Source organism: Natrix helvetica (genome assembly GCF_964273705.1).
Source record: "Natrix helvetica genome assembly, chromosome: 6".
Lineage (NCBI taxonomy): Eukaryota > Metazoa > Chordata > Lepidosauria > Squamata > Natricidae > Natrix > Natrix helvetica.
In genome coordinates, this window is record NC_138553.1 from 20,267,292 (window position 1) to 21,359,017 (window position 1,091,726).

The window sequence follows — 1,091,726 nt, forward strand, 5'->3', positions numbered from 1 at the left end:
TGAGGATTCGCATCTGAGTCTCCCCAATCCAATTTCAGCATCTTAGCTGCTAAATTGGTTCTTGTCCAAATGAAGCCCCCTCCCCGCCCATGTACTATCGGTGTAAAAAACACCCCGAAAGTTGGAGAAAAGCTAGCACATTGCAAAGGGAAGTCCATTTCACATTATTAAAAATAATTCAGATTATTTTTTAAAAAGCACTGAATAAGCTTTCTACAGTCCAGTTTTTGGGTTGGTGGTTTCTCATCTTCTTTTGAGAAACTTTAGGGGTTTTTTGTGTAGGTGTTTCTTCTTTAGTTCTTTCAAGAAACCTTCAGAGACCATAAGTAGAGCATTCTATGGTAATGATGCTCACCAATTTTTACAAATATGCATTTTTTTTCAAAATAAATATATCAAGCCTACTACCGTTTTCCCAAAAATAAGACCAATTGGGCTTTTGAGCGCATGCGCTAAAATAAGCCCTCTCCAAAATATTTAAGCACACGCGTGGCCTGTCCCCGACATTTCCGGGGGGGGGGGAGATGGCCACGCAGAACAGCCTCACGGAGGCCGCTCTCACGCCCCTTCTCTTAGTGGCAACCACAAAAAGAGCGGCAGGCCCAACGATGCTAGGGCTGGCAAGAGAGCGCCAGAGACAGAACTTCCGGCCCTCTCTTGATCAGCTGATCTGCAAGCCAAGGTTAAGGGGCCTCCTGCACCTCAAAAATAATGACCTCCCCGAAAATAAGGTCAAGTGCTTATTTCGGGGGTCAATAGAAAATAAGACCCTCTTATTTTTGTGGAAATAGCATGTCTGTTGAGTGTGCTTATTAAAAAAGGGAAAGAAAACAGGCTGAATTGCCATAGTATATAAGACACTGTAGGATCTGGGAGCCGCAAGCAACTTTAAATTGTGCTCAACAGTTGAATGAAAGGATGGGGGCCAAGCAGCAGCCTCTTGAGAGAGCTATTTCCAATCGTGGCATCCAGCCTCAACTTACAGCACAGTTTAGCAGATGGCACTGTAGCTTTACTGGACTTTTAACAATGGTGTAGAGATTTACACAGGTGTTGCTTAGGAAATGTTTGCTGGAGAAGTGAGTTCCCTTACAAAATCGCACCTCTTCTCAACTGACCTTGGATGTGCGTGAGGAGCCCACTTTAAATATAGAAATCATAGCCACAGAAGACCTGTAGCTCAGGGCTGAACTGTGAAAATTTTGCTGCTCCGAGTTCGGTTGTGGCATGGATGTTACTTAGTTGGGTAATGAAACTTCTGCACAATGTCTGCAACAAACAACGAAACTTGGGAGAGCACAAGAGCTCTATAGAAATGTTATGTCGCCACTGGAAGGCACATCGATGCTGCTAAATAATTTGGCCCTGGGCCTGGCCAATCAGCAAAGCTGCACTTCTCGTTTAACTTTCATTGCATCACACTTAGCAAAGCAGCCAAAACAAAGAAACAAACAATAATGCACCTTTCTCTCTCACCTCCATTAAGAGGATTTTCTGGGAAGTGAGACATACATGTCAAAAGCCTGAACAGAGCAAAGATTATATTCAGCATCAGGAAATTATAAAAAGCAGAATTGTTTAAGGAGTCTTTGATTTATAGCTGTCATTAGCGTGTTTCCCTGAAATTACATGTCCTGATAATAAGGCCATGCCACATTTTTCTGGTGGGCAAAAATATAAGCACTCCCCCTCAAATAAGCCCCCTGGACAACCCCCCACCTCTGGCCAGGCAGAGCGCCGCTCACCAAACTAGCGGTATTCCGAAGGTGCCAAGCCGTGGGAACCGGGGGGGGGAGGCAAAGGTGATTGCGTTGCTTAGTGCCTTCGGGATACCGCTAGGTTGGTGAGCGGCTCTGTGCCCAGCTGAAGAGGGGGGTTGCCGGGCGGCTGCTCTCTTGCGAGCGGGCTCCCAAAGAGCCGGGCACAGCCTCATGGGCAAATGGCTGTGTTGCGCTGTTGCAGCAGCGCAACACAGCAACCATGAAGCCACCACACTCATGAGCAGCCACCCGACAAACCCCCTTTCCAGCCAGGCACAGTGCCATTCACTGACCTAGGGGTATCACCAAGCCGCCTGAGCGCCTGTTTGCTGCCTCCTGACTCCCGCAGCTTGCTGCCTTCGAAATGGCAGTGAATGGCGCTCTGCACGGCTGGAGAGGGAGGTTGCGCGAGCAGCTGATCCACTCTCCCTCATGCTCCTCCCAGCCTCACGATGGCCTGGCCCAGCTCTCTCCGCAGAGCCAAGGGACCTCCGTTGCCATCGCCACCACGGAGAGAGCTGGGCCAGGGCATCATGAGGCTGGGAGGCGCACGAGGCAACCCCCCTCTCCAGCTGTGCAGAGCGCCATTCACTGCCATTATCGAAGGCGCCAAGCTGCGGGAGCTGGCCGGTGGCAAACAGGTGCTCACGTGGCTTGGCAATACCCCTAGGTCAGTGAATGGCACTGTGCCTGGCTGGAAAAGGGGTTTGCCGGGTGGCTGCTCGTGAGTGTGATTGCTTCATGGCTGCTGTGTTGCACTGCTGCGACAGCGCAACATAGCCATTTGCCCATGAGGCTCTTTGGGAGCCCGCTTGCAAGAGAGCAGCCGCCCGGCAACCCCAAAACAATAAACTCTCCCCCCGTAATAAGGCCCAAGCCATATTTTGTATGTAAAAAGAAAATAAGACCCTGTCTTATTTTCGGGGGAAACACGGTATTTTTACTGTATTTTAAAAGTGATGTGTGGTGGAACTGCTTACTGTTATGTAATTGTTCTCCGGATGATTTATTACAATGATTTGCTAAGAATTTCTTGATTGCAGTGGGCAAGAAATTAAATACATGTTCTTTTTGTATGAAAAATTATTTTTATCAGGCTAGACAACAAAGACATGATTATGGTATTAGGAAAAGCATACAATAGAAAGAAGAAGAAAAACAAAACAAAAGCTTAACCCTCAGTCCAAATCCCATTTGCTTTCATTCCTTTTCTTTAAGTCGACTCAGGAAATATCTCCTTAGCATCACTCAGGAAAATAATGTTATCTGAAAGCACAAAAATAAGAGACACCATCACACATTTGAAGATGTATCAACACAAGAAGCTGAGTCAAGACTACAATATAGAGATATACAGTGGTGGGATTCAGCCGGTTTGCAACAGTTCGGGTAAACCGGTAGTTGGAATGACCCGCTACCCCTCCCCACCCCTCCCAGGAGTCTCCAAACGGCCTGTTTTGGATGCCAGGTAAGTGCAGGGGCCGCGTTGAGGGTTTGGGAGGGCAAACATTGGGCCTTCTGGAAGTCCAAAAGCGGGCCCGTTTCCGGAAGGCATGCAGAGCCTGGGGGGGAAGCCGTTTCTGCCTTCCTGGAGACTCAGGGAAAATGTTTGGAGCCTCAGGCTAAGGAGGGCAATAAACAGGCCTACCGGAAGTCTGGAAACGGGTTCGTTTCCAGCTTCTGGAGGGCCTCCAGAGCCTGAGGAGAGTTTTCGCCCTCCCGGAGGCTCGAAAAACATCCCCGGAATCTTGGGAGGGTGAAAACACACACCTCCGCCATGGTCCAAGAGGCCAAGTAGGCCACACCCACCAAGCAACTGGGCAGAGAACAGGTTGCTAACATTTTAGAATCCCACCACTGGATATATATTGCTAGATTTGGTGAGCAGCAACTTCCTTTTTTTCAGATTTATCTTTTCCAAGTTGCCTTACAAACTATTTGTACAGGACAGGTAGCCCTCAGCTTAACAACAGTTCATTTAGTGAGCATTCGAAGTTACATTAGCATTGAAAAAGTGACTTGACTGTTTTTCAAACTTACAACTGTTGCAGTCCTGGAATCATATGATCAAAATTCAGATGCTTGGCAACTGATTCACGCACTATATTGCCAAAAGTATTCGCTCACCTGCCTTTACTGCCTTTATATTGGCTCCCAATAGATGTTCAGGTGCAATTCAAGTTTCCTGGTCATTGCCTTTAAAGCAGGGGTGTCCAAACTTGGGAACTTTAAGACTTGTGGACTTCAACTCCCAGAATTCCCCAGCCAGCTGGCTGGGGAATTCTGGGAGTCGAAGTCCACAAGTCTTAAAGTTCCCAAGTTTGGACACCCCTGCTTTAAAGCTTTAGATACCATAGAACCGGGCTACTTGCAGGACTACCTGCTCCCCTCAACCTCTGCCTGCCGCATGCATTTCCATATGGACATGCTGCATGCTCCAGATTTCTGCTGGCTGATGTCTAATGGATGTTGTTACACGTTCTCTACCCAATACTCATATTAATACAGAACAGATCAAGGAAAATCAGTCTGATAAAATCCAGACTAACTATAATTAGCACAAAGAATAATGAAAAAAGTCATTCATTTGGAGAAGTCACGTTATAACTGATATGCATCTGTAAGATAATAAAAATGAATGAAGCATGGAGGAAATATCTAAGCACATTATGGGCACCAATGCAGTGTCAGTGACTCAACAATGAATCCAAAGGGGGGGGGGGAATACTCACAGCAATTCAGTCGGGAAGACATAATCACAGGTTAAATACTGTAAGTTCATATGCGAGTAAAGGCAGGTGAGCGAATACTTTTGGCAATACAGTGTATTTAGGATGGCTGCACAATCCTGGGTTCATGTGATCACCTTTTGCGACCTTCTGACAAGCAAAGTCAATGGGGAAGTCATATTCACTTAGCAACCATATTACTAATTTAACTGGAGTGATTCACTTAACTGTGGCAAGAAGGAAACCCTTTAGGGACTTTTCACTGAGAACGGATAAAAATGAACGGTTGCTTTCTGAAGTTTATTGATTAGAAATTATATCGGAAGAAGGAAATTATCTTACATAATTTGGTAAGGTGGAAATAGGCTTAACTGTGTTTGCAACTGCTACCAAGAAGGTTGGATGTCACTTTTTAAAATATTTTTCTCGGCTGACTTTCTCTTGCACTTTTCTATTTTCCTCCCATTCTTTTCTTTTTACAATTTTTAAACATTTTTTTGTAGCTTTTAACTTTGTAAAAATATTCAATATTTTTAAAAAATCTTTCCTTCCTTCCTTCTCCTGCTTTTAAAGTCTCTCTCTTGTAACACTAAGCCCAGCAGAAAGAAAATGCAGGAAGGGGAATCAATGGCCCAGCCAGCCATTCAAGTATTTCCTACTACCTGCCGGTATCTGAACATTTAGCCATAGCTTACTTTCCCTTACAAAGCAAACACAAGGTGGTCATTCTTTGCAAGATAGAAAGTGAGTTGTTTGTCAGTTCTCAGACAAACAATCTTGCCTGCCTTGTCTCTATCAGATACGTTTGGCTTCCACCCCCATAGTCTCCAACCCAACAAGGTAGGGGAGGATGAGGGCTGCAATTTAAGAAGGAACATTGCATTAAGAACTTTGTGCGCCTACAGACTTTTTAGAGAAGAGCATCCAAGAGAGACATCTAGTGGAAGAAATGGGCATTCAGGTATGGCCTAGTCCTCTGTAAATTTAACATCCATCGGCACTTTTACAACCTGCATTTCAAAACTTTTTACCTGCAATGACAGTTGTGGCTTGCCGCCTCACATTGTTTTTATCTGTATATTCGCCATAATCTATCTTTCCTTCCACGTAGATCCGAGCACTGTCAAGAACCAAACATACAAATAATAACATATTAATTGCAGCCCTCGATTTTCATTCTTTTTTCTGTATTTCCTGTATTTATTCGTATTTCACCTTTATTATTTTTACAAATAAACTCAACAACAACACAATACTCCTTCCTCCTTCTATTTTGCTCACAAGTGTGAGGTGTGACCCAACAGCCTTTCATGGCTAAGGTGGGACTTGAACTCAAGTCTCCAGCTGTCTAGCCTGATGTCTTAACCACTAGACCATGGGTGTCAAACTCGCTGCATCACGTGTTTTGCAACGGTTTTCCCATTCGCAGAGCTTGGGTGGCTGTGGCCTACATGTGACGTATGCAATCCAAGGGCTGCCATTTGACATCCCTGCACTGGACCAAACTGGCTCCCAGCTCTTTATTATGGTCAAGAACCAGAATCTCACTTGAAGGTAAACATTAAAACTTACAAAATAAAAGAACCTAAACAATAACAAAAAAGCAATCGGTTACAATAGGTTTTACATACAATAAAACAAAATTTAGCTAATTCAAGGAAATTCAATTATACTGGGTGACTACCAGCAATGGCACTTAACAGAAATTTAAACGATTTAGAAATTTAATTAATTGCAGAAACAAAATGTAGCTATGCATTTTTATAAACTGAGCAACACAATTATCTATGCATGGCTTGTATTTTCAACTACTCCTATCAACGATGACACTGTTTTAAAAGAATAAGTGATTTTCCTCCAAGGACAGCTGTTGAACGTATTTTGAAATATGCTAGGGTTAGCGCTCTCTAAATTTGGGGATATTTGCTTTAAAATCTCTTGCTGAACTAAGCAGGTTTCAAATCTTGTAAAACTTTGGCCTTCACCTTTAATTGGAAGCTTACTTCCTTGTAATCAAATCAGTATTTAATTGCTCCCATCAGTGCATGCTGCTTATATGTTAATTACATGAATTACAGAAGATCAGAGAAGAGGATTTTAATTATTGCCAAGGTTGAATTTGGCATAAGGGACTGCCAAAATAATTCTATCGGGCCCATAACAAACCATGTGCATCCACCTACTTTCCTAACTTTTTCCCTAAGGGGCATTTAAAAAATAAATAAAATGGTAGAGAGCTGTGGCCTAATTTTTCCTCTTACCACCACCCCCAATAAGGAAAAAAAAAACCCCTCGTTTCTCAACCTTGGCAACTTTAAGGCAGGTGGACTTCAACTCCCAGAATTCCTCAGCCAGCTAAGCTAAAAGAAAATGCATCTCTCATAAGCTGTTCATTTTTGTCCAGACAACTGGGAAAAACTGGCTCCAGCACACAGAGAAATACCAAGGACCAGAGTACCATACAAAACAGAACATCCAAAATAAATAAGATATAGCCACCCTTTGGGTCTATCATTGGGAAGATGATTAGAGTTTCAAGAAAGGCCAGCTCCTCCCAGACAGCATTAGGCACGACATGATTTATGAACCTGGAATGCTAGAAATAAACTCTTATTAGAACGCAGCATGTTGGAAAAAGTTCACCCAGCATCTGCATCTCAGTTCAACTTACCCCTTCTTTATAAACCGATAAGCTAAGTCTCTCAGCCCCGGCCTGAATACGGAGATTCTGTGCCAGGTAGTCTTCTGCGTAACATCGTCTAAACATAAAACACATAAAACATAGAAAAGTTTTTTTTTTTTAAAGCAACTGTTAAGTAATTAAGCGCCCCGTTAGGAGAGCGAGTGTGCAGAGAAGCATAATGAGAGTGGTATGAAAGAACATGCACAAACCAGCATACAGGGACAATGAATAGTATAAAATATAGTAGTTTACTATGTGGAAATATTCAGAGTCCAGTTAACAGTCCAAGTCATACACGGTTCAGTCAGTCAGCTATCAAATAGTCAGTCTAGCACACAATACAGCTAACAGTAGCAAAACACAGTACCTCTCAATACACCGATCAGCGTCTAACAAAACAGAGAGCTAACAGTCATTCTGGCTCCCTCTTATGGCTGCTTGAGATAACAGCAACCCAATCACATCTCTCTAGCATTTAAAGTAACAGATACATTTGTTACAATCATGGCTTATATACATTGCCAAGCCAAGCCTAGGGTTACATCCCTAACAGCAACAACCAGAGATCCTGCTCACACTTGCGCAGGGGAGGTCGCATGCGCAGGTGGGGAAGGGGTCGCTCGCGCGATATCGCACACACAGTTTTGGCACACATTTAGAAAAAGGTTAGCCATCACTGCACTATACAATCAGCTTTATCAGTTGGTTGCTAGGACAAGACTCCAAGGCTTTAAAAACCATTAGCAGGTGATGGCAAGAAGAGAAGGTGTTAAAATGAACTTTAAAAGTTCAGAATTGAGAGCTCATGATTATTCAGTTTCAGTTTCAGTTTATTAAATTTATAAACCGCCCCCTCTCCCCGAAGGGACTAGGGGCGGTGTACAGACAGAAATAAAATATACAATAGACAACAAAAATACAAAACCCCAGACAAAATAAATTGAACACACAGTCTGTACAATAATTATATATAATTATATATAATTTTGAGCCCAAGAATCTAGGACAGCGATGGCGAACCTTTTTTGGCTTGCGTGCCACAAGTGGGGGGAGCGTGCCACACCCATAATGCAATGCGCGACCCCCCAGTGCGCATGCGCGCACAACAGGCGTGACCCCCCCATTTTTACATGCTTTTTTCACCCTCCCCAGGCTCCAGAGGCTTTATAGGAGCCTGGGGAGGGCGAAAAGAGCCTCCCCCGCGCCCCCCGGAGGCCCTCTGGAGGCTTCAGGGACCGTCCGGAGGCTTCCCTGAAGCCTTCGGAATGCTCAAAACGTGACTTCCAGTTTGCTCGGAGGGTCGTTTTAAGTGTTCCGAAGGCTTCAGGGACGGTCCGGAGGCTTCCCTGACGCCTTCGGAGCATTTATAAGGACTCTCCGAGCAAACCGGAAGTCACTTCCAGTTTGCTCAGAGGGTCGTTTTGACTGCTCCCAAGGCTTCAGGGAAGCCTCCTGAAGGTCCCTGAAGCCTCCAGAGGGCTTCCGGGGGGGCGGGGGAGGCTGTTTTCGCCCTCCTCAGGCTCCTATAAAGTCTCTGGGGCCTGGGGAGGGCAAAGAAAGCATGCAAAAATGGGGGGGGGTTTCCGCGCCTGTAGTGCGCGCGCATTGCATTATGGGTGCAGCACGGCTGCACACGACCCCCCTGCGCTCCCCCCCTTATGGCACGCGAGCCAAAAAAGGTTCGCCATCACTGTCCTAGATGGTTGTCTGAGCTACGTTTGGTTGAAGTTTGGACTGCTCTGAGGGTGATGCAATAAGTCCTGTTGTGGCTTAATGGCTTTGTCCTCTGTTGGATCTTGAGTGAGGGCTAATCCTATCATTCTGCCTTTGTTTCAAAATATCAGGTCTTGGAACGGATTACCACATCTGCATTTCTAAAAGATGGCCACGGCATCTGCTGGGAGCAAGGAGATTTGAGTCTGCTTTCTATCTTTTAAAAACTTGTTTCTCCATTTCTCATTTAGGGAAATGTAATATTCTTCCCTTTTTAGTATTTCCCAAAATATTTCATTTTTCTAGGAGAGGGGTGTGTGCGTGCGTTAACTTTCTACAATGAAGTCTCAAAGGAGACTGAGCCCGTACATAATTCAGTTTAATACCGAAATGGTCAACAAGCTATTGCTACACACACTTACCTCCTTGGACCACTTCAGTGTCTCCCGATCGCCACATCTCATTGGTGGCTAGGCTGAAAATTGTGACAGGGTTTTTCCCTTCCATTTGTCTCATGACAGGATCCTGTCCTACTCGACCAAGCAGTTGGATACGATTTAAAGCTAGACAAAACATCAACAGCAAATGGTAAAGAAGAATGCACAAAAGAAGCATTGCTACCACGGGACCCTAAGAAGCCGTTCTTTGTCCCTTGAGAAGCTACTCACATCTTTCTAGGGTTGTTGAGACCTCAGATTCATGTCTTACAAACTGGCGCATCACCTAGAGAAAGAAAATACATTAAGGCAGCCATTCCAATTGCCGACATCGTTCCATGGAGAGAATCAACAGATTTAGATTGTAGTTCCCATCCAGCACAGCCACTCTGACTTTGAGAGTTGCCATTCCACTATATCCAAGGAGCTGCTGATATAATTCTACAGAGGAATTATTGAGTCTGTCATCTGCACCTCTATAACTGTCTGGTTTGGTTCTGCAACCCAACAAGACAGACACAAGACTCCAGAGGATAATTAGAACTGGAGAAAAAAAAACAATTACTACCAACCTGCCTTCCACTGAGGACCTGTACGTTGCACGAGTCAAAGAGGGTCATGAAAATATTTACAGACCCCTCACATCCTGGACATAAATTGTTTCAACTCCTACCCTCAAAACAACGCTATAGAGCACTGCACACCAAGACAACTAGACACAAGAAGAGGTTTTTTCCAAATGGCATCACTCTGCTAAACAAATAATTCCCTCACCACTGTCAAACCACTCACTAAGGCTGCATTACTATTAGTCTTCTCATCGTTCCTATCACTGATCTTCCTCTTGTGATTGCATGATTGTAGCTTTATTGCTTGTATCCTTACGATTTATATTGATATTGTTTCCTGATTGCTTATTTGTACGCTGTGACTATCATTAATATTGTACCTTATGATTCTTGACAAATGTATCTTGTCTTTTTATGTACGCTGAGTACATATTCTATAGGGGGAAGGTTGCAAAAGAACTTTCCTTGAGTGAACCTTACCCAACTGGGAAAAACAGGCAGGTGAAGGGGAAAATACACAATCATGTTGTGTTTTATATAGGTGATCCCTGTCACCTTAACCCCATATTAGCAGCTGTGTGACACACACACACACACACACAAAAGGATTAATCAAAGATCTAACCCTGAGCAGAGTTCTCATACTTTAGCAATGGGCCTATGAAATGGCAGGACAGGCAAATGTCTGTTTTAGGTAGCTAGATTGGAAAACAGAAGACATATTGCCTCCCAAATTAAAAGCCCCTATTCAGGCAATAAGAGCAACCTCTTCAATCAACAGTCAGATATCTATTGTTACCCAGTTTCAGAAGGCAGGCAGATTAGTTGGTTTTTTTTTTAAATAGACATTTGAAATCTTGCAGAAAATGTGCCCGGTAGAGGAAATCATTGGATAGATTTGTAAACAATGTTAAGTCATAGTTTAGTTTCACCTGTCTGTTGAAGAATCCAATATAGGCTTTCTTCACTCATAATACCGAGCCATAAACTAGGATGTAAAATTACAGACTAGGTCCATGTACTCAGGTAACTAAACCACACTGTAGTATTTGTGAACCTGATCTTGATCTCAATGTTATTCTAGAGGAAGATATGCCTCTTTCTTATTCACACTTTTCTTCTTCCTTCATTTCTGAACCAATTTATTTCAAATTCAGTTCTTCTAGTTGTTGCACTGGCTCCTGGTTTAGATTATAGAGAGGTGGGGTGAGTGGGCCCATACTTATGCCTCCAAGTTTATTCCCTCATTATTGCCATCATTAGTGACTGCTTTTCCTCATCTTCCTCCTCACTATCACCTACTAGGTTTCAAGTTCGCAGAGAGCCAGATCTAAATAACCAGCAAAATACTGCCTTTTTCAAGTTGCTATTTACTTACTATGCTACTTCTCTGGGCTAGAAGGAGAAGGGAATGAGTTAATGAAGTAGCATGCAAATTTATTTTTTACAAGTTCAGTTCTCATCATCATCTTCATTTAACGACCTCATAATCCTTTGGGGGGGGGGTTGAAGTCTGGGCAACTGAATGGAACTAACAGAGTGTTTTAATGGCCAGAGGCTCTTCCTGTCGCCAATGAGGAGTTTTATTCAGCAGATATATTCTCATTGTGCCCAGAGAGAGAAATATCTGCCTCTATCTAGGATTGAACTCACAGCTTCCTGATTGTGAGGTGAAAGCTCCACCTCTAGGCCACCAATCCATTCCACAATTTCAGTTCTCATACATTATTAAAAATATTAAGGAGACTAAAGCAAACTCTTCCCTGATAGCACACTGACCGTTGTAAGATTCTGTTAAAATACACCAATGTTTTTTCAAACTTGTAAAGTTGTGTAGACTTCAACTCCCAGAATATCCCAGCCAGCATAAAATCGAAGCCCACACATCTTAAAGTTTGAAAAAAACTGATAGACCATCTCAATAAAGTGTGTTCTAGTCATCCTGTGAAGAAAAAAAAAAACCCTCCTGATATGCATTTCCCTGAATGACTGACATTATCCAACCTCCCCATCCCCTTGTACTATAGCCTCTGTAACTCCAAATCCATTTAGCCAATAGGTAAAGGTAAATGTTTCCCTCGCACATATGTGCTAGTCATTCCCGACTCTAGGGGGAAGTGCTCATCTCTGTTTCAAAGTCCAAGAGCCAGCACTGTCCGAAGATGTATTCGTTGTCATATGGCCGACATGACTAAATGCCAAAGGCACACAGAACGCTGTTACCTTCCCACCAAAGGTGGTTCCTATTTTTCTTCTTGCATTTTTACATGCTTTCGAACTGCTAGATTGGCAGAAGCTGGGATAAGTAACAGGAGCTCATTCTGTTACGCGACACTAGGGATTCGAACCACAGAACTGCCAACCTTTCTGATCGACAAGCTCAGCGTCTTAGCCACTGAGCCGCCGCATCCCTCAACCAATAGACATACTGTTTAAAGATGATAGGAGAGGCAGTCCAACACATAAATCCCAAGGATCCCAAGATATAAACAACAATAGTTTTCATAAAACATGCCTCCCAAATCATAAAATGGAATACCTGAAATAACGGCCTCTGGAACATTGTTGCTGTTTCATTTGTTATTACGTTTGAAGATGTTCTGAAAGACAAAGAAAATATTAAAACAGTCCATTTCCAATTAACAGTTTAATGTTGGGAGTAAGCAAAGATTCATAACGGATCATTAATTCATTCCTCCACAACCTCAAATCCTATTGCTGTATTACGCCATTACCCATAACTTCTTCTAGCAATGCTTCAACCAGCATTGTCCAGGGAGAGAAGTAAACTGAAGAAAAAATGCAGTTCCTTAAGACTTCCTTTGGCTAAGACTGGACTTAGATAAGTCTCCAGTGATGAACTTGATTCAAAAATATGGTACTTGGCAGAATACTGTTTATTTATTACAGCAGCATCCTGTGCAGCTGGGCTTCATGGCCTGGCTTTCATTTCTGCATTTCCTTTTTTTTTTTAAAAAGATACTCAGACGCAAAAATAGAACACAGAGAAAAGAAACAAGAAGTGAAAAGGGGGGAAAAGAGTGCCTCACCAAGAAACATGCACCAGTCCAATTCCATATACTGTAGCAGAGGTGGGCAAAGGAATAAGAAATAATTTAACATCAATCATTAGGTGAGCTCATGCATTGTTCCAAGTCATAATGTCGTTTGTTTTGCTTTCACTTCATCCATTGTATGAACCAAACACCTCTGGTATCACATCAGTATAGCCTTTATTGTCATTGTACATCATGTATACAATGAAATTGATTAAAGTATACTAAAATATAACCTCACGTTTCATAACTCACATAGGTTATGTTACAGCCCAGTCCTGGGCAAATAAATCAGAAGTCATCATGTACAGTATGAGTTTTTCGCTTGCTCCAGTTGATATGCCCTCATTTATATACTACAGAAAATTCCAAAGTTATATCTTATTAAAAAAATCATTTTGAGGACCAATATCAGAAATAATAATAAGAGTCTCCTTACAGAGGAGTCGTTGTATGGATCTGATCGCTAGGAGGGGAAAACAACTTGATGGCACACAATTGATTGAAGAGCTCTCTTGATTTTTTAAAAAAATCAAAAAGTAGATCCCTATGTAAGATCGAAGTCTTCCCAAAAGTATCTAGTATTTATACGCAGGATAAGGATTCCTCTCTCGCACCAAGATGATGAAATCAAGACCTTTTTGATGGGGATGGTACCGAGCAAAAACAGAAGACTTAATAGAATAGAATAAGAATAGAATTCTTTATTGGCCAAATGTGATTGGACACACAAGGAATTTGTATTTGGTGGAAATGTTCTCAGTGTACATAAGAAAAATAAAATAGAATACATTCATCGAGAATCATAAGATACAATTTTTAAAAAAAAAATCCAACTGGGGAAAAATTAGTGTCATCTGGTTAAGAGAAATGTTAAATGTGGCCCACCTTTGTGACTTGATAATCCTCCATCCCTAGTTCATATCTTAGCAAATAGTATACTTGGAAATCATTGTCTTCTTGGTGAAATTTAAAAACAACAACCCTATTTTAGGCAGAAACTTGCGAAATCAAGCTTAAAGGAAAACAAGGTCGTAGGGCTCAGGGAAACTTGCTTCCCACTACTCAGGAAATAAAACCTTGTTATCTGCTGCGCTTGGATGGAATTAATGCCCACGTGTTTGCAAGAGAAGAGGGAAAAAAGCAAAGCCTCCCGGCGGTGGATTATTGTCCCTTGTGACCACGTAGTCTACCCTCTATGCCAGGGGTCTCTAAAGTGGCCAACTTTAAGACTTGTGGACTTCATGCTGGCTGGGGAATCCTGGGAGTTGAAGTCTATAAGTCTTAAAGTTGCCAGGTTTGGGGACCCCTGCTCTATCCCCATGTCCCTTCCGGACGCCTTCAGCCAGCATGCTGGCTAAGCACGATAGGCTTTGTAATCCGACGCATCAAGACGGCACCCCATTTGAGGGCGGGGGGGGGGGGGTTATATTGACACCTAAATGGGGAAGCTTGTTTGCATTCGCTGGTGACGATCCATATATATACATATATAACATAACCGGGATGCCGGATTAGGAAAACGCGAGCAATAGTAATTATGTAAGAAGTTGTCCCGTTCCCTCCCGCCAGAAACGGGCGCCGACTGCCATGCCCGGATGTTACTCACTTGTTTGCTTTCCAGCAGACGCCAGCAAATGCCTCGGCGCGCGGAGAAAGGCAGCGCACTACAAAGCCTCCCCTTCGAAAGCCTCACGTGACTTGCAGGCGCTTCCTGTAAGGCATTTACCCTTAATGAGAAGGCGGCTCGCCATAGAGATGCAGGGGCCTAGAAGGGCCTTGGGCCCGTAGTAAAGCGAGATCGCGGGCAGCTTCCGTTTCCTCCGGAAGTTCGAGCTGTGACCCGCCTTTTTTTCAACCGTTGCTAAGTTTAACTCCCTTACTCAGCAGCGCTTCTTGAGAGGGAAAGGGCTGATGGTGTTAAGAGATCTTTCCCTCTCTCCCTCCCCTCTTTCTCCCCCCTCCTCTCCTTCATCCCTCCCTCCCTCACTCTATTTATTTATTTCTTTGGTTTGTCAAACACGTACAAGATAGCAGGTATAAGTATAAACACGGACATGAACAAAGGAAATGAAAACAAATTGTAAGGTTTTTGAATTCAGCTCAGAATCGGATCATTCCAATGAAACTCCAAGCTACTGATAAATCAGTTTTTATTTTCTTCAGAAAGAAATAAAAGACCTGACAGCATTTTTGTCTCCCACCTTAACAGAGCAGGCAGAGAGAGAGGAAAAAAACAGGCGCGAGTCTCATGATCCAGTGATGAAAAAACTTTCTGTCAGACTTCTTATAGTCCTTACACAGCTTGTACAGATCGTCATAGTGTTAGAAACATCATTACATGTCAACAAACCTCATGGTTTTTCTCAGCGCACTGAAAACAATGGACTTTAGAAGAGGAAAGAAATACATTTTATGGCATATAAGACTTTGGAGCTTTGTTAGGGAATGCTGAACACACATTTCAAGTTGCAAGCATGGTTATTTTACTGAATCCACTTTTTCCTTTTCACAAGTAATTACTAGGCTAAGCTTGACAATTCTTCTAGAGAAGTTTTATCTATGAAGTTGGCACGTTAGGTTACAATGGAGCTTCTCTCAACAGCAATTTAACAAAAGCTGAATTAGGTTACACTGTTGTGTATCCTCTAAACCTTCAGGGGTCCTTTCAAAATAAATGGGGACAGTAGGACAGGGACGGTAGGCACACAGGTGTGCTTAGGCACACCCCATTTATGGACCTCTTAGGAATGGGGTGAGGTCCACGGTAGACAGTTTAAGGTTGTGGGGGTTTGAGGTTGAAACCACAGTCCGGTAGTGCATTCCAGGCATTGACCACTCTTGCTGAAGTCGTATTTTCTACAGTTAAGTTTGGAGCAGTTTACCTTAAGTTTATATCTATTGTTTGCCCTTGAAGCTGAAATAGTCGTTGACAGGATGTTGTAGCAGACAATTTTGTGTACTGTGCTTAGGTGAGACCGTAGGCAGCGTAGCGCCAGATTGTCCAAGGCCAAAATTTCGAGCCTCTCCTTCCTCCTTCTCTCTCCTCCTTCCCCTCTCTCCTCCCTCTCCTTTATCTCTATCCCTCTCTCTCTCCTCTCCCCCATCTCCCTCTCCCCTTTCTCCCCTATCTCTCCTCCCCCTCCTTCTCTCCCCCTCCTCTCCTCCCTCTCCTCTATCCCTCCCTCCCTCTCCCCCTCCTCTTTCCTTCCTCCCCTCTAGCCCTCCCTCCCATTTCTCATCTCTCCTTCCCTCACCCCTCTTTCTCCCTCCCTCCCTCTCTCTCCATTGCAAAGGTTTTGGTTTTTTCAGGTTTATTTCCCTGTGTAACTGAGAATGAGGGTAGTATAGGCATTTCCATTTGTGTGTGGTTTCTCTCGCTTTATTTAAAACATAAGCTCTTTCAGACGTGTTAGCATGATTCACAGGCTGGCTGTAAATTGCAGCCAACAGGAAGCCAAGATGAAACATGTGCTTTGGCAGACAAGTGTTCAGACAACAGGAACCAAACTTACAACTTTTTCTAACACCTTTATGTAGAAGGGGCTTTTGAGTTTAACCTCTTCAAAGTTAATTATTTCCAGTTCTTGATTGCTCCAGGGTGTTCAGGAGGATTGTTTTCTAGGCAAATTCTATCAGAATATGGCCACATTTCTTGATCCAGATTTGGGTAGCTCTACTACCAAAACAATTTCAGTACTATATTCTAAAGCCTGGTTTTTAAAAGTCCATATAATTAGTACAATCCAGATGTGTCTGAAGTTGCAAGGCTATTGCGTTCTAGATCACCTAAGAAATAGAAATTGGGCTATAATTATATAGATCTCTCTATTCCAGGGGCTGTTTGCAACTACATCTACAAATGCTTAGTGGAAAGCATTTTTCACCTTACTTAGTCATAGAGCAATCCATACTAACATTTAATCAGTCATAAAAAGCAAACATCTTATTTCTCCAAAGATGCATTTTTTTAAAAAAAAAAATCCAATTTCAATCATTTAAGAGCTCTATCCCATACTGAGTTCTGAGAAGATAGTGAAATACTGTCAGGCACAAGCAAATAGAGCCACTTGTAAATAGATAAATTATTACACAGTAAACATTGACTTCTACCCATGTTTCAAGAATGTGCCCGGACTGCTTGCCCTCCGCTGAGAATGACCACCTAAGGTTGTATGGGTCTTGGGAGAGCTCAAGCTAATGTCATTTGCAGTCACGCAATGATTTCAAGCTATATCCCTGCTTGACCCTTCCTTCCAGCCTAACTGGCTGTTTCCCAACATCAACAAGTGATTATCACAGACAAAAAGATTCACATGTTTACATTAGTGAAATCACTACACCCACTCTTCATTTAGTGACTATCTTAGTGATCATTCACAAATATGATAATAAAGTCATTTTCTGACCAATGCATCAATTTATGACCAAATTTAATGCACCTGACAATGTATGCTAAAGTAATATTGGTATAGTAGTATAACTATATTTTCAGAATGAGATGATAATAACCAGTAGCCTTTTCATTTCTCTCCACCCCCTCCCTCTCTCTCTTACATACACACACATAGACACACACTTCACTTAACAGTAGCAACCAATTCGCTTAACAACCTAGTCAAATGGGATAGAACTTAGTTGCTAAACAAGAAGTAGGTCTACCTTCAAACAACTTCACTCTTATCAAATACTGTTTTTATTTATTCCATTTTTACTGGTTTGAAAAAAGTAAAAGGTTACTATTGCTGGACTTTAATTTACCAGTGACAATTCTTTGCCACACCTAGACTTATTGATACCTACTTTGACTTCTCCAAAGGAATATTTTAATGCAATCCTAACAAGTCACCCAATGACATTTCCTCCAAGCAGAATTAGATTGTCCATTCCCATCAGGCAGCAACTCTAAGGTTATGTGTCTACAGAATAAGCCAAGTGATGTGTTAAAGTGGATAAAGTTGCCATCCCTCTCTGGTAAAGCAGTGTGCAAAATACGCAATCCTTTAAATAAACAACTTCAAAAGTTTTATTCATAAGTGCAACTAAAAGAAGATCTCAATAGACTGTTGGCTGTCCAGCAGCTAGACATAAAACCATATTCTGGAATGTCTAGGGAGCTCATATAGTAAGTTTGCAACTAAACTTATAAATAGAAGAGTGAGCTTTGGACATGCATAATACTATCCATAGTTAACATTTTAACTGGAATATAAGATTTGCTTTATTGGATTTGTGGTTTTTAGTTTTTTTTACAAAATAGAACAGCAGAACTCTTAAAAAGAAGATCTACTGTCTCTGTGCTTCAAATGTTCTCACCTAGCCACCAAAACTGTATTTTCTATATATCTGTCACTCATCAAAAATAAAACAGGCACACCCTTTCTGAACAAATATGTTTAACCTCCCTGCTATTGCTTTGGAAAGAGAGATAATCTGATCTGAAGACACATTTTCCTCAACTTCTGTACTTTATTAAATTTTATCTGCTCAGCCTGTTTAATACAATATATTTTGCTCAAATTGTGTTTTTTTGTTGGGAACAGAATCCCAAGGTAGGACCCGGCTTCTTACAATTGTTTCATGAACTACAAGAATATCAGTTAACCACTGCTGCCTGCGAAGTCAGCCCTTTAAACACTGGAAATTTCTGACTTTTTAAAAAAATATAAACAGTGGGATACAGAGGTCTTTGAAATTGAATGAATATAAAAGTTGAACAAAGAAAGCTATGGATATTCAGAAAACCCAAGGGAGAAAATATGCCAATCAGTTTAAATAAGGGCTTGACACCCTCCTAAGGCATTGGAATAAAAAACCCAGGATCATGGAACTACGTGTTAGTACTAAGCATCAAAGTTAAGGAAGTTCATTTTGAAGATTTGGTCTGCTTAAAGTTTTGCCATGAGCCTCTTCTGAAAGTATATGTCTGATTGGGTTCATGATTTATAGCTGTTGGGTTCATAGAGGATTAGGGTGGTTTATGTTGTAATATAATAAGGTGTTCTCATAGAGTGAAAGATCAAAACCAGCACCATGATTCCTTGGGGTCATGATATATTAGGTAAACATATGACTTGGGTATATATATTAGGTAAACTAAATGGGCAGTTTTCACAACGAGATGCATTTCAGTTACTTGAGTGACTAGCATAGCCTGATCCTCGATAGCCAGTAGCGGTAAAACTAAAAGATCGAGCATTTTTTCCTCCAACCAGACGCTTCTTAGTGTTCTGGTGCCTTAAACCGATTCCAGATTCTTGTGCTCTGGTCCGTTCTAAAGATGGATCCTTTTGAAAGGCCTGGGCAACCCGGGCTGCTCTCAGCTCTCTACACAAAAACAAGACAATAGGATTAATAAACAATCCAGTGGACTATCAAGAAACAAATGGACTCTTTCCCAAAACTAAGGAATGCAGTATGCTCAATTTTCTTAATTCAACAGATGCTTCCTCAATAAGGAGATCTCTTGAATCTGACCAGAGCTGCTGAATTCAAATTCCATGTGCTTCCTTGTGATGGAGGGTGCTTTGCAATGAAGAATAACGTATAGTCTTTGGCTGGTGAAATAAATGCCAATTCACCCTGTATAACATGCATAGAGTCATGATGCCACAGAAGACTTGAGAGAATCACAAGACTCTTCTTAACACTGCCTTTAAGAAATCATTTTACAGAATGATAAAGTGTTACATTATTAACTCAATTTAAAATTTAGCATTTACATTCAATATAATTGTTGTCCTGTTCTTGTCTGATTTGCTTGCTACCCGTGTTTTCCCAAAAATAAGACCAGGTCTTATATTAATTTTTGCTCCAAAAGACGCCTTAAGGCTTATTTTCTAGTTATTTCTTATTTTCTTGGAAATATGGTACTAAATGCACCTGTCTGGTTGACAATCTTAACTGGAGCTTATTTTGGGGGTAGGGCCTATGAGCATCCTGAAAAAAATCATGCCAGGGCTTATTTTCAGTTGGGTCTTATTTTCAGGAAAGACGGTAGTAGTACACTGGTCAAAGAACAAGCACGGGTCTTTATTTGAACAAGTGAGCTGGGCCAGCACAAACACCAATTTAACTCAAATTAATACTACTCCCTATTTACAATATTTTTCCTGTCTGAAAATTATAAAGATTGTTTGTCCTTTTTTAAGGAGGCTCTTGGGGACACCTATTTCATGTACATATAGTATGAAAGATAGAACTTAAAAGGAGATTGACAGCAAGGATTAATGGAAAAGTCAACAATAAACAGCTTCTATCCTTTCAAAACAGTAGAATTTTAACCTTTCAAGAAAAAACTCTGCCTGTGTAATGTTTTGTTAAAGACTGCAAAACCAATGTGTTTGTATTCTATAATGGTTGAGGGTGATAAAGGGACCAGTGTATAAAATTCAAATACAAGTGCAAGTAGCAGCTAGAATAAGTTCTCCTCCAAAGTAGCAGTTAGTGCCCAAGCCACATTGTACACAATTTTTACACATATTTCTTTGCTATTAGAAAGCACAGGAACTCACCTTTCCAGCATAGCAGTTTTGAATTTCTCCACATTGAGCTGTTCCTGAAGCTGGGCAGCCTTGCCAAGAGATGGTCGGAGGAGAGGGTGCTTGGTCAGTGCAGCAGCTGATGGCCTCACAACTGGGTCAGGATGAATCATAAGCTGATGTTCCACAAAACAAAGGAGAAAGGTCTTTCATCACCAAACCTCCAAGGCCAGCATTCTCCTGGCTTCCCCCAAAAGAACTCACCTTGAGCAGTTCTCTGAAGTCACATGACAGTTGCTGAGGGATATGTGGAAGTTTGCCTCTGCGGATGTGGTGCCACGGGGTGTCATTGGCAGGCAATGGACCAGCACCTGCTGCCAGAGCAATAGTTAAGGCAAGAGCAAAGATGTCTGCCTTGGGCAGATAGCAATATTGCTATGGAAAAAATAAGAGAAAACCCACGCACCCATGTCAGGTCACATTCAGTTACGAAAACAATATTTTAAAAACACTAATGCATAGGTTTACATAAGTGACATTCACAATACTCTATACGTATTTGTAGGAATTACAGTAGTTCATGTTGACCAGAAGATGTATAAGGAACATTTTCTTTAAATCTAAATCTGGTTACTAGGTTTTCATTGACATCAAATACAAAGGTCAAACACTAGAATGTGCCCATATTAGCTATAATTCTGCAATGGGCTACTCATCTAGGAATTTGGAGGTAACGTTAGCATTGACCCTCATCAGAACTACAGATGATTAGGGATAGAAGAGTGTAACCGTGTTTTATGTGCCTTTGGTGTAGAGTTACACTGGCCACATCACCACAGAAGCATCTTCAGACAACACTGGCTATATCTGTGAATCAGAAATGAGCACCACTCTCTAGAGCTGAACATGACTGACAGGGAAAACTTTTACTTTTTTTTTTTTACCACAACTGAACATCTATTGATTCCTGACCAAGTTTCAATGTATTTTTTATTCCATGCTATTAATTTCATTTTTAAAAAAAAAAATCTAAATATACCCAGATAACTTTCTAATAATTGCACATAAGACAATAAATTTGGACCTCTTAAGAATGTAATGCCTCAATTCTTGTCTGGGAATTTTTTTAAATTAAATTAAGATTAATGTATGAACCTGGGTATAATAAAAGGAATAATATTGGAAGTGTCAAGAGAAGTTTCTTCTGCTTTGAAGATTCCAATGCAACCCTAATGTCCTCTGAGCTTTACCTCTTGCAAGACTTCATTGGCCAAGAAGCGGCAATCTCCTTCCTCTACTTGTGGATTGGTGATGGACGTCACATGTCCAAGATCCCCTGCCAAAAGATATTGCCAGCAACAGCAATCATTACATGCATGACTGATTTTCAAAGGTTTCTTTTATTTCTGGACTTGTCCACTCAGCTGGAATCTATATTGGACGATTCTGTGGCATATGTTATAACTGCAAATAAATAGGTATTGTAGGGGCATGAATATATCTCATGTCTACCTTATCTCAATCTGCTGTCTTCTAAATGTATTTGACTTCAATACTGAAAATACTTGATTTCATCCGGGTTCTTTTCCTAAGAAAGTGAGTGTGTCTAGAATCACTAGGGGTAGCACATTTGAAAGTGCAGGAACAGCACTGCAGAATCAGGACTGAGTTTGCATTCCAGCCGAAGATGCTTTTTTCTTAAACAAATATTGGCTCCTCATCCACCTGGATCCTTTGCTAAAAACATTATCCTTCTTATATAATTTCTTCTTATCATAGGCTACGACTGAACGTACATTATATCTGAATTGCTTCTTAACAACGCATTATAGAATACATCCCCCAAAACATAACAATTATCACTTTGGCTATATTTTTATTGTGGACCGTGACGTTAGCTAACAAATTTCAAACATTTCCAGATCCCCAGCCCTTCTAATTCCAGTATTAAATACTGACAAGATTCAGTCAGGCAGCTTTAATTGTTTGCAGTTCTGTTTTCCTTCTCTTGCTATTCAACTGGGCCTCTGCAATAGCCCAAGCAAAAAAGCAGTGGTGTCACTGATCACACTTAACCAGCAATAACCTAGCTCACGGGTGACAAACTCGCAGTGTCTTGTTGCCGTCACATGACATTTTGCGACTTTTTTCCCTTTGGGGAGCTGAGGTGGGTGTGGCCTGCACTTGATGCATCTGACACACGGGCCGCCAGTTTGACGCCCCTGGGCCTAGTTGAAACCCACTCACTCACAAATATGGTAGTTTAAAAAAATATGTAATGCAGACTGCTCTGACATAGCAATTGATAAAACTTAGGCAAAGTCTACGTTGGAAATCATTTGACAAAAATGGTCCAACCCCACCCACCCCAAGATACACACCAATTTTATATACCACATTTGAAGTAGCAACTTCATCCTCCTCCCCATCACTTTCTTCTTGACCCACAGAACCAGGTAGACTGTGGCATATAAAAATATTGCCTGCAATCAAGGAGAAATTGTGTTAGCTTGCAGTATGCATTCAAATACCTTATATCAGCTACAGTCAATGTGGCTTACAAATTACAACCATTTACACATTATAAAAGCACCCATTAAGAAAAATACAGAAGTACGAACTCTGTTTCTTGTGAAAATCAATCTTGCCCAAGGTAGCAAGATAAGCAGAAAGTCAGGATGTGAGCAAAACATAGGATACATATTACCATATTGTGCAAATAGTCTTTTAGTTTTTGCAATCAGCAAGGTACTGACAAGCTTTTTAAAATAGTGATTTATTTATTTTTACTATTGGATGGTTCATACAGCACATTAAAACCAAAGAACTACATGATTGCATAATATTTTTAAATTCATGCCAGAAAGTGACAGGGTCTATTAAAGATCATGCAACTTGAATCAGTCAATAATTTATGGGTGAACTTTAATCGATAATCTGTAATGACCTTTCAGAGCTCTATTTCAGAATGCTTACAATTCCAAATTAATATGAGAGGAAATCCCAAAATCTTAAGTGTTCATGAACCCATGCTTATTTCATCAAGTTTGAATTTAGCCTAATCACTGTAAGCAAAATCTATAACCTAGAGTTGTTGAAGGGAATGGAGGGAGGGAGTGAAGGAGGGAGGAAGGAAGGAAGGAAGGAATCCCTTGCAATGGGTCAATACAAACTTAAGCATCATTGAATATTATTTTTAGAGTACACCTGAACTTCTATATGAACATAGCAACAATCACTCTGTATAGAATATATTTATGTTTATCACTATGAGGTGCTGAAACAAGAAGGGCCAAATCTCTAATAATTCAAATAATCTAATAACTCTAATGAATAAAGCATTACTGACCAGACACACTTACTCGGTTTGATATCCATATGAACCAGGCCAGAAGTGTGAATGTATTTCAGCCCCATGGAGACTTGCAATAAAATTTCCTTCAGCTCAGATTCTTTGAAATGATCTGCTGTCTTTGAATTTTCCAAAAGCGCATCCTGAAGACTCCCACCTGCGGAAAACCAAGCATTCATTCATTCATTCATTCATTCATTCATTCATTCATTCATTCATTTCTGTAGCCACCCATTTCAGTCAGTGACTCTGTGCAGCAATTAAACACTAAATAACATAATAAAAACAAAATATTCGTACATAGAAAAATTATTCTATGTGCTATTGGATGGCACATCGACCCCTGAGTCACTCATTCTATCTGGGGGCATTTTCACACAGATATGATTACCATTCTCCACACCTTTGGAGCAGTTTATTGCAAATCCCGCCATTATACTTGCTGCTGGCATAACAGCCAGAAATGACTTTCCAACTACCGTAATAAAAAGAAGAAGTGCAGATGTCATCTATTCTCCCCAAGAATGTATATTCTTATCTAGTATTGCCACATTCATTGACAAGATGAAATAGAGAAAGAAACCAATAGTCTGGTGCACTTTGGAGGGAGGGAGGGAGGGAAATCATGCTCTCACAAATAGGAAAACTGCCTGACTTGAAGAAATCAAGCAGTTAAAATTACAAATGGAGAGTTTCTTAGTTTCTAAGAAGAAAATTGGCTTGTATTTGACCCCAAAGTTCTATGTGAAAGTACCCATGAGATATGTAAGTGCCAAATTTCCAAAATTAGATTCGGGTCACAACCAAATCAGGTTGCAACCAAATAATTATGGAACGAATTATGGTCATGACCAGAGGTTCTACTGTATCTGGTGCTTATATAGGACAAGAACTGATTTGAATATTGGAAGTTCAACAAGTACAAAACACACAACGTTGGGAAAAGTGAAGAATGAAGAAAGCTGATGTGAAAACTTCATGAAAAGTAATCATATTTGCTATTCCTATCAGGTTTCTAATAAAGATTTGCTAGGGTACTGCACAAGCAGCTTTGAATTTATAACTAAGCTCTTAGAAAATGGCTTGAGGTAATTACCAAAGCAAAGCAATTTGTTCTAATTACAGAGAAGCAATATTCATAATTTACAGACTTAGAATAGCAGTACATTAGTCAGGTTTTTTTTTAAACACCAAAGTCATCTGCATAAATGCTGTAGGAAAATCCAACAAAGCCAACAAAGCCACAGTACCTTGATACACACTGCAGCTTCAGTGAAGGAATGATGCTGAACTGATTCTCAGCTGGAGCACTTTAAAAGTGCTAGGAATTCAGAAGCACATCTATTTTCCTCATACCCTCTCTTGTTATAATTCTTGATATCTGAGGTCATTAGTGCTAGACTTTTAAAGTTCATAGATATTTTAAATATATAATTGTTACAGCCTCTCTCAACCTGAAATCTTTCACCCTATTAGCAAGTAGTAAACTACAAGTTCCATAGTTTACAACGAGCATGGAAGTCTGGTGCAAGGCATGTATCATATTATCCATAAGGCTGAACTGAATGAGGAAATTCATAATGTTTCCTGAATTTGGCACTGTGAAGCAAACATTGTACTGCAAACTAGGGAAGACCAATTTGCCAGACCAATCCTCGAATACAGCTCATCTGCCTGGAATCCACACTGTATATCGGATATTAATACAATTGAGCGGGTCCAGGGGTATTTCACAAGAAGAGTACTCTACTCCTCTGCTTGCAATAGAATCCCTTATGCCATCAGGCTAGAAATTTTGGGCTTGGACAACCTGGAACTACACCACCTATGGTCTGACCTAAGCACAGTACACAAAATTATCTGCTACAACCTCCTACCTGTCAATGACTACTTCAGCTTCAACCTCAATAATACACGGGCAAACAATAGATACAAACTCCAGGTAAACTGTTGCAAACTCGATTGCAGAAAATACGTCTTCAGCTGCAGAGTGGTCAATGCCTCGAATTCTCTACCTGACTCCGTTGTTACAACCTTAAACCCCCACAACTTAAACTGTCTACTGTGGACCTCACCCCCTTCCTAAGAGGCCCGTAAAAGGGGGTGTGCATAAGTGCACCAGCATGCCTACTGTCTCTGTCCCCCTGTCCCCATTTACTTGTACTCATTCATGTCCATGTTTATACTTAAATTGTGGTCCGCCGGCAGCCTGTGGAGCTGGCAGCAGAATCAGACAGTGAGGAGGTTGGGGAAGGACATGGGCCAGTCCTGGAGTCTGGGGAAGGCTCAGACGAGGACTCTGCATCGGAGGCAGAGAGGGGGCCAGGGCCATCTGGGAGCTATGTGCTGCCTCCAGAGTCGGACATCAGTGAGGCAGAGGAACAGGGGGAGCCTGTTCCCAGTGCCCATATGCGCAGAGCTGCCAGAAGGCAAGAACAGTTAAGACAAGAGGGCGACTCGGGAGTAAGACTTGGAGATGATTGGCTCCTCCCATAAGACATAAAAGAGGAGCAAAGACACGTGAGCCTTTGTAGGAAGCAACTTTGTTCGTTCTGGTCAGTTTAAACTCTGAAGCTCTGTTTTGACTCTGTGCTCCATGTGGCCTTGCAAAGCTTTTTGGTAATTAGGTCTCCGGCAGAGTTTCAAGGGAGATAAAGGTAAGCACTCACTTAAGATAAGCCTTATCCTGAAAGACTGTGGCAGACTTCTGTCGGACTCTTTACAAACTACTTGTGACTCATTATGGGCTCTGAATGAACATAATTCACAGCCATTGAAATAAAAAGAGGGTTTTTGGGACTAAGCGTGTGATTTTCACTGTCTCACGAAGCCTAGGTCAGAAAAACTTATACCCGTTACCTAGTACATATTCAACAAATTAAACAATAAACAGCGGAACCCATCTCCTTACCATTGCAGTGCTCATTCTGTATGATCATGTGATCATCTTCTGCCCAAGCAGAGTAGTAACGGACAACATGGGGATGATGACCAAGTACAGCATGTGCATAGACCTCCTGCAAAGCCATCTGCCTGCAAGCACACATAGAAAGAGAGAGCCACAATGCCAACTAGGATACTGTTTTTAGGATTTTGACAGGAAAGGCTTTCATAAGCTATTCTGGAGATAGCTTCAGTTGGTTCCCACAACAGACTATACTAGCAGCTGGGTTCATTCAACTCACAAAGCCAAGACGAAGCAAATCACTTTGCTTACTGCAACACGTGAATCCAGTTTACATTTTACATTTTAAAAATGATATATTGTGATTACAATATGCACCAATATATTGTAATCACCAATATTGGTGATTGATATAAAAATAGGATATTGAAATATTGAATAACTAAATAATGAAGGATTATAAGTTGAACAAGCAAATCATGGAAGATTTCAATTTAGCATAAATTGTACTATTGTTAGAAATGTATACGCTTGTTAAAAGTAATAAATACGATTAATAATATTCTATTTGTATTAAAAGGTATGACACTTAGAATAGGGTGATTGGCATAGAAATGACACATTGAAATATTGAATGACTAAATAATGAAATATTATAATTTAATAAAAATATGTGTGCTATTCCAAGGATTATATAAGGTCGTTAAACGAAACAAATATGATTAATACTATTTCATTTGTATTAAAATGTATGACGCTCAGGGGCCACACTGTTCATGCATTGATATGTTTGTAAAAAAAAATTTTTTTTTAAACGCTGCGGGGGGAAGGAATCCAGTTTACAGAAACATCTGTGGAGATTTCCAGGCACCCAAATCATAGTTGCCCCAAAGGTACTTTTCCAAGGCACACTGATATGGCACTCCAACAGTGAATGGAGATTAATTCAGGGGTGAAATCCAGCAGGTTCTGACAGGTCCTGGAGAACCGGTAGTGGAAATTTTGAGTAGTTTGGAGAACCGGCAAATGTCACCTCTGACTGACCTCAGAGTGGGGTGGGAATGAAGATTTTGCAGAATCCTTCCCCTGTCATGCCCACCAAGCCACATCACACCCACCAAGCCACGCCCACACAACCGGTAGAAAAAAAAAACACAGTTGGATTAATTATTCTGGGGATTTCAGGAATTTTAAGGAATAAATGAATGCCTCAGACCAAGGGTCTCCAACCTTGGCAACTTTGTCTTGTGGACAGGGCTGGATTTTCTTATAGGCTAACTAGGCTTTAGCCTAGGGCCTCAAGATCAAGAGGGGCCTTTTATTTTTATTTATTATCCGTGCCACATTTTTTATAAAGGTTAGTACCAATTACAACATGTTTCATTTAATATATTGATATATATCACAGTAATGATGTATTTTATTATCTCTCATGTAATTTACAAACTTAAAAATGGGAGGTGAAAGGGCCCCATAAGTGGAATAGCCTAGGGCCTCTTTTCATCTAAATCCGGCCCTGCTTGTGGACTTCAACTCCCAGAGTTCCTCAGCCAGCACAGCTGTTTGAGGAATTCTGGGAGTTGAAGTCCACAAGTCTTAAAGTTGCCAAGGTGAGAAACCCCCTGCGTCAGACAGAGCTTTCACTTTTGATTTTAATCTACCATCCCACATTGAAAAAGGTATAACATTGGGAGCAAAGTATTTGCCCGTATTTACTCTTTAAAAGATATACTTTCGTATCGCTTGACCAAAGGAAAAGCTACTTTGAAGGACAAAATGAAAAATTTGATGGCTTTAAAAAAAAGTGTACTAAATTGTTTTAATGTCACTTTTTTTTTCAAGGTCCTGTCATAGCAAATAGCAGCATACAGCTGACCTTGGAAAAAGCTAAACAGTCCAGTTTATGCTTGAATGGGAGCATCCAGGAGTTCCCAGGACTATAGAAAAAATGAAGACGTTTTTAAAAAATATTCCAGAAGGCAGAGGCGAAACTACATCAATAGGTTACCAAGAAAACAACATGGATGGATGTCTGGAGATTCTCAGTCATCCAGGTCATGGTTGTTCCAAAGGCGCTTTTTCAGGAGGCAACTGGACTTTCTTGTTTGTCTTTGAAGACATTTTGCTTCTCATTCAAGAAGCTTCTTCAGCTCTGACAGGATAGTGGGGAATGGAAGGATTTATATTCCTTGCAGACAGCTGGTCATTTGCATCCTCTCAGAGGTCCAGTTGCTTCCAGAAACCTTTGCACCTTTGGGACAACATGGATGGATCCAAGATTTAAGCTCAATGCAATGAGACATTTTCAAAGCCTAGCTAAATGCTACTGATCTGTATGCTGTCAAGAAAACTTAAAAGAAGTTCTACTGTTTGGTTTCAGAAATTCAGAACTGAATGTTGCATGGAGGACATGATTTTAATCTATCATCGGAGGAGGAAGGATGGCATGTAATGGAGATATTTATAATTTTACACTGTACACTTACTCATCTGAGGACCCAGCAAGGGGTTTCTTTGAGCGCTTGATGGCATAGACACAACCATCCAGTCTTTTGATGCACTTATAAACAGAACCAAATTCACCCACACCAATCTTCTCCAACTCTAGGAATTCCTTCTTGTAGCGGGAAACCATGTTGCTCTCACGCAAGAGGAATCTCTAAGGATGGATGAGTAGATAATAGATAAGATAATAGCTCACCAAAGGCAGAGGAGAGAGCTTGTTGATTTCCTGTCATACAGAATCTTACTTCACGCTCTGGTATAGTCACTGCCATTATTTACCCAAGCCTTTCCAAATTTAATAGTTTCTAGCAGTGGTGGGTTCCTACCGGTTTGGCTCGGTTCGGCCAAACCTGTAGTGGTTTGGTGGGCTGGGTCGCTGGAACCGGCAGCGACCCAAGCCTGCCATGCCCCTGAACTGGTTCTCCCGCCGGCACCATAGGCTCCGCCATCTTGTTTGTCGGTTCTGCGCATGTGAACAATTTTTAGTGTATTGCGCATCAAGCACGACCACGAGCGAACCGGCAGTAGTGGCTGCCGGAACCCACCCCTGGTTTCTAGATATAGAAACTATATACATTCTCAACCTTTTTAAAGTGTAGTCTTTTGGAAAGCCACAGTTACTTGAGTTTATACAATCTATATGTGTGTGTGTGTGTGTGTGTGTGTGTGCGCACGTGCATGTAATAATAATAATAATAAATTTATTTCTTAGCCGCACCCTCTCCCGAAGGACTCGGGGCGGCGTACAATAAAAAACATAAAAAACAATATGGACAATACACACACAGAATAAACGAACACGCGTACATGGAGGAGGTATAAAGATAAGAAAAGACAGTTAAAACATAGTTTAAAATCCCCTAATAAAAGTCTAAAAGTCACAAAAATTAAAAAACCCGTCAGGAGCAGTGTGAACGAACTATGGTTGAGCCAGGCCAGCTACTTGAAATAGGTGCGTCTTGAGCTTTATCCGGAAGGCGCGGAGGTCAGAGGTAGTCCTAATATCCGGGGGAAGGTCATTCCACAGGGCTGGGCCCGCAACAGAGAAGGCTCTGCTCCTAGGCGCCGCCCCATGGCACTGTCTGGTGGACGGCACCTGGAGAAGTCCCTCTCTGTGCGAGCGGAGAATGTCTGGAATGCCTTGAGCAATTTAAACCAAACATAGATGGCTTCCAGCAGTGGAAAGCATTTTATGGCAGTCCAGTTGTTTGTGAATTAAAATATCAAGCATCCCTAGGAAACATGGCTAAGGAGAAGGATGCTGGGAGTTATATTTTACTATCTAGATCCCTACAGTATCTCTCTATGTAAACCTAGGCACAATCAAATTCCTGTAACTGTCTTCTATATCCTATCTTTACACCCTGACTAAGATTATTTCGGCATCAAAGCAATCTCTTTTTTACCCATTTTCTTAAGTCTTGATTTCCTTAACCATTTTGCTTGAACAAGAAATCCAGAGACCTTCAACCCCTGCATATTTTTGATATTTTTTTTTAGGTGGTTTGTAGAAAATACTGCTCTCAAATGAATAAAATGTATGTTCACCTTAACTAGGAGCACAGCCTTTCCTTTTATTTCTCAAGGCCAAAGGTATGTTTTAGAATCAGCCTGGTTTTCCACCAAAAGAGGGCAATGTTGCTTTATCCTTTCTACATTTCTAGTAGTAGAAAATAAAAATTCACCTTGTAAACCCTAGTAATTGTGCTGTGACTCAAGGGAAAGGGAGGATAATAGGATATTTGAGAAGGAAAATACAACAGCAGAAGGTATTTACTGCTCAGTAAAACTGTGCTTCTCTCACCCAGACCGTAATACTCTTTAAGGAGATTCGTCTTCATTAGGTTTTCAATTAGAGACTTTTAATGGCCTAATTTCTCCTGCGGTAATTAATAGTCATTTGTAACAATGGTAAGAAAAGAATTTGGGGTTCAATAAATTAGTTTTCTTTCCCAACTTCCAAAATCTCTTCTTCTTAACAGGCCACATTTTTCCCTAGTTACAGATTGGAGGTAGAGAATGTTTATCTCATTTTAGAAGCTGCTTTAAAAATGTTTTTAAAATTGAGAAAGTTATGCTTGGAAGTCTAATTAAAGTATGAAACACACATTTAATTGATTTAATAAAAGTGTAGCATAATCAAATAAGGAACGTTTTTTGTCATTGGGATTTTCTTAGCCTTCGGAGTATTATTTTCAGTTATAGTGAAACTGTATGTATATTTTGGTTTGGAATTCTGTTCCTCTTAAATGGAAGTAACCCAAAAACATTTACAGAAAACAACTGTACTATCAGCACTAAAATGTGATATGGATATTTAGAACAGTATCCTCATCACCCCGAAGGCAGTAAGATAATGCAGAAATTGAATTCCCAGTACCTGGAACATTTCTGCCCTCCAATTTAGCAGAATGGCAGATAGCTCCTATACCAGGGCTGTCAAACTCACAGTCTAAGGGTCAGATGTGCCACATGCTGGCCACGCCCGATTTAGCAAAGGGGGGGAAAGTCCCCATACGTCACATGACACCGCCATGACGATGCATGCTTGACACCCCTGTCCTATACAATGACCATCTGCCACTTAAAATAATAGCCTTATTTCAATAGTTGGGCTATCTCTCAGACTAAAGCCTACAAACGTTGCATATCAGAGTGTATGGATATGCAATGCTTTGGATCTGATTCTAACAAGATGCAATACAGTGATGTATTAAAGCAGCTATGTCTTTTCCCAGGACCATGGGGAGATACAAAGGGAAGCCATAGGATTATCTACACCCACTACAAAGACAGACACATTGCACTCCTGCCCACTTTGTTTCTTTCTCCCTTACACACACTAAACCACATATTAACATAAAATAAAGCCTAGATTTTTCTTCCAAAATGTGTTCCTGATCATCATTTCTCTACTGTTCAAGGGTAGTGCAGATATTTTTCTTTCAAGCAAATTAAGCAAAATTGGGTGGTATTTGTTTACCTCTTATTACTCACCTTGGCAGGCATTCCCAGCTCCATTGGTCCATCTGTTTGATTGGAATCCTCTCTAAAATGATAAGTTTAATCATATGTATTAGTTTCATGTTCCAATGATATACCGTAGGTGTGAACCTTCTAAAAATGTAAATCTTAGTAGTTTCTATGGGTATGGTATCTGGGTTGTTGTGAATCCAGATCGCTGGCACATGGTAGCAAAGAGTTTTCAGTAATGTCGCTACCATATAATCAGATTTATTTTATTTTATTTTTTGCAGCCAAGCTCTGGCAGCACTATTATTTTGGAGATATGCTCAGGCTCAATGAAGGAGTTACATACATAGACACTTCTGCAGCAGAATGGCAGAATGGCAATATGCTATTCTAAGCTGCCTTGGAAGGAAGCCTATCTCCAACTATGGCAGGTTAGCAAGATCAGATCAGACATCTTTTTTTGTCCATTGAAATATATAGAACAGGATGTTGGAGAGGAACTGATAAAAGGAAATACATAAGAGAGGTAAAAGACTAATAGTGGGGAGGGGGGGAAATATCTGAAAATAAAAGCCAGCTAGGCAACCATACTGAGATTTAAAAAGACACAAAAAGAGCAGAGAGAGAAAAAGGAAAATATTATCCAAGATAAGAACAACCTAAAAACAAAGAGAGAAATAGTGGGAAGCAAAAAAGAGGAACTCAAGAGAGGGCTGCTCAAACAAATTATAGAAGAATGATAGGGGGAAATCAGAAGATAGTCAAAAGGGGGGGGAGAAGAAAAAGGGGAATTTAAGAATAGGAGACAGGAGGAGAAAAAGAAAGCTGAAGAAGAATTGAACATTAAAGAGAACAAGAGACGAGTTAAGAGAAAATGGTTAGGAAAGGAGGAAGGTAAAAAGGAGAGATATTGGTAGAAAATGAAATATGTTGATACTATTGATGATATATAGCTAAATAAGATAATATTGTTAAGTGTGGATAACCAATTAAGTAAAATGCCTGTTATATTAAAATGGATTTGATGATATATGCTGCCTATAGAAACTAGAAATGACAAATGGAAAATGAAATGATAAAGTTGGTATACTTTTTTCTGAAAGGGCGAAAAATGATTTTGTTTATTTGTTAAGAAAATTTTAAACTTAAGATGGAAATATGTTAAGAAAATATGAGGCCAAAATTAGAAATGATAATGTGATGTAAACTTAATTATGTATAAGAGTATGTAAAAACAAAGGGGGGACAGACAACACTTCGTTTGTAAAGAGGTTTTAAAATTTGTAACAAAAAAATAAAAACTTTACACACGAAAAAATAAAGGCAATATATAAATAAATAAATAACTATTACAAAATGATACCACTGTTTGCTTTCCTTTTCTCATATTCCTGTGGCTAACTGCAAAATGAATATGAATGTGTGTAATTTAGTTTTATTTAATAGTAAAAAATAAATATGTTTTCCCCCTTCTCTCCACATCCCATCATAATCCTCAGGTGGTTTGGCAATTTAGCTTTGAAAGTTAGGCCAAAGGTTTTTAAGAAATTGTATACACAGGCATTCTTAACGTGAAGCTTTTGCTAATTCACACAATTCTTTTTGACATATAGCAAAAGGAACTATTTCAATTAAGGTGATGGTATTGGGAACTTCCTCTCTTCAGAGAATTTTGCCTTGCTGATTTGTCCTCTGAGACCTTGTAGAATCAAATTAAATGGGGGACTTCTAGACCAATCATCCTACTGCATAAATGAGGGATAAATTCAAAGTGAAAATATTGGCCAGCCATCCAGCCTTCTCTGAAATACACATACACTTCATGTTACATTGGTTAGGCCAACTGGGCCTCTTCATATTCTGTCTCTTGCAACTTTCCACTACCAAACAAAAACAAGTATTATTTTGGGAGCAGGAGCAGAAACAGCAAGCAAATTGTTCAAAAAAACATGTCCATCATTTCTGTTCATCTTGCTGATGAATCCAACAGGCTGCTGAGAATATTCAATATTCATTGGAACAGAGATTTTGAAAGCCAGTGGATCACTAAAACCAGTGGTGGGATTCAGCCAGTTTGCACCTATTCGGGAGAACCGGTTGTTAACTTTCTAAGCAGTTCGGAGAACGGGTTGTTGGAAGAAATCTCCTTTTGGTTTTTTTCCCACTTTACAGGGCTAATCCTGCAAGGAAGGCAGGAAGGAAACATTCTGGTGTTGTTTCTAGCCTAATCTTTATTGCCCTGCTTACAGAAACTGCCTCTCCGTTTAACACTTATTACATTGTAACAAGTAAGGCGAAGCGCCCATCGACCTGAGTGACGTTGAGTTGGCCATGCCCACCCAGTCACATGACCACTGAGCCACGCCTACCCAGCTGGTCATTAAGGCAGAGAATCAGTTGTTAAATTATTTGAATCCCACCACTGACTAAAACTGATTTAATACTAAAACAATAGTCTTCGAGCATATTGAATATCCAATATTCTTGGATATTTCACAGTAGGAACCAGGGGCTGCTCTCTATCTTATTCATAGAGAAAATAGAATAATTTTCTGTGTTATAGGAAGGCGGATTCTGGATGAACATTAGGAAAAATTACCAAACAGTAAGAACAGTTCAACAATGGATCAAATTACCAAAGGAGCTGGGATGGTTCAATTGTGTTGAATATATATCTAAGCAGAAACTAAACAACTATGCGTCATGGATGCTTCAATTTGGATTTCTCTTTGGATCAGCGAGTTACACTAAACAGTCTAAAGTCGAACCTTATGATTCTGCAGAGATGACTACCTGCTCATCTTATTTTGCATCCTTTGAGAAATATCTTAGGAAGAGAAACACTCACGACTCCCCTCTGGCTTTCCTCTTGCCGCTGGGGTGGAAGACCATCTGTCGATACGATTCGGGTGTAAACGGATTAATATTAACCAAAGAAGTCGAAGGAGCCTCCTCTTGGTCAGAACAGGAAGTGAATCGCAAGTTCCTCATCCCTTTGGAGGGAAATTTTCCCACAGGCGAAGGGAAAGTTGTCTTACTTAAGAGACTCTAGAGCAAAACAACAAAAAATTGCCCATGGGAAAACCTCTATTATGTCAGGATTTTACAAGTGCCCAACTTATAGGGAGAAAAACCTAATATTCCCCAATATCAAAATACATTATGCAGTCCTCTACGGTATTTCAGAATTCCTGCCTGCTCCACACACAATAACCTTTTTATTAAACCAGTTCAAATTTGATCTAAGGCATTCATGGTCTTGTGACACTCAAGTTGGGCAAAAATGCAACACCTACCCACTCTGATACCACTTTGCAAAAAGCAAAGATTTCCCACTCCACTTTGCAGAGAAAGTACGAAGATTTTTTTAAAAAAAACATACTGTAGTAGCTTGCCATCTTCCAAAGAGTCCAGTAATGCCTTCCTACATTCATCCCTAGGTGGCTCATTCCAGCAAGGACCTTCACTTGTGTTGTGGCCCGCCAGCAGCCAGCAGAGCTGGTGGCAGACTCAGACAGTGGGGAGGTTGTGGAGGAATATGGGCCAGTCCTGGAGGCTGGGGAAGGCTCTGATGAATCCTCTGCGTTAGAAGCAGAGATGGGACCATGGCCATCCGACAGTTATCAGCTGCCTTCGGAGTTGGATATCAGTGGGGCAGAAGAACAGCTGGAGCCTGTTCCCGATGTGTGCATGCGCAGAGCTGTCAGGAGAAGGAACAGCTAAGGAACAAGGGCCGACTCTAGGAGTAAAGGCACAGGTAGACGGTGAATGGCCCCTCCCATAGGGAATAACGAGGAACGAAAGGGGAGGGGAGTTTATAGGAGACAATTAGTTCAATTAACTAGGGTGAAGATCTGTTCCTGACTTCTTGCCAAGTAATTGCTGCTACAGCGTGGTGTTTAGAAGATATCAGCCTGGCAACTCTCCAAGCCTGATAAAGGTCTGTAGTTGTGAAATCTAATGAAAAACTGTTTGCCGGGAGCAGATGAGGAGTCTGCTTCCTGACCTTGGAAAGCCTAGGTCAGAACAACTTGATTCTGCTTAATCCAGGGGTGTCAAATTTATGGCCCACCGGCTGGATGCATCTCCCACTGGCCATGCCCACCCCTGGTTTAGCAAAGGGGAAAAAGTAGTGATACGTCACATGACGACAACGTGATATCATGAGTTTTACACCCCTGGTTTAATCTATCCCCTTGTCTGCAATCCAGGACATTTCCATATAGAGAAGGGCTGCACAGATCAAAGACCAAAACTATCCTTTCCTTACAAGCTTTGGGGCTTCCAGGCAAGTGCGGTTAGGTTAGAACAAGCAAGAGATAAGACACTGGATTGGCTGAAAATTTTAGACTCTTCTAACCAAGGAGATAGTTATAGTTTTAGGGAACTGCTCATAAAGGGTTAGACTATTACTCCACTATTAGTCCACAGGTTATATTGAGATCTCAAGCTGGGATTTTTCCTAGCAATTCATGATTGAAACTCATCTAATGTCTGAATTAAGATTTGAGCCATTCTGGAAGGCTCTTCTTTATTTGCAGCCTAAAAATCAGAGGTCAGCTATGAACCTCAGTTTCATGTTAAGCAGTGTCTTTGTCAGTTATACAGTTTTAGAAATCAAGGAAAGAAAGAATGCCTCATTGCTTGCCTTTGTTATTTTATCAGTAAGTTATTTCTGACCACAAAGCCTCAATCAATGCTCTAGTCTAGAATGTTCCTGCAGTCTTCAGACACCCATCCAAACTAGCAGAAAGATGAAGTGGAATGTTTAAATAGTTCCATTTCAGGTTTTAAGGAAGCAAACCAGAATTAAATAATGCACCAGGCTCATACCCTGCTGGAATTCTACATCTAAGCCTGTATGACAAAAATTCAGGAGGTGCTTTGAGGTATAGCTCTATCTGCAACGATGCATTGAGTCACCTTCTTAGTTAAAGATTCAGGGAATAAAAGTGAACATGTTCTCTTGATCTCCAGCTATTCAGCCACAAAAATATAGGCATTGCTTTCATGATGATAGGTAGGATGGAGCTCCCCAAATGCATTTCTACCTAGCCCCACATCACCTTTGAAGCTGATGTACATTTTTATCTCCCCTTTTCACTGTGGAGCCTAGGAACTTTCTCTTCCCTATCATTCATTTTATCCTCAAAACAATCCTGTGCAAATAATCCAAACAAGTGGAAGTGACCAGCCCCATGTTGGCTAGGAAGTTGTGAGAGCAGAAATCCAACCCATCCAGTTGTTGGAGGTTTACAATCCAGGTGTTCTGCCACATTTTACAATTCCCAAAGAATAAGCAAGAGATAAATTATGTTTCATCATCATCATCATCTTTTAACGAACCCATAATCCCTTGCGGGGTGGAATCTGGCGTTTAATGGCCAGATGCCCTTCCTGTTGCCAATGTGGAGTTTTGTTCAGCAGATATATTATCATTGTGCCCAGAGAGGGAAATATCTGTCTCTACCTAGGATCAAACTCAGTCCCAATTGTGAGGCGAGAGCTCCACCTCTAGGCCACCGCACCACTCCAGATAAATTATGTTTGTTTTGCATAATTTGAATGCAGCTCATTACTATGCATGCATTAAATGTATGTGTTATGCAGCAGGGTGCAATAAAACATCGTTCATGCTCTAATGCATCATTTTATTAAAATCTCAGAATGTGCCTTTTGGTGCTCTTCAAGTAGACAAGCTTAGATTCATCTTTTTGAAGCTTATTATGAGGTCTGGGCACACTGTTTTGGATTCACCCAAACAACTCAAAGCTGAACATTAATGGAGGAACTATACAGCTTCTCCTCTAAGGAACTCATAAAGTCTGAAGTGACATGACCAATTTCACTTCAAACAGCAGTGGTTGCTTCTGGACAATAAATCCAGAAGCAATTAGCAATATTAAGTTTCAGGCATGATGAAAGACTGAAGATCAAGAATATGCTGTTACAGTAGTTGGCTTGGACACTGTCAGAAGAACAGGTTGTGAATTATTATTGTCATCCTCACCGTACCTTTGGAGTATTCGGGGTATCACAGAGTTGTAGCTTCTGCCAAGTAACATAATGCAAAGGTGTTCCAGGATAATCTTCCAAAGGGACAGTTTTCTTTCGCAAAGAATCCCTACATCCCCTGAGAGGATTCACCCAAGAAACTGGGCGTGCTGGAGAGCAATCATTCAATTGTCTTTGAGGGGTCACTGGGAAAGGAGAATGCGTTCTCCAGTTCTGAAACTCACAATTTTTCTGTGGAGTGACATACTTCACATCTTCCACTCTTAAACCATCATCCTCTTCCAACTCACTGTCTTCTCCACATCTGGAAAAATCCAGCTTCTGTATGAGTTTGTTACTGCTGCCCCAATCATCCATTGCAGCTGAAAAAGGCAGGAAGACATATCATGCTAAAACATAATTTAATTAGAGTGCTGACTGCGGCTTAGAGGCGCTTATGGTAGCTCACACATGGTGCTAATAGATTAGTGCAAGAGCTAAACCCAACCAAAATCAACCAGGATTGAGACATCAAATTATGCTTTGCTTAACTATGATTCCATTAAACCCTCAGGCAACTGGATTGAAACAAAATGGCTGCAGAATTCAACGTTAGATTCCCAAACCACCTTAAGATTTAACGTGTATGAATTCACCCAGAAAGTATTTCACAAAAAGATATGAACTCTGCATAGTAACCCTCACAATCCTGAAATTAGATATGCCAGGCTTGCATCCTAGATGATGAGTTTGTTTCTTCAAATCAAGCCCAATTCTTTAAAAAAAATTTAAGTCTCTTCTCTCAAGGACTTGATTAACCTTTATTGTAAAGTGTCTTGATTTGTTCCTAATCAGATAACTACTGCTTGCTGTTCAGAGGCAAACTTTATATACTGAGCACCATTTTAAAAAGGCACTTATTTTACATTCAGATTAAAATGAACACTATCTGAGGGTAAATAGCTTTTTTAAAAAAAGATAGACTGCTATTTTTCAGTGAAATTATGGCACAATATTCTATTAAACTAACATGCTGTGTATGCTAAAAAGGAAATAACCCCATTCAATACAGTACTCTACAGCACATTTTCAGGTAAGCATGAATGGAATAAGGTATGCACTCATTTGAGGCACACTCTTGTCACATAAGACTTAAGTCAGCCAGCTGATATATAAGTAAATTAAAGAAAGGTTGGACATAATGTCTCTTTTATGTAGCCTTCCAGTCAGAGAAGAAAGGATTTCTGCAGATACAAAAACATTGAACCAGCTAGCAAATATTGCCTTACTCCCAACCCTTTTACGACAGAAAAATGTATTCAGTACCCCAACAGAAGTTGCAGCAACTCAACTGGTACTGAAGCACAGTAGCATCTGTTCAAACTTATCCTTGAACTTCCTGTTAAAACCACTCATTGGGCCTTATGGATTGTGCTGGAGGAGTTTACAAACATCACTTCCTGCATATTCACTCTGTTCTCTAAGGTAATTCTGTAAAAACTTGCATTGTTCTGTGAGTCATTCAGAATTAAATGGTATTGCAAGATGAGTTGATGGATCTTAAGCAAAGGCAAGGTAATGATACCTTTAAACAAAACACAGATCACTGAACTGCAGCTCTGGGGAAGGGAATCTTAGTTTGGAACTAATTTGCCACCGCCTGCTTCAAAAATATCTTTTACTATCAACAATTTTCCGGTCTCCGATTCAATTCTAACTAGGTTCATGTCTGCTTAAGTTTTTGAGATAAGCCCAAGTCAGCTAGATCCTTCTATCTAGCAAGTGATTGAAACTTCGAATTTTCAGGTAAAATTTGGGAGAGATTCCAGTCTGAAACATGAAAACTGTAGCCATGAAAAGGACCAATGTATGCTAGAGATTAGAGTTTTGTAAACTTGGCAGCTTGAAGATATGTGGACTTCAACTCCCAGGATTCTCCAGCCAGCATGCTGGCTGGAGAATCCTGGGAGTTGAAGTCCACACAACTTCAAGTCACCAAGTCTGAAATACAGTGACCAGTGTTCACTATTTATTAAAAACACTGGAAGGATGATAGAAAAAAGAAGAGAGAGCCAGTTTGGTCTAGTGGGTAAGCAGCAGGCTAGAAACTGGGAGACCATGAGTTCTAATTCTGCTTTAGCCATGAAAGCTGATTGGTTGACCCTTGGGCCAGTCACTCACTCTCTCAGCCCAACTCACCTCGCAGGGTTGTTATTGTGGGGGAAATAGGAGAAGGAAGGTGTGTTGGATACATTCACTGCCTTAAATTATTTGTAAAAAATAACAGAGATGGGATAGAAATAATAAACAAACATATATGCCTTATTGCTTCAGTTTGGGAACTGATAGCCCAGTTATGAAAATATTAATATTGTATCAACATGTGTTGGAAGAAACGTCCTTCTGGGTTCAGTTCCAAGTGGGGAAAAAGACACTGGATTCATGGAAGTTGCTGGTGATGAAAGAAACATCCTTCTGGGTTCGGCTCCAAGTGGGGAAAAAGACACTGGAGACCTGGAGGCTGCTTGGAAAGATGGTTTTAATGGTGGACAGGACCGCATGGCTTGAGCCCTGAACAGAAAAGGTGATCACATGCTTCAATGTTGGTGGAGAAGAAGAGAAGGGCAGATGGAGGGGCTTGCTAGGCTTTTTATAACCTGTTCAGTCCCACCTCTCTGTTTCTTGTTCCTGTGTAAGAAATGTATTCTGATTGGTTGTCAGACTCACATGGGCCCATGCAGGGGCAACCCTCTAGGCTGAGTTTTGAATCCAGGTTTGATTGAGTTCAGATGCCATGTGGTCAGTTGAGTAAAGGCTTATATTATCATGCCTTCATTCCCATCCCCCTGGAGCTGAAGGGGAGAACTCTTTATTATGTAAAGTAGACTAGCTTGGCCTTCTTAATGGCCCATTGATAAAGTGAGGATGGCAGGAAGCTGCAGGAATTTACTTAGTTTTTAAAATGTGTTTCTCCCTTTTTCACATCCAGGAAAATATAATAATCTGCCTTATCAATATTTCCTAGGATATTTCATTTTTCTGGGAGAAGGCTAGGTGATAACTTCCTACACTTGGAAAGAAAATTTATTGACGGTGGACAGGACCACAGTTTGAGGTCCTGGGGAAAAAGAGGGGGTCTGAGAGCCTGAGTTTTATACCCTCTCTTGGGCCCCACCTTAGAGTATCCCATTGGCTGTCAGACTCCCAGGGGTGGGGTCTTAGCTAATTAGGCTGTTTGTGTCCCTGGCTTGGGTGATGCAATCTCCCCAGGTGCCATGTGGTGAGATCTGTTGCTAGATGGGTAGACTGCTAATCCTATCATGTCCTGAGGGCCATGCCTTAATCCCATCACCCTGGAAGGTAGGGAGCTGCAGGAAGCTGCTTTGTCTTTAAAACATGTTTCTCCATTTCTCATCCAGGGAAATATAATATTCTGCCCTTTTAATATTTCCTAGGAAGGTGATGGCTAACCTTTTTCCCATCGTGTGCCAAAAGCGAGCGGAGCGCAGGGGGGGGCGTGTGCGGGTGTGCCCACACCCATGCAATACGCATGACCCCCCCCCCCGCACGCATGCATGCCCCATGACTCCGGAGGGCAAAAAATGGCCCTACGGGCAAACCAGAAATCTGTTCCAAAAAATGGCTGAAAAAGAAGGCTGAAGTCAGCTGGCCAGCGCATGCATGCACGCTGGAGCTGACAGGGCAATGCCTCGCGTGCTGTAACAAATGGCTCCAGGTGCCACCAGTGACACACATGCCATAGGTTTGCCATCACGGTCTTAGGATATTTCATTTTTCTAGTAGAGAGGTGGGTGCTAACTTCCTTCACATGCAAAAAAAAAAGGACCTAGTTAATACTCCAACTGAACAGGTATTTTTACTCCAGTATTGCAAACCATTTTTCTCTAATTTCATATCATCAGCCAAACAAACAAAAAAGTTTCATTTTGTGTTTAACAAAAAGCTCCATACGAAGTGTGGTTTCTCACTTGTCTGAGCCAAATCTTGTACATTTATCAAAAAAAAAAAAAAAAGGATAATAGTCGAACAGAGCTTGTGGCTGACAAGATTGCTGCTTTGATTAATATGGCTTGTTTTCAGACACACAGGCTTATAATTCTAAATAGGATAGGCAAAATAGGAGACAAATGTGTGTTGGTTATGTTCCTTAGTATGTTATTGACATGCAATTATTTTTCTTATTTGTCCTTGTTTTCCCATCTTACAAGAATACTGTGTGTGAGCTGTTTTAATGTACAGGGATATTCAAGGTTGGTATTATTCATATCCATCACCAGAATCATTTTGAAGGAGATGGTATTTGACACAGAACTGTCAAACATATTACATAATAAGTAGGTGCATGATAGAGGTCTGTAATCCTTAAAGCCCCTGCTTACTATGTTACAATCATAATGTGGTTTTAGTGCATTGTTTGGAACTTGGCCATAATGGTTTGTAAAGTATGATTTATAATTTAAAATTCTATGTGAACCCAAGCCTGGTGAAAAGATCATTCAATAAACCAAGTTGGCTAGCCTAACTTAGGATAGGTGTGAATCAGTCAGCTGATGCCATTTTGGTTCATTTAGTACAATTTAGACTCCTCTTTCACTACGCAATTTGGCAGTTTGAATCTCACCAGGCTCAAGGTTGACTCAGCCTTCCATCTTTATGAGGTCAGTAAAATGAGAACCCAATATGCTGACTCTGTAAATTGCTTAGAGTGGGCTGTGAAGCAGTGAAGTGGTGTAAGTGCTTTTGCTACCTATTTTCTTCAGGCGACTTGTCAAGCTAATTTTAATTCTGGCAAATACTTTTCGTGGGGGATGTTAGAAAAAAGTTTAAAGTTATTATGCAAACCCTATGGTTGAATCACATTTAAAGACGCTGAGCCAAAGTGCCCAGCAAATCGCTCCCTGACGCATGTCAGAGATGGATTTTGATTAAAAAAATAAAATAAATCTCCTTGGTGTACGTTGCAAAACTCTGCATTCAGATCCCATAGGCCCCATCTAGTGGTCGTCGGAAGCGTTGCAATCCAGACCTGAGTCTCCAACTCCGAGGAAATGCACTGACAAAACTATAAAAGCCATAATACTCAGAAATAACATTTCTCTGCTTTCATGAATATGCACCCCTGCATGTTTTTTTTTAAAACGGTGGCCTTAGGGGATAAGGAGACTGTTGTGAAATTCAATGCTACTGAGCGGACTGGCGTTCAATGCGCGTAAAGCTTTAAATTCTGTGGTTGTTTTTAGCCGAAGGGAGATTGACTTCTAGCCGAAGCTTGAGTAGGATCCGGTTTTCCATCCAGCTGCAATCCTTTATGCGCTTCTATTCGACAGCCGGATCCAGTCCAGTTCCCCTTAAAGCCATGCAAAGCCTCGGGCTCCACCTTCCAGGTTCGCCCCGGCCTTGCGCCCGCCAGCACAAAGGATCGGGGCGCCGGGGATCCTTCTCCAAGCCCGGCCTGTCGGTTTCTCCTTGGCGGCTCTGCCGGGGGAACCCAGCCAGGCAGCCGGTGACGGGGGGAAGGCGGAGATCGAGCGATCGCGGAGGCTCGCTCAAGCGCCGCCCTTCACCTCCGCGCGCCGCAGCTGGCCGGCCATGGTGGAGCAAGCCGACGACGCGCCGCTCCTCTTCTGGGCCGAGGGCCCGGCCGTTTCCTTACCGGAGCCCGGGGAGGCCGGCACCTGGGGGGGCTGCCGCTCCCCCACCATCTCCTCGGCTTGGAGGAGCCGTGGCGGCAAGGGGGAGCCGTTGGGAGCCGGTCCCGGGAGGCGACTCCAGGAGCAGGAACCGGCGCAGGTAGAGGAAGACCAGATCGTGGCAGTCTTCGTGGTCACTTTTGACCCCCGCACGGGTAAGCTGGGCAGCTGCCAGTCAAGCCGGGGATGGGAAGCTGGATCTCCCTTCGCGGGGAAGGGGGAGGAGGAAGGATCCCCTCTCCCCCTGGGCGACCTACAATTGCAGCTAAAGGATGACTTACTCTCTCTGGCAGCATTCAGGGATTTGCACCAGAGTCCGTCCTTCTTGGGAGTTCAGATGTCCAGGTCTCCAAAACTGAGTCTTTCTGACCATGTCCAGAGTGCGGCTCTATCTTCTTTTCCCATCAATTTCTTTCTGTTTGAGCCTGGGGGGGGGGATTAATGTGCAATAAGCTGTTTTTGACTCCCTCCACTCAAGAGGTTGAGACACCTTGGGTGTCTCCAGCAGCTTCTGCCTAGGGTAGCTAGGATTGAAAATACAGTTTGGTGCATATACGCTTGCAGCTTCTATGCCTGGAGGGAAATGCTTGGGGTAGTAGATGGCTTCATTGCTGAATGGTTTTAGAACTGCTTGCAACAAAGAGATCATTCATCCTTATTTTGGATGCATTCGCAATTGAAACTCAGGACTTTCCCACAACTTATTTAGTCCATCAGAAGATGGGAGCTTAGCAGTTGCTTTTGAACCAAAATTGCAGGTTTGTTCCGTATACATGGCCTGCACATGGGTGAGATTAAGTGTCTTGGAAAAGAGCATTTTTGGACATGATGTAAACACAGACACACAATTCTAGGCCTCATGTTGTTCCATCCTCCTTATTTTCCTTCTCTTTTCCTCCTCTTACACTTGACTGTTTTTAATGGGGAAGGGGGATAGGTTACTCAGGAATGAGTAGATGCTGGGGTCTTTTCCAGCCTGTTTGGTTTTTAATCTTGAGATCCATCAGCAGACTCAGACCAATGGATAGGAACACAGATATTGAGTTAAAGAATACGGTATTTGTGTTCAGATTCTAGTTGCCTCAGAGAATGCTGGGAAGCTTGACCGTATCCATATTCTGTCACCTTCAAATGAAGAGGGCAATGCTTCTTGAGAGTCTTTGGAGGTTTTCCACACAACGCAGAACCTAGAAAAATCATGTATATGTGTTCCAAGCCTAGGAATTTGGTTTCCTGAACTGCTGTGGACTTTGGTGTTTTGCTTGTGGTTCCATCCATACCCTTCTTAATTTTCTTATGCAGCTTCATGGGGTGGATGGGAACCTTAAGTTGCAGCCAGTGATAAAATATTGGGAGTCAGTCTTCTGGAAATCACTAACATCGTAATTCCTTAATCGCTCTCTATCCTTGCAGTAGAATAAATATTGTACCATAACTTGTGTACAAATTGCAGCACATCTGTTGTTCTTGTTCCTTTCCAACCTCCCAGTTTTAGGAACTGTTCATATATAGAAAATACTTTATTCACAGAAAGAAAGAAGAAGACAATCTCCCCCCCCCCCCAATATTTTCCCCTTCAGCTGCTGTGATAGTCAGACAGTGACTTCTGCCCTATTTTTGCTGAACAAGTCAAGAACTATACAGCAGGAACAATCCCCTGGTTTATGGTCTCAACTTGAATAGGAACAAGCCAGGAACCTTAGCTTGGGTGACAAATTCATCTTTTGATTCCTAGTTGGTTTAAGCGTTCCACTTGGCAAGAGGAATAGGCTACCTGAAGGGTAAAAATCCACGATTTTTTTGGAATCCGTGTTACCTTTGCGGCCATTGTATGGACTTTACCGTCCTATGGAAGTAGGGACCCTTGTGTAATGTGTACACAAGTGAGGGCTTGGTGTGATGTCCACAGATCACAGAAAGCAGCTGATTGGGATGTTTTGCTCCTTATCTCCTAGCAGTCTAAAGATCAGTCAGGAAGATTCCTCACTGAAGGGGAAAAAAATCCTGTGTATCCAGAAACTTTTATTTCAGGACTGCCTCAGTCATAATGTGCTGTTGGCAGTATACCTTGCCCTCAGATGCCAACCGTAGATATCACATTACACTGAATCATTCAGTGACAATTATACAGGCATCCAGAAGCCAGAGTATCTGCAGGTGTGTGTGTGCGTGTGTGTGTATGACTCACACGATCAAAGTCTTGCCCTGTGTTACATGCATATGAACATTGCACACATGTAGAAAGTATTGTGGAATAGTCAAGATGTGTATGTATGTGTACACACACATATTCTGCTTCCTATGTTCTTGAAATGAGCTTTCAGTTTTAAAACAGGTTCTGGGTAACGTTATCTGTGGTTTCCTTGTAAGAATTAAGTCATTATTGCAACATTTGAGTGATGTAATCCTTTTTTTTTTGTATTTGCTGTTCTTGGGAACATCTAAATATACTTCCTTTTCTTGTGTGGGCAGGACTATAGATTCCCAGTTGCAATTATGCTCTTTGCTAACATATATGGCCAATGGTGACATGACACCATCCTTTTAAAAAGCCCTTTATACAGGCAGCCCTTGACTTATAGCAGTTCATTTAGTGACCAAAGTTACAACAGCACTGAAAAACGTGACTTATGACCATTTTTCACATAACCATTGGAGCATAACTCCCTCATCATGTATTTTATATTCGAATACTTGGCGGCTGGTTCATATTTATGATGGTTGCAGTATCCTGGGGTCATGTGCTTAACTTTTGTGACCTTCTAGAAAGAGTGCAGAGAAGAGCAACAAAGATGATTAGGGGACTGGACATATGAGGAACGGTTGTAGGAACTGGGTATGTCTAATTTAATGAAAAGAAGGACTAGGGGAGACATGATAGCAGTGTTCCAATATCTCAGGGGTTGCCATAAAGAAGAGGGAGTCAAACTATTCTCCAAAGCACCTGTGGGTATAACAAGAAGCAATTGGTGGAAACTAATCAAGGAGAGAAGCAACTTAGAACTGAGGAGAAATTTCCTGACAAAACAATTAATCAGTGGAACAGCTTGCCTCCAGAAGTTGTGAATGCTCCAACACTGGAAATTTTTAAGATGTTGGATAACCATTTGTCTGAAGTTGTGTAAGATTTCCTGCCTAGGCAGGGGGTTGGACTAGAAGACCACCAAGTTCCCTTCCAACTCTGTTATTCTATTCTATTCTATTCTATTCTATTCTATTCTATTCTATTCTAAAGTCAATGGGGAAGTCAGATTCACTTAACAACCGTGTTAGTAATTTAACAACTGCAGCAATTCACTTAATAATAGGCAGCAAGGAAAGTTGTAAAATGAGGCAAAACTCACTTAACACATTTCTCCCTTAGCAACATACATTTTTGGCTCAATTGTGGTTGTAAGTTGAGGACTACCTGTATAGGCTAAAGTTAGATAAACTTTTTTCAGTCCTCTTTGACCACAGCTCCAAAAAATGCTGGCACACCTTTTCTGCTATTTCAAGACAGGATACCGGCCAAAAGTAGTGCCAAACTTAAATATTACATTAAAAAATTAAAAAGAATTTTTCAGTGGAAGTGGAACCCCTCCCCCTAAACCATTATAACTTTTCGCCCTCCCCTAAATGTAAAGCATCCCTAACCACTAGAGTAGCATTGCTGAATTAGATGGTTATTAAAATGAATGGATTTGCATAGTAGCCTTACATGAGATACTTACCACTAAGTAGATCATATTAGGCTTTTGAGTGTTCTTTCATTTATTTATGAAGTCATTCAAGGAAATCGCCATATATCAAACATAATGTCTTCCACTCACCTCATTTGGAAAGCAGTTGAATGGATTTTCTTGGTGATCAGAAGGTTAGTAATAAACCTCCTAGTTAGTAAATTAGTAAGCTGGCTGGGGAATTCTGGGAGTTGAAATCTTCAGGTAGGACAAGGTTGAGAAACGCTGCTTTAAGAGCACTCAACTTTGCAATTTCTCAAATGACATGTCTGTTCCAGAAATATGATAATGATGAAACCTGTAGTAAATGAGTTTAGGATTTCTATATTTTGACGTGGGAATGTTGGTTCCCATTCTTCTATAGTTGCGGTTTGACAATGTCTGAGTGGTTACCGTATGGTGGTAATAAAAGTTATTTTCAAAATGCTCCAAACCCCTCCAATTTGGAAGGAGCTGATAGGGGTCATAGTCTCAGGTGATATTTGCATTTCAAGCAGCTTTTAAAATAAGCTGCAGCTTGGACAAGAAATATATATTGCTATGACGCTAGTGATAAGCATTCTTTCCATTCCCTCCACATGAGAATTTAAGCCATGGACTGTGCGGAAATTTAGCTTCTTAACTTTTGGAGGATTATTTCTATCAAAGGGGACAGGCCGCTTTGTCCTTTAATGAGTAGTACTATTGTTTGGTAGTAGGTAAAGATTTTTCCTTCTTTCATGACAAAAAAATCAAGTGCATGCCAGAAAAGCGGGAGTCCATTCGAAAAGAAAAGAGGCAAACATGGATGAAGTTAGAGGAAGGTTATCAGGAGGCTACAGAATCTAGAAGCATTCCAGTATCTTGAGGGGCTGCCACAAAGAGGAGGGGGTCAGCCTATTCTTCCAAAGCACCAGAGGGCAAAGGATGGCAACTACTCAAGGAGAGAGGCAACCTGGAATGAAGGAGAAACTTCCTGACGGTGAGGACAATCAACCAGTGGAACAGCTTGCCTTCAGATGTTGTAGGTGCTTTATCACTGGAGGTTTTTAAGCAAAGATTGAACAGCCACCTGTCTGAAATCGTATAGGGTCTCCTGCTTGAGCAGGGGGCTGGAGTTGAAGACCTCCAAGGTCCCTTCCAGTTCTATTCTGATTAATTGACTGAAATTCCTGCCCACCTATGGTGACCAAGGCAGCTGTTAGACACAAAGGCCATTAAAAAGAATGCAGATACTAGCAAAGTCTACAGATGTAGGTTTGGGTAACTAACCAACATAATCGTTGATTTTTGATGCTTTCTCCTGTGCATGCCAGGAAGCTTGAGTTGTGTTGACCTTTATGAATGAAAGTTGCTTGGAAAACCAAGCCTATGTATATTTTTGGATTCAGTTCTCTGGGACAAACTTGAATGGCATGGCCTCACTGCTCTTCCCATTGGCTACATAAACCCTTGAATGAGCTTTAGATATTGTTCATTCCGGGAAATTAAGGCCTGCTTCAGAACACTTTTCCTTCTGAGAAGTTTTCAAGCACTCCTCTGTGGCTACAGCAGAGATTGAAAAGGGAATGAAGCATCACTTCTGAGACTGTGATGGCCTGATTCCGAGTTTACCCACGGTAGTTTGAAAGATGAAAGGAAGGTGAAAGAAAGTGTATATCCGGATAAGCACAAATAGACTCAGGTTTTAGCAAAAGGAGAGGAGAAAGAGTTGTATGATCAAAAAGGGGAGATCTGAGGAAAAAGATAAGAAAAAAGATGAAAGAGATGTAGTACCAAGTATTAAGGACAGGAAAAGACTTTGAAGTGTGTTGCCTACAATTGTAATTTTTGGCAGCTCCACAAAGCAGTAGAATAAATGAATACTTAAAAGAAGTAACACTTGAGAGATTTTCCTGATTAATAATAAATGTAGATAGATTTGCTAAGTGTGCCTGTTTGAATATTCACGTGGCTGATACAACCTATAGGAAAATGTGTATTTTATAACTATAGATCTCTCCTCCCTATTGTATGAATAGCCAAGGGTTAGAGCCATCCAGATACAAAAATAAGAATGTATCGTAAAAACACAAGGACGTAATTAAAAAATGTTCAAGATCTAAACTTAACAAAAGGACAATTTAAAATAGAGGTAGTCCTTAACCTACAACCGTAATTGAACCCAAAATGTATGTTGCAAAGTGAGAAATTTTTAAAGTGAGTTTCCCCCCATTTTACAACTTTTCTGGCCATCTTTGTTAAATGAATCACAACAGTTGTTATATTACTAACACAGTTGCTAAGTGAATCTTAACCTGCTTGTCAGAAGGTTGCAAAAAGTGATCGCGTGACCCCAGGACACTGCAACCGTCATAAATTTGAGTCAGCTGTCAAGCATCTGAATGTAAATCACATGACCATGGGGATGCAGCAATGGTCATAAGTGTCATAAATGGTCATAAGTCCCTTTTTTCCAGTGCCGTTGTAACTTTGAACAGTCACTAAGTGAACTGAACTACCTGTACTATACATCCAATAGAATAAAAGATACTGAATTTCATTATTACTTTTTATTATTTACCAGGGGCATTATTCTTCCCTATTGCCTGTACTTTCTGCTGATTTTTAGATAAGAGATGGCCCAGGGCAATTTCAGACTTCCTTCCCATGAAAGTTGTTTTGCTAATTCTCCCTGACGGCAAAGTTTGTTTAAGTTCTCCTATTTCATTTCATTGAAAGTCATGCGGAAACCACACATTAGTCACTTTTTGCTTTACAAACATGTGCCGTGCGAATCACCAATATCTTTTTTTGTGGAAAATGCACTTCGCTGGACCCCACTGAAAAAAAATGGATTTCCCCGGAATCGCAAAAATATTGGAAAAGAATCTGGAAGTGGGCACAAGAAATTACGGGGGAACAAATAAAGTATAAACCCGAAACCTTCTTACTAGGAATAATTAAAGGGAACTACACAAAAAAAATTAAATATCTACTAACACATATATTAACCACAGCCAGAATTGCCTTTGCCCAATGCTGGAAGCGATATAATACAACGCCAGACGAATTAGTGATTAAAAAAACCTTGGATTGTGCAGAGATGGACAAATTAACCCTAAAATTAAAAGACAAAGAAGAATCGGAATATTACGAAATTTGGAATAAGTGGTATGAATGGTTGGATAATAAGAAAAACAATTAAGCCGAAAACAATATACATAAATAAACATAGAACTGTATATAAAAGTAGGTAAATATGTAAAATATCATAAAAATGTATAGATAAGATGACATAATGATTGTAATATATGGTAAAGAGAGGAAAACATACATAGATACGAAGATGTAACATTGTACAAACTGTTGATATAAAGATTGTAATATGTGATAAAAAGGCAAAAACAATAAAAAATTATTACGAAAAAAAGAAAAAAAATGGATTCCAGCACCATTTTATTTGGAGGATATGCAAAGCAAAGATACTTCAGAACGTTTCTTGTGCAATAAAACTACAAATGTTCCACAATGTGGATCGAGATCAGGGGTGTCAAACTCAAGGCCCACCGTACAGATCCAGCCTGCTGGGTGTTTAGATCTGGCCCGCGGGGCCGGTCTGGAAATAGCAAAGGACCACCCCACGGTGCCTCTGCTAGCAAAAATGGGGTATGGGTGGGCGGACGCACCCCCCACTCCCGCAACAATTTTTGGCCTCTGGAGTGGCCCAGGAGGCCTTCCAGGCCCAAAACGAGGCCTCCAGAATACTGCAAGAGACCATCCTTGACTCAGAAGGTTATAAAAGGGAGGAAAAGTAAAACATTTTACCTTTCAGGCTTGCAGGATTCTGCAACTAGCCTATGTCAACAAGTTATAGTTCTAGTCTTCCTATGGAGTCAATTTCTTGATCTGGTCTCTCTCTCTCATAAGGTGATCAAGTAGCTCAAGTAAGGATTAAATAACCAAAATCACAGAAATGTACACCTCCCTATTTTTATAAGTTTATAAACCCATGTTTACGGAGGTGCGGTTCTGTGTCATGCCCACCATGGCCACGCCCACCATGACCACACCCCCTCCAAGGTCAAACCCAATCCTGGTGTGGCCCTCAGTGAAACTGAAGCCAGAGTTACAGTGATAAAATTTATGTTAAGAAATCTGAGAAGAGATTGGAAGAAACTAATGCAGAGCTCCTTTCTGTACTCTTCTGTGCAGCCCCAGTGTTATTTATCCTCACTCACAAGCATACTTGAGGAGACAAGGAATTGACAGAACGTTTTTATTTTAATGCAGGGCTGAGTGAAGGTGATTGGGATAGTTCCTCGGATAAACAACCTCTTGCCCCTCTCTCTCTTCTCCGCACACATGAAACAACATCCTGGTCTTACAATCAAATACATTTGGAGGAGACCCAAGTTGGAAAAAAGTTGATTTATATCAGACGTTTGTGGGACTTTTTGCTGCCCCAAAAGTCCTGCAAGAATCAGAAGAGCCACAATTTTGGGCTTTTTTCAGGTTGTTTGGAAGGACTTAAGGATAAAACATGTGCCTTAAACCCCAAGAAGCAACAGTGAGAACTGGACATGGAACCACTGATTGGTTCAAAATTGGGAAAGGAGTCAGGCAAGGCTTTACAGTGTCACCCTGCCTATTTAACTTACATGCAGAGCATATCATGAGAAAGGCATGGCTACATGAATCAAAAGTTGGAATTAAGATTGCAGGGAGAAATATCAACAACCTCAGCTATGTAGATGATACCACTCTAATGGCAGAAAGTAAAGAGGAACTAAAGACCCTGTTGATGCAGGTGAAGGAGGAGAGTGCAAAGGTTGACTTGAAACTCAACATTAAGAAAACTAAGATCATGGCATCTGGCCCTCTCAATTCCTGGCAAATAGATGGGGAAGAAATGCACGTAGTGACAGATTTTATTTTCCTGGGCTCCAAGATCACAGCAGATGGAAACTGCAGCCAAGAAATCAAAAGACGCTTGCTCCTAGGAAGGAAAGTTATGACAAATCTAGACAGCATACTAAAAAGCAGAGACATCACCCTGCCAACAAAAGTGTGTATAGTCAAGGCTATGGTTTTCCCAGTTGCAATGTATGGCTGTGAAAGTTGGACCATAAGAAAGGCTGAGTGCCAAAGAATTGAGGCCTTTGAACTATGGTGCTGGAGAAAACTCCTGCGAGTCCCTTGGACTGCAAGATGATCAAACTGGTCAGTCCTAGAGGAGATCAATCCTGACTGCTGTTTAGAAGGCCAGATCCTGAAGATAAAACTCAAATATTTTGGCCACCTAATGAGAAGGAAGGACTCACTGGAGAAGAGTAATGCTGGGAACGATTGAGGGCAAAAGAAGAAGAAGGGGACGACAGAGAATGAGGTGGCTGGATGGAATTACCGAAGCAGTAGGCCTGAACTTAAATGGACTCCTGAGGATGGTAGAGAACAATAAGGCCTGGAGGAACGTTGTCCATGGGGTTGCGATGGGTCGGACATGACTTCGCAATTAATGACAAGAACAAACCCCATATACAAGGGTTTGGCTAGGTAGGGACATAGCACTGTCCCCACAGCCTTTAAAAACAAACAAACCAGCCCCTGGCCATTAAAAGTTGCTTGCTCTTTTTCTCTGTCAACATGCAAGCAAAGTTATAAGATGTTTGCAATTCGTTAAAACAAGAACTGACTTAACTTCTTTTTTGTACTGTATGATTTGGCAAAGCTGCCTCTTTTCCCAAGAAGGCCAGCCATCTGTTTAAGGTCTTTGGCCAAAAAAAAACATTTATTTGCATGGTAATCTCTCACTGCTTTGCTCAGAAGTATAAAAGAGATGACGTGGCTAGAAGGTGAGCACAGAGGGAAGAAGAGATATTGATCAGACCAGCCAAAACTAGAGAAAACAAAGGAGTGACTTTGAGGGCAGGGGAGGGATGAAGTGGAGGGAGGGAGGGAGAGGAAAGAAAAAGTGATGAAAAGAAATTGCAACTTGGCCCTCACTTGATAAATTGTATAGCTCTTATTTGGGGAAACAGGAAGCATCTATAGCACTTAGCAGAATAACACAGTTGAAAGGGACATTTGTAGGTCATCTAGTCCAACCCCCTGGTCAAGTAGGAGACCCTACTCCATTTCTGACAGATGGCAGTCCAGTCTCTTCTTGAAAGCCTCCAGTGATGAAGCACCCACAACTTCCAAAGGCAACTTCTGTTCCATTGGTTGATTGTTCTTGCTGTCAGAAAATTTCTCCTTATTTCTAGGTTGAATCTCTTGACCAGTTTCCATCCATTGTTCCTTGTCTGGCCTTTGGGTGCATTGTAAAATAGGTTGTCCCTCTCTTCTCTGTGGCAGCCCCCCCAAATATTGGAATGCTGCGTTTTTGTCACCCCTGGTCCTTCTCTTCACTAGACTATCCATGGTAGGATTTAAAACTAGAGATAGTTAATTTCATTCACTTTAGCTGCCCAGTGAGGTAGAGTAGCCCAAAACGATTCAGATAATTGAATAACCCCAAATGGAGAAAAATCATACAAGACATACATATCAATCTCCTGATATACATAATCAAGAGCAACTGATTTAAGGTGGGGGTGGTCACAATTTGATCACAGTTTAAAGAAATAAAACCTGGAAAGAGTTGTCTAGGAAGGCAATCTGGTTCCACCACTGCCAGTTGCATCCCAACATCAATGGAGGAGCAGAAGGAGATGAACAGAATCTGTGAATCAGTAATTTATTATCTCCACCATGCAGTTTTTAAAAAATTCTCTACAGCAACCAAACAAGTGCCTAAATTGGCCTTCCCCAACTTGGCAGTGTCTAAAATTGTTAACTCCAACTCACATAATCCCCAGCCAACTGGGGGTGAGTGTCTAGAATCCAAGGCATTTACAGGTGCCATTATGGAGGAAGGCTTGCTTAAAGATTGAATTCAAAATAAGGTTGCTAGCAGTTGGGAAAACCTATAATATGAATGAATGAGGCTTAAAGAGGTTTTCCAGCCAGTTTAACTGGTCTACATATCCTAGCTGACTCAGGCATTTGCAAAATAATATCTTCCCCAACACCTAACTGTCTTTTAAAAATATTGTTTTATCTGTTGCAATCTTCATATTTTTTATTGTCTTGTTTTATAATGGATGGTTTTATATTTGATTATCTAACTTAGATATTCATATTTTATGTACATATTGTACAGTATATATTGTTACATCTTTTGGGACTCTGGATATCTAAAGCACATCTAATACAGTCATCATAATTCCAGACAAATAAAGCAATGATTCCAGTTGAGCTGGTTGGCTTAATGCCTCCCAGTGAGAGTCCAATTTTCTGTGGAGGAGCAGGAAAATCCCAGAGCAAGGTGTTACCACACCCAGGAATAAAAAAACAACCCACCATTGTCCTATTTATTTTTCCTGTTCTATTCTTTTATATTTGTTTTTCTTCATACAAACAAAAACTTCCTTCTCTCTAATCAGATAAATATGTTATCAAGCTGGTATTTCTTCCTCAACTTTGTTCATATCTACATCTACATCTATATAATTATGTCTGTGTCTGTCTGTCTGTCTTTCTGTCTGTCTGTCTGTCTGTCTGTCTGTCTGTCTGCCTAGATAGATAGATAGATAGATAGATAGATAGATAGATAGATAGATAGATAGATAGATAGATAGATAGATAGATAGATAGATAGATAGATAGATAGATATCTGAGATTCCATGTTTGGGAGACCAATTGAATTGGGTAGCCGAACCTGTCTTCAACACTATTGCTTTCTGTCCCTCTTCCTTTTTTTCACTTGAGTTCATCTTATCTTAGGGCAGGTCTGGCCTCGTCCAGTCCAGATGTATTTAAAGCCAATGTAGTTTTTCTTTTCTTCCAATGTTTTTTCCTCCAGATGTAGAGTCCATTTTGCAGATCAACCAGAAGTTGGTCCATTGGTTGTGGCAGGAATTGACTGACCGGCTTATTGCTCAAGGCTGATGTTATGGGCTGAGAGAAAGCAGCCAGCCCAAAATCACCCAGCCAGACATTTGAGAATTATTCAGGAAGAGTAAACTTGAAGTTGAATGAAAGCACAGAAGTACATAAAAATAGGGATCCACCTTACAAGAGAGAAATGGGTTAATTGGTCGACTCAACAAGCTGAAGCTTAGTGGGAGGGCGCAAGTCTTTTCACGCAGAAAATGCAGGGGTAGTCTGAGGAGAGGGCGCTAGGCAGATTGTCTTGTAGTTCAGTAGTTCTCAGCCAGGGACCGTATTGCACCCTGGAGCCCTAGGATATTTCAAGAGGGCTATAGGTGAAAAATATGGTCTGGGAAGCCATAGTACAGCGGTGTCAAACTCAAAGCCCAGGGCCGGCCCGGCCCACAGGGTACTTAGATCTGGCCACCCCGGAAACAGTGAAGATTGACCTTCGGTGCATCTGCCAGTGAAAAATGGAGCTCGTTAGGGCCGTGTGTGACCCTCCCATGCTCCATTTTAGCTGACAGATGGTTGCAGGGGGCCTTGGCAGCCCAAAACGGAACTCGGGAACCCATTTTGGCTAGCAGAGTGCTCTGGCCATCACAGACCCCCCCCTCCCAACACGAGTAATATCGAGCTGGCCATGGCCCCCCAGCCCCCGGAGGTCAAACACAACCCTGATGCGGCCCTCAATGAAATTGAGTTTGACACCTCAGCCCTAGTACAAGCCGTGGGGACAGAGAAAAGCAAAGTATATTACGTTGCAGGTACTGCTGTTGATGTCAGGAAATGCACCAGATATTATGTCTGTATCGTTAATAGGACTTGGACAGGTGGCCACAGGAGAAAAGGTTGGAATGGAGCCATGGGAGAGAAAAAAACGTTAGGAAACACTACTCTAGTTGACCTCTTGAATATTAACTGGCCCCAGTGAATTGTTCTCAGATCCAGCCAATCAATGCAGATTCTGAACACTCGAACAGGCCAATTATCTGATTCTGCACTAGCTAGCCTCCTAGGTCCTTCCTCTTTAAACTGTCTCCTAAGGCCTGTCATGCTGAAACATCCAGCCCTTAGAACAATATTCCTCAAACTAGTATCCCTTTGGCATATTGGATTACAATTCCATTATCCTGATTTAACAGCTGTTTAGAGTGGCTTCCCAATGCATTTGGGGAACATTTCAAAATATCTTGAAAATGGGGGAGGGGAGAAGTGGCTTGTTTGAGAGATGGGATCGTTCTCTAATATATTCAAGCAGCCTTTGGATATTCCCCCCACAAACCAGCTAGTGCCATACACTAAATCAAAACAGATAAATATTTTCGTAGAGATTCTTCTCTCCATAAAGCAGGAACCTTTCATAACCAGGCATAAGGACTCTCAAGATTTATTTAAAATGCCTGGAGGAACGTGACAAGACGGTGTTGCATAGGTCCAGAATGCTTCATTTTAAAATTCCAATCACGCATCATCTTATTCCTCCTCCTCCTCCTCTTGCCATGATTGATTCGAATTTAATTTCTTTTGTTTCTCATGTGTGGTTTTGTGTGTGTGGTATAAATGAAGCTCTATAAATCTTGAGCCTCATGATTATTTAGTATTAATTGTAATATAGCATTTATATCCTGCCTTTTGTCTGGAAACTCAAGGGAGCAGGGGAGTGGAGGCTGAAACACATGATGAATAGTTGCAGGAACTGAACATATCTAGCCTAACAAAGAGAAGGACTAAAGGGTGACTTGATAACAATCTTCCAATATTTGAGGGACTATCACAATGATGTGGGGTGTCAACCTATTCTCCAATTCACCTGACGGCAAGACAAGAAGTAATGGGTGGAAGATGATTAAAGAGAGATCCAACCTAGAATTAAGAAGAAATTTCCTGACAGTGAGAACAATTAATCAGTGGAATGGCTTGTCTCCAGAAGTTGTAGGTGCCTCCATCACACTTTTTTTTTAAAGAAGAAATTGCACAGCCATTTGTCCAGAATGGTATAAGGTCTCCTGCTTGAGCAGGTGGTTGGACTAGACGACCTCCAAGGTCCCTTCCAACGCTGTTAATCTCTCTGTGTCTCCTCCCTTTTGGCCTCACTATGAGTTGTTTGGACTGAAAGATATTAGTCCGAAGGAACCTTGCCTCTATTTCAGATATTCTGATGCTGAGCATTATTTTGCTTCTGCAATCAAAAGATCCTACTCATTGCAAGAGAAGATTATTGTGGTATAATGGACTGTTGAACTAGGATCAGGAGTTGCAAGTTACTGGATATCCTTGGAAAAGTCACTATTGGACAGTCATAATGTGCTTTGTTTGGTTTTGAGTTAGCATGTGTTGTAAGAAACCACCCATTGTGTTGTACATGGCTTCGGGCTCACCTCATTGGATGAACCCAGTCCGTGATGGTTAATTCATTGAGTCCAGAATATACGATTCAATACTCTGAGAAAAGCAGGTGAGAACACTGGACATTTCTCCAGTTGGATTCTTCCATATCCATCTTCCCCCATCTCCTGGGTCTTTCCACCAATGGGAAGTATTATGAAGGTTGGTTGATTCATGTTAATTAATCTCTGTAGTCACTTGGAGTTGAAAATAAGTTGACAGCACATAAATCAATATTTTTGTGGGTGCTTTGGCCGGAATCTTCTTGAACAATGGGACAGAAATAATGGAATAAATAGAAATATTTCATTTAGCAAGTGTCTGGAAGTAAGGCATAACCTCTTAGTCTTCCTGATACCTAGCAAAGTAAGGGAACTGTTAGGCGTGCCTCTATCAATAACCAAGAAAGAAAACTCCCAACTCCATTATTTGTGGAATTAAAGATACTGGTCATGAAAAGATAGCAGCGAAAGAAAATCAAGATCTGCGCCAAAAAGGCGGGAGCATGTACATATCAAATTTTTACCCAGCACCATCCCCCCATTCACCCCAACCCAGTGGCCAATTTGCAATTCCCAAAGGTGTCATGTGGGGTGCACCTTCAAAAACCTCATTCAGATAGTATGCAGAGACGGTTGACCTTGACCAAGTCCAAACACAGGCCATCAGCATACGCAGAAGATGGTAAGAATCAACCTCCCTTCTGATAACTCCTCCAGCACCATAGGTTTCCCATCCCAAATACCTCAAGCCCCCTCCCTCCCCATTTCTATGGCAGCCGATAGCAAGCAAGCAAAGTCGAGGCTGACAGGAACAGTTGCATGTTTGAGATAGATGGATGGATAAGTATTGACAAACATTAAAATAAAACACTTAGGGAAGACAGCAGAGCAATTATAATGATGTTGGCACTAACATTAGCTCAATAACCCTTGCTGATTTTTTTTTAAAATGTAAAGCACATTTTTCAGAAGGTTTAGAAAAAAATATTTCTTTCCGGAAAAAAAATCAACTAGAACTAGAATAGAATAGAATAACTGAATTGGAAGGGACCTTGGAGGTCTTCTAGTCCAACCCTCTGCCTAGGCAGGAAACCCTACACCATTTCATACAAATGGTTATCCAACATCTTCTTAAAAACTTCCAGTGTTGGAGCATTCACAGCTTCTGGAGGCAAGTTGTTCCACTCATCAATTGTTCTAATCTGGGTGCCCTAAGGATTTTGGTTATGAGGAAGAAGTAGCTATTTCTGTCAAACTTATAATGAGGGACCCTTGGTTCTCTTTTGAATTGGGTTATTTTCTTGCAGATGTTTCATTACTCAAACTAGGTAACAATATTGGCACTAGCCTCATTAGCACTCTTGATGTTTCCTAGTTTGGGTAATGAAAAATCTACAAGAAAACAACCAAGCTCAGTGAGCACCAAGGACCTCGCATTTCAATCCCGAATTACAAATATTCTCCTTTACCTCCTTTACCCTTCTCCTTTAACTTACAATGTCAGACAATGGGGGCTCTGCTTTCAGTGGTTTTCAGAAAACGAAAGGCACATCTGTATGATTTTATGGCCTTGGTCTTGTGCTGGATCTACGTTAATGTTTTGTTTTCCTTCCTTTCCACACAGGTAATATGGTTGAATGGTGTTTGCCACAAGATATTGATCTGGAAGGTGTTGAGTTCAAATCTATGGCCAGTGGATCCCATAAAATCCAGTCTGATTTCATGTGAGTGTATTGCAGATTTCTTGCTGCAACTTCTTGCAGTTTTGCAAACGATTTGGTTATACAAATCTTTCCATTATCTGAAAAGGGTTAAATCGTTTTCCTTATTAAGACAAAATGCTGAGTGTTAATGCCAATCATATATATATATATATAGGTGACTGCAGATTTGAGGAAGAAGTAAGCTATCACATGTGGCATGCACAGCCCCTAGAACCAAGGTTTACTGTCCATAATACCCACCCCTATGCCTGGGAACCTTAAGCCACACTAGGTAGTCCTTCTATGTTTGTGTGATTTCTCCAAATTCAAATTCACCTTTCAAAACACCTGCAGGAGGATAAAACGGTCAAGATGCTAGCTGCACCCATGCCATCAAACCTGTTCAATGTGTGCTATGCACACGGTGGCTCAGTGGCTAAGATGCTGAGATGCTGAACTTATTGATCAGAAAGCTCAGCAGTTCGGCGGTTTGAATCCCTAGCGCCACGTAAGGGAGTGAGCTCCCGTTACTTGTCCCAGCTTCTGCCAACCTAGCAGTTCGAAAGCATGTCAAAATGCAAGTAGAAAAATAGGAACCACCTTTGGTGGGAAGGTAACAGCGTTCCGTGCACCTTCGGCATTTAGTCATGCTGGCCACATGACCACGGAGATGTATTCGGACAATGCTGGCTCATTGGCTTTGAAATGGAGATGAGCACCGCCCCCCTACAGTTGGGAACAACTAGCACATATGTGCAAGGGGAAACTTTACCTTTTACCTTTGTGCACACGAAACACATAAAATAATGACATGGTTGCAATTACACATCTTGGTTTTTTGGTCCTCTCTTTTCCCTCCTGGCTGCAACTCTTCTTTCTTCTTATGGGAGTGAATCGTAAATTTGGAAAACAAAGTATGTTAAAACATTGTATCTGCCTCTAATAATGTCTGTATCTTAGTGTATCTTGTAAGACCCAATGTTGGAAGATTGATTTATAAGGAAACAGTAAACATCTCTGTTTTATCATTAGTGCAGTTGCTCTCAAAGACTAGTCTTAAAACTGGAGATACATCTGAAATATAATTGAATGAGTTCTTGTCTATTTCCAAGCCAAGTGCCTTCCAGATTTGTTAATAGAATCCTAAGGTTGTTCAGTGCAGGATCCATTCCAACAGTGTTTCTTAAAGTGTGGTCCTAGGATCCCTGGGTGTCCCTCAAGACCTCTCAGGGGTCTCCATAATCAAAATTATTTGCCTGATTACCATATTTTTGGACTATAAGACGCACTGGTGTATAAGACGCACCAAGATTTCGAAGAGGTAAGTAAGAAAAAAAAGTTTTTGTCCTCCCCGGCCCCCAGGAATACTCTGCAGGCTTCGGCGGGACTGGGAGAAGGGAGAAGACTGGGAATACGCCCCCATTTTTGCGAAAAACGGGCAGAAAACAGGCCTTTTTTTTTTTTGCAAAAATGGAAGCATTTTTGCCTTCCCCCCCAGCCCTGCTGAAGCTTGCAGAGTGCTTTTGGGGACTGGGGGAAGGCAAAAACACCTCCCGTTTTTTGGCCGTTTTTTGCAAAAATGGGATGCACAGGCGGAGCTTCGGGAGGCCAAAAATGGCTGTATTCAGTATATAAGATGCACCAACATTTCCATGATCTTTTTTTGGGGGGGGGGGTGCGTCTTATACTTCGAAAAATACGGTATATTCTCCTGATCTACAAAGCTAGTAACTCTAAAAAAAGATATATAGTTAGACATATAGTTAGGCATAATTTGTTTGCAATAACCCCATGCTGGCTCCTGTTAATAGTGGCACACTTATCCAAGTGCTTACAGACTTTCTATTGAATGACCTTCCCCAGTACAGATGTCAAGGCGAAAGGTCTGCATTTTCCTTTTGAATTGGAAGATGCCATTTGCTCTCTTCTGGGATGTGGTCTGACCTCCAGTATTTCAGCAATGGTCTCGGTGAGTTCCTTTAGTAAGCTAGGAGTCCATCCATTTCTGCAGATTTACCATCTTTTAAACTACCCACAGTTTCTCTTATCCTCCCCTTGTTTATCTTTAGTTTCCTTTTTCTCCCAATGACATAATGATGGCCAGCTAGAGCTCCATTTCTTGTCTGAGGAAATTTATTTATTTATTTATTTATCATTAAATTTATATTGCCACCTATTCACTTATGGCGGCTCAAGGCAGCTTTCAGAATGTAAAACACCACATCCAAAAACAGTAAAACTAATTTTAAAAAATCAAATAAATTAATGTAATAAAATCACCACCCACCCCAGTGACAGCTGATCACACGAGCCATTTAATGGGCTCGATCCTGCTGTGGGTTCCCCAGACCCACTGGCAGAACCAGGTCTTTAGCGCCTTCTGGAAGATTATTAGAGTGGGGCCCTTCTAATCTCTGGGGAATGATGTTCCAGAGAGAGGGCGCCACCACGGAGAAGGCCCTTCTTCTGGGTCCCACCAGGCATATCTCCCTTGGGGATGGGACCAACAACATTCCCTGCCTCCCTGCTCTGATGGGTTGGTTAGATATGACTGGCAAGAGATTATTTAATGATAAATAAATAAATAAATAAATAAAACCCAGCATCTTGAATTGTATCTGGAATTCCACTGGTAACCAGTGAAGCTCACAAAGATAACAGCCTCATATGGATACTTGCACTGCTGCTTTCTGGGCCAGCCATAGTTTCTAAATGGTTTTTAAAGACAGCCATTTTTGAAACTGTAAGCTAAGTTCAACTCTGTAGTTTAATGGGGGAATTACTTGTAAACACAAAACAAGAGAACATTTCCACTAGTCATTGCCAGTTCAACACATTGGCAACTTCTATGACGTCTGAGTTGAATTTTCTCGCTATTTCAGATTCAAAGGTAGCGTAAACACTTTTCCCAAGGTGCCAGTTCCTTCAGTTAATTCTTCCCTGTCGATGAGGATGAAATCCAGGATAGCAGACGCTATTTCTTTCTTCCACTTTCTGACAGATAAAATTATCAGCAAGAGAGGATATGAATTTGTTGATCCTCTGGGTAGAGTTAGATTCCTGTAACTGTCAGGATAATTTATATTTCTCATTAACATTATTGTATGCATCTTCAAAACATAGATTGTCTGACGCAGAAGGGCCTACATGCAATATCTTCTGCTCAGGTGGTCTGTAATAAACTTGCACAACAATATAATTTTTTGTTTTTCTCTTCATTTCTTACTCCCCCCCCCCGCCCCCTCCAGTATTTCTGTATTCTAATCCCTGAATTTCTGTACAAATATATATCTTTCTTTGGAACAAAATAATAATTCTTTTGCTAAGTTGCCCATAAGTTGTTTAATGATGGTTTTCTCCGTGGGCCACTGCTATCAATCAATTGCTAGTCAGAGAAAATATACCTGGTGCTTACTTTGTTACCTTTTAGGTGCCAAATAAAGATTTAGCAAAATAGATTATTTTAGATATTTTGATATCTAACTGTAGGAAGTTAGGACCCACCTCTCTCCTAGAAAAATGAAATATTCTAGGAAATATTAAAAAGGCAGAATATTATATTTTTTCCTTGGATGAGAAATGGAGTAACATGTTTTTGGGCAGGAAACAGACTCATTCTTAGTAGCCCCCCCCCCCCCATCCTCAATAGCCCACAAAAGATGTCTGCATTTAAGAGATAAAGAGATAGCTAGGTCTATTCATAGGCAAATGCCTTCACCCAAGATCCAACAAAGATAGGATTAGCCCTCTACCCATCTCACCACATGGCACTTGAGAAGATTACATCATCCAGCAAGGCTCAACCAAGCCTGGGATTCAGGACAGCCTGCAAAGTTAGGTAAGACCTCCACCCCCTGGGAGTCTGACAGCCAATGGGATACATTTCTTTGACAGGAACAGGAAATTCTAAGGTGAGGTCCAGAGAGGGTATAAAACTCAGGCACTCTCAGCATCTTTGCCCTCCCCCCCCCCTTTTTTTTTTGCTGATTGGAAAGATGGTTTTAATGGTGGACAGGATCACACGCCTTGAAGATTGTTGGGTGAAGACGAAAAAGGGCAGAGATGGCCAGTGATATGGAGGTAGCTCTTGCCTAACAACCATTTGTTTAGCCATCATTCAAATCTGATTTAATCCTAGAATTGAAATTAGGATTGAAGGAATAATATTTTTCCCAAGAGGGGAAAAAGCAGGATAAGGAAATGGTGCCAGTGCAATATTTTCAGGATAGATTGCAAGTTAGCTCTCAGTCCCATAGTTGAAGAGCAATGGTATAACTGCTGTGTGTGCTGTAAATCCTCTGGTCCAGCCATGACGTGTTTTCATAATCCTTCCTGCCACCCTCAGCCTTTGTTAAATGTTCAGTCATTTGTCTGTTGATGCTTTGAAGACGTATCCTTATTCTTTTCTAGTTACTTCCGGAAAGGCATTTGCTTTGGTTTGGCATGTTTTGCCAATATGCCTGTGGACAGTGAATTGGAACGTGGGGCGCGCATGAAATCTGTGGGCATTCTTTCTCCGTCCTACACTCTGTTGTACAGATACATGCACTTCTTGGAGAACCAGGTCAGGTAGGTCTTTAGATAAAGGAAGCATGTGGGGATGATGTTCCTTCTAACACCTCCTGCAATCAGTATTCGTGATGGGAAGCCCTGTTAGATTTCCTAGACCCCTGCTATGGTTTTGGCTGTGACAGCGATGAATCAATGTGTTGTGGCCGGCCATCAGACGATGAGGAGGTTGGGGAGGAACTTGGGCCAGTACTAGAGTCTGGGGAAGGCTCTGATGGCCAGGGCCCTCCAACATTTCCCAGCCACCGGAGTGGCAGCTGCCTTTGGAGGCTGATATGAGTGAGGAGGAAGAACAGCTGGGACCTATTCCAGATGCATGTATGCGCAGAGCAGTTAGAAGAGATGAGCAACGGAGGACAAGGAGTCGACTCGGGAAACAAAGCACACGTGCACGCTGAATGACCCCTCCCTGGCTGGGGAATAAATAGAAGGAAAGGGGGGTAGTTGTCGTAGGAGATAACAGTTCGTATTTCTGAAGATTTTGCTCATTGTGTTTCATGCCACAAAGACTGCTTGCCAGAACTTAATTTGCAGCCTTTCGGCTGGGAACTCATGGCCTTGCAATTATTGCAAGGAACTGATAAGGTCTGAACTGCAATTAACTTCTTGAAGGACTATTGCCTGGACTTTTCAGTGGGTGAATGCAATTAATTCACAAGAGGTAAATAAAGAGTGGGGTTTCGTGATAAGGAGTCTGTTTCTTTTATTTTTTATTTTTTAATAATTTTTTTAAAAAAATTTAATTTTCAAAACAAACACAACACATAAGATCTTCCTTCTTTAGATATTGTAGAAAGTGTATCAGTTGGTTACAAAAGGCTTTTGTGCATCTCTTCCACAGTCATCAAGCATAATTCATATTAACTCAAGTATTTTAACTCAGATATTTATACATGTTACCATCATCATACCTCCATTTTCATTTGACTATAATTGTTTAAACATCCTTCATCATAAAATATACCAAGATTTAATACATAACCACATATTGGCATTTCATTTACTATTTCTAAAAACCTCCAATAACACTGAATCCTTATGTCCTATTCTAGCTAAACATCCATAATATCTAGTAACAAAATTTTCTAATCCTCCTTTCCAAATCACTGTTTACAATTTACATCCAGTTTCCTTATGTTGTACCCTTACATATATATATACGTTGTTATCATTATCCCTCCTTTATTTGACTATATCCTGTATCATACCATTTCCCCCCCTAATAATCAAGACTTAACTGAATCTAACTTAGTTCTTTTTTATTAACTTTATATATAATCCAAAAGGATTTCTAATCTTCCTTTCATGGGTACCATTCAATATTCATATCCAATTATTACTTATCATGGCACTACACATTGTATACGTTATTATCATTATCAATTATTTATTTAACTATATCTATTGTCACTAAATTTCACTAAGTTTAACTAGTTTTAAATTATACACTTCCATCTATCAACCTGTATCTTTCCAGTAGCAAAACAGTCTCAAGTCTTCTGCCATTTGTGGTGTCAATCCTCTAATCATCTCCTTAATCAAATTCAACTCGCGAGGTTTTTTTTTTGCAAGGGGATTCAATGGGCGAAAGGGTGAGGAACGCATCGGAGCTGCCAGTCTCTGGTAGCACTAGGATGCGCGTCTCGCTTCTCCCCCCCCCCCCCACACAACTGCCACCCCCTTGATAAAGGGATGGCGGGAAAGGAAACCAGGCAGGCTGCCTTTACCATTGGGGCCTTTACCATTGGGGTGGACGGTGTTTTGCGTGAGAAGGAACAGGCAGGAGGGGTTGATTGCATTGCTGGCCTGCCACTGTTTTTGCGGCGGGCTCTTTTTGAGTGGGAGGGAAGGGCGGGAGGTGGAAGCACTTTGCTTCGCCTGCCGCTGTTTTTGTGGCGAGCCCTCTTTTTGCCCCGCAAGCTGTACCGGTAGGTGGTACAGTGGTAATGGCTGGTTGACTGGTTGCGCATGCGCTTAAATAGTTGGGAACGGGCTTATTTTCAGGGGAGAGCTTATTATGGCGCATGCTCTGAAAAGACCGATTGGGTTTATTAGCAGGGCATGTCTTATTTTGGGGGAAACACGTTAGTGTTATCAATGATGTTGCTAATAAAATTTCTCTCTTTAAATCCATAAATTCTTTTGTTTCTTCTTCTTCTGTGTCTTGCCATCTGGGGTAGAGTTCCCCTCCATTTAATTCCTCTTTACTGAATTCTTCTTTCAGTATTCCACTCTTTCCATTTCCAAAAACAAACCAATCACCTTAAATATCAGCAGATTTAATTTCTTTATGGTCATTTTCCTCTTCGGTTTTTAGGATTCTAACCTCCACTTTTTCCACTTGATAAACATCTCCAACTTCTTCATCATATTTTACTGTTAGATGCTCTAAGTCTTCCAACTTCTTCTCTATCCTCTCAAATGTGTTTGATAATTTCTGAATTTCTAAGAATATCTTTTGCAGGCTTAAAGTTTCTTTCTGCTGTTGAAGTTATCTCCAGCTAACAAACACAGCTGCTCTAGCTTGGAAGGTTTTTACAAGATTAAGCATAGATTCACCATAAAGTTTTATTTTCACTTTTCTCTGGTTAAAGATATATTTCAAAGGGACATCTGTATGCTTTTCTTTTTATCATTCTCTATAAACAAGAAGTGAGATGAAGTGCCAAGCCAGGATAATCAGTAAGAAAAGTAAAAGTGTTTCGTTTCCAATACACAAACCTCCAGCTTCCGAGTAGCAGTGTTATTGTTGCAATTTTCTTTGTTTCTTTTTGTATCATTTTTGTATTTCAAGTTTAAAAAAGGTCAGATTCTTGAATAAGTTAGAAAAACACCCACAGTAATGAAAGAGGAGATTTTTAGTCCATAGGTTACAAAGAATAATAAAAGAAAAAAAAATAGAAGAAGAAAACTTAATCCATTCGTTTTGAAAGGCTTGCATGAATTCCATCATGAAGATAGCATTTAAAAAGTAAGATAACCCACTGTCCAAAACCATTCCAAACTTAATTCCACCGCTTATTTCTTCTGTTCTCCAATTTAAATTAATTTTAAGTTTTTTATAGGCAGTCTCTTTTAAAACGGTAAAAATTCCTCACCAGCTGGAAACGCTTTCTCTTTCCGTATCCTTCCGTTTTGGAGCCGCCCCGACTTCATCAGCCTTGGCTGGATTTTTTGTCACCAGCTTGAAGAACGTCTCTTGCATCGATCAGGGACTTTGCGATGTCCCTAAGATCAGCAAGACGTATTCTTCCTGTTCGCCGTCTCTGCGGGATGGTTTAGGTCCAATTGGACCACCCAGCGGCAAAAGTGTTGGCTGCTGTCTCAGAGCATCGAGACCGCACGTCCGTATCGTTGCGATGTTGGCTCCTCCCTCTCAGGAGTCTGTTTCTTGGTTCTGCTAAGGCTGGGTCAGAACACAATGCACTATTTATTATCCAAGTGACGTTATTCCCCATAAAGTTGAAATAGGTGAAAACCAAGTGAAAATGGGACATAGCCAGTCTTACTATAGAAGGCAGTGGTGAAATTCAATTATTTTTACTACCGGGTCTGTGGGCGTGGCCTGGTGGGCATGGCAGGGGAAGGATATTGCAAAATCTCCACTCCCACCCCACTCGGGGGGCCAACCAGAGGTGGTATTTGCCGGTTCTCCAAACTACTCAAAATTTCCATTACCGGTTCTCCAGAACCTGTCAGAATCTGTTGAATTTCAGTCCTGGAATGGGGTATGGAAGAGAAATGCCATGTGTGTGATTCAGTAATGGCGCAGTGTTTAGAATGCAGTATTGCAGGCTAATCCTTCCGACTACCAGCAGTTCGATCCTGACCGGCTCAAGGTTGATCCTTCCAGGGTTGATAAAAGGAAAGATGCAGATGGTTGGGGCCAATATGCTGACTCTGTATACCGCTCAGAGAGGGCTATAAACAGAGGTGGGTTCCTACCAGTTTGGCCGAATAGGTAGTAACTCAGACACGTATCCAAACCAGTTCTATCCTTGCGGCCGCCATCTTGATTTTTTGTTCTGCACGTGTGCAGAACAATCTTCATTGAAAAAATGTAATTTTTTCCCCTTTTCTAATGTTGTGCGCATGCGCAGACCTTTTTAGGTGCAAATGCGCATGCGTAAATTTTTTGTGGCCGAACCGGTAGTAATGCTGACAGGAACCCACCCCTGGCTATAAAGCACCACAAAGCAGTATACAAGCCTAAGTGCTACTGCTATTGCTATTCCTTCTGAGGATTTGCGGGGAAGCCCAACCCTTTTCCCTTGAATTGGGCATATCTACCAACCAACCCATCCTCCCAACCAATGGGCTTGGTCCGGGCCTCATCTGGACCACTTTGCTGTCAGTCTTGTTATGGAGATTAATAGGAAAATAATTGTGTATCTGATAAGGGAGGCTATAGAGAGACCACTCCGCAGCTGCTTGCTTATTTGTTGGTTTCCCTTCCAGGCACCAGTTGGAAATGCCAGGACATTACTCTCACTTGGAGGCCTTTTACGATGACAAGAAGGGGGTCTTCCCAGCAGGCACTCTTGTTTCACAGCAACCCATCCACTGGCTGCCTTCCATCCACAAATATATGTACCCAGAGATGAAGGTGAGGAATAATTGCCACGGCTGAACTGTTGTGCGTGTTGGTTTCATTATTACGATTTTTTTGCGGGGCTATTCTAAGTTCTAGGGGCCTGGGGAATATATTTTGACTTGATTGTTACTTTATTTTTTCCCCCTTCGGTTATGGATTTTTTTTTATTGTGCTGTTTTTGTGCTGCTTGCTGTGGAGGCTTATGTTAAATTTTACTGTGGTTGTTTCCTTGCATTTTGTTTGGTCGGGAGTCGACCGAGTCAGACTCGTTTGGCGGCAGCGTAAATATTTAATGAAATCAAACTGTGGGTGCCTTTTCCTCCCAGCAGTTCAATTCCTTGCTGGGAGCGAGTGAGAGAATGACCAATTTTTCCGCTATTTATCTGAAAAGAAAAGAAGATGGCAAGCCTGGGTAGCTCATCTCTTCCCAGGGCTTTTGTTGAAACCGGCATTTCTGCAAATCCCTCACTCCCCACCACAGTTCTCTTGTTTTCGTGTTGACCTCGATTCCTTGCTGTCTCCCCTGGCTGCAGATCACCCACCCAGCAGGCTGTATGTCTCAGTTCATCAAGTTCTTTGGAGAGCAGATCCTGACACTCTGGAAGTTTGCCTTGCTTCGCAAACGCATCTTGATATTTTCTCCGCCTCCCGTCGGCGTGGTCTGCTACAGAGGTAGGAAGCAGTATGGGAGAGGATGTGGCCTTCGTTGCAAAATCAGGCAGACAGAAAGAAGCATAATTCTTTCACATGTTTCATGTTACAGGAATTTAAGAAGAGGAAGAGGGAGGAAGGGAGGGAGATAGAGAGAGAAACGTTTCTTTTTTAAGGAAGCTGCTGTCTTGCAGACCACGTTGTAGTAAGGCTTTGCCATTTTAATTGCCGTTTAATAAAATATCTCCCTACTGTATATGTCCTCAAGGTATGATCGTAATGGAGCCTGCCCATAAGGGTCATGAGTTATAAAGGTCATGTGATCTTTTTTGCATTAAGTCATAGAGTGAGGTCCATGGTCATTAAATGAACCAGTGGTTTGCTATGGGCTGGTTTTGCCCCAAGCTGGAAGTAAATGCTGATTTTTGGAAAAACCTTTGGAAAAAGGTGACCATGGCATGTTGCAAACAGCTATAAATGCAACCTGGTTGTTGAACCGCAAAAAGGCAATCACATGACTACATGTGGTGTGTAGGAATAACAGAATGACAGAGTTGGAAGGGACCTTGGAGGTCTTCTAGTCCAACCCCCTGCTTAGGCAGGAAACCTACACCACTTCAGACAACATCTTCTTAAAAACTTCCAGTGTTGGAGCATTCACAACTTCTGGAGGCAAGTTGTTCCACTGATTAATTGTTCTAATTGTCAGGAAATTTCTCCTCAGTTCTAAGTTGCTTCTCTCCTTGATAAGTTTCCACCCATTGCTTCTTGTTCTACCCTCAGGTGCCCTGGAGAATAGTTTGACTCCCTCTTCTTTGTGGCAGCCCCTGAGATTTTTGAACACTGCTATCATGTGTCGCCTAATCCTTCTTTTCACTAGACTGCAGCCGTTTTTTGTATGTTTTAGCCTCCAGTCCCCTAATCATCTTTGTGGCTCTTCTCTGCACTCTTTCTAGAGTCTCCACATCTTTTTTACATCATGGCGACCTTGAAATTCTGAAGGAGACCTTCAGAACTTCAAATCCGAGTGATAAATGTCCCTCACATAGGTCTTTTGGAACTTAAAATGGTTACTAAGTTAGCAGTCGTAAGTTTAGGTCTTTACATAAGTTGAGGACTATGTAAGAAAAGTTCATTTGACAATGACAAATGTTCCATATCGAAAAGCACAAACTTTTACATATATGTTCAGGTGCAGATTTTCAGAGAAGCGTATATAAGTTTTCATTTTAAGTTTTGTGTAATATCCAAAGTGGAAAGCAGAGTTGTTACCTAGCATAGTATTTTTAGCATCCGGCAGTGTAAATTTTATATATATATATTTATTATTATTTAATTTTTATGAAATGGCATTTCAGTTGCACTTTTGCTCCCAGGTGCTTAAAATGGTAGAGAGGAAGCCCCTCCCCCCATGTTTATCTTTACAACAAAAACCCTCGTAAGTTGAGTTGGAGTCAGAGAAATGGAGCAAGAGAGCCATTTGGGAAAGCGGGAGACTGGGAATTCTAGTTCTGCCTTAGCCATGAACATGGCTGGATGACCTTGGACCAGTCACTCTCTCCCAGCCCAACTCACCTTACAAGGTGGTGGTTGTGGGAAAAATAGGAGGAGGAAGGATGAGTTGGATGTTCTACACCTTGAGTTACTTGTAAAAATTCATAAAGGCAGGATAAAAATAGAAGATGGATGGATGGATGGATGGATAGATAAATAGATAGACAGACAGGGAGATAGACAGACAGATAGACAGACAGATAGACAGACATCCCAAAGTTATCTAATAGCCCGTGGTGGCGAACCTACGGCACACTTTCCAGAGGTGGCACACAGAGCCCTCTATGTGGGCACAGGCACCGTCATCAGCTGCTCTACTGGATTATCTTCGCACAGTATTGAAAAGATGAAGAAACACTGCAAGATGAAGAGATAATTAAGAAGATACTAGACCAGTGATGGCACATGCGCCGCAGTCCTGGAAACTCAAAGACCAGCTGGCCACTGGTCTTTGGGTTTCTGGGGTTCCAGCGCACACAAAGAGCAGGTGGCCGGCACATACACACACGCCTAAACCTGAAGACCAGGTGGCCATCATGCACCTGCACGCCGGCCAGCTGGTCTTTTGAGTTTCCAGGGCTCTAGCACACACGAAGAGGAGGTGGCCAGTGCACATGCGCACGCCAGAAACCAGAAGACCAGGTGACCATTGCACACATGTGGGGACTTGAACTTCAGCATCCCAAATCTGTCTAGTGCATAACAATTCACTACATTCTCAGTAGATAATTTAACATGTTATATTATTGGCAAATTCACACCATTGCCTCCCTAGTTCCTAAGGCGTGCAGAATATGTGGGTGTGAGGTAGAGAAATCTAAATTGTCTGTTTTTCAGCTGCATATACATTGAGTCAATTGTATCTTGCTGAGTTGACGTATTTACTTCTGAACAGAGAGGTGATGGCCTCCATGAAGAAGTAGAAACGCAAACAATGTACAATTCTGGAAAAAAAAAGGAAGTGTTAATTAGAGTCTTTATTCACAAATGTCTTTTAGCATTTTTCATATTGAAACTCCCCTGTTTTTCCCAAGGGAACTCAATGAACATTTTTTTGATTTTCGTAATATCATTTGATTGCTCTGGGTAAAGACAGCTCCTCCTGTGGAAAGTTTTTTTCTCAAGTTCTCAAAGAGGTTCTGGAAGTCCCATTGCCTACCTTATGCCTTGTTGGTTTCCTTCGGTTCTTATCCATAGTTTATTGCTGCTGCTGCCTTGCCAATATCTCCTTGCCGGGTATTGGAGGGACCGTCCCTGAGTCTAAGCCGTTTTTCTACGTCAATATAGCCGACATTGAAATGCTGGAGACTGAAGTGTCATATGTAGCCTGTAAGTAATGCTCCGGATTTACTTCCTTATTGGATTTTTGTCCTACCTGGCATCAATTTGGCTATTGCAGAAGTTGGACTTCCAACAGTTTTACCAGGAACTTTTATACACTCATCCTAGTTAAATATTAAAGATATTTGAGGAACGTACCCTTTCATTTTGGCAGATAAAGAGATAGCATGTTTTAATGCTTCACGGCAAATCTGGTTCTATATTTGGAAAAAACCCTAGCACTTCCACACAAGACGTATCTGAAAATTACTATGCCATAACCTCCGTATGCTATTTAGGCTGTCCTCAGCCAAATCTGCAGATCCAAGGACACCCTGTTTTTTTCTTGGTTTGATTTTATCTAGTTCTTTGGTCAGAATAATCAAAATCTATGTATTAAGCTTCTGAAAACCTCCAGCAAGGGTGTCCAACTTTGACAACTTTAAGACTTGTGGATTTCAGCTCCCAGAATTCCCCAGCCAACCATTTGGACCTCCAAAACTCCTAGCCTTCAACACGCACTAAATATTTGGGTCTGGCCACTCGGTTGGTGCCATCACAACATCTGCTTCCAACAGCCTTGGAAGCTGAATAAAAACATAAATGAAACTTCAGCCCATGCTCACCATGGATGTTTGTACTGAAGTATACTTGAGCTTGGAGGAAAAGCCAAGTGCATTTAACTTAATTTGTTTGCAAACCCATTGTCTCGTGTGTTTTTTTTCCCACCAGGCACAACAGAGAAAATCTTCGAAGAGAAACAGGATCTCTATGATGTCTATGTAGATAACCAGAATGTAAAGACACACCATGAGCATCTGCAACCACTTCTGAAGATCAACGGCGCAGACAAGGAGAAGTATCAGAGACTTAACGATCAGAGGTAGTCCCAGAAATTGGTTAAGGCCATGATGGCAAACCTATGGCACGTGTGCCACAGGTGGCACGCAGAGCCCTCTCTGCGGACACGCGAGCAGTAGCCCAGCTCAGCTGCACCACGCATGCGTGCAGGCCTCCTGCCAACCAGCTGATTTTAGGGTCTCCGCCGTGCGTGCGTGGGGGCAGAGGCAGAGGCAGTTGCACATGCATGCACGGGGGCGGGGGACTCGTGTGCGTGGGGGCAGGGGACTCGTGTGCATGGGGGCGGGGGAATCGTGTGCGTGGGGGCGGGGGAGCCATGGAGGGTCATGTGCGCATGCACAGGGCGGCAGGGGGGATGTCGTGCACACATTGCAGTGTTACTTTTGAGCATGCAATGACAAAAAGGGTAGCCGTCACTGGGTTAGGGATTCCTCTTCATGTTTTATGGGGAGCTTGAATGAAAGCCTCCGATTTAGTTCTGAATTGTTACAGATGTTTGGTCGTTTCTTGCCAGCATGTTTATTTTGCAGAACCACAAGGAGGGCTTCCCTCATTAAGTTTGAAAGTTCTTTTTTAAAATGCTACAAAATAACTGAAAAAAAAGAAAAGTCTAAAAGATAACTTTCCTTGACTGCAGGCTCTGACCAACTATTCACTTTGGTTTTGTAATGATGTTGCATGTCCCGGAAGGATTGGGTCTGGTTTGGGATATTTTGTTTGCATTGCTATAGGGCAGGGGTGTCAAACTCAAGACCCGGGGACTGGATCCGGCCCGCAGTGTGCTTAGATTTACCTGCAGGGCTGCCCTGGAAACAGCAAAGGACTGGCCCGTGGTGCCTCTGCCAGCAAAAACAGAGGTTGGGAGGACCGCCCGCATCCCTCCTAAGCTCCATTTTCTCTGTCAGAGGGTTGCAGGAAGCCGTCACAGCCAAAAAACGGAGCTCAGGAGCCCATTTTCATCACCACAGGTGCCCCTGACTAGGGGTGGTATTCACTTACCTTCCCTACCTTTTCACAAATGTGAGTTCCCGTACTCAGTCACCTTCGCGCATGCACTCAGTCTTCCCCGCGTGTGCTTTTGACTAAAACAAGGCCTAAATGGGATGCTATAGAGCCAGGGCAAGTGGGTGGGGCCACCCGCGATTTCCGCTACTGGTTCTGGCGAACCAGTCCGAACCAGCAGGATACCACCTCTGCCCCTGACACAAGTGACGTCGAGTTGACCATGCCCAGCCTGGTCCCCTGAGGTCAAACACAACCCTGATATGACCTTCAGTGAAATCGAGTTTGACACCCCTGCTACAGGGCATCAGTTGTGGAATCTGTCAATGTGATGAGTATATATGTTTCCCTCATTCAGACAGATGCTGATGTACTCCCAGGAAGTAGATGGTGACTGTAGTTCTTGTGAAGAGGACCTCTTCATCTTGTAAGTTGTTCAGACGGGATTCATCAAAGCATTGCTTGAAATTAGCGATGAGCTACGTTTGTTTGAGAGATTTCCAAGCCATTCTTTTGATATTGGAGGGCTTATGTCCTTTGATCTCCTTTTCTCATCCTCTGTAAGTCTCCTCCTACCTGATTGCAGTTGGTTCTTCAGTGATGAAGGTTGAAGTTCCCCCATACATACCTACCCAATCTGTGGCAGCTATTGCTGAAAAACATGGTTTTTTCATGGTCGTTTGCAAGTCTCAGTAGCCATTAGGGAATCCATATTTCATGGGGCCACATATTCACAGAAGCATAGTAGCATGTCAGTGAGACATCCGAGTCAGATCTATTACTCTGATGGTCCGCTTAAAGTCGGAGTCCTCAACGTTATATTCCAGTGGGTAGTCAAAGGCTACATGGTTAAAGTTAGGTTGACATTGTAGTTCACTAACCTGGAAAAATAGCGACATGGTAATATTAATCTGAATGGCAAACGGCAATACTAGATTAAGAGTAGTTTTGAATTTTGAGACATTGCGGTGGGTCCATTCCCAAAATGCTCGCCATATTGAATGGCACTTAAATGGCATTAGGTTCTTAGGATGCTCTCTCTAGTAATTGCGACCTATTTAGGACTCATTTCTGCAAATGTGTATGATGCTAGGAGCTAGTGCTTTGCTTTGCAACATGCTAAGGTTGTAAATAATAATTTTAAAGGGTGAAATGAGACAAGGAATGTAGAACAAAAGAACAAGTCTGAGTGTATATTATGCTGGCCGTGCATAACCCTAGTGTCAGGGTTCCAAATAACACCCAAAATTAAATCAGAGTCCAAGGCAAAGTATTGCTCAAAGTTCCAATTTATTTAGAGAGCCGTGTTGGCACATCTGGGAAAACCCGAATCTGAAGGCTTCGCAGTTTTCCCACCCAATTAAAAGTTCAAGATCTTGCCCCCACACCCACAAGTCCATCACATGGTCCAATCTTCCACTGCCATGCTGGCAGCTTCCACCCATCCAGTTCCGGTCAGGTGCAGAGGTGCAGAGACAAAGGATGACCTTGGCTGTCTAGAAAGAATTTTGTTATGGCTACATATCACACAACTCCGTATCTTCCCCGCTCTCATTTCCCCACAATAGAAAATGCATAGTAGAATAATAGAAAGTGTGGCAGGCCTGAGATCCACAAGCAAATATGGCTGCAGGCCTGACACCTAGCTTTGATGTAGTGGGAGGCTGTATATGGAAAAGTAAATGAAGGATATCGTCAAAAATCCTACAGAGAAGTAAAGAAAGAACCACCTAGATCTAGGATGGCGAACCTATGGCACACACATCCCAGGTGGCACGCGAAGGCATGTGTTAGGGCACCCGAGGTGTTGCCCAGTCACCTCCAGCGTGCATGTGTGTGCTGGCCAGCTGACTTTAGCCTTCTTTTAAGACTGTTTTCCTTCCTTCAAAGAAGCCACCGGAGCCTCCAAAGGGCTTCGGGGGGGGGGCTGTTTTCGCCCTCCCCAGGCTCCTGGAAAGCCTCTGGAGCCTGGGGATGGTGAAAAAATTCACCAAAAGTGGAGAGGGGGAGCACGCATGCATGCTAGGGCCACACGCATAGCATTATAGGTGTGGGCATGCCCGTGCACGACCCCCCTGCACTCCCCCCGCTTTTGGCACGCGATCCAAAAAAGATTAGCCATCACTGACCTAGATAATAATGGATTCAGATAGGGTGTCTACTGTTTGAATAAGAATTCTTAAAGAAGCCCCTTGTAACGGGATGTGGGACTTTAGTGAAGATATTTTGCGGAAACCTGTTGAGCAGTATATTCTCAGGGGGCTATTTCCTATACAGGACAGGTGTCTTGTAGTCAGTATTAAGCGATTGCCAATTTAACTATTGGCCAATTGAATTTTTCCAAATGTTGGGGTAACAGGAGATGAGTAAAAGTCATGGGCTTGGAGAGCAGAGTGTCTTTAGGCTTTACACATCTTCATATGTCTCCATTTCACGTTGTCTCTAAGGTTCTTCATGGAGCAGAATAACCGGATATTTCAGACCTTGATGGAGATATCAGCCAGCCAGGACAAGACATTGACAGCTGACCATGCCCGTGGAATGGGCTTGGATCCTCAAGGCGACCGTAGCTTTCTCATGGACCTCCTGGAAGTTTATGGCATTGATGTCATGCTGGTCATTGATAATCCTTGTTGTACTTAGAAGTGGTGGGTGCTGGAAGGGTGAGAGAAGCAGAATTCACACGTGAGGGGATGGCAACAGTGGTTAAAGACCACAGGATGAACTGGTGGAACTTGCCACAATTCATATTGTGAAGTATTGCCTTGCATTTAAGGAAGCACTCTGCAGGAAGTGTTATTTATTTTTACCCTGTTAAGAATTGTTTTCAAATGGATCTCAAAGAAGATGCCATTCTTTCCTACCCCACAATAGATTGGCCAGCCATGCTTTCTGTAAGTTCTGTCAAAAGAATATAGTCTGCTTCATGATCTTCTTACCCCCACCTGCTTCTAAACAACCCAGCGCAGAGTTATTTTGAGAGAAGAAATCATATCTATTGGCTGGGAATTTGGATGGATGGATGTGAAAAGCACTTTATTCTCTGGGGACCAATGTGAATTTTTTCACGCTGTAGAGCCTTTCTAACTGTAGGTGATGGACTTTCCAAATCCAAAACCCCCTTAAAGACGTCGTTTTGTTTTCTTGTCACATAGTTCTGCTTCCTTATTTTATACATGTACAGACATGCATCCATATGATGATTCAATTAAATTAGCATATATATTTTTTGCCTTGGCAGACAGTAGATAAGTGATAGGGGGCAGCTTTTTCTCCCATTACATCAAAAGTAATATAAGGTTGTTGTTTTTTTAAAAAAACTTCACTTTTTCTTTACAAAACAATTGGGAGGAAACACCCCCCCCCTTTTTAATCCTAGCTTTGTTACTGTTTATTGAATATTTTGGGGAAAAGATCTTGCCCTATCTCAGCCCAGGCACAGTAACTTCATATCCCCCAAAGCAGTTCGAAGAATTTTGAGACTCTGCATTTACCCTGCACTGTTTGTTTCTAATACTTGTAATTACAATGAGCCTGCTCTGCCATCTGTATAATTTGATATGTATTATTTTTGGCATTGTGGTGGTTTAGATAAACTGGAATTTTGTTCTGCTACACTACAGAGTATTTAGGATTCTAATAGGACCCAAGCTTATATCTGTGAGTAATACTAGGGTAATACTAAGATAAGAAAAGAATAGTGAGGAGTGATGGTTACTCCAGTGCCTTATGCCCTTAATGATGGATACCAGAAACTAGCCATCATCAAGAGCACGTATAAAATTTTGCAGAGCCTGATCTGTTTCTTCAGCTTCTGGCTGAAAACTAAGCTTGTGGTTCTTGGGCTCTTTGCAGCTTTAATCATAGGCTAGAAGACTCACCTGGTGGCCTCAGGTTCTCCACCTGTTCTCCCTTGCTTAGTCATTTCAGCTGTTGCCTATCAGGAATGTTAGGACACTGTTATTATTTTCCTTCTTGTGAAGGCCATCAGAGTTGGTGGCTGATCTAGTTCTGTTAGCATTGACGTCTTTACTCAATTCCAGTTAGACTTAATTAGTTGCCTAATACCATAGTGTGGCATCTGATTCCCCACCCCCACCCCTTTACCTGGACTGAATTTTATTGCTCTTTTAAATTGATAGTTTTGATTCATAGAGTCCCTTTTTGCTTTGGAAGGAGAGTTGGATTGACTAGATCAGGGGTGTCAAACTCAATTTCATTAAGAGATGCATCAGGATTGTGTTTGATCTCTGTGGGCCAGGTGAGGGGGTTAACCTAAATTGGTTAGAGGGAGGTGTTGCCAGGGGGCGTGGCCAGGGTGGGCATGGCCAGCTCAACATCACTCATCAAGGCTCCGTTTTCACTGGCAGGGGGCTGCAGGAGTCTGTTGCGGCTGAAAACAGAGCCCACGTTTGTTGCATACAGTTTCCCCGAGCTCCATTTTTGTTGGCATAGGGCTGCAGGAGGCCATTGCAGGCGAAAATGGAGCCTGGGCAGGCCGCGTGTGGCCCTCCTGAGTTCCGTTTTGCTGGTAGAGCCACCATGGCCTTCACTGTTTCCAGGGTGGCCCCGCAGGCCACATCTAAGCACCCCACGGGCCGAATCCGGCCCCAGGCCTTGAATTTGACACCCCTGGACTCGATATATGTTTCGGTTTCCTATTGTCTTTGGCTGAAGAGTACTTTATGATTAATACAAGCTGCTATCTTTAACAAATTGCTTTCTTGCTTGTTGTTTTTCTTAAAATGAATAATCGTCTTCTGATATTTTGCTGCGTAGTTCTAACCTATTTTAGAGAGTGATAGTTGGAACTAAAAAAGCAAGAATATTAAGAATAGATTGGATGGGGGGGGGGATTCGACTAAAGAATCCACAGGGCATCCCTTTTTCCAATATGGAAGGAAAATCTTCATTCGATATCTTATCCCTTTTTCCTACCTCATTTCTTCCTATAAATGGATTTAAATAACTTCTTGTATAAAATGAAAGGAAAGAATTGTAAGGCATTAAGCTGTTTACTAAGCAAATGATTCTTGGTAATTAGATGTTAAATTGATCCTCTTGGTATCCTTTGTTGTTGTATATGGGGTTTGTACATGAACAAGTTTTTAAACTGGTATTTTTGCTTCTTGTTTTGCTAAGCCACCACAGAGTATATGCCACAAGAATGCTTGGAAATAGGGAGGTCCAGAATGAGAATCCTGTAAATCAGGATGCCTGAAGAATTTCTACACATGTATAAATTGCCAGGATTGAGAAATATCACTGTAGATTACGCATGGTAAAGAGAACAGAAGCCGTGAGACTGAGCTGAATCAGTGCTTCTTTATTACACCCTAAGACAGAGGGACCCGATGGCTCAGTGGCTAAGATGCTGAGCTTGTCGATCAGAATGGTTGGCAGTTCGGTGGTTCGAATCCCTAGCACCGAGTGAGCTCCCATTACTTGTCCCAGCTTCTGCCAACCTAGCAGTTCAAAAGTAAAAAAATAGGAACCACCTTTGGTGGGAAGATAATAGCGTTCCATGCGCCTTCGACGTTTAGTCATGCCAGCCTCATGACCATGGAGACGTCTTCGGACAGCACTGGGTCTTCGGCTTTGAAATCGAGATGAACACTGCCCCCTAGAGTCAGGAACAACTAGCACATAGGTGCGAGAGGAACATTTACCTTAAAGACAGTGTGTTGTCCATCAACACATGCAATGAGTAGCTGTAAATCTCAGATATGGAACACCCCAGAGCAATTGAAACTGGCTGTAGCTCTGTTGATATTAGCCTGATGGATAGAAATTCAGACAAAAACTTGATGGGCATGCTAGGAAAAGCTTCACTATTTAAACACTGAACGAAATGGGTTGCTGCCAGTAAAGATAGAGCAGCTGGGCTTAGCAAAAAAAAAAATGTTGGCAAGATGGAGGGACAGAATTGGGTGTGATTGTCATAACCATCTGCCATATGCTACATCTTACTTACTGGGCACCTTTATAATCTATTTGTCCAGCTGTTAAATGGGACGCAGGAGAACATCCTACAGGGTATGTTTTATTTCCCTGCTTTGAAAGCCCAGGCAGGTTCCTGTTCCAAGGGATATAAATATTTGATCATTTTCCCTGCTTAAAGAGACAGCGTTTCTTTCATTCCTCTGCTGCTGCTTCCCTATGAAGGGGCAAAGGCGAGACTGCAGAAAAGCAGAAAAACCTTTCAAGTTGTGGCAAGAGTGGGCTCATTAAAATAAATGGAAAGGTGCGACTTTCCTGTTTACCAAACAGTGCTTTGGGCCATTTTGGGGAGTTCTGCAGAGTGCAAAAACTTTTTTTAAAAAAATTTGCCTCTTCAAAACCTTGGTGCATCTTATACTCCGGTGCGTCTTACACTCCAAAAAATACGGTAATGAAATGGAAAAAAATGACTAATGAAAGCATAGGGCCCATAATGGAAATATCTATTTTCCCTGTCATTCTTTTCTCTTTTGCTTTCTTACAGCCTTACTGGCCACCATAGTAGGATATGCAGTGCATACAGATGAGAGATTTCTGAGGCAACAAAATTTGTCAGATTAATTAAGTACAAGGCACAGTATTTATTGCATGATTTAGTTTGTATGATTTAGCTACTCCTTTTCTCAGGAAACACAGAAGCAAGCATGAAGCATGTAGGAGCTCTACCTGCTGCTGAGAAACCTCTTTCACTTTTAAAACAGCATTGACGTTCTGCTCATGATATCCAGTCCTGTAATTTGGAGGGCTCAAAATCACTTCTAAATACTATAGATCAGGGGTGTCAAACTCGATTTCATCGAGGGCCACATCAGGGTTGTGTTTGACCTCGGAGGGGGGGAGGGGTGTTTGGACGTAGTCAGGGAGGGTGTGGCCAGCTCAACTCATCTCGGGGGCGCCTGTGGTGGCCCATGTGCTCTGCCAGCGAAAATGGACTGCTGAGCTCCATTTTGGGGTGTCACATCCTCCTGCAACCCTGTCAATGAAAACGGTGCTCAGGAGCTCATTTTCACTGGCAGATGCACCGAAGACCAGTCCTTCGCTGTTTCCAGAGTGTTTCCGGATCTGGCCCCCAGGCCTTGAGTTTGACACCCCTGCTATAGATCTTTAGGTAGAGACGAGTAACTTACAGCATGTTGTCTCCCTTTTCTCCAAGAGAATTTATAAATGTCCACTAGTAGAATAGCCAATTTTCAGTGAAACAATTGATTTCTTTATTGAAACTAAAAAAAAAAAAAAACTAGTGTGAAATTTTGCTACTGAATTTTTAGTCTGAATTATGTCACCATGTTTCAAGATGTTTGGGTCTTTTTTTTGGGGGGGGGGAGTTGTTTCAGGATAGGAATGGAAAAAGGTGATCTCCCCAAGGTCCCGTTTCCATTCTATTCTTTTTTTTAAAAAAACCTATAAGCAAGCAAAGTCGACTAAACGATGATTTTGATCAGATGAGGGGCTTGGGTTTGGCTCACGTCTCAAAGGTTGTACCTTCTGTGCCAAGGCCTTTCCCTAAAGGCTATTTGCAAGGAGGGGGGAACTAGTTAAAGATGCCCTTTATAGCAGTGGTGGGATTCAATTTTTTTTTTACTACCGGTTCTGTGGGCGTGGCTTGGTGGGCATGGCAGGGCATACAGATATTGTAAAATCTCCATTCCCTCCCCACTCCAGGAGAAGGTTACTACAAAATCCTCATTCCCTCCCCATCAGCTGGGACTCGGGAGGCAGAGAATAGATGGGGGCGGGGTCAGTCAGAGGTGGTATTTGCCGGTTCTCTGAACTACTCAAAATTTCCGCTACCGGTTCTCCAGAACTGGTCAGAACCTGCTGAATACCACCTCTGCTTTATATATATATTTCAGCTCAATGGTTAGTACAGTGTTAGTCCTGGGAGGAGGAGTACAATATTTGCATATGAGTTTTGAATTACACCGCAGATATGAACTCTCTTGCTTTTGATAGAAGGAACAGTCTGATCTTGGATGTGCAAAGTTGTGCCTGTCTTTGCTTTTACCTGCCTTCCTGGTGAGTTCAGGAAGAGCATTTTCGTGGCATCCACAGGAAACGTTGGAATTCTTTTTGCCAGATCCTATTGGCACAAACCAACTGAGACAATTCACTTTCTTCAATTTATGATCTTAATATTTGTTCCTGTGCTCACGTTTAGGAAAACATGGTCAGGTTGCACCCCCAGCATTATACCATGGCATAATTAATTCACTGTAGACTGAACTAGAGAGGCCTCCATCTAATCAAATACAGCTTTGAAACGCAGCTTTCATCTTGAATGCAACAATTGAAAAGAATTCATAAGAGCAGGTTGCCTAGTGATGATTTATGTGGTTCAAATTCCTTTAACTTGAAAAGCCTTCCTTGGACAAAGCTTGGGAGATGGGGTCAGACTGGAGCCTTCTTTTCACCGTTTTGTGCTCATTGTACATTGGGCTGCGCAATGGGGAGGGGTCTTTCCCTCTGATTTAATGTTTGCGTCTTTTTGCAAACACTGAAATTCTGCCACACCAACTTGAAGCTTCCTATTCTACACTGATTTGCCTATATAAGCATAGTTCTGTTTTGCCTACGTCAGCATAGGCCCTTAGAGAATGAATTTGATGTTTATATACAGATACAGCTAATGAATGGCTGATGTTCCCTCTACTGTACAGAATTAAAGGTGCATTTCGGTTTAAATACTGATTAGATAGCTTAGGTAGAAATTACTATTTAATACAGAATGTACAAGATGCACTCTCTTGCCTATGATATCAAGTTCTTCATTTTTCCAGCCTTTCGTTTAATAGCATTTAATAGTTCTAGGACATTTTGCTACTGAGCCATTTTGAAAAACAAACATTTGGGTCATAATCACTCTTGAGTACCCATTTTACATAATCCATGTGTATTATTATAAGTGTATTTCCTAGCACTGGACAGTTCACACACAACACAGGTAAATTGACAAAATGAGCAAGTGAATTTATTGATCCATCCTTAAAACCACACCATATGTTGCTTGATATGACTTGCAGGGAACGTAAAAGCTTGGCTCATTTCACCCATGGAAATCAAAGGCAAATAAAGCTGTAAGTCACTAGAGTGACTCATTGCTAGCTATGGAAAAAATAATTGGTGGATTTGTTTGTAAGGTCATATTCACTACGTGGAACAAACAGTGACATTTAAATACTGTGTGTCTGCCTCCTTAATCTAAATGACGAAGGGAGTCAGGTACAACCAGAAGAATTATGGATTGCTTAGGAAACTAATAAGATATGGTTGCAATGGCTTCTACCTATCTTTTTAAAAGAAGTTTGCTGCTTCTCTCTCAAAAGTGGAATTAGCACAGCAGAAATAAAACGTCTACAATTAGCAATTCTGTTAATTGCTAACTGAGTGAATTCCTGCACTATTCAGAAGTATACCGTTGGTGACCCAGGATGGAAAATAAAGAGAGGCCCGCCCTTTCCCTAGTAGTTAAGATGCTCAAAGAAATGCTAGTGCAATCTTCCAACATTATTTTGCTAACAATTTGGAGGAGGACCTAAAGGTCCTGATTTGGGTGCTTTCTTTGTTGACATAGTGATTGGGTAGTTTTTAGGGGGTGGGGAAATGGGTGCCTTAACCTTGCAGACCTTTCTGGTACACCCCTTAAAAATGCTAACCTTCCCCCCTCCTTATTGGGGTGGTGGTGGTTTAAGGAATTAAGTGGGTGCCTTAAGTCTCTGCAAAGCTTAAAACAACAACAAAAGAGCAATGACATATCGCTGGCCATTATTTTCATCACGCCACCATTAGTCTAAGAAGGTTCCAATACATCTCCACCATTAGCTGTGTAAATTAAGATTTGGTTTAGGCACCATCTAATTCCCCCCCCCTCCTTAAAAAAGAAAAATAACTTGGTGAGTGGATCACTTCCTGCTTCTAAGAGAGAAACATATATAACTTGTTGCATAATAACTGTAATATTCCCCATCTGTTTTCAATTAACTCTAGTGTATAAACCTTGTTTTGAAAACATGTTATGAATGAATATGACTTGATGGGCAGCTAGGATCTCTTCATTAACTTGTGACTAAGCACTTTTCTTTAAACGATGCCAGTGGCTTCTTTCAGTAAGAGAGAAAGCACTACCTTTCTGGATTTCATTGCTAATGTAGAACCCCAAAAGGACTTGTGTACATATATAATGGTCTTTTTTTACTGTATTAAAACTCACTTTTAACACAGGTATCATTTGCACTGGCTGATTATTTGAAACCGCTTGATGGGCCATGTGAAAATTCATTAACTCAATATTTGTTCTCCCTCTTTGCCCCTTGTGTTTTAAGAGTATAATTGTCATCTCCCTAGCAGTTATATTCACAGCTGATTTTTTTTATGGACAACACACCGCTTTGTAGAGTTGTGCAAGAACCTCAAACTCAAAACAAATGAACCTAGAATAGTCTATCAATACAGTCCAAACATGCACTGTTTTAATACTGTAGAACAAAACCTGCATTTTCTTTTTGTGTTGTACCCTTGGAAGCAATGAAAAGTCAGTTATCCCCTTTCAACCTTTTTTCATCATTATCTATAAACGGAGGTTGTGCGATATTCCATGTTGTGTATTATGTATTGTCTTAGCTGGAAAAAAAATAGGCAGGACAGTTGTTTTCATATTTACTTAAAAAATAGCAAACAAAGCAAGAATTCAGCATGTATTTTTCAACGCCAGCTCTGAATCAAAGAGGCAATATTTAGTAATGGGTTCACATCAGTCCAGCTCATGAACAACTTCAAAGCAGAAATACATTTTTCCAGCTATCAATTTATATCTTTTTAATGTTCCTGTACAATACACCTTTTAAAATATGTATTTGGCCCTGTCTTTAAAGCTCAGCAGATGAATAAAGTAACATGTTTAGTATTTGGTAACTTGAAGACTGAATAGCAAAGTAACTATAATGCACGCATGCTGTGCGTTATTTTGTATTTGACAATCTGTCTATAAAAGAAAGCATAAAAGACAGAACATATGGGGGATGCCACATTACAACCTACTGTCTCAAAACCAACCATTAAAAGTGGAAAATAAACTTCCCTGACAGGTAAACAGGAAGATTATTCCCTCAACTAGCTCTACCCAGTGGCAACAGGAAAATAACCAGTTTTATTTATTAACACACCGAGTGTCTCTGGCTGGCTTGAGGTATTTAAAAACAAAATAGCTGTGTGGCCCGTAAAGACACCCAAAACATGAAGTAAACTGCTTCATTTTGTTCTTCCTTTGATCTTTTTTATATCCTTTCTCTTGTACAGGGGTTAGCAACCCGCAGCTCTGGAGGCACATGTGGCTCTTCCATCCCTCTGCTGCAGCTCCCTGTCGCCAGTTGGTACCATAATGTTGAGAGGAGCTTCCGGTTTGGGGGGGAAGGAAAGCAGGGCGCGCCAGGAGGAGACTCTATGGCAAGGGGTGGATTTGCTGGTCAGCTCCACAATTGATAGGGCTTTTGGTTAGGACAGGTAGAGGAAAAAGGATGTCGTGCTATGAGGAGACTCTATGGTGGGGGAACCAGACTTCCAGTTGGCAGAGGAAAAAGGACAACATGCTAGGAAGAGACTCTATGGTGGGGAAACTGGATTTCCGGTTGGCTCCAGAATTGAACTAGGGGATTCTGGTTAGGACTTTTGTGGCTCTGAGTGTTTGAGGTTGCCGACCTCTGCTCCTGTAGAATAAGAGTAGGATAATATGTGCTTAATACCAGAGACAAGCTGCCAGTCAAGCTGCAGGATTCTGGCCTAATGGTTCATTGATCAGTTATTAGTGATGACATTTTAGATACTTTTCTCGGAGACATCTGTTAATTTTTAATCACTTTTTAAAACATAAGTGTAACACTGATGAGCTGCCCATACCTCAAGTATTCAAATGGAAAAAGAAGCAACCTAAGGAAAAGCAGGAGCATGTTCAATGATCTGAAGTACATATATACTAGGTGTACAAAGGGAAGTTTATGCCCAAAGTGTTTTAACTAGAAAACGCTTGCCACAGAGATATTTGGGAAGTCGTCTTTTGTGAAATAACTGGAACTGGACAAAAAGAAAAACGAAATATTTCCATCTTAGTTCTTCTTCCTCAATTTTTGACTTACGTAAGTTTGAAAAGCTTTCACCATAACTGAAGGAAAGAAGTGCAGTCTTCAGACGCAGTTCTTTAAACAGGATTCGGGCAGTTATCCAAGTCAACCCTTTGATTACAACACACCTTGAACCGGCTGCTTTGATTATGATATGCCTTGAAGCATGTCTACTTTTTTCCTGGCATCGCAGAAGAAATGGAGTTTCCTGGGCAACAGCTTCACCTCCACTGTCATTGCTTCATGCTCTTCATTATCTATAGCCAAAGAGCCTTCTGTATCCTGCAGACATGGAAAGATCAAGGGAGTTTTGCACAACAGGGCAACAAAGCAGACACGCTGCCTAGAGCTACATCTTGACAGTGGTTCTCCTTAGAATTCTGCAGCATCAGGCCATGCAGCGAAGAACCGACATTCATATCCCAAATGTGGTAATGTCCCCAATTACAGCTTAGTGGTATTGCTGCAGAACTAACAGATTAACAGAGTTGGAAGGGACCTTATAGGCCGTCTAATCCAACCCTCCCACCCACCCCGCTCAAGCAGGAGACCCTACACCATTTCTGACAAATGACAGTCCAAACTCTTCTTGAAAATCTCAAGTGATGAAGCCCCCACAATGTCCGAAGGCAACTTCTATTCCATTGGTTGATTTTTCTCACTGTCAGAAAGTTCCTCCTTTCTAGGTTGAATCTCTCCCTGGTCAGTTTCCATCCATTATTCCTTGTCTGGCCTTCAGGTGCTTTGGAAAATAGCTTGACCTCCTCCTCTCTGTGGCAGCCTCTCAAATATTGGAACACTGCTATCATGTCTCCCCTGGTCCTTCTCTTCACTAGACTAGCCATGCCCAGTTCCTGCACCCATTCTTCATATGTTTTAGTCTCCAGTCCTCTAATCATCCTGGTTGCTCTTCTCTGCACTTTTTCTAGTCTCAACATCTTTTTTATAATGTGACCAAAATTGGATGCAGTACTCTAGGTGTGGTCTTACTAGGGCTTTATAGAGTGGTATTAGTACCTCATTTGATCTTGATTGTATCCCTCTGTTAATGCAATTTAGGATAGCATTGGCTTTTTTGATTGCTGCTGCACACTGCTGGCTCATATTTAGCTGGTTGTCCACTAAGACTCCAAGATCCCTCTCACAGTCACTGCTATTAAGCCTGGTTTCACCCAGTTTATATGTGTACTTTTGATTTTTGTTAGCTAAAAAACTAAACTAAACATTTTGTTAGGTTTTCCAGCCAATAGATATCTGGGTTTGTGTTTCACTGTACACTACTTTTTTCTTAATCATGGTGTGTTGAGTAAGCCAACATTTGGCTGGGTTTACATGACATTCTATGCAAAACCCAAATACTTTTCATTAGGACTTTATGTGATAAGGCACCCAGCCAGTGAGACAAAAAAAATATTTTATGCAAGGATGATAATTGTCCAATATATCTGTGGTATGTTGGCGCAGTGGTTAAATGCATTACTGCAGGCTAACTCTGCCAACATCCAGGAGTTTGATCCTCAACCGGCTCGAGATTGACTCAGCCTTCCATCCTTCTGAGGTTGGTAAAACGTGGACCTACATTATTGGGGGCAATATGCTGACTTTGTAAACTGCTTAAGAGAGGGCTGTAAAGCACCATGAAGCGGTATGTAAGTCTAAGTGCTATTGCTATTGCTATATCTGAGCATAAATCTTTCTGCCTACATATAACCTAATGGAAAACTCTTGCTAATACAATTGTCTCCTTAAAGATCCTTCAAAACTAACCTTACTATCTTGCATATATAGAGATCATGGTAAAAGGATCAAATTGGAGGTAGAGTCCACCTGCATTATATTATACACATAAGTACATACATGAAAATGTAGTTAACCAATAGCAAGGATATCAATGGTGGTCAATCAGACTATGTCAGTCCAAAGAGACAGGAGAATCTGCGTCAAAGCTCACTTAAGCAAAACTCATCTCTTTACATCTTTACAGGTGGGAATAGAATAAAACCAGCTCAGTGTGCATCACAGCATTTGATTTCTCACCTCTGGAAGTTGCAAAACACATTTGCTAGCCTGAAGACATTGACTTCCTTCAGGACACAAGTGGGGATCTTTCATCTTTTGGCTTCTGTGCAAAACAAGATAAGAGGAACACAGGAAAATATTTACGCATATCATTTAAAGTATGGGCCAAAAAAAAAAAAGGGGGGGGGAGCTGGAAGCAAATAGTAAATAATAACAGCCCTTCTAAGATCAAATAAAGTTAACAATTTTACATTACACTCCAAAACTGTGTAACATTTTTATATGACCCATTCTTTCAAAGACTTGAAGCACTATGTTCACACATTTCTAAGAGATCAATTGCTTCTAAGGAATTTCATGCCTGTAAACTTGCAAATATACTAACTGAACACAATCGGGAAGTTGCAGCTTTAAATAGTTAGGAAGAAAACATACATGACAGGAAAGTATGTTTGTTATTTCTAATTAGGGTTTTGTAAAAAAACGTTTTACATGTAAAAATGCAAGTAGAAAAATAGGAACCACCTTTACTGGGAAGGTAACAATGTTCCATGCGCCACATGCCGGCCACATGACCATGGAGACATCTTTGGACATCGCTGGCTCTTCGGCTTTAAAATGGAGATGAGCACTGCCCCCTAGAGTCTGGAACGACTAGCACATATGTGCGAGGGGAACCTTTACCTTTAGACGTTTTGTATATTGTTAGTTGTAATGATTCCTCATGGTTACATAAAATCATAATTTATGAAACTTTAAATTATCGTCTGAAATATTACTGAAAATTTCCAGGTTTAGAAGCCCACAAAGTTGCCTCGTTAAAGGCACTGGCAAATTGTGTTTATATATAGAAGTGTGTAACAATACACACTTCTAGCAATGTCTATCTTATCTGAAAAAAATCTACATAAAGCAGCTTTCAGCCTTTTTTTTTAGTTGTGTTTACATTTCAGAATTGTACCTACCTTGTTGCTCTACTGCTGAATATTTTTAATGAGAAGGTTCTGGATAATCAAGGCAAAACATTGGCTTCCACTTTATTCTTACCCACAGTTTACCAAGTGATTTGTATTCAAAGATACTGTCTTACATTACTGTAGGAACGCGTACAAAAATAAAATCGCTTCTTATATAAAATGTTTACCTAAGCACTACATTTCCATGATGTTAATTTGGCTGCCGCTGGTTCGAGCGTGACCTTTTTCTGTCTTTGCTTAATTGCTTCTATGTGTGAGCGCCCCATTCAGCCTCATTACCTGCTCAGACAGCTGGTGAACCAGCTGTGATGCAACTCAACCCATCAAGGCTACATGAACAGATTAAAAAAAAGTGGCTCCCATAGGGGAAACTCTAACACACACACACTTGACTCCACACTTCAAAATTGTCCTTGCTAAAGAAGGCTCTTCAGAAGAGGTTTGGTGGTGGTGGTGGGGTAACATTCTTGGAACTAGGAGACAAGGCAAGGAAGTCCACCACCACTAGTCCCATATTTGGACCCTATTTCTGTAAGAACTAGGAAGAGCAGACAATTATGAAATTATAGTGTTGCCTCAAAGGCCTCTACTAGCTTTTGTTTTGTTTGTTGCTTATCTCTAATTCTATTGTGCTACCCTGGAAATAAGAACATTTCTGGAACCCCTGCCATGTCAAGGGATTCCACCTAAAAGGAATGATACCCAGAGGAGGGGTAACCAACCTTTCAGACTTCAGGGACCACTAAATTCATAATTTTAAATCCCGTGGACCGCTAATATGATTTAAAAAAAAGATAAATAGTATTTAGTGCAATATAAAAAATGCAAATATTTTTTCTGAGGACCACCAAAATTTTCTCACGGATCACCAGTGGTCCATGGACACTGGTAGGTGACCACTGACCTACAGCTTCTGGGGAAGATGTGCTATAAATCTAACAAATAATAAAGAAATCTGTTACTGCCCTGAATTTTGGCACGATAGAAAACTCCAAAATCTTTTCTTTAGTTTTAATCACTTTTTTATATAAAAATTTCTTATTAATGTTCATAGAGCAAATAAATAAATGAAATTTACGGCTATGATAAGGTGCATAAGAAAGGTTCTCTAATACTCACCCTCTTTTTACATAGTCTCCCCTACTGATTTCATCTGGTTCAATACAAATATTCATGAAGTCTTCTTCACGCTGAAACAAGCATTTCCAAAAGAGAGATGTCAGTACTAACGTCCCAGCATCTAACAAATATTCCAGGCATATTTGTGAAAAAATATTTGCTTTCTCCTATGAGAAGGTAGTCTAACATTTACACATGTATGGATTAAAAAGACAAGAGTCAGCTACTAAACACAGCCAAAACTATGGAAGGAATTTAAATAAACTGGTTAAAGAGAAAAGTGATTGTCTAAAATCAAGAAAGAAGAAAGCAAATAAGCATAGTACACAAAATTGTCTGCTACAACATGACTACTTCAGATGACTACTTCAGATTCAACCTCAATAATACACAGGCAAACAATCAATACAAACTCAAGCTAAACCACTCCAAACGCGATTGCAGAAAATATGACTTCAGCAACAGAGTGTTCAATCCCTGGAATTCTCTACCTAACTCCATTATTACATCCTCAGTCCTCCACAGCTTCGACCTTAAACTGTCTACTGTGGACCTCACCCCATTCCTAAGAGGTCCATAAAGGGGGCGTGCATAAGCACACAAGCATGCCTACCGTCCCTGTCCTACTGTCCCCATTTATTTGTACTCATTTCCTGTGTTCATGTCCATGTTTATACTTATACCTGCTATCCTTTACATGTTTGACTAAATAAATAAATAAATACATCTGAACAAACTACTGAATTTCAAGAGAGGCAAAGCCATGAAGACAAAGCTCTCAGAGATGAACTTAACCAAAAATTTCAGAAAGATGTTAGAAGAGACAAGAAGCAGCATTACAGCAACATCTATAAAGACATCAAAAATGAGAACAAGGAAACTTTTCCAAACAATCTCAGAATTCAGGACAAGGTTCCAACCTTGAACTGGTGCGCCAAAAACACCGCAATTCAATCAGAGAAGATAAAAAAAAGTATAGTAGAAAAGTCAACATTTAAGATATCTTAGAAGATAGTCCCTATTTTTTAAATAAATCTACGCCCAGAAGATGAAATTAGATAAACACTTATGTTACTACGTCAGAAGGCTACAGTTATTGATGGAATATTTACAGAAATATGGCAAGCAACAGATAAATCTGTAAAGTTGTAACGAAACTTCCAGCAAATGTGGAGAACGATATAGTAGGCAACAGACTGGAAGAGAATGTTCTCTATATATAGTTATTTTAATTTTATTTTTATATATATTTATGAGTGTTACCTCCTCCAGGTACATGTATGTGTATGTGTTTATTTGTATTTGTATATGTATTGTATATATATGTATATTGTATGTGTTTTATTGTATGCCGCCCCGAGTCCTTTTGGAGAGGGTGCGGCTAACAAATTAAATTTTATTCATTCATTCATTCATATACCCGTGATGGCGACCCTATGGCACACATGCCGGAAGTGGCATGCAAAGCCATCTCTCCAGGCACGCGAGTCGTCACCTGTTGCTGTTTTGGGGTCTGGCGCGCTGGCCAGCTGGTCTTCATGTACATGGGAGCGCTAGAAACCAGAAGAGGAGGCGCCCAGTGCATATGCCCGTGCTGGGAATATGATCTTTTGGTTTCTGAGTGTGCATGCGCACGGGCCACTTGGTTTTCTGGTTTCTGGTGCACATGCGCACATGGAAACCAGCTGGCCAGAGCACATGCCACAAACCATATCATCTTCCCCACATGTGCATGCACACTGGGCGGCTGTTCTTCTGATTTCCAGCACATGCATATGTGCTCCCGTTTTGGCACTCGGTGCTGAAAATATTCGCCAACACTGATATATACCATATAGCGCCGTGGTGGCACAGTGGTAAGAATGCAGTATTGCAGGCTAATTCAACTCACTGCCAGGAGTTCAATCCTGACTGGCTCAAGATTAACTTAGCCTTCCATCCTTCTGAGGTCGGTAAAATGAGGACCCAGATTGCTGGGGGCAACATGTTGACTCTGTAAACCACTTAGAGAGGGTTGTGAACCACCATGAAGCAGTATATAAGTCTAAATGCTCTTGCTATCAAAGAAAGATGATATAACAAAGTATGCAAGCTGTTGTACAACAGCCTTAATTTCACATGCTAACAAAATAATACTTGAATAACAACAATAACGACAGCAACAAACAGAGGTTAGAGCCCTACATGGAAAGAGTGATGCCAGATATTCGAATTGCTTTAGAAAAGATCAAGAACATAAGATATTATTGCTGGTGAATGCTGGGTAACTGAGAAAGTCAAAGACTGCCAAAAAGAAATTGATATGTCCTTCATTGATGATAGAAAGGCTTTTGATTGTGTCAGTTATGTTAAACTGTAAGATGCACTTAGAAAAATAGGGATCCCAGAACATCTTATTTGAAAACTATACACAGGTCAGGAAGACAAAGTCCAGATGGAACATGACAAAATAGAATGGTTTCATATTTGCAAAGGAATGAAATAAGATGGTATACTCTCCCTCTTTTTATTCAATCTTTATAAAGAATATAAATGAAGGGCAGCTGGATAGAAAGAAGACGGATGTGGTTTTAAGGCTGAAGAAAGAAACATCAATAATCTGCACAATGCAAAATTTGATAACTAAAAATGCAAATGATCCCCAAGCTCCGATAGCAGGAGATCTGAGTGAAAAGAGAGCGGAGTGAAAAAAAAATCATTCTTGGATAACCATAAAGAAAATCAAAGTAAGACCACAGATTCAGCAACTAGGTTTAAAAATGGCAATGAAGACACTGACGTGGTGGATAATTTCTGCCTTTAAGGTTTGATTATCAATAGTAAAGGAATTAGCAGTTAAGAAACATACCACAAAATAGCACCTAACTGTCAAATTGGGGAAAGGTTATTAAGGGGAGGGGGAGGTTGAACTTCTATTGTCTTACTTTAAGGTTGAGATTCCTGTTCTGAGTAGTGACACAGAATTCAAGGGCAGACAATGGAATTTCATTCCAGGCCTCTGGTGTCTCCTCCTTTGGGATTTCTGAAGTCCAAGAGAGAAAAGAAAATTAAGTAGCAAGTTAGACAATGCACCATTTTATTTTGTTTGCTTTTTTGTTGCCCTTTTATTATTTATTATTATTATGAGTCTGTCATCTGCAGCCCTATAACTGTCTGGTTTGGTTCCACAACCCAACAAGACAGACATCGACTTCAGAGGATAATTAGAACTGGAGAAAAAACAGTTACTACCAACCTGCCTTCCATTGAGGACCCGTACGAGTCAAAAAGAGGGCCGTGAAAATATTTACAGACCCCTCACATCCTGGACATAAATTGTTTCAATTCCTACCCTCAAAAGGACGTTATGGAGCACTGCACACAACAACTAGACACAAGGACAGTTTTTCCCCAAATGCCATCTCTCTGCTTAACAACTAATTCCCGCAACACTGTCATATTACCTACTAAGACTGTATTACTATTACTATTAATCTTCTCATCATTCCTATCACCCATCTCCTCTCATTTATGTCTGTAACTTTATTGCTTGTATCCTTCAATTTATATTGTTTGTTTCCTGGTATGATTTGATTGCTTATTTGTGCCCCATGACTATCATTAAGTGTTGTACCTTGTGATTTGTGATGAATGCATCTTTTATGTACACTGAGAGCATATGCACCAAAGACAAATTCCTTGTGTGTCCAACAATTGGCCAATAAAGAATTCTATTCTATTCTATTCTGTTCTGTTCTGTTCTGTTCCGTTCCGTTCCGTTCCGTTCCATTCCACCCTACTTTACCCTATTTATTTATTCGCTGTAGGGCTATTCTATACCAGGGGTCTTCAACTTTGGCAACTTTAAGCCTGGAGGACTTCAACTCCTTAAAGTTGCCAAGGTTGGAGACTCTGGCTCTAGACGCCTTTCAATAATAAAAAGGAAGAAAAATGCAAGTCACGTAAACAGAAGTAAAATAACAGAACAACAAAATAAAGAACGATAAAGAAACGCAACAGAAGAATATATCAATATGATACACCAAAAAGATGGATGGGTGAACACCAGAGAACAAGGAGGGAAGATGGGAATCTGCTCTCAATCTAGCAGACACCTGCAATGTGGAACTCTCCCCACGTGGTTCCTCATGCCAACTGATAGGGCCAGGACTTCACTTTGTGCATATTTTGCTTACCTTTGGGAGGGGTTGTCCAATAATATGCAAGCCTCTTATAAAGCCTAATGTACAAAGGAGGTCGAGGTGTCTTCTGCTCTGGCTCCTCAGGTGGCCTCGGAATAGGGCCCAAATAGGTAAGGGAAGCTAGATGTTTCTGAGGCCATTCCTTGGAGTTTGGCAAAAAGGAAGAAAAGCAACAGAGTATGAAAATGTGTGTGTATTCCATATGCTTAAAACCAGAAATATTTCTATTGCATATCATACAAGAAAAATGTAATATAGGGAATATGTACTTAATACTACGTGTGCTAACAGCGGCTAGAATTGTATTTGCATACCACCGCAAGAGCATAGAGATCCCTACAGAAGAGAATGTAATAAAAAAATACTAGAATGTGCAGAAATGGACAGATTAACACTTAAAATTAAAGACACTGAATATTTCTAAATATGGGATTTGTTCTATCAATGGTTATCGACCAGAAACAGAAGTTAGATTTAAAAAACAAAATATAAGAGAATGACTAACTTTGTAAAAATGGTTTACTAAATGGATAAGTAAGCACTATTGTCACTACATGTTTATTATCAATGTTTTGATGAGATATCATTGTTACTATATGATGACTACTAATGTTATGAATGCTATTGTTATGATGACGATTATTACTCAAAATAACTATGCCCAAGACAGCACAGTTTATATAGACATTGAAATTTTCGCTTTTTATAAATATTTTTTCTTAAAAAATGAAAATGTATGTGTATTCCAATGCAGACTGAAAAAACTGATGGCCACAAAACAGGTGCAAAGAAGTGATAGCAAGGAAGGAAATAACAGATAGGAAAAAGGCTACTTCCTCCATTCAATTATTCCACTAGCTGCACTCCATTTTCTATACAGAGCTGTGGTGGCGCAGTGGTTAGAATGCAGTACTGCAGGCTAACTCTGCCGACTGCCAGCAGTTCGATCCTTAACTGGATCGAGGTTGACTCAGCCTTCCATCCTTTTGAGGTGGGTAAAATGAGGACCCAGATTGTTGGGGGCAATAGGCTGACTCTGTAAACTGCTTAGAGAGAACTGTAAAGCACTACGAAAGGAGTACGTGTATAAGTCTGAGTGCTGTTGCTATCGCTATTTTCATATAGGGAATAAGGTCTTGAGATGGTAAGTAGGGAGAGAAACATTTAACCATCCCATTTTCTGTTTCTGCCCTTGCCAGCTATTTGCAACTGAATTATTCAGGTCATTTCCTGCTGAATGCATAGGTCAATCATAAGCCCTACCACGTTTCACAGGGAAGAACAAGAACATGCAATCTTTAAACACAGCAGCATCCCCCCATGCCAGAGAAAGCAGGATATGAAACAGCAAAAGTTACATAGGAGTTCAAACAGTAAAATTATCTGTGTGACTATGGCTGCCTTTTTAATAAACTACATGTACTGAGCAGTGGTGGGTTCCGGCTCCCGTTGCAACCGGTATGCTGCGCACAGGGCTGGGCATGAGCACTGCGCACGCATGCACACGCCACTGCCCTGTGACACCCAGCTGCTCGACGGAGGTCGTGCAGGCGCCACACACTGTGCATGCATGCGATATAGGCCTGGTTGCTTCAAGAACAGGTAAGGAACGCGGGCAGGTGGGCCAAACGTGCCACCCTACCAGTACAGGCCGTACCACCCGGAATCTACCACCGGTACTGATAAAAGCATGGAACCTAGATTTTAAAAAATACATGGCCTAAAGCAGCAATGTTTCATCTCAGAATTTCCGAGTAAGAAATAGTGGCATGCAGAAACTGAATTTCCTCTCAATAAATGAAAGGATTTAAAGATTACACCAGTTTTAATACTGATCATAAAATCATAGAATGTAAGCATCGAAAAGTCCCTTAGAGATTATCCCTAATGTAGCATCCCTCACAGATGTCCACTCTGCCTCCCCTTAAACTCCTTCACTGCTGGAGAATCCAGCACTGTTTCATTGTTAAAAAGCTCTTAGCATTTAGAAAAATTTCCTGACATTCAACTGATGTCTACTTATCATAAGTGAATCCTGCTGCTCCTTGCCCCCTTCTGGAATAATTCTAAATAAGCCCTTTCCCTCTCCAAATGGAGTCCTTATGATTGTTGAAAATAGCCATCCCATTTCCCTGCAATCTTCTCTTCTCTGGCTAAACAGGTTCCCAAGCTTTCCTCTTAATTTTCTCTCTCTCTTTCAGGCTCCTTATCATACTCCAACCCAATGTCCTATCTACAATGAGACAGCCAGCATTGGATGCAATATTTAATGTGTATCAAAGAAAAACAGAGAACAGGGGCTCCTCCCCTCCATCCTATGCACATGTATTTTATTTTTCCTATCCAACCATAGCCCTTATCCCAAATGTTAAATATTAATCCTATACCAGGTGTGTCAAACTAGATTTCTTCGAGAGCTGGATCAGCATTGTAGTTCTCCTCTGCTGGACTGCCAGGAGGAGTGGGGTGGGGTGTTCAGCCTAGACGGCCCCCTACAGCAATTTACCGGCCAAAATGGGACGCAGGGGGCCATGGGGCACCCCCATACACACACCCTGTTTTAGCTGGCAATGTGCTGCAGGAGGCCGTCCAGGGTGAAAATGGGCTATGGGGGAGCCACCCTGAGGTCCCCCACACCCCATTTTGGCTGCCAGAGGCACTGCGGGTCGGTCCTTTGTGGTTTCCAAACGGCCAGATTTAAGGATCCCTTGAGTTTGACAGCCCTGCCCTCCACCATCGTAATCTAACCAAGCCTTTTCCACCTTCTGCTCCCTGTTCATCATTTCAAACCAATACAATGACTACTAATTACAGATATTTTTTGTTGTTCAAGATGAGGAGGGGCAGTGAACGAAGCGAGTGAGTATCGGTTGAGGATGGAGATGATCTCTATCAGGTCTGCGCATTATTCACGTTGCAGCATTTCAAAAATGGGAATGTTTTATTATTTGTGAAGAAATCAGTAGAGGGGCCTTAACAGAAAAAAAAAGTGTCTCCTTTACATTATAATCATTCAATAATTGAGAACTTTAAAACTATGGCAATTAACCTTTCTGCTCAATTTGTGACTGGCTGGCTGTAAGAGGAGGATTATTATCAGTCCTCTACGCTCTATTTATAGGCACCACTTACATCAACTGAATAGGGTGGATCATTAGCATAACAAAAGCCCCAAGAGAGAACTGCACTACAGGAAGACAGCAGAGTACAGTAGATTTTAATGGATCTCGCTGCATCCCGGCATCCCTTTGCTGATTTCTCTTTGCTTATTTTATTCATAGTGCAGCAATATATATATATATATATATATATATATATATATATATATATATATATATATATATATATATATATATATATATATATATATATATATATATATATATATATATATATATATATATATATATATATATATATATATATATATATATATATATATATATATATATATATATATATATATATATATATATATATATATATATATATATATATATATATATATATATTTATAAAAGGTCTTTGTTTCTGCCACCACCTGCTTGGCAAAATATACATCAAATGACTTCACATCAGTTCCATCTTGAGTAGCAGCTTTGGATCTGTTTAAAGTACCTAAAATTATATTGTCACACACAAGTCCAAGCCCAAGGATCGCATAGCAGGCACAAATATAAGAAGCTGCCTTCTAACAAGTAAATAACAAGTAAGATTATGGATAACTAAGTCTCAGGGCTGTTATCAATTATCCGCAAAAAAAAATATATCATGAGAGATGATGACTAAATCTGGAACCTTAAAGTATTCTCCCCCCCCCCCTCTCTCCCTCAAATTTGGAAAACCTCCTGGTGGCCAACCAGCCTCTCTGGTCCCTGCTCTGAGTCTAAACCCTGCACAGGGTCCTCCACATCGTCCAGGACAGATTCATATGGTTCCTTGCTATCCGAGTCCATCAGCAGCTCAACCAGATCCTGCTGGGCCACAACAGCTATTGTCATTCAGAAGACCAAAAAGAAGAACTCTTTTTTTTAGTTTCCAGCAATGAAATAATATTGAGTTATTGATAATAATTACCTTTAATGTACTAAAAAAATGGGCTGCCTGGATTTTCAGAGGTCCCAGAAACCAGTATCTGGAAGGTAACAAAACAAAAAGAAAAAGAAGCAAAACTGAGATCTAAGGAAAGCAATTAGCATTTTTAACACATTTTTTTAAGATCAAAAGCATTTGTTACAGTTTTATATTTGTACATGATAGACAATTAAAAGACAATAAAAAGGGGAATGCAATTGGCTCTGGCTTTATGCTGATGTGCCTTGGTAAAATCTGGCTTACCGTATTTTTTGGACTATAAGACGCACTGGAGTATAAGACGCATCAAGATTTTGAAGAGGTAAATTTAAAAAAAAACATTTTTGCACTCCGCAGGTCTCCCAAACCCTCTGAACGCCTCATTTTTTACAAAAAAAAAGGGGGGGCATGCAGAGTTTTGGGAGGCTTGTAGAGTGCTCCTGGGGGATTGGGAGGGGAGCAAAACAGGCAAAAAATGTTTTGCAGACATAGAGGACCACTAGGTAGAAACCACAAATCCGTTTCATGCAGCCCGTGTCAAGTAACTAGAAAGTTACTATATGTTATCAATTACGGAGGCTCTTGGTGAAATACTATGACTCAATCTCTTTCTCAAGAGGGAGAAGAGCAGTGCCTTGAGAATAAGGAATTAATCATCAGTCGCAGAACTATATCCAAGAAATTTACGGAATGAGAACCAGAGGAGACAGAAATATTCAGGTTAGTGGGGCCAGAATAGGTTGGTAACAATGAATTTGGAACAATATCTCAATGGAAGTAACATACAGGAGAAAAGATGAAAGGTAAATTACAGGTTAGAGCAAAACATTCACTTACTTGCTGACTTTTGCTCCTGCATCTCTGTAAGAGCCCCACCGTAAGCCACTGACAGCAAACACTGGCTGTTCTTTGTTCCCCTTTCCATAAAGGAAAACGCAAAAACAGAAATCACGTTTCACACAGAGGCAGCCAAACCTTTACATTACATTCATCTAGAGATAGCAGCATCAGCAGAATAAATGTCTATGGCTGTAGTTAAAAATACCAATTACAAATACTGACCATCATATGTTACCGCGGCAGGTTGATAGAAAAGAATGATAAACGGTAAAAGTTCCCCTTGCACATATGTGCTAGTTGTTCCCAACTCTAGGGGGCAGTGGTCATCTCCGTTTCAAAGCCGAAAAGCCAGCACCATCCTCATGTGGCCGTCATGACTAAATGCCTGCTAGGTTGGCAGAAGCTGGGACAAGTAATGGGAGCTCACTCCGTTACGTAGCGCTAGGTATTCAAACCGCCGAATTGCTGACCTTTCTGATTGACAAGCTCAGCGTCTTAGACACTGAGCCACTGCGTCCTTCTTAAAGAATGATAAATTATAATAAATTAATGCAAACTGAGTTTAGCTCCATCTTTTCCACCAATTTCATTTAGTGAAGAAAAAGCAAAACAGACCATTTAGCAACTTTGCTTGATGTGCCTTGCTGAAATAAAAAGATTCTCTTCCTCTTCTTCCTTCTCTTCCTTTCCTTTCCTCCCAGGCTACTATTTTCACTGTATGAAGCAGGTAAGTCAAAAATAGATAGCCAGATATGCCTTCACAGAATGAAATCATTGTGTACTTGGGCCGTGGGCAATGTTATCTGCACCAATAACTAAAAAATTAAAAGTAGAATTGCCTGGCTAAATAATAAAGCAAATACCTTGTGTTACCTATATGAATGCAACTGTGTTTCATATATGTCAGGGGTGTCAAACCCAAGGCCCGTAGGCTGCATCAGGCCCGTGATGTGGTTAGATATGGCCCGCGGAGCTGCCCTGGAAACAGCAAAGGACCGGCCCGCACCGCCATCCTGGGGTCCTTTCCATAGCCTGAGATGGACAGCAAGGCTCCTCTAGTGTACAAGGGTTTGGTGCTCATTCTGCTCTCACTTTCCTCCACTGGAGACAATGGATCCCCACAGCACCGCCCAGGCCACCACAGGTGTCACCTGACACTAGTGATGTCGACCTGACCACACCCACCCCAGCCTCCCAAGGTCAACCACAACCCTGATACGTCCCTCAATGAACCAATGACACCCCTGGTATATGTAATATTATTTGCATTATAGTAGTATTGTAGGCATGCCTTAACCATTCTTTTGCCATATATTACTCTTGCGGACTTTAAACGAGCTATTTCAGGCTAACTGGCTCTATCAAAATAAGTAATCAGAACGGCCTACGACCCAAAATAAGAACATGCGGGTGTAGAAACAAAAATAACATTTCCCAATACAACATTTACAAATGAAATATTGCTACCTTAATCTGCAGTACGTCAAGTTGAACTGTCTCTCCTCTCAGTATGGACAACGCGGCATCAGTGATACACCTTAGGGGGAAAAATAGAGAATAACATAAGAAGTCAAGCAGCAGTATATAGTCTTTACACATATGGTAGTAAAATCCATCCCCAATTAAGACATCTTTGCTAGCAGAATTGGGAACACTGCTACTGATCAGTGTTGAGGGCCTTGGGATCAAGTGAGTGTCAGCCTAGCCTGATATAATTAGCATCTTCTATCTTCTAGTACAGTGATGGCGAATCTTTTTCACTTCGGGTGCTAAAAGCACGCGTGTGAGCGCTATCGTAGGTGTGAGTGTGCTCACCCCCAAGCCAGATAAGGCCTGTGACTGTAAATCCTCCATCGAAAGACTTTGCTGGATGTGAATGAACAGAATTCACAGTCAATTAATAAAAGGGTTTTTTGTCAGGACAAGGAGTCTGCTTCATGCTCTTGGGAAGTCTAGGTCAGAACAGGGACTTCAGCAAGGTCAACAAGCTGGTATCAGAGAGATGGAAGGGTCATGGGGGAAGATTGGTTTTGTAAAACATACCAAGCCACAAGCAAATAAAGCACATTAAGCCTTAGTGTGATCTTCATAATAAGTTTTAAGTTGTCAGATGGAGATTTGTATCTTCATTTAAGAAATAGAGAGGCACTCTTTCAGAACAACAGAATTCATAATATTGCTAGAAAAGTCCATATCATACAAAACTATTTTTAAAGGAAGGTCGAAATACAAATAGATTAAAAATGAAACATGCTTGTTAAAAAAGTAATTAAAAAGTAAATGGATTTTCCATCGAAGTCACCATGAATTTATACTTACTGAACTTGGTTATCGTTCTTAGCATAAAGTGTATGACTTAAAGTGCTGGTTTTTCCAAGAGGAATGAATCCGATGGGAATTTTACTGAAAGCTGCCTGGGAACAAGAACAAAACAAGCCCCATCGACTTAATCCAAGTCCCTTTTTCAGGAATATCAAACAATTTTGCTTAATATCGTCCCACCCAACCCCCCTCCAACTATTCTCCACGGAATGCAACAGGCAGGCGCTTCCTGAGAGACCGTGGCAAAGAACGGCTCAGAATAATAGGTTATTTTGACAGCCCTCCAAGTGTCGAATGGTTCCAAAGCAGGCTTTGGTAATCATTGGGCACATTGTGATGGAAAGCTGACACACGTACCCAATCAAGGTATGATTCCATCAGGGAACCAGCGATCGATAATAAAGTGGAAGGTAGCATCTGGGGCATAGAGGAAACATTTAGGCCTTGTTGGTCTCCAAGCAGAATAGAGACAAAAAGAAACACTGTAATTTAAAGCTTCTTCTCCAGTAAAAATGAAAGTTCAGCAGCACCCTGGCGATAAAGCTGGTTGAACATGAATATGCAATTAACCAACTCTTTTTAAACACACAGATTTGCAAATGGATCTTTATCTCTGTCAACTGGATTCGAGGGAAAGAACAAAAGGCGGCACAGAATGGATACAGGAGTGATTTCATTTTAAAAAAAGGGGGGGGAAATCACATATTGAGTCATGGTTTAAAATTTAAAGTTTCAAATGCAGTCCTGATTTCCCTGGATATACAGGTAGCCCTCACAATTGAGGCCAACATTTAGGTTGCTGAGTGAGAAATTTGCTAAGTGAGTTTTGCCCCATTTTACGATTTTTCTTGCCATGCCTGTTAAGTGAATCACTGCAGTGGTTAAGTCAGTTAACACGGTTGTTAAGTGAATTTGGCTTCCCCATTGTCATTGCTTGTCAGAAGGTTGCAAAAGGGGATCATGTGACTCTGGGACGCTACAACCATCATAAATGCGAGGCACTTGTCAAGCATCTACATTTTAATCATGTGACCGTGAGATGCTGCAACTAAGTTCCTTTTTTCAGTGCTGTTGTAACTTCAAATGGTCACTAAACGAACTGTTGTAAATCAAGACCAGCTGGCCGGTGCGCAGGAACACAGAAGAACAAGGACAGACATGCACGCTGAGCAGCTGGTTTTCATGTGCGCATGCGCACCAGAAACTGGAAGACCAGTTGGCCAGTGTGCATGCATGAGCCAGAAACCAGAAGATCATCTTCCTAGCATGCGCACCAGGAAGCTGCTCTTCTGGTTTCTGGCACACACACACACACACACACACTCCCAATTCTACACTTGGTGCCGAAAAGGTTCAACAACACTGCCTTGTAGTATCATAAGCTGTGCTTTTTGAAGAATTGTAGCAAATCAAGTGTAATGACCATGTAACCACAGTATCCCGAATCTCTTCAGATTACTGCAGCTTGCGGCACCATTTCTCAAAAATCTAATTTATTTCATGATGGTTTTCCATCATTTCTGCCTACACACTTCCCTATTATTAAATTCTCTACTGCAGTTCTCTTCCTCAATTGATCTTCTTCTCCTACTTCACGATGGGGAAGTCTGGCTTGCTTGTCTTTCTGACCAGGGAGTTAATTAGACAGGAAGTTACCTGGGACTAAGACCTGCATTTCCAGAATGCCATTGCGCGGAATAATTTTGGGCTGCAGGAAATAACACTGTGACACTTTTATTATACAAGGTAAAGTTGAAAAAAATGAGTGAGCATTTATGAGAAATACTTCAATGCCACCCCAACTAAACAAAAAAGTAATATGTGGAGGAAGTTCCTAAGCAGTGGCGCTATATAATCTAGTTCAGGCGTGTCAAACACAAGACTGGATGTGGCCTGTGATGTGATTGGATCCGGCCCATGGGGCCAGCCTGGAAAATGTAAGGGGCTGGCCCATGTCACTTAAGTCCGATCTACCCATGTCACTTTGGCCTGGTTTACCCAGTGCAAAGAGAAAATATTGGGCCAGTGTGGCTTTGACTTGGTCTACCCAATGTGAAGAGGAAACATGCCAGCAGTTTGGGGAGTGGCGTCAAGCTGGTCACGCCCAGCCAGTTGGCCACGCCCCCTGGCCCCTCAAGGTCAACCACAGCCCTGATGCGGCCCTCGATGAAATTGAGTTTGACACCCCATATCTAGTTAGTACCTTCACAGAAATAGGAGAAAGGACAAGATATTTTTTCCAAGTGGCTGGGAGAAGATAGTGCAAAGAACATGTATCTCCTCTACCATATAGCTTCAAGAACATTTAAGCACCAAACAAAATTAGATTGTGCCGATGTGAACTCTGATCAAGGTTATTGAAACGATCCTCCTCAGTTTCTAAGATCAGCCTATAATCATTGGTAAATTAAAGTAGATACTAACTGGCACTAAAGACGTTAAACTACCTAATGAAGATGAGTTTATGCCTTCAAAAGGTCTTTTTTTAAACTGCCACTTGAATTTCACTTTTGCACCATAATGCAAATGAAAGAACAGGACCTATCCAAAAGGCTACCATGCTGCTTGTTCCCCAGAGACAAAGGAGTTGTTGTATAATCCTGCATTGATGGCAATCCAGGTATACCGTGGACCCATTGTTTATTTATCCAAGAATGTTTTCATTGGGTAAATATAGCATCAACCTTATGAACTCTCAAATTACCTCTTTCCGCTATGTATTCAAAATGGACAGTGATGTGTGTGTGTGTGTGTGTGTGTGTGTGTGCTCACAATAAAAACATGACAATAAAGTTAACTATCTTATCTAAATGTGGAATAGATGAAAGGACTTAATAATGGTCTTTGGTAAACTGCCACAGCATAATTTATTTAATAATCTGTATCCTGCCCTTTATTATTTTTACAAATAACTCAAGGTGGTGAACATATCCAACATACTATACCATTTGGCTAGGTTTTTTTCAACTATAAAGATTTTTTTCCCCAAACTGAAATATGATTGTTTGCATTAATTCTGAAACGTAATTGTGTCTCTCCATTGATCACAGCTCTACACAGCAGCTGTGTAGTTCTAGTTGCTAATGATCTCTTCAAATATTTGACTGAATCATTAAAATGCCTCCCTCTCTCTGTTGGAGAGGGTAAAATTCTAATAAAAATGGAATAAGTTATGTTAATAATAAGCTGAAATTCTTGATGTAAAGCCCATATATCCTCAAGGTTCTCTTGACTGATATTAGAAGTTGAAGTCCCTCAGGCAGTGATTCAAGGATACAGATGAAGTAAGTTGATTCAAAACTACACCCAATTTATTCCAATCTTGATTCCCTTAATATACCGTATTTTTCGTAGTATAAGACGGACCTTTTTCCTTCAAAAAAAGAGGCTGAAAATCTTATACACTGAATACAGCATTTTTGCCTCATGAAACCACACCCCCTTCACCAAGATGGCCATGCATAGCTTTTAGGCGGCTTTCAGAGAGCTCCTGGGGGCTGGGGAGGGCAGAAGAGAGTGAAAAACAGACCATTTTTTGCTCAATTTTGCCCCCCTCAGCCACCAGGAGCACTCTATAAGCCTCTTAAAGGCTATCCACGCCCTCTTTTTGACAAAACGGGCCAGTTTTAGCAAAAAATGGGCCAGTTTTTGCTCATCCCCCCCCACATTCCCCCCAGGAGCACTCTACAAGCTTCCTAAGGGCTATTCATGCCCTTTATTAAAAAAAAAACCTGGCCCGTTTTCGCGAAAAACAGGCCGTTTTGGGGAGGTTTGCAGAGTGCAAAATCTTTTTTTTAATTTGCCTCTTCAAAACCTTGGTGCGTCTTATACTCCGGTGCATCTGATACTCCGAAAAATACGGTATACGCAGCATATAAATTGTATTAGGGAAGAGCATACAGCCTTGCTACATTCCTTTGCCAATCTGGAACCACTTCATTTCGTTATGTTCTGCCTGTATGGTGGCTTCCTGTTCTGACGTTTCTCTTAAGTGCAATGAGATATTCTAGGATTCCATTACATTTATCTGGAATTTATCAAAAGCGGATCCACTTTTGGCAAAGTTTCCGTAAGATGATAGTTTTCTACTTTGTTTCATTTCAAAGTTATTTCATTGCAATTTCGGGTTTTCAATTTCAAATATATAATATGTGAAGGATGTGTGTTTGTGTTTTTATTTTTATAGTTATAATGTACACTGAAGATGGCATTTAATTTTGTTGTATGATGTGCAATGACAATAAGCTAAGCTAAGCTAAGCTAAGCTAAGCTAAGCTAAGCTAAGCGAAACTAAACTAAACTAAACTAAACTAAACTAAACTAAACTAAAGATTAAGGCTCATACAAGAGCAATGTTTCTGTACACAGAAATACTAGCATTTGGGCTCCAGTCTAATGTTCTCCCTCACATATGGAACGGAATTCTATCATAACAACCTCCACTTCCATCATTAAGAATCAGGAAGACAATCAGGAGTACAAATGTACCAGTTCAGGTACAACTGATGAAAGCTAGGTGAAACACCAAGTAATAAGTAGGGCTTACAATTTAATATGAACAAGTAATAATTACTGACTATAAAAATTTCAGGATGGCTAGAATTCTGAAATTAAATTTGCCCAGGAAATATATACCTTACCTCATCTGCTCTTCGGAGAAGCCCAGTTATAACCTGAAAAGGAAAGAAGGAAGGAAGGCAGGAAGGAAGGAAGGAAGGAAGGCAGGCAGGCAGGCAGGAAGGAAGGAAGGAGAAAGACTTCTTTTAAACACAAATATGCAGGCACACATAATAGACTTAGACTTATATACCACTTCACAGTGCTTTATAGTCCTCTCTAAGCAGTTTACAAAGTTACCATGTTGCCCCCAACAATCTGGGTCCTCATTTTACTGACCTCGGAAGGATGGAAGGCTGAGTCACCCTTGAGCCTGGTAAGATTTGAATTGCCAAACTGCAGGCAGCTGGCAAACAGCAGAAGTAGCCTGCAGTACTGCATTCTAACCACCGCACTACCATGGCTCTTCAAGTTTCTGAACATGTCTTGTGTATGTGGGCTTGAGATAATCTGCAGATTTAGCGAACAGATAATCTCTTCTAGAGATAACTCGAAAGTTTACATTAACCCAAAGGTGCCATATATTAAGATTATAATTTATAATCAAAAATTAAAAGTTTTCAATATAGCTTAGGTGCTGGAGAAAAGATGGGTAGGAAAATTCTTACAGTACCTCTTGCACTGTTCCATCTCCTCCTGCAATGATGATCATATCGGTGTTTTCCATCAGTTCCAACAACTTCTTTGCTTGCCCTTCATGATCTGTCTGAGTTGTCAGAAAGATCACAGAAACACATTGCATTTAACTCTCTCCTGCTTCAAATGAAAAGCCAGGTCATATTTTCTTCATATAACCTTCACAATACTAGCTCAGCACAGTTTAACAATTGCAAGTTTCCCTTTCCTTTCATTTTTAACAACCTCATCACCAAACTCAAGCCTTCACAATGAATATATTCTGAAAGAGGCAAAATACCATTCTCAACCAATCTCAAATAGTTCGTAGCAGTTTTTTTTAAATTCTGCTTCGTAAGGCAGAATTATCAACTATTCTGCTTGCATGCTGGGATAAACAGCCGATACTCCAAAATACTATATTATATCTGTCCTTAAGATACTTTAATTGATAATTAAAGACTTAGCGTTTTCCTTTAAAAAAGATATGGTTTATTTTTTATTTTTTTTAAAATAGCAAGTATCAACTAGGGTTTGTTTCTTTTTCCCCCTAGGAAAAACTGGACTGTAGCTAAAATATACCAAAAGAGGGATTTTTTTCCCCAGAAAGAGATACTGCAAAACTCTTTTTAGTTTTTACCTTCACCACAGTCACATCCAGACCAGATAAGTGGAGAATTGGAGCTGCATTCTTTTCAAAAAGAGTTCTGGCTTTGCTAGAAAGGAAAAAGGGCAGACAATTTATGAGATTTTTGTTCAAATCAGTTGTATTAAAGCAGAAAAGTCAAATCTATCTATCTATCTATCTATCTATCTATCTATCTATCTATCTATCTATCATCTATCTATCTATCTATCATCTATCTATCTATCTATCTATCTATCATCTATCTATCTATCTATCTATCTATCTATCTATCTATCTATCTATCATCTATCTATCTATCTATCTATCTATCTATCTATCTATCTATCATCTATCTATCTATCTATCTATCTATCTATCTGGTTGTATGTGTGTGTGTACGTTCCAGCATAACTCTGAAACACCTCGAGCAATTTCAACCAAACTTGGTATAGACTTACTCTCTGGAAATAAATACTGTGGGGGGTAAGATATCCCCAACACCACTTGGGGCATGTGTTCTGTTAAGATACAGCCTGTTGTGCCTTTAAATGGATTCTACCGCATTGCCATAAAATGGCTTCTACTGTACAGCGCTGTGGAGTTGCCATGGTAATGGCTTCACAGTACACTATAAGGAGGCTCCCTCTGGTAAGGGAGAAAATCCACTAGAAATTGCAGCAACGTTCATGGAAGGAGGGTTGGGATAAATAAATACCTGGGCAACGCTGGTTATCAGCTAGTTCTTAATAATAATAATAATAGTAATAATAATAATAATAATAATAATAATAATAATAATAATAATAATAATAATAAGAATAAGAATAAGAAGAAGAAGAAGAAGAAAAATAAGAAAAAATAAAAAACCCACCCTTACTTGGAACAGCTTATATCTTCTTACGTTACCTTAACAGTTCCTAGGTCTTTGATTAAGACTCGAGCTGTTGAGCTACCAACCAGCCCCAAAGGCTGTGAATCTCACCAAAGATTAACATAATCATCATCATCATCATCATCATCAAGATATACAATATGTCCCTAGCAAAATCTAGCAGCCAAGGTAACCAAACAGAAGCCATCATCATCTAAGGGAACCAGTCTTGTTTTATCAGTTAAACCCAATGGCTATTTGACATTTCTCTTTATATGTCAAATGAGTCATCGGTCTACAGCTTCTAAAATGCCTGTAATTGACAATTTCTCATCAGTAAAAACATAGCTGTGGGAAAGGAGATTGACATAGAAATATATTAGGCAATGATGACATCAAACAATAGAAATAGATACTTTATTAATTAAATATGCTTTTATCCTGTCCTAAAAGTATCTCAGAGAATCAGTTTTGTTAAGGCATCAGGCTTAAAAGTGGGAGATTGTAAGCACTGCTTTGATCTAAACCTCAAATTTCTTTATTGTACTTGCCTCATTTCAGATGATGACTATGAAATTCAGTATTATAGCCTATCATATAGATGAATTTTAAAAAATGAAAAACTTCTGTTCATACAGGAACATTGGGACAAAGATTAGTATCTTGGATACTGACTGAGAGGTCTATGGCACTTTCCCATGAAGGAAGCCATTATCTTCATATTTTGCATAATCTAGGGTATCATCTTGAATCCTTTTTCAGACTTTCTTGGAGAGATCTCAGGTTTCTCCGTTGTAAAGCTACAGAACCTACAATAAAAGTGACAGTATAATCACTTATGTACTTGCTGGGCTGATTTGTTTTGAGAAGCAAACTAACTCATGGTGGAATATCAGCGTTAAATCTTTTTTATTAGCAGGAAAGTGAGGGAACCATTAATAGCTACTAGACACAATTGATGGAGAGGCATTGTCACAGCCAACTTGAATCTCCAGGGCAGAAAAGTAGACTACAAAAGAGGAATGGAAGATGCTGAAGAAGAAGAAAAAAGACAGGATGACAAATTCAGCTAGTTCTGACTCCCAATGGTACAAATGCTTGCAGCAAGTAAAAAAGGGATTTGAGTGGAAAGAGAACCTACGTGTGCATGTAATGGGACAGGCTTCTGGCCAAAGACTCAGCTAGAAATTATTCTGATGCTGTTTCTGCACAGATGCAATACCTTTGTGTGTGATTCACAGAAATTGTGATAAAAAATCATTGTGATGTGTTTATTACACTTAAGTTAATGTATTGAATGTGTGTTGGGCAACAATAGGAGACACAAGGCTAAATAAGGCTAACTGAAGAGAAAAAAAACTAAAGTAAAAAAATTAGTCGCAACTTTGGAAAGTTCTTGCAGACTTGAACATTGGGTGCTGTCTAACAAAATGAAATTCAATGGCGAAATGGACAAGTACAGTATATGTGGTACCTTGCTCAGTAGTAGTAACTGCGAGAGGGATCTTGGAGTCCTATTGGACAACCATTTAAATATGAGCCAGCAGTGTGCAGCAGCTGCCAAGAAAGCCAACAGTTTTAGGCTGCATCAACAGAGGGATAGAATCAAGATCACATGAAGTGTTAATACCGCTTTATAATGCCTTGTAAGGCCACACTTGAAATACTGCATTCAGTTTTGGTTGCCAAGATGTAAAAAAGATGTGGAGACTCTAGAAAGAGTGCAGAGAAGAGCAAGAAAAATGATTAGAGGACTACAGGCTAAAACATATAAGAACGGTTGCAGGAACTGGGTATGTCTAGTTTAATGAAAAGAAGGACTAGGGGAGACATGATAGCAGTGTTCCAATATCTCAGGGCTGCCACAAAGAAGAGGGAGTCGAGCTATTCTCCAAAGCATCTGAGGGTAGGATAAGAAGCAATGAGTGGAAACTAATTAAGGAGAGAAGCAACTTAGAACTGAGGAGAAATTTCCTGACACTTAGAACAATTAATTAGTGGAACAGCTTGCCTTCAGAAGTTGTGAATGCTTCAACACTGGGAGTCTTTAAGAAGATGTTGGATAACCATTTGTCTGAAGTGGCGTAGGGTTTCCTGCCTAGGCAGAAGACTTGCAAGGTCCCTTCCAACTCTGTTATTCTATTCTAATTTAACTTGTTAGATAGCAATAGCACTTAGACTTATATTCTGCTTCATAGTGCTTTAGAGTCCTCTCTCAGCGGTTTACAGAGTCAGCGTCTTGCCGCCAACAATTTGGGCCTTCATTTTGCCCACCTCGGAAGGATGGAAGGCTGAGTCAACCTTGAGTCTGGTGAGATTCGATCTGCCAAACTGCTGGCAGCAGAAATAGTCTGCAGTTGTGCACTCTAACCACTGCCCCACCGCGGAGAAAAGAAAGGACAACCCAGAAGTACTGTTAGGCCAGCAAAAAAGTATCCAAGGTACTACAAACCTTCATGTCATGAATGTATGGATTGATTCTCAGGACATTTATGATCTGAAGGAGAGCTAAGCTGGTAGGATGCATGCAGACAGCTCATGAATAGAGAATCAATCAGGAAGACGGCAACCTAGGTGCCTGCAGAATTATGCAAACGAATAATACATAGAATACTTATTATGAAGAGAGTCAAAGGCTTTCTGAAAAGTTTTTAAAAGCTGGGAAACAACAATTGAAAAATACAGAAAAGGAGACATTAATATAACATTATTTTACTTGGGTGTTCCTTATGGTGAGTCACTCATTCAGCCGTGACTACATTATCTTTCTTCAAATTCACTTGCATAGAAATAGCCACTTTATATGACTGAGAGATTCTTAGGTTTAGAGATAGAAATGTTTTGGAGCGATTGCATTTGCATAATTTATTTTTGTTATTCTGGTACTGCATTTACACAATCTATTTTTGATTGTTCTGCTATTGCATTTATGTGATTTATTTTTGGTTATCCCATTGCAGCAAAAAAAACCCAACTTATATAGTTTCCAAGAATATTATTCCATTCAGAGCCCTAAATGAATGTTAGACAATGGCAGTTTGTTTAGAAATGGTTTACTTATATGGGGGGGGGGGGGGGGGGGGAGAAAATAATATATCCAGAAGGTGAGGCTCTGTAGTGAAAACCTATTAATAAACCAGGCATATTTTGACTTCAGAAATATTTTTCAATCAATCTATTTACTTTTAAATCCTACTTTTTATATCTTTCCCAATGATCATCTTGATGACAACATGGATTATATGGGTGTTTAATTTTATACAAAGCCAATAAAGTACAACTGATAACCTGTTGATCCAAGATTACAGATAGCCATGTATTGCAGTGGCTCAATGAATAAGACGCTGAGCTTGCCACGTAAAGGATGAACTCCTGTTAATTGTCCCAGTTTCTGCCAAACTAGCAGTTCGAAAGCATGTAAAAAATGCAAGTAGAAAAATAGGGACCACCTTTGGTGGGAAGGTAACAGTGTTCCATGTGCCTTCAGCATTTAGTCATGCTGGCCACATGACCACGGAGATGTCTTTGGACAGCGCTGGCTCTTTGGCTTTGAAATGGAGATGAGCACCGCCCCCTAGAGTCAGGAACGGCTAGCACATATGTGCAAAGGGATCCTTTACCTTTACTAGCTGCTAGATCTCAAAGCTCCTAGGATGACTTTGGGCCAATCGCTATCTCTCAACCTAATTCATTTCATAGAGCAGGGATGTCAAACTGGTGGCCCATGGGCTGGATGCATCATGCGCAGGCCACGCCCACCCAAGCTTCGCAAAGGGGAAAAACGAAACATCGTGTGACACAGTGAGTTTGACCCCCATGCCATAGAGCTATTGTTGTGGGGATGAAATTATCGTAGACACCCGAACTACCTTGTAGTTTCAGAGAAAAGGAGGGTTATAAAGGCAATCAGTCAATCAATCTTCTTTTTAGACATGAATGAAAACAAAGAAAACTAGCAAAATGTAGAACAAAAAGAGAAGCCTGAGCAGTGATTGTCAAGGAAGTATGAGCCCAGATTAAAAAGCTGTTTTGTCTGGGTTTGCACAACCCCAGAATATGATAAGTATGGTTTTGAATCCTGTGCGTGGCTACGTTGCTTCAAATTATATTTGGGTTTATAGACGAAGGAATAATTATGTAGAGTGCAGTGGATGGTTTTCCCTTGGTAATCTCTGTGTGTGTGTGTGTGTATGTATGTATGTATGTGTGTGTATATACCAGGGGTTGTAACACAAATACATACCTATTTCCCTGGCTCAACTGATAAGGAGGCGAGCCTGTGGCTTAGTGGCTAAGACTCCTGCCTACGATATAATACAGCCCAGGTTCAAATCCCAGTAAGGGTATGGCTAGCTGATGAGAACTAATTAGCTCGAAATAGATCTATACTAGTCTCCCTTTATTTATTTATCAGTACAAATACAACACAAATATAAAAAGGCAACATAAAAATAAAAATATGGTTTTCTGCCTGCATGGTCTTCTGTGATGAGCCGAAGGACAGAAAGAGAATTTCAGCCAAACTTGATATCCAGATGACTTACTCTCTGGAAACAAATACTGTGGTGGTAAGATACCCCCAACACCACTCGGGGCATGTGTTCTGTTAAGATACAGCCTGTTGTGCCTTCAGATGGCTTCTATAGTACTGCTGTAAAATGGCTTCTCCTGTACAGGAGTTGCCATGGTAACTGCTTCACAATACTCCACAAGGGGGCTCTCTCTGGTAAGGGGGGAAAATCCAATATTAGAAATTACATTTGGTCCAGACATTTTCCCCCTATAAATAAATACCCAGGCAATGCCAGGTTAACTAGTTGCAAATTAAAATCACAATATTCTAAAAGCTAGGAAATCAGGAGAGCTAGCCAAGCCCTATCAATTCAATTGCTATGAAGATTTCTAAAATCTTCTACAGGTAAATCCTTGGTGAACAATGGGCCTGGAATTTCCATCTCTAAGCAAAGTGCAATGTCACGTGACCATATTGTTTAGCAGCAGCAAATCCCAGCCATCCCCATTGTGCCGATAAGCAATTACTGGGGTCATTAAGTGAGGACCCCCTAAACCTGCTGGCCTCCAACAAACAAAATCAGTGGGGAAGCTGGCAAGATGTTGTAAGTCCCTGGTGCAAGCAAGCTGATGAGTGGGCAAGTGGCTGTTGTAGCATAACATGACTGCAACTGGGCTGGAGATGACTGCTGGCAGGGATGGGAGGGTGTGCAAGCAGCTACTATGGCACAGCTGGGCCAAGGGTGGCTCCTTTTTCAAACTACCTCTTAGGTGAATTGGGATTTCTTCCCCACCCAAACAAAATATGCAAGGAATCCAATAGGAAAAAAGGCAACCTTTCCAGCAACCTAATTACAATCCCATTTACTAAGGAAGAACAATCTGTTTTTGCACACTGGGCTCTTTGGAAGTAGTCTAAGAAAAGGCACTGAACATTTGTTGCATGCCCATTTCATATGGAGCGATATTCGGAGTACAATTACATTTGCATATGACATGTTATATTTATGTCTTTATCCAACAATCCAAACCAATTATCCTGCAAGTAGCATAAGGAATCGGCTCTCTGGAGTTGTTCTAGCCACAATTTGTGTCATGCAAGATTAAAAAAAAGTCTCTGGAACAAGCCAAGTTGGCTTGGACTACATGATATAGGAAGCTTGACTATCACCACAGTCAGAAGGTAGACCTTGGAAATCTTCTAGTGTCCCACACCCTGCTCAAGACCCTCTACTCAGGATGGCGAACCTATGGCACGCAGAGCCCTCTCTGTGGGCACAGGCACCATTGCCAGCTGCTCTTCTGGTTTCCGGCATGCACATGCACACCGGCCATTTGGTCTTCGTGTACACCGGAGCACTGGAAATCCAAAGACCAGCTGGCCGGTGCGCACATGACTGTTTTGGGGGCAGTTTTTGCACCATCTTCAGGCCATTTTGTGGCCCAAAAAATGGCTTGGAAAATGGCCAGGTTTTTGGTGCGAAAAACGGACTGAAAAATGAAGCCCCCAAAATGGCTCCAAAACAGCCAAAAAAAAGGCATGCGCACACCAGCTAGCTGCTCTTCTGGTTTCCAGTGTGCACATGCACACCGGTCAGCTGGTCTTTGGGGTTTCCAGTGCTCCAGCGCATGCATGTGCACACACGCACATGCACGTGCTCACACGTGCATGCATGAGTGTTCCGGTTTGGGCACTAGGTGTCAAAAAGCTTCCCCATCACTGCCCTATACCATTCCAGATACCTGGATGTCAGGTCTCTTGTTGAAAACCCCCAGTGATGGAGCACCCACAACTTCTTGGAGGTAAGCGGTTCCACTGATTAATTGTTCTCCCTACAAGAGCAGGAAATTCCTCTTGAGGTTGGATCTCCTTTTGATACTCTTCCACCCATTACTTCTTGGCCTGCCTTCATGTGCTTTAGAGAATAGGTCCAACCCTCTTCTCTGTGACAGCTACTCAGATACTATCATCTTACCCTAGTTCTTCATTTTGTAACATTAAGGTAACGGTTCCCCTCGGACATAAGTGCTAGTCCTTTCGGACTCTAGGGGGCGGTGCTCATCTCCGTTTCAAAGCCGAAGAGCCAGCGCTGTCCGAAGACGTCTCTGTGGTCATGTGGCTGGCATGACTAAACGCCGAAGGCGCATGGAACATTAGACATGACTAATGCCTCAATTGTTCGTCCCATGGTTTAAAAAATCAGGAAAACCAACAACAGAAAGAACCTTACCCTTTACAAGCTGCAGGGTTGAGAAATACTGTTGCTTTCTTTATCTGCATATTGGAAGGAATAATTTGGTTGCCCCATACCTAATAATAAAGAGAAAGTAAGGGTTTAGTTACTTAATTACTTAATAATTAGAATGTTTCATTTGGAAACCAAAAAACAATGCTCTATTTAGGTAGTTACTGCATGCCTTCCCAGTGAAAGGAATGAGCACAAGGAAGAAACCAGTGACTTGTTTGCTTTGTCACTCGCAACTTGTAGAAGTGCCCCTGATATTCTGAATTCTAAACCCTCTAATTAAGTAACACAAATGTTGTTATTTTCAATACTCAAAATCAGGTCCAAATATCAGGGGATAAAGCAATGAAGTCCGAAAAATAATCCGCTGTTTAAGTCATGATTTCAGTCATTCATTTTATCCCACCAGTGTCAGAAGCATCAAGGCGCTTTTAGGTTGAAAGGATTAGCTGGTGACATCACTGTTGCCCAGGGGATGCCCAGTTGGGGGCTCCTTTATTATCCACAGCAGGTGCTGGACCAAAGGATGAAAGCTCACTCCGTCCCATGGCAGCACTCGTGTCTCATACGTGAGCTTTCTAAGATCCAAGCCAGAATGCTAACCAGGCGAACCACCGTGCTCCTAGTCATCAATAAAAGTACCCATGGATTTGGGATTTTGTTCATTCATGCATCCACCCAGATGCAATTACGTTTAATTTTTAAGGTGTGTTCAAGATACCATATTCAACTTTAGTTTAGAGCTCTCTGGGAGTGAGATGGGGGTACCTAAATTTGATGAATACTGTATTTTTCAGAGTATAAGACACTCCAGAGTATAAGATGCCCCTAGCTTTGGGGGAGGAAAACAAGGGAAAAATAACTGCCTTTGCCTCCCAGCAATTTGCCACCTTGCAACAAACAGCAAACAGTACAGACAATATACACTGTTTGTAGTGTTATATTTCAGACTATACTTGTACAAATGCTGTTAAAATTGATGTACTTTCTGTAAGTATAGTTATTCTCTGCTTTTGAAAAGAATAGCACTTTTTAAAACAATAGCACTGGGCCTCTTCAGATCAAGCACTTACAGTATTTTTAAAAGCTTCTTAATTTTGTTAAGTTGTCTAGAATAATAATAAAGCAGTCTTTAAAAAAATAAGTCTGATAATTTGAACATTCTATAGGCATTTATAGTTGTTGACTTCTCTCCTTGCAGCAAACAGCCCGATTAGCACAAGAAAAAAAGATCTGCCTCTGCCTCCCAGCAATTTGCCTTGTGGAACAAACAGCAAGTTTCACTTTCAATTTCTCCCAATCATCAGCTGTTTCAGGCTGCAGGGTTTGTTATAGCATATTGAAGCCTCCGCAAGCCCCGTTTGCTGCAAAGAGGTAAAGTGCTGGAAGGCAGAGGACAAAGGGTGGGGGTGGGTGGGGCTACATTCAGTGTATAAGACGCAACCCAAATTTTGAGCCTCTTTTAGGGGGGAAAAAGGTGCGCCTTATACTCCAAAAAATACAGTACATAAAAATAAACAAAACATTAAGGCCATAATGCACGTGGGTCTGTAAAGGTCTTTATGACTCACACAGGTACAATTAACTAGAATGTGAATCTTACAAATTTTATTAATTTATTGTTGTGCTGTTGTAGTTGTCCCCAGGCTGGTGCCCTCCAGATGTGCTGTGACAGGAGAACAAAGGACAACTCTAAAGCACAACTATTTTTTATAATAACAAAGGTGGAGATTTTTTAAAAAAATACAGTGCAAAGGTTACTGCCAACAGTACTGAGTACCAATAGTCTTAAGAAATATCAGTTCCCCCAAATGCTTACGAAGAAATATCCTTCGCAATTATCAAAAATACCTGGAAGCTATTCACCACTGATTTTATACTTTACGGAATTTGACTATAATTAGGTGCAAAGCTTAAGCTTGGCAAGAAGAAGGAAGCAGTATTTGTAATATTTGGGCAACTAAATAATGACATCCTTGTTGATAGGCTACTCACGTAGAACAGACCCACCGGGAGAATCTCCAGGACCCTGCACAAGTGAGATAAGGAGGGGATTTTAATCTAATTTGATCTTGTTAGATGGTATTACCTGGGCTTCTTGGCATGCAGCTCTCCTTAGCAGGTTATCGCTATAATGTGGGGGAAAAGGAGAAAAGACAAAAAATGAATATTAAATAAGCTAAATTTATGGAAGGGAGATATATGTGCGCATTTTAAAAAGGATTTCTGCTTTGGCAGACAGAAATCTTAAGTCAAAAGTTTTCAAAGGGACGGCAGGGTTAGGAATGCAGACTATTTCCGCAATCATAATTGTAGGTGATATTACATTTGTTATTAATATCTTTAACTAGATATTTATTCAGAACAAGCATATCTGACCCTTGTACTAGTTTACATAATGGATTAATGTTTTACCCACAACACTGATCAAACTAACCAAATTCTCCATTATGTAAATAAATAGTATGGCATTAAAAAAAAACCTTCTCCATAAACTGCATAGCTGGCCAGAAAATGTGTCCCCCTCCCGACACAATAGCTGATGATGGATAGCATCAGAACTGCTGTCCCTCATTTTTTTTCCTATCCCACCCCCCCCTTTCTTCAACCTGCACATACATACACAAAACTGTAGGCACTAGGCACTCTTGAGTTTGAATTTCTGAATTTCGGCATATGCTAACTCTCTCTACTTCTCCTAACATTTGCCAAAGAGAAGAATGTCAAGAGATTACCATACATTTGCTTTCATTAAGAAGTCTCATGATTAAAATGGTGTGGAAGGGGGCAGTGAGCCAAATGTAAAGATTTAATGCGTGAAAACACAGTAACATTATAACACAACTATGTTAATGACATCATACAAATTTAAAAGTAATCATAAACAGGGATAAAATAAAGGAAAAGTCTTTGACAAGATTGCTCAAAAGTGTTAGCATCCCCTTTTTATTATTATTATTAATGATGATGATAATATAAAGCATAACAATATAAATATAAATAATATAAAATAATAATAATAATATAAAGGAACATAAAGTGGAAAAAGTATTGAAAATGAGAAGGTGAAGATCTTGTGGGACTTTCGAATACAAACAGATCGACATTTGGAGCACAACACGCCAGATATCACGGTTGTAGAGGGCTGAAGCATACAGTTTATTGATATCACTGTACCAGGAGATGTCAGAGTCGAAGAAAAAGAACTAGAAAAAAATCACGATATATCGCAACCTAGGCATCAAAACTACACGGCTATGGATGAAGCATGTAACAGTGATACCCATTGTAATTGGGGCACTTGGCACCATGTCCAAGAATTTTATAAGATACATCAACAAATTGCAGCTTCCTGCAATAACACCAGTGGAACTGCAAAAAACTGCGCTACTCGGAACATCTTGCATTTTTGAATGTTCAGTTGGCTGAGTTTCATGTTTCATGATGAAATTGAGTTTGACACCCCTGCCTTATAATATTTGCAACTTACTTTGCATTTCCTCTCCATAGTCTATTCTTTGGTGCCACTCAAAATTAGTTCAATCAAGAAACTTTTTATTCAAACCAAGTCACTTCCTGCCACAGTAACCTTTCCAGTGGTAAGAACATTGATTTGCAATAAAAAACCAATCAGGAGAAATTCAAATTAAGCAACAAGAGAAACACGCAATGGGAAACCTTTAGTGAAAATAATGGGGCAAAGAGAAACAAGCTTCCTAAGCAAGAGAATGTATAAATAATAAACTACTTCAATTACCCCTAATTGGAATATTTATCAAAGGGTTCCTTAGAGGTTTTAGAATTCCTGTTAGTGTTCCAAGGAATACGTCCTGCATGTTAAGAAATAGGGACACTTTATACCAATACAGTAGTAGACTTTTGATTAATTGGAGACATTTTATCAAATACTATTTAAAAACCAGCTGTAAAACTGAAAAGGATTGGAAGGATAAGAAGGTTAATATACGGAAGGGAGGTGAACTCCCTTAGCAGACCAAAGAAAGCAAGCTTGGATCCTAAAAATTAAAAAAAAACTTACTTTCTCCAAACTACACCTGTGGTTCTCTTCCTGATACGGAGGGGAGGAAAAGGCCTGAATTTGGGACTTGAGTTTCTCTCTGGCCCAGCACAGGAGTTTCCTTCCATTCACCATCCAGTGCTTTCTTTGGCAGGCAACTCTTTTGCTCTGTCTACTTAGCAAGCCATATAGTTGCTTAACAACCACAACTGAGAGAGCCAGGCTGTGGTCATTAAGCAAACTGATGTGGGAAACAAAAATATAGACCCATGATGGCGAACCTATGGCACGTGTGCCACAGGTGGCATGTAGAGCTCTTTCTGTGGGCACACAAGCCGTCGCCCAGCTCAGTTCCATTGCGCATGCACGCATGCTTCCTGCTAACTAGCTGGTTTTTGGTTCTCTGTCGCACCTGCGGAAGATATGCGTGCATTTGCGGGGGGGGAGTTGGGGGGATCACATGTGCATGTGCAGGGGTGTGTGGCAAACCGCCCCCCCTGCAGCCCATTTTTAGTCCCATGAGGCTTGAGGGAGGCCTGCTAGGCCCAAAATGGGGCATGGAGGGGTGGGTCGCACACATGTGCGGGGGGAAAGTAACAAATGGCTGAGAGCTTTGAAGGTACACAGGTGTTTACAGAAAGTGACCATAAGTGAAGTTGTGAAGCGTGTATGTGGTTAGAAGAAAAGTATAAAGAATAGGATTCAAGATTAGCTTGGGGCCTTTTGATTTATACCAGTCCTTGTAGGACTTGCTATATGTCATTGGACTACATTGCAATGGCTTGATAATGCAACTACATTACTACTATTGTATATTTTATATCTATTCATTTCTGATGTTCCAAATTATTAGAAACAATAAACTTCGGATCTTAAAGTAAGAATTATTGCTTGTGTTGTTGCCTTTGTTTCCTATTGGAATTTCCCTATGACACTGGTCCTAAGGGCATGTTCTTTAATGATTGCAACGACTTATGACCACAATTCTAGACCAAATTGTGGTTGTAAGTTCCCTACCTGTACCAAGTAAGGAAATATAACAAGAAGAAAGAGGGGGATTAGAGTGGAGAAAACCCGCTCCTAGCTACTACTCTGATAGCAAAGCACTGAGGGAATATTTTTCTTAACATGACTGTTAACATTAGTAACTGTGGTGGCTCTGTGGTTAGAATAAAGTATTGTAGGCTAATTCTGCCAGCTGCCAGTAGTTTGATTCTCACTGGCTCAAGGTTGACATAGTCTTCCATCTATTTTATCCTACTGCATAACCATGACATCATTCACTGTTGCTTTTTGATGGGGCGAAGGGCAGTATACCTTATTTCATTTGCAAATTGGATTTCCCAGTTCTATTTGACTTGACTCTCGTGGCTTTGGGAAACCTACTCATGAAGCTGCTCAGAAGATTTAGATATACTAATTTAAATGGAATCTTTAGAATCATGTATAAATTAACACTAGCAGCAGCTTCTCTTCTCAATCTCCTCTCTTAATTTTTTTTAAAAAATGAGCCACAGTTATCTACCAGAGCCAATGAGGCTTTCTCATAAATAAAGACAATGATGCTTAAAGGCCTCTTTGCAGCATGCATGCCTCCTGTTAAAAAAAAATAAAAAATTATTCCTTGAGCACCATACTGTCTATTCCTATATTATTGCATCAGGAACAATTCAAGCTAAGTCTGTGAGGACAGATTGAGGAAACAGAACTTGTTTAGCCTGGGGATATTATAGTATGCTTCAAACATCTGAAGAGATATCACACAGATGAAGCTTGTGATGTGTTCTCTATCATCCCAGAGCTTGAGACATGGAATTGAATGGTTCAAAGTCTTTGGATGATAATACTGGAACATGTGGATGACCTTGGGGAATGAGGGGAAGAGATGCTGCCTAGGAAAAAAGTCAGAGGAGAGGGAGGAGACCCCAAGGGATTAACAGACGGAGAAAGAAATTTAGAAAGGACCGATCCTAATTGATCATATGGTTAAAAATGTCAATGGAAAATCTGTACCTTCAGATTTCCAAGATTGATATCAAATCTCCCAGTTAAAACAAGACAGAAAACAAGATAAGCTAATTCTACTTTATAGTAAGGCCACTTGATCAAGTAGGGTGGGTCCTTCCCAACTTTTTTTCTCTGATGCCTTTTGGGACTTCTACTTGTCTAGCTATTTCATAGACAATATCTCTTCTCCGTGTTTCCCAAGATCATTCACATATTCCATTACAGAAGGCATATTTGGGATGGATGTTAGAAGAAATTGCCTAAGAGTAAAAGCAGTTCAAGCAACCAACTAATTAATGGAGGGCAGTAGAGAGAAGTTGGCCTTTAATGAATATTGGACTAGAAGACTTCCAAGGTCCCTTCTCACTTATTCTATTCTAAAGTCAATGGGATATACCATTGTTTGAAAGTACTATGATCACATGTATATTTTTTAGTAGCAGCTAATACATTGAATTACCGTACATGGTTCTAGAGATTACCTTTAAATTAGTATATCTAAATAAATATTGCACCCTTCAAATTACAGGTAGTCCTTGACTTATGACCACAATTCACCTCCAAATTAAGTTGCTAAGCGAAACATTTGTTAAATGAATTTTGCCCCCTTTTACAATCTTTCTTGCCACAGTTGTTAAGTGACTCACTGAAGTTGTTAAATTAATAACACAGTTATTAAGTGAATCTGGCTCCCTATTGAGAAGATTACAAAAGGTGATCATGTAACTCCGGGACAACCATAACCATTATAAATATGAGTCAGAGGCCAAGCGGCTAAATTTTGATCATGTGACTATGGGGATAAAATGCAATAAGTGTGGAAAATGGTCATAAATTGTTTTCTTCAGTGCCATTGTGACTTCAAAACAGTCACTAAATGAACTGTTGCAAGTTAAGGACTACCTACACTCACCATTTAATTCTGACCTAAAATAAAGCTAATTGATGTTTTAATCTAAAATGCATTTTCTTTCCCCATAATTTTCCCTCCTGATTCTTGAAAGGGAAAAATAGGAATTAAGTTCATAAAACCTACCCAAAGATTTTTCTCTCTTGCAGATACGTAAAATGGAAATTCAGGCTCTTGCTGACCCAATTGCTTAAGCTATTCATAATTTTATACACGGATTCTGAGATTATGCACACACAAACAACTCTCCAAAGTCTTTAAAATTCCTTGACCTGCTTCTTAGGATATTCAGAAAAGCTATCAAATCCAGTTAGCTTCATATGGTGGAGAGAAAAAAATAGCTTGGATGGTCATTCCTCCCTCCTTCCTCTGCTCCAATTCAAAATATTTCTTGGTTACAACAAAGAGCAAAAACTAACTAGATGACATTGTATAGCTCTTTTGCCACTTCTGTTTGGCCTTGAGTGTTTTTTTTTTAATTCAATCCAAATCATGGAAAGATTCCATAATAATTACCAGTGTTTTCCATAAAGCCAGTTTCCTCCCCATGTAACCAGGCAGATCCCAACTGTAGTCTTCTTCCAGTGATTTCTGAGGGTTTGAAACATTGTGATCACCTTGGCCATGTTTAGGTTTTATTCTATAGCGTAGCGTACAATTCCGATGCGAAAAAAAGTCCTCTGTGGTAAACTATGAAAAAGAAAGATGAATATTCTTAAAACTAGATAATAGATTTGAAGTTAGTTAATCAATGCATAACCATGTAACCTTTTCAGCAGGTAGTATGCAGTGATCTGTGAATTCTGTTTGCAGGTATGACAGATTTGAGAACAATTCTAACTATTTTTTCTAGGCCTTGTCTTGGCTTCATCAGTTCCACAATGGCTTCCATTTCTTGGCAATTTTTTTTACCCTTGAAGTAGCTTGCAGGAATTTGTGCCTTGATTTGTAAAAGCGAATGATCTTCATTTTTAAGTGCTCAGACAATTGCTTACACGACCCATGTTTGTTAAAAGTAAAGAGAACAATCGCAACCTGAACAAATAGAGGAGTCAGAATTGACCTATAGAATTTTGCGGCTAACTGTAAGCCTTATCAGTTTTTAGCTCTTATTCAAAACATCACTGGGGGCAAAAAAGTAATGCTGAATCACTGGAACGGTGTTGAAACTTGTACAACCATTGCCACGTTCGTTGTTTTGTTATTGTTAATCTGTAAACCATAGTACCTACAATTACTAACAGAAAACATGTTTTACAAACCACAGTGACTGGCCTCATTCATCAGACTAAATTAAACAAGTAGCTTTGTGTCTTAGTGCAATATCTAAACCCTGTAGAACGAAGCATGTGTTAATCAAAGGAAGTGTAAGGGCAATCTCCCCATATTCAACAGCATCTTCAGGAGCTTACTCAAGTCTTTGTTACCCTCCTTCATTTACTCAAAATCTGCAATATGGGGATAGGGCTGTTTTCATGCTCCAATACAAGCATTTGAGTAGGGTTAAATTAATTAATAATTAACCAGTAGAACTGCTTGCCTTCAGAGGTTGTAGGTGCACTGGAAGCTTTTAAAGAGATTGGGCAGCCTTTTGTTTGGGATGGTATAAGGACTTTTTCTCAAACAAGGGTTTCGACTAGAACTCCTCAACGCTGTTATTCTGTATTCTTTATGTTCAATAGTTAAAAGGACAACATACTGGGTTAAGCAACTTGCCACTGCCTTTTTTCTAGGGCTGAGAATGACTGGCCCAAGGTCATCCAGATGGTCTTATGCCTAAGGCAGGCCTAGAACACCAGGTCTCCTGATCCTAGCTTGATGTCTTAACTTAGGAGTGTCAAACTCAAGACGATACGGTGGTGTCATGTGACATATCGGGACCTCCTCCCCCCCCTTCACTAAACCGGGTGTGGGCGTGCCCAGTGCATGATGCATCTCGCCCGCGGGCTGGGAGTTTGACAGCTCTGCCTTAACTGCTTTCAAGTCTTTTAATTCTAATTTTTGCTATTTCTTCTCCATAGATTAAGCAGCTTCCTTTAATTGTCAAAATTTAAAAAAAAATATTTGCCAGCTCAGGTTAAGGGTATGTTTGCAGGGGTAGCTGGTTCATTTGATATACTAAGATAAAATAGGCCAATTATTGTACAGTACAAAACTATCCACTGTAGTCCGCTGCAGCTTGTGTGTAAGGTAAACCCAAGTCAGAGTTAACTTAGTTAACTAAAAAATTGATTAATTGGCTAGCCCCGCCTGCTCATTTTCTACATGAAATGTTGTTGAAATGCTGTTTTCCAATCCCCAAGGATTTCAAGAAGCAACTGGACTTTCTGGTTTGTTTGTTTTTTAAGGCGTTTTGCTTCTCATTCATCAGAGCTGAAGAAGCTTCTTGGATGAGAAGCGAAACATCTTCAAAGAAAAACCAGAAAGTCTAGTTGCCTGTTGAAAAAAAAAAGCACCTTTGGTGGGACAACCATGACCTGGATGACTGAGAATCTCCATAGGCATCTATTGCATCTTCTTTTTAAAAAACAAATCTTGGCTCACCGGGTGTTAAAATAATCTATAGGTTGAGCTTGTACAACCTATTCTTTAGCACTTCACTGAAATAAGGTATTTCATAGACACTAATTCTCAAATGGCTCATCTGAGTTTTCACTTTGTAGAAACCTGATCAAGGCAAACCATTTCCTAATAGGCCAGCTTCAGCGGCACTGGGTCCACTGCGTTGACCGGCATGGACATTCAATATTATGGAAACTGTTAGTCTAAGCCAGGGCTCTTACAAAGTTGGCCACTTTAAGACTTGTGGACTTCAACTCCCAGAATTCCCCATCCAGCATGGCTGCCTGGGGAATTCTGGGAGTTGAAGTCCACAAGTCTTAAAGTGGCCAACTTTGTAAGAGCCCTGGCTTAGACTACGAGGAGGTTCCGGGCGGAAGACTGCCACGCGCTGACCACGTGATCCACAGCCAATCGGTGCCGGCGAAGAACCCGCAGGACCCAATTCGAATCCTTTTGTTGCAGGGGCGGCGATCCTAAAAATAAAAGCCGGACGATGGCGGAGACTCACCTGAGACGAGGAGCCTCACAGCATCACCTTCGGTCTCCCCACCCCACCCCCGATGCACGGCTAACCTCTCTTTCTCTCTCCACCTTCCAGCTTTTTAGAAACGGGGCATGTTGCCTCTGCCCGCCTTGCAGCGGAGCTAGGAAGGGTCTCACTTTTTGCCTTCCGGCTGACGCCGCTGCCAGTTTCTGCTCGGCTTCTCTTTGGCCGCTTCCTGGTACTGCGCTTAGCTTTACTCCCCGGGAAACATTAAATAGGCTGTTCTTGGTTCCGCGCGGCCCAAGGTCGTTCTTGCTTGCACAAAAGGGCGCAAGGAAGGAGAGGAGCTGCGTCCCTGCTCCAAGCCTCGTCAGTTTTGTTGAGCACAACCCTTTTGGGAGTTGGTGTAAATTTCGGAAGGAAAGAATAAAATTAATAAGCTCCCCTCCTCTCTCTCTTTCCTATTTATTTGTTTATTATCACATAGGCTGACCCATCCCGTTATCTGCCTACTGTGGGTGGTTGCCTAATTCATCATAACTGTATTTTATTTCTTTACACCAGGGGTGTCCAAACTTGGGAACTTTAAGACTTGTGGACTTCAACTCCCAGAATTCCTGGCTGGGGAATTCTGGGAGTTGAAGTCCACAAGTCTTAAAGTTCTCAAGTTTGGACACCCCTGATTTACACGGAGGGCTGTGTTGGAAGTAATGTCCATCTGGGTTTGGTTCCAAATATGGAGAAAGACACTGGGAACCTGGAGATTGCTTGGAAAGATGGTTTAATGGTGGACAGGATCACATGAGGTTTTTTGGGATCCTGGGCAAAATGAGCACATGGGTGAGAGAGATCTTTATACCCTCTGGGGTCCTGCCTTGGAGCTTCCTGTTCCTTTGTAAGAAATTCATTCTGATTGATGGTCAGACTCCCATGTAGCCATGCAGAGGTAACTTTGTAGGTTGTTTTCATGAGATTTTAAAACATCCAAAATTTATACTCACTAATTCGACAGACAACTCTGATGTACAAACAAAGAAGGTTTATTGAATTGTGTTTGCAAATTTGTCCCTTCACAAATTGGATTGAGAGTTTCACACAAGTCATTTATACATTTCCACAATATACGTGTTCCATGCAATATACCTCATGCCTGAAATCCCTTACCTTCTGTGTTCCTAAGAAATGTGATTACCCCTGCCTAGTTACAACAGGATCTACCTTGTCTTTTACAATTTGTCCGGAGCGTGGGCTTACTTCCTCAAACATTTAGATCGCATTGACACAGTGATTAGCTCTTTATCATTTGTGTTTTTTTATTTGGCCTTGCTATTGAGGCTTGCAGTAAGAGTCATTGACTTAAAAGTATTTTATAATTCTTCTGATACATTTTATAAGACAGTAACTTTCCATCCATTCTCACATCTTGAGTCCCAAACTTGGTTGAATCTTGCTTGGTGATGTAAACTTCCCAGGTGCCATGTAGTGAGATGGGTAGAGGGCTAATCCTATTATATCCTGAGGATGAAGGTCTTTTGTGTTATAGATAAGATGGCCAGCCTTGTTCCCTACAGTCTTTCTTGGGCTATTAGCAAAGGGGGGGGGGATGCTTTCCAAGAGCATGTTTCTCCTTTTCTCATCCAGGGAGGTATAATATCCTGCCTTTTTAATATTTCTTAGAATATTTCATTCTTCTAGGAGAGGGCTGGGTCCTAACCTCCTACAGCTGTTAGCCAACATTTTGATTATTAAAGCGTTTTAATCTTTTCATCACCCCAAATGAGTGACTTATGTTCTAGGGCACAAACAAAAGAGCAGGATGTACATAAAGGGGTGTATGAGTTCTCTATCCTACAGTTTCTTCAAGAAAATGAATTTTTGATGGATGCAGTCAGCCTATCATATATTTTACATAAAATGCTTATTCAAGATCTTCGCTCAAAGCTTTTGGGGTACCTTATAAAACTGTCACCGATTAAAAGAAAAAACTAGCACCAGGATATGATGGGATTCTATCCCACTGTACTATGCAGGAGAAGATAGTCCCAAATGTGCCATAAATTAGGCCCACTCAAATTTTTATGGTAGAACTCTGCCTTAAGTTCCAGCTTGAAATGGCATTGCCCATAACATTTGATATAAATTAGTGCATACATCTTTTTAGTGACCTTTTGCTGATGATGCAAAAAAAAGTATTCTAGACAGATATGCATACAATTCTCTTGGTTTTCTCCTTTGATTTGTCCATTTACTAACACCTAATTAAAAAAAATATTGCTCAAAGTGTGTTGCCCAGATTTTTCAAATCTGGTTCATAAAAAATTCCACGTATAAAGAGCATTATCTTTGGAAAGTTTTCTTTGGATAAAATGCAACATAGTGCAAACATTAAAAAAACATAACCGGCAATTAACCAACAGCTGACTTCCCAAAATAGTAGTATTTCTCAGTTATTTACGGCTTATACTAGGGTTTATAGTCCACTCCAATCTAAAAATATTTTGAATACTTTGCATTCCTGATACAGAATGTTAAAAGAAAACAATAGTCCATGAACCATCTTAATAATTGAAATCCTGATAACTGAAGAATCTGGTACTATCCTATGATAATCCTCAATTAGGAAGACCATTTACTTATAACAGTTGTACCTCAGCACTCTTTCGAAGAGCCATAGATAGTTTGATGACTCTGAAAAACCAAAAGAGTGGGGACCAATTTAATTCTGGAGAAAATTGTGTTCCAAAGAAGGGGAGGTCATGACTGAGAATCTTTGTCTTGTAATTCCTGAAGATGACACTTCCTAAAGAGACAGACATCCTTAGATTTATTTATTTAATCTTTATGCTTCCCATCTCACTTATAAGGCAACTCTGGGCACCTTACAGATTATAAAAAGAGAACTAGAAAAGTAATTAAATATTAAAACTATGCAGTTTAAAAATGTAAAACTATACAGATGGTTTTATTTTAAGAAGTCCCATCCCTTTTAACAATTCTGTAGCCCCTATTTGGGGTAGAGTTGGGGCGGGGCTGGATCCCCATGATTTAATAGATGGGCAGAAACTATTGGAAGAAGGTTTTCTCCTAGATACCCAAATCCTACACCATGAAGGGTTTTACCACCAGCATTTTGTATTTGAAATTACCAAATCTATCAGATATTTCTCTAGATGTGTTGTACCCATTCAAAAAAGAAGAACCACCAATCTTCTGCAGCTGGCACAATTGTTTTCTTAATACTTATGGAGGCTGGTGACTTGATACATTTATGCTGGAGTCCCTCCTGGCAAAAACACTTCCCCCTTTCTTCCCACCCCACCCCCAACCATTATTTTCCTGATTCTGAACATCTGGTTATCTTAGAGGCATACCTTACTTACATGTTGTATTATAGATATGCATCAAATACCTCTTTTCTACTTCTTTGGCTGTTTTGTTTCAGACACCCAGTGGAAGTTATTAGCAAAAGCAGCATGGGACCAGACAAAAAAGAGAATTAATAAAATGCCCCCTTTGGATTCTATGCTGCTGTTTTATTTAAAGGCCAAAAGGAATGACTCCCACATTTGCTGATCTTTTGATAATCCATTTCGGAAGTTGCTAAGAATAACTGCATTATCCTTTGACAGAGAAGTTTTAAATAGATGGGAAGTCGTCGTTAAAAATCTCCTTTCTGTTTCTTTCAGAAAGGCCTAATATCAAGGTGTTTTCCCTTGTGTTTTCTCACTCTTGATTTTATACATGTTTAGCTTTCCCTCTTGTTGCTTGGGAAAATTTCTCCCAAATGAAAACATTTGCCTAGTTTGTAAGCAAAATAAAGTAGAATAATTCAGCAAGGAAGATGTAGCTGCTTACAGAACACTGGTTGCATTAATTCAGTACTTGATCAGGTCAAGTACTCTGGTCATTTATTTATTTGTTGAAAACATTTATATGGCTGTCCAACTCACACAATGATTCTGTGCAGGCTTCCACATTAAAATTTCACAGGTTAAGAACCTATAAACCACCCACCCCATCCATAAATATCACTATGTGAGATTATGAGTATCAAGCATGTTTTGTTTGTACAGAAATCACCTGAAACTGCTGCGCGCTTGCCTAGGAATTGAATGTCGTTGCAAATATTATGCAGACATGGTATTCTAGTAGATATAGATGGCATCCTTTGCCAGTGAGTCTGCAGCTTCCAGCTGTGTCCTGAAATGCTCTGAGGCTGCAATTTTAGCACAACTTAGTAACCTTAGAAGGTTTCTTTCTAAGTTTTTCCCAACTGCTGGCCCCTCCAGTAGTTTAGAAGTTGTGACTGCAGCCTTCAGAATTCCCAATCAGGGCTATTTCTTTTCAATCCAATTGTGAAGCAAAACACATACTCTGACAGCCACCGGCAGACATAGAAACCCAAAGATCTTTTTATATATTCCTCACAAGTGGTGATGTTTTTCCTGAATGGCCCCTACTGAATGGCCCCTACTTCTTGAAGAAGTCTTCCTGATATGGGCGAAACAGAAGTTCAGGGAATTAGACCTGTATACCAAACCAAATATATAAAGCATAAATATAAATGTGTGTATGTATGTATGTATGTATGTATGTATGTATGTATGTATGTATGTATGTATGTATGCATATTCTTAAGAAAATAAACCATTAGCTCAGCCAAAAAACATTAAGGTGCAAAGACATATAAATTTAGATATTAGATAATAAAAGTGATGGGAAAGCAAGGACATATATATCCTTACAAGAAACCCTTTAGGAAAAAGAAAAGCCCCAGGGGTGTTCAAACTTGACAGCTTTAAGACTTGTGGACTTCAACTCCCAGAATTCCTCCTCCAGTGATGTTGGCTCAGGAACTCTGGCATTGAAGTGTGCAAGTCTTAAACCTGTCAAGTTACAAGACCCTTGCACCCCTAGCCCTTTAGAAAAAAACCCCAGGGGTGTTCAAACTTGACAGCTTTAAGACTTGTGGACTTCAACTCCCAGAATTCCTCCTCTCACTCTTCATCTCGATGATGTGCGGACGGGTGGGGGGAGGGAGCTGGAACCGGTTCTAAAGGGCACTGTAGATTTGTGGAACCTCTTCTGTAGAAGGGGTTAGAACTGGCAGGAACCCACCCCTGCCTTGTTTCTATTCCCTCACCATTCTGACCTCATTAACATGTAGATCCATTATCCAATCAGATGAATTGCTACACTGATTAAATGCACACTGATTTGCATAGCCTATATGCAAATATAGACGGACGACAACTGCCCCTCTTGTAGTCTTGTCTTTCGCCTCCAGTTCCATAATAAACCAGCTGGTAATAAATATATTCTATTTGGCATAGGTCTTTTTGAGGCATGGAAGAAATTTGTTCTCCTCCTCCTCCTCCTCTTCCCTCCTCTTCCCTTCTTCCTAACGTTAGACTATTTTGAGTATTATGCTGAAAATATTATAATGACACTCCAAAGCTAAAAATAGCTTTAAACATTCATACCTATTTTTTTCAGCAGTTAACACGGAAAAAAATATCCAAAATAAAGATAGCCAAACAAGACCTTTATTCGATCAGCAAAAGAATTATAATTTATAAAAATTAATTTGAAAAATGTGGAAGATTTCAAGTTTCCAGTATGTCTTCCGATTAAATGCAAGAGAGAGGAAAAAGAGAAATGTGGTGGGTAGGGAACCTGTATATGCACAGCCTTGGCACCATTGATTTAAATTTACTTAATCAGCTAAAGCTTTGGTTGATTAATCTGCCAATTAAAAAGGGGATAGTCTTGCTTTTAAATGTAGCAATTGCCTGCTTGGATGAGGGATGAATTTCTTTTGATATTTTAGTCCTTGGAGAAAAACCACAGCCTTTTGATTTGTGGAGCTCCCCCCACCCTGAAGGCTAGGAAGGAGAAGAAATGTACCATTAGATGGCACTCCAGATCAGACTGTTATGGAGCTATCTGCACTGTCTTTCCAATGCTGCTCCTTGGCTACCCCCTTGAAACACTGTAGGTTGCTGAATATCATCGCTATTCCATTTGTTTATATCAGGGTTTATATCTTCTCCCCCTCCGTTTCCTGGAATAAATACATCTCTCTGATATTCCTGCTGTTTTTTTTTCTCCGGTTGAAAGAAATGTCCTCCTGGGTTCAGTTCCAAGTGGGGGAAAAGACACTGGAAACATGGAGACTGTTTGGAAAGATGGTGGACAGGATCATATCCTTCAAGATCTTGGGTGAAGAAAAAAAAAGGGAAGAGATGCTGAGAGTGCCTTGGTTTTATGCCCTCTCTGGGCTTTTGAATTTGAGCTTGTATTCTGATTGGTTGTCAGACTCCCATGGGGCCATGCAGGAGCAACTCTGTAGGCTGTCCTGAGTCCCAAAGCTTGGTTGACTCTTGCTGGGCGATGATGTAATGAAAGGATTTTGGGATTCTTATTATGGTTCTGCCTGAAGGAGATAGATCTTTGTTATGTAGAATAGACTGGCTCAGGCCTTTATGGCCCATTGACAAAGGGGGGGGGCTGAGTTTATGCCTCCCCTTTTAGGGGAAATATTCTGCCCTTTTAATATTTCCTAAAATATTTCATTTTTCTAGGAGACGGGTGGGTGATAACTTCCTACATTCCTCTGTGACTTGTGTGGGTTGTCAAATTTTCTTTGTTGCCTTTCTTTTACCATTGACCCATTCTTCCGAGGTGGGTAAAATGAGGATCCAGATTGTTGGGAGCTGATATGCAGACTCTGTAAACCGCTTAGAGAGGTAAAGCATGGCAAAGTGATATATAAGTCTCAGTGCTATTGCTATTTCTGCCATTTCTCATTCCACATGCCACGTTGAAATCATAGACTAAAAGTGACAAAAGAAAACATGTCATTAAAGCAGAAGAAAATTAGGAATATATACCTTGCAGTGTCACACATCATACCAAAGCAAAGGTGCCATCAAGTGGCCCACAGAATCTCCCTCCCCCTGATTCAATGAATCCAAAACTTGGAGGCCCTTCCCTTAAAAAAAATAGAGTTTTGTATAGGTTCAGAGAGCATCTACAGCAGAGTCTTCAAACTTGGCAACTCTAAGACTTGTGGAATTCTGGAAGTTGAAGTCCATAAGTCTTGGAGTTGCCAAATTTGGGGGGCCCTGATCTACAAATACAACTATCCCATCCCTTTAAATTCCTGAATCACTTTGTCAAAATGTAGCCAAAATAAAATTCTTTTCTAGAAAGCCAAGGTCATCCTTTGTCTCTGCACCTGACCGGAACTGGATGGGTGGAACTGCCAGCATGGCAGTGGAAGATTGGACCATGTGATGGACTTGTGGATGTGGGGACAAGATCATGAACTTTCAATTAGGTAGGGAAAACCGGGAAGATTCGGGTTTTCCCAGATGTGCCAACAATAAATCTTAATAAATTGGAACTTTGAGGAATCCTTTGCCTTGGACTCTGATTTAATTTTCGATGCTATTTGGAACCCTGACAGGCTGAACTTATATAGAACATGCTAAACCTGCCTGGGTAACTGCAGTCTGCTGCATGTACCACAGGGAAATCAAAATGAAACCAGCCACATTTTGAGTGAATTCAGTGTTGAAATACTGGTTCATCTAGATTTGAACCATCAATCTGATTGATCACTTCTTTTCAGAAGTTTACCATAGGTAAAGACAAGGACTAGGGGTGATATGATAGCAGTTTTCAGGACTTGAGGGGCTGCCACAGAAAAGAGGAGAGTCAACCTACCGTATTTTTTGGAATATAAGATGCACCTTTCTCCCCCAAAAAAGAGGGTGAAAATCTGGGTGCATCTTAAACACTGAATACAGCATTTTTGGACTCCTGAAACCCCACCCTCTTCACAAAAATGGACGTGCAGAGGATTTGGGGGCCTGCAATGTGCTCCTGGGGGCTGGGGAGGGCAAAATTGAGTGAAAACGGGCCATGTTTTGCTCGTTTCTGCCCCCCAGCCCCCAGGAGCACTCTATAAGCCTCCTAAAGGCTATGTATGTCCTTTTTTGACAAAAAATGGACCCATTTCCGCGAAAAATGGGCCGTTTTTTGCTCGGTTCCCCCCACAGCCCCCAGGAGTACTTTACAGGCCTCTCAAACTCTCTGCATGCCCCATTTTTCACAAAATAAATGAGGCATGCAGAGGGTTTGGGAGTTCTGCAGAGTTCAAAAACCTTTTTAAATAATTTACCTCTTCAAAATCTTGGTGCGTCTTATATCCGGTGCTTCTTATACTCCAAAAAATATGGTATTCTCCAAAGCATCTAAGGGCAGCACAAGCAGTAACAGGTGGAAGATCCTTAAAGAGAGGTCCAAACAAGAACTAAGGAGGTATTTCCTGACAGTGAGAACAATTAATCAATGAAGCAGCTTACTTCCATAAGTTGTGGATGCTCCTTCACTGAAGGTTTTCAAGAATAAACTGAACAGGTTCCTGCTTAAACTGGAGATTGGACTAGAAGACCTCCAAGGTTACTTTCAATCCTAGTATTCTGTGTTCTGTGTATATTTCATTGATTTTGATTTTGAAGTTTGGCCAACAGGAGAATGCACAGATCAATGCAGTCAGCTTTATTTCTGGCATGTAGATTCAGAAAAGTGTCATCTCCTTATGCTTTTTAACTTGATAAACCTAAATGTTTTTGCCTGGGCTGCTGAGAAAAAGGAGTTGAAAGCAACACTGCCGGGTTTTCCCGAAAATAAAACAGGGTCTTATTTACTTTTGCCCCCCGCAAAAAAGAAACACATGGCCTTATTTTCAGGGGGGGGTGTCTTATTTTTGAAGTGCAGGAGGCAGCGAGTGTGGTTACCTCATGGCTGCTGCTGTGTTGCAGTATTTTCAGGGTGGGCTTATTTTCACAGGAGGGCTTATTTTAGCACATACGCTCAAAAGCCTGATTGGGCTTATTATCCGGGGAGGTCTTATTTTGGGGGAAACTGGATAAGTCTTCCCATGCTTGTTTTCTTGTTAGCCAAAAATCCTTTGTTTTTTTTCTCATGAAGCAGATTTGAAGAACATTCCTGTTCCATGACGCCATCGTCGAGCAAGCAGATTCTTTCAGCTTAATTTGTGTGAGAGAAAACATCCCTAGAAGTTCTATCATGGGTATGGGAAAAGCGAGTAGGGAAGAGTGGGCCTCTTACTTTATGATTTCAAAGCATACCCATCCCAACTAATTCAAGTCGCATTTTTGAGCTTGAAAACGTAACGCTAACTGTGTTCATGAATCCCATTAAGACATGATTAGTTGGGTTTCTTGAATACACCATGATTTGGACTTGTGTGATTTAAACTATGACATAAGCCACAGTTTACAAACCATAGTGCTGGGTTACCCTATTCCTACATCCCCATCTCAACAAGTGGAAGTAGCCAGGGGTGGAATCCAGCAGGTTCTGGTGGGGTTTGGAGAACCGGTAATTTTGAGTAGTTCGGAGAACTGGCAAATGCCACCTCTGGCTGGCCCCAGAATGGAATGGAGATTTTGCAGTATCCTTCCCCTGCCATGCCCAACAAGCCATGCCCAACAAGCCACGCCCACATAACTGGTAGTTTAAAAAAAATGAATTTCACCACTGGAAGTAACTAATTTTCTTCTTATGCATCAAGTGCTTTTTCATTTATGTGTATCTCTGTGGGTTTCTTATTCTAAAACTTCTGGCACTTAGGAACATCCAGCTGGTTTATTGCTGTAAGAAACAGCCTAGAAGCCATAAGGTTTTTTTCAGATTCTAACTCATATGGCAGTAAAATGAACAAACCAATTCACAATGTTTACCTACTTTCTGACAATGCTTCCTACACACAGTGCTGTTATGCAGCTGGCCAACCACTTTCTTTCTTAGGTGATCGTGAGTTAATAATAACTTGTAACAGTTGGTTGTTCTTTCCTCAGTTAAAAATCATTGGAAAATTTCCTGGGTCAAGGAAAAGGGTGTGATCTCTCCACATGAAGAAATGGGCCAGGGGTTGTTATTTCTGCAAATAAAACAGTGTTTCTTTCTAGTGAAGAGTTGCACTGAGAGGTGAACTCTGAGAACTGGATGCAGCAGTAGTGAAATTCAGAAAATTTTCCCTACTGGTTCTGTGGGCGTGGGCTTGGTGGTCATGTGACCAGGCGGGTGTGGCTTAGTGGCCATGTGATCGGCTGGGTGTGGTTGCACAACTGACACACACAATGTAAAAGCAGCTGGGCTGCACACAAAGAGGCCCTCTAATCCAGCATCCTATGGCCACTTGTGTATGCAAGTGCTGAGCTGATCCTTGTGGGGCTTGAGAAGGTCTTGAGAAGCAGGCCTGACTGACATTTCAGATGTTTCTCCAGAGGAAAACCTGTGGGATATTTCTTTTGGATCATGGGGCAGTTGGTTTGTCATAGCAAGAATGTCCCTTTTTTCTGCCTCTTGGTGCTTGGTTCCCGTCTTCTGAGCAATATAGTATTGTATCTTGCTATCATCTCCCCTCACATGACTAGTAGGCTTGGTTTTTTTTCCCCTTTTGTATATCTTCCCCCTCTGCCCTCCAATTCTTGCAACAGAGCAACGAGACATTTGGTGTTTTTCTGCCTTGCTAAGGGTAGTCAGTTTAGTCCAGGATTGTCCATGCCATCAGGGGAATTCTGGGAACTGAAATCCACACGTCTTAAAGTTGCCAAGGTTGAACACCCTGGTTTAGTCCTTCTCCTCCCACAAAAGAAGAAACAAAGGCCCATCAGGCTCAGGATTTCCAGTCACAACTCTGGGCTGCTCAACTCAGTCTTCTTGTTGCTTGCATTCCACCGGCTGTCTCTTCTACAACCCATGAATGAATGCATTGCTACGGCAATAGCACCTAGACTTATATATCGCTTTATAGTGCTTTACAGCCCTCTCTAAGGGGTTTACAGAGTCAGCCTATTGCCCCCAACAATCTGGGTCCTCATTTTACCCACCTTGGAAGGATGGAAGGCTGAGTCAACCTTGAGCCTGGTGAGATTCGAGCTGCCCAACTGCAGGCAGCGGCAGGCTGCAGAAGTAGCCTGCAGTACTGCATTCTAACCTTTGCACCACTGTAGCTCTGCAATTAATCTGGTTTTCCAATAGGAAAAATCTAGAATGTAGATCCAGCAGGCCATCCAAGCTGAAGGAGAAGAAATTGGAGCTGAATCAGTTGCCGCCATCGGAATGGATTGTTCTTTAATTTAGATACACCCCCCCCCCGACTAGCAGGAGGTAAGGTTCCTAACTCAGAGATCAATGGAGGACAATCCTGTAGATCCTTCCATAAGCAGGCAAACATGAAGCTGATTCAGATGGTTTGAGGGGTGAATTTCCTGGCTAGGTAGAAATGTCTTGTACCATACAGCAGTCAGCCAGATGCATTCAGGAAGTTTAGAAGTGTGAGCAAGGAGGTGCTAGTTATCCACTGCTATTGTTCCCAAGCAGCTGATATTGTCCTATGCTTCAGTGACTAAGGAAAGATAAATAGCCCTCTTACTAGCAGCCGCAATGTGAGCCTCAATGAATTTTCCCCTTCCCTTTTAAAGCCATTCACTTTTACTTAACACTTTGCTTTTGCAGTCATCCAACGCAATTCAGAAGCAAATGAAGAAAAATGAAGCGGGGTTTTCCACCCCAAAGCCAGCCGTGAATCCTAAGTTGCTGGACAACACCCACACTTTCAAATATTATTAAATTACATCTATGGCGAACATAGGGATAATGAGCAGCCTTTGGTTTAAGGGCTCTTTGTAGTTGCCTCCGTAGATTAAATCCATAATCCATCTGCTGGCAGCATTTCCAAATAAAGCATTGTTGAGGACTGAAATCTAAGTTCTGTGACATCGTTTTACATCTGGGTTGAGAAAGAAAATAATCAAGAAATATTTTTTAAAACTGGTTGTTGCTGTTTTAGAATAATAATAGCAATAGCACTTAGATTTATATACCGCTTCATAGTGCTTTTTACAGCCCCCTCTAAGCAGTTTACAGAGTCAGCATATTGCCCCCAACAATCTGGGTCCTCATTTTATCCGCCTCAGAAGGATGGAAGGCTGAGTCAACTTAAGAGCCACGATGGCGCAATGGTTAGAGTGCAGTACTGCAGGCTACTTCTGCTGCCTGCCGGCTGCCTGCAATTTGGCAGTTCAAATCTCACCAGGCTCAAGGTTGACTCATCCTTCCTTCCTTCCGAGGTGGGTAAAATGAGGACCCAGATTATTGTGGGCAATATGCTAACTCTTTTTAACCACTTAGAGAGTGTTGTAAAGCGGTATATAAATCTAAGTGCTATTGCTAATAAAGTAGGAGTGTAGTTAATGAGTAAAGAAGAATGATCATGATTAATCATTTTGCTATCTATAGGTATGTGATAAATATCCATTAACATCTTCTATATCAATATCCATATCTATATCTTCTGCATAATTATTTATTCCAGAACTCGTTAGATATCTCCCGAGGTCTTTGCCTTATGTCTTGGTTGTCTTTCTGGGCAAGGTTTTTGGCATCTTGGATTCATTACTTTTCATTCCAAAGCATGATCCTTGATTACCGGTATCCTAATCAGTTTTTATAACGTTATCACCAGCCATTTGGCAATTCACTTACGATGCATAATTCATGTCTGCCATTAGCATAGCTGTGACTTCATCCTCCTAACTAAATGCTCTAATCGGAGCTGCCGCAAAGCAGAGACATTTCATTAGTGACTTGTTCATTGCCCATCAAGATAAAGACATGGCAATTGATTGAATTATTTAGGAAGACACTGCAAAATTTACTTACTCTCTCATATGGGAAAATGCATCAACAGAGAGAGAACCAAAGTGGACACATCTGAATGTATGTATATCAAAGCACATTTAGGGGAAGAATTACAATCTAATTAGAAATGTAACACTTATCCCCATGATAGACACGCATGCGTTGTTTGCAACCTGTTCAAGCTTGTTCCTATGTACTTGGCCTCCCAATACAATATTGATCTACCTGAAAATAGGATCTATTTTATCTCTTCTCTTGCAAATAATTGGTTTTAAGTCTTGTTATTAATTTTAATTATTAGAAATTAATTAATTTCCATTATCTTCATCCACATGAGGGATTTGCACTGCTCCAAAATTAGCTCTACCCTATATCGTCTCATGTTGTTGTTTATCTTCAGCAGCTAAGGTGACCCCCCCCCCTTTTTTTGCCTTAGGTTCCTAGACTTCCCGAATATTTGTAGAATTGCCCCAAAGAATACTGTTTCCTCTGAATAGTTAATAGGAATCCTGAGGAGGTGTCCTTGTGGCAGAGATGAGGGGGGGGGGGAATCTGGTATGGTCTGATGTCAAAACAAAATCACAAATTACAGATTACAGTTTTCATCTCCATTCACAAGAGTTTGTACGAGCAAGGAAATTCTCTTTCCACTTCGCACCCTCACTTTGTAGCTGCACAACATTCTAAATCTGGCCAAGTGAAATCCTGCATATTTCATTTCAAGTACTGAGAATGCCAGTGTGATATCTCCCGCTAGTCAAGGACAGACATAGCTATTGTCCCTTAAATGGAAAGCTCCTTCAAGGTGACATTTAATTAATGATCTACCTATGGCTCTTTCTCTCTCCCTGTTATCTTAGGAACCACAATGGTGGATCTTCTTTAGAAAGACAAAACACAATAAACAAGATTATAATGAGCAAATGAATGATGCAAGAGCAGGTTTTTCCTCATTGTGGAAATAATGCTTTTTCCTGTATGTTTTTAAAGGATGAAGAATGCAGGATCTCAGAATCAGAATACAGCTCATTTTTAAATTGGATTTGATATTCTCAGAAGCGATGTGGACAAAGGATGGGCCCTCTTGGTTCAGATGGTTGAAGACATTCCTATTCAATTACATTATGCTCCCTCCCCTAACATTTTAGCTGGACTGTATTTTTGTTTTAAATGTGGGCTTTTTTACAGGCCAGGAAACGGCACCACTGAATGTTGGTGGTAATTCAGAAGAGAGTTGTGAAGAAATTGGGAGGAGGGGGGAATGTTTGTCACGTGTGATTTGGAGATCACAAATGGCCAGCATCTGTCCTGAATGGTGGGTTTCCTCAATTTTTCACAGCTGGAATCAATTTGTTTATTACAAACATATGCATATGTGACCCAAATGATTGGGACATATTTTATCCCTTCAATCAAAACCAGCTGAGTTTTGAAGCTTCGAGTGTGTTCCTGTGGGTCTAAATTGTTCATGGGCAATCAAAACGAAAAGACGCAGTGGCGAGGTAGCTAAGACGCTGAGCTTGTCAATCAGAAAGGTCGGCAGTTCAGCGGTTCGAATCCCTAGCGCCACGTAACTGAGTGAGCTCCTGTTATTTGTCCCAGCTTCTGTCAACCTAGCAGTTCGAAAGCATGTAAAAATGCAAGTAGATGGGGCTCCCCTTGAGATGCACCCGAAGGCTCCAGCTGGTTCAGAATGCAGCCGCACGGGCTATTATGGGGAGTACTAGGTACTCCCATGTAACACCGTTCCTGCGCGAGCTGCACTGGCTGCCTGTGGCTTTTCGGGTGCGTTTCAAGGTGCTGATTGTCATCTTTAAAGCGCTCCATGGCTTGGGACCTAGTTACCTGCGGGATCGCATTCTACCCCACACATCCCTGCGACCAATCCGCTCTCACAGAGAGGAACTCCTCCGGGTACCTTCCGCTAAGCAATGCGGGCGGGTGGTGCCTAGGAGTAGGGCCTTCTCTGTGATGGGCCCAACCCTCTGGAACGACCTCCCCCCCCCCGATATTAGAACTACCTTGGACCTCCGCTCCTTCCGTAAGAAACTCAAGACCCACCTGTTTCGACTAGCCGGCCTGGCCTAATTGTAATTACAAGTAACACTCACTACTGACCTTCCTGGATGGCTTTTTAAATTTTAAATTTTGGGGTTTTAAATTGGTTTTAGAATTGTTTTAATTATTTAATTAGTTTGGGTTATATATATAGACTGTATGTTTGTGTTGTTCTGTCTGGTGTTTTATGTTATGTTTTGTTGTTTTTATATATGAACGGTCTGTACACCGCCCCGAGTCCCTGCGGGGAGAGGGGGCGGTCTATAAATTTAATAAACCTAACCTAAACCAAACCTAGAGAGATAGGAACCCCCTTTGAGGGGAAGGTAACAGTATTCTGTGCACCTTTGGCATTTACTCATGCCAGCCAAATGACCATGGAGACGTCTTTGGACAGCACTGGCTCTTCAGCTTTGAAATGGAGATGGGCACCTCCCCCTAGAGTGGGGAATGATTAGCACATATGCGCGAGGCGAACCTAATCAAAAGGAGGCATTCAAAGAGAGGGAAGTAGTAGTTGTACTTAATTTAAAATTCAGATTTTATGCATTGGTACCAAAACTAAGTGGCATTAGTACTTACAAATGCTGAATATCCAAAAAGGCAATATTCTTTATCTCAGCAGTAAACAGAACATTGGCAGACAGCAGTATTTCTTCCAAATGAAAATTGCCTGGAAATATATTCATCCTATGCAGTATTGGAATGAATACACACACACACATATATATATGCTGGTCTTGTTGTATTCGGGTCTTTTCCCCTGTAAGATTGAGATTGTCTTGGCAACGTTTCGGCGAGGTACCACTCGCCATCTTCAGGCTGATGTTTTTGACTCCGTGCTTGTGTGAGTAAGGCGTGGTTGGAGCTGTCGTCTTTCTATAAATCTTGGTGGGGTGTGTGTGGAGTGCTGGCTTTGTTGCTGTAAGTGGGTTGATTGGCTGTGTAGTTGCATCCTGATTGGTAAATGGAGTTGATGTTTGTAGATTGGTCGGCTGTTTTGTATCATCCTGTTTGGGTGAGGTGCTGGCTGTGTGTACTTTGTTCTTTTGTGTTGCAATGACCTGAGTGGTGGGTGGGGTTCATACATACATACATACATACATACATACATACATACATGCATAATGTGTGTGTGTGTGTGTGTGTGTTGTATTTGTGCTGACAAATAAATAAAGGGAGACTAGTATAGATCTATTTCAAGCTATTTAGTTCTCATCAGCTAGCCATACCCTTACTGGGATTTGAACCTGGGCTGTATTACATATTAGGCAGATGTATTAGCCACTACGTCATAGGCTCTCCTTATCAGGGCATACCAGGGGTTGTAACACAAATAAATAAATAAATAAATAAATAAATAAATAAATAATAAATAAATAAATAAATAAATAAATAAATAAATAAATAAATAAATAAATAAATAAATAAATAAATAATAAATAAATAAATAAATAAATAAATAAATAAATAAATAAATAATAAATAAATAAATAAATAAATAAATGTATGTATGTATGTATGTATGTATGTATGAAGAAGCTTCTGCAATATACCACAAAACATTTATTGCTGCTATCAGTTGCTGAAATACATTTGAATCAATCTTTTCCCCCCAGCTTTTACAAAGTCAAATTGAGTTGATATTGGATTCTTTGGGGTGGTTGTTTTCTCTAAACATATCAAGTCCACATATATAGTCTTCACTATGTTGATCGCCATGGTCTCAGGTAAAGGCTGTTCTTTTAACAAGATTTTCCTGAAACAAATGCTGCGAATGTGCAAGCAATGAGTTCTACATATAAAAGCATACGTAGAAAAGGTAGAATAGGAATTTTGTGTAATATTCTGAGGGCAGTAAAGTTGGTTACCACCCTGCCTTTATTTAATTCCTTTGTGCTTGAATGCACCATTTCTCTCTTGGCGTATCGAACCGAATTTGTAATCTAAACATCTGCAAGAGATGTGGCTGAAACTGCCTCTGCGTTAAGTGTATTTTACTTCCATGCCCAGAACATCTAGGGATTCCCTGTCAGGAAACTAAAATGCCTCAACCTGCATACATTGTGCAAAGGAAGAAGTGTACTGAATTTATTTTCTATACCGTATTCCAAAATTAAAAACACCTTATCGTTGTCTACATGGTCAAAACAAATGAGAAGGAACAATTATTCAAATAACAAATTAAACTCTAAGCAATCAAAAAAGCATTTGATTCAAGCTTCCTGAATGAATGAATAAATGAAACAACAGCAACAATAACTACTATACTACTACTACTACTTCTTCTTCTTCTTCTTCTTCTTCTTCTTCTTCTTCTTCTTCTTCTTCTTCTTCTTCTTCTTCTTCTTCTTCTTCTTCTTCTTCTTCTTCTTTCATATCTGTCATCAGACATTGGTGATCATATTGGCGATCCTATTTTTATCAACAGCCACATGAATCAACAGGGGCCTACAAATTCTAACTTTGGTGAGCACCAAGTCAATTTCAACTCATGGATGGAAATGCACATGGACAATGCATATATCTAGAAAGACTTTACAACCATCATAGGGAGAAGAGTTTTCAAAGGCCAGAACAACTGTAAGATGGCACTTCAAATCATTGTAGAAAAACAGGGGTTGTTACTGATTGTCCAAGTCTACTATTGAGATTGAAGTATTAGCTGCTTATATTTGAACTGATAGAAAACTACATCAACCATTGCAAAACTTGCTACCCCAATGCCAATCTCTTATTCTGCCTCCACTCTATGTTATTTCTGTTTCCTAACTTCTGTAAGCCATGAGCCACATTTTCAGTAGCACTTCTGTCACTGGCTTCTTTGCTAACAATTTGGAGGGCTGATGCTGATGAATCTTGCTATTACCATAAGATAGATGCATAATAATGGACTTTGTTGGGAAATTAATTGTAATTTATTGTTAATAAGCTTTGAAGCACGACTAGATTCAAGGATACAGTGGCTAATATTATAGCTGCAAGTAAGCTAATGTATATTAAAATCATGCACCTTTTTAGTTTATAGCAATCTCACCCAAAGGAAAGACCAACTTTCTTCTGTTTTAGGATTGATAGAAAGAATAGTTGGTTCTTCTGCTTCTCAGCCCACATTCTTGGTATCCGCACCTTCCTTGCACCTGAAATATGTGATGTAATACAGTGATAAAACAGTAGTGAAGAAAATAACCATGCTTTCAAGTTGCTAAACTTAACCTTTTCCTAAAGTTTCAGCTTACTTAAAAACAGGACATGGATTTGGACAATGGCTGCATATGGAGGTATGTATATAAAACCTTCTTGTGAAAGAATGTAAAATTAAACACTTATCAACATGCTGATGAAGACGATGTTCAGGAGTTCTTGCTCAATTTATTGTCCCCAACCTTTTTGGAACAGTGGTCATACTAGAAAATTTGTGAGCACATTATGAAGACACTCACAACTTGTAATGTGCAGGGTGTGATTACAACATGTGTGGGGGTGGGGTGGGGGTATTTTTGTATCTTTGTGTGCATGTGTGTTCACAAGATCATTGTTGGCTCTCCAGACTGAGTCTGATCTCATGTTCAAATCTGTTATGAATTGTTTTAATTAATTTTTAAAAATTAAGGAAGAATATTTAAGCATATAGGCTAAGGCTGGCAAACAAGAACTGAAAATTTCTCTCTCATCCTCTCTTTCTCTCAATCTCTTTATCTCTCTCTCATCTACTTCTTTATCTCTTTCTTATCTACCATATCTATATTATCTATCTATCTATCTATCTATCTATCTATCTATCTATCTATCTATCTATCTATCTATCATCTATCTATCTATCTATCTATCATCTATTTATCTCTCTGTATATCTCTATCACCTATCATTTCTATCGATCTACCATCTATTTACAATGTATGCATGCATGCATCATCTATCTATCTATCTATCTATCTATCTATCTATCTATCTATCTATCTATCTATCTATCTATCTATCATCTATCTATCTATCATCTATCTATCTATCTATCTATCATCTATCTATCTATCTATCTATCTATCTATCTATCTATCTATCTATCTATCTATCTATCTATCATCTATCTATCTATCCATCCTATCCACCTACCTACCTACCTACCTATTTATCTATCTATCTATCTATCTATCCACCTACCTACCTATCTATATCTCTCTGACCACTAGATGGCAACAAAGATTCAGGTGTATCTCTGCTGGCATCTATGGATCAGTTGGTTTTTTGCAGTTCAGGTCTCAGCCTTTATACAGACTGAATCAAAAGCTCACCAGTTACTCTGTAGCTTAGCAAGTCTTGTTTGCTTGCTTTATTTCTTTATTTTTTGTTTATTTAATTTCTGAACCACCCATCTCCTTCAGAGACGGACTCTGGGAGGAGCATAATAACAAAGTATTAAAATATGAAAACAGCATATAAAAGTTAAAAAGCTGACAGAGCGGCAAAGGTGATAAAACTCTATTAAAATTAATTTAAGAGGCAAAGGGAGGCTCCCAGGGCACTAGCCAGCCCCAATGCTTCATGCTTTTTTAGGCTTCCCATCCAAGAGTACAGAGCAGGAGTGAAATTCAGCAGGTTCTGATAGGTCCTGGAAAACTGGTAACAGAAATTTTGAGTAGTTTAGAGAACCAGCAAATGCCACCTCTGGCTGGCCCCCAGAGTGGGGAGGGAAGGGAGATTTTGCAGTATCCCTCCCCTGGAGTGGGGAGGGAATGGAGATTTTGCAGAATCTTTCCTCTGGAGTGGGGAGGGAATGGAGATTTTGCAGTATCCTTCCTCTGGAGTGGGGAGGGAATGGAGATTTTGCAGTATCCTTCCCCTGGAGTGGGGAGGGAATGGAGATTTTGCAGTATCCTTCCTCTGGAGTGGGGAAGGAATGGAGATTTTGCAGGATCCTATATCTGGAATGGGGAGGGAATGGAGATTTTGCAGAATCTTTCCCCTGGAGTGGGGAGGGAATGGAGATTTTTTGCAGTATCCTTCCTCTGGAGTGGGGAGGGAATGGAGATTTTGCAGGATCCTTCCCCTGGAGTGGGGAGGAAATAGGGATTTTACAGTATCCTTACCCTGGAGTGGGGAGGGAATGGAGATTTTGCAGTATCCTTCCTCTGGAATGGGGAGGGAATGGAGATTTTGCAGAATCTTTCCCCTGGAGTGGGGAGGGAATGGAGATTTTTTGCAGTATCCTTCCTCTGGAGTGGGGAGGGAATGGAGATTTTGCAGGATCCTTCCCCTGGAGTGGGGAGGGAATGGAAATTTTGCAATATCCTTCCCCTGGAGTGGGGAGGAAATAGGGATTTTGCAGCATCCTTTCCCCTGCCACACCCACCAAGCCACGCCCACAAAACCAGAAATTTAAAAAAATGAATTTCACCACTGGTAAAGAGCCATGTTTTAACTCCTTTTTGGAAGGCCAGGGGAATGGAGAAGATTCCACAATAGCAGAAAAGGTTCTCTTCCTGGACTCTGCCAGTTCTTTAACTGTAAGAGTCCTTCCCCGCATGACTGGGTGGAATATAATGGGATGAAGATGGTACCATAGGTAGCCTGGCCCCATGCCATGTAGAAGTTTAGAGATCATAACCAACACTTTGAACCAACACCAGAAGCAAACTGGCACCCAATGCAGTTCATGGAGCAGAGGTGTTACATGGGCCTTCTTTAAGCACCCGGAATTGCTTATGTGGCTGTACTCTATATCAGCTGAAGCTTCCAGATACTTTCCAAAGGTAGAGCCATGATGCAATAGTCCATATGGGAAATGACCAGGGCATGAGCGATTGAATGGAGAGTGTCCCTATCTAAGAGAGGGCATAATTGGTGCACAACATGAAGTTGAGCAAAGGCCCGCCTAGTCATGCTGCCACCTTCTATTTGTGCAAAAATGGTGATTCCAGGAGGAAACCCCCCTCCCCCAGGTTACACCTGTGATCTGAATGGTGTAGTGGAATCCCATTCAAGACCAAAAATGGATAAAGAGAGACCCTCCCACAGCCACTCCATCTTACCAAGATTCAATGGAAGTCTATTGTTCCCCATCCAGGCCCCACGAAAAAACATATATGGTTTATGGATGAATGTGCAGTGTGAAGCTCCATTAAATAATCATTATTTAGTAACCATGGGAGAGCCTATCACCGTGATGGCAAACCTATGGCACGTGTGCCGGAAGTGGCATGCAGAACCATCTCTCCAGGCATGCCAGTCGCTGTTGCTCCTCTGGTGCATGTCGGCCAGCTGGTCTTCATGTGTGGGAGCACCGGAAACTGGAAGAGCAGCTCCTTGGTGCACATGCGTGCACCAGGAAGCTGAGGTTCTGTTTTCTGGTGCATGCATGTGCGCCGGCCAGCTAGTCTTTGCACGCACATGTGCATCAGAAACCAGAAGACCAGGTGACCGGTACTCATGCACATGCTAGAAACCAGAAGCTCAGCTGCTCTTCCACTTTCTGGCGCTCCCCCCTTCCTGCGCGAGTGCACTCCTGTTTCAGCACATGCTGCCAAAGAGGTTCACTAACAGTGCTCTATCATGTAAATCTATGACAAGAGAAGAAAGGAGGGCTTTGAAATTGCAATATTTCCAGTGAAGTCTGAAAGCTAGTGGAAAACTGTTCATACATTTGGATTTTACATTGTGTGGCTTTGAGTCGTGTCCGACCCTTGGCGACTTTATGGGCTTGTTTATAATTATACATACAAATGGATTATTATAAATTTGCATGCAAACAAATTATTCCTTGGCCTCTTGCAAAGCAGGAACAATGAAATCTTGGTGGTATAACTTTCCATTGCAAGTCATGCAGATTGTTTGAGGTTCATGTCATTTTGGACATGCAGATGCAAATAAGATCTTCTAAGCATTTGCTGAGCAAAAAACGGATTCTGTTTATAAGCAGGAGAGCCACACAATTAGCTTTTCGTAGGCAGATAAGTTGTTTTCCTGCACTTAATGATAAGAGAGAGAGAGGGAGGGAGGGAGGGAGGGAGGGAGAGAGAGAGCAAGAGAGAGAGAGAACAGGCGTTCTTATCCTACCTTCAACAGAGGAGCCATGGAAGGCTGTGATTGGCTAGGCTGCCTGAGATGAATTTGGCTGTTACTACCTGTTCACAGGGGTTTCATTGGTTGTTGGGAGAATGCTTGCTCATCTACTGGACAAGCAGAATCAAAGGCACATTTTATGTCGGTTTTTTCCTCCAACCCATTGCAAGAGAGCAGGGTGTTGTCAGCTTTGGAACAGGCGGAAGGAGTTGCCTGGCAACCAGAAATGCAGCTTTTGTTCCTCTTGCAGCTTCACACATTTTGCAACGTTTGATACATGCAGCGATTGCATTTACGCAATAAGCCAGGATGGATAAAGGTTGTCTTGCAAGAGCTTGAATGCATTGCCTTAGCTTATGCTATGTACCACTGATTTGGGCAGATCATGTTGGGCGATTTTTGCTTGACCCAGGTTTCCAATTAAATCTGTTGTGTGGATTCAACCTGTGTGAGTAGAAAAGTATGACAGGGCACCTATGTTTGTGTTGGACAGCTATATAAATTTTTTAAATAAATAAATCAATGTAATTTTGTGCAGTGCATACCTGTTCCTACATCATTTATATTTGTTCTAATATTTTGTGGTTTCATAAGGCTTACAGTGGCCTCTCGCATCTAGACAACTTCCAGATGTGTGTGGATTGTAATTCTGGGAACTAACATCTGGAAAAGGTCTGGTTAGGGTGATGATCCAAGACTTGATAAACATTCAGAGGGATCTGGCCTTGCCTTTTAGGGTGTCAGACTAGGTAATGCTTTTGTACAAGAACCGTATTTTTCAGAGTGTAAGACGCACCTTCCCCCCCAAAAAAAGAGGGTGGAAAACTGGGTGTGTCTTATACACTGAATACAGCATTTTTGGCCTTCTGAAACCCCACCGCCTTCTCAAAAATGGACGTGCAGAGGGTTTGGGAGGCCAGCAAAGTGTTCCTGGGGGCTGGGGAGGGCAAAAACGAGCAAAACGTGGGCTGGTTTTTGCTTGTTTCTGTCCCCCCCCCCAGCACCCAGGAACACTTTGCAGGCCTCTCAAACTCTCTGCATGCCCTGTTTTTCACAAAAAATGAGGTGTGCAGAGAGTTTGGGAGGTCTTCAGAGTGCAAAAACATTTTTTTTTAAATTTACCTCTTCAAAATCTTAATGTGTCTCCTACTCCGGTGCATCTTATACACCGAAAAATATGTTAATCCTCGACTTACAACAGTTTGCTTAGTGACCATTCAAAGTTACAACATCACTGAAAAAAGTGACTTTTTACAGCCATCACAGCATCCCCATGGTCATGTGCTCAAAATTAAGGTGCTTGGCAACCGACTCATTTATGACGGTTGCAGTGTCACAGTGTTGGAAGAAAAACCCAGGTCCAGTTCCATACTGGAAGAAAAGTGCTGGGAAATAAAACGGAGGCTGATTGGAAAGAAAGATTCTGTTTATTGAGGAGCAGAGCCACCAACAGCATGTGGTTCTGGGGCAGCTGATGAATTAGTTTGACGAGTGCAAGGATTGTTATACAATTCACAGTGTTTTGCACTTTTGAGGTTTGTGTGCTTTTATTATTTTACTGGCTTTACTTGTTTCGCAAAAGCTTGTGATGGGTCCTGTCCTTCATCCCATCACCTGGAGGTGAAGTTTCTTCTTCTTCTGTGAATAACAATAGCACTTAGACTTACATACAGTGCTGTACAGCTGTCATGCCCCCAGGTCATCACAACAGCCCCCTCTAAGCGGTTTACAGAATCAGCCTATTGCCCCCAACAATTTGAGTCCTCATTTTACCCACCTCGGAAGGATGGAAGCCTGAGTCAACCTTCGGCTGGTGAGATTCGATCTGCCAAATTACTGGCAGCCAGCAGTCAGCAGAAGTAGCCCGCAGTACTGCCCTCTAACCACTGCGCCACTGTGAATAGGCATGTAAGAAAAGACAGACTGCTTTCTGCCTCTAAAACATTTTTTTTTTCCATTTCTCCTTTGGGGAAATGTAATATTCTGCCTCCTTTAATATTCCCCAAAATATTTCATTATTCTGGGGGGGAGGGCTTCCCCCAACAGGGTCCTGTGATCCCCTTTTGCAACCTTCTGACAAGCGAAGTCCATGGGGAAGCCAGATTCACTTAACAACCGTGTTATTAATTTAAAAAGTGGAGTGATTCACTTAACAGTTATGGCAAGAAAGGTTGCGAAATGGTGCAAAACTCACTTAACAAATGTCTCTCTTAGCAACAGAAATTTTGGGCTCAGTTGCAGTCATAGCTTGATAACTATCTGTACACACTTTCCTGAAGCTATATCACACTGAACTTTTCAGGCAATGTATTTGTAAGAGATTCATAAAACAATTTGTTCTTGTGCACAGGGTTATTTACTTACTTTATTTTTCCTATGTTACTATGGGTTACATGTTACTTCCTATGGTTTTTCCACTTGCAACGTATGGCTCTGAAAGTTGGACCATAAGAAAGGCTGAGTGCCAAAGAATTGAGGCCTTTGAATTATGGTGCTGGAGAAGACTCCTGCGAGTCCCTTGGACTGCAAGGCGATCAAACCGGTCAGTCCTAGAGGAGATCAACCATGACTGCTTTTTAGAAGGCCAGATCCTGAAGATGAAATTCAAATACTTTGGCTACTAATGAGAAGGAAGGACTCCCTGGAGAAGAGCCTAATGATTGGAAAGGTTGAGGGCAAAAGAAAAAGGGGACAGAAGAGAATGAGTTGGCTGGATGGAGTCACCGAAGCAGTCAGCGTGAGCTTAAATGGACTCCAGAGGATGGTAGAGGGCAGGAAGGCCTGGAGGAACATTGTCCATGGGGTTGCAATGGGTCGGACATGACTTCGCAACTAACAACTAATATTTATATGATGAAGCATTTGAAGCACTTTATAATAATATCATCAATGAAATATACACTTTTTAAAAAAAAAGTAACATTATAACCAAAAGGGAAACCGTAACTAAAACCAAAAATAAATAAAAAGGAAAGCAATAAGAAGTAGAGCAAATAAGAAGCCAAAAAATATTATAACAGATCATTTGGAATTCAAATGGGATTCAAATCTTAAACCACAAAATTAACCATAGCCATATGTGTTGATACATACAAAAGAGATGAATGTGACATTTGATATGACAATCATTGAAATTTCCATCGTATAAATAAAGGATCTGAGCAGGCTTCACTTCTTTGCTAGATAAGTTTGGCTTCCTTCAATTCAGATTTGAAGACTTTATCCAAATCAGTCCTTCTTAGAGCTAGTAAGGTTGCTGAATCGTGAGGATCTAGTGAACCCAAGCAAAAACAAATTTCCTGATTTTTAAAACTGTTCCACCAATATTTGCATCCTGTACAATGCATAAAATGTCCACAACTATTTTCCACATCACTGGATAAGCTGTTGCAATCCTGGTATAGCTTTCGTTCTAGGAGAACACAAGCAAAGAGCAGTGAAGAGAAAGAATACTACAAGGAAACAATGCTATGAGCAGCTTTTGACTCCCCACATGTACCCAAACACTGCTACATGCTATATTTTGAGTTTGTGTTGCATTAAACTTCCATGGAATTGAAGATTGTTTGATGTATTACTATAGCACAGTGTTTATCAACCTCAGTAAGTTTAAGGTGTGTGGACTTCAAGTCCAGAATTCCTCCACCAAATCTATGGTAAACGTTGCTATGGTAATGACAGAAATGACAACACTTAAATTGTCCACAGAGACTCAACTTGTATTATGAGCTTCGTTTTGAGAAAGAAAATTGAGACCAATCAAATGAGAACTAGCTATGCCACTACCAATAGTCAGCAGGAAAATACAACATTTGGGTCAGAGTTGGGTTGCTAATTTTTTTACTACGGGTCCGGGTGTGTTCCCGTATGTGCTTGTGCGCATGGACCACACTTCTGTGCATGCGCAGAAGCATCCAGCGGGTGGGTGGGTGGAGCCTCCCGCCACCACTATTACTGGTTCTCCCCATCCAGGCAGAACCAGCAGCAATCCATCTCTGATTCGGTTGTAGGTTTTTGCGTGCTAATCTGGCTTCACATCCTGTCTAACAAAGTCAAGAGCAGCTGTGTGCAGCCCTACAAGGGGGAAAGATGATGTTATTTCAGATGGTGATCTTCACTGAATGATTGCTCTTTCCATGCCAAAATATTTGGATTTACTTTTGAAAACCTCCAGCTGTTGCAAAGGGTTGTTGTTGATAGAACCCCAAATCTGGGCTGTAAAACTCAAGTCGACCCCTTTATTCTTTATTCTGGAAAGAAGTAATTACGTGCATTAATTTGACTTTGAGACAGGGTTAACATTTTCAGACATCCATGTTCTTTTGAGCTAGATATCTATTACCTGGAAATGGTTCTGGACAACAGAAATGGATTCTCTGGACTCTCTTTACCCCTAGGTGACTTTTCTTTGGGAAACCCCCACCCCCCATATGGACCCAATTACTTAGTGATTGAAGACCTGATGTTATTCATTCCCAATGTCATTTGGCTGCTTTGACTCATGAGTTTGTTCACCTACATACCTATTCATTTATCTGAAGATCTTTGCAAAGCACGAGAGTCAGAATATCTAGTTCTGATATAGTCCATGTGGTACTGAATAAAACAAAGGAGGCCCAATTCTGGGAAGATATGCTAGCTTGCTCTTTCAGGAGTGGCTTCACCTAGTGATGAAGATGCTCATCTCCCACACAGAAGAGTTCAATCCTAGGTAGCGACAGATGATTCTCTCTTAGATGTTTCACGCAAAGAAAAAATATGTGTGGTGAACTCCACGTGGTGTCAAGAAGGGCATCTGGCCAGTAAATGCTCAGCTCCATCCAGTTTCCTCGTATAAAGGGATTATAGAGTCATAAAATGGCAGCTTTTTATGGAAGCTTGCTCTTTCACACTCCCAAACTACCCTGCTGAATTGTTGTGGGGAGAATTAGAGGAGGGATGTCATAGTTTATATCATGAAACTAATTTTCTAGATTTGCGTAACATGGACTCAAGTTACACAATGCAGTGAGCTAAAAGGGGCTTCGTCAGTTTATGGTTCAGTTCAGTTCAGTTCAATTCAGTTTAGCATGATAGCCTAGCCACTGATCTTTATCTCTGATTTTGTTTTGACTTTTCTTCTTTGGATAAGAAAAGTCTGTGTCATAAGCAGAATAGCTGTATTAATTAATATGAAGGAACTCTGAGTTTTCCATAGAGTGAATTAGGCTGTAGCATCAATGCTCGGCATATATCGAGCTGAATGTAAACCAATTACAACCAGTACAAACCAAACCAATTATGAACAAATTGTACTCGGATTTCCACATCTTTGGTGCCTTCCAAATGTGAATATGGATTCCCAGAATTCCTTGGCCAGAGTCAACATTGATATGAATTGTAGAGTTGAAATCCAATGTCTGAAAGATACCCAGGTTGAAGAACACTCTTGTTGTCCTCTAGAGATGGTCATTTTTCATTATGTCAAGATGGCAGTAGGATTTAATCAAACTCTGAGTGAGAGACACCATATCATTCATCAATGATGTTAAGTGTCTGATCCAGCAGGTACGTTTATAAAGAGCAGAATAAAGTAGAGTAGAGTGGAATGAAATGGAGTAGAGTAGTGGGGAGGGGAGCAGAATGGAACGGAACGGAATGGAACAGAATGGAATGGAACGGAATGGAACGGAACAGAATAACAGAGTTAGAAGGGACCTTGGATGTTTTCTAGTCCAAACCCCTTAGACAAGAAACCCTACACCACTTCAGACAAATAGTTATCTAATCTCTTCTTAAAAACTTCCAGTTGGAGCATTTACAACTTCTGGAGGCAAGTTGTAAGAGATGTGGACAAATAAGTTCCATCCATTTCACTTTCTTTTCCATTTGACCATTTACTTCCTCTATTGCTCTTGTTCAGGGAAAAGCACTGGCTCTCATCAGCTGATACACAGTTCAAAGCAAACAGAAAGCAAGGCACTTTTTAAAAGCCATCCTTTCAAAAAAAATAAATCTTTGAATGACATCTGTCTTTTTTCTTTGTATTTTCGCCATTATAATTGCCAAATTTCTTTCTGAGCATAAAAAGTCTTGTAAAAATAGATTGCATTTTAAATTGTACTTCAGTCTTCCCTCTAGTACAATTTAAAATATTGATTATTGTTTTAATATGCATGGATATGCACATACATATATTCATATTTGTATTGCTGAATTTTGATTTGTGTTCGGATTTGTGTGCTGTTGTTTTGTTTTTGAATAAGTCAATGCTTATATAAGTCCTGAACTCATTTAAAGCATAAACTTGTTCACACATATCACTCATCGGCTGAATGAGTTTCTCTCATATATTTTTATACACATTTTCTCTGAGAAAAAAAATGCACATTAAAATGCATTATTTTAATGAGAAGAACAGCATGAAAATAGTTTAGAAGTGTAAAAACCAGTGAATAGCAAATTTCTGAAGAACATATTAATCTTGGAAGTTGGCATATCTGCCCTTTCATATTAGAATGAACAGAGGCAGCATTCTGAAGCATCTTTGATATCAAAAGGAAGAAGAATTTCTGTTCTGCTTTCACAGTAACAAAAGAAAGAAACCACAAAGCACAAAATGAAGTACTTTTTTGAAGGCACTTTTTCCATGCAATGAAACATGCTTTGCCTGGCCCTTTTACTGTCTGAAGTGCAAAACAAAATCTTCCCCTTATAAACTATTCTCATATAGTCAAATCTTACTTCAATACTAAGGCACTACCTCAGAGTTAAAAAGAGGGCTGCCATGTGACATCAACTTCCTCAAGTAGCCATCACACTCTGCTTAATCTCGGGGCTGGCCTTGGAAATTATAATATTTAAGAACATTATCTGGGAATTAAAATATGAAAAACATCTTATGAAATCCTATGAGGGAGCTCATGCCACCACAAACCAAAAAAAATATGATGAGAACATTTAATATTTAGTGGGTAGCACAATGCCAAAAATTCACTTTGATCTTTTTGTAATTCCTTTTATTTATTTTTTAGAGCTGCCTGTGAACAAAAGAATTTTTAAAAGACTACTTGTCTTGCTGGTATCTGATTGATTCCTTTTTCTGCTGAAATAGATATTTTGTTTTGTTGTATACTTAAACTTTCCTCGGATCCACTACAAAATGATGCATGCCAGCTAATATAAATTCATGCATTTGACAATTGATATTTCTGTTGCTAATTTGCACATTTTCATTTCAGCCTAAATGCTGATATTTTTTTCCTGCACAGGAAACCCTCCATTCTAACAGGATTTAACCTGGCACTTGTGTCATTAAATGCTTAACTGCTGGCTAATGTTCCATCCTGTGGAAAACACTTGCAAGATGGAGCTTTGTGTAGTAGGCTATAATGCATGGGTGTCTAAATTTTAAGACCTGTGGACTTCAACTCCCAGAATCCCTCAGCCAACATGGCTGGCTGGGGAATTCTGGGAATTGAAGTCCACGGGTCTTAAAAATGCCAAGGTTGGGCCCACTCTGCTATAATGAGTCTGGTACAGGGGTACATTAGTTAGTTCTTTGGAGAAAACAGCAGAATTGAGTCTGAAGAGTGATGATAAAGATGCTTTAAAGGAGAAACTCATGAAATGATACAGAATCTTAGGCAGTCGACATTAGGAAGGGAGGGAGGGAGAAGGAAGGAAGGAATGTATTTCCTTCACCATGTTTTGCCTAAACAAAACAATATTCAACTGGATCCCTAAACCTATGAACTCGGGATGTAAACATTGGCATACTTAACACATTTCTGAGCCTGTTATGCTACTTTGTAGTTCAGCTCCAGTGGTAAGTTTCCATTTTTTTTACTACCGGTTTGTGCGCATGTGTGACGCTTCCACGCATGTGCAGGTGGGCGGAGCCTCCCGCCGACACCATTTACCGGTTAGCCTGATCTGGGCTCAACCGGCAGAAACCCACCTGTTCAGCTCCCTTTATTCCCAAATCAAGTCAGTGATTGCTGATACTTTTTGTTGCCTGGGACATCCAGAGCATTGAAGGGGAAAAGGCTAGAGGGATCAAGCAGTTTTATTTCATAGATCCAGAAGATACATATTCCAGCAGTGAATCGACACTAGGACCATCTGCAGACTATGGCAAAAAATGTCAAGATGGTGACAACACGTATGCCGCAGATCTGATGTGACTGCCACATTATGACTTCCCTCTTGACTTTTTGGATTGTATCCAGTAGATATCAGCATGGTTGCTACGGAGAGAAAGGATCAGAAATAGGGGAAACTAATTTCATAGCTTCATATCTTACTATTGAGCAGGTGGCCCTGGTACTCAGCAATGAGGAAAATCCTTAAGCAAGACACAAGAGAACCATTTGTGAGCCCGGTTGGGGTTGTCATACACAAAATGGCCCCATTATTTACAGATTAGCAGAGTTGAAGGGACCTTGTAGGTCATCTAGTCCAACCCCCCACCCAAGCAGGAGACCCTACACCATTTCTGACAAATGGCAGTCCAATCTCTTCTTGAAAGCCTCCAGTGATGGAGCTCCCACAACTTCCGAAGGCAACAATTGGTTGATTGTTCTCACTGTCAGGAAATTTCTCCTCATTTCTAGGTTGAATCTCTCCCTGTTCAGTTTCCATCCATTATTCCTTGCCTGGCCTCCGGGTGCTTTGGAAAATAGCTTGACCTCCTCCTCTCTATGGCAACCCCTCAAATATTGGAACACCGCTATCATGTCTCCCCTGGTCCTTCTCTTCTCTAGACTAGCCATGCTGAGTACTTGCAACCATTCATTGTACATTTTAGCCTCCGGTCCCATAATCATCCTGGTTGCTCTTCTCTTCACTTTTTCCAAAGTCTCAATATCTTTTTTATAGTGTGGGGACCAAAATTGGATGCAGTATTCTAGGTGTGGACTTACTAAGGCTTTATAGAGTGGTATTACTTGATCTTGATTGCATCCCTCTGTTATTATCATGGCACACAAGGTACCAGGCTGGCGATTTGCAATAAAGCATGCCTATCTCAAGATGCCACACTTTTTTCATTCTCAGACACATTCCCCTCCCCAATGGAATGGGAATTATAGTGGTTTAAATGTTGGGATTATTAGCGGGAATAAAAGATAATAACCATGAGCTGCTAGCATGCCTGTGGGATAGGATGGAACTACAAAGAAATAATCAAACACCAGGGTTAAAACACACAACATGGTTTCCTTTTATTTAATTGGTTTAATCAGTTTACATTCCACAACTGACAGTTTACTTCTTCATTTTTTTTTCCATAAACAAATTGCTTAATTACCAGACAATATTGTAAATCAATGGAATTACAGAATGTCCTGCGAATTCAAAAATAAAAATAAAAAGAAAGCAAGATGCAGCCAGTTTTGTTTACTTTTCCTCCCCCCACCACCCCCATCAAGCCCCATAATACTCAGCATTCTCTTCCATCCCCCCCTTTCTTTCTTCTTTTTTCCCTTTCCAGGAAAAATCTTGAAAATACTGTATGTCTTCCCCAAATTCACATGTCCTTTTTTTTTAACATTCCTGGAATTCTCTCTATTGCTCTAAAAAAACAATCAGGCCCCTGATGGATCTCTGTGGGACCAAGAACTGAAAGCCAAACGAGGCCTTTGCTGCATACAACTATCATTGTTATACCCAGTAATGTGAAGACGTAGATGCACTAAGATGGAGCCTTTAGCTGTAAAAAGATCAAGCAACACAGTTATCCACATCATATCAGAACTAGAATCAAACATACTAATCCATGTTATTTTTATTTTATTTTTTAGCACCAAAAGCCATTTTGGCTACTTGCATTTCATGAAGCCAGAAAAGATGCATTACAGTCTAACCAACAGGGTTTACTCAAGAAACATTACTCTGACCTCTGCTATGAATGCTGAAGTTAAAGGCAAACTAGGGAAGAATTGAATAACAGACCTGACTTGGAGAAAGGAGTGAGGGTTGGGGGAGAGGGACAGTCAACACTTTCTTGAGGTTTGCTGTGCTTAATTTATTCCTTTATTAGCTCAAAGTTTCATTCAGTGATGCATTTAAAAAACACAACTAAAAATGAATGTTTGTGGTCAATTAAAGTTAACAGAGTTCATTGACCATCTACACCAGGGGTGTCCAAACTTGGGAACTTTAAGACTTGTGGACTTCAACTCCCAGAATTCCCCCAGCCAGCCATGCTGGCTGGGGAATTCTGGGAGTTGAAGTCCACAAGTCTTAAAGTTCCCAAGTTTGGACACCCCTGATCTACACATTTCAGGAGGTTGGCAACTACCAGTGCTCAGATTCACAGCAGAACATATTTTTAGCTCCATGGAACCTTCTATATAACTGGTGGTCCTTATTGATCTTTGTAAGTTGCAAAACGCTTAGCATGCATGAAAGAAATCAACACACTTGGAAGCGATTTGTGAATAAACATCACCTATCTTTTAAATATTTTGGCTTTTTCCAGATATGAACAAATCAGTGGTAACCATAAAGTCACCACTGAGCTGATGGGATTCAGAATTTAGACCATGAAATCATGGGTAGTTCCATTTTGAATGTGCTGAATCAAGATAGAGCTTCTGTTGAGCTCAACACGTGCCTATGGAATAGTCCCAATCATGTGAATATGTCCTAAATATTAGATCAGCTTCCCCCAGTTTTGTGTTTCCAGCCATGATGGGTGTTAGTTTCCATAGCTAATTGGTAACAGCTTTTGGCTGGGTAATATGGGAGAGGCCCAAAATATATGAAAGAGTTAACTTCCTGGTAACGGAAATGCGGAGTACCCGCTTAGTTCTCACAACATCAGATATAACCTCTAATCCTGGGATATGCCAAGTATATTCCTTTTGCATTCACCGATCCTGCAGATATGCTGGGATTTTGAATATTACCTTACAACCAAGGATTAACTATTATTCATAGCAGACTGACAAGAAGTCTAAGATGAAACATCGGCATTTCTTGGTCTGCGGTTTGACACACAGCTCTTATTGATCTATATTAAAATGATATATTCACATATGTGTATTGTATGCATGTACATGTATGTGTGTGTGGGGGGGTGTACATGAGAGACAGAATGATTGTGTGGAAGTATGACAAACTAGAAATGTGTTACCAAAAAAAGCTGTTGTCTGATTTGGAGGTTTCTAAATGCAGAATGCCAATGATTTCCTGCAAAATTATTCATCTACTCATGTATTATTGATATAAGACAAGGTGACAAGACTGGAACAAACTGTAAATAATGTGATTGGATAGAAGGATAGATAATGTATTAAGTAGGCTAATAGTTACTGGATGAGATTATTTGTATATAATGTGATCGTATGGTCACTTTGCCTTTGCGGTGCTGCACTGTTTTAAATATAAAAACAATAAAAACATATTTTTAAAAAGTATTCATGTATGCATTCTAAAAATATCCCAGAATAGTTGGAACATACAACTTGCAAAGTTTCTCTTAAAGTTTATATAATAGCAATCACAGCCTTATTCATTCACATCTACATTGAAGGTTCACTGTGTACTTTGCTATTTGGGTCAGCTTAGCTATGGATACTCAAGCATTTTCCCCCAAAAGTGAGAACTTTGCAGAGATAAGCCTGCATCTCACATCAACTTATTTAGAAACAGGTTGAGTGGGAGTATGTCTAAGTCTTTAAAAAATGGAGATAAGCTCTGAGAGCCAGAGAGAGATCTTTAGAGACTAGAAGGGATCACTTTTGACAATCCACTCTACTAAAAATGAGTGTATCTTGTGTTCCAATATATGAAAAAAATCTAGTCTGTTCCATTTCTCGTAAGGTGAATCCTAGATGCCAACAAATGAGGATATTTTAACTTTCTTGTTTATTCTGTAACAAACTTCCTCAACCCTGACATTTCATCCCTAACTCATTTTCAAGCACAGATCAAAACTCCTTATTTTCTTTTGATTATATATAGATATTCTTTTCTGATTCTGAAAGGTTAGATAATTGTCTCTGATTTTTGACATATTTTGTAACAGGGCAGTTCATAAATATTACTGATATGCTTTTAATGTTATTCAAATTAGATGTTGAGGGTCACCATATTTCAACAATGGTGCCTCAAGTTACAATTTTTTCTTTAACCCCCCCCCCCCCCAAATTAAGCTTCAAAACCACAGTTCTATTTGTCACGCTTCCACAATATAAAACATTAAGGGCACATTCCTATGTTTACACAGAATTAAGGCAACTGAATTCAGTAGCATTGACTTCCAGTTAAATGTGCATAATTAGGATAATTAACACATCATTAACTCACAGGAGACTGTGAATTGTAGTCCCACCTTAAATTTGAAAACTAGCTGGGTAATCTTGAGCCAATCATTCCCTCTCGAGTCCAACTCAACTTACAAGGTTGTTGTAGGAAAAATAGGAGGAAGGAATGTTATGTATATTTCCCTCTTTGAATTACCTGTAAAGTAATAAAGGCAGGGGAAATTTTTTTAAAATAAATAAATAAATAAATACATTGCTTTTGTGTGCTGTTGCGTCTGACAGATTTGGATTCCCCACACTTTTGGCACTGTCAAAAACTTTGCAATAGTTGCTTTTGTTAGTTCAGACATATCATAAGTAGCTCATGCTATTTCAGGCCCCTTGGGCTATAAAGTGTCTAAATCATTGTCCTTTTTTGTAGATGTTCTTTAACTTTTGATAATTAGGTTTGCCATTCTACAAAGAAGGCAAGGTGTTGACCTTGAATTTCTTTACTTGGAGCATGCCCCACTGAATCAAAAGTAAGTTAGTCTAGTAGACAGATAGACAGCCCTGCCTGTATTATTTCAAAAGGATAGAAATCTTGATGGGTTGTTATAGTTGGAATTAACAGTCCCTGACCCAGTTAAGAAGTCAAATTCTGATCCAATGAAGAAATGAATTCTACAAGGATTCATGCATTCAATGAATTCTGCAAATATAAATTCTCATATTTTTCATTACAACGTATTGTTGGAAGAAATGTCCATCTGGGTTCAGTTCCAAATGGGGAAGAAGACACTGAAAACATGGAGGCTGTTTAGAAAGATAGTTTAATAGTGAAGCTCCTGAGTGAAAAGGGAAGAGATGCTGAGAGTCCCTGTGTTTTATGCCCTCTCTGGGCTTTGAACTTAGTGGGGCACAGGAAGAGTATTCTGATTGGTTGTTGTCAGAGGTCATAGCTAGCTTTGTAGGTTGTCTGTGTGCTAAGTTTGGTTGAAACTTGGTGGGTGGTGCAATGAAGGGCAATGAAATGGGGTAGATCTTTGTTATGTAGAATAGAACTGACTCAGGCCTTAATGGCCCATTGACAAAGGGGAGGGGGGCTGAGTTTCTGCCTCTCTGCATTTCTACTTCTCTTTTTAGGGAAAATATTCTGCCCTTTTAATATTTCCTAAAATGTCTCATTTTCCTAGAAGGATAGATGCTAAGTTCCTACAGTATGTAATTTTCAAGACATTGGAAATAAATGCGAAAAGAAAATGTTTTCAACGGAAGCATTGGAAGTTACTTTGATGTGAAGTATTCTTTCAAAGAATCTGTAAAAATCATACTGAAGATCATTCACTGAGAAGAGGCAAGTGGACAACATCCTATCTACAAAGTGTGAGCTCCCAAACTCATATGTCTAATGACCGAATTGTACTCCATCTGATATATTTTTGGGAAATGATGGTGGTTACAGTATGTGCAGAATGAACACAAAAACAAAAAAGGCTACTTGAATTGCATAGTAATTAAGGGAGAACTGGATGCAACCCAAGTCCCATCTATGCTCCATTAAGTATAATGTAATCATGATGCAGAGGGTAAATTGTAAATTCAGCAAAAGCAACAACTGATCTTAAATTGTGGCAAATCAGGCCCCTGAAATGTGTGCATTGCACCATTTTTTTAAAAACGATCCTGTTTGTAAAAATCAACCCATCTAGGTGAAGAACTCTGATTTCACATACGTGTTACTAACTAGACTCCAATCAGAGTAGTTTAGAAGAAATTTCAGTTCCGCCAAAACTATAAACTTAGGTCACTGATTTTAGTGCAACTTGGAGAGGCACCTCACGTTCCTTTGGTATTTTAATTTAAAATTAAAATCGGTCATTTATTCTTATGACATTCTCTAACAGAATAATATAGAAATCACAGCGAGAAATGACAGGAAGAATAAGGGCAGATTAAGTATGGCATTTCTAAGATTCTCCCCACGAGACAATCATATGGTTTGAACTTTCTTATATTAATGCAGCCAGGCCTTAAGAAGTATGGTTACCGGAAACAAAGGACTAGATCAACAGTTGACTTATCCTTCAATAGTAGTGACAGAACTATCTCACATTAAGTTAGCAATCAAGTTCAGGTGACACAGAGCGAAGTGCAAAAACACAACCAACTTCTGTTCTGCAATAAAGGATTGTCATTTCTTTCCTCTCCTTAAACACCCAAACTTGCTTCCTGAGATAGGGTTAAAAGCAAGGCTAGACACGCTGTTAGGCTGCAAGATGGCAGAATTGGAGGACTAGTAGCCAGGCCATTCCTGGAATGTGAGAATTTGATTTTCAGTCAATAATTAAATTGATTGTTGTTATTAACGGAAAACGGCAGCAGTGGCCGTCTATGAATGGAGAGAAACACAAACCAAGTTAAAGCATGTTGTAAGAACTTTCATTTGTTGCTGCTTCAGCAGCACCATAAGGTCACTTGCTGAGGAGATGAACAAGGACAACACTCTTTTGGCAAATGTGCATCTTGACCAAGGACAATGAAGCTGAGGACAGATAACCCAAGAGTAAAAGATACTTGGAATTGCTTGCTAGGGGACTTGCAACGAAAGAAGGTGTTGGGAAGAACCATTTCAACCTCTCTTTCTGACTTTCTCTCCGTTAAATTTTATAACATTGACTTTATTATGACACAAAGACTTTTTAGAGACAATGGTTGTTGTTGTTTTTGTTCCTGTTGACAGCAATACATGCACACATTTTGCTTAGAACCAGTGACTTCTACAGCGGAGGCGCCAGTATTCCTAATCCTTTTGTCTCATTTGCAAAGAGGAAGAACCAGTGAGACAGTATTTTAGGATGCTTCATCTGTTGAATTCACCAAGACTGAACCCGATCCCTCCTCCTCCCCTTCCCTCCCCTCCCCTCCCCTCCAATTCACAATTTTAAGTTTGTACATATTTTTACAGGCATTTGGATTAAAAAAAAACAGTCACATCTGGAAGGTACTGATATGAAAATGAAACTTATAGAACAAACTTTTTTTTCTATGTATGTAAAGCATTTCAGGAGAGAACAAAAGAAAGGAGACAGAGCTGGAGGTATTAAAATAAAATAAAAAAGTGGAGAGGAAAAATTGGGGAGTTGTACCTGTGATCCGCAGGGCCACCAACATTTGAATAATTTCAAGGAACAACTTTTAGGACTTATGCTTTGTCTTTTGAGGGAATCTAACCCCTGCAAGACAGAGCAAATATGATTTTGCCTAATGAACATGAGGGGTATGCATTCTCTTAATGAGAAACAATTGCAGTTGTATGTTGCTGTCCACCCAGATGCAACCTTGTAGAACTTCAAGAACAGGGATTACAGCTGGATTACCTCAGGAGGAGAGGATAGCAAAATGGATTGCCAACTGAAATGTTATTGGGAAATTCTGGGAATCCCAGCACTTTTGGAGGGATGCAAAAAAAAAATGGGATGGTTGAGTTAGATATTCAGGAGCAACAATATTGAGGAGAAATTAATACAGTTTTAAAATTATAAACGGTTGATACAAGAGCCTATAATCTTTTTTGACAACCAATCTCCCTTGTAATTTTAACAGCATGTTTTGGGAACTTTCTCAGCATGAACAGCTATAGTGGGCACCATTAATCACAAAACACTGATTTACTACCACTAATTCTAACTTCCTAGGATTTTCTGTATAATAGCTTAGCTTACTTCTTCCTTTCTTCTGGATGGGTAGGCTCATTTCCAAACACTAAATTGCAGACTCTTAGCATTTTTATTTTCTATGGAATGACTTTGGGATCTATGTTAGACGCAGAGGCATTCTTGGGAATACAGATTTTGCTTGAAAGTGGAAGTTCCTTTATAGAATGCTACCTATCCTATTTTTTGTAAAAAAGAAAAGAAAAGAAAAAAAAGATTACTAAAAACTAAAACTAGGAGGAGCAGGGTTCATGGGTGCCAAGGAAAATGTCAATGAGCCCTTTGTGCCTCTTAAGGGTTAGACTGCATGGTCCCTAAGAGAAGCTGTTATCTACCCATACCCACACAAGATTAATTGATCTGCGAAGTGAGTTAGAAGCAGATCACAAATCTTTGCATGATCAATGTCACTAGAATATTGAGTGAATCACCAAATGGTTGCTTGAAGTGCTTGTAACCTCTAATCATCTGTAATGGTTAACAGTGAAGAGATGGTTTTTATCTCACTAGTACCAGCCCTACACAGAGCATAAGTAGCCAATTGTCTTTGGAAGCAGATGTTAGGAATTGCTGAGTGTTCAACCATAATAGTTTTTCAGTGATTACTTTCTCTTGAATGATAGAACTATGCACTCTATATTAACCAGCTCTTGTCAGAAACAGGGGTGGATATTGGTTCATTCATTGCCTGTGTAAAGTTCAAATACTATTCCAACCGTTTTTTCCTATATAGAAAGAAGTAAAGGTGCCATCTTGCCCTGCTTTTGGTAACAAAATATCTTGGGGCAGCCATGAACCTCATCCTACCTGATCAAGGTTAAGTCAATTCATCTAAAAAATTACTAATATACAGTCTGTGGTAAATTACTACTATAGTAAGTTACCACTACAGTAAACAATTGGTGATATTCATCAGCATCTCAAAGTAAGGCCTAACTGCACTATGAAATAAGGCCATATAGAATATGAATCTCACACAGACATCTCAACACTCTCACTAAACTACAGTTCCCAAATGGCTTTGGGAGAAACAATAACAAACTAGCACAAATCTGATTAAAATTTTGTAGTGTAGATTCAGCTTTACTATGAGATCCTTAAAATGAACCTGTGGTGTTTTACAGTATAGGATGTATACTATACATCCCAAAGATCTCAGGTTCATGCTACAATATTAGTTCCTTCAACCCCACAGTTATGATTAAGATAAAGGAGGGTGGCCATTTTGATTTCACTGTAAAGTATTTCCCCAAAGAAATCAAGGGAGGTCACAGATTTATCATTAAACACATTTAGCCAAACAGTAATATTCTATAAGGTCACCTGAACACTTTGAAATTCTTCAAAAATTACATATATACATCTACATACAAATATGCACATATACAAGTACATCTGTGACTTTCATTTAACTTCAGGGTGGCACTTCAATTAAAATATATTCTCATCAAAGTTGCCTTTAGCAGGGTACTAGACTAGGTACAGACCAAATGCAGCTCATATGTTCCTACAGTGTAGGAAACAATTATGCAAACACAAAGCAGAAGACCTTAAACCTAGAGCTCTTGCTTAGGGAAAATGTGAGCAGGAAAAGGTAAAAGAGGACAGCTCTGTGACTTCTTAAGATCAGAGGTGGCAACTTTCTATTCTTTACTTTTTAAAGTCTAACAAACCTATTTTATTTCTTCCTTTTCTTTGTTGAAGTTCCCACTTCATGGGAGCATCGTCAACAGAGGTGGTATTTAGCCAGTTCGGACTGGTTCGGGTGAACCGGTAGCAGAAATTTTGAGTAGTTCAGAGAACCGGCAAATACCACCTCTGGTTGGCCCCGCCCTCCTGTCCCTGTCGTTCCCGGTCCTATATTCCCTTGTTTTTTAGCTCAGCTGATTCGCATGGCAGAGCAGATTGCTGTGCCTCAGCTGAGCTAAAAAAACAGCTCAGCTCACCAGCACTGACACCGAGGGCGGTCTTTGAGTGCTGCATGCGTGCATGAAGCATGCATTGGGCACATGCGCAAAGCACTCTCTCATAGAACTGGTAGGAAAAGATTTGGAATCCCGCCACTGATTGTCAACAATACCTTTGCCAAGTTTGACCATCTCTAAGCTAAGTTTTCATACTATCTGCCTGGAAATCTTAAAAGTTCAATGTGTTTCACAGGTTAAATCCAAGGAGTCACAGATAAGGACAACCGAATTCATAGGATTGTATTTTCACCTATTTTAGTATTGAGTGTTAAGCTATGTATTACAGCTCCTGTGAAGTGGAAGTTTTATGCAGTTGTAATGAAACCTCCTACTTCTTAAATATTCAGCATAATCATAGTGTAAATAATTGGTATTGCCTAGCATACAAAACATCTCAGAAAATCACTTCACCTGTTTAATGTTTTTTAAACCTAGATTTAGTTTTGCTGAATATGTATTATTATTATTTTATCAGTTATTAAATACCAGGGATAGATTAAACTACTTCCCTATTGTAGGAGTTTACTTAGAGTAGTGGTGATCATCATTGTAATTACTGGAGGTGCCAGCCTTCTTGGAAAGGAATAGTGCACTGAAAACAGCTTCACTAAAAGCAACCATAGTGGAATGAAGAGTCAGCAAATAGACGGAGTCTTGGTAATTCCTCTCTGGACAAGGAGAGGATATGAGATCACTCACAACTGCTCCACGTAGTTGGTCCTTATAAGAAGATCACAGTACAGTGATCACTGGTAGGTTTAGAGCTGTGGGAGATGATGGAATGAGCCACCTTACTTAATCAAAAGGACACTGGATTTACATATTTCTTCACATATTTCTTTTCCAATCACTTTTGGAAATTGCTTTTTAACTGCTTTTCAGCTATTAGGATTGATAGGTTATATTGCGCTGGTAAACGTCCTTTAATCTTCAGTTCAATAAGTTTTAAATACGAATTTTAAAACTTAAAAAATATATTTGAATAAACAATAAAAAATGATTAGAACTTTGATTTTGCAAAGTTACAAATGGAGTATAGGGCCATATGGATTGGAAATACATTTTTAGAATTAACGATAAGAATCCTTGTGGGAAATTGTTTTGAATTCTCTTAAAATATACTTATATATACAAGATGAGATTTTGAAGGTTGGACACCAGAAGGAACCAGAAAGAACAGAAGATTACAATTAAGGGAGAAGAATGCTTACATTTGACTAAAACAGAATGAAGCAAAAAAAATTTAACATTGGACATGCTGAAGGATAGTTTTGAACAATCAAACCAGAAATTAATTTTAAGAGTGTCTGCTTCTATAGACAGACTATGTTTTAAATATATTATGGAACAGTTTTAGGACATTATTTGACATGAAGATTTTTAAAGTAAAAGGAAGAAATACAAAGTTGGTTTATTTGATCAAGGTTAAAATAGATATATTCTTATCTCTGGTACCCCTTAATGGGTTTGGCTGATCAGGGCTGAAACAATGAATTTTTAAGGATTTGTTTAAACATAGAAGATGAGATTTGGGAAGAAGGGATCATTTATTGTATTTTAGGAGACGGTGATAAGTTATTAAAATTGCTTACACTTGCGATGATGAAGGGGAAAGTCATTTCAGTATATCTTTCTCTTCTTTTTCTTTAACTATATTCTTATTTTTCTTTCTCATTTTTCTTTCCATTTTTTCCTTTTTCCACTATTTTTGATTTTTATTCTCTTTTTAGTTTGCATTTGTTTTCATTTTTGTTTTGTTAATAACATCATTTTAAAAAATATTGGTGGTGGATTACGCCTCATTAGTTGAACCAAAAGGATTTTTGCCACCTTTCCTCTGAACTCTTCGTGAAAATGTTTTTCCTCAGAATGCAATTTTGTACAAGGATGGACTTCCTGTGCTGCTGTGCCAAAGATAGCAAGACTACTTTACCAACAGTACCCTGTACTGAGGAGTGTTCTGTCCCAATAATTCATTTGGGTCTGGTGGATGTCCTGATGTTTTGCTCTGATGACCTGCCAGACATTGTCACCTGTTCTACAGCACATAAATGGCTGACATTTTGAGGAATCATTATTCCTTATGCTTTAATACGTTTAGTCTTTAATGTGCCTCAAGACTCTTGTCTCATAGTGTAGATGCCACATTAAGATCTTAAAGTAGAGTTATTTAAGGAGAAAACCTAAAAGTCCTCTCATTTTAATATTTTGTATGTTTTTAAAAAGTAGCAAACTGATGAATAAATGGCAAATGTATGGAAAAAAGGCACTCAACTGATGGACTGTTTCTGTAAAAATAGTAATGGCTCACGTGTAGAATCTGAGTTTCCTGCTGTCTCCTGACAGCCACAAATAATTTACCTCATTCAACCTGGTTGCAGAATTCCAGTCCCCCTCATCTGACCATTTGACTCTTATTTCAATATTGGGGATTGAACATTCTATGAAATTCAACCCCAAACATCCTAACCCCATAGACAGAAAGTCCTTGTGTTACACACAGGTAATGCTTCTTAAGGAAGCCTACCTTGGGATGCAACCCTTAAAATAGCCAACTCTTAAAATAGGTGGATGGTAATAAGCTGGAGAAGTCTGGCATCAATTGCAGGCACACAGAATGGCATTTATTTATTCCAGTTTTCATATTCCAGTTTTCTGCCAACATTAAAAAGGTGGTGGATATTCATATTCCCAACTAATCTCTTATCTCCCCACTGAGATTTTCAACATTAAAGTTTTTTTCCTGGCAATTCCTTTATTCTGCTTTGCCTCTGAAACTGTCTGCAGCACCAATTACATTTTTTTTACCTCCTGCAGTTAAAATCAAGGAAACTGGAGTAAGTCACTAGGACTGAGCTTGAGTTGCAGCAGACTTGACTGACCTTGTTACTCAGATTCTAATTTCCCTGAATTTATGTAAAATATAGGCATTGGGCCTGCAGCTTTAGAGAATGGATAGAAGAACTGCTTCCACATCAGAAATATTCTATGCTGCTACTGAATCCAATTGCTGTGCTCTGCAGCAAGTATAATATTCTGTGCATTTTTGTTCATTTTACATTGCACAATCTAAATCTGTATTGGAGGTTTTCTTCAGCCAAAAGAAAGGATCAAGGACTTCAATTTTGTAGGGATTCTCCCTGCCCCCTTATTCCTATGGCATGCTTTGACTCTCTGTTAATCCAATTTAATTTCAACAAAACCCATGATATACAAGACCATCTTCCTCCAATTGCTTCAGTAAATAAATGAGATTTGATCCACAAAATAATAAACCTTTTTTACACAGGCTGGCCTGATGCAGAATTAGCATCATTCCACTGTCCCCCCAATTCACTGTCAGTCTTAAGGAGATCTTCTGCAAATGAACCAATTAATTCTGAGTCCAACATTGCAACATCTCCTGGAGAGGGGAAAACTTCATCCTATTTTTCCATTCCCCAGGCTCTCCTCCATTTTGTGACACCTTACTACCCTCAACTTCTTCAATATATATTTGCTATTTCTTCTTCCTTGGGCAGTCTTTAGGGTCCTCCCCACCTTTACTGCAAAACAAGGATGGTGACAAGACCACCAAGTTTTGCATTCCCCCATTAGCCATCTGGAGGGTCCTTTCATGAAGTTTCTGATTCATCAGCACTAAAGACACATGTAGAGTGGCATGACTGAAATTCTGGGTCCAGAGGTAGAATCTGACGCTGGTGGAAATGCCCTTACAGGCACCCCAAAAGTGTGCTTTTGACTACGCAGTTCATTCATTTATATGGTAGCAGGACTGGATTAAAGCCAACTGATGCCCTAAGCACAGCACAGCTATGGTGCCCTTGGCTCCTCCACTGCTTAACTGACACATTAAAGCTCAACACTGAAAACTAAAGTCAAATGCAACCATGAAATAATTAAGAGCATGATAGCTGGGAAGGAAAAATGATGTGGTGCCCCCTTCTCTTGGTTCCCTAAAAGCATGTGCTTAATGGTTAATCCAAGGCTGAGTGGTAGACCCACACATTGTAACCACATGGTTTATCTGCACATGTAGCTACGATGAAAAGAGACATCAAGAAGGTGCTACATGGATTAAATACTTCAGAATATACTTGGAAAGACTGTTTATATGCTATCTGTGCTTTCTTTTTGTCTTTAAAGGAAAGGATACTTCTGTACTGGTAGTTTTATTTTATGTCACGAGGTACTATAAATAGAAGTGTGATTCATCTATTTTGGCAAATCCATCCTCCAATGTTACGCTACTATTTTCCTCTGAAGTTCATTACTATATGCAATTAGTATGTGTGTCTACTCCATTGTCTTGTTTATCCTCTCTGTACCAATCTCCATGAAGACTAATCAGATCACAGGTTTGTTTTTTTCTGGATCGTAAGTTGTTATTTCCGTTACCTTAGCTGTCTCCAGTTCTTTAGCACGGATATTTAACAGGAGGACTCAGGTATAAATAAGCGGGGAAATAGTAAGAAATAAGGAGAAGAGAGGAAACAGATGAAAAGTATGTATTGTAGGGGCACATTCAGTGGGCAAAGTCAAACTGATGGCCACAAAGGTGTGTTGAAATTCCATCCATTTTTAATGGGTGACACACATACAAACTGGCAAATCTTCAATCACAACATGTCAGCTGCCAGTTTGACTTATTTAACCACACCTTACACTACCCCTGTGGGGGAATTATCAAATCACAATCAAAAGTTTTGGTTTTTATGAGGAATGGAATTCCTTTCTCTCCCTTCAATGCCTTCTGGTTTACACGTTTTCTCATCTTTATTTATTTATTGAATTTATTTGCCACCCATCTCATAGCAAACAACTCTGGGCGGCAAATAGAAGGCTCAGAAAATCAGGTAGTTTATGATAACTGCACGGACATCTGTTCTTGGTGCACATGGACATAAGGAGGAGCACCGTGTATTACAATCCTTATTATTACCATCCCTTCAGAATTCCCCCATCACTGCAATGGCTTTTACCCACATGATTGTGATTAACAAAACAATGGCATAACAATAACAACGACAATCTCTGCCCAAACTCCTTCTGCACAGCCAACTTGATGATCAAACAACCACAAAGCCCACATTCCCACCCCTTACCACCCACAATGGCTTCTATCCACTATCAGATGGTTCTTGATGTACCAAGGCAAGGCGAGATCAGAGGCAGGACCAACTCCAGACCATGAAACGTGCAGCCTCCAAACAGGCTTTTCCTCATCCATGCATAAGTCTTGACACCTTTTGTTGCGATCACAGTGAGGAGAATTTGGTAGAAGATCACATGAAAACGCCAGGGTTACTTTTCTTTCTTTCTTTCTTTCTTTCTTTCTTTCTTTCTTTCTCTCTCTCTCTCTCTCTCTCTCTTTTTTTTTTTGAAAAAAAAAGTTGGGATGGAGGGGGAGCTATACACTATGCATCACAGCATTTCAGTTAGTCTTTCTCTTGCATTTCTGCCAACAGTTCAGCCTTGTCAATTAAGCCTGGCTGTAAGGCAGAGGGAAGTTGAAACAGCATTGTCAAAGCATCCACTCAACGTTCCTCACTTGAAGTTTTGTTCTGTAAGAATCTTGGCTGATTTTTTTTGTTTTTTAAAGTTTAGCAAATAAAGGGAAACCTGCCTTAATCTTCTGGTTCGTTCCTCTTTGATGGAACAGGCAAGGTTTTTAAAAAAAATAAAAACATCCATGTGTGAGCAGAGGGATTCTGAAGAGGCCTTGAGAAGGTTAAATTTTAGAGAGATAACTGAAGAGGTTCATTTATTTACTGTTTATGTTTCCCCAATACAGTGTTTTTTTTTCTTTTCTTTACTCCTTGTAAAAGTACCTTATGCACCAAGATACCCTTTCCCCTTCCCTATCACATCACACCCAACTGGCGGCAGACAGATGCAACAATATGTTCACTTGATGTTTGAAGTGGGACGCTGAAGATTTTTTTTTTTTTAAGGAGCTGAGTGGAAGAGCAATGTTGCAGAAAAGCTATTCCTTTCTCCAGGAAAAATAACAAGAACAATACAAAGCTGTAGAGAAGATGTAGGAGCCTCACTGGACTCCACTCTACCATGGCACTGGCAACTGTTTGAGATCTATATATAATATATGTTTATGTATATTCATTTATATTTATATATGTATAATATGTATATTTATAGGCTTGTTTGTACTTGTCTTAGCACACTGTCCCATTCTCAGGTCTCGATTTGGGGCAATTGGTCCTGGGGACAGGTTGAACAGAAGGGGCCAAGGTACAGAAGAAGCCAGAGATCAAAGTAAGACCTAGGCCTCCCCATGCACAAAACATGGACCAGCCGTAGCCATGACTGATGTCATCAGGGAGTCCATACAGGTACCGGGGATATCGGGAGAGCTCAAAGTTGATTCCGGCTACACATGTGCACAGTGAAATTATGCAGAAGGTTCCTGGAAAAGAAGAAGAAGAAAAAGACAAAGAGGAGGAAAAAAAAACAGGAAGAATGGGTTAGAATTATCACAATAACTCTACCTAAAAAGAAAGCCGTTGGAGAAAGAACAGGAGAATCAGCGATGGATGACTCAGGAATTCTAGAATGCCACTTAGTTTATTCAAAAAATATTTTATTCTATCTTCAGTTTCCAAGGCAATTGCATAAACTTACAACATACAACTAATAATTAAAAGAGTAAGTGTCCAAGATAATGGCCCTTGGGATATGATTTTATAGGTCAATGGATTGATTGGAAACACCCACTCACTCCCACTACAACAGCTACTGACAATCTTTGTTAAAAATGTGGTATTCCAGACAAACATTTAGAACATCTAGTCAAATACAGTGATCATAATTTAGAAGGGAACCCCCTCCCCCCCCCCCCAATCCAGTGGATCTAAACACTCCTCCGTACTCCTTTGGAAGACTTCATATTTGGAGAATATTTAGGTTTGCAGGGAATATAATATCCATGGCACTTTCATCTTGAATATGTCAACCTTCTGATAAAGCTCTTCTTTGTCAATGAGAGGCTAACAATACTCTGATAGCTACTCAAAAGCCTATGAGACTAAACATTACTCTGGAAACATCATAAGAGTATGTTGGAAGGCTGCAATAGCAAACAATTTTCAATATTATTGTCCATGTGCTCATTAGGAGTTGAATGCTGCTCAAGAGAAACTTTCTGCTACCTTTGCTGAACATCCGAGTTCCTCAAAACTCATATTTGCTACAATGAATAAATGTGACATGAATCCTTTATGTCACACTTATGGATCCATCTAAGAAGCTTAATGAGAACTGTAAAAAGCATGGTAGAGGCTAAACTGGTAGCTCACTTTCTTAGCTATTTACAGTAGATCTTATTATATTCAGGGCAGTATCGTACATTTGTATGGTTCATACAAGAATACCGTATTTTCTGGCGTATGATGACTTTTTAACCCCAAAAAAGTATTTCAAAAATTAAGGGTCGTCTTATACGCCGGATATACCAAAAAACCAAAACAAAAGAAAAAGCAACGCCGCAAAGCAAAAAGCCGCGACGCCACCAGCGCAGATGCCGGCCTTTCAATCGATAACCTCGGCGCTCCTCGCCTGGGCACATGGATGGATGAGTGCTGGGATGGCTTAATAAGGTCTGGCTGGAGGTCTGGAGGAGGAAGGCGCTGAGCTCAAACTTTGAAAGCCCAGAAGCGTGGAGCTTTCAGCCGGCTCGCAGGTACCTGAAAGTAGGGGGTCGTCTTATATGCTCAGTCACCTTATATGGCGGAATATACAGTACAACCTCAGTGTTATTTGCTTCATCCTACTATAATGTACTGATACAATAATGGTCCTTCAAATCACTTGACCTTAGAATTATTTGAGTTCAATGTGTACTTTCCGCAACTAACATCAATATTACCTCTGATTTGTGATGATGGGAATTGGTCCTTGGAGAACATTAGGTAACGGTTCCCTTCAAACATATGTTCTAGTTGTTTCCAACTCTAGGGGGCGGTGCTCATCTCCATTTCAAAGCTGAAGAGCCAGACATCTCTGTGGTCATGTGGCTGGCATGACTAAATGCCGAAGGCACACAGAACACTGTTACCTTCCCACCAAAGGTGGTTCCTATTTTTCTACTTGCATGTTCAAATGCTTTTGAACTGCTAAGCTGGCAGAAGCTGGGACAAGTAACGGGAGCTCACTCCAATACGCAGCGCTAGGGATTCGAACTGCTGAACTGTTGACCTTTCTGATCGACAAACTCAGCATCTTAGCCACTGAGCCACTGTTCCTCATAGAACATTAGGTTACAAGTAATAAGTTTTGTAGTATGCAGTATTTATTTTTTCCCAGAAATGAAAGAGTTATCTTTATTTCTTAAACAGCTTTCAACTGCTGGAAAAAGACTCTATTTCTGCCCCAAATAAATGGAAAGAGTGAATAAAAGTATGTTGGGAATTCCATCATCATTCAAAGCCAAATAAATTGAAAGGATTCTTTCAATCGACAGAGGTTGGATTAAATCACCTAATTCCATTCCTATTCCAAATTCTGAATATGTACAGCGCTATTTGATCATCATTATTATTATTTGCTTTCCTGCTTGATATGTAGCAAAGATGAACAATATCAAAATGATACAATCAAAAGCAGATAAGGAACAGATAGCTTGTACTTGCTGCCCATTGTTTGGAGGGGCTAATGGATATTCTGAATAGCTAGCTATTATTTCCATGCAATTCTAATCAACAATCAGTCAATAGTAGGAGAACTTCATTTAATTTTTACTTGTGACCCACCATGAAATATGAGTCAATAAAATGTGCTTCATATTTCAGATCTCATTAGGAAAGAAGATACTTGCATTAGTAATTAAAATCTCTGGTTCCAGGTTCTACTGGGGGAGTTAAATGATGGTTCTCTTAGGATAAATCGACTTTACTTTCTACCTTGATTGGATTGTGATTATGATCCTATATGAGTATGATAGCTCTTTCTTTCTACTTCAGTGGAGGTAGAAATGCATTTCTGGTACAGCAGGAGGCTTTGGAAGTTGGGCCTTCATACATCATTGCTGCCATACTACCAGATTATCGGTATGGGATATGAGCCATGGTGGCACAATGGTTAGAGTGCAGTATTGCGGGCTAGCTGCAGTTCAGCAGTTCGAATCTCACCAGGCTCAAGGTTGACTCAGACTTCCATCATCCCGAGGTGGCTAAAATGAGGACCCAGATTGTTGGGGGCCATATGCGGACTCTGTAAACTGCTTAGAGAGGGCTGTGAAAGCACTATGAAGTGGTATATACCAGTAAGTCTAAGTGCTATTGCTATTATATTCCTTTCCTTTTAAAATTGTACTTTAGAGCAGACACTGTGGTTCAATGACATTGAATTTACATGACTTCACTGCATTGCAAATGGGGAAGAATCCAAAATGATGCTCTGTGAACCAAATAGGGAAGCACAGCAAGCCAATGCATTCTGTTGGCTGAAATCTCCTCATTGCATCCAGGGATTCAGGGGACATTCCTAAACAATTCACTTGATTCCTCACATGGGGTCCACATATTACCATTCCAGCCTGAATCCTAGCCCAGTGGCTTTTGCTGACTTTCAGATTTTTTATTAAAAATAGATACAAGCTTCGTTCATTCAATATATTTTTATAAGGCCAAGTAAACGTGACATGTTATACTTGGTTATTATTAACTTTGGTTGTTTTAGGGTGGATGACCATTTTTTTAAACTTATTGGGTTCTGCAAAACAAGTCCGTTTATTTAGATTATAGTTTTAGTGTATACCACTCAAAAATGAATAATTCAGATGGGGAAGACTTGATGTCACGGTGAAATGACAGACTTTCTCGGGGCTCTGTGATTGCCACCGAATTCTGGTCGCCTGCACGGTTCAACTGGACCTAAACCGTCCCGTAGAGACGGTGACAGGTAGGGGTATATCCTGTCGATCCCAGAGACACCCGCAAAGTCTCTGGTGATCTGGGAAAAAGCCCCTCTTGCCAGCGACTACGAGTCAGCCATTAGGCTGCTGGAACTGCTGACAGCTCCGTAACGCAAGGGCATGAGAGAAGCATGTCATTTTGGTGAGAGTTTTAAATTTCTTTTTTTCTATTGGAGAGAGAACACCCTAAAATCTGGAGATTTAATTTAAAATAAACACTGATGAGAGAGTAAGTGGCGGACTTAAGGCATGGTCAATTGAAGGTTTCCTTTTTTCCCTTTTTATTGTCAGAAGCCGGATCGGACTTTCATTGTAAATCACTTTCTAAATTGGAATGGCTCTTTGCACTTTTTTTTTTACTTTCTCGTTGTCCCTTCCACTATTAGAAGTTATGAACGAGGTGATGTCAGAGAGCAGGATGCCCAAATCATGGTCAGAAGCATATATTACACTTCTGCCAAAAGAGGAGGCTGATCTATCACAAATTAAGCACTATAGACCCATCCCAGAGATAGGTGATACTATAAAGACATATTATTACTAAATAGACTAATAATCATGCAATGGAATGTTGGTATATATATGAATCTAATCTCTAGAATATTTGTTTAAAATGAAGGAATAACAATTGTAGCTGAACATATGATCTACAATGATAACAATGTACCTATGTATACCTGATGGACAATCTGTGACTTTATATATAATTGAAAGCGGTGATGCACAAATGCATGTAACCAAACAACATGTTATTTGTATATGTAATTGATGATGGTTTTATGTTTTATGTGTTGTTTGTCTTTGTCAGTCTAAAAATAAACTTTTATACCAAAAAAATGAATAATTCAATTAACTAGGTAAAGCTGGTGCTTAATTGCAGCCAGGAAGGTTGCCTGAGCACAGATGATTCAGCGCTTTCCAAGATAACCACAACCACAACCTCTACCGCCTTCTTTTCTAATTTTTTTCTTGGTATAAAATTGTAAGCGTTTAAATAATATTTAAATATTTAAATATTAAATCCTGCAGAGATTGTTGAAATTTATTTTGTCTGTTAGCCGTAGCAATGTGGCCCAATGTCCAGGGAATTAGGTCTGGGGAATTTCAAGTCCTCCTTCATCTCATTGATTGACTTTAGGATCACTTACTCTCTCAATCCAAACAATTTCATAGGTGTAGGAAGTTAGCACCCTCCCCTCTCCTAGAAGAAAGAAGCAAAGCTATCTTTCTCCCATCCATGTGGGGTTTTTTGTCCAGGATCTCAAACCATATGGTCCTGTCCACCATTAAAGCATCTTTCCAAGCACTCTCCTTGTTTCCAGTGTCTTTTTTTCCCACTTGAAACTGAACCCAGATGGACATTTCTTCCAATATAGGGTTTGTGGAGAGAAAAAGAAATGAAGGAAGAAATCTTATGTTTGTTGTGTTGAAGTTCCCATATCTGTGTATCTCTCCATCCATTGATCCTTCTATCAATCTTAGAGACGCTACTTGGTTAAAATTCAACTTAGCTAAAGATCTCGTTCCCATGTGGCAAAGTGTATACAATACACTATACTTTAAAATAAAAATGTTATGATACATACAAACATTTGGACAAAGTTCTGTCATGTCTATCCATTCACCTACCCATCTTTTATGAAATGGGTATGTGTGTAGGTTATTCAAGTATACCCAGTGTATTCCTGCCAGTTTTTATTTATATCACTGAGAAATATCAGGAACACTCAAGAAAAACAAAAAAAGTGGATCTGACCCAAGAAACACAGTCTCCTTTTTAGTGTCTTAAATTATTCCATTGCCTTATCACAGGGGTGTCAAACTCAATTTCATTGAGGACTGCATCATTCATTGAGAGGCAGGCCGGGCATGGCCAGCTCAACATCAATCATGTCAGGGGCGCCTGTGGCAACCTCAGGGCTCTGCCAGATAAAATGGGCTCCTGAGCTCCATTTTCGGCTGCGATGGCTTCTTGCAACTCTCTGCCAGTGTAAACAGAGCTTGAAAGGGCTGCCTGCTGCCCTCACAAACTCTGTTTTTGGCTGCAACGGCATCCTGCAATCCTCTGCCAGTGAAAACGGAGCTCATGAGGGCAGCATTTGGCCCTTCACGAGGTCCGTTTCTGCTAGCAGAGGCACTGGGGCCAAGTTCTTTGTTGTTTCCAGGGTGGCCCTGCGGACCAGATCTAAGCACCCTGTGGGCCGGCTCTGGCTCTTGGCCATTGAGTGCCTTATCAAATCATTGCAGAATGCGGCCCTGCTCTCTCCCTGCTCCATTGTGAGAAATCCCCTTCTGCTGAAGCAGCTTTACAGCAACCTCCTTCTGTGCATGAATTAAATGCCTCAGCAGCATGAGGCTCCTGAGAGCTCTTTATTATTTTGGCACACACTTGCATAGAATATAAATGATTGCTTAATTGCACACTATAGCCTCATCATTGGCTAACAGACGGGCATGTGACAGACAAGGTTTAGTTTAAATCTGCCCTTATTTATTTATTAAACTGCTTTGGAAAGCGCAGGCAGACCGATTGGCTAATACAAGGCCGATGTGCTTTGTGAAATCATAAATCCTTCACACATTTTTACCGAAAAGCCAAAGCAAAGCAAACCGCTTCCCCGCTGCTTTGGATCACCATAGAGAACGAAGACCCTGTTAATATGCAGAATCTGGGCCAGCTCATGCAGGTTGCCAATTCAAAAGAACAGCTGCATTCCTCCTCAACTTTGGGCAGGCCAATAGCCATACAGGGAAAACTCAGTATGAACTAGACTCTGGTCTGAGCTTCGTCTGTTCTCTTTTTGGAGAAGCAGTTTTGAAAAAAAATGCAATCCCAATGGCTGCAAGTTCTGGTTCTGGTCACCACGATGTAAAAAAGATGTGGAGACTCTAGAAAGAGTGCAGAGAAGAGCAACAAAGATGATTAGGGGACTGGAGACTAAAACATATGAAGAACGGTTGCAGGAACTGGGTATGTCTAGCTTAAGAGAAAGAAGGACTAGGGGAGACATGATAGCAGTGTTCCAATATCTCAGGAGTTGCCACAAAGAAGAGGGAGTCAAGCTATTCTCCAAGGCACCTGAGGACAGAACAAGAAGCAATGGGTGGAAACTAATCAAGGAGAGAAGCAACTTAGAACCGAGGAGAAACTTCCTGACAGTTAGAACAATTAATCAGTGGAACAGCTTGCCTCCAGAAGTTGTGAATGCCCCAACACTGGAAGTCTTTAAGAAGATGTTGGATAGCCATTTGTCTGGAACGGTATAGGGTTTCCTGCCTAGGCAGGGGGTTGGACTAGAAGACCTCCAAGGTCCCTTCCAACTCTACTATTGTATTATTGTATTAAGTGTCTCTGGCAATCCTCTGCCACAGGTTGGCACAAGCTGGTTTGGTACTTAGCAAACCAGGTGGCACAAGTGCAGATTCGCCAATTGTAATTTGGCAGCTCTGTGGCCTTTTAAAGAGTGTCAGTGATTTCGGTGGGGTTGAAGGTCAATTCTAACTCCCACTTCCTGGCTTTCTTGTGTTGCATCCAACAGCAATATATATTTTTTCTCCGCTGTTTTCCTCTGTTGCAGTCAATACCCCATTAAATGAGAGTAAGAAAGTAAATTTATGAACTTGGGTTTTCCCCCAGTTAAAGGGCTATCTCCTCATCTTTTTATTGCTTAATTTGGCAGACAGAAATCCCCTTTTGTCTTTTTTCTTTAATTTAAATTACTGATTCATAGAGATAAATTATGGATCTGGATTCAGAAGACGGAGTAAACAAGGATTGTATGTCTCTCTATTTCTGTAGGGAGCCATGGAGATGACCTTGAAAAACTAGCCAGAAATCATTCAGACAACAGCAGGCGCATTCGTATATTCTGGCCCAGAGTGAAAGAGCAGTAAGGCCAATGTAGAGTGCACGACGTGCTTATAACAAATGTGAAATAATTTGCTAGAATGGTGGGTGGAATGATTTCATTTGAAATGACCAGTTTCAAGAAGGACTGGTTAACTAGCTGAGAGATTAACTGATGACACAAGGCACCCCAGATAATTTGGAAGAGCTGGTCCAACATGGTGTGTTAATAGATAGTTATTGGCAGGGCTGGGCTTCAAAAATTGCAGCAATGGGTTCCCTGCCCAGTTGCTGGGTGGGCATGGCAATGGTGGGCGTGGCCTAGTCGGCCTCCTGAATCACAGTGGGGGGAGTGTTTCACTTTCCCCAGGCTTTGGAGGCTTTCCTCGCGCTTCTGGGAGGGTGAAAACCTCCTCCAGGCTCCAGCCATAACATCAGCTATGGGTTCTCCCGAATCCGGGCGAACCCATAGCAGCCCACCCCTGGTTATTGAAAGAGTTGAGGTCTAGAAGGAATAGGAAGGAAGCCTCTCTTCCCCCTGTAGTATTCTATTTGCCTGGACCTCGTCAGAATCCAGTATTAGAGATCCAGTGAATTGGGGCAATCAAGGAAATGTAGTTCCAGGAGAGAAGCAAGGAAGAAATCTCAGATTATGCTTTTACAAGGAGCTCTCAGACATCTAGCCAGATCTTGCACAGCTAAGTTCATTCACCCAAATGAACCAAATGCTGCACATGTGTAGATCTACAGGCTACACAGCAAGGAAATGTCTGACTTGCTCAAGGCCACAGCTTTGGGAAACATTGCAGGTTCTCTTCCTCTGCATGAGACCCTCATACAATTAAAGACAATTAAACAGCACTCAGACAACAAGCAAGCACATTTTATTGTTCCTGCTACCCTTTATTAGAAGAGTATTTAGAAATAGGTTGGAAGACACAAATCTCAGACTTGGGGGCAACAGCCAATTTTATAGATGAGCCACAGCATAAAAGTTTAATTTATTGATTTAATTGCTAGAAAGGCCAATGCTGGTCAGAGCACTTGATGGGCAGATGCTACAAGCTGGGCTTGAGTTGCACTGTGCTAACCCTTTACAACTGAAATCATACAGAATGCTTGCCACTCAGTGCTGTTATTGCTACCTTACAGATTCCCAATGTGCTGAGGATTGATTGACTACAATTACATAATCCAGATGTGCATCAGGAGCAAAGAACAATTTATTTTCCATCAATGAAATGTCAACAACACTGATTGCAAGCTTTTTATTCTCACCCTTCCCCGTGGCTGTTTGGTGCACTGACTCTCCTACCTTACAAGAAAAATACTCTGACTTTGTGGATATGTTTGGGGAGGCGGCGGCAATTGTATTGCCTCTCCACCAGACATGTAACTATCTTCAAATTGAAATCAAGAGTCCAGATCAGAGGTGGTATTCAGCTGGTTCTCACCGATTCTAATAAACTTGTAGCAGAAATTTTGAGTAGTTTGGAGAACCGGCAAATCACCTCTGGCTGGCCTCACCCCCAATCTATTCGCTTCCTCCCAAGTCCCAGCTGATCGACTGGGTCTTTTTTTGTTGCCCTGCACAGGAGAACGGAGCTGGAAAGCAGGTTAGTGGGGTGGGGAGGGAATGGAAATTTTGCAGTATCCTTCCCCCAGGCGTGGGGATTTTTCAGTATCCTTCCCCCAGAAGTGGGGAGGGAATGGGGATTTTTCAGTATCCTTCCCCCAGGAGTGGGGAGGGAATGGGGATTTTGCAGTATCCTTCCCCCAGGAGTGGGGAGGGAATGGGGATTTTGCAGTATCCTTTCTCCAGGAGTGGGGATGGAATGGGGATTTTGCACTATCCTTCCCCTGCCATGCCCACCAAGCCACACCCACAGAACCGGTAGTAAAAGTTTTTTGACTCCCGCCACTGGTCCAGATTCCAGCGAAGAGTTACCAGATTTTACCCAAGAGTTACTCACACTGAAGGGATTGCTGTATGTCAGTTTGAAGAAAGGATTTATTCAACCTTCCTAATCTCCATGATTACCTGGATTGACTGAGAATCTCTACAGCCTTTAGGACTTTCTTGGATTTTTTTCCTTGAAAATGCTTTGCTTCTCATCCAAGAACCTTCTTCAGCTTTAACTTCAGTCTGGGACAATCATGACCTGGATGATTGAGAATTTCCATAGAGACTTGGAAAATATATTACTAGTTCTAGTAATAGCTTTATTACTAGATTCTATAGACTTTCTCAATAAAAATATTATTTTTGTGTGCTCTGTCTGCTGATCTGTACCATTTCACAGGAAGAACCTAGGAACAGCAAAGCTTTACCTACAGCTTCATCTTAGTAACAGAGAAAGTCAACAAGAAAAAATGTGGTGAGGATTTGCTTATTATTTAAAAGTCCTTTACGATGATTTACATGCTTTTTTAGAATGACTGGATTTATGCAGATAAAAACAGTGGGATGTGTTTATGAAACAGACATTTTTGAGCGAAAGCAAATTTGACACCTTAGAGAAAAAAATAGTGGAAGTAAAAACCACAGTGATTGATTCACACGAAGCAAAGTTTACTCAATTTGAAAATTCTGATACTGTGCCCAGTGAACCACTTATAAAATCTATTTGTATAAAAATAATGTCAGTCTGTCTTTTCCCAAAGAGAGATGGACCATTTTAGCTGGGGGACAAGGATGAAAGTATGGTTTTAACATGTTGCTTCTAGAGATCAGAAAGCTCGGCAGTTCGGTGTTCGAATCCCTAGTACTGTGTAATGGAATGAGCTCCCGTTACTTGTCCCAGCTTCTGCTAACCTAGCAGTTCGAAAGCATGTAAAAATGCAAGTAGAAAAAATAGGAACCACCTTTGGTGGGAAGGTAACAGCATTCTGTGTGCCTTCGGCATTTAGCCATGCCAGCCACATGACCGTGGAGACGTCTTTGGACAGCGCTGGCTCTTCGGCTTTGAAACAGAGATGAGCACTGCCCCCTAGAGTTGGTAACACATATGTGTGAGGGGAACCTTTACCTTTACTTCTAGAGATACCTTACCATTTGCTCTTCTACTTTTCTTTTTTGTTTCTGCTTCAAACTTTTCATTTGGTCCTTTAAAAACTTTTTTCCTTTCCTTTTCCTTTTTAAATGTGCAACCTTCTATACAATTTTTAGTTTTTAAAAACAGTCTGTCTCAGTTTGGATGGATGGATGGATGGATGGATAGGTTTAACCCATGGAAATTGAATTTTCTATATAGGTTTTTAATGTGCAATTCCTTTATGTCATGTCTATGGAGATTCTCAGTCATCCAGGTCACGGTTGTCCCAAAGGTGTTTTTTCAAGAGGCAACTGGACTTTCTGGTTTTTCTTTGAAGATGTTTAGCTTCTCATCCAATAAGCTTCTTCGGCGCTGACTGGATGGCTGGGAATGGAAGGATTTCACTGAAGAATCTTCTTGGATGAGAAGCGAAACGTCTTCAAAGAAAAATCAGAAAGTCCAGTTGCCTCTTGAAAAAGCACCTTTGGTCCTTTATGTCACCTTTAGTCATTTCCTGCAATGTAAAAGGTCTTAGATTTAATGGTCAGAAGTTTTTTAAAACTTATCTTTTATAAGTAAAAGCTTCTTTTCACTTAAGGGATGGATTGCTTTAATACCTATTAGTAGAAAATCAAAATCTACTAGGGAGTAGTTATTTTGATTAAATTTTCGATATTTGTAGTGGAAGATGAAAGAAATGATTCAGAAATATTTAATTGTTTAAATACCACTGATTTTAATGATCTTGCTGCATTTACTAATTCCTATGGGCTTACTAAGGATCATCAAGATTTTTTTCATAGAGGTTTGAACGTCCTTTCAGTTTAGCTGTGCATGATTTAATTATGGCTGGAGATTTTAATCAAGTTTTAGGTCTTTTTCAAGACTGTAATATTGTTCTAACTAATTTTAATTCCCTTACAGACTTCACTGTGGATATATAAACTGTTCTTTTTTTTAATTAGTGGACAACGTCATATAAATAAGTAGGCAATCAAATTGGCAGAAAGATGTCATGTTTAAAAGTCTGCATTATGTAGAGGCTACGTTGGTTTCTGTTAACTTATGCATTTACTGAAACACAATTTAACCAGGATGACTACTTCCTACCTAGGATGGAACTGTAGTCTTCCAAAGATAATACATGATGCTCTTTTTCTAGATACACCTTTACGCCTTTAAAAGGTAAAGGTTCCTCTCGCACATATGTGCTAGTTGTTCCCAACTCTAGGGGGAGGTGCCCATCTCTGTTTCAAAGCTAAAGAGCCAGCGCTGTCCAAAGACATCTCTGTAGTCATGACTAAATGCCGAAGGCGAATGGAACACTTCCCACCAAAGGTGGTTCCTATTTTTCTACTTGCATTTTTTACATGCCTTTGAACTGCTAAGTTGGCAGAAGCTGGGACAAGTAACAGGATCTCACTCTGTTATGCGGTGCTAGGGATTTGAACTGCCGAACTTTCTGATCGACAAGCTCAGCATCTTAGCCACTGAGCCACCGCGTCCCTTGTTTTTTATGCCTTTAGGAAATTATAAATACCACTAAATCTATGAAAACACAAAAAAATGGCAGACCTGATGCCTATCTCTTTTCTAATGCATATGTTTGGAAGTTTATAATTAGGCTTTTTTGGAATATTTTTCCCAATTCTTTAAGAGACTCCAAAGGCATGCTAAAATAAAACGGTTTCAAACTTCTAATGACTATAAGGAGAGTTGGATCCAATCATAACTGATTATGGCGTGGTCCAAAGTCTTGTTGCTCAGTGGTCCAAAGTCCTCTTTTCTGATGAGAGCAAATTTTGCATCTCATTTGGAAACCAAGGACCCAGAGTATGGAGGAAGAATGGAGAGGTCAATCAAGCACAGTAGTCCCACAGTCATTGAACCAGTTTTTGGTGCTTTTGGCAAAAGTTGCTCTTATCAGAAAAGAGGACTTTTGTGCTTCATTAAGACCAGGGTCAACGCAGATGTCTACCAGGAGATTTTGGAGCACTTCATGCTTCCTTCCGCAGACGAGCTTTATGGGGATGCTGACTTCATTTTCCAGCTGCCAACACTGCCAAAAGCACCAAAACCTGGTTCAATGACTGTTGGATTACTGTGCTTGATTGGCCAGCAAACTCACCTGACCTGAACCCCATAGAGAATCTATGGGGCATTGCCAAGAGAAAGATGAGAGACATGAGACCGAACAATGCAGAAGAGCTGAAGGCCGCTATTGAAGCATCCTGGTCTTCCATAACACCTCAGCAGTGCCACAGGCTGAAAGCTTCCATGCCACACCACATTGAGGCAGTAATTGCTGCAAAAGGGGCCCAAACCAAGTACTGAGTACATATGCATGCTTATACTTTTCAGAGGTCCGATATTGTTCTATGTACAATCCTTGTTTTATTGATTGCATGTAATATTCTAATTTTCTGAGATGGTGGATTTGGGGTTTTCATGGGCTGTACTCCATAATCATCACAATTATGACAAATCATGGCTTAAACTATCCTGCTTTGCATGTAATGAATCTTATCTCATATATTAATTTCACCTTTTAAGTTGCATTACTGAAATAAATGAACTTTTGCACAATATTCTAATTTTTCGAGTTTCACCTATATATTCTATAAAGCAGGAGCTACTACTAAGAAAGCCTGTCTTTACTTCTAAGCCCATAAAACCTCTCAGAGTGGGGGAGACAAGTACCCCCCCCCCATTTTTTCCCCGAACCAAGTGGGCAGAATCGTACACGTCAAGGCATTCTGTCATAAAATGATATAAGATAGTAACTAAAGAGTTTTATGTTTCTTATAATCTTAAATTGGGTCTAATTCAACAAAATATATTTTTTCAAGTATATTAAACATAACAGAGGATGCTTAAAAGGGGTTGACTGTCAACTTCATCATGCTGGATGTGCAAAATGAATATTTTGGGAATATGATGTCAACTTGCTCTACTTAATTTTGTTACTATGCTTTTGGGTAGAAGAATACAGTTTGAAGTGTAAGTATAGTTTTGAACTCTATGTCAAAGTAAGGAATTTGTCATTATATGAGGAATGGTGGACTTATAGTGCATGTAGTATGGTAGTTCTTGAGATATGACCAATCACTTAACAGCCAAAGTTATGACAGCTTCCTGTTTCAAACTCTTACGGTGGCCTCAGTATCACCGTGGTCATTACAATCTACCACATGGATGCTGTAGCGCCCACCCACTTCTCTTCCCTATCCCATCCTGACAGGATCCTGCTGTTCTGACCGAGGTTTCCCAAGATCATGAAGCAGACTCCTTGTGCCAGTAAAACCTCTTTTATTTAGGTTAAAGGGCATTCCTCTCCAGCAAAGTCCCGGCCAACAGTCTTTCATGAGATTTCACAACTACAGACCTTAATCAGGCTTGGAGAGTTGCCAGGCCGATATCTTCTAAACACCACGCTGTAGCAGCAATTAATTGGCAAGAAGTCAGGAACAGATCTTCACCCTGATGAATTGAACTAATTGTCTCCTGCAAACTCCCCTCCCCTTTCGCTCCTCTTTATTTCCTATGGGAAGGGGCCATTCACCATCTACCTGTGCCTTTGCTGCCGAATCGGCCCTTGTTCCTTAGCTGTTCCCGTCTCCTGGCAGCTTTGCACATGCGCACATTGGGAACAGCTGTTCCCCAGCTGTTCTTCTGCCCCACTGATCTCCGACGGCAGCTGATAACTGTCGGATGGCTCTGGCTCTATCTCTGCCTCAGATGCAAATCACTCATCAGAGCCTTCCCCAGGACTGGCTCATGTTCCTCCCCATCCACCTCACTGTCTGAGTCTGCCACCAGCTCCGCTCGCCGCTGGTGGGCCACAACACCTGCAGAGCTTGGCCTACTCTCCATGCCTCCTGGAAGCAGCCACCATTTTCAGCACTCCAACAATTCCTTGTAGAAATGGCAGCTTGCTTTTGATCAGCTTTCTGCCCTGATCACCTGGATGTCAGGAGACTGCAAACCTCTCCTGGGCATTGAGGAAACCAATCTCACACAAAGATAGCAGTTTCATGATAAGCTTCCCCAAACCATTGCTTACTTAATCCCTCTGAGTCTGTAAACCACTGTAAACCACTTAGAGAGGGCTGTAAAGTGCTATTGCTATAACAGAGTTGGCAAGGACCTTGGAGGTCCCGTAGTCCAACCTGAGTCCCTACTCAAGCAGGAGACCTATACCATTCTGGACAAATGGCTGTCTATCTCTTCTTAAAAACCTCCAGTGTTGGAACATCTACAACTTCTGGAGGCAAGCCATTCCACTGATTAATTGTTCTCGGTATTAAGAAATCTCTAATTCTAGGTTGCTTTTCTATTTGATTAGTTTCCATTCATTGCTTCTTGCATGCCTAGAAAGATAGTGACAACATCCGTACATGACTTACCTTGTTGAGTTACTGTCAGGCTGAAGAGTAGAGGAAGGCAAAGAAGCAAGCAAAGAAAAAGGTGTCGAGCAGGCAACAAAGTACCTTCCAAAGTTTTTCAAGGCTTTTGCTCTCCACCTGACTCTCTTTAGGACCCAACGTCTGCTTGTGCTTCTGCTCCTTTTTTGAGTTTTTCTTTCTCTTCAGTGCCTTAAGGCAAACAAGCTGTAGAAAGGTTTTCTTTGCTTGCTTGCTTTCAACACCTTATTGGGGGTTTCTGGGGGAGGAAGGAGATTAAGCAAGGGAAAGGTTTTGGGAAGCTGCTGCTTAAGCTGCCACCTTTGGATGCAGGCGGCTGACTCCCCCGCAGCCTAGTAAGAGCCAGGAGAAGTTTGCAGCCTCCCAACAATCTGGTGGTAGGGCAGTGTGGCTTCATTGGCCCACAATGGAATATTCATAGGTTGGAACATGGAAGGAGGCCGCAATCTATCTAGGCTCTTCCCCTCTGCTGGGCTGCTTTTGGCTTATAATCTTCCATATAATGCAGCTTCCGGAGCAGTCCACTTGATAGGAAATTTTGCACCTTGTCTGGCTGTGTATTCATTGTCTTCAATTAATCTTGCTAATCCAAAATCAGCAATTTTGCATATTAGACCATTCCCCACCAGGATGTTTGCAGAACGCAGATCGCAGATCTCTGTGTATGTAATTCATTCGCTCTATATAAGCCATACCTGCAGAACTTTTTGCTGCTTGTCTACATCCTTTATGGATCCGGATGGATGGTGGCCTCCCAGTGTCACCCCCACCCACAAGGTATCCAGGGGTGGGCTGCTGGGGGTTCGCAGGGTTTGGGAGAACCTCTAGCTAAGATTCTGTGCAGTTCAGAGAACCCCCCCCCCAATCCCAGTCCTGGCTGGCCCACCCATCCCACCCATCCCAGGAGTCAGATTGCAAGAGAGAACAGCTATCAGATGAGGAGTAAGTGCTCAGACGAGAAGACCTGAACTCATTGGTAGCTTCACATTGCAATGAACAAGGACATAAATTCCATTTTGCAGTACTAAGATTGTTGGTCAAATAGGTATAAAAATAATCAGTGAAGACTGGGAAATGGGCCCCTTGTCATTCAACAGGAGCACTGATTTACTACCAGCCTAACAGGTACTCAGGAGCCAAGAACATGGCAGCACAAGGAAATAGCAGCCATTGCCTTAATAGCTGGCCATTAACACCCCAATCAGAAAAAAGCCACACACAACCTGGCATCACATAAATACTAAGTACAGAATAATCCAAAGCACACATCTGGTGAGAGAGATATTCCCTGAGGACATTCTTCAGCATGAGTCCAAAAGCTCAAAAGACTGAACGTCTGGTCCCAGTGACTGAACCATATTGGATCCTGCAGTCCAGTGGTGGGATTCAACATTTTTTACTACCGGTTCTGTGGGTGTGGCTTGGTTGGCGTGGCTTGGTGGGCATGGCAGGGGAAGGATGCTATAAAATCTCCATTCCCTTCCCACTCCAGGGGAAGGTTACTGCAAAATCCCCATTTCCTCCCGATCAGCTGGGACTCGGGAGGCAGAGAATAGAATTATGGTCGTAAATCAAGGACTATCTGTATAGCAAAAGACAATACACTTTGATGATGAAAGACAGTGTCATCCCAGATGGTAATACATTTGCTGCCTGCTTATTAACTGGAATTTAATCAATTTAAAGGAAAGACTGATATTTCCTCATGTCAAGGTTTAATGTTGTGTTTCAAACTGAGCTGCCTTTTATATATTATTATATTTTGTATTTGTTTTCATTAGGGATGAAATTCAGCCGGTTCTGACAGGTTCCAACACTAGAAGTCTTTAAGAAGATGTTGGATAGCCATTTGTCTGAAACGGTATAGGCTTTCCTGCCTAGGCAGAGGGTTGGACTAGAAGACCTCCAAGGTCCCTTCCAACTCTGCTATTGTATTGTATTGTAACCAGTAGCGGAAATTTTGAGTAGTTCGGAGAACTGGCAAATACCACCTCTGGCTGGCCCCAAAGATTTTGCAATATCCTTCCCCCAGGAGTGGGGAGGGAATGGGGATTTTGCAGTATCCTTTCCCTGCCATGCCCACCAAGCCATGCCCACAGAACTGGTACTAAGATTTTTTGAATTTCACCACTGGTTTTCATTGTATTTCTTCCTTTCTCCTATTTGAATATTAGATCAATAGAAATAAATTAAAAAGTAGAAAACCAATAGGGAAGATTTGAAAAGTTCCATCTCCAACTAGTCAAATTCCTCGGATTTCTTACTATTGTTTCTACAGCAATAAGTGTAATTATAATTTTCTTATTTTTAAGATTTCAGGACCACAGCCCATTTGTTTCTTCTCTGGGACATGTACAAAAAGCCTATTTTTAAATCTGAAAAAAAAAGATATTTCTATGTCTAAATCTGACATGTTTTTTTTAAATCTTAAAGGTCAATTTAAGAGTAACTGAAATGTGTCTCTGTTTGACAAGTTTGGAGACAGAACAAAACAGAACAGGGAAGACTCTGTTTACTGCTGTAAAAAGTCTTTGGTGAGAATATGCTGATTTGGATGTTGCTTTCCTTGGCTTGACCCCTTCTTTTTTTCTGAACAGCCCAGTGAAATATGAAAGCTTATTCATCTCTTCCTCCAGAATATTAATTCATGAAAATGTGTTCAGGAGGTCAAACTGTTACATTTTGGAGCAAAGGAGTTATTTCAAGTTCACCGCTAACAGAAATTGTTCTGGTTTACTCTGCAAACAGTTTTATACATTTAGTTCTATTTTTAAATTCACATTTTGTTGTAGAATAAAAAGGTGCCAGTTAATTCAGAACTCATTCATGTGGGAAGACTATTAATGGCATTCATATTAGGAAAATGACTTACAGCAAAAGTAAAATAAAAGTAGGATGGGCAGCATTGTGTAAAATAAAAAGTATAGTAAAAAGTTAATGGTGGCAGGCATGCATCTACCCACTGTAGAATGGAAATATATAGGATTGCCTTGATGCTACTGTTTGTGTGAGGGAGTTGTTCTGATGTTTTCTGAAAAATTCTTGGCTCCTCCTTAATAATTAGAATGTTGGTCTATTTTAGTATTTAGTATTTTGGCATTCTGGAAGAGCCTAAATGCATGGCCTAGGCTTGGGGCCCCGACAGGAGCCTGCTACATTAGGAGTAGCTGATGAATTAGAGAAGATTCGAACCCCCTGCTGTTCATCATATTAATTTTTAATTTCTCTATTCGATTTTTCTAATTTTAACTGTTTTTAGCACTTTTAAACTTTTTATTACAGTGTCTCCTGAGAGCTTACAATATATGAGTGAAATGGATGAGATAGATAGATAGTTAGATAGATAGATAGATAGATAGATGATAGATAGATAGATAGATAGATAGATGATAGATAGATAGATAGATGATAGATAGATAGATAGATAGATAGATAGATAGATAGATAGATGATAGATAGATGATAGATAGATAGATAGATGATAGATAGATAGATAGATAGATGATAGATAGATAGATGATAGATAGATGATAGATAGATAGATAGATGATAGATAGATGATAGATAGATGATAGATAGATAGATAGATAGATAGATGATAGATAGATAGATAGATAGATAGATAGATAGATAGAGATATAAAAATAGATAGATGGCTGGATGGATGAAATATTTAGCCTACTTTCCATCCACCATATGTATTAAAATGGACCCAGAAGTATGGCAGCATTGCTAGCACAAAATTTGTGAAATTGTTCAAAAACCTTTTGCTATGGACTGGGCCCTTTGTCTTTACATTCTGGTAGGGAAAAGGTTCTTAATATCTTTTTTCCACCAGATGTTCTGGTGAAAGAGAATCAGATGGAAATGGGGTGCTGTTCTAACTTTTGCATCAAAATCTTTTCCACAGCAAATTGTGCAAATCTGAAGATCAGCAGCCATAAATGACTGATTTCAAACCTAGATAATATTTTCATGTGGACAATTGCAACGTTGCTTCCAACATCTTGCTTGCTTTGATCCGCTCATGGATGCCAGAGAACATTCAAAACGAGGGTTCCTTGGTGCTCTCCGAACTTCCTAAAGTAGCATAGTCTTTATTGTCATTGTACAAAATAAAGACAACAAAATTGGTTTTACCCTCACTGGTGCAATCACATGACAACAAATACAAACAACATAAATAGTATAAAGAATAATCCCAATGCAAATAATTAGGGGAAAAGAAAAAAAGAAAAGAAAGAAAAAGAAAAACTAGCCATACATTTCCACGTGTGCGTGGAGTGATTGTGGTTGTGTTTAAGAGTCTGACAGCCCAAGGATAGAAACTATTTTTAAACCTATTTCTTCAGCTGGCTATGATTTGATGTCTTCTGCCTGATGGTAGAAGTGCAAAGAGACACTGACCAGGGTGTGAATCATCTCTGTGAATCTTCCTTACTCTGCTAAAGCAGCGAGACCTGGCAGTGTCATCCATTGGTGTTAGAAGGCAACCAATGGTTACTTGTGCCGAATTGATCACTCTCTGTAGTCCCTTCCTGTCCACAGCAGTTAAGCAGTGTACCATACTATAATGCAATATGTGAGGACTTGATTATTTTCTTGCAGATGTTTCATTATAACATTATCAATGTTGGTGGGCATGCTGTTGTAGACATTCATATAGGAAGAAAGGTTGCTCCTTGGTGGAAGTGTTCCTACAGGGATTTCCCCCCCTACTTTTGTGCTGACGGAAGCATTTGACGCCCATATGTGGTACTGATAAAGCAGAATATGTGTACAGTAGCTCAGGGTTGGAATGAGGTCCTTGATGCTCTCTAAACTTTTGTTTTCTTGCTGATGTTTCATTACTCAAACTAGGTAACACTGGTCAGTACTGATGATGTTGCCTAGTTTGGTAATGAAACGTCTGCAAGAAAACAATCACACTCAGACAGCACCAGGAACCTCCCGTTTTAACCCTGAGCAATAAATATTCTCCTTTATTAATGTAAAGTAAATGTAAAGGTTCCCCTCACACATATGTGCTAGTCGTTCCCAACTCTAGGGGCCAATGCTCATTTCCATTACAAAGCCGAAGAGCCAGCACTGTCCAAAGACGTGGTCATATGGGCAGCATGGCTAAACACCGAAGGCACATGGAACGCTGTTACCTTCCCACCAAAGGTACTTCCTATTTTTCTACTTGCAATTTGACATGCTTTCAAACTGCTAGGTTGGCGGAAGGTGGGACAAGTAACGGGAGCTCACTCCATTATGCGGTGCTAAGGATTCGAACCGCTGAACTGCTGACCTTTCTGATCAACAAGCTCAGCGTCTTAGTCACTGAGCCATCTCTACTTGAAAGGGAGTCCCAATTGACTGGTGTGCTCCCTACTTGTTCCAGCTTCTGATGGAGTGAATACAGTCACAGGTATGGCTTCAAAACATTATGGAGAGACTGGAGAATGAAAACAGGGCTATGCAGAAATGCCCTTTTAGACTTTCCTGTGATCTACCATCAGTGTAAAAGATTACAGCATTGTGTGAGAGGTCATTTTTTTCCTTTCCTATATGTGATTGCCTACCTGAAAGCAGCAGAGAGTCCCAAGGGATGGGAATGATATTTGATATCTTTCCTTCTGAAGTTGGCTCTGAATGGTTTTGTGTCACTGCAAAGTTGAGGACATCCTGTGAACCCAAATGGGGATGACCTCTTCACGCCTTCAATAACCATCTAACAGACACAGCATCCCCACTGCTGCATCCCCACCTGGGAGAAAGCTACACAAGTGGAGCTGCAACCAGTCAATTAATGTCATATACTCTCTGTCAGGGAAAGGGCAGAAAAAGTAAAAGCGATCTTTCTATTTCCCGACAATCCATTTTATTTTTAATATAGCTTGACTTATTAAGCTGTAGATTTTTTGACCTGGAACCAAGCTCGGATCAATCAGATTTGCCTGCTCAAGTGCATGTTTCATATCTTATGAGTCACTTCATAGCTTACTGCACAAAGCCAAAAAGCTAGTGGGAGTTTGATTTCTAAGGGGGGTGGAAAGAAACAATAAATTCTGAGAATATTTACGGAGGATGGGAAAACATACACAATATTTACCTATCTCCTAGAACAGTGATGATTAACCTTTTCCGCATCGAGTGGTGAAACAGGAGTGTGTGCTTGCGTGCAGCAGAGCACCAAAACCTGGAAGAAAGCAGGTGGCCTGTGCACATGCGTGTGGCAGCCAGCTGCATTTTTGGGTTCCATCACACGCATGCACACCGGCCAGCTGATCCGGCCCGCATGGGTGCGCGGCCAGCTGCTCTATTCTGTGTTCCATCACGTGCATGTGCGCCGGCCAGCTGGTTTTCATGCATGCACGTGACAGAATCTTGAAGAGAGAAACTGGCCACCTGCGCCTGCGCACCATCGCCAGCTGCACTTCTGGGTTCTGTGGCGCGCATGTGTGAAGACCAGCTGACCGGCGTGCATGCACGTGACCAAACCCAGAAGTGCAGCTGCCGATGGCGCACGTGCCCACAGAGAAGGCTCTGCGTGTCACCTCTGAAACATGTGCCATAGGCTTGCCATCACGGTCCTAGAATGTAGAAAGATAATAAAATTAATTCAAGACAAGGTCATATGTGCTTGCAATCTATTCAAGTTCTCTGAAGTCATCTCTATATCTATATCTATATCTATCTATATTTATATCTATATATGTCTGTCTGTCTGTGTCTGTCTGTCTGTCTGTCTCTCTATCGATCTATCTATCTATCTATCTATCTATCTATCTATCTATCTATCTATCTATCTATCTATCTATCTATCTATCTATCTATCATCTTTCTCTCTCTCTAATTATATCTATCTATCTATCTATCTATCTATCTATCTATCTATCTACCTACCTACCTACCTACCTACCTACCTACCTACCTACCTACCTACCTACCTATCTACCATCTATCTATCATCTATCTATCTATCTATCTATCTATCTATCTATCTATCTATCTATCTACCACCTACCTACCTACCTACCTACCTACCTACCTACCTACCTACCTACCTACCATCTCTTTCTCTCTCTAATTATATCTATCTATCTATCTATCTATCTATCTATCTATCTATCTATCTATCTATCTATCATCTATCTATCTATCTATCTATCAATCTATCTATCATCTATCTATCTATCTATCTATCTATCTATCTATCTATCTATCTATCATCTCTCTCTAATTATGGTCTGTCTGTCTGTCTGTCTATCTATCTATCTATCTATCTATCTATCTATCTATCTATCTATCTATCTATCTATCTATCTATCTTGAATATAAATTAAATAGACTGAATAGGATAAAATATCCGATTTTAAAGATGGCCAATGTTAGATTATGGTTAATTATAATGCTCTACGTCAGTCTTCTCAAATCTGGTGGGCTGACAACATGTATAGATGGGTTTCCTCTCTGGAAACTTCCATGAATGTTTATGCTGCTCTAAAGTTTTGCTTTTCATAATTAAAGTAATTATTCTGGTCCATAAGAAAAAGCAACAAAATCCACAATTGGACCATAGTCTTTTTAATGTCCTACTAAAAAGCAATTATTCTGACATTGTGGTTGGTCTTCTTAAAAATATTGCCCAACTGTGGATTTTGTAATCTTCCTGAATCGTTCTCTTTTAAGTAAGAGTAAATGATGTGCCTCTCAGCTGCTTTGGAGTTTTGAACATTTTATTGGTTCAGCAAATCTTATATGCTGTATACATTATCCTTTTGTTATCAGCCCCAAAATCTCTTGTGGCTTTCCAAGCATAAACAATTGAAAATGATGATCATAAGAAAATATTGCACCTGATATACACATCTCCTTTTCTTGGATATTTATTAGATTTTGAGACCGATCCTGTAAAATTTTAACAACTCATTTGAGCAAGTTTTTAATTGATTTTTGCATGCAATATATGCGAAGTGATTTTAAAATGGTTATCAAACAGATTTAAGTACCAGAAAAACTGAATTCTAGACTCATTTTTGCATTTTTTTGATAGGTGACAAATCCAGATTGAATGTTATACTGTATAATATTGAGATCCATTACAGTATATTCATCCAGGTCAGGGTTTCAATTCCTTTCAGCCATGAAGTTTGTATCATGATTACCTAGCAACCTTAGGCAACCTTGACTTAAAAAGCTATTTGAAGACTGAAATGGAGATAGCATAATTTCCTCAGTTGCTGACTGAGGGTGAGACTTCCAGGTGCTTAAAGACCCCAACTCAGTGGTGGGTTCCCGATCCCGGTGCAAAAGGAAATTACTTTGTCCAATACCACTTGAAAAGACAGCATTAGAAATAATATTGCTCAATGCTGTAATTCTCCATCTCATCTCTCATCTCCGATTAACAAAGATGGCAGGAGACAATCTTTATTTACAAGACCAAACTTTACCACAGGAAGAATATTAAAGGCCATCATGTCTAGCTCAGAGTTGGGTTCCGGCAGTCACTACTGCCGGTTTGCTTGTGGGCGCACTGTGGGCACATGCGCAGTGCAATAAAAATTGCTCTGCGCATGCGCAGAAGAAAAAACAAGATGGCGGTGCCTATGGTGCTGCCCGGGGCATGGAAGGGTTCATCCGGTAGGGACCCACCACTGGTGTAGCTCTTGTAGCTGTTATTCATGCGATTCATGATCCAAATCTCTTGTTATCATGGCTATTCTTTTCTGGATGTATTTGTTAAAGTTCTACTTAAAGTGGGGTAACTGGACATAATGTCCACACATATTTCAGCAAAGCTTCCTGGGCGTTCCTTGGTCCTCTCTGAACTTGGTTGTTTTCTTGTAGATGTTTCATTATCCAACTAAAAAACATCATCTGATGATGTCGCCTAGTTGGGTAATGAAATGTCTGCAAGAAAACAATCGAGTGCAGAGAGCAGCATGAGCCCCTTGGTTCAATCCTGAGCTACAAGTATTCTCTTTAATTTATCCCGAAACCAATAATCCTGCATATCCCTCCTTTATCTCATTTTCTGTTACAATCATTTCTTTAGTACTATTCCCTTTCTCTTCAAGAGATACCCTATAATTTCCCCTTCTTTGGGAACATACTTATCAGTAAAACTTAAGGCTTATCTGAAATTCTAAATTAAGAGTTTTCATCCATAGCAGTGGTGGGATTCATAAAATTTTATTATTGGTTCTGTGGGCGTGGCTTGGTGGGCATGGCATGGCTTGGTGGGCATGGCAGGGGAAGGATAATGTAAAATCTCCATTCCCTCCCCACTCCAAGGGAAGGTTACTACAAAATCTCAATTTCCTCCCGATCAGTTGGGACTTGGGAGGCAGAGAATAGATCGGAGCGGGGCCAGTCAGAGATGGGATTTACTTGTTCTCCGAACTACTCAAAATTTCTGCTACCGGTTCTCCAGAACTGGTCAGAACCTGCTGAATACCACCTCTGAGCCATAGGAACTATTTTCTGTTAACTTTCACATAGTTACCAGCAAGCTCAAAACATGTGTAACCTTCCTTATTAGATTTAAAACATGTGGTTTTGAAAACCTTAGATTAGATAATAATATAAAATAATAAACAATTTATCTTAAAAGCGGCCCCATTGTTTGGAATTTTCCACACTATGACTGATAATGGTGAATATATCGCTTCAAGTTACTAGCACCACAAGAGTTCAAAATAATGCAGTGTGGAAATATGTTCTCCAAGTTTTATTCTCCTGAAAAAAAAAACCAGTTCTGTTTTTCTACTCATTCCCAAGGTACCTTATTTATTTAGCACTGTTTTAGAGTTCCTTTTCGAAGAGAATTTCAACTTGGTTTGTACTGTAGTTATAAAGCAACTGGTCAGAACTGATCAGAACCTGCTGAATACCACCTCTGTCTTAGACGTAGTACTGAGCAATGCTTAATTCTGCATTGTCAGGGGAAGATATTTCACCCTGAACTAGATGAGGTCTTAGATCACGGCTTTTCCAAACAGCATTATCTTTAAGGTGCTAAAAAAGAAATAAAATCCCGGAAAACATATTCTAATTAAAAACAAGCTTTAATACAAAAATAAGAAATAAAGAAATAAAACAAATCTATCTAATTGTTACACTTTGGCAGAAGCAATTTGTTTACCAGCTTCCTGGCAGACAGACAAAGATCAAAAGAAAAGAAGTTTCTGGAATGTGTGAAGAGCAGGCGCAGTACATCATTGTCAGATAAGACCTTATGACCTGCGCAGTAACTCCTTCAGTAACTATTTTAGTTTCAGTTCGGCTAGCAAACATTTAACGCAGTGACATGCATTAAAATACTGTATAATGAAAAGGCAATGAATACAGTATAGTCACAAAGTTTTGGGGAAAATATTTAATAGTTAAGGATTTCAAATTTGGGACCAAAGGACTACAATTTTAAATCTACGTTGAGTCATTCCATATTTTTAAGTGTGCTTTTTGTTGAGTTATTTTTCTGGGGGAAGGCTTTGTTTTCAGGAGCATATGGCGCATTCAAGGTATGTTAACTCCAAGGCCCAAATGATTCAGCACAAGGCAGTTATCTATGGCTTCCCTTATGTGGACACTTCATTGGCCACTTAATTGCATGCATCCTCAGTTCAGGCAGACGGAACACAAACTGTACAGTCTCATCTCCTTAAAGACAAATCTCTTGATAGAGAAAACAGCTGACAAAGAAAGGAAAGGGAGGGGGAGGGAAAAGACCACACATTACCACTTTCCAGCATGAAGGGTGCTGCGATGGGAGGATTTCACAGAAATTTGGACCGAGCTGTTATGACGTGCATAATGTGCTGTGAAATTTTGTGCAAAATGCAGCTCAACAAAGAAATGAATGGAAAAAGTGGCAGTGGGACTTCAGCTGCGTATCCTCACCCTACATGGAATTAGGAGACGAATCACTATGGCTGGAAGAGTCAATTGGGAATTGTTTTATCAATGAAAAATGGCTAGTACAAATAAGGAGACACGCTAGGCCAGCGATGGCGAACCTTTTTTGGCTCGCGTGCCATAAATGGGGGGAGCGCAGAAGGGTCGTGTGCGGGTGTGTCACACCCATAATGCAATGCGTGACCCCCGCAGTGCGCATGCATGCACTACAGATGCCCCCCCCCCATTTTTGCATGCTTTTTTTGCCCTCCCCAGGCTCCAGAGGCTTTATAGGAGCCTGGGGAGGGAGAAAACAGCCTCCCCCCCCCAGAGGCTTCAGGGACCTTCAGGAGGCTTCTCTGAAGCATCCGGAGCAGTCAAAATAACCCTCCGAGCAAACCGGAAGTCCGTTCCTGAACTTCCGGTTTGCCCATAGGGCCGTTTTTTTGTGCTCCGGAAGCTTCAGGGGAGCTCATGAAGCCTCCAGAGGGCCTCGGGGAGGGGGGGCAGGGAGGCTCTTTTCACCCTCCCCAGGCTCCTATAAAGTCTCTTAAGCCTGGAGAGGACGAAAAATGGCTCTAAAAAAGGGTGAACTCAGCTGGCCAGCGCCTCGCGTGCCCTGACAAATGGCTCCGCGTGCCACCTGTGGCAAGCGTGCCATAGGTTCACCATCCCAGCGCTAGGCTTTGAAAAGGCAGGCCTTATTTGATGGGATATACCCTTGTGTGTACATGTGGAGATATTTCCAAGTACTGTGGTTAAAGAAGGGTTCAACAGTGATATAGTGACTAGTTGGTAGATATAGCCATATTGGCTCCCCCCCCTTGAGATGGTTGTTATGTTTTTGTTATTTACTGTAAAAATAATGTATTATTTTTGCTTCCAAGAAGAAACTTGAGAGAAATTACGCCACAGTTTTTAGCTGTTTCTCCTTTAATTTTGGTGCTGCCTTCTCAGTCTCTTCTGGAAATCACAAGACTTGGAGAGGAGTTACACATCCCCTTTGGACTGAATGTTCTCGACCCCAACACTAAAGGAAGTCATGCAAACGTCTATTAGGTAACAGAGGAAATGAGGGCCCAAATGGACATGAATCAGCGGCCCACAGACTGTACCTGTATGACTCTTTGTAGAACTCTGAATATCAATCAATCAGAATAGAGATGGAAGGGACCTTGGAGGTCTTCTAGTCCAGTTCCCTGCTCAAGTAGGAGACCCTATACCATTTCAAATAGGTGGCTGTCCAGTCTCCTTAAAAACTTCCAGTGATGAAGCACCAGGGGTGGGTTCCTGCCAGTTCTAACCTCTTCTATAGAAGAGGTTCCACAAATCTACAGTGCCGTTTAGAACCGGTTCCAGCTCCCTCCCCCCGCCTGTCCGCACATTATCACGATGAAGAGCGAGAGGAGGAATTCTGGGAGTTGAAGTCCACAAGTCTTAAAGCTGTCAATTTTGAACACCCCTGGGTTTTTTTTCTAAAGGGTTAGGGGTGGAAGGGTCTTGTAATTTGACAGCTTTAAGACTTGCTTGCTTCAATGCCGTAGTGCCTGAGCCAACATTTTGGTTGCTAAGCAAGAGCGTTGTTAAGTGAGTTTCACCACATGGTGAAACATGGCCGGCAAGCCACTCCCACCCAGTCACATGGCTGGCAAGCCACTCCCACCCAGTCACATGGCCGGCAAGTCACTCCCACAAAGCAGGCCACACCTACAGAAGAGGTTCTAAAAAAATTTGAAACCCACCACTGTGAAGCACCCACAGTGTCTGATGACAAGCTGTTCCACTGGTTAATTGTCCTCACTGTTAGGAAGCGTCTCCTTAATTCCAGGTTGCTTCTCTCCTTGATTAGTTTCCATCCATTGTTTCTTGCCCTGCCCCTCTGGTACTAGCCGGATTTAAGCATTTCTTGCCCTTCTGTCCTTCTCCCCTACAATCTCCCCAAAAATCTCAGAGTTGGTGCAACTGTGCAAATTCAAATGAAAAAAAAATGGCAGACTTTTGGCAGACAATATTACATAAAGTACAGTTTTACAAATTTTCTTTGCCATTAAGTTATATTCTCCGCAAGGAAAAGCAGTTCATAGTGGCTGCCCCTTATCTTGAACCTGCATAAAATCTATCTTTTCAACATTCAGATATTATAATCTTAGGGGCATATTTTAAAATACGATTTCTAAACTGGCTGTTACAAGCAGTCAAGGATGTAGCCTGGATCACTTTTATTGCCCGGAATGCATAAACCCTGTGCTATATTTTTTTTTCAAAATAGTCATTTTACGAGCTTCTACAAATGATGCAAATAAACTCATGCTGCTTTTTATTTATCTCTTTCATAAATGGTTGTGCCAGCCAGGTACATAAATAGACACTAAGAATTAGACTCTGGCTACTTGAACCACTTCATAGACTTCTAAAATTTCATCAGAAATCCACCTAAATGGATTATAGCGCAATGTTAACAACACATGCTCTGCATGCAAAAGCTGAATCCCAGAGAATTGTTGCACGCCAGTGTTGGTAACAGGCAGTTAGATGGGTGAGTGATTTAACTATGGCCATGCATGCTTAAACTGCACACTGAATCAACCCATTTTCTGGGATTGTACCAAACTTCTTATGTCCCTATACCTGCACATCTTTGAGAGTACCTTTGCACCCTATATGAGCTAGAAATTTGTTCTGATAGGGAAATCTCATATTTTCCTGGAACATTTGTACTGCATCAGACCCACATCTATAAAATGGCTGTGCTCTTCCTTTTTTTTAAATAACGTTTTTTATTTTTTCATTTTCATAACATATAACCACATGTATACTATTACATAGCCAACATTGTATTGTATTATTAGATGTTTACATCAATTCGTCTTGCCATCAACTTCCAAAATCAATCATTGCCTCTTCTGCTCTCCATATACCATATTTGTACCTTCTCCATCACTTTCTTCTCCCTCTCTCCTCCGCCTCCCTACCTCCTTTCTTCCCTCTGTCGCCCTTCTCTTCTCTACTTCCCTTTCCTCTCTCCTTCTCCTCTCTCCTCTTTCCACTCCTTCTTTCTCTCCTCCTCTCCCCCCTTGTCCTCTCTCCTATCCCTCTCTTCTTCCCTTACCTCTCTCCTCTACTTCACACTCTTCATCTCATTTACTTGGTGTATTTCAACTTCTGAGCGAGCTCCATTTTATGTTGATGGCACTTATAATTCCTTTTCAATATGCATATTTAATTTAAACATATAACTTCTTCCTTCTTTTTTTTTAAGAGAGACAAAATAAAATATACATATATAGTCATTATGCTTTTGCTGTGCTCTTCTTGAGTGCCTGTGATCATAGCATTTTAATCTTTGTGCTTTCTGTATGGATGCTTTACTTTTGTTATTTTGGCACTGTTTATTGTAAACTGCCAAAGTTATGAACGTGAGATGAATGGCTTTATAAATGGAATGAATGAATAAAAAATAAAATCCAACATTAATAATAGTTTTTCTTTAAAAAAAAAAACATATCTTAGGATTTGCATTTCGGGCATTTAATGGCACTTGAAGTCTACCAGATAAAGCTCGGGAAAAAACTGATTAATAACAAAGCAATCAGAAAAATCACTAGGAGAGACAGCTCCAAGCGCTGTATTTTACTGGTAGCTCATAGGGGAGAAATCCATCACAGGTTATATGTCAACAAAGGAAAATTTGCTAGAAACAAAACAGTACATTCTGGAGGATCAAGAAACTGCTAGGAACAATCATTCCAAAACTCCTGATAGCTCATCAGCTATTTCTAAAATCCAGCTTTTGGTAAGACCCATTAACCAGGAGCAACCCAGAGGTGGGTTGCTCCTGGTTCGGCCCGGTTTGGCTGAACCGGTAGTGGAATTTAGGTCTGGGTCGCAGAACAGGCAGCGACCAAGACCTGACACGCCCCCGAACCGTTTCCCTTACCGCCCTGGGCCGCCGCCATTTTGGTTTTTAGTGACTACGTGTGCGCAGTTCACTGTAAATTGTTCTGTGCATGCACGAAGAACAATTTACATTGTGCTCGCACGAGCGAAGCAGGCGCAGGTTGTGTGCGGGTTGCGAATTGTTTGTAAAACTGGCAGCAACCGACCCCTGCCTTAAGCCATGTTATGGACGACTCATTCTGTAGCTGATTGGTAAGAAGATATTTAGACCAAAGCATTGTGGAAAATTAAGATATGCAGAGGAGAAACTAGGAATGAAGCGTGTTGATATAAATAGAACAAATGACAATCTATCTCTATCAAAATATACCACTGATAATCTACCAATATGGGCAGAATATTCGTATGTTGGACAGAATAAAACCAAATTACTACAAAAGAAATTAAAAGGACACTAATCTGTCAGTAAGAAGCATGGAAACCATTTTAACTTGTCTGATATATGAATGCTATTTGAAAGGTGCCTGTTTCACCACCACTACCTCACTCCCCCAAAAACATGAAATGCAGGAACAGCTTCACAATGTATTTGTTGTCATCTCTTCAGACTAGTCAAGTTGATGTAAATTACAAAATTGTTCTATGGTGGACACAATATACTATATCTGGGTTACAGAAATCCAGATAACTAGATGGAAGCAAACAGCAAAGTTTGCTCAGTAGCAATCTGGTCTTTGTGAACAGAAATAGTGACTCTAATAGTCACAAAACACCTACTTACAAAAGAAAATGCCTTTCAAAACCTCAGGATTCTATCTGCCACTCGTCTGTCTGTCTGTCTGTCTGTCTGTCTGTCTGTCTGTCTCTATCTCTGTATCTATCTATCTATCTATCTATCTATCTATCTATCTATCTATCTATCTATCTATCTATCTATCATGTATATTTTCGTAGATTTTCACAGGTGTAGGTATGCTGGTCTTGTATTCGGGTCTTTTCCCGTGTAAGATTGAGATTGTCTTGGCCAAAAGACCTGAATACAAGACCAGCATACACACACACACACACACACACACACAGATAGAATAGATTATTCCAAAGAAACACATAAAAATACTGATCATCTGTATTTTTGCACTCCTGGGTTGCAATATTCAATACCCATCAAAAAAAAAAAAATTCCTAAGAATCTACAGATATTCGAAAGTGCCCTAGAAATAAGATTTATTTTAAAGGCCAGTACCTTGTTTGCAGCATGGTTTCCATTTAGGTTTTTTTGTAAAAAAATAATAATATATTTTTTTAAAAAAAGAATTAATAACAATGGCAATAGCACTTAGATTTATATACCACTTCATAATGTTTTTACAGCCCTCTCTTAGCAGTTTACAGAGTCAGCATATTGCCCCCAACAATCTGGGTCCTTATTTTACCAACCTCAGAAGGGTGGAAGGCTAAATCAACCTTGAGCCAGTCAGGATTGAACTGCAGGCAATCAGCAGAATTAGCCTGCAATATTGTAATCACTGCAACCACGGCTCATAATATCTGATGGAAGCCAAGAGTCCACAGGCTGACTGACAGAATTGAAGAGAACTTGTTTAGTGTTGTGACTAAGATGCTGAGCCAGAAATTAGAAACATTGAATTCCAGTCTTACCTTAAGTATAAAAGGCAGCTGGGTAGCTTTGGATCAAATTTTCTCCCTTAGCCCGACCCACCTTCCAAGATTGTTATTGGGGAGAGGGGAGTGAGCAGAAGCATTTTTACCACTCTGAGGTGACCGATGTTGAACAAAACTAAAGGGGAATAGAAATCTCATGACGATAAGTCATCATCAAGACTTATTGACTTAGTGACAGGACTACATTTTCTCTTTTAGAAAGAGCCACAACAGAGTTGTAAAGGGTAAGCTTTGCCCTTATCTCCTCTTTCTTACTAATGGTATGGTTTTGAATCTGACAAGAGAAAGATCTGGAAATGTACATTACATTTTAGAAAAGGCACAGAGATAGTCCTTGACTTCATTTAGCAACCATTCAAAGTTATAATGGCATTGAAACAAAGTGACTTATAACTGGTCCTTGCACCAAACAACCATCTTCACCATCCCATAATAAGAATTCAGGAACTTGGCAAGCAGTGTGAATTTACCACAGGCTCATGAGTTTGGCATTTGTGACCTTCCCAGAAGGTTTCTCACAAGCACAGTCAGTAAGGGGAAGCTGGGTTTGTTTAACAACTACATGATTACTTAACAACAGCAGTGTTTTGCTTAAGAACTGTGGCAAAAAGGTTGCAACCTCAGGCGTGATTCACTTAACAACTGCCTTGCTTTAACAATGGAAATTGTTGTAAATTCTTTATAATTGTGGTGGTTAGTTGAGAACTACTTGAATATTAGTTGAATATTACCAGAGTAATATACTCTGTGTATATGTATGTGTGTGTGTGTGTGTGGGGGGCCTTCTGTGACAGCCACAGTGGGATAGAGATCTTGATACAAATAAATATAGCATAAAAACATTTATGAGACACGAGGAAAGAAAAGGTCAGCAAAGGATGAGATTCTGTATAAATGAAATAAGGTCATAAAACCTCATCGCAGAAAAATGATGAAAGGCAGGAACATGCTTTGACCCTTTAAGAATTGAATTGTGCAATAATAAATGATTGGAGGCGTTTGCGTTGAATCGGCATAGAGGGAAGGGACGGGGGGAAAGGTGATTGAGAACAGGCATGGACTTTTTTTTCAGATGCTCATTTTCCCACAAGGGTTCAAAACAAATGGCATAAACATGATAAAATTCCAATCAACTCTGCAGTACTTCTTCATCTTTAGTTGACAATTAACGTTTTTTTCATCTCGATAAGCATAGCTAAAATATTTTGAATTCCCATTGATGGCAACAATCGTTGATTTTGTCATTGGCATCTATTCTATGGTTTTATCACGATCACATATCTTGGCTTTGGCATTCTCCTTACCATTGTTGTTGTCATAATTATTATTACCAAAGTGGTACCATATTTTTCGGAGTATAAGACACACCTTTTTCCCTCAAAAAGAGGGTAAAAATCTGGGTGCGTCTTATACACTGAATACAGCATTTTTGGCCTCCCGAAACCCCACCCCTTTGCAAAAATGGTCATGCATAGGCTTTAGGAGTACTCCTGGAGGCTGGGGAGGGCAAAAACGAGCAAAAAATGGGCTGTTTTTTGCTCATTTTGCCCCCCCAACCCCCAGGAGCACTTTACAAGCCTCCTAAAGACTATGCATGCCCCTTTTTTGGACAAAAAACAGGCCCATTTTCACAAAAAAGGGCCATTTTGGGGAAGTCTGCAGAGTGCAAAAACCTTTTTCTAAAATTTGCCTCTTCAAAATCTTGGTGCATCTTACAGTCCGGTGCGTCTTATACTCTGAAAAATACAGTAATTATTTACCAAAGTAGAGGAGTTGTAGGAGCTTTTATTTCCCAATACTTACTATTGACCTATTTTTCCCACCTGAAAACCAAAAAGGACACTGAAAAAAAAGGAGTATGATACCACTTTTCCTAACAGGCTGGGCTGTAACTTTCATAATCTCCCATCTATACGTCTGTAAATTCCAAGTTCTATAAAAATCTTCAGGACATAAGATCTTTGGTTCTATAAACTGAAGATTATGGAACTTTTAAATTCTAACGAGAGTCCAAGGTGATGTCAGAAAAGAAAAGAAAAACAATTGTATTATTGTTAGATCATTATTAGAATTTTGGAAATAAATGTGATTCAGGAATTGTTCCCAAACAAATATTTTGGGTTCATGCCATGCTAAATTGGAACCATTTTGAATTGTAATCCAAAATATATTTAGTTTGCTTTACAGTATTGTGTAATCCCAACCATTTGAATTTGCAATCAAAGTTTTCGCAAAGGTGCTTTTTAAAAAGGCAACTGGATTTTGTTTTGCTTGAAGTTCAGTTCAGAACTGAAGAAGCTTCTTAGATGAGAAAAAAATGTCTTCAAGCTAAACAAAGTCCAGCTGCCTTTTTAACAAGCACCTTTCGGGACAACCATGACCTGGATGACTGAGAATCTCCATAGAAAATCAAAGTTTATATTGTAAGCATTATACATGACTTATCCCTTGATGATATATTCAACAAACCACCAGTAAAATAAAATATAGTTTAGCATGTTGTGGACAAAGTACTGTTGACATAAACTTCTACAACACATTGCTTAAGCTATGAAAGCCTTACTAAGATGGAAGCTTTAGAATCAAGTTCTTTTGGCTGTGAGGACAACATTACCCATTCCTGATGCTGAGTCAGTAATCCTGTATCTATTTACTTGGGAGTATGTTATCATGAACTCATTAGGAATTATTTTTTAACAAATGAGTTTAGTGTTGCACTTTCAAGATAGCCTATACCCGTGATGGCAAACCTATGGCACATGTGCAAGTAGCATGCAGAGCCATCTCTCTGGGCATGGCAGCCATCGCCCATTGCTTTTTCAGGTTCTCATGCACAGCTGGTCTTTGAGTGCACCAAGAAGCTGAGCTTCCAGTTTCCAGCACAAACATGCGCACGAGCCAGCTGGTCTTTGTGTGTGCATGCACGCCAGAAACCGGAAGTCTAGGTGACCGGTGCATATGCACACGCCAGAAACTGGAAGCTCTACTTCCCCGCATGCACATGCACACTGGGGAACTGGTCTTCCAATTTCTGGTGTTCCCACATGTGCGCCCCGGGGAGTGGCTTTTCCAGTTTTTAATGCTCCTCCCACATGTGCATGCTCCCGTTTCAGCAGTCAGTACCGAAAAGGTTCGCCAATACTGTCCTATACACTTCATCAAATCCAAAAACCAGAGTTACTGTATTCATTCTTAATTTCAGCTAAGTTTCAACTTTGGGTATTAATTTTTTTTCCCAAAAATAAAATGCATGTTCACAGAAACCTTGTAAATATAGGGCATGATTTTCTATATAGATAGGTTCCAAATGATGAACTGCTTTTAAAATACTAGAAATTGCATAGGCAAGTTATTTCAGAGATTTGCAAAGGAAGTTCCTAATTACTGTATTGGGCCAATGTAAATAAATATAAATTCTGTACTGAAAAAGCAAACGGAGTATACAACTATCAACATTTGAGAAACTATCTCATTTATTGCCCAAGGTTGTAATTTGAACTAAGGAAGGCATATTATTTTAACAATTATTTTAAATCTCATTGCATAGACATTTTTGAATGCCAATGTGTAACACATCCTAAGGCACTGCACCCTCTCCATGGGATTCGAGATGTGAGAATATGAGATAATAGCTGAAAAATGATTCATTTTGACAAATCCCTTGATATAATCAGATTCAATGTTCAGTTCAAACCCTTGTTATGCTGAGTAATAGGAACTGGCAGGGAAAAATCCAATAGAAGTGAATATTTGTAGCTTAGAGTTGAACTGTGAAGTTGGTGCTTTCTAAGCTTGGTTGCTCATCTGTGGACCTTTTGTTACTCAACTAGGTAACATCATCATTGCAAGTGAGTGAGAGATTTGCTGCCTTTTAATATGCAGTTAGCTTGTCCTGCCAATTTTGGTTAGGATGTAGTTTATTTTTTTGTCATTTCTTGATTACAATCTTATTTTCTGCCTGGTTATTTGCCTGGTCTTGATCCCTGCTTATCTGAATGTGGGATGCTGGAGATGTGTTGTAGTTCTTTTCCCCCGCTTCCTAGATTTATTATTGACTCTTTTGAATAGTGTGTAAATGTTGTTCCTTTCAATATGTCAATTGATGGCTGATTCGGCTGAATACTGTTTTTCCAAGAATCTTCTAGCATTTTTGGATTTGGATTTTGAAATTCAAAAATGTTAGAGAATTCCTAGAAACCTGACAGTCAAACACATGTACGAATCTGTGTCTAAATACAGCGTGCAAGCAAGCTGCATTCCCACAACGATTCATTAAAAATAACCATAGTTTAAGAATCCAACCATAATGCCTGGATTCATACAAGATGGTAGTTGAACTTTGGCATGGGGAGAGCTGCAATAGTGTTATTTTACTGCCTTTTTAGTGTTATTAAATGTAAATGAAAACAGCATCCTTATGTAGCGAAAGGGGGGATGTTGACAGGAGAAATGTTGTATCTGCTAAATTCCCCAGTTAACCAGATTCTTAAATGACTCTGCCTTTATTATATACTTAAGTGCCCTTCCTTTTCATTAGTCATTGTTAGTGGCAGATTATTCTATGCCAAAATATTTGACAAGGATCTTTGAACAGATGAAATTGGAAGACTTTCATGAGATGCCTTTGAGATAGATTAATATTGCATTAATAGCCAGTACTTGTGAATAGTTAAATGGAAGGAAAATATTGTTTCAGAAAAGAGATAGTAGTAAGTTAATAGAGCTAATCATTGGTAGCCATGTCATATATCAAAGCTACCTGAGCTGCACTCCAGAAATATTATAGCAAACATCAAATAAATTGACTATGAAGAAAACATTGGCATTTCCTTCTTAGTCTGTTGTTTGTTTGATATTGACAGCGATCTCTTTTGTCAAAAATAGCCAGGAAGTTAATATGTTTGTACTGACATCATCTTTCATCAGATGGTCAAAATATCAAGCTCTCTAAAAAATCAAACAAGCAAACAAAGCTCCACAATAATTGCCTTTTTTTTATTAACCGCAAAAGCGATTCAGGCAACACACTGAATACAAGCCATCAATATTTTAAAGCTGGCTGCATGGAGTTTTAAAGTCAATGAGACTAAAATCAGCTCACATGGGGAGTCTTGTGCTAGAGCACCAACTGGAAACAAAACCACAGCTATATAACTAGAACAGTGGTGGGTTGCCAAGATTTTTACTACCAGTTTGGCCGCGCTCCCGTGCGCCAACGCTTCTGCGCATGTGCAGAAGCACCCGGCGGGTGGGTGGAGCCTCGGGTGCTACTACGATCTGGGCCAAACCGGGAGCAACCACCTCTGAACTAGAAGGTTTCCCTGGCACAGATGGCTGTTCCTGACAGATGCAAGAAACCTTTAACCTTCATGCTGCAAACTTTGGGTTGGTTGAGTGATGGGAAAAAAAGCCCCTCAAAATATTCTAAACTTGGTACCTGCCAGGCTTGGACTACAGTCTTCAACCAATGCTTTCTATAGGTAAGTTTCTCTAATTCAGAGATGTCAAACTCAAGGCCTGTGGGCTGGATCCAGCCCATGGGGTGCTTAAATCTGGCCCATGGGGCCAGCCTGGAAATATCAAAGGACTGGCCTGCGACGCCTCTGCTGGCAAAACGGGCCATGGGGAGGAGCCCCCGCAAGGCCTCATGTGGCCTGTTTTCAGCCAGGAGAGTGCTACAGGAGACCATGGAGACCAAAAATGAGATGCGGGGGACTGGGCACAGCCCCCATGCCATGTTTTGGTGAGAAGGGTGCTGCAGGAAGCATCTGTCCCATCTCCCCCACAGCTCCCCACCTCTGGCCCATGTAAGATAACTACAGTGCTGATCTGGCCGTCGAAGAAATCCAGTTTGACACCCTTGCTTTAGCTAATATGTGTTGAACTCCATTATCTCTGAAAGACATCCATTAAGGTAAACCAGAGTAATCTGTTCCAATTTGCAACTGATCCTAAAGTTCAGAGAGATCTCATTTACTTCCTTTTATAATTGCATGGTAGAAGTCAAAAAGTGATTTCTCCCATTGTCTACCAATTCTTTCTTGATGTTTGGATATTTTTAGGAAACAATCAGCATCATCCTGGTTCTCCAATTATTGACTGAGTTTGCAGACTGCAGTAGGTTACAAACTTTGGTTTACCAGTCGTATTGCTTGAGGTCACAAATTGCTAATCCAATACCAGCAAAATACATTCAGACCCAATTTTCTTCAATGCTATGACATAGCGAACTATAAATTAAACCCCACATGCTGGGCTGGCATAACATGGTAGGTTTAAATGGGATTGACTAGTCTGTACTTCAGTATTATAGAAACAAACAGAGATTTGGTACAATCTGTGCCCCGAGTCAAACTTTCAGTGCTAAGCTCTGGTTTAATGAAAACTCATCTCACTTTTCCTTAGAGACACAGAGATTTACTGCAAATGGGCTGAGAGAAGCAGGGGCCAGATTCAATCGTACCTAAATGTTTTTCTGAAGAACCATACCTCTAGAGCTCTTTGAAAGTGAAATAGGGAGAGAATTGCTTGTCTATCTGGTCCATCCCTAAAAAGGCTGTCATGTAGATTCTCTCTGGATGGCATCCCCTTGGGTGTGATGCAGTGATGGGATACTGGTACGCCCCGGTACAGGTGTACCGGTGCCTGATGGGAGCACCAGGTACCGTTCTGGTATGGTGCTCTTGAGGGCCCACCCTCCCGCCCTCCCTCCTTACCTGTATTTGAGCTGATTGGGGCTTCCGCGCACGTGTACAGAGCATAAGGCACCTGTGCGACGCTCCGCTGAGCAGCTGGAGCATCACGGAGCATCACTGGCGGGAAGTACGCATGTGCGCACTGCATGCATGCTGCGCATGTACATGTGGTGGACGCCCGGCCCTGTTTCACCGTACCGGTTGCACCGGGATCCGGAACTCACCACTGGTGTGATGACCTTCACAAGTCTCTCTGGATAGGTAAGGTCAATTTGAAAAAGGCAACCTTGGAGAGATCCAGATCCTGAGTTTTAAAGATGACGATCTACCTAGAAGCTACAGGTAGTCCTTGACTTAAGACTTTAACTGAGCCTGGAATTATCACTTGTACTGGTCATTAAGAGGATCGCCATGTACAAAGAGGATCATCTTTGCAAAGTTCCAGGTTCCTTCCATCCACTGATAGTCAAAAGTGCAAAATCATATACCTCACTGAAACCCTCGGCATGTTATATCCCTTCCACTGTTCTTTTAAACAAATACAATAAAAAATATATTATTCTGACTATTAAAAATTAGATGTTTCCTGTTACCACCACACTCATCTCAAAACTGTGGCCGACTTCGTGACCCAAAGGTGCTTTTTCAAACTTTTCTTTGTTTTTGCTTGAAGACTTTTTGCTTGTCATCCAAGAAGCTTTTTCAGTCCTGAAACTGAAGAACTGAAGAAGCTTCTTGGATGAGAAGCAAAATGTCTTCAAGCAAAAACAAAGAAAAGTTCAGCTGCCGTTTGAAAAAGCACCTTTGGGACAACCATGACCTGAATGACTGAGATTCTCCATAGACATCAACCATCTTCATTGTTATCTAACACTGTCCTCTCAACCCAAGCAGGACCCATTGCAATGTGGGATATTGTGATGGTCATAAGTGCAAGGACCCATTGCATAGTTTTTCAGCACCGCCATGATTTCAAATGGTTGTTAAACAGGCCAGTTGTTAAGTAAGGACTACCTACATCTACGTATAATAATCTTTTGTTGTAGAAAACTTTAAGCACGTTGCTGCTGATTTATATAATTACAGTATAGGGGCTTGTTTTCTAGGACCTTAAATTTTATGCAGCTAAAGGGAACATTTATTTTCAACTCGTTTTCTCCTTACCTCCCATGAGGAAGAGAAGTCCTGCCACATACTGCATAAGGCCTCGATCCCAGCAGCAGCCCAGCACCCCGATAATCCATCCAAATAGGATGATAGCCACCGCCATGCCCATAAAACCAGCTGTCATTCGGCGTAAATCTGCAACGAGAAATAAAAGTCCAGTTAATATGAGTCATTGTTTGTCTTGATGATTTAAAAGCCTAAGCCTTGCGCTGAACATTTGATGACTTGCTAAGGTCGAACCCTTCTCGTGCACGTCATGTTAGTGTCTACAAAAAGACCTGTTTCTTCATTGATTTTAATAAGAATAAGAAATACAGAATCATCTCTTCTGTCGAGTTTCAAGTGATCCTGCTTGTCATCAGATAGAAAAAAGATGACAGCTACAAAGCTGGTTTCGTCTGCAAATATTAGTTGATCAAAATAAAGATTGCTTTTCACTAGCAAAAGACTAGTAGGGAGTTCCAAGGCATATTTTAATATTTCAGTTTTAAAAACTAAACTTAACATTATTTTTTTCCTTAAAATCAAGAGTTTTAATTTTATTCCCATTTGCCTCTTCTCAACACTTTCCATTCTGGCCCTTGTCAGGGATGACTCAATTATCCAGAAATTGCAGAAGAACGAGTCTAAATTAACAAATAGCAAAGCATAACCCCAAGACCAAGAGAGTAGGAGATATTTGGTTGTTGTCTCTGTTAACTTTGTTCTTCCACTTCTTTCTGTGATCTTCTTTAAAATGCAAATCCCCTTTATCTTATGTAAGTTGAGAAACAGGCATGTTTTCAGAAAAGAAAAATGGGAACAAGAATCTGCTTCGAATAGACAGAATGTCTCCATGCTCATGGGAGTACTTGCCTGTCTCTAATATTTTAATATATTCTTTTTTATTTTTATATACATTTTTTATTTTTTTCATTTTCATAACATATAATCACATGTATACTATTACATAGCCAACATCGTATTGTATTATTAAATGTTTACATCAATTCATCTTACCATCAACTCCCAAAAACAATTATTGGCTCTTCTGCTCTCCATACATCATATTTGTCACTTTCTTCTCCCTCTCTCCTCCCCCTCCCTACCTCCTTTCTTCATTTTGTCATCCTTCTCTTCTCTACTTCCCCTTCTTCTCTCCTTCTCCTCTCTCCCCTTTCCACTCCTTCTTTCTCTCCTCCTCTACCCTCCCCCTGCTCTCTCTCCTATCTCTCTCTTCTTCCCTTACCTCTTTCCTCTACTTCACACTCTTCATCTCATTTACTTGGTGTATTAATATATTCTATACTATGGATAGCAATTATAGATTAGACTATATATTTTAAACCAGAGATTAGAGGACCAGTGTAACACAGTGGCCCCCAACTGTTTGGGCACCAGGGACTGGTTCCATAGAGAGAGTTTTTTCGCGGACTGGAGGGGGCGTAGTTTAGCATGATGCCTGCATCCCATAGATGGGGCTTTGCTTGTTTGCACGGGCTGGTTTCTGGCATAACAGAATGTATTGCAGTAGACAGTCTTATGGCTAACGTAGATTATATTAATGCAAGATGAGACAATGTCTGCATTGCCATAATATGTTGAATCATCTTAAAACATGCACCTTAAAACACCATTCTGGTCATGTTCATTAAGTGTCAACTTCAAATCAAACCTGGCAGAAGCAATTTTTCTATTCCTCAGTTGCCACATAGGGTGGAGGATAAAGGAAGGAGGATAAAGTATGTTGCTAGACAAAACACATCACTTTCTTGTGGGAACCAAGGTCATCTCTACAGATGGTGGATAGAGACCGGGAGGAGTGCCTGGAGAACCTGCCAATTAACCTAATTGGCGAATGTGACCTGAGATTTTTGGGGAGGAAGTTATTTCCTACTTTAATTATAGTAAAACGGTGGAAACATTTAGAGTTGGTTTTCCATTTGATCGTGCCGATATGATGTACCCAATAAAGAAGTTCTTAGAGAAAGACCTTAGCCTCCAAGTTCTGATTTGTTTGGGTTTGTTAGTCGGGATCTTGACATTAAGTTGCATAAATCCAGTCATACACTACAGCAAAGTATGAGTGCTTGTTACACAAGGTATAATTGGTTTGGGTAACATTTTCTGTTTACCTTGTAAAACTAAATCACAAAGATTGACGCAATGTTTAGCCAACTTAAATGTAAATTCATAAGGTTTCAGTAGCACTCAGTAGCATTCATAAGGTTTAGATTTTGTTCATTTGGGAATGTGAATTGACCTGGGACTTATTGCAACAGATATGACCCCAACATTATTACCAGAAGACCACTCAAATAACTCTACTCCTTATATAAGAACTGATGCTGACGTATCTATCACCAGCACCATCACACAATGAGTTTGCTTTCAGCTCACCGGTGGTTAAATACATTGTGGATATTCATTTCTGTATGAGTATGGACTATAAATTACATTCAGAAATCATCTGCCATATTGAATTGCACATGTACAAGAATATTTGGATGGTGTTAGTGGCATTCTCCAAGCAAACAAATGTATTATAGTGCAAGAACGATGCAATAAACTCTGCTGCCAAACCTATTTGCCAAAGTAACTCAGTTTGTCTTCAAGGTGTCAGAGGGCTCTTTTGTTGATTTTTGCTGCAAAAGACAACCATGCCTAATTCTATGGAAATTATTCCCACATACTTTGTTTGAAAACATTTTTAGTAGCAGACATATCAGGAAAAACCTTATTTTTTTTAAAAAAATCATCTAATCTTTATCTGCCCTGGTACAACTGCTGCCCAAGGACGCCACTCTCAAAAGGCAGCGTGGTGAGAAAGGAAAAGAGTGAACTGGTTATTGGAATTGCTCTGTGTTGTCCAAGGCTATCTGGTTGGCATTCCTTCCCTGTCACAATGTGGTATACAGAAATATCAAGGCTGCGGACAAGTCAATTCAGAGCACTTCTTTCAGTGAGAAATGAATGCACAGATGTGCTGAATCAGCCACTACATCTATTTTGAAAGAAAGAGGTCAGAGAAGAGAGACGTGTTTAAGCATGCACCATACCAGAATTTGAAGCAATTGAATAGGTCTAATATCAATCAAACCAAGCTGCTGTCCTCCAAGGATGCAAAGCTACATAACTTTACTAGGGACGTTCTCCTGTTATCCAGGATGAGTTTCACAATAGGAACATGAAATGAGCAGTATGTATTACCCCTGCCTTCTGCAACAGGACATCCTATCACACACTATTTTTTCTCTGACTTTTCTCCCTGTGTAAAAAGGATCTACTGATCCCTCTACATTTAAATTGTTTTCATGGTGTTCTTTGAATACTTCTCACATGCCTTGCCATGGACCCTCATATGATAAATGGGGAGCATGACACTGTCAGCATGCAAGGACTAGTAACCAAGGTTATGGATTCTTTTTGTTCCCCTTTTGTAGGAAATCATGGGCACATTCCCTTATGTTGGTCTCCACGTTGTAAAAAAGATGTTGAGACTCTAGAAAGGGTGCAGAGAAGAACAACAAAGTTGATCAGGGGACTGGAGGCTAAAATATATAAAGAATGGTTGCAGGAACTGTCTTATGAAAAGAAGGACTAAGGGTGACATGATAGCTGTGTTCCAATATCTCAAGGGTTGCCACAAAGAAGAGGGAGTCAAGCTATTCTCCAAAACACCTGAGGGCAGGGGAAGAAGCAATGGGTGGAAACTAATCAAGGAGAGAATTAGAACCAAGGAGAAATTTCCTGACAGTTAGAACAATTAATCAGTGGAACAACTTACCTCCAGAAGTTGTGGGTGCTTCAATAATGAAAGTTGTTAAAAAGGTGTTGGATAACCATTTGTGTGAAGTTGTGTAGGGTTTCCTGCCTAAGCAGGGGGTTGGACTAGAAGACTTCCAAGGTCCCTTCCAACTCTGTTATTCTATTCTATTCTATTCTATTCTATTCTATTCTATTCTATTCTATTCTATTCTATTCTATTCTATTCTATTCTATTCTATGTTCTTGCTGTTTAGAGGATTGGTGTAAAATGTGCAGTTAATAACGTAAAGAAATTTTGGATGAGCTATTCTCTTTATTCTTTGCTCCGGAATGAGGAAAAGTATAGACCAGGGGTGTCAAACTCATGTTGTCACGGCAGCGTCATGTGACGTATCGGGACTTCCCCCCCCGCCTTTGCTAAACTAAACAGGGGTGTGGTTAGCGCGTGATGCATCCGGCCTGTGGGCTGTGAATTTGACAACCCTGGTAGAGACCATTAGCTTTCTTCAGCTAACTCCTAAATGTTTGTGGGATTGCAACTGCCATCATTCTCAGCCTTTACCTAGTCAAATGTATCTGGTGCACATCAAGTCAGGAAAACTACTGCAGGAGTTATTATAGGAACATAATGATAATTGCATAGCTGAAAGAAGAAGGCTTGTAAGAGCTTAAATCAATAATACCCGTACTAATAAAATCTGACTGCCTATCAGATTTGTATGCCGTAGTAAATCAAAGACGACTTACTTTACTGGCTAGAGCTGTTATTTCTATATTAACCACCCAGAATTATTTGATTGCACAGGGATACAAATGTAATACATAATCATATCTACAGTATAATGTAAAACATAAACATCTACAGTACAATTTAAAATATAAACAATGCATCTTCACAGTAAGGTAAGTGTAGATAAAACATTCACAATAACCAACTCACATTAAAAATAACCAGCAGCACTAACAATTAAAATCCACACTAACCATCTGCTATAATCATTAAATAAACAATATTATACAGTACATTCTGCAAACAATCTTTCATTCCTACGAATAGATGTGCTGAAAAGTTTCGAGCAGCTAAACTCATCTTTCTTTCTGCACTTTGCTTACCTCAATCGTTGGAAAAGGAACTTTCTTTCCTCAAGTTGCCACCTAAGCAGCAAATTTATCCCTTAGCTAAGTGCTCAGTTTAAGCCAAGGGTGTCCAAACTTGGGAACTTTAAGACTTGTGGACTTCAACTCCCAGAATTCCCCAGCCAGCATGGCTGGCTGGAGAATTCTGGGAGTTGAAGTCCACAAGTCTTAAAGTTCCCAAGTTTGGACACCCCTGGTCTAAGCCCTCAATCTGACTCCAACAAGCCCTAAAAAAGGATAAGCTGTGTTTAGTTGTAAAAAAAAACCCGTTTGAATTGATCCATACTTCCATCAGTCATCCCAAAATCTCTGTTGTCCTTTCATCCTTTCCATTTTTATTCAAAAACACGCATTAAAAAACCAGGCAACGCTTTGACTGCATCCTCATGGCCCCCATCTCAACTTTTTTGACTATGCCTTGTGGACACCTTGCTTCCTCTTCCGGTCCTTGACTCTTCTTAGACTTAGAATAACTTTATTGTCAGTTTGAATGTACACTAATCGACGTACATTAAAATGAAATTTCATTGTACACAGCTCTCAAAGGGTCACCACCTCCAATATACATTCCATAAATGTGACAAAATAAATAAACAATACAAAATTATGCATATACCCACATATATTACACAACACAGAGAAACAACACACTCTAGTTTGGATGTATACATGTATACATATACATGCCATCTAGGTTTTGGTTGCTGCTTTTAAAAGCTATGCCTTGGGTTCCTTCAGATGATGTTACATTTCTTGTCCCATAGGACCCACAAACCTGATTCTTTAGGTTATCACTCCTTGGGACCTGCATTCGTCCGTCCGTCTGTCCATCCATTTGTTTTTTTGCCCATTTACAATGAAAATCTCCCCCCAAAAGAGGAGAAAAAATTAGAATGTGATTGGCCTGTTGATGACACAAGAATGGAAAAAAAGCTTTCTTAAATTTTAAAGAGAGGAAGTGCCTGTGACTAGTTGTTGGTTTGCAAGAGATCTCTTATTGCGCAAAATAGGCAGGGTGATCATTTTGAAACAATAAGGTCTGTGCAGGGGGAAATTGGGTTTTTCCTTCTTCACATGGTGTGATACGTATGTAGATCAGGGCACTGTATGTTTTAAAAGGTGCCTGTAGTTTTCTTAACAATAGTACAGAGAGTTCTCTTAGTGCTTTAACAGCCGTTTGAAGTTAGTGTATCAATGCTCACATTGCAACCATTGTTGTGTGTCTCACAGTCACATGATCACTATTTGGGCACTTTGCAACAGGCACGCAATAGCCATGTGATTGTCATTTGTGTGTTTCTGATAACTGGCTTGCAACAAGCAAAGTGAATGGAGAACATGGACGTCGTGGTGACGTGATGTCTTACTTTATGATCGAACAAGAAGTGCTGTTGTAAGCCAATTGTGGTCACAAGATTTTCTGATTAGCAACTACAGTACTTAGTACACTACTCCAGTACAGTACTGAAGTTAGTGGCCTCAATTATGGTCATTAAGTGACCATATTACCACATTAAGCACTAGAGCAGGGGTGTCAAACTCAAGGCCTGGAGGCCAGATCCAGCCCACAGGGTGCTTAGATCTGGCCTGTGGGACCACCCTGAAACCCCAAAGGACCAGCCCATGATGCCTCTGCAAGCGAAAACAGAGTTCGCAAGGGCTGTGTGCAATGTTCCCTCTAAATTTTTTTCAGTGTGAGCGGAGAAATATAGTGTTTGAGCGGCACATTTTCATGCCTGAGCATCTGAATTTTTTTCATAGATGTCACCCAAGACAACAACGAAATCAGTGTTATTTGAAACTCAATTCTACCATGTAAATATCCATTAAGTAAAGAAATCTCCCTATACAGGTAGTCCTCAATCTACGACCATAATTGAGCCCAAAGTTTCTACTGCTAAGTGAGACATTTGTTAAGTGAGTTTTGCCCCATTTTACCACCTTCCTTGCTACATACAGTTAAGTGAATCACTGCGGTTAAATCAGTAACCTGGTTGTTAAATCAATCTGACTTTCCTACTGACTTTGCTTGGCAGAAGGCTGCAAAAGGAGACCCCAGGACACTGCAACCATCAAAAATATGAGGCAGTTGCAAAAGATCCAAATTTTGATCATGTGGCCATGGGGATGCTGCAGTGATCATAAGTGTGAAGAACAGCCCTAAGTCACTTTTTTCAGTGCTGATGTGACTTTAGTCATTAAGTGAACTGTTGTAAGTTGAGGACTACTTGTATTCAAGTTCAATGCATGACTTTCTATGGGAAAAGGATCAAAACTCCCCTCTATCCACATTTTCCATACTATGAATTACTTTATATGCTTTATACTTTCCCCCTTACTATCCAATAGTCTGCAGTGATATTAGCAAGTTATGAATAAATTACCAATTGATGTAGATTAGCAATTGGGGCACATAAAGAAACAAACAAAAAGGGGGGAGGAGGGAGGGGGAGAAAGGAAGGGAGACACACACACACACAAACACACACACACACACACACACAGAGACATAAAAGGAAAGAGAAGAAAGAGAAAAAGAAAGGTGAGAGGAGGGAGGGAGGATAAGAAAAAGAGGCAGAAAAAAGAAAGAGAGAGAAAGAGAAAGAAGAAAGGAAGGAAGAAGGAAGGAAGGAAAGAAAAAAGGAAGAAAGAAAAGAGGAGAAGGAATAGAGGCCAAAAAAGCAAACAAGGAAAAGTAGGAAAAACTTTCACTGGAAAACACTATTTTTCCATCAGCGCAAAACTTTCCTAAACAAGGTTAATTTTCCGGATTTTGAGTTTCTGGTCTAGGCGGACCAAGAAGCCTCTGTTTTCTTTTTCTTTTCGAGCAATAAAATCAAATAAAATCCACGGAGCACCAGCTCGACTCCCCCTCCCTGCCAAAAAAACCTCGAGCCCCAATGCTCCGAACGCAGAGGCTGGATTCAGACAGGTGCCCACCCGGCGTGGGTTTCCACTTGCTTGCATGGCGAGCACCTCCCGCACATCCGCATCTCGGAAGCGGAGGAAACAGCGGGGAGCCCAGCCATGGGGGCTTAGCCCACAAACCTCCACGGAAGCATCCTCCGCACGTCCCGCGGAGAGTTTGCTGTTGCCGCTGCTCCCCCCCCCTCAATAACTTTGATCCAGGAGGGAATGGCCTCCCTGTCAATCAGCCACGCGCCGGCAGAGGGAGCCCAATCATAACCCTAGGCAGCCACATTTCTATTGACCAAATGCCCGCCTTCCTCTGGGTGTGTCCAGGCACTATAATATCCCGGCCGAGCTGATAGAAGCCTCCTAGCCGCCTGCAGCTTGTCCATCATGCTAAAGATCCCTGCGCGGCAGTTGGAAACTGCTGCGCTGTGTTTTGTTGCCACCTGCGCATCCGCGCACCCGCGCAGCTTAGAGGGAACATAGGCTGTGTGTGGTCCTCCTGGGTTCCATTTTTGCTGGCAGAGGGTTGCAGGAAGCTGTCACAGCCAGAAAAGGAGCTCGGGAGTCTGCTTTTGTTGGCGAAGCACTAGGGCCACCAAAGGTGCCCCCAACATGAGTGACATCAAACTGGCCACATCCACCCCGGCCCCTATGGTCAAACACAACCCTGATGTGGCCCTCAATGAAATTGAGTTTGACACCCCTGCACTAGAAAATACTATGTGGTACAGCATAAAGCACTTTATATATCATTTAGCTTGGCCCTGAGGGAACATTGCTTGTCTCGCTTTCTCTTAGTTCTGAGCAGAGAAAGGTGCTTTCAGGAATTTGGAAGGAAATCCATTTTGAAGATATTTTATTTAACATTTGAGAGGACCATCATCTAGATCCATTTGCAGCTTGATATGAAAAAAGAAGGAAACAGGCTTCACATTTTAATATTTTCCGCAATTTCAAGAAATGGTTTCCCCTCAGTTCGCTATTAATGGAAGCAAGAGAAAAAGACAAGAGATGTTGCCCTGAATGCCGACATGTTCTGTGAAAAGGACAAACTTAAATAATTAATAGAAATGTCAAGTGAACTCTTGGCATTTACCTGACCTGCAAATATCCTATACTTAGATTTAGCCAGTTGTTTTTAGAGTAGGATTCTGCGTAGAGATGAACTATACAGAAAAAGCCCTCATTAGTTTTAAGAAAAAGAGGAAGGGGAACATAACTCCACTACTCATTTACCAATGACCTGTAGAGGAAGTTCGTTATAATTTAGAGAAAACTGATTTGTAGGTATTCCAAAAGTATTCAGGGAAGATACTAGGGGCGCAGGAACCCCAAATAACTTAATAAGGACTGGGCATTTTGAAGAAAAGTAAGAGAGAATTGAGAATGGAATGGAAAATTGTAGAAGTAGATGTGACTAATAGGAAAGCTTAAACACTTTCAATTGCATATCTGATTTCATATTTTGTGTGTGTGCATGTCACCAGCAAAAGTACAAAGGGAAAAAAAGGAAGCAGCATAGAAAGATATTAATTACAGAATAGAAGGGATTTTTTAAAAACTTTTTTTTATTATTTTGGTTTATTCTTCTATTAACATTTAAATGAAAAGCCTTTTCTTCCAAGCTCCACATGTGAAATCTACATTTAAATCAATGCCATTTAAAAGTGAGAGGAAATGTATAACTATATATAACTATGTAAATTGCATCTCTATTGGTTTTGTCCTATAAACAATTGATTTCCCTCCCTGTCATTTAAAAAAAGACAGAATTAGAAGTATATTACAATGACATTTTTTAAAAAGAAGGATATAAGCAATTATATATTAGGATCACTTTGGGTTAGATTATTCTGAGACTGAAGCTAGAAAATAATGTTGCATTATTATAATAAACTTCAGTAAAGTCTTTCTCCTGCCAATATCAGCCAGAGATCTCCAACTTTAGAGCATTCCTTTGTCCCTATAACAATGTTTCCAAAGCTAATTTTCCCAATGCTGGAAATCATGATTGAAGAAGGGAATTCTTTAGTGGATCTAAGTTCCTTCTAGCTGCCTAATATTTTCCTGAATAGGAATATAAACAAAATTAGAAGTTTGCTTAATGAATCCCTCCCAGTCACTCAAATGGGAAGAAATTCCCTTTAAAAGAAATACACACACACATTCCAAATAAACATTATGGGAACAAATGCCTCTCCTTGTTCACCTCTGCTCTTTTAGTTTTAGAACTATCCATAGCTGTGATCTTTGAGCATCTCATATGGCAGATGATATTGCTCTGAAGAAGACTAAAATCAAGAATATAGGGTATTTTTCTTCCCATCCTTCATAAATAGGCACTTTCTTTGCTGGATATAGATCATGGAATGAGTTCTGACCCCCCCTCGTCCCACACCAACACACTCTGAGCCAAAGATACTTTACAGAATTTATTAACTGACAGACAGGTCCTTGGCAGCAAACCGGCACAGACAAGCCTGGGCAGCAATCCAACACAGATAAGCTTTGGCAGCAATCCAGCCTGCCAAGCTCACAATACTGTTCTCCAACATTAGTTAATGCGTTGACTTCTGCAAAAGGGGCGTATGCACAAGCAGTCCTTTTATAGTCTGGAGAGGAGCCTAATTACCACCAGCCGAGTGCAATTACCTCCTGTAACTGCGCAACTGTTCCTATTAGCTCTCCGGTGCCGGGCATCCAAGAACAACTCACTGCTGACCTCCGGATCACTCTCCCTTGTCTCCTCCCCTCTGGTCCAAGGCTCGTGCGCCTCCTGGTGGCCAACCAGCCTCTCTGCGCCCTGCTCGGAGTCGGAACCCTGTTCAGGGTCCTCCACATCCTCCAGAGCTGACTCATAGGGACCCTCGCTGTCGGCTCCTGCTGGGCCACGACAGGAATGTACGCAGATAATATGTAAATGGATTCAAATGGTTTCCTTAATGTGCTCTTATCTGAATGTTAGGACTAGGGTGCAGAGGATGAGTCTACAGCTCAGTGATTGAGTGCGCTAGAATTTTCTGTTCAAAGGCGACGTGGCTAGGAGCCTCCTGAATGAAACAGTGGAGAACAGATGCCTATAGATACAGATCTTGATGGAGACATAGATCCAGGATGTTTTCAGAAAAGGCTTTTATTGTGCTAGTGCACCATGTTAGTCACACCTGTGATACAGAAGGTTAATGTGACATCATCTTGCATTTGTAACCTTCTTTCTATTTCTATTTCTACGAGAGCCAAGGTGGCGCAGTGGTTAGAGTGCAGTACTGCAGGCTACTTCAGCTGATTGTTAGCTGCAATTTGGCAGTTCAAATCTCACCAGGCTCAAGGTTGACTCAGCCTTCCATTCTTCCGAGGTGGGTAAAATGAGGACCCAGATTGTGGGAGACAATAGGCTGACTCTGTAAACTGCTTAGAGAGTGTAAGAGCACTATGAAGCGGTATGTAAGTCTAAGTGTTATTGCTGCTATTGTTTTCCCTTTCTTTTGTCTTATCTCTGGAAAATCCATTAGAGAAAGACAGAAAAATTCCAACATATCTCGTGATAGGTAAAGAAGACACCCTCACGTCAAGCTCAGTTCCTGGTACACGTACTGTACACATACGCAACAGTCTTACAGGCATTGGCATGATTATGACTTTCATTCTTTGAATACTTTTTTTTCTTCATATAACTCCTGCCTGCGTGACCATAAAAAACACTATGACCCACTCATAGTCCCATAAGTGCCCATAGAGGGGCAGTATTTTGATGGCCACAAGACTGGGGCAGTATCTTGACAGCATAAAATCCATGCTGTCATTCACCTCCTGACCCATTATTGATATTTCTGCCTGGGCATGGCTGTCCAAAGAGGAAATCCTTTCTCTTAAAAAAAGATGTTCAGCCAGATTAGAAGTGATGATTACCATAGGTGTTAATGTTCCTGATCTTATCACCTATATATAAAACTCACATAGAGATCTGTTGTGGCCCAGCAGGATCCGGTTGAGCTGCTGATGGACTCAGATAGCAAGGGTTCATTTGAATCTGCTCTGGACGATGTGGAGGACCCTGTGCAGGGTTCAGTTTCAGAGCAGGGACCAGAGGGGCTGATTGGCCACCAGGAGGCGCCTGAGGCATGGAGCAGTGGGGAGGATCAAAGGCAGTTTGTCCCTGATGCTAGAGTGAGAAGGGCTGAGAAACGTAAGCAGCAATTACGTAGGCAGGCTCATAGAAGATAATTCAGCTCAGGTGGTTGTGGATTGGCCCCTCCTAAGAGAGCTTATAGGTGAGGCATTGGGAGGGGACATTTGCAGGAAACAACCATTCGAAATTAGCAGTGAAAAAAGTCTATGTCTTAGAGCCGTGTTTGAATATCTGGTTTGTTTTTGTTGTATGTGAGCTATCTGGGCCCTCAGCCAAAGAGTTTGTTATCTTGCAATTGAACAGTGGCAAACAGCCAAGCCTGTGTTCTGGCTTGTTCACAGGCGTGGAGAGAGGGGGGTCAGAACAGAGATCTTTTACCAATATAACATATTCAAGATATGAAATGATAGGAGTTCCCATCTTTTCTTCCAGTACATCAGACTATTTCAGTGGCATAAATTTAGTCAAGGTAAGGATGAAGAATGTCTTGGAGCCCACAGGCCCAAGAGTTCCACCAGCACATTAAATTTTTTTGAAGAGAGAATCTCCTTGTTGGTCTGCTGCAGGGCTGGTATGTATTTATACTAGAAATTAGGCATTGGAATGGAGGGTGGGGATGGTAGAAATTAGCTGCAAGCCAACGTGTTGGCTTGAGTGACTGCTAGATGGAAGCAAAGCATTACAGAAAAGCTTTCTTAGCTGCCATCTAGAGGTCATCCAGATTTTTGTAATGAAAATGAAAGCTGCTGAAATTGCTCAGCCCTGAGACAGCATGCCAGTAATAGTTTGTGAAAGAATGTCTCAAGCATCAAAGTTGCACTGGTCTTTTAGAAATAGCCACTGTTACTTTAACTGCTTAGTAATGTTGGGGAGGTCCATTTGAGAGGTTTGCCTTGGGCCCCAGGATTTTATTAATGCCTTTCAGCTATCAGATGCATGTAATAATTATTTTTAAGTGCCATTTTTAAAAAATATAAAAATTCCTTTCTCCTCATAAATTACCGTACCAGGATTTTGCACACCGATTTATATAACTTATATATAATATAATATATTTCCACATCTGAACCAGTGGTGAAATTCAAATATTTTTACTACCGGTTCTGTGGATGTGGCTTGCTGGGTGTGGCAGGGGAAGGATACTGCAAAATCTCCATTCCCATCACACTCCAGGGGAAGGATACTGCAAAATCTCCATTCACTCCCCATTCCTGGGATAAGGATATTACAAAATCTCCATTACTACCCTACTCTGGGGCCAGCTAGAGGTGGTATTTGCCAGTTCTCCGAACTACTCAAAATTTCCACTACTGGTTCTCCAGAACCTGTTAGAACCTGCTGAATTTCACCCCTGATCTGAACCTTAAATTGTTGGCATAATAGACAAAAATTTAAATTCTGATTAGATGGGACTTCTTTTACTAATGAATTCCAAACACAGGCATTTCATATTGGACTTAAAAGGGAAAATAAAATGGAAGGAATCTTTGCTGAGTTTGAGGGATCATTTTGCACTTAGTTTTTTTTTTTAGCATGGACCTAATAATTCCTTCTTGACTTTTGTTCCAAAGAGTAAATTTAAACTTTTCAATGGAAAACTAATATAATGCTTTTATTATAGTCACTGACCAACAAATTGGACAGTTGACAGCAAAAATAAAATTTAAAAAGTATGAGAAGCCATGACATAGAAAAGAAAGAGGGATATTATTTGGAAAGAACAATAAATGCTTTAGAGTCTGAAACATTTCTAAGATATCAACAGAAGTGAATAAGACATTTGCCGCAGTGCAATAAATAGAGATAGCAGGATATTAAAAGTAGAATGTAGGTATAAAAACAAAAAAGTGATAAAATTATTTTATGAAATACTAGAATTCTACCCATTGACTATGATGCTATTAAGTCAATGCACAGGGATATGAGTTTGTGTATATTTAAGTGTGTATAACTAAATCTTCTATTGGTCCATGACAAATAAGATATGACAAGAGATAACACCCAGGTGTAATGTAAGAACAAAGTACAAATGTACATTAATAAATCAGAAAACTAAGAAATTAGTTTCCTACTTAGAGAAAATGCAACTTTCAGGTGGTGTTACTTCTCTAGTTTGATAGCGAGAAACAAATAAGATGGTTCTCAAGACAGAAGGGATTTCTCTTGGCAGATGAAAATGTAAGGGTAGAACATAACTTATTGTGAAAAGGGCTCTGGGCTACAGCAGTGTGTCTCAACCTAAGATGAGTGGACTTCAATGCCCAAAATCCAGTTCCAAGTCTGGCTGGGGAATTCTGGGGAGTTGAAGTCTACACATATTAAAAATGCTAAGGTTGAGAATCATTGCCTTAGAATCGTAGGTTCCTTCAGTACAGGGACAAGTTTCAGTTTGCAAAAGGAATATGATTATTCCCTGCAGACATTAAGGCAGGCTAGAGAGGAACGTCTGCAGTGTGACTGGCAGGTAACATTAACTAAATAAATAATTTGCTCTTTGGAAAGGTCTCATGGTTATATACTGCCAGCCACATTAAAGAGTTTTGTCAAACTTCTGCTTTTGAAAGCAGAGAAAACACAACCGAACATAGGGTTGGAAGGGAACTGGGAGGTCTTCTAGCCCAATGTCCTGCTCATGCATTCCAGGCAGATGGCTGTCCAGTCACTTCTTGAAAACCTCCAGTGATGGAGTACCTCTAACTTCTGGAGGTAAGCTATTCTACTGATTGTTCTCAAAATCAGGAAATGCTTTGGTGATAGCCCTTCAAATACTGGAAGACTTCTATTATATTATCCCTAGTCCTTCTCTTCATTAGTCTAGACATGCCTAGTTCCCTCAATTGTTCATCATATGGTTCAGTCTTCAGACCCCTTATTATCTTCGTTGCTCTTCACTGCATTCTTTCTAGGGTCTCAACAACATTTTTGTATTGCGATGACCAGATTTGGATGCAGTATTCCAAGTGTGATCTCACCAGTGATCTTCAAATTATCCCTCTGTTGATGCAACTAGGACTGCTTTGCTTTGTTAGTAACTGTAACACACTGCTGGCTCATACTTAAGTGGTGGTCTACTAGAAAACCTAGATCCATCTCACAGTTGCTACTGTTGAGCCAAGTACACCTGTTCTTTACCTGTGCCTTTGGCTTTTGTTGCCTGTATACAGGACCTGACTTTTCTCACCACTGAATTGCATTTCCATTTGTGAAACTGTGATCAACTCTAACAAGATATTTCTGAATCTTGAGTCTATTTTTTTAAATGATGACTGTTCCCCCTTTCCACTCCCTGGCTTGGTGTTGTCTTCAAATTTAATGAGTTCCCCTTCTAACCCCAGATTATTTCTGAAGATGATGAAAAGTATTGGTCTTAAAACAGAATCTTGAGGTCCCCCACTATATTCCACATTGCTCTATCTTACCAAGAAGTAGGCTGTGATCTACTTTGTCAAATGCCCTAGTGAAGTCCAAATATACGATGTCCACAGCATTTGCCTTATTCACTAATTTAATCACTTTGTCAAAGAATGCAATAAGCTTTATCTGGCATGATGTGTTTTTGACAAACCCATGCAGGCTTCTATATGTTTCTTTGGATCACCGCTTTCTAAGAAAAAGGGAAATTATATATATATATAAAAAGAATGACAGCTAGAGAATTACTGAAATAGTGAAACTTAAGACAAGAATATCAGCAATACAGTGACGTGCGGTGAGGTTTATGGCTGGTGAGGCTGGTGACGTCATCAGCGCGAGCTGCAGTCCCCTTCATGTTGACTCAGGAAGGCAGGGAATGGGACCACGTGTGCAGGAGGCTGAAGCTGCCTCAGCCTCCTGCACACGTAGTCCCATTTCCCTCCTTCCTGACTCCTGAGTCAACATGAAGGGGACCACAGAGTATGCTCCATGGGACCGCGGCTCACGCTCCGTGGTCCCCTTCATGTTCACTCAGGAAGGTGGGGAATGGGACCACGTGTGCAGGAGGGAGGCTGAGGCTAGAGGAGCCTCCTGCACACGTGGTCCCATTCCTGGACCACATATGCAGAAGGCTCTTCAGCACCTTTTCTCTTTTTTTTATTTTCATGATGAGAGCGGGGAGGCTCTGCCTCCCCTGCCTTCCCTGACCGCACGTCCCTGCAGCAATATATATGGGGCCTAAAATCCAAAGGAAGCATTCTACTTTCTGAATGAAGGGCTGTGTTTAGGGGAATTCTGAGTGTGCATCTGGATTATATTGTATCTGGGAGTTTTGTATGCACATCCCTGTGAGCCATACAGCACTGGGAAGATAGATTTAGGTCTAAAAACTGTGGCTTTATGCTCATCTCTTCTAGTATTAAAGACGTTGAGTATAAGCTTAGCACTATTATTGGTCTGATTTGAGATAAATTTAATTTGTTTCTGCCAGATGCTCAATTGCTGGGGTAGTATGTCAAGTTATTTAAAAGATAAAACTTGGTCTATATTATTATTGTTTATGTTCCATCAATATTTTTGACATCTCATCGCTTTGAAAAGATCATAATTTTAATTTTGAAGAAGTTTATTGTAAGCAATTCTTCTCTAAAGTAATCTGCTAGAGCCCACAGAGTGAGAGAGAAAATGGCTGTGTCATTTGCATGCAGGACCATATACAACTGCCTATCGTTAAGCAGAAGAAGATGGAAATTGACATATATATTAAAAAGAGGAGAGGCAGGATACATCTCCGTTTTACTCCTATCTAGATGGAAATAACTGCAGAAAGCTGACCACTGCTATCCTATCTAACCTGCCTGATGGTGTTATCATGCAACATCCTAATTAGAAAGAGTAAACTCTGATCTACAGGTGATCGCGATAGCTTCTCCCCGAGCTTTTCTCTAGATATTGACTCAAATGCTGGCTTTATATCAATAAAGGCAACGTGCAGAGAGCGTGTCTGCATGTGCATATATTTCTCTGCCAAAAACTGTAGGATAACTCATTGATCCTCAGGGCATTAATGAGGGCTTTGTATAGGCTTAATCTAATTCCATGACACACTAGATTCCACCTGTACTAGATACATCACCACTCTCTCCTCCTCTTCCTCCTCTTCTCTACTCCTCCTTATTTTTAACACTTTTTTGTGGAACAACATACATCTTGTCTTCTGGCAATGAACTGATCCTTTAAAGGGCCTGGAGAGCCATTTAAGAAAATAAAAGAGAGGGAAATGAGAGGCCCTGGGGAAATGAGGAATAGATGCTGCTATTTTCCACTCAAGGTGAAGGAGACAATGTAGGTCAGAAAGAATGCTTTAAGCCAAAGTAACATATTCTATGGGCCTCTGGGATGTTTACTGTTGAGTGCTTAATAAACATATGGCACTATCCCCTATTTGGACAGCCTCTATGTGCAGAAATATACAGTAGTAACTTCTGCAAATTAAAGAGAACAAATTAGCCACAGTGTGATACCATCTTATATTTAACTCATCCAATGGATTTTTCCCATCTTGTGCAGTGCACCTCTTGTTGCTAAGTAGGTAAAAGCTTCCTGTACTGGAATTCTTGTTCTAATTTGTAAATCACTTAGGTAATTCACTCAAGGGTGAGGTGTGAATTGTCAGATGAAATGAATTGTTGTTAATGGGAATCTGCAGGAATTGAGGAGCAGCTTGAATATTCCCAGGATGGCTGGGAATGTTTGCACTCAGTTTTAAATTGGACATGTTGAATGGGCTGGCCTTCACTGCAATTCAACAAGCAGTGTTGCCTAACTTTTCTAGGTAATCCACACAAAGGAGATATAATCTATGGATCTTATACAGTGGCACAATCCCACAAATGGCATAGGTGGTCAGAATGGTGACATATCAATAAAAGCACAAAGGCGGACTTGCCATCCCGTGGCTGCACCACTGCTTGCACAGTAAATTTCTCCTCTAGTTGTGTTAATGTGACACAAAATCGGAACACTACATGCTTGCATTTGTGAGATAATACCATTCAATGCCATGGAAGAGCAATTTTTTTGCTCTCATATCCCCTACCGCAACTCTTCTTCTCTCACATCTCTAGATACAAATAGGAAAGAGTTTAGTTAAACAATTCAAGAGAAATATCACTTGTCCAGTTCATACCTGGGAAATTTATTTGCTACTAAAACTCTTCTTGTCATGACCTCTAATTGGGTGAAATAATGCATCATAGGGTAACAATTTTTGAAACAAGGTACCTTAAATGGGGTAATTTACAGAATGTGTCCAAAATCCAAAACCCATGATTCCCAGAAGTATGAAATTTGGGTAAGTACTGGCTGCTTTAGTGCTTCTAATTACTGTTGTACTACAAGGCTGCTGCTGTGGTCATATGATTTCATTTTCACCATTCTGTGACAGTTTCCCAGTCAGTCTCACAATCCTTCACTCTCTCTCCCCCCACCCATCAGCAGTCATTTACCTGCACAAAGGGAAAAGAAGGAAGATTTCTGATGCTGCCTGCCAGATTCTCACAAGGAAACTCAATGGGGAAACCAGCAGGAAGTCAAAACGGGCTCCTGCTCTCAATGCTCTTTGGCCCATCTTTGGTCATTCTATTTCTAGAATGTTTAGGTAAGCAAATATCTCTGAAACAATGACTCAGTGAGGCATGGGTTATCTAGTGCTTTCTGAAGATATTGGATCACCACTGGTAGAACTCTCTGCAGCCACAGCACAGATAACCAATATGCTTCAGGCACACATGCTGGCAGCTGAATTTTCAGGGATACATTCCTATGTCACCTGTGCAAGCCTGAAATTCCCCAGTCAAAAGCCTCTTCATCTCTCTCTAAGCTTTGATATGTAAAATAGGTTTGGACCCCTTATAGTTCTCATTTCAATAGTGCCCTAATTGCCAACAGCTGTGAAAGACACTTGCTATTTCTGAGCCCACATACAAAGAGTGGAAAAAGCTACTGTCTACCCCCCTGTCCCCCTTTAATGTATAAAGGGAAGTACCACTGTCAAAATTACCTTTCTTCAAATAGACGGATGAAGATGCCCATCTTTCTGTCTGAATGCATTAGTTCAAGATGCCAGCCCTGCTTTCTGAGTTAGTTTCTATGAAAAATTCAGCTTTCTCTGAATCAAGAATGCTTTGCAAGAAACAGAAATAAGTTGGACATTGTTGTTGATATCCTGCCTATCCTCCAGGAGTTCAAGAAAGTATAAAGATCACCCTCCTCTATTTCTCCCCACAACAACGATCCTAACGAATAGGCTGGACCGAATGAGAACAGCAAGCTCAGAATCACTTAGTAGGCATCCATGGCTCAGGAAAAAACTATAAAATGGACCGATATCTTTGGTGATCAATCCACTGTTTTAATAGTCCCAAATATAGGCTTAATATATGAAGAAATGATACAAGATTATAACTTACCAATGCTGAGACAACAGCAAAGTAGTTTCAGGGAAAGGGGAGAGGGAAAAGAAAACCTCAACTATTTAAAAACAAAAATGATGCTTTTTTTAAAAAAAAAATCCAGATGTTCCATATGCTAAAAATGAAAAAAATAAATAGCTCAATTTGCATAGTTGGATGAGCTTCAGCAAACGCAGACTTGGAAAGAAGAGTCTTAAGGAGTCTTAGATGCCTTCCCTGTATCATTAATTGTAGCACAGAAATGTACTACCTGAAGAATTCAGGTAATGCATGGTTGGAATAGCAATAGTACTTAGACTTATACACTGCTTCATAGCGCTTTACAGCTCTCTCTTAAGCAGTTTACTGAGTCAACATATTGCCCTCAACAGTCTGGGTTCACATTTTACTGACCTCGAAAGGAGGGAAGGCGGAGTCAACCTTGAGCCTGGTGAGAATCAAACTGCTGGCAGTCGGCAGAGTTAGCCTGCAATACTGCATTCTAACCACTGTGCCCCCACGGCTCAGTTAATCAATTGATGGAGAGTAATCAAGGAGCAACCTAGAACTAGAGGAGAAATTTCCTGACAGAACAATTAATCAATGGAACAACATGGCTCCAGAAGTTGTGAGTGCTCCAAAACTAAAAGTTTTAAAGAAGAGATTGGACAACCATTTGTCTGGAATGGTACAGGGCAGTGATGGCAAACCTTTTCATCATCGAGTGCCAAAAAGGGAGCACTTTGCATGTACACGTACTTGGTGCATGCACATGTGCTTGTCTGGACTGCTACAAGAAAGAGAAGCTGGCCAGGGGGCATGTGCACACCGGAAAATGAACTTCAATTTCTGGCACGGGCATGCATGCTGGCCAACATGTCTTTTGGTTACTGCCGTGCATTCACACATGCTGATCAGCTGGCTGGTGCTCATGCTCACGCCGGAAAACAGAAGGCCAGCTCTTCCGGTTTCTGGCACTGCCGCACGCACAAAGACCAGCTGTTCGTCATGTGCAAATGCGCGCTAGAAACCTGGAAGAGGAACAGGCAACCCTGCATGTGCTAGGCAACATGGCTCCACATGCCACTTCGGACATGTGTGCCATAGGTTCGCCATCACAGGTATAGGTTTTCCTGCCTGAGCAGGGGGTTGGATTAGAAGACCTCCAAGGTCCCTTCCAACTCTATTATTCATAAAAACTACAATAGGACTGCCTGCCGTCCATGACGATCTTGAGTCCTGAGACTTTTAAAAGGTAATTTTTATATGAGAGGAGGAAATACATGAGGCTTGTGATCCTAACTATGTTGAATTGCAATAAATGCAAATATAAATCAATGTGACTCAAATTTAGTTATTATCCTGACTCCATCTATCACTCCAGGATGGTCTTCAGCCCAGTTTTGTTGTATGATTGGTGGTCTAGGATAAAAAGGAATAAGTGTCCCCATGATATGGACTCCCTTAATCACATTTATTCCTATCTACACATACTTGACCTGCCATTTTCTAGGAATCAAGCAGCTCAGAATTAGACCCGTCTTCCCGACCATCTCTCTGAAGCAGCTTATTCAATCCCTGCCAGAGGTGTAAACATCACCAATTCTAATAGCCAAATTTGTTTGTAAACTGGAATATAAATCAGGGATGGAGCCCAATCTATGGTTGTGACTGCTGATCTGTTGGGTCCCAGGAGCAGTACAGAACTGATATATTTATACCATAATGTTGGAAGAAATGTCCATCTGGGTTCAGTCCCAAGTGGGGGAAAAGACACTGGAAACATGGAGGCTGTTTAGAAAGATGGTTTAATGGTGGACAGGATTGCATGGCTTGAGCTCCTGAGCAGAAAGAAAAGGGGAGGGAAGATGCTGAGAGTGCCCTGGTTTTATGTCCTCTCTGGGTCCCCAGAGCTTCCCATTCCTGTGTAAGAAATGCATTTTGATTGGTAGTCAGACTCCCAGGTGGGGGTCTTAGCTAACTTTGTAGGCTGTCCTACAGTCCACAAGCTTGTTTGTGTTCTGGCTGATGTAATCTTCCCAGATGCCATGTGGTGAGTTTCTGTTTGCTAGATGGGTCTGCCTGAATGAGGTAGATCTTTGTTATGTAGAATACACTGGCTCAGGCCTTAATGGCCCATTGACAAAGGTAGGAGGGGGCAGAAAGCTGCAAGGAGCTGCTTTGTCTTTAAAAAACATGTTTTCTCCTTTTCTCATCCAGGGAAATATAATATACTGCCTTTTTAATATTTCCCAAAATGTTTCATTTTTCTAGAAGAGGGAGGGATGGGTGCTAACATCCTACATATAAGTGTAACTTAATAAACTTCCAACAAATATACAAGTTCTAGAGCTGTCTAAGAGGGTATTTTTCTGGATCTCTTCTGAACCTTTAATTCTTGATTCTTAGGACCTCTGTGAGTTAAGTAATCAGGGGAGATGCTAGAGGCAATATCTCTTAGGATAAAAGGATGGCTGAGCTAAGCTAATACTTTGGATTGAAAACAACTATATTCACTTTGGTTCAATGAATTTCGCTTCCTGTATTGTATCAGAAGCAGGGAAAGAAGAGATCTACATAGTTCAGATCTGATAGGCGTATTCCCAGTTCCTTGAAAGGGCACAAGGATGAAAAAGGCTTCCAATTCCAGCACTATTAGTGATTCTATCACCTGCTTCTCTCTTCTGAGAAACTCACAGCTCCTTGAATCTTTTTATCTATTGATAGAGACATTCCTTATCTCTCTGTCAGAAAGCACTCCCATTTTACCCTGCCAGAATTCAAAGTTTTCCCAAAGAGAAAAGTCTAAACATTTTGGGGAAGTTGAAAAGGTGGTACAGTTGAGTCTTTTCTTAGGCACAAAGCCTGATTTAGATAAATCCATGGATGGCAGGGCAAAGAAAACAATTCCTATTAAACATGATCACTAAAGAATACTCCATATTCAAGACACCACATCTCTTAACTGGCAGAAGCTGGATGTAAGTAACACAGCATAACTATATGTGGCTGGGTTCCCAAGTTGGATATTTCCAAGGATTTGAACCGCAGCACCAATGACCAACAATGGCAGTCTAAAATTCAGTTTGTGGGTACCTTATAACCAGTAGTGGGATTCAATTTTTTTTACTACCAGTTCCGTGGGCGTGGCTTGGTGGGTGTGGCAGGGGAAGGATACTGCAAAATTCCCATTCCCACTCCACTAATCTGCTTTTTCCTATGTAGGGCAACAAAAGAAGACCTAGAACCGGTCAGAACCGGCTGAATACCACCTCTGCATTGTAACTCATAAGGCATTGATGGATTCTGGATAGAAACACAGTAGTGATCAATATGGACCTTGATTTAATTTAGTTAGACTGCTTTTTAAAGATCTCTGTCTAAAGCTCCTCGGAACCAGCTTATAATTTTTATAGCCCATTGAGGCACTACAGCTATTTTTTTTCGAATGTGTGGAAGATCAAGCCATGTCTTTGCATCTTTGGATCATTGAGCAAACAGCAAGAGAGAGATGAGAGAAAGGTCTTCCCAAACTGTCCTTTTCTCTGTTTCTCACCTACTCGAATAACCTTGGTGCTTAAGAGAAAAATCACTTCCTGCCAATCCCCCTCTCTTCAAGATGTGGTTTAAGCAGAAGACTTTTCTCTCCTTGTGTATTTCATAATAAATCATATATAATGAATGTCTGCCTATACATTTCAGCTAAGACAGCTACACTATGAGCATTGTCTTTCTAATGAGACCTTCTACATTTAATTATTCAATATTCTTTCTACACTTAGCTAAATTCAGTAGCATATCTTCTCACAAGACTCCTGTTGAATTCAAATACCCAACTTGATGAGGGGAGCTTAGTCCAGGGGGACTAAGCAATGTTGTTCTTAAATATAAAGGAGATCAGCAGACAAGACAACCATCTGCCCTATTGCACTGTATGGCACTGAATGCTGGGTATCAACAACAGGCACCGAAAGCCATTTCCATGCCATGGAAATGCAAACGCTCCATTGGATATCGGGCATCTCCTTTCTTAAACACATCACAAATGACATCATTCAACAACATTTTGGTGTGGCACCAATTAGAGAAAAGATGAGAGAAGGCTGGCTCCATTGGTATGGACAGGTCCAGAGAGCAGCACCTTCCACCATGGCCAAGACTGCCTACCAAGTAGACGTCAATGACTGGTGACCTTGCAGGAGTCCAAAACAGAGATGGCAATACACCATCTACAAAGATATGCAAGCCATGGACCTGCATCCTGGAGATGCAGCTAGTTGTGAAAAATGGTGTTCAATAATCTGAAAAGCAGACCCCGCACCTGTGGGAATATGCTACGATTACGAAGGAAGAAGATGAAGATGAAGATGAAGAAGAAGAAGAAGAAGAAGAAGAAGAAGAAGAAGAAGAAGAAGAAGAAGCATTATTTAAGAACTTTCAGGGAAGGAGATCTCAAAGGAAATACGGCTTACTCTAGAGCACATGGAAGAAGGATAAAGGCTATTTCAGAATTCACTTTCATCCGTATGAAGATCCCTGAAACCTCAGTAAACAAACAGTTGGCAATATGCTTTATTTACACAGGAATTAATCGCCTTTAGCTTAGAACAAAAATGAATAAATGTAGCTCCACTGCAAATTAAAATTATTTATTTTTACAGCCAAAAATAAGAACCTTAGTTGGCTTACATACTGTTAGATAAGCAAGCACCAGAGATGTCCTGAATTACTCATTTTAGAAACAAAAATCAGAGAAGGTAAAACGCTACCATGCACAATGAGGCAGCATAAATTTCCCTTGTATATTTTGTACAGCAAAAGGTGTTGATTCAGATCTTTGTATGCCTATTTAAGGAGAGGACTGAAAATGACCTTGATTCAAGTTGTTGGTAACTTGCCAGGCAAAGTAGACAATATGGAGCTGGATGGATGATAAGAGCAATATAAATCTTATCCCAAATCACATCACTCTTTTGGCTGAATCACATATTATTTCAGATTCCAAGCCAAGCGATAATCATTTCCCTTTTATACACCATGAGCCCACATGCAAAGCCACTTCATACATTTAGTTTTTAGTAATTAGACTATAACTATTTTCTGTATAATTTAAAAGTAAGTGATGCATTAACATTATCAAAGCTAAAGCTGCATCTCAATCACAGTCCACAATGAAAGCCCTTCAGATGCTGCCATCAATGGATTAAAAATAGGATATACCAGTACATAAAATAAATGTCACATATAAGTGGTTTGTGTGTGTGTGTGTGTGTGTGTACTTGTTTGGCAATTTCCAGTTAAACATTCACTCGGGCAAAGTCTTAGTTTGTCTCTATGTGCCAATCTGTAGCACTTTGGCTATAACTCTGTGGTAATTTCATGAAAGGTATTTTCCTGTGAACATTAGCATAACTTTTCTTTTCTTTTCCCTTTCTGGATAGGAAGGCCAATTTGAGAGGGAGATGACTGATTATTTTTCTCTGACAGTGTCTGAAATTGCATTGCATTGGATGCCAAATGGCATAAAGAAAAAGGTAAAGGTTCCCCTCGCATGTAAGTGCTAGTCATTCCCAACACTAGGGGGCAGTGTGCATCTCCGTTTTAAAGCTGAAGAGCCAGGGCTGTCCGAAGACGTCTCTGTGGTCATATGACTGGCATGACTCAATGCCGAAGGCACACAGAACTCTGTTACCTTCCCACCAAAGGTGGTCCCTATTTTTCTACTTGCATTTTTACATGCTTTCGAACTGCTAGGTTGGCAGAAGCTGGGACAAGTAATGGGAGCTCACTCCATTAACCGGCGCTAGGGATCAACAAGCTCAGCGTCTTAGTCACTGAGCCACCGCATCTCCTGCCAAATGGCATAGCTGCCAAGAAATGACACTTAAAAAGAAGGAAGCCAGAACACCGAAGAGGAGAAATTTTACCCCAAAGCAATCTTTGGAGAAATTCTCTGAGAAACATTAAACAAAATGGTAACTCTCAAGTGGACATGCAACCAAATTTTAGGTATTTGTACTGCTGTCCAATCAAAGCCCAGTTAAATGATAAATAGTGCAAGCTCATCTCTGGTTTTTTGGCCAGCAACGGTTAGCACCTGGACAGCAGAGACTCTCATAATAGGTTTCCTTATGATGCTGAGATGTATTTTATTTCCATTTAAAGCACCTCCAAATTTGTGTTTATCATGTTGCCGTATTCATATGGTTTTATTTTTTAAAATGTTTATTTTTCGTCCTTTTTTCATTTGTCTATCATTTGTAAGTCTCTTAAATACCTTTAGTTAAGTTAACTAATTAGTCAGCTAACCCTAACTAGGGCATACAAAACCTTTGCCAGACCAATTATTGAATACAGCTCGTCTGCCTGGAATCCACACTACTTATCGGACATTAATACAATTGAGCAGGTCCAGAAGTATTTCACGAGAAGAGTACTCCACTCCTTTGCTCACTATAGAATTCCTTATGCCACTAGGCTTGAAATTTTGGGCTTGGACAACCTGGAACTACCCCGTCTACGGTTCAACCTAAGCATAGTAAACGAAATTGTCTGCTACAATGTCCTACCTGTCAATGACTACTTCAGCTTCAACCTCAATAATACATGGGCAAACAAGAGATACAAACTCAAGGTAAATCACTCCAAACTCGATTGCAGGAAATACAGCTTCAGCAACAGAGTGGTCAACGCCTGGAATGCTCTACCTGACTCCATTGTTACATCCTCAAATCCCCACAGCTTCAACCTTAAACTGTCTACCGTGGACCTCACCCCATTCCTAAGAGGTCCGTAAAGGGGGCATGCATAAGTGCACCAGCCTGCCTACCATCCCTGTCCTACTGTCCCCATTTATTTGTACTCATTTCCTTTGTTCATGTCCATGTTTAGACGTATACCTGTTATCTTGTACATGCTTGACAAATTAAATAAATAAACAAAAATAAACAAAGTTTCCTGGAAATTGGGGAAATTTAGGGGTCTGTTTTCAGCTATTTGCAATCCAGAGATTTGATTGTGTTTGTATAGCTTTAACTCAGCAAAAGGGATGTGTTAGCATGGCACATCCTCCTATGTACTCTTAAAAATTTGGAGGACAAGGAGGAGATAACAGTTGTGCAAAAGGACTCCTTAGCGACTGATACCTATAAGTCCTTTAGGGATTAAGTCTATACAACCTGGATAAATCTGTAGGTGTAAAGTGAGCCAAGGCCCAGTTTAGCACCATAAAGATGCAGAATGTTAATTAAGGAATCTGTGATTTGCCAATGAAAGCACAGCAAGGCATCTCTCTGCCTGATCAAAGGCTCAACTTTCTGATGGGATCTTAAAGTGCAGGAGCCATGAAATTGCTTTTCATTCCCCCACCCCACCCCCCAAAAACAAACAAACAAACCCAGAAAGAAAGAACACACAGTACAATGAGGAGAGGTAAAGCATGTCTTGAAGGACTACAACTGCAATGAGGGCAAGGCTGAAGGAGAGGACTCACTAGAGTCAGTGAAGCTGAGAAAGAAATAATCAACATCTTGCTTCATGAATATGTAGTGTCTTTAAGATTGTCCTTGAAAGGAACTGGGAAGGAAGTTAACCAAGGTAGCAAGCTTATCTGTGCTTATTTGAAAATAAGGTCCAGGCTACACATGAATCAAAGAAAGGAAAAAAAAACGGTCTTGTCAGATTGTCAATTATTTTGTAGCAGATTATCTTGTAGCAGAACTGGACAATTTTCAGACTTGTATTTTTAATAAAGCATATAAAATTCAGACAGAAGAATCCTGTCATAATTTGCACTCTCGCTCCTTCCTCTTTTTTATATAACAATCCAAGGCCTACCTTAAGGAACTCCTAGACTTCTCAATAAAGTCTTGTCTTTGGTATATAGTGATAGAGAAGTGGCATCTTTCTATTATTCCCATAAATCATGGGGAAATGCTACCGGTTTGGACCGATTCGCTCGAACCGGTAGTAAAAATGCTACCTGGTCACCCGAACTGGTAGTAAAAAAAATCTACTGGTTCAGGTGAACTGGTTTTTCCAACAATCAGCTGTGATGCACATTTTATATTAGTGGTGGGTTCCTACCGGTTCGGACTGTTTCAGCCGAACAGGTAGTGGTTTGGTGGCTTGGGTCGCCAGAACTGTCAGTGACCCAGGCCTGCCACGCCCTCGAACTGGTTCCCCGGTCGGCACTGTTAGTGCCGCCATCTTGTTTTCCAGTTCTGTGCACGCAGAACAATTTTAAGGGCTTATTTCAGTACATGAACTCAAAAGCCCGATTGGGCTTATTATCTGGGAAGGTCTTATTTTCAGGGAAACAGGGTAGCACTTTTCTGTTTTTCTTTCTTTAAATTCACATGGATTTTACTCTGTAAAAAATCTCAATAAAATCAATTTTAAAAAAGAAAAGAAAACAATAACCACCCCAAATACTAGAAGGAGGCAAACACCAGCCACTTCTATACTGCTACACATACTTATCTAAAAGGTCACCAGCTTGATTTTATGCCACCTTCACCTGTCTCATCTAAGATCAACTCTTAACTAGCTTTTGCATTTTTCCATTATTATTTTGAATGGCAGATCCATTGCAGCAGTGTGCTATGAGAGGTGGCTTTGCCCTTCACTTATAATAGACTACTGTTCTTGAATTCCCAGTTCTTGGGGCCTCTGATTATGCTGTTGCAGCGAAGGCCAAAGCTGGTCAGCTGGATTGCCCTCTGCCAGAAGACTGAGTGATCAGGTTGCCTGAGGTAAGGTCATTTTAAAAACGCCATCGCACATTTTTTTCCATTATTTTTATTGCCCTTGCTCTGAGGAATACAAAGTCCTGAGGATTTTCCAAATTAAGCTGGTATGATAGGAAAGGAAGCACAAAACAGGGCTGACCTCCACAATCAGACAAACCCTCCCCCCAAAACATATTAGTTCTTCAAAGGACTTAATTGTTGTTATTGTGAAACCTAGCATAGTCCCAATGCCCATTTCTATTCAGAGAAATTGCAGTGGGAATTAGCCGTTCAGCAGAGAGATGGTATTGGCGGTGGGGGTGGGTGGGTGGGGAACTGTCTCTGTGTCTAGTTGTTTTGGCATGCAATGCCCTGTAGTGGCATCCTGAGGGAAGAAGTTGAAACAGTTTCTGTCTAGGATGTGCGGGGTCTGTAGATATTTTCTCAGCCCTCTTTCTAGCTTGTGCAGTATATATGATATATTTGCATCATGCCAGAATTAAACTGTGAACCAGAATTAACACTTTGCTTTTGTTTATCAAATTAAATATGCTGTTCTGGCCCGCCAGTGGATCTGGCAGCAGATTTGGACATTGAGGAGGTTTGGGAGGAACATGGGCCGGTCCTGAAGTCCGGGGAAGGCTCTGACAAGGGCTCTGCATCGGAGGCAGAGATGGGGCCAAGGCTATCTGGCAGTTCTCAGCTGTCTTTGGGGTCAGACATCAGTGAGGCAGACAAACAGCTGGAACCTGTTCCCAGTGTGTGCATATCCAGAGTTGCCAAATGAAAGGAACAGCTGAGGAACAAAGGCCGAATTGGGAGTAAAGTCACAGGTGGACGGTGAATGGCCCCTCCCATAGGGAATAAAAGAGGAGAGAAAGGGGAGGGGTGTTTGCAGGAGACAATTAGTTCATTCCTGCATTCTTGTCAAGTATTGCAACATCTGGAAGATATCCGCCTAGCCACTCTCCAAGCCTGATGAAGGTCTGTAACAGAACTATCTTGAAAGACTGAGGGCCGTGACTTTGCTGGAGAGGAATTTACTGTTAATTAAATAAAAGGGGTTTTTTGGGACGAGGACTCGGCTTCGTGCTGCTGGGGAAGCCTAGGTCAGAACATGTGCATCTATGTAGTATGTGAAGGGTATTAACTATCATTGGGTATATGCATTCACTGAAAGAGGTTAAGATTAATGTTTGTGGGTGGCACTTTTTCTTTGCCTCCATTTTTTCTTATTTATGTTTTAGCATTTTAATTTTGCTAAACTTGCTGTGTTAATTTCGTGTATTTGTTTTTATATACAACAAAAGCAGCAAGCCTTTTATATCCATACAAATGAAAAGACTTACAAATTCCCAACGGAAGAATGGATACTAGTGAAGTTAATGGAATTGGCAGAGATGACAAAATTCACTGCTTTGATTAAAGCCTTTGTCTGTATCTACTTAGAAACCACTTTGGGACATTTCGCTTGAAAACTTTTTAACTTTGGAATTTGACAATTACAATCTGTTTATGAGTAACTTGTATCTACACGAAAGAAAATTGGAAATTACTCTTTTTCTCTCTTTTTTCTGCATTTCCAATTTCTTTTTTTCTTTGACTCCCCATATTTTTCCCTTTAAAGTTTTTCTGTTTTATCTTATTTTGAAACTTAACAACATTTTGGACCATATCTATTTTTTAAAATACATATCCTCTCTCTTTCTCTCTGAGAGTCAGCCAGTTTGGGATAGTGATTAAAGCATCAGACTAGAGACCGATAGGATGTGAGTTCCAGTGCCATCTTAGGCACAAAGCCAGCTAGCTCACCTTGTGCCAATCACTTTTTCTCAGCCCTAGGAAGGAAGCAATGGCAAACTAACTCTGAAGGACCTTGCCAAGAAAACTGCAGAGACTTATCCTTATATTCATTAGGGGTCAAAAACTGACTTGAAGAGCTATTATACACATGCATATGTGCGCACGCACTTCAAGTAACGATGCAGTGGTGATTTTAATATCAAGTAATTTAGCTTAAGACTGAATGCTTTATTATGTAACCGTTACTGGGGCGGACAATGACATGAACGACATCTATGCAAGCTGATAATTTGCTTGGTAGACATTTTTTGTATGTTTCCTTCAAATTAAGACATTTTTGAAATGGAGAATGTTACCTAATGTTACTTAATGTTACTTAAAATCTAGTCCATTTCATCATTTCACCACTTTACAGCTTACTTGTCATATGTTAATATTTCTGAAATCATATATATTATTCCCTTCACTCTTACTCTCAGGCTTTATTTTTGCAGTTTGACATGTTTACATTTCTAAGAAAAATGGCACTTTTAGCTCACAATTTGGCTCCACAACAGAGCTGTTAGATTCATAAAAGGCCTATTTCTATTTATGTTCTCCATTGATATGTTAGAATCAGTTCTCAAATGAGATCAGGAAATTGCATCTATGCATAGTTGCCAAATGAACATTTCAAAAATGAAATACTGCTGTAGATACTGTACCAGCTCTGAGCATTTCCACACATTTCTATTTCTTTCCCCAAATCTTCAAAAAGCAATTTGAAACTAACCCACAATTATCTTTATTTCTGCCAATTCCAAAATTCAAGGCAAACAGAAAGCATAATGAATCAATACATGTTCATCCCTCACCCACCCACCCTTTCAGCTGGTCAAAAGAACAATATGAAGAACATAATCCAATAGAGGTCCTAATTTCCAAGTTACAAATAATTGAACAAAAGACCATCACCTCCACTCTTGACAGGTAAACCTAGGAAGGAACAAGAATCATTTGGATTTCAGCAAAGAACTTTATTGTTGGTAGGGTAAAATAACAAAATCTTGAAAGTCTCTTAAAATGCTTCTCTGAATAAACTTATATCTAGTTGTAATTTAGATGGAGTTATTCTGATTCCCTTCCTCATACTTTCCCCTTCCTCTGGAATAATGAGTATCCATTTTCTATAATGGTCCAACTTTCTGCTGTAATGGCTTTGCTACTTCTCCAGTTCCCATGATCTTGGCTCAAGACTCCATCACAACATTTTATAAGGATGACCTAAACTAAACTCATAGTGCCACTCATTCATATTTTTCACCAAAGATATTTCTAGGCCTCTAGAACCATGGCACTACTGCAAGCTACTTCTACTGACTGCCAGCTGCCAGCAGTTTTGCAGTTCGATTCTCACTGACTCAAAGTCGACTCAGTCTTCCATCCTTCTGAAGTTGGTAAAATGAGGACCCAGATTGTTGGGGGCAATAGGCTGACTTGGTAAATGGCTTAGAGAGGGCTGTAAAGCACTGTGAAATGGTATATAAGTCTAAGTGCTATTGCTATGCATTATTCAGTCTGGTTTACAAATTAAACTGTAAAAAAAAATTCTTCAAAGTTTTCCTAGCCATGTTCCCATCTTTCCTTTGTGACATTTAACACACAAACACCCTCCATGAGTAGTGGATGAGTAATTGTAACATGTTATTCCATCAGACTCAAATAAAAATCTTCCCCTAATCTTTTGTGATTATGATAAATCAGCACTGTTCACTGGTTTGACAGCTGTAAGGGGAAACAGGCTTATTTTAACTCAATGACAATGATTTAGAACAGTTTAAATTTATATATATATATATGCCCTTTGTTATGTTGTGTCATATATACTGTTGATGGTAAGGTTATTTTTTTTTCTTTTGGCATTCTCTAAAATGACCAGTTCCCTACTTTTGTGTATCTATTTTTATGTACTGTAGTCCAAAAGGTTCACTTATAGAATTAGGAGGCTGGAAATGTTTTCTAGTTTTATTAAGAAAAATATACAGTATATACAATACCAAAAGGGTTTTCCTTAGCTTGAGTTTGTTTTCTGAACTGCCTCTGGCAGTTTTTCTGTGTGCCTAAGGCAGCAGCAAATGAAGAATGTGTGTAATTAATGATGACTGAAATAATTAAGGTTGGCTTAAAGTGATGGCTGGAATACAAGAAACAAAGCTGCCACTAGCGATGGACATCCACTTTGCCACTCCAGTAGCTACCACATCCATCTAATCAATGAGTATAGCTGAATCAAATGGTAAAATTTGAGCTGGCAAAATAGACTGTTCCTCTTCTGGTTACTAAGAGGAGTCACAATTCTTCTTGACCTAACCCATCTCCTATCGAGTAGAAAACTAATACAAACTGATGTTGCCCGATATGTTTCCCCTCCCCCACTTGAAATAAGGGTGGACAATCTGGGCCTGCAGGCAGCATAAAGTCACCAGCCTCCTGGAAATGCAATTTAGCCAATTTTCAGGATTATCTTATTTCCCACACAATTCACCTCCAATATCTGTATATGATCTAACATGGGGCTAAATTTTTCTTTGCAAATTTCCTTTCAACTTCAAACCAGAGGTGGTATTCAGCAGGTTCTGACCAGTTCTGGAGAACCAGTAGTGGAAATTTTGAGTAGTTTGGAGAACCAGTAAATATCACCTCTGACCTGCCCTGCCCCCATCTATTCTCTGCCTCCCGAGTCCCAGCTGATTGGGACCGAATGGGGATTTTGCAGTATCCTTCCCCTGCCACCCCCACCAAGCCACCCCCCATCAAGCCACGCCCACAGAACTGGTAGTAAAAAAATTGAATCCCACAACTGCTTCAAACCATTCTGGGAGGTTTCTTCTTAAGGACTTCTTAGGGTGAAAATGGAAACAGGTTGCTTCTCAAAGGGTTTAACTCCCACTCTTAGCCTTAAAAATGCAGAAAAGAGCCAGAAATAAGATCTGTATCAGGGTTCCAAGTAACACTCCCAACGAAAGAAGACTCCAAGGCTTCTTCTTTTACTAGAGATGTCATATTGGCACATCTGGGAAAACCCAAATCTGAAAGTTTCCAGGTTTTCCCCAATCAAATGAAAGTTCAAGCACCTGCCCATCACATGGTCCAATCAGGCACCATCCCACCTGGATATGCCTCCCAGTCACCTCATTGCAGCTGCAGGACGAGGTGGCCTTGACTCTGAAAAAGGAATGTTATTCTGACTATATCTCACCCATACTCCATACAATCCCCCCTCCCAATTTCCCACAGTAGAAAATGTGGCAGGCTTGAAGGCCCAAATGTAAAAGATGGCTTCCAGGTCTGACAATCTGACTTTTCTAGTGATGTGACATACATCCTTTCATTGAGACAGCAAGTTATGGTTCCTAGATGGTATAAAGTTACCTAATCCCTGTTCTGAAGGAAAAGGATTCAAATCAGAGATGGGTTCCTACTAGTTCGGACCAGTTTGTCCAAACCAGTAGTGGTATGTTGGCTGGGTCGCTGGAATCGGCAGCGACCTAGGCTTGCCATGCCCCCAAACTGGTTCTCCGGGTGGCACCATAGGCGCCGCCATCTTGTTTTTCGCTTCTACACCTGCACAGAACAATTTTTATTGGACTGTGCATGCACGCACAGCACGCCCACAAGCAAACCAGCAGTTCAAATGTAACACAGTTACCTGGACTTTTAGGCTTCATCGTTAGCTTTTTAGCCTGGGAATTGAGGCCTCTTTTTATGTTTAGGAAACCATTTTTCCCCTCTGAACCAAGACCATTTGAAGTACAAAGAGCTAGTCTGTTCAGAGCAATTGGTGTGTATTCTGAAGTCCATTGTAAGAAAGGAAGGGATGTGACCCATAAATTCGCCACTTGTGGAATGTTATCTGGAATCAATGTCTTCTATTATTTGATTTGTTGCTTCATGATGTACCTAAAATATCTAATATATTGAATGTATGTAATTCTATATAATAACTTTACCTCTTATAAACACCTTTTGCTTTGCCTGAAGTACTTCTGGTTTGTGAAGTAGGAGGTTGTGGTGAAAAGGCCACTTTACAAAGATATTGAGCGTTCTCTCTCAGAGTTAGGGACAAGGGTTTTTTTTCAGCTGCAAGCCACTCAGGTGCTTGAGTTTCAAAGGCAACAACATTTATTAAATCACAACCTCTTATAATCAGCCTGAAATTTGAGAGATAAACACTGAATACCTTTGCAAAGAGGCTTTTCCATCCATTTCTGTAATGCAAATCACATGTACTTCAGGCATGGTGAAATTCTTTTTTTTTTTTTACTACCGGTTCTGTGGGCATGGCTTAGTGGGCGTGGTGTGGCTTGGTGGGCATGGCTTGGTGTGCGTGGCAGGGGAAGGATACTGCAAAATCTCCATTCCCACCCTACTCTGGGGACAGTCAGAGGTGGCATTTGCCAGTTCTCCAAACGACTCAAAATTTCCACTACCGGTTCTCCAGAACCTGTCAGAAACTGCTGGATTTCACCCCTGACTTCAGGCAAAGAAAGGAGCATTTTATTAAATGTGTGTGTGGGGTTAGGTTTTATACATTGAATGAAACATTTGATATATGTGGTATGTCAGAAAGCAACAAATCATACAATAAAGGACATTGATTAGACACGAGAAAAGACATACACCCTTACAATATGTTGCTTCTCCTCCTTTGCCATCTGGTCTTGTTTCCTTAACACTTGCAAAACTCAAGGGCTTCAGAAGATGCCCTTATGGTTTGACTGAAGGTCGTTGAAAGGGTTAGATTTTGCACATCAAAGGTTAATGGTTTTGGAAAGATTTCTCAGAGTTCAAAAAGAGGCATGGGTGCTCTGCTAAAATGCTAACATCTCCTTTATTAAAACAGTAATAATAAAGCCTGAAAATCCAGGAAACAAGTCCATAACTTGATAGGCTTCAGTTAGTACCATGTTACTGAAATATCACTTGTTAACTAATGATTGAGGCATAGCCAATACACCGTTTTCCTTTAAAAAAAAAGAAATTAAGTTTTAATGGCAAAACAGTGCTGCTTCTGGGCATCTAATGATTAAAACAGTGCAATCCAACCACATCACAGAACTAAAATAACTGGATCATTAATCATAAAAATCACAGCAGAATTTAATCACAGTTTCAAAAGATCTAGACAATATTTTTTTTAAAAAAATTGCCAGAGGCTAAACAGGTTTAAGAACCAGGTAAATTGTCCTGGAAAAGCCATTTCAAAAACTAGATAAACCTTGACTGACTGATTCAGCGTCAGAAATGGCAGCAGCTATAAAAGTATGGGCATTCACTATATGAATGTCATGATGTCATCCCCCTCTCCAAAATCACAATAAATGCTAAACTGACCCCTTTCCGTTTCATGTTATTGTCAATGTTCACTTCCTCATCTGTCAATCCTCCTTTCAAGGACCCACTCTACTCAATTCATACATCTTCCCATTCCTTTTCAAATAATCCCCCAGCGTGCTTCCATACCCAAGTGCACATTTCGAGTTAACATCCTTCTGACACTTGTAATTTCTTGTGATCCTGTGTAAGATAACAAAGGTTTCAAGCCAGAGGCTCTGCCATTGATTTGGCTCTTTCACCTGCTTGCTAGCCTGCCAAAGAAGGTGACTTGTAATCAACTTTCTTTATGCACTTCCACACCACCACTAAAAACGCCCAAAGGGTTTTACTGGTTACACTCCGGTAGGAATCAGTTTGCTGTATTTAAGCACAGTGAATTAGCGCTGTAAGAATAGCCTAGATCAGGGGTTGGCAAACACTCAAAGAGCCACAAAGGTCCTAAACAGAAGCCCCCGTTCAATTCTGGAGCCGACCAGAAGTTCAGTTCCCCCTTCAGAGAGTCTCCTTCTAGCACGGCATCCTTTTTCCTCTACCGGTTGTAACTGAAAGCCCTATCAATTGTGCCACCGACCAGTGACAGGGGGCCACAGCAGAGGGATGAAAGAGCCACATGCGGCTCTGGAGCTGCGGATTGCTGACCCCTGCTCAGTCTGAGAATAATTTGTCAAATCTGATGAGCCTTTTCACCTCCATTTAATTAGTACATGACATACCTACCGATCTCCATGATTTCCTGCATGCTATCTAACTTGATGACTTTGTCTGGATATTGTTTGCTCACCTCCAGACTGCTACCAATGTTAAATTCATCTGACATTTAAACTGAAGCCTTAGACTTTTCCACATGAATGAGTAATTTTATCAGCATACGTAAATTGTGAATTCAGATTGGGATGAGCAGTTATTTCCAGCTGTCCATGAAAAATATCTTCCGATCTTTGCAGAAATCACTTGTAAATCACAGTCATTATTTGCTAGTAATTTGCTAGTAGTTTGGTGTTACTGCCAAGGGTCACTTGAGGAATGGAGCTACATATGCAAAAGTGACATGTATGGTTCCACGAAGACCTATTCTCCGAAATATTTCTTCTTGACTTGTTTTAATAGCCCATTTGGAGAAAATGCCAAATCAGGAGGTGGATGGAGAATATTCAGCAGTGTGATAGAGTTCAAATATTTTTGCAGCCAGATTTTATTTACCTCTAAAATATGCAAAAACATTCTCCTTGTTAACAAAAAATGTCTTCAAAGTTTTAAAAAAGCTTGAGACTCACTTGCATCTACACATACTTCAGCCTTAGCATTGGACATAAAGCCCATATTTATCCTCTTTGTTACCTAAGTCTGGTTTTGAATCTTGCTTATAAAGGACTTTTCAAATTGATAAGTGACAGCCACCTTCTGCTTCTTATCATGGTCCAGAAACTCTGCTGGACCTTCCTTTTGACCAAATTGGGTACAATGGCTTCTACCATCCTAGTGGGGAACTGCACAAATATCCTTCTTCACATCCTATGTATGTCCTTGTGGGATAGTTTCAATGTAATCCTTGAGCCATATACTCCTTTGCTATTGTCCCTATAGACAATCCCAAGAAACTTTAATTTACTTTATGCTAAAAAAAAATCCTGGTGGAGACCACAACTTCTATGTCAGTGTTACAATGGTTGCCCTAATTAAATCATGAGACTTAAGCCAAACTTCAAAAGAAATCCAGTTATTTATTAGGAGCTTTGTGTCCGCACATTCACAAGTGAAGCCCCACATAATTTACACCCCAATCATGACTTTTCATAGTTGAAAAGGCTTTTGTCACTCTTTCCTAAACACAGATTGGACTTCAAGCAGTGTGTAACCTACTTAGATTCATCATGCAAATATTTTAGGTATTTTGGATATATCAATATACCTTTGTATTTTTGTTCCAAACTAAAACAAATTTCATGACACTGGTATAAGAAAAAGAATATTTCACCAATTTTGGAAGAGCAGAATTGTTACCCACATACGGTAACTGCCTTACACAAAGTTGCTGTATGCTGTATGCTGTCTCATAGAAGCTTTTCAGCTCAAGGACTTAGACCAGGGGTGTCCAAACTTGGGAACTTTAAGACTTGTGGACTTCAATTCCCAGAATTCCACAGCCAGCCATGCTGGCTGTGGAATTCTGGGAGTTGAATTCCACAAGTCTTAAAGTTCCCAAGTTTGGATACCCCTGACTTAGACAGACATATTTCGCATTATTTGCCCCAAGGTTTGTAGCTGCAAAAACAAGAGGGTGTTACAAACTCTTTTCTCCATAAGCATTATTAGCTATTTCAATTTGACTACGTTTGTTCATAACACCCGGTCAGAGAAATAGCAGATGTGAATGACTGCTTTCTGTGCAAACTATCACACACAACTTGGCAACTTGCCTTGACTTGTAAACTCAGCACAATTCAATTTCTTAAACAGACTTCTCTAGAGGTGATAAAGAAAATTTAATTTGCTGTTGTTATTGCATCTGCAAATGTCTCACAAGTGAAACTGTTCTGGACTGTGAATGTACAAAGGGAGATTGAAACATCAACATGTGCCTGAAGGAAAATAATAGTAAATGGCTTTCAGGTTGTAGTAAAACAGAATCCTCACTCAAAGAACCACTTCTCTCCTCTTGTGGATGAATTTCTAAAAAAATATTATTTCACATCCAGCAGCTCCATTTGGAGAAAATTATGGATATGAAATGTTTCTGTATGTGAATGTGTATGTAAATTAAAAATTGCGTAATATGAATTTCAAGGTGAATATGAAGTTTCTTGTTCAGGATAAACTTCTTTACTGAAGATGGTAAATGAATTTTGAGAAAATAAATCTCAGACCCGTTCCACATATCTGTATCTGTTGGACAGATGGATGCATACTGTTACATACTTAGTTCATCTTTAATATTGTTGATGAAGATCCTAGTGCATCTGCCTAAAACCACATCATGACATACAAGAACAGCCCTTTTAGATCAGACTAAGGGCTACAATTACACATCACTTTGTTTCTTACTGTAGCCAACCAGATGCTACTGGGGTAAATAGAAGCTAGAGACATATATTTTTTCATGCAAATGTTATGTATGTACTTGTTTGTTTAATACTATTAATAATTTGCTCCATTCTGAATAGATTGGAGGAATACAACAAAGTTATAAGCCAAAATAATACAATTTTTTAAAACCACTGATAAACAATCAAAAACTTAATAAGTGCCCATTGATCAAATGACAAAACATCCATTGGAACAACATTGCTTTGGCTAGTTTATGAAATGCCAATATTGGATATGTTATCTTTACCTTGGGGAGAAGGTATCCAATAGAATTGAAAAGACCCATCATGTGGTCCACCCCCCATATGCCTTGCAAGGAGGGGGAACTTTAATAGACCCTCTAGACCCTGATATATTCTGCTGTTGCACCATAAAGGGTTTTAAAAGCTATAACCAGAGGTTTGAAATGGGCCAGTCAGTCTCCTGGCAAATAATGTAGCAGAGTAGATATTATCTTGCTAGTTGTTCCCAACTCTAGGGTTTGGTGCTCATCTCCATTTCAAAGCTGAAGAGCCAGCGCTGTCTGAAGACGTCTCCATGGTCATGTGGCTGGCATGACGCAACGGTGAAGGCGCATGGAACGCTGTTACCTCCCCACTAAAGGTGGTCCCTATTTTTCTACTTGCATTTTTATGTGCTTTCTAAATGCTATCAGTAGGTTGGCAGAAGCTTGGACAAGTAATTGGAGTTCACTCCATTACGCGGCACTAAGGATTCGAACTGCTGAACTGCTGACCTTTCTGATCGACAAGCTCAGCGTCTTAGCTACTGAGCCACCACAGCCCTCATTTTGGACTTATCGGGCTATCTTATCAGAAACCTTGCTAACACATCTTGTATCCTACCTCCAATTAGGGATTATTACAATAGATAACTGGGTCTTAATCATGACATTAGTTATTATTACTACAGCATCATGTTGGATCATAACCAATGCATCATCTGGGCCAAAACTCTCCAGGTTACAGCTTGCTATTTAAGTAGGACCTAACACTCTGTAGAAGCCCAAAATGAGAAATTGATTCCTTGGTTCAGGAACAATAATATCAGAAGCGATGTTATTGAATTGCCATGATGTTTATCTTGATAGGATTTAATAGCTTCTTCTGCCTCAATTAGACCCACTACCAGCCTTGCAGATAATAACCACAACCAGGTAAACTAATTCTAGATAAACTAATTCTTACATTAACAGAATCTTGAAAATAGGGAGGGTCCCTTCTGGGCTGCTTACATCATCCACATTTCTTCATCCCTCACAATTAGGATATCCTAATTGTGAGGGGTGAAGAAATGTGGATGATGTAAGCAGCCCAGAAGGGACCCTCCCTATTTTCAAGATTCTGTTGATTAGGCCATTTTATTTTATTTGACCATTTCCATGGCTGTATTTCTTTTCCCTGTCTCCCAAAGTCATTCACACATACTGTTATACCCACACACCAGTTTAGGATTTTAGCAGCATTTCTGGCTCAGCTCATAGTGGCAATGTGTAACCAGTTGTCATTACTAGCATTCTGATAATTGAGCCCTGTCCTCTGACAGTCATTTTTTTCAGTGGCACCACTGATAGCTTGCCTCTTACTCTCAATTCCCTTGCATTCCGTCTGAATTCATTTATCATTCAATTTCTTTATTTATCCTTTGGAATAATCTCTCCGGAACTCATGAGGTACCTACTATTACATCTTGTAGCCACATTCTGGGCCAGTCTCACCACCAAGACTTTCAATGTTGAGTCAGCAATTTTTAGTTTTGCCTTATTTTTCCTTCTCTCCACCTTTATACATTATTTCTTCCATTTATATCCTGCTGCAATCTTTTGACTCTTGGCAGCTCACATAACATAGGGAAAGTATTAAAACATCCATGAGACATTTCAAAATTGCAATGCAGTCGCTAAATCATAAAACCAGACACTGCCTAAGGGTGACAAAGATAAATATAAAAGATAAATATAAAAGATGGACTAGTACTGAACAGCACTGGGAACTTTCTTTGAAAAAGCTCGGGTTTTAACATGGAATTGAAAGTTATCAAGGAGAAGGCCAGACTGATCTCTTCCAAGAGATCCAAGATGTTGACTTGAATGCTAAGCCATAATTGCATTTTCAAGTTAAAAACCAAAATTTTAACCTGAAACTGCTGATAATGGGTGTCAGTTAATACATCGGTCACTGCATTCTACACCAATTGTAGTTTCTGAATTGTGTTTGAAGCAGTGGTGAAATTCATTTTTTTTACTACTGGTTCTGTGGGTGTGGCTTGGTGGGTGTGGTGTGGCTTGGTGGGCATGGCAGGGTAAGGATACTGCAAAATCTCCATTTCCACCCCACTCCAGGGGAAGAAAACTGCAAAATCTCCATTCCCACCCTACTCTGGAGCCAATCAGAGATGGCATTTGCTAGTTCTCCAAACTACTCAAAATTTCCGCTAATGGTTCTCTGAACTACTCAAAATTTCCACCATCAGTTCTCCAAAACCTGTCAGAACCTGCTGGATTTCACCCCTGGTTTGAAGGTAACCCTATATAAAGTCGAGGAGTTGTGAGTTACTTTAAGTGTGACCATGTCCTCTTTGACCTCTTGCAATTGATAGACTATCCAAAGCTGGACAAAGCCCTAACTGCTGTTATCACCTGTTGAGTCCAGAAGGAGCTCCAATTCAAAGGACCTGTGCCTGCCCACCCAACATTAACATTATTAACTATTAACTCTGTTAACACTGAGGTTAGTAGACAACCTGGGTGAACCAACAGAAACTCCTTCTTGCTGGGATGTAACTTCAATCTGTTTCTTTGTTGTTTATTTAAATGTATTAGCCACTCAACATCAGTGAATGTCCTCTTTATTCAGGCCTTACAGCCTCCAGGTATTGGGATAAGATGTCCACTGTGACCCCCTAGACAGGCAAAATGGGAATATGTAACTGGATATCATCCATAAATCAGGGTCTACCAAGTTGACATATTATCCTCCACTGCAGCAAACCAAAATCAAGATATCCTGTTAATAATGCTGGGTTTTTTTAATACTACTCCTTCATCTTCTTTTCCCTCTTGTATTAAGGTATAAGATATATGCACAGAAATATAACATGGCTGGCCTAGGATTTCAAGTAATTTTTCTTAGCAGGTCAACAGTTGCAGTCATAAAAATTATTATAATCCTTTTGGTCAACGCCCAGGCGTTAAAGCAACAGCTTCATAGCTGTGCTTGCAAATGATAAAATTTCTCTTTTGCAATGTTAAATGCTCTCATTCAGCACATTTCATGCCTTCTTTTCACTACACCGTTTCAAGCAAATTATCTTTTTGCTTCCTGCTAAACAGTATAATTTGCTTCCTGCACTCATGGCAGATGGCATGGTAAAAACACAATTTCCTGAATATAAGAGAGCATTACCACTTTCTCCACATGAAAGAAGCAAGTGGAAAGGGGAGAAGATAATTTCAAATGATGCCTGTCCACAGTAGAGGCAGATTGTCAGGGCAGTCAACCCCAGATCCTCCTCCTTTCACGCTTCCTTCAGGCTTTGACACCATAGAACCATGATGGGGAACCTATGGCACGTGTGCCTCAGATAAACACCAGGTCAAAAATTAGAGGAGAGGAATCATAATTGATCATTCTGGAGTAAAAGTGTATTATATTCTGAGACCAAAAGTGGCAGTTCAAGGTTTGCAATTGAAGTAGCTGCACAGTCTACTAGTGATCTGAGGCCACTGATTATCTTTGCTGAGGACAAACTGAGGTTGTTCAGTGTCTCCTTGCATTTTTGTTTGAGGTCAAATATGTTTTGATCAGACTCTGCTTAGTATAAAAAGGATTCCACAGACTTAAGAGTTTCCTGAAGCAATTGTTATTGTTTTCATGGTATTACTTGATCCTATTCTGATTCTGCTCGCTGCCACTCTATTTGTGGCTTCCTAACACATGTCTCCCATTGATCACCCAGGTGAAGTTGTTCTAGAGCAGTGGTGGCTAACCTTTTTGTCACTGTGTGCCAAAAGCGTGTGCGCATGTGTGCGCACCCATAATGCAACGAACGTGCAGACCCCCTCCCCGTGCCCTGTCCCCTGCAAATGTGTGCACAACTCCCCTGTGCACCCTGCCTCACACACATGCATGTGTGACCCTCCTGCACTCCTCCTGCCCCCATGCATGCGTGTGCATCTCCTGCATGTACCCCCCCTACACATGTGTGGTAGAGACCTGAAAACCAGTGGTTGATGGGTGGCACATGCGCATGTGCAGTGGAGCTGGGCTGGGGTGATGGCTGGCATGCCATCTGTGGCATGCACGCCATAGGTTTGTCATCACAGTTCTAGACTTTTCCCAGACCTTTAGCAATACTTTTCATGCTATTTGAATCCAACTGTGATAGAGTTCAATAACGAAGAATATTCGTTGCGTGTAGAAGTTTCCTGGCTCAAGTGCTGAACTTTGTACCACATTTTTCGGAGTATAAGACGCACCTTTTTCCCTCAAAAAAGAGGCTGAAAATCTGGGTGCGTCTTATACATTGAATACAGCTTTTTTTTGCCTCCCAAAACCCCTCCCCCTTTACCAAAATGGCCGTGCATAGCCTTTAGGCTTCCAGAGTGCTCCTGGGGGCTGGGGAGGTCTGAAATGAGCAAAAACCAGGCCGGTTTTTGCTCAATTTTGCCCCCTCCCCAGCCCTCAGGAGCACTCTTTAAGCCTCCTAAAGGTAATGCATGCCCTTTTTCGACAAACGGGCCCATTTTCATGAAAAACAGGCCATTTTTGGCTCGTTTTTGCCCCCCACCACCCAGGAGCACTCTACAAGCCTCCTAAAGGCTATTCATGCCCTTTTTTGAGAGGTCTGCAGAGTGCAAAAACTTTTTTTAAAATTTGCCTCTTCAAAATCTTTGTGCTTCTTATACTCTGAAAAATATGGTAGTTAAAAACTTGGAGCCACACACACAAAAAAAAAAAAGTAATACAAAAAGTGTATAAGGAGACCTTGAACATCTGCATTGTTCGGTCTACTTCCTACAGTAGTCTAATAAGCATACTTTCTTAATATGAATTCCTCACAATGGTTCTGAAAGGCAATCCTCTGAAAGAAGCATTATAAGCAATGCAGCTTCTTACCATGAGAGTAAATGCAAAGTAAAACAAAGCAGGGAACAATGAGCCCAAAGCTGTTTTGTTCAATAACGTGCCAGAGCTTATTAGGAAGGGGTTACAAGCTGCTTTCCAGCACACTTGTTCTGGAAGAGATAAGCTGACTAGTGGGAAATCAATCACTATGAATTTTGATAGCAGAGCCTGCTGAAGTAATTACTTCAAACATCAATAATCCTGTTCACCTGCTAGTGAAATTTTCAGTCCTGCTGAAGGTTAAATGAATGCCATGGGGCTCTTATGTATTTATTTCCCCATGTTTTGTTTCCCCTTTCTACCTTTTTTTCCTTGAAATCCACCCAAAAATTCTAATGAAATTTCACTGTCACAACATCTCTCTTTCGTTCTCAAGTTGTCACATACAGTAGCAACAACAAGACCACTTAGACTTATATTCTGCTTCATAGTCCTTTACAGCCTTACAGAGTCAACATATTACCTCCAACAAGCCGACCTCGGAAGGATGGAAGGCTGAGTCAACTGTGAGCCGCTCAGAATCAAATTGCTGGAGTGAGCAGTGAGTTAGCCTGCAATACTGCATTTTAACCATTTTGCCACCATGGCTCTTCTAGGTATGCTCAGAGTGTTGAAAACAGTCTCCTCCTGTCCTCTTCAAACACATTGCATATGAAATTATTTCAATTATTCTACCAGTCAAAGACAGCAACTACCTTAAATCCACAAGCCATCCAAACAGGTAACGCAGTGTAGGGGGCGGTAAAAGAAGCAAAGTGGTAAAAAAGAAGATGCAAACGAACATGTATAAGTTTCATGATGGTTAATATTAGCAATAGCCCTTAGACTTATATACCGCTTCATAGTGCTTTTACAGCCCTCTCTAAGTGGTTTATTGCTCCCAAAAATCTGGGCCTTCATTTTACCGACCTCGGAAGGATGGAAGGTTAGAAGACTGAGTCAACCTTGATTTGAACTGCCACGCTGCAGCTAGCAGTCAGTTGAAGTAGCCTGCAGTACTACATTCTAACCACTGCGCCACCTCGGCTCTTACAAATGTTATAATTAATACTGTCACACATTTTAAAATTAAAATAAAATAAAATAATAAACATCAAGTAAATGGCACTAAATAATACAATAATATTAATTTATATACATGCTGATTACCATCAATCAGCAACACGAAATTACTTTATAGTGCATTAATTTGAAGGTCCTTCCAATGCTGTTTTCTCCAACGGTCATGTTATGACCCAAAGTAGCCTAGTGGTAAATTGTACCAATTCATAACATGTCAACATTGTGACAGGCATCTGGTATCATCGTGAACATGTCAGTTGCAACATTTGCATGATGACATCCCCATGTGTATGTCACTCACTGCAGCTTCTGAGTTCTTTATTGAGAAGAAAGGAGATGAAGATCTTCAGTTACTAATTTCTAATGTAACTTGGAGAAAAGAAAAAGAAATAGAATTTCAAACAATCTTCTTCATTGTGAAATGTAGATTCTGTTTTCTCCCTTATGGCTGTTAGATGATAGTTATCTACTGTATAAGGATATGCCATGTGGGGATAACCAGGAATTTTATGGTCTTTAAATGCCACTGAGGCACATTGATAATGCATCATCTAGCAATGAGAATAGTTAGACAAAAACATAGTCTTCTTCTCCAGATACATTTTTATATAAAAAAACCAGCTGTTCCTTGATTAAGGATCAATTTTGTCTGTTAGTCTTGCTTCTGCTCATATGGAGTTGCTTCTCATCTCCCTGTTGTTAGGTGTTTAAATGTTACTAGGCCTCCTACAACATCTTCTTTGTCCTTCCCCTATCATTCTTTTGATCCCACTGGAGTGACAATGTAGCTATTACTAGGTGATTGCTGCAAAACTACTTTTATCCACAGTCATTTCCATGTTGTTACCTGGTCGTGTACATTTGACATGTAGTTATAGATGTTTATAAGAATTCCAGCTTTATCAATATGTATTTATTTATTTGTATCCTACCTTCATCATTTATATAAATAAATCAAGGTGGCAGACATATCCAATACTTCCTCCTCCTCTTATTTTCCTCAGGGAATGTTTTCTTTCACACTGCATCTCCAAGTCCTGATGTAGAGGTCTTATAAACAAAATTCTGAAAAACTCTGGAATGTTTCAGAGGCTTTTCAGAAGTTTCTTAAAGAATAGTAAATCTACCTGACAAGAAGTTTAATCCACTATTAGAATAGCAAAGTTTGAAATCCTGAAATGGTAAATTCAATCTGAAATCCCTTGTGAGAAATCACTGTACACGGGTAATGTTAGAACTGCATTGTGGTCATTAAACATGTATTGATGGTTTCTTCATAAGCCACACTATACTTGTGATAATGTGACTGCTGTTGATCTACCACAGGGGTGTCAATCTCTATTTCATTGAGGGCCGCATCAGGCCTATGGTTGACCTTGGGGGGATGGGTGGGCGTGGCTGACTGGGTGGGTGTGGCCAACTGGGTGGGTGTGGCCAGCTTGATGCCACTCTCCAAACTGCTGGCATGTTTCCTCTTTGCACTGGGTAGACCAGGTCAAAGCGACACGGGCCGGCTCCTTACATTTTCCAGGATCCGATCCAGCCCACGGGCCTTGAGTTTGACACCCCTGATCTACTATTATACAGTGGTACCTGAGTATTCATTTTTAATTAATTCCGGGAGGTGTGATTGGTACAAAAAATGATGAGTACCAAAGAAAATTTTCTCATTAGGAATAATATAGTGAGTTACAAGGCAGCCAAAACCAACAAGTTCTAACTTGTGCATTGAGTACCAAATGAATGATGAGTACTGGGACAAAATTTTCATGTCAAAATGGGTTGAGTACCAAATTTGATGAGTTACAAAGCAATTGAGTACCAAGGTATCACTGTACTTTGTTTCTATATTACTCAATCTTGATTGAATTCAAGGCACTGAGAGAGAAGCAGACGAAGACTAATACTTTCACAAACCAGAATTGATTTTCACTGTGAAATATCCCCCAGGAGTAAGAATTTAGCAGTTCATACAAACTGTAATATTAATGTGCAAAACTTTGTGCCAAAATGACACAATGCTTCATAAATGGGTGATCTATTTTAATAGTTATTTTCTTCTAAAAATGAAGGAGTTAATTTTTGACAATAATGCTTTTCTCTTCTCCCCCCCTCCCCCTCATTTTAAAAGAAATAAGATAAAAATAGATAAGAAGCCACAATTGGAAGTGGAAAAGTGCCACAACATGTAGTTGAGTTTTAGTGGTAACTGCACCACATTTATGAGCAGAAACCTTGTCAACTGTGCATTTTTTATAATATGTTAAAGAATAGCATCTTTAAATAGCGAAATAGGACTTAAACCATATTAGCTCCCATTGTGACAGTAATATCTCAGTCTGTAATGCTAAGTACCTTAAGTTGTGTTGGCATTTTGCCATTAATGAAAATGTATGACAGACGTTCTCAACCTGTGGTCCGTGGACCCCTGGAGGGCTGCGATGTTGTCACAGGAGATCTGCGAAGGCTTGAAGAAATGTTATGATTTAAATATTGAGTTAAGTCTTGGTGGCCCATGGCTGTGGCCCGTGGCCCCAAAAGGTATTTATAGGGAGTCCATAGTAAAGAAAAGATTGAGAACCACTGATGTATGACATTCCGCCACCAGGAATTGAAGCAACTAGTGGCATCATATTAGATACAGGGATGTATCAAACTTCCAGCTATTGGTCAGAATTCAGTTTTTGAGACAAATTAGAGGAATTTATGCCCTGATTGCAGATGGGAGTGGTTATGCTGCACTCTGAAGCCATTCAGTGGCAATAATTAATCACTTGCTGGAGTTTACAATTATTCTTTTTGAAGAATTAAGAAAAAACAGAATCAAAGGGAAGTGATTTTTGTCAACAACTCGGGTCTTTTTTTCCCCTTATAAAAATTTCCTCCTGCCTTTTTCCTTTTTCATTCCCTAGGATCAAATCTGGCATCAAGACAGCAAGCATGTATGACAGAATACATGATTTTGGCAAAAGAGTCCCCCCCCCCCGAAAAAGAGAGGGGGAGCTAAACTGGCAAACGTTCCTCAGCAATTCTGTCATCTCGTTCTTGTTCATCGGCCATATTTGTCTACTGCTGTGTTCTCTTGCTGCCTCTACAACAACAACAAAAACCCTACATGAAGGCCAGTGACGATCTCCCTGTTGTCATGACCACAGAACCAGGATTGCTAATAACCAAATTGAATGCAAGGTCTGCTAGACCTCAGAACTATTAGGATCTGCCATGTATACCCCTCGTCTTGTTAGAAGCCACTGTGATGAAATAATATAGCTAAGGTAAATAGAAAATATATAGATGAGCAGTTCACCAGTAATTCTCTTTCCAGATTCCCCCATATACATATTCAGATGTTCTTCTAGATATCTAATTTATATTGTTATTTTTATTTATTTATTTGTCAAGCATGTATAAGATAACAGGTATAAGTATAAGCATGATTATGAATACATGAAATGGGTACGACTAAATGGGGACAGTAGGACAGGGACGGTAGGTACTTTGGTGCGCTTATGCATGCTCCTTACAGACCTCTTAGGAATGGGGTGAGGTCAACAGTAGACAGTCTAAGGTTAAAGTTGTGGGGGTTTGGGGAAGAAACCACAGTGTCAGGTAGAGAATTCCAGGGATTGAACACTCTGTTGCTGAAGTCGTATTTTCTGAAATCAAGTTTGGAGCGGTTTACCTTGAGTTTGTATCTATTGTGTGCTCGTGTATTGTTGTGGTTGAAACTGAAGTAGTCATTGACATGTATTGTATAACAATAATATGATAATTGTTTTCCTCTGGTTAAGGCTTTCTCAGTATAATTATACTTTTTTTCCCGAGTGTATGAAAAATAAAACAGTTAAAAAGAGGTAAGAAGAATAAGCAAATGGTGGATATGTTTATACAGTAGAAGTTAAACCAAGTTAAAAGAGTCAACAGGTGGAAGTCTATTCTTTGTGCTGATTTCATGGAAAGGGACAGAAATTGTGTAAAAAAGGAATATGCCAGAAATAAGATAGCATAGCAGTACTTGACAATCACAATAATGAATCACCTACAGAGATATTTGGAATTGGTAAAGCAAATAACTTTGGATTGTAATTTAAAATTGAGAAATTGAGAAGAGTAAGTCTCCTCTATTCATAGCTTTAAAAGTAACCTTCCAGTTGAGTTCCACTCCTGATAATTTAGATGGACACAATTGTTCAGTTTCCTTGGTATCGTAAGGAATTTATTTGTCATTGCCTTTTTCTAGATTTTAAAAAACTTTTTTTGAGTCGTCAGCTTTAGACTAGAGAAATTGCCATTACAATTTTCAGTGAAGGCATTTGGAAATGTGGGGGATAGTTACATAATAATTTGGGAAGGAAGGGAAGTTATTTACTGAAATGATAAAACGAGAGTAAAGGTTTTCACACATGTACATATTTTTACCAGAAGAATATGACATTATTATTCCCTATGACATCTCTGGTTTTGAAGTCAGGGCGTAGTACCAGAAGCAATAAAATTCTGGATGAATCATTGTCTTGCATTCTTGATTTAAAAAAAAAAACACTCTTCATTTTATCCAGGAGCAAGTTGTATAAGAGGAAGAAGGACAGAGGCTGCTGTCCCTGAGGGTGAAAAATGTTTTACTGTTGTCATTATTAACAGCTTTTTGCTTATCTCATTCTGAACTATAAGTGTTAGCTATCTCTTAATTTTATGTTAAAATTTGATTTCAGGACAAAGGGCCCTGTCTGAAATTTTAAGGGAGCAAAAGATAAGTGTAAAACATTCTTGTTCCTTTGTTTTAACTGGAAACACATATTCAAACTGAGCAACTTGGCAGTACATTGAAGAAATTCACTAGAGCACCTTATTAGTAGAAAAAACTACAGGACCAGGGGTGAAATTCAGCAGGTTCCAACAGGTTCTGGAGAACCAGTAGTGGAAATTTTGAGTAGTTCAGAAAACCGGCAAATACCACCTCTGGCTTGCCCCAAAGTGGGGTGGGAATGGAGATTTTGCAATATCCTTCCCCCAAGAGTAGGGTGGGAAGGGAGATTTTGCAATATCCTTCCCCTGCCACACCCACCAAGCCACAGCCACAGAACCGGTAGTAAAAAAAAAAAGAATTTCACCAGTGTGTCAGCCTATTCTCCAAAGCACCTGAGGGCAGGACAAGAAATAACAGATGTAAGATCATTAAAGAAAGATCCAAACTAAAATTAAGGAGAAGTTTCCTTAATTAATCAGTGGAACCTCTCACCTTCAGAAGTTGTGGATGATCCAACATTGAAGGTTTTTAAGAAGAGATTGGACAGCCATTTGTCCAGAATGGTATAGGGTCTCTTACTTGAGCAGAGAGTTAGCCTAGAAGATGTCCAAGGTCCTTCCAAGTCTGTTATTCCTGTTCTGTATCTTGAATCAGACAGCCATTTATTGGAATGTTACAGGGTCTCCTGGTTAGGCAGGAGGTTGGACTGGCAGATTTTCAAGGTTCCTTCCAACTCTTTTATTCTGTGTAAGCATTAAGCCACAATGGCCAGAGACAATCAAGATCCAAAATGTCAGCAGTGCAGGATAAACTGCTTTATGTCTGGCTGCCTTGATAACCAAACCTGTGTAGATTAAGTAGCAGTACCTTTTTCTGATTTGATTAGCGTAGTGTTGGATACAACAAGGATCAGTCCTGTACAGTGGTGAAATTCCATTTTTTTTACTACCGGTTCTGTGGGCGTGGCTTGGTGGACACGGCAGGGGAAGGATACTGCAAAATCTTCATTCCCACCCCACTCTTAGGGAAAGGATACTGCAAAATTTTGATTCCCATGCCACTCTGGGGTCAGCCAGTGGTGGTATTTGCCGGTTCTCCGAACTACTCAAAATTTCCGCTACCGGTTCTCCAGAACCTGTTGGAACCTGCTGAATTTCACCACTGGGTTGACCCCTTCTTCTTTGTGATAGGCTCCCAAATACTTGTTATCTTTGAGAACTTGTCTTCGGCCTTCTTCTGTTGATATCTTCTGGCTTATTTAAAAAACTTAACAGACAATGGTTCCCCATATCTGAAAACAGATTGCCAGGAGGTAATGTCAGAAACCTTCATCTTGGCTTTTAACAATCGCTTTTAAAACAGATCCCTGCCTTATAAGTTCTTCAAAAGCAACTGTTATGCATTTCTTGTTTTAAGTAGCTAATTTGGTAAAGGTCTTCCACGTGATTCAGGGACCTAAGACAAACTATGAATATTCGAAAGAATAATAGTGTTTGTTCTGTAAACACTTCTGTCCATTCCTGCAAACTGCTGATAGCATGTAGAAGGATTGCTGTTGGCCAGCTGATCTTTCAGCAATAGCAATGGCCCCTTGAGAAGAGCTTTCTTGACCTTACACTCTTAATCCTCAAATTTTCCCCTCCTTGTTCTCTTTCTTCCTGAAGTTTTGGGAGGAATGCTGAAGCCATTAAACAGCCTCAGATCCCTGGAGGACCTCCTGCTGTAGAATGCCACTGATGATGAGCAGATGGGGTTTTTGGCAAAATGTGAACTGACATGAAAACTAATATAGCCTTAGAGAGCTAAGCAAGAGAGAGAGGAGGATCTGAATCGAGGAAGCTGTGAATTTAGTGCAGGGAGGAACTTCTTTTTCATTCCAGCTGGGTTATTGGCCTAAATTGGACTTAAAAAACATTTGCAGTTGCTTAATTTAAATGCATTGCGCAGAAAAAGCACATTCTCTTACTATCCTCTGAGAGAGACTAGAGAATTTATATTGCTTTTATATTGCTTAGTATGAGAGAAGATGAAGTTCTTGTGACATGAGCTCCCATACTATAAATTTAAACTAGTTTACCAGTCAGCTCATTTTCTGACTGAAACCTGGTATCAAATTAAATTTATTATTGTGATTAAAGATCAGCATATCTGTAAAAAGAAGGGCAATTCCACAAGCTGAGAATTGCATCAATTATATGATATGACAAACTTTTGTTTTAAAACTGAAAGACCACAGTGTTTGTTTATAAATGTCACTGAAACTCATTAATGGAAAATGAGGAATTTCTGGACAACACAGAAGGATGTCTATAATATGAACATAGGAAGGAAGAGAATAGACCCCTCCCCACAAAACCTGAAGGGACAGGAGAGCTGCTAGCATATAATTTTCAGATCTTCTCCATGGAGAACTCACTGACTTCAGAGGAAAGGTTTTACCCACTGTTGCAGGAGCAGAATGGATAGAAGTTTGGGCTTCCTTAGAGATGAGGAATCTGATGACTATCTAAAGAGGAGAAAGTGTGTAATGGCAATTTCGAGAGGAATGGAATCAGCAATTTGCAGAATTGCACATGATTTCAAGGGATGGGTATTGTTTCTCAGTTACAGAGCACTAAGGTATGATGGAGAGGCAGGCCCAACTAATCAAACCTCTTGATCACTATCTTTTTCTTCTGTTTCTCGATGAGACAAATAACACTACCAGAAAGAGTCTTTCTTTCTGAAGTCTTCAGCAGCAGAGTGGTCAATGCCTGGAATGTGTTACCTGACGCAGTGGTTTCTTCCCCAAACCCCCAAAACTTTAACTTTAGACTTCTACGTTGACCTCACCCCATTCCTAAGAGATCTGTAAGGGGCGTGCATAAGCACACCAATGTGCCTACTGCCCCTGTCCGTAGAAACCCATTTATTTGTATCCATTTCGTGTACTCATAATCTTGTATATACTTATAACCATTATAGGTCCGAGACCTCACATTGCTCCTGGAAGCACCAAGCCAGAAGCACCAACCTGAAGATGATAAATGAGACTTCATCGAAACGTCGTGAATATACTTCCAATTCTACGTGGGGAAAACCCCGAACAACCAAAGACGTACTTATAACCATTATCCTATACATCAGGGGTGTCCAAACTTGGCAACTTTAAGACTTGTGGACTTCAACTCCCAGAATTCCCCAGCCAGCAGAAGTCCACATGTCTTAAAGTTGCCAAGTTTGGACACCCCTGCTATACATGCTTGACAAAACAAACAAACAAACAAATAAAAAAGAATACAGAAAGTCTATGAGGAGCTAGGCAGGAAAGCAAGAGAGTGTTGAACACAGTTGTTGTTTTTTTTGTCCATACTTCCAATTGAAGGCCATGGTCCAAGGAAGAAACAGAGAATTCTGGAAGCGAATTCCTGACTCAACAGATGGCACTAAGAAAATTTTGAATGCCTGAACTATGGTCTACAGTATCTACAGAAAAGAGTTTTGGTGAGAGAAGAGTTAACACCTCAGAAAACAGGCTCAAAGTTACAAACATTGTTGAAAGACTTGAATATTTGGGAAGAGGAAGAGGCAAGAAATATAGGCTTCTGCACGTGTAGGCAGGACAAACCAGATGTACGATACAAATGGAATTGGGCTCTGTAGCATTTTTTGTGAAGAAGAATCTATGTGTCCTGGTAGACAATTGTTAATGTTTGTTGCCAGTTAATGTTTGCCCATTAAAATATTGTCAGCCAAAAACCTTTGTTAAATAAGATATGAGTTCACCTCATATGCAGTAGCAAATGAAATATGGGAGGCAGGAAACATTGTGTATATGTTATCCATCTAATATAGATTGTAGTCCATATGGTCAGGATAACATTTTTCTATATTGCAGTACAGTTCTGCTCAGAATAAACACAAACAATTATGCCCCAACACTGGAAGTCTTTAAGAAGATGTTGGATAGCCATCTGTCTGAAACGGTATAGGGTTTCCTGCCTAGGCAGGGGGTTGGACTACAAGACCTCCAAGGTCCCTTCCAACTCTACTATTGTATTATTGTATATATATATTATATATATATATATATATATATATATATATATATATATATATATATGCTGGTTTTGTTGTATTCGGGTCCCGTGTAAGATCTTACACGGGAAAAGACCCGAATACAACAAAACCAGCATATATATATATATATATATATATACATATACATATACATATACATATACATATACATATACATATACATATACATATACATATACATATACATATACATATACATATACATATATATATATATATATATATATATATATATATATATGTTTTGTATTTGTGATGTATATATGTTTTGTATTTGTGCTGATAAATAAATAAATAAAGGGAGATCAGCACAAATACAACACAAATATAAAAAGGCAACATTAAAAATATTGTTTTCTGCCTGGATGGTCTCCTGCAGTGAGCCGATAGACAGAAAGGGGAAGTAGTGAGTTCCCTCCCATATTTGGGCATACCAGGGGTTGTAACACAAATACACACACACACACACACACACACAAGAAACAAACACATATTATACTATATATAACATACTTTTAAAGTTCCGTAGATCACAATGTCTGTTTCTTTTATAACTACATCTGGAACTCGCATTTTTAAGACAATTCGCTATAAATTAACCAGTACCTTTAACTCTTATCTACCCAATTTGTAATATGTTCATAAATTCTATAGTCATGGATGTAAAAGATTCTGTATGACATAAAATGGATTTAATAGTTTGGATGTGTGTGCAGTGTTTATCTTTGTCTTCATACAAGATATAAAAATAAAATGTGTACTTTATAACGTTGCTTTCCATATTTCTCTATATTTTAATAAATAATGACCATACTAGATTTATGAATGCCCATAAAGCAGCAGCTGTGTTCATACAATTGGAACAAAACTAAATATAACACCTTTCCCATTAAAAGCAGGATACGGTAAACCCCAATTATAACTTACTTCAATATATGTCTTTAGGGAAGACAAAAGGGAAGATAATGGCATTAAAAACAATAAAGCAGACTATAAAGAGTCACTAAAGAGCAAAGCACTATATAGTGAGATACAGTTCTTAAAACAGGATTCAAAATGAAAATAAACCCCAGAGAGTGTCACCTGAATATCACTGAAAAATAAGGCAATATGAAATGTCAAGTGTACAGAGAATACAAGATAATAAATTAATGAAAACAGAACTTGAGAAAGTCAGTCATGATATTGTTAACTATAAGAGTTAACTTTAAAAAAAAACCTCACAAATACACGCACACAAAACACTCTTGCATCTAACTTTGGGGCAAAAGGTAATCAAGGCAAAGAATAAACATAAATCTGAAATGCAAATTTCCTTGACTTAAATTAGACAGGAGGAAATTACTTAGGTGTTATTTTGGTAAAGCAGGAGGCAGCTGGATGAGGGGGGGAGCCAAGCCAAAAAAAGAGGCTGTTCAAACCACCATTATAAGTTTTTATAATGATATAATTATAATTAATTATAATTCTGCTCCATCTTGTTCTACTTTATACAAAGCTATTTCCATCCACCAGCTTAGCCACAACACGTCAGCCAAAAACCTTTGTTAAATAAGATATGAGTTCACCTCATAAGCAGTAGCAAATGAAATATGGGAGGCAGGCAACATGGTACATTGAGCATGACTGTGCTTGTGGAGACCTCCCTTGGTGGTCTGCATCACCTCCCTTTATTAGGGATTTTTTTTAAAAAAACAAAAATTGGGAAATGGCATTGTGAGGAAAAATGCCTGAGCTTTTAGCAGAATCTTTTCCCCTCCAAAATGACTAGGTCCCATATGGCATTTTTAGAAGACAAAACTTGTAGATGCTCAGCTCAGATTTCTGTTTGAAACTGTCGCCACCTCCCCAGAAGGGATATGGATAATCTGAAGTGCATTTCAAAGCTTTCTGAGGTGAGGGACTGGAGAAGATGACAGAGGACAACCTCATCAGTTTGCCTTCTTGTACAGTAAATTCAGAAACACACTTTCCTCTCAGGGTTGATCATCTAGAAACACATTCGCTGACTTGATGTTTTCCAAAATATGTTGGAATACAACTCCTATTTTGCTCAACTACTATGACCTTGGAGGGTATTTCCTTGCTAGGAATTGGCTCAGTGATGAAATTCATTTTTTTTACTACTGGTTCTTTGGGCGTGGCTTGGTGGGCATGGTATGGCTTGGTGGGTGTGGCAGGGGAAGGATACTGCAAAATCTCCATTCCCTCCCCACTCCAGGGGAAGGATACTGAAAAATCCCCATTCCCCATTGGGGGACTCTGGGGCCAGCCAAAGGTGGCATTTGCCTGTTCTCTGAACTACTCAAAATGTCCGCTACTAGTTCTCCAGAACCAGTCAGAATCTGCTGAATTTCACCCCTGAGTTGGCACTACATATTCTTGGTAGGATTAACATAGTTTAACATAGTTTAGAAGGTTAATGGAGAAAGTGGGAAATATGTTAGAAATATTATTTTTCTATGGGAATATGATTTTTTGGAAATAGAATTGGAGGGGAACTATGTATGTATGTATGTATGTATGTATGTATGTATGTATGTATGTATGTATATATGCATGCATGCATGCATGCATGCATCCATCCATCCATCCATCCATCCATCCATCCATCCATCCATCCATCCAATATAGTTGTCTACCTCAGCAAAAACAACTCTTTGTTCATATAAAATACATCTAGTCTTTTAAAACATGTTTCTCACATTAAAAATATAGGAAATTGTATCCTTACTTTTAGAAAGCCTAGTAAAACCATCTTCCAATGACTCTGAAAAGGAGAGCTTAAAGTAACTTGTAGCCTTACATTATACATTAAGAATACTACATTAAACCCCAAAGGGATCAACTTTCCTCATTAAAGGAAAAGTTTACATGGCCACATAAGAATAATCATTTCTGGGAAGCAGGGGGAAGGATGTATGGGAGATTGGAGCCCCAAATAGTGCCATCTTCATTTTAGAGTACATATTTCTGTACATAATCCGTGTGGGATAGAAAACAGAATAGTGTTATTTTAAATAAATAATCTATCTAATGTAGATTTTAGAACTGAATGCAGGAACTGGGAATACAAACATTTGACTGTTTTTGTGGCATTTAGCTTTAGAACTGCACTCTAATAACTGGTCTCTTACTGCACATCAAAATAACATGAATTCCGTGGAGTTACAAACTACTTTCTGTGCTCCAAAAATCACAGAAATACAATACAATGCAATGCAATGCAATGCAATGCAATGCAATGCAATGCAATGCAATGCAATGCAATGCAATACAATACAATACAATACAATACAATACAATACAATACAATACAATACAATACAATACAATAGTAGAGTTGGAAGACAGATGGCTATCCAACATCTTCTTAAAGACTTCCAGTGTTGGGGCATTCACAACTTCTGGAGGCAAGCTGTTCCACTGATTAATTGTTCTAACTGTCAGGAAATTTCTCCTCAGTTCTAAGTTGCTTCTCTCCTTGATAACAATAATGCCTTAAGTGAAGTGGGGATCACAAAATGGAAGGCTTACAGTAAACATGCTGTACTTTGTAAACTTAAAATTTTTTAGGGTTTATACTAACACTTCAAATCATTTTTGGCAACCAGAAATTCTTCTGTTGATTCAAAAAATCCAAGCAGCCCAAAGATCCAGAATTCTTTAGCTACTTATACTTGTGCTGTTATTGTCAAAGTGGAAAGATAGTATATTTACTGACAAATTTTCTTCAAAGAACATATACACTTGTACTCTGGACATTCCTATCCTGGGAACGCCTCCTCTCCACATATTTTCTTTACTTATGCCAATATTGCAAATATTTTATTCTGTTATGCTTTAAGTTAAATTTAAGATAAATTCACCCCTACAATATGATTTTGCTGCTTGTATGTAGTTTAGTTGATTTCTTATTTATTTATTTTGTTTGCCAAACATGTACGAGATAAGTATAAACATGGACATGAACACATGAAATGAGTACAAATAAATGGGGACAGTAGGACAGGGACGGTAGGCACGCTGGTGTGCTTATGCAAGTCCCCTTACTGACCTGTTAGGAATGATGTGATGTCCACAGTAGACAGTTTAAAGTTGAAGATATGGGGGTTTGAGGAAGTAACAATGGGGTCAGGTAGAGCATTCTAGGCATTGACCGCTCTATTGCTGAAGTCATATTTTCTGCAATCGAGTTGGGAGCAGTTTACCTTGAGTTCTATTGTTTGCCTGTGTACTATTGCGGTCGAAGCTAAAGTAGTCATTGACAGGTATGACGTTGTAGCAGACAATTTTGTGTACTATGCTTAGGTCAGACTGTAGGCAGCATAGTTCAAGGTTGTCCAAGCCCCAAATTTCAAGCCTGGTTGCATAAGGTATTCTATTGTGAGCAGAGGAGTGGAGTACTCTTCTCGTGAAATACTTCTGGACCCAGTCAATTGTATTAATGTCAGATATACAGTGTGGATTCCAGGCAGACAAGCTGTATTCGAGGATTGGTCTGGCAAAGTTTTTGTATGCCCTAGTCAGCAATAAAATATTACCAGAGAAGAAGCTTCGCAAAATTAGGTCAACAACTCTTAACGCCTTTCACTGGATAATAGAGGTAATCCTCAATTTATGACCACAATTGAGCCCAAACTTTATAGTTTGTTAAGTGAGTTTTGCCCCATTTTACGACTTTTCTTGCCACATTTGCTAAATGAATCACTGCAGTTGTTAAATTAGTGACACGGTTGTTAAGTGAATCTGTCTTCCCCATTGACCTTGCTTGTCAGAAGGTCGCAAAAGGGGATCACATAACTCTGGGACACTATAACCATCCTAATGAGAGTCAGTTGGCCACCACGGTTGCTTTCAAATACTGTAATGCACATAGGGAGGAAAAGTTTATCAAAAATTAAAGGGTCATTGACTCATATGATTCAGTTTTCTGAGCTATGAACATTCTTTTTGAAGATTATTTTAATAGAGATAGCGTTGGGTCATCAACCTGGTCCCTACCGCCCACTAGTGGGGGTTTTGGGATTCCAGGTGGGCGGTGGGGATTTCGGAGGTTAAAACCTCCTTTTGAACTAACGCGCGCGAGAAGCGCCGTCCCATCGCCAGGGAAACAGTGAGTGAGGTGAATCACGTGGTTGCTCAGATCACACGGGCGCAGCCTGAGAAGACATTTCTGAGAAGAGAAACTTCTCCGGTCGGGCTGCGCCCGTGTGATCTGAGCAACCATGTGATTCACCTCACTCACTGTTTCCCTGGCGATGGGACGGCGCTTGCCTGCGCTTCACCAGCTCTGGCGCGACCGGAGAAGTTTTCTCAGCTCCTCACCGCTCCACTGAAGACATTTCTGAGAAGAGAAACTTATCCGGTCGCGCCTGAGCTGGTGAAGTGCTAGAAAGGGGGGGGGGAAGGAGCAGAAAAGACAAAAAAGGAGAATGAAAGGGAAAAAGAGGAGGTGGGGGATAGGGGATCCTTGCTGCTTTCTGAGTTTGCGGGGGGGGGGAAGGAGCAGAAAAGACAAAAAAGGAGAATGAAAGGGAGAAAGAAGAGGTGGGGGATAGGGGATCCTTGCTGCTTTCTGAGCTTGGGGGGGGAGCAGAAAAGACAAAAAGGAGAATGAAAGGGAGAAAGAGGAGGTGGGGGATAGGGGATCCTTGCTGCTTTCTGAGCTTGGGGGGGGGAAGGAGCAGAAAAGACAAAAAGGAGAATGAAAGGGAGAAAGAGGAGGTGGGGGATAGGGGATCCTTGCTGCTTTCTGAGCTTTGTGGTTTTCTTACAGACATTTCATTACCAAACTAGGTAACATCATCACTGCTAAAAGGTAGTGGGGTTGTGGGGAAAGGAGGAGGAGGAGAAGTCGAGTAGAAACTGATAGCAGGGACAGGCAGAAGCGGAGCAGAGCAGTTGCAAAATAGGAGAAAGAAAAGGCAGGAGAGAATTGTTGTTGGCTAATAATAATAAGTGGGCTAACTAGCTCAGCCTTACTTTTTGTACATAGCCCTAAGGAAGATAAAAAAAGGAGATAAAAAGGAAAAGCACCGAAAGAGGAGACCTTCGTTTGTTCCTTACGAAAATCGAACCAGATATCAAATATTTAGTCTCGCAGCATCAGCCTCAAAGATCTCATTAATCACTAGTAAAGCTAATTTCAATTTACTTTATTGTTTTCTAATTAAACTTTATAAAGTTAAAAACATTATAAACATGCATAAAGTAGAAATAAAAAGATAAATGTATGTACATTTCTTTTTTAAAAAAACACCCTCCTTTCTAAAAAATATTCTGCACTTGCGCAAAAACTGGTGGGCGGTAAGGAAATTTTTCCATCAAGAAAGATCCATTAGTGGGCGGTAGGTAGAAAAAGGTTGACTACCACTGAGATAGAGAGAGATGGAAAAACCTTTTAGTTTTAAACACGACAATGTTATCTATGCTTCAAGAATATAGAACCTGACTGCTTTTAGGAACTTCGGCTTTATCAGGCATGGAAAATTGACAAGAGAATTACGTTGAGATTGGAAAAGTATTATTCTGTATATTAAGGATTAGATTCAGGACATGCGTAATTTATTCAGGTGGGGGGTTTTTTGAACAAGAAATCTTTTCTACTAATCAAAATAAATGATGCAATATGTTTCCCTTTAGCAGAGATTTCATGATATCATAACAATAGTTTATTGTTTAAATAAACATTTATTTTCTTACGTTTGAAATGTTATATATTACAGAATAACAATAGTTTATTGTTTCCCTGAAATTCCGACATGTCCTGATAATAAGGCCATGCCACATTTTTCTGGTGGGCAAAAATATAAGCCCTGCCCTGCAAATAAGCCCCCTGGACAACCCCCCACCTCCAGCCAGGCAGAGCACCGCTCACCAACCTAGCGGTATCCTGAAGGTGCCAAGCCGCGGGAACCGGGGAGGGAGGCAAAGGTGATCACGTTGCTTGGCGCCTTCGGGATACCACTAGGTTGGTGAGAGGCTCTGTGCCCAGCTGAAGAGGGGGGTTGCCGGGCGGCTGCTCTCTTGCGAGCGGGCTCCCAAAGAGCCAGGCACAGCCTCATGGGCGAATGGCTGTGTTGCGCTGTCGCCGCAGCGCAACACAGCAACCATGAAGCAACCACACTCACGAGCAGCCACTCGGCAAACCCCCTTTCCAGCCGGGCACAGCTGCGTGAGCACCTGTTCACTGCCGCCCGGCTCCTTCGAAGGCTTGGCGCCTTCGAAATGCCACTGAATGGCGCTCTGTACGGCTGGAGAGGAGGGTTACGTGAGCGGCTGTTCCACTCTCACTTGCACGCCACCCAGCCTCATGATGCCCTGGGCCCAGCTCTCCCAACAGAGCCAGGGCACCTCCACTGCCGCTGCCACATGGCTTTTTCTGCGGCTTCCAAACCGAGTCTTCCAGCAGTGACTGCTCTGGGCGTACGCTCTATGGTTGTGGGCCATTTCCCACAACCATAGAGGGTGGGTGGGTGGGTGGGTGGGTGGGTGGATGGATGGATGGATGGATGGATAGATAGATCATATCTATCTATCTATCTATCTATCATCTATCTATCTATCTATCTATCTATCTATCTATCATCTATCTATCTATCTATCTATCTATCTATCTATCTATCTATCTATCTATCTATATATATATATATATATATATATATATATTAGATGGTACCCTTTTTGTTTATATATTTATTTATTTCTCACTAATTGTGCTCTTTCCACTTTTCTTCCATAGTTTGTTTTTGTACTTTTTTGTAGACAGTTGAAGGGTTTTTTTTTGGTACATTTCTGTACTTTCCTCCCAAACTTGTAATGAAAAAGGTTTCAAAAAAAGGAAAAAAGAAAGGAGTCAAAAGAGTGGGCAGGAAACAAGCATCAATGAATTTTTAAAACTCTCAAAATAAATATTTAATGTATTCTGGGATAAACAAATAAATATTTTGCTTTCGTGGTAGCCACCAAAATGCATTCAAGTGTTTTGAAAGAAAAGGCATGAAAATCTTAGCTAACATGCTATCACGCTGTCATCATGTTTTCCCTACCATTGTTGAATCTTTTCTCTCTTAAATTTGAAGACAAAAAGCTTTGAACCAATTACATAGATTTACACAAGCATTTTTGTCATCAGGGAAAAAAAATATGCAATTTAAATAACAGATTAATTCCACATTTCTGAAGTTCAATCTTATAGAATGTTTATTCTTACATCTTAATTACATCGTGTCCTGGATATTTTTTTTTCACTTGGTAGTATCTTTTCAAGTGATTTGTTGATGGCAAGTTTCAAGCAAAATGGGATTCATGCTACTTCACCAAAAGAGTGGGGGCTGGATCACTCATACCTCTTTGAAATTGTTAGGGATGAAGCATTTTGTAAGTTTTTAGCAGAAAAATAGACAGCAATAATGTAAAGAAAACAAGAACCATAATGGATCAGACCAAAGTCCCTTTCCACAAATTTTTAAATAAAAAAAAATGCATTTTAAATGGAGGTCACTACTATATTAGTAACTACAAAAATATTTCAGCTGATGAATCTGGTTGCTATATCATTAGCTTGTTCAAGAAGTTTGGACTAGAGAAAAGTAGGAGATGATCTTCCAGTGTACTGAACATATCATCCATCACGACAGCTAAATTAATTTATAAAAGGTAAAGGTAAAGGTTCCTCTCACACATATGTGCTAGTCGTTCCCGACTCTAAGGGTGGTGCTCATCTCCATTTCAAAGCTGAAGAGCCAGCACTGTCTGAAGATGTCTCCGTGGTCATGTGGCCGGCATGACTAAATGCTGAAGGCACACGGATCACTTTTACCTTCCCACCAAAAAGTGGTCCCTATTTTTTTACTTGCATATTTATGTGCTTTTGAACTGCTAGGTTGGCAGAAGCTGGGACAAGTAATGGGAGCTCACTCCGTTACAATACAATACAATAGTAGAGTTGGAAGGGACCTTGGCAGTGACGTGCAGTCAGGTGAGGCAAGTGAGGCACAGCCTCACCACTCTCATCATGAAAAAAAAAAGTAAAAGGAAAAAGCTGAGCTAGTTGCTGCCTCACCGTGGATGACTCTGCTTAACCTCACTGGTGCTCTCCCTCCCCAAGTGTAGTGACTTCCTCCCCAGGCCCCCATTCATTTCTCTCTCACACACACACAGCTGGATAAAATTACATAAAAATCTAGCCCAGCTTCACTGATTACAAGTTTGAAAAGGCAACATGGCTCCACCTGCAATCAAACTACACTTGGGGAGGGAGAGCACAAGCGAGCACTGAGGAGACCACAGGAGGAGGCAGGAAGCCAGGCAAAGAGCCATGCTGTAGTACACACACTTCCCCCCAGCCTCTTTCTTTTGGAAGGCTCGGCTCCCCTCCGGCTTCTCTGCCTCTCCTCTCACCCCAGCCTGCCAGCAGGAGGTGGTGGGTGGGCTTTATTGTGTTCCAGGCATTTCCCACCCAGACAGCAGGCTGCATTTGCAATGGTAGAGGTGTTTGGGAAAGGCAGCAGGGGCAGCTTCTCCAAGGCACCTGAGGACAGAACAAGAAGGAATGGGTGGAAACTAATCAGGGAGAGAAGCAACTTAGAACTGAGGAGAAACTTCCTGACAGTTAGAACAATTAATCAGTGGAACAGCTTGCCTCCAGAAGTTGTGAATGCCCCAACACTGGAAGTCTTTAAGAAGATGTTGGATAGCCATTTGTCTGAAATGGTATAGGGTTTCCTGCCTAGGCAGGGGGTTGGACTAGAAGACCTCCAAGGTCCCTTCCAACTCTACTATTGTATTGTATTGTATTGTATTGTATTGTATTGTATTGTATTGTATTGTATTGTATTGTATTGAATGGGGTGGTGGTGGCAGTGGAGCTGCTTTCAAGCCACTGGAAAAGATATCCAATCCAACTTTTGTGTGTGGGGGGGTTTGTTTGAGAGTGAGTGAGAGAGGGAAGGGTTGGAGAGATAGTCCAATCCAACTTCTGTGTGTGTGTGTGTGTGTGTGTGTGTGTGTGTGTGTGTTTGAGAGAGGGGGAGGAAGGGAGAGAGGGAGGAAGGAGGGGAAGGAGAAGAAAAAGAAAAAGAAAGAAGGAGGAAAGGAGAAAAACAAATGCTGTCGCTTTAAATTGGAACTGAGCACGCCTGGCTGTGGAATTCTGGGAGTTGAAGTCCACAAGTCTAAAAATATTTGAAACTCAGCACTGTGTCAGTGCCTCACCAGTCATAAACCTCACCGCACGTCACTGGACCTTGGAGGTCTTCTAGTCCAATCCCCTGCCTAGGCAGGAAACCCTATACCGTTTCAGACAGATGGCTATCCAACATCTTCTTAAAGACTTCCAGTGTTGGGGCATTCACAACTTCTGGAGGCAAGCTGTTCCACTGATTAATTGTTCTAACTGTCAGGAAGTTTCTCCTCAGTTCTAAGTTGCTTCTCTCCTTGATTAGTTTCCACCCATTGCTTCTTGTTCTACCCTCAGGTGCCTTGGAGAATAGCTTGACTCCCTCTTCTTTGTGGCAACCCCTGAGATATTGGAACACTGCCATCATGTCTCCCCTAGTCCTTCTTTTCATTAAACTAGACATACCCAGTTCCTGCAACCGTTCTTCATATGTTTTAGCCTCCAGTCCCCTAATCATCTTTGTTGCTCTTCTCTGCACTCTTTCTAGAGTCTCCACATCTTTTCTACATCGTGGCGACCAGAACTGAACCCAGTATTCCAAGTGTGGCCTTACAAGGCTTTATAAAGTGGTATTAACACTTCACGTGATCTTGATTCTATCCCTCTGTTTATGTAGCCTAGAACTGTGTTGGCTTTTTTGGCAGCTGCTGCACACTGCTTGCTCATATTTAAATGGTTGTCCACTAGGACTCCAAGTGTGGCCGCACTAGGGATTTGAACCACTGAACTGCTGACCTTCTGACAAGCTGAGCGTCTTAGCCACTGAGCCACTGTGTCCCTCAAATTAATTTATAGACACACCCAAAAACTAACCATTTTGAAGGTTTACATGAACCCTGTATTGACTCAAATGACTTATTTCCCCCAAATTATCATGCAGGCAACATGTTTGTTTAAAAGACTTATTTAGCCACCCATCTTATGAGCAGAACCTTTGGCAATCCACAAAACAGCAATAAGAACATAAAAAAACACACAAATTGTAACAGAAACATCTGGAACCCCAAAGACAGCATTCCCACACAGGTCTACATTCAACTCTATTGGATTCCGGGTGTCGCTGTACCTTGATGTTTTACCATTATGTTTGTTAATTCTTAAAATAGAGGAGAGGGAGGGTTCATGTGTTTTTAGTTGGCAGTTGCCTTGGCGGAAACACTAACCAGATTATATCAGTGGTGAAATTCAAATATTTTTACTACCGGTTTTGTAGGCGTGGCTTGGTGGCCGTGGCAGGGGAAGGATACTGCAAAATATCCATTCCCAACACACTCCGGGGAAGGATACTGAAAAGTTCCCATTCCCTCCTCACTCCTGGGGGAAAGATATTGCAAAATCTCCCTTCCCACCCCACTCAGGGGCCAGCTAGAGATGGTATTTGCCGGTTCTCCAAACTACTCAAAATTTCCACTACCGGTTCTCCAGAACCTGTCAGAACCTGCAGAATTTCACCCCTGGATTATATTCAGGGCCAGGTGTTAGACAGAGAGCTTTAGGAATTAGTGTGGAGGATATTTGCCCTCAGAGTTTGCACTATTACACATAGGTGTTGGATCAAGAGCGTTAGGAAAAAGCAGCAGAGCAACAAGGGACTCTCTCTGGATGAGAGACTGGTATTAATAGTGGTGAATTCTCTGGAGTGAGGCAAAGGAAGTATCCCCCAAGAGAACATTTCCCCCAATTCCAATTAGAGTAGGGGTGGGATGCACAGGGGGTTCCAAAGTGGGTACGTTGTGGAAAGTAACAGATAAGAACAGATGAAATTAGGAAGGAACATAACTATTTTAGACATATAACTGCTCCATCTTAGGGTGTATATGGTTTGTGGAAGGATTTCAAGGTTCCTTGCTTTGACTTTGTTTTAGGGATCAATTATTAGATTATACACCAGAAGGGCTCAGTGGCTAAGATGTTGAGCTTGTCAATCAGAGAGGTCAGCAGTTCAGTGGTTCAAATCCCTAGCACCGCGTAATGGAGTGAGCTCCCATTACTTTTCCCTGCTTCTGCCAACCTAGCAGTTCAAAAGCATGTAAAAAGACAAGTAGAAAAATAGGAACTTGGTGGGAAGGTAACAGCGTTCCGTGTGCCTTGGCATTTAGTCATGCCGGTCACATGACCATGGAGACGTCTTCGGACAGCACTGGCTCTTCAGCTTTGAAAGGGAGATGAGCACCGCTCCCATGAGTCGGAAACGACTAGCACATATTTGCGAAGGGAACCTTTACCTTTATCTTTATATTATATAAGCTGCAGCGTTAGAGAGAACATATGCATGGGCAAATATGAATTATGACAAGTAAGGGCGAATATAATAGGAAACATTGGGTTAGCAACCTGGCTGAGCAAGGATGGAGATACTGTATATCTCTGTCCAATATTTGGTAGATAATACCCATACAAGTGAAATCTCAAGACAAAGGAAGTCGATTCAAACTTTTTCAAACCTATAAGAGACTTTCCTCTCTTGGAAATGTGGGGGAAGAGCTCAGAATCAATAGCTGGATCTATGCATCTTCCAACATTTGTCAGCACCCATCCACCCCCCATACCTTCAGAAAGAATGTTAAGACCTGTTTCTGCCAATTGCATGAGGGTCAAAGAGTATCAGGCAACCTTGGAGATGCTTGATGCCAAGAGGTTGTTTTCTTCACCTTTTTTTCGTTTATAACTATAACCCTATCTTTTAATTTGGTTTTTAATCTTTGGTTTTTTTTTTCATATTTATGCACTTCTATTTTGTGACATGTTTTTTTATTACAAGCAAGCCAGTGTCACTTAGGTGAAATGGGTGATACAGAAATATGATGCATATATAAAATAAACAAACCACTCTCAGACTAGGCAGATTTAAGCCCTGGCTGCAAAATATTAAGTACACAGCGTTTATCCTGTGTACCTACGGGCATTCTAAGGCATGTGTTTAATTTGTTTTATTAAAAGCAACACCAGAAATTGTCAAACGTTATGCCAATGTTCTCCAACTGACCTTGACTGGTCTTGAAAAACCAAGCGGGTTTAGAACAGGAAATTTCAGCATAAGAGAATGGCAAACCATTTTTGTACCATTGCCCAAAAAAAACCCTACACAAAAATATCTGTGAAGTCACCAGGAGTCAAGCTCAATTTGAAGAAGCTCTTTAGAATTGGAAGCAGCTTTCATCCAGCCAGCAAAAGTTAACATTCATATTCAAACACTGAAATTGCCTCAAATTTGGCAATGGAACATTTCACCTCACTTAACCTTAACAGTCAAACAGCTGCCAACTGCTCAGTAATTATTGGAGCTTTGCTTAATTCTGGCCTATGGCTTCCGGATCTTCTTCAGGAGGGTAACTGTTATCAACTAGCAGGCATTCTTTTAACTTAGCAAGGATTCAGCCTTACTTCTAATGCATTTCTCATGGTTTCTAAGAGTAGAATTAAAGACAATAAGATTACTGATGAATAAGCCACCAGTTAATAATAGGCATGCATAAATGCTAAGACAAATTGCTCTATATTATTCCAGATAGGAAAAGAGAGTCTAATGAAGCAGGGTCTACATTTAGGAAGAACAGTTAAAAATTCTATGATGCCTGTACTGCATAAGTCTTAAACGGAAGCAAAGCGATACAGAAAATTCTTGCTTCTTAGTGAATACCTAGATTTTTGTAGTCCAGATCAGATATTAACAAATACTTTTAAAAATATACAGGTTTTTGAATGAGATTTCTTATACCCCAATGAAATGAAATGAAGGACTGGGGGAGACATGATAGCAGTGTTCCAATATCTCAAGGGTTGCCACAAAAAAGAGGGAGTCAAACTATTCTCCAAAGCACCTGAGGGTAGGACAAGAAGCAATGGGTGGAGACTAATCAAGGAGAGAAGCAACTTAGAACTGAGGAGAAACTTCCTGACAGTTAGAACAATTAATAAGTGGAACAGCTTGCCTCCAGAAGTTGTGAATGCTCCAACACTGGAAGTCTTTAAGAAGATGTTGGATAGCCATCTGTCTGAAACGGTATAGGGTTTCCTGCCTAGGCAGGGGGTTGGACTAGAAGACCTCCAGGGTCCCTTCCAACTCTACTATTGTATTGTATTGTAACGGAGTGAGCTCCCATTACTTGTCCCAGCTTCTGCCAACCTAGCAGTTCAAAAGCACATAAATATGCAAGTAAAAAAATAGGGACCACTTTTTGGTGGGAAGGTAAAAGCGATCCGTGCGCCTTCAGCATTTAGTCATGCCGGCCACATGACCACGGAGACATCTTTGGACAGTGCTGGCTCTTCAGCTTTGAAATGGAGATGAGCACCACCCCTAGAGTCGGGAACGACTAGCACATATGTGTGAGAGGAACCTTTACCTTTAATCAGTGGAACAACTTGCCTCCAGAAGGTGTGAATGCTCCAACACTGGAAGTTTTTAAGAGGATCTTGGATAACCATTTGTCAGAAGATGTTGGAAATTTGAACAATTGTGTCTTTGATGCCCAGGATTTGTTTATGATGGTGTAGTTGAGCTAGCTTGTTGCTGTTTTCAATATTATACAAAGATTTGAATTCCTGATTGGTTCAATGAACGAATAGAGCACAAAAATTATGAAAATAATTGCAAGTCAGTAATCAGATACTGTCAAATACTGATTGCTAATGTTCACCAGCTGTCAGACATCATCAGATGTTGACTGTAGATTAAAAATGGTTGACTGTCAAACGCTAATGCTGAATATCAAATTCTCACAATCCCTAAGTATGATGATATAGTATTGAATATTTTGTAAGAAGAATTATTAAGCTACTTTGTTAGAATTCTAGAACGCAACAATTGTTCTGCAAACCCTATGTATTTTTTTAGTGATCTTCTGATTGCAGATCCTCTAAATGTGTTATTGTAAATTGTAGTCTGGCCTCTTGCAACATAATCATTATTACAGAGACCCTGTTTTAACAAACTGACACAAATCAGCATGATATACATATAGTGTAACTCAGACTGAGTACTGTACATTAAAACCAATGCTTTTAACTGCCTCACAAAAAAGTCTTAAGGGACATGGCTATGCTTGTAAATGCTTTCTTTAAAGAGTTGTTGATATTATCCTGCTGTGTTCTGTTCAGATAAAATATATACATCTACATACCCGCTTTGATTATATTTCCCAAAGCAATAATGTTGGAAAGTTCCAGTTAAGGACCATTTTTAAAACCTAACCATTCTATTGTTTGCAGTCATCTAAGTATCTGAGTACCAAGCAGTTTCTTTTTAAATCTCAAATTTATCATCAGAGATCTATTTTTGACTCCATATTCTGTTTTGATGCATATGTGTGAAACTGAAGTAAACCACACCTTCACAGGAACAGCAATGGTTGCAACAGCTATTCTCTCAAGAGTAATGTTACTTAGCTGGTATTCTCTCATGCAGGATTACAGCATTTCACATAACTGAATCACACAAAAACCTTCCAAAATCGAAACCATGACATGCCAGCCTTCCCGCATATGCCCTAACTTTTGAGAAAAGCACATTTGTTAGTGCACAATGGATTTGTCCCTATGGGAATTTTGAATGTAATAAAGACCCATAACCAAACAGTGTGAGGCTAGGAAAAGTCCATCCATAATGGCTGAATAATAAATATTTCTACCTCACTAAAATAGAATACTGTATATTAGAGAGTTTTATTTGCAATAGCTAACATGATATCTCCAAAGAGGCATGAAATTTACCAAATTATTTCACCTATTAGGTCACACTTTAATTAGAATTTTGTTGATTTATTTAAATCAATTTGTATGGCTGCCTACAATGCAACTCTGGGCAGCTGAGAGAATCAAAAAATACAATATGAAGCGAATACAATAGAAATACATTTCCCAACCAAAATGGCTCCGGGAAACACAATATATCATTTATGGCCTTCATTCCTTTCCTGGCCCCCATTCCTGGCAAAAATAACCAGGTCTTCAAGATTTTCCAAAAAATGAGCAGAGTGGGGACAACTGAACCTCAGATAGGCTGATATTCCAGAAGGCAAGCATAGCTACTGAAAAGGCATGTTTCCTGAGTCACGTTGATTATCCTCAATTTACTGTTTCAAAAGCATTACTCTTTGAACAGATCTACTGAGAGAGATAAAACAAGATTTGGGTTTACTATTTTCCATAGGAAAGCAGCTACTATCAATGGATCTAATCTTATTAATTCTCTATCTCATGTTAATAGTTTAACTGAATCTGTTGCCTTATTGTCCCTAGATCAACTAAGTCCCAAAATGCTAGCAATTCCTGGAAGCTTGGCACTCAGACAAATCAGCAATCAACAGACCCATAGAGATATATAACATATACATACCATTCAAGGGAGACAATTTAATAAAGCTAAAAAAAGAAACAAGAAGACCAAAAGCTAGCAATCAACACCCAGATAAACATGAATTAATACCAGGATTAACACTAGACAAACAATCAAGCAGTAAACAATATCTAATCAAGGAACTAATTCAGCAAAACAATGAAGCAGTAAATGGTAGCCTAATCAAGAAAGTACCAAGAAGAGTATAATAACTCCACCAACTGCGTAGGGCAAGCTAACACCACTCCCTTTTAGCACTGAAAATGCTACCTGGTTGGGTTAAAAAAAGCTTTGCAAGGCAACAACCCAGCTCCCACGAACCATGGTCTCCACAGATAGGGATTTAAACAGCAGCTGCAATATTCCAATTTTCTAGAATCTAGATTATAATAATAACAATTTTCTCAATTAACCAACCAATAGGAAAATAATTATATATATCAATGCTTAGATCAAATCAGCAGCAAATATAAAGCTTACAATAACTGGAAAAGTTTATATTTGTCTTTACATTTACATTTGTCTTTAATGCGCATCTGGAAAAAAACTTATTTCTATAGTTATTGGAATTTTACTAAAGGCATCTAAACAATATTAAATTTGAGGTTTTTATTATTAATAATCTATCATTTATTTAGATCTGTAGGCCACCGCATCCAAGACTCTAAACATCACAGGATAATATTCCTTTATATGAAATGTCATTTATAAGTTCCACGATTTTTCATTTTCTATAATATAACTGGAAGGGTTTTTTTTGCCTCGCTTTCAGGGAAATTGCTTCTACCAAATAAATTATTTTGCAAGGCACAGAATAATCAACTAAAACATTAAGCAAATTAGATTTAGTGCATATTTACTTGACATTTAACTCATTTCAGTACCAATTAAAAGCATTTTTTAAATGAACAGATAGATGAACTGAGGGATTTCAGAAAGTCCTCGCCTATTCTTTTTCCCTGCCAGAACTAGTTTGGTTGAAAATTTAGGCACTTAAAGTGGCATTCTCAATGTGTAAGAATATGTCAATCAAAATGTATACTTAAAATCTTACAAGAGTGCTCTCACACCCAAACACACACACACACACACACAAAACCCAATGCACAATGTAAATGATATTTTCTTCCCTAAGTTTGGAAAAACTGTGCAGGTTACCAAACATGTATGATGTCAGCATTCCAAATAATGCACTCATAGAAAGCAGAATTCTGAGTCAGGCAAATTCCTCAAAAACAATTTATTGGATACATCATATTGGCACAACTGGTGAAAGCCAACTCTGAAAGTCCCCATGGCTTTCACCTAAGTAAAAAGTGAAAGTTTCCCTCCCCCGCAAATCACTGGTCATGCTATCCAATCAAGGTATTGGCCAGTTGTTTGGTTACTTCACTCCTCCCCTGACCAGCCACCTGTCGGTGTGTCCTTGGTTTCCACAAGAAAACTTTCTTGTTTTGGCTACAAAACCCCATCCAGCTATTTCCCCCCTCCCTGCCCCTTCTTCTGCTTTGTGGCAACCCTGAAGCCTCCAAGATGGTCCTTCAGGGTGACATATGGGTTATAGCTCCATATTACAGACATATGTATGGATCCTGAAGAAATTTGTCTCAACTGAGCACACACTCAGTTCGCTGAGTGTGTGCTCTGTGCATGCGCTTTGACTTGGAAAACAGCTCTAAAACTTACCTTCTACTGCAGCCCCGGTGAGTAAAACAGCTGAGGTGCAATCCGCTCTGCCACGCCTATCAGCTGGGCTTCAAGCAAAGGAAATATAGGTCATCCTAGTACAGGGGTGGGTGGGCAGGGCCAACTGATCGCCAGAACTACTGGTTCATGCAAACCGGTCCAAACCGGCGAAATCCCACCCCTGCTTCAATGGCGTAAGGAAATAACAATCAAAAAAGCCATCCAAAAGTAACTGAGAGTTGGGATAGAATATTGGTGCAGAAATAGTGCCAAGAAAATGGCTTATGGAGTAGATCGGTGATGACAAACTTTTTCGGCACTGAGTGCCTAGACCAGAACGTGTGTGTGTGCACCTGCACACATGCACATGAAGGAGCCCCAGAAACTCGAAGACCAGCTCGCCAGTGCACATGTACGCACCAGCCACGTCATCTTCTGGTTTCTAGCACATACATGTGTGATGGCCAGCTGGTCTTCACACACGCTGGAAACCCAAAGACCAGGTGGACAACATGTGCAGGCACACTGGCCAACTGGTTCTTTGGGTTTCCGGGGCTCTAGTAAAGATCAGCTGTCCAGCCCGCATGCACATGCCAGAAATCAGAAGAGCAGTTAGCAATGGCTCGTGTGCCCCCTCTGGCACATGTGCCATAGGTTCACCATCACAGGAATAGATTGAAGCAGATGTAAACTACACATCACAGCACCAGGATAAAATGCCCATAGTGGTGAAATAATTTCGGATTTCTGTGCCCAATCAGTGTCCATCAAGTCCAAACTATTCATACTATAATGGACAACTTTTCATATCTTTGTTCTCCCGTGTTCTTTTTAGACCCACATTTGAAAGTATATGGACTGACTTGAGTAAAGTAGAATACATTGTTATTCTACCTCTAGAAATAAGGATACATGTGCTTTGAGACTGAATTATCAGACAATCATGGATTTCTTAGTGATCTGAAAATATTTTTCTAGATCAGGGGGTCTCTAAACTTGACAACTGTAAGACTTGTGGATTTCAATTCCTGGAATTCCTCAGCCATGAAGTCTATAAGTCTTAAAGTTGTCAAGTTTGAAGAACTCTGTTCTAGATCAGGTGGCTGGAGAATTCTTGGAGTTGAAGTCCTCCAGGCTTAAAGTTACCAAGATTGGAGACCCCTGTTCTAGATGATGCTCTGAGTATGCCTTCTGCATTTCCAATCATTTCTAAAATATTTACTCTTCTTGTCTCTTATCGGAACTTGTACCTGTTTTGTTTATGTGTGCCCCTTACAATGCTCTTGCCTCTTTCATGCTGTTGAGATTATTATTATTAATTTTTACCAATTATATACTGGATTTCAAGCCATGTTCCAGTCAAATCTGGAAGTTGCTTAATTGATAAAATTCTTAATTGATAATACCAACATTGTTCTGTGAAAAATAGCTTTCCCATCATTTCCTTTGGGAAAGGATAAACACATTTTAGGGACCCAGGGGACAAATGATCCATTTTCTAAGGCCAGAATGAAGATGATGATCCAGAATTCTCTGCAATATAGAACTCAGAGGAGTCAAGCTGATTTATCATTAAGGTATTTTTGCTTAATCAGCGTATCCAACAGTCAACTGCTCTATACCATCCCACGGCTCAGGATTTTTCTTCCATGAAATCCCAAGAATCTCCAAGAATTTGGTGGAATTCTGTGACACATTAATGGCAAGAGGGGGGGAGTTAACTTTTTTTAAAAGTTAAGCCCAGTACTCTTCAACATCTTCATTGAAGACTTGGATGAGGAGATAGATGGGGAACTCATCAAGTTTGCACATGATACCAACTGGCAATAGCCAACACTCCAGAAGATAGGCTCAAGATGTAGAAGGATCTTGACAGACTTGAACCTTGGGGGCCTATGTAACAAAATGAAATTCAATGATGAAAAAAGTAAGATCCTACGTTTAGGCAAGAAAAACAAAATGCACAGGTACAGTATAGGTACCTTTCTCAATAGTAGTAACTGTCAGAGGGATCTTGGAGTCCTAGTGGAAAAGCATTTAAATATGAGCCAGCAGTGTGCAGCAGCTGCCACAAAAGCCAACACAGTTCTAGGCTACATAAACAGAGGGATAGAATCAAGATCACATGAAGTGTTAATATCACTTTATAATGCTTGGTAATGTAAGTAACACACTTGGAATACTGCATTCAGTTTTGGTCCCCACGGTGTAGAAAAGATGTGGAGACTCTAGAAAGAGTGCAGAGAAGAGCAACAAAGATGATTAGGGGACTGGAGGCTAAAACATATGAGGAACGGTTGCAGGAACTGAGTATGTCTAGTTTAATGAAAATAAGGACTAGGAGAGACATGATAGCAATTAATCAGTGGAGCAACTTGCCTCTAGAAGTTGTGAATGCTCCAACACTGGAGGTTTTTAAGAAGATATTGGATAATCATTTTTCTGAAGTGGTGTAAGCAGTGGGTTGGAGTAGAAGACCTCCAAGGCCCCTTCCAGCTCTGTTATTCTCTTCTCTTCTTTTCTAAATGCAGCCATTTTGTCTATCACCAGAATCTTGATTAGGGGCCCTGAGATTCCCCCCCCCCCCAATTTGCAGATTCTACTGTGTGGGAATGTTTGAAAATGCCTGCCATAGCTCTTCTTAGTATGGCTATCTGGGGAGAACTTAATTACTGGAGCAGAAAGAATTGACTCCTTTGAAACGCAGGCATTTCTGTTCATCAAAAATATACTCCGCTCTCTAGTTTCCAATGACACAGATGAAAATAATAAGATATCATTTTGCCACTGGAGTACAAAGCTATTTGAACTGCTCAGTGGATAGGTTGGCCAACTTTGGTTGCCAGTTTCTATTTGATGCCTTTAATAGAAGCCTGATTTGTAGGCACCAGCATTTGATAATATATGAAAAGCTCATCCTCCAGTTCCCATATAAACAAAGTACAGTCAGTCACGGGAGCTAGCCAAGCTGTCCCCCCCCTCCCCCCAATACCTGCCCACTTGGCAATGCTACTTGCTGACCTCCAATGTATGGGTTATTTGTAAACTAATGGAAAGAGTGATTGCTCAGAGCTGCAGAATCCCTTTCCAGTTAGTGGTGCATCTGGAGCCATCCAGAAGTAATTTAATAGATCATCAAATGCTAGTGATTGGATTGCTAAATCAGTCATGCCCTCTTCCAGGCTATTGTTTGTTTTATTATAGATCAGTATTTCCCAACCTTGGCAACTTCAAGATGTCCGGACTTCTTCTGGGAGTTGAAGTTCAGACCTCTTCAAGTTGCCAAGGTTGGGAAACACTGTTATAGATAAACAGTTCTCCAAACAATCTCCTTGAAGCCTTTTTAACTTCAGAGAAATGAAAGGATCAAGTTGGGGAAATTTATAGTTGTGACAGAAGAAGCTCTTTTCTTTTGAGAGGCTCACCTGAACAAAAATAGGTGGAAGGAGAAGAGGGAACATGGGTGTTAATTGTTTCTTTCAGGGTGCTGGTTTGTAAATATCTTTGTCTTTTAAAAGAGTGGCAATAGCAATAGCACTTAGACTTATATGCCGCTTCACGGTGCTTTACAGCCCTCTCTAAGCAGTTTACAGAGTCAGGCTATTGCCCCCAACAATCTGGGTCCTCATTTTACCCACCTTGGAAGGCTGGAGGGCTGAGTCAACCTTGAGCCTGGTGGGATTTGAACTGCCCAATTGCAGGCAGCTGGGAGTCAGCAGAAGTAGCCTGCAGTACTGCACTCTAACCACTGCACCACCAAGGCTCAAATACTGCCGCTTGAAAAACTTTTAAAGGGATTTCATTTAGAGGGCCACACATTTTGTCTCTCACTTGCTCCTGGTTTTTTCTTTCTTTATCTTCTTCTGATGCTTTTCTGTCTTTTCACTAATTAAAAAAGGGCATCCATACGAAAGATCTATCTTCTAATAACATGAGCGATACACTTCTGATACAGTCTGATGATCAGATCAGACAGAGAATGTCATTGACTCCCATTTAAATTTACATGCTAATATCTTTCCTGGAAGGTGCCTAGCACTTTGCAGCATGGTCCTGTCTCACTTGTTACTATAGAGATGTCAGTGAGGAGGTGACTACAGATGATGGTGATGATTAAGACTCAGTAGAAAGGCCCATTTTTTTTTCATCTTAATGGCTTAGCATTCGCGTTTCAAAATTCTTCTGAGGAAACTTGCATAGTATGACTCATTCTCAATGGGTACGTTTTACCTGTGTGGCATGGCTGTTTTCCAAATCACTTTTGATTAGTTGGTTATGCAAAAAACACATTTGAAAATGGTCAAAAAACACTGCAGAGGCACTTCAAAATACTATATGAATGCTGATCCCACATAGGCCTGCCATTTTCAATTAAGACAATAGGGTTATAGAGTGGAGGGACTTACACAATTTACACAGAGTGCACTTCCTAAATACTCTCATTGTTAAACTCCAACTGTTCACTAGATGTTTGATAGATGTTCTGCTTGGATTGTAACTGGATTTCTAGCTTCTGGAGTGTCAGCTCTACTATTAGAAAGGCTGACATAATAGCTAAATACACACTGATTGGTTTCTATACATGGAATATCTGTGACTTTTCCTCATTTAGAACTCTCTTCTTTTCTAAATGTTAAATGTTTCCCACGCTCTTTAAGGTGAGTAGGTTCACCAGGAATAACAGGATCAAATATCAGATTGCATGTGCCTTTAAATAAAATGCAATTCAGTGGTGAAAAAAAAAACCCAAGCTTTTACATTTAGGCAAGAAAAACCAAAGGCACAGGTATAGAAAAGGTGGTACCTGGCTCAACAGTAGTAACTGTGGGAGAGCTCTCAGAATCATTGTGGACAATCACTTAAGTATGAGCCAGCAGTGTGCTGCAGCTGCCAAAAAGCCAATACAGTTCTAGGCTGTATCAACAGAGGAATAGTATCTACATGACATGACTATTTAAGAATAACGTGACTATTTAACCTATTCAACCTTGACTATAACATGGTTGAATAGGTTAAATAGTCACGTTATTCTTTGAAACACATGAGGGCAAAAAAAGAAGTAACAGATGGAAGCTTATCAAAGAGAGGCCCAACTTAGAATTAAGGAGAAATTTCCTGTCAGTGAGAAGAATTCTGAGCCTTCAGAAGTTATGGATGCTCCAACCTCAACTTTTAAGAAGAGGTTGGACAGCCAATTGTCCAGACTGGTTTAGAGTCTCCTGCTTAAGGAGGGAGTTGGACCAGAAGATGGAAATCCCTTCCACCTCTGTTATTCTGTATATCAAATTCTTCAAAATCTCAGCGGTCATTGTAGGCAGAATCAGAAGAGAAAATTGGGAAAAAATCAAAACCAAGGAGTTTCCTTGGCAAGAATAGGGGAATAGTTTGCTACTGCCATTTTCCAGAATATGGTTTATTTTTATACTTCATAATATTTAATTAATTTTCTTATTTATAATTGCATCACACTACCTTTACTATCCGCTGCAGCTGCAATTATACTTCATGATCATAGATGCAGTTTTTAAAAATTAATTTCATACTCCAGCGGATGGAAAGGACAAGGCTTTCGTAATTTTGGTCCATGAAGACAAAGCAAGAGAAGAATCTTCCCTAGAAAACTAGTTGATCTCTTTGATCTTATATTATTTCTTGAGCGTAGCCATGATTCCGGCTTCCATAATTAATGTTGAAGGAGTGCTGATGATTGTTCACCAGTCTGTAATTGGGTATGATTTACAGATGTTAACAGGAAGAAACATTTCCTTCCAATCTATGAAAAGCTTTACAGAATCAGCTGGTTCATCTCCAATGGTCATAATGCAAGTTTTCCCATGGCTTCCTTTAAGATAGTAACTCTAGTCTTCAGAATTCCTTTCAAACTTAACTATCAGGTAGTTAGCAGGCAGTACGTAGAACAGACTGGAAAATCTGAGAATGCCAAAGAACATTCTTAGCAGTACTATAGGGTAGCGCTTAGAGCAGAAGAAAAGACATTACCTCAAAGACTAGGAACCTATTATAAACTCTTCCTAAAATGAGAGTATTAATGAGATAATTGCTAGCAACAGATTTGTGTATGCATCTAATTACAACTCTCCACCGTGACTCATTCTACCCTTTCCCGAAGAAGGAATTCAAGGTAGATTATAGACCTACTTGGAACAGCAATATATTAACAGACTGAGGGAGTTTTTGTATTCTGAAATAAAAGAAGATTTTAAAAGAAACAATCCCTTACAAGCCACTGAATTGGAATTTTGCTACTTCCTTGAATTTTATGTTGAATATTTGTTGTCTTGTTCTATGGTTGGTTTATCTATTCAATTTATCTGTCTAACTCACCTAAATGACTCTGGAGAGCCAACATAAAATAAAAAACAAGAATGAACTGTAACAAAAATAAACCAAGTCTGCATTCCAGACCGAGCATATGCCCCTTTAGACAAGGACATTTAACATTGCAGCCTAAGGGCCTAAGACAGGGGTGTCCAAACTTGGCAACTTTAAGACTTGTGGACTTCAACTCCCAGAATTCCCAGAGCTGGCTGGGGAATTCTGGGAGTTGAAGTCCACAAGTCTTAAAGTTGCCAAGTTTGGACACCCCTGCTACACATGCTTGACTAAACAAACAAACAAACAAAAAGAATACAGAAAGTCTATGAGGAGCTAGGCAGGAAAGCAAGAGAGTGTTGAACACAGTTGTTGGTTTTTTTGTCCATACTTTCAATTGAAGGCCATGGTCCAAGGAAGAAACAGAGAATTCTGGAAGCAAATTCCTGACTCAACAGATGGCACTAAGAAAATTTTGGACGCCCCTGGCCTAAGAGAAAAATCAAGTGTCTAGTGTCTTCCAAAAGGCCAATAAGGTTGGCCCCAGTCTGTCAACTGTGAAGTGAACATAGCTGAGCCATTTTGGAGGTTTCAGGGTTGCCACACAACAGAGGGATGGGGAAAAATAATTAGACAGGGTTTTGTAGACAAAACAACAAAACTTTCCTGTGGGAGCCCAAGGACATTCTCACAAGTGGCTGGCCAGAGGAGTGGGGGGGGGGGGGGTAACCAAGCAATCAGCCAGCTCTTGGATTGGACAACATGACCAGTGACTTGGGGGAAAGGGGAAACTTTTCCTTTTAATTAGGTGAAAGGCGTGGGAACTTTCAGAGTCGGCTTTCACCAGTTGTCCAACATGATGTATCTAATAAAACTGTTTCATGAGGAACGTTCCTGCCTCGTAGTTCTAATTTCTATGGGTGCATTACTTGGAATGCTGACACAGTCAAAGTTGGGGTGGGGAAGGGTGGGCACTGCCACTCTTTATCTACTGCAAGTGCACAGAATGAACAAGTTTTATGGCATTGTCTTTGTATTGGAATCCTTCATTCCTGACCAATGCACATACTTCAAAAAATGTGTCAAGAGGAAAAAGGTGATTTAAAATATTGGAAATACACCTATACATGTGGGATGGATTATATCTAGCAGTCATGCTTTATTATTGAGATGCACCCAGCCATACACACCAATTGCATTTTCAATTAACATGAGAAAACCGACTTGCTGAGAGTCAGGTAGCATACAAATTACTATACATATAACAATATGAAGTCACAGTTGCCAATTCTTTAGCTGGTAAGCATCAGGATCAGTGGTGGGTTCCTATTGGTTCGGACCGGTTCGGCTGAACCGGTAGTGGTTTGGTGGCCTGGGTCGCTGGAACCGGCAGCGACCCAGGCCTGCCACGCCCCCAAACCGGTTCTCTGGGCGCTGCCGTAGGTGCCGCTATTTTGTTTTTAGCTTCTGCACATAGCAATTTTTATTGTACTGCGCATGTGTGCACAGCGCACTTCGAGCATGTGTGCATGAAGTGCGCGTGAAATGCACATGCAGCACGCCCATGAGCGAACCAGAAGTAGTGACTGCCGGAACCCACGCCTGATCAGGATGCTCCCAAGAACTTAGGATGTCTTAATGTACCACCATAGTTTGGCTCTTTGTAATTGATAGATGGGAATTTTGTCAATGCCCAGAATTTATAAGTGTTTTCCAACATTTTTTGGTATGCCACACCCAGTGTGCTGATAACCGCTGGGATCACCATGGCTGGTTTATGCCATGATCTTTCAAGTTAATTTTCCAGATCTTGATATTTTGTGATCTACTTCTTTGTCTTCTGTTCTAACATTCCCTGATATTGCACATCAATTATCTATATTTTCTTATTTTCAACCACAGTTAAATCTGATGTGTTATGAGCCAAGATTTTATCAGTTTGTATTAGAAAATCAGAAAATATTTTAACAGGCTTGTTTTTTGCTACTTTTTCAACTATAAGTTCCCACCAGCCCAATACATACATTTTTATCTGTTTGCAACAGTGTGAAGTCACATATGTCAGTGTTACTATTAATAATAAACTTGAGACAGCCAGTACATACAGTGTGTGTGTGTGTGTGTGTGTGTGTGTGTGTGTAAAATAGCTCTTTTCACACTTGCTGAGCAAAACAACATGAAGCAGATTGGTTCATGAAACCACAAAACCCTCTGATCTGGTTATGTAATACCTGAAACTAATGATATGCAAAATACTTTGATTTTAATTTTTTCCCCAAATCTAAAGTGCTAATTCACATTCAATATAGTAGTTAAAAACTCAAATTTTGGTTCAAATTCAGAATGATTTGAGATCTAAGCTTTTTGAACAAGTCCGTCCGAAAGCTTACAAATTGGGAATCCCAATTTTGCAGCATGCTTATATGGGCGAGAATTATCTCCAACTTCCGATGTATTATTTTCAAACTTTTTCAGGCTGCAAAACCTTTTTTTGTTAAAAATAATAAAAATTCCCAAACTCCTGATCTACAAAATGGTAGCGATGGTGGTTTCAGCTGGCCTTTAGAAAATTTGCTATGGATTTTGTTTTGATCCTTAGTCTGTCAAAGAACCTGCAAACTAGGGCATACAAAATCTTTCCCAGACCAATTCTCGAATACAGCTCGTCTTCCTGGAATCCACACTGCATATCGGACATTAATATGATTGAGTGGGTCCAGAGGTATTTCATGAGAAGAGTACTCCACTCCTCTGCTCACAATAGAATCCCTCATGCTACCAGGCTCAAAATGCTGGGCTTGGACAACCTGGAACTACGCCACCTATGATCTGACCTAAGCATAGAACACAAAATTGTCTGCTACAACATCCTACCTGTCAACAACTATTTCAGCTTCAACCGTAATACTACACAGGCAAACAATAGATACAAACTCAAGGTAAACCATTCCAAACTCGGTGAGGCAGTGGTGGGTTGCAGGCGGTAAGCCCTGGTACAGGCGTACCGGAGCCTGCCCAGAGCACTGGGTACCATTCCGCTATGGTGCTCCAGAGGGCCCACCTGCCTGACCTCCTTACCTGTCCTTTAAGCCTTTGGTGCTTCCGCACATGCGCATGGTGCATACGGTGCCTGCACAATGCTCTGCCAACAGCTGGAGTATCGCAAAAGCTTGCGGAAGCATCTCAGGCAAGTACGGTGCATGTGCATGTTGCGCGCATGTGTGCGCACACCACATGCATCCATGTGCGTGACACCAGGGCCGTTCCAACCGCACCGGTTGGAATAGAATCCAACACCCACCACTAATGTGAGGGTAATATATGCACAAAGCTTTTGCCAGGGATGTAGGCTGAGTGAAAGGTAACAGAACCTCAAGCGAACCGGCCTTGCTAGGTTGACTCTGTTTGTTGGAAGATCCATGGGATAGTCACAAGTGACCATCATATGATCCTGAAACATGGCAACCGATGTAAATACATGCTGGTTGCAAGTGCCATAATTTTCATCACAGGACTGTAGGAGTTATGCAATAGTTATAAGTATGAAGATTGGCCATAGGTCCCTTTTTTTCAGCATAATTGGAATGGTTGTTAAAAAGATGGTCATAAGTCGAGGACCACCTGTATAAGAAAACAAAATAATCAGAAGATAAAGCAGTCTGCTTGGAATCGGCAGTTTACCTTCCGACCCCTTTCTCTATACCTCCAGATTACAGTGGTGAGATTCAATTTTTTTTACTACCGATTCTGTTGGGCGTGGCTTGGTGGGCGTGGCTTGGTGGGTGTGGCAGGGGAAGGATACTGCAAAATCCCCATTCCCTCCCCACTCCTGGGGGAAGGATACTGCAAAATCTCCATTTCCAACCCACTCCAGAGGAAGGATACTGTAAAATCCCCATTCCCTCCCCACCCCACTACCTGCCTTCCAGCTCTATTCTGTGCAGGGTAACAGAGGAAGACCCAGCCAATCAGCTGGGACTCCAATCAGCTGGGACTCGGGAGGCAGCGAACAGTTGGGGGCAGAGCCAGTCAGAGGTGGTATTTGCCGGTTCTCCAAACTACTCAAAATTCCCACTACCGGTTTGCCAGAACCAGTCAGAACCGGCTGAATACCACCTCTGTTCCAGAAGCCAGAAGTACAAAACCCATCTATCATCTCACCTGTATTGTCAATCCTAGGTTTGAAAATGAAAATTCAAATTAAACCAGATTTGCTTTGCTTTTCACCCGCTGAGGGAGAAAGATGTTGGCAAATAGACGGGGGTGGGGGTGGGGGTGGGGGTGGGGAGAGAAGCACACACAAATCCAAAAAGCAAATGCAGCCTATTTTTTTTCTCTCCCTGACCAAATGTGGGACATATTTCTGTACTGTGGATGCAAATGAAGCGAAGCTTAAAAGAAAACTGACAGGAAATAACTAAACACAAGGAAAGTCTTAAATGGAAACCTCAAACATACATGGCATCCAAAAATGGGCATGGGGAGAAAACAGACACAATTTTTTGCCTTTATTTTCACATCTATATCTATACGTCTTAGGCCTCCTTCCATCTCTTCTCTGGTAGCCATAGCAACAGCAGCTAGCAAGCTGCCTGCCTGCCTCTTGCTCCCAACTTCTTTTTCTGCTTTCAGTATAGATGATTCAGCAAAGGGTCAAAGGAGCCGCTCCAGTTTATGAGTGAGGGCGCGTTGGAAGAAAAACATTTTCTTTCCGTTCGGCCACTGGTAGTTCAGGTTGTACTTTGCCATGTGTAATTCTTGCTTGGAATTCTTGTTTCAACTTTCAACCATACGCCCAAGATATATGTCCACCATGCAAATTCGCCTTCCCAGCCAAAGCATCCCTCGACCACACCTGGTACCTCTGCTCAAATTGTAAAGTACCCCCTCTGCAGCGTTTTAGAGGTAGCCCTCATTTAGAGACTGCCTCGTACAGGACTGTTTGCAGTTACAATGGTGATAAGAAAGTAACTATGACCATCCTCGCATTTATGACCTTTGCAAAGTCAAGGCAAGGTAAGGTAAGACCATATGCACAGTCACAGTTTTGTTTAGCCACTTGTCTCTAAACAAGGACTACATGCATTGATAACGTAGCCTGCCCAATCTGAATACTGTAACGATGAAAACAAATATGTTGTGGAATCATAAATCAGCAAACCATTCTGAAAAAAAGAGCAGTTTTTAGTATGACACTTTTCTTTTAAACTCCTGGTATAAAAAGCTGAAATGATACATTAAAATCAGAAGGAGCATAATAATCTCCTATAGGGGGTAAGTTGGTTATTTACTTATTTATTTGTTTGTTTTGGCAAAAGAGATCGGGAAAATTATGTTGCATATGTCTTCATGCCACAATGTTTATTAGATCTTTATTCCTACATAAATAACCCAAGGAAGCGAACACACCTAATTTTCCTTCCTCATCCTATTTTCCCTACAAAACAAACCTATGAGAAGGGTTGGGCTGAGCGAATAATTGGCCCTAAGGCACTCAGCTGGCTTTCATGCCTAAAGTAGGACTAGAACTCATAGTCTCCTGGTTTCTAGGCCAGCACTTTAACCACTACACCCACCTGACTCTCCATATATCTCATGTATATATTGGCTATACCGCCTTCCCCTTCCCTGCTCCTCCTCCTCCTTCTCCCCCTCTCCTCCTCCTCTTCTTCTTCTTCTGTCTCCCTCCCTCCCTCCCTCTCTCTCACTCTCTTTCTTTGAAAAAATATCAACAAATGATGAGCTCTGAAATTTAAGCAGATAATGAGGCATGCAAGTTGAAAACTGATTCTTTTTTTCACGGGAACTAATACTTGGCAGAAATTTCAATAGAACAGTTACTTTCTTCCACATCCAAAATGAAAGAGCTACCGTAAGTGCCGTTTCTATGAAAAATGTTCAATTTTTAATATTAAAGACAAAGAGACTGGCAAATCAAAGAATTCTATTGCAATCATCTTGAAATGTTTGCAAGGGACTCTGATGGTAACACCTTCCCATTTCATTGGTGTCCAACTTCTTCCAGTCAACACTGACATCCAGATTAGGGCAAGCAAACCCGATGTTCAGCCAAAAAAACCTCTTGATAATTATTTATTAAACATCACCAAACATCAAAATCAGTTAACAGGCAATATAGGACAGAGATAAGCCGAAGCAGGGAGAGGAAGATATGAACACAAGGGGGTAAAAAGAGATTTAATAACCAAAATCTATATCCTTATTATTTATGCATTGAAAAGGGACAGAACTTTCTAGAACCATTGAAAACAATACTGTAATTAGCACAGAGTTCAAAAGGAAACAGCCTTTGCTTATTCTCGACTTAACCCTTCAGTGTATATAACTAGCAGAATAGAGAAGGAAAATGGGACACCAGGTGATCCCACCTCTGCTCTGCACCATAAAGGAAATAATTTGATGGATGGAGATGATGGATTTGACAAATCTAGTCCTTTCATCTTTTCCCAATATTTCTTCCATTACTGTTCTTCTCAGAGAAAATAAAAACATTGAAGAAGTTAAGAATTCAGAAAACCTTCACACTGCCTTTTGTTCTATCTAGAACTGGGGGAGGTCAAACTCATGATGTATTGCAACTTTTTACCAGCTGGCTGGGAAATTCTGGGAGTTGAAGTCCGGACATCTTCAAATTGCCACGGTTGAGAAACTCTGGTGTAGAGGCTTAATCCTCCTTCCCCAGCCCTGCTTCACCAAACATTCCTACACACTAATAAAGCGAAGTTCCAGTTGCACAGATGTTCTATTAGTGTTTCTAACAGAACAAAAATCCTGACTGCATGTGTACTTCATGTCTTCATGAAGGTGTGGTGAGAAGGGTCACTCATAAATCACTCTTCTTCCTGCATTCTATCTCTCTCCTCCTAATTGTACCAACCTCTATACTCAAAGTAAATTAAATAATTTTGCAAAATAAATAATTTTTGTAGTGCACTAAATGCCCTGCGTTACACAGAGAGGCAGTGTTGAAAACTGGAAGCAAATTGGGCTAAAGATGCCTCTTTGCATATATCTGATGCTTGCCATTCTTTCCCTTTTTCCCCTCTTCTTATAACTAAGATACAAGGCACATTTTCCCCCTAGAATCATTTCAGTGGAAGACTCATTTAGGCCACCAAATTCAATTCCACGGACAGTTCAGGGATCCAAATTACAAGATAGCTGACAAATGTTTGTCGAACCTCTGCATGAAGACATTCATCAAAAGTGTAAAGGGAGTGTAAAGAAGAAGAAGATACTGCTCCTAATCCAATATTACTGCTTTATCTTTTTTTAGACCAGCATGACATAAAACAGCACACAATAAACAGAAGCTGGAGTGAAACAAAACCCTTATATCTTCAATCTTATTAAATAACTACATCAATTTTAGTATATATTTTTCCCCATGCAAGGTCCTCTAATATTGTTGCCAAGCAGTTTGATGATATTTCCATCCCCTACTGTGAAAATCCTAAGTGATCTTATAATTGTTCTATTTAAATTCTTGTTTACTACATGTGGTTGATTATTGCCTTTTTGTTCTCTCTTTAACCACAACCAAGGGAAGAAATATTAATGGTTTGGGGTTTTTTGAGTTAATAATGTAAGCACGTACAAATGGAAATATTATATCAAGAATGATTATCCAACTTTTTTGTTTTGAGACAGATTAAAAGCAGAGATTCTTGTTAGATTCCATATCTACTGTGCTATGAATGGCGCAACCATGACCGTTTAGCCATGCTTCTTCATAGCAGGACAGGAGAAGTGTACAAGTGAATGATTTATTGGCACTGCTGTGAGTATCTCAAGGGCTAGAATAAGGACATAGCAATGATATATGTGTTATGGTTGTGCAGACTCTCTCACTGTTTACATACCATAATAGCTATAAAGATGCTTGCTCAACTGGGCTTGATAATCAACTGGAAGAATAATAACCTTCTTTGAGTCCTTGAGAGACAACAGATTATCTCTTAGATTGGCCCACAGCAATTTCATGAACAATATAAGGAAGCCACAGAATTACAAAATGATGCATTTCAAGTCATTTTCCCAAACTTTATAATATTTTTCTACTGGGTAAATCTCCAGTGTCCTTGAGCACCTTCCAAAGATTGATATGATGTCCTTCTAGTCAGGCTATCTCTGGAAAGGAAAGATTAAATAAGTACCCAAAGACCTGTATGAAATAATAAGAATAGTAATCAGAAGCTGGACCCCTCCAGTTGTTTGCATTCCATAAGAGCCATGGTAGCGCAGGGGTTAGAGTGCAGTACTGCAGGCTACCTCTGCTGACTGCTGGCTGCTTGCGATTTGGCAGTTCAAATCTCACCAGGCTCAAGGATGACTCAGTTTTCCATCCTTCCGAGGTGGGTAAAATGAGAACCCAGATTGTTGGGGGAAATACCCTGACTCTGTAAACCATTTAGAGAGGACAGTAAAGCACTGTAAAGCGGTATATAAGTCTAAGTGCTATTGCTATTGCAATTCCCAAAATGCACATTGGGAGCTGAAATTCAAAATATTCTAATTATCATATAACCAGAGCAAACATGGAGAAGTTCTAATGTTCACTGAGCTAGCTGTAAGCGCACTAGGTGACTAATGAGTCAACAATCTATCTTCCAGGACTATTATTAGGATAAAGCTTGGGGAGTATTTAATTTTTAAGCAAGTGCTACCTAACAGAAAAACAATTCCACAATCCGTTCTATTCCGTTCCCACTAAGTAGAAGATCTGAGTTCTGAAAGATGGGATAAGTTAAAGAATGGATTTTTCAGAGAAAGTATACATTCCATCTCTTCAAAGGACCCCCCCACTTAAAATGAATCCTAGCCCTGTCCCATTTGAGGAGAGTCCTCAACATATCCCACATAATCTCAAATAGCATCCTGTCAGGCCTGGAAGCCATCTTTACGCCTGCCACATTTTTCTACTGTGGGAAAATGGGAGGGAGGATTGTATGGAGTATGGGTGATATGTAGTCAAAATAAAAATCCTTTCTCAGGAAGCCAATGACAACTTGCCCTGCACCTGGATGGGTGTGCTTGAGAAACAAGCTTGGAATGGGGTCTGATTGGACCATGTGACAGACATGTGGGTGCTGGGCAGGGTCTTGAACTTTCAACTGGGTGGGAAAACCTGGAAGCTTTCAGATTTGGGTTTCCCCAGATGTGCCATATGACATCTCTAATAAAATGGAACTTTGAGGAAACTCAAACCTTGGAGTCTTCTTTTGTTGGGGGTGTTACTTGGAACCCTGATACTTAAGCAGATAGGCATTGTTCATACCTGCTCTAAATTGACAAAAATAATCTGATATCACTTTAATTCTCTATATGGCTATTAGGTGTTTTACCCAAATTGCTGAAAATGAAGACTCTGGCAGTGACCAGAGAGTACATAGGGGTAGATGGGAAATAGAAATAGATATTGTTGACAGTGAAAATTTGATTATATTTCTTTTGTATGTGTGAATATCCATACACAGTGTATATCATTTTGTTCCTTTTTTGGCTGCAGTCATTGTTAACAGAGATAAGAAGAATCTTTTCCAGTTAAAAAGATGTGATGGGCATTTTAAAATTAAATCTTTGTTCATAGCGGATAGTATTTCATGATTCAGACAAGAAATAACCTTACACTGCAAAATTAAGAGCCTGTCTCTGAATAACTAAGCGGTGACTTCCTACAGAGTATATAATACCACATGCCATACCAGGCGAGATTTTGACTTTTCTAACTTGGTACACAGATGACTTACCCTCTGGAGAAAAACACTGTGGGGGTAAGATACCCCTAACAACCCCGTGAGGGTATCGTGTTAAGATACAGCCTGTTGTGCCTTACTGCTCTACTGGATTCTACTGTACAGTGCAGTGGTAAGGCTTCACAGTACTCCACAAGGGGGCTCCCTCTGGTAAAGGGGAAAATCCAACAATAGAACTTATGTTTGGTCCGGACATTTCCCCCCTATAAATAAATACCTGGACAACATTGGGTTATTGGCTAGTAAAGAATAAAGAATACTCTGTATAAGAGTTAAAAAAAATAGAAGGAAAAAGAATATTGCCTTAAATTATTGAATAGAACCCAGATCAATTGAAACTATCTTAGGAGCTACCTCATTGCAGTCTTACCTGTCAGAGATTAACCTTGATGTGCTTGTGGGGCTTGTGTGCTCTGAGGAAGCTAACAGGCTATGCCAGAGGTTCAATCATATTGGACAAGCCTCATCAGAGGAGTCAGACAAAGAGTATCTCTTCCATAAATAACACGTTGAGGTGTAAATTATAGCTTGTGCTAGGTGTTGGAGTTCCTGGACATCTGGTGGAAAATGAGCTACAGGACTGTTGACTGAGCACCTGAGGCCAGCAGCTGCAGAACTACTGGAAGGAAAGATGTTTACTTGTCACAAACATACAGAGACTGGAAACAAAGAAATAATTAACTGTTATTACCGATCATGTCCAACAAGAAGATGATACTTGAAATGAATGCACAGTGGAAAGAACAACATCCAGAATCAGATATAGCAGAACAGAGGCTAGCAGATCAACATCAATTTATAATATGAAATAAAGTATTCAACAGAAGCAGAACTGGAAGAAATGCAAAGGTCTAGCAGGGCAAACAAATCAAAGCTTTGCCAGAAGTAACTCAGACAATAGAGGCAAACCAGGGAGAGTTGGCAATAGAGGAAGATAGCACAGCTATAGAATTGAAAGAAAAGAAGCTGTAGAACAAGAAGACCAAAGAATACCTAATCAAGAAATACCACTTAGAAACAAGGAAGATCAAGGAAGCACTGGAAATAACAAAACAGCAATTAACATCTATAACTAAGAAGATCAGCAGACACAAAACTTGAATTGCAAATTATATGCAGAATATCCAATTTTAATCCATTCAGGGACATTTCTATCAATTCATCAACTGGCAGTAAATCAGTCAACACCTGACAAGGAAGAAACAGTGCAGTTCTGGGTGGAATATCTGCCAGCTATCCCACTTCCTTTAGATTTGGAGCTATATGGAGAAGCATTGTCTGAAATAGAATTGCTGCTCTCAACATTGTCCATATGTATAGCCAAGATATTGCTGTGGAGTTTGAACTGGACAAATGTACCATGCTCACCATCAAACGTGGGAAATGGTGAAAACTGAAGGAATCAAGTTTTCCTATGGAAATAACATAAAGAGACTGGATGAAGACAATAATTACAAATACCTGGGAACCCTTCAAGCTGACAACAAGCAGACTGACTGCAAGAAAAAGGTTAGAAGTGAATATATCAAGAGAGTGAAGAATATCTTAAAGTCCAAACACAGTGGAGGAAATACCATCAAGACAATTAATACCTGAGCAGTTCCAGTCATTAGATACACACCTGGAATAGTGGACTTGAGTCAAGCAGAACTGAAGGTCCTGGATAGGAAAACCAGAAAAATAATGACATTGAATCATGCTCTTCATTCATGCAGCAATGTTGATAGGTTCTGCTTACCAAGGAAAATAGGTGGGTATGGAATGTTGCAAGCATATCAGATGGTTGAAGAAGAAATAAGGGCATTGGAAGAATATCTGAAGGATAGTGAAGAAGATGCCCTGAAGCTAGTATAAAAGGAAGGCCTACTGAGTACTGGAAAGACCAATCTGGCCTACAAGAAAGATCAAATGAAGAACAGAAAAGACAAAGCATTACATGACCAGTGCATTTTTAAAAAGCAAGGAAAACAGATCATAACAAGACTTGGCAATCGCAGGAAAGTTGAAGAAAGAGACAGAGGGGCTAATTCCGTCTGTACAAGACCAAGCTTTAAGAACAAATGCATACAAAGCCAGAATTGAGGAGATAGCAACAGACAGCAAGTACCACCTCTTCAATGAAGCTGAAGAAACAATGGATCACTTGGTCAGCTGTGCAAGAAAATTGCACAGACTGACTACAAACAACAGCATGACAACGTAGCAACTATGATAGATTGGAAGATCCGCAGGAAATGCCATTGCCTGCAAGCAAGAACTGGTGGGATCATTCGTGGTTTTGGGGTTGAGTACCACCTGTATGCTGATGACACTCAGCTGTACATTTCAACCCCAAACCACCCCAACGAGGCTGTCGAAGTGATGTCCCGGTGTTTGGAAGCCGTCGGGGTCTGGATGGGGGACAACAGACTCAAACTCAACCCCTACAAGACCGAGTGGCTGTGGCTACCGGCACCTCGGTTCAGCCAGCTGACACCATCGCTGGCCATAGGGGGCGAACAACTGTCCCCTGTGGAACGGGCGCGCAATTTGGGCGTCCTCCTTGATGCCCGGCTGTCAATGGAGGACCATGTGGCAGCCGTGGCAAGGGGGGCGTTCCACCAGGTCCGCCTGGTGCGCCAATTGCGCCCCCTACTGGACCGGAGTGCCCTGCGCACGGTCACTCATGCGCTGGTGACGTCTCGCCTGGACTACTGCAATGCCCTCTACATGGGGCTTCCCTTGGGACGCATCCGGAGACTGCAGCTAGTTCAGAACGCAGCCGCGCGGGTCATCATGGAGAGTACACGATACTCCCACGTAACACCCCTCCTGCGCGAGCTGCACTGGCTGCCTGTGGCCTTTCGGGTGCGTTTCAAGGTATTGATTACCATCTTTAAAGCGCTCCATGGCATAGGACCTAGTTATCTGCAGGATCGCATCCTACCACACACGTCCCTACGACCAATCCGCTCACACAGGGAGGGACTCCTCCTGGTGCCGTCCACTAGGCAATGCCAGCGGGCGACACCTAGGAGTAGGTCCTTCTCTGTGATGGGCCCAACCCTCTGGAATGACCTCCCCCCCGACATCAGAACCACCACCGACCTCCGCTCCTTCCGTCAAAAATTAAAGACTCACCTGTTTCAATCAGCTGGCCTGGCACTCTCTTAGTTTTGCCTCCCAGGGATATATTTTAATTGGGTTTGGGTATTTTAATTGGGGATGTTTTTTAGGGTTTCCATAGCATATTTATTTCTTGTACAGTCTTATCTCCTCCATCTAAATGTTTAGTATTTAATTGTTTTTATATTATTTATATTGTTATTCATGTATTTTATCTGCATTTTATCTGACTGTACACCGCCCCGAGTCCCTTTTTGGGAGAGGGGGCGGTTTAGAAATCCAAATAAATAAATAAATAAATAATAATACAATAGAGAAAATGCCAGAAAATGAAACTAAAGAACTCTTAGACTAGACTTCAAACAGATATGCAGCTGTCACATAACACTCCAGACTTAACAATTGTTAACAAGAAAGGCAAAAAATCTGGATAATAGATGTGGCAGTACCTGGAGATAGCAGAATAAAAGAGAAAGAACTTGGGAAGATAACAAAATACGAAGAACTGCAAATAGAAATAGAATGAGAGTGGCAAAAGAAAGCAAAGGTAATATCAATAATAACAAGGCACCTTGGGTTCACTCACAAAACAACTGGAGCACCCTCTGAACACCATCGGCATTGACAAAATCACCATCAGTCAATTGCAAAAGGCAGCTTTGCTCAGAACAGCTTACATCCTATGGTATCTTTAAGATCATCAAACATCCATAACTGCCGATCCCAGGTCCTTGGGAAGAACTTGATAGATGGACAGAAATGCCAAGTGCAGTCTGAACATCTGGCTGACCATGTGATGAACAATAAGAATAATAAATTACAGCCCTTCCCCATAAAGACCATATGGACATACTTCCAAAAATCCCAAAGTAATATGGTATTATATAATTACATAGAGGCAGCGTATCAGTACCATAATGCACTATTTCCTAGAAGTGTGCTTTATGGCCATTAAGCAAGAAGCTAACATGTACTACTTTATTTTGCAACTATAAAACTAAAGATATTTTCTTCCCATATTTGGATTTGGACCATGAATGAAAATTGTCAGCTACAGGATTATTGTCATGTTTAATTGAGCCCTCAGTCTTTTCATAAGGACATCAGTGTTTCTGCTGCCATGTTCTAGGTCCCAAAGTCTACCTCCATCTCCATCTCTCTCTCTGAAAGTATCTGCTTCTTTCTTCTAATCTTATTATCTAAGTCAGGCTTGCCCTTTTCTGACCCAGGTTTCCTTAAAAAGCATGAAGCAGAGTCTTGGTCCCTGCAAAACCTCTTTTATTTACAAGACTGTGAATTCCTTTCATTCACAGTTAACAAGGTTTGGCAAACAGTCTTTCAGAGGAATATTTACCAACACAAACCTTATCTCGCTTGGAGAGCTGCCAGATAACTAGTTTCCAAACGCAGGGCAAGGCAACACTTGGCACTTATAATCACAAACAGAACTTTTTACTCTTGAAATAACCAAAGGAACGAATTGTTTCCTGCAAAAGCCCACTCCCCGTTCACTCTTCTTTTGTTTCCTATGGGAGGGGCCAATCACCTCCAAGGTGTGGCTTTATTCCCAAGTCAACTCTGCTTTCTTAGTTGTTTTTATCTTCTAGCAGCTCTGTGCATGCGCACACTGGGAACAGGCTCCAGCTGTTCCTCTGCCTCACTGCTGTCTAGCTCCCTCTCTGTCCCCGATGCAAAGCCCTCGTCTAAGCTTTCCTCAGTCCCCAGGAACTGGCCCATATTCTTCCCCAACTTCCTTGCTGGCCGCCGGCGGGCCATAACATGCCCGAACCTATTTCTTCAGTTGATTTTGGCCATCATCACCTTTAATTGCTGACTTTAGCAAGTGGATGACTAAGGAAAGCACCCTTGTTGTGGGGATAATTTGCCAATCACATTTATACTGCACCCATTTTCAGGAGACCTAAGTTGACCCATGCGCATTCCTCTTTCCCCAATAGGAAAAGAAAAGAAAGAAGCATCAACTTCAAAGCCACAAAACAAGTTACAAACAATGGACAAATTCCTGCTCAGACAAAGTCTCAAATTCTGATTTTTCAATTCCTAGATGACCTGAATCTGAGTTTCTCTGCTGCCCAGGGAAGCCTCTGACTTAAGCTGCCTTTGCTCACCATATGGTTTCCTGCTTTTATTTTTTTGAAAAATCAAAGGACTGTGACATTCAATCAAATGCCATATTTGTTAAGTAGAAATGAACAAGTGGCTGTCTCTTTCATCTCCGAAGCATTCCTTTCCTCTCAAATTAAGAGCAGCATCAAATTTCCTACTGCCTTTCTCCTTGCAAAACTGCAACGAGGCTTGTAATTTTCCACTAATGATTTCAAGGTTTTGTCAGCGCTGCTGGCTATTTATATTAGTGATACATTTGTCCATCTCGACTTCACCATCAGTTTCACCAGCTATGACTCAACAGCCTTGCTGCTACTGCCAATGGCAAAGCCTTCCAAAAATGAATTGCTAAGTAATCTTTCTACAATGCCCAGTATCAGTCTGACGGCTGCATGAGAAACTAGTGTGTGAGCTTAGTGGTATGTGATCAATTTTCCCTCCCTATGCTGTGCACAATTGCAAATGAGTATGGTGACTGCAAAATTATGAGCATTCCGTAAGACCTTTCCTTAATTGCCTGTCTGCTGCCTTGAATAAATATATTTTATCCAGGTTTATTCTAAATTCTGAATCCCAGTCCCAAATAATAACCTGGTAGTTTGCCATAAATCAAAAAGTTCTCTTTAGTTGTTTTACCTTCCAAAAATATTTACTGTACTTAATTAATGTATCATACTCTCCTGGATAAAGAGCTGACCCATTTAATTACCTGGCTCAACTGCCCTATTTCAGCAAAAATATGGGACATACATTGCCAAGAATGCCACCAATGTACTAAAGGTCATTATAACTACCGTAATTCCTGTAGTGCTGGAAACAGCTGGTTAGAATCTTTTTTTTTTAAATAAAAATTTTCTTTTCAAACAAATGCAAACACACAAGACATATAATATAAAAACCTCTTCAACAGCATACAGTGTGTCGATTGGTTACAAGGTCTTTCTGCGTCCTTTCCATAGTCATCACTTGAGCTTTATCAAAATTCACATATTGTCAATCAAATATATTTGTATACATTATTATTATACTTCATTTCTTTGATTATCACTATTGTTTCTTCATTTTAAACAAGGTATTCTAAATATGTATCCATTTATATTATAATGATTCATTATATCATCTTCACTATATCCAATAATAAAGAATTTTTCAATATCTTATTCTGTCATTCTATTATTTTAGCATTGATAACATTCTCTAATAATTTTCAATTCCATGTTTGTTCCATTATTAGTATCATCAATCTAATATACATGTATACAAATTGTTATAATTGTTAAACATCCATTAAGCATAGCTATTATTACATCCTTTTTATATGAGGCATATTAAATTTGAAGTAAATTTATATTATGGCGTTTCATTACATCATCCTGAAATCGTCCAATGATATTACATCTTTATATTCTATTCTATATAGAATTATTTATCTTTTATAAAAAGGCTTTTCAACATCATCTCCATCATCCTCACTTACAGTTTGTATAAAATTTCATATTATCAATCTAGAATATGTAAATGCTTTATTATCATTATTAATCATTTATTTGGCTATAGCTATTATTACTTTGTCTTATACATAGTACTCAAAATTTAAATATATTTAACTAAATTTTATTGTGACATTTCATTTCATCATCCTGTATCCTTCCAGAAATAGTGCAGTCCAATATCTCTTGTCATTTGTAAAATAGTATTCATTGTTGCTTTATAAGTATTCTCAACTCTTCCCTCCATACTTTCTGTATTTTGATCTATAATTTCAAGTCTCTTTTCAATTATCTCTGTGATTATTAAGACTTTTTAAAGTGAAAAAGATAACACGATAGTTTTAAACCAGTGTTAATTCGCCCCTTACTTTCTTCTGTCTTCAATTTTATTTTAACTAAATATTTTGGGTTTTTTTCTTCTCTAATAATAAGGATTTTTCTCACCATTTCGACACACTGTCTCTCCTGTTCTGCTTCCATTCCAGGGGACTGTCCCAACCTTCTGCAGCCATTTTGACTGCTTCTCTTGTAGTCGGCAAAAAGAGCTTTCTCCTGGATTGATCAGGGACTTTGCGATGTCCCTGAGATCAGCAGGACCTGCTCTTCTCTATCACCGTTCCTTCAGAACGGTTTAGATCCAAAAGGATCATCCAGCAACAGAGATATCGACAGCAATCCTGGAACCCCAAGATTGCATGTTGTGTCGTTGCAATGTCAAGCCCCGCCTTTTCAGCTGATTAGAATCTTGTAGACCAGGTCAAAGGAGAAACTTGCTTTATAAATGGAAATAAACAGTTTATGTTCAGTCATCAAACTATTATGAACTCTTTACCTGCTAGTGCCTTTTTTTTCCTTTTGTTACCTCTGTGTCATTGAAGGCAGTCCTTGAGCTGAAGCCAAAGCTCACAGGTGAAAACTCTGTCAAACCTCACTCTGTCAAGGACTAGGAGTACTCATTTCAGATCTAAGCCCCAGAGCTCACTGTAAAAGCATTGCCAAAAAGGCATTAAAGAGTTGTTAACCTAATTTTGTGAAGCTTCTTCTCCGGTACAAAACCTTTGCTAGATCAATTATCGAATACAGCTCATCTGCCTGGAATCCTCACTGTATATCAGACACAATTGAATGAGTCCAGAGGTATTTCACGAGAAGAGTACTCCACTCCTCAGCTCACAACAGAATACTTATGCCACTAGGCTTGAAATTTTGGGCTTGGACAACTAGAATTATGCCGCCTACGGTCTGACCTAAGTGTAGTACACAAAATTGTCTGTTACAACATCCTACTTGTCAATAGCTTTTTCAGCTTCAACCTCAATAATACACAGGCAAACAATAGATACAAACTCAAGGTAAACTGCTCCAAACTCGATTGCAGAAAATACGACTTCAGCAACAGAGTGGTCAACGCCTGGAATTCTCTACCTGACTCCATTGTTACATCCTCTAACCTCCACAGCTTCAACCTTAAACTGTTTACCATGGACCTCATCCCATTCCCAAGAGGTCCGTAAAAGGGGGCGTGTATAAGTGCACCATCATGCCTACCATCCCTGTCCTACTGTCCCCATTTACTTGTACTCATTCCTTGTTCATGTCCATGCTTATAATTATACCTGTTATCTAGTACATGTTCAACAAATTAAATAAATAAATAAAATAAAAACTTCAAAACATTTTGGTCTGCTCAAGATTTTGTTGGTACAAGCTAATTACTGGTCATTTCCTAGGTGTTGAAATCACCACTAAGACAGTTCACTATACAGCTGTCACAGATTATTGCAATAGTTTTGTTGCATAGGTGGCACTTGCCACAATGAACTTCATTTATACATTTATAAAATTATACATTACATCAAGGATGCCAATTACATGATGCAAAACAAAATTCATGTATATTTTTTGCATAATTTGTGTGACAGTATCATGATAAATGCCTTGCCATTTGTACCACTTGCAAACATGCATAGTCACTCCAGAGTTATGCATTTGAGATAGGTGGCCATAAAAAAAAAAATCAATGCATAAAATGTCACAATAATCGACAAGTGGGCCTATAAATAAATGAATAATCACAATGACATCGGCGGTGCGAACACTCAAGCTTCAAATGCTAGAGAGCCCTTGACAGTAATCTTCTTTTGAGTAGGTCTACTACATCTTTCTCATAGCTGCCCAGAACATGTGGAATATTCTGCAGATTCCCTCCGCCACCCTCTACACCCCACCCACCCCACTGTTTCTTGTTACTATTTATTTACTCTTATTAGCTTCCATGAACAGCTATGAATCTTTCAGTATGTCTAGCTGGGGCTGCAAAGCACCTATCAAGTTCCATTTCTATGGCAACCACTGCTTTGTCATCTTTTCTTCAAAGCTTCTTAATTAGACATCTTGCTATTTGCAGGAACATTTCCGAACCCTATAAATGATGAAGAAAAAACAATGAACAAGATTTCTTATAAGTGCTTAGGGAATTAGAAGTCTTTAAATAGTATTATCCTACTAAATAAGACCATAAAGAAACACAAAGTACAAAAGGCACAAGAGTTTATGTGCGTGTAGTTGTAGATTTTGATGCTATATTGACATTGCGATTGACAGGGTGTTGGACTCCCAGCTACATTGGGGTCAGGTCCAGTATCTGGTTTGCTAGAAGGGCTACCCCCTCACGGAAGCCTCATGGGTAGCAAAGAGAGGTGTAAATGCAGACAGGCTGCTTGCTTGGTTTTACAGAAAGCATCCCAGCAAACCGGGAAGGGATGTGGAGGCCCAAATGTGATACTGTGATGATTCACTGCTTCTGCTTATTGTTTTCCAGATGCAACCCTGGTAAAGGGAAGCCGCCTGTCAAGCCGGAGGTGGCCCAGCTGTGTGGCGGGGAGGTGTGGCGTGGACGGCTGCTCCTAGCCACAATCGGCTCGGTGGCCTCAGTGGTGGCAAAGACAACAACAGGATCAGCTGCAAGGTGCAGAGAGGTGGCAGCACGAGGAACAGTTGTTCGGGCCCAACAATCAGCTGGGCCAGAACTTTGCCGCAGGACAGCCACCAGGGAAAGGCCAGCCATGGGAAGAGGCATGGCTCGCCTACTTATGAGCGCTGGGAGCTTCTGCCTTTGCATCTAACAGACTTGCTAACAGACTTACTTACTGACTGTTTTGCTGCTGCATGAACTCATTGCGTGCCAGAGTCCGGCTGAATAAACCCAGTTTGTTTCCTCACAGGTGTGGCATTTTCCTACTAGTGTTAGTCCGGAGCTTGGACTTTTGAGATATAGATTTTATCCTCTTGTTCCAATCTTAAATCTATAAATATTTTTAATTTATTGAATGTTATGGTTTTAGAGACTGAGATCATTCTCCAAAGTGGTAATTCAAGCATTCAGTGACCCAACATTTCACACTGAAACTGAAAGTAAAAGACTTGGGGGGAAAATGCTTTGGGAACAGAAGGAAAAAAGCCTGTGAAACTAATCTGCAGTCGATTAATACCAGTACATTTCAGCTTGAATGCTACCACTCTTATTTGGTCAAAGTTGAACTGCAAAAGGTCAAGCCCACTAGGTAAAGAAATTTATTTGAATCAGTAAGCTATTGAAGATAAATTAATGGAGACAGTGGAACAAACATTAGAGGCTAATAAGCTTTTTAAAAAAAAGATGGAACAACTACGACAGAAACATTTGTAGAAAGAGAATGTATTTATAAACCAATGCCACCAGAAGCTGAGTTACAAAAGACAACAGACAGCTGTCAGTTAGGAAGGCCCCAAGTGAGATGAAGTATCAATGTAACTGTTTAAAGTTGTAGGAGAAAGACCAGTCAAAGTACTAGAAATCTTACAATCCAACCAACATGGAACTGGTTTGCATTTGTATGGCCTAGAAACCTGGTTTATGTTATGCTCAAACGTAAACAGTGTCCTGCTGAAAGATACACCATCTAGTCCAGCAATTTCTTCTTACAACAAGCAAGGATGCCTACCAGTCTCTCATCAGATGGTCTTCAGAGGCAATGGCTGGCAAGCCTAATTCAGTAAATGTTGGTCTCCATGACTTCCATAACTGGTCCAACGCAAAGTTGAATTATGATTGTGTAAAGATTAGGCCTTTTGGTACTGTCCATGGGGTTTTCTCAAAAGGTCTAACTTTTACCCAATCATAATTAAACTTTGGGTTGGACCAATTATGGAAGCCGTGAAAGTTGGACCATGAGAAAGGATGAGCGCCAAAGCATTGAGGCTTTTGAACTATGGTGCTGGAGTAGACTCCTGCAAGTCGCTTGGAACTGCAAGATGATCAAACCTTTCAGTCCTAGAGGAGATCAACCCTGACTGCTCTTTAGAAGGCCCGATCCTGAAGAGGAAACTCAAATACTTTGGCCACCTAATGAGAAGGAAGGACTCACTGGAGAAGAGCCTCATGCTGGGAAAGATTGAGGGCAAAAGAAGAAGGGGATGACAGAGAATGAGGTGGCTGGATGGAGTCACTGAAGCAATAAGTGTGAGCTTAAATGGACTCCAGAGGATGGTAGAGGACAGAAAGGCCTGGAGGAACATTGTCCATGGGGTTGTGATGGGTCGGACAAGACTTCGCAACCAACAACAACAACAAAAGTTAGGCATCCTTGCCTATCCTGAAGGAGTGAAATGTAAGAGAATGTGTATTATGAAAAGTTTTAACATCTTACAAAATGCAGTTGAGCCATCCATGGAGGGGAAAAAGTCAATGAACAGTCAAAATTTAGAACTCATAAAAATAAAAATAGAAAATGAAAAACATGGGTTAAAATTAAATGATAAGCAAAAGGCAATGTCAACCGATGAATGGCAAATAAAAGGGGTAGACAGTTTTGTTTGGGCTCGTGTATAGACAACCTGGGACAGTATGCTGGAAAAATAATTAATAATAATTAAATAATTAATTCTACGCAGGAAGGCAATGTCAAATTTAGATACGTTCCCAAAAAATAAAAATATTTTGTGACAACTTTTTTTTTCCAATGGCAATATATGGCTATGAAAATTAGTCACTTGGAAAATATAAGAGAGAGGAGAAAGATACTTAGAATTATGGATTTTGAGATGTTACTAAGAATACCATGAACTGCCAGCTACTTCCAGTACTTGAAATGATGCTTTGGAACATTCTAATTAATTACTGTGAATTAACTAGTTTTAGATGAAACAATGAATGACTGCTCCCCTAAAGGGATCAGCAAGCAAAAATGTACACATTTTGGGTATGGACTATGCCTGGCATAGAAGCAAAAGCAGAAGAAGGGAAAGAAGTGGATAACTGGATATAAGTAATCAAAGAAGTCCCAATCTTCTACTTGTGACATTATTGCAACCACCACAACAATTGTATATTCATAAAGGATTTCAGATTTAAAAGAATTTGTGAAAGCTGGCTTATTTTCATGGACATGTTCTTTAGAAAAAAGAACTAAAAATAAATGCACCCGACAAAAGTAACATACAGTCTAATTAACTTTCATTATTCAATGAGGCACTGAGGCACTTCACTAACATTCATACATCCATAAGCCTAATGCAGTATTTCAAAAGTTCACAAAGCAAAATTTTATATGTTTCACACTAACTTTAAATGTCTTGTGGTAAAAATCCATCTTTGTGGTTACCAGGAGTTGACACCAACTTAATGCCACACAATCAATCAAGTTTAAATGATATGGTGAGTTGACAATCCAATAACTTGAAGAAAAAGTAAAATTATGGAAGCATTTCATTTGTCAGAGACAGATTTTTATAGCAGGCTTGATATTTTAACGAGTAACAAGATTGTCACCAGAGATTAGCGCTTGCTTTATGATATCAAAAAAGGAAGATGCATGTATGCCTAAAAGTATGTAAACCAAGTCGATGCCACAGATTTCTTCTAAAGTTTTTAATGGACTAATGCTACTTTTGCAAAAGTAAAAGATTTAGTGCTGCTTAACCAGCTAACCGTAATCTACTTTTTTGTTAGATTTTTCTTCTTCTTGCTTTCCAGAATAGACTTGAGTCCTCTCTTAACTCTGGTCCAAGGTTCTGCCTCTCTCTCATCTATATAGCGATCTCATTTTTACCTTGTCAGTGGATGACTGGCACTAAACTCCATAATTTTGGACAATGTATTATTTGTTATTTATTAAATTTATAGCCCATCTTTCTTGCAGTAACTCAAAGCCAAAAGGTTGCATATTTCTACTAAAAGAATTCACCAGACTCTATCCTTTACATGGAGTTCTTTTTTTTTCTGGAAGAAGAGGGAAACCACAAGACTGAAAAAGACTTATTCCTACCCATCCATAAAGGTAAAGGTTCCCCTCGCACATACGTGGTGGTAGTCATTCCCGACTCTAGGGGGAGGTGCTCATCTCCGTTTTATAGCTGAAAAGCCAGCCCTGTCCAAAGATATCTCCGTGGTCATGTGGCTGGCATGATTAAACACCGAAGGCGCACAGAACACTGTTACCTTCCCACCAAAGGTGGTTCCTATTTTTCTACTTGCGTTTTTACATGCTTTTGAACTACTAGGTTGGCAGAAGCTGGGACAAGTAATGGGAGCTAGGGATTTGAACTACCAAACTGCTGACTTTCTGATCGACAAACTCAGCATTTTAGCCACTGAGCCACCGCATCCCATCCATAGTTCTCATCCATAGTTCTCAACAAAAAAATGTTATTCTTGATGTAGGATTTCTGATATTGGCTGCCTCCTCCTATCCAAGGGGACTCTTTGGAAGATACTTCATGAGCTGAATTTCTTGGACCTGAAATAAACACCTTACTATGCAGTGAAGCATAAGAATGTTTCCAAGGAAAATATGTTTTTTATACCTGGTCCTGGTGTTAATTTCAAGGAAGGGCTCCCCACACCCTTATACAGATACTATAGATAGCACTAAAAAATCAACTTGTGTCAAATTAATATTTTTCATATTGTTTGCATTCAGGCCGTCAGCAATTTGGAAATAATCCACTCTTTTTTCTAAAAAAGAATATAAAAGCTAAAGGAAGGACAAAGGAAGAACCAGATGTAATACATTTTGCATCAATATAAAACTAGAAGAAAAATTGTGCAGACAAGCCAGTATTTTAAAGACAACATCGATTTTGTATGATTTTCAGAAGAATTTCATAGAAAATAATCAGATTTTGATCGCTTGGGGAATTATTCTTTTGCTTAATGTCTCTGCACCATATCTTTGCTGGAAACTAGAATCTTAGTTGTGCTATTTGATTTACAGTTTGCAATTTTTCTGTAGGACACTAGGACACAGTATGTCATGTAAAAGTGGTCATTTTCCTATTTAAACTTACACATAATGATTGAGTAAATCCATGATGAGTGGCAAAGGTCAATATCTAAGGGTCCGTCTGGTCGAAACCATGCCATATGGGAGATTTGCAACTTGGAACTGAATGCACATGAATTAACAAATGAAATGAAAATAAAATATGCTGTGTTCCAATTATACTAATAAAAGGGGGAAGAATGCAATTGATCTGAATAAGATCTGGTGCAATCTTATAGAATATAGTTGTTCAATACATCGAGAGTGATGAGGATGTAGCTATATTTATGAATTTTTTAAAAGGTAAATGAATCCCCATGGATTTTACTCCACTAGTCATTGCTAACTATAAGGGGAAGTGCTCATCTCCGTTTCAAGGCCATTGAGCAAGCGTTGTCCGAAGACATTTCTGTGGTTGTGTGGCCAACATGACACCACGGAGCACTGTTACCTTCCTACTGAATTGGTACCTATTTATCTACTTGCATTTGTATGCTTTCGAACTGCTAGGTTGGCAGGAGATGGGGCAAGGATGGGAACTCACCCCATCACATGGAGCTTTGGTCTCAAACCTGGGCTCCCAGTTTTCCAGTGGACAAGCCCTGCATCTTAACCACTGATGATCTTACATTTATGAGTAAAAGAGCTAAAATGTATGTCATGAAGCAGAAATGGGTGTTATATAAATTGGGGTGGGTGGGGGTGGAAGTAGGAATTCATAGATTACTAATATTTGCTTCTAATGTTCTAGTGATTGATAATAGTGGAAGAAAACAGGTATAAGCTTTGGCCAAAACTGCGCAACATTCTAAATGAATGAGCTCCTAAGTGGGGTGGGAAATATTCTAATGGATGACATGATACCTGGGTGGAATTGAAACAAGAAAATAGTGACTTGACTATTTGCAGACACAAAGTGAGTGAGAATGATGATTGCCCATCTACTGTACTTAGAAACAGGTTCATTCAAATGTAAGGGTTATTGCTACTCATAGATAAGCATGCAAAAGAATGAATATACATTCTTTTGCATCTGACTGAATGACTGACTAACTTATGATGGAAGAGGGAGAGAATTAGTGGCATACCACAGAAAATTAGTGGCATTCTTGATGAAACTGACATGGAGGGAAAGGAATGTAGTGAAGGAAATGAGGGAAGAGACAATTATTAGAATTCAGATGAAGAATCTTTACTGGAATGTAGACATAAAGAAAATTGAAATTGAAGCTGATTAGACCAGAGTAAAAAGAAATGTTCGAGAACTCCACAGAAATGTCTGGAGTTAAGCCAATGGGAAATTTGAAAAAAGATTCATGGTGAAAGTGAAAGAAAAGTGAAAGAAAATGTGGATGAGGAAACAACATATATAAAAAATTTTTAAAAAATCAAAGAAAGTGCAAAATATATTATATAATGTATGTCTAGATAAAAAGAAAGTCCAAAAAAAAACATGTTGAAGAGACGACGAATAAAAGAAGCAAAGAAAATCCTGAACAATTATGATAGAAGTAAAACTTTGTTCTGGAAATGAGTGAAAGAGGATTTAAAAGGAGCCTCCAGCAGAATGGATACAATTTAAAATAAAAGAGATGAAATTATTTGGGATGAAACTGGAATGAATGAATTCTGAGAGGTGAGTTTAGAGTTCTGTTTGGGAATGATAGTGACACAGACGGGTGAACAGAAGTAAATACTTCTTTGTTTCCCGGGGGGGGGGTTAGAATTTGTCTTTGGTGCATATGCTCTCAGTATACATAAAGAAAAATAAGATACATTCATCAAGAATCAAGAAGTATGAGAATACAGTGAAAAATAGTAAGGCATCTGTGGATGTTATTACAAAAATGGATATTATTGGGAAAAATATTGTTGTTCTACCCTAATAGAAACAGAAATGAAATAACAATGAATGTAAAAATTACTGGGACATGAGTATGATTAGCATGCCTAGGATGAATTCTGAATCAAAAGATGAATTCTGAGTCAAAGGATAAAAGTAGTAACAATAAACCAAATTTGAGAAGCATAGTGTATGTTTTATAGACAGAGTGTGTAGACAATAATTTTGCTCTTTGGAAAGGTATGAATGTGAGAAAAAATGGTTTATTGTATCTTTGTTGCTTTGGGCAAACTGGAATAGTAGTGAATAGACTTTAAATATGGAACACTTACATTAATATGGAGATGGAGGTTGTTTATTAAATGCAATAAAACAAGTATATAATAGAAATAATTATGTATGAAAATATAAAGGAATGGCTAATGAATGGTTTAACAGTTTGCAGACTGTTAAGATAAGGGTGTGAGATATATCCTTAGTTGTTTAATGAATTGATGGATACATGTATTAGGGATGCTTCTGACATGACAGCTATAGTATTTGATCATACATGTATTTTTGTATGAAGACAATGTAGTCTCGTTGCTGAAAAGCAAAATAATGTGCAACCCATATTTAGACAAACTATGCAATAAGTAGAATGAATCTCAACATATTTTACCAGAAAATAAGGAAAACATATCTGACAGGGAAACATTAAGTTGATATATTTGGTTGCTTGGCTGAATTTTTTTATTACAGTTGGGACTATAATACAATGTTTACTAAAGATGGAGCAATAAATGAAGGAAATTTAAGATGTAAACATGCTGGCAGAAATGTGGTTGTAGTATGTAGATTATTGTGGTGACTTTTTATTGAAAGAATTGAAAATAGTTGCCTAACAGAAAATGCCTCTACCCACGTAATGATAAGCAAGTGAGAGATATGTTAGGTAAAATATAAATTAGGTTGTATGCAATGGCTACTACTTACCCAAGAAATGTAAGATCAAGAATGAACAGACTATGAATGAATATGTACTGAGAAAATTCTGGTTGAGTTGATCCTCAAAAAGGAAGAGATGAAACTTTTAAAGAACAGCAAGAGATGTATGAAGCATTGTATGGACATGGTAGAACCTAGGATGTTTTCAAAGACAGGGAAGATATGGGAAAGTAAAGTATGAATGAAGATAATGTACTCTAAATTTAGCTACATTTCCTTTTATTTTTATGTCATGCGTTTAATTTTTCCCATAACATTGCTTTCTTCCCAAAAGAATAGCATAATTGGTTGCATTTTTCTTTCAGAACTTAACTATAAAAGCAAATAGCTAAGTGAAAAGTCATTTATACTCATTAAAACCTGCAGCCATACAGACATTGGACTCTAAATTTAATTGAGGGGGGGGGGAGACAGAGGCTGTTACTATGGTTTAAACTCCATCACATACTGGTCTTCTCTGCCCTGAGACCCTCAAGATGCATTAGACTTGCACAGGTATAGCAGCTGGGGAATGTTGTTAATTGCAAGGCAACGTGTCCAGAGGGCACCAGGTTGCAGGAAAACTGACCTAGATAATGCAGTCTTGATATGATGGGATTGATGGTACATGGAATGGAAACACTGTTTATGTTAGAGATAGTAATGAAAAAACAACAACCAAATGTTTAACCCAAAGCATGGAGTTTTGCAAATAGAAGTCCAAAGATTCAATTCATGGCATCATATGACCCTCCTAAAGTTCTGCTGTGAGCTCATTGTGGTGGGGAGCTGTTCTTGAGAGGGAAGACAGGGCAACACTGGGAATGTATACCAAAACCACATTTTATTCCAGCTTGATCATCCAAACGCATGAAAGTCACCCCAGTGCTCAGCTAAAGCAAGCAGGGATTTTTATTGGGCAACAGTGATATAGGAGGATGCTGGAAATAAATGATCACTTCAGTGACAACAGCAAATGCATCATTTTGTATGGCACAGAAAAGGTAATGGTAAACAATTAATATATTTTACCAAGAAAACCATATAGCTAGACAAAATAAAGTGATTGACATTATTATAATGGCTCCTCAACTCCGATGCCATTCAACATGTTTATGAGGACCTTTAAGAGCCTCGGTGGCACAGTGGTTAGAGTGCAGTACTGCAGGCTACTTCTGCTGACTAACGGCTGACTGCAATTTGGCAATTAAAATCTCACCAGACTCAAGGTTGACTCAGCCTTTCATCCTTCTGAGTGGGTAAAATGAGGACCCAAATTATTGGGGGCAATAGGCTGACTCTGTAAACCGCTTAGAGAGGGCTGTAAAGCACTGTAAAATGGTATACAAGTGCTATTGCTATTGCTTTCAGAGTAGTAATGGTATGGCTAGATTAAAGCTTTTGAGAAGTCTAGCTGGTGATGTTGTCATGCAGGAAAAGAAAACCCAGAGTAGGAAAGACAAAATGAGAGTGGGAATATAGCAGTGTTTTTCAACCTTTTTGGGGCAAAGGCACACTTGTTTCATGAAAAAAATCACGAGGCACACCACCATTAGAAAATGTTAAAAAATTTAACTCTGTGCCTATATTGACTATATTTTTAGTTTCAATAAACTCTGGCATTTGAAGCACGCAAGTCTTAAAGCTGTCAAGTTACAAGATCCTTGCATCCCTAACCCTTTAGGAAAAAAACCCCAAGGGGTCTTCAAACCTGACAGCTTGAAGACTTGTGGACTTCAACTCCCAGAATTCTGAGAATTGAAGTCCACCAAGGGCATCAATCATATTAGCCCAGGCAGGGATCTGCAAAATTGGCTCTTAAGACTGGTGGACTTAAACTCCCAGAATTCTGAGAGTTGAAGTCCACCAAGGGCATCAATCATATTAGCCCAGGCAGGGATCTGCAAAATTGGCTCAAAGACCTCCAAGGTCCCTTCCAACTCTGTTATTCTATAAGGTCGTTGCAAATTTGATGCAGGAGAAGTTTCTGACAAGTGGAGCCCCAAGAAGCGAGGAGGGAGAAAAAGAGACGGAGGCAAGGAGCTTCTCCCCCCCCCCCCCGCAAAAATCTTATCAGGGAGCCGGCGGGCAGTAGCAAATTAGCTGATCACGCGGCGTGATCGGCTAATTTGCTACTGCCCGCCCGGCTCCTTGGTTAGATTTTTGCTGGGAGGAGGGGGGGGAAGCTCCTTAGCCTCCGTTTCTTTTTCTGCCTCCTCGCTTCCCATCCCCGTCTGGACCAATCACAGCCCGGACATCAGAAAAGTGGAATTTTTCAATTTTTCCCACGGCACACCAGGCAACATCTCGCGGCACACTAGTGTGCCGCGGAACAGTGGTTGAAAAACACTGGAATATAGAATGTAAGAAGCATGAACAGGGAACACTCAATACAGTGAAATGACAGAGTTGATTTGACATCTTAGTATCAGTGAATTGAAATGGACTGGAATTGGATAATTCCAATTATTCATTTAGAAGATCATACTGTTTACTAGTCAGGAGCAGGGCCGGATTTTCCTATAGGCTAACTAGGCTTCAGCCTAGGGCCTCAAGTTCAAGAGGGGCCTTTTATTTATCTGTGCCACATTTTTTATAAAGGTTAGTACCAATTACAACATGTTTCATTTAATATATTGATATATATCACAGTAATGATGTATTTTATTATCTCTCATGTAATTTGCAAACTTAAAAATGGGAGGTGAAAGGGCCCCATAAGTGGAATAGCCTAGGGCCTCTTTTCATCTAAATCCAGCCCTGGTCAGGAGATAAAAAATAAAGCATGATTGGTGCTGTTTTCATAGTCAAGAAGAATATAACAAGTACAATACAATACAGTGCAATCAATATCCAAATAATATCAATTATACTATGCATAGAATCCTTTAATATGACAATTATCCAAATGTATACTTCAACAACTGATGCTGAAGAGAAAATTGAGTTTTATGCTCAAATTCAATCTCAAATCAACAGTATTTGCAAGCAAGATATAAGGTTCTGGTTGAAGACAAGAATATTAAGAAGTAAAACATAGTTATGTTGTATGGCCTAGGAAATGGAAATGAAGTAGGAGAAAAACTTACAAATCTCTGCAAATCCAAATATTTTTGATTGCTAACACAATCTTCCAACAACCAAAATGATACTTATATACTTGGGCATCATCAAATGGAGTGTGTGGAAATAAAATTGACTATATTATTGTCAATATATGTCAATATTCCAAGTTCAGTTATAACAGCAAATACATGGCCATGATCTGACTGTGGAACAGATCATGAGCTGCTCATGGACAAGTTACAGGTCAAGCAAAAACAGAAGAAAGCCAAGAAATTATCACAATACAATCCTGAACATTATACCACCATTTTAAGGAGAACATGAGCAATCACTTTAAAGTCATTGCTAAGAATAAATGTGAAAAGAGATTGCCAAAGACCTAGAAAGAGAAAGCAAAGTGTGTGTCAGAACTGATGATGGAAATTGCCAAGAAGAGTTGAGAAGCCAGAAGGAACTTAAGAAAGAATTTCAGAGAGCAGTTAAAATACACAAGAAGCATCATTACAACATCTACAAAGCCATCAGAGAGAAACATTCAAAAATAAGGAAGGGCTTCCAAAAGATCTCGAACGCAGAAAGATGTTCCAGTCTTGAATTAGTATGCTACATGAAACCAGTGACACATAGGAACTAATTCAAAGAAAATCATAGAAAGATGGAAGGTCTACACTGAATTTTCGTAGATTAGAAATGTTGGTATTCAAGATGTTTCAAAACAGCAGTCACCAACTGGTGGTCCATGGACCACTGGTGGTCTGCAAGAAAATTGTGGTGGTCCACAGAAAAAATTATTTGCATTATTTTATATTGCACTAAATGAGGGGTCCTCAAACTATGGCCCCTGGGCCGGATACATGTAATGTTTGTGTTGTTGCAGAGAGTCCCCCCCTTCTGGGTCTTTTTGTGAGGATTGGAGGGGGGGCAAACATTCTGACTTGGGGTCTGCTTCAGCCTCCTGGTGCAGCGCTGGAGGGAAGTGCTGCTGGTGGCGAAGAGCCAGAGGGCCTTGTTCCAGTGGGACAACATCATGGCCTGGAACTGGCTGAACATCTCAGCCTGCTGAGCCTCCAAGTGCCAGTACCTGGTCTTGCACTCCCATAGGTCTTCCCTCTGCTTGGAAAGCCTGTGCTCATAGTCCTCAGTGCGGTGCTTCTGCTGAGCCTCCTTCTCTGTCAGATCCAGTTTGAACTGAGCCAGCTGTTTTGCCAACTCTTTCTCATGGTGGCTGCTTAGCTCCAGTAACTGCTTCCTGTTGGGGCCCTAAGGAGCCCACGTGGGGAAAACGAGGAGTGGCTGGGAGGGGAGGGGCGAGTAGAGGCTGGCAAGGATCCCTTCGACGTGAGTGACATTGAGTTGGCCATGTCCACCCAGCCAATCATTAGGCAGATCATATTAGTGGTCCACAGGATTTAAAATTATAAATTTAGTGGTCCCTGAGATCCGAAAGGTTGATGACTCCTGCTTTAGAAGATATTTGTCAGGCCTGTAGTTATGTTCTTTTTAGGATCTTTGGCCTGCCACACTTTCTTATAATTTTCTATGCTGTTTCAATAGTGTAGTAGTTGGGAGGGGGGAATAGAAAGGAGTAGGATTGTAGAATGGATTGTTGACATTCTTTTGTAGAAGCCAAGGTCATCTTTTGTCTCAGCACCTCGACACCTGGCCGGAAGAAGATGGGTGTACATGCCAGCGTGGAAGATGATGATTGGAACATGTGATGGATTTGTGGGTGTGGGGAGAGATCATGAACTTTCAACTGGGTGAACCCACAGGATGTAATTCAGAGTTGAAATTTCCATAGCCGTGCTAACATGCCTGCGGAATAAATTGCACCTTTAAGGATGTTTTGCCTTGGACAATGATTTATTTCTGCATGGTAACATTATTTCAACTCTCTACTTTAAAATAATTCACTAGCTCCCTCCCCCTATCAAGGGGGAAGGGCTGGTGATGGAAGATCTGTTGATGGGGTCTCGGCATTCCCAATGCTGACCGGGACAGCGTAAATATCAGCGAAGAATAAATGAGAAGCTTTTGGTGATAAGTAGCTGAGTGCGGAACTTCAAAGGCAATGGAATGCTGCTTCCAGTTTAATTGCATCAGGAGGAATGCAGGAGGAGACACGACAAGACGAAGGAAGGTCGCAGACGCACTTCTTCAGGAAAATTGTGAGTGCATGCTCCCCCTCCTTCCCCCCAGCTTGGAAACAAGGCTTGAAAAAAAACACACCCTAGAACAGAGGTTTGGGCTCCTTCCAGACGGCAATAAATGAAATGGCTTATCGCCCTGCAACTAGCTGGGAGAAAGATTCCCTTTCAAAATGGGAATTTCAAAGGAGGCAGGAAGAAGGAATTTTTCCAGCATCTGTCACTTGCAAGCCACCACAAATGGGGCTGCAACCAGTAAATGAAGCAAATTGGGCAGTAAATTGGGCTTTCCTCCCAGGACTTGGATGGAAGAGATGCTACTTACCAACTCCTTTGCCATCAGCATGGGGAAATGCTCCAAGCCAGCAGAGGGCACCTACTTGGCCCATAACTCATCCAAGCCAGCAAAGGGCACCTACTTGGCCCATAACTCCTCCAAGCCAGCAGGAGGGTCCTTGGCACGTAAAACCCCCTAGCCAGCCATCATTGGTTGAGCTGCAACCTGTGAAGCAGGCAACCCCGGGATGGGTCTTAACCCCAGGTCATGGATGGGAGGGATGCCAGTGGGCACCTGTCCTCCCTCAGCAGATGGCACCATGGCAGAAAGCTGGGCAGTGGCCAACCGAGGGATTGACCTCCCCACCGGTTCCAGTCTCCCCTGCAAGGCCCAAAAAGGTTCTTACCAGACCTTCCTACAGAGAAGAAATCTCCATGGAAGAAGGGATTACCAAACAGAGGCCTGCATTGTGGATGGCGGGAAAATGTGCGCCTGCAAGGCCCCAAGTGATTCTTACCCCACCTTCCTACAGAGTAGCAATCACCAACATGGAAGAAGGGATTACCAAAGCCAGGCCTGCAAGATGGGAAGCGGGACAAGGTGCATCTGCAATGCCCCAAAAGGTTCTTACTCCACCTTCCTACAGAGAAGCAATCTCCACCATGGAAGAAGGGTTTACCAAGGGGGCAGCTGCAAGTTGGAGAGCAAGGCAGTGTGATGAAACGGTTCCTAAGTTTAGAGATGTAACTAGGTTCCATTCCTCGTGGGGGCCAATTAAATGCCACCATTGTTGTCAACTTGGCCACAGAGCGTCAGAGTGCTTGGCTCCAGCCCCAATGCCACAAACGTGCGCACCAACCACCACGGCGTTAAAGAGAGGGTCCCAGATGCCACCACAGAAGAGTCATCTGGGCCAACAACCTCTGGAAGAGGATCCCCAACTTAAGGTGAGGAAGTGTCCTACCAAGGGGGAGGCCTCAGAAGAGGAAAAGGGCAGACAATCTCCGGAGGAGGATCCCCAACTTAAGGTGACAAAGAGTCCAACTAAGGGGGAGGCCTCGGAGGGGGAAAAGTCTAAACGACCTCTGGAAGAGGATCCCCAACTTATGGTGATGAAGAGTCCTACCAAGGGGGAGGCCTCGGAGGAGGGAATTGCCGAAGAACAAACGTGTGTACCAATTGCCACGGTGGTTAAGAGAGGGCCCCAGATGCCTGCACAGAAAAGTCATCTGGGCCAACAACCTCTGGAAGAGGATCCCCAACTTAAAGTGACAAAGTGTCCTACCAAGGGGGAGGCCTTGGAAGAGAAAAAGGGCAAACAATCTCTGGAAGAGGACCCCCAACTTCAGGTGACGAAGAGTCCTACCAAGGGGGAGGCCTCGGAGGAGGAACAAGGCCAGCCGTGGATGATTGGATCCAAGAGCCCAGAACCTACAGCACCTGCAGCAGAGAGCCCAAAACGGCCATGGGAAGAGGTCGCAATGGACTTCATCATGGAACTCCCAGACAGCAGTGGGCATAAAGTAATTTGGACTGTTATTGATTTGGTTTCTAAGCAGGCACACTTCATTGCTTGCTCAGGATTGCCATCCGCAAATGAATTAGCGAAAATGTTTGTGAAACACATTTATCACCTGCATGGAGTACCCAAGAGGATCATTTCAGACCGCGGAGTCCAGTTCACAGCCAAGTTCTGGAGAGAGGTCCTGAGATCTATTGGGTCCACACAAGAACTGAGCTCAGAGGTTCATCCCAGCATGAATGGTGCAGCAGAGGGAGCCAATGCAGTGGTGGAACAATACATCAGGTGTTTTGTGGACTATCAGCACGAAAACTGGTCGGACTTGCTACCCGTCGCCGAAGTGGCGTACAACGATGCGGTCCACAGCAGCAGAGGATTAGCGGGTTTCCAGATTACCAGTGGCATGGAAGTTGTTGCCATGCCTGAGTTGCCTAGAGAACCTCCTTCTTTCATGTCTTTGAGTGAATGGATGGACATGCTAAAGAAAGGATGGGAGAATACAAAGAAGGCTCTAGCAGTTGCGGCAGAAGCCTACCAGAAGCAAGATGATCAACGTCGCTCACTCCTAAACCCCTACCGTGTGGGGGACAATGTTTTTGTATCTACCAAATACATAAGATTAGAAATGCTTAGCAAGGAATTGGGTTCAAAATTTCTAGGTCCATTCCCAATAGTGAAGATAGTTAACTCAGTTACAGTTCAACTCGGTCTACCCAGAAGTCTAGGGGAAATTGACCCAGAATTTCATTGTAGCTTGTTGAAACCAGTAATTGGGTCTAACAGAAGAGCATCCACCCAAGCTCAATCTCCTCCTGTAGTGATGGAAGGGGAAACACAATCTGAGGTGGAAAAAATTGTAGATTTCAGGCTGAATAGGGGTTGCTTACAGTACTTAGTGCATTGGAAGGGTTACCCTTGGTCTGAAGCTAATTGGGTGAATAGTGGGAACCTAAAAGTGGAGAAGTTAGGAAAGCAAGTCAATGGGAAGTTTCCCGAGAAGTCAAGGGGTTCCCCTGGGTGGAGAAAAGGTGGTTAATTTTGTTATGTTAACTTTTATGTTATTCTCTTTGCAGGAAACGTTTTTCTTTTGAGGAGAGGCCGCCTGTCAGGCCTGTAGTTATGTTCTTTTTAGGATCTTTGGCCTGCCACACTTTCTTATAATTTTCTATGCTGTTTCAATAATGTAGTAGTTGGGAGGGGGGAATAGAAAGGAGTAGGATTGTAGAATGGATTGTTGACATTCTTTTGTAGAAGCCAAGGTCATCTTTTGTCTCAGCACCTCGACACCTGGCCGGAAGAAGATGGGTGTACATGCCAGCGTGGAAGATGATGATTGGAACATGTGATGGATTTGTGGGTGTGGGGAGAGATCATGAACTTTCAACTAGGTGAACTTACAGGATGTAATTCAGAGTTGAAATTTCCATAGCCGTGCTAACATGCCTGCGGAATAAATTGCACCTTTAAGGATGTTTTGCCTTGGACAATGATTTATTTCTGCATGGTATTTAGAACCCTAACAATATTCCTTATAAGAACCTCTAGCACTAGAAGATGAACTTACATCAGCATTCTATTCATTTTTCAGTCAGAAAGTTATAGAAACTGATAGACTATGTAAGAGTCTAACTATGTCCACAAATCTGGAGAATAACACAATGGAAACAGATTGGAAGAGGTCAGGCTATACTCCACAAAACAGACTGATTCCAGGACAGCAAAGGAGTCAGAGAAAGTTATATATTCTCCCCTTAGTTTTTTCAACCTATATGCTGAACATATATTGTGGACAACTGGGTTGTAAGAAGATGAGTGTGCTTTTAAAATTAGAGAAAGAACCATCAATAACTACGCTGATTACAGAACTCTGACCACTGAAAATGCAAATCAACTGCAAATTCTAGTAATGAAAGTTAAAGAGCACAGGGAAAAAAGGGAACTAAAATTAAATATAAAGAAGACCAAATTAATGACAAGAGATATAGCAATCAGCCTTAGAATTGAAAATGAAGGTATGGTCCTGGAGTTAGAATAGCTTCTGTCTTTTAGGATCGACTACCAAGTAAAGGAACTAGACAGTCAAGGAACACACTGCCAAATAAAAATAATATAATGTACATAATATAATATTTAATAACAAATATTATTTTTTTAAAAAAGAAATATATTGCCAACTAGCACTTGTATGGGTAGCAATGAAGACTTTGGAAAAGATGTTCAGATGCTGAGATGTATCTACACCTAAAAAGATCAGAATTGTGCAGGCAATGATTCCCCTTGTAACATTCCTATGGGGCAAAAGTTGGACCTTGGAGAAGCAGGTTAGACCAACTAGTTTGGGGACTCCCCAACAGTCAATACAAATGTGATGGCATAGAACCCTCAGGAGATCAAGAATCTATGCCACTGAGCTACAAGGACAAATTGTCTACATATAAAGAATTTTCCTTCAATGTACACAGCTCAATATTTTCTCTGATTTTGATATAAATGTAGGGCATCTAAAGCTGACTGCCAAGGATGTAAATACACAATGTTGTTCTCAACCTGTCTCTGGTCCATTGCAAGGAGAGCCTTCACCAGGCTTTTCTTGCTATGTGTTAAAAGTGCTATTTTCTGAGATATGATAGCACTCATGGTGCAGCCCCTCTCCATATCTTCCCCTGCAGCTATCATAACTACAGTCATGGCTATTTCACCTTGGGTTGGGGAAGTTTCCAGAAGAAAAATCCAAAATGCTGGATTTTTATATCCCTGAAAACACTGGCTCCTGTATGGTGAGGGCCAGTGCACTTCTGAATAGCTCACGAATCTCAGCTGGTGTGGTAGCTTCTTTTTCCTGCTTGTCCCTACGTAGAAATATGCAGCAAGCCAGTGACATTTTATTTACACAGTATTCTGCATACTGCATAGAACACGTTCAGATGCTTCTGTCACTTGCTGCCATGATTTTTTGGCAACAATTGCCAATTTGGGATATTGTGATGGTGAAACTCAAGAGTGCTCACTCTACTGTCCTCTACCTCACTGATCTGCCTACTGGAGATAGATGAATGGAAGATAGATAGATAGATAGATAGATAGATGGATGGATGGATGGATGGATGGATGGATGGATGGATGGATGGATGGATGGATGGATGGATGGATGGACGGACGTATGGATGGATACAGACGGACCGACTGACCTACCGGAGGCAAAGTCTCCATCCTAGGAATCTGCTGACAGTCATCCAAACCTATCATACTTTAAGGAGAAGAATTGTGGTGGGTTTTTAGCCAACAACTGACAGTGGTAGGAAGAGAAAACAAAGATGAGCGATCTTGCATATATGACAGGACAACCAGAGGAAGAGAAAGGAAACAGCTGTCTTCATATGGGTGGCAAAGGAGGGAAGTGAAGAGAAAGCGCTGGCTCTTTCACTTTGAAACGGAGATGAGCACTGCCCCCTAGAGTCAGGAACAAGTAGCACATATGTGCAAGGGGAACCTTTACATACACACACACACACGATAGATAGATAGATAGATAGATAGATAGATGATAGATAGATAGATAGACAGACAGACAGACAGACAGACAGACAGACAGACAGACAGACATAGAGATACATACATACATTCACAAACATTGAAAATTACATCTAATCTTAGCTTGATGAGAAACTCTGTTCCTTTTTATCGTCTTTTGTTGCTGCGGCACTGAGACCCAACTAAGCTCGGAGAGAGTGAAAGAGAGTTGAATTTTACATACTGATTTGAATGACTTAACCTCCCCTTGTTTCCCCAGGTAGATACATTGACTAAAGGGTACATCACCTCATACATTCCAAGTTGGGTATTATTTAATCAAAACTTTCAGTGTGGGAAAAGTTTCAGTAAGGATAAGACTAATTGAGATGTTTCACAGAAATTACAAAGCCACAAAGAAGCAACTGGGGAGGAATACAACATCAGAAACATTTAAAAAAACAAATTAGCTATCAGATGCAGCTACTGCCCGCTCTCCATTAGGGAGGACTTGAAAGTGAAATTGTTTGGAAAATTACTCTGAAAGTGACTAGGGTTTTTTTCCTCTCCCCCCACCACCCCAACCTCTCTTTCTTATTCTCCATCTGTGTGTCATCTGGTGGCACAACCTGACTGACTTTATCTAAGTTTAGAACCTCAGCAGACTTGAACCTGGTTAATATTTGGATGCGAGACTTCCAGAGGAGACCAGGACTTTATGCTAAAAAGAGGGAAGGGGAAATACCTCAGAAAAAGACAAATGAAAACAACTTCTATAGTTCCACAGGAATGTACCCACAAAATCATCAGGAGTTAAAAGCCTCAACGGAAGGAGAGCCATTCATACAGTACATATGCTTCCAAAGTTTAGAGGCTCCTTCCTGGTCACCCTGAATGCTTCACTGAATCTTTAGGTGAAAAGAAGCTGACACAAACACTGTATAGTAAATCTTTCTGCAGCAATGATATTTAAACCAGTTAAAATAATATGAAAAATGGAGATGTTTAGTCAGTTGATTCACAGCTATTCTTTGGGGGGGGGGGGCAGTTCCCCGTTAATAAGGCCCAAAATTGTGACTGACTTGTTAGAACTACAATTATACAGGAGTAGATAACTCTACAGATGATAGGGAAGATTTTGACTCTTCTATCGTCTCTCAGATTGTGCTTGTTGTTCTGTCAATTTCCAATGACTATGAATTCATCTGAAGAACTTTGGGAACATTGGAAAATGAAGAAAATAATATGAAGGTTCTTTTTTTTAAACAACAACAATCTCTGAATGTTTCTAATTGGAAATTTCACGTATGAGATACATAGTTGATAAACCAAATTTACATGGAATCGATGATGTTAAGGTTTGAAAGGCCAAGAAAAATATTTGGTAAAGCTGGTTAGCTACCAAAAATCCTTTCTGTAAAGTTCAGTTGGCACTGGATTAATTGTCTGTATGAGTCTAGTGCAATGTTGCTTGCACTAAAATAATCTGCAAGGAAAGTTGGCAGGAGGAATCATCACAAAAGTCACTTCTAATTGTCTAAAGTACGGAAAAGAAAACTTGGTAAGCTTGAAATGTTTTGGAACGAAGTGCTTTGGACAGATGAAGCAGAATCCGAACTGTTCAGCCATAACCAGATAGAATATATTTGGTGGGGAGAAAAGTGAAGTGTTTGGAGAAAAGAACACCTGGCACAACATTAAGCATGGGGGTGGCATAATGATGTGAGATTATTTGAAGGCAGAAGCACAGAAAATATTATGTCGGTGAAAGGAAAATGGATTTAGCTAAATATCAACATATCCTAAAGGCTTAAGTCCCATTTTCAGTGGAAAAGTGGAAGCTGAAAATAGGTGAGCTATTTCAGCAAGGTAACAATTCAAACATACCTCCAAATTAACCAAATCTGAAGAATTTGGAGAAAATAAAGTAAAAGATCCTGGAACTGTCTTCTAAGACTTTTCCCAGATTAAGAATGAGAAAAATTTCAAAAACAATAATAGATAAACCTTAGCTGGCTACAGGAAGGGTTTTAAACTATACTTTTTGCTCAAGGAAATGGATTTTTTTCCCCGTCATTGTCGCTGTTTTCTGATTTTGGATTTGTAAACAATTGCAGATAGTAAGTGCAGTATGCAGTCAAATTTGCAGAAAGGTTTCACCTTCAAATTGTGCAAACTTCTATTCACTTAGAGATGTATGGTTATGTAAAATTTGACAAGGGGTGCCAAAAATTTTGCCTGCAACTGCATACACATAAACTTACTGTATAGATCTAGGTGTGTGTGTGTATGTGTGTGTACCCACAATTACACAAACTTTTTGGGAGTCTCAATTGGGGTATATATTAGATAGCTCCATCAACAGCAAAGAATAATCTAGAACATTGTGAAAAATTTATTTCCATACTTGTATCCTATTCTTATTGGTAATAAGCATCAAGAAATTTCCTCTCCCTCTTTAAGGAAATATTTGCTGTCAGGATGCATAATTAATATATTTTGATCACCCCATGTATTGGAATCCTGTCTGCATTCCCATATTTCTCAGAGTCTCCTTAGAATGAAATTATTCATCATTCTACCTACTTTTGACAGAAATCAATATGAGAAATGAGTGGGGGTTGCTTCCTGCCCACTAAGGAATTCCTTCTGAACCTGTTGATTTGAAGCTGGGCTATGTGATTTGGCTGGATTTTTTTTTCCTTCTTCTCCTGCTGTTATTCTTTGAAGATTGTTTAAGTACCAAGATAGCTTTTGTAAGGATAGATAAATCTGCCTAATTTATGTTACCTTTTTACTTTTTCCTGTTTGCAATAGAAACTTATACTTTTTTTTAGTGCACTAGTCCTAATGTAGATCCATTGCATTGCCATCTAAAGCCTATTTTATAAGGTAATTTTTCAATATTATTTACATGAATATATGCACAGTGATTCATTCACATTAGAGAATTTGGAGTGGAGGAAGAATGGTTAACCATTTCACTGCCCAATGTTTTCCCCCCATTCCTTTGATATGAATTAAGACTTACAATACAATACAATAGCAGAGTTGGAAGGGACCTTGGAGGTCTTCTAGTCCAACCCCCTGCCTAGGCAGGAAACCCTATACCATTTCAGACAAATGGCTATCCAACATCTTCTTAAAGACTTCCAGTGTTGGGGCATTCACAACTTCTGGAGGCAAGCTGTTCCACTGATTAATTGTTCTAACTGTCAGGAAATTTCTCCTCAGTTCTAAGTTGCTTCTCTCCTTGATTAGTTTCCACCCATTGCTTCTTGTTCTACCCTCAGGTGCCTTGGAAAATAGTTTGACTCCCTCTTCTTTGTGGCAACCCCTGAGATATTGGAACACTGCTATCATGTCTCCCCTAGTCCTTCTTTCTCTTAAGCTAAACATACCCAGTTCCTGCAACCGTTCTTCATATATTCCAGCCCCCTAATCATCTTTGTTGCTCTTCTCTGCACTCTTTCTAGAGTCTCCACATCTTTTTTACATCGTGGCAACCAGAACTGAATGCAGTATTCCAAGTGTGGCCTTACCAAGGCATTATAAAGTGGTATTAACACTTCATGTGATCTTGATTCTATCCCTCTGTTGATGCAGCCTAGAACTGTGTTGGCTTTTTTGGCAGCTGCTGCACACTGCTGGCTCATATTTAAATGGTTGTCCACTAGGACTCCAAGATCCCTCACACAATTACTACTGTTGAGCAAGGTACCACCTATACTGTACCTGTGCATTTTGTTTTTGTTGCCTAAATGTAGAACCTTACTCTTTTCACCATTGAATTTCCTTTTGTTAGATAGTGCCCAATGTTCAAGTTTGTCAAGCTCCTTCTGTATCTTTAGCCTATCTTCTGGAGTGTTGGCTATTCCTGCCAGCTTGGTGTCATCTGCAAATTGCTGGAGGAATGCTGATAGATATTTCAGCAGAGAGCTGGCAGATAGAAAAAGAACAAAACAATGCAGATTGCGTCTTTGTAGCAGCTTTTTGAATGAAAGAGACTAAATCCAAGACTTAGAGTCCCCAAGCCAAGAAATAACGTGCAATGTTTATTATTAAAAATTGTCAGTGATAGTTTTACGAATTGAAAAGTGGCATTTGGATTTGCTACTAAGCATGCTTTGCTTGCTGTGCAAGAAAATTTAAATGTGGTCTTTCTAATAACATGAATGCATTAACATTTGAACATGTAGATTGATTTGTGTGATGTCATCGCACAGATGTAGGAAATACAAAGGGTCCTTTATAAGTGCCATCTTAGGAAAGTAGATGACAATCATGATGTCAGTGACATTCCACATTTCAAAAATATTTCAGTCTTCAAAAGGTTGGATAAACATTGACACAAATGGTGATGTTGGTGTCACAGGATTAAGTATCCCAGAAGAAACTTGCAAATTCAAGGAGAAAGGAATGGAGAACTATGGAGCAGAATAACGTGGAACAGGAATTGCTCACTGATTTAAGTGCTGGCAATGAGACCATAAGTGAATCAGTGATGATACTTGTATCCCAGGCAGATTATGAAAAGGATATATATAAAATCACTGAAGAGATGACTGGAAAAACAAAGAAAATCACAGGTGGTGCCAAGTCCTCCATTCAAATATCTATGGAGATTCTCAGCCATCTAGGTCAATTTGGTATGTCTGGTTTAATGAAAAGAAGGACTAGGGGTGACATGATAGCAGTGTTCCAATATCTAAAAGATTGACACATAGAAGAGGGGTTCAAACTATTCTCCAAAGCATCTGAGGGCAGGACAAGAAGTAATGGATGGAAACTAATCAAGGAGAGAACCAACTTAGAACTAAGGAGAAATTTCCTGACAGAACAATTAATCGGTGGAACGACTTGCCTCCAGAAGGTGTGAATGCTCCAACACTGGAAATTTTAAAGAAAAGATTGGACAATCATTTGTCTGAAATGGTATAAGGTTCCCTGCTTAAGCAGGGGGTTGGATTAGAAGACCTTCAAGGTCCCTTCCAATTCTGTTATTCTGTTAAATCTCCTCCCTGATAATGGAGAAGCCACTGGTTTACTTGACTGTTTCCTGAATCTTTATCAGTCTTTTATATCATATGTGAAAAGATGAAGGGAAAGTCTACAAAACATTATTCCAACATAGGTTCCTTCAGGGATATATGACACATGAGGCAAAATTACTTGATAAGGTCTACTAATTTTTATTAGACTATTAAAATAAAACAATCTAGCCAGTGTCAAGAATGCATTCACTCATAGGGAAAGAAAGCCAAGTATGAATATATCCTTGCTGCTAATTGTCGTTAATGCAAAGTTCAAGAGAAGTTAAGTTTTTAATCTTTCTTCAGAGAAAGAGAAACAGCAAGTTAATTAGTCAGCTTATCTGGGATGTTGGGGTTTCAAAATTGAAGTCAAACAAAGATTGTCAATATAGCCATAGCACCATGACTGCAGTACGAAATGTACTGACATTGGCATAAAAAAAAGACCAGTTCAGATTCAGGCAGAATTCAGATTCAGATTCAGAGGCTAATTTAATGCTTTTCTTCTGGAAATTCCATTCTAGATCCATCCAAAGACTGAGCAGCATTTTGTGCTAAAAATATTCGAGCAGACAAGGCTTCTTGTTCTGTTGGCTGTGGTAGAAAAGCTCTTTTCATTTAAAAAAAAATTGCCCCAAGCAGAATTATAGGCAAAAGGCAATGAGTAGGGAGGAGAAGTCCAGAAATGAAAGATTAGATGGTTCAAAGTACACCTCCTATTTCACACGAAGTAAAGACCTCCTTGTGGATGCAACATTTCTGCAAAATCAGACTTTCAATTTATTATGTGTTGCTTCCTGCGTACAAAGAGCTGTTGAAAATATTTGAGTCTCTGGCAGCATGTTTTAGACTGATAAGAGCAGTACAAACAGAAGATTTGGTTCCCCCCTCCTGTTTTTTCCCCTCTGTATTACTTTGAAAGAGAACACTTTCACCCAAAACATTTAAACCACCGACTGAATTTGAACTCACAGGAAAGCAGATACTTTATCGCTTGATGAGCCAATCAGGCTGGTTTAGGAGCAATGGGTGATTGAAAGAATAAAGAAATAAAGAACTCTGACGATTCTTTCTCCCATCATTCCCTATCCGTGGCTTTCAGAGTTGCTAAACAAACCATCACACTGAAGTTAAATAGGGACTATTCAAAGCACCATACTTTGGCGTGCATTCCTGCAATGCAATGGCTTCTGGTGAATACTGATAAAAATGTTTGATTAACATAGGGTCTTTGTGGAAGTGAGAAATGGCACTTGGGTTTTTTCCCCCATGTCTTAGTCCTGAAGATGTTCAATGTCTAGCCAGATATATAGTGTTTTTTCTTCTGTCAAAGCACCTGGTATGTATGTATGTATGTATGTATGTATGCATGCATGCATGCATGTATGTATGTATGTATGTATGTATATATACACACACACACACACACACACATAAATAAAGGGAGACTAGTATAGATCTATTTCAAGCTATTTATCTCTCATCAGCTAGCCATACCCTTACTGGGATTCGAGCCCAGGTTTGAATCCCAGTAATTCCCAGTAATGGCTAGCTGATGAGAGCTAAACAGCTTGAAATAGATCTATACTAGTCTCCCTTTATTTATTTATCAGCACAAATACAACACAAATATAAAAAGGCAACATTAAAAATATGGTTTTCTGCCTGGATGGTCTCCTGTAGTGAGCCGATAGACAGAAAGGGACATATTTGGGCATACCAGGGGTTGTAACACAAATACATATATATAGGGACTTCTGCTTCCGGGTCCAGATGGCGACAGACGCATTGTCTGCCGTTTGCTTTCTCGGTGGGTTCCGAAAGGAACACAGGAGACTCTGAACGGGTCTCCTGCTGAAGGGCGGCTTGCTGGGGCACCCCACAATCGGCGGCGGCCGGCAGGGGTGCTTCCCAGCTTCGCCTAGGAGCCGGGGAGCAGAGGGGGGCGAGTGACTTCGCCCTTTCACCGAATGGCTCCGGAGGGTTTAAAAATAGCAGAAGTGCAGCTGGAGACTGGAGGTATGGATCCTGTCCGGTGCTCTCTGTCTACTTAAAAGAAAAGCAGCAGACGTTTGTAAGTCTGTGTGTTCCGGTTTTTGGAATGGAAATTAGAGGGGGGTGGTTTTTCTATTACACCCCCTCAGGCTAAGCGGCACTTAAATGAACTCTCTAGAAGAGAGAGAATAAAGGCTTGACTTGTCACTTGAGACAGTAAATTGAGAATGACTTTTCACAATTGCTGGAAATGATTTCGGACCCAATTTTCCAAAGGAAAAAAAAACTTTTTGTGACTTCTTTCCCTGCGGAAGGGAGGGCCAAGATGGCGCCCGCCCTCCTTCCTTTGTCTACATACAAATGAAGCCCGTCCTTTGAAACTACTCCCAAAGGGAAAACAAAGAAAAGCGGATTGTTTGTTTTACTCTCTCGAAGGGAAACTGGGACTTCTTCCTGTATGTGGTTCTTCTGAACTTTGGTTATTTGAATTTTCCTTTTGGAGCATTTCTCTCTTGGAACTGTGCTCTTGTTTGCCTTTTGAGACCAGCGCAGCTGCGAAACCCCCTGACACCACCTTCTCTGGAAAAGACTTGCATCTCTGAACTTAAGTAAATGGCTTCAAGGAAACCACCGATGGGCAAGTCCCACTCAGCCCCCTCATCTGCCGCCCCCAGCCCCACAATACAACAGACTAAGATCACTTCAATGTTGCAGAAAGGAGGGGCTGGAGAGGAACCAAAAGAACTATCTGTTACTGAAATGTTTAAAGAACTTATGAGGGGGCAAAATGAATTGAGAAAAGAAATGGCAGAGGTTAAAGAACTCAGAGAGGTTAAAGAACACATAGCTGGAAATAAACAGAGAATTTTGGTGTTAGAGGAGGGAGCGGCAGAACTGGGGGAAGAAATTAAAACAATACGTAAGGGAAATGTAGATATGGAGAATTTTCTGACAAAAATAGAATTTGAAAGAATGTCCTTTTTTCTTAGATTCCAGAACCTACCAGAGGCAGAAAATGAAGATCTTAAGGATATTATGAGTACAATTTTAGCAGATTACATTAAGAGAGACAAAAAACAATTATGGTGGGATATGGATCTAGTATATAGGATAAATTCAGCATATGCCAGAAGTCATAATGTTCCAAGGGAGATACATGTTAAATTTGTCAGGAGATCCACAAGGGATGAGGTGCTTGCGACCCAAAGGGAGAGACCATTGAAATATAAAGAGGAAGAGATTACCATTCTTAAACAGATCCCAAAAAAAATAAGAGAGGGAAGGAGGAAATATTCCTCCTTATCAAAAAAATTATACAATAAAGGGGTCTGGTTTAGATGGCTGTTACCAGAGGGGATGTTAGTCTTCTGGGAGGGAAATAGGATCAGAATCAACACAGTTCAAGAGCCTTCATCAAAAAGAATCTTTCCCTCCCAGAGGAGGAATTTAGTGGGTGTAGTGAAAAGGACAGTAAGACGCAAGACGGGAAGGAGGGGGGCGGTGAGGCCTCTTCTGGGGGCAGGGAAGAAGGAGCAATATCGAAAAGGCTCAGATCACAAAAATAAAAGAATTTGGAATAACAGCAATTGGTGATACTTTAGAAAGTGACAAACAAAAATGTAGAAACACATGATAGACAATATAGAGTAAGATCTGCTCGGCTGCTTTCTTTTATATTTTATTTTTAAGATTGTTAAATCTGTGAGTTTCTTGGAGGGATTTCCACCACCAGTGTGGAAGCTGCCAAAATTTTTGTATATCCCTTTACCCTTCCCTATATATTCAAAAACCAATAAAACTTTGTTTTATATAATAATAATAAAAAAAACAAATACATATATATAGGCAGACCAGATATATAATCACATAAAGCTCCTTTGGACAATGTCTCACAATCTAGTGCAGTGATGGTGAACATTTTTCTGCTCGGGTGCCAAAAGAATGCATGCGTTGCAATGCCCTCCCTCCAGCACATGTGCACATACCCCCCCCAGGTTCCCCCCATGCATGTGCACAAGCCTCCAAACTTCCGGTACGTCCGTTGGCCTGTTTTTTTTTACCTCTACAGGCTTCAAGAAAGTCTCATGAAGCCTGGGGAGAGCAAAAAACGGTCCAACCGGAAGTTCATTTCCAAACTTCCAGTAGGCCCGTTAGGCCCGTTTTTCGCCATCCACAGGCTCCGTAGGTTTTCCTGAAGCCTGGGGAGATAAAAAAACCTCACTCCCCTGCCCTCTAGAAGGCCAAAAATTAGCTACCCAGTGTGTGCATATGCACTGGAGCTGACATAGGCCAATGATATGGCCCTCAGATATGGTTCCACAGGCCACCTGTGGCATGCGTGCCATAGATTCGCCATCATGGGTCTAGTGCCTCCAAAATGTGTTGGACTTCCAAAATTCAATGCTGCCTGAAAATCCTAGAGCTGTTGAAATCCCCGTGGAATAATAAACTCTCTCTCTCTCTCTCTCTTTTTTTTTTTTTTATGAATGTGGATCTGCAGAGAATTTAAGATATTGTCAGGTACAAACAACCAGACCCACACGTGAAAAGTTCAAACTAGTTCTATGCCTATGCTTATTTTACAGGAATCTCCCCAGACTGGCAGCTTTTGCCTTGAGTTTTGATAAACTCAAAAGCATTCTGGGGAAGGGGGGTGGTCAGCCCTTGCCTGTTTAGGTAGAATCCAGTTGAGTCCTCCTCCTGACTGGAACGGTTGTTCTCCAACAGATACAGAGTGCTTTGCTAAGTGGTTGCAAGTTTACTCCTCTGGCCTTGCTGACATGGATAGTGCCATTCATTTGTCTGGCCACTAGACAGTATTAAACTTAGTGATTTACAGCTCTGCAGTACTTGAATTCCATCTCCAAAAATACTTTAGAGGACAAAAACCTGCCTCTCACATGCTTCTTTTCCCAAGATCATGCAGCTGCCAAGGATATTGTGCAAAGAAACCTGATTGTGGAAGTGAACTGTGGAAGGAAAGTGTTAGATTGGGTAATGGATAGGCACACACAGGCTTAACGGTAACAACAGCTCTTTATTAAGTACAACAAGTGAGAACAATCCAGCGAAGGTTGAGTCTGACAGCAGCCCTTTTATAGGGAGCTGTCAGACCCTTGGACCAATAGGATTAAACCTCTGTTCCCGCCCGAACAGAGGACTTTGGTGGAAACCACTGTAGTTAGAACAAATATCTAACAGAAAGGACAACAATTCTATTTGAGGTTGACTATAAATGAGAAACCAATTCATTTAATGTAACTAATTAAATTACTATGTTTTTTTCTAATTTAGCCACCACTATACTCCAAATAGCACTAGCAGGCTCACAATATAACAAAAAGAATAAAATACTATGCAGTTCAAGAACAAATCAGGAAAATAAAATAAGAAATCAGATAAAGGACAAGATGGCTGCTGAAGCTACCATAGGTACAGCAAGATGGCTCTTTTCAGTTCACGTCCACATTTTCCTTTAAAGAGGTACAGGTCGAGAGGTTGAGAACGTAGTTTTGATTGATGAGATGGCCAGGATGAGCAAACTATTCAGAGATTCAAGGACAGCGTAGCACACACTGGGTTTTCGTCTGCAGTTGCCATCTAAACAACTTATTGTATAGTTACATTATATTCCTATGCTCCAAACTGACCTTGGATGATTTCAAAACATTAAACAAAACCAGACTTTGTTAGTACTTGATTGGGAAACCACCAATAACAAAAGTTGGATTGTGTTCCAGCTTCATGAACCTCAGGTCACGTTTTTTTCCATAGTGAATCTGACAAACTAATCTTTTGGTCATAAATTCAACTTCAGCACATACAAATAAATTCACAGGAAGTATAATTCTAAGAACAACACATGAAATGCAGGAAATGAGCTAAATTGATTACAGGCTTAAAGTTTGATGAACTGTCAATCTAGAGGTACTACAGTATATCTGGACTGCAAAAATAAATCAAATGACCTCTAGATGACCACAAAGAATAAGAGCTTGTTGTATCACTTTCATAACATATATTGACTATCCAGATTTTTGCAACTTCCATGGGAACTGTGAAGGCCTCTATACTGTCTACTGCAGAGGTCTTCAAACTCGGCAACTTAAGACTTGTGGACTTCAACTGCCAAAATTCTCCAGCCAGCATAGCTGGACAAATCTAAAAGTTGCCCCACCTTTGGGGACCCCTGGTCTACTGGGTCCAGGGCAGTATGGTAACATGATTGCTGCCTCATCATTAATGGAAGTGCAAGGTTTGATGACTGCTTGCGGTCTTCCTCCAGGACTAAGGAAGCTCTTGAGACAGGACCATGGCATACCAGGAAGTAAACTGGAAAAAAAAGCAATGGCAGACTAGTTGGTCCCATTTCACGAACAGCAAGTTGTTCTTTGAATGAGGAAACAAAGCAAATCCGAACCCATTTATCAATTTTAGCCCTTTTCAATAACTTATTTTGTTGTAATTTCTGAATTACAAGGTCAGACATACGTTTTTCAATTTACCGTAATATCTTTTATACCGTTTTTATCAATACCCCAACAAATCATAATATTAGGAACATTAAAGTATATGGATTACAAATGCAAGACAATAATTAACAAGGTTAAACTGTTTAAGAAGAATAGTCCACCAGCTTCTGATCCAGTTACCCAGTGGTGCCCCTAGACCCTCAGGAAACAGGCATATATATAATCCAATAGTGAAGATACCCAAGAACCCACAGTAGGATAGTGAGTGGCAGACTCTCTCTATCACTCCCATTCCCCAGTTATGATTGCACTCCCAGTAATCCATGTGATATGAAAACACAAGACGACGAAGGAAGAAATGTCAGTTTTTTTGAAAGCCCTAAATGTTAATTAAATCCAACATGAGTCACCTAGAGAAATGGAGGAAGAGAATGAAGCATGGATGTTCCTTGCTTTGTCTTTTGAAAAAAGAATAGTAAAAAAAAAGAATACAGTACCAATACATTAACCATTGCAAGACTGACAATGTAATAATCCCTACAATCATTTCTCTGCGTTCTTTTAGCCCTGTTTTTAGTAGGTCACCTTGCAATTCTGCAAGAGTACAGAGAGAGCTCCAAAAGCCTGCAATTTTGGCCCATTGGAACGTGTGGTTTACAAAAAGCAGGGAAGTTTGTTTGTTTATTTATTTTTATGTATTTATTTTGGTTTGTCAAGCATGAAAGAGAAAACAAATGTAAGTATGAATATAACATGTAAACATAAGTATAAGCAGGTATACGTATATACATAGGAAATGAGTACAAACAAATGGGAACAATAGGACAGGGACGTTAGGCAGGCTGATGGGCTTATGCACGCTCCCTTACAGACCTCTTAGGAATGGGGTGAGGTCAATAGTAGATAGTTTAAGGTTAATATTATGGAGGTTTGAGGATGTAACAACAGAGTTAGGTATTCCAGGAATTGACCACCCTGTTGCTGAAGTCATATTTTCTGCAATCGAGTTTGGAGCGGTTTACTTTGAGTTTGTATCTATTATTTGCACATGTATTATTGTGGTCATGTAAGTGTCATGTTCCTAGTCCTCATATTAGAGAATTGTGCTTCTGGTTTTCCTTTATTTTTCCCCCTTCCTCTCTCACATGGTAGTATTTCTTCTGGTTGTTTTTGCCCTTGAGAAATACATTTCTAAACCCAAACATATAAGATTCTCCTAAGAAGATGAATAGAAAGAAAATCTGATCAATTGACCTCACTATGGATGACTGTGAATGGCAGCTAAAAAAAAATCAAGGCTGGATTTGGGGTGTTCCATATAAAGAGAATATGTTCTGTCTCCTAAACCATGACCTTTTCCTTAATATTTCTCAAAGATTTCCCCCAAACAGCTTTTAAGGTCAACACATTTCTGCTCTGAAATGTGTCTTAGTTCCATCAAGGGAGATCAATTGTGAAATTTTTGATAGAGAAAAATTGACTCCTAGTATATTAATATTATAATAGCCTTTAGATCTTCTTTTCTCTTGGTTCATGTGCCTATTTCTTTCTCCTAAATATAAGGAGAGTAGAAAACAACCTTAGAACAGAAATGCAAAACCGTCCCTTTTTAGGGAGTTCTTTGGATGATTAGGCATTTGTAGGCATCATGCTGGCCCCAATAAAGGGACATAAGCAGTCTCCAGGGTGGGATTATTACCATTGTATCACTGCATCTATCTCAGTATTTCTGCATTATGTCTTCTTATCTCCTGTTCGACACTGTTCCTTAAAACCAAATTCCCAAGTATTGATTTTGGTGCATCTTATCTCTTGACAGTATTTTTAGTGGGCAGAGAATACTAGTTGGATGACATCTACAGGCAGGCTAGGTCTCCTTGAAGAATATGGCAAACTTTTCCTCACAAGAAACTCTCATTTGAAACAAAATTCAGCGACAATATCCCAGGCCTTTTTTTTTGATACAATAAATGAAGAGTTTCATTCTTCAGCAGCTCGAGGTTCCTGGATGGAAATGTCAGCCTGGTTGAGGTATATGATTCTCAAAACATAGCTGGACTAATAATTAATATTTGTGTAAGAAGCTGCTAACACTCTGAATTGACCATAGTGGACTGGAGAGACAAATAATCACAAAGACAGTATCAGCTGTCTATGTTCCTAATGATAATATGTGTAATTCCTGGTAGCAAAGAATATGTAGCCAAAAAAAAAAATTGACCTGTACAAACCTGACTGATTTTGACTCATTCTGCTGTATTTCTGTAGAATTCTTTCTTAGTACAATTCTAGGCAGGAAACTAATCTGAGCTGCTAATTATCAAAACATATATGTTGCTGTACTCGTTTTGTTAGACACAAATGTGTCCATCATATGGGAATGTACCATTTGAGAGATAAATTGTTACATCTATTGGATTATGGAAACATAAAGGAAGACCATTTATAGAATGGACCATATCACAAGAAAACAGATGCAGAGAAAAGATTTCCTGACAGGAAAGATAAATTATCAGCTCCAGGTGTCTATGAAACAATAACAACAACAACTCTGATATGTCAGAGAGAATCTGCCAATAATCGGGTCAAGAAATGATGTCTATGTAGGAACAAATTGCGAAAGAGCTAAGAATGTTATGCTATGGGTAATCTGTTATTACCTAGGGGTGACATGATATCAGTGTTCCAATATCTCCGGGGTTGCCACAAAGAAGAGAGAGTCAAGCTATTCTCCAAAGCATCTGAAGGCAAGACAAGGAGCAATGGATAGAAACGAATCAAGGAGAGAACAAATCTAGAATTAAGGACAGTTAGAACAATTAATCAGTGGAACAGCTTGCCTCCAGAAGTTGTGAATGCCCCAACAATGGAAGTCTTTAAGAAGATGTTGGATAGCCATTTGTCTGAAACGGTATAGGGTTTCCTGCCTAGGCAGGGGGTTGGACTAGAAGACCTCCAAGGTCCCTTCCAACTCTACTATTGTATTGTATTGTATTGTATTGATAACAGGTTTATCTTTTCAATAGGTTTTAATGTTGCATGGGTTTTATATAGTTTAGGGCTTAGATATCTCTGAAGGAGAGAGAGAGAGAGAGAGAGAGAGAGAGAGGGAATGTGTGTGTGTGTACTATTTTTATTACACACTAAAAAAGGATATAAAGCATGAAATACATATAAAAAGAATAAAGGAATAAACTACAATGGTAGAATATAAGCAAATAAGCATAGGATTGCAATGTCGTAGAGGTTATACTTTTTCAATATATCCTTAGTTGTTCATAAATTTATACTATAGGTTATATCAGAGTGTCAGGAAATGGGAATATCATATAAGCCAAATAAATAAATAAGCTTGTAAACGGCTGTAAGTCTATTGGAATTGGCAAGCCATAAATACTGAAAATAACTAAGCCAAATAAATAAATAAATAAAGTACATAGTCAGCAAATACTGGATGCTGGTCTATGCAACAGGGAATGTCCTTTGTTTGCACAGCCTATGACCTGTGACTGGTCTTTCTTGAATACTGAAGGTTGGAATAGATACACTTTGGTCTAAACTGGCAAGGTGTCTTAAATTTTGTGGTAGGTTTCCATTACTGATTATTCTTAAAAGCTAAAGGTTCCCCTCGCACGTATGTGCTAGTCGTTCCCAACTCTAGGGGATGGTGCTCATCTTCGTTTCAAAGCCGAAGAGCCAGCACTGTCTGAAGGCGTCTCCATGGTCATGTGGCCGGCATGACTAAATGCCAAAGGCACACGGAATGCTGTTACCTTCCCACCAATGGTGGTTCCTATTTTTTCTACTTGCATTTTTACATGCTTTTGAACTGCTAGGTTGGCAGAAGAAATGGGAGCTCACTCCATTACGCAGTGCTAGGGGTTCGAACTGCCAAACTGCCAATCTTTCTGATCGACAAGCTCAGCGTCTTAGTCACTGAACCACCGCGTCCCTTCTGATGATTCTTAATCAGCTCCAAATATACAAATTGTGCAGCTGGAACTGAGAGGATGAACAACTAGGAAAAGATAATGACGTGGGGTACCTCAAATGACACGGTTTCATGAGATCTTTGCAGCATAAACCCATATCTTGATTGCAATATTCGGTATTAAGTCTCTGTAGTAGTGTTGGAACATATCATTATTATGGGGGATTAAATATTGTGGCATCTGCCCTCCCCCCCAAAAAAACTCCTTAGAGATTCTCTGTGGGATAAGAATTCTGTCCGAGATTGAATACAGGAATAGTCTGAGAGAAAAATATTTTCTTGAATTCTCCTGGAAGAGGATACAGCTATAAAAACGAAGTCATTATATTCAGCAGAAGACAGCAGTGAATATGTTGCTTCTCAGTCACACACAGAGAACAGGAAAAGGAATAATATGCCTTGCTTGGAGAGGAACAGAATCATAAGGATTTTGCAAATGATTGTAGATCAGAAACAGGTGCAGGTGTACATGAAGATATTTTGTTGCACAGATTTGCTGAGCAAATAATTTGGGACAATGGTTCTCAACCTTGACAATTTTCAGATATGTGGATTTCAATTCCCAGAATTCCCCAGACAGCTTGATGGCTGCTACCTGGAGAAATGCTGGTCTGCATGCTGACTGGGGAATTCTAGGACTTGAAGTCCATATATCTTAAATTTGCTAAGGCTGAGAAACATTTATTTAGGACCATGATGGAGAACCTATGGCACGCGCGCCTAAAGTGGCACATGAAGCCATAACGGCTGGCACACGTGGGCTATTTGTCTTCCAGGTTTCTGGTGCACATGCGCCGTGCAACAATGAGCTGCCCTTTGCGTGCACAGCAGTGCTGAAAACCAGTGTGCGCATGCTCACCCGCCAGCTGATTGTCGGGTGCGCATGCACACCAGAATCTGGCAGTTCGGCTTTCCCAGAGTGCAATCCCTTCACACGTGTGGCAGTGCCAAAAACAGGCCTGTGCATGGGCGCTGGACAACTGATTGTCAGGCTTGTATGCGCAGTAGAACCCGGAAGTTTGGCTTTTCCGGAGCGCGGCCCTGATGAGCACACACGCACGACATTTCCATGTGAAATTTCAGTGCCAAAACGGTTCACCATCACTGATTTAGCACATGCCAATTTCCCCTAGTGTTCTAATGTCATCCTCACTAGATATAAGTTGACAGTAGGATCTCAGTGCTTGGTTTCAAAGATCAAGTCTTTAATGCATATGCATCAGAGCTTTATTTTCCCACTCCTTCATAGAAAGGCACCATAAACCACACTTCCATTTGCTATTTAAGTGAGGTTTATATGTATACATCCATTAACTTTGCACTGTTGCGCTCATTAAATCAGCTCCTGAATTTTTGCTGGCAGAGCAGAAATTTCCTTTTATAATTTCTTGTAAAAAAAAAAAAGCCTTTAGTGGACAGGACAACCTTGTGTCTGCTGGAAATGAATCCTAACCTCTAGTTAAATATTGATGGTTACAATAATTATATTATGTTTCTGCTTCTTATGTTGCACCTGCTGTCTGTTATATATATATATATTTCAAGCAGTGAAATTGCCCTTCCCCATACCCGGGTTGCTAATTTCATTCGCACAGTGCAGAAATGTGACTAATGGTGGGGTATAATTTTATTAGCACTACACAAAGAAAACTTATTGGGTATGCACAAATGATTTAAGGAGAAGAGAAAATATTGTCTTTCTCCCCCTCCCCTGAACAGAAAGAGGATTTTTTAAAAAAATTACTTTATGTAGATGTGATCAAATACTTTAAACCTAGGCAATTTACCAGAAGAACAAAGGAGAGCATGGAATCCTGCTATCTCCAAATAATTAATGACTAAACTTTGTAACTCCTCAGTTCGCAGAGCCCGAGAAGTGGAACTAAAACAAATATGCCTGGCCTTAAGGATCCTAATCCAAATCCTAAGAGCATGGCGGCTCCAGTAATTGAAACACTGGGCGGGAGGTTAGCAAGACCACATTCGAGACCCAAGAGCTGTCATGGGGTTAGGTTGAGCTTCACTTCCCTCCAGCTCCTGGCAGGGACATGAAAAGAGTCCCAACTCTTTTCTCACAACAACCATGATGTTACCAGCTAATCCAGTGATGGCGAACCTCTCCTGCATGTGCGTGCGTGCATGCATGGCAGAGACCCAAAAACCAGCTGGCTGATGGGAGGTGCACATGGTGGAGGTGAGCTGGGCCAACTGCTCGCATGCCCACAGAGAGGGCTCTGCGTGCCACCTGTGGCATGGGTGCCATAGGTTCGCCATCACAGGGCACGGGTCTTCACCTTGGTCCCATTGCAATGCTGCTGACTTTGCCCATTTTCTTGCCTCCCCTCTCAACACACAAGAGGGGAACAACAAGGTAATACTGTATGGCATTGTTGGCTCCTGCTTCACCAAGGAACAGCAAGTTGAAGCCATGTGATCTCTTACATCAGCCTACCCATACATGGAGTTTCACCAATCAAGATTCTTCATCCAAACCAAGTGGTTGGAAACTGGAGCAGCGAATATCACTGGAGTTACAATATGAAGCAATGAGGTAGCCTCAGGGATTACAGGAAAAAGGTGTTGACTTCTATATGATTTGTGGAGGCAACCATCTTTCCCTCTTCTCAGTGACACCGAGGATGATACTTTGTGCAGATAATTTCATTGAGGTTAGAACTGCATCATGTTTTGCAGAACTATGTTTACCTCATATGACAGCCTGTCAGGGATCCGATGGATGCCCTAATTAAATCATAAGCCTGGAGCCAAGCTTCAAAAGAAATCCAGTTATTTATTAGGAGCTTCATGTCGGCACATTCCCAACTGAAGCCAACTCTGACCCCATGTAATTTATGGCCCAAACATGACCCTGTTTCCCCCTACCCCCAGGGTGTATCATCAATCATATTCGCCAATGGGGCAATTTCGCGGGTTGTAGAGATCACTTTCCTCTGACTGCTGTAAGTAACCCTGGGATAAGGCCTTGAGAGAGATAAGTCTGGAATGCACATCTGTCTTTGGCTGCTGTGCCATTTCATCGGTTTCCCATCCCCCCTTTCCTATGGCAACTCGAGTGCAGGCCAAGGATTCTTTGCAAGTTGACACAGGCATTTGACAGTAGGAGAGGCAAACTATAACTAATCCATGGTTGTTTTGTAAAAATCTAAACCAAAAAACAAGTAAAAAGAAAAACGACCTTGCCTCCAAATCATAGGATATTGTACCAACCACCACTGAACTCTAAGACTTTTTAGATTCTCATTAGCAAAATTCTACATTCTCCTCCAGCCACCATTTCAAATGGCAGTGTCCAGTTTTCAGAGATCCTTGCCTGGGGCTGGGGCTGGGGTTACTGAGAAAATGTAACGAATAAACAAACAAATCAATCAAATTGTGCAAGACTCTTTTCATTTCCCCCGTAGGAAACTTCAATTAAAACTCCAGTATGTACATATTATTAATATGAAAAAGCACAATACATACTGCAAGCAACTTTAAATCACCTAACTATAAAAGTGAGGTGATTTAAAGTCGCTTGCAGTATTTATTGTGCTTTTTCATATTAATAATATACATACTGGAATTTTAATTGAAGTTTCCCAATAGTATCTGCTGTCAATAGATGATACATACAGCGCGTACATACAGATATAAACATGCAAGGAAACATGGTAAGTGAATAATAGGGCAAAGTTTCTCAGAAGATTTGGATTGGACCTACAACTTACTTTGAGTGCTAGGACTCAGTACTTCTGAGATTACACAGAGTGCATACAAATATGATGGGAATGATTCACCCATAAATGTATTCAATATGCTACCAAGTGACAACATTCATGAATAGAATGGAATGGAATGGAATGGAATGGAATAGAATAGAATAGAATAGAATAGAATAACAGAGTTGGAAGGGACTTTGGAGGCCTTCTGGTCCAACCACTTGCATAGGCAGGAAAACCTACACCACTTCAGATAAATGGTTACTCAACATCTTCTTAAAAACTTCCAGTGTTGGAGCATTCACAACTTCTGGAGGCAAGTTGTTCCACTGATTAATTGTTCTGTCAGGAAATTTCACCTTAGTTCTAAGTTGTTTCTCTCCTTGATTAGTTTCCACCTATTGCTTCTTGTCCTACCCTCAGGTGCTTTGGAGAATAGCTTGACTCCCTTTTCTTTGTGACAACCCCTGAGATATTGGAACACTGCTATCCTGTCTCCCCTAGTCCTTTTTTTTTCATCAAATTAGACATACCCAGTTCCTGCAACCATTCTTCATATGTTTTAGCCTCCAGACCCCTAATCATCTTTGCTGCTCTTCTCTGCATTCTTTCTAGAGTCTCAAAAAAGATGTTTTTTGAGCAACATGGATAAACTAAAAATTGGCACCATTATTAGAATTCTCATATCATTTTATCAATCCTTTTTTTAACGTCCTTGGCTCACATCTTTAATCATCCATCAGCAAAGAGAGAAAACCAATGATATATACTCTCAATATCTCACCTCTGAGTTGCCATTATCGGCTATCATAATTCTAGTTTCAAACGACACAGCTGACTTGCCTTCATTTGGGAAATCACAGTCCATTTGAGCACCGATCAGCTTATCCCACACTAAATTAGAACTTTTCCCAAAAAAAGAGACAGGAACAAAAAGAAGAAGGGAGAGAGGAGGAATGAATGTCATACAAATAGATTTGGCTGTGAACTGTTTTGAGTTCTATGAGTACAAAATTATTTGGAGTTCTAATCACACAACTTAAAAAGTAATGGGACTCTACAGGTCTTAGAGCAGAACCTTTGCTACTTGGTATTGATTTAGCAATATTTTAAAGATTTATTCCTTTATATTTTCACCAGGGAAATTATACTGCCTAGATCCATTAAGCTAAGAGAAGCCATTATCCCCTCATTATTACTAGCTGCCCAGTTGTTGAATATGGTCTCCTGAGCTTTGGACAAAATCTATTGGATTTCCTTCCTTGATGCTATGCAGTATCTTCTAAAAATCCAGATGATGAACAATTACAGGCAGGAGGGAGAAATGCAAGGAATTACTTTCCTAAAGCCCAGCCTTGATTTTCCACCTTGTAGAGCTTCCATGGCTACAGCTACAGTTACAGTTACACCAGAGGTGGTATTCAGCAGGTTCTGACCAGTTCTGGAGAACCGGTAGCGGAAATTTTGAGTAGCTTGGAAAACTGGTAAATACTACCATCTATTTTCTGTCTCCCAAGTCCCAGCTGATCGAATTTTGCAGTAACCTTTCCCTGGAGTATCCTTCCCCTGCCATGCCCACCAAGCCATGCCTGCCACGCCCACAAGTAGTAAACAATTTTGAATCCCACCACTGAGTTACACCAAAGAACAAAACGTAATATCAGATTTTTACCAAATATTCAATGCAAGTTTCTCTCCAAACTACAACACTTCAGGTTGCAGAAGTTATCCAATATACACAAAGATGCAAACAATATGGATGCACCCCAACTCACAAAGCCAAAGAATCCACTGGGTTTAACATCTGTGGCACTGTTATAAAAATGAGACAAGGAGGTTGAAATTGCTTCAAAGCAATTTTTTTAACAGTGCAAATGTTCACATTTTATTTAGAAACAGAATAAATCAAAACAAAAAAAAAAGATCACCCTCTGTTATCTCTACATGGAATTTCCAGATTTGTCCATACTACTTTGTCACAATTTTTCAATTTGCTACTCAAATCTTTAGCAAGGTAATTTGAAGCACTTTACCAAAAAGAAAAAAAAAACCTATATAAAGATTAAAGAGTAGCAATTCCAGGGAGATTTAAAACTGTAAGATGTATTTAACTACTGGGTACAGAAGTATCAGCTTGCCAATTTGTAGTCCCAGTTGCTAATTAATGAGTCAGCCACAAGGTCCAAGTATAGACATTTAAAATTACTTGCATGAAAAGATAACCTCGCTTCTCCAGACTTCAGCCAATGACTGTTCCACACTCAGAATTACTTTCATTTAGAATTGGATCATTCAAATTCCGCTGGTTCAGCATAAAAGCCAAGCTTGCTAAATAAGGGCCATGCTATGGAATGAATAAAAATAAATTTCCGCGTCTTTTGAATTGCAAAACAGAACGTTCTTTGTTGATTTTATATGCAAAGGGGAAGGCCCTTCATTCTCAAGCTAATTTTATATATTGCAAAATCTGATCTGAAGCTGGGCCAGGTCAAAGCAAAACATACATATGAATACATATTGATCATGTGAGGTATAAAGTAAAGGTAAAGGTTCCCCATGTGCATATGTACTACTCGTTCCCAACTCTAGGGGGCGGTGCTCATCTCCGTTTCAAAGCCGAAGAGCCAGCACTGTCCGAAGATGTCTCCGTGGTCATGTGGCCTGCATGACTAAACGCCGAAGGCACACAGAACACTGTTACCTTCCCACCAAAGGTGGTCCTTATTTTTTTCTACTTGCATTTTTTACATGCTTTCAAACTGCTAGATTGGCAGAAGCTGGGACATGTAGTGGGAGCTTACTCCATTATGCGGCGCTAGAGATTTTACCCGTCGAACTGCCGACCTTTCTGATCGACAAGCTCAGCGTCTTAGCCACTGATGTGAGGTATAGTGAACAGTATAAAACAGAATTTGAAACTGAATTATGTGCAAATGATGGACATGCATTTGCTAATTCATGATTTCTTGCTGAAATTTGAAATGGAAGAAGAACAAGTTAAATAGTATAAGATAAAATGGGCTAAGAACATAATTTAAGACGGAACGATGGGAAAATATGTGGTTGAAAGGACTGGAATTCACATTTTGTTACAACTTAAAAGATAATTTTTATTAAATGATGTGCCATTGGTATATGACAAATTATCTAGAATGTAAAAGGGCACTTCAAATCTATGCTGGAAATGTGAAAACAAGATCAATCATCATGTTTGGTGGACTTGTAAAAAAATCTGGAAAACTTTGAATTTCACTACACAAAGTATTTTAAAGATTAATCATCAATTGAAACCAGAAACTTTTTTGTTGGGACTGACGGATAGGCAACTAGAAAAGACCTACAGAAGGTTGATGTGTATATGGTACATATACATGGAAACACTCTGAAATAACCACAGAGATGGTTGGTGAAAAATGACAGTTTGCAGAAATGGCAAAATCGACTTGTTTGATTAGGAAAAAGACAATAACTCAACTTGTCAACCATGACTTCTTTCAAAAACCACCCCTGCAATTCGTCCAAGTTTGCTGAACTTTTAAATTTTTTAAACAATTTTAAAAACTCTTAAGATTTTTATCTCCGAAGGTACTGTGCACCTTTTTGTAAGCATTTTTGCCTGTTATTTTCGTTAATGTGTGTTTATCATTTGTATTCCTTATCATCCCCGTTTTCCGCTCCCAGTTTTTCTGTGATGCAATCATTTTTTAAGAAGAATGATAAGCATTATGTGAAGCTAAGAAGTGTTCATAGAAACAAAGAAGATCCTGGCACTTTACTTTGTAGAGCGGGGATGTCAAACTCATGTCACGGCGGCATCACATGACCAGTGGTAGGATTCAATTTTTTTTACTACCAGTTCTGTGGGCATGGCTTTGTGGGCATGGCGTGGCATTGTGGGCATGGCAGGGAAAGGATATTGCAAAATCCTCATCCCTCCCCATACCACTTTCCAGCTCCGTTCTCCTGTTCAGAAGAAGAAGATCAGCTGGGAGGCAGCAGGGGCGGGGCCAGCCTATTTGCCGGTTCTCCGAACTACTCAAAATTTCTGCTACCGGTTCTCCAGAACCTGTCATAACTGGCTGAATACCACCTCTGCACGTGATGTATCAGGACTTCCCCCCCCCCCTTCGCTCAACCGGATGTGGGCATGGGTAGCCCGCGGGCCGGGAGTTTGACAACCCTGCTGTAGAGTGTCATCTTTACATTTATTTCTTTTTCAATTGTATGTATGTATAAATAGTTCTTGACTTAGCAGCCATAACAGACCCCGCTTATTACAGACGTAAGTCATGTTCATAAAGTGGGTCACCCATATGAACAACCCTGATTTGTTTTCTACACTTGGTTTTTAATTTGAGAGCATCATTGAAATAGTCTAAAAAGGGTGGATTTCGGTTTACAAATATTTTCCAGTTTGGCCTTATATTCAAGAGATGGGCAAAGAAAGATTGACATGAGTCCACCAGAGCTAAAAGAAGGCAATTAGATAAGAATTCTTATGCGTTGGAAAACAGTGTCCTTCAAGTGCCTTGCAACACTATAAAAATGATCAATTAAACCGATCCTGATCTGATTTCACGTAAACCAGAATGAAGCCAGAAAGCAATTGATACATTCTAAATGAGTTGCTGTCATGAAATCAAGTAGGTCCAGAAACAATTTATGACCTATGCAAACCTCATGTGAACTTTGATTGGACTGTCTGAAACTATCACCTCTTTTCCTAGCCTCAGTGGGAAGATTAAAGAATGATTACTGTATTTTTTGGAGAAGCATGGATGATTTGAGAAGAAGATAATGGCAATGAGTCATAACTAAACCTAAGTAGGGGCGGGGGAAGAATGGAGAAGGTTAGCTGCAAAATATCTTAGACTTCTTTTCTTTTAGACTGCCTCTGATTGCCACTTTCACATTATATGAAAAGCTGTAATCTTTACCTACGTTTCTTAGGAAACCACACACTTAGTTAAGAAGGGGGAGGTGGGGGAGAGTACCTAAATTCTATTTTCTGCTCACATTTTCTGAGAGAGAAACCAGAAGTGGCTTTACAACTACTGAGAAAACGGAGGTTCACAACCCTCTTATGATATTGGAAAAGAACTAAGAAGCTGAAGTCTATAAGGTAGGTGTCTCCTCAAAATAATACAGATACATTTGTTGCAAGGGCTCAAACTAAGATCCCAACCTATCAGTTTCTTCTCATTTCCTGCTGCTGATTATGGGAGGAATTGGGTGGTCTGGAGAATCAGGTGATCCTGAGGTCATTCCCAAATTGTTCTGCTGTAAAACTAAGAGACTACGGTTAGCAAGTTAACAATGAAAAAAAGCAGAGTCTCCTGAACTGGTAGGCCACTAGACTTCCTGACTTCCATCCATCCTGCTTCTGAACTACTTGCCTGACTACTTGGGACAAGGGTCTTGACTGGACCGACCCTACAGGTTGACCCCCAGTCCTACTTATTCTGGGACCATTCTGATGTTAGATTACTCCTCACCATGCAAAGTCTTATTAGCAGCATATTAAAACTCATTCTTGTCTCATCATCTCTCTGTTGATTGTTCCCTGAAGACAAGATTTCACCCCTTGCTGATTAGATTTACAATTAAAATTTATTCAGGGCTGGTCAATAATCCAATTGTGCTCACACTCCCCTTCTCCTTTGACCCTACATTCTATACCAGATTAATCCTTCTGCAGACTAGGTTTTCTTAAAACGTATTTGATAAGATAGTTTCATTCCCTTGACTCCTATGTATATTTGTCCCTGTTTACTTATGTCCTTGGTGCTCTCTGAGTTTGGTTTAATTTCAACCCTGAGCGACAAATATTCTCCTTTATTGGAACTGATGTCCTTAGAGAATGTACACTGCATTCAAATATTGGCTTCCACTCAGTGGTGGGTTCCGGATCCCGGTGCAACCGGTACGGTGCAATGAGACCAGGTGTCCACCACATGAATGCGCGCAGCGCGGGGGCACATGCGTACTTACAGCCCGCAATGCTCCAGCTGCTCGGCGGAGCTCTGCGCAGGCGCAGTACCCTACGTGCACGGAAGCCCCGAAAACCTCAAATACCGGTAAGAAGCACGGGTGGGCGTGTACCGGTCGTAACCCACCACTGCTTCCCCTTCTTCCTATAGCATTAATATGAATTTAACTAAAAGGAATTGCCAGGAAACACTGGCCATTTTAATAGCCCCCTAATACCTTTGAACTAGGAACTGGAGGCTATGGATGAAATAAGAACTGTGAAGCACAAAAGATCACACATAAAGTTCCAATTAAACTGATTTATTACTAATTATGCCTATAGCAAAGAATCTATTCAATTAACAGTACTACATTGGTATTAGATCAGAGTCAACAGAATTCCAGAGGGGTTGGACTTGTTTATGATGATAGAATACTGTTTGTTATGATTTATTCTAGTTCAAAAGGTCATTGACTTTTAGGTTTTTATCTATATCAAAGAAAGCGGCAAGTTGCTATTTTCTATAGCTTCTTTCGCCTTTGTGTTTGCGTTCCCTAATTTTGCTTTTGTCCTACCCCTTCCTCTTTCTTTATAATTCTTTTTTTCCTTTGTCTTTTTTTCTATTTTACATGAAGGAAGAGCAAGAAGAGGAGGAGGAGCAGGAAAGGGGAGGTTAAAAATATTAAAAGACCATTTTTAAAAACATATATGCTCAACTGTTTCTACAACAAAAAATCTAGCTCTTTTCTAAATGAAATATATTTAGACAAAAGCTTCAACAGCATCGACATGGATAACATATACTTTACAGCAGGTGTGTCCAAACTTGGGAACTTTAAGACTTGGACTTCAATTCCCAGAATTCCCCAGCCAGCCAAGTTTGGACACTCCTGCTTTAAAAGAATGGGTGAATCAATAGCTATCCAATCCACTTTCATGTTAGCATGGCTGGCTGGGGAATTCTGGGAGTTGAAATCCACAAGTCTTAAAATTCCCAGGTTTGGACAACCCTGCTTTAAAGGAATGGGTGAATCAATAGCTATCCAATTCACTTTCATGTTAGCAGAACAATATTCTGTCCAATTTATATTTTTATAGAATTAACGTGCCAAATCTTTGTGTTACTGCTAACTGATTTAAAAAAATAACCCTAGAAAAGGCTGGTCTGTTTAAGGTATTGCTGAGACATACTATGAAATCTCCGGGCAGTAGGTTAAATATGGAAGTCAAAAAGAACCTTGGAAAAGGGTCACAGCAAATCATTTATATATTCACTTATATATTCTTGTCAGAAATACATCTTGACATGTATGTCACCACGACTTGATCTCAGTCTCAGGTGTTTTTACATTTCCAGCTTAATTGCTGAAAATGAATGCAAAGGATATACTGTAGAGTTTGATTTTTGATATATCAGTTTATCGTTCTTAACTTTAATTTCTTTTTAAAGATATTGAAAATACAGCTGCTTTTATGTGGTTTTTTGCCATTGTACCTTCTAATTTAATGCAGTTTGTCAGTGTGTATGTGAGTTCATGAATTGGCAGAGACGTGGTAACAAGGTCAGCCAATGAATAGACATGGCAACTAGGTCAGCCAATGAGGGCTGTTTGGAAACTGAAACAGTATTTGCTGTGCGAGCAACAAGGAGACAGCAAGGAGCCTGGCCATGATTTAACTTCTGTACTAAACTCTGAGTCTGTGCTGAGCTAAAAACTAGTATGCTGCTCTGAACTGAAACGGAAACTGTTCTCCTCTGCCTGTGTTTGTACCTACTTACAATCTCTTATCTCTACCACATTGGAAGAACCAGCATGGGTATTGTATATATGCTTTATGTGTTATTATGTATATAAAGAAGTTAGTGAATCCTGCTGAATCAGTTACCTGTGTGTGCTTTCTGGATGTGATTGCTGCAACAAACTCCGACACAGTTTTTCATAGGTTTTCATCAGGAGAAAAAAAAATACTGGACAGGATTCATTTGAGAGAATTGGGCTCCAGCACAAAAGCTCAGAAGACTAAAACTTTGGTCCCGTTGACCAATTCAGATTGGATCCTATAACATTACCCTGGGATTCACCTTCATTTGTGATAATTCATCTGAAACTAATTTTTGGACTATTTATAGGAAGAAACATCCAAATTCTACCCAATAGAATCCATGTTGATTTTTTTAACATCCTTAGCATTAATCCATATAAAATGTACAAGAATCATGTACCACAATCAAATGCTCTAAACTAGATAAATGCCAACTAAGACAAATTCTTAAATATACATTTTGGAACCTGTATATATCCCCTTTGTAATCAGACAAACAGCTCTTACACAGATATAACACATCTCTTTGTCTCTTATGCAAACACAGACAGAGATAAAACAATTTTTATGCTGACAATTTTCATAAGCTAAACTCTCCAATTGTTTCTACAAATGCAACAGTTTACCTTCCACAAAAACAATAAGAAATAAATTACATCTCCAATGGCTGATTCTTTGTAGGAAAGAGATATTAGAAGTAACTTAATTGTGCATCCAGGATCCATCTCAATCAATGCCTTGTGAAAATTTATCATCCATAAGGCTCCTGTCTTTCCATATATTGAAGCTCTTCTGACATCTGTATGAGGAGTACAGGTAGTCCTCAACTTACAACAGTTCATTTAGTTCAAAGTTACAACAGCATTGAAATCAGTGACCTATGACAATTTTTCACACTTACGACTGTTGCATTATCTCCACGATCAAGTGAATAAAATTCAGACGCTTGGCAACTGACTCCTATTTATGACCGTGACAGTGTCCCAGGGTCATGTGATCCCCTTTTGCATCCTTCTACCAAGCAAAGTCAATGTGAAAGCCAGCTTCACTTAACAACTGTGTTACTCACTTAACATCGGCAGTGATTCACTGAACAGTTGTGGCATGAAAAGTCATAAAAGGGGCAAAATTCAGTTAACAAATGTTTTGCTTAGCAACATAAATTTTGGGCTCAGTTGTGGTCCTAAGTCAAGAATTACCTGTGCTAGATAGACAAGGAGGAAGAGGAAATAAATATAATAAGTTCCAGAAAATGTGGCCTGAGAATTGCTTTCACTATTGGACAATTCCATTTCAGTGCATCCCTAGCAAACTAACTTTATGACCATCAACACTTCTCACTCATAGTTAGTTTCTCGCTCTTCTTACAGTCATTCCAAAATAAAAATATAAAATTGCCTGTCAATCTGTCCCATTACTTTTGGTAGCAACTTGCTATTTATAGACTTTGCATCAGTGTTGCAAAACGATCCCAGAATGAATGGTTTTTCCAAATCTCTGACACTCAAAACATTATCTAGAATTATTAAGAGTGATAGTTCCCAATTTTGGAAATTAGAAATTATTTTGATCAACATAACAATTTAAGCATGCCTATAATTTTTACCACTTTTCCATAACGCCTCATTTATTAATGATTCTGTTTCAAAATAATCCATCCTTTAAGTCAACATAAGGTGACTATCATGAAGATTGTAGCAAAGATTCTGGAATGAAGGGCAAAAATAAACCATCATAGATTATGCATATCTCTACAGTAGGATAACTCCATTGTTCACAAACAGCTCATTTTGCCTAATCATGTCTAAAATCCTAATTTATGTGATGATTTCCCAGTACAATTTTTAGAATGAGTTTCATCTCTATTCTTGCCTGCCCTGAATTTAATACAGAAAAAATGATAGTTTATGCCACTAATAAATACAAACCTGACTGTGGGAGTTTCCCCTAAATTTCATAGGCATAAATTGATGTAGAATGCCAAGCTAATATTGAGAAAAATCTTTTCCAACCAAATGGAAAATGGCTCAAGACCGTGATTCCAAAAACAAGGAGAATTATCCTTCTTTATAGTTATTTAAACAGAAGATTGATAAAAGCCAGGCAAGGAGAAAGGGAATAATAATCTAGTATATATTTGGGGCTAAATCCTTCATCAGTAGATTCATACTCTTGCCATATTCCTGGGTAAATGAAAATTTTGCATTATCCATCATAACATTTGATACCTTTACCACCCTTCTTGGGAAAATTGCTAAGTTAGTGTTCTAAGATATTGATGATAGTTTCCACTGAATACACTTGATAAGAGAGATTTTGCTGCCAGAACACTTTTGGGTATAATTTATGGATTTTTGACTGTTGAATATAGCAGTCAAATATATATATGAAAATAACCTGTAATTTAAACTACCATGTACTGTTTTATAGAAAGCTTCTGTTTTCACACAACAGCAATGTACACCCTTCTGTACCTGTTAGGTATGCTGCACACATGAAAGAAACATATAAAAACATGAAACTGTTGTTTGAAGCACATCCAGCAAGTAATTGGAATACTGGCTGATATTGTTGCATAGGACACTGGGTACAAATGAAAATCAACAACCAAACATTTTTGGCCATGTTGAACTCATAAAATGTGTCAGAAACATTATACAATTTTATACATTATACTCATTAAAAGTTAATTTCATATTTTCAAGATTCCTATGTGATACAGTCATTCTAAAATTATGTCTGTGTTCCGTTGGAAGGGCCCTTTTATAATCACCAAAAGTTTTTCAGGAAGCAAAGCTTTGGGGGGGGGGATTATTGTCCAGTGTTATTGGTTTAACTAAAACAATTACATCCAATCATCCCATACAATATTTTACTGTACACTATAAGAAGGGAATTCAACCTAACTGATTTAAAATATGATGCCATCAGAGCACAATAGAAGATTGAGAAATATGTTAGCTAGCTACACAAATAACCCTAACCTTCCTTTTGATACTTGGGTTGTTATTATAGTCAGCTGCTTTCAAATTTAGTACTGAGATTAGAAAATTATTTCCATCCAAGTCGTTTTCTAGAAAATCTCACATCACCTTGGACTGCTAGAAGGATAGAAAAGGAGAATGTTGACTAAAGAATAAACCATGTTACTGGGCTTTCTGGCCAGCACAATTGTACTTTTCGTAGAGCTGACACATGCGGTTGAAATAGAAGCTGGTGAAGGGATAGGCTCCTTAGAACTACTACTACTCATATTTGGTTCAATACAGATTCTCTCTTGTGAAGAGATAATAAATCAGTGTTCCCCAGTGGGTCTAAGAGATCAGGGGGCGAGGGAAATATTAACCTTGCCTAAGTCATGCTGGACACTGTAGGAAGTAAAAAAAAACCCCACCCCTCTCCTAGAAAATGAAATATTTTAGGAAATATTAAAAAGGCAGAATATTTCCCCTAAAAAGAGAAGTAGAAACTCAGAGAAAGAGGCAGAAACTCTGCCCTCCCCTTTGTCAATGGGCCATTAAGGCCTGAGCCAGCCTAATCTACATAACCAAGATCTACCCAATCTCATTGCACTTTATTGCACCGCCCACCAAGTTTCAACCAAACTTAGACACAACCTACAAAGCTAGCTATGATCTCTAACAGCAACCAATCAGAATACATTTCTTACCCAGGAACAGGAAACAGAGGTGGGGCCCCAGAGAGGGCATAAAACCAGGGACTCTCAGTATCTCTGCCTTTTCTGCTCAGGAACTCAACCCATGTGATCCTGTTCAGGAGCTCCAAGGCATGTGATCCTGTCCACCAGTAAACCATCTTTCCAAGCAGCCTCCATGTTTCCAGTGTCTTTTTCCCCACTTGGAACTGAACCCAGAAGGACATTTCTTCCAACAGCACCTTTCAAAGAGACACTAGGTTCGCCTACTTCCTCTTTTAATTATTTTAGGAAGTTGCTTATTACTGATTTCTTATTTCAGAAAGACAAGCTATATTACACAGAAGATTTTTTCCCCTTCTACCCTGGACAAAACAAGCTTTGATTAAGTTTGAGGATTAACAAGAGAAGCTTCCTTTTAAAAAAACAAAACAAAAAACAAAACAAAAGGGTAATAAAATGTTGATTTTGGAAAGTTTAGTGACTAGAATGCCTTGAAAGAATATTTCCTGTGGGGTGTTTAAAAATTTATAAAACAAGTATATGAAGTATTTGAAACTAATTGTAAGAAATCCTCCCATGGGAAAGCTTTGTTGATTGCAAAATAAAGAGATGATAAGATGGGACTTGAAGGCTGCAGGGAACCAGGAAGAACAAAGAATTACTGATAAAGTAATGGACTATTAATACAAAGGAGCAACACTATTTGACTCTGCAAGAAACTAAGGCTGTTTGGGAATAACTTACTCAGAAGTTGCATACAAGATTGGGTGAACATAAAAGTTATATGGAAAATGATGCCAGAATGGAATTTACAAATGAAACCAGCTGTAGTCTTAATAATCAAAGGGGACATACAAATAATAAATCCAAATAATAACTTGGAAAATCTTGTTTTGGATTTAGAAAAGAAATGTGTAGAACCAAGGAAAGTTGGTTGCTGACAAGAGACATAGAGGAAATATTTAAGCTGATCCTGGAGGGAAAATGATAACTCAACTTGATAAGACTAAAGATTAATTTTAAAATAAATGAAAAGAAGATTTATAAAGTGAATTTGTGTATGTTATGGCTTCTAGTAGCTAAATGAATAGAGATTTCTGCCGCTTTATTTCTTAGAGAAAAGGATAAACTTGGATTATAAAATATATATATATATATGCTGGTTTTGTTGTATTCGGGTCTTTTCCCGTGTAAGATTGAGATTGTCTTGGCAACGTTTCAGCGAGATCTCACTCGCCATCTTCAGGCTGTTGTCTTTGGCTTAAAGTGCAAACGGAGCTGACGTCTTTCTGTAAATCTTGGTGGGAGGGGATGGAGTGCGGGCTTTGTTTCAGTAAGTGGAATGATTGGTTGTGTGGTTGTATCATGATTGGTAGATTGGTGCTGATTGGTGCTGGCTATGTGTGCATTGTTTAAACAAAATTTTATTGGTTTTCAAATATATAGGGGAGGGTAAATAGGTATACAAATTTTTTTGGCAGCTTTCATACTGTTGGTAGAGATCCCAGCACAATACTCACATATATAACATTGTACAGACAAAATTATAAAAGAAAACAGTAAACCAAATCTTACTCTATATTGTTAGTCTTGTGTTCCTGCTGTGTGTGCATTGTTGTTTTGCATTGTAACGGCCTGGGTGGTGGGTGGGGTTCCTTTGTTGGCTAGGGCTGGTTTCCAGATGTTTGGTAGGCGGGAGGTATCATCACGTTTATTCATGTTGTGGGAGTGTTTCTCTATTTCGATGGCTTCCATAATTATTCTCTTGTTGAAGTGTTCTGTTTTGGAGATTAACCTGGTTCCTTCAAAATTGATTTCATGTCCTGTAGCTTTAAGGTGCTGGAAAAGGGAGGAAGTTTTTTCTTTTTTTCTTACTGCGTTCTTGTGTTCTGTGATGCGTGCATTTATTCTCCTGTTTGTTTGTCCTATATATGTTGCCGGGCAGATTTTGCATGGTATTTCGTAGACTCCTTGGTTTTCTAGCTGGATTTTGTCTTTGGAGTTTCTTAAGATGTTGGTTATTTTTTTGGTCAGTGGTGAAGGCTGTCTTGATATTGTGCTTGTGGAGAATTTTGCTGATTTTATCTGTGGTGCCTTTGATGCAAGGGAGGAGGGTGATGCCATTGTCCTGTTCTGTGTCTTGGTTTTTGGGGGGAGTCTCCTTTTGGATTAGGTTGGTGATTGTTTTTCTTTGGAATCCATCCAAAAATTACATGCAATTAATAAAGTAAGGATTGTACATAGAACAATATCGGACCTCTGAAAAGTATAAGCATGCATATGTGCTCAGTACTTGGTTTGGGCCCCTTTTGCAGCAATTACTGCCTCAATGTGGCGTGGCATGGAAGCTATCAGCCTGTGGCACTGCTGAGGTGTTATGGAAGACCAGGATGCTTCAATAGCGGCATTCAGCTCTTCTGCATTGTTCGGTCTCATATCTCTCATCTTTCTCTTGGCAATGCCAATACACACACACACACACACATACATATATATATACATACACACACATACACACAGTATACAGTATACGTGTGTGTTTGTGTGTGTGTGTGTACACACACACACTTAACAGACTTTTCCTGACTAGGCTTGAATGATGAGTTTTCATAATTTGATATTGATAAGGAATAAGATATGGTAAGAATTTTTTTAAAAAAATTAATTTTTTTAAAAAATTAAATGCTAGAGAAGATGCTAAGTTAGCCAAATTGTTTACGTATTTGTCTGCTGTGTGTGTGTGTGTGTGTGTGTGTGTGTGTGTTTGTATAGATATAGATATATAGATATAGATATTCTTTGTTTCTGTTTTCTTTCTTTTCTTCTCAATTACGGACATGCTACTCTTTCACCTTATGATGAGCTTTAAGTGGCCCACAGAAAAAAAATCCATGTGGTGTAGGGTTAATTCACCCCAGGAACCAATCCCAGCATTCAGTAATTCTTTAGAAGGACCCACAGTTCATTTCAGTTAAGTCAGAGATTTCCAAAATCTAAACAATCAGTGCATAATCATGGTTCTCCTCAGGGATGAAGGAGCACATTCTATCATAGCAAGGCAGGCTTGAAGGTGACTTACCAAGATTAATTTAAGTGAGGTTGTTCCCACCCAACCCCCCTACCCTGCTTTGACATTCTTTGTCAGAACAACAGTTACTGCTAGTTCTCAGAGAGGGAGGCAAGGACATTTTGAAACGTATCTTCAACAGAAAGGAAAGAACAACTGCAACCAGCTGGCCTTCCGTAGACGAGCTGTATATTTGCGCAGGTGAGAAGGAGGACTGAGAAGATATCTGCAGACCCCTCACATCCTGGACATAAACTGCTTCCACTCCTTCTCTCAGGATGGCACTATAGGGCTATGATGGCAAACCTATGACACGTGTTCCAGAGGTGGCATGCAGAGCCCCCTCTGTGGGCATGTGCACTGTCACCAGCTACTCTTTTTGGTTTCTGGTGTGCCAGCTGGTCTTCGCGATTGCCGGAGCACCGGAAATCCAAAGACCAGCTGGCCAACATGTGCAATGACCAACTGGGCTTCACGCAGATGCGCACGCCAGAAACATGAAGACCAGCTGGCCAACACACGCAAGCACGCCAGCCAGCTGGTCTTCGAGTTTCTGGCACACATGCACATGTGCATTCCAGTTTGGTCATTCGGTGCCAAAAAGGTTCGCCATCACTGCTATAGGGTCGTGATGGTGAACCTATGGCATGCATGCCACAGGTGACACTTGGAGCCATAGTTGCCAGTATGCAAGCTGTCAGCTCCGGCACACATGCATGCGCCGGCCAGCTGATTTTTGGCGTTCCAGAGGGCCAGGGGAGGCTGTTTTCGCCCTCCCCAGGCTTCAGGAAAGCCTCCAGAGCCTTGGGAGGGGGAGAAACAGGCCCAATGGGCCAACCGGGAGTTTGGAGATGAATTTGGAGGTTTTCCTGAAGCCTGGGGAGGGCCAAAACAGCCTCCCCCAGTCCCCGGAGGCCCTCTGGAAGCGGGAAATGAATCATTTCCAAACTTCTGGTTGCCTTGTTAGGCCTATTTTTTGCCCTCTCCAGGCTTCAGGAAAGCCTCTGGAGCCTGGAGAGGATGAAACCCCCCCCACACACAGTGGGGTAATGTGCGCATGCATGGGGAGGTCACATGGGCATGTGTAGGTGGGTGGGTTGCATTCCATTGTGGGTGTGGGCACACCAGTGGTGGACCCGGTGTCACTCACATGGATGTGCGCAGCACATGCATGCATCATACCTGCACATGATGCCTCTGTGACACTCCAGCTGCTTGGCCGAGTGTTGCGCAGGTGCCGTATGCTGCATGCGCAGAAGCACCAAAGGCTTAAAGGACAGGTAAGGCCCTCGGGAGGGGGTGGGCCCTCTGGAACACTATACCAGAACGGTACCCCGTGCTCTGTCAGGCTCCGGTACGCCCGTACCGAGGCATACCGCCTGCAACCCACCACAGGGGCACAAACACAATTTTGGCACACCTTTACAAAAAGATTCTCCATCACTGCTATAGGGCATTGCATGACTAAACAACTAGACACAGAGACACATGTTTTCCCTTGTGCCATCACTCTGCTGAACAACTTACAGTGTCGTCTAATGTCTATGTATATTATACCAAAGTACTGTGCCCGTAGTATTATTATTTATTCTTATTATTATCTTCCTTGCTCCTTCCTTTTATTGGTATGATTCTGATTATTCTGTTGCTCTGCATGTACACTGAACGTTTCTGTTTTGGAGACAAATTCCTTGTGTGTTTAATCACGCTTGGCCAAATTAAATTCCATTCAATTCAGATCAACATTTTCTTTTCAAATCTACAAGAACAGAACCAGGCAATGCAAGCGGAATATCCTGGGGATCAAGAACCATGGGAATTATTACTTCCCAATTATGTCTCCCTCCTGATTGTTGATGTTGTTGAATATGCTTAGCAACAGCTAGGGCTTGAAATCCCACTGCGAGTTTTTGCAGCTCTGATCACCGCAGAAGTAATGGGAGTTACCGAAGAGGAACACCAATCTTCTTTCTGACTATGAACCTTTCATTCGGAAGCTAAGACGTTTGAAAATGTATCACGACATCCAAGCCCATTCCCAAGTGAGGCCAGTGCATTAGGGAAACCAGCTCACTGTAAATGTACAAAGCTCACTGTTTTCTTACCTTGATATTATTTTCATATTCTGCTAGAGCTTCGAAGATGGGGAAATGGCAGAAGTTAAAAGCAACCACCACATCAATATGCTAAACAACATAAATTATAGCCAGAGTTTGAGTGTTTTGGTTGAAGGTTTGGCCCTTCGAGAATACTGCACTATTTCGTGATTGCTCAGTAGTTTTAAGGATGACATTATTGAGATAATGATCATTATGAGCCACGGTGGCACAGTGGTTAGAATGCAGTACTGCAGGCTGCTTCTACTGACTGCTGGCTGGCTGCAGTTCAGCGGTTCAATTCTCACCAGGCTTAAGGTTGACTCCACCTTCCATCGTCTGAGGTTGGTAAAATGAGGGACCAGATTGTTGAGGGCAATATGCTGACTGTAAACTGCTAAGAGAGGGTGATAAAGCACCGTGAAGTGGTATATAAGTCTAAGTGCTATTGCTATTCCTAGTAACAAAGCTGCTAGCCTGTTTCCCTGAAAATAAGACCTCCCCGGATAATAAGCCCAATTGGGCTTTGGAGTGCATGCGCTAAAATAAGCTCTCCCCTAAAAATAAGCCCTCCCCAAAAATATTGCAACACAGCAGCAGCCAGGAGGTGACCACAGTCGACGTCTTCTGCACCTCACAAATAATAAGGCCTCCCCGAAAATAAGGCCAAGCGCTTATTTTGGGGGTCAAAAGAAAATAAGACCTTGTCTTATTTTCGGGGAAACACGGTATCCTGTCACTCAGCTGAAGGCTTCTACATCCCAAGGGACCACATAGGTTGCAATGCAACTCTCCCTGTTCATCTCCACTTTGTGGACAATACAGATAGCCCTCGACTTATGATCACAATTGAACCCAACATTTCTCTGGCTAAATGAAACAACTGTTAAGTGAATTTTGCCCCGTTGTAACGACTTTTCCTGCCACGGTTGTTCAGTGAATCACTGTCATTATTAAGTTAGCAACACGGTTGTTAAGTGAATCTGGCTTCCCCATTGACTTTGCTGGTCAAAAGGTCACAAAGGGAGGTCACATGAGTCTGGGACACTGCAATGGTCATGAACAGGAGTCAGTTGTCAAGTGTCTGCATTTTGATTAGTGACCATGGGGATGCTACAATGTGAAAAATGGTCAGAACTCACTTTTTTCAGTGCCGTTGTAACTTCAGCCACGAAAGGAACTGTTGTAAGTTAAGGACTATCTGTATTACCAATGAGAACTGAGTCACTCCGTAATTGACAAACTCTACTCAGGCAACAGAATTCCCAAGAGAAACACTGAAATTTTCCCTGCAGCATTCATTTCTCCTGACCTGCTCACTTTCACCTCTGTAGACAACACCTGGTACAGGTAGTCCTGAACTTACAACAGTTCATTTAGTGACCATTCAAAGTTACAACTCCACTTAAACAAATGAATGATGGCCATTTTTCACACTTACGACCTTTGGAGCATCCCCGCGATCATGTGGTCAAAGTTCAGAAGCTTGGCGACTGGTTCATACTTACAACGGCTGCTGGGTCCTAAGGTCATGTGATCACCTTTTGCATATTTTTGACCAGGAACAATCAATGGGGAAGCCAGATTCACTTAACAAGCATGTTGCTAAGTCAACAGCTGCAGCGACTCACTTAACAATTGTGGCATAAAACGGGATAAAACTCACTTAGCAAATGTCTCACGTAACAACAGAAATTTGGGGCTCAATTGTGGTTGTATGTCAAGGATTACCTGTATTTATATCCTACCTTTTCTCTGAGAATTCAAGGGGATGTATATGGAGGTATTTCCTAACGTTATTCCCACAGCAGCAATCAGTCAGCGTTCCAAATATCATCCAGAATTAAATCAAAGTCCAAGACATAGCTTTCTTCAAAGTTCCAATTTAAAAAGAGAGACATGTTGGCACATCTGTGGAAACCCGAATCTGAAAGCTTCCGGGGTTTCCCATCCAGTTGAAAGTTCATGATCTTGCCCCCACACCCATAAGTCCATCACATGGTCCAATCTTCCATTGCCACACTGGCATCTTCACCTATCCACTTCCGGTCAGGTGCAAAGGTGCAGAGACAAAGAATGACCTTGGGCTTCTAGAAAGGAATGTTTTATTTTGACAACAGCATTCTACTCCTTACTATTCCCCCTCCCAGTTCCCCACTAATGAAACAACATGGTAAAATAAGAGAAAGTGTGGCAGGCCAAAGATCCTAAAAGGAATATGACTGGAAGCCTTACACAATCCTTGAAACAGGCTGAGCATTCAGATCCTTGTTGGAGGCTGTATTTATTCAATACCCTGAGATCCTTGGAAGTAGGTTGCACATGGAAAGTGCCACATTCCTATAGGACAGGGGTCTCGGCAACCTTAAACACTCAAAGAGCCACAAAGGTCATAACTGGAAGCCCCCCATTCAATTCTGGAGCCAACCGGAAGTCCTATTCTCCCACCATAGAGTCTCTTCCTAGCGTGGCATCCTTTTTCATCGACCCGTCCTAACTGAAAGCCCTATTAATTGTGGAGCTTACCGGAAAACCTGCCCCTTGCCATAGAGTCTCCTCCTGGCACGTTGTGCTTTCTACCACTCCCAACCGGAATCTCCTCTCAAAATTGTGGCGCCGACCGGCAACAGGGAGCCACAGCAGATGGATGAAAAAGTCACATGGGGTTCCAAAGCCATGGGTTGCTGACCCCTGCTATAGGATCTACCAAAAATCAACAACAAGGCCATGGCAAGATTGTCTCCAACTGCAAGAGTATGTCAAGAAGATTCAGAGTGCAAAGCAACCTTCTCTTCTTCTCCTTCTCAAAACAACAGAAGGCTGGCAATGAAATACAGTCCCATGGGATGAGATGCTTTCAGCACTCCTGGCAAGATGGATGCAGGAAATAGCACAAAGGCTCACTTACCCCCTTCTGAATGTAAGCAAGCAAAACTGATTTCTGCGCCCTCCAATTTTCTGCCTTCTTCCATAGTACACGTTCTTTCTCCTACAAACAGACTTCCGAGTCATACAGTTGGCAAAAAAGCCAGGATCTGTTCAGAAGCTCCCATCAGGAGGCAGGAGCTGGCTTCTTAATATTTATAAGGCAGAAAACACTGACAAATAGGCCAGGCAACAGCAGGGCTGGAACAATAAACCGAGATTCCAGTGAGAAATTCAGTCTGCGTATGATAAAGAAGTACTTTATCAAAATGCCATGCCAAGCAATCACGGGGACTTTATTTAACAATGCAATTCTTTGCATATTTTCCGAAAAGTTAAGTAACAAAAGGTTCCGTTGGCCTACAATCATTCAAATACGATGTTGACAGTTTTGTCCAGCAACGTGGCTCAAAGTGACTCTGCCTGTACAGCAAAATATCAAGTAGAGTGGATAAAAATAAATGATTTTTTTTTTAAAAAAATAAATGGTAAATACTGTCCTCTTCTTCAATAATGATTAGGTAGCATTCTAAAAAAAAATGCACACAGCATGCAGTTTGTAACTGAATCAATGTCTCTACTGGATTCACTGAGTTAAAGGGCAGTTTAATTTTCTGTATACATATTATTATTTCCAAGTGCCAAGAATTTGGAGAAAGACATTGTACAGTTGGAAAAGAAACACTAGGAAACTCTTGGCAGCATACGCACCTCAACAACCCACCCTATTGGTCTCGGTCTTAAATCTCAGATGCCCAGCAGTTTCTACCCTGACTTGGACTAAAAATTCAAGATTTCTCCCACCTTTAAAATCCCAGATTAAAAATCCTAGGAAAACGCAATTCAGCATCGATCAAGAAAGTACCCAATTGACAAGTTGTGTGTGTGTGTTACCGCGCGTGGGCATGTAAGTATGTGGTGTTTGTGTGAGAAAGAAAGAGGCTTTGCAGAAAATTGATATGCAAGGCTAAATGTTAAAAGGTTTTAACTGATCTCTTCGTTCTATAATCTGTTGGCTCAGCAACCCAAGAGGTGGTGTTTTTTTTACAGAAACTGGCCAAAAACCCCCAAAAAATCCCCCATAATAATCTGACCCCTTGCTGAGAAACTTGAAGTTCAATTCAGTTCAGTCTTTTCTTCCTGCAAAGCACTTCCTGGTCCCAATTGAGGGAAAGCTATTCACTTTCTGTTACTCTATCCATTAGGAAAGGAAGTTTTTAGCTTTTAGATAATTTTCTCCTTTGCTTTCTAGGCCAGGGTTTCTCAACTTTACCAATTTTAGTTTGCTCTCTAGATTGGTGTTTCCCAACCTTGTCAACTTTAAGGGGCGTGGACTTCAACTCCCAGAATTCCTCAGCCAGCATCCCAGAATTCTGGGAGTAGAAATCCATGCTTGATGAAGATGATTGAAGCTCCTTTTTTGTTTGGTTCAAGTCTGGTCTCATCATTTCTACCATCTTCACTCTCTTTTAATATTTCCTTGTGTTTAAATTTTTCTGCCAATTTTAAACACCCAGAGTCGCTGGGAGTCAGGTGGTATATGAATTTAGTAGTGTAGAGGGTGAGCACCCACCCTCCTAGAAGAATGAAATATTTTGAGGAATGTTTTTTTTTAAAGGCAGAATATTATATTTCCCTAAATGAGAAATGGAGAAACATGTTTTTTTAGAGGCAGAAAGCAGCTCCCACTTTCCTTAATAGCCCACAGCAGATGTCAGCACTTAAGAGATAAAGAGCTTATTGAAAAAGGAAGGCAAGTATCTAGAGAGCTCCATTCATAGGAAAAGCAAATAATGCAGGCAGAAATCCATTCGAGACAGGATATTTTAAAATTTCCTGAAGCAAAGTCTGAACAAAGGCAGAATGATGGGATTAGCCCTCACTCAAGATCCAACACAAGGCAAAAGCCATTAAGCCACAATAAGAATTCGCCAACACCCTTTCAGAGCAGTCGAAACTTCAACCAAACTTAGCTCAAACAAACACCTAGGATTTGCATTTCCTCTTTTGCCTATAGAGCCAGCTATGACCCCTACATAACCCCTAGATGACCCCATAGGAATCTGGCAACAACCAATAGAATACATGTTCTTGCACAGGAACAGGAAGCTCAAGTTCAAAGCCCAAAGAAGGTATAAAACCCCACACTCTCAACTCCTTTTTGGTAAGCTGCTTAGAACCACAAACCCTTGTGGTTCTGCTTCATCAATAAACCATTTTTCCAATCAACCTGGAAACCATGTTTCCAGTGTCTTTCTCCCAGCTTGGAACTGAAGCAGATGGATATTTCTTCCAACAGTAGTAACAACAACGAATAGTGGCTAAGGCACCAGGCTAGAAAGTGGGAGACTTCAACTTCTGGTGTTGCCTTAGGCATGAAGCCAGCATATAGAGCAGGGATGGGTTCCTACCGGCATTACTGCCAGTTTTGCGCCAAAAACTGTGTGCGCATTTACACCTAAAAAGGTCTGCACATGTACAGAACATAAAAAAAGGGGGGGATTACATTTCTGCAATGGAGAATGTTCTGCACATTTGCAGAAGTACAAACAAAGAGGGTGCCGCCAACAACAGAACCGGTTCGGGTGCGTGGGCAGCCGAGTTGCTACCTACTCGTCTGAACTGATCCGAATCGGTAAGAACCCACCTCTGATATAGAGGTTCTTCACTCCCTCTGATCCAGAGCCCAGGAAAAGAGTCAGCTTTTAAGAATTTGAATAGGGGCAGAATAGGGACATAGAAATCTTGGGGGAATGATAGTGTTTCAGAGGGCAGACACCATGACATAGATAATCCTTCTTGGGTCCCACCTATTGACACAATTTAGTCAATGCAATTCTCAGGGATGCTGGAGCCATTAAGCAGATTGGGGTGGAGGTATCTGGAAAAGAATGTCAACATACTGGAGGACACCAGGATGAGAAAATTGAGCCAGGCTCCCTATTTTTAAAGTTTGGTTTTGGAAGCATACATCTGCTACACTAATGTAATACTTAACTGAGTATGAAATAAAAAAAATAACTCATGCAAATTACAAAATCAGAATAATGGGCAGAAGAGGAGGAGGAGCTTCCGGTGATGGCGGTCGCCTGTTTGAGCTCCTAGCTTACCGTGGAGCGCCCAATAGGGGTAGGAGGTTGCCGCCAGCCCCCATGGCATCGGGGAGCTGAGATTTGGATAGCCCGACCACCCTGGCATGTTTGGGGCTTATTTTAGTCCACCAGGGGTGGTCGGAGAAGCTTGGAGGCAAAAAGAGCGGAGCGGAGCTGAGGAGCCGAGGAAGGAAGCTGAAGGCGGCGGCGGCGGCAGCGCGGCGCGAAATTTGAAAGAGGAAAGGGGAAAAGGCAAGACAGCACCAGAAAAGGCAAGCCAGCGGCACCAGAGAGGATGGGGAGGCAATGGAAGTTCTGGAGCCGCCCTACAACGCTAAAAGACACCAGAGGACATCGAGTGGTGAGCAGAATGGGAGGCAGCAGGGAGCGGCACTGGGAGATGGCTGCGGTATTGGGTGTGTGGAAAGAACCGCAGCCAGGGACTCCTAGGGACTCCCCCATAACAGCTGGCCATATCCTGGCTGCTCCCATGCTCCTGGGAACTTGCTCTGGTGTCTTGATAATCTTGATAATTTTGGAAGCTTTTCCCAAATTGCTGCAAATGTTAAGAGAACTGAGAACTGAGACGCCGGATGGGGGGGGGGTCAAGGTGAGGATGTTGGGGAACCAGTAGAAAGAAGAAGACCTTAAATAATGGTTGGGGATGACCTGGAACCTTAGAGGTCACTGGAGACCCGTGTTAGGGCCATGGATGAGCCCAACTGACTGCCCAGACTAAGACCAAGAACAGCTGGGCTTAGAAGGCCACCCCTCATTCACTAAGGAACCCACATCTGTACTACATCTATTTTCAATCCACCTTGGACTGTCACCTCATTTTTATGATATCTCCACCTGCTTCACCTTCACGTCCTGGAAATATTTGGAGCATTTTTCCCTCCAGCTCCCCAGTAACATCTTAGCCTCCGGCTATTAATTATTAATTTTTACCATCTGCACCCTTACCCAATTGGGTTTTAATATTTTATCAATCTACTCAAGGCTAGACCTGCTCCGCCTGCGAGAGGCCCCTCTCTCGCAGGTACGGCCCTTGGCGCTTTCAAGGGCCTGCCTTGATGACGGGTTTGTGAACCCCGAGAGGTGGAAGAAACGGAGGCTGAGGGGCTTTTTATCTAAATGTTTTTTATTGTTATTAAGGGGCTCCAGGGAGGGGGGGTGGGATAACCAGGCCGGGAGAGGAGCCAGTGCCAGTGCCGGACGGGCAGGTGAGTCCGGGAAGGAAGTGAGCGGAGTGGGGGGGAGAGGGAACAAGTTATTCCAACAGGGGGTTGTTTGATTACAACGGTCGCGGGGAGGGGGGGATGCGAGGACAAGAGAAGATCACAAGGTCGGTTGGGAGACCGTGGCTGCTGGCTACGCCCGGTCGTTTGTACCAACCCCCGCAACCTAGGTGGTCAGGAACTACAGAGCCGGGGCCTGCGGCTGATGCTTTGCAATGCAAGGTCCGTAACCAACAAGGCCCCCCTCATTAATGAGTTGATCTCTGAGGGGGAGCTGGACCTTGCAGGGATAACGGAGACCTGGTTGGGCCACGAGGGTGGTTTACCCCTCGTGGAAATGTGCCCACCAGGTTTCCGTGCATTCCATCAGCCTCGGGCCCTGGGTAAGGGTGGTGGGGTGGCGGTAGTTATACGGGAAGGTCTAGAGCCGAGGGAGTTCACTGTTCCTCAGATATCCGGGTGTGAGTCCCTTGGTGTGAAATGGGGCCCAGGGAGGCAGGTGGGTTTGCTGATTGTATACTTGGCTCCTCGCTATACATCAGCGGCCCTGCCCGAGCTCCTCGAGCTGATCTCGGAGACGGCGGTTGAGATCCCCAAGCTTGTGGTTATGGGGGATTTCAACCTGCCGTCGACGGGAGCAGCATCTGAGGTGGCTCGGGAGTTCATGGCTTCCATGACAGCCATGGGCCTGACCCAATTAATTCAGGGCCCCACACACGAAGGTGGCCACACACTGGACCTTGTTTTTGTATCTGAGCAGTGGACGAGTGATCTGGGTATAGGGGACTTGGTTGTCACACCCCTGTCATGGTCAGATCACTCATGTCTCCGGCTGGACTTCCCTGGCGCTACCCCCCACCGCGAGGAGGCGGGACCAGACGGTCCAAGCTGGTACCGCCCCAAGCACCTGATGGAACCGGATAGGTTCCAGACGGAGCTTGGGCCATTACCTGTAGCCCTGACCCGCGCTCAGTCGGAGGACCTAGCGGCCGCCTGGAATAGGGCGGCGGCTGGGGCCTTGGACCGGGTTGCGCCTTTGCGACCTCTCCTGCGACAGCGACCCACCCGGGCTCCTTGGTATACCGAGGAGCTGAGGGTGATGAAGCGCCATAGGAGACGTCTAGAGAGCAGGTGGAGGTCCTCAGGCTCCGAATCTGATCGAACACAGGTAAGAGCCTATTTACGGACCTACCTTGTGGCATTAAGGGCGGCCAAACGTAGATATTGCGCCGCTCTTATTGCGTCCGCGGATAACCGCCCTGCCGCCCTGTTTAGGGTGACCCGCTCCCTCTTGTCACAGAGGACGCGGGGGGCACCCTTGCAGGGCAGAGCAGAGGAGTTTGGGGAATATCTGCAGGACAAAGTCGCTCAGATCCGGAGTGGATGGGCCCCCCTCAGTGGACCAGACGGGCCGCCAACAGCGAGTCCTGTGAGACCATCCTGGGAGGAGTTTGATTCTGTTGCCCCCGAGGATCTGGATAGGTTGCGTGGACGGCTGCGACCCACCACATGTTTAATGGACCCGTGTCCCTCCTGGTTGGTACTGGCATCTTGGGAGGTGACCCGAGGCTGGCTTCTGGGCCTGGTGAATGCCTCATTGGGTGAGGGATCCTTACCAGCCGCCTTGAAGGAGGCGGTGGTGAGGCCCTTACTTAAGAGGCCTTCACTCGACCCAATGGAGCTAGCTAACTATCGTCCAGTCTCCAACCTTCCGTTTTTAGCGAAGGTTGTCGAGAATGTGGTGGCGCAGCAGTTTCCACAACACCTTGACGAATCCGAGTATCTAGACTCACGCCAGTCCGGCTTCCGACCCGGGCACAGCACAGAGACAGCCTTGGTCGCGTTGGTCGATGATCTCTGGAGGGCCAGAGATAGAGGTTGTTCCTCTATCCTGGTCCTATTAGACCTCTCGGCGGCTTTTGATACCATCGACCATGGTATCCTATTGCGCCGGTTGGAGGGGATAGGAGTCGGAGGTACCGTTCTGCGGTGGTTCGGCTCCTACCTCTCCGACCGGAAGCAATGTGTGTTGACAGGGGGACAGAGGTCGACCCCGAGGCCACTCACTTGTGGAGTGCCACAGGGGTCGGTCCTCTCGCCTCTCCTGTTCAACACATATGTGAAGCCGCTGGGTGAGATCATCCGTGGTTTTGGGGTTGAGTGTCACTTCTACGCTGATGATACCCAGCTGTATATTTCAACCCCAAACCACCCCAACGAGGCTGTCGAAGTGATGTCCCGGTGTTTGGAAGCCGTCGGGGTCTGGATGGGGGACAACAGACTTAAACTCAACCCCTCCAAGACTGAGTGGCTGTGGCTACCGGCACCTCGGTTCAGCCAGCTGATTCCATCGCTGGCCATAGGGGGCGAACAGTTGCCCCCTGTGGAACGGGCGCGCAATTTGGGCGTCCTCCTTGATGCCCGGCTGTCAATGGATGACCATGTGGCAGCCGTGGCAAGGGGGGCGTTCCACCAGGTTCGCCTGGTGCGCCAATTGCGCCCCCTACTGGACCGGGATGCCCTACGCACGGTCACTCATGTGTTGGTGACGTCCCGCCTGGATTACTGCAACGCTCTCTACATGGGGCTGCCCTTGGGACGTGCCCAGAGACTGCAGTTAGTTCAGAACGCAGCCGCGCGGGCTGTGATGGGGAGTACGAGGTACTCCCACGTAACACCTCTCCTGCGCGAGCTGCACTGGCTGCCTGTGGTTTTTCGGGTGCGTTTCAAGGTGCTGATTACCATCTTTAAAGCGCTCCATGGCACGGGACCTAGTTACTTGCGGGATCGCATCCTCCCACATACATCCCTGCGGCCAATTCGCTCACACAGAGAGGGACTTCTCCTGGTGCCGTCCACTAGGCAATGCCAACGGGCGACACCAAGGAGTAGGGCCTTCTCTGTGATGGGCCCAACCCTCTGGAATGACCTCCCCCCCGACATTAGAACCACTACTGACCTCCGCTCCTTCCGGCAAAAATTGAAGACTCACCTGTTCCGATTAGCAGGCCTGGCATAATTACAACTGTCCCTCCTGGCAAATGTATTAACTGGTTATTTTAGGGGTATTGTTTTTAACTTATTGTGTGTGTTTTAGGGGTTCAAAATCCTATATTTATATATATTGCTTTGTACAGTTCTTTTAATTCCATTTTTAACCTCCTCCATTCTAACTGTACATATTCAATTTTATTGTATTTTGATATATTTGGCATGGACTGTACACCGCCCCGAGTCCCTTTTTGGGAGAGGGGGCGGTCTAGAAGCATGAATAATAAATAAATAAATAAATAAATGAGTCACAGCATGCTTTCCATCCCAAATCCACCTGCAGCCAGTTGGTACCAGCCAAAAGCTCCCCCCCCCTTACCACCACCCAATAGCACTGAACCTTGTAAATTTCTTGTATCTGAAGAAACTTCTGTTTCTCTAATGCTCCAGATTTTTTGATACTTTTCATGCTCTGGAAAACATGCAGGATTGCTCCTTGGTGGTATCCAAATTGGAAGGCAAGAGCAGGAAATCGCCTCTGTAGATTAACAAAATGTTTAAAGAATTAAATATGCCAGAATCCCAAGAAAACATTTCCTTCTATCATTCTACTGTACCAACAGCAGGAGATACCCCACTTTATCCATAAGCAAGATTAGATCCACTGCAACAGTCACCCATTTTTACCCCAATGCTAAATCTCAGCCCAAGACATTTCAACTGCCTACAGGTCAGTAGGATTCCCACAACCACTTCAGAGAACTTTCCAATGGTCAATCGTCACCCTCCAGCAATCTAGCCATCATCTCAACAGCCTCTCTACCCCTTTCCTTAATTCTTTCATTCATCCTCCCATAATGGCAGACGTGAAAGACCAGGTTCATATGTGAAGATCCAACTAAATTGACTTATTGCTAAAAAAAAGTTTACGCGCAGGAATTTTCTCAACTAATGGTTAGCACCTGCTTGGAGTTAGACGCAGGTCAAGAAATAACAGAATAATAGAGTTGGAAGGGACCAGAGATCTGGTTCGGGAGATCCAGTAGTGGTGGCTGCGGGAGGCTCCGCCCACCCACCCCGACATAATGCGTGTGCACTGCACATGCACAGAAGGCAATGCACATGCACAGATGAGGTGCATATCAACAAAGCGAGTGAGCGCGTGCACACGCTCACATCTGTGAACCAGTAAGGAAGGTAAATTAATCCCAGTGCTGGAAGGGACCTTAGAAGTCTTCTAGTCCCCTGCTCAAGCAGAATCCATTGGTTGTCCAATCTCTTCACAAAACTCTCCAGGAATTCAAAAGGGTTGGACTTAATCCACTTGTGCCTATGTAAGGATTTTAGGCAGATCCCCCTTTTGATTCTGCCCTCCCCCCAGGTTTTGCCACTCCTTCTTATACATTAAACTTTTAGATCCACAAAAACCTAGATCTTGCAGAAAAATGAATAATATACCAGTAGGTAGTTCTTGACTTATGTCCATAACTGAGCCCAGAATTTCAGTTCTAAATCATGATGGTCTTTAAGAAGAAAAGAAGAATTAGGGTTGACATGATAGCAGTATTTCAATATTTGAGGGGCTGCCACAATGAACAGGCGGTCAAATATTTCTCCTAAGCACCAGTGGGCAGGACAAGAAATAATGCTTGGAAACTAATCAAAGAGAAACGTAACCTGGAATTAAGGAGAAACTTCCTAACAGTGAGGACAATTAACCTGTGGAACAACTTGCCTTCAGAAATGGTGGGCACTTCATCACTAGAAGTTTTAAAGAAGACAGAGACTGGACAGTCATTTCACTGAAATGGTATGTGTCCTCCTGCTTGAGCAGGGGCCTGGACTAGAAGACCTCCAAGGTTCCTTCCTGCTCTATTCTATTCTAATTCTATCCTTATCACCTTCCATGATCCATGAACATTTCCACTGGGGAGGTGGGGAGAAAGTGGAGAAATCAGATAAGGGCTTCAGATTAAGTAATGAGATACTTCATACTGTGCAGACATATTAGGTCTGTAGAGAAGGCTTTAATACTAGGAAAGATGGAAGCAAAGAGAAGAGAAGGATGACCAAAATCCAGGTAGATAGACTGTTACAAAGGCAATACTTGTTCCAATGGAATACCTGAAAAATTGGGTTAGATATTGACAATCACGGAGAAAACTATGTGACGACTAAGAGTAGATAATGATTTGATGGCACATAGTCAAATCAGATATGTATAAAAGTTTGGGGAAAAGCAATGAAGTTAAAGTGTGGACAGAAGTAGCTTTGACTCTATTGGCAGATCTCTGGATGATCTGCAAGAGATTGGAAAGGATTTTGAAATGTTTGATAACATTTAATAACCAGCCTATTGCAAATTAATGAGAAAATTCCAGGTTAAACAGAAACAAAGCTATTCACTGAAAATATATTAAATTCTCAACTAAAATCCCAGAGCTCATTTCTTTAGTTTAGTTTAGTTTATTGTCATTGCACATGGTTCAACGAAATTAAATGCCGTCTTCAATGTACATTATAACTATAAAAATAAAAATGCAAGCATGCATCCTTTACATTCTACAGTATATAATTGAAATTGAAAACCTGACATTGCACTATACCATAGAATTCAATATGGTTACTGCTCTGGGATAGAAGCTGTTTTTCAGCCTATTTGTCCTTGTTTTTATTATCCTGTACCGTCTGCCAGATGGTAATCGTTCAAAAAAAAAGGGTGCCCAGGATAAGATGAATCTTTAAGAATGTTTTGAACTTTCTTAAGGCAGTGGAGCTATAAAGCTCTTCCAAAGAGGGGAGAGGGCAACCGATGATCCTCTGAGCAATGAGGTTGACCCTCTGGAGTGCTGTCCTATCTGCCACGTGCAATTGGCAAACCATACGTCGTATATATGTCTTGGTATATGTTTTGTTATATGTATGTCGATATATTTATTTCCTATGTTTTGTTGTACGCCGCCCCGAGTCCTTCGGGAGAGGGTGCGGCTAAGAAATAAATATTTATTATTATTATTATTATACACAGGTGCAGAAGCATATGACTGGAGTCACATAGTGGGCTAAGCTATAACACAATTAGCTTGGTTTCCATATAATGTACCCCATGAACCAAACAATTCTGGTTGATTTATTAAGGAAATCATTTAGCATGACATGGGGAAAAAAGAGCTACGTTTTGAGAGATTTGGGAGGATTTCATTTATTTGCTTGTTTGTTTATGCACTGCCTAAGTTTGGAGACCACTACACCCCAATAAAACAAACATAATTAAAAACTAATTCCAGTCTAAAATTGTGTATTAAGCTTTAGGGGGGGAAAAGATTCATTTGTTATATATTTCACAGAAAATATTTGGCTATATCTATTTATTAACCAGTATTAGGCAAATACATACAGTCAATCGGATTGAAATAATTTCTAAGGCCAATTCTCTAAGGATAATTTTGGACAAGTGTTTATGAGAGGACGGAGTGTTGTAGCCAGAGGTGGTATTCAGCCGGTTCAGACCGGTTCGCCCAAATTGGTAGCGGAAATTGCAGGTATGTCCACCACCACCCCGCCCCTGCTCAATGCTGTCCTATTTAGGCTGGGCGCATGTGCAGAAGGTGTGTGTGCGAGCAAAGCGCATGCACGGAAGGCTGTTGGTAACAAAATGTGAAACCCACCACTGGTTGTAGCGCTTATTTCATTACAAGATGGTCAAAAATCCCTCTCGAATGAGCTGCCCCCGGAGCTTCGCATAATCCCCGACCTCCGGTCCTTCCGATGCGCCCTAAAAAGTTGGCTTTTCCAGCAAGCCGGCCTGGCCTGTTAATTTTAACTTATTTTAAATGTATTGTTTTCTTTTTAATTCGGTTTGTTTTCTTGGATATGGATTTAATCTTTTTTAACTTTTGGGATGTGTGTTTTTTAATGTTGTACGCCGCCCTGAGTCCTTTGGGGGAAGGGCGGCATATAAATCCAAATAAACCAAACCAAACCAAACCAAAAATATCCCGCCAATATCCCGCTATTTCCCTTACTGCTATTTGATACCAAGAGTGGTCTTCATTAGAGAATTCCTGCCTACTGAATGTCTCTGTCTATGTAATGGTATGTAGGAATGAGTTTGAGAGACAGGGAAAAGAGCTGCCGATTAAGCAGCAGTTAACAAAACTGCAGAAGGAATGAGGGCATGGAAAACCTCTCAGAAGGGATCCTCCCTAGTTTCTTGGACTGTAAAGGTGAGGGAGAAGAGATGCTTTTTTTTAGATTTGCAAGTTTCTGTTAACGGATTCTCACAATAAAGTAGAGATAGTACTCCTGAATGCGCTTCTTGTCTATATAGGCAGTTCTCAAGTTACAACCACAAGTGAGCCCAAATTTTCTGTTGCTAAGTGAAACATGCGTTAAGTGAATTTTATGGCCTTGCTTGCCATCGTTTTTAAGTGATTCAACTTAGTAACACGGTTGTTAAGTGAATCTGGCTTCCCCATTGACTTTGTTGGCCAGAAGGTCGCAAAGGGAGGTCACGTGACCCGGGGGACACTGCAGCCGTTATAAATACGAACCAGTTGTCAAATGTCTGAATTTTCATCATGTGATCATGGTGATGCTGTAACGGTCGTAGGGCTGGAAAACGGTCACAAGTCACTTTTTTTCAGTGCCGTTGTAACCTTGAATGGTGACTAAAGGAACAGTTGTAAGTCGAGGACTACCCGTATTATCTCTCAATGCTGAAAGTCTAGAAAAACTGGTGAAGGATGCTAAAAGTTCATTTATACCCAGCACTAGTATTACGTAGACCTGCATGTCCCCCCACCCCCAAATTTAAGTTAGTAAGACATGGCACCATGGCATGTCAGTTAACTGGTATGTAAGATAATGCCTTGCTCAGGGGTGGGCTTCAAAAATTTCAGCAACGGGTTCTCTGCCTGGTTACTGGGATCGTATCCTGCCCCATACATCCCTTCGGCCGATCCGCTCACACAGAGAGGGACTTCTCCGGGTGCCGTCCACTAGGCTGTGCCAGCGGGCGACGCCCAGGGGAAAGGCCTTCTCTGTGATGGGCCCGACCCTCTGGAATGACCTTCCCCCTGATATCAGAACAACTACAGACCTCCGCTCCTTCCGTAAGAAGCTTAAAACCCACCTGTTCAATTTAGCTGGCCTGGCCTAATTCCAGCTTACCCACCTCAAGTCTGCATTTTTAAATTCTGTGGGTTGGTTTTAGGCCGAGTTTTAATTTTTATCAATTTGTACAGGGTTCAAGGTTTAATTTGATTTTAAGGGTATTTATTATGTATATGGTTTTTTAATGTGGTACCTGTACACCGCCCCGAGTCCCTTCGGGGAGAGGGGGCGGTCTAGAAATCAAATAAAATTGAAATTGAATTGAAATTACTGGGTGGGCGTGGCCATGGTAAGCGTAGCCTAGTCGACCTTCTGCATCATGGTGGTGGGATGGGGGGCATTTTCGCCTTCCCCATACTCTGGAGGCTTTCCTCGAGCCTCTGGGAGGGTGAAAACTGCCTCCCTAGGCTCCAGAGGCCGGAAATGTTTACGGCCTTCTGGAACTTCCAGGCCAGTTTACCCGCTCCCCGAATCTCAGTGCAGGCCCTGCATTTACCTTGCATCCAAAACAGACCTTGTAGAAACTCCTGGGAGGGGCAGGGTGGGGTGGGCAGGGCCAGCGAGGGGTGGGATTTGGAGGTTCTCCAAATAGGCCATAACATTAGCTACGGGTTCTCCCGAACCCGGGCGAACCCTTAGCAGCCCACCCCTGGCCTTGCTGTTAGAGACACACATGCATATAAAACACACCCACATTTCCAACAGCAGCCTCTCTCTGATGGATTATCAAACACTGAGTTATGGGTAATCATCGGAAGATGACAAAGGTTTAATGAAGTTTCCAAATAGATTGTTCAATGACTCACGCTGGCCCAAATAGCTTGCTATACTTCAAGAAGGTGAATATGAGGCCTCTTTTAACTTCAGTGAACTTGCGTGCTCCCAATCATAAAACAAATCTCTAGAGAGAATCTGAATTATAATCAGCAAGCTGAACAATTCAGGCAAGTATGCAGTGAGGGTCAGAGAGGCTTTCCAGCGCTGTGAAATTTTAAAGAGGAAAAAAAGGGTTAAATAACATTTGTTCAGGGCTGTCGTTAAAAATATATTCAATTCTACAGGTACATTTCCACTATGAACCAATCTGGGTTATATTTGCTTTCCTTTCTTTCTGTCTCACTCAGATAAAAGAGCTACCTATGACAACCCAACAATGAAGCATTAGCTCTGGCTGAGGAAAAACACAATAAAAATATGAAAAGTCCTAATAGGAGGAATCCCAGTTGCATGCTAAAACAAAATATCTGCAAAGGAAATGCACACAGATACAAATTCAAACAATCAACTTGAGTAGACAATCTTTCATCAACACCTGCCTTCCAAATGCATTGGGATGCAAAACTATCCGCCAGCATAGCCATATTGACTGGAGGTTCTTGGCGCTACAAAATATTCTAAAACATTCCAAAAAATTCAGAGACAGGGCTCACTGTAACAGCATTGCTAAAAAGGCATTAAGAGTTGTTAACCCAATCTTTCTTCTTCTCCGGTAATATTGTACTGCAAACTAGGGTATACAGAACCTTTGCTAGACCAATTCTTGAATACATCTCGCCTGTCTGGAATCCACACTGTATATCGGACATTAATACAATTGAGCAATTCAGAAGTATTTTACGAGAAGTGCACTCCACTCCTCTGCTCGCAACAGAATACCTTATACCACCAGGCTCAAAATTTTGGGCTTGGACAACCTAGAACCATGCTGCCTATGGTCTGACCTAAGTGTAGTACACAAAATTATCTGCTATAACATCCTACCTGTCAATGATTACTTCAGCTTCAACCACAATAATACACGGGCAAACAATAGATACAAACTCAAGGTAAACTGCACCAAACTCGATTGCAGAAAATACGCCTTCAGCAACAGTGGTCAATGCCTGGAATGCATTAACTGACTCTGTTGTTACATCCTCAAACCCCCATAAATTTAACCTTAAGCTGTCTACTGTTGACCTCATCCCATTCCTAAGAGGTCAGTAGGGACGTGCATAAGCACACCAGCATGCCTAACATCCCTGTCCTACTGTCCCCATTTATTTGTACCCATTTCCTGTTTTTTTTATTCATATTTAGTCTTATTCCTGTTATCTTGTACATGAGTGACAAACTAAATAAATATAAATTAAAATAAATACTAGATTGAAGAAATATGGAACAAAATGTGTGGACTAAAATTCATGAAGTACCTTTGGTTGAAATGTGTCTCACAGTTTTGACTGCCAGGCCTATGAATTTTGGCAATATGGTAGTGTTCTAAGTTCCTTGCTGGAAGATAGGAAGAAGACAAGATAGTACTACATCTATAGAAGTACAGCTGTGTGAAAAAGTCATGCATGCTTTATGGTTTACGGTTTATGGTTTATCACATTTTTTGGATAGGCCATTGATTTTACGATATTTTATGCTAACTGCTATGCAAATATTGTTATATTTAAATAAATACTAGTGAAAAGCATACGCTTTTTGCAATTTGGGGCTGTTTGGATGGGGTTTGTGAATTTTCTTGCATGCTTACAATGCATGCTTTCAATGACTATGAAAACAGATTAACTGATGCATACCCAGTGGCATACGTGTTGCAATTACTAAAGCCATTGCTAGTGTTTTGTTAACATTTTTATTGTTTGTGACCTGAAAAGGACCGTTTAGGTAACCAAACATGGTTACTAATATGAAATTGGCCAGCCCTTATTGCTTATCACCAGATGGCATCGCTTCTGCATAGACTGTATAAGCCTTTGCACGTGATCTTTGGTAACAATGTGGTGCCAGGCTGCAATAATGGATTCAATCAGCTCCTGATTGGTCTTTGGATGCTTCTTGCTTCTTTCGTAAAAAATCTTGTTCCACAAGTTCTCAGTTGGGTTCAAATCCGGGCTCTGAGCTGGCCAATCCAGGAGTCGAACACCATGCTTCTTCATCCACTGCTGGACGGACTTGGCTCGATGACAAGGAGTATTGTCATCCTGGAAGTAAAAGTCTTTCCCTACAAGTTGCTGAGTTGAAGGAAGCATGGTCTTTTCCAGGACTTCAACATACTGCTTGGAATTCAAATCTGCACGATTTGTATCCGACCAATACCAGAAGCAGCAATACAGCCCCAGATCACCATGTGCAATGGATGCTTCACAGATAGATTCAGGCAGTAGGGCCTTAATTCTTCAGCTGGAAATCTTATGACATACTTATTGCACTGATTCCCAGTCAAGGAGAAATTGCTCTCATCACTGAAGATGACCTTGGCCCACTGTTCGTTGGCATACTTCAATGAGAGCGGTGAGCGTCTGTGAGCAAAGGTTTACTTCCAGCCCTGCAGCCTTTGAGCCCTCTGGCAAGCAGTCTGCGACCCACTGTGCTTGTGCGCACTTTTATTTCACATGTTTCACCCCAAATTCTTGTAATCTGAGGTGAGGTGAGCTTCCTGTCAGCCATCAAAATGAGTTGCAGAGCCCGATCTTGCTGTTTTGTCGACTTTCTTGGTCTTCCAGAGCAGAGCCTGTCATCAACTGAACCAGTTATTTGGTATTTTTCAACCAATCTGCTCACTGTGGTGCGATGGCATATCACTCTCTTGGCTATTTCTGTACAGGAGTAACCCTCTTCATGAAGCACAATGATGTGATGCCACTGATCAGTACTGATGAAAGCAAAGGCCTTCATCCTTGCCCGCAGCCAGAGCTAAATTAAATTTCTCAATGCTTTTCATGCCTATTTATAGTCAGAGAGTATGACATTGATTGGCTCATAGATTTAGCCTCTGTGCATTTTGATTGGTCAGCCAAAGCTCGCTGCTGATTGGCTACTTTCAATCCTAACATTCTCAAAAATTCAAAAGTTGTGTTTGTTTTAGCACATAAACTCACTCAAAACCTTTAAAAGACTTTGGTTATATTAATAAAAATTATGCATCTCAATCCGACTACAGAAATTTTCATCAAAGTACTAATTTTGCATGGTTTCTATGAGTGAAAATTTGATTAAACATGCAAGTACAGCTTAAAACTGAAAGCGTGCAGGACTTTTTCACACAGCTGTATAAATACATTTGTTATTTGCCCAGTGGACTGATACTTACATTGGTTAATCATTTTCTTTTCATTCTATTACATTTTATCACAGTCTTTCTTTAGGATTGGTGCCTGACATTCTCAGCCTACTCTGTTCTAACTTCACAGAATCCTCTGATGTACTGTACATTGTGCTGAAAGTTGGCAACTGATCCACCATCTTCCTCATATCGGAATAGGAATCCAAATCTGGATTTCTCCAGTCTTAGACCAACTCTCTATCCACAGTGTGGACTTCCTCTCACATTCTACCAAAGCTTAGTGTGAAAGAGAGACATCATGGCTTCAAAATCTAAGGGACCAGTTTGGACAAAATTCAGCAGCACTTTTTTGTGTGGCTGTTGATAAAAATAGAATTGCCAACACCCGATGATGGATATGGATGAAGAAGAAGAAGAAGGAGAAGGAGAAGGAGAACCTTTGAACAAATGAATACTATCATAATATATGTAATATGATGTGGGTTCCAGAACACATTCATATCCATCTAAATATGAACGTTTCCTGTAGCCTACAAATAATCTGCTCTGATGTGAAATCCTTGGGTACCATTTAGTGATAGGGGGAGTCTTTTATCAAAAGAGACAGAAGGAAAATGTTTCCCGCAGTAATGAAACATAAATGAAATGAATCATCCTTTTAATAAAAGAAGCACAAGTCATTTCCAAATAGATGACCCATCCACTAGCTTTTTATTCATCTGCTTTTGTATTCATACATGGTAGCCACTTGTAATAATTAGGGCATCCCAGCTAAAATAACAGGCAGAAATTGGGAAACTGGACCTGCTCAGGCTATCCTCATCATGAATCTCTTCCATCAAGCGAAGCAATTGCTTAATTTATCCCCAACTGATTTACTCTCACGCTACAAACAATGCCCTCAATATTCTGCAAAAAACAAAACAAGCAGCCTGAATATTCAAACCAAAACATTAGCTCCTAAAAATACAAATCAATCCTCTGGGGGCTTCCCTGGCCGAGATTTATGGCTTTTCCATTCTTGTAGGTTCATTAGTTAGTCCAAAGAAAGATTCATCCTTCCATGCACCAAGGGCTTAATAAGAAGGATCCTATAATAGAGTGATGGCTAACCTTTTTTTAAAGGTGGCCCAAAACTGTGTGCGTGTGTGCTATCGTGCGTGTGCATGCCCCCCACCTGTGCATGGGCGAGTGACTCCCACCTATGGGGGGGATTTTCATCCTCTCTAGGCTCCTGAGGCTTTCCTGAAGCCTGGAGAGGGTGAAAACGGCCCTCCGGAAGGCTGAAAATCAGCTGGCTGGAATGCACATGCGCGCTGGAGCTGAGGGCTGCCAAGGGCTGCCGTGCCGGCAAATATGGTCCGTGCCATAGGTTCACCATCACGGCTATAATACATTTCACCACAGTAAGAAGCTTCTTGGTGCAGCCCGGTAAGTATCAAATCCAGGTGTGGGCTGCTATGGATTTGCCTGTAGCTAATGTTATGGCTGGTTCAGAGAACCTCCAAATCCCACCCCTGGCTGACCCCACTCCTCCCCTCCCAGGAGTCTCTACATGGCCCATTTTGGATGCGAGGTAAGTGCAGGGCCTGTGCGGAGGCTCGGGGAGGAGGAAAAACAGGCCTCATGAAAATTCCAGAAGGCCAAAAATGGGCCGGTTTCCAGCCCCCGGTGGGAGTTATTGCCCTCCCAGAGACTCGAGGAAAGCCTCCAGAGCCTGGGAAAGGTAAAAAGCCCCGCCCCCCACCGGTATAGGAGGCTGACCAGGCCATGCCCACCATGGCCACACCCACCCAACAACCAGGCAGAGAACCCATTGCTGAAATTTTTAAAGCCCACCCCTGATGAAAACTCTTTCTTTTCTAGGGTAAAATACAACCCAGAGACACACTGGAATGCTATCCTGCAGGTTACAAACCCATAGTCTAAACAGGTATGCTAAAAGAGAAACATTTTCTGTTTTCTGCTTTCATAATTGCTACGGGAAGAATCAAGGACAGGAATAAAGTAACAGGTCAAATGCAGGCTAGAACACTGTTCTGACCCCACTTCCCAACAAAGCAGTCCAAGACAAGGACTCTGCAAGATGATTTATAAACACACAGACTAAACCTTGGCAACAATCCAGTACAGACAAGACCTTGGCAGCAATCCAGCCTGCCGAGATAAGGCACAGACTTGATAGCGTCTGCAGCTCTGGTAAATATGTTGATTCCTGCAAACAGTTTGCGCAAAGTCATTTCTTTTTATAGTGTCTTGAGAGGAGCCTAATTGCAACTACCTGGGTCCAATTATCTCCTGTAACTGTGTAGCTGTTCTTTACGTCTATTAGCTCTCCATTGCCGGGCATCCAGAACCACCTCCCTTGTCTCCTCCCCACTGCTCCAAGGCATGACGTCAGGAGCACACTCCCTTTGGCTTTCACTACTGCTCCATGCCTCAGGCACCTCCTGGTGGCCAACCAGCCTCTCTGATCCCTGCTCGGAGTTGGAACCCTGTCCAGGGTCCTCCACATCTTCCAGAGCTGAGTCATAATACCCCTCACTGTCGGAGTCTGGTTGCAGCTCCAACGGCTCCTGCTGGGTCACAACAGTACACTATATTAGCATGTGCTTCACACACTCATTGGCCCATTTAGCTGATACTCTATCACAACAGAAAGGGTTTACTATTTTTTGCTGTTTGCATTTGTAGCTGCTCCACTGTCAGTTCAGGATGGCATATATGTGAGCTTTCATTTGTTTAGCCATATCCCTGTTCTTTTAGTCTTTAAATCACAGGTCCCCAACTCCCAGTCCATGGCCTGGCACTGGTCCACGGCATACCAGCAACTGGGCACCCCATCCACAGGATGCAGGCAACATGCAAAACCAACCATGCACCCTCCGGTTCACAGAAAAGCCTTTCTGTGTGGAACCAGTCCCTGGTGCCCAAAAGGTTGGGTGACATTTTACATGATCGCCCTGTAGCTGCCTTATTTAAATGGTGCTTTTAGTTTTCCCAGAAAACTTCAGAAAATCTGGTCAAATTAATGAAAACAAGTATGCAGATTTGAGAGAAGGACAAGAGTCCAAAGATGCCCAGTGATCACCTTGGTCAAATAGGAATTTGAACCTGACACTAGGGGGGTGGTGCTCATCTCCGTTTCAAAGCTGAAGAGCCAGCGCTGTCCGAAGACGTCTCCATGGTCATGTGGCCTGCATGACTCAATGCCGAGGGTGCACGGAACGCTGTTACCTTCCCACCAAAGGTGGTTCCTATTTTTCTACTTGCATTTTTATGTGTTTTCAAACTGCTAGGTTGGCAGAAGCTGGGACAAGTAATGGGAGCTCACTCTGTTACGCGGCACTAGGGATTCGAACTGCCAAATTGCTGACCTTTCTGATTGACAAGCTCAGCATCTTAGCCTCTGAGCCACCATGTTCCACAGAAATGTAGGTGATACTAGGTAAATATTAGTCTCATAACATTTAAAATTGCACACATTTCTAATAAATACAGCTATGTTGTAATATGCAGTTAAAACACGGCCCACGAAACATATATTAGGTTTCGTGCTAGAGGTTGGCCACCTGATTCATTATTCATAGTTCAAAGCAGACAGCAAAGAAAAGCACCAGATCTCTGGTGCTGTTAAACTAATACTTCAGTTCCAGCTTGATGGGTCACAAATCTAGCAAACCCGAAGCAAACGTTATTTTGGCTGTCTTTGTTTCTTTTAACAAAAGAACTTTCACACAAGAGATTGGAGTAGGGATTTAAAGTTCCTTGCAACAAGGGAACCATACTAGTTGTTCTCTTCGCTTGCAGGAGATGGATCATTTAGATGGTAGAGAGAGAAACTAATTACCATGGAAATTAAATCAGCCCTGGAAGCCTTCATCTTCTGTACTTGTCAGACAAGATACAATCTGCCCCACTAAGCGAAGGAGACTGGCTTTATTCAGCACCCACACTCAAGCTATGATAAATGTTCTCCTGTATCTCGTGTGTTATCTATAATCTTGCCTTAGCCAATCAATTCAGTAACCCTGCAAAAGTTTCCAGAATATTAATTAAATGATATCATTTTGAAGTATTCTCCATGACATCCTTTCCATTTGGCAACCACAGTTCTGATATAAAAATCAGATTGTAGCACACACACATATATCTGGCCAGGTAGCATTGCAAGGAATTCAAGTTCTTAATAGCGCTTTTTTTTGTGTGTGTACAGAAAGTCAGAAACAATCGCTTTTGCCCAATGGCTACTTTAGGTCTTGCATTTGGGATGCCCTCACCCTAGCACACCTCTGCCATTCTGCAAAACTGTTGGGCTTCAGTTCCCAGAATTCCAGACACATTGCTGCTTAGGGTTGGATTCATATAAAATGCAAGGTTTTGGCAATAGGAGTAAATGCAAAAACCTCCAAATAATTATTTATTTGTCAAACTGATGAACTTGCTAATGAAGGCCACATTAAGAAAATGTTCAGGAAACTGCGTTAAACATCTTTGAATTGTTGGGTGCAAACATTTTGTACTCTATTTTCTTTGATTATATTATATATTATCCATTATATAAAAATCTCAGATTCTATTCTGTCACTACGTTATTTTGTTTGTCTACTTGAGCTTCTATTATAAGTTATACTGTAGAGAAGTTTTTCTTATCAGCAATGATTTATTGCACATGCTTAACATGTTTATATACATCACACATTCCAGAGACTTCTTTCCTTTTGATCTTTGTTCATCTTCAAGAAGGCGGACAACATTTGTTCTTGCCAAAATGTAACAATTAGATAGATTTGTTTTATTTCTATTTTGTTATTTTTGTATTAAAGTTTGTTTTCATTAGAACATGTTATCGGGTTTTATTTTATTTTTCGCTTCTTGATGATATGCTGTTTGGAAAAGCCGTCGACTCCTAGACCTCATTAGTTCAGGGTGAAACCTTCCCCTGACATATTCTGCCAACTTAGATCACACGGCTCTACACAGGTACCCTGTTCCCCCGAAAATAAGGCCTCCCCGGATAATAAGCACAATTGGGCTTTTGAGCGCATGCACTAAGATAAGCCCTCCCCCCCAAATAAGCCTTCCCTGAAAATATTTAGACGCATGTGCAGCCGGTCCCTGCCATTTTCTCTGGTTGCTTGCCGCGCAAACAACACAAGATGAGGAGGCGAGGTTGAAGGGGGGAAAGGGAGGGAGAACATGCCCCATGCACCCCACACCTAACAGCCGCTCCCGCAACCCTAGCCACTCCGCCCCTTCTGTCACACGGCTGCCGCAAAAAGAATGGCAGGCCCAGTGATGCTCGCCCCCAGCAGCAGCCATGAGGTGACCACATTCGCTGCCTCCTGCACCTCAAAAATAATAAGACCTCCCCAAAAATAAGGCCAAGCGTTTATTTGGGGGGGGGGTCAAAAGAAAATAAGACCCTGCCTTATTTTCGGGGAAACACGGTAGTTTTCGACTTAGGATTGCTATGGAGCCCAAAAAGTGAGATATTTGCTAAGAGAATTTTGCAACATTTTATAACCTTTCTTGATAAAGTTGTTAAGTAGGGCAGACAGGTTTTTTTTATTTTTATTTAATAATTTTGCATAATTTTATTTAATTTTTAAAATGTGAGTATTATATAAATTGGATTTGTTTTTTGGACTGTTTCTAATTTCCTTTTAACTTTTGTACTATGTGTTTTTTAATGCTGTACGCTGCCCTGAGTCCTTGGGAGAAGGGCGGCATATAAATCTAATAAATCCAATCCAATCCAAGTGAATCACTGCAGTTGCTAAGTCATGTAATGGTTGTTACACAACTCTGGTTTCTCCATTGACTCTGCTCGTCAGAAGGTGGCAAACCTGTCCCTGGGACACTGCAACAGTCATAAATATGAGTCAGTTGCCAATCATCAGGATTTTGATCACGTGATTGTGGGGATGCTGCAATGGTCGTTAAGTGTGAAAAACGATCACAAGTCACTTTTTTTTAGTGCCATTGTTACTTTGAACAGTCATTAAACGAACTGTTGTAAGTCAAGGACTACCTGTACATTTGAAAAGAACTGAAATGCATTTACAGGCAATCCTTGAGTTACAATCATAATGGAGCTTGCCCATCATGGTCATAAATCAGATCACCCATGTGACGATCTGATTTTATGACCTTTTTTCAGTAGTCATTAAGCAAGCACCATGGTCAATAAGCGAACCAATGGACACGGTTTTGCTGAAAACTGGAAGTAAATGCTGGGTTTCAACAGAACCATAATAAAACATGGTCACATGACCCTGGAATACCATAAGCCATAAATGTGACCCACCTCTGGGCACCTGAAGTGTGGTTCTATGACCGTGGTGGTGGACCATCAGAATTTCAAATCTGCATCATAAGTATCTCCAGGAAGGTCTGTCATAATTTGGAACAGTTGCTAAGCAATCGTGTTCACCTGTATTTTTTTCCTTATTAAATTCATTTTTTCCATTTGAATTTAATAATGATCAGAAAGGAAAAAAATGTGTTCTGAGTCATTGAAGAAAGGCTTGCCACAAAAGTAAAAATTAACAAAAAAAAAGCTTCTTCCAACATGTTAAAAACAAGAAAAAAGTTAAGGAAGCAATTGGTCCATTGCTAGGAGAAAGTGGCAAGAAGGTGACAAGCAACAGGGAGAAAGCAGAACTATTTAACTCATGTTTTGCATCTGTCTTTACACAAAGGGATAAAACAGTCCAACCTATCAAAAGCAGCACCACAAAAATCAGATTAGGAACACAAATTGAAATAGGGAAGAAAATGGTAAGTGAGCACCTGTCTACCCTAGACAAGTTCAAATCACCAGGACCGGATGGATTACACCCCAGGGTTCTGAAGGAACTAGCAGACGAGATCTCAGAACCACTGAATTATATCTTTCAGAGATCCTGGAACACCGGGGAACTACCAGAGGACTGGAAAAGAGCTGATGTGGTTCCCATCTTCAAAAAAGGGAAAAAATTAGATCCAGGAAACTACAGACCTATCAGGCTGACCTCAATACCAGGAAAGATTCTGGAAAAAAATGAATTTGCGAACACCTAGAAGCAAACAAAGTAATAGCCAAAAGCCAACATGGATTTGTCAAAAACAGATCATGCCAGACTAATCTTATTGCATTCTTTGATAATGTGACAAAATTAGTGGACCAGAGGAATGCCGTCGATATAGTTTACTTGGACTTCTGTAAGGCTTTTGATAAGGTAGACCATAACCTACTACTAGATAAAGTAGAAAAAAGTGGGTTAGACAGCATCACCACCAGATGGATTCGTAACTGGCTGACCAACCGCACTCAACGGGTAGTCCTCAATGGAACTGCATCTACATGGAGGGAAGTATGCAGTGGAGTACCCCAAGGCTCTGTTTTAGGCCCAGTATTCTTCAACATCTTCATCAATGATTTGGATGAGGGAATAAATGGGGAACTCATCAAATTTGCAGATGACACCAAGCTGGCAGGAATAGCCAACACTCCAGAAGATAGGCTTAAGATACAGAAGGAACTTGAACATTGGGCACTATCTAATAAAATGAAATTCAATGGTGAAAAGAGTAAGGTTCTACATTTAGGCAACAAAAACGGAATGCACAGGTACAGTATAGGTGGTACCTTGCTCAGTAGTAGTAACTGTGAAAGGGATCTTGGAGCCCTAGTGGACAACCATTTAAATATGAGCCAGCAGTGTGCAGCAGCTGCCAAAAAAGCCAACACAGTCCTAGGCTGCATCAACAGAGGGATAGAATCAAGATCACGTGAAATGTTGATGCCGCTTTATAAATAAATAAATAATAAATAAATTTGAATTTATTAGCCGCTCCCTTTCCAGGCAGGACTCGGGGCGGCGTACAATGGGCATATAGAACATAAAAACATGTATACAAACACATAAACATACAAAAATACAGAGACACACATGCACGGAGGAGGTAACCAATTACAACATTTAGACAGTTAAAATCCCCATTAAAATACCCAATTGTAAAAAACCCAATGTACAATTAAAATTTAAAATTTAAAAAGACAGTCAGGAGGAGTGAGAAAAAATTACGGTTGAGCCAGGCCAGATAATTGAAAGAGGTGGGTCTTCAGCTGTACACGGAAGGAGCGGAGATCGGAAGTGATCCTGATGTCACGGGGGAGGTCATTCCACAGGGCTGGGCCCATCACAGAGAAGGCTCTGCTCCTGGGTGTCGCCCCCCGACACTGTTTGGTGGACGGCACCCGGAGAAGTCCCTCTCTGTGTGAACGAATTGGTCGTAGGGATGTGTGGGGCAGGATGCGATCCTGCATGTAACTAGGCCCTGTGCCATGAAGCGCTTTAAAGATCATAATCAAAACCTTGAAACGCACTCGGTAGACCACAGGAAGCCAGTGCAGCTCGCGCAGGAGAGGTGTTACCGGGGAGTATCTAGTCCTCCCCATAATCACCCGCGCGGCCGCGTTCTGGACCAACTGCAGTCTCCGAGTGCATCTCAAGGGAAGCCCCATGTAGAGAGCATTGCAGTAGTCCAGGCGAGACGTCACTAGCGCATGGGTGACTGTGCGTAGGGCATCCCGGTCCAATAAGGGGCGCAATTGGCGCATCAGGCGGACCTGATGGAACGCCCCCCTTGCCACGGCTGTTACATGGTCATCCATGGACAGCCGGGCATCTAGGAGGACGCCCAAATTGCGCACCTGTTCCATGGGGGCTAGTTGCACGCCCCCAATGGCCAGGGATGGAAGCACCTGGTTGAACCGGGAGGCCGGAAGCCACAGCCACTCCGTCTTGGAAGGGTTGAGTTTTAGTCGGTTGCCATCCATCCAGACCCGTACGGCCTCCAAACACCGGGACATCATTTCGACGGCCTCATTGGGGTGGTTCGGGGTGGAAATGTATAGCTGAGTATCATCAGCATACAGATGATATCCCACCCCAAAACCACGGATGATCTCGCCCAGCGGTTTCATGTATGTGTTGAACAGGAGAGGCGAGAGCACCGATCCCTGTGGCACTCCACATGTGAGTGGCCTCCGGGTCGATCTCTGTTCCCCTGCCAACACACGTTGCGTCCGGTCCGAGAGGTAGGAGCCAAACCACCGTAAAACGGTGCCCCTGACTCCCAACCCCTCTAGCCGGTGCAACAGGATACCATGGTCGATGGTATCGAACGCCGCCGAGAGATCTAATAGGACCAGGATAGAGGAACAACCCCTATCTCTGGCCCTCCAGAGATCATCAACCAATGCGACCAAGGCCGTCTCGGTGCTGTGCCCGGGACGGAAGCCGGACTGGCGCGGGTCTAGATAATCATTTTCCTCCAGGTGACGTGGGAACTGCTGTACCACCACACTCTCTACAACCTTCGCTAAGAAAGGAAGGTTGGAGACTGGACGATAATTAACTAGGTCCGTTGGGTCCAGGGAAGGCTTCTTGAGCAGGGGCCTCACCACCGCCTCTTTCAAGGCGGCCGGTAGAGACCCCTCACCCAACGAGGCGTTCACTAGGCCCAGGAGCCAGTCGCCCGTAACCTCCCAGGATGCCAGTACAAGCCAGGAGGGACACGGGTCCAATAAACATGTGGTGGGTCGCAGACGTCCACGCAACCTGTCCAAATCCTCGATGGCAACCGAGTCAAACTCCTCCCAAAGCGGTCCCTCAAGACTCGCCACGGGCGTCTCTACTGAACTACTGAAAGGGGCCCATCCCATCCGGATTTGAGCGACTTTGTCCTGTAGATATTTCCCAAACTCCTCTGCTCTGCCCTGTAAAGGGGCTTCCCGCGGTCTCTCAAACAAGAGGGAGCGAGTCACCCGAAACAGGGCGGCAGGGCGGTTATCTGCGGACGCAATAAGAGCGGCGCAATGCCTTGGTGAAGCCACACTTGGAATACTACATTCAGTTCTGGTCGCCACGATGTAAAAAAGATGTGGAGACTCTAGAAAGAGTGCAGAGAAGAGCAACAAAGATGATTAGGGGACTGGAGACTAAAACATATGAAGAACGGTTGCAGGAACTGGGTATGTTTAGCTTAAGAAAAAGAAGGACTAGGGGAGACATGATAGCATTGTTCCAATATCTCAGGGTTTGCCACAAAGAAGAGGGAGTCAAACTATTCTCCAAGGCACCTGACGGTAGAACAAGAAGCAATGGGTGGAAACTAATCAAGGAGAGAAGCAACTTAGAACTGAGGAGAAATTTCCTGACAGTTAGAACAATTAATCAGTGGAATAGCTTGCCTCCAGAAGTTGTGAATGCCCCAACACTGGAAGTCTTTAAGAAGATGTTGGATCGTTATTTGTCTGAAACGGTATAGAGTTTCCTGCCTAGGCAGGGGGTTGGACTAGAAGACCTCCAAGGTCCCTTCCAACTCTACTATTGTATTGTATTGTATTGTTTTGGCCTCTCTTGCATGCTGGAAAGATGACACTTTAAAAGGAAGAGCATCAAAATGTTCTCTCCTGCCAATCTTCTCAACTGAAGGGGTTGAAATAAGACGAGGGCAAGATGTTGTCCCTTAGGCAGTCAGGACACAAGCCATTTAAATCCAATAGTATAGATTGTGTCTGGTACAGCTATTGATATTTCAATATAGTCATCATATGATTCTTTCATTTTGTAACAATTAATAGAATGACAGAGAAAGAGAGTTAAAAGGGACCTTGTGTCAGGGTTCCAAGCAACATATCCACAGCAAACAAAACTCTGAGGCATGTAGATTCCTCAAAGAATAGTGGTGGTGGTGAAAACTGACTCTGACTATTTCTGCAGTTTTTGCCTAATTAAAAGTAAACGTTTTTCACTTTCTCAAAACAATCAGTCACATGGTACAATCAGGATACTGTCTAGGTGACTCCAGTCCCCTCCTTCTGAGCACCTGCAGGAATGTCCTTGGTTCCCAAGAGAAAGTATTTTGCTTTGGCTACAACGTCCCAACTATCTCTATTCCCCCCCCCCTCCTTGTCCCTCTTCTCCAGTGTGTCAGCGCTGAAGTCTCAAAATGGCCTCAGTCAGGCCGGCTTCAGGGTTGACATCTTGGAGGTCTTCTTTCTTGTCCAACCGTCTGCTTAAGCGGGAGGCCCTATACTATTTCAAACTAATAGTTGTCTAACCTATCCTTTAAAACAGCCACTGATGGAGCACCCATAACTTCTGAAGGCAAGCCATTCTATTAATTAATTGTTCTAACTCTAAGGAAATTTCTCCCTATTTCTAGGCTGGTTCTCTCCTTGATTTGTTTCCAACCATTTCTTCTTCTTCTGTCTTCAGGTGGTTTGAAGAATAGGTATTGCATTTTGGATCACCTAGAACTCTGGATATATTTCAAGGATAGCCCCATATAGTGCTTTCTTCAGTAAGCAAGATAGAGGTACTATCAGAGTGACCCAGAAATGACCACAGATGGTGCACTAGACATCATTGTGCAAAGGCATTCTTTACCACATACATCATCTGTCAATTTATTGGAAAAGAAAGAACAGTGTGAAAAAATTGTATTATAATAAAGCTCCAGCATGTCAGATGCATTTGGGACTCAGTTACAATTAAAATACCTTCACACCAATCTTCCTTCTGTTCCACCTGCTTGAGAGGTGTGTTGTTCTATTTGCTCTCATATTTCCAGGCAGCTACCCTCAAGGAGCATATCCAGATTGTGAATTTTCTCTTTCAGCAGCTTTGCAATCTCACAGGCTGAACTTTCAGTCCTGTTTTCTGCTTCTCAGCAGGAACTTCATCTTGTCTGGATTTAACTTCAGCTTGTTCTGCTTCGTTTAAGAAACATTTTAAGGTACCAATGGTTTCCTTGGAGCTGGATAACAAGGAACTGTAGAACTAGACATCATTAACTGATCAGTCCTCCCCAAGCAGATTCGTGTAGATTTTGAACAGCATGGAAGTTAAGATGATACTCTGTGAGATGTAATAAGTTTGTCATCCAATATCAAAAAGGTCCATTATCCAAATTTGGATCCCACCAGGTAACTATATGGAGGTATATCAAAGTACTAACAGCCAATAAAACATTCCAGGAAAAGTAGTGAAGTTGTGCTCCCGACATCCAGTTTTTGGGGTAAGTCTTTACCAAGGCAACCAAGGCAGTTTCAGTACAGCAGGGGTGTCAAACTGGCAGCCCGGGAGCCAAATCAGTCACGTGCAGGCCACTCCCACCCCAGTTCCGCGAATGGGAGAAACTTCAGAAAATATCACGTGACAGCAACGTGACGTGATGAGTTTGACAGCTATGCAGTACAATATTCTGCTTCAGGAAGTGAATCTGGAATTGAGTATAGTATAGCCTTTACTGTCATTGTACATTATGTATACAACAAAATTGGTTGAGTAACCATCATATTCCTGATCATTATTTCAGAAAAGGAACATCTGAGAACAGTATAATGGCACAGAATCAGGGGTGGTATACGTACCTTCCCTACCGATTCGCAAATGTGAGCGCAGGTGCATCCATGTATGCGCTCCACCTTCTGTGCATGCGCTTTGCCTAAAAAAATGTGTCTGAATGGGATGCCAGAGAGCTGGGGTGGGGCCACCCATGATTTCCACTACCAGTTCCAATGAACCGGTCAGAACCGGCAGAACCGGTCAGAACCGGTCAGAACCGGCAGAATGACCCCTCTGCACAGAATTCCTGAATCAAGGAAGGATTTCTGCAGCAAGCAGAAAACACATTCTGCATATAAGGAAGAATCCGTTACTCCCTTTAATAGTGGGAAAAATCCTATTCTGGATGATTTAAGCCACTAGGAAGAACAAGAGATGAAGAAGAAAATGGTAGACCTTATCTTTTCAAATATCGTATTCAGATCCTGACAAGCAAGCTGATTTATCCTTAGTCTTTAAAGAATCTAAAATAATAGAGCGTTATAATCTGTCTGTATTCTAGGGAGGTATCCAACTTTTTCCACAAAGAATGTAAATGGTCACTGATGAACTATAAGAAGACTAAATTTGCAAAACACCCTAAACTTTAAAAAAAAACAATTAGAATTAATGCTAATCAAGATATGCATATTGTACAGCCAAGAAATTAAAAGACGCTTGCTCCTGGGGAGGAAACCTATGGCAAATCTAGACAGTATACTAAAAAGCAGAGACATCACCCTGCCAACAAAAGTGTGTATAGTCAAGGTTATGGTTTTCCCAGTTGCAATGTATGAGTGTGAAAGTTGGACCATAAGAAAGGCTGAGTGCCAAAGAATTGAGACCTTTGAACTACGGTCCTGGAGAAGACTTCTGCAAGTCCCTTGGACTGCAAGGTGATCAAACTGGTCAGCCCTAGAGGAGATCAACCATGACTGCTCTTTAGAAGGCCAGATCCTGAAGATGAAACTCAGATACTTTGGGCACCTAATGAGAAGGAAGAACTTACTGGAGAAGAGCCTAATGCTGGGAACAAAGAAGAAGGGGACAACAGAGAATGAGGTGGCTGGATGGAGTCACTGAAGCAGTAGGCATGAGCTTAAATGGACTCTGGTAGATGACAGGAAGGCCTGGAAGAACGTTGTCCATGGGGTCGTGATTGGTTGGACATGACTTCGCAACTAACAACAACATACATACATCTATGGGGACTTGATCCATTCTGGGTAAGCATGTTACAGGATCACCATTCATGTATAGAAAAGCAGAACTAATTGTGAGAAGACAACCCAGCCAAAGTTATCAATAATCTCAGCCACTTAATACAGGCACTTCTCCAGGTTAGATCAATGCTGTGCTTATCTCCTGCTTAAAGAATGTGCCTTCTTTCCCCATCATGCTCCTCTCATGAGCAGATAAATGATTTCCTTTTGAATTCCTTCCTGGCTATTGTTCAAATGCAATAATTGTTTCATTTCCTGCTGTGTTCTTCCAAGAGCCTCACACTCTTCGGAGCTGTCAGCAATTTCTTTTGCAGTTCAGTAATTGCTTTACATATTGTTCCTACCTATATAAACCATTATCAGCTCCTGGAATATCACTTTAAAAAAAATACTATTAAAAAAAACAAAACAAAAAATGGGATGGGGAAAACCAATTACCCATTGTATGATTGGTCAGACTAACAAAAAACAACTTTCTTTACTTAATTGCTTTTTAATCAATTCTCCTATACACAATAATAATTTTACTCTTTGACAATGCATGCAAACGATTACTGACATCCCTAGAAAGCTGATTCATAGTAAAAGGGTGAAAAAAATAGGCTACTGAAATTAGGAAAACTCTGCTGCAGCAAAGGAACTAAAAGAGACAGTAAATAAGACATGAGAAACTTATGAGAATTATGAGAAACATAACTCTTTGAAGTCAGTATAGAATACATGACTCTAGGAACATGCAACATATGAGAACAGTTTATATTAGATCATTTCTTGCAGACGTGCACTGCTGATGTTACCTCATTCAGATAAATTGAAATGTCTCAAGAAAACAACCAAGGTCAGGGAACACCAAGGACCCTTCATTTCAACCCTGAGCTACAAACATTTTCCTTTATTGGTATTTATCCATCTAGCCCTGTGAGGGCAAACCTATGGCACACGTGCCACAGATGACACGCAGAGCCCTCTCTGCGGGCACATGAGATGTTGGACCAGCTCAGCTCCACCCAGCCAGCTGATATTCAGGTATCTGCAGCGCATGCATGGAGGTGGGTGGGACACATGTGTGAGATGCATGTGCATGCACAGGGATGTCACATGCACGGGGCGGGGTGTCACGTGCATATTCACAGGGGTGAGGGGGAGTGGGGGTGCATTGCACACACACAGAGCCCATTTTTGATCCCAGGAAGTTGCAGGGTGGCCTACTAGGCCCAAAACGGGGTGAGTGGGTTGAGGGGTCAGATGCGCATGCACAGGGTGGGCAGGGGCAGTGCGGGGGGTCGTGCGCACATGCATGGGGTTGGGGGAGCACAGGGGGGGTCGTGCGTGCGTGCTCAGGGGGCAGGGCACGGGGGTGGGGGTCAGCGCGCATTGCATTATGAATGCATTTTGGCATGCAACAACAAAAAGGTTAGTCATCCCTGATCTAGCCTTTATAATCTGGATATCTCCAGGCACGATTTTTCTTCTTACCTGTTAAACATACTTATCATAGAATAATGATAGCAAAGATAACGAAGTCTGGAACCTCAAACATTTAAACTGTGGGGATAGCTTGTAGATAAATATAGACATGGATTGTACTAGGATTAAAAAGGAACGTTTAACAGCGCAATCCTACACAAGCCACCCAAGGGATAAACCTATTTACTCCAGAGGGCTTACTCATTGGGAAATGTCTGCAAGATTACAGCCTAGAATAATCAGAGTTAAATTAAAGGTTTGACAAAGATAGATAAAAGCCACCTCGCTGAAACTCAAAACTGAATGTCAGCCTCCGACTCATTATTTCAATGAGTTGCCATTGACATTTCAGAATTGCTATTCAGGTTGTCTCTATAAATGGTTATTCATTGCAGGTCTTTTTTTTTTCCACAGTCACAATTCTGTTACAGTTATAGCCTTTTTGAGTGGGATGTTTAGGGCTCTGCTTCAGGACTGCCTCTTCTCGGTTCTGATTTAGTTCACCCAATGAAACAATAGATGGAAGCCACTCCTTGTCTAGATCAGCTCATTGCATCAAAAGAGCGATGCCTTGGCTTGCCATTCGCAAGAAGGCTTCTTTTCGGCACTAAGGATAAAATAGGTCCCCTGATGATCAATGTTTTGGGATGAGGAGGAGGAGGAGGCGAGTCTAAAACAGCAGCCTCTGCCAGTTTCCCCCCAATTGTTATCCTTCAGCTAAAGCACACAACTCTCACCCCAACCCCCCACCCCAATCAGCATCTCTTTGGCAATGATGGAAGATGCAGCTCAATATGTTTGGAGGGCATTCAGTTTGCAAAATTTGACATATAAAACTGTTGTTTTAAGCCAGGGGTGTCCAAACTTGGGAACTTTAAGACTTGTGGACTTCAACTCCCAGAATTCCCCTGTTTTAAGCCTTTTAAAATAGACAAGAGTTGAAGGGCAGATATCAAGCAAGAAAGGAGAACTTCTTTCATCTGCTACCACCTGAACTGAAATCAGAGGAGCAATTAACCTCGTGTGAATTATCATAGAGCAGGGGTGTCAAACTCAAAGCCCGTGGGCTGGATCTAGCCCGCAATGTGGTTAGAAGTGCCCCTCGGGGCTGCCCTGGAAACAGTGAACGACTGGCCCCCAGCACCTCGGCCCCAGGACAGCTGGGCGCTGATCTACAACTTTTGTGGCCATCTGGGTCGGAATGCAGTCAGCCTTAGATCCGCGGGGTTGCCTTGGAGACAGCAAGGGAACACCCCTGCTCCACCCGCTGGGCGCACGCTGGAGAAAATAGATCCCCCAGCCCTGCCCGGGCCACCACAGGCAACAACATGAGCAACATCAAGCTGGCCACGTCCACCATGGCTACACCCACCCAGTTAGTTGCAACTACCCAGTCATGCCCATTAAGCCCCCCCCTCCCAGGGTCAACCACAACCCTGATGTGGCACTCAATGAAATTGAGTTTGACACCCCTGTCATAGAGTTTTTTGAAATAATTCTAAACAATTTGCCTAAATGCAAGAAAATATGTGTGGGCAACTATAATCTAAAGAGAACTACCAATAAATGAAAAAGTTTGTAGCTCAGGATTGAAATGGAGGGTCCTTAGTGTTCCTTGAGCTCGGTTGCTTTCTTTCAGACATTTCATTACCCAATCTAGGTAACATCATCAGTGCACATCTGCAAGAAAACAACTAAGTTCAGAAAGTATGAAGGATCACTCATAAAGAGAACCCATACTATGGAGCAAAGAGTCTGATTAAGGACCAAATCGGGCTCCAGAATGAGTTCCCATTCCTAAATGCCAGGAATTAATAGAGGATTTATTTATTAACTAGTTAAGTTACTATCCTTAATGATTTGGTTCAGGTGGCCAGCATGCGATGGCAAATGTTACAGCCATGAGACATCACTGATGTCTCCTCCAATTCATTCTGTTTGAATGACCTTTTTGATTGTGGGTCTACAGAGAGATGAAAATGAATACAACAGAGGCAGCCTGCCTAGAGAAGATGCATTTTTGATGGACTTCTCCAGATCTAATTTCTGTGTCTGGCTGCCAGAGGCAAGGAGAGCTGCTCCTACTAAATTCTCTCATATTTGGAATATACTATATGCTTGAGTGGGGAGGTTGGTTAGAGGCAACTCCCTCCCAAAAAATTTGTTTTGTTTTGAATTAGCATTGTCCCCCTTCTGTCCCAGAACTGCCTAGGTTTTCATGTTCACACAAGATTCTAACTCTGCCTTGATCCAATTAAAGATGTGGTTAGTTTAGACTGGGATGGGGGGGGGGGATTTATATAATTCCCTCTACATTGTTTCCAAGCCTTTTATGGAACAGAACTTGAGTAAGCATGCAATCTAGGAGGTGAACTAAAAACAGTTAGAAGTTTTAATGTTTCCTGATTATTTCTTAGATAGTGGTAGTGTATTTTGAGTTTAATTTGTTAAGATATTCAGGGCTGGCCATTCTGAAACAGATCCCTAAGAAAGTGAGAGATAAAAGAAAAAACTATTCGCTCTTAGCGAAGAAATTATACCAGAAAGGGGTGTGGTTTAGATGGCTGATGCCTGAAGGTATGTTAATATTCTGGGAGGACACAAGAGTTAAAATCAATACAACCACAGAGGCTCAGACCTTTATGGAAAAAAGTTAAGTCCTCCTAGACAAACCCGATGACACTACACCAGACACATAGGACATGGGAGGGGCCGGAGCTCTGCTGGCGAGGGGAGAAGGGGCAACATCGAGAAAACTCAGATCACAAAAATGAACAAGAAAATCTGTTTGATGTAAAATGATTGAAATTATTTGAAGATAAAAGTTTATATGCTGACAAAATACCATTAATTAGTAATAATCTAATGTATTAATAAATGGAAAGTATGAGCACGGGGGGTGGGGCCACCTCCTGCATATTGTAACTGCCAAAATTTGTAACCTATTCCACTACCCCTTTCCTTGTTTATTTTTTAAAAAAAACAATAAAATTTTGTTTTTAAAAAAAAGATATTCAGGGCTGGTCAGACTTTGTCCATGTTGTGTGGGGGAATTCACTGGAGAAAGCAACTATGTTCAGAAGAGTTAGCAGTAAAAGGAAACCAGGCAGGGGGCAGGGGGTTCTGGCAGAAACTACTGCGGTTTGCTCAGGGTGAGCTTGCATAGTACAACTAAAATTGCTCTGCACATGGCACAGAAACAAAAAACAAGATGGCAGCGCCTACAGCGCCGCCGGGAGAACCAGTTCAGGGGCGTGGCAGGCCTGGGTTGCTGTCAGTTCCAGCGACCCAGGTCCCCAAGCTACTACCGGTTTAGCCGAACTGGTCTGAACCAGTAGGAACCCACCACTGAAACCAGACCATCAAAAACTCAAAGAAATAGTGCAAGATTGAAAGATGTGGTGAGACAGGGCCCGTAGATTCGTCAAGAGACAGACTTGGCTGAATGGATAACATCATAATCATCCAGGGCTAAGAAAATGAGGACCAAGAAAGAAGACAGTTTTTCTAAGGTGAAGGGGGTGATGCAGTGGTGAAATTCAAATTTTTTTACTACTGGTTCTGTGGGCATGGCTTGGTGGGCATGGCAGGGGGAGGATACTGCAAAGTCTCCATTCCCAGCCGCACTCCAGGGGAAGGATACTGCAAAATCTGAATTCCCAGCCCCACTCCAGGGGAAGGATACTGCAAAATCCCCATCCCTGGGGCCAGTCAGAGGTGGTATTTGCCGGTTCTCCAAACTACTCAAAATGTCCGCTACCGGTTCTCCAGAACCTGTCAGAACCTGCTGAATTTTACCCTTGGGGTGGCGTGGTTCCAGAAGATAAGGCTATGTGTCAAAATTATACACTCTAAATCCCATTTAAAGATGGAAGATTTTTGCAGTTGTCCATTAACAAATAGCATTTTGACAAAAGAATGAGCAGCTAGAAGAGCAGGTGAAGCAATAATACACATCAACATCTATTATTTGCCTAAGGAGATTCTCAGTCATAGTTGAACAAACCAATCAGGAAAAGATTCGGCAGTCCATCTGTATCTGAAGGACAAAGGCCCCTCTTTTGAAGGCAGCAAATTCCACATTCTGGACAGAGAGGACTGCTGGTTTGAAAAAGGGGTCAAAAAACCCATCTACATTAAGACTCAACAGCCCTCTCTCAAAAAAAGGGGGTCTACCTATCTCCTGTTTACAACACAGTCCTTTTTGCAGTTCCAAGAAGGTTCCACACCCACTTGCACTAATCAGGTAACCCTGAGGGCACAGATAAACCTCCAAGTGCCTCAACGACTCGCTAAAAGGATGCAAATGACCAGTTGCCCGCAAGGAATATAAATCCTTCCATTCTCCACCATTCAGTCAGAACTGAAGAAGCTTCTTAGATGAGAGGGGAAATATTTTCAAGGAAAAACAAAGGAAGTCCAGTTGCCTTTTGAAAAAGCACCTTTGGGACAACTTCAATTATAGCAATGTTTTCTAAATTTGTGCCCCCGTGTTTATTTGAATACACAAAGTTAATACACGTTTGCAGAATCTTTTTGGTTCTCTTGTTTTGCTAATACATGAATCTTCTGAGAAGGATAAAAGGAGGGAGAAAAGCAGAGATGCTTCTAGCACAGCCAGCTCTTTTGATAGCTGCACAAAGACATAAGGAAACTTGAGCCATTGGTCTTGGCAGTACCCGCAAGACAGATTATCCACTTAACACCCAACTGCAGCGAGGCACAGACTAAATGTCAAGTATCACCATGAAAATGAGAGGCCGGCACAAACATTTTAGAGAAATACAAACTCTGATTTGTGTTCATGTTAGGATTTTTAAAAGGCTCACTATTTACTACTCTCCGAACATAGCAAACAAAGCACATTTCAACCTCAAGCATCATTTTCATTGTATTCTGCAGAATTTAAAAGAAATCAAATTGGTGCAGTGAGGTTATAAAAAGAATAAATTGGGACAGAATAAGGAGGAGGACAGGATTAAGGCCAACTGGTGCCCTAAACGCAGCCCAACGCTGTTCCTCCTCACATATTTCATTGCTTAACTGACAAGACATTAAAAACCCAAACGTTTAAAATTTAGTACACTCGCCGTGAAGAAGAAAATGGATTTTACCATGCAGATTGAAATTAAATATGGCAAACATGGACAATCACAAAAAAAAAAAAAAAAACCAACCCTAAAGTCATGTGTGACAGGAAAAGAAATAAAGGTATGATAACTCGGGGGTGGGGGAGTTCAGTGGTAGCCCTTCCCCTTGGTGCCCTAAATGTGTGCTTATTTTGCTTAAATATTAATCTAGGGCTGATACAGAGTCAGAAACGACAAAGAACTACGGGAGTCTGGAGCCACGATTACGGGTACCAGATACTTCAGATGAATAATTTATTTCTTTAATTTTATTTCTCCACAGAAAAGGAGGGAAAAGTGATAATTGAGAGAAGAGGCCATCAAGGTCTCTAGTGACCGAATCCTGGCCCACTAGTTCAATCAGATCCTTCTGTTTTCCTACTATTTCTATTCCATTTCCTACAAGTAACTCTAAAAGAATAGTGGTACAGTCATACAGACAACCGACAGCAAACGCCAAGTCCATCAGGGTCCCTGAAGGTAACCAACATTGACTGTGAGTTAATCAGGGCCATTTGGACCAAGGGAGGGCTCAACCACACAAGCAGAGCTACTGATCACTAGCAGAGTTGCTGTCCTTCAGAGATTGTGGGTGGTCCATCACTGGAAACTTTTAAGAAGAGACTGGTCAGCCACTTGTCTGAAATGGTATAGGGTCTCTTACTTGAGTAGGGGGCTGGATTAGAAGACCTTCAAAGCCCCTTGTGGTTATGGAGTCTTTGTTCCAGGAGCTCAACAGTATTTGACCACTGAATGCCATTGCTTGAAAAGATTACAAAATCTTTAAATTTTAAAATGTGTTTATAGATGAAAGATGGAATAAGATGGGAAGGACAGATCATTTGTTGCAAATGAAGGCGATAAATTACTAAAATTGATGATACTTGTGATGAAGAGGAAAGCTGCTTGTATATTCATATCCTTTTTCTTTATTATTTGGTTTCTTTTTATATTTCTCTTTTCCCCTTTTCTGCACCCTCTATTTTTTTCTTTTTTTAAACTTTGCATTAGTTGCATTGCCGTAATTGTGTTTTTTTTTAAAATAAAATAACTACTTAAAAAAAAAAATCTTCCCAGATGATGTTAATGACTGAGCAGGCTCTTGTAGAAAGAAGCAAGAAGAAGTTTGAGGGATACTGTTAATGTGAGTTGATTTCACTGACATTCTTCAGGATCGCTGAGAAATCTTAGAGTGGGGGTGGGAGGAAGGGGAAGGGGTGGATGCACGTCAGTGGTGGGTTCTGGATCCCGTTGCAACCAGTATGCTGCAATGGGGCCCGGTGTCCACCACGTGAACGCATGCAGCGCGCACATGCAAACTTACTGCTGCGACGCTCCAGCTGCTCGGCGGAGCATCACACAGGCACTGTATGCATGCACGAAAGCCCCAATCGGCTCAAATAGCGGTAAGGAGAGTGGGTGGGCACACTGGAACACCGTACCAGAACGGTACCTGGTGCTCCCAGCAGGCACTGGTACGCTCCTACTGGGGTGTACCGGTCGTATCCCACCACTAATGCATGTGATCTTTAATGCACAAGATACAAGTCAGAGGCAGTGGATTTAGAAAGAGGGAGCTTTACTATTGATGGAAGGATTATAAGAGGGGGGAAAACTGTGCGCTTCTTCCCAGTTTTAACCTATGAAAAGTGGAATTATTTAAAAGAGGATGGAAGCCAAGGCTCATAAGATTTTTCATTAGGGATGAAAGAGTTTGCAATGAGCTGCAGCAGGGTGCCAATAAAATCTAGCTGCCCTCCCTTTCCGAAGATTTGCTTTCTGCCAGCATACTGGAATTAAGATGCCAAATTGTCATTAACACGTGAACACCACAGGGTGTTTAGAATATTAATTGCATATATTCAGGCTAGGAAATTTGAACAGAAAGAAAACAATTGGAGAAAATATGTCACCATTGTATACTTCAAAGCACTAACAGGAAGCGCTAGAATGAAGCTGTGATTACCTAAACCTCGGATGAGCCTTTAACAGAAAAAGTCCTTCTCTCTATTTTTGCCCTACAGTAGCTACTTTACAAAGGACAGTTGTCAAACTGAGAGCCAATTTAGTGCAGTGATAAGGCGCTGGACTAGAAACCAAGAGATGGTGAGTTCTGTTGCTCCACTAGGCGTGAAGCCAGCTAGGTGATTTTAGGGCAACAAAATTCACTTCGTAGAGCTGTTGCTGTGGGGAAGATAGAAGGATGGGTAGCATTAGAAGACTTAGAAATGTTCAATTAAAAGGGGCATATAAATCTATTTAAAATGCAACTTTGAAATGTTCAATTAAAAGAGGCATATAAATCTATTTAAAATGCAAGTTTGCATCTAAGCATGTTCTTTAAATCTGAAGGATTATCGATTCCAAAACAAATAAATATGGTGGGGAATGGAAGAATTTATATTCCTTGCAGACCGCTGGTAATTTGCATCCTTTTTGGGAGTCGTTGAGGCACTGGAAGGTTTATCTGTGTCCTCAGGGTCACCTGAGTAGTGCAAGCATTCTTGTACTGTGCAATTTTTCTCTGGAAATCTGTTTATACTCCCACACCATTCAAAGGCTGTTCATCCCAAAGTACATGGCTAAAAGTCTATGGAGATTCTCAGTCATCCAACATTTGCACTACTCAGGTGACCCTGAAGACCCAGATAAATGTCCAAGTGCCTCAACGATTTGCTAAAAGGATGCCAATGGCCAGTTGTCTTCAAGGAATACAAATCCTTCCATTCGCCACCATCCAGTCAGAGCTGAAGGCGCTTCTTGGATGAGAAGCGAAACGTCTTCAAAGAAAAACCAAGAAAAGTCCAGTTGCCTCCTGAAAAAGCACCTTAGAAAACAATTATTTTCCCTGGCTGAAACTGCCATGATCTACCCAAGTTGTCCAAGATGGGAGGAATGATGTTGTTGTTATAGTTCTTGGTGTCAGTCTTTGCTCCCGGTGACCACAAGGACAGATCCATGCAGCTTTCTTGGCAACTTTTCAGAAGTAGTTTGCCAATAACTTCTGCCGGAGCCTGAAAAAGGATGACTTGCCCAAAAAGAGCCAGCTGGCTTTTGTGCCTGAAGGTCTCACCGCCTGTTCACTTCCAGTCCAGCTCCTGGAGGACAATGAGCTAACATAATTTCTCTTTTTCAACGTCTACAACACTATTATGAAATTGTGCTGAGTTAAGAGAAAGGAAGCATTATCCCTTGACACAAACAATCAGCAGATGGGAGAGGTCATTATCAAATAAATGGATTCTTGTCCCATCATGCAACCCTGGAAAAAGAAATTATCCCAAAGACTCTAAGATTGCACACATGAATGAAGTCATTAATAAAGGAGGATTGAAGGACTCCTATCTCAGTTTTCCAGATTCTTAACTCCCACCTCTAATTCTTGGCATTAAAGCTCATTAAAAGAAGTCAATTTGAATCTTGATTTCTGGATCCTGCTCTGCAGTTAAAGGACTTGACTTATTGTCACCATTAAACAATGAGAGTAACTCTACTGTGCCATTTCCCTAACACTATCTTTCCATTCCATGCCCCAATTCCTACATTTTAACCTTTTTTCCTCCCATAAAGATAGGCTATGACCAGCCAAGATGCCTCAGGAATATATTCTATTATTGGGAGTCCATCATTGAAGTGACTCTAGATAATAACATATTGCTCTTTTGTTCAAACAAAAGCACAAGCTTTTGCAGACAAATAGGCAGAGATCATAAGAGGACTGTGCCAGTTGTTAAAATGTGACGCGGATATAGGGAGAGATCAGGGACAGAAACATTTTCCCTCTTTAATCTTTTTTTGAACATGAAGCAAGCAGTTTTTGAGAGCTTACCAGAGATCTTTTGCCACTTCAATTATCATTTTGTGGCAATTGCCATTCTACCCTCCCCCAATCATATTTCACTCAGAATGGAGTATTTTGAACAAATAGCGACAGTGTTTCAGAGTTGGTTTAATGTCAATGTTCCAAGTAATCCACCCATCAAAAGTAGAACTCCGATTCCTCAAAAAACAACTTATTGCATATAGCGTATTGGCACAACTGGTGAAAATCGACTCTGAAAGTTCCTGTGGTTTTCACCTAATTAAAAAAAGAAAGAAAATTCCCCTTTATCTTCTGGTCATCGATCACATTGTCCAATGATGGTGCTAGCGGGTTGCTTGGTTACTCCACTTTTCCTCTTCTCAGCCACCTGTTGGAATGACCTTGGTTCCCACAAGAAAACCTTTTATTTTGATGGCAAAGCCGAGCTATCTAAATTCCCCCCACTTCTCCCCCTCCATTTTGTGCGACCATGAAGCCTCAAAGATGGCCTCAGCCAGGTTCTCTTCAGGGTTGACATAGCGTTCACCATCTGTTGGAACTCTAGTGATTGATTTGAAAACTACAGTATACTCCCAACCTGTATGTGGCTAAAATTGCCTTCCTAATTCATGAATTGCAGGTGCTAAGATTGGATGTGTCTCTTCTTTCAGGATTGAAGAGATGCTTATTTCAGGTAGTTTGTTCGGATAGGCCACAAATCTAGATGACCTATTTTGTGTTTTTAACACCAAAACAAGACCAATGTTTTACCATTCACTTTCAATAATTAATGAAGGAATCCAGAAAGAGGTTAATTTAACTGTCTTCACTCCCTATGTGGGGGACTACAACTTCCATGAGAAAACTAAATTATTTATTGCCTAAAGCCTAGCACAAGCTTATAGCCAAAACTCTCTAGAATGCAGAATAACTCCCTGTTCCATGTCCTGGAGCTCTCTACTTAGTACTTCCCAATTAGTATATTTTTAGTTGATGTTACTGTTCTATTGTCCCAAAGGTGCTTTTTTCTAAGAGGCGACTTGGACTTCATTGTGTTTCTTTCTTTGAAAACATTTCACTTCTCATCCAAGACGTTTCTTAAGTTCAGAACTTCTGAATTCTGAAAAAAACATTTTAAAAGGAAAAAAACCAAGAAAATCCACTTGCCTTTTGAGGAGTGGGGGAAGCATCTTTGGGGCAACCATGACCTGAATGATTGAGAAGCTCCACAGACATTTACTGTACTATTGTTCCACCAAAATGAAGAAATATTTTTTAATCCATTCCAGGAATTTGCTCAATCTTTTCTGCTGCTTCAAGATTTCTTCAGTCTTTTCTGCTGCCTCTCTTAGCTGTGTCATGAACTTAAGATGAAAAGAATGCTACAAGGAAAGAAAGGTGGAAGTGACGTGCTAGTCCCTTTCTCCATCATATCCTCTTGCAGGACAGATGAATGAGAGAGAAAAATTTGAGTCAAAATTCTGGGCTCCACATGGGAATGATACATACATTTATCTAAATGGGAGGTGGGTATAAGACAGTTAATTTCAGATTCCAAAATTACTTAACTGCATCATTGTTTTCTTCTGTACTTTTGAAAAACACTCTCAGTAGAGAGGAGTCGAATGGTATCTGATTGATTGAATCAGTGTACATGTTTGTATAAATACCATTTTGTTACATTAGGGAGTAGATTGTCGCCACAGTGGCTCATGTAGTTAGGATGCTGAGTTAGACCACTGAGAGTTGACATCTTAGTAGTTCTAAACCCAAGAGCACGAACTGCATGATGGAATGAGTGCCCATCAATCTGTCCCAGCTCCTGATTACCCACCAGTTCAAAATCATGCAAATGTAAATAGATAAATAGATACCACTTCAGTGGGAAAATACACGGGCATCCCCTGGGAAACAGTGATGTCAATCCTTTCAATCCATAAGTACCTTAGTAGGCGCTTCCAATATGAATGTATTAGTAGTACCCTTGAGATTTTCTAATGATCTGCCATCCAAGTTTTAACAAGTCCAAATTTACCAGCCAAAGTCAGCTGAAGCTGAGCAAGACCAGTTCCTAATAAATTGGATCCACCCACCCAGAGCATCTGGGTCTCTCTAAAGAGAAAAGCCTTTATAAATGGCCTCTTGTTTAGACTATGACATTCACTGAGCAACTAGTTTGATCTGATTTAGGCGTAATCTAATCCTGGCAGTTTAGCTCATTCACAACCCCCTCCCCTAAGCTCACAGCTCTGACTTTTCAGAATAATGGTTAGCTCACCTCTGACACAGGGGTGGGATTTTACCGGTTTGGACCAGTTCGGGTGAACCAGTAGCTCCAATGATCAGCTGGGAGTGAACGGGTTCGCTCTGATGATTAGCTGGGCCTGCCCACCAGTCCTTGCGTTTTACTGACCTATATCCTCTCAGCTTAGTTCTGCGGCAGAGTGGATTGCAGCCTTCTTTCCTCCCCAGCAGTAATGGGGAAGGTAAGGTTTCTCAAAACTGCACACACAAAGCACAGAATAACCAAGACACTTCAGCCTGCTACGGTATCATTAAATTTTCTTTCTCAACAGCACCATAAGCCATTTCGGTATAAGAATGTGTCTTTTGGGGGGGGGGGGTGCAAACATGAAGGGAAGCAACAGAGCAGTAAAACATGTCTCAAGCACAAGTGCTAAAAATTTCAATCTAAAGCAAATCACAGATTAAAAAATGCTAACTTAGAGAATAACTAGCATGTTTTTGAAATGGAGGAGAGGACTCTAACCAAATCCTGTCCCTGGATTTCATTTGCTTCAACTCAAGGGTGGTAGAAGAGAAGATGTTTTTTGTTGAGGCTGATCAGGCAACTTTACATGGAACTGGCCATTTTTTTGGTACTAAGTTTTTAGGCATGCATATTGGATTGCCAACATGATCATCAATGTCCGATGACGGATATGGCAGAAGGAGGAGGAGGAGGAGGAGGAGGAGGAGGAGGAGGAGGAGGAGGAGGAGGAGGAGGAGGAGAAGGCAAAGGAGAAGGAGTAGTAGTAGTAGTAGTAGTAGTAGTTGTTGTTGTTGTTGTTGTTGTTTCTAGGCAGGCTACAGTTCTGAAGGTCAGATAGACCCCTTCTAAACAATGTTAAGCAGTGAACTGGAACAAGCACAAAACTTTTATTGGACAAAAAAAACCAGACTGGCCTTTGAATGCTGAAAAAGATAGGGCACCCTTAAAAAATAAATACTCTAGGTAGCCTCAAAAGATGGCTTGTTCAATGTTAAACAACATAACAGACTCAATTATCTAAGTTAACTCTTCTCTTTGACAGGGATTTATCAGCTACCAATAAAGGTATTTTCTTTTTGCAAAAGGTGAAGGGGTCTGAATAGCAAATTCTTCAAGACATCCTGGTCTCATTTCTTAAAAGAAATCAGATATAACAGATGGACAGAGAGCCAGTAATCTTACATTTGCAATTGGCTACAATTTCAGAATATCTCCAATGACCTTGCTCACCTAGGAGCTAAATGATTGCTTTGTCCAAATATATATGCCATAAATTTTAGACTTAAAAATCACAGAATCTTCTCACTTTGTAAGAAATAGTTCTCCAGGAGATTTGGGATCTGTTCTTAACTTTTGGTATTAGCTGTCAGGGCAGCTTAACACATCCTACTGAAAATATGTTTTCATATCTTAATCTGCCTATATGTGTCCTGTTTGAAAGGGGGACTTTTTATTTTTCAGGTATCTATTCGATTTGTATAGTTGCACATCTCAAACTAGTGACTATGGGTGGTGGAAATAATAAAAACAATTAAAATGGTTTAGATACAATTAAAAACAGAGATTAAGTATAAACAGCAGTCAAGATATACTACAATCCATTGATATTAATCAACAACAAGTAACAAGTTTCACAAAGGAAAATATCATCTGCCCCATTCAATGCTATTTATAAATGTAACCTCCCACTCAAATCTTCTGCCTTAAATTAGAATTCTAGCGCCCAAACCCCATTAATTCTTTCTTCAATGCTGATGTACATAAAATTGCTTAACATACTTTTATCAAATGTCATCCTTTTAGCCTGAGAGATAATAAAGCATATTGCCATCCAGTCAAAGGATATGTTAGCTGGTCTCATTGTGTTACAGGCCATAAATTGGTTACTTAGAAGTTATCATTTACACATTTATTGAAAATATTCCTATCACCGCATGATAATTTTAAGAATTTACTAGGGCGGGAGTGTTAAACTCATGACCCATGGGCCGGATTCATCCCGCACTGGCCACACATGGTTTAGTGAAGGGAGGGGGAGTCACGATATGTCACATGATGCCGCCATGACGATGCGAGTTTGACACCCCTGAACTAGGGGCTTACAATTCCATAAACTCTGTTTAAAATGGGCTGAACAAAGTCTGCAAATCATCAAAAAGTGATCATGCTTCCATCGAGTTGAGCTCAATGTCTGGTGATTTCAGAGAGACATCCCGTGTAGTTTTCTTGGCAGGAATATGGAGGTTGTGGTCATTGCCTGCATCTACAGGGCTTTCCCCCTTTTCTAATCCATCTGAGTACTAACTAGATCCAACCATGCTTAGCTTGTCAAGATCAGTAATCTGCTGGGAGAGCATCAATGGAATCCACCATTTGTAAATAAAAACCTCTCCATGATGCCTAGAAAATGAGATCAGAATTAGAATTAGATTATTTGGTCAGAAAGCAGATATTGAGAAATGCAATCGCAAGCTCCAGAAAGCTGTCTTTGAGAACGATTGGTGCACTGAGGCATCTGCCATAGGTGACATATTCTGTGGAGTAAAAGTGGAGGAATTCAGATGGTCACTTCTCTTAAGCCCTCTTCTTACACATCTCCCTCAGCTGAAGAACATCTTTGCCGCAGGCCCCTGAACTGGCCTGCCACCTTCAAATGGAGTAACAATCCCTCTGTGAAAGTTAGAGCAGGCTAGACTAACTTCAATTTACTAACATCATCAAATAAGACTAGAATTTTTGGCAGACTCAGGTGCAAGCTATTCAACCAACCTACTGAGTGACAAGTAGTACATTAAACAGCCCTGAAGTTTGCAGATGGAGAGGGAGAAGGGAGAGGAGAGAGGGAGAGAGGGAGAGCAGGAGGGAGAGAGGGGGAGGGAGCGAGGAAGGGGGAGAGAGAGAAAGAGAGAGAGAGAGAGAGAGAGAGAGAGAGAGAGAGAGAGAGAGAGAGAGAGAGAGAGAGAGGAAGGAGAGAGAGGGAGAGAGAGAGACAGAGACAGAGAGAAGCAAGCCCCGAAAAAACTTAGCAAAATGTGAAGTGACCTTTGTGGGATAAAAGTTGAAAATGGAAAAGGGAAGCAGCAACCTAATGGTATAGTCTGGAAAAGGCACCGCTGACTGGTTGATTAACACACTTAAAAAGAACTCTCTCTAACATTAAGATGTTGTGCAGGTCAGTCTAAATACACACATACCCACCTTGGATGAATGTCAGAACTATTCATAGAAAAGAACATAGGGCAGTAAGCTTTAAAAGGAGGATAATAGGGAAGAGTCATTCTTTCTTTCTAGTGATGGCTACCCAAGGAAAACACTGACTCTTAGGGAACCATCACATGCCATTTTCATCAGCCCATCCCTGGCAGAGAGAATAAAAGACCCTTCTGAATAATTTATCACTTTCCCCGAATGTGGCACAGAAGTCCCTCTTATGTCAGTAAGTGATAGGTTCCCATTGATTTCTCGTTCTCACAGGCCCTATGAGAGAATTAAGTTTAAAATTCAAACAGTAAATAGAGAAATTAAGGGCAATTTGAGTAGAGCCAGCAGTGATGGTTTAATGAAACAATATTGATTTCATATATGTAGGTCATGCTTGTGCAGTGTGCACCCATACACACATGCGGTATGTCTTAGATTAGCACAAACACTCCCACTGGTGTGCATGAGTCAACTGCAAGGATGGACACTATGTGAATTAAAGTCTGGAACACACTAAAGATTTGCATAACTGATGTGACTTTCCAGGAACCATTATCAACAGGTCAGCAAACTATGGATAAGATGTCAAGGTTTTTTTTGGGGGGGGGGGAACTATTGACTCAAATATTAAGAGCCATTACAATTCATTTGTTGGTGAGTGAAGAAGTAAAATGAATGGATATTAAAGAAAGGACTATGACGTTAATCCTGAATGAAATAGCTATTCTTGGCTTTTGTAGGTATACAGTATGTAAATATCCAAATAAAGGAATCAATTTAGTTTTACCCTCAGCAAATTTCAGGTATGGCAAGCCAAACAAATTTTAGAAAAAAAGAGAGGGGGGGGGAAGAGAGATAGATTGATATCATCTCTTTTGAGATTAAAGCGAATATATAAGGTACCAGTTATTCCAACATTTATTTGCTTACAGAATTAAAATTTGCCATGTTTTAAAATAATTTTTGTTGAAGAAAATTTTAACCAAGCAAAAATATAAAAGAAAATAAAGATAATGAAGTCAAATAGTAAATAGTGAAAAAAGAAAAGAAAAAGACTATAAATACTAGCAATAGCAATATATTGCTTCATAGTGCTTTACAGCCCTCTCTAGGTGATTTACAGAATCAGCCTATTGCCCCCAACAATCTGGGTCCTCATTTTGCCAATCTCAAAAGGATGGAAGGCTGAGTCAACCTTGAGCCAGTCACAGGATCAAACTCCAGATTGTGGGCAGGGTTAGCCTGCAATACTGCATTCTAACCACTGCACCACCACACTCTTACAAGACACTTTTGATCTTCTTGATAGCAGTTATAAATACATTGATATTTTGTTCTCAAAAGTTACATCATTTTTCTTTCTTTCCATAAGCTACCTTTTCTAATCTTCAGACCCGTAAATCACAAGTTCATTTTTCTTCAGCAGAAAGTCCATAAAGGGTCATTGGTAATAGTTCAGTTTTTTGTAACTAAGCAAGTTAATTATGCCATCTCTGATAGTTCTGTCATCTTCAACAAGCATTCCTCCATTGTGGGTATTTCGTCTTTCCATTTTTGCACAAATAACAGTCTTGCATCGTAGAATTAAGATGTTTAGCATCCATTCAGCTATGCAGTGGGATCCTTTGAATGGTTTGGATTCTTTGATCCTTGATGGCAACTTTTATGGAAGAAATGCAATAGACTTTATAGCGGTGGTTCTCAACCTGTGGGTCGGGACCCCTTTGGGGGTCGAACGACCCTTTCACAGGGGTCGCTTAAGACCATCAGAAAACACATATTTTCAATGATCTTAGGAACCGAGACACCAATTTTATGACTAGGGGTCACCACAACATGAGGAACTGTATTAAAGGGTCGCGGCATTGGGAAGGTTGAGAACCACTGCTTTATAGGCAATTTATGAGACTTCAGATTCAGAAATACAGCTGTGAAGTGAGGCACATTGCAAATTGTTGTTGTAGTTCTGCAATATCTGGGTCAGAGGTGGTTGCTCCTGGTTTGTTTGTTTGTTTATTTGTTTTATTGGATTTATATGCCGCCCTTCTCCCAAAGGACTGAGGGCGGCGTACAACATTAAAAAACACACATCCCAAAAGTTAAAAAGAAATTAAATACATAGCCAAAAAACAAACCCAATTTATAGGACAATACATTTAAAAAATGAGATAAAATTAACAGGCCAGGCCGGCTTGCTGGAAAAGCCAACTTTTTAGGGCGCGTCGGAAGGACCGGAGGTCAGGGATTATGCAAAGCTCCGGGGGCAGCTCATTCCAGAGGGAAGGCGCTCCCACAGAGAAGGCTCTCCCCCTGGGGGTCACCAGCCGACACTGTCTGGCCGACGGCACCCTGAGGAGACCAACTCTGTGGGATTGTACCGGATGGTGGGAGGCTACTAGTTTGGCCTGGATCGGGCGAACCAGTAGTAGCGGCAGTGGGAGACTCCATCCACCTGCCCTTGACACTTCTGCACATGCGCAGAAGCATCACACATGTGTGTCTGCGTGCGCAGTAGCGAGCCCGAACCGGTAGTAAAAAAATTGGCAACCCACCACTGATCTGGATGTCACAATTTGCAGTCTAAGGAACAATATTGTCCCTTTCCAGGTCCATCTCAGTCCACCAACAGACAATTCATTGGATTCATACCCTGAATTGATGCATATTATGGATTATTTGATTTTTACTTTAATCCTATCTAAATCAAACCATTGCAGTTTAGCTACCATGATTTATGGATCAGCATTAATATTGTAATCCAGAGGACTGCAATAAAGTTGAAGACATATTCAATAAAAATAAAGATGAAAACTGGTAGAAACTGGTGAAGGTTTGCCATGAAAAGCACAGAAAGGATGTGGTTGCTAGGAATCTATGTGTTCAGGGTTTTTAATTAGTAAGACATAGAAGAGGAAAGAGGATGTAAAGGCAACTAAGGTAAATGTAGGAGGGAGGCATAATGGCACAGCAGCAGGGGTGAAATCCAGCAGGTTCTGGAGAACCGGTAGAGGAAATATTGACTAGTCTGGAGAACTGCCAAATACCACCTCTGGCTGGCCCCAGAATTGGGTGGGAATGGATATTTTGCAGTATCCTTCCCCTGCCACGTCCACCAAGCCACACCACGCCCACCAAGCCACACCCACCACAGAACCGGTGGTAAAACAAATTGAATTTCACCACTGCTCAGCGGTTAAAGACACTGAGCTTGTCAGACAGCCCCAGGTTCAAGGCCTGAGTGCTGTGTGATGGGGTGAGTTCCCTTTACTTCCCGCAGCTCCTGCCAACCTAGCAGTTTGAAAGCATGTACTGTAAATGCAAGTAAATAAATAGTTACCATTTTGATGGGAAGGTAACAGCATTCCATGCATCTCGGGGTATAATTACGTGGGCACAGGACCAGGGGTGGGATCCTACTGGTTTTACAACTGGTTCTCTGAGCGAGCGCTGAGTGAGCGGGCGCAGTTTTGAGAATACATACCTTTTGGATTGAGAAGGAAATCAGCTGAGGCGTGGCAATCTGCTCTGCCACGTGACTCAGCTGAGAAGATAAAGGTAGGTAAAGCGCAGGGGGGGGGGTTGCTTATGGAAGTGAACCAGTTCACTCCCAGCTGATCTTGGGAGCTACAGGTTTGCCCGAACCAGTCTGAACCGGTAGACTGCACATGACCATAAAAGCAACTTTGGATAATGCTGGCTTCTTCAGCTAGGAAACAGTTATAGTAAAGAATCCACAAATACGTTAAATGATAACTTCCATTGTTTTCATCCCCAAAGACCAGTGGCTAAAAGCTATTGGTATCATAGGACAAAATATTTTGCTGGGATAGGGATATATAGTGTAGGCTGAACCTAAATTTTGAAGCCAGCTAGAGAAAGACTCTCTAGGGTTGGATGTATTTCTTCTAAGTGAAAACCAGTGGCCTACTTTCAGAAGTCTTAGTAAAAAGCAGGATAGGATGAGAGACGTCAAATCCAAAAGGTAAAAGATGCCAATGTGTATTTAGTCCAAAAACTGGGTCACTAAACCCAGTTTTCTATTTTCTATTTTTTACTCCAATTTTTCCATATAGTTCCACCTAAATTATTACCAATAACAGTTCCTAAACTCCCTAGCTGCAGCAATTCTAGATCTTCCCTGGTTGCTTATAACCCAACCCAACCAGAAGTACAGATACAGTACAATTTGTACGTATTTGATTATACTATTTTTCTAACTCCATGTTTTCTTAGATTAATCTGCCATCTGTGGACAACATATCATACATTTAATGAAATGTCGCTTGTTATGACAAAAGTTTATGTTGTAAAATTTCATAAGAATGGATCAAATTAATTTAATTTAGGTCCCCTGAAGTAGATGGGATATATTTACTTATTAACTTATTTATTTTCCTTTTTAAACTACTTTCGAACTTCTCAGGACGACATAATCAGTATGAACAAAAGCAGAACAAAAACAATACTTCCAATGGCAACAAACAAAACAGAACAAGAATAAACCCAGTAGTCAGTTTTATATAAATTCACCAGCAGAAAAATAAAACAACACAAAGGTCTCAAATACTAAAAGAATCTCTCATATTGCTTGTGCTACAGGCTAAAAAGGGAAGAGGATAATTTATAACTTCCCTGGCTAATTTATTTTTTCAAGGATTCTCCAGTTTTTTTTTAAAAAAAGTGAATTAACTGGCACTAATCAGGTGGATTTCCTGGCTGCCCACTGGGTAGATCTTAGTTCTTCTAGCCAGAGTATCAATTCAAAATTGTTTTTCTCTTCATGCATTTGTATGCCAACTTTTTTGTCATTTTTGGAGTCAGGAGTACTTTCAACCCTAATATTTACTCTTGGCAGTGCTTGGAGAGGTCCTTGCAGTTTTCTTGACAGGTTTTCAGAAGTGGTTGCCATTGCCTCCTTCCTAGGGCTGAGAGAGAATGACTGGCCCAAGGACACCTATCTGACTCGGTGCCTAAGATGGGACTAGAACTCACACTCTTCCAGTTTCTAGCCTAGTGCCTTAACCACTATACCATTTTATTAATATACTTATTTTTCAGGATAAGCTCCATCCATTGAAATACATAAAGGCATATGCATGTACCCTTTCCCTTTCCCATACCCCAATTTTTTTTAGAATTTGCTTGCAAATATCTCCTTTAAAAATACCTTTGAGCTAACAAGAGGGCCTGGTAGAGAGAAAAAAAATCCATAAAAACAAATTAAAGTTGAACATTCAGGGATAGCTTTTCAAATCATCAAGAGTATGCTTTATGCTTTTCTTATCACCTACTGCTAATACTGTCTTGTTTTCCTGGAAATGCCTATTAAAACTGTTTAAGGGACATCCAAGAAATAGAAAAAATGAAAGACTTAAGAGGGGAATGGGAGAAACTAGCCAAAAAATAAAAAAAGCATAGTAATTGAAGTATCGAAGCAGGCAAGAGACGATGGGTAGAGGATTTTTTTTCTTTATGGCGACTTTGACTTGCTTTTCCTTCCATCCCTCTGTTTTTTTTAAAGCATAGCAATTAAAGTATAAAGCAGGCAAGAGTTGATGGAAGGATGATTCTGCTCTTGGTTGCTGTTTTGAATTCTATTTCCCTATTTTTCCCTCTTTTATTCTCTTCCTTTTTTTCTTTTCTTGTAGGCAGAGGATATGATTAGAAGTTAGAAGGGAAGAAAGGAAAAGCTTTTTAATATAGGGTGATATGATTAAAAACTAGAGTAAGAGATAGGAATAAAGGGAATATTAATGTATCACATTTTTAGTTGATAAAATGGAAGTAATAATGAGAAATAGGTATTGTAATGGGAATTTCATGTTGATTGAATGTAATAATAATCCCTAATTTGACCAGTTTTGTTTGTGTTGCAATGTAGGGCGTCCAGATGCTGCACTGTTCACACGTTGATTTGACATTTTTATAAAAAATAAAAAATAAACTTTTAAAAACTGTTTAGGTTTGTTGTGCTAATGTAGGCTATCTTCTTTTAGGCAGACATACATTCGGTATATATTTCAGAAGTCTGAAATTATTATTGTAAACTGTCTTTCACTCTTGCATTATTTCAGCTGTATTGAATCAAACAGCATCATAGCAATTTTTTAGCAGAACATTTGAAAGTTCCATATCATAATCTTTAACCATCAATTTTTACGCAGTTGGGTGCAGCGATATGGAAAGAATCACAGAATTTTAGCTGAGCATCATATATTGCATTATTGCCTTGGGCAACATTTTGCGATGGAGTGGTAGAATAGAAATAAAGATTTGATGAAATAGTAGCATTAGAAAACATATTCTGCAAAGATTTGTCCCCATTTGGAAAATGATACAAAATTACCAGAATTTCAAGAGACAATGCCACGATCCTTAAGTTGCTTTCCAGCTACCGTGTTGTGGCATTTTAAAAACCGTTTAACCAGAATAAATAAATGACAACTCCTCTTATATGTATGTACTTCTTTAAACTTAAGTTTTGATATACCTTTGTCAAGTGAGGTCAAGCAGGTTGTACAGTAAGACAAATGAGGACCTTTGTAGTAAGGCATGCTCTCTGTGGAACATCCTCTTTTTAAAAAAAACCTGACTGGTACTTCTTGTGCTGGATTCAGTCATTTCTATTTCCTCAAACTGTGATGATATCTTTTAGTTTGGTACCATAATGGCTGCCCTCCTTCATCACCATCACCCACAAAATGTGAAATGCATTATTCATAATTCATCAACAAGGATTTTAAAAACCCTATTTTTTGCTCCATCTTTCATCCAAAAGGTGAGCAAGACAGAAGGGAAGAGTACCACATGTATTAATAAAACTGGATTTTGACCAGCTAGGTGATTTAAAGTGATTAATGATAGTCTATCCTAGAACCATCCCTACTATTTTTCTATAAGTATCAGAGGTAAGGGAATAAAAGGAAGATTAAAATTTTAAGAGAATGCTTCTCATTTAATTCCAAAATATCATTTGTGATAAATTCTAACTGATTTCTGGTATCTAGGTTTCCATGAATTGGGCTGAAAAGGAATATTGTTCATCACGTTTATGGGAATAATCTTAAAAAGTGTGAAAGAATGAAAATATTCTTGGAAGCTAATTAGATGCAATAGATTGGCATCCAAAAGCTGAAGGGGATAAATCTACCTGATTTTCAGGGTGCCTTGGGGAAAATAATGAGTGCCTTAAGCTTTTGCAAGTTATCTTTTAATCCGAACATCTCTCAAATTCTTTTTTTTATAAAAAAGTTTTTATTTTTAAACAAACATAAAACATACATACATAAACACGCACAAAATAAAAATCCTTCTCCAATTCTTACAGTGTGTCGATTGGTTACAAAACTTTTGTGCTTTCTCACAATAGTCTTCACTTGCAATTTATATAAAGACTCATATCATCATTCTGATATGTATATATACAATTGTTATGGTTATTAAACATTCATTTGACTATAGCTATTTTTACATCCTTTTTATGTAAAATATTCTAAATTTAAGATAAATTTATATTATGGCATTTACCTCACCCTAAAATCATCTAATAGTATTACATCTTTACATTCTATTCTATATAGAATTATTTATCTTTCATAATAAAGCTTTTAAACATCCTCTCCATAGTCCTCACTTACAATTTATATAAAATTTCATATTATCAATCTAGTGTATATATATATATATGCATTATTATCATTATTAATCATTTATTTAGCTATAACTATTATTACTTTATTTGATACATAATACTCTAAATTTCACTAACTTAATTTTCATTCTAACATTTCATTTCTTCATCCTGTATCCTTCCAGTAGTAGTGCAGTCCTATATCTCTTGCCATTTGTGGTATTTGTATTCTAATTGTTTTCTTGGTAAGTCTTATGTGGACTTCTCTTGGCACCTTGTTGTTCCTTGTGTATCTTGTAAAGACTCAAAACCCTCCATCTGTTCCTTCCATCCGCTTGCCTTTAGTTATCACCGGTGCTTCTGCCAGAATTTCTCTCATTGTTTCTGCCAAATTTTCTCCTTTTTCTTCTTTCATGTTTTGAGGTTTGGGATAGGGTTCCAGTTCGTTAATCTCTCCTTTCAACATTCCACTGTCGTTTCCAACCACGCTCAATTTGCTGTCAATATCAACAATTTTCGTATCACTTTGTTCATATTTTTCTTCAATTTTTTGAACTCTATCCTCAAATTTCATCATCATTAAATAAATATTCTCAACTCTTCCCTCTATTTTTTCTGTTTTTTGTTCTATGTTCTCCATCCTCTTTTCAATGTTTTTTGTACTTATTTGTACTTTTTGAATTTCAAACATAATCATTTGCAATGTTAATTTTTCTTTTTCTTCATGTTGCACCATTCTTCCAGGTTAGAAATACTGCCACTAAAATATCCAAAGCTTTTTAAAGTTTCAAATAAGTTCACTATAATCTTTCAAGGTTCTTTCTTCACTCAAGTCCAGCTATTTATAGTACTCCAGAAGAGCACCTGCATAAACTATCCATACTCTTCCCAGTATCTCTTTCATTCAACAAAATCAGGAGCCTTGAAGTATTAGATATGAGTCAGATGTTCAAAGGAAATTTTTTTAAAATGCAATGTTTCCAAGCCTCCATTCTCTAGATGGCAGTGTTGCTTCTTTTTCCTCTGCTTCTATCCCTCTCTTTAAATTCTGAACTTAAGGGGGGGAAAGTGCTTAAAAGCAAACAATCCAGCCGAGCGTTGTAAAAAGAAAAGAAAGAAGATCATAATCCACAAATATAAAAAAGAGGAAAATAGAAAAAGAGGGAAAAAAGAAACCAGTCCAATTTAAAAAGTAAGAGGCATTTGTAAAAGTTCCATACATTAAAAAAAAACCTTAAAAAAAGATAACACACTAAGTTTAATTCAGGCTTAATTCGCTGCTTGCTCTCTTCTGTCTTCAATTTTAATTTTACTCTAAGTCTTTTGGGGTGTTCTCTTCTCTAATAATAAAATTGATCTCACCATTTCAACACACTCTCTCTCCTGCTTTTCTTCCATTCAGGGGCTGTCCCAACCTTCTGCAGCCCAATGGTGCTTCTCTTTCGCCGGAAAAAAGAGCTTCTCCTGGTTCAATCAGGGACTTTGCAATGTCCCTGAGATCAGTAGGATGTGCCCTTCTCTATCACTGTCTCTATGGGTTTAGGTCCAAAATGACCATCCAGCAGCATAGATATTGACAGAAGTCCTGCATGTCATGTCGTAGCAACGTCAGCCCCGCCCTCCTCATTTCTCCAATTCTTAAAATTAAAAAAATGGCAAAAATTATTTTAATATACCTATTTTAGGGTACCCTAAAACCATAAAATCATATTATAGTTATATTACAGTTGTCACATGATTTATACACACACACACACACACACACATATACCCTGTTTCCCTGAAAATAAAACCACCCTGGATAATAAGCCCAATCGGGCTTTTGAGCGCATGCGCTCAAATAAGCCCTGCCCCAAAAATAAGCCTTCCCCGAAAATATTGCAACATAGCAGCAGCCGTGAGGTGACAATGCTGGCTGCTTCCTGCACCTCAAAAATAATAAGACCTCCCCAAAAATAAGGCCAAGCACTTATTTTTGGGGTCAAAAGAAAATAACACCCTATCTTATTTTTGGGGAAACATGGTGTGTGTAAGCGTCCGTCCGTGTGTGTGTGTGTGTGTGTGTGTACATACATACATACATACATACATACATACATACATACATACATACATAAAATCTTTGGAAGTTGTCTGGAGTCCCCACGATTGAGTTGGGTAGCCATATAATTTTTTAAATAAATAAACAAATAAATAAATAAAAACTATGCCAAGTTTACCAATGGTATGAGGATCATGATTTACCATCCTACTTTATGCCTCGATCACATGATTTTGCAAAGAACATGCAGTGTTTGTTGAGTGTTGTACATAAAATGGAGACCTCTTCTCCACATTTCCTTTGGCAAGCTAGATGTTTTCTGCTGAGGCTGTGCAAAATATTTAAAGGGATGCTTCATTAAAGCACTCTGTCACTTTGAAAACACCTCTCTCTAAATCCTTAAACTCCCTGGAAAAATCCCACTTCAGGACAGTGGTGAAATTCATTTTTTTTACTACTGGTTCTGTGGGTGTGGCTTGGTGGGCATGGCAGGGGAAGGATACTGCAAAATCTCCATTCCCACCACACTCCTGGGGGAAGGATACTGCAAAATCTCCATTCCCACCCCACTTCCGGGGGAAGGATACTGCAAAATCTCCATTCCCTCCCCACTTCCGGGGGAAGGATACTGCAAAATCTCCATTCCCACCCCACTCTGGAGCCAGCCAGAGGTGGTATTTGCCAGTTCTCCAAACTTCCCAAATTTTCCGCTACCGATTCTCCAGAACCTGCTGAATTTCACCCCTGCTTCAGGGGATCTGCTAGACGGCCTGCTTCTGCATGTCCATGTACACACACACACATATATACACATACCCCACATACACATACCCCACAGATGTACAGAAGTATGTCAGATAAAACAAGATGATGGTCACAGCAGTGCAACTGCTGTCCCACCCCTTTCGATCTGCCTGGGACCTTGAAGATACAGACACAAAAGGCAGAGAGTTGGATTGCACTGATGTGGCCATCAACCTCTCACTTTGGGGACACACAAACACACACACACATGCTCCACACACACCCTGCAGACAATCCTGCACTTCTGCCATGGATGCTAGTAAGATGAAGTGAAACAAAGAAAGCCTTAGAGTAACAATGCTGAGCCTTCTGGGGAATGCAGTGGACTCAGTACTTTTGAGAAAATCATTAGCATAAGTAAAACAACCCTGCCAATGCTTTTCCCAGCTCGTTTTAATTTTTTTAATTCAATTTTATTTTTTAATTATGAAACTTATTTGCCACCCATCTCATTGGACAACTTACAACATAAAAGTATTAAAATCATCCGATATAAATATATCCAATAAAATCACAATGCAGATTTTCTATTGATTCTTCCCCAAATTATCTATGGGTTCTTCCCCAGCTCTGCCAAATCTTGGCCAATAAAAGAAGAAGAGGCATCTTCCTACACCGTGCCCTGATGCCAAACAAGTGAGTCCTCTCTTTTTGATTGGGGAGCAAGCCCAGTGTATAGATCAGGGGTGTCAAACTCGATTTCATAGAGGGTGGCATCAAAGTTGTGTTTGACCTCGGGGGATGGATGTGAGTGGCCAGAGGCGTGGCAAGGCTGGGCATGGCCAGCTCGACGTCACTCATCAAGGCTTTGTTTTTTGGCCATGACAGCCTCCTGAAGCCCTCTGCCAATGCAAAGGTAGCTCAGGGAGGCTGTGTGCGGCCTGCTCTGGCTCCGTTTTCACTGGCAGAGGGTTGCAGGAGGCTGTCGCGGCTGAAAACAGAACCTAGGCTCTGTGCAGCCTCCCTGGGCTCCATTTTTGTTGGCAGAGAGCTGCATGTCACGATGTTAAAAAGTTTGCTAGGCCTGAACTGCCTAAACTGACATTCAAGAGTTAAACTAAGAAAGCTTTATTGCGCAGGTCATAAAACAAAATGTTATCTGAAAGTGATTTATTGCGCATGCGTTACACATTCCAGAATTCCTTTCTTCTTTGTTCGGCTGCCAACTTGGCAACCGAAGCTTTCATTATCAAAATGTAACCATTAATTATTTCTGTTTCATTTACTTTTTTATTTTATTATTAAAGTTTGTTTATTAATTAGAATACTTCTTAAAGACTTTTATTTTATTTTTCTTAATATCTCAAAAGATATGCGGAAGGGAATCAGCCCGATCCATTGATCTCAAATTTCTACAGGGCGTTTTTTCCCCTGACAACTTGGTATGCAGAGGTTGGTGTGATGATACCAGCTGAGATGGCTACAATTTATGGCTGTATTTTCCCTTCGCGCTATCTTATGATAACCGACTAAGGCTAATTAGCCATGTCGAAGAAGAGAAAGAAAAGAAAAAAACGCGGACATGGAAAGCGCTTGAAAGAATCTATTTCTTCAGACACAGAGAAACAAGAACCTTCAAACGTATTCCAGGAGCAACAAAGTGCCAAGCCAGATGTGGGGGAAGGAGCTACAGAAGGCAAGATCTACGGACTGAGGTCAGTAAATCTCCCTCATTATCAAGATACAATTAATGAACGGCAAACGTCTAAACGACAACTGCCGGCAGAGAAAAAATCCTCACACGCAGAAAGCAAAGTTTATGAAATCTCCCCAGATGATGAGCAAGAAATGCAAAGCTATCTATATCGATTAGAACGTTTTGAAAAATATGCTAGGGACGCGAGAGAGTGCTTTGAGGAGATGAAGAAAAGTAGGAGGAGCTCCCCCACTCCCAAAATGTCTGAGGACGCCATCTTTTCTTCAAAACAACAGCCTAAGACACACCCCACAGAGTTCATTGGTCAATTAGAACAAAGAGACATGTACACGTCACCGAGGTCACGTGGTCCCTTTGAGCCCATTGAACTTCCGGCCATGTATAGAGGGCTGCAGCCAAGAATTGAAGCTGCACTGCCATCTGCTGGCGGAGAAAAATTATTAGAGCAAAAGATGATGCAGTTTCATCAAAGCTTTAGAGATTTACCTATGAGTCCTTTAGAAGCCAAAACTTTGCCTCCAAAGGTTAAGTCTTCAACACCACCTGGTGGTACTGAATCCTCCCTAGATGGAAAAAGGCAAAGCCAAAGGCGAATTCGAGGAAGCCAATTTGATGTTGCCACGCAAAGGCCAATGATGCAACCCCAGCATCCCCTGGTTCAACAACCAGCTTTGCAACCAGATCAACAAATTGTTCCAATGCATATTCCTCAGCAGGTATTCACAGTCACCCCCCTGACTGGTGAGTCCAAATTAAAGGAGTCAGGAGAGAATTATAAAGCCTGGGTCAGTGAAATTGCGCTCTTGCTTCGAAGAGAAGGCACACATTCCATGATTTTTAATCCTCCTCCTCAGCCCTGGACACCTGCAATGAGAGACCTGGAAAACAGAGCAATCACGACTTTACTCATGTCAATGGAAATTGAGATCCAAGGTATCTTTCCACCTGATGCAACTGCCCAAGAAATTTGGGCTATTTTGGAAGATTGCTACAGGCCCGTTTCAATTGAATCTTCATGTTTGCTCATGTCTGAGTTCCATGGTTCGAAGTTGAAACCTGGTGAACGAATTGGTGGACATTTGACCAAACTGAAAAGAATGAGAAGTGAATTGAGACAAAATGGCCATGTAATCGATGATATCCAAATGATTAGCATCATCATTAACTCATTGAATTATGAATGGAAAGATGCTGTTGCAAAGATTAACTACGTGCCTATTGCTCAACGCACAGTTAACCACGTTTGCAGACTTTTAGTGGAAGACGAAGCTATCAGGTTAGCTACACCACATCTGCAACGACCCCCAGCGTCAAAGGCTCCAGCCAGACGTCCCTTCCGAGGAAGAGGCTACGCTCCAAGGATGCCAAAATGCTACACCTGCAACCGTGTGGGACATGACACCCGGGATTGTCCCCAACGAGTTCCAGCTCCCGCCACGTACCAGCCCAGAGGAACAGACTCCAGAGGCAGAGGTAGAGGCGGAAGACAAGGTCGTCGTGGTCCAAGGCGTGATCCACAAGCTCCACTTGCAACACTGGCCATAACCAACGTTCCACAACCTGATCCAAAGTTCGACAGACGTCTTTTGTGGACTTTAGATAGTGGAGCAGCTGTGCATGTTACCCACAGAAGGGAACTTTTCACAGAGATGGGCGAACCAGAGCCCGAGTATCGAGAACTGTATTCCTTCACCAACCACACTTGCAAGGTCATGGGAAAAGGAACTGTTTACATTGAAGAGCTCGATACACACATCCCTGATGTTTATTACATACCTTCAGCAACCAGTAATTTGCTTAGTCAAAGTCACTTGTCTAGAGATTTAAAGTTCCAGGTTCACCACCTCGAAAAAGCAAGTTACTTAGTTAAAGATGGAGATATTGTTGCTGAAACTATGCTGATTGGTGGTGTTTATTACTTAAAGCCAAAGCCTAAAGGGCAAGCACAGGCAAGTATGCAAACTCCAAAAAGGCACAACGCAGACCCAGAGAGAGTTGTCCCAGAGAGAGAAAGCGTTACTGTGCCAAAGGCTCCTAAAGCCAACAAACAGACAAAACAAAAACGGGTTGCTCAGAGCAAGCCTGAGGGTCCTCATGAAACTGTTAATGTTGAGAATTCACTAACTGGTAAACCTTTGCATTCCAGGTGTATTCACAAGTGGCACAGAAGATTGGGGCATGCCAGTTTCCGTGTTCTTAGAAAGATGCCGGAGTTCGCAAAAGGTTTGGATCTAAAGGGGTGTAAGGTGTTTTTGGATTGTGCGGTTTGCAAAAAGGCTAAATCCAAGGCGGCTGCAATTCCCAAACACGCTACACGCCTGTCAACACGCATTTTTGATTTGGTACACACTGACATAGTGGGTCCTTTCCCACTAACACTTGGTGGCAGAAAGTATTTTTTAACAATTGTAGATAATCATTCTAGATATGGATTTGTATATCCTATGAGAGAGAAATCTGAGACCTTTCAGATCTTTAAAGACTTTGCAGCTTTTGTTTCTACACAATACCAAGTTCGCATCGCCAGAATCCAGAGTGACCGTGGTGCAGAATTCATGTCTCAGCGTTTCCAGGACTGGATGCGTAAGAATGGAATTCTTCATCAGACATCTGCTCCATATACACCGGCTCATAACGGAGTCGTAGAAAGAAGACAAGGGGTTCTACAAACCATGATGCGTTGTCTTCTAGAAGATGCCAGTCTCAGTAACACATACTGGGGTGAAGCAATCAAATATGCAAATTACATTGTCAACCGTACTTGGAGCAGTGTAATCAATCAAACTCCTTTCTACATGCTGTATGGCTACAAGCCCGATCTCAAGAACCTCCACATTTTTGGTTCATATGCTATGGTGAACACTCCCTTAAGTCAAAGAAGAAAGGGAGGTACAGTAGCAAAGAGACTGAGATTTATGGGTATTGATGATAATTCAAAATGGTTCAAATTCATTGATACTAAACATGTGATTGTCATTTCACAATCTGCTAATTTTGAGGAAGATATTGACTGGTCCAGGATTCATTCCAATGATCCTGAAGTTTATTTTCCTAGAGATGGTGTTCCAGATGCCACGCAGCCTGATGACAATTCGCAGGCAGAAGTTCCTTCTACCAGTTCTTCACAACCTGATGTTCCGTCTTCGCAAGCCGCGGATGCTGATGCTAGCGACGAACGTGAGGACGAGGATGATGATGATGAAGAAGAAGACTGGTCTGTTGCTCCTAGACGCTCCAAGAGGGCCACAAAAGGAATCCCTCCACAACGTTATTCATGGCAACTGACAAAGTCACCATTACCTTTGATTTGCAACGTTACTCTTCCTCCAGAGACATTCACACAAATCAAACAGCTTCCTGATTCAGAACAAGACAAGTGGTATGATGCAATGCAGGATGAAATGGACAGTTTAAAGAAACTTAATGTATTCACACCTGCAAAACCTTCAGCAAACAAGAAAGTCATTGGCACCCGATGGGTCTACAGAATCAAGAAGAAACCAAATGGTGAGTCTTTATACAAAGCCAGACTTGTAGCTCAGGGTTTCGCTCAACGTTATCCTGAGGACTACACAAACACTTACTCACCAACAGTCAGAACTGAAAGTGTAAAAATTGCTTTAACCACTGCAACTATTCTTGGTTTAGAAGTTTTCCAATTTGATGTGGACACAGCTTATCTACATGCAGACCTAGATGAAGAGATCTACGTGAGAAGCCCTCCAGGATTCCGAAAGCAAGAAGGGGATACCTGGTTCCTGAACAAAAGTCTTTATGGTCTGAAAAAGGCAGGTTTAATGTGGTATTTATGTCTTACTGACAAACTAAATTCAATGGGCTTTATTAAGCCCGAAACTGATGAATGTGTGTTCACAAAAAGATCTAACAATGCATATGAGATAATTCTTGTTTATGTTGATGATATTGTTTATATTGGTCCAAATAAGAAAATGAGTGAGATTTTTGCCAAAAGTTTGCAGAGATACTTCACACTAAAATCTTTAGGACACATTAGCACTTATTTAGGTGTTCAAATTGAAAAGACACAGAAGGGGTTTAGTCTTTCACAAGAAGAGAAAATTGACCACATTCTACATCATTGCAACATGAAAGATGCTAGCACAACAAAGACACCCATGCAAACAGATTTTCACAACTTAACACATGAACCAAGTCCTGAGTTCGAGGATCAAACACTTTATCGTTCAGTCATTGGTTCACTATTATACATTAGTAGTTGGACCAGACCTGACATCGCACTTAGTGTTAATCTTTTATCACGACACGTAGGTAAGGCAACACAATTTCATTGGTCATGCATTAAGAAGTTGTTGAAATACCTGAAACACACTAAACACATGAAGTTATTGCTAGAATCAACACACACTGATCAACCAAAGTTGATTTGTTTTTCTGATTCCGACTGGGCGAGCGACAAGAAGTCACGCAAAAGCACTTCTGGTTACATGATGTTCCTAAATGGTTGTCCTGTTTACTGGCAAGTGAGAAAACAGAGTTTTGTTTCATGTTCATCTACTGAAGCTGAATATGCTTGTTTCAGATGCTTGTAATTCTCTAACGTGGTTTGATGCTTTGATCACAGATATCTGGACACGTCCGATTCGACCAATCACCGTGATGGAAGATAATGTATCTGTGGTTTATATTTCTGAGTCACATTTTACAGGTTCTAGGTCCAGACACATTGACATTCGTTATCAAAACACAAAGCAATTAGTTAAGCAAGGTTTTGTTAAATTGCAATATGTTTCTACACATGATCAGATCGCAGACATGCTTAACAAACCACTTGCCGCAAATCAACACGAGTATCTGCGAAAGAAGATGTGCCTTAATTGATGATTTGATGACGTCAGCCCAGACTAGCAAAAGAAGGGGTGTCACGATGTTAAAAAGTTTGCTAGGCCTGAACTGCCTAAACTGACATTCAAGAGTTAAACTAAGAAAGCTTTATTGCGCAGGTCATAAAACAAAATGTTATCTGAAAGTGATTTATTGCGCATGCGTTACACATTCCAGAATTCCTTTCTTCTTTGTTCGGCTGCCAACTTGGCAACCGAAGCTTTCATTATCAAAATGTAACCATTAGTTATTTCTGTTTCATTTACTTTTTTATTTTATTATTAAAGTTTGTTTATTAATTAGAATACTTCTTAAAGACTTTTATTTTATTTTTCTTAATATCTCAAAAGATATGCGGAAGGGAATCAGCCCGATCCATTGATCTCAAATTTCTACAGGGCGTTTTTTCCCCTGACACTGCATGAGGCCGTTAGGGATGGGAACGGAGCCTGGACAGGCCACGCATGGCCCTCCCAAGCTTTGTTTTCACCGGCAGAGGCACCACAGGTCAGTTCTTCACTGTTTCCAAGGTGGGCCCACAGATCTAAACACCCTGCAGGCCGGATCTGGCCCCCGGGTCTTGAGTTTGACACCCGTGGTATAGATGAACATAATTATGTAGTTTAAAATGAGAGACCATGAGCAGCCTGCTTGCTCAGTAAACATGCCAAAAGCCAACGGTAACACCGACTGTGTATATGTGTGTGCATGTTTCCAGGGAATTATCTGTGATGATACTATCAAATAGTATGTAAATAAGGACAGAAGGAGACCTGGAAATATTTCCAGATAAATATAGGGCAAGGAAGATGCAAAATGATTTCCAAGTAGCAACAGCTTCTGGATGTGAAGGATGCACTCTCTACGGGATCTGGGTGACATGATTTCCATTCAAGCTCTGAACTGAAAGGAAGATCTGTTTCCATAGCAATTCCACAATCATTCTATGCCCAGATGTAACATGTGCCTTGAATTATTGGACATAAAACACACCTTCACCCTTGATAGGAAAAGCTGAGATGGCAACAGCAAGTTCTAGAAGAGATCATTTTTGCTGCCTTTGTGAGCTATGAAGCATTGCAAGCTCAGATACCAGGAATCAATTATAACTGGGTACAAATGACATTTTGATTTTTTTTTAATCCAATCTGCTGGCAGAGATGTTCAGTGTATGAGTCTCCAAATACTTAAGCGAGACGCAGAAAGTCTTCTATGATTTATTGAGGGCAGGACTCTTCCTTGAAAAAAAAACTGAATAGGAAGATTTGCTTCTAATGTCTTCCCTTGGGATTTAATGGCAATGTGAATACCAGGGAAGCTACGGCCTGTAGGAGAAATGATTCTGCAGGAAAAACCAGAACGTTTACATATAATCTTAGCCCCTTGTTACTTAAGTAAATTGAAGAATTCTTGCCTCACAAGAATGTGATAGAATTTTCTGGGCCTGCAAATGAAAATTGACATTTCCAATGTACTACCAAAAAAAATAGAACAGACGGATCTTTTTTTGGGGGGGGGGCATCAAATAAGCAATTTGCATTCTCCCTATTAAACTAAGATTCAGTCAGAAAAAGAAATCAAGGGGAGCAGGAGTATATATTGAGGAGTCACATCTTATTAGGTTAGATTTTAGCTTTATTGATTAGCCTATAGGCCTTATCAAAGCACAAGGTTCAAACACACATCACCAACAAAATCCTACACAATTTAAAATAAGAGTAGGGTAAAATACAATAGTTATAGGATAAGATACAATATAATTTAATACATATATAAAATAGAAGAAATTGACATAAAATTATATTTCGGTGTCACCCTTAAAATCTACCCCAATCAGTCCCACATATGCAAATCTCAACAGAACCATTTTGTTTAAGTACTGTGCAGTGTTAAATGTTATTTTCAGGCTCTGGCCGCACATAAAGTAAGTTGTTTTGATATGGGGATCCCAATGGATCATTCGTTTGGTACATGGACCCAGGTACCTGTCTCTCACCCCCTTATACAAGCAACAATCAGATAGGATGTGAGCCAGGTCTTCTACCTCTGCCGCTCCGCAAATGCAGAGACGCTCATTGTAGGGTATAGAATGGAATCTCCCATATCTGACCATTGTGTCAAGTTGTTTGAATCTTGCTCGCGTAAATATCTCCCTAAGATGTTTTGGCAGTTGTAATTTCAAATAGCTGTCTACTTGAAAAGTATGTTTGTATTTGCTCAGCCGTTTCAAGTTACTCACCTTACTAAGGATAGCTATATCATTTTGTGCTTCTCTATCCTTAATTCTTTGGGCAGCTCTTTTTTAAAAAATTGTTCTCCTGTTTCCTTATTAGGAAAATCTATTTCCCCTTGATATAATCTTTAAAAAAATGTTCATCAATATGAATAAAAACTGATAGGAAAAATGCAGGTGAATTTCTCTGTCTCCAGTAGAATTATTGTATAGTGAAAATGGCACTTAATAGCATGTGCTCCCAGATTTGATTTATGGTCATGGATACACATAGATCTCACAGCTCTCCTTGCTCTCCACCTGGGTTTTCCAGGTGGGTATGGCTAGAGCAGTGATGGCAACTCTTTTTCTTATGGCATGCCAAAATTGTCCCCGAGCGCACTCTTGCACACGCACACATGCCCACACTAATTCAATCCTCCCCCGCCCACCTGCACATATGCATGACTTCCCCCCCCCCCGTGCATATGTGCATGACCCCTCCACAGGCTCCGGAGGCCTGTGGAGGGTGTAAACTGTCTCCCCCCACCCTCCATAAGGCCGAAAATCAGCTAGCCAGCAGGTGCATGTGCACCGGAGCTGACTGGCATGCCAGCAAATATGTCTCCGCATGTCACCTGTGGCACGCATGCCATAGGTTCTCCATTACAGGGCTAGAGGACATGAGACACACAACCTGGTTGACAGCCAGGAAATAATTAGGAGTGCATGCAAATCACTTTCAGTTTAAGAGCCATGGTGGCGCAGTGGTTAATATGCAGCACTGCAGGGCTAACTCACTGCCCACTCCTGGAGTTCGATCCTGACCAGCTCAAGGTTGACTCAGCCTTACATCCTTCTGAGGTTGGTCAAATGAAGACTCAGGTTATTGGGAGCAATATGTTGAGTCTGTAAAATGGCTTAGAGAGGGCTGTAAAGCACTGTGAGTCTAAGTGCTATTGCTATTTAACCAAACACTAAGGAACCTCAGATTCTGAGGAAATTTGTAGAGACCCAAAGAATTCAACAAAACTTTCCTAATTACAGTCTCTCACATAGTCAGCCATCCACCCCCCTTTAGCCATATCCTTCTCAACTAGACTGCCAGAAAGGGCAGCCACCAAGTCTTCAAAAAGTGGTAGGTTTCAGGATCCCTTTTATTAGAGACTTCATTTCCTTAGAGTCCTGCGAAAAAATCAGGTGGAACAACAGCTGATGACCTCTTTCTATCAGTCCACCATAGAAAGTGTCCTCACATATTGTATTACAGTATGGCATGCTGGTTTAACAGTTGCGGACAGGAAGACACTACAGAGAGTGATCAATTTGGCACAAGAAACCATTGGTTGCCCTCTGATACCACTGGATGACATCACCAGATCTCGCTGCTTTAGCAGAGTAAGGAAGATACTCAGAGATGATTCACACCCTGGTCAGTGTCTCTTTGCATTTCTACCATCGGGCAGAAGGCATCAAAGTATAGCCAGCCGAACAAACAAGGTTTAAAGATAGTTTCTATCCTTGGGCTGTCAGACTTTTAAATACAACCACAATCACTCCATGCACACGCTAGTTTTTTTCTTTTTCTTTCTTTTTTTCATTTCTGTTATAATTTTGCACCAGTGAGGTTAAAACCAATTTCATTGTATTTAAGTACAATGACAATAAAGATTATACTTATACTTACTTATTGCCCAAAGCCCTTCCCATCATTCACAAATCTGATATCTGTCAGCAGTATGAGGGGGTACATTCCCTTCTTGGTCTAATTTTTTGGGGTGATATTTCTCCTTTTATTCTTAAGGGCTTGGTTCCTTCTTATCTACCTCCCAAAGAGATCTTTGTGCCAAGATTTCTGGGTCTTGTCCTCTTTGTCCTCTGGCTTCACATTCTTACACAAACCAATCTCATGTTCTCCCACAAATAACTTAGATAATGACAATTCTTCAGAGCCTTTAATTACACGCACAGCACCATCAATGCTCAAAAATAAAAATAGGACTAGGATCAACAGATACAAAAAGTCAAAGATCCAGCACCTTTCATAGACATAGAGGGAAACTTGAGTATGACAACAAATGATAAATTAATAACAGAAGTTAAATTTTAAAAGGGGATGATCAAAGCAAATACGGGGGGATTTTATAAAATCAGTGTTGGTGGGAGGCAAAGGGAATAAACCTACCCAAGAATATAGGTTGTTTTGGAGGGGATAAGGGCACAATTGGAACATATTGTATATCTTTTAGTTGTTACAGATGAAAAAATATAAGGGGGGGAAAGGTCTCCAGGGGGTGGGGGTGCACTGTAATATGTAGGGTTTTTTCCCTTTTTCTTTTTTTCTTTCTTTTTCTTTCTTTTTTTGTATTCAGATCAGTGGTGGGTTTCAAATCCCGTTCCAATCGGTACAGTTGGAAGGGGCCCAGTAGCATCCCCATGGATGCGCACAGCATGCGTGCACATGTATGCAGTGCGCATATGCATCTTAGCACCTCCGCGATGATCCAGCTGCTCTGCAGAGCATCGCACAGGTGCTGTACACACCATGCGCATGCACGGAAGCGCAGAAGCCTTAAAACACAGGTAAGGAGCTCGGGCGGGCAGGCGGGCCCTCCGGAGTACTGTACCGGAATGGTATCCGGTGCTCCGGGCTGGCTCTGTACCCGGGGCATACTGCCTGCAACCCACCACTGATTCAGGTGTATATGTACTGTGTTGCATTGTTTGTGTTTAAAAATGAAAAATATTTTAATTTTTTAAAAAAAATATAGAGGGAAACTTAATAGGAGTAATTTGTGTTACATGATTACCTCAACTTTTATTCTGAAGATGTTTAAACCAACTTTTCATTCAAATTCATCCCAAAATGAGTTACTTTGAAGGTGTACAGCTCCTGGTCTTCTTCTGTGTACAATTTTGAATTGGAATCTTGAATTGGATCACTGTACAATACAATCTTTTCTTCAACATCTTATTTATTCAAAGCTAAAGGACACTCAATCACAGAATAAGAACAGAACCACAGATTTGGAAGGGACCTTGGATATCTTCTAGTCCAACCCCCTGCTCAAGGAGGAAGCCCTATACCATTTCAAATAAATGTTGTCCAATCTCTTCTTAAAAGTTTCCAGTATTGAAGCATTCACAACTTCTGCAAGCAAGATGCAGATTCCACTGATTAATTTATCCTGATTAATTTCAGGAAATTTCTCCTTAGTTCTATGTTGCTTCTCTCCTGGATTAGTTTCAATCCATTGCTTCTTGTCCTGCCTTCCAGTGTTTTGCAGAATAGATTGACACCCTCTTCTTTGTGGTCCTTCTTTTCATTAAACTAGACCAGGGCAGTCAAATTTGCAGCCTGCGGGCCAGATGCATCACATGCTGGCCACACCCACACCCAGTTTAGCGAGGTGAGGAATTTGTGTTACATCATGTGATGCTGTTGTGATGACACAAGTTTGATACCCCTTAACTAAACTTAACCCAATTCCAACAACTGTTCTTCATATGTTTTAGCCTCCAGTCCCCTAATCATCTTTGTTGTTCTTCGCTGCACTCTTTCTAGAGTCTCAATATCTTTTTTACATTGTGGTGTCCAAAACCGGATGCAGTATTCCAACTATGGTTTTACCGAGGCATTATGAAGTGGTATTAACACTTCACATGATCTTGATTCTGTCCCTCTGTTAATGCATAGCAGTGCAAGTAAAGCACAAACAACTGACCTACCCATTTCTGGATGGCAGCTAAAAGCAAATATCTCAAACCTTCCCTGCAAACTTCCTGTAGATTCAGCAGGATTTTTGTTTGCTTTGTTCTGTCAATTTTATTTTTGAAGAACACTAGGCAACAGTGGAACAGCACCTGGTATCTTAATTTGGAAATACGTTCTATACAATCCTAAGGACCCCAGATTTTGGCAAATATTACCTACCATCCTATGCATGCAAAAGCTTTAAAAGATAGAGGAAAGTTTTTCACTTTTGAAACTGAAATGTGGAACAATAAAACAGTTTTAATTATTATGAATCATCATTTATATTTTAACAGAATGTCCCCTGGATTAGCCCGAAGCCTAATGGCAAAATAACTTTCCATCTATTGTCTAATTTATTGAAAATATCATCTAACGGTTTCTTAATTGCAAATACTATTCCTTAATACTATTTTTCATACCAGTGTTTTCTTGTTATTTTTAATGGATAAAGTTATTAAATGTCTAGGTGATATTTTACCTGATGAAATAGAAGTTTGCTGATTAACACCCCCCACACACACACACACAAACACATCTCTTCATTCCCCATCTATACTTCCCTTGAGTATTTCCACATTCTACTCATGTGACTGTATGTTGAAATGACCTGGGTAGACAGTAGAAAGACCTGCAGCTTGATAAGAGGCATCCCTACTTTTTTCAGAGACTAAAAAGAGAGATGGGAAGAAACACTTTCAGTCTTGCAAGATTCTCTTTAATATAACCTTATAATATAGTAACAATGCTCCTGGTTATACTTCTTGCCTGGATGACCTTGAAAAACTAATAATTAACTTTGCCTCCTAGTCCTAACAACAGAATAACAAATTTGGAAGGGACCTTGGAGATCTTCTATTCCAACTCGCTTCTCAGGCAAGAGACTCCATACCATTCCAGACAAATGACTGTCCAGTCTCTTCTTAAAAGCCTCCAGTGATGAAGCATCCACAACTTCTGAAGGCAAGCTGTTCTACTGGTTGATTGTTCTCACTGTCAGGAAATTTCTCCTTAGTTCTAGGTTGCTGCTCTCCTTGGTTATTTTCCGTCCATTGGTTCTTGTCTTGCCTCTTCTGGTGCTTTGCAAAATAGGTTGACCCCCTCTTCTTTGGTGCAGCCCCTCAAATATTGAAACACTGCTACAATGTCATCTCTACTCCTTCTCTTCACTAGACAAGACATACCCAATTATTGCAACCTTTCTTTATATGTTTTAGCCTCCAGCCTCATAATCATCTTTCTTTTTCTTTTCTCACTCTTTCCAGAGTCTCCACATCTTTTTTATAATATGGTGACCAAAACTGAATGCAGTATTCTAAGCATGGTCTTACTAAGGCTTTATAAAGCATTACTAATACTTCACATGATCTTGATTCTATCCCTCTGTTAATGCAACCTAGGATTACGTTGGCTTTTTTGGCTGCTGCCGCACATTGCTGACTCCTACTTGATTCTGCTATTTCTGTGCTATCACCCAACTCTCTTCAGAGTCCAACCTCCGCCCCCAGACAGCTAGGAACTCCCTCCAACCAGACAATGGGAAAATATGACAAATCAGCAAGCGGCAGAGGTTCATCTCCATCCTTGACCTTCATCTCTCACCACATTTGCTGTCTGCAATAACGAACAAAACAGAAAAATAAGGAAATCACCAGGCAGCTCCATTCATGGGACCAACCAGATGCTACAGCTACTTCAAAATGCAGAGGCATGAGCAGTAACAGGCATCTCTCAATGGGTCCCTCTGTTACCACTCTAGGCCAGCTGCATTGGTCAATTTCCAATAACATGTCAAGATGCTGGCCCTATATGACATAGGACCGGAGACTACCTGTCTCTGATCATTTCTGCCCAGTCAGTACATTCTAACAGAGAGGGCACAATCCACATCCTTTCAATTGCGCACAGACATCTTGTGAAACCTAGGAAGTGTGTCTGCTCAATGGCAGTCCACACCCTCTGCAACAGCACCCCTCCAAAGGACAGCATCCTCTCTTCTAGTGATCTGGGGGGGAAATGTCCTTTTTTCCAGCATAGGGTGGATGTTTATGATTTGTTTAAAGGCTCTGTTTTGTTAATTTTGCTGTTTGTCAGATTATTTTTGTCTGGGCTGCCTCTCTGATTTTATGCTTGTCATTGTCTTTATGTTTTTTCTAGTTTTGTATGCTGCCCAGAGTCCACTGGAGTTGGGCAGCAAATAATTTAAATAAATAATAATACCATTTACCCTTATCACTAGATGCAGTCATTTGTCACCGTCCTGTGTCGGTTCCTGTACTAAGCACATTGGGCTACAAGCATATTCCACAATTTTCGGTCCACAGCTAGAATCTCTGCATCCTTCCATTTAAGGTTGATGTTTTTCCAGACCTTCTTGAAATGTTCGGTGGCAGGTTTTCTTTGGCTTTCCTCTTTTTCTCCAATTACCTGGTGGTATCCAATTGATTGTGTTTTTTACTAGACAGTGCTCACTCACCCAAAAAAGCCAAAGCAATCCTAAGTTGCATTAACAGAAGGATTCAATCAAGATCCCATGAGGTACTAACACCACTCTATAAAGCCACACCTAAAATACTGTATCCAGTTTTGGTCACCATATATATAAAAAAGATGTTGAGGCTCTAGAAAAAGTGCAGAGAAGAGCAACCAAGATGATTAGGGGACTGGAGGCTAAAACATATGAGGAACGGTTGTAGGAACTGGGCATGGCTAGTCTAGTGAAGAGAAGAACCAGGGGAGACAGGATAGCAGTCTTCCAATATTTGAGGGGCTGCCACAGAGAGGTTGGGATTAACCTATTCTCCAAAGCACCCGAAGGACAGACAAGGAATAATGGATGGAAACTGATCAAGGAGAGATTCAACCTAGAAATAAGGAGAAATGTTCTGACAATGAGAACAGCTTGCCTTTAGAAGTTGTGGGAGCTTCATCACTGGAGGCTTTCAAGAAGAGACTGTTCTGCCATCTATCAGAAATGGTGTAGGGTCTCCTGCTTGGGTTATTGCAAGGTCCCTTCCAACTCTGTTATTCATGCAGAGCACCATGTCCAGCAAAGTGCATTCTTCATTCTGTCACTATCTCAGAGAGCTTTTGAGAATTACTTCTTTGTATAATTTCCTCATTTGTGACAGGGTCGCAATATGAGATTACATTGTTGGAAGATGTTGATCCAGATAATTAGAACTGCAGAAAAAACACTTGCTACCAATCTGCCTTCCACCGAGGACCTGTATACTGCATGAGTCAAAAAGAGGGCTGTGAAAATATCTACAGAGCCCTCACATCCTGGACATAAATTGTTTCAATTTCTACCCTCAAAACGATGCTATAGGGTACTGCACACCAGAACAACTAGACACAAGGACAGTTTTTTCCCCAGAATGCCATAAGTCTGCTTAACAACTAATTCTCACAACACTGTCAATAATTTACTAAGAATGTATTACTATTATTTTTCTCTTCCTTCCTAGTATCTATCTCCCCCCACTTTTGACTATAACCATGTTGCTTGTATCTTTCAAGTTATATTCTTTTTATTTGTTTACTAGCACAATTTGATAGCTTATTAGTAACCTTGATTATCACTGCTGTATCTTTTTATTCCCGGTGAATGTATTTTATTCTCCTTATGTATACTGAGAGCATATGCACCAAAGACAAATTCCTTGTGTGTCCAATCACACTTGGCCAATAAAGAATTCTATTCTATGAATAGTTCTTGTTGTAGATTTCCAGGTGCAGTCATTAGCCTCTAATCATTTGCTCATAGAATCACTGCAGCAATAGCCACACAAGACTTTACGGTACATAGGCAACAATAGGTTCCCTATTACTGAGATTCAGTTCCCTTTCCATATCAAGAAAAGCTCCCTCCCCACTACATCTTTCAGAAAGAAAGGAAAACTTCTAGGTCAAATCAACAAATCTAAATTATTTTCTCTCGTGTCTGATAATGTTCAGTCCTATTTTGTAAAGTACAGCGGGGAAAGATGGGGCGGTCTATAAGTGTGAATAATAAATAAATAAATAAATAAAGCACAAAATCAGCAGAAAAAGAAAAGATCTTCAAACAAAAGCAAAAAGAAACATTTATTTCTCTCTGCTTTGGGTTTGGGGGGGGCACACATAGCAAATCAGGAACTCTTTTTGATGATTTGGGTAACAAGCAGCCCGTAAGTCAGTCTCTACTGATTTCTGTCGCTGGGTGGTGGGGAGTAAGGATTCAGCATTTGCTAAGGAAGGACTCTTAAATGAGCACATATGGACTATCCGGATCATCCTTGACTTAACGGTCACTTAGCAACTGCTCAAAGTTATGATGAACCCTCCCAAAACCTATTCACAACACTGATTCAACCACATTTTGAGCACTCAGCAACTGGCCCAAAGTTATGGATGTTTGCAGTGCCCCATGGACAGGTAACCATGATTTATGACATTTTTGCCAAAAAATGGTATTTTCTTCTGACTTCTGACAAAAATCACCCATAGCAAACAATGGGTTTACTTAAGGACTCTGGCATTCACCTAATGACTGCTGTAAAAGAGGTCATAAAATCATGTGATGATCTGCTTTGTAACCATCATGACTTATGACCTTAATTTTACAGTCATAAGGCAAGGACTAGCTGCATTCCTTTTGAAGTTCCCTTTACATTTCTATCTCCTTCCCTTCTTTCCATTTTATTTTTCAGAGTTCAGAGCATTTTATTCCTGCCATAAACAACTAACCGTAACACAAAAAAGACTACAAGCCGAGCATATGACCTCTGATTGGGCACAGAAGAAAAGGGGCAGAGAAAAGGCAGGGCCTGTCAATATTGCAGACCTTTTCAACACAACTGGGACCTACTCCCCCCCATTAACAACTTAGCACAAATTGCAGATTACTTTTCTTAGGAATCAATGAAGTAATTTGCTTGGAAACTTAGTTAAATCCTAAAGACATAAAGCTGCCCCCATCCTTGTAAGCCAACCCTCAGGGTACACTTATCTTGCTGAATTTCCCAGCAACTGCATTTGCTAAAATATGATTGCTTATTAACCAATATATCAGTCATTTCCCTTCTCCATTCCCAGTGCATTATGATGTCCAATTTCGTCTGATTAGGGAGACATTTAAATTCCTGGGAGAGAAAATAAGACCGAGCAATCTACCACTATTCTTGTCTTAAGACAGGCTGCCAAGACAAACTAAGAGCCACAAAAGTACTTCTAGGATCGTTCAACATGGTGTTGGAGTTTCATCAGGAAAAAGGGTAGAAATACTTACAATGAAAAAGCAACAGGTTCTTGTGGTCACCCTCCTACAATGGTTGATATAATGGGGTGGGTTGGTAGATGGATTTATTTATGCACACTTAATACAATAACAGAGTTAGAAGGGACCTTGGAGGTCTTCTAATCCAACCCTCTGCCTAGGCAGGAGACCCTATACCATTTCAGACAAACAGTTGCCCAATCTCTTCTTAAAAATCTCCAGTGTTGGAGCATTCACAACTTCTGGAGGCAAGTTGTTCCACTGATTAATTGTTCTAACTGTCAGGAAATTCCTCCTTAGTTCTAGGTTGCTTCTCTCCTTGATTAGTTTCCTTGCATGCCTTCAAGTCAGTGTTCACTCGTAGCAATTACCTGGATTAATCCCTGTAGTTTTCTTGGCAAGATTTTTGGAAGCGGTTTGCCAAGGCAAGACTAGAAGCCATTGCCTCCACGTTTTTTAGCTTGCTGCCTTAACCACTAAACCAAAATGGCTGCCTACAATGGGTGTGGTGAACCACAAAACCTCATATACAACAAGGCAAGGAAGTTATTTTGCACCATCTTCTCTCCTTATAGCTTCTGTTATGATTTGCTTTGCACAACGGGTCAGCCACAAGGACAGCAAATTTCGTACCAGTATAGGTTTTTTTGCTGACCCGTAGGTGAGTAGATAGTGCTGTAACTTGATGAGGAGGAAAAATTCTCACATTGACTGTACATATAAATCACAGTTCACTTCTCAAGGATTATTAGTCAAAACTCCCCTTTGTTACACTTGGAAGTTACTATATTAGCTGACAAGGAACTCTAATTAAAAATAGAAAGAAGGGAGCTCATTTCAGACTGGAGACTAAAACATATGAGGAACGGTTGCAGGAACTGGGTATGTCTAGTTTAATAGAAAGAAGGACTAGGGGAGACATGATAGCAGTGTTCCAATATCTCAGGGGTTGCCACAAAGAAGAGGGAGTCAAACTATTTTCCAAGGCACCTGAGGGTAGAACAAGAAGCAATGGGTGGAAACTAATCAAGGAAAGAAGCAACTTAGAACTGAGGAGAAATTTCCTGACAGTTAGAACAATTAATCAGTGGAACAGCCTGTCTCCAGAAGTTGTGAATGTCCCAACACTGGAAGACTTTAAGAAGATGTTGGATAGCCATTTGCCTGAAACGGTATAGGGTTTCCTGCCCAGGCAGGGGGTTGGACTAGAAGGCCTCCAAGGTCCCTTCCAACTCTACTATTGTATTGTATTGTATTCTATTTATATTTGCAGATTTTGAGCTGACTGGCTGTTTAAAAAACCCATGTAAACCTCTCCCCATCCTCAAAGTCAGAGATGGTGTTCAGCCAGTTCGAACCGGTTTGAGCGAACTGACAGCTCCAACAATCAGCTGGCCCTGCGCACCCACCCCCCACTCTATCCTGTCCCTTATTTCCTGTTTTCTAGCTCATCTCAATCATGGAACATAGCTGATTCCCCACCCTCCCCCCAGTGTTTTACTTACCGTTGCTGACTTAGAAGGTAAGCAGCTGAATTTCTAAACGGTCCATTTTCAGCACTGCGTATGCGCACGAAAAATGCAAAGGGCGTGCTCCCTGAACCGGTTGTTCGGTGAGCGCAACCCACCACTGCTCAAAGTCTTTCTGTCTTCATGTGGCTAAGAAAAATGTTCATACTGAGGAAGCCAACTTCCTTCTCTCAAGCCCCAGCAACCTGACCCCTTGTAAGTATAGAAATGATAGGAACAATTCATCTCTTCCTAAGTCTGGCTGAAACAATTTCTCATACTTGCTATAGGCACAATTAGGATTGTGATGAAGAGAAGCTCTGATGCAGGAATGTAACTCTTCATGCATCATGGCACGATCACACAAATCACACAAATTCAGTTGTTGTCATAGAACTGCTACAAGTTATATAAGTGTACGTATTTATGGGTATGTTTTCTTTTAACCCTGCTGCATTATTATTTTATTATTTTTTACTTCCCCCCCCCCCCCCGATTATCGGATGTACTCTTTAGTATTGTTTTATTATATTCTGTTGTTTGGCAAGTACACTGAGTGTTTCTGTACCAGAGACAAATCCCTTATGTCTAACCACACTTGGCCAAATAAATAAAGTATAACTAAGTAAGTAAGTATAATTCCCATTATGATGTCATGACATGCTCCTCCTATGGATATCCATGGCTCCGATCTCTCGACCAAAGTCAAATTAACATACGTTTCAACATTTTCCACCAAACTGGTAGCTATAAAGATCTTTAAAGTTGTCAAGGTCTTTCTCCAACATCCCTAGATGTTCTGAAGAAAGTCATAATCAACATCCTAACTGAAGAATGCTGGGAATTGTCGCCCAACAGAGGTGGAGAACACCAGCTAGGAAATGGCATGAAAAATTTCCTAACCCAAACTTGGATCTCTTTCCCAAAGCCCTAGGACCAGGATGGCAAACCTATGACACACGTGCTGGAAGTGGCATGCAGAGCCATCTCTCCAGGCAGCGAGCCGTTGCCCGTTGCTCTTCCAGTTTCCAGCATCAGCCAGCTGGTCTTGACATACGCAGGAGCACTGGAAACTGGAAGATCATCTTCCCAGTGCGCATACATGCACCAGGAATATGATCTTCTGGTTTCTGGTGCATGCATGCACACTGGCCAGCTGGTCTTCATGTATGCATGCATGCCAGAAACTGGAAGAGCGGCTGTTCTTTTGGTTTCCAGAAAGCGCATGCGCACTGGCCAGCTGGTCTTCACACATGGATGCACAAGAAGGTCAAAGAAGCTGCATGGTGCGCATGTGCGCACCGTGAAGATGATATTTTGATTTCTGGCGTGTGCATGCACACCCGCCACCTGCTCTTCTGGTTTCCAGCACACCCCCATTTTTGGCAGTCGGTGCCGAAAAGTTTAACTAACATTGCCCTAGGATAATGGGAAACTGTCAACCTATGGCTATGGTGATTCTCAGTCATCCAGGTCCTGGTTGTCTCAAAAGTGCTTTTTCAAGAAGGAACTGGACTTTCTGTTTTTCCTTTGAAGATGTTTTACTTCTCATCCAAGCCCAGAGCTGAAGAAGCTTCTTGGGTGAGAAGCGAAACAACTTCAAAGAAAAACAAGAAAGTCCAGTTGCCTCTTGAAAAAGCACCTTTGGGACAACCTGTGGGATTTCTTTGCAATACCTCAGTTTCCAGCTTGTTCTGGCATGGAGAAATTATGAATTGAGATCCTTCCACATGTCGAAAGAGTTTAAAAGTAATAGAATTGTATATGGCTTAGATCAGGGGTGTCCAAACTTGGGAACTTTAAGACTTGTGGACTTCAACTCCCAGGATTCCCCAGCCAGCAGAGCTGGCTGGGGAATTTTGGGAGTTGAAGTCCACAAGTCTTAAAGTTCCCAAGTTTGGACACCCCTGCTATAGGTGTACATAAAAGTGCCAATGGAGCAGAGATACCTGCTTACACTTCCCCCTGAAGGTCATTCATGAAACACGCAAGGTCTGTCATCTTTTGCATCAAACATGAAATGCACTTTCGCAAAAATATCAGCCTTTTCTAATAAAATGATGGTGTATCAGTCTGGAACCTTCAAAGGTATGCAAAATCAAAATTTAAAAAAGGTTTTTTCTTCAAATCTAGTACACGTACACTACTCTTAAATAGGGAGTCTTCATTTAGTCTTGATTTTTTGAAGAATGAACGTAGATATTGAGCAGGCTTTGTTGATAAAAATCAGAAATATTTGAAATTTTACCTCAGATCAGAGTTTTGTGCCATTTCCTCAAATCCTTCAAATCATACAGTGAATGTTATGCATACTTTCAATTTGTGACAGGGAAGCGAGAAGAGAAGAAATATGGAACTACAAGAACCTGTTTTCCAAATTATTTTAGATTTATAACAAATGTGGTTCATATAATAATCTAGGGCAGGGGTGTCCAAACTTGGGAACTTTAAGACTTGTGGACTTCAACTCCCAGAATTCCCCAGCCAGCCATGCTGGCTGGAGAATTCTGGGAGTTGAAGTCCACAAGTCTTAAAGTTCCCAAGTTTGGACACCCCTGGCTTAGATGGATTGGCATACCATCCCATAGCAACTTTTTTCAAATTGCGCTCTACTGTTTGAATTTGCTTCGCATCTAGGTACCAGTTACTTTTCCCAATAATGACAAGGAATGGCAGATGCTTTAGTCCAACACATTTCAGAGACATACAGTTGAGGAAGGATGACTTTGGCCAAAGGCTACAAACATTCATCTATCACAAGATGCTGCTACAAACCTAATCAGTTCTTGACAATCAGTTGCTGATAACGCCCGATAATGACACAAAAAAATAATTAATGGCACCAATAATGTCAACAATTTTACTGACACTCAAACAATGCCTAAATTGCCAGATTTATAAATACATTTATACTGATAGATAAAATAAGCAACATTTTTCTTTACCAAAAACAAGACTTCACTCATTCCATTTCTGGTCCTCGAAATGAAAAAAATCATGAAGCAAAATCCCAAATATGTTTAATCATAAGATAGCAATCTAAGAGTGGTGTGGTGGCCTAACTCTCGCCTCACAACCGGGAGCTCTGTGGGTTCAAACCTAGGCAGCGGCTGATGTATTTCTCTCTGGCACACTGAGAACATATCTGCTGAAAAACAAACTCCGCGTTGGTGACAGGAAGGGCATCCAGCCAGTAAACACTCAGCTCCACTCAGTTGCCCAGATTCCATCCTGCCAAGGATTATGGGGTCGTTAAAAGAGTAAGTTCTACTGAACACCAAGAATTTGTTCAATTCGTCCCTGAAATCCTAACCATACCTACTTGGGAACAAGCCTTACAGAATTCAATGGAATTTAGAATTTAATAAACCTGCATAGGCTTAGGTTACACACTACTTTATGGCAATTTTTCAATGAACTGAAGTGTTAGAAAGCCGGCACTGTTTCAGCTTTTACATAGCTAAAGTTTTAGATGCATTTTAACTTTGCTTCTTTTCAAGGTGATCTAGCTGAAAGAATCCGGAACAAATGAAATGCAAACAGTAAATCAATGATGTGCATCAACCCTATTTGTGAACTGTTTGGTGAGGAAACTCTTATTTGCAATGCAAAATATCAATCTAAGTTACATCCGCAATTATGCATAATCTCATTCAATGTTTTATTTACATTATCACTTATATACAATTAACTCATTTCTATGCTTAACAATTATCCCTGTAGTCAACTATCAACCCAAAGTACATATACTCCCAAATCAATTTATATTTGCCTTTTGCCTTTTTCTTACACTGGCAGTGAAACTCGTGACTTTCCTGTGTCAAGCCGTACTTCAAACACCGGTAGTCCTCGACTTACAACTGCCGTTCCACTCAAAATTTCCATTGCTAAGCAAAGCAGTTGTTAAGTGAGTTTTGTCTGATTGTACGATCTGAGCCATGGTGGCGCAGTGCTTAAAATGCAGTACTGCAGGCTACTTCTTCTGACTGCCAGCTGACTGCAATTTGGCAGTTCGATTCTCACCAGGCTCAAGGTTGACTCAGCCTTCCAGCCTTCCAAGGTCGGTATTGCCCCCAGATTGTTGGGGGCAATAGGCTGACTCTGTAAACCGCTTAGAGAGGGCACTGTAAAGCACTGTGAAGCGGTATATAAGTCTAAGTGCTATTGCTATTGCTATTTTTTGCCACAGTTGTTCCCCAAAACACTGCAGTTAAGTGAACCATGCAGTCATTAAGCAAATCGGGCTTCCTTGTAAACTATGCTTGTTGGGAGCCAGCTGGGAAGGTTACAAAAGGTGATCACATGATCCCAGGACAGTGCTACTATCATAAATACATGCCAGTTGCCAAACCCCCAAATCTGGATCACGTGACCATGAAGATGCTCCAATGGTTGTAAGTGCGAAACTCAGTCATTATTCACTTTTTTCAGTGCCGCTGTAACTTCAAATAGTCACTAAATGCACAGTTGTAAGTCAAGGACTACTTGCAACAGAATTCAGAGTAAATATTAGAAGAAATTCCTCATTCACCTCCGTTGACCAATACTCAACACAAGCTGCCAGGGATTAATACAACATTTTAAGACAGCATTTTTATGTGTGGTAGGGATACATCATTGCACCCATGTGCTTTATGGTAAATTTGGAATGTGGAATGGCCCTAGACTAGGGATACTCTAGAATTTCAACCAGCAAGCATTTTTCAAGCAAACCAGTTTAATTTGCACTTCCTAGACTAATTCATGGGTAGGAATATAATTAACCTTTCATTTTAATATCTCTCTAAATGTTGTGACTCAGATCTTGGCTCCAGTTATATACGATGTTTGCATAAAGTTGCACACAAGGATGTTTGTTTCTTTGGATAAAACACACTGAAATGTATTATATGGGGTAAAGAGTGTATTATTTTTTAATGTAACGTGTATTAAAATAAGGAAGGCATAGATCCATGTGGAAAGGGGATGGAAATGAATTATAAACAAACATGTAGTAAACTGACACAGATGAAAATAATCTCATCCTCTTTACCCAAGAGGTACATTGATATATGCACAGAAAACCTCTGTACCATGGGAAGCCCTTTTGCATACACGGGATGGTATGAGGCTTCCTACCCTTGTAAAAGGGATGGACTAGAACAGGTGTTGGCAACCCATGGCTCTAGAGTCTCATGCAGCTCTTTCATCCCCCTGCTGTGGCTCCCTGTCGGCTGAACATGCCACTGGCTGGCCACACCCCTCACCCTCCCTTTCCAGTCACTCCTTGCCTGGCCTGAGAGAGATTAGAGAGAGAGAGAGATAGACAGACAAATGAGAGGCAGAGAGAGAGAAAGAGACAGAGAAAGAGAGAGAGACACACACAGAGATACCCATTTCCCATAGAAACACCGGGAGCTACAAAACCTGGGTAGGCATAGCTGGGGGGGGGCATGTGACTGGGTGGGAGTGAGTGATGTCAAGTTGGCCATACCCACCCAGGTTTTGTGGCTCCTGGTGTTTTCTTTTCTGTGGGAAACGGGTCCAAATGGCTCTTTGAGTGTTTAAGGTTGCAGACCCCTGGACTAGGACTTCAAGCTCCATGAGTTCAACTCCATCTGAAGGTCAAACAAGTAACGGGCAGGGAGTACTCATCTGTCTAGACCCAATACAGCCCCTTCCTTTGTGCATTTTAGCAAATGAAGGGAAAAGGGTGAGCCTTCTTGTGATGAGTCAAGAACATGACTAGGAAAGCACACCTTTTTTAAAAAGGAGAAATTGGTCCTGTTTCCATACACTTCACTAGGTCACCTAGAGGGGTGAGTGTGCTTTGCAATTCTCCAATCACACAAACAACCTCTAATCCAAGAGAGACAAATTTAGCTCCCAGTAGCTATGGGTGGTGTGGGCCTAAACGAACTCCCTTCGGGTTATTAACGTCTACATATTGTGTAAACCAAGAATTTATTTGGGAGTTTGAAGATCCTCTTCATTCCCACAAATGAGAAATAGTCCTAAAGCATCCCGATGAAAACAAGACCCCTCTAGGATTGTCAGTTAGAGGGATTTTCACCAGGGATGGGCTGCTGGGGTTTGCAGGGGTTCGGGAGAACCTCTAGCTAAGATTCTGTACAGTTCAGAGAACTTCCAAATCCCACTCCTGGCTGGATCTGCCCACCCAGCCCCTCCCCTCCCTGGAGTCTCCACACAGTCCGGTTTGAATGCATGAAAGTGCAGGGCGCAGGTGGAGACTCAGGAAGGGGAAAAAATGGGCCTACTGGAAGTTTGGGGAGGCCAGAAATGGGGATGTTTCTGGCCTCCAGAGCCTGGGGAGGCCATTTTCGCCCTTCTGGAGGCTCGAGGAAAGCCTCCAGAGACCACGGAGGGCAAAAATGCCCCATCATCCTGATGCAGGAAGCCAACTAGGCCACACCCACCATGCCCATGCCCATCCAGCAACCAGGCAGAGAACCCCTTGCTAAAAAATTTAAGCCCACCCCTGCTTTTCACCCCATAGCAACATGGGGGTGAGTCAAAAGGAATAGGGTTAGAGAACCCCACAGAAGGAGAAAGGAGTGACACAGCCTTCCAGCCCTCCTTTTTAGAGACTGGAAGGGCTAAAATGGCTGCCATATAACTAGCCATTCATCACAGACAAGTATAACTGGGTCATGAGAATTCAGCTATTGAGTGTGATGTTCACAAACTCACCTAAAATGTAATTTAAATTAAAATAATCATCCCTATTCATAATCCATCTCTCTCTCTCCTCTCTCTCTCTCTGAACAAAAATACAGGTAATCCTCGACTTATGACTACAATTGAACCCAAAATTTATGTTGCTAAGTGAAAAATTTATTAGGTGAGTTTTGCCCCATTTTACGACTTTTCTTACCACATTTCTTAAGTGAATCCCTGCAGTTGTTAAGTGAAACTGGCTTCCCCATTGACTTTGCTGGTCAGAAGTTTGCAAAAGGTGATCACATGACCCCGGGACATTTCAACCGTCATAAATATGAACCCGTTGTCCAACTGCCAAATGTAAATCATGGTCATTAAGTGTGGAAAATAGTCATATGTCCCTTCTTTCAGTACCGTTGTAAGTTTGAAGGATCATTAAATGAACTGTTGTAAGTTGAGGACTACCTATACTCTACCCTAATATAACAAAAACACTTGGGGATAGTTGCCTTTAGCACCCCCAGTCTCTACACACACACAAAAGAACCCAAGTGTGTTGTCAACTATTTATTGGAGAAAAGAACAAGCTACAAAGTAGATGCAAAATGAACGATTTCCATCTAGAAGCAAATCTTCCAAAAAGGTAATTCAGTCTAAGCTTTAGGAGATGTCACTGTTTATTTTATGAAACAAGAGGGACCACAGGTGGGTTGTAAAACATGTAGCCCAGTCTTACACAACTTGGTCCACTGCTTAATCCAAGGCAAAGAGGGGCAGGGGGACTAATGTCCTGCAATCCCAAATTGTCCCAAATTTGAGCTAGAACCCTGCTTAGAGTGGGAAGCATAATAGAGGAATAAAATTAGCTTTGCTGTAAAAAATAACCTTTGGGGTCTTCCAGCATGAATTTTCAGACTCCTCAAAATGTAATTGGAGCCCTTCTCCATACCCAATTACTCAATTAAGGGGTTTCATATGAAAACCATTTATATGTTCAATGAAAAGCAGGATCCTGCACAAGAAAAAGAAGATATGAAAACCATCCCTACATTTTATTCTCTTCCTTTAAAAAAAAAAAGATCAGCAGATGAAAATATATGTTATATTCATTTTCTCAACCAACAGTAGGTCAATTTTCTCTAGCCTGAGTACCTTCCTTATATCGGAAAGTCAACTCCCAAGATTCCCCAGCCAGCTGAAAATTTTGGCAGCTGAAGTCCACACACTTGGAGGTTATCCAGCTTGGGAAAGGCGTCTGTAAACATTGTTCTAGTTTTTGTGTGTTTATCTTTCCCTGTGACTTTCTGCTCATCCAAGGCCATTTGGTGTTCCTTGACATCATCCAAATTTAATTAAGAAACCATTATCAGTAACCCTCTTCAGAAAGTTTCTGTTTCAAGACCAAAGAAATCTACCATTATGCACAAAAATAATGAGAAAGAACTATTACAGCTTTGTCACCATAGAGATATGAGCCAATGGGTATCTTGCCCTGAATATCCACTTTCCTTTCTTTGTTTCTTTTTCTCCACCCAACTTTTCCCACATGTCCAGTGTCAGCCATCTGCCTCAAGGAAACTGATTCCCTATCAATTATGGTTGCTTCAGAGACTGTTCAGTGCCCACTGTTTATAGTGAAGATCAGCCAGAGTCCTGGTAGTCTTCTGTGCACTGCCCACGGCAAAAAAGAAGGAAAAAGCTGGCTTGAGTGTGGGGCAAGGTTTCAGATGAAAGAAGAAAGAACTTCATGAGTGCAAGCTAGAGAAACAAGGATGATGATCTGACTCTTGAGGTCAATTATAAACCTGCCTAGAGAAGAGCAATCATACCCAAACACAAATTCTGATTGAAAACTTTCTCCAGTATGTTTCATAAAAAGAAAAGGGGAAGAAAGATGAAATGATTTCTTCAATCCACACAACTCTATAATTTCTGCTGTGCAACAAGTCATCAAAGGGCCAGTCACATGTACTCTATGTACAAATCAGACTATTTAGAAGATCATGTTTCCATGGTAAAAATGCATTTGCCCATGGCAGCTTCAGCAAACTGAAGATTGCATAGCTAACTCTGAAGGTTCCCTCTCATGCACTAAGAGAGGAGTTTGGTTGTAGAATTTACCATACCATCACAAATACAAAAACAATGAACATGCTAAACGTTTTATAGAACCAGAAGTAGGCATGTCATGACACTTGTAACTCAACAAGACTGGACATATCGTTATACTTGGTTGCAATGTTTCTAGCACGGGCACGAAATCAGCAGAGCTGTTCGGAGTAATAGAAAATGTAGGGTTTTTCCCCATATTTTTTCAATCTGCACAATTTAAAATTAACATTCCATACTGGGAGGAGGAGAACAGAGGTGAGAAACTTACGTAAAGCATGCCATTCATCTTGACGGATGGTCTTAGTAATGTTGTAGGTTAGATTCTTAGGAATGGTTGCTGAGGAGTAGTGGTACTTGATGAAGGAACATTGGTCAATGGCTCCTGTAAAGACAAGAAATGGGAAACTTAACATGAATGATGCCACAATAATACTGTTTTGTTAAATGAAGTGTTACATCAGATCAGTATAAAGCATTGTTGCGGATGTTGTAAATAGTTTACTTAGGTACAAAATGGGCAAGAGATGTATCTGAATATTCTGTCTTTCACTACACAGTCTTTTACAGCATCACATTTTCATTAAAGTCCCAAGCTGTCACTCCATTGATTGCTAGAGTAGATTCAGTTGATTCAGCTAGCAAGTTGGGTGCCCTCTTCCTTTCTTACTGCTTTATCTTTGTCCCTTCCTAAAGTTGCAGGTCAGTGGATGAGGATGGCAATTCCAGTTAGAAGGATATACTGTGTCAGGCCTGCAGTTATATTCCTTTTGGGATCTTTGGCCTACCATACTTCTTTTATTTTCCTATGCTGTTTCATTAGTGTAGTAATTGGGAGGGGGAATAGTAAGGAGTAGAATTGTAGAATGCATTGTTGCCATTCCTTTATAGAAGCCAAGGTCATCTTTTGTCTCCGCACCTCTGCACCTGACCGGAATGAGCTGGGTGGAGATGCCAGCGTGGCCGAAGAAGATTGGACAACGCAAAAAGCCCAGGAAGCTTTTAGATTTGGGATTCCACAGTTTGTTGCCAACATGTCTGTCTTATTAAATTGGAACTTTAAGGATAGCTCTGCCTTGGACTCTGATTTAATTCTGCATGATATTTGGAACGCTGACATACTGTTCTTCATAGAAAAATATACTATAGCCCTGCTAGGACCTCCATACAAGATAGTTCCTCAAGTAAACATCATAAGGGAATTTCTCCCATTGGGCTCATTCACTGGCAACACTGCCATCACCATTAAGGAGGAAGATATATCCTTGACAGAGGTGGGTTGCTGCCAGTTTTACTACCAGTTCACATCGTGCGCATTACGTGTATGTGCACATTTCAATGAAAATTGTTCTTCCTGCATGCGCAGAACAATTCACAGTGAACTGTGCACGTGTGCGCACTACTAAACCAGGGAACCAGGCAACCAGGGAACCGCTTCGGGGGTGTGGCCAGCCTGGGTCGCTGCCAGGCCTAAATGCCACTACCGATTCGGTCGAACCAGGCTGAATCAGGAGCAACCCACCTATGGCCCTTGACCTTGACACCATCAAAGCGACACCAGCCAGGAAATAGAAAAAGTCAAAGAAGTAATGCAAGATTGGAAGATATGGAAAGATCTGGCCCCTAGAATCACCAAGACTTAGAAATGACTGAATAGATGACATCATCATCATTACTATTACTGCATTACTATTACTATTAGTCTTCTTATCGTTCCTATCACCCATCTCCTCCCACTTACAACTGCATGACTGTAACTGTGTTGCTTGTATCCTTACGATTTATATTGATATTGATTGTCTCCTGGTTGCTTATTTGTACCCTATGACTATCATTAAGTGCTGTACCTTATGATTCTGGATGAATGTATCTTGTCTTTTTACGTATACTGAGAGTATATGTACCAAAGACAAATTCCTTGTGTGTCCAATCACACTTGGCCAATAAAGAATCCTATTCTATTCTAGTCTAGTCTAGTCTAGTCTTGCCTAGTCTAGATCTATTAAACCAGGGGTGTCCAAACTTGACAACTTTAAGACTTGTGGACTTCAACTCCCAAAATTCCCCAGCCAGCAGAGCTGGCTGGGGAATTCTGTGAGTTGAAGTCCACAAGTCTTAAAGTTGCCAAGTTTGGACACCCCTGTATTAAACAGACTAGATGTGGTGCTCCCCAAACCACAGAACACACATAAAGGTCCTGATGCTAAAGAAAAGACAAGGTAGATAAATGTAGAATAAAGCTTGACAGATACAGCCCTACTGTGAGGCAAAATAAGATACACGATTTAGGCAGAAGCATTTTGATGTCATGAAAAAGGAGCTTCTTGCCTTAGTAATATAATTTTTAACCATAGGCAAATGAAGCGAATCCTTAAGTAAATAAAAAAAGTAAATTCCTAGATCCATTTATACACAAATCAAAATCATCCTTACGATTAATAAATAAATGCTACCTAATCGGATTACATCCCTAAATAGATTTTCATTATTTCCTCATGTTGAACAGACAGGACTGAGGAACAGTAGTTTTTGCTAATGATTCCCAAACCGCCCTTTTAGCTATAGACTGCATCCTTCCAATTTTCGCTCCTGGAATTTTAGTCCTTGTTTCTGGAGCAGAAATCTATTCAATTGCTATTTCTCCTTAATCTTCTTCTGTCCAGGGTAAACATATTTCTAGCTTTCCCTGTGGGGATTTGAGATTTGGTTACCAGATCTCATTGGTTTTTTTCTCTCTCTCTAACTATATTCTAGATTGCCAGCAATTTCTCTAAAAGATCCACAACTGAATTGTACTTTCAACCTTACCAGTGTAGACTAGAAGCAAATTATTACTGGAGAAATCAAAGGCCAATAGCTACAATCTGAATTTTGAAACTCGCAATGAGATCCTTCCCACAGCTGTCACGTGGGACAGGATAGCGTTTTCACAAAATCTTTGCCACCGTAAGCATTGCAAGTCATGAAATATTACCATCATATCTGAGCTACCAAACCATGGATGATTTAACTAGGTAGCAAAGGGGTAAAAAAAATACTGATTCCTTTCAGCCCAGATATAGCCTATCCCTTAATAAGAAAGCAAATTATCCCAATCCAACCCCATTTTCAAGACACATTTTATTACCCCAACATACCCACTTTTCCCATTTCTCTGTCTAGTACAGGGGTGTCAAATTCAAGGCCCATGGGCCAGATCTGGAAAGAGTGAAGGACCGGCCCGCAGTGCCACTGCCAGCTCTGTTTTCACTGACAGAGAGCTGCAGGAGGCCACCGTAGCTGAAAACCCAGGCCACCACAGGTGCCCCCCAGTACAAGTGATATCAAGCTGGCCATGCCCAGCCTGGCCATGCCCATCCCCCACCACACAAACCTGCCCCCCCCCCGAGGTCAAACACAACCCTGATGTGGCCCTCAATGAAATTGAGTTTGACACCCTGCTCTGGTATAATTGGTAAAAGGTAACGGTTCTCCTCGCACATGTGTGCTAGTCATTCCTGACTCTAGGGGGCGGCGCTTTGTTTTAAAACTGAAGAACCAGCTCTGTCCGAAGATGTCTCCATGGTCATGTGGCCGGCATGACTAAACGCCGAAGGCGCACAGAATGCTGTTCCCTTCCCACCAAAGGTGGCTCTTATTTTTCTACTTGCATTTTTTACATGCTTTCGAACTGCTAGGTTGGCAGAAGCTGGGACAAGTAACGGGAGCTCACTCTGTTACGTGACACTAGGGATTCGAACCACCGAACTGCCAACCTTTCTGATTGACAAGCTCAGTATCTTAGTCACTGAGCCATCTGGTACAATTGGTAGGTTTACCATATTTGGACTGTAGAAATCCAAATAGCCACTAGCAACTCAACAAAGTGTTTTTCTGTATCTCTTCACTGTTATTTTATGATCCTCTGTAATTCCACAACACAGATACAATAGCTAATAACTGGGCACACTTTCAAAGAAAACACTGGATTATAGTCACCCATCATTTTTATTTCTTAGGTAAGAATATCCATAGAGACAATATGAAGTCTAGGGCAATTTTTTTGGCAAAATGTTTTTATTTGCTTGCTTATTGCTGTTGAAAACAGCTCAATGTGCCAAAAGTTCCAGTGGTTTACAAACATTTAAAACATCCACAGTTCAATGAGAAATGCAGAATTAAAACATCCACAGCAAATATAATGATAATTTAAACTTAAACTTAATTTCAGTAATTTGGTCGAGACATGCAATCAATGCTGAATACTTTGTTTGGCAGCATGCCAGATTTCCTTTTAAAATTAAAGAATCTATTAAAATCAGGTTAGACATGACATCTGATGAATGTACACTGGTACCAAGGTAAAAGGTAAAGGTTCCCCTCGCACATATGTGCTAGTCATTCCTGACTCTAAGGGGCGGTTCTCATCTCTGTTTCAAAGCCAAAGAACCAGCACTGTCTGAAGACGTTTCCGTGGTCATGTAGCTGGCATGACTAAATGCCAAAGGCACACGGAATCCTGTTACCTTCCCACCAAAGGTGGTTCCTATTTTAATACTTGCATTTTTACATGCTTTCGAGTTGCTAGGTTGGCAGAAGCTGGGACAAATAACAGGAGCTCACTCCATTACACGGCGCTAGGAATTTGAACTGCCAAACTGCCAACCTTTCTGATTGACAAGCTCAGCATCTTAGCCACTGAGCCACCACATCCCTTCAAGGTACATCACCTGAACATGATTCTTGTAAATGATCTTGGCATATGATATTTGATTCATCGTGATTTCATTTGTCACCATTTCTCTTTATCCAATGAGATTTAGAGAACTGTTAGGTCCTAAAACAGCGCTTGGCATGAACGCAGCAGAAATCAGAGGATGAGTCAAGGATTTTGCAACTAAATTACTAGTTACTACTACATAGGCGGGTTCATAACTTCCCAAGTTACCAGAGATGTTCATTGTTTGCTTTCCTTGCATGCTCCTAACATTCTGCCTTTGACAGCAATTAGATTAGAGAAAGGCAAATATTATAGGGTGGAAAGCACAATATTTACATAGGCGCCCGTCTGCCCTGACAGCATGGTGGGCTCTGTTCTGTGCCTTTACCATCTGGCCACCAAATGCACATCCAGAATGAAAGTTTACAACTAAGAACTGTACTTAAAATGCAACACTGATTTGATCTTTTCTCTTTCCCCCACCTCACTCTAGGACATGCTCACTTCTTTTATGGCAAGGATGTGCAAGCTTTAGGGGAACAAAAGCCATACTTGGCTTTGAGGAATATGTTGGACTCAATCCGGAAAGGAGGTTGGGTCAAGAGATAAATAGATAGGACTAGAACAGGTGGCGATGTATATTTCATTAAAGTGTTTATTCTTTATGCATTTAATGCCTATTCTTCCAACAGACTTAAACTTAAGGTTAACCGTCTCTTAAAATGTGGGAAGAGAGTGAAAAGAATACAAATTACAGATTTGTTCTGGGCAAAGGAAAGAATATAGGAATAACCTTGTATATTATTGTAGAAATAATTTATCCTCATCCTCATGTAGGTTGTAAAGAGATAGTATTCTGCCGGTTCAGACAGTTGACCCAAAAGGGTAGCAGAAATCGTGGGCTCTATGCCATCCCATTTAGGCACCTTTTTTAGCCAAAGCACATGTGCGGAAGGCTGAGCACATGTGTGGAGGTGGGCGCTCATATTTGTGAACCGATAGGGAAGGTAGGTGAATACCACCCCTGTGTAGGTTCTTTACCGTGCCAAACAAGATCCTGGCCACTCTTTGTTTAAAATTGAAGAGACTCAATGGTAGTTTGTTTTACCACCTGTCATAACTGAATAACATGAGGAAACCTTCTGAAAGATTAAGCATTCAAGAGGCAGCAGTCCAAGAAGCCCAACTGTTTTTGCACACTATGCATGTACACATATTGATCTCAAAAAAAAATGAGCCAACAGATAGAAACGGCAGGAAATGGTTTTTTGTCATATGTCAGAAGAATTGATCTCATATTAAGAGCCAGAGGATGGTGGAACAAATCAGAAAATGTTAGGTTCTCCTTCATTAGAACCAGTTAAATAGAGGTGGAATGCCCATCTGTCAGGAAAGTTTCGTTTCATCCTATGTTATAGATCTTACACTGTGCTACATTTGGACTAAAATAGCCTTTTCCCAATCCAAATATATTCCAGATGTGCTAGGACATTGATGGCAAAACTTTTAGACACCAAGTGCCCAAACTGAATGTGCACATGTGAGAACATGCATGAGCATGCACATACAGAGACATGCACATGCAGGGATATACACACATGCGCAGCAGAGACCCAAAGACCAGCTGGCCAATGGGAGATGGGGCGTCCCAACACCAGCAGTACAGCAAGAGGTAAGATCTATTTCTTTCGGGAGCTTCTGTTTAGTCATTTGCAGGGAAACAGAAGCTCATGAAAGAAAAGCCACGGAGATCTGGCCTGGGGCAACAGCACGCATGCCAGCAGAGGGGGCTCTGCGTGCCACCTCTGGCACATGTGCCATAGGTTATCCATTACGGTGCTAGGATTAAAGCTCACAGGGCTTCAGAGAAGCATAGTTATTTGCCATTCTGCCTGGAATGTCCAGGAGCTACTATATAATGCAACACATCTGGAGGGCACAAAGTTGGAGAATCAGATGATCTCCAAACTAACTTACAACTATAAAACTCTATGAACCTCAAAGTCAAAAAGTAAAGTCTTTTCTTCCAAATAAAAGCCTGTGTTTCTTCCTCTGCTCTCTTTCCATCCCGTAATTCCCCGCTATAATAGAGAATAAGTGAGAGTAATATATAGTGTGTAAAATCTGGGGTACCATAAACTATTTTTCATGTGCCAAGATAGAGCTATTGATAGCCACTAATTAATTCTACTGTGGGTCCCTGTTCTCACTTTAATTTTTAAAAAAATACAGGGTAGTCCTTTACTTATAACCAATTGCTTAGTAACTAATTAAAGTTACAACAGACCTGCCCCCTCCCCCAAAAGCTAGTTACAACCTGGTTTTGAAGTTACAATAGCTGCACCTCCCCCGCCGCAGCCACATGATTGCATTTTGGGCACTTGGCAACCAGTTCGCTTTTGCGGTTGTTCGACGCATGTTTATGACTACGTTTTGTGACATTTTGTTTACCAGTTTCCGGCATTTACTTCCAGTTTCCAGCCCAAAAATGCCCATTGGGGACAATTAGTTCACTTAACAACCACGATGTTTGCTTTACAGCTGTAGTATTTGCTTTTAATGTTAAAAAAAGATCAGATTCAGTCATGTGATGCCATAACTTTAGCTACGGGTTCTCCCAAACCCAGGCGAACCTGTAGCAGCCCACCCCTGGTTGCGATGGTGCCCAATACAGGCTTCCATTGCAACACTCCATCCAACATCTTGGCGACTATGTGCCCTTCCCCCAGCCCCTGCAGATGCTGCTAAGTCAGTAGTATAATCTCTATTACATTTTTAAATTACAACATTTGAGTTTAAATGATACAAATTTGCTAAAACATTTTGGATGCCTTTTATTTTTATAATGCATACTCATACATTTTAAACTGTGTTTTAACTGTGTTTTTAGCTGTGTTTATTGTCTTTCACTTACAAGTCTACTCTCCTCCATGCACAAATGTAATTGTCCTTGTTTTTTCGTATGTATGGGTGTCCTATGTGTATTTTATCCTTTTGATTGTACGCCGCCCCGAGTCCTTCGGGAGAGGGTTGCGGCTAATGAAATAAAATTTGATTTGATTTGATTTGATTGATACAGTATTGTCTCCTAAAATGAGCTTTTTTGTATACACAGATAAAGCTAAGAACCATATCACAAATTCCAGAGGACAATGTGATCCAAATGATTAATTTGTTCCATTTAGTGCATTGATGTGAAACATGTGATTTAATTGATGATCATTAGTGGTTCCTCTTGCTTTTCCTATTGTGGGGGTAGGAAATTCTGGCCCTTCCTCCCACACTCTCCAATCCTAGCAGTTGCTCCCTCAGCAACTTCAGACCTTGATGTCATCCAGATGTTTTGGATTAACATCCATAATTCCCAGGCGTTGTGGCCAAAGAAATAAGTTACTCCTCTTCCTAAACAGAGAAGTTACTTCTCTTCTTGAACAGAGAAAGTGTCACGCTCTATGTCAGGGGGGTCAAACCCATGTCGTCATGATGGCGTTACGTGATGTATTGTGACTTTTTCCCCCTTCGCTACACCGGGTGTGGGCGTAGCCAGCACATGACACATCCGGCCCACGAGTTTGACACCCCTGCTCTAGATAGACAGACTGACTGACAAAAAAATCTAGTATTGCATCCCTTTATACAAGTAATCACGGGATGGGGGGATACTGTGACAAGCAAGGCCTGTTGCTCTTCCTTCCTTCCTTTCCTTCCTTCCTTCCTTCCACAAACCTTCCTTCTTCCTCCCTATTCAGTGGGTTGCCAAGGAGGGACATTTCTCTCTGACTTCTGAACTCTTTTTTGTACAGGGCTTTTAAATTTAAGTGAGGGCCATAAAAAGTATGGCCAGCTCTTGCTTTAATATTATTTTCATGTTTTCTTTCTTTAATATACATCTCTTCAAGAGGTGGTACCAGCGCTACCAAATTTCACCCAACACTTAATTTTTCCCATTTCAATCCAACGCTTATCCTCCACATTGTGCACTGAAAGCTCTAATTAGACTAACCTATTTCTGCATCATCCAGAAAGTTAAACTTTTATACTGTTGGGCAGCCCAAGACATCCTAATTATAAGAAGAGGAAAGATTCTTCCTTACGCTTGGGATTATAGTTTACCATTCTGCTTCCAGCTATCAATTTTTGCATTTGGACTAACTGTGATATCATGCCCTATCCAGACATAACCCACAATATTTACATTACTGTATCCATTTCCATCCATAAAGGAGCTAAATTATCATTTCCTTAATCATGATTTGTTGAAAAACCTCCTTGTTTCTGGATACACAAAAGATTAAAACCATGACAAGAGGTTTACAAACCACAATGGCTGAGCTAAGCCAACAATCAAACAATATAGTGGCAAAATCTAATGTGCCTCTAAGAATTTTCACATGGGGCTTACAATTAAAACTAACTCAGATGTATACAATCACATACTGACTTAGAAGTCACCTAAACATACATATGTACATACATATACAGACTAGAGGTAGGTTGCTGCCTGGAATTCAGGCCTGGATCGCAGAACCAGCAGCAACCACACCTACCATGCCCCCGAACCAGTTCCTTTGCTGCCGCTTGGCTGCCGCCATTTTGGATTTTAGTGATTGTGCGTGCGCAGTTCACAGTAAATTGTGAACGTGAAGCACGCACAGGTTGCGAACCGGCAGTAGCGCCGGCCGCAACTCGGCACTGATACACACATACATTCATACATATATTCATGCATACATACATACATACATTCATACGTACATTTTTTGTCTATTTAATTTATATGCCACCTATCTCACCCTGAAAACAACTTTGGGTGGCTAATTACCACTAGAAAATGACATTTCTCCTACAAAGTCACAGCAACTGACAAGGAAAAGCTGTCATTAAGGCCAACTTAAAGACCTCATTTCATCTGACTTCATCAGGCAGGAGAGACTGAAAACTTAACAAGCAATGGTTTTTATTCCCTTCCCTCAACTCACTGTTTTACAGGCAATGAAGTTTAAATGGTTTTCTTCTGCTTGTTTGGAGAAAGAAATTAAACGATCAACAGAGGATCGCTATCTGTGTGTCCACAACCTGATTAACTGGGTCAACAAAGCAATTAATGTGCTTTGAGAACACTAAAAAAAGAGGTCAATTTTATACAGTAAATTAACCCTCCAGAGGGTTAAATCAACCTTTAACAAATCGATCCTAGATAGGGTTAAAGCAAACCCACTTATTCAGTTGTGTTTGTGAGAACTCCCAAACCCAAACATTTATTTTATATACCCAATCCACTAAAAACCTAGTATAATGGCTCAAGGATGCTTCCATACCACACTTAACTGGGTTAAGTAGCCAAGACAAATCTATTGCTTCATGCCCAGCAAATACAGAAGGGCAATTCTATATGTTGATTCTTACCCCAAAGGGGATTAACTACCCAGAATAAGACTGAACAACATGTCACCAATGCAATGAGAGAGGTAACACTTCACATCACTAAGGAGAATGCCAAATATGGTTGTATACCCTGCTCAGTCAAATTCATTGTTAATTGTTCTCCATCGATTACTTCTGTTTCTACCACCTCATCCTCTGGAGGTCCTTGGACAACCAAGAAGATAGTAAGGGAAAGGAGCTGCTTAGGGCAATTTCATTAAGATTTTCCAGTGGCAAAACAAATCCTTGACAGCTTCACCCAAGAGATTGACAGGAAATTCCTGAATGACCCATCAGAAGTTCAGTGGATCCATGAGGTATCTGGGAGAGACTGGCTGAAAGGAAGGGAGGCATCAATATCAACCAGTCAGGAATTGATCTGATTGTGACAAATGGAGAAAGGTAATACCGTGATATCCAGATCATTCAACAAGTGTCCCAGTGGTGGGATACAACCAGTACACCCTGGTACGGGCGTACCGGTGCCTGCTGGGAGCACCAGTTACTGTTCTGGTATGGTGCTCCAGAGGGCCCACCCGCCTGCCTGCTCTCCTTACCTCTATTTGAGCCAACCGGGGCATTTGCACATATGCACAGAGTGTACGGTGCCTGCGGACTCTCTGCCAAGCAGCTGGAGAGTCGCTTGTGGTGGGTATGCATGTGCGTGCTGCGCATGTGCACGTGGTGGACGCCCAGCCCCGTTGCAGTGTACCTGTTGCAACAGGACCCGGAACCCATCACTGAAGTGTCCCAAACTAAAGACAAGGCCTAATGTGTGATCGCCTATGTATATGAGGCTGAGATCACTTGGGCCAAGCCCATGGCTGTTACAGAGCTGTTCCATCAAGGTCTAATAGACTAATAGCCACAGGGAGATTATACTGTCCAACATCATTGGACAGGGGTCCACCTTCAAACCAGTGATCTATTTAAAAACAAGAAGGAATACAAAGTTGGTTTATTGGGTCATGGCTAAAATGGGATATATTGTTATTTTGCGTTGGTTTGCTGATAGTTTTCTGGGAACATTTTGAGTATTGGATTTGTTACATGCTATAAGCTTTCTCTGTTGCTGCTCCTGCCTTCTGGAACATCTTGCCCCCAGGTGTGAGGTTGGCCCCAACCCTCCTATCCTTTTGTAAAAGCCTAAAGACCTGGCTCTGCCAGTTGGCCTGGGACCCAATGGCGGAGCCATACAACAAAGGTGGTTGCATAACAACAGATCCCACCTCTCCCATTCTGCCCCTGCCCTCCCCCCACCTGTCCTTGATTTATAAATCTTGCTCTTAATTCATGTTCATGTCTATCTGAAAGCCACCCAGAATTATCTTATGGTAAGTAGGCAGGCAATAAATTTCAAAGGAAGGAAGGAAGGAAGGGAGGAAGGAAGGAAGGAAGGAAGGAAGGAAGGAAGGAAGGAAGGAAGGAGGGAGGGAGGGAGGGAGGGAGGGAAAGAAGGAAGGAAGGAAGAAAGGAAGGAAGAAAGGAAGGAAGGAAGGAAGGAAGGAAGGAAGGAAGGAAGGAAGGAAGGAAGGAAGGAAGGAAGGAAGGAAGGAAAGAGAGTTAACATGGTGCTTAAGGCTTTTTCTTTATACTTCTGTATCCTAATCTGAGAATATTTAAGCTAACTTTGTATTGAACTGTATTTTTACTTAAAATAAGGAACTTTTGTGAACTTGTTCTCCTTAAAGGAGAAATTATCCCTCTTTGTCTTGTTAAATTCTAGTCTTTTGTTTATACTAGGATACTGGGATTACTTTATGCTTTCTAAGAGTGATTTTGCTTATAGTTAGGAGTTGAGATATGGAACGTTTATTTGAATGGGTTATATTGTTCTTTGAAGTGTTTCTCTTGGGATTTGTTGTCATCTGGAATAGAAAATGTGCATTGGCTTTGCTTACAATTAATATGATGTTCAAGCCTCTTTTCTATAGTTGCTCTATATATTTTAATTGGAATATCATTTAAGTTAGCTTTCTATCTAATTGCCTTTCCACTTAAAATAAGGGATATTTGTAAGCTCGTTTTCTTTAAAGAAGAAATTGACCTTCTACATGTTGCACTTTAGTTGTTTTTGTTTTCACTAGGATATAGGAGCTACTTTATGCATTCTGAATGGACTTGCTCAAAGTAAGAGTTGAGATGTGGAGTTTTGAGTTTTATATATGTTAATTAATGTTACTATTTTAGGGGTCTGTTTGGACGTTTTGATGACACCTGGATAGGAGAAGATGTTTGCCTATGGTTAAGAAATGAGTTTTGGGATGCAGTGTTTTATAGCTGTTAATTAAGAGGAACTGAAGAGTTTGTGAAATTGTTTATCCTTGTAATGAGGGTGGGAAATCATTTCTTGGGGTTGGTTTTTTTCCCCTTTTTCTTGCTTCCTTGCACCACTTTGTTTCTTCTTTTAGTTTCCATTATCTTTTATCACTGTAATTAGAAGTTTTAATAAAATTATTACAAAAAAAATGTGATGCAAGCAATTTCCTTAACACAGCTTAGATACAAAATCCATATTATGCCTTATGTCTAGTGCATTAAAAATGGGGGCACAATAATAGACCAACTATTCCATCAATTATCACAACAATCACAGTGGTGTTTACAAAAGCAGATCGTTGTTCTACTTATGTTGTGAGGAGGGCTATCCTGGAGACAAGAAAAAGTGGCTAGTTCAAAAACAGATTTGAAGTATGGAATTTTGAGCAGTTTACATTATAACATAATATATTAGTAGCAAGATTGAAGGATTGGTTGCCTTGATTATGATTATATCAAGCACCAGAGAAATCATGAAATCAAAGCAGTTCAAATGAATATAAAGGTTTATTGCAAGCTTAAACTCTCTACAAGAATCTGAATTATCAACATAATTAACATAATTAACATAAAATTAACATAAAATAATTAAGGTATGTTCAGCTTAAGAGAAAGAAGGACTAGGGGAGACATGATAGCATTGTTCCAATATCTCAGGGGTTGCCACAAAGAAGAGGGAGTCAAACTATTCTCCAAAGCACCTGAGGGTAGAACAAGAAGCAATGGGTGGAAACTAATCAAGGAGAGAAGCAACTTAGAACTGAGGAGAAATTTCCTGACAGTTAGAACAATTAATCAGTGGAACAGCTTGCCTCCAGAAGTTGTGAATGCCCCAACACTGGAAATCTTTAAGACGATGTTGGATAGCTATTTGTCTGAAACTGTATAGGGTTTCCTGCCTAGGCAGGGGGTTGCACTAGAAGACCTCCAAGGTCCCTTCCAACTCTACTATTGTATTGTATTAACAGTCAAAGCAAATTGGCGGGAAATAAAGAGTCAACAGAATTCAAGGGGGTGCTGGATGGACTTAGATCTCTTGTGGGTATGAAGAGTGATGCGTTTGACTCCTTCCTGGGACTCAGCCTTGTCATCTGGTACAGATCACCTAACGAGATTCATCTCAAACTACCTTGATATGTATATTTTCTCCATGTACTGTAATTGAATTTACTATCTTAACAATTGGCCAATTTAGTTTCGCTGGGAGTGTAAGCGAACTTACAATAGCCCGGTTGATTCATAGGACACACTGAACCAGAAATCTCCAAATCTTTTATTGGACATTTTTATTCATTGTATATTTTTGAAATGTGCTATGAAGCAGACGAGAGTTACCTTGAGGTAAGATGGGCCGCCTATAAATTTTGTAAACAAACAAACTTTCTGATTTAATGGTTACGGCAAATCACAAGGCACATATTCTTCAGAAAGCAAGATACAATCACCTAACACCTTATTTTTTTAAAGAATGTCTCTGGGTACACATGAACTTTGCACTGAGATGTGTTTATCTGTAAGCTAGTAACTGGTTGTGGTGTTCTGGATGTCAACTGACCATAGAACATATCTGAAATTTTGTAGCATGTATTTATTTAACCACTTCATAAACTTAACTCATCAATTAATGAAACTGATTGGTCTCAAAGAAGAATGGAACATTTTAGAATTCTCCAGAACATTCCATCTCCACAGCTGAAATATTTAGACAAATTTAATAGATTCCTATTTGTTTTATTACTGAAAAAAGACCCTTTAAATGTAAGTTAAAACGTCATATAGAAACCAAGAAATGTTTTCCAGGGTACTATATCAGATGCACACTAAGCCTCCCAGGGTGGAGAGTTCTTTCTCAGTCTATAACTAAGCCTTATCTTAGTTACATTTTCATATAATAGTTTAAATCTAGTGTGATTATTATCTTGCTAGCAACCATTCAATGAAATTAAAGCTGATGCTTCTTCAACATTTCTGCTTCGTTTGTCACATTCTCCCTCAAAATGTCTTTCTTTTACCAATAAATTCACCTCCTCCATTTCATACAGGATGGTTCAAATTCCGCTCAGGACATCGTGTGTTTTTTGTGTTTTGTTGTTGTTGTTGTTGTTGTTGTTGTTGTTGTTGTTGTTTTTAATGTAGACAGCATGAGCAGGGGTTGTATTCACTTACTTTCCCAACCGGTTTGCAAATGTGATGCACTTTGGCTTGAAAATGTGCCTAAATAGGACAGCAAAGAGCTGGGGTGGGCCCAGCTGAGATTTCCATTATCGGTTCGGGAGAACTGGTCCAAACCAGCTGAATACCATCTCTGAGCATGAGAGACCACCAAGATTGCTGAGAACAAAAAGGGAGGGAACAGAAAACTATGTTCAGGATTTTATCAAAAGCACCTTCATTTATAACACAGTCACCAAATTCTGGAACCAGGTCAGGAAGGAAGTTTACAAGCCACAGAGAAATTTAGAATCATATTCGACCACCATCCAGTTTCCCTGGTTTATCCTATCATTTATTTGCAATGAGAGTACAATGTGTCTATTTGAAGTTATCTAAGGACTTGAAAGTACTTTAGAATGTTAACCATTTTATTGAGTTATTTGTGAATGAGTCATGTGAAGCCCCTGGGAATTGCAGGTGTCCCTCTGATAATCCCTGCTGCACAGCACTTTTGTTGGAAATTCTGATGAGAAAGTATTAACGTAGGAAAATAATCAACTTCTTCAAAAGCATCCATAAAAAAAAGAACATACCCACAAAGGGATTAGTTTTACCTCTCAGCTCCCCAAAACGTAGCAACAGAAAGCTGAAAACAACTGTAACAAAAGCAACAGCAAATAAAACAATCACGGAGAATACATAATTCAGACTTCTCTGACTTTGCTGGCCCTTTGGAATCCAATGTATGTTGAAAGCTGTTACATTAAGGCTGAACATGAAGGCAAAGCTGATAGAAAAATCTGAATAATCTGTTTTTCACCACTGACATCTGCAACCACTCCTGGCATCCATATCAGCCCTAAGATCAGGGGTGAGATTCAGCCAGTTCAATACAATAATACAATAGCAGAGTTGGAAGGTACCTTGGAGGTCTTCTAGTCCAACCCCCTGCCTAGGCAGGAAACCCTATACTGTTTCAGACAAATGGCTATCCAACATCTTCTTAAAGACTTCCAGTGTTGGGGCATTCACAACTTCTGGAGGCAAGCTGTTCCACTGATTAATTGTTCTAACTGTCAGGAAATTTCTCCTCAGTTCTAAGTTGCTTCTCTCCTTGATTAGTTTCCACCCATTGCTTCTTGTTCTACCCTCAGGTGCCTTGGAAAATAGTTTGACTCCCTCTTCTTTGTGGCAGCCCCTGAGATATTGGAACACTGCTATCATGTCTCCCCTAGTCCTTCTTTCTATTAAACTAGACTTACACAGTTCCTGCAACCGTTCTTCATATGTTTTAGCCTCCAGTCCCCTAATCATCTTTGTTGCTCTTCTCTGCACTCTTCTAGAGTCTCCACATCTTTTTTACATCATGGCAACCAAAATTGAATGGAGTATTCCAAGTTTGGCCTTAACAATTTTAAAATTAGCATCCAGTTCACTCGAACTGGTCTGAACTGAACTGCTGCATCAACAGAGGGATAGAATCAAGATCACATGAAATGTTAATACCACTTTATAATGCCTTGATAAGGCCACACTTGGAATACTGCATTCAATTTTGGTCGCCACGATGTAGAAAAGATGTTGAGACTCTGGAAAGAGTGCAGAGAAGAGCAACAAAGATGATTAGGAGACTGGAGGCTAAAACATATGAAGAACGGTTCCACAGCCAGGCATGCTCAGTTCTGATTTAAAATGACAGCATTTGTTTTTTTCCTTTGAGAAATAAGTTTCCTTTTTTCATTTTCTTTTTCTTCTCCCTTCCCCTCCTTCCTCCCTCTCTCCCTTCCTCCCCCTCTCTCAATCACACACACAAGCACACAAACACACACACACACACACACACACACAGAGAGAGAGACAGAAGTTGGATTGGACTATCTCTCCTACCCCCTTCCTTCTCTCACTCTCTCAAACAAACACACACACACACAAAAGTTGGATTGGATAACTTTTCCAGTGGCTTGAAAGCAGCTCCTCTGCCGCCACGACCACCCCCATTCCCCTGCTGCCTTCCCCAAACACCTCCACCATTGCAAATGCAGCCTGCTGTCTGGGTGGGAAGTGCCTGGAACGCAATAAAGCCCACCCACTCACCTCCTGCTGGCAGGCTGGGGTGAGAGGAGAGGCAGAGAAGCTGGAGGGGAGCCGATCCGAGCCTTCCAAAAGAAAGAGCCTGGGGGAAAGTGTGTGTGCTACAGCATGGCCCTTTGCCTGGCTTCCGTGGATGACTCTGCTTAACTGTTAAAAAAAGCCTCTAAAAAAGCACCCTCTATTATGAGGCAGGAGAACTGCATGCCTCACCTACGTCAAGAATTTTTAGGCTTTTAACCCTTGCTTAACTCTACTCGAGTGATCATAAAACGCCTAAAGTCAGACTAGATGAGGCATGCAGTTCTCCTGCCTCATAGTAGAGGGTGCTTTTTTAGAGGCTTTTTTTAACAGTTAAGCAGAGTCATCCACGGTGAGGCAGCAACTAGCTCAGCTTTTTCCTTTTACATTTTTTTTCTTTGCATGATGAGAGCGGTGAGGCTGTGCCTCACTTGCCTCACCTGACTGCACGTCACTGCTCTCAGCCCAACTCACCTCAGAGGTTTGTTGTTGTGAGGAAAATAGGAGGAAGAAGGAGTATTGGATATGTCCCAAAGGTGTTTTTTCAAGAGGCAACTGGACTTTCTGGTTTTTCTTCGAAGACATTTCATTTCTCATCCAAGAGCTGAAGAAATTTCTTGGATGAGAATTGAAACGTTTTCAAAGAAAAACCAGAAAGTCTAGTTGCCTCTTGAAAAAGCATCTTTGGGACAACCATGACCTGGATGACTGAGAATCTCCATAGACATTGAGTATTGGATATGTTCACTGCCTTGAGTTACTTAAAAAAATAATAAAGATGAGATTAAAAAAAACACTTAAATCAAACATCTCAATTAAGTGACTGAAATATATATGTGGGTTAGCAACATATTTGATTTTTTTTCTTTTGATCTAAGCGTGTAATCTGCAAAAAATTCCTAGTGCAAACCTTATTAACATGCCTGGGAATTCTGCAAGAAATAACCTCCCCAGGAGAAGCTTGAATAGAGCACAAGGCAGCAGGTCAGCTCTTCATAATTTATTAGAATTAAAAAGAAAAAACTCAGCATTATGAAACCCCAGAGGTTCTTAATGGCTAGTTCAGTCCAAATGAGTGAGCAAACAGAATAGGGAAAAAGGAGGGAGAACGATCCCTTGACACTCCGCTTACAAGCCAGCAAAGATGACTCCAGTCTTGAGTAGTATCGCTTTCTGTAAATGGTTGAATTTGTAACTGTTTTACTTAAGATGAATGGATGCATTCTATAGAACTAGATAACTTCTCTGTATCCAGAGTTGCCTCATTGGTGAGAGAGATGGCATATAAACATAATAAATAATTATAAACCACAATTTTCCCCATGTATTGTTGATTAAGTTTGGATTTTTGAGGAATGAGGGTTTTTTTTTTCTTTGAACGCAGTTAAAGGACATGGATGCATTTTAAGAATAGAAGAATGTGAGAGAAAGAATTTGGTAATGAAAACTGGAAAAAGTTTGTCCACTTTGTATGTCCTTCGCCATGGATGCCCATCAGTTATTTTCTGTCTTATTATATGTATTTCTAAGAAAATACTTCAGGGTTTTCCTGTGGAATCTTGGTGCTCTCTTTGAGCTTGGTTGTTTTCTTGCAGACATTTCATTATTCAACTGGGTAAGATAATCAATGCAAGTGAGTAGGGAGTTCAATCCCAGTTTATATACAGTGGCTTGCCCTGCCAGTGTTGATGGTTATGTAGTTTTCCCCTTGGTAGCTTCATAAGTATCTTGGAGAACTACCTTTGAAAATTACCTTCTGGAACTACCAAGGAGAAAGCTGAACTTCCATCAAACTAACTTGAACAGGGCAAATTTCTGTATATATAAACAGAGAGAAAATGTCACACTCACTATAATGTAGCTTTTATTATCATTGTACATCATATATACAATGAAATTGGTTTTAGCTTCACTGGTGCAATCCTTGAACAAAAAAATACAAACAACATAAATAGTATAAAGAATAATCCCTATGCAAATAATTAGGAAAGAAAAAGAAAAGCTAGTCATACATTTCCACGTGTTCATGGAGTGGTTGTGGTTGTGGTTGTGTTTAGGAGTCTGACAGCCCAAGGATAGAAACTATTTTTAAACCTATTTCTTCAGCTGGCTATGCTTCGATGTCTTCTGCCCAATGGTAGAAGTGCAAAGAGACACTGACCAGAGTGTGAATCATCTCTGAGTATCTTCCTTACTCTGCTAAAGCAGCGACACCTAGTGATGTCATCCAGTGGTATCAGAGGGCAACCAATGGCTTCTAGTGCCAAACTGATCACTCTCTGTAGTGTCTTCCTGTCCGCAGCAGTTAAACCAGCGTACCATACTGAAATGCAGTATGTGAGGATACTTTCTATCATGTCCTAGCACTGATTATCTTACCTATGTATTAGTAAAAACAAAACATCAGGACCAGGAAGTTCAGGCTAAAGTCCCCACTTGACTAGGAAACTTACTGGGGCAAGTCCAAACTATCACACATGGTTGTTGTCCAGAGGTTGGACAACAACCATGTCTCATTTCCTACATCAACTACTTGTGGAGTCCCCTTCAGGAGTACTGTGAAGCCATTACCATGGCAACATGGTAATGGTATTCAATTCAGCTACTGCTACTTCTACTATGACTTCTGGATTTATTGCTATTGATATTCTTGGAAATTTGTAGTCTATATTAGCCAATCACATAATAAGTAGCTTCAATAAATGGTCTCATTGCACAACTACAACCCATCATGTAAAGACCTTGCCCATTTCGAACTGAGGAAATATGGGTGTTTTTTTTCATTTAGGTTTTCATTAACTAACTGATAAAAAAGGCAGCAATTATGGGGATCATTTTCAATATAACAGTGTCCTTCAAAACCCTCTTTTGCCCAAATGTACTGCCTACATACCAGTAGAAACTGTTTAATAGTCTTCAGAGGCTTCACGACACTTTGAGAGTTTCAAAGTCATAATACTAGGGAATATATTATACCGATTCTAAAATATTCACACTAAGCAATTAATTCTCAATTAGCTTTTTTTCCAGAGATGTTAACTCTTTTCTTACATACTCTTCTCAACATTATGTATGTATAATTCCCCTTTTTATTTAATTCTAACATAACTGTATGCACTGAGAAATTCCACTATAGTGCGTAAAGAACTTGGTTGCAGATCACAAGCAAAGGATCTAGATATCCTGATATTTCAGCACTGGACAGTTCCTAGCACATTGGTATTCAGACAGAAAGAAAATTACAGCCATTCTCACCTGCCATAGGGACAATGTGCCATTAAACTACTTCCATCTTACTGGGATTATAGCTAAATGCTCAATAAATTTTATCATACCATTTAATTTTATACAGTACTAAAAATCTGTGGGGTCGCGATCATCATCTCTCACATTGCTAAATATGTTCTCCTGCATAGAATATCTTTGGTTCCACAAGATCCTGAGACTGTTCAGCTGTTTTTATTTTTAACTAGCCAATAACCTGGCGTTGCCCGGGTATTTATTTATAGGGGGGAAATGTCTGGATCAAATGTAATTTCTAATGTTGGATTTCCCCCCCTTACCAGAGGGAGCCCCCTTGTGGAGTACTGTGAAGCCATTACCATGGCAACTCCACTGCGCTGTACAGTAGAAGCTATTTTATGGCAGTACAGTAAAAACCATTTTAAGGCACAACAGGCTGTATCTTAACAGAACACACATCCCAAGGGGTGTTAGTGGTGCCTTACCCCCACAATATTTTTTTCCCAGAGAGCAAGTCATCTGTGTACCAAGTTTAGTTGAAATTGCTCAAGGCATTCCAGAGTTATGCTGGTAGACACACACACACACACACACACACACACACACACACGCAAGCTTCATTGGGGCAGACATGCATACTGCTATAACTGGTGGGCCATATCTATCATGCTAGCTACCATATACTTAGTAAAACAAGAGACGTTGACTATGTACATCAATGGTGGAACCATATTTAGGCCATTTCTCAGCTGCTGGATCCAAATGTGTCTCCAACAATGGCTGTATTTTACAGCGTTTTCTAGCCCAGAGCAGTCTGGGCAGCCAGGAGAAGCCTCTGGTTCATGCCACCTTCCAGTTGGCAGCATTCTGGAATGGGGTAAAAGGGTAAAACATTTCAACAGCAGAAGAAGCATTTTGGCTTCCCAACATAACGAGTAGAACCCAAAGGTGCTTTTTCAGAAGGCAACTGGACTTTCTTGTTTTTTTTTTCTTTTGAAGATGTTTCATTTCTCATCCAAGAAGCTTCTTCAGCTCTGACAGGATAGTGGGGAATGGAAGGATTTATATTCCTTGCAGACAGCTGGTCATTTGCATCCTTTTAGATAGTCCTTGAAGCACTTGGTGGTTTATCTGTGTCCTCAGGGTCACCTGAGTGGTGCTCCTGGTTCCTGTAATCTGCAGTTGTTTCCCCTGCAAATCCATTCCTACTCTTACACCATTCAAAGGGTGTTCATCCCAAATTGTATAGCCAAAAGTCTGTAGAGATTCTCTGTCATCCAGGTCATGCTCCCCCATGTTCTCCTGAAAAAAGCACCTTTGGATGACTGAGAATCTCTACAGACTTTTAGCCAATATGGAAGTCATTCTATACCTACTTGCAAACTCTGCTTCTGTAGGAGAACAGACACTGTAATCACTTTCATCTGCAACCTACCTATGAACAGAGTTATGAGTCAGTCACGCTATATAATTGAACAATAAATAACCAGATAGTATACAGCTTCCCCGTTGCACTTTCTCTTTTTGCTTACTAATCTAAGGTAACACAACCAGAGCTCCCAGTTTCAGTGAATGGTCAAACCTGTATCAGATAGGCTCACCTGTGAGGTAAAAGATACATGCAGGTTCAGACATCTTTTCATAAACCCAGGACAGGTTGTGCAATGATCAGTAGAAAAATAACGTTAACGGAAGCTGCAGCCCTTTGCTTTTTAAATAAAACTGACTGAATGAACGGAGGTTGTAAATCACCATCAATATGAGCTTCTTTCCCAGCTCTGCCAACACTGCTGAACTAATGTCCCTAACGGAAGGGGGAATGGAATGTTTTATGAGCAAAAGATATGAATCAACAGGAACAATCCCACTGATAGTTTTGCCTTAGGAACAGCCAGTGCTATTTTTAAGATGGTAGAAAGCAGCAGCTTTCTCGATCAGTCTTTCCTTCTCCTTCACCCACCATTTTCTTTTTTGTATCTGCTGTGATGAACAGTGACTTCCTCAAACAAAAGGGGTTTTTTTTTGTTAGTTTATCTGAGAATCACCCACCACATATTCAAAGAATTGACCAGGATTCATAATATAGAAAAAAAAAACCTTCTTTATCTACAAAATGCAAAAACATGATGCAAACAATACCCATGCATCTCTTGCAATGTGATAGAGAGAAGAACAAACTCTGAACACAGACTAGCTAAGCCACACCCAGACTAAAGCCAGCTCACATGGCTCTCACAGCAAATCCTTTTTGTCTCCGTCAAAAAACAGTTCCCATTGGTTGGATCGTTGCCATGGCTATTCCAGTTCATAAATTCTTTACACACTGACAGTTTTATTTTGTGAACCAGTCAGGAATTCTATACCCTATCATCAAAACCAAAGAAACAAATGAAATGTCTAGAACAATGCATGTTCTAAAATACCCACTCCAAGATCGGAAATGTTCAGCAAAGCTATTGCACAGTAAAGCATGGCGGAATATTTGTTATGTTGGGGGGGGTGGGGAAAGGATGCAACCCATAAGGTGATGGTCCCAAAGATGCTTTTTTCAAAATATAGGAGAACAAACCCCATTAGGACAAGATTCAGAAGTCAATCTGCATTTGAAAGAAAAGGGGCACTCTCTTTAAGACAGTAGCGTCCACATGTCCACATTCAGGACAGAAAGGACCGCTGGTTTGAAAGAAGAGTCAAAGAGGCCATCTACATTAAAACTGAACAGGAGGCAAAGAGAGTATGACCCCACTTATCTCCTGTTTAGAACACATGCCTTTCAGCAGTTCCAAGAAGGCTCCAATTTGCACTATTCGTGTGACCCTGAGGGCACCAATAAACCTCTAAGTGGCCTCAACAACTCTCAGAGACAAAGTGTTAATGACTAGATGATTGTAAGAATAGACAATGTTCCATTTTCTACCATTCAGTCAGAACTGAAGAAGTTTCTTGGGTGAGAAGTGAAAGATCTTCAAGGAAAAAACAAGAATGTCCAGTTGCCTTTTGAAAAAGGACCTTCGGGATCTGGATGACTAAGAATCTCAATAGACATGTAAGGTGCTGGTATCTCTATCTTTCTTCCATTCATGTGAAGGGTTCCTGAGGTTCTCAGCATTTCTTCTCTCCAAAAAGGTCCTCCCTTTTTCTAATTTTGGTCCAACCTGGGTGCTTAATTCCTCCTCCTAAACAACTACTGAAATATCCTGGTCTACAATAGCAAAATTGTAACTGTGGGCAGTGACTCATTCCCATAGCTGGGACAATGGTAAATGAGTCATAACAGTCAAAGAAGTGGGGGGGAGGGGCCAACATCACGACGATACAGACGTGCGGTCTCCATGCTCCGAGACCGCAGCTGATACTTTTGCCACTGGGTGGTCCAATCGGACCTAAACCGTCCTGCAGAGACGGTGAACAGGAAGAATATGTTTTGCTGATTTCAGGGACATCGCAAAGTCCCTGATCGATGCAAGAGAAGTTCTTCAAGCCGGCGACAAAAAATCCATCCAAAGCAGATGAAGTCGGGGCAACTCCAAAATGGAAGGATACGGAAAGAGAAAGTATTTCCAGCTGGTGAGGAATTTTTACCGTTTTAAAAGAGACTGCCTATAAAAAAACTTAAAATTAATTTAAATTGGAGAACTAAATAAGCGGCGGAATTAAGTTTGGAATGGTTTTGGACAGTGGGTTATCTTACTTTTTAAAAGCTATGTTCATGGATGGAATTTATGCAAGCCTTTTAAAATGAATGGATTAAGTTTTCTTTTTCTATTTTTTTTTCTTTTATTATTCTTTGTAACCTATGGAATAAAATTCTCCTCTTTCATTACTGTGGGTGTTTTTCTAACTCATTCAAGAATCAGACCTTTTTTAAAATTGAAATACAAAAAAGATACAAAAAGAAACAAAGAAAATTGCAACAATAACACTGCTACTCGGAGGCTGGAGGTTTGTGTATTGGAAACGAGACACTTTTATTTTTCTTACTGATTATCCTGGCTTGGCACTCAGAGGTCTCACTGCTTGTTTATAGAGAGTGATAAGAAGAAAAGATCCCCATGTGAATACCATTAAGAAGTTTCAACTGGTCCAGAATGAAATGGCATGGACATTGTGCTTCCAGAGGTTAGTTCACTATAAAATTCTTCATGGCTTAGGCCCAGATATTTGAGAGACTATCTATCTTCTGCCCAGCCAATATGAGCTGGTACTGATACACTCCAGTTCTCTTTGATTTACTAGTGCCATTCATTGGGACCCAGGATGCATGCCTTCTCTGTTGGGGCCCTATTCTCTGGCATGAGGTTCCCCCAAGGTGTGAATGTCCCTCATCCTGATGGAGATCTCCCAGGATTTTGGATAGAGGGGATGGAACCCTTTGTCAGATGCATCTGGCGTAGTTGGGTATGTTTTGATATGAATAATCTAGGTTTCTACCTCGCTTTTTAATATTTTTCTTATTCTTCTTGTGTTTCATATAGTTTTCTTTATATTGGGAACTACTCAGGGTCAGTTTGGAGTCAGACAGTACCAGGATCAAATCAAATGAAATCAATCAATCAATCATCTGATGACATCCTAGGCATTCTTGCCTAAAATCCCAAGCCACTTCCAGATGAAAACTCATGAGGTTTAAGGCAGGAGAACCTTTATTTTTAATTTCTTTAGAAATTTGGCAATCTTACGGGGCTTTTTAAAAATTTACATATTTGTTTAATTTGGGGTTTATGCAAACATCCTTTGGGGGAAGGTATCGCAGGAGCTCTACCACAATAGCCTATCTTAATCCTTTGTTCATCATCAGTTAATCAATGATCATCAGGAAGACAGTGACTTTTGGTTAGTGAACTTGAGAAGAAAAATCTTTACAGGCAGGCAGAAGGATATAAGGTCATATATATGCTATCTGCGTATGTGCAAAAAAAATCCCACCCCATGCATTCCTATTGTGCATGCATATGTTAATCTGGCACTAAATATTAATTTGGGAAATCTTGCAAGAATGGAAAACGTATGGCTCTCAATTGCTAGGTTCCAACTCCCACTATTGCCAGTGATGCCGGAGGCTGACGGGTGCAATGTTAAACAACATCTGCATATTCAGTTTCCTTGCTCCTGAAATAAAATTACAAAGAAATTGCTGTAGCTCTGAACTTTGGCATGTTAATGTGATACCAAAGCACAACAGCATGACCAGCCCTGAAAAGGTGACAACCCCTGATGATCTTAAGCCCTTTTAGTGCCCTCCAAAGTCACAAGCTCTTCTTCCATAAGGACAACCCATTTACAAAGCGACAGAGGGGAAATATGGATATAGATATAAATATATGCCTTTACTCTGCCAGGTCAGCCATATGTTTTCCAAGTGCAGCTGTTAGAATATAGAGAAAAGTCCATTAATTTCAGCAATGGATGCTGTTTGTGTATAATTTCCATATGCTGTTCTTGAAAGCATGCCCAGTAACTATGCAAAAGTGTATTTCTCCACAGTGTGCATGGAATAAGTCTCAATGGGAAAAAACAGCAGCAACTTTCTCTTGCCGTGAGACAGCCTCATTTTTTTCCAAACTGAGTATAGCCTTATCCCCTTGAAATAGAATGGACATACATTTTATAATTCCACCTATACATACAGTATATACTTTTATTTAGAGTGGTGTGGTGGCCTAGAGGTGGAACTCTTACGTCACAATCAGGGGGTTGGGAGTTCGATCCTAGGCAGACGCAGATATTTCTCTCTCTTGGCACAATGAGAATATATCTGCTGAACAAAACTCCGCATTGGCAACAAGAAGGGCATCTGGCCATTAAACCCTCTGCTAGCTCCATTCAGTTGCGCAGACTCCACCCCACAAGGGATTATGGGGTTGTTAAATGATGATGATATATACTTTTATTTCCTGGCTTTTCATTTAAGATAATGGGACAAAAGTGTGCTAGGGATGAGAAGGAAGGATGATGATCTTCACATAGGTTAGCAAAGAGCATTGTTTCTTCAGAGTTCACCATTTTTTTCTTCATAAAGATAAAGGTTCCGCTCGCACATATGTGCTAGTCATTCCCGACTTTAGGGGGCATTGCTCATCTCTGTTTCAAAGCTGAAGAGCCAGCACTGTCCGAAGACGCCTCCGTGGTCATGTGGCCAGCATGACTAAACGCTGAAGGCGCACGGAACACTATTACCTTCCCACTAAAGGTGCTTCCTATTTTTTCTACTTGCATTTTTACATGCTTTCGAACTGCTAGGATGGCAAAAGCTGGAACAAATAAAAGGGAGCTCACTCCATTACCTGGCGCTAGGGATTCAAACCACCAAACTGCGGACCTTTCCGACTGGAAAGTTCAACCTCTGAGCCACCGCATCTTCATAGTATATTGTAAAAGATGAGAACATTTTAAGATCTGTAAATTTGAAAGCTACCAGTTTTATACTCTCATCACCACCAATAACCTTCTCTCAAAAAAAGTCAGTCAAATTATCTTCTATATCATTTGGGCAGCTCTTTTCATATCACACTGAACCCAGTCATATCTTTTTACCAGTAGTTCTGCAACACATAATACAAGGGTCAAAAATCATTACACTGAGTATACTAAGTCCCCAGGGCAGTGCCTGGATCTCACGATCATTTACATCCAGAAAGTATCTCTAGGTTTGATGACATTTTTAGTTTCTTTCACCACTAGACAGGCTGATAGGAAAACTTGTGGCTTGGTGACTAAACTGAAGTCCTTGGTAATGAGACTTGTAATGGGGAGGAGGCATGCCTTTAACTTTCCAGCTCTTTTTCTTGGATAGTCCAAAAGGTAAAATGAACATTTGCCTGGACTTTGTGGTTTTGAGGTCATGGCTGATTGGTTACAGTTAATATAACCCTATGGAAATCTATGGACTGTCAAAGCCATGTCAATAGGCTTTCAATCCTTCCTTGAGACAGGAGAAATGTTGACATACCCTTACAGGTCATCTTTATTAACCAGCAATGCTACTACTTTAGTACATTGTAATGGAAAGCACTTTAAGGGTAGTGGATGAAGGGTTCTTGTCTGTTCTTGCTTTGCTAATTCTACAATACTCTTAGTATTAGGAACATCAACCACAATCACTGTTTGGATACGTGGCAAGGCAGGATTTAGCGTCTCAACTGCGATTCTGATTATGTAGGCCAGGGGTCCCCAAACTTGGCAACTTTAAGACTTGTGGACTTCAACTCCCAGAATTCTCCAGCCAGAACTGGCTGGAGAATTCTGGGAGTTGAAGTCCACAAGTCTCAAAGTTGCCAAGTTTGAAGACCTCTGATGTAGGCATTTTGCTTTACCTGTTCATCACAAAGGGGATGACCACCTGGCCATTTCTTCTTAGAGAAGCTGACCATAATGTGATAATTATTCATGCTGTATAAAGTCATCTAAAGTGCAAAGATCCATGAGTCCAATTCCAGCAGAGAATTCAAATGTCATAGAATAAGCTCTGGTTACCCATGTTTATTGAAACTGGCCACATGATGCCTCCTGGTGGTCAAAGTTTCCTCAAAGTTTTAACCCTGGCACATTGACCTGTGGCTTCCAATCATAGCGGATTTACAAGCAGCCATAGGGATATCAAGCTATAACGAGAACTTTGTGAAACTTGTAGCAAGCTTTCCTGGAGCTTTCTCTTCTTGTTCCTAAGGACTGAATGGGCAGGGAAGGCAGAGATCTCGAGAATGGAATACCATTGCAGTTCTGATTTTCACCAGTGCCTCCCCAGATTGACAATAAGGCTAGACTAGTGATCATGCAGTGACATAGCTAACTATCCTCTTTTGCATCAGCAGGAGGGCATTCCAGCTTCACAGGTGCCTTTCATTCAATTACATTTGGTCTTCCCCTCTGGCACCTAGCATTCTGGTATGCTCCAACCCAGAGTTTGGGAATTACTGTTCTACTATCATCCCCCCAGCTTTTTTTAGAATTGTTAATTAAACATTACAATGCATGTGTGAAGTCACAAGGGATAATAAGTGTACTAATGGATAAATGGAACCAGCTCTGCCTGTCAATTTGCAGCATTAAATTGTCAGTCATTTAGCCCAATCCCTGCAATGCCTATCACTGAACTGAGCTGGCCACAGCTGGACAGAATGGTAGACAAATCAAGGCAGGGCAGGGCAATATCTTGTTTATCGCCCCTGGAATTTAGCCTGCTGTGATGATAGAGAATGAAGACCTTGTTAAGTGCTTAGCGCTATTTGTAACAGGGCTTGTGTTCTCCATCCAACTGTCACATCCAGCTTGCTTTCCCCCAACTCAGTTTGACTTGCTTAAGCAGAGATCATTTTTAATACACAGTAATGTCCAATGTATTGCATTGCTTGGAGGGGGGGGGGGAAAGAAACCATCAGATTAGTTGGATATGAAATCATTTCCCAGCTTTGTATTAGTCAAGAAGAGAGAACAAAGGAAAGATGTTAAAAAAAACAGGTTTCCTTGGCCTTGGGAGTAAGAAACATTTAGAGCAGAAGTGGTAATCTTTCAACAGTGGCTCCCTCAACCAGCTAGAGGCTGCCACAGGTTCACCCAGGTTCAGGAGAACCTGTGGCTAACGTTATGGCCGGTTCAGAGAACCTCCAAACCCCACACCTGGCTGGCCCTGCCCACCCTGCCCCACCCCTCCCAGGAGTCTCCATGCAGCCTATTTTGAATGTAAGGTAAGTGCATGGCCTGCACGGAGGTTTGGGAGGGGGGGAAACGGGCCTCCCGGAAGTTCCGGACAACCTCCAGAAGGCCTCCAGAAAATAGCTTCCTATTTTCACCCTCCCAGAGGCTCAAGGAAAGCTTCCAGAGCCTGGGGAAGGCAAAAACACCCCCACACACACACCATGGTGCAGGCCACGCCCACCCAGCAACCAGGCAGAGAACCCATAACTGAAATTTTTTGTATCCCACCCCTGGCTAGAGGCCTGCATGTCATGAAGAAAGATACAATTTACTTTTTAAAACCAATATTCTGTCTAATCGAATGTACCCTGGCCATGGTAGATGTAAAATAGAGTCTATAATAGAGGCTTTTGTTGATTTCCTGACTGACAAACGAAGCAGAGCATTATATCTGTAATCTAGACATACATTTATAATACTTTCGACTTTACATTTCATATTTTGTGTTTTTATCTCAGGTTTTATTGAAATGTGACTTTTTTTTTTTCAATTTTAGTACAGTCAGAGACCAGAACAAATAAAAACACTCCATAAATATACAATTAAAAATTCTGGAATAAAATAATAAATAACAGATGATAAAAATCTATGATAAAATTCAGTCTGTCAATTATACATGGTCTAACTAAACTAAAATCCCAATCCATAAACTATGTGGCCCATAGTCAGTTTATTACTAAAAGAGAAAGGAATAAGCAGTGCAAAGGATCTGCCACATTTGTTGTATAAAATAGCTATGGATTTGACATGTATTTCCAATGAGTCCCCAGTGCGTGAATGTACCATACGGTAAATAAATCTGCCCTTTAAATATTTACAGTCCTATTATTTTTAAATCTTTCTTTTCCAAACTAAACATATTTGAGGTTTCAATTTTTCCAACCAGGATAGTGTCTAGGATTAAACTGTAATGTTTATTAAGTAAAAACTAAGAACATTTAAGAAAACGTTTTAAGAAAACTTTCTCTGTCAAATGTCACTTGTACACATTCTAAGGAAGGGACTATGACTCAGCAGTTATGCTGGGTGCTGGCACAGTGGTTAGAGTGCAATACTGCAGGCTACTGCTGCTGACTACCTGCAATTTGGCAGTTCAAATCTACTGTATTTTTCGGAGTATAAGATGAACCTTTTCCCCTCAAAAAAGAGGCTAAAAATCTGGGTGTGTCTTATACACTGAACACAGCATTTTTTGCCTCCCGAAACCCCGCCCCTTCACCAAAATGGCTGTGCAGAGCCTTTAGGAGGCTTGTAGAGCGCTCCCAGGACCTGGGGAGGGCAGAAATGTGTGAAAAATGTGCCGGGTTTTGCTCAATTTTGCCCAGCCCCAGCCCTCAGGAGCACTCTACAAGCGTCCTAAAGGCTATTCATGCCTTTTTTTTTTTGAAAAAAAAAATGGGCTGTTTTGGGGAGGTCTGCAGAATGCAAAAACTTTTCTTTTAAATTTGCCTGATTCAAAATCTTGGTGCGTCTTATACTCTGGTGCGTCTTATACTCCGAAAAATGTGGTAACTAGGGTCAGGGTTGACTCAGCCTTCCATCCTTCCGAGGTGGGTAAAATGAGGGCCAGACTGTTGGGGCCAATAGGCTGACTCTGTAAAACTGCTTAGAGAGGGGCTGTAAAAGCACTGTGAAATGGTATATAAGTCTAAGTGTTACTGCTATTTGTTTTTTTTTATGCATGTGATTCAGGTTTAGTCTAGGACTCTAGAACTGAAGTGTTTGCAAGTAACAAAAAAGACTCAAAACCCTGAAAGCCTCTGCAAGTGAAGCTTCTGATGTTAGATCCCTCTTGAAAAGCTGTTTAAGAGAAACAAGCCATGGCATGGTTGCTAGGAGAATGGAAAGCAGAACTGATCCAGCTGACCTGATGAGCAAATAAATGGCTGCATGTTTCCCAGGAACAACTGTTCCCTTCAACACCTAGCTCTTTGGAGAAGGCTCTAATGCTGGGTAAATTGGAAGGAAAGAGAAGGATGACAGCAGCAAGGTAGATGTAGCCTCAATTACAGTGGTGATGAGTGAACCATTGGAAGATCAGGTTAGGGTTAGATTGCAGGGAGAAAATCTATCTAGGTCCATGATGGTGAACCTATGGCACATGTACCACAGATGACACATGGACCTCTCTGCGGTCATGTGAACCGTCACCCCCACTCAGCTCCACCGCGCATGTGCATGCACGTCCTACCGGCCAGCTGATTTTTGAGTCTCTGCTGCACGTGCGCAGGGGGCGGGGGGGTTGTGAACGCATGTGCGGGGGTGGAGGGAGTGCAGAGGCGGTTTTTTGATCCAGGAGGCTCCAGGGAGGCCTGCTAGGCCCAAAATAGGGAATAGAGGGTCATGTGCACATGTGGGGGGGGAGCACAAGGGGTCACATGTATTGCATTATGGGTGTGGGACCATGCGCACGCTTTTGGCACATGAGGACAAAAAGGTTAGCCATCACTGATCTAGGTAGTCTCCAGGAGTCAAAAACAATTTGCATATAATCAGTGTTTCCTTTATATCATGAATATATCGCCATAAAATATTAAGAAAACATACATTTATGTTTCACAATGCTTCAAGATGCTGCACCTGGGTTTTGTTTGTTCCTTTGTTTTACTGTGACAGAATACTATGGCAAATCCTATGTGAGATTGTGGTTTTTAGCGATTTGTCTCTTTTTGCTCTATAGCTCTAGGATTACATTCAAAATACACACAGAAACGGTTGTGCAGTTTGTGCAAACCACTCTGTGTAATTTTGCATCATCTGTGACAAACCATGTTTAATATGGAAATTAGGATAACTAAGTAAACCATGGTTACCCCAAAGATGCTTTATCCAAAAGGCAACCAGATTTTCATGGGTTTTGGACAACCATGATCTGGATCACGGGCCTCCAACCGTGGCAACTTTAAGACTTGTGGACTTCAACTCCCAAATTCCTCAGCCAGCAAAACTGCCAGGTTGCCAAGGTTGGAGACCCTTGATCTGGATGATTGAGAATCTCCAAGATTATGATGAACCATGGTACATAATATTAGAAATAGTCATTTAGGCCATACCAAAATAGAGAGGGATACCTGGCTTCTCTGGAAAATGTCCTACAAAGGGGAGCCTATCACCTATCGCAGGGATGGCTAACCTTTTTGTCATCGCGTGCCAAAATGTGTGACAGTGCGCTCGCGTGTCTGCACCCATAATGCAATGTGTGCACAACCCACCCGCACACCATGCCCCTACGCATGCACCCCCCTGTAAATGTGTGTGCTCCTTTGCGCCCCATTTTGGGCCTGGAAGGCCTCCTGCACCAACCTAGAAGACAAAACGGGGTGCGGGGCACTGCACGAGTTCCCAAAATACAATGCGGGGTCTCCCCTGCGCATACGCCCTACCCTCATTCACAAGCACGCATGCGTGTCCATGTGCAGCAGAGACCCAAAGACCAGCAGGCCAGCGGGAGGCAAGCACACATGCACGGTGGAACTGGGCTGGGACGACAGCTGGCGTGCCCATAGAGAGGGCTCTGTGTGCCACCTAGGTTCACCATCACAGACTTATCGGGTAATTGGTTCCACTATTAACTTGCTTTTACTGTCAATTTTTTTATAAGATACAATTACAGTCTATTCCATGTCTTGATGTCTGGAATAAGGCCTTCTATGTGACATCCTTTCAGATACTGTATTTGAAGACTGTGTTTATAACTCCTTTAGTTGTCTATTTCAAGGCCAGCATATTCCCAGTCCCCTGATCATAATTATTGCCTTTTAGGAAACGGTTTCATTTTTTCTGCAATTTCAGAACTGTACTTAATACTTTAGATGGGATATGGCCAACATAAAATAGAGTGGAACAATTACGCCCTATGATTTGGTAGTTATATTTCAAGTTTTACATTTGCCTGAAATTGCCTTTGCCTTTTTTCCCCCAAGCATTCAGTTTGCAATCAACTATGGCTGCAGGAATTTTTATTGATTTTTTTTCTTCATTTTCATGACTAAGTTAGGTATTAGTCATCTGTGGATTTGTTTTCTAAAAAAACTTTGCAGCTGTCTTCTATTAACTTTAATTATGTTGCTTTCACTCCATGTTTCAATCCATCAGTATTGTTTTGAATTTATTTCTGTCTCCTAACATAGTTGTTATCCAACCAATTTCATATCACCTGCCACTAAATGTAAAGGTTTCCCCTGTCCAGTCGTGTCCGACTATGAGGGGCGATGCTCTTTTCCTTCCTTTAGCCAAGGGAGACAACGTTGTCTAAAGACAGTTCCAGGGTCATGTGGCCAGCATGACTATACGCTAAGATGCCCAGAATGCACCTGTCAGACCTGGAAACTATCTTTTACCTTTGGGACTTCAGACCTGCCACATTTTCTACTGTGGGAAAATGGGAGGGAGGATTATACAGGGTGTGGGTGATATGTAGCCGTAATAACATTCTTGCTCAGAAAGCCATCTTGCCCTGCAGCTGCAATGAGGTGACTGGAAGGCATCTACTGTTTTGGATGGTGCCTGATTGGATCGTGTGATGGACATGTGGGTGCTGGGCAAGGACTTGAACTTTCCTTTGGGTGGGGAAAATCTGGAAACTCTCAGATTCGGGTTTTCCCTGATGTGCCAATATGATATCTCTGATAAAATGGAACTTTGAGGAAACTCAAGCGTCGGTGTCTTCTTTTGTTGGGGATGTTACTTGGAACCCTGACAACCTTCTCACCTATTTATCAACCCGCATTTGCATGCTTTCAAACTGCTAGGTTGGCAGGAGCTGGGGCAAAGAAAGGGAGCTCACTCGTCATGCAACTCTTGGGTCTTGAACCAGGGTCTGTCAGCTTTCCATCTGACAAGCTCAGCATCTTTACCTGCCATGGCTAATCACGTCATGCAAACCCAGCTCATAAAGTTGGTTAGGCTGAAAGATACTTCTTCATTACCCAGTGTAAGACATGTGAAACCCAGCAGTTTCTACATCTAAGTCAATCATTCCACCTACAGTATAGCAGTCACAGAGACTCATTTCTGTTCCATTGGTGTTCTGTCTTCTTCTTACTCCTGACACCTATACTATCTTCCACCTTCTGTAAGCAGTGACGCACTTCTTCCCTTTTCTTCTGACACCAGAGGAGAAATTCTTTTTACTACTTTTAACTTCCCCCATGAGCTCTTTCTATTTCCTTTTAGCTTTCTGCTAAAAGGTAATCGAAGTTTTAAGAAAACTTTCTCTGTCAAATGTCACTTGTACATATTCTAAGGAAGGGACTATGACTCAGCAGTTATGCTGGTTGCTGGCAGAGTGGTTAGAAAGCAGTACTGCAGGCTACTTCTTCTGACTGCCGGCTGCCTGCAATTTGGCAGTTCAAATCTCACCAGGTTCAAGACTGACTCAGCCTACCATCCTTCTGAAGTGGGTAAAATGAGGACCCAGATTGTTGGGGGCAATAGACTGACTCTGTAAACCACTGGGAGAGGGCTGTAAAGCACTGTAAAGGGGTATATAAGTCTAAATGCTATTGCTATTTTCATCCTGAGAAATACCAAAGGATAAGTTAAACATATTTGGCTGACACGAGGCTTAAATGCAGTGTGTGCTATTTTGGTCTAATTTTGTCTGGCACGAGATGCCAAGTCACTGGGACAAGAGAAATACATAATAAACTAATAGAATCCTGCTGATGCATCTCTCTTAGTCTCTCCACCTGCGTGGAAAATTCAGGGCAACCTTGATAAATCAGAGAGACGTTTGCTTATGGGATCTTTATAATGACTTTCATGTTATTTACTAATAATGTAGCCCAGGATCCCAAGTCAACAGACTATGTAAATTGCATAATAATTTAAGCATCTTGGGGTTGGATCATTAATTCTCCCTTTTCTCATAACCTTGTTTTTTTTAATAAACAAGTTATATTGTGTAAATATTATTATAGCCAGAATCTTACAATCACATGTATCTATTCATAAGAAAAACCAACAACAAAATTATTTTTCCAGATTAGTGGACGTAATTCCATTCCTTTCTCTATCTGCTGGGTATAAAAGCATAGAAACATAGAATCGTAGAGCTGGAAGGAACGTCAAAGATCTTCTACTCCAATCCCCTGTTCAAAGCAGAAAACCTATACCATCCGAGTCAAATGGTTGTCCAGTCTACTTTGGAAAACCTCCAGTAATGGAGCACCTACAATGCCAGGAAGCAAGCTATCCCATTGATTAATTGTTCTCACTGTCAGAAAATTTCTCCTTACTTCTAGGTTGGAGATCTCTTTAACAATTATCTATTACTACTGGTCTTGTCCTCTGTTGCCTCAGAGAATAAGTCAATCCCCCATTCTCTGTGACAGCCCCTCAAGTCCTGGAAGCCTTTTAGGCTGTCTGAAGTATTACTTAAGTTGGCTCAAGTACAGTGGAACAAAACATGTTGCTTTTAAAAGCTGTCCATTATTCTCCATCAAGTATTAGTCTCAATTTCCCCAACCTGGAATAATTCAACATGCTATACAATCCTCTTATCCACTGTTTATGAAAAATGCGGCAAATTAGGAATTGTAGCTCAAATATATATCGATAGCGCCAGACTGAAGAAGTTTCTATTAGGTAACATTAAAGCCTGAGTTAAACACATGAGAATTTGTTCAAGACTGTTTCTACTTCTAATCCAGTTTGCCACTTCAATTGGCGCTAGCTTCCTATGAGTCCTTCCCATCAGGTATTCCCTGATATTTGTAATGGGAAACACAAAGGGATGATCCTGGCATATTCTGTCTTCCATAGAAGAACATCATTTTGCATACTAACACAGCCTAACTTACCCCAGGAGTTGAACCCTATTATAATCTCATTTGCAGATCATACCTTTTTAAACTAAGTGTCAGGCCTGGAAGCCATCTTTTACATTGGGTCTTCAGCAGTGGTGGGTTACGGATCCCGGCGGTGTCCACATGGATGCGCGCAGCACGCGTGCATACATCTTAGCGCCTCCACAAGCCTCCACGATGCTCCAGCTGTTCAGCAGAGCATCACGTAGGCACTGTACGTGCCGTGCAAGTAAGCGCTGAAGACTTAAAAGACTGGTAAGGAGCTGGGATGGGCGAGTGGGCCCTCTGGAGCACCGTACCAGAATGGTATCCAGTGCTCCGGGCAGGCTCTGGTACGTCTGTAGCGGGGCGTACTGCCTGCAATCCACCACTGGTCTTCAGGCCTGCCACATTTTCTGCTGTGGGAAAATGGGAGGGAGGATTATATGGAGTATGGGAGATATATATATAGTCTAAATAACATTCCTTTCTCAGAGAGTCAAGGCCACTTTGCCCTGCACCTGGAGTGGTGTGACTGGGAGGCATTTCCAGTTGAGACAGTGCCTGATTGGACCATGTAATGGACATGTGGGTGCTGTGCAGGGACTTGAACTTTCACGGGTGGGGAAAACCTGGAAGCTCTCAGATTCAGGTTTTCCCAAATGTGCCAATATGACATCTCTAATAAAATGGAACTTTGAGGAAACTCAGGTCTCGGAGTCTTCTTTTGTTGGGGGTGTTACTTGGAAGCCCAACACTAAGTATTTGACCAGATCCTAAATTCTTGAGGAGAATGTTGGCAGCATGGATTTACTTGACAATTATTGAATGCATTCTTCTGTCCTGAAGAGTACTCCATTTTTCATTAATCATCTTGTAGTAGCCGTCAAAGGCTAATACAAATCTCAACAAAAACCCTGGTCTTGAAGACTTGGATCTGAGACATCTTTCCTGCCTTTTGTGACCTATTTATACAATCCCTACTCTTGTTTATCTATATGCTGTACCCTCAATACAGTTTTACCACAATATTTTCCCGCCCCCCCCCCCAAAAAAAACATTAATAAACTGCCCACAAGTTATAGCCATCTGTCTGAAACAGTATAGGGTTTCCTGCCTAGGCAGGGGATTGGACTAGAAGACCTCCAAGGTCCCTTCCAACTCTACTATTGTATTGTATTGTATTAAAGTCTGTCCAAAGGAGTATCCTAAGATGGGGTAATATATTGAGATCCCAAATTTAAAATTGTTTACTATAAAACCAGCACAATAAAAAAATGCAATCTTTTTTCATTATACTACTAAAACAGCTAATAATAAATGCATATGTAAACCACTGCATACAGGTCCACAAGCTCATATCAAGCTACCTCACCCTCAGAAAACAAATACATTTGGATACCTGTCTAAAATTTGGCAGAGTGGGGAACAATCTGACTGGCAGGGATGGGGGCCCTGTTAAGAACTCCATTGTCCAAACTGGCCTAAAACCTGAGAGAAAAACCACAAGCCGCAGTTTAAGATTTTAAGGGTAGTTTTTTAAAATAATGCCAAAGTGGGGAACTTCAGCAGGAATATTGTTCCATAGGGTAGGAGCAGCAAAAGAGGAAGAACTGCTTTCTGAGTCCCATTCAGTGATATTCTTTTAGCAGTGGGATCTAAAATATGTTGACACTATTGGACAGAAATAATCCTTTAAGTTGCTAGGCCCTTTGCCATGAAGGTCTTTAAAGCTGATAATTGTTGTCTGAGCAACAATTCCAGCCTCTCTGTTTCTGAGAAAGCCTTCTTCCCTTTTGTGGTTTCCCTTGAAAGCATTATTTCCCCCACAATGCCATTCTTGTAACTTTCCAACCTTAGACCTGTTTGTCTCCCCTTGGAGCTTTGAACTGCACATGATATAACTGCTATTCAGGAACATTTTACAAGTCTTCTTTCAATAGGAGTGGCAACCTCTGATAATCACGTGAACAGAGGTGGTATTCAGCCAGTTGTGATCGGTTCTGGCGAACCAGTAGTGCAAATGTTGAGTACAGTATTTTTCGGACTATAAGACGCACCGATACATAAGACACACCAAGATTTTGAACAGGTAAGTAAGAAAAAAAAGGTTTTGCCTTCCTTCAGCCCCCAGCAGCACTCTGCTGGCTTCATCAGGGCTGGGGCAAGGCAAAAACGCCCCCCGGTTTTGCCTTGTCCCATCCCTGCTGAAGCCTGCAGACAGCTGGTTAGGGCTGAGGGAAGGCAAAAAAAAAGCCTCTGGTTTTTGCAAAAATGGGGAAAATTTTGCTTTGTCTCATCCCTGCTGAAGCCTGCAGAGGGCTTCTGGGGGCTGAGGGAAGGCAAAAAAGCCTCTGTTTTTCACAAAAATGGGGTGTGGGGGTGGGGCTTCGGGAGGCCAAAAATGGCTGTATTTGGTGTATAAGAGGCACCAACATTTCCACACTCTTTTAAGGGGGGAAAGGTGCATCCTATACTCTGGAAAATACGGTAGTTCGGAGAACTGGCAAATACCACCTCTGGCTGGCTTCGCCCCCATCTATTTGCTGCCTCCCAAGTCTCAGCTGATTGGCTGGGTCTTCCTCTGTTGCCCTGCACAGGAGAATGGAGCTGAAAAGCAGGTTAGTGAGGTGGGGTGGAAATGGGGATTTTACAGTATCCTTCCCCCGCCACGCCCATCAAGCCACGTCCACCAAGCCATGCCACGCCCACATACTTTTTTACAGGTAGTAAAAAAATTTGAATCCTACCACTGCACATGAAGTGCTAATACCACTCTATAATGCCTTGGTAAGACCACACTTGGAATATTGTATCCAGCTTTGTTCATCACAATATTTTTCAAAATGTTGAGATTCTGGAAAGAGTGCAGAGAAGAACAACAAAAATGATTAGGGGACTGGAGGCTAAAACCTATGATGAACGGTTGCTGGAATTGGGTATGTCTAGTTTAATTAAAAGAAGGACTAGGGGAGACGTGATAGCAGTGTTCCAATATCTCAGAGGCTGCCCATGAGAAATTGGAACAGGGAAGAAGAGGGAGGCAAGCTATTCTCCAAAGCGCCTGAAGACAGGGCAAGAAGCAAGGGATGGAAACTAATCAAGGAGAGAAGCAACTTAGAACTAAGGAGAAATTCCCCGAAAAGAACTATTAATCAATGGAACAACTTGCCTCCAGAAGTTCTGAATATTCCAACATTGGACGTTTTTAAGAAGAGCTTGGACAACTATTTGTGTGTAGGGTTTCCTGCCTCAGCAGAAGGTTGGAACAGAAGACCTCCTGAATCCCTTCCAGCTCTGTTATTCTGTATTCTATTCTGTCATCCATGCATATCTGATTATTGTTCTGCCATTCCCATAAACTTTGGTTTTAAATACAGTATTGAGGGCTGGGTGTGTGTGTGTCATTTTTCACTGTGAATGGTTGCACGTAGAGACTGTGCCCCCTCAAGATTTCCACCCCAGGAGAGTAATTTTTAATATCCTCCATATGACACCTGTTTCATGTGCACAGTCCCTTGCCAATGTTGGAATGTTCCAGCTGTTCTACTTCATGGTTTGCCTCTCACAGGAATGGGCTGCCATTCTAAGCATTCAACAATTTGTTTGATGCATTTTGCACTTTAAAGAAACAACTATCCTCATTCTATCCTATGAGTATTTGGCTGTTAAAAACTGTATACATACATACACACACACACACACACATTCATTCATTCATTCATTCATAATGGGGTTTGAGGAATCTTTCATTCTAAGTTCTGCAAAAAGAAAACCAGAATTTATTCTTAGAATGTATTTTCAGCTCCTGATCACTTGACACATTTCCCCCTGAATTAAATTGAAAGCATCTTTTACTCCTAAACCTGGAAGTATCTCTATTTGCCTGTATTGTTGATCTGAACAAGATCAAAGCATGAAATAAAGGGGGGGAGGGATAATCACACAATGCTCACAGCTGTAAAGTCAGTGAAGATTGAAACTGGCGATGAAGGCACACTTTTCATGTGAAGTTCTAGGTCCAATTCTTGACTTAATTGAAATGTTTGGACACAAATGATTATGAAATCCTGAAAAATCGTTACTAATCAATGAAATGAGAAAATGGAGAACAATTTGTTGCCTTCCAGAGAGTATTGGACATCAATGCAATCATCAGTTGATGCAGCCAACATTTAATTAATTATTATACTGTAGGAAGTTAGCAACCACCCCTCTCTTAGAAAATGAAATATTTTAGGAAATATTAAAAAGGCAGAATATTTCCCCTAAAAAAGAAGTAGAAACTCAGAAAGGCAGAACTCAGCTCCCGCCACCTTTGTTAATGGGCCATTAAAGCCTGGGTCAGTCTATTCTACATAACAAAGTTCTACCCACTTCAGGCAGAGACATTTCAATGCCCTTTATTGCACCACCCACCAGGTTTCAACCAAACCTAGCACACAGACAACCTACAAAGCTAGCTATGACCTCTGACAGCAACCAATCAGGATACGCCTCCTGTGCCCCAGGAAGTTCAAAGCCCAGAGAGGGGATAAAACCCAGGGACTCTCAGCATCTCTTCCCTTTTCACCCAGGAGCTCCAAGACATGTGATCCTGTCCACCATTAAACCATCTTTCCAAACAGCCTCCAGGTTTCCGGTGTCTTTTTCCCCACTTGGAACTGAACCCAGAAGGACATTTCTTCCAACAATACAGAACTATACCCTATCCTATTCAACTGATCCAAGGTTGATTGGATTTGTAACTGGATTAGATTTTCACAATCCAGTAATGAGATCTAAAGAGCCACGGTTTCTTTGCTCTACTTCCTCAGATGTCACTTCCAATTCCCACAAGTTCATTATCAATGAAAATATGGAACACTGAATAGGCCACAATTTAAAAAAAAAAAAAAAAACCTGAAAGTTGGCTGTACAAAAATTAACGCTTTCTAAATCTCATGAAATTAATCCCTGGTCTGAAATAGCTCAAGAGTCGTAAGGCGATGAGACTTTTCAAGACAGGATTTTCCCATAGATTCTCTCATTTAAAACCATACTCGATTCACCACTGGACTCAGCTGGTGAAGAATAAGCCATGTTGAATAAGAGACAGCAATCCCACCCAAAACACGGAGAGCTGACTTTACAATCACCCTGCCCTAAAAAGCCCTAACATTTTTTTTTTCACAATCCATCCTTGGAAAAAGATGGTAACCACATTTGGACTCTATGATTTCTGTGCTGCAAAACACTGAACAGTATTTTTTCTTGCAGCAGCACATCCAGCAAGCATACAAGTAAGTGAACTTCAGCAGGATTCAATTATATATAAGAAACTTCTTTACACACAATACCAAACATCAGAATTCAGCATACAATATCAGGAACACAGAAGCAATATCCATAGAAGCAATTCATTTCAGAGTAGAGAGATACAGAGGCCTACGTTGTACAAAAGCTGAGGGAGTGTTACAGAGGCCTAACTAACTCTTAAACACAGTTCAGCAAGTTTAAGCCATGCCAAGACTCCAAACTTTTATGGCCCCATACAAACAAATACTACCATATTTTTCGGAGTGTTTCTGCTGGCACAGCACTTGACCAATCTAATTCTCATCAATCACTCTAATTTAAGAGCTTTCCGAAAGGGGGGCAATTTTTTTTTTTGCACTCTGGGAACTTCCCCCCAAAGGCCCGTTTTTTGAGAAAACAGGCCCGTTTTTTAAAAAAAGGGGGCATGAATAGCCTTTGGGGGGGCTTGCAGACTACCTATGTATTCTCCTTTAAAAAAAACACAAATCTGTTCACTAATCCTTCTTTGGATCAATGCAGAAAAAAGCATAGAAGAAAATACAACTTATTTAGCTTTATTTATCCTTTGAGTGATGCTAAGCATTTCATCTTGTATGGCTAAGAGAGGATGGAAGCTTTTAGGAAATCACAAAGTGGTTGCAGAGAGACATCTTTTCTTCTGGTACAAGCCAATTTCTGTTGTCCCCTATTTGTCTATTTGTCTCTCTTTAAGTATCACAAAAAACAACCAAATTGTTTACCAGCAATGAAAATGGATGAATGCAATCTCTGATAGGAGCAAGTGCTCTTTCAAACTGCCTTCCATCCTCTAAAGGCACTATTATCTATCTCCAGTTAAAAGGTAAACATATTGAGAACTCCCTTCATTTAAACAATGGTTCTCAGGTCTTTACTTGCCGCAGGAATACTGAATACAAAGACGGTTTTTCCTTGTGGAAACCAGAATCTCTCTCTCTATATATAAAAGCCAAATCCACTCACTCACTACGAAATCTCCAGAACTGTAAAGTCTATAAACTTGAAATTTGGCACATATGTTCCTCTTGGCTTCTAGGTGCTCGCTAAGAAAGGATTTTTCAAAATGACCATCACATCATTAGTATTCTTATATTATTAGTGGAACTATGTTCCAACTGCCACAGACATGGGCATGGCCAGTGTGTGACTCATCCAGTCTGTGGGTTAGGAGTTTAGACATTCTACTCTCTGCTCTGATGCTAAGATTGAGGGAGAGAAGGGGATAAGATAGGAGAAGCCTCTGTGGGGCAAGCCTGAGGGAGAGAAGGGGATAGGAGAAGATCAATGGGGCCAGCCTGAGGGAGAGAAGGGGATAAGATAGGAGAGGCCTCTGTGGGGCAAGCCTGAGGGAGAGAAGGGGATAGGAGAAGATCAATGGGGCCAGCCTGAGGGAGAGAAGGGGATAAGATAGGAGAGGCCTCTGTGGGGCAAGCCTGAGGGAGAGAAGGGGATAGGATAGGATCAACGGGGCCAGCCTGAGGGACAGAAAGGGAGAGGAGAGGTTTCTGTGGGACAAGCCTGAGGGAGACAAGAGGAGAGGCCGATCATAACTACTCATTAATTTGCAAGCTGTAAGTGTCAATTTATCAAGTCCGATCACATAGTTTTATAGCAGAGCACAGGTATCCAGCTAGTTAGGAATATGGAGGAACAACCTTAAAACCAAGGTTTTTCTCTGTCTCATGAGAATTTGATTTTGATATACAATATATACTGAGATGTAATTCTGACTTAAATTAATTTTCTTCTATGTGTTTGTTATGTTTCAAGTGGGTTTTTTTTTTTTCATTTTCATTTTATTGTGTTTAAGTAACCAGCCTTTCTCCCAGGATGGCTGCCCAGTTTATTGAGTCAGATGGCATATAAATTTAATTAATAATAATGTAATACTCTCTCACCTAATTTTTCTCTCAATATTACATTTCTGAAGTTGGGATGAAAATAATCTCTGGACTAGAAATGTTAAATATTCTAATTGAAGGTTTATGGAACATTTGAGATAAATCTCAGGGGAAAAAACAAACTATATGGCACTATATTGTCCCATTGTCCACCTAGCATTCAATCGTCTTTTCTTGGTAGAAAAGTTCTTTATAATTCTTTGGCAATATCTGATCCTTTTAAGGATATAATTGGAGATGGCATGGATGCAGTTATTTTCTACTGCAGAAGCATAGCACTTGCCTTTTACAGATTACTAATACTACTCCTGGATAGCATCTCAAATTCCTAACGTAATTTTCTTAACCTAAATTTGCCACTTGATATAAAGTATGTTTGATCCAAAGTACTGTAGCCAGAGAGGGATGAGGTGGCTCAATGGCTAAGATGCTGAGCTTGTCGGTCAAAAAGGTCAGCAGTTCGGTGCTTTGAATCCCTAGTGTTGCGTAACGGAGTGAGCTCCTATTACTTGTCCCAGCTTCTGCCAACCTAGCAGTCCAAAAGCATGTAAAAATGCAAGTAGAAAAATAGAGACCAACTTTGGTGGGAAGGTAAGAGTATTCCGTGCACCTTCAGCATTTAGTCATGCCAGCCACATGACCACAGAGATGTCTTCGAACAGCGCTGGCTCTTTGGCTTTGAAAAGGAGATGAGCACTGCCCCCTTTTACTGTATCCAGAATAGGGAGAGAACGCCTAACAGTCCAGATGCTGTTTGACAATATTTTCCATCATCATTTATCACTCTACAAGAGTCCAAAATGTTTGGAGGGATGTAACGTGGGGAAAGATGGAAATAATTGAATTTATTTTACAGCTCGTGCATAAAAAAATGTGCCAGAGAATGTTCAGTGTTGGGAAAAGGTGTTTGATAATGAAAGTAATGGCTAAGGTCCCTAAATACCTGTTACCAAGATTTTGCCGAAAACTTGTTTTTTTTAAAAAAAAAATTGAATTCTATTGATATCTTATACAAGACTGTCAAATCTTGAGAATTTTGTTAACCCTTTATATCATATCACTGAAAGCTTATAAGATTTGATGGGGGGGGGGACTTATATCATTTCAGCATTTCTTTTATATTTGTGTATACCCACACCACTGCACAATGTGACTCCAGGAATATTGCCTATTCCGTAGAAGGCAAGATTCAGCAGGGAAGATTATTCCACAGGTGGGGAACAAATGAAGAAAATGAGCCATACATTCAGATTTCTTAATTTGATCATACATAAGACTGAAGATAACAGGGGATTCAAAAAAGAAAGCATAAAAAGAGATAAGTTGATAACCACATCTTGAGGGCCACATGATCTACTTCAAAAAAGATGAGACTTTGGAAAAAGTTCAAAGAAGAACAACTAAGATGATCAAAAGGCTTGAAGACTAAACCATATGAAGAACATTTGCAGGATTTGGTTTTGGCTAGTGTAGAGAAAAGAAGAATTAGAGGTGACATGATAGCAGTATTCCAGTATTTGAGGGGCTGCCACAAAAAAGAGAGGATCAAATTATTTTCCAAAGCACTGGAGGGAAGGACAAGAAACAATGGTTGGAAACTAATCAAAGAGAGAAGCGATTCGAAATTAAGGAGAAACTTCCTAACAGTGAGGACAATTAACCAGTGGAACAGTTTGCCTTCAAAAGTTGTAGGTGCTTCATCACTGGAGGTTTCTAAGAAGACACTGGATAGCCACCTATCTGAAATGGTATAGGGTCTCCTGCTTGAGCAGGGAACTGGACTAGAAGACCTTGGAAGACCTCTATTCTACTCTATTTCATTACTGAGTTATTCTTCAATTTATATTCCCCTTCAAGCAGTCACTAAGATTGCAAAGGCATGAGTGATACATGCACAGAAACCCCATAAGGTTTGTTTGTTTGTTTGTGGACAGGACGTTCTCCAACAGAAAGTCAAGAGACTTTTCAAAATTAATGAGATATCTGATCATGGGATTATTATAATATTTAGGTATGTGACGTCTTGGAGTTGCATTATTATTTGGTAAACAAACTAGACTAGATTAAACTTAATTCTTAAGTCCTTTATCCAAAATAAAGCAAAACCAAGGTGTCACACACATTATGGCCGAGTGTTAAACATGAACCCTATGAAACCATATCTGAGCCATTTACACCACTCAACAAAAAGGTAAAAGAAGCACATGCAAGAGAGATTATTGAATTGGACTAAACAGATCCTGTGCAGGAAATTATTGTTTTTTATTAATTATTATTTTAAAAATATTTGTATGGGAACAAATGTTTTGTTTCCCTTTTCCCCCACACAACAGTTGTTATTAAATATAGTGTGTACTCCGCAACTTCTGCTTCATAGCAAACTCTTTGGATTATTGAAGAATGTGAATCAGGAAATGTATGAATCCTTTTTCTGCTTTATCCAAATGTTAATTGTCTTACTCAGTCCTTACATACCTGCCCTTCAACTCCAGTCTGGTTTTCAGTTTAATGAAAACAGTTTCAGGATGCAAGCAGAATAAATAACCTCAAAGCCATATAGCCTTCACGTTATTTAATTTCTATGAGAATGCAATATAACTCAATATAATTTATTTGAGTTATGCTGTTAAAATATTAGACTATTTCTGCTTATCATATAGAATCTTGAGGCAGGGGGAAGATCTCTCTCTCTCTCTCTCTCTCTCTCTCTCTCTCTCTCTCTCTCTCTCTCTCTCTCTCTCTCTCTCTCTCACACACACACACACACACACACACACACACACACATTTTTTCCATTACAACACACAGTTCTGCTTGAAGAGCGGAAGGGAATGAATAAAGTGCAATCTGCCATGCGATGAGTTGTTATTCCCAGAGCAAGGGCTCTAATATCCCTAGTTGTGATTATGCCAGAAAATATTATATTGATCCTGTAAAATATATCTGACAGGATCAACATTACTTTCTCTAGCCCTGGCAAAGTCTTTCCTATGAATAAATGTAATTCCACTATTAACTCTGACTTACTGGAATCCACCAATAAGTCCTGAAAGCTTAATAATGTAATACCTTTACGAAACTAACTAAATAGGATAGTTATATGAAGTCGTCCTACCGCTGTCCCATCTCATAAACCCCGCTCATTTGAGAAGAAAGTAGATGCTGCATCTGTCAGCATCTCCATTGGTCAATCTATCTTGGCAAACAAATTGATTATGGACTGATGTACACTTTTAGCATCTATAATAAATAAATAAATAAATATTTATTTCTTAGCCGCACCCTCTCCCGAAGGACTCGGGGCGGCGTACAATGAAACATATGAAATAAATATGTGGATCTAGCTTAGACCTGCTGATCTGAGCCACCTAATGCCATCATTCACCAGATTTAGGAAATACTGCTTCCTCCAAGGAGTCTTGGATGGGATACGTCTTAGGATGCAACTGTCAGAAAAAGGGCTGTAAAGGTGACTTCACCTTGTCCTCCCTTTCTTTATCTTCTGGCAAACACACATCATCAGCGACACTCAGCCACATGCTTGCCATATCTAAGCTCATGAAAAACCTGTGTTAACCTTTCTTTGGTTCTTCTACCTTTATGTAGCCATTTAGGTATCCATGTCAACTTACAAAATGAACTCTTTCTGAAGTTGGGATCCCTTCCCATGAACCTCTGTTGCAACAGTCCTTTTGATGGAATTCTGAGCTTTGCTAAGACATGGAGGTTGATCTCCATATCATCTTGAATCTTAGACAGGTTCTGGTTTTCTTTTTGTCCCCTTCTAAACTCCTCTGGATTGTTCCTGGGTACCACTTCTGACATCCCTGAAGGAACTCTTCCTCCCAGGTGTCTACAGCAATATTATCTAAATACTACAGTATATGATTCTGGATGAGTAGGAGCATCCTTTGTATCATGATGGTAGATCAGATGCCTGATTTAAATGCTGAACATACAGTAATAGAGACTTGGCTCCAGTATCTTTCCAGGCCACTACTAGATATTTATCCAATATTATATTCATTGACATCATGGGTGAAACATCACCCATACTAAATTTAGGGATAACTGCTTCAATGGTGGGTTCCTATCGGTTCGGACTGGTTCAGTCGAACCAGTAGTGGTTTGGCGGCCTAGGTTGCTAGAACTGGCAGCGACCCAGGCCTGCCATGCCCAAACCATTCTCCCAGCAGTGCCATAGGTGCTGCCATCTTGTTTTTTGCTTCTGCGCAAGCGCAAAGCAATTTTATTGCAATGTGCATGCACATACACATCAAGTGTAGACGCGCAGCACAGCCATGAGCGAACCGGCAGTAGTGACTGTTGGAACCCCCCTCTCAACTGCTTGTAGATGTCTACGGCTCCTGGCTTTTATATTCAACCTAATTTACTTGGACTTTCCCTTTGGAAAGTTCTGAGAAGCTTCTCCAAATATGAAACATCTAGAGAAACATCTGACAAAAGCTTATCCCTGGCCATGGGCTGGGTTGTGCCTGACATGATGCAACTGTCATTAAAGTGGTGTAACCCTGGATTAATCATGGCTTGCCAGATTTCTTAACAGTAATATGTCTATCTTTGGATGGTCACAGAATAAATTTCCATTGCCCCTTGAGGACCTGAAATTGCTAACCTCGGGGCCATCTCCTCCACCATCTTGGGTTTACCTGTATAGTTGGACTTTTCATGTTGCATTAGTTCAATGACTTCTTCAGCCATCTTGACTCCAGAAGGTTCGCAATAGCTATTTTCTGAAGACCAGCCTGGTATAGGCAAGTTTGGACTGGAAGCTAAATGCCCAATTTTTAAAAGTATATAAACATAAATATAAAATATAATGCAGTTTTTATTTAACTTTTTCCCTATTCCTCTAAAGGGAAAAACTATCCTAGAATCAGATTTCCTTTTCAATTCAATTCTTAAATTTCCTTCCTTCCTTCCTTCCTTCCTTCCTTCCTTCCTTCCTCCCTCCCTTCCTTCCTTCCTTCCTTCCTTCATCATTCATTCATTCATCAGAAGCTGAAGGGCATAGATATCTTTCCCATATCTTTGAATAACTTTCAAAAGAATAAAGCCTCATCCTCTCTGAGAGGGAGAAATCAGGATGACTCTGCTTTTGGGTTGTGGACAAAAGCCCATATTTGAGAAAAACCATCTATATCAGACAGATCCAAAACAACGTGACAAGAAAATCTGGCAAGCAAACTGGCTATTCCTAGCAGGAATAGCACATAAAACTTCTCTCTGGTTTGTCCAGAATGTTGATTGTCTATGGAAATCTTACATTCCTGCCCCTCAACCTCAGTTTGGGTTTTCGGTTTAATGAAAACAGTCTCAAGATGGAAGGAGAAAAAGCAATTTCAAAAATCATATAGCCTCCAGGTGATTTGATTTCAAGGAGAATGCAAGTGTAGCGTTCATTGAGCTTATGCTCTTTGTAAAGTATTAGATTGGGTATTTCTGCATATCATATGGAATTTGGGAATGGAAGAAATCGAGACTGTATATGCACATCACATTTTCCCTCTCCAACACACACACACACACACACACACACGTGCTTAAACAACAGCAGGACTTGAATAAGATATGATCTGTCATGTGATGAGTTATTAATTCCCAGAGCAAGAGCTGTAATATCCCTGATTGTGATTAAGTCAGAAAATATGATATTGATCCTGCAGAACATTTTTGGCAGGATCAACATTATTTTCTCTCACACTAGCATCGTCCTACCCAGGAATATAAATGTAATTGTACTGTTAACTCTGACTTACTGAAATCCACCAATAAATCCTGAAAGGGTGGCTTTTAATAATACCTTTATTAAACTAGCTAAATAGTCTATTTATTTGCAGAGCATTCAGCATTGCTTCATTTAAAAAAAAAAAAAACAACCAAACAAAAGTGAAATGAAGACGAAGGGGGGAAAGATACAATTTCAAAACGATTCTCGTTTGCAGACCATTCGTGTAAGCCGGAAATCTTTCTCGCTGTAAAGCATCCCTGAGGTTTTCTCCAAGATAAAATCGATCTGAGCAATTTGAAATAGTTACTGCCATTCCTCATGTGAAATACACATATTTTCTCACAAAGCAAACAAGAAACTCTTCTACAGTAAACCATGAATTGTTTAATCACAGTTGGTTGAATAAACTAGCACTGACTGTCTTTGTGAAAGACGTCAGCTACTTCTGCTGACTGCCGGCTGCCTGCAATTTGGCACTTCGAATCTCACCAGGCTCAAGGTTGACCCTCTGATATTGGTAAAATGAGGACCCAAATTGTTGGGAGTAATATGCTGACTCGTAGAGAGGGCTGTAAAGCACCGTAAAATAGTATATAAGTCTAAATGCTATTGCTAAGTCATAAGTCACAGTTTAGCAATCACTAGGGGTGAAATTACTACAAATCCAGTCTTCCAGAATACATTTGGATCTGGTTGGTAGCCTCACATGGTAATGAACAAGGATGTACATTCGCTTTCACAGCCACTAAGATTGTTGGCCGAGCAGATACAAAAATAGCCAGGGAAATGACTGAAGCCTAGGAAACAGGCCTCTTGTCAGTCAACAGGAGTGCCAATTTACCTCTAGCTTATCAGATACTTAGGAGCCAGGACTTGCCAGCACAAGGAAGCAACAGTTAATGACTTAATAGCTGGCCATCAGCACCCCAATTAACAAATAAAAAGCCACACACAACCAGGCACCACATAAATACTAGCATAGAATAGCCCAAACACACATTCTGTAGGGAGACCTTCCCTGAGGATAGACTCCACCACAGTCCAAAAGCTTGAAAGTCCGAAAGCTTGGAAGACTAAACTTCTGGTCCCATTGACCGACCCAGATTGGTTCCTTTAACATTTGGGTCTCCCTGTTGAGAGCAGCAGTTTTTATTAATCTTATTTATTGGTATAATGGTTTAGTTTTATAAAATGCTTACAGTTTATTGGATTTTATTGCATCATTCTAAACTACTTAGAATCCCGATGATAGGCAGCATACAAAGGCTTAATAAATAAGCAGATTTATTTACACACAAGTCAAAACCAAGCACATTGTATCATGACATAGTACAATATATGAATCTAGTCTAGGAAGAACGAATGCCCTCATTTCAGTATATTTTTAAAATATTATGCATTTTTTGGAGAAGCGCATTATGCCACAGACTTCACAGTGTTATAGATTTGCTCAAAGAATGAATTAGAGCACTATAATCCCTTCAATACCTCTGCCATGCCCAATCACATTCCAAATTATTATAAAGCCTTATAATATAGAGAACACTAATTATACTATTAATATCATTTGAGATGAAAGGGGCAGCTGGATTTTTAGCTGAACACACACATTGATCATATGGGAACTACATAATGCATATGGAAAGTTAAATGACTTAACAATGAAGTCAAATTATATTAAGTTGATGGTCAACTTCAACTTTTCCTTTTCAGTTCTGGTCAGAAGAAATCAGACCATAAATCTCTTTGCAACAATAGTTAGGCATTAACCATCATTTTAGGACAACGGCAGGCACAAGATAAAGATAAAGATTCCCCTCGCACATGCTAGTCGTTCCTGACTCTAGGAGGCAGTGCTCATCTCCGTTTTAAAGCTGAAGAGCCAGTGCTGTCCAAAGACGTCTCCGTGGTCATGTGGCCGGTATGACTCAATGCCAAAGGCGCACAGAATGCTGTTACCTTCCCACCAAAGGTGGTCCCTATTTTTCTACTTGTATTTTAGGTGCTTTTGAACTGCTAGGTTGGCAGAAGCTGGGACAAGTAACGGGAGCTCACTCCATTATGTGGCACTAGGGATTCAAACTGCCGAACTGCCGACCTTTCTGATCGACAAGCTCAGCACCTTAGCCACTGAGCTACCGCATCCCAATAGGCACAAGATATCGGATGGTATATACAGTTTCACAGACCTCAACAAAGGGAAATGTTACTCACATTGAGTCCTGAGAACATTAAGCAGTTGCTTAGGCAGAAGACAATGTTGCCTAAAGCCTTTGGAAATCTATTAGGCAAAATAAAATAAAAATTGATAGACATGAGATGCCACTCATACATCCCTTGTGGAAGCCATAGAAAAATGTATCCTGACTTCTGTTCTCTGGCATGTTAAGGGAACCATGAAGGCCATAAGAAAAGCATTTGGCTCAGCCCTTGAAAATTAACATTTTGCTCTTCCCTCAGGTTAGCAAAAATGAATAAGAATCAATCTCCGCAGTGTTGGAAATGTAACTTGGCTTTAGGATCTTTTTATCATATGTGGTGATTATGTACAAAAGCCAAGGAATTTTGGCGTCAGATAAAGAAAGACATGGTTGGAAGTGATGTTAGATCAAAAGATAGATTTAAAACCAGAACTAGTCCTATTAGGAATAACAAAAGAAAAATATAGTAAAAGAGTGATATATTTAATGCTGCATGTGATAACCACAGCAAGATTGGTATATGCGCAAAATTGGAAAAACAAAGATGCCCCCAACGAAGAAGAGGTAATAAAGAACGTTTTGATCTGTGAAGAAATGGACAGACTGACACTAGAAATCAAAAATAGAGACAAGTCAGAATATTATGAAATTTGGAATAAAATGTATCAATGGTTGGAAACGAGGAAAAGGAGTCGGAACAGAATATTTTGAGGATTGTAAAATTGGAACTGGATAATACATAGATAAATATATAAAGGAGGATAAGGGATATGTTAATAAGATCAAAGTAGCTATGTACGTTAAGTAGAAACTGTATTTGTTGTTATGTGAAAATATGTATGGAAATGACAAAGCCAGAAAGGTCGCTCTAGGTCCAATGTTTTAATGTTTATTCAGTAACAAAATTATTGGGGAAAAATTAACTTTTTGGTCCTGCTGGCTGACCATAGTGGAATTTGAAGTCTAACAGGGCTAGAGAGGCATCTACGTGGACATCTGAGCAAAAGTTCACTTGATTTACACATCACACTTAACCATAATGCTTAATCAAATGCATAAACTCAGCCATTCTAAATCATGTAACTACATTGTGCACACCCCCAGCATGAAGTTTCATTTTAAGACTGTGATCAAATGCACACCCCACGGCTTTAGCATTCATCAGTTTTTCTCCTCTGGACTCCTACTTTGTTTAATGACAAACCTGATGAAGAGTTCAGAGAACTTGGCTACTTGCTCAAATTTTGCATGACATTACAAATGAAGGAAACCGATAGGCCCTCTATTTTGTCAGAGTCCTGAGGGACCCACAAAAAAACCCACAATACATAAGCATTTGAATGTATCTCTTTATGACAATCACATTCTGCTTGGATATCCCCCCCTGTCAACACCAACACTCAGCACTTGTCTGACAGTAATATGTTGATGTTGCCAGATAGCTATGGCTATTTATTCCCATCAAGACTGACTCTTCCAATTGCCATATCTCTTTTCATTGTCAAACACATCTTAAAAGCTATGTAGAAAGAGCTGCCGTGTTTTTCCCTGAAAATAATAATAATTTTCTTTTGCCTCCCAAAATAAGCACTTGGCCTTATTTTCAGGGAGGTCTTATTATTTTTGAGGTGCAGGAGGTGGCGAGCGTGGTCACCTCATGGCTGCTGCTGCATTGCAATATTTTCGGGGAAGGCTTATTTTCAGGGGACGGCTAATTTTAGCGCATGCGCTCAAAAGCCCAATTGGACTTATTATTCCGCGAGGTCTTATTTTCGGGGAAACACGGTAATCACAGTACGATGGGACCAGTGGTGGGTTTCAAATTTTTTTGGAACCTACTCTGTGGGTGTGGCCTCCTTTGTGGGAGTGGCTTGCCAGCCATGTGACCTGGTGGGAGTGGCTTGGCAGTCATGTGACCAGGTGGGCATGGCTAACTTGGAAAATGTGGTGAAACTCACTTAACGATGCTCTTGCTTAGCAACCAAAATTTTGGGCTCAATTGTGGTCATAAGTTCTTTTTCTTTCTTTCTTTCATCTCTCTCTCCCACTTTCTTTTTTTCTTTTTCTTTTTCTCTCTCTCTCTGGCTCTTTCTCTCTCTCTCCCTCTCTCCCTCTCTGTCTCCCTCTGTCATTTTCTCTGGGTGTCTATCTGTCTGTCTCTCTCTCTGTATCTCTGTCTCTCTCTCCTCCTTCCCCCATCTCTGTCACTCTGTGTGTGTGTGTCTGTCTGTCTCTCACTCACTCTGTGTGTGTGTGTGTGTGTGTCTGTCTCTGTCTCTCCCTCTGTCTCTCTCCCCTCCCTTCCTCTCTCTCTGTCACTCTGTGTATGTGGGTGTGTCTGTCTCTCACTCATTCACTTAATCACTCACTCTGTGTGTGTCTCTCTATCTTTCTCTCCCTCCCTCCCCCTCTCTGTCTCTGTGTGTGTGTGTGTGTGTGTGTGTCTGTCAGTCTCTCTGATTCCCTCCCTCACTCCCTCTCTCTGTCTGTCTGTCTGTCTCACTCACACACACACACTGTGGTCACCTTGTTGAGTGTTCCAATCACATTTGAAACACTCAACAACTGGCTTGCATTTATGGTATTTTGCAGCATTCTGCAGTCATAGGACCAAAATATATGCTTTTAACCATATATTTTGGTCCTATGACTGCAGAATGCTGCAAAATACCATAAATGCAGGCCAGTTGTTGAGTGTTTCAAATGTGATTGGAACACTCAACAAGGTGACCACAGTGTGTGTGTGTGTGTGAGTGAGACAGACAGACAGAGAGAGAGAGGAACAGAGAGGGAGTGAGAGAGGGAATCAGAGAGAGACTGACAGAGTCTGACAGAATCAGAGAGGTACTTTTAACTACCTGGCAGCGGCGTTTTTCCTTGGGGGGCTCCTCAGAACATCCTAAGACTTCGGAGGGAAGCCTCCAGCCCGGAGCAGGAGCAAAGCCCCTTTTCCAACTGGCCTTTCCTCGCTTGGAGGGCTTTGGAGGGAAGCTTCTGCATAAGCCCGGCCGAGTGACAACAAGTTCCCACCGTTACGAAGCCTCGGAGGCTGTAATTTTCTGAGCTGTGCGCGCCCGCCTGTTTTCCACGGCGTGGAGCAGCAGCGACGTTTGTGTGGCCGGCAATCACTCCAAATGCCATCCGGGAAGACGAGGAACGTGAGGGGGGACCGTTGATGGCCTCCGCAATCATCGCTCGCCTCGCAGAGCCTCGCTGCTGCTCCACGCCGTGGAAAACAGGCGCGCGCGCACAGCTCAGAAAATTACAGCCTCCGAGACTTCGTAACGGCGGGAACTTGTTGTCACTCGGCCGGGCTTATGCAGAAGCTTCCCTCCGAAGCGTTCTGAGCCTCGGAGGCTGTAATTTTCTGAGCTGTGCGTGCGCGCCTGTTTTCCACGGCGTGGAGCAGCAGCGAGGCTCTGCGAGGCGAGCGATGATTGCGGAGGCCGTCAACGGTCCCCCCTCGCGTTCCTCGTCTTCCCGGATGGCATCCTGAGTCATTGCCGGCCTCGCAGAGCCTCGCTGCTGCTCCACGCCGTGGAAAACAGGCACGCGCGCACAGCTCAGAAAATTACAGCCTCCGAGACTTCGTAACGGTGGGAACTTGTTGTCACTCGGCCGGGCTTATGCAGAAGCTTCCCTCCGAAGCGTTCTGAGCCTCGGAGGCTGTAATTTTCTGAGCTGTACGCGCGTGCCTGTTTTCCACGGCGTGGAGCAGCAGCAAGGCTCTGCGAGGCGAGCGATGATTGCGGAGGCCGTCAACGGTCCCCCCTCGCGTTCCTCGTCTTCCCGGATGGCATCCTGAGTCATTGCCGGCCTCGCAGAGCCTCGCTGCTGCTCCATGCCGTGGAAAACAGGCGCGCGCGCACAGCTCAGAAAATTACAGCCTCCGAGACTTCGTAACGGTGGGAACTTGTTGTCACTCGGCCGGGCTTATGCAGAAGCTTCCTTCCGAAGCGTTCTGAGCCTCGGAGGCTGTAATTTTCTGAGCTGTGCGCGCGCGCCTGTTTTCCACGGCGTGGAGCAGCAGCGAGGCTCTGCGAGGCGAGCGATGATTGCGGAGGCCGTCAACGGTCCCCCCTCGCGTTCCTCGTCTTCCCGGATGGCATCCTGAGTCATTGCCGGCCTCGCAGAGCCTCGCTGCTGCTCCACGCCGTGGAAAACAGGCGCGCGCGCACAGCTCAGAAAATTACAGCCTCCGAGACTTCGTAACGGTGGGAACTTGTTGTCACTCGGCCGGGCTTATGCAGAAGCTTCCCTCCGAAGCGTTCTGAGCCTCGGAGGCTGTAATTTTCTGAGCTGTGCGCGCGCGCCTGTTTTCCACGGCGTGGAGCAGCAGCGAGGCTCTGCAAGGCGAGCGATGATTGCGGAGGCCGTCAACGGTCCCCCCTCGCGTTCCTCGTCTTCCCGGATGGCATCCTGAGTCATTGCCGGCCTCGCAGAGCCTCGCTGCTGCTCCACGCCGTGGAAAACAGGCGCGCGCGCACAGCTCAGAAAATTACAGCCTCCGAGACTTCGTAACGGCGGGAACTTGTTGTCACTCACCCAGGCTTCTGCAGAAGCTTCCCTCCAAAGCCCTCCAAGCGAGGAAAGGCCAGTTGGGAAACGGGCCAGAAGACAAGGAACAGCAGTGGCGGCGGGGAGTCAGCCCCGATGCAAAAAAAACGCCAAGGGGGCGGGGCCGGAAATTACTTCCGGGTTCATTCTTCAACCGGTTCGCACGATCCGGTGCGATCCGGTAGAAACCCACCACTGGATGGGACCAAAGCGGTAAGTTGATTTTATAGGGAAAAGGGCATCCAAGGCCATATTTCATTGTTACTAAGTTTATATTTTGCTTTCGGATTGCTTTGCTTTCTCCACCAAAAAAAACAAACAAACCCTCCAGTGTGCTTTCTCCAATGACCATTTGTGCCTTTGTTAAATATAAATTCTATTCTAAGATCGGTGACATTTGAGGAGATTCTCAGCTTATTTCCAAAGAAGTGGCTACACAGCTGTCATTGGTGTTACACTCATTATTGTGATACATTCAGCATTCAGTCTCACATCTATGGCATACTGTTTGCATGCTCTCTCATCTTTCCCCAATATTGCACTGACTGCAATGTTTGATTGGTTTGCTTGGAACAGATTTCTTGGTGTCTATAAATGTCTGAGCTGTATTATGTATATGAAATATTTTCATCACCCAAAGCAAAGTCACCAAAATAGGCTTTATATTTGGAAGAATCAAAAAGGCATGATGTCATACATAGAAGATGCAGTTACCAACTATCTATATAACATGGTTAAAATTGTATTTCCCATCCTAGCTGTTTCCCACCACCAACACCACCACCAACACCAACACCAACACCACCGTCATCAAAGGAATGGCCATGCTCTTTTGGGAAGTTCCCGTAAGATTTTTACACTAGGCACAACTGTGATATTTGGCTTTCCACTCACTGAACCCCTTCTTCCAAATGGCCTAGTCAAAATCTCATGGACACAAGTAGTCCTCGACAATTCATTCAGTGACCGTTTGAACTTCCAAAAAGTGACAGGATTTAGGTGATCCCCTTTTGCGACCTTCTGGCAAGCAAAGTCAATGGGGAAGCCTCACTCGCTTAGCAACCATGTCACTAGATTAGAAACTGTAGTGATTGACTTAACAACAGTGGCAAGGAAGATTGTAAAATGGGGCAAAATTCACTTAACCAATGCCTCAACAAATGTTGGGTCTCAATTGTGGTCATTAAGTGAAGGATTACCTGTACAAGATTGGCAAGATTTAACCTTTCTTGGAGGCAAGAAACAAGGAATAATCAAATGGAAAATTTATTTCTGCAGCCAGAGAGAGGGGGGAGAGGGAGGGAGGGGTGGAAGGAGTGAGAGAGAGGGGGGAGGGAGGGAGAAAGAGGGGGAGAGGGAAAGAGAGAGAAAAGGAGAGAGGGAGGGAGAGAGAGGGAGAGGGAGGGAGAGGGGAGAAAGAGGGAGAGGGAAAGGGAAAGGGAGCGAAAGGGAGGGAGAGAAAGGGAGAGGGAGAGGAAGGGATGGAGAGGGGGAGAGGGGGGAGAGGGAGAGGGAGGGAGTATATTAGGAAAGGTGAGAAAAAAGTTTGCATCTCTCAGCCTGTGGCCTTTCCCCTCCCCCCACCTTTTCTTGGCAATAAATATTTGTCTGTTCACCTTCAAGATACAGCTCAGGATCCATTGGTTCCCATCTCAAACAGCTTCATTTCCTACAATTCTTGATGGTCACACATCTCAAAAAGCCTTAGGGTTGAGAACTAGTGACCTATACTTGTATAGTATTAAATCCTATACTCTGTTACACTGCTAACCTATCAAGATGTTTTCAGTCATTGTGCCCCCCCCCTCCCAAGCTCCATTTTCACTGGCAGAGGGCAACAGGAGGCCCTCGCAGACGAAAATGGAGCCTGGGCCCACCCCAGCTCCATTTTTGCTGGCAGAGGGATCGCGGGCAGGTCCTTTGCTGTCTCTAGAGTGGCCCGGTGGGCCAGATCCAGCCCCTGGGCCTTGAGTTTGACACCCCTGATATAGATGATCATTTGTCAGTCCTGGGGGCCATCTTTCTCTTTGGATCTTCAGGGCTGCCACATTTAGTGCATAGGCCTGCTGTGGGAAACTGGGAGGGGGGTGCTTGGAGTGGGTAGAGATAGATAGCCACAACAACATTCTTTTCTCTGGGAGTCAAGGACGTTCAGCCTGCACCTGGAATGGCGTGACTGGGAGGCATCTACAGTTGGGACGGTGGATTGATTGGCCCATTGATGGACATGTGGGTGCAGGAGAAGGGATTATGACTATATAAATAAAATGGAACTTTGAGGAATTGCCTTGCCTGGGAGTCATTTTTGGTTGGGGGTGTTACTTGGAACCCTGACCCATTTTCTTTGTCAAACGCATTTTCTTCATGTACCAGCAATGGTTCTTTAGAATTAGTTTTCACAAGCGCAACCTCCAATTACACATTACTTACTATATTTTTCAGAGTATAAGAGGTTCCAAAGTATAATACGCACCTTAGTTTTTGGGGAGGAAAATAAGAAGAAAAAAATTCTGTTTCTGCCATCCATGGTATTCAGCTAGCTAGCTTCCTGGCTTGGAACACATGTTAACAAGGTCAGCCAATGAATAGGCATAGCAACTAAGTCAGCCAATGAGGACTATTTGGACTCCGAAACAGTATTTGTCATGTGAGCAACAAGGAGACAGGAAGAAGCCTGGCTTAGCTGAGAACTGGAAGTGGAATTGCTTGTGTTTTGCTTATATTTACTGCTACTTTGGAAAACCTGCTTTTGTTAATGTAATTGTGGGTTTGAAAACGTACTTTCTACTGTAGCCCCGGTGCAAACCAGCTGATGGGCAGCAATCCGTTCTGCCACGCCAATCAGCTGGGCTTCAGAAAAGGGAATATACGTGAGTATAGCGCAGGGGCGGGCGGGCCCAGCTGACAGTCGGAGCGAACTGGTTTGCTCCCAGCTGATTCTTGGATCTACTGGTTCGCCGGAACCAGTCTGAACCGGTAGAATCCCACCCCTGTTTCCCTCCCCTTACAATCTTTGAATCAAAGATAATCCCATATACTGTAGTAACTTTCCAGCTACTGTAACCTCTTTTACAGATGTAAATGAGATGCAATCTTGCTATCCAAGACGCAGCTAGGGAAGATATTGTCAACATGAGTTCTTGGTCTTTGGGGGAATTCAAATCATTCTCTGTCTTTGGTTAAGTATTAAGTATATATTAATATAGACCTTTGATCACCAGAATTTTTCTAATATTGATGATCAGCTTTAGCATTGTCCGAATTCTAACATTTGTAATCAGGTAGATGGCAACCAGGGAAGAAACTTTCTTGGTTCCGGCACATCATTTATAAAATGTCTTCTAAGTTATCTTCTACTATTTTAGCACAGAACACCTTTTGTTGTTAAGTTCACAGCACTTTATTTACTCTGCTGAATTGTACAGAATTTTGTGACTGTTGTTCTGGTTTACTGTGTTTTATATTTTAATGTAAGCTGCCCTGGGCTATGCTGAAGGGAGGCATAGAATACGTTAGACAATAAACATTTTTAGAAAACCATTTCAGGGCAAAGAATGTTCTCTATTCATGCCTAGATTGTCAGAACAGGAAATAATTTGGAGGTTAGTATAATCTAGACATTTTATTGGTCTTTTGCCCATGGATAATTATTGCAGTGAATTAAAAAAGAACGTAGCACATGAAGTTAAACAGTAAAGATATAAAAAGAATTTGCAAAAATGGTACTCAGAGGTTGCAACCTTAGCAATATTCAAATAGAGGTTCATCCCAATGAATTTAAAAATTGTTCTTCCGAGTCAAGATTTTATCAGTGAAAGTATTCCTCATTCAACCAACTCATGTTCTTGGGGTTGTTAGCTGTATCACAAATATGGAGAACATCTGATGAATGAGGTCCAAGAAGAAACTCTGCATAGGATTGTAAATATTTTGTCTGCAGTTGTGGCAAAAATGCCCACTTTAACTGAGGAACCAAAAGGTCTGGAGATGAATGCAAAAAAGTATGTTTTTATTGGCATGCACTTAGAGTGATCACTGAGCTCCTGGCCAAACAAATACAACCCTCCCCCAATTAAACAAAGTTATGGGTTATACCAGGGGTTGGCAACCTTAAACACTCAAAAAGCCCCCAAAGTCCTAACCAGAAGCCCCCTGTTCAATTCTGGAGCCGACCGGAAGTCCAGTTCCCCCACCATAGAGTCTCATCCTAATGTGGTGTCCTTTTCCCTTTACCTGTCCTAACCGAAAGCCCTATCAATTGTGGAGTCATACAGAAAACCTGTCCCTTGCCATAGAGCAGCGATGGCGAACCTTTTTTTGCTCGCATGCCACAAGTGGGGGGAGCGCAGGGGGGTCGTGTGCGGGCGTGCTGCACCCATAATGCAATGCGTGACCCCCAGTGCGCATGCGCGCACAGCAGGCGCAACCCCCCATTTTTACATGCTTTTTTCGCCCTGCCCAGGCTCCAGAGGCTTTGTAAGAGCCTGGGGAGGGCGAAAAGAGCCTCCCCCGCCCCGCCGGAGGCCCTCCGGAGGCTTCATGGACCATCCGGAGGCTTTCCTGAAACCTTCGGAACGCTTAAAACGACCCTCCGAGCAAACAGGTTTGCTCGGAGGGTCGTTTTGAGCGCTCCGAAGGTTTCAGGGACAGTCCGGAGGCTTCCCTGATGCCTTCGGAGAGCATAAAACGACCCTTCGAGCAAACCGGAAGTGATTTCCGGTTTGCTCGGAGGGTCATTTTAAGCGTTCCAAAGGCTTCAGGGACTGGCTTCCCTGGTGCCTTCGGAGCGCTTAAAATGTCCCTCCGAGCCGCGGGTTGCTGACCCCTAGGTTATACTATATATCCCCAGAACTGTTACATAACATAGGAATTATATAGCAATAAATCTAAGCCACACAATGACATTTACAACTGGAATGTATTGTCTGATAATATTATGGATTGCCTTATTATAGCAATGCCAAGACCTCTACATTCATGTCTATTAATGGAATTCCAACCTGTCTAATTCCAAGTGATAACACTATCTACCATAAACAATGACACTTATTGTATCTCTAAACCGCCTCCCTTCACATCAAAGAAAAGACAACCATCTAGTTTGTTGTCTCTCTCCCTCTCCCAACTCCCCCTTTCTTTCTCTCTCTCTGCAGGTTCATCAGATGGCTTTCGTTTACCTGTGCCCTTGAATTTCTATGACTTCTCTCATGCTTATGCCATGTACAGGCTATCATACATGACAACCTTCCGCATTAGATACCAGAGACACATACCAAAGAAGGTTGCAAAAATTGACAGTCTGAAGAGATGGCATGGGGCATATTCAGGGTGTCAAGAATTGCAGCTCCAAGCAACATCCTAAGAAAGAGCAATCAGACCGTTGAGTTGTAAAGATCAAAAATAATGAAAAGAACTCCAAATTAGTTGATACGATTTGACAACACAAGGAATGATATCCAGGGGAAATACTCTGAATATCTATTTGGACCAAAAGTCCCTGAATTCTCCAGCAAGGAGGAACAAGCTGGATGTGTCAGAGATAACTGAAACAAGTTATCTATTTTAAACTTCAAACTCCTGCAATTATAAACGATGGTATATGGATATATATCCATAAAACCACCAGGAGTCAAGCATGACCTAAGGGAGACTTTACATTTTACTCCTGGACACAATTTAAGATGTAGTCAGACAAACTGGAAAAGACTAGGGGCAACAAGGATAATCAGGGATTGGAAACAATGTCTTATTACAAGAATCTGGAAATCCTTGAGAAGTTTGAGTGTGACTATGATGAACCCTTCAAAAACATGAAAAGATGCACCCGAAAAGATCAACACCTTCTCTGTCTCTCTCATTTGAAAGGTCAGAACACAAAATAATGGGTTTGATTTACGGATACGTAGGTGTTAGGGACAACCTTCAATATTGGAATGAATTCTCCAGAGAAGCAATTGGCTTCTCTTCCTTGTTATGTGTTCAAGTAAAATAGAAAAAGCAAAAAAAATCCCCATTTTGACCCTATCCATATACCATATAGAAGGGACGTGGTGGCTCAGTTGCTAAGACGCTGATCTTGTCGATCAAAAAAGAAAAAAGAAAGGTCAGCAGTTCGGTGGTTCGAATCCCTAGTGCCACGTAACAGAGTGAGCTCCCCTTATTTGTCCCAGCTTCTGCCAACCTAGCAGTTCGAAAGCATGCAAAAATGCAAGTAGGAAATAGGAACCACCTTTGGTGGGAAGGTAACAGAGTTCTGTGTGCCTTTGGAGTTTAGTCATGCTGGCCACATGAGACATCTTCGGACAGTGCTGGCACTTTGGCTATGAAATGGAGTTGAGCACTGCCCCCTAGAGTTGGGAACAACTAGCACATATGTGCGAGGGGAACCTTTACCTTTACTTTATATACCTTACTTTCTCTTTCTATTCCCCTTAAGCTTCCTATAGTCCACCATCTGCTTCTTTTTCTTGATTAACAAAGCATTTCAAATTGTGAAGTGTTTCAGTCCCTCGTTCTGATTCCTCTCATCTCTTCCAGTCTGGCCACTCTTATAATATAATATCTGTTGTAAATTAAACAGAGATGTCTATGGAGAATCTCAATCATCCAGGGTCATGGTTGTCCCTGGGGTGCTTTTCAAAAGGCAGAGGGACTTTCTTTGTTTTTCCTTTCAAGGAAAAGCAAAGACAGTCCAGTTGCCTTATGAAAAGCACCTCAGGGACAAGTTAAACAGAGCCAGTAAACAAAGTCCAGTTGCCTTCTGAAAAACGCCTTTGGGACAACAGGCAGTTTGGTCTTGTGGTTAAGGCATCGGGCTAGAAATTGGGAAACTGGGGAGTTCTAGTACTGCCTTAGGTAAGAAGTCATTCGGGTGACCTTGGGCCAGTCACACTCACTCAGCCCTAGAAAGAATGCAGCTGTCATCCTTACCAGGTAGACCAGACAGGAAACACAACTAATTCCAGATAATTCTGTTTGGTTGTAAAACTACTGTAGGAAGTTAGCACCCACCCTCTCCTAGAAAAATGAGATATTTTAGGAAATATTAAAAGGGCAGAATATTTCTCCTCAAAGGGAGGCAGAAACTTGGCGCCTTCAACCCCCCCTCCCTTTGTCAATCGGTCATTAAGGCCTGAGCCAGTCTATTCTACATAACAAATATACACCTGCTTCAGGCAGAACCATAATAGGAATCCCAAAGCCCTTTCATTACATTATCATCTAGCACCAACAAGAGTCAACCAAGCTTGGGACTCAGGGCAGCCTATAAAGTTGCCCCTGCATGGCCCCATGGGAGTCTTACAGCCAATCAGAATATAAGCACAAATTCAAAATCACAGAGATGGTATCAAACTCAAGGACTCTCAGCATCTCTGCCTTTTTTTTCTTCACCCAACATCTTCAAGGCATGCGATCCTGTCCACCATTAAACCATCTTTCCAAGCAGTGTCCATGTTTCCAGTGTTTTTCTCCCCACTTGGAACTGAACCAAGATGGACATTTCTTCCAACACTACATTAACAGAATCTTGCAAGTCTGAGAGCGCAATTCTCCTGCCATCTCCTTCATAGCCCCCCAAACACTAGAGAGAGTTCCTTTTGAGGCTCTTGCCCTGCCCGCTCTCCTGCTACAGACTAACTGATCTGACCATTACAAAGGCAAAGGCAACCACTTCTGAAGTCTTTGTCAAGATAGCTGCAGGGACTTGCCCAAGCAGTTGCCAGGAATCTTAAAAGCAAGAAGAAGAATTGAACAGATATAGCGACAAATGCATCCTTGCCTCACTCTCTTTCCTGCCCTGAGCTACAAATTCATTACTTAACAATAGTTGTTTAATTCATGGTAAAAACACCTCAGAAGAATAATCAGGGCATTTCACACACCCATTAACCTTAATGTAAACAAGACTGCATTAGAGCTAAGTAGGACATGAGAATATCTGTTGGAACATTTGGGATTCAATAATGACTTCTTATGGGTGGGGCTAGATGACTCACAAAATGGAATTAAGATTGGTGGGAGAAATATCAACAACCTCAGATGTGCAGATTATACCATTCTAATGGCAGAAAGTGAAGAGGAACTAAAGAGCCTCTTGATGCGGGTGAAGGAAGAGAGTGCAAAAGTTGGCTTGAAACCCAACATTAAGAAAACTAAGATCATGGCATCCGGCCCTCTCAATTCCTGGCAAATAGATGGGGAAGAAATGGAGGAAGTGCAGATTTTATTTCCCTGGGCTCCAAGATCACTGCAGATGGGAACTACAGCCACGGAATTAAAAGATGCTTGCTCCTGGGGAGGAAAGCTATGGCAAATCTAGACAGCATACTAAAAAGCAGAGATATCACCCTGCCAACAAAAGTGCATATAGTCAAGGCTATGGTTTTCCCAGTTGCAACGTATGGCTGTGAAGGTTGGACCATAAGAAAGGCTGAGAGCCAAAGAATTGAGGCCTTTGAACTATGGTACTGAAGAAGACTCCTGCGAGTCCCTTTGACTGCAAGGTGACCATTCAGTCCTAGAGGAGATCAACTCTAACTGCTCTTTAGAAGGCCAGATCCTGAAGATGAAACTCAAATACTTTGGCCACCTAATGAGAAGGAAGGACTCACTGGAGAAGAGCCTAATGCTGGGAGTGATTGAGGACAAAAGAAGAATGGGACAGCAGAGAATGAGGTGGCTTGATGGAGTCACCAAAGCAGTAGGCATGAGCTTAAATGGACTCCAGAGGATGGTAGAGGACAGAAAGTCCTGGAGGAACGTTGTCCATGGGGTCACAATGGGTCAGACATGACTTTTCAACTAACAACAACAACAACACCAATGACTTTTTAAAGAATTACATTATTTTTGCCTCTTTTAAGACATTAGGCCAAGAACTTGGCTAAAGCTTCCCAGTACATGATATGGCAAAGTCTAAACCAGTGGTAGTCAACCTGGTCCCTACCGCCCACTAGTGGGCGTTCCAGCTTTCATGGTGGGCGGTAGGGGTTTGTTGTAACTCTGCTTTATAAATTTTATAAAGTAAAGTTACTTTCCTACTTTATAAATCACCATTACTGTGGAACCGGTGGGCGGTTAGAAAAGTTTACTACTAACAGAGATACAAAAGTGGGCGGTAGGTATAAAAAGGTTGACTAACCCTGGTCTAAACTGAATATTTATTATGACATCTGAATAGAAGTGGGGACTGTTTTTTTCAACAATACACTGCATCTAACATAAATCTAGGGCCTACTAATATCCACTTGAATTTAATTTTACACCTTCTCTTCCCCTACTCACCCACAGAATAATGGAATATTTGCCTTATGTTTTCCACAGTCAGTTCTGTGTCAATTGCCTGTGTACATTATTGTCATTCCTGCAGTGGGGAAACTCTAGCCCTCAATCTGTAGCTAACTATTCCCTCTCTCAGAGATATTATTCACCTCCTAAATCTATTTACTCTGTGCAGCTCAAATATAAAAGATTGGCAAGGATCAAATATAATGGTGATCGGCCAAACCCTTGCTTATACATGTTATCCCATTAAGAACTCAGGCTAAATTCAAATAACTAGCTTAGATTGAAATGGAGCACATACACAAAGTTCAGTCAATAATGATTTCAAAATCAAAGCAAAATAAGTAAGGTTTTTTTAAAAAAATCTTGTTACAGCAGTCATTTTAAGACTACTATGTAATAACTATTTGCAATGGAGGAAAGTGTTTATAAATTGGCATGTATGAGAAGTTGCTATCTGCTGTCTCTCAAAACTGCTGGTAAAGTAATATAGTATGTTAAATATCCTATTCTGAGTATTCTACCACAGTTAACAAACCAAAAATACTTTGTAGAATATTAGAATTTCCCCCAATTATGAAAATTTAGTGGCGCTATTAATTTTTTTCCCCTTTCCCATAGTTACAGTTGTTTCACACAAGATGACATAAATTAGCTTCTACTGATGTACAGTACAAAACTGCTGTTGTATTGGTTTTGCTTTTTTTTTAAAATGAAATCGATTATAGCAAGTTAAGCAAAAACATTTTCCCTGCCAGTTTTCTAAACTTAAAACAGTATATTTTCTTAGTTGGGTTCCTTTAGTATCCTTTGGGCATCTGTGGTACCTAATCTAGGCGTGCTTTGCTTTTTTTTATTGGATCCTTAAAATTTATTAAATGGAACCAAGGGATGACATGCTGAGATAGTGAAACTGAAACCACAGTGGAAAGTGAAAGTGGAATGAAACTATGCATATTGGGATAATGAAAAAATTAGCATCCCTGAACATACAGTATCTTCACAAAGAATTTTCCCCATTTTCATAAATTATGCATTTCCTACTATTACATTCTTCAACCACACAAGGTGAGAGGTCAGTAAAGCCACCTGATATCCATGCAGGAGGTTTTAAAGAAGTCCAGTATGAAGCTATGTAAGAAAATGGATTACTTGTCCCTAAATTCATTTTAGGCTTGGTTCAACATATAATAAATAGTGTAACTGAGTATGAATCTTGTCCATTAAAGCCATAAAATGTTGAATGTAAATCTAACTTCTACACAATTTATTTATCCTCATATAAAACCCATTAAATAGGCACAGTGGTCTTGGGCAATCTACTATTTTTCCACTTCTATTTTTTAACAATGAATATTAAATTATCCAATGGGAGAATACTGCAGCTCAGGGTTGAACTGGAGTCTTTAGTGCTAAGCTTGGATGTTTCCTTGCAAACATGACAAAAGTATTTCCTAGTATTTTAAATCAAATGTCTGCAAACATACAACCAAGCTCAGAGAGCACCAAGGATTCCCCATTAAATTATCCAGATCTGATTCAACAACTATAATCCAATATAAACAACAAAGCACTCACCAAATTAAATGTAGTATGTAACTGGTAAATAGCAACTCCAATGGGGAAAAGACATTCATAAAACTGGCTTTAGCTATTCATCATTTCAAGCTTTTCCAATTCAGTATCTAGATTTTCCTTGTTTCACACTAACTCTATGATGTTTAATCTTGTTTCATTATTCTATCTTAATGGCCCTGCCCTTTTTACAACTTGGGTTTGCTAATGGGCAATTGAGCCAGATAAATGTTGGTTTACATACAGCTACCTAAGAAATATATTCTTGAGTTGAATTTCTCATTTGCCCCATTGATATGGATTGCAAAGCTTCTGTCAATATTTAAGCATGGTTCAAAACAAGGGTGTCAAACTAAAGGCCCGGGGGTGCTTAGATCTGGTCCACATGGCCTCTCTGGAAACAGCGAAATGCTTAGATCTGATCCACAGTGTCTCTGCCAGTGAAAAGGGAGCTGGCAGAGGGTTGCAGGAGGCCATCAGACCCAAAAATGGAGCTTGTGAGGGCCACGGACGGCCCTCCTGAGCTTCGTTTTCACTGGTAGAGGGTTGCAGTAGGCTGTCGTAGCAGAAAATGGAACTCGGGACCCCATTTTCGCTGGCAGAAAGCTCGGGGCACCACAGGCGCACCCCCAATACGAGTGATGTTGAGCTGGCGATGCCCACCCTGGCCATACACACACACACACCTCAAGGTCAAACACAACCCTGATGCGGCCCTCAATGAAATCGAGTTTGACACCCCTGGTTTAAAAGCATCTGTTACCTATATTATTTACTTTATCAAAGAAGAAATTAACCCAAGATATATCCCCATAGCTGCTTTTGGTGCTACTGTAATAAACTCAGGGTCTGACCTGGAAGAATCCTTAATTTCCCTGCTGAGCCAGCCAGCCATGGTGCCAACTGTGACAACAGCTTTTGATTATGGACAGTCGCCCATTACAAAATGGAACAGAGCCAAGAATACATTTCATGAAGTCACCAAACAGCTGCTAGTCCATCACACCGCCTGGCTATTAAACCTCAAGGTTGTATCTGGACTCCTAATGAAGAGGCAACACGCTTCTGATTGGATTGCTTTTTTTTTTCTTTCTTTCTTTTTGGTAAGGATGTTTAATCTCATGCACCAACCTTTGAAATCCTGGCCTAAAATAAATGGAATCAATGATATATCCGCACAAGTAAGTGTGCTTGGAATCTATACCGGAGAAGAAACAATTTTTTTTAAAAAAAAGAGTGGTGTAACTGCTTAAGGTTTCTATAACAGAACCCCTACAAAGTGATCCTTTTAATACATTTGACTGGGAGAGTATTTTTTTTTCTGTAGCACAGCAATAAAAATTAAAATGTAGCAAGGAATCATTCAGAAGAAATCTGTCTGCAACTTTCATCCAGATAATTCATCCAGCATAATTAAGAATTGTCTATACTGAGCCTGCTCTAAAAAAGAAAAAGGAAATAATACAGACAAATATGCTGACCATCATTTTTAGCCAAATACTTTATAGGGAGAAAAAAAAGGGAAAGAATAATACATGGCTGCTGTTGGCTCTTTGGGAGGGGGATAAAATGATTCCATCTTCCTTAATGCATTAATATTATTTCTTCCAACGGAAATTCAGAGTCCGTTTTTAAATAACCTGTAACAATTAACTCACTCTCTTCCATTTCTCCTTTTTTATTCTTTTTAAAAGAGCTATGAATCTTAAGTTAGAATCTAATCTTCTGATAGGTGATGTTGGATTCTGTGAATTTTCTGCTCTACTTTGGCTTTTAAAAGAGCTCATCGTACCACAGTATTGGGTAACCTGATAAAAACATGGCATTCACAGCACTTCCCATGTCTGGATTCTGCAAAACAGAACTATCTCACCTACGATTGTTAAGCCTGTGGGATAATCTGGTAAATAGGTTTTAGGCACTATAACCTTCTTGGAGCAGACCAATTCCTATAACCCGTCACCCTGCACAGGAAATGGCTTTCACTTCCCATAATGTCTAACCAGCTTTTTCCATCTTGGCTAAAGGTGACAGGAACTGATGTCCAAACCTTCTGAAACCTTCTGGTTGGGAGAGGTAGCTTTTCTTTGGCTTCACCATAGCTATTTCATTGGAATTAATTGGCCCACTGCATTCAATAGGAGTTACTTCCAAGGCAATGCATTTAAGAGCATCCTATGATCCTACTGCTTTGTAGGAAGCAGCTCAAGCAAGTAAGTTTGAAAAGGAAGCTCCTACCTTTAGCAATGAGTTCCTCCACATCTTGGTCAAATCCCAGCCGATGGCACTTCCTCCAAAGTCCCATGTTGGTAGAATTATATTGCCTGTTGCACTCATCAACAGCACTCATGGCAAAGAGCTGCCTCTTGTTTCTTGCCAAGAGAAGTTTCCCTTCCCAATGGTCCAGCTTTGACCGACTGGCCCGGAGGGGCAGGTTATTGTTAGAGTTATAAATGAAGCCAGGGTCGTTCCGCCGCGTGGTGAAGGTTTTGCATCGTTCCCGATGTTTCCTGGCATCTGTTTCATACCAGTGGTCAGAGCAGATGGCCACGGCTAGCATGCCCAAAGCACACAAAGCTAAAGAAAGGCCAGCATAAAGTAGCAATCGTCCAGCAGCCATACCTTAGCTTCACAGAAACACCATGGGCATCTTCACTTACAGAGAAAGCCCAGCTCCAGGGCAGGTTATCAGAGGACCCTCCCCCCCAATTGCTATCAGCAGTTACACAGAAGTGAAGGCAAAGTCATCAGTCACAGATTGGAGGGGATGGTAGGGGAGACTTTGGTCCAGAAATAAACAACCTTGGCCGTTCATTCACTCCTGGGGTAAGAAGGTTGTCAAGGGTGGGGGTGAAGAAAAGGCTCCACTTCAATCAACAAGGTGCCCAACAAGGCAAGGGTAAGTGATCAAGTAAGGTGCCCTCTCTGTGGCTGGGCATTTGAATCAGTCCATTTGTGCGAATCCTTTCAAATTTTCCACCTTTGGAAGAACCAGACCAGCAACTGGGGTCTCTCTCTTTCTTATTCAAGCGTTTTAAGGAGACTCCCGTTCCAGGAAATCAAGGTCCAAACCAGCAAAGGAAAGAAAGGCCTTTCAAAAGCTCCAAGCAGCCCACGGTTTAGCTCCAGTCCTTGGAAGAGGATGCGGTGGTGGGAAAGGTGATCGTCTGTTCCTACCCCTCTTCTCTCTCTCTCTCTCTCTCTTTCTCTTTTCGATCCGAAATATTATTTATTTTTGCAAGAATTTGGATAATGGTTGGTAATGGGGGCTCGCTTGCCAGGATGCCCGGAGGAAGCAAAAGAGGGTGAGGGGGTTTGCCAAGGGTCGACGGCAATGAGAGGCTCAGGAAACACACCCACACCAAATACCCCTTCCTACCTCCTCCTGCCCCCACGACCCTTTAACGCGGGGAGCCGCTCGGTCCGCAGGCTTCTCGCCCGCCAAGCCCCGAGCCTTTGGAGCAACGCAGGGACATCTTGGTTGCCTTCCCGAGATCCCTGCCGCCGCCGCCGCCGCCACTCTGCCTGGACCTGTTCAAGGCGCCCCGGAGGCTTGACTTCGCCTCTTCGCCAGGGAAGGCGGGCGACGCCAGGCAAGAGCAGCCGCCGGATGACAGGTGATGGGGGCCGGCTTCTCAGGGGGGCGTCGGGAGCCCGGAAGACGCAGCCCCGCTTCCCACAGCCTCCCCAAGAGGAGCGGGCGGCGGGCGGCTGAGAGGGACGAGCAGCAGCCCACTCCGGCGGGCTGGGGGCTGAGCTGCGTGGAGGGCGCCGCTTCCTTCGGCGAGACCCAACCCCGGAATCTTTTGTGTTCGGTGCGCGCCTGCTTCCCCTCCTCCTCCTCCTCCTCCTCCTTCTCCTCTCCGGCAAAATCGCCCTCCCGGCCCCCTCCTGGAGGATGAGGAGGATGGTGAGGATGAGGATGGACTAGAGCTAGGCATGCACAGGAGGCGACCCGCCGCGCCCGCCGCTTTCTGCGGAGCCCGAGCTCGCCAGGCTAGGGAGCTACGTCGACACACACACACTCACGGGCCGCGGGGGCATGTTTGCTCTTCGGCGCGCTCCTCCGGCGGAAAGACCCAAGCGGGCCTTTGACGTGCTAAAAAAAAAGGAAGGGAGGGAGGGAGGCCGAGAAACCCCCTCGGCGCCGAGCATCCCGGAGGAAAGAGAGAATCGCGGGCCGGGAACGCGGTTTCGGGGGCCGCCGGCCGAAGCTCCGCAGCGTTGCCCCTTCCCTGAGGCCTGACCTCCTCGGGCGCCGAGCGAGCCTTTAGGCGCTGCCGGCGAGGAGACGCGCTCCTCGGACGCTAGGCTGGGCTGGAGCTTTTCCCCCGGGCATCCTTTTTTTTTCCCTCCCGCGAGTCTCTAGGGGCGGGGAGGGGGCCTCGCTCACCCGCGTCGCCGGGAGAGCGGGGGCGGCTGGAGGCGAGGGAGGCAACCCGGCCGCCTCGGGAAAGGCATGGCGAGAAGCGCGGGGGGGGGGGGGAGGCGGCCGCCACCCGCGGTTTTTAAAGCTGGGGTTTTTGATCAGGCGAAGGAAAAAGGGGAGGCCAGGTCTGTGGCTGCCCACCTGGGAAGCTTGTCTCCTCCCCCACGCGCCTCCCGCAGCCTTGGCTGGAGTCGACCAGCCGGAGAATAACCGACTATCGAGCCCAAACCCAGTGATGTCACCTATCAAACGTGAGCCTCATTTCTTATTTCGCTTGCCTCCTTAAAGCCACACTCCGCCCGTCTTCTCCAAGCTGCCCTTCTGCCAAGAGAGCAGGGGGGGGGGGGTAAGTGGCTTCAGAAAGACTCATTGGAAGCCAGTCTTCCTCCAAAGCGATTGTAGAAAACATATTGTGTTGGGTGTACATACTACACACACACACACACTTGCGTGTATACCTGCAGGCTGGCCTGGAAATGTAGGATTTGGGGGTTCTGAAAAGGGCAAAGATTCACCATAAAGCAGAACATTACTGTACGCCCGACCACTTAATTATGATCTGTGACCTATCACGTGTGGCTGTTTATATGTACCCTGTGAGATTATGCACTGGAGATAAATTCCTGGTGTGTCCAATCACACTTGGCCAATAAAGAATACTATTCTTGTGTGTGTTCATATGTGAATGCAAATATGAGAGTATTCAGAATTTCATCCTGGCTGGCTCCATTTCTCAAGCTTAGATTCCCCAGCTGGGGGGGGGGGGAATGATTAATCATGAACCCCATTAGAGTGCTGAAGTCTAAGCAGCATTGCAAATTACCATCTACAGTAAAAGTGTGATCTGCATTATTAATGTCATTGATGCACAAATATTTTCCAGGCACATAGGTGGTTACACAGACTTTCTAGCTATTCCACATGTTCAGAAAGCACCTTTTATTAATACAATTCTCTTTTTGGAGGGGGAGGTATTCATCAGGAGGAAATTCTGGTTAATCTCGTTGAAATGGATTGAGGAGGATAATTCCACAATATCAGGATCTGATTAAAAATAACCTCAGGTTTTCCATGGAGTAGGAGACAAAGATGATTCTGTTGACAGTGTGAAAACAGAGACTCAAATAATTATATAGGTTAGTGTTTGCATCCAGATCTGTAATGAATAATTTATTCTCTGGAAGGAGAGTAGCCAGTTTTCACACTTAGCTGATTGTATTTAGGAAATCACAAAATCCACTAAGTGGAAAATTATGATATGGAATAGAGCAAGGGCATTTTCAGTGCTTAGAATATTTATTATGGTGTTTCAAGAGCCATAGTCCAAACACTTGTTTGCAGTATAAGACTTTATCTCAATTCTTTCCTAAACAATCTCATTTCTGGTTTCCTTCTGTGCTTTTTTTTTTTTTTTTACTATCTGGGTTGATTCCATTTATAGTTAAATCACCTAGCTCATTCATGGATTTTTATTCTGGATGCAGATGATGTTGTATTTCACTTGGAACTCTTCCATGCCTTCTCACAACTAGTCATATATATATCCACTCAATTTGCAAAGCAGTTGGACAATTTGTAGAAGCATAAAAATTAGGAACTAAAAATCAAAACACAATAAACATCCAGAACAAAAAATACCTACACACGCACTGTTGTGGAAGATAGATGGATGGATGGATGGATGGATGGATGGATGGATGGAGTGAGTTAATATGGCTCTGTACTACATCCTACATCCTGAAACTCCAAAGACCTACGCAAGGGTCCTCTTTGTAGACTTCTGTTCAGCATTCAATACCATCATAGCGGACATTCTTCTAACTAAACTAAATCAGCTAACAGTAGCTGAACACACTTGTAAGTGGATCACAAGCTTCCTAGTAAACAGTAAGCAGCAGGTGAAGCTAGGCAAAATCACATCAGATACCTGTACAATTAGCCCAGGAGCCCCCCCCCCCAGGGCTGTGTGTTCTCTCCACTTCTCTCTATATACCAATGACTGCATCTCACATGATCCATCTGTTAAACTACAGTCATTAGTCTCATTCGAGACAACAATGAAACCGCATACAGACGGAGGTTGAACAACTAGCCTCGTGGTGTGACTGGAACAATCTGGAACTGAACACATTCAAAACCATAGAAATGGTGGTAAACTTTAGGAGAAACCCTCCCATACTACCACCTCTTATAATACTAGACAACACAGTATCAACAGTAGAGACCTTCAAATTTCTAGGTTCTATAATATCTCAAGACCTAAAATGGACACCTAACATCAAAAATGTCATTAAAAAGCACAACAAAGAATGTTCTTTCTGCGCCAACTCAGGAAGCTCAAACTGCCCAAGGAGCTGCTGATTCAGTTCTACAGAGGAATTATTGAGTCTGTCATCTGCACCTCTATAAATGTCTGGTTTGGTTCTGCAACCCAATAAGACAGACACAGACTTCAGAGGATAATTAGAACTGGAGGAAAAACAATTACTGCCAACCTGCCTTCCATTGAGGATCTGTACGCTGCACAAGTCAAAAAGAGGGCTGTGAAAATATTTACAGACCCCTCGTATTCTGGACATAAATTGTTTCAATTCCTACCCTCAAAACGACACTATAGAGGACTGCACACCAGAACAACTAGACACAACAGGTTTTTTTTCCTAAATGCCATCACTCTGCTAAACAAATTATTCTCTCACCACTGTCAAACCATTCACTAAGGCTGCATTACTATTACTATTGTCTTCTCATCGTTCCTATCACCCATCTCCTCCCACTTATGACTGCTGGACTGTAACTCTGTTTCTTGTGTCCTTACGATTTATATTGATATTGTTTCCTGATTGCTTATTTGTACTCTATGACTATCATTAAGTGTTGTACCTTATGATTCTTGATGAATGTATCTTGTCTTTTTATGTACAGTAAGAGCATATGCACCAAAGACAAATTCCATGTGTGTCCAATCACACTTGGCCAATAAAGAATTCTATTCTATTCTATATAAAGGGGCAACATGGTAACTTAGCTGTTAAAATGCTGAGCTTGTCAGCCCAAGTTTGAAACCAAAGCACCAGGTGATGGGATGATCTTCCATCCTTGCCCCATTTGAAAGCAAATGAAAGTAGATTAATAGGTACCACTTCGAACAGCTCTCTATGACATTATGCTGGCCACGTGACTGCAGAAATGTCTTCAGAAAGTGCTGGTTCAGTGGCCTTCATGCATATACACAAGGGGTGTCCAAACTTTTTGCGAGGAGGGCCAGATTTGGTGAGGTGAAAATGTGTGGAGCCGATCATTCAGCCTGACATTCTTTGAACCCTTAACATTAAATGCGAATTAACTACCGTATTTTTCGGAGTATAAGACGTACCAAGATTTTGAAGAGGCAAATTAAAAAAAAAGTTTTTGCACTCTCCCACGAAAATGGGCCTTTTTTTAAAAGGGCATGAATAGCCTTTAAGAGGCTTCTAGAGTGCTCCTGGGGGCTGGGGGGGGCAAAGTTGAGCAAAAAATGGCAAGTTTTTTGCTCATTTATGCCCTCCACAGACCCCAGGAGCAATCTGAAAACCTCCTAAAGGCTATGCACAGCCATTTTGGTGAAAGGGGCAGAGTTTTGGGAGGCAAAAAATGCTGTATTCAGTGTATAAGATGCACCCAGATTTTTAGCCTCTTTTTTGAGGGGAAAAAGATGCATCTTTATACTTCGAAAAATACGATATTTTATGAAAGACTAAACAAATAACTCCAGTGGGGAGAAGAGGCTGCGGGCCGCTTGAAATTTGAAAAAGGGCCACATTTGGCCCCCGGGCCGCACTTTGGACATGCCTGGTATACACAGAGAGAGGGGGAGGGAGGGAGAGCGAGACGGAGAGGGAGAGAGAGAAACTTTTAGGCTGTATGTAATATTTTCCCTCTTTTTTCCCTTTGGGTTTGGGACAGTGTGCAAACATAGAATCAAATTACTACAGAGGTTAGTGTTAGCATCCAGGTCTGTAATGAATAATTTATTCTCTGGAAGGAAAGTAGCCAGTTTTCACACTTAGCTGATCGTACTTAGGAAATCACAAAAGAGAGAATAAGAATATATATTCATTCTCTCTCTCTTTCCCTCCCTCCCTCCCTCTCTCCCCCCTCTCCCCCTCACCTAAGAGAGCATGAGTCTTATTGCCCCTTAGGCATGAAGCCAACTGGGTAACCTTGGGCTAATCACTTTTTCTTATCCCTAGGAAAGAAGAAATTGCAAGCCATTTTTATCTCATCAGTCTCTGAGAATCAGACATGATTGAAGGAAAGGAAAATAAATGTTTCTATACAGAAACCATGGTGGTTATGGTTCTTGTTAAACCATTGGCAGTCCTGGATTATCGAGCATCCAGTAGACATTCCGATATGCTTATTCCTATTGGGGAAGAGAAATAAGCCATCTTTTGGGCACTTGACCAAGTTTGAAATGTTGATCTCTTTTCATGGATGGTCTCACAACTGAACAGATAGGGAGAATTTTACCTGTCTACCAAAAGGTTGCCATGTGGATGTGTTCATTTATGTTGTTCCCTTTGAAGTCCCTGAGATACTTTCTATCACATAGATCTTTCTTCTAGGTGGGTAATCCACATTTCTGGTAAAACATTAGACTTCAGTGACTCATCCAATTTATTTTCTAATGATGCCTCTGGAATCTGTGAGGGACCTTGAGGCACTGTTTTAACAAAATGATTGAGGAATCCACCAACATTATTGTTCACATGAGACTGAAATAGAACAAAACCATTTTTGGAGGGAGGATTCAACATCTACTCTATCAGATGGTCTTGTCCAGGCCTTGATGATCCTGATCAGAGTAGGCAACATTATAAAACAGTGCAATTTGATTTTCTGATTTTCTTTCTACCATTAATAAAACAATGTCCATTCCTGCATAAACAAATCATTATTAAATTCCCTTCCACCCATCTATCCTTTACCAAGAGTTGGGAGGGGAAGGCAGGCAAAGTGGTTCTGGATTAGCAAAGGAATGTAAATAAGGGAGTAGAATGATTATGGAGTGGCAACAAGGAGGAGAAACCCTTAACACGTGAAATGGGTTTCACACAATGTGCTAAACCTGACTTAAGAATGCACAAATGTTGTATTCCCATTATACTTTTTTCATTCAAACATTCATGACTAAACTAGCTGACTGATTCCCAAAACATGGTAAGACAAGGACCAGATTTCCTATAGTACACTAAATCACTAATAAACCCAACTCTTATTTTATGATGAATGTATTTTTAGGATGGCTATGAGGATGATTTGTCACTTACAGCTTTTATGTACACTGAGAGCTTATGCACCGAAGACTAATACCTTGTGTGTCCAATCACACTTGGCCAATAAAGAATTTTACTCTATTTTAGACAAGTGTGTCATACAATCCCAGACTGCATCTGGCAGTTTGCTTCAATTAAGAGTTGAAACTTGAATCTTATATTATGGCTAAATACCAGCATAGAACACTATGATATTAAATGATTTTTTAATAAAAAGATAATACAATGAAGAGGGGGAAACATACAAAACTGGTCAGTATTTAGGGTAGTTAAAACAGGCACAGTAGGTATTACTAACCCCCCCACCAAAATCAAAGCTACAAGAATATATAATAGGCCAGGGGTGTCCAAACTTGGGAACTTTAAGACTTGTGGACTTCAACTCCCAGAATTCCCCAGCCAGCCATTACACCCCTGTAATAGGCAAACTATTTGCTGGCTGGGGAATTCTGGGAGTTGAAGTCCACAAGTCTTAAAGTTCCCAACTTTGGACACCCCTGTAATAGGCAAACTAACTCTGAATAAAGACAAAATTGATAAATGTAAAGCACTATTATTAAATGGTTGTGTATGTTTCTTCCTCTCCATCATATATTTAGTTTTTTATTGCAATGTTATATATTGATTTTTGGTCACAATAAAACTTAATGTTCAAGTTGTCCCTTTGTCAAGTTCATATTCCACCAGGTTCGCCTGGTGCGCCAATTGCGCCCCCTACTGGACCGGAGTGCCCTGCGCACGGTCACTCATGCGCTGGTGACGTCTCGCCTGGACTACTGCAATGCCCTCTACATGGGGCTTCCCTTGGGACGCATCCGGAGACTGCAGCTAGTTCAGAACGCAGCCGCGCGGGTTATTATGGGGAGTACACGTTACTCCCACGTAACACCTCTCCTGCGCGAGCTGCACTGGCTACCTGTGGCCTTTCGGGTGCGTTTCAAGGTATTGATCACCATCTTTAAAGCGCTCCATGGCATAGGACCTAGTTATCTGCAGGATCGCATCCTACCACACACGTCCCTGCGACCTATCCGCTCACACAGGGAGGGGCTCCTCCTGGTGCCGTCCGCTAGGCAATGCCAACGGGCGACACCTAGGAGTAGGTCCTTCTCTGTGATGGGCCCAACCCTCTGGAATGACCTCCCCCCTGACATTCGAACTACCACCGACCTCCGCTCCTTCCGTCAAAAGTTAAAGACTCACCTATTTCAATCAGCTGGCCTGGCACTTTCTTAGTTTTACCTCCCGGGGATTTATTTTAATTGGGTTTGGGGTTTTAATTGGGATGTTTTTAGGGTTTTAGAATAATTTATTTCTTGTACAGTCTATCTCCCCCTCCAAATGTATTTTAAATGTATTTCATTGTTATGACTGTATTTTATTTGCATTGACTGTACACCGCCCCGAGTCCCTTGTTGGGAGAGGGGGCGGTCTAAAAATCTAAGAAATAAATAAATAAATAAAATCTCTTAAACTGAAAGCATCAAGGATTCTATTTCTACATGTGTTTGTTCCCAGATTATTCTCTCCCTCTCCCTCCCTCCCTCCCACCTCTCTCTCCCCCCTCCCCACCTAACGGATACTTGGTCTTCCAAACTGCCAACATATTCACTTTGAATATTTATAACATGGCTTGTTCAAGGCTGCAAAGAAATAGAAAAATAAAAAGGAAATTATAACATGATAACAAATGGTCACATTTTTAAAACAAAGTTCAAAAATTCAAACTGCATTTAAATCCAGCCACCACAAAACATTGTCAAACCCATAGCAATAAACGATCAGCAGGAAATCCATCACTTAAAAGCTATTGGGAAGTAGACTAATATTCAACCTTTTGAAATCCTGCAACTGCAAGAGTTCCATAGAACAGGTGCTGTCTCCAAGAAGTCCATGCTTCTGGTGTATATCAGACTAACCTGGCCTAGAAAATGACTCTTATAGCACAAACAATTTTCTATGGACATGTCTGCTAACTCAAATTACATGCCCCTCCCAAATTGACTTCTCCAAAACAAAGGATTTTTTTAAAATTTCATTTGACTACAATCTTAATAGATTAGTTGGGTTGAGAAAGGATACTTCTTCCCCCCCCCCCCAAACATAAATCGCTAAGCTTCATGACTGAATGTGATGATTTTCACACTAGTATCTTCACATGCTAAGGATGAGATAAGTTTATCCCCCAGTGAGCATCACTTATGGTCTTTCAAGTTTCATTGAACAGTTTTTAGCCACAAATCTAGATTATGAAAAAAAATAGGTTCTTGTAGATGTCCATCATGAATTTCTTTTCAGACAAAAGTAGGTAAATTGAACAAGCTTTAATACAGTATAAATGGGCAAACCAATCAGGTCTGGTTGGCAAAAGCTAATTTCACAAGTGCACAGAATGTGCCTGTTGGAAGAACTTATGTACAAATACTTAATACTTATATACTTAATCCTCCAGGGAAAGATTGAAGGCAAATGAGGTCCAGGCAGAAGAACATCATGGCTTCAAAACCTAAGGGACCGATTTGGACAAAACTCAGCAGGACCTTTTCATGCGGCTGTTGACAAAAATAGGATTGCCAACATGATCGCCAACATCCAATGATGGATATGGCACAAGAAGAAGAAGATATACAAATACATATATTTTAGAGCCAACTGTGTTAAAATACAGTTTTATTAAGGTTTTCTTATATAGAATAGAATAGAATAGAATAGAATAGAATAGAATAGAATAGAATTGAATAGAATTGAATTGAATTGAATTGAATTCTTTATTGGCCAAGTGTGATTAGAAACACAAGGAATTTGTTTCCAGTGCGTAAGCTCTCAATGTACATACAGCAATAGTGATAAATCATTAGCATAGTCATTGTAAAATTCATTCATCATAAAACATTACATACAACACTTAGTGATAGTCATGGATACTAAATAAACAATCAACATAAATCATATAAGGATACTAAATAAACAATATAAATTGTAAGATACAAGCAACAAAGTTATAGTTCTAAGAAGGTAAGGAGATAGGTAGTAGGCAAGATGAGAATTATGATGGTAATATTGCTTTTTTAGATAGTTTGTTGTTGGGATTAGTTGTTGGTGTGTGTGTGTGCGTGTGTGTATACATATATAATGATGTGAAGCTTTGATGCGATGAATTGACAGTTGAACAGCTTTGACTCACATGTGACAGTGATATACATATAAGAATACTCAAGGTAGGGAAGAATTGGGTATGTTTGACTATGCTAATATGTAGAAAGTTTTCAGTGTGTTCGTAAGTCCTCTGACTATGACATAAAAATGAATTTGCAAACCTGTAGGGACCTTCTTGGAAACAAATGTAATTGAGTACACTGGGGCTAACTAAATTCTGTACAAATGGGTATAGGGCCATACACTGGAAATGGTTACACACACTATGCATATTTACTCAGAAGCAAGTCTTATTAAAGCAAGTGGGACTTGCCTCTGAGTAAATATGCTTCGGATCAGGCCTCCTGCGTCGTGGACTTTCACTGGGTGTATTTTTAGATAGTGCTCTCAGCCTACGCAAATATGGTTCGGAGCAAAACGTATTAAAACCAGTGGAATTTACTCCTGAGTAAATAGGTTTAGTACAGTCAGAATGTCAGTAGATTTATGATATATTCCTTTTATACTAAAATGACCTTCAAAGAATTTTTTAGATCTCTTTCTAGCATGATTTTTTTTTCTCTGAAAGAAAAAGCGTTCAGTGCCATCTAGTGGGAAAGGGACTAGAAAAACTCCATGCAGGTTTGTCTCTCCCCATCTACACACCCATGGAGAGTGACTGTAGGAAGTTATCACCCAGCCCTCTCCCAGAAAAATGAAATATCCTAGGAAATATTGAAATGGCAGAATATTACATTTCCCTGGATGTGAAAAGGAAGAAACATGTTTTAAAGAGAGAATAGCTCCCTGCAGCTTCCTGCCCCCACCCACTTTGTCAATGGGCCATTAAGAAGGCCAAGCCAGTCCCTTTACATAATAAAGAGTTCTCCCCTTCAACTCCATGGGATGAAGGCATGATAATATTGGCCCTTTACCCAACTCACCACATTGGCATCTGAGAACTCGACCAAACCTGGATTCAAAACGCAGCCTAGAAGTTGTCCCTGCATGACCCCATGGGAGTCTGACCACCAATCGGAAGACAAGCTCAAGATCAAAGGCCAGAGAGGGCATAAAACCAGGGACTCAGCATTTCAGCGGCCCTTCTCTTATCTCCACCAACATTGAAGCATGTGATCACCTTTTCTGTTCAGGACTCAAGCCATGTGGTCCTGTCCACCAATAAACCATCTTTCCAAGCAGCTTCCATGTCTCCAGTGTCTTTTTCCCCACTTGGAGCCTTCCAATATGACTTATTCTTCCAATATGACAGCGACTGTAAAACAATGGTTTAAGTGTCCCTGCTTGAATCTTTGTGGGGGTGGGGGGTGGGGTGGGAGGAGGATTTAGTTCACACAAGCACAACTATCTCTAAACTGTGTACCAAAGATGTGTCTGCAAAATGGGTTTTGATTATCTGATTCAAGACATCTGTTCCCTGGGATCTATTAGAGAGTTGGTTGGTTGTCTCTAAGTAAAGGGTAATGGATTGATTTATGATCGATTCCAAGACTTTGCAGGTGATGCAACACAATGAGATTGGTCTGTAATTTTCAACTAGGCTGGGATCACCCTTTTTGAAGATAAGAATGACCGTAGCTAGTGACCATAAGTTAGGCAAGGAGCTGGTTTTGAAGGATATTTCATAGATTATGCTAAGAGGTTCTGCTATGGTGGTTGAGAGCTTTTTGAAGAAGTAGGCACATTCAGAATCTCTGGTATATGTTGTAATCCTGACAGATTGTATATGGTTTCACACACCTGCATTAAAACTCTTGTAACAGGTTACTGAAGCATAGAGTCAGAACTCCTGGGTTTAAACTTGGCCTAGAGAAAGTCAGAATAGAATAGAATAGAATAGAATAGAATAGAATAGAATAGAATAGAATAGAATAGAATAGAATAGAATAGAATAGAATAGTTGGAAGGGACCTTGGAGGTCTTCTAGTCCAACCCCCCTGCTTAGGCAGGAAATCTTACACCACTTCAGACAAATCGTTAGCCAACATCTTCTTTAAAAACTTCCAGGTTCAGGAGTCATATTAAACTGAATGAAGGCTGGAAATGTATTTTAACATCCTTCCCTCCATGGAAGATTGCTCTGCATAATAACACTGATGACATTTAAGCAGGGGATTTGGTGTTGTAGTCTACATGCAGTAAGCATGTACAAACAAACATTATTTGAGGAGCTGTGGTGGTGCAGTGGTTAGAATGCAGTATTAGAATGCAGAATGCATTAGAATGCAGGCGAATTCTGCCAATTGTTGATAGTTCGATTCTGACCCGCTCAAGATTGACTCAGACTTCCATCTTTCCGAGGTCGGTAAAATGAGGACACAAATGTTGAGGGAAATATACTGACTCTGTAAACCGCTTAGAGAGGGCTGTAAAGGACAATGAAGCAGTATAAGTGCTATTGCTAAGTGCTATTATTAAAGCATGTACAACCAACATTATTGAAAGGCTGGATGTTTGAAAATTGGGAGTATACCACTCATTTTTCTCCCAGCTCAACCACTCCAGAACTTGGTTTAAATTTTAGACTACCCGATGCTGATTAAAGCTGCAATTGTACACATATGCTAAATGGGCTTTTTTCATAACTTGAATTTGGTTTATTTACTTGATGCAATTCCAGAGGTGAAATGCTACCGGTTCGGACCAGTTTGCCCAAACCGGTAGTAAAAAAATGCTACTGGTTCAAGTGGATCAGTATTTATAACAATCAGCTGAGACGCGCAATTTATATTAGCTAGAAATCAGGATTTCCCACTTTCTAGCTAATCTAAATCATGTGGCACAGTGAATTCCCCCCGGCGATTCTACTTACCCTTGCAGGTGCGCTTGGTAGCAGGCTCCGCCCATCTGCCCGGACGTCATCACGTACATTTTTGATGGTCTGCACATGTGCATGCGCTTGAGCGGAGGTGGCATATGCACTCACATTTGTGAACAGGTAGCGAAGGGAAGTAGATTTTGCCCCTGTGCAATTCTTTTTTATTTCCAGAAAATTCATAACTGGCTGGGGATACCAATAAGATATATATGAGCTCTTTGAGGTAGGCCAGATCAAGCAATGGATACCAAGGATGCTACATCGTTGTTGTAGGATACATTAATGTCCTTCAAAGCCTGTATCTCTGCCCCATTTTATACTGGACAAAATTAAGGAGGGGGAGAGAGAATTTTGAGATTCTTTCTCACACTTCCTTTTATCTCTGGTCTTCTTATTTTACCTTCCTCATTTTTCACTCTTCAAAATTTCCATTGTACTGTACTGTACTTCCTTTGTACTGTAGCCCAATATATCCGAAGGAACCGAGCTGGTGATGTTTAAGCCATTGAAAGAATTCAAAATAGAAGCAAAGGTGAGATCTGTCTCAAAGAAAAAAAGTATAGGGTTTAGCAATTGCATCAAGATTGGACCAACAAACAGATGCATTAAAAGCAGTTGGAAATTCCCTCTGAATAATTCATGAGAGAACAGTAATTCCTTGGGCATGAATATCTGCTATTTCTATAATCTTGGACATAGTGCATGGGTGGCTGCAAGTAAGGGACAGCTGGCTGGTAGTCATGTATTTTCTTACTTCAGGGGTGCCTTGTTTCCCAACAGAATATCTGTCACCATGTCAAGAATGCCCTTTATAAGAATATTAAGAATTTGCAGGATCGTAGTAAAGGCTTCTCTAATTCAGGTTCACCTTTCTTACAGTGACTAGTAAGCCAGGATGTAAGGATGTAAGACCAGTGGTGAAATCTAATCCCCCCCCCACTGGTTCTGTGAGCATGGCTTGGGGGGGCATGTGACTGGGTGGGTGTGGCCACCTTTTTTCCCCACTTTCAGCTTTTTTTTTTTTTAGCCTTTTAAAGCATTTTTTCCCTGCCGGTTCACCCTCTTTTATTTCCTCTGGGAGGGCCATTTATTGTCCACCTGTGGCCTTACTCCCAATTCAACCCCTGTTCTTCAGCTGTTGTTCCCTTCATCTGGCAACTCTGTGCATGGGCACACTGGGAACAGGCTCCAGCTGTTCGTCTGCCTCACTGATGTCCGTCTCTGAAGGCAGCTTCAGAGCATACGGCATATGGCTCTGCCCCTCCCCCTCTCTGCTTCCCACACAAAGCCCTCATCAGAGCCTTCCCCAGACTCCAGGACTAGCCCATGTTCCTCCCCAACCTCCACACTGTCCAAACACAAGCATTAGTTGTATTCTGAACCTGGTTCACACATTGTTCTATGATGGGATTGGCTTGATGTTTTCCTGGGGTATTACACAAAGTCTTCCAATTGTGGTTTACTTAGTGAGTCATTGTTAAATTGTGAAAGCCATATACCTTCCAAATGTTTTGGACAATTCCCTAACTTAGCCACAAAGGCTAGTGGCAAAGAACTATGTAGTCCCAAACTTGGAAGGAAGGACTATCCTTTTATAAAACTATCTAAGTCTGCAGCCATCTATGTATCCTGCTGACCCCAAACTTTTGTGGTCAGCAACAGTTGACCCCAACTGTTTCATATCCCTTTTCCCTTTCAATCAAATAGTACTCATTTAGATTCATCAGCCAACCATACACATTTCATTTCTCTTGAATCTGACATCATTTAGTTTTCTGGATGGCCCCAGGTTCAGAAGCTTAGGGAATCGTTTTTAATTAAATCAGCTCAGTGGTCTACCACGGACTCTCCAAGAGCTATGGAGAGTATGGAAATGTTTGCCATTGACCAAAAGGAATTGCATCCTGAGAGTCATTAGCAAGCAAAGGGGGGAAAGCATAAAAATGATTTCATGCATCCTGTCTCAAATGCACCTACAACAACAGAGCTGGCTGAGCTTTAATTGCTAGGGGTTGTCATCCGATGAAATACAAGCCAAATATTATTTTTAGTCAGGGCTTAGAGATGTCAGAAAATTGCTGTAGGAGGACCGGATTGAAGATTAAGGGAATGGAGAGTCCATAGCCCTAAGGTTATGTATAATTCCAAGTTATTTATATGTACAGTAGGATAGAAAGAAGAAATCTCATTCATTTCATCATTGCTGGCAGAAAGTCCCAACTGAGTTGCTTCACTCAGTAGAATAAAAATATCCCAAAGAACAGCTGAAGCTAAGGATGAAGGAAAAATTCTATTTAAAAACAAGTCCGCAGCATTCTCTTACAAGTTTTGTATTTCTCACTTTCCCCCTCCCCATTTAAAGCAGTATCATTTGCACGGATATGTACTTGGTGGACTTTATCAAAGCAGTACAACTGTACCTGTAGCTTGTTTTCCCTACCCAAATCCTAAATATTGTTAATGAATATTATAATGATTGCTATAGTAATGTTAGATCAAATAAACAGCAGGTTATGATTGAGGTGGAAAAAAATACAATACATAGAAAGGAAAGAATCTTTTTTAATAAAATATTCTTACTTTTCAGATATTTGCCATGTTTCCCCACCGCTCAGCTAATCAATTATCAGTTGAGCACCAAGTGAGAGAGAATCAGTATTTTTGCTAACGAAAATTAGGACACTGATCTTAATAGGAATGTGTGGAAATTATTTTAATACATTCTGCTTTAAAAGGTTTTTATAACAACCAATAAAGCTTAAAGCCAATATAATCATTGTGGTTGGTATTCACATCATATTCAACCATTATTTGTCAAATTGTTGGATCTGCACTATATACTATATACTAAAATATACTATATACTAAAATATGATGAACAAGCCAAAATTTCTGATTTTGCACAAAATGCTTTCATGCTAAGTCCATATTCCACATCCTTTCAATTAAAGAATGCCATCTTAGAGCCTTGGTGGCGCAGTGGTTAGAATGCAGTATTGCAGGCTAATTCTGCCCACTGCCAGCAGTTCAATCCTGACCGGTTGACTCAGCCTTCCATGCTTCCAAGGTAGATAAAATGAGGACCAAGAATGTTGGGGGCAATATGTTGACTGTAAACCATTCAGAGAGGGCTGTTAAGCACTATAAAGCAATATATAAGTCTAAGTGGTATTGCTAAATACTATGTTATGGGATCCTGGAAGCATGAGTGCAGCACCTGCCTGTTCTGACCTAGGCTTCCCAAGAGCATGAAGCAAACCCCTTGTCCCAACAAAAAACCATTTTATTAATTTACTCTGAATTCTGCTAATTCACATCCAGCAAAGTCTTTTGAGGGAGGATTTACAGTCACAGACCTTATCTGGCTGGGAGAGCTGCCAGACAGATATCTGCAAAACTTGGCAAGGAGTCTCTCAGAGTCATGAACCAATTAAGCAAACTAATTGTCTCCTGCAAATTCCACTCCCCTTTCACTCCTCTTTTATTTCCTCTGGGAGGGGGGCATTCATCGTCCACCTGTGGCCTTACTCCCAAGATAACCCCTGTTCTTTAGCTGTTCCCTTCGTCTGGCAACTCTGAATATGCACACACTGGGAACAGGCTCCAGCTGTTCATCTGCCTCACTAATGTCTGACTCTGAAGGCAGCTAATAACTGGCATACGGCTCTGGCGCCCTCTCTGCCTCCAACACAGAGCCCTCATTCAGAGCCTTCCCCAGACTCCAGGACTGGCCCATGTTCCTCCCCAACCTCTTCACTGTCTGAATCTGCTGCCAGCTCTGCTGGCCGCTGGCAGGCCACAACACTGCCCTCTGGAAGCCATACTTCCCAAAATTAGATTGGCCCCAACTCGGTTGGCCTTTCATAAAACACTGAAGACCTGAATGTAGTCCAGGGTCTGGGTTTAAAAGATTACAGAGCCCATTGAGATCAAACATTGCTTATCTGATTTAAACCCTAACAAAGGATAAAAAAGAATTTTTGTTAATATTGTTTTTAACAGGTTGTTAGCTGCTAAGAGTTACATTTGTTCAGTCACCAACCAAAAGTCTACATTTCCCAAAGAAATGCTAAATCATGAAAGACTCCCAAACCAGGTACATTCAAGGAAGAATGTCCCACTGTGCACTTGCCACATATTTAATTGGACTCATTAAGTCTGTTAGATAAATGAAGTAGTAACTGTGTAGGTGAAAGGGCAAGGGAAAGAAAATGATGATTTAAAGCCTGGCAGAGAGAAGGGGAGAGGGAGGAGGGGAGAAAGAGAGAGAGAGAGAGAATCTTAGGTTCTGCAGAAGGTCATCTTAGCCATTACTGGTACTTCGTATCTCCGTTTGTTTCCTCCCTAGCATTTTTCCTGCAAGTACAGGTCCCATTTTTTTGGATCAATGAAATGTTGATCCTTTCCTTGCAAGAGGAACTGACTGACTGACCTGGCTGAGCCTGATACTAAGTGAGAGTTACCCAATCCCCTTCCATGCCAAAGGTGAGACTAAAACTCTCCTGGTTTCTAGCCTGGCGACTTAGCCTTAACCAATATCTCCAATAAAAAGCAACTATTCAGGATATTCAAGCAACTATTGAAGACAGATAGTTCTCAAAATAAAACTGTGTATTCAAGACTTCAGCTTTTAGTGACTGCTTTCAGAGCATTTTGAGTTCTGACCTACACAGAGAAAAATATTGCAGTGACCTGAAGAGACCATGACAACAGCCATATGCTTTGTCTTGTTAACACATAATCACCCTATAGATAAGTAGTTGTCTTCCTTTTTGTGATTGATTTGAGTTCCCAACCATTACATATCCCCATGACACCTGGGAGTAATTATGGCTGATAATACACATTAGCATTGGTGTCTAAAACTGGACACTTCTTTCCTGGCTTCCAGTCTTTTACAATCTTCCAGTGGTGCTCCAATCAAACAATTAATATAGAGTAGGAACAATTTATCCTTAGTCTAGAACTGTAACAGCATCCTATCGTACTTAGCAAAGGGAAATTTGTACCATGCCATGGCCTGCTTAACTACAGCTGACAGTGGTATAGTCAATAATTTGAAATTCAATGTAATTTGGTTTCATGCAATGTGAGATGGCAGTATCTTTGTGTGCACTCACATACAGTGACCAAACCAATATTGGCTTCTAAATATCCTTGCCATGTTTTCCTTGGATGCCCCAGATTGTTTACATCAGTAGAGGCTGTGCCCAAAACAGTTTGGCATCATGCAGCCACTATTTCAGTGTTTAGTCATAGGAAAGATTAAAAAGTCCCCCAGTCCACCTCCTGCAGTCAGTTATCAGCAGCACTTAGAGCCTAGAAGCATCCTAAGAATACTAGATAGTGTTTTATATAACATTGGGCAGCCTTCGTTTGTTGAGTCATGGTTCAAGAATAACCTGGATTCACATTAGAGATTAAGATGTAGACCCAGATTACAAACCACAACAAATGATACCGAGTCAAAAACGTTTGGGGTTAGAGTTGTATAAATCCGACTCTATGGATTTATAGAGTTCCATATAAACTCATATATGGAGATTATATGGGTTTAAGAGAGGAAAACACATGCACAAGTGAAGTTAGATGCAAGCAGGTTGTTCTATAAAACTTCCATGAATCAATTTTTTTTCAGGAGAATTTTATCAATCGTGGAATTGGTGACTTTTCTTCTCTATTAATTTTATGTTTCAGTCTGCTTTGTCATAGACGGCAGCACTAATAGGAAATAGAAATAATATGTTCTTCTATTTGATTTCCTCTTCATTGTTTTTTTAAGTTATAAAAAGAGGTAAAGAGTACCTGTGTTAGAGATTCAATTGCATCACACAATTCTATGTATGTTTATTCAAGGTCATCTGCATTATTATGCATTATTGTGCATTTTCTGCATAAAACTAGATATTTTCTGGTTAAGGCCTGACTTTCAGAAAGTACTAGGCAGAGTCAAATTGTAAAGGTGGAAGGGTAAAATAAGCAAATAAATAAGTGAGCCAAAGCCAAAAATGCAAGTCATTAGAATTTTTGTTTAATTAAAAGTCTGCTGTTAAATTTTGATGGCAAGCCATTCTATTGAATTTCAATAGTAGCGGAGTGGAACAAGATAAAATCATGATACCTCTCCAGGACTGCAGCCTTAATAATATCAGCCCAAATAATCCATAGGAAACCTGGAGAAATCCTACTAAAGCTACAGCAATAGCACTTAGACGTATATACTGCTTTACAGTGCTTTACTCTCTAAGCGGTTTACAGAGTCAGCATATTGCCCCCAACAATACAAGTCCTCATTTCACTGACCTCAGAAGGATGGAAGGCTGAGTCAACCTTGAGCCTGATGAGATTCGAACTGCCAAATTGCAGGCAGCTGGCAGTCAGCAGAAGTAGCCTGCAGTACTGCACTCACACCACCGCGGCTCATATACAGTGGGGCAAAAAAGTATTTAGTCAGCCACCAATTGTGCAAGTTCTCCCACTTAAAAAGATGAGAGAGGCCTGTAATTGGCATCATAGGTAGACCTCAACTATGAGAGACAAAATGTAAAAAAAAACCCCAAACAATCACATTGGCTGATTTGGAAAGAATTTATTTGCAAATTATGGTGGAAAATAAGTATTTGGTCAATATCAAAAGTTCATCTCAATACTTTGTTATATATCCTTTGTTGGCAATGACAGAGGTCAAACATTTCCTGTAAGGCTTCACAAGGTTGGCACACACTGTTGCTGGTATGTTGGCCCATTCCTCCATGCAGATCTCCTCTAGAGCAGTGATGTTTTGGGGCTGTCGCTGGACAACATGGACTTTCAACTCCCTCCAAAGGTTTTCTATGGGGTTGAGATCTGAAGACTGGCTAGGCCACTCCAGGACCTTGAAATGCTTCTTACGAAGCCACTCCTTCGTTGCCCGGGCGGTATGTTTGGGATCATTGTCATGTTGAAAGACCCAGCCACGTTTCATCTTCAATGCTCTTGCTGATGGAAGGAGGTTTGCACTCAAAATCTCATGATACATGGCCCCATTCATTCTGTCCTGTACACGGATCAGTCATCCTGGTCCCTTTGCAGAGAAACAGCCCCAAAGTATGATGTTGCCACCCCCATGCTTCACAGTAGGCATGGTGTTCTTTGGATGCAACTCAGCATTCTCTCTCCTCCAAACACGACGAGTTGTGTTTCTACTAAACAGTTCTATTTGGGTTTCATCTGACCATCTGATATTCTCCCAGTCCTCTTCTGGATCATCCAAATGCTCTCTAGCAAACTTCAGACAGGCCTGGACATGTACTGGCTTAAACAAGGGGACACGTCTGGCACTGCAGGATCTGAGTCCCTGGTGGCATAGTGTGTTACTGATGGTAGCCTTTGTTACATTGGTCCCAGCTCTCTGCAGGTCATTCACTAGGTCCCCCCATGTGGTCCTGGGATTTTTGCTCACCGTTCTTGTGATCCTTTTGACCCCATGGGGTGAGATCTTGTGTGGAGCCCCAGATCGAGGGAGATTATCAGTGGTCTTGTATGTCTTTCATTTTCTAATTATTGCTCCCACAGTTGATTTGTTCACACCAAGCTGCTTGCCTATTGCAGAGTCAGTCTTCCCAGCCTGGTGCAGGTCTACAATTTTGTTTCTGGTGTCCTTCGACAGCTCTTTGGTCTTCACCATAGTGGAGTTTGGAGTGTGACTGTTTGAGGTTGTGGACAGGTGTCTTTTATACTGATAACAAGTTCAAACAGGTGCCATTGATACAGGTAATGAGTGCAGGACAGAGGAGCCTCTTAAAGGAGGAGGTACAGGTATGTGAGAGCCAGAAATCTTGCTTTTTTGTAGGTGACCAAATACTTATTTTCCACCATAATTTGCAAATAAATTCTTTCCAAATCAGCCAATGTGATTGATTGGGTTTTTTTTTACATTTTGTCTCTCATAGTTGAGGTCTACCTATGATGCCAATTACAGGCCTCTCTCATCTTTTTAAGTGGGAGAACTTGCACAATTGGTGGCTGACTAAATACTTTTTTGCCCCACTGTACATATTGATATCATTGCACAAATGCCATCATGAGATGGGTATGAGGTACCCATTAAGAAGCACCCACATTTTGATCATAAGGATGCTGTGATGTTCATAAGTGCAAGGATGGTTGTAAGTCAGATTGTCAGTAAGTTTGAATAGTCACTAAATGAATGGTTTTAGTCAAGATCTACTTGTAATTGCTGAGTATTCTGAAAACTCATTGCACTGAATATTGGAGCATGGCTAAAGCTGCCCTGAGAAATGTATAGGCCTTGAGTTCTAGGAGTTTAGGATTTTTTTACAGCAGAGGAGTGGGCAATCTGGAGCCAGAGAGGCACATAAGTCCTTCCTTTAATTTTCCTTTTTAAACAAAAACTGTGGCTAGATTAACAGAACATTCTTTGTAGCAGTCTAGAAATGTTTCCTTAAGATGTTGTGCAAACCCGGGTCATGTGATTATTTCAAAATTCTGTGTGTCATACGAACACAAGTAAACAGAACTGAATCTTGAAACTTGAAACTTATTTATCAGGCAAAGAACCTCCAATACATTCAGCAGAATGTCTATATTGTATAAGTGTATATGTTACGGTGAAAGACCGAACTCTGGTGAATGTCGACATTCACCGGTGAATGTCGACATTCACATAGTCGCTTGGTGTATGTCCGAAATATTTGCTAAATACCCTTATTTCTGACTTACACCGGCGAATGTCGACATTCACCAAGTACTAATGGTGAATGTTGGACATGTTGGAGATTTATTTTTTCTTCTCCGTATTTCGGTGACGTAACGTTTTCGCCTCTCTTTGCGAGAGGAATGACCAAACAGTACATTTTAAATAAGAAAAGAAAATAATATTAATAAAAAACTTATTCAATTATGTGAATAAAAACTTATTTATTGCAACAACTGAAACTATTATGACACTTTGAATTACACAGAAGTCCCTTGCTTTTGCAACTGCATTTATTTGTGGAACACTTCCTTTTGCAATGACAGCGCGTATAGCCTTGCCCGCCGCTTCTCGAATTAGCTGCAGCTGCTTCTCTCAGCGCAATTTCTTGAACGGAAATCTCATTCATGGGAAGTAACTTTTCTTTACAAATTACGAACTGGTTACGTGTGTAAAGCTGCCTGAGGGTACCATTTTTATTTGCCAGTTTATAGAAGTCGGAGTCTTCTATTCCACCAACAACCGCTAACACATTTCGGCTATCTGTACGACCACGGTCGACATCAGGGACTTGTATTCATACACTATCGCCAATTTGAGCAGGAGGAAATTGTTTTTGTGAGGTCCGTAACATTTTGTTTGCTTGCAGTGAAAGATTCTCTTTCGCGGCCGCTCTTTTTTTTGAAATTAACTCGTGTTTTCCAGTTAGAAGTTGATGTGGAAACGTAGTAAAATGCAGGTCCTCTTCAATATTTTCCCTTGAAATATGGTTTTCCATATGACCACCGCTCAAATTTTTTTCAGAAGTATTAACAGTTTCTTCAAGCTGTTTTTCGGTTTCACAAATATTGGCAATTTCTTCGAGTTGTTCTTCGGTTTCAATATTTGCGATTTGTTCGCTAGGCAAAAAAGACGATGCTATGCCTCTTTTTGCCTTAACACCAAACATGGCTTCATAAGGACTTTGGCGTATTCCTTCGTGGTATCTAGTGTTCTTGGCAAATTGAACAAAGGGTAAACCATCTGACCATTTATTTGTATCGTTATCGTTCATCCATGCAGATAGCATATTCTGTATATCCTGATTGGCCCTTTCAATTGAGCCCTGTGTTTGACTGTGACGAGGCTTTCCATGAACTATCTTAACATCTTTCCACATAGCGCATAGTTCAGATATGACTTGATTACTGAATTCTCTACCATTATCTGATTGCAATATTGCTGGAGCACCAAATGTTAAAAATATTGAAAGAACGTGATACGCTACTTCTTCAGCTCTCTTAGTTTTCAAAGGTCGTAGCTGGACAAACTTAGTTAAATGATCTTGATAAACCATTATGAACTTATATTCGCCATCGCTGTTTGACTGCAGATCTATCAGATCAACTTGACATCTTGAGTTTAACTCAGAACTGACCATTGGTTTCACAACAATACCTTTCTTAGGTGCACTGTGTTTCATTTGACACTGTTTGCATAAATTTAAATACAACATTACAACTTCATATGTAACATTTTTGTATTTAACTTGCAATTCTTTAAGCATACGTGTTCTTCCTCCGTGGCCTATTCTGGTGTGAGTTTCATATAGTATACTGAACAATTCCTCATTGGTAACATAATACTGTATATTCCTTTCTCCTTGTTTTAATGGTACAATTAACTTCTCTTCATCATTAATTTTTAAAACATCAAAACGTTGTAATCGTCTGTAATCCAAAGGTGTACTGCACTTAGTTTTAGCAGAAACCACTTCAGAAATTATTTTAGAGTACTTTTCTTGAGAAAAATAAAAACAATTGTCTTCTCGTTTCCCCGCAATTAATGCATTTAACTTTTCAATAAAAAGATCACGATTCACCGCAGTATCCATTGATAAAACGTTGCTCGCACCATCAAACACATAACACGGACAAAGCTGCCAGTCGCCTCTTTAAGGATTTGGCGGGAGATAGCCAGTCGCCTCTTTAAGGATTTGGCGGGAGCTGAAGAAGCTTCTTGGGTGAGAAGCAAAATGTCTTCAAAGAAAAAACAGAAAGTCTACTTGCTTCTTGAAAAAAAGCACCTTTGGGACAACCATGACCCGGATGACTGACAATCTCCATTGACATTTAGCAATGCTAGATGCACCAGCATGAGCTCTGACAGAAAAAAACAATAATACTAAAAGTTATAAATAAGAATCCTCTGGAGTTGGGCAGCCAATAAAATTGAATAAAATAAATAAATTTAAATAAAACACATAATTTAAATTTAAATAAAACACATAATTCAACTGGGAGTTGAAGTCCACAAGTCTTAAAGTTGCCAACTTTGGGGACCCTAACAAATCCTATTATATATCATTCACCGGGGAAAGCCTCAATTGTTAACAAAGAAAATAGAAAACTATTCGTCTTCACAAACACACACACACACACACACACACACACACACACACGATTCCCTTTTAACTAACCCAGGCGAAGCACAAGTTGCTTTTAAATTACAAAAAATCGGGCAAAACCAAAACAATTCGCCTCTTCCACTAACCTTCCAGCACTTCAAACGTGCGCACCTCTCCAGCCCGGAGGAAATGCGCTACCCTCTAAGCGCTCCGGGTAGGCCGACGGATAAAAGCCAAACGGGGGAAACATAAGAGCGAAGGTACGTCTAATACGCATGCGGGATTTCTTACTCCTGCGCGGATGCCGCCATGTTGAACAGCCTAAGTGTGACGTCACTGTACGGAATCGGCAGCTTGGGGCGTGTTTCAGAGACTAAAAGCGGTTTTTGGAATAGGTGCTCGTCGCGGAACTGGTGCTGAAATGGGAATATGTAGTGTAATCCTCCTATTCAGCGTTAGATTTATGGCAGCCAAGAGTTTATAATTTATTGCATTTAGAGAGGTCGGTCTAGGATATTTATTTTATATGCATATATTTATCTTAGGAATAGAATAGAATAGAAGAATAGAATCCAATGCAATGCAATGCAATACAAAACAGAATAGAATTCTTTATTGGCGAAGTGTGACTGGACACATAAGGAATTTGTCTTTGGTGCATATGATCTCAGTGTACATAAAAAGACAAGATAATTCGTCAAAAATCATAAGATGCAACACTTAATGATAGTCATAGGGTATATTTTTGGAGCCAGCCAGATGAGCTCCTTTGATGTCGTTGGAACAGTTGTTCTAGGGCGGGAAAATAGGAGAAGACCGTCGGCCTACCCGGAGCGCTTAGAGGGTAGCGCATTTCCTCCGGGCTGGAGAGGTGCGCACGTTTGAAGTGCTGGAAGGTTAGTGGAAGAGGCGAATTGTTTTGGTTTTGCCCGATTTTTTGTAATTTAAAAGCAACTTGTGCTTCGCCTGGGTTAGTTAAAAGGGAATCGTGTGTGTGTGTGTGTGTTTGTGAAGACGAATAGTTTTCTATTTTCTTTGTTAACAATTGAGGCTTTCCCCGGTGAATGATATATAATAGGATTTGTTAGGGTCCCCAAAGTTGGCAACTTTAAGACTTGTGGACGTCAACTCCCAGAATTCTCCAGCCGGCTGGAGAATTCTGGGAGTTGAAGTCCACAAGTCTTAAAGTTGCCCAGTTTGAAAACCTCTGTGTTAAGAGATGTCTATATGGGCGTTTATTTTCTCAGAACATGAAAACTGCTTGTAGTCCTAGATGAATGTATTGGGATCTTTTGGCAGAAGATGAACGAATGCGATCTGCTGTAAGCTTTTATACATTTTGCTGTCCCAGTCAGCTCTCAGAATTCCCCAGTCAGCTCTCATCCTAAACTTGCTGGGGTTGAAAAGCACCGCTTTAAAAACACAGGGAAATACGTGTCAGTTATTATAGAACCAATGCTGTTGTTTTCAAATCTTGCTGTCTGAAAAATGTTTAGGAAACGCTACGGTTGATGGTTGTCATTCTTAGAAGATGCTTCAGTGGTTACCCAAAAGACAAGATAAATGGGTTAGGGTTAGGGTTTTGATCCCTTCCCCCAACTCCATGAGAGCAATTTATTTAAAGGTGTAGAAACAATACCTCGGGTATAGAAATAATACCAATTTAAGGGCGTAGAAACAATGCCATGTGTCCTTTCTTCCATTCCATCTTTGCAAAAGTCACTTCCATTCCATCTTTGCAAAAGTCACATGCAGAGGCATCCATAGGATCTAACCTTTTTGTCAAAATGATGAAAGCAGCATCTCATCTTGATGTAAGCCAGGTCCTTTTTGTATGTGCATGTGAGCATATAGAAAAGGGGAAGATCTTATGGCATGTCACTGTTTTCATTATTTGATACATGCAGACACACATATACATAGACACCGCTATGCGGATACTTTATGTTTTATCCGATAGTTCTTTCTGACTACTTGCTCTGGGAGGTGTCTCTACAAAGCCCTTAAATAAAAAAAGAGTTGTGATTGAGGGCTTTTCCTCAGTGCTGTGTTAACATGCTTTCCTCAATACTGTGTTGCTACGCTTTCTTTCTGTGTTTGAGTGCCCAGAAAAATATGGTAACAGAAACTGCACTGTCCGAGTGACTGAATTTCAATCTGCTGCAGAAATGTGACCAGGCAATAGTGATATCCTTATAAATTTGATGTGGGACAAGTTAAAAGAAGATTTCCCAGCTTTGCTTCTCTTGCACTGACTATCACTGGCTAATGAAAAAACAAGCACCAATCATGTGCTTCAATAAGGTTTAGTTGGATCCCTATGATGCAGGTTGGCCTTTTTTTAAGTGGCCTATAATAGATACTGATGAATTCAGACGATGGCAAAGCATGGATCTACTGTTATTCAGAAAAAATACTATACTGTTGATTTAAACATGGCAGGGTGTTAGATCCATGTTTGACAGGTCATATGTATGGTGGAGGGCCAGGCACTGAAGTGAGAGAAAACTTGTCTGACAGGTCACGTGTACAGTGAAAAGAGATTCTTTCAGTAATTGTGAGAGCTACTTCCTTCTTTAGCTCATGTCCTTCCACGTTTGTTTGACCTTACATGTCCAGTAACATGACCAGGATAAGGAAAGTAAATGAACAGGGAGGGAAGGACCCATAAGAGCCGCAAGGGAATAGCAGCACTGAAAGGCTGGTTGGCAGCACCCAGAAATAGCCGATAAAGTACTTAGTTGAGCTGTGATGGGACAGTGCTTAGAATGCAGTATTGCAGTCAAATTCTTCCCATAGCCAGGAGTTCGATCCTGATGAGTTCAAGGTTGACTTAGCCTCCCATCCTTCCAAGGTCGGTAAAATGAAGACCCAGATTGTTGGGGGCAATATGCTGGCATTTGTAAACTGCTCAGAGAGTGCTATAAAGCACAGTGGAGTGGTATATAAATCTTCAGTGCTATTTTTATAGAGTACAAAATAGTATTGAAATAGCACAAGTAATAGTAAAAAGAGCAAAAATAAACCTGTAAATGTACTTAATTGTTCAGCCAGCAGGTAGTAGGGTGGCCACTTCTCCTTTGTCCACTGATCAGCCCCTGCACTATTGATTTTTCGAGTGAGTCATTTCTCATGACATGATATCTGCTTATGTGAAATGTACTTTACCTAGGATTATTATCTCACACTAAGTCATGGCTCACTTCATTGTATTTTGTTGAACACAAATATGCAAACCTAAAACCCAGCAAGCTGTTTTATGGCTTAATATGATATATGATCCTGGATTTTATCTATATCTATCTATCTATCTATCTACCTACCTACACACACACACACACACACACACACACACGCTATTTAGCTCTCATCAGCTAGCCATACCCTTACTGGGAATTGAACTAGCTGATGAGAGCTAAATAGCTTGAAATAGATCTATACTAGTCTCCCTTTATTTATTTATCAGCACAAATGCAACACAAATGTAACAAGTCAACATAAAAAAAATGGCTTTCTGCCTGGATGGCCCCTAGGGTGGGCCGATAGACAGAAAAGGGAAGCAGTATGCTCCCTCCCATATTTGGGCATACCAGCGGTTGTGACACAATACATACATACATACATATGAGGAAGCATATGATTCAATTTCATTAAATACGTGGAATGTCTTAATGCTGCCTTCTTCTCTCACTTTTGGTCAAAGGAGGAGTGCAAGTGTCCACTTGCCAAGTTTGCATTTGGAGATGTCAGGCCCTCTTTCCAACTATGCCTTACGGATGGCCCGCCTGAGTAAGCATATATTTGGAGAAGTTACTCGCCCAACCGATTCTTCATCCATGAAAGTCGTCAAGCTGTTAAGTGATCAGCCCTTGGCAAAGCGCAAGGAAGTCTATGACTGGTATCCTCCTCACAATATCTACAGTGGCCTCATGTGGAGACTTCGTTCCTACGGCCTCTACAGGTAATTCAGAAATATGGGGATGGAGGAAAGGATGGAGGCAGACTGGCGCAGTGCAGTGGAAGGATTCAATTTTTTTTACTAAGAGTTCTGTGGGTGTGGCTTGGTGGATGTGGCGTGACTTGGTGGGCATGGCATGGATTGGTGGGCGTGGCTTGGTGGGCGTGGCAGGGGAAGAATACTGTAAAATCTCTATTTCCTCTCCATTCCAGGGGAAGGAGACTGCAAAATCCCCATTTCCTTCTGATCAGCTGGGACTCGGGACGCAGAGAATAGATGGGAGCATCATTAGGTGTGTGGCAGATGTCTTTGTGCCATGCAGCACCATGATGGAGCTTCCATGAAGAAAAGGAAAAAGTCACTCTTGAGGATTCATCATTTACTGTCACTGTGCCAGAGGTGGTATTTACTGGTTCTACGAACTACTCAAAATTATCGCTACTGATTCTCGAGAACTGGTTAGAACCTGCTGAATACCACCTCTGGCACAGTGACAGTAAATGATAAATCCTCAAGAGTGACTTTTTCCTTTTCTTCATGGAAGCTCCATCATGGTGCTGCATGGCACAAAGACATCTGCCACACACCTAATTAAATTAATTTTAAAACACTGTTTAAAAATCAGGAATGAAATCTCATGAATTCTCCAACCTAACCAATTTTGACATTGTTACAACACTGTTGTAAAGTTGCATGAAAAACAAGTAAAATGTGTGATATTTCAGACCATTTTAGTGCGTAGAATTGAAAAGCAGTTTTAACTCTGTATATACCCACATGTATAATCCACCACCAGACAGTTTGGTTGGAATTCTTCCTATACCAAGTTTGGTTTTGCAGGAGATAGATTGACATTTTGTTCAATGTACTAATTTTCTAAGTGCTGTCCAAGAATTTTTGCTGTGGCACCTAGTTATGTTGTTAAATATCAAGTTAAATAGAGAAATTTGAAGTATTGGAAATCTGAATATCTGAAATGCTAGAAATATATATGATTATGAATATAATAGTTGATGATCTTATTCTCTATTTATTTGCTAGTAGCACTGGTAATCAGTGCTTACTATGAAGTTCATAGGTTAAATATGTACTAAATGGTATATAAATGCCAGTTTGGCGTAGAGTTAACACACCAGGCTAGAAATTAGGAGACCGTGAGTTCTAGTTCCAACTTAGACACAGAGTCCACTGGATGACACTCACTCTCTCTCAGCCCTAGGAAGGAAGGAAGGGCAAGCTACTTCTGAAAGAAAAACCACCAAGAAAACTGCAGGGAGTAGGCCAGGGAGTTGCCAGGAGTCAACACTGGACTCTTTTCAGTTGGGTTTCAGGCTGGGTTATGGGACTGAAACGGCATTGGTTGTACTTGATGATCTCTAGTGAGAGCTGGATGGAGGTATGCATCCATCCTGCTCTCCTTGACCTTGCAGGAGCTTTTGATACCATAGAGCATGGCATTCTTTGGGGATGGGGACATTGCACAGCTTCAGCTCCTTTCTCCAAGGCCAGTCCCAATCAGCCTTAATAAGAAGCTTGGCCACTCCTTTGTGAGACAGGGCTCAGTACTTTCTCCACTTCTTTTTAACATCTACATGAAACTGCTAGGTGAGATCATATGGGATGAGTCATCTTCAATATACTGATGATATATAGCAGTGATGGCGAACCTATGGCACGCGTGCCACAAGTGGCACACGGAGCCATTTGTCAGGGCACGCGAGGCGCTGCCCTGTTAGCTGGCCAGCGCGCATGCGCGCGCTGGCCAGCTGAGTTCACCTTTTTAAAAGCTATTTTTCGCCTTCCCCAGGCTCCAGAGGCTTTATAGGAGCCTGAGGAGGGCAAAAAGAGCCCCCCCCCCCCGAGGCTTCAGGGACCGTCCCTGAAGCCTTCGGAATGCTTAAAACCACCCTCCGAGCAAACCGGAAGTGACTTCCGGGTTGCTTGGAGGGTCGTTTTAAGCGTTCCAAAGGCTTCAGGGACTGTCCGAAGCTTCCCTGATGCCTTCGGAGCGCTTAAAACGACCCTCCGAGCAACCCGGAAGTCACTTCCGGTTTGCTCGGAGGGTGGTTTTAAGCGCTCCGAAGGCTTCAGGGACGGTCCCTGAAGCCTCCGGGGGGTCGGGGGAGGCTCTTTTTGCCCTCCCCAGGCTCCTATAAAGCCCCTGGAGCCTGGGGAGGGCGAAAAAAGCATGTAAAAATGGGGGGTCGCGCGTTGTGCGTGCATGCGCACTGGGGGGGGTCGCGCATTGCATTATGGGTGCGGCACGCCTGCACTCAACCCCCCTGCGCTCCCCCCACTTGTGGCACGCGAGCCAAAAAAGGTTCGCCATCACTGATATATAGCTAGACATCACCATCCTGGGTGATCCAAGCGATGCTGTGGCTGCCCTTTCTCAGCTGAATCCAAGCAAGACGGAGAGTCTGTGGGCACAAGGGACCTCTGGTGATTTATTGTCATCATTAACTCTGGATAGGGTTGCACTACCCCAGACAGATCTGGTGTGCAAGTTTGGGTGGTGGGGTTCCTCCTGGACTTATGACCCTTTCTCAAAGCTGGTGCTCATGGCTAGGAGAGCCTTTGCATAATTGCATGTTGTGCACCAGTTACGCCCTTAGTTGGATCTTGAGTCCCTGCGCATGGTTACTCGTACCCTAGTCATCTCATGGCTGGATTACTACAACATGCTTCACATGGGGTTATCCTTGAAAAGTATTTGGAAGCTTTGGCTGGTGCAGAATGCAGCTGTTCTCACCCAGGGTTCCTTAGAAAGCAAGAAGCAAAGTTTTGGTTCCGACAAAACCTCTTTTATTTACATGGCTGAATGTGAATTCCTTTCATTCACAGTCAACAAGACTTTAGTAAACAGTCTTTCAGAGGAATGTTTATCCACACGCACCTTATCTTGTTTGGGGCGCTGCAAGATAACTAGTTTTCAAACACAGGGCAAGGCAAAACTTGACACAGAGTCTCTTATAATCACCAACAGAACTTTCCATTCTTGACACCACTGAATGAACGAATTGTTTCCTGCAAAAGCCAACTTCCCGTTCGCTCCTCTTCTGTTTCCTCTGGGAGGGGACAATCACCTTCAAGGTGTGGCTTTACTCCTAAGTTGACCCTGCTTTCTTAGTTGTTCTTGTCTTATGGCAGCTCTGCGCATGCACACACTGGGAACAGGCTCCAGCTGTTCCTCTGCTCGTTGCTGTCTAGCTCCCACTCTGCCTCTGACGCAGAGCCCTCGTCTGAGCTTTCCGCAGCCCTCAGAACTGGCCCATGTTCCTCCCCAACCTCCTCACTGTCTGACTCTGCTGCCAGCTCTGCTGGCTGCCAACGGGCCACGACAGCACAGCACTGGGAGCTCCTAGGGCTGCACACATATAAAACCATTACTGCAGCAGGTAGCCTTGGTTGCCAGTTTGCTTCCGGATCCAGTTCAAAGTGTTGGTCATTATTTTTAAAGCACTACATCACAAGGGTCCAAAGTATCTGAGGAGCTGTCTCTCCCTGATGGGACAAGCCTGCCCCACTTATGCCAGCAGAAGAGGCCTGCTACTAATCCTGTCTGCTAAGGTATTGAAGGAGGCAGGATCAAGGAGAAGAGCCTTTTCTACAGTGGCCCCATGCCTGTGGAACTTTCTTCCACCAGATGAGAGCTGTCCCCTCCTTTTGTCCTGGAAGAGGATCAAACCCTGGCTTTGCCAGTTGGCCTGGGCCCCTGAAGCGGGTGCTTACCTCTGGAGGTAATACGATACAGTAGCAGAGTTGGAAGGGACCTTGGAGGTCTTATAGTCCAACCCCCTGCCTAGGCAGGAAATCCTATACCGTTTCAGATAAATGGCTATCCAACCTCATCTTAAAGACTTCCAGTGTTGGGGCATTCACAACTTCTGGAGGCAAGCTGTTCCACTAATTAATTGTTCTAACTGTCAGGAAATTTATCCTCAGTTCTAAGTTGCTTCTTTCCTTGATTAGTTTCCACCCATTGCTTCTTGTTCTACCCTCAGGTGCCTTGGAGGATAGTTTGACTCCCTCTTCTTTGTGGCAGCCCCTGAGATGTCGGAACACTGCTATCATGTCTCCCCTAGTCCTTCTTTTCATCAAAGTAGACATACCAGTTCCTGTAACTGTTCCTCATATGTTTTAGTCTCCAGTCCCCTAATCATGTTAAGCTAAAAACATACAGCAGTACATTAAGATATTTTTTTTTGCATTTAAAACATGAATGCTGCTATTTTTAAAACCTGTATAATAACAATCTAGCTGTCCTCTTCATTGTTGGGGAGATAATGGCAAAGCAAAGAGGCTTTCCTTTGGCACAGAAAAACTATAAATTTTTTTATATATATACCATTGTTTGTGTTACAACCCCTGGTATATATGTATGTATGTATGTATGTATGTATATATATATAATGTTGTATTTGTACTGATAAATAAATAAAGGGAGACTAGTATAGATCTATTTCGAGCTAATTAGCTCTCATCAGCTAGCCATACCCTTACTGGGATTTGAACCTGGGCTGTATTATATCTTAGGCAGGAGTCTTAGCCACTAAGCCACAGGCTCTCCTCCTTATCAGTTGAGCCAGGGAAATAGGTATGTATTTGTGTTACAACCCCTGGTATGCCTAAATATGGGAGGAGGTATAGCCTAAATATGGGAGGAAATATATATATATATATATTTGCATTTTGCAAGTTACTTTATTAACTGATCTCTTGTTCAGAAAAGCCTGCAAGGACTCTCACTCAGAAATGTGTTTGGCTGCAGGCAGTAAGCATTTTATGGAGGTGGAACAGAATCAAGATCTGTGGTACTTCGTGAACAGTTAACAATATTAACAGCTCTATGGCCTTGAGGAAATGATATTATCTTGCTAATGGACAAATAATGCAACTGGGAAATATGAATCAGAATTAAATCCTAATTCAGTGTGCATGGCTCTTTAATCAGACTTGGCTTTATTAAAAGGTTTTGTTCATTTTGTTAGTTTAAGCAGAATGTTCCCTGCAGTTAAACAAAACACGTGAAAGGACTTCTGCTGGTCTTATTTTAAGTCCTCTAGAATTATGTATATGGTCTCTAACAGATCTAATTGCATCGTAAGCATTTTAAAAACATTCAGTTCAACACAACTAAAAAGATGGCTTCCATCCTTCTGAGATGGGTAAAATGAGGACCCAAATTGTTGGGGGCAATATGCTTCCTCTATAAACTACTTGGAGTGGGCTGGAAAGCACTATGAAGCAGTATTTAAGGCTAAGTTCTATTGCCAGTACTACTTGCTCATGACCCCCCCCCCCCCATTTTGATGGCTCCTACCATAGCTAAAAGGGATGCAGTGACTCAGTGGCTAAGATGCTGGCCTTGTCAATCAGAAACGTCAGCAGTTTGAATCCCTAGCACCACGTAACAGAGTGAGCTCCTGTTACTCGTCCCAGCTTCGGCCAACCTAGCAGTTCAAAAGCATGTAAAAATGCAAATAGAAAAATAGGGACCACCTTTGGTGGGAAGGTAACAGCATTCTGTGTGCCTTCGGCGTTTAGTCATGCCGGCCACATGACCACAGAGACGTCTTCGGACAGCGCTGGCTCTTCGGCTTTGAAACAGAGATGAACAGCACCCCCTAGAGTCAGGAACAACTAGCACATATGTTAGTATGGTAAAGATTTATCTTTACCATAGCTTACCAATTCCTATTGTTGATGTGCAGTAATAACAAAAATCATTACACAGCCCCAAATTAACTAGTATAGATAACAGTGTTAATTGCAGCAGACGATTCCTATACTACCATGTTTCCCCACAGATAAGACCTATCCCCAAAATAAATCCTATTATGTTTTCTGCACATGCACTCAATTTAAGCCCCACTTAAGCCCTTGTGTAGCTGGCTGGCCACCAATTCCGCCTGGTTGCTCATGGTGCTGTCAATACAAGGTGAGGTGAGGTGGGGGTGGAGCTGCCCCATGCGCATGCCCACTAACCTCAGGGTCCCCGCAACTAGGACATCCCTGGCCCGACAACTGCCTCACAATGGAACAGGAGGCTGAGCGACGCACCAGTGCTGCAGCCATAAGACGAGGCAGGTGTCAGGGCATGGGTAGCCTGACTGTGGGGGCCCTGAGGGAAGCCCCCACAGCCATCTGTGTGGGGCAGATCAACCACTACCTCACCTTCTGGCAGCGGCACTAAAAACAAGTAAAACGTCCCCCCAAAATAAGCCCTGGTGTTTACTTTGGAGGCCAAAAGAAAATAAGTCCAGGTCTTATTTTCAGGGAAACACAGGTATTAGAAGAATGGTTGACCAAAAGTATTAGCTTGCATAGCATGTATTTTATATGGCCCCTCCCCCAGCTTTTTGTAACTTGGGCTTTAACATTAAACAAGTTGATGGTGAAGAAATATTTTGTTTGCGATTCTTTTGATTTGTTGTTTCAAAATTCAATCTACTTTTCTCATGTGCTTAATTTGGGCCCTGTATGCAAAGCCTGGTCCTTGGCACAGCACTGGTTTGTGGCATGCCAGAAAGTGGGTGGCACAAACAAGTGAATCCCCATCCACCGGATGTAAGCAGCATACGAAACCATGCCCCCTCTGGTCGGTCTCTCTCCATGGAACCGGTCCATGATGCCCAAAAAGTTTGGGGCCACTGATATAGACCATGGATCCAGGTTGTCAATTTTGTATGTATTCCAGTGGCGTGATTATGCATGCCTTAAAAGTTATTTTGCCTCTTCTGTTCTGAGTTAAAGTCAGATAAATGTGACACGGTAAAGTCAGTCCTGCAGAGAAATATATGTGCATGTACAGAACAGTGCAAAAAGTGTGAGTGTGTGCATCTGTTACAATCTGACACATCTGTAGTTGAAGGGCTGTGGATTGAGTGGTAGAAAATCAAATCATTTGATTTAAAATTAGGACACAGAAATCCAGCAATTAATGTTGAAGGGAACACACGCTCTAGCATCTTATAAATCTTTTTCAAGAACAAAAGGAAGCTTTTCAGAATCTTGTGACTGAAAATTATAGGGTACAATCAGTACTTTTCTACTGGTAAGAATAATTATGCTTTAATGAAAAGATTCGTACTCCAAGATATTTTTTTCATTACGTCTGCCCACTTAAGTCAACTCTTGGCGTACACTTCCTAAATGAGGGTATGAATAATTTAGGCAAGAGTCACTAAAAGTGAGCGTGGTCTCCTGTTTCGTGTTCATATCATTTTCCTGGGCTTTAAATCCCTTGCTGGTTGATGTTTCATTTGAAAAAGAAAATATTGTTAATTATGTCTGACTACTAATAGTTCGAGGATGGTTTTCCTTTTCAAAAGTTCCTCTGTAAGATACACAAAGGAGGGCATGAAGTATTATGGTTTCCTGTGCCATAGGTAAAGGACCAGAGGAAGAGTGGGTTTCAAAAAATTTTAGTACCAGTTTGGTGGGCGTGGCTAGATGGGGGGTCATGTGATTGAGTGGGCATGGCCAACTTCACGTCACTCACGCACACTCAGTCACATGAACCCCCCCTCATCACCCACCTCCACCGAAATGGTGAAAAGTTTTGATGGGAGGGAGGGGGGGGTTCCAGCCTCGCCGGAGCTAAGGGAGCACCTGCAAACTACCCAGTAAGAAAAAAAAAGTTTTTGTCCTCCCCAGCCACGAGGAACACTCTGCAGGCTTCAGCAGGAATGGGGGAAGGCAAAAATGCCCCCGTTTTTGCAAAAAAATGGGTGGAAAATGGCATTTCCCCCTTCCCCCAGCCCTGCTGAAGCCTGCAGAGTGCAGGGAAAAACACCTCCATTTTTGCAAAAAACGGCCCATCTCTGGGACCTCTCTGGGACTGGCATGCGCACACCATTTTAAAAAGGGGGGGAAATTACATTTTTTCAACGAAAATTGTTCTGCGCATGTGCAGAATAGAAAATAAAGATGGCGCCGCCGAGGATAGAACCGGTACAGTCACGTGTCCTCCGGAGTTACCATCTATTCGGCCGAACCGAATCGTACCGGTTGGAACCCACCTCTGGACCAGAGTCATTCTTTGCAGTGCCATTGTAACTTCGAATGGTCACTAACTGAACATGTTGTAAGTTGAGGACCACCTGTAGAGGAAATCCTATCTATGGGCTAGGTTTACCTGTTAAGCCAAGATGTCTTATAAATTACAATGATTCAAAGAATGTTAAATCTAACCATCCCCATGTGCCCTACAGGGCTTATTATGACAAGGCTCATAATACACGAAACCTGTCATTTGTGAATATCACAGACAGACACAGTGAGAGAAACACATGTACATTAGCATAGATATCCCATGGAAGTATTCTCAAATTCAGTTTAGAGCTGGAAGGGACTTTGGTGGTCTTCTAGTCCAACCTCCTAATCAAGCAGGAAAACTATACCTTTTCAGACAAGGGACTGTCCAGTCTCTTTAAAAGCTCCAGTGATCAAGCACCCACAACCTCTGAAGGCAAGCAGTTCTACAGGTTAATTGTTCCCACTGTTAGGAAGTTCCTCCTTAATTCCAGGTTGCATCTCTCCTTGATTAGTTTTCATCCAATGTTTCTTGTTGGGAATAAGTTGACTCCCTTTTCTTTGTGGCAGCTTCTCAAATACTGGAATACTGCTATCATGTCCCCCCTAGTCCTTCTTTTCTTAGACTAGCCGTACTCAAATCCTGCAACTTTTCTTCATATGTTTAGTCTCTAGTCTCTTTAATCACCTTAGTAGCTCTACTCTGCACTTTTCCCAAAGTCTCAACATCTTTTTTGTAAAGTGGTGACCAAAACTTAATGCAATGTTCCAGGTGTGATCTTATTAAGGTTTTATAAAGCACTACTAATACTTAACATGATTTTGATTCTATGTCTCTGTTTATACAACCAAGGATTGCATTAGCTTTTTTTTTTTGATATTTAACATTTAAGTGTGTTAAATAGTGTATGTTGCTTCATCTCAGCTTGCCCGTTGGTTAAAACCGGACTTCTTTCTAATTTGAGACTAAATAAAGCAACCATGTACTTTGACTCATTCCTTGCATTTGCCATTTTGATTTAGGGATGAACATGAAGATTTTAAAGATGAGATGAAACGGTTGAAGAGGCTGCGTGGAAAAGGACCCCCCAAGAAAGGAGAAGGAAAAAGAGCTCTGAAGAAGTAGAAGCACTATTAAGCCACATATATATTTAATAAAACATATTGGAACAGGTGGTGACTTTATTTAGTACTTTAGTTCGAAGGGGATTTTTTTCCATCCAATAGAGAACTCTTCCCATTTCAGGGCTGGAATCTTTGCCCTATGATGTCACTGTAATTAATCACTCTTATCAACATAAATACCAAAACTACAGAGGTGAGTCCAGTCATTTCACTCTTTCCAAAGTATTTTTTCCTCTGGTCAGCAGGGAGGGTAAGTTGCCAATGGGCATGTTCCATACAATTGGCTTTATCCATATAAGGCTAGCATTTGCATCATGGGTAGATGATGTAAAAAAAAAATAGTTAGTCAAATGCAATAAAGTTTTAAAAAATAGTGCAACTGTTATGATACAGTTAGAAAAAGTGATACGTCCTGTATGAATAAACTAAAACTTCAAAACAAGATCCGTGTAATTTTAAACTAGTTCAGCTCTTTAATAGTATTAAATCTAGACCACATTAACCATATTACTTCATTTTCTAAAGACATTACTATCTAAAGGCGTTTCAAAACTTGATGTGAACTTAATGAGTTCTTTGTTTAACATCTGGAGTGCAGATTTCATTCTACCAATGCAGGATAATTTTGTTTTCCTAACCCCAGGGTTGATAGAGCCACAGTTCATCATAAAATATTAACTTCCATATTGTTGGAATATAATTTGACATCACATATACATCTTTTATTGCTATGTTTTTCCCAAGGGTTGTATTAACATACATAATAACCAAGAAAGAGTCATAAAAGAATATGCCAACTCTTATGAGTCAGAGAACTCCCAAATTTCTTACAATGATAAAAGAGGACAAATCTGATATTTAGCATTTTTCAAACATTTTTTCCAACCCACTTTTTCTCTGGTCAGGAGGGAAGGTAAAAGTGTTGACTAGAAAAAAAAAAACCCCATGCAGGGTTTTTTTAATCATGGAATTCTGGGATATACATTGGAGAATAGAAGCTCTGCTGAACTCTTCTTCATCATGTCCAAAAATAAAAGATTATGGGAGTTGCAGGCTGCTATTATCTGGAAAGTCATAAATTTCCCTTTTCTGATTTATATTCATGCAAAATGCTATGCAGTGTATTTACCCAGCCCTTGACATGGTCTATCTAAGCTACAATTGGTTTCGTTGATTCACAACCAAACAAATCACAATATGGTACAAAAATGCATGAACTAAACCATAGAGTTCTTCCTAAAAGATTCCTAAGTATTCCTTTAAATAGCAAAAACCATGGTTCTAAGACAGTACATTAATTAGATATACCAATGCAAAAAAAATAAGTGTAGTACAGAAAATCCATATATACAAGGATATTTCTATAAACGTGTATTTTTCAGGCTATCCTTATATTGCTGGTTGGTTAGCCTGCTTTTTGATAGGAATATGTATCTGAGAGCCAAAAGTTACTTGTTTATTTATCTTGTAAAATGCTTATTTTCAACCAACATGGTGCAGTTTACTCAAAATCAACACAACGAAACAGCTAAGCAGCATAATAAAATATTACACAATATAATAGAAAAGCAACTATGATAATGTACAACAATACAAGTTGTTAGATCCCAAATGCCTATGAAAGGGCTCGGGGAGATTCCTGAGCCTCCATGCATCTCACTTGACAAGATAAAGTATCTTAAGCTTTGCCACATGGATTAAAGATGGTAGGTTCTCACTGGAAAATACAGTCCTTAAATATCATAAGGCATACAGTATAGAGCATTAAGACAAGCTCTTAACATTTGTAGCACGAGTGTGCTACACTTTCACCTGTCAATATTCATGTTATTAAATTTTGTACAAATTGAGCTTTAAGTCTTCAAAGGCAACCTCATATTTAGCACACTGAAGTGGTTCCTATGAGTTCAAGAGCAATAATGTATGTTACTGCACCAGTGTCTCTTGCTATAGGTAGGGCTACAATTGATGCATTACCTAAAGATTGATAACAGTCCCTCAGCCATAGCATCTACCTTTGCACACATTTATAATTAAACCTACTGTGTTCCCCAAAAATAAGACAGGGTCTTATTTTCTTTTGACTTCTGAAATAAGCACTTGGCCTTATTTTCAGAGCGGTCTTATTTTTGAGGTGCAGGAGGCAGCGAGTGTGGTAACTCATGGCTGCTGCTGTGTTGCCATATTTTCAGGGAGGGCTTATTTTAACGCATGTGCTCAAAATCCCGATTGGGCTTATTATCCAGGGAGGTCTTATTTTCAGGGAAACAGGATACATTCTCACTTGCCTGCAAGTTACCATCAATTTTTATGCATCAGCAACAGAGGGAAAGTAACAAAACGTATGTCATATCATCACAATGCAAAGCTGTGATTGGGATAGTTTTGTCCAGTGTTGAGATACAAGTGTGAAAGAATCAAATTTGCTTCATTAGGGCACAGTGTATGTTTTTTTTCATATTGTTTTATTTATTAAAACATTTAAAAGTACAGAATAAAGAGTGCTGCCTTCCATAGTTATCACCTTTAGATCTCCATATATTTCTGCATGCTACACTTATCTGCCAGGCAAGGAATGGAAAAGTTGCAAAGCAATCAAGATATCTCTCCTAAGCAAGAACAGAAGAAAGGAAATGCCAGAGCAAGGGAGAAGACCAAAGGGGGGAAATGGGGATGGGGTAGGGGGGAAGTTGATGATCAAGCCAGTAGTTGTGATGATGAAGAGATTGAACTTAGGCAACTCCATTGTGGAGTACCACACAGGGCCAAATACTCTCAATGGTTATTCCACCAGGTCTTTGGGAAATACTGTTGAGTTTGTTTCTGAGGAAGGGGTTGGGTGTTTGTTTGATTTTTTTACTTAACATAATTCATTAATTTGATTATCCAGGTTCTGTATAACCTCCAAATAATATTTGGGTATTCTTATGCATAGTTTTTATCATATTGTTTCACTTAATATATGGCCCTTGGAATGTATGCCATTTGGGGACATTTGCATCTTGAGTAACCTGTAGTCTCTGCAAAGTGCTAATAATACATACAGTACATGCATGCATGCATACCATACTTTCTTAGCAATGTAAAATATCACCTCAAACATAGTATTTTTTCAAATAAATAATTCATCTAGACTAGAGCAAGGCTGTCAAACTCCTGTCCTGTGGGCTGGATGTGTCACACACTGGCTACACTAATGCCCGGTTTAGCAAAGTGGGGGGGGGGAGTCCCAGTACGTCACGTGACACCAACATGACATGTGAGTTTGACACTCCTGATCTAGGGAATAGTTTATAGTGATGTCTAGAGTAATGAGTACAGAAATAAGACAACTGTGAATCAGGTGACTAAATTATTTCCTCACATTTTACTGGTGTTGTTTTAAACATAAATTGTTACTGTAGTCTTCATAAGAATAGGACCCAAAATGTCAGAAGTCAATCTAAAATGTTTTATTTCCACATAGCTGAGAATCTGTTCTTCAAAACATGGAGACTAGCTAGGAGGCTGTTGTTGAGGCAATATAAGAAAACTCAGATTTTTTTCTCTCTAATATTATTCTCATTTCAGAGCGTGGGAGATTTGATTGCCATGTTTCAGAACAAGGCTTTTTTTCAATTTTACGTTTGGGAGAATGCTCGTTTTCTTCGCTTTAACTTATTTAAACGTTAGTTAAAAGCAGCGCTTCCTCACTAAGTAGTATCTGGTGAGGATTAGATTGGGGCTGCAAAGATTCGGACGATCGCTTAGATGGCAGCAAAGAGATACTCAAAACTCTTTTGCTGCCATCCGGGGGTCGCCCAGATTCTACAATCTACCCTCTAGATCTGGTAGGCAGTTCTACCACAGCTTGCTTTTAAACGGTGTCATTCAGCCGATCGGAGTTCAAGGGAGGGGACAAAAAAGCACCTGCCCCAATAAACGTGCCCTGATAGAAGTGGGGGGCGTAGCGAAGCCATTCCTTGCATCTAAAGCGGGTCTCCAATCTTGGCAACTTTTAAGTCTTGTGGACTTCAACTGGCTGAGGAATTCTGGGAGTTGAAGTCCACAAGACTTGAAAGTTGCCAAGATTGGAGACCCCTGATCTAAAGGTTTCCCTTGATGACGTAGAGAAGAGGGGCCGCGTCGTGATGTCAGGGTGTTTCCCGGTGACGTCCGGCTGGGCATGCGCACTCGCGCGTGCGCGGCGATTCTGGGTGACGTCACACTCGTGACGTCAGCTGCTGCTGCCGCTGCCGCCGCCTCCCTGTCTGGAGCCTTGGGTGTCTTCTTGGTTGAGCTTCTTCTGCCCCGTCCTTCTGCCCCCCTTTGTTTCCCCCCTCCCTCACCCCGACACTTTCCTTCCGCTACGGGTCGCATCTGGGGACGGCCGGGTCGAGAGGAGCGACACGGCCGGGCCTCCCCTTTTCCCTCCTCCTCCTCCCCGTCCCCCCTCTTGGCCCCCTCCTCCCCCTCCTTCTCCTCTCCCTCAGCGCTTCGATCCAAGATGGCGGCGCTGAGCAGCAGCGGCAGCGCTGAGGGGGCATCGCTTTTCAACGGGGACATGGAACCCGAGCCGCCTCCGCCCGGGCCCTCCTACGCCGCGGGTAGCGGCAGCGCCGGAAGCGACTCTGCCATCCCGGAGGAGGTGAGGGGCTGCTGCCGTGCTTTGAGGTGCGCGGGGTAGCGGGTGGAGAGAAAGAGAGGAGGCGAGGCGAGACAAGGCCGGGCTTGGCATCTTCAACGCGCCGCTTTCTCCCTGCTTGGAGAGTCCCGGGAGTGGGGAAGCCCGGCTCTGCTTTTAACCGGGGCTTAATGCTGGCGAGAGGCGATAAGGCGGTGACGAGTTTATAACTCGGGGAAGGGACGTTTATCCGAAGCCCCGGACGGCTCTGCGAGGCGATGGGGCCAAAAAAGCAAGACGTTAAGGCAGCCGGAGATGCTTAGGCGGGAGAGAGTGGGATATTGGGGGGGGGGGGGGTCGATATCGCATAAGCTGCTCACTTGGTCGGAGGTTTTTTTTTAAAAAAATAAAGCTTCCCCGGCCTGATTTAAGGGACCTCGGTCGCCAGGAAAACCGTCTCTTGCTTAATACGAGCTTTCCCCGACCTGGTGCCTTCCCGTTTTTATTGCACTGCAGTTTCCATGAAGCTGTCTGCAGGATGACAGGGATGTGTGTGGAAGTCCAGTTTCACAGGAGGGCATCAAGTTGGGGAAAAGGCTGCAGTTGTAGCGCTGCCCCCGCTGAACTGTTGCTACAGACGCAGCTTCCATAGCCCCTGGTAACCTTGGGGGAAAACCTACTTTGTGAAAATACAGTAGTGAAACCCTCCCAAAAAGTTTCATTTGGGGAACTTTCCATCGAAATCACCAGGCCAAGTGAAATATTGCTGAATTGTTTTATTTTGCTACACAGGAGACTGCTCTGGATTTTTCTTCTCTTTAAGTCTTTTTCTTCCGTCCGCGTTATTCTTAGTAGTAATTGTCTGCCAAGGATAGATGTAACTGCAGGAAGTCTGTCAATAACATTATCCTATCAGTTCTTCATCCCTTTTCCCCACAAGTGCCATAATGACTTCTTTTGACCCTAATGCATTATCCTAGGAGGGCAGAAAATGCAAGGAGAGAAGAGATACCTGTCTGTGTTGTGTATAGTTGTGTCAGATAAACAGGCAGGGGAGGGGCTGTCTTTCAACAATTTATAGAATTAAGAAAAAAGGTTAATTGCTACCTTTCTAACTCAGAGACATTAAAAGTAACTAGGGGATTGCGTGAATTTTTTTCACAAACAAACATACTCACGTGCCCTCTTGACAGGACCTTAGCACAAATGGGACATGTCTCTTGGCATTTGGTTTCTTGTTGGCAAAAAGCAGCAGATTATTCTTAGCATCCAAAACTGGATTCAGTGCAAAAATCTGTCTTGCTTCTTTTAAAGCAAAGGTTGATTAATATTTTATTCATCTGAATATTTTTACTAACTAAGTACTAACTACCTAGCTCTAAAATGACATACTAGGGCAGGAATAAAGGGGAATAGTTTTATAAATACATTGAAGTGTGATTTGCCAAATTATTTTTAGGTACAATTTACTCTTTGCATAACTACTTAGTATGAATTTCATTTTTCAAATATGCATCAGTTATTTTTGTATTGTGCTGTGAAATGTCTCTGGAGAAAGTCAGTGGTAGCTTTAAAATTATATGCAGAATGTGGTTGGAAAGTGATTAAGTTTAAACAGTTTTTTTAATGAATATCTATCCACAATTACTGTACTAATCATTTCATTTCCATAGGAATAATAGCAACCTGAAGATAAAGGTATAATAAAGCAGTGCAATATCTTTTTATATTTACAGTTCTGTAAGAATTACTCCAGGTTGTTTTGTATAGTGGATATTTTTAGTAACAATTTAATAACAAAATAATAACTCTACTGTAATAGGCTAAAGACAATATTCAGGGAGCATTTTCTCACGGAAGCCTAGTGGCTCTGAGGTACTAAACAATAGCAGACATATCTCTCTTCTGCAAAGTAATATTTAGATCCATGCTGCCCCAGCCCAGTGGTCCCATTAAATCGGCAAGGCTAATAGCTCTCAGTAGGCCTGTCCTCCTTGAATTTATCCAAACTATTTTTAAAAGTCATCTGATGAATGGTTATAAACACAGGTTAATTATGCACTGTGGAGAGTAATTTTTCTATTCAAAATATCTTCCTTTCAGTTTCATTGGATAACCCCTGTTTCTAAGTGTTTTAAAAGAGGAAGAAAAATGTTATGTCCATCCATTACATTCTCCATATCATGTACGATTTTATATAATTCAACCATGTCTCTAGAGAAGATGGCCTGCAAATCTAATAAACAAACTAATCATGTCTGCCCTCAGTTATCTTCTCTCCACACAATCTAGATTTTCTTGTAAGGAAGGTGCTTGTGTTCCTTGGTGATTTTCATTGCCTTCTGCATTTTTTCCACTTTGTTATAATGTTTTTTAAGCTATTCCACCATTCTGTATATTTGCACTATATTGTTGATAGTTTTGTTTTCAATTCCTTTCCTGATGAACTCTTCCATAAGGAATTTGCCTTTTTACCTCTGCTGCAAGTTGATCAGCATCTTCATTGAGATATCCAACATTACATCAAGATCTTTTTCCTGTTTTTTAGAACAGGAAATATGAATTTGGCTTTTGCTCCTATGTGTACCATTCTGCACAGATAAATTGAATCACGTTTACTGTTTGATTGATCATTTTCTGAGTCTAAAGAAATCCTTCTGGAGCTTCTGATTATTATTTTGTTTAATAATTAACTTGAATAATCCTGAATAATTTAATATCATATATAAACTAACTCCTTTCTCATCAGTCAAAATTATCTACCGTGTTTCCCCCAAAATAAGGCAGGGTCTTATTTTCTTTTGACCCCCGAAATATGGCCTTGGCCTTATCGGGGGGGGGGGCTTATTCTTTTGGGGGTGCAGGAGGCAGTGAGGTGGTCATCTCATGGCTGCTGTATTGCGCTGCTCTGACAGAGCAACACAGCCATTCGCCCCTGAGGCTGTGCCCATGTCCTCCTGTACCCGTGCCAGGTTGTTTGGGAGCCTGCTCGCAAGACAGCAGCCGCCCAACAACCCGCTTCTCCAGCCAGGCACAGCTGCATTCACCGACCCAGCAGTATCCTGAAGGTGCCAACCTGCGGGAGCTGGGAGGGCAACAGGCGCTCACGCAGCTTGGCACCTTCAGGATACCGCTGGGTCGGTGAGTGGTGCTCTGCCTGGCTGGAGGGGAGGGTTGCTTGAGCACCTGTTCACTCCATACTTGCGTGCCTCCCAGTTCCACCACGACCTGGGCCAGCTCTCCCTGCAGGGCCAGCACCTCCATCCCAGCACTAAAGATGGCTTCTTCTGCAGCTTCCAAACCCCGGAAGTCTGCTGCCGAGTCTTCTAGGAGAAAAGGTTTAGTTTTTAAAATATCCTGTCATACAGGTCCTAAGTGGTAAACTGTTTTTTTTCCTTGCAACAGAATTGGTATGGATCACTAAAATTTTGAATCTTTAAGATACCTAAGAAATTTATTGAAGGTTGATATATGAGTGGAGGCAACAAATTTCCATTTTAATACTTTATTGTTCTGCTCCCAATTACTGTAACTCTTCATGCTCAAATATTATTCCTGGAGTAAATTATGAATTATTACTGAATATATATTTGTGCCTTTCATATAAAGCATTATTTCTGGATTTCTCTAAATGCTTTGCAATGTAAATGAGGTTACAACAAAATTCAAGCAAAATTATATTTATGTATACTTATAAACGTATTTGAGACTGCTTAACAGAAGGAGTTACACTGAACAAAATAATTATTGAGATTTTGATAAAATTGCCAGCCACACATTTATTGAGGTCTCTGTTTTAAAGGTTTCTTTGCTTTCCTAATTGCCTAGCATTTAGAAAGAGTAATAAAAACATGTGAATCGAAATGAACAAGTTATCTAGTCCACACTTGCATAATTAAGGATTCAAGTATTTTTCTTCATGCAACAGCTGTTTTAATTTCTAGATGCCCACATTTTCTCATAATGATATCGATGTTTAGTGTAGAATAGATGTTGAAATAACGACTTTCTAAGTTATCATGGTAAGAGTGTCACATGGCATGTCCTTGCAGTAAAAGTGAACAGTACTAGTTACTGAGGTAAAAAGTGAGTGTTTACATTTTCAAGCTATTATTGGAAAGTCGTCCTGCATTTTGTTTTACATATTGTATGGCTATATTCAAATGCCTCAATATGCAACATTTAAAATTTATCATGCTTCTGACTGATAATCAAACTAGTAGACAAAACTATGAGCTGAACTTCTGCAAATTGTGGAAATCTGTAGGCTCTCCCACATTTGCTTTAGCTTACAGCCATACTTCAGTAAGCCTTCATTTTCACCATTAAGTTCAGTATAACTGTGTGATGATATGAGGTATGACAACCTGGCTCTGAAATTGTGATTTGAAAAGAAGAGCAAATATTATTCACTGTCGATTTCCAGGAAAGAATAAATACGATTCTCCTTAAAACAGATTTAAGTATTTTTCTGGCTTATCTTCTTGCCTTTCAGATGCCATCTAAGAAAAGAAGTCAAGATAATAATAATGTGGCCCTTCCCAACCTTATTTTTTTAAAAGCCAGTTGCTGATAAAACATCTATTATACAGAATTTAAACAATGATAAAATCATTGAACTTTCCTATAGCACAAAGATCTGGCTCCTCTCCCAGGTCCGTCTTCCCTAAATTCTTTTGGCCCTTTTTGTTGGGTCATGTCCCCAGAATAGGAGACTATTAATTGACACCTAGTATATTGAGGTGTGATCTCCCAAAGGGTCCCATCGTATCCCTCAGGCTCTTTGATGTCTACTGTTGCAGACGTGAAGCTGTTGCAGTACTCTGATACACAGTGCCATCAGTATATTAATGACAGCAGCTCTATTGGGTTTTCATTCAGTTCCAAGGAAGCTGTTTGTCCCTTTGAAAATTGCCTTAGCTCAATAATGAGTTGGAGAAGAGAGGACAAGATTAAATTACATCTGAATGAGATGGAGGTTGACAAATAGAAAACTGAACTTGAAGATCAAGGATGGCTTATACTACTATTGAAAAAGCATGGTTCTTAATGTTAAAGTACTTTTTAATTCTCAGCTAACCCCAGACTCACAATAGCAATAGCACTTAGACATATATACCGCTTCACAGTGCTTTACAGCACTCTCTAAGCAGTTTACAGAGTCAGCCTATTGCCCCCAACAATCTGGATCTTCATTTTACTGACCTCAGAAGAATGGAATTGAATCAACTTTGAGCCTGGTGAGATTCGAACTGCCAAATTGCAGGCAGCTGGCAGTCAGCAGAAGTAGCCTGCAGTAGTGCACTCTAACCACTGTGCCATGGAAGAGATAGCTATAGCAACTGTGAGGTTATAATGAATAATATATAAAAGTTGAATAGTTGTAGAATATGCAGTAGGCAAGTTAATATTAATGTTGCTAACCAGTCCAAGGTAGATACATGAAATAATTCCTGCACAGAAAGATATGTGCTGCTTGTCAGTGACCAGTCTTCCTGATAGGAGGAAAGGGCAGCCTCAGGCATTGTACTCAGAGTAGAGAAGGCACTCTGTCAGGAGTTAGGTTTGAAGGTCACTCTCAGGGTTTTGAAAAATTGAAAAGTACCAGTAAAGAAGAATGTAGTCAGAGTTGAAATGAGGGGTCCTTGGTGCTCTCTGAGTTTGGTTGTTTTCTTGCAGATGTTTCATTACCCGTTAGATAACATCATCAGTGCTGGTACTTTCTCCAGGGTTTTTAATTGGTAAAATAATTGATTTTAGTATGATTTATTTCATTAATTTTCATCCTCAGTTTTGAAACTATGTTTTCTTTTAAAATAACTATTAACCATATTTAGTGCTCATCAGAACTGAGAGGATAAGATGTTATTCCAATAAATAAATAGTTCTAGAATTCTGTTCTCCACATTTTTGACAGATGGCTGAGTCTCTGGTGATTGCATGAACATTCCGTGTACTGTCATTTTTTTTTTCAGAAGCAAATACTTAAATTATTAGGTGTTGTTTTTTGGTTAATTGTTACTGTTTTTACATGCATTTTAGAAATAGTTCCCTTTACAGTCCCATAGTAATAATCCTATCAATGCTGACAAGAAAATAAGATGGTTTACATTGTTTCTTATATAAATTTCTTTGCAACACAGTTACAAATTTATGCTTTGGACTCTCAAATCTAGTCTCAATGATTACATGGGTATATCTCTATAGGTAGTCCTCAACTTACAACCATTCATTTAGTGACCATTCAAAGTTACAATGGCAGTGAAAACAGTGATTTAAGACCATTTTTCACACTTAAGACAGTTGCAGCATCCCCGTGGTCACATATCAAAATCTGGATGCCTGATGACTAGCATGTATTTATGAGGGTTGTTGTATCGTGGAGTCATGTGATCACTTTTTTTGACCTTCAGTGTCAATGGGAAGCCAGGTTCGCATAACAACCACCTTATTAACTTAATAACTACAGTGTTTCACTTAACAACTTGGCAAGAAAGTTTGTATAATGGGGCAGAGCTCATTTAACAACTGTCTTGCTTAGTAATGGAAAATTTTGGCTCAGTTGTGGTTGTAAGTTGAGGACCACCTCTATAGTTTTCTTGGCAACAGCAGGGAAATCATTAGCCCTAGCTGCTTTCTGGTGGGTTTTTTTTAACCTCATGGCAGCCTATAACCCACTAATAGTTACTCATGTACTTCATCATCTATGCCACATATTTGCATCATGAACTTTTATGAGCAGGCATTGGGTCTTGCTCCCAGCCACTAAATATATTGCTGGTTTCATTGTGTGCTATACAATGAGATAGAAACTTACTGAGCAGTTGTTTTAGGTTGCATTATATATGTAATGACTATACATTGGTGTGCACACGTCATAGCTAACAACATTAGGAAGTGAATTGGTTGTCAGCATATATTTGAGATATTAAGTTTAAAACTTTTTAATATGTTTTATTAAGAATACTGAAATATTTCCCAATTTTCCTAGGTGTGGAATATCAAACAGATGATTAAGTTAACCCAAGAACATATAGAAGCTCTACTAGACAAATTTGGAGGTGAACACAATCCACCCTCGATCTATTTGGAGGTAAGCTTTGAGTTGGGAATCATTATTGTTGCTATTATTACATAGGTTTCCTGCTTATTAAAAAATTCCAATGTACTTCTAGGTTTATATTGTTAAAGCAGATATACATGAGTGGTAAAGTGGAGACAGTCTTAACAACAGTCTTAAGATTTAACAAGAGACTTCCACACACCAAAGGATATAAGAAAATATTAGAATATGAATCAGATTTGGGTTAGTCTAAATCTGTAAGGCCAACTTTCACAAGGGCCAATTTTTTTCCTACTGTTTAATGAATTCTGAGCATTTACAGATTTTGGGCCACTTCCCATGCTTATTCTTCTTATGAAATGGCACCCAGCTGTCCTATCAAGGGATTTTAATGTTAAAGTGAGTATATAGGATGAATGATGAAGGAAAAATAAGACAGAGGATGAAGGCAGTAAGGCTCGGACGAGTTGGAATTAGAAGGAAGGATAGAGAGAAAGTTAAGTGGTATAAAATCGATAGGTGGGGGGAATAGGATAATAAGAACAAAATTTTAAAATGGTAAAAAAAAATAAGGAGCTGGTGAGTGATGTGACGTAGTGATGACATGGAGTTGTCTTTTTATAGCAGCAAAGATTGACAAGGGAACAGAAGTAGAAATAACAATTGCCTTTGGCCAGTATCTTTTGGGAACTATAAGATAAAGTGGCAGCTGCCATTTGCGGCTGAATAGCTGTCGTTTTATCTCATCTGCTGGAGAATGGAGGCCATGGATTGGAGTCTTGTGAAAAACAGTAACAAAGGTAGAAGCTAGGTAGAAAAACAAAGGTGAGTGACATGGCAGATATGGGTGACCTGGGATATATGTGAGAACAGTGGAGGTCTGCTGGCTGAAGAACTTTTTGCCTGCAAAGTTCTCTCAAGCTGATCGATAGGTTGTGCATGAGAGCATAAACAGAACATCAAAATTGTTGGCCGAAAGATCTGTCCAGAAGCAAAAGCAAAATGAATACAATGTAAAAATACTGAGTGAGAATTGATTCTTTGACTGTGACAATAGGGGAAGGAATCTCCAAGTGAGCACGGAGGATTTTTTTAAAAATTTTATTTACAAACATGTAAAATACACAAAAAACTTAGATGTACACCACTTTTACACAATACAATACGAACAGGAGCTTCCTGTTCTTTCTAATAGCAATTGCCAATCGATATCGCTCGGAGGATTTTTTTAATAATTAAATTGAAATTGCATTTGTTAAACTTGAAGGTTATACATAAATATTGTATGAATGGGACTCCCAAGAATTGATGGATTTGTTGGATTCAATAGAGTAGCAAAATTGGTCCACAGACATCTGATGAGCATACAAATGTAGAGAGATACAAGTGCAACAAGCATGGGAATGGAGAACCATATTGATTCAATGTTGTAGAGAGGAAAGTACGGCTGAGAGAACAGGAGACCACCAGGGTTTCAGGCTGCTGATGAAATGCAAGATAAGATGGCATGAGCTGCGGTGGCGCCGTGGCTAGAGTACAGTACTGCAGGCTACTTCTGCTGATCACCAGCTGCCAGCAGTTTGACAGATCGAATCTCACCAGGCCCAAGGTTAAGCCTTCCATCCTTTCAAGGTGGGTAAAATGAGGACCCAAATTGTTGGGGTAAACCACATAGAGAGGGCTGTAAAAGCATATGAAGCGGTATATAAGTCTAAGTACTATTGCTATCCACTCATAATCTAATGTTGGATAAGTGTGTATGTATTATTGAGGTCTGGCTTCATAGCAATGGGGATATGCCCTGTCTTAGATTTGCCTTCCTGGGTTTCAGGTCCTGCAGCAGCCACAATGCTAAACTCTGGAGAAGTGTTGCTGTGAACATTCAGAAGGCTTTAGAAGTGAATGAGAGCACAATTCTGGCAATAAGTGGATGTGAATGTCTGTACATGATGTTAAACCAGGGCTTAGCCTTCTGCACATGTTCTGACCACTCTGCTATCTAGCAATTGTCCTTCAGAAGGTTTTATACTTCCTTCCTGGACTGATGCTGAGGTCACTTGATGCTTTGTGAAGACTTCAGCCTCCATATTTTAGATACGGAGTTTGGATTGGCTTGTGAGTGGCAACCATGAAACTTGTACCAGTAATCTTTGTTGCAACTGACAAAGGTAGATACACACTTTAATTAATTTTTGCTTCATGGCAGATGAAACAATTGAAATATGGAGGATATTAATTTTGTCCTTTGCCATGGCCAGAGCACATTTCATGGCCAGACTGCACATTTTGAGCATCCTGGACATTTGTGAGAGCAGTGGACCTATTAAGGTGGTTTGTCTCAAAATGAATGCTGAGAGTTTTCTGAAGGTCATGATGTTAATGCTAGATGTGCTTCTGACAGTCCTCCAAATCATGGTTTAAAGATCTAAAATGTACATTCTTTCCTCCAATTAACAAGTGGTAAAGCTCATTTGTGCTGGTTAATTCTATCATCTGAACTGGCAAACCATGATAGAATGTATTTCAGACTCTGGTTTTGTTTCTGGTTTTGAAAATAAATTGTTGATGTGGACATTGCCTTTCAGCAAAATTCATAGTTTCTGCAAAGGAGAAAGAAGAGGTGCCTGAAGTACCAGTGGAGGAAGACAAAGAGTGAATCTGATTGAGCATGAGTAAGAACTTATATTAGGGCTTACGTTGTGGCAATAAGGGCAGAAAAAATGTTTTTTCTTTACCCTTATTGTTTTTGCTGATAGCTGCTCAGCAACCCAGTTCAGGGAGAACAAATCCCTGCTGAGAAGGAACAGATTGCAGAGCATATGCAGGGTTATTGTGAGTAATATTTTTTGCTATTTGGCAGATAAAAATGCTTGGATTCACTCAGAGTTGGACTCTTGACTGGACTCTTGACTGGACAGTCACCAACAAGGCCCCCCTCATTAATGAGTTGATCTCAGAGGGGAGCTAGACCTTGCAGGGATAACGGAGACCTGGCTGGGCCACGAGGGTGGTTTACCCCTCGTGGAAATGTGCCCACCGGGTTTCCGTGCATTCCATCAGCCTCGGGCCCTGGGTAAGGGTGGTGGGGTGGCGGTGGTTATGCGGGAATGTTTAGAGCCGAGGGAGTTCACTGTCCCTCAGATACCCGGGTGTGAGTCCCTTGGTGTGAACTGGGGCCCAGGGAGGCAGTGGGGCTTGCTGATTGTATACTTGGCTCCTCGCTATGCATCAGCAGCCCTGCCCGAGCTCCTCGAGCTAATCTCAGCGACGGCAGTTGAGACTCCCAGACTTTTGGTCATGGGGGACTTCAACTTGCCGTCAACGGGAGCGGCTTCCGAGGTGGCTCGGGAGTTCATGGCTTCCATGACGGCCATGGACCTGACCCAATTAGTGCAGGGCCCCACTCACGAAGGGGGCCACACACTGGACCTCATTTTTGTATCTGAACAGTGGACGAGTGATCTGGGAATAGGGGATTTAGTCATCACGCCCCTGTCATGGTCAGACCACTCATCCCTCCGGCTGGACTTCCCTGGCGCTATCCCCCACCGCGAGGAGGCGGAACCAGACTCTATAAACTGGTACCGTCCCAGGCACCTGATGGAATCTGACAGATTCCAGACGGAGCTTGGGCCAATACCTGTAGCCTTGTCCCGCTCCCGCTCCGAGGACCTAGTGACTGCCTGGAATAGGGCGACGACTGGGGCCTTGGACCGGGTTGCGCCTTTGCGACCTCTCCTGCGGCATCGACCCACCCGGGCTCCTTGGTTTACTGAGGAGCTTAGGGTGATGAAGCGCCACAGGAGACGTCTAGAGAGCAGGTGGAGGTCCTCACGCTCCGAATCTGACCGAACACAGGTAAGAGCCTATTTGCGGACTTACCTTGTGGCAATAAGAGCGGCCAAACGTAGACATTGCGCTGCTCTTATTGCGTCCGCGGATAACCGCCCTGCCGCCCTGTTTAGGGTGACCCGCTCCCTTTTATCGCAGGGGGCGCGGGAGACACCCTTACAGGGTAGAGCAGAGGAGTTTGGGGAATATCTTCAGGACAAAATCGATCAGATCCGGAGCGGGTGGACCTCCGTCAGTGGACCAGATGAACCGCCAACAGCGAGTCTTGAGAGACCATTCTGGGAGGAGTTTGACTCTGTTGCCCCCGAGGATTTGGACAGGTTGCGTGGACGGCTGCGACCCACCACATGTTTAACGGACCCGTGCCCCTCCTGGCTGGTACTGGCAGCCTGGGAGGTGACACGAGGCTGGCTCCTGGGCCTGGTGAACGCCTCATTGGGTGAGGGATACTTACCAACCGCCTTGAAAGAGGCGGTGGTGAGACCCTTGCTCAAGAGACCTTCGCTCGACCCAATGGAGCTAGCTAATTATCGTCCAGTCTCCAACCTCCCCTTCTTGGCGAAGGTTGTTGAGAATGTGGTGGCGCAGCAATTTCCACGACACCTAGACGAATCCGACTATCTAGACCCACGCCAGTCCGGCTTCCGACCCGGGCACAGCACTGAGACAGCCTTGGTCGCGTTGGTCGATGATCTCTGGAGGGCCAGAGATAGGGGTTGTTCCTCTATCCTGGTCCTATTAGACCTCTCGGCGGCTTTTGATACCATCGACCATGGTATCCTATTGCGCCGGTTGGAGGGGATGGGAGTCGGAGGCACCGTTTTGCGGTGGTTCGGCTCCTACCTCTCCGACCGGAAGCAATGTGTGTTGACAGGGGGGCAGAGGTCGTCCCTGAGGCCACTCACTTGTGGGGTGCCGCAGGGGTCGGTCCTCTCGCCTCTCCTGTTCAACGCATATGTGAAGCCGCTGGGTGAGATCATCCGTGGTTTTGGGGTTGAGTACCATCTTTACGCTGATGATACTCAGCTGTACATTTCAACCCCAAACCACCCCAACGAGGGTGTCGAAGTGATGTCCCGGTGTTTGGAAGCCGTCGGGGTCTGGATGGGGGACAACAGACTCAAACTCAACCCCTCCAAGACCGAGTGGCTGTGGGTACCGGCACCTCGGTTCAGCCAGCTGACTCCATCGCTGGCCATAGGGGGCGAACAACTGTCCCCCGTGGAGCGGGCGCGCAACTTGGGCGTCCTCCTCGATGCCCGGCTGTCAATGGAGGACCATGTGGCAGCCGTGGCAAGGGGGGCGTTCCACCAGGTCCGCCTGGTGCGCCAATTGCACCCCCTACTGGACCGGAGTGCCCTGCGCACGGTCACTCATGCGCTGGTGACGTCTCGCCTGGACTACTGCAATGCCCTCTACATGGGGCTTCCCTTGGGACGCATCCGGAGACTGCAGCTAGTTCAGAACGCAGCCGTGCGGGTTATTATGGGGAGTACACGTTACTCCCACGTAACACCTCTCCTGCGCGAGCTGCACTGGCTACCTGTGGCCTTTCGGGTGCGTTTCAAGGTATTGATCACCATCTTTAAAGCGCTCCATGGCATAGGACCTAGTTATCTGCAGGATCGCATCCTACCACACACGTCCCTGCGACCTATCCGCTCACACAGGGAGGGGCTCCTCCTGGTGCCGTCTGCTAGGCAATGCCAGCGGGCGACGCCTAGGAGTAGATCCTTCTCTGTGATGGGCCCAACCCTCTGGAATGACCTCCCCCCAGACATTTGAACTACCACCGACCTCCGTTCCTTCCGGCAAAAGTTAAAGACTCACCTATTTCAATCAGCTGGCCTGGCACCTTCTTAGTTTTACCTCCCGGGGATTTATTTTGTTTTAATTGGGTTTGGGGTTTTAATTGTGATGTTTTTAGGATTAGAATATATTTATTTCTTAGTACAGCCTATCTCCCCCTCCAAATGTATCTTAAATGTATTTTATTATTATGACCGATTTTATTTGTGTTGACTGTACACCTCCCCGAGTCCCTTGTTGGGAGAGGGGGCGGTCTAAAAATCTAAGAAATAAATAAAATAAATAAATACAGTGCCCAAAACAAGGTCTTTTGTAGTTATCTAGAGCAAGTTTTATTCTGTGACTCTCAAGGAAATAGACAGGAGTTTTCAATCTGTCATCTAAGCCAACTGCTTGATAGATCCAGGTCCCTCCTAGATAAACTAGGCAGGAACCATGACTAGGTGAGTTAATTCTACTTTATTATAGGCTACGTAACAGAATCCTGCAAGTCTAAAGATACAAACTACCATTTTGAACCTCCTGTTTAATTAGGGCAGAAGTTTCTTCCTCTGACCCTTAAGTCACTAGGGTTCCTGGCTCCCTTGTCTGGTTGTTTCCTAGGCAACATCTCTTCCCCTTGTCCCTCAAGGTATCCACACATTTCATTTCATTATTGTAGTCTGGTCCGTGTGGTGACATCAGCTTCTTCGAGGCAGATGGTGATCTCTTCAACCTTGAAGGAAGCGGTGGTGCATTTTGGTAGAAAGTAAGAGAGATGACCTTGACAGAAATATACAACAACTGTTATCTAAGTGAAGAAGGAAACATTCTTTAAGTCCTGGGGGCGGGGCAAGATATTTGTCTAACAAATGCCTCCCTGATTCACTAGGGCACCAATTCTTGAAGTATGGGACGAAGACCCCTTGGGATCTCCCAGACCTATCAAGGGAGCACAAAAAATTAAAATTATTTTCCAAATATTGAAAATATTTGCATTTTTAAAAAAAATCTCACTCTTCATTATTTTTACTTGTTAAAGAAGTATTAAGAGTTTGTCATAAAAATACTTAGATTTAATATTGTTATTTTTACATGATTCAATAATTATTCTACAAATAACAGTTTGGATTTTTAATATGGTACTGTGAATATTGATAAATGTAGCCCATGCAAACAAGAGCTCTGAAGGGTCCTCCTTAATTTTTAAAAGTGAATTAGAATCTTGAGCAGAAAGACTTTCAGAAACACTGCACTTGCGTATAAGTAGGAAAGGAGTTAAAGCACAATCAGACTAAGAGGCTATGTCTGTCTGAGCCCTTAAAACTAGAGGCACTCCATTGTTGACTCTCAATGGGGTATCAACGTTATGAGATAGACCAGACGGAAACATTACCAAATGAGCTAATTCTACTTTATTGTAAGATTATATTAATAGAAACTTGCAAGTCTTGCAATAACGAGGTTTTCAATAATTTCTTCAACAATGCTGGAGGGGGAATCATATTAATTTCTGGGGTAAGATCATTCTAGAGAGCAGGGATTGCAAGGTAGCATGCTTACTTTCTGGGTCCTGCAAAATGACATTCTTTAATTGATGGGACTAATTATCCACCCTGTTTGACTTTACCTGACAGGCAGAGAAAACTGCAGATAGACATCCCTCAGGTAGCAAGATTCTATGCCACAAAGCATATTAAAGGTGATAAATCTGAATTACATCCACGAAGCAAACTGCTAACCACTGTAGCTCATGAAACAGTAGGGTGTCTCCAACATTTCCCACATTGTCACATTTTGGTCCAGCTGTAGCATCCAAATGATCTTCAAAGGCAGCCCCAAGTAGAGTGCATGGCAGTAATCCAATTGTGTGGTGACTAGGGCAACATATATACTAGCTGTGTCTGCAAAGAATCTCTTGGCCAGAGTTGCTACCTGCTCTATAAGTAGGAACTGAGGATCCAAGAGGAACCCCAGATTGCACATGTTTCAAATGTAGAAGTATGCCCCATAATGGTATGTTGGAATGACTTTGGAAGACAAGGCAACAATTCAGATAAAAGGCATCTTAGCCTACATCAGGAATGTGGATGGGGCAAGAGGCTCAAACGGGACCTTCCCTAGTGATGGTGCAGTGGTTAGAATGAGGTATTGCAGACTAATTTGGCCAATTGCCAGCAGTTCAACATTTTGATCCTGACCAGCTCAAGATTGACTCAGCCTTCCATCCTACCAAGGTCAGTAACATGAGTACACAGATTGTTGGGAGAAATATGCTGCCTCTGTAAACTGCTTAGAGATGGCTGTAAAACACTATGAAGCAGTATATAAATCTAAGTGTGACAGCTATTTGGGGCTATAAAGGGGACAGGGGAAGGAAATATTCTCCCCAGGCCTTGGGAATAGGGTGAATGTAGAGCCTGGTTTAGATTGGTTTGGGTATTTCACTCTTCTGATTTGCTTGCAAGTTGGTTGTTGTTACAAACATTTAGGAATTGGGTGGGAAAAGAATGTTTATTGAGAAAACAGCATATGAGTTGGTAGCTTATTCACAATGTTTTAGTAGGCAGTACAGAATGAAAATCATCAGTTATTTGTTTAGCTGTATGTGTTTGACTTAAATCCCCCAATTTTTTAAAAAATGCATTCTGTATATATCCCCAAATATTTGTTAATATAAATAAGGGACTTTGCAGCAGGGATCAACTTTCAGTGCCCAGGAAAGACTGCTGTAAGATCACTACACATCTCTTAATGTCCCTAGTGGTATCTGACAGTTGGTGACATAGCTCACACATGAGTCTCTTCATTCTAGCAGGAAGGGCTTAGAAAAAGCTTTTGGTAGTCTCTGGATTTGAGGAACTAATAGTGATACATTGAAGACTGGAATGGTGCAAGTATTAGTGCTCAAGAAAAATATTGATGCAGATGTTGTATGTTGGAAAATGTTGAAAAAACCCACTATAGATTACATAGAAAAATATCAAACTAGATGTGTTTATCTAGAAAATGAGTGAATTATTTGTTTAATGTTTGTATTAAAACCATTTCTTTGCCAGACAATTGAAAGAATACTGTTATTCTTTTCCTGTACAAAAAGGGAGTAAAGGCAAAAGTACAGAGATAATTTGTTAAGCTTGCTTGAGCAGGATGTTTGCTAGCACCTCATTGAACGTGTATAAAAAGGGGACAATAAACTCTGTTTGGTATAGATTTATGTTAGGCAGAAAATAAACAAATTAGGTGTTTGGCCTGCATAGGTTATTAAGAAATGCATGCAAGTAAAAAGACAAGTAAGACAAAGCATGCGATAAAATGAATAGGTTGGATTATGGACCTTTCTGTATAAAATTTGGAATAAATAGTTGATTTTGAATAATTATGTTAGGAGCAAGTAAGGAATGTAAATGGATGCTTAATAATGTTTGATTGAATGCATCAGCACTGAGCAGAGAGTAAGACAAAGATTTATAAAACTGTTAGTGACCTTATAAGTTGTTGGTTGTGTATATACTTTGCATGCAAATAATGCTGAGGTGTAGGTTGTAAGCCCAAATGATTTATCATGAGTGTTGTATAATGTGGCAAAGAATATGAACCAATATGATATCCTAAAACAAGGTAATCGTGATTGGAAGAGAAAATTGAGTTATACATAAATGGTGAAAAACTAGAACAGATAATTTTTAATGCAGATAAGTACATTCATGAATTAATTCTGATATGCAAATACTTTCAGAGTAGTAGTGGGTTATATATAGTCTATAGTTAAAAAGAATTTTACTGAAGAAGTGAAAATAGTTGTATGTAAGAATAGATTTCTGCCCATTTTATAATATAGAAGTAGTATAATAAGAAGAATATAAAATTAAGTTGAATATAAGGGGGAATTATTTAATAAATTGAACAAAAAGATAAAACCAAAAAGGAATGGGTGTTCAATAAACTTATATTAAATATAAGTTACCAATATAAAATAAGTGTATTGAGGTAAACCTACATACAGAAATAATGACTTACGGCTGAATTGCTAAATAAATGGAGGGATGAATGAGTTGGGAAGAATAGCAGTTCAAAAAGCTTGAGGTTGGATGAATTTAATGTTTTCCTAGGTGCTGCTTGGAGAATCCAAGTATGGGTTAATTACAGCCAATCTGCCCAGGACTAAGTTGAAACTTTAAACCACACCTCTGGTGCTGACTATTCTTCAGATTTTTTCAATTCAGTCAGCCTAGTGGACACGCTTTGAGTTTCTCTTCATTCCTATAAATTGCTTGGACTCTCTGTTCCTTTCACCTTTTAAAAAATTTTCCCCCTTTTTTTCCTTTCCTTTTACTTGGATCGTTGTGAGCAGATTTCGTGAGTTGTTTCCCCCTTAAATCCCTGAACTCACCACTTTCAGCCTCTCTGGTGTCCTGGGCTCGCTCGAGCGCTGTGAGGCTGCAGGCAGCTCTTGGTGGAGGTGCGTGGGTCGGAGTGGCGATGCCAACACGATTGCCGCAATCTCGCTACGATCTTTCTCCCCAGTGAGACCTTCGCTGCTTCCAACCGCGTTTCTAAGGGAGCCGACGGTTTGCACGGAGCCTCAGGACTCTCCAGTGAGTGCAGGCAGCCATTTTAAGGAGGTCGTACGTTGCGGTGGCCATTTTGAGAAAGACAAAAGTGACGGCCGCCATTTTGTTTGACCTAGTTTTTGCCGCAAAAATAGCCGCAGCTGCCCGATCTTGCAGGTCACTGCCAGGAGCCTTCCTGACTGGTCATTCCAGCAGGTTTTGTCTTCATTAACCAACGCAACACTGCAGTGGGCAGCAGAGGAGGCTTGTGGCCCTACGAGGTCACACTCCACAGCATCTGACCTGCGTGGGTGCTGGGAGCTTCAGAGCTCGCACTGATCTGCTCATTGCCATCAAGGACTGCTGAGGCCAGAAGGCCTTGGAAAAACAATTCTCCAAGGCCCAACAACAACAGGCCCAGTCTTCCAGGCCGGTTTCCCCTGGGGTTCATCCACCAGAGGTCCAACCTAGACAAGGGAATGTGGTGTCAGAAAGTGAGGATGATAGCCAGGAATTTTCTTCTGTGGCTTCCATGGCCCTGGCGTGCTCTCCAGGGCCCTCAATGGCCAACCGGGCCGATCTATTTGCATGCCCCTCCGACCCTGAGGAAGAGTCGGTCCCAGTGGGTCCCTTTGCACCCCAACGACCGGCTATTCAGCCCCCATCTAGGGGACGCCCTTTGGAGGATCAGGGACCAGACCTATCCATAGAGATGCTAGATGTCATTGCCAGGGCATCTCTCAGAAGATAGAGGCCGGCATGCTGCAGCGAGCCAAACGCCCATGCAAAACCTGGCTGCCCCCAGCCTCAGAGCCTGCTCAGGAGGTTTCTCAGGCTCAGTGACCTCAGTCTCCACACTCCTCTCTGGCTAGTGAGGATTTGGACTGGGAGGAGGACATTAGTCCAGGCCCTGAGCCCGAATTCTCCGGGGATGAGGCTGCTGTTTCAGACAAACCTGCCTTTTCTGGCTTGTTCAAGCATGCTCATTTCAAGACTATTTTGAACAAGGCTGAAGCCTCGACCCATTTGGGTACCAGCACCCCTGTCCCCGTTGCTCCCGCTCCGGAGGACCTCAGCGAGGGAATGGCTCCTGCCCTACCAGAGGGCCAACCAGAGCAACTCTCAACAGCTGATTCCGGTCTCACTGAAGGTATGCCAGCCTTCCAGTGGTGGCTGTCCCTCGTTCTGGCGAAGGGCACCCTCTTCAAGGAACCGGACCGTCTTACCATCACAACGGACACCAGCCTATTCGGCTGGGGCGCTCACTTCCACAACCAGATTGTGCAAATCGGAGGGTCAAAGTCCGAAGGGTCATACAGCATCAACTGGTTGGAGTTGAGAGCGGTGTGACTCGCCCTCCTTCACTTCCAAGACGGCATCAAGAGGCTCCACGTGAGAATCCTAATGGACAGTGTGACCACAAAGGCACACATAAACCACCAGGGAGGCACTCGTTCCAGATCCCTGATGGCGGAGACCGAGTGCCTGGGAAGGCGGATGGAAAAACACCTGTGCTCAATACAAGCAGAGCACATCTCTGGGATAAACAACATCCAAGTGGACTGTCTGAGCAGGGCCATGGTCGATCACTCGGAGTGGCGCCTGCATCCGGACCTGTTTCACCAATTGTCTCTGAGGTTTGGTCATCCTCTAGTCGACCTGTTCGCTATCCCGGAGAACACACCTTCCCAGATTCTTCGCCAGGTTTCCCACCCCGCTATCGAGGGGGTCAACACTCTTCACTGTCTATGGCCATCGGGATTGCTGTACGCATTCCCCCAATCGCCTCTCCTTCCCAGGGTGATTCGGAAGATCCTGTCAGAGGAAGCGGAGGTCCTGATTCTGGCTCCCTACTGGCCCAGAAGAATCTGGTTCGCTGACCTGGTGAGTCTCTCCGTCAACCCATGGTGGCGGATTCCCCAACACGAGGTCTCTCTCAGCCAGGGGGCGCTTCAACATCCAGAACCCCAGTGGTTACAACTAGCCATGTGGCACTTGGGAGGGATCACCTCAGTCGGGGTAGTCTTTCCACCGAGGTCATTCATACCATCCAGGCGGCCTTCTGCGACCAGAATATATGACGCCACTTGGAAATCCTTCGACACCTGGTGCAGAACACTTGGTGTTGAAGCGACTGCGGCCATGGTTCCACAAATTTTGGACTGTTTACAGGATGGACTTGACCAAGGCCTGGCTCCTAATACTCTCAGACGACAGGTAGCTGCCTTGTCCACAATTCTGACAGTGGACGAAGACTCGTCCCTCGGCCGTCACCCCATCATCCATAGTTTCCTGTGGGGCGCGGCCAACTTGAGGCCCCCAGTCGTCCACAGGTACCCGTCCTGGGATCTCAACATAGTGTTACGGGCCCTCATTGGCCCGCCTTTTGAACCATTGCAGTCCGCCAGTCTTAGACATCTGACATTCAAAACTGCCTTCTTGATCGCCATCACATCTGCTCGGCGAATTTCTGAATTGGCAGCCCTGTCAATTCAAGAGGACTTATACCTAATTCAACCTGACAGGGTGATTCTCCGTTTGGACCCAGCATTTATCCCCAAGATCAACTCCTGGTTTCACCGGGCCCAGGAAGTCATCCTCCCGGATTTTTGTCCGCATCCCAAACATCCTAAAGAAAACAAATGGCACAAGCTAGATGTTCGCAGAACATTACGCAAATACATTAAATGCACAGCTGCCTTCCGACGTTCCGAGTTGCTTTTTGTATCCTTTCAACCTGCTTCCCAGGGTCACAAAGTCTCTTCTCCTACCATCGGACATTGGTTGTGGGCCTGTATTACCTTGGCCCATGTTCTACAATCCACACCGGTGTCATGCCATATCACCGCACATTCCACCAGAAGCGCTGCCATCATGGCGGCCTGGGCCACCAGGCACCATTTGAGATTTGCAGGGCAGCGACCTGGACTTCCTTATTTCCTTTTGTTTGGAACTACAAATTGGATAAATTTGCTTCTGCGGAGGGGGCATTTGGGAGGCGAGTTCTTCAGGGCATCCATGCAAGCGGAGAGACCCTGGAGGCTTCTTCTTCCCATCCTAGTGACATTTAGCTTGGGTATGTCCCATGCTTGGACTCTCCAAGCAGCACCCAGGAAAATGACCATTGGCTTACCTGAAGGGTCATTTTCTGGGTGCTGCGAAGGAGAGTCCAACCCCACCCTGGGGTCTGTCTCCGCCTTTTGTTGCAGACTTTTGAACTGGACATGTGACTCTTATGCAGACTTTATATGACTTTGTTCCTGAACTTCTCAGCACGCAACGTCCACGCCTTCATTGAGAAAAATCTGAAGAATAATCAGCACCAGAGGCATGGCTTAAAGTTTCAATTCAGTCCTGGGCAGATTGGCTGTATTTAACCCTTGCTTGGACTCTCCTTCGCAGCGCCCTGAAAACGACCCTTCAGGTAAGCCAATGGTCAAGATCTTCAAAAAGTGAGAAATGAAACTTTTAAAGAAAAGAAAAGTGTATAAATCGGCAAATATATACTTTGGCTATTTTACAAAGTTGTAAAAATATAAAGAAGTATAGTAACCGGTGCTAGTATAAAGTAAATGTAATTATAGAATTCCTTTTCTTCAATCTATATTGGCTGAATTTCCCATTAAGCTTTGTGCTACATATGTGGATTGCGTAGTACTATCTTCCTTAGACTGATGTGCAAGATGCCAAGGCAACGTTGCTGTCAACATTTCAACAGAAGTGGTCAACAGGTCTCAGGAGATAATGAGAATTGTGTTCTAGCACATATGGAGATGCCAAATTGGGAAGGGTTAGCACTAGGTTTGGGAGTAGATTTGCAAATTAGGTTAGAGAATTATTTAATAATTCAACTTTTTTTCTTATAGGCATACGAGGAATACACCAGCAAGTTAGATGCATTACAACAGAGAGAGCAACAGTTGTTGGAATCAATGGGAAATGGAACTGATTTCTCTGTCTCCAGTTCTGCCTCAACAGAAACAGTTACTTCATCTTCTTCTTCTAGTCTTTCTGTAGCACCTTCATCTCTCTCTGTGTATCAGAATCCTATAGATTTATCACGGAGTAACCCTAAATCTCCTCAGAAGCCTACTGTTAGAGTTTTCCTACCCAACAAACAGAGGACTGTGGTAAGGCCTGAACAGCTGTCAATATTTATCTTTCTAATATTGCCAAAGATGCATGTCTATGGCTAAAACAGTGAGTCACAGGATTGGTGATGTGTCATTCGTGTACTTTTACTACCATTATGTCAAATAAGCAAAGTATTGTCCACAAAAAATCCCAAATATTGTACTGGTTTAGAACTGCAAATAAAGGGCTGGAATACATTATTGGTGATAACTTGGCAAAAATGTGTGAAAATGTGGTAACATTAACAACTTCTCTTTTCTACAGTATATGTAGGGTTTTTTCTTTTTTTTATTTATTCGTTTACTTATCAACAATGGTGTTGTGCAGCATGTAGAATGAATGTATGTGACCCTACTCTTCATGCTCAAAGGGCCAAACTATAATGTTCTTGTCACTTTCTGCTCCAGTTATGCTGGGAAAAAAGATGTTGAGAAAGTTTGCATGCTGTCTTCTTTGACATCATCGTACTTCCAATAGTTTTCCATCATCCAGCTGGATGATGATGAGACAAAAACCTCTCTGCCCAGCAATTAAAAATTAAATGTATTCCTTTCCTGGGACTGTGATATATTATAATAAATGTGTATGTTACTGCTGCATTTATGAATATTTGAAGAGTTCTGCAATCCAATATAGCTCACTAACCCCAAACTCCAACATATGGGATAACAGTATTTTTTTAGATAATAGACCCTAACCATGAATAACCTTGAACAAAACAACAGAAAGCCAGCTTGTGGGAAAAAGGGGTTGTCATATAATGTATGCTGAAGTGCCACGCTAGGGATATCTGTTTTGGACTTTAAGTATTAAATGGGAAATGTTTTTAATACACAGCAATGACATCATGCCCAGTGATAATCTTGCCCCCCTTTCTCATAATTTCTTGCACATATTTAGGCTTGTTACCAAGGTGACCATAGAGGCTAGGAACAAGGGAGAGGAGTTAAAGAGAGATTGTAGTTTCTTTCCTCAGTAGGAAAAGAAGGAAGGACAGGCTATATACACTAAAAATATAAGATGATAAGATTTGAAACAGGAATTACCAGGAGTGCACATAATTACCAGGAGAACACATAATTAAAGGGGGTGGTATAGCAACAGTGTCATTTTAGGAATGAGAAAATTAAGCATAGCAGCACAAAATAGAAGGGGACTGCAAAAGGAATATTAAATGCAACGGCAATTCAAAACTCAAATTTCAATTTATCACAGTCTAGCAGAAGCGCCTTTTACCTCTAATTCATTTCAGTGGGAGAATTGAGCACGTTTAACTCTTTCACTGAAAGCAATACTACAGTCCTATAGATGTCTATTCAAATATATCATCCACCAAATTTAGTGTGATTGCATTTCTGGTATGCAATATAATTTTAATTGGATTTGTATTTGTTGTATTTAATTCTCAATTGTTTTAGTCTTCTATTATAGTTTCAATGTGTCTCATTTTACATCATGTGCATGTTAAATTTTGATCTCTTTTTGGAGGGGTAGATATAATGCTATATTTTACGATAAAATGAGGGGGCAGGGCGGTTTATAACAATCTGGATTTTAAAATGGTTTTAAAATATCTGTTTAAAATATATAAAACATTATATTAGATGGGAAAGTAATAAAGTTACAGATTAATTTTACTGTCTAACTTAATGTTTTTAACATCAAACATCTAACTAGCTAAGTATCTAGATAAGCAATCAAGTGAACTAAAACTTTTATCCAGTCTTTGGGAATTATGCTCCAATATTCATTAGTATGAGAATTGATCCCATACATTTCTAATATGCTTTCAAGTTCTAATTTTACTACTTGAAAACCAAAGCTGAGGTTCTCTATTTAGGACTTAGATTCTGAAAATGACAGAACGGTTCTCCAAAATCTGATATATTTTCAGGTATACGATGTTTATACTTTGTGATGCAAACATTTTTCCAGGTTAAAATTTGTTTCTTCCCATTACTAGCTTCTAAAATAAAAGCTACGAAGGGAAGATGTGCCAAAAGAAATGACTAAGAAGAGTATTTTGCAATTGCAGTGTACAAACAATTCTCTGAACATTAGAAAATTGTCTATTCAGCACACTATTAGTACTGTCTTCTGCAATATTCTGCATATACCATTGCTATTCCCAGCAAAGAAGCCTTCTCTTGTCCTCTAAATGGAGGCAATACATAGTAGCAGCAATGATAGCATATAGTAAGGAGGCGGATTCCCAGGTGGGGGAGGAGATGCCCTCCAGAGGAGTAGAGAGAAAGAATGTAAAGATAACTCATCCCTAATAGATCAAAGAGTTTACTATAGATGCTGATAGTAGTATGCTCTGTGTAGCAAGATTATTGTATTGGAATCTCAGATTTTAGTACTCTTAAATTATGCTTTGCATGTAGACGAGTGTGAGATAGCCAATTATCTCAGAGGAATTCTTGTCTGGAACAAGTGACTGGAACTTCACTAGCAGGACAGTATGGTTAGCTTTTCTTCTCCTTTTATCTTCTGAATATTCTATCCATCTGTTTGGCACTGTTCAAAGAAAGGATAGAAGATGACATGATTTCTCTAAATTTCAGTCTTCATAATTATGTAAATAAGTATACAGTACACAAAATTTAAGTCGTAACATGCAATCTACTCTGATTTATAAATATCTCTTGACTGTGTTAAAAGTTTGCAATGCTGCAACTGGGCCTTTAGAGATAACAATAAAACTTAAATTAAGTTTTAATTTAATTAAATTAAGCATTATAGATAAAAAGTTTACAATTAATCCAATTAATGACTGAACCAAGGTCTAGATCCAGAATATTAAGAAAAATCCAGATGGATAGGGAAATATCCTTTCTCAGATGTCAGAAGCCATCTTGCTTTCATATTATGTTCTGTATTTTATATCCTTTATAACATATGTTCTACATCAATGTGGCCATTTAGGTATTTTATTCATGCTATTTGTATATGCATGTGCATATATGTTGTTATTGTATTATTTCCTATAGCCAGTAGTTTAAAAATTGAGCAAAAGTGTTTGAATTTTAAAAGGAAACTAAAGAAAAATAACTTTTTGAACAGGTATAGAAGAATAAAAAGATTATTGCTACAGTTATGTAGAATTATTTCTTTCCCCACATTCTCAGCAATTTCCAGTTAACAGTAACTACACAATTTTTAATATCAACTGGCAAATACGGTACCTGTTCACAACAAAGCTTTGCAGAGTTTTCAGATTACCAATCTTCTCCTTCATTTATTTTGTCTCATGATTCCAGTTAAAAACCATGAATGTATGTAGGACTTGACATCTGAATACAAGTATGTTCCGTTTTCCTCAAGTATAAGACTCTTGTTTAGTTCTTAATTTCCATTCAGCTGTTTTTTTTTCCTGAATAAATAAAATAGCTTGAGAGCAAAATATGTAAATAGGAAGTGATAATAATGACAGTGGGTTTGTTTTGTTTTGTTTGCAAATTGATTGACAGGATGATGGTTATTTTGTGTTCCAGCAGAATTGCAGAAAAAAGTATTGTAAGGATTATTAATATATTTTAATGTTATAAGTAAGAAGGAAAGAAATGGATACAAGTCTCTTAAAAGGATGTTTGTATTAAATGTCAGCCATATGATTTGATGTGTACTACAGGAATATTTAAGAACTTTGGTAAATGTATATGTAATAGTAATGATACTGATTGACAGTAATGGATTTTTTGTAAACCATCTTCAGGAAGCATTCCAAGGAGGTCACAAAACTCTCCTCTAAGATCTGGCATATTCTCAGAGAGGTTTTTCAATATATGTTATCCATGAAAGAATGATTTTGATTCTTTATATTCAGAACCAGTAGATTCCTAAACATTGCTTGGTTTGTTTTAGCAGAATTCTTAAGCTTGTAAATATTAAAGAGAGTACATTTTTTTAGCATTTCGAAATATCTTGCATGATACTACACTGAAATGTAAAGCAGTGGTTTTTCTTAAAAACAACTTTGTAGGTTCCAGCACGATGTGGAGTAACAGTCCGGGAGAGTCTAAAGAAAGCTTTGATGATGCGAGGTCTTATCCCAGAGTGCTGTGCTGTTTACCGTATACAGGATGGGTATGGTTTGATTGCAATATGACTTTGTGGGCTGTGATCACTTGAAAGAAAAATTGGTCCAGGGGTTGTTTCCAGGTGTCTGAGAATATTAGCTTTCAATATTTCAAAGCAGGTGCCTTCACAAATATGAGAACCTCCCAGTAAAAACTGGTGAGACTGTGGGAGGGCAGATGGTAAGAAGAGAAGAATTCATTAGTTGATTTACTGGAGGTTGGTTCAGTGTGATCTCTCCTTTACACTATAGTGTAGCAGCTTCCAAATTGTTTCTGTCTCTGGTTTTCTGTGGAGAGTACTCTGGCACTAAACTGGTACATTTTTAGTTCTGGAGGAAATTGTCATTTGATCAGAATGAATACTCCTTTTAAAAAAGTTATATTAAGTTTCTATGAGGAAAAGGCTGGGAAACAAACACTAAATATTTGGTATCACCGTCTTCTGACAAGCACATCTTCATCATTAAGATCAGAGTTTAGAAATTGTGTTTAACCTCAAAGAACTTATTTACCCTGTAGGGAAAAGAAGCCCATTGGTTGGGACACAGACATTTCCTGGTTGACGGGAGAAGAACTACATGTGGAAGTCTTGGAGAATGTGCCTCTTACGACACATAATTTTGTAAGTCTTGCAACATTTAAAAACCACATTGGTCTTAAACCTTCCAAACAAAGTATTTATATTCTCACTGATAACTTTTCCAAACTACAGTAATAGCACACACACTCTTGATCAAAATTGCGTTGGTTTCTTATGTCTCCTTATTTGTATGCCTTAGGAAGCACAGTCAGAAAGCTGAGAGCAGAATTAATTGTGAAAAAATATTGGATTATTTTTTATCAATTTCTTTTAAACTCTGCAACCAGACGGTCTCCCTAATTAGAGATTGACACAGTTGGTGGAAATATGTACCAATTTGCTTGCAATCTGGCTAACGTAATGTAGAGATATTATAATTTATAGTGTTTAAATTTAGTAGAATGTAATTCCGCCTCTGCATGATATTCATGGTCAATTCTTGATGATCTACAAAAAAATTGACATCCCTAATCCTTACCAGGTACTCTGGTAGGTTGCATTGATTTAAGAGATAATTGCAGTTCAAACAGATATATTTAGAATTGCATATGGAATCGATCTCATTTTGCTGTCATAAAAGTTTGTGTGTGTGTGTGTAAGTGGGTGTGTAGGCTTTAATATGATTTAATATGTATACATTTAAGTCCTAAGCATTTAGAACCCATATTTCTTAATAGTGATGTCCACCTCTGTATAGAGAAGTAAAAGAAAATAGGGCTAGCTAAAGTGTTTAAATTAGAACGGAAAGGAGGAGCAAGAATACCTGTTTTTCCACCAGTGTATGACTTCTTCAGCAGTTGAACTATTTTAACTGAATTATATATGGGTGATTATCTTCAAATCCTGAAGCCATTTTCTTTCATAAAATACATTATAATAAAATACAGTAAAAAATCAAAACATGAACTTGCTAGTTTAGGCCTGAAGGCAAATAACCAACTAATGGCAAGAGAATACCTAATTATCTTGTATAAATGAAAATTGTATTTTGCCTTAGTGCAAATAAATATTTAATGATACAGCATTCCTTTAAGCAAATATGCTCTAAATTTGGTTAACGATAACAGTGTGCTTTATTTAGTCATATATTCTTCTATGTTTCTAAAGCAGCTTTCCTAACCTGATGCCAATGGGTATCTGTTGGCAAGAAGGAAGAGAGGGCATGGTGCAAATTCTTTCCTTTAAATGCTTCTGTGTGATGTTGCAATACAAAAGAATCAACTTTGCACTGTGCCATCATAATGCACTTTTCATAACTTTGGTGTCATAATACTTACAGATAGATGCTTATGTCCTCTAAAAGAGTTAATTGTAGTTGCTAGAATCCCCTAATCAACAAGATGAAAGACCATGGGATTTTTGGAGTTGTAGACTAATACACCTGATATGTTCTAGGTTTTGAATTGTTGCTTTCAGTGTTCCAGCAACGAACTATGATCTTCATAAGTGTACTACTTAGAGAGTAATATTGAAATGAACTATAATCAAAATAAAATACAAACAGTATTTCTTTGGTAAGATCATGTTGAACAAAATAGGACTTTATCTCTTCTGATTTTCTTGATGGCACAGGTACGGAAGACATTCTTCACTTTAGCGTTTTGCGACTTCTGTAGAAAGTTGCTTTTCCAGGGATTCCGTTGCCAGACCTGTGGTTACAAATTTCATCAGCGTTGCAGTACTGAAGTGCCACTAATGTGTGTGAATTATGATCAGCTTGAGTAAGTAACTGGAACCCCTTTGTATTTAAATGCTCTGGCTGTAAATAGATGTTTGCAGTGCAGAAGTCTGGGAAAAATTAATGAGATATAGTGGCATCCTTTCCGGTACAAAAAGAAACTATGTCTCGCGATGATGTCCTTTCCATAAGGAAAGGTGCTTGCAATGTAACTGAGAGCCAGTTTGGTTTAGTGTTAAGGCATCAGACTAGTAGCCAAGAACTGTAAGTTCTAGTCCTACCAAACAAACAAACAAACCCAGCAGGCACTGGTATGCCTATACCAGGGCGTACCGGTCGTATCCCAGCACTGGTGCAGAGTAGTACAAATCTTAATTTAAAAGGAAGTGATCAAATGTATACATATTTTTGTATCATAAAAAGATTTACATTGGACCCATTCTGCTCGAGCTATATTTCATATGCAGTGCTCCCAAAATCCAAGGCAGACTGACAAGCCCATAAAATTTTGCATTCAATAATGTGTGACTTGTTGGACCAATAGAATTGTCATTTGGAACACTTTGTATAAAATAGGCAAAATTTATTTATATAATTATTTATTTATAAAATTCCTACCCTGCCTTTATTCACCACATCGTAAAATAAAAGGATTTAACTGTTGTGGCAGAAAATGCTGAGTCTTAATACAGGGCTTAATATAAATACTGAAAACTTAACTTTAATTCTTAGAGCACAAAGGTTAATTAATGAAAAGAATAATGCCTTTTGTTCAGATTAATCTGAGGAATAGTCTTTAAAAATCAGAAGCAGTGCTTAAAAACAATATCTTTATTGACGGTATTTCTATGATTTAATAATCACAGGTATACAATAAAATGATACTGTAATGAACTCATATATCCATTCAGCTGCCAGCTTATTCTTGGGCAAAGGGGATTCTTTTATCTTATACATCTTGTTCTCCATCAAGCTGAGACCAATAAAATTATTCTAAAGACTTGCTCATGTGGCAAAAGAGAGCTTTAAAATGTGTATGGGGTAATTTATCTCCATTACAGATGTAACATTTTAGCCTTACTTCTATCACACAGAACAGCAGAAAGTTGCTTGATCAAGCAAAAACCAGATCTCTACTATTCTGCCTAGCAAAAGGAATGTATATGAATGAGAATTCCAAACTATTTAAATTTAAGGTTCCTAATTGGGTATAATTTTCTATTGCTTTGTTTGGGGGATTTGGTAATGAATTTGTAATATTTTCTTTCTCTTATATTATTATTCTTGTTCCACAGTTTACTTTTTGTCTCCAAATTCTTTGAACATCATCCAATACCACAAGAAGAGACCTCTGTAGGGGACACCACACCAGCATCTGGATTATACCCTTCAGTGGCCCTTTCAGATTCTTGCGGGTACATTCTTAAATTTTGGCTATCCTAATCCTACTAAGATTTTATTTATAAGTTGCCTGATTCAAAATCCTGTTTTACATCTTGACTTGGTACATTGTGGTTTGCTCCCTTTGTACTTAAAAGTTGAGCATCTGATGCAGAATTGGATTGAAATCAGGACTTTACAGAAGATGGTTGTTTTTGAAAATAAAACCTCTGGTTACACTAGAAAATGGATTACTGTACTACTTCACCCTGAACATCTAGATGACCTCTCCCAGGGTTTCATGCAGATATTGAGTAGAATAGGGAAAAAGACTGAACTTTTAGGCACTCCATATCAAAGTTCCTGGGTGTCTGACCTCTTCCTATTCCAGCCCACTCCAAGTATCAAGCTGATCTGCCTGCTCAGGTAAAAGCAGAACTACTATCTGCCAACGCCTAACTCTTGTAGGTAGTCCAGAAGAATACTGTAGTCAATTATATCAAAGGTTGCTGAGAGTTCTAGGAGAACAAGGGTGGTCACGGTATCTCCAGCTAAGCTCTCTGAAACTGCAGCTCCACTCCTTTCTCAATAACTTACATCTCCCTAAGAGATAGGGCAGTAGTTTTCCAGTTTTGTTGCATTCAGACCTGACTCTACCACTTCCCCTTTTCTCAAAGAGTTGTTGACTACCCCCTTGTTCCAGTTTCTACACTCTTACCTTGTTGCTTTTAGCAACCAGGTGGGGCAGGGTTCAAATTCTCAAATAACAGAGCTAAGATCACAGAGGTCTTTGTCTATTTCCTCGGGATCGTTAGTCTCAAAAGTGTGAGTGTTTTAATCACCAAATGTTCAGCCAGGCATTCACTACTTAGATTGACTGGGTTTTATGCCCCATCCTCCTCCTCCCATAGTATTTTTTGTACCCTTTGAAAAAGTGCAGCTGCCTAACATTCTGCAGGCACAATAAGAGTTGAGCAGTAATTACCCTTTGTGGCTTTTATTGTTACAAAGTAGGCTCTCATCTTAATTCTTCCTCCTGTCCAGCCACACATTTGTTTTTTGTTTTGTTTTCCACCAGCATCACTCTAGGTGTCTCTTCACCCATTTTATTTCCTGGAGGCCCAAACAAGGAGATACACTATAGACAATCTTATTGAGCAGCCTTTTGCCTTCATTGCCTGCATATTCCAGAGGTCAACAATATGCTCAACAAAATATCCTTTCAGATCATTTGGGAAACCCCCCCCCCCCCCAAGCTCTATTAGGAAGCCAGCTGGACCCATCAGATGATCCATTTTAATCATCCCTGCCCTTTCACAGATATTGGCTGAGAACTCTTTTGTCCCAACAAAGTGATTTATCCTTGAGCTTCTTTGAAAAAAAAAAAACTGAAAGCATGTCCCAGAATATTTCTGAATCTGAATCCTATTCAACATATGGTAGAAGTTTTTCCTGCAGGAGAGAAAACACCACCGGGAGGTACATATATAAACATAAAGAAGATTCTCATCCAGTTCTTACAACATTTAAGTCTGGACACAGTATTCAAAAACATACTTTTGGTGTTCACCAATTGTCTCAGAATATACAATTGTACACTGGTCATAGTCCTGTGTCAGAAGCCTGTAAAATGCATGGAAGGTTCTTACTGTTGCTGTGAGATACGGATCAGTGGGAATTGTTTTTGTCACATCTGTGAAATGAAGCCCTGCAGATCTTATGTATTGTTTTTTAATGTCTTGACTTTCTCAGGCCACCAGTTCTCCCCAGTCCATCTCCTTCAAAATCCATTCCAATACCTCAGCCATTCCGACCTGCAGTTGAAGACCATCGAAATCAGTTTGGTCAACGTGATCGTTCGTCATCTGCCCCCAATGTGCACATCAATACAATAGAGCCGGTCAATATTGATGTAAGTTCCAAACTAACTGTTTTCTTTATAATTAGTGTATTTATTCCTTTATTCTGAACACTTGGAGGCAGGTGTAGCAAGAAAAATTTTACGGACAACTGAGTACTTTCTTCCAATTTACAAATAAAATATACTTACTGTTTTCCATAGTGGCTGTGAAAACTGGAAACAAGCCTTACTAGTCTAGGAAATGATCTCAAAGGCATACACTTTTACCCAACCTCTGAACCTGAGAAAATTTAGTCGCATACTTGGCTAGAATTTAAGACTACTTTAGAACTCATGTAATAATTCTTAGTTTTTTACATATATTAAATTGTTAAACAAATACTATTTAGGGACTATGTGTTGCTTATACTGTATTGATACTAATAGTTTTGAACTTCTTGAATTTAAAATCAGATACTGATTCTAAGGGTAAGCTCACATGACCTGTTTTTAAATTACAGCTAGTTCTTTGATAAATTGTGAAGGATGATATAAATAAGCAAATGGGTCAAATGTGTTTGCATGTAAACTATCAAGAGTCTTCAAAACACAGACAGAAAAAAATATATGGAAAGAACATTTCCCTCCCAAAGCTGAATAAATATAAATAGTATGGATATAGTTCTACAGAAAGATTGCAAGTATATCTTGACATGGGTGAATGTCTTCTGATACATCACGTACTATAAGAATCACAATGATTTTGGATTTAAATAACTTCAACCAATTATTGTAGTTTCTCTAATGCAATGTAGCTAGTGAGAATACAGGACTTCTTTGAAAAAGTAAGAGTAAAGGGCTTTCCTTGGATTGGCATTAAATACTACATCTATCTCTCCCCCAGTTAACTGTTGATTTTATTTTGCCTGATAGTTCAGTATTTTATTTAAAAGCTTGCTACTTTTCCATTAATGGAAGTTGGTCCATATGCTAACACCTTGGCTATTTAACACTGCTAATTGATTATTACTGTTTCCCTGTATCTCCAATCAGTATCTAATAGACCTAGCCATCCTCCAAATTGCTGCTTGATAGTCCACTTCCAGATCCAAAAGAGTTCAAGTAGTCTTTATTAGAAACCTCAGCTATTGGCAGATAAGGGAGTGTTTTAGAGGTTGATAGTAAAGTATGCTGTATCTTTGCAGCTGCTTTCAGTATGCTTTTCTTAGTTAAATGGGGGAAAATGTGCTATATCACCAGTCCTACTAATGACAAGCAACATATATAATGCATGAATAAGGTGCATATAGTTTTTGTTTTTGGTTTGTAGGACTTGATTAGAGATCAAGGGTTGCGAGGAGAGGGAGGTAAGTTACTTTGTTCTCTTGCATACCCAATGCATTGCTTTGCCTCCTCCCCTTTATACAACCTCCTTTTTGCAAAATACAGACACAGGAGAGAAATATAACTAGTGCAATGAAATTCAGTTGTACTTGCTTGTCCATTGTCTTATAAAAAAATTCACCAATTTGCATTTCAATGTGGGTGGAGGGAGGATGAGAACAATATGCAAAGTGGTAGCCAGTATTTTTAAAAAAACAACAACAGATAATCAGAAATAAGAGAAGGCAACAGGCCTTCAGCTGATCCTCTTCCTCCTCGTGCCATAAAAAGCACAAACCTGCCATCTTGCTATGTTAAAAAGATTCTTTTTTAAGATGTCTGTCAGCTAGCACAATTTCTAAATTGACAACTTAAGAATATACAATAAGAGCATCCTAGAAAATTTCTCAAAAACATAATATCTGGAGATATGTCCATTCTTGCTGAAAAAGAATTGGGTATTGCCAGGCTACTAGAGTGTGTGTTCATGTATACACATGCGTATACTGCACATTTTTACATGAATTCCATTACTTAAACTGGCCAGTTAAAAACAACTCTGAACAACTCTTCAAAGTGACTCCCTAAGCAAACATTTATCAGTTGCAGGAGCTTACCAAATAATAAGCATGCAGGATAAAGAAAGATACGCTTATACTTTTTATTCTTATAATCTGCAGAATGAATGATATGAATGATATTACGAATTCATTCATCTTGTAGAATGAACGATGAATGTTAATTAATGCAGGGATCCTCAATCCAGTCGTCACGTTTGCTGGCACCTCTGACTTTGATATGTTTTTAAAATGTGGACATGTATGATGCTCCCATGCTGTAAGAATGTACAAGAGTCTTCTCAAGCTTGGTATCTCCAGATTGTAAGGCCAGGATCCATGGTCAGGCAACGTTGGAAGTTGGCCAATTTGGAAAAAGTCGCTTCAAGTTTTATCAGCAGGTCTAGTAAGGAGAAATGTCACTGGCAAAAGTCATAACTGCAGAAAAGTGTCTCTTCCCCACCATGTTACATGCACACTTTTGGTGGGCGTTGCTGCATTAGCTACAGATCCTGTTCAGGATAAGCTTTGTTTAATGCTTTGACTTGGCTATTATCATTTGACTCTATGGTGCGGGCTGTACCATGCAGTACAGGAAAGCATGTATCCTTAATCAGCTAGCCCTTTTGCTTTCCATGACATTTGTTTGTTTGTTTTCTTTCTTTTTAATACATTTTGCAACCTATGCCTTCACTATAACAGTTAGTAGAGACTCAGTTTTTAGTCAGGATTTTGTTTCTTCTCCCTCCCTGCTTTCCCAGTTACATCTAACAAACTGGCTACTACTTTGCAAATCTGAGACTGCAGGTATGACTTCAAGCCATGAATGCTGCCCATTACATTGCCCATTTGACAATTGCATATGTCTAGGGAGCTGTGGCTTTTGGAATCGTTTTGCCCATTCTGTCCAACATTTAAGTGTTGTGTACTAGTATGTCATTTTAAATTCTGGTCAGTAGGCTCTCTTTGGGGCTTACCAATTCCCAGCCTTTTGAATAATATGCTGTATTTTGTTTTTGAAATAGAATCACAAGTTTCTGCCCTGCAAAATCATAAGCAGTCTGTGCATAGGAGTCTTAAGCACCTCAGTTATGTCCCATGACTTTCATTTCTTCTGTGTGTCTGTCTTCCTGTCTCTGCCTGCCCGTCTCTTTCTCTCTAACAGCCCCTATGAACCAGCTGATGCGCTGCCTTCGGAAATACCAATCCCGGACTCCCAGTCCCCTCCTCCATTCTGTCCCCAGTGAGATAGTGTTTGATTTTGAGCCTGGCCCAGTGTTCAGAGGTAGTTGGGCTCTTCTTTCTCATTTTCACCCAAATCAAACTAAATAAAACCACAGATGCTGTTTGTGCCTCACCCTCACAGCGTGTGTATGTAAGTGTGTGAGTTTATCAAAACATTATCATTTTTATTTATTTCTTTATTTTTTGGCTTAGCCTGGCTGGAATGCTTTGAATGTGCTTTTTTCACTTAATAGTCACTCACTCTTATTAAACTCACAAATTATTCTGTGTTGGACATCTGTCATAAAGCTGCTGGAGCATTATGTTATAGAGATAAGGTTTTTTGGACTATCTTCTTTCGAAGTATTGCTTGTTTTACAAAGTCTCGAGTTACAGTATGAAAACCAGGACAGGACAAGTCCTGCAGATAATTAACATTTGTGCAAAATTTTATTCAGATTTTTCTGAAGTAGGGTTGGTTGCCAACTGACACAAAAAGAGGGGGGGGTGTCAAATTGGCCAGGTTTCTTTTTTTAAAAGCAGATATTCTGTAAGATAAAAACTTATGCCATTTTGCTGGCCCTCCAGCCAATTAATTCATAGATGCTGAAGTCAACTTCAGTACAGAGGTTGACAACTCTGCCTGGATTCCAGCAGGACCATACTGTTGTGCGTGATCTTGAGGCTTTCCAGGATTTTGGAGTAGATTGACATTCCTGATTTTCTTGCCTGTCAGTTTTAACTTAATGCTTGAGCAAAATCCTATTTAACACTGTCTTTCAGAAATCTGTTGCAGAGCTAACGATTCTGCTAGCAATTTTGTTAATTATCTGGAATTTGATTTACTTCAATTATATCTTGCTGCTGTGACTAATCTGTAAATTAAAAGGATATGTTATATTGTGTAGGATGGTTCAGCTAAAGTAAAGATCAGTTTTGAGAACCAAAATATAGTAATATTCTACTTTACCTTAGACTTGATACAAAAAAAAATCTTCTGAGCAAAACACCAGAACTATAATTCAGGATTGGAATTAGACACAAAAACAGCCCCCCCCCCTTGATTGAATTATAGTCCAGAAATTATAAACTGAAGCATAAAATATTGATATAATGATGTATTGCAATATATTACTGCAATACAATTTGTACAAAGAAAGACTTGTAAATGTAGTTCTTCAATTTATACAATTTATTTCCTAGGAAAGTCTATTCACCTTATTATATAATTAAAAATAAATACCTTTTAGAACAAACCAGCTTAAACAATTAAGCCAAGAACAGTCATTATTTAAGCATACTTTCTTGTTTTGTCATAGATTAAAATGTTTCGTGTTTATATTGTTGGAAAAGATACAGCTAAATTAATATAAACGGATTTCAGCTACTGTAGTCTTTATTTACTGGTATAGTTTTAGCATTTGAATATCCTTTCATTAACACAGAATCTTTCAGATATCTTGGGGCTGTATCCAAAAAATTCCAAAAAGTGTGGTCCAAGATTGCTGTCCAGAAGCTTTTGTAGTTATGCTCTCTGCACATCTGGAAGATGCTCATTTGAGGAAAACTGACATAGATAAACCTGTACTGTATCTTATTCCAACATTTATATTCTTTTCTCCATGAAATATCTATATGGCTGCTTAGGAAACTAAACTTGTCTTCTACTGCCAGCTTAAATGATTTGGAATGGGGAAAGAGAAATATTCTTCCCTACCATGCCTTTAAAGTTTTAAATTCCACTAAATCCTGTTTTACAATTCTAAAAAGCACAAAGACACACAATTTAACATCTGTACAGCATTGCAGGAAATATTCTTGAAATCTGAAAATATCTGGGGAGAAAGAGATCTCCCTTTTGGCTACATGGACATTGGGAAAATAAGCTAAAAGATGCCAAAAAAAGAGAAAGAAACCAGTGAAAAAATTGCTTTCCAAATATTCAGTCAAAAGCAAAAGAGAGGTCTGAGGTTTTGATTTTTTTAAAAAAAATATCTGCTTGGCTCCTTCAGTATAGGCCACCAAAAATATCTCTTCACTGTTGTCTTAAAATTTACATTATTTTCTTTTAGGGCACCTAGCTTCTTATATATTCCTCTTTGGAATAAACAAGGAAATAAATAAAAACAAGGCTCAGGAAAAAGCAAAGTAATATAAGAAGTAAAAACCTTTTAAAAACAGGGACAAGAACTATACAGTTTTCAGAAGGGGCCCAAATTATAAAAAGATACTAAGTCCAGTATATCTATAATTTAGTAACTTCTGAAAACTTTATAGGGTGCAAATTTGTCCTTTCCTCTTTTGTGAATTAGTTTCACATTCTAACTCCATCTGTTGGTAAAAGTTTTATAATTAAATTGAGCTAGAATTGCACAATTTATTAAATGCACCTGGTTTGCAAGTCTTAATCCTTACACTTGATTGTCTGTTGTGTTTAGAAATACTGCATCTTATACACAACCTTTGTGATTACTGTTTGCTAATTAAGTCAATGTATCTTAGTCCTTAAAAACCTGGAGCTGTTTTTTGACCTTTAATTACAAATGTAGGCTCAACAACAGGATTGTCTGCCACACCACCTGCGTCTTTACCTGGATCTCTCACTAATGTGAAAGCATTACAGAAATCCCCAGGGCCTCAGAGAGAGAGGAAGTCCTCGTCATCTTCTGAAGACCGAACTAGAATGGTAAGGACAAAATTAGCTTATTGAACTAGCACCCATTTGAGATTCATCATGTAAGCCAAGTATGGAAGATAGGAGAGTAAAGAGGGCCCACAGCCTTTCTTTTTTCGTGTATGCAGATGCACCTGAAATGTTCAAGGCTTGATGTCATATAACATGGTGTGCTATGCTTATAAAATGGATTTGGGCTAATTGTGGCTTTAAAAAAATATAAATGTAAGGCCTTTTCACAATCACCATGCATACATTTTTACTAAAAATATTTACAGAACTATAAACTTGCTTTTCTTGCAGAAAACCCTTGGTCGACGAGATTCAAGTGATGACTGGGAGATACCAGATGGCCAGATCACAGTTGGACAAAGGATAGGCTCTGGTTCATTTGGGACAGTCTATAAAGGGAAATGGCATGGTATGTAACTACTAAAGCAACTATTTCTCACCCCAAGTATTTAAAACAATTGTTGAAATCCCAGCAGATTTCTTTGTGTTAAGGATTTGAGAACTTATAATTCTGAAAGTTACCGAAAATATTTTCATCAGATAAAAACTTTTTGATTAATGTGCATTTGTCAGGATCCAGAAATTTTTATTTTTTTGTTGTTTGACTGTTATTCCACCTTTTCTTTTCTTTTTTTACAATAACTCAATACGACGAACATACCTAATACTTCCTCTCTTTGTTTTCCCCACAACAACAACCTTGTTAGGCGAGTTGGGCTGAGAATGACTGGCCTAGAGTCACTTAGCCAGTTTTTCATGCCTAAGGCAGAACTAAAACTCATGGTCTTCTGGTTTCTAGGCCAGCATCTTAACCACTAGACCAACCTGGCTCTCAATGATACTTTAGTTCAGTGCCCAGGGCAGTACCTATTAATTATATGGTCCGGTGTACAAAGTGACTTCCTCAATCTGAATGGATCACTGCTGAATCCCCCCATTTCAGTAATAGTTAATCGGTACTTGACCACTACACTGGCTTCTGCTTTTATGGTTAAAGAAAAAGTTGCAACAAATATTCCCATGGTGCTTTGAGCTTGTTTCTTGAGCAGCTGTTTTTCTGCTGCACAGTAAAATCACATCAAAAATAGAAAAGGACTTCATAAAAGGTTTGCAGTGCAAGAAAAGAATGCCAGTCAGAAATATTTCAATAAGCTTCAGTAACTTGTTTTTTTCATTAGCATGCATATGTAATAAGACTTTATGGGGCAGTCAGTATTGCCTTATTATATACTAAACAGTCATCTTATGAGTAGAGCAAAATATCTGTAGTTCACTTTTTGAAATTCTTTTTTAAGGTGATGTTGCAGTGAAAATGTTGAATGTTACAGCTCCCACCCCTCAGCAGCTACAGGCTTTTAAAAATGAAGTAGGAGTTCTCAGGTAAGATTATATGAATTCAATACAGGTGACACAACCAGAAAAACCACTAACTTTTAAGAATTCATTTAGATAATAGCAATAGCACTTAGACTTATATACTGCTTCATAGTGTTTTACAGTCCTATCTAAGTGAGTTACGGAATCAGCATATTGCCCCCAACAATCTGTCTCCTCATTTTACCAACTTTGAATGGATGGAAGCCTGAATCAACTTTGAGCCATTGAGAATCACACTACTGGCCTGCAGTACTGCATTCTAACCACTACGCCACCACGGCTCTAAATCAGAAATGACCTCTGCCTTTCCTGCTCAATTGCTCCTTACATGTATTCACTAATAATGGATCTTGTCCTTCTGGTCCATCACTTTTTTAAAATAGTGAATTGAAGGGGTGATTAAAATATCTCTGGGTGGCTGACCTTTTAAAAGCAAGGAACAATGAAAAACAGATCAAGTATGACCAGAAATGAAAACCATGAAAAACACCAGTGCTAGAATTCTGTAACCACCAGTAGGAGAATTTTATTCTTCCATTATTTGTTTGCTGGCACTCTAGTGGCATCAAATTCACTTTAATGGAGAAAAAAAATGTCAGACTGGATATGATTCGATATTTAAGTGAGTGCTGATTTAAAGCTTTAATCTCTAGAATAGCATATTATTGCTGGATTTTTCCCCCAAGTAATTTTAAGTTTTTCTTTTTTCCACCACCACATAGGAAAACACGACATGTGAATATATTACTTTTCATGGGTTATTCAACAAAGCCACAACTGGCTATAGTTACGCAGTGGTGTGAAGGGTCCAGTCTTTATCACCATCTACACATCATTGAGACTAAATTTGAAATGATCAAGCTGATTGATATTGCACGTCAGACAGCACAAGGAATGGAGTAAGTTGGATATCATTTGCTGAGCAATATGGAGCAGGAAACCTGAATTAGTTCTCTATGCTGAAATAATTCTTAGGAAGTTTCAACCAGTGGAGATTATGTTTATTCAAGATGATATTAAAAAAATACGTTGATTTTTCAAATTACTGCTGAGTTTAAGGAAATTGATCTATAAATATAGAATACACACAAGTGCTTGGAAGTTTTGATCTGTGCAATACGTTGATTGATTGCTAGATGGTCAAAGACCAAAAAGATAAATAAAAATTCATACAACATAACAGACATATAGAAATAACTAAAACTATAAATTATATCTTTTAGCGAGAATTGCTGTGACAAGTCAAATAGCTTATACAGGCATTAATGAAATTTTAAAGTAGGCAACATTGGTTAGGCTTCATAAAAAGCAAGTATAGAACAGAGTCTAAACTTTATTCATTGTTAAACATACCAAAGGGTTTCTTATGGCAATAGGAATTTAAATCCTAATTTCACAAGATAAAAGCAGTACTGTATTAGTTGGGCGGAAGTGTATATATGGCAACCTTTTGTAATTTAATCCACGTTGTAGGTTCTTCCTTTCAAAAGGAGTTTGTAGAAAGAGCACAAAATATGTTCATGGTAAATATCCATAGGATTACAATCCAAGTGTCTAAAATTGTGAGGAGTGGAAGGTGCTGATTACTTTGCTGTAACAAATTATCTTTATTATGACTTAATTTCATCTGGCTTTTTGATAATTCCTTAAGTAAGTGGCATGATCAATTCACTGCCTGTTTTGTTACTTTGCAGTTACTTGCATGCCAAGTCTATCATCCACAGAGACCTCAAGAGTAATAGTATCCTTTAAAAACACTAACTTTTATCATTCACGTTTTTTCAAAGTGAGTAAAACAAGAAGGGGAAAAAGTAATAGCTGGAGTCAATTGAAGATGCATATGTAGATATTGGAGTAGTTTCAACCTTAATTATTAAAGAAAACAAATATATTTTCTATGTCTAATTATTGTACATCTAAATATGTTTGGAGATGAGCATCCAGATTCATATGTCTTGGAAACAGTAGCGTGTCTATCCTAAGTCAAGTTTTTATTCATTCCTGTGATTCCAAATCCAACAGTCAATGTATTGGTTTCTTTTGATGAACTTCCGAGCATGGTGTCATAGGACTTGAATGTAGAAGGGCAAAATGCATCAGTGTGTTTCATGCCAGTATATTTCATTATATAAAATCAACTATCTCTCATACAAATATGTGATCTATATGAAACTTTCAGAAGCTTTGGAGTCTCAGTGTCTGCATGGATGTCCATTTTGTAACCACATTCCTTTAATTTATCAGCACTAACCAAAGTTAGAAATGCAATCTAAAAGCCCTCTAAGCTGCATATTGGTGTATCATATAGTTTGATACATGCTTTTAAAACAAAAACTTTTATCATAGGAAAGCTTGACCCGTATTGACTTCATGGACATATCCATTTAATTTCATTGGTAACAATATTGAAGTGGTTTGTTGTCGTCTTCTTTCAGGATGGTTTTTCTTTTTCATCTTCTCTATAAAACTTCAATTCCTGGTGGCCTCCTATCCAACTGTCAGCCAGGTCAGATCCTGCTTAGTTTTTTTTCTCCTTTACATTTCCTGTCAGATATATTTCTTCATGAAGATCTCACGGTAAAAATAGGTGATTTTGGTCTAGCAACAGTAAAGTCACGATGGAGTGGATCCCACCAGTTTGAACAGTTGTCTGGATCTATTCTATGGATGGTATGTGAAGGGAGTATTTTCCAAATTGTTCACCAAAATTGCACAATCCCTTTTGCAGAGAAAGGAACATTTCTTTAGGATGGAAACAAATGGTTTGCTTTGCTGAGGGAAAGCCTTCCTAATCTGTAGCAGAATTATCACCCCAGATGGAATGCTTGGAAACCTTTTGCTTTCTGTCCCAGACTTTCTCCTCTCACTGAACGTCTGAGTGCAATCACTGCCCAAATTTGTCTTATGTTTTTTCCCATCATATCAATCTCGTTAATATCAGTGAAAGACTAATTGACTACCATAATCATTAAAGGGAGGTAATTGCATACAATTTGACCAACTCAGTATCTGCTTAGAAATTACTTAATTTCTATTAATGAGGATTCAGTGAGGATAAATATATAGCTTTTATTCATCCTTTTAGATACTAGTTTCATGTTTGGGGATCTGAGATATATAGATAAAGTCTGCAATTGCAACAGATTAAAGCATGTTGTTTTCTACATCACAGGCACCTGAGGTTATTAGGATGCAAGATAAAAATCCATATAGCTTTCAATCAGATGTGTACGCATTTGGAATTGTCCTTTATGAACTGATGACTGGGCAGTTGCCATATTCAAACATCAACAATAGGGACCAGGTAAGTTAGGGTTGGGAAAGGTGTTATTTCTAAATTATAGGAAGTTCTCAACTTATGATCACAGTTAGAACCAGAATTTTTGCTGCAAAGCAAGTTGGTTGTTAAGTGAATATGCCCAATTTTACAACCATTTTGGCCACAGTGGTTAAGTAAATCATATGGTAGTTAAGCAAATCCAGCTTCCCCCCATTAACTTTGTTGGAGGCCACTGGGAAGGTTGCAAATGGTGATCAGATGATCCCAGGATGCTGCAACCATCGTAAATACATGGTGATTTTCAAGCACCTGTGGTACTGACAGATTGTTTCAGCCTTTGCAATGTTGTCTTATACACTTTCACTGCTTTCAGTTTAGGTTAGACTTTTTTTAGGTATGGCATAATCTGGTATGTTAGATGACTTAAATATTAAATATTCAGAGATCAATATATCTTTTGACAACTTTCAGTGAACCTTTTCTTCATTTGAGAATCAGCACTATAATTAATTATGTAACTTTATCTGGGTTATTCAGACATATACAGATTTCAAGACTACTTAAAGAAAATGGAATAGTTTTTCAATATTCTGGGGGGAAAGTACTGTATAAGAGATGAATATAACTAAGGCAACTTTGTAATCCTGTTAGCAAACCATGAAATCCCCAACTAGTACCCTCTAGATATGTTAGCCAAAACTTCAGCATTTTTAGCTGGAATCTGGTACCAAGTTGCAGAAAGCTGATCTAGAAAATATTAATTTTTAATATATTTTTGCATTAAGATCTTGGTTCTTGGGATACTTGAGTCATCTTGAGGTCAAGGGGTTCAGAATTGTAGATTTCTTTTCTTTTGAGCGTATGATAAGTGAACAATATGATCTCCTGATTTAATGAACAGAGCAATTAATTCAGTGTGCCAAGAGAAAAAAAAGTGGCTTATTTGTAACAGTAGCAACTTCCATCCTATACCAAATGATGGTCTTTGAAATTGAGGAGATTTCCAAAATAATTAGCAATGTTGGGCATGCTACCTGCTTTTTAAATAAGATCTTGAAAGTCAAGTGAGTATGCTCAAGTTAGGTTTTGCTTTATGTAACTGTGAATCCCAGTGTTGAAATAAAGTACAGTGTTATTTCTTTTGTGTAATAGTACCAAGTAGGCACCTAATTTGTAACAATAATTTTGAGACTTAGTAACATTTGCTAATTTTTTTCTGAGTACTGTAGTGAATGGCGGTGGGTATTGACTGCCTAAGTGGTCCTTCCTGTTTCAGTAGACAAGGTATAGATCAATGCTGTAGACAAGGTATAGATCAATGTGGTGTCTATCTTTGCTTATTTAGAATTATTGAGATCCTGGACCAATGTATTTAATACAAACACCACTTTGGGAATTATATGCAATGGATGTAAAGCTAAAATTGACAGACATGTTACATTTTCTGCCAACCTTTTACCTTCCAGTGTGGAAAATAATTAAATTGGTTCTATTAAACTTTTGAAATATGCCTAAAAGTTTTAAGCTTGTGCAGCATCTATTCTGTGCCTGAAAAGTGCTTTGCAATATGTCGCAACACAGACTTCCCAGGAAAAGGCGCAAACTCACAGTCCCATGCCTTCTTTTTTTTTAAGTTTTTATTTTCTTTTATAACATACAAAAATTCCAATTTCAATTGAACAGTGTGTTGTCTGGGTACAAATCCTTTTAGGAAATAATAACATAAAATAAGTTATCTAACTCAATCGAATAGCCAAAGTTTTTAGCCTATATCATCGTCTGTTTTACTTGTTCCTCTTCCATCTTAATACTTAACAAGTAGCTATATATTTCCTTTATTAATTTTTCATCAGTCCCTGTTAATATCTGATCTAATTCTGTTAATTCTTTATACAAACCAAACATTTAACATCCTTCTCATGTCTAGATTGTATCTGCACATATGACAACCATGTTATCTCAATCCCTTTCTCACTCAGTTCTTGCTTAGTTTTAAGTTCTCCTTTTCATTTAAAACATCTTTATATCTGGTAACATTCTCTATATCAATAACATTTGGGTAAATCAGTGCCTCCATTGTGGAGAGCCAGACCAGTATTTTCAAATAATGTTCTTTAATTTTCTCCCATATTAATAATGAATTCCTAACACAGTGTCTTTGGAAATAGCTATGTATTTTGTTTCTTCCATACTATAAAAAAGCATGCTAATCTAATTCATGATCATGTTCCTCTAAGGTCAATAGTCTTTTGTTCCTCAAACCAATTCATTCTTTCACCCAAGTAAGTATCTAAGCGTGGTAGTACAATTCCCAATCTGGTAGTTCAAAACCACTTCTATTTTTAAAATCTTGCAGCATTTTCAAGCTTATCCTTCCTTGTTTTAGAACTATTATTTCTCTTCCTTTATATTTCAATGGGTTATGTCTTGCTCTTTGAAGTATCTCTGTTCCTAGTGTCTTCTTGGTAAATCTCACATGTACCTGTCTGGGTAGTTTATTTCTTGATGCATATCTTTTGTCCATCCCAGCAAGCACCTCTTCCTTGTCCTCCTCCATGGCTTCCGCCAACAATTCTGCCATTATCTCTGCAAGGTTTTCCCCTTTTTCTTCCTCAATATTCTAGAATCTCAAGAAGTATTCAGCTTTATCCATCTCCAACGTGATTACTGTTCTCTCAAGATTTTTGTCAGCCTGTGTAAGTCTATCATTCATCTCCTCTACTTTCTTTTCTGTTTGTTCTGATTTCTCTTCTATTTTCTGCATCTTTTGTTCATTTTTTATTATTGTTTGTTGAATGTTCTCCATTTGATCATCCATCTTTTCCATTCTTTCTTTCGTGTCTTCAAAATGTTTTGTTGTGGCTTCTTGAAATGTTTGGAGCATTAATTTCACTTATGCTAGCATCGTATTCATCATGTTCATTTTGTCCTGCTGCAACATGCTATCCAAAGATCGTTGACTTACTGGACTAGATGAAGCTGAGGAGGAGGACGAGGACGCTAATGCATTGTTTTCTCCCTACTTTGCTTAAATTTGAAATCTTGAGACCCTCAAAAAAAACAAATAATAATCAGCAATAACCTAAATAATATTCTAATATTCCCTCAATCCCTCACCAATTTCCACTTAAAAGAGTATTTTCACAAATCAAGCCACCACCACAGATGCAGTTGCTTTAAGATGTTGCAGTCAGGTGCCAAACTCACAGTCCCATGCATTCTGAAGCACTTTTTTAGGATATTTAAATCCAAAGCACTGCACAGTCATATTTTTAAAAAAATCACAATATATTAAATTTAGTTTTCCCTTTTTCACTCTCTCTTTCTGCAAAGATTATATTTATGGTAGGACGAGGTTATCTTTCTCCGGATCTCAGCAAAGTGCGAAGCAATTGTCCCAAAGCCATGAAGAGACTAATGGCAGAATGCTTGAAAAAAAAGAGAGATGAAAGGCCTCTCTTCCCCCAGGTAAGAATTTCTCATATTTGAGTTAGCATTTAGTAACAGTAGCACAAGAACACTACAAGAACAAATTGGCAATGCAACTGGATGTCACCCAGTTAGGTTGTCCTGTTAGAAGATAATAGCAGACACACATTATCTAGACCAGTGACAGCGAACCTTTTCGACACTGAGTGCCAAAATTGGAATGCACACACGCCAGAGCCTGAAAACCCAAAGACCAGCTGGCCAATGCACATACAAGTGCTGGCCAGCTGGTCTTCTGGTTTCTGGTGCACGCTGGCCAGCTGGTCTTCACGACCACCAGAAACCAGAAGATCAGCTAGTGACGGCCTGCATGTCCACAGAGAGGGCTCTGTGTGCCACCTCTGGCATGCGTGCCATAGGTTCAAAATCACGGATCTAGACAATCTAGACAGATCTAGACTTTCAACCTTTACCCCTTTTTTCTATGGTAATATTAATAGGAGAAGCTTCATACTTATATCCTAGATTATGCACACCAGATACATATTTAGCTCTGCATCTCACAGCAACTCCAGCCAAGAATAGTCTAATCTTTGAAATCTTACGCCCATAAGCAAATGGTATAACAAACATATATAGAGGTAGGGCTTTCTAGTTTAAATAATTCTGTTGCTACAGGGATAGCTTTAGTCCAGTGATGATGAAGTATGAGGTTCCATGAAAATGAAAAAAAGGTTTGACTTTAATCTTTGAATAATCCCTCCTTGATAGCTAATGTGCTATTCTATTACTGCTTTGATGAATAAATCTATCTCCACTCTGAAAATGTATACGTATTTCCTATCCAGATATTTTGACAATCAATCCTAAAGTGAAAAACCACAGGTTAGAATTCTTCAGATTTTATTGGAAACCCTGCAGATTTATGAAGAAAACAATCAGATTTAAATAATTTAACCATCCACTTTTTTTTCAGTCAAGATTTTCAGCAAAATGTAGCACCTTCCAATTCCTGCTTTGCCTTTGTGACATCAGGAGGGGAGACTGAGGAAGGATCCCCACCAAACTATAGTCTGTGAAATATTTATGCTTGAAATTCTTGTAAAAGCTGCAATTTCAAGTGGTTTGGAATGAGCTTTTAAATGGTTTCAGTGCTTCCCTTGGGTTTTGCCTTTGCAGCATTCCAGTTGTGATTTAGGCAGTAAGGTGTCTCAAAAGCCTTTGATTTTCATTGAATTTTCATTGAAAGAGGCAGTAATTAGCCACATTATCTCAATCATGTTTGTAGGAGAATGGAGTTAATTCTTAAAATGGCAACTTCTCTATTTATTACATGTTACAAAATTTATTAAAAACAATACATCTAACAAATTGCAACTTTAAATATTGTGATATATTGTGTCCATATAAGTGATGCTAGGTTTTCTTTTGTTTTCAGATCCTTGCATCTATTGAGCTTCTGGCCCGGTCATTGCCAAAAATTCACCGCAGCGCATCTGAACCCTCCTTGAACAGGGCTGGTTTCCAAACAGAGGATTTTAGCTTATATGCGTGCACGTCTCCAAAAACACCTATCCAGGCAGGGGGATACGGTGGGTTTTTGGTAAACTGAAAACAGTATTGAGAATGATTTCTAATTCCATTAAGTGATTTAAAATCATTGAGAAAGATGGACTGACTGACTAAGGATTTATCTAATCTTGGGCTTTCAGGTTGCTCAGATTAGCTATCTGTTGCTGGCAACAGAGGGTCCTCAGAATTGCCATCCTAGACAAGCTCATGAATGCCTCTTCATTAAAAAGATTTTCAGAAACTAATATGTACCCGTTTGTGTTTGGGTTACAGGTGAAATGTTTCTTTTTTGTTTGTTTCATTGTTGTAGTTTAATTTGATTCTAAGTAGAGTTTTGTGTTTGCATTTTAAAAGTATTTTGTCATTAGATAGCAACAATTTTAAGTCAGCAATATTGATGGCAATGCAAAAAAGGTAAGGCAAAAGAGTTTAAAAACCAGGTGCCTCTTGATTTATTTGGCAAAGCTGAGCAAATATCACAGAATATCAAGGCACTGGCCAGTAGCATTTTTTTTAACTTCCTTCTCACCCAAAACAATTTTTTTGTTACTACAAAAGTCTTTATTTTCTTTTTGACATTTCTGTTGACTAACACTACCTTTATCTGTGTGAAACTACCCCAGTTATGTGCCTTTGCACTAGTTCCCTTAGGTGTGTAGAGCATCATGAAGCTAATATACTTGAAGGGGCTTTAAAAGGCAGAAAGCAAAACAGAAATATGTCTTGTTTTTGTCTCTACAATTGTGTGTTGAAATGGCTGCTATGTATTAAAACAACGATGCCCATAATGGGGTAAACTAGTCTTGTAAAAGCAGTGTGGTAAACTTTAAAAGTTGTTTAAAGGTGGGATATAAAAGTTTTACCACCAGTTTTCTCTCAAAAGTCAATGGCTTTGCTGTTGTTGCTCAATATTTTGTAGGTTTATGTTTCTTCTGAAATCTCCTTTCTGTGGAGAAAACGTTTCATGCTTTTGCATGGAATTTATCCAGTGAAGTTCAGATCTCCAGTAAAAGCAAATTGTAATCCAGGGTTTCTTGGACAGAATTCTTCAATTTTTCTCTCCTTCGCACCTTTTTTTTTAAAATGATATTTTGTGCTGGAACACCTATTTCAAAAAGTAAATCCTCATATTGCCATTGTTACATTGCCCTCAACTTAAATAATAATCTTTGTTATTTTCAGCATTGAACTTTTTGTCTAGATCTGTCTTTCTCAATTTTATGCCCTCTTAAGATCTCCAAGATAAATCTTGGAGACAGGAAAACTGAGAAAGGTTCCAGGTGGATTAATATTTGCTGTACTTTATTGTTCATGACAAAGAATTGGGTACCTTCCTATATCTCTTAGCAGCTGCCTTACTTTTTCTGTTTGGTAGAAGCATTTGATTTTCCAACATAATATAACAATGATCTTGCTGATTTCTGAGAGTTGCAATCCTAACAAATGTCGGGTTTGGATAAGGTGAGCATTGCTCTCAGAGATTGGGAGATAGATAGCATAACTTTGTGCTAATAAAATAGCATTACTTTTTAATTATGCTTGCTAGGAGAAGGGAGATATTTTCATAATAGTCAGCCCTCTGTGGCGTATCAAATGGCCACTTAGATCTGGAGCCACCCGTCTAAGACATCTGCTGACATGATGCCCCTTTCTGACCCTTTCTTATATTTTGTATGTAGTTGGTTTGAGATAGTAGTAAAAAGTTGCTTAAGGTTAAAAAAAAACCTCTATAGCAGAATAAAACTTACATCACTACCTGATTGGGATTATTGATGGCATGCACTAGCATGTTCCTTCCTTGTTGGACCTATTTAATTTATAAAAGAAAGTTAAAGTGGCAAATCATCTCTCACAGCAGTTGCAAACCTCTATTCTTTAGCAACATTGAACTGTGATAGTTCAAAACAACAATTGCAACTAAACAAAGAATAAAAGGAAAGAAACCTGGTATGTTTATCAGAAGTTGTTGGGAGTTAGTAGCAAGAGGTCTGCTTTCTCAACATTTTGGCTGCTTCTAATCATGCAACAGTCACCCAGCTTTGCGGTGCTTTTGTTTTGTTTTTGTTTTTTTCTCATGCCATTTTACAGTACATATATTAAATTTATATTGCCCTTCATTTTCTTATATCAGCTAAGAAATTTTTATTGAAGTATTGGCAGTTTTTGATTCCAAGTCAGTTTCCCATGCCTGCTTAGTGAACAGGACATACCATGTTTTCCCAAAAATAAGACGGGGTCTTATTTTCTTTTGAGCCCCGAAATAAGCACTTGGCCTTATTTCCGGGGAGGTCTTAATATTTTTGAGATGCAGGAGGCAGTGAGCGTGGCCACCTCATAGCTGCTGATATGTTGCAATATTTTCAGAGTGGCCTTATTTTCAGGGGAGGGCTTATTTTAGTGCATGTGCTCAAAAGACCAATTGGGCTTATTATCTGGGAAGGTCTTATTTTCGGGTAACAGGGTACAAATCTTTGGTAATATTGGGTTATGTTATTCTTACCTGTAGGGTATCATTAGATAATCAGAGGGGTTTCCAAGAAACTGTTTCTTGTATAGTTCAGGAAATGTCAGAATGCAGTGTTCTGATTATCTATTAACAACCATTAAATTAAACTTTCAAATACTCTCTTCTTGAATCTGAAACCAAAATGGCTTTTAATATGACTTGAAATGGCCCTTGTGCTTTGAGAGGAGGATCTGAACACACTGCATGCCATGCTTATATGACTAGATGAAAGATGAAGCTTTTTGTTTTTGCCTTTACCATTTCTTATCACCATTTGGAATTGTTAATATAGAAGAGCAGCAGGAACAAAATTATTAATATAAATTAATTGTTAACATAAGCTTGTATACATGGACTCAAGATCACTGAAAAAAATTCACTGAAAATGGGTAGGAGAATGTAAATGTTTTAAAATTGGCTTCAAAGCATGTTATTTGCTCCATATTAACCCAATAAATTCAGAAGCTATTTATGAACAAGGTTTTTTTTTAAAAAAAAAAAAGATAAATGGCAGTAGGGAGTCATGTATTAAAGTAAAAAGTAGCATGTATATGTAAAGCTTTCTTGCGTTTTTGTATTATTAATAGATTAGTAACATTGTAAACTATTTACATTTATGCTAATAGGTAGCTGCCATTCTGGAGTCAAGCTATTAAAAGGTGCACTTTCTAAATTTGCATAAATATAAATGAAGGGATATTCCATCTACTTTCTGACTTCTAAATTAATGAAATGTTAGTTGTTTAGATAGCTCCTGCTATTCACCCTCCTTTTAATATTTGGCCTTTAGGTTTCAGTTACAATTATGTTAGATCTCCTAACTTTGTAAGCTAAAAACACATGAATAGGAATCATAGAAATATATAGGATAACATTTTCTGCTTGCAAATTGATTAATAGAACCTCTTTTACAAGCTCTTGTAATATGGGCCAGGTTTATTTTACAGATTTTTAAAAAGATTCTGTTTGAGTATACTTTTATTCCATACGTCCAAAAGATCCTTTGGCACAATTAACTATTAACAGTTTCATTTCTCCCTAACAAGATGTCCGGTATATAGCGTCAAATCTATACTGGATAAAGTTTCTGTCTTCCTGATGAATTAAACCTAACTTTTAAAACTTGATTCTTATCCTCCCTCTACAGGCGAATTTGCAGCATTCAAGTAGCCACAGCATCATTGGCAGCAAATCCACTCTTTATTTTTAAAGTCTTGTGTTCCGACCGTTTCTTTTTAGAATATTCAGACTCGCTTGTGCTCCTCTAAACACTGCAGTTTAGAAAAACTATAGATCTGTACACTTAGATCAGATCAGAAGGGAGCTCCCAATCCAACCTTGGGTGGAAGGGAAAAGCTCTTGTTTGGGACAAGCGCTTTCCGCTGCCTCTGTGTCCCCCTCCAACAAAAGTCATGTGCATTTGAAGATCTCTAGTGGCTGCCTGTACCGTTGGCATCATTCCCAGGAAAGAGGGAGGGCTGCGCTTTGACTTTCTGGTGCTGTGGCATGATGAAGTTGGAACTCCTTCTGCATCATAGGCTTGGGATGATCTGCTGGCCGGCTTTCTCCCTCTAACAACGATTCATCAGAGGCTGAACATCTGATGAGACAGAGCTAATCAAAACAATCATCCTCTGGTTTGATTTCATTTTTGTGTGTGTTTTCCTTCCCGGTGTGCTTACTGATCAAAAAACTAAGTGCGGTGTTTCCTTTTCAATTGAACTTCGCTCTTTTGATTTCACAAAAACAAAAATTCAGTCAGAAGAGTCAGTCAGAGTCATTTGAAAAGGAAAGGCGATTCTGCACTTCCCAGAATTGCTTTTACCTCCTATTCAGAGCCATCCTTTTCCCCATCTTTTCCTTTTTGTATACTTTTGGAATGGGTTAAGAGCCCTTTTTTTGTTGGTCCAGCAACAAATGTTTTTACAAAACTGTAGCTAAGCTCAACACACGTGGCTTTCTTTTCATTTTGTATTGCAAATCTGAATCTGTGTTTTGTGTGTTGAACTTTTTGGGGATGCCCAGAAAGTGTAATACAGACTATGAATAACAAGTGTACCTATTTTAAAAGGTACAAGGTAGTGGCAGGTACCTAACGTTTCATAAGCAGACATTCTCAGGTTGAATTGAATACATTTCAAAAATGAAACCCAGCCACAACCTTCCCAAAAATTAGACATTCCCCCCCAAGAAAGTGCTTTGGTATTTTTTTTTAAAAAAGCAGAACTTTTAATCATGTTAACTCAGCAAACTGAATGAACATTGTGTGCATGAGAGAGAGAGAAAATGCAGCAAATTGGCTTTAATGGCAGTTTGCTGTTTCTTTTGTTGTTTTTCTATACAAATGGTATTTGCTGGATCAACACTACTCACCTTGCCTATCCTCACCTTTTCCCCTGCAATTTCTTTTCTTGCCCTTATTTTGTATCCTTGGTGATTCCATTTTGCTTTTCTCTTTATGCCTTGCCCTTAAATTTAATTTGCAAAATGGTTTCCAGTTCTTGTTATTATCCAAACAAGATAAAATGATACAAAGATCATACGTTAGGTTATCCCTAGTAGAATTATGAAACTGTATGAATTATGAAGTAAGCAGAATTCTCTATGGTGTGATAATTTTCCTTTTTTTGGAAAAGGATAGTTGTGTGCCACTGGAAGAGAATTCATAAGAAAAGAAGCCTTACTACTCTGTCCTGCCCTGTATAGGTAGGAGGCTGAAACAAGCCCCTGTGCTAGTATAGTTTCTAGTGGATGAAACCAGAGTATCTATGAAAAAGTCAAAACTCAAAGTTCACATGTTGATTCTCCAATACTGCAAACCTAAAAAAAGACAACAAAAGATTATTTTTTTAGCAAACTTTGTTTATAAAATTTGATTTTTTCTTTAAAAAACCCTTACCGTCATGGTAAAGGAACTGTGTAGTGCATTTGATTTGAAATGGGTCTTACCGAAATGGGAGCAAGAGGCGTTATGAAAGCATATTATATATTCAGACACTAACAGCATCACTAACAGTGATTCATTTCTGCCTAAGCATCACTGAAGTGAAATGAAGTGATGCAGGAAGTTAATAGATGTGTTCTTGGATGACTCCTTTTCACTTCAGTGATTGGTCTGCTTTGGGAAAGCTTCCTAAGAATTTATTCAGAACAAAAAGATTAAAACAACTTGTGTCATCTCGCAAAAAGTATATAAGGTTTGTTACAAATGTAAAGCACAACTCTAATGGTGGCCTGCAGTAATTTTTCAGAATACCGATTCTCTTTTCAACTCTTTACAGTTCCACTGCCTTCGTCACCACCACCCACCATCAGTAATCTGTTTTAAAAGGGTGAATATCATGTGCCAGTATGTTGAAGCATGCATATTGTGTTTTGAAGAGAGGAAAACTACAAGAAATCTTTGCTGTCTTCCTAAATTCATGCAAAGAAAACATGATAAAGTAATAAACTCCTTGAAGCCAATTCTTCTCAGATCACAATTACATTGATTTATTATTAGATTTATATTCCACTTTTATTTTGTACAGCTCCATATAGCATGCTGGGCAGCGAAGAGTACTTTTGGCTCCATAACACTCAACATAGACCAGTGTGGATCATTTGCTAAGGAATATTGAGCCACCTCATATTCTGTTGATTGATGGATGGCAAAACCAATATTCGTTCAGACTTCTTTCCTCCTCCTCCTCCTCTTCCTTAGATACTCTGTGTACTTCCAGCCTTACCTTTTTAAATATTCCTGCATTCATGTGTTCTGTTTCATCTTCTTTGGTGCTAGGATTTATAGCAATTGTTTTGCTTCCTCCAAGCAGCATATCCATGTCATTCCCACAAACTTCTCTAAAATGTTGGATATTGACATCTCTTCTATACAGGATTCCACTATATTCCTTCCATCTTTGTTTGATCTTTTTTAAATTAGTTACTGTCTGCCCACTGATGTCTTTTACGTGTAGCTATTTTGAGTCTGAATTTCCTCCTGATTTCAGAGATCCTTTGGAAGACTTTTCTTATTTTTTGTGTTTGTTTCCATCTTAATTGTCTTTACACGTGTAGCAATAAAACTCCTTGTCTTTTTAAACAGCTCACTAAAATTCTTTAGTTTCCTGAGATTTTTATCTTGGCTTTGGCTTCTCTTCTCTTGGCAAGTCTCACCATTTGTTTTGACACTTCGTGGGTTTTTCTTTTCTTTTCTTTTTTTCTTTGTTTTTTTTTTCTTTTTCTTTTTTCATTTTGGTTTTTTTTCCCCTTGGCTTGGCTTTTTTTTCTTGGTTTTCATGTTCAGTAACTTTATTTCATTCCACCAGTGTTTCTCAAACTTGGCGACTTAAAGTCCTGTGGACTTCAACTCCCAGAATTCCCCAGCCAGCTATGCTGGCTGGGGGATTCTGGGAATTGAAGTCCACAGGACTTTAAGTCGCCAAGTTTGAGAAACACTGCATTCCACAGTTTCTCCAGATCTCTATCAATGAGGTTCAGGACTTCAAAGCAATTTCTGATATTCTCCTTGAAAATGATAGGTACATGCCCCAAATCATTTTTCCAAAATCTGGCTGTCTTTATTCTTCCACTTTATCTTGACTTGCAACAATTTGTGATTTGTTCTGTAGTCAGCCCCTAACCATATCTTTGCTGAGCTAATTCACCTCCTTATTCCAGCAATGCAATCAGTTTGATTTCTTTGTGTTCTCTCCGATTATGTCCTTATACATAAGAGAGGATTTTGTTTGTTGAAGAATGTCTTAGCAACAAAGGAATTACTGAATTGACAGAAACTGCTAAATTATTTTTCTGTTTTCAGTTTTCTTGACCATAACGTCTTTAGTTTTCCTCACTGTTGCCAACTATGGCATTCCAGCTTCTAACCATAAACAGCACAACGTCTGTGCAAGTTCTAACAGAAAGATAGAGTTGGAAGGGACCTTCTCATCTTCTAGTCCAATCCTCTGCTCAAGCAGGAACTCCTTAATATCCTCTTCCGCATCACTGCTTAATAACCATATTCTTAAAGGGCTGTCTATGAAGACTAACTTGTATTATTCAGTCATTGATTGCATTAATCCAAAAACTGTATTTGCCTTCCTTCTTTGTTTTTCATGGCCTGGGTGATAAATAGATCTTCTGACTAAAAGAATCCAGTTACTGTCCGTTTTAACTCGCTGATGCTTAGGACTTTAGTGTGTAGTTAATACTCTGTGTTGAGCTTTTCCATGTTCATGCTTTTTACATTGCATATTCTCACTTCTGTCTGTAATTCTGTCTGTACAACTTTGGACTTTCCTGCGTGGCAACATCTACAACTAGATAATAAAAAATTTATGTTTGTTGTTTTCACTAAATCATTCATATATTTCTAGCATCTTCCTATATTGCTTCTCTCTGGCGCAGATACTTGCTTGTTTTAGCTAGGTATTTGAGATGACTTCTACACCTTAGATTTTTGTTTAAATATCATATTCAAAACATAAATTTTCCTAATAGATATTCGTCATTTTTATTCATTATGACATCCCTAAAGGGCCCAATCCCTTTTGTGTATTCTCTCACTATCCATTCATGCTATCCAAAAAATATTCTTCCCCAGTTCCCCAAACTCATCCTTGGTTCTGAGTATTCACTGGTACATGTTGCGGTTATCACAAATTCATGGATTAATGTTTTAATATACATCTTCAATAACCCAAAGGGTGCTAGTTCCCACATGATAGCCCTTCATGGTAAATTCATGGTAAATCCATCTTTATCAACTCTACAAAATCACACAGACTACTTAAATCTAAATCATTCTCATTTTTCTTAAGACATAACAATTTACCTATTATTCATTTTTATCATTTGTTAATTCATGTTGTTTACAGTTTTCTCCTTAATTCCAAGTTTCGGTTCTTCCCCCTCATAATATTGAACTATCTAGGATGCTTTATAATGAGACAGAATAAGGCTAAATCAACTTTATAAGTTGTGCCCATGTCACATGCACCATTTTCTGCTAATGATAAAGAGTAATACTTCTGGCATATTGACCAAAACATACAGCTTGGGTATTTTTTGGTCAATATGCCAGAGGTGCAACCATATTCTAGGTTTACTCCAATGCAAGGAAAGATCTGTAATCTAGATACTGCCTTGCAAGTCATTTGTAGGAAGTTATAAGCATGGATATGCTTTGATTCTGTCCATCTAAGCATAAGGCAAGCCATTGATTTTTTCCTCCAATGTATATCTTCTATTGAATGAATTTAACCTAATTGAACCCAAAATTGGGATGAGAATATGGGAGTGATTCAGGTCCTGCATTCAAAATCAGCGTAGTTTGAAGCAATTGGGGCAGATTGGTAAATTAAATTCCTACAGAAATCATTACTCATCCAGAAAGATCAATTCAGACATGGAATTCTGATTTTCTAGCACAATGTGCTGTTTTCTGGACCCAGTAACTAATGTATACAGCAAAACCATTTCAATATAATAATCTATCTTATTCTTTAATCAGGAGATTCATTATACTATCCCTTCAATTGACATTTGAAAGATTGTTAGAATTTGCCATTAGAGATGCCATTCTAAACACACACAACCTGAGAATCAGTTCAGTTGAGAACAGTGAAACTGATTTCTGAGTAAGAATGTCTTACAAATTGATTTTAAAGTTATTATATTAAAACAGAAATCATCCTGGTCTTTTGAACGAGAATAACTGCAATCAGTACATTAATTCCAAATTAAAATTTCTTGGAAAACAAACAGAGACTATTATAATAGAAATGTGTCCTTAAACAAATTTTCTTGTGGCTGAACAAAATGGAGGGTTTTGTTAATTCCAGAATTATTTTTTTTGTTAATATGTTGTTTGAAATTGTGTTCTTAGCTAATCATCCCAGTGGCAGCACTTACCTCAACAAAGGCTTATCCAGTTGATAAATTCTACAACAAATGATAGAATGATAACATTCCTAGGCTTCACCTGACTTTTGTTTTTGCATCATAAACAGCAAAGCTGTGAATTAATGTTTCTGACTGCCATCTTTACTGTATTTTAAAGGCTTTCCAGCATTATGATATTATTATTGGCAGTACTTCACCCAAAAAAACTAGACAGCTACCTATCCCAACATCCAGCTGGTAGTCTTTGTGAAAAAAAATTCTCTCCAGTCTTATGCTGCAATTTTCATTGCGAAACTTCATTTTGTTTTGTTTTTATTATTTTTTTAATTAGATGTTTCAGTTTTTGCTTTGCTTTGGAGGAGGGGAATAGTTTAGGTATGCATGCATATATTCTATCTCATTGCATTCTTTTTTGAAAGGTTACATGGTTCTAAGACTAAGCAACTTTCAATCCATTGTAAGAGAGAATGCTGCATAGCTGATCCTGAGAGAATTTATTCTGAATTCAATCTAAATAATTTATTTCACTAGAGAAATTTAATCTAGTCTAGATTTAATCATTCTATGAATTCAATTTCTTTTGCAAGCATATCACCCACATTGGAAAGGAATTTGTACTGTTAAATATAATTCATGTTTAATCACCAATTGCATATGGAGGAGAAAGGCACCAGTTTTTCCACAAAATTAATCACTAAACCATTAGAATTTTTATCCTTTAGATTGTCATTATTTCACATTTTTAGTAAGAAACCTCATCAAAGAATTGCATATTTCAGTAATACAACTGTAAGGTATATATTAATTTACAAATAAACTGTAAAATGGCTAGTAGTCTTTCAAAAAGAACAGGATGGTGGGTAAATTGTGAATTATTTTATTGAAGTTTAATTCAATTTTCCAGCTGTGGGCATAACTAAAATGTTTGCTGCATTATTCTTGGTTTTTTTCATGGAAGTTTCACTAAGTTTTATTTGCAGAATTAGACGATCAGCAAAATATTTATTTTGCCTTTATTTTTGTATTGTATCAGCCTTGTCTGTGCTTGCACAAATGTTAGAAAATACACTTTGCTTTATAAAGGATCTCTCACGTTTAATCTGGGAAATTTTCCTTAACAATTTGCCAAATGGTTGTGCCTTTTGAAAAGCAAGTAAAAATGACCACAATATTGAGATGCTTATATTATGGGGCAGAAAATTTACTTTGACTCCCAATACACTACAGTTTCAAACTTGGGTAGAAATACAGCAAATTGTGCATAGAGCAAAATCTCCTGTTTAAATCTCAATAAAACAAATAGCGACTAGATCTCCATGACTGCCATTGGTCTTTTCTGGAGTATTCCAAATATACTGTGTTCGTGTAGTATTTATTCCCCAGATCAGCACTAAATCCCGAATTAATTGAAATAATAATAAACTGTTATTATTTATAAAATAATACTGTAGGCAAAATGGAAGAACCATTTTAAAAAAGAAAGAACATTAAACATACCTTTGAGGAAGGGTAAATAGTTCAGTAAAAGAAAATAAAGGAGGTATGGAGACTACTACGCTAGTTGAAAGTTGTTGAGATTCTTAGTGAGAAAAGCATCAAAGATTTGGTTCACTTGCTCCTCAGTTGAACTGAAAATCTGTAAATCCCGACCTAGATTCAGTTACTATTTTGACATAACAAACCTGAAGAAAATATGGATAAATAGTCAAGAAACAGTTCAGGAGCTGATGTGATTTGTATCCTGTTCCAAATTTACATTTGTGAATACAGGTTTATTGATTGGTCCTTCCCACCTTCATTAGGGTTTAAGAGATATTAAATCCACTGGGATGTTAAACTTTACAAATACTTAATATTCACAGGACAAAATATTTTAAAATAGAAAAATAAACCTTCTGTCGCATAATCGTAAGCATTTCTTAAAATGTGAAAGGTCAGACCCACTGTTTTTGAAGACCTACTTCAAGATAAATGAGCATAAATTCCAGCAATTATATGTGTAATCCCTATTTTGGCAGATGGAATTCTGAACCCTGACATTTGTTTTGTAAATGTCAGAGTGATTTATGTTTATTATGTTCCAGTTAAAATGTATCAAAAAGTAAATCTGTTAGAATTATTTCTGCTTCCTTTCTGGATTAGGAAAATATTACATGGTTGAGAGTTTTGAACTGTTAGGCTTTCAGAGATTCTGTATTCTACTTTATGCTCAGCCTAGAATGTCATTATCTACATACATTAGAGAGGATAAGTTGATAGGGAAACATTCGGGCATGGGCTGAAATGGAAGAAAAATGAACCAATAGAGGAAAGAATGGGAACAGTGGGAACTATTATTTGCATTCAGAGTATGAATCTTGAGTTTAAGTTAACTTTTGATTTAAAAGATAAAAATAAAAACTTAAGTGCAATAAGTGTACTTTGAAATTTAAAGCTGTGAATGGTTAAAGAAATCCACCTCATTCCTTCCAGATTGTTTTTTCCTTTTGTTTTCTGTGATTAAAGTGGCAGTGATCAATATTATTTAGGGTCATTCTCTCCCGGTTTTGGGGGAGAATGCATACATTCGTGACAACCAAACTCCTTGGCTCACCCGTAATCCTTGCTTTTTACTTTTTTTATAAAATGGGTTTCTGTATGACAGCACCTATCGTTCCAAATAATTGCTATATCGTAAAACTGGTGTTGCCTGTTGGTTGTCACGAATGTGCCAAACACCCTATTTTTACAGAATAAAATTGAGCTTGTTGTATTCCTAAGTAGTGTTGCTCTGTATTTCAGTACAGAGCATATATTGTGACTGAATTACAGTCATTGAGACTGAGCACTAGAGGCCCAACTACTGGACTGCAATAGCCCTTCTAGCCTAAATAGAGGAAGTTTGCTTTTGTAACCAGCACCTCTTGGGGCTATTAGGGACCAGTGGTGGGTAAAGAGAATTTCTAAGCAGCTGAAAACCATAAATTCCCCGATATTCTGTTGTGTCTGGAATACAAAAAGGCTTATCTTTATCTTCTTTACGCTATTTTCCTAAAAGAATTTATATAAAAACTGTTAAGTGCTTGATATATGGATGGACCTTTTCCCCTTTTCAACTGTGCTGCTTCTCTTCAGTTAGGTAGGGAAATTGTACTAACCGGATATTCTCTCCACTGCATCATTGGAGAATTTCATTCCAATGACTTCTTACCACATGCACTAAGTGTTTCTTTCTGTGTGTTAATCGTCACTTCAGGGATTTGCAATCATGGGAAACGGTAGAGTTGTTCATGATTAGGACTCTGTTGTATTGCTAGGAAAAATTCTATACAGGAGTGTGGAGATTATAGACATGAAGTCCTTTCCATAGGCTTTCCCTTAACCTTTAAAGTGATGAGCAGAGAACCTTTGTGTAGAATTTGTCTAGCTTAAATACTGTAAAGTTAAATCCTATGGAAGTGACTGCAAAGATCGACCAAAAAAATTGCTGAACACGGTTATTCTAACATGTTACTGAAAAGAAGAAATGTGTTTAATTAGTGTGCAGAGAAAATTTATCTCAACATTGTATTCCTTCAAGTTTTTTTTCCACAAAAGTTTCATCCTCAAAAACTGCAATTTTGATTCTTCCTCTTTAAGAAAAAAGATTTTTTTAAAAAAAGTAAGTTAAAAACAATATTTATGAGGACTGCACTTATAATTCACAGGAAAATAATTTTCAGCTTTGTTTTATTGATCACTGCAGCGTTTTCCCATCACATCACCCAGCCTTTCCTTTTCTCCAGTTGTTGACTGTAAAAGCTTATACAGATTTTAGTTGTTAAAATCCTCTAACGTAAATTCCTTTCATTTGTATTTTGAGCTTTTTTCTCTCATGTAAATTTGTACAGTGGGAAATATTGTCCAGTTTGGTTTAGCGAGCATGGAGACATACAATTTTAAAAAAATGACAGCTGAAAATTAAGACTGAAGAACTATTTGTGTAAAGTTATTTAAAGAACTCTGTATTATATAAAAGGTGAAAAGTTATATGTATTTGATGTGAATACTGCTATAATAAAGATTGACTGCATGGAGAACACTTTGCATGAAATCATTACATCATTAATATAATAAGGGTTATATTTGCGACTACATTATGGGAAATTCAGAGTATTAATTATATCAATGAAATAGAGCTGTTAAGCAGGAACTGAATGTATAACCAGAGAATTAGCTCTGAATGTGTTTTAAATGCAACACAGTAATATATTGGTAGAAACAGCGATTATAAAATAAAACACATCATCTGGTTTATAGTTTATTAGTTAAAATTCATACTTAATGTAAAGCAAAATATTTTCTGTAGTCTATAAACAATGAAGACAAATAATTGATGAATCTGTTTTAAGTAGATTTAAATAACTATTCAAACTACATTTGAACAAGACTGTCATAACGCAACTCCATCCTTTAGACCAAATTCTAAATGCTGATTCAAGTGGGTTTTTTTTAAAAGTCTGCTTACTGTTATTTATTTTTTAAATGTATTTTGATGTTCCACATCTGAATAATTGCTACTGTTATTAGGAAAACAAATTGGTTGAAACAAAATATAAGGTGAAATAGGATAGTGAAATATGCTCCTACAATTGGGAAATAAATAGCACTGCAGACATTTCTGATGTACTTCAATTTTAATGTGATATTCCTTATTTTGCAAGAGTAGATCTTAATTAATGCTTTCTTATTAAGCAAATTATCCTATTTTAAGAGCCACTTTGAAACCACATGTTTATTATTCATCATCTGGAGGAATTCCTAGCTCTTCATCTGTCCACAAAGAAGGATCTGGGAATGGAAAGTGACCCTGTTAGAGAAAAATAGGAAGTTTAACATTTTAGGTTACTTTTCAAAAAGAAAATTGTTTCACAGTCTTGAATCGGGAACTTCTGCAAGCAGACAAAATCAGATAATCCCCATTTTGGAGCATAGCTATAATCCAAAAATACTTCAGGGATACCTAAAAGCTTCTTGTACACAACTTTCTTTCCCTTCCAAATACAGCCTCGCAACCAGTTGAATTTTTTAGAACTCCTGTCAAAAGCATATTGCTCAGTATGACAGAATTGGTGTTTTGAGGAAAAAATCTTAAATCTGAGTAGAATTTTGAATTCCAATTTTAGGATGCATAAATAATCTTAAAAAATCATATTCAGCATTATTAGGAGAAGCATAACAATTCTCCAATTTGTTTCTTAGCAGTTCTCCCATTAAAATGTGATCTTGTTTAGTCAGCTTTGGCCTGAACAAGCTACATTACACAGTCTGTGGACTACAATTATTGGCTGAGTCTTTTTTCTATATACTCCAGGTCGCGTTTCTTATACTCTTATGTGTACTGCATTACATAAGTGATCATCATTTAATGGCCACTTGTTCAGTGACCATTCAAACTTAAGATAGCATTGAACATGTAATAGTTATGATTGGACCTGGTACAGTAGTCCTTGGCTTACAACAGTTCATTTATGACCAAAGTTACAACAATAGTCGGAAAAAGTGACTTATGATTGTTTTTCACACTTACATCCATTGTACCATCCCCATGGTCATGTGATCAAAATTTGGATGCTTGGCAACTGACTCATATTTATGACAGTTGAAGTCAATGGGGAAGCCAGATTCCCTTAACCATTTTACTAATATTTCAGTTAAAATAACCTTTCTCTGTTTCAGTTCTAGAATTTTTTGGCAGACGAATAACAAGTCCTCAAAAAAAAAAAAATCCTTGTTGAAGCTGATGAGATTGAAGAATGTAATCCTTAGATGGCCTAATTTGGGGTAAACTACACTAGAGAATTGTCTTTAATGCCATAAAAGTCCTCCTAAGATCCTAGCTCCGTGATGGCGAACCAATGGCATGCGTGCCACAGGTTCCATGTGGAGCCATTTGTCAGGGCATTGCCCTGTCAGCTGGCCAGCGCACATGCACGCACAGGCCAGCAGACTTCAGCCTTCGTTTGAGGCCATTTTTCACCCTCCGGATGCTTCCTTGAGCGCAAAAAACCAGCCCTACGGGCAAACCAGAATTTTGCTAACATACTTCCGGTTTGTCTGTAGGGCTGTTTTTTGTCCTTCAGGGGCCTTCAGGAGGTTTCCCTGAAGGTTCTGGAGGGCTAAAACCGGCCCTACAAGCAAACCGGAAGTATGTTCCCAAACCTCCGGTTTGAAGGCTCCGGAGGGCTAAAACCGGCCGTACAAGCAAACCGGAAGTCCATTCCCGAACTTCTGGTTTGCCCGTAGGGCCAGTTGTTTGTGCTCCCGGGGGCCAGGGGAAGCTGTTTTCACCCTCTCCAGGTTCCTATAAAGCCTCTGGAACCTGGGGAGGGTGAAAAAAGCATGTCAAAAACGGGGGGGAGTACTGGTTGTGTGTGCATGCACACTGGGGTCGTGCACATAGCATTATGGGTGTGGCACGCCTGCGCACAAATCCCCTGCGCTTCCCCTGCTTTTGGCACACGAGTCAAAAAAGGTTCGCTATCACTGTCCTAGCTTGATGCTCCAGATAAGGTTAAATAGACAACATGTTGCACTAAGTGAGCTCCTAGTCAGAGCAGCAGGATTCTGCAAAGCGCTTGAGAGATAGAACATGCTCCTGTGGTTCATATGTGTTAAAATAAAAATGTGACACAAGTAAAACAATGGCCTTTCACCCAGATATTATATTACAATATATCCTGTGTTAAGAAAGCTATTGCTTTACAGTTGTTTCCAATCTAACAGCTCTTACCAGCACTTCATCTGGGTCATGCCAGAAGCGCCACAAAATCCAGAACCACATGAGACCACTGGATACTTCACCGATGACTACTGCAAACCGTGGTGGTGGTGAAAATTGGCGATACTCAGTATTAACATGTGCACCTTCACTTGCCCTGCAAGACAAATATAAAGTAGTAAGCAGTCCTTTAAATCTCAAGTGCATATGTTTAGCAAAATAAGGTGCTGAATACATTATTCCACCTATTGGGAATTCCTGTGGTATTGCATAACACAACCGAAGAGAAGATAGTAGCATAAAGTAGCTTTCTGTAACAATTTTCCTGGAATTAACAATTTCAATACAATATGATCTGTATTTTGCCATTGAAAAACATATAGCCAAAATAGACTGCAGCATTTCTAAGATGCCTTAGAGCAGGGGTGTCAAACTCATGTCATCACAGCGGCAACACGTAACGTAGCAGGACTTTCCCCCACTTTCGTTAAACCGGGCATGGGCATGGCTAGTGCGTGACACATCTGGCCGGCAAGTTTGACAGCCCTGCTTTAGAGCATCGAATACATCATATATTAGCCGATTAATCTTTGCTACCACCTAACGATGGATTTGTATTTTTACTATGGTGGAACCTGGACGAAGGAGAAAAAGGAGAGATTTAAAGGGAAAAAAATACTTTACAAGTATTTACTTCTGAAAAATGCACCAAAATAAACTTCTGGAAAGTAGGAATGCCCATTCCTATTTCACTGAGGCAGTAAAAATTTCAGAACCTACTGAGCCTCACTTCCTTATGCAAACCAAGACCTAATTTGTGGCTACCCTGGGTGCATATAACTAGGTGTGATTGTTATTGTGTGATAGGCAGGTATCTTTCTCTCCAAAAGTTTGGCAAAGAAACAATCACCATATATCAGACATCCAAAATATCCATATATCAGACATCCAAAAGTATGCCTTTTAATAATAACTAATGTATTTGGGTGTGTGTCCTTCAAGTCCAATTTTTACCCCTCCTGATTGCCTGGACTAGTTTCTGAAGGGTTTTTTTGGCTAGGTTTTTCTGAAGTGGCTTGCCATTGTGAGCAAGAACGGTTGCAGGATTTGGGTTTGGCTAGATTAGAGAAAAGGGGAGACATAATAGCAGGTTTCCAATATTGAGGAGCTGCCAATAAAAATCACACTTGGCCAATAAAGAATTCTATTGATTCTTAGTAGTTAATTGTGACTTGCCTTAAGCTTATGGCTTGTGATGAACTGCACTGGCTGGGGAAGGTGCAAGCAGAGGCCCGGTTTTTCCCAGCAGCGGAAAGGGCAGCTCAGGCGCCCTGCATGGTATCAAGGGAGAACAGAGCCAGGCAGCTCCGCGTTGAAACCACCCATTGCCCCAAGCAATTCACCTTTTCCCTTCTCCCCACCTTGCCCCAACCCCAATCTGGCCAAGCTGCCCCACTCACCGCCGCACTCCGGGGCGCGGGCCTAGCTTGCCTCCGGGGCCTAGCAGTCGACTCAGCCACCTCAGCCCTCCCGTCGCTCGGCACAGAGGCCCGGCCATCCCGGAGGCCGCCGAGACCTCCTCCTGCCGCCAAGGTTACTTTACGGTAGACAGGTTGGCGGAAGTTCCCGGTAACCCTCGCTCCTGATTGGCTGGAAGGTCTGCCCGTCTTTAGCGCGCGCCGCCCCAATGGGAATCGTGGAACAGAGGAGGGGCGCGGGTTCTTTCGAGTCTGGTCCATGAGAAAGAGGCTATTGCCGCCGGGGGCCCCTCCGGAGGGACCAGGGGGATCAGAATACTAAGGGATGAAAAGTAAAGCAAAGTCTGTTGCAAGTTGGCCTTCCAGGGGTCTCCAATCTGGGCAACTTTAAGACTTGTGGACTTCAACTTCCAGAATTCCTCAGCCAGCAAAGCTGGCTGAGGAATTCTGGGAGTTGAAGTCCACAAGTCTTAAAATTGCCAACGTTGGCGACCCCTTGTCTACACCGAAGTCCAAGTCGTTTCATTGTAAATAATTTTTAAAAAGCCACCTCCTATCATTTTTAAAAAATAAAATAAAATTTAAAGCGCACGAAAAGGCTCTCCTCCACTGAAACGTTTGCAACTAAATTGCCAGCCTCGGGGTTCAAACCAGCAACCTAACTACCAGCCCCAGCTATTAATATCCAAAGACATTTTCAATACAATTTCAATATAAGCCCTGGAACTTCCTTCCAGGATCCCACCAACTAACCCCGTCCTATTCGGCTTCGCTTTTCTTGAGATCCATCGAGAGGCTGATTCTTGCAAGGCACGCAGAGGGTTCTCCTCCCCAATAGAGGCGCTAGAAATGGTTTAGTTAGTCCGCGGTGTCTGATGGTTGCTAGGCAGCGAGGTTGTGATTTAGATTCCGGTGAGTTGGGAGAGAGACAGGCGAAGCAAAGGGGTGACCGGGAACAGCAGCCTACAAGAAGGTGAGAAGCGACAAATGTGCATGTGCAAATATGATGGGTGAACGGTAAGCACAGTAAAACAAAATACCGCTTTGTTTCCTAGAAATAAAAAGATACAGATATATACTGTGGTGGGCTCCTAACCCGTTTACTACTGGTTCGCTGAGAGAGGGCGCTTTGCTCAAGCGCAAAAGTTTTGTTGTGCTGCACGAATGCACCTGACTTAAACCAATAGCATTCTGTTCTTGCTCCCTAACTTGAAAATAAATCAGTACATAAAATATTACTTATTAGAGTTTGCAGCGATCCAACCAGCACACAAGTAAATAATTCAGCAGGATTCATTTATAGAAAAAAAATTGTTTATATACCATAATAGAAATAATGATGCATGTATACAATACCATGCAGCTCTTGTGGTAGCAAGTACAAGGACCAGAAGCAGAAACCAGAACTCAGAATCACAGAAGCTATATTATTGCAAGGACAAACCAACTCTTATCTACAGACCAGTTAAGCTAAGCCACGCTCAGCCGTCTCCCAGGGCTCACAACAGATCTTGTGTCTTAGTCTCCAAACATTTCCCATTGGCTGACTTGTTATGGCTATTTCAGCTCATAATTTCTTATACGCTGACCTTACTGTCTTGTGGCAACGAATTTCAAGTTTATTTTATCATTCCATGATTCTATAATTTATATAGATTAATTCAAAAGAGACAATTATTTATCATTATTGGTATTACAAGTTACCTAACCTTTTTTGGTATTCGAACTGATTTACAGGAATTCTCTCTTTTTTGAAAGAAGAAAAAAAGCATGTGAATGCTATTTCAATTTATAGAGAAATTATTAGAGGAAAGAGGAAGACTTTATAATAATATAAATAGGCAGGAAATTTAGGAAAATTGAGAGTAATGGATTAGATTTAATCTTACATTGAGCAGAGAGAAATGAGTAGAATCTAAGTTACAGGAAATTTAGGAAAATTGAGAGTAATGGATTAGATTTAATCTTACATTGAGCAGAGAGAAATGAGTAGAATCTAAGTTACATTTATAATAAATTCCATGAATTTCATCAGATCTTGAGTAAGCCTGCATTCATCCCATTATTGGAAGCAAAAACATTGTGCAAATATTTGAAAAAAATGATGAAGTGTTTATATATGTACCAATTTGTCATTAATTTTTATTTTCTGTCATTAATGTTTGTGATCTAGGATGTCTCATCTCTGTCACACCACTGTACCATTAGTGACTGACATTCATGAACACAATGTGACTTTTGTCATATATACTTCAGAATGTAATCCTTCCAATCCATATATCATGAAAGAACTTCTTATAAGAACTCTATACTCACTGGGTGACAGACTAATGGATTCCATGTTCAATATCATCTGGTGTTCCAGCAAGGTAATGTAAAAGTTACGAAGTGGATCAAAAGAGCTATTTCACTCTCGAGCAGGGGTCCCCAAACCCTGGGCTGTGGACCACTATTGGGCCTTGAATCATTCACAACCGGGCAGCAGAACTGGGGAGAGAGTGCATGCGCTCACATCCCCACTTGCTCAAGCAGTGTGGGGAAAGCATGCTTGTGGCTGCTATCACTCATGCAGAACTATCCCCTCTCTCCTCCCCTCCCTGCCGGTCCACAAGGATGGAAAGGATGAGGAACTCTGCTATTCTTCAATGTATTTAAGAAGAACAGGTTGATAAGGTGGGCTGAAAATCTCAACCCTTTCCTAAGCCTACCAATACGCTGCGAATTCATTGGCGTCATCCATTATCCTCTCCCGCTTCATGAGGACCTAACTCTAAGTGGATTTACCCTCCAATGGGATTTTGTCAAGGATATAACAGGAACCGGTAGAAAAGGTATACTGAAAAACTGAGCGCCCTCCTAAAAATATGAATGTGCTATGAATTCATTTGCTACATAACCGTATAACAAGTTTATACTGCAATAGCAATAGCACTCAGACTTATATACTGCTTCACAGTGCTTTACAGCCCTCTCTAAGTGGTTTACAGAGTCAGACTATTGCCCCCAACAATACGAGTCCTCATTTCACTGACCTCAGAAGGATGGAAGCTGAGTCAACCTTGAGCCTGGTGAGATTTGAACTGCCAAATTGCAGGCAGCTGGCAGTTAGTAGAAGTAGCCTGCAGTACTGCATTCTAACCACTGCACCACCGCGCTTCTTGTTAGGGCAGAGAAGGCGGGGAGGCTCGCTTAAAAATATTTTCAAAATATAGCAACATTTATTCAAGGGAGTAATGTTTGAAAGATGCAACTTGGTAATAGCATTTCTGTTTTGATCCATTGAAGTGGCAACCGATTTCTTCTCCAGGTATTAAAGTGGCAGAATGAATTGGTAGAATGTTCCCTCACCAACATCATGGATGCAGCTTCTTGGATCAGAACTCTGCAGATGAATAGCAAGGGGAAAGCCAGTGCTTGGAATGCCATTGAAGAAGCAGTAGAAGATCCCAGCTGCCAAGCCATATGTCTGTTCACCAGCGGATTGCCCGAAAGCTCTGCGGAAGAAATTTGTAGCCGCCTTAAAGAGACAAAGCAATCATGTCCGGTGCATATTGTGCAATTGATAGAAAATGGAGACAACAATAAAATTAGTTGTCAAAAACTATTGGACAAAGTAGCCAAGATGTCTGGTGGTACTTTCCAAGCAATTGATGGAGCTTCCTCTGAGGTAAAATGATAAATGTGGTCATTCTGAATCTGACCACTTGATTTGGGGGAACTGTGGTAACGATTGTGACTTTTTGGTTAGCCAAAGAAAAGTAGTCTGACTTGTTAAACTACATTCATTAGATAACATGAAAATACTTCTACAAAGGCTCGTTTTTTTCCTTTCCTTGATTTATTTTGATGCTTCTCTGAGGCATCCCTCTCACAGGAGGTATAAAGGACAAAAATAATCACCACAGTAGAAAATAAAATCATAATTAATGAAAAATGGTAAAAGCTATACAATCCATATTTAATATACAACAGAAATATAAAGCTAGTGTGTGTATATTAAAAGGTGGAAGGAAAAGAAGAGGAAAAATGGTAATACTATAGAAAGCTCTGGTTGAAGAAGTAAGTCTTTAGTAGGCACCTATGAATCATGAAAGAAAATTCTTCATAAGCATCAGGCAGTTAAAGGAGAGCATTCAGACACATTGCAAAGAAAAATTGTCTTGCCATTCATACTACGACACTTTGCAGGGGTGGGCTTCAAAAATTTCAGCAACGGGTTCTCTGCCTGGTTGCTAGGTGGGCGTAGCCATAGTGGGCATGGCCTAGTTAGCCTCATGCACCATGGCAGGAGGGGCCGTTTTCGCCTTCCCCAGCCTCCGGAGGCTTTCCTCAAGCTTCCGGAAGGGCGAAAACTGCCTCCCCTGGGCTCCGGAGGCCAGAAACGGGCCCATTTCCAGAACTTTCAGGAGGTCCATTTTTCCCCCTCCCCGGGCCTCCATGCAGGCCACATGGGGACTCCTGGCAGGGGAGGGGAGGGGTGGATGGGGCCAGCCAGGGATGGGATTTGGAGGTTCTCCGAATCATCCATAGCGTTAGCTACGGGTTCTCCCAAACCCGGGCGAACCCATAGCAGCCCATTCCTAACCCTCCGATATTCTTAGTCATGGAGAAATGAACACATGAAATCAAATTGTTGGAAAGGACCCAAATACTGTGTAGTTTTACCAGTCTAAATTCCCAGAAGAATGCAGAGTTATTGCTCTCTAATTTCTTCCATCCTTTTAGGATAAGACTGGCTGTAATTTAGGTTTTCATCATCCTGGTAGCATCGGCAATCATCTCAGCGTCCCTCCGCTGGTGGCAGATTGTTGCACAAAACTGTAAGTTTAGGCACCAGTGGATTTTAATGTTGTTATTAATCATTTTACCAATGTTAGAATGGAGCTGTAAGTGCCAATAGGGTTGATACTTATTATTAATCCATTTGTTTCAGTAATCCCAATTCTCTGGTGAGCGATCTTGCACTTCCTAATGCTTTCCTTTGTCACAGGATTCCTTTGGGTGCATGGGGTCCAGATACTTGTAACACATGTCTAAGAAGTCCCATACAAGAGAATTTCGGGGACTGTTCCACAAACAGCCACCATTTGCTGAGGGGGATACGAGTTCTTGCCAGAAAACAGACAGATGGCTATTATTATCTCAGTCATATTGTCCAAAAGGTAAACTGGTTTCCCTGAATTAGTATTTTTCATTCATCATCTCAATACATAATTGGTTTTCTGTTGATGACTTATACATGCTGCTCCATTGACCTCTTCCCAACTTGATGATTCATTTGATATGTCTTATAATAAGAGTACCATTTTATAAGGCGGTGATGGCTAACCTTTTTGTCATCGTTTGCCAAAAGCAGGGGGGAATGCAGGGGGGTCGTGCATGTGCCCACACCCATAATGCTATGCGTCCTCCCCAGGTGCATGCGTGCACGCCCCCCATGCGCTCCCCTCGCCTTTGGCACACGATGGCACGGTGGACCCGTTTTTCGCCCTCCCCAGGCTCCAGACCCTTTCTAAGAGCCTGGGGAGAGTGAAAACAGCTTTCCCCATCCCCCAGAGGCCCTCCAGAGGACGAAAATGGCCCGTTTACCAACTTCTGGTCAGACCAGAAGGTTCGTTTTTCACTCTCCCCAGGTTCCGGAGCCTTTCTAGGAGCCCGGGGAAGGTAAAAACGATGTTCCCCACCCCCACCCCCAGAGGCCCTCCGGAGGCGGAAAATGGCCCATTTGCCAACTTCCGGTCGGACCAGGAGGTTTGTTTTTCACTCTCCCCAGGCTCCGGACCCTGTCTAGGAGTCCGGGGAACGTAAAAGCTACCTTCCCCACCCCTAGAGGCCCTCCGGAGGCCGAAAATGGCCCATTTGCCAACTTCCGGTCGGACCAGAAGGTTCGTTTTTCGCTCTCCGTGGCTCCAGAGCCTTTTTAAGAGCCCGGGGAAGGTGAAACTGGCCTTCTCCCCCCCCGGAGGCCCTCCGGAGGCCAAAAACAGCCTGTTTCTCAACTTCAGGTGAGCCCAGAAGGCCCGAAAATCAGCTGGTAAATCAGCTGCCCATCGATATGGCTCCACATGCCATAGGTTCATGGTTATAACCAGGGTGGTATAATTTTACAAGGTGCTGGGTTAACCATTATTTTACAACCCAACTTTTTTCATAGGGCTGCTACTGTGGAAATCAAATTGGAAATGGGAGCTCCTGGGATAGCAACCTAATGAATAAAATACAAATACATATCATGAAAGCTTTGGGGGATTGTGCTTGTATTAAAGGCTAGGCTGGAAAAAGCTGCTGCTACTATTGAGGAAGGTGAAACAGGAAAGTTGCATGTTTTCTTTTCCTTGTGAAGAGGGATCCCAGGGATCTCATACTCCATAGGCAGGATCCGCAGGAAAAAAAGCAGCAGAAGTGGGAGTGTTTTACAGGAGCGATTTGTGACTTGCCTTAAGTCTGTAAAGATTCTCAGTCGTCGTTGTCCCAAAGGTGCTTTTTCAGGAGACAACTGGACTTTCTTGTTGGAGGGGTGTGTCCGTGTGTTGAAGATGTTTCGCTTCTCATCCAAGAAGCTGCTTCAGCTGTGAGAAGATAGTGGGGGATGGAAGGATTTTTTTCCTTGCATTCAGCAGTTGGTCATTTGCATCCTTTCAGAGGGTCCTTGAAGCACTTGGAGGCTTATCTGTGTCCTCAGGGTCACCTGAGAAGTGCTCCTGGTTCCTGCAGTCTGCAATTTTTCCCCCTTCTGGAAATCCATTCCTACTCCCACACCATTAGTGTTCATCCCAAATTGTATAGCTAAAAGTCTGTAGAGATTCTCAGTCATCCAGACCATGGTTGCCCAAAAGTTACTTTTTTCAGGAGGCAACTGCATTTCATTGTTTTTTCTTTGAAGACATTTCTCTTCTCATCCAAGAAGCTTCTTCAGCTCTGACAGGATAGTGGGGAATGGAAGGGTTTATACTCCTTGCAGACAGCTGGTCATTTGCTTCCTTTTAGAGGGTCGTGGAAGCACTTGGAGGTTTAGCTATATCCTCAGGGTTACCTGAATAGAGAGGACACAAATAACCCTCCAAGTTTTTAAACAACAATGAAAAAAAGCTACAGGATAAAGTTATTTGCCAAGACTCTAGTGAAATGTCACCTCCTTTTTTTACATTTATTTAGTTTGATGGTTCTGTTGTGCTGTGTAAACCCCTTTAATAATAATATACTGTAAAGAGCAAGGCATAAACTTAGTGTGTGCTTTGCTTTAAAATTGAAATATCATGAATATTTCTATTTGATATATTGGAGCCTTGTGCTTCAAAATGAATATGGTCAATATAGGATGACTCTATACAGGTGTCATCAAGAAACCATTTCTTGTATACAAGAAACCACTTAACTCCATTTTGCAGAATTAAGAGTACTTTTACTGGTTATGGTAAAATAGGCTCATTGGGTGCCAAAAACTGGGGGAGTGCAGGGGGGGCGTGCATGTGGGGCGGGCGCATAGAATCATGGGTGAGGGCACACATGCGCACAACTCCCCGCACTCCCCCCTGCTTTTGGCACACAATGGCAAAAAGGTTACCCATCACTGTTCTGCTCTGTTCTATTCTATTCCATGTGCCTCAGCATATAGTCATGCTGCCCACATGACCTCGGAAGTGTCTTTGGACAAGGCTCACTCCCTTGGCTCATAAAAAAAATGAGCATTGCCCCTTATGGTTGGACATCACTGGACCGGGAAAATCTTTACCTTTACACAGGTTTACAGGGTGAGATTTCTGGCTTCATTTCATAGGATTCCAACGAACATGTTCTAGTTGAGTTTGAAAGATGCCAGCAATCACGGAAAGGTAAGGCCCCGTTTCGAAGGCAAGAAACGCCTCTCTATGACATCATCCACTATGAAGATGCCAGGTGGCAGCCATTATCTGCAGGAGATGGGATCCTTGCTCCATGGGAGAAGAATGGCAAACGATACGGCCCAGGCATCGTTCTCCAAGTAGCAGAAACCAGGTCAGATTATTCAGGTATGGCTTAATTTTGTCTCCTTTCCATTAAATATCTATTGCTTTTTTTTTTTTTACAATCCATGCTCAGAAGGCGAAAGGGGAGGGGCATGCTTGGAAAAAGAAAGTAGAGGAAGGAGGGGAAAGGGGGCTGCAACTGCTACTTTCTTTCCTGTTACTCTTCCTCACAGGCATCCAAAATGCATTAGGTTTATAAGGGCATTCAGAAAAGGACACTGGTGTTTCTTTGCAGATGTTACTTGGATTTTAGAATACCCAACTGTAGAATAGCTGACTATGATGATGATGATGAATAGAATAGAATAGAATAGAATAGAATAGAATAGAATAGAATAGAATAGATTTCTTTATTGGCCAAGTGTGATTGGACACACAAGGAATTTGCCTTTGGTGCCTATGCTCTCAGTGTACATAAAAGATACATTTGTCACGAATCATAAGGTACAACACTTAATGATAGTCATAGGGTACAAATAAGCAATCAAATCATATTAGGGAACAATCAATATAAATTGTAAGGATACAACCAACAAAGTTACAGTCATACAGTCATAAGTGGGAGGAGATGGGTGATAGGAACGATGAGAAGATTAATAGTAATAGTAATGCAGACATAATAAATAGTTTAACAGTGTTGAGGGAATTATTTGTTTAGCAGAGTGATGGTGTTCGGGGGAAAACTGTCCTTGTGTCCAGTTGTCTTGGTGTGCAGTGCCTTATAGCGTCATTTTGAGGGTAGGAGTTGAAACAATTTATGTCCAGGATATGAGGGGTCTGTAAATATTTTCACGACCCTCTTTCTGACTCATGCAGTGTACAGGTCCTCAGTGGAAGGCAGGTGGGTAGTAACTTTTTTTCCTGCAGTTCTAATTATCCTCTAAAGTCTGTGTCTGTCTTGGTGGGTTGCAGAACCAAACCAAACCAAACTGAATAATATAATGTAATGATGAAGAAAATATATCCTTGGGTAGGAAATACCACTGTTAACAACAATTACGCTCTAAAAATAGTGTCAGATGGTTACAATACAATACAACACGGTTGTCTACTCCTGATTGCCTATCCCTGTTCCACAGGGAAACCTGTCAACTGAAAGGAGGATCCCCAGAGGAGCAATATATACGGATAGGGGCAGCTGGAGCCCAACCCTAAGTTACTAATGAGACAGATGTTGTTTCCTTCTAAAATACGCCTCCCTCTGTGTTTCCCTTGACAGCTTTCCAAAATAGCAAAGTGCTGATTAACTTCTGGAATGGCCGGACCAAGACAATATCAGCAGATGTTGCTGTGAAGATCCCTCTTCCGTTGTATGAGCGCATTGTTCTTGAGCTTCAGATGCCATTGACAGCCAGGCAGCTGTTGGTGGAGCAGAATCCAAATTATCCTTCTCTTGTGTCACCTGGATACCGTGCTTCTCCTTGTAGGCATCACCATTTACCTTGGGTGCCTTGGCTTCAGACTCAAAGCATCCATTGTATTGGAGTCTGTGGGAGCAACTCCCATTTCCCTCCTTGGTCTTTCTGCTGCCCACTACAGCATCCTAGTACATCTCCAATGAGTTCAACATGGGCAGAGGATACTTTGGTACCAAGAGTCAGCTCATCAAAAGAAGAAGCGAGCAAGAAGTTAGAAGACCAACTTTCGAAAGGCAGACCTCCCACTTTGGAAAATGATAAGGATGCCAAAGGAGATAGAAGCAAGCGAAAGAAGGAAACAAATTTAGCAGATGCAAAATCTTGGGAAGAAATCAAACTTGCAGAACCCAGCGAGGTACAAGATTATGTTGATTAGCTTATAGCTCACATCTCTGGCAAGAAGTCTCCCCGCTTCCCCATTCTCCAAAGCAATTATAAACAATTGCCAGTTATTGTTAAAAAAAATGTCCTAAGCTGAACGTCATAGGATTGTTAAGTATTTCCACCCTTTGTTATATTCAGTGGTACTTTTTTCTTGATTTTTGATAGGACCAGAAAGCGATGGATTCAGAAGATACAAGAAACAATACTGGTACCATGGTTGATATAGCGACCAATACAGGCAAATGGACGACTCAACAAACCCAGAAATGTGTGCAACTATATTAAAAGAGATGTGGGGAGTTTGGGTGATTTACTGATAGACATTGAAACTAACGTATCCACATATTTTACTCTAATCTTTTGGGCACATTCAGCTTTTTTTTCTGCTAATAATAAAGAGGAGATCAGGAGATCTGGTGATCTCACGGATCAGCAGAAGGGCCTCTATTGCCCTCTCACAGGGGAACAATATTTCTGTGTATCTAGTACAGGGGTGTCCAAACTTGGGAACTTTAAGACTTGTGGACTTCAACTCCCAGAATTCTGGGAGTTGAAGTCCACAAGTCTTAAAGTTCCCAAGTTTGGACACCCCTGATCTAGTCTGAGTGAGGCTCCAGGGATGCTAACCTGAGCATCCCTCTTTTCTTTAGATTTACAATATTGCGGTGGCTACATTGCATATTTTGTTGTTATGATATAGATCGGAGGTGGTGGTGGTATTCACTTACTTTCCCTACTGGTGTGCAAATGTGAGCGTGTGTGCTTCGCTCGCTCACACCTCGTCCACGCATGCACTCGGCCTTCCACACATGCGCTTTGGCTTGAAAACATGCCTAAATAGGATGGCATAGAGCCGGGGCAGATGGCCGGGCCCACCTGCGATTTCCACTACCAATTCGGGTGAACCGGTCCGAACCGGCTGAATACTACCTCTGATGCAGATGTGATTCTTTGTACTCATTTTCTTTTCTGATGAATTATAAGATATTATTATCCCTGAGAAAAAGGTTACTGTTGAATCAGTCCTTAATCTCAATGTTTTTAACAGACATCAAGGGAGGGAAGTTGCATTAAAACACAATACGTTCAAGAATAACCAATGCCCTAGAAACATTCTGATTTTTTAAAAAGGGGAAAACTACACTAAAGGGATTACTGTAAGCAAGAGTGGGAGACACACAACCTTCAATTATCAACTAAATCCTGAGATAGCGAAATCAAAGAGGAGGAATACTGGTGGTTGTACCAAAGTAATATCTGAGGATTTTTCATCTCTTCAGAGACATCAACAGCATAAAAGGAACGTACCTTAGGCCAAGTAGACATCTACAGCTCCATGATGTTTCCCCTTTTCAGATTAACGTCTTCATCATATCTACACCATTATTGTTATTTACCTGTGCAATGAATAATTATTTTCTTTTGACAGCTTTTTTACCGCCCAACTTAAGTGGATCTTCAACCCAGCTTTCCCAAAGAAATACTTCTCAGAAAACTTACTTGGCTAACAATTCCAAACTTCAGGCAAAGCTTGACTGGGTGGACAGGTCACTGAAAAAAGATTGTGTAGCTATTGAATCTGTTTTACACATGAGAAGGAGCTACAGTGCACCACCATCTGCACAGGTGAGAATACTCCTCTCGTCTATATGTCTGGACAGGTGAGACTCCTCCTCCTCTCGTCTATATAATACTACCTGGATACCTGTGCTTCGCGACGAAACTATGTGATCGGGCTATGCAGGAGAAATTCGGTTCACAATCCATTGTCTTAGCGGTGGTCGGTGACTGAAACACATAAGCCTTGAGTCCAGAAGCAGTTCCATACATGGAAGGCGTAGACATTTTGGTGAGGTACATTTTGTTTAGTACTGCAAGGAGCCCCAGACCACTCCTGAGTGAAGGAGTGGAACATCTGTCAATTTGAACTGAGGTAATGGAATGTGAGGCAACTGGCAGTTGGAACAGAGTTCATTTCAGGTGGGGAGGGGGAGTCAAACTCCTTAGCATCAGCATGTTAATTACTGTACAAGAAATACTAATGATCTGATGGTCATTTTAAAAAGTCCTTTCATAGCAAGCACCTAGAAGCCAAGAGGAACATACGTGCCAAATTTCAAAATTGTAGGCTTTACGGTTCTGGAGATTTTGTGATGAGTGAGTGGTATTTGGCTTTTATATATATAGAAGATTGCAGGGAAGGGCAACTTTTGAAGATTGCATACAGTTCATTCATGAAATACTAGGTCTAAAGTGTCTGAGGGACACCTCAGCTTTGCTTTGAGGTGAAGACCAACAGAAAGACTTGGAAAAAACTTACCCTGCTATAAAGCGGTCTTTTTTTCAGAAATTACTGGAGAAGGAAGCCTCTAGGGATGGTCCCAGAGAAGTGGATGCCAACCCAGCTAAGATAGACTTCAAACGGCAGAAGTGGGAGCAGAGACAGCTTAGGAAAGAGCAGCAGCAACAAGAAATCCATCTCAAAAGAGAGATGCAGCTTGAAAACAAGAGGTAATGGAGCGGTGCAGTCCCAAATTGGGTAGAAGAGAATAATCTGAAGTCAGATAGATATTCTTTGATTTTGTTTTCAGTTCCTGTGACTTATGGGGTATAATATTCTTTACAAATAGAATGTTTTTGCTTCAGCCACAGCATGGGAGGTTAAGTTCTACCTATGTCAAAAACCTGAGATCTCTTGGTTCTCGTTGTAAAAATTGAAATAGTATTTATCAAACATCATTCATCTGTTGGTAAACATATATGAAAATGGAACAGAATTGTTAAAATAAATAGTAAAAAATCCTTTTTTTCAATGGCTGTGGATGAACAAGGTTATTATGTTTCTGATGGTGTTAGATTTCATCTGTTCCTATTTAGTATTTTCCTATTATATGTATTAGGGACGCAGTGGCTCAGTGGCTAAGATGCTGAGCTTGTCGATCAGAAGGTTGGCAGTTCAGTGGTTCGAATCCCTAGCACCGCATAACAGAGTGAGCTCCCATTACTTGTCCCAGCTTCTGCCAACTTAGCAGTTCGAAAGCATGTAAAAATGCAAGTAGAAAAATAGGAACCACCTTTGGTGGGTAGGTAACAGTGTTCCATGCGCCTTCGGTGTTTAGTCATGCCGGCCACATGACCTCAGAGATGTCTCCAGACAGCACTGGCTCTTGGGCTTAGAAACGGAGATGAGCACCACCCCCTAGAGTCAGGAACGACTAGCACATACTATATGTGAAGGGAACCTTTACCTTTACCTATTGTAGGTATGCTTTCCTGGGGTTGCCTGAAATATGATCATGAGAAAAATTAAACATAATGATGTTCTCTGAAATGATCTCATGTGAGCCTAACTCTACAAAGGCTTGTAAACTTAAACTTTTAAGTTTACAAGTTCCCTGTAAACTGAATTCAAGAGTGAAGTTTCATAGCTCATTGTTTTATATAGCATGCTAGCATATGTTTATAAAGAAACAGGATCTATTTTTATTTAAACTACTACCCTGTTTCCCTGAAAATAAGACCTCCCTGGATAATAAGCCCAATCTGGCTTTTGAACACATGCGCTAAAATAAACCCTCCCCCGAAAATAAGCCCTCCCTGAAAATATTGCAACACAGCAACAGCCATGAGGTGTTATTATCTCAAAAATAATAAGACCTCCCTGAAAATAAGGACAAGCGCTTATTTCAGGAGTCAAAAGAAAATAAGGCCCTGTTTTATTTTTGGGGAAACACGGTAGCTCCTTTCTTTAACAGGCAGCAATCCCTCCAGCGGACATTGCAAGGCTCACAAAGGCTTCAGGAGCAAAGTGACAGAGCGGAGAGGCATCTGGAGCAGCTCCGAGGGGCAAAGACAGAGAGAAGACGGCAGGAGTCCCATCTGCGGGAAGAAGGAGGAAAGAAAGAGAACCAAAGGAGGGAATTCTTAAAGGCACAGCACAAGCAGAGGGAGAAGCAGCTGGCAAAACATAATCAAATGATTGATGGTCAGGAAAAAGAGAGGCTGGTGAGAGCACACGCCTGTTTCCTCTTTTCCCAATTTCTGAAAATATTCTTCTGGGAGGGAGGGAGGGAGGGAGGGAAATAAATTAGAGGAGATCAGGCATTAGCAGGAACAGTTGCCACCTCCGCCAAAAGCTAATGTAACTCTCTGCTCAGATGAATGTTGTCATGTAAACATATGGAAAATCAGATTCATTTTATATAGATTAATCTGAGGGTTCAGAAGTTGAAAATGGGATGGATTTGAAATGTAGGAAAGAAATAAAATGACGTGAATATTTCAAGAAGCAAGTGGATTTCTTCAGTTCTAATCAGAAATTTTGTTCAGAACCCTATGCTCGGAGATGTTGTGGGTTCATTATTCAGAACTAAGCAAATTTTGTTTGCGTGGTGTGGGTGTGTACCCACAGATGCATATATATACAACTACAAATATGTATATAAATATCTGTAAACTCTCATTCTCATGACCTTTAACTGGGTAAAATGGTGCCTCACAGGGCAACAATCTTTGAAGCAAGCTACCTAAATTAACCTATAGACTCATATAAATAAAGCATCCAAAATCCAGGGTCCATGACTCCCAAGGGATTGAAATTTGAGGAAGTTGTGGCTATTTCAATGCTACAGGCTGCTGCTGGAGTCACGTGATCTTTATTTTCAAAGTTCTGTGACAGTTTCCCAGCCAGTCTCATAATCCCTGCTGGGGATAAACGACTTCCATGCTCACTAGGAAAGGGAAAAGAAGGGAGAAAGGAGGAACAGCAAGGTAAGCGTAATCAAAATCCAGCTTCATTACTTCTCCAAAGCCTACCTTAGTACTGAAATTTGCTACTCTATATGTTTTAGCATCATTTGAATTAGTTGGAATTTGAAACAGCTTGGCCTATTTGGGAGGTGTTGTCTTCTTCATGAGTTAAGCTTCCATGCTGTTTTTTTTTAATTTATTTTTCTTTTAGTAATTTTGTTTAGCTTTTTATCTTGCATTTTTTCATATACAAATCAATGTGGCAAGCGTACCAATACTCCTTCCTCTTTTCCACAATAACAGTAGGGATTATCTGAGATTAGTTGAACTGAGAGAGAGAGACTGGCCAATGTCACCCAATCAGGTTTCATGCCTAAAATAGGACTAGAATTCACAGTCTCCTGGTTTCTAGACCAGCACCTTAATCATACCATACTGCAGTGGTTCTCAACCTTTCCAATGCCGCAACCCTTTAATACAGTTCCTCATGTTGTGGTGACCCCCCAACCATAAAATTGGTGTCTCGGTTCCTAAGACCATCGAAAATATGTGTTTTCCAATGGGTCTCAGGCGACCCCTGTGAAAGGGTCGTTCAACCCCCAAAGGGGTCCTGACCCACAGGTTGAGAACCACTGCCATACTGGCTCTCATGGAATTGCATGATTCTGTTAACGAGTTTGAGGCAATGTTTTTGAGAAGAAGATGTGATAGAAGAGCTGTAAGTATGCCGAATAATCAAGTAATCAATCTTATGTTCTTTTCTGTAGGCACTTCTCAGGAACAGAAAAGAAGTCATGCAAAAGAAGGCAGAAATTGCCCTGAAGGAACAGGATGCAGAAAATAAGAAGAAGGAAGCTGTCAAATGCCATTTGTCCCACAAGCGAGCGCAGGTTTTACAGAATAAAGAAAAGGAGATGCAGATGCAGAAAGGACTCTTGCAGTATCTCAGGGAACAGGACCTCTTATTGCTCCATGCGTCTATGCTACCATAGAATAAACCAATTTCTGCAACCAAGGTACTAAAAAGTGTTCACAGACAATACATTGGGAAATGGTTCCTCTGCCTCTGAAGCGGAGCACTTACTGTACTTGAGAACTGGAGCTGATGTAGCAAATGATCATTGCTTATCAGCCCTAATTTCATTTTCTGTTTCATCTTAGTTATCTTCAAGCCATTTCCCCCCCCCTGATTTTCATATTTCATTTCAATTTTGCTTCAGCTTATTTCTTGAGAAACTGCAAAACTTCCTGGCCTTTCCAATATTACCTGAAGCACCTTTTGAAATACAAATTTAGGAAGTTGTCAAGCCCCGACCAGCTTGCCATACCTGGGCGGGGGGGGGGGGAGGGAGGCAGGGCAGAATGCAAAACAGCTGCGGGAACGGCATGGATCCGGCAGAGGGCGTCCCAGTTGCTCCCATGCCATGGCTGACAGCCTGCTCGTCCTCACCTGCCTGGACTTCAGCTGACTGGCGCCAATTATGCAGCGGCCAGAACAGCTGATCAGCGCTGCTCACAGCAAGGGAGATCACTGGAGGCGGGACTGGAGAATGCTGGATGCTAGTTATGGTGTGGGGCTAGGTCCTGGCGTGACTATGGCACTGACTATTTACAGTGCTGGTAGGTGGTAGTTCCCAGCACTGACTTTGAAACTGCTAGAACTAATCCATGCCGGACTTCGGCCTCATTAAACCTGCAGCAAGTAACCTTGTTTCCAAGTTTTCTTGGCTGGGATACAGACGTTTGAGATGGGATAGCACCATCCTCTTGAAATTTAGTCTTGTCCACAGACGTATCCCAATATAAAAATAAATCCTTCAGATTTATTTGCTGTCAATATAGTTCAGCTGTTTTCCCCTTTTCAAAATTCTTTGGGAAGACTGAATGATCATATATGCATGTGCAGGTAGAATGTTTTAAAATTTTTCTTTTCCATTCTCACACTACATGAAAGTTATTTTTCCCCTTCAGATTATCCTTTTAATCATCAAGATATTTTAAAACAACTTGCCTGGAATAAAACTGGGCGATTAAAAATGATATTCCCTTCCAATCACTGTGCATTAAGCAGCTGTAAGCCTATTCCACCTTCTCTGAGCCAAACAGCAGATAAAAGAAAAGGATAACCTTAAAATGTACTAAAATTAACAGGGTATGCCAGGCCATATGCTTGCTGTTAACCTGCAGTTTTTAATGGTTTGGGATTAGAAGCACCTAATGGATTAATTTAATCACCTGTCAAGTCTAATGCTCCTGCATTTTGGAGATTACTCAAACTGTTATTGGCAACAAAGCTTTACGCTGCCTTCTGAGTTGGAATTCTCTTCCTTGTTACAGATCTCTAATGGTGCTCATCTTTTTCTCTATTTTGTCAGCTAAAAGTAAAATCATCTCCACTGCAACGTCAGGGGTGAGCATGCTATACTTGTGAGCAGGATCACCAAGCACACAGAATTCTACACAAATAGGATTGACTGTGAGCAAAAAGACAGCCCTATTATATTCCTAATTCTAAAGGCCAGTGCTTCTCAGTCTCAGTAACTTTACAGAATTCCCCAGCCAGCATTGAGAGTTTCCTAGCAGTTAGGTGAAGTTGTGCTATTGTCTATTTTAAGGGTAATATTGGTTTGGACTTATCAGTGGATACTTTGGGTTTCCTGAAAGCCAAAATCCAGATTAAAAATCTGAATTTGGTAGATCTGACGTGATATATATTATTATTATTTGAATGGCATTTTTTTTATTTTAAACACACAACTACAAAGACATAGGCTACATTATTCAACACACTGGAACTTCATGTTCCCTCTTATAGCAGTTTTGAATATTTTTATGTACAGTATTTTCCCTCCCAATACCTTTCCATTGAGTTTTACCATTTTTAACCTTTATTTCATTATCATTTACTTATCTACCTTATATAACATTTATCCTTTATTTTTCCCATACCAAATAATATTCTGTCTCTTCCTTTCCTTTTGATTTCTTTTGTTAACTTGTCCATCTCAGCACAGTCAAGAATCTTTCTTATTATTTCATCTTCACTTGGTGTTGACTTATTCTTCCATATCTGTGTGAATGCAATCCTAGCCGCTGTAATTATATGTAAGATCAGATATAGGGTCTCTTTTTTATGTTTAGTCGTCATTATACCTAATAGGAATGTCTCTGGTTTCCAGTCAATTTGATTTCCTGTTATAGGCTCCAGCCAACTTTTAACTTTTTTCCAATATTTTTTGGCCGCCTCGCAAGTACACTTGTATGATAGTATATTCCAGGGGTGTCCAAACTTGGGAACTTTAAGACTTGTGGACTTCAACTCCCAGAATTCCCCAGCCAGCATGGCTGGCTGGGGAATTCTGGGAGTTGAAGTCCACAAGTCTTAAAGTTCCCAAGTTTGGACACCCCTGGTATATTCCATGCGCTTTTTCACATTTTCAGCATTTTGGAGATATTGTTGGTGATATTTTTGCTAGTCTTGCAAGCGATAAGTGCCATCTGTAAAACATTTTATACTGGTTCTCCTTGTATGCCACAGAGTCATTTTTAAATTTATTCCCCCCAAATTTTTCCCATTTTTCTAATTCAATATTATAGCCAAAATTCTGCACCCATCTTACCATCTGCTCCTTTACTACTAATTCTGTATTTCAAAAGAAATGACATGGTATATATTATATTGGTGCCTTCCTTGGACTTTGACTACACGTCCCCAAGAGTGGTTCATAAAATTTCATTAGACTGCTTTCATTGTTCAGTTGTGTCCATTTTTGTGCTTGGCTTTTTAGGGGAGATGCGCTAGCAAAGGAAGTTTAGGAATCCCTGTTCTAGGGCCTATAGGCTGTGTATATGTGTTATAACAGTTTGCATTCCAATTTACTATATTAATCCTATTTTTTATGATTGCACATTTATAGCTTTCGGATGTCTACCTGAAATGCACATTTGGTCAGAAAGGTGGAATATTCATTTTTAATATATATACTTAAATGTATCAAACTAACTTCCCCAACCTCTTGCCATCCACATCTCTGGGACGTGTTTGTAATATCAAATGTTTTTGATCTGACAAAGCAAAATTCAAAAGGAAACATTTAGAAAGTCTGGGTTTTTTTTTCTTCACTTACACAAAACCAGAAGCACCGTGAGAAACCATTTCTTGCCAAAAATAATTTATTAATTCATCCAACTTCCCCAACATCAGTAGGTAGAAGTATATTCTTCTAAAAATATGTCTATTAGTAAAAACAAATTTAGCTAATAATATTTTGGAACATAAATGACTGTATACCAATTCACTGGAAATTACAATAATCGTTTGAACTATGTTAAATCTTAGATGCTTTCCAGTCTCTCTACAGCTAAGAAAGCTGTATGCTGATAGAAATGGGGAGAGGGGGAGGGAGGGAGAGGGAGAGAGATGATTGATACATGCCATCTTTGTTTTCCATTGTCTTGAAATGGGAGTTGGACAAGTATTGAATGGGTTTGATTTCCTTGACACCGGTGCAACATAATCGATTTTCTGTGTACCAGAACACAGAACAAATCACCTGTTGGCAGAAGAACTAGAATGTGTCCAGAGAAGCATTTAATATCAGCATCCTGAATCTTAACTCCTCCAGTTCTTTCTTACCAGATGACCAGGACAGTCCTATTCCTTCCAACGGAAGTAGACAAGTACTCTTTAAAGGATTAGACCTTCATTTCTAAATTCAAAGTTCAAAGTGCTTAGCATCTGAAGAGGTTCTTAGTTTTCAAATGCAAACACCAAAAGTGTTTGGGGAGGGCACTTCTTCCTAATTTGGTGGGTTGATGAGGAGAGGTTTAGCTGCCTTCAGAACATCCAGATCAGGGTCTAGGGAGCGACCAAGACCTTCCAAAACCATTATGGCAAAAACAACACAGGCAAAGTTGCTTTCCAGCTTTACCTAAAAGCACAAAGATAATAAACAGGTGGGGGAAAAAATGGAACTATTTTTTATAAATGAAAATTACATTCACATTTTCAGACTGCTTTTTTGTAAAAATGTTTACAATAGGAATAAAAACAAATATAGTAGTTTGTAGTTGACTTTCTGGTAGAGAAGACTGCAAATAGCGATTATATGATTGTGGGCCTTTTAGTAACTTGTCAGAGACCCAAACAGGTGAACAGGTTCCCAAGTACCTAGACTACAATCACATGACTATGGGAAGGAGGCTGTGTGTCAAACCTGCGGCGTCATGGTGGCATCACGTGACGTATCGTGACTTTTTTCCCCTTCGCTAAACCGGGCGTGGGCGTGGCCAGCACATGACGCATCTGGCTCGCGGGCCACGAGTTTGACATCCCTACTGTATGGAGACATTTTATGTCAGTCATAAGTGTTTTATGGCTGCTAAGGCACCCTTTTCCAGGCCCTTATAACTGTGAACTAAATGACCAGTCATAACTTGAAGACTACCTGTATTAACTATTTTCAAAAGTCAGAATTTTGGGGTACTTTCAAATTTTGAACTACAACCTCCAGAAAAGCTGGATGTATGCAGTGCTTTACATATGAGAGATATACATCCTCCTTGTTACATGGCTTTTAAGCCAGTGGTTCTCAACCTGTGGGCCGGGACCCCTTTGGGGGTCGAAAGACCCTTTCACAGGGGTCGCCTAAAACCATCGGAAAACATATATTTTCGATGGTCTTAGGAATCGAGACACCCATTTTATGGTTGGGGATCACCACAACATGAGGAACTGTATTAAAGGGTTGCGGCATTGGGAAAGTTGAGAACCACTGCTTTAAGCCATTGTGAAAAAGTTCTTATATGTAAATGATCTCACCTGATGAGTCATCAGTAACTTGAAAACACTGGACAATAAGCTCCCAATTTGAAACTGTAATAGAAAAATAGTTAAAAATACAATTCAATCCCTCAGGGCACCATAATAAGGAATCAACCAATTCAAATATAGCTTAGAATCATGCCAAGAACTGGACGATAGATTTTCAACATTACTGAAGTGTGTTTAGATTAAGTGTGTGTAATTTCTGTCAGCTGAAGAGCCAAATAAGGTTTTCTGCACCATTCTGAACAACTGAAAACTCCCAGAGCAGGGTGCAAGATAGGCCTGATTTTCTTTAGGGGGTGGGGGAAGAGTGTGCTAAGCATGACCCTTAAATCCCCCTGCTCAAATGCAAAAAAAAAAATGGACAACTGTCTGACTCTGAAGCACTGTAGTGGCAGCTCCTGGTGTGTTCTTTTGTATCCCTGACCTAGATTATACAAAGCTGCAGTATACTCTTTATCATGTCCTATGTACTCCTGGCATGACTGACACTGACTGGCAATGACTCTTTTTAACATATTTTTATTGAAGTTTAAAATGATGAAGATAAGAAAATAATACAAACTAAGATGATTATAAACAAGACCAGGGGTGAAATCTACTTCCCTTCGCTACCGGTTCGCAGATGTGAGCGCGTGCGCACATGTGCACTCTGCTCACCCACACTACCTCCACACATGCGCAGGACCTTCCGTGCATGCGCAGAGCATCAAAAACGGACATGATGACGTCCAGATGGGTGGGTGGAGCCTGCTACCGAGTGCGCCTGCAAAGGTAAGTAGAACAGCAAGGGGGGGGAGGGAAATCCGCTTTGCCATGCGATTTAGATGCGTTAGAAAGCAGGAAATCCTGCTCTCTAGCTAATATAAATTGGGCGTCATAGCTGATCATCAGAAATACCGGTTCGATTGAACCGGTAGCATTTTTTCCCCTACTAGTTCAGGTGAATTGGTAGCTTTTTTTTTACTACCAGTTCAGGGGAACTGGTCTAAACCGGTAGCATTTCACCGCTGAACAGGACAAAATAGAAAGTGCCAAAAGGGGGAAAAGATGGAGAGGGGGAAATATGAAAAATAATGAAAAAAATATATGAAATCAAATTTACCAGCCCCAGGCAAAATGAGGATAAGGATTGGCACCTAGCAATGGAGCCACCTGAGCTTATCTCTGGTTCCCTGGGAAGCCCAAGCCTAAATATATAACCAGGTCTTGAGGGACTGTCAGAATATCAAAAGGAATGGAGCTACCGTATTTTTCAGAATATAAGATGCAGCAAGATTTTGAAGAAGCAAATTTTTTAAAAAAGATTTTGCACTCTGCAGACCTCCCCAAAACGCCCCATTTTTCACATAAATGGGCATGCATAGCATTTAGGAGGCTTGTACAGTGCTCCTGAGGCTAGGGGGGGGGGGTCAAAAACTAGCAAAAAATGGCCTGTTTTCCACTCATTTTTGCCCTCCCCAGCCCCCGGGAGCTCTCTGGAAGCCTCCTAAAGGCTATGCACGGCCATTTTTGCAAAGGGGGTGGAGTTTCGGGAGGCCAAAAATGCTGTATTCAGTGTATAAGACGCACCCAGATTTTCCCTCTCTTTGGGGGGGGGTGCATTTTATATTCCAAAAAATATGGTAATTGGTTTGGGATGGGGTGGTGGGAAATGTTTCATAAGAAAGGTGCCACAGCAGAAAAGGCATGTCTCCTGGGAATCACCAAATACTTCTGGTTGATTTCACCCCGAGCATGCCTTCTGTGCAAGATATAATGGGGCAGGCCATGCACTGTGCTCAGAGATACATTCAAAAAAAGACCACACTGAAATAGACAACTGACCTTCCCTAATGCAACAGCATTGTTTCTGGCCCTTGTCACCAACTCTGCCATGTCAGCCTTGAATTTCTCCACATCTTTGCACTGGTTAGCTCTGGAGTGATGAAGAATCAATTCAGCCACTTTTTCCCCCTATGGAATAAATCAGATTTTTATGGGGGTACATTCAAAGCATGATGTTTGCCAAGCAAAACTCACCACTTTCAAAGAATTTGTTCCCCAGCCCTTGCTGCTCTCCAATATTTGCCTTTATTGGAGTTCTTATTCCAGCATTGTCAAGATCAAAATATAGCAGGCCAAGTAGAGCTGAAGAAGCTTCTTGGATGAGAAGCGAAATGTCTTCAAAGAAAAACCATTGAGCAAAGTTGCCTCTTGAAAAAAGTACCTTTAGAACCTAAAGAGATTTGGTACAAACATAGCTACCCCTGATTTTTTTTTTTGAACCGTGGAGTAAATCCTGGTCCAAAATTCATTATTTCTAACTCTAGTTAAACGATTTCAGTTTAATTTAACCATAATTATACTCATTCAAATACTGGTTGGATCCTCATCTTTTAGTAAATTATAACATGCCTTTGTTTGCTTAATTTCCACGAGAATGTTGTGGAAATCCAACCAATAATTCTGGAATTCAGAATTTATCATGTGCCAACCCTGCAAAATGTAACATATTCAAAAACCTGGGTCTCAATACAATGTGTGAACCATGCTTCTAACTCAACATAATCACTTTTTAAAGAGGTACAACAGTGGAGAGGTGAATCATGAAAACCAGGCTGTGCTTTTCAAAGACTGGATATTTCCTTCTGAACTTTTTGAGGCTACGTAAGTCACAGCTTAAACTCAGGACTCACCTGCCCTAATACAACAGCAGTGAACACTGCCCGGAAGTTCTCCAGATCTGCACTCTGCAACTCAGCCACAATCCCTGCATCTAGGAGCACTAGTCGGAGTGGTGGGGGAGAAGGTTGTAATTCTACAATTAGTGTATCCAACAGATCCACTATGACCACCTTATCTTCAGGATGGTCATCGAAGTGCTCTGCTCCCTGAACCAGGATATTTCCAGGATGCAGATCAGCATGGACAAAGTTATCAACAAACACCTGAATGATTGAAAAATACAGCTTATTAAAAAATAAAGATAACTTCTCATGGCAAATAAATAATATTAAGAAGCTATGATCTAGCATAGAATCACTGTTTTCAACAGCCTCCATTGCCAATGAATGCTGGTTTTTGTTTTTAGTTCAATTGGTGAGTCCCCTCTTAAGGATTTTTGCTAAATATTTAATGTATTTAAGCAAATTTGTTGTTATAGCAACATAAGCAAGAGTAGCAGAGGAAACACATAGGAGCCACAAAAAAGTCTATTTCCATTTTAGATTCCAAATGCTCTTTTAGTCCCTGCCCTTTCAGTTTCTATCCCCATCCAGCAACATGTTCCACCCTCACAGCTGTTTCTTTAGGAAGGCTCTTCCATTTAGTGTTTTCCTCCCCAAATAGGGAATTATTGCTTTCTCATTCCAGCTCCCAGACGACAGATATCATGCTTGGTCTGCGCTTGCCAGCAATTTTAAGAGAAGAATTCATTATGCAGTATCATAATTTATTCAGATTGCAGCATTGGGATGACTTGATATTTTAAAAAAATAATACACTATACGGCTTTATTACAATATAAGCTAAATTGAAAAAAAAATTGGCCAAATTCAACTTAACAATATTCTCTTACCATCTTCAGAAGCATATCCATTCCCATCTGGGCTATTTTTTGCCTTAGTTCCATGTTGGTTCCTATGTGCAGATATTGGGATATGGGTTTGCTCTCCTTAAACAAAGATCAGGAAAATCAGGGAAAACCATACACACTTGCCAAGAAATCTTTCAAGACTATGCTCTATGATGCAACATGAAGTCTAAAACTCTCATCTAGTATAAACATCATTTACTATGGGCTGCAGAATTCTCCATCAAAACATAAGTCATTACCGTATTTTTCAGAGTACAAGACACCCCCCCAAAAGAGGGTGAAAATCTGGGTGCGTCTTATACACTGAATACAGCATTTTTGGCCTCCTGCAACCCTGCCCCCTTCACAAAAATGGACTTGCAGAGGTTTTGGGAGGCCTGCAAAATGCTCCTGGGGGCTGGGGAGGGCAAAAATGAGTGAAAAACAGGCCATTTTTTGCTCGTTTTTGCCTCCCCAGTCCCCGGGAGCACTTTGCAGGCCTCTCAAACTCTTTGCTTGCCCTGTTTTTCATAAAAAATGAGGCGTGCAAAGGGTTTGGGAGGTCTGCAGAGTGCAAAAACTTTTTTTTAAATTTACCTCTTCAAAATCTTGGTGCATCTTATACTCCGGTGCGTCTTATGCTCTAAAAATATGGAAATTGTCAGCATTGCAAAAATGCTGCCTCTCGGCACTAGACATATGCAGTCATAATGGCTTCCATTTTCAGCCATCAATAGTCATTGAATAGCCATCAAAGTGACAGAAGAAGAAAAAACATTAAATAATGGGAGATAATATTCATATTTTATTAAACTTCATTAAAATTAAATATTTTCTGTCCTTTTTATCATTTTGCTCTTGTTATTTTTCAGGCTCTGTCTCTTTTTTTGTAAAAGTTTTTCTCACCTTTCTGCAATCCTGCCAAACGTTACCACCTCAGGCAGGTAACAAAATTTGGGAGGAAGGGAAGTGAGAATCCATTGATACCAATGCAGTGATGAGCTTCCCTGACTCATGAGATTAAAAGTCTCTAACTATTCATAAAGGGACATGATGGCTCAATGGCTAAGACATTGAGCTTGTCGATCAGAAAGGTCAGCAGTTCGAATCCCCAGCGCCACATAATGGAGTGAGCTCCTGTTACTTCTCCCAGCTTCTGCCAACCTAGCAGTTCAAAAGCAAAAAATGCAAGTAGAAAAATGGGGAGCACTTTGGTGGGAAGGTAACAGCGTTCTGTGTGCCTTCAGCATTTAGTCATGTTGGCCAGTGATGAAATTCAAAATTTTTTACTACCGTTTCTGTGGGTGTGGTTTTGTGGACATGGCATGCCTTAGTGGGCATGCCTTGGTGGCATGGCAGGGGAAGGATACTGCAAAATCTTCATTCCCACCGCACTCTGGGGCTAGCATTTGCGGGTTCTCTGAACTACTCAAAATATCCACTACCAGTTCTCCGAATTACTCAAACATTCACTACCGGTTCTCCAGAACCTGTCAGAACCTGCTGGATTTCACCCCTGATGCCGGCCACATGACCACAGAGATGTCTTTGAACAGCACTGGCTCTTCAGCTTTGAAACGGAGATGAGCACCGTCCTCTAGAGTCAGGAACGACTAGCACATATGTGCGAGGGGAACCTTTAGCTTTTTAACTATTCATCAAGTCAGTTAACATATATTTTTGTTAACTGAAAGAAATGGGAAAGTTGATCACCCAAAGTCTCAGTGGAAATTATAGATGTTGCTGAACCACATCTCCCAGCATCCCTATTATACTGGGTAGAGGTCTTTCCCTGCTTCATCTAACCATTATTCTTACCTCAAAAGTTTCCACTAGGACATTTTTTGTCACAAATGGGTGAAGAGGAAGGGGAAACCTCACATAATCTGTACCCTTGAAATTCAGGTGGAAGTGTTCTAGGTTTTTTGCTTCATAGCACAAGTCAATCTAAAAGAAGTGAAGAAAAAGGGAAACATACAAGGACCACACATTCTTATTACACTAAGATAACCATATTCAAATCCTCATTTAGCCATAAAACCAATGCTGTGGAGCTGTGGGCCAATGTTACCTAATAGACTAACCTTCTTTAGAACATTGTTGGGTTTCATACTTAGTAAAAATAGCAAAATAAATAAAATAATCTTATGAACAAGCAGTATCTTGTGCTACCATCAGTAATAATATGGATGACAAAGCTGAAATATCTTACAGATTGCTGAAAAGAATGCATCTTGATAAAAGGTTACACCTGGAATAAATTAGCTGGATTCATAGGCTTCTGTTTCCATCTACAACAAAAATGACTTAATATGCAGCATGATGTCACAAAAGATCTGCCTTGTGAGATATCAGGATTATATGTGTCAAATTGTCCAAATGTCTTCCCTTCTAGAGACATTTATAGTTGTTTTTAGTCTCACAAAACACAATGTTTATCATATTTTCTCACTGAAATCTTAAAAAAATATATTTTTAAAATATTATTAAGGATATGGAAAGTTTAAAACACAACTACATGAAATAAAATATTGAGTAATAAAATCAGTCTGGGGAATATTATAGGTTTGCAAGAGTCCAAATTTATATTTATTTATTTATTAAAGAAAACCTCAATAAATGGGGATGGAAAAAACAGCCAAAAAGTTGATACTATGAAAGATACTGGTTGATAGGGAAGATGCAGAAAACCAAAATTAAGGGAGGAAAGAGATTGGAATACCAAACATAACATTCTTCTAAAACTTTATAGATCATACTTATTGTTTACAAATATTAATTCCAGTTGCAATAATGTGAAATGAAATTCCACAAATGGAAAGCTGTGAAGTCTGACCTCAATACCAGGAAAGATTCTGGAAAAAATAATCAAGCAACGAATTTGCGAACACCTAGAAGCAAACAAAGTAATAGCCAAAAGCCAACATGGATTTGTCAAAAACAGATCATGCCAGACTAATCTTATTGCATTCTTTGATAATGTGACAAAATTAGTGGACCAGAGGAATGCCGTTGATATAGTTTACTTGGACTTCAGTAAGGCTTTTGATAAGGTAGACCATAACCTACTACTAGATAAAGTAGAAGAATGTGGGTTAGACAGCATCACCACCAGATGGATTCGTAACTGGCTGACCAAGCGCACTCAATGTGTAGTCCTCAATGGAACTGCATCTACATGGAGGGAAGTATGCAGTGGAGTACCCCAAGGCTCTGTTTTAGGCCCAGTACTCTTCAACATCTTCATCAATGATTTGGATGAGGGAATAAATGGGGAACTCATCAAATTTGCAGATGACACCAAGCTGGCAGGAATAGCCAACACTCCAGAAGATAGGCTTAAGATACAGAAGGATCTTGACAAACTTGAACATTGGGCACTATCTAATAAAATGAAATTCAATGGTGAAAAGAGTAAGGTTCTACATTTAGGCAACAAAAACGGAATGCACAGGTACAGTATAGGTCAGCGATGGCGAACCTTTTTGGGCTCCCGTGCCAAAAGCGGGGGGAGCGCAGGGTGGTCGTAGGCAGGCGTGCCATACCCATAATGCTATGCGCATGACACCCCCCCATTGCGCATGCGCGCAAACACACCCTGCGCATGCGTGTGACCCCTCCCTTTTGGCAAGCGATAGACCCGTTTTTCACCCTCCCCAGGCTCGAGAAGCTTTCAAGGAGCTTGGGGAGGGTGAAAACAGCCTCCCCCACCCTCCCGAGGCTCTTTGCTGTCTCTCGGACTGCACTGGGGGAGAAACATTTGCAATCGGTGTCTGCCCCGCCCACCTCCCCCACGGCAGCTTCTCCTTCTTCTGGCTGCTCCAGCATCCCAGCCAGAAGCAGCACTGTGACAGCCGCTGGGGGTGAGGGGGCGACGGAGGCAAGGATGGGCAAGGGTTTCCCTCCCTCCCCACACGAGCGGGCTGCTGCACGGCTCTAGCCCGTGGCTCTAATGAAGATCTACAGTCCAGAGCGCTGCTACTTCCAGCCGGGATATATTCTGCCAGACCCTTGGCGGCGTCTTTATGCGGGTAGCTCGCCTCCCTGCCAGCAGCTCATCCAGCGTCCCGGCTAGAAGCAGCAGCGCAACAGCTGCTGTTACCAGGGGCGAAGGGGTGACGGTGGAGAGAACGGGCGACCACCGCCCCTTCATCCTCTCCCCAACAGCAGCTGTTGCGCTTCTGCTTCCAGCCGGGATGCTGGCGGAGGAGCTGCCGGCGGAGAGGTGAGCTACCCGCATAAAGACACCACCGAGGGTCTGGCAGAATATATCCTGGCTGGAAGCAGCAGCGCAACAGCAAAGGAGTAGTGATGGCAAGGACGGACCCCTCCCTTTTGGCAAGTGATACACCCGTTTTTCACCCTCCCCAGGCTCGAGAAGCTTTCAAGGAGCTTGGGGAGGGTGAAAACAGCCTCCCCCACCCTCCCGAGGCTCTTTGCTGTCTCTTGGACTGCACTGGGGGAGAAGCATTTGCAATAGGTGTCTGCCCCGCCCACCTCCCACACGGCAGCTTCTCCTTCTGGCTGCTCCAGCATCCCAGCCAGAAGCAGCACTGTGACAGCCGCTGGGGGTGAGGGGGCGACGGAGGCAAGGATGGGCAAGGGTTTCCCCCCCACACCTGAGCAGACTTCTTCAGAGCTCCAGCCTGCAGCTCTGATGAGGATCCGCGGTCTGGAGCACTGCCGCTTCCAGCCAGGATATATTCTGCCAGATCCTCAGCGGCGACATTATGCGGGTAGCTCGCCTTCCTGCCAGCAGCTCATCCAGTGTCCCAGCTGGAAGCAGCAACACAACAATCGCTGTTACCAGGGGCGAAGGGGTGGCGGTGGAGAGAACGGGCGACCACCGCCCCTTCATCCTCTCCCCAACAGCGGCTGTTGCGCTTCTGCTTCCAGCCGGGATGCTGGCAGAGAGGAGAGCTACCCGCATAAAGACACCACCGAGGGTCTGGCAGAATATATCCCGGCTGGAAGAAGCAGCGCAACAGCAAAGGAGTAGCGATGGTAAGGACGGGCAGTCCCAGGCGTCCCCCCCCCCCCGCCTGAGCAGACTTCTTCAGAGCTCCAGCCTGCAGCTCTGATGAGGATCCACGGTCTGGAGCGCTGCCGCTTCCAGCCGGGATATATTCTGCCAGACCCTCGGCGGCGTCTTTATGCAGGTAGCTCGCCTCCCCACCAGCAGCTCCTACGCCAGCATCCCGCCTGGAAGCGGAAGCGCAACAGCCGCTGTTGGGGAAGAGACAAAGGGGCGGCGGTCGCCCGTTCTCGCCACCGCCACCCCTTCGCCCCTGGTAACGGTGACTGTTGTGCTGCTGCTTCCAGCCGGTGGCTTCCCGGTTGCTTCTATGCAAGAAGCCCACTCACGCGAGGGAGGGAGGGAAGCCCCGACCATAGCTCTACTAAGAAGCAATGGCCAGGAACCCCGCTCTGTGTCTTTGGGCACGCGCGGCCGTTGCTCTTCCTGTTGCTGGTTTTTTGTGTGCATGCATGCCAGGAACCAGATCACCAAATGGCCGACACGCATGTGCACCCTGGAAACAAAAAGATCATTTTCCTAGTGTGCGCATGCGCACCGGGCGGCTCCACTTCTGCTTTCTGGCACACCAATGCGTGTCAAGACCAGCTGGCTGCTGCGCCCGAACCCGGAAGAGGAACTGGAGATGCTCCGCGTGCCAGGAGAAATGGCTCTGCGTGCCACTTCCGGCACGCGTGCCATAGGTTCGCCATCACGGGTATAGGTGGTATCGTGCTCAATAGTAGTAACTGTGAGAGGGATCTTGGAGTTCTAGTGGACAACCATTGAAATATGAGCCAGCAGTGTGCAGCAGCTGCCAAAAAAGCCAACACAGTTCTAGGCTGCATCAACAGAGGGATAGAATCAAGATCACATGAAGTGTTAATACCACTTTATAATGCCTTGGTAAGGCCACACTTGGAATACTGCATTCAGTTCTGGTCGCCACGATGTAAAAAAGATGTGGAGACTCTAGAAAGAGTGCAGAGAAGAGCAACAAAGATGATTAGGGGACTGGAGACTAAAACATATGAAGAACGGTTGCAGGAACTAGGTATGTCTAGCTTAAGAGAAAGAAGGACTAGGGGAGACCTGATAGCAGTGTTCCAATATCTCAGGGGTTGCCACAAAGAAGAGGGAGTCAAGCTATTCTCCAAGGCACCTGAGGACAGAACAAGAAGCAATGGGTGGAAACTAATCAAGGAGAGAAGCAACTTAGAACTGAGGAGAAACTTCCTGACAGTTAGAACAATTAATCAGTGGAACAGCTTGCCTCCAGAAGTTGTGAATGCCCCAACACTGGAAGTCTTTAAGAAGATGTTGGATAGCCATTTGTCTGGAACCGTATAGGGTTTCCTGCATAGGCAGGGGGTTGGACTAGAAGACCTCCAAGGTCCCTTCCAACTCTACTATTGTATTGTATTGTAAGTATAAATAATTCTTCACTTAGAGCAGTGTTTCTCAACCTCAGCAACTTTAACACAAGTTAAAATTCATATACTGTATTTTTCAGAGTATAAGACAGACCTTTCCCCCCCCCGAAAAGAGGGTGAAAATCTGGGTGCGTCTTATACACTGAATACAGCCTTTTTGGCCTCCCAAAACCCTGCCCCCTTTGAAAAAATATACATGCAGAGGGTTTGGGAAGCTTACAAGTGCTCCTGGAAGCTAGGGAGGGCAAAAACAAGCAAAACATGGGCTGTTTTTGCTCATTTGTGCCCCCACCCACCCTCAGGAGAACTCAACAAGCCTCCAAAAGCTCTGCATGCCCTTTTTTTGTGTGCAAAAAATGAGGCGTGCAGAGGGTTTGGGAAGCCTGCAGAGTGCAAAAACTTTTTTTAAAATTTACCTCTTTAAAATCATGGTGCGTCTTATACTCCAGTGCATCTTATAGTCCGAAAAATATGGTACCTTAAAGTTCCTGAAAATGAGAAACATTGGCCTAGAACAGGGGTGTCAAACTAGATTTCTTTGAGAGCCGTATCAGCACTGTAGTCCTACTCTGCAGGCTGGCTGAGCCTGGGAGATGGGACTGACGCCTCCTGCAGCACCCTGCTGGCCAAAGCGGGGCAGGGGAGGGCCGTATGTGCCTCCCGGTGCTCCATTTTGGCTGCCAGAGGCACCACAGGGTGGTCCTTTGCTATTTCCAGGCTGGCCCCCACAGGCCCGATTTAAGCACCCTGTGCCTGAGTTTTGTCACCCCTGCCTAGAGAGACATGAGTGCAGAAAATAAAATAATAAAACAAAACTACAAGGTAAAGTCCAAGGCAAACTGTTTCTACCTGCTGAATCATTAGTTTCTCAAACTCTTCCACAATCTCAGTCACACTGAGCCACCTAATTCCAGGGAAAAGCTCAAGAATTCGACTGCCAATTTTCATGATAAATAAATCCATCTGGACCTGCCGAACCAATCCAGGATGCAGCACCTAAGCAAGACACAAGACAAACAAATATCTTACGAACAAACATCCACTCATTGTCAGCAATTCAGGTATCGTGATGATATGATCCATACTTCCATATGTTATTATTTATTGTATGGGAATATAATTGTAATACTTCCAGGAAGCGTCTCTGTTCTTACAAATTCTAGCCTTTATTATCTGTGGGGCAAAGTTTCCCACCCTTGGCAATTTGAAGATGAGTGGACTTCCAACTTTCAGAATTCCCCAGCCAATTGAAAGTTGAAAAACACTGCTCTGAACTATTGAAATAGATTTATAATTTGAAAGTGAACTAAAAAGGTGCCTCTGAATAAACTAGGGGGATTTTAAGAATATCCTATTTAAAATCAACACCACTACCAATGCTCACAATTTTTTTTAGAATAAGACAACTTGCACAAATACAGTTGCTTTGCTGGTTGGGCATTCAGAAAACAGTGAAAAAAATATTGCTGGAGTGATCAGGTTTGGAGAAAACAATGAAACATATCAGAGGAACAAACACATTCTCTGTTCCTCAGGCATCTTGCCTTTTTATTCATATGCATATTTAATTGATCCATAAGTCTAAGTGCTATTGCTATTATAATGGGATAATAAACTAAGGATGTATTCCTATTACAACAATTGATCCGGGTATATAAACTCCTGAATTCAACAGAATTGAGTACAGGCACATAGTGTCAAATCATAACATATTTTGAGATCAGTATTTGAAATTGCACCATTCACCAAATACATTATTACAATTCCAAAACTGTAACATTTTAGTTACAGACTTATTACATTATTCAGGAAAGCTCAAAAGTATCTGTGATTCATAAGGGAGGAAATAATGGTAGTCAAGGAGCAAGTTACAACAGCTCTAGACAAGTTTATGTTAACACATTTGTCCACTTATATTCAATGAAACTTACTCCTTGGTTCCGCCTATATGTACTCCACGGACATTTTATTGCATTTTAATGTTTGCTTTAAATGCTTACAACTTATTTTAAAAGTAGCAGTAGTAAAATTGAAAAATTAAAAACAAATCCTTTGAGAGATCCGGTGACTACATGAACACACCCATGTAGTTTTCTTGGTAACAAAAATGGTTGCCAATTGCCATTTCTGGAGACTTCCCAATCCAATATCACTATGGGATTACGTGATCGCCCCAACAACAACTAAGCCCCACCAGACTTCAAACAGGGCCCAAGCCCGTTTAGCTCTTCAAGTTCTGCTAAACTAGTTACTATAACTTGCATTTGGGGGGGAGGGGGGGGACGAGCAAATTGTTTTTATGCTTTAAATCAGTGTTTCTCAAACTTGGCGACTTTAAGTCCTGTGGACTTCAACTCCCAGAATCCCCCAGCCAGCATAGATTCTGGGAGTTGAAGTCCACAGGACTTAAAGTCGCCAAGTTTGAGAAACACTGCTTTAAATCTTCTTAACCAAATCCAACCTATCCATTTTGTTATATGTTGCTAAGTAGGAACGAACAATTCTGCAGCCATATTACCTTGATGGCTACTGGGAAAATATGGTTCCCCTTGGAAAATAAGGGTGGGCTTAGACTTCCAGAGCTGGAATTCTGTACGACGCTTTCATAGAAATCGTATTTGTGAGGCGGTTGATGGTCACTTTCCAAAACATCTTTGTGCTTCCTCCACCAGAACCATCTGAAAAGTCCTTTAAGACCTGAGATCTTCCAGACCTCCAGAGCAGAATCCACCACAGAAATCTTTGCACGTTCGCGCAGCACTGGGTCTCTTAGCATGGAATTATCTACGTAAGCTTTGTATACTTGAGCCACACACCCAGATCCTATAGGTTCCCTGCTTTGAAACACGAATAGCTTCTCCCAGACTTCTCCAAAGGCTTTATCCAAAGCGTGTCTGGTGTAATCCCATGAGTGAGGAACCACTTTGATGTGAAGCTTGGAGAACTTGACACAAAACTCTTCAGAAAAGAGGTCCCGCCTGGTGCTTGCCCACTGCCCCAGTTTGATGAACGTGGGACCAGAGGACTCTGTAAACTTAAGAAGCAGGTGGAGCCAGAGTCTAGCAAAGCTGGGAGAAAAATAGGTAAAAGGATAAAACCAGATCAAAGGGCTAAACTTCAATAACAAGATGAAACCTCGGATAATTATACAGAAGGCAAATCCAAGATCCCGAAGGAAAGCCACTGAAGAAAGCCTTGCTTGATTAAGAAGACCACCAATGTGGGTGTTGATAGCTTGACTAGTGACCCCTTCACACTTGGTCTTCCGAGACAATCCTTCAATCCCCCAGCATACAAACAGGATCTTTGCCACTGCCTGGCATCCAGACCAGTTTTGGATATTAACACGAGGGAACCGAGTCGCCCGTGTTTTCCTCCATTTCCTTACAAAACACAGGGTTTTCTTCACAGTGAGGATTCTGACCCTGGGGAAGAGGTTCCGGGAAGTCCAGTAACAAAAAATACTCATCCTTCCTGAAGTGAAGATATTAAGGATCTGGAGAAGAAGAAGGATTCATCTCCTGGACTTGAGGAAACCATCTGAGAAGGTTAAAAAGGTGGACACACTCAGCTTTCCAAGAGGCAGGCGGGCCGTCTAACACGGGAGGATTAGAAGAATCGCCTTTCCCGTCGGAGAGCCTACGGTTTTTGCTGGAAGGGGCATCGTCAGCATTCGCTCCTCCTGCATCCTAGTACCACACCCAAGCAGAGCAAGACAGCCTATTTAGAGGGGACATCTGTCTCCTCCGTGGTTTTGGTACGGCACGCAGCGGAGATCCTAGCCAGCTGTGGCTAACGTGGATTCGCGTATCTCCGAATCTAAGGTGTTGGCGGATTTTTTCTCCCAATCGTGGTTTCCTTTTCGCTTTACGGTAGTTTGCAAAGCGCTGCTGTTTTCATCTCTGGCTACTTTCGAAGGGGAAAAAAAACCCCGATTCATCGGTTCGGCCTCCTGTAGAAGCTCAGTTATCCTTCAATGGAGCCGGCGTTCCATCGAATCTGGCGGGAGGGCACTTTGGAACGCAAAGAAGCCACAACGTTCCAATTCCCAAGGCTTCCGGGATCCCTTCCCCTCGGGAGGGGGTGAGGTCCCCGCCTCTTAAAGAGACAGGCCGCGAATAATCAGCTCACCCAACTGTTGTTTCAGCTACACGGTAACGTCCTTCGAGGTGCAATAAAGCGCCTTTCGTTGATCGCCCCCGCGCGTGGAAAAGAGGAGAACATTGGGGAAGCTCTAGAAAAGGTAGAAATCTTGAGCTTGGCCGTGGGGTTTTCGTTTATGAAAATCGAATGAGTATCAGGCCACCTTATAAACTAGACTAGAAAAAGGAAAGGAAAAAAGGGGAGGGGAGAATAGAAAGAATAGAAAAGAAAATAGAAAAGAAAAGAAAAAAGAAAATGGAATGGAATGGAATGGAATTCTCTATTGGCCAAGAGTGATTGGACACACAAGGAATTTGTCTTTGGTGCATATGCTCTCAGTGTACATAAAAGGACAAGATACATTTGTCAAGAATCATAAGGTTCAACACTTAATGATAGTCATAGGGTACAAATAAGCAATCAGGAAGCAATGTCAATATAAATCATAAGGATACAAAGTTACTGCAGTCATAAGTGGGAGGAGATGAGTGATAGGAACCATGAGAAGGCTAATAGTAATAGTAATGCAGCCTTAGAAAATGGTTTGACCGTAGAGAGGGAATTATTTGTAAACAGGCCATAAATCCTCCTAGGAGCCAGAGGATGAAAAGCGAGGGAGGTGGGGTGGTGGTGGAAATAGGTCATTTAAGAATATCATCAAATGCAAGTCAAGTATGGTTCGGGTATGGCAACAATGCAGAGGCTGGTGTTATTTTTTCACATAGTACATGGACGAGTTAACTGCAATTTTAATCTTATGTTTTCTTGACAAAACCCAACATCCCCTACACTCAAGAGTTCCATGTGTCCCAAGAACTCAGAAAATAGGGATGAAGGAACCACAGTCCATGATTGCAGATAAGCTTATCAGAGGAGATCAGACTAAGAAAGTTGAGGCCACCATAATAAGAGGATTATTACCAAGGCAGGTCGCTCACTGGAATTTGTGCTTAGTATTTTTAAAGTACATTTCTCATGTAGAAATGTACTAAAAATTCTACATGTAGTCCTTGACTTACAACAGTTCATTTAGTGCCCATTCAAAGTTACAGTGGCATTGAAAAAAGGGACTTACAATCACTTTTCACACTTAGGACTGTTGCAGCATCCCCATGGTTATGTGATCAAAATTTAGACACTTGGCAACTGGCTTGTATTTATGACCATTGCTGTCTCCCAAGGTCATGTGCTCAACTTTTGCAGTCTTCTGACAAGCAAAGTCAACGGGAAAGCCAGATTCACTTAACAACCATATTAGTAAGGCAATCAACTGCAGTGATTCACTTAAGTGTGGCAAGAAAGGTCGTAAAATGGGGTAGAAGGCACTTAACTGTCTCAATAGTAATTTTTATTTTTTAAAAAGGAAGGTAACAGCGTTCCATGCACCTTCGGTGTTTAGTCATGCCGGCCACATGACCACAGAGACGTCTTCAGACAGCGCTGGCTCTTCGGCTTTGAAACGGAGATGAGCACTGCCCCCTAGAGTCAGGAACGACTAACACATATGGGCGAGGGGAAGCTTTACCTTTACCTTTTATACAGGAGAAAGAACAAACTGAATGTTATATGATATGGGAGCTATTTTATGGATGGTTGGAGAACAAAAAGAAAAGTTAGAAATAAATGGAGATCAGTGAAATATAGGAAATGCGTTAAGAGAGAGATGTAAGCAATATGATGATTCTTACAAATATGACTGTTAAGACCATTGTGTTTAATATTACTATTATATTCTTATTAGAAGATATGTTAAGAGGGAGAAATGAATAGGATGATGATGATGATGATGATGATGATGATGATGATGATGATGATTGTAAGATTAAAGAATTAATATCAATGTTATGAATACTGTAAATTATGATTGCACAGAGATATTTGTACCCAGATGACACACTGTTTAATGGAATATGAAATGTTCAAATAAAAAAATATTTAAAAATATTTTTTTTAAAAAAAGGTTGTCCTGGACAAAAGCTGCCACTCTTCTTTGAGCAGTATCTGTGTGTCCAGGAGAATATCCAGGTTGTACACTAACCTCAGAAGGGGAAATGCAAACCCTCCCTTTAAGCCAACTCAGATTTAGGTTACACAAGCCAACTGAGCACTCTCATCCATAATACAATCAAGGACAAGGACGGACATATTTCAAACCGATTTGACATTCACAAGTAGCAGAAAGAGATTAGGCCCCTCACAGATGCAGTCACTTGGAACCAAGGCTGAATACTGAGGACTAGATCTCCTGATCATTACTTTGCAAAACAAGCACCCTAATATTAGACTATGTCCTGCTGCATTCAAAGTAATTTACAGTACTTCTTAATAAGCCTATATAGAATTATAGTCCTGTTCCCATGTACTTAACTGCAGATAGAGTGTAATTATCTGGATTAACCTGCTCTGCTTCTTAAAGTCTAATTACAATGATTTCTCATTATGCCTCTTTTCTTTATTAAGAAAATACCACATAGCGTGGTTGCCTAATGCACTGGTTTTGGATATATTTATAATATAATCTCCTGGTTCTCTTTTCCACCTGCATGATGATTAAATGAAGTTTGGTAAAGCAGACATTTTTCTTATCAATTAAATATAAAAATTAGCTGCTGCGGCTTGGAGAAAAGGGGTTTTATTTAATAGCTTCAGCTGATTTTTCTGTTTGGGTAACTGCAATAATGACAATTTAAAAGCTTTTTTTTAAATGTTCAGTGTTTGAAGAAAATTATTGTTTTAGAATTATTTAAAATACATGAAATTTTAGAATTTTAAAATATGGAAAAGGACAGCTAGTCCTAGTGGTTAAGGCACCAAGCTAAAAACCAGGAAACTATGTATTCTAGTCCTGCCTTAGGCATGGCAGCCAGTTGGGTGACTTTGGGCCAGTCACACTCTCTCAGCCCAATCCACCTCAAGGGTTGTTCATGTGGGGGGAAAAATAGGAGGAGGAAAGAGTATTATGTATGTTTCCTGCCTTGAGTTACTTATACAATAATAAAGGTGGTAAAGATAAAGATTCCCTTCGCACATATGTACTTGTCGTTCCCGACACTAGGAGGTGGTGCTCATCTCCGTTTCAAAGCCGAAGAGCCAGCACTGTCCAAAGACATCTCCATGGTCATGTGGCCAGCATGACTAAACCCCAAAGGCGCAGGGAATGCTGTTACCTTCCCACCAAAGGTGGTTCCTATTTTTCTACTTGCATTTTTACATGCTTTTGAACTGCTAGGTTGGCAGAAGCTGGGACAAGTAGGGTTTGTAAACTACGTTTCTTGGCTTAGCATGTAGCAGGACCCCAATTATTGTGTTTATTTTTAAATAATTTCAGTTTTTTTTATGAAAGGCTAGTTAGTTTTATGTTTTGTAAAGCTCCATGGTCCCTGGGGCAAAAACACTACAAGTATCTGACCCAATGAGTGTTTGTCTATGATGTTTAATGTTGTATCCTAAAATGTATTTGAAATGTTGTCAGGCTGAGCTTAAAAATCCCCTACTGATGAAGAAATGTGATCACGTTCCAAAAACAGGATAGCCACAATCAAACACCCACCCCTGTGCTAGACTCTCCTATATTTCCTTTGTTTGAAGCCCAGCTGATAGGCGTGGCAGAGCAGATTGCTGCGCCTCAGCTGTTTTACTCACCGAAGGTAAGTTTTAGAGCTGTTTTGAAATGACCTGTGCGCGCTCTCAACGAACCAGTTGTTACACCGGTTGAATCCCACCATTGCCTAACATGCTTGGAAAAAGATTGTAGAACCTTGCAATAAATGCTTGTTTAACATGACTAGTGTATTTTTTTATCACCTGCATGCAAGGGAGGCAGGGCCGGATTTTCCTTTAGGCTAACTAGGCTTCAGCCTCGGGCCTCAAGATCAAGAGGGGCCTTTTATTTATCCGTGCCACATTTTTTATAAAGGTTAGTACCAATTACAACATGTTTCATTTAATATATTGATATATATCACAGTAATGATGTATTTTATTATCTCTCATGTAATTTACAAACTTAAAAATGGGAGGTGAAAGGGCCCCATAAGTGGAATAGCCTAGGGCCTCTTTTCATCTAAATCCGGCCCTGAAGGGAGGCCTTTCTGGACTTTGGTGACTGAAGCTGTTGGGTATTCCATGCCACAGAAATAAAATAATTCTCAATTTTTTCTTGAGAAAGAGGCCGTTTGGTCAGCCCAAATGGGAAGAGACAGGCCCTGATTATGTAATTTATTCCTTGCTCAGTAGGTGGCAGTCATAGAATTTACATGGAGATTGTTCAACCATACGCTCCTCTCATTGTATAGAAGTAACCTATAATGTTCCTTTGGGCCAGGATTTCCCACTTTTAAGGAACAGCATTTCTACTTCGTTGTCCCCTGATTGTTGAGAGGCAATATGTAAAAAAACCAGAAGTTTTATGGCCATTTTTTTGCCATGGTTAAGTGAACCATATCAGTTAAGTCAGAGGTGTCAGTCAGGTTGTCATATTGTCATCATGTGATGTATTGTGACTTTTCCCCCTTTGCTAAACTGGGAGTGGGCATGATGCATTTGGCCCCCCGGGCTGGGAGTTTAACACCCCTGGGTTAAGTGAATCACATGGTATTAAACAAATCCGGCTTCTCCCATTGAGTTTTGATTGTCAGAAGCTGACGGAAAAGATTGCAAAAGGCCAGCCATCGCATGACCCTGGGATGCTGCAAATGTCATAAAACAAGGCAGTTGTCAAGCACCTGAATTTTGATCACATGGCCATGAAGATGCTGCAATGATTGTGTGAGCAGTGATTGTAAATTACTTTTTCAGTATAGTTGTAACTTTGAATGGTTACTAAATGATTGGTTGTAAATCAAGGACTACCTGTATGGTTGTTGTTTTTTTAGTCTGGGTGAATTGGATGGGATTAGGTCATACTCATATCCCTTTATATGGGTGATTATATGAATAAACTGTGATAATTAAAAAAGAAAGCTGTGAAGGTTAAAACATAGCTAGAGATAATGAGGGTGAAAAATGTGCTTGATGTATTTGTGCAAACATTTACAATTGACAGATCTCTTCATTTACTCCCACAATAAGTGACAGAGAAGAGAAACAGTAAATCTTGTGCTTCCTTGAAATTATTAAAGCAAAAAGTTTTTAATCCATTTCCATAGACGCACAAAATGTTATTTGACATATGGATAACATCATCATCATGTACACTCACAAATTTGTCTAGAAAAGAAAACTATGAGGTCACCTGGAAAGGAATTACAAATATACATACTGTCAGTAACATCTACATGTGTTAAATCTTAAACCTGCAAATTGACAGCTCTACATAGATTCTAGCCCTGTTATATTAACTAATGAACTGAAATTGATGCTTCCATGTGAAAGTGTCTCTGTGAAAATCCTGTATTTAAGAATGCAAAAGTGGCTTGAGATATTTTCTTTGTTCAGAAAATTCCTCTCCAAATATTTCTAAATTAAAACACCAATAGCCTAAAATAATACAGTCAATGATGGTAAAGAAAATTGAGGGAACCATAAACATCCCATCCTCTGTTCTCTGAAAAACAACAGTTACTTCACTCAAAAATATAATAGGAAGGTAGATACAAATCAGTGGTGGGATTCAAGATTTTTTACTACCTGTTCTGTGGGCGTGGCTTGGTGGGCCTGGCATGGGAAGGATACTATAAAATTGCAATTCCCACCCCACTCTAGGTGGTAAAATCTCCATTCCCACCCTACTCCAGGGGAAGTTTACTGCAAAATCCCCATTTCCTCCCGATCAGCTGGGACTCCGGAGGCAGAAAATAGATGGGGGTGGGGGCCAGTCAGAGGACCATTTACTGGTTCTCCAAACTACTCAAAATTTCCGCTACTGGTTCGCCAGAACTGGTCAGAACCTGCTGAATATCACCTCTGATACAAATGTGTACTATGGAAACTATTTTTTTTTAGAATGATCACTTATCAAGTGGTTATGTCCCACAGAGAGCCAGTTTAGTATAGTGATTAAAACATCAGAATTAAGGCATGAGGTTAGAAATTGGGAGATGGTGAGTTCTAGTTCTGCCTTAGGCATAAAGCCAGCTGGTGACCTTGGGCCAGTCACTTTGTCAGTCCTAGGAAGAAGGCAAGTCACCTCGTAAATCTAGCCAAGAAAATTGCAAAAATTAGATCAGACAGTCGCCAGAACCAGTTGTTAGAAGTCAAAGACTAACTCAAACCCACCAACACCCTACCCCATATATTTTGATAGGATGTATGAAATTACTGGGTAAATTTATATCTCTTTTTTATTAAATATTGCATCACCATAGCCAACTGCAACAGGATAACATTCAAGCAATGTTTATAAAAGGACTGGACACAAACATATAGAAAACAAAACAAAAAGCCCCTAAGATAATTCAGACATACCACCTGGTAAATTAAGCATTCTGTAAGACAATTTGAATGAGTCAGATTTCCTCCTTGTATCACCAGTAGGGCTCTTTATTTATTTATTAAACATATTTCTGTGCAGCCACAATCAAAACAAGTCTTGGCAACTCACAAAGAAAACCACACAGTGTAAAATACGGAAATAAAAACACAAAAGCCTTCCACATTACAAAAAGAAGAAAAAGATGAAATCAAATCAAATCTAAACAAATCAAGAGAATAGTCCCTGAAATGGTAGCTTCAAAAACTTTTGGAAGCAAAGAGAGAACTGGGCCTCATGAATTCAAGGAAAAATCTCCCATTCCCTCTCATCCACTTCCCCCAAAGTAGGCATGCCTCTTTTTTGGTAGATACTACAGTCATTATTTTGTATAGTTACTGAAAAAAATTACTTTAAAACTTCCTACATACAGGTGGCTACAGCATATATTTTTTTAATAGAATATGATTCTTTATTGGCTAAGTGTGATTGAACACACAAGGAATTTGTCTTTGGTGCATTTGCTCTTAGTTTGAAAGTAAATGATCTGAGGAGAAACTATTTGGTGCTTAACCTTGATAAGCTTTGTTAAAAAACACTGATTACAGTTGTAATGCTATATGTGCATATATCTCTAGCAGTTAAACTGAGTTCCTATGTGTTCTTTTAAACTATGAATTATTTATGGTTTGTTGCCTTAGTTGTAACTGGTTAACATATTGTGCTTGCTGACAAGCCATGGTTTGCCACTCTTAGAAGCATTAAAGGCACTAGACTCAAACACATTCAAATAACACAGAATGTGTTATTTGATATTTTAATGTGATCTCAGTGGCTCGAATTTATAAATTTGGGTTTGTGTGTGATTTGTGAAACCCACTAATTGTATTTTTGTCAACAAACCACTGTTAAACAGTACCTTAATAAAATAACTCAGTTAATAGGTATGGGTACAATTGTGCGACATTTCTTTGGACAGGATTCACACAGCACACTTGACCCAAAATGCTGAATAAACTCGGCCAATGTGATTTCTCTAAACATGATTTATGACTAGGCATGTTGTGTGAACCCAGCCAGTAATGGTTTATTCAGCAAACTGTGGCGAAGCTAACTTAGCATGTTGTACTTTTTTCATTCTTCTGCTTTCAGTCCGGCAAGGCACACTCCATAAACACACCTCCTTTGATAGTAAAATGAGGGAGAATTTTTTTTAAAAAAAGATTTTTCTTTCTTTTTTAAAGTGCAAAAGCCAGCAGAATCGATATGCTTCCCCTCTTCAGTGCATCCTCCGGGACCCCAAACGTCTTCGAAGCGCCAACAGCACCCCCTCCCCAAATTCTCCCGTATCCGGGGTTTCCATAGAAACAGGGCCTGTTTTTCAGCCAGCAGTAGATTAGCTCACTGGAAGGGAGTCAAGATGGGTCAGGCCGGGGAGGGGTGGGAAGAAAAGGCTTCGGAGGGAAGAGGCGGAGGGGAAAGAAAGGGTGGTATTAACATCCTAAGGCTTTGAAAGGGAGCGAGAGCGCGCCGCACGCTCGGGAGTTGGGGGCGGGGAGCCAAAGCGCCGATGCTCGCGGGGAGGAAACAGCCGCCGAAAGACGAGAGAAATCCGGGCAAGGAAGCAGCTGCGAGGGACGGAAAGCGGAGCGGGATCCTCGCAGAGCGCCCAGGGAAGAAGGGCCAGTTCGCCGAGAGCCGGAGCGGGAGGGAGAGGCGCGTCCTTCGGAGCTGCGAAGGGCTAACAAAAGGGAGGAAAGGGGGGGGGGGGCGGCGGCGAGCGAGCTATGCGACCCGAGGCGGCCGCGGCCCCGCTGCGATCGGAGCGCCCCAAGATGAGGACGGAGAGCAGCCCGCGGACCCTCGTGGAGCAAAGTAGGTCGGCGCCGGGGCTGCAACTGTGCGCCCTTCTGCGCTCGCTGCCCGCGTCGAGGGAGGCGGAAAACGGAGGGCGGGGAGGTCGGGCGGAGGAATTCCCCGTGGACTTTTTGGGAAGAAAGGAGGGGGGGGGATTTTGTGATTTCCTCCGCGCGGGGAAGCTTGGCGGGTGGGATGGATGCGTCGCGGGGGAAAGTGTTTTGCTGAGTGAAGCCGCGCTGGAGAAGCGGGCGAGCGAGTGAGTTTTTACGCGCGGCGTGGCGCGAACGGAGGAGCTGGAATAACGGGTAAAAAAGGTCGCGGGTGGAAGGACGAGGGGTGCGCTCATAAGCTTGGGCGTTGAGGGGGGATCTTTGGGCACCCCATTCGGGGACCGAAGGGTGTCCGGCCTCTCCAAGGTTGGAAGGGCGGGCCGTGGGGATAGAAAGAGGATGGTTTGGTGCATTAGATTCCCCAGAGGCGAAAAAGAGTGACTGGCTGCGAAAAGATGCGGGCGCTCCTGCTGGAAATGATTAGTTTTACTACGAGGTACATAGAAAAGATTTGCTTGGTTGGGGGAGGGGGGCTCTTCGGGTTTCTCAGTTCCGTGTTTCCTCAAACAGCTCCCTCCAAGAGGCTAACACTTTCTAGGGATCTCTTTAAAAAGCAATTCCAGGGTTTGGCTGGTTTGCTACAGGCCTGTTGGATTAACTCTATTGGGAGTCCATTTGTACTCTGCTACAGTACCTCTGGGTGTCAAAACAAGCCCCCCCCTCATTGGATGGGACTTGCTTCTGAGCTACATCTGTCCAGCTACTCTATGCTGTTCTATAAAACTTTCCCCTTCCCCTCCCTGCATTGAATAATTCATTTGGGCTTTGTGTTGCTTTCAAAAAGACCAAGGGAGGAGTGATGGTGTGTTGTTAGTTGTGAAGTCGTGTCCGACCCATCACAACCCCATGGACAATGTTCCTCCAGACCTTCCTGTCCTCTACCATCCTCTGGAGTCCATTTAAGCTCACGCTGACTGCTTTAGTGACTCCATCCAGCCACCTCATTCTCTGCCGTCCCCTTATTCTTTTGCCCTCAGTCTTTCCCAGCATTTGGCTCTTCAGTGATGGTGTATCTAAATTTAAAAGGAGAAAAGTTTCACAAAGATCTGATGGGGTGTAGTGAAAGAATCATAGATAATTCTTTAAGGTGGATAAAGCCTTGGTTTGAAAAGTACAGTAAGTGTAAAGGGGTGGGAAAGTATTGATTACAGATTCCTAGGCTGTTTCTTGTTGATGAAGGTTGTTGGATAATCCTCCATTTCTTAAGGAAAATTATTTCATGGAAGGGAATGTACAATGTACGTAGCTCCCGGGCTGAATGGTGGAGCCCTTGCTACTCTCAGAGTTTGGTTGCTTGCAAACATTTCATTACCTGACTAGGGAATATCATAAGTATTAATGAGGGTGGGGTCAATAGACACATAGAAATAAGCCACATTTGCATATCATTCAAGTGAACTAATTTAAAAAGCTAAGAAACAAACAGGCCACAGTACATCCGGTCCAGCAGCTAGCACCTAGATAAGCAGAGATTAACACCAGACAAACAAGCAAGATAATAATACCCCAGTCAGGGAACTTTTTTTTTTGCTTTGTTCAACTAATAAACAGATAAGCAGGGATTAAACACCAAACAAACAAACAGAAAACAATACTTCAGTCAAGGAACCTTTGTCTTCATTCAATCCTTCATGTGTGTCTGATTCTGAGAGACTTCCTGTGCAAGTCCCTGCAGTTTTCTTAGAAAGGTTTTCAAAGTGGCTTGCCATTGCCTCCTTTCTAGGGGTGAGAGAAAGTGACTAGCCCAAGGTCATTCAGCTGATTTTTGTGGCCAAAGTGAGACTAGAACTCATGGCCTCTGAGTTTCTAGCCTGATGCCTGAGCCACATCCTCACCAATAATGACAAGGCAAACCTTACACTCACTTGCAGTGCTGATGTTACATAGTTGGAGAGAGTGAAATATCTGCAAATAACCAAGCTCAGAGACCACTAAGGTCTCTGAGGTTGGTTACTAAGGTTTTTGTCCACACACAAATGCAATCCTGGAAAAAGATGGAGAAATACGTTTTGTGGCGACAGTTTTGTTCCCTCATGAGCCACCTGTACATTCTTTTGTATGGTTCTGTGTCACACATGCAGGTATTCTGACATATGCATTCCTGCTCACAACCTCATCAGGCTGTCTGTTGGTAGGTAAGGATAAGTCTAGATTCCAATCATACTTCCATAGTGAAATGGAGAATCACTGAATAGTTAGGAAATGGTGCATTTCAGGTGCTGATTATTAGGCTAGTGCAGTAGTTCTCGAGGGGGTCGAGCGGCCCTTTCACCGGGTCACCCAAGACCATCGGAAAACCCTTATTTTCACTGGTCTTAGGAACCGAGACACCAATTTTATGGTTGGGGGTCACCACAACATGAGGAACTGTATTAAAGAGTCGCGGCATTGGGAAGGTTGAAAACCACTGGGCTAGTGCTTGTAAATAGTTGCAATCTGGCAATTACCATTTACCTTTTAAGCCCATGATAGCAAATATATGGCAATCATGCCAGAGGTGACATGCAGAGCCTCCTCTGCAGGCCCACCAGCCGTCGCCTCAGACCAGCTCCACCACACATGCATGCACACCTCCCGCCGGTCAGCTGGTCTCCAGGTCTCTGCTGCACTTGCGTGGGGTGCATGCATGGGAGCTCACATACATGCATGGGGCACGCATGCAGGGAGCTCACATACATGCAGGGAGGGCACTCGCATTGCATTTTGGGCGTTCACTTGTGCACGCATCACCCCGCACCCTGTTTTGGACCTGGAAGGCCTCCTGCACCAACCTGGAAGCCACAAATGGGTGGAGGGAGCAGGGCGCATGCACAGGGGTGGGTGGGACACATGCGCAGGGGCACTTGCTTTGCATTTTGTGGGTGTGCGTGCTTTGAGCACTCGGCACCAAAAAGGTTCACCATCGCTGTTTTGAGCAATGGAAATACGGCAGTGTTTTGATTTGAGACACCCCTCTCATCTTTTATGACAACCCCCCTCCCCCCCAATATTGTGTGTGTTCGGAAATTACAGGTTTCTTAAAATTGTGATATTTGTTGCATTGTGTCAGAGCTTCTTGGATGTAACTATGAAATGTTCCATAACTTTGTGCAATGATTTAAATTTCTAGCACCAGATGCCTAAGTAGAACAACAGAGAGACACATTTTTCCACTAAATTATAACATTATAGGAAAGAATGTGTGTGTGTGTGAATGGGGTGAGGTGGGTTGGGATGAGATAGAATAAGGAGGAAGAAGCCAACACATTTCTGAGACCTGCAGCAATGGCTCATTTCTACCTTTATCTTTCTACAGGTCTCAGTTGCCTCATTTTTTCATCTCAGGTACATTCCTTGTGCTTTTTTTGATATCCTGGAATATAGTTTTAATCCTCCCTGTCCACATTAGACAATTTAAGGGCAGAAGTGTATTTAAGATGGAGGCATTGATATTTTAAAAATACATGGAGAGGATGTTAAGTCCATTAGATACATGGAGAAGAAATCTAGTTGCAGAGATTGTCATTAAAGAGTGCAAGAAATGGTTAAAATTAAATGGTATGGAAAATGCAAGGGCACTTTTGGTGGCAATAAAGAGTTTAGGAAGTGGCTGAAGACAGTTAAACCAGGAAATCCAGCAGTGTGAAATCTCTCCCTCCCTCTCTTTCTCTCTCTCTCCCTCCCTCCCTCCCTCCATCCATCCATCTATCTATCTATCTATCTAAATGTGTGTGTGTGTTCCAGCGTAACTCTGGAACGCCTCGAGCAATTTCAACCAAACTTGGTACACAGATGACTTACTCTCTGGAAACAAATACTGTGGGGGTATACACCCCTAACACCCCTCAGGGTGTGTGTTCTGTTAAGATACAGCCGGTTGTGCCTTAAAATGGCTTCTACTGTACAGCGCAGCGGAGTTGCCATGATAATGGCTTCACAGTACTCCACAAGGGGGCTCCCTCTGGTAAGGGGGAAAATCCAACGTTAGAAATTACATTGGGTCCAGACATTTTACCCCTATAAATAAATGCCCGGACAACCCTGGGTTATTGTCTAGTTAGTAATAAAAATGACATGCTTCACAAAATCTCTTCCAATCAAGTACGGTACATAGTTTCATCTATTGCCTTCCCTATCTAGTAATCTGGGTGTAACTGTGCAATTACAAACAGTTGTGCAGCCAATCCCTCGTCTTCTTGCCACTCCTGCTTACAAACTAAAACCTCACTAACATTTGGAGAATGCATCTTGAAGTGTTTAGGGAAAAGATTCACGAAAAAGCTTCTTCCCTTACTCCCACCTCAACAGACTTTCCACATAACAGTCAGTAGCATCTGGTTTGTTCCGAAGGCAAGTTAAATTACCAGCTTGTTGGGTCTTCCATAAGCTCAACCTCAAAAGACTTTTGAAGGTTGTAATTTCTTTAAGATGAAATAGTAGTGGGACGGTTAAATGATTGAGCGACATAACTATGGGGCAAGTTAGTGTGTCTTCGTCTTGCTCCTTTTTCCTCTGTTCTTCTCTCCACCCCCCACCCTCCCTTCCTTATTCCTGGGAGTTACTTGGTGGGTGTATTAAAGGCCTTGGTTAAAAAAAAAACACCGTACTGTTTTCAATGTTTAGGAGGAGCAGATGTGGCTACTTTAATCTGTTTACATCTGTGGTGTTTTAGATACATCTTGAAAATCCCGTGTTAAGAGTGATAAACCACAATATTGCAAGTTGCACCTGGACAATGGCAACTTCACTTAATGTTTGTTGACACTTTTGTGGTTATCTCGTGTGACTCTTTTACTCTCTGGTGGTTATGAATGTACTTTGGGAGAATTTTGTGTTACTGTTTTAATAAAACACGCATGACTGTTTTTGTGGGGTTAGGATTGCAGCAACTGATGCGGAATTGAATTTGTTCCAATTCTCCAGCAAACGCTAACGCCCCAGAATTGTTTCCTTTTTAGAGGGCATTTCAGGGGAGGATCCCCCCCCCAAAAAAAAACCAAGATGACAGCCACAATCATGTGGTGATCCTTGCCGAAACCCTGATCCAAGATCTGTCAAGTGAGAAAATTCACTCCTCTAGAGCAGGAGTCAGCAAACTGCAGCTCTGGAGCTGCATGTGGCTCTTTCCTCCCTCTGCTGCAGCTCCGTCACTGGTCACTGGTCGGTGCCACAATTTTGAGAGGAGCTTCGGGGGAAGGGGGAGAGAAGCACAGTACACCAGGAAAAGACTCTATGGCAGTGGGTCTAAACCTTCCTAATGCCGCGGCCCTTTAATACAGTTCTTCATGCTGTGACCCCCAACCATAAAATTATTTTATGTTTTCCATGTTTTTTTGAAAATATGTGTTTTCCGCTGGTCTTAGGCGACCCCTGTGAAAGGGTGGTTTGACCCCCAAAGGGGTCCCAACTCACAGATTGAGAACCATTGCTCTATGGCAAGAGGAGGGTTTTCCAGGTGTCTCCACAATTGATAGGGCTTTCGGTTATGACAGGTAGAGGAAAAAGTATGCCGCACTAGGAGGAGACTCTATGGTGGGGGAACTGATCTTCCAGTCAGCTCCAGAATTGAACAGGGGGCTTCCGGTTAGGAACTTTGTGGCTCCCGGCATTTTCTTTTCTGTGGGAAACGGCTCCAAATGGCTCTTTGTGTGTTTAAGTTTGCCGACCCCTACAAAGCATTTCCAAGCCCTGATTTCTATTGGTGATGCTTTAGATCAGGGGTGTCAAACTCAATTTCATTTGAGGGCTGCATCAGGGTTGTGTTTGACCTCAGGGGCCAGGGTAGGTGTGGCCAGCTCGATGTTACTTGTGTCGGGGGTGGCCTGAATACTCTGCCAAGAAAAATGGGCTCCCGAGCTCCGTTTTCGGCTGTGACAGCCTCTCGAAACCCTCTGCCAGAGAAAATGAAACTCCCTGTCAGGGTTCTGACCGATGCCCTAATTAAATCATGAGCCTCGAGCCAAATTTCAAAAGAAATCCAGTGTCAGGCCTGTAGTTATGTTCTTTTTAGGATCTTTGGCCTGCCACACTTTCTTATAATTTTCTATTCTGTTTCAATAGTGTAGTAGTTGGGAGGGGGGAATAGAAAGGAGTAGGATTGTAGAATGGATTGTTGACATTCTTTTGTAGAAGCCAAGGTCATCTTTTGTCTTCGCATCTCGACACCTGGCCGGAAGAAGATGGGTGTACATGGCAGCGTGGAAGATGATGATTGGAACATGTGATGGATTTGTGGGTGTGGGGAGAGATCATGAACTTTCAACTAGGTGAACTTACAGGATGTAATTCAGAGTTGAAATTTCCATAGCCGTGCTAACATGCTTGCGGAATAAATTGCACCATTAAGGATGTTTTGCCTTGGACAATGATTTATTTCTGCATGGTATTTAGAACCCTAACATCCAGTTATTTATTAGCAGCAACATGTCGGCAGTACCCATGTGAAGCCATCTCTGACCCCACGTAATTTATGGCCCAAGTATGACCCTGTTTCCCCCCCTCCCCCCAGGGTATGCCATAAATCACATTCTCCATCCTGCGGCCCTCCTGAGCTCCATTTTTGCTGGCAGAGGCACTGCACGCCAGTCCTTTGCTGTTTCCAGAGTGGTCCCGCGGGCCAAATCTAAGCACCGTGCAGGCCAGATCCGCCCCTCTGGGCCTTGAGTTTGACATCCCTACTTTAGATCTTTAGAGACAAGAAGCTTTTATAGGCTGCTTTATTGTGCATTCTTTCAGGCATAATAATTGATTAGCAAGCTTCCTGTGATTAAAGACTACGTATAGGTGCAAAAAGGGGTCTGGAATGTTAAAAAAAATTAATAAAGCATATTTTTTGTTCAATTATTTGTGTGGCTGTAACCTCCCTCCTTCTTTGTGTGAAAGAAATTCCGTCTGGTTTGATACAATGCATAACGCGGTAAATGGGGGGGGGGGTTATTGGATTTTGACTTAGTGGGTTGCATGAACCACACCAGAACGCATTACAATACATATGTTGGGATAATGATTTCCATGAATGATTCCTTCTGCTCTGAGAGATGTTTCCCTTTTCTCCATAATTAAGTTTGAGAGCACATTTCTCCCTCTCTGAAACCTCATCCAACCATCATGTGGAAGGCTGCAAAAAAGCCTAAGACAAGCCTTCTGCCACTTATATGTACCGTATTTTTCAGAGTATAAGACACACCTTTTTTCCTCCAAAAAGAGGCTGAAAATTTGGGCGCATCTTATACACTGACTATAGCACTTTTTGCCTCCTGGGGGCTGGGGAGGGCAGAAATGAGCAAAAAACGGGCTGTTTTTTGCCCTCTCCCAGCAGCACTCTATAAGCCTCCATAAGGCTATGCATGCAATTTTTTTGACAAAAAACAGGCCAGTTCGCAAAAAACGGGCCGGCTTTCGCTCATTTTTGCTCCCCCCCATCCCCTAGGAGCATTCTGCAAGCCCCCCCCCCCCCCCCCAGGCTATTCATGCCTTTAAAAAAAACCAATGGATGTGTTTTTGTGAAAAACGGGCCATTTCTGGGAGGGTTGCAGAGTGCAAAAACTTTTTTTCCCTTTTGGAAAGCTCTTTAACTGATTAATGAGAATTAGATTGATCAAGTACTGTGCCAGCACAAACAAAGTCTTAGGTGCTGCAGATTGTCAGTGATTTCCTTCTCCAGCACATGGATAAATATACCTGGAAACATATACCTATCTACCTACTCTCTCTCTCCCTACCTACCTACTGTATTTCTCTCTCTCTCTCTCTCTCTCTCTCTCTCTCCCTCCCTCCCTCCCTCCCTCCCTCTATCTACCTACCAACCTACCTACTCTCTCTCTCCCTACCTACCTACTGTATTTCTCTCTCTCTCTCTATTTCTTTCTCTATCACTCTATCTATCTACCTATCTACTCTCTCTCTCCCCCTACCTATCTACTGTATTTCTCTCTCTATTTCTCTCTCTCTCCCTCTACCTACCAACCTACCTAATCTCTCTCTCTTCCTACCTATCTACTGTATTTCTCTCTCTCTCTCTCTCTTTCTATTTCTCTCTCTCTATCCCTCTACCTACCTGCCTACCTACACACACTCTCTCTCTCTCTGAAATGGGCCCTTTTTCGCAAAAATGGGATGCGGGGACGGGGTTTTGGGAGGCCAAAAATGGCTGTATTTGGTGTATAAGACACACCAACATTTCCACGCTCTTTTAGGGGGGGAGGTGCGTCTTATACTCCGAAAAATATGGTACTTTACATTGTAGGTTTAAATCGGCAATGAACACTGATGGACCGTATTTATAGACTTTAGTGGAGAGTAAATGCTTTTTCACATAGGCTCTTCCTTGAGTGACCAAGAGTAGCCAGTCTTTTGCAATTTGTTTAAAGGTAAAGGTTCCCCTTGCACATATGTGCTAGTTGTTCCTGACTCTACGGGATGGTGCTCATGTCCATTTCTAAGCTGAAGAGCCAGAGCTGCCCGAAAATGTCTTTGTGGTTATGTGGCTGGCATGACTAAATGCCGAAGATGCACGGAATGCTGTTACCTTCCCACTAAAGGTGGTTCCTATTTTTCTACTTGCATTTTTACATGCTTTCGAACTGCTAGGTTGGCAGAAGCTAGGATAAGTAACGGGAGCTCACCCTGTTATGCGTCACTAGGGATTTGAAGTGCCGAACTGCTGACCTTTCTGATCAACAAGCTCAGCATCTTAGCCACTGAGCCACCGCGTCCCTGCAGTTTATTTAGACTAGCTTAATTTAATAGATATGCTAGATACAGACTTTGTTCAGCTGGGGGGGAAAAAATCATGGTTTCCTTTTAGGTTATTTAGAGCAGTGTTTTTCAACCTTGGCAACTTGAAGATGTCTGGACTTCAACTCCCAGAATTCCCCAGCCAGCATTCGCTGGCTGGGGAATTCTGGGAGTTGAAGTCCAGACATCTTCAAGTTGCCAAGGTTGAAAAACACTGATTTAGAGAGATGAGAAACTGCTGGCTTTCCAGGGATTGTTGAACTGTAACTTTGGCTCATGCTCTTTGTTATTCTTCCGGGCAACTGAAACTATGATTAACATTCATGCGTCATCCTTAATTTGACTAAATGATTCAAAGCAGTTCCTTCATTGTACCTATTAATAGAAACCAGTTATTACAAGCAGGCATCTTCACGGCTTATTAAAAAGCTTAGGAAAACTATGTCTTATTCTTGATTGGGATTACTAGCCAAATATGATAGGTGGAACCCAATTACCAAATGTTAATTGGTTTACAATGTTAGGGTAGTGGTAGTGATATAGAAACCAGAGACATGGTGGTCAGACACTTTTTGCAAATGCAAAAAGAGTTAAACATTTGTAGTTCACAAGTTGATGAGGTCATGCAGGAATAGACAAAGCAAAGTCATAAAATCACGGGTGTCAAACTTGATCATGTCACTTGATGTATCACGATGTTTTTTTGCCTTTGCGGAGCTGGGGTGGACGTGGCCTGTATGTGACACATCCGACCTACGGGCTGCCAGTTTGACAGCCTGACATAGATGATGCTCTTGTATTAGTTTGTTCCTATTAAGGCACTGTATATCTTATTCTGTATCTCTGGTTGAGTTGCTATTTCCCTTCAGGAGTATCTTGCAGGCTTCTCAGATTAGAATTTAAAAATGGGATGAGGTTTTATATGCTGAGAAGGGTTGGTAAAAGCAAGTTTGGATTGAAAATAGCCGAATGTGGTTGGGTGTTACAGAGAAGAAAGATCCCCCAATATATCCCAATGGTTAATGCCACTGATTCAGAAAGTTGCTGACTCCTTCATTCTAAGCTCCCCTTCTTGTTTTCTCCTGGTCCCACGATTCAAGCTGATCTCTTATACAGCATTTGTAAAGAATTTCATATTTGTGCTGTGCAGGTTGCCCTGCCTCATTAGAAAGGAATTGTTTTTAAAATTAACTAAAATGTGGTCTTCCCACATGATCTTCTAAACATGCATGCTGCAGAATTGCAAGCGGCACAAGAAATGCACTTCCGATTTAAAAATGGAATTTGGAAAACAGGAAGATACTTTCAAAAGGGAGATAGGAACTCGGGCAGACGCTGGAGGCCTGGCAGCATAAGATGATAGAGATGGGAGAAATATTTAGACTAGAATAGTAAAGTGGTAGATGTAGATAGAGACAAAGATCCAAGAGAGGAAAATGGGAGACAAGCCAAAAAACGAATAAGAATTGAAGTATTAAAACGGACAAGAAATGATGGATAGAAAGGAAATGCCTTTTAATATAATGGTGGCTTGACTAAAAGCTAGAATAGAGGTAAAAATAAGAATACACATTTTTACATAAGAGAATAAAAGCAATAGCTAGATGGAAAGATTAGAGGTTGAAAGATGGTATTATGTATGTTTAAATAATACGGTGACTGGCATTAGAATGGCATATTGAAACATTGAACAGCTAAACAATGAAGGACTATATTTCAATACAAACATGTGTATCAACACTAGGACTAGTAATGGTGGCCTGCCTAAAATCTTGTGTAGAGATAGACATAATAAATAGGGGGAATATTAGTATACATATTTTTATAAAATAGAATAAAAGAAATACACTTCCGTAACTTGATGCATAAAGGCTTGTCTTGCTCAGTGATAGGACTTCATGTATGTGAATTCCATTGGATTCTTGGCATAGCCCGTAAAAAGGAGAGGGTATCATGGCTGGGAAAGATGATTATAGCCGGGGTGGGTGGGTTTATTTTTAATTTAAGAGCTTCTAACAATATTTCCATGCTATGTAGACTGCTGCTGGGAATTTCTTCCTGTTTTGATATGGCACCGTAGTGCCCTTTTAAAGCATATAACTAATTGACCATTTGCTGAGAGGCCTGGGTAGATGGAACCCAACTTTCATTTTCTAAAAGAGCCTTTTCCACATGATTCCAGTTACTGAAAAGACATTTACACAAATCCATCAAAAGTTGGAATTAAGATTGGCGGGAGAAATATCAACAACCTTAGATATGCAGATGATACTACTCTAATGGCAGAAAGTGAAGAGGAACTAAAGAGCCTCTTGATGTGGGTGAAGAAGGAGAGCGCAAAAGTTGGCTTGAAACTCAAAATTAAGAAAACTACGATCATGGCATCTGGCTCTCTCAATTCCTGGCAAATAGATGGGGAAGAAATGGAGGTAGTGACAGATTTTATTTTCCTGGGCTCCAAGATCACCGCAGATGGAGACTACAGCCAAGAAATAAAAAAAACTACAGCTTGCTTCTGGGGAGGAAAGCTATGGCAAATCTAGACAGCATACTAAAAAGCAGAGACATCACCTTGCCAACAAAAGTGCGTATAGTCAAGGCTATGGTTTTCCCAGTTGCCATATATGGCTGTGAAAGCTGGACTATAAGGAAGGCTGAGCACCAAAGAATTCAGGCCTCTGAACTATGGTGCTGGAGAAGACTCCAGCGATAAAACTGGTCAGTCCTAGAGGAGATCAACCCTAACTACTCTTTAGAAGGCCAGATCCTGAAAAGGAAACTCAAATACTTTGGCCACCTAATGAGAAGGAAGGACTCACTGGAGAAGAGCCTAATACTTGGAAAGATTGAGGGCAAAAGAAGAACGGATGACAGAGAATGAGGTGGCTGGATGGAGTCACCGAAGCAGTAGCCGTGAGCTTTAATGGACTCCAGAGGATGGTAGAAGACAGGAAGGCCTGGAGGAATGTTGTCTATGGGGTCGCAATGGGTCAGACACAACTTCGCAACTAACAACAACAATCTTATGTACCAATTGCACACATTCCTGGCTCAGGAGGCCCTACTCACTCATGCCTTCCTCGTTTTTTATCTGGGTTACTGCAATACCGATATTACGATAGCTGTGACTTTACCTGCCATTCAAAAGGTTTTAAAGACATGATTTTCTGTAGGCACTGATTGGGCAGGAGATTTTGATTGTTTCTCATTATTTTTGGGTTTTTGAAGTTGCCCCTGTTGCAATATGTTTTATTTTATAATAATGGATGCTACCCTGAATTGCAAGCCAAGGGGACAGTTATATAAATCAATTAATTTTCTTATTTATTTATTTATTTATTAAATTCATACGCTGTCCATTTCACTGTCAGGCAATTCTACCCAAACAAACTAGTGAAAACCAGACGTATAACCTTCAGATCAGATCAGACTTTAATTCTCATTATTCCCAGTAAGTTCTTCCTAAAGTATATAGAAAATACATTTCAACGCATGTTGACAGTAGGCATGTATGGTCAGCATGATAAAATCATGGTTGCAGATTCTATTTCTTTGTTGAAGTCAGTCTTCGTTAGTGCAAGCTGTTAAGTGTGAGCGCGATGGTTTCTTTGCCAGCACTGTATAGGAACAGCAATGATTACATCAGCTGGTTAGTATGTTGGACTAAGAGGCAGGGGTGGGGTCTGCATTACCTCCTTTTCTACTACTATTAGAGCCCATTTGGTAGATATTCATTTCTTTTCATGATACTCGTATACATTCTTATTCCACCTTTGCTGTCTGTAATCCATGATGGTGAACCTATGGCACGCAGAGCCATCTCTGGGCACGTGTACCATCGCCAGATGCTCTTCTGGTTTCTGATGGACACATGTGCTCTGGCCAGCTGGTTTCCACAGGCACCAGAGCGCTGGAAAATGGCCTGAAAATGCCCCCAAAAACGGCCTTAAAATGACCCCCAAAAAAACCCGGCCTGAAAAACAACCTGTAAATGGCACGAAAAACAGCTTGAAAATGGCCTGAAAATGGCCCCCAAAATGGCCCCCAAATAGCCTGAAAACTATCTGAAAATGGCCTCCTAAATGGCCAAAAAATGGCCTGAAAATGGCCCAAATCCAGCCTGAAAACTGTCCGAAAATGGCCTGAAAGCTGTCTGAAAATGGCCCCCAAACAGCCCAATAACTCCCTTTAAAATGGCCTGAAAAATGGCCCCCCAAACGCCCAAAAAACAGGCCATTTATGGGCCATAAACAGGCCGTATGTACGTGCCGGCTAGCTAGCTGGTCTTTGGTTTCCGACCCTCTGGCACCAGGGCGCACACACATTCTGGTTTGTGCAGTTGGTGCCGAAAAGTTTCGCCATCACTGCTATAGATGGTGTAGGCAACCCTTTAGCTGTTCTAAGCTTTCTCTCTCAATTCAAGCAGCTGTTGTAATTTTTTGCAGTGGTGCTTATACAGGGAAATACCATCTTATCTTGCCTGAGTCAGTGGTGGCTGATAAGCAACAGAGTGGATTCCGCAATGAAATTGTAGTGTTTTGTCTGGAGGGGAATACATTATCAGTTTTGCCAGAGTTGAGGTGCTTATCACATTTATTAAAGAAAAAAAGCCAGCTATTAAATAAAAGTTCAGCTGAAAACCTATCATTCCGGACTGGGAGGGGGAAAAATGACTTTAATGTTTCACATTTGCCATTAATGTTCGACAGGGTGCATTACTCAACTTGCAAGTTGCATGAGACACCCCCACCCCCCCAATTCATTTCTATCCCCCTCAATAATCTGAAATTGTACTGGCAAAATTTGGCATCAACATTTGTGAAAATGTAAGGCTAAAAATGAAGCGGGGGGGGGGGAGAAGCCTTTCATCTTCTCCCTTTAACCCTCCAACATGGGAGAGGCAAGAGGAGCAGCACAAAATGGCGCCCAGAGTTCAGCTTGTTTTGCTGTAAATAACCACCCAGAGGTAGTTAAAGGGGGGTGGGGAATGGACAGCCGATTGTCTTCCTTCCTCTTTGCCATTCCCACCTTTAAAGTCACCTCCCCAGCCCCCAAGGGAAAAAAATAATGTTAGATTGGTCATTCCTCATGGCCTCCTGCAGCCCTCTGAAAAATAAGAAGACTTGAGTTGCAATCTTCATGGCTCAGGTGGGTCGGTTTAAAAACAAAACTCTATTCTCCCTCTTAACATGAAAATAAAAAGGCTCACATTTCACCCATTTTGCTCCACAAGGATGCTGGTTTGTGCATAGAATGGCTGCTTAGATCAGGGGTCTCCAACCTTGGCAACTTTAAGCCTTGAGGGCTTCAACCCCCTTTGGTAGCTGGGGAATTCCTCCAGGCTTAAAGTTGCCAAGGTTGGAGACCTCTGACTTAAATCCTAAACAACCTTCCCAAACCTGTTGGTTGTCTGGTGGGTTGCCTTATAACCAGTGGCTATATTCCTAGCCAGGTTGTCACATCTGGAGTTGTAGACTGACACATCTGGGAGAAGCTTGGCTGGGGGTTGGCTGGTTTAAGAACCGGCTTCTGTGCCAAAGGAGCCTTTCTAGCATGCAAGCACTAAAGCCAACCCAGGAAAAAATATAAAAGAAAGAAAAGAAAAGAACCTTTCCTCCCCCTCCCACTTCTATTTTGCAGATGTTCAGTTGTTTTCCTGCCAAGGATTTTTTTTTAAATTCTGCAGCCGTAATAAAGAGAGGAGTATATGATGTACACATCTGTGAATAGCCTAGGAGAGCTAAGGAAGAAGGGTGGAAGAAGTCCTTTGAGGAATGGTTTAGAATGATTTATTGTTTCTGCTGCATTTTGAACATAGCAACATTTCTATTTATTGTTCGCCATGAAGCAGAGCAGAATTTCATGGAGCAGTGTGGTAGCGTTTTTTTTTTTTTGAGGGATTTTTTGAGGGAGGGGTCCAAACATTTTCTTCAATGACCAGTCTCAACTGCATATTATGTCTTAGGACAGTGATGGCGAACCTTTTTGTGCTCGTGCAATAGCACGTGCGTGCACACCAGTGGCGGATTGCAGGCAGTACACCCCAGTACGGGAGTACCGGAGCCTGCCCAGAGCACCGGGTACCGTTCCAGTATGGTGCTCCGGAGGGACCGCTCACCTGAACTCCTTATCTGTCCTTTAAAGCCTTTGGCATTTCCGAGTATGCGCATGGCGTGTACAGCACCTCCACCGGGCAACGCTCCGCCGAGGAGCTGGAGCATCACGGAAGCTTGCGGAGACGTCGCTGGTAGGTACAACGCATGCACATGCCGTACGCATCCATGTGGGCGATGCCGGGCCCATTCTAACCGTACCGGTTGGAACGGGATCCAGAACCCACCACTGGCGCACGCCCACACCCACACCACCAGGCAATGCACCCTGCCCACCTGCGCATACGCATATGTTTTCACCCTCCCCAGACTCCAGATGCTTTCCTCAAGCCTCCAGGAGGGCGAAAGCTGCCTCCCCAGGCTTCCAGAGGCCGGAAGCACACCCGTTTCGGAACCTCCAGAAGTCCAATATTTTGCCCTCCCCAGGCTCCGGAAGCTTTCCTCAAACTTCTGGGAGGGCAAAAATGGCCTCTACAAGGCTCTGAAATTTCCAAATTTCCGGAAGTCCTGTTTTTTGCCCTATTTAGGCTCTGGAAGCTTTCCTTGAGCCTCTGGGAGGGTGAAAATGGCCTACCGGGGCTTTGAAGGCTCTCCCTAGAGCCTCCTGGTACCAGAAACTGAGAGGGGGGAACTGCACTCCCCTCCTGAGTTCCTCCCTGCCCTTGCACATGCTTGCATGTCTCCCACATGCACGGCAGACCTGAAAATCAGCTGGTGGGAGGTGCGCCCATGCACAGTAAAGCTGCGCTGGGTGATGACTCATGTGCCCACAGAGAGGGCTCCGTGTGCCACCTGTGGCATGCATGCCATAGGTTCACCATCCCAGTCTTAGATCAACGCTGTGCAGAAAGCAATCTTGAACAAGGACTAGGAAGATACTGAGGCCCTATCATGTCACAGGGTAATCGTGAAGATACAATATATCTCTACCGCTACCTCTCTCTATATATATCCAACATAGGAGTGTCAAACTCAAAGCCCTGGGGCCAGATCTGGCCCGCGGGGTGCATAGATCTGGCCCACAGAGCTGCCCTAGAAACAGCAAAAGACCAGCGGTGCCTCTGCCAGTGAAAACAGAGCTCTGTTTTTGGCTACAATTGCCTCCTGCCCAGAGTTGGGTTGCTTCCGGTTCAGCCCGGATCGGGTGAACCAGTAGTAGCGGTAACAGGCTCCATCCACCCACTGCGAAGTAGTAAAAAAAATGGAAACTCACTGCTGCTCCTGTCACCCCTCCACCCCCCGAGCTCCGTTTTCACTGGCAGAGGGCTGCTGGAGGCCGTCACAGCTGAAAACGGAGCTCAGGAGCCCGTTTTCGTTGGCAGAGTGCTCAGGTCAACACAGATGCCCTCGACACGCATGATGTCAAACTGGCCACGCCCACCCTGGCCTCCGAAGTCAAACACAACCCTGATGCCACTCTCAATGAAATCAAATTTGACACTCTTGATCTATCATCTATCAATGAATCTCTCCCCCTCTCTTTCTGTACATGCAGGTACATGCCCTGGGAGAGGGAGAGGAACTTCGATATTATCATTTTCTGTAATCTATTAAAACTACCTCACTCAGCACATTTTTTTTATCAAGTCCACCAGAACGAAGTGGAATTGCATCATTCTCACTCCCTGGCTCTACTGGGCTAACTCAGAAATGTCACAATACAATAGACATCCCATCAATTTAGAGCCAAACGCTCTAGAAGTGATGGGATTTGTAGTCTGATATAATTGGAGAGAGCTGGGCTGGAAAAAAAATGTGGTCAGCCCCTTGGATAGAGTCAGAGAACATGTTTATGCTATGCCACCTTTTCCAGCTCTTGAGGATCTGTTTAGGATGGATTTTGTTTTTAAAGAGAAGCTTTAAGCAAAGACTTTCTTCCTTCTCCTGTCTTTAGAATTGTTTCCAAGTGTTCATCAAGGGGATATTTCTTTCTGTGTTATGCTCTGGAATCAGCTACAAAGAACATTCTCTGCTAGTACTAAAAGATCAGCTGGCTAGGTTCAGTTCTTCAGTATAAAAGTCTTGCTTTCTCTCTTGCACATTCATTGGTATGTTTACTGAGTTTTTATATGCATACATACTTTTGGGAAGCCAACATATTTTGTGGAATATCAAATCCTTTACATTCCTGGATAAAAGCTCTAATTTTGCAATCTGTATGTTTTCCTAACCCTTCTAACTGATTTCATTTTGATCATCTAGACCAGAGGTAGGGTGCTATGCAGTGGTGGAATTCACTTTTTTTTAACTACCAGTTCTGTGGCCATGGCTCGGAGGGTGTGGCTTGGTGGGCGTGGCAGGGGAAGGATACTGTAAAATCTCCACTCCCTCCCCACTCCAGGGGAAGGATACATCAAAATCCCCATTTCCTCCTGATTAGCTGGGACTCGGGAGGTAGAAAATAGATGGGGGCAGGGCCAGTCAGAGGTGGTATTTACCGGTTCTCTGAACTATTCAAAATTTCTGCTACCGGTTCTTCAAAACTGGTCAGAATCTGCTGAATACCACTTCTGGTACTATGGCCCCTTTATGACCTACAGACCTTAACTCTCAGAATTCCCAAACTACCATAGCATGATTGTCTCAGGAATTCTGGGAGTTGAAACCCCACAAATCATAACACGGCCATAGTCCCCCCTCCCGTGGTCTAGACCAGTGTTTCTCAACTTTAGCAACTCTTAAGATATATAGACTTCAAGTCCCAGATTGGTTGGCTGGGGAAATCTGGGAATTGAAGTCCACATATCTTTGAGTTGCCAAGGTTGAGAAACACTCATCCAGCCCCTTGTCAATGTGGATTCAGTTCCATATTTGGCTGAAGATTGCTCTGGTCACCCAGGATTCGTTCTGGAGGAAAGTAGGGAGCACAACCTTGTTGATATTCCTAGATATTTTAGGGACATTTGTTCCCATTGCATTGGAGCATTAGAGACAGGAAGTCCTACTTTGCACTGCTTCTATTATTTATGTGGTTGCTGTCAGAAGGTGACACTGAGGGATATGCGCATGTAATCTTGGGAATTGGGAGTGATTCTATTTCTCTTCCACATTATTTAATGCTTATGAAGCCACGGGAAGATTCCTTCGCAGGTTTGTCGCTTAGCATCTCTAGTTGATACTTAGCTGTACTTCTTTTCTGCAAGCTGAAGATTATATTTTTTTGAGAATCTCCACGTATCTCTAGATGTTCGCGGACTGGATGTTGGGAGAACAACATAAAAATAACAAGATGGAATTGTTTCTGAATCTGAAAATTCTGAAAACTCAGTGTTGAGGTGATATGGTTGTGCTGGATGTAGCTGCTTTCCTACTTAAGAAACAGGTTTGCAATTTAGGTGTTCTGTGAATGGAGAACTAATACAGAGAGTCCTTGGGTTATGTCCATTCACTCAACACCTGTTCCAAGTTACAATGGTGCTGAATGAGTGGTGTTTATGACTGGCCTTTGGTGTTCTGGCCAATCCCTGTGGTCATGTGATTCCATTGTAAGTGTTTGGCACCCAGCTCATAACTATAATGTTGCAGCCAGCCAAGTTCATTTGATCACAATTTCTGATGTTCCCTGCCAGCTTCCCATAAGCAAACTTAGTGGGAAAACTGGTAGGAAGTCTGAAGTAGTCCCACGAGTCCCACACAGTCCTCACTTAATGACAGCTGGAACTGTCACTAAGCAAGCATGCTTTATGCTCAGCAACTATAATTCCAGTCCCAACTGCTATTGTTTACCAAAGATTACCTGTTCCAGATAATTAGATAAGAAAAGTAGCAAGTGGCTGTTACCAGCTCAAATGATTAATTAAACATAAACATTATTTATATTGAATTGTTACGCTGCTAATGTTATTTAAGACTTTTTTTATTGTTTTCTTTTACTATCTTGTTTCTCTGAAAATAAGACCCAACTAGAAAATAAGCCCTAGCATGATTTGTTCAGGATGATCATAATATAAGCCCTACCCACCCACCCCAACAAGCCCCAGTTAAGATTGTCAGTCAGGGATGGCATTTAATACCATATTCCCCCCAAAATAAGACCTAGCCAGAAAATAAGCCTTAATGAGTCTTTTGGAGCAAAAATTAAGCAGGTTACTTCTGCTGGCTGCCAGCTGCCTGCAATTTGGCCGTTCAAATTGCACCAGACTCAAGGTTGACTCAGCCTTCTATCCTTCCAAGGTCAGTAAAATGAGGACTCCAATTGTTGGGGGCAATATGCTGACTCTGTAAACCACTTAGGGCTGTAAAGCTCTATGAAACAGTATATAAACCTAAGTGCTATTGCTATATACTGCCTAGGTTCATGTTTGTGAGATAGGCAGCTTTATAAATTTGATAAATGGATAATTTAGTTGCACCCCCTGCCTTGAAATCAAATGTGAAAGATCACATACTGAAGAGGCATACATCACTGGGCAGACCCCAACTATATACTGCTCTATTGTTAATCATATTTATGATTACTAAATGTGGAGGCGAGGGTGTGGGTCAATTTTATATACATATAGTACATGACACTTAATTTCCCTGTACTTGATTTACATCACGTGGGAAAGAGTCATTTCTTCTTTGGTCTTGCAGGGGACATACTACCTTAATAGTGTTTGAAGCTAAAAGGGAAAATGTAAACTTCAAAATCAGAATGAATGATTTCCCAGTGCATCCTACAGCCCCAGGATTTTATGGCAGCCACATGTCCACGCACTAACTAAGCTAAGCTTGCTTGGCTTTTGAACACCCAGGGGGTCTGCCAGATATTGTTACCTGTTGAGACAGGAGGAGGGAAAGAGCCACTCCGCACACACCTTTTGTCAAGGACTTGGCTTTGCCTTCTTGGGTTCCAGCAAAATGGCTCAATTACCAGCGGGATCCTGGCATTCTTCCTGACGAACATTTGCTTTGCCCTGGCATGATTCACATGCCCATATTTCCTCCCAGTGCAGCGCTTCCGGTGGTACGCTGCTTTTGGGGGTGGGGGTGGGAGGCAGCTGTCCTTTTGGTAGTCGCTAATGCTTTGCTGTTTCTGACCAGCTGAAGTTCACTGTTGATGCATTTCCTTTCCGAACACATATAGTTGAGTTCACCAAAATTGGCATTTCTCCCACGAGAAATGAAGATGGCCTCGGCTAAGTTGCATTGCAATGGTGATGTAGATATGTAAATTAGGTGTGTGTGTGTACCTGTATGTATATGTATGCATGTATATATGTGTGCATCAGTGGTGGGATACAACTGGTATGCCCCGGTATGGGCTTACCGGTGCCTGCTGGGAGCACCAGGTAACTTTCTGGTAGGTTGCTTCAGAGGGCCCACCTGGCCGCGCTCCTTATCTGTATTTGAGCCAATCGGAACTTATGCGCATGTGCACGGAGTGTATGGTGCCTGCGCCACGCTCCACCGAGCAGCTGGAGAGTCACGGGAGATAAATACTCATGCACGCGTGCATGTGGTGGATGCCTGGCCTTGTTGCACCATACTGGTTGCACCGGGATCCGGAACCCACCATTGGTGTGCATGTGTGTGTGTGTGTGTTTGTGTGTGTGTGTTTGTGTATATGTACACACACTCTTACACACACACACACACACACATCTGCCACAGGTATTTTTTGAAAAGACAAGGGGACTTTGTTTTTGCCCTGAAGATGTTTCGCCTGAGCGCTCTGCCAGTGAAAGTGGGCTCCCGAGCTCCGTTTTCAGTTGTGACAGCCTCCTGCAACCCTCTGCCAGTGAAAATGGAATTTGGGAGGGCTGCCCAGGGCAGTGGCACCATGGGTTGGTCCTTTGCTGTTTCCAGGGTTTCCCTGTGGGCCAGATCTCGGCACCCCATGGGCCACAACTAGCCCCCAGGTCTTAAGTTTGACTCCTCTGCTGTAGAGAATACCGGCTATTAGGTAGCCATTTAGACCAGGCCTGTCAAACTGGTGGCCTATGGGCCAGATGCATCCCACGCAGGCCACGCCCACCCCGGCTTCTCAAAAGAAAAAAGTCACGATGCATCACGATACATCACGTGACACGATCGAGTTTGACATCCATGATTTAGACCTTGCTATACTGATCAAGATGCACAATGGCATATTTGATGGTTTGCATTTCAGCCTTCTGAATTTGGAGGCCAGGCACGCATTCAGATTGTATAATTGCAATAATGGGCGTCATGAAATAGTTAGGGCCAAATAGTGCTTTGACCTCTTTTGTCTCCTCCCATTTTATCTAAGTATACAATCCGATAAATCCGTAGATTAAAATTCTAATCCTCCCTGTGGTTGAAGAAAAATTTGCTGCACATACATATTTTTGCTTTGCTTTTTTTTTGGTTTCCTAAAACCAACAGCTTTCGTTACACCATCCGCAAGAATATTTGTTCATCTGGGAAACTTTGGCTCTGCCCCTTCTGATTCTATACAATGCAGGTCAAAGTCTTTTTTGTTGTGACAATAGAGGAAATGGATATTTTGACCTATGCGTGTGCTTCCTAAGGGGAAGCCCCCACTTTCTGCACGGAGAACATAGTAATATTTTGTGTATGCTTCCCTGCCACAGGAAGTGCTGAAAATAGAGAAGAGGATGAGATGGAAGGCGTTGGGACTCGTGTTTTTCCCTGATGGGAATCCAGGGTTACTCCTGGTTTTCCTGTTAGCGTTTTGTCTTCTGGACATCCGTCCTGTTCATTGATGCTTATTGTTGTCTCGGTCACTTTTTTAAAAGTTTCATTGTTTATTAATCTTGAGGTTGAAAACAAAGCTGTTCCTGTAGGATTCAAGTGATGATGCGATGAAATGGCTTAACTAATATTTCATCGCAGTTGTAACTGAACGACTGCTAAACAAAATGGTCGCTAAACAAGGACTACCTGAATTTCATGAACTTTTGAATTTTAACCGTCATTTTTCTAATAGTTATCTGAATTTTTTTTTCTCCCCCCCCTCCCCCTTTGAAAAGCACCATACATTTTTAGTAGACATGAAATTAATACTGGGATTGATTAATTGCAATTTTAAATTTACAGAAATACAGCGTGGATGCCAAAATTGACTTACATTGACATTAAACTACAGGAACACTTCTATGTTTTTTTTCATGCCTCTGTATACTCCTAAATGTGTAGTTGTGGTACACACATACACATTAATATACTGTTTTTTAGGGGATTCTGGCACCGTAAAGTTTGAGAGACCTTGGTTGTGGGCAAATACAAAGGCTGGAATAAATACCTTTTTAGTCTGATAGATATTTGGAATGCTGATAGCGTGTCAATGGGCAGTTCTCGCAATATAGCAGTCCTCTAGGGTTCAGTAACAGCTGGAAATAGTCACTCATAAAACATTCACTTATTAAAAGAAAAGCCAATGAGGTTCTACTACCAAATGTCTCCGGCCCCCTTTCCTCTCCCCTGTCTGCTTCCTTACCCCCCAAAGGCTGTCTACCACACCGGTTCTGTCCTCACTTCACGTTAGTCTGTGTGCAGCTTGACATGCAGCTAAACCCACCTATCCTCCAATAAAATAGACTGTGTGCGTAGATCTGAATGCTTTATTGAAAGAACAGGATATGGTGAAAACAGGGAAAACAGGAATACATTCAATGAGAATCAAATACAAGCTAGGCAGCATTGAGTTACTGCTGAACATAACAATTAATAAATACAAGCAATCTAAATCTCGCCAGCAATGCTTTATGTGTGGAATGTGGGTTTGTCCTTGGATGACCACATGCGACAAATTAAGATGATTTTTTCTTTCTGCTTCTACCTTCTCCAAATGCTAAAGGAAATGGAATCTGGCTTCTCAGCGTGAACTTGTTTTGAGAGTCCGGGCTGATGGATAAAAAGGTGGCATCATCTTCAAATCATATACTTGGTATTTGTCCCTCCAGCCACTAGATGGGGCTAGAGAACAACCACAGTATATAAAGATAGTATGTTGGGCAATGTTTCCTCTATTTTCTTTTCAGTGTGCGCAGAAAAGTATAGTGTTTGAGTGGCACATTTTCATGCCTGAGCTCTTGAATTTTTACTGCCCGGTAGCTGCCCAACCCCCCCCCACATTTTCCCGACCCCTTTCAGACCCTGACATCTGTTTAGTTGGAAGTTGGGGGGGGAGTTGTTGGCGAAGAAGGCTCAGCCCTTCCTCCTTCATGCCCTGAAGTTCATTCCAGCCGCCGTCCAAGAGAGGCTTCCAGAGGGAGCGCCAGTCAGAGAAATTTGGCCAGAGGGAGAAAGAGTCTCTCTCAGGACAGCGGAGCTGTTTGAAGAGCCGTCTGAACATTCCCAGAGGGGCCCTTCAGCTCTGCCTGGCTCCCTCTGCAAAATGCGTGGCCGAAGTCCGAAGGGTGCTGGAAGTGGAGCCTCTCAGGGCTGCTGAATCCTTTGACTGCGGGGGCTGCAGAGGGTGCCTCAGTGGGGCTGAACGCTTTTGGCTAATGGGGAGGAAGAGCGCCCTCTGTGGGAAAACATGTTTCCTCTTAATAAAATCACTGCACGACAGTTGGAAACTGCTGCGTGGCGTTTTCTTGTCACGTGCACGGCCGCGCAGCTTAGAGGGAACATTGATGTTGGGGCATATTTGTCCCTCCGACCAATAGATGGGGCTAGAGAGCAACAACAGTGTATAAAAGTTGTATGCTGGTGCATGACAACACCAACCAATTTTGTCTTGGTTGCTGGTCAGAAGAACCAGCTTTCCGCTAAGTATTTTTATACAGGCGGTCTGCGATTTACAACAGTTCACTTAGTAACCATCCAAAGTTACAATGTCACTGAAAAAAGTGACTTATGACCATTTTTCACACTAGCAGCATCCCTATGATCACATGATCCAAATTTGGATGCTTGGCAACTGACTCATATTTATGACGGTTGCAGTGTCCCGGGATCCTGTGATCACTTTTCGTAGCCTTCTGCCAAGCAAAGTCAATGAGGAAGTCATATTCACTTAACAAGTCTCTTACTATCTTAACTGCGGCAGTGATTCACTTAACAACCGTGGCAAGAAAGTTCATGAAATAGGGCAAAGCTCACTTAACAAATGTCTCACTTAGCAACAGAAATGTTGGGCTCAATTGTGGTCATAAGTCAAGGATTACCTGTACTGCCTACAGATTGTACTTTCTGATAGTATCCATGGGTCCCAGAGACAGTCTTCAATATAAATTAATATGAAGGCTGATTTTGCTTTGTAGCTTGCCATGTTTCCATTTAATACTTTTAAAAAGGATGGAAAATCTAACAGGAACCTACAGATATCTGGTGTATTGGTTCTAAGGATACAATATTGCGGAGCCCAACCTGAACAAAGCTATTCTGTTCCCCATCAATAAAAATAAACAACAGGGCATCCTAAAACATTGGTTAGAATTGAAGCTAAGGTGATGGAGTGGGCAGAGATGGCAAGATTGACTGTTTTAATTGAATAGAAGGATTTATCTAGTTTTGTTTCTACTTGGAACTGCTTCTGGACTTTGTGCTCGAAATTGAACAAGTGAAACTTTGATTTTAGGTTTTAATGACTAGATTAATTTTGTTATAGAAATGGTTTGAAATAGAAATGTAAAGCAAAGGGCTGAGGTTGTAGCTTTTTTGGTGTATTTTACTGCACTGAAAAAGTCAGACCTCAACTATTTCTTCTTTCCTTTTCTTTGCACTTCTTTCTTCTTTATCTTTCCTGACTTTTGTTTCGTAGTTGCATTTTATATCATAACACACTTTAATAAAATATTAAATGGAGCTAATCCTTTTGACAAATACTCCTTGATACTCTTCTGCCTTTTCCAGTAGAGTGGAGGGAGGGGTCACAGCAGGGTTAACACAGCCTGATTGGTCCATTTGACTGAGAGAAAACTTCTTAACCTTCGCCTTCTCCCGTTGGTTCCCAGTTTCCTCTCAGTCAAGGTCCAAGACACAGGTTTGGTTCCTAGTAGTAGAGTTTTAGTGGGTTTTATTAGTCAGTGTTAGTGTTGTTGGCACCTTGAATTTGGAGTTTTTTATTTAAAAAATTTTTTTTTCTAATGGTCCGCCTTGCAGGGCTGTTGTTCGACTGCCCTCAGGAGGCTGAGATAGTCAGTGGGGGGGGGGCGCTTCCTCCCCCTCTCTTAAGGGATCGCTCCGGACTGGTGCCTGGGGTCTCGGGTGTGCCGGGCGATCCTACGTGCTTTAATTTGTCTTCTTAAAACTTTCCGGTGAGGCTCGCAGCGCGCTGGGGCTTTTCGGCGCGAAAGCGGCTTTTCGGCTTCTAATTTGAACCGCTAGCTTCCCGGGCCGGTTACAGCCCACGGCAGCAGCGCGGAATCGTTTTTCTTGGTTTGGAAGGCTCCTAGGGGCTTAGGAGCTCAGCGGTGATTTAGAGAGTGTTTTGGGAAAGCGAGCTTGCAGTTGCAGGCATTGGCAATAAGGGCGAGGTGAGCGGCCATTTTTAGGCGCGCTTTTGAAAGCACCGCCCAAAAGAAGCCGGCGGCCATTTTGAGTCACGTGTTTGGGGCTTGCAACACGGAGAGGCTGTAAAAAACGTGGCTGTGCTGTTTGCAACTTTACCGGAGGCCCGGAGCAGGCGATTCTCACCAGCTGAAGGGCAATTCCTACCAAAAACCTCGTTCTGGAGCACGTGAGTGGGGATGGCAGATAGAACTGAGTCCCAGCAGGCCGCGCCAGCTCAGGCAGGCGAAGATCAGGTTGAGCCCACTCCCCCAGTTAGGCCTCGGGTTTCTAGGCCTTCAGCTGAGGACAGGCCTTCGAGAGCTCTGCAAAGGGATGAGCTCAGGCGATCCAGGGCCATCGAGAAGGTCATTGAAAGGGCTGAGAAGAGACAGGCCAGGGATCCTAGGCCCAGATCCAGATCCCCACACGTGGCAGCTTCATGCCCTCCCCCACCGGTGGCTAGGGGGTTCAGCCCTTCCTCTTCCTCTTCCTCTGCTTCCCCATGCAGATCTGTTAGGAGTCAGGAGCGGGGGGCGCCTCGCTCTCCTTCTGCTTTCCCGGGGATTAGGGAAGAAGATAGGGGGGATCCATTGGAAGGTACCTCTGCAGGTCCAGTTAGGGGTAGGAGATCCAGCAGGGCCTATGTGGCACCAGACTATGATTCAGAAGAAGATGAGGAGGATCTCGAAAACCTCCCTGAGAATCTCAAAAGGCTTATTTCTGCAGCCATTTCTAGGGGCATTTCCCAAAGGGACAGACCTTACCACCACAGTCGAGTTACTCCCTTTAGTAGGTCCAGATCTAGGGCTTCTTCGCCTTCCCTCATGAGTGAGGTCTCCTCTAGGGGGGAGGCACGGAGGGACGATTGGGGGTTCTCTGAGGAGGAGGATGCGGCTCCTGAGCCGCCTCGCTCTTCCAATCTTTTCCTCCAGGCCATGTTCAAACCATTGCTTAAGAAGGCTAGGAGGACCACAAAGGTGGGCACGGGGGACCCCACGGTCCCACCGCCCACGGATCCGGACATGGTCATGTTCTCAGCGACGGCCACCAATAAGGAGGAGATTCCTGCCCCTCCTCTTTTCTTAGAGGTAGCTACTAGCCAATGGGCCCGTCCTTCTAACTTTTCCCCACCTGGCAGCAACGACCGTCGCGCCTACAACATGGAAAAGTCTTTTGTGCAGGCTATTCAGCTTCCAGTTATAGATCAGCCCATAGCAGCTTTAGTCTCCTCCTCTCCAGTAGTTTCGGGGGACGCGGCTGACAAACTTAAGGCAGAGGACAAGAGGGCGGAGCTCACTTTACGTAAAAATTTTAAAGCCTCAGCATGGGCGGTGCGGGCAGCGGCTGCTGCCTCGTACTTTAACCGTACTACGGTCATGTGGCTCCGCCGGCTCCAGGAGCGCATTCCGATCCAGGAGGAGCGCGCACACCAGGATTTGGCTAAAATAATGGCAGCGTGTCAGTATTCGGCTGATGCGACCCTAGACGCAGTTAGATTTGGTTCAAGTGCTTTGGCCACCTCTGTGGCCTCTCGTAGACTTTTGTGGCTCAGGAACTGGCAGATGGATTATAAAGCCAAGTGGGACCTAGTAGCTGCCCCTTTTGAGGGTCCAAATTTGTTCGGGGCTTCCTTAGACCCGATTTTGGTGGAAAACAAAGATAAAAAGAAAGTTATGCCCACATCCACCAAGAAGGCGGAGTCCCGTAGTCATCCCTATCGCAGGCCCCAGTTCAAGTCTTATGACAGGGATCAGGACCAGCGATACCAACCATACAGGCAGGACAGGTCATTTCATAGACAGAGTTTTCAGGACCGTTCTAGATATCAGCCGCAGTCCAAGCGGCCCTTTCGTGGGGGGGGCGGCCGCCCCTTCCGCAGAGGGAAATGACTCGAACCCGAGTCATCCCATCGGAGGCCGCCTGGCACTGTATGCGGACGAGTGGGATCGGATCACGTCAGACGGTTGGGTCAGGGCGACCGTTCGCCACGGCCTAAGGTTAGAATTCCTCTCCAAACCCCCAAGTTTTTTCAAAGTTTTTCCCCCGGCTCGGGACCCGAAGCGGCGTCATCTCATGGACCTCGCGGTCGCCCATCTTCTAGAAATCAGGGCAGTGGAGGTCGTTCCGGAGCCGGAGAGGGGTCTGGGCTACTACTCCCATCTGTTCGTAGTTCCAAAATCCTCGGGGGGTTGGAGGGCAATCCTCAACCTGAAACGCCTAAACCGCTACCTAGTATACAGGCGGTTCAAGATGGCGTCCCTGAAATCCATTCTGCAGGGCATTCGGAAGGGGGATTACATGGCCTCAGTAGATTTGACGGAGGCCTACCTCCACGTCCCCATCCTTCAGTCTCACCGGTGTTATCTCAGGTTCTCTCACCGGGGCAGGCATTACCAGTACCGGGCTCTCCCGTTTGGTCTGGCCTCAGCTCCGCGGACGTTCACCAAGGTCCTGGCAGCACTGGCGGCTTACCTGCGTTCCATTCCGGTGAGACTTCAGTGCTACTTGGACGACGTCCTCGTTCAGGCAGGGTCCCTCCCCAGGGCCAAGTCGGATCTTCGGCTGACGATCCGTTGGCTTCAGGCGTTGGGGTTTTCAGTGAACTTTCCCAAGAGCCACCTGTCCCCATCCAGGCAGATTCTACACCTAGGGACAGTGATAGACTCCGAGTCAGGGAGGGTCCGTCTGTCTCCAGAGCGCTTGTCCAGCCTTCGCCAGCTGGTCTCCTCTGTACAAAAAAGTCGGTCTGTTTCCATCCTGACCTTGTCTCAACTTCTGGGGAAGATGGTCTCTTGCATAGGGATAGTGCCCTGGGCCCGGCTCCACCTGCGACCTCTCCAGTGGGCCTTGATCCCGGTCCAGAGAAGGATGATGAGCAACTCCTTGCGTCCAGTTCCTCTACCGGTGGAGGTGAGACTCTCGTTTCGGTGGTGGTTGTCCCCAGCACTGCAACAGGGGGCTTGTTTTTGGGAGCCCGAGAGAGTCACAGTGACGACGGATGCCAGCCTCTTCGGCTGGGGGGCCGTGATGGACTCCGACATGACCCAGGGACGTTGGTCTGCCTCGGATCTCCGCCACAACATCAATTGGCTGGAGCTAAAAGCCGCGCGGCTTGCCCTAAGGACTTTTCGTCATCACCTGCGGGGGCGCCATGTCCTCCTGCTTACGGACAATGTGGCGACGAAGGCCCATGTCAATCGCCAGGGGGGCACCCACTCACGTTCTCTCTGGCGAGAGGCGCAGTCGTTGGGCTTGTGGGCGGAGAGACACTTGGCCTCCATAGTGGCGGAGCACATCTCAGGAGTGTCCAATCTTCAGGCGGATTGGCTGAGTCGCACAACCCTAGACGATGGCGAGTGGCAACTGGGCCCGGAGTTGTTTCGGAAGATATGCAGCAGGTTCGGCACACCTCGGGTGGATCTGTTCGCCTCCCCCGACAACGCTCAGCTGCCCCGGTTCTTTACCCGGTTCCAGTCTCCGTCGGCGGAAGGAGCGGATGCTCTCAGGAGCCGATGGCCCCCGGGTCTCCTTTATGCCTTTCCTCCCCTTCCCCTCGTTCCCCGTACGATAGGGAAGATAGTCACAGAGAGGGCTCTCGTTATTCTGTTAGCACCATACTGGCCGAGGAGACCCTGGTTCGCGGACCTGGTCCAGCTGTCGGTAGCAGACCCCTGGAGGATTCCCCCGGGGGAGGTCGTTCTGAGTCAGGGGGCTTTACATCACCCAGGGCCTCAGTGGCTCCATCTGACCGCCTGGCTCTTGAACGGAGGATCCTGAGGGGGCAGAGACTTTCGTCAGGAGTCATAGCCACCTTAGAGGCGTCTAGGAGGCCGTCCACGGTTAGAATTTACAATGCCACATGGAAAGCGTTTGCGAAGTGGTGCATTCCTTTGGGGTTGGATCCTTCTAGGGCTACCGTCCCAAACGTGTTGGAGTTCCTCCAGAAGGGGTTGGAGGATGGCTTGTCGCATAATACGCTCCGGCGTCAAGTGGCGGCTTTGGCCACCATTCTGGGGGGGGAGGGTTCCCCCGTCCTTTCCCGGTCTCCACTGATTAAGCGTTTTCTGAAGGGGGCGGCTAACATCCGTCCGCCTCCGGTTCATAGGTTTCCAACCTGGGATCTGACCCTGGTTCTCCAGGCTCTGACGAGCTCCCCGTTCGAACCACTTAGGACGGTACACATGCGTCTGCTTACCCTTAAGGTGGTGTTTTTAGTGGCCATTACATCGGCCAGGCGCATTTCAGAGTTGGGGGCCCTTTCTTCACGCAGTGACCTGTGTGTAATACACCAGGACAGGGTGGTCCTTCGCTTGGATCCTTCGTTCATTCCGAAGGTGAATTCACAGTTTCACAGGGCCCAGGAGGTCGTGCTCCCGAATTTTTGTCCCAATCCCTCGAGAGAGCGGGAGTTGGTGTGGCATAAGCTGGACGTTCGCCGGGCTGTTCGCATTTACCTAAAGCGAACTGAGGGCATTAGGAGGACGGAAGCGTTATTTGTTTCCTTTCGTCCAGGCTCGTTAGGATGTAAGGTGTCTTCTTCCACCATCGGACGATGGATTAGGTTGGCCATAGTTGAGGCTTACGGGGCTTCTGGGAAGACTCCCCCATCGGGGATCACTGCGCACTCCACCCGCAGTGCGGCTACTTCGGCGGCTTGGGCCACCAGGGCACCTTTCGAGGATATTTGTAGGGCGGCGGCCTGGGCTTCCCCCACACCTTTTATTAGACACTATCGTTTGGATACTTATGCCTCGGCTGAGGCATCCTTTGGCCGGAGGGTCCTTCAGAGGGTGGTGGCCGATTCTTCACCTGGGACCCAGTCGGCCCGCCCGGGGACGTAGCGTGGGTATGTCCCTGCTGTGACCCCTCCCTCCACTCTACTGGAAAAAGAACGTTGGTCTTACCTGAACGTTTTTTTCTGGAGTAGTGGAGGGAGGGGTCACATTTCCCGCCCTAGTTAGTTAGTTAGACAGGGTCCGGGAGGTGTAGAATCGGGAGGCCCCGGGGGGGCTTGTTCTTGTTTGTGTTTGACTTGCAGTTGTTGGCCGTGACATCGCGGAAACTGGGAACCAACGGGAGAAGGCGAAGGTTAAGAAGTTTTCTCTCAGTCAAATGGACCAATCAGGCTGTGTTAACCCTGCTGTGACCCCTCCCTCCACTACTCCAGAAAAAAACGTTCAGGTAAGACCAACGTTCTTTCTGTATTTTTATAGTTCAATTACAATTTTATAAGAATTAATTGAAACTATTTACACTCCTAACCTACCAATAATATGGGTTGCAATTATGGGGGAAGAGAGAACTTAGAATCTGTCCTTTCAGATCCACAACAGGTCCTTAATGCTCTTTCTGTAGCACTTAATTTTCTTGACTTCTGAGACATTATACATGCCTATCTTCCAGAATATTTGATGATTAGTATGGAGACCAGTAATTTTTAGTAGTTATGGAAAACACACATGCACAAGCATACATGAGTGATTGCTACATTCATTGTAAATAGAAAAAAGAGGATGCAGGTCAAATGATGGGGGATTTTAAATTACTCAGATGAACTACCCATAGTTTCCACTGGAAAAGACTCCAGGATGTGAAGTCCTAAAAAGCCACAGAATCATTGTGGATCTGGAGAGGATAGAAAGCAAAGCAGGATTAGGCATAGGAGATCACCACAAAATACCAAATACCACGAAGATCGTGAAAGGAAGATACAAAGAATTAGTTTGCAGTTGCCAAGAAAACAACATGGATAACTCAGAGGAGACTTTAACTTTTAATTGTGAATTATATGTTACACATATGTTATTTCTCACCAAACTCCTGTTTCACATTGCCTATATATTACTGTTTTTAAATGCTGTTATCGGCCTTCCCCAGATGGGTATCCACTTGTTTTATGATACAGCTCCACACGTCCTGTTGGCTTAATTGTCAGTTTAAGTGGACTATTAATGTTTGATAAGGAGTGTATTATTTCTGTTCAGCACTACTTTGGATTTGTACCAACGGAAAACAAAATGCGTTCATTTCTGGACCATCAAGTATCATCTGATTTCTATGGAAACTGATGCAATACTGTGCATAGTTTCATTGTATTTAGAAGATCTTTGAATTTCTTGCCTGTTTAATTATGCCAGTTGCAGAAGATCTTTAATTTGCAAGGCCAAGAGCCATCTTTGGTGAGATGGAAAGCTATATAAATTTGATTAATAAACCATAAGTAAGTAGCTTTTATTTATTTTTGAAGGGGGGGAATAAAGGAAAGATTGGCAATAATTGAGATAAATACCCATTTTGTTTCTTAAAATAAGTTTGGGCAATTTCACAGGATCCTGATTTCAATATGATTTTTCTTTTAGGTAAATATATACTGTATTTTAAAACTGTGAAAGATCGTATATCTTTATTCCAGTCTGCTATATATTTTTTCTCATAACAAAATGCAGGGAACATCTCAGTAAAGCTGAAATGGTTTGAATAAAGTTTTGCTTTGGAGGATAAATTAAGTAGTTGCCTCTCAACTAGAAATCCATAGTAAGCAACAGAAAAAGGAGATCTTGCCCGGGTTGCACATTTTCTTGGCCGCACTTACTGAAAATTTATACTATTTTGTTTTGTTTTTAAACATACAGTACTTGAATTTCTTTTTCTTAGTTAAAAAAAAAACTTGAGCTGGTGGGAAAATAAAGCTGTCTTCAAAGAATCTCACTGTTATTGTCTGAACCCTTCATATAGCCTTCCCCTACACTTGATGTTTTCCTGATACATTGCACTGCAGTTCTCATCAAAAACCACTCTTAGCGGAGGTGATGGGCTTGAAGTTCAATCCAGGGACCCAAATCTCATATTGAGAGGGTAGAGAAAAATATGGAGTAATTTAACAGGAAGCCAGGAGCACACATCATCAGGAAACATCCGAAGTAATTTTTCCCTTTGAAAGAAAAGTCATCCATCCACGTTTTGGTTCCTCAGGATAAGAGAGAACTGAAATGAGAAAAGAGCAGTCCAAGAGCAGCTGCTGGTGAAAGGTGATTACAGCTTATTTCAAGGCCATTTCCTGCATGCCAGCGATAGGACAGTAAACAAACGCCTCTTCAGAAGGACAGAAAAACCAGGCAGGAGCTGATGTGTGGAAGGAAAGGGTCATCACAGAGTCTTCTTCTGACTGGCAAGAGGAAGTGCTTGATCACGGGGCCCTGGGAATCCAGAGCAGGCATGCCTGTGAGAGGCTGTGCTCAACCACTTGCTCTTCTAAAGTCGTCTTTTTTTTTAGTGTCCTTCCCACCCTGTGTCTAATCAGAGACTTCTTTGCTTCTTTTGTTACTCCTTCTGCATAACAATAGGACTTATATAATGCTTTCACAGCACTTGGCAACCCTCTCTAAGTGGTTTACAGAGTCAGCCTATTGCCCCCAAATAATCTGGGTTCTCATTTTACCGTCCTCAGAAGGATGGAAGGCCAAGCCAGTAAGAATCAAACTGCCAAATTCTGCCAGTCCGCAGAATTAGCCTGCAGTACTGCATTCTAACCACTGCGCTGCCGTGGCTCTTCCCCATGGATGGCTGTGCTTTGTGCCTCTACTCTTTTGCAAGGTGGAATTGACATTCCTAAGGCTAGCGGCTTATAAGGGGACACGGTGACTCAGTGGCTAAGATGCTGAGCTTGTCGATGAGAAAGGTAGGCAGTTACTTGTCCCAGCTTCTGCCAACCTAGCAGTTTGAAAGCATGTAAAAATGTAAGCAGAAAAATAGGGATCACTTGGTGGAAAGCTAGCTGCATTCCATGTGCCTTTGGCATTTAGCCATGCTGGCCACACAACCACAGAATTGTCATCAGACAGCGCTGGCTCTTTGGCTTAGAAACGGAGATGAGCACTGCCCCGCCCCCTAGAGTCAGGAATGACTAGCACCTATGTGCGAGAGGAACCATTACCTTTAAGGCTCAGGGGATCCAGGTGTGGCTTGACCCCTTTCCCTCCTGCCAGTTGATATCCCATGGAGGCTAACCACAGGACTATTCAAAAGTGGTAGCAATAGGACCTAGACTTATATACCACTTCACAGTGCTTTACAGCCCTCTGTAAGCGGTTTACAGAGTCAGCATATTGGGTCCTCATTTTACTGACCTCGGAAGAATGGAAGGCTGAGTCAACTTTGAACCAGTGTGAATCGAACTACTGGCAGTCTTAACCACTGCACCATCAAGGCTCTTTGCTGCCTTTCTGCTCTTCCTCCAAGTTCCCATTATGATGCCATCTGTTTTTGCCGTTCTAAATTGTTTCCCTGCCAAACCTCTGATCTGATGGAGAGTTTACTTGGTGCCAAGTTTTATCTCGGTTGCGGTCAGAGCATGTGAAGAAGCTGTAAAAGCTTTGCAGGCATTCTGAAATAGTAGTATGCAGAACACTAAAAAGCATTTAGAAATAGTAAACTTACAGGGAACAAATCCCTTCATCTATTAAGATTTGAAGAGACCAAGCAAGAAAAGAGAATTTGAAACAGTTAAGTCTCTTACACTTTTCCATGAATGTTCTTCATCAGATATTTCTATAGTGCCCTCTTGGTGATTTGGCATTGGGGGGGAGGGGTCCATCTCATTGCCAATTTGAAGATTTCATTGTTTTCAGGAGTTCAGAGTGTAGATTGGCAAGGACAATTGGGACACTTGCAGGGGTGGCTGTGGCTTCCCCGCTTTATGGAAAGCAGCCTCAGAGCCTTGTGGTTCTGCAATTACTTACCATCCCATAGGCCCGTGATGGCAAACCTATGGCACGCATGCCACAAGTGGCATGCAGAGCTCTCTCTACCGGCATGCCAGCCGTCATCCCAGTCCAGCTCCACCGCGCATGCATGCACACCTCCCGCCAGCCAGCTGGTCTTCAGGTCTCTGCCACGCATGCACGGGGGGGGGTGCATGTGTGGAAGGCACTCACATTGCATTTTGGGGGTTCGTGTGTGCGCACCCCGTGCACATTTTGGGCCTGGAAGGCCTCCTGCATCAACCTAGAAGACGAAACGGGGCATGGGGGTGCCGTGTGAGGGCCACCCAATGCCCAGTTTTGGGCCTGGAGAGCCGCCTGCACCAACCTGGAATGCAAAAATGGGCAGAGGGTGGGGCGCATGTACAGGGGCACTCGCATTGCATTTTAGGGTTAGGGTTTCGGCACCAAAAAGGTCAGCCATCACTGCCGTAGAGTAAGGCAGGATGGAGGATAGCCAAAAGGATGGGGAAGAAATCATTGGCTAGGGGAAGTTGGGGGTAGTTCTTTAACTTACTGAGGCTTGGATTGAGTGGGTCCATGGCTAATGCCCAGTGAAATCTGCATAATGATAGTTACTTGGACTGCCAGGATTACAATCGCTAAACAATTAAGATGACCTGCTTTGCAACCACTGAAATTCTAATCCCAAATAGCGATCATAAGTCAAGGGTTACCTGCATGAAGCCATGATTTGTTTTACTCATGGTTTGCTAAGATGCACTGGCTGGGGTTTCACAAAAGGCTAAACCATAAACAATCACCTGCCATCCACAGTGGTTGAATTCATCCAGTTTGCTTAGCCAAAACCAAATAAACCACACTATGGCTTAGAGCAGCAATGGCGAACCTTTTTTGGCTCGCGTGCCACAAGTGGGGGGAGCGCAGGGGGGGTCGTGTGCGGGCGTGCCGCACCCATAATGCAACGTGCGACCCCCCAGTGCGCATGCGCGCACAACGCACGACCCCCCCATTTTTACATGCTTTTTTCGCCCTCCCCAGGCTCCAGAGGCTTTATGTGGGATACGACTGGTATGCCCCGGTATGGGCTTACCGGTGCCTGCTGGGAGCACCAGGTAACTTTCTGGTAGGTTGCTTTGGAGGGCCCACCCGGCCGCGCTCCTTACCTGTATTTGAACCGATCGGGACTTATGCGCACGTGCACGGAGTGTACGGTGCCTGCGCCACGCTCCGCCGAGCAGCTGGAGAGTCGCGGGAGATAAGTACTCATGCATGTGCAGTTAGAAATGTTGAGACCCACTGAAGCCTTCGGAACGCTTAAAACCACCCTCCGAGCAAACCGGAAGTGATATAAAGCCTCTGGAGCCTGGGGAGGACGAAAAATGGCTTTTAAAAAGGTGAACTCAGCTGGCCAGCGCGCGCATGCGCGCTGGCCAGCTAACAGGGCAGCGCCTCGCGTGCCCTGACAAATGGCTCCGCGTGCCACTTGTGGCATGCGTGCCATAGGTTCGCCATCACTGGCTTAAAGAGTAGAATAGCCATATTGGGTGTTGTTGATGGAATAGTAAATAGAGGAATAGAAGAAAGTGCCTTTTCAGGCCACAATGTAGTTTGGCTCATTGTGCTGTGCGGTCAAGCATCACACATAGCTTAGTGCAACGATGGTTAACCTTTTTGTCGTTGCGTGCCGAAAGCGCCCAGGGCACATCCATGCCAGTGGTGGGTTCCAGATCCTGGTGCAACCGGTACAGTGCAACGGGACCGGGCGTCCACCACATGAATGCGCGCAGCATACTTACCACCCATGATGCTCTTTGATGCCTCCGCGAAGCTCCAGCTGCTCGGCGGAGTGTCGCACAGGCACCGTATGCTGCGTGCGTGGAAGCCCCGAACAGCTCAAATACAGGTAAGGATCGCGGGCGGGCAGGTGAGCCCTCCGGAGCACCGTACCGGAACAGTACCTGGTATTCCCAGCAGGCACCGGTACGCTCGTACCGGGTTGTACCGGTCGTATCCCACCACTGGTCCACACCCATAATGCAATGCATGTGCGATACCCCATGCCCCGTTTTGGGCCTGAAACTCCTGGGACCAAAAATGGGGGCTGTCACACATCCCCAAACCCCCATGCATGTGCATGCGACCCCCCCGCCTGTCATGCATGCACACGCATGCATGGCAGAGACCCAAAAATAAGGTAGCTGGTGGGAGGCACGCACACATGCACAGTGGAGCTGAGCTGGGGCGATGGTTTGCGTGCCCACAGAAAGGGCTCGGATTGCCACCTGTGGCATGCGTGCCCTAGGTTTGCCATCACGAGTTTAGTGCAGTTGATAGGTAATCAGTGGCTAAGCTGGGTCCTTGGTCCAAAATGGGTTTAAATATGCCGAGTTCTCCATTCCTAGCCTTCCATCTGTAAAGAGAGAGGAGCTACTGACTTACTTTGTATGACTTTTGTGAGAAAATGAGAATATAGATGAGAAGCTCTCTGTATACGGGGTGGTGGTGGTGGAGGGGAAGTATAGTTAGATAGACTTGATCATTTGTCTCTTGATTTGCAAACATCACTTAGGGGTATGAGGCATCATGGGGGATGGAGCCCCAAGAAGGCTGCCCCTTATCCCCCACTTCTCCTCCCTTTCAGATCTTGGACTCCCGAGAGGAGGCTCCTATTTCTTTCTGTGCCCAAACAGGCCTCAAGAAGTACTTGCTGCACTGTTTTTATTTCCTGCCTGTCTTTCAGATTAGTAGGATCGGTTCTGCAAGATCTCATGGGCTTTAAGGTCATCCCCCCCCCGCCTTTCCAAAAGGATTGTGTAAGAGACAATGAACTTTATTCTTAGAGTGAAAAAGTCCCTCCCTCTCTTTCTCTCTCCCCCACCCCCAATTCTTGGCTTGTGGGCTTAGCATAATGCCCTCTTAAGAAGCAGTGAAAGGGGAGAGGCCGAGAGCTGCTTTTTCCAAGCAAAGTGGGGGCAGAGGGAGCCTTTTCGCTTCGTTTGCAGTGAATATGGAGCAGAAGCCCTTTTCTCCTGCAGCTGTAGAATAGAACTTACTTTAGCAAGAACAAGGGAGCTGTGACCTCAGCTAGCACCAATTATGCCTTAGAAAATCTTTAGAGACCCTATCCATCCATGGCCTTTGGAGCAACACAGATTGCCTGCTGTTGCCCTGGGAATGAGCTGAGCTCATTTGGAGCCTTTCTCTGTTGATCAAACAATATCACAAAATGCTTCAGGCTTTCTGATTGATGTCCACCGCTGTCATCATCATAAAATCTCTCCACTGTCTCCTGTGCCTCCCAAGAGATTGCCTTAACAAAGCACTGAGTGTTTTGATAATCTCAAAGAGGGTTTTGCTGATTTCCCCTGGCTTGATAACTCATTTTTACTGCTTTAGTTTGCTTGCTTGCTTCTTTTTTTTATTTTGGTAAAATGAAAGAAAAAAGAAAAGCAAATGTAACAAAACAAAATAGCACATGAATCTGTTTCAGTTACTATATAACTCTGATGCCAAACCTATGGCACGTGGGCCACAGGTGGCACATGGAGCCATCTCTGAGGACACGCGAACCATTGTCCTAGGTCAACTGCAGAATGCATGTGCATGCAAGCCAGCTGATTTTCGGCCTTCGAAGGGCCTCCAGAGGGCAGGCGAGGTCGTTTTTGCCCTCCCCAGGCTTCAGGAAAGCCTTCTACTGGGCCTACCGGAAGTTCGGAAATGGGCCATTTCCGGCTTCCGGAGTGCCTTTGGGGGCCGGGGGAGATAGTTTTTGCCCTCCCCAGGCTTCAGGAAAGCCTCTGAAGCCTGGAGAGGGCAAAAAATGGACCTACCAGGCCTACCTACGGGCCATTTCTGGCCTCCAGAGGCTTCAGTGAGGCCTGCTAGGCCCAAAACGGGGCAGGGGGGGGGGTCATGCACTCATGCATGGGAGGATGTAGGGGGGGATTGAGTTATGGATGTGGGCCCCTGAGCCAAAAAAGGTTAGCCATCACTGCTATATAACCATATAGTCTAGATTACTGTTTTAATGTTTGTGGAAGATATGGCATAGAATGAGAGGTGGATTTCACATAAGTTTACCACCAGTTCGCCCCACACGGCTTGCATGCATGCGCACATCATAGAAAATGTGGCTAAATAGGACAGCATAGAGCCGGGGCGGAGGGTCGGACCCATCCGCAGGTCACCACTCCCGATTCGCCCAAATTGGCTGAATACCACCTCTGCATGGAATGGATAAATATATGCATAGGAGTGAAGTGGAGTAGTAATTATGAATGAAAGGGCTTACCATCCAAGGAAATTCCCTAACTTACGGGATACAAGGGAAACCAATTTATGGAGGAGCCAAGGACTGATGCCACCCTGATACTGGTGAGATAAGATGTGGTGAATATATGATGCAGTAAGGTAGGAGGGCAGAGTGAATGGGGTTGCCTGCTTGCTGGCCTTCTCTTGCTGAAGGTGTGAGTTGTTTGGTTGCAGTTGTATAAGAGGGAGTAAGTGAAGTGTAATGATTCATGTTGGGAGATGGAACCCAAGTGATAGAGAAAGTAAACCTATCTTGGTTGTGATGGGTTGGGGAGCATAAAGCAGGAGCAGGGGAGCAAGGCAAGCCCTTTTAGAAGAGCCAACAGTTTGATTTCAGGTCCCAGTTTCATCTGGTAGCCCCTGTGTATTGATGGCCTGTGGTCTTAGTTTGTCGATGGTAAAAGTGAAAGTGCAAGGAGTATATATCCTTCCATTCCCCACCATCCAGTCAGAGCTGAAGAAGCTTCTTGGATGAGAAATGAAACGTCTTTAAAGAAAAGCCAGAAAGTCCAGTTGCCTCTTGAAAAAAGCACCTTTGGGACAACCGTGACCTGGATGACAGAGAATCTCCATAGACATTTTGGAATCGTCATTTTACTGCTAGATAATTTAATTCTGAGATGTGTTTTGTTGTAGAACTGTTTGGTTTGGTTTTTGTTTTTTTCATTCATTTATTCAATTTCTATAGCCACCCACCTCAACTAATGACTCTGGCCACCTCTGTGGTGCCTTCATTTATTATGACTTGGTGGCATGTACATGAAATTGATGGCATATAAATTTCAGAATAAATGTGTCAATGTATGAATTGTTGCAATGTCGTTTGTGAAAGTAGGAATCTGAAGTCTCTTGATAATTTTATGTTATTCTCCAGTGAATGGTGATAAAGAACAAATCAGCGATGAGTTTGGGGAAAATTGTACAATATTGTGAATGAATGAGGGAAAATTTATCCCATGACATGACATGAAAGGGTGTTTGGGGATGACGTAGGAGAGCTAGAAAAAGTGATAGGCCCATTCAGAAACTCAAGAATCAATAGTAACTAGCATATTTATGCTTAGGAAAGGTGATTGTTTAGAATCACATTGTTTTGTGGTTTGTTCAGAATATATGATTTGAGTATTAATCTGTATGCACACATGGAGTGATATAAAATAATAAAATTAAGAGAATTAGTATAGGATACAAGTGTAATAGGGATGCGGTGGCTCAGTGGCTAAGATGCTGAGCTTGTCAGTCAGAAGGTTGGCAGTTTGGTGGTTTGAACCCTAGCACTACATAATGGAGTGAGCTCCCATTACTTATCCCAGCTTCTGCCAACCTAGCAGTTCGAAAGCATGTAAAAATGCAAGTAGAAAAATAGGAACCACCTTTAGTGGAAACGTAACAGCATTCCGTGCACCTTTGGCATTTAGTAATGCCGGCTACATGACCACGGAGAAGTCTTCGGAGAGCGCTGGCTCTTTGGCTTTGAAACAGAGATGAGCACCAACCGCTAGAGTCAGGAAGAACTAGCACATATGTGCAAGGGGAATCTTTACACTTTACAAGTGTAATGAGAGATTTTGAATGTTAAATGGACTATTGTTTGGTGGTAGAAAAAGTGGATCATTGGGATAAAAAAGTAGGCAAGAAAGAAAGAAAGTGAAAAGTAGATGAAATTTTAGTGAAAGTGTAAGTGTAGAATACCAGAATGAATGAAAAAGTCAAACATTATGAATATGTTGAAAAATTGTAGGTCTACAGATGATATACCAGAGAAATGTTATGAGAGCCAAATAGGGTACAAAGGATGTGTGTGACTTTATTATCTGTGTGTATTGTGCATCTGTGTCTTGACAATTGGAAGAATGTTGTTATTATTCTCCTATCCAAAAGGAAAGGTAGCAAATGTGAACGCAAGTATTACAAGTGACTCGCTTTGCTAAGTATACCTGGGAAACTGCCAAAATTCTGATTGAATGGGTGGAAAAGGTGCCAATGTATAAAGTTCTGGAAATGCTGACGGATGGATGGCAGAGCAGATATTTGCTCTTCTGCAGGTCATTGAGAAAAAATTATTAGGTTGATTGATTTATTAAAATATTTGACAATAAGAATAATGCTGAATTGTTTTCTGCAAATACAAGGTTCAAAATACGATGCCCTATAAAATATGTTGGGAATCCACTTGTGTGATTTCTTGGTACCCTGGCTGTGGAGAGTAATAGGAATTGTAATGCCAACACATCTGGACAGCACTAAATTGGAGAAGGCTATTGAATTCTTAGATGCAGCCACAGACTATCCTGGGAAATAGTTTTGTTTCCTTTGTTGAGAAATTTTGAAGCGAAAGTGGAATTGCTATTTCTTGGGGCTGCAATAGCTGTTGAAAGATTTTCTAGCTCTGATTCGATTACCATATTTTTCAGACTATAAGATGCACTCCCCCCCCCTCCCAAAGTGGGTGGAAATGTCTGTGTGTCTTATAGAGCAAATATTGTGGCGGGGGTGTATGTGGTGTCAATCAGCTGTTCTAGGTGGCGTTGATTGCCGCTGCTTATTGCTGCCTATTGCTGCCGTTGCTATCCGTTCATGGCAATCGGCGAACAACCCAGAGGTGGTGAATGGGCGTTGGCGAACAGGCCACGGCGGCAAATGCAGCCATAGTGAGTGGCTGCAGCGGCGGCGAATGGGCCACGGCAGGCGCAAACGGGCGGTGGAGGCAGAAGCAGACTTTTTTTCTTGTTTTCCTCCTTTAAAGCTAATGTCCGTCTTATAGTCTGAAAAATACAGTATGTCTTTTAAAGTATTATCTGGAGTCTGTCAATCTTCCTCTTGTGCTATTGGAGATTTCGAAAGACGTTAGTGCTGTGTTTTCTCCCAATCAACACAACAGAGGGCCCATCATTCAATGGCTAAAAGACATTCATGACACACTTTCAGCAATCGGGCAGAAAATCCACAAACACTAAATTACCCTTTGAGCAACGTTTGGCTTTGTAAAAGATGCTGTGCTATGAATTGTATTGTTGCTTGGACAGAAAGTATTCCTTCAATCTATGGTATTTTAACAGGTTTGCTTGCCAGGTTCAGCTCTCCAAACACTGACAAAATAGGAAGACATATATGTAGCCTCTTCAGAGTAGCAAATCATGACTGTTATTACATTACGACCCTGTTGATTCATACAACACACTTAGCTAGGTTTTAGGGCTGCGGGGTAAAGCCGGGCTTCAAAACCAAGTTATCTGAGGCAGTCATCTAACCTTGAGAGATTAGTTTTAGCTTCAAGAAGGTCTGGGTTTGCTTGAGCTAAATTAACTCCCCCAGGTTCTCTCCAATTACTTATCTGAAGAGTAACTGATCCTTCTAATAACCATGAGTGAGATGAAATTCTGCCAAGGTCCTGCAAAGATGCAGTTTCCTAGGCTCTCTGTCTCAGTGGACATTTGGATTTACACACAAAAACATCTCTTCAGCCCTTCAGGGAGACGAAAATAGGTATAAATGGGTGTGGAGAGGTTGGTACAATTATCATTCCTCTAATATTATAAAGTCTTCAAAGTCTGAAAGATCTGCTTCCTGCTTATAGTAAGCAGCCTGAAGACAAGGCAATCTCGAGGTTCTTCCTCACTTCCTCACCTCTTTCTGTGCTAAGCCATGTGAAGAACAGCTGCAGATTTTGGGTCTAGCTCGTCTAAAGAAAAGAATAATTAGGGGTGACATGATTGCAGTATTTCAGTATTTAAGGGACTGCCACAAAGAGAAGGTGGTCAAATTATTCTCCAAAGCACTAGAGGGCAGGACAAAAAATAATAGTTGGAAACTGATCAAAGAGAGAGACACAACCTGGAACTAATGAGAAACTTCCTAACAGTGAGGATAGTTAACCAGAGGAACAGCTTTGCCTTCAGAAATCATGGGAGCTTTGTCACTGGAGGTTTTTAAGAAGAAACTGGACAGTCACTTGTTTGAAATGGTATAGGGTCTCCTGCTTGAGCAAAGGACTGGGCTAGAAAACCTCCAGCTCTATTCTATTCTAATTATTATTCTAATCCAATGTTTCTAAAATAGCTTCTCTGGCTCCCCCCCCCCCCCTGATGTTTACATTCATACTTCTCTACGACACCCCTCCCCCCCAAAAAAGGATGCCTGGAAAGAAGCCATTCTCTTTACTGAGGAAAATAGAAAAACACCACAAAGATACATCTCGCGCTGATGAATATGATGTCGTTTATTTTGTTAGTGAACAGATACAATCTGATCTTTTCACATAAAAGAAGGGAGAGCCCAATTCTCTGCATAGAAAATTTGGGACAAACAGACAAGAACATGGCTACCTTGAAATTGCCTCTATGTCACAACTGAGGCTGGAACGGTTGTGTTTTTAACATTTATTTTCCTTCTAACAAATCCAGATAAGATTTTCACACCGATCCATTCAGCAACTGAATGTTATGACATCACTAACCAAAGGGTCCTCATATTTTCAGCCTCCCTGTGTGTTTGTGGTTCAGGTGATTGGTGATCGGTTTGCAATTATAACATCCCAACATCCTGCGGCCATGGGATCACCATTTGCAACTTTCCCTGCTTCCTCTCACAAACAAAGTCAATGGGAAAGCCATCAGGAGGTTGCAAGTGGGATGCTGCAGCCACACAGAATTCATCTAATAATGGCAACTGGGACTACCAGAACTGCCCTCATGCCTTATGATTACATTGCTTAGCAACAAAGCTTTTGGTCCCAATTACCATCAGTAAGCAAGGACTACCTGTACTTTTAATGGGAGCTCTAAGCATCAAATTGCAAAGAGGAAATCCTGGCAAGATGCAGTCATCGCTTCCAAGCATTTGTAGAAGGAATTCTTGAGTGCAGTTGGATCTTTGGCTTACAGGGCAACTACCGCCGATGGAATTATGGGGAGACAACATACTGTATGTAGTCTGGGCCTTTGTATATGCCCAGATAGCTTCGACTATAACCTAGAGGTGGCACACAGCATCCCCTCTGTGGGCACACGAGCAGTCACCCTAGTTCAGCTCCACCACGCATGCATGCATGCCTCCCGCTGGCCAGCTGGTTGTCTGGTCTCGGTTGTACATGCATGGGGATGGGGCGCATGCCGGGGCACCATGCACACATGCATATGGGCGGGGCATGTGTGGAAGGTGTGCGTGCATGCACAGGGATGGGGCATGGGGGGTGTTCATGCGTGGCCAATGGGCTCATGCACAGGGGTCTGTGCACACACACACATTCACACGTGCACTCGCTCGGAAAAGGTTAGCCATCACTGATCCAGAGCAGAGGTGTCAAACTCAAGGCCCATGGGGCCACCCTGGAAGTTTGTTCCCTAACTTCTGTTTGGGCCATTTTTTGCCCTCCCCAGGCTTCAGGAAAGCCTCTGGAACCCGGGGAGGGCAAAAACTCCCCATCTCGTAAGGGGGGGGCGTGCACATGCATGGGGAATTTTGCATGCATGCATAGGTGGATGGGCATGTGCGCAATAGCGCATGCACACACAATTTTGGCACACCTTTAGAAAAATGTTAGCCATCACTGACCGAGGCTCTGGGGCCAACTGAGCCAGCCTGCACCAATACCTCTTCAAGTGCCTCTTTTCTCAAAGTACCTTCTTCTGTTAATTCCCAAAGTGCAGGCTGAGAATCTGTTTAGTTTCAGAGTCTGAAGAATCAGACTGAACTCATTAACATAGTTTACTTTTACAGCTATAATTGAAATGGGAGCACTTTATGTCAGCATTGGCAGCAAACTTTCCTACGCTCCCCAGAAGGGGAATAGGATTCAAAAGCAATGGGGAGAAGGGAGCTGGATTAAAAACCTCAGAGATTACATAATCCTCATCAATGGTTGATTACTGTCTTATCTTCATTGTTTTAAATGGCACTCTGTTTCCTAAAAACAATTTCTCCATGGGTAACAGGACACTTAACAAATCTGTTTCTTATGTTTCTTCTGAGCCTTATCACTATCCCCGGCTTTTAATTAACATAGCTCTTTTTCTAATCTGTGGGCCCCAGATATGATTGTGCTAAGGATTATGGGAGTGAAACAATGGACCACCCGGAACAAATCAAGTTGGGGAAAGTGTTTTCATAGAAAGCAAACATAAACAACTACTAAATAATTATAGCATCTCAAAAGCTGCACTTTGAAAAAGAGGGATGAACCCATAGTATGAATTTAGGGATCTTATTTTTACCCTATTTATTGAATAAATTACAACTTTATTCAAAATACCGTGTTTTCCCCAAATTAAGACAGGGTCTTATTTTCTTTTGAACACCCCCCCCCCCAAAAATAAACACCTGGCCTTATTTTGGGGGAGATCTTATTATTTTTGAGGTGCAGAAGGCGGCGAGCATGGTCACCTCATGGCTGCTGCAGTGTTGCAATATTTTGAGGGAGGGCTTATTTTAGTGCATGTGCTCAAAAGCACGATTGGACTTATTATCCGGGGAGGTCTTATTTTCACGGAAACAGGGTGTAGATGTGTAAAAAAGTATCTACTGCAAATCACGGGACAAAGAACTCTGCTTTTTATGTATGAGCTGTTTTATGTGTTTCTTCCTAGGTGGCCTGCAGCCATGCCAGCTGCTAACACAATGACGGGGAGTGCTGTCTCCAATGTGGAGAGCAAGCCTGAAGTCACTATTTGCCAAAACATTGAGAAGTGAGTATTCTTAATATTCTGTGCTGATTTCCAAATGAGGGAAGGGTAGGCAGGAATGTAGGCAATCCTTGTCACTTACAACTATTTGAAGTTACGACAGACTCCCTAATAGTTAGTTACCACCTTTCTTTGAAGTTATGACTGACACAACACATATCCTGAGGTAATGTAATCATATTTTGGGTGCTTGACAGTTGGCTCACATGTGCAACCATTTGTTACCTCATGGTCACACGACAGCTTTGGTGTGCTCAAACAACTGGATTTATGCAAGAGTAAATGTGTTTTGCTTTAAGGTGTTTCGTAAATAAATGAAGTGTGCTAGATGTTAATGTTTTACCGAAAAGATAGAAAAGCACTGCTCTTTGCAGATCAATTTAGATTAGTGGAAAGACAGTAAAAAAAAAATTGCAGGAAAAACTAATAATTCTACACTCCTGTATCTTTTAAGTTAAGTTAAGTTATTCAGCTAAATATTAAATCCAGCTCATGACATTGTACTGAATGACGAATGGCAACCTGTACAATTCTTCTGACCCTTTGCCCTTTTTTGCCTAGGATCAGGTTTGCAAGTCTAAATAATCCAGCTGCAAAAGCAACATTTTGGGGTGGGCTTTCAAAGCGTAATTGGTCGAAGAGGGTTGCCTTCCCAGCCAAGCTCCTGCCGAAAGCAGAACGAGATTACGGGGTAGAGAGCCCGTTGAAAACCGTAGAGAAATTGATGCTGGATCCAAGGCTGGACTGTTTTCAGCAGAATATGCTAAGTCCCAAAATGATCATCGGAGATCCCTCAGTCGATCTCAACGTGCGGGAAAGCGGCAGGATTCTAAGGAAGCAAATGGGTGGCTGTCCGAATCTTCGGTCCATTGGGAAAGTCAGCTTGAAAAACAAGCCCTTAAGTATCAAGGACAAGATTTCAGAATGGGAAGGAAAAAAGGAAAATCCAGCTCCGGTGTCCCTGTGGAAGGAGGAGGACCAAAGTATTAAAGAGGAACCCGGTCCAGTTTTGGGTGTAATGGAGAAGATGGCTAGGCATAGTGTTGCAATGAGAGATGTGGATAATAAGAGGCTCCCGAGTTACAAGGGGCCAAGCAAGGAGGATGACAGGCATGTTGGAACTTTTAAAAACGCCGGGCAGCATGTTGTAAGGAAAGCTGATGTGAAATCCAGGGAGGAAGAATGTCATTTCAATGTGGGTAAATGTACTGAGTTGAAGGACAGTAAGAAGGAAGTCCAGAAGGAGAACCTATCTGTCTTGAGTCAGGTCAAGAAGCTGGAGCAGGCCTTGAAATGTGGCTCAGCTGAAGCCCAACCCCAGCTACCAGGTACTTACTATTCTCCACATTGTCTGCCAGAGAAGATAGGAGAGGATCAGGAGCCACCCGAAGGCCAGGAAAGTACCAACCGCTTAGAAGTAAGTAAGTGGCTCCTTGGCTTGGACACTGAAGCCAGAGAGCCAATCTTCGGGACTTTGGAAGAGGTGAAGGCATCTTGTGTGAAATGCAGATCTTCCAACGAAGAAAATGTGTACACGGAGCCAGGCTTGCCGGATAAGAAACCTTTTATCAATCCGCTTCCTAAGCCTCGGCGGACTTTCAAACATGAAGGTGAAGAGGGATGGATGCCACCTGCTCGGAATAAGAGGCTCCTCCCTCCTCTTCCTTCCATTCCACCCCCTCCTCTGCCTTCCTCACCTCCCCCTTCAGCCATTAGTAGGAGGCTGAGGAACGGAAAGCTTAAGGCTAACGCAGATCACAGGTATTACTGTATATACTGATTGTATCTGTTTATCTTGGTTCTTTTTAATGAGCAATATAATCTTTTGTGTATTCTGCTACATAAAATGGGGATATACTTCTATTTAAATTTACTTATACCATGCTAGTGGGACTAACAGAATGAATCGAAAACTTCATGAACAGATAGATTTTGAAGAGGGATTTGGAAGGAATGAGAGGTGGATTCATGCAGATATTCTAGGAATTGATCCAAGACTAAAGAACAGGGGAGAAGGGGGAAGAGGGGAAGTCTCAGAAGCAGCCAGAAATTTTCAGATAGCCAGAGACAAAGCGAAAGCCCTATGTAAGAATCTCTTGACATATTGGAGAAAGGAAAGCCATAGCCTGGGAGATTTAAGTTCTGAAGCAAAACTTTTTGAGGGTTGCTTAAAGATAAAGATAAAGGTTCCCCCGCACATGCTTGCTAGTAGTTTCCAGCAGTGCTCATCTTCATTTCTAAGCCGAAGAGCCAGCGCTGTCTGAAAATGTCTCCTTGGTCATGTGGCTGGTATGACTAAACGCCAAAGGCACAGAGAACGCTGTTACCTTCCCACCAAAGGTGGTCCCTATTTTTCTACTTGCATTTTTACATGCTTTTGAACTGCTAGGTTGGCAGAAGCTGGGACAAGTAACGGGAGCTCACTCCGTTACGTGGCGCTAGGGATTCGAACCACTGAACTGCCGACCTTCTGATCGACAAGCTCAGCGTCTTAGCCACTGAGCCACTGCGTCCCTTTGAGGGTTGCTTACTGTGATATAAAGCTATAAAAATGCACATTTTTTTCTCCAGTAATACTTTGAGTGATTTGCTTTATTGTATTCTGTTGAGATATCTACCTTTTCCCCACCACCACCACTTCTGCTCTTTCTAAATAAATGCCCTAGGAAGTCCTATGAATTTGAAGATTTGTTGCAGTCCTCTTCTGAGAATGGCCTAGTGGATTGGTACGCTCAAAGCAAGATGGCCCTAACCCGCACTTTATCAGAGGAAAACGTCTATGAAGATATTCTAGGTAGGCATTCTGGAGATGAAAAGCAACTAGGGTGACCTCAGTGCTTGTATGTTACTCTGTGGGTGTGTGAATATTTAGCGCAAGTGTACGCGGCATTTTTCAAACCAAAGGTTTTAGTAAATGGAATAGTATGGACTAATTGTTCTGACCTAGGCTTCCCCAGTAGCACAAAGCCGAGTCCTCGTCCCGATAAACCCCTTTTATTTAATTTACAGTGAATTCCTCTCCAGCAAAATCTTTCCTCTCCCACAGTCTTTCAAGATAGTTCACCTTTATCAGGCTTGGAGAGTGGCCAGGCCAATATCTTTCAGACCCCACAATATTTGGCAAGAATGCAGGAATGAACTAATTGTCTCCTGCAAACACCCCTCCTTTTTCTCTCTTCTTTTATTCTCTATGGGAGGGCCCATTCACTGTCCACCTGTGGCCTTACTCCCAAGTCGATCCCTGTTCTTTAGCTGTTCCCTTCGTCTGGCAACTCTGCGCATACATGGGAACAGGTTCCAGCTGTCCGTCTGCCTCACTGACGTCTGACTCCAAAGGCAGCTGATAACTGTCAGACGACCCTGGCCCCATCTCTACCTCTGACGCAGAGCACTCATCAGAGCCTTCCCCAAACTCCAGGACTGGCCCATGTTCCTCCCCAAACTCCTCACTGTCCAAATCTGCTGCCAGCTCTGCTGGCCGCTGGCGAGCCACAACACTAGTTTTCTAGAAGACAAGAGGGGTAGAAATTATAATAACGCTCTGTAAGAGTAAGAAAAGGAAACCAACAGTTTTCCTGCTATTGTTGAACTCTTAATTTCTGCAAACCTGAGTGTTGCCATGCTATTTGGGGCTGATCAGAATTCGACACCTGGAAAGCTGGGAGTTGCTAGCTTGCATGTTTAAAATAACATCTCCTTGGTGTATTAAGGCATATACTGTATTTTGAAGAGGCAAATTAAAAAAAATGTTTTTGCACGCTGCAGACCTCCCATTTTTGTCAAAAAAAATGGCCGTGCATAGCCTTTGGGAGGCTTATAGAGTGCTCCTGGGTGCTGGGGGCAGCACAAATAAGCAAAAAACGGCCCGTTTTTTCGCTCATTTTTGCCCTCTCCAGCCCCCAGGATCACTCTGGAAGCCTCCTAAAGGCTATGCATGGCCATTTTTTGCAAAGCTGGTGGGGTTTTGGGAGGCCAAAAATGCTGTGTTCAATGTATAAGACACACCCAGATTTTCACCCTCTTTTTTGAGGAAAAAATCTGTGTCTTATACTATGAAAAATACGGTATTTTCCAGACTATGCTGTTTTTACCGAAGGTGGAGTGATCCAGCATATTTCCAACTCCTGGGCTATGTGCTCTCCCCTCTCAGATTTTCACCCTCTTTTTTGGGGGGGGGGGAGGGAAAGGTGCGTCTTATACTCCAAAAATACGGTATATACATCATTTTTGAGATCACAATGGATTTTTATGGCATGCAATATCCTCTCATTTGTAGGAATAATATACAGTGCATGACAGAACTGTAACCCTGGCAAGTCAACAGAAAATAGTAGATGAAACCAACACAAGTTAATATGAGAAAAGGACAAAATACACTATTTCAGTGGTGTGTGTATACAGTATGTCAAAGCAAGGGAGACATTAGCATGTACGTGTATGCTGCTTCTTTGAGTAAAACCTGATCCAAATGTGATCCATCACTTTGCTAGTATGTAGTAATTAATGAGTTCTAAACAAATTGTTAATGTTCACCTTAAATTAAAGTAATAGACACAATCCAACATAGAATAAAATGTGAAAATCAATAGGCAAAAAGCACATTTTACTGATTGACTCATAATACTAGAGATTTTTTTTAAAATTACTCTGTGATGAATAAGTTGGAATAGGCTGCAGCAATAAACTGTGTGCTAAGCCCAAAATAAACAAATTTCATTATTTAATATGATATGTGAATCCAACTTCTATGTTGAATTGTACCTATGAGAAGTTGAACATTTCCAGCTTGGAACACACCTTCAGCACATTCTCCTACTTTAAACACGTTTCAGTACTTTCTTTTTTAATATTTCCTTTCTTCAAAATATCCTTCAATTTTCCTTTCCTTTTCCCCTCATGCCATCCAGTCATGATGTTGGCATTGGCTACTGATACTCAGGTATGACCTTCACTCTTAAAAAAAAAAGAATGAATGAAGAACAATTGTTGGATCCTGGTTTAAAAGCTCATTTTGGACCAGTCATTCTCTTTCAGCCTCAGAGATTTTTTTGGGGGATGGATAAAATTGCTTTCTCGTGGTTTAGCATTAAAGCCAACTTTCTGCAAAGTTGAATGAATACTCATTCGTTAGATGCAGCTGTTTACAAATTCAGAAAAAGAAACTACTGTAATGAATGTGGTATAAAAGTTTGAATAGTTTTCTAGTTGAATCACTGTCACTTTTTAAAAATGTACAGTTAACAGTAAGATCCACAGAGATATGATTCCTTAAAGGTGCAGATGGAAACAATTCCACAAGTGAACAAATATCCTGATTATTCTAATAAAGTCAAGTTGTGACCTTCAACCACAGAGGTGGTATTCAGCAGGTTCTGACCAGTTCTGGAGAACCGATAACAGAAATTTTGATTAGTCTGGAAAACTGGTAAATTACCACCTCTGACTGGCCCTGCCCCCATCTATTCTCTGCCTCCTGAGTCCCAGCTGATCGGGAGGAAATTGACATTTTGCAGTAACCTTCCCCTGCCATGCCCACCAAACCACGCCCACCAAGCCACGCCCACCAAGCCACGCCCACAGAACCAGTAGTAAAAAAAAAATGAATCCCACCATTGTTCAGCTACCTTAGGCTCCTCTAAGAAGCCATCTGAATATCTTTCTGAAAATGAAGATAGATGACTGAGTGATTAATAATAATAATAATAATAATAATTAATAATAATAATAATTAATAATTAATAATAATAATAATAATAATAATATAGTTTCATGTTTAATGAATAAAGTATAATAATACTAATCAAGAAATTGCAGCTTCCTGCAATAATACCTGTGGAACTGCAAAAAACTGTGCTACTCGGAACATATATTTTAAGAAGATACTTGGTTGATACCTACGACACTGGCAGCAACCCGTTTTAATGATCAGTACCAGTCAATGATATTTGTGATGCATTTTTAAATGTTCAGTTGTCTGAGTCTCATGTTTAATGAATAAAAGAGATAATAATAGTAGTAGTAGTAATAGTAGTAGTAGTAGTAGTAGTAGTAGTAGTAGTAGTAGTAGTAATAATAATAATAATAATAATAATAATAATAATAATAATAATAATAATAATAATAATAATAATAATAAAAATCATGTGTTGTCCCAATTGTAATTGGAGCCCTTGGAGCAATACCTAGAGGGCTACCTCGCTATTTGGAAATTCTAAATTTACCTGACTTGAACATTCTGACTCTACAAAAAACCACCCTACTTGGAACAACTTATATCCTCCGACGTTACCTTAACAGTTCCTAGGTCCTTGGTTAGGACTTGAGCTGTTAGGCTACCAACCAGCCCCAAAGGCTGTGAATCTCACCAAAGATTAACCACATAATCATAATGATGATGATGATGATGATGATGATAATAATAATAATAATAATAATAATAATAATAATAATAATAATAATAATAATAATAATCCTTCACATTTGTATTATGTGGAGATTGTTTTGACTTAGGGATATATTGAAACATATGATTAACCAGTGGGTGCCTGACTTTTTCATCCAATTATGTGTACACTCCTTTTAGCTCCTGGAAGAAGTTTCAATCTAATAAATGTATTAGTCAATCCTTCCTGTCCCGATTCACCCTAAATAGATTGATTTGTGGATCATCTACTCATAGAGCTGAATTTATAGTTCAGTGTACGGGTAGTCCTTGACTTACCATGGTTTGTTAGTGACCATTCAAAGTTACAACTACTTATGAGCATTTGTCACACGACCGTTGGTGTGTGATCATCCCCATAGTCACGTGATCAAAATTCAGATGCTTGGCAACTAACTCATAGTTATGATGGTTGCAGTATCCTGGGGGCATGTGATTACCTTTTGCCACCTTTTGACAAGCTAAGTCAATGGGAAAGCTAAATTCATTCAACAACGGTGTTACTAATTTAACCACTCCAGTGGTTTCACTTAACAACTGCGTAAAACAAGATTGTAAAATGGGGCCAAATTCACTTAACAAAATTTGCTTAGCAACAAAAGTTTTGGGCTCAATTGTTGTAAGCAAGGACTCTTGCATATCCTGGTGGTAGTTTTATGAATGATACAGAACGATACTCATTCTGCCTACAATTGTCGTTTCCAAATTCTTAGGAAAAAGTTTTATTTTGTTTTATGTGCATTTATTGCCTTGGTTTTCAATTACAGATTTACCAGCAAAAGAAAATCCCTATGAAGATATCGAGACAAATAGTCATTGCCTAGGGAAGAAATGTGGCCTGAACTTTCCAGCATCTCCTTCTTCTATTCCTGGCACACCCACAAAGGTAACCTGGCCTAATCTGAACAGCTACTGCCCGCAAGCTATACTCTCAGGGTTCCAGATGCCCTAATTAAACCATGAGCCTCAAGCCAAGCTTCAAAAGAAATCCAGTTATTTATTAGGAGCAACATGTCTGCACGTACCCAAGTGAAGCCAGCTCTGCCCCCACGTAATTTACAGCCCAATTATGATCCTGTTTTCCCTCTCCTCCCAGGGTGCCATAAATCACATTCTCCAATGGCAGCACTTTTGCGGTCTGTAGAGATTATGCCCCTCTGGCTGTTGCAGGTAATCTGGGATACAGCCTTGAGAAAGGTATGCGTGGAATATGCATCTGGTTGTTGCTGCCATGCTGCTCTGTCAGTTTCCCCACCTCCTGCCTTTGGCAACTCGAGAGCAGGATGCTTTGTGAGTTGACATATACATTTTGACTATTATTATGGAGATACAGTGGTCAGAAAATTGATACCTCCAGGGAAGAAAATGACAAATTCTTTGTTCAGCTTGGTTTCCCATCTTGGATTAACTTCCTAAGGGAGTTGATCCCTCCCCCCGCTAAGTGAATTTGGTGACTTTAAAGGAGTAAAACTAAGCTTTCTGAATCATGATGGTTTTCTGGATTTAGAAATAGGGCACTCTAGACTTATTCTTGCTGTAGATATTTATTGATAGTGCTTGCCAATTTGTAACCATAAAGAAATTCTGTAAGACCATATACCACATTTCTAGGGTTGGTTAGAAAGTAGAAGTTTGGAAAGAACAGGAGACCTTGTTTCCTGTGAAATCATTCTTTCTGACTATGAGCTTATGAGGTTTGGCTTGGGAGCTTGTTGAATATGTGTGGGCAAAGTCAGGGGCCACAACATAGCCTTGCAGCATTCTGGAGCAGCGGTCACCAACTGGTGATCCATGGACCCCGGTGGTCTGTGAGAAAATTTTGGTGGTCTGCAGAAAAATTATTTCCATTTTTTATATTGCACTAAATCAGGGGTCCTCAAACTATGGCCCCTGGGCCGGATACATGCAAGGAATGTTTGTGTTGCTGCAGAGAGTCCCCCCCTTCTGGGTCTTTTTGTGTGGGTTGGAGGGGGGGCAGAAATTCCGAGCCGGGGTCTGCTTCAGCCTCCTGGTGTGGAGCTTTGGGCAAAGGCTGGAGGGAAGCATTGCTGGTGGCGAAGAGCCAGAAGGCCTTGTTCCAGTGGGACTGCATCATGGTCTAGAACTGGCTGACCATCTTAGCTCGCTGAGCCTCCAGGAGCTGGCACCTGACCTTGCATTTCTGCAGGTTTTCCCTCTGCTTGGAAAGCCTATGCTCATAGTCCTCAGTGAGGGGCTTCTGCTGAGCCTTTTCCTCAGTCAGATCCAATTTGAACTGAGCCAGCTGTTTTGCCAACTCTTTCACATGGTGACTGCTTAGCTCGAGCAACTTCTTCCTGTTGGGGTCCTAAATAGCCCGGGCAGGCAGGTGAGGAGTGGCGAGTAGAGGCTGGCAAGGAGCCCCTTGACATGAGTGACATCAAGTTGGCCACACCCACCAAGTCACATGACCACCTTGCCACGCCCACCCAGCCAGTCGTTAGGCAGGTCATATTAATGGTCTGTGGGATTCTAAATGATGAATTTAGTGGTTTCTGAGGTCCAAAAAGGTTGGGGACTGTTCTGGAGGACTGTAGGTAGTGTTCTGTTGACCTCATAAGAAGAGGTGGAATTCATTTCTCAATCCTTTTTAGGGAGATTAAGAATGAGAATAGGGAGACGGCTGGGCAACCAACTCATTCTCAACTTTAAAACCGCTTGCCCTCCATATAGTCTAAAATTCAGGTGACGAAGCAATTCTTCAAAATATGATGGTTGAACAGCAGGATTTTAGTGGTGAGATTTTAGGTTATTTATGAGAAGGATTGAGAGCAGTCTTCTGTTTCCAGTTTAAAATCAAGCCACTTTTGGAAATCCTAATTTTTGCTTCACATTTTGGGAGCTGTATCTTGGATTACTGGGATGTATGCATATGGCTTGTGTGGCCTGGAATTTCACATCTCCATTCTTTCAAGAGTTTCGGGGATCTTCAGTACTTGGTGGTAGGAAAAATACTGTCCAGTTCATTACCACCACAATCCATATTTGGGGTAGCGGAGGAGAGGTAAGAATGAGGTTAGAACAGAAGTGGAAATTTCCTATATAAAAATAAGATGAATGGCCATCAATAGAGCAAAAGACAGAGAATATTGATTAATATCAAAAGTACAAGGGGCTCCATTAATGATTGTGTGTGTTTAAACAGAAATGTTCTTGCAAATATTTAAGCAGGACTCTGCATATATATGTATTTGATAACCTATTTGGGATTTTTAGGTGTTCAAAAGTTAAGTTGCTGTATAGAGATAGAACACTCCTCTGTTACTACTGGCTACTAATCCCTGATTGTTCTCCTGATAATATAGGAATGAATCAGGAAAAAACATTAGTCTCTTTGGATATATAGGGGAGTTTTGTGTAGGGAGGGATTTGTGAGGGGGAGTTCATTTCGGCAACAGCACCCTATACTTTTGATATTCAGCCTGGAGATAGGATTCAGTGTAGCTGGCTGCTGATATTATCTTCCAAGTGATGGGGGGATTATTTTTTGTTTTGCTTCCCATCTTAATAGATGCCACTTCCTTTTTAATGCCATTAACACAGGGATGTCCAAACTTGGGAACTTTAAGACTTGTGGACTTCAACTCCCAGAATTCCCAGGCTGGGGAATTCTGGGAGTTGAAGTCCACAAGTCTTAAAGTTCCCAAGTTTGGACACCCCTGCATTAACAGAATGAGAATGTGTTCTGAGAGGCTTTTGGTGCTCTCTGAGCTTGGTTGTTTTCCTGCAGATGTTTCATTACTCAAACTAGGTTAACATCAGCAGTACTGATTATTTCCCTATGCTAGAAATACTGTCCCTAAGAATGTGGTCTGTTGGAAAGAGTGATGACGGTGATGAAGTTACCGAAGGCATTGGCTGAGTACCTTTATTGGGGCAGCTCCATATCAAATTCCAGCAATTTAGGTGTACGGCTGGACTAGACTCAATTCATTAGAAGAGTTAAGCACACACAAGAGATACACAAATGAAAAATCTGATGTCCAAATGAGTTTCAATCAGAATAGAGCAGGAAAGGACCTTGGAGGCCTTCTAGTCCAGCCCCTGCTCAAGCAGAAACCCTTACAGACAAATGACCATCCAGTCTCTTCTTAAAAACCTCCAGTGATGAAGCACACACAATTTCTGAAGGCAAAGGTGTTCCACTGGTTAATTGTCCTCACTGTTAGGAAGTTTCTCCTGAATTCCATGTTGTTTTCTCATTGATTTAGTGTCCATCCATTGTTTCTTGTCCTGCCCTCTGGTTTATTTGGTTTAAATAGAAATTTAAGTGTTAAATTGTCTTAGAAACTCTAGTGAGGCGAAAAGTCATGGGCACCTACTGTACTGTAAGTGAAATTCCGTTTGAAGCTGGAGTGAGGAGAAAAATTGAGAACTTGGCCAACATTTTTGTTCTGAATAGACTGGAACAAATTTCGCAGTTCTGGTGTTACTAATCCTTGAGTTCATTTGTATGTATTTAGATGGGTGTTTGAAAAAAAGGGAAAATAGAGACAATTCCTCACAATCTTCATTGCATAGGTCAGGGGTGTCCAAACTTGAGAACTTTAAGACTTGTGGACTTCAACTCCCAGAATTCCCCAGCCAGCCATGCTGTCTGGGGAGTTCTGGGAATTGAAGTCCACAAGTCTTAAAGTTCTCAAGTTTGGACACCCCTGGCATAGGTACTTCCATCAAATCATACCACATTTTTAAAAAGCATCTAGAACTACAACTGGGTCATTACATGGAGGTGTTTTTTTTTTAAATCTCACAAAGATGGGGAACATTTTTTTATTTATTATGCATTATGTAAAATAAATGCAAACAGGAATCGGCTTAATAGTCATCTGATTTGTTGTATAGTTAGCACTTAATACGTTTTCGACTACTGATCGTCGAAGAGAGAAGAATTTCATTTAACAGTGCACGTATGTCGCCATATTGGTCTTTTGCGAATTAAAAAAGAAAGTTGCCATAGCTGCAATCAATACCTGGGGTTCTTTGTACCCCTGATTTTGCTTTATGCTCTCACAACAGCTTCACTTCAGCTTTTCCAGGAGCCAGAAATTGAAATGGTTTTCTTTAAGGTTTGACCTACTGTGTCCTAAGAAGCTCATGAACAAGTGCCAGACCATTCTGTTATTTTACTGGATAAAATCAATAGCTAAATAACAGGGTCAGGGAACGCATGGTCCATAAATATGCAATTGTATGGTTGCCGAAACTTGCTTCTGAAGCCACTGGTGATGAGCATTGGCTGAAAGACTATTGGACCATATAAAGTCTGGGTCTGATGTGGTACAATAGCTCCTTATTTTTCCAATCCAAGTGTTTGTGGTTGCTTCGCTGGTTAGTTTTGTTGGCTCCGTTCCATCGAGCTCCTGAAAGCTTATTGTGCAAGCAGTAAGAGCTGTTTCTGTCATGCTAATGAGACTTCTCAGCAACTTGTGGAAAATATATCATTTTTTTCCCCCCATTGACCACCTAGATCAGGAATTGGCAACCTTAAATGCTCAAAAAGCCACAAAGGTTCTAACCAGAAGCTCCCCGTTCAATTCTGGAGCTGACCGGAAGTCGGGTTCCCCCATCATAGTCTCCTCCTAGCGTGGCGTCCTTTTTCCTTTGCTGACCAGAAGTCGGTTCCCCCACCATAGAGTCTCCTCCTAGCCTGGCTTCCTTTTTTCCTCTACCTGTCTTAACCAAAAGCTCTATCAATTGTGGAGCTGCAGCAGAGGGATGAAAGAGTCACATGCGGCTCCAGAGCCACGGGTTGCTGACATCTGATCTAGATAATCCTGTGGGGAAAAAAGTCTTAAGCGAGTGTTAAAGTTTTGGGGGCGCTAACAACCAGCCAAGAATTCTTGCAATTAAAGTTTTAATGTTTCTTATTTTGATTTTTTTTTAAAATTGTAGAGAAATGCAGTGTCTGATGCTCCCCATTTGCCCCCATTGTGGTCTGTCTCCTTAGGTCCACTCTAAGCCCATCTTCTTTAGGCAGAACTCAGAACGCAGGAGTTTCAAACTACTAGACATACGGAAACCGAATCGGGATGGGACTTATTCTCCATCCAAAATCAGTCCCCCTTCCACTCCTAGCAGTCCTGATGATACTTTCTTCTCCTTGGGTGATTCTCAAAATGGCAAGAAAAGAAGGAAAATTTCCAAGGTATTTTTTTTTTCTTTAAAGATTTTATTTGCTGACTTAGAAAGGACTGTGAAATATTAGAGGCAGTGTTCAGAAAGTGTTATTTTAAGTCTTGTCTAGGGAATTAAGTATTAATTTCACAAATGTGGTCCTGAACATTCTCTGAATCTTGAGAATGTTAACCCTTTTAAAATTAAGTATCTACATTACCCTCCAAAAGTGAACTATGTAGATTTTGTTGTTAGTTGCGTGTCCGTAAGTCGTGTCCGTAAATGATTAAAATTAATAAAACAGTAGCATTAATCATCACCAGAAGATTATAGGGCCGTGATGGTGAACCTATGGCACACGTACCACAGGTGGCACGCGGAGCCATCTCTGAGGGCACATGAGCCGTTGCCCTAGGTCAACTGCAGCGCATATGTGCGCACCGGCCGATGATTTTCTGCCTTCCAAGGACCTCCACAGGGCCGGGGAGGGCCTTTTTTGCAGTCCCCAGGCTTCAGGAAAGCCTCTGAAGCCTGGGGAGGGTGGAAAATGGGCCTAATGGGCCTACTGGAAGTTCGGAAATGGGATGTTTCCAGCTTCAGGAAGGTCTCGGGGCTGGGGGACGCCATTTTCACCCTCCCCAAGCTTCAGAAGGGCGGGGGAGGGGGCTGTGCATGCATGGATGCGGGGCTGGGGCAGCAGGGGGGGTCATGCGTGCATGCACAGGGGATGCTCAGGGGGGATTGAATAACGGGTGTGGGCATACGTACTTTCAGCACCCGAGCCCAAAAAAAGTTAGCCATCACTGTTATAGAGTGACAAACAAGACGTTCTTGTCATGTAATCTTTGAAGCAATTGTCAACTGATCAAGGGAAATACTTGCAAATAATTTTGCTTTCCAGATTACTGATGCAAATGTATAGAATTTTACCTTTTTAACAAATATGAAAATATCGGTGGTCCTCAACTTATAACTGTTTGTTTAGTGACCAGTTGAAGTTACAACAGCGCTAAAAAAATGACTTATTTCTGTTTTTCACTCTTATGACCATTGTGGCATCCCCATGGTCATGTGATCAAAATTCAGACACTTGGCAACGGACTCATATTTATGACGGTTGCAGTGTCTGAGGAAGCCAGATTCACTTAACAACCATGTTACTAACTTAGCAACTACAGTGGTTCACTTAACAACTGCGGGGGGGAAAGGTCATAAAATGTGGTGAAATTCGTTTAACAAATGTTTCATTTACCAACAGAAATGTTGGGTTCAATTGTGGTCCTAAGTTGAGGACTAGCTGTATTCTAGCGAATATAGGAGGCATCTGTCTAAGATGCTTCTGAATATTATCTAAACATTTCAGACTTAGGAAAAAGTTTTACCCCTTGTCACCTTAGTGATAGAGCTTGTCTATCAACATCAATTTCCTTAGTCTCTAGTTATATTCATTGAGGACTACTGTATTTTTCAGAGTATAAGACGCACCTTCCCCCCTTAAAAGAGGGTGAAAATGTGAGTGTGTCTTATACACTGAATGTAGACCCACCCACCCACTGACCCAACCCTTTAGCCTCTGCCTTCCAGCAATTTACCTCTTTGCAAGCAAACAGGGCTTGAGGAGGCTGCAATAGGTTATAGCAATTCCTGCAGCCTGAAATAGCTGATGATCGGGCGAAATTGAAAGTGAAACTTGCTGTTTGCTCCACCAGGCAAATTGCTGGCAGGCAAAGGCATATTTTATTTCTTGTGCTAATCAGGCTGTTTGCTGCAAAGAGGTAAGTCAACAACTATACATGCCTATAGAATGTTCAAATTATTAGACTTATTTTTTAAAGACTGCCTTATTATTATTCTAGACAACGTAACAAAATAAAGAAGCTTTTTAAAATAAATGCTTGATCAGAAGAGGCTCAGTGCTATTGTTTTAAAAAGTGCTATTCTTTTAAATAGCAGAGAATAACTATACTCCCAGAAAGCACATCAATTTTAACAGCATCTGTACAAGTATAGTCTGAAATATAGCACTACAAACAATGTATATTGTCTGCACTGTTTTTTGTTTGTTGCAAGGAGGCAAATTGCTGGGAGGCAGAGGCAGATATTTTTCCCTTGTTTTCCTCCTCAAAAACTAGGTGCGTCTTATACTTTGGAGCGTCTTAAACTCAGAAAAATACGGTACCTGTAAATTGCCTTGGTGGATAAAATGATGTGGGCATCATTATTTTTATATTAAAAAACTGGTTTTGTGGAAAGAAGAAAGCATTTACTTTTTCTTCTTTACGTTAAGCAGCTGGTGTTAAAAATCAATGCCATTTATGAGGCTCGAAGAGGGAAGAAGCGAGTCAAGAGACTGTCACAATCTACAGAGTCCAGCTCAGGGAGAGGTAAGGAAAGATTGTCGCTGGACCACTGGTTTTGCGGGCACCTTGACCTGGTTTTTGTGCCTACTCAGTATTGTCCAATATTAAAGGGATTTCTTTAATAATATAAAGGACATAATGCTACTGCCTCCGTTGCCTCTTTTCTATGTTGAGCCGTGGTGGTTTAGTGGTTAGAATGCAGTACTGCAGGCTACTTCTGCTGTCTACTGGCTGCCAGGAGTTCGGCAGATCGAATCTTGCCAGGCTCAAGGTTGACTACCTTCTGGCCTGCCAGGCCCCGAACCAGTTCTATTGGTGGCGCCATAGGCACCGCCATCTTGTTTTTGTTTTAAAGTACTGCGCATTCGCACCCAGCGCGCATCAAGTGTGCGCGCATCCCTGAGCAAACCAGCAGCAGCTGGAACCTGCCCCTGTGACTGTGGCCAGTAAAATGAGGACTCAGATTTTGGGGGGAAATATGTTGACTCTGCAAACCACTTAGAAAGGGCTGCAAAGCACTATGAAGTAGCATATAAGTCAAAGTGCTATTGCTATTTAGTACTACTTGCCCTATACCCTAGTATTGTTACAAGGTACATTTGAGTTGTCAGACTTAACTGTTCTACTTGGTCTTTTCTACTTTGGTCTAGGTCTTGGCCATCATTTGTTCCCCGAAGCAAGGTGCAAAAAGCATTGCTTTTTGGCTGCTCCCTGAGCATCTTTCAATTAGAAAGATTGCTCATTGTCCTTTCGTACAAGATTCCTCCCTCCATTTTCTTCCAATCTTTTTTCATTTTCCCAACCTAATTTTGCCGATGTTTGGGGTTGTTCCCAGTAAACAAAAATCTGAATGATTTACTGCAGTTTTCTAGAAATTTCTTAGTGGTTCCTGGCTTATCTTCTAGCTACCCCAACTAGACATCCTATATTTTTTTTGGGGGGGGGGGGTATAAGAGATCTTGTGAGAACTGATTCCGTGATCCATTCTAGGTTTTGCTTGCTATTCAGAAAACAATAATATTTTTTTTTTAGAAAAGTGATGTTTACTGTGCTTTTCTATTTCCTCCTAGTTACAGATGAAAACAGTGAATCAGACAGTGACACAGAAGAAAAACAAAGAGGTATCAATTGGGAGATGAACTTTAGAGAAGGTTATTGATTCTTGGATGGAAAATTGTGGGTTTTCCCCTTCTAGTTTTTTTTCCCTGCCCAAAATAACAGGATATGTTTTATGCCTGTAGAGCCTTCAATTATTGCAAAAGTGAACTATCGATTATTTGTCTGTTATGATGGCTACATAAACATTCATATCCCTAAAAAAAAGTTCCTTAGTCAACATTCAGCCCAATCTTTTTGTCAAAAAAAAAGGGCATGCATAGCCTTTAGGAGGCTTATAGAGTGGCTTATAGAAAAACGGCCCGTTTTTCACTCATTTCTGCGCTCTCCAGCCCCCAGGAGCACTTTGGAAGCCTTCTAAAAGCTATGCATGGCCATTTTTGCAAAGGGGGCGGGGTTTCAGGAGGCCAAAAATTCTTTATTCAGTGTATGAAACGCACCCAGATTTTCACCCTCTTTTTGGAGGGAAAAAGGTGCGTCTTATACTCTGAAAAATACAGTATTTTCCAGACTATGCTGTCTCTACCAAGGGTGGAGTGATCCAGCATATTTCCAACTCCTGGGCTATGTGCTCTCCCCTCTCATTTTCTGCAAAAAAAATTGTCATACCAACTAACAACACTACATTTTTATCTTGATTCTCTCTGTATAATGTTTCAGAATGTTTTGATATCCTGGTTACAACACAACATAATTCCAGAATTATTTAAGTTGACCTTTCTGTACTCTGGTGCCCTTCATTTGGGTGGATTTCAGCGCTTATGATGATCATCTTACAAGGTTCTTCCTTGGGAATTCTTCATATTGACATTCACACATCTGGAGGATGACCAGGTTAAGAAAGGCTGGCTGAGTTCATGGTGAATATGTAGTTTGAAGTAAGACAGAACTTCTAATTGCTGTGGGAACCTCACCCAAAACGGTTGTGTTGATTTTGTTGGCTTACCTTTTTTGTGTAGCTCACAGTCAACGCCTTGTTCATGTAAAATCTCGCCTGAAGCAAGCCCCCAAATATCACACCTTGGAGAGAGATCTAATCGAGTATCAAGAGAGGCAGCTCTTTGAATATTTTGTTGTAGTATCGTTACACAAGAAACAAGCTTGTGCACCATACGTCCCTGAAGTTACCCAGCAGTTTCCATTAAAGGTAGGACATGATGATGGAGATAGTCTGTTCGGAGAAACGCAAAGGAAGGATTCCTCTGCTCTGTTGGGTTAAGATTCTCGAAGTTGAAACTCCGCACATCTTGGGGATGCCAGATTAGGAAAGTGAGTTGCTCAGAGGTGGGCAGTCAAGGGTCCACAACATTTTTAGGGACAGTGATAGTCACAAAAGACAGGGCAGTGAAGCAAGTGAACTTTCCAATGTATCTCTATGTTTTAAGGTGAAGCTTGTTGCTGTCTACTTTCTTAAAACAATGCTGAGTCTATTTCTGGATTTCAATTACAGGTTTTGTATCCCTTTCCTGAGGCTGATGCAAATCTGTGCTGCTGATTTAAGCAGTTGTGTTCATAACAAACACTGGGAACTGTATGCAGCCTATGATTTTTACATGGCTCACTTCCTACCAGATCTGAAGCAGTTTGCTTTGTCTGTTGATAACTCTTAACAGGATGAAATTCTTAAAATATGGACGTCAGCATTGGTGTAGTAAGTAGCTAAAAGATAGAGGAAATCTGCTAGATAAGGGAATTCTCAAGATTTGGCTGTAAATGGGAGCAGGAGTGGTATTCACTTACTTTCCCTACCGGTTCTCAAATGTGAGCACACGCCCCCCGTCCATGCATGCGTTTTGATGTCGTGTGCGGCTCGCACACATGCACACGGTTTGAAAACGTGCCTAAATAGGATGGCATAGGGCCTGGGTGGGCAGGCCCACACATGATTTCCGCTACCGGTTCAGGTGAATCGGTCCGAACTGGTTGAATACCACTTTTGAATGGGAGGGAGAGAGGAGGGAGGCTGGTTGGCTGAGTGATACACATACACATTTGTTAGACAAAAATCCGGTGAGCTAGGTGAACAGCTATGGTATTACCCTCCAGACGGACATGTATTCTCTGTCATCACTTCTCCATTTATTTAGGAAGCAAGGTAGATGGAGAGGGGAGGAGGGGAAATGATGCCATTTTACTTCTACCTAAATAATTGAAAACATCTCCTCCTCCTTTTCTTCTGCTAGCTTGAACGCTCCTTCAAATTCATGAGGGAGGCAGAGGACCAGCTGAAGGCCATTCCGCAGTTTTGCTTCCCTGATGCAAAAGACTGGACTCCTGTTTCTCAGTTTAGCAGGCACGTTAATGGATGGTTCCTTTCTTCCCTTCTTACCAGTTCCTAATGTGCTACTATGCATAATGTTAGCCAGGGGTGGCTTTCACTTACCTTTCTTACTGGTTTGCAAACGGACGCGCGAGCGTCCACGCATGTGCCTAGCCTTCCGCGCATGTGCTTTGCTCAAAAATAGTCCGTAAATAGGACAAAATAGAGCTAATGTGGGTGGGTGGGCCCACCTGCGATTTCCACTACCGGATCGGGCAAACCGGTCCAAACTGGCAGAATACCACATCTGATGTTAGTTTTGTTTATACCAGATTGATTTTTTTATGATAACAGTCAAAATCAGTTTTGACTTCAGCGTGAACAACTGTAGAACAAGCACAAAACTAGCGGTTGGAAATATTTAGGGAATCGATGCATCAATATTCAGTCATCCGATCCATTCTTGTTTTGTCTTTGACCGAAGCAAGGTGTAACATGAAAGCTAACAGAATTAGTCACAATATTAGCAGTAATTTTAAAGTAGTCCTTATGTATAATCGGTACAAAGAACTACAACGTTAAATAGGTATAACTGCACACATCTATCTAAACATTGCCAAGAAAATTGCATGGACTTGTCTATGTAGTTGCCAGTGGTCAAGATTGATTTGAAAGGACGCATGACCACCAACAAAGGAATAGTGGTGCAATGGTTAAAGGAAATGGGTGAGAAACCAGAAGACAGTGAATTCTCCATAGTGAGGGGAGGAGTATCCAGGATGGGTTGACCTTGTCCTCTCATTGATTGGGCTAAGTCAGCTAAGCTCTTTGGGCCACGCTCTGGTCACCAGGTACCATCCAGTTATCGACTCAGCCCCTCAACAGGCGGCTGTGATCATCCCAAGCTCCTGGAAAATTTTAAAGAAAGGATTGAACTCACTGTTTACTTGATTGCATTCGCTGCCTCCCTGCCTGAGTGAGTAACTGGCTCTTGGCGGATTCCCTGGCCGGGAAGACAGAGAGAGAGCACGCGCAGCAAGCCCTTCAGGGCAACGCGCAGCCCAGGTCATAAAGAGAGACCTAGGGCACTAATCGAGACTGCAGGTGAGGGGACGCTCCCCTTTAAGCCCCAGGAAGGCAGTCACGTCGGAGAGGCTCAGCCGGCACCGGAACGTTCCACCGCTCCCCCCCCAGGGGGTTGAGTGGTGAACCATGGTGTTTTTAAATGAAGCAGAGCGCCTGCACCTGCCTGCAAGTGCCGGAGAGAGATAGCGGCCTGCAGAAGCTCGCAAAGCTCGGAAGAGAACGGAGGAAGCGAAAGAGAGAGCTCTCCAGTGGCAGCGGAAGCTGAGCGGCAGCCCCAAAGGCACAAGCCACTTCCACGTGTTCCGAGGGAGTGGAACTTTTAGAAATTGGAGCCGGCGGCCATTTTGGAACCACGTGATCCAAGATGGCGGCGCCCAGCAGCACAGAGGATGCCGGCAGGACTCAAGCCTCCAGCCCAGCAGCCAGCAGCCCCACTGGAGGAGCAGAGGAGCAGCTAACCAGGTCAGAGGCTACTGCAGAGGCTACTAAGGGAAGAGGAGGAGGCAAGGCAAAGGCAAAGAGAAAGCACCTCTCCTCCAAGGAGGCCAAAGAGGCAGGCTGCAGCTCCAAGCCCCCAAAGCCTGGCTCCAAATACGAAAGGCGGAGGCACCGAGCCTTGGAGCGCATTTGCCACAAGGCCAGCAGCAAGAGAGCTACCCCTGGCCAGGAACCTGGGGAAGGATTTCCCCCACAGGTGAAGATTCCCTTTGATACTTTGGGTATCTGGGGGGCTGCACAAGGATGGCAATCACCCCCACAACCAACAGCAGCGGGACCCTCACCACAGCCCTTCCCGTCCACACCTGCTGGCACAGGGGCGGGAATACTACCCACATCAGGGATGCCCAATTTCCAGGATATGATGATGCGGGCCTTCCAGCAGTGCATGGCAGCAGCTTTTCAGCAGCCACAGATGCAGACCCAGGCAGCCCCCGTGCCTAGGGTCTCAGAAGGGCTAGAGACTCAGGAGGAAGATTTTCCAGAACCACCTGCCTCCTCCCAGGGGGACAGCGATTCGGATTCCGAAGAGGACGAAATCAGAGAGGTAGGTCTCAGACCTTGACTCACCACCCTATGGTCAGGCGATTCCTCAAGGGGGCATCCAATCTTAAGCCACCTACGGTACACAGGTACCCCTCCTGGGACATGTATAAGGTGTTGGACGCTCTGACAGGCCCTCCTTTCGAACCCTTGCGAACTGTGTCTCTTAGGTTTTTGACTCTTAAAGTGGCCTTTCTGGTGGCCATCACCTCAGCCAGGCGGATATCCGAACTACAGGCTCTGTCGGCCAGGGAGGATCTCTGCGTGTTCCACCAGGACAGGTGGTGCTACGGTTGGACCCCTCCTTCATCCCTAAGGTGTGCTCCTGCTTCCATCGCTTGCAGGAATTGATATTGCCCAATTTCTGCCCGGACCCCTCTCACCCGTTAGAGAGGAAGTGGCACACCCTAGCCGTAAGGACGGCTCTGAGGATTTACCTCAGAAGAACCCGGCCGAACAGGAAGTCTGAAGCCCTGTTTGTCTCTTTCCAGCTGGGATCCCTGGGGAACAAGGTGACATCCACCACCATAGGCAGATGGTTAGGAGCCTGTATTGTTATTGCCTACAAAGCACGGGGTCTGCAAACACCGAGCTCTATTACAGCGCATTCTACACGAAGCACGGCCACCTTAATGGCCTGGGCCACCCAGGTCTCGTTGACTGAGATCTGTAGGGCAGCTATGTGGTCTTCCCCCTCACCATTCGTGAGGAACTACAAACGGGACTCCTTTGTCTCTGCAGAGGCTTCATTCAGGTGTATAGTGTTGCAGGCTGTGCACAGGGTGGAGGCATAAGGTTTGTGCGAGCTCTTAACATGGGTAACCCTCCCTAGGGACGTGTAAGCTTTGGTACGTCCCATACTGGATACTCCTCCCCTCACTATGGAGAAAGGGCATTGGTTCTGCCTGATACGCCCTTCTCATAGTGGGGGAGGAGTATCCAGCCCCTGCCTGATATGGTTATATAACATGGGCGTTATGTTTGATGGTTGAGCTGTTCTGTTGAATAAATAAATAAAGGTTGAAACTAAGATGAAGTCTGGAGTGGATGACACAGCGAGTCGGATAAGGTTCTTTGCCGATAACCGGGTGGTACCTGGTGATCAGGGCGTGGCCCAAAGAGCTTATCTGACTCAGCCCAATCAATGAGAGGACAAGGTTAACCCATCCTGGATACTCCTCCCCCACTATGAGAAGAGGCGTATCAGGTACCAACGCCCTTTCTAATCCTACCTTAGGCCTAGAAGCCAGCTGGGTGTCGTTGGGACAGTCACTATGTCTCAGCGCTAAAAAAGAAGGCAAGGATATACGAATATATTATAAAGTTCGTGTAAAATATAATTATCCAAAATACTTTTAAAGGTATGACTTTTAAAAACTTTGTATCTGGCCATCACCACTCCAAATCTGGATGTATTAAGTGGCAATTCAGAGTGACAGCAGTACTGCAGAAATGGTACTTGCCCCCAGTACCCAAAGTAATAGCTGTTGCAGCAGCTCTGTGGCCGTGGGATCAAAATTTGGGTGCTTGGCATTGGTACAGATAAAGACAACTTAATCTGGTGTCATTCATGGCCTGGAAATGTGATGGAAGCAATAACAGCCAGCTAGATGAATGAGATGGGGGATATAAAAATTTAACAAACAAATGAATAAATAACATAAGGGAATGACAGAAAAACGATATTGTCAGGGTAATTTTATGCTGCGACTAAGTGCTAGTGGGGAAAGGCAATTAGTAGGGATGTACAGTAGAATTAGTATTCCTCTAATGGAAAACCACATTCCAAGTTACTGGAAAAAAAGACAGAATGTAATCATAATAGAGAAATAAAGAATAAAAATAAAAGAATCCCTAAAACAAAAATAACTATTTTGACTCAAAAGATATACAAATGGAGGGCTATGTAATTACCTTGATCTTATTTAGAAGAATGCTGTGCAGTGCAGTGCACTGGAATGGGATGGGATGGGACGGGATGGGATAGGACAGAATAGAATAGAATATACCCTATTTTCCAGAGTATAAGACGCACCAAGATTTTGAAAAGGTAATTTTTTAAAAAGGTTTTTGTGCACTGCAGACCTCCCAAACCCTCTGCACGTTTCATTTTTTGTGAAAAACGGGTCATGCAGAGAGTTTGAGAGGCCTGCAAAGTGCTCGGGCGGGGGGTGAGCAAAAAATGACCCGTTTTTTACCAAAACGGGGCCGTTTTTTGCCCCCCAAAAAGGCATGCATAGCCTTTACGAGGCTTGTAGAGTGCTGCGGGGGGGGGGGCATAAACGAGCAACAGATGGCCTGTTTTTTGCTCATTTTGCCCTCTCCAGCCCCCAGGAGCACTCTGGAAGCCTCACAAACCATCTGCGTGGCCATTTTTGCAAAGGGGGCGGGATTTTGGGAGGGGAAAAATGCTGTATTCAGTGTATAAGACACACCCAGATTTTCACCCTCTCTTTTGGGAGAAAATGGTGTGTCTGATACTCCAAAAAATACGGTAATAGAGCTGGAAGGGACTTTGGAGGGCTTTTAGTCCAGCCCCCTGCTCAAGCATGAGACTCTATACCATTTCAGACAAGTGACTGTCCAGTCTCTTCTTAAAGACTTCCACTGATGATGCACCCACGATTTCTGGAGGCAAGCTGTTCCACTGGTTAATTGTCCTCACTGTTAGGAAGTTTCTCCTTAATTCCAGATTGCTTCTCTCCTTGATTAGTTTCCAACCATTGTTTCTTGTCCTTCCCTCCGATGCTTTGGAAAATAATTTGATCCTCTCATCTTTGTGGCATGAATGAATGAATGACGATTATTTTCCTTCGTCTTAACCATACGAGATCCCAATTAGGATGATGGCATGTATTACACATGTTTGTTGTGAAGTGTAGGAGCAGCACAAAAATTTATATTGTTCTATTTAGGCTTGTAAAAATGAAAAAAGATGTATGTATAAAATGTGTAAGCTCTTTTAACATCTATATGCATATTTTCTAGAACTGAACATAACCTTGTCATTGAAGAAAGTTTATTTAAAACTCTCTCTTTTTCAGTGAGACATTTTCATTTGTCTTGACTAGTGAAGATGGCAGCCGAAGATTTGGCTACTGTAGAAGAATACTGGTAACTATCTAGTTTCGTCTTCAGGAATTGAGTAGGATGGTCTCACAGCAGTGGTGGGATTCAAAATTTCTTACTACCGTTTCTGTGGGCGTGGCTTGGTAGGCATGGCATGGCTTGGTGGGCGTGGCTTGGTGGGCGGATTAGGAAGAGGTTACTGCAAAATCCCCATTTCCTCCCGATGGGAGGCCCTCTGGAGGAAGAAACAGGCCCATTTCCAGACTTCCGGTAGCTCCATTTTTTGTCCTCCCGGAGCCTCCGCACAGTCCCTGTACGTACCGCGCAGGATGAATGGCCACATGGAGACTCCTGAGAGGAGTGGGGCGGAGTCAGGCGGTCCTTGTAACTACTGGTTCGGCAAACCAGATTAAAATTAACATCCAGTTCTCCTGAATCGGTCTGAACCGGCTGAATCCCGCCCATGGTCCTAAGTTGAGGACTATCTGTAGTAATAGGTTAAGTTGGAAGAACTGCTTTGCGCATGGAATAGAAGGTTATTGTGATTTTGGTTTCTTCTTGTTCATCACTCTGTTTATGTATATCTGTGTTGTGTCTGTCTCTCTTGAAAGCCCAGTGGGAAAGGGAAACGTCTTCCAGAAGTTTATTGCATTGTGAGCCGCTTGGGGTGTTTCAACCTCTTCTCAAAGGTGAGGGAGAAGGAGCATGCAAACTGTCCCCAAAGCGAGTAGGCACAGAGGAGGAGAGAGATCCTTCTCTGGCCATATCCGGTCCATTGGAAGTGCAACTCAAACCAAGGGGATGAACATCTAGTCCCGACTGATAATTCCGTACAGTTGTTTGCTGTTGTTAGATAAGAATCTCACCCAAGTGCTTTTTAACAAGGGCCAGTTGTTTCTGCTTTGGAGTATGTTAAATGCATTTTTCTTCTTTTGTCACTGAGAGTAGATACTACAAGAGAGGTGTGATTAGCATTTCCTTCCGTTTTTATTTTTTTAAAGAAAGAAAAAAGAAAATAGTCACCTAGAGCTGGGGTCTCCAACCTTGGCAACTTTAAGTCTGATGGACTTAAACTCTCAGAATTCCCCAGCCAGGCTTAAAGTTGCCAAGGTTGGAGACCCCGTGACCTAGAGAAGAGAGGCAATTTGGATCATAAAAGTATCCTCTGGGAGATGGAGACCATCATCTCCTCCTTTTTTATTTGTACAATTTCCATTTTTTTAAATGGTTCTCAGACCTGCTATGTACCTCCCATAGATAGCTAAATAAGCACTTTGGGAAGGGGACATATTGTCCAAGAATACATTTTCTGGACCAAAACACATAGTACTATCTTTCCCATGCCAAGGTTCACCTTGCAAGTATGTGCTAGTTGTTCCCAACTCTAGGGGGCAGTGCTCATCGTTTTAAAGCTGAAGAGCCAGCAATGTCCAAAGACATCTCTGTGGTCATGTGGCTGGCATGATTAAACACTGAAGGGACATGGAACGCTATTACCTTCCCACTAAAGGTGGTTCCTATTTTTCTACTTGCATGTTTACATACTTTAGAAACTGCTAGGTTGGCAGAAGTTGGGACAAGTAATGGGAGCTCACTCCCTTAGGGATTCACTAGGGATTCGAACCGCCGAACTGCCAACTTTTCTGATTGACAAGCTCAGTGTCTTAGCCACTGAGCCACTGCATCCCATACCCACCCACCGCAAGCTATTCACTTAACTTGAAGAAGAAGCAGTAACACAACAACAGCACTAGGCATCTAAATGAAAGAGAGGCCCTTCCCACCAGTAACTTCTTTCATTAAAGTGGGATTCTGATGATTGGCTGTTTTGTGTGGCATCAAACAATGATATGGCAACAATGAAAAGCGAGCAAGAGGAGAAAAATGAGTAGATTCCTGAAGCAAAATACATAATGTTCTCCTTTCTATTTTTTCTTTCTCTGTTGTTCAGATCTTGGATGAGGTTGAGAAAAGACGTGGCATTTCTCCTGCCTTGGTCCAGCCGCTCATGAGGAGTGTCATGGAAGCCCCCTTTCCAGCCCTGGGTCGGACTATCTCCATCAAGAACTTCCTGCCTGGTTCTGGAACAGAAGTAATGCTGGCTGGGGAATTCTGGGAGTTGAAGTCTGCTAAGGGCAAAAAGCCACTGATCTAGATTAGAACCACCCTTCAAAAGTAGGAGCTACACTTGCAAATTCCCATGTATATGTTTTCCTTTGAGTCCTTCAATTACCGTATTTTTCGGAGTATAAGACGCACCGGAGTTTAAGACACACCAAGATTTTGAAGAGGCAATTTTTAAAAAAATTTTTTTGCACTCTGCAGAGCTCCCCAAAACGGCCCATTTTTTCATGAAAACGGGCCCGTTTTTTTTTCAAAAAAGGGGCATGAATAGCCTTTAGGAGGTTTGTAGAGTGTTCCTGGGGGCGGGGGGGGGGCATAAATGAGCAAAAAACAGCCTGTTTTTCACAAACACAGGCTCATTTCCCCCCAAGAAAATGGCATGCATAGCCTTTAGGAGGCTTATAGAGTGCTCCTGGGGGCTGGGGGTTCAAAATTGAGCAAAAAATGGCCTGTTTTTCACTCATTGCCTTCCCCAGCCTCTAGGAGCACTCTGAAAGCCTCCTAAAGGCTCTGCACAGCCATTTTGGTGAAGGGGCGAGGTTTCTAGAGGCAAAAAAATGCTGTATTCAGTGTATAAGACGCACCCAGATTTTCAGCCTCTTTTTTGAGGGAAAAGGGTGCGTCTTATACTCCGGAAAATATGGTAACTGCTTTCTGCAGATTTTTTTTTCCTCAAAAAGGAAAGCAAAGTGGCTTTCTGCATAGCAAAGTGCCAATCCGGATCTTGCAGACACATTTAAAAATTAAAAATAGTGATAGCAGTCAAGTGTTTTTCTTTCAGGTCTGATTGTACAGAAGGGTTGGGGGGAATGCAAGGGCAGGAGACATTCATTGGAGGATGTGGAAATCATAATTAGGAATCAGCACATTTGTTTCTTCCAGTGAAATTCATTTTTTTTACTACCGGTTCTGTGGGCGTGGCTTGGTGGGCATGGCACGGGAAGGATATTACAAAATCCCTATTCCCACCCCACTCTGGGACCAGCATTTGCCGGTTCTCTGAACTACTCAAAATTTCTGCTACCAATTCTCCCAACTACTCAAAATTTCCACTACCGGTTCTCCAGAACCTGCTGGATTTCACCCCTGGTTTCTTCCTGATAGAAGATTCCAATCTGGGGGAGGGGCTTTTGAATAAAGCAAATTTACCAAACAAATTTCCATTGGTCTGGAAAGGTTGCAATTGGTATTCTCAGAGTCTAACACCACCACCACCCCTTTACACATTTAAGAATAGGGCTAAATAGGTTGCTCAGGTCAGAACTGACTTTTGAGTTGATTTTACATCTTGTATGTCTCCTGAATTCTTTGTTTCAGGTTATAGAGCTGTGTCGACCACTTGATTCAAGACTTGAACATGTTGATTTTGAGTCCTTGTTCTCCTCGCTTAGCATTCGGCACTTAAGCAGAGTCTTTGCTTCCTTGCTGTTGGAGAGACGGGTGATATTTATAGCAGACAAGCTCAGGTAACCGTCTGTCTCCTATTTCTCTGCCTTACCTGGTGGACCAACTACTATCCAGTCCATGGGTCTCCAACCTTGGGAACTTTAAGACTTGTGGACTTCAACTCCCAGAGTTCCCGGCTGAGGAACTCTGGGAGTTGAAGTCCACAAGTCTTAAAGTTCCCAAGGTTGGAGACCCCTGATCCAGTCTACCTGTCCTTAAAGTTTTTATCAGTTGCCTACATTCTAGAGTAGTGGCTGGCTCTCTTTTCCTAGGTTCAAAAGGCAGAAGTGTATCTTCTGCACAATTAGAGTTCTGGAGCTGAGACATCTGTGATGTATATATCTCCTTTCTTGGCTTCCACTGATGTTGGCTTCAAATGTTAATGTTTTCCATGTAAAAATTGCAGCGATCCCTAACTAATAGGAGTGTCTGGCTCTTCTTGGTTGATCGCCAGCTATGGATATCGCTTTGGGACAGTGGGGGTGTGGCTGCTACAGTCTGTCTAGATTCCTGGGGACAAATTTGTGCAAGATGTAATGATAGCTGGGCTTTGCGGACGAACTCCAGAACTGAATAACCCAGAAAAGACCCATATGAATAGCAGAATATATCAGAGGATGGAGACAGCAGGAGCATCTGGTCCTCCGTATTCTTTCTGTTGCATGGTTAAAAACATCTAGCTAGGAACTAGTCAGATGATCATATATGTTTTTATAGCTGCTTGTTAAACAAAAACAAAACAAACAAAAAAAGGCATGGCTTTGTAAAGTCAGATACACTGCATCTACTGCTCCATAAAACCATGGTCCAATGTTTAATTTTATCTGACTATACTACTGGGTTCTTTTGGAGAAAAATGTTGCTGTTGGGAACTCATGGTGAATGCATGTTCAGTAAGTGTTAAAATGTATGATTTAATATTGCTTATAACTAGCTGGTATTTATTTATAGGGGGGAAATGTCCAAACCAAACGTAATTTCTAATGTTGGATTTTCCCCCTTACCAGAGGGAGTCCCCTTGTGGAGTACCGCGAAGCCGTTACCATGGCAACTCCACTGAGCTGTACGGTAGAAGCCATTTTACGGCAGTACAGTAGAATCTATTTGAAGGCACAACAGGCTGTATCATAATAGAACACCCTCCCCCAAGGGGCGTTAGGGGTGTCTTACCACCCCAGTACTTATTTCCAGAGAATAAGTCATCTGTGTACCAAGTTTGGTTGGAATTGCTCGAGGCGTTCCAGAGTTATGCTAGAACATACACAACCACACACACACAGCCATTTATATATATAGAGAGAGATAAAAGGACTTAAGAATGAACATGAGTGTTTCTACATTAGTTGTTTACATTGGAACAAATACCATTTTGAACTTCAAAGGATCCAGATCACGGGTGTCAAACTCGATTGTGTCACGGGCCGGATCGTGATGTTTTTTGCCTTTGCGGAGCCGGGGTGGAAGTAGCTTGCGGGGAACGTATCCAGCTTGCGGGGCCCCCAGTTTGACAGGCCTGATTCAGATGATGCAGCTGTTGAACAGAAGTGTTTCGCGGGATTGCCCTTCCATCTTTTCATTCTAAGGATTTGTGTGGCTTCAGTATTTGTAACTTAAGAAGTACTTGAGCTTATGTTTTACGTGTTCTGCACTATTTCAAAATGGGTTGTCATCGTTTTGAAGCAGAAAACACATATACAAATAGTCCTGGAATCTGTTGATAAGCAGAAAGTAGCTTTCACTTCAAAAACAAAACAAAATCCTGACCATTATCCAAGTTCTCTGTTCTAATTATTGTAGTTTCCAGCCATTCAAAGATATCCAGATTCTTGATTCTTTCCCAGTTGTACATAATCTGCATGGTTATACAGAACCCCTAAGTCAGGGGTGTCCAAACTTGGCAACTTTAAGACTTGTGGACTTCAACTCCTAGAATTCCCCAGCCAGCTCTGCTGGCTGGGGAATTCTGGGAGTTGAAGTCCACAAGTCTTAAAGTTGCCAAGTTTGGACACCCCTGCCCTAAGAATTCACTTTCTACCTTTATTGGGTCTTCCTTTGTAGGATTATTTACACTACAATAAGCTAAAATATGCTCACAATGTGAGTATCAGAAGTTGAGCAGGAAGTTTTCAAACCTTTTCATCCCCCTGCATAGATAGCCTTTGTTTTTCCGCTCACCAATTCTTTGGACAAAAACTTCTTCCTCCCACACCTTGGGAAAACGGGGGATCTCTTTAAGATTTTCTGCAGCTGGCGCCTGGCCCTCATCCATTTTTAAAAAGGATGGGGAGAGTAAATTTTTTCCTCCCAACCAGAAAAGGCAAAATTTAACAGATGAGTAATGATTCCTATTCAAGTTTCAGCAGCCTGACTGTTTTCACAATTCCCAGTGAGTCCCGCTGCATCCACGGGACTAGGAGAGGGAATGGTGAAGCTGCGAAAAAAAGAAAAAGGAAAAATCATTCATTCATTATATTGCTGTTTTTTTTTTAAATGGACAAGAGCAGACCAAATTGATATAGTAGATCTGTTGCATAAAATGTGAACTGAAGTTTAAATTCTTCATTATACGTCAATTATAAGAGGACAGGCAACAACTGCAGCAATTTACTTAATAACTGTGGCGAGAAAGGTCATAAAATGGGGCAAATTCACTTGACAAGTGTCTCGCTTAGCAACAGACATTTTGGTCGTTAAGTTGACTACCTGTATAGTCAAGGTTAGTGGGAGCTGAAGTTTCAAATACCTGGAAGTTATCAGGCTACCCTGCTTTTAAATGTCTTAAACAAGATTAGAAAACAGAGTAGAAGTGTTTGCAGAATTGTAAACAGTGTATTTAGAATCTGGGTTTTATATATACCATATTTTTCGGACTATAAGAGTATAAGATGCACCATGATTTTGAAGAGGTAATTTTTTTGCCCCACCTCCACTCCAAAAAATGCATGCAGAGCTTTGGGAGGCTTGTAGAATGTTCCTGGGGGCGGAGGGGGGGCAAAAACGAGCAAAAAATGGTCCATTCAGTACAATTTGAAGGAAGCACTTCCTGCAAGTATTGCACCGCTCTGCAATAGAGCTTCGTCCCCCCCCCTTTTTTTTTACAGCTTGTGAACTCAAGAAAAAGATAGTGCTGCTTTAAAAGCCATGTTGAAAATGTGTAACCTTGATGATTCAGTTTGTAAAAACAGCAGCATTCTCTAGCTTAAAAAAGTTACATTGCTTAAATGAGTAATTATATGCAAGTAAAGTATACACAACTGTAGTTAGAGTAATTGCACAGATTTTCTTGAGTAATAGGTGTAACATTTGGCACAATCACAGAAAGTAACAGTCACGGAATCATTATTTCTGTGATTCCAAGGAAACATGTACACTTGAGGTCTGAACAATTTTATTTATTTATTTAAGGAGCATATTAAAGTTCGATCCTAATTTATGTGGTTCTAAATTTTGAAAATGTGTTTAAATTCTCTTACCTGGAATGTTTGGTTTTCAACAAGTGAAGGATATAAAAAACCATGTTTTGTGTTGGAATCTAAATATTTCTTTTGAAAGTTTTTCTTCTGACAAATTAAGATTATCGCTTTGTTAACTAGATTGAGAGGTTTAAGCAAAAACGGTGGAAGGCTAATCAAAGTATGGGTTGTATTCATAAAGCCATGGAAATTTGCATGTTCCAGCTGGAATTCAGAAGAGAAGATGTTTGCTCAGATACTGTATATACAAATCGCATCATTCCGTTGCACAGATCTTTATTACTTGGACACGAACCAAGTGGTGATATCATAGTCACTACTTTAGTTTGTCGGAAACATGTTTTATTAAGTGGGTGGGGAAATCATTTTCTCTTGCAACCTGTCACTCTGCATTTTTCATCCTTTTTTCCTCTGACTATCGTATTTGGCAACTGTGGTCATCCTTAGGAGGTGTAGAATTACTCCAGAATCATCATAAAAGAGGCTCTACTTGCCTTAGGGATCTTTTCTCTGCCTTTTGTGTTATTCTCATACTTCTTTTATAAATGTGCCATGAAGACCGCTTTTTAGTATTATGGTACACAGTTTAGGAATTGGAGTGAGGGAGAAATCCTCAAGTTTAACACATAAACAATAACCGTTTTGCTTGGGAAAATGGGAATTATTTTATGTTTCTGAAGGAAGATTTTATTTCTGTTTAGCTTCTCATTTGGTGTCCCTCTTCCCTCACTTTCTTTGTTAAAACCCAGACCTGAAGCAGCTGTTTGAGATTGTTCAATGGTTTGGAATGTTTCAAGTAATTCAACAGAAGGTATTTAATGAGTACATGCCGATTTAAAAAAAACATAGGAGAATTTGGATTTATCACAGTCTTACTCCAGCCGGTCATATTCATATATGTCTCACTTGTTCACTGAAAGAACTATTTACTAACTATATGCATGATGGCGAACCTATGGCACGTTTGCCCGAAGTGGCACACGGACCCATTTCGCCTGGCATTGCCAGTTCTTCTTCCGGGTTTCTGGTGCACATGCGCACGCGATAATCAGCTGGACTTTGTGCGTGCAGCAGTGCTGGAAACCGGAAGAGATGGTCTTCTGTTTTCTGGCATGAGCATGCGCGCTGGCCAGCTAATCGGCGGGTGGGCATGTGTGGCAGTAACTGGAAGGCTTGTTGGCCGCACGCATGTGCGCCCCGGAAACCGGAAGTTCATTTTCCTGGGCGCAAATGCCTCCTGTGCTTCATGCACACGCACAAAGTGCTCCCTTTTCGGCACTCGGTGCTACATGTGCATGTCATCACTGAACTATACATACCTTGGGCATCAAGAGTGATTTTACATTTGGGGTAGTGGACTTAGGATCTTGTGAAATGGCAACCAATTCTGTTGGTTGCTTATTTTAGCCATAAGAGAGGGGTCCTATGCTCTTTGATGGAAAGGATAACATTGACTTTGGAAAAATGTTTTGAGCCAGTTTTGGTACATGTGGTTTCTTCCATCTTTCTGCAGCTTTCCATGGAAGGAAGAGGCTTTGGCCAGTCTTGAGTGTACGTGTTGTGGAGCATTTTTGAACAAAACCCAAACCAGGTTCAATAAGCGCATTTATTCGTAAATAAATTACTGAGTTGCCTTTTGATCCAAATAAGATCATTTTGTAGGCAACTTCACAATAGAAAACTTTAAAACAATGTGAAAACCTGGGATACCAACCAAAGCAAAACAATAGGAAAAAGTTCCCTTGAAGCAAAGAGAATACATTCGAAGTTATTTAAAAGGCATGCGGAATAGGAAAAAAAGTTTTAACAGCCCATCTACAACTGAACAAAGATGCCAATTTAAGCTACGTGCAGAAAGTGCATATCTTGTTATTTTTCTTTCCCTTCTCAAAATCCTTTCTGTTGTTATGAACCTTGAAAGTGGAAGGGGGGTGGGGTATTTCTTCCTCCCTATCCCCCACTTTTCCATAATAACTGCAGTAATTGATCTTGTCAGCTAAAAAAAAACTTGGATATGCATGTCTCCATTTTTATATTACATTTATTTGAGCTGCTCAACTCTTTTGCACAAAGCTTATCATTGAGATAGGAAGAATCCAGCAATTGGTAATTCAAAAGAACTCTGATAGCCAAAGTGCCTTCCTATTTTTTTTAAAAAAATTTTTTTTTTCCCTGGAGTGAAAATTACCCCATTGTCATTTACAAAGAGAAAAGCCAGCAGCTCATTTAGAGTTTCGTGATATCATTTAATGTTTTACTTAGGATCCAATTTTACCAACATGTCATTCTATATTTTAATTAATTATATAATTAATTAATGTATCCCCATCCATGTTTACATATATAATTAACGAATGCATATTTATTTATTTATATGATCTCAATTCAATTCCAAATCTGTCTTTTACAACCCAGGAATTATAATTCCAGAGATTATCCCTAATGATCAGAAATATTGGAATGGTCTGTCTATGGAGATTCTCAGTCATCCAGGTCATGGTTGTCCCAAAGGTGCTTTTTTTTCCTCAAGGGGCAACTGGACTTTCTTGTTTTTGTTTGAAGACTTTTCACTTCTCATCCAAGAAACTGCTTCAAAGAAGAAAATGACTGCTCCAAAATGTTTGGTGATGAGAATAGGGCTCCATTACTCATGATATCCTAACTTGCTCCTTCGTTCTCCCAAAAAAGTCCATTTAGCAACAATGGACTTTGAGAAAGATTTTGGGCATTGACAGATGTGCTATAGACATGAGTGATACACTTTTCTAAAGGCAAGTTAGACTTGCTGTTTGGGTGGTAGGTTAATAGCGAGGGCAGCTTAAAACCCATGTCGTCTTCTGCAAGCAATCTAAAATCTGGAAAGGAGGACAAGCAGTGCTGATCCTAATGTGCATTTCTGTGTAGTTAAGAAGACCAGAAAGATAAAGGAGGCAGGTGGGAGGAGTGAGTTTAGAATTCAACACTTCACATTCCATAGAAATTTTAGTTTTTATAAGCATGAGGGATAGAAACTTTATTCTGTTAAAAAAAGGTTCTTAGCCAGCCAGAATTGTTGCATAGCACTTCAGTCCTCCTCCTCCTCCTCCTCCTCCTCCTCCTCCTCCTCCTCCTCCTCCTCCTCCTCCTCGTCCTCCTCCTCCTCCTCCTCCTCCTCCTCCTCCTCCTTTGCAAGTTCTTTCCTTTTCTGTCACATAACTGCAGAAATTGTTGTCAAACGTGGAATATTCTTCCTCCACCAAGCCTTCCCTTTTCCCTCCTCAGCATACATTCTCTCATGGTGCTTAACTCAAGCCAGCTGTAAGTGGTTTCCTGGCCATATGATTCCTTTAGGCAGCACAATATATCTCCCTCCTCCTTCTCTTCCTCCCGTCTCCCTCCATTCAAGACCTGGCTTACAAACCGAATGACGTTATGGCTCTTTTTCAGTTATATGCACAGCTTCCAGATGCTCTAGAAAAATTCGGGCCTACACTGATGATTGGCTTGTCCTCTTGCCTATCTCGGAGGGTGGGGTTTGAAAACTGTTGGTTTTGATTATGAAAACAGCATTACCATATTCTTCTTCTACAAAAAGGCAGTTTTCTGGCAGTTCTTTTCCTAAAATCTGAAAGGCCCAAAGTGTCTCCTAATCTGGGGGCTTTATTTGAGCGTAAGCTCCATGTCACCCATCTCCAAACTGCAGGTCACCCAAACGTATCTAGAAAGCCTGCCATGATGCCATTAGTTCTCTGCCTGTCTATTCATTCATTTTTCAAAGTACAAGACAGCTTACAAGATTCTTTAAAAAATCATGAAAATACCACTATCATCATCTCCATTATTCAAATGCACAGTGATGAATTCTGCCAAATAGAAACAGCAAAGTTCTTTTTATGCCAGCTGTTCTCAACCAGATATATTTAAAATATATTGGACTTCAGCCCCTGTTTCTATAACTTTGCTGTTCATTCCATGCTTTCCTTTATATTTCCCCTTTGATTAGCAGTATTTCAATTTGATCAACAGGAGGAATTTGTATTGGCACAATCTTGGTGTTTTAGAATCTGGGCAATTTGAGAAAATGATGGGTTGTGGTAGATCAGTGGAAGAGCTGCCTATCAGTGGCTGCCAGTTTAGATGACTGGATTCTCCCTACAGAATTAAAAGCGCTCTCTCTTTGTGTGTGTGTGTGCGCGTGTGTGCGTGCGCGCGCGTGCGCACTCTGTCTCAAAAATCATCTTTTAAGGAATGGCAGTAGAAGACGATCCTGCTCATGAACCTTTTTTGGGCTCACCTGTCATACTACTATGACACACAAGTTAACTAGATGGGCTTTGAAGCTGATCCCACAAGGTGTTTTTTTTTAAAAAAAAATGCTGTACCAAAATGCTCTGAATTGTATGCACGTCAGAGGGTTCCATGGGATTTTTTTGTTTATGCCAACTTCCCCACAAATGGCTGATTTCAGCAGAAATGCAGGCTCGGTTTTGATAGCAATTCCATTAGCTGGCAGGAAAAAGTATTAGGAATTTGGGACGACTCCATGCCTTGCCACGTGTCAAAGACAACAGTGTGAAATCCAAGCATTTGGTTAATGCTGTATTTCCAGGAATCCTTGTGCTCAGGGAGAAAACAGGCCTGAAACTGAGATGTAAACCCCAGGAAGTAATTTTGAGAAATCATCTTGTCTGCACTGTAGGTTGCTGGGAGAACTCAACTACTTCTGATGAAATCAGTCAGGTGTGTTTTATGGATGCAACACAATGGTGGGTTGCAGCCTGGTACGGGCGTACTGGTGCCTGCCGAGAGCACCGGGTACCGTTCCGGTATGGTGCTCCGGAGGGCCCACCCGCCCGCTTGAGCTCATTACCTGTATTTGAGCGCTTCTGCGCACGCAGCGTATGGGGCCTGCGTGATGCTCCACCGAACAGCTGGAGCATCACAGAGGCGTCGTGGAGGTAAGGACGCATGCTGCATGCGTGTGCGTGCGTGCTGTGCGCATGCATGTGGGAGACACCGGGCCCCATTGCACCTTACCGGTTGCACCGGGATCTGGAACCCACCACTGATGCAACAGAATTCCAGGTTTCTGTTGGGAACCAATTTGGGCCTTTTATTCCTATAAGCAGTAATGAGAATGAAAACACTAGCACTGAACAAAAGCCGTCGGCATTGACTCTTTCAAGGATCCGAAAAAGGTGTGGGTATTTGTGTGCAAAAAACTTTTAGCATGCAATTATTTTAAAAGCTAATTTAAAAAAAACCATCAGAGAGATGTATGTTTTAAAAGTCTCCCTAGGAGAAATCTTAGTCTCAAAGAAAAAAGTTTTTTAAAAACTATTTGCATTTTTTTAATGGTCTTGAATAATTCACATTAAGTGTACCTTAGCTGTGACTGTAAATGATTTTGCTTTTCTTTTATTTACTTAAAAAAAAACTGTTTAAAAAGCCACCTTAAATACTGTAGTACAGGGTTGTCAAACTCGCGGTCCATGAGCCAGATGCGTGACGCGCTGGCCACGCCCAGTTTAGCGAAGGGAGGGAAGCCCTGATACGTCATGTAATGCCGCCGTGACGCCGTGATTTTGACACCCCTGCTGTAGTACAAGCACAATAAGACAGACTAGATTTTTACAAGTCAGTTTTTGGATTAGACTTTACATTATCAGAAAGCCAGTTGTGTTTGTTAAGGCATGTTTGTGTTGTGTTTATGGATTTTAAATGCTTTTAAAGAGCTACTAGAGCCGCGGTGGCGCAGTGGTTAGAGTGCAGTACTGCAGGTTACTTCTGCTGACTGCCGGTTGCCTGCAATTTGGCGATTCCAATCTCACCAGGCTCAAGGTTGACTCAGCCTTCTATCCTTCCGTTAGTAAAATGAGGACCCAGTTTGTTGGGGGCAATAGCTGCCTCTGTAAACCACTTAGAGGGGACTGTATAAAGCACCGTAAAGAGGTATATAAGTCTTATTGCTATTGCTACTACAAGGAATCTTGATTGCTTCTTTCATCTTTTTTCTTCTAGTACCTTGTCCAAATGCTGCCATGCCACAGTAGCCCTTCTCTACCCCTTTGCCTGGCAGCACACTTACATCCCGGTACTTCCCCCTTCAATGATTGACATTGTCTGCTCGCCAACCCCCTTTCTGATTGGCCTGCTCTCCAGTTCCTTGCCCCGCCTCAAGGAGCTGCCAGTGGAAGAGGTGAGATCAGAAGAGTTGGAGGGTGCGTTAAACCCCAATTTGGTTTTTAAAGCTGCATGTGGGAAGTCAGATATGGGACATTTCAGTATCTTACTAGCCACATACTTTAATAATTTGCAGGATGCATGTTTTTGGCTGGAAACATTATTGTGGCTCAGAGGGAGACCTTTTTAAAACAACGCTTTTCAAACTTGACATTGTTAAGATGTGGCCTCAACTCCCCAAATTCCCAGTATGCCGGCTGGGGAATTCTGGAGTTGAAATCTGCACATCTTGATGTTGCCAAGTTTGAAAAACACTGATTTAAAACATGTATTAAAATTGCCTGCAGAAGTCAATAGAGTGCAGTGGTTGAGCTAAAGGAAACTGGGATACACTCTGTAGAAATTATTTCTTTGAGAAGTTACCCTAATGCCTGCCTTCTCATATTTTTCCAGCCCTTTTAGTCTATTTTTTTAAAATCTGAGGTGCTTTAAAGGTTATCCGAAGCTTTTTTTTTTTAAGGCCATATTTATACTTGCTTTATTTTCTTGTTCCAGGGTGAGATGTAGATTTTTCAATGTTGTTTTGAAAATGTTTATGTGAGATGCCTTGGGAGGGGGTGGGGGGAATTGCTTTGAGAAGCAGCAGATCCATTTTTAAAACAAATAACCAAATTAAATACACATTGACAATCCTATGCTTCCATCATTTAAATGCAAGCAGCTATCTCTCGTTTTAATTCAGCCCATTGCTGCTGTCTGTTGTGTGGCAACTCAGGCAGGAAATATTCCTGAGAGAAAGCTAGCTAGTGCTCTCCCTTTCTCTCCCTCTCCCTCTCTCTTCCTCTCTCTCCCGCCCTCTCTCAGAGAGAGGGAGGGAGAGAGAGAGAGAGAAAGAAAGAAGTGAAGAACAGCTTCCATGTGTTTCAGCTGTCAGCTTGTGGTTTTGTGGTGAAATTCATAAAACCACCCTATGATCAGACTGGCTTTCATATCTTTTTGTGGCTCATGGGATTAAATTGATGAGATGCAGCCTTTTCTCCTGAAAGCTGCAGAGCAGACAATCCTTTCCTCAAGGACATCAGTCTACTTCTTCCCTCTATCCATGGATCAAACCCTGAAGGTATCCTTTAACTGGTGCACTGGGAATGTCTCTTCCAAAGGCGTGGAGCCAGGACAAAAATGTACATTCAATTTCCCTCCTATTTACTTGGAAGAAATTTAGCTATACTTAAGGGAATTCTTCAAGAATTTCCTTTTGTCATACCTAAAATTACACCTTACTTAACAATTTTTGAGGCATTTTGAGTCCTGTCTGCAAGACTTTTAGAGAACTCTTCAGCTCTAATGTTCTCTCTCTCTCTCTCTCTTTTTATGTGTATTTATTGGTGGCCAGGTCCTTGTGGTTGACCTTATTAATAACCGGTTCCTTAGACAGGTAAGCATAACTTATTTTTTCAGTCTTTTCTTTTTCTTTTTAATTTGTTCAGGGAGAAGGGAAGGATGGGGAAATCTTTTGCTTAAAATCATCTGATACTGAATATAGAATATAGGGCCGCGTTGGCTCAGTGCCTAAGACGCTCGGTCAAAAAGGTCGGCGGTTCGAATCCCTAGCGCCGCATAACAGAGTGAGCTGCCGTTACTTGTCCCAGCTTCTACCAACCTAGCAGTTCAAAAGCATGTAAAAAATTAAAGTAGAAAAAAATAGGAACCACATTTGGTGGGAAGGTAATAGTGTTCCATGTGCCTTTGGCATTTAGTCATGCCGGCCACATGATCACGGAGACATCTTCGGACAGTGCTGTCTCTTCGCCTTTGAAATGGAGTTAGGAATGACTAGCACATATGTGTGAGGGGAACCTTTACCTTACTGAATATAGCCTATCACTTTCTTCATTCTTGCGAATTCCAAAGAGAGTCATGGGAAATCTAGACTAGAAACAGATAGCCATTCAAAGCTGAGAATTTAGTTTTTGAGGTGGCATTGCTTTTCCCAGTTTGCATGCACATTTTCTTATCCTGACGTCTCCTCTGATCAGCAGTTTCAGAAGCATCAAACCATCCTAAAGCCTGCCAGAGTTACTGGCTGCCAGTGAAAGCATAGAAAGGAAAATAATTGAAACGTGACCTTTGGCTTTGAGAGAGAAAGAAAGATTGACTACATGTCTACTCTTTCAGCCAGAATTCATGTACTTTGAGAATATTTTCAAGAGTGCTGTCCTTTTTTTTTTAGATCTGTACGTGTAGTATTAGAAACCCGGGAAAATCATTTAGAAATGAAAGTTATAAAATAGACAAAAGAAAATTCCACATCAGAACCAGACGAAACAACTTCAGATAATCACCAAGGCCCTATCAGTAATGAATATACTGATTCTGAATATACTTTTTGCCAACTGTATGGTGGAATTTAATTTTTGAACTTTTTCTGCTGCACAGCTGCACAGCTGCCAAAAAAACCCAAACAATTCTAGGTTGCATCAACAGAGGGATAGAATCAAGATCACGTGAAGTGTTAATACCACTTTATAATGCCTTGGTAAGGCCACACTTGGAATACTGTATTCAGTTTTGGTCGCCACGATGTAGAAAAGATGTGGAGACTCTAGAAAGAGTGCAGAGAAGAGCAACAAAGATGATTAGGGGACTGGAGACTAAAACATATGAAGAACGGTTGCAGGAACTGGGTATGTCTAGTTTAATAGAAAGAAGGACTAGGGGAGACATGATAGCAGTGTTCCAATATCTCAGGGGCTTCCACAAAGAAGAGGGAGTCAAACTATTCTCCAAGGCACTTGAGGGTACAAGAAGCAATGAGTGGAAACTAATCAAGGAGAGAAGCAACTTAGAACTGGGGAGAAATTTCCTGACAGAACAATTAATCAGTGGAACAACTTGTCTCCAGAAGTTGTAAATGCTTCAACACTGGATGTTTTTAAGAAGATGTTGGATAAACATTTGTCTGAAGTGGTGTAGGGTTTCCTGTCTAGGCAGGAGATTGGAGTAGAAGACTTCCAAGGTCCTTCCAACTCTGTTATTCTAAGAATTTACCTATAATTCTTTGGAATGTGGTATATCCTAGGACATTGTGGGAAATTTAAAATGGCTTCCCACCACCCCAATTTGTTAATTCAGTTGCTATCGCCCAGATGGCACTTTTTTTCTCAGTCCAATCTTATCTTGAAGCTGGCCAGGAAATGGTGTGGATTGGAGTGTGCATGGCATGTGCTGGTTAGCTATGCTCATGTGGTGCATTGAAAAAGAAATGTCTTTAGATCCTGGGGAGGAGGGGGGGGAATGGCTCCTTCTGGAACTTCTGGCAAAAGTTCATGTTGAAGAATCAGCCTCTGCAGTCAATGCCTTCCCCTCCTTTCAGTGTAATGCTCCTAGAGGGTGTTAATTTGCCCTGAGTTCAACTTTCTGACATTGTCTTGACATTTAGAGACAATAGTTCCCAGGATATCCCATTAGCTTGGCTTGGAGTTAAAATCCCAATACACCACTAGGGTCATAATCTGCTCATAATTTGGTGTAGTGGTTGAGGCGCTAGCCAGGAGTTCTGTGTGTGTTGTAGTCCTGACTTAGGTATGAAAGCTAGCTTTGGGCCAGTCATGCTCTCTCAGCAAAACTGGTTGTTATGAGGAAAATAGGAAGAAGTAATATTGGTATTTTGCCATTGAGTTGTATGCATACACCCACACCCACATGCATTTAGTGAAGACCGTGGGCTGCCAAAAGCTCTGCTGAGAGTATCAGAAAAAGAGATATGTACTGTGTTATAATTGCCAATGGAAAATTGCAGGTGTATGCTGCGTTGTCTTTCATTGGCCATTTTCCTGTGCGTCCTATTGCTCCTTTTTCCCTGACGAAAGGAAACCAATTAAGGAGAAAGGATGGAATATCTTCTCAGTGACTTAAAGCCTTGGTAGCATTAGGATCTGTCCAATTAGAAGCTATTTTTATCCCCAGGGCTGAGTCTGGAGCTAATTACATGGAAGCCAATGGCCCAAGATGGAATCTATTATAATTGTATCCCTTCAGCACTCGTAGGCGCCAAATGCCATTTAATGCCTATCCTTTTAACTTGACCATATCCACAAGGGGGGGAGGGGAAGACGGCCCATGCGTTTAATACAAAGTGGGGATTTTGGACATGCCTGTGAAGGATCAAACAGACCAATCTCCAAAAAGGTTCCGTCATTTTTTCCTCCCGGCTGGTCCGAAGCTCAAACAGCTTTGAGTGTGTAAAATACCGTATTTTTCGGAGTATAAGACGCAGCAAGGTTTTGAAGAGGAAAATTAAAAAAAAAAAACTTTGCACTCTGCAAAACTCTCAAAAATGGCCCATTTTTTGGGAAAACGGGCCCGCCCCCCCAAAAAGGCATGAATAGCCTTTAGGGAGCTTGCAGGCTGCTCCTGGGGGGGGGACAAAAATGAGCAAAAAATGGCCCGTTTTTTGCAAACAAAGGGGGCGTGGATAGCCTTTAGGAAGCTTATAGAGTGTTCCTGGGGGCTGGGGGGTAAAATTGAGCAAAAACCAGGCCTTTTTTTACTCATTTCTGCCCTCCCCAGCCCCCAGGAGCTCTCTGAAAGCCTCCTACAAGCTACGCACGGCCATTTTGGTGAAGGGGGCGGGGTTTTGGGAGGCAAAAATGCTGTATTCAGTGTATAAGGCGCACCCTGCCTCTTTTGAAGGAAAAAGGTGCATCTTATACTCTGAAAAATACGGTATGTATGATCTGTCACAAAAAAACCATGTTTGTGGAACAAGAGCGATATTGTCAGATTGGTCTCCCTGCATGCAGGATCAGGTTTGATGCAAGCTTTTTAAATGCCTGTTTTTCTTTTTTTAGATGGAAGACGAAGATTCCATTTTGCCCCGGAAGTTGCAAGGAGCTCTTGAGCACATCCTGGAGCAGAGAAATGAACTGGCAAATGACAAGGAGGAAGTCACACTCAATGGCAAACAGGGTTCGGGTTCTGATTTGTTTTTAATTTAACATTTGGTAGTCTCTCTCCCTCTCTCTTTTTTTCTTTTTGGACAATGATTATTTATCACTTCAGGACTTTTGTATTTAGCATAGCAGTGCTTTTCAACCTTTTCACAGATAGAATAGAATAAAATTAGAATAGAATAGAATAGAATAGAATAGAACAGAACAGAACAGAACAACAGAACAGAACAGAATTCTTTATTGGCCAAGTGTGATTGGACACAAGAGGAATTTGTCTTTGGTGCATATTCTCTCAGTGTAAATAAGGAGAATGAAATACATTCATCAAGAATAAAAAGATGCAACACTTAGTGAGAGTCAAGGTTACTAATAAGCTATTAAATCGTACTAGGAAAAAAATAAAAACAATATAAATGGAAAGATACAAGCAACATGGTTATAGTCATAAGTGGGGAGAAATAGATACTAGGGAGGAACGGAAGAATAATAGCAATACATTCTTAGTAAATTATTTGAAAGTGTTGTGGGAATTAGTTGTTAAGCAGAGTGATGGCATTTGGGGAGAAACTGTCCTTGTGTCTAGTTGTTCGGGTGTGCAGTGCCCTATAGCATCGTTTTGAGGGTAGGAGTTGAAAAAATTCATGTCCAGGATGTGAGGGGTCTACAGATATTTTCACGGCCCTCTTTTTGACTCGTGCAGTCAGATTGGTAGCAATCAATTTTTCTGCAGTTCTAATTATCCATTGAGGTCTGTGTCTGTCTTGTTGGGTTGCAGAACCAAACCAGACCTTTATAGAAGTCAGATGATAGGCTCAATAATTCCTCTGTAGAACTGAATAAGCAGCTTTTTGGGCAGTTTGAGCTTTCTGAGTTGGCACAGAAAGAACAGGACATGACAATATTTGAGTACCACCAGTGGCTTAGCAAGGTATCAAAAACTTGATGACTCCCCCCCCCCCAAAAAAAAGGAAAAAAAGTGATAAAGTACAACCACTTACCACACTTTTAATGGGAAACTTGTACCTGTTTCTATCCCCTTCTCTCTCTCAGGCTTGCCCCACAGAAACCTCTCCTCTTCTCCATCTCTCTTTCTCTATCCCTTTCTCTTTCCCCGTCAACTTCTTTTCTCTCCCCCTTTCCCACCAAAACCTTCTCCTTTTATATCCTCTGCTCTCTCCTCCCTCCGCCTCCTTTTCTCTTCTGGTGCAGTTCCAGCTGACTCCTCTCTCCCCAAGGCTGCAGGCTGCTCCCAGAAGTGCCGATCAACTAGAGCCACGCACATCAATACTGGGCACTCAGCAGAGCCCCGGAAACACTGCAGCTCTAGCTGACTCTCCCACAGGCCTGTGCCGTGCTGCCACCACTTCAGCTCATGCCCCCCCCACTACACTTTAACAGTGCTTTTCAACCCGTGATACACGTACCACCTGCCAAAGTACCACCAGTGGCAGGCGGAGCACAGGTTGCAAAGCACGATAGTATAGCTTACCCCGGTTTTATGCTTAGACATGCTCATAAAATATCGCAGATCAGAAACTCCGTGAGGGAGACCTGTATGCAGAGGTGATTATTTTGTAGATATACCTTTAGTTCCCATCATATTCTTAATCTTTGTTTGTGTAAGCTATTATGTGAAGAAGCGTAACCGGTGGGATTCAAATACGTAATTTAACAACCAGTTCTCTGCCCTAATGGCTGGCTGGGTGGGCGTGACCATGGTGGGCATGGCCAGAGGGTGTGGCAGGGCAGCACTTGGCCTCTTACAACCCCCTGGGAGCAAAAACAGGGCTGCGGGGTGGGGGCTACCCTCCCCATGCCCCATTTTTGCCCTAATATGCCTCCCTGCAGCCTCCTGGGAGCAAAAACGGGCTGCAGGGGTGTGTGGAATGCCGCACCCCCCTGCACCCTGTTTTGGACCTAGTAGGCCTCCCAGCAGCCTCCTGGGAATAAAAATGGGGGGGGGGCTGTGCCGCACCCCATTTTGGGCCTAGTAGGCCTCCCTGCTCTTAGCTGGGAACCAAAACGGGGCATGTGGGGACTCCTGGAAGGAGTGGGGCAGGAAGGGGCAGGGCCAGCCAGCAATTTAACAACCGGTTCGCATGAACCGGCCCAGACTGGCTGAATCCCACCACTGATAATTATCTATCTGAGTCTAATGTCATTGTGCAATCCTAAGCATTATGTCCATTGAGGGGGGAAAGAAAAAAAGAAAAACCTTTCAGTTTCTCTATAGCAGGCATGCTTCTTCGGTTTATCTTTTTCCTTCCAAATTGAAAAGACCAAAGGATGCTCCACTTTTCCCCAGTCTTTGGGGGAATGTTGCCAATGTTGGAGCTTAACCTTTTGGAAGCTCTTTCTGGTGGTCATGAAGGAGATGGAAAAAATGGATTAACAATATGGTTGATGTTACATCTATACAACTGCCTTAAACTATACGAAGTTAATGAGGTATTTGGGTGTGGGACAGATGTTCCTGAATTTCAGATTGCATCAACCTTAGCCATTGTGACAAATTATGAAGGATTTGGGGTACTTAAGCAACATCTGAGTTGCAGGTTACCCACTCCTGATGCGTATTAGCAGTGTCTCTCTAGGTTTTCAAGAAAGGATCTTTCTGAATCCCATGGGAAGATATCATTATCTTCTGTGTTCTGCATTTGTCAGATCAACCCAGGATATCCCATCCAGTCCTGGCACCGTAGCGTAGATCATTCACAAATTGGAGGGTGTCCAAAATAGAGCTATGGAGATAGCAAGGTTCCTGGAAAGGAAAAATATTTGAGGAACAGTCGGAGGTATGACTGTGTTTAACCTAGACAAGAATACAGGACGACACATTAGTTGTCTTCAAGCTTTTGAAGGTCTGTCATGTAGAAGTCAAGACAGTACTGCTCCAGAATATGGACTAGGATTAAGCAATGACTTTAAATTTATACAATACAATAGCAGAGTTGGAAGGGACCTTGGAGGTCTTCTAGTCCAACCCCCTGCCTAGGAAGGAAACCCTATACCGTTTCTGACAAATGGCTATCCAACATCTTCTTAAAGACTTCCAGTGTTGGGGCATTCACAACTTCTGGAGGCAAGCTGTTCCACTGATTAATTGTTCTCACTGTCAGGAAGTTTCTCCTCAGTTCTAAGTTACTTCTCTCCTTGATTAGTTTCCACCCATTGCTTCTTGTTCTACCCTCAGGTGCTTTGGATAATAGTTTCGCTCCCTCTTCTTTGTGGCAAAGTTATAATGAGATAGGATAGGAGCAAAAAAAAAATACCTTATGTTCTGACCTAGGCTTCCTGACAAAGCATAAATCACAATCTTAGTCCCAAAAACCCTCTTTTATTTAGATGGCTGTGAATTATGGTCATTCACAGCCCGTAATGATTCACAAAACAGTCTGTGCAGATTCGGAGAGATGTCTGCTCGAATTGCCACCGTCTTTCAGGGTAATGTTGATAAGCGCCCACCTTTATCTCCCTTGAAATGCTGCCAGAGACCTAATTGCCAATTAGTTTTGCAAGGCCAAACGTAGCACAGAGTCAAACAGGAGTTCTCAGAGCTTGAACCGACTAAATGAACTCATTGCTTCCTGCAAAGGCTCACATCCATTTGCTCCTCTTTTAGGTCTTATGGGAGGGGTCAATCATCTCCTTACTCCCGAGTCATCCTCTTTTCCTTAATTGTTCTTGCCTTCTGGCAGCGCTGTGCATGTGTGCACTGGAAAAAGGCTCCCTCTGTTCTTCTGCCTCACTGCTGTGAAGTTCCGTAGGCACCTGATCACAGCCAGACGGCCTCGGCCCCCTTTCTGCCTCCAACGCAGAGCCCTCATATGAGCCTTCCCCAGACTCCAGGACTGGCCCATGTTCCTCCCCAAACTCCTCACTGTCCAACTTTGCTGCCAGCTCCACAGGCCGCAGGGGGACCACAACACCTTAACAATATCTTAACAATAATTGTTCTATAATAAGAGATGGCAGGTTATATATGGCTTTATAAGGGTGTTTAAACTCAGATTGAATGGTTGTTGGGGTTGCTGTAGTAATGGAATCTTGCTCTGGGCAGGAATTGGGCTAGATTATATCCCCGATCCTTTCTAGCTCTTACGTTCTGTGATTCTGTGTTGAAGATAGTACTAAAAACCTTTTGACTTCAAAGCAGAATCGCTGCCCATGAGAGCGCTCGGTTCTCCTTGATATAGTGGACTAGATCTGGAGCAGTGTTTCTCAACCTTGGCGACTTTAAGTCCTGTGGACTTCAACTCCCAGAATCCCCCAGCCAGCATAACTGGCTGGGGAGTTCTGGGAGTTGAAGTCCGTGGGACTTAAAGTCACGAAGGTTGAAAAACACTGATCTGAAGGCTAGCCCAAAACAGTTAAGGAAGATCGATCAACCCCAGTATTTTTTTTTCTCCTGATTTTATTTCATTCTTTGTTTTGACTTTCCTCCATTTCCCTACCATGTCCCCTCAGAGGCCAGCCCTTTGAATGAGGTGGTGTCAGAAGCTTTCGTCCGCTTCTTTGTGGAGATTGTAGGACACTACTCTCTCTTCATGATTCCTGCTGAGAGGGAAGAAAAGGCTCTCCAGCGGGAAGCTTTCCGGAAATCGGTTTCTTCAAAGAGCCTTCGGAGGTTCCTGGAAGTTTTTATGGAGACTCAGATGTTTGGAGGCTTCATTCAAGAACGAGAATTACGAAAGCAGGGAGCCAAAGGTGAGTGGTCCTCTTGACAAGAAGGTAGTGCAAAGAATCCAGCAGATTCTTTACTCCAAGTCATAGTATTGCTCTGTCTCCTTAGCATTATTATCATTGATACCAGTTTTCTAGGACAGGGATCTCCAACCTTGGCAACGTTAAGCCTGGAGGACTTCAGCTCCCAGAATTCCCCAGCCAGCAAAGCTATTCTTGAAGTCCTCCAGGCTTAAAGTTGCCAAGGTTGGAGGCCCCTGCTCTAGGATGTTGGAATAGAAGTTTCCAATCCTTTTTGAAGATGCCCTGGATAGAACCTGAGATCTTTTATCCACAAGGCATGAATTTTCCTTCTGAGTTACAATAGATTCCTGATAGCTGGTGGATCTAAGTACAGTAGAACCTCGGGTCACAAACACTTCTGACCCTGACTAAATCGGGTGCCGAACAAAAATGTTGCAGATTTTGTACATCTGATCATGAACAAATACTCAGGTGGCGATCAAACAGAGCTATGGTGGTTTCCCCTTCTGTGCCATTTTTTTTTTGTATACGCATGCGCAGTCAGTCTTGCTTCCAGTCACAACCAAATCGGGTTACAACCGAAGTTCTGGAACGGATTACGGTCATGACCGGAGGTTCCACTGTACAGCCTTACTTGTGTAGATTTCTGCTTTGCTTTTTTAAGCATCATACTGTTCCCCAATTGGTAGTACCAACGAAAAACCAACGAACTTAATGGTTAGTTTTGTTATTGTAGCTGTTCTTGGTCTCTCTAGGTTTGTTTGAGGTACGTGCCCAGGAATATCTGGAGACTCTTCCCAGTGAAGAACAGAGTGGAGTTAATAAATTCTTGAAAGGATTAGGTAAGGAATTCGAGCAAGGGCAGCTGCTACAGTGATCATGATTTTAATATTTATATATATATATATTACTTTACTATGTTTAAATCACGCAATTGTGCTCCTGTTACCTATGGTTTAGATGTCTCCAACCTTGGTAACTTTAAGACTTGCAGACTTCAATTCCCAGAGTTCCTTAGTCGGCTTCACTGGCTGAGGAATTCTGGGAATTGAAGTCCATAAGTCTTAAAGTTGCCAAGGTTGGAGGCCCCTCTTTTAGATCAGCGGTCCTAAATCTTTTGAGCACTGTGGACTAGTTCTGGGGGAAACAATTTTTCCAGGGAAGTGGGTGATGAAGCTTGCTTTGCTTGTGTGGCCTGGTTCCTAACAGGCTGTGGACCAGTACTGCTCTTCAGCCTGAGGATTGGGGACCCCTGTTTTAGATAATGTAAAATTAAAAAAGCATTTTTAACCCTGTGATGGCAAACCTATGGCACGCATGCCACGGGTGGCACACAGAGCCCTCTCTGCAGGCTGTTGCCCCAGCCCAGCTCCACCGCGCATGCACACACGCCTCCTGCCAACCAGCTGGTCTTTGGGTCTCTGCCATGCATGCGCAGGGGCGGGACGCATGCACAGGGGTGCTCGCATTGCATTTTGGAGTTTCGTGCACGGTCACACGTGCATGCTTTGGGCACTCGGCGCCAAAAAGGTTAGCCATCCCTGTTTTTACCTGAAAGGTTAGCCAATATTAACTATAGCAAACATTTGCTTCTTGCCTTCCAAAATACGTCCTGTCCCATCACATCCCTGCTTCATAAGAAAGGAGACTTGCACATAATTTGATGGTGAACATATAAGTTTAATAATCTTCATAGAATCACCTCCATCTTCTGTGCCTACAGAATCATGACGTTTCTAAAACAATCCAAAATTCTCAGGGCATAATTTCTGCAATTGCAGGAGATTTCAAGTGAAATTATAGGGCATGGGTGTCAAACTCGATTTCATTGAAGGCCACATCAGAATTGTGTTTGACCTCCGTGGGCCAGGGGGCGTGGCCAAGATGGGCATGACCAGCTCAAGGCCCTAATTTCAGCTACAACGGCCTCCTCCTGCCAATGAAAATGGGGGGGGCTCTATTTTTGCTGGCAGCGTGCTGGAGATCATTGTGACTGAAAATGGAGCTTGGGAGGGCTGCATGCGACCCTCCTGAGCTCCATTTTAGCTGGTAGAGGCACTTATTATTATTATTATTTATTCAATTTATAAGTCGCTCCCTCTCCACGAAGGGACTCGGGGCAGCGTACAATTAAATACACAAGCATATGGCACAGGAGGAGGTATATACATAAAAACATTTTTACAATTCATAAATAACAATAGCCACAAAGTTAAAAGACAGTAACAATAAAGTTAAAGACAATTAAAATACCCTAAAATTTACAATTTAAAATTTAAAATTGCCAGGGGGATTAGAGAATAAAGTTCTAATTAAGCCAGGCCGGCTAGTTGGAACAGGTGGGTCTTGAGTTTCTTGCGGAAGGAGCGGAGATCAGTAGTTGTCCTAATGTCGGGGGGGAGGTCATTCCAGAGGGCTGGGCCCATCACAGAGAAGGCCCTACTCCTGGGCGCCGCCCTCTGGCACTGCTTAGTGGACGGCACCTGGAGGAGTCCCTCTCTGTGAGAGCGAATTGGTCGCAGGGATGTATGGGGCAGGATGCGATCCCGCAGGTAACTAGGTCCTGTGCCATGGAGCGCTTTAAAGATGGTAATCAACACCTTGAAACGCACCGTGGACTGGTCCTTCACTGTTTCCTGGGCGGCCTTGCGGGCCAGTTCTAAGCACCCCATGGGCCGGATCTGGCCCAGATCTGATACCTCCTGTTGTGGGGGGGGGGGGGCATTTTGTAATCTCCCATCAAGGCATCCTAAAAAATTGCAGAGCTCTCCGATGTTTGGCCTCAGCTCCACAGAGATTCCACCTGGAAAGGTTGGAGACTCAAAACGTAAGTCTTTTCTGCAGGTAAAGAAGTTGTCTTTTTCTTTCCATAAATATTGTCTCTGTCTCTCTCTTTCTTTCCCCACCATTAAATCCTCTCTAGGTAGCAGAATGAAATTTCTTCATAAGAAATAAGCATTTGGAGCAGCACCAGGAGTGGAGAGGAAGAGATCTTTTCTAAGCATTTCAGCAGACACAACATGGACTCCGTTTGATTTGTCCCATTTTAAAACCGAGTCCAGCTTAGCCTGCTCCAGGGGTGGAGGAATCTCCAGAGAAGCAGTGTTTAAAAGCTGCACCTGGGTGGGCAGCTGACCCTGTGGCCTCCTATACAGCATGGTGCAGAAGGATTGGCTTGATGAAGAACATGCACTGGAAAAGCACTCCCCAACCTCTCTGGTCACTGACCCTTTGCAGACTTTGTGGTGATTTTGAGAGCTTATCTATTACAGTTTTTGTTTTGTTTTTTTGGTGAAAATGTTTCTTATTTATACTGAGGTTAGGAAGACTTATTAGGCAGAGACATTTGTTCCATTTACTCTCCCAAGGGATGACAGCAAGGATAGGCGCTGCCTTCACTTGGATAGTATAATTGTAAAATGACACGAAGTGATACAGAAATAGCAAGAAGAGAAAGAAAGAGCACGTAGAGATGGGAAAAAAAGAACTCGTATACACCCGTAGGTGTGGTGGAAGTGGTGGGGGACTACTGAATCCATTCAGAATTTTATCCAGCTGACCACTATGTGATGACTTACTGTCCCTTCCTGGAGTTTGGAATATATGTCCACACCCTTCTTTCGGAGTAAGTCTGATCTGTTGCAATTGGAAGTATGTGTTTATTAAAACAAACTAAAGCATGTGCTTAATTCCAAGTATAGTATGTAGTTTGTTTGGTTTGTGTGTATCTTGTTCTGACCTAGGCTTCCCAAGAGCATGAAGCAGACTCCTTGTCCCAACAAAAACCCCTTTTATTAATTTACTGTGAATTCTGCTCATTCACATCCAGCAAAATGTTTCAAGGGAGGATTTATAGTCACATACTTTATCTGGCTTGTAGAAGTGAAAGGCTGATATCTTCAAAGTTTGGCAAGGAGTCTCGGAGAGTCACGAACCAATTAAGTGAACTAATTGCCTCCTGCAAACTCCACTCCCCTTTTGCTCCTCTTTTATTTCCTCTGGGAGGGGGCCTTCATCGTCCACCTGTGGCCTTCCTCCCAAGTTGACCCTTGTTCCTTAGCTGTTCCCTTCAACTGGCAACTCTGCGCATGCGCACACTGAGAACAGGCTCCAGCTGTTTATCTGCCTCGCTGATGTCTGACTGTGAAGGCAGCTGATAACTGGTATACGGCTCTGGCCCCCTCTCTGCCTCCAACACAGAGCCCTCATCAGAGCCTTCCCCAGGCTCCAGGACTGGCCCATCTTCCTCCCCAACCTCCTCACTGTCCGAATCTGCTGCCAGCTCCACTGGCCGCTGGCAGGCCACAACACTTCTGGAGTAAAATTCAGAGGGTGATTTGAAGGGCAGAAGCAGCCCTTTGGAGAACCTTCCCGCTCACCCACTTCCCCCCAAGCAACAGAAAAATGCCTGAAGGCTTTTAAAGGATGAATTGGATCATTTTGATGATGGGATTGTATGCGCCCCCTAGTGGCCAGGACAGTTATGAAACAGTTACCTTCGGTCCTTGCATTCCTCTTGGATTATTCAGTGTTTGTTACACTGCATGACAATTGATTCATACATGCAAGCATATCATTTAATTTTGTTACATTTATTTACACAACAGTGACGTGTGACATTGAAAAGTACCATTCCTGACACACAGATCACACCCGTGTTGTGGAATTTGTGGCAACTTGCTTGTAACTGCGAATCAACACAGCCTAAAGGTTCGGGGACAGGGTTATGTTTTCATCCACACCTTTCTCTTTCTGTACATCTCAATAAAGAGAACTGTTTTTGCTCTTGCTGACGAGAAAGGGTTACCTTGAAGTCTCAACTTCAAGGAAGGCTGTTGATTGTGATGCCACCAGATGTGGGGTTTCAATTTTAGGCGTGATAAACTAATGGGAATTCACTGAAGGGATTCTGGATCCTGGAGAAAAGTGGAGGCTGAGCACTGGTGGGTCTCTTGCTTAAAACATTGCATGTGTACAAACTCTGCTCTTACTTCCAGTAAGCTTTAACCTAGTGATAAAAAAAGGGAAAAGCAAAATCGTAGCTAAGTAGGGTGGGATTCTACCGGTTCGAACTGGTTTGAGCGATCCGGTAGCTTTGACGATCAGCTGGGAGCGAACAGGTTCATTCCGACGGTCAAGTGGACCCACCTGCCCACCCCTGCCCTTTACTGACCTTTTACTTCTTAGTTGAGTTGCACGGCAATCCACTCTGCCGTTTTCCTCCCCAGCAGTAATGCGGAAGATAAGTGTACTCAAAACTGTGCACACTCACCAGACCGGTTGTTAAACGGGTAAGATCCTACCACTGTAGCTAAGGAGTAGGGCACACAGTTTGGTATAGCCAACTCCAGTGTCTTTAAGAGCAGAGAAAACTTAGTTTTAGACATTCTGGAGAGCCCCCGAAACACATATATGTACAGCTCCCATCACGTTACACCCTTTCAGATTAAACAGTGTTCTGCAAAATGAAGAACAAGAAGTAACAAAAGCAAAATAAATAAAAGAAAGATGGTGGGGGGAGAGGAAATAAATCCGTTTGAGGGATTTACTGCTCCTCCAAGGTGAAATCATCAAGATAAAGGCATCCTCTTCCTTTATGACACCTTGAATAATGCAGGTAAGCTATAGCTTGGAAAGGTTGCTTATTCGGCAGCAGTTTTCATGGCCAGGATTGTTTATTTAATTCATCTCCATTCCCAAATACGCTGTTTCGGATCAGCTTTTCACCGAGAGGGTATATTTTATCTTTCCTGAATACTCCGGAGAAAGCCACCTGGGAAAGAAAAATATAGAACATGAAGAAAATATTCCTGGTTGACTTATCAGCAGCCACATCTTCCTGAGTGAACCTATCACTTAGATGGATATAGGAAAAGCTTGGCTGGAATATGCCCAAGGATTGTAGTTTTGCAATGGTGAACAATGACAGGTCGTTGCATATGTTAAAACCACCCCATGAAGATCAGAGTAAGGCTGGGGACAGTGACACATGTAAGCATTCCTTTTCCTTCCACCCTTCCCTCAGAAAGTTGGACTTTCTCCAGTCAAAAGATGAGAATACCACTGGAGCAACACTGAAAAATTACAAGTGGATATCAGTGACAGAAGCTGAAGATGAGAATGTTGCAACAAGTTCCTCATTTGAAGCAGCCCTAAGCTCTTAAACCTCTGTCAGAGATGACAAGGTGAGGATTTGCCTTGGACTTACGGGACACAGCTAGTTGTGTAAACTGCAGGCCAAGTCCATGTACCCCAATTTCCACAATAGCAAAAACACATTGTAAGTAGCGAGAACATGCAACACCAAGATGACTACACAGCATCATGCAAATGGTAGCGCATGGCTTCCCATATGGTGCAATACAATTGGGAAATTAGTTCTTCCAAATTATATTTATATTATTATATTTTATTAAATAAATTCATTTGCCACCAATTATGTATTTTGGGGTAACGTGGAGCACCATAGACTTGCTGCAAGGAAGTCTTCCAAAAATTAAGTGTAATACCCTGTTTCCCCAAAAATAAGATCTCCCTGGATAATAAGCTCCCCGAAAATAGACAGCAGCAGCCATGAAGTGACCACGCTCACTGCCTCCTGCACCTCAAAAATAATAAGACTTCCCTGAAAATAAGGTCAAGCACTTATTTCAGAGGTCAAAAGAAAATATGACCCTGTCTTATTTTCGGGGAAACACGGTAGCAACCTTGCTAATAAGTGCATCACTTACAATAAAAGTTTTGTATGACGGGCTGGGGGGAAAAACACGTCAGTGCCTTACATTGTAGAACCTAGAATGCCAGTTTATCAACATATCTTTCCTTTGTCATCTTCAACTCTGGAGCATTTCTATGCCAGGAAAACCTTGTCAATTTTAATCAAGTTTGAGATAACCACAACTACCGTGTTACCCGAAAATACAACATGTCCTGACATAGGTAACATAGGTGCTAGTCATTCCCAACTCTAGTGGGCGGTGCTCATCTCTGTTTCAACGCCGAAGATTCAACACTGTCCAAAGATGTCTCCGTGGTCATGTGGCCGGCATGACTAAATGCCGAAGGCGTAGGGAATGCTGTTACCTTCCTACCAAAGATGGTCCCTATTTTTCTATTTGCATTTTATGTGCTTTCGAACTGCTAGGTTGGCAGAAGCTGGGACAAGTAATGGGAACTCACTCTGTTATGTGGCGCTAGGGATTCGAACCACCAAACTGCCTACCTTTCTGATCGACAAGCTCAGCGTCTTAGCCACTGAGCCACCACATTTTTAATGTGCACATTACAACTCTGACTTTGCTTTTGTCCCCCAATATAGTAATAAGTGTAAATAAACCAGGAACCTAATAAAATGTTCTCTCCCAGGAGAGAAATATGTTGACTCTATTGCTTGATCCAAACTTAGCTAATGGCATGTATTTTCCTTCTCCTTCCTAACAGGCATCTCCTGCCTAGTCACAGAAACACAATTATGGAGAGATACAATTTATAAAATTTATACAAGTGCCTTGAATTAACCAGGGAGTTATTTTTAAATAGGAATAGGGCCACCACGAGATCAAACATGAGCTAGATTATTAAGATCAAGGCGAGAAGGAAGGGCATCATGGGTGCATTTTTAAAGGACAAGGCTTCGGTTTTGTTTTTTTAATCATTGCAGGAAAATTTGATGCCAAAGCCAATGGCAAAACCTTTCACATGTAGTTTTTTTAAATACACGAGGAAAAGAGTAGTGTACAAAGATTGCAAAAGCATTATATCAGCTTTTCATTCCGTACGACCTTACACCACCCTCTGTTGCCAATTGCTTGAAGGCAGCATTTGAAACCCCGGTTCAGCAGATTTCTTACTGTGCACAATGTCAAATCTAGTTCTAGACATCACTATGGCAGTATGTATTTATACATATCTGGAAAGCTTTCACTGATCTCTAGGGAAATTTAATTTTCTTTCTTGTATTAAGGATCATAAGTGTGTAATTTTCTTCTATGGAACGATCCAGGTGTAAAGGCATTTATTTAGACATTCAGATTAGTCATTACTATTCCTTCAAAAGTTGGAAGTGATATAATTTGCTCTCTTTCGGTGTTTCCGCATAACACCATCTGGCAAGGAAGGTTGGGTTGAGTTACAAAGAGAGTGAATATCCTACTGGGGGTCCTTTGATATTCTTAGGTGTTTTCTTGCAGACATTTCATTACCAAACTAGAAACTAGAAACATCTGCAAGCCAAGAGAACAGCGAAGAGCCCACAGTTCAACCCTGAATTTCAAATATTCTCTTATATTGACAACCCTCTGAGCTTCATTGTTGAAGTTGAATTCTAGTTTGGTTCTTCCCCCGAACATCAGTCCTAGTTCAATATTTTAGCCATTACATCACACTAGTGCTCAGTGAGAATAAGCACTGTATTGATCTTCGTAAAGAATATTTGAAAACAGGAGAAGACTCTCATTCACTTGTACTTTGATGTTCTGCTTAGTTTCCGTGGTACCTGTTTGTCGGGAAACTGCTTTGAAGTCACACCTTCCTTTTGGAAGTTTGCAAGTATAGAGGCCCAAGCAGCCATCGCAATCAGACGGTTTCCTGCAAGCTTTCAGCAGGATCCCAGGGCAGGAATACTGAGAAGGAAACAAACAAAACAAAACAAAAACTGCAGATAAGACACATTGTTTGAAAGCAAGTTACTAAGCAAGTTAATGAATTACTGACACAGCATTTCTTACTAGACCTATATTTTTACATACATACATACATACATACATACATACATACATACATATATTGACTCACTTAACTGTGGCAAAGAAAGGTCATAAAATGGGGCAAAACTCACTTAGTATCTCACTTAACAACAGAAAATGTGGGTTCCATTATGGTCATAAGTCGAGGACTATCTGTATTTCCTTAGTACTGCGGCTTGATGAAATTTTTAAAAAATCTGCATAATCTCCTAACTAACTGCAGTTCCTTCCTTCATCACATTTAAGTGCCACACTACTGTTCCCCTGCTAATCTGACAAAAACTCAATTGCAAATAAAATTTCATTTCCAGCAAGAATTGGAAGAGCATTTCAGGATCAGACCCAAATTAATTTAAAAAAAATATACATGACTCACCGTATCTGTATTAAAGTTCCCATGGCCATCCAAGTGGGCCTCAAGGCCTTGACTCTTGCCCTTTGGCGTGGACAGTGGGAGAAACGGCCTCTTGCCACTTGGCTTCTGCTTACTGGTTCCCAGCTGCAAGTTGCTTGCTGCTTTGTCGTATTCTCCATCACCCAGTTGGGTTTCTCTTTCTGCAGCCTTCCACAATCTAAGGGAAGGCTGTTTCCTCCCTTCTACATCTTTGTCTCTGTGACTGGGGTGGAGGATCTTCCTAAATGTTGGAGCTCCAGCCGGGTTGACTTCAGCAGCCAGTCCTTTCCCAGTTTGAATCAGAAAATAAAATGGCATGGAAAGCGCGAGGATGGCCATTTTAGGTATCTTCATACTGTCGTCTTGATTGTTCTTGCCCAACTATCTCAAGACTTGGAGCCTATTGGAGTAATTTAAAACAACCACACACGCTGGAGTGTCTGTCTCTTCTTTTCCATGCATGGATGGTGGAAGCCTTTTATGCTGTCAGTGTCCCAGCTTGTCTCCTCCTCCACCCCATCCTCTCTTACACAAATGCACGTCTTTTTTCCCCCCTTTGTTATGATATCAATTTTATGGCTTGTATCGTCTCCTTGGAAATTTTCTTCCTCTTTCCTCCCCCCCTTCTCCATCCCAGTAACACCCATCCTCTTTGCAAAGCATGTATCCCCATTCAGACCTGTGCCTAATGCCATCTTTCTCCTCCATTGTGATAATGGAACATTTCCTACTCCTCCCTTTTTGAGGGATGAGCAGGTGCTCGAAGGCACTTTAAGAACTTTGCTGGTGAAAGAAAGAAAGAAAACATTCTGCCTAATGAGCAAGTGATGAGCACATCTCTCTCCCCCTTTGTTCTTCTGTAGAAGTATTGATCATTCCCGATTTTGTTTGTTGTTACTCAACTGTTACAACTGGAAACAAACTGATCAGTCCATTTCAGTGGCAGTGATAATCCGCTCTGTCCAGGGGTGAAATCCAGCAGGTTCTAACAGGTTCTGGAGAACCGATAGCGGAAACTTTGAGTAGTTCGGGAAACCAGCAAGTACCACTTCTGACTGGCCCCAGAGTGGGGTGGGGATGGAGATTTTGCAGTATCTTTCCCTGCCACGCCCACCAAGTCACACCCACAGAACTGGTAGTAAAAAAAATTGAATTTCACCACTGGCTCTGTCCCATTGTTTTCACTATTTTTTTTATTTCTCCCTCTAAAGCATGATTTTTATGTATTTTTGAGACTAGGAAGGCACCTCTAAATTCAAAAAGTATGAACTTTGAGGAATATTTGAGTTTCAATGTATTCATTAATTTAGGGAGATCATTTAAACCAGATGTTCCCAACCTTTTTGGGGCCATGTCCCATCTAAGCATCTCTAAAATCCTGATCTCCCCCCCGCCTCCCCATGACATATAATTCTTACTTTACTCAAAAAGTGAACTCTACTCACACGGAGGAAACCTAAAAGGCCATTAACTTGGTTTAAACAAGGTTCAAATTGCCCCCATGAAAAATCAAATTGCCCCCCTATGGGGTGTGGGTCTCACTTTGCGAACCACTGGTTTAAACGCTTGTTTAAAAATACAGCCTAAATCAAGTTCTCCAAAATCATTGAATCAGTTTCGCTCTGTTAGAATTATGAGTAAAGGCATTTTTGAGATACCTCATCAAAGATAATATATCTTACAATACTGTACAAATATATTTAATACTGTACTATTTTAAATAAGCAATATGTAAAATCAGATTTCCAGAGTAGGGTGCAAGCTCCATTTAGGTAGAGCTTTGGAAAGATTGCACAAAAATGAGAATATTTCTCCTGATTAACAGCATCTCTAACTGGAAGCTGCACTGCTTTACCTAATATAATGCTTATTCCCATAGCAATTAGAAGTAGAAACCATGCAGATTAAGGAAATACCTGCAAATGTGCATGATCAAGTGTAGATATAATTATATTGTGCGTGTCTGTGTGTGTAAAAAGTTTAGGATGAGCTTTTCTGTAGAATTTTTTTAAATTATTTTTATTAGTACATGCTGCTCTGTCCTCACTACACGTTAGTCTGTATGCATCTTGACATGCAGCTAAACCCACCTATCCTCCAACAAAACAGACCACGTGCACAGAATTGGATGCTTTATTGAAAGAACAGGATATGGTGAAACAGCGATGCTCTCTGTGTGGGATGTGGGTTTGTCCTTGGATGAACATGTGCCACGGATTAAGATGGACTTTTCTTTGTGTTTCTGCCTCCTCCAAATGCTATAGGGAACTGGAGTCTGCCTTCCCAACGTGAACTTGTTTTGAGAGTGTGGGCTGATATGTAAAGGGGTTGGGTCAGCTTCAGAACAATATAGGTTGTTATTTGCCCTCTGGCCACTAGATGGAGCTAGAGAGCAAGAATAGCATATATAAAAAGTATATGCTGGGGCACGACACCCAGTAAACAGAATTAGAATAATATAGAATGCGGCACAGGGAGATTCGGGCACTCTTTTCCCTCCTCCACCCATGAAGACTGGAGAAGAAATGGAAGAAAATCTTCAACCCCAGTTAAGACAACTTCCATATCTTGGCCACAGGCCATCTCTGAGCCTTGAGCCTTGCCAAGCTCACACTGGTGCTGTTGATCAGTGGTGAAACAGGCTCATAAGAGTGGAGGGAAAGTCTGGCTGAAAGGAGGCCCATCCGGATGCAGTTATCTGTGTCTTCCCCAGCCAGCAGCCCAGCGATGATCCCAGCCATTAAGCTGCAATGGAAAGAGAGCTTGTGGGCTGAACTAGACTAGGTTAGGGGATAAGCATGGAATATGAGCGTTCAGAACATTTTCCTCACCCTTATCCCTCCCTACCCTCTGAAGAAACTTCACAGCGTATACTAGAAGCACCCCAAAAAAATTGTACCCAGCAAGAACCATGCCTCATATTAGTGGTCCGCAGGATTTAAAATTATGAGTTTAGTGGTCCATGAGGCCCGAAACATTGGTGACCACTGCTTTAAACTATTTCTCAAGGCATCTTCATGTCACATTGAATGGGACATATAACATACTATTGTTTCTGTCACTACTGGACAAGAAAGAAATGTACAGAGCAGTGGTGGGTTCCAGATCCCGTTGCAACTGGTACGGTTGCAATGGGGCCCAGCAGCCACCGCATGAATGTGCGCATTGCATGTGCACACGTGCGCATTGCGTGCATGCGTCCTTACCTCTTGCAATGCCTCCAAGAGCCTCTGTGATGCTCCAGCTGCTCAGTGGAGCGTCACCCAGGCGATGTGTGCTCAGTGCGCATGCGCGAAAGTGCCGAGGGGCTCAAATACAGGTAAGGAGCTCTGGCGGGTGGGCCCTCTGGAGCACCGTACCGGAACGGTACACGATGGTCCGGGCAGGCACCAGTATGCCCATACCAGGACGTACCACCTGCAACCCACCACTGGTACAGAGCCAGGAGTACATTCTTACACGATTTCTATTGGCACTTTCTTGTAATGAGATATATGATATATCTCATATTACATTTCCTAGCAATTTAGGTAACTTAAGTGCCAAAAAATACGAATAGGTTAATACGAAATATATACATAATTTGTGTACTGAATCACATTATCCATAAAAAGGAATAGTCAGTACATGAGATGGACTTGAGTTGGACCTCTACATTAATAAAAGTACCAGATGCTCCTGGGGAAGACATCCTAAAAGGTTGTTTGGTCTTTTCACAACAACAGTTGTGTCTCCAAGCACGTGGAGCAAAACTTCAATTATCTTCCAACAACGTAACCATGAAATATAACTCCATGTATTTTTCTTTCACAACAATGCAGAAAAGTGACAGCTTACAACAAGCTTTCTGTCTCTCATCATGTCCAAATAAATATTTGGGCTAGTGCTTTCCTTAGCAATGTGGCATACCTGCATGCACTGTTATGTTCTCATAGCAACCTAAGTTTCAAAGATCTAACAGAGGGAGGTGGAACACTGTACAGCCATGGCGTGCATTCAATGAACAATTAGCAGTTTATACAGTACCTATCACCAGCTCCAGAGACATTCACTATCTCTTCGGTGGGGACAGGGAGCGCTGGGTAGTGAACAGCACGTAATTCCTCTGTACCATTCTGTAAAATGAAATGGGAGAATTCAAGGAGCTAGGCCTGGAGACAACTATAAGGTACAGTGGTGGGTTCCAGATCCCGTTGCAACCAGTACAGTTGCAACAGGGCCCAGCATCCTCCACATGAACACGCACGGTGCACGCATGCCTCTTATCATCCAACAACGCCTCCGCAAGCCTCCGTGATGCTCCAACTGCTCGGCAGAGCATTATGCAGGTGCTGTATACGTCATGCGTGTGCGCGGAAGCACCAAAGAGTTTAAACACAGATAAGGAGCGTGGGCAAGCAGGTGGGCCCTCCGGAGCACCGTACCGGAATGGTAGCCAGTGCTCCGGGCAGGCTCTGGTACACCCGTAGAGGGGGGGTACCGCCTGCAACCCACCACTGATAAGGTGCCTTCCTGCTCTTCTGATGAATACTAACGTTGTGGGTAGCTAAAGGTGAACATGACAGAAGAGGATAATTTCCTTACTCTCTTCATCAGGCCTGATTGGAGAAAAACGATGAAAGTATCGTGAATTGAACTCATAGTCTTCAAGTATTACAGTTGAAATAGGGGAACTGAGCAGGATAATTCAGTATAATCAGCAATTGAAAAGGAAAGATCAATGAGAAGACGCACTATTCCCCATATTCAAGTCTCCATTTTCATGTTTACAAGCACAAATCCATAATTTAAAAATGATGAGATTTTCATTTTCAGAAATTCTTAAGTTTGGTCTTTCAAAGGCAAGTCCTCGCTATTAAAGGGGAGATTTCTGCATGGTCTTCTCAACTCTAAAATCCAAAGAGGTGTGTGTTAGAACTAGTGTTCTAATATTTTTCCTTTGCCTTTGTAATTTCATTTCTTTATCCCAAGGGTCGGCAACCCACAGCTCTGGAGCCGCATATGGCTTTTTCCTCCCTCTGCTGCGGCTCCCTGACCCCACAATTGATAGGGCTTTCAATTAGGACAGGTAGAGGAAAAAGGACACTGCACCACTCTATGATGGGGGAACCAGACTTCCAGTCGGCTCCAGAATTGAACGAGGGGCTTCCAGTTAGGACCTTTCTGGCTCTTTGAGTATTTAAGGTTGCCGACCTCTGTTTTTCCATAACAAATACCTAAAGGCATTTCCATATCGCCATTCTATCAGTTACCATTTCTACTATCCAATCCCTCAAAAGCAGCTAGCAGATGATCCATAATTATCTTCACTAGTGCCAAATGAACAATGCTAAGAAGAAAGAATCACTGTCACATTCCAACCCACCACAAGGTGTTCTCCCAATTATTCTATATATTGGGAAGCTACCATATTTTTCAGAGTATAAGATGCACCGGAGTATAAGACGCAGCAACGTTTTGAAGAGAAAATCAAAACAAAATTTTTTGCACTCTGCAAACCTCCCCAAAATGGCCTGGTTTTGGGTTTTTTTTTTTTTCAAAAAAAGGGCACAAATAGCCCCTAGGAGGCTTGTAGAGTGCTCGGGGGGGGGGGGGGGCAAAAACAAGCAAAAAACGGGCTCATTTTTTTGTCAAAAAAACTGGGCATGGATAGCCTTTAGGAAGCTTATAGAGTGCTGCTGGGGCTGGGGGTGGGTGGGCAAAAAAGGCCATTTTCACTCATTTCTCTCCTCCCCAGCCCCCAGGAGCTCTCTGAAATCCTTCTAAAAGCTATGCACGGCCATTTTGGTGAAGGGGGCGGGGTTTCAGAAGGCCAAAAATGCTGTATTCAGTGTATAAGACCCACCCAGATTTCCAGCCTCTTTTTTGAGGGAAAAGGGTGCGTCTTACAATACAATACAATACAATAGTAGAGTTGGAAGGGACCTTGGAGGTCTTCTAGTCCAACCCCCTGCCTAGGCAGGAAACCCTATACCGTTTCAGACAAATAGCTATCCAACATCTTCTTAAAGACTTCCAGTGTTGGGGCATTCACAACTTCTGGAGGCAAGCTGTTCCACTGATTAATTGTTCTCACTGTCAGGAAATTTCTCCTCAGTTCTAAGTTGCTTCTCTCCTTGATTAGTTTCCACCCATTGCTTCTTGTTCTACCCTCAGGTGCTTTAGAGAATAGTTTGACTCCCTGTTCTTTGTGGCAACCTCTGAGATATTGGAATAATGCTATCATGTCTCCCCTAGTCCTTCTTTCTCTTAAGCTAAACATACCCAGTTCCTGCAACCATTCTTCATATGTTTTAGTCTCCAGTCCCCTAATCATCTTTGTTGCTCTTCTCTGCACTCTTTCTAGAGTCTCCACATCTTTTTTACATCGTGGCGACCAGAACTGAATGCAGTATTCCAAGTGTGGCCTTACCAAGGCATTATAAAGTGGTATTAACACTTCACGTGATCTTGATTCTACCCCTCTGTTGATGCAGCCTAGAACTGTGTTGGCTTTTTTGGCAGCTGCTGCACACTTTCGGAGTCTTATACTCCGAAAAATATGGTAATCGTCTACAAGTGCCCATAGCTGTAGCATTTCAAAGAAAAGGCTAGTTTCACTATTTTCCCATCTGTTTTTCACATATTTTTACCTCATAGGATGTTTGAGGGTGCAGAGAGACACTTCCACCCTTGCTTCGGCCACACAGCAGGACTCCATGTTGACCAAGAGTTACTATCACACAGTGCAGCCCTCTCAATAAAGGATAAACCAGAGCAATAGCAGTCTTGATAATGTCCTCCATCTTTGATGGCAGATCTGCAGGTTCCATTCCACAAATGTAAGAGTGAAATCCAGTAAGATAGCATTAAATTCATAATCAGACCATTCACTCGAGGTTTTTCAATATCACTAAGAGGAACTAGAAATTAGAGTTTATTATTTACCGTACTAAAGAAATATGGGAATGAATGGTATAAGGAAGTATATCAGTAACTATATCTGAATGGTGCCATTGACAATATTTATCTTCACAATGACAAATCTTTGAGATAAACTAAAGTGCAAATATATGATGCTCCAAATAATTTATGGACAAAGGATATTAAGGTTAACTTGTAATTGCTATGGTAATTTCCCCCCCCAAGAACTGTCCTATTAGAGCTTTCTGTGTGCTGAGTTTAAATCCTTTGGAAGTTCAAATACTGTCATGGTGGAATTATTTCAGACATCTGAACACAACAAAAGGAAGGAAATTATTTTGGAATAATACAATGGCAGAAAAAAAAATTGATACTTCCAGATTGACTTCCAGGAGTGGTGAAAAGGAGAACCGTATTTTTTGGAGTATAAGACGCACAGGAGTATAAGACGTACCAACGTTTTGAAGAAGCAAATTTTTAAAAAGTTTTTGCACTCTGCAAACCTCCCAAAAACGGCCCGTTTTTCGCGAAAATAGGCCCATTTTTTGTACAACAAAAGGGCATGGATAGCCTTTAGGAGGCTTATAGAGTGCTCCTGCGGGCTCTGGGGGGGGGGGGGCAAAAACGAGCAAAAAAAGGGCAGTTTTTTGCAAAAACAGGCCCATCTTTTGTCCAAAAAGGGCATGGATAGTTTTTAGGTGGTTTATAGAGTGCTCCTGGGGGCTGAGGGAGAAAAGACGAGTAAAAAAATGGCACGTTTTTTGTAGCTGCCAGTTATCTCAAACAATGGGAGGCTGATATCAGATTGCAATGGAAAACTTACAATAAACCAGGGGTGTCCAAACTTGGGAACTTTAAGACTTGTGGACTTCAACTCCCAGAATTCCCCAGCCAGCATGGCTGGCTGGGGAATTCTGGGAGTTGAAGTCCACAAGTCTTAAAGTTCCCAAGTTTGGACACCCCTGCAATAAACTAATGAAAAATAATTTACTAGCCTGGTTGGTCACTTATATTTCAAACATAAATAATCCATGAAAGTTGAAATATTTTTTTATTCCCTTTTTTCTCTTTCCTTGTGTTAACAGTTGAAGAAGGCAGGAAAATAAAGAATTTGTGGCTTTGACTAATTGGGAGCGTTAGTTTTTCTTTAACTTTTTCTTTTGTTTTGTTTATTCCTTTATTTAAGTAGAATATTTTATAGTTAAGATTATGATTGCTGTGATTATCAGAAACGGTAATTACAACTCCAAAACACCCATAACGGAGAAATGGCTGATGAAGGTGACAGAACTAGCAGAAATGCAATATTAACTTGTTTGATTACAGTATTTTTTAGAGTATAAGACGCACCTTTTTCCCACAAAAAGAGGGTGAAAATCTGGGTGCATCTTATACACCAGTGATGGCGAACCTATGGCACGCGTGCCACAAGTGGCACGCGGAGCCATTTGTCAGGGCACGCGAGGCGCTGCCCTGTCAGCTGGCCAGCGCGCATGCGCACGCTGGCCAGCTGAGTTCACCTTTTTAAAAGCTATTTTTCGCCTTCCCCAGGCTCCAGAGGCTTTATAGGAGCCTGAGGAGGGCGAAAAGAGCCTCCCCCGCCTCCCCAGAGGCTTCAGGGACCGTCCGGAGGCTTCCCTGAAGCCTTTGGAACGCTTAAAACCACCCTCCGAGCAAACCGGAAGTGACTTCCGGTTTGCTCGGAGGGTCGTTTTAAGCGTTCCGAAGGCTCCAGGAACCGTCTGGAGGCTTCCCTGACACCTTCGGAGCGCTTAAAACCACCCTCCAAGCAAACTAGAAGTGACTTCCGGGTTGCTCGGAGGGTCGTTTTAAGCGTTCCGAAGGCTTCAGGGACTGTCCGGAGGCTTTCCTTGGTTTTAAGCATGGTCCCTGAAGCCTCCGGAGTGCCTCCGGGGGGGTGGGGGGTGGGGAGGCTCTTTTCGCCCTCCCCAGGCTCCTATAAAGCCTCTGGAGCCTGGGGAGGGCGAAAAAAGCATGTAAAAATGGGGGGGTTGCACATTGTGCGCGCATGCGCACTGGGGGGTTGCGCATTGCATTATGGGTGCGGCACGCCCGCACACGACCCCCCTGCGCTCCCCCTACTTGTGGCATGCGAGCCAAAAAAGGTTTGCCATCGCTGTTATACACTGAATACAGCATTTTTGGCCTACTGAAACCCTGCCCCCTTTGCAGAAATGGCTGTGCATAGGCTTTAGAAAGCTTCCAGAGTGCTCCTGGGGGCTGGGGAGAGCAAAAATGAGCGAAGAATGGGCCATTTTTTGCTAGTTTTTGGCCCCCCCGCCCCCCCCGGCCCCCAGGAGGACTCTACAAGCCTTCTAAAAACTATGCATGCCTCTTTTTTTGTCAAAAAAAGGGGGGGGCATTTTCGGAAGGTCTGCAGAATGCAAAAACTTTTTTTTTAATTTGCTTCTTCAAAATCTTGGTGCGTCTTATACCCCGGTGTGTCTTGTACTCCAAAAAATATGGTAGATCAGCAACTATCAGTGAAAGGAAATCCCTTATAAACTTTTTGCTGGAAAAAAAATGAACTTGTGATTTATGGGTTCGAAGGTTAGAAAGGGTAACTTATGGAAAGAGGGGCATTATGATGTAATTTTAGAGAGGGGGAAAATATAAATGTATCTATAATCAACTTTCAAGACATTCAGAAGCTGCTTCTTCATAATTTTTCTTTTCTTTTTTCTTTTCTATTTTTTCACTATTTTTTTTCTTATATTTATTTTATTTTATGTTTTTACTTGATTAAAAATTTCAATAAACAATGCCTTAAAATTGCACTAATTGTTGCTCTCATTTATGATTTGCCTTTATTATTTGGTTTCCATGTTGTGGCTACCAATAGAGGTTTTTCTCCCTTCAAACAGATTACAAGGTTGGTTTAAATCGTTTCAGGTTTCTTCTTCGAATATTTTTATTTTAACCAACTCATAATCCAGCTGAATCCCTCCTCTGGGAAATAATAGTTTTAAAATAATATTTTTGTATTTTTTTAAAAAAAATATGTGATATTATTTATTTCAGAAAATATTAAAGGATTCAGAAGTGTAACTGCGAGGAAGAAAAGTTTTAGTAAGCTGAAATTGTTGAAGCTAGGGTTGTGTGCTTTTTTTCACATTCTCTTGATAAAAAACAACTTTGACCCAGATAGATCAATTCATTTCACAAAAATTAAAAATTAAAAACTGCTAGAAGAGCAGCAATATTAAGAGACATCCCATCTTTATAGCTGACTGTAGGCCTATACTAGAGCCTTTTCCCACTGCTTGGTCAAAATGTTATCTATCCAACTTTGAGTTAGGAGGACAGTTCTGTCATGAAAAGTTATTTATCCACTGCCCATCTCTACTGTACTCTTTTGCACCAGCCCCTTCAGCCTAATTGCTGAAATGTGTTGTCCTAATTTTGTTTTGGCAAAATATTTTTGTTTGGTATAAGTTGATTTCCTTCTTTCTCTTCACCAATGATATTGTGTTTCAGTGCAAATTAGAGAAGGCCCTGTGTGTGGTGGTACCTCACTCAACATGGCTGGCTTAGGGGCCACAGATAGCAATAGCACTTAGACTTATATACTGTTTCAGTGCTTTACAGCCCTGTCTAAGCGGTTTACAGAGTCAGCATATCGCCCACAACAATCTGAGTCCTCATTTTACCGAACTCGGAAGGATGGAGGTCTGAGTCAACTTGCCTGGTGAGATTTGAATTGCCAAATTGCAGGCAGCCAGCAGTCAGCAGAAGTAGCCTGCAGTACTGCACTCTAACCACGGTGCCACCACGGTTCAAAGGGGAACATAGCTCAGTGATAGACTCCATGCTTTAAAAACATAAAGTTCCAGAAACCATCTTCGTTATCTCTAAAATTTTCTCACTAGCAACAAAGACTTTGGGGAGCCACTGCCAAGCAGAAAGATGGCATGGAATTGTTAACCAGGGGCTAATAATACAGGTGAAAGTCGAAAAATTAGAATATCGTGCAAAAGTTCATTTATTTCAGTAATGCAACTTAAAAGGTGAAACTAATATATGAGATAGACTCATTATATGCAAAGCAAGATAGTTCAAGCCGTGATTTGTCATAATTGTGATGATTATGGCTTGCAGCCCATGAAAACCCCAAATCCACAATCTTAGAATATTGTGAAAAGGTACAATATTCTAGGCTCAAAGTGTCCCACTCTAATCAGCTAATTAAGGGTTCCTGAGCCTTTAAATGGTCTCTCAGTCTGGTTCAGTAAGAATCACAATCATGGGAAAGACTGCTGACCTGACAGTTGTGCAGAAAACCATCATTGATACCCTCCATAAGGAGGGAAAGCCTCAAAAGGTAATTGCAAAAGAAGTTGGAGGTTCCCAATGTGCTGTATCAAAGCACATTAATAGAAAGTTATGTGGAAAAGAAAAGTGTGGAAGAAAAAGGTGCACAAGCAGCAGAGATGACCGCAACTTGGAGTGGATTGTCAGGAAAAGGCCATTCAAAAGTGTTGGGGGCTTTCACAAGGAGTGGACTGAGGCTGGAGTCAGTGCATCAAGTGTCACCACACACAGACAGATCCTGGACATGGGCTTCAAATGTCATATTCCTCTTGTCAAGCCGCTCCTGTACAACAAACAATGTCAGAAGCGTCTTATCTGGGCTAAAGAAAAACAGACCTGGTCTGTTGCTCAGTGGTCCAAAGTCCTCTTTTCTGATGAGAGCAACTTTTGCATCTCATTTGGAAACCAAAGACCCAGAGTATGGAGGAAGAATGGAGAGGCACACACTGCAAGATGCTTGAAGTCCAGTGTGGAGTTTCCACAGTCTGATTTGGGGAGCCATGTCATCTGCTGGTGTTGGTCCACTGTACTTCATTAAGTCCAGGATCAACACAGCCGTCTACCAGGAGATTTTGGAGCACTTCATGCTTCCTTCCACAGACGAGCTTTATGGGGATGCTGACTTCATTTTCCAGCAGGACTTGGCACCTGCCCACACTGCCAAAAGCACCAAAACCTGGTTCAATGACTGTGGGATTACTGTGCTTGATTGGCCAGCAACCTCGCCTGACCTGAACCCCATAGATTCTCTATGGGGCATTGCCAAGAGAAAGATGAGAGACATGAGACCAAACAATGCAGAACAGCTGAAGGCCGCTATTGAAGCATCCTGGTCTTCCATAACACCTCAGCAGTGCCACAGGCTGAAAGCTTCCATGCCACGCTGCATTGAGGCAGTAATTGCTGCAAAAGGGGCCCAAACCAAGTACTGAGTACATATGCGTGCTTATACTTTTCAGAGGTCCGGTATTGTTCTATGTACAATCCTTGTTTTATTGATTGCATGTAATATTCTAATCTTCTGAGCTTGTGGATTTGGGGTTTTCATGAGCTGTATGTCATAATCATCACAATTATGACAAATCACGGCTTGAACTATCTTGCTTTGCATGTAATGAGTCTATCTCATATATTAGTTTCACCTTTTAAGTTGCATTACTGAAATAAATGAACTTTTGCACGATATTCTAATTTTTGGAGTTTCACCTGTATGTAATGTAAGTTTAATATTTCCAAGCTATAACTGATAAATACTTCTTTGTTACTGTCATTGCCAAATGTGCTTCACCTGTTGGCACACGATTTCCCAGGGTCTGACTGATGGCTCGGAGTTCCCGAAGGTTGGGAGATATGCAGGTCAGACCTCTCCAATTCTCTGAAAGAAAAGGCTTTGAAGCTTTGTTCACATCTGTAGGTTCATAGTACACTTGAAAAAAGCATAGCATTTGGTCAGTGATTTTGACAAACAGGAGGCATCCTAATCAGTCAAAACGCTTCTATCTTTGCTTTTTTGTTAAAATGTCAACAGTGAAAAAAAAAAGATAATCTGGTTGGCCACTGGATTAAACACAACTTTGAAGTTTTAGTCAGAGACGCTTCCCCTGTTCTGGTCATTCAAAAGGATTCAGCTGAAATCAATGTGCCTGGATAAGATGCACCTATCTTGCTAATTGTCTGATTAGCACAAAATGACTTTCTTCCACAAAACTACTTTCTTCTCTGTTGAGTTCTGGATGTCAAGTTTGATCCAAGCGTTTCTCCCTCAATCTGTGGACAAACTAATATATTTCGTAGCACCCTAATACTGGCTGAATGTTAGAATGAAAATTAGGACAGATTACAGGTAACGATAATATAAATGGTGTAGATCAGTGATGGCAAACCTTTTTCGCCTCAGGGGCCAAAAGCACATGCGTGCGTTCTATTGCGTTTGCTCGAGTGCCTAGCCCCATAATTTAAAGCCGTGTGCATGGCTTTTTTGGAGCCTGGAGGGACAAAAAACGGCCCAACACACAAACCAGAAGTTCAGGAACAGAGTTCTAGGTTGCCCATTGGGTTGTTTTTCTCCCACCAGAGGCTTCAGGCTTCCCTGAAGCTTCCAGACGGCGTAAAACAACCCAACGTGCAAACCGGAAGTCCATTCCTGAACTTCTGGTTTGCACATTGGGCAGTTTGTCACCCTCCAGAGGCTTTAGGAGGCTTCAGGGAAGCCTCTGGAGGGCAAAAATGGCTGAAAATCAGCTGCTCAGCGCATGCATGCACGCTGTAACTGACAAGGCAATGCCTCGCATGCCTTCAGAAATGGCTCCGCATGCCACCTGTAGCATGCATGCCATAGGTTCACCATCATGTCTATAGATGCATTTCACAATAAAAATTAAAACTCAAACACTGTGACCAAAATTGTTGGAACTATCCAATTCACTGCAAGCACTGGTTTATCCAGTGCCGATATGCCAAATAGGCTGCCTTGGACAGATTCTGAAGCTTCTTACTGTAAAAGCAGGTTTAACAAGCATGAAGGTCTCAAATGCAGAGCAAATAACAATCAAAATCCACCAATCAATAGTAAGGGCAAAAAAGAATACTATTATCTAGAACAGGACTGTCAAACCTGTGGCCCACGGGCTGGATGCATTACGTACTGGCCACCCCCACGTCTGGTTTAGCAAAGGGCAAAACATTCTCAATATGTCGTGTGATGATACCGTGATGATGTGAGTTTGACACCCCTGGTCTAGAAGGAAGCAACAACATACCGTGTTTCCCTGAAAATATGACAGGGTCTTATTTTCTTTTAACCCCTGAAATAAGCACTTGACTTATTTTCAAGGTCTTATTATTATTATTATTGAGGTGCAGGAGGCGGAAAGTATGGTCACCTCCTGGCTGCTCCTGTGTCGCAATATTTTGGGGGAAGGGCTTATTTTCGGGGGAGGGCTTATTTTACCACATGCACTCAAAAGCTTGATTGGCCTTATTTTCCGGGGTGGTCTTATTTTCAGAGTAGTTCAGATGGGAGATTAATTAGGTAAACTCTCATAAGATTACATTTGTAAGTAGCATCATTTGGGGGGCTCCGGAAGCTGCACTGGAGCCCCCAGATTCTGCTCATTTGCAGTGATGTGCGGTGAGGTTTATGGCTGGTGAGGCTGGTGATGTCATCAGGAAGGCGGGGAATGGGACGACGTGTGCAGGAGGCTGAGGCAGACTCAGCCTCCTGCACATGTGGTCCCATTCCCCACCTTTCTGAGTCAACATGAAGGGGACCACAAAGCGCGAGCCGGCGGAGCGCGCTCCACGGTCCCCTTCATGTTGATTCAGGAAGGCAGGGAATCGGACCACGTGTGCCTTTTCCCTTTTCCCTTTTTTTTCTTTTCATGATGAGAGCGGTGAGGCTCTGCCTCCCCTGCCTCCCCTGACCACACGTCCCTGCTCATTTGTAATGATAACTATTTTTTAAAAAGTAGAAGAATGAGACTGTATTTCATGCCTGTACCATCATGTTTCTTCTTACCTGCTAAGTGATGTTCTCTGGCAATCTGACAGATGTACTCAATGGTAGAAACTGGCACATTCCCATCAATGCATATCATTGGAGCCAAGCACAGATTCTCCTTGAACTGTGATACCTGAAGGGAATAGCAGGAGACAGTTGCCAATGGAAAAACCAAGTAGAATCTATGAATGGGACAAATGCAGGATACGAATTTTGTAGGTTGGTCATGTCCCATTTGGGCAAGATGATCAATCTAGCAGGTCCTTTGGAGGGAGTGTTATCCTAAGTCAATATTGCCACTTGCATGAAGGTGACGTCTCCTTTGCATTGAGCTCAATTTAGAGTTTTCACAGTAATATAGAATTAGTTTGCTGCTGTCTTTTAGGATGTTGCTTAACATCTTCATTTAACCTACAGCCCTGGGGCCTTCTGTATACATTTCTCCTCTCCGTGTGCTAATGTTTTTTATTATCCCACAAATTTACTATTGCCTGAATGAATTAAAGTTGGCAATCAAAGTGCACGTCTCTCCTTCTTTATCTGAAGGATCAGGGCCTCTTCCTTGTGGCCAAACTAATATGCATTTCTCAAGTCCTTGAAGGACAGAAAAGTATGCCAGAGTAATTTGTACCGCCAATCTGAATTTATCTTCCTTGATAATGAAGCTTACAAGAAGTTTGTGGATTATATTGTCTTTGTTTCCACTTTCACTCAGCATCACCAATTGATGAAGACAAAAACCACATACTTCTTCAAAGTATATCAAAGAAGGCTTGAATGAATCTGGACTAGTATCTGGATTCTGGAACAGTGGTTTTAGATATTTTTAAAATTATTAGATCACTAGTGACATATTACTAATTTAGAGTTGCTCCATATTGGTAACCTGCCACTTGAGCTCTTTCTGAATAGGGTTCCACAGGTCTTTTGAAAAACCAATAGTGTCCCCCCCCCCCCCAATAGTTTGACTAACAGGCAACAGGGCAAAGAAAGAATACAAGAAGAAATGGGGAATGGCAGTCCTCAGGGTACATCCAGAAACCTTCCTCCTGCTTCATCTCAGACCTATCCTCTCCCACATCCACTTATCAGCTGGGCTCTCTTTACTTACAGGTTTACAACTCATTCTTGCTACCATTTTGGCCCCAAAGATAATCTGACAGAATTTAAGTCAATTTCACCAGCTGCCAAATAACTGGTTCAATGTTGCAGGAAAATACAATAACAACAATTCATTGCATAGTAGTAAGACATCAGACTTTGTATAGACCAGTGTTGCCCAATCTTGACAGCTCGAAAATGCGTGGACTTCAACTCCCAGCCATGGCTGACTGGAGAACTCTGGCAGTTGAAGTCCACACATCTTAGAGTCGCCAAGATTGAGAAACACTGGGATAGATACATATTCTTTGAGTTTTGCTGGTTATTGGTTGGTTGATGTTATAACTCATCTTGTGAACATAGCTATTACACTTCTACTGTTTCAGTAGATGAGGATGTACATATGTCTCTTTTACCTCTCAGACAGAATGTTCTAGGATTGGCTAAACAATTTCCAGCCATTAAAAAAAAGTCACCGGCTTTCAAGTAGGCTATATTCAAGTTGAAAAGTAACAGCTTTCACTGCAATGAAAAATCTACTTCATCATCATCATCTTCTTCTTCCTTCTTCATGTATGTAGGTATGTATGTTCTGGCATAACACTGGAACGCCTTGAGCAATTTCAGCCAAACTTACACAGATGACTTACCCTCTGGAAACAAATATTGGGGGGGGGGAACACCCCTGGTGTGTGTGTGTGTGTGTGTCTGTCTGTCTGCTTGTCTGTGTTACAGCATAACTCTGGAATGCCTGGCCCATTAAGGAGAGCGAGTGGCGCGTCCTAGAGCAGCAATTGTTTGTGATGTCATGGAAGGGAGAAGGGAGAGCCTGGGCCATTAAGGAGAGCAAGTGCAGCATCCTAGAGCAGCAATTGTTTGTGATGTCAGTTCCTTCACAGCTTCCTCTGGAAAGCCAGCCATGACGTTCACCTTCCAGTGGACCAATGGTGAAGCGCCTGATGGATTTGGGGCAAGGTGCCAGGGCGGGAAAGAGGAGCGCATGGGAGGTGGAAGGGAGAGGGCAGGAATGATGGGCATGGCAGTGGGGGGAAAGAAAAGCCCCTGTCAGACAAACACTTCGACGTCTATAAATACCCAGGCAACGCCAAGTCATCAGCTAGTATGGAATAAAAACAAGAACCATGGTTTCAAGCTAACTATATGTATGTTTTTCTGCCTCTGCTATATAACAGCAGCACTTACCCATCAGTCAATGTTCAGCATGTAAGAACTGGAACCAAGCATGCACACAAGAATCCTAAAATTCCCAATCAGTAGTTCTTATTATAGAAAAGCTCGAATGATCATGAAAGAGTTTGGGCAACTACTGTTTCAAGCACAAATCCTACTGATGGAATTACTATCAAGCTCGCTTGTGCCCTCTTCTTTGGCTGTCTTGTGTACTTGGCTTCCACTTTGGGAAGAGGAAAACTCCATCTTTCCCTTCAACAGAAAACAGTGTGATTTATCATTGTGTTGTCCTTCTCTGACTGCTTGAGAATTACTAACTCCCACACCATCTGTCTGTTAGAAACATATTAGGAAGAAAAAGAGAGAGTGTATGAAATTGCCTTACATTGGATGCCTGCCTACGTTTACACTTGAAATTCAGTCAGTGGGGTTTGTAGTCCAAAGCCAAGTTGCCTAACTCATGATTTCTAATGCCAACATCCATCTTCTTCAACGTGATCTACCCAAAGAACAGTGCTTCTTCACAGCATTTCTACAAGCCATATCTGCACAGCCATAACCTGTGTGCTGGAATCATTTTGTATGTTTGCTCTGCTGGCTTCCATACAGTCTAAATTCTAAAACATGGAAATGAGTGAGCTAAGGCAGCAAATCAAGCTAAACATTTTGCTCGATAGATCGCATTAGTCATGTTTGAGTAAGCAGCTGGTGACAAAGGTCTAACCTTGCTAAAGGAGAGTCCAACTGAGCAATGTGACACCACAAAATGGACAAGGCTCTGCTATGCACTGCCAGTCTCACGGCTAGGTTCCCCCCCACCTTTCCCCCACTTTTTAAAGACTTAAGTTTCCTTTAGGGATTATCGAACAGTCTTTTGTGTCTGCATTAAAACTTGAGAAAACCGAGCTGCTGAATCTCAGAAAATATACTGTTGAAACTAGCAGCCCATGTCAGAGTGGAATTCACTGTGACAAAATTGCGTTGCAAAGACACAAACCCACCTTTGAGGTAGGTTTTCCTGCCTGCCATGCAACCTGCTTGTGTCTCAAATCTTGGCTTAAAGGAACAGAAGGAAACACAGCCCAGTGTTTGTGTGGTTGAGGACGACAAAAAATTCTAAGCAATTTTGTTGTTATTGTATAAGAAAATATATATCACTTAATGGTTATTCCTCTCTCCCCGCCTTCACTTCTTTGGTTTAATGTTTTTCTACTCTGGTATTGGAGAAGACTCTGGAAAATACTGAAAAACCAATAAATCATCAAACAACTCAACACAGAGTTTTCACTCAAGGCACAAAACAATTAAGTTCAAATGATCCTACTTCAGACATATTATGGGAAGACACAGCTCTATGGGGAAGGCTGGAAAACTGGAAGGGGGGGGGAGAAGAGGATGACTAGGAGCAAGGTAAATTTCTATGGAGATTCTCACTCATCCAGGTCATGATTGTCCCAAAGGCAAAGCCCAAAACAAAACTGAGCTTTGTTTTTCATTGAAGACATTTCGTTTCTTGGATGAGAAGCAAAATACCTTCAAAGTCCAGCTGTCTTTTGAAAATGCACCTTTGGGATAGCAGCAAAGTAGGTAAGATAAAGGTAAAGGTTCCCCTCACACACATGTGCTAGTCATTCCTGACTCTAGAGGGCGGTGCTTATCTCCATTTCAAAGCTGAAGAGCCAGAGCTGTCTGAAGATGTCTCCGTGGTCATGTGGCCAGCATGACTAAATTCCAAAGGCACACAGAACACTGTTACCTTCCCACCAAAGGTGGTCCCTATTTTTCTACTTGCATTTTTATGTGCTTTTCAACTGCTAGGTTGGCAGAAGCTGACACAAGTAACGGGAGCTCACTCCGTTACATGGCGCTAGGGATTTGAACCACCGAACTGCGGACCTTTCTGATCAACAAGCTCAGCGTCTTAGCCACTGAGCCACTGCATCCCTCTTAGCAAAGTAGATAGGCAATGTATAATGGTGGTGGGAGCACCATTGGAAGAACTTAAGAACCACATTAGGGACAGATCATCACAGAGAAAAAAATCTATGTACAGGTAGTTGCTAAGAGTCAACAATGATCTGTTGGCATATAATCAAATCAACCATTTCTTTGGTAAAGCAAATGGGAATCTCAAGAGTGTGGTGATGCGGTGAGAAGAATGAACACTGTTTTTCCCTTTCAAAAATTAATTTTCAGTTCCTTAAAGGTCTAGCAATAAGTGATTTACTGACATGCATAATTCTTTCTTAAGAAAATATGATCAGCTGTTAAGGGCAGGGTCTTAGCATTCATGGAGGAAAGGGTGGAGTTGCATCTGAATCACTGTTAATTGCCTCTTCCATTAGAGTCCTAAAATATCCCTCACTCATCAAGCAGCTCATGATTACTTGTATCTCCACAGGTAGGCACGTATTAGAAATCAACATCTGGAAGGAATTGTGGGTGGAGGCCTCAAGTGGCTTTCAGCAGTCCATCATAAGCTCAGAAGAACAAATCCACTACTGGCAAAAATGTCTAGAATTACAGATTACCTGGGCCAGCCTTGAGGGTAATGATTCACAGGGGCACAGCATAGGGATTTTTCCAGTAGGAAAACAAACCTGGAACTTGGAAACATCATTTCTACCACCCTAAAATCTTTCAAAGGCAAATGAGACAGAAATAAATGAAAATGTAGCTAATGATAAAATGTAGATGTGATCAAATCTCCAGGGTAACACAATGCATAATATATCTTTTCAACTCTTTGTTTATTTAGAAGAAGGGTACACAATATAGACTAGAGGCTGTATGTCCCCTACCCCAACACCTGTCAGAGTTAGCAGGGCCAATATTTGCTGGATCTTTTTGTTTTGGGGGGAAATTACACCAGGCTAAAATTGGATGACACAAGTGCCTTCAGCCTCCATATTTCATCTGACAAAACCCTGATACAACAAACTGGGGGAAAAATGGCTTCTGCTTATTTCATAGATGTTCTGTCATCATCAATCACGTCCTCTGTGGTCATTGAAAGCTCCTGGCTGCAAAATACTAGAAATGGAAGTTTCACTCTGTGAACTGCAAGACAGATTGTGCTTCAATTCAGTAAAACATCCAAAATATATGATATCCATGAAAGTGATGATGCAGTAATAGGATAATAATAGACTAAAGGCTAAAGGGATGATGAGGAAGGAGAAACTACTTTTATATTTAGTGATGACTTGTAGGCTGTCCAGTCAGAGGCTCAGGACCAGGTGAGGATGACACTGTGTAACTGAAGGAGACAACTGATATGGTCAGCACATGACGCTCTATGATAAAGTGTAAATGAGGACAGAATCTATGTTGAATATCAAAAAGCTGCACTCTGCCTTTTAAGAAAGTGAACAATGTCAATGATAAAGAAAATCCAATCAATACTGGACACTGTAATCAGAAGAACACAGGAAGACCTTACATATTGCTCCGTTATCTGCTGATGGATTTCCATGTCTCCCAAGCCAAAGGTAAGTTCTCCAGTGCCTGTGATTACAGCACAGTAAGTTGCTGTGTTGTGTCCTTTCAGTTGTAAGACTCCTCTCATATCCTTAAAGCAAACCAAGAGAGACCAAGTCAGCAACATTTATTTTGCTCTCAGAAATTGCTTTTCTACTCTTCATTTTTTTCAGCTCTGTATAGCAATTGAGTTGCAGGACTGCATACTCCTATAGACTCATTCTCAAAAATGATGCTCTGAAGATGCTTCTTGAATGAGAAGCAAAACAAAGGAAAAAAACAAAGTCCAGTTGCCTTTAGAAAAAGCATCTTTGGGACAACCATGACTTGGAAGACTGAGAATCTCCATGGATATCTCTTCCTGAACACTTAGGACATTTAGGACTTCACGGAGATACCTTCTGCAAGTCCGCTTCTCTATGGAGCAACCTACACCACTTAACAATTTCATTTATTGATATTTATATGCCACATCTCACCATTATTTAAGTGGTTTACAATGAAATTAATAAACAGTAATGAAAGTAATATTTTTAAAATATTAGAAACAAAACATGGACATAATTTGCAGTTTAGGCACTGCCCATGCAGAGGGCAAATATTTAAACTTCATCTTCACCATGTCCAACTTGAAAATTAAGCCATGCAGCCTATGACTGAATATAACAGTTTTCATGGTATTGCCCACGTAGTCTGTTATTTAAAAGAAGCAAACAACCATAACAATTAAAACTCAAAGTTATAAAATTGAAAGAAAGGGAACCAAAGATTGAAAGCAAATAAAAGGCTTTACAGTAGTTTTGTTATTCACCGCCCAGAGTTAGTTCTTTTGTAAGATGGGCCGCTATATAAATTGGACAAATAAATAAGAGAAAATTGGAAGTACATATATTGTACTAAAATGTTGTAAGATCATAAGTTAGCAATGTCAAATGTTGTAAGCTACCATATGTCTGCAGTGTCGCAGAACAGATTCTGAATGCTCATCTTTCCCCATGACTGAGATAAAAACGGGCATCTTCCCAAGACGACTTAAGCAATCTAAAAAACAAAAAGGAAAAAAATATAGCTAAACTTGGCTGGATATTTGAACCAGAATATCAAAGTCAAAGGCACTTGGGATTTTCTGCTCTTTATCTGCTGTGTGTCCTATCATTTAGTGAGCTGACAACAAGAGGAAGAAGAGCTGCAACTGTTGGCACCTTGTCTTGTGCCATTGTAATGTAGAAAAATTAGCATATGATACACTATAAAGGAGGTTGCTGTGCATTATGGGCAAGGATGTCATTGTTCCAAGGTTTCTGCTCAGCCAGAAGTCTAGGTGAATGCTTCACCATTTTCCCACTGAAATTCCAAATAATAGGTTAGCAGATGGACAGATAGATGCATGGATGGTCTGCATTTATAAGGTTATCCAGTTCAGCAGTCACTCTGGATGGCATGCAGATTAAAACAGATACAACAGCAAAAAGCAAAGGAAGTAATAACACAGCAGCAAACATAATAGGGAGAAAATACATAATGTAACCAAAACTGACACTGCACACCTTGACCTATGCTTTTCGAGGATTGTTTACATGTCCGTAGGATTGAATGTGCCTGTACCTCTGGAGAGGATGTTCTTTCAAAGGAAGGTGGTAAGACAGATGCTGGAGATGGAATTTGAAACCTTCTGGATGCAAAGCGTATAGCCTAGCCTTGAATTATAATTCTCTCCCATTCAGGGTTTAGTTTGGGAGGATCAGAGAGGAATAGAACCAAGCCAGTCAGGAGTAATTTGATCAGGAAATGATATGGGTTTTTCAGCTGAATTAATAAGGGAAAAATGAATGCCCACTCTGCTAAACAACTAATTCCCACAACACTATCATACTCTTTATTAAGGCTCTATTACTATTCTTCTTCTCATTTTTCCTATTACCTATCCTATTCTCCTTTTCTACTTACGACTATAATATTGTTACTTGTACCTTTAAGATTTATATTGTTTTATTTAGTTTCCTAGTATGATTTAGGTCCGTGATGGCTAGGGCACGTGCACCAGAGATGGCACGCAGAGACCTCTCTGTGGGCACAGGCACCATCACCAGCTGCTCTTCTGGCTTTTGGCACACACATGTGTGCAAGCCAGTTGGTCTTCGCGAGTGCCAGAGCGCCGGAAAATGGCCAAAAACCAGGCCATTTTTCGGGCCATTTTCAGGGTGTTTTTCTGGTTGTTTTCTGGGTGTTTTTGGCCCGGAAACAGCAGAAAAATGGCCTGAAAAACAGCCAAAAAACAGGCATGCGCGCACAAGCCAGCTGGTTTTCGGCTTTCCATTGCTCTGGCGCGCACATGCACACGCATTCTGGTTTGGGCACTTGGTGCTGAAAAGGTTTGCCATCACTGATTTAGGTGGATTGCTTATTTAGTATCCTAAGGACTATCACTAAGTGTTGTATCTTATGATTTATGATGGATGTATTTTTACGATGACTATGATCATGATTTACCACTTGTAACTTTTATGTACACTGAGGACTTATGAACCGAAGACAAATTCCTCGTGTGTCCAATCGCACTTGGGAAATAAATAATTCTATTCTATAGAGAATTCTATGAAGCCTATTTTCTTATCCCAGTAAATTTGTTTGCTGAGACTCAACAATACTTTACTTTACTTTACTTTATTTCATATTTCTAGACCGCCCCCTCTCCCAAAAGGGACTCGGGGCGGTGTACAGTCAGGCTAAAACACAAACGGAATACATAAAAAATACATAAATATACAAATGCTTAAATACTTAAATAGAGGAGGCTATATACAACTGTACCTTAAAGTAAAGTAATTAAAAACAGTATTTAAAAAACGACCCCTAAAAATACCCCAAAAATTAAATTTAAAATAGTTACCCATAAATTTAAAATAGTTACCCATAATTTAAAATAGTAACCCATAAAATTCCCAATTAAAATATCTGCCAGGAGGTAGGATAAAACTATGAGTGGGCCAAGCCGGCTAATCTAAACAGGTGAGTCCCAATAGAGTTTGGGAGAATAGAGTGAGCATCGTAAGTTATGGTTAGCGGCTAGGCTGGGTGAGGGTTGAAACTAAACTACAATTCTACAATGAAGAGAGAGGAAGCATAGTGCAGGGTATACGTGGAGACTGAGAGTAAAGCAGCTGACTCTTGAACAGCATATTTTGAATTATATTATTATTTGTAGAACTTCCCTTCTTAGAGCACATCAGAGCTATCTCTCGCACCATTTTTAGCCTCGGTGGCGCAGTGGTTAGAGTGCAGGACTGCAGGCTACTTCTGCTGACTGCTGGCTGCCTGCAATTTGGCAGTTTGAATCTCATCAGGCTTAAGGTTGACTCAGTCTTCTATCCTTTTGAGGTTGGTAAAATGAGGATCAAATTGTTGGGGGCAATATTCTGACTCTGTAAACTGCTTAGAGAGGGCTGTAAAGCACTGTGAAGTGGTCTATAAGTCTAAGTGCTATTGCTATTGCTATTTTTCTTCCAACCATACCCAGTGCCCTGGATGCTTGTAGGTTGGGGGTACACCATTATACTAACTATATATCATGAAGATGAAGCAAATTGAATAAGATCTGTATCTTTATAAGCTTTAAAGTGAATTATACAATGAAACAGCCTTCCCTAGTCTGATGCCGTGCTAACAGAGGGAGGGGAGAGGTAGTCCAACAGATCTGGATTGGTCAGAGGGAACTACGGTAGAAATTGTATTCACCCACCCACTGTGAAAACAATTGGAATAAATTACCTGCTAGATTTTTGCCAACACCGCCAAAAGATTGTCTCACTGTAGACGGATTTGTCTGTCCCCCATCCTGAAAGTACAGAAGGTAAATCAATAAAGTAAAGCACAAATTGAAGTTCATTGGGATCTTGATTTGGTGGTTACAATCCTTTACCCTCGACATAAGACAGTTCATTTAGCAATGAAAAAAGTGACACGACCATTACAGCATCCCAAATTAGAGCATGTGAAATATTTCAGCTTTCAATTTCCAAACATTAGGGGTGCTCAAAAGTTGTGACGGGCCTCAAAATAAAGATATTTTGATGACTTTAATAGAATTTAGATGTGCTTGGTAAGTAACTACATAAATATCCAATGAAAGTCACTTTTATGAGGGTGAGGCATCATTAGTTGGCTCTCCCCCCTCCTCCTTCCCCTGAGGGCGAAAGCAAAATCTTCTCAAGCCGCTTGTCCAAGGGAGGGGGGGAAATCCCCCTCCCTCTAGCCGCACCTCTAGCAAAAGTCCGAAAGTTTGACTTTTTTTTTTAAAAGGATGCTGAAAAGTCCATAAATTCAAGATAAAAGGAATGGAGAAGGGAAGCCTCTCACCACATTGCCGCTGCTTCGTTCAATCGCACGTTCTCCGATCGGCATGGGGCGAGGCGCGCGCACACGGGCGCCCTCCGAGACTGCTCCCCGGTGCCTAGAACGAAGCGGAGAAGCCCCCGCCAGCCGCCGCCGACGCCAGGACCCTCCGCGAGCCGTTCCCTCGGCAGGACACCTCTCCGGGGCGTCCTGTGCCCCCCCAGAAGCGGGGGAAGCCCACCGGGAGAGCGGGAGCAGGCAAAGGCTTGCCTGTCGCCGTAGCCGCCGGAACCGGAAGTCCAGTAACTACATAAATATCATAACTTTTAAACATTTTATTAAAAAGTTTCATTTTGTGATCAAAATTCAGGCGCTTTGCAATTGACTCATAGTTATGATGGTTGCAGTGCCCCGGGGTCATGTGATCCCCTTTTGTGACCTTCTGACAAGCGCAGTCAATGGGGAAGCCAGATTCAATTAACCACCATGATACTAAGTTAAGAATTGCAGTGATTCATTTAACAACTGTGGCAGAAAAAGTCATAAAATGCGGTAAAACTCACTGAACAAATGTCTTGCTTAGTCACAGACATTTGGGGCTCAATTGTGGTCTTATGACAAGGACTACCTATACACCCCCATTGAATCCAATAGAAATTTAACTCATACCAATAAAGATGTGAGGTTAATTTCTTTCTACTATCTCAGATTATAGAATAATATTAGTGGCATCCACACTCACTACTTCTTATTACCATTTCTAACTGGATATTTTACTACTATATGCAATCAAAAGTATAAGAGTTACTAAATATTGTGATCAATGTGTCAGGGTTCTGATGGATGCCTTAATTAAATCATGAGCCTCGAGTCAAGCTTCAAAAGAAATCCAGTTATTTATTAGGAGTTTCATGTTGGCATGTTCCCAAATGAAGCTCTGACCCCACATAATTTATGCCCCAATCATGACCCTGTGTCCGCCCCTCCCCCCTCCCCCCCAGAGTCTGTCATCAATCATATTCACCAACGGAGCAGTTTCACCAAGTTGTAGAAATCACTCCCCTTCGGCCACAGTGGGTAATTCTGGGAGACGGCCTTGAGAGAGATAAGTCTGGAACGTACTTCTGTTTTTGGCTGTGGTGTTGCTCTGTCGGTTTGCCATCTCCATTGCCAATGGCAACTCGAGAGCAGGCCAGGGATGATTTGCGAGTTGATACAATGATCATTGTATCTACTTAACTAATTCATCACTGCTTATTTGGAACTGGTTTAAGCAATGGGGAAGGTGAGCTTTGTGAACAGGCTCAACTAACATATCTATATAACAATTGGCAAGCAATACAGCAGAGGCAGAAGACAAAATTTTATGTAAAGATAACAAACACCCCTTGGCATTTGTTAGCTTCTAGCTAGCATCAATGGATTGAAGCAGGACTCGGAAATCTGCGACTCTCCAGATGTTGAGAAGGAGGCTGGATCTGATATAGTATGAATTATAATCCACCATCTGGACAGCCATATGCTTCTGCGTTAGATCAACTAATTCAGGAGATGGTGACTTTGTAAACAAGTTGTCAAGTTGCATGCAACAGCATCTGAATTAATCTCTCCCCATTTTGATAGAAGATAGATAGAATTATTTATTGGCCAAGTGTGATTGGACACACAAGGAATTTGTCTTTGGTGCATATGCTCTCAGTGTACATAAAAGAAAAAAACCACATTCATCAAGAATCATAAGATACAACACTTAGTGATAGTCATAGGTTTCTAATAAGCAACCAAATCATACTAGGAAACAAATAAAACAATATAAATCATAAAGATACAAGCAACATGGTTATAGTCATAAGTAGAAAAGGAGATAGGTAATAGGAAGGATGAGAAGAATAGTAATACCTTTTTCTGTTATCGTACAGACAGCAGCCAGACTGGGTATGCTCACGCCTTGATCCGGAGATTTCTCCGTGGAGCTTCCAACCTGCATCCCCCTGCCATACATAGATATCTGACTTGGGACCTGCCTCATGTCCTAGAGGCTTTGACTTCCAAGCATTTGAACCTATGAGATTCACTTCTTTGAAATTGTTGTCCTTTAAAATGCTGTTTTTGGTGGCTGTAACCTCAGCCAGACGTATTTCTGATTGGGCTGCTCTTTCAGTCAGGCATGACTTGTGCGTGTTCCATCCAGACCAAGTTGTCTTAAGACTGGACCCAACATTCATACCAAAGGTCAATAGCTGTTTCCACTGAGGTCAGGAGTTGGCCTTACCTGATTTCTGTCTGACTCCCTGTCACGAGAGAGAGCGCAAATAGCACACTCTTGACGTACGTCGTGCCCTCAAGATCTACATCGACTGCACCGCCTCGTTCCACCACTTGGAAGCTCTCTTCATCTCCTTTCACCAGGTCTCCTTGGGTACCAAGGCTTCATCATCTAGTCTGGGGCGCTGAATAAGAGTCTGTATTAAACTGTCTTATGGGCTTCAATCCATACAGGTCCCTGAAACATTACAGCTCACTCTACACGTAGCGCTGCGACATCTGTGGTTTGATCCACTCAAGCCACCTTGGAAGAAGTCTGCCGGGCGGCCACCTGGGCATCCTCCCCAGTCTTCATACGTCATTACAAGTTGGACGAGTACGCGTTGGCTGACGCGGCTTTTGGGCGCAGGGTGCTACAACAAGTGCTTGTGCCCAAATGGACCTTTTTTACAATTTCCAATAGTGGACAGCCCAGTCTTTGGTACATCCCAGTCTGGCTGCTGTCTCTACGATAACAGGAAAATGGGGGTTGATTCTTACCTGATACGCTCATTTTTTGGTAGGGACAGCAGCAGCCCCGCCCTGGTATGGGTCACGCGAGGGAATTCCTTGTGTGGAGGAGAGAGATACAGTGACTATGGACTTTCACTTTTTGCTCACAATTCTCACTTGAGTCTACAGTTTTTCCTTCATCTGAAACTGGGGAGGAGCCACAAGGGCCTGATGACATCATAAGTTCGATTGGACGGAACATACCCAGTCTGGCTGCTGTCTCTACTCTACCAGAAAATGAGCATATCAGGTAAGAACCAACGCCCAGTCTCAGTAAATAGTTTGACAGTGTTGTTGTGGGAATTAGTTGTTTAGTAGAGTTTTTAAAAAGCCCAATCAAAACTTTTTGAAAAGTAATGTATAATAAACGAAAATGAAACAAGCCATACTGTTTTTTAGCATGTTAAATAAACCCAGTTTTAAAATTAATAAGGGAATTTAAAAAGAAAGTAAGTGCCATAAATGAAGGTGAAGCAGCAAGTGGATTTCAAATTATTTCTATAGTCCGATACATTTCAATTAAGACATCTAATGTAGGAATGTCACTTTTTGTTCCTATCACAATATGTCTCTGTCTCTTGGACTGATATCAGGATTTCTTACAGCTGTCTTTTATTAAATCGATTCATTTACCTGCCTTGCAAGTCTTCTAAACTACAGGTTGTCCACGATTTACAACAATTAAAGCCAAAATTTCTGTTGCTAAATGAGACATTTGTTAAGTGAATTTTGCCCCATTTTACAATCTTTCTTGCAGATCAATCACTGCAGATGTTACATTAGTAACACGGTTCTTAAGTGAATCTGGCTTCTCCATTGACTTTGCTTGTCAGAAAGTCACAAAAGAGGTTTAGTTTAGTTTACTTTATTGTCATTTCATATCGTACAACGAAATGAAATGCCATCTTCAGTGTACATTATAACTATAAAAATAAAAACACAAACATACATCCTTCACATGCTATATAATTGAAATTGAACACCCAATATTGCATTCATATTGCACTATACCATAGAATTCAATATAGTTACTGCCCTGGGTTAGAAGCTGTTTTTCAGTCTATTTGTCCTTGTTTTTATTATCCTGTACCGTCTGCCAGATGGTAATAGTTTAAAAAAAAAGGGTGCCCAGGATGAGATGGATCTTTAAGAATGTTTTGAACTTTCTTAAGGCCGCGGGAGCTATAAAGCTCTTCCAAAGAGGGGAGAGGGCAACCGATGATCCTCTGGGCAATGACGTTAACTCTTTGGAACGCTGTCCTATCTATCACTGTGCAATTGGCAAACCATACCCAGGTGCACATAACTCTGGGACACTGCAACTGTCATAAATATGAGTGCAGTTGCCAAGTGTCTGAATTTTGATCGGGTGACCATGGGGATACTGTAATGGTCATAAGTGTGAAAAATGATTGTCATGTTTTTCAGAGCCATTGTAACTTCAAATGGTCACTAAATGAACTCTTGTTAAGTCGAGGATTACCTGTATAATAAAACATTTCTCCTGGACTCACAGTATTTATCACAGTGCGTGTTTTCTTTCTGTCTCTAAGCAATAGGAAGGTTTTTTCTTAGTTCATGTTAATGAAATCTCATTAACTGCACCTCTTTTATTCTTCTGTTGTGCCACCTGTCAGATAAATCACTGACAGTTGGAAATGCAACAAAGGTTGGTTTTCCCCAAAGTTGTCTTTATATTACCTGGCACCAAATGTTCCATCTAGGCACAGAACAAAGCAAACATCTCTATTCAAGCCATTGCTTAGGTAAGCAGCATCTGCTATGAAACATTTCCACTGCTTTTGATTTGTGGAATTAGCAATATATTCCCACTGGATGGGATTTCAGCTATTCTTTTTGAACCAGTAGTATCTGTAACCCACAATCAACCTGCCCAATACATTACAACGGGGCGGTGTTTAACTTAATGCTGCCATCCGTTGTAAAAGACGGCCTACCATTTTTTTCCCCCTTCATTAAGAGGCCAGGGTCTCAACTTGTTGCTTTGGATGGAAGAAGTCACTGGAATTACTCTCTGCATCTCAGATGTGTTACACTACCAAAACAAACGGCTAAAGAGTAGCCAGGGGATAAAATGGACCAATAGGCTGCAACCTAAGTTTCGTTTTGTGGTCGTCCCCTACAGAGCTGGGATTTGCTTCCTTCCCTACCGGTTTGGAAATGTGAGCACACTTGTGAGCTCGCTACGCTGGCAAGTGCCTTATCTGCGCATGTGCACCGTCTTCTGCACATGTGCAGTGCTCGCACATTATGTTGGGGTGGGTGGGCGGAGCATCTTGCAGCTGCCGCTACCAGTTCGCCTGAACTGGAGAGAACTGGCTGAATACTACCTCTGGCTCCTAGTTCTTCAGGCTCAGGTACTGGTTGCTCAGATGCTGAGCAATCTGCACTTAGATTTGCATAGAGCAGGGGTGTCCAAACTTGGGAACTTTAAGACTTGTGGACTTCAACTCCCAGAATTCCCCAGCCAGCATGTTTCTCTAACAAAGGCTGCTTTTACATCAAAAGTTGAAGGTCTCAACTTTCTGACTTCTGCTGCCGTATTGCTGGTTTGTTGTACTGTAGTTAATTTTAAAAAAAATCTCTCTGAAAATATGAGAGATCAGCTTCATAAGGAGGAAGTGCTCAATCCTCCCTATATAAGTCTTTTTTTTTCAGAATAGATGGCCTTGGTGATCAGAATGAGGTTAGTCAGCAATGTGCACATTTAAGTTTTGATTTAGGACTCTAGAGAACTTTTTTTCCCCCTTTGCTTAAGCTGGCAGTGGGCGATCTTTGCTGCAATTCAAACTTACTTGCAATTCTACAAGCAGTTTGAATTTGACTTGGTCTCTACAGTCTATTATTGCCCGGGTCCAGCCTGCATGCCTCTTATTCAAAAAAGAAGATAGCAAGTTCCGAAGTCACAGACCAAATGGAGAGTAAAATCTGAATATTATTAAACGCAATTACTTTTATTGCTGCAGCTTTTGCCTTGGCTATGATGTCAATGTTGATGCCACCAATGACTACCTGATAAGGAAACAGAAATGAGAAAATGTTAGTAAGCATTCAGTTGGACTTTGATTTGACTTTTACAGCTCTTCCACTTTAAAGTATGAGTTGAACATTCAAATAAGCAGATAAATTGATCCAAGAATGCAGAGCAACTAGCTGCTCAGGGCCTCCCATTACCTAAAATTACTTTCCTATCAGATCTTATGTTTTTCTATGGCCTATAATCCAGTGAATAGTGCTGGTTGATAGTACAAATATCCATTGTCCAAGACATCTACACAGTGAACATTGATCTAAGTCAAAGGTGTCATACATAAGGCCTGTGGGCAGCACCCGGCCATAATGTGGTTGGATGCAGACCATGGGGCCATCCTGAAAACTGTAAGGGGCTGTCCTGCATCCATTCAGCCCGGTCTACCCAATGCAAAGAGGAAACATTGGGCCAACGTGGCTTTGGCCCCGTCTATCCAGTGCGAAGAGGAAACATGCCAGCATTTTGGGCAGTGGCATCAAGCTGGCCATGCCCACTCAGTTGGCCACACTTACCCAGTCAACAACGCCCAGTGAATGGCATCAAGCTGGCCACCCCCACCCAATCACACCCACCACCACCACCCCCGAGGTCAACCACAGCTCTGAGGCGGCCCTCAATGAAATTGAGTTTGATAACCCTGATCTAAATGATTCAGACGTTATCTTTCGTGGTAACAATTAGAATGATCCAGCTCAGCCAATCAATCACGCACCAAAACTCTTGAAAAACAGGATTAAGTACTCACTGGTCTTGGCACACTAGGTGTGTTTTCATTTGGAGACAAGCTGCCTCTCCCACCCTGAGCTCTTTGGAGCCTGTTCAGGGCTACCGCAATGCGGCTGCCCACTCTGGCATTATTCTTGATCAATGCAATATCTGATACCAATCGATAAAGAAAAATGTAACAAGCCAAGAATTGGAACAGTCAGTGAGATATGGTAATTAGGATATCAAGCATGGAACATTGAGATATCAACTTCCTGGGTAATTGTTACAGGGATAAAATGAGAAGGAATGTTTCACTTCCGTGTAAATCACTTTGCATTCTCAGAGAAAAGATGGGATATTTATGCAATGAATAATAACCATGAAAGAGAAACATGGACCCAAAACACTCAAAGCCCATCCTGTTATCTAAAGCTGCTTTATGCTTTCTGGAATGGTCATATAGACATTTTTCATTCAACTTTAAGCATTCTGCAAATAGGAATAACTTATCAGTCACGGCTTTCCTGAAGGATCCATTTGGATTCATGGTCCTCTGTCTCACAGGTGGAGGAACCATGCCTGCTTCCATACTGCCCTCCATTCTTTGCTTTCTGACTGCTTCCCTTGGCTGCCCACCCTCAGAACAATTTGAGCTGTTTTGCTCCTCCAACTTTGGTTGAAATTAGCAAAAAAGATGCTTTGGGTGCGACTCAGTGACTTTTGAAGGACAGTTCAGGTAGCAATAGCAACAGCACTTAGACTTATATACCGCTTCATAGTGCTTTCACAGCCTCCTCTAAGAGGTTTACAGATTTAGCATATTGCCCCCAACAATCCGGGTCCTCATTTTATCCACCTCGGAAGGATGGAAGACTGAGACAAACAGCAATATTGCAGAACTCTATATGGATACTACAAGAAGAAATCATAAAGTTGCATTTGTGGGGGAGGAGAGGTTGAAAAGTTACAGACGATGCTGTGAGATTAGGAAAGGATACTGGACTTCAGTGACTCTCCACCAGATAACTCATTTACCCTCTGCAGCAAAAAGGGTGTAAGCTCCTTTCCTGTGATCTTTTTCCCCCTGTAAGTGGAGCAACAAGCATAGCCATGTGTGATTGATAGCTAATCCATTTACAGAATTAGATAATTTGCAAAAGAAAAAGAAAAGGAAAAACTCCTTATCAAAATGTTTCTGATTGGGTGGAACCTTGAAGGAAGTTTCCGCAAGGATGATACAATTTTGACGGGAAACACAGTAGGGGATCTGGGATTACATCTGCTCAAACGGTGAAAAGGGTGAATATTGGGGAAAGCAATCTGAACTGGGATCCCAGCATTATTTAGCTAGTTCAGGGGTCGGCAACCTTAAACACTCAAAGAGCCATTTGGACCCGTTTCCCACAGAAAAGAAAACATCAGGAAGCCATAAAACCATTCCCTGACTATTTCCTGAGCAGCCACAGAACTAGCATATGTAGTTGAATAAAATGTTCTGTTTTCTTCTGAAATTTTTCTTTTCTTGGATTTATCCATAGTTGACCTACCAGGGGTCGAAAAGCTCAATAAATCGCATGCCGGCAGGTATCACACATTGACGGTTGTGATGCATATTTTGAGCGACAGGGAGCCACAGCAGAGGGATGAAAGAGACACAGGTGGCTCCAGAGCCGCAGGTTGCTGACCTCTGACCTGGTTCATTCAATCCCTGAAGCTGAAATGTTCAATGAAGGCAAAACACGAGTATCTCTTCCTTTGAATCATGGCAAGTTTTGAATGGTGTGAAAATGTCCCAGGGAAAAAGATTTAGCCCTCTATCAGCATTATGATCCTAATATTGTCTTTAAACAAAATAGTAAGAGACCTGATTGTAGACAATCCACTACTTTAACTTCACCTACGGTTGCAGAAGTTGGAAAGTATTCCTAGGTGTGTGCAAAGGTAAACACCCAAAAACAACCTTCCATGGAGGCAGTGGTGTCCATGGGGGTAGGTGGGGGTATTGAATCTGTAGGATAGATGACACAATGTTGTAATCCAACCCCCTCCCTTTTTGGGACCTTGAATCATAATTCGCCATCGTACAGATTTGCTGTTTAGTTAAAATTTAACATTCCTAAAATGTTACATTGCTCTGATGCTGAATACTCAAAGGACCAACCTATACAAAACCACTACAGTATATACGTAACCTGAAATATCAGAATGATCAAGCCAATGTTACACTTAGGAGGTTGGGTCAAGACAAAATAATGAAAGATACAATGCAAAGGAATCTCATGAGCTTACCAATCAATCAATCAATCAATCAATCAATCAGAATAGTACAAAATGAGTTTCAATCAGAATAGCGGTGGAAGGGACCTTGGAAGTCTTCTAGTCCAGCCTCCTACTCAAGCAGAAGACCCAATATGATTTCAGACAAGTGGCTGTCGGTCTCTTCTTTAAAATCTCCAGGGATAAAGCAAGAAAAAACTTCTGAAGGCAAACTGTGCCACTGGTTAATTGTCCTCACTGTTAGGAAGTTTCTCCTTAATTCCAGGTTGCTTCCCTCTTTGATTAGTTTCCATCCATTGTTTCTTGTCCTGCCCTCTGGTGCTTTGTCAAATAGATTGACCCACTCTTCTTTGTGGCAGCCTCTCAAATGCTGCTACCTTGTCTCCCTAGTCCTTCTTTTCTCTAGACTAGCCAAACCCAAATCCTCTAACTCAGGGGTGTCCAAACTTGGGAACTTTAAGACTTGTGGACTTCAACTCCCAGAATTCCCCACCCAGCTATGCTGGCTGGGGAATTCTGGGAGTTGAAGTCCACAAGTCTTAAAGTTCCCAAGTTTGGACACCCCTGCTCTAACTGTTCTTCATATGCTTTAGTCACCAGGCCTTTAATCATCATAGTTGCTCTTCTTTGCTCGTCTCAACATCTTTTTTGTAATGTGGTGGCCAAAACTGGATGCAGTATTCCAGGTGGGGCCCTTACTAAGGCTTTATAAAGCAGTAATATGCTTGAATAGATTTGAACTGGAGATTTTGCACACCTATTGCAGTGTTGTCAAACTATAATGTGAATTGATCATGCATTAGAAAATAATCTTACTGAGCCTCATCCAAAGCTTGCTGGATTGCTTCTTCAATAAGCTGCCCAGAAGCAGCTTCATGTGTAGGACAGGGAACTGCAATCAGGACTCCACTGCCCAGCTTCAAAGTTATTGACCTGGCTGAGAAAAAGAGAGTCATTGTTGGACCATGGCTCTATCTTTGTTAGCAATAGCACTTAGACTTATATACCATTTTACAATGCTTTTACAGTCCTATCTAAGCAGTTTTACAGAGTCAGCCTATTGCCCCCAGCAATCTGGGTCCTCATTTTACTGACCTTGGAAGGGTGAAAGGCTGAGTCAACCTTGAGCCTGGTGAGATTTGAACTGCCAAATTGCAGGCAGTCAGCAGAAGTAGCCTACAGAACTGCACTCTAACCACTGCACCACCTCGGCTCTTAAACCATTCAATCAAGTTTTAAACAATTCGGTCAATGGTTAATGTTCCATACATGACATATGAAGCCATTCAGAATTATTTGTTGAGATGGGTAACCCTACAAAATGAATGAATAAACAAAAAAGCAAACAAACATACATGGCGCAAAAGCGTCTCACACATAACTCGAGGAACAAAAAGACTGAGATAGATGGAATGAACTGGGGCTGAAGGTAAAGACAACACGGGTCACCCCATTCTGCCTCCATTGTGCTTCACTGTTTCCCACTACTGATTACAACACTTTATAGTGTCACTAAGTCATAGTGATATAAAGCCTATCTTCATAACTGATATATTGGTGATGGTTGGATGCAGCTGTAGATCAATAGTGAACAACAAGTCTCAGCAGAGTCTAAAGAGTACAAAACAAATGTTCTACTCTTGAAAAGTATCAAAAAGTTGCAGTTGGTACAAAATGCGGTGTTTATCAGTGTAAGATAGAGTAGATCATAGGATTCTGTACTGAAAAATCTGCAATGGCTACAAACTAATTACTTGAAATAATTTAAAGTCCTTGTGTTATATTTTAAAGTCCTAAACTACTCAGGTCTGACTATTATTTTCCTCCCAACCTGTACCTAACCAAGACATAAACATGTCTTATCAGTGTATTTTCCTGTCATGCATTAAATTAAATTGCCTTCATCCTACCTTCTAGGCAACACATGAGATAGCCTTAAGCTCCTTAGATGTATCGGTTTTTTAAAAATTTTGGCACAAAGGGGAATCTCCAGCATGTATTTCTGTCTCTCTACTTTGGAGAAAAGACAAGTAGTTGCAACAGGTTGAAGTAGGATGGGATTAGCCAATTTCACGCTAGTTTTCTACCAAATCAAGATGCATCTGAGTTCAGTAGAAGAACCATCTCTAAGAGATCGTCTATCCCATGATAAACCTGACAGATGTGAGGAGTACCAGCAGAGACCTTTTAAAGAAAGAAGATGTCACACATAGGTTCTTCTTTCTGAAACATGAAGGGAATCCTCTTCTGCATTTCTCTTATGTCAAGGAATGCATTCTTTTCAAAGTTGAACTCCCTCCCAACTCATAGATTTGAATTTATTTAATTTCTCATCTTTTTAATTGCATTTATTTGTTAATTGAATCTGTAGTGTTATTTTTTTATATTGTGTCTCCTTTAAATCTTATTAATAGCTTTGATTACTTGCCAGACCAGAAGGGTGGAATATAAATCAAATGAAATAAGAAGCCCTGATTGGGACAAGAAATAGTGAACAGATATGGGGATCTTGTAAATTACTTAAAATTGGAATGTACAATGGTATTCTAACCACTTAGGTTAGGTTAGAGGTTAGGCAATTCTCTAACCTCTAATAGGTTAGAGAATTGCAAAGATCAAAGTAGAAGAAGCAAGAGACGTTGATGTCTGTAGAAAGAAAACACCTGCTTTGTACAACATGCGGCAACTGAGTGTTTGAAGGCTGCAGTTCAACAGGATCAACATGCTCTACATGTTCTGTTGTACTTAAGATTTCATGTAAGAATTTTAATGTTTCAATGCTTGTATCAGAAACAAAATGCATATTGAAAAACAGTAAAACAAGAAGTTAACTAGACCCATCTTCAGTGGGGTTTTGATGATGGGCATTGGGTGGGTTTTGCTCAGAGTGGGCCAGAAATAGCAGTCAACATGTCAACTTCCAGTACAATAGTGTGGTACAGTTCAGAAAAAGTCCTTAACACTTAATTGTGTAGCATGTACAAATTGGGCCTCGGGAATTGCTGAATAATGGCAGTTGTGGGTATAGGATTCAAAGCCTGTAGAAGGATAGAGCAGAAGACATCAAGGAGAAAGAGAGACAAAACTTTTGAAGATAGAAAGGGGAATTTTGGGATGGCTTTAGTTTGATCCTATGTGTACTAATGTAGAAGAAAACCTTATTGAGGTCAGTGAGCTTTTGACTTCCACTAGGTGTGAAATGCATTGCAGTTGTTGACAGAGAAATTGAAAAAACTTCTCAGTTAAGTTCCATTCAGATTCCACTCATCCAAGATGCATCTTATTCTACTGACAGCTCACCAATCAGTTGAGCAGCAGCATTCTCATCCTGCACCTGATATGGTGCTTGGAAGCCACTTTGGTGAGAGAAGAAGGCTGGGAATTCTCTTGATTTTCCAAAGGTGGCCACACAGACACCTTGAGTTTCCTGCAGAGGTAAGACAAGAAAGGTGAATTGAAAGGACACAATGCCACGTAGAAGGAAAAGGTCATACCCAGTGGAGGTTTCTTCTTTTAAAAATTGGATAACAATCTGTTAAGGTAATGATGATTTAATAGCTGACCAGCTGCTGTAAGGCTGTGAACCGAGATGATGCAATGAGAATGAGTCAGCAGGGTTATCACTTTAAGAGGCTGTCTATATAAGAGAGGCCCTGTGAGGACGGCTCTCTCTTTCCGTGTGTGCTTCTGTGTTATAGTTGAAGACTGATAGATTGCCTGGTTTTGCCTAGTACATCTATGTACTTATATATCAGGGGTGAAACGCTACCGGTTTGCACCAGTTCACACGAACTGGTAGGGACGATTGTCATTGGTTCTGTGAACCATTAGTAAAAAAAAAAAAAAAAGCTTCCGAGGATCACGCAGCTCAGCAGTGGGCCGCATGATCATCGGAAGCTTTCCCCTTGCTTTTTAAAGCATTTTTTTTCCTGCCTATTCACTTGAACCAGCAGGAAAAAAAATACTTTAAAAAGCAGGGGAGGGGGGAGCTTCCAATGACCGCGTGGACAGCTGTGAGCCACGCAATCGTGGGAAACTTTTTTTTTTACTTTTTAAAGTTTTTTTTACTGCCTATTCACCCGAACCGGTAGTAAAAAAATGCTTTAAAAATGAAAAAAAAAAAAGGTTCCCACGATCGCACAGCACAACTGAACCTTCCACCCACTTCTTAAAGCATTTTTTACTATCGGTTAGGGCAAATAGGCAGTAAAAAATGATTTACATTTTTTTTAAAGGTGGCCATGCCCACCCAGTCACATGACCCCTTCCCAAGCCATGCCCACCAAGCCACACCCAGAGAACTGGTGGCAAAAAGTTTTACATATATGTCTTGCAGATAAACCACTGTTTGAAAGAAAAAACCTCTGTGTACTGTATTTTGCTTCTGGGTTGTCTCAAAATAGTAGTCACACTGTGCTCACTCTGACACAATCTCTTAATGTTGGGAGCATTACTTCTATTGCTGCACAACATTGTTTATTGTGTAGAAATTTCAAAACGGGATAAGGTGGCTCAGTGGCTAAGATGCTGAGCATGGCGATCAGAAAGGTTGGCAGTTTGGCAGTTTGAATCCCTAGCACCATGTAATGGAGTGAGCTCCTGTTACTTGTCCCAGCTTCTGCCAACCTAGCAGTTTGAAAGCATGTAAAAATGCAAGTAGAAAAATAGGAACCACCTTTGGTGGGAAGGTAACAGCATTCTATATGCCTTTGATGTTGAGTCATGCCGGCCACATGACCACGGAGACGTCTTCGGACAGCACTGGCTCTTCAGCTTTGAAAGGGAGATGAGCACCGCCCCCTAGAGTCGGGAACGACTAGCACATATGTGCAAGGGGAACCTTTACCTTTACCTTTAGAAATTACAATGTGATTGAACTACAGTGTATTTATTACTTAGTTTGATTATATGAGACATAGAACATATTTACCCTGTTTCCTGAGACTCCATAGATCAGGGGTGTCCAAACCTGGGAACTTTAAGACTTGTGGACTTCAACTCCCAGAATTCCCCAGCCAGCCATGCTGGCTGGGGAATTCTGGGAGTTGAAGTCCACAAGTCTTAAAATTCCCAAGTTTGGACACCCCTGCCATAGATCCACGTGCCTGATATATCTTGGAGCTAAACAGGTGAAAGGCTTTGCAAGTACTAGCAAGCATTTTCAGTTAGGCCAGATGTGTCTTGGCAACCAATTCAAAAACTTCATCATTAATATGTATCCTGTAATGGTGGGACAAATCTGTCTAAATACTGCATTCTGAAACAGTTCCCATAACCAAATCATTTCCTAAACCAGCTGCATGCAAACCATTTTAATTGCATCTCTAGCTGCTAGGAAACAGAAGGATATTGATTTTATTTTGATACTTGAATACATTTTAGTAACAATATTTATTTGTCCCCTTTAAAGCCAAAGTATTACACGTGAAGATCAATAAAATATCAAATTAAACAAATAAAATAGGGAAACATCTCATTTAAAAACACAGACTTGCAAATTGCTTAAGATCATGCAGCAACAATGTTTGTCAATCTTCTAAAACTAAACAAGAGGATTCCACAATCAGAAGTTGCCACAGAAAAAGTAACATCCAACATTCCCAGTATTTTAACATATATGTATACTCCAGTTACCAACAGATTACTTCAATCTTTCCTTCAAATGGGCAAAGATCCCACTTCTTAACATACCAGACCTGACATTTTGAAACAATGAACCAATGATTATGTTGAAATTCTATAATTTTATAGCTTACTAGATATTCCAGTGTCCTGCCAATATCAAGTACAGACTTAACACCTGCAGAAATTACAGCAACTGGAGTACAACTTAACTCAGTCAGATCAGCACTCACGTCCAAAGCTGAAAAAGATAAAATATCAGTACAAATTATGGAGAACTTCTCATGTATCATCCAATTTCTTTCACGCTTCTCAGGAGAAAAATATTTAAATACTATAATGAAATAATATATGAAGTTGCCCCAAAGGTACTTTTCCAAAACGTAATTCAATTTTCTTTCTTTTTCCTTGAAAACATTTCACTACTCATCCAAGAAGCTTCTTTCGTTCTAACTGAATGATTGGGAATGGAAGGTATCCATTCATCCTTCCATATGAAGTTGCCTTATGCCTGATGGCGGACCTATAGCATGCGTGCCACAGGTGGCCCATGGAGACATATTTGGTGGCATGCCAGCTGTCAGCTCTGCCATGCACGTGCGCTCCGGCTATCTGATTTTTTGCCCTTCTGGAGGGCCAGGGGAGGCCATTTTTGCCCTCCCCAGTCTTCAGAAAAGCCTCCGGAGGCTAGGGAGGCTGAAAAATGGCTTCAACGGCCCAACTGGAAGTTCAGGAACGATCCATTTCCGGCTTCCGGAGGGCCTCTGGGGGCCCGGGGGAGGCCATTTTTTGCCCTGTCCAGGCTTCAGGAAAGCCCAATTATACTCCATAGAAAGAGAGGAGAGATATCATGGTCAAAAGATGACACCAACGTTGTTGTGAAGTGACAAGGAGGAGAGAACAAGAATTGGATTAGGTCAGGGCTGCATGACTCCAGGATCAGTTTTTTCCTGAATGCCATCATTCTGTTAAACAACTAATCCCAACAACACTGTCAAATTACCTACTAAGACTGCATTACTATTATTATTCTCTTCCTTCCTAGTATGGTACCTATCTCTTTCCACTTATGACTATAACCATGTTGTTTGTATCTTTAAAATTTATATTGTTTTATTTGTTTCCTAGTATAATTTGATTTCTTATTAGTAACCTATGACTATCACTAAGTGTTGTATCTTATGATTCTTGATGAATGTATCCTATTTTACTTTTCTTTATGTACACTGAAAGCATAGGCACCAAAGACAAATTCCTTGTGTGTCCAATCACACTTGGCCAATAAAGAATTCTATTCTATTCTATTCTATTCTATTCTATTCTATTCTATTCTATTCTATTCTATTCCATTCCATTCCATTCCAATTTCCATTCCTTTTCCCATTCCCATTCCCATTCCAATTCTCTATTCTATTCCATTCCATTCCATTCCAATTTCCATTCCAATTTCCATTTCCATTCCCATTCCCTCCCGTTCCCCTATTCTATTCTATTCTATTCTATTCTATTCTATTCTATTCTATTCTATTCTATCAAAGTGAGGACAAATAACACAGAGAAGGGAAAACAGAGGAGAAGACGTGTGCATGCTCCAGAATGACAACAGAAAAAATGATATGAAAGCCATTGAGGAAAATTCTACATTCATTATGGTCACATCAGATTGCACTACTTTTCTCTCGAAGATGATCTAACAGGTCACAGATTCTTAAGTGTTAAAAGATGTTAATATAAGATTGAGTTACAATAAACGCTCCAATCTGACTGCTTTGGAAGTTGTACCAGTCACAGAAGTTTATGAAAAGAATTATTCTGAGAGACTAGAAAAGTGCTATTATTCCAGACATTAAGGATTGGCTTTTGGAAATGTGCAATGTACATGCCTGTGAGTGTTCCTTATCGTAAGAATTTAGTCGTAACAAAAAATAAATAAATCAGGTTTTATAATTGTTCAGCTGCAAGAAATACATTATTTGGATAGGCATAGTTTAGCACTTAGGTGATTCTATCCTACCAGGAGAAGATTAAAGGAGAATGTGTTTGTTCACGTGTGCTTGAGAAAAAACACAGAAGGAAGTGACCTCAAATTAGCAATTCTTAGACAAACAGCAGGCAGAGAGATAGATGTGGAAGGACACAGAATAAATTTTTAAGTGTTATCTGTTGTGGGTTTTTTTTATCAGGAAACTGGTGGAGCAAAGAGACATAGTAATCCAATAAAGAAAGGAAAATGAGAAAAATTTGGAGCAACTCAATCTAGATGAATGAAAGAATTGCCCTGACGGGCTTTCAAGATTCTGTTACATTACCCTCTTAACAATAAAGATCCTTCCTTACACCAAGAGGTTCTTTTTCCCTGAGTTTGCCATCTTTGCATGACAGGACATAATTTCTACCTTGTCGTCAAGAGTTGAAAAGAATGAAAAGAAGGACTAGAGGTGACATGATAGCAGTGTTTCAATACTTAACGGGTTGTCACAAAGAAGACCATCTATTCTCCAAGGCATCTGATGGTAGAACAAGAAGCAATGGGTGGAAACTAATCAGGGAGAGAAGCAACCTAGAACTAAGGAGAAATTTCCTGACAGTTAGAACAATTAATCAGTGGAAAAACTTGCTTCCAGTAATTGTGGGTGCTGCAACAGTGGCAGTTTTTAAGGAAAGATTGGACAACAATTTGATGGTGTAGAGTTTCCTGCTTGAGCAGGGCGTAGGATTAGAATACTTCCAACTTTGTTATTCTATGAAAAAGAGTTGCTGAAAAGTCAGTGAAGCAAAAAGTCCATCAGCAAAACAAGCCTCTTCTTGTTGGACTGAGAACGAGTGGTTCAAATGCCCAAGATGCTTGTTCTCTTCTATTCTAAATGGATTGTCAATTTCAGACAGAACAAAAAACTTAAAATGAAGTTCCCCATTTATGGAATGAACGGGGATATACAGGGATTTTGTGCAATTGCAGCCCCGTCATGAAACTGATCACCATGGGGCTGATTCTCACTAGAATTTCCATCACGGTAGATTTGCATCTTCATCTCCTTTGCCAATTCCCTACATGCCTGAAAATAGCAGTTTTTGAAAGATAAATGCATTATTAATAAATTTACTACACACTTTATATTTAATAAATCTGATACATTGTTTGGTTCTTATATAGAAATGGATTCCCCCCCTTCCCCCTCATGCCCGGTCAGAAGTCTTTTTTAGCATCCATTAACTGGAAATCTTTATAAATATTATATGCAAGACTCAGTGAATAAATGCATTACCCAGAAAAACTATATTCAATATTTTGAACAAATGAAGTTTATTTTTATGTATTTACTTTATATCCGTTATTTAGCCAGCTGTAGAAGAGAATATATGCTGAAACAGCAAAACAACAAATAAGTATTGAGTACCTATTAGGGCTCTGTCAATAGGAGATAACAAAGAGGTAGATGGTTTTGTAATACAGCGTTTGGGAATTGATTTGTAATTAAAATGATGTTTGTCTTACTCTTTTCTCCTCCACGGTGGACCCCTCCAATTCCTCCAGTTACAAATACTGGAATTTTTGCTTTGTGTGCCACAATCATGGTTCCAGACACAGTAGTTCCCCCAGACAATCCCTGTCATGGAACAACCAATAATTATTCAGATTTCATATTTTTCAAATAAGCAATAAGTGATATGTGTGAAAGGTTGAAACGTTTTCAAAGATAAAGTTAAGATGGGAATTTTTAAAATCATGATTTGTTGAACAATCCATAATGTCTTTCATCTACAATGCTAAGCTAAAATATTAGATTCCTATATTATTCTGAAGAGACAAACATAACAATATGGTTAAGTGCAATGTGTGAACCAATCCATTGCCAATTCAGTCTGAAAATTCAGTTAAACCCCAACACGTCTACAGAGATTTTCAGTCATCCAGGTCATATTTGTCTCAAAAGTGCTTTATATTAAAAGGCAACTGGACTGTTTTTTGAGGAAGAAGTGAAACATCATCTTCTTCCTCAAAAAACAGCCAAGCTCCCTTAAAAAAAAAAATAAAGCACTTTTTAGCCCCAATGCTTCGCATTTGCTTTATGGCATTATCTTTGATAACAAGGACCTGCCTTTATTCCCAAATGTTTTTCTCCTAGACATTCAGGCAGCGGTGATAATAAGTAGTGTGGGAGGAATAGCTGAGGAAAAATTACAGGGTGTCATAATAAAGACTTCAAATATTTGAAGAGCTCTTGTACAAATGGCATGTTCTCTGTTGCCTTGGACACTGAGATTAAAACTTATAAATAATATTTGGAGTAAAAGCCCTGTCTTGTGAAACATTAGGAGAAACCTCTGAATAGTAAGTACTACTCAGCAGTGAAAAGAACTCCTTCATCGCCAGGATGAATGGTAACTTCCAAGCACAAACAAAACAAATAGACTGAGAACTACTGTTCCTTTTCATACTCACATGGAGTCAAACAGCCATGTGCCTCCTTTTTATAGGCTGGATGAAAATTAGGGTGGCAATGCCAATGTTGCTGACTCCAGTGTGAAAAGCTTGCTGATTAGATTCCCTAGAAAATGAAGGCACTCTGTGAAAACACTAGGCTGAATGTAAGAAGGATGGAATATGCAACTGTTTGGGGCTGGTGGACACATCTGGAATGCGGAGAGCACATTCATAAGGTATGTCATCAAATAGCTTGTATAAGTGGCTTACCTATTTACAGAATGGATGCCAAGATGTCTGGTTACAAAAAAAAAACCAATTTGGCTTATGGTATAAAAGAGACTTCAATCTCTTTGTAGACAGAGATCACTCTAAACTAAGAAACAAATTTTACTGATTATTGTCAACTTTTCTGTAGACTTTATTGCTTGTCTGATTGCACTTCAGATAATTAGTTTCCTTAAGCAGCAGAGAGTAGCATAAATGAAATTCAAGTGTATCTCAACATGAAATGACAAATATTTGTTTGGAAATAGCCTCTCCAAAGTTTCTAAGCAAAGTTCACCAAACTCTAGCTGCCAACTGGAGATGATTTTGCTTAATCCTAATCCCGTCAAAAAACACTGTCTCGGCTGTTTGAGTACTGGTTTTGCAGATTCACTCACAGGAAAACTTCCACCAATTGAGCCTTATCCCTGATTTATATAACCCAAGCAAATTAGAATGAGGAATTCCATCAAGTACCTGGCTGAGAACATAGGGGAAGTCTCTGCGAGAGACTTTCATGACGTCCTTGGCTGTTGCCAGAATGTCCAGTTCTTCATCTTGGAGGCCCACATGGATGTGGCCATTTAATATGCCAATAGTTGCTGGCATACACCCATTTGCTCTGACAATTTCTTCCACTTCTCTGGCCATGCTGGAAAATTCAATATATGGCAACACAAACAGTGAAAGAAAAGTGAAGAGGGTAAAAAACCAAAATATGTAAGTTAACACAGAACTAGTTCCTTGGCGTCATATCATTTCATTTGCACAAAGCTGAGCAAAGACGAAAAAGTAAAAAATAGAAAAGATCAGTACCATAAAGATGGCTGAGTCACAAACAACTCTTATTTAGGATTTCTCTCTGCTTTTTCTCTTTTCTTTATATACAGTGACAAATGATAACTTTCCGATCCATCTATACTCTGTTTGAGAGGCAATTGCAATAACAATAGCACTTAGACTTATATACCGCTTCACAGTGCTTTATAGCCCTCTGTAAGCAGTTTACAGAGTTGGCCTATTGCCCCCAACAATCTGAGTCCTCATTTTACTGACCTTGGAAGGATGGAAGTCTGAGTCAACCTCGAGCCGGTGAGAATCAAACTGCTGAACTGCAGCAGCCGGTCATGTGGTCATGTGGCCGGCATGACTAAATGCCAAAGGCTCACGGAACGCTGTTACCTTCCCACCAAAGGTGGTTCCTATTTTTCTACTTGCACTTTTACATGCTTTCGAACTGCTAGGTTGGCAGAAACTGGGACAAGTAACGGGAGCTCACGTTACGCAGCACTAAGGATTCGAAACGCTGAAACGCTAACCTCTCTGATCGACACGCTCAGCATCTTAGCCACTGAGCACCGCGTCCCTCTATAAATCTATAAGAAACTAATAAAATGGGGTCTCTTCGAAACTCTTCATTTCCAGGGCCACCATATTCTCTTCATACTCCAACTGAATTTCTCCCCTCCACCTGCTCCCCAGTTTCTCACAGGCCTGGTGGGAATAGGACACATGTCTGCATCACCCTGAAACTGTCAATAAGTAACTTTAAAAGAGAATATTTGTAGGCCAGAGTTGAAATGAGGAGTCCTTTGTGCTCTCTGAGCTTGGTGGATTTTTTTTTGCAAATGATTCATTACCCAAACTAGATAATATTATCAATGCTAGCAAGGAATGGGATTTGTTCACAATTTACTAGTGGTTTGCCCTTTCAGTGTTGGTGTGAATGGTCTTGGAAGTTCTTTAGTTGGGCTGTTTACAATTAGCTTGTTTGGCAGTTCTTTGATAGGGATATTGTTTGCTTTTGATTGCTGCTTTATGTTAATCTTGTTAATCTATGCTCATCTAGTTGCTAATTGCTGGTGGGGAGGTGTTTTTGTCATTCTGGGCCTTTTTGGCTTGTTGACTATCTCTTTTGCACACTAAGTAAACATTGTCCATGTCTACCTTTCTATTGATGGTCATATTGTCAGAGTGCCAGGCTTCCAGGAATTGTCTACCATCTTTGGACTTGTTTTAGTTTAGGATGGTCACAATAAGTAACTCTCTGATCCCATGCACAACTGATCATTTGATTTTGCCTCTCATGTAATGGACAGCAGAGATCTCTCACATCTGCTGCTATCATCAAATGCTCTTAGCTTAAGAGAGAAAATAGTATTTTAATGCTGATATATGTAAGGATGATTTAAGCATGTCTGTTTCATGAGTGGGAATAAACTGAATGGTTTCTTAGAATAACGGCCTACAACATTTTGGCCACCAGGGACCAGTTCCATGGAGAGAGGTTTTCCCACGGACTGGAGGGAGTGTGGTTTCATGTGCTGCCTGCATCCCTTGGATGGGGCTTTGCTTGTTTATATTGCCTGGTTTCTGGCATACTGCAGCCTGGTGCCAGTCTGCAGACTGGGGGTTGGGGACCCCTATCCTAGAGGACATAGCAGAAAAAGAAAAAAATATCCAGAGCAGGCTTTTACTTGGCTAGGTGCAAGTAGGAGAATGTCAAAGATTACTGTATTTTTCAGAGTATAAGATGCACCTTTTTCCCTCAAAAAAGAGGCTGAAAATCTGGGTGTGTCTTATACACTGAATACAGCATTTTTGGCCTCCCGAAACCGCATCCCCTTTGCAAAAATGGCCGTGCATAGCCTTTAGGAGGCTTGCAGAGTGCTCCTGGGGGCTGGAGAGGGCATAAATGAGCGAAGAACGGGCCGTTTTTTGCCCCTCGAGCCTCCAGGAGCACTCTATAAGCCTCCTAAAGGCTATGCATGCCCTTTTTTGAGAATAAAACAGGCCTATTTTTGCAAAAAAAGAGGCATTTTTGCTCATTGTTGTCCCCCCCAGCCCCCAGGTGCATTCTACAAGCCTCCTAAAGGCTATGTGTGCCCTTTTTATGACAAAAAGGGGCCCATTTTTGCAAAAAAACGGGCCATTTTTGGGAGGCCTGCAGAGTGCAAAAACTTTTTTAAAAAATTTCCTCTTCAAAATCTTGGTGCGTCTTATACTCTGGTGCATCTTATATTCTGAAAAATACGGTATTTTAAAAGCCCATCCACCTAATATTAATTGAAGCATGAGTTAAAAGCTTGAAGTACCCACCTCAGATTCTGTGGATATGGCATGCCATGTGTGACTATGGTGCTTTCCAAGGCAACAACTGGTTTTTTACTCTCCATAGCTTCTTTTACCAAGGGATGAATGTTGAAGTCACCATCTAAAATAAAATATATTCAACTACTCGTTATTAATGATTCAAGAACGAACTAACCTGCATTTCTTCCTTTCGTCCATGTAACAAACAAAAAAAATGTCACGCTTATGCCATGCAATTGGTATGGTTTTATTTTCTTATGCCCTACAGGGCATGGATGTTACTGCCAGAATAATATGTTAGCATTTGATTGTGATAAATATAAAGTAGACATGTTTAGAGTTAGACAGAAACACCCCCCCCCCCATGAAATATTGGACAAACAGAAATTGATCTAGTTTTCTCTTAATACCAACCTGAAATTTAATTTTTCAAGCTGAAGGAATTTTTAAATAAAAGCATTAAGATGAAAGGCTGATCCAAACAAGAATGGTCACCACTATTCTGGACCAACCTTGCAGCAGACAGTGTGCCTTATTCTCAGGTTATTAAAGCAAAAATTATAATACCAGATATTATATGGCATGAAAATATAAGGCTTATATTAACTTGATCAATTATATATCTTCCAACAATAATCTTTAAATTGGTTGTATGGATCATAAAAAGTACTCAAACTATTTGAGGATGGAAATAAGGACATAACCATTGTTTTTTCCAGCACATCAACATGTTAGCTCCTAGCTAAAACTGACTCCTATGGCTACATAATATACAGAATATAGGCTGCATAAATTATTATCTATGACTTATTTAATCACATAAATAATTCTGGTCAGTTTATTGTGTTACATTTTACATTTTTTTCTGTTGTATTTTTTTACTCATCTTTAAGCATTTATATAGGGTTTTTTTAATTGTGCATGTGTTTTGTTCCTTTTTTGTCATTATTTTAAGAGCAATTCAAAATTATTTTAAAAATTGTAATTCAAAAATTACATATTTGATTCAGGGGTGTTGCTGCATTATAGGGGAGACATAAGCCACTTCATTTTCATTAGGTATCTGTTACAATAACTATCAGTTAGAAAATCTCCTATACTATCTACAGAATATGATTGGTCCCTTATTCAAAAGATCAGATATTATTTATTTAGATTTATATGACTACCCCTCTGGCTACACTCGTTCTTGTTAGAACAAAGTTTAAAAATAAAGAAGCACAATATAGGTCCTTGTTAAAACACACAAAATACAATCCAAAGAAGAAACAGTAGCTGACAATTTTTAAAAACTTACAAAATAATATCAAACCACCCAGATTTCACTAACCCAAGTTTAAAACAGATATATTTTCTTTTTTTAAAGGTTAAGAATTTTTATATAGAATGAAAAAAGAGATGCAAGATATTAAAGAGACAAAAGAAAATAACTTGTTTAGAATATATGAATAACTGCCAATCTTTTTTACAGACAATTACCATCTTAGTATCCCCACTCCCTCTTAGACATTATACAAATCCCTTCAGCCCCTAATTCAATCACATCTTTCTTAATCTTTATATCCACACATCATCATTTCTTTCAAAAACAAAGATATTTTCATGATACATAGCCTAAAGCCCTTATAGTCTACAGTCTAGAAAATAGTTTATTTTTCATTTGAAAATCTAGAATTAAAATGACATTTCTTTTTACCCTGTTTTATTCTTATGACTTAACCACAAATACACATAATGATTTTGCATTGTTTAATTTGGCTTAATATTACATATTTCATTCTATTCTGCACAGATGTCTTATCAATTTGTTTTCATCTGGAGGTGGGTAAAGTTGAAAGACACGTCTGTGAAAAGCAGGAGTCTGGTAGCAATTTTCCTAATTAACAAATGATATTCAAAGGCATACACTCTGTAATGATTAAAGTTGGAACTTTAATAAAGAAAATAGAATTTGGTCCATTCACTTAAAATGGAAACCAAACCAAACTCTGTGAATCTACAGTCCAGACACAACATTCCATTTTTAACAGTTGCATGCAAGTTAAATTATGCCTGTCTCTTTTACATTTGATCACACCAGTCTCCAAAATGAAGGAGTAATCTTTTCAGGCTACACTCACTATGCAAAGATCTTCCCAAACAGGGTAGATAATGTGCCAATGCAGCATTGCTTTTCCACAATATAAAGTGAGTCTTCCAATCATTTTTTGCCAGAACAGGAAACCAATTCATGAGTGCAGATCTGTAAAAAATGAAACGGTGGTAAATGCGAAAGACCAAATAAAAATATTTGTGTTATAGAAGAATGTGTAAAAATCCAGACAGAGTTCAGATTGACAGATTAGGCAGTAGCACAACTTGTTGATTGTCACTTTGATTGCAAAATACAGCCACAAAATGTTTTGTACCTGCAATAAATTCAAATCATGGTTTTGGGGAATGTGTGAACCCAAGACAGTAAGGTATTATCATCTCCATTCAGATCTGTAATAGAACTCAAGACATTCTAGTGGCATTGGGACTGAAACTGATTATTTTAGTTCTACTTAGACCCAATCCTATTTAACCACATGATTTGAGTAATATATGAATACATTGTGTTATTACATTCCAACCTGAAATGAATCACTGTAAAAATGGGAACGCAATAAAGGAATCTGTGAAATTTGTCTATTATATTTATATACCAATTCTCACCAACGAAGGCAACATATACATATTCCAGGATGATGTTGCAGGATCCAATCTGGGTTCATTCACCAGAGGTTTAGTCTTCAGACTTGTGCTGGAGCCCAATTCCCAGGGAATTTCTCTCTACCAGAATGTGTGAATACAGATTGAATTCTGCAATATACCAATTCTTTTCATTAAGCTAAAGAGTGCTTTGAGATAAATTATCTGTACATGGTTCAAAGATAAGTAGAATAGTCGGATATTTAACTGTAGTAGAGTACTTTAAACTGCCACTTTGTGCAGCAAAGGAGCAAGTGACTTGTGTCCTTCCATACTTAAAAAGATTAATGTAGACAAAAAGCTAAACAATTGCATTGGGCTATGTTATATTTTAAAAGCATAATTCCAAACCCTTTCAGAAGTGCAACTCCACTTCAGTCTCTGTTAGTTGGGATCTCAATTAACATGGTACAAAATAGCAAAAACTATTTCAGCAGACTATACAAAATAACAAACGTCTCTGCAGGTTTTTGGTGTGTGTGTGTGGGGGTGGGTGGGTGTGGGGGTGGGATAGCTTTTCTTTTTATCTTGTAACATTTTGTTTCTGCTTCTATTAAGAATAATTTAAAACATTTTGTAGGATTATTTCTTGTAATCACTTTTAACCACATCCATTTTAATTCCAGCCTTGTATCTATTCCTCCACTTCAACATTGCAAAAGGTTTCTCTTTGGCCTTGCAGATTAAAGACTTGTGACTCTAGTTCGGATTCCAAGGAAGGTTAAATTAATATACCTCTCAATCAAATGCTGTTTGGTTTAATTTCAAATCAGCTTAAACCTCTGTTCATGCTTACTTTAAAAATTAAGCACGTTTCACCAGTGTGTTTCTAAGCTTTCCCATCTATCTCAGCCAATACTGTACAGTATTCTCAGTAAACTATTTTGGATTTTTATGGCAAGAAATTTTTGTTTCCCATCCATGGGGTGATCTAACATTTAAAGAACATTAATCTTTGTTCTGAAAAAAAAAGATGGTCCTATAGCCAACTCCTTACCTCTGGCATGTGTTCCTTGCGATCATACGCTGACTGAAACTTTAATGGGGGCTGGGTAGAATTGCAACAGAAGAATCTTGGTGGCTTCATCTGTGCTGCATTTCGGCTCCAGACTAGTGTTGACCAAGTCCATTTATCATTAACATTAACAGAAAAAAACAGGTGGGAGGCTGGAACCATTCAATGCTCTGAAGAAAGGGGAGACTAAAATATCAAATTTCCAGCATCAATTGAGAAATTTCCTTTTGAGAAATTAAAAGCAGATTTGAATAAAACTGAGGCACTATATTTTCAGAAAAGTTCAATGAAAGTTCAAAAGATAACTGTATTGCAAAAAGTAGTTTTGTCAATTTATCATCCAAAATAAGATGAACTTGCCCCTGTCTAGACACTTAACTTACATCCATCCTGGCTATTCATTATTCTTTGAAACCTCTACCACTATTAGCTGTCAGGGTTTAAATTTTAGTTGATTGAAATAAGACCCCATCACCTGCTAAGTCAAGGAGCTATGATGGAATGTTTAGAAATATTCTTACTTTTCAGATATAAACTAATAAAAACAACTCTCCATGCTAAGGACAGAAGGACAGATGAAGTTATATTTCTGCTGGTGATATGTGTCTACTGATATGTTGATCAACTGATTCATGTATTATCCCAAATTGTAATTTAATCATTTTATCAAGTAACTCATAGTTGGGTTTACACGACATGCTAAGTTATAATGTTTAAAAACTAAAATATCTGAATCCATAGAATATGTTCAAAACCAATTTTTAATTAACAATTTAATAATAGTGTATTAATCCTGCTCCTGAGTTTACATTTTCATTGCATTTAATGATTTATCCCAAAGGTGCTTTTTCAAGAGGCAACTAGACTTTCTGGGGGTTTTCTTTGAAGACATTTTGCTTCTCATTCAAGAGTCTCTTCAGCTTTGGTGGGGAATCCAGTCAGAGCCGAAGAATCTCCATGGACATTTAATGATTTAGTTTTGAATGTTGTTAGAAGTTTTTATTAGAACTCTTAAAGTTATTCCGTTATTGGGGAAAGTAAAAACACTTTTTCCTGCACTTTAGGATGGTCCTTGCTGTAATAAGTAGCAGCAACATAACCCTGCTGTGTGAAGTCACCCTGAGTCAAGAATAATCCAAGATCTGAATTTTTATTTCTACACATACAATACAATACAATAGTAGAGTTGGAAGGGACCTTGGAGGTCTTCTAGTCCAACCCCCTGCCTAGGCAGGAAACCCTATACCGTTTCAGGCAAATGGCTATCCAACATCTTCTTAAAGACTTCCAGTGTTGGGGCATTCACAACTTCTGGAGGCAAGCTGTTCCACTGATTAATTGTTCTAACTGTCAGGAAATTTCTCCTCAGTTCTAAGTTGCTTCTTTCCTTGATTAGTTTCCACCCATTGCTTCTTGTTCTACCCTCAGGTGCTTTGGAGAATAGTTTGACTCCCTCTTCTTTGTGCCAACCTCTGAGATATTGGAACACTGCTATCATGTCTCCCCTAGTCCTTCTTTCTATTAAACTAGACATACCCAGTTCCTGCAACCGTTCTTCATATGTTTTAGCCTCCAGTCCCCTAATCATCTTCGTTGTTCTTCTCTGCACTCTTTCTAGAGTCTCCACATCTTTTTTACATCGTGGCGACCAGAACTGAATGCAGTATTCCTAAATAAACATATCCTAAATATAGGCACTGTATACACAGAATCTGCTTAAGGGCATTTTTTATTTATTTTATTTATTTTGTCAAGCATTATAAGATAACAGATATAAATATAAACATGATTATGAATACAGGGAATGGATATGAATAAGTGGGGATAGTAGGACAGTGATGGTAGGCACTTTGGTGCGCTTATGCACCCCCTTTACGGACCTCTTAGAAATGGGGTGAGGTCAAGACAGTATCGAACAATACTTAAATACAAGGAATCTACATGAAATTGAAGAAGAGAGAAGAGAAATGCTAAACAAAAAATCACAGTGATAGAATTAAAGGAAGCATTGAAGAAACAAAAATAATAATAAAACACCGGGCCCAGACGGTATACCTGTAGAATTTTATAAAGCCATGCAAGAGCAGACAGAAACAGTGATTTTAGACTTATTTAATGAAGCACTTATAGAAGCAAAGTTACCAAAATCATGGAGGGAAGCATATCTAACATTGATACCCAAAGACGATTCGGACCACCAACAAATAAAAAATTACAGACCAATTTCTTTACCAAACACAGTGTAGGAAGTTATCACCCAGTCCTCTCCCAGAAAAATGAAATATCCTAGGAAATATTGAAAAGGCAGAATATTATATTTTCCTAGATGTGAAAAAAGGGAGAAACACATTTTAAACACAAAGTAAATTCCTGCAGCTTCCTGCCCATCCCCACTTTGTCAATGGGCCATTAAGAAGGCCAAGCTAGTCCACTTTACATAATAAAGAGTTCTCCTCTTCAGCGCCAGAGTGATGGGATTAAGGCAGGATAATATTGCCCTTTACTCAACTGACCACATGGCATCTGAGAATTCAACCAAACCTGGATTCAAAACTCACCTTAGAGGGTTGCCCTTGCCCGGGCCCATGGGAGTCTGGCAACCAATCAGAATACATTTCTTACACAGGAACAGGAAACAGATAGGTGGGACAGAACAGATTATAAAAAGCCCTGCAAGCCCTTCTTCACCCTTCTTCTTCTCTGCTCTTTTCTTCTCTGCCCTTCTCTTCTTCTCCACCAACATTGAAGCATGTGATCACCTTTTCTGTTCAGGACTCAAGCCATGTGGTCCTGTCCACCATTAAAACCATCTTTCCAAGCAGCCTCCATGTCTCCAGTGTCTTTTTCCCCACTTGGAGCCTAACCCAGAAGGACATTTCTTACAACAGCAGGTTATAAAATCTTTACATCAAAAATGGCAGAGACAATTTAAAAAAATGTTAAATGAAATTATCCACACAGATCAAAATGGCTTCTTAGCAAAACGTCAATTAAAAAACAATATGAGGATAATTATAAATACACTAGAATATTATGAAGTGAATCCAGGAAAACAAGTTGCACTGGTCTTCTTAGATGCCCAGAAGGCCTTTGATAACTTTAATTGGCATTTCATAATCACACAGTTAAAAATAATGAGATTTGGAGAAAAATTTATAAAAATGATAGAATCAATTTATTCGGCCCAGACAGCAAAAATAATAATAAATAGTGACACTATAGAAGAAGTTAAGATATGGAAAGGAGTGAGACAGGGTTGTCCATTATCACCTTTATTACTTATACTATCACTGGAAGTTCTACTAACAGAAATTACAAACAATCAAGAAATAAAGGGATTAAAAATTTAAAAAGAGGAATATAAAACATAGGCATTTACAGACGATATGGTATTCATATTAGAGGATCCATTAAAATCAGGAATTAAATTAATCCAAAAAATAGAGGAATTCGGTAAGGTAGCGGGACTTAAAATTAATAAGAACAAAACAAAGATCATTACGAAGAATTTTACTGAAAAACAAGAGCAAGAATTAGAGGAAAACATGGGAATGCAAACAGCAAGAAATGGGGTGAAGTCAACAGTAGACATTTAAGGTTAAAGTTATGGGGATTTGGGGATGAAACCACAGTGAGGTAGTGCATTCCAGTCATTGACCACTCTGTTGCTGAAGTTGTATTTTCTGCAATTGAGTTTGGAGCAGTTCACCTTAAGTTTGTATCTAGCGTGTGCTCATGTATTGTTGCAGTTGAAGCTGAAGTATTCATTGACAGGTAGGACATTGTAGCAGATACTTTTGTGTACTACGCTCAGGTCAGACTGAAGGCGGTGTAGTTCTAAATTGTCTAAGCCCAAAATTTCAAGCCTGGTGGTATAAAGTATTCTGTTGTGAGCAGAGGAGTGGAGGAATCTTCTCTTTGGAGTTGCTTAATTGTATTAATGTCTTATATGCAGTGTGGGTTCCAGATGATGAGCTGTATTGGAGAATAGGTCTAGCAAAGGTTTTATATGTCCTAGTTTGCAATACAAAATTACTAGCTGCCCAAGATTAGGTTGACAATTCTTAATGCCTTTTTGGCAATGCTGTTACAGTGAGCTCTGGCACTTCGATCATTAGAAATGAGTACTCCTTGTAATTGTTACCATGACATGGCACTGTCTTTTCAATAAAGTATTTTTTTTAAAAAAGGAATGAGTACTCCCAGGTCCTTGACAGTGAGGGTCATCCATGAGGTCAAAGCTGAAAACGTCAATAAACGCCGGCTTTGACCTGCTTGTTTCTATTGCCTGAATGAGAATCCTTCCCCACGCGTACATGCAAAAAGCAACAGAAACAACACGCCACGCGACTTAATTTCAGCACGTCAACTCGCCCGCCACGTGGAGACCCGTGACGGTTTCCGAACGTTTCCTTCCACCTCCCACCCCCCAATTCCCGCCTCCTTCTCCTCATCCTCCAATCGCATACCCCCCCCCAATAGCAGTGGGCGGGGCTCATCGTAGACGAGCGCCAGGGAGCAGAACGCTCACCTCATTTCCCTCGCCCCGCCCCAAGCGCAAAGGGAAGCCAAACGTCTCCTCCTTTCCTTTTCGCCCCGCCCCCTCGAACTTTGCCCCGCCCCGTGCAGCCAGCCGGAAGGATGCGTTCCCGGAAGTTCCGGTGGGGCCGTCGCTGTGTGGGGTAAACAATAATGGCGGAGGCTGCGGTGGCCCCCGGTGGTGGCGGAGTAGCGGGAGCGACAGCCACGGCAGCGGTTGTCACGGCTTCCAGCGCTGGCGACTCCGCCACCACCCTCACCACCACGGCCTCCAGCCTCCCCGCAGCCGAGCCTCAGCCACCGTCCGCCGGAGCCGGAGGGGGAAGCATCAGCTGTTGGACGAAGCAAGTCGCCTGCAGGTAACGTGCTGAGACGAGGGCGGCTGATGGCGCCTCCGGTTCCTCTTCCGTCCCGGCCATTCCCGGTCCTGACTCGCCTTTCTGGGAGCCCGTGGACGCGCTTTCTTTCCTGCTTCTCTCGCCCTGAAGACAAAGCACACTTCGGCCTCCGCTTAAGGTCATCTCCGACCTGGCTGGCTGGCTGGCTTTCCCTGACATATTGTGTCCCTCTCTTTTGCATAGAAGCAGCTGCTTTAAATCGCGATTGCGCTCCCTTCCCTGCAAGTCTTGGCTGGTTTGACTTTATTTTATTTTATTTGAGTTAATGAAGCCAAGCTGACATCCGCAAAAAGCTTAGGGGAAAAAGGGCTGTGCGATTACGCTGGAGACTGGAGGGAACCTGGCTCTGACTCTTTTGTTTCCCTCGGTGTTTTTCTCCCTTTTGGAACTGGCTGGATAGTAGTAGTATTATTGTTGTTACTATTATTATAATGTACTTTATTCATTAAACATGAAATTCAGCCAACAACATTAAAAAATGCATCACAAATACCATTGACTGGTGCTAATGGTTGATAAGGGTTGCTGCCAGCGTCCTAGGTATCAACCAAGTACTTTCTTAAAATATAAGATATTTCGATTATTATTATTTACTTCATTAAACATGAAATTCAGCCAACAACATTCAAAAATGCATCACAAATACCATGATTGGTCCTAGTGGTTGATAAGGGTTGCTGCCAGCGTCCTAGGTATCAACCAAGTACAACAACAATAATAATATCCAGCCAACGATTTGCTTTGGTTACTACTTCCTTACAGCAAATATTCCCTGCACTCTCTGGAGTCTTTTGTATTTCTCTTTCTTCTCAGCCCTTCTTAAAAGTACCGCTGTGGATTCCTAGGCATGATTCTGGGCAGTTTAAGATTGCAAGTGTCCTTATGCCATTGTTGGTGTCTCTGCCAACAATCTAACAGTACTGCTCCATCTTTTGGGTTTTAGCATTAAGGTTCCCGGTTTTTTCTTTTTTTCTTTCTTCTTCTTTGATGCTGCTTCTCTTTGACAAGACAGCTGCAATCAGGATGTTTATTAGATGGAAACTTTTAACATTAAAAGTAATCAGATTGCCCAGTGTGTTTGAAACTTCAAATTGGAATGCATTCAAATTGCTATTGGATACAGGAAAGTATTAAAAATGAACTAAGTTCATTTTTAGGGTTTGATCTTGCATAGAAATGGCGTACTACTGACTTATTGTACAGTGTAGTGTATTTTGTTCTCCAGTTTGATATTATTCAGAAGTCTTTTTCCCCTTCCTTCCTTCCTTTTTCTGTCATGTTTTCTTGTTTCAGAATCTAATAGAATTACCAAAAAGTCCCCAAAGCCCGTTCTATTAATGTATATTATTATTAACCTTGAATAAATGTTCATTATCTGTTGCTTTTTATTGTTTATTTTGGCTTTGGATAGTATATTTTTCTTCCTTGATTTTGATTTTTTAATTACTTGCACATTATGAGAGAGGCAGTTTCATAAATCTCTTAAATACATGCATAATCTAATAAAATAAAGTTTGAACTATCAGTAAGATTTAAAAACAAGAAATTAATATAGTCAAGGAAATAATGAGCATTATCTGCAAAACTCAAATCAGTAAGGACCATATCTATTCTTTTTTGATTTTTGAAACAAGAACACATAATTTGGGAGAACTCCCAGAATCTGTATAAAATTGTTCTGCAAACTTTTGCAACTTTTAAGTCATCAATGAATCCAATCTAGTCTTAAAGGCCTAATAGTTTACCTTAGATTAAATTGATGAGAATTTTGTTTATCCTTGTCAATTTGAATGCATTAAATCTGATTTTGCCATAAAAGAGAAGTTGATATTTTTAATTTCCAGGAATGGGATATAAATGGAGAAATTGTACAGAAAATAAGTATCTCATCCTATTTCTTGGCTTATTTATATATTTTTGTAATTGTGGGAATTAGCTGTAATTAGATATTTTAACCGTGTGCTCTGGATTATATCTGAACGTATTTACCATCATCAGTTACTAAATGGCATTTGTGAAGGTCATCTGAAAATGTTATGAATATTCAACTGCAAAATATGTGAAACTTTGTTGCTAGGCTCACTGTTGATGTGCCAAGTTTAAAAAAATCTAAATGTAAGGAGAATATGCACACACTGTATTAGAGGGAATAATTTAAATCTGGTTCCATTTTGTTCTTTGATAATGTGATGATGAACACTGCAAGTGTTTTTCTCTTTTTCAGAATATACAAAAATATCAATTCAGTGCTGTGTATGGCTAGAAACCTTCATAGGAAACCTGGATAATGAGACACAGAATTTTTAGTTTCTCTTATTCATAAATTATAGCTTTAAACATGCATTTAGAGATTTTTCCTCCCCACTTCTGTCCAAGATGAATAAGATAAGGATGGATTATTTTGGAATAATAGATGGTTCTATTATTAACCTGGTTTTGGCTCTAATGAATTTTGAAAAGTATCTCTTTTGATGCTGATTCTGAATCTTTTAGCTACAAGTTTGTATTTAAATTCATATTGAGTAGGTATTCTAAAATTGAGCATACTGTAGACTTCATTCTTTTTTTCTGTCTCTTAAATTATTAGGTTAAGCTCTCTGGTTGTGGTCTCTTGGTTTCTAGTGGCATGTATAACATGAGTTGGTTTCTGATTCAAAGTAGTCACCCACTGTGAATCTGAATAAAGAACAATGTGTAATAATTAAGTCAGGAAATAATATAATTTCAATACCTTAAGCATAATTTCCTATGAGTGTTTATTACAGACTGAATTGGATACAATTCCCTGATGTAAATAGCAGGGCAGCTTTTCCATGCTCCAGTGAATGCATAATAGTCAGGTAGCTAAAATGGGTCACAGCTAATTAAAGGGTATAGAATCAGAATCTATTTCACTACTCTTCAAAATTGCTTTTAAAAAAAATAAAATCACATGCAATTGATTTAAAATGACTACATCCTAATGAACAGAGGATAAGAATCAGGTTAATTATGCGGTGTCACGTCAGGCTAAAGTTTTCCTCTCAGTGAAATTTTTAAAAACAAGAGATTTTGCTATGTTATGGGTTCACTTGAGGCTGTTGTTAAAATGAATTGGATTTAACCAGCTGGCCTAAAGCATCTGTACTGAATACATGATCAGGTTTGGAGTAGGCGTTGTTGAAACTCAATCTGTACAGGTCAAATTGTACTGCACAAAAGATTATTTAAAAGATTAACTGTTCACTTCATATTTGACAATTGTAACATTGACTGAGTCTGGCCTTGTGTCTCATTATACTCAAACACTATGTCAAAAATGCTGGGAAAGCCCGTCTTCAAAGAATGTGAGGTGAAAGCAATGAAAATTATTTACATTTTTTCAGTTTTATATTCATAATTAGTGTGTTTTTATTACAAATTATTTGCTCTACTATCATTTCATCTTATTTCTAACTTTCCCTTTCCCAAGCACGTCTATTTCCCCATTGCTTATCTGTTAACAAAAGAGCTTTTCTGTACACTATTGAGGTCATTGTAAAACCTAGCAGCAAATGTACATGTGCATGGTCAGATTAAAGTAATGAAATCTCTGCAGGCAGCACATAATCCAAGTTAATGTTTCAATTAAATACAAATTAGAAACAATGGAGTGCCTTTCACCCTTGGAGGTATTGTGTATTTTAAAATCCCAGACTGGTTATTGCTACAATTGTTTTTGATACTTGTTTCTACCAAAGAATGTGATTTAATAATAATGTAGCAAATTTGACATAATATGTTGATTCAATGAAAGGAACGTCCTAGTTTTTTTATGGGCTGGAGATTGCCATTGCAACTTTACAAATTAGGCAGTTGCTCTTTTTATAGATGACCTTTGGGCAATCAAACTGTTTGTAGTACATGAAGGGGTAAAACAGGTATTTTGTGCACTATCTAAATCCATATCAGATTGTTTCATTGTACTGATGTGTGAAAATAATTTACTGTGTATATGGATTTTTTAAAAATGGATGACTAGGGTGGGTTTAAGTGACACATCCATATGTAATACATTTTAAGTGCTAGTGTCCCACTTTACTTCATTCGGTCCTTGCGCTTCACAGCTCCCAACGATCCCTTCATGCCCATCTGGATAGGAGCATAGAAAATATTATGGTGAGCTGCTGCAAACTTTTTTTTTAATTGATTATATGCCATCATAGAGCTGCGATGGCATAGTGGTTAGAATGCAGTATTGCAGGCTACTTCTACTGGCTGCCGGCTGCCTGCAATTTGGCAGTTCGAATCTCACAAGACTCAAGGTTGACTCTGCCTTCCATCCTTCTGAGGTGGGTAAAATGAGGACCCAGATTGTTGGGGGCAATAGGCTGTTTCTGTAAACCGCTTAAAGAGGGCTTATATACTTCACAGCGGTATATAAGTCTAAGTGCTATTGCTATCAAGTGATTCTTGACTTCTAGTGACTACATAGACAGATTTTTCTCCATGATAGTCTATCCTTAAGGTGGTCTTTTAGGCCTTTCATTGTTCTTGCCACTGAGTCCATCCATGTTGCTGCTGATTGTCCTGCTTTTTTTCTTTCCTGCCATTTGTTTTAGAATTAAAACCTTTTCCGGGGAGCCAAGTCTTCACATAATGAGTCTGAAGTAGGATAAATTTTACTATTATCTGTCAATTAATTTTCATTGAAGAGATTTTTTTAGAGAGCAAAACCGATACAAGATAAAAAAAAGTAAAAAAAAACCCTGGTAAGTGAATAAACAAGCAAACAAACAAGAAAAAGAGAAGAAAGTTATAGAGAAGCAGCTTTTGATCCTCTTTAGAGCCGTTATAAATGCATTTATGTTCTTCTATCTGTCTCTATAGTTACACCATGATTCCTTTCCATATGCCACTCTTTCTAATATCAAAACTATCGTGTGTGTGTGTGTGTGTGTGTGTGTGTGTGTTTTTTCAGCAAAAAGTCTGTAAAATAACTGATAAATGTAGTTGTTGTCTTTTCCTTAATTGAGCAAAGTCAATTTTGCCCTCTGTGCAAATTCTGTCATTTTCCCTAACCATTCCTCTGTTGTGGGTGTTTCACAGTTTTTCCATCTTTGTGCATATAATAATCTCACTGCAGATACTACCACTATAAACAAAAACAATCTTCTGTTGGCCTTTTCTAGTCTGTTCATTAGTCCCAACAAAAATACTCTTCTATTTTGAATATTTAATTTTAATCTTTAAAATTATTTCTATATGTGTATTTGAATTAAAATGCTCTAGCTTCTTACAAGTCCACCAGGTATGATACAGTAGCACTTCATGTTTTCCACATTTCCATCATAAGTTTGAAGTACCTTTCTACAATCTATAAAATGTTTCTGGTGTGGTTTTATGGTAGTTTTAATGAAATTTATTTAATACATAGTCTGAAATTAAATAAGAATAGTAAACAATGGATGAGCCTGAAATTTTGTTACTAATTTTGTGGAGAATCTGACAGGTGTATGTGAAATACTATCAAAGTGCAATCAGCAGTTAGATGAGCTGTACAAAATGTATTTTTAGCAGTGGCCAATGTATTGATCTTAATTCAGAGAAGAATCACATTTTTCCCTTTTAGAGGATTAATGCAACTCTATTAAGCAGTGGCTTTAAAACATTCTAGCTTAATAGAATATTTGGAATATTGCATCCTAGCAATTCAACTGCTGAAGAAGTAGTAAGAAATTCTGCACTTAGGGCATGATCTCAAGAGTGCACATGTAGGTGACAAAGGTAGCATTATTCCAGCAGACACTGTATCCCCAATACGAGGTAAACAAACTAGCTTTTGGGGGGGATTTATCTGATTCCTTGATTTTTTTTTTTTAATTCACACAATTCTCAGTAAATTTCCAATGGAACTGAGTTCTCCTGTTGGGAATAACTCAGGCCCTCATCATTTCAAGCTTAGACTATTGCAGTGTGTTCTGCCTGGGGATGCCTTTGAAGGCTGTGTAGAAACTTCAGTCAGTAGAAAATGTTAGCTGCCCACTTCCACATGAGTAAGAACCCTTTTAACGACATGACACTGCTTTTATGGGTGTTTCATCACTTGCTAAATGATGGTCCACTAAAATTAATGTGCCAGTGTTTATATATAAAGCCCTATTTAGAAATAAAGTGCTTGAATGGCCTCTTGTTGATTTTTTTCAGGGACGGGTTTCAATTTATTGTGAATGTTTCAACTGGCATATTTTAAATTATAGAAGATGCATATTTTGAATTTTAAGGGATTATGTTTCATGCATTAGATAGATTTGAGATTAGGCAGTATATAAATTTATGTAACAAACTTGTAAAAAGTGCCATTTAGTGGGGTATTCTGAAATCATAAAAATAAATTGTCAGTTACGTTAAGTCTCATCGGATTAAGGCGTCATTTGATTAGCAATCTGAAATGAATCTTTCCCCCCATTTCCTTTCACTTGGTTTTTTTTCATGTTTGTAAAGTTTTATTTAAATAGTGGGGATACTGTCTTTATAATTGGTTAATTTTAGATATGCAATCAAATTATTCTTTGGGTAACATTGATACAAGTGAATTAAAAATTGATATGTTAAAATTCTGTCTCAAATTTAGCTCTTTGTGCATTTCTTCAAATTGTAGCTAGATGTTTAATGATGCCAGTAGATTCAGGAGTATTGAAAAAAAGTGCTATAATGTCTGCTTTTAGGAAGAGATTTACTGCTTTTAGCAAATGTTTTTTTAATTGATGGCAAAATTTGTTTTTCTTCATGAAAGAAGAGGGTATTTTACTATCGGTAAGTCTGGATTTTATAGTTTTCCCACTTATTTAATTAAGAATACCTTTTGGCTTTCTATAAGATAGGGAACTTTTCAAAAAATAAAGAGTATTTTTCATTCTTGGGTAATTGTCTTTCAACTGATCTTTAGGGACTGAAGCTGTACTTATTCACTATTATATAATATTGACCCTGCTGTGTACAGCTGTCTGACATATTTTACATTCAAATATGCTGTTTCAACCAGACAAGTATTCCAATACTGTGCAATCTTAGTAGAAGTATTTCAAGCTCGAATATAGGATTGGATGTGTCAAAGTGCTTCTGATAAGTTTGGGAAAATGTGTGTCAAGCTTGAAATATTTTGCACATCTGTTCTATTCTGTGGTTTTCTTTTTCTGGCTGGATTTTAAAAAATGATATATCTGTTTCTATTAGCTTTTCAGTTACTAATCATTTGCAAGCAGCTGTATTTTAACAAAATAATGATGATTGTTAAGACATGACATGAATGACTTCAATAAAATGCAAACCTGCATTTAAAAGCATACAAATTGCAGTTTAGGGTAGAAGGGCAAAATTACCAGAAGAATAAAAAACAAGAATCAGACTATGTAGACATAGGCTTGATTGATCAATTATAGCTTCAGTTCACTTATTAACAAGTTCTCTGGTGAACTGTTCATCTAAAGTACCCATAAGCAGCCAAAAAACCAAAAATAACTAGCATAATACAAAAAAATATTAAAATCTTAATTGCTCCATCATTCAAATATCTTAACATTTTGAAATCACAGAATGTCCTACTCAGGATTATAGTAGGCTTTCTTGAGAGAATATTCTGTAAGTGTTGGATATTCCACAGCTCTGCCTGATGCATACCTGCCTCTGGAATCCATTTGTGAGGTCTTTTTTTCAATATAGGTTTATTTTCTACAGAGAAAAGGAAATGCAGACAATTTGATACTAAATAGACTTCGTTGATTGTCCATTATTAATGGTATCATGAGCAGTAACATAGATTACCTCTATTTTTATTACTGGTCAGGGGCGTGTTCTAAAAAGGTGTTTTCTAATAAAGAGTCACTTTTCAGAGTGAGATGGGTGTCCTATAAATTTAATAAATAAACACAAATAAAATTAGACAACATCCAGTTCCAGCATTCCCTTTCTTCTCCACACTCATAGAAGCTCACACACATAGAAGGTCACTCATAATGCTTATTCCATCTTTACAGGTAGTCCTCAATTTATAACAACAATTGGTTCTGTTTTTTTTTTTTTTGTCATAAATCATTGTGTTCATAAATCAAATCATCCCATGACCAGACCCGAATTTATGGCCACTTTTGCCATAGTGTAAGTTGAGTTACACAGTTGTAAGCACAAATCCAGATTAACCAATGGCATTTTTTTGTTAGAAATTAGCACATAACATAGCAAATCCCGATCATGTGTATGTGTCATGCCATAACCTAGACATGTCAAACTGGCAGCCCATGGGCCAGATATGTCCACACAGGCCACTCGCACCTTGGCTCCACAAAGGCAAAAAAAAAAAAAAAGGCCTGATATGGCTGGCGATGCAATCGGGTTTGACTCCCATGCCACAACCTGTTAGAAATGTTAGCCAGTTGTCCAGTGATCATATTGTGATCCCATGACCATGCGGTCGAGCAGAGGTTGTAAGTTCAAATTTAGGTCGCAGCTGACTTTTTTCGGAGGTTGCCTTAATTTGAATAATTATTAAGCAAAAACGTGTTGAGGGGTACCTGTTACCCTCCTTGCGATTCCACAATTAAGTGTAAGAGGACTACAGACACTTTTGCAAATGCTTCACTTGCATAGGCACAATAAAAATATTACTGCCCCAGATTCATAAACGTATTGGCTTCCTTCATTTCACAAACCTTCATTTTTTATTTTTATTTTTTTTGCAAATGGTGGAGGATGCTCAGGATCAGCACCAAGACTCAAAGCGATGTTCCTCAGGAAGTTTAACAACTAATTTGCAAGGAGGGAGCTAGACAGCTAAGTACAGCTCTGTTACCAACAGGCTTGGTGTGTGTGTTTGTATGTGTGTGTATGTGTATGTATATATGTATGTTTTCATAGATTTTCACGAGTGTAGGTATCCTGGTCTTGTTGTATTCAGGTCTTTTCCCGCGTAAGATTGAGATTGTCTTGGCAACGTTTCAGTGAGGTCTCACTCGCCATCTTCAAACACCTGCCTGAAGGCGAGTGAGACCTCGCCGAAACGTTGCCAAGACAATCTCAATCTTACATGGGAAAAGACATGAATACAACAAGACCAGGATACCTACACCCGTGAAAATCTACAAAAACGTGTGTGTGTGTATGTTGGCAGCTAATGCCAGCCAAACTGCCTTTTGCTTCTTAATATGTAACAAATCACATTTAAAAGATACCAAACATTTTGAGTGACTGATGAAAAATTTAATATAAAACCAAATACTTATACTGTTGCTACATAATATGCAAGCCTCTTCATGGATGATGTAAAATTACACAGTGGACACCTAATACCATGCTATGCAGGAAACCCTGTGGATTGCCTTGCATACCTACATGCTTCCCACTTCCACTCAGGACACATGATCAACTCTAAATCTATGGTGATGTTGTACACTACAATAGATTTGTTTTGACAAAGATGCTCAACTGACGACAACTTTACTTGCTGGTATTCTAGAATTTTTATTATATTTCTAATACCTTTGCTTTGCAAAAATAATTTGAGATATTTTATCTGTTTCAATCATCTCTCTCATTTAGTCTTTAGTTTCGTATAATATATGTGGGTATATGCATAATTTTGTATTTATTTGTTTTTTCATGTTTATGTAGTGTATAGTGAAGGTGGTGACCCTTTGAGAGTTGTACGCAATGAAATTTCATTTTAATGTATGCCAATTTGTGTACATTCAAAGTGACAATAAAGCTGTTCTGTTTGTTCTGTTCTATTATTTGACTTAAGCCATCATGTGACCATGCCCAATTTTATGATCTTTTTGCCACAATCATTAAGTGTATCTGGCTTTGCTTGTTGGAAGCTGTTTGGCAAGGAACCCTAAAACTGTTATATTTTTCTCTTAGAGTGTTAATTTCTAAATAAAGCTTGTGATAGTTTTTTTATAATTTGACCATGCTCATCTGGTTTACACACTTTCTTTTGAATTCTGCATGGCATCCTACCTTATTCTTACTGATGTTTATTTTGTATAATTTTCTTGGAAAATGATTTTCAAAATTTGAATGTAGTGCTGCTTTGCTGCTTCATTTTATAATAATATGAATCCTGCAACTAAAGGGCATGCATTTTCAGATAAATATAAATCCCTCTCTAGGGCAGAATGTTTTCTTAAACTACAAGTAGTTCTTGAGTTACAACAGCAACTGAGGCCAGAATGTCTGTCGCTAAGTGGTTGTAAAATGTGACATCATGTACACTCATTACTTAGCAACGGCAATCCCAGCAGTTCCAGGCAAGAACTGTGGAGCACAGGCAATTCTACAGGCAGGAGAATCCTGTCGGCTTGCCACTATTAAGTGGAGACAGTTGAACAAGCAGTGGGAGAGGAAGCAGCTTCCAACTTCCTGCTGGCTTCCCAATTGACTTTGCTTGTGGAAAGCCAGCAAGGAACACTGGAAACCACATGTTTGCATGATTACAATATGTGTTTATGATATTTTCAGTCACACAAGTTAGTGGTGGCGATTGGTTTAGGTAGCTGTAAAATGTAGCTAGAAAAATCCACGATACCCCAATTATCAATACTAGAGCCCATAATGACTAAAGTGTTGAGTTTAGCACTCCAGAACATTAGGATTATTATTCAGGAGTGTTTGTAATTTGTTTTCCATCGGGCATGATGGAATGCCATTAAAATGACATAATATTCTTTCTGGTTCAGCCATATTTATAAATTTTTGTCTTTCAGATATTTCATGCATGGTGTTTGCAAGGAAGGGGACAACTGCCGTTATTCCCATGACCTCTACACTACCCACTCTGGCATGGTGTGTAGGTATTTTCAGCGAGGATGCTGTGCTTATGGAGATCGTTGCAGGTATAGAAATGCTCTATGTTTTACAAGGAGCAAATTCCCTATATTTATGGCTAGTTATCCTCAGTGGCTTTTTAAAGAGATAAACAAGTTTTAGTTCAATGAATTTGATAAAATGTGAGCAAGCCTGATCATGGAAGTTGCACATTACTCATTTCAGGTGTTACACCAGTGCTGATGTAGTAGCAGCATTACTCAGTATAGTGGGAGCAGCCAGTGCTATTATATTTGTAAGAATAGGATTGTGATTTGTGGTTTCCCATCACTGGGAATCTTCACGTAGTGTGTTGCACAGATACATTTTGTATTCTACAGAAGCTGGTGCAGATACTGAGAAAAAGGACTGTTAGGCAGAATTTTAATCATAAACTGAACGTGGAAATATAATGTCAATGTGAGACAGTAATAGCTACTGTGTTTATAACTGCCTTCTAATTGCCATTTTCTGTACAGCGCAAAACTTTTATAGAAGCCATTTAGAAAGCAGGATCACAACAAAATAAATATTCTACTGCTGTGTCCCATTTCATTGTAGCTTTGCCTAACTTGATACCTTCCATCTGGGATGCCTCTCTAAAGTCACTCTAATCCCCATCATCCATAAATGTAAACCATACTCCGGGCTGCAAAATATGTGGAGATCAACAGGAGAGAGAAAATTGATCATCTCTGAAAAGTTCACTTTTTTAATTCAACAACTATATTAAAGCCCCGTAAAACATTGAAGTTATTTTGTTTTTGTTTCCAGAAAATCGATTGGTGAACAGTCTACATGTAGAATAATAAAGTATATATTCTTTAATGCAAATGCAGTCATTGCAAAGGGGCTCAGGAAGAATGATATATAGTATTCCTACATGCATGCAGTTTAATTTCTTCTATTTTTTTAATCTGATGTAAAAATAATATATATATATCAAAACACTGGATGTGACAATGTATTTAAGATGAAATAATTGGAAGTAGGGAAGAAAGATAATTCCTAGGGTAGAATCCAGTACTGCAATGAGTGGAAGTCCACAAATATGGGAATGCAGATTTCTTTTCTCTCATTAACCTTCAAAATCTGCTTTAGCAACCTTTTAGAACAGATTTTGATTTCCCAATAATTGCTTTCTCTTACTGATCAAAAAAGTTGATACGTGCATTATATCTCTCACATACCCCCCCCTGCAAAGGGCACTTATATCTGATGGCTCATCCAGCAGTGCTAGAGAAAATATTTACCTCAGCAAGCTTAACAAGTTACTTCAAAATACATTGTCAAATAACTATTTAAGGCCACTTCAAGTATCTTAATGGGGCTCTCTTTCCCATCCCACTTTCATATAATGCATTTCTGATTCCGTGAAGCAATTTCTTCCAATTGGAGTTCACATAGCATTATTTTTGCAATTTCTGTCTTTGCTCCTGATCAGATATGAACATACTAAGCCATTGAAAAGAGAAGACACGACTACTGTGAGTCCAGTTGCAAAAACCTATCCTTCGGCCTCAACGGATGTGACCCCATCTCCTGGAACACTTGAAGTGAACAGCGGTGAGACTGAAGACAAAGAGCTGGCAGCTGCAGGAGCTGGGGCTGAAGATTGGGTGAATGCTGTGGAGTTTATTCCTGGGCAGCCATATTTTGGTCGTGGTAAGTTGATTCGTTGTAATAGTGATAAATGTTCATTGCCAACTGTGGCCTTTTTGTTGTCTCCCTAGGATTAGTGTCTAAGCAACAGCTGTATTCATTTGAACAGTTGTTCTGCTTTGTGTTATAAGGTGCCATACAATAAATCAAACACTGATTTATGGGGTTCCTTCCCAGCCTTGCCACTGAGGGCAGTGCCTCCCTATGGTCCATTTAGTTTAGCCCAATTGGCCAGCCATCTGTTGTGGTCTGAAGGTGCCAAATATTCTAGGAGGCTTTTAAATTGCATATTTATTGAAGGAAGGTCCACTGAACTTGATTATCTAAAAAAAAAACCCATACCTAATATAATAACAAATGAGGGATTTGGGCAGCAAGAGGAAGTTATATATGCAAAATGCTGCTGCGGACTCCAGATTTTATCACCTAGGAGGCATTTGATTTGCCTTTCTGTATCATTTGCCTTTCAATAGTTTAGAGATAAATAAGAGAATACACATTTGTCCAAGTAATTTATCCCTCCTTTAATTAGGAATATTTTCCTTATCCAAGTGATTAGATGTTCTTTTTCAGATTGTAGTTAGTTCTTTTTGTGTGTGAAGTGAAAAACATTGTAGCCTCTGAGGATCACAAGGACTGGAACCATAAAGTCTTTTTATCTTTAGATCCTCAGCAAACCACCATTTACAATAATACAATACAATAGCAGATTGTATTGTATTATTGGAAGTTGGAAGGGACCTTGGAGGTCTTCTAGTCCAACCCCCTGCCTAGGCAGGAAACCCTATACCGTTTCAGACAAATGGCTATCCAACATCTTCTTAAAGACTTCCAGTGTTTCTTCTTTGAAGATTAAGTGTAATCTGATAACAATATGTGATACAATTTATGGACTGAATGCAGAATTCATTTGTACTTCAAATTGTATCACTTAAAATATCAGTTCTGAGGATTAGGCTTCTTTGATTCTTCCCTATGTCTAATTTTTGTAGTGCTTTGCTTAATTAAAAATATGGCAAACACACAAGCTTGCACTTTGTATTATTTTAGTTCCAAATATTTTAGTTGGTTCTAATAAATGATCACCATTCAGGTGTAACTTTTGGAATTTTTGCCACATTTATAGCAATAGCAATAGCAATAGCACTTAGATTTATATACCGCTTCACAGTGCTTTACAGCCCTCTCTAAGCGATTTACAGAGTCAGCATACAGTATTTTCCCTAACAATCTGGGTCCTCATTTTATCCACCTCGGAAGGCTGGAAGGCTGATTGCCATCAGGCAATTGGCAGTCAGTAGAATTAGCCTGCAATACCGCATTCTAGCTACTGCACCCCCACTTAGCTGTGATTGTTTTTCACGTTATTTTAGTAATTTTCAGTAAAGGTTGTCCTTGATTTACAACTGTTAGCTTAACAAGGGCTTGAATTCAACAACCTCTGAAAACATCAGTTGCAATCCAAATTTGAATTAACAACTGTTGACTTATCCCTGCAGTCATGTGATTGCAATTTGAGCACTTGGAACGGGTTTACATTTAAAACCAGTTGCAACATCCCATGTTCATGTGATCACAATTTGTGAGGTTTTTTTTCCAGTTTCTGACAAAACAAAAAAGCTGGACAGATAATACCATTGGTTAAGACTTATGTACTTATTTTATTTCCATATGACTTGTCTTGTGACATCAAATTGGGTCTGATCACAACAATTTATGATGGAAATCCCAATCGCAATTGTGTTTGTATGTTGAAGACTATGTGTATTACATTTACATTGTTCAGATGATTCTAGCATTACTCAGATATTCTAATAAGAGCACATGGATCAAATTGTTCAGCTTGCTTCTTGTGACTCAGCTTTTTGTTTTTGATGCGCAGATCTTGTTGAATAGCCTTTGCTCAAGTAATTTCTCTTCTAATCCAGTCAAGCTGTTGATTAACAACTCTCTCTATTGCCCTGTATACATTTCCAGTTGTCAACACTTCTTTAATAATATGTTTACTTCTCTAATGACATGTTTAGGGAGGAACCTAGCCATAATTTGTTACATATTACTAGTCAAGCCCTGGATACAACCAAAATAACACAAACATGCATGTTTTGAACTAAATCATTCCTATAGTTTTATCCTTGCCATGAAAACCTGATTTACACAGAAGATTTCTTAACATTTTCCTGTATATGGGAATTATTTCGAAAAATCAGCAGTGTTAAGCCGCTGCCACTCTTCTAGGAGTCCTGCTACATGAGCAGGGTTCACTATTAAGCTGATTTGTGTTAACTTGGGGAAAGACAACTGAAATGCTTCATTCTCTGGCTTTCCACTATCAGATACCAAAATCCAAACATCATACACTGTTTATAATCATTGAAACTAATAATAATTGTCAATACTTACATCCCCCATGGTTGTCCTTCACCTGGTGGTTGGCTAAACTTTTAAAAGGTGGTTCTTTTATATGTCACTCTGCATGCATGCAAAATCTGCACATTAGCATATCTCCATGCTTTTCATATGCAGTACAGTGTGTATGTTGGAATGGACCATTGAACTAAATACCATATTTTTCAGAGTACGCACCAGAGTATAAGACGCACCAAGATTTTGAAGAGGCAAATTAAAAAAAAAAGTTTTTGTGCTCTGCAGATCTTCCCAAAACTGCCCAATTTTTGCGAAAATGGGCCCGGTTGTTTCCTCCCCAAAAGGGGCATGAATAGCCTTTAGGAGGCTTATAGAGTGCTCTTGGGAAGGGGGGCAAAAACGAGCAAAAAATGGGCCTGTTTTTTTGTCAAAGAAAGAGGCATGCATAGCCTTTAGGAGGCTTATAGAGTGCTCCTGGGGGCTGGGGGGGGCAAAATTGTGCAAAAAATGGCTCATTTTCCCCTCATTTCTGCCCTCCCCAGTCCCCAGCAGTACTTTGGAAGCCTCCTAAAGGCTCTGCACCGCCATTTTGGTGCAGGGGGCGGGGTTTCGGGAGGCAAAAAATGTTGTATTCAGTGTATAAGACGCACCCAGATTTTCAGCCTGTTTTTTGACGGAAAAAAGTGTGTCTTATACTCTGAAAAATATGATAAGTGTGTTTTCACCTCCTTCGTGTTTTTGGAATGCATTAAAAAGATGTTTCATGTTGTTTCAAATAAATTGTAAGATGGTAGTATTTTTGTGTGGAAAATGAGAAAGAGTGATAGAAGACTGACCTATTTTCCTTAAGTAAAATAATTTGTATGTTTACATTTTTTTTAAAAAAGGCTACTCAGGCTTTACCATTCAAGAATCACTTGTTCTTTGTCTCCATTCTGATTGCTCCAGCTGCTCCTTCCTGCACTGAAACTCCTCTGCAGGGAATGGTAATTGAAGAGGAATACGAAAAACAGCAAACCAGCTTAGAGATGAAGAAACAACTATGTCCCTATGCTGCAGTAGGAGAATGTCGTTACGGAGAAAACTGCGTATATATTCATGGGGATATCTGCGACATGTGTGGCTTGCAAGTCCTCCATCCCGCTGATGCTGCACAGAGATCATTACACATAAAGGTAAGTGGGTAAAATAAGTGAAATAACTAGTTGGCTGGAAAAACCACAGAAACATTTGAGTTCTTGCAAAGGGCTTCTCAGTTCCAGAAAAGAGCAACAAAAATGATTGGGGGGCTGAACCTTGGTTACAGGAATTGCATTAGTCTAATGAATAGAAGGACATAGAGAGGGGACGGACGAACATGATAGCACTGTTCCAGTATTTGAGGGGCTCCAGAAAGATGAGGAGGACAAACTATTTTCCAAAGCACCAAAAGAGAAGGCAAGAAACAAAGGTTGGAAACTAAGGAGAAAATCAACCTAGAGCTAAGAAGAAATTTCCAAATGGTGAGAGCAATTAACCAATGGAATAGCTTGCCTTCAGAAATTGTGGGTATTCTGTCACTGAAGGCTTTCAAAAGTGATTGGTCCAAGAACACTCCCAGATTGTGTGCCTGCTCTTTCGGGGAACAAACCCTGTCCAGAACAATTTCCATGGATCCCAAATGTTTCTGTACTTACTGTATTTCTGTCTCCTGGGATTCAGTCTTGGTCTGTCCATAGACGGGGATAAGTTTGAGTGCCATCAGTATATTGATGAAATGGAACCACAAACCAATGGATTGTGTTTCCCAATAACTTCAGGTAAATATTAAGCAAGATGGGGGAGAGGTAAAGTCCCAGTGTGTCCTGCAGTGAAATGCCAAAGGCTTGATCTATCTTTCCCAAGGAAGAATTGGACCTGGCCACTAAGGCAGAAAAAGAACTGCCAAAGTGTGCTCCTAGTCACCAACCTTCAGAGAAGATCCAAAAGGATGCTGTGGTCCATGAGATTAAATACCACTAAGACCATGATGGCAAACCTATGGCATGTGTGCCAGAGGTGACATGCAGAGCCCTCTCTGTGGGCACATGCCCCATCGCCAGCTGGTCTTCGCGGGTGCCGGAAAATGGCCAAAAAACAGGCTGTTTGGGGGCCATTTTCAAGCCGTGTTTGGCCCGAAAGCAGCAGAAAAACGGTCCCAAAAAAACCTTAAAAAAACAGACATGCACATATCCTCCAGCTGGTCTTCAGGTTTCCGGCGCACGCACACGGGCACGTTCCACTTTGAACATTTGGTGCCAAAAGGGCTCACCATCACTTTGCACTAAGAGGTCTAACAGGACCAAGAGAGATGCCCCCTTTAGACCTGTGGCAGAGCGATTAAGGTTGCTTCTGTGCTGAATACAACTGAAAGAATTCCAGATAAACCATCTGATCCAGAATATCCAGGCAGCCAGATGGTTTCTGCACTTGATAATTCTCATTTTCCTAACTCTTCCTTTGAGGAGGTGAGATAAACTACTTGGTGGTATTTTGCTTTCTAAGATATGGATTCTTAGAAAATGAAGGATTTTCATAACCTGCCATCTGTGTGGGGTACATAATGCTATGTTTCCCCTTTGAAATAGATGGGAGCAATAGTTGGGAAAATATGTGTTTTAAGTTAACCACAGACTTTAAAATATGAGGAACTCTTTACTGCTGACAGTGTGATTATCACTATTGCATTTTAAACTTCAGTGAGAAACTGATATAAAGTGAATTTCAATGATAATACGGAGGACCAACTTTAAAAATAAAGAAATGGAAGAACTACAGACAAAGCAAATCAATAATAAATGTTTGTGAGAAATGATAGGATTCTCAATATCCTTCTGAAATGTGCTAATAGCACATTTTATCCAGCTCCTACCTATAACTATATGTCATTATATTGTTATGGTCAGTAAATGTTAAATGTGATTATCCAGTTCAGGTTAGTTCATACATAGAGGGATGAAATGCATGATTATATCTTTTACAGTACTGGGCTTCAAATGAATGAATTTCAAGATTTATATTAAAATCAGTGTCCTCAATTTAATCGTATAGAAGACACAACACGGAAAGAAGATACAATATTCTTGTACACAATATGTATATTTTCAGCTTACTCACTGCAATTTGGTAGTTATGTTTCATTTCCATGGATTTGGAGTGGTAAAGCAATAAAAAGCTCAACTATTTCTGAATATGAGATAGTTTGACATCCTGTTGCCATTTTTCATTTACAGTTGCTTCTAGTAGATACAAATGGAACTTAATTGTGGCTAGATACCATGGGGTTGTTATGTTACATGCATTTTATATATATATTGCCAGTCTTGTTTCTGCTGAAATGTAACCCGCTCATAGTAAAAATGTATTTTATTTCAGTATTTTAGTTCTTTCCGTCAGAAGAATTAAAAAAAAAAAGACAAGGTGCCAAGAAAGCAGCATAAAAAATAAAACATCACTCATTCTCATTCTTTCGATGCCAAGGGTGGCATTTTATAATCTGAAACACTTAAAGGGGAAAAAAATGACATTTGAAGTTGACAGAGCAGTGGTGGTGAATCTTTTCGACACTGAGTGCCAAAAAGGGAACCCACATGCTTGACTGTGCCGCAACCTGGAAGAGGAGCTGCCCAGGGCTCAGGTGCACACCTGAAAATGAACTTCTGGCTCCCAGCATGTGCTCCAGCCAGCTAGTCTTCCAGTTACTGGAGCTCATGTGCGCGCATGATGATCAGCTGGCCTTCATGCAAGCGGCAATGCTGGAAACTGGAATAGCTGGTCTTCTGTTTTCCTGCATGAGCATGTGCGCCGGCCAGTTGATTGTTGCGCACACATGCGTGCCAGAAACCCAGAAGAGGAACAGATGCTGCCACATGTGCCAGGTGACATGGCTCTGCATGCCACTCCAGGCATGCATGCCATAGGTTCGCCATCACGGGAGTAGAGCATTGTAGAAGTTGTAGACCTCTCAAATACTTTCATGATTCCCCCCCCCCCCTCTCACTTTGACTTTATGATCAATAGTGTCAGTTTCTTCTCCTTTCCTTCACAGTCTTGCATCGAAGCTCATGAGAAAGACATGGAGCTCTCCTTTGCGGTTCAGCGTAGTAAAGACATGGTGTGTGGCATCTGCATGGAGGTGGTATATGAAAAAGCCAATCCCAGCGAGCGTCGATTTGGGATTCTATCCAACTGCAATCATACTTACTGTCTCAAGTGCATTCGCAAGTGGAGGAGTGCTAAACAATTTGAGAGCAAGATCATAAAGTGAGGCACTTCCCCATGTCCGTTGTGCTTTGTTTCTTGGGGAGAATTAGTATTTTGTGTGAACTGGCAACTTCGTCCCTCTTTCATCCCAAGACTGCATTTAATACATAAGTAATGTTATCATTCAGCATTGAGGGGTTTTTATTTTTTATTTTTTGGATCAATTTTCTGACCTCAGTACTCCTGACTGGTCAGCAAGATCCACTGAGTTTGAATGTTAAGTCATACTTTTTTGTTGTTGTTAAATGGAAGCAACCTGCTGTTCTGTTGGTTGGTTGCTGTACAAAATCACTTGGGTTCAAATGGTGCAAGAGACAGAAACTCCAAACATGTGTTTCTTAAGTCTTTTCTCGTTCCTTACTGAGCCAGTGGCCCATTCCTTTTTAAAATCTGCTTGGAAAAAAAAAACCAAACCAAACCAATATGGACATCCAAGAAAACAAAAGTTACAAAAATAAATTTATTTATATCTAAAGAAAAATGAGTCTGTGTGTGAAATGTTTTTCCCCTTCATGTTCTTTGAAAACCTCAATCAATGCCTTGGGTTGGGGGAGGGGGGGGCTTGAGGGGTGGCAGTGGGGAGTTTTAAATTGTTTAAAGAAATGCAATAGACCGGACAGAGATACGATAGACTGCTTGTAAAGGTGGTTGTATGTCTGTGCTGGGAATGGCGCCCCTGTCATGTAGAATTTTGCAGTGCAGTCTGTTCGTTTCCCAGGTCCTGCCCAGAATGTCGGATCACATCTAACTTTGTCATTCCAAGTGAGTACTGGGTGGAGGAGAAGGAAGAGAAGCAGAAACTCATTCAGAAATACAAGGAGGCAATGAGGTATGAGCATTGCAGCCTCGAACCGAGCTTGACTGCGGAGGTTAAAGGGCGTACATGGAGAAAAGTGTTACCTGAAGTCCTCTCGTGCCTCCTTCCCACCCCACCCCGTGAGATGCATCTTTAACCACGAGCAGATGCATGCTGCGTACACAAGTAACCTTTGTGCCAAATAGCCTCATGTGCTGTTCCCTTTGTCCACCCGGTTTACAATTTAGTCATAAAATAATAGCACATTTTATTCTGGAGTGTTTCCTCTGCATGCACCTATCCATACGCACACCTTTTCAGTAAGCACATCCACGTAATCCACTGTGTTACATATGTTAATTAATTTAACATGGTTTCCGCAACAAGCAGTCTTTCTTTTTTTTTAAAAAAAAAAAGTCACCTGGCTTATAAAGCAAATACAGTACTGAAATCTGATTGGCTATGCTGTGAGTAAGGGTTGCGATATTTTCCTTTCCAGCAACAAGCCATGCAGGTATTTTGATGAAGGCCGTGGGAGCTGCCCATTTGGAGGGAACTGTTTTTACAAACACGCATATCCTGATGGCCGCCGAGAGGAGCCCCAAAGGCAGAAAGTGGGGACTTCAAGTAGATACAGAGTAAGTCCCACTGCTTTCGTTGACTTTTTTTTTCCTCCTTTGCAATAGAAAAATAAGTTTTGAAGTAGACATTTGAAGATAGCTGAATAAAAAACTATTTTGACCTACAGGATTGGCGGGGGGGACATCAAAAGAATAACTTTGTAGAAGCAAAAACTTCATATCCTCTTGACATTTTTTTTAATCATGAAGAGGTAATCAACCTAAAGTCCGGGATTATGTAATGGGCATGATTATATGTAACATAGCCAAATCAGAGCAATGCCGATACTTATATTTTTATGTTGAATGAAGTTTCTTGTAGGCTGACTTGAAAGTATAGTTGATTATTTTTGTGAAATGTACATTGTTCTACATACATATTAGCTTAGTGCTACTTAGAATAATGTAGTCCCCTTTGCCAAATGTCTACTTTAATTATAAAAGGGTGAGTAACAATGTAGCTTTAATATTTTTCTACTTATTTTAAGAACGATCAAGTACTCCTCCCTTGAATGAAATTGTATCAGAATTAGCAAGAGAGTCTTCCTACCAACTCTAAATTAGTAAGAAATATTGCTGAAGGTCTGAGTGTAGCCCACCCACTAGCCTGGAACCTATTAGGCCTCTATTGTGGTCAGCTAAGAGCTTAATTATCCCCCTCCATCATCTCTTGTTCGGTGTTCCTTGAAAGTGCAGACAATGGATAGTAATCAAAGGTACCTCCTATTAGGTAGATTGCAATTTGCAGGCTTGTTATAATGCTCTGGTGTTTGTCTGTTTACAGGCGTCATCTTTGACCCAGAGGTACACCTTGCATGCAAGTATGCAAAATGTCTCCCCAACAGAAAAAAAGTTGTAAAAAATATCAGGATCACGGTTATATTTTTTTATCATCCTAATTCCTTGCATGGGTATCTGCAGAGATTTTCTTTGACCTTCAGATACCGGTAGCATTACAGAGGCCTACCTTGACACCCTAAATCAGGGGTCTCCAACCTTGGCAACTTCTAAGACTTGTGGACTTCACCTCCCAGAATTCCACAGCCAGTCTCCAACCTTGGCAACTTCTAAGACTTGTGGACTTCACCTCCCAGAATTCCACAGCCAGTCTCCAACCTTGGCAACTTCTAAGACTTGTGGACTTCACCTCCCAGAATTCCACAGCCAGTCTCCAACCTTGGCAACTTCTAAGACTTGTGGACTTCACCTCCCAGAATTCCTCAGCCAGTCTCCAACCTTGGCAACTTCTAAGACTTGTGGACTTCAGCTCCTAGAGTTCCTCAGCCAGCTGGCTGAGGAATTCTGGGAGTTGAAGTCCACAAGTCTTAGAAGTTGCCAAGGTTGGAGACCCCTGTCCTAAATACCCCCCTCCCCTTTGACCAAGCTTTCTCAGTTTTATTCAGTGTTTGATGAGGAAGGAGGAGTATTGGAACGCTAGCTGTAGGAATCATCTAGGTCTAGGTTTGTTTGGGGAATGGCACTCATGTGAGGCCATTAATTCTGCTCTACTTGTAGGCTCAGCGGAGAAACCGGTTCTGGGAATTCATTGAAGAGAGGGAGAGCAGCGATCCCTTTGAGAATGATGAGGATGAGGTGGTGACCTTTGAGCTGGGTGAAATGCTTCTCATGTTGCTGGCGGCAGGAGGCGATGATGACCTAACAGACTCCGAGGATGAATGGGACTTGTTCCATGATGAGCTGGAAGACTATTATGACTTGGACCTATAGCACATCTTTGTGATGTTTGGACTGTCTGCTCCATTCCCCCCCCCCCCCCCCCCAGGCAGTAGCTCTTTTTCCTGTGGTGTTGTGGCAGTGCCTGTGTTTTTCTCCTAGGCAGGCCTATCAATTCCAGGTGCTGCTGTTATAATAACTCCCCACCCCACCCCACTCCCAAGATCTGTCTCCTTTTCTCTCCCCCTCCCCCTTCTTCCAAGCCCTAGGAGTGTGTTTCTTTTTCTGTTAAACAAATGACATAAAATAAACCTTTAAAGCGTTAGTTTTTTTTTTTTTTTGTAAAAATGAATTTAACTGTCAAGACAGTTAGATTAGACTTGTTGCTTTATATCTGTATTCCTGACAGGATTCACCCAGTTCCAGGGTTCAAATGTTTACAGGACTTCCATACTCATCTTTAAGAGCCCAGATACAAACCTGAGAACACTGGCTGTACGGCGGGGGGGATGGGCAGATGTTGGCCAACTGCCTTGTTCCACAATAAGAGACTCTGAAAACCAATTTTCCTACTTCAGATTTCAGGCCAGCACATATTTTCTTGGCTGGCTTTAGCTCCATTCCAATCCCCCCCCACTCATGTACATGTGTTCATTTGTGGTTTTGGTCTCTTGTTTACTTGCACATTTACTATTTACTACTGTGTAACCAGAACCAGGTGCGAATGTTCCGGTTTTTACTGTTCGGCATGAAAGGCAAAATGTGTTTGTGTGTGAAAGGAGAACTTTCTATGTATGTATATACAAATAAAATACAGAGTTGTATCCCAAGGGCTGGGCAACTTGGTATATGTGTGTATTAAACCCTTTCCCTCTATTCTTCTCATCCCCTTCTTTACATAAACCTTTTGGTGCATGATATCTTAACATTCAACTGGATTTTGAAATGAATGTTGTGGTCTCAGCAAATTCTGTGGAAATAGTCTTTAAAACAACTAATAGAGTAGACACTTCCTTATTGACACCAGCACTCCATTCTCTTCCTAGTCATCCTTCTACTCCTTTTGGGTGTATCTGAGTCACACAGGTGTAGGAATATTGTTAGCCACAATTTGGACCAAATTATCCACGTAAGGGGTAACACCATATTGGGGTTCTTGTGCTCTCTTCATCTTTGCAAAGCTGTAGAACAGTGTGATAATTAGAGTTAAAACCATGAAATCTCTGCCTCTCTTAGAAGGATCCTTGTTGCCTTGCAGAACACCTGAATTCGCTAAGTAGCTATACAACATGCATGTTGCTACATTATCCATAGAAAAAAAGAAGCCAGGCACCAGTTCTGCTAGGAAGAACTCTTGAGGTCATCAAAATCTTTCTCCCTCTTTTCCCTTCCCCTCTTCAAGGGAATTTTAACTTTCATTACATTTAATGCTGCTGGGTTGTCCTTGAATTGTTCTGCTTATGTCCTTTTAGATTGCATTTCCTTTCACTTTTAAATGGAATCAAAATATGTTGCTGAAGTCTGTGTTACTTTGCAGCTGCCTTTTGTAAGAAACACTTTTCCCAAATAAAAAAGCAAAAAAAAAGTATGATCTCTGTATTCTTGAGATTTTATTGGGATGGGGGCAATGGTGGGATCCTACCAGTTTAACAACCGGTTCAGTGATTGCATGCTTTGCATGTGCAGTTTTGAGAAAAAGTACCTTCCGCATAAGTGCTGGGAAGGAAAACAGCTGAAGAGCGGTAATCCGCCCTGCCACATGACTCAGCTAAGAAGATATAGGTGAGTTAAGCGCACAGGCGGGCGGGCCCACTTCATCGTCGGAGCGAACCAGTTCACCCCTAGCTGATGGTTGGAGCTACCATTTTTTCCGAACTGGTAGAATCCCACCCCTGGATTGTAGGGGGGGGAGATCCATTTGGGAGGAGAAAATAGCATTTTTTTGAATTTTGCAGCAACTTGAGTATCAGCATCAATCTCTATTTAAATTGCAGTGGTCTAAAGTAACCTACCATAAATCTACCTGGATTATTAGATTAGGACAATCAATTTTACCTACAGATCTTCCAAGTTGTCACTGTGAGAAATCAGCCTTATTATCTCTGAATAAATCAGATGCCTTGTTTAATGGATCTAATTTATTTTGTTCAAAACAATTAACAGCTTTTGGGACACCTATTTTAAGTAGAGACAAAACTGGCAGAAAATGCAGTATTCTCTCAGTGAATTAAAATAAATGATTGTGCTAAGTATATTTGTGCTCAGTATATGATCTGATCCTTGTAAGCTATTAAGATGAATTGACCCAGTAATATCTAGTGTATTCCAAACCTCATTTCTTTTAACCTTTTATCATGCTTCTGTTAATGTAAATAGCCATTAAAGACATTACTTTCTCATTTCAACCTTTCATCATTTTAGAGCTGAATAATTTCCTTGGAATAAAGGTTTTGGCTTTAGATATGGAGGTCTAAAGAGATAATGGGCTTCATGGCTAGGAATTATAGAAACGTACTCCCAACAATGAGTATATTTGACCATACAAGTCTGAATCACCAGAGACCTTACTCTACTCACGTGGTCTGCTTGTAGTTGTAGTAGAATGGGGGGGAAAAGCAACACCCCTATTTGGGAATAAACACTGCCACATGGATTTCAAGAAAGCAAGTGTCTGGCTCACACCCTTGTATGTTGTTCTATGTAGTTCCATGCTCCGATTTAATAATGCATCATTAATGTACTGTAACCGATAGAACTAGCTGATGGCCAATAGGATTACAGCTATCTCATAATATCAGACCAAAGCACTCAGAACATTTGAAAAATCCCTATCACTTTTTAAAATCTGAATTTGAAATAAAATAGCACCAGAGGTATGTAGGGCTGAAAGACACTCTGATGGGAGCTATGAAATGATTTCTGTGAGATTACATAAAACTTCCTAACCCTATATTGTGTGTTATTTGTATTTAGAGCTAGATGTAATGAATTTTGAAAGCGGCATCCTTGGTTCTAGAAAGATTACAAGAGTGACTCTATATATTCAGAAACCCTAACTATACCTTGTCTTCTCCTGACTGGGAAGTAAATATATTAAATAAGAAAGAGTAGACACTATACCTGTACAAGTTCTTTGAGGAGATATTTTGAAATGGATCAAGAGAGATATTGTTGTTTGTTGTGAAGTCGTGTCTGACCCATTGCAACCCCATGGACAATGTCCCTCCAGGCCTTCCTGTTTTCTACCATCCTCTGGAGTCCATTTAAGCTCACTCCTACTGCTTTGGGGACTCCATCCAGCCATCTCATTCTCTGTCACCCCCTTCTTCTTTTGCCATCAGTCTTTCCCCCAGCATCAGGCTCTTCTCCAGTGAGTCCTTCCTTCTCACTAGGTGGTCAAAATATTTGAGTTTTATCTTCAGGATTTGGCCTTCTAAACAACAGTCAGGATTGATCTCCTCTAGAACTGACCGGTTTGATGGCCTTGCAGTCCAAGGGATTCTCAGCACCAGTCTTCTCCAGCACCATAGTTCAAAGGCCTCACTTTGGTGCTCAGCCATTCTTATTCAAGAGAGGTATAGAGCACCTATTTTTGAATTCATAAAGCAGCTGTTCTTTTTTCTTGGTTAATACAATGGCTCTGAAAGTTGTTCCCGACTGTTCCCCCCCCCCCATCTGATCAAGAATAGGATCTCAACCTAGATACAATTCATAACCATGTTCTGTTGCATATTCAGGTGGCCTGGTTCACACATGTGAAAACACTATTGATTATATTAGGACCTTGCAGAACACTCTAATTCATGAATTAAGCTTTACTGATTTAATCCAGTTAGCTGAGCTCACACTGCCTACTCAATCATAAATTAACCAAACTGGCTAGTTTTATACAAAACATTGTGACCCAGGGGTGTCAAACTCAAGGCCTGGCGGCCGGATCTGTTCCATGGAGTGCTTAGGTTTGGCACACGGGGCCGCCCTGAAAACAGTGAAGAACTGGCCCATGGTGCCTCTGCCAACAAAAATAGAGCTCAGGAGGGCCCTCTCAAGCTCCATTTTTGCTGGCAGAGGATTGCAGAAGGCGTCGCAGTCGAAAACAGCTCAGGAGCCCATTTTCTCTGGCAGAGTGCTCAGGCCACCACAGGCGCCACCAATATGAGTGACGTTAAGCTGGCTACGCCCACCTCGGCCTCTCGAGGTCAAATATAACCCTGATGCGGCCCTCAATGAAATTGAGTTTGACACCCCTGCACTAGCCAATTATATTTTTGTTTAGCTCATTTTATAGCCCAGTCAATTATGTCTTATTTTAGCAAATCATGTAATAAAAACCATCACTTGGCATAATGTGTAAATCCACACAAGTACCATGTGTTTTAGTATCTGATCCATGTTAGTTTTTTTAAAACAAATGTTGAATTTCATTCTGTCTAGTTTATTTCCATAACGATACATTACTTCAGCAATAATGGAAAAGTCCCTTATTTACTAGAATCTTCATTTAACCTTAAAATCATCTAAAAAGGAAAGGCTTTTAAATATATATCAGTAATAGTTATTCAGTGCTAGTTAGAGAACCAACTTTTCCCTTTAAAATTAGGCAATTCAGCAACAAACGCTTGGGCGTGGATAATAGGAAATAAAACATCAATAAATACATACTCAATTTTCTTATATTATAAAAATGTAAATCTGAGGAATTTGACTTTAAACCAAAGATCAAAGCATCAATACTCTACTGAGGCAGGTCTTCCCCAAACCCATACCTTCCAGATGCGTTGGGACTACAAGTCCCAGAATGCCTAGCGTATCTGGAGAGCCAATTTAGTGATTATTTCATTTCTCCCCCCTCCCCAATGCTTTTTTATCAAGTTGACAAGCACAAAAAGCACCTAATCAAAACAGAAAACTCACAGTCTCTCTCTGTTTTAAGAAATAAATTTAGAATTATTTCTTAAGAAATGCCTTGCTTGGGAATGCAAGACAAAGGAATCACAAATACCTAAAAAAAGAGAACTCAGTTCTTTGATTATTAATACTATGGTTGGTGATATCAGTCTTCCCATAATCAAGTAGTAAAAAATTTACCACTAAGCTATTGTGATGCTGTATATTGACAAATGCCTTTCAGTAATTTTGAAATGTTGCTATATTGACTTTTGACTTACTGAAAACATCCCAGCAATAAATTATGATAAATATTAAAAGCTGCTAAGTGCTATTATTTTTTTAAAAGCTACAGTACAATATAGAGTTTATCATGTTTATGATAACTGATTAAAAAGAGACTATTTTAGTGCTTGTAGTTTTAGTATATTTCTGGAATGGTCTGCACAAGTCTTTTGTTTTGTGGAATCATCTCTTAAGTAGTTGGAAAAAATGACATAACTGAAATCAATATTTAATTTCATTACAGGATATTCTCCATGCACTCTTTTAGGTATATCGCTTGACCATCACAATCATTCCCTGATAATCGGTGGGCTGTACAAAATCAAACAGTTAAGGAAGCCAAAATACACACTAAATAAGATTACCTTGTTAAACATCAATTTAAACAGACATTGTTATAGTAATCCGAGATAGGAAACTGACTAGACAGAGGCATTTCTTAGATAGGCAGAAAAACCCTGCAGAACTTGTTTTTGTACTTGTTCAGATTTCGATTTCTTTTTAAAAAAATAAATCAGTATTTACCCACAATAATTTGACTCGATTGCTACCAACAGCTCTCTCATCCCTGAACTAAACACAGTATGTACACTACAAGAAACTCACCATTTTTTTCACAGCCAACCAGTGAAAAGCAGCCAAAGGCTGATAGAAAGTGGCTTATCAGAAGTATTCACAGACAATCTTCTCTGTATCAGCTCATGTTTGCCAAAAAAAAAAGTCCTTCATCCAGTGTTTGTTGCTGATCAGGGGAAACAAGAAGCTGCCTATTTCCAAAGAACGACATTTCAGCAACGATGGCATGGCATCAGGATGGTATGATGGAATTATACATGGAAGAGAACGATGGGATACGTAGCTCTTGATCAACATGAACAGTTGGATGTCTCACTCGGTGAAACCATCACTGGCCTACTGTCCAGATGGATGTGTGAAGATCCATTCTCCCCATGAAGTTGTAAGGTGTTCCTAGCCATCAGTTCCTTAGACATCAAGATAAAAACCTCATCAATATTTTGGGCCTCCTTGGCTGAGGTTTCCAGTACAGCTAGAAGGCCGTGTTTCTCTGCCAACGTGCAAGCGTCTTCAAACAGGACTTGCCGTTTCTCCGATTCGTCTGATTTGTTCCCTTTAAATTGGATTAAAGCCAGGTTTAGATTTCCAGTGGATAGTTGAGGCAAATAAATGGAGCAGGGGGGAAAAACTATGAAGCAAACCCAGGAAGCATAGCATTCTTATGCCATCTCCTTGCTCCTCCTTCCACAGTGGCCCTACTCCTCACATTTTCTCTCCCGTTACCCTGGCAGCTGTTAAGAGCATTACTCTGAGGATCATAGGTGGCACAAACCTCGATGACATGTCATAAAATTATTGCATGAATGATACAAATTTGATAAGCAGTTGTGTGTGCAACTGATGCAAATTTACAGAGTATGTATCATTGTAGCACGACATACATACTAGTATATCACCGAAGTGAGTACACCCTGTCACATTTTTGTTTAGACATTGATGGCTGTGTGTTGTGTTATTTTGAGGGGACAGCACATTTGCACTTTTATACAAGCTGTATACCCACTACTTTACATTGTAGCCAAGTGTAATTCCTTCAGTGTTGGCACACGAAAAGATATACTTAAATATTTACAAAATGTGAGGGGGTGTTCTCATTTCGGAGATATACTGTACTGTCACTTAAAGATCCCAATTTCACAGATATCTATGTCGAATTCTCAAGACGACACACTCTGAACAGCCATGGCAATAGCATGCCGTATGATGAGGACCACTTCAGAGCCAACAAAAATGGGTAGCTGTATAAGTTTATACAATAGAGGTACAGTAAGTCCCTGACTTACGACCACAATTGAGCCCACAATTTCTGTTGCTAAACATGACATTTGGTAAGTGAACTTTGCCCCATTTTACCACCTTTCCTGCCACAGTTGTCAAGTGAAGCACTGCAGTTGTTAACTTAGTAGTAATAGCACTTAGATTTATATACCACTTTACAGTGCTTTTACAACCCTCTCTAAGTGGTTTACAGAGTCGACATATTGCCCCAACAATCTGGATCCTCATTTTACCAACCTTGGAAGGATGGAAGGCTGAGTCAACCTTGAGCCTGGTGAGAATCGAGCTGCCGAACAACCAGAAGTAGCCTGCAATACTGCATTGTAACCACTGTGCCACCACAGCTCTACTAAAATGATTGTTAAATGAATCTGGCTTCCACATTGACTTTGCTTGTCAGAAGGTCCCAAAAGGTGATCACGTACCCCCAAGACACTGCAACCGTCATAAATATGAACCAGTTTGCCAAGCATCTGAATTTTAGTCATATGATGCTGCAATGGTCATGATCATTTAATAAACAGTCATAAGTCCCTTTTTTCAGTGCCGTAACTTCAAATGGTCACTAAATGAACTGATATAAGTTGAGGACTTCCTGTACTTCAGAGAGCTGTACGTTTTTTAAACGCAATAGACTTCTCTAGAGGCTGGTTGGAAGAACAGAGGGTTGAGATTTGCTCCCATTCATTAGCCATCTCAGCTGATCAAACAGCTGTTTACTCCATAAAATGGAAGGCTAGCCCTGTGAATTTCATACAGCAACATTTGGTCCCTTTGTTATCTAGCCCAATGGCCCCCAACCATTTGGGCACCAGGGACCGGTTCCTTGGAGAGAGGTTTTTCCCCACAGACTGGCGAGGGTGTGGTTTCGCATGCTGCCTGCATCCTGCGAATGGGACTTCACTTGCTTGCAAGGACCAGTTTCTGGCATGCCAGTCCACGGACCAAGAGTTGGGTACCTCTGATCTAGCCACAGGACAGGCATTGAAGGAAATTTTATTATCTTCCCTGAAGATTTCTGGTTTCAGATTAACAATATTTTATTTTTATTTTGCTGTCTTGATTCATCTACCAAAATAACCACATTTTATCTAATATTAGGGCTGCCCCCGTGGCAATTAATACAATAATGATTGATCATTTAATTGTCTAGCCCTACGATATTCACATTTTACCACGAAAGATCCTTGTTTTTTTTTCTCGTCTAAATTGAACAACAGACTCATTATTATTTTTAATTTTTTGACAAACATTAACTTGATTTTAGTATTTTACCTAGAATTCATTACTATGTAGCTAAGAGGATTCGTGTTTATTTCCCAATTATTGACTCTGTGTTTTAAGAGATAAACTTAGAACTGCATCTCTTAAAACACGAAGTCAATAACTGGGAAATAAATTTTCTCTTAAGATGTTTATACAAGATCTTCAATATTTCTTGCCCACCAATTCTGTTACAGTAAAATAAGTACTATTTGCCCCCCTTCGTTTTAAAAGTAACTCTCAAACTTTCTAACTAAGGGGGGGGGGGAGAGATGGGATAGACTTCAGAACTTACCAATCAACATTAAGACCAAATTTGCTGCACCATATTTTTCAATTTCATAAATCCAATGAGGAATAGACTCAAATGTCGATCTTTTGGTTATATCGTAGGCGAGAATAGCGCCATGGGCACTGCGGTAATAACTTTGAGTTATTGTGCGGAAGCGTTCTTGGCCTGCCGTATCCCACACTTGTATCTGAAATTGGAAGGAAATTAAAAAGAGGCAGAAACAGAAATGGTCTCTCCAAGCACCTAAACACTAGAAATAGTTGCTCAGCCACAACTCCTCTATCTTAAAATACCAAGTTCCCCTTGTACATATGTGCTAGTTGTTCCCAACTCTAGGGGGCGGTGCTCATCTCTGTTTCAAAGCCGAAGAGCCAGCACTGTCCAAAGACATCTCTGTGGTCATGTGGCTGGCATGACTAGATGCCGAAGGCACACGGAACGCTGTTACCTTCCCACCAAAGGTGGTCCCTATTTTTTCTACTTGCATTTTTTACATGCTTTCGAACTGCTAGGTTGGTAAGTGCTGGGACAAGTAACGGGAGCTCACTCCGTTACACGGCGCTAGGGATTCGAACTGCTGAACTTCCGACCTTTCTGACCGACAAGCTCAGTGTCTTAGCCACTGAGCCACCACATTCCTTTCCTCTATCTTAGCCTTGTGTAATTATATTTACAGTAAAATCTCTAACACAGCTATTCTCAGGCAAGTGATGTATAACTGTATTTCAAAGCTTTTCCTGACTTGGGTACTCCAGATCTTTGGGAATTAGCAACTATTATCCCAACTGTAGCTGTAGAAAAGATGCTGCCAAATAACTTTTATACTACCCTTCTCTGGGTCTGGGAAACTTACCTGGATCTCCTGCCTCATGTGATTTCCCAACTTCTGGGATTTTCCCCATTCAAAGATGTGATGAAGCCAGGACTTATTCCCTTCCCCCATCTTTAGAAATGCTTGGACATACACTTACTATACATAAGGTTATAGTAAGGATGAGGATGGAGCACTGGCTAGAATTCAAGTTTTACCTCTCCTCTGCTGCCCAGTTAAACTGCCTCCTTTCCTTTCTCATTACCCAAAGCCCAGGGAGCAGCTATAGAGACATTCATACCATGGCATGAAGATGCAGGAAAGATGAGAAACGTGAGGCTAATGGCTGGGTGGAAAAGTCCTAACCATCATCAAAAGGCACAGTAGAGATATAAAACGCTCACCTTCACCTTCTTGCCATCAATTTCCAGGGAACGCACTGTAAAGTCAACTCCAATAGTGTTCTGCTGCTTCGTATGGTATTGTCCAGACTTGAAGCGATGAACCACACACGTCTTCCCCACATTTGAGTCTCCAATCAGTATGATCTTGAACAGGTACTCAAACGCATCATCCATCTCTGCATTGGTGAAAGCCATGATATTCTAGAGTTTTGAGAACTTTGGCCCTAGATTAACAGGGGAAGTGGGGGAAGGAATGCAAAAATGAAAACCAGTGTACATTTCAAAACCTAATTAAATTAAATTTTGATAATTTGGTGGTGCACACAAGTGATGTATTCTGAATTAGCAGATTCATCAGTGGTTTTGTAAACAAATAGACTTCTTAGCTACTACAGATGGTCCTTTTTAACAACCACTTGTTCAACGACACTTCAAAGTTTTGAGGATTATGAACAAGTGGTAGTTATGACTAGTCCTCGAAGTTCCGGCCACTGCAACACCTTTGTGGTTAGATGATTTTGATCCAGGTGCCCAACAACCAGCCCAGTCATATGAATGCTATTTGCAACCTTCTTTGACAGCTTCCCACAAGCAAATTCAATGGGGAAGCTGTCAGAAACATGGAAGTCACCATCACATGAGGTCTTCACTTAAAGACCACACAGTTCTGACTTAACAACGGTAACCAGGCACTGCTGTTGCTAAGTAGCATGGCTACATGAGATCACGCTCTACGACTGCATCACTTAGCAACAGAAATTCTGGCTATAATTATAATCGTTAACCAAGGACTTATCGGTATTTCTAAAGTCAACAGAAAAATTTACTACCCCAGAAGCACCCGTAGCAAAAAATGAGGTTTGCCAGAGGGTTTCCACCATTCTTCCAGTGTAGTTGCTTTCCTAAATTCAAATTTTGTTGAAATTCATCTTCTTTAGAAAAGAGGCCATTCAGGCTATTGCAGTGGTATGTTGGAGAAGCTGAGACTTTTAGCCTACTGCTGAAACCAATGCTTGTGAAATCTAAAGATTATCAAGATTTAATCTTTTCCTTAATAACAACTTTTAAATAAGATTGCAGTAGTTCCCATTTAAGCTAAATGAAATAATACAATTGAACAAACTCCCCATCCCATCATATATTAAATACATCAAGATTTTTGTTTTGTCTTGTGCCTTCAAATCAGTGTTGAAGTGGATGATTCTCCAAAATCTCTGCAGTTTGACAAGATTTTAGAACTGGTTCACCATTGCCCCCTACCTGGGGCTGAAGGAGAGCGACTGGCCCAAGGTCACCTAGATTGGCTTTGTGCCTAAAGACAGAATTAGAACTCACAAGTTTCAAGCCTGGTGCCTTAACATCAAATTGGTTCTCTATCACATGTATCTCATCTTAATATTAAAATCTTAAAACAGGAAGGAAGGGATGAAGGAGAGAGAGAAAGAGAGAGAGAGAGAGAGAATGAGAGACAGATCATTTTGGAGGAAAGTAAAAAAACCTTCAGTATCTTTCAAATTCATCACCAGAAATACAGCTAGAAAAAGAGAAGTAATCTCTCTTAACATGTATTTGAAAAAACACTCTCAACCAATCAGCTTTGCTTGGGAACATTTTTAGAAGACATTTTAATAGAAAAATAAAATTATTAGATGAGAATATTGTATTATACTGGTGTCACCATTTAAAAGGCCCTGCTCCTTATTCTCTTTCACAGTGGAAACTGAAGCAGGACCCATTTAAAATGTATTCAAGAAGAAATCCTCCAGAGAATTCTCAAAACTACTGTATTTTTTGGACTATAAGACACACCAGAGTATAAGACGCACCAAGATTTTGAAGAGGTAATTTTAAAACAAAAGTTTTTGCCCTCCCCAGCCCCCCAGGAGCACTCTGCAGGCCTCCCAAACCCTCTGCATGCCCCGTTTTTCACAAGAGTTTGGGAGGCTTGTAGACTGCTCCTGGGGCCTGGGGAGGGCAAAACCGAGCAAAAAATGAGCCCATTTTTCATAACAAATGGGGTGTGTAGAGTATTTGGAAGGCCTACAGAGTGCTCCTGGGAGCTGGGGAGGACATAAACACTTTAAGCGCCCATTTTTGCCCTCCCCAGCCCCCAGACCACTCTACAGGCCCCCAAACCCTCTGTGCGTCCATTTTTATGAAGAATGGGTGTGGGGCAGAATTTCGGGATACCAAAAAATGCTGTATTCAGTGTATAAGACGCACCCAGATTTTCACCCTCTTTTGGGGGGGAGGGTGCATTTTATACTCCGAAAAATACGGTAGTTCCAGGATAGGTGAATACTATTTTACCTCAGCAATGGGGAAAGTTCTTTGAGAAAGATAACTAAAACACTTTACTTGGAGGGTGATAGCAAGATAATGAAAAGTTTAAAAGGGCCTAGTGCTGCTGTTATTGTTACTGTTTGTTGTTATTATTGGTCAATATAATTAACCAGTCAGAAAAGTTGTCCCAGAGCGTCTTTTATTGTCTATTTGGCTTTGTCTTCTGTAGAAGAGAAAAGTGGCATAGCAACAGAACTACAGTTGCTCACCTGTGGGCTTTTTTTTTTTAAGGAAACAGACTCTGGCCTGCATTATAGAGAATCATAAAAACAGGAAGGTGAAAAATAACTGTTGACTGACCCTGGGGGACTGAGCAAGATCAAAGTGACAGAGTGCATCCAAAGAGATATTGTGCAACCATTCTACCGCCTCAGATATTTCGAAAGCTGAGATATTATTCACTTTTTAACTCTGTAAACAACCTCTGATTTTGCACAACTGTTTCCCTTTTTCTTTCCCTGTCTACACATCAGAATCAACAGAACAGATGCTGTTCCTTAAGGTTTCCTGTAGCACTGTGGACACTCTATTTTAAAACACTTATATACAGCCAAACCCTAGTAACCATCCAGCAATGCTATTTGGGACTGACTTATATTGTGGTCCTACTTAAAACATATTACAAGAATCCTGTCTGCGATCTATGGGATGCTATTGTGAGGAGTACAGGCAGCTGCTCTCAATGCCTCCATTTCAACATGTAATAGAAGAGTAGTAATCCACTTTCAGTCAGATATTGCACCAGTACTGCAAAGTTAGGAGTCAACCTATCCTCCAAAGCACCTGAAGGCAGGACAAGAAGGAACGGATGGAAATTAATCAAGGATGGAACCAACCTAGAACTAAGGAGAAATTTCCTGGCAGAACAATTAATTGGTGGAACCAACTGTCTCCAGAACCTGTGGGTATTCCAACACTGGAGATTAGACAACCATTTGTCTGAAATGATAGCTTCCTACATGGGCAAGGGATCACATCCTGCCCCATACATCCCTACGACCAATTCGCTCTCACAGAGAGGGACTTCTCCGGGTGCCGTCCACTAGGCAGTGCCAAAGGACGGCGCCCAGGAGTAGGGCCTTCTCTGTGATGGGCCCAGCCCTCTGGAATGACCTCCCCCCAGATATTAGGATTACCACCGACCTCCGCTCCTTCCGTTCAAAACTCAAGACCCACCTTTTTCAACTAGCAGGCCTGGCTCAACCATAGTTCCATTTTACTCCTCCTGGAAATTTTTAAACTTGTAATCTCCATTGGGGTATTTAATTTTAACTTATTTTAATTTTTCTATGTTATTATAATGATTGTATTGTGTTTTTATACCTCCTCCGTACAATGTGTAATTTTATAATATGTGTTTTATTTATTGTACGCCGCCCCAAGTCCCTTTGTGGAGAGGGAGCGGCTAACAAATTTAATAAATAAAATAAATAAAAAATAAATAAGGGGTTAGACTAGAAGATCTCCAAGGTCCCTTCCAACTCTGTTTCAATTGGTGGCCTTAGAGAGCAGATTGAGGGCATCAAAAAATGCTCAAAAATGCTAAAAAAATGGTAGCCAAATGAGGCTTATACAATCACAGTAGAAAAATGGTCTGGTCAAGAAAAACATATGGACTAGAAAGCTAATGGGTAAAGTTGCTTCCTGTCACATTCTCTGTGGATAGCCGACACTTGGGTCTACTTTCGCACACTGTGAATTAAAAGTGAATTAAAAGTGTTTAACCACTGTGACTCATCATTTTACTTGATGAATTGGGGTATTCTTGGAAAGGCATTCTGAGAAGAAAACCAATGATTATACACCAAAGTTGGCTCTGAGTCCTAAGCTGTCTATCCCTGCCTGAGTTGATTGTGGTTAGATGCTTGGATATGAGAAGAAGCTTATTAAAAGACTATTGGGAAACCACAAGTGGTTAATATGGGGAAATAAGACAGAAAGTTTCACAAAAATGCCCATCTCTCCTCTAATCATTTGAGCTCTGAATGTAAGAGTAGATTGTATCTTACCCAAGCTTTTGATGGCAATTCAGAAAGCAATTTATTTAATGATCAGATACAATTGTGCACTCAGCTGCAACTGCTTGCTCTTGAGCTTCTAGAAGTTTTTAAAAAGATACTCTTCCCACACTGAAATAAATAGAACATTAAACTAAATAAAAAGCAAACCATGCTGGTCTCTGAATAATAACATTTACTGCAGAGCTGCAATAACTATCCAAACAGATAATGTTGTCTTCAAAGTTTTGGAAAATAGAGATTTCTTTCTCACTACTCCATACTTCAGTAAAATCTTTGCATGTGTAAAAGCAGCTGGTTAGAAGGGCACAAACATAAATCACCATTAAGGGCAGAAAGAGAGAATAGGTTTTCACTTCTTTCCTTCCTTCCGGCATCTTTCCTTTATAAGTTTGTCACATGCTGATATATATATTTACTGACTTCAGTTTCTAGTCAGCCAAAAATAAAAGCAACAGACCGTTTCCCATTATCAACAGATCTTAACCATCGAAACTATCCTTGTTTCCTTTTTCTACCTTTCCGGTTTTCAGCAACCTGTTTTCACTCAAAAAATTCCCCCGCAAAAACCAACAAACACCACCAACAAAGTAAAACTTTAAGCACTCAACATAAGTTATATGGTATCCCAAAGCACCAGAATCCTTGCTTCTTTAAGGGTCAATTCACCCCTTATTCACTCTTTTGTCTTACCTGCATGAACAGGTACAGCTTTCTTTCTATTCTCCTCCCACCTTTTCTAGTTTTCTTACCGCCTGATGGGAAATGTAGTTCATAAATTGAGCGCTTTCGGTCTCCTGCTGGTGTAATGAACCTGACCTGTTCAAACCTTTTTTTTTTTTTAAAGAAACACCACATATAAAAGATATGTTACCAGATTAGAAGTTTAACAGGGAAACAAATCACTTCCTCATTTAAAATATACTATGTCTGCAAAGGAAATGTTGCATTATTGCATGTTTATTATGTGCATATCCTCAGGTGACACAAGGCAGAAAATACTACAACTGGCATGTGTTTATGTATGAGTAAATCCTGCTGAATTGCATGGGGTTTCTTGTAAGTAAATATACAAAGAACTGTATTACATAATGATATAGAACAGATGCCTTCGAAAGAGAATAAGCCTAGAGAAGATAAAAGAACTGCTGCATTAATTTACCTTTGGTAGTTTTATACCTGCCTTGTTTTTTTTTTTTAAAAAAAGCTTAACATTCTATGTGACAATTTTGAATATATTTTTGAAATGCTAAGTGGAAAAGGAGAAGCAAATATCCTAAAAGCAAAATCTCGATGCCAAGATTTTTAAAGAAGTAATCCAGTTCAACTCTTTTCTAAATTTATTTATTAATTATAATAAAAATTTAAGCAGGTGTATGGTATCCTTTACAGCCAGTACATTTTATTAAAAGGCATAAGCATGAACAATTGATGAAGTGAGCTGCAATTCATGAAAACGTATGGCTTTAATAAAAAAAATCAGTTGTAAAAGAGCTACCAGACTCTGTAATTTTTGTTTTTTGTTTGTTTTATTTTGTTTTTGCTACCACAGAGTAACAGGACTCTACTCTTACAATCAGATCCGCCTATAGGATTCCATAATATGTGATATCAATACATGTGGATAAATATTGGTTGCAAGATAAGACCAGTATATAGTATTTGCATTCACATACCCTGTTTCCCCCAAAATAAGCCCTCCCCGGGTAATAAGCCCAATCGGGCTTTTGAGCGCATGCGCTAAAATAAGTCCTCCCTTGAAAATAAGCCCTCCCTGAAAATATTGCAATAGAGCATCAGCCATGAGGTGACCATCCTCATCAACTCCTGCACCTCAAAAATAAGAACTCCCCAAAAATAATGCCAAGCACTTATTTCAGGGGTCAAAAGAAAATAAGACCCTGTCTTATTTTTGGGGAAACACAGTAGTTGTAGATTCATATAGTTGCAAATAGTACATAAAGTTACAAATGTAAAACTTGAATTATTGAAATACTTGAAATTTCTGTAAACTATTCTATATTTTTTCCCTTTTATGCAAAAATAAAGTTCTCCAAGTTTCTCAAAAGAGCCAACTATCAATAATTTTGTTCTAGTGGCTCTAAGAAAAACATTGTTCAAACTTTGCAACAAAACCTGTCTATCTATTTCCATTTCCTCTCCACACATTTGAGGGTTTTTCTGTTGTTATTAATATTGTATGCATTAAGGATGTAGGCTTACAGTTATCTCCTTTGTAATGTCTTGGTGCTCTAATCCCCTAAATCAGCGGTTCTCAACCTGTGGGCCGCGACCCCTTTGGGGGTCGAACGACCCTTTCACAGGGGTCACCTAAGACCATGGGAAAACACATATTTCCGATGGTCTTAGGAACCGAGACACCTGCGTGCCAGTGTTTGGAGCCAGGGGAGTGGCGGCAGCGGGTGCTGCCTTGCGAAAGGGAGGGGCTACCTGACAAGAGCGGCAGTGCAAGGACAGCTGGCACCCAGCCAATTGCAACACGAGAGGCACCAGCGGGCGGATTGGACGGTTGCGCTTGATGGGGGGGGGGGAGAATGGAGCACCTGAGCACCGGCGAGGCAGCGCCCTGAGAGGTGACCGGGCCGAGCTCGGTCTCCCAGCGGGGAGGGGAGGGGACGCCGGGAAGAAGGAGCCGAGAATTGAGGCGGGAAGGATGGCGACGATGTCCCTTCAGTCCGCAGCCTCCTCCTCCTTGGAGACTCGGAAGTTCACATGGGCACTCTGCAGCAGCTGGCTTCAGACATTCGGGTTTTCCCTTTTCTGTAAAAACCTCTGTCCATTCACAAGGAGACCCGCCTTCTTTTCCTTCCTGCAATATCTATGAATGAATGAGTGGTTGGAAAACTTGGGATCGATACGATTCCAGGAGTTTAGGGGTAAAGGGGAAAAAAGGTAGCAGTCACAAAAAAATAAAGAAAATAAAGAAAAAAATAAAGCACTACCTCTTTTTAGTTTTAAGTTTTAAGCTTCCATGCTTAGAATAGAATGGAATGGAACAGGAAAATGGAATGGAATGGGAATGAAATAGGAATAGGATGGAATATAATATAATAGAATGAAATAGGAATAGAATGAAATAGGAATAGAATGAAATAGAAATGTTTATTGGTGAAGTGTGATAAGACACACAAGGAATTTGTCCCCAGTGCACCAACTCACTGTACATATAAACAGCAAGTAATAGGTCATAGGTCATAATAATAGTTACAATCAATAGTTACAAACAACAATTGATAAATCATAAAGAACCACAAGGACAAGATGAAAAATAGGAGGGGATATCCAACCTAGTACTGTATTTCTCTTTGACCATTTTTTTACTGTCTTCTCTGTTTTATTTTTATTTTGTTACCAACTGAAATGTTTCATGGACTTTTTGTAACAAGGTTAGAGATTATATTATATTATATATATTATTTTCATTAGCAAACCATTTCACAATATATAATTACATATTGTTTTTGTGATTAATCACTATGCTTTAATTATGTTCAATTTGTAATAATGAAAATACATCCTGCATATCAGATATTTACATTACAATTCATAACAGTAGCAAAATTACAGTTATGAAGAAGCAACGAAAATAATGTTTTGGTTGAGGGTCACAACAACATTAAAGGGTCACGGCATTGGGAAGGTTGAGAACCACTACCCTAAGTGATGTGACAAGCAGAAGTTCAACAGGCATTCTTTTGCTATCTATTTCCTTCCTGTCCTGTAGCTGTTGAAAATACATGGGGAAAGTACACTTTAAAAGATGGCATGGTAAAACCAGGATTTAGCTTTTAGATACATGAATGTCATACCAACAAGAGATGTAATTTGGCAATTAGAATTGTCTGATGGTACAAGAACAAAAATTGTGTATAGTCAAGGCTATGGTTTTCCCAGTTGCAATGTATGGCTGTGAAAATTGGGCCATAAGAAAGGCTGAGCACCGAAGAATTGAGGCCTTTGAACTATGGTGCTGAAAAGACTCCTGCGAGTCCCTTGGAGTGCAAGGCGATCAAACTGGTCAGTCCTAGAGGAGATCAATCCTGACTGCTCTTCAGAAGGCCAGATCCTGAAGAGGAAACTCAAATACTTTGGCCACCTAATGAGAAGGAAGGACTCACTGGAGAAGAGCCTAATGCTGGGAATGATTGAGGGCAAAAGAAGAAGGGGATGACAGAGAATGAGGTGGCTGGATGGAGTCACTGAAGCAGTCAGCGTGAGCTTAAATGGACTATGGGGGATGGTTGAGGACTGGAAGGCCTGGAGGAATGTTCTCCATGGGGTCACGAGGGGTCGGACACGACTTCACAGCTAACAACAAAGGAGAAGCTATTCCCATGACTGCATCTCTTTGGCAGGAAAAGCTACACCTATGAAACTTCTGCCATTTTACCCCTTTTAGAAACATAGAACTTCCCACAACTCTCTGGAAATGAATTAGTAATGAAGATACCCCTCTAGTGTATGCGGCTTTTACTTATAGATTAAAATTCTCTCATATAAATAGATTTCAGATAGTGGTCGGTAGGAGTTGATAGCTATTTCCCAACATTCTATTCAGTCATTATTTTCCTTTTCTTCTTGATAAAGATCTCAGGGATCTATAGCTTGCCTTTCCTCATTACACAACTACAGTATTAGAGATCTTACGAGGTGTGGTAATTAAGGCACTAGGCTAGAAAGAGGAGACCATGAGTTCTAGTCCAGCCTTAGGCACATTCTTGGCCTAGTTACTCTCTCTAGGAAGAAGGCGGCAATTGCAAATCACTTCCAAAAACCTTGCCAAGAAAACTGCAGGAACTTGGCAAGGGAATGTGCGTGCACACAAACACATCCTATGGGGCAAGGGTGTCAAACTCAAGGCCTGCGGGCTGCATTCAGTTTGTGCGGTGCCTAGATCTGGCCCACGAGGCCACCCTGGAAACAGTGAGGGGCCAGCCCATGGTGCCTCTGCCAGCAAAAACGGAGCTTGGGTGGCTGCGACGGTCTCCTGCAACTCTCTGCCAATGAAAATTGAGCTCCCGAGCTCCATTTTTGCTGGCAGAGCACTCAGGCCACCACAGACGCCAACATGAGTGATGTTGAGCTGGCCATGCCCAATGAAATTGAGTTTGACACCCCTGCTATAGGTCATGTATCAGGTTAGAAAGAATGCACCTTAAGTATTTTCAGAGGATGGGTCTCACACACACAAACATCCAAGAACCTCCAGATACAAAAAAGAATTGTGCTTTGAACTGGAAAACTGCTGCTGGCCAGTGAGAATACAGGGCAAAAATGGTTGATTGTCCTGCATGTGTTAAGTTCTGATAAGAGGTATCTTAAAGAACTGCCTTCAGCAACTACTTCAGCAGACATGGAGATGTAGTGATGGTTGAAATGACTTTTGAAGGGTTTTTTCGACACCACCTCAGGGACGACTCACACCCTGGTCAGCCCTTCTTTACTCTCCTACCATTGGGTAGGAGCAGTGGTAGGTTCCTACCAGTTCGGCCAAACTGGTAGTGGTTTGGCGACCTGGGTCGCTGGAACCAGCAGCAACCCAGGCCTGCCACGCCTCCGAACTGGTTCTCTGGGCGGTGCCATAGCCTCCATCATCTTATTTTTTGCTTCTGCGCAGAACAATTTTTATTGCACTGCGCATGTGCCTACAAGCAAACCCGGCAGTAATGCCTGCTGGAACCCACCCCTGGGTAGGAGATATAGACGCAGAGGCAGCTGCACAAACAGGCTGAAGAACAGTTTTTATCCGTGGGCTGTCAGACCCCTGAATGAAAAATAACCCTACAACAACATAGTACGCTAAGACTTGCGGGCAGCCGCAACATGCAATGCGTTCACAGGACTGGATGTTTGTTAATAGGATTCACTGGGCTAAGGACTTTTTTGACTTTCACTGTGAGTTGTATTGTGTTTGGGTGTGTGTGTGCACGAAGGGAGGCTCAGCCAATCTCGTTCTACACATGTTCTACTCTGGCAATAAAGGCTTGAAAAAGGAAGTTCAAATGTGTGAGAGGTTAGTTTGGGAGGACAGGCTAATAATCTGGTGTAGAGTCAGTGAAACCGAAGCCCCATTTATTTCTGTTTACTCTCCACATGTATGCATGATTTAAATATGAATTATTTCCCAGTCAACTGAAACCTAGAGCCAGTTTGATGGAATGGTTAAGGCGCGAGGCTAGAAACGGCGAGCTCTCACGCCTTGATCTTGGGCCCATCCCTCTCTCAGCCATAGCAAGGAGGACGTGGCAAACCACTTATGAAATCTTGCCGAGAAAACTGCGGGGACTCGAAGGAAAGCCAGCACAAACTGGAAGTCAGCAGTAGTCAAGTCATCGCCCGAGTTAACTTGGCAAGGCAACTCAGTCGACTGCAAGTCTGAAAGCAGCCCGATCGTATTCACGTGTACTCAGAAGCAAAGAACAACCCATTGCTCGGTAGGGTCCCTCTCGAATAAGCAGGCAGAGCCGTATGGGCCCCCAACCGGTCAGTCGGTCGCGCCACCGAAAGCTGCGAGTTCCATTTCCAGCCCGTTCTTAACCTCTTCTTTCGGTACTCCGGGGCAGGGCTAGTTCGGAGGTGCATTCGAGAATTCCAGGGGACTGCAATTCCCAGAGTGCACCACGAGGAAGGGAGGCGAAACGGGGTGGGGGGAGGGAAGGAGAAGCGGAGCGCGAGCTCGGAAGAGGCGCTGGTCATGTGACTTCCAGGAAGTTGCCTTGGAAATGCGGACAGGTGAGCGGTGTTTACGTGGAGGTTCCGTGGAGGGGAGGGGGGGGGTGTAATTAAGGCGCCGGAGGGGGAACGCGGGGCGGCTTGGTCGGCGTGGGATGAGGCGCGGCTGCTCCGTGACGGATGGGTCGATCGGAGCGCGAGGAGCGACACCGTGTTAACCGGGTTGGGTTTTTGCAGTGTTGGCATGCCAAGTCGGCTCTCATGCTGCCGTCCCGCTTACTTCTTTCAGGGATGGCCCGTTGCCTCCGGGATTCGCCCGCTGATTCCGCGACTTGCGCTTTCTGCTGTTGTCTGTGACAGCGGTGCCCTGAACGGCAACTTTCTGCCACGTAGCAGTTGAACTAGGGACATCTTCCCCCGTCGTTGCAAAACCTTTTATCAAGGGCTCACTGCATACCTTAACTTCTTTCTTTTAATGCGTGTATGTGGGTGTGCATGCGTGGTTTAAAACCTTGGGGATTTTCTTTTTCTATATTTGAATATGCACACATATACATACATGCGTGGTTTAAAACCCTGGGGATTTTCTTTTTATATACATACATACATAAATACCTACATACATACCTACATACATACCCTGGGAATTTTCTTTTTATACACATTCATACAGAATGCCTTCTCCAAATGATCTGCATCAGATTAATTTAAAATTGTAGCCAGGAATTTATTATTTGTTTTATCTTCCCTGTGGATGCAATCCTAATTTCATCACTTGCTGATGATCCAGGACGGATTTGTTTTCCCCATCCACCCCTATGATTTTAGAGCTCATTTGTTTATGCTTTATCAACATCTGGGTTAACAGTGCTTGAGGCTAAATCAAAACTGCTCCCAAAGCAAGGTATAATTATAAATCCATATCAAGTCAAGATTTCGAATGTTTGTTTGGAAGAATCTCGAGGTTAGTTTTATTCTAAACCTAAAGAGGAGGTAATGTGAAAATATGATATTGAAAACAGTGGAATGATTACTAATGGGGTTCATAACATAAATCCATTTAGAAATCATACACTTCTCAAACTGGAAAGTACCTTTCTGTCCTTTTTTGGAATTCCTTTGGGAATATGGTTGTGACTGAGAATTCCTGGAATTAACAGTCTTTGTACCTGCAATACATTGATCTGTTTAAGAGATTCTGATAATTTTCTCTCTCTCTCTCTCTCTCTCTCTCTTTTGTTCTTGGACTATGGAATTATACACTGCAATAGAGTGTGTTGATCAATTGGATAAGGGATGTTGTACATAGCACCTTTTTACAGATAATTATTGTGGGCTTTATATGCTGCAAAAATATAGTCCTCTCAATAACTGGACACAAAAATATCTCTATAACCAATGGTTTTTTGTTCCTTAGTTACATGGTACTTAATCAGAAAATGTCAGAAGTGACCATGTAATTGATGCTATCTGTTGAAAATTCTCATAGTACATGATTAAATTAGTTCTAATGGTAAAGTGGGCAGTACAGAATATAGAAATTTGTGATAGAAGCTACCATCCAAAATGTTAACTTCAATTGAATATTAATGGTTTTCTTTCTCACTAACAAGACATGCCCTTATACATTTCTTGGCAAATATTTGAAAATGTTTTGCTACTCCGGTGGTTTTTTAAAGAAACTTTCCAGTCTAACTTTTGTAGCCTTGGGATTTTGTGATAGTCTTCAACCTGAGTATTAATCAGATCAAGTGCCAATCATTTACTTTTGAGGTCCTCTAAGGCAGGGGTCTCCAACCTTGACAACTTTTAAGACTTGTGGACTTCAACTCCCAGAGTTCTGGGAGAATTCTCAGAATTCTGGGAATTGAAATCCACAAGTCTTAAATTGCCAAGATTGAAGACCCCTGTTTTAAGGTTTCCTTTATTTCGCCCCTCTCTCGCCTTCAATCTCATGGTGGTTGTCAGGAAATATATGGATCAGGGAGCATTATATATGCTAGGTTAAGATCTAATAATAATTTAATGTATGCAAACACCCCAACATACATAATGTCAGGCTATCTTTACAAGCATAAGGTACAATGTGGCTTTCTATTCTTTTTAAAGAAGGGAAGGGACATGCTGAAGGAATACTGATTTGTTACCATACCAGATAAATTCCTTGGATTGCATACTTCCTTGATTACATCTTATTCTCTAGAATTCTAAAAAAAAAGATGGCAAATGTAACACAGATAGTCCTTATTTAGCAATCATCTTGTATGGTGACTTTTTGCAATTAAAACAGTGATGAAAAAGTTAAAAGTAATATAAAAGTAATTTTATGACCAGTCCTCACATACATGAACTTCTTAGGTCTGTAAAGCAAAGGAAAGCTGAAATGAAATCATAAGACACAGTCACAGTTTCACTTAGTGACTGTTGCACTTAACAATTGAGTTGAGGGTCCCAATTGTTGATAAAGGAAAATCACATGTATGCCAATGAGAATTTAAAACTTTCACGTTTTCAGGGAATAGAGTTTGGATCATTTTTTTAATGCCGAATGTACAGTTATAGGAAGAATTGCCACCAGAGAATCTTGCTCCACTTCTCTTGCATTTGCATAATGCAAATGTGCATTATGCACATGTGAATGTGTAACCTTGGAAAGAGAGTTGCTACTGATGATTTATATCATGTGACAACAGTTCTGCTACCCTGGTTGAGATGTCCAAAGACTTCCTATTCATAAACAACTGGAATTTACCAATTAAAGTATGCATATAAGAGGAAGGACCCTCTCTATCTGTAGACTGCTGTTTATCTTTTATCTTATCTTTCTACTTAGCAGTTAATTTCCTTTGCCCCTTCCCCCTCCTGGTTCCTAGGGAATTAAAGGATAGATAAGATAAGTACTGATAAACCATAGGAAGAATAATAGTCAGCATATTGCCGCTCCTTAGGTGTTTATCTACTCTTACCTCCAGAGTATTTAGCAAGTCTTAGCAGACCCTTCAGAGTTCTCCAATAGTGAATTCCTGTCTTAGAAATGATCGGGTTTCATGCAGTTACTGAAACCTGTAACAAGAGACACATATACTGTAACCTGGAAAACATAGCAGTATGCGCTAATTAATGTGCTACGCTTGAAGAAGTGAACAACATCTAGCAGCTAAGTGCTTCTTTTATTCTCTGTAGATGACCAACTGAGTGAATACTGTAAAGTTGAGAGGGAGGCTCATCCCTTTATTTCATGGACCATAATCATAGTTATGATGCAAAACTAGCATTATGTACATAAGGGGAGAGGTCAAAGCTTCCTTCTAGAACACAGACTTCATATGTAGAAGGTTCCAAGTGCAATCACTACTTGTTCAGGAAAGGTTTTTGGAGGTGTGACAGTCAGGATACGACTAAGCAAGAAGATCTGAGCAATTTATAATCTATAAGCAGGGTGTATGTGATCTAGAAGGACGTGGTGGCTCGGTGGCTGAGCTTGTCAATCAGAAAGGTTGGCAGTTCGGCGGTTCGAATCCCTAGCAGTTCCCTTGTCCCAGCTTCTGCCAACCTAGCAGTTCGAAAGCACGTAAAAATGCAAGTAGAAGAATAGGGACCACTTTTGGTGGGAAGGTAACAGTGTTCCGTGTGCCTTTGGTGTTTAGTCATGCCGACCATATGACCACGTAGACATCTTCGGATAGTGCTGGCTCTTCAGCTTTGAAATGGAGATGAGTACAGACCCCTAGAGTCAGGAACGACTAGCACATATGTGTGAGGGGACCCTTTACTTTATTATGTGTTCACAGGGGTGTCAAACTCGTGTTGACACATTATCGTCACGTGATGTATTGCAACTTTTTCCCGCTTCGCTAAACAGGTCATGGCCCCCGTGTGAGGTATCCTGATAGCGGGCCATAGATTTGACACCCCTGTCCTAGAGACAGCAGAGCTGAGAATATGGGACTCTTTTCCGTTTGGGGAGATTAAAGTCTCCCGCATTTTGGCTCTTAGCAGTGTTAATTTCCCTCCACACACACACACACAAACTCAAAAAACTAAAAGGAAACAAGTACCTTTGTTCAAGAACTTTTAAGCCACTGTAAGAATTTTGCATTTTTAGTCCCTCCAAAAAGATAAGAGGTAAGCAAGTATAACATTTTATAGGGGATTGTGTATGTTTGATCAATAGCATTTGCTGCAAACTCATGTCAATGTTTTTTATGAACTTCAATCTAATATTAGCAGTAGTAAAACAAACCCAAACCATGTGAGTTAATGTACCGGTTCCCCAAATGCGTCTCCAGTAATACAGACATCTAAGCATTCCTTATTAAACTTCATTCTGCTTTGTCAGGAAATGTGAAACATTATTTCCCTGATATTTCAATTGACATAGGATATTATACGTGCACATATAGGTGATTGAATACATTTTCTGAAAAGTAGGACTTAAAATGTTTATACTTTGCTGTTGCTGCCTCTGTTTCAATATTCTTTGACCTTAATTTTGCTTTTATTTTATTTTTAAAAGGTGAAGAGAAATGACATAATTTACATTCCAGCCTTGGGGGGCAAAGAAAGCTGGGAGAAGAAATTAGGGAAACCTGGAAGGGAGCTATGCCTCTTAACCAGAGGAGGAAATCTACTAACAAAAGCCTTGTGTCACAGTTCACACATCATCATGTTGCTGTGTTCCTCCTCACTTTCTTCAGGTAGGTGGCTGTAGTTGAACCTGCATGGGATTCATCTGAATTCTTGAGCAACCTGGATGAAAGTAGAGCACTGAAAGCTTCCTTTTGTGTGGTAGAATCAATATGTCAATGCAGAACAAATGTTACCTACAAACTTCTCATCAACTATAGTTGTATCTCACCCATTTTTTAATCCATGAAAGATAGGTCTACCAGCTATAACTATCCATAGCAATAGGTTGCTGAGGAAAAGAGGATGCTGGATTTAGATAGGCATTTGGTCTGATCCCTCAGGCCCTTTTTTGAATGTCCATCATACCGTAATATCTATTAGTCCCAACAGCATAGCGAATGTCAATGGCAGTTTCTTATTAAAGTATTTCTGGCATGGGCTATATTAATAAGATAGGCAATGCCATTCAGCAGAGACCATAAAGAAGAAAATTCACACTGCGCTATGATTAGAATACTTTATTAGATTAGAATATTTTATTGACCAAGCGTAATTGGACACACAAGGAATTTATCACCGGTGCGTAAGATCTCAGTGTACATGCAAACAACAAAGTAATATAATAGTAAGTTACCAGTAGGAGAAGATAGTAGAAAAGATGAAAAGGGTAATAATGATATAGCCCTACTGCATGGGTAAATATGTTTAGACATAAGACAGTCCTGTGGCAATTAGGTAATTCACAATGCGCAATGATAGCATAAACTAAAATACAATTTAGAACACAATTGTAACATCATTTGCCTCCCGCCGGGTCTATTTGATTCACTGACATTCTTACTCATAACCAACGTTCTCCTTGCTAGATGCAAGAATTAAAACTAAACATATATTACCTCAAATCTACAAGAGGTCTGACTCCTTGTATACTTGAGGTAATAATATATATTTAATTTTTCTTTCTTTTTTTGTAATTTTTCTTTTTACAATTCCTAGCTACTCTCTTCTCCATGCCTCCCGAAAGACCTTTAGCAATGTCAAGGTCAGCATCTCCAGCCAATGGACCCCCTCTAGCTTTAATGACTCTGCCTTCATTCTTCAACCATATGAGGTAAGGGTGTTGACGTTTACTGATTTTTCAAAGCCTAGCACAAGTTAGCATCTGCCCAGAGGGTTGGCCTACAGAACAAGCAAGCCAACAAGAGTTTAGTGAGGGATATCAAGGAAGCAAGACTCTTTTAAAATTGTTTCTCTTTCATCAGAGTAATATTGAGGTCAAAGGAATTGACCTTAGGACCTGCAAGGTTATTTGGAGATGGCAAGAATTATCTTTCCTTATATGCGCAGACTATCTTGGACATGAAGAGGCAGAAGCTAAACCTCTATTTAGGAAAGAAGAGGAATCTTAAATTAGGCATCAAGAAGTGATATGATAGAGACATGTAATATGATATGAAACCCTAATGTTATGAAAAAGAAGTCTTATACTGTTATACTCTGGAGCTTCAGAATAGATTCCAGAGTTTTGCTATTGAGATGTTCGTAGATCACTAAAGAGCAGCTGCCACAAGTCTCAAGGACTGAGGAGGATTCTGTAGGTTTTGCAAAGGGAAGGATTTGCCTGCCTCTGCATTGAAGAAATACAGTGAGGAGTTATGGTAATTAGTGATTGTTCACTGAGGACACAACAAATGTCTCATTTGGCAACAGAAGTTTTGGGCTCAATTGTGGTCATAACTTGAGGACTACCTGTACGATATAATTTAAATAAAGCCTAGTATGTAGCTTATTTACAGCTACCATTGTTGTTTATGTATTTATTAAATTTCTATATTGCCCATTCCACCTAAGCGACTGAGTGGTTTGCAACATTAAAAAACATATAAATACATGAAGAAAAGCATAAAATAGTTAAAACAAGTTAAAACTTGTAAGTAAAAATGAATCAAATTAAAATTCAAAGATTAGGAGGTTATTCTCATATTTTTCCTGGTTTTCACATTACATCCCACTTTATGTCTAGTATTTTGTACTATTTTAAAAGGGGATTTTTTTTGGTTAAAAACGTCTTGCACATAGGACCATATAATTGCCTACCTATCCTTGTGCTTGCAGGATTTTAGAGGGTTTCAATGAATTTAGTCATCTTGAGCTTTGGATAATTCAAATTATCTCCTATAATTTTGTAAAATTTAGTGAAGGCAAGACGCTTTGATAAATTCTTCAATTGGACAGAGTAGAAGTGCCACAACATTCAGTCAGAATTATGGTAGTTCACTGTATAGTTGTGGGGTTTAGAAGAAGGGTCTGCTGGAAAGAAAAGACATCCCCTTCCAGATCCATGATGTAGAAAGAAAGGAGGATGGCCTTGATGGAGAGAGAGGAAGATGCATTAATATAATAACAAGGAGGGAAACTTTGTTTAAGCACAAACGGTGAAGGAGGAATGCAAAAAACCCAGGCAAATCCCTCTTTAATTTATATTAGGAAGAGGTAAACCTGTGTTTTTTAACCTTGGCCAGTTGAATATAGGTGGACTTCAACCCCCCAGAATTCTCCAGCCAGGATTCTGGGAGTTGAAGTCCCTCCCGCCTTCCATCTTCATGTAGCCAAGGTTGAGAAACATTGAGGTAAAGCATAAGTAGACTTGCATGATTCTGTTCTCTTAATGTGTAGCTCATTTCTTGGTCTTATCTATATTCTAGACACATGCTACCTGCAAATTTCTAGATTGGCTCAAGGGAACAGAAATCAAAAGCAGGAGAAGGAATCTCTGGGGTTTTTTAAAAGAATCTGGGGCTTCTAGGAATTGTAGTGCAGCAGGATCTGGAAAGTCATTAATTCTCACATCTCTAATGTGAAGAACTGGCTTTCGAAATCCAGTTTCGTTAAATCAGTATCATGCCGGGTTGTTTATATATATATAGACAGGTGTTCAGAGGTAACCTTGTCTCCATTAAATATTTACTGAGGATTGATGCTGGATAGGTTAAGTATAGATAAGCTTCGGCAAACCAGGAGGAAAGGGAATTGTGTGATGTGTTCTTTTTCTAGTGATAGGCTTTCTAGGAGTGTTCTTTACTCTGTAAACACTGGCGTTTTCCATTAACAAGAAGTAGCAGGGCAAGCTGCTATGTTCCCTGATTAAGAGGTTGTCCTGTGAGAATTAAAGGAAGCATCTATGCATTGTAAATTAAATATTCCAGTTTCAGTGTTTTGAGGCTTCCTTCTTTTCACTTTGTAACAAAGCCTGATTTATTCACGAGAAATGGTCACGTTCTGGTGAAGTTCTGTCTAACAAATTAGTTAATGACGATCTTTAATTGGACACCACCAGTGGTGGGATTCAAATAATTTAACAACTGGTTTTCTGCCCTAATGATGTAGTCCAACAACCGGTTCACCAAATTGCTCAGAAAGTTCACAACCGGTTTGTCAGGCCTGCAGCCGGTTCCTTTTAGGATCTTTGGCCTGCCACACTAATATTCTATTCTATTATGCTGTTTCATTAGTACGCCCAGACTGGATTCAGGAAGAAAGCCAGTTTATCTGGGGTCCCATCAAACGTTGCTCGGAACCATGGGATGTTCTTGTTATTGTTGAAGCACGGGTCTGCCGGGAATGTTGATTTCATCGCTGTCGTCAGCTTATCCTGACTTTGGGTGGTGACTTGGGCCGCCTTTTGGCAGGAGGAAGAAAGGATGGGGTGAACCACTTCTTCCTTCGTACTGTCGTACTGCGATTTTCTCGACAAAGCATCCACCAACAAGTTCTTCCCTGCAGGGATGTGTTTCAGTTCGAATTGGAACCTTTGGAAGTATTGTGCCCAGCGAACTTGTTTTGGGGATAGTCTTTGATGGGCTTTGAGAGCTTCGAGGTTTTTATGATCAGTCCAGACCTCGAACGGCATATCCCCCACTTCCAGGAAATGTCTCCCGAAGTGGTGCAAACTGGCTGAATCCCACCACTGGATACACCTGAGATACTTTCTACAGAAACCCAGCCAGACGTAGTTCTTACCGAAGGAACTTCTCTGTCTCAGAAACTGGAAATCTTTCTCTTTTTTTGTAGAAGTGAAACTAGAGAGGGATCTTTTTAAAAATTCAGTTTTACCAGAAATTACTATGAATATCATCAGTCAGAATTGCTGTGTTTCTGTGTGCCTTAAATAGCTTGAGTGGGATGATAAATTTAATACTTTATCTCCTAGCCTTTAGTATGGGGATTTGGATTACATGGCTTCGGAAATAACCGTGGCTGGAATCTAAGGACTAAATAGATTAAGTGGGGTGTTGTTTAATATTTATGGGGCTATGTTGTATTAGCTACATAATTGCTACATAATTGCCATCTCATTTTATAGTAATCTGACTTTTCTTTGTAGCTTTGGAACAGCAGTCATCTATTTCCTAATGCTGAAGAAGCTACATTATTCCTAGGAACATTGGACACCATCTTCCTGTTTTCTTATGCTGTGGTGAGCAAATTCTCCTTCTTTGAACAGTTCCTGAATTTTGAAGAAAGAGGGAGATTAAATCCATTAGATTCAACATAGCATATAATTTTACAGGATGACTTGGTGTAGATTAGCATTGATTTATGAAGCTCAGTATCATCTACCAAGCTCTCCAGGTGTTTTTCCACAGCAGCCTCCATCACCCTTCACTATTAGACACTAGAATTTATGGCAGCTGGAGTTCAGCCTAGAAGATCTTGCATTGCTAGAATTGACGGGAGTTGGATTACAGCTTGCCTATAATTACAGGACTCTCTTAAGTCTTTCTTAGCTTTACAAAGAAATAATTGAGAATGGGATCTTTTGTATGCTTTCAACTGCTGAGCAAAGATTCCATGCTAACTTTATTGGCAAGCTATAGTTATTGTCACAAATGAAAGCAAATATACGTGTCCAAAAGCTGATAGGGCTAAACTTCTAGTCCTGGTGAATGATCCAAATTAGATCCTGCTATATCCATTGTCTCTTATTAGCTCGTGGTGTTAAACACCAGGCTGTTTCATCATAGTTTGCTCAATAAACTGCAATGGATTAGCTTTCACACATTAAGCTACAAACCATGATTTGTGCATTTGTTAGATTTCCATCACACAATATGCCAGAGCCAAAGAAACCATTTTATGTGTGCATCCAGCCAAAATCTAGTTAATATTGCACAGTTTTTGAGTATAACAAAAAGGGTACAGTATTGATTACTTACTCTGTGCCAAAAAAAAAAAAAAAACAGACATGAAAAAGAAAGCAGCAATTGCCAGGCTGCCTGCAGCAGCCTTTCCTGATCCATTCCTTCTAGATGAGCTTAGTTATTCGCTAGTTTATATCCTATTTTTTATTCAGGAACTCAAGGAAGCATACTCAGTGCTCACTCTCCTCCTACTGTTCCCACAATAACAGTCCCAGCAAGTTTTCACAACTGAACATGGATTTGAAGATATGTCTCACTTGTTCAATCCAACAACTAAACCATACACCAAATTGGTTACAATTCCATCATTTGCTGCCAAGGGGACAGACCCCTTACTTTTGACAGGCATCTGTTTGGAAAAATCTATGGTAGTCTAGACAGGAACAGTAATTTTTGAATGTTCTCATTTTCCTGTGTAAAATATTAATGCATCTTTCAAGTGGGCAAAATCATATATTAAAGCATGCTTCTCTCTCTGTCTCTGTCTCTGTCTCTGTCTCTCTCTCTCTCTCTCTTTCTCTCTTTCTCTCTCTCTCTCTCACACACACACACACACACACACCCTGCCAAATATTTTAGAGTATTGAGGTATTTTCAATTTGTTTTGTGCTGGTGATCATGTTCTCAGAACACAAGAAATGTGAAAAGTTGTTCCCTGAGCATTTCTTTTTTTGCTGTTTTTTCTCTCAGATTTTAGCACCCTTCTCTCAGAGATGACGGGATCTGTGTCATTGCAATAGCAATAGCACTTAGACTTATATACGGCTTTACAGTACAGAGTTAACTTTTAATGGGGCTGTTGTGGCCTGGTAGATTACTTCAAGGTGGATTCACATTTTATTACATCTGAGTTCTTCAGAGCAACTTCCTCAGAGTTTAATTTTGGTCGTGATACCTCCAAGAGGCAGATGAGGTTGCAAAATACTTCAAAGTGGGCTCTATGCCTTTGACTCCAAAGCCTGAAAATGTTTTGCCAAGGGCTGCATGTGGGGTGAAACAACAGGAAGCCCTGGATTCACCTGATAAGATAGCACTTAGCACTTAGACTTATATACCGCTTCATAGTGCTTTTACAGCCCTCTCTAAGCGGTTTACAGAATCAGCCCCCCAACAATCTGGGTCCTCATTTTCCTGACCTTGGAAGGATGGAAGGCTGAGTCAACCTCGAGCCAATGAGGATTGAACTGCAGGCTGAAGTAGCCAGCAGTACTGCCTTCTAATATTTGCTCAATGGCAGATAAGATATTGCATAGTTTAGTTATTGATTTTACAGGGCTTGAAATTAGCCTCATCTGAATTGTATGACTTTATGACAAATATAAAAGAATAGGAGTGGTGTGTTGGCCTAGAGGTGGAGCTCTCGCTTCACAGTCAGGAGATGGTGAGTTTGATCCTAGGTAGAGGCCAGTGACGTGCAGTCAGGTGAGGCAGGTGAGGCACAGCCTCACCACTCTCATCATGAAAAAAAAAGTAAAAGGAAAAAGCTGAGCTAGTTGCTGCCTCACCGTGGATGACTCTGCTTAACCTCACTGGTGCTCTCCCTCCCCAAGTGTAGTGACTTCCTCCCCAGGCCCCCATTCATTTCTCTCTCTCACACACACAGCTGGATAAAACTATATAAAAATCTAGCCCAGCTTCACTGATTACAAGTTTGAAAAGGCAACGTGGCTCCACCTGCAATCAAACTACACTTGGGGAGGGAGAGCACAAGCGAGCACTGAGGAGACCACAGGAGTAGGCAGGAAGCCAGGCAAAGAGCCATGCTGTAGTACACACACTTCCCCCCCAGCCTCTTTCTTTTGGAAGGCTCGGCTCGGCTCCCCTCCAGCTTCTCTGCCTCTCCTCTCACCCCAGCCTGCCAGCAGCAGGTGGTGGGTGGGCTTTATTGTGTTCCAGGCATTTCCCACCCAGACAGCAGGCTGCATTTGCAATGGTGGAGGTGTTTGGGAAAGGCAGCAGGGGAATGGGGGGGGGGGGGATGGCAGAGGAGCTGCTTTCAAGCCACTGGAAAAGATATCCAATCCACCTTTTGTGTGTGGGGGGGTTTATTTGAGAGTGAGTGAGAGAGGGAAGGGGTAGGAGAGATAGTCCAATCCAACTTCTCTCTGTGTGTGTGTGTGTGTGTGTGTTGAGAGAGGGGGAGGAAGGGAGAGAGGGAGGAAGGAGGGGAAGGAGAAGAAAAAGAAAAAGAAAGAAGGAGCAAAGGAGAAAAACAAATGCTGTCGCTTTAAATTGGAACTGAGCATGCCTGGCTGTGGAATTCTGGGAGTTGAAGTCCACAAGTCTAAAAATATTTGAAACCCAGCACTGTGTCAGTGCCTCACCAGTCATAAACCTCACCGCACGTCACTGGTAGAGGCAGATATTCCTCTCTCTGGGCACAATGAGAGTATATCTGCTGAACCTCCTCATTGGCGACAGGAAGAGCATCTGGCCATTAAAACACTCTGCTAGTTCCATTTAGATGCCCAGACTCCACCCTTAAAGGGATTATGGGGTCATTAAAAGATGATGATGATGATGATAACCTTAAAAAGAATAATCGTTTTATTGACTATCACAGCTTTCTTCAGCTGATTCTTACTGAATAACAATTTTTATTATTATTATTTTAGGGGCTCTTTGTTAGTGGTATTATTGGGGATCGCTTGAACATGCGCTGGGTTCTGGCCTTTGGGATGTGCTCCTCTGCCTTAGTGGTAAGTTGGAAAATCAAATTTGGGAAAATATGCTGTCCTGGGTAGTAGTTGACTTTGAACATCTGTAACATTTTCTCAGAAATCACTTCTAAGTAAATGAAGATATTGCATTCAAGAAACTCAGTAGGATCTTCAGCTTTATAAAAGAATGCATGGACTGAACATTTTGATGTATCTGTGCTGGAGATTGTGTTTTATAGCCAAATGATTCATTAATTTGATACAATAATCTTGAGATTTCAGCTTCTTAAAATATTCTTCAGAGCAAAAACCGGAAATAGGATACTTGTTGCTGAAACCATTTTACTCCAATTATAGCTGTTATCGTACAGGGTAATTTTCATTTTTTAAAAAATTACCAATGTGCCAGTTCTGTACATTCTATTCTAGATCAGCTGAAGCTTGTGCTTGGAAAAATGCAGTTTTCTGTTTGGTAACAGACGTAGAAAAAAAAATTACTAAAAGAAGTTTTCTTGCTGTAGTAATTAGAGATGTTGTTTTTCAATGCCTAAGTTATTAGTGAGTACCATCTGAGTGAAATTCCTTCTTTTAAGCCAGGCCTTATTTAAATTATGGATGATTTTCCCTTCTGCCTTACATTCTCAGAAAACATTTGGCGCCTATCCCCAGAATTCTGAATAGCTATTTCCTGTGACGAGCTAATATCATTTCAAGGTGCCCAGATAGATCTTAACTTGTAGCCTATAAATAATATAGAGCAGGCATGTCCAAAGTGCGGCCCGGGGGCCAAATGTGGCCCTTTTTCAAATTTCAAGCGGCCCGCAGCCTCTTCTCCCCACTGGAGTTATTTGTTTAGTCTTTCATAAAATACTGTAATTTTCGAAGTATAAAGATGCATCTTTTTCCCCTCAAAAAAGAGGCTAAAAATCTGGGTGCATCTTATACACTGAATACAGCATTTTTTGCCTCCCAAAACTCTGCCCCCTTCACCAAAATGGCTGTGCATAGCCTTTAGGAGGTTTTCAGAGTGCTCCTGGGGGCTGTGGAGGGCATAAATGAGCAAAAAATGGCCCATTTTTTGCTCAACTTTGCCCCCCCTACCCCCCAGGAGCACTCTAGAAGCCTCTTAAAGGCTATTCATGCCCTTTAAAAAATAGGCCCATTTTCGTGGGAGAGTGCAAAAACTTTTTTTTTAATTTGCCTCTTCAAAATCTTGGTGCGTCTTATACTCCGAAAAATACGGTAGTTAATTCACATTTAATGTTAAGGGTTCAAAGAATGTCAGGCTGAATGATCGGCCCCACACATTTTCACCTCACCAAATCTGGCTCTCCTCGCAAAAAGTTTGGACACCCCTGATACAGAGCATAGCTAGAAAGCACTGTGAATCTATTTTGCCAGACTAATTTGGGATCGACACTCCATTTTCTTCTTGTTGTTGTTTCTTTTTAGGTGTTTGTGTTTGGCACTGTTACCGAATGGCTGCATTTCTACAACAAGTGGTTCTACTGCTGCCTGTGGATTGTGAATGGCTTGCTGCAGTCCACAGGCTGGCCCTGTGTGGTAGCTGTCATGGGAAACTGGTTTGGCAAAGCTGGGTATGCGAAAGTCGGTTCTTCCCCTTGTACCTATTTTCTTTTAGTAGCTTTCCTCTCCACTGTGTGGTTATTGTGCAAGGCTCCTCTTCCTGTTAAACATGTGTTGCCTGTGTGCCCACATTGTTTTGTTTACTGAATGCACTGGCCATGTGATCATAGTTGGTTGGGCTGCATTCTTGCCAAGGTGAAAGTGTGAAACTGTACTTTATCCTGTTTATAAGGACAAAGGCTAGTTGTCCTTTTAGAAAAGAACCAGTAAGACTTAATAAGGATTTGGCTGCTAGTGTTCTGTTATTTAAGTATAAGGTTTGTTAGTGCCTCAATCCTCATGGACTCTACTTTTAGGGATGTTAAGACAGCAGCAACAAATAACATACTATTAAGAATATAAAAGGGACGCGGTGGCTCAGGGGCTAAGATGCTGAGTTTGTTGATCAGAAAGGTTGGCAGTTTGACGGTTCGAATCCTAGTCCCGCATAACGGAGTCAGTTCCCGTTACTTGTCCCAGCTTCTGCCATCCTAGCAATTTGAAAGCACGTAAAAAAGGCAAATAGAAAAATAGGAACCACCTTTGGTGGGAAGGTAATAGCGTTCCGTGTGCCTTCGGCATTTAGTCATGTCGGCCACATGACCACGGACATGTCTTCAGACAGCTCTGGCTCTTCGGCTTTGAAATGGAGATGAGCAGTGCCCCTTAGAGTCGGGAATGACTAGCACATATGTGCGAGGGGAATCTTTAAGAATATAAAGAATTATAACAAAGAAAGGTCTCTATGAACATGTGTGAGGAGCATCCTTATGTCCAGGGACAAGCTATTCCTCAGGAGGAGAACTGCTGCTGAGAAGGCTAATTGTTGTGCCTATTCTTCTCCGCTTCTGTTAGATAAGGCCCCTCTGGCCACCAGGGTTGAATGGAAGGAATCTAAATGAGAAAGGTGGTATCTTTGATGCTCGGGCTCAGAACCATTTCGGATTTTAAAAGTATCAGCCAGCATCTTGAATTGCATTCAGAAACACTGAAGCATCTCTCGCAGGAGTAGTTAGTACCAAAGTTGGCCATTGAACATGAGGACTGCTATTCTATATCAGCTGAAGTTTCTGGATGATCTGGATGGGTGAATATGACAGGGGGATAACAAGAGCATGGGCAACCCCCCATAAAGCCTGCTGTTCCAGAATGTTTAGGAGTAGCTACCTGAAGAGCAATTAAATGCAGGGCGCTATCTATGACTTCAAAGCCACTGTGTCTCATATCTCTTCTTATTTTCTTAATCACTTGCCTCCAGGATCATGAGCGATCAGAAAAACATACCTGTATATTCTTGTTGTGCATAGACTATGTCTGTACATTAAGATATTGAGCCGTGGTGGCGCAGTGGTTAGAGTGCAGTACTGCAGGCTACTTCTGCTGATCAACGGCTGCCAGCAGTTTGGCAGTTCGAATCTCACCAGGCTCAAGGTTGACTCAGCTTTCCATCCTTCCGAGGTGGGTAAAATGAGGACCCAGATTGTTGGGGGAAATACCCTGACTCTGTAAACCGCTTAGAGAGAGCTGTAGAGCACTGTGACGTGGTATATAAATCTAAGTGCTATTGCTATATAGCTACATGCTGCACATCGTCCTCAGGTTATCTTAATTTTGGGGTAGACTTTTTTTTTTCATACAGCATACATTATTTCACATATGAACTTTAGAATCAAATGAATGCACTTCAGTTATTCAAGTTTTTTTTTTAATCCAAAGGATGGCTTCTCCGTTCTTCTCTAATTCTTAAATCCATTATTTTCAATTGTCCCTTTCTGGGTCTGAAAAGTGTGTATGCTGAAACAAACAAGACATGCACACACTTTCTGTACCGTCCTACCCAGAAGCTTTCCCTTAGACCAGTGGTCGGCAAGCCGGAGCTCGCGAGCCACATGCGGCTCTTTACACACTTTAATGCGGCTCTTCTGTGTGCCGGGCGCCCGCTCCCCTCCCTCCTCTTGGGCGGCCGCCCCAAAAGTCAGGACTCTGCAGCTAGCCTCTGTCAGTGCGCGCCCTGTGTGCAGCCCCGGCGGCCGGCTCCACACAGCTCCAGTCGGGTCATGTGCACTGTTCCCTCTAAAGTGCGCGCCTGCGCTGCCGTGCACGTGCCTAGAGTATGCCGCGCACTAATTTCTAACTGCCGCGCAGCGCCAGCATCGCGTATTGGGTGTGGACACGCAGTCTCCAGCCAGCTCCAGCTAAACGCAGTTCATTGCCGCCTGACTTGTGACTTCAGGATTCTCCTTAATCAGTGTAGGTCAAAAATAAAAAAGGGAAAGGGGCACTTCAAAACAAGTGCCCCTTTCCCTTTTTTCTTTTCGACCCACAATGATTAGGGAGGATCCTGAAGTCGGGCGGGGCTGAGAAGCGAGGAGGCAGAAAAAGAAACGGAGGCCAAGGAGCTTCCCCCCCCGCCCCCTCCCAGCAAAAATCTAACCAGGGAGCCGGGCGGGCAGTAGCAAATTAGCCGATCACGCCGCGTGATCGGTTAATTTGCTACTGCCCACGCGGCGTGATCGGCTAATTTGCTACTGCCCGCCCGGCTCCCCGGTTAGATTTTTGCTGGGAGGGGGCGGGGGGGAAGCTCCTTGGCCTCCGTTTCTTTTTCTGCCTCCTCGCTTCTCAGCCCCACCCGACTTCAGGATCCTCCCTAATCATTGTGGGTCGAAAAGAAAAAAGGGAAAGGGGCGCTTAAAGTTTCAAAATATTGGAGCAAAATATCGCTTCAGAGGCAACAGTTCTCATGGGGAATTACCCTGGAGTTTCACTGCCCCACCCGGTCAAACCTCGCTTTCCGTGTATGCCGTGTGATCAGCTAATTTGCTACTGCCCGCCGGTTCCCTGATAAGATTTTTGCGGGGGGGGGGGGAGAAGCTCCTTGGCCTCCATCTCTTTTTCTCCCTCCTCGCTTTTTGGGGCTCCACCAATGGGGGAGCAAGGCCCGCCCAGCGCCAGGCTTTGGGCTAACACAGAGGTCTGCAAAGTTGGCTGTTTTAAGTCTGGTGGACTTCAATTCTCAGAATTCTGGGAGTTGAAGTCCACCAGTCTTAAGAGCCAATTTTGCCCAGGGATCTGCAAAATTGGCTCTTAAGACTGGTGGACTTCAACTCCCAGAAATCTGAGAATTGAAGTCCACCAAGGGCATCAATCATGATTGATGCCCTTGGTGGACTTCAACTCTCAGAATTCTGGGAGTTGAAGTCCACCAGTCTTAAGAGCCAATTTTGCAGATCCCTGGAGAGCCCAGTCACATGACATGACATCATGCTTTGTGACCACATTTCTGACTAATAAAAATTCCAGTCCCACCCACGTTGTAATGTTAAATCATTTGGAGCAAATTAAAATCACTACTTTATAAACAAAAGGAAGGTGTTTTTTTCCCTCTTATTTGTTATGGTAGAGCCATTTTAACAATCTATTTAATTTGCAAGTAGTATGGAGTTTAGAAATTTTTTAGAATTTTTTAGAATTTTAGAATACCATCCTATGTATTTTCGGTTTTAAAAATGTGGCTCTCAAAATAAATTTCAATCGTGGTTTTGGCGAGATTTGGCTCAGTTGAAAAAAAAGGTTGCCCACCACTGCCTTAGACCATTCTTCACTTTTCATGGGTAACTTTTTATAGCAATAGCACTTAGACTTATATACTGCTTCACAGTTCTTTACGGCCCTCTCTAAGTGGTTTACAGAGTCACCTACTGCCCCCAACAATCTGGGTCCTCATTTTAACAACCTCGGAAGGATGGAAGGCTGAGTCAACCTTGAGTCTGGTGAGACTCGAACTGCCGGCAGTTGCCAGTCAGCAGAATTAGCCCGCAATATTGCATTCTGACCCCTGCGCCACCACAGCTCCTTTATAGTAGCAGTGTTGTGATAGTCTTAAAAAAATCAACTTGTAAAACTGAACTCCTATATACACAATGTTGTTTGAGGAAATTGAATTTTAAAATGGTTTTTTGACGAGTTGATACGAAATGCCTGCACCTGCCTTGTTCAAATAGTTAAAGAGGAATAATTGCTTTAGATTTTCTTTCTTTTTTTTTGCCTGACTCCGAGTTATTACCCAACTTAATTTATTTATTTATTCTAAATTTCACACTCAGGAGAGGATTTGTTTTTGGGCTCTGGAGTGCCTGTGCATCAGTGGGTAATATCCTTGGAGCATTTCTCGCCTCATCGGTTCTGCAGTACGGCTACGAGGTGGGTGAGGCTTCCTGTCATTGTCCTACCTGGATTGGAGCCAGTCATATTTGAGCATGAATTGTGTCTTTTTATTTATTAAACTTCTCAGCGTTTCACTGTGCCTTCCAATAAAAATATGTTGGGACTTCCTATACAAGCAAAAATAAAATACCGGAAGGATTAATTACTTGACTTGAGATAAGAAAATCCAACAGTCACCCATGAAATATCCTCATTGGTTTTTTTCCCCACCTCCTTTCAGTATGCCTTCCTGGTGACAGCATCAGTACAGTTTGCTGGAGGAGTTATTGTCTTTTTTGGCCTTGTGATTTCTCCCAAAGAAGTAGGTAAGTAGAAGCACCTTTTTCCTTGTTTTGTCTTTGCTGGCTCTCAAACCCAAACTGCAAGTGGGGCATAGTTAATTTTTGACTTGGCACGCCAGTCAAAATCCATATTAAATATTCAAAACCTCGTTGGATACTAACATTAAGGGCATGTTTTTTTCCCCATTTTAAACATTAACAGGTAATCCTTGATTTACAACGGTTTGTTTAGTGACCGTTCAAAGTTACAGCGGCACTGGAAAATGTGACTTGTGACCGTTTTTACAAAGTTATGACTTTTGCAGCGTCCCCCATGATCGTGTGACCAAAATTCAGACAATGGCAACTGGTTCATGCTTACGACGGTTGCTGTGTCCCAAGCTCACGTGATCACTTTTTGCAACCTTCTGACAAGCAAAGTCAATGGGGAAGCCAGATTCACTTAACAACTGGGTTACTAACTTATCAACAGCAATAATTCACTTAACAACCGAGGCAAGAAAGGTCGTAAAACAGGGCAAAATTCACTTAACAAATGTCTCACTTAACTACATACATTTTGGGCTCAATTATGGCCATAAGTCGAGAACGAACCTATACTGTATATCCTGCCTTTATAACAAGTCTAAATTGGTCAACAGAAAAACAAAATGGGATGCACATTTGTGAACTTCATAACTAAAAAGGCAACTGCAACAACAATAATATGGCAGTAATAAAACCGTCCCAACATTTCGCTTGACAAAATGCCTGCAGTGCTGCATCTGAAACGAGGCTGATGACACACAGTGCAGAGCTAACTTTTAATGGGGCTGTTGTGGCCTGGTAGATTACTTTAAGGTGGATTCACATTTTATTACATCTGAGTTCTTCAGAGCAACTTCCTTAGAGTTTAATTTTGGTCGTGATACCTCCAAGAGGCAGATGAGGTTGCAAAATACTTCAAAGTGGGCTCTATGCCTTTGACTCCAAAGCCTGAAAATGTTTTGCCAAGGGCTGCATGTGGGGTGAAACAACAGGAAGCCCTGGATTCACCTGATAAGATAGCACTTAGCACTTAGACTTATATACCGCTTCATAGTGCTTTTACAGCCCTCTCTAAGCGGTTTACAGTCAGCCTACTGCCCCCCCAACAATCTGGGTCCTCATTTTACCCACCTCGGAAGGAGGGAAGGCTGAGTCAACCTTGAGCCTGGTGAGATTTGAACTGACGAACTGCAGCTAGCAGTCAGCTGAAGTAGCTTGCAGTGCTGCACTCTAACCACTGCGCCATCTCGGCTCATGGGATGGGATGGGATTTCTACCCTGATGTAAGGCAGCCTCTATGGATTTGTGAGTGTGCGGATCTCTGCCATGAATCCAAAGCATGGCTGTTATATTTGCCATCTTCTGTATACCTTAAAAAAGGTGGTTTAGATGTTCTAGATAGGAAGGGAAGAACCAAAGAGCAACTGATTTCCTTGTAAGGTCGGGAAAAGAGCTTTGTTGTTCACCTCTTGCCACTCAGATGCAACTGGGTAGATGTTGCTAGTGGGGTATAAGACCAGGATGTTTATTTTACTTCAATCTTCTTTGTTCTCGTGATTACCAAAACACTTTCTTTGGTTGGCGATGGCATCTGTAAAGAAACACAGAATTTGCATCCTTACGTTTTTTTTATGCTTGCAGAGGAAGCCCAAAAAGTGGCAGAGAAAAAGTTAATTTGTTCAGATGCTGAAACCGGCTTGTAAAAAACCTGTTGTGAGGCATCTTTCTTCAAGTCTCATCTCCCCATTAGAACTGCGGCTGGTAGAGCTTTGAAATTGTATCTATTTATCCAATTAAACCCATCTTACAAACAAGCGATTCCAAAAGATGTGCAGCAAAGCTAAAAATTAATGTAGTTACCAATGCAGCTCGTGGAGCAGAGGTGCAATATGTATTCTAGGAACACACGTAACTGAGACTTAGTGTAACTTTATTGTCACTTTGAAGGTACACTAATCGGCATGCATTAAAATGAAATTTCGTTGCATACAGTTCTCAAAGGGTACCACCTCCAATCTATCTATATAAAAATGGCTGTGTGTATGTATGATCCAGCATAACTCTGGATCACCTCGAGCAATTTCAACCAAACTTGGTATACAGATGACTTACTCTCTGGAGAAAAAATATTGTGGGGGTAAGACACCCCTAACACCCCTCGGGGTGTGTGTTCTGTTAAGATGTAGCCTGCCTTTAAATGGCTTCTACTGTACTGCTGTAAACTGGCTTCTACTGTACAGCACAGTGGCCATGGTAACGGCTTCACAGTACTCCACAAGGGGGCTCCCTCTGGTAAGGGGAAAAATCCAACAGTAGAAATTATGTTTGGTCCAGACATTTTCCCCCTATAAATAAATACCCGGGCAATGCCGGGTTATCGGCTAGTATACACTAAAAACATGACGAATAAATAAATAATTATGCATATACCCACATACCCCACACATTCTATGACACAGAGAAACAACACAATCTAATTCGGATGTATATATGTACATGTCGAGAAAAACAAATCTTGCGAGTTTACCAGACGAATGGCATAGGGAACAAAGCTGTTACAGAATCTGCAACCATCTACAATGCTGCTTTCTATATCAGATGAAGCTTCCAGATACTCTTCAAGGCAGCCCCATGTGCAGTGCATCACAATAATCCAAGTGGACTACTACTACTAGTAATATTGTAAATTTAGTCACACTGCAAGTACGTCATACCAGTCTTGCCGTTGGAGAAATCTGACTCCAGTCCTAAAGGGAATGCACTAATTTGTTGAGTCTTCCAAGTAACAGCCAGACACGTACAACGGAGAGAGTCGGTGTCAGGATCACACAGGATTCTTTTGAAAGTGTCAGAATTTGGGTGTTTCTGCACAGCCCCATCCAGAAGCATTTCTCAGCCCCAGGAAGAGGGAGAGACGAGAGCGCAAGGGAGACAATTCAGAAGGGAAGAACCATAGCTCAAAAGAGCAGGCACGAGAAGAGGGGATTGTTCCTTCCTTTGTTTTTTTAGGTTGCCTTTCTGTGATTTCTCCTAGGCCTCCCTGAAATTGGCAAAGAAGGGGAGGGTGAAGCTGTTGAGGAAGATGCCACTGAGCCATTAATTAGCAGCCACGAGAATGAAGATTTCGATGAGCAGAATTATACCATTCAGGCATCAAACCTAAGCAGTGCTACAAATGCTCCATCCCAGGCCATTGGATTTTTTCAGGCGTGCTGTCTGCCTGGCGTCTTATTGGTAAGGTCGTTGTTATCATCCCCTTCCAGTGATAGATAGATAGATAGATGATAGATAGATAGATAGATAGATAGATAGATAGATAGATAGATGATAGATAGATAGATAGATGATAGATAGATAGATAGATAGATAGATAGATAGATAGATGATAGATAGATAGATAGATAGATAGATGATAGATATATTACTAAGAAACAAGGTCACATGGTATCTATGGGCACAAGTATTTTTAAGGACACTGTCTTGGTGCCCCCCCCCCCCAATCTCCTTTCCCCCCCCTCTGGTATTTAAGTAAAACTTAAATAAAAATGGAAGCTAGCATGCTGCAAAGCTTCATTTTTATTTCTAGGAATATCTTTAGTGCCCACATGGGGCAAGAGGAAATGGAAGAAAAGGAACAGTGGACAGCTGCAGCCCAATTCTTAGCTTAGCAATATACCAACCTGCCCCCCCCCCCCCCCAAAAAAGAGGCAGAAATAAGTGAAGTGATAGACAACTTCTTGGGGTGGTGAGGAGCAACCTAATTAAGTTTGCTTCCTTGTCAATGTGTGGTTTGTGACTGGCATTACCCTTGAGAATTCCGTTACATACTGTCGACTTCCAAAAGTATCCATTTGCCCCGGGGGTGAAATCCACTTACCTTTGCTACCGGTTCGATAGCAATGTGAGCTCGTGCGCATGCACGTAGCATCAAAAACGGACATGATAAGGTCCGGGTGGGTGGGAGGAGCCTGCTACTGCAGCGAACAGTGAGGGGAATCTGCTATGCCACATGATTTAGATTATCTAGAAAGCAGGAAATCCTGCTTTCTAGCTAATATAAATCGTGCATTACGGATGATAGTTGGAAAAACTGATGCTCCTGAACTAGTAGCATTTTTTTTACTACCGGTTCAGGTGAACAGGTAGCATTTTTATTACCGGTTCGGGCAAACTGGTCCAAACCGGTAGCATTTCACCCCTGACCTGCCCCTAAAGTCTACCTAATCCAGTATTTCTAAATCTTGGCAATTGTAAGATGTGTGGGTCTCTAACTCCCGGAATTCCCCAGCGGGAACTCTGGGGAGTTCTCCACCTAGCTTAAAGTTGCTGAGATTGAGACTCACTGACCAAGTCAATATTAAATAATGCTGCGTAGACCTTGTGGGAAGAGACAGCGTCACTCATCCTGCATTTTTAAGAAAGCCAGGCAGTGCTTCCCATTTTTGGTTTCTCTCATACTGGTGCATTGAGTTAGACTGACAGGCAGTAACTGATTCCAGTTCATCCAACTTGTTTTCTAATGGATCAGGTTCAGATTTTTCTATTCAAGATCTGACAATCTATGCCAGGCATTCCTTGAATAGAAAAAATTGAACCTGATTCACTTTTAAGTTGGCCAACCTTGGCAATACATAAATCAAGAGGGCCACTTCCAGAAGCTGAATTCTAGAAAATACAGAGATCCAGCAAAATGACAGAAGCGAAGAATTTCAACTAAAGCTTATGATACTTCAGAGTCCTAATTATCCTAACAACTGAGTAGTAACAATATCACTACTCTCACTTGTGCCCATCCTACAGCTTTAATAAAGGTATAATCATCTGGCTGGGGACTTCTGGGAGTTGAAGTCCACAAACCTTAAAGCTGCCAAGGTTGGAGACCCCTGCTCTATAGAATTACAAAGCCATACTAGCTCAGCTAGGGTTGTTTTGATTCTAATAGATTTTCTTTTGGGATGGTATTTATTTGTTTCAGTATTCCTTGGCCTATGCTTGCCTGAAGCTAGTGAACTACTCCTTCTTCTTCTGGCTGCCTTTCTACCTCAGCAACAATTTTGGTTGGAAGGAGGCAGAAGCCGACCAGCTCTCAATCTGGTATGATGTTGGAGGCATTATAGGTATGACTATGGAGCAAAAGACAAATTCTTTTTGTTGTTATATTTCATTTTCAGTTCATTGTGGGATTAGAAGAGGACGTGGCAGGGTGTGGGTGAGAATTCGAGTTTCTAGAAACTAAGTAGACACCGCTTGTCTACCAATTAGTGACTGACAGGCAAAGTGATGATGGATGAAGTAGGAGGATGTCAAATGTATTTATTTATTAAGTTTATCCTGCCATTATTATTATTATTATTATTATTATTATTATTATTATTATTAGTATTAGTATTAGTATTAGTATTAGTATTAGTATTATTAGTATTATTAATTAAATTTATAGACCGCCCCCTCTCCCCGAGGAGACTCGGGGCGGTGTACAGACAAAAGCTAAAACCGTATATACAATAACAATATTAAATACCCCTTATTATTTTATAAGTAACTCAAAACAGCGAACTTAGATAATACTTCTTCCTCACTCCCCACAACAACAATCCTATAAGGTGGGTGGGCTGAGAGAGAGTGACTATCCCCAAACCACCTAACTGGTTTTTATGCCTAAGGTGGGACTAGAACTCACAGTCTCCTGATGATTAGCCCAAAGTTCTTACAGTGGGCTTTCATGCCTCAGGCAGGACTAGAACTCACCGTCTCCTGATGATTGGCCCAGAGTCCTTCCAGTGGGTTTTCATGCCTAAGGCGGGACTAGAATTCACAGTCTCCTGGTGATTGGCCCAAACTCTCCCAGCGGGCTTTTAGGCCTAAGTTTCACAGTTTCCTGGTTTCTAGGCCACACCTTAACCATTATGTCAAACTGGCACTATACCAATCTAATTGCCTACAGCAGCTTCCCCACAGTTGGGCACTCCCCCATCTTCAAATCCCCAAATTCTTAGCAGGAGTGTTGCTATCTGGGCTGTCTGGAAACTTCAACTCTCACTTTTGGAGAAAACCAAAACGGGAAAAAGATGGTTTAGAACAGTGGCTGGAGAATCTTCCAGTCAACACAATGTATGAAAGACAGACAGCTAAATTTGTAGCCAATTGTGCTTTTTTTTTTTTTTATCGATTACATTTATATGCCTCCCATTTCACTGTCCAATGATTCTGGGTAGCTTCCAGCATTGTAAAAACAGTAAAGCAATAAATGTTGATTCCTGGTGTGCATAATGATTACGATCTGTTGTGATGGTCTTTATTCCTTTTATTTCTACAGGCGGTACCATCCAAGGTTTTATATCTGATGTGCTACAAAAAAGAGCTCCTGTACTAGCTATTAGCCTCATCTTGGCTATTGGAGCTCTCTTTGGATACAGCCGTGAGTATTTTCCTGCACAATAGGTTTTGTGGCATGAGCTTGTTTATCTAGCCTCCTTATCTTATGCACGAAACATAGGGAGGCCCTGTTTTCTTTACCGTATTAAATCAGCAATTGAAATGGGTTGCAATCAACTCTGCTTTTGAGTTTAATAAGAGATAGCATTCTTGGCAACCTTCAAAAAAATAAATTACAAGAAGCCTGCTGAATAAGCCCGGCCGGTAAAACTCTTCTGCTTTCCTGCTTTCCATCCTGCTTTCATTAGTAGTGAGCCAGGTTCTTCTGGGAGATCCACAAACTGAGTGTGTTCCATTGTGTGCTGGAATGAACAGGAAAAGGAGAATATTCTTTTCCAGTAGAGGGCGCTATCTGCACTTGTGCAGATGTACCTTTATTGGAGCATTGCCGATGTTCAGGCCACAGGCACAAGTGACAGTAGTGGTTTTGCTACTGCTCATTTCTTAGGGTAATTATGGCTTTGAAGTATCATCTGCTTTAGTTGAAATCCATTGCTTCTATCATTTTGCTGGAAGCCCTGTAATTTCTAGAATTGAACTCCTGTGGGTTGCCCCCTTGATTCACTACTTTTGATTTAACCCTTTCTGGGTTAGAGCAGTGAGCAAAAGCAAAGCCTGTTATTATTTTGGAGGTTTCATAGCTAGTCCTCAAGTCTTCACTTCCGTTGAAATATTGCACTAGCAGCTTCCTTCACTCACTCTTGGCCATATCACTTGATTAGATCAGTGCTTGGCAAAAACCGTTTTGCTGAATTCTTGCTTTCAGTAAGGTTGAGAACAAGCTGTTCCCTTTGGCTTTGTAGGTTCATCTATGAGAGGCTAAGGTCCTTTCAGTCCAGTGTTCTTGGCTGCCTTGCTAAATGTTCTATTCCATTTCAGGGAGAATTAAAGTTTTATTGATCCAAAATTGTTCCAGAAGTTCAACTGTGGACCCAACTGAATACAGCTAGCATAGAACTTCTCTTGTCTTCCTCATCTCCCTCCCGTGGTTTTGAGACGGAAGCATACTTAATCATCAGGGAAGGCAAAGTTAAAGAAACACTGTTACAGCAGAAGATTAAGGCACTGTTAACATACCTAATGCATAATCTTGTAAAGGGTCTCTTTTATAATCCGCTTTTCATCCAATCCTGAACTTTTTATCTGTTGTGGCAAAAAGAATTATGACCTTTTTCTTTTCTTTGTTCCCATAGGTTCCCCAAATAACAAACCTATCAATGCCGTTATCATGGCGATTACAGGTAAAAGTTCAACATATTTTCTGGGACAGTAAAAAAGATCTGTTTTCATGATGTCATATCTTGGCTTGTTTCAATGTTTTCTTCCAGCCGTAGCCTGTCCGGCTTGTTGGTCTTTGCCTAGTGTGATAGGCGAACCTAACCATTGATATTTGTAACCCAGCAGATTTATAACAGCATCTTCTATAAACCAAATGGGTTATTCAATACTAAAATCGTAGTTTACTGCAACATATGAAGCAATCGTTTGAAGTCTAGTATGTTACAAGGCTTTACTGCCATCGGTGTCTGGGTAGATTCTCAGTCATTCAAGTCATGGTTGTTTCCAAAGGTGCTTTTGCAAAAGGCAACTGGATTTTCTGTTTGTTCTTTGAAGACGTTTTGCGTCTCATCCAAAAAGCTTCTGGATGAGAGTATAAATCTTAGTATAACTAAAATACTCTGGTTTCTCTTCAGATCGTATAAATCTTCTGGATGAGAAGTGAAACATCTTCAAAGAAAAACCAGAAAATGGCTTTAAAAAAGGCTGGAATCAGCTTGGCAGCTGGCCAGCTGATAGGGCAACGCCTCACGTGCCCTGACAAATGGCTCCGCGTGCCATAGGTTTGCCATCCCGGGTCTAGACCAGTGTTTCTCTACCTTGGCAGCTTGAAGATGTGTAGATTTCAACTCCGAGAATTCCCCAGCCAATTGGGAATGATTGTCTGATTGCAAACTAACAATGACTCTAAACTAAATCAGCAGATTTTAATATTTCCACTGATGTTTAGATGCATGGCTGGTCTGACTTTTTGATAGTTTTCTTTGGTTAAGGGGCAAGGTTGCAGGTTCAGATGAAGGTAGCCTTCCTTTGTATCGGAAACAGAGCCTGCCTCTTCCGTCTTCTCATCCTTAGCTGCATTTTCCTTTTGATTATTTTGTAGGCTTTTTTATTGGAGGCCCTTCCAACATGATCAGCTCTGCCATTTCTGCTGATCTGGGACATCAGGACGCGATCAAAGGAAATAGCGAGGCTCTTGCAACCGTGACAGGGATTGTGGATGGCACCGGCAGTATTGGGGCCGCTGTGGGTCAGGTAAGACAGATCTGAAAAGCAATCAGGATCATTGCAGCATTGAAAGAACTCATACAGCTGGTCCTTGACTTACAACCATAAGGAAGGCTGTTCATTCTGGTTGGAAGTGTTGATGGCCATAAACCAATAATCACGAGACAGATCCAATTTTACATTCTATTTTTGTAGCACTCATTACCCATGTTTCCCCGAAAATAAGACAGGGTCTTATTTTCTTTTGACCCACAAAATATGGCTTGGGCCTTATTATCAGGGAAGGGCTTATTGTTTTGGGGTTGCCAGGCGGCTGCTCCCTTGCGAGCGGGCTCCTGAAGAGCCAGGCACAGCCTCAGGGGTGAAGCAGCCATGAGGTGACCATGCTCACATGCAAGCTGGGGACAGAACAGGTGCTCACGCAACCACCCTCTCTAGCTGGGCAAAGCTTCATGCACTGACCTAGGGAGTATCCCAAATGTGCCAAGCCGCGTGAGTTGGGGGGCGGGCAGAGCGCCACGTAGCTTGGCACCTTAGGGATAACCCCTAGGTCAGTAAAAGGCGCTCTGCCTGGCTGGAGAGGGGGTTTGCCGGCTGGCTGCTTGTGAGCGTGGTCACCTCATGGCTGCTTCACCCCTGAGGCTGTGTCCGCCTCTTCGGGAGCCTGCTCACAAGGGAGCAGCCGCCCGGCAACTCCCCCCTCTGGCCAGGCAGAACGCCACTCCCCAACCTAGTGGTATCCCTAAGGCGCCAAGCAACATGAGCGCCTTTCTCCCCCGACTCACGCGGCTTGGCGTGACCTGCCTGGCTGGAGGGGGGAGTTGTCCAGGGGGCTTTTTTTCGGGGGGGGGGAGCTTATATTTTGCCCACACGAAAAATGTGGCAAGGCCTTAGATTCAGGAAAGGTCGTATTTTCGGGGAAACATGGTAAGCAAATCAGTATGGTTATTAAGTGAGTGTGCAGTTGTTAAGCAAATGTGGCGATCATGAAATATACGCATTGTTTGCTATGGGCCATTTTTGCTGAAATAAAGTAGGTAAATGCCAGATGTGCTAAAACAGATTGTGGTCATGTGACCACGGGATGCTGTAAACGACCATAAATTTGGACGGTTGCTCAACGCTCAAAATGCAGTCATGTGACCGTTGCGGGAGGTAGCAGTCGAAACTTTGGAATTGGGTTGCGAGTTCGTTTTGGGGAGAGGAGGTTGGAATCGGTTGTAACTTCAGTCACTTAGCAACCAGTGGAGAACAACTTGTACCAAAGTGAACATTTTATTGAAAACTTAAGATCCAACAGGCTTTTCTTTTCAGCAACGTTTCATTAAAGGATGTATTAATAGTAATATTTGTTACATCTCAAGGAAAAAAGGTTAACTCTCAGAGAAAACATAACTTATTGGGGACTTTTGGTTTAGAAAAATATGCTTTCAGCATATCCAGAGGACATTCAAATCGCTGCAGTCAAATTCCAATCCTGTGCCTCCTGCTGACTTTTTCATACAAATGGCGTCTTTTGTGGGGCTGCTAACTTATATGTTTGAAAGCCTGCTGTTTCGGCAGATCTTCCCTATGGCAAATTGCATTTTTTAAAATATGCTTTTTTATCCTGTCTTTATTATTTTTATAAATAACTCCAATATTGGTAAATCTCTCTCTATATATAAAGAGGTGTGTGTGTGTGTGAGTGTGTTTTCCAGCATAACTCTGGAACGCCTCAAGCAATTTCAACTAAACTTGGTACACAGATGACTTACTCTCTGGAAACAAATACTGTGGGGGTAAGACACCCCTAAAGCCACTTTGAGTGTGTGTTCTGCTAAGATACAGCCTGTTGTGCCTTACAATGGCTTCTACCGTACTGCCATAAAATGGCTTCCACTGTGCAGTGCAGTGAAGTCGCCATGGTAACAGCCTCACAGTCTTCCACAAGGGGGCTCCCTCCGGCAAGGGGGAAACGTTAGAAAATAAGATGGTATCACTTTCCTTGACGCTTCTGAGGGCACAGGGAAAACATTTGGAACTAATTTAATTGTTACCGAAATCAGGGCTTTTCCTGTCTAATATAGGATTAGGATAAAAAAATACCCAGGCAATGCTGGGTTATCAACTACTAGCCAATATTATTTCTATTATTCCTATTTTCCCCACAACAACAACCCTCAGAAGTGAGGTGGGCTGAGAGAGAGAGAGACTGGCTCAAAGTCACCTAGTCAGTTTTTATGCCTCAGGCAGGACTAGAAGTCACAGTTTCCTGGTTTCTATAAAGTTTTTTTATTTTTTATTTTATTTTTACACATCTCATTGTCTAAATGGTTTGATTCCTGGGGGGGGGGGGGGTCATACAGTTCAATACCAATAAACATAACAGTATTATTCCTAGTAATTACATTTCATTTTATTTTTACTAATGTAATTTCTACTATCATCCTTCAATTCTAAACCTTCTTATAGTTCTACCATACATTGTATAATCTTAACATCGTTTTTGCTATTTCCCCCCTCTTATTTCTACCTCTATTTTAGCCCCCTCCCTTCCCCCCCTTCCCCTATCATTCTAATATTCAAAGACGTGATCCAGTTTCCTGGTTTCTAGTCTTGTGCCTTAACCACTAGACCAAGCTGCCTCTCTTTTCCCTCCCTTTCACCTTTCCAGCCTCTTAAGGTACCGTATTTTTTGGAGTATAAGATGTAGCTTTTTCCCTCAAAAAAGAGGCTGAAAATCTGGGTGCGTTTTATACATGGAATACAGCATTTTTTGCCTCCCAAAACCCTGCCCCCTTCACCAAAATGGCTGTGCATAGTCTCTAGGTAGCTTTCAAAGAGCTCCTGGGGGCTGGGGAGGGCAGAAATGAGTAAAAAATGACCCGTTTTTTGCTCAATTTTACTCCCCCCCGCCCCCAGTAGCACTCTATAAGCTTCCTAAAGGCTATCCATGCCCTTTTTTTTAAAATGAAAAATGGGCCCGTTTTTGTGAAAAATGGGCCATTTTTTGCTTGTTTTTGCTCCCCCCCAGGAGCACTCTGCAAGCCCCCTAAAGGTTATTCGTGCCTTTTGGGGGGGAACGGCCCCCACTTTCGTGAAAAACGGGCTGTTTTGGGGAAGTTTGCAGAGTGCAAAAACTTTTTTAAAAATTTGCCTCTTCAAAACCTTGATGAGTCTTATACTCCGGTACGTCTTATACTCCGAAAAATATGGTATATATGTGTGGGTGTAATGGGGAGGATAATGCACAAGGAGAGCCAACTTTGCATATCTAGCGATGTTGCTGTCCAGGAAGATGGAGATATAAATAATTTCACTTCCTACTATATTTCTATGCTTATGGCTTCCCTTACTCATCTCTGTGTCACCTAGAAAAGAGAATCCTCCCTGTTTCTGCAGCGGGAAGAAAGAGCCTAGGGCATGTTTCTCACTGGTTTGTATAGTATTTGCAAGGCATCAGGTTAGAAGCCAGGAAACAGCGAGTTCTAGTCTCGCCTTAGATATGAAAGCCAGTTGAGTGATTTCTGATCAGTCACTTTCTTTCATCCCTACCCACCTCAAATAGGAGGAAGAAGAAATGTTAGTTATGTTTGGCACCTTAAGTAATTTATAAAAAAATAGCAAAGGCAGGATATAAATACATAAATAAATCTAGAAGAGATAGCGAAAACAGAACTAAAAAAAACCCCAGGATACAGAGAACAAAAGAACAATTAGTAGCTATTTTGGTAAGGTAGGAAAAAGGAAGACTAACCCTTTATGGAGAAAGGAGAGAAAGATGTAACTGGGCAGGGAAGGATGCCATATTTACTGTATTTTTCAGAGTATAAGAGGCACCTTTTTCCCCCCAAAAAGAGGGTGAAAATCTGGGTGCGTCTTGTACACTGAATACAGCATTTTTGGCCTGCCAAAACCCCACCCCCTTTCCAAAAATGGATGTGCAGAGGGTTTGGGGGGCTTGCAAAGTGCTCCTGGGGGCCGGGGGCGGGCAAAAATGAGCAAAGAACGGGCTGTTTTTGCCCCCCCCCAGCATCCAGGAGCACTGTACAAGCCTCCCAAACCCTCTGCATGCCCCCCTTTTTTTTGGGGGGGGGCAAAAAACCAGGTGTGCAGAGGGTTTGGAAGGCATGCAGAGTGCAAAAACTTTTTTAAAAAATTTACCTCTTCAAAATCATGGTGCGTCTTATACCCCGGTGTGTCTTATAGTCTGAAAAATACGGCAAATATTATAAATAGAATTAAAGCCAACCAGCCTTTCTCAAAATTAAAGGTATCCATTTTTTCAGCAGTAATGTCTTCAGCCAGTTCCAACTCCTGCTCGTTTCTTTTAACAGCATCTTAGCAAATGTAAGGTAACACAATTAACAAGTCATATTTCTGTTGTGTAGATAGGACATGAAGCTACTTTTAAAAAACAAAAACAAAACGAAACAAACTTATGGTCTGTTGAATAAGCAGCTGGCTTCATGCAAAATATAAAGCCGTAATGCATGAGTTCACGCATGACATGAAGCCGAGGACATGCAAGTCCCACTGCGATTTCGTGCTTTGTGAAGGAAATCAGAGAGTGTAGAATTATATCCCAATGCAGTGGGCCTGTCCAGGTTGCCGGCCCCACTTTGGATGTCATTTCCTACAATGGCCAAGCAAATCTGAGAATGGAAAATGGGGTGGGCTATAAATACCAGGAAATGAATAAAAATGTAAACGCAGGAATAAAAACATAAATACAAGCTGTTCTTATTTATTTTTATTTATTGCCTTATAATATTTGCTATATGTAGCTGACTTTTCGGCTGGTGCCTGACCATTCTTACGAAAATGCATTGTCCCATCAGCTTTCTTTTGTTTTTTTTAATGATTCATTAACTTCTTTATCTACATAAGAATAGATGAATAAATGTACAATTCCAACAGGGGGTTCTTCCAAGTAAACAGAAGGCAGGAGAGTTATAGGCAAGCACAAGCAGTTAGCTTCATTTCAGCAGAGAAACCCAGACAGACTGCTTTCTTACTTCTCGGAGCAGCAGACTGCTTAATACCCAGACTTCTTACTTAAGTTTCTGTTTCAATTCTCTGCACAGAGTCAGATCTGTTTAAGCTTCCATTGTCTGACTTAGTTGCTGTGTCTATTCATTGGCTGAGTTGTTCCCCTGTCTCTCCCAGTCATGAATATTTTAACAACTTGCTTTACTTGCTGCATTGCTCACCTGCAAAATGGCTCATAAGAACCGGGTTCCTTCTCCCACTGACTCCTTTTATGTAAACAACAAATATGCATTCATGTTTACAAGTGAGTCTCTTCTGGGGGCTTTTAAACTAAGCGGAGTTCCTTATGTTTGTCCCAAAGGTGCTTTTTCTGGAGGCAACTGGACTTTCTTGTTTGTTTGTTTTTCTTTTGAAGATGTTTTGCTTCAGCTGTGAGAGGATAGTGGGGAATGGAAGGATTTATATCCCTTGCATTCAGCAGCTGGTCATTTGCATCCTTTCTGAGGGGTTGTTGAAGCACTTGGAGGCTTATCTGTGTCCTCAGGGTCACCTGAGTAGTGCTCCTGGTTCCTGCAGTCTGCAATTTTTCCCCTCTTCTGGAAATCCATTCCTACTCCCACACCATTCAAAGGGTGTTCATCCCAAATTGTATAGCTAAAAGCCGGGGTGGGATCCTACCGGTTTAACAATGGTTCACTGAGGGCATGTGGGCGGTTTAAAGAAAACGTACCTTCCGCATTACCACTGAGAAGGAAAACAGCTGAGGCATGTCAATCCACTCTGCTGTGCGACTCAGCTTAGAAAATAAAGGTCAGAAAAGCGCAAGGGCAGGTGGGCGGACTCACTCGCTCATTGAAGTAAACCGGTTCGCTCGCAGCTGATCTTCGGAGCTACCGGTTCGCCCAAACCAGTCAGCTGATTAGATAAAGGTCAGTAAAGCGCAAGGGTGGGAATCTGAGGATTTCTACAGATGTTCATTATGTTTGTTTCTCCTTCCCAGGGTCAAAGCTGCAAGGCAGCCGTTCCTTGCGTTGTAGAGTTTTCAGCTAGGTAGCAGAGGTATTCACACAAGACAATACAGGGCTAACTTAGAAGAGATGTGAGTGCAATGTAGGAATGCGGTTAATGATTTGGCAAAGGTGTTGGCTACTATAGAAAAGTGCCGGGGTTGGAAAGGGTATATATTTTTAAAAACTTGGTTTGGGGGCAATATTACAGTAATGCATGGACCATCCTGATTTGAGGGAGCATAAGCAGTGTGGGATTCCTCTCAGCTTTCTTCTGACTCTGGAGTGGTTTTGCTCTAAGAAATTACTAATCCTTTGCCTCATGACCTCAGGAAGCAACACGGTGCTTTTCAAAGCTGTAAGATAAGATAACAATGTGCGAAGATAACAATGGCGTACCTTCTGTAGAATTCATTATTCCTAGCCATTGCCGTTCTTCCGATTGTTCAAACTTCCTTTATTCACCAGGGCTTTGTGTCTGACAAATTGTATCCTCTACTTCCTTCCCTACCTAAGATTGCTGTTATCTGTGACAGTACATCACCATAGCAACCAGCTGAGATTCCACAAACTGGGCTGTCTCCCCTAGTGGGAAGTCAGCGTCGGAAATATGTTAAACTTGTCAGAAAAAGAAGAGCCTTAAAGAATGCAACATATGAAACATATATGCGCCAGGTTTTTGCCAGCGGTTGAAATGAGTGCACTTTGGACCAAATCTCTCCAGGACCATTTGAAGTGATTTATGGAAGGGGATAAAAAGCAGAAACATTATTTATTGATGCATAAAATATCCCAAGTGAAAAGATGTCATTTCCATGCAAAAAGTAAACGTGACTATGTTTTGAGCTGGTTTGTGTACTGTGCAAGTGTCTGGCCTGTTTAGCTTTCATTTTTGTCATTTTTAATAGATTAATTTTAATTATTAATTTTAATAGATTAATAGGTTTTTAATAGATTAATCGATTCCCAGCATCTATCTTTCAGTCAGTCAGATTTAGCACTAAACTTTTTCTATAATTTAGAGGCTGCCTGATTCCAGTCAGCAGTGATGTGAAGAGGTTTCTCCCCAACCCTCTGATTTAATTTGTGCTATTTTATGTGCCACTTTCTTTCTTTTTTTTCACAATTAAAAAAGAAATGTGGAGGAATGTGGAGAGGAAGAGAGCAGCGCTTTGCCAGAGTGGCAATGCCGGTCTCTCATGAGAAGAGGAGGCGGCATTTGGAAAAGATTTCCAGTGTGAGATCATTGCTCTGATCTTGTGGAAGTCAAAGAAGGAACTGTTGGATTCAGACCGAACAGTTTATTGGCTGTTCTTGTTTTTTAACTAAGCCACCTTTGAAGGGCAAAAACTGTCCCACAGGAGGTTTGCCACAATAAAGACCCAATGAAAACATAATGTAATAGAATAATAAACCTCACGAAAGGTGCAGACCTCAGCAGCAGAACATTTTATTCCCTCAGAATTTAAAATCGAAGCAGCGTTGCTGTGCTGCAATTAAAGTCCAACTGCTTTTCGTTTAGAAATCTCCTCAGCTCTTGGCTGGGGCATCTTAAGGACCATTTTCTCTCTCAGGCTTCCTTATTAGTCTCTGCCCTACTTCGCTCACTGATAGGTTCGGATGGGAGGAGAAGAAACGTGGGTTTCTTTAGTCACTTCTGCCTCTGGAGACGTTTGCGTATATCGTTTCGGATGCTTAGATTTGCAAAGGGACCTTCGGGAGAAGGAGAACCTTTCCCCTGCTTTGGTGATCATAAGGCAGCGTTTTCAAGCATGCTGTTTGATACCCTCATGAAGGTTTAGGCTCGTGTGCCAGTTTTCTCCTACCTGCTGTGCTTCAGATATGATGGAGCAGAGCTTGCGTTCGTTCACCTCTGAAAAGAACTGTGTGTGAAGCTTGGTTTAATGTTGAAAAACTACTTAGAGAGACAAAGGGGAGGGCAAAGGAGCCTCTGTGGGTATTCTTCAGAGGTGGTATTTTGCCAACCTACCCTGGCTCTACGGCATCCCATTTAGGCCCTTTTTTTAGGCAAAATGAATGCGCGGTAGGCGATACATATACGTGGATGTGACACTTGTGCTCACATTTGTGAACCAGTAGGGAAAGTAAGTGAATACCACCCCTTGTGTCCTTGTATATGTTTATATTTCCTTGTATATACGGTATACTTGCATATGTATGTATGTATGTATGTATGTATGTATGTATGTATGTTTGTGTGTGTGTGTGTGTGTGTATGTATGGAGAGAGAGAGAGAGAGAGAGAGAGAGAGAGAGAGAGAGAGAGAGAGAGAGAGATATTTGTATGCATAAACAAAGTAATAGAAAAATAAAACTTGTATGCATTCCTTGAAGGATGTAGATTCATTGTGTTTCCTTTCCTTCTAGTACTTAGTATCTTTGATCCAGGAGAGGTTGGGATGGATGCAAGTTTTCTATTTCTTCATTCTGATGGTAAGAAAACATTTCTTATTTTTTTTAAAGATTATATCCTTCCCCACCAAGCAGCAAGAACACCCCCCCCCCCCCCGATATATGGAATTGTTAAGCAAGCAGATTAAAACTCCTGGTTTAGCATTATGTTAAACTGCAGTGCTAGAATGCAAGACTATACATTATCCAGTTTAGATCAATGGCAGTTTCTTCTCAGTTAAAAAAAAAAAAAAGATTGTGGCCCCAATGAGATAAAGGCAGAAGTAAGAGTCAAATAAAGGATGTCTTGATTGATGGCTCAATCTTTTCACTGTTGAATTGCTAATAGCTGGTTGGGGTCCAGCCCCTTGGTCCCCATTCTGATGGCATCTCTCAACGGAAACAGTTGTAGGTGAATATTTCAACTTTTTGAATAAGGGGAATAAAACGAATAGTCTACATTCTTAGCTAAAGTTCATCCAAAGATGATGAAGGGCAGTCAAACCTTATAGAAGCTTTCAATGTATCTGCAATGTATTTTAACTTTCTTGCATTTTATTATCCTGAAAGGATTACATTTCCTCAATTTGACAGGGGATGGCATTTGTATGAATCATCTGATTGACAACTGTAACGCACAGAATATAATTTCTTCATAGGTTGCATGACATTCAATACGAAACAGCTCTCATGTGAAATTGAGATTGTTAGGATCTGATCTGTATGCTTGATAATGGGTGTAATTTTCAGTCTGTAATTGGTCTGCCATCTCAACAGTCTGTATTTGAAGAAGGGTACCTGATAGGAAAGCTGCAATCCTGGACACATTTAGAGTATGCAGATTAGTTAGAACTCTGAGTAAATGCATATGGGACTGTACAATAACACCTCTTAAGATCTAAAACAGGAGTGTCCAAACTTGGCAACTTTAAGACTTGTGGACTTCAACTCCCAGAATTCCCCAGGCTGGGGAATTCTGGGAGTTGAAGTCCACAAGTCTTAAAGTTGCCAAGTTTGGACACCCCTGATCTAAAACATCCTTCCTTAGTATGAATGCCCTCCAAGCATGGACTTCAACTATTAGAATTCTCTGCAACAGCCATGTGCTGGCTGGGGCATTCTTTCAGTTGTAGTCCACATATCTGGATTGGAAAAGCTGGGCTAAATGCAGTGGTGGGATCTTAGCAGTTTAACAACCAGTTTGGTGATTGCTGCACTGTACGCGCTGCGCTTGCATGCCTAGTTTTGTGAAAAGTTGCCTTCCGCATTACTACTAAGGAGGAAAACAGCTGATGCGCATGGCAATCCGCTCTGCCACGCCACTCAGCTGAAAGGATATAGGTCAGTAAAACTCAAGGGCGGGTGGGCAGACCCAGCTGATCCTTGGATTGAACCGGTTCTCTCCCAGCTGATCGTCAGAGCTGCTACCGGTTTGCCCAAACCAGTCTGAACCGGTAGAATCTCACCTCTGGCTAAATGTGAAGGGACTACCATTGAGTTTAACTCAGCAGAAAAAATGGACAGCTGTTCCCTTGTGGGGAAATGCCATCAGTTAAATTAAGGGTGGGGAATTGAATCCAGACTGGAGTCGGAGGCAGTTCTCACTTGCCCTGTCATTCAGCAAACACACATGAGGAGTTTAATTGGAGAGCCCTCTTTTTCCTTACACTAGCTATTTCATGCGGGATTATATAGTTTGACAAGTGCATGCTTTCCATCATCAGGGGCAAGTTGCGGGAACTGGAGGGATCTTGGAGTCCTAGTGGACAACCATTTAAATAGGAACCAGCCGTGTGCAGCAGCTGCCAAAAAAGCCAACACAGTTCTAGACTGCATCAACAGAGGGATAGAATCAAGATCACGTGAAGTGTTAATACCACTTTATAATGCTTTGGTAAGGCCACACTTGGAATACTGCATCCAATTTTGGTCGCCACAATATAAAAGGACTGTTGAGACACTATAGAGTGCAGAGAAGAGCAACAAAGCTGATTAAGGGACTGGAGATTAAAACTAAAGAACAGTTGCTGGAATTGGGTATGTCTAGTTTAATAAAAAGAAGAACTAGGGTTGACATGATACCAATGTTTCGATATCTTAACGGGCTGCCACAAAGAAAAGGGAGTCAACCTATTCTCCATAGTACCTGAGGGTAGGACAAGAAGCAATGGATGGAAACTAATCAAGGAGAGAAGCAACCTAGAACTAAGGAGAAAGGCATGAGCAAAGCAGAACTGATTTTGGCTCCTCTTAGAGTAAAAAATGGATCAGATGGATGCTGCTTCCATCAAAATAAGCAATATTGGGCCATTTGGGCAAACAGGTATAAAGTCCTTCTAAGTATACCTGGGATGGCAAATCTGGATCTGCCTCTGTGTAATAGCAGTTAGATTTATATACCACTTCACAATGCTTTACAGCCCTCTCTAAGCAGTTTACAGAGTCAGCCTATTGCCCCCAACAGTCTGGGTCCTCATTTTACCCACCTCGGAAGGAATGGAAGGCAGAGTCAACCATGAGCCTGGTGAGATTCAAACTGCCAAATTGCAAGCAGCTGGCAGCCGGCAGCCAGCAGTCATCAGAAGTAGCCTGCAGTACTGCACTCTAACCACTGTGCCACCGTGGCTCACTGTGGTTTGTAATGTTTGATACCCTCTAGAGAAGGCATTTCAAACTTGTTTTCATTGAGGGCCACATCAGGGTTGTGTTTGACCTTGGGGGGCCAGGAGGAGCATGGCCAGGGTGGGTATGGCCAGCTCGACATCACTCATGTCATGGGCGTCTGTGGTGGCCCGAGCGCTCCGCCAGCAAAAATGGGCTCTTGAGCTGCGTTTTCAGCTGCGATGGCCTCTTGCAACCCTCTGCCATCGAAAACGAAGCTTGTGAGGGCCGCGAGCTGTCCTCTCGAGCTCTGTTTTCATTGGCAGAGGAACCGTGGGCCGGGCCTTTGTTGTTTCCAGGGCAGCCCCGCGGGCCAGATCTAAGCACCTTGCAGGCCGGATCTGGTCCCCGGGCCTTGAGTTTGACACCCCTGCTCTAGAGCTAGTGCCATAATTGCATTGGACCCCATTGTGGCTCTGCCTTCAAAGCTCTTCCTATCTTTCTTTCTTTTTTTGCAGACCAGTTTAACGGTGGTCTTCATCATGCCGCTGATAGTGAAGGAAACCAATATGCTCCTTTCGCAGAGGCGCTCACGCAGGTTGGCTGGCTGACTCTCTTCTCTCTTCTGTTCAGTGGAGGTTTTTTTTTTCCCAAGGGGGAATTTGGCACTTCAGGATTTTTGCCTTCATTTCTTGATTTGCATCCACAAAGACCGGATTTGCTGAGAAATGTCCACCAACACATCCATCGCTGAAAGATTGTCATCTGAATCCCGTCTGAAGATAATGCTATGGAAACCCACCACTGGGAAAGAGCGGACTGTGTGCTTGGAAGGCTTAGTTGAGTGTATCAGTGAGAGATGTTTTCTCTTTTGATTTTTACCTCTTGTTTCCAAGGCTTGTGTGTGCGATTATCAAGATCAGATGATAAAATGTTGGGCTTGTGTGTGGGAGAAAGGTTTCTTGAAAGCAGAAAGCGATTGTGCCTAGAAAAAGCGTTTGTATAGTAAACCCTTGATTTAATGGATAGGGACCTGGGCAGGGGAAAGGGGTGTCTATTGAGCTGAATGAGATTGTTCAAGGCCAAAATGTACCCATACATGAAATTACTTTAATAATCCTAAAGCGTTCGGTGTCGCCTTTACCTATGAAGCCATAGGTAAAAGCCATACCTGAAAGTACAAATATTTATACCTTCCCTTACAAAACATCGTCACCAACTCTTGTAAAAGAGTTTTGAGATAGCCACTAACTGGCCAGGTAATTATTTATTAACTATTTTTTAAAAATAAATTACGCACGTGCAGCAGCAGAAAGCATCTCCTGACCTGACTTGAGTGATTGTTTGGGAAGAATTCTGAAATGCAGACAAAAATCCAAATCTGACCTCTTTTTGTCCACTGCATTCGAGATCCATTAAAACAGGGGATTTACTATACTTGCTTTCTTCCTATTGTGCTCGTTTATTGGTGGCAATCTGGAGGGCTTCCAGATGTTTTTAAACTTTAGGTTCCTTTGTGTCTCCCCGTTGGCTCTGCTGGCTAGGGCTGATGGGAACCGGAGTTCGGCAGCAAGAGGAGAGCCACTTTACCTGTCCTGATGCCAAAGGAAGATGATGCGATTTACAAAGGGAGAAATCCTTCAGATACCTTGTCGTGCCCCCCCCCTTCCCACTTGCAAAGTGGAGTGGAATCATCAAGAAAAGAAACTTCGCCAGCTGATGGCTGCTGCCTTTACACAAACCGGCCCTTGTATATTTCTTTGTACTGTAATAAGTTTGGATCTTTGTGTTGTAAGCCAAAAAAAGCTGCCAAATGGAGGAAATGGACAGCTCTCTTTGCATTTTTTTTTTTTTTGGTGAAAAGGAAAGGCATTTCCAACTATTTAGTATCAAAAGAGCATTTCAGAGCATCCTGGGCCAATCCACTGCTGGTTCTTGCAAGCTTTTTGGTAGCTCCCTAACTGCATTTTTTTTATTAAAAAAGAAATATACAACAGGGTACTATAAAAGCAGCTGAAATCCTTGGTGTCCTTATGTAAAAAGAACATTTGTAGGGTGTTTGTTTGATCTCCAAATATTTGTCCTATCCAGATGTTCATGTTAATTTAACCACCGCTCTCTCTCTAGCAGAGCAACTGCATTCCGTACTTGATTTTTTATCTTCTTAACTGTCTAATATGTGAAAACAAGCTGGGTCTTTGGAGATGTGCACAGCCAACTATTTTATACAGAGGGGTAGAAATCACAGTTTTACTAGGATCATTACATTTTTGTTATTATTATTTTTTAAATAGGTTTGAAAAAATGGGAATAAAAGGGAATAATTATCAAAATTTAAGATTGTTTACTATGTCTCCTTTACTGGAGATCACTGTCGCCTACAGTATAGGCAGAGACCTCTTGATTTCTTTTTAAGGACTCCACCAAGCCTGATCCTTTCTCCCTTAAGACTCTATAACTATAGCCTATGATCCTCACCAAAGGCATTCTGTGGCCAGAGCTGGCCATTAAATAATGTGCATAGCTACTCCCTTCACCCCAAAATCAAAGCTGCATTGGTTACTTCTCCTTGTTATCTTTAGCCTCTAGATCAGGGGTGTCAAACTTGATTTCATTGAGAGCCTTGAGTTCATTGAGGGTTGTGTTTAACCTTGGGGTCTAGGGTGGGCTTGGCCAGCATGACAACATTCATGTCGGGGGGTGCCTGTGGTGGCCTGAGCACTGTGCCAGCAAAAAGAGGCTCCTGAGCTCCGTTTTCGGCTCCAACGGCCTCCTGCAACCCTATGCCAGCCAAAATGGAGCTCGGGGAGCCACACACAGCCCTTGCAAGCTCCATTTTCACTGGCAGAGGCACTGCGGGTTGGTCCTTTGCTGTTTCCAGGGCGGCCCCATGGGCCAGATCTAAGCACCCCGTGGGCCGAATCTGGCCCCCGGGCCTTGAGTTTGACACCCCTGCTCTAGATCAGCTTAATCCAAATTGAGGAATCAGGCCATGAATAAATGCCTAGAAATATTTGGTGTAATGAGGCAATTTGAACTAGAAGATGATCTTGAGAAAGCAAGACTTAAGTTTAGGGCTGCTGTTTCGAGCACTTGTCTTACGTATTAGTGCATAGGTCTGCCTTATAAGTTCAGTGATGTTGAGTTGGATCAGATCGTATCTGTCTTGTCCTCATCTACCTTTTTTACAAGACGCCATTTTCACATATTTTCAGAAGTTTCCAGACAGGAATGTATTAACAAGTGCTGTGCTCGGTTGGCATCTATGGTTACCCCAAAATTAAATGCAAAACATTTGCTTTTAAATAGCCCAAATCATCAAATCGTATAAGATCTTGGTTTTTTTTTTTTTTTTTGATCAAATTATGTAAGATTCTGGGCGTTTTAAAAACATTATTTTTAGCGCCTCTGACATAACACTTGTTCATTGGGATAATATCTCCTACAAAAAGCTTGCTAACTCTGTTGTAGAGTGTACGCTCCTGTAAACTGCTGTGGATCAAGCAGTCAAACCCCAGGTTTTTTTTTAATGCGGAATAACTATGGCGTTATAACAGGCCATTGGTGAAATTCAGCAGGTTCTGACAGAGAACCGGTAGTGGTCATTTGGAGTAGTCCGGAGAAACGGTAAATGCCACCTGTGGCTGGCCCCATAGTGGGGAGGGAATGGAGATTTTGCAGTATCCACAGAACCGGTAGTAAAAAAAATTGAATTTCACCCCTGCCACAGGCCTTATTCCTTATGCCCCCATTTGAATGTTTAATAAACAAGGCATTCTGTGGATTCCCACTGTACAGAAGGGGATGGATTTTTGCAGCATTATTGTCTGATCTAGCCGGTGACTCTGTAGTTCAAAACAGTGGAATAAATTGGGCATGTAATCTTCAGCACAGGCTCAGAGACCATGGGTTCAAACAGTACACCTACATCCCAGTGTTGTCCTTTTCCTGAAAATGCACTGTGCCATTGCATGCATGCAGCTGAAACTTCATTTTTCTGAGTCAATGCGTTGTGCAAAATGTAGCCCTTTTAGTTAGTTCGCAGTTTGGTGTATTGTGGGAACTCAGAAAACCGGTTAATTTAAAAACAAACGAAAAGTTTTTTTTTAATGCAAATCTCGCCTTCAAAAACCGAAAACTAGATGCAAAATGATTTCTTTAGGGTGCTGGGATCCTCAACTCAATTTTCAAGACTGCTTTTTAACCTGCTGACGTAAATGTCACCTTGACCCTAAATTTCTAATGTTTCATTGTTATTGAGATAAAAAGAACACTAAGCGAATTGTGAATTTGAGGGAAAGAAATTCTTGTTGCTTTTTTTAAAAAAATATTTTATATGTGCTTAATGGTTAGTTTCTTTATTTAAAAAAATGTATATGTTCATGTAAATTTTTTAAATCATGGCTGCTGTAAAATTTTTTATAATTTAAGAGCCTCTTAATTGTGTCAGTTTACTGTTTTGTGTGTTCTTTTCCTGCCATGCTGCTCTATTCCACTGTTCACAATACACAATAGCCTAATTTATAAACATTAAAAAAAACATTTCTCAACATCTTTACTTGTAAATTAGAAATCTACTCCAAGAGGAGAAAAAAAATTACAGTAAAAGCAAATTTTACTTTATTTTTTTCTCCTTTCCACTTGTGATATGTGGCATCAACTCTTTTCGTGGTATACCATGAAAAGAGATGCCCTCAACCATTGACTTTTGTTTTTAATCATTAAAGTACTTTCTTAAGAATTATGCTTAAACGATTTGAGTGAAGCACGAAAGCATGGTGTTGAATTCTAGCCCTGCCCTAGTAAAAGAAGCTTTTCCAGATTTGGGGACATAATCACTTTTCTCACTTCTGGTTAGCTTGATGGGAGGCAGCCAGAAAGACCACCCTTCCTGCATATTTTCACCATGAGAGAAGAACAGGAAACTTTATAATCACATCCTTGAATCGAAATGTGAGAGCTCAAGTCTATGGATTTCTTGGCTGACTGAAGGTGAAGACGGGCCAACACTCTGAAGCAGCAATCACCCGATCTGGCACCTTTGAACTGTTAGACTATGTCTCCCATTGTCTCCAGCCAGCATAGCTGAAAGTTATGTGAGCTGCAGTACAATGCATGCAGCATGGAAGGTTCCAGATTTGCCAAAGTCTATTCCAGGGTACGGTAGAATTGGTTTTAATGCAGATTGCCTTCGTTTGAAATACTGTTATGTGCGTGGAATGCAACTCACGTATGTTCAAACCATTTCTACCACGTTGGGAATGTTTTTTTGTTCTTTTGCCTGGGTAGCTGTTAACTTTGATAGAAATTGTTCATCTTAGCAAACACAATGAAAACATTTACAGAATTCTCCTCGCAAAGAGCTAATTTCGCTGCCCGGAGTTATGTATTTGTGATGGGCAGCCATAATGAATGAATGAAACGACATGAATGAATATGAAAATTAAAGGCTGTCAGTAACAAATTCTTCACGGGGTGCTATGAAACGTTCTGTTGGTAATACTTTCTCTCTCTATCGTATATATTTCCACTTAAAATTCTTTGTGAAAGTAAGTAGGGAGAAAAGACATGCTGTCAACTGTCCAATTGACTTTGATTTTATTAAATTATTTTTGGCAACAGAAAGATTCTGTACATGAATTTTATTTTTGACTTATAATGAATGTTGCTTTTCCTGGTCTCGGGAATTGTGTTAAGTTGACCACAAAGCAAATCATATTTTAAAAGTTGTAAAAGGATCACTTTCCATAAATAGATGTTTTTCTACAGAGATTGGGATCATTCTATGTAATAGTTTATGCTCAGTGCCCCTAAATATCAAAGGAGCACATACACAGTAGAATGTATTAAAAAGGGGGTATCTGAGGAGATGATCAGGAACTACAAATTAAGTCCTGTGCGGCGGTGGGTTTCACATTTTGTTACCACCAGTTCGCCCCGCACCACCCTCACTTCGCACGTGCATGCACTCCTTCTGTGCATGCACCCGGCCTTCCATGCATGCACTTTGCTCATGTGCGCACCTTTCACGCATGCGGCCAGCCTCAAAAACGTGCCTAAATAGAAGGGCATAGAGCCGGGGCAATTTCCAGTACCAAACCATCTGAATACCTCTGTGAAGAGACATGGAAGGAACTGGGTATATATAATCTTGGGAAAAGATGACCAACAGGGACGTAATCCTCAGATATCAGAGACTCAAAAAGAAGGAGCTCAAAACCACTTTTTTCCTCCCTGTAGAATGCAGGATAGAGAATAATGGATTTAAGGAAGCTAAACTTCAACAGAAAGCCAGTATCTATCTGTGGGGTGTTTTTATTTAGACTTTTTTTTAAAATTGAGCAAATATTTGGATTCAACGGTCCCTTTTAGCTTTACGATTATAAGATGGTAATGTCCAGGACCACATAGAATAATCAGTTTTTCAACATACCTACTTTTTTTTTTTTATTGCTGTAGCAATGAAAGAGGAGGAGAAAGAGGAACAGAATGATGGTTTCTATTTACAGTGTACCTTATCTAATCTTGCATTTAAGGAACCTTTCATCTCCAGAACTGCCAAGTGTAATTCCCCATCTGTTCTTCTGACAATATACTGGCAGCCCGTGAAATATAGTATGAAGAGGCCGACTCTTCTCACCTTCCTCAAACCCCCCCCCCCAGCTTTGGTGGGACCCGCTTTCCCTTTCACCTGCTAATGGGAGAAGTTGATCTAATTGGTGGGCCTTTAAGAACATCAGACGTTCTTTTTCACTGCACCTATATTTTACATCTGACAATACACATCTTTGTAGAGCTTAATCCAGATGAGTTCAGAACACTGGAACAAAGAGTACAAGGCTGTTATTAAATAATACGCATAATTCTCACCAATTTTCAGTCATCTACAAAGGGCGATCTTGGCCAGTCATTACCCTTCATACTACCTTACTTCACAGAATTATTACAAAGGATGAAAAATGAACATCAATGAGGGGCCGTTAGAATAAGGATGGGGAAGCCTTTTCAGTTCCAAGCACTGAAAGAGGCGCCAGGATTAAAGAAAGACACAGCACACTCTTTCCCTCCTGAATATTACTTGTTCTCATGCGCATCACACTCGGTCCCTTTCTCACAACCGATCATTGAAAGGGAGCAATGCAATTGGCTTTTTAAAAAAAGGCACTGGGGCACCTGAGATCAGTTTCAGCTCTTCCTAGTAGTTCTCAGCAAGGTTAGAAAACAGGAAGGCAGGAGAAAAAGATACAACCCCTGTCTTTCATCCTTTTGCTAGCAAGACCCTTGCGGCTTATTCATTTTAATCCAGTGATTTAAAGCAACGTCACTAGAACAGGAATGGGAAGCCTTTTGGGTTTATCCCTCTATCCCCACAATCACCAGAGGTTTCGTGATGCTACTGCCTGGGCAATAGGAAGGCAGGCTCTGAGCAATTGCCAATAGGAAAAGAAAGCAGAGGTCTACCGTTCAGTGCTCTTGAGTACAAAGGATTGCGTGTAGCTGTGGACCACTGGTCTTAGAACAGGGGTGTCAAACTCGCGCCATCCTGGCATGTCATGTGACATATTGGTTTCCTCTTTGCTAAACTGGGCATGGATGTGGTCAGTGCATGATGCATGTGGCCAGTGGTGGGATCCTGCCGGTTTAACAACCGGTTCAGTTATTGCATGCTTTGCGTGCTTCACTCTGGGTGCGGGTGCGGTTTTAACAAAACTTACCTTCCACGTTTCTTCTGGGGAGTAACACAGCTGAGGCGCAGCAATCCGCTCTGCCACGCAAATCAGCTGAGAGGATATAGGTCCGTACAGCGCAGGAGCGGACGGGTGGGCCCACCTGATCGTTGGAGAGAATCAATTCGCTCCCCAGCTGATCATCGGAGCTACTGGTTTGCCCGAACTGGTCTGAACCGGTTGAATCCCACCCCTGCATCTGGCCCATGGGCCATGAGTTTGATAGCCCTACCTTAGAAGAAACAAGGCAGACTAAGAGATAAAATTAAATAATCTGGTGAAGTGGAATAACAGCCTGTTATGTTTCCTTCTTCTCTAAGCTCTTCCTCAACATACTTTCTTTAACCTGGATCCTTCAGGGGGCCAACAAGAAATTACACTGATTCCGATCGTAGATAAAATACCTTCCTAATGTAAATCCATCAACGTTTATTAGAAAATACTTGTTTGTTAGGAAAACTTGGGATAGAATTGGACCAGGGAATAATGTAACTAGGAGTATTATCACAAGAGCAAATTCTTAGCCAGAGTTTAGTTTTGTCCATCTCCTAGATATTTTTGAATGACAAGACATACTACCCTGCAAATTGAAGAAACACTAATTTGACCTTGGTATCAATGAAAATATTTATTTCAAACTGTTTCAGGTAATAAAAAAAATCCTTTATCTTTCCATTACCAACTTAGGCCATCTGTGTTAGGGGAGGGGGAGTGGAGAAATAAATGCTTACTGGTGAAATGATTGAATTTGCACATTATTCTAAGCCATGCTTTGCTTGCTCATTGTTTGTTGAATAAACCACAATTGGCTAAATTTATACCACACATTAAGCTGAAACCAAGCAAACCACATTGTGGCTTTTGGTCATATCTATACTTCATCTCTGCACTGATTTTATGTCTGGAGAGCTACAAAAGATTCCAGAGCAAAATCTGAACATCTCAGCAAGATGTAATTTCCAGAATTCTTTGTGTATTTGTATTTCTTAAACCCTAATTTATTAACACTACTTTCAAACTGCATTTCTACGAAACACTTATGGAGATTTTCTGTTACAAACAAGCTACAAACAATCAATGTAATCAACCATCCTCCAAAGTTTTGGGGTCTACAATTCCCAGGATTCCTACTAGCAAATTTACAGATTTGGACGTTTAGTTCTAATCCTTGTGCAGAATATCAAGTTGCTGAAGTCTGGCTTTAACTTTCAAATACCAAGTGTGGGAAGTGAGAAGAAAATACATCCAGGTATTCGCTGACTCTTTTTCCCAAATGAGTACTTTGAAAAATTAACACAGAAGGTGGTTTGTGGGTAGGAAGAATGGCCATTAATCCGAAATGGTCAATAAATTCAACTGGGCTGGAGTTGCCAAGCAGAAAGTTGTTGAATCCAGTATCATTTTAAAGAGTAATAGCTAGCTTCTATCTCAATCGCGTCTTTTTCTTTCTGCTAAAATGTGGAAGTCGTTATTACTTCATTCCAGTCTCTCCACCTTTTGGGGTTTCAACATACTATAAAGCTTCTGCAATAGTTAGCTGTAGTTAGATAATTACGCTTTGCAGTAAGCTTAGAGACTATGACTTGCACATTAGAGATGAAGAGATGCCCTGTAATGCATAGCCGAAAGTTCCTCTGCAAATGGAGATTATGTAGAGGTGGACTTACATATTTTGGAATTAGTTCTGGTTGCCTCCCTTCATGCGTTCATTGATACTTTGGGTTTGGTTACAATATAATTATTATTTCTGAATATGATAACAAACAGGAGACGAGATGAAATTTGCTATAATTTTCAGAAAAAAAACTGTGTTTCTGGGAGGAATAAATGCTGAGGAATGTTTGCTAAACAGACATAGTTAGCTTATCACGGAATCTGATATTCTAAGGCAGTATTTGTCAACTTCGGCAACTTTAAAATGTTTGGACCAGTGGCGGGTTGCATTTACCATCACTACTGGTTCATTGATCGCATGTGCGTGGGTTCAGTTTGTGCATGCGCATGCGCAATCCACTGCCCCTGCGACAACCAGCTGATTGTTGGGGCTCGCGTAGGCACAGCACGCTGTGCGCCCATGTACAATTTGCCTTTTGCCATAAAAATAGGTATAGAGCACGGGTGGGCGGGCAGGCCAAAAGAGCCACCATACCGGTTCGCTCTCAGCTGCTCTGGGCCACTAATGGTACGGCCGAACCAGGCCGAACCGGCAGCAACCCACCTTTGGTTTGGACTCTTAACTCCTAGAATTCCCCAGCAAGCATGGGAATTGAAGTCCACACGTCTTAAAGTTGTCAAAATTGAGAAACATTGCTGTACTGGCTCACCTAGGCAGTTGGTTTGACATGCTTTCCTCCGGTGAAAGGAAAATATGCTACCACACTGTACATTGCTTTGCCCTGACAGATGGCCTATATTCTTTATTGCCTTTCAAATTGTCCAAGTAGTAGGCTAATTCTAAACCGGTGTGTGGCATTGAACACGTCAACCTATCTCCCAGCATGCCAGTTTGATAGCTTGGTGAAGCAGAGGATGGGCGCATGATGAAATGATAAATAGAGGGAGAATGCCAGCTGGACTCTCTCCTGCTTCAACCTGTAAGGTGCCATTTTTGACAGATTGTCAAAGATTGCAGACCACATTATTATAAAGACCAATGTCCATCACTGCTCACACTGCAGAAAACAAGAGAAATCAGCAAAGAGTGAATCTCATTGATGACCTTGGTGGAAATCTTCATACTAATCTTGCCACTCAGTTTTCTTTCAACTCTATGGTAAGGAATCCAGCTGTCAGTTACCATAGAGATTGAAGGGGGAGAGACCATTGGAGAGAGAGGCAAGTAGGGGAAAAAAACTACAGAAGCCCTTCCCTCCTCCAAATAATACAGACATAGCCAGATATAGCAATAGCACTTAGACTTATATACCGCTTCACAGTGCTTTACAGCCCTCCCTAAGCAGTTTACAGAGTCAGCATATTGCCCTCAACAATTTAGGTCTTTAGTTTAACCACCTGAGAAGGATGGAAGGCTGAATCAACCTTGAGCCTGGTGAGATTTGAACTGCCAAATTGCAGGCGGCGGGGATCAGCAGAAGTACCCTGCAGTACTGCACTCTAACCACTGCGCCACCGAGGCTCATATAGTTGATGGAAAGCACAGAAGATACATAGTTGTGATTAGCAACAAATCAGACTCTTTCCAGTGAAACTGACTGACTGTGCAGACAATCTTGTTTTTAAAAACAGATTTTATTTAATTTTTTAAAAAGAAGGTGTAGTACTCTCTGTAACATGTCTTTTGAAAATAGCCTGATGCTGTTTCACCAGAGTGATGAATGTGACGTCCCCATTTCTTATCAGGACTAATCTTGCATTTCTTCCAAATACCATTAAATCAATGGCATTTGAAAAAAAAAATCAACGATTATTGCAAGAAGAGAAGAATAGTTCATTCTGAATTGTTAATTGTGATATTGTCACAAAAACAGCTGAGTTACTGCGATAAAACTGCTTAGAAACACAGATTACTCTCAGAATATCAGTAGGATGTTGCAAGAACCAAGCTGCCTGGGGTCTGACCCAGCTCAGTGTTGACCATTTCAAAGTCTCTGTTAACACAGTGCTTTTGTTTTGCCTAAAACATTCGTCAGCTGGTTTGGCAATGTCAACCTGACCCAAACTGCTGTAGCATTGTCAGTAAAATTGTTGTTTCACAAGCAGTTGTTTGTGCCAAGTTCTTAGAAAATGCCCTAAAAGGCACAACAGAACGGTTGTACTTTGGAATGAAAGGCAGCAGACAAAGCCATGGTTCATTTAATAAGCCACAATCAACTATTTGCACACAACAGGCTAAGCCACAACCCGTGAAGTAGAAAATATAATGGTTGGTTTTGCAGAAACTAATACGCCAGGCTTGTTAGGATATTGTTGCATTCTGTTTGTTCAGCTCCATATTTTGTTGTTGCATTCCTGGATCTTTGTGACTTTATTTCTTCCTCATATGCTGTGCTTGTTGCTGAGCTGTATCTAAATTTTGGTGCTTCTGTCTCTTTCCTTTTAAATCTTTGGAAGAACTTTTTTCTTGTCACTGTGGAATGTCTTGGTATTTGTTGCTTGGCCTTGCTTCTCTTTGCTCTTTGAATTCCTACCAGGCAATCCTATCACACAGAGGTGGTACTCAGCAGGTTCTGACCGGTAGCGGAAATTTTGAGTAGTTTAGAGAACCGGTAAATATCACCTCTGACTGGCCCTGCCTCCATCTATTCTCTGCCTCCCGAGTCCCATCTGATCAGGAGGGAATGGGGATTTTGCAGTATCCTTCCCCTGCCATGCCCACCAAGCCACGCCCACAGAACCGATAGTAAAAAAGAACCCCACCACTGCTATCACATCTGAGGAAGCCAGATTTATTTTTTCAGCATTGTTTTACAGAATCTACGTTCCTTAAACTAGATTAGAGAGTTTGTGCTCCACTGATTAGAAAACCCAAGAACAGAGCAAGATAACACCATAATTAATCCAAGATGGAGCACCATGACATGAATTATCAACTTCCAACTATAATTGGGACAAGTGTTGCCATCACTAGGCAATGCAGTTGTAAGGGATGATGTCGTGTGACCTCATTGCTTTGTGACAACAATCCAAGCTGGCCTGGTTATCATCATAATTCAAGATCTACCGGTTGTTAAGAAGGAAGTGGAAAGAGTCCCAGTTAAAGTGTATGGGGTACTGTGGGGAGTTTAGGAGAGGCCTTGGGAGGTCTAGCACTGATTGCTCGTAACTCAGCGGGGGGGGGGGGACTGCAGTGGAATACACAAGGTGGATGTGAATACAGGAGAACTGGGGACAGAGTGAGAGGGGAAGATGTGTGTGCATAAGTAAAAAGAGCCAGAGAAGGTGTATGTGTAAGTCCCGAGAGGCCAACGAAAGAAGGCAAGGATGTGTGTCAGTGAAGAAAAGTTTATGAGGAAGACTTACGGTAGTCAACTTACAATTTTCCCTGCCAGCTTCCCCATTGACATTGGTTGTAGGAAGCCAGCAGGAAAAGCTGTAAATGGTGATCACCCGACAATGTGTAGCTGGGTAATAATTTTGGTTGCCAACTGCCCAAATTTTGTCCACAAGACTGCAGGGGCACTGCAATGGTCCAAACACAAGTCATACATCCCTTCATTCAGTGCCATTGTAACTTTGAATAGTTGTTGAACAAATCTTTGCCATTCAAAGACTATCCAAATGACAGTCATTGGAAAAGAGGTGCATCAGGAGGAATTTCTCCGAATGCTTCCTCTTCCTTCACACTCCATATTTGTTCATTTCTGTGGCTCAAATCTGCACTGGGGTTCAGATAGGTGATCACAGAAGTTGAATATGTTAGGAAAAAGTGTGCACGGAAAAGAATACAGTTGAAAACATAGGAAGAACAATGCATGCAACAGAAACAGTAAGCAATAGAAGGGTACTAAGAATAATTATTTGTATGCTGTTTTAACTCCAGCTTCCACCACTTCCGTTTTATTTACAAATGAAACCGGGCCAAAACTGTCTTATGGCTGGGAAGAAAAATATGTCAGATTCACTTATCCCTTTAGTAGAGCACTATAATACCCAAACTTCTACCTTTTTTTGGTAGAAGTGTTTAAACAGTGCTTAAAGGTAAAAGTAAAGCTTCCACTCGCACATATGTGCTAGTCGTTCCCAACTGTAGGCGGCGGTGCTCATCTCCGTTTCAAAGCTGAAGAGCCAGCGCTGTCCAAAGACATCTCCTTGGTCATGTGGCCAGAATGACTAAACACCGACGGCGCATAGAACGCTGTTACCTTCCCACCAAAGTGGTCCCTATTTTTCTACCTGCATTTTTTACGTGCTTTTGAACTGCTAGGTTGGCAGAAGCTAGGACAAGTAACAGGAGCTCACTCCATTACCCAGTGCTAGGGATTCAAACTGCTGAACTGATTACCTTTCTGATCGACAAGCTCAGCATCTTAGTCACTGAGCCACCGCATCACTAAACAGTGCTCAGAGATAAACAAATTGAAGACAATAAGGTTCATCTTGGAATAACAGCCTGAGGATTCTGCTTCACTCCTTTGTCTCCTTTGATCTCTGAGTTTTTTCGTGGGAGGATAATGAAAATTAACAATTCACTCTATCCCACAAATGAAAAAGTCTGGACAGGGGTTGCAGGATGCATTCAAACAAAAAAGAATTGGCTTATCTCCAAAGCAGCCTTGAAAAAATAAAATCTTAAATCTAGAACCTAAAAATACCAAGCGATGCTACTTACCTGAACATCTTGCAGATGTTAGTAGCTTTACATACAGTATTTGCTACCTGAATATATTTCGCTAGTATTAAGACTGAAATTAGAAGAAGGCAGATTTGACTTTTGCAAACTACAGTCCATTGATATTTGCATGTCTTCAAATCTGAAATCTTCCTCTGTGAAACTGCTCTTGAGAAAGCACCCGTGTATGTAAGGAGGCCAATCACGTTAGGTTCCTAATTTATGCACTGAAGATGCAGCAAACAGACTTTATTTTGTAATGCTTTTGATTTTATGCCAGAACAAACTAGGAAATAAACAATGGATGCAAATTTAAGTATGGATTAGTGAGATAAGAAAAAAGGGGAGGAGCCATTTTTTTAAATGACTGGGATTGTGAACATGAAATGATCAAAGCTTGCCTCTGAGAAATAAGCAATGAAATTTCAATTCTTAAGTCCAGTTACTGGGGAATACAGGGGTGGCTAGGGGTGATTCTTGATTTACTAAAGAAATACACATAAGACTGTGTCATATTGTTCCTTTAATATTGGGATGGAATGATCTAAATTTAGGTATTAGACTTCACTAGAAAAGCCCAGCGATTATATAATTTGCTCACAAGTTTCTCATGCTGAAGTCAAGTCCCCCCATGAAGCAGGAGTGAGTAAACACCATACAAGAGGAAAAACGATTTACTCAAAGATAATTGCAAGAGGTTAGTCTAAGAACAATTAGGAAATTATCCTCATGGGCTCCTGTTGTCCAGGAGTGGCAGGTTTGTTCAAGCAGTAGGCAATGTTGGAAGGGGGGTGGGGGACACCCTTTTCATTTCCCACAACACTCTGGGAATGCGGGGAATACTGTACCACTGCAAATGCTGAGCCACGTAAGATGTTTTAAATGGGGAGACGGTTTTGATCCCTGTCTCTTAGGCTTTGCAGCACATAGCGGAAGGATAAAGGGTAGCCAATTCCCCCACAGATAAGAATCTCCTAGCTGCAGGGCGCAGCCATCAAACTTGAAACGTGTGTCTCCATTTCCACCCCTCTGGTCTGATCTTACAGAGATGTCAGATAACAGAATCAGATGAGGGTTCTTAACAGTTCTAATAGTATATAACAGTCAGTATATCTGACTACACTATAAATCCTGACTCCCTCCTTAAGGCTTCAGAGCGTGGTAACGATATTCCTGCTGGCAGAACTTTTGGAGCTATCCAAGGTTCTTATTTCCTGCTGTGCTTTGGCTCAGCTGGTCTTCAGCTCTCCTCACTGAGAATAGTACTTTAATCTTTCCCCGAGCAGCTGAATTCTCCTTAAATGTAAATAGTTCGGTAACTGATTGCTCTTAGAGGCTCTCCACCAATTGCCTCACAGATTTATCAGTCAGCTTATTACTTTGACCAACGATCCCAACAACATTGCATAGTGTGTTGTATTATGTCATATGAAGAAAAAGGAAACAACACAGACAAAGAGAAGATGTGCAATGGCGGGGGAGGGGGTTGTTTAAGATGGAACCAATACTAAAATTAAGAGCTTAAAAAATGTCTACGTTTGAAAAAAGGAAGGCAAAGGGAGCAGCCTTACGATCGATAGTTGGAATTGTGTCCACAAGGAAGTAGTTCAGTCATTTGGTGACTGAACTATTTTGTTTATCATAAGTATTTCCCCCTAATGGGCAGTAGCGGTGGTGAGTTCCGGATCCCGTCGCAACCGGTACGCTGCAACGGGGCCGGGCGTCCACCTCGGGCACGCGCGCTGTGCACGCATGCGCACCCACCACCCTGCGACACTCCAACTGCTCGGTGGAGGTTGCGCAGGTGCCCTACGGTGCGCACCTTGGCTTGCACCTGGAAGCCCACCATCAGCTAGGGAAGTTTGTAGAACAGCATTGTTATATTCACATGACATGATATTTGACATAAAACCTGGAAGAAATGTCTAAAAGTCACTGGAAAGGTTTTTGCTTATTCCCCCTTTTAAAAAATGTGATATATAATACTGCACTTTTTTCTTATTAGATGTAAACATGCTTTGTCTATCTCTGAGAGTCTAATCAGAATAGGGATCCACAATGGAGATTCTGCTTCTACACACCTGGGTGTATCTTCTCTGAGGGCTTTTCCAGAGACTACAGCTAAAAAATCAGCTGGTTGTAATATAGTTTCCCTTTAAGATATCTGGTCCCTGTGGGGGTATTCTGAGTTCATTGTGAGCTGCTATTGATGCACAAAGGGCAGCTACACACAGAAGAGAAATATTGAACTCAATTATGTGCTGGGAGTATATCTGGTGAAGTGCTGTATGTATGCATGTTGTGAGCCACTAATTCCCCAAAATTTATCTCATTGTTTTGGGGAGGAGGGCATTATAGTGAGGACAGGCTCTCTCCATTGACCCGTAAAATAAAAACACCTTTCGTTTTAATAGTTGCTTATGCTGGAATTGAAATTGGATCAATAGTTCAATTAAAAAGCTTGCCTCTGAAGTCTACAGCTGTGATGAAACCATCCCTGCTTTATATTAGTCTTTCTGAGTTGACATATAGTGGCCAGGTAAAAAAAATAGAATAATAGAATAACAGAGTTGGAAGGGACCTTGGAGGTCTTCTAGCCCAACATTCTGCTTAGGCAGGAAACCCTACACCACCTCAGACAAATGGTTATCCAACATCTTCTTAAAAACTTCCAGTGTTGAAGCATTTACAACTTCTGGAGACAAGTTGTTCCACTGATTAATTATTCTGTCAGGAATTTTCTCCTCAGTTCTAGGTTGTTTCTCTCCTTGATTAGTTTCCACCCATTGCTTCTTGTCCTGCCCTCAGGTGCCCTGGAGAATAGTTTGACTTCCTCTTCTTTGTGGCGACCCCTGAGATATTGGAACACTGCTATCATGTCTCCCCTAGTCCTTCTTTTCATTAAACTAGACATACCCAGTTTCTGCAACTGTTCTTCATATGTTTTAGCCTCCAGTCCCCTAATCATCTTTGCTGCTCTTCTCTGCACTCTTTCTAGAGTCTCGATACCTTTTTTACATCGTGGCGACCAGAACTGAATGCAGAATTCCAAGTGTGGCCTTACCAAGGCATTATAAAGTGGTATTAACACTTCACGTGATCTTGATTCTATCCCTCTGTTTATGCAGCCTAGAACTCTGTTGGCTTTTTTTGGGTAGCTGCTGCACACTGCTGGCTCATATTTAAATGGTTGTCCACTAGGACTCCAAGATCCCTCTGACAGTTACTAATATTGAGCAAGGTACTACATGTACCGTACCTGTGCATTTTGTTTTCCTTGCCTAAATGTAGAACCTTACTTTTTTTCACCATTGAATTTCATTTTGTGAGATAGCGCCCAATGTTCAAGTCTGTCAAGATCCTTTTGTATCTTAAGCCTATCTTCTGGAGTGTTGACTATTCCTGCCAGCTTGGTGTCATCTGCAACTTGGTGTCATCAACACACTCAAACATGATTGAGTGTGCTGAAAATAAGAAACACAATTGAGTTTTGCAACTGGGAAATACCTCTGATTCAGCATCTGCTGAGTATTTAGTAAAGCAGTAATTTTCTCACTGAAGTTGGAACTCCACCTAAGGCGATGCTTAATCTGAGTAATACCATCTGGATTATAAAACCACACTGGGAGAGGACTTGCTGATTGATTCACTGACGAGGGGCCCGCAATTATTAGTCAGAGAAGGCAGTATCTGGCTAGCTGGAATATTGAGCTACCAAAATAATGACAACATCACCCCACTTCCTTCAGTCAATTAAATTGTGGGTCATGCCAGTTAACATGCTTTATCCAGAGCCTGTCTCACCTGATGTATGCAACTTCCTCTCTTCAGAAAGTGACAGATATACAGGAACATGCTTATCAATTATGATATTACACATCTGCACTCTTTCATATGGGAACCATGGCATGTATCTGACAATAGCAGCTTCTGCAAACAGAAAATAATGCAGAGACTATGCTGGCAGGGACGTCTGCCAACAAAGAAACAAGCTCCTTGGGGGAAAATGCATATGCATCTAACTGGTTTCAGCAACCAGCAGAAAACATGATGGGCTAGGCTTTATTCTGTGACATAAATGAAGCAAAGAACAAAGAATCGAGGAAAGCAAAGCTAAGCGACTTGCCTAAAGGGGAACCTACGTTAACGGCACAGATTCAATTGCTATCAACTCTCAGGTCTTAAGCTAGTAAAGCCTTTGGCGTCTTCTAAATTGTATTATATAGAATTTGTAATAAGGAGTAGGAATGACTGGAGAAGGGGGAGGAAAGATGGTGAGTTATGAAGACAAACAAACAATGCCCAGTAAAAGCTCAGATGGTTGAAATTGGAAGCAGTCCTCAGAGGAAACTCAAATGGGGACTAAACTTTTATTGGGGTGCCTTAAGGAGGAAAAACTAGGGGTGGCTGGGGCAGGCACCTTCATGGACCTTTTAATGCATGTAAAGCACATTCCCACTTGTTATAGATTTATATTGCTTCTCTGTAAATCTTCAACCTTTTTGGATGGAAAGACCTGCATAAGGATAGAGCAGGTCAGGAGTACCTGCAACCATGTTGGGGAGGAGACACAGACACCCGATAAGTCTGCTTTTAAAGTAGGCAATAAATGTTGTCTGCAGCTCTTGGCTTTGTTTAACTTTGGAGTTTACACAAGCAGAGGTAATGACAAGAAGGCAGTTTGTCTGCAGCCAGAGTAGTAGCTTGGACAGTGACCCCAGCAAGTTTGAACTGATAAGGTTTAGAATCCTCCCCCACCCCCACCAATCTGCTCTGTTCTGTAGCTCATTATCCAGAATTTAACACCTATCTAGTGGAACAAAGATCAGTCTGGCTGCTTAAGTATCTTCTTAGAGATGACATCCTACAGCTGTGTATTACAATTCCTAATGTTTAGGAAAGTGGAAATAATACATTCATAGATCAATTCATTAAATAAAATAACAGTGAAAAATGGCCACAAGAAAAAGCCTAAACAAATTACTTAAATTAAATAGTTTGACAAAATTGATGATACTGGACACATCCTCAAAGGTAGGAAGTTTCATGCCTATGGAACTAAGATTGTGACTTCAGAAACTGTTCCTAAAACTTTGCCCATTAGTCAGAGGTGGTATTTACCAGTTCTCCGAACTACTCAAAATTTCCACTACCGGTTCTCCAGAACTGGTCAGAACCTGCTGAATACCACCTCTGCTACGTTCTCGTTCCCATGTTTTGAGACTGAACATTGTAGTGGGCTTTTTATGCGACTTGTTGATTTCTACTCTACTATTTGTTAGCTTCTTTGAGTAGGTTACATATTTTAATTACGGTAAATCGTAGAGAGGAGGATCAGGTTTGTCTCTTATTGAAATTAGCTGTAAACAAGAACAACTTGCCCCAACACTCCTCCATTTTTAAAAGCTCTCTCTTTTTGGTCCCTAAACAACAGCTTATTTAGTACCCTTCCCTTAGCATTAATGCTGCATTTTGAAGTGAACTTAGACGTTTTTTAATAAAAAAGGTAAGCAAACAGATCAACCAGGTCATCAGAGCAAAAAGAAAAGATGGTGAAGGGTGCGGTGGAGTCGGAGACGGGAGAAGGAACCTTAGGAACAAATCACTTAGGAACTTGGGCTGTCTGCCAGACTTCAACAATAAAAAGATATGGGAATTAGCAAAGTATCTAATCTTCTCTAACTTCATACTATCTACACCCCTTCTCCTTACACTTTAAAAACATGATTGTACTTGTAGTCTATCAGGGAATGTAAAAGATCTTGGAGTAACTACAGACAAGATGCAAACATGAGAAGACTGCTTATCTTCTGATCATCTTGTAGTCTGAGTAGCTCAGGCAGACAAAAGAGAATTCCCCCTCAGAAGCCGTGTTCTGATAGTATAACTATATGTTAATTAATATAAATTACCAGAGAGGTGGATCTTGAATGGTGTGATTCACTTAACAGGTGTGGCAAGGAAAGGTTGTAAAATGGGGCAAAATTCACTTAACAGCTGTCTTATTTAGCAACAGAGATTTTGGGCTCAATTGTGGTCCTAGGTCTAGTAGTACCTGTATCAGTAGGTAGGGCAGAAACTCCTTGCTGATTCCCTTGAAGGCCTTTTATTTTCTTTTTAAAAAAATAATTTTTATTGAGCAATTTTCTTCACTTTATATCCCAGTTTCCAACTTTACAACACTTTAGTATCAGTATACCTCCTATATACATAGAAGTTTTTTTTTCCTATATACATATTCATTTATATATACTAAATAGAAACATGTACTAATACGTACACAATGTGTAATTCTTATTGTTATATAAATATATATATTACATTTTATCGCATCTTATCATACTTTAATGTTACATAGTCTTTATCCTTATATTTATACTTATTTCTATTATCTAGTTCATTAATCATCTTTCTTTATTGATTTCCTAATCTTTGCTTCTAGTCTCTAAGCAATTGTACCGCATATTCCAAATCAAATAGTATCCAGTTTCTCCTCTATCTTTTATTCCCATTGTCAGCCTATCCATCTCAGCGCACTGTAGCACTTTCTTTATCACCATTCCATTCAAAGGTATATTTTCATTTTTCCAATTTTGTGCGTAAACAATTCTGGCTGCAGTTATTATATGTAGCATTAGATATTAATAGATATTAGATATTTGAAGGCCTTCTTTAATGATCAAATTAATGTCCTTGTTTGTTGGACACATTCCAGGTGGATACCTTGAAGGTGTTTACTTTGCAATGTTACCCAAGACTTCATCCTTTGTTATTGCCACCCAAAACTAATCATACACAAAACCAGTCCAAGGGGCATCTTCTGGCTTTTTCTTTCAGTTCTTTCAGTTGAAAATCAACTTAAGAGTAAAGGGTATTACTGTCCCCATCACCTCCTTAAAATAAAGCAATAAATTGTTTTGTGTGGATAGTGCCTCTTGAATGCTTTTAAGAGCCAGAAAAATTCCGAGATACTGAGGATGTGGAAGATAGCAGCCTTATCTTTGTTTTTTTCCCCCTTTCAATAAGAAAATGTATCTTAGAAATAATGTCACTGGATTTCTCTGGAACGAATTACTCCTATAGCAACCTTTCCATATCATAAGAATACATTGATGTGACTGAAATGAGATGTTAAGTTATTGAGTTTTTGAGTATTGTAGACCTTTTATTGGATGCAGTGAGTATCTAGTGCAGGGGTCGGCCTTAAACACTCAAAGAGTCACAAAAGTCCTCACCCGAAGCCCCCCATTCAATTCTGGAGCTGACCGGAAATCTGGTTCCCCCACCATAGAGTCTCCTCTTAGCATGGCATCCTTTTTCCTCTACCTGTCCTAACTGAAAGCCCTATCAATTGTGGAGCTGACCAGGATCAGGGAGCCGCAGCAGAGGGATGAAAGAGCCACATGCGGCTCCAGAGCCCTGATCTAGTGGCTATCATACTATTTATTTTCCACCAAGACCAGCTCAGTTAACTGTAAGCTATTAGTACTCAGAAAAAGCCTGCTTAGCAGCAAATTCAGCAAGTGGTGGTTGACAACATTTCTGAAAAGTGTTCTTTTGCTGACAAAAGAATTGGTCAGAGTCAGTTTGGAATTGAAATGGTGACAAACTGAATCAACCCAATCAATCAGTCAATGAAATTGACTTTCATTGGGAAAGCAATGATCAGCTGAGGATGGCTCTGTAAGACCAGAGCCAATGACTGTAGCAGAATGAGGAGCTGGTTACTGGATCAGCTCCTCTGACTTTTTCTCCAGAGCAAGGGGAGAACCAGGATTGTCCACACGCGTTCCATACAGTGATCCCCATGAGGAGACTTGTAATTCTCTGGAAGGTTTTAGAATTCTGGGAGTTGAGAGGCTGCCATCTTGCCCAAGCGGCAGCTTGGCACCTTCCAGGTGGATACCTTGAAGATGTTTACTTTGTAACATTACCCAAGACTTCATCCTTTGTTATTGCCACCCATCACTAATCATGCACAAAACCAGTCCAAGGGGCATCTTCTGGCTTTTTCTTTCAGTTATTCCAATTGCAAATTAACAATCCCCTTCAAATTAACTGTGGGTTTGCATATTTCCTTTCTTAATCTCTCCTGGAAATTGTTTGTTAATGATTTTTTGGATATTACCGTAAGTACCTTCAGAAAGGCAAGTTTCATTACACCAGGTGAGTTTCTTTTTATCCTTGATGAAAACATTTCATACAAGTTTAAGGATTTGGGGAGGGGGGGAGCAAAATGGTAGTTAGAACATCAATTTTGTAAATTTATAAACAGTTTTAAGAGGCTACAGAAGGACTTGAATTAAGATATGGAAGTAAATTACAAGAATCCTTCCTATGAAGATTTTGAAACTAAGTGTAAGAAACTTTCATGCCAGAAAATGTTGTCGATTAGTTTACAAAAATGATAAGATGGGTTCTTTGAAAATGTCACCAAAGGAAACCAAAAAGAACTGAATATTATAATTAAAGAAGAGACCCATTTATACAGAATGGAGCAAAATAATCTGACTTTGAAAGGTTTCAAGGATATTTGGGAACTTTAAGGAGCTGATGTGGGCCTGGCCTGCATGTGATGCATCCAGTTTCGTGATGTTTTTCCCCTTCGTGGAGCCGAGGTGGGCATGGCCTGTCCGTGATACATCTGATCTGTGGGCCATCAGTTTGATACGCCTGGTATAGACACTCCTGCTCAAACAGGGTTGGACTAGATGACCCCTAAGGTCCCTTCCAACTCTGTTATTCTATCTTCTATATTTTTAATCAAGACATTTATCCATTTTAAAGCACAATAACATCAAATTTTATATATTCCAAATGCATCACTACTGCCCCATTTCCATTCCACATGCAGAATGGATACTGGTCATTGGACATTATTTCAACACTGATGGAAGAATAATAAACTCAATTGCACCTGGGAGGTATCAGCCTAGATTAGAGTATGCTGGGCACATGCCTACCTCTCTCCTGTTTCCTACCTGAGGCAACTTTCCCTGTTTAATGATAGGGCTTATCCTGATCCTTAAAGAAGACTCAGGCCACCACAGGTGTCTTTGTGGCTGTGGTGTTTGCAACCAGATACATTACCAACTAAAGAAAATAAAGCCAATTCTCTGCTCTTGAACACCTAGCACAGATCAATGTTCCTCAGTTCAGGCCTTTGAATCCACAGAATAACACCAGATAAATTAATTTTTCAAGGGACATTAATTCTCAGGGCTGTGGTGGTGGTAAATAGGATGTTGGAAGGAAATGTGCCTCAATGCCTTGGGAACTTCCAGGCACAAAAGAGATGCTGTGTTTTCTGTCTGGACAGATCCACTCCTCTCATTCACAAACTCAAGCTGAGCTGACTTTGAGACAGAACGTCTCCTGCTGAAATCATAGATTGCTCCAGGCCTTCAAGGCACAAAAGCTGTTTTGTTGTGGGAGAGAAAAAGGGATTCACTGATGCCTGGGCTGGATCCATTTGTCAATGTAAATGATTCTTGTAGCACCCAGGCGGAAGCGCGTTACATCTAAGAGGAGGTGGAAAGCCAGTAGGATCAATTTACAGCACACAGAGAGGAGACAGTAAATCAAAGATGTCCACCGGGATCAGGGTTTTTTTTTTATCCCCCAGAAGATATTTCTTTTTTATTTATGAGTGTTTGACTGATGTGATGCACACTGATAACCTTTGCAAGCTTGCTTTCAGATACTTCCGAGTGTGATTAAGTTTCATGTGAATGACTCTGCTATATTAGCGTTTTTCTTACAAGCCACTTAGGCCGTTGACAGGACCTTCTGGGCTTAGTATTTGTATTTCAAGCTCAACTGTGTTTGTGATAAAAACGGTTGTGTAAAAATCATCGCTACTGTTCGCTGTGACGTTTTGTTTATCTCTGCACATGCTGATGTAGGTCTAGGAAAAGTTAGCTGCATCTTCTCCATTAACGTAAATGGATGAGATTTAACTTATAGTGGACTTTCTCCACTGATTTTCAATAAAGGTGGAAGTATCCCACTGATAGTTCTTTAGTTAGACAAGAAACCAAAAAGAGTGGTTAAGGAAACTGTAAACTGGAATTCATCTTCCAGTTTTATGATAGTATGTCTTTCCCACCAAAAAACAACAACCTTAAATTCTATTTCAGTCATAAGGACTATTGAATGTCTTTGGGTGATATTTCTGAGTTTATTACACTGTTGTGAAGTAAGGGAGACTCCTATGTATTAATTTTTATTTCTGCCAAACTGAAAGTTCTATTTGCTGATCTAAAAAAATACTTGTGAGTCTTTCCCTACCTGAAGATTTTTTGGGGGATTTATTTTGGAAGGGGAAAACCAAGAAGGTTACAGGCTAAAATGATTAAGGGATTGGAGGCTTAAACGTATAAAGAATGGTTGCAAGAATTGGGACTGTCTAGTTTAATGAAAAGAAGAACTTGGGGTGACATGATAGCAGTGTTCCAATATCTCAGGTTGCCACAAAGAAGAGGGAGTCAAGCTATTCTCCAAACCACTGAAGGCAGGACAAGAAGCAATGGATGGAAACTAATCAAGGAGAGAAGCAACCTAGAATTAAGGAGAAATTTCCCGACAGAACAATTAATTAGTGGAACAACTTGCCTCCAGAAGTTGTGAATTCTCCAACACTGGATGTTTTTAACAAGAGATTGGATAATAATTTGCTGAAATGGCATAGGGTTTCCTGCCTAAGCAGGGGGCTGGACTAGAAGACCTCCAAGGTCCCTTCCAACTCATTCTATTCTATTCTATTCTATTCTATTCTATTCTATTCTATTCTATTCTATTCTATTCTATGGCACTCCACACTACTCTATACTCCACTCCACTCCACTCCACTCTACTCTACTTTTGGTTGGACCATATATCCTTGGGAATGGTGAGCAAATTTGAGGAAGGAAAATGTACTTGTGCTACATGTCAATCTGGTAAGACCAGACCAGGAAATCAACTCCACAGGAAGAGTAGAACTACTTCTATTGAGATTAGCTATAATAACAGAAACTTGTAAGTCTTATTACATAATACATAATAAACTAGGTGAAAAAGGTTGGCATTAGATAAATCAGCCATTGTTTTAACCATAATTTGCTTTATTTATTTGTCATGGAACATTGTAGCATACAGTGCACTCCCTTTGCTTGTCCCAGCTTTTGTCAACCCAGTAGTTCGAAAGCATGTAAAAATGCACGTAGAAAAATAGGGACCACCTTTGGTGGGAAGGTAACAGCGTTCCGTGCACCTTCGGCATTTAGTCATGCTGGCCACATGACCCCTGAGACGTCTTCGGACAACGCTGGCTCTTTGACTTTGAAACGGAGATGAGCACCGCCCCCTAGAGTCAGGAACAACTAGCACATATGTGCGAGGGGAAGCTTTACATTTACCTTTTTATCCAAAATATGGATAGCCTTACATAAAATCCTGTAGCTGAAGACTAAAAGAGCATTAGCAGTTCTCAAATCTACAAACAAGATTTGTATCTCAGGAGGATGGATACACATGGGATGTGATTTAGACATGCCATCCCTATGTGGCTGTTAGAATCAGGGATAATGAGATAGTAAATATGTGGAGAGATGCCTTTTTAAACCCTGCCTGATGCTGTGGATGACTGATAATATGCAAACTTCTTCTTAAATCTTCCCCTGTCCTCTTCCTACCCTGTGTCTACCAAGGGTAAGATGATCTAAGACTGTTCTAGTGATAGTAATTTTAGCTGATTGTAATGCAAGTTGTCCATAATTCAAATCAGGTCACTGACATCAATGTAAAAGCTGGTTTTACAAAAACTGCTATTCATTTATTTACATGGTCCTAGCACGTGGTAGCATCAGGCTGGCTTTGTCCGGATCTGAAGATTAAGCCAGAGTTGAGTTGTAAGCATCTTTACCATATTTATTCATTTATTTGATAGAATTGTATTCTACTGTTCTCCAAAAGCTCAGCGAGATTACATTCTCTCTATTTCCCCTCTCCAATGGATTATAAAGGTAAAGGTTCCCCTCGCACATTTGTGCTAGTCATTCCCAACTCTAGGAGGCGGTGCTCATCTCCATTTCGAAGCCAAAGAGCCGGTGTTGTCCGAAGACCTCTCCATGGTCATGTGGCCACCAAGACTAAATGCCAAAGGCGCATGAAATACTGTTACCTTCCCACCAAAGGTGGGTCCTATTTTTTCTACTTACATTTTTACAAGCTTTTGAACTGCTAGGTTGGCAGAAGTTGGGACAAATAACAGGAGCTCACTCCGTTACGCGGCGCTAGGGGTTCAAACCGCCGAACAGCCGACCTTTCTGATCGATAAGCTCTTAGCCAGTGAGCCACCACGTCCCCTTCTCCAATGGGATATACCTGGGTATAAAATAGCAACTGACTTAAAGACATCCTGTAACCTTCCACAACAGAAAAAAAGCTAGTACTGGCGTTCCCTGGTCCTTAACCACTAGCTACTCTGGGTCTCAGTTGCAAGATAAGAGTAAACTGTTACAGTTTAACCCCCCCTCCCCCTCCCCTCCTGCCAAAAGGAAGTCTCTTGTTCAGGATTCTAATATGATTACCTTCAAGGAAGACGTTCTTTTATCTCTCATCTTTGAACTTTCCTACAGTATTTTTTCTTACTGATGACAGCCATTGAATATGTTCAGCTTTGGGTGGGAACAATTTTCCCTCTACCACCAACAGTTTATCATACATAATATTTGTGTAAGCCATTTCTGCTCAATGACCTTGGCTGAATTAGGAGAAGATAACTACAGCTGGACCATTGATGAGAGACTATGGGGGAATATCAAAGACTATAGGCTAGATTAGCCAATGAAATCCACAGCTCAGAAAACAATAGTTGCAACCAATTTGGAATGGTTGCTGAGAAACTTACACACTCAGAAATCAAGTGTGACTTGGCAGAATCTTTTTGGCATGCTCAGGTATTACTATACAAGATTCTTCCAGGTATTCTAGTACTTTCTTTGCCTTTTCAATGACCCCATTTTTGGTTTCTGTTGGCCTTCAGTTCTTGAATTCAATACTTGGAGAAATTTATACCCTCACCGGCCTTACAAAAAAGAGAATCACAAAAATGTTTGAAAGTAAGTGCCAAACAATAACAACAGTTGACACTGAATTGTAGGTAAATTAAAACATTTTTAAAATTTTTTAGATATGTTTGTTAAAAAAGGTTGAAAATTTTAAGAGCAATAATAAGAATACAAGTTAATTAGAACAGAGAAAATGAAAAAGAAAGAGAAAAGTAATAGAAAATAAAAGGAGAAAATATGAGAGAGTAGAAAAAAGAGAAAAAATATAAAAAAGATGTAAAGGCATAAAGAAGTAGCTTCTGATATTCTTCACAGCAGTTTTAAGTACAAATTATATTTTAAACACACTGTCTGAAGTTACATCATGATCCTCTTCTTCCTATAATCTATCCTGACTAATCATTAAAAGCATAAAATACTAATTTATTTTTTTCATAGTTAGGTGAAAAGTCCATAAGGGGACTTTCCAGTCACCAATAAATGTAGATATTATATTTTCTCTAATCAAAGAAGTCAGATTCAGATTGTCCACCTCATCAAGTTCTGTCAATTTCACCAACCATTCCTCCATGGTGAATAATGCCAAGTCTTAATTAAAAACCTGATAATTTAATTATGGCATCAGAACAAATTACTTTTGAATCTTGAATATCAGCATTCTTTGATATCATTTAAACATGTTTGTTCTTGCTTGTGGCTTTTTTATTTTTTAAGTTTTTAAAAATATAAATATTAAAGCTTTTATACTGTCTGTGTATGTACAGTATGTATGTATGTATGTATGTATGTATGTATGTATGTATGTATGTATATGCTGGTCTTGTTATATTCGGATCTTTTCCTGTGTAAGATTGAGAGTATCTTAGCGATGTTTCTACGAGGTCCCACTCGCCATCTTCAGGCTGGTGCCTTCAGCTTCGTGCTTGTGCGAGCAAAGCGTGATCGGAGCTGCTGTCTTTCTATAAATATTGGTGGGGGTGTGTGGAGTGCTGGCTTTGTTGCTATAAGCGGATTGGTTGGCTGTGTTGTAACATCTTGATTAGTTGATGGAGTTGATGTTTGCAGATTAGTCGGCTGTTTTGTAACTTCCTGTGTGGCTGAGGTACTGGCTGTGTACCTATTGTTCTTTTGTGTTGTAACGACCTGGGTAATGGGCTGTGTGATGACATCCTGAGCTCTATTGTAGTGATATCCTGAGTCCTGTGCTGCAACCTCCTGAGGGGTGGGCTGCGTTGTAATATCCTGAGCCTTTGCGTTGTAACCTCCTGAGTTCTGTGATGTAATATCCTGAGCAGATGGCTGAGGTGTAACATCCCGGGCTTTGGTTTGGCTCCGAGTTTGCGGTCTGGCCATCTGTTCATGGCGTGTGTCAGCTTGTTTTGTGTGGGGGTCAGAGAGGGGTGCAGCAGTTGGTGATGCTTCTGGATGGTGGTTGCATTTGGTCTATGGGATGGGTTTGGGTTTGAGTCTGGTGAGGGTGATTGGTGGTTGTGTCCTGTGTTGTTCTGGGTCCGGTGTCGGTTTTTGTGGCTGGGACCTGCTTGTTGACTAGGGCTAGTTTCCAGATGTCTGGTAGGTGGGAGATATCGTCACGTTTATTCATGTTGTGGGGGTGTTTCTCTATTTTGATGGCTTCCATAATTATTCTCTTGTTGAAGTGTTCAGTTTTGGAGATTCATTTGGTTCTTTCAAAATCAATTTCATGTCCTGTTGCTTTAAGGTGCTGGAAGAGGGAGGAAGTTTTTTCTTCTTTTCTGACTGTGTTCTTGTGTTCTGCGATGCATGCATTTATTCTCCTATTAGTTTGTCCAATGTATGGGCTGGGCAGATTTTGCATGGTATTTCATAGACTCCTTGGTTTTCTAGTTGGATTTTGTCTTAAAATGTTGGCTATTTTGGGGTCAGTGTTGAAGGCTGTCTTGATATTATGTTTGTGGAGAATGTTGCTGATTTTATCTGTGGTGCCTTTGATGTAAGGGAGGAGGGTGATGCCGTTGTCCTGTTCTGTATGTATGTATGTATGTATGTATGTGCGCGCGCACACACATATACACATACACACACACACAAATTATATACATACATACATACATACATACATACATACATACATACATACATACATACACAGTATAAACATTATATATATAATCTCTTTTGGGATATATATATATAGTGTATATTGTGTGGTGTACACAGTATATATTCTACATATTCTACTATTTCATTTCTATATATTGCATGAATAATTTTCAGAGCACTGCAGGGTAAGGCAGTGTAACAACAAACAGTCACAGCCTTTGCTAGCATTCTTGATCCTCTTATGCTTAAACAAAATCTTGCATAGATTTACATTCATTTGCTCTTGTTCCCTCTGTCTTCTGATTTGAACGTTTCTGCTGCAAGAAATTATCCAAGATCCTATTTTTTCATCTGGTTCTTTCCAGCAGCTATGTCACAAATTTAATTTGGCAGGACAAAATAATTAAAACAACATAAGAAGACATCATCCTTGAATCCCCTTTCAGCTAACACACAGTTTCTTGAACCTGCCTCCCTTCAACGCCTGGCCTTTAGCTAATCCACGGGGGGCTTTTTCCCCATCCTTTGTTTCCGATAGGACTTAAACAGGAATGCAAAGCCAACCTGGTGGAAACTTCAATTTTTAAAATCGTCCTGTGCTGGAGAAGACAAGTCCAATCTGACCTTCATTATGCAGCCTTCCTTTGGGAAGTGGGGAAAGAAAGAGAGAGAAAATGATGCTAACATACTGTAGCTCAAATGCTGCACTTGTTCAAAAGGTCCTGAAAAGTAATAAAAGATTTGGCTTAATTTACTTCTTCTCCTCGTGTAGTAATAAATAATAAACATCGGTGCCTTTTGGGAGGGAGATGGGTCAAGATGACTTTGTCTATTGTTGACGGTTGGATTTTGGGATCCGATGCTCTCTCCGTCTAAGCAATTTGCACCTTTGCCCATGCTGCCTGAACTTCTTGTCTAATTGAGATGTCTAGGTTTCCACGGCAATCGGGAAAGGAGCCTGCCAATCACTATACAACGCACGTGCCACACATTTTTCATCTGGGGGCAATGAATTCCACATATCACAATTTTCTGGAAGGAGCCGTTTTCAAGGAAAGAGATGGATTCAGGGCGCATAATAAGTGGCTTCCCTCTATGAAAACCCAAGTATTCTCTTCCCATCTTTCCTTGCATTAAAAGAGGACAGTTTATGTTACAATTAATCCAAGATTAGGTACTCATTTTTATTTCTCTCCTGAATTTAACTCCACATACTTGGAAACCTTCTCAGGGTTTTTCCTATCCAGGTTACAAAATGTATTTTTTTTTTTAAGGAGCTGAAATTCTAGGAATTAGACGATATACTGAGACAGCCAACCTTTTGTAATCTTGGAAGAACCTTCTGAGATGGAACAAAGCAAATCCGAGGATGATTGCAAAGGGTTGCATTGAAAAAATAAAATAAAATAAAGATTGTTTGGGGCTATATAAAATGCTGCCTGTGAAATGCATCATCGGAACAATAGTAAGCGATCTGCTACTTTGCTCTCTGCTTTGTCGCTTCCCTCCTTGTCTTCCCCCTCCTCCTGGGGGAATTGCTGATGTTTGGAAACAAATCTGCTGTTTGCCTTTAATCGAGCAGGTAACTGTCGAGGGGAAAAAACTGATCCTGTATTAAACCTGCTAAACTGTGAACCAATGCACATCCAGCCTATTCTCTCTCTCTCTCTCTCTTTCTCTTTCTCTCTCTCTCTCTCTCTCTTTCTCTCTCTCTCTCTCTCTCTCTCCCCCACACACACAAACCAAATGCAAACACACACAGACAGACACACAAACACAGGCGCAGGCAGACACCAGGTGTGGAATTTCTGGTGTCCAGATTTGCCTTTCTAGAGACTTAAGGTTGCCTTGTGTTTAGTAAGCAATTGTCATTCATTCTTTCCAACTGCTGTACCCAATCCTTTGGAAATTAAAAGGCCTTCCAAGGACAGTCTGTGCTCTTAAATAAGGAATTCTCATCACGGTGCCAAACTTCGGTTTCCAGGGAAGGTATGTGTGTGTGTATGTAGGGGGGTTGGTTGGTTGGTTGGTTGGTTGGAGGAGACCTGGAGTTCTGCAACTGCATTTTATTGCTACTAGCTAATCAGATTTATGGGATTAGGAGGAGGATGAACAGAGCTACCTGCTTGTCAGAAAAGAAATACATCAGAACATATTGGTGTAAGGCTTTGCAGAACTTTCTAGCTAAGGAAGCCAAACTGCAACATAGCACAATTTTGTTCCTTCCCTAGGCGTATCCATCAAAAACGAAGGCAGCTTCTTTTACTTGTTTGAACAACATGTATTAAAACTCTGATTGGACAGAATCTTAGCTTTAGAAACTAAGCTCTAGAAACAGAAGATGGATTTTTCTGGATTGTGTGTAAAACAAAAGCAGAACTACCTACACATTTGCAGTATAGCTAGTCCTTGTTAGGGACTGCCTCATTTAGTGACCAACATTTGCAGTTACAATGGTGTTGAAAAATTTAACTTCATGACCAGTCCTCACATTTGTGGGCAAATGTGGGCAATTAGCCTTAGAAATAGAAATAGAATAACAGAGTTGGAAGGGACCTTGGATGTCTTCTAGTCCAATATAGTAAACATATAAGAAAAATATATAGAATAGAATAGAATAGAATAGAATAGAATAAAATAGAATAACAGAGTTGGAAGGGACCTTGAAGGTCTTCTAGTCCAACCCCCTGCCTAGGCAGGAAACCCTATTCCATTCCAGACAAATGGCTAACCAATATCTTCTTAAAGACTTCCAGTGTTGGGGCATTCACAACTTCTGGAGGCAAGCTATTCCACTGATTAATTGTTGTAACTGTCAGGAAATTTCTCCTCTGTTCTAAGTTGCTTCTCTCCTTGATTAGTTTCCACCCATTGCTTCTTGTCCTACCCTCAGGTGCCTTGGAGAATAGTTTGACTCCCTTTTCTTTGTGGCAGCCCCTGAGATATTGGAACACTGTTAGCATGTCACCCCTAGTCCTTCTTTTCCTTAAACTAGACATACTCAGTTCCTGCAGCCGTTCTTCATATGTTTTAGCCTCCAGTCCCCTAATCATCTTTGTTGCTCTTCTCTGCACTCTTTCTAAAATCACTGAATCTTTGCACAGACACAAGAGATCTAGGATTGACCCTCCCTGCAAAACTCCATGGAACCTTAAATGACTGTTCCCAAGGAAAGGCAAAAAGTCTTGGGAAATTCCTGTAATATAGGCAGAATACAATAAAGTAGTTAATTTGAACCCTACATATGTGAATCTGGTTGCTTGCGCCTGACATTTTGCACCTTTGCATGTCTGTAAAGCAAAGAAAAGTTGATGTAAGAGCATAAGTCACAAATCAGTTCCACTTAGTGTCCCCTTTACTAAACAACCAAGTTATTGACACCAATAAAAGTGTAGTTGCTAAATGAGGACTACCACATATCAACAATAACTTTTTTCAAAGAGACAAATACTGGATGAGACTTTTAATTCACAATTTGTTGTGCATTTCAGCAATGTGGTGCAGTTCAGCAAGCCAATTTTAATAAAAAAGGAGTTAAAATTCTTGATAAGGTTTGAAAAGCAACAGCTGGATATATGCATTATCAAATTAATAAGATTAAAATCCAACGGCTTTAGTTTTTGTTATTTCATAATGCTAATAGCAATGCTATTAGTTTAACAGTAGGGTATTGATTCTCTGATGGACATGAAATCATTTTTGTTTTTGATATGCATCACATAAGGCCACTCAACTGTTTATAAGAATTTCTTCAGCTATATATTTTCATTTGTTGGGGAGAAATATAGCTGTTCTGAAATAATATATATAGATATATATCATTCTTATTTCTTTAAAATAAATAAATTGACAGCAGCCAAAATTTTCTGGGTGATTTACAATAAACCCCTGCATTTTTATTAAAAGTTTGCATAGCCAATTCTGCCATTGGGCAGAATGAGGCATGGGCCACCAGCTAAGAAACGCAGGGGGTGTGAAACACAAGATGTTGTACACTGAGGACAAAGTGTAGATTTTCCACATACTGTCTGTCTCCTAAACTATTGAAGCTGCTATGAACTGTAGTCTGTGCAGCTTGGAATTATAGGAAAATTGGAATATTGTTTTTCATTTGGAGGAGCAGAATGTCCTAGGTTAAAAACCTGATTTAAAATAAAGATCTATAGCTCCTTCAGTCTTGTTTGTTATGTAACATAACTACATTAAGAGTACCAATTATTTAAGCATCACTTGCAAGCCTCTGAGAGAACAGCAGGGAAGTCACTTACACACAGTAGTACTTGCTCATTAATCTTTCAGTAAACACCTGCCATTATAAGGAGTAAATGGTTCATTTGGTCAGCCAAGCTTGAACAAGAAGAAACTGATTTTGCACTTGATAAGATAATGTAATTAATGAAATAGTTTCACCGGGGAAAAGAAATGGGAGAGAGAGAGAGAAAAGAAATATTTTCTCTGGTTTCTTTCTGATGTAGCAGGCAAATCTTGTTGTTTTCATGAACTTATCATTTAATAGGACTATGAAATAAAAGTCTTCAAGTTAAGCTGTAAGACAGAGGTCTCTAACCCGCTGGCTCTGAATAGCAGATCTGGGATTTTGAGAGCGTGTTACTGGCATCCTCACAAAATGGCTGCCACAAAATGCGGCTGACCAAAGGCTGTAGGCAAAGTGATGAAGATGTTTCCTGTATTTATCTACATACTACGTACTACTAAAACGCTCCTGTTTGGCTGACTGTCACATTCATTTGGGCCAACGGTGCATTATAAGACTACAATTTTTGAATCCGCATACTTCAAATGGGCTAACTTAAATAATGCATCCGAAATCTGGTTATCTATATCACTCCCTTGGGATTGCAATTTATTTATTATTTATTAATCAAATTTATATACCCATCCATTTCATAAGAAGTGTTTCTGGGTGGCCTACGATAGTCAATTAAAACAATACACATATGAAAACAGATATAGAAAAAGTAGAAAAACCAGCATTAGAAGTGGAGATAATTAAAAGTAAAATAGGTACAAACATGAAGCACACACACACACACAGAGAGAAAATCCATCTCAATAGTGGAGCCATCTAAATGTGTCTCTGATTCCCTGGTATAACAAGGTCTGATGGCATAATCAGGACTTGAGGGAGTTTCAAAACATCCAGAGAGATGGAGATAACTTACTGTATTTTTCAGAGTATAAGACACATACACACACCCTAAAAAAGGCTGAAAATTTGGGTGTGTCTTATACTCCGAATGTAGCTTTTTCGAAGCTGTTTTTCAGTCCTAATGAGGTGCTAATGAGTGAAGCGATCTTCTGTGCTTCCTTGCTCATTGCTTCTCTCTCCGATGATCAGCTGTGCTTTAGAAGCTGTTTTTTATCCCCAACCAGGGGATAAAAAGCGTGCTCGTGCATGCTCAAAATCAGCAAACCTATGTGCTGAAGTTGACCAGACTAAGGATGCTGGCCAGATGAATACCTGGTAGGCAGATTTTTCCCCTATTTTCCTCCCCAAAAACTAAGGTGTGTCTTATACTCCAGTGCATGAAAAATACGGTAATATCTCAGAGGAAAATGTTCCACCTGGCAGGTACTACAGCAAACCTTCTACCTGGCACTCACTAAATATAGGTTCCTGGCAGAAATTTGGCAAAGTTGTGGCTGTTTCAGTGTCACCATGCTGCTGTCTTCTGTTATGATCACATGGTCATTGTTTCCAATATTTTCTGACAGCTTTCCATAAGGAAAGTCAATGGGGAAGCTGGCAGGAAATCAGAAGTCATTCCCACTCCCACTGCTTTTTTTCGCCTATTCATAGTGATTCTGTTTATCTGTGTAGATAAGGAAGTAAGTTTAAAACAATGACCCAACATGTTGTGGGTTGTCTAGTCCATTCTGGATCCTGAACAAACTCTCCTCTCCGCTGGCACCTACTGTTTGTCTCTGGACTCTACCAAGCAAAGTATTTGCCAAAAGATAGCCACAGAAAGGCTGTAGGGATCATGTGAAGTCTAGGGAAATTCTTAGAAATAAAGATGATGCTGGACATAAGGTTTTGCTTGGATCATGTTACTTTCCATTTATTTATGTATTTTTGAAAGTTGAAAGGATTTTTTTAAACCCAGTAGACATTGAATAGGGACCAAAACATGTGTTTGGGGCAGTAATGGTGCCTATGAATACCACAATGGCCCAAGCAATCTATAGACTACATACTACTAAAACTTTCATGCCTATAAGCTTTAACTTGGTGAAATGATGTATTATAGGGCAAAATGTTTTGAACAAAAATACCTTACCACAAATAGGTCAACTTACAGAGGGCATCCAGAATCTGGGACTCATCACTCCCCTTCAATTGAAATTTGGCAAATTTTATAAAATACCTTTTGATATAAGAATTATCATAAAGCATTTTATGACATAGCACAAAATACCATAAAACATTTCCTGATGTTTGACTATGCTATGCAGTTTAACATGAGCTACTTTCAAAGCAGATACATCTCTGAATATATCCCTGAATTTGTAAGAACTTTTCTGGTATATTAAAAGTTCTGCCATTGTTTGAAGACATTGAGGAATCTGGCAAAGAATCTGCTGTCTCTGAAACGATGACCCAAGGGGTCACGAGTTGTGTAGTAAATTCTAATTTCCAGTTTTGTATTGCATATCTACTACCATTTCACAAACCCTCAATTCTCATACTATGGATACGAGTTTTAGATACCTTTTCTCCAGTGGTGGGATTCAATTTTTTTTACTACCGGTTCTGTGGATGTGGCTTTGTGGGTGTGGCAGGGGAAGGATACTGCAAAATCCCCTTTTCCTCCCCACTCTCAACTAGCTGAATACCACCTTTGCTTTTCTCTCTCACTGTCATTATGATTAATAATTACTTTATCTTAATATGTGTTAGCATAACATTTCAATAATCTAGGATTCTGGGCAACTACATTTAGAGCAACTATACTGAAACAAAGGAATTTCAATGAGAGAATGCAAAATATAGTTACTGGATTTCTATTCATTGAGAGATTCAGTTCCGTACTTTGGAAGAAAAATTGTATTTTGAAAGAAAATGGCTATTTTTAGGATAAAATATTTCTGTATGTGCCAGGTAAATCATTACCTAATGTTTTTGTAAACAATCTTTGTCAATAATATAACCATCATTCTTTGTATTTTCATTTCTCTCTGACCTTATTATGGACAGTTCTACTACTGCCACCAACATTAGGACTGTGGGAAAGATCTGTCTAATTCAAGATACATTCCAAGCATCTGAATAAATGGGTTGGAATCCATTAAAATGAATGTCTACTAAATTTATTAGTCTTTAAGGTATCACAAGTTTATTAGTCCTCCTGAAAATAACATTCATTGCATGGGATGTACATATTATTAAATGTTACATAAAGATCTTGCTCATAAAAGAAAGTCATCACTAGGTAATAAGGATATGCAAAGCTGTGGATAATTGTTTCAATTTCTTTTGCAGCTATTTATGGAACAAATAGTGTCTCAATGTCCAAATAAATCTGTTGACTAGATAAATGATACAAATAGAATGAAAACGGTTTAAGGAAGAATCTTCGTATGTTCTTCCTTTTTTTTACTTTTGCTTCCTGGTATTGTAGTTGAGTGTTGCCTTTTGATGCTACTTCATTTTAAAACTGGCAGTTTCAGTTCTAGCTCCCATTTTAAAGTTTTATTACGTGGTTTCTATTTCTGAGATCAGTGGAGTCTTTTTTTGATGTTGTTAAACAAAAGTGGTTATTTCTTGCCCCTTCCTTGCCTCCTCTACTAATGCGCAATCAAGACATGCTGTTGAATTAGATTATGCACAGTTATTTTCAATAACATCTATGTGTAGGCCATGTGTGGGAGAGAATTTCTTTCATTATAATTGAGTATTTGCTAAGAGCAATCTGCAGCCTGGGGACAAAACTGTGAGACTTACTTTTTTTTTCTTCTTCGCCAACATGTGGGCGAATCTTGAAAAATTTCAGCTTTTTTATTTTTGTGAGGAATGCGTGGGTGGAAAAATATGACTCAGTATTTTGCTCCATAGATAGACATTATAGCTGAGTTTTGAAGGTTTTAACTGATCTTTAGATAATTTCTTTATTTCTAATCTTGTCTTTTTAATTAAGGAAAACTTATGTCATTTACAACTTAACTAAATAGGATACGAATACTTACATATTTATTAAAGATACCTTGATACCTTCACTTCTCTTTCTAAAAAAGTTTAAAGCCACTTTTATTCATGTTATTCATGTAAATTTTGGCTCAATCAGTCCTTGAATGACACAGCTATGTATATTCAGTATATGCAACAAGGGTTTGGGCTAATTTCTCTACCATATAATCTTTGAAAAATGAAAGATTAGCTTTGAAGCTAAATTACAAGTAAGGGGAAATTGCCACCAGAGGATTTTGTTGATATTATTGGCTCATATCTCCCCCCTCAGTTACACATCATTTTTTAAAAAAAAAATTATATTAGAAACAGCTTTACTTCCTTGGCTTTAGCTTGTGAGAAGGAAAATCAATTCCAAATTCAATCCAAAATTCAATCCAAACCTTTTCTATGCTTAAAACCTGATTTCAGGCAGTCTGAACAATCCATTTGTCAATGCAAGAATGGAGGAAATACCTCCGAAGTGGGGTGTTTTTTTGGGGGGGGGGGTATTCAACTCATGGAATTTTTTATTTATTTATTTATTTGTAAACATACACAAGGAAACAAGTATCGGTATAGTCATAGACATGGACACATGAAAAAAAATGGCACAAATAAAAGGATATAAATAAGCAAAACATAGCCATAAACACATAAAATAAGTACATATAAATGGGGACAGTAGGACAGGGACGGTAGGCACGCTGGTGTGCTTATGCATGCCCCCTTAGGAACCTCTTAAGAAACGCATAAGGTCCATGGTAGACAGCTTAAGGTAAAAGGTATGGGGGTTAGAGGAACTAACAACAGGATCAGGTAGAGTGTTCCACACATTTACTACTCTCTTGCTGAAATTGTTTTTCCTGCAATCAAGATTAGAACGGATTACATTTAGTTTGTATCTTTTGATAGCCCTTTGTGTTATTGCGGTTGAAGTAAAAGTAGTCATTAACAGGTAGGAGGTTATGGCAGATGATCTTGTGCACTAATCTTAGGTCGGAACATAGACAGCGTAGTTCAAGGTTATCCAGTCTTAAAATTTCAAGCCTGGTGGTATAAGGAATTGTATTATTCTTATTATTTATTTATTATGAGTACTCTTCTTGTAAAATGCCTCTGGACCCTCTCTAATGTATTAATGTCCGAAATGCAGTGTGGGTTCCAGGCAGGTGAGCAAGGAAGTTTGCTTGTATGGCATATCCACTATTACACATATTTAACTTGCACTGTTAACCTATTTCAATTTCCATATGATCTTCCTCCTAAAAGAATTGAGAGCAGTTAACAAAAGAATAACAAAAGCCGTAATAAAACAATAAAATGAAAGTGAAAATACTGTAATGTTCTTTGTAAAAAGCAAAAACAAAAATGGCAATCAACGTATGGGTTGGGCCTAAAAGTACTTGTTATTTTGCAAATATTAGGGTGAACAGATATGTCAATTGTTTTCCATAAGAAGAAAGCATGGAAGCAGCTGAACTCTTCTAGAGGCAAAGTTCCCTAATAACAGGCTGTACATTGCTTATAAATTGTTTAGATCTAAATAGGAGGCTGTCAATGAGAAGGCTCTATTTCTAACCTAACCCATGAACTAAGCCCCTCCAACTGATCATTATGAGGTGATATCCTCACCTCATAAAATGCTCATAAAATGGCTCAGAGATTAAATATGCTGGTGAGCTCCCATTACTTGCCCAGCTCCTGCCCAGCTAGCAGTCTGAAAGCATGCAAATGTGAGTAGATAAATAGGTGCCACTTTGGTGGTGTCTTGATATATAGTCATTCTGGCCACATGACCACAGAAATGTCTTTGGACAACACAAGCTCCCTCAACTAAGAAACAGGGATAAGCACCATTTCATTATGTTACTTACGTTTCATTATTTCATATCATGTGTTCTAGAACGGGAGAAAGCAGTCTTGCCCTTCTTCTAGGTCTACGATATCCTTTCAGTTATTTGAAGAATATTATTGCAGGCTCCCTCAGCTGTCTTTTTAAAGGCTAGACATACCTAACACTTTTAACTTCTCTTCATTTAGATTCTAGTCCAGGGGTGTCCAAACTTGGGAACTTTAAGACTTGTGGACTTCAACTCCCAGAATTCTGGGAGTTGAAGTCCACAAGTCTTAAAGTTCCCAAGTTTGGACACCCCTGTTCTAGTCCATTCATCATTCCCATTGTTCATTTCTGAATCTTTCCATTTTAAAAAAAAAATGCAAAGTATGGTCTCCATAAACTGGACACAGTATTCCAGATGGAGTCTGATCAATATAATATGAATTATTGGCTCCCATTCAGTTTACAATGCTGTATCCCAAGATTCCCCCCGCCCCATGCACTATTACCAAGCCAAGTATCTCCCTTACCATAATCTACCATTTATTTATTATGTATTTATCTGAAGAATTTTTGTTATTACCTCAGCTAAATTTCATCATTGTGTTATTAAGAGTATCAAGATAATTTTGAAATCTATTTATGTGTAATGTATCCCTGATTTTGTATCATTTGCACATTTGATAAGCAATTTTTTACTTTTCATCATTAATGTATTAATACCAATAGCACTTAGACTTATATACTGCTTCATAGTGCTTTACATCCCACTCTAAGCGGTTTACAGAGTCAGCATATTGCCCCCAACAATCTGGATCCTCATTTACCAACTTTGGAAGGATGGAAGGCTGAGTCAACCTTAATGAAACTATTGAAGAGTACAGGATCCAAGGCTAATTCTTGTAGTACTTCATTTGATATTGCCCTCTAATTTGATGAAAAACCATTAATGAATAGTCTTTGGTTAGGATTTTTGAGCCATCTGTGTAGCAATTTGTTATTCTAGCTACTTCACACCTATCAGCATGTCATGAGGTACTTTGTCAAATGTTTTGTTGAAAGCCAAGATTTATTACGTCTTCAATGAACTACAGTATGTAAATCTGGCAAGATTTGTTCTTGAAAAATTCAGATCAACTTCAACCAATTCCTAGAGTTTCCAAAGTGTTTATAGATCAACCTATTTAAGTTCCAGAATTTTCCAAAATATCAATGACAAATTAGTTTATAGCTTGCTAGCTTCCCCCTTTCCTCCAGACACTAGTTCTATAATTTATCAATGATACATAAAGTATCAGTGACTGCCAGTTAATTCCTTCATACTCCAAAATGCAACCCCTGTCCACATTTCTACCAGTCCAAGGTTTAATCTTGTTCTTTAATCCTATTATTCACATCCTTGGTATAATTTCACTTGTGGGAAAAGACTAAACCAAAACAGCTATGAATTTTATTAACATTTAGCATCTTGCTATGTTCATTGCATACTTGGTGTACTGATTATTTTCATTTGCAATGTATCTAAATAAACTCAGAACCAGCTCTACAATTCCAGTTAATATAAATGATGTTTTTTGTTGTCCCATGGCCTCACTTCTGTTTCTTCTGTTTTTATTCATTTTCACATCTCCACTAGCTTTTTATACTGACTTACTGTATGCTTTTTTCAATGGGATGGCAGCGGGACTAAGGAGAAAATCCAGTTGTGCATCAGTCTTTAATTGAAGATTGTGCCTTAGCATCTTGTACAAAATAAAAATAGCTATCATCATGGATATCTATAACCTGGAGTAACAAACTGTTACAACTTTGAAGTCTGTTTTCTTGTAGCAGCCTCTGGCATAGTGTCTCCCTAGAGATCTCTACTGCTAACACGGTACTAATTTTTCACAAAATGTTAAAAACATGGTTATTCTCCAAGGCCTTGGGTTAGGATGGTCACTGAGCCCTCTTGGGATTTTGGTGTCATTTGCTCTTTCTGTGTTGTAAGATCAGGTTTCTGGTTGTTGTATTGCTTTCTTTTAAATGCTTTTTTCATGGGAAACCACTCAGAGTCATTGGGGAGTTGGGCAACCTCAAAATAAGAAATACTATATTAATCCTTTTGGTCTGCATGACACAGTAAATCATAAATTTCATTTAACAATGTGCAATGGGATAAAACTGCATTTCTCATAAGACCATTAAATGAGTCTTATAATTGGCATGTGGTAGAAAAACCAAAGAGCTATAGTGGATAGTTTTATACTTTTTAAGGTGACAAAAAATTAAATCCAGATGAAATACACTTGCTTTTAATCATTGTAAAATCTGTCTCAGGAACTTTGGAAAGTGTTGTGCTCTTTCTGAAATCAGATTTGTTCGTGCACCCTATTATTTCTGTAAAAAGATCTATCATGTGGAAAAAACGGAATATACATCTTGCTCTTTCAGATCTCCGGGCCAGTGTTACGCACTTAGTAGCTACATTTTTTTCAGCAGCCATGAAATTCATTCTCAAGATACCTCTCGCAGATTGGGTTGTCTACCAAATTAGAAACATCTTCTAGACCAGTAGTCTTGTACAAGATGCGGGTACTTTAAAAAAAATAATCCATTGCTGCCAAACTTCAGAGTCCCTGGGAAAAGTGCACTGCTGTCTTTTTTCACAATTACTTCCCTTCTGAAAGACAATCTCTAGGCCTTAACAACGCCAGCTCCAATGCTTCTGCCATACCACCAAACAATTGGTACCCAGGATTCCTTTGTGGCCATCAATTATTTTAGGGTATCAATCTGGCCTTTCCCATTCTATGAATTGTGCAGGCCTACTTACAGATTTTTAATTGTCCTATTTTGCTTTATTTGTAGCAATCAAACAAATAAATAGGTAAGTTTATTTATTATGAGTACACAGATAAGTTTACTCATGTTTTGTTGTTTAAATGTGATCCTAATGGTAGACATTTATTACATTTGTTTTTACAACAGTATTAACAATCTGATTTTAAGCCTCACCGAAGTGATATGTTTTTTGATAGTTGATATAGTTTTATCCTTTAGTAATCTGTGGTGTTTTATTGCTTCTGTCGTGTCCTAATATTTGGTTTATTGTTTATTACATTATATTTTTTCTATTACATAGATCATCACCCACACATTTAATAACAGGAACAACAATAATGTAATGATGTTGGCAAGAGTTTCTTGTTCTTAAACTGTTCCTGGATCTTCAGATATCAAGAACTTCACTTGAACAACCAATATTGCTTTTCCCATCTTCACCTTCATTCATTTCTATTTAATTTGGCAACATTATTCCAATACAGGTTATGTCATCTCTAATTATAAAAAACGTTCAGTTGTTACACTAAGAATATATACAAAGCACATTAGAACTTCACCACCGCATATTAAAATATCTACCATATACTTTTGGAGACATTTAGTCTGAAAGAATAAGTTGTGTAGTCTTCAGGAGTAGACATAACTATTATTTGGGAGTATGATAACATTAAAGGGGAAGGTGTGTGTGTGTGTGTGTGTGTGTGTGTGTGTGTGAGTGAGTGAGTGAATGGGTTTGAAGGAAAAGAAAAAAACAAATGAAGCCTGAACAATCTATAATTCAGTCAGGAATGTTCTGAGTAAAGGTAAATTGTTAATAGGTTTGTAAAATAATGGTGCTTCATGGATTTCAGAAGAGAGCATTCAAGAGGACAGGTGCCAAACAGTGACAATGCCAGCTGAGGTAACGTCTACCAATGATCACAAGGTCCACCTACTGTAAAACTGTTCTCAAGATGATATTGTCAGTTGGACATACAAGCATGATACTATAATATTATATTAAAAATCAACTGATGCTTTAGTTTTACAACTAATGTGACATGCATCATGATCCCAAGGTATCTAGAGGCTTAGACAGCAAAAGCATTTTGAACCTGGCTTAGTAGCCAATTGCTATGTTGTTTACAAAACACCAGAATGACATGCTGAAAAACTATTCAACATCTGAGACCAAAACACCTTTCAATGAAGAGACTGGAAACATGGAGGACCCCAGTAGATGTAAAGAAGAATGATAGAGAAAATATTCATATGGGGCACCTGCTTGCATTACTTAGTCTGATTGCTTCTAGGCATGCTGAATTTCCTGTCAAATAGCATTGCTTCCTTCCTTGATCTCTTAATGAACCCTAAATATTAAATTTAATTCAAACACAGGATGCATCCTACTTTTGGTTTATGGAACATTAATTGATCGTTAATAAGCCAGGCCAGAATTAGTTTGTTAAGTTCAGATGACATGCTTAAGGATTATAAAACATAGGTGGAACATGTGGTACTCCTGCTGCTGGCAGAAGCTGCAATATGTTTCATTTCTTAGTTATCTTATTATAATAGTATACATGTAAATGTGAGCAACAGCTTATTTAGATGTGCTGATACAATACAGTCAATCCTGCCTATGGGTAGAATATTCATCTATGTATCATCATTATTCACAGGTTTTACAAGTTTTTGTAGTATTATGAAACATGCAACATCTGCTTAATTAGAAATGAGGTAAGTCATCTAATGATAAAAATTAGGCAATGAAGTACTACTAGTAAGAGTCAGAAGAGGTAAAGGAACATATTTGTCTGGAAAACTACTTTCTTCTTCTAATAACTAAGACTGAAGAAATGATACAAAAGGCTATATGCTTATCCCATCGAGTTCAACCTAACTGAATTCAGCAAAATTTATTTCCAAAACCTGAAACACAACTCATGCAAAAGGTAGTGAGATCCAACATTTATCTAAAAATAAATTCACTGCAGATTTCTCAAAATAAAAATACAACCATTTTGAATTTCCACTAAAATTTCTACTACAGAATCCCTTATTACAGAACTTGACACAATTTGTAAATGGTAGCCAGAGACATTTGCTCTATTGCATATTCCAGATGAACCGAAGGATATGTATGGCATCTAGGCATTCAAATTTAGTGCATATCTGCAGCAGCTGCACTGGCAGCCTACCAGGTGCACAAATGCTATTTTTAATTACCATAAAATGGAGCAGATTGCAGCTGGCCTTATTGAATAGCAGGTTTTGGTTTATGAGATGGTGAGTTCCTTGCAGCTGGGACTTGTCACATTGCAAAGAGAGGACTGGTCTCAGAGGCAGGATCGGGCTGTCAGTCACCATCCAAAATGGCAGCACACTGTTAGAGATTGTTTTTTCCCCCCTTAACTGAACAATACTACAAGTGCAAGAGCCACCATTTCACTGAACAACAAGCCACTTTAAATGAACTTTAGGAATCAAGTACCCTGTAAGTTGTGGTCTCAACAGTACCACCCTCCTTCAGCGCTCACAGATGAATATGTTGATACTATGAGAATTCTCGAGTTTTCTTCTTCTGTTCCTGAAATCAATAACTTTCTCTTTAAAAATAAGAAAAAGTGATAACTTGAGAGCTTTAGGAAATTTATCTATGAAACTTATAATATTTGCAGGCATTGTCATTTCTAGAACAATGAAGTATATCCAACAAAATAAGCTAGAAAGATATATTAGCCAGAATGACCATACTCTATAGCTGGATATAAAGCTCGGTGGTGTTCTATCTTAAAATAATTTCCTTGTGACTTTAATCTAGAGCAGGGATGTCAAATTCAAGGCCCTAGGATTGGATCCGGCCAGGGGTGGGTTCCTGCCAGTTCTAACCTCTTCTATAGAAGAGGTTCCACAAATATACAGTGCCGTTTAGAACTGGTTCCAGCTACCTCCCCCCGCCCGTCCGCACATCATCAAGATGAAGAGTGCGAGGAGGAATTCTGGGAATTGAAGTCCATAAGTCTTAAAGCTGTCAAGTTTGAACACCCCTGGGGTTTTTTTTCTAAAGGGTTAGGGGTGCAAGGGTCTTGTAACTTGACAGCTTTAAGACTTGCATGCTTCAAATGCCAGAGTTTCTGAGCCAGTATTTTGGTTGCTAAGCAAGAGCATTGTTAAGTGAGTTTCACCACATTTTACAAGTTGGCCACACCCACCCAGTCACATGACTGCCAAACCACTCCCACTTGGTCACATGACTGCCAAGCCACTCCCACCCGGTCACATGGCTGGCATGCCATTCCCACCCGGTCACATGGCTGGCAAGCCACTCCCATCTGGTCACATGGCCAGCAAGCCACTCCCACAAAGCAGGCCACACCTACAAAAGAGGTTCTAAAAATTTTTGAAACTCACCACTGGATCCGGCCTGTGGGGTGCTTTGATCTGACCCATGTGGCCGCCCTGGAAACAGCGAAGGGCTGGCCCGCAGTGCCTCTACCAGTGAAAATGGACCTTGGGAGGGCTGCGTGCCTCCCTCCTGAGCTCCATTTTCGCTGGCAGAGGGTTTCAGGAGGCCACTGCAGCTGAAATGGAGCTTGGGAGCCTTGTTTCGCTGGCAGAACACTCGGGCCACCACGAGTGATGTTTAGCTGGCCATGTACACCCTGGCCATGCCCATCCTGACCCCCAAGGTCAAACACAACCCTGATGCAGCCCTCAATGAAATCGAGTTCAACACCCCTGGTCTAGAGTTTCCATATTTGTGCTGCAAAAAATCCATATAATCACTACATAGCAGCAAAGATATGCAGAAAACTTTTGATTACTATCTATTGGTCATCTGGATTTTTGCAGCATTGCTATTATAGCACTAATATAAGTCTGTTCTTCATAATCATTTTGCTTTGAGAGGCACAGCAAGGTAAGATTTATATTTTGAACTTGAAAGTTTGAAAGTTATCACATTGAGTGATCTACTTTAGCCCAACTTTCTATGCTTTTACTATTGAAATTTCAATGCTGGTAAGCAGGACTGATCACCAGTTTCTCAAAGCAATATTTTTAACTTTTATGAAAGGTCTTTACTTAGAAGTAAATCTCACTGAAAACCATAGGCCTAAAAGTGTTAAAGACACCAATCCTCTGTTACTTTAAAATTATCTTATTGTCCCTAATATCAATTGCCCCTTATTCTGAAGCTTTGGTATTTATAGTTAAATTATCATCACTTCATAATATGCAATGGATTTGTTTTTCTTCAGAATATATTTCTAAAAAGCTCAGACAAGGTGTCCCTTTGACACTGTAGTACAGGACAGAACTTAGAATAATGTTGTCACTTTGAGTGTACACTAATCGGTGTACATTAAAATGTAATTTCACTGCATACAGCTCTCAAAGGGTCTCCACCTCCCATATACACTACATAAACATGACAAAATAAATATTGACTGTAAATGCTAAATCTCACCATCCCTCTTTTATCCTAATACTTCAAGTCAGTCTGCACTTGGGATACTTTTTTTAAAGACAAGTTTTATTGCAATCCCCGCCCCCCCATACTTTATGGACAGAGTGTGGACCAGGTCACATCTTATATGCATATTTATAATCATAGTTTCAATTCTAATCTTCCCATTTTATCAATATTCATCTCTTTTATATAATCCTTTATGTTTTTCCATTAATTCATTTAAGCTTACATATCATTACTAAGCACTCTTTTCTTTTTGTCAACTAATTACTATTAATTCATCTTTACAAATGAATCATTTTTAACCATAGCTTTGCAATTCCAACTTCCACGGTATTATTCTTTACATAGTTCTTTATCATTCAATTTTTACCCATAGTTAACATCACTGTACACCCTGTATTTCACCTTTTTTTTCGTTTTTCCAGTTATTTACCCTATTTTTTCTTCCCAGAAAACATCTAAGTCCCCTTCTCCAATCATTAACATTTTAAATTCCCAACATTGTTTAAATTACATTCAAAATTAATACCATTTAATTATCTACTTTCACCTTCCCATCTACTGCACTTGGGGTACGGAATCCCCTTCAGCTTGGCAAGAGATCGCTGCATAAAACTACAAGGGGAACTTTAACATCGAGGCGCTCAAACATAAAGCAGCATTTCCAGAATGCCTTAAAAATATTGACGAGACGGGGAAACCCCATCCAAATTGTGTAACGACTTATTTTAGGGGCAGCGAAAGTGAACGGACGGATGGGAAACCCCATCCAAATTGTGTAACGACTTATTTTAGGGGCAGCGAAAGTGAACGGACGGACCCCAAAAAATAATGTAGTGGGTAAAAAACAACTGCTGTGACAACCCAGTGAGGGGCTGTCTTTCGGCTCAGTTCTGAGAGAAAAGTATCCGAGGCGGGAGACGCGGTGATGCTCGCTCAGCTATTCCTGTCAGCGCTCTTTCAGCCTCTCGCAACCGGAGAAACAAAGTCAAGAGCGCTGTTTCCGTCCGGCGCTCCCTTCTGCCCGTCAACGCGCGGTTGCATAAGAAGGAGGGAGGGAGGGAGCGACGCTGTGACAGAACCTGGTTTTTATTTTTTTTATCGTTTTCTATGTCCTCGCGGCACCTTCCCTCCTCACGTGACGAATTTCAAGCAGGACGAGGCGGAATGGGGGCGGAGCCAGCATGTGCTGGAGACTTCATTATCCGTTTGTTCCAGCGAGCTGGAGCCCCGCCCACAAAAAAAACCACCACCAACCCCAAACCCCAGAAGGGAGGGTTGTGTGGTGACACGTGCTCTCCTCTGCTGTCTGTTCAAGTCCGGGAAAAAAAGAGTTTACTGTACACACTTCCGCCAACGGTGCACGCGCCCCTTCTTTTACGCAACAGCCCTCCCCCCACCCCCTCTCTTCTTTTCTATCGCGCGCGTGTCTCTTGGAGCGGAAAGAGGCGCGCGAAACCTTCTACGTTTCCGAGGTGTTTCCCTAGGATCTCGCCCTCTTCGGCTTTTCCACCCTCAGCCCTTCTCCCCCCACCCCCCGGGCACCCGCGTCCGCCGTCAGTGTCATTTCCCCACCGCTGTATAGTCTCTTCAGAGCGCATGCTCCAAGATGTACCTTACGTGACGGTTCCTTTTCATCGCGCGTGCCCTCGCCCGTTTGTTCGCTGGCCAGGAAGAAGGGGAGGGCGGGCGCGCGCTGAATGTGGGATACTGGGGCGCGCGCGTCAAGGGCCGGCGTTCCGCACGCCCGCTGTTGTTATTGGTGCTTGCCGACTTGACTGGCTAAGCCGGCGGCGGCTGTTGGTTGGGGCTCGTGGTGGCGGTGGGGAGGGGGAGGAGAAGGCGGAGAGTTGGGGAGTGGGGAGGGGGGGCGCGAGAAGGGAGAGCAGGGTGGCTGAGGCAGTCACTCAAGAGAGTGAGCGAGTTCTTTAAAGATGGCCGGAACGGCGGCGGCGAACGCGACCCCTGTGTATTGCGTGTGCCGGGAGCCCTACGATGTGAACCGCTTCATGATCGAGTGCGACATATGCAAGGACTGGTTCCACGGCAGGTAAAAAGGGGCTGGCTGGCAGCCACGCGTCCTTTTATTTTTCTGTTGGGGGGGGGGAGACGACAAAAACAAAAACAGAAACACTGTCCCTTCCACTTTCTCGTGAGGGGGAGACCTTCGGTGGGCGCTGAGGGAATGAAACCAACGGAGGACAATGAGGCAAGAGGGCTTCTCAGCTAACCAGGAAGCAGCGGCGTTTAAAGCAGCGGTCTCCCTCCTGTTCTCTTGTCTCTCTTCCCCCAAACCGCCCCCCCCTCTTCGGTGTGGAGTTATATAAGGACTCCGGAACTGAGGTTAGCGAAGAGCTCTAGGGGGTTTTCGGTGGAGTTTTGGAGGGTGCGGAAAAGTTTAGGTGCCCCAATTTCAGTCTCTCGTAACGACGCTGGGGAGACCAGGCTGTGTTCTCGTGTCTTTTGTGCGTGAGTAACGAGTAGCGAGGTTAGGGTCAGTTCCTCCGTCCTCCGCTCTCTAGGTAGGGAAGGGGGGGAGGCTTCGAGGGGACTCCTGAGCTCACGGGTGCCCGAGTTTCGTGGGCTTCTGGAGTCTTTTCTGACGTGGGACCTTGTCGTCCGTGGAGGCGCGTGTCTTTTATGCGTGGGCGCGTCCCGCGGGAGGGAGAAGCGCCCTCCCAAAGGCGAGCGCTTCGAAAGGCTGGGTCGCTTCTGCCCGGAGAAGGGGAGCGCGGGGCTAGTGGTGGTATCCACGGACCTTGAAACAAAGGAACAAGTTTCAGAGCTGCCTCGCCGGTGGCGCGGGGGGACTTCTTGTGTCTCCTTTCGGCTTTGATCTTTCAACTGCCGGGCTGGAGGAACCCGTGGCTGGCGGACGTCGGCGTTGAAGTTTTGGCAGGAGAGGCAGCTTTTCGGAGAGTAATTTATCCGAGGAAACCCCTTTGCTGCTGTCGCGGCTTTGAGGGGAAGTGCTCTTTGATTGACAGCACGACATTTAAATACCCCCCCATTTAACAAAAACAAGAGTCACGATGGAACTGGCGAGACGGTCTCAGCTCCCCCTGCTGGCGTTCGGGGAGAAATTAATTTTAAAGAGGCAAAGCCCCGGAATTCAGAAGCAGCCAGAGTGGGAGAGGAGATCCTGGAGTACCTTAAAAATAAATAAATAACAGCGACCACCGAACAGGTCTCGTAGCGGTTGCTTTGGCTCCCAGTCTGCGGTTGCATTGTTCACGCTTTGCTACCGTTCTGACGAGCCCTCTTCCAGAATGCAGCCGGCTCCTCCTCCTCCTACAGATGCGGCTTCCCCGCCGGGTTCTGCGTTTGCTTGCGACGGTAGGAAGGTGCAAGCTCTACCATTTACCGTACGTGAATGTAACGTTCAGGCTTTTGAAACAGGTATGCTTGAGATGGTATTGTAAATTAATAGTTGGTGTATTGAGAAAATAAGTACAGTAATGCTTTTTTTTTTTTTTAAAAAAGAAGTTCTTGGAGAAAATAAACCATTCTTTAGTGTTTTTCTGTAAATTCATTATGGATAATGTGATATGGTAATTGGCATATAGGTTACAGATTACAGATTAACAGAGTTGGAAGGGACATTGTAAATCATCCTAGTCCAAGCCATACATCCTATATGTATTTGAATGAATACATTTGGTTATGTGCAGTTAAACTAAAATATTGCCTGAAAGTTTTAGTTAAATCAGTGGAGTTTAATTCTGCATAAACATATATAGGGATAGGAACCTGTTCTCAGTAACTTGTATATATTTTATTATATGCTTTCACATATGTATAATTAGTTCCTGAAATTAGAATAGCTGGCAACTAGACCTAGAAGAAAATTGCTGTTATTTCCATGCCACGTTTAAATTTATGTAACAAGGACTAACAATGTTGTGTCTCTGCTAAATTTGTATTTCCAAAGTTATATAAAACCATACAGGTATTAGATGCTTATTACATTTCATGATGATTTATTTCACTGCAATATACGCCTATGCATGTTATCTGGAAACAAGTGTAATTGTAAATAATTATTTAAGTTAATGTGTTTAAGTTCTCCAAAAGCTTATGAACCTTTCCATATATGTGTTGTACTTATTGTAAATATTTGCATTTTATGTTCATTTAATCATTTCATGTATTTATCTACAATGTCTTTAACTGCTCTAAATGTTAATACTTTACTTACCGCTTCAACATGCAAAATGTTCGACTAGGCTAGGAATCCTACCTTTATTCTTTAACTAAGATATTTTATCCTGCTCTTGCTGTGTTATCTGTAGCAGAGATAGCTGCATCTAGCCTGTATACAAGACAGAGGAAGACATATGCCTACTTTGAACAATCACGGTGTATAAAGTATATTTACATTTGTAGCAATTAACAAATCTATAGATTTATTTAAATTATATTAATTGGCATATGTTTGCAGATGGATCTAATGGTCATTTATATAATATATTTTTCTCTGGCTACTATGTTATATATCTATGTATAACATGCCACATAAATGGTTAAGACTGCTTATTTAATCAAAAAATGTATTGAATATTGTATTTACAGAGTTCTTATACATCCTAGTATCATGTTTAAAATGGCCCATCAAAGTGTAAATGAGTTTTATTTATTTATTTATTTATTTATTTATTTATTTATTTATTTATTTATTTATTTATTTATTTCTTAGATTTTTAGACCGCCCCTCTCCCAGAAAGGGACTCGGGGCGGTGTACAGTCAATACAAATAAAACCAGTCATAATAATAAAATACATTTAAGATACATTTGGAGGGGGAGATAGGCTGTACTAAGAAATAAATATATTCTAATCCTAAAAACATCACAATTAAAACCCCAAACCCAATTAAAATAAAATAAATCCCCGGGAGGTAAAACTAAGAAAGTGCCAGGCCAGCTGATTGAAATAGGTGAGTCTTTAACTTTTGCCGGAAGGAACGGAGGTCGGTGGTAGTTCGAATGTCTGGGGGGAGGTCATTCCAGAGGGTTGGGCCCATCACAGAGAAGGATCTACTCCTAGGTGTCGCCCGCTGGCATTGCCTAGCAGACGGCACCAGGAGGAGCCCCTCCCTGTGTGAGCGGATAGGTCGCAGGGACGTGTGTGGTAGGATGCGATCCTGCAGATAACTAGGTCCTATGCCATGGAGCGCTTTAAAGATGGTGATCAATACCTTGAAACGCACCCGAAAGGCCACAGGTAGCCACTGCAGCTCGCGCAGGAGAGGTGTTACGTGGAGTAACGTGTACTTCCCATAATAACCCGCACGGCTGCGTTCTGAACTAGCTGCAGTCTCCGGATGCGTCCCAAGGGAAGCCCCATGTAGAGAGCATTGCAGTAGTCCAGGCGAGACGTCACCAGCGCATGAGTGACTGTGCGCAGGGCACTCCGGTCCAGTAGGGGGCGCAATTGGCGCACCAGGCGAACCTGGTGGAACGCCCCCCTTGCCACGGCTGCCACATGGTCCTCCATTGACAGCCGGGCATCGAGGAGGACGCCCAAATTGCGCGCCCGCTCCACGGGGGACAGTTGTTCGCCCCCTATGGCCAGCGATGGAGTCAGCTGGCTGAACCGAGGTGCCAGCATGGCTGGCTGGGGAATTGTGGGAGTTGAAGTCCACAAGTCTTAAAGTTCCCAAGTTTGGACACCCCTGTCATACAGTCTCCTAATTTATGGGCCAACACCTACACTAAACTGCACCTCCATTTATTTATCCATTTTTGTCATTTATGAACTCTATTATTTACATTGAACAATCATTTGTCTTTCTCAACATTATTCCTAGAAACATTGAATTTGGGAAATACAAATCTAGTGTCAGTTGGGAACAATGCATATTGCCATTCATTATACACATTAAAAATTATGTTTTCTTAAATGTATCTTTCACTGTTCTGTTCTTAACAGTTCTTGTTCTAAATTTTCTTTAATCATGCAGTCCTCTTTGTCTTAGCCTTTTTAGATCTCTATTAACATTGTGTGTAATTACTGTTTCTGCAATTAGCAGGTCTAGTTTTTTTCTAGTAAAATTCAACAGGGAAGTTTTTAATTTGGTAGGCTGCACAATATCTTAATGTCATGTCATCTTACAATCAAATAAATTTATTGGTTTGTTTAATTTGTTGAAGTCTATTCCACATTAAATATACAGAAAATGGCAATATAAAGATTTCAACAAGAGCTTATTGCATTTTGGGTAGCGGAACAAAACTACTTACATAGGAGACATAATCCACTGTATATGCCTACTTAAGTGTTAGTTATTGCAGCCTAGGTAAATTAGCACATCACTTGACCATGCTACTGAAAATGGATTCTGACAAAATAGAAGGGCTTTATTAGACAGACTCTTATACCAGAATGTGAACAGATAACCTGACCCTATGAACTGTAACATTTGTAATCCAGTTTGTACCTAGATATATCTTTGTGTTTGCTAGCAATGTGCTTTTCTGCAGTTGGTCAGGTGCAAGTAACCAGAAGAGTTTAGTTCGAAATACTTCAAGTTTATTACATGCTATCTATACACAATCTGATCAATTAATAATCAAGGTCAATTGGGCCTAGATAAGAGTCAATAAAATTCAAGGACGATTGGATTTAATTCTCTTGTAGGAGTATAGAGACTCCAAACTGATGACGTGTTTGACCTCACCCTCAGGCTCAGCCTGGTCATCTTCTACACATACCTGATGTCAGTGATACTGCGTTAGTAATATTATGTCTGAGTAACTACAGTAATAATGGTTATTGCCTTTGAAATCAGATGCTGTTTTTAGTGACTATAAAGCTTGGTTAATAATCAGGTTACAAGGCCAGAGAACTGTGACACTCCATTTGTTTAATCTTTACCTAACGCATGTAAGACTTTGAATGGTTTGGTGTCGATAATTGTTGAACCAATTTCATAGCATAATGTTTTCTAGTTCTTTGGTACACTAGTACAAAAGTAGGTAGCATAGACAACAACATAAATAATAAAAAAGGAATAAAATATTTAACTATGAATGGCATTTCCTTTTACAATTTGATTGGCAGATTTACTGCTTCGTTTATAACACATACTAACAGAGAATACTGTGTTAACATCATTAATGATTCCCAACTTGGCATTTTTGAGGCGACAGTTTCCATTACTGTGGGCAACATGGGCATGATAGTAGATGTAATTGAACAGGTTTGGAAGCACCACATTCAGAAAATATGAGTTATTTTTAAATGCACTTTGAAATTCATAGAATTTGGGAATGACTCCAAAACTTATTTGATCTTGCTATTGTGGAAAATTCAGTATTTCCATTGTCTAATATGTGGCCCTCCAGCCTGGTAATAAACTTAGTCAATAAGTATTACAGGTGGTCTTTCACTTGCTCCCATGACTGGGGTCAAAATCTTGGTCATTGAGTGAAGCAGTTGTTAAGCAAGACACCATGGGACTGCTTTGCTCAACCACCACAATCTGAGCTCTCTCAGTTGTGGTCATTAAGTGGATTGTCAAATGGAGTGTCAGGGAAAGGGCAAAGAAGATTGCAGGGCACTTGATAAACATTCGTAAACACGAACAGGTTGCTAAGTGCCTGAAATGTGGTTCTGTGACCAGGGGGCTCACAGCACAATGTTTTATGAAGTGACTATGAGCCATAAAGCACCTCTTCCAAGACCTTTCTGACTATGACCAGTTGTTTAGTGACCACTCATAAGTCAAGGTAAACCTGTATCACTTTCTAAATTAGTTGGTTCTTTCTATAGTTAACAGCTTGTATTATCAGTAAGTTCTTCCTGAAGACAATTTGAAAAATAATGTCTTATGAACAGTTTAAAATAAACTTGCTAATATAATTATTTACAATAGCCTTTTTATACTTAAAGGTCGTTTTCATATCATATTTTATGCATCGCCAGTCGTTCACTTTGAACATCATTAATGAACATAGTTTATCAGCTCAGGCACAAAACAATATAATCTACTCTATATTTTACTAGCTTATTATCTAAAATATCAGAGAAAGCTTGCTGAAAATCCTAATCATATCCCTTGCAAATTATTGACTCGTTAAAAAGACAGAGAGAGAGATGTAGTGGGACATAAAAGCTTTCTTACACAATAATGTCAGTGGTTCATCTTATTTAGTGTTATGTAAAAATTCAAGCAGGTGCCTTTCTTGATTATGGAGATGCCAGAGATTGAGCCTGGAATTTTAAAATGAAAGTTTATGTTCTATTAAAGAGCTTTAAGGATGGAATTCTAGTCAGTAATCTGGCTTGATTATTGAACAGCTGTAATAATCAGTTACTATGAGTTATTCTGTGAAGCCTATATGTCTTTGATAGATGATAGCCCATTTTTTAAATTATATCAGGCTGTTAAGCAATAGGCGCTCAATATTTGTCCCTCTTCTCAGCTCTTTTGGAATTGGCGTTGATATACATATTATCTGAATTCCTGTCTCATTATTTTCCCTCTTGTATCCTTCTCAAAGTATTTCTACATTGCCTTTTTGTCATCTCCACTTTTATTCTACCTTATTGATATTGCTCTCAATTAACATATTTCTTGGAACCTTAAGTAGAATAAAAATTCCAAGAAATATGTTAATTGAGAGCAATATCAATACAGGAGATATTAAAAAATCTCATACCACTAAAAAGCTCATGCTTGTATATTGTAGTAAATTAAACACTCCGTTTGGCTCACTTGTGAAATAAACTCATGTTACTGTAATTGAAAACATTTTATATTTTTCAATCAATTTACAATAAAATTTTGATTAGATGATTTTATTTCCCATTTAGCAGGACTCAAAGGGGCCAGATTTCTGTACCAACATCCCCTAAAATAATAGACAAAGCTATTGTGCCCAAAGTAATCTAGGCAAGGCAGTTAAATTTGTTAATTTTACCACATCTATGATATTTTATTGCCTTCTACACCAGCAGTCCCCAACCTTTTTGGCTCTATGGACCGGCAGCAGCAGTGCCAGCGGGGGTGGGGGGGGGAGGATATGGTTTTGTGAGCGCAGCCTAATCCCCTGCATGCACAAATAAAGTTTTGTGCCCTTGCATAGACTGGTTCCCAATGGACTAGTATTGGTCCACAACCTGGGGTTTGGAGACCACTGTTCTTCACTAAAAACAATTGAGATGATATAAACATTAATACAATTTTGTAATGGGGTCCTTATGAAAACTACTATGAATTACATTAAATAAAGTCCCTCAATGTTGAATGGTTAATCAGGAGTAATAGGCACTCCTTTCAATTGCTCTGTTAAATCATTGTTTTATTGTAATTGGTAATAAAACAGTTCTTGTTCTTGTTTATCACATTCAAGGAGAGAAAAAATGGGTGGAAGAGTAAAATGGTTTAGAACCAATTCTTAAAATTGCTATTTGTATTCCAAACAATTAAGTTAATCTATTGCAAGATTTGTGGAGTCCCTGGTGCTCTGTGAACTTGGTTGTTTTCTTGCCAACATTTCATTACCAAACTAGATAACATCAGTGCTATTAAGGGGTGAGGTTTGTTGTCATTTTATATACCATTGGCTTGCATTGTTAGTGTTGGTGAGAGTGGTCTTGGAGGTTCCTTGATTGGGCTGTTGTGCGTGTTACCTTGTTTGTCCAAGTTGGTAATTCCTAGATTAGGGTATTGTTTGCTTCTTGATCATTAGTCTAATGTTAATCTTGGTGTTAATCTCTGCTCATCTAGGCATTAATTGCTGGTGAGAGGCCATTTTGGCTTTTTGATTGTCTTTTTTGAAATACGCACAGACACACACAGACACACACACATGCTCAGATCAATTGGCCATCAACAGGAACATAGAGACAAACACACATGTGTTTGTCTCTATGTTCCCGTTGATGGCCAATTGATCTCAGTGCCAGATTTCCAGGAATTCTCTAGCATTTTTGGACATGGCTTAGATTTCACAGTTAAAACTATGGTTAAGTATTGTGATATTAAAGAGTTTTCATCATGTGTTCTGACTACTAGTTGGTGTCCATGGATATGCTCTGCTAGTGTTTTGCCTATTTGCCCTACATAGTGGCTCTTGCAGTCCTTACACTGTATGTTGTAGATGACTCCTGTTTTTTTTTCTTTTGGGGTTGCTGGGTCTTTCGGTTTATTTAGGATGTTTTGGAGGGCTTTATTTGGTTTGTGTGCTATGGTGATGCCATGAGGTTGTAATAGTCTGTTGGTGGTTCTAAGATGTTGTATCATGTATGGCAGTGTTACCTTTTCACAGCTTGTGTTGGTTATAGAACAAATCAATCCAGAGTTCTCACACAAGGCACACATGACCAAGCTCAAATTATCATATCGGATCCAGATTGTTGGGAGTAATATGCTGACTCTGTAAACTGCTTAGGGCTATAAAGCATTGTGAAGTGTATATAAGTCTAATGCAATTGCTGTTATGCAAAGACTTATCTATAATACTCAGAAAGGTAAAAGGAAAGAAAATAAGAGAGTGCGGCAAGGTGAATGGACAATTACACTTGGTCCTCAGGTTACAATTACAATTGGAACTGGGACTGCCATCCCTAGTTGATGCAATTGTAAAATGTGATGTCATGTGACTGCATTGCTTAGATATGGCAATTCCAGTAGTCCCAATTGCCGTCATAACCCCAGTACCATATTGCTTCTTAAATGGAAAGAGATGAGAGTTCCAGGCAAGGAGCAAGAAGATGTACTTGTGCCATGAGTTTGATGCTGCCAATAGATGTTAAGGAGTGCAGGTGAACTGTCAAAGCTGGGTTGGGCCCAGGTGACTGCAGGCAGGCACACACTACAGAGTGCCCGGGAGATGGGAATGTTTTGGGATACAAGATCCCTGGGAACCTGTAGCAACAATTTATGGAAGTGTTTATACTTTCCCTGTTGGTTTCTTCATTGATGTGGCTTGAGAGAAGCTGGCAGGGAAGGTTGCAAATGGTGATCATGTAACTGGACCCCACTACAACTGTCATAAGTGTGAGCCAGTTGCCAAGCCCCTGAATTGTAATCATAAGACCATGAGAGTGCTGTGGCAGATAGAACTTTACTTATCTTTTTGAATCTGTGAATACAGAATGGAAGGAAGGTCTCTTAACAAAGCTTTGATCCTAACTTTTATTTTTTTATTTTTTTGTGGACATAATGATATTTTAAAACCTAATTTGTACTTGTCAATAAAACTTTTTAAAATTATTATTATTATTATTATTATTATTATTATTATTATTATTATTATTGTTGTTGTTGTTCTATATAAAGCAAGATTTTTTTTAAAAAAGGAATAAAAAACATGAACAAGCAGAGAAAAGGGAACAAAACATATTGGGTATTAAAATAATCTCAGTTTTTAAACATATCATTGAATCTTCACCACACAAACTAATATTGATCAATCTTTCCACTACCTCAATAGAGACCCTTTTTATAAATGGAAAATGATCACGTATCATTGATCCAGGGCTGTAAAATTGGCCCACACTATTTTTATAACACTGGTAAAAAAAATTCTTTGCTATGGGCCACTCTCGGTAAATAATGTAGAAATTTTAAAAGTTGCTAATGCATCTGGATCAAACTCTGAAATCAAGAGTTAATTTAATTGAATATATTCCACTTTTCATTTTAGATAACCCAAATTCATTTTGTAGGAACTCAAATGTTTAAAAACTAGGTTAATGATAACTGATGTAAAATATTAATAACTCTATTATAGGAAACATAAACTACGCAGTGTTCCATTAGTACAAAGTGATTCTTTCTTTCTGTTTCCTAACTGACAATTTCCTTGAGTTTGCATTGAATGAGCAAGGTAAAGCATTAGAATCTTCTCTGATAATTTTCAGTATGTTTGTACTCTAGTTTTTTATTTCCTTCTTTTTATTGTCTTTTTAATGTCTCTTCTGAATGCTGTGTAAAGGTAGTTTATCTTTGTGTATCAATTGATGGCTGATTTGAGTTTGTTCAGATTCTGTGATTTTGATCTGAAATAACCGGAACACATCCTCTCCAGCAGCCTGCACCCAGATAAGCATGGATTAATATCAGACAAACAATCAAGCAGGAAACAATATTGTAATCAAGGAATTATCAAGCAGAAACAACTACCCAGCAGGGCAAAGATACCCCCCCCCCCCAGTGGTCTCAAGAGCTCTTAGGGAGAGTACTAAGGACTAGATGACAGCAAAGAAATACAATTCTTCTATCCCATCTCAATTGTCAGTACCTATCTTTTCACCGCCACCTGACCATCCCAACTGATGAAGCTTTTTGGACAGGGAGCAAAATGTTTTGTTCTTCTTTTTCCTCAAGGGAAAAAGAGTGTAGTTGCTTTTGAACAGTATGTTGGTTTTGAATATTTGAGACAACTATGACCTGGATGCCAGCCTGCTTGGGCTCCCTAGCACCTGCCCACAATGCCCCCCCTCCCCTGGCACATGCAGTCTGCCCTGCTCCTTGCCTGGGACTACTCCCTTCTCTTCCTGCTTAATGAGCTACATGTGGTCCTGGAGTTATATGATGGCAATCATGACTGCTATGATTGCCACTGTGAAGTAATGTAGTCACATGATGTCACACTTAATATCCTCGTCGTCTAGATGTCACACTTAATATCCTCGTCGTCTAGTTGGGACCTTGTTTTAATCTATCAAGACTCATACATACTTGCATTTTGTGCTCGCAATAGTTTAACATTCATGTAAAAAGCAACAGTAGCTGTGAAAACTAAAGGGAAAACACATCTTAATCCATAGAAACAGTACCCTCATTTATGCTAACTAAAGTTATAGTTATGGCAAAATAAGTTTCAAAAGTTTTTTCAGACAAAGTACCAGTAGCTTAGGGGAAAAAAGAGTGAGAAAGAGGAAGAAATACAAATGATATTAGAGCCATTCCTATACTAGATCACACTGATGAAGTAACAAAGGATCTTTAAATATGCAGATAGAGTCATACTAGGTAAGTGATGGTGAACCTTTTAGGCACCAAATGCCCCCAAGTGTGCGCCCGTGCCCAAACTGCAAGGTGGGTGCATGTGTGCGCCCTGTGCATGCGCGCACACCCCATGAATGCACCCACGCCCTGCCCAAACTGCGCATCCAAATGCCCCCCCCCCATGCACGGCAGAGACTTAAAGACCAGCTGACTGGCGGGAGGCATGCACACCTGTGTGGCAGAGACCCAAAACAGAGCTGGGGTGACAGTTCACGTGCCCACAGAGAGGGCTCTGCATGTCACCTGTGGCACGTGTGTCACAGGTTTGGCATCACTGTACCAGGTTATAATATAGATTGCATTAGCAGCCCTCTCAAAATCTGCAGGAATTTTTTTTGGTGAATTCTCAGGTTTGGAAAGATAGATTCCACCATTTCCTTCTTACCTGTTGCCTTGTTTAGTATATCAAGAAAAGTCTTATTAGCTCACTATAAGGAAACTATTTTTGTTGTTTAAATAAAAGAGTTTAATGTAGCATCTGGTTTATTTTATATGGAAGATAGTTCCCCAAAGCTTGATAGGTCACTTGAGTTCAATCCCGTCTTTTAAATTTATATTCAACTGAGCAGCTTTGCCTTTCTGATTTATTCCCAACATCTGTATGTGATGCTTTAAATATAGTCACTTGGTGGTGCTGTAGTAAATATGTTTCCACTTAAGCATTATTTCTGTTCCTTTTATATTGTACTATTCCAAAAATGGTCCAGTGTTATTTGTTTCTAGCTCTAATTAAAGGCAAGGTGAATTTGCTTTCAAAGTTCTGGGCATTATTAACATTGAGAAAGTGATCCCTGAGATATATTGTCAGTATAGCAGATTGTCTGTTTGATCTTGTTTGAGAGATTTTCAATAGCCACTTGGGATAATATAAGTTTAGAATGCTGCATTGTACTAATTCTGTACATTTAAATGGAAGTGTGACATTGTGTCATAAAATATGTAATATTGTATTGTAATCAAAATATTGTTTTGATGGGTGAAGTATAAGTATTTTAATGATTAAAAAACTGGCCAGGATAAATATGGATTTTATAGCTATATCTATGACTGTCTGTCTGTCTGTCTGTCTATCTATCTTGGCAATGTTCAGCAAGGTCTCACTCGCCATCTTCAGGCTGGTGTTTTCGGCTCAAAGCGTGGTCGGAGCTGCCGCCTTTCTATAAATCTTGGTGTATGTGTGTGGAGTGCTGGCTTTGTTTCAGTAAGTGGATTGATTGGCTGTGTGGTTGTATCATGATTGGTAGATTGGTGCTGATTGGTGCTGGCTGTGTGTCCGTTGTCGTTTTGTGTTGTAACAGCCTGGGTGATGGGTGTGGCTCTTTTGTTGACTAGGGCTGGTTTCCAGATATCTGGTATATTTTCCATAATTATCGAAATAGAGAAACACCCCCACAACATGAATAAATGTGATGATACCTCTGCCTACCAGACATCTGGAAACCAGCCCTAGTCCTGTGCTGCAATCCCCCTGGGGGGTTGGCTACGGTGTAACATCCCGAGCCTTTGCATTGTAACCACCTGAGTTCTGTGATGCAATGTCCTGAGCAGATGGCTGTGGTGTAACATCACGGGCTTTGGTTTGGCTCTGAATTTGTGGTCTGGCCATGTGTTCATGGCATATGTCAGTTTGCTTTGTGTGGGGGTGTAGCAATTGCTGATGCCGCCATGGTTTGGCTTCTGGATGGTGGTTGCATTTGGTCTATGGGATGGGTTTGGGTTTGAGTCTGGTGAGGGTGATTGGTGGTTGCGTCCTGTGTTGTTCTGGGTCCGGTGTCAGTTTTCGTGGCTGGGACTCATTTGTTGACTAGGGCTAGTTTCCAGATGTCTGGTAGGCGGGAGATATTGTCACGTTTATTCATGTTATGGGGGTGTTTCTCTATTTCGATGGCTTCCATAATTATTCTCTTGTTGAAGTGTTCAGTTTTGGAGATTAATTTGGTTCTTTCAAAATCAATTTCATGTCCTGTTGCTTTAAGGTGCTGGAAGAGGGAGGAAGTTTTTTCTTTTTTTCTGACTGCGTTCTTGTGTCCTGCGATGTGTGCATTTATTCTCCTATTACTTTGTCCAATGTATGTGGCTGGGCAGATTTTGCATGGTATTTCATAGACTGCTTGGTTTTCTAGCTGGATCTTGTCTTTGGGGTTTCTTAAGATGTTGGCTATTTTTTGGTCAGTGCCGAAGGCTGTCTTGATATTGTGTTTGTGGAGATTTTTGCTGATTTTATCTGGGGTGCCTTTGATGTAAGGGAGGAGGGCGATGCTGTTGTCTTGTTCTCGGTTCTTGGGGGGGGGGGGTGTCTCTTTTTGGATTAGGTTGGCAATTGTGCTTCTTTGGAATACGTTGGAAATTAATACGTTTGTGAGAGCGTGTAATTCAGTTTTCAGGTGGTCTTTGTCGGCTAGGTGTTTGGTTCTGGAGATGAGGGTCTTGGCTATGGAATTGATCTGTGCAGGGTGGTGATGGGATTGTGCGTTTAAGTAGTGTTTTTTTCCGATAGATGGTGTGTCCTAGGGAACCATTGGGTTTTTTGTAGATTAGGATGTCCAGAAAGGGAAGTTGGTTGTTAGCTTCTATTTCCATAGTAAATTGTATTTTGGTGTGTAGGCTGTTGAGATGTGTGAGGAAGTTGTCCAGTTTTTCTTTCCCGTGTGGCCAAATTACAAAAGTGTCATGTACATATCTAAGCCAAAGTTTGGGTTTGTGTTCAGATTTATTTAAGGCATTGGTTTCAAAATGTTCCATATATAGGTTTCCGATGACGGGTGAGAGGGGTGATCCCATAGGTGCTCCTTTTATCTGTTTGTATCTTTGTCGATTGATGAAGTATGTGTTGGTTAGGCAGTGGTTGGTCAGATCTAGGATGTGCTTAGGGGGGTTGTATTTGTTTTGGATAGCTGTCAAGGCTTCTTTAATAGGCACTTGGGTGAAGAGGGATATGACATCGAAGCTCACGAGTAGGTCGCTGGGTTGTAGGTTTTGTTTCTTTATTGTTTCTATGAAGTGGAGTGAGTTTTGTACATGTGAGGTGATGGATTCTGTGTAGGGCTGAAATTGGTTGGCAAGAAATTTGGCAAGATTCTGTAGAGGTGAGCCTATGGAGCTGACTATGGGTCTGCATGGTGTTCCTTCTTTGTGTATCTTGGGGAGGCCATAAGAGCTTGGGGCATCCGGATGATTTCTCTGTGGGGATGATTCTTTGCTGGATCTCTTCACTGATGGGAGAGGCTTTTATTTTGGACTTGGTGGTTTTTTCCAGGTAGGTGGTGGGGTCTGTGTTTAGAGGTGTGTAAGTGGGGTCTTGGAGTAGGTTGGATAGTTTGGCTTGGTGGTCAGATGTGTTTATCACCACAGTGGCGTTACCTTTGTCTGCTGGGAGAATGTTGTTGTCTTTCCTCAAGTTGGTGAGTGCTTTTTGTTCTTCTTTATGTAAGTTGCTTCTGGGTGGATTGTTGGAGCAGAGGACGTTGGTGACTTCAAGTCTGATTTTATTGGCTTCATCTGGGTTGATTTTGGTTAGGGTAGCTTCAACTCTGCATATCATGTTTTCGGTGGGGATGCGTTTGGGGGCGACTGCAAAGTTGAATCCTTTGGAAAGTGCATTGGTTTGTGCTATGGTGAGGGTCCTGTCTGATATGTTATGTACTGTTTGTTTCATGAGTTGCTCTGGAGGGGGGTTGGGCTTCTGGTGTTTTTCTAGTCTGTGGAGTTTTTCTAGTCTGTGGAGCCAGCACTCCACACACCCCCATCAATATTTATAGAAAGACGGCAGCTCTGATCACGCTTTGCTCGTACAAACATGAAGTCGAAGGCACCAGCCTGAAGATGGCGAGTGAGATCTCGTTGAAATGTCACCAAGATACTCTCAGTCTTACACAGGAAAAGATCCGAATACGCCAAGACCTGCATACGTGTACCCGTGAAAATCTACGAATATATATATGTGGTGGCTTAGTGGCTAAGACGCTGAACGTATCAATCATAAAAGTCGGCAGTTCGGCGGTTTGAATCCCTAGCGCCGCGTAACGGAGTGAGCTCCCATTTCTTGTCCCAGCTTCTGCCAACCTAGCAGTTTGAAAGCATGTAAAAATGCAAGTAGAAAAATAGGAGCCACCTTTGGTGGGACAGTAACAGTGTTCTGTGCGCCTTTGACATTTGTTTAGTCATGCCAGCCACAGAGATGAGCACCGCCCCCTAGAGTCGGGAACGACTAGCACATATATGCAAGGGGAACCTTTACCTTAAACATATCAGCAAATCCCAAAGTCAGAGTTTAATTTTTTCTGTCTCAAGCATAAAATCTAGAGAAAGTTTTCAAGTAGAAATGAAATTGGATGTATTCTTTTCTTTTAATTAAAGCAGTTAATTTGCATCTCTGCTAGTGTTATCATTTTATCCAGCCATCTTCCATTGTGGGAATGAGTATTTTTCCAAATTTGCACACACAGTATTCTTGTTGCTGCCAACATGTATAACAACAAAATTCCAGATTTATTTTCAAGTTCCTTACCCATTAAACCTAGAACAAAAGTCTCTGGTTTGATTTTTATAATCATTTTGAGAATTTCTATATTAAATTATGAATCTTATCCAAGTATCCCTTTGCTTTATTAAAAGTCCATCAAACATGATAAAAATTTCTTCTTTAAATTTACATTTCCAACATACAGTAGCAATACCTTTATACATTTTTGATAAATAGGTGTTAAATATCAGGTGTTAAATATCCACAGAGCTTCATTTTATAAAAATTCTTGTAAATTACATTCAGTGTAAATTTTAAACTCTTCATCCATATGTTTTCTTATTGTTCAAGTATTATATTATACCCAAAGTTTTCATACAGTGCTTGACATACTCAATTTCATTTTTTAAAATAAAATCCCTTTGCCCACATCATGTTTCATTATCAGACACTTTCGATATAACATAAAAGCCTCAAATGAATTTGGGTATATAGCAATTGTTTTCCTAGATTAGGTCCTGAAAGAGGTTATATTAATTTATTTATTGGAGATGTGTACACTCCACAATATTAAAACTCTAGGCAAGTTATAGTAGAGTATGGGAATCATAACAACTCAATAGTAGATATTGATACTAGGTATAATTATTATATATTTTCTAGATTTAGTAGTGGTAGCATTGAATTGGCAATCTGTCTTTCTACTTGCATTAGTAGCTTGAACTTTCCTTCACCTGAAATTGGTGATATTGATATTGGTGAATTATCATCTGCAAACTACTTCAATTGTTCAGCACAAATTAGTATGTCTACTTCATTTCAAACAATTTCCTATGCTTGTAATATAATTCTGTATATATATTGCAGATTTGTAGTTTTTAATTCCTAGGGTAATTCACTTTATTATGATCCATTGAGCTTATCTACATATGTTCTTCAGGAAGCACAGTCAGAGGTTTTTGGTCTTTGCAAAAATCATATATCAGATGAATATATACAAACATCCCCCCTCCCTCAATAAAAGTAATAACTTCATGGAGAGAAGAGTGGGCAAGATATAAATAAATTATTTATTAAATATTCTTTCACTTGATACTATACTGACTAAGGTTTACTTTTATCAGTACTCAGATAATGTTTTCATCTTATCCCAGTATCTAGAGGCTCTGAGATTTTGGATCAGAAACAGAAGGCTTCAGCTGAACCTTGACAAGGCTGGGTGACTCTGGATTTCGAGGCCCACTGGTTCCAGTACTATATCATTTTTGTTTGTTTGTTTATTTGTTTATTTCATATGGCATAACAGAATACAGTGTTAGTGCATAAAATTCACAGAAACAGCATATAAAATGTGTATGAAAATATAAAACCAATATAGTGAATTATTTTAAAATGCACAATAAAAATGATGAATAAAATAAAATTATGTATGAGCAATTACTAGAGTGGCTAAACTTATGGCCGAATATCTAGATTGTTTAGTCATTGGATAGCAGTGCCCTCTGGATGATGTAGTTCTTGAAGGGATCAGTGTAATGAAAAGTTTGTGGGGTGTTCCCACAGTCACAATTAGTCAAACCAGCTCCCATCTGTATTTCCAATATTGGCACCTGCCATGGTTAGTTCGGATCTGGTTATCCAGTTTTTCCTTGGAGGATCAAAGCTGAAGGGCGATTGTACTGGATCAAACACAAACAGATCTGGGTTAGAAGGCGCACATTCCTGGTGCCATACTCTCTCAGTATCAAAGCCTTCTCTGATTAATTGCTTAGAACAGCGATGGCGAACATTTTTTGGCTCGCGTGCCATAAGGGGGGGGGGAGCGCAAGGGGGATTGTGCACGGGCGTGCCACACCCATAATGCAACATGCGATCCCCCCAGTACGCATGCATGCATGAGGCACTCCCCCCATTTTTTGCATGCTTTTTTTGCCCTCCCCAGACTCCAGAGGCTTTATAGGAGCCTTGGAAGGGCGAAAACAGCCTCCCCCGCCCCCCTGGAGGCCCCCCGGAGGCTTCAGGGACTTTCAGGAGTCACTTCCGGTTTGCTCATAGGGCCGTTTTTAGTCCTCCGGAGGCTTCAGGGAAGCCTCCTGAAGGTCCCTGAATCCTCCTGAGGGCTTAAACCAACCCTACGAGCAAACCGGAAGTCCCTTCCCAAACTTCCAATTTGCCCATAGGGCCGGTTTTTGGCACTCCGGAGGCTTCAGGGAAGCTCCTGAAGCCTCCAGAGAGCCTCCGGGGGGGAGGTTCTTTTCGCCCTCCCCAGGTTCCTATAAAGCCGCTGGGGAGGGCGAAAAATGGCTTCAAAAAAGGCTGAACTCAGCTGGCCAGTGCGTGCATGCGCACTGGCCAACTGACAGAGCAATGCCTTGCATGCCCTGACAAATGGCTCCGCATGCCACCTGTGGCACGTGTGCCATAGGTTCACCATCCTGGGCTTAGAAGTTTCCACCATGGGTTCCAAGATTTGAGTCTGAGTATTAGATCGTGACAGTCATTGTGTCTAGGTAATAATTGATTTGCCTTGCACTTCTGCCACTCCCTGTTTAAGGCTGATTTTCTTCTAAGGTGTGAGGTTGATGTGTTAGATAGTAATGGTAGCCATTTGGAAGGTGTCAGTTCTATAATGACTGATAATAAGCCTTATAGTATGATTAAGCCTGGGTGTCCATTGTTTTTGCATGAACACTATTTGATCATACAGGGTTAGGGTTAGGGTAATATTAAACCACCGAAAACACCAAAGCAAGAACTGATATCCTTCAAGCAGTAACACTTGCAGGTGCCAGAAGGTTTATGTAGGGTATTGTTCCTGGTTTTTATTTTATTCATTGTTTTTATTAAGTGTTCCCTATAGGTTAAGGACCAGTCAAGGGTCACTCCTAAATACTTTGGATTACGATTAAACTTCAGCAGCTGGTTCCTAAATTTCAGTTTTGGTGTATAGTTAGCTTGCCTGTTGTTCAAGTGAAAACATGCAACTTCATTTTTGTTAATGTTGGGCTTCAGCCTCCAGATTTCAAAAAAAATTAACCATTAAAAAAAATCATTTTGAGGGCTTTTTTAGAAGTATTAAAGTCTTCATATTATTTTATCAGCATGATGTCATCAACATATAAAAACTTTCTTGCAGCAATACCTGGTAGATTGATGTGTATATATTAAAAATAGTGGAGCCAGCATAGAACGTTGTGGCAAGTTGTCATTTAACCTATACTTCTGGCTAATTTGACTATCTAGATCCGTGATGGTGAATCTATGGCACACGTGCCACAGGTGGCACGTGGAGCCATTTCTGAGGACACGTGAGGCATTTCCCTGTCAGCTCCAGCGCACGTTGGCAAGCTGATTTTTGGCCTTGATTTTTGGCTGTTTTTTGCCCTCCGGAGCTTCAGGGATATCCATTCCTGAACTTACAGTTTGCGTGTTGGGCCATTTTTCGCCGACTGGAGGCTTCAGGTCCCTGAAGCACCAGAGGGCGAAAAACGGCCCAACGGGGCCCACCGGAATTTCAGTAACCAATTTCCGGGTTGTCCGTTGGGCTGTTTTTCTCCTGCCAGAGGCTTCAGGAGGTCAGGTATTATCACTAACCTCCCATATAGAAAATGGATTTCAGCAAAGACAAAAAATCTGTCACTGTGTTCATCAACCATACAGTGTGGAGAGAAGGGCATTTGCACAGCTTTTTCTTGTGTACCAATTGCACCTGTCTTAAATTGGCAGGCCTTATTCATGGTTACTCATGCCATAGTCACCTCCATATAGGACTATTGCAATGTGTTCTACATGGGTTGCACTTGAAGAACTTCAGTGTTGTGGGCAGCTACAATGATCGTGGGGTAGTTACATGTACTCCTACAACAGTGCACGTCACACCTTTGCTCTGTGTTCTGCTTTGGTTGCCAATTTGATTCTGAGTCCAATTCAAGGTGTTGTTTTTTTACCTTTAAAGCTTTTCAGGGTATTTCATGGATTATTTAAGATATAGCCTCTCCCCAGTTACATCAGTCTGCCCCAATAGATCTGCCAGAGAAAGCATTTATTTGTTAAATTTATTGATTGAATTTATTTGTCACCCATCTCAATCACAAGGTGACTCTGGGTGGATACTATATCAGCTATGTTTGGTGGGTCTCAGGAGATGTGCCTTCTCTGTCACCGGCCTGCCTTATGGAACATTCTTCCCACTGAAATTAAACATAATTATGTTATGCAAGCAGGAGGGGACAGGAGGAAGGAAGAAAGGAAGAAAGGAAGAAAGAAAAATATTTCAAATTTAACTTAGCACCTAATGAAAAATATTCTGGTTTTAAAGACTAGAAATTTAAATTTCTAGCCTTTAAACTTAAAGAATATTGATTTATTTATCAAACTGGTATTGAATTTCACTAATAGACTACTGCTGATTGATGGATAGTTTTGATACTTGTTTAGATTCATGGATTTATCCATTTTTCAAAACTTGCTCTAGCCTTTGCTTTCTTCTGCCCTCTGGGGGATTACTGGAAGACTCCTTGATGCTCTTTGACCTTGGTTGTTTGCAGACATTTCATTACCCAATTAGGTAATATCAGTGCTGGTAAGGGTGGGGTTTGGTTCTTTCTTACGTACAGTAGCTTGCCCTGTCAGTTGTTGATGGGGATGTGGTTTTCTCCTTGGTAGTTCCTTGATTATGATGTTGTTTGATGGTGTTAATCCCTGCTTATCTGGGTGTAGGCTGCTGCAGATACTGTGTTCTGATCTTTTTGTTTCCTTCTTTGTTTTTTAATTGTTCATTTGTAGTAGGTAAACATGGTTTATCTCTCTGTGTCTATTAATGGCCAATTTGTCTGAATGTCAAATTTTTAGGAATTCTTTTGTGTTTTTGATTTAGCTTGGTCTAGGATGCTCACAATTTCCAATTGAAACAATGGATGAGTCTGTCATGTGTTGCAGGATAAAGACTTTTCATCATGTCTTCTGACTGCTAGTTGGTGTTCATGGATGTGCTCTGCCTGTCTGTCCTTCATAGTGGTTGTTAACATCCATACATTGTATGTTCTGTTGACATAGGACTGTAATTTTTCTGTTTTTTTTATTCTTGGGCTACTGGTTCTTTTGGTTTACTTAAGATATTTAATTAAGTAAAACTAAAATTTCAAGTTTAAGAAAGAAACAAAAGGACAAAACCACACCTGTACTAACACTGACAGGGCAAGCTATTGTATATAAATAGGGAACAAACTCCACACTGAAGAGCACTGATGCTATTACCTAGATAGATAAGGAAATGTCTGCAAGCAAACAACCAAGGTCAGAGAGCAGCAAGGACTTGGTACTTCAACCCTGAGCTACATATATTCTTATATAAATAACTGGATTACTGTAGGAGTTTTGGTAATGTTCCTGCATTACTTCCACATGACTGCTCATATTTTTTAAAAAATACAATCTCCTCAAAGTCCATTGGAGTCAAAATACATTGTAAAAATCTCACTCTACGAGGCCAAACTGTGAAATAGTGATCTTCCTCAAATCATCATTTGAGCTAATTAGTGAAATTATATTTCAACTTCTGGAAGGCTGATACTAAAATAAAGTTCCTGAAATTTGTTTGTGTTCTCTTTTTTTTTTAGTTGTGTCAGAGTAGAAGAGCACCATGCTGTTGATATTGACCTTTACCACTGTCCCAATTGTGCAGTTCTACGTGGACCCTCCTTAAGTAAGTGATGAATTTTAAAGCATTTTGCACAATTTCGGTTATGGTGGACTCAATACTGAATATAAATCATATTTATAGCTGATGATATCATGGCTATCCTTGATAATTAGGCAATGTCATTTTGAAGTTATATTTCAATGTGGTTTATACTCTGATTTTACCTTTTACTGTTTGCATCATTAACAAAGAGGTAAGCATTTGTTCCCTTTGGAATCTGCTATATCTACTTATTAGTGCAAGAGATTAAGGTGTATAATGTATAACAGCAATATATACTACTTCATAGTTATCTACAGCCCTCTCTAAGCAGTTTACAGAGTCAATATATTGCCCCCAACACTCTGGGTCCTCATTTTACCAACCTCGGAAGGATGGAAGACTTGAGTCAACCTTGAGCCTGGTGAGGATCGAACTGCTGTCAGCCTTTAATACTGCATTCTAACCACTGCGCTATCACGGCAATAATATACTTGGGAAACATACGGGGATCAAACATGTTTAGTCAAATATGTCTAAATGTATAGATGCACTTTCAGTAGATAAAATCTAGTGTTAATCCCAAACTCTGAAAATAAAGTGGAAGATACTTTACCAGAATACTTGAGCTAAACAAGAGATCAGTACTTCAGATCACTTGATTTCTAATAGGTTTTTTTAAAGACTTGAGAGATTATGTTGAATATGCTTTATCTACAACATTTGCTTGGCAGAATACATGACTAAAACATGTTAACTAAAAATATGGCCATTGCTGCAACACTGTGATCATGTGATTTGGCAACCAACTTGCGCTTAGGATGGTTTGTGACTTGCCCTGCTGGCTTCCCACAGGCAGTCAATGGGGAACCTGGCAGGTAAGGTCATAGGTTGCTCCTGCTCACATTGCAGCCCACTCATAATGTTCAAAACAGTCAGAAATGCATCACATTAGAAAAATAGGGGAAGTTCCTTTAAAAAAAATCACCTGATCTTCCAAATAGTTGTAAGCTTATTTCAGATAAGCTTACAACAATTTTGCTGCCTCCTTTGTTGTACTCCTGCAATCCAGCAGCTGTTGTCATTGTCTACACTTCAAAACAATAATGTAGCCAAGGGTTTTTTTGCAGACTGAATAGTATCTATCAATATTTAAGTAATAAAAATTAGAGTTTTTCTTCTTATTTCTTAAGTGACTTGTTTGGTCAGATAGCTGGTTATCTTCTGGGATTCAAGCCAAGTGAGCTGTCTTTTGTTCCTTTTTCTTTGTTCATCTTTCTCTTAAATGCAAAGAGACTGGAAGGATAAAATCAAAGATAATTACATTTTTTCTTTTACTACCCCTACTTCAAATGCACAAATGAAATTCAGAAGCAGATTTTTTTTAAAAAGCACGGTCTGATTTTTGTCAAATATAACAAACGACACATTTTATAATCTCTCCACCCCCTCCCCCAAAGTGCCCTAGTTTTCATCATTGTCCATCTGAAGATGTGACAGCTATGTATACTGCCATTTAAGAAGCTGATTTTAAAAAATAATTATAATTGCAATCCTCCTCCTTCTCTCCCCTTTCACCCTACTTATTGCTCTGGCCATAAAAATATTCCCGCTTATCTACTGTTTTATCTTGATAATACCTTGGTATGGAATATGAAGGAATATATATAAAACAGCTTAACTGCAAAATCAAATTGCGGTACTCTTATTTTTGTTTTGTAAGTCTTTATAGAAATTATCTTTATATGCTGTATAAAGTAAATTTGCCATTGTAGACTTCACAAGTGTAGCTTCCTGATGCCAAAAATAATTTGGGAATCACACACAGTTTTTGAGTTTATGGGAAAAATATTCTAGGCAGAGGAAACTGATTCATCCAGTTTAAGATCCACTGTTTTGAAAGCTTGACATGATACCATTGAATCCTTAATGTAGTCTTTGGCATGGACATGGTTTGTGTCCCTGTAAATGATATTTACTCTAAGTGCACCTCTAAACTATGTATCTTTTGTCTTATAACTTTATCTAGAATAGGCACTCTTTGAAATTCAAGGAAACTCTATATTCAATATAATGTAACTTTGCAAAATCAAGTCTCATTTCATTGATTTCCATCTGGCCCATGATACACAGTTTCTGCTTGGAAGATTCAGGGAAATACAGTTTGATATTGTTAGCAAACTGAAATAACCACTTCTAGCACTTTCATGTATGTGTTAAACAATGTTTGGGACAGAATGGATACTTACAGCTTTGTTGTGATGAGGCTGCAGGAACATGATCCTATTTCCTAAAAAATGTTTTATATTTGGCTTTGAAGTTAGGTGTTCCCCTAATACAGTGAGCTGATTCATAGGGTTAGTATGACCAGTTATATCAAAATTGTACCGGTCCTGAATCTTGTTTAAAATATTAAACAAATATTTTAATGAATGAATCTATTAATGAATATCTGAAATTGTAGAGTTATTCTTTCTCAAATAATTTTCATAAGGAGACATTCTGACTAACCAGTAGTTTTTTAGTAATTGTTAAGAATTGTAGCATCCAGAGTGAGTTTCTCGAGAAGTGGAAATTTTGTCATTTCTAGATAGTCTTACACTTATCTTTCTTGACACATTGATTCCATCTCACTGCTCAGAAAGAACGTTGGTCTTACCTGAACGTTTTTTTCTGGAGATGTGGAGGGAGGGGTCACAGCAGGGTTATCGCAGCCTGATTGGTCCATTTGACTGAGAGAAAGCTTCTTAACCTTCGGCTTCTCCCGTTGGTTCCCAGTTTCCGCAATGTCACGGTCAGCACCTGTAAATTAAACACAAACAAGGGCAAGCCCCCCCGGGGCCTCCCGATTCTACACCTCCCGGACCCTGTCTAACTAACTAGGGCGGGAATGTGACCCCTCCCTCCACATCTCCAGAAAAAAACGTTCAGGTAAGACCAACGTTCTTTTTCCAGTAGTGTGGAGGGAGGGGTCACAGCAGGGACATACCCACGCTACGTCCCTGGGCGGGCAGACTGGGTCCCAGGTGAAGAATCGGCCACCACCCTCTGAAGGACCCTCCGGCCAAACGATGCCTCAGCCGAGGCATAAACATCCAAACGATAATGCCTAATAAAAGGCGTGGGGGAAGCCCAGGCAGCCGCCCTACAGATATCCTCTAAGGGCGCCCTGGTGGCCCAGGCCGCAGAAGTAGCGGCACTGCGGGTGGAGTGAGCAGTGATCCCTGATGGGGGGGGCTTCCCGGAAGCCCCATAAGCCTCAACTATGGCCAACCTTATCCACCGTCCTATGGTGGAAGAAGACACCTTGCGTCCTAACGAGCCTGGGTGAAAAGAAACAAACAACGCCTCGGTCCTCCTAATGCTCTCCGTTCGCTTTAAGTATATGCGAACCGCCCGGCGGACATCTAGCTTATGCCACACTAACTCCTGCTCCCTCGAAGGGTTGGGACAGAAATTCGGGAGCACGACTTCCTGTGCCCTGTGAAACTGTGAATTCACTTTCGGAATGAACGAAGGATCTAAACGAAGGACCACCCTGTCCTGGTGAATTACACACAGGTCACTGCGGGAAGAAAGGGCCCCCAACTCTGAAATGCGCCTGGCCGATGTAATGGCCACCAAAAACACCACCTTAAGGGTAAGCAGACGCATATGTATTGTCCTAAGTGGCTCGAACGGGGAGCCCGTCAGAGCCTGGAGAACCAAGGTCAGATCCCAGGTCGGAAATCTATGAACCGGAGGTGGACGGATATTAGCCGCCCCTTTCAGAAAGCGCTTAATCAGGGGGGAACGGGAAAGAGTCGGAGAACCTTCCCCCCCCAAAATGGTGGCCAAGGCCGCCACCTGTCGCCGGAGAGTATTATGCGACAAGCCGTCCTCCAAACCCTTCTGGAGGAATTCCAACACATCGGGGACGGTAGCCCTAGAGGGATCCAACCCCAGTGGAACACACCATTTTGCAAACGCCTTCCACGTGGCGTTGTAAATCCTAACCGTGGAAGGCCTCCTAGACGCCTCCAAGGTGGCTATGACTCCCGATGATAGCCTCCGCCCCCTCAAAATCCCCCGTTCAAGAGCCAAGCGGTCAGATGAAGCCACTGTGGCTCTGGGTGATCCACGGTACCCTGACGCAGAACGACCTCCCCTGGGGGAATCCTCCATGGATCTACGACCGACAGCTGGACCAGGTCCGCGAACCATGGTCTCCTCGGCCAATACGGGGCTAGCAGGATAACGAGAGCCCTCTCTGTGACTACCTTCCTTATCGTTCGGGGAATGAGGGGAAGGGGAGGAAATGCATAAAGAAGGCCCGGAGGCCACCGGCTCCTGAGGGCGTCCGCTCCTTCCGCCGAGGGAGTCTGGAATCGGGTGAAGAAACGCGGCAGCTGGGCGTTCTCGGGTGAGGCAAACAGGTCCACCAGCGGCAAGCCGAATCTGATGCAGATCTTCCGGAACAGCTCCGTGCCCAGTTGCCACTCGCCCTCGTCCAGAGTCGTGCGGCTCAGCCAATCCGCCTGGAGATTCGACACTCCCGAGATGTGTTCCGCTACGATCGAGGCCAAATGCCTCTCCGCCCATAGGCCCAACAACTGTGCCTCCCGCCAGAGAGCGCGGGAGTGGGTGCCCCCTTGGCGATTGACATGGGCCTTCGCCGCCACATTGTCCGTGAGCAGAAGAACATGGCGCCCCCGCAAGTGATGACGAAAAGTCCTGAGGGCAAGTCTGGCGGCTTTCAGCTCCAGCCAATTGATGTTGTGGCGGAGATCCGAGGCAGACCAACGTCCCTGGGTCATGTCGGAGTCCATCACGGCCCCCCAGCCGAAGAGGCTGGCATCCGTCGTCACTGTGACTCTCTCGGGCTCCCAAAAACAGGCCCCCTGTTGCAGCGCTGGGGACAACCACCACCGAAACGAGAGCCTCACCTCCACCGGTAGAGGAACTGGCCGCAAGGAGTTGCTCATCATCCTTCTCTGGACTGGGATTAAGGCCCACTGGAGAGGTCGCAGGTGGAGCCGGGCCCAGGGCACTATCCCTATGCAAGAGACCATCTTCCCCAGGAGTTGAGACAAGGTCAGGATGGAAACAGACCGTCTTTTTTGTACGGAGGAAACCAGCTGGCGTAGGCTGGACAAGCGTTCTGGAGACAGGCGGACCCTCCCTGACTCTGAGTCTATCACTGTCCCTAGGTGTAGGATCTGCCTGGATGGGGACAGGTGGCTCTTGGGAAAGTTCACGGAAAACCCCAACGCCTGAAGCCAACGGATCGTCAGCCGAAGATCCGACTTGGCTCTGGATAGGGACCCTGCCTGAACCAGGACGTCGTCCAAGTAGCACTGAAGTCTCACCGGAACGGAACGCAGGTAAGCCGCCAGTGCTGCCAGGACTTTGGTGAACGTCCGCGGAGCTGAGGCCAGACCAAACGGGAGAGCCCGGTACTGGTAATGCCTGCCCCGGTGAGAGAACCTGAGATAACGCCGGTGAGACTGAAGGATGGGGACGTGGAGATAGGCCTCCGTCAAATCTACCGAGGCCAAATAATCCCCCTTCCGAATGCCCTGCAGAATGGATTTCAGGGACGCCATCTTGAACCGCCTGTATACTAGGTAACGGTTCAGGCGTTTCAGGTTGAGGATCGCCCTCCAACCCCCCGAGGATTTTGGAACTACGAACAGGTGGGAGTAGAAACCCAGACCCCTCTCCGGCTCTGGAACGACCTCCACTGCCCTGATTTCTAGAAGATGGGCGACCGCGAGGTCCATGAGGCGACGTCGCTTCGAATCCCGAGCCGGGGGAAAAACTTTGAAAAAACTTGGGGGTTTGGAGAGGAACTCTAACCTTAGGCCGTGGCGAACGGTCGCCCTGACCCAACCATCTGACGTGATCTGATCCCACTCGTCCGCATACAGTGCCAGGCGGCCTCCGATGGGATGACTCGGGTTCGAGTCATTTCCCTCTGCGGAAGGGGCGGCCGCCCCCCCCACGAAAGGGCCGCTTGGACTGCGGCTGATACCTAGAACGGTCCTGAAAACTCTGCCTATTGAATGACCTGTCCTGCCTGTACGGTTGGTATCGCTGGTCCTGATCCCTGTCATAAGACTTGAACTGGGGCCTGCGATAGGGATGACTACGGGACTCCGCCTTCTTGGTGGATGTAGGCATAACCTTCTTTTTATCTTTGTTTTCCACCAAAATCGGGTCTAAGGAAGCCCCGAACAAATTAGGACCCTCAAAGGGGGCGGCTACTAGATCCCACTTGGCCTTATAGTCCATCTGCCAGTTCCTGAGCCACAGGAGTCTACGAGAGGCCACAGAGGTGGCCAAAGCACTTGAACCAAATCTAACAGCGTCTAGGGTTGCATCAGCCGAATACTGACACGCTGCCATTATTTTAGCCAAATCCTGGTGTACCCGCTCATCTTGGATCGGAATACGATCCTGAAGCTGGCGAAGCCACATAACCGTTGTACGGTTGAAGTACGAGGCGGCAGCTGCCGCCCGCACCGCCCATGCTGAGGCCTTGAAATTTTTACGTAAAGTGAGCTCCGCCCTCTTGTCCTCTGGTTTAAGCTTGTCTGCCGCGTCCCCCGAAACCACCGGGGAAGATGAGACTAAAGCTGCTATGGGCTGATCTATGCTCGGAAGCTGAATAGCCTGCACAAACGACTTTTCCATGTTATAGGCGCGACGGTCGTTGCTGCCAGGCGGGGAAAAGTTAGAAGGACGGGCCCACTGACTAGTAGCTACCTCCAAAAACAGGGGAGGAGCAGGGATCTCCTCCTTATTGGTGGCTGTCACTGAGAACATGACCATGTCCGGATCAGTGGGCGGCGGGACTGTGGGGTCCCCAGTGCCCACTTTGGTGGTCCTCCTAGCCTTCTTAAGCAAAGGTTTGAACATGGCCTGGAGGAACAGGTTTGAGGAACGAGGCGGCTCGGGGGCCGCATCCTCCTCCTCCGAAAACCCCCAATCATCCCTCCTTGCCTCCCCCCTTGAGGAGACTTCACTCATGAGGGAGGGGGAGGAAGCCCTAGACCTAGATCTACCAAAAGGAGTAAGCCTACTATGATGATACGGCCTGTCCCTTTGGGCAATGCCCCTAGAGATGGCCGCGGAAATAAGCCTTTTGAGGTTCTCAGGGAGGTGTTCCAGATCCTCCTCATCGCCCTCTGAATCATAATCTGGTGCCACATGGGCCTGCTACGTTTACTGCCCCTACTCGGGCCTGCAGAGGTACCCTCCAGTGGGTCCTCCCTATCTGCCCCTCTAGTCCCCCGGGAAGGAGAAGGAGAACGAGGATCCCCCCGCCCCTGACTCCTATCAGATCTACATGAGGAGGCAGATGAAGATGAAGGGCTAAACCCCCTGGCCACAGGAGGAGAAGGGCAGGAAGCCAAAGGGCGTGGAGATCTGGATCTAGGCCCAGGATCCCGGGCCTGCCTTTTCTCAGCCCTTTCAATAACTTTTTCAATGGCCCTGGATCGCCTGAGCTCATCTCTCTGCAGAGCCCTTGAAGGCCTTTCCTCTGCGCAAGGCCGAGGAGCTCGAGGCCTAACTGTGGGGGTGGGATCCGCCCTATCTTCGCCCGCCTGAGAAGGCGCGGCCTGCTGGGACTCTGATCTCTCCGCCATCGCCCCACTCACGTGCTCCAGGTGAATCAAACCGAAAAACCAGGGAAATAAGCAGCCACAGCCCTTTAGCTGGTGAGAAACGCCTGCTCCGGGCTCCCTGCGACGCTGCCACTCGCCCCAACACGTTCCTCCGGCCTCTACGTGCTGCAGGCCCAGCCACGTGTGTCAAAATGGCCGCCGGCTTCTTTGGGCGGTCCTCCGACAAAGCGCGCCCAAAAAAAATGGCCGCCGACCTCCACTGACGCTTCCTGAGCCTCTGGGCGGCCGCTCGCAAGCTCGCCGCCCCGATCCTAGCCAGCACTCACAGAGGGAGCCTAAAAACCCCCGTAGGCAATAAACACTCTCCCGCGCCTCTGCCGCGAGCTGCAACCGGCCCCGGGATTAAGGCGACTTGAAAAGAAGCCGATCTGCCGCTTTCGCGCCGAAAAACCCCAGCGCGCTGCGGCTCCAGTCAATTTAAACGTGTTGCTGCAAACTAGGCAGCAAAAGAAGGTAACAGGATCGCCCAGCATGCCCGAGACTCCAGGCATCAGTCCGGGCGATCCCCTTGGGAGAGGGAAGGCATGGAACGCCCCCCCCCCTGTCTCTCAGCCTTCCGAGGGCAGTAACAACAGCCCTGCAAGGCAGACCAACTATAAAAAAATCTGTAAATTTAGAATGTTCAATTTTTACTAAATCCAATACTAAAATAGCTATAAAACTCTCTAACTAGGAACCAAACCTGAGTCTTGGACCTTGACTGAGAGGAAACTGGGAACCAACGGGAGAAGCCGAAGGTTAAGAAGCTTTCTCTCAGTCAAATGGACCAATCAGGCTGCGATAACCCTGCTGTGACCCCTCCCTCCACACTACTGGAAAACTGAGTCAATTGTAAAAAGATGGAGGCATGTCAGATTCTACTTACCAATTAAAATGGGGTGAGTGTGGAATGTTACAAGTACACCAGAAGAATAAAAAATGGCATAAATATCTGAAGGACAATGAAAAAGATGCAATGAAACTAGTACACCATGAAGGCTTATTGAGTATTGGAGAGACCAAGCTGGCCTACAAGAAAGAACAAAATAACAGAGTTGAAAGGCATCTTGGAGGTCTTCTAGTCTAGCCCCCTGATCAAGCAGAAAACACTATACCATTTCTGACAGATAGTTGTCAAATCTATTCTTAAAATCCTACAATGTTGGAGCAACCACAACTTTTGGAGATATGTAGTCAATTGCACAGCTTCAATTATCGTATCCATATCTTTAGTCCTCAAGAATTCAAACTTGGTCCCACAATCACATGAAATAAAAAAGGTTTGAGAATGCATCAAGTTAACACGTCTTGTAAATATACTCTTAGCACATATCTTTGAGCTATTATTTGCTAGAACAAGTATTTCAAGTCCCTGAACCACATAAAACAGTTACACTGGATAGCTATATGAAAGTGCAGTGATGACAATGAAGAACAATTTTACCTCTTTTTATTGTCATATGAAAAGCACAATAATGTACTTTTGTCCTTAGTTGATCATCTTCACAAACTATCTGTGCTTGCACCTATTCTGTTTCATTTTTTGTAAATCCTCAGGAGACTGTCTAGACTTTACAGTGACTGTGGCCCATCTCGGTTTACCATTCCATATTTCAATGGTTCTGTCATGCCCCAGAGGTTTCAATGGTTATGTCATGTCCCAGAGCGTTGCATAAATCTTTAGGGCAGACCATCTTAGTGAGTCTCCTATATCTATAAGTACTGTAGATAAAATGACCATCAGTCCAGAACTTATTAAAAGGGATCTGACAGTGACAACTGAAGTAGTGACTACTTCCTTCTATTTTTAAATTACCGTTTCCCTATTTTTGTACAAAATTGAAATTGAGCTCTGCTTCATGTATTGGGAAAGGGACATATTGACATAATCCAACAATTCTAGTTATTAAAACTAGTGGATAATGATTAAAATACCTTTGAGAAAGAATTTATAAACCCCCGAACAAGTATTTTTGTTGTTCAATCACTAAGTCAAGTCCAACTTTTTGCAATCCCATGGACAATAGCACTCCAAGCCCTCTGTCCTCTACTGTTTCCCAGAGTTAACCCAAATTCATGTTCATTGTGTCAATGACACTATCTAACCATCTCATCCTCTGCCATCCCCTTTTCCTTTTGCCTTCAATCTTCCTGACATTAGGGTGTTTTCCAATGAGTCCTCTCATCTGGTGGCCAAAGTGGCTTCAGCGTCAGTATTTTTCCTTCCAAAAAACAGTGAGCGTTAATTTTCTTTAAGATTGACTGATTTCATCTACTTGTAATTCAAGGAACTCTCAAGAGTCTTCTCCAGCACCACAATTTGAAAGCATCAATTCTTTGGCGCTTAGCCTTCCTTATGGTCCAACTCTCACAGCCATACATTAGTATTGGGAAACAAAACATAGCTTTGACTATATGGACCTTTGTTTTTAGTGTACTATCTATATGCTACCTATGCTAGGTTTGCCTGAACAAGTCTACTATGGAGTATAAAGCCAATATGATTTTATGTACATAATTCACCCATGCTGCCATCTAAATCTCAAATTGAGTCACTATTCAAATGCAAAAACAATTTAATGCTGATTAATGTATGTTATGTTCATCTGTGCAACAGATGTATTCAAACCTACTAGCAGTAGTAATTTAGTTTATTAGTTTGATGTTGAAAGGGTGCTTATTAAATCCACTCAAATCTTTTTAGTGTAAATATTGAGCACCTTCTATGAAGTAATCATTTACCTTTTAATATATACTTTGTATGCTGGGATTATTTGTGGCTGGTAATATGTATTTTTAGCTGGGATCAGTTACCTCAGAGGCTTTGTCTTACATTTTCTGTAATTCATCTGCCTGTCTAAAAACTGACAAACACCATTGGCTATTATCTAAAGTGGTGGTTGAATTTGAAGAAACAGTTGTATACATTTGGATAAAATGATATGTGTAGTTTACATACAAATATGCATACTGAAGATTGGTAAATACAACATGGATACCAGGGCTATGCCTAAATGTTTCTTTTGCAGCTGTTATTGAATATAAACTGTTTGAGTTTTTGAAAGTGTGGCATTCATCCCCATCTGTTGTGATATGCAGAAAATCCTGCAGTTCCCATGGCAAGCTGTTAAATAAATTGGCTTACACTATGAGGACAACTTTAATTTGAAAATATTGAAAACTGTTTTCAGCGCAGACGATCTTGTAATATTAGTATTTTATAGATATATTCAGGCAAATGTAAACCTTGACTGCTAGGTTCCAATTACTCTAAAGTTGTATTCACAACATTGATAAGCAGAATTTGCTCATATGGATTTTAAAATTAAGGTTTCAGAGTTACTTTGTATAGCAAAATTTAACTGGTACATTTGAAAGGTAAGTTTAAACTTTGTAATACAATTCTGTTCATTGACATAATTGTAGCAATAGAATTTTTCGGTTCAGAAATAATGGATGCTTTAGTGAGCATAAACATCTAGGTGGAATTGTTCAAAGCCTACAGCTACATGTTACCATACCAATATTTTGCACCAACACAGCAGACTGCAAATGATCAAAAGTGTATCTCTGTAATATATTCTGTTTGGCATGATACTGAATCTTGTCGTTTAACAATTTTTTAATGTATATAAAGTTTCAATTTAGGATGTTGATATAACTGCAGTCATTTGTATGAAGCTGTACACAGTTTTTCTTCTATCTTTAAAAATATTTCCTTTTATTCTGGATGAAGAATTTTTTTAAAATAATAATTTATTGGTGGCAGGATCAGATCTGAAATTCATTTACATTTGCTGAGAGGAAATAGGGAGCTTAATTCAAATCCCTATTCAACAAGAAATATTCTCTCAGTGACCTCGAGCAATTATATGTGCTAAAATTAACATCTTGGGGATAGTTAGAAAATAACAGAGTGACTCATCTGACTACAGTATATTGAAAGAGTAGAATTCACATTTGTATTATGTGTCATGGTAATGCCCTTATTCTCCAAAAAAATTAATGTAATGTACTGTACATTTTCCTCTTTCCTCATTCTTTTCCCCTTCCAATGAGATCCTAGCAAAACCCCCGAGTAATGCCTTACTAATAGAGAAATAGTTTTGACTAAGGCTCCCAGAGAATTTCATAACTAATGGGATTTGATTCTCTCCTATCTTAAATTGACGATTACATTTTTCACCATGTAGTGAAGAAGAGGAGGAACTGGCACAGACATGACTATACAGAATATGATGATGGTTCAAAACCAGTTCAAGCTGGAACCCGAACATTTGTTAAACAGTTACGTGCCCGTTCATTCCCAAGGTAAGATCAATTGCATTTGAAAATTCAAAAGTATATGTAGTTGCTTCAAATAGTGATTCTGAACTCAGGCTTTTAACTATATTACTCTAGTGGATATGAGTCTCATCAGGATTTCTGTGTTTATTTGTGGAAGTTAAAACTAGATATCCAATAATACTAAAGACATTCTGGAAGAATTGTTTCAGTTCCACATGTTAACATTATGATCAGTTAAAGCAATTTGTTGAAAATTATCAGATATAATAAATGTTGGGAAGGACAGAAATTTTATAGTTCAAAATATTTTCTACTGAACATTCACTCACTGTTTGAATGAGGAATGACACAGGGTTTTTAAAAATTCTGCTTCTATTTTAAAAATAATATAGATATATTTCCTTTCTAGTGCTGATGAAATCATTTTGAAAATGCATGGAAGCCAATTGACGCAAAGATACCTGGAAAAGCATGGGTTTGACGTTCCCATTATGGTACCTAAATTAGATGGCTTAGGTCTCAGGCTCCCACCTTCTACGTTTTCCGTTCTAGATGTGGAACATTATGTAGGTATGGACTGTTGGTTCAAACACAAAAGGGCAAGGAAAAATAAATGGGTTTAAATATTCTTGTCCTGAAATATTTTATGGTTGTGACATTTTCTGAGAACACTTGAAGATTATTTCTCCAAAGCTTTGGTTTCAGTTGTAAGCTTTAAATATTATGTCTTGAGATTAATGTAACCTGAATGAGTGGAATACTCAAAACATTAATGGTTCACTTGGCTATATTTCTCTTTAACAGTTTCAGGATTTTCAGAAAAAATAGATACAGTTACATACGCATAAATTACTATATTCCCATAATCCTAAAATATAATTTCTACAGACCTTTGTTGGCTGGTTTATGAAGTGATTTAAATGTTTCATTTTTACAGGTGGTGATAAAGTGATTGATGTTATTGATGTGGCAAGACAAGCAGATAGCAAAATGAAGCTCCATAATTACATTAAGTATTTTACAAACCCTGAGAGGCCAAAAGTGTTAAATCTGATAAGCCTTGAATTCTCGGACACTAAGTGAGTATACAATTTTCATATATGAATAAAATGTTTATATTTTAAACTGTGGTATATAACAATAATTGCAGATTTTCTGAATAGTTGCAATAATGAAATATGAAGTTGAAAGGTAGAATATGACAATTTGGAGATAAGTACAAATAATTGATTATTATGTATACTTAAAGCTTGGGGCTATCCTAAATAACAGGTTGAAAAGATGAATAAATGCAATTGCTTTTTCTTTGGAAAGGGCTTATCTATATATTTTTCTTATATGTTTAATGGTCTGTGGGAATGACCCTTGGGAAAATGGGGAAGAGATACAACCTAGAAAATAATTAGACAAGAGAGGCAGGAACACCCAGTAGCTTAAGGTCAGAGAAAGAAACTTAGAAAAGATATTTCCTCATGGATGAAACAGTTAAAAGAGTTGGCAGGAGATTTTGTACTTTCAGACTTGCAAAATTCTGTTACTGTAGCTTTAGAATACAGTAAAATTCAGTTCTTCTAGTTGTGTTTCCTCTCTGGCTTATCTGAGAGGGCTGACAAATATATGCAGAACAAATAAAAATATTTTTAAAATGTTATATTATTAAAAAATACGTTTCTTTTTTTAATTAAAAAAATGAAAATGATGCCTAGATTTATGTATCTAAATCAAATCTATTAGCAAATGCTAAACACATTGTATTTAATATTGTAGTTCTGCATAGCGACCAACCTATGTGAGATATTGTATATTTTAGAAAGATAGTCCACTAAAGCTACCCTGTAATTTCATACTATTACATGACTTCTAATTATTTAATTTATGAATTAAGGCTCCTGATATGTCTTTTTAAAATCCAAGCAGCCTGAAAAAATATTTTTATCATGCAATAAGGTAGTGATCTTCTCAATTTGAAATTATGTACGCGAACACACATATAGTCATAACCATTTTCTTATGAATCAGTTATTTAAAATATACAATATATACTACTCTCTTCTTGAACATTTTGACCAGTACTATATAACCATTATATTGTGTTCAGATGTATGTGTGTGTGTGTGTGTGTGTGTGTGTGTGTGTGTGTATGTATGTATGTTGTGTTTGTGCTGATAAATAAATAAAGGGAGACTAGTATAGATCTATTTCAAGCTATTTAGCTCTCATCAGCTAGCCATACCCTTACTGGGAATCGAACCAGGGCTGTATTGCATATTAGGCCGATGTAATTGCCATTAAGCCACAGGCTCTCTTCCTTATCAGCTAGGCCACGGAAATAGGTATGTATTTGTGTTACAACCCCTGGTATGCCCAAATATGGGAGGGAGCTCACTACTCCCCGTTTCTGTCATTCGGCTCCTCACAGAGGACCATCCAGGCAGAAAACCATATTTTTATTTTTAATGTTGCCTTTTTATATTTGTGTTGTGTGTATGTATGTATGTATGTATGTATGTATGTATGTATGTATGTATGTATGTATTTGTGTTGTTTGAATCCCAGTAAGGGTATGGCTAGCTGATGAGAGCTAAATAGCTTGAAATAGATCTATACTACTCTCCCTTTATTTATTTATCAGCACAAATACCTCACAATATATATATGTATGTATGTATGTATGTATGTGTGTGCGTGTATGTATGTATGTGTATATGTGTATATGTGTATATATGTATATAAATTTAAATTTTGGATTTAGATGAAAACTTTTATTCTGTTTTATCTTCATTCAAATCCATATAAGTTCCACTTCAGAGAATGTGTAACATAATTAAATATGTTATATAATGGACTGATTCTCTATTTTTGGTGTTAACTGTTCAATCTAAATAGCAGTATGAATAAAAATATTACTAGAGAGGAAAGATTTTTCATATTTGCATATATTAAGAAAATCCTTAGTCATATTCTTGTTCAAATTGCATTTCCTGTTTTGAATTTTAAAGGATGTCTGAGTTAGTGGAAGTTCCTGAAATTGCCAGAAAACTTTCATGGGTTGAAAATTACTGGCCAGATGACTCGGTCTTCCCTAAGCCTTTTGTTCAGAAGTACTGCTTAATGGGAGTTCAAGATAGTTACACAGATTTTCATATTGATTTTGGGGGCACTTCTGTTTGGTATCATGTCCTTTGGGTAAGAAAACTTTAATTTCTTTAATATGCAAATGTACTATATTCATTTCTAAAAAATTGAATGTAAATTGCATAGATTTCTGATGTTGTCTAACCAACTGGTTAGATGTGAGAATTTTTCTAACTCCAATAATTTCCATTTAAATAGCAATAAAATTCTATACTTTCATTATGTTGTAGTCCTATGTGATATTAATGGTGGTAATGCAAAATTGTCAAAGATGTACAACATGTAATGAAATCTCTTCTGTACATAGGGTGAAAAGATTTTCTACTTGATCAAACCTACTAATGATAATCTGGCAATTTATGAATCCTGGAGTTCATCTGTTACCCAGAGTGAAGTGTATTTTGGAGATAAAGTTGATAAATGTTATAAATGTGTTGTGAAGCAAGGACATACCTTATTTGTTCCAACAGGTAAAAAGTTATTTCTCTGCAATTTAACATATTGATGCATTGGAGCTTGGTAACTAATGTTCAGAGAAATTTTCATTCAATTTAGCAATTAAGTTTAAATTTAGGAGATGAAGATAGAAGCTGAGATAGGTAAAAGAGTTAGAAGATAGCTAAATAATTATCTATTTGTATATTGTACATTTCCTACCACATTTTCAATAATTGTGTATTCAAACCTATGGCAGAATTTCAACACTGCTATTTATTACGCCATGCTCTATTAATGTATATAGAAATTATATTTATTGTAATGTTACCTTTGGTGAGATAGGTGGTATATAAGTTTCATAAATAAATGAAATATTTTTTTTAACAAAAATATATTTATTGATTTAATTATTCAAATATCATAGGTAGAATTATTACTTCTTCAAGTTAGTATAATTATTGATAATATGATAGGGCAGTGATGGCTAAACTTTTTTGGGTCGTGTGCCAAAAGCGGGGGGAGCGCAGGGGTGGGTCGTGTGTGGGCATGCTACACCCATAATGCTATGCCCCCCATGCTTTTGGTGTGCTTTTTTCACCCTCCCCAGGCTCCAGAGGCTTTCTAGGAGCCTGGCGAGGGCAAAAACAGCTGAAGCCTCTGGAGGATGAAAAATGGCCCTACAGGCAACCTGGAAGTTCAGGAACTGTGATTTCTGGTTTGTCTGTAAGGCCGTTTTTTGCCCTCCAGCGCTTTCAGGAGGCTTCCCTGAAGACTCTGGAGGGCAAAAAACGGTCCTATGAGCAAAACCGGAAGTCACTTTCGGTTTGTCCGTAAGAGAGTGTGACTGGCCAAAGTCAACAGCTGGTTTTCATGACTAAGACAGCACTTGAATTCACAGTCTACCACTTTCTAGCCTGGTGCCTTAACCATTAGATGAAACAGATTTGATTTTAGAGATTTTTGGTTACGCTTTTGAGACAGCTGACCAGTACTGCACAACTGAAAGATAGTAATATGTTGATAGTCCAATAACAGTAATACGATGGTAAAACTTTGATTTGAACAATATGTGGGTTATTAAAATAACTTGCCTCTGTTGTGCTTTTGGAAAACAAAATATTGTGTATATATAAGTTTAACTTTTTGTTTCAGGATGGATTCATGCTGTACTCACTTCTCAGGACTGTATGGCTTTTGGAGGAAACTTTTTGCACAACCTCAATATTGGCATGCAGCTCAGGTTAGACTTGGAATTTCCTCTTTTATCCAACTATTTGCTTCTACAAATGTAAACACATGTCTTTGTTATATTGAGGTTAAGTCATTTTCTGGTTTTATAAAGAGATATGGCTGATATTTTGCAAAGAACAGAGGGATTATCATTATTTGATGATCTCCATATGAATGGATTGTTCTGAATTGCTTGCCTCTTTTAACAAAATTACATTAAAACAGAAATTGGTTAAACAGGTATGAAAGATGAATATCTGTATTTTAATCAAAGTTAATTGAAGGCTAGAATATCCTAGGGTGCTGATGCTAACACCTTACAAACAATAGCCTTGGCTTTGATTTATTCCACAGCTAAATATGATGCCAACATGTGGCTTAACAGTGCCCACGCCCAAATGATTGATGTCCAACTCCACAAGACAATGCATATTATCTCTGGTACATTGCTTCCCACTCCTGTGCGTTGATTACCAATACTTAGCAATATCATACCTCCCCACTTTAGAAGACAACAAGCTCTCATTCGGCTATGGTCAAGGATGCTGAACAACAAGACCCTCCCTATTCATCAGGGCAGGGCAGTGCACAGCCCATCACAAGATTGAAATCCCATAGCCGAGAATGGAAAACAGCTATTCTTTTAACATCTAACCAGCCTAAGCCTGATAATGTCTGGAGAGAGGAATGGCCCAAGGTATCTTCTTGTGGCCTGATGATTAGTGATCCCTCTACTAAAACACCTAGTTTTGACCTGCTCGCTCTGTCTGGTTGGAATTGAATAAAATTAGGTGGGATACTGGAAGACGTGCCTCTGCCCAGTATCAATAGGGATGGAAAGATTCGTCTTGTTGTGATTGTGGTGCTGATATATGAATTACTGAAAATATTATTTAAGTTATTGATAGTCCTCCACTTATGACTAAGGATAGTCCTTCACGTATGACTAAAATTGGCCCTAGAACCTTGTTGAGTGAAGTGGTCATTAAGTGATATGCCACATGATCACTTCACCCAACAACCACAATCGAAATCCTTCCAGTTGTTAAACTGGCTGTTGGGGAGAGGACCTGTACCTCCTCAGCATCGTGGGGCAGGGAGAGGACTTGGACTTCTAAGCCAAGTCCTCTTTCTGCTCCCTCCCTCCCAGGAGGAATAATTATGAGAACACTGGTGTTTGCTAGTGTTTTCGCCTCTCCTATGAACCATTTCAGAACACTTCCAGAGGGGTCGGGAAAATATTAGCAAATGCCAGCATTCTGATCCGTTCCTCCATGCGGGATGATTTCCCTCCCTACATGGAGAAGAAGGGAAATCCTCTACTGGGAAAATGGAGTGGAATGTCCACTTTACTTGCAATCTTCCCTGCCAACATCCCCGTTGACTTTCTGGGAAAGCCGGCAGAGAAGATAGCATATGATGATCCTATGATTTCAAAGCACTTACAGTAGTCAATAAGTCATAAATGTGAACAGGTTTCCAAACACCCCAAATAATCTTGTGATTGTAGGAGGCGGTGTAATGTTCTACAATGTCTAGAAATGCTTTATGGGCAGTAAAGCACTTCCGGGGCTATTGTGACTGTGAATAGTCATTAAATCATTGGTCAACAGGCAAGAACTATTTCTAATAATAAACATCTGTCCCTTAATGGTTGAAATCATGGAATTTATAAAAACATATTCATATATCTGGATGGAACTCTTAATCCTAGAATTTATGAAAAACTTGTCAAGTAGGCTTTACTACACTTCACCAGGTATTTTAATGATTTTTTGTTGTTAGGGAATATTTTATTTTGCTACACATCATGAACAAATTGAAGTGATTGCATATGTATATGAAATAATCCTTCTGTTTATTTAGGTGTTATGAAATGGAGAAAAGACTAAAAACTCCAGATCTTTTCAAATTTCCTTTCTTTGAAGCCATCTGTTGGTTTGTGGCCAAAAACTTAATGGAAACTTTGAAAGGTAACTAACTAATTTAATATTTTAAGAAGGATTTGAGAGTAGGCTTTTTTTTACAAAGCCTTTTATTTAGTGGGTCTGTGAGCACATCATAGCCAGAGAAGCAAGTTATTTATACTTTGCAATTAAGAAAAATTAGGATAGCCAATTTATTCAATCTTAAAGTATTATGCAAGCTATATTAATTTAAATGTTTGCACTTTAACAAATAGTAGCAAATCTTCATATATCATCCTTTGCACTTTTATTCAAAGGCTTTGACAAAGGAAGTAAATGCATTCCCCCCCTTCCCCCCGGGATGTGTCTTCAGATAATGATGCCGAGTACAGTTTTATGGATGTGAAAATAAATATTTTCCCACTCTAAACTGACTGCTGCTTAATTCCCACTATTTTTTTCTTAAGTGCGTACTCATTTTCACCTCTTCTACACCATTCTCTTTCTGGAAGGGTTGATTATGCTGTTATTACGATGTAAATCCTGATCCCCAAGCTTGCCAGGTAGCAGTTTGGCTAGCACACGATTCACAGGGAAGATACTCTATGGAATATCTATCCCTGCAGATTATCCTACCATGCACAATTTTAGTGATTTGTACACCCATAGTGCTGGCACAGATGGCTGCACAGATGGCTTCCCATAGCTGCAGGATTGTCCATGCATGATTTAGAGTTCTAGCCAATCTCTTTGGCCTTTCCATGTTGATGATAGCAATAATAATAAAACTTGGCATGATTGCAGGGCTTGTGTGCACTGATGAAGACGAAAGCTATGCCAGAGGTTCAGCTATTCTGGACAGGTCTCTCGAGAGTCAGACAAAAAGTGTCTCCCATAAATAATATTGTGAGATGTAATTTACAGAAACTCATCTTAGCTCCAGTTATCACTTAGGTCAAGGACTGCACTAGGTGTTTGAGTTCCTGAACATTTGGATAGGTTGCAGAACTCAAGGCTGTTGACTGAGCAACTAGGGCTAACAGCTGCAGAACTATTAGAAGGAAAGATGTTTACCTGTCACCAACATACTGAGATAGAATACAAAGAAATAATAATCTGTTGTTATAGATCAAGCCCAACAAGAAGAAAATACCTGAAATGAATGCACCAGTTCTGGAAAGAACAATATCCAGAATCAGAAATAACAGAACAGAGGCTAGAAAATCAACATTGATTTATAATATAAAATGAAGTATTCATGGAAGCAGAATGGAAGAATTGCAAAGGTCTACCAAGGACAAAGAAAGCCTTCAAGGAGCAGCTCAGATTGTAGAGGCAAACCAGGGGGAATTGGCTGTAGAGGAAGCCAGGACAACTATTTAATTGTTTCATTCCAAAACCAGGTACCCTCTCCTCTACCTCAGAAAAAACAGAGATTTCTAATTAAAGAAGTAGAAGAATTGAAACTGTCCAAACAGCAGAGGAGCAAAAAATCAATTTCTAATTGACAAGATGATCTGGAAAACTGTAAGAGAAGGAAGACCAACTTGAATGTAGCATAGATTGATTAAAGAAGGCATTCAACTCCCTGCCATATGATTGGATAATCAAATGCCTTGAAGGAGTCAGTAGAAACATCAGAATATTTGTACAAGGATTGATAGCACAACGGAAAACAGGGTTCCTGGTCAATAGCGATGACTAGGAGAGGTTAATATCAAGAGAGGAATCTTTCAAGGAGACTCACTATCACCACTACTGTTTGTCATGGCACTGATTACCCTGCCAACAATGCTGAATAACCTAGGCCATGGCTATCAGACATCAAAAACATCTGCCAGGTTATCCATCTCCGTTTATTTATTTATTTATTTATTACTTGAACTTATTAGTCGCCCCCTCTCCCCACAGGGACTCGGGGCGACGTACAAAGGTATTATATAGCGTATAGAGGAGGTAAGAATAAATAAATAAGTTACAATACTTAAAAAGTTAAAACCCCAGTGAAATTAACCCTTAAAAACTAAAATTACAATTAAAAATGCCCTGGGCTGGGGAGGTTGTAGAGTTATGCCAGGTCAGCTAGTCGAAACAGGTAGGTTTTCAGCTTCATACGGAAGGAGCGAAGGTCGGTTGTAGTTCTGATGTCTGGGGGGAGGTCATTCCAAAGGGTGGGGCCCACTACAGAGAAGGCCCTACTTCTGGGCGCTGCCCTCTGGCACTCTCTGGAGGACGGCACCCGGAGTAGTCCCTCTCTGTGTGAGTGGACGGGTCGCAGGGATGTATGGGGCAGGACGCGATCCCGCAGGTAATTAGGCCCTGTGCCATGGAGCGCTTTGAAGGTGGTAACCAGTACCTTGAAGCGCACCCGGTAGACCACAGGAAGCCAGTGCAGCTCGCGCAGGATAGGTGTTATATGGGAGAACCTCGATCTCCCCATAATTACCCGCGCGGCTGCATTCTGGACCAACTGCAGTCTCCGGGTGCACCTCAAGGGGAGCCCCATGTAGAGAGCATTACAGTAGTCCAGGCGAGACGTCACCAGCGCGTGAGTGACTGTACGCAAGGCCTCCCGGTCCAAAAGGGGCCGCAACTGGCGCACCAGGCGAACCTGGTGGAACGCCCCTCTCGCCACGGCTGTCACATGATCTTCCATAGACAGCCGGGCATCAAGGAGGACGCCCAAATTGCGTGCCCCTTCCACCGGGGCTAATTGATCATCTCCGATGGTCAGCGATGGCATATGCTGGTTGAACCGGGAAGCCGGAAGCCACAGCCACTCTGTCTTGGAGGGGTTGAGCCTGAGCCTGTTGTCATCCATCCAGACCCGTACGGCTTCCAGACATCGGGACATCACTTCAACAGCCTCGTTGGGGTGGTTTGGGGTGGAAATGTACAGCTGAGTGTCATCAGCATACAGATGGTATCCCACCCCAAAACCACGGATGATCTCACCCAGCGGCTTCATATATATGTTGAACAGGAGAGGCGAGAGGATCGAGCCCTGTGGGACCCCACAGATAAGGGGCCTCGCGGTCGACCTCTCCTCTCCTGCCAACACACATTGCGTCCGGCCAGAGAGGTAGGAGCGGAACCATCGTAATACGGTGCCCCCGACCCCCAACCCCTCCAGACGGCGCAATAGGATACCATGGTCGATGGTATCGAAGGCCGCCGAGAGGTCTAATAGGACAAGGATGGAGGAACAACCCCCATCCTTTGCCCTCCAGAGATCATCCACCAATGCGACCAAGGCTGTCTCCGTGCTGTGACCGGGCCGGAAGCCGGACTGGCGCGGGTCTAGATAATCAGCTTCTTCTAGGTGACGCGGAAACTGCTGAGCCACCACACTCTCAACAACCTTCGCTAAGAAAGGAAGGTTGGAGACAGGACGGTAGTTTGCTAGCTCCGTTGAGTCCAGAGAAGGCTTCTTGAGCAGGGGCCTCACCACCGCCTCTTTCAAGGCGGCTGGTAAAAGGCCCTCACCCAGCGAAGCGTTCACCAGCTCCAGTAGCCAGCCTCGTGAGCCCTCCCAGGAGGCCAGTACCAACCAGGAGGGACACGGGTCCAATAAACATGTAGTGGCTCGCAGTCGCCCGCGCAACCTGTCCAAATCTTCGGTGACAACAGGGTCAAACTCCTCCCAGCATGGTCTCTCAAGACTAGCTTCAGACGTCCCCACTGGAGCACTGAGGTGGGTCCATCCCCTTCGGATCCGATCGATTTTATCCTGCAGGAACTCTCCAAATTCCTCTGCCCGGCCCAGTAATGGGGGGTCCCGCTGCCCCTGTGACAAAAGGGAGCGGGTCACCCGAAACATGGACATGTTACATGGACAACCTGAAGCTGTATGGTAAAACATCATCTGAAATGACATTTCTGCCAACACTGTCCATAATAAATAGCCAAGATATTGCAGTGGAATTTCGACTGGACAAAATGAGGCAGGCACAATGTCAAATGGAAAAAATAGTGAAAACTTAAGGAATCAAGATGCCCTATGGAAATAAGATCTGGATGAAAATGATCACTACAAAGCATACCTAGATCCTTGGGAAGGTTCTGATAGTTAACAGTACGTTCAGAATTATCTGGCAGGATATATAAATAAAATCAACAACAATAATAATATAGTCCAAATAGTAAATGTAGTTATCACAAATTCAAGTTGAATTCAAATTCAAAGTAAGGAAAACTTCAGATAGCTGGTTTTTTTCACCAGGGTAAATATCAAGATAGCAGCGGTGTGGATAAAAACAAAATAAATTGATCATCAAAAAGGAAGAATAATAGGAAGTCTTGTGTCAAATTTACTTCTAAACCAAAATTGTTTAGTACTATGATATGGAAGAGATACTCTTGTGAGCATGCAAATTACTAAACAATGAATCTGGCTACCATCTGTTCTTCAGAACTGAACCAGGCAGCCATGCCCAGTTTAAGTTCAATTTAAAAACCAAATTGAGAAGCATTTTCATTTGCAGGTGAAACAAATTGGTCCTATGTCCTTTCTGTCACCCTGTGCCAAAGAACTGGAATCTACTGAGAATAGGGGCTCATTCACATCAGTAACATTATCTAACTAATGAAATGGAACATCTGTATTTACTCATTGCTGTAATTTCTGGAGAGCTAACTTATTTGTTGCATAAAAAACAGAATTATATGCTATATTAACCAATTTGCATAAGCTTTTATGGACTATATATTGTATGAGATGCAGATAGAACTGCACATGCAGTTATGGTTTAATAGGTTTTTCATTTTAAGGGGCCACAAGTAACCCTTCAGTATTGTTTGAGTTATTAAAGTAAAACAGTTATCAACTTTTCTCCTTATGACAGTTTTTAATTAATGGCAAATTAAAACATTTATATATAGAATACTAAGCTATTATGTAGGTTTTTAAAGAATGTTTCAGTGCCTAATTCTTCCAATGCTAGCTCTTGCAAAATGTGCTGATTTGTTATTGTTTATTTTTAATCTGTGTTGATAGGAAAACAAGTCAGGAATTCAGTTTAGGCTATAATAATAAATAGCAGGTGTAATTGTAACAACATAGTCATTTAACACTGTGTGCAAGCACTGCATCAGTTTCTCATTATATGGAAACTGGAATTAAAATTTAATGGCTATATATAGTATGAAAATTTCACAGTAGGTACCAAACTTCTGAAGCATGCAGTTCCAGAATATCCCATTTAAAGCAATTGAGACGAAAAGGAATTGCTAACCAGTTTTTAAGATAACCGTTGATACATTATATTTAAATAATCTTCATCTGTTTGCAAAAAGAACTGTGTCCTTCCTCTGTAGTTTGAAGGTACTTTATGCTTTAATTGCAGTACATTTCTGGTTTTACTCCATGTTTGATTAACCTGCATTGGTGCAAAGGCTCATTTTATTTTCATAATAATTTTAAATCTTTTGGTCAGATTTTACCAAAGGCTGAGATACAGTAGATACTGCTTGATGGAATATTACTGAAATAATATTAACCTAATCTTAAATGCTCATTTCTAGAGCTTAAAGAAGATGGTTTTCAGCCCCAAACGTTCTTAATACAAGGAGTGAAAGCTTTACTTACTGCTTTAAAGCTATGGATGAAAAAAGATGTAAGTTTTATTTTCAAAAATGTAGTAGCATTTTTACTTTTCATAATGCAGTAGCATTTTTTTATTTATATTTAGAATTTAGCTGATTTTCTTTTATTTTGCTTACAGCTTGTAACAGAACATGCCTTTGAAATTCCAGACAATATTAGGCCTGGACAGCTAATTAAGCAACTTTCTAAAGTAATTCGATCTGTAGAGGTATGAATAAAAGACATTTAATTGTGATGGTGGTAATTTGCATCATTTTATAGGGAAACAATTAGGGTGGGATTGAATAATGGTTTGAATCAAATGGAAATTAGTTTAATGAGCTGGATTGTTAAATTTTCTATTATTTCATACTGCATACAGTCTCAAAAATGCTGTTTTACAAGAAGACACATTACAGTAGGGATATCCTTTTGGCATCCAGAGGCTGCATTTGGGATGAGATAAAAATTTCTTCTGGATTTTCAAGGGCTCCACAATTGTATCTTGCCCTTCCTCTCACTGCTGCTGGAATGATTGTCCACTGTTACAGTGAAAGAAGAGGAAGGAATAGCCCTTTCCAATATCTTTCCCTTCTTATCTTGGTACATCGTTATCTGAATGTGAAATTGTAAAAATGATCTGTTCTAAATGGCTTTATTTTACTTAAAGGAAGATAACAACAAACCAACAAAAACTCAGGGAACTGGTGTGTGTCAAGTTTCACACTCATCAAGTGAATTGGCCTCCATTCATCATTCCAGAAGAAGAGCAAGGAAGCTACGAGATCAGTCTATCAAAACACCTTCTAATCTGGACATTCTGGAGCTCCACACGAGGGAAGTTCTTAAGAGATTAGAAATGTCTCCATGGGAAGAGGCAAGTATTACAAGTTAGAATGAAATAAAATACAAAAAGGCTGGGTACAAAATACTAAGATATGCTTGTAATTTATTGCTGCTAAAAAATTGTGTGCTTACATAATACTTCAGATCAAATAATGTATAATATAAGAGTTTAGTATTAAAGATTATGTTATAAGTTTCCAGCTCCATCTCTGTCAATCTGATACCACAGTATACCATTGCTGTTTTATATTGCTTACCGTTAGGATGCCAAGAAAATAATGAAAGACTCTGATATCTAGATCAAGTTTTGCTATATTTTCTCTGGGTGAGTTCTTAAAGTTGTTTTTATAATTCTACGTTGTGCAATAATGCTAGAGGTCATCAATTCCAGCTGTACTTGTGTTGGCTACCTTCTTGACATGTTTTATTTCTTTATTTCGTGTCCATATCAAACTAAAGTGCCAAAATGAGGGTGCCCTTTTAGCTTTATGGTTGGCCAGAAACAAATCACTTTTGGTGCATTCATTCGACAGATCAACAAATGGGTTGGACTCTGTGTTTCTCCACATTCGCACAGCATATTGCTATCTGCCAGCAACCTCCACTTGAGCATATTATATCTCAACCTATTCAATATCCTTCTTGACATGTTGATTGCAATATGTATAATTATGTGTGCTAAGCCTCATTAATCCAGAGAATAGAAGTAGGATCAGATATTATGAAGTGCAGAATTTAATAATATCCTATTTGGGCATGATCATTTGTACATATAAACCTATGTTATGGTTATTATTAATAATACATTATTTCTTCTTTTGCTTATAGACAAACTTTGCATCACCACTAATGTGGATTACACAGAACTTTTAAAAATAGAATCTTGTTTGTTTTTTGCTTTAGGACACAGCAAATTATAAATTGAATGAAAGATTTAACAAGCCACTTCAACCATCTTCCACTGTTCCAGAATGGAGAACAAAAGATAACGATTTACGGCTTTTGTTGTCAAATGGAAGAATAATTAGGTAACAAACAAATGTTACATGACTTGTGCTTTGTTGAATTTTGCTAATTCTGTTCACTTTTCAGTTGATTGATTGAGGCTGAGTACTGGATATAGTTATATATAACTTTTTAAAAGGAAAGAATTTGGGACAGAAAATGTGCTGTTAACTTGTAAGGCCATATTCAGGTTTGTGGGGGATCCTGATTCTCTTTTAATGAACTTTGGCATGGAATCAATAACACTTCAGGAAGTACTGTGCAGATTTGGTTATAAAAGGGAAGCTAAATCCAGCTAGTTTTTGCTATATGGACTGCTGTGTTAAAAAAAAAATGGTTCAAAGAAGACATAAGTAAAGACTGGTAGCTACTCAGTATATCAAGTGTGAATACTAATGCTACTGATAGGGTAGTGGTTTAAAAGGACTGAAATCAATCTTTTATCAAAGGGGAAAAAAATCCCTAACAATTCTGCATTCTCTTCAGAAATTCATCAGTAAAAACACAGTATGACTTTATAAAGGAGAAAAATATTTAAATGGATTTTTAGTTTAGAGTTTTTAGTATTTGTTCACTCTTTTAAAAGATGAGAAAATAATAAAGGGAAAACTCCAATGGATATCTTTTATAACCGATTATTTTGTGACAGAGATGAACGGAAACCCTTCAGAGATCCAAGTCTATACACAGCAGACAGTGAAGATGAGGATGAGAAGAAAAGAACTATTAAGACAGAAGAGCCGAAGTCCCAGGAGACAGATGGCCATGTGGATACACAGAAACCACTGAACAGTATGTCTATTTTTTCTTGAATTAGTAATTCGTACTTTTTCTTTCTTTATTTTTATATATCCAGTTGCTATATACATTATTGATGGATGTGATTTTATAATCAGGCTAGCTTCACTGCCATTGACAATGCCACAAAAGAAAGAGGGATAAAATTTTAGTACTTTTTTGCATATTAAACAGGGGAACATTAATTCTTTCATATACTAAATAGAGAAACATTGATTTTGTTATATCTGACATACATTTTTTACATATGCTGAGCAAGACTGTGTACATATATTTATTAGAAATATACAATATTAAATGCTGCAAAGGTTTTAAAGGATCTATTTCGAATTTTTATATTTAGATTATTTATGATTTCAAAACATTTTAATATTTATTCTCATCATTTTAGTTCTGAAATGGGTACTACCAGTGAAAACCAAAAATCTGTAGAGTTTAAAATCCATTAGGACATAAGGAAAAGTTAAGATTTTTACATTCTACCTAAATCTAGGCAGATACGGTTTCTAAATACTATCTCATATGGACGTGTGAATTCATTCACATGTAGGGAAATGGATCTGAGTTTGAACTTATGGGAATGGGGCAAGAGAGAAAATTAGAAAAGAATTTTAAGCACTGCAGTTTATTAGTGCTCTGATACCAAATTCTATTTGCTTCTAAGCAATGAACTGTTGTGGGATGAACAGATTGGCAGAAAAAGAAAATAAAAGATAATATATATGGTGAGAAATCTAATGTCCCTCTTTTTGTTTCCAGTGTTTTTTGAAAGTGTGAAATCAGAACTCAGGAATGGCAGCTCAGAGTATTCTGATATTTCCGATTCAGAAGAATCTGAACCTGATTGCACTAACCAGGTAAAGAATATTTAGTTTCAAATGAAGTACGGAAAAAATAGTGAAGACAACTTCTGTGTTTCACTGAAAAAATGAAGATTAGCTAAAAGATGAGAGAGTTGGACTGAATACCATATATGCAATATTAGGAGTTTTACAAAATAATCCTTGTTTTTTTCCCCTGAGCCTAAGCTTCTGCTTTTTTCTTCTTTTTTACTGTAAATGGTTGCCTTCCTGTTCAATGTTCTTGATTCTTGACTGATCATAACATATGACCATGATTTAAAATGTGACTAATCCATATTGAATAACAATTGAGGGTCTGTAGTGGGTGGATACTCTCTTTAATTAAGTACATTCACACCAAATGCAAGTTGTTCCACCCCCAATTGTTATTCAATATGGATTACTCATGTATATGGAGATATTTTTATTTTATTTTCCATCATACTTGACCTTTATATTCATTTGTTTAAATTTAGGGCTTCCCAACTCCAAATTGACTAAACATCTTACAATATATCAAGCAATAAAAATATAAAATAAAATGCTATTCAGTCTCTTACTGCAAAAACATAGGCAAAAATACATGTAACAAAGGAATCCAGCTATCTTAACTCAAGACTTGGGAGGAGTTTTTCAAGACCAAATGAAATACTAATGAAGTGAAAGCCATATGGATTTCAGAGGAGATCTCATTGCAGAGAGTAAATGCTGTGACAGAAGGCATGCTTCCTGGATCCTGATAAACAGCACTATTTAACTGAACAGGTCTGGAGCATGTTTAGCCTATCAGCACCAACTGGCAAGGCAAAAACTATAGAAAGTAGGTGGTCCCATAAATAACCTGGCCCTATGCCAAGTAGGGTTTTATAAGTCCTATATGTAGGATTGGTACTTGTGATCCCACCTTGACTCGTGGAGGCAGCAACCAGTGCAATCTAAAAATATGTGTCACAGAGTAATGTCTGTTCATGCTATTGAATCTGGACCTACTGGAACTTTTGAGTTAATTTCAAGGGCAGTTTCACATAGAGTGTATTGCAGTAATCAAGCTACAATTGTCCTAAGGGTCTTCTTATCAAAGAAAGAGCAGAACCGGTGTACCAAATGAAGCTGGGAAAAGAGCCTCTAGGCTACAGCTGTCACCTATTTGATCAAGAATAGTGAGTTCAAGAAGATTCTTAAATTGCGGAATACTCTTGAATGGGTTGTTCCAAATAACAGTGTTAAAGCTAGGACTTCGCACTAAAGCATTTCAGCAATCTATTCACATTCACTAGTGTTTGAAAGAAAGAAAAAAACACCTCTATTACTTACCTTTCTGATGACTCAACTACAGTTTAAATCACTGATTATATTAAGTCAGTGGAATGCGTAAATAATTTTCTCTCCCTCCAGCAAAAGGACTCCTCCCTAGAGGAATCAGAAAGCTCAGGAGATGATGAAAAACAAGAAGTAACTTCAAATTTTAAAGAGGAAAATCAAGTAACACAGGACCTGTTTCAAATCACAGAGAAGCCATCTAGAAATGAAAATGCAAATAAAATGTGAGTAATTGTATAGGAAATCTATAGTACAGAAATTATCAGAGATAATTTGAACAAAATGACATGGAACAGGAACACACACACATGCGCGCACACACACACACATATAGCTGTACTTCTGCTTTTTCCATTTTTAGGGAATGTCCTACCTCGACGAGTATGGAGGAAGAAGCGATTCAGGGCATGCTGTCAATGGCAGGATTGCACTATACCACTTGTTTACCAAGTCATACTCAGACCACAGACAGCACTGACCGAAGAAGCTTTGTTCCAGATCACAGAAGCTATTCCAAAAATAGGCATAAAGATAAAATGTCTTCTCAGAGTTATAAACCAGAATATGGTAAGCTGCCTTGTTGCTGAATATTTCAGGGTGACTTGAAGACAAATTGTAACCCTGGTGATTTGCAATGGATCAGTAAGGTTTTTGTAACTCCCATTTGTTTAAAAATAACAGAAACAAAACAGTTTCCATTTACAAAATGAGATTTCTCTAGTCTAGCTACAAAAGTTTGAGGTAATTAGTTGTGGATTTATATGTAGAAGAATTCCATCCTGGGTCTCAAACCCTGCCTTCAACATTGTTCATTCTAAGTCTGTGTCTTTTGACCAGACTCCAGTACTTCTAAGTGAAAAGGAAACAATTCAGCACCTTCTGAAAGCCAATAATATTGTCTAATTTGGGGCCATATACCTATTCCAATTTTGGTTTTCAACAGTATCATTAACAGGATCTTATTAATATCCTGTTGTGTAGCTTTACCTTAGGCCAGGGCTCTCCAAACTTGGCCACTTTAAGACTTGTAGAATTCTGGGAGTTGAAGTCCACAAGTCTTAAAGTGGCCAAGTTTGGCGACCCCTGCCGTAGGCCATCCTAGTGATGCCATTAAAGTCCTAACTCAGTATTTGGAAGATCTGTGACTTTAGAGGAGGCAGAACAGATTTGGACCCCGTCCTTACAAGACCAAATGGTATTTTTTATTTTGGCTTTGAGGTTCTGGCTTATTTTTCTGCTAGTCTTCAGTGAAGGTTGCATTTCCTCGTTTGAGTCTTCTGCGCAACTTGAGGGTGCTTTTGGAGTCCCAATTTTAATTGCACTGCTCATGTACATGCAGTAATGCCTGCTGGAACCCATCCCTGTTTGTGGCTATGCATTTGTGGCAAGTAGGGAGAAAAGTTCTCTGAGAATCATAATAGGCACTTAGTGGGAAAAGGCTTTCTTATCTCAAGAGTACAGACTAATGATCAGATTGTGATTCAGGAAGTGTTAATATGCAGCCTTCACTTACAGCCCAGATAAACATACAGCATACGATGACTGTAGTTCAGGATTTGGTATGATTGCGTGCAAGGACAATACCCTGATTTCTTCTTTCATTAAAAGAAAGGAGTGCATTAATGTCACATTTAATTCCTTGCAGTAGGGGTGGTGGCAGCCAACTTGTATTAGTGAATGCCCTTGAGAGAATCTTATAAGGTCTGTATTGCCATGGATACAAATATGTTGGACAGGGGAACTCCTTTTCAGAATAATTAAATTCAAGGGCTTGGTCTCTAGAGGAATAAATTATTTCAATTAGTCTGTTGGATATGAGGCCAATTCACCTTATATTAAAAGCTTTCCTTTGATTGAATGGCATCATATTATGAACTGCACAAACTAAACACTTATATGAATAATAATATAAGGACCATGAACCGTGCAGTATGCTTGTAGCCCAGTCTGCTTAGCACAGGGCATGACCTGATGATGAATAATAAAGAGAGGACAAAGGTCAAAGGTACTGCAAAAAGACATATATCACTTATTCCTCTGGTTCAAGAAACATCTACCTTGCCTGTTGGCTGAATATATGTAGGATGCAATCTTTCAGCAAATTGGCTACATTAATCTGCCTGAAGTTTTGTGGGGAACCATAGAAAGTTTGAGAGTTCCATTTTGCATTGATGGAGAACAAAAAAGTCCCTGCGTGTATTCCTTCCAATTCCAATTTTAGCATTAGGAATGCACTAATTATGCAAGCTCAATATGCAAGTGATAGGAACCATTCCCTTTTGGCTGAGAGGACTTGGGGTGAGCTTTGAGGAACTGTGAAACTTTTCAATGTGTCTAGGCATCTTGAACCAGGGTCGGATTTAGCATCTAGATGTAGAATAGCTTTAACTCAGTGCATGGAACATGAAACAAAGCCAAATCCCAAGGACTTCCTGCAATGACAGCAGATATCATTTTGGCTTCCAAATGTCTAAATATGGTTCACTTATATCATGTGACTTGGGGAGTCCTAGCCTGCTCTTCAGAAAAGACTGGTGTATTTGCCACTTAGGAATAGTTCATAAAATCAGATCCGTGTATATTCTAAACACTAGTTCTATATTTTCTCTTTAGTTTTAGAACTTACGTAAAGAACAGTTCATGTTATAGGTCATATTTATGCAGAAATAGTGACAATTCAAAGGATTTCTTAATGTTTAAGCATTACTGTATTGCAATACAGGTAGTCCTTACGACCACAATTGGGCCCACAATTTCCGTTGAGACATTCATTAAGTGAGTTTTGCCCCATTTTAGGACCTTTCTTGCCACAGTTGTTAAGTTAATCACCACAGTTGAAAAGTTAGTAACACAGTTGTTAAATGAATCTGGATTCCTCATTGATTTTGCTTGTCAAAAGGTTGCCAAAGGTGACCACATAACTTTGGAACATAGCAACGGTCCTACATACAGGTCTGTTGCCAATCATCTGAATTTTGATCACCTGATCATGGGGCTGCTACAAAGGTGGTGAGTATAAAAATGGTCATAAGTCACTTTTTTCAGTGCCATTGTAGCTTTGAACAGTTACTAAATGAACTATTGTAAGTTGAGGAGTACTTGTATATGAACTGTGGATAAAAAAAATAAAAGTAAACAAAACACTACGAATCATAACAATTATTATCACTGCAGGGAAAATGGGAAAGAATTATTCTCTTTTTTAAAATCAGAATTCTTGAAATGTTTTTAGTAACATTTTACATTTCCATTCAGGCAAACACATACAAGATGAAAAAGAAATGGGAGCTTCAGTATTTCTTACACCATTACATTCAGTTTCTAAAATCAGTCCTCAGGTGAGTATATTGACTGTTTAAAATACAGATTTGACTTTTTAAAATAAGTGTATGCCACATTGGTTCTGATCTATAGATGCTTTGGTTTAAAATTCTCATAATCCACTGAGATTGGCAAAGCTGAGTCAGAGTATAATTGTAAACTACAAGATTATCCATTTCTGTTTAATATGAAATGTACACATTGTGAATCTTGCTACATTAATTAAAAGAATGAGGTGTTTCTGCATTTTTTAAAGCTGTAAAACACTCAATGGGATTGTAATAGGGCACAGGGCTCAGTATTATGTTGTTGTATACAGTACTAAACTGTAGATGCAAATGTAGGTATGAAGGAGGAGATTTAACTATTTTTAGAGATCTGTTGTGTTAATAGCGAGTAATGAAATAAATAAGTTCAGATAGTTATAAACAATTTGTTCTGATTGTAGCTTGCAAACCTCTGAAAATGTACTGTAACAGCATTCAGTATGCCAAAATATATGAAACTAGATGTTATAGTTTTATTTTAATATTTGTTGAAATATGTAATGAATTTAGTATTCCTAATTTCATGTCTTTTGCATCACTTTATATAATAAATAATTTTATTTAGTTTGTATAACCCTTCTAGCATATAACATTGAGTATAGATAAATCCAGTTACAAGCAATCAAGTTAAGTGTCTTATAATAAATGTTGGTGCTGTTCACTGAAATCTACAAATATACTTGCAACATTTTATTAAAAGCATTATGGCTTTAAATGCTTTTCTCCATCTATAGGAGACAGTTAAAACTCAGAAACATGTTAAGAAAGAAGTTGCATCTGAAACCTGTTACAGAATTCAAGAAAACCGGAATCCTGTGCAAAATAATGGAATAAACTTTCAGCATAGCCAATGTATGCGGGACTGCAACTTAATTGATGGGGAGTGCAGATTAAGTGACAGCGGTCTCAGCTCCGACCGACCATATGGTGAAGCTTCCACTGTACCTCTTCATCCAACCAAGCGGCCAGCATCAAATCCACCCCCCATCAGCAACCAGGCAACAAAAGGTAATGTAATCATCTGTGTTCTTTCTTTTGGCAACCAATTTATTTGCTGTTGACATTTGTACCACATGGTTATCTTAAAATGTGAATATTCAGAAAATGGGTTCAGTGTGCATCCCTGTAAACAGTTCTGTCCATTCAAATGTAATTTGAAATTTTCAACGTCACTATTTTTCACCCAGGGGATTATTTCCTACAAAGTTTTTATCATGCTCAAATGTCAAAGCTATCATATCGCAGATTTCTTTAACGATGTAACCATTGGCATAATGTTGGAAAAATCATCAGTTCAAATCTTGCCTCAATTAAAATTTGCTAAATAAAGTAGATATAAATTCTTAGCCCCAGGCTTCATCCATCTTCTTTGACCCAGTTCTGAGATAATTTATTGTCTTCACAATAGAGCCTCTTTTCTGAATCTGGAAAGTGGTGTTTATTTTCCATTAAAAAACATAACACAATCTCCTATGAAAACATTCTGGCTCATAAGAAGCAACCTGGGTGAGGTCAGTGCCAGAGCATACTCAGATTGGCCTGCTGTAGGACTGGTATCTCCCCAGCTTCCATGGCTATTTTGGCCATAGCAGCCCAAGAGAACAGAACTTCCCTGACAACCACAGTTACCCTTAGTCTGTCCTTCCTTCCTTCCTTCCTTCCTTCCTTCCTTCCTTCCTTCCTTCCTTCCTTCCTTCCTTCCTTCCTTCCTTCCATCCATCCATCCATCCATCCATCCATCCATCCATCCATCCATTATATACTATACTCACTCTTCCTGTTGCTCCTTCAGCAAGTTTTTTTGGAGTTTAAAAACTACATTCACTGTTTTAATTTTGCTATATAGACTGTTTTGATATTATCGTGATTGATATACTACATATTGATATTGATCATTTGTTAGTTTATAATGTTTTAAATGAGTTATTTATTTATTTATTTATTTACTTATTTAATTTATTTATTACACTTAGATGGGTACCTATCCTATACATAATGATCCTAGATAGCTCACAAGAACAACCAATAAAAACAGAATGAGATATTTTATCGTTTTACTACTTGTAATACAGTCACTGCAAAGTTCCATGGTCCACCTTGGCTGATAGTATATAAATCCGTTAAATAAACAGCTGGCCAGCACTACTACAGGAGCATTTGGAATCCTTGCTATATGATGTCAGGATTGAATACAACTAGATAATGGACAGTCTGTATCACCTGTGTTCATTTATGCTGCTTTAATTTCAACATGTGCCACAAAACAATTTCTTGGATCCTATGGTGTTTTTATGCAATGCATTTTTAGTAGTTATTGGATGAGGGTATTGAGGGAAACACTCATATAGCATTCAAAGCTAGGAGGATAACTAGTGACTTAGATGAAAGAGAGAAATCTAGACAAAAAGATCCACACAGGCTTGAGCCTTCGGATGAAATACGTAGGATGAAATTGAACCAGGAGAAATGTAAAGTTCTATATGTGGAATGAAAAATATAAGGCAGAATCACCAGTTCAAAGCAGCTAATAAAAAGGCAAATGTTCTCTTCGAGGACAGGAACATAGAATCAAGATCACTGGAGGGAATTGCCTCACACTACTCTGGTTTGGGCAGATCCCATTGATGTATGGGATACAATAGCAATCTTCAGATATGAAGAAATTTCACACAGGACAGGGCAGGCTCACAGCCAATGGGTTAACATGAAGAAACTCCTGGCAGTTGGAACTGTCAGCCAGTGGAACAGACTGCCACATAAAGTTGTGAGTTCTTTTTTTTCTAGAGCTCTTCAAAGAGTCTGGAGGCTAATCTATTAGAGATACTATTGTGGATATTACATTGAGCAAGGGGCTGACTAGGTGATCTCTACTTTAAATTCTATGATTCCACGATATTGTTTGCTTAAATTTTGAAATTATATGTAAGGACTATAATATAATGTTCATAAATATATATGTTTCTTTCCTCTTTCAGGCAAGCGTCCAAAGAAAGGAATGGCAACTGCCAAACAACGGCTCGGGAAAATTCTAAAACTGAACCGAAATGGTCATGTACGATACTTAGTTTGATGTAGTAGCTGCTTCTGCTTTCTTCACACATAGACCAGTATTGAGGGTAACAGTGCCTGGAGCTTCTGTTTTATTCCTCTGCTTGAAGCAGAATGCATGTATCTTATTTGAACTTTGCCTGATGAACAAAAACCCAATGCTGCATTTTCACTGTGCCACATCTGCTGAGCAATAACTTTTGGGAAATGAAAATATTTGAAAAGACTTTGAATTGGAAAATGATCTGTTTTTCAGGGCTCATTTTGATGCTTTAGTAGTGTCTGAGCTAATTCATGAACAGAAGAGTGTGATGAAAGTGGTAATCAATAATTTATTTGTCAGATATTGTCAAGGGTTGAATTCATTTTAAGCTATTTATTTGGAAACCTTTTGGGGGAATTATTTTAATTTTAAAATGTCAAAATGTGAAGGTTTTATTTGCCTTTAATGTCTGTCTGCAAATGGAGAGAGCTGCATTGTTTGTTCTGAATTCAAGCATTTGATATAGAGATAATAGATTTAAAACATGGATGTGATATATTATATGATTTATTAAGTTAAGGACATGAAAGCATAACTTAGATTCAGTTCTTTCTATACACCGTGGGTGACTTTTTTACTGACTCCTAAGTACAAAGTCTCTGATAGTTTAGTTCATTGAAATGTCTTCCTTCATTACTTCCATTTCCTCCTCTTGTTTCACCATTTAGTCTGGATTATGAATTAGCATAATGTGAGCAACATTTGCTTTATCCCTTTCCTTTAATTTATTTCTATGGTGTGGAGAATAATCCATAGCCATCACCCATGTAGGAATACAGGTATTGATTTTAATTATAGACATTTAAATACATTTTGTAAAGAAAGACTGTTATAGTGGCAGAGTATTGTTTGATTGTCTACACATGCCAGCTGATTAAGGTCTTAAGTCATTTTTGTAAATATGTAAATATGTTTGATAGCTCTTGAAGTTTAGCATGACATATTTTATGTCATGCTTGGCAAAGATCTGATAGTAAATGTCGATTCTAAAATGCATGTATATAACCTAGATGAAAAATCATATTTTTGTAAGATAAAGTTGAATATTTAAGCTCTTTTGGGAAAAAATGGGAAAGCATCTGACTACCGCTTTACTAAGAGGGCTATTCAGTACCAGAGCAGGAATATTAGGTATACTGCTTTAGTAGTTTGGTTTTCTTATTGATCAAGAGTTAAAGCATGGCCAAAGCTACTCAGCTGCTTGACTTTCTTAAATAAACTTCCCAGCCTTCTGGGCCTATCTAAAATAACATATCTAGATGTCCCAGAACAGTATAGTTCTGACTATACAGTTTTATATTCAGTATTTTCTGCATTTGCGTGCAACGTATCTGAATTAAACTAATTATATTTTTGTTGCATATCAAACTAGTCACTGCAGGTATGAGGACTTAGCTAAATTTCAAGGTTGTAGTTCTCAGTGACATTTCCACTGTCCTATTTAAATGAATAGAGTGATAGCCAAAACATTTAAGCTAATATTCCTAGAGTGAAATCTGAGGAAGTGGTTTTTTTCATTAAGGAAAAATAGGCTAATTCTCTATCCGACATGCAACAGGTCCCTTTCACATCATTTTGGAGGGCTGAGGGTAATTTCTAAAACAGATGAGGAAATTAGGAGAGGGAAGTTCAGTTGCACGAGTGCATTGCATTTGTGTAATAATGGATTTCACTTTCCATTAGGAAGTAAGCTGTCACAATAAATAAAAAAGGTTTAAGAATACATTGAATGAAACTGAAGAATAAAGAAACAAAAATCAAACAGATACCAACCTGTGATATATCTCAGGTTTTGAAAATAAGTCTGGTTTTTTTTTTTTTTTTACCTTCCTTCTTTCTTCATTTTTCTTAGCATACCAATTTCAAATGTAGGAAAAAACAAGACTGAAAGAACCTCTTGACTGCTGGCATTGCCAATAGAATTGATTACAGGGTGAAAACTCAACATTGGTTTTTGGAAAAAGAAGAGATTTACTTATCAGTTTTAACTCATTTTTAATCATAATAAAAAATGAGAGTTTCAAGAGTCATATCTTCTAACTGGGCTACGGTACATTAAAACATATGCTTGTACTGTGTATTTTCCATGTGTTTTAAACTATATTCTGTCTTTTCTTTTAGGCAGAAAAACTGTTAGAAAGAACCTGGTTTTGATTTAGTTCTAATTTTCATAAGCCATATTTTTTAAGTAGTTTATTCTTGTGATATTCTAGCATCATCTGTTAAGCAAAAAACATTGAGGCTACAATTAACTGAATGATACATTAAAATTATATATTCTTTATTGATCAGAATAACTGATAAGTCTCACAACTGGTCTGATTTCTCTGAGAACCATAATCATTAAAATGCATACCAGCAGAAAAGAGGTAGTGAGGGAGAGAAGGAGTAAGTTTCAGATAGATTATATTTTCTATTCCATTTTTCTCATTTTCTTCCCAGATGCCTATTCCCAGCAATTGTTCTCTGTTGTTATGAGTATAGAGATATATCTTCTTAGATTACTAAAATAAAAATTCTGATTATAAAATTCTGTTTTCATGTTTCAAACACAATTTGAAGCAAATCTTCTGTTATCACCTCAGTAAGGTGATATGTTTTTAATGTTTTGAGGAAGGCAAAGTTAAATATCTCTTTCAAAATTAATTTTGAAGAAGCAAATAAAAACATTATTTTAGTAATACAAGGAAATTACAGTGGGCAATCTTGTTTGCATGCTAGTTGCTTCATTTATACAAATCACCTTTGCACCAGATTTTACATTTGTAGTAGATGTCTGAATTTAATTATGTAGCCCCCTACTTGTTTTATTTTCTTGAGGGCAAAAAGGATATTTAAACCAAACTTGGCACAAGTTTGCTCTATCCTCAGTAGAATCTGTATTCAGAGAAAGATTCCTTTATATAAGTAGGCAAGTATTTCAGCTGTAGGTTAGAATTACCTTACTCTTCCTCCCTAAACCAATTGGGTAAAATAAAGTGTTTTGGGCTATGTTGAAGACAGAAGGAAAACAGAATTTTAGAGCAGCAATTTTAGCAGCAGCATTCTAAGCCACATTTCTCATTGTTCCACAGTCTTTGCTTACTGAATTCAGGCTGCAGTGTAGCCTCAAATGATCTCTGTGGTAGATTTACCTATGCAATCATTGTCATTGATGTACGGATTTCAAATACTTTTGATAGGATTGAATAATGCAGTCATAGTTAAAATACTTACATTAATGTTCTTCAGTGTAACAACATATGTCATAATCAAATTAAAGATACATTATTTCACTGAAGTTTTTTAAATACTTCAGATTACTTTGATTCACCAGAATTTCCATTATTAAACTTAGGGATATTAGGATGGAAAGCAACTCCAGTCTTTCTTCCAGATTTTGCCAACTTTATAGCTGGTGACTGGAAGGAAATTGAGAGGCATTACTTTCTACACAATTCCTTGCATAGTGCCTCTTTGATCACAATTTCTGTACCGCAATAAACAAACAGAAACACCTCTCCCCTTTCACTTTTTTATACTAACATGCATTCATGCTTCCAGACCATAAAAATCTGTTCATTGACTTAAGCAGGTAAACCCAGGGCAATTTTATTTTGTGAAAGAAATGTAAATTGAATTTAAAGGCCTTACACTTTGTAGTTTAAACTGGATTAAGAGCTGCAGCTCCATTTTTCCCCCCAAAAGAGCAATGTTCTGTATACAATAAAAGGACTGTATTGTGCAGAACAGGATGGTAATGAGATTAGCACTGATTACAAAATGCGGCTGCTGATAAAGCTGCATTTTTGCCTGGAAGAAAACTTTGAATATAAAATTTAAGCCATAATAGTTTCTTGCTGTAAGAAGGGAATGAAATAATTCACTTTAAGAGATTATATTAATAGGAATTATCACTTCTGCTGGGAAAAGTTTAACTTTGCCAGTGCTTTGGCATTTTTAAGATATTCATTACATTTGCAAAAGGGATAGGTCTTGGCTGTATTTGCTAGTTTTGTAGTAGTGCTTTGCTGATGTGTCTGTTTTCCAATACCTTTTTCTACTGTCAATCTAAATTCTCAATTTTTTCAATGTGGTGAAATAGCTGTCTTTCTGAATAGAGATTTGTGTGTTCTTTGCTCCTTTTTATACAAACACACTCCTATGTGGAGTTTTTGGTTGGAAAATGGGAGGCTGTAGCTTTAAGAGCACCTACCCCCAATTTACTCAAGTTTCCCATTCCATTTTTGCCTGCAGGCAGGGAAAGTATATGTACAGTATTTATTTTGTTTCAAATTTACTTTAAAAAATTGTTTTTATAGGTAGCTTTCTGATTTACTGTTTGGAAGGACAAGTGGCTTGTTTAAATTTGTATTTGATCATAGGTTTCACTTTCTGTACTTTATAATATGGAAATTAAAATCTGTATTACTTATGTTTTTGATTTTTGCATTCAAGTGTTTAATTTCTTTTTTGTTTGCTTACTCAGATAAAGATAAAAGTGTTGCTTAATTCCATCTTTTCTATTTCTGCAACTTTTGTTTTGGTGATTTTACCATTTCTCATTTTGAGCAAAGTTTGAAATCTGACTATATCCCCAAAATAATAAAAGTAGTTGTAATTATTTCAAAAATGGTGAATAATCAGCTTCACCTTTATTAGCTTAATTTATTAGCAAATAAACTATCCATAACTTGCTTAAATATATAAGAAGGAAGTCTTGAAAGTCATAACATCTGAAAACTGATTTGCCACAAATGTGGCAACGGACAATTGTATCAATAAAAATTCTAAAACTTTTCTTTTCTTTTCTCAGCTTGTTAAATTCAGTTATTGTTCATAGACTATACTGTAGTAGATGGATATTTTACTAGCAAAAAGATGAATGTTTAGATTTTAGTGAACCCCCATACATAACTAGTAATATGACTATATGTCCAAGTGCAGGGGTCCCCAACCCTCGGTCCGTGGCATGCCAGAAACCAGGCCATGCAAACAAAGTCCCATCTGCAGGATGCAGGCAACAATCAAAACCATACCCCCTCCGGTCCCTGGAAAAACCTCTCTCCACGGAACTGGGCCCGGAAGCCCAAAAGGTTGGGGGCCATTGCTCTGGTGTTCAAAAGTTGTGCAGTTTGTCTTTCTGTTTGGCCATGATAGCATACACCCAACTATATTTCTTAAGATACAGATTTTACATACAATCACCTCAGTGGTGGTTCCGGATTCCGTTCCAATCTGTATGGTTGGAACAACCCTGGCGTCACCCACATAGATGTGCACAGCATGCACATGCGTCGTACTTGCCTGCGATGCTTCCGCAAGCTTCCGCAACGCTCCAGCTGTTCAGCGGAGTGTCGTGCAGTCGCTGTACGCACCATGCATGTGCACAGAAGCGCCAAAGGCTTAAAGCACAGGTATCCGGGCTCGGGACAGGCTCCGGTACACCTGTACTGGGGGCATGCCGCCTGCAACCCACCACTGAAGCACCTTGTTCGCTTTGTTGTTGTTTTTAAACATGACTCTGGCTAGTGCTTCAGCATTCTTTAAGGCTTAGAAGCAATACAGTAAATACAGAATGCAGTTATAATTTATTATTTTCAAGGAATTAAAAAAATCTGATTACCTCGATTACAAAAATTACAAGTATATTTTTAAAGAAACAAATGGAACAAACATTAAAACAAATCATTGCAACACTTGCCATAAATTTTTAGGGTCATATGTGTAGAATATTTACTTGGGATATGTCTCTGTAGCAGCAGTGTGCAGATCATTTCAGGATTTAAATTGCCAGATTTCAGAAACATCAGTCTCATCAGAAGTATTCCAATCTTAGCAAAATGTCCTGGCTCTGAAAATGGTAAGCAGAAAACACTTATACTGAAATCAGTTTTCTTTTTCCTTTTGGTAGAGTCAGAGCAGGCTATTCCAATGGCAGACCATTTCTGATAAGATTGGCAATGGTTTTGAGGCTGGAACATTTTGGATGTGGAAATTTAAACCTTGAAATATTTTCAATCTCTATTTTATACATTTTTGAACTGAATTTTCGTTGTTTAATTCTTGCTATACTTTTGTGCAAGGTTGAACATTTTTAGAGCTGCAATCCCACATTTCCTACGACAATAGATTCCTTATTTATTTCATAAGAAGGAAGTGATGTATTGGACAAGAATATTATGGTTACTGTATATACTGAACTAAGACTTGCTTAAGGTTCTGCAGATATTGCTGTTGGGTTTTGATTTATTTTTATTCCTTATAAACTGCTTGTTCAAGCTTCTGGGCAGAAGATCAGTCTTATACCTCTAAAAGACAAAATGAAACAAGGGGGTAATTCATGGAAAGGGATTCTCACATATTTTATCTCTTGTTGCTTGCTTTAAAATGGCTTGGAGGCACGTTCCTTACAGTAGTAGTGTGAGGAGTTTGCGGGCTCCTTGCAGTCTACTGCTTTCCTTACTCCAATACACAACTCCTTCAATGCATCTGGACTTCCTGAAGAGTCACCTTCATCAGGATCTGTAGCTTCACTGTCATAGAGTCTAAATAGTTCCAAAGAGGAAACAATAGAATATTTCCTTTGAGAGTGCTATCGTTTGATGTCCTTCAGTTAAAAAAGAATAATTACATTGCTTCAAATACTGGCTTAGTAGCATCTTCTCACGCTAGCACGTTTTATTAAAAGACATATGTTTTTATGAGCTACAGCTCTCTTGAACCATATATTTCCTTGTGAATATATTCCTATTTTGTTTGGTATTATCTTTTTGCAATTAAATTTTAATGCCATTAGCTGCGTATGGCTTATTTGAATTTCAGCAACACAATATTCATGTTATAGGCATGTTGGTGAAGAGGTTCTGAAAAATATTCACCTAAGAATTTCTTGAATTTTTTTGGCTGAAGATATTCTTTGTTTTCCCTAGAACTATATAGACGGAATATTAATAACAGGCAGGCCAGTCCTTTGCTATTTCTAGGCCAGCCCCATGGGCCGGATCTAAGCTCCTCACAGGCAGATCTAGTCCACAGGCACTGAGATGGACACCCTGGGTCTAGAACTACTGAATATATATATATATATATATTCAGTAGTTCTAGACCCAGGGTGTCCATCTCAGTGCCTGTGGACTAGATCTGCCTGTGAGGAGCTTAGATCCGGGCCGTGGGGCTGGCCTAGAAATAGCAAAGGACTGGCCTGCGGTGGCTCTGCTAGCGAAAATGGACCGCGGGGGCGCCTGCAGGCAGCCCCCACACAGCCCATTTTTTACCTGAATGGCTCCTGCAGTACCCTGCTCTCTTCCTAGATCCCACCAGTCAAAACTATTTGGCTCTTGGGACTGTAGCATACTTTCCCTTCCTGATGAATTGAGACTGGCTGATGAGATAGGACGAAGCCTGTTGTGTAGGTAACTTGACCCTATGCCCTTTTCCTTATACTGCCCAAGTAGTGGCAAAATAGAGTGCAAAGAAGCACATGGACAGAATGGTGTGGAGCAGGGCGGTAAAAGCGGCGCAATGAAGTAATCAAGGTAAACCACTCCAAACACGATTGCAGAAAATACGACTTCAGCAACAGAGTGGTCAACGCCTGGAATGCTCTACCTGACTCCATTTTTACATCCTCAAAACCTCACAGCTTCAACATTAAACTGTTTACCGTGGACACCACCCCATTCCTAAGAGGTCCTTTAAAGAGGGCGTGCATAAATGCACCAGCATGCCTACCATCCCTGTCCTACTGTCCCCATTCATTTGTATTCATTTCCTTTGTTCATGTCCATGTTCATACTTATACCTGCTATCTTGTACATGTTTGACAAACAAAGTAAGTAAGTAAGTTAGTGAGCGTATGACCTGGTACCTCCCCAATATAGTAGTATTCCTGGCTATACTTACTGAACTTTGATGTACAACAGCCTGGTATTCTAGTTTTCTGAACCACCAGATAGTAGACAGGTAAGCCAGATAAAGTTAAAGCACATCCAATACTGGTGTTCACAGGATCTGAATATAGTGATGTCCCCACAATGAAGAAACAGGCTACTGTGAATACCAGTGGGAAGAAGAGAGGCACCTAAAAGAATGAGTCAGAAGGTAATCAACAGGCCATCTTTGAACATGCAAGCAACTATAAAGTTTACAACATGAGGAAGAACAATCAAAATATATTTATATAATCCTGCCAATCAAACGGCCAATAAATTATTCATGTGCTATGCAGGATTTTCTTTTTTGTGTGGCTTTATGAATCCTTGGTTTACTGTTGGTTTGATTTCCAGAGAACATGGGAATTCAAATGAGAACATAAATTGATGTTTCTGTTGACAATGCACAATATGTAATTACGATTGTTACATTTAATCCTGATTAAATATTAAACACGAATGTATATTCCACAGTTAAAAATCAATTGTAAACTAGAATGATGGAATTTTATGTTTTAAATATTTCATTAGCAAACTACAGTCAAGATTTAGGGATCTTTACTTCTTTGCTTCAATCCAGAAAGAGAGGAAAGGATAAATAATTATGAATGAATGAGGATGATCATGAATATAGATAAAGATACAACACTAAATTAGAAGAAATAATAATTTCTTGGACAAGAAACCATTTGTTTGCATTATGTCTTAACCGAATCAGTGTTTTATTTCTCTACTTATGTCTTCCTATGTTCCTATGTTAATGTCTTTCTTCCAGAAAGGTAGAAGCACAACTCTGATTTCTAATTCAATATTGACCCTACCTTAAAAGGTCTTAGTATTGTTGGATGCCGATAGCAATGTATCATGAACCCCAATGTGGTAAGTCCTATGAAGAACCAGCGGGAGAAGCTATAGAAGTTCAAAAGTCCATAAAGGTCACCAATGGACACCATCAAGTAGACCAAAGGTAACTGGATCAAGAAAGAAAACCAACAGGACATATAAACATTTATTTTGGGTCCCTTTACCCAACGAAATTGAACAGTAGCAACAATTTTCTTTCAAAACAGATATTTAGACCTGATTATAGTCAGGTCAGAGAAACCAATTTAGTTTGGATTACTTGGTAAGCACAAATTCAAAAGCGATCAAAGTGATGGGAATGTTAATTATGAGAACCTGTACCAAATGTTGGAAGCTGAAGGGCTTTTGGGGGGAATCATTTAGAAAAACGAAACATCTTATGATCATAACATAGGATTCTGCTAAATAAAGGACATGTGTAGACTTCATTCTCAAATTCTTAGTTCCTTCATTTAAGAACAGGGAAGTAGAATCCTGAAATTTAAGCTCATACCATTAATATCAAAGCTGGGACAGGAGTGTGTCTTTCCAGGTGTATCATTGAAAAGAGAGCTGGCCACTGTCCTTCTCGCGCAGCTGCAAACAGCATCCTACGTAATAAAGATAGCTTTAAGTAAAGCCAAGTATTGCTTACAGTGAAGTCACAAAAATTAATTTCATCATTCTTTGTAAACTACAGCTTATTGCCTTGGTTATGCGCTAACTATTACTTGTTCATCAGACTATGGTTTAAAAAACCCAATAGTATCTTGCATATCTTGGTTACCACCTTCAAAGCGCTCCATGGCACAGGGCCTAGTTACCTGCGGGATCGCGTCCTGCCCCATACATCCCTGCGACCCGTCCACTCACACAGAGAGGGACTACTCCGGGTGCCGTCCTCCAGAGAGTGCCAGAGGGCGGCGCCCAGGAGTAGGGCCTTCTCTGTAGTGGGCCCCACCCTTTGGAATGACCTCCCCCCAGACATCAGGGCAACAACCGACCTTCGCTCCTTCCGTATGAAGCTGAAAACCTACCTGTTTCGACTAGCTGACCTGGCATAATACTACAACCTCTCCAGCCCAGGGCATTTTTAATTGGTAATTTTAGTTTTAAGGGTTAATTTCACTGGGGTTTTAACTTTTTTAGGTATTGTAACTTATTTATTTATTTTTACCTCCTCTGTACGCTATATAATACTTTTGTACGTCGCCCCGAGTCCCTGTGGGGAGAGGGGGCGACTAATAAGTTCAAGTAATAAATAAATAAATAAATAAGTCCAGTGATAGAATTATATTTTGCTTCTTGAAAGTTGGAACAATGCAAGATTGTTAAAGTGCATCATTGCAATGCTAGTGATATTTTTAAAAAGTGTTTTTTTAAAAAAAATTGTTGGAATTCAATCATCTCTGGTTTGTGGCACATGTAAACTTATGATATGTATCTTTGCTGGATTTTAAAAATCTTGCAGAATAAGAACTATAGTATGTTCAATGCTATATTAAGTTTTTCTTTAAACTGTATCAGAACAGTACATAAATTCATATCTTTCTTTTTTATAGCCATCTCTTCTCTTTAAAGAATGTGGATACACACATATGTGTTTTATATATATTAAGGTTTTATTGTGATGGCTTGTTTTTCCCATAATTCATTAGAGTAGAAGTTTTCCTATAAAATTGCTATTTGAAAAAAAGGAACCAAAACATATATTTCTAATACTATACCTCAGTATAGTATTGTATACTGTGGTATAGTATTGGTGGTGTCAAATTCAATTCATCAGAACACAAAAGACCAGAACACAAAGCAATATCTATAAAAGGAAAATGACAAGAAAATGACAAGAAAATCCTAAAGCAGTTAGCAGCTAACATTTGATAGCATGATGGAAGAACCAGACATTTTAAAATAGCTACAGATATTGACAAGAATTTGGCAAGGCCTTTGAGATTGCTGAAGATCTCAGGGGAAGGATAAGCGCCTCCTGGTTACAATAGGCAATTTAAGAGTTATTAACAATTGGAAGTATTAATTTGATCACCTTTGGTGTACAAAGGATATTTTCATGTATATGAGAGACAATTTCTTATGTCTGAATCTGAACAGAAACAAGTTCAATTTTCATATGGGATATTTATGCATCTACCACAGAGGTGAAATGCTCTGAGGTCTGCTACCAGTTCACAAATGTGCGCTTCACACACATGCACATCGTAAATGCTCAGAAGCCTTTTCTGAGTCTGCCATCGTAAATAGAACTGCGAAGGGGAGGTAACAGCTATGCCACGCGATTTAGATTCCCTAGAAAGCAAGATTTCCTGCTTTTTTAGCATTTTTAGCAAATATATATATGTAAAGTATTGGTGGTGTCAAATTCAATTTCATTGGGGAGCACATCAGGGTTGTGATTGACCTCAGAGGCAGCGGGTGTGGCCAGGGGTGTATGGCCCCTCATTGAAGCTCCATTTCATTGATCGAGGCTCCATTTTCGGCCACAACTGTCCTCCCAGGCTCTATTTTTGGCCGCAACAATCTCCTGCAGCCCTCTGCCAGTGAAAACGGAGCTCAGGAGGGCTGTGTGTGGCCTCCCTGAGCTCCATTGTTACTGGCAGTGGCCCCATGGGCCGGTCCTTCGCTGTTTCCAGGGCAGGCTCGTGGGCCAGATCTAAGCACCCTGCGGGAGGGATCCGGCCCCCAGGCCTTGAGTTTGACACTCCTGCTATGAATTTATACATGACTCTTTCCCTTCTTCTTTTTAAATTTATTTTTATACCTTTATATTATTTTGATAGATCAGTAACCAGAGTCAGAATCCAATTTATGGTATTCAAAATACTTTTCAAGATTTTACCTGGATGCAGCAAATATTCCTCCATTCAAAGCACCAAAACATGAGAGAGCGACAAGGATCAGAATTGCAGAAGAAATGTTCTTGAAAACTTTATCAGTGAAACTCTAGGGGAAAAAATGAGGAATCTTTATTTTTCCCTTCCCTTTATATATTTGTATAACATTTAGAAGGAGAAATTATTACTCTTTTATTTTACATAATTTTCTTTCTTTCTTTAGGTATCTTTCAAGAGAACTAGCACAGTAATAAAAGGCAAGACAGATCTAGTGCTCATTTTATTAACTTTAAATTTTTTTTGTTAGTGGACATCTCCAAATATATTCTTTAATTTATTTTATTGATTTTTTTAAAAAATGGTATCACTTATCCATTGCTTCAATTCTAGTAACTGTAAGGCCCAGTTTACAATTATGCACATAATAATCATGAAATTAATTCAGTATAATGGAAAACAATAGCAAATCATAAATCAAGTATCCATTCAAAATTATTTATGATCCAAGTCAAATACAATCAAAAGACCAGAACACAAAGCAATATCTATAAAAGGAAAATGTCAAGAAAATGACAAGAAAATCCTAAAGCAGTTAGCAGCTAACATTTGATAGCATGAGGGAAGAACCAGACATTTTTAAATAGCTACAGATATTGACAAGAATTTGGCAAGGCCTTTGAGATTTCTGAAGATCTCAGGGGAAGGATAAGCGCCTCCTGGTTACAATAGGCAATTTAAGACTTATTAACAATTGGAAGTATTAATTTGATCACCTTTGGTGTACAAAGGATATTTTCATGTATATGAGAGACAATTTCTTATGTCTGAATCTGAACAGAAACAAGTTCAATTTTCATATGGGATATTTATACATCTACCACAGAGGTGAAATGCTCTGAAGTCTGCTACCAGTTCACAAATGTGCGTTTCACATGCATGCACATCGTAAATGCTCGGAAGCCTTTTCTGAGTCTGCCATGGTAAATAGAACTGCGAAGGGGAGGTAACAGCTATGCCACGCGATTTAGATTCGATAGAAAGCAGGATTTCTATTTTAGCATTTTTAGCGAATTTAGATTCGATAGATTTAGATTCGATAGAAAGCAGGATTTCTTTTTAGCATTTTTAGCGAACCGGTATTAAAAATATGCTTTAAAAAGTTTAGAAAAATTCCGGCATTCAGCTGTGTAACAATCAGCTGTGCCGTGTGATTTCTAATGAATATAAATTGTGCAGCACAGCTGATTGTTGCACAGCTGACTATTGGTTTGCTTGAACTGGTAGCATTTTTTTACTACCAGTTCGGCCGAACCAGCCCGAACCATTAGCATTTCACCCCTGATCTACCAGTTGTTACCCTAAAAGGAACTATCTTGATATTACATAAGATGTGATAGAAATATGTCAAGATAGAGTGGGGAGGAGGAATTTTTGTGCTATGAAAGGGATGGGAGAGTTTGGCTCTGGCATTTTGGATGTCCAGATCCCAAATCCTCTGCTTTTATCAAGTCCCAAAGCAGGTAGTGTTGACAAGACCACACAAGATGCCACATTGTGATTAATTTGGCTTCTTATATTGGGACTTATCAAGCAAGATGAATAAACTAAGGAAGTTCCCCCAAACTTCTTTGGTTGAAATTTTGCTTCAATCAAAATTTAGGAAAACCCAAAGTGGCACATGAAGCCATGTTGCCTGGCACACACAGCCTTGCCTGTTTCTTTTCCGGGTTTCTGGCACACATGCATGCGAGTTGATCAGCTGTGCATGGCACTGCCAAAACCAGTGTGCACATGTGCACTGGCCACTGATTGTTGGATGTGCATGTGTGCCGGAACCTGGAAGTTCCGCTTTTCCGGAGAGCAATCCCTTCGCGTGCATAGCACTGCGGAAAACCAGCCTGCACAGCTGCCGGCCAGCTGATTTTTGGGTGTGCATGTGTGCTAGAACCCGGAGACTTGACTTTTCTGGAGTGCAGCCCTGACGAGCGTGTGCACCGTTTTTGCGTGACCTTTTTGGCATTTGGTGCCGAAAAAGTTCGCCATCACCTCCATATAGCATCAAACCCAGAGCTTTAGCTTTAAATAGTTTAATAGCTGTTGGGACATAATGGTTACCAAATTGACCTGCATAATTTAATTGCCAGAGGCACTTTGGAGACTTTTACAAGAAACTCTCTTGTTGAATAGATCAGTAGGAGAACATTGAATATAGATGCATAGATGTTTAAAGGATTTTACCTGCTTGACTTTGTTGTTAATTGTTCATTTAATGAAGCCTTAAAGTGTTTCTTAGAGAATACCTGTACTTTAGTTTTGGAGCAATTAATTTCTAGATGTTTTCCAGAGTAATAAAATGGTAGAGATTTCAAAGGCTTACAGTTAAAATATCAAAGATATACATGTCCATCATTTTGACAACTAAAGAGACAGATGTATTATTACTTTACTTTGAAGAGTATGGGGGGAAATCAATTTTCAGATGAATGGACTATTTAGTAGACAAACTGAGACATAAAAATGTGATCTTGCAACTTCTACTCACAACAGTCTATTATAAGTTTTATAAGAACATTATAATGCAGAATGCAATTTTTTTTCACTCAAAAAGTAGCCTGAAATCTATTCATTATTCCTTATGAATATGTATTACTTATGCATACATGTGCTTGTATCATTTCCCCCACCTTTCTGAAATGGATAAATATGACTGCATTTCTTTGTCTGCAGAATGTATCTTCCACGATTTGGAGGTCAGCTCTCCAGGATGAACCATCTAATAAACACAGCAGTGAACTTTGATTTTTTTTGTTTTGTTTTGGATCTTGAGTTTTGATTCCACATGAAGCAATGTATTCATTAATATTATGGCAACCATTTAATTTGGATTATTTTTAGGTGCACAAAGCATTTTTTTTACTGAATGCTTTGTGTGCTTGTTTCACGGTTCATGAAACCAGTGTTTAGGCATTCAATTTGTTATTTTTTTAATGAAACCTGATCCCCCCCCCCCCCAGTATGTCTTCTTGCTCCTGATTTTACTAACAGCACTTAAAGAATTGCAAATAATGAGCAAAGGACACTCACCACAGCTACTGCATCTGAACTGAGAATTTCTTGCGGTGTCAAGACAGCATAGTAAGATACATTAGTAAGTACGTAACAGATTGTAACAACAATTAAGGAAACGATTGCTGCCAGAGGAATGTTCCTGAAAAACAAAAGCTTAATTTTAATGTAGTCCAGCAATAATTGTACATTATCTTTTGGCTATTTCTAATATTAGATTAACCAGCCCTTATGCCATGATGGGCTTTATACATGGTAACCATTATTTAAGCAGTATATAACCAGAATTGCTCCTACAAGCCTACTGCTAACTGGTGCAAAGTACAGAGCAGAGGTGTTACATAGGCAGGTTGATGCCTGCTTGCAATTGTGCCCCTGAAATCTGGACTTGCTACAGCTTCCTAGTAGTCTTCAATGGTATCTCATATAAAGTATGTTGCAACCAGTGGTGGGATTCAATTTTTTTTTTACTGCTAGCTATGTGGGTGTGGCTTGATGGATGTGGTGTGGCTTGGTGGGTGTGGCAGGGGAAGGATACTACAAAATCCCCACTCCCTCCCTGCTCCAGGGGAAGATTACTGCAAAATCCCCATTTCCTCCCAATCAGCTGGCACTCGGGAGGCAGAGAATAAATGGGGGGTGGAGACAGTCAGAGGCGGTATTTACCAGTTCTCCGAACTACTCAAACTTTCCGCTACTGGTTCTCCAGAACTGGTCAGAACCTGCTGCATACCACCTCTGGTTGCAACCGTCCAACTATAAGATAACCGACTTATGAGTTGTGACAATTTTGGTATGGGAATAATTGGTGCACTATGTGTAAAAGCATTCAAAGCTATAGTTCCTATTTAATGCTTGAGCAAGATCTGTGAATAAGAGACACCCCCCCCCCAAAAAAATTGCACATTAGTCCAGAAAAGGGAAGTGCAATCCTGTTTAATACTAAAAATGGAACCACTCCAGATACAGGAAGTCCAAACATCCACAGCCACTCAGACTTGAGCTTAAGTGTTCCTCCCATTCCAAACCCACAAAGCTTCCATGCATTGGGGTAAAACCTTGATATAATTTCCTGACTGCTTCAGCAGGGGATTGGACTAGAAAACCTCCAAGGTCCCTTCCAACTCTGTTATTCTGGATTCCAACAAATGACCTTACCTAGTGGCCTCATGTAGATGGTAAATAGGAAGGGTGAGAGCACTGAACTGTGAGGCCTGTTACATAAACAGGAGATTTGGAATCAACAAAAATGTTCAACCCTTTTGCCAGCATAATTTCATGCATACTGTGTAACAGCGTAAACTCTAGGCTACATTAAACTATTAGCCTTAGCTGTACAGAAGTAGAAGGCAATTAAACCAGTTAACATAACCTGTTATTTCCCCCTTTTTTTCTGATGCAGAACTGATAAGTTCTGTTATTTTCCTGGCTGCCTCCATTGAAACAGCTCTTTAATTATGGCAATTTTGGTGATGCCAACAGATTTCCGTACTAATCCGGAAAGGCTGTCAAGTACAAGAAGAAAAATGGCATCAAATTAAACACTGGCCAAGTTCAGCTACGGGAGGCCACACCTTTCTGTGAATCTGACATAAAGGTACAGTCCAGGATCCCAAATATTCACTCTGTCATAGTGAAGTTATAAATAAAACCTGAGAATAGGAGTTTATTCAGAGGAACTGCTGAAGTGACCAAGAATAACAGAGTCTTCAAAATCAGAACGCTGGGAAGAAAAAGGAGATCTTTGCTGGAAAAAGTTAATAGATGGCACTCTTAAGATAGCTGCAGATAGCACTAACTCTTGGTTGTAGTACTGAACAAAGTTAGCAGGTAAACTTGATAGACTGATTGCAGATTTGAACAGACAAGCAAGACATAGGAGTTGTTAGGCATGGGCTTTCTTCAATTAAGTCCTAATAACTCATTTTGGTTCATCCTAGGCCTGGGATTGCGAACCTATGGCATGCATTTGTCAGTGCATGCGAGGCGTTGCCCTGTCAGCTGGGCAGCATGCATGTGCGTGCTGGCCAACTGAGTTCAGCCTTTTTTAAAGCCATTTTTCGCCCTCCCCAGGTTCCAGAGGCTTTATAGGAGCCTGGGGAGGACAAAAGGAGCCTCCCCCGCCCCCCTGGAGGCCCTCTGAAGGCTTTAGGAGGTTCCCGGAAGCCTCTGGAGAGCAAAAAACCGGCCCTATGGGCAAACCAGAAGTTCAGGAACAGACTTCCTGTTTGCTCATAGGGTCGGTTTAAGCCCTCTGGAGGCTTCAGGGACCTTCAGGAGGCTTCTCAGAAGCCTCCAGAGGACTAAAAACAACCCTACGAGCAAACTGGAAGTCACTTCCGGTTTGCTCGTATGGTCGGTTTAAGCCCTACAGAGGCTTCAGCGAAGCCTGAAGGTCCCTGAAGCCTCCGGGGGGGGGCTGTTTTCGCCCTCCCCAGGCTCCTATAAAGCCTCTGGAGCCTGGGGAGGGCGAAAAAAGCATGCAAAAAGTGGGGGGAGGGCCTCATGTGTGCATGCACACTAGAGGGGTTTCATGCGTTGCATTATGGGTGTTGCACATCCGCGCACGACCCTCCTGCACCCCCCCCAAAGGTCCTGTGCTCCCCCCCAAAAAAGGTTCGCCATCGCTGTCCTAGACCTTTGATAAAAAGACAAGAAAACCAGATGGACGTGCCAGAGGTGTTCCCTGGTCATGAATGTACATGACAAGCAATTTTGGATTGGCATGATATATAAATCCACTCGGGTGGGCTGCTATGGGTTTGTCGGGGTCCGGGAGAACCTGTAGCTAATATTATGGCTGGTTCGGAGAACCTCCAAATCCCATTCCTGGCTGGCCCTGCCAACCCCACTCCACCCCTCCCAGGAGTCTACACGTGACCCATTTTGGATGCAAGGTAAGTGCAGGGACCACACACGGGCTTGGGGAGGGGGGGAAATGGGCTTCCTGGAAGGCCTCTGGTGTGTGGGGGAGGAACATTTTGCACTCCCAGAGGCTCAAGGAAAGCCTCTGGAGTCCAGGGAAGGCGAAAATGCCCCCCCCCACCGTGGTGCAGAAGTCAGGCTAGGCCATGCCCACTGTGGCCATGCCCACCCAGCAACCGGACAGAGAACCTGTTGCTGAAATTTTTGAAGCCCACCCCTGAATCCACTACATATTGTATATTTTTTAAATCCAATATATTATAGAAATATATAGCATATTCTTGGACTCGATCAACTGCTAAGTTCTCAGTTTTACTCATCTACAACATTTCAACTACATCCCCTGATTTCTCAGTTGTCCAGCAAATTTTTGCAAAACTTCTGGGTCTTCTAGTCTTTGTTTAGTTCTCTGCTGGGTTAAGACTGTTGTATAATCCATTTCCTTGGCAAGAACACCCTCTAGTCTAGACGTCACATGACAACAACAATAAATGCAAAATGGCTGATTATTGTTGTACACTCACTTTTTAGGATTTACAATTTCTTCTGTTACAAAGTTTATATAGAACCTGAAACATAAGAGTCATGAGTCAAAATATGCTCTGATCCACTTCAAATAGTTTGTTCTAGTACAGACTTTGCATTTTATCTTAAAGGAGAGCAGTAATTATTGGCTAATGCCTAATCACATAAACAGCATCAAGCCAATTACAAAAATGCTTTTATAATTTAAAGTCAGTTTTGGTCTTCAGAAATGGAATTCACAGTTCATTCAGACAGGCTCTGTCAACTTTAAAAAGGCAGCTCATAGCTTAAAAAAAAGTTTGTGATACATTTAGGGAAAAATAGCAGACACACTGCAATAGAGAACATTTAAGGCTATTAATGCACTGCCCAACTACTGCTTCAGCTGATATATTGCATGAACTCATAAACCCTAGTATACAAACAATACTGTTTGCTCATAAAATATGCTAAACTCAAATCCCAGGAAAAATATCTTTGGAATGTCAACACGCATAATTTAAAAATAAAAACAAACCAATCATATGGCTTAACATGATATTTGCATCCCGCTATGAATTTTGTGAAAGTTGATTACATGTGATGATTTCCAAATAGATTTTTTTTTTAAAAGAGTAACAACTCCGAGGGTGCATCAATGTCCCTTCTACCTTTTACAAAAGGAAAAAGTTAAAAAGTTCATCATTTAGAAACTTACCATCCTCCATAAGCAAACATCCCAGAATAAAAAGCAAGAGGCAGCTTTTCTAGTGTTAAGGAACTTGCGTCAAAACTATCCTGGAAATTTTCATTATGACCTAGTTAAAAAAAAAGGGAGGACTTATTTTTCCTCTTTCTTGTAACGAGCAACACAGATAATCCTCAGCTTGTGACTACAATTTAGCTCAGCATTTCTGTTGCTAAGTGAAACATTTGTGAAGTGAATTTTGTCCTATTTTACCACCTTTCTTGCCACAGTTGCTAAGTGAACTGCTGCAGTTGTTAAATTAGTAACATTATTGTTAAGTGAATCCGGCTTCCCCATTGACCTTCCTTGTCTGATGGTTGCAAATGCGGATCACATGACCCTGGGACATGGCAACTGTCATAACTATGAGTGAGTCAGTTGCCAAGCCTCTGAATTTCGATCGTGATCATAGGGATGCTGCAACCGTTGTAAGTGTGGAAAATGGTCATAAATCATCTTTTTCACTGCTGTTGTAACTTCGAACACTCACTAAATTATAAGGTAGGTCAAGGACTAGTGGTGGGTTTCTACTGGTTCGGCTGAACCAGTAGTGGTTTGGCAGCCTGGGTCGCTGGAACTGGCAGCAACTCAAGCCCGACACCCTCCTGAACTGGTTCCCCGGGCAGTGCCATTGGCGCCACCTTGTTTTTCGGTTCTGTGCATATGCAGAACAATTTTAATTGTAGGGCGCATGCGCAAGCAGCGCACACCTGAGCAAACCAACAGTAGTGGCTGCCGGAACCCACCCCTGTCGACAACTACCTTATAACTGGCATCTTTCTAATGTAAGCTTTGGTATTATCTGAACAAGAGACCCAAGTAAACATCTGACATTCCTGGAATTTAAAGGCTACCTAAATCAATAGCCTTTAAAAAAAACCATATATATATTCTTATTCTCTTCTAGTGTTTTCCCTCTCCTTCTCCCATAGAACTTCTGAAGATATCGAGGTATTCACAAGGTATGATTTAAAAAAAAAACTGATGCTGGTGCAGTCAAAGTCCTGCATATTCTTTATTATTGTGTTGCACATAAATAGACTGAGCTTCAGTCTCATCATTGTAGCCATCATCACAATTTTTTTAAACATATCTATGGACAACCCTGCAAGAAATGAAGTTGTTGTGTGCATGACAATATTTCAGTCTGCTTGTAGAGTAAATGGAGAGAGAGAGAGAGAGAGAGAGAGAGAGAGAGAGAGAGAGAGAGAGAGAGAGAGAGAGAGAGAGAGAGAGAGAGAGAGAGAGAGTGTGTCTCAACATCAGTGTCTGGCAAGGAAATTAAACAATAGGAGAACTTTCCATTCTTATTAACATATTTATTTGCCATCAGTTCGAGATGATTCAGAGTAGAAAATGCCCAGAACAGGAAACAAGGGGAGAAATAATTGCTGGTGGAATCTCAGAAGCATGTGTGAAGGATCCTTGCCCCATGGGTCCTTCTTTGACAACTTCATTGAGACTAAACGTTGCACAATTCCAGTTCTCTTACTCAGTCATCCATGCCTTAGAATAGAATAGAGCTGGAAGGAACCTTGGAGGTCTTCTAGTCCAGCCCCCTGCTCAAGCAGGAGAAGAACTTACACTGTTTCAGATAAGTAGCTGTCTAGTTTTTTCTTAAAAACCCTTAACAGTGACCATGTTAGTAGAGACTAAAAGCTGGAATCTAATAATAAAACTTTGTGGAATTCTGGGAGTTGTAGAGGTAGATCTCTGGAAAAGAACGAGAAAGCTGAGCTAGCAGAAATTACATTAGTTCAATGCATGTATGAATCTTTAAGAAGAACAAAAAGGCTCTTGGCATCTTAGAACAGGGGTGTCAAACTCAAGGCCTGTGGGTCGTATCCGTTCCCACAGGGTGCTTAGATCTGGCCCTCAGGCCCAGCCTGGAAACAGCGAAGGCCCAGCCTGTGGGGACTCTGTCAGGGAAAACGCTGAGCTTCATTTTCCCTGGTAGAGGATTGCAGGAGGCCATTGCACCAAAAAATGGAGCTCAGGAGCCTGTTTTCACTGGCTGAGAGCTTGGGCCATCACAGGCGCCCCCGATATGAATGACATCAAGCTAGCCATGACCCCCCTAGCCACGCCCCCATCAAACACAAACCTGATGTAGCCATCAATGAAATTGAGTTTGACACTCCTGCCTTAGACTAACGAATTAAGTCTGACTTGGAGAAAAAATAACCCTTCAAGTAAAGGATAAAACAAACAAACATTGAAGTATTTCTGAGTGGTCAGTCCCTAAGTGTCTTCTATCTCTTTTTCCTTTATCTTTCCAAGAGCCTCTTGGTGTTGTTTTGTTTAGTTCTTTGTAATTTTGGCAACCTCCATTTCTTCTCATGCTCCCTCTCATCTAATTCCTCATGAGATTTCTGATTAGTCTTACCATTTCCAAGAGCCAAGAATCCAGGAACAATAATTAGGCCGACGGTGATCATCTTCAGGACAGTGAGTCCTGTCTGTACTTTGGCAGCCCAACTCACACTCCAACAGTTGAGGGCTACTGCTAAGGCTAAATTGGCAGAGAGAGAGAAACGAGCAAGCCAATTGAATCATGCTTTCAGTTAGGGCTTCTTTTCTATATCCTAATTGCAAAACTAAAGAAAGTGATAAAAACCAGTTTGGATAAGTGCACCCCATAAACCTGAAAGCAAGCCAGATTCCCTTGCTGCAAGTAATTTACCTTAAAATTACGCAGGTGAGATCTTTTAAACTCTTCTATTAAGCTAAGTAATAAAAAAGAATGCATACTGCACGGACAACATGATAGAATAAGAAATATGAAATAAAAGAAAATGGCTTAGAATCATTAACAAAATAATTAAACATGAACTGAAACTCTTCTTTTTTATTTAGTTAAAAAACACTAATGAAAATATTAGCTACACATAGCAAAAATATGCTGCTGCATATGGGTTGACTGATCTTTCCAATGTTGTTTAATAGATTTATGCAAAGAGGTGACTTTGATCTGCCTTGAATAAGCAACTACATTCCAGAGAATCTATCTATCTATCTATCTATCTATCTATCTATCTATCTATCTATCTATCTATCTATCTATCTATCTATCTATCATCTATCATCTATCTATCATCTTTCTTTCTTTCTTTCTTTCTTTCTTTCTTTCTTTCTTTCTTTCTTTCTTTCTTTCTTTCTTTCTCTTTTTTCTTTTTTCCTTCCTTCCCATCACCCACTCACTGAATGATCCATCAAGGTGCTTATATATATTTTGTCTGTTCCACAAATTCTACACCAATTTGGGGGGACTATCCATGCAGTAAACTTTTTATGGGCAAAGGTATCACATTATATAGGGTATTTATAGCCCAAGAGTTTTTACATGTTTTTGCAGCATGAATGCAATTATTAGAATTCCTGAATAAATAGGGATCTAGTATATGCTAAGATTTTAATGGTGTCAAATAGTAGCTTTTAAGCTGAGCACAGGAAGAAGCTGAATTCAAATTATTTTCTTATTCACACATTGCACTAAGCCATGGTTTGTTTCAATCATGGATTACTGGGCAATTTTCTGTCTAACTTTCCTTTGGAGGAGGAAATATCAATTTAGGATTCTCTTGGTGGTGGAGGTGAGGGATGGCTAGTTGCTAGAGAAGATGGTGTATTGATTGTTATTACCAATCCAGCATTTCCAATAATTTTCACAGTTTGCATTTTACTACCGTAGTATTCAACTGATTGGCAATATTCGTAGTAAAAAAAAGATAACTTACAAAGACAATTCGCAAAAGGCAGAAGCTTACACAAATGATTCAAAGGTAGCTGAAGTGCCCTCCATGCTAGCAATGAAGATTTGATGGGGGAGGATGTTTTCATGGCATGCACAAAAATTAATCACTGTTCAGGATGAAACTTTAAACTGATTTGATAGGAAAACTAATTAAGCACCTGAACAGATATTAAGATGGAATGTGGTAAGCTAGCTAATATGATCCAACAGATGTCGGTAAATATGTTGCTAATAAATTCAGTGAAAATAATTTTCTTCTCAAGTTTCAGAAGTTGTCCAGACTTCTGTTGCCTCTACAAAAAAATGTTTCATACTGGAAGAGTTCAAAAAGATATTACAGACATTAAACCAATACCCAGGATCAGAATAAAAGGAATGATTTTGGAATTAGAGAACATGTAGAAAAGACTGATTAACTCTATATTTTATCTCCAAACGTTATTATCTAACCATGTTACAAAGAAGAAAAGCTTTCAAATCTTTCATAGAACTATGAAAAAGTGGAATAAGATATAAATTGGAGGGACCTTTCAAAATAGTTTTATTTCAACCACAAGAAAGGATGACTGTTTCTATGCTTCTAAAGATGAATAGAATTTTAACAAGAATTAACAGAGATGATGCTTAAAGAACTGATATATCTTTTAAAGAAAAAGATACGGTAAAAAAAGATTTTCTGGCATTAGGGATTTACAGGATGGCTGGTAATTATAAAATGCTCAGTGTTGTTTCATAAGACTGGAAATAGGAAATAAATAAATAAGATAAAATACAAAAAATAGAAAAGAATTATATAGAAGTTAATATATAGAAGGAGAAATTAGAGCTCAGCTTAGCTCTCCTCTAACCTAGAACAATTAGAGGCTCTGCTGAGCTCTAATTTCCCCTATCTGATATTAACTTCTATATAATTCTTTTCCATTCTTTGTATTTTATCTCATTTCCTTCTTTCCTATTACAGGATTTAATTAACTCTCGGTGAACCTCTGTTTATATGGGTCTAGTTGGATTGGGAGGTTGAGAGGTGGGGGATAAATGGAGAAGGGAACTGAGGGACAGTTTGAAAAGGGATTTGGGAAGCAAGAAAAAATGGTTAAATGATGTTGAAGATTTCACAAATAGCAATAGCACTTAGATTTATTTACCACCCCATAGTGCTTTACTATAGAGGGACGCGGTGGCTCAGTGGCTAAGACACTGAGCTTGTTGATCAGAAGGTTGGCAGTTCAGCGGTTCAAATCCCTGGTACCGCATAACCGAGTGAGCTCCCTTTCCTTGTCCCAGCTTCTGCCAATCTATCAGTTTGAAAGCATGTAAAGAATGCAAGTAGAAAAATGGGGACCACCTTTGGTGGGAAGGTAACAGCGTTCTGTACACCTTCGGCCTTTAGTCATGCCAGCCACCTGACCACGGAGCAGTCTTCGGACAGCGCTGGCTCTTCGGCTTAGATACGGAGATGAGCATCACCTCTAGAGCTGGAAATAACTAGCAGGCATGTGCAGGGAAACCTTTACCTTTACCTAGTGCTTCACAGCACTCTGTGGAAGGTTTGCAAAGTCAGCATATTACCCCCAACAATCTGGGGCCTCATTTTACCTTGGAAGGATGGAAGGCCGAGCCCCATGAGGATCAAGCTCCAGACTGTGGGTACAGTTAGCCTGCAATACTGCATTCTAACAACTGTGCCACCAGAGCTCATATAATCACAAAAAAGTGGCTTATAAGTTAAATAGGGTTCTAACATTGGGGCTGAACAAAAAGTAATTGCATCCTTGAATAAACTACCAGGGTGAATTTGGTTCTAATGTGTGATTTAAATATACCCAGTTATGTGTGTTTATGGAACAAGTGTAAGGAAATCATGACAATTCTGAGTATTTGAGAGAATACAAATTTTGAAGCATCTGCATGAACTTATTGCTATGTGGGGAAATGATGGATATTTCTATTAACAAAGGGATTTATATTTCTTTTTATTTATTATATTTAGAGGCCGCCTGATTTCAGAATGATAATAGGCAGCTTGTACTTTAAAAGAGAAGAAAACGATAAAAGAAAAAATATATGATCATCTGGACAACCCACAAACCACCCACCCCCAACAACTAGGGTTGAGAAAAATCCTGAGGACTGAGAAAAATTACCAAGTTCACAATCAGGCTAAACGATAGTTGGTTGAACAAACCACTGTTGGTTGACTACAGATAAAACATGAAAGAGAAAACCTGGTTTACAAAGCCTGTGTTCACCAAAACCAAACAAACCATATCATCGTCTATTATGTGTGTTAACCCATAGTCAAAATAAATAAGCTAAATTTGTACTAATAATTGCTACAGGATTTTTACTCTGCCCTACCTTGATTACATGTTAGAAATAGAAAGTGGGACATCAACTTAACAAGTTTTGGATTCTATGTTCATCACCGCCCCGAGTCCCTTCGGGGAGAGGGGGCGGTCTAGAAATCAAATCAAATAAATAAATAAATAAAATAAAACTATTCCTGTACCTCAATTGTAAAAATCTAGCTTCATTGATTTGATCAGAATCATTCTGCAGTTGATAGCTATTAAATCTTCCAGATGTTTATCTTACTTCAGAGTAAAGACACTTTAAAAAAAACATTGATACTAAAGACTGGGTAGTAAATACCTGTTTATTGATAATAAACTACAAGTACTTTGATCTTGCATTCACCGATACTCACTAATTCCTGCCATTGTGACCAATTTCACAGCCAGAGGAGGGACATGGCAAGAAGCAAAGAAAGGCCCAATGAGGTATCGACCAAATGCCAAAGACACCACAGCTATATTGGCAGGGCTGAAATGTAAAAATCAGAAATGACAGAATATCAGATACAAATCTTTCGGGTTTTTGTTGACTTCTCTCATCTTTGTTTCTGTTGAGGGCTTATGGATTTTCATTTGTGAAAAATCCGCAAGTGAAATGAAGTTGAAAATAGTGTAAGTAGTATCTGCTTTCAGAAATATTTATCTGGAAGAATGGATAAAAGATGAGGAGAACTCAAGTCTTCCTCATCCTTTCTCCTCCATGAGGAGAATGAGGCGATGAGAAATGTCTACTTCTAATGTGTGGCAGACCAAAGTTTATGATTTAATCAAAATGGTGGACTTGGTCCACAACTTGCTCTAAGGCAGGGGTGTCCAAACTTGGGAACTTTAAGACTTGGGGACTTCAACTCCCAGAATTCCTCAGCCAGCATGTATGACGTTGGATGTGGATCATAGAGAAGAGGATGGGCCATTGCCCCTCCCTGAAAGCCACAAACAATGTCCTAGAAGTAGAAAAAGGGCTGTAAAAAAGCTCACGAATGTAAGAAACATCACTAGTAAAAGCCTGGTAGATTGAAAACACATTTCATAGAGGTAGTTTTATGCCAGGGGTGTCCAAACTTGGCTGGCTGGGGAATTCTGGGAGTTGAAGTCCACAAGTCTTAAATTTCCCAAGTTTGGACACCCCTGCGTCTAAGGCATGATGGTTCAGTTACAGTGGAATAAGCCACTTCTGGTTTTAATCATTTTTATTGTTTTTAATATTTAAATTAAAACACTACATCATTTAATGTTTAAATATTGCTTTTGTATTTTAGTTTATATTGTGAATTCTATAAGCTAGCTAGAGCCTAGCAGGTTTCAGTCAGTAGATAAATCACAAAACTAAATGCAAAGTCCAAGTCATTAGCTTCAACCAACGTGCTAAATTATCAGTACAATGTTACAAATCATAAGAGACTAATAATTTTAACATATTAATAATAGGTTTTTTTTTTTTGCAATGTGTGCTTTCCTCTTCACCTTCTTCTGGCTTATGATCTTTATGATAATATAATAACAAAAAGAAAAGGAGCAAGATTGCCCATAGTATATGGTCAAAAGAGTCAAGATGACTGTGGGATTATAGCTCCACCCAGTTTTATATACCTTACATATAGAAAAAGCTAAAGTTTTGATGCAACACCACAAGCAACATCTTAAGTCTTTTTTTTTCACCATATACTGTCTGTGGACTCTGCTAAAAGGAAATAAATCTGTATTGGTTGTTCTGACTATGGTGAGGTAAGATTCTTACAGAATCATTTTTTTGGCCTGAAATAGGAGTGGATCTACTCTATAGATGGAAGACTTGTCATCCACCAGCTACAGGAATCTCTTTCAAGTCTGTAGCTCCCAGATGTTCCCTGGAAGACAGTTCAGTTGATTGAGGAGCGATCTGGCTTAGAGGGGGAGGACAATGTCATTCAGTCAATCCCAAATTGTTTTTTATAGAGCCAGAGAGGCAGGCCTATAGTTTATTGAAAGCAGGGCAGTGGTATCTGCCCTGTAAGAAATGAAAAAAAAAAAAAACATCCATCTTATGACTGAAAGGGAGAGGTCTTCGGTTTGTGATTGTTTTTCATCTGAAGTCTCCCTAGAGCTTTCTCTATTATTGCTTCCATTCTTCGTTCTTCCCCACTGTTCCTTGCCATCTCAGATGCTTTCCCCCCTCCCTCCTTCCAAACATTTGTTAGATCTCAGTGGTGCTCCATTCACCAGCTGTCTGCCTTTAAAAACACAGCTGGAACATGCCCCATTGAGAGATTTAAAGAGACAAAGCTCCCAATAAATCTTCCCATCATCTGGCATTCCTTCCTTTTTTAGACAAGGAAGGGAAAGAAAAGCCATCCTTACCGTATCATAATAAATTCAGCCCACAATCGGAGGAAAGCCGGCAATGGTCCTAGAGTCTCTAAAAGATAAATATAATGCCCGCCTGACTTTGTAATACATGTTCCGAGATCTGCATAGGACAGAGCACCTGAAATTCAACAACAACAACAAAAAAGAATTGTAAGTCATATCCATCGTCCTGGGACAAAGCTCCACTAAACTCAATAGCAGACTTATATACCACTTCCTAGTGCTTTTACAGCCCTCTCTAAGCAGTTTACAGAATCAGCATATTGTCCCCAACAATCTGAATCCTCATTTTACCGACCTCGAAGGATGGAAGGGTGAGTCAACCTTGAGCCTGGTGAGATTCAAACTGCCAAATTGGAGGCAGCTGGCAGTCAGCAGAAGCAGCCTGCAGTACTGCACTCTAACCACTGTGCCACTGCAGTGGTTAGAATACACGTCAAATGGTGCAAACATTTATCTGTGCATCAACAACTATGAACTAGTTTGAATCAAAACAAAATGAATGACACAAAACAAAATGAATGACACAAGATTGCTTGGGATGGAGGGGGATTTTTACCTGGAGATCTACAGTTCAGTCATTTTATTTAAAATAGTTTTCTAATCTCTTTTGCTATTGTTCCTTAGCCACTCCAAAGCTTAAACCATCAGAAAAAGAATACGGTACATGATGGCAAAACAGGTATTAAAAATGCGTTCTAATATAAAAGGCTGCTGTGGCCCAGCAGGATCTGGTTGATCTGCTGATGGACTCAGATATCAAGGAACTATATGAGTCTGCCCTAGACAATGTGAAGGACCCTGTGCAGGGTTCAGACTCAGAGCAGGGACCAGAAAGCCTGGTTGGCCACCAGATGGCACCTGAGGCATGGAGCAGTGGGGAGGATCAAAGGCAGTTTGTCCCTGATGCTAGATTGAGAAGGGCTGAGAAACAGAAGCAGCAACTCTGTAGGCAGACTCACAGAAGATGATTAAGCACACGTGGTTGTGGATTGGCCCCTCCGAAGAGAGATTATAGGTGAGGTGTTGGGAGAGGACATTTGCAGGAAACAACCGTTCGAATTAGTAGTTAAGAAAATCTATCTGTGATTCTAGCCGTGTCTGTTCGTTTGGACTATCTGCGTTGCTTCATTTGAACGTGAGTTGTCTGGGTTCTCAGCCAAAGGATTGGCTATCTCAGTAATTAAACAGTGGCAAACAGCTAAGCCTATGTTCTGGTTTATTCACAGACATGAGCGGGTGGTGGGGGTCAGAACAGTAGGCTATCTCCTATTCTCTCATCAATGTTTCTGCATCCTATTTAGACAGGAAACACCTTGCTGGAAAGCTGTGAGTAGACTCCAACGTATGTTTTTGTAGCTGCCAGAATGGTAAGATTTGGGCAGGGCATGGTACACAAGGAGACCTGTATTAGAGAGTCCACATGCCTTACAGATAGCCCCTCGACTTACAACCATTTGTTTAGTGACCATTCAAAGTTAGAATGGCACCAAAAAAAGTGACCATTTTTCACAGTTACGCCTGTTGTGGTATCTGAATGATCATGTGATCAAAATTCAAATACTTGGCAACTGGTTCATATTTATGACAGTTTCAGTGTCCCACAGTCATGTGATCAGTTTTTAAGCCCTTTTGACAAGAAAAGTCAATAGGGAAGCCAGATTCACTTAACAATGGTGTCACTAACTAACAACTGCAGTGATTCACTTAACACATCTGTGGTGAGAAACGTCATAAAATGGGAGGGGGGGGGAGAAACACACTTAACAACTGTCTTGCTTAGAAACAGAAATTTTGGGCTCAAGGACTACCTGTATCCCAGTGGTGGGTTCCGGATCCCGTTACAACCAGCTGCTTGGTGGAGCATCGCGCAGGTGCTTTACGCTCCATGCGCATGTGCGGAAGCACCGAAGAGCTCAAATACAGGTAAGGAGGGCGGGCAGGTGGATGAGCCCTCTGGAGCACCGTACTGGAACGGTATCTGGTGCTCCCGGCAGGCACTGGTACACCTGTACCGGGGCGTACTGCCTGCAACCCACCACTGCTGTATCCCTTTCAGCTACTTGTGAAAAAGTTATACAGTACTGTGAAGCATTGCTGCGATAGGTGCACTGTATGCAATTTTAGAGGGCTATACCAAACTGCCATTCCGATTTACTAACAGGTGTATAGGCTAACCATCTGCTTTATTTTTCATAGGATAAGCTTCTATTGGAGCATGTCCTTTTATTTGAAGGGATACCTAGCAATGTGTGATTTTTTAAAAAGAAGAACCACACAAATAGGGATAAGCAGCCTCCTTCATCAAACATTAGCATCTGAGCACAAATGGCCTCTTCCTTCCTACAGCAAAATGCATCTTATCTCTATTTAAAGAGAGAAGGGCCGCTCAAATTACATCAAAACATATAAACCAGTAAATGCAAACATTTAGAAAATTGCTGCCCTCTTTCATCCTCTTTCTTTGGCAATGAGAAGCAGTGCAGACCCCTGAGGCATATAGATGCCAAAAAGGAGGAGTTGTTTTGAGCCAAAGAAAAGAGAAACCACATATGCAAACGGAAATTCAGCGAACAAGGCGTACAGTGCCCATCTGAAGGGAATGAGCCTCTTGTCTATGCCAGGGGTGTCCAAACTTGGGAACTTTAAGACTTGTGGACTTCAACTCCCAGATTTCCCCATGCTGGCTGGGGGATTGTGGGAGTTGAAGTCCACAAGTCTTAAAGTTCCCAAGTTTGGACACCCCTGGCCTATGCCATCCAAAACACATTCAGTCTTCAACATGTGATAGGCAAACTCAGGGAGAGGGGAGAGGGACATGGATGTTCATTTGGAAGAATTAGCATGGAATAGAAGATACACTGTCATTTTCCCTATTTTTCCTCCATTTTTAATATGAAAGTGATGGATTGAGAACAAAAGAAGCCATTCTGTAGAGCAGCAGGCCATAACACAAGAGGCATAAACAGCCCCATGTTTCCGTGGTAGAAACCCACAGAAATTCTACTAGCAAATTCTACTAGCAATAGTTTCTCACTGCCCTGTGGTCCATAATGGCTCCCTGCTGTTTCACTGGCATGATCATTGGGAGTCAGTAAAAGTCACATATTCCACATCAGCTCAAATATTAGAGTCTCCCTCTTCCCATTTCATTTTTCAAGGAAATCATCATCTATCTATCATCTATCTACCTATCATTATCATTATCTATCTCTATCATTATCTATCTATCATTTATCTCATTTTTCTATTTCTTTCTCATCTATCTACATCTATCTATCTATCTATCTATCTATCTATCTATCTATCTATCTATCTATCTATCTATCTATCTATCATCATCTCATCTCTCTCTCAACACACACAAACAAACCTATCTATCTCCATCATCTATCATCTAGCTATCTTTTAATATTTTGAGTTTCTCAGGATGTAAAAATCAACATTTTTTTTGTAAAAAAAGGAAAGCTACACAACTCACCAAACAGAGACAGAATCCCACAAGCGAGCCATACAAGTAACGATAACCCTACATTGCCTGTGTTTTGCAATACCCCTTTAGGAGAAATGAAGATCCCACTGCCCACCATGCTGCCTACAGCCAACGCAATGGCCCGAGTAAGGGTGATCTTTCTCCTCAGAAAAACAGCTTCCTTCTCCTCCACGAAAGCTTTTCTCTTCCTGCAGGATCCCATATTTTCACCTCTCTGTTTCCTCCAAAGTTTCGATGTCAGGCACCCCTTGAGTTACTGATTGTCTGGCAATTCTGCTCTGTGCTATCAATTCCTCTTTCTCTTCGTTTCTCTTTACTTAGCTAAGAGCACAGTTTGGCTGGGAATTCTGTGGAATAATGGGAGCATGAAGTAAACAAATATTTAAAGAAAAATATCAGGTGGGATAGGAAGTAGAGGCCAAAATCCTAAGGAACAATGTATGCTGGTGCTTTCACTGCAGTCGCTGATAAATACGTGCATGTCCAATTCTCAATTTTGCATCCGAAGAATTTCATTTGGGTAGTTATGTACTCTCCTTGGCTTCATTTAGAGTATGTACAAGGCCAAACTCCCAGACAGGGTATTGGCCCAAAGTTTTATTGATAAGGGGCATATTTCAAAGAAACTTCAGTCAGATTACAAAATAATTCCATACCTTAATTTGAACAGGATGGTAGACAGTTTTTAAAAATAGTCACAGAGGTTTACCTTTAATAAGATGTGCCCAGTTTATTTTGAGGATAAGCCAAATTAACATTAGATATGGGGGAAAATGTTACCCATATAGATAATCCTCATCTTACAAGAAGTTTATTTAGTGACCGTTCAAAATTACAATGGCACTGAAAAAAAGTGACTTATGACGTTTTTCACACTTATGACCATTGCAACATCCCCATAGTCATGTGATCAAAATTAAGATGCTTGGTCAACTGACTCATATTTATGACGGTTGCTGTGACCTGGGGTCATGCGAGCACTTTTTGCAACCTTCTGACAAGCAAAGTTAATGGGGAAGACAGATTCACTTAACAACTGAGTTACTTATTTAACGACTGTAGTGATTCACTTAACAAGCATGGTAAGAAAAATCATAAAATGGGGCAAAACGTACTTAAGAAATGTCTCGGTTAACAGCAGAAATTTTGAGCTCAATTGTGGTCATAAGTTGAGCACTACATGTATTCTTAAAAATAAAAACAACACAATAACTGAATTGTTTTGTACAGAAAATCTCATCTCCACTGAAATTTAGTTTCCGAACTCGTCTTTCTTGAATTTTTGGGACTAGGTTTAGTTTGCAAATGTACAAAAATGCAATTCTTTTTAAGTGCATGTGGAAATACCTATTTAGGAAATTCTTTTCACGCATCCAAAGGTAAGAAATTATCAAATGATGGCACAATGTATTTGTCAGCCTTGTACTCAGGAACAAAAATAACACAGTTAATCCTGTGCACGTACGCATAATATGATTTCTCTTTATTATTACATTCTTCATTATTGCTTTTTGCTGACAGAATAAAAATGTTGAGTGGTTTGCGGCATACTTGCCTGTTAAAGATTACACTGGGCATAACTGGACATGGGAATAAAAAAGCATATCAGAAAAAAATATTTGTCTTGAATTCCTGGGATTTTGCAAATCTGACCTATCTTGTTATTTCAAATAACAGAAGAAAGAAGAACAGATGCTATAGTGATCGTATTATTTCCACATCGTGCAACACAACAGCTTGTATCTTAACAAAGTAATGAAAATAATGTGATTTCTAATAAACCCAGCCACCACCAATGCTCTGCTGTGGCAATCAATACTTCCATCTGTGGATCATGCGATCTTCATATCTACATGTCAGGCTCTACTATTTACATCACGTTCTCTTTTATTTATTCTCTGAGTATCTTCCGTTAATGATATCAGTATGTTCACAAAGTCTCAAAGTCCAGAAGGAGGAAAAGAAATTTCAAAATAAATACAGGAATCAGACAAATTACTTGGAATTCAAATGTAGTGGCCTAGAGAAATAGGTCATGGCATGGCTTTTTCAGAAAAAAGCTTATTCTTCCAAATTAGATTTTCTTCTAAACACATGCAGGTTTTGTGTGTGTTTAAAGTACAAGAGTTGTTCCAAAAACAGAGGAACACAACTTTACCAGAAGTATCTAGATGGCCTACTATTCATTCATTTGCACTGATTTTTTTTTAAATTGTGGGAATTAAGAAGGCAGGGAATGTCGCAGGAGGGAAATGCTACCGGTTTGGACTGGTTCACCTAAATTGGTAGTAAAAAATGTTACCGGTTCGGGTGAACCGTTATTTCCGACAATCAGCTGAGCGACAATCAGCTGTGACGCGCAATTTATATTAGCCAGAATTGTTGGATTTCCTACTTTCTACCTAATCTAAATCGCGTGGCACAGTGGATCCCCCCCCCCTTTGCTCTTGTACTTACCTTTGCAGACTCATAAGGCTTCAAAATGTTCCTTTTTTAGCACTGCATGGGTGCACCTCAGGCATGCATGTGCGCTCTCGGTAGCAGACTCACCAAACCGGTAGCAGACTTCAGAGGATTACACCACCATAATTTTTTTTTTGTTTCTGTTGTTGCCTTCATTTTTGGTTGGATAAGTTGGCTAGCTAGCTTTGAGATTAGAGAGAGAACTATGATATCAAAGAGGAAAATATAATTAATTTTTCATTTCATGTAAGAACAGTTTTCCTGACAATGGAAAATTGACTTCAGATGGATAAAACAAAACAACAAAACAAAGCAAAATGAAAAAAGGAGGAGGATATATACTACCATTCAATTCAATCTTTCTCCCTCCCTCCCTCCCTCCCTCCCTCCCTCTCCCTTTCTCTCTCTCCCTCACTTCCTTCCTTGAAGGCACAAATATATAAAAGGAAAAACACTATTATATTCTTAGGCATTTACACACAGGCACCAAACACTCCTTGCATGTGCGCAGAAGCGCCAAAGAGCTCAAATACAGATAAGGAGCTCAGGCGGGCGGGTGGGCCCTCAGGAGCACCGTACCAGAACTGTACCCGGTGCTCCCGGCAGGCACCGGTATGCCCGTACTGGGGTGTACCGCCTGCAACCCACCACTGGCGTGCACATTGCAAACTGGTAGTAAAAACCAACAGCAATGGAGCAGCATGGAGGCGTCGCAGAGGTGGCATGGAGGTAAGGATGCATACAAGCGCTATATGCGTGTGTACGCATGCTGCGCACGTGCATATGGGGGATGCTGGGCCCCGTTGCACCGTACCAGTTGCACCGGGATCTGGAACCCACCACTGGCGTTCGCGCTGTTCGATGTAAATTGTTCTTCATGCATCCACAGAACAAGTCACAGTGAACTGCGTATGCGCAGTCACTAAAAACCAAAATGGCGGCTTCCCAGCGGCAGTGAGGGAACCAGTTCGGGGGTGTGGCAGGTCTGGGTCACTGCCGGTTCTGTGACCTAGACCTGAATTCCACTACCGGTTCCAGTGAATCATCTGAACTGGGAGCAACCCACCCCTGATTTACACACGATATCATCTAATACAGATTCAGGGTCTTCTCTGCCTCCCCCTCAACTGAATGTTGATGTATGTAGAATGAATTTGTTTCCATATTCTCACTTATTTTATGAAATTTTGGTACTTTCCCCTCGGAATGAGCAGTCTAAATCTAAGATACCCCCAATCAAACATAAAGTTAAAACAACCGTTCCTTAAAAAACACCCCTTTCCAAAGCAGCCCATCAATTCCTCCCAGCATTAAAACACACCCAAACCTAATCAACAAAGACTCTATTCAGTCACCATCAGACTTAAACATGAAGTGCCAACTTCAGAAGGAGTCTCTTCAAGGCCTTCCATAAAGTCAACAACTAGGGGACAATTGCTTTTTTTTGGACGGCCTGTGTTCCACAAAACTGGAACAATCATAGAGAATATGTGTTATCTAGTCTCACATTCTCCACTCATATGGAATTCTCTTCTGTGGTGGTGTGTCAATATCTGTGGTGTGTCAATATCTGTCTAAGTTGGATCTTTTACTTTTTTTACAACCAATGTTTAAAAATGCTTCAAGAAGAAGATATTGAAAAGACTTGAATTTATCCTTATTTCGGAAGATCGGGAAAGCAGGAACTTTTTTCCTCAGGGTCCATAAAAGAGCCCAGCTGTTATAGAAAACTGAGATTGAGCAGATCTGAAATCTAATAGAGAAGTTAAGACAATGACCTCCTGAGTGTCATCAAGTTTTACGAGGAAGTCTTTTTACAGGGAAGTGTTTTCCAACATATTTCATTACTTAAGCAAAGTTTAACTGGAAAGACCTTTACATTTCGACACAGAAATACTGAAACTGAGGTGTGTTGATAGGCTGATGTGTTGTTTATCTCGCAGTAAAGAATTTTAACTCCTTTCAGATTTTTAATTTGCAAAATTCACTTTGGCCTGTTCATAATAATATTAATAATAATATGGTAACAATACAGAAACAAACTAGATATTACATAATTATGTATACCCCAAAGGTGCTTTTTTTCAAGAGGCAAGTGGACTTTCTGGTTTTTCTTTGAAGATGTTTTGCTTCTCATCCAAGAAGCTTCTTCAGCTCTGAGGAGCTTCTTTGGAGCTGAATAAGCTTCTTGGATGAGAAGCGAAACGTCTTCAAAGAAAAACCAGAAAGTCCACTTGCCTCTTGAAAAAGCACTTTTGGTATAACCCAGAGGTGGGCTTCAAAAATTGCAGCAATGGTTTCACCGCCCCATTGCTAAGTGGGCATGGCCATGGTGGCCGTGGCCTAGTTGGCCTCCTACACCATGGCAGGGGAGCGTTTTTCACCCTCCCCAAGCTCTGAGGCTTTCCTCAAGCCTCCGGGAAGGCGAAAACTGCTTCCCCCGAGCTCCACCGGAGGTCAGAAACAGGCTCGTTTCTGGACTTCTGGAACCTCCGGTAGGCCTCCCCGAGCCTCTGGGTGGGCCCTGCACTTACCTGGCATGATGACCGAGCGGCGTGAAGACTCCTGGGAGGGGCGGGATGGGAGAAGCAGGGTGGGCATGGCCAGCCAGGTATGGCATTTGGGGGTTCCCCAAACTGGGCAAAATCCTAGCTAGAGGATTGCCCGGACCCATGAAAACCCCCAACAGCCCACCCCTAATACACCTATGACCTAGATTCAGCTCTTTTTTTTTTTACAATAAATTGCTAACAATTCTTAGAAGAATTGTTTGATTTTTTTTTTTTTGGAAATTTTTTAAATTGATTTTTACACATATTTTGGGGGAAAGGGTACATAAGTGAGGAGAAAATTTTTGACAGCTACATCATATGGAAGGTGGTGCTCCCCCGGGATCTCATATCTCTCTCTTATTTTTGTATATATCAAAATATCATTATTACATACATATTAGCAGTAAAAAATTACTTCAAATTCTTTAACATCTTCAATCATTTACTTTGTATCACTTCTAACCATTTCATTGTATCAACAATTGCAATGTAGTTTCAGTTCATTTCTGTGACCTAAGTTTCATTGCTGCCTCGTCCCCCCTGCCTGCTGGCAGAGCCATGGCCCCTCCCCCTTTCATGTCTTGTGTACTGTCTCTTGTTCCGTCTAGAAGAGTCTTGTGTTTTTCCATGAAGGCTTCCCCCTCCATCACTGTACTGATTCTCACTCTACCACCCTCCCAGAAAATCAAACCTAGATTCAGCTCTGAGGAGCTTTCTGGTTTTTCTTTGAAGACGTTTCGCTTCTCATCCAAGAAGGTTCTTTGGCTTCCTCAGAGCCGAAGAAGCTTCTTGGATGAGAAGTGAAATGTCTTCAAAGAAAAACCAGAAAGTCTAGTTGCCTCTTGAAAAAAGCACCTTTGGGACAACCATGACCTGGATGACGGAGAATCTCCATAGATAATTATGTATACTTTTCTTTTTTTCACAAAATGTGAAAAATTGTCTTCTTGCACATAGGGATGGAATGCCCTTTGATTTTTTTTTATAGAAAGAAAAGATGAATATTAAACAGGAAAAGAGCTCTAAAATTAGCATATTAAATTAATACAAATCATCCAAATAACTACATTTCAATGTAGCCTCCAAATGTGCGAACAACAACAATCAACAAGGAAAATAATCTCCATCTGTTGCAAGAAAGTAGATCCTCAGAAATGTTAATTGCATGTGCATGTAAAAAAAAGTGCCAAGAATGCAGGCATGCAAGAATGCTCTTCAGAGTACCAGAGCTGGACTGCAAAACTCCAATCATTGGCTAGATACCAGCAAAGAAATCATAAGTTTCTTCTGTCGTCCAATGACTAGCAGGATATTTGCAATCCAAATAATAAGGTTTGATTTCACAAAATCAGAGCTAAAAATCAGAGGCCGGTAGTACCTTTTTTTACTATCAAATTTAATTAAAAGGCATAAGCCCCTTTGAGCGGGATCTCACATCATTAGATACAAGTTTGTATCTGAAATGCAAAAAATGCCTAGAAGCCAAATACCGAACCCACAGTTCACAAAAGATTATAGCTTTTAATAAAATTGGTTTATAGGAAAAGGTGCTACCAGGATCCGTGTTATTTCTATAAAGATACCCTTCTGAGTATAGTATTTAGGTTATGAAGATGTCTCATATATATGACAGAATTTGATGAAGGGTGATTGATTTGTGGTACATCTGCATTTAGCATAAACACCAAACAGATTGTTCAAAAATAGAAATATTTTCTGCACTAATCTAGAAGTACAGCTAGTAGCCAGAAAATTCAGAACTGTCTAATCATCTTCTTTTAGCCCTCAGCAGGCTGGTAAAATAAATAAATAAATTTAAATTAAATTACAGGCTATGAACATTTATAGGCTTATTTAAAAGACTGATGGATTATAAACAAATTATATGTTCCTTCTCCAGGCTTTCTCAGTTGAGCAATTACATGGTTTGAATAATTGAACCCCTGAATCATTCAATCACGGAATTCCTTATAATAATGGAGTGCAATTTCCCTCCCCCCCCCAAGCCGAAAACCACACTTGGACGTTAACTGATAAGTCAGGATTCACATTTTAAAAAGTAGCGAATGCAATGAGTAGAAAAAAAAATTAAAATTAAATATAACTACTATGATGACTCTTTTATTACATATATAATACTTTCTCCTTTCCTTCCATTAAAAACTACAATTTGGTAACAGCTTTTGAAAGCTTCTGTAAATCTCACCCAAAGCTATTATTAGGGACCTATGACTGTGTTACCTTGCCTTACCAAATGCTCCCTTAATGGGGATATGTAAAACCTTCCATTCTGGGAACAAACAACTTAAAAAAACAACTTCCAAATGTGATTCTTACCAATGTAATCATTAAAGGTAAAGGTAAAGATTCCCCTCACACATATGTGCTAGTTGTTCCCAACTCTAGGGGGCGATGCTCATCTCAGTTTTAAAGCCGAAGAGCCAGCACTGTCCAAAGACGTCTCCGTGGTCATGTGGCTGGCATGACTAAATGCTGAAGGCGCACAGAACGCTGTTACCTTCCCACCAAAGGTGGTTCCTATTTTTCTACTTGCATTTTTTACATGCTTTCAAACTGCTAAGTTGGCAGAAGCTGGGACAAGTAACGGGAGCTCACCCCGTCACATGGCGCTAGGGATCCGAACTGCTGAACTGCCGACTTTCTGATCGACAAGCTCAGCATCTTAGCCACTGAGCCACCCTGTCCCTAATCATTACAATATTATTAATGCTGCTCTCTGCCAGCATATGCCACAATAATGAAATGCAAGCCACCAGGTGATTTTTTAAGGGGACGAATGAATTTCAAGACTACTTAGTGTGTGAGTGTGGTAGGGGTTTCATGGAAGGCAGCATGTGGCTGCTTCCTTCTAATTAGGAGCTAGGAGGACTCTGCCTAAGAGACATCTCATATTCTTGAGGGTTTTCTCACTTACGTTGCTAAGTGAGACATTTGTTTAGTGAGTTTTGCCCCATTTTACAATTTTGCTTGCCACATTTGTTAAGTGAATCATTGCAGTTGTTAAATTAGTTACATGGTTGTTTAAGCGAATCTGTTGACTTTATTTGTCAGAAGATCACAAAATGGGATGATGCAACCTTGGAACAGAGGCGGGTTCCTACCGGTTTGGACTGGTTCAGCCGAGTAGGTAGTAACTCAGCCGCTCATGCACCCGAACCGGTTCTATTGTCAGCAGCGCCATCTTGATTTTCGGTTATGCGCATGCACAGAACAATCTCCATTGCAGAAATGTAATTCCCCCCCCACACTTTTCTAACGTTCTGCGCATGCGCAGACCTTTTTAGGTATAAATGCGTATGCACACGGAGCAAAAAAAATTGCGCACCGAACTGGCAGTAATGCCAGGAGTAACCCACCTCTGTCCTGGAACACCGCAACCATCATAAATACAAATCAGTAGCCAAGTGTCTGAATTTTGATCAAGTGATTATGGAGCAGCTGCAACGGTGATAACTGTAAAAAATGGTCACAAGCCACTTTTTTCCAGTGCCGTTGTAACTTGGAACTTTGAAGTGAATTGTTGCAAGACGAGGACTACCTGTAGTTTGAGCATGGTGATTAACCCCAACATTGCCTTATTGAAGTCCGTCACGGCAAATAAATGTCTGAGGCTGAAATGAACTCTGGCCTACTGTGTCCACTCTAGACAGTCTGTATTCTGGACATTCACCTTTAGAAGCTGGCAAGCTATCTGGGAGCAATAGGAGATTCACATCCAAACTTTAACTGGCTAATTGATGTCTGCTCTTGTTGTCGAGGTGCCTTCTCAAAATGTTGGATTTCAACTCCCATGAACCCTAGTCCATACACTTTTCCCAAGTTGGCGATTAATGAGCACAGTCTGCTCTTAAGTCTTATCTCCATTTTGTGTTAAACTAGAACAGGGGTCAGCAATCCGCTGCTCTGGAGCCACACATGGCTCTTTCATCCCTCTGCTGCGGCTCCCTGTTGCTCAAAATATGCATCACAACCACCAATGTGCGATCCCCGCTGGTACATGATTTATTGAGCTTTTCAATCCCCGCTAGGCCAACCATGGTTAAATCCAAGAAAAGTTTCAGAAGAAAACATGAATGCTTACTTCAACTACATATGATAGTTTCGTGGCCGCTCAGGAAATAGTCAGGCACGGGATGGGTTTTGTGGCTCCCGGTGGTTTCTTTTCCGTGGGAAACAGGTCCAAATGGCTCTTTGAGAGTTTAAGTTTCTCGACCCCTGATCTGGAAAATTATTAAGAGTTTGCCCCTCCCCCCTTCTTTCATAGTGAAACAAAGGAACAAAATCAAGGCACTCTAGGTTAGGGAAGAGTAATAGTCCATCCCATCCCTTTAAGTTACCCTTGGTAACTTAAAGTTGTGTGGACTTCAACTCCCAGAATTCCCCTGCCAGTTAAAGTCCGCACATCTTCAAGTTGCCAAGGTTGAGAAACATTCATCTATCCCAGGGGTGTCAAACTCAAGGCCTGTGGGCTGGATCTGGCCCGCGGGATGCTAGGATCTGGCTCTCAGGGCTGCCCTGGAAACAGCGAAGGACCGGCCAGTGAAAATGGAGCTCAGGAGGGCCCCACACAGTGACCTTTTTTGCTGATAGAGGGCTGCAGGAGGCCATCAGAGATGGAAATGGAGCCCAAGGTGTGGGTCCGGAGGCCCAAGTTCAATTTTCACTAGTAGAGTGCTAGCAAAACAACTACTAGCAAAAGTAGATTCCCCCAGTCCCTCCCAGGCCACCACAGGTGCCCCCAACATGAGTGACATTGAGCTGGCTATACCCACCATGGCCATGCCCACCAAGCCCCCTGGGGTCAAACACAACCCTGTTGCGGCCCTTAATGAAATTGAGTTTGACACCCCTGAACTATCCTATGTCTTTGGCATTAATCTGGCCATGTTTTTGCTAACTATTATTATGACTCTTTGTCCTACTTCCATCACCTATCAAACCATTGCTGATCAATTCTCATTAATCAGTAAGAAAGTTATTCATGGGTATTCATAAAATGTTCTGAAAGCATAACATGAATATGTTTGAAAAAACAGATTTATAATGAAAATGGGAGGCGGGGGGAAATAAAGCGTAAGGAATAACAGTCTCCCCTTACTGTTCTTGCTAAGAGTTTCTCAAAGGCACCGTTGGGTACTGTGGTGCGGAAAGTTAATTCTTAATAACAGCCTATACTAATGAATTCAATCAAGAATCCACAAGATTCTCCGAAGAGTCTATAGCTCATATGCTTTGTATGAAGGAGATCCCGGCTTGGGATTTCCAGGTATAGCAGAAAAATCATACCCGATAAGTGACAATGAGTCAATCTAAAACAATACACAGCTAGAGTGACTTATGATATAATAGAGAGTAAGACTTATTTCTGTGTTCCTGACAGCAGAGTTTTGTTTCTAAAAGTGTTGATCCCATTAGCTTTGGGAGGATCATATGTCAAGCACAAGGAAGACAAGTCTGGTTTGATGCCTGTTCCTCAAATGTGTTAAAGTTTAGATGGAGATAGACATTATATTTACTCACAGGCATCAAACCCTCTTTGATCAGTGTTCCTATTTATTTAGTTTTGATTTGGTTTAGCTACTAACTGTTGCCACTTTGTCTGGCGGGAAAGTCTTACTTTCTTTTTCTAGTTATTCTGAGAGGTTTTCCTTTTAAATTTTAAAAAATAATAACAGGGAACAATTTGTCTTGCCTTTGAAAAGCAGTGTAAATGAATAATATACAGCTTTATGTACAGAAATAGATATCCTATTTGGATATCTTTCATGAATGATGAAAGAATAGAATAGTAATGAATAAATAAATAATAAGAAAGCCCAACAGTATTCTGGTGCACTAAACAGGGGCAAGCAAAGATTATTCCAGTCTAATCATAAGGAGAAATATACTCATTTGTTTTAGATTTTCTGGCATATAGGGAATAAACAACTCTCTGTCTCTCTCACTGTCTCTCTCCCTCTCACTGTCTCTGTCCCTCTCCCTCCCCCTCCCTTTCTGTTAAGTATCTATCTATCTATCTATCTATCTATCTATCTATCATCTATCTATCTATCTATCTATCTATCTATCTATCTATCTATCTATCTATCTATCTATCTATCTATCATCTATCTATCTATCTATCTATCTATCATCTATCATCTATCATCTATCTATCTATCTATCTATCTATCTATCTATCTATCTATCTATCTATCTATCTATCTATCTATCTATCTATCTATCTACTTTACCATATAACTATATATATATATAGTTGAACTTTAATTGATTAATAATTCAGAAAAGAGGATGAGGATGATAGCAGCTTCAGAGTTAAAAAGAAAATATGTTTGCTCAACTGCAACTTGTCCTTTTGGCTTATTTTTTTTAATAAATAGATAACAGCTGAGCTAAAAGCTCAACAGCAGAGAAAGTTTCCAGTAGAGCTCTGTTCTTGGTCCTGGAGGAGAATTAAGGTGCTCTCCCAAGTTAGTGGCTGGACATCTGCAAAGACAAGTGAGTAACTTGGATATGTTGAAAGAAATAACTTTTAGGCATAAAGACGTCAGATTCTGTCTCCAGAAGTGTTGGATTACAATTCCCAGGATGTTCAGCTGGTCATGTTGGCTGGGGTTTATAATTATCAGATGATAGATTGTGAAAGCTAGAGAACAGTCTTGAATAGGTAGCAGAGAAGCAGAAATTATGAGAAGGTTAGAGAAAAGCCAGAGGATAGAACTTCCATCTTTTTTTGTTTTAAATGTTCTTTTAATTGTCACTTGATAATGCATGTCCTGGTGCTGTGAAAAATTGTGATGAAATTCTGCAGATGAAGCTGATATAATGGCTCAGAAAAAAGCTACTTTGATGGGCAGTAGTCAGGCATCCTTAGCTAGAAAATCACAGTCCATATGAAAATATGGTTTTGTTGGGGGGGTTTGAAACTCCCTGGATACTCCTATTTCATAAACATCTTTACGATTGGAATTGTGTTTGAATGTCATCTGAGAAGCCGATACAGTAATATGGAAAGCGAAAAGGAGATATTTTTTTAAAAATAAACTTTTTCATTTTTTCCCCTTATGGCTGTGTAGATTTTTGTTTTATTTGCCTGAGGAATGTAAGAGCTCTTGCAGTGCCACTTTTACGAAGCCCTCGTGCAAGGAAACCGAAAAGGGCTAGCAAATATTAGCTGTGAAAAACAGGATAACCACTAAGGCACCAAAGAATTTGATGAAATTCTTCTTGGCAGTGCTCAAACTGTATATTTGATTTTGAGGGTGGGATTTGGGGGTGCTTAATTGGGAGGTCACATTTTATTGTCTAACTTTTTATTATTATTGTGAGCCTCTGAACAGTCTAGGTTGTTGTGGGTTTTTTTTTTTTTTTTTGCTTTGATAAAAATACCAATTAAGAAAACCTTCATCGCAGTATCTGAGACCTGCTCTCGGCTTCTCCAAGCAAACTGAAGAGAGTAGCAAGGCAGCTACTTTTCTTCCACTCTATTTTTAGCATTTGGTAATGTGCCTTTGAGTACGAAAGCTCTGTTGCAGTCCTCTTGTTGTTTGCTATCGATAGACACATTCTCTTCAATAAGAGTCTTACCTACTTTGAAAGCTGTGTAAGCCCATGAAGAGGTTGGCGTTTTTGTTTCTAAACAGAGCCACAGGCATTCCTAAGACTTAGGAAAGCTGGCGGGAGCACTACTGGTGTCTTGCTCGTATGGGAAATACAAATGCTAATTACTGGAGCTGAACTAGTTAACGGAATAAAAAATTGCTGGGAAGCTGTTGTTTGCTACAATATTGGACCCCTACAGAATGCTGGCCTTTATTTTTGTTTTCTTCAACACAGCTAAAAAAACAGTGGCAGGGTGAGACAAAAACCTCTCCTTGTCCTTGCGTGGAAAAAGGTTGACTTATTTTTCATTTGTTACCAACAAACTAGAGGGTCACGAGTTTCGTATGGGAAAAGGGGAGATCTCTTTGGAAATATCTACAACACAGCCTGCTGTTCACAGAAGGAAATGGCCAAGAGGGGTCAGCAGGCTGGCTTTTTTTCCCCCCTATTGACTTCCTTAAAATAACAGGATTGGTTGGCTGGATGTTGAAATCAACAAAACAAGCAACATTTTGGGCTTCTAAAGTTTTTTGAATCATCAAAGTTTTCTTCTGAAAGGGAGACATCAGCTTCTTATTATTTAAGTTTTAATAATTTTCATGTCTATCTTTCTGTTTTGCAGAAAGTGGGTTCTTATGCAGGATATTGGTAGAGATACTAAGTTCTTTTGGTTCTTCAATCCAGGGGCCTTGGGAAAGACAAAGAGTAAGCTTATTTTTGCCACTGAATGGGGTACCATGAATTATATCCCCAAAGGTTGGTAGGTCCAAGAAATAAAAGTAGATGGGGCAGAGAAAAGGTTATGATTAATTTTAATTGAATTAAAATTAGGACAACTAATTACATGAGCTATTATAGATTTACTATTAATGTAAGGTAAATGTAAAGGTTCCCCTCGCACATATGTGCTAGTTGTTCCCGATTCTAGGGGGCAGTGCACATCTCAATTTCAAAGTTGAAGAGCAAGTGCTGTCTGAAGACACCTCTGTGGTCATGTGGCCAGCATGACTAAATGCCAAAGGTGCACGGAATGCTGTTACCTTCCCATCAAGGTGGTCCCTATTTTTATACTTGCATTTTTACAGGCTTTCGAACTGCTAGGTTGGTTGAAGATGGGACAAGTAACGGGAGCTCACTCCGTTACGCAGCACTATGGATTCAAACCACCAAACTGCCGACAAGCTGATTGGCAAGCTCAGCATCTTAGCTACTGAGCCACCACGTCCCTACTACTAATGTATAGTAAGTTAGAGAAAATGATTCAATATTCATAAATGCATTATGTATAGTAATGCATTTATGAATGTTGAATCATTTTCTCTTGGCATCAAAAATCCAAATTATGCAGGAGCTATGGAAATTACATTCAGGTCTTTGGGAAATTGCATCTGCTCCTGGAAACCTATTTTCCCTATAAGATGAGAATCCCTCATATGTTTATCACTAGGATAGAGAAGTGTGCCATTATGGAATGATGGCTCTCTTGATTAAAATTCTACCAGCCAAGATGAGGATTAGACTATTAGCTTCTAAGTGCAACTGGATTTGTTTGACCGTTTTATAAAAAGACTCTAGGATTTAATGTAACAGCATCAACAAACCTTCCCCAGTGCAGTCCATTTCAGATAGTAGTTTCCAGAATTCTGAACCAGTGTAGCCTTGAATTCACCATTTATGTAGGACAGTGTTTGAGAAGGTTGGCTTTGAGGATTGCACTGGGCTAATTATTTGCTTTTAAGTACTTATCTACTGTTAATAAGAGCTTGGCCAGTTTCCATCAGTGGAAAAAAGTGATATGCAGAATTTAAAAAGATATAGTGATTTCCATAACATAGGATTGTTTATACAGACAGATACATATATTTTTAGAAAACATCAGTATGAATTTAGTAGAAACAGAAGCCTTTTTTAGTCTGCCAACTCAGATCAAAACATGCTAACTTTTGATAGTAACCTTTATCCTAACCTTTTTGGTGATTCTTTATATTCAACTTTGACAGTAATGTTCAGTTAGAATAGACTTCAACTAGAGGATTTTCCTTTGATGACTCTTTAAAAAGAAAACTACCTTTTAAAGCTGAACATACAGTCATTCTAATAATTAAACTCCAAACTGATAATTATGTTAAGCTTCTGATAAAATCCCGCAGGATTCCAACTGGTTCCAAAGTTGAATGTGCACCTAAAAAGTGTGTGGTTTTGTTTTGTTTTGTTTTTTGGCTAAGGGACTTGTGTCTGGTTCCTACTTTACCGGTTCTTATTATTCAACAGCTCTGTGATCCTACTTATCTACACTGCTTAATACTTTGACATTCCTTGCTTATTTTTCTAAAGAAGTTAAGATTCTTTTAACTCTTTGCTAAATTAGGGGAGCATGAAGTTTAATGTTTTTTCCCATTCTTCCTGTTAGAGATTACTTAAATGAGAGAATTCATTTTCAGCATTGTTCAGTGGATTAAGTAGCACTGCATCAGTCCATTTCTATATGGTTCCTTTATTTGCTGGGTAAGTGCCTTTTCTTATGTATGAGCTGTTATTAACATTTGATGAATGTATGCTAAGAATAGTGTAGGTAACCTAAGAAATTATGGGAATGGTGGGAAATTTAAATGAAAAATGAATGGTAGTCATCTTAATGTGGTTCGTAAGATTGACTCTTACATTGGACGCAAAGCCCATAGTCTGTATGAGGAAAGTCCAGACTTCAATACCTGTGTCTATATAACTGTTAGGGGAGGACCTCAACCACCATTCTTAACAACCTTTGTCCCCTTCAAGTCTCCTAAACGGAGGCTCTGCTAAATTATGCTTTCAATTGTTTTGACTGTTTGGGTTTTCAAAATTAGAAATTCACCTCACATTAAAGAAACATGGAGTGGTAGCATTATGTAGCAGAGTATACAGTATCTTTAGGTTGTTTTATAAATGTGAAACAATCCTTTTAAAACGTTCATATCTTCTAGAATTTTCCTATAGTTTTCAATAAGAGATTGTTGGGGGGAAAGGAGAGCATTTCAATAAGTTTCACTTACTGTAAAGAAGGAAGATAAACAAGTAAAATGTCATATACCTCTTGTTTTAACCTGGAATAGAAAAAGTTAACCCAAAGAGCAAGTAAGTGATAAATACTATTTGTTAGAAAGAAGGTTATAAGAGAAGAATTCCATCTGGTCCTCTATTTTCTTGTGAGACATATACATGTAGGCAATTTAAAATAGCGAGATTCTGAGTCCTTGTACTTTTCAGTGTATGGGGAAGGAAGATTTCTCTTATGAAGTCTTGGGCATTCTGCACTTGATTGTTTAAAAAATCACTTATCAATGTGAGAATCAGCTGTCACCCAGAGGAAGAAAATGAAAACAGATGTTACACTTTTTATTTCAATGAATAGGCTTCTAATTTATCTCTCTGTTTTGTTGATATTCATAAGCTTCAATACTCCAGCATGGGCCCATTGATTCATATATCGCCAGTCACAGATCTCTGATAATTTCTCTAAGAGGCACTAAAGTTGTATAGTTCTGAGGCACAGGAGGAGACTTAAGATGGAGAGAGATCCATTGCTGTTATCAACTATGTTTGTGGCAATGTGTTACTTCTCTTTCGAAGTGATTCCGTTGTGAAATTTCTAAATCCAGATCTAGTTCAGATCAAAAATATTATATTTTTGAAGTATCAGAATGATGAAAGTTGTCTCACAACATGATCTTGCTCCTTTGGGTGTGTGTGTGTGTGTGAGTGTGTGCTTGACATCAGAACACACATTTTAAAATGGTAGAACTTGCATTGTGTAGGTGCTGCTTTCAACTCCCTGCCTTTACTCCTTTCTGTTGCATGTCATTGTATTAGTGGATGTCTGGATGCTATTTCTCTCCCCTACCACCAAATGTCACCAGCCAGCAGGAAAGGATAAACGTGAGATGGAGATTGAGTTTGAGAATAAGTGAGCTCAGACAAATGGGCAGATTAATCAACTTAGTCATCAATCAACACTCACTCCAGGTTTTCCACATATGGATCAAAAAGTAGTCCACAAATAGCTGACAGGTTGTGGGGGTGTTATGGGGGATCTCAAACCAAAGTGAGAGGATCGCTTCCTCGGCACTGCTCTTTTAATTGGGTCATTTCCTTTTCCTGCCTCCATTCCCAGACTGGGAAAGGAAGTAGATTTCATCTGTGGGATTGGAGAGTTAATAGCTTTGAAGAAGCCCAGTTCCTTACTTTTACCTGTTGACTATGTATAAATAACCTGGCTAACAACTAATAGCTGCAGGAAGGTGGGTTGCAGAGGTGGGTTCCTACCTATTTGGTCCGGTTTGGCCGAATAGGTAGTAACTCTGGCGGACACGTGACCGTACCGGTTCTATGATCGGCGCCGCCACCTTGATTTTCTATTCTGCACATGCGTAGAACAATTTTCATTAAAAATGTAATTTTTATTCATTTTTTAAATGTGCGCATGCGCAGATCATTTGAAATAAAAATGCGCAGGTGCGCAGAGTGTGCATGTGAGCGTACATTTTTTTTAAACTAACGAACCAGTAGTAATGGCGGCCGGAACCCACCCCTGGTGGGTTGCACCTTAAGAGCCTCGCTGGTGCAGTGGTTAGAGTGCAGTACTACAGGGCACTTCTGCTGACTATCGGCTGCCTGCAATTTGGCAGTTCAAATCTCACTAGGCTCAAGGTTGACTCAGCCTTCCATCCTTGCAAGGTGGGTAAAATGAGGACCCAGATTGTTGGGGGCAATATGCTGGCTCTGTAAAACTGCTTAGAGAGAGTGGTAAAGCACTGTAAAGCGGTATATAAGTCTAAGTGCTATTGCTATTGCATGGCATAGGCACCCTAGCTATATTAGCAACCTCTTCTCCATGTCTGTAATCTATTTAAAGATGTCTAAAAAAGAATAGGCATGGGCAAATGGGTGCTCTTCTACTGCACCACGTAGCCCCTGGAACCAATTATCAGTTAGTAGCAGGATAAGTCTAATGCATAACTCTAAGTTGAGGATTGGCTTGAAGACCTGGACTTTGTAGCAACAGCTGGTTTGAAAAATTTAGACTGTCCCATTACTCAAATTAGGTTGGCCAGGGACACAAGGCCCAGAGTGATTGCAAGTAGGATCCTATTCCTTAGGATCCCATCCCTGTAAGTCAACTGGCTTACAGGAATGGAGAAGAGCAGGGAGAGCTGAGGGTGGAGTTAAATGGGTCATCAGTTTAGAGTCTTTGCGTTGCCATAAGCAGTCCAGCTTCCTTGAATTCCATTGATAATTATCAATTGAGATTTGAAATTTAATTGACTAAATTCTTGTGTATAGGCTTGAGCAATAAATATTTAATTTATAGTCCTGATCCTTGACAGTTCAAAGACTGATAATATCCTTGCTAAATAAGAGGAAACCATTTGTATTCAGATTAAGACTTAAATTTAAATTTAAGGTCTCCTCAGATGGGGTCAGATGAATACTTGATGCTATGCAAGTGGAAAACCGTGGTGTTTGCACTTGAGCGTTTGGTTCTGTTCAAATTATTGTTTTCAAATCAATTCATTTCACATAACATAGCTAAAGCTACAGTATCTATCTATGAACAAATATTTGGGTCAGATTTTGTCAATGGATCTACTGCTATTTGCATTTATACTATTCACATACAGAACAGTATTAAGTTAGCAACAAGGATTAACACGCTTGAATTTTAATCCATTTTATTAAAAAAAAAATCAGCTTTAAAAGCCAAAGTGATTTGCTTTATTGAGATATTTCACTTTACGAAAGGAAGAAGTAATATCTGTCCCTAAAATAGTAAAGAAGAAACAGACTTAGGTTTCATGTTTTTCAATGTCTGGTACACAGGCCAACATAGCTTTAAATGAGCGGAACTATCCTCTTCTTTTCTGCAAAACAGAATGTGCTTGAGACAGATAGTGGGGAAATGTCTTGCCTTTTTGTGATTGGGAATGTGGGTGGAAGAGATCTATTATTCCATTGCAATCCACTCATCCGTACCAGGCTTCACGTTCAGTATTAACATTGAACGACACCCTCTACAAAGTTGGAAGCATCAATAGTGCACCCAAATGGATGTGTTTGTAACCTTCCAAATTCATGTGAGACAGTAATGGTTTTCTCTTACCTTCGCTATCGGTTCAGAACTGGGAGCTCACGTGTGGTGCTTCTGCGCATGCGCAGATCCTTCTGCACATGCGCAGAGCGTCCATGATGACATCTGGGCAGGTGAGCGGAACCTCTTGCTGCCACTACCGGTTCGCCGAACTGGGGCGAACCAGCAGAATACCACATCTGATGTAGGAGAAAGAAGAAACAGACAATAAAACAAACGTGTATCAAATATCTACCATATTAGCCTTGTTGCAGCAGCCCACCAGATTTAGTGCTACTCTGTTGTCTGCCTGTCTGCCTATCTGTCTGTTTATCTATCATCTATCTATCTATCTATCTATCTATCTATCTATCTATCTATCTATCTATCTATCTATCTATCTATCTATCTATCTATCTATCTATCATCTATCTATCATCTATCTATCTCTATCTATCTATCTATCTATCTATCTATCTATCTATCTATCTATCTATCTATCATCTATCTATCTATCTATCTATCTATCTATCATCTATCTATCATCTATCTATCTATCTATCTATCTATCTATCATCTATCTATCATCTATCTCTATCTATCTATCTATCTATCTATCTATCTATCTATCTATCTATCTATCTATCTATCTATCTATCTATCTATCTATCTATCATCTATCTCTATCTATCTATCTATCTATCTATCCATCCATCCATCCATCCATCCATCCATCCATCCAATCTATCTTCTCTTTCTCTAATTATATCTATCTATCATCTATCTATCTATCTATCTATCTATCTATCTATCTATCTATCTATCTATCTATCTATCTATCTATCAGATAGATGATAGATAGATAGATAGATGATCTATCTATCTATCTATCTATCTATCTATCTATCTATCTATCTATCTATCATCTATCTATCTATCTATCTATCTATCTATCTATCTATCTATCATCTATCTATCATCTATCTATCATCTATCTATCTATCTATCTATCTATCTATCTATCTATCTATCTATCTATCTATCTATCATCTATCTATCATCTATCTATCTATCTGATTTTTTCCTAATGTTTCATATGCCAATAAATAAACTGTAATGTTTCATAGGACAATCATTCTTGGTATTACCGTACAAATAAACACAAATTGCTACATACAGTCTTTGGACTTCTGTTCTTTTCTCATGGTGATGAAAAAAATAAAGCTGTAATAAACTCCTAAGCAGTTGCGGTCACGTAATATTCTACTTAGCAACTGTGTCAGTTAGTGATCGAGTTGCCAGTGCCAACTGTTGTCACTAAAGGAGGACTGCATGTAAACTCCATAGATAAGACTGAAGTTTTCAAAATAATTAAAACTCTGAATTCTCACTCAGATATCAGTGGGTGTGCATAGGGGAAAACAAAGAAGTGAAAAAAAATGTGGCTGGAGTTAAGGTCACATATCTCTATTAGATGGAAACAATAAAATTAGATGGATCCTGCGGGATCGCATCCTCCAACACACATCCCTGCGACCAATTCGCTCCCACAGGGAGGGACTCCTCCGGGTGCCGTCCACTAAGCAATGCCAACGGGCGGCGCCCAGGAGTAGAGCCTTCTCTGTGATGGGCCCAACCCTCTGGAATGACCTCCCCCCCGATATCAGAACCACTACCAACCTCCGCTCCTTCCGACAGAAACTCAAGACCCACCTGTTCCAATTAGCTGGCCTGGCCCATTTTTAAACCTCCTGGCAAACATTTTATTATGGGGTAGTTTTTAGGGGTAGTTTTTAATGTATTTTCAATTTTAATTTTAAACTACTATTGTACAGTTTATATGTTACCTCCTCCATCTATATATCTATATTTATGTATATTTAACTATATCTGTATGTATTTATATTGTGTTTTTAATATGACTGTACACCGCCCTGAGTCCTTTCTGGGAGAGGGCGCGGTTTATAAATTAAATAAAAGTTAAAAAGTTAAGTTAAACCTGCATATAATGATGGAATATCTTCTTTGTGAGGTTCCTTAATAGCTGGGAAACAAAAAAGCAACTAGCTCTATGATTGCAAACCTACGGCATGCAGAGCCACCTCTCCAGGCATGCCAGTCATCACCCGTTGCTCTTCCAGGTTCCGGTGCGCATGTGTGCGCCCGCCAATTGGTCTTTGCACCTGCGGGAGCGCCAGAAACTGGAAGACCAGGTGACCAATGTGCGCTTATGCGCTGGGGAGCTGCTCTTCCAATTTCTGGAGCATGCACATGCTCCTGTTTTGGCACTCGGTGCCAAAAAGGTTCACCAACACTGAACCAGCTTGTCATGAAACAGATAATCCTTGACTTACAACAGTTCATTTAGTGACAATTTAAAGTTATAATGACACTGAAAAAAGTGACGTACGACCGTTTTTCACAATTACGACTTTTGCAGCTTCCCCGTGATCCTGTGGTAAAAATTCAGATGCTTGGCAACTGCTTCATAGTTATGACTGTTGCTGTGTCCCGTTTCGACTTTCTGACAAGCAAAGTCAACGGGGAATCCAGATTCGCTTAACAACCAGGTCACTAACTTATGAACTGCTGTGATTCACTTAACAACCAAAGAAACAATGGTCGCAAAATGGGGCACTGAACAAATGTCTCGCTGAACAACAGAAATTTTGGGCTGAATTGTGGTCGTAAGTTGAGGACTACCTCTATAAACAGTAGTGGACAAAATATAGCCGTGATAGTAAACCTACGGCCACACTGCAGGCAAGCCAGCAATCACCCCAGCCCACCTCCACCGCCTCCTGCCAGCCAACTGGTCTTCAGGACTCTGCTGCGCATGCGCAGGGGGCGGGGTGCATGTGGAGGACACGTGTGGATGCATCAGGGAGAGCAGGGGATCATGCGCACATGCATGGGGGTAGGATGCATGGGGGGTTGCGCGTGCATTGTATTCTGGGTGTGGGTGTGGGCGGACGCTGTTGCACATGCACACACGTTTGACACACGGCAACAAAAAGATTAGCCATCACTGTAATGTAGGTTATTATGCCCCTACCATCACATTAATGTCAGGATGCAAATATGAGTATAAGAATGTTATCCTTGGTTTCAAACTTCTATTACAATTCTATCCTATTAACTTTGAAAATGAATGCTCTTCCTTTTTCAATGCAGGTTGGCCAAGAAACCAAGGAAGGATCTTTATGGTCCCTCAAAACATTCACCAGCATCAACCTCTTTGACATTGGCTTCTTCTTCTACTGATCCAGAATCACGCTAGCCATGGGAAAGTCTAAGAAGAAAGAAGAGGCTGTCTTTCTGAGGAAGAAGATCACACTCCTCAGGGCCTTCTCACTTCTCATCGGGAGCATGGTGGGCAGTGGCATATTCATCGCCCCCAAGGGGGTCCTGAAAAACACTGGCAATGTGGGCCTCTCCCTAATTGTTTGGTTTGCCTGTGGAATCCTCTCTATGTTTGGTGCGTGGTGAGTTTCTTTTGTGTTCAGCTTTCAGGGGATCAGAAGAACTGTTGGTCTAATGCAGGGGTGTCCAAACTTGGGAACTTTAAGACTTGTGGACTTCAACTCCCAGAATTCCCCAGCCAGCCATGCTGGCTGTGGAATTCTGGGAGTTGAAGTCCACAAGTCTTAAAGTTCCCAAGTTTGGACACCCCTGGTCTAATGTCATTGATGATTATTGAGTTGGTAACTGCTATTGTCATATCTAGCTACCAGTGGTGCGGTGGCCTAGAGGTGGAGCTCTTGCCTCACAATCAGAACGCTGCGAGTTCGATCCTAGGTAGAGGCTGATATTTCTCTCTCTGGGCACCATGAGAATATATCTGCTGAAAAATAACTCCATACTGGCGAAAGGAAGGGCAGCCAGCTAGTAAACACTCAGCTCAATTCAGTTGCCCAGACTCCACTCCACAAGGGATTATGAGGTCATTCCTGGTTGCCCTGGATTTCTGAGCAGGAAATAATCTCCTTCCCTGGATTTCTGAGCAGGAAATAATCTCCTTTTCAATTGTTTCTCTTCCTTTTGATTGAGCTGTAGAATTGTTATATTCCAGGGATGGCGAACCTTATTGGCACCGAGTGCTGAAAAGGGAGTGCATGCGCGTGCATGTGAAGTGCATGCCCATCTGGGATGTGCCCCGGAAGAGCCCAGGGGGCATGCGCGTGCTGGAAAATGCATTTCCGGTTACCGGTGCACATGCGTGCATGATGATCAGACGGTCAGCACACTTACTCACGCCGGAAAAAAAAGTTCCTCTTCCAGCTTTCTGGCCCTGCCGCATGCATGAAGGCTAGCTCATAGTCACACACGCATGTGGGTCAGAAACCTGGAAGGTGAACCGGCAATGCTGCGTGTGCCAGGCAACATGGCTCCATGTGCCACTTTGGCTACGCATGCCATAGGTTTGCCATCATGGCTATATTCCAATCATGAGTTTCACCCCACTGGTCTGTAATGTAGTTGTAAGATCAAAGGCAACAAGATTTTCTCATAACACTGCATCGAGTATTGAATTAAGATGGCTAGATGCCAAAGTTTTGCTGTTGAAAACAAGCAGGAGATATTCAGTATGTTCAAGGGAATTCCAAGATTTCCAGAAATTAGAAAACAAATTGGGGGAAGAACAAGTTACGGAATCTCCCCTCCCCCTCTAATATGTCCAGGATGAAAAATGTGTAGGATTCTTCCTACAGAAAATCTGGCACCATTTTGAAAACAAACATGATGTACTCCAATTCAGTGGGGTTCTAGCATTTAGCCAGCTTCTCTAAATGTCATATCCATGTTTTATTTCTGATGAGTTTCCATGGCATGAACATAAGGCTAGAAACCTAGCTGGGAATGTGTAGGCTTGAATGTAAGAATCATTTTTTCCTCACACAAAACTAAGTTGATTTCAAAAACCTCCAGCTCATAGTTTTGTCCAGTGGTGTTTGGTCTTGATTGACATGATCAAACAGAGAACGTTTTGCGGGATCCAATCTGGGTCATTGGGACCAGAGGTTTAGTTTTCCAAACTTTTGGATTCATGCTGGAGCCCATCCTCAGAGAACGTCTCTCTACCAGAATGCACATATGACACATTCTGGTACAGAGAAGTTCCTCGAGGATCCCCAAAATCTGAAAGCTTGGATGACTAAACCTTGGGTCCCGGTGACAGACCCAGATTGGATCTTGCAACATTATCCTGGGACACGTGTATTTGCCTTCATTTGTGAGAGAACTTTTTCATCACTTGATACTTTAAAATTCGAAGCACTGGGAACTTACTGTATTTTTCGGAGTATAAGACGCACCCTTTTCCCTCAAAAAAGAGGGTGAAAATCTGGGTGGGTCTTATACACTGAATACAGCATTCTTTGCCTCCTGAAACCCCGCCCCCTTCACCAAAATGGCCGTGCAGAGCCTGTAGAAGGCTTCCAGAGAGCTCCTGGGGGGCTGGGGAGGGCAGAAATGAGTGAAAAACGGACAGTTTTTTTGATAATTTTGACTCCCCAGCCCCAGGAGCACTCTGAAAGCCTCCTACAGAAATGAGGAAAAAATAGGCCGTTTTGTGCTCAATTTTGCCTCCCCCAGCCCCCAGGAGCATTCTGTAAGCCTCCTAAAGGATATTTATGCCTTTTTTTTCACGAAAAATGGGACATTTTTGGGAGGTCTGCAGAGTGCAAAAACTTTTTTTTTTATTTGCCTCTTCAAAATCTTGGTGCGTCTTATACTCCGAAAAATACAGTATATATGTAGCTCTTCCAAAGCTTCATGGAGAAAAACTATGAGGTCGTTGGGAATTGAAAAACGACTTGATGGCACATAATCAATCAATCATGATGGTTTCATGACAATGAAGTGTCTGCAAGTAGCCAACGAAGTTTAGAGAGCACCAAGATAGCTCTTCCTTCCAGTGCAAATAGAAAAGCTTTGGGCCCTCCCTGCATGTGTCATGGTTCTATGGAGCTGGTACCATCACTTCATTCATTTTAGCTCTCATTCCCACCTAATTTGCTATGGGGGTACCCAGTGGTGGGATTCAATTTTTTTTTTTACTACCGGTTCTATGGGTGTGGCTTGGTGGGAGTGGCAGGGGAAGGATACTATAAAATCTCCTTTCCCTCCCCACTCCAGGGGAAAGTTATTGCAAAATCCTCATTTCCTCCTGATGTCAAGTTGGCCACACCCACTCAGTCACATGCCAACCACCTAGCCACACCCACAGAACTGGTAGCAAAAAAAGTTGAAACCCACCCCTGCCCTCCCTATTCTAGGGGGAGGTTACTGCAAAATCCCCATTTCCTTCCTGTCAGCTGGGACTCGGGAGGCAGAGAATAGATGGGGGTGGGCCCATTCAGAGGTGGTATTTACCAGTTCTCCAAACTACTCAAAATTTCCGCTACTGGTTCTCCAGAACTGGTCAGAACCTGCTGAATACCACCTCTGGGTGTACCCATCCCTTGCAGGGGAAGGAAAGCATAACTACTACAGGCTGGGAATGGTAATCCTTCTTCAGTAAAGGGGTGCATTTCCCCAGAGCTGCATGTGGGGTAGAGCTTAAGCAGTAGAGTTCAAGTGTACTAGAATGTCCTTTCTTTCGCTGAAACTCCTCTCTGTACCTGGTAGGGCCACATAATGTATTTAACCATGAAATGATTGTTTTGAATCTATTCTGTCTCTGCCTTCATAGAAGTTTAGGCCAGAGTACATAAGATATGCGGGACTCCTATAATTTAGGGTAGGAAAGCCCTCATTTTCTCTTTTCCTGGGACAGCACTTTAGAATGTCCAAACCTTTCCAATATAAAGTCTTCATCAGCATTTGTTAAAATTGTAATTAAATCATTGCAGGTGCTTTAAGTTATGCAGAACTGGGCACACGAATTACCAAGTCCGGAGGCCATTACATTTATATCTTGGAAACTCTAGGTCCTCTGCCTGGATTCCTGTTTCTATGGGCTGAATACTTTGCTATAAGGTAAACATTTCCATCATCACAGGTGTTTCCCCCACCTTTCTGGCTCTGTGGGAGGGCAGAGGGGAAGGTTTCGGGAGAACCTCTACTTAAGATTCTGTGCAGTTCGGAGAACCCTCAAATCCCACTCCTGGCTGACCTTGTTCACCCCACCCCACCCCTCCCAGGAATCCCCTTGCAGGACCTGGTTCCCAACAGGCTGCAGCCTGGCACTGGGCCACGGACTGGGGTTTGGGGACCCCCTGCATTACAACACTCAGTAAACATGATAGTGAACAAGAAATGCTCTGAATCATTGATGATCAACTATAACTAATACACAAACACACATGGAATGCCACAATCTGCACACTTGGATACAGAAATAAAAGATGACCTCGGCCAATTGTCACACTTGTTATATTTATGAGGCAAGAACAACCTATTATAATTAGCAAAAGGATAGAATGTCTTCCTTTTATTTTGTCCTGAATCAACTGTCCTTTAAAAAAAAACTTTTTAAGAAGTTTTTAAATTAGTTTATGTTATAACTAATGTTATGTTATAACATACAAAGAAAATACAAAAGCAAACAGTCAGTTGTCCCAATTGGGAAAATACTGGGCAGGAACATCCACAAAGGATAGCCACAAAAGTGAAGTGGTAGGCATGACCATGTGAGCAAAGGCTTGGGGCTTCAAATGTGCAGTTGCTTGTACTATCTTGTCTTTTTTTTACTCACCCACCCTGTCTGTTGACATCCCTAATACTAGGTGCAGAATATTTGTACTATGCCCTAAACCAGGGGTGTCAAACTCAATTTCATTGAAGGCCACATCAGTGTGGTGTTTGACCTCAAAGGTGAGGGGTGGGCGTGGCTGGGGTAGGTGTGCCCAGTTTGACCACTTGTGTCACTTGTGTCAGGGGTGCCTGTGGCGGCCCGAGCCCTCTTCCAGCAAAAACAGCCTCCTGCAATCCTCTGCCAGAGAAAACAGTTTTCTCTGGTAGAAGCACCACAGGCCGGTCCTTTGCTCTTTCCCGGTGGCCCTGTGGTCCATATCTAAACACCCCGCAGATCCGGCCCCCGGGCCTTGAGTTTGACACCCTGCCCTAAACAATTCTAAACATTAAAAATGATTAACTCAGATAGGATTTCTGGACAGCCAATCAATGCAAAAATAAATGTTTTATGGCTATTTCTGAGAGGATGTTTGGTTTTGAAATTATTTGATGGATGGTATACAATTATATCCGATTGCTTAAAAAAAAAAAAGATTGAGAGTAAATAATTGGGGGAAGCTGAATTTTGCAGATTCACTCCCTGGCTGCTGCTGTTTCTTTTCACTTTCTCCTCTTTATTGTCGCCTCTATCAGCTGCACTAGGACGTTGCACTATGTGCGGTAACACTTTCCAGTCTCCTCAAAGAGTATAATTTTTCCCTAGGCCAGCCAACAGCGCGGTTGTTGCCTTAGCATTTGGACGCTACATATTGGAACCATTTTTTGCACCTTGTTCGGCTCCACTCCTGGCTGTGAAGCTGGTTGCTCTTCTGGGTTACTGTAAGTCCCAATGGAAATCTTGGCCATTTTATTTCCCTAGCAGTAGTGAGCTATGCTGATTTTGTGTACTTAACTCACGCAGTTCAAGTATATATGGCGTGCATAAGCGCACCAGCGTGCCTACCGTCCCAGTCTTATTGTCCCCATTTATCTGTATTTACTTCCTTTGTTCACATTTATGTTCATACCTATACTTGTTATCTTGTACATGTTTGACAAACAAACAAATCTATCTATCTATCGATCGATCGATCTACCTACCTACCTACCTACCTACCTACCTACCTACCTACATCTATCTATCTATCTATCTATCTATCTATCTATCTATCTATCTATCTATCTATCTATCTATCTATCTATCTATCTATCTATCATCTATCTATCTAACTATCTATCCTATCTATCTATCTATCTATCTATCTATCTATCTATCTATCTATCTATCATCTATCTATCTATCTATCTATCTATCTATCTATCTATTCATCTATCATCTATCTATCTATCTATCTATCTATCTATCTATCATCTATCTATCTATCTATCTATCTATCTATCATCTATCATCTATCTATCTAACTATCTATCTATCCTATCTATCATCTATCTATCTATCTATCTATCTATCTATCTATCTATCTATCTATCTATCTATCTATCTATCTATCTATCTATCTATCTATCATCTATCTGCAAAAACACTCACGCAGGAATCACGAAATCTCCAGAACCGTAAAGCCTATAAACTTGAAATTTGGCACGTACGTTCCTCTTGGCTTCTAGGTGCTTGCTAAGAAAGGATTTTTTGAAATGACCACCAGAGCATTATTATGGTGTATATAATTATTAACATGCTCTAATGCTAAGGAGTTAGATGTTCTACCCCCCCTCCCAACCTGAAAACTTGGATGTGGGTGTGGCCAGCACACGACTTATCCGACCTGCTGGCTGAGAGTTTGGAGAGGAGCCTGAGGGAGAGAAGGGGATAGGATAGGGGAGGATTCTATGGGACAAGCCTGAGGGAGAGAAGGGGAGAGAAGAGGCCAATGGTAACTACGCATTAATTTTTAGGTGTCAATTTATCAAGCCCGATCACATAGTTTCGTAGCGGAGCACGACTATTCAGCTAGTAAATAAATAAGTATTTTCCCTTTCTTGCCACTCTAGACATTGTCCTCATCTTAAATTCTTGGAGTGTCAGCTGGAGTGCCCGGCTTCAGACCATCTTATCCATCATCAAGTTGGCAGCACTTTCTCTCATTATTGTCCCAGGCATGATGCTTTTAGCTCAAGGTATCTCACATTGTTGTTCTTGTTCTCTATTAATCAGCACAATGATAAAAACACAAGGAATACTTCCGAGGACTGAAGGCTTTGAACACAACCTATAAAATTTAACAGAAATGAAGAAGAAGAAGAAGAAGAAGGAGGGTATTTTCAGGAACAGACTAGAAAGTTCTCCATAAGGAAGCCAATCCTTATAGTTTATAATATGACTTACTCAACAAATGATAGTTAAAACATGGCTTATTGTAATGTTAACCCAATCTAGTGGTTGTTATAATTCATCCATTGACTATGTTTGGCAATGGCTTGTGAGATCTCAAGCAGAGGGAGCATATTCTTATTTCCTGCAACAAAATCCTTTTTAGACAAGATGGTTGTTTTGAATCTGGGCCCACCTGTCTTATGCAAATCACATCTTATACCACCAAGTTACAGGCATACACACACACACACACACACACACAACACACAAACCTGACTTTGGCACTAACCTATCCATTGTCAGAATGTCTATTTCTGCTATGATGCCTTTGCTTTGTAATTTTACTCTTTTCTTTAGGCTGTACAGGAAATTTCCAGGATGCCTTCAATACCCAAGCACTCGTTTTGGACAAACTACCTCTAGCTTTTTATGCAGGGATGTTCGCCTACTCTGGATGGTATGCATTCTTAATGTATATTTCTGAAACCTTCTCGTCATTTCTCACCGTTACTGAAACCGTTTTGTCTCTTGCTCCTCCCTTAATGCAGGTTTCAAACTAGTTTTGTACGAGAAGAACTGGTGAAGCCAGAACGGTGAGTTGGAAAAATGAAACTACATTCTGACTTAGATCAGTTTTTTTCCACTCTGGCCCTCTCCAGATGACTGAACTCCTCCGTTTGTAGGAAATGCTGGCATTGCATCTGGAAGACACCAGGTTGGTGGAGAAGACTGAGCTAGAGTAACAAGCCTAACAAGATACATTTTTGTGGCATAGTACTTTCAGAAGAAGACAACGGGGTGGCAGAAATGATGAAACACTGCCTGAACTAACGCGTAATATTTTAATTTTGCAGTCAAATATCATTGCTGATGCTTTTGCCCTCAGTATCTAGAAAACTGACAAGCCACATGAGTTCCCTATTGTGTAGATCGGGGTGTCAAACTTGATTTCATTCAGGACCACATCAAGATTGTATTTGATGTCGGGGGTGGTGGCCATGGTGGCCGTGGCCAGTTCAATGTCACTTATGTTGGGAAGGCACCTGTAGTGGCCAAGTGTTAAGGCAGGACTTCCCACAGACCTCCCCCTCTCATTATAATCTTCCTTCCTTCCTTCTCTTCTTTTTCCTTCCCTCCTCATTCTCCTTTCTTCTTCCTTCCCCTCTTTCCTTATTTTTCCCTCCTTGCTCTCTTCGCATCTTTCTTTCCTCTTTCCCTTTCTCCTTTCCTGTCCCTTCTTGCATAATCAATTAAAAACAAAAACCTGGAGTCAGTCAGATTCTGAGATGCAGTCACCTCAACTTATCCCAGTGCTTGGAGGAAAAGCCAGGCCTTCAAAGCTTCATGGAAGGCTAGGAGAGTGGAAGCCTGTTGAACTTAAGGGGGAAGACTGTTCCGTAGGGCAGTGGCTGCCCCATATGGAAAAGGCAGGGGTCTTAGATCCCATCAAATAGCAATATTTAGGAGAAGGGACTAGAAGCATACCCACTTTATCTGACTTGGTTGGATGGGTAGATGTCCTTAGGGAAAGGCAGTCATATAGATAGATAAGCCAGGTCTGTGGCATAATAGACAAGTCATTGTTTCAATATACTGCGGTTAAAATTGATTTCCTAAGAGTCCTTTACAAATGATGTACGTCTGTTCAGATATAAACTCTATTAAGCTGAAAGGGAAGGCTTCCTTCTGTGTGCATGCGATGCATATCGAATTGCAGGGCCCATCTGATGAGTTCATGTGTGAAAAACAATGAAAAGAAGAGCGTAATTAAAGATATATAAGAGAGCTGCACATTGCCAAGCACTCCACACCATGGATATGATGCAAATGTCTGAATGAGTTCTAGGAGCGAGAAAAGGATTCTACACATGCGAGGCAAGACCAGAAGCAACATAGAAACTAAACAAAGAGAGAAGCAACCTGAAATTAAGGTTTAATAAATGGAACAGCTTGCCTTCAGTGGAATCGTGGCTGCTTCATCAGTGGAGGTTTTTAAGAAGAGACTGGACAGTCACTTGTCTGAAATGATATAGAATCTTCTGCTTGAGCAGGGGGCTGGACTAGAAGACCTCCAAGGTTTTTTCCAGCTCTATTCTGATTGATGTGGAATAAATTAGAGCACTTCTGGCTATTGGAACTGCTAGGGGGTGGAACTGAATGAGGCAGCTTTGCCAACGTGCTTTGCCCTAACTTTTGCTCAAGCAAAGCTCTATGAAACTTTGCTGTGTTACAACTGTAGTATTTCTATGAAGAGAAGAACAGATAAACCAGGGAGTGAACAATGTGAAATATAGATCCTTACTCTCAAAACTTATACAAAGGTTCAATCTCCTTCGAGTTACGCTTGTTTTCTGGACAAGTCCATATACTTGAGCTCTGTGTAATTGTCATTAATTCAATTCTCATCCAAATATTAACTTTGGCTCCCTCTAGAGGCTTTATGTTATATTTAAAACACTGATTTCTGCAACCTCTTTAGCCAACGCATGGACATGAAGAGAAATGAGAAATTGTTCTGACAAATGTTTCTGAATTATAAAATTGTGCATTCTTGAAAGGCAGTTAATAGCAGCGAATGACAGCAGTGATAGACATTCAAAAAGGGACAATTTAATGAATTTTAATTAATAACAATGTATATATTAATAATTAATTAATTAATAACAATAAATAATAATACATGTAATTTCATTTCAAGGTATGCAGTGGCTCAGTGGCTAAGACACTGAGCATGTTGAGCAGAAGGTTGGCAGTTGGGCGGTTCGAATCCCTAGCTTCACGTAATGGAGTGAGCACCCGTTACTTGTCCCAGCTTCTGTCAACCTAGGAGTTTGAAAGCATGTAAAAATGCAAGTAGAAAAATAGGAACCACCTTTGGTGGAAAAGTAACAGCGCTCCCTGTGCTTTCGGCGTTTAGTCATGCTGACCACATGACCACGGAGACATCTTAGGACATTGCTGAGTCTTCGGCTTTGAAACGGAGATGAGCACTGCCCCTTAGAGTCAGGAACAACTAGCGCATATGTGTGAGGGGAACCTTTACCTTTTTAATTTCATTTCATTTCTGAAATGCTATAGGGTCTCATGCTTGAGCAGGGGATTGGACTAGAAGACTTCCAAGATCCCTTCCGGCTCTATTATGATTAATTAATTGATTAATTATTTTAAAAGCTATCCTATTCACGTTCACCTGCTATTTAAATTTAGCTAGGATTATGCTGTACAGCAAGATTGTGTAAAATTATTTTAGGATGCCAAATGGAGGACAAGTTGGCCTCTATTATCTGTCATGTGGCCAAGAAGCCCAGAATATATATAGGTAGCACATTTCCAAAAGAACAATGATGAGAAAAAAAAATCATCCTGACCTGTATTGGATATAAATATTACCTACGTCTTCATTCCAGCCAATTGATCTTCTACTTGTTATCCTGACTCTTACCTCCCTTTGGAACGGTTATCTGGCGCTTCCATTGTTTAAATGCCCTTTGAGCTAAGTTCTGTTCTGAAGTTCTGTTTTACTTCATTCTTTACTCCCAGGAGTAGAAGATATGTAGTTTACTTGGCTTTAATTCCCACTCAGAGCTGAAGAAGTTTCTTGGATGAGAAGTGAAACATCTTTTTTTTTACCTGAAAAGTTTTTTTTAATTTTTTGTTCTCTATATACAATTATAGGTATACATTCACATAGTTATTCTTCTTCTTTACATTCGTCATTCTTATATACTGTATTTGCCATTCCATTTACAGGGTTATAACATACTGTTTGGATTGCTTTGTTTACCATCCCTCGCCTGTTTTGACACCACTTTCTTTTCCCTATCTTTTCTCCCTCCTTCCCTTCTCTACTTTCTTCCTTCCTCCTCTCCCTTCCCTTCCTTCTTCTCCTACCTCTCCCCTACTCCTCTCTTCCTCTTCCCCTTCCTACCCCCTCTCCTTCTCTCTTCCACCTTCCTCTCCTTACCTAGAGAAGTGAAACCTCTTTAAAGAAAAACCAGAAAGTCCAGTTGCTTCTTGAAAAGGCACCTTTGGGATTGCCATTCTAAGGCACTCCATGGTGTTCATCCGCTAACTGCCCTCTCATGGAAGCCAGGAGAGCCATCGCCTGGCATAAGATGGCTGAACAATTTTGGTCATGCTTTCTCACCATTTGAAAACTGCACTTCCAACCTCTGTGGAGGGCATAAGGTCCAGGACAGCAGAATTAAATCTTAACGGGGACGTGGGCTACGGAGGTACTCACAAATGTCTCTATTTCCTTTTCCTTTTTGTAGAAATATCCCTCTGGCTGTGATTGTGTCTGTGATCACAGTGATTGTGGGGTATATGCTCACCAATGTTTCCTATTACACAGTCCTGACAGCAGCAGATGTCCTTGCCTCCCAGGCAGTGGCTGTGGTGAGTTGAAAGTCAAAGCTGTTTTTACAATCAGATTAAACTAACACACATACACACACCCTCACTGCACCCCTTTCAATACAGACATTTCAGAGGGTTCACTTTGCAATGGACAAAAGAGAGGTTTGGCAATTAAGTGGCAATTAAGCACAGTTTCACCGAATAAGGCTCTCAAGATCGGGTCTTTTCCTGTGTAAGATTGAGATTGTCTTGGCAACGTTTTGGTGAGGTCTCACTCAGCCTGAAGATGGCGAGTGAGACCTCACTGAAACATTGCCAAGACAATCTCAATCTTACACGGGAAAAGACCCGAATACAACAAAACCAGCATGTATGTATGTATGTACGTACACACGTACGTATGTATGTATGTATCAAGACGTTTTAAATTTTCCATTATATATTATTATTTTTGTAGAACTGAAAGTTCTGAAATGGGATTTGGCATGCAGCCTGAGGAATTCTGCAAGATGAAGTCCGCAAACTTAAAGTTGCCAGATTTGAACAACTATGAGAGAGAGATAAAAATAGAGAGAGAGATAGAGATAGATCAATGCATGCCCAGATATGTACAAACACACAATATTTCAAGATTAATTAAGAGTATTTCCAAAGATTTTCTTAAAGACCGATGAAGTTATAATATTAGAGACATAAGGAACAAGCAGGTGTAAAACTAGAAATGAAATACTGTTGAGTTGGTATCCCCTAACATCTCTGAAGGCCTCCTGGTGGTTTTTGTTCGCAGCTGAGTTGATTCATGCAGCGTTTCACATATGTGAATTACAACCATGCCTTTCTTTCCCCATCAGAGTTTTGCACGGAAAGCTTTCCAGAGCCTTATCTCTGTGATTCCAATCTTGGTTTCCCTGTCTTGTTTTGGAACCATGAATGGGGGAATTTTCACATTTTCAAGGTTGGTAGCTGGCTAATTTCTAATGTTTACCTTTATACCTGTTGGGAGAAATGTCCATCCGGGTTCAGTTCCAAGTGGGGAGAAAGACACTGGAAACATGGAAGCTGTTTGGAAAGATGGTTTAATGGGGGACAGGTTCACATGGTTTGAGGTCCTGGGCAATGAAGCACATGGGGGGCGGGGGCGGGAAAGAGATGTATACTCAAATTTGGGCTTTGAACCTGCTCCCTGTTCCTTCCTGTGAAGGAAATGTATTCTGATTGGTTGTCAGACTCTCATTGGGCCATGCAGGGGTAAATTTGTAGGTTGTCTTGAGTCCCAGTCTTGATTGAATCTTAAGGGGAATGTGGAGGGGGCCTTGCATGTGTGTGCCCACACCCATAATTCTATGTGCCCTCCCCCCATGCATGCATGTAACCCCTGCACATGTGTGCGCAACCCTGCACATGTGCTCAACAACCCCATTTTTGGCACGTGATGGCATGGTAGACCCATTTTTCACTCTCCTCTGGCTCCAGAGGCTTTCTAGGAGCTGGGGGGGGGGAATGGCCTCCCCCAACCCCCCGGAGGCCCTCCGGAGGCCAGAAATGGCCCGTTTTCCAACTTACGCTTTGCACGTTGGGCCAACGCACAAACCAGAAGTTCAGAAATGGATTTCTGGGTTGCCCATAAGGCCGTTTTTCTCCCTGAAGCCTCCAGAGGGAGAAAAACAGCTCAACGTGAAAACCAAAAACGAAGGCCGAAATTAGCTGGTCAGCATGCGCATGCATGTTGGAGCTGACAGGGCAACACCTCGCATGCCTTAAGAAATGGCTCCATGTGCCACCTGTGGCACACGTGCCATAGATCCGCCATCACAGTTCTAAGAGAAGGGTGGGAGCTAACTTTCTACAATACCATGACACATGTCACAGTGGTATTATTATGGCTTGTGGCAGACAATGATTAGGATCCAAAAGTCATAGAGGCAGGATGGGGACTGGTAATCAGGATAGCACATTTGATACAAATACAGTTTCTCCCAACTCAAGGGTGATGCCAAATTCAATTCAGACTCTAAGCATGTGAAAATGAGTAACAGAATACAACAGGGACAGTTGTTTGTTTCCGAGGCGCATTGGAGGGAAATTATCTAGAACACAGAAATGATGGACGATAATGAATTTTGTATCCCTACATTTCCCTCTTGGGCCTTTGGTGTTAGCTGTTTCCTCTCCCTAATTAATTTCATTTTCACTGCACAGATGTGAATGCATGTGGAAAAAAAAAGAGAAGTGGGAATTTCAAGGGGAAAAGACGAGCGGAGGAGGAATGAAGTCACTGTCTCCTTCAGATGATCCATTCTAATGTTTTGAAGCAAAGGAGGAGAAAATTGTGTTTTTCTCACAGATATACTCCTTTTTTAGGTGTTGAACATTGTGCTGAGCCTTGCCTTGCTTAACATGGACTGTTAAATAAGTCACTGTTGATCAAGTTCATACATATATAAACTTAGACTTGCAAACAGTAGTAACTGGGCTGATACAGCTGATAAGCTGAAGTAAAATTACCAACTTTTCAGGAGGAGGGGCAGATTTTGATTGTGCATAAAACACCCCGAATGATGGCTTTTTCAGTCTTCTCTAAAATTACCTAATGTCTTGGAAAATAGAAACCATTTAGATAAAAGAGGAATCAATCATTCTACAAATAGTTACTTAAATCAAAACCAATAAAATAAAGCATATTTTATTTTAGTATCCTATGACAATACTAAGTGTCATATCTTATGATTTTTTATGAATGTATTTTATGATTATGATCATGATTTAGCACTTATAGTTTTTTTGTACAATGCACCAAAGACAAATTCTTTGTGTGTCCAATCACACATTCTATTCTACTCTATTCTATTCTATTCTATTCTATTCTATTCTATTCTATTCTATTCTATTCTATTCTTTTGAAACAAGAGAAAGGAGAAGTTTGCGGCACTCTGTTGACTGTTTTTGCATTTAGATTTTAAAAATATTATTGCCTGATTTCATTCAGAGCCATCGTTTGAAGAATGGCATAAAACAGGGGTGTTCAAACTTGAGAACTTTAAGACTTGTGGACTTCAATTCCCAGAATTCCCCAGCCAGCATGGCTGGCTGGGGAATTCTGGGAGTTGAAGTCCACAAATCTTAAAGATCTCAAGTTTGGACACCCCTGGCATAAAACTACTTCTATGAAATGTGTTTCCAATCTACCAGGCTTTTACTAGTGATGTTTCTTACATTCGTGAGCTTTTTTACAGCCCTTTTTCTACTTCTAGGACATTGTTTGTGGCTTCCAGGGAGGGGCAATGGCCCACCCTCTTCTCTATGATCCACATCCAACGCCATACCCCAATGCCAGCCGTCTTGCTAATGGTATGCTTTTTTGTCTATAGTGTCAGATGCATTTCTTACTTCAGTGCCTCTGATGTGGCAAGCCTGTGACAATCATCTTTAGCTGACAATAATGCAAACAGTCTGTGTTATTGATAACCTGACCACAGTAATACCAATAATTGTGAATATGGGTTGTTTTGCTTTTAAAATCATCATGATTGTCTATATTGCTTATGATTTCGTGTCCTCAAGTCAATTTTGATTCTTAGCAACTACATACTATAGATAGGTCTTCTCCAAGGTAATCTATCCACTGCTGGGCCATCAACTTTTCTAAAGTTGCAAGTTCTGTAAATCAATCAATCCATCACTGCTGTAGTTGAGTCAGTCATCCTCTTCTCTTTTCTTCTACCTTTCCCAATAATATTATTATTTAAGTCTCTTAAACAACAAAAAATTAGGTTAAATTGCCCAGATTGTGTGGTGAATTGTGGCATGTCTGCATATGTATCTTCATGCATGCATATGTAGTTTACAAAAAAGTGTTTTCAATTAATATGCTAGTCTTTTACTTGTATCTAATGATACTTAGATGTGTTGGACTACAACCAATGGTGGGTTTCAAATTAATTTAGAACCTCTTCTGTAGGTGTGGCCTGCTTTGTGAGAGTAGCTTGCTGGCCATGTGACTGGGTGGGAGTGGCTTGCCAGCCATGTGACTGAGTGGGAGTGGCTTGGCAGTCATGTGACTGGGTTGGCTTGGCCACCTTGTAAAATGTGGTGAAACTCACTTAACAACGCTCTTGCTTAGCAACCAAAATGTTGGTTCAGAAACTCTGGCATTTGAAGCACGCAAGTCTTAAAGCTATCAAGTTACAAGACCCTTGCACCCCTAACCCTTTAGAAAAAAAACCCCAGGGGTGTTCAAACTTGACAGCTTTAGGACTTTAAGGTTCAGATAGGACTCTTAGAGGCGGGCAGGGCGATTGGTGAGCCAGCCAATCAGCAAGCAGAGGGTGGGGCAAGAGTGGTGCGGACAGGCAGGGGGAGGGAGCTGGAACCGGTTCTAAACGGCAAGGTAGATTTGTGGAACCTCTTCTATAGAAGAGGTTAGAACTGGCAGGAACCCACCCCTGACTACAACTCTCATTCACCAGTCAGTTGTGTGTTCTTGTGGAGTATGAAAGGCAGTTAATAGCAGTGAAAGACCATTGCTAGCAGGGGATTGAAATTCAACACATCCAGATGGCATCTGATTTTGCAGGATTTATCTATGTGTTCTGTCTTTGGGTGAATTTTCTACAATGCTTTTTTTTCATGAAATGCCAGGTGCTATTCCTAAATTGAACAATCCATCTGCAAGACTTTACCTTCTAAGACTGATGGAACGAATTAATATGCTGGTGTATTGATCATATGTTAAAATTCAAATCAGCTAAAACACATTAAGTGTTTGGCAGTCCACATTGGCAATAGATTTCTGTTGATGATTTATAAAATATTTCAATGGATTTGTTCTTATTTTTAGTCTAAAATATTGTGCTTAGAAATTTCTTTCTGGTTTGGATTTGACCTGTGAGCTATTGTCATTTCAAACAACATCTGAAATTTAAGCTCCTTTCACAAAGCAGGAACACTCTTGCATTCTTGAAACTGTTGGCAGTACAAGTGCAAACCCTATAAACAGTTTTGAAAAACAACAACAACAACATTCTTTTCATGTTTTGTCCAAAGCAAATGAGCCAAAGTTAGCTTTGGATTGCTGCCTTCTTCCAATGAAAACTCTGATGGTTTAGTTTACTATCTTTTCATTTTATGTCTTCAAGTTCCCTTTGGTCACAGCCATGATTTGTGTAGGAGATATTTACCACTTGTTGAACTTCTTCAGCTTTTCCCGGTGGCTCTTCATAGGACTAGCCACCCTTGGGCTTATAGTTCATCGCTGTCGCTATCCTGATATATTAAGCCCGTTCAAGGTAAGATATGATAGTTTGAAGTCTCTTAGGAACACAATGCTTTACCTTTTTTCATTAGCTCTGGAGAGGTGAATCAAGAGTTCTTTGGTCTAATTCCTCTCAAATATAAATCAAATAGTAAAGTGGCATTGTTATTATTAGTTGCGATGGCACAGTGGTTAGAGTGCAATACTGCACTTCTGCTGCTTGCCGGCTGCCTGCAATTTGGCAGTTCAAATCTCACCAGGCTCAAGGTCGACCCAGCCTTCCATCCTTCCGAGGTGGGTAAAATGAGGACCCAGATTGTTGGGGGCAATAGGCTGACACTATAAACAGCTTAGAGGGGGGGCTGTAAAGCACTGTGAAGCGGTATATAAGTCTAGGTGCTATTGCAATTATATATGCCACCCAACTCCTAGCTGCTTTGGGCAATTTGCAAATTATTTGAAAAACAGGCTAATAAAAATAATAAGGAAGAAACAGGGATTATTATCAATCAGTTGGCAAGTTAATTTGAAGCCAATATACAAATGGTGCTGGATGAGAGCTGGAGGTACCCTGGTTCAAACTTCTGTTTAGCCATGAAAGTGGCAAGGAAATCAATAACCACTTACCTATCTTAATGGAAGTTAAATCCTGGGTCTTTGAATGAAGGGTGGCATACAAATGTTATTTATGAGCACTAATCCAACTACAGTGTTTACTTGCCTCCAAGAAGTCCTGAAGTTACTTTGTTCCACCAAGGCTACACTAACAGAATCTTGCAAGTCTGAAAATACATATATCTCCCTCTTGCCTTTACAGTTCAAGAAAATTATGGCGGCTCAATTGCCTTTTATTTGACCACTAGCTCATAACCTGGCGTTGCCTGGGTGTTTATTTATCCCAATCCTATATTAGACAGGAATGGTGATGATAAGTGGCAACGTAAGTGCGGAATGGGCTGTCCTCCCTCCTTCCATGAACATCACTGCAATTCCTGAAGAGGCGATGGCAAGAGCAACTTCTCCCTGATTTCTGCAACAATTAAATTAGTTAAAAATGTTTTCCCTCTGTCCCCAGAAGCGTAATTTCTAATGTTGGATTTCCCCGCTTACCAGAGGGAGCCCCCTTGTGGAGTACTGTGAAGCCATTACCACGGCAACTCCACTGTGCTGTACAATAGAATTCATTTTAAGGCAGTATAGTAGAAGTCATTTTAAGGCACAACAGGCCTTACACACACACACACACACACACACACACACACACACACACACACACATATATATATATATATATATATATATATATTCGCAGATTTTCACAGGTGTAGGTATGCTGGTCTTGTTGTATTTGGGTCTTTTCCCATGTAAGATTGAGATTGTCTTGGCAACGTTTTGGTGAGGTCTCACTCAGCCTGAAGATGGCGAGTGAGACCTCACCGAAATGTTGCCAAGACAATCTCAATCTTACATGGGAAAAGACCCAAATACAACAAGACCAGCATATATATCTTCAGGCTGGGTTTTGGACTTAAAGCATGGTTGGAGCTGCCGTCTTTCTCTAAATCTTGGTGAGGGGGGTGGTGGAGTGCTGGCTTTGTTTCAGTAAGTGGAATGATTGGTTGTGTGGTTGTATCATGATTGGTAGATTGGTGCTGATTGGTGCTGGCTGTGTGTCTGTTGTTGTTTCATGATGTAACGGCCTGGGTGGTGGGTGGGGCTTGTTTGTTGACTAGGGCTGGTTTCCAGATGTCTGGTAGGTGGGAGGTATCGTCATGTTTATTCATGTTGTGGGAGTGTTTCTCTATTTTGATAGCTTCCATAATTATTCTCTTGTTGAAGTGTTCAGTTTTGGAGATTAACCTGGTTCCTTCACAATTAATTTCATGTTCTGTAGCTTTAAGGTGCTGGAAAAGGGAGGAAGTTTTTTCTTTTTTTTCTTACTGCGTTCTTGTGTTCTGCGATGCGTGCATTTATTCTCCTGTTCATTTGTCCTATGTATGTTGCAGGGCAGATTTTGCATGGTATTTCATAGACTCCTTGGTTTTCTAGCTGGGTTTTGTCTTTGGGGTTTCTTAAGATGTTGGCTATTTTTTGGTAAGTGTTGAAGGTTGTCTTGATATTGTGTTTGTGGAGAATTTTGCTGAATTTATCTGTGGTGCCTTTGATGTAAGGGAGGAGGGCAATGCTGTTGTCCTGTTCTGTGTCTCATTTTTTGGGGGGAGCCTCCCTTTGGATTAGGTTGATAATTGTTTTTCTTTGGAATCCGTTTGAGATTAATACGTTCGTGAGAGTGTGTAATTCAGTTTTCAGGTGTCTTTCCTCAGGTTGGTGAGTGCTTTTTGTTCTTGCTGTAAGGTGCTTCTGGGTGGATTACTGGAGCAAAGGATGTTGGTGACTGCAAGTCTGATTTTATTGGCTTCATCTGGGTTGATTTTGGTGAGTGTAGCTTCAACTCTGCATATGATGTCTTCAGTGGGTATGCATTTAGGGCATACAGCCAGCACCAATCAGCACCAATCTACCAATCATGATACAGCCACACAGCCAATCAATCCACTTACTGAAACAAATCCAGCACTCCACACACCCCCACCAAGATTTATAGAAAGACAGCAGCTCCGACCACGCTTTAAGCCCAAAACACCAGCCTGAAGATGGCGAGTGAGACCTCGTCGAAACGTTGCCAAGACAATCTTAATCTTATACGGGAAAAGACCCGAATACAAGAAGACCAGCATACCTACACCCGTGAAAATCTACGAAAACAAATATATATATTTATATGTATGTATGTATGTATGTGTATGTATGTGTGTGTGTATGTATGTATATATATGTATATATATATTCTAGTGCAGGGGTGTCAAACTGGCAGCCCATGGGCCAGATGCATCACGCACAAGCCACACCCACTCCAGCTCTGCGAAAGGGAAAAACATCACGATACGTCATGTGATGGCAATGTGACGCGGGGAGTTTGACATCCATGGCCTAGTCTTTTGCTGCTGCTGTTTCTCAAGGACATTTCCATGGGTCATTACAGATTCTAACTATGATGGAGACTTTGATTACAATATGACAAAGACCTCCCATGGAACATTTTTATCTAATCTAATAACAACCTACCTTTCTCTCTCCCTCTCTCCCCCTCCAGGTTCCTCTTTTCATTCCCATTTCTTTTACTGTCATCTGCCTTTTCACAGTGGGAATGTCTTTCTACTCAGACCCGGTTAATATCAGCATTGGATGTGCCATCGTTTTAAGTGGTCTTCCAGTTTACTATTTGCTCATCAAACAATCAATGCCAAACTGCTGCCGTAAAACTTTCTGTGAGTTGATCATTTTGGATTATGACGTCCTTAATAAATAATAAATTAATATTAAAATCATAGTATATGATACTATAAGCTAAGGCAGGAGCAACATCCCCTGTGATGCTCAGCTTCAACTTCTGGTATCTCTAGGAAACTTGGCCTAATGTGTCAGGAATCAGGATGCTGGAGAAAAGCCCATCATCTACTAGGAGGTTTTGCATGCATTTGCCTCACCTGTAGTGCCCTGTATTTGATCCTTAAGATATATAATATAGGGATCATTTATAAAGCTCAATAAGCAAATATGAAATAGTCCATTTTACATAATTAACTTTGGATAGAACGTTTTAGGCTAATCTGTGTAAACAATAACACACTTTTCACATTATAATTGTATTGTAAATTATTGTATTGTATAATTATTGTAAATTATTAAATTATTAAATTTTAATAATTTAAAAATTAAAAATTAAATAAATAATTGTTATAAAACAATTATATTAATTATATTATTTAAAGACCCACCCACCCCAGAACTAACTTTAATTGTGGAAATTCAGCTGCAATTCAGCAAGGTTGGGACGCAGAGACTATCTAGATCAGTGAATCTTTTTTGGCTGGCGTGCCAAAAGCAGGGGAAGCGCAGGGGGATCGTGCGTGGGTGTGCCGCACTCATAATGCAATGCCCGACCACCAGTGCAGATGCATGCATGACCAGCTCTCCCCCCTCCATTTTTTGCATGCTTTTTTCATCCTCCCCAGGCTCCAGAGGCTTTATAGGAGTCTGGGGAGGGCGAAAAGAACCTCCCCCCCCCCAGATGCCCTCTGGAGGCTTCAGGAGCTTCCCTGAAGCCTCCAGAGCCAAAAAAACGTTCCTACCGGCAAACCGGAAATTCAGGAACGGACTTCCAGTTTGCTTGTAGGCCGGTTTAAGCCCTCCGGAGTCTTCAGGGGCCTTCCGGATGCTTCCCTGAAGGCTCCGGAGGATGAAAAATGACCCTATGAGCAAACCGGAAGTCCGTTCCCGAACTTCCGGTTTACCCGTAGAGCCGTTTTTTGCGCTCCAGAAGCCTCCGGAGGACCTCTGGGACGGGGGCATCAGGGGAGGCTGCTTCCGCCCTCCCCAGGCTCCTATAAAGCCTCTGGAGCCTGAGGAAGGCGAAAAATGGCCTTTAAAAAAGGCTAAAGTCAGCTGGGCAGTGCTGATATAAAAATATAAATTTTATTTATATTTACATTTATTTTATGAATGTACAGACTGCTCCAGCCAACCAACTGAAAGTACCACCATATTCATATTCTTCACCTTTTTCTTTCTGCAGGTTTTCTTACACTGAAGCTTCAGATCCTGTTTAAGGTAGTACAGCAGGAAATCAGGACATACTGACCAGTCCTTACTTTGAACTCTTGACTTTGGAGAGCCTTCTGTACAAGCTTGTATTTCCTATCACACTTAGAGTAGCTTTGCATGGCTGCTTCCAGTTTGGAGTTCCAGCCCCATGTAGAAAGTTCACCAGAGATCAAAGGCACAAAGAAGCTTGCCTGGATTCTTGCTTACTATTTGATTGTTTTTACAAATGTAGTCTATGCTGCTCTTGGTATTATCCTCATCTGCAATGCAGATGCACTTAGGTGCAACCAATAAATAAATCTGATGCAGTTGCATCTGCATACACATTATATTTCTGTGCAAAGCTTGGGTAGAAACACATTGCTTGTAGATTTTGAAAGACCATAAATTTGTTATAGCTGTGGTATATTTTGAGGAGCATTTCTGGGTAAAAGAGAACTTTGGATGCTTTTCAGCCTATGAAAAGCTTTACGGAAGAGACATTTTTCAAAGATCTAAGTGCCTTTGGTAGGATTCATGATATTTTTAAACATGACTGGTGTCATTATAGTGGGTTTCCGGCACATCAGGGTGCTATGCTGAATCACCATTGACATTCCTTCTGACTTTGATGGTTTTAACAGGATTTTTCAACCACAATGACACCCCACTTTCAGTTACTGTTCCTGACACTTCAGCAAGCGTTAGTAACTCAAGTGTTAATGTCAAACACTTCAGTGCCATCACATCAGTTGGGAGGAAACTATTGTTCTCTACCCATTCAAAGGAATAATGATCTTGACACAGTTGCACTGCAGTGATTAGGATCTAGTCAAATCCTCATCCTCATCTTGTGGGACTTTCGAATATACAATATGCCCCTGTGTATGGTTTGCCAATTGCACAGTGGCAGATAAAGCAGCACTCCAGAGGGTTAACATCATTGCCCAGAGGATCATTAGTTGCCCTCTCCCCTCCTTGGAAGAGCTTTATAGCTCCTGCGGCCTTAAGAAAGTTCAAAACGTTCTTATAGATCCATCTTATCCTGGGCACCCTTTTTTTTAAACTATTACCATGTGGCAGACGGTACAGGATATTAAAAACAAGGACAAATAGACTGAAAAACAGCTTCTATCCCAGGGCAGTAACCATATTGAATTCTACGGTATAGTGCAATATTAATGCAGTATCAGGGGTTTTCAATTCAATTGTGTAGAATGTGAAGGATGTGTCTTTTTGTTTTATTTTTTTAAAATAGTTTTCTTATGTATGATGTACACTGAAGATGGGATTTAATTTTGTTGCATGAGGTGCAATGACAATAAAACTTACAGACGGATCGTTATTTAGAACACAACACGCCAGATATCACAGTCACCAAAACCTGAAGAGTACAATTTATGATATCGCTGTACCAGGAGACGTCAGAGTCAAAGAAAAGAACTAGAAAAAAGCCCCACGAAATATTGCAAACTGGCCATCAAAACTACGTGATTATGGATGAAGCATGTAACAGTGATACCCATTGTCATCGGGGCACTTGGCACCATGTCCAAGAATTTTATAAAGACATCAAGAAATCGCTACTTCCTGCAATAACACCAGCGGAACTGCAAAAAACTGCGCTGCTTGGAACATTGTACATTTTAAGAAAATACTTGGTTGATACCTAGGAAGCTGGCAGCAGCGCATATCAACCATCAGTGCCAGTCAGTTGACTTTCATGTTTAATGAATAAAACAACAACAACAACAACAATAATAATAACCAACCTGTTCATGGTTTGGATAGACTATAACAGTGATGGTGAACCTTTTTTGGCTCGCGTGCCATAAGTGGAGGGAGCACAGGGGGTCGTGTGCGGGCGTGCTGCACCCATAATGCAGTGCGTGACCCCCCCAGTGTGCATGCACGCACTACAGGTGTGACCCCCCCATTTTTACATACTTTTTTCGCCCTCCCCAGGCTCCAGAGGCTTTATAGGAGCCTGGGGAGGGCAAAAACAGCCTCCCCCACCCACCCGGAGGCCATCCAGAGGCTTCAGGGACCATCAGGAGGCTTCCCTGATGCCTTCGGAGCGCTCAAAACGACCCTCTGAGCAAAATGGAAGTCACTTCCGGTTTGCTCGGAGGGTCGTTTTGAGAACTCCGAAGGCTTCAGGGACAGTCAGGAGGCTTCCTTGATGCCTTCGGAGCGCTCAAAACGACCCTCCGAGCAAACCAGAAGTCCGTTCCCGAACTTCCGGTTTGCCCGTAGGGTCGGTTTTTGCTCTCCAGAGGCTTCATGGAAGCTCATGAAACCTCCGGAGGGCCTCAGGTGGGGTGGGGGAGGCTCTTTTCACCCTCCCCAGGCTCCTATAAAGCCTCTGGAGCCTGGGGAGGGGAAAAATGGCTTTTAAAAAGGGTGAACTCAGCTGGCCAGCACGCCCATGCACGCTGGCCAGCTGACAGGGCAGCGCCTTGCATGCTCTGACAAATGGCTCTGCGTGCCACCTGTGGCACACGTGCCATAGGTTCACCATCACTGGACTATAAGAACGTGTTTGATTCAGTTCCCCACAGCTGGATCAAGAAATGCCTGAAAATCTTTGGCATCAGCAGCAACATACAAAAATTCATGGAAACTTCAATGAACCTCTGGAAAACGAAGTTTATGGCTAATGGAGAAGAACTGGGTGAAGTTGAAATTAAATGAGGCATTTTCCAGGGTGATTCCCTTTCACCCCTACTTTTTATATTCTCAATGCTACCACTGACAACCATTTTGAAGAAAGTGAACTGTGGATACGAACTTGCAAAGAAAGGACTGAAAATTTCATACTTGGTGTACATGGATGATTTGAAGCTGTTTGATAAAACAAAAGCTGAATTGAATTTATTAATTGAAAAGAATTTAGCCAAGACATTGGTATGCAGTTTGGAATTGACAAATGTGCAACAATGGCAACCAAGGCAGGCAAGGTCCTAGAAGATGATGGAATATAACTTGAGAATGAAGAAATGATAAAGGCAGTAAAACCAGAATAAGGCTACAAGTACTTGGAGATTTTAGAGACCTCTGACTTAATGCATAATAAAGTCAAGGAATTAACCTCAGCCAAGTACATTCGACGAATTCGCAAGATATTAAAGTCCAAACTGAATGGAGGAAACATCATAAAGGCCATAAATACCTGGGCTATACCTGTAATTCGATACTCTGCAGGAATAATTGACTGGACCCAGATGGAGTTGGACAATTTGGACAGAAAAACAAGGAAGCTTATGACAATGAATCATGCTTTGCACCCTAAAAGTGATGTTGACTGATTGTATCTACCAAGAGCAGAGGGTGGCCGAGGACTCCTACAAGTAAAGCAGACTGTGGAAGAAGACATAGCTTGAATGATTACATCCAGAAAAGTGAAGAACCAATGATTAAGGAAGTAAATAAAGGAAGCCTTTTGAAGACAATTAAGTTAAAAGCTGAATATAGGAAAGACGTAATTGAGAAGCGAGCTGAAAATTGGAAAAGCAAAGCTATGCATAGCCAATACTTGAAAAGTATTGAAGGCAAAGCTGACCAAAAACTAACTTGGAACTGGTTAAGTTCAGGAGTACTGAAAAAAGAAACAGAAGGCTTTATTTTGGCAGCTCAAGAACAAGCCTTAGCCACAAACTGCATGAAGGCAAAAATTCAACATGTTACCACCAACAGCAAATGTTGCCTCTGTAATGAGAAAATGAGACAGTTGACCACTTGATCAGCGGGTGCAGCAAAATTTCACAAACTGACTACCTACAATGCCATGACCGCATTGCTAAGATTATTCACTGGAAATTGTGCCAAAAATTTGGATTTGAGTACAGCAAAAACCACTGGGACCATCAGGTTGAGAAGCTTTAAGAGAATGAGAAAGGCAAAATCTTGTGGGACTTCAGAATCCAGACTGACAGGCACTTGGCCTACAACACACCTGACATAACAATAATTGAAAAGAAAAAGTATGGTTCATTGACATTGCAATACCTGATGATGCACGAATTGAAGATAAACAGCAAGAAAAAATCACAAAATACCGGGACTTGCAAATTGAGGTTGAGAGACTGTGGAAAAAGAAATCATGTGTTATCCCAATTGTAATTGGAGCTCTGGGAGCAATACCTAAAGGGCTACCTCGCTATTTGAAAATTCTAAATTTACCTGACTTGAACATTCTGACTCTACAAAAAACCACCCTACTTGGAACAACTTATATCCTCTGACGTTACCTTAACAGTTCCTAGGTCCTTGGTTAGGACTCGAGCTGTTAGGCTACCAACCAATCCCAAAGGCTGTGAATCTCACCAAAGATTAACCTAATAATAATAATAATAATAATAATAATAATAATAATAATAATAATAATAATAATAATAATAATAATAATAATAATAACAACAACAACAACAACAACAACACAACAACACAACAACAACAACAACATAATAGCAGGGCCATGGCCTCATATGTACTGCAATATTTTGCTTAAAACAGCAAGATTCCATTCTTTCACTAACATGTTTAAGACTGATGTGTCAGACTGAAATGCATGGCTTTGTAAAACAGAGGGGAGAGCATGCTGTAAATGTTTTGTGTATTAAATGGCAGCAATGCTAATTCTTTTCAGTCTATGTCTGTTTCAGATGTGTTCATTCATAAATACGTACTATTTCTGCCTTAATGTGTATGTTTCTGAAAAACAAAATGAAAAATATACTCATTTTATATGCATTTTGTCATAAAGTATACATTTTGCTGTAAACTATTTATGTTTACAGCAAAATGTATACTTGTAAATATATCCAATGCAGCAAAAGTGCATTGCCAAATTATGCACAGTGCAACTGTCGAATTATAATTATTTTTTATATTTGTGGGGCTGCGAGAATTATGGTGGGCATGCCTATTGAACCCATTTCTTCACAGTCCCTAGAGTTAAAACAATTGTTCTGCAATACCATTTCCCTTCAAATTATTCCCAACACATTTAAAAGTAAAGCTGCATTGTCCACCCCATCTGCAGATCAAAAATATATTCAGCATGGTGACATCCATATGCTTGTAATTCTAGAACTAACAAAAGGCACATTTAATCAATCATTGATCATTCAAAGCCAGCCAATAGCTGAATATAAGGAAAACCTGTATTCTCTCTCTCTTTCAAAATTGCCAATTATTGAATTACTATCTTCATCCAACCCCACAAATTCTGCCAGTATTCTCTAAATTAACAAATATCCATTAATTTATTAATTTGGCTTAGTTTGGCTTCTTCCAGGCAGACAGGAGACTCTTAGCATGCTACAATCTTAAAAAAGAAAACACCAAAACATTCACAGTGCAAAACAATCAAATCAAAATGAATGAAAAATAAACTGGCATAAGCACAATAGCTTAAAAATGACAAAAAACATGATGAAAAATGCTGACACAACCAATAAATAGATGGTGACATTCTCAGTTCCACAGCTTTTCTAAATAGCTGTTTTGAATAATTTTTGAGAAAACAATTTCTTGAAAAATAAGTTTGTGGGATTCTTTCTGATAGGCAAATTATTAATCTTGATTCTCCAGGTACTAAAGTCTACTATATATTAAAAAACTTGCTTTTAGCACAAAGTTCAGAGACATGACATGGTTAAGATTACCACACAGTAGTTTCTTTGTTGTAGACAACAAAGTGTAAGATAACTTCTACGTGCCCTTCTATAGAATGTAAATGGAAAATATTTTTCTTTCAGGACAAAAATTGATTTATTTCCTATCAATTTCAAACAATCTTATTTTAAAAAGTGGGTATAATTTGAAACACCTTTATTTTAAATCAAGGTTCCAATTCCTGAAAAGAAAAGCACCTTGACCAGTCTATGTAATATGGACTTTGGCCGTTTTGTATTTTAATTGCTTGCTATAATTTATTAATGCTTATATAACTGGTTTAAAGATGAGATAATTTATACAGAGAATTACGCCTGACCATAGATCGAAATCCAGTCCTTCTCTGTCCATAGTTAATACTATTGGCATCACCAGAATGGTTTTCAAATCAGCAGTTGTGAAACAGAAATGTATCAGGAAAGGTTGATGTTAATCATGATAAAGTACAGAATTATAATTATTTTTGTTTCTTTGAAATGAACCATCTTCCTCCTGAATGTGTGACCCTCTGAAGCTTGTGTTCAACCTCTGCATTCAATGTTTTGCTGTAACCTGAACTTCATGGAGGAGGAACACAGGAAAAATTAAGTGTACTTAAATGTTTAATTAAGTTCATTGTAAATTTTGGTTCGGTACCGGTCTCACATTTTGTTTTAAAAACCAGTCATGCTAAATGCAAGTACCATATTTTTCAGAGTATAAGATGCACTGGAGTATAAGACGCACCAAGATTTTGACAAGGCAAACTAAAAAAAAAGTTCTGCAGACCTCCCCCCAAAAGGCCTGTTTTTTGCGAAAATGGGCCATTTTTTTGTCAAAAAAGGGCATGCATATCCTTTAGGAGGCTTATAGCGTGCTCAGGGCTGGATTTTCCTATAGGCTAACTAGGCTTCAGCCTAGGGCCTCAAGATCAAGAGGGGCCTTTTATTTTTATTTATTATCCATGCCACATTTTTTATAAAGGTTAGTACCAATTACAACATGTTTCATTTAATATATTGATATATATCACAGTAATGATGTATTTTATTATCTCTCATGTAATTTACAAACTTAAAAATGGGAGGTGAAAGGGCCCCATAAGTGGAATAGCCTAGGGCCTCTTTTCATCTAAATCCGGCCCTGAGCATGCTCCTGTGGGCTGGGGGGGAGCAAAACTGAGCAAAAAAAGGACCCGTTTTTCGCTCATTTTTGCCCTCCTCAGCCCCCAGGAGCATTGTGGAAGCCTCCTAAGGGCTATGCACGGCCATTTTTGCAAAGGGGGCGGGGTTTTGGGAGGCCAAAATGCTGTATTCAGTGTATAAGACGCACCCAGATTTTCTCCCTCTTTTTTGAGTGAAACGGTGCGTCTTATACTCTGAAAATATGGTATATCTTTTTCCTGCTTATTTAACTTCATGTAGGCAGAAAAAAATCCATTTCCCCTGAAAAATGAAAGCCAGTTGATAGCAAATCTCTCTTAGAAGAAATCATTGCACAACTGGCATGCCACAATTTATGAAAATAAGGCAATGAACAGACTTTTATATCTGTTCATTGCCTTATTTTAAAGAATAATAGTCAGGAATCAGGAACTGAGGCCATAACAGCTATGTACGTACCAGTATGTATACTTCATATGTATACATGAAGTTAGGATGAGGGAATCATATCAACTTCATGTTCATTCCCAGCTTCATGTTCAGCTTTCTTCATGACTGGGAATATTGGCTCAGAGTGCTGGGAGTTGTAGTTGTAGTTCAATTTTGCAGAAAATCTTTGGTCTCCCACCCCTACTTTGGGTAATATGGCACCAAGTCACTTATGACAGGAAGGAATAGAGACTGGGTTCATTTAGCGAGCTAAGCTATTATGTCATTGGTTAGTTTGTGGCATAACGGTGTTTTACACACTCAGCCAGTTTATGATTCAATATAACATACAAATGCAAAAACTTGTTTATTTAAAGATCTATGATTCACTAGATTAGTATTGTGGAAACTCAATCAATATTGTGTGGAGTTGATTGTTTCAGCCTGTCTATCTGTGTTCCAATTTATCTGCTAATTCATGACTCTTCCAGATATTCTTCCTTCCTTCCTTCCTTCCTTCCTTCCTTCCTTCCTTCCTTCCTTCCTTCCTTCCTTCCTTCCTTCCTTCCTCCCTCCCTCCCTCCCTCCCTCCCTTCCTTCCTCCATTTCTCCCTCCCTCCCTCCCTCCCTTCCTAATCAAATATTGTGGCTCCCTCACTGTTTTTAGATTCAGTTACAGCTATTTCAAAAATATTTATTTTGTAAATGTTCTCCTCCTCCTCCTCACACTCAGTACACCTACTCACATAAACATACACACACTCACACCCTAGCTCAGTGACGGCTAACCTTTTTGTCCTTGTGTGCCGAAAGCGTACACACATGTGTGACAGTGCACAATTGAGTGCCCACACCCATAATGCAATGTGTGCACGACACCCCCCTGCATGCTCTGACCCCCTGCACGTGTGCATGCAACACCCCTGCTCCCCCTCCCCCATGCATGTGTGGACACCCCCACGCCCCAATTTGGGCATAGCAGGCCTCCCTGAAGCCTCCTGGGACCAAAAACATGTGTGCAACCCTCCGCCCCCCACGCATGCGCGGCAGAGATCTGAAAATCAGCTGGCCGGCAGGAGCCGCGCATGCATGTGTGGTAAAGCTGAGCTGGGCAACACCTCGCATGCCTGCAGAGAGGGCTCCGCGTGCCACCTGTGCAGTGGTGGGTTCTGGATTCTGGTACGGTTGGAACAGCCCCAGCATCACTCACATGGACGTGCGCGGGGCGCGCATGCATCATACTTGCCTGTGACACTTCCGCAAGCCTCCGCGATGCTCCAGATGCTCGGTGGAGTGTCACACAGGCGCCGTACACAACATGCACGTTCGCCGAAGCGCCAAAGGCTTAAAGCACAAGTAAGGAGCTCGGGCAGGTGGGTGGGCCCTCCGGAGCACCGTACTGGAACGGTACCCAATACTCCGGACAGGCTCCAGTACGCCAGTACCGGGGCGTACTGCCTGCAACCCATCACTGCACCTGTGGCATGCCTGCCATAGGTTCGCCACCATAGCCCTAGCTTATACAGTTACGTCCATACAATGCCCCACAATT

The 1,091,726-nt window shown here is 40.9% G+C and overlaps 19 protein-coding genes and 1 long non-coding RNA gene across 40 annotated transcripts; 9 read left to right on the top strand and 11 right to left on the bottom strand.

Annotated features, from left to right (window-relative positions):
* Window positions 1-2,825: 2,825 nt before the first annotated feature.
* SSBP1 (single stranded DNA binding protein 1) lies at window positions 2,826-14,708 on the bottom strand. The gene is made up of 7 exons (XM_081957051.1): window positions 14,557-14,708; window positions 12,431-12,491; window positions 9,554-9,608; window positions 9,308-9,448; window positions 7,161-7,248; window positions 5,521-5,609; window positions 2,826-3,026 (listed from the first exon to the last, which is right to left on the bottom strand). Exons 2-7 carry the CDS (start codon window positions 12,452-12,454, stop codon window positions 2,974-2,976), a joined length of 450 nt encoding a protein of 149 aa, XP_081813177.1. The 5' UTR covers window positions 12,455-12,491; window positions 14,557-14,708; the 3' UTR covers window positions 2,826-2,973.
* Window positions 14,709-18,396: 3,688 nt separating this feature from the next.
* WEE2 (WEE2 oocyte meiosis inhibiting kinase) lies at window positions 18,397-39,631 on the bottom strand. Of its 2 annotated transcripts, none has more exons than XM_081958238.1 (12): window positions 39,484-39,631; window positions 38,179-38,540; window positions 35,012-35,211; window positions 32,188-32,239; window positions 29,172-29,344; window positions 26,692-26,813; window positions 23,791-23,937; window positions 22,810-22,911; window positions 21,679-21,764; window positions 20,693-20,863; window positions 20,462-20,604; window positions 18,397-19,274 (listed from the first exon to the last, which is right to left on the bottom strand). In XM_081958238.1, the coding sequence occupies exons 2-12, from the start codon at window positions 38,533-38,535 to the stop codon at window positions 19,076-19,078; spliced, it is 1,752 nt and encodes a 583-aa protein (XP_081814364.1). In that variant the 5' UTR covers window positions 38,536-38,540; window positions 39,484-39,631; the 3' UTR covers window positions 18,397-19,075. The 2 variants fall into 2 exon arrangements, with proteins under 2 accessions (XP_081814364.1, XP_081814363.1); XM_081958237.1 differs by having other exon boundaries at window positions 39,510-39,630.
* On the top strand, window positions 39,557-84,384 carry DENND11 (DENN domain containing 11). 4 transcript variants are annotated; one of them, XM_081958242.1, is made up of 9 exons: window positions 39,557-39,642; window positions 59,538-59,637; window positions 64,027-64,185; window positions 68,644-68,791; window positions 69,313-69,451; window positions 72,182-72,313; window positions 73,037-73,187; window positions 74,526-74,594; window positions 76,615-84,384. In XM_081958242.1, exons 2-9 carry the CDS (start codon window positions 59,543-59,545, stop codon window positions 76,808-76,810), a joined length of 1,089 nt encoding a protein of 362 aa, XP_081814368.1. In that variant the 5' UTR covers window positions 39,557-39,642; window positions 59,538-59,542; the 3' UTR covers window positions 76,811-84,384. The 4 variants fall into 4 exon arrangements, with proteins under 4 accessions (XP_081814368.1, XP_081814366.1, XP_081814367.1 ...); XM_081958240.1 differs by having other exon boundaries at window positions 39,627-39,732; XM_081958241.1 differs by lacking the exon at window positions 39,557-39,642 and adding an exon at window positions 39,768-39,963.
* On the bottom strand, window positions 77,534-125,512 carry AGK (acylglycerol kinase). Of its 4 annotated transcripts, none has more exons than XM_081958243.1 (16): window positions 125,304-125,512; window positions 122,750-122,923; window positions 117,388-117,427; window positions 115,284-115,363; window positions 107,682-107,757; window positions 107,040-107,132; window positions 106,450-106,482; window positions 101,807-101,901; window positions 100,955-101,024; window positions 99,485-99,564; window positions 98,651-98,708; window positions 94,568-94,715; window positions 93,317-93,414; window positions 90,393-90,463; window positions 88,315-88,399; window positions 77,534-86,559 (listed from the first exon to the last, which is right to left on the bottom strand). In XM_081958243.1, the coding sequence occupies exons 2-16, from the start codon at window positions 122,857-122,859 to the stop codon at window positions 86,425-86,427; spliced, it is 1,272 nt and encodes a 423-aa protein (XP_081814369.1). In that variant the 5' UTR covers window positions 122,860-122,923; window positions 125,304-125,512; the 3' UTR covers window positions 77,534-86,424. The 4 variants fall into 4 exon arrangements, with proteins under 4 accessions (XP_081814369.1, XP_081814370.1, XP_081814372.1 ...); XM_081958244.1 differs by having other exon boundaries at window positions 125,369-125,508; XM_081958246.1 differs by having other exon boundaries at window positions 125,456-125,474.
* Window positions 125,513-156,315: 30,803 nt separating this feature from the next.
* TMEM178B (transmembrane protein 178B) lies at window positions 156,316-519,330 on the bottom strand. Of its 2 annotated transcripts, XR_014175705.1 has the most exons (5): window positions 517,063-519,330; window positions 449,079-449,192; window positions 210,614-210,751; window positions 170,201-171,477; window positions 156,316-159,584 (listed from the first exon to the last, which is right to left on the bottom strand). XR_014175705.1 is itself a non-coding variant. In XM_081957050.1 (4 exons), exons 1-4 carry the CDS (start codon window positions 517,442-517,444, stop codon window positions 171,227-171,229), a joined length of 885 nt encoding a protein of 294 aa, XP_081813176.1. In that variant the 5' UTR covers window positions 517,445-519,330; the 3' UTR covers window positions 169,057-171,226. The 2 variants fall into 2 exon arrangements, 1 of the variants encoding a protein (XP_081813176.1); XM_081957050.1 differs by lacking the exon at window positions 156,316-159,584 and having other exon boundaries at window positions 169,057-171,477.
* A 20,094-nt stretch (window positions 519,331-539,424) lies between these two features.
* LOC309394185 lies at window positions 539,425-542,272 on the bottom strand. Its single transcript, XR_014175706.1, has 2 exons — window positions 541,773-542,272; window positions 539,425-541,381 (listed from the first exon to the last, which is right to left on the bottom strand). It is a non-coding gene; the product is annotated as an uncharacterized lncRNA (long non-coding RNA).
* A 165-nt stretch (window positions 542,273-542,437) lies between these two features.
* Window positions 542,438-554,795, top strand: MRPS33 (mitochondrial ribosomal protein S33). The gene is made up of 3 exons (XM_081957057.1): window positions 542,438-542,522; window positions 545,330-545,587; window positions 554,645-554,795. The coding sequence occupies exons 2-3, from the start codon at window positions 545,370-545,372 to the stop codon at window positions 554,745-554,747; spliced, it is 321 nt and encodes a 106-aa protein (XP_081813183.1). The 5' UTR covers window positions 542,438-542,522; window positions 545,330-545,369; the 3' UTR covers window positions 554,748-554,795.
* A 4,248-nt stretch (window positions 554,796-559,043) lies between these two features.
* BRAF (B-Raf proto-oncogene, serine/threonine kinase) lies at window positions 559,044-619,259 on the top strand. Of its 2 annotated transcripts, XM_081957047.1 has the most exons (21): window positions 559,044-559,373; window positions 566,341-566,442; window positions 580,472-580,735; window positions 584,725-584,828; window positions 585,341-585,443; window positions 586,974-587,122; window positions 588,375-588,494; window positions 590,212-590,371; window positions 591,630-591,666; window positions 593,405-593,524; window positions 596,013-596,149; window positions 596,441-596,558; window positions 597,445-597,529; window positions 598,249-598,425; window positions 599,221-599,267; window positions 600,078-600,196; window positions 600,699-600,830; window positions 604,140-604,274; window positions 605,674-605,827; window positions 609,461-612,622; window positions 612,766-619,259. In XM_081957047.1, exons 1-20 carry the CDS (start codon window positions 559,233-559,235, stop codon window positions 609,481-609,483), a joined length of 2,427 nt encoding a protein of 808 aa, XP_081813173.1. In that variant the 5' UTR covers window positions 559,044-559,232; the 3' UTR covers window positions 609,484-612,622; window positions 612,766-619,259. The 2 variants fall into 2 exon arrangements, with proteins under 2 accessions (XP_081813173.1, XP_081813174.1); XM_081957048.1 differs by lacking the exon at window positions 593,405-593,524.
* A 194-nt stretch (window positions 619,260-619,453) lies between these two features.
* NDUFB2 (NADH:ubiquinone oxidoreductase subunit B2) lies at window positions 619,454-623,562 on the bottom strand. The gene is made up of 3 exons (XM_081957058.1): window positions 623,401-623,562; window positions 621,953-622,097; window positions 619,454-620,029 (listed from the first exon to the last, which is right to left on the bottom strand). Exons 1-3 carry the CDS (start codon window positions 623,496-623,498, stop codon window positions 619,958-619,960), a joined length of 315 nt encoding a protein of 104 aa, XP_081813184.1. The 5' UTR covers window positions 623,499-623,562; the 3' UTR covers window positions 619,454-619,957.
* Window positions 623,563-624,214: 652 nt separating this feature from the next.
* On the top strand, window positions 624,215-639,320 carry LOC309395062 (uncharacterized protein). 2 transcript variants are annotated; one of them, XM_081958842.1, is made up of 12 exons: window positions 624,215-624,391; window positions 625,592-625,787; window positions 626,726-627,085; window positions 628,144-628,238; window positions 628,409-628,580; window positions 631,196-631,427; window positions 632,644-633,197; window positions 633,392-633,494; window positions 634,656-634,852; window positions 635,574-635,737; window positions 636,982-637,231; window positions 638,743-639,320. In XM_081958842.1, the coding sequence occupies exons 1-12, from the start codon at window positions 624,294-624,296 to the stop codon at window positions 638,965-638,967; spliced, it is 2,646 nt and encodes an 881-aa protein (XP_081814968.1). In that variant the 5' UTR covers window positions 624,215-624,293; the 3' UTR covers window positions 638,968-639,320. The 2 variants fall into 2 exon arrangements, with proteins under 2 accessions (XP_081814968.1, XP_081814969.1); XM_081958843.1 differs by having other exon boundaries at window positions 624,259-624,435.
* A 2,810-nt stretch (window positions 639,321-642,130) lies between these two features.
* ADCK2 (aarF domain containing kinase 2) lies at window positions 642,131-657,870 on the bottom strand. The gene is made up of 8 exons (XM_081957890.1): window positions 656,324-657,870; window positions 654,655-654,801; window positions 649,177-649,305; window positions 647,362-647,457; window positions 646,481-646,732; window positions 645,630-645,758; window positions 643,797-643,850; window positions 642,131-642,906 (listed from the first exon to the last, which is right to left on the bottom strand). Exons 1-8 carry the CDS (start codon window positions 657,272-657,274, stop codon window positions 642,775-642,777), a joined length of 1,890 nt encoding a protein of 629 aa, XP_081814016.1. The 5' UTR covers window positions 657,275-657,870; the 3' UTR covers window positions 642,131-642,774.
* A 6,708-nt stretch (window positions 657,871-664,578) lies between these two features.
* DENND2A (DENN domain containing 2A) lies at window positions 664,579-763,137 on the top strand. Of its 4 annotated transcripts, none has more exons than XM_081956935.1 (20): window positions 664,579-664,703; window positions 711,181-711,279; window positions 711,838-713,037; window positions 713,943-714,070; window positions 718,486-718,604; window positions 723,687-723,884; window positions 726,141-726,237; window positions 727,284-727,334; window positions 728,289-728,476; window positions 729,513-729,626; window positions 734,765-734,830; window positions 735,397-735,474; window positions 736,737-736,877; window positions 738,227-738,375; window positions 747,829-748,006; window positions 749,384-749,425; window positions 752,841-752,958; window positions 757,410-757,649; window positions 758,405-758,491; window positions 760,573-763,137. In XM_081956935.1, exons 1-20 carry the CDS (start codon window positions 664,609-664,611, stop codon window positions 760,602-760,604), a joined length of 3,420 nt encoding a protein of 1,139 aa, XP_081813061.1. In that variant the 5' UTR covers window positions 664,579-664,608; the 3' UTR covers window positions 760,605-763,137. The 4 variants fall into 4 exon arrangements, with proteins under 4 accessions (XP_081813061.1, XP_081813059.1, XP_081813060.1 ...); XM_081956933.1 differs by lacking the exon at window positions 664,579-664,703 and adding an exon at window positions 665,908-666,232; XM_081956934.1 differs by lacking the exon at window positions 664,579-664,703 and adding an exon at window positions 665,908-666,232 and having other exon boundaries at window positions 726,144-726,237.
* LOC309394135 (uncharacterized protein) lies at window positions 760,922-767,307 on the bottom strand. Its single transcript, XM_081956941.1, has 3 exons — window positions 766,770-767,307; window positions 766,144-766,270; window positions 760,922-763,422 (listed from the first exon to the last, which is right to left on the bottom strand). Exons 1-3 carry the CDS (start codon window positions 767,139-767,141, stop codon window positions 763,391-763,393), a joined length of 531 nt encoding a protein of 176 aa, XP_081813067.1. The 5' UTR covers window positions 767,142-767,307; the 3' UTR covers window positions 760,922-763,390.
* Window positions 767,308-768,912: 1,605 nt separating this feature from the next.
* On the bottom strand, window positions 768,913-817,741 carry LOC309395046 (uncharacterized protein). 3 transcript variants are annotated; one of them, XM_081958808.1, is made up of 20 exons: window positions 817,618-817,701; window positions 816,575-816,731; window positions 816,008-816,129; window positions 813,894-814,008; window positions 811,272-811,446; window positions 809,598-809,709; window positions 806,236-806,342; window positions 803,780-803,906; window positions 801,296-801,416; window positions 799,201-799,286; window positions 798,240-798,370; window positions 797,416-797,475; window positions 791,062-791,128; window positions 788,240-788,334; window positions 787,256-787,384; window positions 781,540-781,654; window positions 779,311-779,448; window positions 773,420-773,586; window positions 770,814-770,902; window positions 768,913-769,532 (listed from the first exon to the last, which is right to left on the bottom strand). In XM_081958808.1, the coding sequence occupies exons 3-20, from the start codon at window positions 816,117-816,119 to the stop codon at window positions 769,337-769,339; spliced, it is 2,142 nt and encodes a 713-aa protein (XP_081814934.1). In that variant the 5' UTR covers window positions 816,120-816,129; window positions 816,575-816,731; window positions 817,618-817,701; the 3' UTR covers window positions 768,913-769,336. The 3 variants fall into 3 exon arrangements, with proteins under 3 accessions (XP_081814934.1, XP_081814932.1, XP_081814933.1); XM_081958806.1 differs by lacking the exon at window positions 816,575-816,731 and having other exon boundaries at window positions 817,618-817,741; XM_081958807.1 differs by lacking the exon at window positions 816,575-816,731 and having other exon boundaries at window positions 797,416-797,471; window positions 798,236-798,370; window positions 817,618-817,741.
* Window positions 817,742-822,258: 4,517 nt separating this feature from the next.
* On the top strand, window positions 822,259-845,115 carry MKRN1 (makorin ring finger protein 1). Of its 2 annotated transcripts, none has more exons than XM_081956939.1 (8): window positions 822,259-822,533; window positions 833,291-833,419; window positions 834,835-835,055; window positions 838,368-838,594; window positions 841,486-841,700; window positions 842,419-842,529; window positions 842,996-843,134; window positions 844,632-845,115. In XM_081956939.1, the coding sequence occupies exons 1-8, from the start codon at window positions 822,328-822,330 to the stop codon at window positions 844,842-844,844; spliced, it is 1,461 nt and encodes a 486-aa protein (XP_081813065.1). In that variant the 5' UTR covers window positions 822,259-822,327; the 3' UTR covers window positions 844,845-845,115. The 2 variants fall into 2 exon arrangements, with proteins under 2 accessions (XP_081813065.1, XP_081813066.1); XM_081956940.1 differs by having other exon boundaries at window positions 822,260-822,533; window positions 842,419-842,462; window positions 844,632-844,847.
* Window positions 845,116-850,175: 5,060 nt separating this feature from the next.
* On the bottom strand, window positions 850,176-859,727 carry RAB19 (RAB19, member RAS oncogene family). The gene is made up of 4 exons (XM_081956705.1): window positions 859,641-859,727; window positions 854,587-854,810; window positions 853,375-853,558; window positions 850,176-851,091 (listed from the first exon to the last, which is right to left on the bottom strand). Exons 2-4 carry the CDS (start codon window positions 854,779-854,781, stop codon window positions 850,829-850,831), a joined length of 642 nt encoding a protein of 213 aa, XP_081812831.1. The 5' UTR covers window positions 854,782-854,810; window positions 859,641-859,727; the 3' UTR covers window positions 850,176-850,828.
* Window positions 859,728-865,194: 5,467 nt separating this feature from the next.
* On the top strand, window positions 865,195-909,627 carry SLC37A3 (solute carrier family 37 member 3). Of its 4 annotated transcripts, none has more exons than XM_081958343.1 (16): window positions 865,195-865,402; window positions 870,157-870,337; window positions 871,266-871,380; window positions 874,654-874,746; window positions 878,086-878,169; window positions 879,583-879,728; window positions 883,860-883,956; window positions 884,201-884,285; window positions 887,323-887,522; window positions 889,264-889,405; window positions 890,605-890,706; window positions 891,917-891,964; window positions 892,885-893,036; window positions 901,378-901,443; window positions 904,521-904,600; window positions 905,547-909,627. In XM_081958343.1, exons 2-16 carry the CDS (start codon window positions 870,243-870,245, stop codon window positions 905,599-905,601), a joined length of 1,560 nt encoding a protein of 519 aa, XP_081814469.1. In that variant the 5' UTR covers window positions 865,195-865,402; window positions 870,157-870,242; the 3' UTR covers window positions 905,602-909,627. The 4 variants fall into 4 exon arrangements, with proteins under 4 accessions (XP_081814469.1, XP_081814468.1, XP_081814470.1 ...); XM_081958342.1 differs by lacking the exon at window positions 865,195-865,402 and adding an exon at window positions 865,621-865,700; XM_081958344.1 differs by lacking the exon at window positions 865,195-865,402 and adding an exon at window positions 866,332-866,604.
* Window positions 909,628-952,342: 42,715 nt separating this feature from the next.
* Window positions 952,343-1,013,548, top strand: KDM7A (lysine demethylase 7A). Its single transcript, XM_081958120.1, has 20 exons — window positions 952,343-952,512; window positions 973,564-973,649; window positions 985,468-985,585; window positions 985,971-986,131; window positions 986,499-986,640; window positions 988,561-988,747; window positions 989,004-989,166; window positions 990,287-990,374; window positions 992,231-992,337; window positions 997,795-997,886; window positions 997,995-998,084; window positions 998,526-998,732; window positions 999,605-999,729; window positions 1,000,356-1,000,498; window positions 1,001,264-1,001,361; window positions 1,002,742-1,002,890; window positions 1,003,028-1,003,233; window positions 1,005,922-1,006,004; window positions 1,006,769-1,007,042; window positions 1,009,010-1,013,548. Exons 1-20 carry the CDS (start codon window positions 952,397-952,399, stop codon window positions 1,009,102-1,009,104), a joined length of 2,730 nt encoding a protein of 909 aa, XP_081814246.1. The 5' UTR covers window positions 952,343-952,396; the 3' UTR covers window positions 1,009,105-1,013,548.
* Window positions 1,013,549-1,014,526: 978 nt separating this feature from the next.
* Window positions 1,014,527-1,040,266, bottom strand: LOC309394668 (cystine/glutamate transporter-like). Its single transcript, XM_081958119.1, has 12 exons — window positions 1,039,909-1,040,266; window positions 1,036,419-1,036,545; window positions 1,034,435-1,034,550; window positions 1,030,360-1,030,485; window positions 1,027,944-1,028,043; window positions 1,027,246-1,027,290; window positions 1,023,815-1,023,938; window positions 1,020,736-1,020,839; window positions 1,018,396-1,018,492; window positions 1,017,860-1,018,009; window positions 1,017,010-1,017,187; window positions 1,014,527-1,015,652 (listed from the first exon to the last, which is right to left on the bottom strand). Exons 1-12 carry the CDS (start codon window positions 1,040,120-1,040,122, stop codon window positions 1,015,588-1,015,590), a joined length of 1,446 nt encoding a protein of 481 aa, XP_081814245.1. The 5' UTR covers window positions 1,040,123-1,040,266; the 3' UTR covers window positions 1,014,527-1,015,587.
* An 11,120-nt stretch (window positions 1,040,267-1,051,386) lies between these two features.
* LOC309394819 (cystine/glutamate transporter-like) lies at window positions 1,051,387-1,084,772 on the top strand. 2 transcript variants are annotated; one of them, XM_081958440.1, is made up of 13 exons: window positions 1,051,387-1,051,454; window positions 1,061,836-1,062,139; window positions 1,065,516-1,065,642; window positions 1,067,063-1,067,178; window positions 1,068,349-1,068,474; window positions 1,069,028-1,069,127; window positions 1,069,219-1,069,263; window positions 1,072,945-1,073,068; window positions 1,073,881-1,073,984; window positions 1,076,281-1,076,377; window positions 1,078,165-1,078,314; window positions 1,081,435-1,081,609; window positions 1,082,917-1,084,772. In XM_081958440.1, exons 2-13 carry the CDS (start codon window positions 1,061,944-1,061,946, stop codon window positions 1,082,979-1,082,981), a joined length of 1,425 nt encoding a protein of 474 aa, XP_081814566.1. In that variant the 5' UTR covers window positions 1,051,387-1,051,454; window positions 1,061,836-1,061,943; the 3' UTR covers window positions 1,082,982-1,084,772. The 2 variants fall into 2 exon arrangements, with proteins under 2 accessions (XP_081814566.1, XP_081814567.1); XM_081958441.1 differs by lacking the exon at window positions 1,051,387-1,051,454 and adding an exon at window positions 1,054,300-1,055,063.
* The last annotated feature ends 6,954 nt before the right edge of the window (window positions 1,084,773-1,091,726 follow it).

What these genes read in the sequence shown, in the direction of transcription:
- LOC309395062 (XM_081958842.1), top strand. Translation starts at nt 624,294, where the DNA reads ATGGTTGCTAGGCAGCGAGGTTGTGATTTAGATTCCGGTGAGTTGGGA. An exon ending in GCAGATTGTTGCACAAAACT is followed by an intron (nt 628,239 to 628,408) that starts GTAAGTTTAGGC and finishes CCTTTGTCACAG; the next exon opens with GATTCCTTTGGGTGCATGGG. An exon ending in AACCAGGTCAGATTATTCAG is followed by an intron (nt 631,428 to 632,643) that starts GTATGGCTTAAT and finishes TTCCCTTGACAG; the next exon opens with CTTTCCAAAATAGCAAAGTG.
- ADCK2 (XM_081957890.1), bottom strand. Translation starts at nt 657,274, where the DNA reads ATGAGTATTTTTTGTTACTGGACTTCCCGGAACCTCTTCCCCAGGGTC. An exon ending in TTTTCCCAGTAGCCATCAAG is followed by an intron (nt 654,802 to 656,323) that starts GTAATATGGCTG and finishes TGTCTTGCTTAG; the next exon opens with GTGCTGCATCCTGGATTGGT. An exon ending in AGTTACTGATGACTCATCAG is followed by an intron (nt 642,907 to 643,796) that starts GTGAGATCATTT and finishes TTGTGCTTTTAG; the next exon opens with GTAAAGCTGGAAAGCAACTT.
- NDUFB2 (XM_081957058.1), bottom strand. Translation starts at nt 623,498, where the DNA reads ATGGCCGGGCCTCTGTGCCGAGCGACGGGAGGGCTGAGGTGGCTGAGT. An exon ending in CCGCGCCCCGGAGTGCGGCG is followed by an intron (nt 622,098 to 623,400) that starts GTGAGTGGGGCA and finishes TTTGTCTTGCAG; the next exon opens with GGCAAGTGAAGGTGCACATG. An exon ending in ATGACCCAGATGAAGTGCTG is followed by an intron (nt 620,030 to 621,952) that starts GTAAGAGCTGTT and finishes TTTCTCTAACAG; the next exon opens with GGTCACTTTCCATTCCCAGA.
- LOC309395046 (XM_081958806.1), bottom strand. Translation starts at nt 817,643, where the DNA reads ATGATCGCAAGGAACACATGCCAGAG. An exon ending in TGCTGCTGCTCAACTGATTG is followed by an intron (nt 801,417 to 803,779) that starts GTGAGCTGTCAG and finishes TCTTTTTCTCAG; the next exon opens with CCAGGTCAATAACTTTGAAG. An exon ending in CACCTAGTGTGCCAAGACCA is followed by an intron (nt 797,476 to 798,239) that starts GTGAGTACTTAA and finishes TTTCCTTATCAG; the next exon opens with GTAGTCATTGGTGGCATCAA.
- DENND11 (XM_081958239.1), top strand. Translation starts at nt 43,768, where the DNA reads ATGGTGGAGCAAGCCGACGACGCGCCGCTCCTCTTCTGGGCCGAGGGC. An exon ending in CACTTTTGACCCCCGCACGG is followed by an intron (nt 44,024 to 59,537) that starts GTAAGCTGGGCA and finishes CTTTCCACACAG; the next exon opens with GTAATATGGTTGAATGGTGT. An exon ending in AAAATCCAGTCTGATTTCAT is followed by an intron (nt 59,638 to 64,026) that starts GTGAGTGTATTG and finishes ATTCTTTTCTAG; the next exon opens with TTACTTCCGGAAAGGCATTT.
- SSBP1 (XM_081957051.1), bottom strand. Translation starts at nt 12,454, where the DNA reads ATGTTCCAGAGGCCGTTATTTCAG. An exon ending in CTCAACAACCCTAGAAAGAT is followed by an intron (nt 9,449 to 9,553) that starts GTGAGTAGCTTC and finishes TGTTTTGTCTAG; the next exon opens with CTTTAAATCGTATCCAACTG. An exon ending in AGCCACAACTGTCATTGCAG is followed by an intron (nt 3,027 to 5,520) that starts GTAAAAAGTTTT and finishes TTGTGCTTTCAG; the next exon opens with ATAACATTATTTTCCTGAGT.
- MKRN1 (XM_081956939.1), top strand. Translation starts at nt 822,328, where the DNA reads ATGGCGGAGGCTGCGGTGGCCCCCGGTGGTGGCGGAGTAGCGGGAGCG. An exon ending in GCAGCCATATTTTGGTCGTG is followed by an intron (nt 835,056 to 838,367) that starts GTAAGTTGATTC and finishes TGATTGCTCCAG; the next exon opens with CTGCTCCTTCCTGCACTGAA. An exon ending in GGACTTCAAGTAGATACAGA is followed by an intron (nt 843,135 to 844,631) that starts GTAAGTCCCACT and finishes CTCTACTTGTAG; the next exon opens with GCTCAGCGGAGAAACCGGTT.
- LOC309394135 (XM_081956941.1), bottom strand. Translation starts at nt 767,141, where the DNA reads ATGAAGATACCTAAAATGGCCATCCTCGCGCTTTCCATGCCATTTTAT. An exon ending in GGAACTTTAATACAGATACG is followed by an intron (nt 766,271 to 766,769) that starts GTGAGTCATGTA and finishes TTTCCTTCTCAG; the next exon opens with TATTCCTGCCCTGGGATCCT. An exon ending in AGCAGTTTCCCGACAAACAG is followed by an intron (nt 763,423 to 766,143) that starts GTACCACGGAAA and finishes TTTCTTTCCCAG; the next exon opens with GTGGCTTTCTCCGGAGTATT.
- RAB19 (XM_081956705.1), bottom strand. Translation starts at nt 854,781, where the DNA reads ATGGCTTTCACCAATGCAGAGATGGATGATGCGTTTGAGTACCTGTTC. An exon ending in TTGATGGCAAGAAGGTGAAG is followed by an intron (nt 853,559 to 854,586) that starts GTGAGCGTTTTA and finishes TTCCAATTTCAG; the next exon opens with ATACAAGTGTGGGATACGGC. An exon ending in TTTGGTCTTAATGTTGATTG is followed by an intron (nt 851,092 to 853,374) that starts GTAAGTTCTGAA and finishes TCCAATTTAAAG; the next exon opens with GGAACAAATCAGACGAATCG.
- LOC309394819 (XM_081958440.1), top strand. Translation starts at nt 1,061,944, where the DNA reads ATGGGAAAGTCTAAGAAGAAAGAAGAGGCTGTCTTTCTGAGGAAGAAG. An exon ending in GAACTGGTGAAGCCAGAACG is followed by an intron (nt 1,069,264 to 1,072,944) that starts GTGAGTTGGAAA and finishes TCCTTTTTGTAG; the next exon opens with AAATATCCCTCTGGCTGTGA. An exon ending in CCTCCCAGGCAGTGGCTGTG is followed by an intron (nt 1,073,069 to 1,073,880) that starts GTGAGTTGAAAG and finishes TTTCCCCATCAG; the next exon opens with AGTTTTGCACGGAAAGCTTT.
- KDM7A (XM_081958120.1), top strand. Translation starts at nt 952,397, where the DNA reads ATGGCCGGAACGGCGGCGGCGAACGCGACCCCTGTGTATTGCGTGTGC. An exon ending in TACCTTATTTGTTCCAACAG is followed by an intron (nt 989,167 to 990,286) that starts GTAAAAAGTTAT and finishes TTTTTGTTTCAG; the next exon opens with GATGGATTCATGCTGTACTC. An exon ending in TTTCTAAAATCAGTCCTCAG is followed by an intron (nt 1,006,005 to 1,006,768) that starts GTGAGTATATTG and finishes CTCCATCTATAG; the next exon opens with GAGACAGTTAAAACTCAGAA.
- BRAF (XM_081957047.1), top strand. Translation starts at nt 559,233, where the DNA reads ATGGCGGCGCTGAGCAGCAGCGGCAGCGCTGAGGGGGCATCGCTTTTC. An exon ending in CTGAAGACCGAACTAGAATG is followed by an intron (nt 596,150 to 596,440) that starts GTAAGGACAAAA and finishes CTTTTCTTGCAG; the next exon opens with AAAACCCTTGGTCGACGAGA. An exon ending in TATCCAGGCAGGGGGATACG is followed by an intron (nt 605,828 to 609,460) that starts GTGGGTTTTTGG and finishes CTCCCTCTACAG; the next exon opens with GCGAATTTGCAGCATTCAAG.
- MRPS33 (XM_081957057.1), top strand. Translation starts at nt 545,370, where the DNA reads ATGTCAGGCCCTCTTTCCAACTATGCCTTACGGATGGCCCGCCTGAGT. An exon ending in CGTTCCTACGGCCTCTACAG is followed by an intron (nt 545,588 to 554,644) that starts GTAATTCAGAAA and finishes ATTTTGATTTAG; the next exon opens with GGATGAACATGAAGATTTTA.
- WEE2 (XM_081958237.1), bottom strand. Translation starts at nt 39,573, where the DNA reads ATGAGTGGTTTTAACAGGAAGTTCAAGGATAAGTTTGAACAGATGCTA. An exon ending in ATACCCCGAATACTCCAAAG is followed by an intron (nt 35,212 to 38,178) that starts GTACGGTGAGGA and finishes GTTTTGCTCTAG; the next exon opens with AGTCTCTTAAGTAAGACAAC. An exon ending in AGGAAAGCCAGAGGGGAGTC is followed by an intron (nt 32,240 to 35,011) that starts GTGAGTGTTTCT and finishes TTATCATTTTAG; the next exon opens with AGAGGATTCCAATCAAACAG.
- SLC37A3 (XM_081958343.1), top strand. Translation starts at nt 870,243, where the DNA reads ATGCCTCTTAACCAGAGGAGGAAATCTACTAACAAAAGCCTTGTGTCA. An exon ending in TTCTGCAGTACGGCTACGAG is followed by an intron (nt 883,957 to 884,200) that starts GTGGGTGAGGCT and finishes ACCTCCTTTCAG; the next exon opens with TATGCCTTCCTGGTGACAGC. An exon ending in TCGCAGAGGCGCTCACGCAG is followed by an intron (nt 904,601 to 905,546) that starts GTTGGCTGGCTG and finishes TCTGCTGGCTAG; the next exon opens with GGCTGATGGGAACCGGAGTT.
- LOC309394668 (XM_081958119.1), bottom strand. Translation starts at nt 1,040,122, where the DNA reads ATGGGATCCTGCAGGAAGAGAAAAGCTTTCGTGGAGGAGAAGGAAGCT. An exon ending in ATGTTTGCTTATGGAGGATG is followed by an intron (nt 1,027,291 to 1,027,943) that starts GTAAGTTTCTAA and finishes CTTATGTTTCAG; the next exon opens with GTTCTATATAAACTTTGTAA. An exon ending in CAATACTAAGACCTTTTAAG is followed by an intron (nt 1,017,188 to 1,017,859) that starts GTAGGGTCAATA and finishes TCATTCTTTTAG; the next exon opens with GTGCCTCTCTTCTTCCCACT.
- DENND2A (XM_081956933.1), top strand. Translation starts at nt 665,928, where the DNA reads ATGCTCGCGGGGAGGAAACAGCCGCCGAAAGACGAGAGAAATCCGGGC. An exon ending in CACAGAAGAAAAACAAAGAG is followed by an intron (nt 727,335 to 728,288) that starts GTATCAATTGGG and finishes TTTTTTGTGTAG; the next exon opens with CTCACAGTCAACGCCTTGTT. An exon ending in CACACTCAATGGCAAACAGG is followed by an intron (nt 752,959 to 757,409) that starts GTTCGGGTTCTG and finishes ATGTCCCCTCAG; the next exon opens with AGGCCAGCCCTTTGAATGAG.
- AGK (XM_081958243.1), bottom strand. Translation starts at nt 122,859, where the DNA reads ATGGCCAAGGTGATCACAATGTTTCAAACCCTCAGAAATCACTGGAAG. An exon ending in TTGGACAACCCCTCCCAAAG is followed by an intron (nt 93,415 to 94,567) that starts GTAAGCAAAATA and finishes CTTGGACTTCAG; the next exon opens with AAATCCCAAAGGAGGAGACA. An exon ending in GGAGACTATGTAAAAAGAGG is followed by an intron (nt 88,400 to 90,392) that starts GTGAGTATTAGA and finishes TGTTTTGCACAG; the next exon opens with AAGCCAAAAGATGAAAGATC.
- TMEM178B (XM_081957050.1), bottom strand. Translation starts at nt 517,444, where the DNA reads ATGGCTGCTGGACGATTGCTACTTTATGCTGGCCTTTCTTTAGCTTTG. An exon ending in AGATGAATGGCATGCTTTAC is followed by an intron (nt 210,752 to 449,078) that starts GTAAGTTTCTCA and finishes TTCTCGTTGCAG; the next exon opens with ATTTACGCCGAATGACAGCT. An exon ending in ACTTCTCTTCCTCATGGGAG is followed by an intron (nt 171,478 to 210,613) that starts GTAAGGAGAAAA and finishes CTTCTTTTCCAG; the next exon opens with GAACCTTCTGCATAATTTCA.